We start from the raw sequence: 1083720 nt of genomic DNA, 5'->3' as shown, positions 1-1083720 counted from the left end.
GACTCACAGATCTGAGCACCAAGAATTCAGGTCGGTCCTCGGCACATGGGCGTCAGCATTGTCTACTAGCTAGTAGGATGGAGACCACACCCTTAAATTCCCAGAAGGAGCTAACAGCATATGTGGATGGAGAAGACTGTCAAGGAAACAGTGTTCTACAGAGGGGTGTCCCTGTCCCCGGGGATAAGGCGGAGTCCAGCCAAATCTCGAATGGGTACTCGGCAGTTCCAAGCCCCAGTGCAGGAGAAGACACTCAGCATTCCATCCCGGCTGCCACCACCACCCTAGTGGCTGAGGTTCATCCAGGGGAACGGGAGACCTGGGGCAAGAAGGTGGATTTCCTCCTCTCCGTCATTGGCTATGCTGTGGACCTGGGCAACGTCTGGCGCTTTCCCTACATCTGTTACCAGAATGGAGGGGGTCAGTATCATGGGCTGCAAGCAGAGGCTGTGACCCAGGGGTGGTCTGTAGATCCTCTTGGGAGGCCAGAGGATAAATCATGTCTTTTCTGTCTTGTTTAACTGATAACGCATCTGGGAACATGGTTGTTAGCCTTTCAAGCTAGTCTAAAAGACACATCTCCAGTAAGCCAAAACTTTAAGTCAGCATGTCTGTGGCTCTCTGGGTCATGAAGTTGAATGAAAGCCCTCCTGAACCTGACCTCACCAGATTTTCAGCATCATTAATGCTTCATCTGTGGAAGAGCCCCCTTCTCATCCCTGCATTATACAAGCCCTGCTCTCCTCCACGTGAGACATGGGGGAATGAGCATCAGCACTATGCTGAGTTCTTTCACTCCTGCTGGCTGGTTCTGCTCAGAAGAGTCCAGAGAGCTTAGATCTGTGAAAGGAAAAATTGGGAAGTGGCTCCATGTTCCCAGACCCTGCTGGACCTTTGGACCCGTGTGAGGGCAGAGAGGGTGTCAGCTCAAGTTCACAGTCTTAAGTTACAATCTGGGCGTGATCCGTAGCTGAACCCAGCCACGTTAATGCCAGCACCAAACCATATATGGATATGCCTTATAGCTCCTACAAGAGTGTTAGATTCTTGAGGCCAGAGACGATTTCTTGTTCCTCCTACTATTCCTAATGCCTACAGAGCAGTTTATTTGCAGATTATCAAAAATAGTAGCTGATTGTAGGCATAGATATGGGAGCCCCAGAGAGCAGAGCAGGTAGGTATGGGGCCTCTGTTTTGACAATGGACTTGCTATCAGAATAGGAAAAGGACCAGAAGTGGGAGTCAAATCTTTGTTTGTTTATTTATTTATTTATAAAATTTATTTGGGTGCGCCAGATCTTAGTTGCGGCACGTGGGCTCCTTAGTTGCAGCTCATGGGCTCCTCAGTTGCGGCTCGCGGGCTCCTTAGTTGCGGCATGCATGTGGGATCTAGTTCCCTGACCAGGGATCGAACCTACACCCCCTGCATTGGGAGCGTGGAGTCTTAACCACTGCGCCACCAGGGGAGTCCCAGTCATTTATTTTGACAGGAGCTCTGGCAACAGATTTAGGAGGGTAACTAAAATGAGGTTTGAGGGCTAATTCGTTTGTGTCGCCTTCATTTCCTCCATGACCTGACACAGAGTTGCCTGGATCTGCTGCCTCTTTTAAGGACCTGGGTCCATTCGGCAGCAAAGGCTATTCCGGGAGGGTGGGGGGTGGAGGGAGTGCCGGGAAGCCCAGCGTTCCTGGCCTGGGAGGGGCAGAAGTTGGAATCATCTTATCTCTAGTTTGGGAGGACCCGCCTGTAGCCTGAGCATTATATAAGGGGTTGGGTCACCGGTGATGTTTCCCCTACACTCATTCCCTACTGTGAAGCCAGTCAAGCAAACCCTTTGGACAAATGTCATCATGAGAATACAACATGGTTATTATTCTCAAGCCAGATTTACCCAGTGTGATTGTAAGTTAGATGAAACCTCTCTGAGTTGCACAGATTTCAGATTTCTAGGTTCAGAACACTTTATGGGAGGGAAAGTTATCAAGGAAATATCACAGCCGGCTCACCCTTTGGGCTGAAACTCAGGCTGCAGGTGAGCAATCCCCAGCATGGCGTACCCAAATTCTGCCTCAGCCACAAAAGCCAGGAGACACCAGCATCTCCAGTGATGCAGCAGTTCTGCACTTTCTCATTCTGTAGCAAACTACCTGCAAATTTCAGCCACACCTGCAAATCTGGCTCAGGAGGGAGCATTCTGGCTCCGTGGAGTTATGGAAGTATAACCAAACATCAGTAGTCAAGTGTCTGGAGCCAGGGATACAGATGAACAAAGATACCAATTCAGTGATGTGCAGTAGTCAACAGACTATTGCAGCTGTTGTACAGGTTGTCGCAGGAGATCTGTTTCAAGGGTCCCAAATGCTGGTCTATGTACTGGTTGCATCAGAATCACCTGGAGAACTTTAAAAAATCTTTGTTTTACTCATACCTGAAGCTTCTGCTTCAGGAGGTCAGGGTGGGTGGGTGTTTTTTTTTTTGGGTGTGTGTGTGTGTGTGTGTGTGTGTGTGTGTGTGTGTGTTTTTAAGCTTACCAGTGATTATGATGAGTGGCTGGGTTTGGGAACCTCAGTTCTCCTCAACCCTGTCAGTTTCTAGTGGAAGAAAAAGAAGCCCAGAGAGAAGGGTCCCCTAGGCAGTTAGAAGTGGAACTGGTCCTAGGGCCTCTTCTGTTGACTCCCAGACCCAGTTTCCTTCCCACGTACTCTTTGCCTCCTCCCAAACCTCACTTCACTGTGGAGCTCTGTCTATGACTACTTCTGGCAAAGGATTAAGACCAGGGGAGCACCGTGTGAGGTCACTCAGGACAGGCTGGCTTCATGACTCTGGAGCATCAGATGGCTCTGTGTGTCCAGATCACTTGGGCTGTCCTGAGTCAGATGTGGGCAGGGAGTGAAACTGTCTTTTATCTGCCTCAGGGGCATTCCTCCTCCCCTACACTATCATGGCCGTTTTCGGGGGGATCCCGCTCTTCTACATGGAGCTCGCGCTGGGCCAGTACCACCGAAATGGATGCATTTCGATATGGAGGAAAATCTGCCCGATTTTCAAAGGTAACGGAAAGGCTTGGGTGGGTGAGTGGGTCCTCCTGGGAAGTGATGATTTCTATCAATGGGTCGAGCTGGACACCTTCTTCTGGAATCAGTTAGGCCTTAGGTATCCCTGGGAGATAACTTGAGTAATTAAGGTTTTGACTGCTCAAGTAGTATGAGATTGTTAAAAGCAAAATAGAATAAATGGCAATTAAAAGTAAACGAAATAGAAAAAGCATTAATAGCACATGTACACATTTTCTAAAACATGTAACTCTGCAAATACAAATAAGGAATCTACCATATTGCCACTTTCCCACTGTCTCCTGGAGTCTTTGGAGGATGAAATGAATGGCAGCCCCACCTTTAGCCCTCACCCGGGCTGCAGTGCCCCTGATGCCCTGCCTAACTGCTGGGCTGCCCTTGAAACTTGGCCTCCCTCACCCTCTCTCTCCCAGGGATCGGTTACGCCATCTGCATCATTGCCTTTTACATCGCCTCCTACTACAACACCATCATGGCCTGGGCGCTCTACTACCTCATCTCCTCTTTTGCGGCCCAGCTGCCCTGGACCAGCTGTAAGAACTCCTGGAACACTGGCAACTGCACCAACTACTTCTCCGAGGACAACGTCACCTGGACACTCCACTCAACATCCCCTGCAGAAGAATTTTATACGTAAGTGCATGTAAGCGAGGGGGTGGCCTGTTAGGGGCAGGCCACACCCCTGGGCTTTGGCTTCTTAGGAGGGAGGGGGGAGCCAGGGGCTCTTCACCTCTTGGCTGATGGATTTCTGAGAGATGAAGCTATCGGGGAGGGGGAGTAAATGTGAGTGAGGGAGTTGGGAGACTACCTTGAGTGCTCCACAGTCTGGGTCTCTGCGCCATCCCCCTCTTTTCTGTTGTGCCCAGGCCAGTCCCTACCTTCACATTCCAAAATTATTCCCCTGCATCAAAACTGCCCTTCTTCCTGGGCCCTCCTTGCAGCCAGCTGTCATGGAAGCAAAGCCTCCCACTACTTCAATAGTTTGAAACTACACAAAGAGTTTCTGGTTTCATGTATTCACTTAATACGTGGGATCTACCCTTTGGAAGAAGATGCCTGGAGTAGGCAGTTTTCTTTAATGCTGGAATTTCAGGCAATAGCAGCCCAAAGGGAGCTGTTTTGGGGTGGGGAAGGGACCCACCGCCCACACATACAAATCCTCATGCACCCAGAAGCCAGTCATGTTAGTCATTCATTGGGTCCCAGCCTAGGAAGGAGACCTGGAAGTCTGCTTTTGGGTCGAGCGCTCTTCCCAGGCTTGGTTGGCTTGACTGCCCTGTTCTCTCCTTCAGGATGGGCAGAGCCCCTCCCAGCTCTTCCCGAGGCTTGCTGACCACTTGATCCTTGCAGTACTGTGTCCGTTTTTTCTCTTGGTGTCCTCCCAGAGGTATCACACGCAGTATGCTCAGGTAACTGTTCAGACCACGTCACTGGCCCTTCTTTCTCATTCACTCAGGCGCCACGTCCTGCAGATCCACCGGTCAAAGGGGCTCCAGGACCTGGGGGGCATCAGCTGGCAGCTTGCCCTCTGCATTATGCTGATCTTCACTGTTATCTACTTTAGCATCTGGAAAGGTGTCAAAACATCTGGCAAGGTGAGGAGGACTCTGGCTGCTGATCCAGGCCTACCAAGGGGCCCTGGAGGGTCTAACTCAGAATTCAGTGGCCTGGATAGCCAGAGACAGGGGGACATGTTTTCCTTTACACCAAACACATTCCATGATTTTCAGTGTCTCGTCACCAAATCGGTTAGAAAATTCTAGAAATGGGTCAATCCCAAGAACCATTATATGATTTTTTAAAAATTCCTTTAACACGCTGGTAGTGTCATAACTAATAATAGTGGCAATAATTTACTGAAAACCCATCATGGACCATGTACAGTGTTTTGTATACACTGGCTACTTTGTCTCCTGCTAGGTATTTTCCCCATCTTACAGATGGGGAGTGAGTTTAGAAGTAGTTAGTACCAGCAAGCAGGGAATCAGATCCCTGTATGATTTTAAAGGCTGTGATCTTTCTGCCACCTTGCCTCCTAAAATTACAGAAAAAAAAGAGGTAGATCTTCTTTCTTGGATGTTTTCAAGAATAAGACACCAGCATTCATGTGGTGATAACCTATGTTTCCTTCCTTACAGGTGGTTTGGGTAACAGCCACCTTCCCTTACATCATCCTTTCGATCCTGCTGGTGAGGGGGGCCACCCTCCCCGGAGCCTGGAGGGGAGTTCTCTTCTATTTGAAACCCAACTGGCAGAAACTCCTGGAGACAGGGGTAAGATAATGAGGAAAGCAGTGTGCACCTGTCTGTCTTTTTACTAACTGAAGCTAGTCCTCCGAATAGGACAGTAGGAACAACTGAAATTTGGGTTCAGCAGCAAGTCTGCAGTGATGCTTTAAACCAGAAATACAAGCATGAAAAGTACAGTTGAGGGGCTTCCCTGGTGGCGCAGTGGTTGAGAGTCCACCTGCCGATGTAGGGGACGCGGGTTCATGCCCCAGTCCGGGAAGATCCCACATGCCGCGGAGCGGCTGGGCCCGTGAGTCATGGCCGCTGAGCCTGCGCGTCCAGAGCCTGTGCTCCACAACGGGAGAGGCCACAACAGTGAGAGGCCCGCGTACCGCGAAAAAAAAAAAAAAGTACACTTGAGGCCACTGCGTTGGTTTATGGCTAAGTGATAGGAAGAGAACGCACATTTGTTTGCACTTGGTATGTGGGCAGCCCTGGAAGGAGCCCTGAGAAGCCTGTTTTTTGCCTCTGCATGTAGCCACATGGAGGCATGAGGGCGCTGGCCCCATTGGTGCTCAGCGATGGCCTGGGTCTCGGCCCTGGCCCTTACCTCGACTGTGTTGCAGGTGTGGGTGGATGCGGCCGCCCAGATCTTCTTCTCTCTCGGTCCTGGCTTTGGGGTCCTGCTGGCTTTTGCAAGCTACAACAAATTCAACAACAACTGTTACCAGTGAGTATCTGGGGCCCCCCAAACAAAGCTTGAAAGTGGAGTGGGTGTCAGTCAGCTGGTCTGGAGGAAAGCGATCAAACCGATGGCCTCAAACCTGGCCAGGCTTAGGCCACGTTGACACTCTGACCCTCAGGGGTGCCACAGGTGCCTGACCACTCACCCAGACCATAGCCTCACTCAGGGGTTGAGAGAGGCTCCAGGCCACTTCTGTTTTGTGAGATTCTCTATATGTCAGGAAAAATTAAGAAATTCCAAAGCAGGTTTACAGAAATCACAACATACATTCAATGTTTAGATTTGACCTGTTAATGTATTTAACAACAAAAATTGTGATAATTTATTTATATATATATATATATATACAAAAAGAATAATGATTGAACTATTTTGACCAACATAGAATGCCATAATTTTTATGTCAAAATCTCATTTCAGAAATGTGACAAAACAGGGAGCATGGCGCCAATTATGATTTAAATATCACTCATCTTTAGAGTTAACTTTGTCTTAATATTCTATCACAGATGGCAATGTCCAGCAGTCTGATTGTGCTATTCGTAAGATAATTATAGAATTAATTTTTTTTAAAAAAAGGAATTTACATGCACCCTAAGCAATGTGGCCTTGCATTGGGACACCAGCCTAAAGTTGTATGATGAAGTCCTCTTTTAAAAGTGTCAGGATATCTTTGTGGCACTCTTATAACCTCATTTACACATAATGTCAAAAGTCTAAATCTGAGGTCTTCACAAATGTAAGGCCAAGGCCTCCTCCTGGCCCCCGCTGCAACTCAGGCCCTGCTTCAGAACAAGCCTTGTTTGAAATCCAGAGGTCTGTGCTGTGCTGGTTTACAACAAAATCATCTCTTAAAACCATCCCTGACTGCTGTTCTCCCCATGCCATGCGTGGTGATAACAGCAGCTTGTGCTTCAAGGTAATGCAACCCGTCTGAGAGGCTGGGCCCTGGGAGGAGGGGAGGAGACACCCGGACAGGCTTGAAGTCCCTGTGAGCTCAGCCCACTCACCCTTGTCACAGCTGGAGACAGATGCTCCTTAGATTCCTGACTTGGAAATGTCTCAGGCCCCTTGGGTTTTCTGCTCCAGAGACGCCTTGGTGACCAGTGTGGTGAATTGCATGACGAGCTTCGTTTCAGGATTTGTCATCTTCACAGTGCTGGGGTATATGGCTGAGATGAGGAACGAAGATGTGTCTGAGGTGGCCAAAGATGCAGGTAGGACCTCGGGTTTTGTTTGGGTTCCTGGCTCCCACTGAATTGCTTTCCTGCTCTTTGGATCTTTACAAATATCTAACTTTTGCATTATTTCTAAATGTTCCTCTTAAAATTCTCAAAGGTTTTAGAGAAACTTACTGCCTTGGAAATTTCAACCCTTTCCATCGTGGTAATGGGGCAGCTCCCTCGGCACCCAGTACTGGGGCCTTGAATACATTGTGGGCTTGGAAATATGACTTGGATGATGGCTTTTAAAACTAGTGGGTTTGGGGGACTTCCCTGGTTGCCCAGTGGTTAAGACTCCGTGCTCCCAATGCAGGGGGCCCAGGTTCGATCCCTGGTCAGGGAACTAGATCCCGCATGCATGCTGCAACTAAAAGATCCCCCATGCTGCAACAAAGATCCCTCGTGCCGCAACTAAAACCCAGCGGCAGCCAAATAAAACAAACTAACTAAAAAACAGTGTGGGGCTTCCCTGGTGGCTCAGTGGTTAAGAATCCACCTGCCAACGCAGGGGACATGGGTTCGAGCCCTAGTCCAGGAGGATTCCACATGCCGCGGAGCAACTAAGCCTGTGTGCCACAGCTAATGAGCCTGTGCGCCACAGCTAATGAGCCTGTGCTCTAGAGCCTGCAAGCCGCAAGTACTGAAGCCCACTGGCCTAGAGCCTGTGCTCCGCAGCAAGAGAAGCCACCGCAATGAGAAGCCTGTGCACCGCAACGAAGAGTAGCCCCCGCTGGTCACAACTAGAGAAAGCCCTCGCGCAGCAATGAAGACCCAACACACAGCCTAAACAAATAAATAGACAGATAGCAATTCCTATTTAAAAACAACAAAACAGAACAAAAAAAGTGTGTTTGGGTCCTGTGATGGGTCCAAGTCTAGTAAGCAAATGATTACTAATCCTTTGCAGAAAAATTAAATGTAGATGATGTAGCACTCTACTGTACTGTAAGGTTTCATGGAAAAAGAGTGACAGACGTTGAAGAAGAGGTTATGGGATCTTGTGGATGGAGTCCCAGGGCTTTCTTGCAAACATACATCTGTCTTTAGCCCGACACGGTGCTCTGATGAACTCCATGCCCCAAACTAAGGGCGGCCTATCTAGTCCATGAGAGGTTGAAGACATGTCCCTCATACTATCAAAAAGGACTTCAAAATAGCTGGAGGTCTTTATTCCGAGGCCGCTAGATTCTTCTGAAATCAGTATAACATTTCCTACTGTTCTGGAGCTAAAGAGAGAGCTAAACGCTGTGAGACTTCAGAGATATATCAATCCTCATGTTGAAAAAAAAAAGCACTGAATTATTATATAGCAGACACTCCAATTCATGTGCTCAGCTTTGCTAGTCTTGAGGTCTCAGGTTTGCTTCGTTTCTCCATGTTGGTTGAGGGCGCATACTCTTCAAGGTGGATACTAGTCCCTTCCTGCCTCCCAGGATGTCCAGGTAGGATGGTGTGGGGTGTGAGGAAGCATTTGGTACGTGTCCAACCCTGATTCACATGTAAGGTTTTGTGACAGGAGTTGTAATTGTTGGTGTGGCCAAGTTTCTCCTGAGACATCTTTGTAGGGCAGGTCTCAGCGACCACCTCCTCCTCTTTCCCGCTCTGTCTCAGGCCCCAGCCTGCTCTTCATCACATATGCGGAAGCCATAGCCAACATGCCGGCATCCACGTTCTTTGCCATCATCTTCTTCCTGATGTTAATCACACTGGGCTTGGACAGCACAGTAAGTGAATGGGGAGGGAAATCCGGCTCTCGGGAGGAGGGAGAAGGGGGGGAGGAGGAGGGGAAGGAAGCTGTACCCATTCCTTCCCATCCTGGCCACCCCAGGCCATGTTGGCTGCTCCCTCTTGGTGCTCCCTCAGCCCCTGTTCACTTGGGTGCTTACTGCCCTCTAGTACATTAGAGGCATTAATGGGATATTGAGGGTAAAGTGCCAGGCACAGGCCAAGAGCTCAGCATATGTGAACTGTTGTGCACTGATTGTGCACCGTCCCTTGACCAGACTGGCAGCACCTGAAGGCCAGGGCAAGGTCACACTTGTGTCTCAGTGCCCTGCAGCCCAGCATTCATATCATTAGTGTGGAATGAGTCTCAGCTTTCAGTTGGCATTTCTGGTGCAACCAAGGTCTCCCCGAGACACCTCATGTAAAGAAGTCCTGTCCATGTGCTATACTTTCTTTCCTTGATGTCCTTAGGAATGGGTTCTAAATGACAGGGTAAAACAGAGATATGTTTCCAGTGAGGGCCGGCGAGTAGGGGGAACTGGTCACGATCAGCTTGACAGGTCACTTGGCAATTTAACCCCTCCCTTCTGTTCACTGTCCTAAAGGTAGCAGATTTGTCCCAAAGTCTACACAGTGACCATTTGTGTGCCCCTCTCAGTTTGCAGGCTTGGAGGGGGTGATCACAGCCGTGCTGGATGAGTTTCCACACATCTGGTCCAAGCGCCGGGAGTGGTTTGTGCTCAGCGTGGTCATTACCTGCTTCTTTGGATCCCTGATCACCCTGACTTTTGTGAGTACCAAAACCCTAAACTTAGAGTCAACCTCCCCTAGGGCAACAGAATGTTACAAGAAGCTGTTCCTTTCCATCCCACATGGTGCCCTGGCTTTGGGGCCAAAGGGAGAGAAGTTGTCACCGCTGTTAAAAAGTTAGTCATCAAGGAGAGGAAGAAAAGTTGTTTCTAGTGGCATCTGTCTGAAGAATCTGGGCGTGGTATCTGGAGGCTCAGCATTTTACAGCAAATCCAACTAGATTTAAGGCTTGACAGACTATCTGGAGGAAAACTAAGATGTGTCTTTTCAGTCTATTTCCAGTCCTTAGGGCTGCTTTCATAGGAATAGTGCCCTGACGTCCTGATATGCTGAACATCTGGAGGCTGGCATCTCATGTTTGTAATGTCACTTCATCTCCTCCAGAGAATTTGTAATGGTAGAGAAGTTAGACCTTCTCTAGTGATTTTTTTTTTTTGGGGGGTAGCTTAGGCACATACTGTCAAACTGTAAATCAGGCATCAGATAGTACCCATAGGCATTGTAGGCGTGTATCCTTCTGACTCAAGGCAGATTTTGTAGATAAACATCTTCAAGCCATGACCCCAATGGCTCTGGAGCTTCAGCAGGGTTGTGGGGCCCTGAGTAGGACCCAAGGGATATGTGAGTTAGGACAGAGGCAAAAACCATGACCACTGGGCCCGGTGTGTCTGGTATTGTAGATTTTCTGGGGTAGAATACACAGTAGGTATTCAGTAAATTGAAGAAAGTTGAAAACAGATCCAGAGGCGCCTTTGAGTTTGTCTTAAAGCTTAGTGGGGAGTGGAAACAAGACGAGTGACCTGTAGGGCGGGAAGAGGTGTGTCTGATGGGATGAAATCTTGCCCATCTGCCAAGGCCAGTCCAAGAAGTAGGCTCTGGGACACTTATGTTAGACCCAAGGAGAGAATTTTCCAGAATTATCCTAAGAAGTTCTTTTTGCTCCTGTTGTAAAGAGGAGGCAGTGCCTTAGAGGGCCTTTAACCGGGTTTGTGGTCTCATTTCCAGGGAGGGGCCTATGTGGTGAAGCTGCTGGAGGAGTTTGCCACGGGACCCGCAGTGCTCACTGTTGCCCTGATAGAAGCAATTGCTGTGTATTGGTTCTATGGTAAGATGCTCCCTTCCACTAGCTGTGATCCTTCCTACACCAGCCCATATAGCCACCAGAATACAGAAGGGCCGATGTCGTCAGGGAAAAGCAGGCCAGTGTACAAGACGTCACCTGCTGCATCCCTTCTTCAAAAACAGGTCATCACTTCCTCCACACTCTGTGCAACAGACTGCCTGCACTCCTGGGAGGATGATTTTTTCTTCTGAGTTTATATGCTTACCCAGTGGAGACAGGGCTGAAGTGGTTCCCTATAGCTCATCCACAGTGGTTGCTTAAGATCCTGACAGGCTCTAAGAATCGGACAGACAACAAAGAACTAGTGCACAGTGAATGCATTTGCAGAGTGTACAATATTCTGCTGTTACATAGAGTGGCCCCACTTTAAATTTCACAAACGAGCACTCCCTCCAGAGCCCTGAGACAGAGTTTAGGAGCTTATCTTCTAGGGAAGAGGCAAGAATGTTCTTGTTTGGATTATCTGTCTTGGCAAAGCCTCCAATTTACACAGCCCCCACCCCCGGCCCCCCAATCGTGGGATGGAATCTGATAAGGGTGAAACCACCAGGAGCGGAGAGAGAGCTGACACAGGTTCATGGGCAGGGATCCCAAGAGCCCCTGGGCAAGGATGAGGAGGGCACAGCACAGGCAATGGAAATGAAGAAAACCAAGTTCAGAGATGCCTTTCTTCATCTTTAAAATCAAGATGTGATGATTTCATTCTGAAAATATTTTCCTAGTTTCTATGATAGCAGAACAGCTTTAGCATGTGTGTCATTACACATAATATAAAGAAGGGGGGCCCACATTTTGAGTTGCATGTAAGCCCTTTTTTTTTTTTTTTTGAAAGAAGTCCTCCCCACCTCCTCAGCACTTCGGAGGACCAAGTGCAAGGTGTGTGATGTTACAGACCTGCTGGGCACTTTCAGGGAAGCAACTGCAGAGCACCCTTCCTTCCCCTTGTCGATTTCTCCCCCAGTCCTCACTTCCATGCCAGTTAAGAAGAACCTTGATCTTGATCTGACATATGAATGTGCAACAGTGTGGTTAAAATTTTCTCTTCAAAGTTTCCAGCATATGGTTAGAGTCAGTCTCTGTCAAGTGGTTTCACCATTTTTAGACAAAATTCCACTTCCTTTTCTACAGTAACGATAAAATCAGATATATGCTGAAATCCTAGAAAGGCAGTGTGGGCACCAAGAGGGGGCTTTAGGTCCCTCCCCAGATGTCCACCAATCCTCCCACTCTGTGTAGAAAGAGCTTTGCTTACTGTAACGTGCATTTTTGTGACAAGTCCCCCATCTCACTTTCAGACCAGACTGGTGGCCCCAAGCCCCTCCTTTGGAGAAACTCCAGAGCTGTTACTCTCTCTGAGAGTCAAGGGATAGGAGGACAGTCTAGATCCTCTCTCGGTCAGTCAATCTCGTTCTCTTTTGGATGATTTTAGGCATCAATCAGTTCTGCAGTGACGTGAAGGAAATGCTTGGCTTCAGCCCTGGATGGTTTTGGAGGATCTGCTGGGTAGCCGTCAGCCCTCTCTTTCTCCTGGTGAGTTGTCATTTCCCTTCTCCTTCTTGCCCTGGAGAAAGATTCACCCTCAAACACTCATAAAAAAATAAGTTTTATCGAAGTGTAACATATATATACAGAAAAGTGTGCAAATCACAAGTGTACATCTCAGTGAAATTCTATAAATTGAGCACCATTTTGTAGCTAAAACCATACCAAGAAACACATGACCAATACTTCACAAGCCCCTCTTGTGTCCCCTCCCAGTCACGTGCCCCCCATAGTTAACCACTCTTCCGGTTTCTGTCACATTATTTCATCCCTCCCCTGCTCTGTGATAATGACACATAACGTTCACTGAGCAGTGAGTGCCAGGCCAGACTTTACACTAAACTTAACACCCATTGCTGTTTCAACTCTCACAACAATTCTATGAAGTAGAGTTCTAGTTCCCCATTTCACAGTTTCAGAGAAATTGAGGTTTAGGGTCCAAGGTCACATGACAAGAACTGTTCAAGGCCGGGGAAGTATTTACTGTGCTGCTCATGAAGGACCTAACAAGGGTCCTAGTAATTCTGTATTCATTTTCTTAAAGACCACCCCCACCCCCCACCAGGTTTCTCAGGTGTAGATCTGAGTCAAAAGTAGAATCCATTCATTGTAGAATGAGAGAGCTCAGCTCCAAGGGTTGCCTGTTTGCCAGGACGTGTTCAGTGCTGACTCCAGCCTTGCTGCGTGTGCCCCCACGTCCCTCCTGGTACCCGTCTGAAGGAGATGTTTGCCCAAAGATGGATAAGCACCATGCTAACATCCCAAGTGCACTCTGAGGTAGCCTGGGGCAAAGTGACTCCGTGCACATCAGCAGGGATTACTCTCAGCTCTTTCATTTATCTGTAACTTGATTTGGGGTGGGGGGAGCTTTTTGGTCTTTTAGAGCCAGAGACTGTTCCTTCAGTCCAGCTCCTGCTTATTAGGATATCTGGACCATCCATTTCATCATAGGACATGTATGCATCTGTGCCTTCCCCTTCTTTCAAAACAACCCTTTTTGCATTCTATTTTGACTTTCTCGGGGTAGTTCTTTTTTTTTTTTTTTGCGGTACGCGGGCCTCTCACTGTTGTGGCCTCCCCCGTTGCGGACGGAGCACAGGCTCCAGACACGCAGGCTCAGCGGCCATGGCTCACGGGCCCAGCCGCTCCGTGGCATGTGGGATCTTCCCAGACCGGGGCACGAACCCGCGTCTCCTGCATCGGCAGGCGGACTCTCAACCACTGCGCCACCAGGGAAGCCCTCGGGGTGGTTCTTTATTTTTTGTGCTTTTCTGTACCTGCACATCTCAATGTTAACCTATAAGATGGACAGCATGCTCATTCTTGCCTCCATAATGCTGCACGTGTCTCTCTCTACCCCAGAATCCGTCCTTGACTTCCATTCCCCTGGACCCTGGAGGTTTCCAGAACCAAAGCCAACCTTTACCCCAAGCAGCAGATACTCTCAGGGCCTGGGGGCTCTGGTGTGTGCTGTGGGCTCGTGTTCCTCTAGATCTTGGCCTGGTAGTTCCTTATTACCTTGTCAGCTTGCTGTTGCTTTTTTGGTAAATTTAAAACAATGTATTTTTAAATCCAGAAATTTTAGTTGTTTTCAGTGGGAGGGTTGGTCTGGATCACTAATCTGCCATTAGTAGAAGCAGAAGTCCTGACATAAATGGGTTATTATATTGTTACCAGTGCTTCTTGATAATCTACTTAAATCTTTTCATTTGTTTTTCAAAGGAAGGAGAGATATTGGATTAGTTCCCTGAGGGAAGAAGCCATGTTTGTTTGTTTGTCTACTTTCATATTCTCCACACAGGGAGGGAATGATGTTCAGGGCTGAGACTCAGGAAAGGCAAGCAAGGCACTCATCCTGGATGTAAAATTTCCGGGGGTGTCAAAAAACTCAGTGGTCAAGATAAATACTACTTTTTTTTTTTTGGCTGCATCGCGCAGCTTGTGGGATCTTAGTTCCCCAACCAGGGATCGAACCCTTGCTCCCTGCAGTGGAAGCATGGAGTCTTAACCACTGGACTACCAGGGAAGTCCCGATAAATACTATTTTTATGCAGTAGTTTTTAAAAATCAAAATTAATGCAAAAAAAATCCCTGATGAACAAAATACCAACGTCTTAAATAAATACGGGATCCGACCATATACTTGCATGTCTCACTTCACTCACCTTGCCCTAATCTGGCCCTGTCAGAGCTTGTCTTTTTAAAGTATTGCACTAAAATATTATATTATTATTATTTCTTGATTACTGAAATTCTGACATCCTCTTAAATGTTGTGCCCAAGGTGAATATCTCATATGCCTTACCCTAGTCCTGGCCTCAGGCTTTTAGTATTTTCATTTCTGTGGTTGTCTGGCAAACTGGGTGAACTCCTGGTGTACAGCCAATGAGTTTCCGTGCCCAGCAAAACCCAGGTACAGATCTGGGTTCAGGGACATGACATAATTCCTGTGAAGTTCACTCTACTCACTTCCTCTAAAGGTAAGTGCTCCAGGGCCCAATTAAGAGGAGGCAAATCTGTCTTCACTTCTGGGTTTACTTAACAGATCCCCTGCTTTGGGCTTTTTAAAGCTGCTTTAGGTAAACAACAAGTAGCTTACTAAAAATATTCTTTTTCACTGAAGCCAAGTTATAAAAAAGAAAAATATCGTATGTGAGCAAGAGGAGGTGGGGATGTGTGAGGGGGTGTCTGGAGCAATACTTAGTGGCCACAGTGAGAGCTTGAGGCCTCCCTGAACTGCATTAGGTTTCACACACCTGACATCAAGATGAGACGAGTTACAGCAGGGATGGCTCCTAACCAGACCCCACCTTTCCCTGTTTCAAAATTACCTTTCTCAGTAGCCGGGTCTGGGGCTGAGGAGAGTCTGTCCAGAGAAAGGTTTGCGATTGGCTGGGCTCCTGTTTTGAAAGCTTCCTCCTGGACTTAGGATAACACTGTTCTGAAGATGAATGTGTGTTTAACAATTTCCCATTTTATTATGTGAAGAGAAAGAAAAAAAAGATATAAATAGATGTTTAAGCCCACAAATAATTTACATTACTGTCTTCTTTATGACTATGAAATAATAAGATAAAATTAAATCAAGAGCAATAACGATTTCAGCACAGCGGTTACTAGGCAAAAACTGGTATTTACGCTGTCTCTGGAAACCAAACTGAAATAAGAAAACTCATAAACCGAGTACTGGGAGCACACCATGGAATTTTTCTTGGTCGGAATCTTCACTGAATTTTCACATCAAAAGTGTATTGAGCTGCTTTTTCCTTCCATTATTCTTTTCATTACAAGGGCCTGTGGCAGGCAGTCATTTATTATCAAGATGCCTCACGGCAGAGCCATCCTTGTTGAAATCCCAGTTCTTAGCCTGGGGTTAATGCAAGGAAAGGGGGGAGAAGGAGAACTTACCTAGGAGCCTGAGTCTTCTCCAGGTCTTGAGAACCTTATTACGTCTCCTGGACCTAGGTACCTTCCATCTTACCAAAAACAATCACCGCAGAGAAACGCAGGAGGAAATGAAAACAAAGCAGAAAGAAATATGAAGCCCTAGGACTGGCAGGAGCTATGGAGAGGTCTCCCAGTTTATTCCTCCACTGTCTCACAAATCGGGGCCTGAACCACTCCTGACGGATGCGTCTCTTCTCCTTTGCCCTGAAAGGGGCGCTGTAACCCCCCTAAATAACCTTCTGAGGCCTTGGCATCCCCACTGTAGGGGCTGAGGTGGGGGTAGGGAGGAAAATCAAGATACGCCCCTAACCACTTCATTGTTGGCAGCTGAGGCACAGAAATTAGTGACTTCTTCGTGTCAGAGTTCAATCTAGGATATATCACACTTAGGCAATTTCCTGAAAGTGTCTTTAGTGTTCAGTGTTTGTGGTATATGGACTGTCTCTGTGTGGATAGCGTGAAAAATTTTTAATGTTCCTTGGAATTTCTGTTTTAGTTCATCATTTGCAGTTTTTTGATGAGCCCACCACAGCTACGACTTTTTCAGTATAATTATCCTCAGTGGAGCATCATCCTGGGTTACTGCATAGGAACCTCATCTTTCATCTGCATCCCGATGTATATAACTTATCGGCTGATCATCACTCCAGGGACACTTAAGGAGGTATGTGCTAGTGTGTGTGTGTTCAGATTGGTAACTGTTTGGGGAGAAAAGGGTTCTCTTCTTATGCTCTATTCAAAGGATGTTAAGTCCACCACAAGAATTCACCAGGAGGCTCTTAGTCTTATATAATTATATAACTATACCATCGTGTAGCCTCTAATAGCTGCCACTATCACCTTAAGGCATCTCCCATAAGCCACAAGTACAAAGGCGAAAGAGTGAGCTGGCCATGTGGATGCACCGTAGCACACAGCTTGGTGTAGAGCATTCTAAACATATCAGAAAACTGCTTTGCCTCCTGCATGGCATTGGGCATGCACATCAGATCAGTGGTGTCTGGAGCAATAACGCAAATTTGATTTAAGTGGATTTAAATTAAATCCACTTGGTTTAAGTGGAGATTATGATGGAAAATGCCTGTGGTCATTTTCTAACAGCAGTGTGACAAGGGCTTTTTTTAAAAAAAATTATTTATTTATTTGGCTGCGTTGGGTCTTGGTTGCTGCACGGGGGCTCTCTCTAGTTGCAGCGAGTGGGGGCTACTTACTCTTCGTTGTGGCGCGTGGGCCTCCCGCTGCGTTGGCTTCTCTTGTTGCGGAGCACAGGCTCTAGAGCACAGGCTTCAGTAGTTGTGGCTCACGGCCTCCAGAGCGCAGGCTCAGTAGTTGTGGCACACAGGCTTAGTTGCTCCACGGCATGTGGGATCTTCCTGGACCAGGGCTCGAACCCACGTCCCCTGCATTGGCAGGCGGATTCTTAACCACCGCGCCACCAGGGAAGCCCTACAAGGGCTGTTTTGAAAATCACTAAATAAGGGTGTTGCAACAATATCGTAGTTTTAGTTCAAGTCACTGGAATGAAAAAAAAAGTTGCCATTTTAGCAAGATTCATGTCAGTAAATGAATAATGTGCTGTAAAAATTTCAATAACAGAATCTTACAGTTTGTATAAGATTGTATGTATTTTAAAGCATCTTCATGTAGACTATTTTATTTTGTTATCAAAATACTTTGTGAGGTGGATGGGCAGGTATCATTAGCAGACAAAGATACTGAGTCTGGGAATAATGCTGCTCATAGTTTCCTTATTTCAGTGACTTGTCCAGGGATACACAGTACAGGGAGGCTCAGAATCCAAGTCTTCTGGTTTTTGGTCCAATGCTCTTTCATGTTTAGGTGCAGCTTCTCTTTTGTGTCCTCAGGGTACTAATAGTTTGCTAATGTAGAAATTGGCTCTAGAGGTTAGGGAGAGATGAGTTGCCACTTTTCATCCTGTACTGATAAGAGTTAGTGTTCAGGCTGCCAGGATTCCTAGCAATGTTACCAGAATCGAAAATGCTTGGGTCGTTACTTGTTTGGTTGTGTTTCTTGCCATAGTAAGGTTACTGTGGCAGCAGAGCCTGAAGGAGCGGCCACTTAGAAGTCTGTGGGTGGGTGCTTTTGTAGGAGACAAGCTCAAAGGTGAAGAGTGGTATTTGGGGGAGAGCTAGAGGGACCTGTGCTCTATAATGACCTGAGAGCATAGGTGGGCTAGTCTATGGACTCTTAGAAGCAAAACTTAAATATCAGATCATCATACTCATCTTCCTAAAACATTTCACAAGAAACACGAAGCAAGAGAACGTGAGGCCATTAAACATCATCTCTTTTCTAAGAACTGAGATTGCTTCTTTTTCCAAACAGAAAAACTGAATTCTAGGTGAACAGAATTAGTAACTCTGCCAGGAGTTACTAATTTCCTACACCCAAACAGTCCTATCACAACCTCATTCCTCCCAAAGGGGCTTGGACTCTGGTGTTGCCTGAAATACACGCTCAGACAAGAGTCACTGTACTTGCTCCTTCAGGTTGTCCTTTATGGCAGTCATGATGGTCCACTGGCCCAGCTGACTCAAACCCAGAGTCCAAGGTCAGGGGTGGGAACTCTAGTTAGGTTAATAAATTTCAGTATTCTTTGGTCACAGACTGTACCTCAAGTCTTGATCATCTTTCTTGCAAATTCCCCGTTAGCCACAAGGAAATGCCACCCAACGGTGTGTAATTAACAGAGCTCAGATCCATTAGTAGTAGAGGTAAGGCCGATTGCAGGGCCATGTTTGTCATAGGCCACCAGATGGGAAACAGTGGGTTACCAGGAAGCATCATGATATAGCTGGTCAAGGGGGACTAGGAGGGAAAAGACTATGGCAAGTCATTTACCTGCTCTGGGCCTTAGTTTCTTCATCTTTAAAATGTGCTCATTGAATTGGATTAACATTTCCAAAGTATGTTTTAAGGAGTAGTAGTAGTTCCACGGGATATCAATAAGTGTTACTGCTGGGGGAAAAGGTTACGTGGTCAAATAATTTTGGAGAATGCTGGATTAAGGCAAGGTAAATAGGTCTCTTTACTACAGGATTTCTCAAAAGCCTTAACATGCCTATGTGCATGCTTAATTTCTGATAAGAATAAAGCATGCCATGTTTTTGCCAAGCACCCCAAGGGACTAAAATTTTTTGTGAATACCAGACTTGATGGTCTTGAACATTCTATCTATGAGGGAGGGAGAACTCATATAAAATTTTGGTATGGTTAAAAAGAAAATAAGTAAATTTCTTAACTCTTCTGGGCCCTAGCCATAAACAAGGCTACAGTTTGTGGAGTGAGCCACCACTTACTCACCTGTAATTTGGAGGCTATCATGTGCATCTGCAACCTGGAAGTCTCAAGGTTGGAGTCATCAACTGGATTAGGTCACTGCCCCCAGAAGCCCCTAGTAACCTGCACAAAGACACTGGGAAGATGGTCCCTAATAAGTAAGCATTCATGAAGATGGCAACAGTGATCCATTGCTTAGATGATTGCCTTGCAGAAGGCCAGCGACTGGCAAATTTTGAGAGCGATAGTAACGTGGCAACTGGATTGCTGCTGAAATATGGAAGACGAAGGTAGACCTGGCATTTGGGGAGATCAGCAGCCAGAAGGGCAGGAGAATGGGCAGGTGGGGGCTAGGGCACAAAAGCCAAATGTTCTACTTTACAGTGTTGTTTATTGTGGGTCTTGCCTCTACCCTAGTTACAGTGATGTGTCCAGTTCCCAGTTAGCAAGGCCTAATTCTCCTTAATCAGTTATGGGTTACAGATTCATCTGTGGGAAAGGATGGTTTGTGAAATTTTGCTTTCTATGACTTGACATGTCCAGGTAGTTGATGAGCACTGCAGCAACTCGTTTTTAAATGGATTTCCAGTGTGAGATTTTAGTTCTTGAAATATTAAGGTCATTAGGAACACAACATGTACAATTTTGTGAACTTCATTACCTATGAGAATGGGAACTTTTAAAATTCCGTAGGCCCTGCTCCCTAAAGAAGAATCAACCCCCAGAACCAGGAAATAAAAACTGAAGGGGACTACATACTTCTTCAATCCAAAATAAAAAGGACAAGTAGCAGAGCTTCACCTAAAATCAATAAATCAGAATATGCTTTCAGATCCAATTTTGCCTTGCTCACCATATGTACAGACTTTTGGCATCAAAGAGTTTACTGAGCAACTTACTTAACAAAGATTTTCTTCTACGCTTCTGCAGTGCTCCCCACATCCCTGAGCTGCTTCGTGTCACTGATGCTAAGTTTTGCAAGGCAGGCTGTATATTTCATACCCAAGCCCAAGCATATTTCAGATCTGTCCCAAAGCTTCTGTGTACCTCAGCTGTTTCTAAAGTAAAAATTCTCAGCCTTTTCCCTGTGCTAAGTACTACATCAACATGAGATTGCTTTACGAATGATGATTTAAATGGGCACATCTTTTAAAATTTAATTATGTAATAGTTTGCACCCTTGTATGAACTAACCAGTGCTCCTTAACAGGTAAATTCATTAAATCAGTAACATCCTGGCTGTTACAGTGGCTGATGGCACTGTGCACTGTGCCTGTAGCATGTATGCAGGCACAAGGAGCATGGCTGAGGTGGGGGGAGCCAGAATCCAGAGCTCACTTTGCTTCCCAAGCCCTGTGGGCCACATGAAGCCTCCTCTGACAAGAGAAAAGGATGCCCTTTCTCAGGCCATCAAAGGCATGTTACAGGCCCGCAGAGGTTCTATTGAAGGTCCATCATTTCTCCCATTAGTGTTATGATGACTTTCTTAATTAGTTTACAGATGCTTATATAGTTCCTGAATATGCCATTTTTACCCATATTTGAGAACAAATAAATTGCAGATTCCTTTCTGCAAAAAGTCAGTAAGACTATTCCAATTTACTATTAAATGCCATTTAAATGCTACTTAACCTTTGTATTAATATTGAAAAAAATTTTAAACTGTTAAATTATAAGAATATTTATAACATCATGTTTTCTTCCTAACAGCGTCTTATTAAAGGTATCACTCCAGAAACACCGACAGAAATTCCCTGTGGGGATATCCACTTGAACGCTGTGTAAAAACAATGAAAGGAAAATGGCTTCCCAACAAGCTCTTCCTCCAGTTCTGACAAGTCACACCTCGCCTTCCCCCTCTAAGTCAATGAGCTGCCAGCTAAGCCTGCCGATGGAAGGGCCTTCTTCATAGAGACACAGTCCCAAAAGACTATGGTGCCCAGACTCTTATGGCCTCCAGCCACTTATTTCTGTGGAATCTCCCAGACATGTTATCATGTTAGACTCTGTGATGCAGCTGAAGTGGACTGCTTTGGATGTGGGAGGGTGTGTATGGAGGTGATGAAAACCACAATATCGTCAGTTAGGATTAGGTTTAGGATCAAGTCTGTGAAAGTCTCCTGTATCATTCCTTGTTACGATCATCAGTATTTAACATCGTTTGCTTCCAAAGGTTTCACTGTTCATGAATGCATAAACCATTTAGAAGAAAACAGGGATACTGTCTTGCTAGCCATATATTTCCTGAGTAGCACAGAATTCTACTATAGCTGGAATCTACTAGAACCCTGTAACCTGTGTACTGCTCTGGAGTCAGGAGAGGAAGATGTAAGAAGCTAAGCTGAAAAATAATGTGTACATGTGAGCATGTGTGTTTGTGTATACTGTTGTTCCAGTGTATCCCTTTCTCCATTCTAATACTTTGGGCCCATTACAAACTTTATGAATTTCCTCTAGTTTTTCTTACATTAACAAATTCCACCTACTGAAATTTGTATGTATATTATTATTTGAAGGGTATAATTACTACAACACACTCTGCCACCCGCTCCTTTTCCAATGAACTTTAGCCCATACATCTTCCTTTATGGGCCATGCTTTAGTATTTCTTGCACTTCACTGCCATCTTCTTGTCTCTCTCTGCTAAACATTCAGGATAATGTTCCACAGGCAAATCTGGCCTATTTCATTAGTCACTGTGGCTTGGCTATGAACTACTTTGAAGATGAATATTGATAAATGCATCTTCAGTGTTCAGTTGACTATCTGGTTTAAGCTCTACTGCAAATGACTCAGTTTAACCATTAAGGTTACTTGGCTTTGTGAAGAGTGGATAAATCAAATTTTCACAGAGAGTAGAGCTCTGGTACCCTGACCTAAACCAAGGTCATCCTCAACCCAAAAGTAATTGGAAAATCTGGGTTAGCCTTAAATGAACCTCCTCCCAACCCCTTGACCCTTCCTGGTTGGCTACCAGGATCCTGAGCCCTCCAGATAATTTTCAAGACTGAGTCTAAGTAAGCCTGATTGGAAAAGGGTCAGTTAAGTGAATAACCTTACACACCACATAAAACCCTTAATACAGATCAAGTATATTTGACCTTCAGTGGCTTGGGACTCTCAGATGCATAGGTAGAGAAGCAAATTTTACCTTGTAGTGTGAGATTTCCTTACCAAAATCTTAAAGGGAGTAAAGCCTAGTCAATGATAAAAGGACTCAATGATCTGGCCCCATATCACATCAGTCCTCTATATAAATCTAACTTAATCCTAACCTTATAGAAAGATCTATATAGCAGAAGCCTAGTTTAATCCAATTATAGAGCTTCCTCCCTTGGCTTCCTTTCCCCAACAATATTCCCTGGCCATCTTCCTGTATTCCCCCTACATTCTTCTATTGCTGATTCTTTGCTTTTCCTAGCAGAATATTTTCCTCATAGATGTTAGCTGCTGAGAAGTTTCCCAAAATATTAGAGGAAAAGAGAGGGGGATTTAAAAATGACTCTTAACTGACCTACCTTCATTATCTTCACTCTTTCATTCCGTCCTGCTACCTCATGTCTTCTCTTTGCTTTCTAGCATGCTGAAAGGAGAGAGGTTATATAAGTGGCAGCATATTCAGTAGTAAACAGCTTTGCAAATTTAAGAACTTGCTTTATAAATATATTCAGATATGTATTCTCCCCATGCCACACACACTTATGCATTTTCCAAATATATCATTTTTTAAAAAGCACTTTTTCAAACAAAGTTTTGTCAAGCCAGGTGTTATACAGGTGTTTTGAAAAGTTTTCAAATGTCACTAGACAGGAAAAAATCCAACATCTCTCCTCAGCATAGTTTGCATTTACTTGACCCCTATTTATCAATACTATACCATGGATGTTTTTTTTTAAGGAAAACTTGAGTTGGTAAATGGACTTTAAAATAATCTTTTAAAGACCTTTTACATCTAATGTAGCATTTACATAAAAGTAAAAACTAAAAATGGAATGAGTTGTAAAGTTATTTAAGTACTGAAGTTATTTTTTTTCTGTGATTTTATTAGTGAGAAATACCTGAGAAATAGGCAAGACACAAGCAAAGGCGTGGAGGCAGTTCAGTTGATTGAGGTTTTGCTCCTGTATGTTGACATGTAATGGAGTCCAAAGAATTCATCTTTATTCCAAAAAACTTGCAACCCATTTAAAACTTATTCCATTTGTTGTGTGGAATGCATATGACTTGTAACCTAAATTCATTGCCCTGGCTGCCCCATGTAGAGATGGATGCAAAGACCCCAACAAACCCAAAGTCAATGTATTAGCTCCAAAATCAAACAATGACAATCAAACCAAATAATGAATCTCAAATTAAGGCAAAAAGTTATTCTTGAGATGAGTCACTCTCTCATCGTCCCTGCTTTTTAGGAAACTTGTTAATTTGGTGCCACCAACCTCAATATTTAAGTGTAAGTATGAATTTCCATTTAATTCACCCACCCCACCCTGACCCCTTAAAAGGGAGATTATTCTCCTAGAATTAGAACCATATTCTTTTGATAATTAGGAAAGGCTGACCTGATACATTGTATCTGTTGTATAACTGATTTGGAGGTCACTATCAAGCAAAGCTTAAAACCATGGAATGCAGTGGCTTAACTGTGCTGTTCTTACACATTTTAGACAATGCTTAGCTACCCAGTGGTACAATCCACACCTGGTTCCTTTCATAGCATGTCTCTTTGCTCATATATCAACATCTGGTGCTTAAGATATCATTAAATAAGGCAGCATTCAGAAGGCATTTTCTACCCTCCCTTTTTTCTTTTATTGTCAGAGATGGATGGGGAAGTGAAACAGCAGATTCCTCAGAGAGACTATACTACAACCTGTCATCCCCATAAAGCAATAAAAGCAAAACAGTCCTATGCTAAGTGGAAGAAGTTGTATACTTTTTTTTTTTTTTTTTTTGCGGTACGTGGGCCTCTCACTGTTGTGGCCTCTCCCGTTGCGGAGCACAGGCTCCGGACGCACAGGCTCAGTGGCCATGGCTCACGGGCCCAGCCGCTCCGCGGCATGTGGGATCTTCCTGGACTGAAGCATGAACCCGTGTCCCCTGCATCGGCAGGCGGACTCTCAACCACTGCGCCACCAGGGAAGCCCAGAAGTTGTATACTTTAAAGTCATCATTATTTAAAAACGCAAGGAGAGTTACACAAAAGGCTCTAAATTAGGAAGGGGAACTTAGAAAATGCTTGCTTGAGAAGTATGTTAGAGACTGAAATTTATAAATCCAAATATGGAAAGAAACCCATTAAGACAGGGAATATTCTTACACTGTGGAAAGCTTTCCTGGTCCACTTGAAACATTCTGAATTCTTTTCTTCAATATCAGAGATAAGTCTGATATTTATTAAAATTTGTCACGTTCAGTTCCATGGAAGGACTATTTTAAAAGCTCTAAATCTTTTTTCTTACTTTTTATAGTATCACCTTTTCCCCTTACTGCTTAACTGTCTCTAAATTTCAATGATAGGACAATATTTTAAAGTTCAGATAACTACATTTAGAGGCAGAAACAAACCTAGCTAATTTCTCTACTTTTCTTGGGATCTGGAAGTTTCTAAAGGAAGGTGAGCTTAAGTTTTATTTCCTCTCCTAGAATGAAATAATGCCCCTCTCAATTGTTTAGTAGGCATTTACCGCAATGGAAAAGATGGAATCTTAAATATGTCTTTCTTTTTGTTACATACAGTTAGAATTCATTCAGTACTGTTTCTACATTAGGTGTTTCAAAACAAATCATCTTTTCAGGAGAAGTCTTTATTTTTTGGAAATAATTCACAGTATATTTCAATTGGAATTTCAGGTTGTATTTCTCTTACCAACACATCATAAAATTCACACCAAATTGCTCTGCCACCAATGCAAGTTTTCCCCTTAAGTTATCAAAAAGAGATTATTTCATTGGCCAAATCTAATTTGGAACCAGTGTGCATTGGTGGGGCATGTCATCAGAAGAAAGTTTTATGTCTGCTGAACTAAGAAGAACCTTATCATTTAGGAGAGAGAAACAATGATTTCAGTCCTTCAGTTCTACAACTGAAGACTACAATTATAGTAGATAATTTATTTCTAACAATTTGTAAACACTGACAGTCCAAACAACAAATATTTAGGAAGGAGCAAATAACCCATCTCTATGCTAAAATACCTAAATTTCCATAAATAAATAAGAACATCTGCTGTTTTTTTTTTAAAAAAACGATTTGATTCTTACTCAAACTCTAATATGGTAAGTGTACCTTATCTTAAAACTTGATACATGAAAAATGCAAAGTTTAAAGGATAAAATTAGGGACTTTACATAAGAATTTGCAGTTATTTCTCCAGTGGCATTTAAAATATGATTTGATTTACAAAAAACATTTTCAGGATACTTTGTGTGTTGAACATATCAATGAGGTGCTTCAAAGTGTGGATTATATACAGTTAGTTGAATTATATAAGTGGTATTTCTTTTTCCTCATCTTTCCTTTCTTCTTCCACATTATTTAGAGCTAAGAAAAATAAATTTCTTCCACTATTCACCTGTCAACAGTGATAATACGAAATTTTCCATGAAACATTATTTTTTACATGAAACGTGTTTATTTTTAAACTTCAGTGACAGAATTAAACCTGTTTTATTTATACAAAATAGGAGTCCCCTCTTTAAGATGCATGAAATGTCCATGTATACATTTATGCAGTTTAGTCATAAATGTTCCAAACTATATTTTAAGGTATCAGTAAATGCCTTTTGTTGTGAACTATTACTGTAATAACTCATAACATCATGATGAATAGATTCTGTCTCATTAAAAAACAAAACAGAACAAAACCAAAAAAACCTTTCCAAACTCTTAAGGTTAAAAGAAAAATCTTAACTGTATATTGTCAAAACATTTACACATCCCCCAAAACATCACTGCATGTGGGACTTCCCTGGTGGCACAGTGGTTAAGACTCCATGCTCCCAATGCAGAGGGCCCAGGTTCGATCCCTGGTCTGGGAACTAGATCCCACATGCATGCCACAACTAAGAGTTCGCATGTCACAACTAAGGCACCGGTGAGCCACAACTAAGGAGCCCGCCTGCCACAACAAAGGAGCCTGCCTGCCACAACTAAGACCAGACGGAACCAAATAAATAAATATAAAATCACTGGATGTGATTTGCAAATACTTAGCATCAAAAGTACCTAGAGTTAGAGATATTAAATTTCAGTAAAGCTAAATAAATTACTACAATTTTTGCAATTTGTGCAGAGCTTCAGTTTATAATGTGCTTTCACACAGATCATCTCATTTGATCATCAGAACTCTGGGTGACATGGGTGACAGTGTTACTTCCCCCATTCTGCAGATAAGGAACCTGAGGCTCAGAGAGGTCAGTTGATTTGCCCAGGTTCACACAGCTGGAAAGTTCTAGAACAGGCCTTATACCTAGGTTTTCTGATTGCAGGCCAAACATTACTTGCATGTCTTTCTTTAAAATCATCACCCATATAAAACTCTTAAAGAGAGCATAGGCAAAACATTCTATGACATAAATCATGCCAATGTTTTCTTAGGTCAGTCTCCCAAGGCAATAGAAATAAAAACAAAAATAAACAAATGGAACCTAATCAAACTTACAAGCTTTTGCACAGCAAAGGAAACCATAAACAAAACGGAAAGACAACCTACAGAATGGGAGAAAACATTTGCAAATGATGCAACGACAAGGGCTTAATCTCCAAAATATATAAACAGCTCATACAACTAAACAACAAAACAAACAACCCAATTGAAAAATCAGCAGAAGACCTAAACAGACATTTCTCCAAAGAAAACTTACAGATGGCCCTAGGCACATGAAAAGGTGCTCAACATCACTAATTATTAGAGAAATGCAAATCAAAACTACAATGAAGTACCACTTCACACTGGTCAGAATGGCCATCATTAAAAAGTCTACAAATAACAAATGCTGGAGTGGGTGTAGAGAAAAGGGAACCCTCCTACACTGTTGATGGGAATGTAAGTTGGTGCAGCCACTATGGAAAACAGTATGGAGGTTCCTCAGAAAACTAAAACTAGAACTACCATATGATCCAGCAATCCCACTCCATATGATCCAGCAATCCCACTCCTGGGAATATATATCTGGACAAAACTATAATTAGAAAAGATACATGCACCCCTATGTTCATAGCGGCACTATTTACAAATAGCCAAATGTCCATCGACAGATGAATAGATAAAGAAGTGTGGTACATATATACAATGGAATAGTACTAAGCCATAAAAAATAATGCCATTTGCAGCAACACAGATGCAGCCAGAGATCATCATACTAAGTGAAATAAGTCAGAAAGACAAATACCATATGATATCACTTACATGTGGAATCTAAAATATGGCACAAATGAACATATCTACAAAACAGAAACAGACTCACAGACACAGAGAACAGACTTGTGGTTGCCAAGGGGGAGGGGAGAGGGTGAAGGATGGAGTGGGAGTTTGGGGTTAGTAGATGCAAACTATTACATTTAGAATAGACAAACAGCAAGGTCCTACTGTATAGCACAGGGAACGATATCCAATCTCTTGGGATAAACCATAATGGAAAATATTAAAAAAATAATAATGTAGGGACTTCCCTGGTGGCGCAGTGGTTAAGAATCCGCCTGCCAATGCAGGGGGCACAGGTTCGAGCCCTGGTCTGGGAAGATCTCACATGCTGCAGAACAAATAAGCCCGTGAGCCACAACTACTGAAGCCCACAAGCCTAGAGCCCGTGCTCCGCAACAGAAGAAGCCACCACAATGAGAAGCCTGCGCACGGCAACGAAGAGTATCCCCCGCCCGCCGCAACTAGAGAAAGCCCGCATGCAGCAGTGAAGACCCAACACAGCCAAAAATAAATAATTTAAAAAAAAAGAATGTATATATAACTGAGTCACTTTGCTGTACAGCAGAAATCAACACAACATTGTAAATCGATTAAAAAAATGTCTTAACTAAAAAAAAACATCATCCATAGAAGCCAAAATACAGATGCTAAATTCAAAAAGGAAAATCATGAAGGATGTGTTTCCAACAAACAAGGACATCTCCTACATAACCACAATAGGACCATCAAAATCAGGAAAGTAACATTGATACATTACTGTCATCTAATCTCAGACACCATTCAATTACGTCCTTTTACCAAAAGGTTCCAGTCTAGAACCACACGTTCATGTCTCTTTTGTCTCCCTCAGTCTGCAACAGTTTTCCAGACTTTCCTTGTTTCATGAACTTGACACTTGAATATTACAAGCTAGTTACTCTGTAGAGTTTCTCTCAATTTGATTTGATACTTTACTCATGATTAGATTCAAGCTAATATACATTTTTGGCAGAAATATCACAGGAATGATGTTGTGTTCTCAGCACATTCTATCAGGTTGAGTATGATTCAATTTTTGTCCCCATACTAGTGATATTAACTTGAATCACTTCATTAAGGTGGTATCTGCCAGACTTTCCACCAAGTAAAATTCCTTTTGTTTTTGTAATTAATATTTTGTAGGGGGTTTACTCAGACTGTGCAAATACACTGTTGTTCCTCATCTAACTTTCATTTTTTACGGATTCTTATTTTATTCAATGGATTATAATCAATTATTATTCATTTTGATGCTCAAATGGTTTCATATTTAGCCAGTGAGAATCCTTTCTAGCTGGCTCCGGTATCCTTTGACATGTCCCCATCATTCCTGGAACACTCACTTCCTTACCTTCTGGAGTAAGATGTTACAGTATCATCTTGTACTTTCTCTGCTACAGCCATTTCTCCAAGAAGTCCTGGTTTCTTTTAGTGAAGAATATATTTAGAAACCGAGATCTAGATGCCAGGTATGCTCATTGGAGTGTCACTGATCCCGTCTTCTCACATGTGTGCACAAAAACACACATTTTCATCTATTATTATTTCTCAATCTTGAAAACTATATGAGTTTATACCAGTAACTCCAGTTCCAAACCAACACTACAACGTTCATTCTCATTTTCTCTCTTCATGTTTATAACTCCTTCTAGGGCAGTGAGAAACCTGGCTCCCAGTATAACAAATATATTTACTTTTGATCAATATCCCTGAATGTAAGCAATATTCCATTGCTGCTGTCACTGCCGTCTACACAGCACCCCCCCCTTTTTTTTTTTCGGTATGCGGGCCTCTCACTGTTGTGGCCTCTCCCGTTGCGGAGCACAGGCTCCGGACGCACAGGCTCAGGGGCCATGGCTCACGGGCCCAGCCGCTCCACGGCATATGGGATCCTCCCAGACCGGGGCACAAACCCGTGTTCCCTACATCGGCAGGCAGACTCTCAACCACTGCGCCACCAGGGAAGCCCTACATAGCCCTTTTTACCCCATTCAGGTTCTGACACCTTATGCTGGGACTGTCCCTGTACAAATGCCCTTCTCACCGTGCTCAAGCTGACATCCCTTGATGGGCAGTCACCATCACCATCCACTGCACAGATGCCTCCCCCTCCACCACTTGGGCTCAGATATCCTGAATGGACCTCCTTTCTGCATGGATTACCCCTCACATTCATTTGGGCTGCTCCTTCACGATGCTCTTCACTGTGTTTTAGTGACACCCAGCTCTGGGTCATGATAGCTTTACCTTGCTCAGCCCCACTTAATGGCTTTTGGATTGAATTGTTAGGGAAGGGATGGTGAAAAAGGAAGAGGACCGGTTTACATTCATTAATTGTTACAATTATAGCCTAAGAAACCCATAGTCTTTTCTTAAGGGGCAGAGAGAGGAATGGCATTAGCAGTATAGTGGGATGGGCAAAGCTTGGACAAAGCATCTCCCAAGACAGAAACTTCAGTATTAAAGTGTATCTCTAAACTCTTTTTCCAAAATCTTTCCTGCTTAGTATTCCTTTGATTCTTAAGGCTTTGTCTTCTTAACACAATTAAGAAGACTCTAGCACATCTGGTACATAGCCCCCAATTTGCTGAATACATGAAAATAATGCATACTTCATGTCATCTGTCTGGCCTAGTTTCCCTCCATAGTAAGTATGGCTCATGTCATACATTTTACCAAAAGCAAAAAAACTTTTCTGCACCTGTGTTAAGAGCAACTAGATAGAATTGAGAAGACAAGCTCAAGTCCTTTCTCATCCACTACCAAGCTAAGGAACCTTATTTAAGTCACTCAACTTTACTGGCCCCATCTCCTCATGGGTAATAATATACATATATACACACAATATATATACATATGATATATATACACACTAGTATTTACTGTGTGCTAACGTCAGGCACAGCATTACATACATTGTTTCAAGCAATCCTCACATCAGTCTTATGAAAGAGACCCTTTTATTATCCTCATATTACAAATAAGGAAAAAATAAAGTTCAGAGAACTTAATTTGTCCAAGATTATGCAGCAAGTGGTGGACCCAAGATTTCCAAATCTTAGCTATTAAACCTGATGTCATACCATCTTAAAAACATTTTAAATTCGAGGGGTCATAGATGATTTCTAAGTTCATCCTTGTTTTAAAATTCTAATTTTAAGAAATACTTAACAGATATTAAAGTAAATGAAGTTAAAACAATGAAGTAAAAACTTTTCTAAACGTTCACTCATGCCAGCTATTATAGTAGGTACTGGGCATACAAAGTTGAGACCAGATCTTTGCCTTCAAACAACTAACATACAATCATACCATAATGCTGTGATGGTATTACCCACAGAATTAAAAGGAAACAGAGGTGTGGCTGAAACAAAGAAAGGTATTATAAGAGGTTTTCTGGAGGCAATCACACTTCAGTTTTAAAAATAAGGAGTTAGGCAGAAACATGACTTTCCAGGCAAAGCGATTAGTATGTGAGAAGGCACGGTTACCTTGAAACAGCATTATGTAATTGGTATGATTGGAACAGGAGTAAACAAGGGGAGGGAGAAGGAAAATTAAAGACACTGAATCACAGGAACAGCTGTTTACCAATTCATGATAATTTCTTTTAAGTACAGTATTTTAGACCTCATATATTTAAAAGAACACGTATCTAGCAACAAATATAATGAACCCCTTGTTTATACTGGTCCAAATAATTCGTTATCAAAGAACTGCTGCCCTGTGCATAAGCCATTTGACTAATCAACATCTACATATTCTTCCTATAGAAATGACTAAGATTAACCAGCATGGCCAACATTCCTCCATTCATATATTAAAAATCTTAAATTACAAAAACGTTTACTGTGAGATATCTTATGCATACAGAATAATATATAAAACACATTTACAATTGATAGAGTGAACAGCCAAGTAACTACCACCCAGGTCAAAAAACTATTGCCAGGGGCTTCCCTGGTGGCGCAGTGGTTGGGAGTCCACCTGCCGATGCAGGGGACACGGGTTCGTGCCCGGGTCCGGGAAGATCCCACATGCCGCGGACCGGCTAAGCCTGTGAGCCATGGCTGCTGAGCCTGCGCGCCCGGAGCCTGTTGCTCCGCAACGGGAGAGGCCACAACAGTGAGAGGCCCGTGTACCGCAAAAAAAAAAAAAAAAAAAAATTAGGCAGGACTTCCCTGATGGCACAGTGGTTAAGAATCCACCTGCCAATGCAGGGGACACGGGTTCAAGCCCTGGTCCGGGAAGATCCCACAGGCCGCAGAGCAACTAAGTCCGTGCGCCACAACTACTGAAGCCCGCGCACAGAGCCCATGCTCTGCAACGAGAAGCCACTGCAATGAGAAGCCTGCGCACCACGACGAAGAGTAGCCCCCACTCGCCGCAGCTAGAGAAAGCCTACACGCAGCAACAAAGACCCAGCGCAGCCAAAAATAAATAAATAAAATTAAAAAACAATAGGCAAAAGAAACAGATACTTCAAAAATGATATCAAAATGCTAATAAATATGAAAGTCATCAGGGAACCCCAAAATAAAACCATGAGATACCATCACACCCACCAGTACAGCTCAAAGTAAAGGACAAAAAGACAAAGGTTAAACAATTACAAGTGTAAGCAAGAATGTGAAGCAACTGTAACTCTCATACATTGGAGTTTATTTTGGAAAACTGACATTACCTATTATTATGAACATATACTTACCCTATGGATCAGCAATTCCATTCCTAGAACCTACCCAATCAAAACATATATATGTACATACTAGAAGACAAATGTAAGAATGTTCCTGGAAACATTATTCATAATAACCCCCAAATGGAAATAACTCAATGGCCATCAACAGTAGATGGATAAATATTATACAATCAAGAAAACAAGCAAAATTAATCTATGGTGTTAAAGGCAGGGAGTACGCTGGGAAATGGTTTGAGGGAAGCTTCTGTGGGGCAGGTAATGGTCTCTTTTTGAACTGGGTATGTTCACTGTGTAAATCCATTAGATTATGTACTAATGATATATGGACTTTTCTTTATGTTTGTTATCCTACAATTTTTAAAAGCTTACTAAGAATATTCTGGTGATTTTTGGCACAGACTTATCAGAGGTGGAACCTTTTTGTGTCAAATAGGGCTTTTTTGGTAGAAATCCAAATCCAATCGGCCCAAGAGAAAAATACTGGTTTAAACATCGAAATATGATCTACTAGAGCCAAAGTTTCAAAAGCAATCATCAGATCTTTGTCCTTCTCACCTCTCATTTCTGCTTTCTTTTGTGTGGGCTTTATTCTGTCAGGCAGTCAGGCACTCATTTTCCCATGTAACTCTGGAATTACTTCATCTTCACAGTCCAGAATTCTACTGGAAAACATCACTTTAAGTTATGACAAGTCTCAGAATTGGCCTATCTTGAGTCACATACCTTCCTGGAGCTCTTACAGCCCCATTTGAAACACTGGACTAAGAGTGGTGAAGGGTACTTTCCCAAGTGAAAATCAAGGCACTATTCTCAGAAATGGGGGAGTGAATGCCAAAGAGGCAAAAACATCTGTACATCTGGGGAAGGAGAGAGAAGAAATCCTTAATTTGCAGTTTCTCCCTGAGTTATGTCAAACTTGGTTAATAAAAGTATTATGTAACAGAGCTATCACATGATCCAGCAATCCCACTCCTGGGTATATATCCAGAAAAAAACAAAAACTCTACTTGGAAAAGATACATGCACCCCAATGTTCATAACACTATTTACAATAGCCAAGACATGGAAACAACTCAAGTGCCCATCAACAGGCTGGCTTAAGAAGATGTGGTATATATACACAGTGGAATATTACTCAGCCATAAAAAAGAATAAAATATTGCCATTTGCAGCAACATGGGTGGACCAAGAGAAGAACATGCTTAGTGAAGTCAGAGAAAGACAAATACTGTATCACTTATATGTAGACTCTAAAAAATAATTCAAATTAATCTACATACAAAACAGAAAGACTCATAGACCTAGAAAACAAGCTTATGGCTTCCAAAGGGGAGAGGGAGGACAGGAGGGACAAATTAAGAGTATAGGATTAACAGATACAAACTACTGTACATAAAATAAATAAGCAATAAGGCTTTACTATATAGCACAGGGAATTACATTCAGTATCTTCTAATAACCTATAATAGAATCTAAAAAAAAAACTGCATCACTATGCTATATACCTGAAACACAATAATGTAAATCAATTACACTTAAATAATTTTGTTTTTTAAATATGTAACTTTTCCTATCTAAACCATCCATGCTGCTTTGAGTCTCTGAATTACTGGGAGAGGGAAATCAACAGTTTCTTATCAGATCTCTCCATCTCCAGTCTCTTTCTCCTAGGCTTTATCTTGCATACTATAGTCAAATGAAACCTTCCCAATATATGGCTTTAGTATGACAACCCTAACAAAGGAATCCAATTCTCCACCAAAGTTGAAGATTTTTAGCCTGTCACTCATGGTCTTCCATGATCTCACCCTAATTCTTTCACAGTTACATTATACTACACCCCTCTGTGTACACAAAGTCTGTGCTTTTGAAGTGTTTGTCACTGTCACTGATATATTTTAAGTTATTAGGGTGTAACTGATATTTAATATGTCAGTCAAGAGATACAGGCATTAGCTTTCTTGCTACTTTTCCTTTCTGGTTTAAAAAGTATAACAAAATGATTTATGAATGCTAAATTTGATCTTTTATATATATTTTCTTAAAGACAATATTCTTACTAAACTACGTTTATCCTTCTAAAATAAGACAATGTGGTAACTCTTCATGAAGTATGAGAGATAAAAATAGCACTTTCTTAATGGGAAGACTGTTAAGAGAACTGTTTTCTCCGTATGATTCATCCTTTTCACATGAATAAATTATTTACAGTTTATAACTTCAAATGGTTAAGTTTCAAAGACTTAGTATAGAAATTTTAGTTTTATTTTGATATATAAATAGAAACTCTAATAAGATGTACTATATTTTTTAGAGTATATTAAACAAGACATGTTCATAAACAGGCCACCTGGATCTTTAGGTAATTTCTTTAGGCTGGTATCTCCATCTTTTCACCCTCAGCTAAAACTGATTTATACACATAACCAATTTACTAACTTGCTAGGGTTTCAGAATTAAAGTGATTTTTAATTAAAAAAAGAGGAATTACAGCATGACAGGAATGACATTATTTTTAAAATAAAATATAAGCTTCAATTAAACATGCAACTATATCACTATTTTTATTTTCATTTAAGTGAGTATGTTGTGGGCTAAAAAACTTAGACAAGATGTGTGATCTGTATTTTACACTTTAATACAAATTTTAGAACATAAAGTAAAACAATATTCTCTGTTCAAATCCACATATTTTTATCTGAAACATGACATTTATAAAACAAACAGCTCCTGCAACAAATGCAACATAGAAGAGTTATTTAAATTATTTTTTAATGGTTGTAGTGGAGCCAATTTTCCTCATTAAGTACCTACGGGGATTCAGCACTCTCTTTAGGTTGTTTGAATATAACCAAGAATGTGGTATTGATAAGTAAATATTATATACTAATTTAGTTAAACATTCAAGATAAAAGGATTGACTTCTGACTTAAACCTAAACCAAAAATGAATTTTGAAAATATATTTTAAAATACCCTCCCAACCACTGTTAACACACATTTTCCAGGAATTATAATTTTCTGTGTTTCCATAGGTCTTCCTATTGGGGCAGTTATCAATCATCTTCTTTCTCAATATATGTCTTTGCATTAACCCGTGCCATTTGCCGGGCCAAGTATCTGTCTCTCGCTGACATTACAGTTTCTTCGTTGCTCCGCTTTGCAAACTTGTTCACTGTCTCGTGTGGCGTCTCTTGTTCTTTGCCAGTCCCTTGGCATTTCTCTGTGAATCTGTGTTTTGCTCCCAGTGATGTTTCAGAACTAGAGGGTTTCTCTGGGTTTCTTTCTTTGTCCTTTTCCATGTTTCTCATTTTATTGGCTCTTTCCTGGTTAAGAAACCTATCTTTTGCCCTAGAATTTGGGCTTTCCTTTCTTTCTTGATTTCTTTCTGAAGATTGAACACTTACTTCTCGGTTTTCTCTATCTCTGTATTTATCACTGTTTTCATATCTTTCTTTCCTTGCTTTCATATGCTCTTCCTTTTCTTTGCTTTTCTCTTCCTTCTCTCCTCCTTTCTCAATGTGTTGGTCATAATCATTTCGTTGTCTGTCTCTTTCTTGTTCTCTTGAGGGGTATTTCTCCCTGTCTTTCTCCCTTTTCCATTCCCTATCATTTCTTTCTCTCTGGTTTCTTCCCCTCAGTCTATCTTCTTGTTCATGCCTCTTCCAGTGTGAATCTCTGTAACTGGCCTCTCTGTGCCTATGGGAATCCTTCTTTTCTTTTTGGTAATCACGGTCAGTGTAATAGTTGTCCTCCCTGGATTGTCTCTCTTGGTGCTGATCTTCCCTTTTCTCATGTCCTCTTGACTTGGAACTTTTTGTGTGGTATTTGGTACCATGCTCTCTTTCTTCACTAGATGACCGTGAGCGGGGATGACTTCTGTGATGCCTGGAGTCATTTTTTAAGGTCTCTGTGCCCTTTTCCCTTCTGCAGTTCACTTTATTATCTTCTTCCATTTCATCATCCTCACTGCTCTTAGCATCAAAGTCACTGTCTGCATCTGGGTTTTCCTCTACTTTCACAACTGTTTGGCGAATGCAGTTCTCATGAGGTGTTGTTCTGTCTTCTGAACTTACTTCATCGGAATATCCCTTTGATTTCTCTTCTTTTATCCCAGACCTTAAGAAAAATAATGTAACAGAAAATGCTACATTATCAATTATAGTAAATAAATGAAGTGTTCATATAAAGTTCATCAGTACTTAAGTCAATACACCTACATTATATAAACCTGCTGATTATCCCAAATTCGAAAAGGTGCTGCTGTCTATTTACCTTGTAAACATCTGCAAACTAGTATTTTCTAACCATTCCGAATATTTTCAATATTGGTAGAAATGAAAAAGTAAAAATCAGCCCTTCTGTATGGACCACTAGAACCTTCAGGCAGGGGTGTGTGCAAGGTCTTCATTTTTGCCAAGCACAGACAAAGAATAATTGGGAAAAGATATATTCTGAAGATAAGTACTAGTTTACAACATGAGGTTCAAGTTGTGGCTTTATTGGATTTTTATTTTATTTTTAAAAAATATTTAAAAATAGTCCTGGAAGAAAAAGATAAATTTTTTCACAGCAAAATGGTGACAAAACCTAATTCTAAGTATCACTAAATAATCCCTCTCATGACTGAAAAGGCACCAGCATCCTGCTCTACCCCTTGGCATCTTTTACAACAAAATGGAAATATGAGAATCTATCCAGCTATTATGATCAGTTACATTAACACTGTTTACATCACCGACATTTTCCCAGCCAAGAAGCATGGTTAATTTATTTACATTACACATTTATTCTCACTAATCACTTACCAAACAAACAAAGCAACAACTATGGTTCTCTAGCAATTGCTGGCAAAAGTGTCTTGGCTAAAGGACTCACTAATAGTTAGGAATTCTATTATTAGACTCTGGGAATTGCAACTACTATATGACATTATGAAGTTTCACGGCTGGCCTCACAACAATTCCAGATGAAACTCTAATTTTTCATTCAAAAATTTCAGTCTTCAAATATGCTTTCTGAGACTCATAATTCTCATCAATTTTACAATCAAAACCTCGTAGTTGGGGTGTAATCCCTTCTCTTCATCCTTAATTCCATTCTCCTGCATCTCCTCTTTCCCTAGCAACAAAGACTCAGACCCTCTTATCTGAACGTTTCTATTCCAAAAAATGATTTCCTTAGACACAAGTTTAAGACGAATTTTACCTTCAGCTATAAACTTACACCATAATCATTTCACCATCCCCATAATATTTTATAATTTTATTCAAAAATCCTCCAATCCTTACTTTCTAGACCAGTATTAATAGAAATGTCTACAAAAATGGGAAATTCCCTGATGGTCCAGTGGTTAGGACTCAGCATTTTCACTGCCGGGGCCCAGGTTCAATCCCTGGTTCGGGAACTAAGATACCACAGGCTGTGCAGCAAGGCCAGAAAAAAAAAAATGTCTACATAGTAATGTCCATATATCTGTGCTGTCCAATATGGTAGCCACTAGCCAAATGTGGCAACGGAATACTTGAAATGTGACTGTTGTGACCAAAATTTTAGATTTAATATAATTTAAATTTAAACAGCTACATGTAACTAGTGGCTACATATTGGATAATGTATTTCTAAGCCCTTGATTATGTGAATCTTATGTTTTATGGAGGCTAGGTGCTATTTATGAAAAAAATATACTTCTCTTTTTGGGAGGAGATGTGGGGATATATGTATATGTATAGCTGATTCACTTTGTTATAAAGCAGAAACTAACACACCATTGTAAAGCAATTATACTCCAATAAAGATGTTAAAAAATATATATATACACTTCTCTTTTTATATACTATCTGAACATGCGTGTAGAATTACTGTAAAATAAAAATAAACTTGAACTAAAAGTTTTTTAATTAAAAAACTGTAAATCCCTAGTTATTCATTCAATTAGGTCAGGTTTGGCTAACAACACAATATGCAATACTGCAATCCTCTACTTCCAGAGAGTTAAAAGGATCCCACAATCAAAAATCATGAACAGTATCTTTCTTCTAAATATTCCATATGCCACATCTCACCTGACTTCACGAAAGCTGCATGTAGGTACTTCCTCTTCACCAACTGCTTGATTTAATAGGTGCCTATAAAATCCACTGAGATCGCTCTGCTTGGTTACATCCAAACGTGCTAAGAGAATGAAAGCAAAAGTGAGAATAATATATTCAAAAAGGCAAAATGCAGTTCAGTTTCACAGGCATAGAGTATGTAACACAGTGTATGAAGTGGTGCTCTAGATGAACACATAGTACATGCTTAGACCAAGTCATATACATTTGGTTTTCTTCCACTTAAAGTTGATAAGCACTTGCCAATTAAGCTATTTGTAAGTACACATTTTACTTAGACCTTGAGAAACGACCACGAGTAGGAAGCAATGAAGTAAAGCACTAAGGTATTCTTTGGCCTCTGCACATCTTTGTTCTTTCTTGAATTAATGTTATTCTTTTTGTAAATGCCCAGTTAATGCTCCTTGGGTGATGTTACTCTAGTTTTCTCATCCCAGGAAATATAACTAGGATTTAAATCTCAGTTTATACTGCTTTTGACAAATGTCATGCTTTCCATGCCTTGTAATCAATGTTTTTACATTTGAAATCATTTTCTAAGGCAATGACTTGTGATAATCATAGTTTTAAGCAGCAAAGTGAGATGTAATTGAAAAGTTCAGTAGAAGTAATAGTTACTAAGAGTGCAACTGTGTTTTTAGTTAAAATCTCCTGTTTTATAATATACATAACATCATATATCTTGTACCCTCCATTCATATACATAAATTATGACAACATTATAATCTAAAAGTTCAGTGATGAGCAAATGGTTAACCACAGGGCAGAACTCTCCTGTTTGTTTCCTGCTACTCCTCTCCCTCTTCCATTTCACCTTCAAGTGCAGCAGCCCTCCTTTCTCTTTCTTCCTCTTCAGCTCTCTCTTGCAGTTTTTTCTTATAAGCAGATGTTACAAATGCCTCTTTATCATCAAATTCTCCCTTTTCCATTTCTCGTTCTCTTTGTATTTTCTTTTCCATTCTTTTTTCCTGTTCCTTTTTTCTGATCTCAACTGCTTTTAGTAAGTTGTGAATGTACTTGGGCTAGGGGGAAAAAATAAGATTATTTAGGAAAGAGTCAAAGATAATTAACTGCTAATATTCGATTTTTATCATGAATTTATTACTATAGAAATGCAAATAAATAGGACTGTCAACTTCTCAAAATTCAATATAAATTTACTAGCAAGATAATAAAATTCTTCTCAATAGAAATTTAAGTATAAAAACAAAAAATTATTCAAAATGGCATTTAAAAATATCTCAAGCTAAATAGGTCATTTTCCCACTGTTTTTCTCTACCTTTTTACAAAACGGTATTGTCTTACTTCAACAGATACGTGAATAGGAAGGCTTCTGACTAATTTTTCACATTAGTTGAAATACAATCATTTAAAATAGCAGCTTTAATATCATTTTAGAGCACCACTTTATCTGTAGATACTGTAAGATGTAAAGATCCTTAAATACCAGTCTGTGCTTTGTGAAAGAATAAGAGTGATAGAAAATTTGAACTTATTTCATTCAATCTCCACACCCTAACTTGTTTTTTCAAACTGAAAATATGACCATGTTACACGCAGATGATTCAGTTACCAGCTAGGAAGCAATAAAAAGTTATAAGACACAAACATGAACAGGAGAAGCAGCAGTACAAAGACTTCCTTAGGAAAAACTTTCAAAAAATAATCTGTAAAAGTTTTAAAGCAAAAATCCAAAATTTATAAAATTGTTAGATAATTCTCTTGCTCCTCTTAGGATACTAAATATATAGTTTCCTAGGTTCTCAATCAAATCCATACTATCTGGAACTAGGGGCTCTTCACACTTCAAATATCTAAAAGCTTTTTCTCAGATCATTCTCATGTTGAAATAAGAGTAAGTTACAAAATGCAGGTCAAGGTCAAAGAAACTGTATTTTCAGCTACAAACCTTTCGGTCTTTTCCCAAAAGCAATTTTGGATTACTTTCTTCCTTTTTTTTCTTCATTTCATCATAAATACTGTCATATTCATATACAGTAGAATCTTCTGCAAGGGCCTTTTGGATTTCCAGTTTGGTCTTTAAAGAAAACATTGAACATGTTTCAAAAATATGAGCCAACTAATAGATACTACAAAAAGTCTAAGTAATCCTTTTGAGACAGGATCATAAATCAGAAATATATCATAAAAATTGTATCAATCACATTTTAAACTTAAAGCACTTAGAATAGAGGCTGACAGAGAGTTAAGTGTTCAGTAAACATTATTATCTATTCACTTGTCCATAAACAGAATTATCTACAAAAGGACCAGGGTATGACTTAGAAACACCTAACCTTAATTTTGAGATGCCTATATTACATATTAAACTTCCATATCATTTTTACTTGTGTTACCAAATAAAATGTTCAAGTTTCAAATGGTAGGAAATACTTTTTTTTTTTGGTAATTGAAAAATACTTTACTTTTAGAGATGTCACCTTCAGAATTTAAAATAAGCAGTATATTCACTACAGAAATACAAGTAGTTTAAAAAAAATTTTGTCTCTGATACGTTTTTCATAAAAATATGTTAATACGGACTTCTCTACTGGCACAGTGGTTAAGAATCCACCTGCCAATGCAGGGGACACAGGTTCAATCCCTGGTCCAGGAAAATCCCACATGCCACGGAGCAACTAAGCCCGTGAGCCACAACTACTGAGCCTGCGCTCTAGAGCTTGTGCACCACAACTACTGAAGTCTACACGCCCTAGAGCCCACGTGCCACAACTACTGAGCCCACGCGCCTCAACTACTGAAGCCCACACACTCTAGGGCTCACAGGCCACAACTACGGAGCCCGCGTGCTGCTACTATTGAAGCCCACACCTAGAGCCTGTGCTCCGCAACAAGAGAAGCCACCGCAGTGAGAAGCCTATGTATTGCAACGAAGAGCAGCCCCCACTTGCCACAACTAGAGAAAGCCCGTGCACAGCAACGAAGAAGACCCAACGTAGCCAAAAAAAAAATAATAATAATAATAATTATAAGGAAATACTTATTTATTTTCATCGAAGTATAACTTACATTATGATTTGACATTTGTATACATTGTGAAATGATCACCACAGTAAGTCTAGTTACCATCTGTCACCATATAGTCACCAAAAAAAAAATTTTTCCCCTCATGATAAAAACTTCTAAGATTTACTTCCCTAGCAATTTTCAAATTTGAATACAGTATTACTGACTACAGTCACCATGCTGTACATTACATCGCCATGACTTACTTTATAACTTGAATTTTGTATTTCTTTTTCTTTTTTTAAAAATAAATTTATTTTATTTATTTTTGGCCGCGTTGGGTCCTTGTTCCTGCGCGGGCTTTCTCTAGTTGCAGTGAGCAGGGGCCACTCTCCACTGCAGTACACAGGCTTCTCACTGCAGTGGCTTCTCCCGTTGTGGAGCACAGGCTCCAGGTGCGTGGGCCTCAGCAGTTGTGGCTCGCAGGCTCCAGAGCACAGGCCCAGTAGCTGTGGTGCATGGGCTTAGTTGCTCTACGGCATGTGGGATTTTCCTGGACCAGGGCTCGAACCCATGTCCTCTGCATTGGCAGGCAGACTCCCAACCACTGCGCCACCAGGGAAGCCCTGAATTTTGTATTTCTTGATCCCCTTCATTGATTTCACCAACCCCCCCATCCCCCTCCTCTCTGGCAACCATAAATCTTTTCTCTATGAGTTTTGTTTTGTTTGATCATTTTGTTTTTTAGATTCCACATATAAGTGAAATCATATGGTATTTGTCTTTCTCTGACTTATTTCACTTAGCACGATACCCTCAAGGTCCATCCATGTTGTTGCAAATGGCAAGATTTCTTTTTATTTTTTTTATGGCTGAGTAATATTCCATTTGTGTGGCATGGAATATTTTATCCATTCACCCGTCAATGGACCCTTAGGTTGTTACCATATCCTGGCCATTATAAATAATGCTGCAATGAACACACGGGTGCATGTATCTTTTTGAATTAATATTTTCATTTTCTTTGGATAAACACACAGAGGTGGAATTGCTAGATCATATGGTAGCTCTACCTTTAATTTCTGAGGAAGCTCGATACCATCTTCCATACTGGCTGTACCAATTTACATTCCCACCAACAGTATATGAGGGTTCCCTTTTCTCCACATCTTTGCCAACACTTGTTATATGCTGTCTTTTTCATAAGTCATTCTGACAGGTGTGATGTGATATCTCATTGTGGTTTTGATTATTAGTTCCCTGATGATTAGTGCTGTTGAACATCTTTTCAAGTGCTTGTTGGCCATCTGTATGTCTTCTCTGGAAAAATGTCTACTTAGATACTCTGCCCATTTTTTTTTCCTTTTTCTTAAATTAATTTTTATTGGAGTATAGTTGATTTACGTTGCGTTAGTTTCTGCTATACAGCAAAGTTTATCAGCTATACATGTATCTGCCCATTTTTAATTGGATTGTTTTTTGTTTTTGAGCTGTATGAGTTCTTTATGTATTTTGGATATCAACCCTTTATCAGATATATGACTAGCAAGCATCTTCTCATGTTCAGTAGCATGCCTTTTATTCTGTTGATGGTTTCCTTCGCTGTGTAGAGCTTTTTAGTTTGACGTAGTTTCATTTATTTTTGCTTTTGTGCTCATTGCCTTTGGAGTCAGATCAAAAAAATATCACCAAGAACAATATCAAGAAACTTACCACCTGTTTTCTTCTGCAAGTTTTATGGTTTCAGGTCTTACACTCAAGTCTTTAATCCATTTTGAGTTAATTCTTGTGCATGCTGTACACTAGTGGTCCAGTTTCATTCTGTCACATGTGGCTGTCCAGTGTTCCCAATACTATGTGTTGAAGAGACTGTCCTTTCCCCATTGTACATTCTTCCCTCCTTTATCATAAATTGATTGACTGTATATGCATGGGTTTATTTATGGGCTCTCTATTCTGTCCCATGACCTATGTGTCTGTTTTTATGCCAATACCATATTGTTTTGATTACTATAGCTTTGCAATATAGTTTGAAATCAGGGAGTGTGACACCTCTTGTTTTGTTGTTCTTTCTCCAGATTGTTTTGGCTAGTCGAAATCTTCATGGTTCCACACAAATTTTAGGATGGATTGTTCCATTTCTATCAAAAATGCCCTTAGAATTTTGAAAGGGAATGCACTAAATCTGTACACTGCTTTGGGTAATATGAACATTTAATCAAAATTAAGTCTTCCAATTCATGAGCATGGAATCTTTCCATTTATTTTTGTCTTCTTCAATTTCTTTCATCAATGTCTTATGGTTTGCCATGTACAGGTCTTTCACCTCTTTGGCTAAATTTATTCCTAGAATTTTATTCTCTTTGATGCAACTGTAAATGAGATTGTTTTCATAATTTTTATTTTTGATAGTTCATTGATAGTATATAAAAACAACAGATTTCTGTATATTCATTTTGTATCCTGCAACTTTACTGAACTCATTTATTAATTCTAACAGTTTTTTTTGGCAGAGTCTTTATAGTTTTCCATATATAAAATCATGTCATTTGCAAATATTAATAGTTTTACTTCTTCCTTTCCAATTTGGATGACTTTTATTTCTTTTTCTTGCCTAACTGCTAGGACTTCCAATACCATGGCTAGGTATTGGACTAGGACTAGCCATGTTTAGGACTTCCAATACCATGTTGAATAGAAGTGGCAAGAGTGTGCATCCTTGTCTTCTTCCTGATTTTAAGGGAAAAGGTTTCAGCTTTTCACCATTAAGTATGATGCTAGTGGTTGGCTTGTCATATATGAACTTTACTATGTTGAGGTATGCTCCATGCATATCCACTTTGTTGAGAGTTTTCATCAAAAATGTAATGCTGCATTTCAACAAATGCTTTTTCTGCATCTATTGAGATAATCATTGATTTCTGTCCTTCATTTTATTAATGTGGTATATTACATTGATTGATTTGTGGGTGTTAAAATATCCTGATATCCTTGGAATAAATCCCACTTGATTATGACATATGCTCCTTTTAATGTATTATTGAATTTGGTTTGCTAATATTTTGGTGAGGATTTTTGCATCTATGTTTATCAGGGATACTAGTCCATAATTTTCTTTTCTTGTGGGGTCCTTGACTGGTTTTGGTATCAGAATAATGCTGCTCACAAAAAATAAGTTTGGAAGAGTTCCCTCCTTCTTTTTTTAAAAATTTTATTATGCAGTCTCTGCAGAGACTGTCAAAAATTGCCAGTGCCGACTATATTTCAAGTCGTCATGGAAGGGTATGGGGAAAAGTTTTCAATTAGCAATATCACACCTCGGATAAACCTCATTGGCTATGATACTGCCACTGCACAAGTCCCCCCTCTTCTGTTTTCTAAAAGAGTTTGAGAAGGATTGGTATTAAATCTTCTTTAAATATTTGGTAGAATTCACCAGTGAAGCCTGGTCCTGGACTTTTGTTTGCTGGGAGTTGATTACTGATTGAACTCCTTACTAGTAATCAGTCTATTCAGATTTTCTATTTTCTCATGATTCAGTCTTGGAAGATTGTATGTTTCTAGGAATTTATCCAGTTCTTCTAGGTTGTCCAATTTGTTGGAATATAGTTTTTCATTTTCTTACACTCCTCTGTATTTCTTTGGTATCAGTTGTAATTTCTCCTCTTTCATTTCTGATTTTATTTATTTGAGCCCTCTCTTTTTCTTAGTGAGCCTAACTAAAGGTCTGTCAATTTTATCTCTTCAAAGAACCAGCTCTTCAGTTCACTGATCTTTTCTATTGTCTTTTTAGTGCCTACTTCTTTTTTTTAAATACATTTTTATTATTTATTTATTTTTGGCTGTGTTGGGTCTTCATTGCTGCACACGGGCTTTCTCTAGTTGTGGTGAGCAGGGGCTACTCTTCATTGTGCGTGGGCTTCTCATTGCAGTAGCTTCTCTTGTTGCAGAGCATGGGCTCTAGGCACGCGGGCTTCAGTAGCTGTGGCTCACGGGCTCTAGAGCACAGGGTCAGTAGTTGTGGTGCACAGGCTCAGTTGCTCTGTGGCATGTGGGATCTTCCCAGACCAGGGCTCAAACCCGTGTCCCCTACATCGGTAGGTGGATTCTTAACCACTGCACCACCAGGGAAGTCCCTTAGTGCCTATTTCTGCTCTAATTTTTACTATTGCCTTCCTTCCGCTTTGGGCTTCATTTGTTCTTTTCTAGTTCTTTTAGATTTCAGATTTTTGTTTCTTGAGGCAGGCCTGTATTGCTTTAAACACCCATCTTAGAACTGTTTTTGTTGTATTCCACAGATTTCGGTATGCTGTATTTCCACTGTCTTTTATCTCAAGGTATTTTTTATTTCTCCTTTGATATCTTCATTGCCCTATTGGTTGCTCAGTAGCATGTTGTTTAATCTCCACATATTTGTGATTTTTCCAGCTTTCTCCTTGTAATTTCTAATTTCATACCACTGTGGTTGGAATGATGCTTGATATGATTTCAATCTTTTTAAATTGATTAAGACTTGTGTTGTGGCCTAGCATATGTTCTATCCTAGAGAACGGTCCATGAGCACTTGGGAAGAATGTATTCTGTTGCTTTTGGATGGAATATTCTGTACCTATCTATTAAGTCCACCTGGTGTAATGTGTCATTTAAGGCCAATGTTTCCTTATTGATTTTCTGTCTGGATGATCTACCCATTGATATAAGTGGGGTATTAAAGTCCCCTGCTATTATTGTATTGCTGTCAATTTCTCCCTTTAGGTCTGTTAATATTTGCTTTATATATTTAGGTGCTCCTATGTTGGGTGCACAAAAATTTACAAGTGTTATATCTTTTGTTGGACTGATCCCTATATCATTATGTAATACCCATCTTTGTCTTTTATTAAAGTCTTTGTTTTAAAGTATATTTTGTCTGATATTGGTATCCCCACCTTTCTTTTAGTTTCCATTTGCATGAAATATCTTTTTCCATCCCTTCACTTTTAGTCTGTGTGTGTCCCTACATCTGAGGTAAGCCTCTTGTATACAGTACATAGATGAGTCTTGTTTTTTTACCCATGCAGCCATTCTATGTCTTTTGATTGGAGAATTTGGTCCATTTACCTTTAAAGTAATTACTGATATGTATGTACCTATTGCCAACTTGTTAATTGTTTTCTGGCTGTTTGTAGGTCCTCTCTGGGGAAATACTTTAATGTTCCTCCTCCTGCTTTCAGGCCATCAAAATCTTATCTAGAGTTTCAGGCCAGCTCACCCCCTACTTCTTAAACGAGACCATCTCTGAGGGCTTTTACCCCCAATTAGGTCTTTCTTTTGAAGTCTGATGGCACATTCTGTACTGCAATATACAGTTCCTAAGAATACTCCTGATGTTATTATTTTCTAATTATTTCACAAATCTTAGCCTCTTGTCCCAACTTGTAAGTTCCTGAGGTACAGAAAGTACACATTTTAACTTTTTCTTTAATTGGTACATTGCCTAATGCAATGTGGAACATAAAAGTGATTCTTTTAAGTGATAGGGTGGATAGTATAAATTATTCAAAGAACTGACCTGATATTCTCAGGTTTTTACGTGTCAACAATTAGACTGGAATGATGTACATGCCAAATTAAAAACTTTTTTTCTGGAATATTGCTTAAGATATTAAAAAATAATAATTTTTAAAAACATTTCAACATTTACTTTAACCTCAGAAAAACAATAATTCTCCTGCCTACATGGTGAATTAGCACTGCTGCTCCTTGCCCAAAACCAACCTGGAAAACTCAGAGGAGGAAAACATGGAATCCAAGAAATCATCACCATCACACCAACAAAAAGCAAGGGAAACAGGACACTAAATTGTTTTAAATTGATAACTTACTTTTTTATATACTGGGAGAGTGGCAAGAGGGCATGTGTGTAGATACAGGGTATTGTCAATTAACTTAAGTCCCAAAATATATAAAGTAAAAACTGAACAGAAATCTAAGGAAAAACAGACAAGTCCAAAACTATAATAGGGGATTTTAACATATGCCTCTCAGTAATTAAGAGACCAAAAAAATTAGTATGAATATATATGGATTCACACAACTGGCCAAAAAACACCATTTAGAATATTTTTTCAAGCATCAAAGGAATATTTATTAAAAACTACTGGACCACACAGTTAATCTCAACACATTTTTTAAAGACATGAAACAATACAATGCATCATCTTGTTAAATCATGTTAAAAATCAGTAACAAAAAGGAAACAAAAAACCCCTATATGTTTAAAAATTAAGTTCTAAATAACCCACAGATCAAAGAAGAAATCATAACAGAAATTATAAAATATTTTGAACTGAATAAAAAGTACTACTTACCAAAAACTTGTGAGATAAGCACAGCTATAGCAGTGCTTAGAGGAAAATGTATAGCTTTAAACACATTAGAAAAGAGAAAGGGCTTTTGAAAACAGCTATGCACTCATCTCAAAAAGTAAGAAAAATAACAAAATAAACCCAAAGAAAGCAGAATGAAGAAAACACTAATTTGTCAGGACAGAAAGTAATGAATGAGAAACAAACTTAACCCACTAAATCTTGGGACTGTCAGACTTTTATATTTTTTTCAATCTGGATAATTACAGTGAAAGAAAAGGAAAATCACAGGCCAATCTCACTGATGATAAAAAAAAGAAAAACTCCTTAACACTTAAAACAAAAATCCTTAATGAAATTTTAGTAAACCAAATGCAATGGAACATAAAAAGAAGAATACTCTATACCTATATTGTGTTTATATCATTTATGTGAAGTGATCATTACTGATTTTCTAAAGTTAAATTGATCTTTACTGGTATGAATATAGTTCATGCATGACTTTCAAAAAATAAAACACAACAACAAACAAAACCTCAAACCAAGACCAGAAAAGAACTTCCTTAGCTTGAAAACAGATATCTACCAAAAACCTACAGGAAATATTATTTTAATGATGACATATTAAAAGTTTTTCCAGTGAAATAGGGAATAAGATAATAATGTTGACAACATCAGTTCTGTGCACCTGATGGCCAGATAAAAAAACTGATGGGAGAGGAGAAGAGGGGAGAGAAGGGAAGGGGAGAAAAGAAAACAAAAGAAAAAAAGAAAAGAAAAGAAAAGAAAAGGACTTCCCTGGTGGCACAGTGGTTGGGAGTCCACCTGCTGATGCAGGGGACATGGGTTCGAGCCCTGGTCCAGGAGGATCCCACATGCTGTGGAGCAACTAAGCCCACGTGCCACAACTACTGAGCCTGTGCGCCACAACTGCTACTGAGGTGCGCCATGGCTACTGAGGCCTGCGCACCTGCAGCCTGTGCTCCGCGACGGGAGAGGCCACTGCAGAGAGAGGCCTGCGCATTGCAGTGGGGGGTGTCCCCGCTCGCCACAGCTGGAGAAAGCCTGTGCACAGCAGCGGAGACTCAACGCAGCCGAAAATAAATAAATAAAAAATAAATTAAAAATTTAAAAAAGGAAAGAAGAAAGGTCTAACAGATAAAGTACCCCATTTCTAAGAGTATTTTCTCTTACATTTAGTAAATACAATCAAGGTGGTATTCTTCATGATAAAAGTTAGTTTGAGATTAAAGCAGAAGAGTTGAATCATTCAAGTGGGGAAAATAAGGTGAAAGGTAGTATAGCAGCAGCAGGCAGGTGAGAGGCAGAAGAGCTGTAGCAGCATCCCCAATTTCCAGGCAAATTATGAAAAAGTCCCAATATCAAAAAAGTGGATTTGAACAAGCCAGAGTTAAGAATAAAGTCAGATTTGGGACTTATGCTTTAAGTGAATAAGAAAAGGAAACACAGGGACTTCCCTGTTGGCACCGTGGTTGGGACTCCACGCTCCCAGTTTGGGGGGTGGCCCTGGTTCGATCCCTGGTCAGGGAGCTAGATCCCACATGCATGTTGCAACTAAGGAGCCGGGTCTATCAAATTAATTAATTAATTTAAAAAAAAAAAAAGGCAGGGCTTCCCTGATGGCGCAGTGGTTGAGAGTCCGCCTGCCGATGCAGGGGACACGGGTTCATGCCTTGGTCTAGGAGGATCCCACATGCCGTGGAGCGGCTGGGCCCGTGAGCCATGGCTGCTGAGCCTGTGCTCCGCAACGGGAGAGGCCACAACAGTGAGAGGCCTGCATACCGTAAAAAAAAAAAAAAAAAAGGCAGCAAAAAATGTGAAAAGAACACTAGAAAACAAGATACCTACATGACTTGGTGAAGTCACCAGACTCTCTAGAACTAATTCTCTCATCCACATAGTGAAGAAACTGAACTTGATGGTCTTTCTAAAATTCTACTGAGCTCTAAAATTCTAATTCAAAGCACTCCAGCACTTAAGCTAAAGAATCAAAGTTTTTAATGTTATGTGTGTATTAAATCATTTTGAGGCTAAGTTACATGTTATATCTCATATGACACTAAGATATTATCTTAAAGTAACTAAATACATAATTCTGTGCCCATTCCCCAAGGAGGCAGTAAAACACAGAGGCTAAAAGCTTGGGCTCTGCAATTTCACTGCCTGGGTTTGAACACAACTTAACCATTTACTAACTTATGAGATCTCATGAAAGTCACATAAATATTTTTTGCCTTCATTTCCTCAACTACAAAATAGAGACTGTAAGAGCAATTATCCTAAAATAGGACTGCTGTAAGAATTAAAGGTAACTCTTAGAAAGGAGTTACCATAATGTCTGGCTCATAGAAAGTGCTTAACAAATTTATCCTTAAGCAGGATTCTAGATACACAAGGGAAAAACAGGTGCCCAAAATTAAAGAAAATGTGGAGGAAAAGGAATTAAAATTGAAAAGAAAGGTACTCTGCCACTGTTTAATTTCATTATTTTCTACTGCAGCTAAATCTAAAATACACTGGTACAGTAGTAGAAAAATTACTAAAACTCCAGGCCTAGTCCTGTAATGAGCTGTGTGATCATGAGGGGTAAACATCCTTTTGAAGTTTCAAACTTCTTTATCAGGACCATGGGCAGGTTTGTGAGAATTTTAAAAAGATAATGTATGTATAAAAGTACTTGGAAATACTATACAGTATACATAAATATAAGGTGCTGGCAAGTCTACCGAAAATCACCTGACATTCCCCTTCCTTGCTAGATGAGTTTGAAATAATTATAAAACTGCAAAATCATTTTGGTTGTATCCTTTGTTTTTTTTTTTAGCAAGTAAGCTCATTAGCAGAAATTATTAAACCATGTAATCCATCGTCAGACTAAGTCATATGAAAGCAGAAATGGGTTTAATCTACAACACAGCAATAAGGAGCTAATTCTTCACTGTGTTTTTCTCCTTTAAAATTTATACAAGAAACCTGAAATCTACGTAAATCAAGAAACATCTTACACATTTTCAGAAAACAAGTGTCAAGATAAAATTTTTCCTTATACACCCTTACTCTCTTTAGTCTCAGGTACCTAATACCAAAACTGATACTTTAAAATGTGAGCTGAACTACTTACTTCACCAGATGCATTTAATTCACCCTTCTACCTTACCTGTTTCATTGCTTGCTTCTTAGCAGCTTCTCTCTGAAGGCTTTCACTCACGGAGGTCTATAAAACAGGAAAATGCTGTCACTGTTTCAAGCAATTTAAAACTTCTTTTCCAGTATTCTGGTTGGCAACTAGTCCCTTACTTACGGTTAAAAACAGAAAGATATAAAAAAAAAAAAAAAAAACCAGAAAGACAATATTATGAATTAAATTAACATTTTCAAGGTCTTCACCCTAAACTTTAGGAAACGAATGAATCTTCATTATAAATCATCAGGGTGTAAGAGAAAATAAAATGGTACAGGACAAGATGAGGTAACATGGGTTTTCAGTCCCAGCTTCACCACTAAGTTGTTCAACTTCTATGGATTTCAATTTGCCTTGTGTACATATGTGAATGTGCGCGTGTTGAGTGGGGGAAAATTGGTCCCTTCCAATATTAAAATGGTATGATTCCCAGCAACAAAAAGCACATCATTTTAATATTCACCACTGAATATAGTATATCAAACTCTTAGTACATGCTGAAGGCTCAGCGACAGCCAGGGCTATCTGTCATTATTATCATTCAATAAATATGTACTGAAAAGCCTACCATAACAGGCATTGTTCTAGCTCCTGAAGACAGCAGAAAAACAAGAACAGTCTCTGTGCTTGAGAGATAAATGGTCTGAAAGGGAAGACAGATAACTAAAAGAGATAATCACAATATAAATGTGATAGGCAATATAACAAAGGGATTAAAAAAAGGGCTGCAGGAGAACAGAGCAGGAGACTAAATGTATAAGGAATCAAGAAAGCCTTCCCGGGGGCTTCCCTGGTGGCGCAGTGGTTGAGAGTCCGCCTGCCGATGCAGGGAACGCGGGTTCGTGCCCTGGTCCGGGCAGATCCCACATACTGCGGAGCGGCTGGGCCTGTGGGCCGTGGCCGCTGAGCCTGCGCGTCCGGAGCCTGTGCTCTGCGGCGGGAGAGGCCACAACGGTGAGGCGCCCGCGTACCGCAAAAAAAAAAAAAAAAAAAAAAAAGAAAGCCTTCCCGGGCTTCCCTGGTGGCGCAGTGGTTGAGAGTCCGCCTGCCAATGCAGGGGACACAGGTTCGTGCCCCGGTCCGGGAAGATCCCACATGCCGCGGAGCGACTGGGCCCGTGAGCCATGGCCGCTGAGCCTGCGCTCCGCAACGGCAGAGGCCACAACAGTGAGAGGCCCGCGTACTGAAAAAAAAAAAAAAAGAAAGCCTTCCCAAAAGAGATATGACATTAGACCTCAATCAAAAGGAATTTCAGAGAAGACAAGAAGAGTACAGAAAGTAGTAACCACATGGGCGAAAATAAAGACTTGCAGCTAAGAAAAGAAATATTATTAGAACACTTAGGAAAAACTGTTCCCTTAAAAGTATAAGGCCTTGTAAATATACTAACCAACAATGAAATGTACACACTAAAGGGGTGCATTTTATGGTGTGTAAATTATATCTTAAAACAAAGACTACTAATGAATTATAGTTCTCTAGCCTATTGACATTTGCTGTTTCCAGCTACGCAGTATCAACTGGTGCATCCTTTGTTTTCCATGGCAACAAACAGAACAAAATAAACCTATTTCTAGTTTTCTATGACCATGCAGATGAATAAAGTTAATACACAAAGGCCAGACAATAATAACATAACACTTACTTAATAAATTAAAAGAAGTGTACAGGCAGAGACTAAGTTTACTTTAGGTTATAGTAAATTGACTCCAACTGGAGGAAGAGATGTTGATAACAAGAATAATAATAGTAGCTAACATCTATAGAGCAGGTGCTATTATGCTAAGTTTATTACTTGTGTATTACATGTATTACTCATTTAATTCAAATGTCCCTGTTACGTAATATGACACATTTTTCATGCATTAGAATATAAATTTTAAACATGAAAATATTAAATATTCTAGTAAGTATATCTCATGAAATTCTAATGCATTTTGTTTGTTTGTTTTTTCACGGCTTGTGGGATTTTCGTTCCCCTAGCAGGGATCAAGCCCAGGCCCCAGCAGTGAAAGCACCAAGCTCTAACCACTGGACCACCAGTGAATTCCCTCCAATGCATTTTTATGTCTCAGTCTTTCTAATTAGTGTATACTAAATATATTTTTCTTGATCATTGAGTCAGTAATGTCCTCAGGATTAACTAAAAGAGTAAATCCCAAATGCTGAACTTTCACTTATTTTTATTACTTTTTCCCACCTCTCCTCCAGTCAGTCACAGTTCACAGGCTGTTACTTTCAAACTGGTTGCTTCAACCTGAACTACTGAACTTGAAAAAACAAAACACAAGCCTGTGACTTTTTAGACTTTTATATAATATAGAAAAGGCAGACTGGGAAGGGCCTTCCAATGTAAAGTGATATATACTTTGAAATATCTCAAGAGACTTTGTTTTCATGCTTATAGCTGTTTAGAAGGATGAAGTCTGGCCTTTGAGAAACATCAGTTGTTATTACTTACGGGGTTGATAACATATGGAGACAGTAATTTTACAGATCCTATCCACCAACTTATATCCCTGGAATTCCAAGAGCATCAGTGGATGAAGAGGTAACTCTGAACCTACGCTGAAAAACTCAGGGAGGACTGTCTCCTTCTGAAGTTCATGTCTCAGTTTTCTAGCTAAAGGAACTCTAACAATGATTATTAGTGGTGATAGCTAAAATGTCAACAACCTGTTTAAATACATATACACAAAAAACTAAAAATGAAAATAGTAGCAATAAAACTTTTGTTTCAGTAATAGTGATCCTATATAAAAATCAGTAAATGTATTAAATGACATTTTAATCCTTATCTTCTACATAACAAACATAAGAAACTGTAGTCTAGATTCATACTGGAGGCAAAATAACTGGTAAAATTAAACACAAGAGCAATAAGATTTTATATTTTAAAGGTCAAGTCTTTCTAAGTTTTAAGAGATATCCTTAAATTAAAATACCAATACAAATGTTAAGACAACTTTTAATTTAGTCTGGTTTCCATGAAAAAGGATATGCAAGAGAAGATAAAAATGAGAAAAGCAGGTTGTCCTGCATAAGTCAGGGAAGGTTTCACCTTATTGAACTCAGCAAGAGAAGAAACAGATTTCATACATGTGCCCTATGAATAAAACAAAACTAAAATATGTAATAACTGCCAACATGTCAGCCTCTAACTTTAGAGTTCCTGTACTGCATGGCATAAGGGGGAAGTACAGAATGACGGTCAAAAGTGTAGGCTCAGGAATCTGACTGACTTTCAAACTATTCCCTCTCTCTTACTAGCTGTATTATTTCAGATATGTTACTCATCTATATAATAGTACCTATCTCACAAGGTTGTTTTGAGGATTAAATGAGATAACATGTAAAAAGTACTTGGCAAGTATCTGGCTTATGCAAGTGCTCAGTAAAGGTTAGCTATCATTACTACCATTATTATTACTATGCTCATATTTAAGAACATTTGGGGCTGAAGAAATGTTTATATTTAAACAAATTAAAATTAAGTTATGTGAAAACAGTAGTTATAAGTTTTTTTCCCTTGGAGTATTACAGTTAAACCAAAGTGTTCACCAGAAAAGCATGTACACTATGTTCCACTTTATAGTATATTTATCAGTGTGTTTAATAAACATAAGATTGGCTTACTTGAAGATGGACAATATGATTCAATTTGCATCTACTGAAATAGAAGAGTCTATCCTGTTGAATATTTAAAAGGCTGTACATGTTTTCTTTTGTGTGTTAAGATTCCTTAACGTTTCATACTTAGTACACCAAAACACAGGAAAATAGAGGATGCAAACATTTGAATCCTTTACTAGCCATGGGAGCTATGGCAGAGCTAGAAATGGGTTTTCTAGAACTAAGAGTGGTTTTACAAGCAACTATAAATGAAAATACATTGCCCCAAAGCATGAGATTAGAAAGAACTCTTCTTTTTGAGAGAGTCCTCTGCTGTGCTGCTATAATAATCATTGGATGATGGGAGCTGATAGCAAGGAATGACCAAATGAATGGACATCCTCCTTTAATAACTGCCCTGTTTGGGGTGGGAGTTCTTGTTAAAGAAGTATATTTTTTTAAACTTTATTTTGAAATAATTATACACTCACTGGAAGTTGCAAAGAAATGTACAAGAAGGTCCTTCACCCAGCACACCCCCAATGTGAGCATCTTGCATAACTGGAGTAAAATACCAACACCAGGAAATAGACTTTGGTATAAACCACAAAGTTTATTCAGATTTCACCAGTTTTACATGCAAAATTTGTGTATGTGTATAGCTCTATGCTATTTTATGACATGTTTCGTGTAACTGTCACCACAATCAAGATACTTAACTGTAACATCACCACAATATTCCTTAGTGCTACCCTTTTATAGCCATACCCACCTCTCCTCCCCTCCCCGCTCCCAACCTTAATCACTGGCAACCACTAATCTGTTCTGTATCTCTATAATTATGTTACTTCAAGAACGTAACATGTTAAATAAATGGAATCATTTTGAGACTAGCTTTTTTTCACTCAGCATTATTTTAATGGAATGTATTTTGCTTAGTACACATATTACAAAACACTTCAGTTCTTGCCACAAAATATTCTAGCCTGCAAGTGACCTAAGGAAATATAGCTGTTAAAAACTGATGATGGGGGCTTCCCTCGTGGTGCAGCGGTTAAGAATCCACCTGCCAATGCAGGGGACACAGGTTTGATCCCTGCTCCGGGAAGACCCCACATGCTGCGGAGCAACTAAGCCTGTGCGCCACAACTACTGAGCCTGTGCTCTAGAGCCCGCGAGCCGCAGCTACTGAGCCCACGTGCCACAACTACTGAAGCCCGCACGCCTAGAGCCCATGCTCTGCAACGAGAAGCCACCGCAATGAAGAGTAGCCCCTGCCCGCCGCAAATGGAGAAAGCCTGCGCACAGTAATGAAGACTCAATGCAGCCAAAGATAAATAAATAAATATTTAAAAAATAAAACAAAAAAAACCTGATGATGGAGGTTGAATGTGACCAAACCACAACACTGTCATTAACTGATTAGTTTCCAAATTAGCAGGTAGGCAATTATCTTAATTCTATGTCTGAAGACCACTTCACAGAGCAATAAGAGTATTCATTAATGGTGCCTTCTAATAAAACCACAAATTATGATCAGTTTTAAATTTAGGAAGACAAAGGGGCTTTATCTTAAATTTTAAAAAAATTCAATTTATAAATTGGGTCAAATACAAACTTTTTTTGGCGGGGGGGGGGTGACACACAGCATGCGGGATCTTAGCTTGCGTCCCCTGCAGTGGAAGTATGGAGTCTTAACCACTGGACCACCAAAGAAGTCCTGAAGTGCAAACATTCTGACTGTCCTAAAAGCACAAAAACTACTGTATTACACTGGTGTTTCAAAATATTTAGGTTCTCTACCAAAAATCTCGGGGAAATATCCTTTAAAAAACCTGTAGTAGTTCCTTGAAAATGTTTGAACTTAATTGAACAAACATGTTCGGAGCACCCAGTATGTGTACAGCACTAAAAGTGGAGGAGGAGCCATATTTGGTCAACATCTTAATTTTTTATGTCTAATATAAGAGTTGGTACACTCACATTAGCTTTAATTCCAAATAAAAAATGAACATGAAGAAAAAGAATATAAAAACCTCATCCATTTTATATATACAACAATTCTCTTTCTCTCTCTCTGCACACACACACACACACACACACACACACACACAATTATAAAGGGTAAAGATGTGATCATCAAGTATAAGCACCATGATTGCAGAATTAAGGAGAACACTGCAACTGGATTTTCTTAGTCTTTATTACCTCCATTGTTCTTGTAGAGAATAAAAACTATTTACTAGTGTTTTGTTTCATTAGATTGCAGTCAGATACGACATGACTAAATGGGAGACTGTTTTAAAAACCTTTGCAGGGCTTCCCTGGTGGCGCAGTGGTTGGGAGTCTGCCTGCCGATGCAGGGGATACGGGTTCGTGCCCCGCTCCGGGAGGATCCCACATGCTGCGGAGCGGCTGGGCCCGTGAGCCATGGCTGCTGAGCCTGTGCGTCCGGAGCCTGTGCTCCGCAACGGGAGAGGCCACAACAGTGAGAGGCCCGCGTACTGGGAAAAAAAAAATAAAAAAACCTTTGCAGTTAGCTCAGATAAATGGAAGAGAAAGCACATGGTTGTGCAACACCTTTCTTCCATCACTACTGGGTTGCCTCCTGAGCTGTGGTAACAATCAGAAGAGAAATGGCTCTGTATGTGTATTACTGGAACTCCTTCATCAATACACAAAATATAGTTTAATGACACTGGGGAAAAATTACAGATACTGGACCATTATTTATATTATTAAATTATCTTTCTTCAGTCATAAACTTTTTTTAATTAAATGAAAATTCAGAAAAGGGTTTTTTTTTTTTACAGAAACTAATCTGTTATTCCATAACTAATAAACCACAAAGGGAAAAAAAAATTACCTATGGGCTTCTTTCTGAAAAAAGAGGTTTACCTATCCACTTATCCAAAACAGATCTCAGTTACAAGAAAAAACAATTCAAGAATCAATCCTTCCTTGGGCTTCCTTGGTGGCACAGTGGTTAAGAATCTGCCTGCCAATGCAAGGGACACAGGTTCGTGCCCTCTCCCAGGAAGATCCCACATGCCGCGGAGTAATTAAGCCCATACGCCACAACTACTGAGCCTGAGCTCTAGAGCCCGCAAGCCACAACTACTGAGCCCATGTGCCACAACTAGTGAAGCCTGCACACCTAGAGTCCATGATCCGCAACAAGAGAAGCCACGACAGAAGCCCGCGCACCACAACAAAGAGTAGCCCCCGCTGACCCAACTAGAGAAAGCCCACGCATAGCAACGAAGACCCAACACAGCCAAAAAGGATAAAAATAATTAATTTATATAAAAAAGAATCAATCCTTCCTTAAATGTCTTATGGCTACAATCTTCTGTTGTGCTCTTCGAACTTAGAAATGAAAAATTCCTGTTATTTTTTCTTTAAACCTAGCAACAGATCATTTATTAAAGGTCCTACAACACAGTCATCTGTACTATGGGCTTTATTTGTCCACATTCACATGACTCTTCTAAGTACAAAGTCTGTTTAAGAGTTGTGAAAAATACAGAAAATTTTTATTATATAAACTCAGACAGAAAAAGATGTGGCTCTGAACAGAAAATTTAGAAATGAGAAAATATAAATGACCATTAACTATATGAAAAAATGTTCAATCTTACCAATAACTAAAAAGATGAAAATGAAAATACTAACTTTTATCACCTATCAAATTGGTAAAGATTTTTTTAAATTATATCATCCAATACTGGCAAGGTAATGAACAAAGATATACTCCTACATTGTGAAAATGTGAAATAGTTTCAATTTAGCAAAATGTATCAAAAGAGCCTGAAAAATATCCATTTCTTTTGATCCAGTAATTCCACTTACAGTTTATTCTAAGGACATAAAAGAAGATGCACAAAAAGATTTAGGTACTATGATATTCACTGTGTTATATAATGGGATATTTAGTCACATTAGTGAAAAACTTTGAACAAAATAAGACTGGTTAAATAAGTGTATACTCTTCAACAGGAAGTTTTGTAGCCAACTGAAAATCTGTTTTCAACAACATTTAATGGTATGGGGAAACTTTAAGGCTACATGCCTACTAATCCTTGTTCACTACTCAAGAAGCGACCCAATAATCATTCCCTCTCATACTATGGCCACACTGCTTCTTGCGTATTTTACCTTGACTCAAACCTCCCCATATCCTCATCCTCTTTGATGACCTTCTCTTTCACTTCCTCGGCTAAAACCTGGCTTTTCCCTAAAGACATCTTTCATTTGAAGCTGCTCATGGCTCATATACCCCGTACTTCAGATTAGGAGGCTGTTTCTCCTGATTCTAGTCTCAAACACTGTAGGTAAAAATCCCTGTTCCTTTGAAGCTCATGCTATATGACTATGTTACCCTTACCCCTCTCTTCTCTCAATTCATGAACCCTTTATTACTTACTATCTCTGACATCTTGAGCTCAGTCTTCCTCTCTACTTTACATCGTGCCATCACCCTGGCATGCCATCATCATCCCAGATAATGCATAAACACTAACCTTGTTTTCCTCATCTCCACTTATGTTTTAATGGTTTTTAAGTCTCCCTTTTAGTCATATATTTGTCTGACTGCAGTTTAATGACTGTTTCCTCTCTACTTCAGCCACCCTCTCTCACGGTCACTCTTGTTACTATCTGCAACTGCCCCAGCTCTGAAACTATAAACTTGTGCAACCCACCTGATAACCACTACTACTCTTCTAACTATATTTCACTGAACATAAGATGTGCATTATTTCACATTTTAACATTGCTGAAATCTGAATACACCTTACAATCAGTGGCATCATCGAATTACTGTCAAACCAGAGGTATTCTTTTTTGTTGTTGTTTTGGGTTTTTTTTTGCGGTACGCGGGCCTCTCACTGTTGTGGCCTCTCCCGTTGTGGAGCACAGGCTCCTGACGCGCAGGCTCAGCGGCCATGGCTCATGGGCCTAGCCGCTCCGCGGCATGTGGGATCTTCCCAGACCGGGACACGAATCCGTGTCCCCTGCATCGGCAGGCAGACTCTCAACCACTGCGCCACCAGGGAAGCCCCAGAGGTATTCTTAATACTTTAGTTGATACTACTGCTTGCGTGTGTGAATATTAAAAAGTATCAGCATCAAAACTTGTAGAATGAGCATCACTGAGTGTTGATGTAGCATTTCTTAAAATTATGCAATTTTGTGGAGATAATTTACTTTTGACTCCCATTTGGGATTATTACTTAACAAGCCTACTTCACCACCTCCAAACACCCTCCTTATAAACGTCGTTTGATGTCAGAGAGAAATGATATAGCATGGAAAAACATTGTCTGAGTGAAAAAGTGAGTCCAAAAAATACTAGATATGAAAAAGTTTTAAGAATTCCTTAACCAATTAATTTTGCTTATATTTTGTTTTATGTACGTATAAGAGTAACCTAAATTTAAAAATCTGTATCTAATTTAGACTAAAAGAAGCCTTTCAATATTGTATCGTGTACTAAATATACAATTAAAATTCTAAGTGACAGGAAAGACTGTCATATTTAATTGACAGTGTTCTTTTTTTCTTAGTGGTACATAAAATAACTGCAACCTACAATGTTTTCAATTCAATGAAATACAGTAGCTCTCTTGATCATTTATTTCTACCGTATCCTTTCTTTGATCCTATGGATGCCCCTAATCCCTTGATTCTTCCATTTTCTATTAGAATCTTTACAGTAGTAAATCTTCAACTCTTGCCAATAATCTTAACTCCTTTGCTATGCTGCCTATCTTCTATTATTCATTTGACAAACCCAAGCCCTGAATCAATCCAACCATCTGCTATCTATATTAGGCCTGCCAAGCACTTCTGTAAAATGTAATTTCTTAGTTTCTAATTGTAACTGGGCCCTAATGCTACCTACCAATTCTTCTTTTTCATTAGTCAAGTCTATCTTCTTTCTCTACCAACTATATCCAGGCCTCCTCTCTTTTTAAACCTCCTAGTCTTTGTCAATTCCCTGTACAGACATTACCTAAGATTACTGCCACCTTTCAAAACTATTATGAAAAATTATTTTGCACAAAAAATAACACCTATGAACTTATTATCCAGCCTAACAAACAGAACATTATCAGTACACCTGAAGTCCCTATATATCCTTCCCTGATCTCATCTCCTACCCTTTCCACCCTGAATTTTGTTTACAGTCTCCTTGATTTTTTTTTATTTTTTTTGCGGTACGCGGGCCTCTCACTGTTGTGGCCTCTCCCATTGTGGAGCACAGGCTCCGGACGCGCAGGCTCAGCGGCCATGGCTCACGGGCCCAGCCGCTCCGCGGCATGTGGGACCTTCCCGGACCGGGGCACGAACCCATGTCCCCTGCATCGGCAGGCAGACTCTTAACCACTGCACCACCAGGGTAGCCCCCTCCTTGATTTTTTTGTTTGTTTTGTTTTTGTTTTTTGTTTTTGCGGTACGCGGGCCTCTCACTGCCGTGGCCTCTCCCGTCGCGGAGCACAGGCTCCGGACGCGCAGGTTCAGCGGCCATGGCCCACGGGCCCAGCCGCTCCGGATCCTCCCAGACCGGGGCACGAACCCGTGTCCCCTGCATCGGCAGGCGGACTCCCAACCACTGCGCCACCAGGGAAGCCCCCTCCTTGATTTTTTTAAAAATAGTTTTGCTACATAGATATTGAAGGGGCTCAGGACATGCTACCCCAAAAGATGCTGCTTTGGCATATTGATTAGTTTTGAGTTAAAGACACCTGAAAAACAGCAGATACAAGGACACTCTGACCTTCCTTTTTCTTCCTAAAAGCAGGAGATAAAATTCCCATGTGAAAGGTGCCTTCCCTGTACTAGGAGTTAGAAAAATTCTTATCACCAGAGATGGGGAGTCAAAGCCAGGAGAAATCTATAAACAGACATTGTTAGAATAACTCTTTCTTTAGTCTCTCCCAAATTTTACTTTTCCACAATTGCTACTTTTTGTTAACCTACTATATAAGCACTTAGGCCTACTCACTTCTTTGGGTTTTCATTTTTTCTTGTGAGGGCTCCCATATATGTATAAAAGAACTTCATATGCTTTTCTCCTGCTCATCTGTCTTTACGTCAGCCCCAGCTAGAGTCTCTAGTAGAATGAAGGAGTATCTTACCTCCTTCTACAGTATACCTCTCCAAATGATGTTTTACTTTACAGAAACTGAACTCGTATCCATGCCTCTGCTGATGAACATTTATTTGGGTTTCCTTTGTTTTTGCAAACAAAGAAGCTATGAACATTGTTATGCATGTGTCCTGATACACATGTGTAACCATTTAGGAGAACTGCTACACTGTAGGGAGATATATCTTCAACGTCACTAAATACTGACAAATTATTCTCCAAAGTAGTCTAACCAATTCACACTCCCACCTACCGTGTATAAATTCCCACTACTCTATCCTTGTGAACATTTTATATTGTGGAACATTTTATTCTTTAGGCAATTTTATGGGCATAAAATGATTTTGTTTTGCATTTCCCTTATTATTGAGGCTGAATTATATATTCATATAATTTATATATTTTTCATACATTTATTAGTCATATTCATGTCTTTTGTACATTTTTCTATTTGGGTTCTCTTGTTTTCTTAATGATTTGTTGGAGTTCTTGGTATACTCTGGACAATAATCTTTTCTTATTTTTATGGTTGCAAATATCTTTCCCCTATGGCTTGTGTTTTCCCTTTTAAAATGACACCTATGATATTGGCATCTTTTTTTTTTTTTTTTTTTTTTTGCGGTGTGTGGGCCTCTCACTGTTGTGGCCTCTCCCGTTGCAGAGCACAGGCTCCGGATGCGCAGGCTCAGCAACCTTGGCTCACGGGCCCAGCCGCTCCGCGGCATGTGGGATCTTCCCAGACCGGGGCACGAACCCGTGTCCCCTGCATCGGCAGGCAGACTCTCAACCACTGCACCACCAGGGAAGCCCTATGATATTGGCATCTTTGAAGAGAAACATCAAATAGGAACTCCTATAACTCCCTCTCACAAAACCTAAAAACCTGTGCGTCAGGACCCATGCTTAAATCTCTCCTACATGAAAACAAAGATTCCCTTCCCCCGACCCTACTGTCCCTATAGCCACCGTAAGAATCCTGGCATCCCATAAGAGCCAAAGTGGTCTACCCTTGTTGCCTCTATCCACAAACATTCCTCAACCCCAGCGCAACCTGGCCTCTGTCCCTACCACTCCATTGAAATCGTTCTAAAACCTTTGTTGTTAAACCTAATCCATAGTTTTGATATTTATCTTATTTGACTTCTCAGAAGTATCTGACCTAGTTGATCCTGGCCTTGCTTTAAACTCCCTCAAGCTCATTTCTTATCAGTTCCTCTCTTTTTATGCTCCATTCTTTTTTTTTTTAAATTGAGGTAACATTGGTTTATAACATTATACATGTATATGTAAATACAACATTCTATTTAGACTTCTGTATACACTACAGTGTTTATGATCCATTCTTAATTAGCTACTTTCATTCTCTTGAATACATCATGTCCTCTTTCCACTTCAGGACTTTGTGTATCTAACTGCCTCTGCTTGGATAAGTGACTTATCCTTCTAGTCTTGGCCTCCTTCAGGAAATCTTCCCTGACTCAAAGAATGTGTTAGATATTTGTACCCTCCTAGGTACATCTATATCTTCTCATTTTACTTATCATTCTATACTGAAGTTGTCATTTTACTTAGCTGTACCCTCTATTGACTAAAAGTTTCATAAGGACAGGGACATTGTCCATCTTATTTAAACACTTCTGTAACTTCACAAACTGGCAACATGACCGGCACATTAAGTATCTGTTAAATAAATAAGTTCAATTTATGGTTGTATTTTCCACTACTATCACATTTTCTATGTGTGATATTACAAGCTTTAAAAACGTGCTCAGCTTCTGATCCAGCAATTCCACTTCAAGAATTCATCCCTAGGAAATAATCTCAAATGTGTACAAGAATGCCTTGCGGGATAATGGAATTTGTAAAATCAAAAAGCTGGTAACCACTCTAAGATTCAACAGCAGAATGGTTAAATTATGGTTTATTCATATAATGGAATGTGATATGACCATCTAAAATGATACTGCACATCTTTTTTTTTTTTTTTTTTTTGTGGTACGCGGGGCTCTCACTGTTGTGGCCTCTCCCGTTGAGGAGCACAGGCTCCGGACGCGCAGGCTCAGCGGCCATGGCTCACGGGCCCAGCCGCTCCGCAGCATGTGGGATCTTCCCGGACTGGGGCACGAACCCATGTCCCCTGCATCGGCAGGCAGACTCTCAACCACTGCGCCACCAGGGAAGCCCTGCACATCTATTTAGTATTTAAAATATACATACATATTCTTCAACCAAGAAGCCTCATTATGGAAATATGTCATTGAAATAAAAGCACCAGAGTATTAAAAAAAAAATTGAAATGTCCAACAATAAGAAAACAGCTGAATAAATTATGGTCCAAATATACTATAAAATATTATGCAGCTGCTGCCCAAACGTGTACAGTGGTTACTTCTGAGTGATGGGATTAACAGTACTTTTAATTTTTCTTTCATACTTTTCTGTATTTTCTAACTGGTCTATAATGACTACGTATTTTTATATAACAAGAAGTTATTCTGATTTATTAAGTAAACAGAAGTTATTCTAATTTATTAATTAACAAAAGCATCTTTAAGACCCTACTCAGAACTGAAAGTTAATTATGCTTAGTATCTTGACCAATTTTGCAGAATAGGAAGTGCCACCTGCCTTTGTGTGGTCAAAATTTCTAATTCCACACCTTCAGCCAGTTAGTATTTAATGTTGGTTAGGTCACTCTATGCCAACACCAAGAAAGAGTTGAGAATATACTCTACTTTTTAAAGAATTTACCATTTAGTTAAGGAAACAATTAAACAACTAATACTTTTATACAACTAAAGAGCAATCAATACCAACATAATGGCATTTATTCATTCATTTAAATATTTATGGAGCATATGCCATGTTCAAGGCACTATTCAAGATGTTGGAGGAAAAATTATAAACAAAAACCCCTGCCCTCAATGAGCTTATAAGGGAACAGACAATAAACAGACAAAATTTATGTCAGATATGTTGTGTTCTATGCAGAAAAATAAATCAAAGAAGAGTAGAGGCAGGAGTGGATTGAATTTGAAATAGGATCTTCGAGGAAGGTCTCAATGAGAACATAAAATTTGAACCGAGACCAGTAGAAGATGAGAAAACAAGTCACAATGAGATCTGGAGAAGAGCTTTTCAGGCACAGACAATAGGCAAGAACATACCAGATACGTCCAAGGAGGAAGGCAAGGATGGAACAGTGAGTGAAGAAACAAACTGTAAGTATTAGAGTTCAGGGAAAGGAAAATCATGGTCTGAGAGAATCAAAGAATCATCTATGGAGGAAGAAGGATGAGGCCAAATTTAGAAAGATGGGTAACAGTGAAAAAAGATTGTGGGGACTTCCCTGGTGGTCCAGTGGTTGAGAATCCGCCTTCCAATGCAGGCGACGTGGGTTTGATCCCTGGTTGGGGAACTAAGATTCCACATGCCACAGGGCAAATAAGCCCATGTGCTCTAGAGCCTGTGCATCACAACTAGAGAGCCTGCGAACCACAATGAAAGATCCCGCATGCCACAACGAAGATTCTGCGTGCTGCAACTAAGATTCAATGCAGCCAAACAAACAAATAAATAAATAGATTGTATTATATAGAGGAAACCCCAATAGGAAATATGATGACATAAACATGGCAATAAAGAATGCAGAGATCAGGAATTCCCTGGCGGTCCAGTCGTTAGGACTCTGAGCTTCCACTGTCTGGGCCCAGGTTCAAACCCTGGTCAGGGAACTAAGAACCTGCAAGATGGGTGGCATGCCAAAAAACAAAACAAAATAAACAAAGGATGCAGGAATCAATATGATTATAGCAAATGACTTCTATTTGGGTGTTAAGAACTAAAGTTGGACTAAGACCATGTTATGAAAACAGCTGGAACTCTGAAAGTGATACAAAGATGAAAAAGAATTATTAGAGGTTTTTTTAAGCTAACGAAAAAGTAATTTAGAAAAATGATCTGGAATCAATGCAATACGGTTAATAAGGAGACTCAGGGCACAGGGTTTACAAGACTATGGTAGGTGGGAGTGGACAGAAAGGGTAAATCTAGGCAATATTCTAAAAGAAAAAGAACTTGGAAATAGAAGGAATGTAGAAAATAGAATCAAACATGGTATTAAAGTTTCTAAGCTAGGAGACTGCAGAAATAGTGATGAGAAGTGGAATGATATGTATGTTATAGGAAGCTCATTTCATCCAGAGCTGTTTTTAAAATGGTTTTAAATTAAACAAAAAAATTATACTCCCTATCCAAAAGATATGAATTGTATTTTTTGAAGTATTATTATAATAGTTCGCCCATTGACAACTCACATCTCACATAAAGGACGCGATCCTCATAATTTTACCTCCTTAAAAATACCTTATTGCATCATAAATGGAGAATTTTCTGGTTTGTTCTACATTTTTCTCTAATATCTAAACATATAGGTTCTGAATAGACAAAGAACCTAAAAGTGTATTCATTTGAAACAATTCCTTAGGAAAGCAAATTTCAAATCAGTGGGAAAATGACAGACTATTTAATAAATGGTGTGGAGACAACTATCCAGCCTTTTGAAAAAAACAAAACCGAAAAAAAACAATTAAAACTGATACCTTCCTCACACCTCATTCCTTATAACAAACATCAAAATACACGCCAGGTGTTATTAAACATTTAAATGCAAACAGAAGTTGCAAAACATTAAGAGAATAAAATTTTACTCAAAGGTAAAACAACAGTATGTCTGTACAAAGGAGGTAGAACAATTATAACTCTCATATACCAATAGTGGAAATGTAAAATGGTACAACTTTGGAAAAGAATTTAGCAGTTTCTTTGTTCTTTTTTTTTTGGCCATGCTGCGCAGCATGTGGGATCTTAGTTCCCCTACCAGGGATAGAACCCGTGCCCCCCCACAGTGGAAGCACAGCCTCTTAACCACTGGACCGCCAGGGAAGTCCCCAGAATTTAGCAGTTTCTTAAAAAGTTACATCTACCATGTGACCATTTCATGCCTAGGTTCTACCCAAGAGAAATTAAAGCATAACTCTATACAAAGACTTGTACACAAATGTTCATAGCCATTTTACCTGTAATAGCCAAAAACTGGAAACAATCCAAATGATCAACAGTGAATAAACAAACAAGTTGTAGTATATTCATACAAAGGAATACTACTCAGCAAGAAAAAAGGAACAGACTACTGAAACACAATGTGAGTTAATCTCAAAATAGTTATGCTGAAAGAAGCCAGACACCCCTCACCCCCATTCAAAGTACACAGTGCATGATTCCATTTATATAAATTTTACAAAATGAAAATTATAGTGATACAAACCAGATCAGTAGCTGCCTGGGGGTTGGTGTGTGTGCGAAGGGGCAGAAAGGAGAAATTACAAAGGGGCATGGGGAAACTTTTAGGTGTGATGGACGTTCATTGCCTTTGTTGCAGAGCAGTTTCAAGGTATAAACTTAGGTCAAAACTTAGCAAACTGTATACTTTAAATAAGTGCATGTATATGTCAATTATTCCTCAATAAAGGTATTTTTTTAAGTAAAATAATGTCAGGCCATATGCTGAAAACTGTGGACTATTTACCTCTGGCGGGTAATTTTAAATAGAAAAAATGATATAATAACAATAATTTTAAAATAAAATGAGCTGTGGTTATCATGACTCATATACTGGGGAGGAGGAAGAGATGATTTGAACCAGTGACAGGGTTGACAGGTGTTTTACAAAACCAGATGCAAAGAAGCCTCAATGAATTAACCTCAGGAGAAAGAGAAGTGAGGGCATATTTAGAAACCAAAGCCAAGAATCAAAATATGCCAAGCCAAGTACATATGAGGACAGGTGCAGAGCAAATTCAGAGGCAGGAACCTGGTAGCAAAGGCAAATTATGATGCGACAGATGAACAGACTGACAGAGACAAACTAAAGAGCACAGTCCACGTATATAAAGCAAATCATTCCTGGAACACATAAACAAACTATGGTTTAAGGCTGACTTTAAGAACAGAAAGCAGGCAGCAAAAACAGGTGAAACTAGAGAGCGGTTAGAGTCAAGTACACTGCCGAATAAACAAAAGAGGCAAAGCTATGCACAAGAATAGGAGCTCACACAAAATTCTTCTCAAAGTAAGGCTGGATGCTCCATTTGGCTTTTATTCCCGGTGGCTCAATAAGAAATGGCCCTAATTCTAACAAAACACCCTTAATAGTTTCTGAAATATTAACTGCTCCTAGAAGTGAAGATATTTTTGTTTTAACTTGAATCGTCTATAAATTCATGTTCATAATGTACAATAAAAAGCTCCTTTAGAGCAGAGATTGTCCTGTTCAGCCTTTTATTTACTAACAGGAGGTCAGTATTTTCTACACATCAGATGCTCAAATAATGATGGTTAAAAGTGTTGAACAAGAAAACCATTAAAATATATACATATTATTTTTATTGAAATCTCCATTATCTACTTTCTGAATTACCACTTAATAATATTCCTAGACCAGTCTCCTTCCATTGCACAGGCCCTCCCTATGTTCTTTACCACTGCCAACAGAATATGTGATCCCTAAATATAAAACTAATAAAAAATAAATAAATAAACACTCATGAAATCAAAAGCCACATATATAAAATTTTTAGAATTAGTCATACTCAGCTTCCAATTCTTGGTAAGAAATTAAGCCAGGCTCTCTTTCTCTGAAGATGTTCTACAGGTGAGAGAGGTTGGACACGAGAAACAAATATAAAAGCTGTGGGGAAAAAAATGCCTGGGGAAAAAAAGCTGACTAGTCTGGACAGAGGGAGGGCAGAGTAGCAAACCACAGTTAAAGAGGATAGGGCATACAACTTAGGGGTTGGATGATGGAAAGCTTTTCAGAAATGTTCTTTGTCTCCCCAGAGGCAAAAAAAGCAACTGTTCTGAGGTAATGTCAGAGCAGCACCCCAATCTTTAAACTTCTATGGGAGTCTGTTCTCAAATAAAGAGCAACTCTGATGTAGTTACTGGGAAGTGCCCTGAGGGATATGGTTACCTGGTGGATACAGCAAAGAGAAGCCTAGGATTAACATCATAGGCTCTCTGCCCTGAGGTTCTTCTTCCTTTCTCCGGACTTTACCATTCCTCCCAAACATATTACCATCAAAATTAATGTGGCTGATAATCCCAATGGAAAATATGTTCATGAAAGAAAAATAATAATCCAGCATTGGAGAAGTATAAGGATTATAAAAATCTTTCTAAAGATTAAAAAACGGACAAAAGAACTGAATAATGTACATTAAAAAGAACCAGATTAATGAACGAGACAGAATATAAATTTTAAATGACCATAATACATATCCTCAGAAATAAGAGAGAGGACACTGGCAACATGAAGCAGAATAACAGTTTTTGTTTGTTTGTTTGTTTTTGTTTGTTTTTTTGCGGTACGCGGGCCTCTCACTGCTGTGGCCTCTCCCGTCGCGGAGCACAGGCTCCGGACGCGCAGGCCCAGCGGCCATGGCCCACGGGCCCAGCCACTCCGCAGCATGTGGGATCCTCCCGGACTGGGGCACAAACCCACGTCCCCCGCATCGGTAGGCATACTCTCAACCACTGCGCCACCAGGGAAGCCCCAGAATAACAGTTTTTAAAAAGAAACAATTTGAAATAATATGTATAGAAAATACAGTTAAAATAAAAATATTAAGAGATGGGTGAATGGATTAAAAGATATGGCTCTAAAATGTTTTAGTGAGCTAGAATTATTAGGCTAAGAAATGCTCCTGGAACATATGAAGAAGGGATAAGGAGTTTTTTTTTAAAAGATACAGAGATATGAGAGATAGAAGTATCAACATTCATAAAAATTAAAGACAAAGAAGACATATAAACTAAACAGATTCAAAGAAACATCTGAATGACTGAGGCTTTTCAAGAATTAAAGAATAAAAAGTCAAACTGAACAGACTGTGAATGCCAAAGAGAACAGAAAATAAATAAAATACATACACAATACCTTGATACATTAGAATGAAATTTAAGAAAATCAAAGACAAAAGAAAATTCTAAAAGCTTCTAACAAGAAAGAATAGATCACCTATAAAGGAATAAGATCAGATTGACCTCAGACACCTCATCAGCCACACAAGATTTAAGAATAAGTAATTCTTAAAATTACTGGGTGGAGTAATTTTAAAGTGTTGATGGAAAAAACTTCAAACCAAAAAGTTTATATCCAGATAAACTAGCATCAAAAGTAAAGATATTTTAAGCACACAAAGTCTCAGAAGATTTGCCACATAAAGGCTCTCTCTGAAAATACGCATTAAGGGAACTATTCCCAATAAGAATATTGTGAGATTAAGTAAAACTTAATATTATTTTTAAAACTGAGCAAAAAGATAACCAAAATGATCCAGAACTAAAAACCTAGAGCAGCTCTATACAACAGAACTTTCTGAAATAATTCAAATGTTCTATACTTGTTGCCCAATATGGTAGCTACTACTCACATGTGGCTACTGTGCATGTGAAATGTAACTACAGTGACCGAATTTTAAACTTAAATTTTATTTAAGTTTAAAATTAAAAGTCTCTATGACTAGTGGCTACCATATTAGCACAGATCTAGAGTAGGATTCAGTAGGCCTTTCTCTTTAAGGCCCAGATGGTGAATATTTTAGACTTGTGGCAATGTGGCCTCTGTTGCAACTGTTTGCAACATGCAAACAGTTTTGTGTCACTGTTTCACAGAAGCAGTCACAGACAACGAAATAAGTAAATGGCAAGGCTGTGTTCCAATAAAACTTTACTCAGGAACAGTCAGAAGTATTTCATTTAAAATACAGACAAGAAAGAATGCCCACTGAGGTAGTCTAACATACTACTGGAAGACTTGGCTAATATAATAAAACAGAGGGAAAAAAAGCATAAGGATTAGAAGAGATAAAGCAGACGGTATAAACAAATTATTACACTAAATGAGTTTAGAAAGACTGCCAGATACAAAATCAATTTACAAAATCAACAGCATTGCTCTACACCGGAACAGTCAACTGGAAAATATACTTGAAAATAAGGTACCATTCACAATAGCTATAAAAACTATGAAGTATCTAGGAGTAAACCTGAAGATAAGGGATAGAACATTAATGAAATAAAGAATTACTTCATTAAAAAGCCTAAATGAATGGAGAACTATACCACATTTATCGGTAGTTCCTAAAGACTAAACTATAAATCCAAGGCAATTCCAATACAAATTGGAGTTTTAATTTTTAAGGAATTTTACAACTCTAAATTGTCTAAAAACAGTTTAATCAAGTTTGTAAGAGAGGTGTAAAATAAAGGACTCAGCTTACTAGATAGTAAGATTTACTACTAAACCATAATAATAAAAAAAACTGTAATAAAATGAGAGATTAGAACCAGATTCATGAATATATGGGAACTTGACATGATAAAGATGACCCACAAATCAAGAGGTAAGCACACACTGTCTATAGATGGTACTGGGAGAACTGGTCCATTTTAAGAAAAATAATGTTGGATCCCTACCTCACAACATATATAAAGAGTGAATTCAAGATGGATTAAAGACCTATACATAAAAAGTATTATATATCTAATAGAAGATAGGAGAATATCTTGGTAGCCTCAGGGTGATGAAGAGCTTCTTAAAGAAGACCTCTTAAGCACAAACCATATAGGAATAATTGATTTGACTATATTAAAGAGAGAGAATTTATGCTCTATAAAGGACACTATATTATAGTCAACTTTAAGTTACAATAACAAATTAGCTCTCAAATACTGCTAATTAAGTTTCTCTCTAGATTATTGTTCCACCAAGGGGACAGTTCAGTTTGGCAAGACAGCTCTCTGTTCCATATGGTCATTCAGAAACCCAAGCTCTTTCCAGCTATCACAAGGGTACAGAGAAAGTTGGGTCATGGCCTGAAATAATAAACCTATCCATATGCCAACTTACGACAAGGTAGAAAAGAAGTCCACATTGAGGTAAGAATGCACATAATACCTTGTCCATGTCTGATTGGCAAAATTAGTCATGTGGTCTCAATTAGCTAATGATAAAGCAGAAAACACAACCCCTAACTGAGCAGCTATGTGCCCAGCTTAAACTCTGTCATTGCATTAGGGAAGGATAGAATTATGTGTATAATTAGCAATCCTCACCATAGGGACCACAAAAGAAGTAACAGACTGAGCGATTTTCAATGTCTAAAACCAACAACGGATTACTATCCAAATTACATACCATAAAAAAAGACAGGAAATACAATAGAAAGGAGGGTAGTGGATATGAATGAGAAATTTACAGAAAAGAAAGAAGAAATGCCTAATAATTAACAATCAATGAAGTGCAAAGTAAAACAATGAAGAATTGGAAAAATTATTAAGTGTTAATAAGATGAAGAAATAGAGACCACCAATGGAATGCAAATTGGTACAGTCATTCCAGAACGCAATTTGCCAGTACTTAGTGAAATAATGTATCTATATACTCTCTGATCCAGAAATCCAAAGAAACCCTTTGGTTTCTATTTGGCTTCTACTGGGACATGTACAAGAATGTTTTTTATAGTGCTGTGATAGGGAACTGACAATAACTTAAATGTTTATCTCTGGGGGAATGGGATAAAATATGATGCATGTAATATGCTATAGTTAGAATCAACTAGGTATATACAATATAATGTAGTATTAATTGAAAAAAATGAAATCTACAATACAGTGAAGCTCATATATATATAAAATATACACACTCGGGAGCTCCCTGGTGGTCTAGTGGTTAGGATTCTGAGCTTTCACTGTCCTGGCTTGGGTTAAATCCCTGGTCAGGGAACTGAGGGCGTGGCCAAAAAAAAACACACACTCAAAACAACACAATACAAAAGCATACACACATATTCAAGCATATATATCAAACATAACACAGTATGTTTAAAAGGGAATGGGAGAGGGGATGAAGAGGAAAATTGATAAATAAAATAAGAGTCTTGTGCAGGCTGATAATGTGAGTGTGCCCTGAAATGAGAAGTATGACTAAGAATTCTCTGATTGTTTAAAAAAAAGCACATTACTACATGCTTAACAGTTCTTTCCTTGTCAGAGATGTCACAGTTCCAGAAAGACATACACACACGTGCACCAACAACACAAAGATGAAAATGTCATGAAGGATGCTGTTCTGAAATAACAATCTTATCTGTTTCATGTGACAATTTCTCTGTGATGACAAGACAGCAAAATGGGAGAAGCATAAAAGTTGTGTAAATAAGAGGGTAATTTTGGACCGCTCATAAGGAAAAGAACACAGTTCTTTAATATCCACATATAGTGACAGATAAGGATTAAAGGAAAAAAAAAACTCAGAACATGATTCTCGATATCTTATGTTGCACAGTCAAAAAGAGTGGTAGAAAAACATTTTATAAGATTTAGTAAAAACATTTATTATAATAACACCTCTTCCAATTATTGCTTAATTCACCAATAAAAGGAAAACTACATTTTATTCCACTTATTTCCCAAAGGAACATCATTAACCACGTTGGTAATAACCAGCACACTTATAATCAATAGTTGATGGTCTTGTAATCCTGCCCACACAGGCCAAATTTTAATGAAATATATTTGGTAATGTATTTTTTTCAAAAGACAAGCAACAGTTTGGCACCTAATATATAATCATAATGACCAAGTCAGGTGTGCAGTAAACCCCAGTACAGACTTTATTAGAGTTCAGTTATAAATACACAATCTCTTGACATTGAAGATGTAGTTCTTACAGATAAAGCCCAAAGGCAGGAAATGAATCTCCTCCCAAATGCTGCTTCTTATCTTTAAAGTAACCTCAAATTATTACTAAACTAATAAAGTAATTTTGTTTCAGAAAGTGATCTGATCTATTTTATTTTCAGCTTTTGATAAATCCAAGAATGAGATGGGGGATTATTGCTTTCTGTCTGACTGCACACACTGAAACACAACATGAAAATAAAGGAAAAACTTTTTTTTAATGTTTTTTATGGTGAAGCTAGAATAGGCAATATCAAAGCCTGTCAGTGTATGAGAAAGATGTGTATGGTTTTAGAAAACAGAAAACTAATTTTGTTATTTAACAGCAAATTTAGAAGTAAGGCTTTTACCATCATCTAATTAGAAATTGTCAGTTAAAAATGATGACTAAAAAAGGTGCAATGAGATTGTATAGAAACCAAATAAAACAATAATAATGCAAAAATATAATTATGGTTATTATTGCCTTCTTTATAGAAAATTTTTCTAATATAATGGTTCTTAGCTAATGGCCACAACCCAAAATGAAGATCAAGATTCTATTAAAAAGTCACAAAAAAGCCAGGCTACCAAATATGAGTCTAATACAAAGTGCATGGAGACAGCACAAGTAACTTTCAGACGACTAATGATTAATGATGACAGTTATTCTACACAAAGAAGATATCATTTTTATTGTAGCAATATAGCTACCATTTATTATACTTCTATTCTGTGCCAGGCACTGTACTAGGCACTTAAGGTGCCTCTAATACTTAAAATAAACGTTTAGATATTATAGAGATTTTCTTTAATGTGGAACTAAAACTAAAAAGATTAAACAATCTGCTCAAGATCTCAGAGCTAGGAAAGCAATGCAAAGTTTCTGGTTTAAGTCGGCAAATTAATACATGCTGCGCTCCAATAAAGATGTCAAAAAAAAAAAAAAAAAACATGCTGCAGCCTCCTCCTCTTCCAAACCCTTAGAATGACAGAAAAGAAATCCATAATTATGCTGGAAAACAAGAAAGGGTGCTTTCAATAGACTAGAAACTTGAGGAAGATAGAAGACTAGAAACCAAACTGCCCAGAGGCTGAATGCTAGAAAAGATGGGAATGGTTCCAAGGGCACTACATGTTCTGAGGTAAGGGATACAAAGAGCAGAAGACGATAAAGATAAATTAGCTGGGGTTTTTGCATTAGAAGCAGCAATGCAGGTGATCCTTACATGCTGCCTTTCTTGGAAAAGGTAAATAAAAAGATTCATTTCTGCCCTTAATTGAGAATAGTGAACATGGGAGCTTGAGTTAGCCTGGTGAAATTTTTATAATACCAAGGATAAAGAGAAAAATCCTAACACCTAAGAAGGAAGCTGGGAGTGAAAATTACTTACAAAGAATCAGATTGATATCAGATGCCTCCATTTGGAAATAGTGGATATAAAAGGAAAACAAAGTGTTATTTTAAAGTTCTGAAGGAAAGTAATTTTGAACTTGGAATTCTGTATGTAGCCAAACTATCTTTCAAGAGTGAAGGCAAAATAAAGACATCTGGAGATCTGCAAGGATTCAAAGATTATCACCCACAGATACTCTCTAAAAGAATTACTTGAGAAAATACTAATGGAAGTACAAAGAAGCAGGAAGCAGAAATCAACAATGCATGTACTGTTAAAAAAAAATACATGCAACTAAAATCTCAAATGTAATCAGCATAAGGTAACAGAGAAAGAGGAAAAAAGAGAAAAATGGAAGAAAGTAAAAAATTGCTGGGCTTCCCTGGTGGCACAGTGGTTAAGAATCTGTCTGCCAATGCAGGGGACACAGGTTCAAGCCCTGGTCTGGGAAGATCCCACATGCTGCGGACCAACTAAGCCCGTGCACCACAACTACTGAGCCTGTGCTCTAGAGCCTGCGTGCCACAACTACGGAGCCCGCATGCCACAACTACTGAAGCCTGCGTGCCTAGAGCCCATGCTCCACAACAAGAGAAGCCACCGCAATGAAAAGCCAGTGCACCACAACGAAGAGTAGCCCCCGCCTGGTCTTCCCCGGTGGCACAGTGGTTAAGAATCCGCCTGCCAATGCAGGGGACATGGATTCGATCCCTGTTCTGAGAGGATCCCACATGCCGTGGAGCACTAAGCCCATAGGCCACAACTACTGAGCGTGAGCTCTAGAGCCCAAGAGCCACAACTACTGAGCCCATGTGCCACAACTACTGAAGCCCATGTGCCTAGAGCCCATGTTCCCCAACAAGAGAAGCCATCGCAAGGAGGAGCCCGCGTACTGCAATGAAGAGTAGCCCCTGCTTGCCACAACTAGAGAAAGCCTGTGCACAGCAACGAAGACCCAATGCAGCCAAAAATAAAATAAATTAAAAACAAATTGCTAAGGTTCTTGACTTGTCCAAGAGAGGATGTGAATATTCTATTCTAAACACCATTAGAATAATTTAATTATTGTGTTGAAATTTTAAGGGTAAACATTAAAATAACAGAATGTAAAGCTCCCAAAGAGAAGGGTAAAATGGAACCACCACCATTGCCACATCAACAAAAACTTAATCCAACAAACAGAAGAAAAAACAAGAAATATATGATTAATAAGCATGGTAAACAAGAGATATAAAATGGCAGGAATAAGTACAAACATCATAATCACCTATTTAAAAGACAAGAACAAAACACAGCTATATCCAAGAGATACAAAAAAAGGTAACGAACGAATGGATGAATTCAATAAAGCTGAAAATAAAGAGATGAAGAGAGACACAGCACGAACACGCTAAAAAAAACCCAGCAAAATTAATTTAAAGAAATCTTAAGTCAAGGCAAAAACGGAACAACCCATGGAGATATTAATGAATCTTTACATAATTAACATAGTTCCAAACATATAAAAATAAAATTTATTTAAAAAGAGAAAGCAACAAACTGTAACCATAGTGGAAAACTACCATACCATACTCAAGAGAAAAATCAAATAGATATCAAGTGAGAAAGGGTATAGACTTGAACAATGCGGTTAAGTTTGGACAGAGAATATAAACTCATTGCCGGGCCAGGGAGATGCAGCCTATAGTAATCAACAGGGACTGGTAGAAACTATAGCTAACCAAAGAGTACAAGCCCCACCTAAAGGTAGTCACATTCAAAAAATTTTAAAGACTGTCATGACAGACAGTCAACTTGCTTGTGTCTATTAAATAAATGAATGCACAAATATACATACAAACATGAATATATATTCATATATATGTACATGAATGTTTGTTATAGTACAAGTATGTGTAGTACTTTAAAGAAAACAGAAGAAATTTTCATTTCAAATATACATGGATCAGTCACAAAATCTGCATTGAGCCATTAAGAAAATGTCAAGAAATTACAAAAAGCAGAAGTCACATGGACCATGTTCACAGGCAAAATGCACTAGGATTAATAATAGCAAGTGGGAAGGAAAAGACCAGATACCTGGAAATTAAAAACACAATTCTAAATGATTCCTTCATTAAAAAAAGAGAATCAAAACAAAAATTATGAACTATTTTTTAAAAAATATACAATGAGGTAGGCAAATAACAAAGCCTATGACATGCAAAGCAGGACTATGGAAAAATTTACAGCCATTAATAAATTTCTTAGGAAACAAAAAAGATGTTCAATTGAAGAATGTAAAAGAGAACAGACTAAGAACAAAGAAAGATTACATGGAAATAACAGAGAACAAAGTAATAAAATAGAAAACTAAAAGATAGCTGGATGACCAATAAAAAAAAGGTAATGCTTTGAAAAGGTAATATAATAGGTAAACTTTTGCCAGGTATGATCAAGAAAAAAGGAAAGAAATTGCAAATAAACAACATCAGGGAAAAAAAAGAGACATAATTACAAATGCAGAAGAGATTTTCTGAAAGCATTTTAACTATTATTTAAAATGCTCTACAAATATAATTTGAATCCCTAGAAAAATGAATGACTACTTAGGAAAATACAAAAAAACAAAATTAGCTGAAAATGTAGAAACTGGAACAGATTTAAAAAAGGAAGAAATTGAAATAGTCAAGGACCAAATGCAAAATATCACTGTGCATTTTAAAATATTTTAAAGGAACATATTTCCTCTATTAAATGTTCTAAAGCAGAGGCTCTAAGATGTTTTGGCCTCAGGAAACTTTTACACTCAAAATTATTTAGGACCCAAAGAGCTTTCGTTTATATGAGTTATACCTATCAATATTTATCACATTAGAAAGTAAAACAGAAAATTTTAAATACTTATTAATTCATTGAAAAACAGCAATAAACTCATTTCATACTAACCACAGTCTTATGAAAAAAACTGTACTTTAGCAAAAAAATTTACTAAGAAGAGTGGCGGTGTTTTATATTTTTGCAAGTCTATTTAGCAGAAGATTTTTGGGTTTTCTCATATTGCTCTGTGTTCAATTTGTTGCAATTCACATGTACTGCAGTATCTAGGAAACTCCACTGTACATTTGTGAGAAAATGAGAGTAAAAAAGGCAAACAACGTCTTAGTATTATGATGAAAATAGTTTTGACTTTGCAGACCTCATGAAAGGATCTTGAGGACATCTAGGGGCCTCCAAATTACAACTGGAGAGCCACTGCTCTAGAAAAGAAAAAAAAGATGGAAAGCTACACCAATACCAGGTAAAAACAGAACAAGAAAACTAGGTCAGTGTGACTTAAGAGCAAATACTTACCTTATAACATACACAAAAATTAACTAAAAATGTATCAAAGACCTGTACCTAAGAGTTGAGACTCTTGGAAGAAAACAGGGGAAAAGCTTCATGACACTGGATTTGGCAGTGATTTACTGGATATGACACCAAAAGCACAGACAACAAAAGAAAATGTGATAAACTGGGCTTCAACAAAATTTAAAATTTTTGTGTATCAAAGGACACTATCAACAGTGAGAAAGCAACCCATGGAATAGAAGAAAATATTCACAAGTCATATATCTGATAAGGGATTGATAACCAGAATAAACTCCTACAACTTAACAACAAAAAAAACCCTCAACTACCCAATTTAATAATGGGCAAAGGACTTGAACAGACATTTCTCTAAAATAGACCTACAAATGACCGATAAGCATATGAAAAGATGCTCAACAACATCCATTATCAGGGAAATGCAATCAAAATCACAATGAGATATTACTTCACTACCATGAGAATAGCTATTATTAAAAAAATAGTCAATAACTACTGAAAGGATTGGAAAGGATATGGAGAAACTGGAACCACTGTTCATTGCTGGCAGAAATGTAAAATGGTACAGCCACTGTGGAAAACAATATGGTGGTTCCTCAAAAACACAGAACTACCGTATGATCCAACAGTCCTACTTGGGTATATACTCAAAAGAAGTGAAAGCAGGGACTCAAAACATACTTGTACACAAATGTCATAGTGGCATTACTCACAATAGTCAAAAGCTGGAAAAAACCCAAGTGTCCATGACAGATGAATGGATAAGGAAAATGTGTTATATACATACAATGGAATGTTATGCAGCCTTAAAAAGGAAGGAAATTCTGACGTGCTACAGCATGGATGAACCTTGAGGACATTACGCTAAGTGAAATAAGCTGGTCACAAAAATACAAATACTGTATGATTCCACTTATATGTGGTAAGAAGAGTAGTCAAATTCACAAAAGTGGAATGGTGGTTTCCAGGAGCTAGGGGGAGGAGGAAATGCCTAATAAAAATTTCTGGCAATCCAGAGTTACTGACCAACTTTCACTAATTTATCCTGCATTAAGAAACACGAAAATCTCATGGCTTACGACACAAGGTTTATTTCTTGCTCATACTACCTATCTGCAACATGCTGTTCATATGGCAAAGGGAAAAAAAAGCAATGGCTAAATCAGGATATAGCTTATCACTTCCATTCACATTCCACACTTGCCAAAACAAGTCTCATGAATAAGCCTAGTATCAAGGGGCAGGAAGTATACTCTCTCAAAGGGAGAGGCATCTGATGGGAGGACTCCATAGAGATGGACCCAGTAGAGAGGGTTGCCCAATAAGACTTGGGGTGATAAATCTACAACAAAGGGGAACTCCCTTCATTTGAAAAAAGGTATTTACCATGAACCCAGAGCAAAAATAACTATTGTTATATATCAGCAATAAACACTTAGAAAATAGAATAAATGTAACAATAAATTTAAAAGATCCCAACCAAGCATATGAGCTATGAAGCCAATTAACTACGTCATCTTAGGCAAACTCTGCTTGTTTCTTCAACTGTGAAATGAAGATGACAACCTATTTCACTGATTCTAAAACAAATTTTTCACTTTAACCTCTCAGAAACTGATGACTTCTTGAAAGAACAGCTGTCACCCAGAAAGCAATAATAATCCATCAATAGTATATGAACACTTTCCAGTGTCACTTTCTGGTAACATCAAGAAAGCATCAATATCAAAGTATCTTACATTTGATAAAATACAGTAATATTTAATATTATTGTGATGATTACATGGGCTAATTCATATGAAACACTTAGAGCAGTACTTAACATATAGCAAGTTCTCAATAAATATTAGTTTTTTTATTCTTTGTCCCACTATATTTATCAAAACAGATTATGATGCTAGAGTAATTGAAATAAAATGGCACTGGAGCAGGATTAGAGAAAGAAATCAATGGAACAGAATAAACAGTCCAGAGAAAGAGACCTGCATATTTATGGGAATTTAATACATAATAAATGAATCATTTTATATCAGTGGGGAAGGTACATAATGGTAGTTCTCATCCTATCATACTCAATACCCCTCTTTTATGGGAAGACTTTGTAAATACTCCTTATCCATACTGAAAGAAAATGAAAAGATAATATAAACATCTACACACAATTCTTAAAAGTTATACATACACACACCCATTTCTTCTTTCTAACCCAGTTTTGGATACACACATACATCCTTACAGAACTAAAAAAATAAAGGGAAATTAATTTATAGGAGAATTATACTATATTTCAATATATAAATGCATAACCACATTAGAAGACAGTAAGTTGTCAAATGCTTCTAACAGGCAGAATCACTGTAATCACCATTAATGCTACAGATACAAACGCTGACTGTAGAACTGGTGACTCAAATACCACAAGTGACACTGGGGACGGTGACCTGGTTTTCTTAAATTGGTGAACTCTTGGTAAAGTTAAGAACAGAATAAGATACAATCTTCACTTAATCTATAAGACAGTCAAAAATAGGGGAAAATTTAGCCACATAAAAATAATACTTTTGCCACATAAAAATAATACTTTTGCCACATAAAAATAATACTTTTTAAAAGTATTTAAAGTTTTATTTTATTTTGGGGAATTTCCTGGCGGTCCAGTGGTTAGGACTCCGTGCTTCCACTGCAGGGAGCCCAGGTTCAATCCCTGATCAGGGAATTAGGATCCCAGAAGCCGTGTGGTGCAGCCAAAACAAAAAACAAAACAAAACTTTTATTTAATAAAAATAGAATGTGCAGGGACTTCCCTGGTGGTCCAGTGGCTAAGACTCTGTGCTTCCAATGCAGGGGGTGCAAGTTCAATCCCTGATTAGGGTACTATGATCCCACATACTGCGCAGTGAGGGCCAACCCCCACCCCCCAACCAAGAAAAAAAAAAGAATGTGCAAAACATATGTTGTGTTTACGTGTAAAAAGAACAGGTCCAAGGCTCATAAAATTATAGCTTTTCATCTCTACACATGTTCAGAGGGATTTCACCTATATGAATGGGGGTAAATGAGAGGAAGAATATTTACAATTCCTGGCCCACATCAAACTGTTGTCAATAAGTAAAAGCCACTCCATAAGTTTCTTAATGCCTCTCTTGAAGCGTCGAAAACCCCTGGAATAAGACTGTTCAAAAAAAAAACTGAACAACTAGCTATCCATTTTGTTGAAAATTAATAGACCCATCTCCTCAAAATATTCCTAAATCACTGGAAGGCAGAGTTGTGTAATTTCACATGATAAAAACTACATCTCAACATAAGCTTGTGTTCCTTTTCCAACTAGTAAACAAGTTGACTCTGAAGTCTCTAGCTCTGCCAATTCCTCAACTAACCCTTTTTCCATTGCTCTCTCAAACTTTAAAAACTCTATTACAAACAAACTGCCTCTCAGAGGCAATATATTATCATGTTTAAAAGCATGGACTTTGGTAACAGGCAGATCTTCTGGGATCAAAAACTAGCTCTATTACCTAAGTACTCTGTGTGTGATACAGGTTAATCAACTTCTTGACACCTCAGATTCCTTAGCATAAAAATCTCCCCTTTTCCTTCAGCTTCTTCCATTTTAAACATGTACAAAACACCTTCATCCTAAGAAAACAAAAACAAAAAGGAAATTTCCACCAACTCTACCATTATTCCTTCTATCAACTCCGTCTCCTCTCTTCCTGGTCAAACTCTTTCAAAATAAGACCATGAATTAAATCAAAGAAGTTAATGATCACATAACAGAACAATAAAAGGGATGGAAAGGGAGACTGAAGAACTGAGAAAATACACCAAGGACTAAAACAACACCACTAGAACCAACAAATAAATTAGAAACAGCAAAAAAACAGAAAAGATCTAACTGAAATATTAACAAAGGTTTAAGATGATATCTTTGATGCAGAGAAAAAGACAAAGATTGAGTAATTCCTCCAAATATCTGTTTAACTCTCTCATCTTACCCAACTCTACTTTTTCTTCGTCCTTGTCATCTTCTAAACTAACATGTAATTTACTAATCTGTTAGGTTAACTATTTAACACCTCTCCTCCTCCCACCAGAATGTAAGCTCCAGAAAGGCAGTGGCTTTGTTTTGTTTCACTGGCACAGAGGAGGGAATCACTAAATAGCTGAATGAACTAATGAATGCATGACGATATGGAAGACAAAGATGATCCTCCAAAAAGATAAAAGATAAAAAGCAAATGGATCAGAAAAAGTATTGACATGATGACGATAAATTTCTATGAAATGAAGGAATAGTTAAATATTTAGGTAAAAAACAACAATGTATTCCAGAAAAAGTAATTCAAAATGATTTGCACCAAAACACACTGAACTTAAAGGATATAAAGAAAATACTCACCAGCTGTCCAAGCCAATAAAAAAGTAAGTCATTGAAAGTGGGATAAAATAATGACAGTATTTTACTTCCTCATAAAAATACTCAGCGCCAGGGAAAATAACTACAGTCTACAAAGTTTTGAAATAAATTGTTATTCTAGAAATTCTACAACCATTCAGATAGATTATTTAGGTGACAAAAGCAACAGGAAATCAATCACTCCTTAACAATTAAGAATTTAGGGGGGCTTCCCTGGTGGTGCAGTGGTTGAGAGTCCAACTGCTAATGCAGGGGACACGGGTTCGTGCCCCAGTCCAGGAAGATCCCACATGCCGCGGAGAGGCTGGGCCCGTGAGCCATGGCCACTGAGCCTGCACGTTCGGAGCCTGTGCTCCGTGACGGGAGAGGCCACAACAGTGTGAGGCCCACGAACTGCAAAAAAAAAAAAAAAAGAATTTCGGAAATAATGCCCCTATAAGCACATGTCGAAAAACTATGGGACAATGAAATTAAGCTGAAGACCTCAGAAATGGAAAACACTAGTAAAAGGACTAGTAGAGTGCACTGAATTGAATTAAATAAAAAAACAAGGAATACAAAAATACAGGAATACAAAAATGATTTAACTTCAAAAAATTAATGTAGATGGGGACGCAGTCTGAGGAGCAGGGGCGGGAGTTTCGAGACTAGGGCAGCGCCAAAGGCCACAGACACCCCAAAACACACCACCAGACATGGACCTGCCCACCAGAAAGACAAGATCCAGCCTCATCCACCAGAACACAGGCACTAGTCCCCTCCACCAGGAAGCCTACACAACCCATGGAACCAACTTTATCCACTGGGGACAGACAACAAAAACAATGGGAACTACGAATCTGCAGCCTGCAAAAAGGAGACCCCAAACACAATAAGATAAGCAAAATGAGAAGACAGAAAAACACACAGCAGATGAAGGAGCAAGATAAAAACCCAAGAGACCTAACAAATGAAGAGGAAATAGGCAGTCTACCTGAAAAAGAATTCAGAATAATGATAGTAAAGATGATCCAAAATCTTGGAAATAGAATAAATGCAAGAAACATTTAACTAGGACCTAGAAGAACTAAAGAGGAAACAAGCAACGACGAGCAACACAATAAATGAAATTAAAAATTCTCTAGAAGGGATCAATAGCAGAATAACTGAGGCAGAAGAACGGATAAGTGACCTGGAAGATAAAATAGTGGAAATAACTACTGCAGAGAAGAATAAAGAAAAAAGAATGAAAAGAACTGAGGACAGTCTCAGAGACCTCTGGGACAACATTTAACGCACCAACATTCGAATTATAGGGGTTCCAGAAGAAGAAGAGAAAAAGAAAGGGACTGAGAAAATATTTGAAGAGATTATAGTTGAAAACTTCCCTAATATGGGAAAGGAAATAGTTAATCAAGTCCAGGAAGCACAGAGAGTCCCATACAGGATAAATCCAAGGAGAAACACGCTAAGACACATATTAATCAAACTGTCAAAATTAAATACAAAGAAAACATATTAAAAGCAGCTAGGGAAAAAAAAAACACACAAGGGAATCCCCATAAGGTTAACAGCTGATCTTTCAGCAGAAACTCTGCAAGCCAGGAGGCAGTGGCAGGACATATTTAAAGTGTTTTAATTTCTCCATCAAATCTCATTCAGATTTGATGGAGAAATTAAAAGCTTTACAGACGAGCAAAAGCTGAGGAGTTCAGCACCACCAAACCAGCTTTACAACAAATGCTAAAGGAACTTCTCTAGGCAAGAAACACAAGAGAAGGAAAAGACCTACAATAACAAACCCAAAGCAATTAAGAAAATGGTAACAGGCACATACATATCAATAATTACCTTAAATGTAAATGGATTAAATGCTCCCACCAAAAGACACAGACTGGCTGAATGGATACAAAAACAAGACCCATACATATGCTGTCTACAAGAGACCCACTTCAGACCTAGGGACACATACAGACTGAAAGTGAGGGGATGGAAAAAGATATTCCATGCAAATGGATATCAAAAGAAACCTGGAGTAGCAATTCTCGTATCAGACAAAATAGACTTTAAAATAAAGACTATTACAAGAGACAAAGAAGGACACTACATCATGATCAAGGGATCAATCCAAGAAGAAGATATAACAATTGTAAATATTTATGCACCCAACATAGGAGCACCTCAATACATAAGGCAAATACTAACAGCCATAAAAGGGGAAATCGACAGTAACACATTCATAGTAGGGGACTTTAACACCCCACTTTCACCAATGGACAGATCATCCAAAATGAAAATAAATAAGGAAACACAAGCTTTAAATGGTACATTAAACAAGATGGACTTAATTGATATTTATAGACTATTCCATCCAAAAACAACAGAATACACATTTTTCTCAAGTGCTCATGGAACATTCTCCAGGATAGATCATATCTTGGGTCACAAATCAAGCGTTGGTAAATTTAAGAAAATTGAAATCGTATCAAGTATCTTTTCCAACCACAACGCTATGAGACTAGATATCAATTACAGGAAAAAATCTGTAAAAAGTACAAACACATGGAGGCTAAACAATACACTACTTAATAACGAAGTGATCACTGGAGAAATCAAAGAGGAAATCAAAAAATACCTAGAAACAAATGACAATGAGACATGATGACCCAAAAGCTATGGGATGCAGCAAAAGCAGTTCTAAGAGGGAAGTTTATAGCAATACAATCCTACCTTAAGAAACAGGAAACATCTCAAATAAACAACCTAACCTTGCACCTAAAGCAATCAGAGAAAGAACAAAAAAACCCAAGTTAGCAGAAGGAAAGAAATCATAAAGATCAGATCAGAAATAAATGAAAAAGAAATGAAGGAAACGATAGCAAAGATCAATAAAACTAAAAGCTGGTTCTTTGAGAAGATAAACAAAATTGATAAACCATTAGCCAGACTCATCAAGAAAAACAGGGAGAAGACTCAAATCAATAGAATTAGAAATGAAAAAGGAGAAGTAACAACTGACACTGCAAAAATACAAAGGATCATGAGACATTACTACAAGCAACTCTATGCCAATAAAATGGACAAACTGGAAGAAATGGACAAATTCTTAGAAATGCACAACCTGTCAAGACTGAACCAGGAAGAAATAGAAAATATGAACAGACCAATCACAAGCACTGAAATTGAAACTGTGATTAAAAATCTTCCAACAAACAAAAGCCCAGGACCAGATGGCTTCACAGGCAAATTCTATCAAACATTTAGAGAAGAGCTAACACCTATCCGTCTCAAACTCTTCCAAAATATAGCAGAGGGAGGAACACTCCCAAACTCATTCTACAAGGCCACCATCACCCTGATACCAAAACCAGACAAAGATGTCACAAAGAAAGAAAACTGCAGGCCAGTAACACTGATGAACATAGATGCAAAAATCCTCAACAAAATACTACCAAACAGAATCCAACAGCACATTAAAAGGATCATACACCATGATCTAGTGGGGTTTATCCCAGGAATGCAAGGATTCTTCAATATATGCAAATCAATCAACATGAGACACCATATTAACAAATTGAAGGAGAAAAACAATATGATCATCTCAATAGATGCAGAGAAAGCTTTTGACAAAATTCAACACCCATTTATGATAAAAACCCTCCAGAAAGTAGGCAGAGAGGGAACTTTCCTCAACATAATAAAGGCCATATATGACAAACCCACAACCAACATCGTCCTCAATGGTGAAAAACTGAAAACATTTCCACTAAGATCAGGAACAAGACAAGGTTGCCCACTCTCACCACCCTTATTCAACATAGTTTTGGAAGTTATAGCCACAGCAATCAGAGAAGAAAAAGAAATAAAAGGAATCCAAATCGGAAAAGAAGAAGTAAAGCTGTCACTGTTTGCAGATGACATGATACTATACATAGAGAATCCCAAAGATGGTACCAGGAAACTACTAGAGCTAATCAATGAATTTGGTAAAGTAGCAGGATACAAAATTAATGCACAGAAATCTCTGGCATTCCTATACACTAATGATGAAAAATCTGAAAATGAAATTAAGAAAACACTCCCATTTACCATTGCAACAAAAAGAATAAAATAACTAGGAATAAACCTACCTAAGGAGACAAAAGACCTGTATGCAGAAAATTATAAGACACTGATGAAATAAATTAAAGATGATACAAATAGATGGAGAGATATACCATGTTCTTGGATTGGAAGAATCAACATTGTGAAAATGACTCTACTACCCAAAGCAGTCTACAGATTCAATGCAATCCCTATCAAACTACATTTTTCACAGAACTAGAACAAAAACTTTCACAGTTGGTATGCAAACACAAAAGACCCCAAAAAGCAAAAGCAATCTTGAGAACAAAATATGGAGCTGGAGGAATCAGGCTCCCAGACTTCAGACTATACTACAAGGCTACAGTAATCAAGACAGTATGGTACTGGCACAAAAACAGACATACAGATCAATGGAACAGGATAGAAAGCCCAGAGATAAACCCACGCACATATGGTCACCTTATCTTTGATAAAGGAGGCAAGAATATACAGTGGAGAAAAGACAGCCTCTTCAATAAGTGGTGCTGGGAAAACTGGACAGCTACATGTAAAAGTATGAGATTAGAACACTCCCTAACACGATACACAAAAATAAGCTCAAAATGGATTAAAGATCTAAATGTAAGGCCAGACACTATCAAACTCTTTGAGGAAAACATAGGCAGAACACTCTATGACATAAATCACAGCAAGATCCTTTTTGACCCACCTCCTAGAGAAATGGAAATAAAAACAAATGGGACCTAATGAAAGGTAAAAGCTTTTGCACAGCAAAGGAAACCATAAACAAGATGAAAAGACAACCCTCAGAATGGGAGAAAATATTTGCAAATGAAGCAACTAACAAAGGATTAATCTCCAAAATTTACAAGCTGTTCATGCAGCTCAGTAACAAAAAAACAAACAACCCAATCCAAAAATGGGCAGAAGACCTAAATAGACATTTCTCCAAAGAAGATATACAGATTGCCAACAAACACATGAAAGAATGCTCAACGTCATTAACCACTAGAGAAATGCAAATCAAAACTACAATGAGATATCATCTCACACCAGTCAGAATGGCCATCATCAAAAAACCTACAAACAATGAATGCTGGAGAGGGTGTGGAGAAAAGGGAACAGTCTTGCAAGAGAATTTCTCTGACTTCAAGTACTTCTAGTTGGAGACATCAGGATTAACCAGGATTATTAACCTCATGAAATACAATTCAAGCGACTGTACAAATATTGACTCTCCACTATGGAGAACAGTATGGAGGTTCCTTAAAAAACTACAAATAGGGGCTTCCCTGGTGGCGCAGTGGTTGAGAGTCCGCCTGCCGATGCAGGGGACAAGGGTTCGTGCCCCAGTTCGGGAAGATCCCACATGCCGCGGAGTGGCTGGGCCTGTGAGCCATGGCCGGAGCCTGTGCTCCGCAACAGGAGAGGCCGCAACACTGAGAGGCCCGCGTACCGCCAAAAAAAAAAAAAACAAAAACTAAAAATAGAACTACCATACAACCCAGCAATCCCACTACTGGGCATATACCCTGAGAAAACCATAATTCAAAAAGAGTCATGTACCAAAATGTTCATTGCAGCTCTATTTACAATAGCCAGGAGATGGAAGCAACCTAAGTGTCCATCAACAGATGAATGGATAAAGAAGATGTGGCAAATATATACAATGGAATATTACTCAACCATAAAAAGGAATGAAACTGAGTTATTTGTAGTGAGGTGGATGGACCTATGGACTGTCATACAGAGTGAAGTAAGTCAGAAAGAGAAAAACAAATACCGTATGCTAACACATATATATGGAATCTTAGGAAAAAAAAAAAAAGGTCATGAAGAACCTAGGGGTAAGACAGGAATAAAGACACAGACCTACTAGAGAATGGACTTGAGGATATGGGGAGGGGGAAGGATAAGCTGTGACAAAGTGAGAGAGTGGCATGGACATATATACACTACCAAACGTCAAATAGATAGCTAGTGGGAAGCAGCCGCCTAGCACAGGGAGATCAGCTAGGTGCTTTGTGACCACCTAGAGGGATAGAATAGGGAGGGTGGAAAGGAGCGAGACGCAAGAGATATGGGAACATGTGTGTATGTATAACTGATTCACTTTGTTATAAAGCAGAAACTAACACACCATTGTAAAGCAATTATACTCCAATAAAGATGTTAAAAAATTAATGTAAACTCACATTGATGCTAAAAAAATTAAAATTTAAAATCATTTATGATAAAAATTCGTAGTAAACTAGAACTAGTAGCTAAAATGTAAAGCGAACATCACATTTGAGAAATTTTATAAGCAATTTCCATTAGTCAGCAATGTAACAAAGTTTCTATCATTGCCTCTCTCTATATGTTGTAGTTTTCAGACAACGTAATAAGACACACTCATAATCACAACAAAAGATAAGAAATATGAGGTAAAAGAATTGAAAAGAGACAAAATTATCCTTATTTATAGACACTATGTCTACAAAGGAAATCCAAAAGAATCATTAGGTAAACTATTAGAACTATATAGGTACTAGAATTAAATCAACAATAACAAAAAAATCAGAAGCTTTTACACATACTAGTAATAATAAATTAGAAAAAATCCCCTTATACGATAACAAGGGCTACAAGGTACCTAGAAATAAATCCAACAAAAGGTGGGTGTGACCTTCATGGAAGAAACAATAAAACTGTACTAAAGGACATATAAAACACCTGAACAAATAAAAAAATATGCTATCTTTATATATGAAAAGAGTAAAATATTAAAATATCAATTCTCTTCTAATCTATAAATTCAATGCAATTCCAATCAAAATCCCTAGTTTTATTATGAAACTGAAGGTGACACTAAAATATTTAAATGACGTAAGGCAATTTTAAAGAATAAGATAAAGCACTACAGTAGAGAACAGGCTGAACAGAATAGCAAGACAATGAATGACTTTGCAGATCAAAAATGAAGATTTCGGTCTTTAAGAGCAATGGGAAGTCAACAGTGATTTTAAAACAAGTAAGACGACTTTGTCAAAAGTGTGCAAAAATGTACTGGAGAGGCTCAAAAGACAACCTGGGATGTCACTGAAAATGGTGGTATGGACCTAACAGAAATTCTCTTCTCCAAAACAGCAAGAAAATACTGGCAAAAAAGGTCAGAATCAGCTTTTTTAGAACTCTGGAAATTAACCAAAGGCTTACAGTAGTCCAGGGAGCATTTATTCAAGAACTGAATATTGGTAAGAACTCTGTGGTGTTTTAACTTGCCCTATTTCCATCATCCCCTCCCTAGTGCCATGGTAGCCTAAAAACAAGAGACCACAATCATAGTACAGTAGAAAAATCAGCAGTCTGGCAGCCACTGCAAAGGGCAGATGAAGTTCCTTGAAAACCTCATCCCAGAGAATTATTGGACCTGTCTGGTGGTTCCCTGGAAGACACCACTCACAAGGCTGTCTTTATCTGACTTTACAGAGTTGCTGATGTAAAACAGCCTTCTCCTTGGGAGTATCTGTCGAAAAACGATCAAAGACAACTGTTGAACCTCAGGGTGGCCTGAGGCAGTGGGTAACAGTTTTAACAGTTGGGGAAAACAACCGGTTAACCAAAAAGCTTAAAAGGAAGAAAAGCAGAGGAACAGAATGTCCATATGGGCTTGAAATCCCCCAAATATTCCTAGGGATCATGAAGATCACATGCATACACAGACCTTTGAGCATGATCAGGAAAGACTTAAGAAGGTCCTAAACTCTCAAGACAGATCTTGAGGACTGACATCAGGCTCTGCACAAGCAAGAACTGAAGGATAAGGCAAAGTTGTAAAATGCCTGGCTATGTGTTGAAGGCATACCCCAAGATGCACACAGAGTCTCTTGGCAGATTTGTGACTTATTAGCTACAGGTGTTTAAGAAAGTCTCTGTCAGCTCACTAGCTGACCACCAAGCTAACCAAGTGGACTTCAGTGGCCACACACAACTATGAATACAGACTTTAAGAATTAGTTCAGGGAATTCCCTGGCAGTCCAGTGGTTGAGCCTCGGCACTTGCACTGCCGTGGGCCCAGATTCAATTCCCAGTCCAGGAACTAAGATCCCACAAGCCACGTGGTGTGTCCAAAAAAACCAAAACACAAACAATTAGCTCAGAAAAGTCACTAAGCAAAAAACAACAGCCAATAAAACCCAGCAAAAACAACCAACCTTGGGAAGAGGGGAAGATCTGATTTCCACAGTTGCCATTTCTATTATTTTAAATGTTCAGTTTTCAACCCCAATTTATGAGACATACAAAGAAACAAGAAAGTACAGTCCACACACAGAATAAACACATTCAATGAACTGAAGGAAACTGTCTAAAAAACTAAAGAAAACTATGAGAATATCTCACCAAATTGAGAATACCAATAAAAAGAATTTACAAAAAAAAAACAAACCTCAGGAGTTGAAAATACAACAATGCATTATATCTCAGACAAAGGAGATGTAAAAAACATAATCCATCCGTGTGTCAACATAAGTAAATCTGGCTAAAGAGATTTAACCAGAGATTCACAAAGCAACTTTACGTTTATGAGGGCACATGATTAATACCACCATTTCTTTCCTAGAAAAGAACAAAAATTCCTACTTCATCTCATCTTCATAATCTGGATGATCTCAGCCACTTCGGTAATGCTCTTATCCTACTGGCATAAGAAGAACAGAATCCTCTTGCTGTCGCTCCCACTCCTCACAAAATTCTATCATTTAATGTTGTCCTTTGCTCTCTTCTTGCATTTTCTTACATATCCATTTCACTCATGGATAGCAGGTTAAGGGATGAATTTTTTTTTTTTTTTTTGCGGTACACGGGCCTCTCACTGCTGTGGTCTCTCCCATAGCGGAGCACAGGTTCTGGACGCGCAGGCTCAGCGGCCATGGCTCACGGGCCTAGCTGCTCCGCGGCATGTGGGATCTTCCTGGACCAGGGCACGAACCTGTGTCCCCTACATCGGCAGGCAGACTCTCAACCACTGCGCCACCAGGGAAGCCCAAGGGATGAATTTTTAGCAAAGCTACACAATTACTTAAAATCTCTCACTGCTTATACTGCTATTAGATATATTCAGTATCATGAATCTCTAGGAATTCAGTTTACTAGCATATGAGAAAAACGTAAAAAATTCTTAGCCATCATTAAAATAACCCAAATTTCCTGCCATTTTCACAAATAATATGCTTTGTCATGTCCATATAAAACTGTCATTTTATTCAAACTATACAAGACTATCTCCAGAGAAATAGGAAATTATGAGACTGATAACTGATGAAAAACTGAAACTGAAACACTTCCTTGATTCAGATGTACTATAATGTTCAGAGAGATTAAAATTTTAACTTTTTCTTACCATTAGCCAGCCAAACAGGCTTCCAACGAAAAAAAGATTCATTTTAGGAAAAACAGACTTATGAAGACTACTTTAGTTATTCAAGAAAGTGTTTTTATTTTTTTTTATCTGGGGGAACTATTTATTTATTTATTGGCCACGCAGCTTGTGGGATCTTAGTTCCCCGACCAGGGATCGAACGCGCACCCCTTGCATTGGGAGCACGGAGTCTTAACCACTGGACTACCAGGGAAGTCCCAAGAAAGTGTTTTTAAAAGACTGGAGTTGGGACTTCCCTGGTGGTGCAGTCATTAAGAATCCACCTGCCAATGCAGGGGACACAGGTTTGAGCCCTGGTCCAGAATATCCCACATGCTGAGGAGCAACTAAGCCCATAAGCCCATGAACCACAACTACTGAGTCTGCACTCTAGAGCCCGCGAGCCACAACTACTGAGCCCACACACCACAACTACTGAGCCCACGTGCCACAACTACTGAAGCCCATGCCTAGAGCCCATGCTCTGCCACAAGAGAAGCCACCACAATGAGAAGCCCACGCACCGCAATGAAGAGCAGCCCCTGCTTGCCGAAACTAGAGAAAGCCCACATGCAGCAACGAACACCCAACTCAGCCAAAAAATTAAAAAAAATTAAAGACCTAACTGCTTCTATAAAAAAAAAAAAAATAAAAGATAAAAGACTGGAGTTAAAGTGGTGAGAGATTAAGAAATAGGAATAACCTTCCCAGACTGCAAACAATACTACAAAGCTACAGTGATCAAAACAGTGTGTTATTGGCACAAACACAGACATATGGATCAACGGGACAGAATAGAGAGCTCAGAAATAAACCCACACACCTACAGTCAATTAATCTTCAACAAAGGAGGCAAGAATATAAAATGGGAAAAAGACAGTCTCTTCAGTAAACGGTGCTGGGAAAGTCGGACAGTGGCATGTAAATCAATAAAGTTAGAACACACCCTCACATCATGCACAAAAACAAACTCGAAATGGCTTAAAGACTTAAACACAAGATATGACACCATAAAGCTCCTAGAAGAAATCATAAGCAAAACATTCTCTGACATAAATCATACCAACGTTTTCTTAGGTCAGTGTCCCAAGGCAATAGAAATAAAAACAAAAATAAACAAATGGGACCTAATCAAATTTGCAAGCTTTTGCACAGCAAAGGAAACCATAAGCAAAACGAAAAGACAACCTACAGAATGGGAGAAAACATCTGCAAATGATGCAACCGACAAGGGCTTAATCTCCAAAATATATAAACAGCTCATACAACTCAACAACAACAGAACAACCCACCCAACTGAAAAATCAGCAGAAGACCTAAATAGACATTTCTCCAAAGAAGACTTACAGATGGCCCTAGGCACATGAAAAGGTGCTCAACATCACTAATTATTAGAGAAATTCAAATCAAAACTACAATGAGGTACCACTTCATATCAGTCAGAATGGCCATCATTAAAAAATCTACAAATAACAAGTGCTGGAGAGGCTATGGAGAAAAGGGGACCCTCCTACTCCGTTGGTGGGAATGTAAGTTGGTACAGCCACTATGGAAAACAGTATGGAAGTTCCTCAGAAAACTAAAAATAGAACTACCATATGATCCAGCAATCCCACTCCTGGGCATATATATCTGGACAAAACTATAATTAGAAAAGATACATGTACCCCTATGTTCATAGCAGCACTATTCACAAACAGCCAAATGTCCATCAACAGGTGAATGGATAAAGAAGATGTGGTACATATATAAAATGGAATATTACTCAGCCATAAAAAAGAATGGAATAGGGCTTCCCTGGTGGCGCAGTGGTTGGGAGTCCGCCTGCCGATGCAGGGGACGCGGGTTCGTGCCCCGGTCCGGGAGGATCCCACATGCCGCGGAGCGGCTGGGCTCGTGAGCCATGGCCGCTGAGCCTGCGCGTCCGGAGCCTCTGCTCCGCAACGGGAGAGGCCACAGCAGTGAGAGGCCCACGTACCACCAAAAAAAAAAAAAAAAAAAAAAAAAAAAGAATGGAATAATGCCATTTGCAGCAACACATATAGACCTAGAGATTATCATACTAAGCAAAGTAAGTCAGAAAGAGAAAGACAAATACCATATGATATCACTTATATGTGGAATCTAAAATACGATACAGATCAATGTATCTACAAAACAAAAACAGGGACTTCCCTGGTGGTCCACTGGTTAAGACTCCGCACTCCCAATGCAGGGGGCCCGGGTTCAATCCCTGGTCAGGGAACTAGATCTCTCATGCCGCAACTAAACATCCCGTATGCAGCAACGAAGATCCCACTTGCTGCAACTAAGACCTGGTGCAGCCAAATAATTAAATAAATAATAAATATTTTTAAAAAACCCAAAACATGGGCTTCCCTGATGGTGCAGTGGTTAAGAGTCTGCCTGCCGATGCAGGGGATACGGGTTCGTGCCCCGGTCCAGAAACATCCCACATGCCGAGGAGCGGCTGGGCCCGTGAGCCATGGCTGCTGAGCCTGCGTGTCCGGAGCCTGTGCTCAGCAATGGGAGAGGCCACAACAGTGAGAGGCCCGCGTACCGCAAAACAAAAACAGACTCACAGATATAGAGAACAGACTTGTGGTTGCTGCGGGGTGGGGGAGGCGGGAGGGAAGGAATGGGAGTTTGGGATAGCAGAGGAAAACTATTATATATAGGATGGATAAACAACAAGGTCCTTCTGTAGGGCACAGGAAACTATATTCAATCCTGTGACAAACCAATGGAAAAGAATATGAAAAAGAATATATATATGTGTGTAACTGAGTCACTTTGCTGTACAGAAGAAATTAACACAACACTGTAAATCAACTATACTTCAATAAAATTAAAAAAAAAGAAATAGTAAAAGCAATGAAAATATACCATGTAATCCGGTAATTTGCAAATGTTTCTAATTTGGGGGATATACAAATACAGTCATGTATTTTTTAAAGCACTGATTTCCTTCTGTTCTTCAAAAATTATAACAATGAAATGAATACAATTTTGAAAAAAAAGAAAAAAGCTCATACTGTCACCAAAAAAACCCAAACCAATTCTCTTTTATTTTCCACTTACATATCCATATAGTTCTGTACAACCATATATACATATTCAATTTTGTATTCTGCTTATTTCATCTTCTTTCATGCTTTTAAATGGTTCCAGTACTCTCTCTCATTATGACTTCTATCAGATTAAATGTGTTATTTCCTGTTATATTTTAATATGATTTGGAAGCTAAGTATCTTACAGGAAATTCTTAAAATTCACCATAAATTTTTCTTAAAAATTATTTTTCAATTATAAAAACTATTGTGGAAAATTTAGAAAATACAGAAAAGCATAAAAAACAAAATAACCACTCATAAGTCCACCAACGACAACTACCATTAATATTCTGAAATGCTCTCTTTACTCTTTTTTCCTTTCATTTTATTCCTAACAATTCTGTAATATACACTGCACCTCACTTTACTTAGCCATGCTTTCACTGTTGAAAGTTGGACTGGTTCTAAGATTTTACTATCATAAACAACCGTGAAATAGACTTCTGAATACCTATAAATCTTTAATGCAAACTTCTGGCAACTTCCTTAGGAGAGAATTTTAGAAGGGAAAATTCTGGCACAGCCTCTGTCTTCTGATTGATACAGTGGGTTAAATATACTTGATTCTTAAAGGATTGATACAAATTGCAAAACTGCCTTCCAAAAAGGGGCAATGATTTACAAGAACAAAATTTTGAATTTCAGAATTTCCCATTTCACCAAAACCTTGCCATTATCATTTTTTAAAGTATTTTCTAACATAGTAAAAAAAAAAAAAAGGCAGCTTACTGTTGCCCTAATTTACATTTCTTAGATATACTAAGATTAAATATTTTTAATGTTTATTAGATATTTCCATTTCTTCTACATTTCTCTATGTATTTTCCTTAGTTTTCTGCTGGAGTTTTAATGCTTTCCTTATAGTTTTTGTAACTGTTCTATAGTTTATGAAACTGAAAGCTTAACCTATAAAAGGACTATACCATGGCTTCTGAGTACTCAAAGTGCAATTATTATCATCTACCATTTATCTAACATATTTGATATATACACAAAAACTAAATTAATGAACTTAAGCTATCTATTTTAACTTAATATTCTCTTTTAAAGAGATCAATAAGTTTTGCATCTTTATCCAACAGCGACTATTCTCAGCTTGTATGGATCATACCTCTTCATGGCATATGAATTATATTACAAAACTGGATCTCACAAGGTTATTATTATCTAGAAATGAGCATTTCAATTGCCAAGACTAAAAGAAAAATTCATTATGTTCTGCAAAATGAGCAAGCATTTATCACGGAGAAATATCTAAAAGGAAGTTCCATGTTTGTCATGCAACATCTATTTTAGTCACTAGCCACTTCATAACACTTGTGAAATACTGGTTGTCACACATACTTTGGATAATTGTATACATCATGGGTCAGCAAGTTACAGCCAAATCTCAGCCATCCCCACTTTTGTAAATAAAGTTTTATTAGAACACATTTATTAGTCATGCTCATTCATTTACATATTATCTAATGGCTGCTTTCACACTAGGAGATCAAAGTTGACTACTTAGCTTGCAAAGCCTAAAACATCTACTCTCTGGCTCTTTACAATACAGACAGCTAAAACATCTGAGTAAATGATTTTACTCATTCTTAGAAGCCAGCACAAACATTCGGATCCTAACTCATGGAGCTCACACTCTAGTACAGTGAAAGACTTGTATGCAACTAACTTATAATACAAGATATAAAAAGCTAAGTGCTCTAAGAAAGGTAAAGAGTGTCAGAAAAAGAAAGAGTCTTTCTAGTGGGGAAAATCTTGAAGGAAGCAACTTTTGCACTGGGTTTTAAAGGATGGCTATAATTTGGACATACAGGATGGAGAGACTTCCAGTGTGAAGAAAAGTAGAGTTGTGAAAGAATACAAACATAACAGTGTACTTTGCATGGAGAAGCACAGTTAGGAGAAAATGCTAATAAGTCCTTTGAAGCCAAAGCATAGGGAAGGCTTTCAATGTCAGGATGAGCAGTTTAGATTTTAAATACAATTAGGTTCAAGAGTAAGGAAGTTAACAGTGATTAGAACTGTGCTTTCGGAAGATCAATCTATCAACAGTATTTGAAATGAATTTGAGGAGAGAGAGGTGATAAGGAAATTGTTACAAAGCTATAATAATCCATGACAGAAGTAATGAAGGTGGTGGCAATGGGACTGGAAAGAGAGGAGAGACTGGGAAAAAATGAAACAAACACACTATCTTAGCAAAACCACTCAAACACTTATTATCAGACAGCAGCATTTGGATATAATATAAACCTTACTCATATGGGGTAAAAACTCTTCATCTCCTCTACCTTTGAACAAAATGATAATTGTTTCTATTTAGTTCTGATAATTTCAAAAAGAGGGACTATTTAAATAATAATTTAAAGTGCTGGACTACCACTTTCTCCCATTTTTAAACTAACTCTGGATACAAACACACACTGAAACAGAATTCGCTTGCTAGGGCTCCCTCTGCTTGACCACTGGAATAAAAGTCTGATCTTAAATTTGGGCTCTTAGTTGCTTCTGCTGAATTCCTGAAAATAAGAATAGTTGGATTTGCTTCAGAAGCTCCTCGCCAGGTTTATCAAATGCCCTCCTCAGGAGGGGAAACATAAAATATCTTTCTCTGTATTTTCCAAAACACCAATAATTTTATTATTTCTTAACTGATTAATTTTTAAAGAAGAGAGTTTTAGATTCACTGACATAGAGAAGAGACTTGTGGTTATCAAGGGGGAGGTGGGTGGGAGAGGAATTGATTGGGAGTTTGGGATTAGCAGATGCAAACTATTATATATAGAATGGATAAACAACAAGGTCCTACTGTATAGCACAGGAAACTATATTCAATATCCTGTGATAAACCATAATGGAAAAGAATATGAAAAAGAATGTGTGTGTGTATGTGTATGTATGTGTGTGTGTGTGTGTGTGTGTATAAACTGAGTCACTTTGCTGTACAGCAGAAATTAACATAACATTGTAAATTAACTATATTTCAATAAAATAAATTTTTTAAAAAGAAGAGTTTTATATTCAAAGCTCACAAACATTTAAATAATATACAAATAATATAAGCTGGAATTCACCAGACTGATGTTTTATAGGTAAGGAAATTATTCTAAAGACCGGTTTTATATTCTCTGCTCATTAAGAACTAAACTGCATCTCCCTGTCAGTTGGCTTCTGGCTGGGTTCTACCAACAGAATACAAAAATTGGAGGGTAGGAGAAAGGGAGAAGACGAGGTATTTCTCCCTGCCTCTCTCTCTACCTAAGACTGAATCTCCCCGTGGCTTCAACTCCTTTTGGAAAAGTCCAGTTCCCGCCAAGTAACCCTAGCCTCTGGCCTCCAGGTCCAACTCCTACCTGTATCCCTCCATTTATCACTTCTTGCCTTTTACTACTGCTAATCTCTGGGTTGCTTCACCATCTCTTGTAGCTTCTCAAGTCTTCCATCACCCATGTAACCAATATCTGCATTAAAGTCTCTCTATGTAAAAGGAAGGAGGGTGGGAGGAAGGGAGGGAAGAGCAAAATGGCCCTAGGCCTTTCTTTTCTGACTCTAGTGTACCCACCGTCCAGCTTCCACTAGCCTCATTTCACAATGGAAAAGAAACAGCAATCACATCAGTAAACTTTCTAGAACACTTGTATAAACCCATCCTTCTCAAACTGGAGTATATGTTGCTTTGCATTACGTGGGTATGCCAGGATGATTTATGTGAAACTACAAGATAACCATGACGTATTTTTCTGTTGTGTCTACAGTGATTTTAAAAAATTATTTGTATATTAAAACAAACCACAAGGGTAGTGTCAATTCAATGGGGAAGAGCCTTCAACAAATGGTGTTGGGACAACTGGATATCCATCCACATGCAAAGAGTGAAACTGAACCCCCATCTCATAACCGTATAAAAATTAACTCAAAATGGATCATAGATGTAATTTTAGAACTAAAACTACAAAATTCTTAGAAGAAAGCATATGCGTAAATCTTTGTGACCCTGGATTAAGCAATGGTTTCTTAGGTATGACACCAAAGCAGTAGCAACCTAAGAAAAAAAATATATTGGACTTTCTCAAAATTGAACTTTTGTACTTCAAAGGACGTTATCAAGAAAGTGAAAAGACAATTCACAGAATGGGAAAAAATATTTACAAATTACATCTAATAAGAGACTTGTATCTAGAATGTATAAAGGAATCTTACAACTCATAACAAAATGACAACCCAATTAAAAACTAGGCAAATGATATGAACAGACATTTCTCTAAAGATGATACATAAATGGCCAATATCCTTGGTCGTAAGTAAAATGCAAATCAAAACCACAATGAGATAGTTGTCTGGGGCATAATGTGGGGAAGCAAACTAACTGCAAAGGGGCGTTAAAGAACTTTCAGGGAAGAGAGAAATATTCTACAATACATCTTGACTGGGGTGTATATATTTGTCAAAAGTCACCAACCTGTACACTTAAAATCCATAAGTTTATATGCAAATTATATGTAAATTATCAACTTTAAAAAATGTAAGCCATCTAGAGTCTATTTCTTCAACAGAAGAAAAGAAGCAAAGGATCAAATATGTTCAATTACCTAACTATGCTATTATATAATTAGTAAAAACAGAAAGAGAAGTGATTTTTTTCTGCCAGAGCAAAGGAAGTATGAAATTGATACAAAGTCTTTTAGAAATACAGAAAATAACTGAAGTATTAAATAAGCACACATTTGGGGGTTTTATAAACTGCTGTAAACTGGGGCTTCATAGGAAAACACTGTTTTGGCTGCTAAAACATAAAATGTTCATATTAGATGTCATTATCATCAATGCTAACTTTATACACTACCATATTACAACTGAATAACTACACTTAGCAGACACTGAGTAACCACAAAAGTAGTCTCATAAGAAACTACTTTGCTAATAAAAATTTCTAGGAAACTGGCAACATCTTAATAGCTTATTTCCAGGGATCTTTACAGCAACAATTTTGTTATATATCAGTATTATTGTCTGAAATTACTCTGTATAACTGCTTAAAAATAACTGAAGTTCATAGCCTTGGGGAAAAAAAAATCTCTTAGATTATCTGTGTATCACCTACAAAAAAAAAAAAGCAGACCTGTCTTCTTTATTCTTTTTGATAATTCTGTAAATTCTAATGCTACAGATATGCTGTATTAACAAATATCTAAAGCAAGCAAAGACATTAAATTCACAAGTTCAATTTAAAAAAAAAATTTCCAACAATGCAGTAGAAAAACAGTTTCCCTTACCTCATCATCATCATCAGAATCATTCCCAAACACTGAAGGTTTTTGCAAAACAGGGTGCAACTGCTGTGCTTTCTTTGGCAAAGTAAGCCCATACCTGCATTTTTTTTTTTGAAATAGAAATTACACCATTATATTTAAATGTTAAACAATAATACAGCCACTACCTTTTCCAGACGAAGCTACCAAGTCAAAACATGTCACATAACCTATGAACATATAACACTGGTTCTGATTTTCAACTATCTAAAAGTTCTAATATGCACTAAGATTTTATAATTATTATTTTAAGTGATTATTTGTGGGCCAAAATCAAAATACCATTTTAATCAAAGAAGGGAAGTGAATGAAGAGTTCAGAAATGTTTTAGATGGTGAAATGATAGCAAGGTTTTAAAAAGAACATGTTAGTGGAAAGCTCAGTTGATGTCCACTAAAAATAAAAATGCTCTAAATTATCCTTGTGATCTAACAAGAGTCAAGAAAATAGTTGTTTTTTTTTCCTATTGGGTACACAATTTTAAAGAAGTTATTGGATAAAGGTTAATGTCACCCACGAAAATTTTTTAAAAGATTACATTAACTGAGAAACCCAAGTAGCCACGGGGCAAATTGCCATTACACTTTATTAAGCACACTTGCTTTGTCTTGGAGCACCTGAAAGAACCATCCCATCAGATCCAACTCATTTAGTTTCTCACGTTTTGGCCTTTAAGACGCAGAAATCACAGAAGGCCGCATCACAAGCGAGGATTATACATCAAAGATAAAACTTCCAAGAACATATAACATTTGTCTCTTTTGTGGCAACGTATACCCCAATTCCCTATATGCCTACCCTTTTCTGTGGCTTCTCAGCACAACAGTCCTAAACCGAGAAGGGAGGGCGGTAATCAGAACTTGACCTGCCAAGTAGAACAAGGCCCTCTAAGAAAGCCAGGAATTGTCTCTCTTCTCATTGCCCCTGAAAGCATCCAACCGGGGAGAAACTCAAGCGCGGGGTAGGAAGCAAGACTGAGGGGCCTCAGACCGAGCTTTTGGAAAATAGAAAAGTCTCGCTCTCTGCCCCTCAGCCTAACTTCCTTTATTTCCTCACAAGTTTCTCCCTCAAACTTCGGGCTTCCATCCTGGAAAATGTGGGGGGGAGATGGGAATATATGTTCCTCAGGATTTCTCGCTTTCCCCCATCTCTATCCCTGACGACACAGCCCCTTCACTTCCAGCGCACTTCTACTGCTCGGCCAAAGACACAGTCGCCGTGGTGTCTCACTCCCCAGCCTAACCCTAACTCCCAGGTCACTCACTGCCTGCCCGGAATCGCCATCTTGCTCCCGTCTCCGCTGAACGTGGCCGACGCCGACGTGACGCTGACGCAGACGCCGACGTCGAACGTGAGCTCTCGCGCGGGTTTGGGCGGCCTAGAGCCCGCCTACCGGCTGGGTTCGCGTTTTGTGTTGCTTCCGCACTGCTGGGAATCTGATGCTTGGCTTTGGGCGTTGTTTTGAAAACCGACAGACTGCCTCGAAATCAGTGTGAAGAAAGGAATGGCAAAATTTTAGGCCAGAGGTTCGCAGAGAGTGGTCCTGGGACCAGCAGAATCGGCATCACCCGGGACTTTGTTAGAAATGCAAAATTTCCGGCTCTGTTCCACATCTACGGAATCAGAAACTCTGGGACGGGGCCCAGAAATCTGAATTTTAACAAGCCCTCCAGGTAATTCTGATACTCAAGTTTGAAAACCACTGCCCTAGGCTATCGATTTCCCCCCGCCCCCCGCCCCCGAGGTACTCAGCGTGAGTATACCTGGCTCAGGGTAATTTGGCAGAAGATGAAAATCTGTACGCTAAGTATCTCATTATAGGACAGAAATGATTAATAAAATACCGTGGTACCACTGGGTATAGGAAGTAAAATGATATATGATACTTTTTAAAAAATGCTAGTCACACTTCACCTGTGGACCCACTCATTCTCGGCCCTTTCCAAACTAGTAACAGCAAAGAGATCTTTTGAATTACCGACAGAAGAATGTTAAAATCTCCAGCTGTAATTGTGGATTTGTCTATTTCTCTTTTTACTCCTGTCATGTTTTGTTTCATGTATTTTGAAGTTTTGTTATTAGATATATAAACATGTAGGATTGTTGTGTCCTCTTACATTGACCCCCTATACCATTAAGAAATGATCCTCTTTATTTTTTTATTTATTTTTATCTACTTTATCTGATATTAATGTAACCAGCATTGTTAGCATAGTGTATCTTTTGCCGTCCTTTTTACTTTTAACCTATTTTAATTAGTTTGTGTCTATATATTTAAAGTGGTTCTCTTGTTGATAGCATATAGTTGGGTCTTGCTCTTTTATCCAGTCTGGCAATTTCTTCCTTTTAACGTGGGTATTTAGAACATTTTCATTAAAGCAATTATTAGTATAGTTGCAATTTGTTTTCTCTTTTTCCTATCTGTTTTTTGTGCTCCCCCCTCCATCTTCCCCCGCCCTTTTGAATTAATAAATTTTTATGACTCTGCTTAAGATTTTTATGCTTCAACTTCTTTGTTGGCTTATTGGCCATACTTTGCTTTTTTTTTTTTTTTTTTTTTTTAAGGTTTTGCTCTAGGGTTTCTGGTACACATCTTTAACTTATCACAGTCTACCTTCAAGTAAGAATGAAGCACTTTCTGTATAGTATAAAAACTTTATAAAAGTATAGTTCCATTTTCCCTGAGACTTTGTGCTGTATTTGTCACACATTTTACTTCTACCTATGTTATAAATACACAATAAATTATCATTTTTGCTTTAAACAGTCAATTATCTTTTAAAAATATTTTTAAATAAGAAAAATGTTATGTTTATCCACATATTTACCATTTCCCGTGGCTGCGTATCTTTGTGTAGATCCAGATTTCTTTTTCTTTTTAGCAGGAAAGGGTGGGGTAGTGGGAGGAGGAATTGGATGGTCAAAGGGCACAAACTTCCAGTTATAAGATAAAAAAGTATTAGGATGTAATGTACAACATGATTAATATAGTTGACATTGCTGTATGTTATATATGCAAGTAGTTAAGAGGGTAAATCCTAAGAGTTCTCATCACAAAGAAAAATATTTTTTCTTCTTTTATATCTATGTGAAATGATGTATGTTCACTAAATTTATTGTAATCATTTCATAATGTATGTAAGTCAAATTATTATGCTGTACACCGTAAACTTATACAGTGCTGTATGTTAATTATATCTTAATAAAACTGGAAGAAATAAAGTTGAAAGAAAATGCAAAAGAATCCACAGGCACACGTTCTATTAGCTGTCAGAACGATGACATCATCACACATCATGAAGCCTCTGCAAAGTTCAGTTGCACACTGGTGTGAGGATGAGTGAAAACGGCAAATTGTTAGAAATATAGTTTTGACCTGGAAAATTCCAAAAGTGTTTTAGGGACCTTTGGGAGTCCACAGACCACATTTTGATATCCACTCTTCTAAATGAATTAATGCTGAGATATATTATTAAAGGAATTATATAGCTTTGCATATAGGAATATGCTGAATGTCTTTTTTTCCCCAAAGTGATTAGGGTAAGGCTAGATAGAAACCAAATACGAAATCTGCTTGGGGCACAGTGAAATAAGAGGGAAAATATATATATACATATATAGACACATATATTGGTTTCTGTCCCAGATTCCCAGTACAGAGCTCCTAAAACCTTTGTGATTTCCTGAGTAATTAGAGCACTAAGAGCAACTGTTGTTTTGATACTTGGTCTTTGACCCTAGTTCCTGGTTCCCTGGGTGATAGGAGTTATTTTGTTCCAATGAGGTAACTCTTGGTGGGCTTCTGGATAGCATCAGCATGGGGGCTAGTCACCAGAGAGACCACACCATAGTTAGAAGCTTGAAACTTTCTACCCCACCTCCCATCCTCCGGGAAGAAGAGAGGGGTTTTAAACCAAATTAATGATTCATCATGCCTACATAATGAAGCCTCCATAAACAACCCAAAAGTATGGAATTCTAAGAGCTTCCAGGTTGGTGAACATATCCACCTGCCCAGAGGGTGGTACACCCCAACTTCATGAGGACAGAAGCACCCTTCCTGACCTCACCTATGTATCTCTATCTGGTTGTTTATATGTATACTTTATCATATCCCTTATATAATAAATAGGTCAATGTAAAAAGAAAAGAAAAATATTATGTTTATTCACATATTTACCATTTCCAGTGTCTCCATATCTTTGTGTAAAACCAGATTTCTGTTTAGTATAAACATCTTTTTTTTAAACAGCTTTATTGAGACATAATTCACATACTGTGCAATTCACCCATTTAAAGCATACAATTCAGGACTTCCCTGGCGGTCCAGTGGGTAAGACTCTGCACTTCCACTGCAGGGGCCATGGGTTCGATCCCTGGTACCGGAACTAAGATCCCGTTCGCCATGCCACGCAGCCAAAAAAAAACAAAACTGTACAATTCAATGGTTTTTAATATATTCAGAGAGTTGTGCTACCATCATCACAAGCAATTTTAGGATACTTTCAATACCCAGAAAAAAACCCATGTAACCATTAGTCACTCCCATTTACCTCCCCCCGCCCCCGCAACAGTAGGCAACCAGTAATCTACTTCTGTTCTCTATGGACCTGCAGTCCTATTAGTTTTTGCTCTGTGTATTTTGGAACTACGTTATTAGGTGTGTAACTATTTAAGATTTTTATGTCTTCTTAATTAACTGACCATTTTTTCATTATGGAATGACCTTTATCACAGTAATATTCTTTGCTCTGAAATCTACTTTGTCTGATATCTTTATAGTCACTCCAGCCACTCCAAAAGTTTTCTTTTGACACAAACGCCAGGGAAAGCAAAAAGATGTTCAGGAAAGGAAAATAATTGTAACTTAACTACATAGCTAAGCCCTAAATAGCATACATGATCATGATGATGCAAACACTGAATATCCAGCTATTCTGATCTAAGTTACTATGTAATTATATTGGGAAGAAGGAAGGAGTGGGAAATGAGTATGTGTGTGTGTGTGGATGCACACACTGGGGAAGGAGCTAAATCTTTGTATTGCATACTGGGAGGTTAATAAATATTGCCTAATTCAGGAAAAAAAAAAGCCACACAGCATGTTATTTTGCAATATGGAGGCACATGTCAAAACTACAGCCAGAATAGGGGTTGGCAAACTTTTTATGCAAAGGGTTAGATAGTAAATATTTAGGCTTTATGGGTCATAGGTCTCTGTGGCAGCTACTCAACTCTGCCCAGTGGTATGAAAGCAGTCATAGACAATATGGGCATGGCTTTTCCAATAAAACTTTATCATGACAGGCAACTAGCCAGATTTAGCTTGTGGGCTGTTTATTAACTCCTGAGATAAAAGAACTGAAAGTAGATGACTTAGAAGCAAGGAAAGTAGGGGTGAGGTTGAGCTGGGAAATGCTCTGGTCTTGATAGACCTTGTATGACAGAAGGACTTTTTAAACTATGAGCATGTGTTATTTTGCTTAAAATAAAAAGAATCGATAAAGGGTAAAAATAAAGCCTCCTGCCTGGGCTGTCTGCCTCTTACTTATGGAGACTGGATGGGGAATTAGTTACACAAAGTTATCCAGCTCGATATCCTATATAATGCAAGCTTCTGTATTCTCCCATTGCCTTTAAGCTCAGGCAGTAGGTTGAGGAGAGGTAAAATATGGTTAATGACTAGAAGATGGAACACCCACCAAGGGGAATTACAATGCCTACAGAGAAAGACATAGGCAATATTTAATGAATTGATCTTGCCTGCTGAGAAGTCTTTGTAATAAGGTCATGGAGGGGAGGGGAGGAACATAAAGTTGATGATGTAGGGTGGGGTTAGGTGGGAGTGGCATTGCATAAAACCTTACAGAAGAGGAATGAACATTCCCTAAATTACCTGCAAAGGGTCTTCTGAGTCCGTAGATTGGGGATGTCTGTGGAAGTTAAGGGCAGCTGGTTGCTTGATCACATTTAGATTATGAAGGAATGGGAAGTCAGTCACAAAAGACCACATAATGTATGATTCCTTTTATATAAAATATCCAGAACAGGCAAACCCATAGAGAAAGCAAGGTTAGTAGTTGCCTAGGGCTGGGGTGGGGAAAAATGGGGAGTGATTGCTAATAGGTATGGAGTTTTTATGGGGGTGATGAAAATGTTCTGAAATTGATAGTTGTAAATGGTTGCACAATTTTGTGAATATACTAAAAAGCATTTTCATTAAGTATGTGAATTGTATAATATATGTGTTATATTTCAATAAAGCTGTTAAAAGAGCCAATAGGAGCTTTTCTGGGATTCCAATATCATTGTCTTGAAACCTTATGTTGTTTCTGGACCATGGAAAGCTGTAATTATAAAGGAAAGTGGTCTGGATGGTCTACACCATGCAGTATCATTGTTACCTATAAAATATGGAGAAAGAGCTAATTTAAAAATCCAATTAATCAAGTCTAAGCTTCTGAAGTATATGTAAATACAAATAAATCAATAAATCTATTGAGTCAAATAAATAGTTTAAATATAAACCTACATCTAAATTTTTGTCAAGCATAAATAACATCCTCTTCACTAAAAGAGTAAACTCCTGGTGTTAAGGGATAGGATTTTACTTGAACGATAGTTAGATAAATTCAACCCTGTTGGTTGCTTAATTCTAAAGTAGTTTCCAAAAGACTAATAGCATAGTCTTTAGCCTAGTAAAGTCTGGAAAGTGTTGGTGAGATGTCTGGAATGCTGGCAAGAGCAATAAAACAGAAATTAGGACATGTGTGTGCCTCTAGTTGTGACCTAAATAACTCACTCTTTGAACCTATTTCCTTGGTTATAAGATGGGCATAGTATTGTAATATCGAGACTGCCACCTTACACGTTATGAGGAGGATCAAATGAGCTAGTATGTGAAAATGCTGATACTTCAAACAAGTTAAAATGCCATGCAAGTGTGTGATAATTTTATCATTAAGCTGGATGCCATTTAGTTAACTCCATGATAAAGGAAAGTGGTCTGGATGGTCTACACCATGCAGTATCATTGTTACCTATAAACTATGGAGAAAGAGCTAATAAAATAATAACCATGATAATGGTTAAACAGGTGGCAGTCTGCAAAAATTTCCCCTCCTTGCTGCCTAAAATGCCATTTGTATTCACAGTGGACTCTTTATAAGCTTGATCTGAAGCCATCATGATATGTGGCTATCAGTTTAATATCTTCAAGAACATTGTTCCTAGAAATGTTGCTGCAAATGCCCTGAAAAGACCACTTCCAAATATGAAACAGGCTTATAGGTTAAAACTGGGCATGCGATCATCCAAGAGATGAGGCCTGGTAATAACACTGCCATCTTATCAGAAAAGGTTAAAAAGGGACCTCCAATCTCAAAATATAAGATGTTTGGAACACATCACATTTTGTCAACCAAATAAAGAAAATGAAGTTTAATTTCCCAAAATTTTATTAAAAATGGACTCTGTCATCAGATATCTTATTGCAAAGATGAAATCTCACAACAGAGCAGTAAAGTTTGCTGTAGTAAGAAGCTTTAAATAAATATAAATTCTTTTTGCAGTTCTTGAACTTGAGAGGATTTTGTTATTTAAAAAAAGTGTCTTCTTTTTTCCGTGAGTCATGGACAAACATTTTCCCAGAATTTCTATTCATTGAAATAACTTTTAAGTTGTTAAGGTAAGTAGGGGTGGGGGGTGGAGATGGGGATGGGGAGGAAGTGGTGCTCATATAAGTCTTTGAAAAATTAGAAAAACAATTCCCAGTCCATTTCTTAAAATCTTTATTACTTGGTGCTCTTTTGATGTAAAAACTGCCATTTTTTCTAAATCCTCAGTCTTTCTTCGCTTGTACTTTAAAAAAATTAAAATAACTGCCCAACGAACCGTAATAGTCCCATGCCAGATACAATGCTAAAACTAAAAGGAAACTTTAAAATATATTCTATAACATACATTTCGTTATGGCTACCTTAACTGGATATTTTTTAGATCAAATTTCTCCTTAGGTAGCACTTTTGGTTTTATAAAGCACTGAGATAAATGTCTAGGAGAAGAATATGTTTATGTGGCACTCCTTTCCAAATGAAAATATTTTATTTTATAGTTAACAAACAAAACTGAACATGACAAAAATACTGTAAATACAGTAGCAGTTCCATTAGCATTTCCCTAGCAAGCTTCCCCCTGGCATTTTGCATACACATAGGAGTCAGTCTCGGATGGCAATGGGGGTGAAATGGCACTACTTATTTTTTTGTTCAGCTTCATAAGAGCTGAACAGATGTGTGCCCAGTGGTATAAGTATTCGATAGCAGTATTACCAAATGTCCATACTTCAATTCTAGAATGATCTGCACCAAGAAAAAAGAAAGTGTGAATAGTTTTGTACTTTTATTACTAAAATATATTTTAATACTAAAATATAAAATATAAATTATGACAGAAGTTCATTCGATATATTTTGAGTCAAAACCATAGCAGAATCCTGTTTAAATATGTAATTACAGGAAAATGGATAAATAAATTTCCTTATATTCATATAATGGAATACTACACAGCATTTAACAAAGAACTAGAGCTACATATATCATTGTGGATAAATCTCAAAAACATACTGTTGAGAACAGTAAGTTGTAGAATAGTATGTTCTTTTGGATATAGTTAAAAACAATTTTAAAACCTGAAAATACTATATTGTTTATGGATTCATAGGCATGTAGTAAAAGTAAGAAATCATGATGAAACTGATAAACACCAAATTCATAATAATATTAGCTCTAGGGAGGAAGAGAAGAGCATGGGATCAGGGAGGGGTATAGAAAGTCTCAACTGTTCCTATAATGTTTTCTTTCTTTAAGAAAGTCTGACTCAACCATGCATAATGTTAAGCTTGGATACAGAATATGGCTCCATAATGACTACACAGGTGTTAGTCTCTAACTTCTGTGTTTGAAATATTTCCTAATTAAAAATTATTTTTAAACATATAATCACTGTACACCAAAACATTTCATTTGTTAGACTGCTAACTATTAAGCTGCCATTCGTAAAAGTTACTTTTTCCCAGGAGTCAGTCAGTGACTAATATTCAGATAGAATGGTCCAATGGAAAGAGAATATACTTTAAAGTTGAAAGGATCTGAGTTCTAATCTTGGCCGTACCCCAACTAGTTTTGTGACCTTGAAAAAAGTCACTTAATTGCTCTGAGCCTGTTTTTTCTTCCAAAAAACAGAGATAACTCAGAATTGCTATGAGGATTAATGAGAAAAGATATGCAAAAATCTGTCACAGAGTAGTTGCTCAAAAAAATGTTAATTACCTTCCTTCTTTCAGGTGCCTTCTACCCTCAGGTCTATGTTTTGCTCATTTTTGTTACTTCTAGTGTCTAATACAGTTCCTAACCCAATAAATGTTTGCTGATTTGAGTTGAATCAAACTAATAAGTGATACTTATAATTGAATAAGAGGTTTTAAATGCTTTCTATACAGTAGCTCATTAACAACACTGACAATTATGTCACTTATGGATATCTATTAGGATGACAAAACAGAACATATATTATTTCCCTATCTTCTATCAACATGAAGGAACAAATTTCCCTGAATTAGGCTTAGACTTTCTATGGTTTTGAAGGCATCACTACCACAAAGGTACAATGTGGGACAGGAAAGGCACATAAAATATGGAAAACATACTCAAGTCTCATTTTTATTTGAAGCTCACTTTAAAACATGTGGGTACAATTTTCTAAAATTCTGTTTTAACACATGCACGCACACACACAGAGGTACTGTCTTCTCTCAGTTGTAGGTGTTTAATAAATGTTGATTGAAACAACATTAAATTGTGGAATAATTAAGTTAGGCTTTTCAAATACTGTCTTTTCAGTAACATTAGTGACAATTATGAATAAAAATTAAAACAGATGCTGGTCATGAGAGCACATTAAAAATACTTGATTCAGGGCTTCCCTCGTGGCGCAGTGGTTGAGAGTTCGCCAGCCGATGCAGGGGACACGGGTTCGTGCCCCGGTCTGGGAAGATCCCACATGCCGCGGAGCGGCTGGGCTCGTGAGCCATGGCCGCTGAGCCATGGTCGCAGAGCCTGCGTGTCCGGAGCCTGCGCTCCGCAACGGGAGAGGCCACAACAGTGAGAGGCCCACATACCACAAAAACAAAAAAACAAAAAAAAAACCCTGATTCATATGATATTATGGGTAATACTAGACCAATAACATACATACTTAAAATATTGAGATGCATTTGTTATAATTGATCGCTTTTTGTATTAATTAGCTTCCTGGAAGCTTTAAAAGTTAATGCTATAGGCTGCAAAGATTACTTTATCATAATATTCCAATGTTATGAATCTAAATTAAATAAAACTTCACTCTAGAACACTCCTAATACCAGTCCTAACTAATTTTCTGAGATATAACAGCTCTGCTTCTGCCCACAGCCTTTATTCTGCCTTTTCCAGATCCCCATTAAGAGCCCTGTTGCATTGACGCCTGCCAGTGTTCTTATCCGACATCCAAATGATCAGACCCCTATCTGCAGCCATTATTAAGCTAATAGCCATCTCCACGGTGATTCAAGGATTTGAGGACGGGGAGCGACGTCGCTCCCTTTCACAAGCCCCTGTTGCTTATTTCCTGTCTTACTGTTACCGAGGACAGAAGCTCCGAACCTGTCTGGTGGAGGTTCCTGTTTCCCTGCCCCGTTTCAATGAGAGATTGATGCCTTAACAACTGGCTCTAATGATTTCTCTAATGAAGCCTCCATCGGTCGGCTGGGTTCCCAGTAACAACGGTTGAGTGTTACTGCCCTCTTGTGGTGGATAGACGCCAGATCTCTGCAGTTCAGCAGAGCTCCAATGTGCATAGATTTAGTAATTCTTCCTTTGTAAAGGATAGAGTAAATTATTTGAATATATCTGAGTTTAAAGACTTGCTGGGTCAAACTTTGAACCTCTGTTTATGAACCTATTAATTCAGAAACACTTTATGGTATTTTTGTAGGGTCTAGCTTAATCAAACTTTTAATTACATAGGGAATTCATTCTGCTGAAAACATTGGGGTATTATAGGATATTTATAATTAAAATTCCATTTATGGATCTCTGCTTTAACACTGGATTAATCCTTTGGGAATTATAGACAATTAGAAAGATGTGCGAAGCAATAAAGAATGAAGTCCTTAAGCTTCAAGTCCAAAAGTTAAAGTGTAACTGCTCCTTTCAACTAAAATCTAACCCAAGATCAGCAAGCAGTGTATCTTTTTAAAAAAATTTTGGTTGCATTGGGTCTTTGTTGCTGCATGCGGGCTTTCCCTAGTTGCAGTGAGCGGGGGCTACTCTTCGTTGCGGTGCACGGGTTTCTCACTGCAGTGGCTTCTCTTGTTGCGGAGGACGGGCTCTAGGCGCACGGGCTTCAGTAGTTGTGGCACGTGGGCTCAGTAGTTGTGGCACGTGGGCTCAGTAGTTGTGGCTCGCGAGCTCCAGAGCACAGGCTCAGTCGTTGTGGCGCACGGGCTTAGTTGCTCTGCAGCATGTGGGATCTTCCTGGAGCAGGGCTCAAACCCGTGTCCCCTGAATTGGCAAGTAGATTCTTAACCACTGCGCCACCAGGGAAGTCCCTTTACTGTTTATTTAAATTAAATTATTTTAAAACACTTTTAAACAAAAAATAGAAACTCGCTATTGATGTGATAAAACCATTACAAATAAAAGTTGAATGATATTTTTTCTTGTATTCCAATGGCACAGGTATCAGTTGTTTGCTCCTTTTTGTTTGGAGCTTAGTGTGGGAAGCCTACAGGGGTCTTTGCATTCAGTAAACACACTAATACTCTCCCTGTTTTCACTCTGGTACTCTCCCTCTCAGTTGTGTCTGACGTCCCCCAGTCCAGAGAAATTCTAGGTTACCCTCTCTGAGGAATAAATTTCTAAGGTTGGGGAGGGAAGGTTGCCCAGTGGTGTGATGTAGAGAAGATGAGATACAGAGACCAAAACACTAAAACAGAAAGATGAGAAACAACAGGGAGAAGAAAACTTCAAAAAATACTTAACATTAATACTCTCAGTGAGACAAGACATTGCATTCATGAAATATGAACAACATGTTGTAGAAAGCAAATATTTAGAGAACAAGAGCAACAAAAGGCTCTCAAACATTAAAATGCACAGAAACAAAAATTCAACAGGATTAAAAGTTGAGAGAATGTCTCAGAAAGTGAAACAAAAAGACAAAAAGATGGAAAATAGGACAGAAAATACAGGGATTTTTGAGGCTGAATCTAGGAGATCCCATGTCTGAATAATAGGAGGAGTTCCAAAGAGGGAACACAGAAAAGGGAGGGTAGGGCCTCCACTAACCTCTAGGTCATTTTTGTGTAAATAAGAAAAAGACACCTACCATGGATGAATATACTCTATAAGCACACGGCTTGCTGAGGAGAAAAAGGTGTATGATCTACTGTATAGCACAGGGAACTCTGCTCAATGTTACGTGGCAGCCTGGATGGGGGAGAGTCTGGGGGAGAATGGATACATGTATGTGTATGGTTGAGTTGCCTTGCTGTGCACCTGAAACCATCACAACACTGTTAATCAGCTATACTCCAATATAAAATTAAAAGTTAAAAAAAAAAAAAAAAGAGGGCTTCCCTGGTGGCGCAGTTGTTGAGAGTCCGCCTGCCGACGCAGGGGACATGGGTTCGTGCTCCTGTCCGGGAAGATCCCACATGCCGCGGAGCGGCTGGGCCCGTGAGCCATGGCCGCTGAGCCTGCACGTCTGGAGCCTGTGCTCCGCAACGGGAGAGGCCCCAACAGTGAGAGGCCCACATACCGCAAAAAAAAAAAAAAAAAAAAGAAAGAAAGAAAAAGGTGTGAGGAAAGAGATACCCCTCCTCCAAGCAGATATAGCCTTAAGCTGAAGCACACAGTTTAGTGTATGGAATTCTGGTTAGATTTCAGCCCCCACCATCCTCAGCAGGGCACATCTGTGCAGTGCACAGACTGCACAGCTGTAAGTAGCAGCCTTGATGCCATGGAGGAAATCATCAGGGCTTAAGAACCTGTGTTTCACAACTGAAAAGGCCCAGTGAGTGCTCAGATCAATGGATGAAAACAGACCCACATCAAGATATATCATTATGAAATTTCACAGTCTTGGAGATAAAGGAGTAATTCTATAGCTTCTGGAGAGAAACAAAACAAAACATGCACAGAATCTGAAAGTTACATGCGCAGAATCAGAAAGGCTTCAGACTTCGTTTCAACAGCAAGCTTGGAAGTTTCCAAGTTTCTTCTAACAACGGAGCCATTTCCTCAAGAAGTTAACCATAGAGTTTCCATATGACCCAGCAATTCCACTCGGAGTTATGTGTCAAGAGAACTGAAAACATATACTCACAAAAAAACTTGTAAACAAATATTCATAGCAGTATTATTTATAATAGCCAAAAAGTAGAAACAACTCACATGTCCATCGACTGATAAATGGATAAATAAAATGTGGTATATCCTTATAATAGACTATTATTCAGCTATAAGAAAGTAATGAAGTAGTACTGGTACATGCTTGGACATAGATGAACCTTGAAACATTATGCTAAGTGAAAGAAGCCACATACAAAAGCCACCTATTGTATGATTCCATTTATATGAAATGTCCAGAATAGGCAAATATATAGATACTGTAAGTAGATCAGTGGTTGCCAAGGGCTGGGGTGGGGAGGGGCAAAGGAGAGTGACTGCTAATGGGTACCAGGTTTCTTTCTAAAGTGATGAAAATATTCTAAAATTAGATAGTGGTGATGATTGCACAACCTGGTGAACATACTAAAAACCACTAAATGGTATACTTTAAAAGAGTGAAATCTGTGGTATGTGAATTATATCTCAATTTCTAAAAGAAGACAATGGGGGACTTCTCTGGTGGCGCAGTGGTTAAGAATCCGCCGGCCAATGCAGGGGACATGGGTTCGAGCCCTTGTCCGGGAAGATGCCACATGCCTCGGAGCAACCAAACCTGTGCACCACAACTACTGAGCCCGCGTGCCACAACTACTCAAGCCGGCGTGCCTAGAGCCCATGCTCCACAACAAGAGAAGCCACCGCAGTGAGAAGCCCACGCACTGCAATGAAGAGTAGCCCCCGCTCACTGCAACTAGAGAAAGCCCGGGCGTAGCAACGAAGACCCAACGCAGCCAAAAAAAAAAAAAAAGACAATGGGGCAATGTCTTTAAAATTACACTTCCTAGCAAACTACAAATCAAATGTGACAGTTGAATAAAAACATCTTCAGACGTGAAAAGTCTCAAAAAATTTACCATTCATGCACTAGTGCTCAGGAAACTACTAGAGATATGCTACCTCAAAACATGGGAGTAGATCGAGGAAGAATGAACGAAGAGAATGGCAAAGTAAATGCCTCTGACGGCAGCAAAATAAATTTCAGGAAGGCAGCTAAGGAGCAGATCTGGGGTGGGGGAAGGCCCCAGATTCAAAGAAAATTAAGATCTCTAGAAAGGATGGCTTCAAGAAAAAAAGAAATTGAAACCAACAAAAATTACCTGGTAAAACTGACCTTTTGGGAAATTAAAAATACGGAGAGACAAATAGAAGGGGTGAGAATAATTATGAAGTACAAAGAAAACTAAGCAATTTAAAAAATAAAAGGCAATTATTTACTTCAGGAAAAACAAAAATGAAAAAGGAATGATCAAAATATGCTACAATGTTCAGCTGTGGATATCTGAATAGGCAAAATCATGTAAACATTGCATTTGGATTTAACTCCAAATAGTAATACAATTTCATTGGGAGGGCAAGGTAAGAAAATTGTGGTATAACAGAACTAAACTTTCATCTATAAGAAGAAAACCATTTGACAAGGCTTAAGTTAATGACTCAAAAGATAGCAATAGTGCATAATATTAGAAATATAGAAAATTTGAAAACAACAGAAGAAACAGTCAAAAGAGTCAAAAAGAATTGCATGGTGAGAGGAACTGGGGAAAAGAGAGGAAAGGGATGGGCTAGTGACTTCTTTGTTAGAAGGCTTTTAGTTCTATTTGACCTTTTAAAGTACTTTAATAAAAAGTATGATATAGGGCTTCCCTGGTGGCGCAGTGGTTGAGAGTCCGCCTGCCGATGCAGGGGACATGGGTTCGTGCCCTGGTCTGGGAGGATCCCACATGCCGCGGAATGGCTGGGCCCATGAACAATGGCCACTGAGCCTGCGCGTCCGGAGCCTGTGCTCTGCAATGGGAGGGGCCCCAACAGTGAGAGGCCCACGTACCGCAAAAAAAAAAAAAAAAAAAAAAAAGTATGATATAATTTTTATAATCCTTTTGGGATAAAAGATTGTTTTAACATCCACTGAAATGAAAAAAATGAGTGACAAAGGAACTTGGAAAATATGTTTGCCTTAAATAGAAAAATGTTCTCATTAAACTGATTTTCAACAGCCTTTATCAGATATCAAAGCAATGGGATGTTACCTTGACAAAACCATTTTTCTCATAATTCAATAACTACTATTGGAAAACTTCAAAATTTAAAATCAGAAGGAGTGATAAGGAATGAAAGAAAATAGCTAATTTAATTTTTCTCTTTTTTTTTCCCCCAGATGACTTGAAACTGGAAGGGAAATGCATGGGAAATGGGCAAGCATCTAGGCCCCAGGTCTTTACCAAATTCCAAAATAGTTCCTGAACAGTGTGTGAGTACTTGTCTCATATCTTAACTAAAAGGGCCCTTTAAGCGGTTCTTTTCAGGACAAGGGAATCTATTCTAGAACGGAATGGATGTTTCTACCTCTAGAGCCTGAAATTCGTGAGCAACTCATAAATATCACACTCTAGACTCTCTCTTAAACCCAGATCTAACTGTGATAGCAGCTCTTTTCCGACAAGTAGGAACAAGTCTTGGAAGAGGCCACTATCTAAGAATACTAGGTTTGAAAAGGTGGTAGGGAACTATAACCAAATCCAAGCCAAATAGGACAAAACAATTTTCTTGGTTTCTTGTCCATTTCATTCTGACTCATTTAAAAGAACCCGGCACATCCTCACAGTTGCAGATTCAGTTCAGTGCTGTATTCATATGTGCTATTTCTGGATGGTTGGTAGAATCCTGTCTGATCTTTAGCTGTGCAGTGGGAGGTGAAGGAGAGAGTCTTGCCCCACTTCTGGAGTGGAGAGGGATGGAGAACAGCACGCAGTAGAGCCACCACGGTGGTGGCAATAGCAATTAGGGAAAGATCTCCCGGGGTAAAGGTGAATCTTGAGGACAGAAGTTAATCAGGGCTGTGAGTCCAGCAGTCCTGCCCCCTGATGGTAGAGCATCTCCCTCCATTGTCATTCTTGGAGGATCATGGTGGTATTTTATGGAGGAAGCTGGTGAGTTTCTGTATAGATGGTGATAGCACTGAGGCTGTGGCCGCTTTGGAAGAGGAGCCCTGGGTCTCTCGCAGGAAAAGTGGAGGGCCTGGGGAACTCCTGCTGAGACCAGTGTCTGTGCACCTATAGACGCTTGGATTTAGGTGTGGGGAGGAAGTATGGCTACTTGCAGAAACACAGTTTCTAGATAGCAAAGTGATTGTGGTCACACTTGGAATGGGAGACAGCTCTTCTTACCTCTAGGTCTGAGAACATTTCCTGGTAGAAAACATCTGTCCAAACCCACTGGGAAGGGGACATGGGACAGAAAAACCAGGCGAGGCTGGCATCAGAGGTCCAAAATGGAGTGAGGAGAACAGATCCATTACAAGGTGGTCAGGTCACGGGTCTTCAGGTAAAGAAGGCTAACTACATGAGTACTTTAGGCAGAGTAACAGAGGGTAGCAGGCTTTTGATGCACTATGCACAGCTGTCCGGGAGTGGTCACTGGAGTCAGTGGGTCCCCCACAGGGAAGTATGTCAGCAACATTCACATGCAATGGCATAGTCTTGGGAAGCCAAGCCTGCTGAACAAAGCTGCCCAGTGCTCCTGCAAAGGTGACTGTCTCAATATAAAGGTGGGACACAGCTGCCTGGAATTCCACCAGAATATAAAATAACCCTTTCTAGAAATGTAAATCAAAACCACGATGAGATATCACAACACATCTGCTAGAAAGGCTATTACCAAAACAAAAACCAAACAAACAAAAAAACCCCAAGAAATAACAAATGCTGGCCAGGATGTGGAGAAAAGAGAACCCTTATGCACAGCTGGTAGGAATGTAAATTGGTGCAGTCACTATGGAAAACAATATGGAGTTTTCTCAAAACATTATATATAGAACTACCATATGATCCAGCAATTCCATTTTTGGGTATACATCTGAAGGAAATGAAATCACTATCTTGAAGAGATATCTGCACCCCTCATGTTCACTGCAGTGTTACTTACAATAACCAAGACATGGGAACAACCTAGGTGTTCACTGACAGATGAATGAATAATGAAAATGTGATATATACATATAGTGGAATATTGTTCAGTCATAAAAAATAAGGAAATCCTGCCATTTGCAACAACATGGATGAAACTTCAGGGCATTAGGTTAAGTGAAATGAGTCAGACAAAGACAAATACCGTATGATCTCGCTAGAGCTAGGATGAAGTGGAGTGAGAGTTGGAAGCAGAAGCCCTAAAAAAGTGTGGGCACATCACCAGCCCTGACTCTGTTTTCTTGGCAAAATCATCAGTTTGGAAGGTTTGGTGAGTTTGGAGCTATGCCAAAAGTCCCTCCCCATCCTGGGCAGAACCTATAGGTATTGGTGGCATTTCATGCCGGGTGGAGTCATTGAGTAGGGGCCTTACTTACTTCTAGAAGAAGGCTCAGATAAACTTGGGCAGCAGAGTGCCCTGCCAGAAGACTCCCCTTTTTCTGGCACAAGCAGAAGGGTGCCCCAGGAGTTCTCTTTCCTTTCCCCAAATGCGGAGCTTAGGATTTCCTGATACAATTGCATCTGAAGGAGAGAGGGTTGGTACCTGGGTGGTCTGAACTTTCTTGATTGATTCAGAGACTGTGGTAATGCTAAAGGTTTGGTGGCCGTGGTAGGGGAGCCTAGGGGATATTAGCTTCTGGCTGAATCCAGCTCTGTTAACTGCAGTTGGAATTCCTGGCACCTGAGGACACTGCTGGAAGAGAAAGTGGTGGGGAGCATTGGAGATCAAGGCTACTCAGGAATCAGCTAGCACAGTCCAAAGTGGGGGCAAGCAAAGGAAACAGAAATTTGCATGTTTTCCTGAAACAAAAGAGCTATATATGACAACAGGAGGTAGTTCTGATAGGCAAATCGGAGGTGAGCCTGAAGAAACTCCCTTGAAGCATTGGTACAATGCCATGGATGATGCCTTTATTAAGGGCTGAGAGCCAATTCCTGAACATGCCTTCAAGGTGGAGAGGGGAGGGGCCTGATCCTCATCCCTAGCTCCTATCTGACAGAGGGACTGGACTGGACACTGGGGGGTACCTGAGTCCTTGCCCAAGAAGGGGAACATCGGTTTGAAGGGACACAAGTGGCAGCAGGATCTGGTTCTAGGCCAAGGGGCTGGCAGGTTGGATGGGGACCAAAGTGGAGTAGGGACTCAGGGAGAATCTCAATTAGACAAACGGGTCACACATGGGGCAGTGCCAGGCCCAAGGCAGGGACTAAATCTACTCCAAAGGGAAGAGCAGCAACTAGGCACTGACATAGAAAATATTTCTGCTAGAGTTTTAAGTCCTCAGTGAACAGTGAACAAGTATAGACCAAGTACAGTGTATACAAATATATAGTGAACACGTATTCGTTTTTGTTGCTGCTGCCGTTACTGTTTTCCTTAAACAGCACCTTAGAAGTGATAACTGCAACACCTGTGAATGCAGAGGCTCTGTGAATCAGTCCATGGCCCTGAGGGCACGCAGAAGACCTTCCAAACAGGAATTCTAATCTTTACTCACACCACTCTCGGTCCACATGAATTCATGTGAACTATTTTTTTTTTTTTTTTTGGCGGTACGCAGGCCTCTCACTGTTGTGGCCTCTCCCATTGCGGAGCACAGGCTCCGGACGCGCAGGCTCAGTGGCCATGGCTCACGGGCCTAGCTGCTCCACGGCATGTGGGATCTTCCCGGACTGGGGCACAAACCTGTGTCCCCTGCATCGGCAGGCAGACTCTCAACCACTGCACCACCAGCGAAGCCCCATGTTAACTTTTATGTGAATCTCGTGTCTAGCACTCCCGAACTTCTGGGAGTATCTCTCCTTCCTAAGCCAGAAGATCTCTCTCTCTCTCATCCACCCGTCCTCGCTCACTGCTTTGTGCTTCCGCTGTGCTACGTGCTTCCACTGCCACAGACAGCCTGAAGAGTGTGGCTGTCTTCCCCCGAGTTGCCTTTTCCTTTCTCTTGTCCTAGGAGTCTGATTCTAAGCCGCTCTGCCTAATATAGGTGTCACAGAAGTCTAGAAACCCTTGTGACTTGGTCCAGAGTCTCCAAAGAGAGTGGGGGAGAGATGGATAGGCTTAGTGAAGAGATTTCTACAGAGCCATTTTTCCAATTAATGATTAGTTTTTTTAATGAGTTAAAAAAAAAAGAACCAAATTTTTAAGTTCGCTTTTTACTGTTCTATTCATATAAACAGCCTCAGGGGGATTCCCTGGCCATCCAGTGGTTAGGACTCTGTGCTTCCACTGCCGAGGGCCTAGGTTCGATCCCTGGTTGGGGAACTAAGATCCCACAAGCCGAGCAGCAAAAAACAAAAACAGAACAAAACAAAACTGGCCTTAGGTCTCTGGTGGGGTAATATACACACATAGAGAAATGTGTGCTTGTATATGCATATTTACCCTTATATGTTACCAGTTCTCTGTGGTCAAAGAGCTCATCACCTTTTCCAACCTGGGAGCCTCACTGCTTTGATTCCTGCTGATGCTCCTCCCAAAAAGTCTACATTACTAGTCTATAAAGACTCATAATCTATTATTTTCTTCGGTTCTTCATGGGAACTAAAGGTAATAGCTGCCTTTTTGCTTAACATACTTGTCTCCTAGTCTCACTGCAGCCCCTATTTGCTTTTATTTTTTAGCGAATTATGAACATGTAGTCAATAAGTGGGAGACAGAGGTGCTTCTGAATTCTCATACGTGTGGCACAGACAGTCACTTTGGGGATTGCAGTAGATTACAGACAATGCCCCTCCTTTTAGAAGACTATAATCAGAACTATTTTCCCCTAAAAATTGAATGTATGAGCCACTTGCTTTATTCTAATAAAAGTCTCTGGATTGCAACTGTGTTTTGTTGCTCTTGGTATAGATTTAGACCAAAATTAAGTGGAAATTTACCTCTGATATATTCATCAATGAGCTTTAAATTAACCTTCAGTTTCCTAGCAGTTGGATCAAAGTCACAAATATTCTCGACTAAGTATTGGTTAACGTACTGTGAACAAAGAACAAAAGTTATGGAATCATCAACAAGTGGAAGTAGAGTGCCCAATTCATCAGTTTACATAATTCCATTTATATACACTTCAAAACAGGCAAAACCAGTCTATGGTGTTAGAAGTCAGGATTCTGGTTACCCGAGGGTGAGTGTGCATGTGTGTGTGTGTGTGTGTGTGTGTGTGTGTGTGTGTGTGTGTGAGAAGCTGGTGATGGGAGAGGGTACGGTACAGAGGACAGCTTTGGGGATGCCACTAATGTTCTGTTTCTTGATCTAGGTGCCTGTTACAAATGTTCATTGTGTAAAAATTCTTGCCTTTCTATACTTAGGATTTGTGCAATTATGATTTGTATATCTAAACTTGTGTAGGATATTTTTCAATAAAGTGTACTTAAAAAAAAACTTACCAGTTTACACTGATCCCAATTTCCTAAGTCACTTGATAATTCCAATTCTGGATGAAAGAACAAGATAATCCCTTTTAGGATGTCTTGTACTAGTCTTATGTTGGCTTCCAACTCCTGGGACTGGCTGTCTGGTGATTTTGGCTCTGCCAGAAGATCATAATCATAGAGCAACAGTGACACAAAGTCCATGGAGGTAAGCAGCCGGAGGCACTGTTGTAGCTCTTTCAGCATGACTCGGAAGAAAAGAATGCCTGCCCGCTGGACTGCTCCCACATTTTCAATTTCTGGAATGATAGAATGACATCCCACATTGTTGTTTAGTACACACACTACTTTTTAATAGGATTCTGAACATAATATAGTAAAACTTTTTTTTTTCTTCAGGAAAAAGAAGACCATATCCTATGGTTTTAAACAATCAGTTTCTCTAGTCACGAAATCAAAAGGCAAAAATGGAATTACACCTGGTGAAGTTCACAGGAAGAGGCTTTGAGGAAACGTGGAAACTTTTTTGGAGTTAGATCTTGGTTTGAATACCTACTTTCCCCCTTATTGGTTCTGCGGTCTCTCTGAGCCTCCTTTTCATTTTCTGTGAGGATAGAGCTGATCCCTACTTCCCTGTTGAGCTGTGGGAATTACAGGAGATGGTATATGTAAAAGTGCTTAGCCCCAGGTCTTACACATAGTGGATGCTCAAAAGACATGAGTTTTCTTTTCTTTTTTCTTCTTCTCCCACACTGTGTAGTGGCTAGAAACCTTTCAGTTTTACCCCACCAGAGTGTTACTCTACTAATTCTGGTCATTCCATTCTAGGCAGCCAAAGGTTTCCATGCTTCCTTCTTCCCTCCCTTCTGCCCAAACTGATTTTGTGCTAAGGGTAGCCTAGTGGATGTGGAATCATAAGGACCGGGGGCCTGTACTTGGTCGTGCACTAGCTTGCTATTGGACTTTTGTTTTGACGAGCGTTAGCTTCTTTATCTGTAAAATGAGATGTTCCGAAGAGTTAGCACTGTGTAATGTACTGAAAAGAGCACCCAAACTGGGGTGCAAATCCAGCCTTCACCACTTGTAAACTATGTGATTTGGTGCAAGTTGTTTCTCTGAACTTTACTTTCCTCATCTGTAAAATGAAATAATCACCATTCACCTCATAGAGTTATGGTAAGGACCAATTGAAATAACATATTTAAAGTGTTTGACACATGATGTGACATTTTATATTGGGCTGGCCAGAAGGGTCATTCGGGTTTTTCCGTAAGATGTTACAGAAAAACCCAAATGACCTTTTTGGCCAACCCAATAAATGCTACTTGTATATTGCCTTTATGAGTCCTTCCAGTTCTAAAACCATGACTCTAGCCAAGAAAATGTGATTCCTTACCCTTCGCTAGAATTTATAGCCCATACTCATCAGCCCAAGACTGCAAGAAGGAAATCCTTCCATGTGGAAAGATCTATATATTGCAACAGTTCATTTTAGAAAATGCATCCTGCATTGCATTGTCTGTGATTTCCCCAAAACCTTTTAAATCCATGAATTCAGATGGTCGCCACATGCACAATACCTAAGATATAGTTTTTCTTTATTTCTCCAGATAATTCGCCCAGTATTTCATTGCAGGCAACTTGGATCACCTTCGTCATTTTCTGTAGATCTTTAAATTCTCGATACAACAACATCTTACTCCTGCCAATGTTAACATCGAGAGCTCCCAAAGCTTCTCCTGTTCTCTCACGAAGTGGAACTACTATGTGGTTTTCTCCACAGACAGAGGCCAAAACAACTTCTGAACTGTCTGTACACTTAAAGAGGAAATCTCTGAAACCAAAACCAAATAAGCATAAGGATATAAAACAACAGCCTGTTCATAACATTCCACCCAAACATACTGAATCACCTTCTCTTGTGCCTACTACACTCCAGCCGCACCAGCCCTTGTTGCTGTTTCGTCTGCCTGGACCACTCCACCCCTTGAGTTCACAGGGGTCTCTCCCTCAGCTCCTCATAGAGAAGCCCTCCCAGACCCCACAATCTAAAATAGCTGCACCTGAGTCTCGCTCCACCCTAATACCCTGCCTTATTGTTTTTACTATATACTTATCCTTATCTGAGGGTATTTGTTTTTTGTTTAAATATTGTCCAATACGTATTGGTTGAATGCCTGAAGGAACAATGAGCGTGTTAGGTCAGGTGCCCTAGAAGCAGAGCCTGAGAAAAGGGATGCTCTGTGCAAATGATTTATTGAGGGAGTGCTCTCAGGAGAAACCTGTAAGGGTCTGAGAAAAGCACGATAGGCAAGGGGGAGGAGCTAAGCAAGAATGTGATTTCAGGTGAACTCTAGCCTCAGTCTGATCCCAAGGGGAGCTCTGGAAGGCAAATTGTGCCCAGACTCTGCTCCACCTTGAGGCAGGGGAGAGGCCTTTTGTCAGTCATTAGAGCTCTAATCTGCTTGGGTTGTGTGTGGAGAGGGTGTTTACAGAACTCTTAGGCACCTCCTGGTGAGAGGCTCCCATTGCTCAAGGGTGCTCCTCCAGAGAAAGTTACAGTGTAAGTCATTAGCAGTAGGACCTGGTCCCTCGCAGAAGGTACATGGGGATCTGGGCAGGGCACCTGCTTCAGTGAGGGACCTGCGGTTTTCATAGAAATGTAGTGGCTCCTTTTTTCTCTAGTGAGGTATAGCTTTTTATCTCTTTCTCTCTTTCCCCATCTACATGATATTGAGTGTATCTTTTTTTTTTTTTTTGGCCGAACTTTGGCATGCGGAACTTCCTTAACCAGGGATCAAACCCCCGCCCCCTGCAGTGGAAGCCCAGAGTCTTAACCATTGGACCATCAGGGAAGTCCTTACATGATATTGAGATGTCATTCCTTTGAGGTATTTGTAAAAATGTTGGTGCTTTGCATAGCCTCAAAAGCACGTTTAGGGAATTCCCTCGTGATCCAGTGGTTAGGATTCCGTGCTTCCACTGCAGGGGACAGGGGTTCGATCCCTGGTCGGGGAACTAAGATTCCATATGCTGCAGGGCATGGTCAAAAAAAAGCACATTTAGTTCATAACATCAATCCTATGATGATAGGGAAGGTTATGTCCTTCTTTTGCTATTCCTACCCCTTGCTGCAGCTGAGCCATCACTTTGTGTCTTTATGATAACCATAGTAATGATACATCATGCTAAGCTTTCTTGGTCAACAGAGGTCCTCAAAAAGCACCTGCTCTGGGCTTCCCTGGTGGCGCAGTGGTTGAGAGTCCGCCTGCCGATGCAGGGGACACGGGTTCGTGCCCCAGTCCAGGAAGATCCCACATGCCGCGGAGCGGCTGGGCCCGTGAGCCATGGCCGCTGAGCCTGCGCGTCCGGAGCCTGTGCTCCGCAACGGGAGAGGCCACAACAGTGAGAGGCCCGCGTACCGCAAAAAAAAAAAAAAAAAAAAAAAAAAAAAAAAAAAAAAAGCACCTACTCTAAGTTACACACAGAAATCCGAGGTTATAAGTCTGGATGTTACAAGGACTCCTGTAGAACTCTTGACCAGCACAAGGAATAACTGTATGGAAAAGAGCTTAAAACTGAATGAACATTCTGGTATGAGGCCAAACTGAAACTGAATTAACATAGGTACTTAAATGTCAAATTAGCCTACTAGTCTGAGATAGGTTACCGCCTATTCAACTATGCTGACCCTCTAAGAAGCAGTGGTCCCTTTTTGCAAAAGATGTATTCTAGTTAAGATCTGTTTTGCATCTGTCCACAGTTTAATAGTCTTTGCATTCCACAGGTGAGAGGCATTCAAGGTTATCTAGAACTGGGGGTTTATTAAAGGCAACATTCTTTGCCTCCTCCCCATCTTTGCCCCAGACTGTCTTCTTTAAATAAAAAATACAAGTCCACAGGCTAGTTAACATTAAGAGGATGAGTTCTGATTAAGTGATGTGGGTGTATTTTTCATAACCATGGTGGGTTTTTGTTAATTCCATGTTTACAGGACAATTATAGAAAATAAAACACTAAATTGAAATCTGTTTTAAAAAGGACTTGAGGGGGAAAGGACCCAGGCAGACAAAGGTCTGCAGTAATTTTTCTTTAAAACCCAATCAGAATGAGAGCCAGTGTATATTAATAAGAGGCAGAAGCTGGCAGTCAAACAAAACAGACCATGAGGTATGTCTCATACCTGAAGATGCAAGTCTTCCTAAAGATGATAGGGGGATTCCTGTGGATTTCTGTTAGACCCAGGTGCCCTGTGACCATCATATTTCGTAAAACGTAGTCTGAATCCTTGAAAAGAGGCAGAGATATCATTAGAGAGAGGAGTACTTAGACTTCATACTCTCTCTCTTTTTAAAAAAATATTTATTTGTTTTTGGCTGCATCAGGGTCTTAGGTGTGGTGCATGGGCAGCGTGCGTGCTCTTCGTTGTGGCACGTCGGCTTCTCTCTAGTTGTGGTCTGTGGGGTCAGTAACTGCAGTGCACCAGCTTAGTTGCCCCGAGGCATGTGGGATCTTAGTTCCCCGACCAGGGATCAAACCCCTGTCCCCTGCATTGGAAGGCAGATTCTTAACCACTGGACCACCAGGAAGTCCCCCAGACTTCATACTCTCATTAAGACTTTTGGGGACAAATAAATAGAAAAAAATTAGAAAAGCTTAGGTAATATAAAATGTTTTTCAAATTATAGGTCAAGGTCAATATAATTTTGAGCCACAATGATGCCAAACACTTGGGCCTCAAGGTTTGGGTCTCAGAATTTTTTTTTTCCTATCCTCACTCATTCTATTGGTCATCCCATCCAGTCTCATGATTTTTGTTTTGTTTTGGTAAAATATACACAGCATAATATTATCATTTTAACCATTCATAAGTGTGCAATTCAGTGGGATTAAATACATTCACAATGTGTAACCACTCGAGTAGTTTTAAATATAATTTATTTACCAGTCTGGATTTCTCCCAAACACTAAGCTCATATATCCAACTGCCTATTCAATATCTCCACTTAGATGTCTAACAGACATTTCAAATTATATTTTAAAAAAATCTTTTTCAATTTATTAGGTAAGAAATTATCTTCTACTTAACTTTGTATTTATTTCATTATGAGAACAATTGAACATTTTTTCCCATGTTTATTGACCATTTGCATGAGGTTTTTTGTTTAAATAAAATTGTCCTTTGCTTATTTTTATTTTGGATTTTCAAAATCTCATTGACTTTTATATAACACTGTTAATCCTTTGTCAGATATGTGGCAATTAGTTGTGTTTATAACTTTGATGCAGGAAAGTTTTACATTTTTATGTCATCAATGTATCAACCTCGCTTTAATCATTTCAATCTTTGAAATAGAATCAGCCATCCTTCCTCAGACCATGGCTGTAAATTCCCTCCTATCCTTCATTTTCTTAGCTATTCTCATGCATTTATTCTTCTTCCAAATGAAGATTAAAATCATTTGGCCAATTTAAAAAATCATGCTGGAATTTACCTTGGAATTTTGTTAAATTTAAAAATAATTTTGGTAAGAAATTATATTTTTAAAAAGTGGTCTTCTTGTGAAAATAATCATGATATGACTTTTTAACTTTATGAAAAAAATTTATGTCCCTTGGTAAAGTTTGTAGTTTGCTTCAGGTAGGACCTAAGTGTGATGGAGTGAAGTGGGGGGAATGTTCTGGGCAGGGTAACAGCATTTTTGAAGTCCCTGAGGTTAAAAAAAAAAAAAGGTTTCATGACTTCCCTGGTGGTCCAGTGGTTAAGAATCTGCCTTCCAATGCTGGGGTTGGGGGTTTGATCCCTGGTCGGGGAACTAAGATCCCACATGTGGTGGGGGAACTAAACCTGCATGCCACAACTAGAGAGCCTGTGTGCTGCAACTAGAGAGAAGCCGGAAACAAAGAGCCTGCGCACCGCAACGAAGACCCAGCACAGCCAAAATAAAAGAAAAATTTTTAAAAAGGTTTCTATTATGTATGGTGGGATGTGAAACATTAATTGGGGTATTGTATACCACCCTCCTCCCCACTCAAGCAGAAAGTTTGTGCTGCCTAAGAAAAGAAATGTGGAGAGGTGGAAAGCAGAAATCACCTGCTAATCTCTGGCTTTTGTTTTTTCAAAAGCCTACTTGATATAACTTAAGATAGCAAACCAGGCACATGTTAGACCTCAGGAAAGTAAGAGACTGAGGTCTTGGTCTCCTTGCTGGCTGTCAGCTGGGGGCTGCCCTTAGCTCCTAGCGACCTTGGGTCTTTGTACAGCTTCAGAACCAGCAACAGAGTGTCAACTCTCTCACACTGCCATCGCTCTGACTCTTCTTCCATCCTTTCACCTTTCAGGGACCATAGCCAGAAAAGGTTATCTGCTTTTAAGGACACGTATAATCGATAGGGCCTACCTGGCTAATCCAGGACACTCTCCCTTTCTCAAGGTCCTTAATACTAATCATGTCTGCAAAATTCCTTTTGCCACTAAGGTAACATATTTACAGGTTCCAGGAATTAGGATATGGACGTCTTGGTGGGGGGAAACATTATTCAGCCTACCACAGTTAAATATTTAACAAATTCGGTGCTCCAAAGAAATAGTTAGACATAGGTGCTTTGGGGTGATAAACTAAATAAATAATAATAATAATGATATTTATTATTATTCACAATAAAAGAGATAGCCTGAGTTTCATATCTAAGAGAAATTGAAACTCCTATGTTCCCTCATTTATAGTTATTGTCAAAAGAGTGAGAACTCTTTTTCCTCCATGACTCTGTACCTTACAGAAACATGGGCATGAGGTGAGGTGGGATGTCTCAGAATCTACTTTATAATTTGTATCAGTCAGGATGTCAGGAGGAAGCAGATGACACACCAGTACTGGCTAATTTGAAGAGAGTTTAATAAAGGGACTATTTATGAAAGCATGGGCAGTACTTAGAATCCCAGGCCTAGTAACAATGGGGAGCTGCTACCGCTTTTAGCCTGAAGAGGCAAGGGATGGAAGCAATTACTGGAACTTGGAGAAGACAGGAGAGGGAGAGGGCCACTTGACTAAAGGTACAGTGGCCTTTAGTCGAAGAACACAGCTAACCCACAGCAACCTGGCAGAGGGGAGAGCCAAAAGCAGAAGGAGAGCCTCCCTCTCCTTCTACCCACCAATCTCCTACTGGTGCCTCTCATTGGACAATCCCAAGAAGAAGCTAAAGGCCAAGGAGTCCATTGATTCAGTCTACTTTCTGAGGTACAGAGCGAGCTGGAGAAGAGAGGAGAGTAGATCTGGGGGGGCTGCATAAAGTAAGGGAGAGGCTTATTAAGTTACCATAGTTGAATGCTTTAAAAAAAGGTATCCCTACAGCCATCCTCAGCCACTTTTAACATCAAAACCTCACCTAGTATCTCCCACCTAGGACAAACCCCTGACTACAGGCTTGGACAGGCTGTACTGGTCTCTACCTGGCCGTGACCCCACCCAGACCCTGGCTGCTGAGTGGTCCTCCTCTCCCCGTCGGGATATGGTCTCCACCTCCATAAGATGGCCTTGGGTCAGATGGATAGTGACCCTTGTGGTCTTGTCCAAGCATTACAATTCTGAAACTACACGCCCCTTCAGCTGCGCTTCTTGCTGACTGCTATAGGCGATGTTAACCTTCTTCATGGGCCCTAGGTGCTGTTTCTCTGAGGGCTCCAACAAAGTGCTTAGACGCTGGCCAAGTGGAATGCTCGCCAGACCACACACGCTATGGCCCCACTGTGTCTGTGGCCTATGGGACCTGGTGGTCTGCCCCCTATACTGAGAGGTTCTCACCGCCGCCCACCCAACACATACACACCAGGTGGTCAGCCCCAGTTCAGAAGGCACTTGAAGGCTCCCACCCCCACCCCACCCCAGGAGCAGCACCCACAACTAGGCATTCTCCACCTCCTTGGCCTGGTCACCCCATCAGAGACCTCTGTGATTCTGCCCTCTTTAGCCAAGGCCTCATCAGCTTGATCCAGCCACTGAAGGAGGGAAGCGGGGACCTGGAGGGAAGGAAGGAAAAGAAGCCAAAAAGGAAGGGGAGAGGCACCTGTGGGACGGCCAGGTAAAGGACTGAAAGACAATCAACGTGTTGCCACCACCTGATCAGGCACTGTGCAGAATAGTTTAGCCTTCTTGAAACGAAGACCCCTTTCCATCCATTCTTATCACATGAAAAATCCTAACATTAACATTAAGTGTAAAGAAGCAAAGCAAACATTCATCAAAAACTCATCACATTGTAGATAGGGAGCCTTTTTTTTTCTTTTTTTGATTGGCGTGATATAAGGTGTCCTTCCAAAACAGGGGTGCCTCATCCCTTCCCAGTTCACCCATATGATCCTGGTGGGGTCTGCCAGTTACTGTAAATTTCCCACCCTGGCCAGGAGGGACATATCTCAGGATAGATCAAAACGAGTTTTCTTTCCTTGGTTTTTCCAAATTTGAACAGGAAAGAAAAATTCTTCTTTAGTTACTAAGCATCAGGCTTGCCCTGTAGAAAAAAACCTGTCTTTAGCCAGAAGGGCAAAGCCAAAGTGCAGAGGGAAGCAAACGTGAGAACTGGGAAGAGAAATAACATGAGAGAGCCCAGATGGTCATCCCGGAAACCAGCCTGACTCCTGCCCTTTCTTCATTTGGTTACCTGAGTTAATCAATCTGCCCCCCTTTGCCTAAGGCAGTTTGATGGATTTCTGCCACTCACAACCAAGGATCTTGAGTTGGGGTCATAGCATAATAGCTAACTGAATATGCTTTAAAATACGAGCAAGACAATAGTATCTAGAAACTCTGTTAACCTGGGGTGGTCTAACACTGCCCAGCCTTGCCTACCTTCGCTGGGCTAGGCTCAGTGAAGTATGTAGTGATGGCAGTGATGCTGGATGTGATGTTGTAGAGCCAGCTGATGCCAGTGATCACAACATGCAGGATATGCTCTCGGCTGTGGACGTAGTGATAGGCAGTACTAAAAACATGGGCAACTCCCTGTAGAGACAGAAAATTTAAATTGCCTTTTCTATTTAAAACACCAAAATAATTAGTAATGCATCAATTGGATTATCTTTTTAATTGATAATCTACTTCCTACAAATTATTCATCAATTCTCAAAAGGCAGTGCTCCAGATTCTACTATGAAAAAAGGATCAATCACAGTGAAATCAAAAGTAAGGAGAGATCTACCATAAGATCAACCGAACTTACTGTGTTTCCTGACAATCATCCAGTGAAATCTGTGATATGTGCTATCAGAAAATAGTGTCAGAAGAACAAGATAAACTTTGAAATGAGAAAAAAAGGTTTAAAAGCCAAGAACTGATGCCAACCTTCGACAGATGGGTAAGAGCTGCCCTGATCTGATGCAATATTAATGTCTGCATCTTTACAAGGCTACTGTCATCAGATCAGCAAGCAGTACAGGTGTGCTGGGTTCCAAGGCCTGCAACACGCTAGAGTACACCATCGTCTTAGATACGTAAAGAGAGCCTGTTCTACAGAGAAGGGACAGGAAGTCCTTAGAACCCATCTGTGGTCTTCTTGTCAAGAAACTCTAGGAACCAAAAATTCTTCAAAAATATCTGCATTTTATATTAGGACCCAAGGCATCTAAGGGTAACCCAGGAGCCTTTACCTCCAAGGGCTAGAGAGTCAATTTGGAATTCACTTTGACATATTCTCTAATAAGACCATATATAGTTCACCTACTGATAGCTCCATACTCTTCCATTTTGCTTCTTAATATCTTCACATGATTCTTAGGTCTGATGAGAATGAAACTTATTATTAAAAAAGATGTCCAGGGAAAACGATTCTACCACTTTCCTCAGTTGTACATCCAGTAAATGAGAGGAGAAAAATTTAAATAATGGTAAATAAACATCAAGAGCATACAGGGGAACAAATGATAGCAACTTCCTGATTGCTGCTATGTCCCAGTCCATTGCCTCCATAAAGGTTTTCAATCTTCCTTCACTGAAATTTCTATTCATAAAATTAAATTTAAATGCTTGTAGAAATGGTCCAGTTATTTTATAGTCTTAAAAGTGCCTCTCCTTTTTGAGATCTAACATGAAAACACAAATACTCGAGAAACATTTAGGCTTTTCCTTCATTATTTATCCTCAAAAATTATAACACTGAAATAAGAACTATAGGAAGGCATATCATATTTAGAACCACTTGTGGAAACAGCAAAGGATTTCAAGGTACCACTATTAATAAAACATTAATATGTCCCTTCTAAAAGTTCATTCCTACTTTTTGGGTTTTAGTTAGTAGTCTAATAGTTGGATTTCAGTTCTATAGCAGAAAATGCTGTTCCTATGATTAATGCAATCAGACACATATTAACAATCTTCCCAGACAGGCTGAGACATAGATGGACAACTGAGGCTGAGTCCTTCCATGTGTAATGGGGAGCCTCTCCAAAGACTGATACAAGTATGATGACACTATCTGTATACATAGCTTCACTTTCATCTGGTTTCAGGTTTCGTTTTTTAAAAAGTATAGAAGGAAAGACTACCCTACCATAGACCTTGAAGAATTTTTCTGTGCCTTACCTGATAGAATTTGATCTCATGGGGTAGGAAGATGTTTATTTTCTGGGGATCTCTTAAGGTGTCGACAGCCAAGACCCCAAAGATCCTCATATATGCATCCTGAAGAGGCAGAGCCAGGAATGACCCATTTTGATCGTTCTTCTTGCGGGAATGGTTCCAGAAAAAGATGTTCCCATGGTTCTGAACTTGGGGGACGTGTATTGGCTTCCCTTCATCCACTACCGTAAAGCTGAGAAATAGGAATATGAGGATGGGAGAAAGGCAACAGGAGGGGGCTTTAGATTAAACCATGCAGGAAACTAGATCCAACCATTCAGAATCATTAGTATTATATGTCAGAGAAGTGGACTCAGATAAAATTACCAGTTAGGAGAGTCTGACTTGAGAGAAAGATTTAAAAAATAAGCTTAATGGTGTGTATATAGAAGAAGAAAGATGTTGCTCAGAAAAAAATGAGGATGGATGAGCCAGATACAGTCAGATTAGGGGGACACGATGGAAAGTGCAAGGAATTAATAGCGATTATATTGTTATAATGGTTGCAATATCCAGCTGCATTTGATGTGGGACTCTAAATGTTGTTGGGGAAAGACTGCTACAAAGGAAAATAATATCAATAAAAGTTGACATAGAGTAAAAACAAAAAGCTTAGATCATAACAGAGAAAACATATATAAAAAGGATGCAGGAGACATAACTTACAGAGTAGGCAGAAATAATTGAACTGAAACTGTGAAGCAGAGTCCCTACATGGAAAATTAATGCCTAAGAGTGAACTCTAGAAACAACCAGGTGAAACCATCCAAGACTGGAAACCCATCACCTCCTGCTCTAGAAAGTTTGGTGATCTGAGGCATTTCTCTCTTGGGCAGCTAACTAGGATTTCAACGCTAGTTTACTTCACAAAAGGAATTATTTTTTTTAGAAGGGTGAAACCAACCTCTTCAAGATATTCTTACCTGATCCCCTTCATGTCCCTGTAGAGCACTTTGTTCAGTACAAATGGAGCATCGTCTAAAGTACAAGCTATGTTCCTCAATAGAACATTCCCTCTATCAGGCAGTAGTAGGTTTTCTTCTAAGAGGGAAATGTGAGCACTGATCTTCTTATTTCCATGGGCTTCAGCATCCTATGGCAAAATGTTTCTGACCATTTATTTGCCAATAGCCAAAGAGCTATTCTCTTAATCATGTCTCCCTTCATTAGCCAGTTTGTGTATCTGAACCCGATAATTTAACTTTCCTGAATAAATGATGCAGATATTACCATTCATAGGCAGTGGGGGGAAAGCTGACACCACAGCTGTTCCTGAAACCTGAGATTTAGTGAGTGGAATAGATATACACTATGTCAATCAGACTAGTTTACTTAAAAAAAAAAAAAACCTGCCAGGTCTACTTAAATTTAGAGGTTTAAATCTTGGATCCCTTTGAACCATACTCATGTTGTATGGGCTTCAGTTAAAAGTACTTATTTTAGAGAGCTGGGGCAACAAGATGACTTCATTTCATTCATATTTCTTAACCATCTACTATGATGTGAATATGGGAAAAAATGCTCTCAAGAAATTCTTAACATTGTTTGGCTATGACATTTGATTTACATCATTTTAGGAAAGGATTACTTGTGGATACAGATTGCAGACTTTACTCAACTACTATTTCTAATTAAAATAACTGAGAATTCGCTGTACCTAAAATATTATAACAATATTATATGTTAACACATATATTAAATATGCCCATAAATTGGGGACATGAGAGACACTTTCTCTGATATTTGTCTCCTCTTTCTGTGTACTTGGGTTTGCTCTTTGTGCTTTTCTTTTCCCTTCTGCCTTGATTCCTCCTTTTCTACATAGAAGATCAATAGGCTAACTAACAAAGATGTATTAAGATGTATCTTAGGGTGGGCTTCCCTGGTGGCGCAGCGGTTAAGAATCTGCCTGTCAACGCAGGGGACACGGGTTCGAGCCCTGGTCTGGGAAGATCCCACATGCCGTGAAGCAACTAAGCCCGTGCGCCACAACTACTGAGCCTGCGCTCTAGAGCCTGTGAGCCACAACTACTGAGCCCGTGTGCCACAACTACTGAAGCCCACACGCCTACAGCCCATGCTCTGCAACAAGAGAAGCCACCGCAATGAGAAGCCCGCGCACTGCAACAGAGTAGCCCCCGTTCACCGCAACTAGAGAAAGCCCGCACACAGCAATGAGACCCAACACAGTCAAAAATAAATAGTTTTTTAAAAAAAGATGTATCTTAGGGTACTGCAGATCTCTGAAGCAAGTTGGAGCAATATCTTTTTTTCTTGATTGTCCTCCTGTTGCTGGTCACATCATTTCCAACTATATTGGAAAATTCAGCCATTCAGGAGATGATTCCCATAATCAAGTGCTGCTATTTAGCTGAGATGAACGACATAGTTTCCCTGGATCAATGGAAGCTGTGATATATGTAGAAGACAGCCATGCTATTTCTGCCTGGAAAGAGCAGCAAGCTGGGAGTGTCTGAGGTAGCAGTAGAGCTGTGGACAGTGGTCCATCCAGGTCATGTATTTTAAGTGACAGGATTCTGTGATAGTCTCAGATTGTTTCTAGGCAGTGCTATGAAATATAGTGTCATGTTGGATTCTACTTTATAATGACTTTATGATTTAAATAGTTCCTTTTAAAACTGACTCCCAAAACATCATGCAAGGGAAATGTAGCTTAAACTGCATGTACATCTCCTCATGGCTATTTTTTTTTTAACATCTTTCTTGGAGTGTAATTGCTTTACAATGCTGTGTTAGTTTCTGCTGTATAACAAAGTGAATCAGCTATATGTATACATATATCCCCATATCCCTTCCCTCTTGCGTCTCCCTCTTACCCTCCCTATCCCACCCCTCTAGGTGGTCACAAAGCATCGAGTTGATCTCCCTGTGCTATGCAGCTGCTTCCCACTTGCTAGCTATTTTACATTTGGTAGTGTATATATGTCCATGCTACTCTCTTACTTCGTTCCAGCTTACCCTTCCCCCTCCCCATGTCCTCAAGTCCATTCTCTACGTCTGCGTGTTTATTCCTGTCCTGCCCCTAGGTTCATCAGAACCTTTTTTTTTTTTTAGATTCTATATATATGTGTTAGCATACGGTATTTGTTTTTCTCTTTCCGACTTACTTCACTCTGTATGACAGACTCTAGGTCCATCCACCTCACTACAAATAACTCAATTTCGTTACTTTTTATGGCTGAGTAATATTCCATTGTATATATGTGCCACATCTTCTTTAACCATTCATCTGTCGATGGACACTTAGGTTGCTTCCATGTCCTGGCTATTGTAAATAGTGCTGCAATGAACATTCCTCACGGTTTTTGTTTTTTGGGGGGTTTTTTGGCGGTACGCGGGCCTCTCACTGTTGTGGCCTCTCCCGCTGCGGAGCACAGGCTCCGGATGCGCAGGCTCAGCGGCCATGGCTCACGGGCCCAGCCGCTCCGCGGCATGTGGGATCTTCCCGGACCGGGGCACAAACCCATGTCCCCTGCATCGGCAGGCAGACTCTCAACCACTGCGCCACCAGGGAAGCCCACGGTTGTTTTTTAATGTCAGTTTATTGTCTGTTCTAGGCTTATCTGACTTTTGGCACAAATGAAATTAGGAATCCCAAGACATAATTTTATTTCTTCTACCTTTCCTCTCTGCTTGCCAACTTGCAATCATTCCAGTTGCAACTTTACTAGGCTTTGGGTCATTGTAAAGTATCGGAGTGAATAAAACATCTATAGCAGCAATTTCTCAAGAGAATTTAGTGTGTTCCTCCTTTGTAACCATTGCACATCACCTATTGTAAGAAAATTTTTCTCTTATATATCATTTTAGAAAACACACCTGGGTGAGGGCCTTAAAGGTCTCTGCGTACACTGGCTCCAGGGATACCCCACTTGTCTCTGCAGCACGTTGGATTTGGTGCAGCCACTTTTGTCTGGCACAATTTCTCAGACTCTCAACATGGCTCCTTTCTAAAGTATTCATCAGAAACTCCACAATGCTTTCCAGAACTTGATCTTCATTGCCCCTGAGTTCAGATACAACCAATTCTATGTATTTCTGAAACTGTTTGGAAGACAACCTCACTTCGTGACCAGGGTGTGGCTTTGGAAATTGGATGTGTAGTTTAGCTAAAAGACATAAATACAAAACCAAGAACTAATCAAAAGTTCATTCATCTGTGGGGGAAATTTTCATTCTCCTCTCTTACAGCAAATTGAAGCCTCTGACAACTGCTTCCCATGGAAAACCAGGCATATCAAAGGCACCTCAAGTCCACTGGAACATCTTACAGTGAATTCCTATACTGAACTCAAGATGACTCTTATGTCATCTGTTATTGTTTCGTTTTAATTCTACCACTCAGCCAGGTGAAACCTTATAACATCATCCTTAGGTCCCTTAAATTCTAGAATCCATCGTGTCCAACTCCTTCATTTTACCCATGTGGACACCTGACTCTATAGAGGTTCAGTAACTTACCCATGGTCATGTGACCATTTAGTGAAAGATCCAGTATTGGAACCCAGCTCTCCTGACCATTGTGTAGTATCTTTTCCTCTGTGGAACATAGTTCTCTGTTATGAAGTTTTCCCATCTTGTAAGTGGAAACCACCTCATTATGCCTTTTGAAGCTTCATTAAGTAAATTGTCTTTGGAGGCAGTCTAAGACAAGTAGTGTAGTATAATGTACAGTTTGTAGAACGCATAGTTAATGAAGAACACATGACAGTTGATAAACTTAGGTACCTTTGAAGATCAACGTATTGGTTACGTTCATCTGATTGCTCTTTCCCTCATGTAGTACATACTTCAAGAATTTGAAATCTGTTATGCTAAAGTAATCAGATAAATCCTTAAACCCAGTGAAGAGCAAAATCATTTATACTGGGATCTAAGCAAATGAAGGAGAGAACTTATTACATTAGAATAAGATTTTTAGTAGCTTTTGATTGAGAAGAATCGATCAGAAGAGAAAAATATAATATAGGAGAAGAAAAGTCATTAAGGAGAATAAGAAGTTAAGTAACTTCAGGGGAAACTTGCAAGCCATTCAGACTTGAGAGGTGAATCAGACCTTGTAGAAGCGGAAAGATAAAACAAGAAGGGAAAATATGCAGAACTGTGGAGTGGTTTGGATTCTTTTAACCCCAAGAGCATGGGTAGCCAGGTACACAAAAGGAATCTAACTAAGTACAGTTAAGGTCTTGGACAACAATTCAACTCCTGATTGCTCTGACATTTTCTATATTCCCACCAGCAATGCACAAGGGTTCCAATTTCTCCATATCCTTGCAAACACTGTTATTTTCCATTTTAAAAATTATAGTCATACTACATGAGCAACAAAAGCAAAAATAAATTAGTGGGGCTACATCAAACTAAAAACCTTCTGCACAGCAAAAGTAGCAACAAAATGAACACCTACAGTATGGGAGAAAATATTTGCAAATCATATATCTGATAAGGGGTTAATATCCAGAGTACATAAGGAACTCATACAACTCAATAGAAACAAAAAATCTGGTGGAAAAATGGGCAGAGGAACTGAATAGATACTTTTCCAAAGAAGACATGCAAATTACCAAAGGTGCATGAAAAGATGCTCAAACATCATTAATCATCGGGGAAATGCAAATCAAAACCACAATGAGATATCACATCACACTTGTTAGAATGACTGTCATCAAAAAGACAAGAGATAACAAGTGTTGGTAAGGATGTGAAGAAAAGGGAACCCTTGTGGACTGTTGGTGGGAATGTAAATTGGTATAGTTACTGTGGAAAACAGTGTGGAGCTTCCTCAAAAAATTAAAAATAGAACTACCAAATGATCCAGGAATCCTACTTCTGGATATATATCTGAAGGAAATAAAATCACTATCTCGAAGGGATATCTGCATCTCATATTCATTGCAGAATTATTCACAATAGCCAAGATATGGAAACAACCTAAGTGTCTGTCAACGAATTAATGGATAAAGAATCATGGTGTGTGTGTGTGTGTGTGTGTGTGTGTGTGTGTGTGTGTGTGTATGACATATGAATTATATATATATGTATGTATATATGTGAATGACACATATACCATGGAATATTACTGAGCCATGGGAAAGAAGGAAATCCTGTCATTTGCAACAACATGGATGGACCTTGAGGGCATTATGCTAAGAGAAATAAGTCAGACAAACACAAATACTGTATGATCTCACTTATATGTGGAATCTAAAAAAGCCAAACTCACAGAAACAGAGTGTAGAATGGTAGTTGCCAGGGGCTGGGGGTGGGGGAAATGGGGAGATGTTGGTCAAAGTGTATAAGCTTTCATTATAAGAAAAGTTCTGGGATTCTAAATGTACAGCATGGTGATTATAGTTAATATTGCGTTGTATACTTGAAAGTTTCTAAGAGAGTAGATCCTAAATGTTCTCATCACAAAAAAAGAAATGGTATTGTGTGAGGTGATGGAAGTATTAACTAAGCTACTGTGGTAATCATTTCACAATATATGTGCATCAAATCAATACATCGTACATCTTAAACTTACACAATGTTACATGTCAATTATATCTCAATAAAGCTCAAAAAAAATTATAGCCACACTAGTAGGTGTGAAGTGGTATCTCATGGTTTTAGACCAACCAGTGTTTTAACTGTATATATGCCATAATACCGGGAAACTTGAAGCCAAGTTGTTACCACAACTTAAGAAAATTCTTACATTTTTACCTTTCTTCATAGATTCCTTTTCCATTCCCTCCTTGTATGTATACAAGAGTTCATCAACTTCATTCAGATCCAGGAAGCCTGAGCTATCACAGTCCCACTTCTGAAAGAGGGCATTTAGGAGAAGTCCCCGTCGGACTTGGGAAGCATTTTGTCTAGCCTAGGATACAAACAGGATAACAAAGCACAGAAGATACACCGTATTGTGCTAGCTGGCATCTTAGGCTTATTCCCCCCAAAGTGCAGCACTTTTTATAGAAACAGCTTTGCTTTGGGACTAAGCATAAATATGAATGGTAAAATGAAGCATTTAAGTTTTTATTATTTAAAAAAATTTTTAATTAAAAAATTTTTTTAAATGAAGCATTTAATTTTAGTTCTCTAAATATCACTTCTTTGTTTCACCTTAAGCCAAGAAGCAGGCATTCTCTGCATTGAGCTAAAACACATTAATTTAGGAAGTGGACTCACTCCTTGAGAATCTTTGATTCATTCCTTTCCACTCCCTTACTAGTTGTTCAAGAATGTGATAAAACATGGGGTGCTCTGCCTGGCTTCTTGATGGAATATGTTTTGTAGTAAAGGGGGTTGGATGGCAGTGTTCAAACAACAAAAAAATGACTGTGTTCAAAAATTCTTTTTTATATTTAACATTGACCTAACTTGATATTAATTTTATTTACTGTTTAGACTTTTTTACTAGATTATGTCAACTAGACAGTAATTTAATTTTGTTGCTAAAAGAAAGTGAACATATACCATTTGATTAAATGGGGGGAATAGCAGTTGAGGAGGCAAAAGGAATATCAACTCTAGATTAGGTTGAGAAGACTCATAAGACTGATAAGTTTACTGAATATGCCTGGTGAACCTGATTTATGTGTTTCGTATAAGAGTACATAAGTTGTTTATATCAGCTAATGTGTTTGCATTTATCACCTAAGTAAGTAGTAATTTCTTAAGAAATATGTACTACCTTGGTGCACATGAATAAAAATATATATTCAAGCCACAACTGTACCCCTACGTATGTGCATTTGCAAATGCACTCACACAGCAGACAGTGCACACACACACACACACACACACACACACACATACACAAACACACATCTTTGTATATACACATTTCTGTTCCTCGGAATCTGCTCTTCCAGCTTCAGAGGAGCAAAAACACAGCTGTAAAATAAACCATCACCTGCCATCAGAAATCATGTTCTTACTAGGAGAATGAGTTCTCTGGAGTGTGATCTTAGAATATTTGACATTCAAATGAAGTATTTAATGGCCATGCTGGTTGAACTAAAGGGATAGGTTTGGTTGTAAGTTATTTAAGAAGAGCTAGACTAGGAGCAACTGAGATTGATAGATTTATTTATAATAGTGACCTCACCTGTTTTACTGATAAATAATATTACTCACCTCTTCTAAGCCACTCCTTTTCTCTTCTTTTGTTTCAACAAAGCCCTTCTTAAAAAAGGAGGTGAGGGCTTCGCTGACACTCAAGGGGGCATCTTCACCAACAAATGTCTCCAGGAGTTGCACAAACTGGAGCAGATTGAAGGAAACTCCATTGAAGGCACTCCTACCTTTAATTTCCTTGTAAGACTGAATATTTCTGATCATCGAGTGTAGGTCTATCAAGGAAGAAACATACATCAAACAGTGAACAATTTTATCAAAGTTCTGGAAAATATACGAGTACTTATTGTAATGGACATCTGCTCCTTTTTTTCCTGTCAGGAATTCATGCTCCCTTCATGAGTTCAGCACCCTCCTTTTTTGATTTAGGAAAACATCTCTCCCCCATTGTCAGTTTAGATGTATCAGGTAGTTCTGAGCTTCCTCCATCCTTGCTTCAAGGATGGCCATGTGATATAGGTCCGGCCAATGATTCACATAGGACAGCAATGGAATCCACTATAGGCCAATGAGAATTAGCCCCAGAACTCTTGGGGCAACTACTGGGGGAGAATCACTCTTCTTATATTCTGATTCCTGAACTAGTAGGATGTAGGCTTAGAGATGCTCTCATGGACATCTTTGCCACAATACAGTGAAAACTAAAACTGAAAGTTACACAGAGAAGAACAGGGCTGAGAGGCAAAGAGACACTGTCCTGCTGCTATTATTGAGCTCTTGGATTCAGCTGTGCCTGAAGCCAGCTGCAGTCTGGACTCACTAGTTAAATAAGTCTGTAAATACCACCACTACCACCTCTCCCCCAAAGAGTCTTGACTAATATATTTATCTTGAAGCTCAATGTTATAATATGAAGCATATTTCATGAAAAAGCCCAGTGATTTATGTTTGATTTATTAACTAATTCAATCGTTCATGCCCTTATGCTTCCCATATGAGATTTGATGTGACTTAAAAAGGATCACCCATGCAACTGTTAAAATGGTAAAGCAAAACTGAGATAAAGAAGGAAGACCAGGGGAAGAGGAACATGAATTAGCAGGCAACAAGAGCTTTATCAATGCCATGTAATTCCATGAAATATTTGGAGGATAGAAATTTGTTATTTGATCCATGCTTAAATGAGAAAAAAATTACAGATAGGTGGAAAATATCTTGATCTTATAAGTTCTACTACTTGTTAATGAAAGGTAAAATGATAAAATAGTACTTGTTGGGATAATTGTTGTTAAAGACATGGTTTACTGAGAGCTAACATCTACTCTTTATTGTCTCTGTTGAGTAGATCTTCCTTTGTAGTCTTCAAAAACAAGATAGATCCTCACCTGCCTCGCATATTTGGATGTGGAACTACCAGGGAGAGGAATAGCTGGGATGATTTCTATTTTTCTACTATCTAACATCTGATTCCCTTTGTATACCTTGATGATAGCTTCAAAGTGGTTTCAGGGCCATTTAACAGTAAAAAGAAAAAAAAAATTGGATACGGCCCTCTGTAGCCGCAGGTTCTGCATCTGTGGATTCAACTGTGGATCAAAAATATTCAGAAAAAAAATTTCCAGAAAGTTCCAAAAAAGCAAAACTTGAATTTGCCACATACTGGCAACCATTTACATAGCATTCACATTGTATTTATAACTATTTACATAGTGTTTACATTGTATTAGGTATTAAACGTAATCTAGAGATGATTTAAAGTATATGGGAAGATGTGCACTGGTTATATGCAAATACTATTCCATTTTACATAAGGGACTTGAGCATCCCTGAATATTGGTATTCATGGGGGGAGCTCTGGGGGGTGGTTTCCATGGAAAAAACCCCTGCAGGTACTGAGGAACAACTGTATTAATGCATATGTGTTAAAGAGCATTCATCAATAGCACTGCATGTACACTACCACCCAAAACAGTCATCTTGAATATGTTTAGATCCATCAGCTCAGGGACACAATAATGCAAGTATCACTCTGCCATTGTGCCTTGGCTAAGTCCAGTCCTTATCATCGTGTACCACAGTAAATTAAGTTCATCAATTAGAGTGCCATCTATTCTTCCTGGTTTTGTTGTTAACATGTACCTGTGAACCTGGAGTTACCATAGATTAAGTTTGCCTGTTCCTCCTCTTCACATTTGGCATACATCGTGTTCCAGTTACAAGTCAAAAGTTCACCTATAAAATACACGTTCCATAATATAGCCAGCGTAACTTCACTTTCATAATGGTTTTGCTCTAGAGTATGAATGAAAGGAGGATTAAATGAGAAGTTACCTGACCATGATTTTCCTTCTATTTTTTGGGACTTGGGTTCACAGGATTTGTCTCTCTGAACTTCCTTTTTTTCAGTTTCTAAAAGGTACAAAATAAAATGCCTATGAGTTGGACATTATATATTCTATTATATATTCTAAAGTTAATAAATGAGAGAAATGCCTTGCATATAGAACACAAAAACTTTCTTTCAGGTCCTTTCCTATATATGCTGTATCATAATGGTATCACTTAATAACTTTAGTTGTTGGGAGCAGCTCTGTGACAAAGGCTATTTGTTGTACCCAAATTTGGCCATGCAAATTAAGGGCTATATTTCCTAGCCTCCCTGGCAGCTAGGTGTCACTATATGCCTAAATTCCGACCAATGAGTTGTGACGGGAAATGATGTAATACCTATCCTTTCTCCTCACCTGGTGGTCAGAATGTGGACATGGTGGTGAGCTATCTTGGACCATGTGGTTGGAGGAGACACAAGACAGAAAGAGCTTGAGCCTCTGCTGATTTCATGGGGCTGAGCTGTCATATAAATTTTGACTTTTACATGAGAAACAAAGAAACTCCTGTCTTGTTTAGACATTGTTATTTTGTTTTGCTTTTGTTTGTTTTTTTAGACACTGTTATTTTAGATCACTGTTACAGATAGTCAAAATTAAGTCCTCACTAATAATACATCTGACTGAATAGAAACTTCACTAACTTTTTAAGCTGTATCCCTACTATGCAGGGAGAGCCAGAAATTAGTAGTCTTATTTCATGGAGAAATAAATATAATGCTGAAAAAAATGAAAGATTTAAAATTAGTTAATGTTAGTGTAGAATCTAGAACATAGGTTACCCATCTCTTAGGAGTTTTAAATAATAATTTTCTTTGGGACTGTAGAACTTTAGAATTAAAAAATTATGCCTAACTGAGGTCTTAAGTGGCATTGAGATTGGTTCTCTAAAAGATTAGAATTCTTCAACAAAAAGGGCGTAAATTGGCATAGGCAATTCAGAGGAAAAGTCTTCTTCAGAATAAATATTTGAAATGTGGGGTGCTTTCAGTCTTAAATATGACCTCCAGAAACTCTTATATACAACTGAAAAAAGTGAGATACTTTTAAAATTTGAAATAAAAGAAATTTATTTCTTTTATTCTGATATCAGACACCACAGTTAAAATAAAAGGGCTTCTACTGCTTTTTCAGAGGTCCAATGAAAATTTCTACATGTAACATTACCAGATTTCTTCCTTACAAATGGGCTTCTAGTGTTAAAGCAATTCTAGGTAAATTGATAATAGAGACTTTCTGGTTTGCAGGTAATTGATTACTCAAGGTCTAGACTCATGTTGAGTAGCAAAATATATCTGAAGATTGCATGACCTTATATGTCAGGAAGAGATCCTAATTGAAATGAATATTTCCTGAAAGGACTTTAAAAACCACTCTACAAAGCAAGGAGCTGATGTAGAAGAACTATATTAATACCTGAAAGATGACCTTTTCTGCTTGATACTGAAATTTTCTCTTGCAGTTCAGGACTCATGAATAGTTGCTCTTCATAGATTTGCCCCTGAGTCCTTTCTTCCTGTGGAAGGATTTCAGTGTACTCAAAGGAAATAGCCTCCCTAGATTTTTCACTTTCTCTTAAGATACTACCTTTTCTTGATTGTGAAGTTGAGTCTATGTCCTCTTGTTTTTCTGGAATTGTCTCTATGGGTGGCTGTTGTTCTGCAGTTGACCCTCTGAGTGGTCCTTGTTCTACTACTGACTCTCTGTGTGCTCCTTGTTCTGCAACTGACCCTCTGTGTGGTCCCTGTTCTAATACTGACTCTCTATGTGGTCCCTGTTCCTCAGGTGACCCTCTGTGTGATCCTTGTCCTGTTGTTGACTCTTCATGCTGTCCTTGTGCTGTTACTGATTCTCTGTAAAGTCCTTGCTCTGCAGCTGGTTCAGTGTGGATTCCTGGTGGTTCTCCTTGTTCTGTTATTGACTCAATATGTGGTCTTTGTTCTATTATTAACTCTCTACTTGATCCTTGTTCTGGAGTTGACCCTGTGTAGGTTCCTCGTTTTGCTACTGATTCTTTGTTCAGTTCTTGCTCTCCAGTTGACTCTTTGTCTTGTTCTTTGGTTGAAATTCTGTTTGGTTCTTGGTTTGCAGTTGTCCCTCTCTGCTGTTCTGGTGGGCTTTGTGGTAGTGTTGATTTTCTATGTTTATCATGTTTATGTTGATCTTCTGGATTTGCTAATAATTTACTCTGGCTTTTGCTAGCATGTTTTGTATGTTTGCTAGCATGTAATGTATTCATCTCTAAGAGTACTTTGTCAAAGTCTTCATAAATGTGCTTCTGATTATCCATGTCTCCCCAGAACTCAGGCAAGTCTATCTCTCCAAATTCAACAAATGGCCCTAACACAGAAAACAAAACATTTACCTAAACAATTGATCTTATAGTGTAGAATCAGAGCTAGTAAATTAATGTAAAAAAGCAATGGGCTGTGATGACCTAGATGGGTGGGATGGGAGGGGTGTGAGGGAGGACCAATAGGGAGGGAATATATGTATACATATAGCTGATTCCCTTCATTACACAGCAGAAGCTAATACAACATTGTAAAGCAATTATACTCCAATTAAAAAAAAATCTATACGGGAAAAGAAACTGAAAAAGAATGGATTTATGTATATGTATAACTGAATCACTTTGCTGTATACCTGAAACTAACACAACATTGTAAATCAACTATACTCTATTATAAAATAAAAATTACAAAAAAGCAATCAGCACAGTGACTGTAATATAGACCTATTGCTTTAAATAAATATCAGTTACCTTTCCCAGCAACCCAATAAAAAACAAAAAGGTATCTAAAGGAACATAAAAGATGCTCACTACTGTAAATTAGAAATAATCCCTTCCTAAAAGGTATGGTTTTGGAAATGAACATGATTCTTCTTTTGCTACTAGGAGAGTTGCTTAGACTTCCAAGGCAAATAGAATTTATCCTCTACTCTTAGTCCTCCCACAGTAAGCATAGCATAGGGCTGAGGAAAGCGACAAATGTCTTTCACCTCATATACCTTTTCAGTATCTGCAGTACCAAAATAAGAGCAAAGTTCTATGATAATCTTTCACTGAGCTATATTTTTCCAATATTCATTTTCTCTCCCTTCCCTCTTCCCTCTCTTTCTTCTTCATTCCTCAATTCTTTTTCTCCACAACTTATGTAGACACCTGGTTCAGAATTCTAGGGAAAGATTGGATAGCACTCATGAGAATCCCACTGTTAAACAACAAAACATCCCTGATATCCAGGACTACAGAAAATGGGACTCATGCCACAAGATTGTACCCCTTCCTCCCAAAACAGTTAGTATTTAAGTTCTAAAACTGTGATTCCCACAATTTTCAGGATACTCTATGTACATTATCCATAGATTTTTAAGTATCCAAGTAATAAATTTTCACACAAGTAAAATATTCACTTTCTTTGGAAAACTCATCCATTCAAAGACCTTCTCTTTAAAAAATAAAAATATAAATCACAATCCTTTTGTTTTGGGAGTAATATAAAAAAGATATTTTACTGTATAAGTACAGTAGAGGTGTACAAGTAAAAGTGCTTGAGAGAGAGAGGTGTGGCCAAGAGGCCAGATTAGGAAGACCACGAGGTCACCTCCTTCCTTGGGCACACCAAAATTACAACTATTTACAGAGCGACTATCCAGGAAATCAGAAAAGATTTTCTGCAACTAAAGACATAAAGAAGGAACCACTATGAGACAGGCAGGAGGGGCAGAGATGTGGTATAATCAAGACCCACACCCTTGGGTAGGTGACCCACAAACAAGAGGATAATTACAATTGCAGAGGTTCTCTGCAAGGAGCAAGGGGTCTAACTCCCACGTCAGGATCCTAGACTGGAGGTCCTGCCCCAGAACATCTGGCTTTGAAGGGCAGCAGGGCCCTTAAAGACTGGTACCTGGAAACTATAAGACATTGATGAAAGAAATTGAAGATGACACAAATGGAAAGATACACTGTGCTTATGGACTGAAAGAATCAATATTGTTAAAATGACTATATTACCCAAGGCAATCTACAGATTCAGTGCAATCTCTATCAAAACAACAATGGCATTTTTCACAGAACTAGGACAAATAATTCTGAAATTTTTATAGAAACACAAAAGACCCTGAATAGCCAAAACAAACTTGAGAAAGAAGAATCTGGAGCTATCGCACACCCTGATTTCAAAATTACAGGGAATTCCCTGAGGTTTGGTGGTTAGAACGTTGCACTTTCACTGCCAAGGCCATGGGTTCAATCCCTGGGCAGGGAACTAAGATCCCACAAGTCGTGCAGTGTGGCCAAAAAAAACCCCCAAAACCCAAACAAACAAACAAACAAACAAAAGCTATGGTAATCAAAACAGTATGGTACTGGCACAAAACTGGCATGTAGATCAATGGAACAGAATAGAGAGACCAGAAATCAACCCACACTTATATCGTCAATTAATCTACAACAAAGAAGGCAAGAGTATACAATGGGGAAAGACAGTCTCTTCAATAAATGGTGTTGGGAAAACTAGACAGCTACATGCAGAAGAATCAAGCTGAATTACTTTCTCACACCATGTACAAAAATAAAATTAAAATGGATTAAAGACTTAAATTTAAGACCTGAATCCAATTAAACTCCTAGAAGAAAACATTGGCAGTAGGCTCTTTGACATCTGCCTTAGTGATGTATTTTTGGATATGTCTCTTTAGGCAAGGGAAACAAAAGCAAAAATAAACAAATGGAACAGCATCAAACTAAAAAGCTTTGGCACAGCAAAGGAAACTATCAACAAAACAAAAAGACAGCCTAATGAATGGGGAAAGATAGTTATAAATGATATATCTGCTAAATGGTTAATATCCAAAATGAAGAAGACATACAAACCAACATCAAAAAAACAACCTGATTAAAAAATGGACAGAGGACCTGAACAGACTTTTTTCCCGGAGAAGATGTACAGATGGCCTACAGATACATGAAAGATGCTCAACGTCACACTAATCATCAGGGAAATGCAAATCAAAACCACAATGAGGGCTTCCCTGGTGGCGCAGTGGTTGAGAGTCTGCCTGCCGATGCAGGGGACACGGGTTTGCGCCCTAGTCCGGGAAGATCCCACATGCCGCGGATCGGCTGGGCCCGTGAGCCATGGCTGCTGAGCCTGCGCGTCCGGAGCCTGTGCTCCGCAACGGGAGAGGCCACAACAGTGAGAGGCCCGCGTAAAAAAATAAAAATAAAAAAAATAAAAAAAAAAACCACAATGAGATATCACCTCATACCTGTCAGGATGGCTATCATCAAAAAGACAACAAATAATAAGTGCTGGCAAAGATATGGAGAAAAGGGAACCCTTGTGCACTGTTGGTGGTATTGTAAATTGATGCAGCCACTATGGAAAACAGTATGGATATTCCTCAAAAAATTAAAAGTAGAACTGCCATATGACCCAGAGAACAAATGGGTGGTTGCCAGAAGGGTTTGAGGTGTGGGTGAAACAGGTGAAGTGAATTAAAAGGCACAAACCTCCAGTTATATAATAAATAAGTCACAGGGATGTAATATGCAGCATAAAGAATATGGTCAATCATATTGTGATAAGTTTGTAGGGGGACAGATTGTTACTAGACTCATCACGGTGATTATTTCCTAATACATGAAAATGTCAAATCATTATGTAGTACATTTGAAACTAACATAATATTGTACATCAACTATATTTCAATTAAAAATGCTTGGGAGAAGGAAACATTTTTCTTAGAAACTTTAGAATTCTAAGTTGGACATTAAAACTGGAATTACTACTACCAACTTAATTTCCAAAACATTCAGATTGTCACTAAAGCACCCCTTCATTTGACTGAATTTAAAATTGAATTCTAGCTGAGCTCTGACTTAACAACTTTTAGTATTACACCATAGTGAAAAATACATCTAGTTGTGATGAAGACTGAATTTTGTGTGGAATGAACAACTAGATAGAGCTATCATGATCTAAGGGAGATGTTATATGAAGGGATTCCATGGGGATAGAATGACCTTGTATTATCATTTCAGTGTACTGCATCACTCCAGCTTGAGCATGCTCCCTCTGGGTGGCACTTACATTGTCTTGGGTTTCGGAGTAAACCTCTGAGCACTTTTGAACTTTGGTCATAGAATGTTTCCAGCAAAGCCAATGTCCTCTGCCGATCCAAAAACCCCACCTAAGCAGAAAGTTGGCAATTAGTTGTTACAGGAGATTTGAAATTTTTATGTAGATGGAATATTGAAGATTTTACCATTACCACCAGCACCGTAATCATGTAAGTAAAAGCTGCAGAGTCAAAATCAGGAAAGTTATATCTTGCCTTTAAGCTTATACTCTACTTCCCCTTTCTGTAACACTTAGTAGCTGCATAAATACTTGTTGTTACTTACTTAATTGCTAAAACCAATATATAATGTTCAGTTCTTATCTAATCTGACCTGAGTATGACATTCGGAACAATTAATTGCTTCTACTTGTTCTTTTTTTGCATTGTTTTTATTTCAAGAAAAATTTCAATTAGAGAAAAATATAGAAAATGATAAAACTAACACTTGTGTTCCCAACACCCAGAAATTATGTTTGTTAACATTTTATGTATGTACTTTAAATACTGATATAATACACGTTCCCTTGCTTTTATTTACTCAACACTGAGATATGATTCATGTATTTAAGGAAATATATTTTATTTCTTTAATTGATGCATGGTATTCTATAATATGACAACATCCTAATTTTTAAAAACACCCCTCTATGGATCAGCATTTAGATTATTTCCAGTATTTTGATACCAAAATAATGTTGCAGCGGATATCCTTATATACATCTCTTTGTATACATATGTAAACATTTCCTTAGGGTAAATAAACAAAAGTGTAATTAACGGATTGTGTATAATGTGCATTTTCAACTTTAGTAGTTATTGCCAAATAGCTCTACAAAACACCTATACCAATTTACATTCTCACCAGCACTGAATGAGGATATAATTTCTCCATATCCATGCCAATATTTGATATTGTTAGAGTTTATAATCTGATGGATAAAAAATGGTATCTAATTATTTTAATTTGCATTTCCCTGATTATTAGTGAGATTAAATATATTACATTTTCATGTTTATTATGTACTTGGGTTTCCTGATCAATGAATGGCTTTTTTTTTTAAGATTTTTTTGATGTGGACCATTTTTAAAGTCTTTATTGATTTTGTTACAATCTTGCTTCTGTTTTATGTTTTGTTTTTTTGGCCACGAGGCATGTGGGATCTTAGCTCCCTGACCAGTGATTGAACCCGTACCTCCTGCATTGGAAGGGGAAGTCTTAACCACTGGACGGCCAGGGAAGTCCCCCAGTGAATGGCTTTTTCTTGTCCTTTCCCATTTTTTCAGTTGGCATGAGTAGTCTGTTTCTTATTAACTTATAAGTTTTTGATAATGATCATTCTGTTATCTATATAGCAAATAGTCTTTCTCAGTTTATCTTTATCAGTGTCAGTTAATCTCTTATTTACTTAACTTTTGGTGAGTTTAGCCATATCAATGTTCTAAATTTTGAAGTAGTCAAATGCATCAATCACTTCCTCTATGGTTTGTGCTTACTTGCTGTATTCTTTAGGAAGTATTACCTATACTGAGGTCAAAAGGCATGCTCTATATCTGCTTCTAAAACTTTAAAAATTTTGTTTTCCACATCTAGGTCTCTGATCAGATGGAACTTATTTTTCCTCATTAAGGAGACTGAAATCTAATTTTATTTTTTTTCCAATATGGAAGCCAATCATCCCAATATCATTTATTGATTAGTCCCTTCCCACTAGTTTACATCCATGTTATACACTAAATTCCCACATTCTCATGGGTCTGATGCCAGGTTCAATATTCTGTTAATATAACTTTATTTTTATAAATCAGGAAAATTCTCCCCAACTTGTTCTTCTTTTTAGAATTGTTTTTGCTATATTTGGACCTTCATTTTTCCATACAAGTTTTAAAAACTAAAGTTTTGAAAAATAACATAAAGAAAAGTACACAAATAATAAGCGCATGGTTTTATGAATTATCACAGTATAAACATACACATGAGCTGTTTCTCAAAGGAGAATAGTTAACTTTAGTAGAAGGCATGGTTTTGCTCCAAAACTTGAGGGATCTACATTGTGATTCTACTATTGCAACTTGCGATAGCTTTCTAATTTGCTCTGTTCATTTCAAGTACTGTAGGGTCTTCTAGGTGATAAGGCACAAGATAAAGAAGAGGCTTTGTAATGCAGCCTAGAAAGCCTACAAGACCTTTTCTTGCTCTGGGACCCCCTTTGCCAGCTGATGGCTCAGTTAACACAAAAGAGTAGCACAAATTGATACAAATGTGGTAAAGGTTGTTCCTAAAATGTAAAAAGGTCCAATAAGCATTATGCTTCTTTCTTAGTGGTAGGTGGCACAGAATATGGCAATTTGCCCCGTATTTGAAACAGGTATCCTGTCATGCTTCCACCTACTGGAAGCTAAAAATTTCACCAACGTAGAAAACACTGAATTTTTATGGTTTTTATCTTCCACACTCTGACACACATGGAACTTACCAAGGCATCTAATGCTTCTTCCAGCTCATCCAATCCAGTCACCACAATGGAAACCATCAAGGTGGTGAACTGTATGATGTTCTATGATATGTCAACACAATCAATGTCTCTGCATACTAAATTATGATAGAAAGAAAAAGAGCTGCCTTAGCCCTATGCCAAGGCAGTGAAAGGATACTGCTGTTCCTAATAGGTGAAATCAAGCTTCTTTTGTTGGTCCTTGCAGACTGCTCTAGAGAAAATAGTAGTTGCCAGATCAGTTGTTGTGAATGATGGATCTGTGTCAATTTGGTCCAAAAAAGGTTCCACATCTTGAATAGCAGCTGCAAATGGTGTTAGTGTAATCTACAAATATTCTTCAAGATCTACCTACCTTCTGCATAGGCAAAACAGAAGAACTAGATAAGAATGCTATTTTCTGAATCCTTCATATCACTAATATATTTTCATATCTAATCTTTGTGGAATTGTTTTTTTTTATTTGTTTTTGTTATCCGTTTATTTTTTACCATTTTGGCAGGCAGAGAAAGTTCACCATGATAGCCTTCAGCCCCTAATTTGTGAGAACTCTGCTAGTTGCTATACATGTCTATTCCAGTTGTACATTCAAGAACCAGAAATAAATATAGCTAGGTCCCGCAGATTAACTGGGTCTATGATATAACCTTGGACCAAAACAGCATTTATCACCTGACATGCATAAGCCCTAACTTTAACCAATGGTCCACTGGGGCACTTTGGGATACCAGGGATTAGTGTTAACTTGGAGTCTGGTAATCTCTGAAAGTCTGGTGGGATATTTCCTTTTTTCCAATACATATTCACCCTAGTAAAGGGCTACATACCCTTTGAGGAAGGCTTGAAGTAAGATCTAGACTATATGCTCACAGCAGAATTCTTCCTCAAGAAGGCCAGCCTCCACTTCAACCAAAGCCTTCTGGGTGTATCAACTGCTTGTCTACGAACTGGATAAGAAGCCAAAACTCTCCATTGTGGTGTCTCATCTCATGTTTCTGGCCCCACAGTTAGAGCTTTTCGGTAAATAGTTCTAGTAATAATTTAGTAGATATCCTACCTATGTAATTCCTAAGAAAATCATGATCACTACAGAAAATCTATGAGTCAAAACATTCATATGGCCACTTTAATTTCTGCTGTTCATTGTGGTAATTCCAATCATACGTTCAGGAACTAGGTAAAAAACCACAGTATGAGTCATAGACAAATAAGGCCTATTATAATATGGCCTTTAACCTTGGGCATTAAGTCAAAATACCATTTATCTATGATATTAACTTTGACCAGTAGACTCTATCTCTGGTAGTTAAATGCCACTTGTCTTCTAGGAATCCCATCAGTTCATTGAAACCAGAAAGCCCACTTCAATGCCACTATCTCCTACCATCATTCCCAACCTACAGAGGACAGCTACCTCTGTAGGGATGTTAGTGCTCCCGTCATTAATGGATTTCTCAGGGATTGTCACCTGGGCACTCTTGGGGAATAGGATGAAGGTAAATATGGGTAGGCTACCTATTAGAAATCAACTTTGTCAATTTTACAAGCCTTTGGATTTATTCCTTTATAGCATGCCATGAAGGCTCTAGCATCTCAATCTCATTGAATGCAGGCTGTATTTGAGTCAAGGTTATAGTTAATCTACCAAGAAAACTGTTAAAACCATTTCCAAGATACTAAAAATATTACTGCTTAGCAAATCTTCTAAGTATAATGATATTGATAAATCTGGGCTAATCCAAAGTTATATCCATCCTCCTAAGTCTAAAAGGTTTATAATCAGGAATTCTCTGCCGGTCCAGTGGTTAGGACTTTACCTTCCACTGCAGGGGGCATGGGACCTTCCACTGCAGGGGGCATGGGTGTGATCCCTGGTTGGGAACTAAGATCCCACATGCCACGTGACGTGGCCAAAAAAAATTGTTATAATCAATTCCCACACATGTTCCCCAAGTTTCTGCTGCTATGAATTAGCAAAAACTTGCTATTCTCCTGGAATACTAACAATCACCTTTCTCTACAGATTTGACTAGTCCTCTTGGGGCATGCTGAGATCTGACTTTTGGGTCTAAAGGCAATGGATGATACACAGGTGGGCCTTAAGGAAAATAGCTAATTGCCCCAAGTGATGTTATAGGTTCTGTAAGGAAAGAAAAGCTTATATCCTCAAAAAAAGGAGAGAAGGGATTGCTTTTGCTGCCAAGGGAGTCTTTAGGGAGGTTTGTGGCACAAGTCTCAGCTTCCATCCAAATGTAACCATTCCAAGTCTCAGGATCTCTCTATTTTCCAAGCAATGTGCTGACTTTCACATGAGAGACTTATGAATTTGGCTATGTTTTCATTCTGTCCCATTAAACTTGAGGGCTGATTTTTTAAAATCTATATCTGCTCTGAAGCTACAAGAAATAGAGATTCCTTTAGAGTCATCATGGACATTTTCTGGTTTTGTGACTGCAACTTGAGCTGAGCATTTAAAGCCCTGAGCTTGTCTTTTACTTTCTATAATCTCTCCAATACAGTGAGATGAAGCTCAACCACCGACAGCCCTTGTAGTCAGCACTATTACAATTATGATAAAATGCAGCAGCCACTTGGTGTCTTAAAGCCCAAGGCACTTCATCCCAAGCAACCATAAGTGGTCATTTAAAATTTTTTTCATTGAGGAATAATAAATATGCAATAAAGGGTATACATCTTAAATGTTCAGCAGAATAACTGTTTACCTATCTATATACTGTGTAAACATTACTCAGATAAAGATATAGAACATTTTTATCATCACTAGAAGGCTCCTTCATGGTTTCTGTTAGTCAATAATTCTCCCAAAGGTAGTTATTATTCTGATATTTATCACTATAGATTAGTTTATCTGTTATTGAATTTCATATAATTGGAGTTATATATGACATTTTGTGTCTTTTTTTGTTCAACATTTTATCTGTGAATGTTATTCATGTTTCATTTGACTGTAATTCTTTTTTCATTGCTACACAATATTCTACTGTATGAATACATATATGAAATTTTATTTAATCATTTTATTGTTTATGTACATTTGTATTGTTTTTAGTTTTTGACTATTATGAACATTTTTTGGATTTTTTGGTCAATTTCAATGAAACATAATTTACATCCAGTAAAATGCATCAATTTAAAGTGTACAGGGCTTCCCTGGTGGTGCAGTGGTTGAGAGTCCGCCTGCCGATGCAGGGGACACGGGTTCATGCCCCAGTCTGGGGAGATCCCACATGCCGCGGAGTGGCTGGGCCCGTGAGCCATGGCTGCCGAGCCTGCGCGTCCAGAGCCTGTGCTCCGCAATGGGAGAGGCCACAACAGTGAGAGGCCCGTGTATCGCAAAAATAAAATAAAATAAAATAAAAATAAAGTATACAGTTCAGGGACTTCCCTGGCAGTCCAGTGGTTAAGACTTCGCCTTCCAATGCAGGGGATGCAGGTTGGATCCCTGGTCGGGGAGCAAGGTCCCACATGCCTTGAGGTCAAAAAACCAAAATATAGACCAGAAGCAATAATGTAACAAATTCAATAAAGACTTTTAAAACGGTCCACGTCAAAAAAAATCTTTAAAAACAGTGTACAGTTTAATGAGTTTTGATAGTGTATACACCCAAGTAACTACCACCACAATGAAGAGAAAGAACATTTTCATGAAACCAAAAGTTCTCTCGTGCCACTTTGCAATCAGTCCCCTCTACTTATGGCCCCAGAAAACTACCAATCTGCTTTCTACTGTTGTAGACTAGTTTTCTGTGTTTTAGATTTTCATATAATGAAATCATGTAGTGTGTTCTCTTCTGTGACTGCCTTCTTTCACTTAGCATAATTTTTTTTTTTTTTTTTTTTTGAGGTACGAGGGCCTCTCACTGTTGTGGCCCCTCCCGTTGCGGAGCACAGACTCCGGACGCGCAGGCTCAGCGACCATGGCTCACGGGCCCAGCCGCTCCGCGGCATGTGGGATCTTCCCGGATCGGGGCACGAACCCGCGTCCCCTGCATCGGCAGGCAGACTCTCAACCACTGCACCACCAAGGAAGCCCCATAATATTTTAAAAATTCCTCAATGTTATAATATATATCAGTAGTTATTCTCTTTCATTGATGAGTAGTAATTCCACTGTGTGGCTATACTACCGTGTGTTTATCCACAAGTTATGGACCTCTGGGTTGTTTCCAGTGTTGAGCTGTTACGAATGAGGCTGTTAAGAACATTAAATATGTCTTTGGGTATACATATGTTCAGGTTTCTCTCATTCCATTTTATTTCTCCTAGGTAAATATCTCGGAGTGGAATTGCTGGTTGATGGGTCATATGGTAAGTATATGTTTAACTTTTTAAGAAACCACCAAACTGGGAATTCCCTGGATGTCCAATGGTTAGGACTCCCAGTGCTTTCACTGCCCAGGGCACGGGTTCAATCCCTCGTCGGGGAACTAAAATCCTGCAAGCTGTGTGGTGTGGACAAAAAGAAAGAAAGAAAGAAAGAAACCACCAAACTGTTTTCCAAAGTGGTTGTTCCATTTCTTTCAGCAATGTATGAGAATGCTGGTTGCTCTACATCTTTACCAACACTTGGTATTGTCAGGCTTTTTAATTTTAGTTACTCTAGTGGGTGTAATTTTTATCTCATAGTGATTTTAATTTGCATTTCTCTATGACTATTGACACTGAACATATCTGCATGTGCTTACTGGACATACATATATCTTCTTTCCTGAAAGTTAAAAATAAAATCCATGGCATTTTGATTAGATTGTTTCATTAAGTTGTAGGAGTCCTCTATGCACTCTGGACACACAACTTTTGTCATTAAATCTATTGTAAATATTTTATCCCAGTCTATAGCTGTCTTTTCATTTCCTCAATAGTGTCTTTCAGAGAACAGAATTTTAAATTTGGTGAAGTCCATTTTATCAAATATTCCTTTAAGGTTCATGTTTTCTTCTGGAAGTTTGTGATTTTAAACATTTAGGTCTAAAGGCAATTTCAAGCTTATTTTTATGTTTGGTGTGAGGCAAAGCTTGGAGTACAACTTGCCCCCCCACCCCAAAGTCGGTAGCCAGTTTTTCCAGCACCATGTGTTGAAAAGATTATCCTAGGAACCTCTGTTGAAAATCAACTGACCACGTACATGTGGTTACATTTCTTGCTATTTGGTTCCACTGATCTATTTGTCTGTTCTCACGCCAATACCATGCTGTTTTGATTTCTGTAGATATATACTAAATCCTTAAATCAGCTAGTGTAAATTTTCCAACCTTGTTCTTTTTCAAAATTATTTTGGCTACTCTGCATCCTTTGAAATTCATGAACATTTTAAAATTAGCCTTGTCAATTTCTATAAATAAGCTTACTAGGATTTGGATTGGAATTGTGCTGAATTTATAGATCAATTTGGGAACTGACTAAACACAGTGAGTCTTTTGATTCATGAGTATGGTCTCTGAGAGAAATGAGGACTGGTCTCTTCAATGAATTAGGTTTTTTTATTTCTCTCAGTAATGTTCGGTAGTTTTCAGTCTATGGGTACTGCATATACTTTGTTCAATTTATCTGTATTTCATGTGTGTGATTTAGGCATTTAAAATTTTCATTTTCCAATTGCTCATTGCTAGTATATAGACATACAATTGATCTGTATGTATTGACCTTACGTCCTGAAGCCTTACTAAATTCATGTATATGTTCTAGTGAATTCAATTTTTATATCCCTTAGGATTTTCTACATAGAAGATCATGTAATCTTGAATTAAGAGGATTTCTTTTTCTTTTCATGCCTATTTCACTGGCTAGTACCTCCACTACAATGTTAAATAAAAGGGGTGAGGATGGACATCCTTGCCTTGTCCCTGATATAAGGAAGAAATCATTAATTTTTTCACCATTAAGTATAACTGTAGGCTTTCCATGGATGCTCCTTAACATTTTGAAAAAAATTCTATTTCTAGTTTGCTGAGAGGTTTTTAAAAAAAATCATGAATGTGTGTTGAATTTGGTCAGATGGCCATATAGTTTTTCTTTTTATAGTTTCTTAATATGGTTAATTGCCTTGATTGAATTTTGAATATTAAACCAATCTTACATCCCTGGATTACACTCCACTTGATCTTAATATATTACTTGTTTAATATATTGCTGAACTAATTTGCTAAAATTAACTTAAAGATTTTTGTATCTTGCTCATGGAAGATATTAGCCTACAGGTTTTTTTTTTTTTTCCTTGAGATAGTTTTGTCTGGCTTTTATATCAGAATAATCATGGTCACATAAAATGAGTTGGAAAATGTTCTCGCTTCTATTTTCTGGAAGACTTTGTGTGGGTCTGGAATTATTTCTTCCTTAAATGTTTGCTAGGACTCAGCAGTAAAGCCTCTTGGCCTGGAGTTTTGTTTGTGGAAAGGTTTTTAATGACATTAATTTCTTTATACATATGAGAGTATCTAGGTTTTCTATTTCTTTTCGAGATAGACTTGGTAATTTGTGTCTGTCAGAGAATTTGTCCACTCAATCTAAGTGGCAAATTTATTAGCATAAAGTTGTTCATAATGTTCCCTCATTGTCTTTTTATTTTATTAAAAAAATTTTTTTTTCTTTTAATATTTTTGGGCCATGCCACACGGCATGAGGGGTCTTAGTTCTCTGACCAGGGATTGAATCCATAACTCCTGCAGTGGAAGGGCGGAGTCTTCTTATTTATTTTCTTCCTTCCTTCCTTCCTTCCTTCCTCCCTCCCTCCCTCCCTTCCTTCCTTTTTTTGTTGGCTGCGTCTGGTCTTAGTTGAGGCACGCGGGATCTTTCTTTGCTGCATGCGGTCTTCTCTCTAGTTGTGGCGCAGGCTCTTCTAATTGTGGCGTGCAGGTTTTCTCTCCCTAGTTGTGGTGCATGGACTCCACAGCGCGTGGGATCTGTGGTTTGCAGCACGTGGGCTCTCTAGTTGAGGCACGCAGGCTCAGTAGTTGTGGCACAGGCTTAGTTGCCCCGTGGCATGTGGGATCCCAGTTCCCCGAATACCAGGGATTGAACCCGCATCCCCGGCATTGGAAGGCGGATTCTTTACCATTGGACCACCAGGGAAGTCCTGGAAGGGCAGTCTTAACCACTGGACTGCCAGGAAAGTCCCCCCCCGCGCCCCATTGTCTTTCCGTTGCGGAGCACAGGCTCCGGACGCGCAGGCTCAACAGCCATGGCTCACGGGCCCAGCCGCTCCGCGGCATGTGGGATTTTCCTGGACCGGGGCACGAACCCGTGTCCCCTGCATCGGCAGGCGGACTCTCAACCACTGCGCCACCAGGGAAGCCCCCGCCCACTTTTTGACTGGGTTGTTGTTTTTTTGATATTGAGCTGCATGAACTGTTTGGAGATTAATTCTTTGTCCGTTGCTTCGTTTGCAAATATTTTCCCACATTCTGAGGGTTATCTTTTTGTCTTGTTTATGGTTTCCTTTCTTGTGCAAAAGCTTTAAGTTTAATTAGGACCCATTTGTTTATTTTAGCCTGATCTTATTTTCTTATATAAGCACTCAAAGCTATAAATTTCTAAGCACTTCTTTAGTGGCATTTCTCTAATTTTATTACATTGTGTTTTACTTATCACTCAGTTTCAAATATTTCCTAACTTCTCCTGTGATTTTTTTTTTCCTCATGGGTTATTTAGAAGTGTTTCTAAATATTTGGGGATTTTCCAACTATCTTTCTCTTATTGATTTCTAACTTAATTCTGCTGTAGTCAAAGAGCGTACACAGTGGGATTTTTTTTTTTTTTTTTTTTTTTTTTGGCGGTACGAGGGCCTCTCACTGTTGTGGCCTCTCCCGTTGCGGAGCACAGGCTCCGGACGCGCAGGCTCAGCAGCCATGGCTCACGGGCCCAGCTGCTCCACGGCACGTGGGATCTTCCCGGACCGGGGCACGAACCGGCGTCCCCTGCATCGGCAGGCGGACTCCCAACCACTGCGCCACCAGGGAAGCCCTACAGTGTGATTTTAATTCTTTTAAATTTATCAAGATCTGTTTCATGGTATAGCATGTGATCATCTTTGTGAATGTTTCAAGTGCAACTGAAAAGTATGTTTTTCTGCAGTTGTTGAGTTGAATGATCTATAACACTCAAAGTCAAGTTGGTTGACAGCATTTTTGAAGTATTTTATACCCTCGCTGATTTTCTGTCTACTTGTTCTATCAACTGCTAAGAAAGTAGTGTTTAATTCTCCAATTGTAATTGCAGTTCTGTCATATTTTGCTTCATGTACTCTGAAACTCTATTAGGTATATAGACAATTAGAATTATTATGTCTTCTTATCAAATTGACCCCTTTATCATTATACTGTAGCCATCTTAATCCTTGGTAATACTCCTGTTCTGAAGGCTCCTTTGTCTTATACTAAAGTAGCCAAAAGATTTATCTTTTTCCATACCTTTACTTTTAAACTATTTGTATCTTTATATTGGTTTTATCCAGCCTCACAATCTCTGTCTTTAGACTGCAGTGTTTAGTCCATATTCATTTAAGTAATTATCACTATGGTTAGCTTTAAATAGACCATCTTGCTACTTGGGTTTTTTGTTTGTTTTTGTCCCATTTCTTCTTTCTTCTTTCTTCTTTCTTCTTCCTTCTTCTTCTTCTTCCTCTTCCCCTTCCCCTTCTCCTCCTTCTTTCTTCTTCTTTCTTCTTCTTCTACTTCTTCTTTCTTCTTCTTTTTCTTCTTTCTTCTTCTTCTTTCTTCTTCTTCTTCCTCTTCCTCTTCTTCTTCCTCTTCTTCTTTCTCCTTCTCCTTCTTCTCCTCCTTCTCCTTCTTCTTCTTCTCCTCCTTCTCCTTCTTCTTCTTCCTCTTTCTCTCCTTCTTTTTTTGCTTCCTTTCCTGCCTTTTTAAAAAATAAATTTATTTATTTATTTTTGGTTGTGTTGGGTCTTCGTTGCTGCGCATGGGCTTTCTCTAGTTGAGGAGAGCGGGGGCTACTCTTTGTTGCGGTGCGCGGGCTTCTTGTTGCAGTGGCAGTGCAGGGGCTCTAGGCTTGCAGGCTTTAGTAGTTGTGGCACACAGCCTCAGTAATTTTGGCTTTCAGGCTCAACAGTTGTGGCACATGGGCTTAGTTGCTCCATGGCATGTGGGATCTTCCCGGACCAGGGCTCGAACCCATGTCCCCTGCATTGGGAGGCAAATTCTTAACCACTGCACCACCAGGGAAGTCCCGTTCCTGCCTTCTTTTGATTATATTTTAATATTCCACGTTATTGCCACAATTGCTTTAATAGCTATACCTCTCTTTTTTCTAGTAATTGCTCTAAAATTTAACATTATGCATCTTTATCTTATCGCAGTCTACTTTCAAATAATATTATATACTTTATGCCTAATGTAAGAAACTTATTTCTATTTTCTCCCATCCATTATTTTTGCTATTGTTGTCATACATTTCACTTCTACATATATTGTAAACTTCACAATACATTATTAGTTTTGCTTCAAAGAGTAAATGATCATTTAAATAACATTTTAAATGAGGAGAAAAGTCTTTTATAACCACTCAGGAATTTTCTTTTTCTCTCTCGCTGCTTCAGTTTGGATAGTTTCTATTGCTATGCCCTTATGTTTACTAATATTTTCTTCTTCAGTGTCTAATTTCATGCTAATCTTATGTAGTAAAGTTTTAATTTCACATATATATATATATTTTATCTCTAGGGGTTTAATTTGGAACATGGCTGGTTGAAACAAGAAGCTAGTGGATGGCACTGTGGATTCAAGATCCTGGTTAACACTTAAAAGATCATTGCTCCTCACTCAACAAAGCATGGCGCTCTCTCTCTCTCTCTCTCTCTCTCTATATATATATATATATATATATTATATATATATATATAATATATATATGTATTTTTAAATTAATTAATTTATCTATTTTGGGCTGCATTGGGTCCTAATTGCTGCACGTGGGCTTCTCATTGTGGTGGCTTCTCTTGTTGCGGAGCACGGTCTCTAGTTGCGTGGACTTCAGTAGTTGTGGCTCACTGGTTTCAGTAGTTGTGGCTAACGGGCTCTGGAGCACAGGCTCAGTAGTTGTGGCACACGGGCTTAGTTGCTCTGCAGCATGTGGGATCTTCCCAGACCAGGGCTCAAACCCGTGTCCCCCTGCATTGGCAGGAGGATTCTTAACCACTGTGCTACCAGGGAAGCCCCAATATATATTTTTAATAGTATCCTCTGACTAAGAAGTAGTATTGCTTTTTTTTTTTTAATGCTGTACCTAATTCTGAAAACTTCAACTGAATAAATATCTCAGAGGAGAATTTCTGCCTTTAAGGACCACTCTGAATGGTGGATTCTGAGCCTCATTCCAGTTAACCACATGTCTTGTTATAAACATTTCTCTACGCTCATGTAGCTATAGATATACAAACATGTGTACCAATGTATATGTACATTTTTGTTTGCTTTACAAAAATGGGATTTTATTACATACATTTCTCCATCTTTTACTTTTTTTTACTCATTAATAATATATAAAAATCCTCCAACTCAGCTGGTGTAGATCTATTCAATTTGTATAAAGGCTGCATGATATTCCAAGATGTAGATGTACCCTCATTTAAAAAACATTTCCTGGGCTTCCCTGGTGGCGCAGTCGTTGAGACTCGCCTGCCGATGCAGGGGACACAGGTTCGTGCCCAGGTCCGAGAGGATCCCACATGCCGCGGAGCGGCTGGGCCCGTGAACCATGGCCGCTGAGCCTGCGCATCTGGAGCCTGTGCTCCGCGACGGGAGAGGCCACAGCAGTGAGAGGCCCGCGTACCGCAAAAAAAAAAACCATTTCCCTACAGATAAACATTCCCTTTATCTATCCCTCTCTCTCTCTTTTTCGTGTGTAAACAGTGCCATAGGAATCATCCTTGTACGTGTATTTTCTATCTACTGGTGCTTTTATTTCTTTGGGATAAAAATTTCAGGAATGGGATCACTTGGTTGAAGGATGTGTATAATTTTTAGTTAAATAGGTATATCCAGATTGCTTTACAAAGATACTATACTATCAAATTTTCACCAGGAATGTGTGAGAAAATGCCTTTCCTCTATCCCTACCAGCAATAGGTATTATCATTTTGTTTTATTTATTTATTTTTGGTATTGTAATTTTAAAATGTTTTTGCTCATCTGTTGAGTATGCAGTGATTCTACATATTCTATGTTCATATCCTTTGCCCATTTTTCTTTGGGGGCTTACACAGTGTCCTACCATCAAATAAAGGGGCAATTAGTTCAGTGCCAGTAGTACTTGTTGATTCTGACCATATGGAGTTCGTCCCACTGAATCATTTGGAAGTGGACCTTTTTTTTTTTTTTTTGGTGTTTTTTGTTAATGCCCATGGTTCTCCTTGTCCCAACTTCAAGTGTTGGACACTTCCTGGGGGTACTTCCAGAACTTTTACTGTCATCTCTGCACACCCACCCCCTTTACACACAGGTATTTAGGAACACTCATTATCTTTCCTCTAGCCACAGGAGTGGGACTACCCTCAGGATCATCCACCTAGACCCCTCCTTCTGCAGTGGCTAACCTTCCTCTTTAGTGCCATGTTGCATTCAGGACTTCTCAATGAAGCTTGCAGTCTCTGAGCTACACCCAGGAAATGATGCATAATGATCATTATGCATAATGATGCCCTGGTGTTCTTAAATTTCTCCTCAACCTACTTGGAATTTCTAAGTGTCTATAATGTTGCCTTCAACATACAACCCTGGTTGGGGTATAAGGGTGTAATATCAGATATTAACTCTGACTTAGGGATCCAGGCAACCCCTAAGCAGTAGTCACAACCCCTCCAACCTCCTTCTCCCATCAGCTGGTCACAACTTCCCACTGACAGAAAAAGTGCTTTGATGTCATATTTTGCATTCTTCTTCACCCTATGATTCTCCATTCTTTCTCAAGATCCCAGTATTTTCAACTGAAAGTAGAGGCTTTTGAACTCTTGTCTCAGCTCCTCATTGAAAATTTTCAGAAACTCAATTAACTTCTTTACTCTAGACTGTATCTACCTTCCTTCGAAGATCAGCACATAACTATTGTTTGAACGATGGGAAGAAAAGCAAAAAGCATAAGCAAACCTGAGTTATTCTTCTAAATATTATCCCACTGTGTGGGATATCCCACTATGTGAGGTAATGTTTTGTACTGCACATGAGTTGGTATTAAGTTGGCCAACAGAGAATAGTTGTTCTCCAGGCATTTGTCAGGGAGTAAAATCTTGACCCATGTTACCCAATATTTATTATTAGCTCTGTTAAAAGAAACAGTTTTCAAGGATTGCCTGAAAAACACACAGACATTTCAGATTTTATAAAATATATTCCTGACAAGCCAAATTAGTAGGTATCTGAGAACCTAGACTGTAATGCATTGGCTCCTTTAAGAACTGCTTTTTCTGAATTGCGGTCAGGTGTGGTATCATTTACCTACAGGTAAGGTGGTTTTAAGAAACTGTTCTGGGCTTCCCTGGTGGTGCAGTGGTTAAGAATCCACCTGCCAATGCAGGGCACACAGGTTCGAGCCCTGGTCCGCGAAGATACCACATGCCACAGAGCAACAAAGCCTGTGTGCACAACTACTGAGCCTGCGCTCTAGAGCCCGCAAGCCACAACTACTGAGCCCTCGTGCCACAACTACTGAAGCCCATGTGCCTAGAGCCCGTGCTCCACAACAAGCCACCGCAATGAGAAGCCTACGCACTGCAACGAAGAGTAGCCCCCACTCACTGTGACTAGAGAAAGTCCACGCACAGCAACGAAGACCCAACGCACCATAAATAAATAAATTAATTAATTAAAAAAAAAAAGGGCTTCCCTGGTGGCGCAGTGGTTGAGGGTCCGCCTGCCTTTGCAGTGGACACAGGTTCGTGCCCCGGTCTGGGAGGATCCCACATGCCGCGGAGCGGCTGGGCCCGTGAGCCATGGCCGCTGAGCCTGCGCATCCGGAGCCTGTGCTCCGCAACGGGAGAGGCCACAACAGTGAGAGGCCCGTGTACCGCAAGAAAAAAAAAAAAAAGGAAAGAAACTGTTCTAATAAAGTCATTTTTTCACTTATTGTACGTCCAGCATAAAGATGTTCACTTCATCACTTAGGGCCCCTTTAATGGGTACTTCCAGAAGAAACTCCTGACTATACTTTTTATCCCAAATTTTTGCACTTCTTCTTAGCTCCAGTTTATATTTATCTTAAAAGCATTGTCAGTAGTGTGTTTCGTCATGTTTCCCTTTCACATTCACTACTAGGAAGATTAGATTCAGACCTGTAGACAACCAGAGCAAATATTTAGGTCATTCTGGTATGCATTTTGGGCTTTGTTCCCAGCTTCACTTAGTATCCTGCCTCTTATTTTTTTCTTCTTTCACCCTACTTTTAATCTATGTTATTCTGTTGTATTTTATCTATTCTTATAAGCTTCCTTAAATCTTTTCAGTAACATGGGGATACAAACAAATAAATATAAGGTTCATAAACAAATATATTTCAGTAAAGTTTGTATCTATTTTTGCAAATCCATTTGGTATCCTGGCACACTAATGCCTTCCCAAATCCTATTTCTAGAAATACTTTATGATATAAATGTTTCTCGTTTTTAAGAAGCAGAATAAAATGTGGTAGGCTTTCTATTCCCAGCAGCTCTTTTCTATCGGAAGCCACCAGCAAAGAGAGTAAGCAAAAACAATTCTAAGCAACCTGTTCTTAAGAATGGGAAAGAAACTTAGGGACAAGTTATAAATCATGAAATACAGTGCCACTCGAGCGGTAATCTGTGATGAGAAAGGCAGAAATTGAGAATAACATCTAGAATGTTATAGCAACTTGAGAAAGTAAATGATAATAAATCAGATTTGAATCTGATAATAAAACGTGAATTGTATTTTGTATGTCCTTTTTCCCTCCTAGTAATCCATTTTCATCAGTCCACAACAGGTTGGATATTAAAAACATCACCACCACCACCAACAACCTAAAAACGGGTCCTTCATAACAAATAGTCTGAGAAGCACTGCTTTAAGGGTCTTACCTTACCTTCCCATGGTCACAATGTAAGAAGAGTTCAGCAAACATCTGTCTCCGCATGTCAGTTTTTATAACCTCCCTGAATTCATCTGCACAGTGGCAAAGGTGCTTAAGGAGCTCCTCAAACATTTCACTTTTAAAGCCTGCAATGTGAGAATAGATGAACTGTGGAGAAAAAGAGGATAAATGATTGATTTAAAACCGTGCTCTTTACTTGGATTTTTTCCAAGGATTCAGTTGATGTGCATGAAATTATTGACTGCAATTTTTTCCATATCATTTGCTTGTCACTTAGATAAAGTATTTTCCTGTTAGTGTTATTATACAAGGTTATGCTGCAGAGAGAGGTGATCAATACAGTCCCCAACACCATATACAAGCGGGACTAGATATTTTTGGAACAATTTCCCTCTAGATCACATCAGTTTTATATGGGAGCAGTTTTAACCTCACAGTATGAAATAGCAGCAGTCATAAAATGTGGCCTATAAATGAATAGCTCTAAAAATTGAATGTAGTTTTTCTTTTGATGTCGGGGATATAAGAGCATGTGTGCTCCAAGACTGGCTACATTTAATTATTGGCGTGAAGGGATGGGGAGAGTGGGTGGTTTTTTTATCTTCTGATTTTGCAATAAAGTATCCTTTGTCCATGATTTGTTTTTTCTTTTGAAAGTCTAGAATCTGAAAACACCTGTGCTCTTGGGCTATTCCTCTTGAGCCCTGTTGAATAGATTTCCAGAAGTGGGATTGCTTGCTTAGAAGGTAAACGCATCTGTACTTTTGGTAGGTTTTGACATCAGGCTTGTACCCTTTTGCACTCCCACCACTAATGAATGAGTGGCTGTTTCTCTTCAGCCTCATCATCAGTGTGTATTGCTTTCCACATTTCTGCTAATTTGATAGGTCAGGAACATTACAATCTTGATCTACATGTGACTGTAAGTATCTTGTGATAGAGAGCAGTGTATCAACCACTGGAAGAGTTTCTGAGTGAACTCCTCTTTAGGTGTAGCGTACCTCACAAGTCAATGATTTCTTCCTCTGCCCCAAGCACAGTGGCAGTCAAATTTGTACTGAATGACCCTGCTTCCATAGCTAGAAATGATTAGGCCATGGGAGGATACTTATCCTAAACAAACTCATTCAGATTCTCTATACTGCGAATTGAGAATTAGGACTGGGGAATGGCCAATTGATCTCTGAGAGGGGCTGGACCTGTGAATGTAAACTTAAGATTTGTTGGGAGGCCAGATTTCTCCACGTGAACTAAGGATGCAGAAGAAGTCTGTACACAGAGACAGATGAAACAAAAAGCAGAGAGAAGAGAGTCTTGATGTTCTCCAACTCCCTATTCCAGTCTCTTCCTGAATCCAGAACAAATTCCTGCCCTTGCTTTCTGCACATTGCATTTTCAGCTACGTTAGCTCAGGTTGGTTCCTGTTTCTTACAATTAAAGAATAACAACTAATACAGTTTGTTTGAAATGGAACATTTTGTTGGCATATTTCATTGACATAATCTTTGAAATGAAGATTATAGTCGATATTTCACTTCCTCATTAATATCATATAGGCAAATTTAGGATGTATTATGTAAGAGAAATATTAGACTTGAATCCATGCTAATGAATCATAAACCATCATTCAACTGGCTTAGAGATCAAAAGAGGAAAATTTAAACAGAGCAAAGGAGCTTTTCTAAATATTTCATTTCCTTAACTGCCTAAACAACCTAATTGTCATTATTCTTGATGGATTAGTGAGCATAATTAATTCTTTTCTGTTACTTGGGAAGCAGAATAGTATACCGGTTAAGACGTCACATTTTGTCTGGGGTCAAATCCCAGTTCCCATATTTACTGGTTGAGTAACCTGGGATGAGTCGCTGGACTTCCCAGTTCCTTAATTTGTTCCCTAATAGCTATCACAGTCGCTATCTCACTGGGTCATGGAGAGGACCCTGTATATGTACAGAGTATAGGTATTTCATGCAATAAGTTCTCTGCAGCCATCACTCTTGTCTCCTTTTGAGCTCGGTAAGAAATTGATCAAGAAGGTTTTCTTTATAAAATAAAAGTCCTCTCAGCTGACAAACGTATTTTAGAAGGAAAAACTCAATGAGATCAGTGGTTCTCAAAGTGTGGTCCCTTGAGAGCTTGTTAGAAATGCAAATTTGGGGACGCTACTCCAAACCTACTGAATCAGAAACTCTGGAGTGAGAACTAGAATCTGTTTTTAGAAGCCCTCTGGGTGATTCTTATGCTCAAACTCACTTAAGTTTGAATTAGATGGTCTAAGGCAACTGGTCCTAAGTATACCAGTATTCTAAGATCCTATTGTTCAATCCTTAATGACTTTTTGCTTGAATAGTAGGTACTTTTCTAAATTACTGATAAGGTAGAATTTCCAAATAATTGACATTTTCTGGCAATATTGTGGCTCAGTGCTCTAATGCTGAAATAAAAATTACTGATTCATGAAAAGATTCATCTTGTTTTGTATTAAGCTTTTGGGAATTGACCTCAAAGCCATATGAATTTTCTGGCTGTGGGAATGCTATTAAATCAAGAATTAGTTTAACTGTTTCTCCAAGAGACACTTTAACATTCTAGATTTATAGCCTATGGCTTTTCTGAGTGAGCATATTCCGTAAGCATGGGCTATATGACATGAAAGACAACCAGATGCCAACTGAACTACAAATCAAATTCCAAATAGAACAATTATAGCAGTTTGCCAGTATCTCCTGTAAAAACAGAAAAAATGAAAACATATGGTAGCTTTTGTGTTTTCACATCCTCCCAAGGAATGAGTCAATTAATATCCATAAGTCCTGAAATAATTGCTTAGATGAATTTAAGAATATGATTAACTACTAATATCCTTCAGTTTAATCACTTTGTGAGCTGTTAAACATTAAAACTGTACTTAATTAAGTTGTCTGTGTGTGCTGGATCCCAACATAATGAATTCTAAGATTTTCCTTTCTGACAGGAAAATCAAAATGTTGAGAATGCAGTAAATGTCACACTTAACAGGTTGGTAGCTACTGTTAGATTCTACAGCCTTGGGATTCACACTTATTTAATTATAGACATACTGGAAGATTGATGAAGTAGGTGATCTGAGAGCAGTAGGAAGAAAACTATGTTTGGAGACTATTTATGTTAGGTATTAACTTCCAAATTGTGTTTGGAAGCCTTGGTAGTAAATAACGTTTTCAGAAATGTCTGCAAGCAAGAACTATAGAATATTGAAATACACATAGTATATTTGCTATCTATCATTGAAGAAGTGATATGTTCATATAGCATTTGGGCAGAAAATTAGCTTTCCAGTCTCAGACAGGGAACTTTTAAAAACAATTAATGCTAATTATATATTCAACAAAGCAGAAAAATGTTCTGATCTTTAAAAATTTTGCTTAACAAATGAATTGAACAAAGGCCTCATTTAATATCCAATAATACTAAAAGTGACAGACTGAAACACACAGTCTAACCCATACTGGTGAAAGGTGGCTTAGGCAACGTTATGGGTTTAGTGGTGTGCCCCCAAAATTCATATGTTGAAGGCCTAACCCCCAGGACCTCAGAATGTGACTGTATGTTGAGATAGGATCTTTAAAGAGGTAATTAAATTAAAATGAGGTGACTAGGGTGGGCCCTCATCTGACTAGTACCCTTAAAAAAAGAGGAAATTTTGGGACTTCCCTGGCGGGGAGCCCACTGTTTAAGACTCCCCGCTTCCACTGCAGGGGGCACAGTTTCGATCCCTGGTCAGGGAACTAAGATCCTGCAAGCCGCATGGTGCAGCCAAAAAAAATTTTTTTTAAAAGAGGAAATTTGAACATGTACAGAGGGGAAGACCACGTGACGGTACAAGGAGAAGATGGCCATCTACGAGCCAAGGAGAGAGAGACTCTCAGAAGAAATCAACCCTGCCAATTTCTTGTCTTGGACTTCTAGCTTCCAGAACTGAGAAATTAAATTTCTGATGTTTAAGTCACCCAGTCTATGGTACTTTGTTATGGCAGCCCTAGCAAACTAATACAAACAATAAGGAATTGCTGATCAGACAGTTCCTTGAGTTGTGTGTTTCTTACAGTTGAAGACCACCTGGGAAGACACACACCAACTTGGAGGATAGTTTACCATAGGCTCTCCCATTTCCCTGGCTTAAAATTCCCTTGTTTCCTCCTAAGGTTTCCTCAGGTAGTTTCACAACATATTGCTGCCTCTACCTCTCCCAAAGTCATCATTCTTCCATCTTCTGTCCTTCTCTGCCATAGCTCAAAGCACATGGAAAACAAAATGAGCAAAACAAAACAAACAAAAATTACAAAATACAGTTGAACTAGAGAGAATAGAAAGCCACTCAGATGCATACCATCTCAAGGAAAATGCACAGCCTGGACTTAGTAGAATATGTTAAAGTACAATCTTTGGGTACAGCTGATGAAGCCTCTCTATTTAAAGTTTAAACTTTGAGCTGTGTCAGTTTGAAGGCTTCAGACTGTCTGATTGATATAAAACAACTGAGCATAAGGAAGTGACCATCTCAAAGCAGACCACTTTGGAGCAAGAACAAAGAATCCCATAAAAGAGAGTCTAGGCAGAGGCCTGGCCCTTATTTACACCTGGCCAAGGGATACACTGGTTCCTCAGTGTGGCAGGATCAAAACTTAACATCTGAATCCCACTGTATAGTAAATTGCAGTTTTGTATATAATTATTCTTAAGCCCATTTTATAATTCAGGTGTAGACCTCAAACTGCTTGAAGCCTATGTCTACTGAAGGATGCTGCTGGGAAACTGATCCTCAACCTTAGCCGGTTCCACAGTAAACAGGAAGGTGTTGGGTTGTTTTCACTTGTCCTTGGTGAGCAGGTAGATACGTGGAGATCATCCACGATGATCAGGTGGGAGATAAGGACAAAGAAAAGCAAAGTAAGCAAAGTAAGCTCCTCACTTAGGGTGACCAACTGACTCACTTTGCCTGGAACTTTCCTGGTTAAGCACTGAAAGTCCCATATACTGAGAAACCCCTCAGTCCCAGGCAAACCAGGATGGTTTGAAACCCTCTACTCTGATTCGTGCCAATAGTCTAATCCCTGTGGGGAACTCGAGGTATCCTCTGGAAGCATGCTGTGTTGTATCCTGCTTTATATAACAAACTTTCTCTGTAAGTATCTGTAAACGAAACTTTGCAGCCGTTGTGTCTGTGGCATCTTTTCATCTCCAATCCACTGGGACAAACATAAAGCAAACTATATAGAGAGTTATTATTCTGTGGTATGCATTCACCCATTCTTTATACTTCTGTTGTATTTAGATAATTACAAGATAAAGAACACCTAAACGTTTGTTACAAATAACTGGGAATGGTGAACACAAATGACAATCTGAGTCAAGATTCTGGTGCCTAGAGTGAGCAGAACTGATAAGTAGGCCACATACCCCTAGAGAATAGTTCTTTAAAAGGATTCACTCTTGTCTGAGAAATCTATACTTTGTATTACTTTGAGGCAACAGTTGCAGCAGTCCCCAACCTTTTTGGCACCAGAGACCGGTTTTGTGGAAGACAATTTTTCCATGGCGGGGGGTTGGAGGGAGGTTGGTTCAGGCAGTAATACAAGCGATGTGGAGTGGCAGATGAAGCTTCACTGGCTCTCTGGCCTCTCACCTCCTGCTGTGTGGCCTGGGGGTTGGGGACCCCTGGTTTAGGGGACTAACTGTGAAACTGCATCAGGGAAAGAACATCCATCAGTCAAGGGCCGATTGCTAGTATCAGTAGAAATAGAAGTGTGTCAATCTCTGGACCCCCCAGAGGTGGGAAAGGATGATCTGCATTGATAAGAGGACAGCCTCCTTCAGTTCCTCACTGTGGGGTCTTCGGAGGCTCTCTTCTACCTGAGGCCATCCTTACCCTTTACTCCATGAACCTTGTCATACTAAAGGTCTCGTATATAGTCATCACCAATGAATTAGAAATAAGGAAGTTCCTTTCCCTGGTAGTGCATGGTGATGCCCTCTGCTTCTTTTTTTTTTTTTTTTTTTTGCAGTACGCGGGCCTCTCACTGCTGTGGCCTCTCCCGTTGCGGAGCACAGGCTCCGGACGCGCAGGCTCAGTGGCCATGGCTCACGGGCCCAGCCGCTCCACGGCATATGGGATCTTCCCGGACCGGGGCACGAACCCATGTCCCCTGCATTGGCAGGCGGACTCTCAACCACTGTGCCACCAGGGAAGCCCTGCCCTCTTCTTCAGGTAGCACTTTCCCCCACAGAAATAGTTACTTAATGATTATTAAGAACTCCATTTCAGGATCTTTGAAAACAAGGACCCCGACCACTATATAAAATATTACTTCTATTTGGAAAATGGGTTTCAAGTTCCAAACAACCAATCAACCTACAGAAACTTTTTTTGGAGAGGGGCATACAGCCATTTGTGGGACTATTATCAAAAAAAATTATGGGCACTTTTTGACAACTCAAGGTAATCTCTGCCTTAAAATGTACCAAGAAAAATTTAGACATACTTATCTCTCAGACTTCTCTTGAAACAGATTATTAGGAAATTCTTTACCAAAACAAAGGGAATTCATGGAGTTCAAAAAGTCCAGGAAATTAGGGCTTCCCTGGTGGCACAGTGGTTGAGAGTCCGCCTGCCGATGCAGGGGACACGGGTTCGTGCCCTGGTCTGGGAAGATCCCACATGCCGCGGAGCAGCTGTGCCTGTGAGCTGTGGCCGCTGGGCCTGCGCATCCAGAGCCTGTGCTCTGCAGCAGGAAAGGCCACAGCAGTGAGAGGCCTGTGTACCACAAAAAAAAAAAAAAAGTTTTTGGAAGTTAGAAAACACATTAAAATTTTTTAAACAATTGGAAAAACTTGAAAAATACATGCAATTTACAGCATAAACGGTAATGTCTTTAGTACATAAAGAGCATTTACAATTCCATAAGAAAAAATAAACATCAATAGGTAAGATGGGCAAAGGATGTGAACAGATAATTCACAGAAGAAAAAAATTTTAATTGCACAGAAAAATATTTAACCTCATTAGTAATCAAAAAGATAAAAGTTAAAAAACAAAATGCCATTAAATTGCAGAGATTTCTTATATGCAATAATGCCCACTATTGGTGAGAATATGGTGCTTCGAAAGCTCTCACATATTGCTAATGGGAGAACAAATCAGTATAATCAAAAGCACAGTCTGACAATAGATACCCAGATCCTTCCAATGTTTATTCTTTGACCTAGTAATTCTTTCTGGGAACCTATTCTAAGGAAATTACTGTGTCTTAGCTCGGGCTGCCATGACAAAGTACCACAGACTGGGCGGCTTAAACAGCAGAAATGTATTTACTCACAGTTCTGCAGGCTGATAAGTCCAAAATCAAGGTGCCAACAGGGCTGGTGTCTGGTGAAGGCTCTCTTCTTGGGTTTCAAATGGCTGCCTTCTTGCTATGTCTTCACATGGCCTTTCCTTAGTGCATGCATGTAGAAAGAGAGAGAGGTCTCTCTCTTTCTCTTCTTATAAGGTAATCAATCCTATCGGATTCGAACTCCACCTTTATGACTTCATTTAACCTTAATTACCTCTGTTAGCCCTATCTCCTAAAAAAAAATCACATTGGGAAGGTTAGGAATTCAACATGTGAATTTGCAGGGGGCATAATTCAGTCCACATCAAGCTGTAAACAAAAGTTTATATGCAGATGTTAATCATCATATTTATAGTGAATAATGAGAAATGTCCAACAATAAATAAATGATTAAATAAATTATAATAATTATATTATAATGTTTCCATTAAAATGAATTATGGATTGAAAATTTTTTCTTCTTTATATTTTTAATTTTCTAAACTGAATATTACTTTCTTACTGAGATATAATTCACATACCATAAAATTCATATAGTATTACTTATATATTTTAAAAAATAAGAAAATTTTCTAAATTGCCCCATTTTAGGGAAACTAGTATAAGACAAAAAGGCAAGTAGCATCTAGAATCAGTGTCTTGCAAAGAAATTTAAGTTACATTTATTACTACATTAAAGTGATAAAGCCTTGACTTTTTCTAAACCATTTAAATACTATAGTTTATTCTTCTGCATATTTTTCTTTGAGTAACTTTTCTCATTTGCGCTCACAAGATTTTATTGGGTTGGCCAAAAAGTTCATTTGGGTTATGGAAAAACTCGAAAGAAGTTTTTGGCCAATCCAATAGTTTATGGAGATGGCTGAGTGTTGGCATGGGGAAGCTAATGTCACTGACAGAAGATTTTTTTTATTATTTACAGTTTCCAAGAGAAGGGAGCATGTCATGCCATGCAAAGCCACAGAGGGAGCACCAGGTTTGGGTCTGGAGGCAGAAGCAGGAGTAAGTGGAAAGCCTAGGCCAGAGCCGTTTTTGGGATTTCCTCAGGAAAGGCAAGGTAGGGCAGAGTAAACAGTTTAGGATTGGCTAGCTTGAAAAATCTCAGCAGGCCTTGGGGTACAGGGGCAGTCCCTAGTTATCTGGTATCTGGCCCTGGGTTGATTTAGTGCAGGGGAAATATTGGTTTGGTGAGTGAGATTTAAATAAGGAGGTGGTTTAGAGTATGTGCTCTGGATCACGGAAGACATATAAACAACTTTGGCCATTAGTTTGGCCCTTTGACTAATGGATGCCAAATAGACAAATACAGAATCTAAGAAAACAGAACATAATTGAGACAGGATTGACAAATACTTATCTGTATGATAATCATTTCAAGGATTCCAGAAATCCTTCATACAGAACCTTGAAATTGTATATAGTGCATAGTCATCACCTTCCATGGAGCCAGGGTATAAGACAGGAGGAGAAAGTTACCTTGACTCTGGGACTCAGAGAAAAACAAGGGGAATTAGAGGAGAGACATGAAAAAATATAAAAGCAGGCTATAGAAGACTTAGGACCCTGGTGCTATTAAATTGCTTCTTTTGCTTATTCCACTACAGTAGAATCATACTTTCTCAGGTGTAATTTTATGTAGACTTCTAAGCCAAAATGCCTGAATACAAATTTCCCTAGCTCCACTAATTTTGAGACCTTGTACAAGTTACTTACCTTTTCTGTACCTTAGTGTCTTCATCTATAAAAGTAGGAATAAGGATTGCTGAGATTACCTGAGTTAATATATGGATAGCTTTGGACAGCACCTGGCCCATAGGAAATGCTTTGTAAGTTTGAAACCTCATTATTATTTGTAGAACCAGATTTCACTGAATAGAACAAGCTGGTTTTTCTTGGCCCTACCCGAAGGTGTCAGTGGAAGTTTTTCACACACATCATGAGTACCACTGACTGAAAGAAGTTGCAACATGCCTTTGATTATAAGATGTAACCTAACTTCAGAGGGGTTAAAATATTTTAAAGTGTACATCTTAGAATCGATAAAATAAGTTTTTATGCTTTCATTTAAGTTAATGTATGTGTGACATCCACCAAAAGACAACTGAAACTGGCAAAATAATTTGATTCAAATAATGAATAATGTAACTTACTTCTATAAATTCCATTTTGTTCAGTCTTGGTTCCATTGAGTCAGCAATATCCAATTGTTGGCAGCATGCTTTTAATTATGGAACAAAGGTTATTTGATAGTTTGGTTGTGATACATTCATATTTTATATTCATATCATAGTACTCCAAAAGAACATAAAATTCTTAATGTCCATCAATATTTATAATAGAGTAAATGATATATAGTTGGGTAACATTCCAATTACTACAAAATTATTATTTTTCCTGACTTCTATTTAACTAAGCAACTCAAACACTAAAGAACATGCCTACATTTTTAATGACCATGTCAAGATAAAGCAGAAATAAATAGGCTCATCAATAGTATAAAAGACCGCAAAAATATCTGTGTTGGTTTATGCTAGCATTTATGCTAGAAGGTCCTAAAACACAACACTTCCACAAACTTTCCTTTTAAATACTTAATTTTGTCTTTAATATTTTAAAAATTAAATAAATATGAATATATTCTTTTGGTAAAAGATTCAAATAATACAAAAACATAAACAGCAAAACTTGAAATAAAGACTTTTTTAAACCTCTATTTGATATGACAATGACATGATCCTTATGGACCTTACTAGGACACATAAATTGTATGAAAGCTCATGATAAAAGAATTAATACACTGGTTTCCTCTCCTACTTCTAAGAATAACTCTTCCTGCCTATTATGGGTTGGTACATAAAAAGTTTTTTTTTTTTTTTTTTGTGGTACACGGGCCTCTCACTGTTGTGGCCTCTCCCGTTGCGGAGCATAGGCGCCAGATGCGCAAGCTCAGCAGCCATGGCTCACGGGCCCAGCCGCTCCGCAGCATGTGGTATCTTCCCGGACTGGGACATGAACCCGTGTCCCCTGCATCAGCAGGCAGACTCTCAACCACTGCGCCACCAGAGAAGCCCGAGGATTCTACATGTATATAAAAATCCATTCATTTTGCTCTTATTTCAAAATGCCAGATACAAAGAGTATGACTGATTGGACATAATTTTACTTTTCTTATGTCTAAACATTCATTATAAATAGGTACAAATGTCTGACTATTCCATATGTCTTTTAGCGAAGTTGTAACTAAGCATTTATATATTGAAATACAGCACAATTTAATTTTCTTATGTCTTTACTTGTATTTCTCCTTCATATCACAGTTATGACATTATATCTTTCTTTTAAAATTCTGTGTATGTAAGCAATATTTTCTAGGAATTTGATAGGATAATAAAGGGTTATTACAAAATAGTTGTAATAAAATGGGGCACTCGACTGAAAGAATTAAAAATCACTGATTGCATCTCTGCTTTTCTACATTCTCCAACTGAAAAGAGCAAAAGAGCTTGACTACATGACCCTTCATCTTTATTCAGCATCCCTCCACCCTCAAAAAAAAGGAGAGAGAAAAATATAAACACTGCAGTAACAGGCAGGCTTACCAAGCTGGAAATCTGGATTTTGAAAAAATTCATGAAGGACATTCTGAATCTGCAAATCAAAGAAAAGAGACCATATACTACTTTTCAATTAGCATATATTAAGTATTTTAGACTAAAAGCCATCTGTAGTCTTTTAATTTAAGTCCTAGGTAATTCTTCTAACCCAGGGACAGAAATAGTAATAATTAACATTTAGTTTATAGCAGATTTCAAAGTATATAAAATGCTTTTGCATCTATTTCCTCACTGATTTTCAACCTTTTTGTGTGAGAACTAGGATGCTGAGCAGATCCCATTTGCCCCCTCTAAGGAAATTTCTAACAACACTCAGACATTGGGCATGACGGAGCTAAGGCAAATTTGGCAACCAGTTTGGCAATCCAAAGAATCCTCTATAATTCTTCAGTCTTCAATGACTAAAAACAAAATTTCTGAGCTCTTCTTGGTCCATTTTTTATTTTTTTATTTTTATTTATTATTTTTATTTTTATAATTTATTTTTGGCTGCATTGGGTCTTCGTTGTGGCGCGCAGGCTTCTCATTGCGGTGGCTTCTCTTGTTGTGGAGCACGGGCTCTAGGTGCAAGAGCTTCAGTAGTTGTGGCACGTGGGCTCAGCAGTTGTGGCTCACAGGCTCTAGAGTGCAGGCTCAGTAGCTGTGGCGCACGGGCTTAGTTGCTCCACAGCATGTGGGATCTTCCTGAACCAGGGCTCAAACCCACGTCCCCTGCATTGGCAGGCGGATCCTTAACCACTGTGCCACCAGGGAAGTTCCTTGGTCCATTTTTTAAAAATAAGACTTTATTTTTCAGGGAAGTTTTAGGTTCACAGAAAAATTGACCAGAAAGTACAGAGAGTTTCCATAGACTCCCTGCCCCCGACCACCACATACATAGCTTTCCTCCACTACCAACATCCCCCATCACAATGGTATATTTGTTACCATCAATGAACCTACACTGGAAACTCATAACCCAAAGTCCATAGTTTACATTAGTGTTATACATTCTATGGGTTTTGAAAATTATATGATGACATGTATCCATTATTATGGTATTGTACAGAATTGCTTCACCACCCTAAAACTCCTCTGTGCTCTGCCTATTCATCCTTATTTCCCCTCCTCACTCCTGGAAACCAATGATCTTTTTACCGCCTCCATAATTTTACCTTTTCTGGAAAGTCATAGAGTTAGAATCATACAGTATATAGCCTTTTCAGATTGGCTTCTTTCACTTAGTAATATTCATTTAAGGTTCTTCCATGTCTTTTCATGGCTTGATAGCTCATTTCTTTTTAGCACAGAATAATATTTCACTATCTGGATGTACCACATTTATTTATTATTCACCCACTGAAGGACATCTTGGTTGCTTCCAAGTTTTGTCAATTATGCTGTAAACATCCATGTGTAGGCTTTTGTGTGGACATAAATTTTCAACTCCTTTGGGTAAATACAAAGGACCATCTACCATGGCTTGATTGTATGGTAAGAGTATGTTTAGCTTTATAAGAGACTGCCAAACTGTATTCCAAAGTGACCACACCTTTTTGTATTTTACCAACAATGAATGAGAGTTTCTGTTGGTGCACATCTTTGCTAGGATTTGGTGTTGTCAATGTTCTGGATTTTGGCCATTCTGATAGGTGTGTAGTGGTATCTCACTGCTGTTCTAATTTGCATTTCCCTGATGACATATGTGGAACACATTTTCATATGCTTATTTGTCACCTGTATATCTTTGGTGAAGTGTCTGTTCAGGTCTTTTGCCCATTCTAAAATCTGTTATTTGTTTTCCTATTGTTGATTTTAAGAGTTATTTGTATATTACTGTTCTTTATCAGGTATGTCTTTTGCAAATATTTTCTTCCAGTCTGTGGCTTGTCTTCCTTGGTCTATTTTTAGCAACTGGAAATATGCTTGGTATTGTATCTAACCAATAATTATTCTCACATCTATATACACCTAAGAGAACATGTATAACTCTTAGAGTACAGTTATTTTTCAGAGCTAAAGACATGGTCTTTTAGGGAATTCCTTGGCGGTCTGGTGGTTAGGACTCTGTGCTCTCACTGCCGAGGGCCTGGGTTTGATCCCTGGTCAGGGGACTAAAATCCCACAAGCCGTGTGGCATGGCCTCCCCCCCAAAAAAGGATATGGTCTTTTAGTCCACAGAAGTAATTAGTCACACACATACAAAAAACAAACGAAAGCTATGTCTGTCTGTAAGGAAGAGTTTGTGAAATTCAGCCAGAGTCAATATTTTGGAAATCTACCTAGAATTTTCTTTTTAATGTTCAAGAGAAAATTGAAGAAATTGACTTTCATGGGCTAGACTTACATCAGCAGGACCAAAAATTTAGAGGGAGGTTTCTAGCACTCTGCTCAGTATCTAGCAATCACCCTCTTATCACCCATTCCACCTACCCTTCACAGATACCCTCTTCCTTACCACTATCATAGGAATCATTCCTTTGGGGTCTAGAATCCACTCATTGAACTGTTCCTGCAGAGCCTGTTTCCATGTGTTGGCCACCTTGGCTTTGACTTTGTTCATGCATTCTCTTTGTTCTCGTTTCTGTTTAATATTCTCCTTCATCTTGGATACTCTGAAGGATGTAGAAACAGAAGAAATGTCAAGTTGAGACCACTGGATTTGACTCAGATTGTTCAAATGGCAGAATACAGGAGTTCAGAGCCTCATTTAAACTTTGGATCTGTCTTTTTCCATGAAATTTTCCTTCATTCAAGCCTGTAGGGATCCCTCCGTCCCCCAGCACATACTGAATTTGGCATTAATGATAAGCTGCCTTCTACTATTATTTGACTTTTTATAGAGGTAGGCCTTATTTTACTCAACTAAATACTGTACTTAAGAAGCACTAAGAATAGCTCTAGAACCTGCCACATATAAAAGCAAGGTTGAACGCACTAAAGCCTCAAGGTGGTGGGCCTCTTTTTTCCCTGGACACGTAAATCATCTTGGAAGGACTCTAATTCCAAGTCTAGGGTGGGAGCCTGGAAACTGCATTTATGAAAAGCATCTCAGGTAATTCTGATGCCTTGGACCAAACTTCTGATTTCTGTCTAGGAAAATTTATTGCCAATTTCTTTTATCCGGCTGGAGTCAAATACTTTTGACAGCCTCTGAGCATAATAGCTAACTTGTACTCAGACAGAGTTGCATCACCCAGGTTGAAAATGGGGGAAGAATGTGATTTTAGTCATTCCTATGTTTATCATCCCTACTAGGACTTCAAAACCCCAAAACTGGTTTTGATTGAAACACCAAAATGGTTCAGAATAATAAAAATAGCTGCTGGTTTCAAATACAATTTTCAAGTAATGTTTGAGTCAGGTCTTCATCTTTCAAAGAAGAGAGACTAGGGCAATCTGACAGATTTGGAAATGCAAAAGAATTCTCAGTAAGAACTGGTAAACTGGAGAACTCCAATAATCCAAAAGAAACAACTAAAATCTAAATCATTACTTTATGCCCATATATGGCCTTCAAAATTCTCTAAGAAAAGAAGCCTTCAAAAATAAACTTTGAAGTTTGAAAATAAAAATAGGCAAGTTGTTAAATAGTGCAGAAGGGCTTGTTTCTGAACTGCTGGAAGATTAATTAGCATTTTAAAGGATGTGCTAAGTTCCTCTAATGCGACTACTAACTAGCCAAACCGCCATCACTTATCTCAGAACCCCCAGTCTATTCTTGGCTGGCTCTTCTTCTGCTCTTCCCCTACTCTTTCTCCCCCTGCTGCTTTATCTTTCTCCCTCTCTCCCGCTCTCTCTATCCTCCTCTCCCCTTTCCCCTGTCTCTATACAGCACTCTCCTCAACTTCTGTCTTTTCTGCATGATTTTCTGTTCTGTGTCTGCGTCCTTCTTCTAGCTTTTTCTCATTATTCACTCATTCACACTCACTCACTAAGTCAGTTACTTATTTACTCATTACACAAACATTTATCAAGCACCTACTATAGATTCTGCCATTATAAAGCTTAGGGTCCACTGCAGAACAGATAAGTAAGTGATATTGTGTAATAAGTACTCGGTGTCTCCAGATTCTTATGTGTATTAATCAACGTAGATTAACAAAATTGAGTTTCTGTCCTATTTCCATCTGCCTGAAAAGCCTTCCTCCCTCTCTTTGTTTGACTCGATCCTCCACGTCCTTTAGGTCTCAGTTCAGACATCATTTCCTCCCTCTTATTAATGCCCACATTTAGAAACAAAACTTAGTTTTGTGCTTCAGGGCTACTGCACATGAGACTCCAAATATAATCCAGATGGATTTTTAATTTACTAGGTAACTCATTCAGGGACTGAATAAAATTTCTCTTTAGTGGTCTGCATTATCTCAAGACGATATCTAAATTAATCAACAGAATTCCATAGCATCCAAAACTCATAACTTTGGGTAGTGTAGGGTAGCCATAATCTGTAAGCAGATTCTAAGTATAAATCCACATTTAAGGAGACCTGAAAGAAAAAAACCTGCAGTGTGGTAAAATGCAAAAATTATCACAGATTCTTCCCATTCCTGTATGCATGTCTGTCTGTATGCAGTGTAACTTTGCAGCTTTTCCCATTATGAGCTGGAGTCTATTTCTGCATCTCTTGTGTCTGTCTGTGGCCATGTGACTTGCTTTAGCCGATGGGTCATTAGCAAACATGATGGAAGCAGAAAGTTGAAAAGTGCTATAAATTATATCACAATAAAACTGGAAGAAAAAGTGCTTAAACATTGGGGTTTGCTCTCTTGTATTGAACTTAAGAGCACTTCTACCACCACCTTGGAAATAAGCCTTGGCTAGCCTGCTGGATGATGATCCAGTTACCTCCATTGCTTTTACCAACAGTCAGCCAACTAATAGACAAATGACTAAGACTATCATTGCCATTTTACCGCAATGTATGAGTGAGTCCAACTGATACCATGTGGATCAGAGATGAGCCATGAGCCCAGTCCAAAATCATGAGCAAATAAATGATTGTTTATTTAAGCCACTGAGTTTTGAGGTATTTTGTTATGCAGCAAAAGCTAACTAACGAAACAGTTTTGCCATCTTAACAACTGTTTTGAGCTTTTTTAAAGAAAAGTACAGTATAAATCTAACTGATTAAAGAAATAAAAATGCTTCCTTACCCTAATTGTGACAATCCAAATCCTATCCATCCATTCAAGCTGTGTATGGAAAATCTTCCACTCAGAGTATTTGCCTAGATTATATCAAAACTGAATGTTGTATTTCATAAAAACTGGTTCTAACCAGCTTAAGTGCATAATTGATCATGAACTTTGAGTGACCCCAGTACACCAGACCATTACTAGACCTAAGGGAGGACTCTTTCTCAACTGCTAAACAATAGAACTTGTTTTAATCAATCATGTACAAACCTATGGACTCACTCTGTCCTATATACAGTGTGATCGTCTTCAGTTGTTATAACCACTATAAAGCTCCCTTCCTAACACTTAAAAACTCCAGAATTTTCCCCTTCAGCAAACTAGTCAGTGAATTCTTCACTGGTGTAGATTCCTTTGCCTGGCAAGTTAATAAACTCAGCTTTTATTTGTTTGTTTGTTTTTAAGCTCTGATGGTCTTAGTTTCACAGAGCTAAATTGGACTTCTTGCCATTCTTGGAGCATGTCCACATTATTCCTGTGATGAGTATTCCTATAAAAATACATATATGATATATGTCTACTTAGTTATTGTACTTAACCCATTTTCTTCTGTTTATTCAATATACAGCTTATTATGAAATGAAGTTCCTGACATAAGGTTCAATGACTTAAGAAAAATCTAAGTTACTGGTTAATCAATGATATTTGAACAGCTAAATAATTAGGCCTATTTGGAATTTTATAAAATGATGAAGAACATTTATTATAGCCTCCCACTTAAGTACAGATGATTAATCATAGAGATTTCAAAATTAAATACTCAATTACTCCAAATTAAGACATATCTCAAAATAATCTTATGTATCAAAAAAAAAACAAGAAAACTTTCATCATTCTAAGCCAGATTAGAATATGTCAGTTAATTCATTTAACAAATATTTATTGAGCATTACTTACACAACACAGTGTTAGATGCTGGGGATTCAATGGTGAATATGACAGATGTAGTTCCTGCTCACATTACAGCAGGAGAAACAACCATTACAATTTTGATAAGTGCGATGAAGAAGAAACACAGGATGCAATGAGAGAGCCTATAAGGGAAGACCCCAACCCAAATTCATGACGAAGTGGTATTTGAGCTGAACTCTGAAGGACTGGGAGGATAAGACAAAGAGGAAGGGAAAGAAGTAACAACATGTGAAAAGATCTTGAAGTGGAAAGAAGCACAGTATGTTTGAAGAACTGAAAGAAATCCTATATGCCTGGGGTATAGAGTGTGAGAATGAGAGAGGTGGGAGCCCGGGCTAGAAAGAAAGTCAGAGACCAGGTCATACAAGAAAGTTTGTATAGGCCTAGTTAAGGATTTTGGTTTTTATCCTAAGAATAAAGGGATACCATTGAAAGGTTTCACACTGGAGAAAAATATGAAAACGTTAAACTTTAAAAAAATCACTTCAGTTACAGGTAAACGATAGAGTGGAAGAGGGCAAAATGGATGTAAACATAACAATTAGGAGACTATTGCAATATTGCAGGTGACAGATGATGGTAGCTTAGACTAGGGTGACAGCAGTGGGGAGGGTCAGAAATGAATAGATTTGAAAGAAGGAGGTAAAATCAGCAGGACTTAATGATTGATTGGAAGTGATCAATGAGGAAGTAGAAAGTGTCAAGGTTGATCCCTCTGGTTTTGGCTTAAAAATCTGGATGGATGATCAATTAAGACAATGACTTGTTGAAACTGAGATGCTCGTGAAACATCCAAGTGCACATACTGAATAGATAGTTACATGTGTTGTAATGAGGGCACTCAGGGATGGATTATGGAGTGATAGGAGAACTATGCCTTAAGGAACCTTAATATTTGAAGATCAGGTAGCAAAGAATGAACCAGCAAAGGATACTGAGAAGGATTAAACAGAGGTAGAGGGAAAACTAGTAAAGAATGATATCATGGAAGGAAGGGAAACAGCATTTCAAGGAGGAAATGGCCAACACAATTGAACACTGCTAAGAGGTCAAGTAAGATGAGGACTGCAAACTTTCCACTGGGCCTAGAAGCAGAGAGAATGTTGTCATATTGGTAAGTGACATTTATTGAAGAGAGCCTGGAAAAAAGACCAGATGGAACAGGTTGATAAAAGTGTAGGAAGTAGGGAGAGTGCTGTGTGGACAACTATTTTGATAAATTTAGCTATGTTTTAGTCATATTTCCTCAACTAGAGTGTATAAGCTCCTCATGACAAGAACCAAATTTTGTATTTCTTTTTTGTATAAGGTATGGCTCAACATTAAGCACTGAATAATTATGCCATAAATACTGATTGACTGTGAAGACTCCTCAATAAATTTAAGTTATTAATTCATTCATCTAACAAATATTTATTGAGGCCCAACTCATGCCAAATACTTCGCTCATTGTTGGAAATATAGATATGATAGAAGATGGCATGCAATATAGTGTGCAATATGATAGAAAATAGTGTGCAATAGTGTACTTCTCTGCAACAGTGTAAAATTCTACCATTAATAATCTTTCTCTACACTTCCTTTTTAATGTTTAACTTTTAAAAAAATATATCATACAGTAAAATTAACCTTTTTTGGTGCATAGTTGTATAAATTTCAACACGTATAAATATGTGTAACCATCACCATAATCAAGCTATCAAAAGTTTGTAATTTTACTTTTTTTTTTTTTTCGGTATGCGGGCCTCTCACTGTTGCGACCTCTCCCGTTGCGGAGCACAGGCTCCGGACGCGTAGGCTCAGCAGCCATGGCTCACGGGCCCAGCCGCTCCGCGGCATGTGGGATCTTCCCGGACCAGGGCACGAACCCGTGTCCCCTGCATCGGCAGGTGGACTCTCAACCACTACGCCACCAGGGAAGCCCTGTAATCTTACTTTAAGTGCAAATATTTTTCATTATCAATTCACAATAAGGCAGTAGTGACATAGAATATGCATTCTCAAGAATTGGAGGGATCAAGAATCAGAGGGAAAAGATGCGAAAAGAAAATATGAAGAAAAACAAAATGACACAAACCTACCCTCCTTATCAGTTTTGCAAATTTACATGTAAGAATTATAGTCCACTTCAATTCTATACCTGTCTTTCAGGAACCCTGAGGGAAAGCAATGAAAGTATATTGCATATGTAAAATTACAAATAGCAGTGATATTTTATTTTTTAGATAAGTGGCTACCACTATATAAATTGTTCCAAATCAGTAAGAAGTGTCTTCTCTATCTATCGTACTTAGACACCAAACAAAGATGAATCCATTTTTGTCCAGGGAAGTAGGCAGATGAAAAATTTTCAGATCAGGTTGAGTCAAACAGACACTTTAACATTATCACCAGAAGATAAAGTCTTGACAAACCAAACAAAAATATTATGTGTCCTTTTCTTGAGCATAAGTTAAGGAAAACTCATTCCTAAAATGAACGGACTTCTCCAAAGCTCTCTAATGGATTGAGAACAACACAAACAGTGATACAGTTCAGAGAATTTAAAAGCAGGACTGTTTTTGCTAAGATTGCTGGGTATCCAAGCTTTAAGTCAATAGACATTGTGCTGCTGTAAAGCATCCCTAGGATTTCTGAATATTCTACAAATGCCTGAAACTGTCTTGTGTTGACATATGGATCTTGGATTTTTGCCAGAGGAAGATGAAACCCTAATTCTGATAATCTCAGCAAAGAAAGCATCTTTAAATACTTTAACTCTTTCATGATATTCCTAACAACTTTAAGACAACATTGACTGATACAGAATAAGATGAGCAAATGGAAAGACAAGCATTCTCATATAGAAACACTTGTCATTATTAAAGATGTTGATTTTCCCTAAGATAATGAATAAATTTAATCTTATTTCAATAAAAATTCCTATAACGTTTCTTTTGGTGTTCTCTCTCCCCCACTCTTCTTTTTCTCAGGTAGATGAACCAATCCTAAAGTTCATATTGAAAAGTAAACACACAAGAATAGACAGTAGTGATTAGAAAAGAACAAATATAGACTATTCAGTAACTGTTATTGGGCTCACTATGTAGCCATTTGGAAAAGAAAAAGTTGGATACATATTTTAAATCTTACACTAGGATAAATTCTAAATGGATCAATATTTTAAATTAAAATTAAAATAATTCCAGAAGAAAACATGGGACAATTCTTTTAACATCTTGAAATGAAATATAACAATGACTCAAAGCCCAGAAGCCATAAAATAAAAGTAAATAAATTTGACCACATAGAAATAAAAAATCCTATACATGACACAAGATAAATGACAGGTGAAAAACAGGAAAATATTTGTAACTCATTCACATGCTTTGGATAAAAGGAAGAAAATTAAGAATGTATATTTGCATTTGCTTATGTATGCACTAAGAAACTCTGGAAGGACCCATTGAAAACTAAGAACAGTAGCTATTTATAGCAGAGGTGGAGCACTGCGTGGATGGAGGAAAAGAATGGGAGAGAAAGTTTTTAACATATAACACTTTATACGTTTCAGCTTTTGAACCAGGCGAACATATTACCTATCTGAAAAGTTAAATTTTAAAAAGTCCTTCCTCTCATATAGCTTACTTTCCAATGCAAGAAGACAAATAATAAACAAATAAATATACACTTGGGATCCTAGTGAGATAACTAAATTCATCAGTACAAGGAACTTACTTAATATACCTCGTTAGTCTTCACAGTGCCTCATAAATAGTTAAGCACATAGTAGTAGCTCAATAAATACTTTTTGAAGAACTATAAAGTTACTTTAAGTCCTATTTGTATGATTATGTCATTGTTCTACTTGCTTTTCAACATAAGGAGCTAGATCATCAACTGAAAATACAACAAACTGTACCTGTTGTAAGTAGTGCTTGGAACGTTTATCTTCAGGTCTTCTGCAATATTTCTCATCACCCTCTGATAACCAGACATTCCTGAGTCTTTGATGTAATTAGGGTTGTTTCTCATTAAGTATTCCCCCAAATGGTTAATTGGATCAAACTTGGTTGGAATATCAACTTCTGCCAAAAGCTTTTTCTTTTCCACTTGCATTAACATTTTTTCCATTCCAGGAACTAAGGTGGGTAGAAGTTTGTCGAGTAAATACGCACGAGTGTTCAGTGTCATATTTTCAGTATTAAACCACTCTTTGGCCAAATTATCCGTGGGGAGTTTTTCTTCAGCCTTTTTTTCTAGTTCCTTCTTCAGATTTTCCTTACCTATGATTTTCTGCTGCATTGCCTGGGCTCTTGCCTGCACTCTTTCAAAAAGATTTTTCTTCCATGACTGTTCTAGCTTTGAATTTTGTGCAGTTTGATCTAAATTGAAAATCACTTTTGCAGGTTTTCTAAATACAGTATTCTTTGAGATTCTAGAGTCCTCTAGTGAACAAGTAGAGATTTTTAGCTGCTCCTCCAGGTTTAATTCTGAGGGGACAAAAATTGAAATGTAAGAAATATTAGAAGTAGATTTTAATCTATGTTACTTTAGAGTATTATTAGAAAATTATTTTACATCCATTTACATGGTATATTCGAACACAGCTAAAAGTAACAGAAAATCAGACAGCAGTGACTTTAACCATAAGGACATTTACTGTTTTCTTAATCAGAAGCCATTCAACAGCTCAGTGTTTTTATTATGTACCTACAATGTTTCTATTGTTCTTTATTCATTTTTTTGTGCTTGTATCTCAGGATCACAAGATAGCTATTGCAGCTCCAGGCATCACTTCTTTTTTTTTTTTTTTTTTTTGGTACTCGGGCCTCTCACTGTTGTGGCTACTCCCGTTGCAGAGCACAGGCTCCGGATGCGCAGGCTCAGCGGCCATGGCTCACGGGCCCAGCCGCTCTGCGGCATGTGGGATCTTCCCGGACCGGGGCACGCATCGGCAGGCGGACTCTCAACCACTGCACCACCAGGGAAGCCCAGGCATCACTTCTTTACAGGAGAAAAGGATTGAGAACGAAGGGGCTTTCTCCTCTTGAGGTTCTGTTATATTATTCAAGAAGAGAAGATCCCAGACTCCTCACTCTAAGACTTTCCTTTACATTTCATTGGCCCTAATTAGGTTACATGCCCACCCTAGGCCAATAGCTGGTAAAGGTAAAAGGGTTATTGAGAATAGTTTTGATCAATCATAATTTATTCCTTGGTCAGGGTTTAGACCAAATTTGGTCAGGGTTTAGACCAAATTCTCTGATATCAAGTGATTTCCATCTGCTACAAAACTGAAGTTCCATTGGCAGACAAAAGGTGGGAAGATGTCTGCTGAGTAGGCAGTGAAGAGAGACTACCAGACATGTACGTGTATTGGGTTGGCCAAAAAGTTTGTTCGGGGTTTTCCATAAGGTGTTACAGAAGAACCCAAATGAACCTTTTGGCCAACCCAATAAATATATTTCTTCCCACTCTCATATTTCCAACTTCTTTCATGTTGGAGATTTTAGACCAAGATAGTGGACTGAGGTCAGGACCTACATGCCCTCCCTACCAAAATCTCTAGAAATGATAGAAAAGGGTGTGTGTGTGTTTGTGTGTGTGTGTGTGTGTTTTAATATGAACATAAGAATGCTAACAACCAGTAGAAACTAACACAACATTGTAAGGCAACTATACTCCAGTAAAAATTAATTTTAAAAAAAGGACTTTTCTGGTGGGCAAAGACTCCAGTGGGTAAGACTCCACGCTCCCAATGCAAGGGGCCTGGGTTTGATTCCTGGTTGGGGAACTAGATCCCACATGCATGCCACAACTAAGAGTCCTCATGTCACAACGAAGATCCTTGCATGCCACAACTAAGGTGGCACAGCCAAAAAAAAAAAAAAAGAATGCTAACAATCAATTATGAAGAGGGCCTTCAGAAACTTTGAGGGTCTCTGAAAAATATAAGGTAGATGGGATTAGATTGATTAAAGAAACTATAAGACTAAAAAGATCCAGAAGATGACTGTGAAATTTGGGAGCAGCTCTGAGCCACCTTAAGTTTAAAGGGTGTAGATACGGATAGCAGGGGAATGACTGACCTTTTTGTCTATCTTCATCCCCATTTGAGCTAATCATCGGGCACCAGAGGCATTCACCCTTGAAATGGGACAAGGGGATTCAGGCAAGAGAGGCAGAATAATGCCTCCACACACAGAGAAAATGAATTGCTGACAGACTTCACTGTCTGCATATCTTACCCCTCCTCCACAATCTGCATATCTTACCCCTCCTCCACAATCACTGGCAGCAGGCTACAGAAAACAGAAACGTCATCCAGAGAAAAGCAAACAGGGATTCCCAAATGCAAATGTAAACACACACATAAGGATCACCAAATATTTAACGAAAACCAACTCCATGACTAAATAAATGCAATGATTAATACTATCCAAGGAAGCACCACTAATAGAACAAATATAAGGAGTTCTAAAAGAGCTGTAATAAATATCCTCAGAGCAATTAGAGGAAATTAAAAATATAGTTACATTATTTTTAAAAATTACGAGAGCTTGTAAACCTAGTGCTCAGTCAGACCTTGGCTTCTTTCTTTTTTTCTTTTTTTAATAGGATTGAAATTTAAAATTTATTTATTTATTTATTTTTGGCTGCATTGGGTCTTCGTTGCTGCGTGCAAGCTTTCCCTAGTTGCGGCGAGCAGGGGCTGCTCTTCGTTGCGGTGCGCAGGCTTCTCATTGCGATGGCTTCTCTTGTTGTGTAGCATGGGCTCTAAAGTGCAGGCTCAGTAGTTGTGGTGTGCGGGCTTAGCTGCTCCGCGGCATGTGGGATCTTCCCGGACCAGGGCTCGAGCCCGTGTCCCCTTCATTGGCAGGCAGATTCTTAACCACTGTGCCACCAGGGAAGTCCCCAGACCTTGGTTTCTAATATCATTCTCCAATTTAAAAAAATCAGGACTCATTGAAAAAATGGCTGATTCTAGGACTGGGGCAAGAAATATTCAAGATGAGCCTGGAGCAGAAATATACCCATAAATATATGACCAATTGACTTTTGCCAAGGGTGCCAAGATCATTCAATGGGGAAAAAATTATCTCTTCAACAAATGGTGCTGTAACAAATGGGTATCCATATGTAAAAAAATGAAGTTGGACCCATATTTCATGCCATAAACAAAAATTAACCAGCTCTAACAGATCTACACTGAGTATTCCACCCAACAACAGTAGAATACACATTCTGCTCAAGTGCACGTGGGACATCCTCCAGGAGAGACTATATGTTAGGCCACAAAACAAATCCTAATAGATTTAAAAATATAAATATCATACAAAGTGTCTTCTTTGAAGATATAGGAGAAATCTGTGGGATTAAAAAACACACCTTTAAACAACCAATAGGTTAAAGAAGAAATCACAAGGGAAATTAGAACATACTTAGAGATGAATGAAAATGAAAACACAATATACCAAAACTTATGGGATACAGTGAAAGCAATGCTCAGAGGGAAATTTATAGCTGTTAAGTGACTACATTAAAAGAGATGAAAAATCTCAAATCAGTAATCTAAGTTTACACCTCAAGGACTAGAAAAAGAAGACTAAAATAAACCTGAAACTAACAGAAGGAGGAAATAATAAAGATTAGAGTGGAGATAAACAAAATAGAGACTATAAGAACATCAGAGAAAATCAATGAAACCAAAAGTTGGTTATTTGAAAAGATCAACATAATTGACAAATTGCTAGACTGGCAAAGAGAAAAAGAGTGAAGATACAAAAAAACTAATATAAGAAATGAAAGTGGGAACATTACCACCAATCTCACAGAGATAAAAAGGATAACCTAGAATAAATGGACAAAAAATACACAAAAAGTATCTAAAGTGACTCAAAAAGAAATAGAAAATCTTAACAGACCCATAACAAGTAAAGAGATTAAATTAGTAATCAAAACCCTCACAACAAAGAAAAATCCTGGACCAGATGGCTTCACCAGTGAATTTAATCAAACATTTAAAGAATTAAAACCTATCCTTACAACACTCCTCCCCCCAAATTGAAGAGGACATAACAGTTTCTAACTCATTCTATGAGGCCAGCATAGATATGATACCAAAGCCAGATAAGGACACCACATGAAAAGAAAATTTCAGACTACTATTCCTTATGAATATAGATGTAAATCTTCAACAAAATATTAGCAAATCATGAGAATATTCTCCTGTCATCTTCTAAAATTACTTACTGTTTTATCACTCACATTTATTTCTACAATACATGTAGAATTTATTTGCACGTGTGGGGTGAGATAGGACTCAAAAATACATATTTTCCATTTTGGCATCATTATTGAAAACACCTCCTGTTTTCAATACAGGACTTTCAACTGGACTCTATTTCATTGGCTTATTTGTCTATCCTTATGTCAATGTCCTACTGTCCTAATTTCTGTAACCTAATTATAAATGTTGATATTTAGTAATATAAATCCCCCAGCTTTGCTGTTCTTCAAGATTTCCTTGGCTTTTCTAGGTCTTTTGCATTTCTACATAAATTTTAGAATCAAATTATTTTATATACACACAGACACATATACAGAACCCTGCACAAATTTTTGCTAGAATTACACTGAATCTAGAGGTCAATCGAGGGAGCACTACTTTCTTAACAATATTAAGTCTTCTAATTCATGAATAAGTTATACTTTTTCATTTATTTAGGTCTTCTTTAATTTCTTTTAACAATGTTTTATAGTTTCAGTGTACAGGTTTTGTTCATTTTTGGTTAGATTTATTTTGAGATATTTAGTGCTTTTTATGCCATTAAAATTGTATTTTAAAATTTTCATTTTCTAATTGTTTGTTGTTAATATATAATAGAAATATAATTAGGTTCCCAGGACCTAGCTAGTTCAGGCTCTGATCAATAAGCTATCAGATGTTTTTTTCTAGAGCCACGATTGCTGAGGTGATTGGAATGAAAAACTTAGTAAGAATCTTAAGGTTTTTTCTGATATGGCCATGGAGATGAAGTAGTTCCAGGTCTTTCAAATATTATCTACTAGTCAAGTTGCTTCTCTCCACCGAAAAAATATTAATGTCAAACTGAACCACAATAGGATTAGGGCCACACACTGTTAAAATTCTTTGCCTCTATTACTTCGTGGATTCAGGAGAAAAGAAGAAATAGATATGTAAATTATTTTGATACTCATTATTTTTTTAAAGATTTTTTTTTTTAATGTGGACCACTTTTAAAGTCTTTATTGAATTTGTTACAATACTGCTTCTGTTTTTCGTTTTGGTTTTTTGGCCACGAGGCATTTGGGATCTTAGTTCTGCATTGGAAGGCGAAGTCCTAACCACTGGGCGGCCAGGGAAGTCCCCATACTCACTGTTTTTAACATAACCAGAAAGTAGTTATTGAGCCATGCTTCAATCATTAATAACTCTCAATAAATAGTACTAGTGCAATAAAAGGGTAAGAGACCAGAACCTCCTCAACTTAGAGCAGTGTTTTTATAAATCTTATATATTATGAAATATTTGAGAACTGTAAATACAATGATGATATAAGTAGCCATATATCTACTCTTAGCTTAAGAAAAAAATTACCTGTATATTAAAACCTCTCAAATACCCCTACTTTGATAGAAACACTATTCTGATTTCATGTTTATCATTTTTCTGCATTTGTATATATTATATATAAGCAATATAATATTGTTCTTGTTTTTAATTTTTATAAAAATGATTTCATATCATGTGTATTCTGTGACCTTTTAAATACTTAATATTACGTTTATGAAATTCATCTATATTGATAACTGCAGCTCGTGTGTTCGTTTTTCACTGCTCCATAATATTTCATTATATGACTGCATTGCAATGTATTTATTCATTGTCATTTTGGGGGAGGCTATCCATAAATATTTTAAAATTCTTTTTATTTATTAAAATTTCTTTCTTAGCTTTATTGAGAGTACTCTGAAGAATACTTTTAAATTCTACCTACAGGTGGAACTTCAAGATGGCGGAAGAGTAAGACGCGGAGATCACCTTCCTCTCCACAAATACATCAGAAATACATCTACATGTGGAACAACTCCTACAGAACCCCTACTGAACGCTGGCAGAAGACCTCAGACCTCCCAAAAGGCAAGAAACTCCCCACGTACTTGTGTAGGGTAAAGGAAAAAAGAAAAAACAGAGACAAAGAATAGGGACGGGACCTGCACGAGTGGGAGGGAGCTGTGAAGGAGGAAAGGTTTCCACACACCAGGAAGCCCCTTCACAGGTGGAGACTTCTGGTGGCGGAGCGGGGGAGCTTCGGAGCCACAGAGGAGAGCGCAGCAACAGGGGTGTGGAGGGCAAAGCGGAGAGATTCCCGCACAGAGGATCGGTGCCGACCAGCACTCACCAGATCAGAGGCTTGTCTGCTTGCCTGCGGGGATGGGTGGGGGCTGGGAGCTGAGGCTCGGGCTTCGGAGCTTAGATCCCAGGGAGAGGACTGGGGTTGGCTGCGTGAACACAGCCTGAAGGGGGCTACTGCGCCACAGCTAGCCGGGAGGGAGTCCGGGAAAAAGTCTGGAGCTGCAGAAGAGACAAGAGACTTTTTATTGCCTCTTTGTTTCCTGGTGCACGAGGAGAGGGGATTAAGAGCGCCGCTTAAAAGAGATCCAGAGACGGGCGTGAGCCGCGGCTATTAGCGCGGACCCCAGAGACGGGCATGGGACGCTAAGGCTGCTACTGCAGACACCAAGAAGCCTGTGTGCAAGCACAGGTCACTATCCACACTGTCCCTCCTGGGAGCCTGTGCAGCCCGCCACTGCCAGGGTCCCGTGATCCAGGGACAACTTCCCCGGGAGAACGCAAGGTGCGCCTCAGGCTGGTGCAACGTCACGTCGGCCTCTGCCGCCATAGGCTGGCCCCGCATCTGCACCCCTCCCTCCCCCCAGCCTGAGTGAGCCAGAGTCCCCGAAGCAGCTGCTCCTTTAACCCCTTCCTGTCTGAGCGAGAACAGACGGTCTCAGGCGACCTACACACAGAGGTGGGTCCAAATCCAAAGCTGAACCCCGGGAGCTGTGCAAACAAAGAAGAGAAAGGGAAATCTCTCCCAACAGCCTCAGGAGCAGCAGATTAAATTTCCGCAATCAACCTGATGTACCCTGCATCTGTGGAGTACCTGAATAGACAAGGAATCATCCCAAATTGAGGAGGTGGACTTTGGGAGCAATGATATATATATATATATTTCCCCTTTTTCGCTTTTTGTGAGTGTGTATGAGTATGCTTCTGTGTGTGATTTTGTCTGTATAGCTTTGCTTTTACCATTTGTCCTAAGGTTCTGTCTGTCCGTTTTTTGTTTTTACTTAAAATTTTTTTTTCTTAATAATTATTTTTAAATTTTTATTTTAAAAACTTTATTTTATTTTATCTTCTTCTTTCTTTCTTTTTTTTCTCTCTTTTATTCTGAGCCGTGTGGAGGACAGGCTCTTGGTGCTCCAGCCAGGCATCAGGGCTGTGCCACTGAGGTGGGAGAGCCAAGTTCAGGACACTGGTCCACAAGAGACCTCCCAGCTCCACGTAATATAAAACGGTGAAAATCTCCCAGAGATCTCCATCTCAACGCCAAGACCCAGCTCCACTCAACGACCAGCAAGCTACAGTGCAGGACACCCTATGCCAAACAACTAGCAAGACAGGAACACAACCCCACCCATTAGCAGAAAGGCTGCCTAAAATCATAATAAGGCCACAGACACCCCAAAACACACCACCAGATGTGGACCTGCCCACCAGAAAGACAAGATCCAGCCTCATCCACCAGAACACAGGCACTAGTCCCCTCTACCAGGAAGCCTACACAACCCACTGAACCAACCTTAGCCACTGGGGACAGACACCAAAAACAATGGAAACTCCGAACCTGCAGCCTGCAAAAAGCAGACCCCAAACACAGTAAGTTAAGCAAAATGAGAAGACAGAGAAACACACAGCAGATGAAGGAGGAAAGCAAAAACCCACCAGACCTAACAAATGGAGAGGAAATAGGCAGTTTACCTGAAAAAGAATTCAGAATAATGATAGTAAAGATGATCCAAAATCTTGGAAATAGAATGGAGAAAATACAAGAAACGTTTAACAAAGACCTAGAAGAACTAAAGAGCAAACTGTAAACAGAGATGAACACCACAATAAATGAAATTAAAAATTCTCTAGAAGGGATCAATAGCAGAATAACTGAGGCAGAAGAACGGATAAGTGACCTGGAAGATAAAATAGTGGAAATAACTACTGCAGAGCAGAATAAAGGAGAAAGAATGAAAAGAACTGAGGACAGTCTCAGAGACCTCTGGGACAACATTAAATGCACCAACATTCGCATTATAGGGGTCCCAGAAGAATAAGGGAAAAAGAAAGGGACTGAGAAAATATTTGAAGAGATTATAGTTGAAAACCTCCCTAATATGGGAAAGGAAAGAGTTAAGTCCAGGAAGCACAGAGAGTCCCATACAGGATAAATCCAAGGAGAAACACGCCAAGACACATATTAATCAAACTATCAAAAATTAAATACAAAGAACAAATATTAAAAGCAGCAAGGGAAAAACAACAAGTAACACATAAGGGAATCCCCATGAGGTTAACAACTGATCTTTCAGCAGAAACTCTGCAAGCCAGAAGGGAGTGACAGGACATATTTAAAGCGATGAAAGAGAAAAACCTACAACCAAGATTACTCTACCCAGCAAGGATCTCATTCAGGTTTGATGGAGAAATTAAAAGCTTTTACAGACAAGCAAAAGCTAAGAGAATTCAGCACCACCAAACCAGCTTTACAACAAATGCTAAAGGAAGTTCTCTAGGCAGGAAACACAAGAGAAGGAAAAGACCTACAGTAATAATCCCAAAACAATTAAGAAAATGGTAATAGGAACATACATATCGATAATTACCTTAAATGTAAATGGATTAAATGCTCCCTCCAAAAGACACAGACTGGCTGAATGGATACAAAAACAAGACCCGTATATATGCTGTCTACAAGAGACCCACTTCAGACCTAGGGACACATACAGACTGAAAGTGAGGGGATGAAAAAAGATATTCCATGCAAATGGAAATCAAAAGAAAGCAGGCGTAGCAATTCTCATATCAGACAAAATAGACTTTAAAACAAAGACTATTACAAGAGACAAAGAAGGACACTACATCATGATCAAGGGATCAATCCAAGAAGAAGATACAACAATTGTAAATATTTATGCACCCAACATAGGAGCACCTCAATACATAAGGCAAATACTAACATCCATAAAAGGGGAAATCAACAGTAATACAATTATAGTAGGGGACTTTAACACCCCACTTTCACCAATGGACAGATCATCTGAAATGAAAGTAAATAAGGAAACACAAGCTTTAAATGATACATTAAACAAGATGGACTTAATTGATATTTATAAGATATTCCATCCAAAAACAGCAGAATACACATTCTTCTCAAGTGCTCATGGAACATTCTCCAGTATAGATCATATCTTGGGTCACAAAGCAAGCCTTGGTAAATTTAAGAAAATTGAAATCATATCAAGTATCTTTTCCAACCACAACTCTATGAGACTAGATATCAATTACAGGAAAAAATCTGTAAGAAATACAAACACATGGAGGCTAAACAACACACTACTTAATAACCAAGAGATCACTGAAGAAATCAAAGAGGAAATCAAAAAATACCTAAAAACAAATGACAATGAAAACACAATGACCCAAAACCTATGGGATGCAGCAAAAGCAGTTCTAAGAGGGAAGTTTTATACAAGCCTACCTTAAGAAACAAATAAGAAACTTAAGAAACATCTCAAATAAACAACCTAACCTCACACCTAAAGCAATTAGAGAAAGAAGAACAAAAAAAAAAAAACCCCAAAGTTAGCAGAAGGAAAGAAATCATAAAGATTAGATCAGAAATAAATGAAAAAGAAATGAAGGAAATGATAACAAAGATCAATAAAACTAAAAGCTGGTTCTTTGAGAAGATAAACAAAATTGATAAACCATTAGCCAGACTTATCAAGAAAAAAAGGGAGAAGACTCAAATCAGTAGAATTAGAAATAAAAAAGAAGTAACAACTGACACTGCAGAAATACAAAGGATCATGAGAGATTACTACAAGCAACTCTATGCCAATAAAATGGACAACCTGGAAGAAATAGACAAATTCTTAGAAATGCACAACCTTCCGAGACTGAACCAGGAAGAAATAGAAACTATGAACAGACCAATCACAAGTACTGAAATTGAAACTGTGATCAAAAATCTTCCAACAAACAAAAGCCCACGACCAGATGGCTTCACAGGCGAATTCTATCAAACATTTAGAGAAGAGTTAACACCCATCCTTCTCAAACTCTTCCAAAATATAGCAGAGGGAGGAACACTCCCAAACTCATTCTACAAGGCCACCATCACCCTGATACCAAAACCAGACAAAGATGTCACAAAGAAAGAAAACCACAGGCCAATATCACTGATGAACATAGATGCAAAAATCCTCAACAAAATACTACCAAACAGAATCCAACAGCACATTAAAAGGATCATACATTATGATCAAGTGGGGTTTATCCCAGGAATGCAAGGATTCTTCAATATACGCAAATCAATCAACATGATACACCATATTAACAGATTGAAGGAGAAAAACCATATGATCATCTCAATAGATGCAGAGAAAGCTTTCGACAAAATTCAACACCCATTTATGATAAAATCCCTCCAGAAAGTAGGCATAGACGGAACTTTCCTCAACATAATAAAGGCCATATAGGACAAACCCACAGCCAACATCGTCCTCAGTGGTGAAAAACTGAAACCATTTCCACTAAGATCAGAAACAAGACAAGGTTGCCCACTCTCACCACCCTTATTCAACATAGTTTTGGAAGTTTTAGCCACAGCAATCAGAGAAGAAAAAGAAATAAAAGGAATCCAAATCGGAAAAGAAGAAGTAAAGCTGTCACTGTTTGCACATGACATGATACTATACATAGAGAATCCTGAAGATGCTACCAGAAAACTACTAGAGCTAATCAATGAATTTGGTAAAGTAGCAGGATACAAAATTAATGCACAGAAATCTCTTGCATTCCTATTCACTAAAGATGAAAAGTCTGAAAGTGAAATTAAGAAAACACTCCCATTTACCACTGCAACAAAAAGAATAAAATATCTAGGAATAAACCTACCTAAGGAGACAAAAGACCTGTATGAAGAAAATTATAAGACACTGATGAAAGAAATTAAAGATGATACAAATAGATGGAGAGATATACCACGTTCTTGGATTGGAAGAATCAACATTGTGAAAATGACTCTACTACCCAAAGCAATCTACAGATTCAATGCAATCTCTATCAAACTACCACTGACATTTTTCACAGAACTAGAACAAAAAATTTCACAATTTGTATGGAAACACAAAAGACCCCGAATAGCCAAAGTAATCTTGAGAAAGAAAAACGGAGCTGGAGGAATCAGGCTCCCTGATTTCAGACTATACTACAAAGCTACAGTAATCAAGACAATATGGTACTGGCACAAAAACAGAAATATAGATCAATGGAACATGATAGAAAGCCCAGAGATAAACCCACGCACATATGGTCACCTTATCTTTGATAAAGGAGGCAAGAATATACAGTGGAGAAAAGACAGCCTCTTCAATAAGTGGTGCTGGGAAAACTGGACAGCTACATGTAAAAGAATGAAATTAGAACACTCCCTAACACCCTACACAAAAATAAACTCAAAATGGATTAAAGACCTCAATGTAAGGCCAGCCCACCATCAAACTCTTAGAGGAAAACATAGGCAGAACACTCTATGACATAAATAACAGCAAGATCCTTTTTGACCCACCTCCTAGAGAAATGGAAATAAAAACAAAAATAAACAAATGGGACCTAATGAAAGGTAAAAGCTTTTGCACAGCAAAGGAAACCATAAACAAGACGAAAAGACAACCCTCAGAATGGGAGGAAATATTTGCAAATGAAGCAACTGACAGAGGATTAATCTCCAAAACATACAAGTAACTCATGCAGCTCAATATCAAAAAAACAAACAACCCAATACAAAAATGGGCAGAAGACCTAAACAGACATTTCTCCAAAGAAGATATACAGATTGCCAACAAACACATGAAAGAACGTTCAACATCATTAATCATTAGAGAAATGCAAATCAAAACTACAATGAAATATCATCTCACACTGGTCTGTATGGCCATCATCAAAAAATCTACAAACAATAAATGCTGGAGAGGGTGTGGAGAAAAGGGAACACTCTTGCACTGTTGGTGGGAATGTAAATTGATACAGCCACTATGGAGAACAGTATGGAGGTTCCTTAACAAACTAAAAATAGAACTACCATATGATCCAGCACTCCCACTACTGGGCATATACCCTGAGGAAACCATAATTCAAAAAGAGTCATGTACCACAATGTTCATTGCAGCTCTATTTACAATAGCCAGGAGATGGAAGCAACCTAAGTGTCCATCAACAGATGAATGGATAAAGAAGATGTGGCACATATATACAGTGGAATATTACTCAGCCATAAAAAGGAACAAAACTGAGTTATTTGTAGTGAGGTGGATGGACCTAGAGACTGTCATACAGAGTGAAGTAAATCAGAAAGAGAAAAACAAATACCATATGCTAACACATATATATGGAATCTAAAAAAAAAAAAAGAAAGAAAATGGTCAGAAGAACCTAGGGGCAAGATGGGAATAAAGATGCAGACCTACTAGAGAATGGACTTGAGGAAACGGGGACAGGGAAGGGTAAGCTGGGACAAAGTGAGAGAGTGGTATGGACATATATACACTACCAAATGTAAAACAGATAGTTGGTGGGAAGTAGCCACATAGCACAGGGAGATCAGCTCCATGCTTTGTGACCACCTAGAGAGGTGGGATAGGGAGGGTGGGAGGGAGGGAGATGAAAGAGGGAAGAGATATGGGGACATATGTATAACTGATTCACTTTGTTATAAAGCAGAAACTGAGACACCATTGTAAAGCAATTATACTCTAATAAAGATATTAAAAAAAAATTCTACCTACATAGTATCCATCTTTCTAACCAGGAAAAAAATTAAGTGGTTTATTTTTAAAAACACTTGAAAAGCGAACATTTCATTTAAAGAATGTCTTAAGTCCAATAGTGGATAGTATTTATGAATATCTCTCCCAAGTTTTGATTTCCTCTTGGCTTATTCATATATGGGGGAAATGAGGAGGGTAGTATAATGCTCTTCGTTACCTCTCAGTTGGATTTGTAAACAAGTTAACCTCTTTTTTTGGGGGGTGGGCGGGTAGTGTTTCCATTCTGTTTTGTCACAGTGCTCATTAATATACAATACTTTTACTTCTATTTTAAATAAGTGTGATAGAGACCAATTTTTTTTTAAAGTCTGCAGGTTCTAATGTACTCTCTTTGCTTTTAACCTCTCTAGCATAACCCAAGGCAGATATTCCTCCTCCTGCTTTAAGGGGAGTGCTACAGATTTATAGCAACTTAATATCTAGCCATCTGCATGGCTCATTAGTAAACTCACACATGAACTGGGGCATTGTCTTATCTTTGCTGCAGCCTGCTAGTGCTCCTCTAGTGTGCTTGGCTATTATAGGTTGCTAAGCAATAATCCTCGTGCTTGCATTGTCCCCACCGATATGCAGAATGGAAGTAGATATGTGTTTGGTTACAGCTCTGGTCAAACACTTCTGTCTTAGAGCCATAAAATCAAGAAAAGAAAAGGAGGCACAGCAATAGCAGGGTCAGTAAATCAGAATTCTGAACAAGCCTATCTGTAGCTGTCTTTTGATTGGGTGATCTCTGAATTCATAAATTACAGCACTGCCCCAAGGGAAAATTAAGAGGTTTAATTGAATATAATTTCAAATAGGTACTGGGTTTTTTAGCAGGTCTATGCTTGGACATTCCTAAACCTTTTACAGATAGATAGATTCATTTACATATTCACTCAATAAATAATTATTGATGTCATAGTGGCAGGCACTATGCTAAGCACTGAAATTCTTTTTCAGGATTGTCTTCCTAAACTCTTGCGGAATTAAGAGCCTTTCACATTCTTTCCCAATATGCACACCTTCACCCCTGTATCAATCCACCTTCTAACATACAAAGTCCTTCAGGCAATATGGGCACAAATGCTTTCAACTAAATAAGTAGGAACACAAAAGAATTCCTTATTCATATTTTGAAAGGTCCAATCTTATAAGTGACTTTTATCATTTCCTGCACTTAGTGCATGGCTCACTGCTGGGCATGGCCTCAGTACAACCCTATTTAAGGACATAAATAGGAATGAATTATAACCCACATTATAATAAGCTTTAACAGACTATTTCTTCACAGAAGGCATATAACATTACAGGGACTGGCTGCTGATTAAACTGGTGAAAATTGACGCAGCAGGGCTACTTAACAGATGTGTGATGTTCCCTTTAAACACAGGTCCTGTTTGAAACTCAGCTGTCTTGGTCTTACCAGAATTTCTTACCATTTGTACATAATGTAGAATAACTACTACGAAAGGAGGAAGAAAAGAAGCACTATTAAACACTATTGTAATTAAAATTCAATAACTATAGGAAAAGGCATTTTCCTACAAAACCTTTTTAAACTTAGGGCTGTGTAATAAGAATAAAGCTAAGCAAATTAATAAAAAAGAAATAAGATTTCTCAAAACACAAGTTAAGCTCATAGCCTAAAAAATACAATGACCAGGGAAAGAAATAAGGAATTCCCATGGTACGTTTTTGTTTTGTTTTGTTTTGTTTTTTTGCGGTACGCGGACTTCTCACTGCTGTGGCCTCTCCCGTTGCAGAGCACAGGCTCCGGACGCGCAGGCTCAGCGGCCATGGCTCACGGACCCAGCCGCTCCATGGCATGTGGGATTTTCCCGGATCGGGGCACGAACCCGTGTCCCCTGCATCGGCAGGCGGACTCTCAACCACTGCGCCACCAGGGAAGCCCCACATGGTACGTTTAACCACAATATTTTCTATGCAAAGATATGTATTTGAGTGTATTCTGGGAGCTGCCTGGCAAGATAACATCCTTTTAATTTTGACAAGTATATAACAAGGATAAAGACACATCCTTTGACATGTTGAGACTAAAATAACAGTTCCTCTTCCCACTTCTTACACACACACACACACACACACACACACACACACACACACACACACACACGTATTTACAAAGGGAGATTTAGAAATGTTAGGATTAATAGTGACTGATCATTGAATAAATAAGTACATTGCATTGCATTTGATATCGCAACAAGCAACTGCAATGTTTTCAGTATATATCATAAACTGGGATGAACAGACTTAAACAAAACACATTTCTCTCTACCATACATTGAAAAGTGATAACAAATTGAAAGTATAAGAACAGAAAAGACCATAAACTCTTGATTGATATGTTTTCTAGAGAGGCAATAAATTACATGTTGGAATATATGTGTGAAGATTTGTAGGTGCAAATATGGCCATAAACTGATTAAAGTGAACACCTAATTAAATTTATAGCAAATTACCTAGATTGTGATTCTGTTTGGCATGTTTAAAACGCAAGAGTTCATTTATAAACCTGGTTCAAGTGAGTATGGTAAAGGCAAAGTGTATTTATGGGGTGATGGTGAAGGGTGGGAGTGAGGAGGAAGTAAAATCAAGAAACTGGTGGCACGTACAGTGGAATATTACTCAGCCATAAAAGGAAACGAAATTGAGCTATTTGTAGTGAGGTGGACGGACCTAGAGTCTGTCATACAGAGTGAAGTAAGTCAGAAAGAGAAAAACGAATACCATATGCTAACACATATATATAGACTCTAAAAAAAATGGTTCTGATGAACCTAGTGGCAGGACAGGAATAAACACGCAGACGTAGAGAATGGACTTGAGGACACGGGGCGGGGAGGGGAAGCTGGGACAAAGTGAGAGAGCAGCATTGACATATATACACTACCAAATGTAAAACAGACAGCTAGTGGGAAGCAGCTGCATAGGACAGGGAGATCAGCTCTGTGTTTTGTGACCACCTAGAGGGGTGGGATAGGGAGGGTGGGAGGGAGGCTCAAGAGGGAGGGGATATGGGGATATATGCATATGTATAGCTGATTCACTTTGTTATACAGCAGAAACTAACACAACATTGTAAAGCAATTATACTCCAAGAAAGATGTAAAAAAAAAAAAAATGTTGACAAATGCAAGAAAAAAAAAAAGAAAGAAACTGGTGGTAGGGGGCAGGTAGGGAGGGACTTGCCAAGAAACTTTTTAAAAGTTAGTGAAGCTGTGAAAACAGTACTAAGTTTATAATAAAGGCAAAATAAATGCTGAAAAGTTTGGTTCTTAATGTGTATGTATTATATATTTACTAATAAGAAGGAATAGTAAATAATACTTATAATTGGTTTAAAAGACAGAAAAACACTTTGGAGAAAAGTAAGCAACTACAAGTTATAACTACCATCTATATAGCAATTTATAGTTTAGAAAATGCTTTAAAAATTATTATTGGGACTTCCCTGGTGGCGCAGTGGCTAAGAATCCGCCTGCCAATGCAGGGGACATGGGTTTGAGCCCTGGTCCGGGAAGATCCCACATGCAGCGGAGCAACTAAGCCCGTGTGCCACAACTACTGAGCCTACGCTCTAGAGCCTGTGAGCCACAACTACTGAGCCCACGTGCCACAACTACTGAAGCCCGCGCGCCTAGAGCCCGTGCTCAGCAACAAGAGAAGCCACCGCAATGAAAAGCCCGCCTGCCGCAACGAAGAGTAACCCCCACTCACCGCAGCTAGAGAAAGCCCGCACGTAGCGATGAAGACCCAATGCAGCCAAAAATAAATAAATAAAATAAATAAATTTATTTTAAAAAATTATTATTATAGTTCAGCCTAGCACATACTAAACACTCAATAGTCGTAAACCAAATTGAAAAGAATTTCAATTAACTAAAATATAAGTTGAAATTGTTAAATTTTAAATATTGTGAAAATTTTCTGTCATACAGGATTTCACTAAGTATCTAAAATTAGAAGAACTGTAGTGAAAGGGATGAATGTCTTGCCCAGTTATTTGTTGCCTTTTGATCATATAAATTTTTAACCTGCATAATTATGTGGGATTTGGGTTAAGGATTGGGCTGGAAGTCAAATAGAATAAATGTGTTGTCAAGTACAGAGGTAAAAAGAAGAAATAGAAAAACAGCAGGCAGGTTGAATCACTAGGGTTCTTCATTTTATTTTTGTATTAATGGGTTGTCTGCTATGTGTCAGTCAGCTCTCTTAGCTAAATTTTCTCTTTAAGCACAAGATGAATGGTTATAAACTTGCCTCTAAGTATCAATAGAAGATGACGGGAATATATTTTAAACTATTTCCCAAACCGCATTTAAAATATCCCTGGGATTATATCTTTAAAAGGCAAAATCTTGAGGAACCCATCGTCAACTAAAATTTAGTAATAGTTTTGCATTCTGTTGTGTAGGAGAAAGTCTAGTTCTCTACCTTGGGATTTGACTTTATTTGCTGCTGTTCCTGCCACTTTGCTGCAGATGCCTAATGCCAAACTGTCTGGTATACTCCGTGAACTCTGAAAGGAGAAAAGAAACACCAGTTAAAAAGTGAAATGCTTTTCATCAAAGTTGCATCAACTCTCCCAATTAAAGAATGCACACAAATCCCTTGTAAAAATCACCAAACATTCCTCCCTAATTTCGGTAGGATTTAATGCTATATATTAGAAGCAAAGCAGTAATCACAGTCTATTTACTGCATTTACAAGATAAAGTTCATTGGCTCAGAATGTCATCACATCTTTCTATTGCTAACGTAGTAAATATGCTAAGAATATTATTTCAGATGTACATGAATCCTTGAATTATATAATACTTTCTAGAAACATAATTTGAGACCACAACACAGTGAAATAGGACATTTGAAATTGCTGCTGGTTTCTTTTACTATTAGAATCACCTTCCACGTTTGTGGTGGAAAGAAAAACGTTTTCACCTTAATTAAAGAAAGTAAAGGTTAGTTTTATGAATAAATGGTGACAAAATAGCTTTTTGTACTCATGCTGATGTACTTTTAAAAGGATGATAATAGAATACTTTAAGACTCACATTAGTCAACTTAATGGTGAATCATATAACTATTTTCACTTGCCTCCCCTTTTCTATAAAATATTTTTCCTCATTGAAGTCTTCTATTTATTTAAACACAAAGTTACTTAAACGATTAACATGGAGATTACATTTTCAGAATGATAGCGAAGTTCCCCTAAAAACTGGTGGTTACTGTACTCAGGGTAACAGTTCTGATTTTAGAAAGTAAACTTTACTTATAATTCATAATAGCTCTTCACAAATAATTTACCTGTCAATGGAAGTTTTCTGCAACTGACTCAAATGAGTCAGCTTAATGATCAACATGGGTTTGCTTTTTCCCATTTGCCATTTTATCTTTTTGAATACCCACATCTTTTCCTTTTTTTTCTTTGTGAGAAAATTAATTTCTCCAGTTTACTCTCAAGCATTAACATCTGATTACTCATGAAAACTCTACCTTCATAGGCTCTTTTACTTTGGTTGCTTCCTGGTTCCTTTCTTTGTCTTCTTTTCCATTTTCCTGAAGTGGAAATAGTGTTAGTAAATGGTATCCAACAGGAGCCGGAAATAAAACTAACATTTTATACTCTAGTGTAGCAAGCTTTTTATGTAAAATAATTCACATAATGAGTAAACATCACACCAAATAAAATCACATAAAGTAGTTGTATTAGCAAACTCAAACAGTATTAGACTTGTTAGGTATAAAGAATACAAAGCAACTGGAAGCAGGCCACTGTGACTCAACTATTAGCTGACCCCATTTTTGTCAAAACTTCATGCAGAAAAGTTCAACTAAAAAGAGAAATAATTCAATGACAGAATATGATATTGCATCTCCATTTTCCCAAAAATGTTGAATCTCAAATCCTCTCATGGCTAAATGGTTAGAAACCTATGTAGACCAGGTACCTGAGCAGGTTTGGGTTCCTCTTGAGATGTCAACTCACTCATCTGGACCACTAAAAGATATCACCAAATGGTAAGGAAAAGTATTACCAGACCACTATTTATAACAAAAAGAGAGAAAGAAAATATTAACAAACAGAAATACTCTGGAAGATCAAAATCTCCCCCCACCCAACCTCATCCCACCATTCTACTGAATGATAATAAGTTCTCAGCTGCTAAACTTCTGACTGTACTACTGTTATTACTGTGGTTACTGATCAAAGCTCGATTAGTGCTAGGCCAGGGTTCAGGGAGATAGGAAAAGTCACCACAGTAATCATCACCATTAGTGTTTAAAAAAACAGCAACAGCAATGCAACTGAATTTTTAAAACATTACCATCATCCTCATTAGTTTTTGAAATTACAAAGTGAGGTGAAATGAAACTTTGATTGCTATTTAATTCATGTGAGAAAGACAGACATTAGAATAATCACCTTGCTAAAAAGTATTTTTGGAGGGGGGAGTTCTGAGAGGAATGAGATTTATCTGGTTTATTTATTTATGCTAAGGAGTAAAAATGGATAATTACCACATCCCCTACTTCAATTGCAAATGACTATAGATTCAGTCACAGATGATCAAAATCACTGTTGTGTCAAAAATCATGTAAGACTTTGTGTATATTTAAGACTTTGTGTATATTTAAGCTAGGTTCTATGTAAAAAGTAATACATTTTATATACATGGCCTCTGCTGCTAGGGCAGTTACAATCTAGGGACTTCTTAATTTGAAATGGTATTATTTATAATGTGCTAGAGTATTCACTTTTCTTTTTATCAACATATGTTCTGCTTGAATGAACCAAAAGTATGGCCTTTGGAGACAACAGCTTCCAACACAAAAATGCCTGCCTCAAAGCCTTTTTGAAGCAATTCATAAATAATAAATAATACACAGTAGATTTCTTTGATAGGTCCCAATTGTACATTTTCACAGACTGCTGTTTTTGCTTCTGGTGTCCATCTCCTGAAATTGCTAAAAAGCTTCCTCACATTTCTTTTAAGATTTACTTATTTTTATTTATTTATTTAGGCTGTGCCGGGTCTTAGTTGCAGCACATGGGATCTTTGCTGCGGCACGTGGGATCTTCATTGCAGCCCGCAGACTCTTAGTTGCAGCAGGCATGCGGGATCTAGTTCCCCCACCAGGGATCGAACCCAGGCCCCCTGCACTGGGAGCGCAGAGTCTTACCCACTGGACCACCAGGGAAGTCCCCCCATTTCTTTTAAAATTTGTTTTGTTTGGATGCACCCAGATAAATTCAACTCAGTAAACCTTTACTGGGTGCCTTCTATATGCAGGCAGACTTTGGGGTTAAAAAGATGGATAGGATCTGCTTTTGTAGAGTTCCTAGTTTAGTGAGAGGAAAAAGGGATAAACAGATGCAATTCCATCTGTACGTGCAAAAGCAGAGGTACAGGGGCTTCCCTGGTGGCGCAGTGGTTGAGAGTCCGCCTGCCGATGCAGGGGACATGGGTTCGGGCCCTGGTCCGGGAGGATCCCACATGCCGCGGAGCGACTGGGCCCGTGCGCCACAACTACTGAGCCTGCGCTCTAGAGCCCGTGAGCCACAACTACTGAAGCCCGTGTGCCACAACTACTGAAGCCCGCGTGCCTAGAGCCTGTGCTCCGCAGCAAGAGAGGCCACCACAATGAGAAGCCTGTTCCCTGCAACGGGGAGTGGCCCTCGCTCGCTGCAACTGGGGAGAGCCCGCGTGCAGCAGCAAAGACCCAATGCAGCCAAAAATTAAATAAATGAATAAATTAAAGAAAAAAAAGCAGAGGTACATACAAAATATTAAGGAACACAGAGGAATGGCAATTAATTTTCTCAGGGAGGTCAGGGAAGATTTCACAGAAAAATAGATTTCCAAGCTAGATTTTAAGTGACTAATAAGACTTTGTGTGTGTGTAAAGGAGGGGGGAAAGAGTATTTGAGGCAGAAGGAACATTATACGCTGGAGTATAAAAGTTCAAAAAGTGTTTGAAGCATTCATAGCAGAGCATAGTTATATAATAGAAAGTGGCAGAAGATGAGGCTAAAAAGGTAACTTTTCACAATAAATCAAGGAGTTTGGATTTTATTTTGTGCTTTTTAAGCATAGGACAAGATGCGATGAAATCGGTGTTTTTAAAAAGTTGACTCTGCCGGCAAAGACTGGAAGTGTGAAAGAGGGGGGGAAGATAGAATGAAGGTAAATTTTGTACCTTAAATGTTGCACCTGAGATGAATGCCCCTGACTGTAGTCTACTTCCCTACTCCCTTACCATTGTTTCCACCCAAATAAACTTGCACTCAACTCCTTGGACCAGGGTCTGTTCTGAGGGAACCCAAACTATTTACAACAGATAGAATGATCAGGACTGGGGGCATAATTAGATCTAAGGAGTGAAAGAGGAGTAGTTAAGGCTCACTGAGCGTTTTTTAATATTTAGAAGGCTGAATGGATGATGATGCCATTAAGTGAAATAAGGAAAGGAGAGGAAAACAGGTTTGAGGAATGATATGAGTTTGAGTTTGAAGGTATTACATTTAAGACACCTGCTTGATAGCATTTTAAAAAATATTTATTTGGCTGCATTGGGTCTTAGTTGCGGCATGCAGGATCTTTAGTTGCGGCATTCGAACTCTTAGTTGTGGCATGAGAGATCTAGTTCCCTGACCAGGGATCGAACCCAGGCCCCCTGCATTGGGAGCATGGAGTCTTAGCCACTGGACCACCAGGGAAATGCCAATAGCATCTTCATTAGTAAGACTGTCAGTCACATGTGAAAGAGTAGCCAATTATCCTCGAGGAAGGAGTTTCTCAGTATGAGAGAAATCATACATCATTCTGATTTCTCAGACTCATAGAGGATAAGAAATGTCATTTACCTGGATTTCTTGTGAGTCTTGAACCCCTGGGTATTGATAGAAAGATACATTTGTAGGAGGATGCTAGTGGGGCTCACCCAATAACAGCTAAGAGAAGGAAAAAAAAAAGCTGAAAATAAACCCTTGTTGATGAACACTTAAAAGTAGGGCTAAGAAAGAAGAGCCAGTGAAAGATACTGATAACTGCTGAGAATGGCAGGAGACTACTGCAGCTGTGCACCTGCACACTGCTGGCCTGACTCCCACTACCAGCCGCTACAGCTGTGCACATGCCCACAGCAAGCCCCTATGGCCCCACAAGTGTACACCAACAGCCAAGGCCCCCATAGCTGCTGGAGGGCCTGGATTCAATGTGGACACCTGTCACTGGCTTGCATGGCTCTGCTTACCTGCAGTTAACCTTACAGTTGTGTACCTGCAAGACACCAGCCTCAACTCCCGTCACTGGCCACCACTGCCCAGCATGTGCCTTCAGCTAGCCCCATTGTCACTCAAGGACACACTGACAGCCAGGGCCACTGCAGCTGCTTGTGCACCCCCAGTTGGCCCCAGCCCCTGCCACTGTGCCTCTGCAGCCAGTCCCCACAACTAGCCCTGCAGCCAAGCCTGTGCATACCACTGGCTCTGGACACCACCACTGCCTGGCCTGATCCCTAGCCACTGGACTGGAGGTACTGTTAAAGACTCCAACAGTCCTTGAAGCCACTGTGGACTGCCTACAGCTCTCACCAAAGATTATGCGGTTGTTGACGTCATGAACCCCAGCTGCTGAGCCAACAAGACATCACGCCCCTCCCCATCATTCGGAGATGTTACATGCCCTCACACTTTGCACCCCGCACCACTAGACCCAGGGTCACAGCATGTTCCAGCATGTGCCTGCCCGCAGATGAAAGTCTTTCCATACCAAAGTCAGTCCATAAAGTCTGAAAGAGGTAACTGCTTCTTCAAATGCACAGACACCTACAAAAACTACAGGGATCACAAAACATCGGAGAAACATGACACTACCAAAGGAACACAGTAAACTTCCAGTAATGGGAAGTGGAGATTCACAAATTGCTTGATAAAGAATTCAAAATAATTGTTCTAAAGATGCTCAGAGAGCTACAAGAGAACACAGGTAAACAATTTAATGAAATAAGGGAAATGATACAAGAATGAAATGATAAGTTCCACAAAGAGAAAACAAAAAAAGAGAACCAAACAGAAATTTTGGAGCTGAAGAATACAATGACTGAAATGAATAATTCAGTAGACAAGACTAAACCAAGCAGAAGAAAGAATCGGTAACCTCAAACACAGATCATTTGAAAATATTCAGCTGGTGGAGAAAAAAAGAAAAAACTGAAGGGGAATGAAGAAAGCCTATGGGACTTATGGGACACCATTAAGAGAAACAATCTATACAATATGAGAGTCTAAGGAAGGGGAGAAAGGGGCAGAAAACTTTTTGAAAAATAATGTCTGACCTATACCACCAGCCTGCCATAAAAATACAGTGGTATAAGTTTGACCTCTCCAATTAACTGCTGTTGTCTCAACTTCTCCAAGTGATTAGAAAATCTCATACTTCCATCTTCAAGTCTCCTTCCTGGTCCATTAACTTTCTTCTTATTATATACTAAATGTTTGTATGTGCAACCTCCACCATGTCCCCACAAATTAATATGTAGAATCCTTAACAGCCCCCCCCCAAATAATGTCTGAGAACTTCACAAATCTGAAGAGAGATTTGGACATCCAAGTTCATGAAGCTCATAGGTCTGCAAACAAATTCAACTCAAAGAGATCTTCTCCAAGACACATTGTAATAAAACTGTCAAAATCAAAGACAAAGAGAAAATCTTGAAAGAAGCAATAGAAAAGAAGTTTGCCACTTACAAAGGAACCCCATAAGACTATCACAGGATTTCTCAGCAGAAACCTTACAGGCCAGGAGAGAGTAGGATGACATATTCAAAGTGCTGAAAGAAAAAAAAAAAACCCCAAAAACCTGTCAACCAAGAATATTCTATCTGGCAAAGTTATCCTCAGAAATGAAAGAGAGAGGGACTTCCCTGGTGGTCCAGTGGTTAGGACTTTGCCTTCCAATGCAGGGGGGTGCGGGTTCGATCTCTGGTCGGGGAGCTAAGATCCCACATGTCTCGTGGCCAAAAAACCAAAACATAAAACAGAAGGAATATTGTAACAAATTCAATAAAGACTTTAAAAAAAGTGGTCCACATCAAAAAAATCTTTTAAAAATTTAAATAAATAAATAAAAAGAAATGAAAGAGAGATAAAATCTTTCCCAGAAAAATAAAAGCTGAGGGGAGCTCACCCCCACCAGAACTGTCTTACAAGAAATGCTAAAAGGTGTTCTTCAAGCTGAAATGAAAGGACACTAATTAGTAACATGAAAACACACTGGTAAGTATAACTATACAGTCAGATTCGGAATATTCCAATACTGTAATATGGTGGTGTGTTCATCACTTAACTCTAGAATAAAGGTTAAAGGACACAAGTATTAAAAATAACTATAGCTTTGCAAACAATAATTTGCTATTGGATATCCAATATAAAAAGATGTAAACTGTGGCATCAAAAATATAAGATGGGGGGAGGATATAGAAAGGTAGAGTTTCTGTATGTGATCGAAATTAAGTTGTCATCAGTTTAAAATAAACCATTGTATCTATAAGGTGTTTTATGTAAGCCTCATGGTAACCACAAAGCAATAACCTATAGTAGATGCACAAAAGATAAAGAGAATGGAATCAAAGCATACCACTGCAGAAAATCATCAATTCACAAAGGAAGGCAGTAAGACAGGAAGAAAGAAACAAAAGAATTACAAAACAGCCAGAAAACAATAAGATGACATTTAATTAGATGTTGATTAATAAAAGTTCTCACCTATCAATAAAATGGATTAAATTCTCCATCTAAATGCATAGAGTGGCTGGATGGATAAAAAACCAAGACCCAACTATATGCTGCTTATAAGAGACTCACATCAGCTTTAAGGATACACATAGGCTCAAAGTGAAGGGATGGAAAAAGATATTCCAGGCAAGTGAAAACCGAAAGAGAGCAGAGATAGCTATACTTACATCAGACAAAATAGACTTTAAGCCAAAAACTATAATAAGAGACAAAGGAAGTCATCGTTTAATGATAAAAGAGTCAATTAATCAAGAATTATGGGTTGCAGAATTACAATATTAATTGAATTCAAATTCCAGCCAAGTTATTCATGTCAAAATTGAGGGATTGATTGGGAAGGAGTACCCTGAAATTTGGAATGGGGACATTTAGTTGGACTAGGAGACTGATAATCTCAAACTTCTGAGTCACTTTGAGCCTTTTTTGACAGTGAAAGCAGTTTGTCCTCTTGTATTTGTGAAGAATATCCTCTTAATTGAAAATTTTGTAATAGTATCATCTGGGGCAACTGCCTTGCAAGAGGATGCCCATTTTGCTCAAGACTCACCACAACCACCTCTTACTTATAGTAGATTCGTTAACTCAAATCAGGTCTTTTTATTTTCTCATTAAACTTTGTTTCAATGGGTTTCAAAATTCTGTGACAGATTTTTGGTCAAGTTGTTTCCATAAAAAAGTACTGATTTTAGGGCTTCCCTGGTGGCGCAGTGGTTGAGGGTCTGCCTGCCAATGCAGGGGACACGGGTTCATGCCCCGGTCCGGGAAGATCCCACATGCCGCGAAGCGGCTGGGCCCATGAGCCATGGCCGCTGAGCCTGCGCGTCCAGAGCCTGTGCTCCGAGACGGGAGAGGCCACAACAGTGAGAGGCCCGCGTACCGCAAAAAAAAAGTACTGATTTTAAAAGCTAACTTAAAACTGCCACACATACCACATACCCCAGCAATCCCACTCCTGGGCATATACCTGGAGGAAATAATAATTCAAAAAGATACATGCGCCCCAGTGTTTATTGCAGCACTATTTACGATAGCCAGGATGAGGAAGCAACTAAATGTCCATCAACAGAGGAATGGATAAAGAAGATGTGCTACATATATACAATGGAATATTACTCAGCTATAAAAAAGAACAAAGTAATGCCATTTGCAGCAACATGGATGGACCTAGAGATTGTCATACTGAGTGAAGTAAGTCAGACACAGAAAGACAAATATCATGTGATATCACTTATATGTGGAATCTAAAAAAAAGGGTACAAATGAACTTGTTTACAAAACAGAAGTAGAGTCACAGATGTAGAAAACAAACTTATGGTTACCAGGGAATGGGGATGGGGAGGGATAAATTGGGAGATTGGGATTGACATATACACACTACTATATATAAAACTGATAACTAATAAGAACCTGCTGTATAGCACAGAGAACTCTACTCAATATTCTGTAATGGCCTACATGGGAAAAGAATCTAAAAAAAAAGAGTGGATATAGGTATATGTATAACTGATTCACTGTGCTGTACACCTGAAACTAACACAACATTGTAAATGAACTATACTCCAATAAAAATTAAAAAATGAAAAATAAAATAAAATAAAGGAAAAACTGCCACACATAAAACAAATGGTTGACGAAATATTCTCCTTTCCTTCTGAAGGTTTTGTGATGCAGTCTTTTACTATTAAATGGCCAACTGAAGTGAACAGTCCTAAGACCGTTCTTCCACCACGGATTAAGACTGGGGTGGCAGGTATTGGAGATAACATTCATGTAGCCTTCTGAGCTTTCTGGGCAGACTTGATAACCTTGCCAGCTGCAGCTGCCTTCTTGCCCACTTTTTTTTTTTTTGTCCACTACTTTGATAACACCCACAGCAATCGTCTGTCTCATGTCGCGAATAGCAAAATGACCCAGAGGAGGATAGTCAGAGAGGCTCTCAACACACACGGGCTTGCCAGGAACTATATCAATGATGGCAGCATCACTGGATTTCAAGAATTTGGGCCCACCTTCCAGCTTTTTCCCGGAACGATGATCAATCTTCTTCAGCTCAGAAAACTTGCAAGCAATGTGAGCTGTGTGACAATCCAGCACAGGTGCATATTCAGCACTGAGTTGGCCTGGTTGGTTCAAGATAATCACCTGAGCTGTGAAGCCCACTGATTCCATCAGTGGGTCATTTTTGCTGTCATCAGCCACACTGCCGCGACAAACATCTTTGACAGACACGTTCTTGACACTGAAGCCCATACTGACCCCAGGAAGGGCTTCACTCAAAGCTTCATGGTGCATTTCAATAGATTTCACTTCAGTTTTAACGTTGACTGGAGCAAAGGTGACCACCATGCCCGGTTTGAGAACACCAGTCTCCACTCGACCCACAGGGACAATACCAATACCACCAATTTTGTAGACATACTGGAGGGGCTTGTCAGTTGGACATGCTGGTGGCAGGATGCAATCCAGAGCTTCAAGCAGCATGGTTCCACTGGCATTGTCATTTTTATGGGTGACTTTCTATCCCTTGAACCAAAGCAGGTTAGCACTTGGCTCCAGCATGGTGCCACCATTCCACCCAGAAATTGGCACCAATGCTACTGTGTTGGGGTGGTAGCCAATTTTCTGAATGTAGATGCTGACTTCCTTAACAATTTCCTCTCAGCTCTTCTGGCTATAGAGTGGCTTAGTGGAATCCATTTTGTTAATGCCAGCAATTAGTTCTTTCACACCCAGAGTATAAGCCAGAAGAGCATACTCACGGGTCTGCCCGTTCTTGGAGATACTGGCTTCAAATTCACCAGTGCCAGCAGCATCAATCAGAACAGCACAATCAGCCTGAGATGCACCTGTAATCGTGTCTTTAATAAAGTCTCTGTGTCCTGGGGCATCAATTATGGTCACATAGTACTTGCTGGTCTCGAATTTCCACAGGGAGATATCAATGGTGATAGCATACTCACATTGAGCTTTCAGTTTGTCCAAGATCCAGGCATACTTGAAGGAGCCCTTTCCCATCTCAGCAGCCTCCTTCCTGAACTTTTCGATGGTTCTTTTGTCGATCCCACCATATTTATAGATCAGATGGCCAGTAGTGGTAGACTTGCCCAGATCTACATGTCCACAGTGATGTTGATGTGAGGCTTCTCCTTTCCCATTGTGGCTTAAATTTAGCGGTGGTTTTCATGACACCTGTGTCCTGGTGGCAAACCCATTGCGAAAAAAGCTAAAATCAGATATTAAAATGCTCCAGCAGGGCAAATACAAAGTCTAACCAAGTGGAAATAGGTTTTATGGCAAAATATTTTCATTATTTTCTTGTTTAGTGGCAGAAGCCCAGGGAACATACATGAGTATATTATAAGGGAGTTAAAGGAAGGAGCACAAAATATAATACTGGGTTGGCTGGAATTTATTGATATGGGTACCTGCATCAGAAATTAAGGATTTAATGTATTAGCACCTACAGCTGGAAGTGACACTCACTATTTACTTGGTAAGTTCACTGAAACTTGGACTCCATAGTGGCCTATGTTTAATTAAGTGGAGATACTGGAACTTCCTTGGATAATGTAAGAGGAATCCAAAGTCTTAGGGGTATGGGAATGTTGGAGTAGATTTATCACATTTTGACTTGCATATCCACTCCCCACAAGTATATTCTCCAAGAGAACTTGGGGGGTGTCCCTTTACTAAAGCACTGAAAAATACATTAGTGAGTGGGAGTACTTATATCCTTGAAAAGCTCTATGTTGGCTTTCTTCTGTAGGCAAGGCATGATGGGATGACCCATTTCAGGCAGCAGAAGCCAGATGTCAGTGTTTATCCACCAAAGACAAGGCAGGCACATTTACCATAAAGAGAAGTAGAGATACAGTGGTAATCAGATTATTTTTTGACATTCAGCTAAATGATTATGGTGGTCCCAGGATTAAAATAGATGGGCAGCCTAACAAAGTATTGATCATCTACACATAATATTTAAAAATCTATACATGGTAGCCAAAAATATGACTTTAGTCACCATAGTGGAGAGTTCTGACTTCTCTCACCCAGTTTCCAGAGCTGAGCCTCTTAATTGAAAGGGCAGGCTGGATCCCCTTAAGGAAGGATTCTGCAGCACTACCATAGCATATACTGAAAATCTTCCTCCAAGTCTTCTCCACAAAGACCTTAGGCCATTTTCTAAAATGACTGTGTAATGAGGAAAAAGATTAATATTCAGGTATTTCAGGGACTTCTAAACATTGGCATTAATTGGTGTTAATTTCTGGGGACCCAAATGCATTCCACCAGTTTAAGTGGGGCCTGTATTGGACAGGTGAGAGATGGAGTCTTAACTGGTTTGTGTTTTGCTTTTTTAAATTTATTTATTTATTTTTGGCTGCGTTGGGTCTTCATTGCCGCGCATGGGTTTTCTCTAGTTGTGAGCCGGGGCTACTCTTCCTTGTGGTGCGCAGGCTTCTCGTTGCAGAGCATGGACTCCAGGTGTGCCGGCTTCAGTAGTTGTGGTGCACAGGCTTAGATGCTCCCCGGCATGTGGGATCTTCCTGGACCAGGGATCAAACCCATGTCCCCTGCATTGGCAGGCAGATTCTTAACCACTGCGCCACCAGGGAAGTCCCCTTAACTCAAGTTTGTATCACAGTGGGCAGAGTAGGCCCACAGAACCACTCTGCGGTGATTTCACCAGCTCCTGGATGTATAATTAGAATAGATACCTGGTAACTGGCAGAATTTCCATATTGGTTCTTTGATCCTGGAATAAGGACAATGAAGAGCCAAGTTGAAGCCCTTGGGAACCCCCTCCCACCTCCCCCATACACCAGAAGAGTAAACAAAAATTATTGCTTCCTTGGGATGGCAGAATGGGGGATTATAGAGATTAGTGACACCAATAAAGGTTAAAGGAAGCAGGAGTGATGAAATCTATCTCACGCCAATTTAATTTACCTGTTAGGCCTGTGAAGAAGGCAGATGGATCTTGGAGAATGAGTGTGGGTGATTATAAATTTAATCAGGTGATGCCTCTAATTGCAGCTGCTCTTCCATATGTAGTAACTTTACTGGAGCAAATCAACACAGCCAGTGCCACTTGGTATGCAGCTAGTGATCCAGCAAATGCTTATTTCTCCACACAAATTGGCAAGAAACACCAAAAGCAATTTGCTTTTACTTGGCAGGGCCAACAATATAACTTCACAGTCTTGCCCCATGGCTACATCAATTTTCCTGCTCTCTGCCATAATATAGTCCACAGAGATACTGAGCATCTTCACCTTCCAATCAGCATTAAGTTGGTCCAGTACATTGATGATATTATGCTGATTGGATCCAGGGAACAAAAGGAGCAAGGTCTTTAACTGTCTTCATGAAATATATGCAAAACCAACGGATGGAAGATAAATTCCACTTCTGGTATCAATTTCTACATCAGCCAAGTGCCAGTTATTAGATTATTTTCTCAGCTCCAAATTCACCCTTTTGTACTTTTCTTTCATGCTGGAGCTGGAGTATGAAAACCACATATCTTTGCCTTGCCAGCTGGCTCTGTTAAGCTCTGCTAATTGGGGGCATCAGATGGAGACCACAAGGCTGAGGAAGGACAAGAGACTTGTTCCTTCCTGTCTACCTCACGACTGCTTCCTGTGGTGTTTTGGTTCCAGTGTGCTTCACTCCAGCTATGCTTCTTTAACCTGGTAGCAGCAGCTGAATCCAGTTTGCAGTTTTTCTAAAGTTTTGTAGTTTTCATTGACATCAGCCAGCCAGTGTTCCTGCTGCAGAGGTCTGGGCCCCAGACTGCTGGGTCCCATGGAGCACCCCATCTAAGCTCAGAGATACCAACGGCAGCCAGGCAGTGTCTTCTTCTCAGAGACCTGAGTTTCAGCTCTGTGGGCTCACTCCTCCAAGTCTGTAATTTTTTCCCCTTTAATTCCTTTGTTTAGGTTGTTTTTCAGTCCTAAAGGTAATAACAGTTGCTACCTCTGTCACACCTTAGATTTCTCTTTTCAGTTTTTCAGTCACCTACTTAACTTCATACCTAGTTAACAATTCTTGTTAAATTATCTGTTCAAATAACTGGTGTGAATTTTATCTCCTATCTGGACACTGACTATCAATAAATTAGTATAAGATTATTAAAATTTAAGAAGAATTACAACCAGGTAGAGGCAATACATGACTCAATCATACTCCACTCACTCTTAGCTATTTTATATTCTATCTCTATATATTTCTACTTGTTTTATAATTTGTAACTAGTCATTTCAAATGTAAGGGGTTGGATTATAAAGAATGATTTCCCCCCCCCCCCACATTTTAACAAGCTTAGCTATACAGTCTTTTAAATGACATACTTCATTTGGCCTGTGATCAATCAGTTACAGACGTACTGCAAGATAGTTATCTATTCAGCCCTAGGAGTGGCCTGAAAGGAGTATGGTGGTTGGTGCCTCTACATAATTCACCCCTGGCCAGAAGCAGTTTGACTTAAGGATTCTCAAAGAGTAACCCAAAGAATCAGAGTCTGATGATCCGTCCTAGTGTGCCCCATGGTTCCACAGGAGGCAAACACAATGGAGGACTTGCTTTATTAAAGCAAGTATCCTCTAATAAAGAAGCAAAGCAAAGGAATGTTCTATCTCTAAGACATCACTTTCAGAGGCCAGTTGTGGTGTGTATTGCTGCTCATCATAAACACTGAACCTTGGAGCTGCTGGAGGAGTGCATGCTCCAGGCACTCAAGGAGCAGGACTCAGAGCCTAAGCTGTGGCCAGGAAAGGCAGGGAAGTCTGCCAGATACTCCTCATGGACTCAGCTCTTAATCTCTCTTCATATATATTGAATTCTTCCCTTTGTTTATGGCTGATGTGCCCTTTTAGTTACATCCAAGTTAGCTGCAGAATTATTGCTCTCGTAACACAGTCCTACCCCGCAAATGGGAGTTTTGTCATTATTTTGTAAAATATACTTAATATGAAAAAGTTTGAGTGGATTCTAAATCCAGTCATGCTATCATAAGATATTACCACATTACATTTTCTAGTGGGAAAAAAGTAAGAGCTACTGGAGTCACACATAATTTATACTTGCAAATTTTGAACAGTTGTGAAAATTATTTTAAATTTATCACCTACTTGTATGAACTAAATTCTCATCAATAATGACTACTAATTGATCACTGTTAAACTGTCTTGTTCAGAAATTACACGCAGTCATTTCGGTCATAAACCCCTACATAGAAAATGTCATGTTTATAGAGGCAATCTCGGGTTTTTCATTAAATTTTTGAGACTTTATTTGGAAGCTTATACAAATTCAATATTTAATATCACCCTTAAATACGTTTGTTATTTTTCTCATTATAATTATAAAAAGAAAATAACTTTTTTCACCAAGCCCCATATTGTTGCCTCCAAATCCCCTCTAATTTATCCCAGTGTGCTGAACAATATCATTTCTAAAGATGTCATGATATGAAAAAAGGTTGAGAAGCACTGCTTTAACCTTTAAACCAGGATTCTTAACCTGGGACCCCTTAATGGATTTCAGTGTGTGTGTGAAATATGTAAATGTATCTTTCTGGAGAGATGGCTAACAGTTTTCATCGGGTTCTCAAAGCTTAAGAACCAGCTGATCTCAGAAATTTCAAAAGCTCCCTTATAATTTCACCTTGAAGAAGTGATAATACAAGTTAAGGGTTAAATGAACTCCAATGGCACAAGGAGGCCTCCATTATCACAGGTGGGAAGAAGAAAGGTGCTCTAAATAGAGCTAGGAGAACTTTTCTCTTTGGCTCCCTCTTTTGGGAATCCTGCTCTTGGCCTCTCTCTTCTCGAATTCAGCTAGCATATTATGACACCTCTTCCCTCAGATCACCAGAAGACCAAGTAGGAAGCAGGGTGGAGCCCAGGAAAGAATGGGTATAAATGGTGCAGAGAGCATAGACTGCAAATGCTCACATGTGATCCAGATCAGTTCACGACGTGGCTATACTGGGATCTGTAGGCAAAGCCTGAAATCCAATATCATAAAGCATACGTTTATTTGCCCAGACCTTTTCTGTGTTTCTAAAGCACTTTGTACATATCTAGACTTCTCATATATATATGTGTGTGTGTATGTACTTCTGGGGCCTAGCAGAGGCAACTGAAGCAACAGTACCACTAAACCTTACTGTAATTATTTGATGAGCTTTTTCCTGCTAACAAGCTATGAGGGGTAGATAGACTTTTGTTTTTTAAACAGTGACTAGTGTATAATACACCCTTGGTATTTTCTCAATTAATGGTGAATAAATCAATGAACATGCTCCAACAATTTCCAAATCTTAGTTTCCTTAAAAGGCATATGCCAGGAAGAGATATTTCTCCTGTAAATAAATTAACTTTCTGTTACAAGCCTTATGTGAATTTGGGTACCTTACAATCCCAATTTTGACCAGGATTTTATCACCTCAGATGTGATGAATAATGATGTTCTATACCTACATACAAATGAGACATGTCTTGACCACTAATCTACTTCTCCTACTGTTAAGAAAAGGCATGGAATCATGTATTTTTCATTCTTTTTTTTATTACCTTTCTGCTTGATGCTATTTTCTACACATAGGGTACACTCAGCAAAAGCTCACTGAACTTGGAACAAACTTATGAGAATAATAAAGTTATCTTAATTACATATGGGGCTTTACAGTTGATATTGCACTTTACATTTTTTTTCTCATTTGATCACAGGAATCCTGTGAGTTAGAGCTCCGTTGCAGAAATGAAGAAACTAAAGCTCAAAAAGTTTAAGCCATTTGTTCAAGGTTTTACAGAGCTGGAACTAGAAGCCAGGTCTCTGATTCCTAGGGTAGTGCTCTTTCCCACTGTAGGATTATCTTACACTGTAAGATTATCATCTTCCGAAAGAATTTAAGATTATGTTGCTACATAAAAGTAGATAATCAGTGTTGCTGTCCCTGAGTCAGTAAGAAAATTAACATATAAGTACATTACTAAGACCTATTGATTTGAATAATACTTTTCTCTAGAATGATACTTTGGTTTATAAATCACGTTTCAATTATTTGCCTTCATTCAGCTTTCAGCTATGTATAATTCTTGCCTACGCATATAGCCTCCTGTTTGGTCTCCTAAGCTTTGGTTCAAAGTTCTTACTTCTGAACTTTGTCGTCTCTTTTCCTGTTTACTAAGTAGCTCTGGGAAAAACACAAGTCAGATTGTTTAATCTGTGAACCATACATCTTTGTTTAATTTTGTCTCGCAGGCACTCTTGACCACCACCAGGGGGCAAAAGCCTACCAGCTAGCTTCTCTGCAGTACATTCTACATAGGACTGTACAGTACAGGGACCCTCAGTGTCTGATTCTTGATGGAACCTCCCTGCTAATTATTTCAACCACAGGGCCCCAAGGAGACAACAAAGGCTCAGCACAGAGGGCTCTAGTGGCACTTAACCATAAAGCGGCCAGAAAGAGCTCACGACAGCTCTGTCAGTTTAAAAGAAGCAATAAGATCCAAGAGAGTCTGAGCGATAAGGCGGTGGGTTAATAACTGCAAACTCCTGAATGTGTGTGTTTTACAGCTTTGATATGTATGGTAGTATTTACCAGCACATCCACTCAAATTGAGAAACAGCTTTGTCAACTCTCTTGCCCTGTGTAATCAATCAATGGCATTTGCATAGTGCGATTCCCCCCCCCACCTTCAATCTTGATTTTTCATTACATTCTTGGCTTATGTTCAGCTGATTTATCTTTTAGAAAGCGATTTCTTTAAAATATTTAATCGGCATTCCGCATGTGTCTATGAAATAATGAAATCTAAAGACGAAGGAGAGGAAACCCCTAGGAGCAAATCCTGTTTAGTCAAGAGAACTTCTTGCCAGCAGGAAGCAAGTGGGAGGTAAATAGCAGGTTGGACCCTTCCAACTCCGTGAGCCCAGCTTTCTCGGCCTCCCAGGCTCGCTCGGCCTCTCTGCACCTCACGAATAATGAATGAGTCCTAAGACAGGGGCCAGGATAATAGAGGAAGCACGAGGGTACCATAAAGACTCCCGGGGTATAAAATTACAAATCTTTCTTACTTTCAAAAAGTCTCATCCTAAAACATCGAGTCGGAGACGGAAGGGTGGGAAAGCTCAGAAAAAGCCTCCCCGAGGGCCGGGTCAAAGGGAGGGTCTCTAGCCCAGTAAGCCCCACCCACGCTCAGAGAAAGCGTTTGAAACCCCGCGGCGCCCTTTCCCATCCGGAAACATGTTTGCCTCGGGATTTTTACCTCAGTTTCTTCTCACGAAGGTGGGTTAAGCTGTGCGCCCCACCTCAGAAAATGGTGGTCCCTCAGGAGTGGGGGCTCCAGCGACCCTCAGCTGCGAGACCCCGCCCCCCAACCCACTCCACAGCCCCCGGCGCAGCCAAACTGCGTGATTCCAGAGGCAAGGAGGAAACCCGGGAGGGGGCGGCGGCCCTTGGCGCACGCACCCGGCCGGCTTCCGGCAACTCAAGGGTTACGGCCAGGCGGCGGCGCGCGCCGAGGGGAGAGGCGGTTGCTGACAGGTGGCGCCTGCGCACTGGGAGCGCTCATTGTGCCCCGCAGCTGCCGAATCGCCCGCCCGCCCGCCCGCCAGCCGCCAGTTCAGCGCGTCAGTCTGCGAGAGTCCGGTGGTGGGTGCGGAGCCTGCTGCAGTTCGCGCGGTCTCCTCCTCCTCCTCCTCCTCCTCCCCGCCCCCCTCATCCCCACCCCACACCCCTTGCCTCATCCCGGCTCCGTCACCCTCCCGCCCCCCACACTCAGGACAAGAATGCCCTGCCCGGAACAGCCCAGCAGCGCCTAGATGGCTTTGGTCACAGTCCAGCGGTCGCCTACCCCCAGCACTACCTCCAGCCCCTGCGCCTCGGTGAGTCTTTCCCGGCAGCCGCTCTGCTCGCTTCTGTCACTGCGGCTCCGCTTTGCCTCAGCGGGTCCCGCCGAGCGCCACTGCGCACGCGCCGCGCCGCTTCCCAGGCCTGGGCACTCTGCTGCCGCGACCCCCCCCCACACCCCCATCTTAAAGACGAGCTGCAGGAACTACAGAACGTCGATTTGTGCCCCCATCACTCTGAGCACCTAGCGCCTCACAGTCCTCGCCCCGACCCCCCCTGTGGCATGCCTTCCTCTGGCTTGAGCACTTCCTTTCGGGAATGAGTCATTCTTGCTTTTCACCCTCCCCCTTCCTTTACCCTCTGTTGCTCCGCTGCGGGGAGAGGACCCTGGGACTCCTGCGTTGCCCCATACACACACCCACATCCCCTTACCCGCGCCCATTTCAGGGACCCGTTCCGTATTCGCACGCCCTTCGGGCTCTCCGGGTGTCTTTCTTCACCCTGGTCACTCGCTGTCTTTTTGTGCCCTGTCCGTTGGGCTTCATTGGACGGCTGAACGGTAGTTACTCCTTGGTCTCTCCCCTCCTCCCCTCCTCCAAAGGGTGGCCGTGGTCTCTGCTCTTTGGATCTCTTACCTCTGCGAGGTCCCGAAGCATCTGGCGCTGCTTGATGACCAGTGCCAATTCATTTACATCTCACAGACATTTATGCCTTACACTCATTGCTCATGATCGTTCTTGTTCTTGGGTCGTGTTTGTATGGCTCGTTACTTCAGATGCCTGTGCCAGTGAAGCGTGCTTCCAGAAGGAAAATGCCCAGTAACCAGCCTTTTCCTGCTGGGCCCTTCTTTACCTTCGCCCCACCCCCACTCCTTTACGCTCCATTCTTTTAGCCTTTTTTTTTTCTGAAAATATTTATTTTTTTAAATAAAATATTGTACCAGTGGGGGGAAATGGGATCTTAAAAAAAAAAAACTAGATGTTTTAGAGGGAATAAGTGGAATGAATATATGAGAAATTGGAAAAACCATTTTGAACTTCCTTCAGAACAGTAATTTAAAAAACTGTGTTGGTGGATGTAGTGGTTTCAACTTGCAAAAACGTATTCAGTAAACGCTGTACTACCTTCCACTGTAAAAATTCGGGTTACTCTTCATATGTATATGTTAACTGAGGTGTGTGTGAGTGTTGACGTCTTGAAAGTGTGCTGGTTTGTAATTTCAACGTAGTTTCCTGAATTTCAAAATTTTGTTGTGTAGAGTGGTGGTTTCTTTTTTCCTGAGCTAGCTTTTGCACTTTGTGTGACCAAATTGGCAGCTGTATCCTAATTCTAGAAGTGATTATACTTCAGAGGTTACCTTACTTCGTGTTGTTTCCAGAGAGCAGAACTAGCTAGGATCCTTGGATAGAAAGAAATTCAGGGAGGCAGATTTCCAATCATTCTAAGGAGGAATTTTGTAACAGTGGGGTGGACTGCCTTGCAAAATAGTGAGTGCCCATTGCTGAAAGGTTCAAGCAAAGGCTGGAGGGCCTTTTGCCTAGGAGGTGGTAAAAGGGCTCTTTCCAACTCTGAAGATTATGTGATTTGAGAATAACTGCACTTGAAAGCTAGTAAAATATTTAAGGGTCCTCTGAAGACAAGTATCACAGGAATGGAAATTTAATATACTTTATTCTCATATGTGGTATTTTATGCTAGTTTTTGGAAAGTCACTAACATACCATCAGACCATCTTAATTCACCCCACCAGTAAACCTTTGGAAGAAAGTGGTTACCACGCCAGATTTGGGCTGAGAAAGCAACTGAAGGTTAATTGAGTCATGTAGGCAAACCAGGAACCAGTATTATATTGACATGATTTTCCCTGGGCATTGTTGGAAGCAGTTTATGCTGTAATAATAATATATGTGTATCACGTTATCATACTAATTTTCTTGAGGTGAATGATTAGTAGTACCATATCTACTTGATGTAACTTAATTAGCCAACACTTGGTTATTTTAGAATCTGGAGGTATGTTAATAGGCACTTTTGACATAGGTAATTAAATTGATCATGTGGTAAGCTCAGTTGTTGAGCTAAGTGGCTGATATTTCTACATCTACTTGCTATAGTAACCTGGGTATTTCAGTTTATATGTGGCCCTGGGAGCAAAGGAATCCTGGGACGTGCGTGTGTGTGTGTGTATGTGTGTGTAACAGTCAGCATTGTTAGCATGACTATGACCCAGTTACCTTTCCCTTTAAATTGTTTTCCTATTCCACTTTATCCAGAGCTTTTTCAGTTGAGTTGTCTCATGGTCCTTGTGTTCCAGTATTTGACTGCTGTCGGACTTGAATATATTTGCTGTTGCATCTCTTGCTGCATGAATAAGTTGAGTTGTTTGTTTTAAAAGAGAACAGAAAGAATCTACAGAACCTCAAAAGGAGAGATTTAATTTTGTGAGGCTGGAAATTTAGGGTTTTTTAATTAATCATATTAAGCATTCTGTTACGCTTTTTCACTGTAGGAGGTAAGACATTTTAATACCGTCAGCTCTTCAGTGTTCTTTCATTAGAGATTAAACAAATCTATTGATCATCTACTGGGTGTGAATGACTATTATAGTATCAAGATGTATAAGATATTGACCCTATCTAAGATATTGACCCTATCTATCAGGGTCTATAATCTTGGGAGGGAGGGGGTGAGGGAAGGGACAGGGACTGGAGGAGGAACAAACGTGAGAGTAGAAAAGGAGAGTGAGGGGATGCTACTGTATGTACATGAACAGCCAGTTTGTAAATGGCCATAAGTATTGTCTGAATTCAAATTAAGATAAATTCACTAATGGCAATAGTAGTAATAATAATATGTAACATTTAAGTGCCTTACATGGATTAACTTATTTACTCCTCACAGTATGCCCAAGGGAAATTGCTATTATCCCCATCTTACTGATGAAACTGAGGCAAAGGGCTATTAAGGAATGTACCCAGTGACACTCACCTGTTGAAGATGTAATTGAAACACAGATGTGTCTAACTTTAGAATCTTCCATCTTTTTCCTTCCTGGTAATCAAAGAGAAGTATACATAGTTAGGTGGCTCTTGAACTAGGCCTTGAAGGATAGGTTGAATGTTTATAGGCCGAGATAGAAGCTGGGAAGTAGAGAGTATTCCAGGTGGAAAGAAGCTGTATAAACCAAGACTTAGAGACAGGAATGTACAACGCATATCTGAAGGACTTATTAAATAGACCAGTTTGAAGAAGGATTTGTTTCGAAGAGTAGTAATAGATAAAGGTGGGGAGGCAGCTAGGGCTGCAAAGGGACTGCTGAGCTTAGGAATTTGAACTTGATAGAGAAGGTAATGGAGAGTCCTCAGAGGTTTTTGAGCGGATATGATCACAGTGGTGTTTTAAGAAAACTGATCTAGCAGCTGTGGGCCAGAGGGAGTTGAGAGGTAGGGCATGAGTGGAGCAGGTTAGAGGCTGTTACAGTAGCCCAGGTGTGAGATAATAAAGGCATGAACTGGGAATGTGAAAGAAGAGAAGGAAAAGGACAGATGCAAGGGATTGTGGAGAAGACGCAAAGGACCTGGGATCGGATATAGGGGAGGAGGAATCAGAGATGCCAACTCTTGGAATATATTGTTCTAGATGTTTCTAACTAACTGGGGGCAATTTAAGAATTATCTCTTCTATCTGGTATGAATTTTCTGAATGGATACCTATATTGGTCCAGGGTTATATAAATACAGTGAAATACCATAAAAATCTTTTACTTTTGTAAAAGTGCTTTATGCTTTTCAGAGTGTCTTGTGTTCATGGTCTAATTTAATTCTAGAATAGCCTCATAAGTTACACAGGACAAATACCAAGGTTAAAAGGCTTGCTGAAGATTGCAAAACTGGTTGGTATAAGATCCTGCAGTAGAACTAAGTTCCTTGGCTCCTGGTCCACGGAGTGATAAGAGAGACAGCATATTAGTTTCTGATCCTGAGAACTTGACTGCCAATAGAGAAAAGGAATCAAGACTTGAGATGCAATCAAGAACTCACACTGTCTTTTGAGTTCATTTATATATTGTCTGTTTTGACTTTCTGTCTTGACTGTCTAGAACAGAATCATCCAAGTCTTGTACAAATCATTTTTTGGTGATACCCTTATTTGAAGCCTATTATCTCTTGGTTTACATAGAAATCTTATAAACTTGAATATTTAGTTTCCATGCTCATAGAAGATTACCAGCAGCAAAATAGGAATGGAAAGGGGCAGGTGCTGCTAAAGGCAGGCTCCTTAAAGTTCTGGGAAATAATAGTTGAAAGGTTTTACAGCAAGGGAGGAGGAAGAAAACCTATAAATAGCTGACCCAAGGAAAAAATTTAGCAGTTAGGGACTACTTAATGTCAGGACAAATACCCCTCTAAGACCCAGTACTCCTTCAGAGCAACTATTATATGGTTATAGTGATGACCCCAAATCATCGTAAGAAGGCTTAATCTTGTTTTGTCTTGGTTTAAGCAGTCGGGATTGAGTGAAGTGTATTTTCAGATAGAGATCCATCCAAGTTTCACCAAAGTCTTGATGTTGAGGATATGGGGAGAGGGAAGGGTAAGCTGTGACAAAGTGAGAGAGTGGCATGGACATATATACACTACCAAACGTAAAATAGATGGCTAATGGGAAGCAGCCACATAGCACAGGGAGATCAGCTCGGTGGTTTGTGACCACCTAGAGGGGTGGGATAGGGAGGGTAGGAGGGAGGGAGACGCAAGAAGGAAGAGATATGGGAACATATGTATATGTATAACTGATTCACTTTGTTATAAAGCAGAAACTAACACACCATTGTAAAGCAATTATACTCCAATAAAGATGTTAAAAAAAAGATGCACATTTTAATTAATTGGGCAATTCATATATATATATATATATATATATATATAAACAAATGGGGATGTGGGATTAATAGATATTATTAAATTATATATATTCAGATATGACCACACCTCTCTCCCTAGTCAGAGAAAATAAAGCCATAGCAAATATGAAATTGATTTATATAAAGTATATACTTAAAAGTGACGCTTTTTAATTTTTTTGAAGACAGCTTTAGAAACTTTCTTGAACTGTAGAAATAATACATGCCAGTTGTAAGAAATTTGGAAAATATGGAAAAGCACAGAAAAGAGAATAAAAGATACATGCCATACAGCTGAGCGTGTATTTTTACATAGCTGAAATGCTGCTGTATGTATAATTTTGTATGCTTTTTAAAAGTTTTATATATATCATAGATGTATTGCCAAATCACTTAAATGGCTGCGTTGAGTAGTTATAACTCATTCTAACCATTCCATTATTGGTGAATATCTCGGTTTTTTCCTAACTTTTTTTTCTATTATAAATTACATTGCAGTGACCATCATTGTGCAGTCAAATATTTGACTGCATTTTGGAACATTTATTAAGATTTTAAGAAATACAATTACTGGATCACAGAGTATATACAATTTTAAGATTCCTGTTACATAGTTATACTTCCTAGGACGGTTGTTCCCAGTTAACATTTATTCCAACCAACATAGTGTAAGAATGCTCATTTCTCTTAGCCTTATTAACACTTAGCCTTACTCTCATTTTATTGTTAATCATTGGTAATTTTTGAGGATAAACAGTAGTACCTAGTTGGCTTGATATGCATTTTATTATTAGACAAGTTGAATATTTTTTAGATGTTTATTAGGCATTTTTGTTAACTTTTTAAAAAGATAGTTTTATTGAAGTATAGACTATAGGCCCTAAAATAAACCTGTTTTAAAAAGTGTGCAATTCAGTGATTTTTTTTTTTTTTTTTTTTTTTTGCGGTACGCGGGCCTCTCACTGTTGGGGCCTCTTCCGTAGTGGATAGTGGAGTACAGACTCCGGACGCGCAGGCTCAGCGGCCATGGCTTACGGGCCCAGCCGCTCCGCGGCATGTGGGATCTTCCCGGACCGGGGCACGAACCCGTGTCCCCTGCCTCGGCAGGCGGGCTCTCAACCACTGCGCCACCAGGGAAGCCCCAATTCAGTGATTTTTTTTATAAACCTACAGAGTTGTTCCACCAGCACTATAATCCTGTATTTCTATTTTATGAGCTATGTATTCTTTTCAGTCTGTGTATTCTCTTGATACGTTATGAATATTACCTCTTTATTTATTAAAACTGTTTGCTTTTTAATTGTTTGTATTGCCCTTAGAATAAAGTCTACACTCCAGAGTTTTGCTAGCAAGACTTTTACTAAGGCTTTTACTTGCTTACCTCTTCAGCCTTGTCTCTTCCCAAGTCCCTGCCTTGCACACTGCTCAAGTCACGCTGACATGCCATGCTCCCTTTGATCTCTAGGCTTTTGCACATGCTGTTCCCTTTTCCTGGAAACCTTCCCTTCATCTCTTTACCTGACTAATTCCTGCTCATCCTTCAGGTCTCAGCTTAAATGTCACTTCTTCTGGGAAGCTTCCCTGACTCCACTCCCAGACTATGGTAGGTGCTCCTTCTGTGCGCAACATAGCACCCTATACTTACCCGTCGTGGCTCTTATCTCTTTATTGTACTTGACTGTTTGATTGCTTATCTCTCCAACTAACCTTTAAGCCAGGGACTGGGTCTACTTACATATTTTTGTATCACCAGGGTCAAAAATATTGGACTGTGGATCAATGGATGGATCGATGGATATAGTCATATTTAGCAATTTTTTCCATTTTGAGTTCTTCCATTGTTTTTAAGCACTGATTTGTTTCTAGAAGCCCAAAGAATACGACCACCCTTAAGACTTTTTTTTTAATTAATTAATTAATTTATTTATTGGCTGCATTGGGTCTTTGTGGCTGTGCGTGAGCTTTCTCTAGTTGGGGCGAGCGGGGGCCACTCTTTGTTGTGGGCTTCTCATTGCGGTGGTTTCTCTGTTGCGGAGCACGGGCCCTAGAGCGCCTGGGCTTCAGTAGTTGTGGCGCATGGGCTCAGTAGTTGCGGCTCGCAGGCTCTAGAGCACAGGCTCAGTAGTCGTGGCGCATGGGCTTAGTTGCTCCGCGGCATGTGGAATCTTCCCGGACCAGGGCTTGAACCCGTGTCCCTTGCATTGGCAGGCGGATTCTTAACCCCTGCTCCACCAGGGAAGTCCCTACCCTTAAGACTTTTGATAAATATTGCTAAATTGTCCTCCATAAAAGTTGAATCAAATTTTGTTGATGAGCTATGTATAAAAATGTCTGCTTCATTGTACCCTCATCAGCCCTGAATATCGTCATCATTTGTTTTCTTTATCATTTTAAGAGCTCTTGTTTACTGAACATTTACTGTGTGCCAAACACTGTGCTAAGTACCTTACGTTCATTATATTGTTTAATTTTTACATCACTCCTGTGGTTTAGGTATTATTGTCTCTAATTTACAAAGAAAATTGAGGCTCAAGGAAGTAAAATGAATTGCCCAAGATTATAGGTCTGGTGTCTGACCCCAGAACTCTCTTCAACACTAGTATTTTATTATTGTTTTGAGTTGCCTTTTTTTTTTAAGTCAGAGGTTAAACATTTTTCAAATACTTACCATTATTTATTTTATAGTCCCTGTCTTTTAAGTCATTCATGTGATTAGCCCAGCTTTCTTCGTGGAGTTATTTTTGCCATATTGATTTGTAAATATTCTTTGTATACTTATAATATTAACGTTTTTCTGTTATGTTACACATTTTGCCTTGGTTTTCCTTTGCCATTCTGTTCTATTTGTTTTTTATTCATTTTGATGTACAGACATTAAAAAATTTTAATGCTGTCATCTCAAAGTCTGTGTATGTGTGTTTCCATTGTTTTTCTACTTAGTTCAATTTTCCATCAATAGAGTAGAGAAATATTCACTGATATTTTCTTAAATTGTTTTATAGATTATTTTTATACTTAATTTTACTGCATGGTGTGAGATAAATATTAAATTAATTTTGTTCCAAATAGTTAACTTGTCCCAGTTCATTTTATGAAACAATCACTCCTTTTTTCTAATTCCACCTCTGGGAAGTACTACATTAGGGTATAAGCTAGAGTGTGTTCCAGTGAAGTTCCATTGCTCTTCCCACAGGATTTTAGTTAGGTTAGCACATATTATTTAGTATTCATTAAATTGTGTGGACAGGGACTTCCCCGGTGGTGCAGTGGTTAGGAGTATGCCTGCCAGCCCAGGGGACGCGGGTTCGATCCCTGGTCCGGGAAGATCCCACATGCTGTGAAGCAACTAAGCCCATGCGCCGTAACTACTGAGCCTGTGCTCTAGAGCCTGCGAGCCACAACTACTGAAGCCCGTGCACCTAGAGCCCATGCTCCGCAACGAGAGAAGCCACCGCAGTGCAAAGCCCGCATACCGCAATGAAGAGTAGGCCCCGCTCACTGCAACTAGAGAAAGCCTGTGCACAGCAACGAAGACCCAATGAAGCCAAAAATAAATAAGTCAATTTATAAAAAAAAAAAGTTGTGTGGACAGAAAATAAACTTAAACTAGCTTAGATTTTAAAATTTGACTGGTATCTGGAAAGTCCAGAGGAAGAGCAGTTCTTTGGTACTTAAAATGTGTCTTCAAGTCTCTTGTCCTTTCTATCTGGCTTTAGTGAGAGGGAGCAGATTCTAGATTATGCCCTGTCTGAAAAAGGCACCATGCAGAGCCCACACTACCTTTCTGTGTATCACCATTGCATATCGTTCCAGGTTCCAGCAGCTTAGAGCTTTGCAGTTTTTCCATTAAATGCCTGCTGTCATGTTGGCTACACAGTGCCTAGCCCATAGTAGGCATTCTCATGTCCATGTGTTTGATTTATTTGTTCATTCATTCAAGAAACCTAGCTGTAGTAGGGAAACTATTTTAAAAAAAAAACCAAGCAGTTTGATTATTGATACGACTCTACCCAATTTGAAATATGCCAGAGGTCAGGTGTACATGGGAGGTGAGACCTAAGGAATCTTGTTAATCAGCAAATAGGTACTGAGTACTGTTTTGTGCAGGTAATGCAATCCATTTTCTTACTCTGGTTCTCAGCACCGTGTCTTTTTCAGATACATTTACAAACTGCCCTGCATTTTCTTGTGCAGCTGAGCAGTATAGCTGCTATTCACAGTGCCCCTCATTTTCCTGTTTGTCAAGAGAAAGTCAGGTGAGGTGATCTTGGCTCTGAAATGTAATGAAAGTCCCATGGTTCCCTTGATTTTCTGAAAGTGAAATAATTTCACTTACTTGGTGGGAGAGGATATGCTTAGAAAGAAATGGGCAGAAGTAATGTACTGTGTTACAGCCTAGATTTTTTGGAGCTGTTTGATTCATTTTTTTTTAAAAGGTAATTTAGCACCTTTTTGTATCCTGTGCTATACTTGATTCTGAAGGTATCTATTTCTTTACTTATTCATGCCAGGATTGGGGATCCAGCAGCCAGTTAGTCCCTGGCCTCAGGAAGCTTAGAGTATAGTGGAAAGATTGGTATTAAATAAGTAATTATATTACAATGTAGTAATCACAATTGATGTATAAGCCTTGAGGAAGAGAGGGAAGGCCAGCAAGGACTACTGAGTTGAGCCTTAACGAGTGAGTGGAGTTGACCAGCAATTAGAGGGTGAGTAGCAGGAGGGACGCAGGCATTTCTAAGCATGAACTTAAGGCACAGGGCCAGAAATGGCACGTGTGTGCTGGAAGCCACAAGCAGTACAGTGTTGATGCTGTGTAAAGTGCAGAAAATGGGGCTGAAGAAGCAAAGATAACTTCTTTTGAACTGTAACACATGTGCCCTTACTTTGGCTTTCCTTTAAAGTGAATTTGTTAAAATTTGTGATATGAGCAAGAAACCTTAAAGTATAACTGCATAGCTACCATTTTTCAAGTGTTTGCTGTGCTGTAGACACTGGATTCAGCACTAACAAGCATCACAACAATGATTTGAAGAAGTACTATAATTGTTCCCATTTTACAGATGAAGAAACTGATTTTTCAGATAGGTGTCTAGACTCCCCCAGCTAGGAGTGGCAAAGCCGGGATTTAAACTTTGGTTGTCACACTCAGAGACCAACTACTAGGTGCTGTTTGATTTCTTCTTCTTCTTCTTCTTTTTTTTTTTTTTTGGACCATTTCGCTTCCTGTTTGTCCTCCTTTAGTTTAAGTCACTGCAATTTGAGTCATTTTGCTGCTTATGCCTTGGTACTTGATAAACTCAGTTCAGCAGAAGTTTGTTGAGAACCTTCTCAAGCACTATGGGATGATATAAGGCATTATCCTTGCCTTAGAATTTAAAAGTCTAGTAGGGGAAGGCAGCTATAAGCTAAGCATGAATTAAAACAAAACAAAACAAAGCAAACCCTAGTATGGTGAGGGCAATAGGAGAGGCACAAACCAAGTATGAACATGGGAAGAAGATACCGATTCTGTAGGGCATGCTGGACAGGGAATGTTTAACAGATCAATTGGAAAAGTTGGAGGAGCAAAAGATTTTTGCAGCTAAGAAAATGAAAGATACGTTTATTACTTCTAAATATTTATCTCTTTCAGTTCCATTTACAATTAGAAGCCAGTTTTCTCTACAGGGTGATTATTGTAAGATACTGTTCTCTAAGGCATGGTAACCAGATACTGAAGCTTCTATCTTTGCAAAATGTGTGTTTGTAGATATTACCTTGCCCCTTGCCTGTTCTTCCTCTCCCACCTCTATACCTTCCCCCACTTAAAGAAAAACAACAACCTCTTTTTTACTGCTTCATATAGGTGAATGTATGAAATTATATTTATTGAACTTTAAGGGAAGACATTTCTGTGCAAGTTAATTATTAGAGCAATGATTTTCCACTTGTTGCTTCAGACAGTTTTATAAAAAGAGCAACAATTTGGGAGAGCCCTTTTTTCATATTTACGATATTTAGCACATCTCAGGCAGGAATTAAAGTAAACCACAGGTTAGCAACTCATAACACATTATCTTAGTCTATTAGGGAAGCTCATTGATTCTTTGGAGTTTAAGAAAGTGATTGTGGTTTAGAATAAAAATAGTATTTGCCAATGATTCTAGTATAAATCACATGGGAGTGGGGAAATCCCTAAAAGTATTTTCATTTCTCTCTTCTTAGCCCTTCAGAAATGCCTGTAGCAACATGAAGCAGTCTAGCATAGTGGTAAAGAGTGTAAGGTCTGGAAACAGCCTGCCTGGATCTGAACCCTGCCTTTACAACTTACTAGACTTAGACAACTCACTTAACTGTTCTATGCTTCAATTTGCCCATCTGTAAAATAGGGGTAATAATAGTACTTCTTTCACAGAAATAAGCATTAAATGAGAGAATGCCTTAGCATCATGCCTGGTACCAAATAAGCATGCACTTATGAAGTATTAGTCATTTTTATAATGATGGTGATTTAGAGTTGCTGTTTGGTTATTAAGCAATTTTTCGTTATAACACAAATTTGGTGGGGAGGGTATTTGTTTTATGGCAGTATAATTCAAATGAATAGCCTATTTCAAGGGTTAGTTTCTCTTTACCTTTTTTCTTTCTTTTGTATTTTTTAACTCAATAATAGCTATATTTTAAAAATTGGGGAATCTCAGCTCTAGATGCCAATCTCCATGACAAAGTATGTTGTGTTTGATTTTGTAATGACCCTAGAGCACCATACAGGATAATAATGTAACTGTAATCTTTAAAAAATTTTTTCACTTGAGAGCTTATCAGTTTTCTAGGCCATGCTTAGCAGCATTTTTTTAAAAATTTATTTATTTTATTTTTGGCTGCACTGGGTCTACGTTGCTGCGCATGGGCTTTCTCTAGTAGCGGTGAGCAGGGCTACTCTTCGTTGTGGTGCACGGGCTTCTCACTGCGGTGGCTTCTTGTTGCAGAGCACGGGCTCTAGGCGTGCGGGCTTCAGTAGTTGTGGCACACGGGCTCAGTAGTTGTGGATCGCAGGCTCTAGAGCACAGGCTCAGTAGTTGTGGCGCACGGGCTTAGTTGCTCCGCGGCATGTGGGATCTTCCCAGACCAGGGCTCAAACCCGTGTCCCCTGCATTGGCAGGCGGATTCTTAACCACTGTGCCACCAGGCAAGTCCAGCAGCATATTCATCTGTTGAATGTTTGGCTATATGGTAGCCACTGTAAGTGGCCACCTTAGTTTGTATCATAGACTGAATATGTTGGTGTTTTTAATGATCGAGGTTATGAATCATGTAGCAAAATAAAACAGAAATTGACAGATTTTTTTAACATCTTTATTGGAGTATAATTGCTTTACAATGGTGTGTTAGTTTCTGCTGTATAACAAAGTGAATCAGTTATGCATATACATATATCCCCATATCTCCTCCCTCTTGCATCTCCCTCCCTCCCCCCCTCCCTATCCCACCCCTCTAGGTGGTCACAAAACACCAAGCTGATCTCCCTGTGCTATGTGGCTGCTTCCCACTAGCTATCTATTTTACATTTGGTAGTATATATATGTCCATGCCACTCTCACTTTGTCCCAGCTTACCCTTCCCCCTCCTCGTTTCCTCAAGTCCATTCTCTAGTAGGTCTGCATCTTTATTCCCGTCTTGTCCCTAGGTTCTTCATGACCATTTTTTGTTGTTGTTTTTAGATTCCAAATATATGTGTTAGCATACGGTATTTGTTTTTCTCTTTCTGACTTACTTCACCCTGTATGACAGACTCTAGGTCCGTCCACCTCACTACAAATAACTCAATTTCGTTTCTTTTTATGGCTAATATTCCATTGTATGTATGTGCCACATCTTCTTTATCCATTCATCTGTTGATGGACACTTAGGTTGCTTCCATGTCCTGGCTATTGTAAATAGATATTTTTAAAATATGGAGACTCTGAGGACACTGAATGTATTTATGGGTTTAAATATATCTTTGTATAAGGAAACAATAGGTGAGAAGAATGATCTGTCTAATCCAGCTATACCAAGCAGTTGGCAGTAGAAATTGAATGCAGCTTTTTGAAGATGCATTTCTAAAGCAAATGGATGAACTCATGTATGATATAACAAGAGAGCTTTGGTTCAGACTTTGGTCGCACTTTGATTACAGTTTTTATTATTGAACCTGTCAGAAAATAGAAACAACCTATTTCTTCTTAGAGAGAGTACTGAAAAAAATTGCATTAAGATTTCTATAAGCACAATATTTTGATTTGCCTTTCTGATCTGTCTATACGAGCTTCAACTTTCTCAACTCAGCATTTTTATGCTGATTCTGTGGTTTCCAATTAAACTTCAAAGGAAATTGTGCTGGCTGTAAAGGAAGTCTGGTTAGGCAAGGTGTGGCTGAAAAATCCAGGAACTCCTCCACTTGCCTACAAAACATTCTTGTGGGATATAGAACCTTGAAAATTAAATATAGGGCTCTTAGGAGAAAGAACATATGCTTAGGAGATTTCCATTTAAGCACCATTTTTTGTAGGATTTTAATCTTTAAGATTAAAACAAGAAAATTTTATTAAACAAAACCATGAGAAGTCTTCTTGTGTTCTTAAAATTGTCTTATAGAAGACTATAGTTGTGGTGCAAAGTGAAAAAGTTTAAAGGCCCAAGGATGATTTGAACCTCTCTGTTTCATGAGCTTGTTTAGAATGCCAGTACATGGAAAGTTAAAAAGAGAGGTATTACTCACCAAATTAGTCTTTGGTTTGTTTCCAGTTGTCTTTTCAGGTGATTCATGGCACTTAGAGGAAGATAGTGTTTTAACAGGTCCCAGGCTTATGTTTTTGTTTCGTTCTGTTTTTTCCATAGATTTTTTTTCACTTTACTGAATAGCATTCACTTGCAAACATTTATTAAGTTCCTACTGTGCATAAGACTTTATATCATTTAAGCTTCTAGTACAGTGTACTTTTTAAAACAAGTTGCCTTATCTTGAACGTGTGATGTAGAAAATTGGATGATTGAGGTTCTGTGTTTTATTCTTTATTCTTATATACTGAAATCTCCCATTTGATTTTGTACTTTAAAATTTTGTATTCTATTTTGTGGCTCACATTTCTGAAATAACTGTAATAGTGATTTTCTAATTAGAAATAACTTTTCTGCAATAGTTGTGTGGACTCCAAAGTGAAACCTTGTAGTGTAGAATGGGATTACATGTGGTCCTAATTCAAAGACAAGGAAAGAAATTATTGAAATGGACAGTTGCCTTTGGAAGATATTCAAATATACGAAAATGTTATTTGAAAATGTCAATAGTTGACAATAGTTGGGTCAATAGTTGAGAAAATACCTTATAAGATAATTATCTCTTGACGCCTCCCTAAAATTAGGAAGTTCTCTTTTCTCATTTTCCTTTTTGCCTACTTCACTTGATTTATTATGGACTTTCTGAAATACCATTCAGGAAATTGAAAGCAGAATTTCTTCAAGATCAGTAGCCAATGTGACAGTGATATTGAAATAATGAATTTTTTTTAATGCTGCTAAAACTTTCTTGATTATATTCCTCAGAAGAAAAGTATTCTGTACATTGGCCCTGAGTATACTTTTCTTCACTGCCAAATCCAGACCTCAAAGGACAGTTTCTCTCTCTGGCTAACTTAATAATGATTTTCTGTCTTAAATTCTTGTTCTTAAGGAAGTAGGCTGTATCGTAGCATAGTGGTTAAATTGACTTTAAGTTCTAGAGCCAGATTCTGGAGTTAAAATCCCAGCTCTCCCACTTACTAGGTGTAGACCTTGGGAAAATCACCTTTCTAAGCTTCAGTTTCCTTATATTACAGGATTTATGTTGGCTTTCATGAAATAACTAAATGAAAGCTTAGCACAATGTCTAGGACTATAGCATAGTGTTAGGTAGCGGCTAGTGATTACTAATGTTAAGTAGATTTAATTCTTTGCTTTTTGCACATTATTATATAATAGTATTTAATTTTTAAATTTAATATGATTATATGATTTGGAAGCTTGGCTTCCAAAGTGAACTTATTATAGGTGATATATTTGGGTCTTTACTGAATTGTGTCAAATATGTATTACTTTCACATGGGTCACTTTATGAGAAGTTGTACACCCTGGATTGAAATTAGCACAACCATCTCTGTAATGGTAATGAAGTGATATGTAATGAAGTGCACTTGAAGATAGTGAAAACTGTAGTTTGTGGTTATCTACGGCTACCCTTAAAGCTATTAAAATTCTTTTTAGATAAAGATGCAGTGACCTTTTGCACTAAGCATATGAGTCCAAAATTTAATGCTCAGTGACACACATGAGTGATATTTAAAATAACTGTAGTTTGTGGTTATCTACGGCTACCCTTAAAGCTATTAAAATTCTTTTTAGATAAAGATGCAGTGACCTTTTGCACTAAGCATATGAGTCCAAAATTTAATGCTCAGTGACACACATGAGTGATATTTAAAATAATTCAGCCATTCATTTATATTATTTGTCCAAAGAATTGACAAGGAATTTTCTTCTGAGAGTTGTGTGTCATTTTTTGAGACTGCTTCTAGTGAAAGTCTCCATTATTTAGCTCTCCTAAATGACAGCCTTTTTGAAATGTCCTCCAACATCATCTCTCACCTGTGACATTTGAGTTTTTGTAAAATTCTGGCTTAATAGTTTTGTACATCAGAACCCTAAACCTTTTACCAGTAATGTACCAGTGGTGGTGCAAGCTCACCTTATTGTTAAGATTACTGAATCACAACCCAGTCTCTTGTTTGAGGAATTTGGATGCAGTGATTTTTATATTTCCTTGCTACTTCTATGGAACAAATCCAGCAGGTTTCTTGGACCTTTGATGACTATTGAAATCTTGGGGTTTATTCATAAATATTGCTTCCTTGGGTTTCACAGAGTTCCAGAACTAGAAAATTGACTATTCTAACTCCTGTTAAATAGTTTCTAGTTTGGTTCTAGTGATAAAGTTCAGAATAACTCATCTTTTGGGCAGCTTCAGGAGAGTTTTTGCTATAGTAAAAGCTCTGTACTACATCTTTAGTAGGAATTGATTGGAGGTTTTCTGCAATGCTAGGCATTCAAGTAGGCACCTGGGTTCTAGGCTAGACCTACTGAGAGGTATAATACAGAAGGTCACACATTTAAATGTGGTGGTGGGATTATGCAGGTGACCAAAATTAATGAAATTAGCCAAATGAGGCTTCTGGCAAGTTGGAGACTTTAAGCTGTATTGTCAGGGGCTGCCAATTGTGACCAAGTGAGAGTGCAGACCCAGTGTTGTGGCAAAAGTCTTCTATTTCAAGAAACACTAGTAATGCAGACTGTTACGTGAAATCTCTTGATTTTTCAGTGTTGGCAACTGAATTGTCTGGGAATGATATTTTGGCTACAAGTAACAAAAGACCGTTTAAAACATAAGAATATTTTTGGCTTGTCTAGCAGGAAATCCAAAGATACATAGTTCAGGACTAACTCATTCAGCAGCTTAACAATACCATAAGGATCCAAGCTCTCTATGTCTTTAGGTTCAACCATTGATAGTATGTTGGATTCCCATTTTTATACTTGTCTCCACATAAAAGATGTCTGTTGTAGCTCCAGGCAGTACATCCATGTTTGATGCAAGAAGGGGTGAAAGATACAGTGCCAGCAGTTAGCTTTACTTTTAATTAGGAAAGCAAAAGTTTTCCTGGAAACCAACCCCATTCCTAGCCGACTTCTCTTTAAGCCTCTGGCCAGAACATAGGTCACATGGTTATCTCTAGCTGCAAGAGAGCCTGGGAAGTGCAGTTATATGACTTTCCATAATAATCATTGAGTGGCAGCAAGGGAGAAGGATGTTTGGAATGTCTGTTGTCAAACTTTATCTATCATAACAACTACTGAAATTTAAAGAAATGTATCTTGAGAGCTAAACAGAACACATCCATGGCACAGACTTATCTTGTGGGCCACTAGTTTGTGGACACATTATCACAGACCACCCCCCCCGCCCCGCCCTAGTTTAGTACTCTACTACTTGCTCTGGCTTCTATCAGTTAGTTATTTTATTAGGTTTCCAGGGTAGCCTAGTGGAAAAGAGATATCTTTTCATAATGCAGAAAGAGTGTTGAAATTAGAAAGCTTGCATTTGGGACTTCCCTGGTGGCGCAGTGGTTAAGAATCCGCCTGCCAATGCAGGGGACATGGGCTGGAGCCCTGGTCTGGGAAGATCCCACATGCCACAGAGCAGCTAAGCCCGAGTGCCACGACTACTGAGCCTGCACTCTAGAGGCCGAGAGCCACAACTATTGAGCCCATGTGCCACAACTACTGAAGCCCGCGTGCCTAGAGCCCATGCTGTGCAACAAGAGAATCCACTGCAATGAGAAGCCCACACACCACAACAAAGAGTAGCCCCCGCTTGCTGCAACTAGAGAAAGCCCACACGCAGCAACAAAGACCCAAAGCAGCCAAAAATAAATAAATAAATAAATAAATATTTTTTTTTAAAAAAGAAAGCTTGCATTTAAGTCCTGGTATGAAGACTTGTTAGCAGTATAATATTGGACAAGTTTGCTTAATCTTTCTGTGCCTCTCATTCTTCATCTGGAAAATGGGCATATAATATTGCGGTATAGCATAGTGGTTAAGTGCAGAGGCTGTGGAATCAGAAAGACCTAAGTTGGATCCTATCTCTGCCAAGCAAGTTGCACGATGTCTCTGCTTGTTAATTCTTCTGCAAAATGAGGTTAATATTTGTACTTATTTCACAGATTCTTTATGAAGACCAAATGAGATACAGTGAAGTCCCACCTTAGCAGGGTTTGAAAGTTAACATATAGGAAAAAATCAAATTATAGTCAAAATTACCCTTGAAAAACATCTCTTAAATCACCCATAAAGAACAGTATTCATGATTTGGGCATACAACTCTGTAACTGAGACTGTCTGAGGGGACACAGTTTCTCCCATCTCATGCTCATTTTGTTGCATGCATTTTTTTTAAATTAATTAATTAATTTATTTTTGGCTGTGTTGAGTCTTCGTTGCTGCACATGGGCTTTCTCTAGTTGCGGTGAGTGGGGTCTACTCTTCGTTGTGGTGCGCGGGCTTCTCATTGCAGTGGCTTCTCTTGTTGAGGTGCGCGTGCTCTAGGCACGTGAGCTTCAGTAGTTGTGACACGTGGGCTCAGTAATTGTGGCTCTCGGGCTCTAGAGTGCAGGCTTAGTAGTCGTGGCACTCGGGCTTAGTTGCTCCACGGCATGTGGGATCTTCCCGGACAAGGGATCTAACCCATGTCCCCTGCATTGGCAGGCAGATTCTCAACCACTGGGCCACCAGAGAAGCCCCTGCATGAACTTGTTGAATGTAATGGCATGTAAAGTCATGTGAGCTGTAACATAACTTATATTTTCATTCATATTTATTCTCTTATGAGCACATGTAATCAAATTAGCATAAATTAAATGCATATTTGATGCAACTCGAGAGTTATTTTTTGTGAGATGCTTAGCATGGAACCTGGCCCTTTTAAGCCTTCAATAAATGGTAGCTATTGCTGCTAGCATAGGTATAACATGTGCTGTTTTAGGATGAAGAAATTGAAGTTGTCCAGGGCTCAGCTTGACTCCTGATGTGCAACATGGCCAGTGATGATTCTTTTTTCCTGCCACACCAGCCAAAATTTATAACAGATGAGTGTAGCCAAGGGAATAATGTCACTATTTTAGGGGGTAGGATGAGGGTTATGAATTGTATTTCAAGGGAAAACTAACATTACTGCCTCCAAATTTATAAGCCCAAATTAACATGATTCCCCCAAATATGCTAATTTTTTCTTTTTTGTTGTTCAAGTTGGATGTATGTCATTTACACAGAAGAATATTTTGATTTTTTTAATGCAAAAAAATTTTTGCTTGCTTTTAAATTTATGATGTAAAGGTTTTTAAAAGACAAAGTGATATTAAGTGGAATGCAAGATGTCAGGAAGCCCTAATGATAAAATTCACCTGGGAAGTCAATCATCAAGGATGTTAATCGTATTCAAGTAAAGCTACACTGAACTGTAAATGATACAGGTGATCTGTATTACAGCATTGACACATATGTCTGACAAGATCTTATACCACTGACAAAAAGTACTTATTATGTATATAATGATATAATAATCTTTGTACGCTTACTCTCTGAATAACATGCAGTTGTTGCTTAAAATACTTTGGGACTTCAGTTGCTTGGGTCAGATTGTGGTGCTTCAAATATAATTAATCATATAAAGAGTAAGGCATAGCTTAAGAAATTGCCATGTAGGAAGACAAATAGACCCCCCTTTTCTCAGAGGAAGTACTTATTTTGCAGGTTACTATGGGCAAGGATGCAACCTCTGAATGTTTTTCTTGAGGATCCAGAATTTAAAAGTAAGAATAACCGTGATAGAAATTAAAACTCTAAGATCAGTAATATCCTTTTGTTCAAGTGCTGTCAGGTATATTCTACAGGAAGTAAAGTTGTCTAAATTTGTACCTTATCACTCATTGCTTGGTATAGAGTTGTCTTGTTTTTAAATGAGGGAGGAAAATCTTGTTTTAAAGTGACTCATGTAGTGATGTAGTATGTGAGTAATGGGGTGGGTGTTTCTTTGCTCAATATGAGAACTAGTAATAACAGATACTGACAATTTTCCCATAGAATTTAACTCACATTGGGAATTCTCAGGAATCTGTGTACAGGTAGGTACCTGGTTCCAGAAGGTTAATAGTAAGAATCGTTAAATATCACTGCTATATGACCATGGGAATTTGTGTGGCATTTACAATATATGAGTTATAATTAGCTTATACTTTTAAGACTTCAAATATATAACAGTCTCTCTTATCTGTGATTATTTTTCTCCTAATGTCCTTTGAGACCCATTCATTTTCGATTGGATGATTTATCCATTTAGAGTTAATTAAATTCAGCTACTGAGTCTTATTTTATGGTGTTTCTTTCTTTTTTTTTTTTTATCTTACTGTGGTTATGGAACTAGGTCTAATGGAGACTTGATTTTTGTATCTTTATAGCTGTACAGGTATTGCCATGATACCAGGAAATACTGTTTGCTAGTAAAAGGGGAAGAAGTATGGATAACTGGAAAGATACTTAGACATTTCTTTTCCTACTTACAGAGATTTGGAGATGTTTTGAATTTCCTATAAGAGAAGTTGTATTGAAATGTAAGTCGTTTTTACAATAAGGAAGAGTATAGTTTTTAATAATAAATCTTCTAAAGCTAAGAGAGGTTTGGAGAAACTCTTGATGAAAAACTTAGGGAAAGGATTAAACGTAATTAAGGTTTTGGCAGCGTTGATGCACTTTGACTCTGATTGCTAGTCTTATCTTGGAGAGAATTAGAGAGTTTTTAAAAGCAAGAAAACGTTTAAGGCAGATGTTGATGAAGAGTAGCCAATTTGGCTCTGGACTTTAAGTTTTTTCTTTATTTATCTGGAAGATTTCAGTTAAGGAGTTCCAGGATTTGAGTAATAAGATTAGCTTATACATTCAAAAGACTGTTGTCTAGTCCCCAAGGGAAGTGGACAATGTATTTGTGCAAATGTTGCAACTTTGCTTAGTATCTTTGGAGCTCCTTTTTTGGCATTGCCTTAAGTTCTTTTAAGTATCTCCAAAGGTAGCAAATCTCCTTTGAAGGTGAATTTGATTTTTGGAAATAGCCAAAAATAACTCATATCCATATCTGATGAATATTAATTAACCAATCTAAAACAGCTTAGTTGAGTGTCTTTCATATTTCAGGCCCTAAGGGTGTAAGAATGTTTAAAATAATCAGGCCCTGCCTTCAAAGTTGTGGGACAAGAGTTGGTACATAACCCTGGGGCAGATGGCACAAGGAGAGACTGTTTAAGGGATTTGGCAGGGAGATGCATAGCAGAGAAGTGGACTCTAAAGCCCTATTTACAAAATTAATAATTTTAGTAAAAGAAAGGAAATGAAGATAGGCCTGTCTATAAGTTAGTGAGATAAGTTTTTGTGAGTCATGAACTGGTTTAAACACAGTTTCCAAGCAGATATTCCAAAAATATTTCCAATAGTGGGATATCATAGAACCTCTTAAGATGACCATTTAAAAAGAACATTCATTGTGTTGGTTAAAAAATAAACTTTCAGGGCTTCCCTGGTGGCGCAGTGGTTGAGAGTCCGCCTGCCGATGCAGGGGGCACGGGTTCGTGCCCCGGTCCGGGAAGATCCCACATGCCGCGAAGCGGCTGGGCCCGTGAGCCATGGCCGCTGAGCCTGCGCGTCCGGAGCCTGTGCTCCGCAACGGGAGAGGCCACAACAGTGAGAGGCCCACGTACCGCAAAAAAAATAAATAAATAAAAAATAAAAATAAACTTTCATTAGTTTATTTTTTTGGAGGCTTAAATTGAATTCTCTATTTTTACCTTAAGAGATATTCTCAAAAAGTATTCAACATGTAAATTTAACATAGAGTTCCTCCATTGTGTCCTACCTCTCCTAGATGCCTCTCCCTACCTAAGGCTGAAGAAGATAGTTTCCTTTCACAACAAATGTGAGGGGGAGAGAGGGAGAAAGAGGTAGTAAAACTGAAGAATATTTTGAGCTGATCCATCTCAGAGACAGAGTAGTTAAAATTAGATACTTTTTTTCCCCCTCAAAATGTTAAAGATGTTAAATGATAGAAATAACTTCAGAGCAAAAAACCCAAATTATTGAGATTGGTTTTAGGGGAACAGGAAATGGATGATAAAGTGACCTTATAGTTTATTCCAAACCAGGTTGATAATGGGAATGAAAGGGGTGCTAGTGGTCATTTCACTGCGTGGCAGATGTTAAGTAGGAAGTGCGAACTGGGACATATGGCCACTCTATGATAGAACTGGAATTTATCTTGATATTTATTGGGTGAGTGTTTACTGAGAGGGAAAATATTTTATTTGGAATTTGTTCCCATTAATATTCTTTGAAACCACCTCACATAAGTTAGTCATTTCTTCCTTTGTTTTCTCATAGAAATTTTATACACCTACATATATTTATAGCATTATATTGGGGTTGTTTGTTTAAGGGTCAGCCTCTCTCATTAGACTGAGGTAAGGAAATTTTCTTGCTCCTTTTTGTAACCCTCTTAGTGTCGGAATGTAATAAATATGTAATAAATATATGTCAGTGAAGGAATGTTGATCTAATTTAATTATAGATTTCCTCATTACAAAAATAAGACAATTCTGGGGCTGATAATTTTACCTAAGCATATTGGATGGATTGCTTGTGTTTCATAGCATTAAATAGGTTGAGGATGGATATTTAAATTTATAGGCTGTGTTTTACATTTGTTACAGAGAAAATTTAAAGGATAAGAATGAGATAACAAATAAACTCATGAAAAAGACCATTTGGAATTAACCATCAATAAAGCAGGTAGGAGTAGGGTTGAATTGACTTTATGGACAAGATAGGATGTGCAAAGACATGACAGTATGATCATTTGTAGAAATACACATGATTGGATTTGTTTGGAGTGGGGAGTGTATGTCAGGATGGGGCATGGAGAGAGATGAAACTAAAGAGGACATATTATGAAGAGGCTTCTGTAATACATTAGCAGGTTGAATTTTATCCTGAAAACCATGAGGAAATATTGAAGAATTTTAAGAGGAGGAGTGGTGTGATCAGATTTCGTGCTTTTGAAAGTTAGCCATCAGAAAATGTATTGGAGGGAAGCCAAGTCTACTTAGTTACTAAATTGGTAGGCAGAGGGAAGGATGGTAATTGAAAAGGAAGAGTCTAGAGTATGGCTTCAGTGTTTCAGGTTTGGGCAGCTGGGTGGAGAGAATAGTGCTGTTCACCCAGCTAGGATGTGCAGGGGTCAGTTTAGATGGTAGGGTGGGAGGTGAGTATCCTGAGTTTAAGGTATATATGAAACAACTGAGGGAAAGTCCCGAGTTGGATAAATCCATCTGCTGCTCAGCAAGAAGATCTAGACTGGAGACAGAGAAAATGATTGTGACCATTTACTGAGCTTCTGCTTAAAGGTGTAAATGTGTGACTACACTGTGGTAAATACTTTATATACATCATGCATTTAGTCCTTATGAATTAGTTATCATTATTCCCATTTTATAGATTATGAAACCAAGATCCGTGGTTGCACAAGTTAGTAAGTGTCAGAGTCACTTGTGGACTTTAGAGTTGGGTTGAAACCATGAGGGTAAATGAGGTCACTTACGGTGAATGTATAAGGTGAGATAAGTGGAGGACTAAGGCATGAGATAAGTGAAGCACTAAATGTGAACTTTTGAGAAACTTAGACATTTGAGAGGCTAGTGGAGGAAGAAGATCCTGCAGATAAGACTGAAAAAGAACAAGAACAATGTTACCCAAAATATGTTCCTCCATTTGTCCTATGAGATAGTTCTTTAAAAGGGAGGGGGTTCTAGAATCAAGTAAGTTTGGGATGTAAGTTTGACTCTACAAATGCTGACCCCATCTTGTAGAGTCACAATGCGCATCAGTATTGATGTGAGAAATCCTGAGAAATATGAGAAATCCTGCAGTAGAGAAACGTGTTTAACTTAATACCATATTTCCTAAATCTATTTGATCATGAACCCTTCTCCCGCTTTTTTGCGTACATTCCATTGGCATCCCAGAACTGAAGAATCCAACTGAGTGTGGCATCACAGACTCTAAGCAAAGAGGGAGTTTCAGGAAGAAACTGGTCACTGTTGGATCTGATGTCTCAGACTGCTCAACGGAGCCAAGAGTAGAAAGTCAGTTGACTTCGGCAGTTAGCAGAGCACCAGTGACCTGTGTGAGAGCAGCAGGTACCGTGGAGTAAGAGGTCAGAAGACAATTGTGTTGCAGCCGGCTAGAAGATAAATGAGTGGTGAGGAAGGAGAGGTAGCAAGTAGAGGCTGTTCTTACCAAAACCTTGCCTCTGAAGGAAAGAAGAATGTTAACTAGAAGAGAGTGTGGGTGAAAGAAGGGCTCTTTTGTGTTATTTGGAAGAGACTTGAGAATATTTTTCTTATGAAGGGAAGGAGTCCTTAGGCAAGAAGAGGGCCAATATATGGAAGGAAGAGAGGATGATTCATGGAGCAAGATTCTGGAGGACATGGGAGAAGTTTCCAGAAGATGGAGAGATTAGCTTTGGAGGAATGGGAAGTTTTACTCTGAGCTCTAATACAGTAATGCCCTTAGCAGCTTCTTTTCCAAGTAAGGTTGTATTTCTATGTCTACTTTTTTTTTTTTTTGCGGTACGCGGGCCTCTCACTGCTGTGGCCTCTCCCGTTGCGGAGCACAGGCTCTGGACACGCAGGCTCAGCAGCCATGGCTCATGAGCCTAGCCGCTCCACGGCATGTGGGATCCTCCCGGACCGGGGCACGAACCCATGTCCTCTGCATCGGCAGGCAGACTCTCAACCACTGCGCCACCAGGGAAACCCTCTATGTCTACTTTTTATAGTCTTACTGAGTCTTCTTCCTTATTGTCACAGAGTTGGCTGTCGCTTTCTACTGTCATAGTGTCTTCTAGTAGTTCTTTACTTCTAATTTGCTGCTTCGTATCTGCTTCCAACTAGAAAACCAGGAAATAAGCTGTTCAGGTTTGAATAGGAAGCAAGAGTAAATAAACCGAAGGTCTAGAAAGCATGTTGCGCCCCACCCCCAAGGGATGGAGTTCATAAGCTTTGGGACGTGTCTCTTCTGTACTTAGAATCCCCCTTTTTTAAGGTGAGGTGGTGGAAGGGAGTTGCTTTGGAATTTCTACACTTTCCAGATGAAATACCAAGTAAGGAACTTCTAGAAGTTTTTTATTTATATATATTTTCTATTGAAAATGTCTACTAGTAGTTCATTTCTCTACTTTTTTAAATTCCAAAAGCCATTCCTTCATTTTAAAAAACTATATATTGTTCATACAAAATCTCTTCAGTTTAAAGATGGTTTTTAACTAGAGTCTAGTAAAGTAATGGGATGGCAGGATATAAGGTTCTAAATTATAAGCATTAAAATGTGCAAGAGTAAATATTCTCCAGTTAGTAGTACCAGGTATTTGTGGTGTGGTCTATACTGAGGCCTTTTGATTTAAGTGGGTCATTATATAAGGATGTAGTCCCGCTCTGTGCTTTTATGGCTATTTATGGTTCTTTCTCTAGAGCTAGCTAGCCCTTTTGTTCAAATGAGAAATCTGGAAATTATGCAGTTACCTCTGGACTACTTTTCAAAAGTTTGGAGGCTATTTTTTCCCCTTTTTCTGTTAACTAGGGTATATGTTCAGCATTTTGGAATTTATTTAGAAATGTAGAATAAATCTGATGGGTTTCATCCAGATAGCACAGTACAGGGAAGTGTTTGTATTAAATGTGTTTGCTATCCATCTACACTAGACACATGTGGGTATATAGCAAAGCAGATTCATGGGCTTCATCTCTGTCCTACCAAATCTCTCTTGATGGAGTTCAGGACTGTGTATTGTTAACAGGCTCTTGGGTGATTCTGATAGGCACTAAACATATGAAAACTACTGGTGCAGGGGATCCAGCCTGTAATTAAGTCTGACCTATCCTGGTTCTTCCACTGAGTGTTGGCAAAAGTATCCATGGTTAGAACCTAAATCAGATGAGTATGTGTCCAGGTGCTTTTCATGGGATGATATATATATATTTTTAAGGCATCCATTTTATTATTATTATTATACTTTATTTTATTGTTTTGGCCACACGGCTTGTGGGATCTTAGTTCCCCGACCAGGGATCAAACACAGGCCCTCGGCAGTGAAAGCGTGGAGTCCTAACCACTGGACCACCAGGGAATTCCCAGGATGATCTTTTAAAGTGTTTTTCAGACTTATTATTTTTTAACAACTTTATTGACATAGAATTCATACTATTCAGTTAACATATTTAAAGTATTCACTGGTTTTTGGTATAGTCACTGATTTGTGTACCTATCACCACAGTCAATTTTTTAAACTTTTTTTTTTTTTTGTGATACACGGGCCTCTCACCGTTGTGGCCTCTCCCGTCGCGGAGCACAGGCTCCGGACGCACAGGCCCAGTGGCCACGGCCCATGGGCCCAGCCACTCTGCGGCACGTGGGATCCTCCCAGACCGGGGCACGAACCCGTGTCCCCTGCATCGGCAGGCGGACTTTCAACCACTGCGCCACCAGGGAAGCCCTAATTTTTTAGACATTTTTATCACCTCAGAAAGAAACCTCTTACCCTTTGGTTATCACCATCCTATTTCCCCTGAACCCTAAGCAATCAGTAATCAACTTTCTGGCTATAGATTTCCCTATTCCGAACTTTCATATGTATGGAATCATACAATATGTTGTCTTTTGTGACTGGCTTCTTTCACTTACCATAATATTTTCAAGCTTCATCCATATTGTGGCCTGTATCAGTATTTCACTCTTTTTTATAGCAGGATAATATTCCACTATATTGGACTTCCCTGGTGGTGCAGTGGTTAAGAATCCACCTGCCAATGCAGGGGACACAGGTTCGAGCCCCTGCCTGGGAAAATCCCACATGCTGTGGAGCAACTAAGCCCGTGCACCACAACTACTGAACCTCTGCTCTAGAGCCCGTGAGTCACAACTACTGAGCCCGCGTGCCGCAACTACTGAAGCTTGCGCACCTAGAGCCGGTGCTCCACAACAAGAGAAGCCACCGCAATGAGAAGCCCGTGCACCGCAACAAAGAGTAGTCCCCACTCGCCGCAACTAGAGAAAGCCCACGCATAGCAACGAAGACCCAGTGCAGCCAAAAAATAAATTAATTAATTTTTAAAAAATTACAAAGCTGAAAATTCTTTCTTTCCTAAAATTAATATTTAGCAATAGCATCCCCTAACTTCCAGTGCAGAAGACCATTTAAAAATAGGTCTATTCCCTGTTCTGTGATGACCAGAAAGTTTCTTCTTTCCAAAGAGACAGAAATAAGAATAACCAACATTTCCTGAGCATTTACTCTCTGCCAGACACTGTTCTGAGCTCTTTGTAGGTATGATCTCAGCAACCTTCTGAGGATAGGTGCTCTTATCATCTCCATTTAACAGATGAGAAAATTGAGGAACAGATAAGGGGTAGAACAGGATTAGAATCCAGGTAGTCTGACTTCGATCCCACTGTCTTAACAGCTCCTGCTGAAGATTGGCCTGCTTTATTCTTCCTGTCTTAAACTCTAATCTTGAATTCCATGTGTCATTTTTGGTGGGTCTAGGAAAGAGGATCTAGGAAATACACCTGAAGTGCCCTGGGGTTTTGGGGGTTTTTTTTCCTTCTAAAACTCAATCTTATCCTCCATTAATCCTCATTAAACAGTTCCATAATGATAATATCCCAGATGTAAAAGATCCCCATATGTGCTCCAAGACTTTTTTTTATGGTATTAAATGTATTCTATGGTAACAGTTTGCTTTTATAACATTAATTAATTACTAATCCTGGGTATTGTTACCAAAATATCGTCCATAGGAATATTATCAAATAAAACAGGTGTCCCCAGGACTTCCCTGGTGGCACAGTGGTTAAGAATCTGCCTGCCAATGCAGGGGACAGGGGTTCGAGCCCTGGTCCGGGAAGATCCCACATGCCTCGGAGCAGCTAAGCCTGTCCACCACAACTACTGAGCCTGCGCTCTAAAGCCCACGAGCCACAACTACTGAAGACCATGCGCCTAGAGCTCTTGCTCTGCAACAAGAGAAGCCACTGCACCACAACGAAGAGTAGCCCCCGCTCACCACAACTAGAAAAAGCCTGCGTGCAGCAATGAAGACCCAACGCAGCCAAAAATAAATAAATAACTTTATTAAATAAATAAATAAATAAAACAGGTGGCCCCAAAGTAACACAAGCTGCATGACCTGGAAGAAGTAACATTGGCATGGTAGGAGAGCCATTCATCTGGCTTTGCTACCATTTAACTCTGTGACCCTAGCCAGTCTCTTCATCTGTCTGACCCTAGTTTTCTCATGTAAGAAATAAGAGTTGAAGTTCTAAGGTCCTTTTCAGTTTTAGCATTCAAAGATACTATGTACTCTTGGTAAAGTGTCTTTGGAACCATGAAATATAATTTGAACGAGTACTTTAATTGGGTTTTCTTCCTTGGGTTTTATGGTAATTATTGGCAGGCGTGCAGAACAGGCTGAGAGATAATTCTGTTAACTGACCTGTGGATCCTTGGAGTAGAAACCTCTGTTCCTGCACAGGAAATGTGATTTACATGCTATGTTTTGGATATGTATTTTTAGTTGGTCTTAGTGTTCTATTAAGGATCTGCCCAAAGACTGTTCAAGGCTTAAATATATTCTCTAATGAGTTAATATATTACTGACTAAAATTAGATTTTTAAAAACTTGTTTTTAAAATAATTCTTAAAACTGGACCTTTTGGTATGAATAGAGGTAAGAATAGGAAGCGAGATGGGGGTTGAAGGATAATTTAGGATCCAGATTTAGTTTTGTCCTGGGAAACTGACAGTGGTTTCTAGAATATGCTTCCTTGGTTATTTTTAGTATACTGTAACCAATAAACCCTTAGTAATAATAGTAGCTACCACTTATAGAGTGCCCACTGTGCATGGCAGCATTTTGACAAGAAATCTGTAAGACCTGTATGAACCCTATTGAAGGATATAAAAGAAAACCTGAGTAAGTAGAGATCTATGCATGTTCCTTGAAGAGAAGACTTAATATTGCAGAGATGCCATTTCTACCCCGATTAATTAACAGCTTCAGTGCAATCCCAGTCAGAATCCCAACAGGCTTTCTGTTAGAACTTGATTCTGAAAATCATGTGGAAGAGACATGCTCAAGAATAGCAAGATAATTTTGAATAAGAGAGTGAGAGATGTGCCCTAGCAGAGAGCAAAATATATTGTAAACCGTTACTAAAGCAGTATAAATTAATGGAACAGATACAGATCTATGTGTATATATAGGGATTTACAACATGATAGAAATAATGTTTCAAATCAGTGGTGATAGGAAGAATGACAACTGGAGTTGGTAATTAGCTTTCCAAATGGAATAAAGTAAAATTAGAGCTCCACATTAGATCAAACTCAAAAATAAATCCTAGATAGATCACAGGTCTAAACATTTTTAAATATATAAAGTTATTAGAGGAAAAATATAGGAAAGTATGTTTATGTTTCCTTGAGAAAGAAAAAAATCTTAAGTAGGTGACAAAACACAAAACCCTAAAAAAAAGATTAATAAATTTGACTATATCAAAATATAAATTTTAATAAAATAAGACACCATAATTACATTAGAAAACAAGCAATAATTGAGAAGTATTCATAATATACATAGCAAATGCTTTGTACTCCTGATACATAAAGAACTCCTAAAAATAATACAAAATATACCTAATAGTAAAAAACAAATTCATAGAAGAGGGAATAAAAATGACTCATAAGAAAATATGTTCATTAGTAATTAGAGAAATATGTTCATTAGTAATTAGAGAAATTTAAAAATAAGATAAAAATTTTCACCCATTGCGTTAGCAAAAATATTTAATGTGATAATATCTGGTATGATGAGGGGATAGAGAAAGAAGTATTGTCATAAACTGTTTGTGGACATATAATTTGGTACAGCCACTTTGGCGGGCAATTTGATGTAGTATCTGTTAAAACTTAAAATACCTGTACCTTATGACTCAGCAGTTCCCTTTCTTGTTATCTACCCTAGGAAAAACATTCTTACTTGTAATACAAGCATGAGCTGCAAGAACGACTGTTGTAGCATTATCTGTAATAGCAAAACAAGACAAAATAAAACCAAAAAACCTAAATATTCATTCATAGGGGAATGCTTAAACTCAGGAACACTAGATAGTGCTTAAGAAGAATGGGATAAATCTATGTGTACCAACACGGAAAGATCTTCCAAATAACACTGAATAAAGAAAGCAAATTACAGAACAGTAAATACAATATAATACTACTTATGTAAAATAAAACATTTCTGTTGTATAAACATACACACATACACATATCTAAAAATCTGGCTGGGGACTTCCCCCGTGGTCCAGTGGGTAAGACTCCATGATCCCAATGTAGGGGGCCTGGGTTCCATCCCTGGTCGCTGGGAAATAGATCCCTCATGCATGCCACAACTAAGAGCATGATGCAACTAAGAGTTTGTATGCCACAACAAAGATCCTGCATGCTGCAACTAAGACACAGGCAGCCTAAATAAATAAATAAATGTTTTAAAAATAATAAAAAAATTAAAATCTGGCTAATAGGTGCACTTACCTTGGGAGGAGACTGAGCCTGGGCTTTTTCTAAAGGGAAAGTTGGACTTTTTCTAAAGTGTAGTTGGAATTTTTTAAACAGTGTATTCTTGTCTCATTTGTTTAATTTAAAATAAACTTAATTTTAAAAATTATGGTGATAGGAAATTTTGATTTAAAAAAGTATATTTGAAAACACTTCTACAGTGTGGAATCATTTTTACTTAGTAAAACACTTTTTAAAAATTTATTTTTGGCTGCGTCGGGTCTTAGTTGTAGCATGGGAGATCTTTTCATTGTGGCATGCGGGCTCTTCGCTGTGGCGCCTGGGCTTCTCTCTACTTGTGGCGCATGGACTTCTCTCTAGTTAAGGCGCATTGCACTGGCTCAGTAGTTGCAGCGTGCGGACTTAGTTGCCTGGAGGCATGTGGGATCTTAGTTCCCTGACCAGCGATCAAACCCGCGTCCCCTGCACTGGAAGTCGGATTCTTAACCACTGGACCACCAGGGAAGCCCCCAATAAAATACTTTTATATGTGTGTAACTAGAAGGTAATACATAAAAACATTGAATCTCTCTGGATGGTAGAATCATGGGTAGTTTTTAATACTTGATGTGTTCTATATGCTTTTATATTTTTAATGTTTTTCTTTCACAGTGAACAACGCATTTTTATAACAGAAGCAGTTATCTAAAGAGAAAACAAAGAGGCCCTCTGATGAAGGTTGAAACCTCTTTTAAAAATTCACTTGAATCATGATATTTAAGTTTTTGTGAAAATTACTCTTAATCAAATCTAACATTTACTGATGTGAGTTTAAGTTTGGAGGGTGGTAGTAACCCATATATAAACATGGGCTTTCTTCTTCAGGAAGCTGTAGAATTAGACTTAATCCACTTCAGTACTTTGGAAGACATTGTTACATTTCCTCTTAATGAATTCCAGTTTCCTATCAGCAATTTTAGCAGGTCAAGTGGGGGTACTTCATGAATTGTTTTTGAAAATGTGGTCACTGGAAATTCCCGGAGAGTCTTCCTTCGTTGTTTATGGTTGTATTAGAGTGTGAGATGCCTTTTTTTTTTTTTGCAGTAGATTCTTAAAGATGGAGAATGATAATAATTTTACTTATTTTCTTAATCATAAGTTCCATCTCCTTCGGAGAATGCATATGCTTCTAAAGACAAGTGAGAATTGTTTTTCCTCCTGACTCTCTGATTCTCTGAGGACACTAGCTAGGTGTCAATTCAATTCTGACACTAACTGCCCAGAGTTAGCATCAGACTCCAGAAGTTTAAGGGCTTAGTCCCACAGGACTGTCCTTACTTCAGACACCAGTCTCAAGTATCAGGTCCCCAGATTATTCACACTTCTGTCCAACTTGGCTACAAAGTCAGGGATTCCCACAACCCTTCTCCTCAGGTTCAGTAATTTGCTAGAATGACTCATAGAACTCAGGAAAGCACCTTACTTGCTGTTACCGGTTTATTGTAAAGGATACAACTCAGAAATAGGCAAAAAGAAGAGATGCATAGGGCAAGCTGTGGGGGAAGGGGCATGGAGCGTCCATGACCTCTCCAGGTGTTTCACCCTCCCAGCACCTTGATGTGTTCACCAACCTGAAAGCTCTCTGAACCCTGTCGTTTAGGGGGTTTTTATGGAGATTTCAACACCTAAGCATGATTGATTAAATCATTGGCTATTGATGATTAACTCAGTCTCCATCCTCTCTCCTCTTCCTAGTATTTGCGGGGTAGGGCTGAAATTTCCAAGCTTCTAATTAAGGCTTGGTCTTTCTCGCCACTAGTTCCCATCCTGAAGCTATTTAGAGGCCCAGTAAGAGTCACCTCATTAGAACAAAAGATGCTCCCATCGCCCTTGCCACTCAGGAAATCACAAGGGTTTTAGGCTCTGTGCCTGGAGCCAGGGACAAAGACCAGATATCTTTCTGTGATACCATGACAGCCAAACTCAGTCTTTGGTTAATATGATTTGGGAGCTAAGTGTCAGCTTGGTAGAATAAAGGCAGTTTCGTGGTGGACCTTCTTTCATAATTCCATAAAGGTTGAGTAAGGCTTGATGAAGAAACGGGGAGAACAACAAAGGCATGGAAGCCAAAGACATGGAGATAAGTGCAGAAAATTTCAATATTCTAGATAATAAAGCACTTGATGGGAGAGAGAGGGAGATGCTAGCTTAGAGAGCTAAGTAGACAAGAGCCAAGTCCTGCAGGACCTTGTGTGCCTTGGTAAGAATTTTGGACTTAAACTTTAGCCTTTATTTCTCAAGCTTTAGATTGTATCACAGTCACTTGGGAAGCATGTAAAATTGCAGATTGGCCTAGGAATATGCATTTTTATAAGCATCCTTAGGTAACTCTGACACAGGAAACGCTGCTTTTGGCAATGAAGAACATAAAGGGCTTTATTCACAGAAGCAAAGTTAGAACTGCGACTTAGAGTAGATCGTTGCAGTAGCCAAGTCTTAGAACTAAACACAAAGGCCCAAACTAAGGCAGTTGTGGTTGGGATAGAAAGGATGAGACAGATGAGAGAAAAATATAAAAAGTAAGGCGGTGTAGGGGCTTGATGGTGGATTGTGAGAGGTGAGGCAGAAGAAGAAGTCTAAGTTGACTCTTGAAGATTTTTAGCTTGGTTGGGCTGAGTAGGTGACGGATTCCATTAACAAAGGTACAAGAAGTAAAACTTCTGTGGGAAGAAGATGAGTTCAGTTGTAGACATGTTGAGTGTGTAATCCTGTAGAACATCTAAGCAGATATGTTCCCATTAGGCAGTAGGGTATCCAAGAGGACTGGCAATGAAAATTTGCAAGTAATTAGTTTGTAGGCTTTTGTTGAAACTCAGAGAGATGAGATCACTGAAGGAATGCCCATGGAGATAGATACCAAGGGCAGAATCCCGAGGGCCCTCATGTTTAAGGGGTAAAAGTAGAAAATAAATATACGACAGAGACTGAGAAGGAACAACTGGAAAGCAGTTTGCAGAAGACCAGTAGAGAGTGGTTTCACAAATGCCAAAAGAGAGTTTTAGGAAGGAGTGAATGGTCCAATTCTGTCAAATGCAGCTGAGAAATCCAGTAAGACCAAGAAAAGTGCTCTGAATGGAGACTGCCAGTGACTTTGGCTAGAGTAGTTTCATTGGAGAGGTGGGACAGAGAAACCTGATTGTAGTAGGTAGAAGAGGAAATTGATCAAGTGGAAACAGTGAATATAAAATACTCCTTTCCAGAAGTGCTGCTGTGAATGCAAGGAGAAAAAGAATGGTAGGATCAGATGAAGATACGTCTTGTTTTTGTTTTTAAAGTATGAGATAGACTTGAAAATGTTTATATATTGAGGGAAATGAGCCAAAGTGTTGTGAGCAGGGGAAGATATAGAAGATAAAAGTGAGGAAGGGGATAATTGATGGGGTCCAAGTCTCAGGGGAAGTGGGGGGGGGGCGTCCAGAACCCTGAATAAGGAGTTAGTCTGAACCAGGAAAAGAGCTACCTCATCTTCTGTGATTTAAATATCTATTTCCTCTTATGGTTGAATCTTACTATATAGGATGACATTTCTCATTCTTTTACTCCCATTAGAACTTAAAATATATCCTATTTGTGGTTTTATCAATCTGTCTGTACATAGATAAAAATTCCTACGCATAACCAATATTTAGATAATATAGTATGTCATATATAATTAGGTTAATACTAATCTGTTGCCTTGACTTCTGTACAGATTAGCAAAAACCTTTCTGAAACGTGGTAGGAAAATGTGTATTCTCTTTCTTTTTATATTCTTCCTTTCTTTTTGCAGTCATTCAACACATACTGGACACCCCAAAAAATGGCACCTCATATAGGATTTGGAGAATGTTTGAATTACAGGCCTATAGCCTAAAATATAAAAGGTACTCATCATTCAGGGTTTACATTCCTTGAACTTACTAACTCTAAAAATTAGTACCAAACTGTTTTTAATAGGTGCCTTTTGTTATGCAAGAATTCAACTTGTCACTAGGCAAAAGAATTTAATTTGGCCATTAAGAAAAAAACTGTCATTAATGATAACTTGGTAGACTTCCAGCTTGAAGCATGTTTATTAAAAAGCAAGTATTGTAAAGTTCTATGTGAGAATAGGATGCTACAGTGAGTATATTATGAGGGGGAAAAAATCCTGGCTTGTTCAGTTATAAATCCTTGATGATTCAAATTTGTTGTATTCATTTGATGGTGATGATAGTAGGAGGGAAGAAAAATGGCATGGCAAGATAGATTTACTAGAAAAAAGGCAAATAACTTTTTAAAGAATTTTGGTGGGACTTCCCTGGTGGCGCAGTGGTTGAGAATCCACCTGCCAATGCAGGGAACACGGGTTCGCGCCCTGGTCCGGGAGTATCCCACATGCCGTGGAGCAGCTAGGCCCGTGCACCACAACTACTGTGCCTGCACTGTAGAGCTCGTGAGCCACAACTGCTGAGCCCGCATGCTGCAACTACTGGAGCCCGTGCTCCGCAACAAGAGAAGCCACTGCAATGAAAAGCCCACGCACTGCAACCAAGAGTAGACCCCGCTCGCTGCAACTAGAAAAAGCCCGCACACAGCAACAAAGACCCAACACAGCCAAAAATAAATAATAGATAAATTAATTTATTTAAAAAAAAAAGAATTTTGGTAAGTGTGCCACATTACTTTCCAGAAAAGTATATTAGTTTGCACTTCTACCAGTAACGACACTGAGTGTGCCCCAAACATCATTTTCCAAAACTTAAAAATTATATTCTCATTTTAGGAAAAGTTAAGAAACTTGTCATTGTATATCTATTCAGATGACAAAGTTGATAGCTGTGTACCAACCTATTGTATGTCCCAGAATCCTCTAGCCATTGAATTCGATAACCAAACTACTTCCTATACATCTTAAGAAGCCAGTTTTGCAGTCTGTTTCTCAATGGATATGTTTAATGTTTTTTTTCTCCTTGAAGCCTTTAAAAGTTTGAGTTCATTTTATAGTTTTTAGGGAATTTTCAAGTTCTAATTTCATCCCCCAGGTGTACTTTACATAATTATTTTGTTATTAACAAAAAATTGGGAAAGTGGCTGCTACAGATGGTTTACAATTCCCTAATTCCGTTTAATATAATGATTTAATTTCTGTTTTTCATTTAAAAACCATCCTATTTTTTGGTGGCCAGTTGACAATAAACTTATAGCTACTGTAGCTAAGGTTTGGGATATCTTCAGTACTTCACATATGTGTAGATGTTGGCAGTGTATTATTAAATTCTAGTTTCTAGTCTTTAGGGTTTTTTTGGTTTGTTTTTTTTAATCTTTAGCCATTTAACACTTTGTTCATCTTACATTCCATTTGTGATAATTGATTATATATTTGTATTTGAAGACATTAATTACAACCTGGAATATATAATGGGCACATAGATACTGCTCTCTATTTTTTAGACCCCGTATACCTAGTGTGAAATATACTCTTGAGTAAAATATGTTCACTTTTAGTTTGATATAAATATTTTTGAGAAAATAAGGAATTGAGCTATAGATGAATTATTGGGGGATATGCTGTTTGGTCCTGTGAGCTCAAGGCTTAATAAAAAGGCCCCTTCTGTGTTTCCATAAAAATTTTAGAATTATTTGTTCTAGTTCTGTGAAAAATGCCATTGGTACTTTGATAGGCATTGCGTTGAACCTGTACATTGCCCGGGGTAGTATGGCCATTTAAACAATATTAATTCTTCCAGTTCATGAACACAGTATGTCTTACTACCATACTACTCAAGGTAATCTACAGATTTAGTGCAATCCCTACCAAAATACAAGTGGGCATTTTTAACAGATCTAGAACAAATAATTATAAAATCTGTATGAAGACACAGACCAGGAATAACCAAAACAACCTTGAGAAAGAAGAACAAACCTGGAAGTATCATGCTCCCTGATTTAAAACTATACTATAAAGCTACAGTAATCAAAAACAGACACAGATCAATGGAACAGAATATCGAGCCCAGAAATGAACCCACACTTACATGGGCAATTAATCTACAACGAAGGAGGCAAGAATATACAATGGGGAAAAGACAGCCTTTTCAATAAATGGTGTTGGGAAAAAACAGCTACATGCAAAATAATCAAACTGGACTACTCATACCATGCACAAAAATAAATTCAAAATGGATTAAAGATTTAAATATAGGACCTGAAACCATAAAACTTCGAGAAGAAAACATAGACGTACTCTCTTTGACATTGGTCTTGGTAATATTTTTTTTGGATATGTCTCCTTGGGCAGGGGAAAACAAAGCAAAAATAAACAAATGGGACTGCATCAAACTAAAAAGCTTTTGCACAGTGAAGGAAGCTATCAACAAAATAAAAAGGCCACCTACTGAATGGGAGAAGATATTTGCAAATGATATATCTGATAAGGGGTTAATATCTAAAATATGCAAGAGCTCATAAAACTCAATGTCAAAAAACCCAAACAACTCGATTAGAAAAAAATGGACAGGGCTTCCCTGGTGGCGCAGTGGTTGAGAGTTCGCCTGCCGATGCAGGGGACACGGGTTCATGCCCCTGTCCGGGAAGATCCCACATGCCGCTGAGCGGCTGGGCCCGTGAGCCGTGGCCGCTGAGCCTGCGCGTCCGGGGCCTGTGCTCCGCAGCAGGAGGGCCCAGAACAGTGAGAGGCCCGCTCACCGCAAAAAAAATAAATAAATAAAAAATAAAAATTAAAAAAATGGACAGATCTGAATAGACATTTTTCCGAAGAAAACATACAGATGTCCAACAGGCACATGAAGAGATGTTCAACATCACTAATCATCAGGGAAATGCAAATCAAAATCACAATGAGATGTCACCTCACACCTGTCAGAATGGCTGTTAACAAAAAGACAACATTTAACAGGTGTTGGCAAGGCTGTGGAGAAAAGGGAACCCTTGTGCATTGTTGGTAGGAATGTAAATTGGTGCAGCCACTGTGGAAAACAGTATGAAGATTCCTCAGAAAATTAAAAATAGAACTACCATAGGATCCAGCAATTCCACTCCTGGGTATTTAGCCAAAGAAAACAAAAACACTAATTCAAAAAGATACATGCGCCCCTGTATTCATTGCAGCATTATTTACAGTAGCCAAGATACGGAAGCAGCCCATCAATAGATGAATGGATAAAGAAGATGTGGAATATATATACAATGGAATATTTCTCAGCCATGAAAAATAATGAAATCTTGCCATTTGCTACAACATGGGTGGACCTAGAGAGTATTATGCGAAGTGAAATAAGTCAGACAGAAAGACAAATACTGTATGGTTTCACTTACAGGTGGAATCTAAAAAACAAATGAACAAACATAACAAAACAGTTATAGATACAGAGAACAAAAAGGTGGTTACCAGAGGAGAGGGGGATGGGGGAAGAAAGAAATAGGTGAGGGATAGGTGAGGGAGATTAAGAGGTGCAAACTTCCAGTTGCAAAATAAATGAGTCACAGGTATGAAATGTACAGTGTGGGGAATATAGTCAATAACTAAGTAATATCTTTGTATGGTAACATAGCATAGACTCAACATTGGTGATCATTTTGAAATGTATAGAAAAACGTCACTATCTTGTATAACAGGAACTAACATAGTGTCGTAGATCAACTCTACTTCAAAAACATACAAACTCACAGGAAAAGAGATAAGATTTGTGGTTACCAGAGGCGGAGAGTGGGGAGAAGGGGAATTGGATGAAAGCAGTCAAAAGTACCCAAACTTCCAGTTATAAGTTAAATAAGTACTAGGGATGTAATGTACAACATGATAAATATAATTAACACTGCTGTATGTTACATATGAAAGTTGTTAAGAGAGTAAAGCCTAGGAGTTCTCATCACACAGAAATTTCTATTTCCTTAATTTTGTATCTATATGAGATGGTGGATGTTTACTGAACTTATTGGGAAACTGTTTCATGAGGTATGTAAGTCAAATCATCATGCTGTACACCTTAAACTTATACAGTGCTGTAAATATATGAGTAAAACTGGAAGGAAAAAAAAAAGACCTCTGAACTGAATCCTCGGGTCTAGCCCTAGCTCTGTCACTAGTTAGCTTTGTAACCTTGAACATATCACTTATCTCTGTGTTTTCATAAAATGTCCTACACAAAGAATATAATTTATATCAAAGTATTGTTCAAATATGAGGTAATACTACTAGGGAAAAGAAAAAAAACTTGGCATTTGAGATTTGGGATGGTAGGGAAATAACTTCCTTGATTAAATTCAGTGTGCACTGTTAAAGAAGGCAGCACGGAGAAAATTGGTCAGGATTCATTCTACCAGAGCCAGGCAGGTAGCATGAATATGTGAATTGGGACTATCTAAGACTTAGGGAATAGATGGAGTCTGTGACAAATCTCTGTGTCTCTTGTTTAAAAATTCAGGTTAATAAAAAAAATACCATGGGAGCTATACTGAACAATTCTGTAGGCAGGATTCTTCCTGCAAGTCCTGGTTTTCGACCTCTGGTTTAAAGGAAAGAATGCTGGACAAGAAATGGAAGTCCTAGGTCTGCCATTAACTAGCTGAACAATCTTGGGCAGGTCATTAGATCTCCCTCAGCTTTAGTTCCCTCATCTGTGTAAGTTGAACTAAATCCATCTGTAACAACCCTTCCAGTTTCTGAGAATTACTTTCTTTTATGTTAAGAAGCTTATATTCTGATGGCAGCAAACTAATTCACCTGAGTGTATTTTCTATCTCACTATTACCCCTCCTAGGCAGTTGCTCTGTCTTACTTCTGTTGTTAGCCTAATAAGGGTTAAGACACAGATCCAAGGAAGACAAAGAATTCTGTGATACTTTGAGGAATTATCGTAGGTTTATTTATTAGATTGGCTTGGCTAGAGAAACTAACTATGGCTGATGCAAAACTTATTAAGGAGAAACTAGGAAAGAAAATGTAATGTGTAAAATGATTTTCTGTCTTTTAAAATTCAGGAAAAGAAACTTCCTCTGAGAATAAATATTGCTCCTTTGTAAGTATTAATTACTCCTCACAAAATCCAAGGCAAGGAGGAGGATAGTATTAGCTCCATTTTATAGTTTAGAAGTAGGAAGTATCTTAATATTATGAGCTAAGTGGGCTGAGTTAACAGCAAAATCATGGACTCCAGGATGAAGCCTGCATTCCATCTAACCTCCTTACGTATTCAACCTGCTGCCTCCACCAGGTCAGAATACACAAGTACACTCTCCTCACGTTTCCATATGTCCACATCTTTTCTGTGTCAAGGTCCAGTTTAAACACCCCTCCTCCACAAAGCCCTCCCTAATCCTTAAGCAGAAAGTAAGCTTTCCTTTCTACCTTGTAATTATTTTTTCCTTCTAGTACTGAAGACTACTTAAGAGTGCAATCCACATTTGGTTCATCCTTATGTACCATTCAGCAGAGTGTCCCATGTAATAGGCACTCAATGATGTTTGATGGCCAGCTGGTGAGATAGATAATGGACTGATAGATGAATGAAGGAATGACTAGAAGACTTCTTTTAAAATTATATTTATTTAATTTATTTATTTTTGGCTGTGTTGGGTCTTCGTTGCTGGGTGTGGGCTTTCTGTAGTTGCAGCGAGCAGGGGCTACTCTTTGTTGCAGTGCGCAGGCCTCTCATTGCGGTGGCTTCTCCCGTTGTGGAGCACAGACTCTAGGCGCACGGGCTTCAGTAGTTGTGGCATGCGGGCTTTAGAGCGCAGGCTCAGTAGTTATGGCACACGGGCTTAGTTGCTCCGCGGCATGTAGGATCTTCCCGGACAGGGGATCGAACCCGTGTCCCCTGCTTGGCAGGCAGATTCTTAACCACTGTGCCACCAGGGAAGCCCTGGAAGTCTTTTTTTTCCTAGCAGCATGTGCATAACTATATTAAGTGTGGCCTTGTACTTGGTTTGCATTTTATTTTTTTATTTGATTCTTAACAAATTATTTTATAACATGAAGTTTTTAAAAACAGCCTTCATCTTTCTAACATTCTAATTCTCTTACATCTTTAGGTATCAAAATTTAGAATTCCAACATTATATTTATGGCATTGCTTTTACCAGCTTAATTTTCATGAGCCTTGGCTGGGACTTGGAAACAATGCATCTTGTTTTGATGACTTTCTGATGGGCCAGAGGCCTCAAATGGATGTCACATGCTGTTTGAGCAGATCTAACAAAGAAAAAGACAGACAGTTGATCCCTCTTTGTTTCAAGGAACCTCCCTCTCTCCCCCTCCCTTCTTCCCCTCCCCCCCCCCCCCCCCCCCCGTTAGGTTTATTTTGATTCTGGAAATATTCTCGCGCTTCAAGGACAAGTTATAGTTTCCTTTCTTATATCTACTTAATCACAGTAGCATCTAGTAGATTCTCAATTAATATTGGAGTAAATGAAAAAATGAACAGCAGAAAGCATTGTAGCAAAGTGGAAATAGCATGAGCCTCTGAGTAAGAAAAACCTAGTTTGAATACTGGTTCTATCTCTTATTTTCATCTTGGATAAATTACTTGACTGAGTCCCTGTGCTCTTATCTGTAATATGGAGATGATGATACTTAAGATTTTTGATACTCTTGTTTTAAAATATTTGTCAACATACATTCTGATTTTTTGTCTGGAAAATATGGTCATCATATTTTAGTTCTTAGACTTTTCACCATGGAATTTTAAAACGATATACTCCTGGACACATTTTTAAAAATGAAATGTACAGACATGAGATTTAGAGGAAATCAATGTAATTTAGTCACCAATTTGTATAATTATGAAATATAAGAACACCAAATGCTATGTTTTTAAAGATTTCCTATGATTCACATCAGAAAATCAACGAGTCTTGAACCAGACTTTTTCAGTTGTTCACTTGCTGCTTTGAGCTTATTTTTCTGCCTATTCATAATTTATGTAGCTTATGCCTATTCTTAATTATGTAGATAATTAATAATTTGAGATCATGAGTATCATATTGCACCATTAGAGTTTACTAGTTACAATCATAGTATAATGTATTTAGTAGGATATGGCTAGATTTTTATCTCATATTTTCCATATGCCTTCACTGATACTTATGACTAGTAATGCACTATTTAATATGGAATATCTACTATAGTAGAAATCTGGAAGAAATTTTAAATACTCCCATACTACCAAACAGGTAGTATGGTAGTATTTGCCTCCCAGTTTCTCTTGATCTTCTCATTGTTTTCATACATTTCTCCAATTGCTTTTAAAATATCTTCATTCATTGATTTATTAATTCTAAAAATATATATTGAACACTACTGTGTGTCACATACTGTGCTAGGCAATAAGCACATACTGTTCTAGGCAATTATGTATGCATTGATGAATAAAGCAGACAGTTCCTTCTCTCATGAAGCTTATTCTGTATAGTAGTGAAGATAGAATTAAGCATGTACGCAAATTTGTAATTACAAATTGTGATGGTTCTCTGACTGAAACAACAGGGAGCAGTGCTTAAATTGGAGATTAGGAAAGGCCTCCCTGAAGAAGTCATACTTAGTGAGGAGGGGCCCGCCATAAGAAAATAAGGAAAAGAGTAGTGTAAGCAAAGAGAATAGCGTGTTCAAAGGCCCTGAGTTGGAGAGAGTTTGGCATATTTGAGAATTTGAAGGAAGGCCAGTGTTTCTAGATCAACGTGCCGTGAGACAGAATTAAAAAAACTAGAGAAGTAGGCAGGGGCCCTCCTTCTGTGCTCCATATCACCATGTTAAGAGAGCACTATCTCTAGTTGTTCCTATACCCACCTAACCTTATGTAAATATTATTAAACTTTTTTGCTGGGGGAGGGAGCGTTGGCTTTTCTTTTTGTAGTGTAGGCTCTAGGCATAGGAATACACACTGATTTTTATTGTTGCTATTGTATTGTTTCTTGGATAGGAGCCAAGTCTTCATGCTAATGTTGTACTGTGCCGTTATGTCCAGTGGGTACTAATAGTCACCAATTCCTTTTGTGAGATGCTAAATCAAACGTAAATCTCTAAACTCTCAGTTTTCTAGAATCAGAGCTGGAATTAGTCTAAAACAAACATGTACATAATTCAAAAGAAATTGTTTTATCCTTCTATCACTTTGAAAACCAGAAAGCAAGCATGTCTAATGGACCACTGCTTTTCATCACTGTTTTGCTGTTTTTAAAAAATGAATCAGGGCTTCCCTGGTGGCGCAGTGGTTGAGAGTCCGCCTGCCGATGCAGGGGATACGGGTTCGTGCCCCGGTCCGGGAAGATCCCACATGCCGCGGAGCTGCTGGGCCCGTGAGCCATGGCCGCTGAGCCTGTGCGTCCGGAGCCTGTGCTCTGCAACGGGAGAGGCCACAACAGTGAGAGGCCCTCATACCGTCAAAAAAAAAAGAATCAGACTTATTAAAGGATTTGGCTGAAATAAGAGTCTCCCTATGTTTTACTAAGGTATTCATTTCAATGTGCTATAATTTAACTATTTACCTGTTGTTGGATATTTGAGTTGCAATGTGTACAATTCTATAGGGAATATTTTGGACATAAATCTTTTCAAAAAAATTTTTATTGGAGTATAGTTGATTTACAATGTTGTGTTACTTTCTGCTTTATAGTGAAGTGAACCAGTTATACATGTACGTATATCCACTCTTTTTTAGATTCTTTTCCCATATATGTCATTACAGAGTATTGAGTAGAGTTCCCTGTGCTATACAGTAGGTCCTTATTACTTATCTATTTTATATACAGTAGTGTGTATATGTCAATCCCAATCTCCCAATTTATCCCTCCCCCGCTTTCCCCCAGTAACCATAAGATTGTTTTCTACATCTGTGACTTTATTTCTGGTTTTTTAATTTTTAATTTTTTTTTTTTTACGTAAATCTTTATATACATCTCAGATTATTTCTTTAAAATAAATTCTGGAATTTCCTCAGTCGAAGATAATGAACATCTTCAAGATTTTTTTGATACAATATCAGATTACTTTTCAGAAAAATTTTACTATTTTATACTCACAGCCATTGGTATGTGAGAGTTCCTCTTTCCCTTTTCCTTAATAGCTTTGGAAACATTTATAGTCTCTTATCTTTGCCAGTCTGAAGGATGAAAATTGCATCTTGTTTTATTTTGCATTTTTGATTAATGAAGTAAGATATGTTTACGTTCTGATATTTTTTAAAAAATCAAATGCATCAGAAAGCACTAATGTAGATAGGATAATATACGTTTATTCCACATGGGTATAAAAAGGATTTGCTTACAAATGGCTGCAAGAGAGTATGTTTTCAAATCTTATTATCTTCAGAGACTAGATGTAAACTTTCAAGCTCTAGCCAGTGTTCAATAGGATATTAACATTGTGAATCCAGTGTCCCAGAACATAAATTTGACAGTTCTCTGAAAACACTGGAACACAGATGGAAAATTCAACAGCCCTTCTTCATTGACTTGCTTATGATCTACCAATGAGCAAAATGCAGCAAGACTGCCAGCTGCTCTGCATCTGCAAACATTTGTGCAGAACTAATTTTAATAGCAGATGATGGAAATTAAAAAAAAAATGCAGCCTCCCCTCTGAGAAAGTCAGACCTATCCCGTGACTTCTCAGATGCCCCATAACCCTGTTAGCCAGAGTTTCATTCCTAAAATTCCATATATTACTTCCCTTCCTTCTCATGTGAGAGGTTTTAGAAATGTTTAAGGGAATCTCACAACTTCAGAAAGTCTTGATACTCCTTTAGTTGCCACCCTAAGATGTTGTCATATTTAGAAGACTCTGTGTACAATTAGAGTTCACCCATGAAAGATTCTATTTTGACCTTTAAAGATACCCAGACTTCATTTGTCTTATATCCATCGTAAAAAAGCCTGCTTCTTCATATAGTTTTGAGGTAAAAATTACAGGTAATGAAAAGAAACTTTAAAACTATTTTTTTAATCAAATGGATGATGAAGGAGTGGTAATTCCAGTAGGAATTTGATGAATCAGTGTCTGAAGGATGCCACGTACAGGTTTTGGGTTTATTGTATCAGTATTTCAGGTCTCCAAAGGAACTCACACAGGCCCAGATGGGTGCCTCTCTGACACTTGTCAGTATCTTCATTCAAATGTCAGAGTTTAGTCAAATCTGTTCTTTTTTTCTTGGACTTGCTTACTGCTGAAAGACTAAATTCCTTCATTATTATTATTTGATTTTTAAGTTTATTTTTTAATTTTTTAAACTAGATAATGTATTCATAAGATTCAGAATTCAAGAAGTTATGAAAGGGTGTATAGTGAAGAGTCTTCCTACTTCTGTCCCCCAGCCATTCACTCCTCTTCTTCACATACAACTAATGTTATTAATTTTCTGTGTCTCTAAAAGTACTCTATGTATAGACAAGCAAGTGTGTGTGTGTGCGCGCGTGCCTTTCCCCTTTTTTATACTAATGGTACCATACCATCTACAATATTCTGTACCTTGCTTTTTTTCACTTAGTTTAGCTTAGAAATGCTCCATATTAGTACATAAAAAGCTCCCTTGTTTTTATTATTTCTAGATAGGATTCCATTGCATAGATGTACTTTAATTTCCAGTCTCCAGGCTTTCGTTTTTATAATAAATGCTGCAGTGAATAACATTAGGAAAATGTCATTTCACATAATTATAATAAATTTCTAGAAATAGAGCTGCTGGGCCAAAGGGAAGGTATAGTTTTATTTTCAATAGGTATAAAGCTAGAATGTGACCCAAGGGTTCAACCTTAAAAACCAAACCTGGAAAGAAACAGAGGTCCTAGTTAACTGACCAGAGATTCTGATCTGTATCACTAAATGAGATAGCTTTGAAATATTTTTCTTTATGTAAGTAAAAAAGGCAATGAAAATACTAAAGGATTACTTTCAGTAATGATTAATTTTCAGTGGTGACCAATAACTCTAATTCAGCACTTTAAATTACTTCCTTATTACCACAGATAGTTCAAGGCAATTACATAATTCTAAGAAAGTTCACTTATTCAACTTGCTACCATCCTAAATACTGCTTTGCAGTTTAAAAAAAATTAATGATCGACATTTTAAATGGCATCATGATTTTAAACTCATTCACAATATACTAGGTATAAACATTTATTTAGTTCCTAATCTTTGAAGACATTGTCCTTGCCCTCAATATAGTAATATAAACTATTAGTAGTTTATAATCTGGGCAAAAATTCAGAAAGGATTCTTTTCATTCTTTAGTGTTACGTATCATGATCTGTACTTTATCTATTTCTTTATTTTCCCATCAATAAATGGTACACTTGGCTAGCATATTTTCAGATGCTTATTTGCAGTCTGTATCTTTTCTTGGTGAAGGGTCTGTTCAAATATTTTGCCTATTTTTTATTAAGATATTTGTCTTTATATATTGTGTTGACAAGCACTTTGTCAGACATATTTTGCATATATTTCTCCCCAGTCTGTGGATTACTTTTTGTTTTCTTAAGTCTGTCTTTCAAAGAGCACAGTTTTTACAAACATTTTCTTTTACGGTTAGTGCTTTTTTGTGTCATTAAGAAATCTTTGCCTAAGCCAGTGCTGCAAAGATTTTCTCCTGTATGTTCTTGTAGAAGTTACACCTATATTTTGGTAACCATTTATAGTTGTCACAACTTGCTTTCCCAGTTGAGGAAATTAGGCTCAGAGAAGTTAAAACAATTTGCCCAAGGTCATTTAGTCGTTAGTTGTCATTATCTCTAACTAATTCTAAATTCTGTGCTTTTCTTGCTGTACAAGTTTGTGCATATTATGTCAGAATATGTACATAGGAAGATCATAAACCATGCTGGTCTGACATATCCTAAGGCTAATCATTTAGTTTGTCAGTTCCCAAGACCTTGCCTTCTCTCATTTCCTGCTGGGATCTACCATTTGTTTAGCCCATCAATCAGAGGGCAAGCAAGGGAGAAATTGTTAAATTTACTAAAATCAAATGTTATTTTCTTAGTGCCTCATAAAAGATATTGTCTAACTACTTAGATTCAGTCCAAATTTTGATTTATGGCCCACAGTATTAGTAATGTAAGAATGTATCTTGAATAGTCAGCCAACAAATATTTATTGAGTGCTTATTATAAATGCCAGGCATTATGTGTAGTTGCTGGGTATATAGAATGAATGAATTAGGTACACTTGATCTTTTTCCTCATGAAACTTATAGTCTAGAGCAGCAGTCCCCAATCTTTTTGGCACCAGGGGCGAGTTTTGTGGAAGACAGTTTTTCCACGGATGGGGTGTGGGGGGATGGTTCAGGTGGTAATGGGGAGCAGCAGATAAAGCTTTGCTTGCTTGCCCGCGGCTCACCTCCTGCTGTGCAGCAGGTTCCTCACAGGCTGAGGACGCTACCACAGCCTGGGGGTTGGGGACCCCTGGAAAGGAGTAGCTTTCAAATTCTTATGACTGAGATTCACAGTAATAAGTACATTTTACATTATGACCTGGTATGCTTGTGTAGGTGTTCTTGTATACATGTCTAAAACAAGTTTCATGAAACAGTTCTTCCTTTTCCTTCATGCAGTCAGTGTACTCTGATATTTTCTATTCTAGTTAGTTTAAAAAAACAAAAAAAGTATGTTGCTACAGACCTCTAAATTGATTTCACAAGCTGCTCATGGGTCTCTCAGCCTGCAGTTTGAAAAAAAATGAATAGAAGCTGGTTCATTACTGTGTTTTGGGAAGACTTACAGACTGTGGTTTGTTGCCAGGGGGCTTGCTGGGAGAACATGAATATAGTGTTTGCTTCTTGAGATTCCCAGCTGCCCTTTGGTCAAGTGGGACAGTAAGTATAACTATACTTTCCCCCTAAACACACCAAAACTTTCAAAATTTCAAAGGAAGCGCTTACTTACTTCCTTTGTAAGGTTCTGTAGTGCTGGAAATGACAATGCTTCTCTTCTTGTTCACAAAATTATGAGGCCTATTATAGATTTAGGAATAAGTGGGAAATAACTAGCTAAGGAAATTTGTCGCTCAAACTAATGCTAAAACATACACAGAAACCTGAAAAACTGTTTCAGTAAGAAAATTTAAAAGTTTCTTTCTTCATTGATTGTTTGGAATTGAGGAAACTGGGTATCCTGAGTGGTATTACTTGGCTGGATATAAATTATGAACAGTCCTCAGAGAAGGGAGTTTTATGAACCCTCACCACAAGTGACCTTTTTATCAAAATATAAAACTGCTTCTTACCTTTTAAGCAGACAATTCAGAACTTCAGAACATGAGAGGGGTCTATCCATTTATCTCAGTTTGCAGTTATTTGAGGATTAGAGAAGAAAGGATGTTGCTTCAGAAATTTGAAATTAGAGACTTTTAATCAGAGGAAGTTTTATTCTGTGACATTTTTTAGTCTGATTTCTACTCAGAATGGACCTAAAAGTCGAGTTTTTGGTAGTGAAGATTTTTGTTTTTTAACTCCCAATGGGAGTGTAACACTATAGCAGGGTGCTTTTTTACTTTGAATCGTTCTAACCACCTTCCTTTGACAAATCCACATAAGCTAATTAACATTGATTTGAGGAATTACAGAAAATATGGTCCAGATTTAAAGTTTCTGGAGGGTGTAAGTTTCCGTTGTATTTCCTGATGGCCTGGTCCCCTTTCTAATGGAATTATTTTATTGTGGCAAAGGGGTGATAGTAAATTATTGTATTTTAAACAATAATTTTCTAAGATGCACGTGGTTTAAATACCAACCAAGAATACCAGTGTTCTCATACAAATATTTGTTCTCCATCTAGACAGTGGGAATAGTGAGAATAACAAAACGGGCTTAGGACAGTTCCCAAGTCTAAGGCTTCTCAGGTTTTTGTTTTGTTTTGTTTCTCCAGTTAGAAGAAACTAGTGTATTTGGAAAGAAATTCCTTGGTTATGAGAAACAGAGACCATCATCTTTAGAGGATATGTTAACATGAGAACTAAGATCTTTCTCTACATGGAATGAACATTTTCCTTCAGAGAAGTTATCCTCCTGGGAGGGGATTTTCTGCTGGAATATCCCTATTTCTGACAATCCTGACCAGGCTCAGACAACTCTGGCTGTCAGAACTTGACTGATGTCTGTGAGACATGGCACTTTTCACTTTGCTTTGCTCAGGGTCCCTGCATGGGCCTGGAGTTCTTCCTTGTGCTGACTGATGTCCCATATAAGAAGTCCATGCATAAGCTCCAGTTTTTCTCTAGGATCAGGATAGTGGCTCTCATAAATTCCTGTGCTTTAGTATCTATCCCTGCTGCTCATGTAAAGAGCTCTGGTTTCAACTGGCCCTGGGCTCTGTGCAGAGATTGACATGGACTTTGATTTCTACAGGGGACCTTCCTGCACTTTGCCTCTGTTCTTGAGAAAAAGCCACTCTCAAAAGCAAGTCATCCTTTTCTGCAGGTTTCTTTTCAGAGGAACTTCCTTCTGTGGCAGCAATCAGCGGGCCTTGTTCACAAGGGTCTCTAATGTCCTGGCCTAGGCAGGGTAACTCTTCCCTTGTGAGTCCCCCAATCCTTCATCCGTCCTTGATATTCTCCTCCTTTGAGTCTCTAGTCTAGTATCCTTGCTTCTGTCAGTTGGTGCAAAATCCTTGTCCTGGCTCTTCCCTTTGGCCTGAAGCTTAGGGACCCAAGGTGTTTCCCTTTGGCCTCCATAAGGACACACAGCACCTGGAAAGCTGCCATGGCCCCATTGGAAGTACTCTGGAGATGGGACTCTGAGACCTTAGAAGCCAACCCAACTGAATTAAGGAGCACTGCAAGGGGACAGCCCAGTGACTGGTACTGGAGCCCTACCTCAAATTGGAGCTTTGACTCACCAGCAATCTCCTTTTTAAAGCATGGTTGGCTTGGATTTGGGGCAACCAGCATTCTTGGTTGTAGGAGACACTGCTTTGTTGCTGGAGCCCATAGACCACTTCAGCTTTTGGGAGTTTCTCACAATGGCTCTTATGATATCTTCCAATTGTGGTTTAGGAGATAAGACTCCCTTGGTATTGACCATCGCCCTGGAATCTCTGGCCCTTGAAGCAATTTCTGAATTGATCTCTAAAATCCTTTTCCTAAAGTAGAAACTAAACTTAGAGAAGTGCCCTCTTTTATGGGTTCTTCTCTCCAGGTTCTCTTGCTCCTCTCGCTCTGGGGCATTGCTGTTTTATGTCTGGAATCTCTTGAGACACTTCCACTCTCATCTCTTTGCTCGTTTCCTTACGTTGCTCAACTTGTAGTCAGCTCTGCACTATTAGCCCTTCACAAAGTCCAAAGTCCCACTTCTCCAGATTATTTTTTATGATGCAGGATGAGAGAGGCTGAAAAGTCCATCTTTTTTTCTCCTCACTGAGGGGAGTGGGGAGGATTTCACAGGCCCATGACCAGTATTTGATAGGGATCCTTCTCAGAATTCTCTGGTGGAAACTGAATTTTATGTGATCACTTTGTCTCTGACCTGCATGAGTTTTCCCCAAGGAGCTTGGCAATCTCACTATGGTGTCAGCTTCTGAAATATGGGTGACTAGGGAGAAAAAGACTAGGACAGATTTTGTAATTGGGCTTCTCTCACTTTTAAATAGCTTTAAGAATTCAAGGATCTTGAGGGGTAGGCCCTACCTCTGCCGTACCCAAAGCTGAATGTGATTTTTTTAGCGCATGTTGAAAGTTTGGATCAGGAAAGGAGAGCTCTGGAATGGTATTCAGGTGAGGTTCCCCTTGGATAGTTTGAACTGTTGGTGGTAACTATTTCTCCAGAGAGAATTTCTTTGAAAGATTAGAGGCTGAGGTTTACAACCTTTAAGCTCCTTCTGGGCAGCTTCTCTCATCATAGTCCAGTTTATCAATTAAAATGCAAAAATGACCTTTCTGCTGTGTGAAGAGATCTTGAGGTCAGAATTTGTATAGGAAATTAATTACAAATACAAAACCATCACTCACTTTACTCCCAGTTCAGCCTGTTAGTTCTTAATTTTAGGTATCTCTAGCCTTCCTTGCTGATCAACCTAGATTCCTCCTCCAGTACTAGAGCTAAATCTTTTAGTTCTCTTATTTATTGCAGAAGGAATCAAGCTCTTTACTTACTGGAAAATAGGCCTAATCCTCGGTTCTCAGTAAAAAACTGTTCTTTTCACAATCGTCTGAAACCTGACTTGGTAATGTCTCATGATTCTATCTCAGTAACAGCAATCTTTCTTTCCTGGCACACATCCCCAGACAATTGTCCAAGGGAGGCTTTTCTCTCCTTTCTTACTCAGTGTCTTCTTCAGATTCCTCTTGTTTCCTGAATTCTCCTACTTTCTCTAAAATAGCCTTCTCTTTGCTCTTCAAACCTGTGTTCCCCAAAGGAATAAAGAGCTTCACCTCTCTGCACACTCTACAGAAGCATGCAGTGGTCATATTACATGGCATACACATTAGCATCTCTAAAACCTAATTCACTTTCATAGCCCAGGTTCCAAATCAAGCTACACAAAAAAGTTTTAAAGGTGTTTGTGTGTGTGTATGTGTGTGTGTGTGAGAGGGGAGTTGGGGGTGATTAATGGTTGTGTTTAAACCACAGATAGCTCTCATACATTGGTCTGAGGCGGGAAATAAAGAATTATAATTCTAAGGTGTTAAAGGCCATAAGACAATATGTAGGATGATTTACAAATAAATGGGGTCAACAAGAATTGTATGCTTTCAGCAGATGTGGAGTTAAGCTTTCTGTACCTCCTTGTTTTGCTAGCTTGCTCTCAGCTCATGAAGTCGACAGAATTGTTTTTTTTTTTTTAACTCCTACACAGAACAGGAGGGAAGTTAGCAGCTAACTAGTTAATAGCAGAAGCCTAACCGAAAATGGAAAATAATAGAATATTGGTTTGCCTAAATTGAGACAAACTCATCTCTCTGTAGATTACATATCAATTTTGAGCCACTTAATTATCAACTAGAGACATAAATCCAGAAGTTTTCTTTTTCCTTTTGTATCTTGGGATTCCAGATCTTGAAGTTCTGAGTTGCAGCAGCTATTTTTTAAATTAATTAATTTATTTATTTATTTATTTTTGGCTGTGTTGGGTCTTTGTTGGTGCGCGCAGCCTTTCTCTAGTTGCGGTGAGCGGGGGCTGCTCTTCGTTGCAGTGCATAGGCTTCTGATTGCAGGGGCTTCTCTTGTTGTGGAGCATGGGCTCTAGGCGCGCGGACTTCAGTAGTTGTGGCACGTGGGCTCAGTAGTTGTGGCTCGCAGGCTCTCAAGCTCAGGCTCAGTAGTTGTGGCGCACGGGCTTAGTCGCTCTGGGGCATGTGCGATCTTCCTGGACCAGGGCTTGAACCCGTGTCCCCTGCATTGGAAGGCGGATTCCTAACCACTGCACCACCAGGGAAGTCCGTGCAGCAGCTGTTTTACTCTCATTCTTTTTGTGGGCTTTCAGCAAAGGTTGAGCATCTACCACCAGCTTCTTGGCTTTTCTCTGTGTTTATGGACTTATTACTCGTTTATTAATTTGTTCTTACTGCTGTGGATGATTACTTCTCAGAATCCATCATGGTACCTAGCTTAGTTACCTTATATACACATTCATTAAATACAGGTGGTGCCCCTTTATGTAAATTGAATAACCTGTGCATATGAATAACTGCTTTTATATCTCACTTGCCACTTTTCTTTACTCACTACTTTCCTTTTGTTGGTTTTGCTATCAGGAGTTAGTTTTGGAGTGATACGATTCCATCATTCCGGTTCTAAAGCAGTGATATATGTGCTATCTACAGATGCAAATACTTTAGTCCAGTGGCTCTCAAACTTTAACTTATAGTTAATATATTTAATGTACATCAGAATCAGTTGGAGGGCTTGTTAAAAACACATCTCTAGGCCCTAACCCCAGATTTCCTAATTTGATAGATCTAGAATGGAGCCTAAGAATTTGCATTTCTAACCAGTTCACAAGTGAGGCTGTGCCTGGTGGTCTGGGCAGCACACTTTGAGAATCACTGCTTCTTCCAAAATAGGAATTTTTCTCCTATTTCAGAAACATGCCCTTGTAGGACAGATGGTTATATCAGAAAAAGAGGAGAGAAAGGAAACCAAACCTCATGGAGATCATGGGATTTGGTGGGCTTTTTAAAAAATATTTTCAGATTATCTCTGTGTGAGAGTGTGAATTTGCTGATACAAGTAATGTGGCATTTGTATAGGATCTGAAATACTATCATAAGTGAATATTCAAAGAATTAAAAGCAAAATCTCTAAATCTACAAAATATCCATATGTCAAATCATTATGCTGTATACCTTAAACTAATACAATGTTATATTTCAGTTATATCTCCATAAAACCGCAGGGAGATAAAACTATGGTCTGTACAAAGATTAGAGACAGTTCTAGGCAGTAGTCTCATTAGCCTGAGTTAAATTGTATGCTCTAGGCCAGGGATTGACAAACTTTTTCTGTTAAAAGCCTGACAGTAAATATTTTAGGCTCTGCCAGCCTTAAATGGTCTGTGTTGCATATTCTTCTTTGCCTTTTCTTTAGAAAACAAAACAAAACAACCATTTAAAAATGTGAAAACCATTCTTAGCTTGCTGGCCATATGAAAGCAGGCTGTTGATGGCTAACCCCTGCCAAGGCCAGTGAGGCTGAAGTCATCATTTTGAAGCTTCCTGAAATTCTGGGATTTGAGAGGTTCTTTGAAGGATGGCTAAAATTTAGATTGAAAGATTATATTCCTTCTGAAAGGAGAAGTGAGTAGAGAAACAAGCCTGTGATGCTTACCATAAAAGAGCTGTGAATTACATACAGAGTGTAGAGAGCAGCAGTACCTTTGCAGATGAAATGGACTAACTGCAAGCCAGAGTCAGGGAGTCCTGTGGCATGAATACCTGGACAGTCTCAGCCACTGACAAGCCAAGCTGCTAAGTAGCTCTGAGAAATGAAGATGCTCTTTTGGCTTAAAGCCTCCACGTTGACTTGGAGCCCAGGGGAGGCAGTGTCTCATGTAACAATTGGCTCTTCAATAGGAGCTGTTGCTACTATGACTAATTAATGGACAAACATCATGTGTTTAGGGTAGTGAAGACTATTGGTCTCTTAACCAAAACTATACACAAAGATTATAACTCATCTTAATTTGTGTTATTGTTATTGGCAACAAGGAAGAATTGTAACAACTAATGCTGTCACTTAACTCATTCATTGAACATTTACTGAATGCTTACTCTGTGCCAGACTCTAGAGATACAGCTTGAGAAGCTCACTGTCTAGAGAGAGAAACAATATATATAGAAATAATCGCGGCAGTGTGAGGTAAGCGTTAGAAAATATATGTGCAGGGAACTATGGATGCTTAGAAGAAGGAATCACCAATTCGTTCTGATTTAATCTGTCAAGTTGACCCAGTCTAATTATTACTGGCCATAGATTATATCCTTAATACTAACCAATTATCTTGCAGATCTGTACCATTGATTATAAAGAGGCCTGTGTAAAATACTGTGGTTGGATCAAATCCAATTCATCATTTGGAAAAAGCTATTTCAAACATCCTGCTGTTGCTACTAAGTTTTTAGGATCCTCTTTAAGTGTAAAATATATAGCTCTAGCATTGCTTGGTCCCTTAATTTTGTGCTTCCCACTGTACTGGTGTGAATATTGGGCTCTAAAGCACAATTGTTTTCCCCAGTAAAACCTGCAGAAAAGAAGATTCTGTGGTAGGCAGAAGAATAATGGCTCCCCCAATAGAGTCCTCATCTGTGAACCTGTGAATATATTATGTTACATGGTAAAGGGGAGATTAAGGTTGGATGGAATTCAGGTTGTTAATCAGATGACTTTAAAATAGGCAGATTATCCTGGATTATCTGAGTAGGGGACAGTGTCATTATAAGGATCTTTAAAAGTCAAAGATGGAGACAGAGAAGAGGTCGGACTGATATGAGAACGACTCAACCCACTTTTGCTAACTTTAAAGATGAAGGAAGGGGGCCACAAGCCAAGAAATTCAGGTGGCCTCTAGATACTGGAAGAGGCAAAGAAATGGATTCTCTCTGTATTAGTTTGCTAGGGCTGCCATAACAAGTACTGTAGACTGGTGGCCTAAACAACAGAAATTTATTTTCTCACAGTTCTGGAGGCTACAAGTCAGAGATCAAGGTGTTGGCAGGGTTGATATTTTTCTGAGACCTCTCTCCTTAGCTTGTAGGTGTCTGTCTTCTCCCTGTGTCTTCACATGATCTTTCTTTTGTGTGTATCTGTGTCCTGATCTTCTCTTATAAGGATACCAGTCGTACTGGATGAAGTCCCACCCTAATAACCTCATTTTAATTTAATTACCTCATCTCCAGATGCAGTCACACTATGAGATACTAGGGATTAGGACTTAAACATATAAATTTGGGGTTGGGGGGGACCACAGTTCAGCCCGTAACACTCCACTAGAGCCTCCAGAAGGAACATGGGTCTGCCACCACTTTGATTTTAGTACTCCTGACCTCCAGAACTGTAAGATAATAAATTTATGTTGATTAAACCATCAAGTTTGTGATGATTCGATATAGCAAATGAGAAAACAAATACAAGTAACCTGAATCTACCAAGAGGAGACTGATGAACTGTATTGTGGAATATGTATACAATGGGATATCATGCAGTGATCAAAAATCATGAAGTGAATGTCCATTGATGGATGAGTGGATAAACAAAATGTGGTATATACATACAGTGGAATATTATTCAGTCTTAAAAGGGAAGGAAGGACTTCCCTGATGGCTCAGTGGTTAAGAATCCGCCTGCCAGTGCAGGGAACATGGGTTCGATCCCTGGCCCAGGAAGAGCCCATATGCCGTGGAGCGACTAAGCCCGTGTGCCACAACTACTGAGCCTACACTCTAAAGCCCACGAGCCACGACTGCTGAAGCCCGTGTGCCCTAGAGCCCACATGCCACAACTACTGAGCCCATGTGCCACAGCTACGGAAGCCCGTGCGCCTAGAGCCTGTGCTCTGCAACAAGAGAAGCCACCACAATGAGAAGTCTGTGCACTGCAACAAAGAGCAGCCCCCGCTTGCCGCAACTAGAGAAAGCCCACATGCAGCAAGAAAGACCCAACACAGCCAAAAATAAATAAATAAATAAATGGGAAGGGAATTCTGATACATGCTACAACGTGTATGACCACTGAGGACATTATGCTAAGTGAAATAAGCCAGTCACAAAAAGACAAATACTATATGATTCTGCTTATATGAGACATCTAGAGTTATCAAACTCATAGAAACAGGAAGTAGAATAATGGTTACCAGGGGCTAATAAGGGAGAAATGAAGAATTTTGTTGTTGTTAATTTTTTTTTAATTTAATTTTATTTATTTTTTAACTTAATTTTATTTTTTATACAGCAGGTTCTTATTAGTCATCCATTTTATACACATCAGTGTATACATGTCAGTCCCAGTCTCCCAACTCATCCCACCACCACCACCACCCCCGCCACTTTCCCCCTTGGTGTCCATACATTTGTTCTCTACATCTGTGTCTCAATCTCTGCCCTGCAAACCGGTTCGTCTGTATCATTTTTCTAGGTTCCACATATATGCGTTAATATTCAATATTTGTTTTTCTCTTTCTGACTTACTTCACTCTTTATGACAGTCTCTAGATTCATCCATGTCTCTACAAATGACCCAGTTTCGTTCCTTTTTATGGCTGAGTAATATTCCGTTGTATATATGTACCACATCTTCTTTATCCATTCGTCTGTCGATGGGCATTTAGGTTGCTTCCATGACGTGGCTGTTGTAAATAGTGCTGCAATGAACATTGGGGTGCACGGCTCTTTTTGAATTATGGCTTTCTCAGGGTATATGCCCAGTAGTGGGATTGCTGAGTCATATGGTAATTCTGTTTTTAGTTTTTTAAGGAACCTCCATACTGTTCTCCATAGTGGCTGTATCAATTTACATTCCCACCAACAGTGCAAGAGTGTTCCCTTTTCTCCACACCCTCTCCAGCATTTGTTGTTTGTAGATTTTCTGATGATGCCCATTCTAACTGGTGTGAGGTGATACCTCACTGTAGTTTTGATTTGCATTTCTCTAATAATTAGTGATGTTGAGCAGCTTTTCATGTGCTTCTCAGCCGTCTGTATGTCCTCTTTGGAGAAATGTCTATTTAGATCTTCAGCCCATTTTTTAATTGGGTTGTTTGTGTTTTTAATATTGAGCTGCATGAGCTGTTTATATATTTTGGAGCTTAATCCTTTGTCCGTTGATTCGTTTGCAAATATTTTTTCCCATTCTGAAGGTTGTCTTTTCATCTTGTTTGTAGTTTCCTTTGCTTTGCAAAAGTTATAAGTTTCATTAGGTCCCATTTGTTTATTTTCATTTCCATTACTCTAGGAGGTGCATCAAAAAAGATCTTGCTGTGATTTTTGTCAAAGAGTGTTCTTCCTATGTTTTCCTCTAAGAGTTTTATAGTGTCTGGTCTTACATTTAAGGTCTCTAATCCATTTTGAGTTTATTTTTGTGTATGGTGTTAGGGAGTGTTCTAATTTCATTCTTTTACATGTAGCTGTCCAGTTTTCCCAACACCACTTATTGAAGAGACTGTCTTTTCTCCATTGTATATCCTTGCCTCCTTTGTCATAGATTAGTTGACCATAGGTGTGTGGGTTTATCTCTGGGCTTTCTATCCTGTTCCATTGATCTATGTTTCTGTTTTTGTGACAGTGTCATATTGTCTTGATTACTGTAGCTTTGTAGTATAGTCCGAGGTCAGGGAGTCTGATTCCTCCAGCTCCGTTGTTTTCCCTCAAGACTGTTTTGGCTATTCGGGGTCTTTTGTGTCTCCATACAAATTTTAAGATTTTTTGTTCTAGTTCTGTAAAAAGTGCCATTGGTAATTTGATAGGGATTGCATTGAATCTGTAGATTGCTTTGAGTAGTATAGTCATTTTCACAATATTGATTCTTAAAATCCAAGAACATGGTATATCTCTCCATCTGTTGGTATCATCTTTAATTTCTTTCATCAGTGTCTTACAGTTTTCTGCATACAGGTCTTTTGTCTTCCTAGGTAGGTTTATTCCTAGATATTTTATTCTTTTTGTTGTAATGGTAAATGGGAGTGTTTCCTTAATTTCTCTTTCAGATTTTTCATCATTAGTGTATAGGAATGCAAGAGATTTCTGTGCATTAGTTTTGTATCCTGCAACTTTACCAAATTCCTTGATTAGCTCTAGTAGTTTTCTGGTGGCATCTTTAGGATTCTGTATGTGTACTATCATGTCATCTGCAAACAGTGACAGTTTTACTTCTAAGGAAATGAAGATTTTTTTTTTAATGGGTGTAGAGTTTTAGTTTTGCAAGATGAAAAAGTTCCAGCGGTTGGTTGAACAACAACGTGAACATGCTTAACACTAATGAACTCTACACTTGAAAATGTTTAAGATGGTAAATTTTATGTTATTTTACCACAATTTAAAAAATTTCAAACAAAGATTAGTTAAAAAGGCAGCGACAGAAAAATAGGTGCAGTGTGTTTCCATTGTATATTTTAGAGAAAGGATATATACACATGTAATGCTTGTATGTGTACACTGTATCTCTGAAAAGATATCCCAAGAAACTAGCATAGTGACTACTTCTGGGAATGGGGTTGTAGAGAACTAGGAGGTGTGGGGGACAATGATGGGAGGAAAATAAATACTCTCTGACACCTTCTGAATCTTGTTTACCACATACTTATTGAAATAATGTTTTTTGCTAAGTTCACAGATACAGACAACAGGTTGGTAGTTGCCAGAGGCAGGGAGTGGGCAGGATGGGTGAGGGAGTCAAAAGGTGCAAACTTCTAAAATAGATAAGTCATGGGAATGTAATTTTTTAAAAAGAAAGAAAAGAAAGAATGGTTTTAAATGTGTAACTTGGGCTTAGGGACTGCAGAGAGTTTTCTCAGCTGGGTCATCCTTAGGCTATGAAATTGCTTTGTTCAATCCAGTTACACATAAGTGTCAGGATAAATAAGATCTACTTCTCGTCTTGACCTTTAAAGGTTAAAAGCTTTTAATCGGAAAGTGGTCATCAGGCTTTAGGGTACACATGTATTTTATTGTTTGATGTCCAAAGTATATTTTCAAAGTCTCTAGTTCTTTAAGAACAACTGCAGGGACTTCCCTGGTGGCGCAGTGGTTAAGAATCCGCCTGCCAATGCAGGGGACATGGTTTGAGCCCTGGTCCGGGAAGATCCCACATGCTGCAGAGCAACTAAGCCGCGCCGCAACTACTGAGCCTGCACTCTAGAGCCCATGAGCCACAACTACTGAGCCCACGTGCTGCAGCTACTGAAACCTGTGTGCCTAGAGCCTGTGCTCCGCAACAAGAGAAGGCACCGCAATGAGAAGCCCGCACACCACAACGAAGAGTAGCCCCTGCTCTCCACAACTAGAGAAAGCCCGCACACAGCAACGAAGACCCAAGGCAGTCAAAAGAAAGAGAAAAGAAGGAACAACTGCGATTCTTCACTTAATTAGAACCCCTAAAAGAGTTGGGGGGAGAAAAGATGCAGGAAAAAAGGAAAGATAGAAATGTAATAATAGTTAATGTTTTCTACTTCTTAAAATCACATAAGCTGTAACAAAAATAGAATAAAAGAGACAACAGTAGGAATAGGTTTTGACTCTTTTGGGATTATTTTTTAAGACTTCTGCTTGCAAATTGTTAGGTAACTGCACAAGTTAGATTTTAACACTCTTCAAAACATCCTCCGTAGTACATGACGCTTTACGTCATAAGTTCCATATAAAGATTGCAACATTTTATTACAATAATTGTTGCTCAGAAGCTGTTCTGGATTGAAACTTCTTGTTATATACGGATGTGTTTTCCTAACCAATCTTAGCCCCTGTTTTTCTCCAAACGATACTTGACCAAAGGGGCATATTTCCACAGAGCCATATTAGATATCTATTAGATAATCATTTATTTTTTTTCTTAATTACATGCTAAATTATATTAATAGAGTTCCTAAGCATTCATTCTTAGAATAAACCCTTTATAATGTCAATGAAAATAATCAATAAACAGTCTATAATAGGAATAAAAAAGAGTTTTATTTGAACCAAACAGAGGACTATAGCCCAAGAGACAGCCTCCCAAATAACCCTGGGGAGATGCTCTGGAGGAGCATGGTTTTCAACACAGTTTTATATCTTGTCAGAACAAAGAACATCAGACAGGTCAGAGATATATTTCTTCAAGGTTTTAAAAAAAAAAAACCAGATCAGCATATACACAGCAAATCAATATGACCTTGGCACCTGGGAAGGAACTTTTATCATCGAAGGAGTACCAGCATTGGCGTCGCAGAAAGGGAGGCATTTAATCTTTATTATTTTTTTTTATTATTATTTTTTTTCTGTGCGCGGGCCTCTCACTGTTGTGGCCTCTCCTGTTGCGGAGCACAGGCTCCGGACGCGCAGGCTCAGCGGCTATGGCTCACGGGCCCAGCCGCTCCACGGCATGTGGGATCCTCCTGGACCGGGGCACGAACCCGTATCCACTGCATCGGCAGGCAGACTCTCAACCACTGCGCCACCAGGGAAGCCCTTAATCTTTATTTTTAACACGGACATTCCTTACTTCTGGTAAAAGCACCTTTTTTTTAAGTGATTAAAGCATATGTACAATGTATGTTTGATAGGCCACAAAAGGCTTATAAAATTAGCATAAAATTCAAGTTCAATCATGTACAAGCTAGAATGACTTCCCCATAACTCAATATGTGAAAGTTCCTTCTATGAATAGTCATAAGCAAGACAGTTCAATCTGCAGAACCCAGAAACAACTCAGGAATTGGAATTACCAAGTACCTCAGAAAGCAGAGGAAAGAAATCGAAATATTCTTTGTCTTCCTTTAGGATTCTTAGGATTTAATTTAGAATTAAATACGTTGGTTGCAAGTAAATACTTGTTCCAGGAACCAATTATTTTTAATGCTACCAGCACACTTAAATTGATACCTTGTATCTTAATGAATTGAATTTCAATTAATAAGTATGCAGTAGGGCTTCCCTGGTGGCACAGTGGTTGAGAGTCCGCCTGCTGATGCAGGGGACACGGGTTCGTGCCCCGGTTTGGGAAGATCCCACGTGCCGCGGAGTGGCTGGGCCCGTGAGCCATGGCCGCTGAGGCTGTGCCGCAACGGGAGAGGCCACAGCAGTGAGAGGCCCGCATACCGCAAAAAAAAAAAAAAAAAAGTATGCAGTAAAGTCTTAAAATAACTTTAGGAATGCAAGTGTCATTATAGGACCTCTTTTTTTAATTGAAATATAGTTGATACAATATTATATTAGCTTCAGATGTACAGCGTAGTGATTCAGTATTTTTATAGATTATACTCCCTTTAAAGTTATTACAAAATAATGGCTATAATTTCCCTATGTTGCACAGTATATCCTTGTTGCTTATCTACTTTATACATAGTAGTTTGTATCTCTTAATCCCATACCCCTATCTTGCTCCTCCTCCTTCCCTTCCTCCACTGGTATCTACTAGTTTGTTTTCTATATCTGTGAGTCTGTTTCTGTTTTGTTATATACATTTGTTTTATTTTTTAGACTCCACATATAAGTGATTACATACCATATTTGTCTTTCTCTGTCTGACTTGTTTTACTAAGCATAATACACTCCAGGTCTATCCATGTTGTTGCAAATGGCAGAATTTCATTCTTTTTTATGGCTGAGTAATATTCCATTTTATATAAAAGAACCTCTTTCTTTTTTTTTTTTTTTTTTTTTTGCGGTACGCGGGCCTCTCACTGTTGTGGCCCTTCCTGCTGCGGAGCACAGGCTCCGGACGCGCAGGCCCAGCGGCCATGGCTCACGGGCCCAGCTGCTCCGTGGCACGTGGGATCCTCCCGGACTGGGGCACGAACCCACATCCCCTGCATCAGCAGGCGGACTCTCAACCACTGCGCCACCAGGGAAGCCCGAACCTCTTTCTTGAAAGGTCATTTTGAAAGAGCTCATGTAAACATGCTGAAGTATATACAAGAATGAAAACTTAAAAATCTTAACTAGTATAATTTGGATTAATTAATGTGTATGATTTTCAGTTTGTGTACACCTTGACAGTGACAAGCCATTTTTGATATGCTTAATATTATCTATGTTATTTTGTTGTGATATGGGAATTTGGGAGAATTGAAAGCAGCTTTGATCTCTACCTTATTCCTTCAGGTATTTTGTTTGTTATTTATTAAGGCTTTAGCTTTTGTAATATTAGAAGTATTCACATATTTTGTAGACTGACTTTTTCTTTTTGAAAAGACAGAGTAAATATTCTTATTTTTTCCTCCTCCAAAATGCAAGGGAGTAAGGAATAAAGAGACTTTGCGTTTGCAGGACCTAAAAATGATTTTAAATATTTAGTTGTTTCTGTTTATTTTCTGAAAGAGGAAGAGGGAGGAGAAATGGAATATGAGACTGGGTTGTAAGGACAAAAACCAAAAGTAGGTAAAGGATCAGGGTAGGAAAAAAGTAAGAAGGAAATTAATCAGGAGAAGGCAGTTAGGAGAAGTAGGAACTCTGAACTTTACTTTGTTTATTTGCACTCTAAAACTCAGTCTCTGCAGGTATTCTGGGAGTTGAATGAAACACAGTCTCAGTTTTGAAAATACAAAATATGAGTCAACCATGAGAGCAATAAAGTAGTTGTATATGATTAAGTTTCAGCCACCGGTAGTGAGACATTTTTTGTTTAATAGCTTTATTGAGATGTAACTGATAAACAAAAAACTTGACGTAGTTAATGCATACAGTTTGATGAGTTTGGACAAATGCGTACACCCATGAAACCATCATTAAAATCAAGGTAATAAACATAATCTATTACCTCCAAAAGTTTCCTTGTGCCCCTTAGGGGTTTTGTTGGTTTTTTGTTTTGCGGTAAGAACATTTAACATGAGATCTACCCTCTTAACAAAGAATTTTAATGCACGGTATTGTTAACAGTAGGCCCCATGTTGTACAGCAGATCTCTAAAACGTAATCATTTGCATAACTGAAACTTTATACACTTTGAACAACTCCCCTTTTCCTCCTTCCCCTCAGACCCCTGGCAACCACCATTCTACTCTGTGCTACTGTGAGTTGGATTATTTTAGATACCTCAAATAAGTGGAATCATGCATATTTGTCCTTCTGTGACTGGCATATTTCGCTGATCATAATGCCCTCCAGGCTCATCCATGTTGTCACATATGGCAGGATTTCCTCCTTTTTTAAGGCTGAATAATATCCCATTGTAGGTATATACCACGTTTTCTTTACCCATCTGTTAATAGACATTTGGGTTGTTTCCATATCTTGGTTATTGTGAATAATGCTGCAGTGCACATGGGAGTGCAGATGTCTCTTCGAGATCCTGATTTCAATTCCTTTGGATTTATACCCAGAAGTGGATTTGGTGGATCATATGGTAGTGTGAAGTTTTGATGACATAAGTTTATATATCTCTATGTAGGAGTAACTCAGTTTCCAGCAGCTGTTACCCAAAACATTTGAAGGAACTTAATGGGTCAGAGTTGGAGCTTTTTCTCTTCTCTTTTTTGTGTTGCTGTTAGTCATAAGGGAAAAATACTCTTGTGTTACCAGCTCATTGTTTCACTCCTTTGTCTCATTTTTCTTATCTGTCTTCTAGACAGATTTTGAAAAAGAGATTGGAGAGTGGAAGAAATGTTTTAAATTGTTTTCTGGCATCTGTCAGTAGGACTTGGGTAGGGCATGTTTTTTGGCTCTTCTTATAAACACTTGTTAGCAGAGGGCTAACGAGGCCAGGCTAGTAGTTAGATCCCTTAATCATGTGCTATGTTACATTCTAAAGCCTGTCTCCAAACAGTCATCAAATATATACCTTTGAATATGAGGGTAAGTGAACACAAACCTACCCCATTCTGGAAAAAGTCCAGAGTACATACTCTGAAGGTTTAGTAGCACCATCTTTACAGAAAAAGGACATCCCATTGCCCAATTTGGAAACCACGGAAAATGCTTCTGCTACTCAAATATTCCTCAGTTTTCCTAACCAATCATCTTGTTGTTTATTCTCTTCAAAACAGCCATTACTAATCAGAATTGCACCTTCTCACCTATGGGCTAACACTGACACTGTGATTTCTGCTGGCCTTTTCCCTTATGCTTATGGCCCTGTTATCTGGATCTCTGAAATGATCTTGTTTGTATTACAGAGCTCTCATTTGGAAGACAGTGAATCCGCAGCATTACTTTGCTGTGAACGTGAAGAATCAGAAATCTTTAGTGATTCCAATGTACGTAGGTATTTGTCTTTATACAGCCTTTGGTGATTCAAGTGAGAGCTTTTTGAGTAAACTTGGCTCTTAAGTGCATCTGAGATAATGCCTACTATTTTATCTATTTGGCCTCACTCATCCAAATAGCCTGGGAAGGCAAATAAGTGACTTGGAATGAGTGTATGTATAAATATATGGTATATTTGTATGTGTAATAATCTCCATTCAAAGCATATCTCTCAAAGTAGATAAATGTTGCACCCAGAGACTTTTGAGTCTCCTTCACTAAGGAATATGATTGTTTTTGTGGGTTTTTCACATTTTTTTTTATGGTCTTTTCCCTGTGACAACTGCTTGGTATTGGTGCTGCCACTGGACCTTTATTCCCCACATACAAAGACCTAACATATCCTGGCTGTTGATAATGTTAAGCCAAAGAAATGTTACAAATCCTAGACTATAGAGTCATCCAGATCATCTCAAACGTAGAACTATCTCACTACATTTCATGAGGTGTTATAAATTGTATTGATCTCATCTGACCCCCGGCAGAGTTGCTTAATTATTGCAAATTACCCACAGAATCAGGCTGAAGTTAGAGAATGACTTAAATTAACTATGTATCGCTTCCAATAGGATAACTGCCTTTGCTAGCCATGGCTAAAACTAGGTTCTACAAACCTTGATGATAAAATCTGAGTTCTGTCTATTCCAGAAGGCTTATTGTGCATAGTAGGTATTCTATAAATATCGCTGAAGTTTCATCAATTTAAACTCTCTCTCGAATGAAGCTGTGCCTCTCAAGTATATCACCATAGTACTGCCTGCTTTTAAACTGTCTTTACTTCACCTTCATGGCGCAGTGAAGGTGATCACTATTTTAAGACCTCATTCAACTGTTATGTTGATTTATCTGGTTGCACTTCATTCAGCACTGACGAAGAGTCTGAAATGGCATGAAGTCAGTTATTGTGACTCACTAATAGCTGGAGTGGTGCTCACTTCCCTAGTACTTGAAAACATTAACTGACGAATTCATGTGAACACTCATTTATTATCAACATTTTGCAGATGACGCACTGAGGGTGGAAATGTTATATTCTTTGCCCAACCTTGTGTGATAATCAGAGGCAGCGCTGACATCAGGTCTCAGCTGACAGCCATCAGTGAGCTCATTATCAGCAGGCAGCATGACATCAGATCTCAGCTGACAGCCATCAGTGAGCTCATTATCAGCAGCCAGCATCTTCAGTGATGGAATGTGTACCAGTCTCCTTATATATAGTGCCTTACAAGATTTATCCTGTTCGGTCTGCAGTGGAGTCTTCTAGACTTGGACTGGCTTATTGTTTTGGCTGATTTTGTCTTACAGAGGTCAGTGCATGGCAGTCCACGTAAAGAATATTTTTATGAAGTTGGACACGTGGGGAAAAGACTCTAGTTTTAATAGTTTTCTCTCTTAGAAAAAATTAGATGGGTATATATATTTGCAGATTACTCAGGATTGCTTGATTTTATCACCAGAACTTTCATTCATTTAAGTCAGGTTTGTTGTCTTTTCTTCTTCAAGATGCAAAAGCGGTTACATGTACTTGGCTGGCTTTACCTGTAAAGGTACTGGATCTTCATCCTGTTTTGTGTGCTCAAGAAGTGTTTCCCATACTTTTTTTTTCTTTTCTCACCTTCCCATTCCCACCCCCACATCGAAGGAGATTGAAAAGCTCCTTCCCAATTTGAAGGCTTAAACTTGAAAACAAAAGTTTTTGCAGAGCAAACTGACTGAAATGCCACTTCAAATTTTTTTCAAAGGAAGTGGTATGGGATCTTGATAACTATTTGAAATAGAAGTTAACTGCTGTAATGAAGAGTAGAAGATAAAGAACTTTTTCAATAAACCTTGGAATAACAGAAATGTGAACTTTGGTTAGCTATATTCATTCCTTCCCTTATGCACGCACTCATTCATTCACCAAGCATTGATTGACTGTCATGTACAAATTACCAGGCCCAAGGCATTGGGGGTTAGGCCTAAAATATCAAATCTACCCTAAGAGCAAACATCCAGCTATAAGGTAAATAAGGTCTGAGGCTCTAATGTAAAACATGGTGACTGTAGTTAACATTGTATTTTATAATTGAAATTGCTAAAAGAGCAGAGCTTAAATGTTTTCACCAAAAAACAAAAGATAAATATATGAGGTGACTGACGTGTTAGTTAACCAGTTGGGGGAATCATTTCCCAATGTATTCATATATCAAATCGCCATGATGTACACTTTAAATATCTTACAATTTTACTTGTCAGTTTACCCCAATAAAGCTGAAATTAAAATTACTCTAGGAGAATGTATAATCTACTCTTCAACAGATTAGTTTTATGGATATTCACGGAAATGCAGTACATGGGGAGGAGAGAAGAAATCTGTGGGTGAGTGGAAAGAAATTTGGTTGGAGGCAAAGAAGGGATGGCTCTCTCTCGAAGAGGGCTGGCTGCCTTACATCTCCTGGGGCTTTCCCGGAAGAGAGGAGAGGAATGTAGAGAGACCTCTGCCCCTTCTCTAGTCCCACTCATCCTCTAGGGAACCAGATAAAGGGTAGAAGCAGAAGAAGCTGTTTGCTCCCTCTGCTAAGCACAGGGTTGTTGGAGGCCTCCATAATGAGAAGAGGGACTGCCTGCCCTAGAGCAGGGTGACCATGTGACTGGAAGAGGTCACAGAGGAAGAAAACACTGGCCCTAGCGCAGGAGTTTCACTTTGTCTCCAGATAAGAAAGAATGTGGGCAGTGACTAGAGCAGGTTCCGTTACTAGTGGCTGCAGCAGCTACTGAGACTCCTGAGGGTTCTCTTCAAATTTCCCATCCCCATACCTACTGCTATCCTGCCTTAAAGGAGAAAGAGCTCAGCCTGAGCTGGGATTCCCATTATGGTGATTGTGGGGTTCAGCTAGAAACAACTGGATTCATTACCATTGTAGGGTTATTTCTTCCCTAGCCTGTAGGTCAGGAAAATGCTTGTTGTGTTATTTTGTCTCCTAAGAATACAACTTAATTCTTTCTCTCCTTTCTTTGCTCTTCTGACCCCACCCCTACCCTACCAAGCAGGAAGAGGGATGGATATAGGTGGTCATACCATTTTTATGGTCTATTTCGCTCCTTTGCTTGGATATTATATCCTTGTAGGGAATGCATTTTCCCTCTGTGCAATCAAAACAGATTTTATGTTTGAATAGCCCAGTGAAAGGGAAAGGTATTGGCCTTCTGTTATTAAAAAAAGAAAAAAAGGGAAAGCTACCCTCTAGAATCGAATGTGAAGAGGGCAGATGAAAAGAAAGGAAAATCTAAAATGTAAAAACTATTTGGTTTAGAATACTTTACATTTTTAAACTTTAGGTTTGCGTTCTCTTCTAGGTCAGGACAGATGTCTCAGAATAGACGGCAACTTCAGCGGAGGTTTTCATGTGTAGTGGGGTAGGAGAATGGCTTTGGGAGAGAAAGAATATATGACGTGGCTAATACTAAGTTCAAGATGAAGGATTTAAGAATTTTTAAAAGTTATTAGCATTAAGATAAGCCCTGGTTCAAATGAGTAGCCAACCTATGGATTGAAGATAGAAGGAGCTTTAATCTTCAAGATTCTTTGGAGGCATCCTGTTTTTCTTGTGTGTTTTAAGTTTTAGAATATGGTGTATGGAATGATCAAAACAATTAATGATTTGTTTGCTTAGAAAGTAAAGCTACACTTAGAAGGGGAGAACCGCTATTGTCACGAAATCTACTTTTGTAAATCTCTAGAGATTGTAAGCACAAGCAAGATGCTTGTGGATGAACCTACAGATACAATGATAACCAACTGGTTGGATGGAAGGTAGTGATGGTATGTGGGCCAACGAGCATGTGCATCTGGTCATTTCTGTTGATTCGTATTTACCCTCTTCCTTTCAGCTCTCTCTCTCCCTTTCAGCTCTCTGTACTGTGTTTTTTATTTCTTTTTTCAGACTCACTTGCAGAGACACCATTTCACTAGCCAATGCACACAAATGTAAAAAGAATTTAAAAAGGAAAATTCGTTGCTAAGGAGATGTGTGTTTTATTACGAGTTTCAAATGGCCATTTAGCCAACAGCGAACAGCTGTCAGACCAGAGTTCAGGATGATTTGAATTGTTTCTGCCTCACCTCTGCTGCATAGTAAAGAGATTGCTGATTAGGGCACCTGGTCGGAAAAGAGGTTAAAAGTGTTGCTAGTGGCAGAAACATAGTTTTACCATGAACAGTATTCCTATTTTTTCCTTTGGAGGGAGTCTGATCCAAATGGTAACGCTGGTAGAAAGCCTCCTATGATGTTAAAATTATTTTTCTTTATTCCAGAATAAAGCATAGCTCGACTATTTTATCCTAGAATAACAAATGAGAAACAGTTTTCAACTTTTCTTTTTTTGAAGTCTTACCCTCTTAAGCGATTTATTTGAAGAGAAATGAGGTTTGTAGTAATCTTGGGTACAAAGTCTACTTTAAAAATTAGCTTTATAATTTAACTCAGTGGCTCTCATCATGGCTGCACGTTAGAATCACCTGGTGACTTTTTAAAATAATTTAATAACAGGGTCTCACCTCAGTCCAGTTAAACCAGGATCTCTGTGAGTGGGACCCAGGTATTAGTATTTTTAAATGCTCGCAGGATTATTCTAATGTGAATCAAGGGTTCAGAACCACTGTTTTATCTCTAGCTATGCTAATTTTTTTTGCCTCCAAATCAGAGCTCCAATCTGCAACATTTGTAACATCTGTTTACATGAAGAGAGAATAAAATATGAGATTGATTAGAATAATGAGTTGACTGTATGCATTTACTACCTCAGGTACAATGCAATTAACTTTTATTCAGTGAAATTCCTTGGCTAGGCTTCTGTTAAAAGAGGAGCAACATACTGAAATTAGGTAAGTCAAATCCTCAGTAAACCTGTGTCAATGAAGAGTAAAGTTTTCCATGAGGTTATTAAGACTTACACTTCCTGTGTCAACACTGCTAGGAGCTGGCATAGAAAAGAATCAAAGAGCACTTTTATACTTTGTGTATTATAACTTTATTAAAATAAAATATACACACAGAAAAGTGCACTTATTTTGTACTTTTATTTATATCGTAAATTTTCACAAACTGAAGTTTTCACAAACACACATCAAGAAACTGTGTAACCTGGACCTAGATCAAGAAATGGAATATTACTACTCCCCTCCACCAGTTCCCCCTTCCTCCAACACCCCCTCCTTGCTTCCTTCCAGTCACTACTCACCCTCTGGCTATCACCTCCCAGAGATAACTACTCTCCTGACTTCTTGACCATATGATTTTGATGTGGGCATGAGGCTATGCCCTTTAGATGACCTCTCTGACCTCCAGAATCAGGGGTCAGCATCATGTAATATTTAAAGAGCTCAGGTTCAAGGTTCCAACAGCCTGAGTCAAAGTCCCAGCTCATAGTAAGTCACACTGGCTGTGTGACTCCACTTCTCTAAGCCTTACTTGCCCCATCTGTAAAACAGGTGTAACAATAGGACCTGTCTCATAGAGTTGTTAAAATTAAATGAGATAATTTATGGGTCTGGCACATTACCTGTGCTGAGAGCAGAGGCAGATATAGTATTCCCTGATGTCATCATGTCTTCAGCAGAGTCAGGACAACGCCACTATGGTCCATGGGCACAATTTAGTTCATAGTCTAGCTCTGGAGGGAAGGAGGAGGAAAAAGTGGGCATCCTGACCGTCTTTCCTTTTCCTCACCATCCTTGATTTGGCCTGTGACATGACTAACTTGTGGCAACTTCTAAAATATGTTATTTAAATTCATAAAGTGATTACTGAAAGGCCAGAAACGTCTTCTTATGCATCTATATATTTGCCAGAGCACCTAGCACAATGATTTACAAGTTGCACGTCGTGTCGTGCCTTGGATAAAGGAATCTGAAAATGATGCTTCCTGCACATCTTGCTTTCCTGTGCTGGATTTGTATTGGTCTGATTTCTGTTCCTTTTGACCAGAGACATATTTTTGAGACATCTAGCACAAGAACATACAGAATGTAGCAGTTAAACAATTGCAGGCAGAAACCAAGAACTTGGCCTAATTTATAAAATCAACAAAATAAAAGCTCTAACTAGCTGAGTTATTCTGCTTCCATGATCTGAGGTCAGGCCTGCTCAGGTATATTTTCCCCTTATTTTGGTTTAGGAGAACAAGCAAAACAGGAGATGGCAGGACTTGTAGGCTTTTCATTAATAAAATTGTACAGACTTTTTTTAAAGATTATAGTTTGGAAACAATTTATCCTTTGGAAGGTTAGCAAGATAATTTATTGAGCACTTACTATTTGCCAGATGTGTTAAGTGATTTTCATACAATGTAGTCTTAAATCCAAGTCTTTGAGGTTAAGTACTTTTAGTATTTCCCATTTAAAGCTGAGGAAACAGAGACTTGCCTAACGTATGTGACAGTGCTGATATTGAGAGCCGAGTCTGCCTGACACTCCCTGCTTGAGCCCTTAACCTTATGCTGGATTGCCTTTACCCTTGAACAGAATATTGTTATTCTCATGCGAGGAGATCAGGAGCAAATGGAATAGTGGGTCTCAGCTCCGGCTTTGCAGCAGAATAATCTGTGGAGCTTTTCAAAAATATAGACACTCAAATGTCACTTTAGGAAGTTCCTAATTCAGTGGGTCTTGGATGAGCTCAACATTTTTATTCTTTACAAAGCTCCATAGGTGTTTCTTCGTGCAGCCAGAGTTAAGAATAGTGGTTCATAGAAGTTCCCTAGAGAGGAATTATAAGATTACAGATTTGGGGGCATTTGAAGACTGAATTTGGAATATTGTAGAGACACATCGTTGTTAGAAGTGTAGAGAAGGAGGAGGTAGCTTAATAACAATCAAGTTTCATGTTTCAGGAGGTAAGATAGTGTTTATCACTGGAAATTGGATATATCACTGGGGTATTTTATAGAAGGATTGATTCTCCATTCTTTCTATGCATTTCTAGAGTGCTGCCACTTTTGTGCTCAAGCAGTCTTTCTCAACCCTAGTTTGCTCTCCCAGGTAATCTGTTTTCTCAGTGCTGGGGGTGAAGTCCTGGTGAAGTCGCGATTTCAGAGCTGGTAGGCAAGAACTGCTAACCTTGGAGAGAGCAGTGGATGGCCCTGATTAAGACAGATGCCGTGGGAGAGTTGTAAACTTAACAAATTCTTAATCTCAATGGATCCTGTCTTCTGAGTTCCTCCTAATGCCTTTTGTTTATGTTTTTGTAATCTCAGTGTGCTTTGGCAGTAGGGAAGGGGTAGTAATTCTTCCTTTCACTTTACAATTAAGAAAATTGAGTTATAATTTCAAAGGCCATGACTTTCTGAGAACTATAAATGAAATAATGGCTAACATTTGTTGAGCACTAACCATGTGCCTGGCTCTATCCTAAACATTTTTACATTCATTATCTCATATTACATCTCTGATGTGAGTAGTGTTATTTATCCCTGTTTTAGAGATAAGAAAACTGAGCTCATTTATTCTACAATTCCTTGAGTCTACTCTCTGGCAGTCACCGTGCTGGGAAATGAGTATCCAGTGATGAACAAGTCAGACCCTATACTTATGGAACTTACAGTCCATTGGGGAAGACACATAACAAAAAACAAATAAGAATTCAGTTACAAAATGTGATAGTGCTATGAAAAATACAAATGGGGAATAATAATAAAGAAAACAAGGCAGAATTGCCATTTAGATAAAGGATAATCAAGAAGAGCCTCTCTAACGTGGTGATATTTTAGCTCAAGATAGTTAAGGAGTTTGCTTAGCATCACATCTAGTAAGTGGTGAAATTCAAGTCTGATTCCTAAAGCTCTACTCACCATGCATGCTGCCTGTTAGACATGTGCTTGGAATCCACCCCAGGTTTGTGACTCTCCTCTCTGGTCTGACCAGCATTCATACCATGACATTGTACCAGATTTCCAGAAGGGCATCATAAAGAAAGAAATTATAACAGTAAGATAATTTTTTAAAAAGAAACTTGCTTCCTAAAATGCTTCTTTAAAAAGAGCACTAGGAGGCAGCATAGAGAAGGGGGAGCAAACAGGGTGGCAAATAGTATATGAATTTCAGCAAATGATGGAGAGACACAAAGAAGCTGAAAATCTCTGCTGTAAATGCGCTAGGTACATTTGCATGAAGAAATGCCCTCTTCACATGTATGGGCTGGGGTGGATGTTCCACTTTGGATCAACATCCTATTTCCTGTCCTTACTTGAACTTAGTTTGAAGGCCCTGATTTAGGAACCAAGCAGAAGACTGCTCATGGAAGATGCTAAGAAGTGTTAGATGGTGCCTAGAACCTCAAGGTGCTTGGAAAGAATGTAGGAGGAAGGGGAACTGCTCTTGGGAAGGGAAAGGACAGAGAGGAACAGTGAAATACAGTCTTGAATTTAAATGCTGCAGTCTTCTTCTGACTCTATTGCAATGCTTGATGTGCCAAGTTACTGTCTTAGGGTTTTCCAACAGAGGCCTCTGCATTGCCCTTTGCTCCAGAAGAATTTGTTCACTTGCTCTTTTTCCTCCCAGGAAATGACAACAATTCTTTTTTTTTTTTAATTTTTTTTTTTAATAGGCAAAGGATCTGAATAGACATTTCTCCAAAGAAGACTTTTTTTTTTTTTTTTTTAATTTTTGGCTGCATTGGTCTTTGTTGCTGTGCGCGGGCTTTCTCTAGTTGCGGTGAGCGGGGGCCACTCTTCGTTGCGGTGCGCAGGCTTCTCGTTGCAATTGCTTCTCTCGTTGCAGAGCACAGGGTCTAGGCACACAGGCTTCAGTAGTTGCAGCGTGTGGGCTCAGTAGTTGTGGCACAAGGGCTTAGCTGCTCTGCGGCATGTGGGATCTTCCCGGACCAGGGCTCGAACCCGTGTCCCCTGCATTGGCAGGTGGATTCTTAACCACTGTGCCACCAGGGAAGTCCCAATAACAACAATTCTTAGGCTGGTCAGAGTCTGTAGAAGTGTGATGCAAGTTGTTAGATTCTGGATTATAAGCCTAACTGTTTAGATGTAAAGAGTGCCTAGTGTAAATTTCTGCTTGGAAAAGATTTGTGTGTGATATTCATATATACATCTTACTTGATGATTGTATTGGTGAAGATTATAAATTGACTCGATCCTTGCAATCTTGACAGTTTAGTCAAAAGTTATAATAGTGTTCAAAGTCTTTGACCCAGAAATCTAATTCTTGAAAATTTCCTCTGAGGAAATTTTTTAAAAGAAAAGTATATGTACTACCATATTAGTGAATATGTTTAATAATAGGAGAGAGGAGATGGTTAAGTAAACTATGGTAATATTAACTCAATGAAGCCATTAAAATGAAAAACATGAAAACTATTGATATATAGTTCTATGAGAAATTATATATGAAATGTTAAGTGAAAAAGTAAATAAATGGAAAAATTAAGTTGCATCTCTACCTAAGTCTTATGACAAAATAAATAACAGATAGATCAGAGAATTAAATTTTAAAAAATTGATATTACAAGTTAGAACATACAGGAGAAACTTTTTTTATAATCTTGGAGCAGGAAAGCCTTTTTAAAAATAATGACACAAAACTCAGAAATCATAAAAGAAAACATTGATGAATTCAAATAAAGTCAAAAATTCTACATTAAAAGATCCTGTAAACAAAGTCAAAGACAAACAACATGTTGGGAGAAAGATTTTCAACACATGACAAAAATCTAATTTCTAAAATACCTAATGTGTTCTATAATTTTTTTAAAGCTCAGAAACATAATAGACCAATGTGCAAAAGAAATTAACAGACTTTCACAGAAAAAGATATACAAATGGCTCTTCAACATATGAAAAGATATTTAATAGTTCTCATAACCAATACCATTTTTTACCTCTCAGACTGGCAAAGATCAAAAAAGTTTGATAATTGCATTGTGTTGGCAGGATCACAGGGGAAGCAGCTTTGCTATTTATTGTTGGTGGGGTGTATATTAGAATAACCACTACTGAGGATAATTTAGAAATATCTGTCAAAATTCTGAATGCCCATAATATTTGCTCCAGAAATTTCACTAGTAGAAACTTATCCACCAGAAATATTCCTATATGTGTAAAAATTCATATATTCAGAGATATTCATTGCAACATCATTTGTAATAGAAAAAAATTAGAAATATCCTAGATGTCCATCAAAGGGTTTCCGTATGAACCAATATGAAATTATCTCCTATTGTGAAAAGACAACACCAAGGGCTTCCCTGGTGGCGCAGTGGTTGAGAGTCCACCTGCCGATGCAGGGGACATGGGTTCGTGCCCCGGTCCGGGAGGATCCCACATGCCACGGGGCGGCTAGGCCCATGAGCCATGGCCGCTGAGCCTGCGCATCCGGAGCCTGTGCTCCGCAACGGGAGAGGCCACCACAGTGAGAGGCCCACGTACCACAAAAAAACAACAACAACAACAAAAAACACCAAGACAGCACCACCAAGATGCAAAACAGTGTGTGTATCATTTGTGTAAAACAAACAAAAAACCCAAAAACAAAATAGCAGATGGAAAAGAATATGTTTAGATCCTTAAAAACACTTAGACTGTATCTGGTAATATATATAAAAATTAAAAAGAGCAATTGCCTTTAAGGAGAAGAACTTGTTGGCTGGGAAGCAGATGTAAGGTAGAGACTGATTATTTAATATATATCATACTGTCCTTTTTTAAATTAAAAAAAATTTTTATTGCAGTATATTGACATAGAATATTAGTTTGAGGTATACAACATAGTGATTCAATATTTTTATACATTCTGCACTATACAAAGTTATACTGACTGTATTCCCTGTGCTGTACATTATATCCCCATGACTTATTTTATAACTGGCAGTTTGTACCTTTTAATCCTCTTCACCTATTCCACCCCTCTCCCAACTCTCCTACCCTCTGGCAACCACTAGTTTGTTCTCTGTATCTGTGAGTCTGTTTCTGTTTTGTTATATTTATTCATGTGCTTTGTTTTTCAGAGTCCATATATAAGTGAAATCACATGGTATTTGTCTTTCTCTGTCTGACTTATTTCACTTATTATTAGCACAATACCCTCTAGGTCCATCCACGTTTTCACAAATGGCAAACTTTCAGATGCAATGCAATCCCTATCCAAATACCATGGCATTTTTCACAGAACTGGAACAAATAATCCTAAAATTAGTATGGAACTACAAAAAAAACCCAAATAGCCAAGGCAATCTTAAGAAAGAAGAACAAAGCTGGAGGTATCATGCACCCTGACTTCAAACTACACTACAAAGCTGTAGTAATCAAAACAGTATGATACTGGCACACAAAACAAACAGACACATAGATCAAGGGAACAAAATAGAGAGCCCAGAAATAAACCGATGCACATATGGTCAATTAATCTATGACAAAGAAGGCAAGAATATACAATAGGGAAAAACAATGTCTTCAATAAGTGGTGTTGGGAGCACTACACAGCTACATGTAAAATGATGAAACTAGATCATTTTCTTACACTATATATAAAAATAAACTCAAAATAGATTAAAGACTTAAATATAAGACGTGAAACCATGAAACTCCTAGAAGAAAACATAGGCAATATGCTCTTTGAAATTGGTCTTAGCAATATATTTTTGGATCTGTCTGCTCAGGCCTGGGCAACAAAACCAAAAATAAACAAATGGGACCACATCAAACTAAAAAGCTTTTGCACAGTGAAGGAAATCATCAACAAAATGAAAAGGCCGCCTACTGAATGGGAGAAGATATTTGCAAATGATATGTCCAGTTAGGGGTTAATATCCAAAATACGTACCGAACTCAGGAACTGATTAGTGTATAGGTCATATGTGTAGAAGTGTTCAGTGATCTTTGAGGGGAGGGTGTGTGTGTAAACAAAAATTCTAAATTTTTTGTTACTTAACTGCTTTTTTCCTCCTCAAGGAGCTTCTGTAATATAGCAGACCCTCACTGGAGCCATTTTTAGATGCCTTAAAGGTGAGCTACAGAGCAGCCAGTATTGTATTAAGCAATTCTAGCCCTCAGAATTTATGGTCCTTCCTGTTATGAGCTACATATAACAAGTAAATACAAATTAAAATCCACTGGAATATTAATCAATGTGATGGTGCTATGTCCTAATAATTTAAATTCTACAATGCAAAGTTAGGCCCAGTTCTTGTGATCAGCTCCACCTCTCATTAAGTCATAAGCACTACTGCTTCATTTTCTTCCCCATTCTTCGTTTCCACTGATCTGGTACCATGCCTCCATTTTGAACTATTTTGCACTATCCTGAGCTATTTAAACCACCAAAAGCGCAGCAGAACTGACCTTGGTATTTCCTTCACTGGCTATCATGACACTTCCCTGCCTGGCCCCTATGCCTTAAGGGCATGACCTTAGTTTCCATGTTTTGTGTGTATGGTTACCTTTCACTTAGTTATTCTTTCAACAAATATGTACAGAGTACGTCTGATGTGCTAGACACTGTGCTGGTTGTTGGGGATATATAGTGGTACATATAGCAAACGTGGTTCCTCCCTTGGAAATTTACATTCTCATGGAGAAAGGTGGCATTAAACAGCTAATTTAGCTAGTGAATTTTAAAATTTTGATTGTGATAGATTCTGAAAAGAGGAAAGCACACCATACTGTGAGAATATGGCAGGCCAGGACCTGACCTGCTTAAGGTTAGTGGTCAAGGGAGGGCTTCCTTGGAGAACTGGTGTTTTGAGTGCTCTGAAAGAGGAGTCAGAGTCAACCAGAGAAAAGTTGGGTGGAGAGAATGGGGAAGAAAATACTTAGACGTCAGGAAACTTATTCAAGGAACCAAAAAAAGGTCAATGAGGTTGGAACATAAAAATAAGGGAGGAAATAACACAAGATGATGCTGGCGAGGTCAGGCTAGATGGTACTGAGTCTTGTAACTAAATTAAGAATCTTAGTCTTTATTCCTCAGACAAGAAAAAGCCATTGAAGAGTTTTCAGCTGGGGGTGTGAATTAGGGTACCGTTTAAAAAGATCTACCTGGCTTTACTATGAAGATTGGACTTCCAATTTATTTATGCATGCATGCATGCCATAGACAGTTGGGGCATTGTTTTTTTGTGATTTGATTTGGTTAACTCATTCGTCGGGCAATGGCGCTCTTAATAAGAGGGAAGTTGACAGAAAGGCAGTATGGTGGTGAAGAGTGTGTGACCCTGGATAAGTTACTTTACTTCTCTAAGTCTCAATGTCTACATCCAAAGAATGGAGATAATAAATAGTATATCTGCTTCATGGGGTAATTGTGAAGATTGAATGAAATAATATCTGCAAAACACTTAGATTAAGGCCTGGCACATTGTAAGCCTCTAATAAATGTTAGCCACTGTTACAGTCTAATAATCTCATGAAGGGTTTAGCTGCTGCTCTGAGAACCACCCATTCTTGGTGGTCCATGGAGTAGCTTTCCATCCGGAGGTCACATGTGGGCTTGTCTAGCCACCACCACTGGACTGTAGGAATCTAGCCTAGTCAGCTGGTAGAGAAACATCATGTATAAGGTTTAATTTCACAAATGTCACTTGGAGATGGAAATGAAAGCTGAGGAATGGTAGCTTGCTTTAACCCTAGCTATGGTTTTGCTTTGAAGCTGGCTTTTGAGAGGTTTCCAACACTTGCAGGAAATCAATAGAATGGAGTCGTTGCTTGGAAACGGCTGTATCTCTTTGTTTCCTGCAATACTAGGTAACTAATGTCTGTAATTATGCTGCTGAGCAAAGCCTCAGGTTGATCAAGGTTAATTGTTGACAGTATTTGAAATGTTAATAATGTCTACTCTAAAACTACTTTTCCAAAATAGATTGTTCCAGCTTCACAAAAGGTTTAAATGCCACTGATTTCTTCTTTCAGTGAGATGTAATTCTAGGCCTGGAAACTGGGATCTTCCAATTTAATGTTTTCTAAGAAATTAGTACGCAGAAAATGTGTTTTTTCTTCTGCTTTAAAGTTTGCCACATCACATGCTTATAGAAATTCTCACTGCCTGACTTTTGTTATTGTTAGCGCGTAGCCTGTCCTCTAAAATTATACATTTCTGCCTTTGATTTGTTTTGTGGAACTAGGGAGAGGGGCTAAAGCATGCCATTTTTATGTAAGAGTCCTGGGGAGTTTGGGTAGGTGGGAATCTATTCTAAAAGTTTGCAGTGGATTCAGACTGCCTGGAAAGTCTTTTGTGTTTAAATTTGTCTTCTGTCTTGAGAATATAAGAGGGCAGAATTTTAAAGGGAATTTTGCTACCAAGGGAAAAATTTAAAGTTTCTTATGTAGTCAATGAGAGTTCCCTGCAATCAAGTTTACTTACTGAATTTGTCAGAGATTTCCTGTGGTGAGATGGTTCACAGATGGTGGATAATTCCATTTTTAAAGTAAAAGTGAGCTTTGTGTTTTGTTCTTTCTCTTGTCTAACATGATGTCTCCACCTGCAGAGCTGCCTTTTCTGTCACTCAGTGCTCTAATGGAAGACCCAAAAGTATTAGCTAAATTGTTCTGGCAGCGGAGAGAGTGTTGGGTAAGGAAGGACTTGGCCAAAAATAGGGCTTTCCTTAGCTGTTGCAGGAAGATAAACAGAGGTTCTACCATATGTAACTACATTCTTTTAAATGATTAACTAATGTGTTATGTAGCATTACTAAAGTGGGCTTATGTTGATCTAAAAAAATGTTCACATATAGACACTATAGCTATGTTGGTTTTTTAATGTACTCATTCATTCTGCTTTTCTTTTTCTTTCATTGTTTTGTTTTTCCTGCCCAGCTTCAATAAGCTATATTGAGGAGTGTACCAAGTCACAGTGTGTGTCACCTGGAACTTCCTGGGAACTGAACATTTTATTCCTGTAGAAATTTGTTTACTGAAATTTTAGAAGACTGACAGTGTAGGAAAACCAAGTTTATTTTATGTGTTGACTATTATTTAAAATAGGAAAAGGAACTTTATCCTTGCTTCTCTTCATCAACCACTTAGCATGTAGTATACACTATGCTAGTTGCTTAAGGTACATCTGTGAACAAAACCAGAAAGCACTGCCCTGTAAAGCTTGTAGTTTGATGCCTGTTACCATTTCACCTTCTGCCTCCGCCAAGGGAAGTGCTAGGTTCAAATCTAGCATGACTACGTGTTGTCTCTGACCTTGGGAAGTCACTCTTTGACCCTCTTACTTGTAAGCCTAGTAATCGTGTTGTCATGTTGTCCTTCATTTGGGTTTCTCAATAGTCATCCCTTGCATTGGTTCTGTAAGATGAATTTCCTTGTTAATTGCTTGGGTTTGTACTCGGAGGAACTTTATGCAAAATAAAGGAATTTTGTCCCAGGATTTACCTATATATGTTCCCTAATGTGTTTTACAGCTGATCTGGCTTAACATCACCAACAATTTGTACAATGTGAGCCAAGACCACATGAGTTTATGTTTGTAGAATTTAATCTCACACATGTCATCAGAGTTGAGGGGAATGAGGTAGGAAATGAAATAACAGAGTTCTCTGGGTAGATAGCTGCTACATTTTTGGTATGGTCTGCTTTCATTTTGGGAGCTTATCTGCTCTATTCCACGTGATTCTGGTGGGGCTGACAATCACTTGGCCCTGCTTTTCTACCACTGGGATTGGTCATATGCCCATAGACCCATGTCAGGCTGGTCAAAGTATCCCTTTTCCTTGGATACCATGATTGATCCAGGGTAGCACATGACCCAGGCTGGACCAGTCAGGGTCATGTTGAGAGAGATATGGACGCTGGGAGTAAAAAGTTTAAGTTCTTTTTTCTGGACTGTCTGATTAAGAGGATGATATATGCTTGGTGTGGTTGGTGGTCATCTAACTACCACATTGAGATAGTCTGCCTAAGAATGGGAAGCAAGCAGAGTCCAAAGAGAGAGGAGAAAGTAGAGACCTAATAACATCATTGCATTTTTTTAATCCCTCTTGGATTTACCAGTTACATGAACCACTACCTTTTTTTTCTTAACTCACATTGCTTCTTGTATAATATGGTATCCTTATCTATTATTGTAGTAGTCATTTGTGTTTGCCAATATTTCTGGTCCTCCTTATTCCAGATAATGGTAGGATTATAATTCCTTGGGAGTGGGGCATGATCATGTGACTGCTTTGGCAAATGAAATATGTGACTTTTGTCTCTTCCAGATGGATGGATGCCTTTTAAGTCTGAAGGGCTGATGCATGACTCATTATATTTAGTTCTCCCTGCCATAGTGACTAGTCATGTTCCAGATGAGAGAGGGTAACATGGAGCAGAATCTCTAGCAACCTAAGACAGACATATAGCATAAATGAGAAACTTATTATTTTAAGCCACTAAGATTTTAATGCTGTAGGTTATTGTAGCCCATCTAAATGATACTTGTTTGGAATATATTTTTATATATTAAAGTTTTCTAAATCAAGTGAAAAAATCTTTTAATATGACATCTAGAAATACTAATATCTGCAGAATGAGATTATTAAAATATTTAGTATGCATAGTTACTGCAGTTAAGTATTAAGCTGCAAGGCTAGAAGCAAACAGCAGTGTTTCTTGGTTTACCATACAGGAACTAAATCTGCTTTTAGGGCTGTGACCTCTGACCAAATTATAGTTGCCTTGTTTCATATTATGTGGCAGGACAAAGTCTATAATGACGGGTGTTTAAAACTCAGACACTATGTAAACACTCTAGCCTTACCCATGAGAATTTCTCTTATGTGGCCAGGACAAGGATAGCATCTCCGTAACCAGGCCTTGCTATCTGAAAATAAAGAAACCAGACAGGTAGGAGTAAATGGTTTAAGGACAGATTGAACAAAAGCCTGATTTGCAGCTATGTAGTATCAGTATGGAAGTGTTGAAATTAACAGAGCCTTTGGCAGACAACCATAAGGAAGGTGCCTGCACTCTGCAAAGTGAGTGTGTGATACAGGCAGCAATGAGCTCTGTGGACCTGAACACCCTCTTTAACCGTGTCTCTTTGAGGTGATGGCATTTGTTCAAAACATCGTGTCTTCTCCTCCCTCCACTGTCCTGGACTTCAAAGGCAGATATATAAAATTTTTTTCACTGAAATTTTAGGGAGCATTTTGCTTTAAAAATATATTTGTGGGGCTTCCCTGGTGGCGCAGTGGTTGAGAGTCCGCCTGCCGATGCAGGGGACACGGATTCCGTGTCCGGGAAGATCCCACATGCCGCGGAGCAGCTGGGCCCGTGAGCCATGGCCGCTGAGCCTGCGCATCCGGAGCCTGTGCTCCGCAACGGGAGAGGCCACAACAGTGAGAGGCCTGCGTACTGCAAAAAAAAAAAAAAAAAAATATATATATATATATATATATATATATATATATATATATATATATAATTTGTGTGTGTAAATTATTGTATCTTCAATATCTGTGCTGGACTTTCCAGCTTACATGAGGGGCAACATATTCTCATGGGCAAAGCACAATAGTGATCTGTAATTTTAACCTGTCGGTGCTTTAATTTTTCTACCTGTAAGGTGGAAATAAAAAATTGGAAACAAATAAAATGGAAATAAAATTTTTTTCTTCTCTTACCTCTCCTTGGTGCACATGGGAAAATGTGGTTCATAATATATTTGTCAGGAATCTTGGTTGAGAGTAACAGAAACTGGCTTAAATAGAAAAATAAAGGTTATTTGTTGTTTCGTGTAACAGCCAATCAGAGGGTACCATCCCCCTGCTGGAGGTTGGCTTAAGAATGAGCATGTATCCAGTTCAGATGAGAGAAAATGTGGGAGGAGGTTGAGGAGGAAACTACTGGGACAGTTTTCCTTGTACTTAAGAGACACAGGGCAAGAGCTGTTTTCTTCAGCTGACTGATGTTGGGTATATATGTGATGGACCTTGAATGTGGCAGTAATCTTGGGACCATATTAGCCTAAGAGCGGTGCTGAAACAATCAGGATGGCAGAGCAGAAAGATAAGGAAAATTTCATTCTTGATAAAGTTCAACTACTGAATTAATCAAGATGATACTTTTCTGTATTGTTTAAGCCTTTTTTTTTTTTCTTTTTTTTGGCTGCGTTGGATCTTTGTTGCTGTGCGAGGGCTTTCTCTAGCTGCGGAGAGCGGGGGCTACTCTTCGTTGTGGTGCACGGGCTTCTCATTGCGGTGGCTTCTCTTGTTGCAGAGCACAGACTCTAGGTGTGCAGGCTTCAGTAGTTGTGGCACGCGAGCTCAGTAGTTGTGGCGCACGGGCTTTGTTGCTCCACGGCATGTGGGATCTTCCCGGACCAGAGCTCGAACCCATGTTCCCTCCATTGGCAGGAGGATTCTTAACCACTGTGCTACCAGGGAAGTCCCTTAAGCCACTTTTTGATGGATTTTTTTTTTTTTATTACTTGAGATTGGAAAACATCCTGAGTAATAAGTAGAGATATTGTGGGCTCCTCAGAGAGAAGAGAAGCTCTTGGAGGGCTACATAGTCCCACTGGACCTATTATAGTGCCTCGTACGTATATAGTTGAAGTTGAATAAATATGTGTTAGATAAATGTGGTTGTCTTTATTTGTATTTATAACCGAAGCACTGAAAGATAAAACACCCTTCTTCTTCTCTAACAATTCAATCCAAAAGCCATTAGATAGGACTAAGCATGGTAGGTATCTTCAGGTGGGCACTGAGGCCCAGCGTGGGTGGGATATTGGAGCCCAAGCGAGGTGAGGGGGCATCAACATGAGGGAGGTGCCCTGGAGCTGGTTGTTTGAGCCTGTGTGTATGGTAAGCAGGGAGTCACTGTGGGAAGCCAGAGGGGCGGCCCAGTATGGGAGTGGTAGAGCCTGAGGAATGTGAGGAAGACATATATAGTCATTGGCCCAATGCAAGGTGTCAGATTCTTAGTAGAGTGAGGAAAGTACCTGCTTAGACTGCTCTGGAAACTCTACTGTGATTTTGTAATCGTATGTGTTCAAAATGCATCTCTTTTCATTTTTTAATGAAAATGTCATGAAGTTAACATTCCTAATGCCCCTTTTTAAAATATGAAACTGTTGCTTATTTTAATATATCCCACGAAATGTCTTAAAGACCTGTATGTTTGATGAAAGCAACTTCACCTTCCCAACAAGTCAGCTTATTTTTTATAATGCATAAATTTTATTAATTATAATCTGCGTTTCATCTGTATAGAAAATATTTTTCATTTTAGTTTTCAGTGGAGTAGAACTAAAGTATTTAATTTTTTCACAATGATTCTATGGCACTTTTTAAAAGTTTCAGAGGAAGCCTGATAAAAATAGTCCTTTGAGAGAAAGAGATCAAGCTTACTCATGTCCCAAACTCTTGATTCTGTAAGCAGAAATTTCAGCTCACCATTAATACCAACATAACAGCACAATATGATTGCGATCACTCTGCAAATGTGATTAGCTATTCAAGATTAGCCCATTTTATTAGTGGTAAGTATGGCCAACCTAGATCCCACTGTGATCGTCAGGCAAAATTAGAGCCAGGTTGATTTTCGCAAAGCCAAGAGCTATGCATTGTACATTAAAATGTGCTTTTATGGGAATGAGGATTGGAAGAAACCAGGATCAGTAGAGAGGAAAGTAAGAGTACCTGGCTCATATGAAGTTTTTCTTCAATGATTATATGACATCATTTTAACAAAAGCTTTTCATATCTAGAAATATACACGACTTAAAATTTGCTGAATTTAATGAGATTGAGGAAGTGCAGCACTTTATGTTAACTAGTTGCCAGTCTCAGGTGACTGAGCTGGTAGGTCACATATCACTGGAGATGCTGAACGATTAGGCCAGTATACAGGGAGGTAGCAGCGTTTTTTAAGAGGGCCTCGGTGATTCTGGTTCTGTGATTATATTAAGTGTGGCCTTTGCCCTTAGCTACAAATTTGACCCAGGTTATTATTTAGCTCTTGTTTCCAGTCTCTTATGATCATGAATTCCAAGGCTTATTAGGTATAACACATTTAGATATCCTTTTGGTTATTATTGGCTTGGTTGACTGGTTAGTTTTTGTTTTTCCAATTCTTTTTTTCTATATAGTGGATCACAATTTTCCCCCTCCATGGTTTTTCATTATTTTGAAGTCCAGTTTACTCATTTTTCCTTTCCTTACCTAGAAACATTTTTTTTATAATTTATTTGTTCCAATGACTCACTCATCCAATAAATATTTATAGAGTATCTATTAGGTGCTTGCTTTACTCTTAATCAGGATAAGATGTGATTACATGTAATTATAATTCAAGGAAGAAGAGAAATACGAGAAGAAAGGACAGGACTTTTAGGAAAGGAGAGCTCATACCCAGTTGAGGAAGATCAGAGACTTTAGGATTTTTCATGATTTTTCCTCCTAAGAAGCAGGAACCAAGTCTTTGATGAAAGAGAGTCAAAGCGTAATATGTTTTTGACTGAGGCATTTCCGTGGGACATGGTGCTAAGAATAATTTGAAATGGTTTGGAATTCTGAATGGACTCTTTCAGATGCTTGTAGATGGTACAGAAGAAAAGCGAAAGTGCCAGAGTTCTCATGGTTGATGGTTCCCCTAAGTAACAAAGGCAAAAATTGCTGCACAATCCAAGGACCCTGGGAAGAGAGAGGTGGCAAGGGGCTGAGTTTAATCTAAACTGAATTTCATAAGAATTAAAACCTTTTTAAATTTTTATTTATTTATTTGTTTATTTACTAGTTTTCCAATAGGCTTCCTTATAATTTGAAATCTAAAGTCTACATTAATGGCCTCTGGTTGAGGTAGTCTCCAGGGCAGCCTTATATCAGACAATCAGTAGAAATGTTTTATTTAAATTTGTTTTATTCAGTAAACCAGTGATGAGGAACGAAAGGAAGCTTTGAGGAATAACTTCTAGAAGGGAGTTAGGATTTTTACTGCAGACAGCATAATTTCTGGGACCTGGGGCATGCTGTCAGTGTGTATGTGTGGTAAATACCGGTGGTACTATTTTATCTCCCAGCTATTGGTAGTTGCAGTTTTAGTTATGCTTATGTGATGGTTTGATTGCTTCCTTTATCGAAGTGAAAACATGACATGAAAGCATTTTGTTTGCCATCTCAATTCACTTTATTAGGTTGAGAGGTTTTTTTTTTTTAATCTACAGCACACTTTATAGCTACTATTTTATTCTGTAGTTTCAGCTGACTCTGTTCAAGTTATATGAAATAGCAGTGTGTAATGTTTCGTTTTACCAACACTTAGTAGCCTTGGTTATTCTTTTCATGGGGTGTTCAAGACATTGTTTATCAGGAAAGTTATGGTTCTAGGAAATTAGGCAAGTAATAAATATTTCCTGGTAGTTGCTCAGAGGTATTTACTGACCAGGATATTATCTGTGGAATGCCTTTTTATACTTAACCTTTGCTTACAGGAATTGCATTTTTATGCAATTATTGGTGCCTTTTATTGGTTCTTTGAATTTACACATTCAGCCAACTTCCTATCGGGTCTGTACTAGTTTCTCAAGAAGAAATATTTAACCAATGAAAATGAGGATAGATGCTTTCATAGTTAAGCTTATTTATGTTAGAATCTATAAATAGGGGAGAGGGCTTCCTGTCAGTTACTGTATACTCATCTTGCCTTTTATGTTTACCTTTTTTTCTCCCTTCCCTAGTTCTGTTCAGTTTTGGGGGGAAAATCTAGAGCAAAGAGTACATTACTAATAGATAACATAGGATAATTAGCAAAATAATCTGACTATATCATTATAGGCTTCCTGTAGTTACTTGTCAGATTCTAATGACCTTAAGCATCACTGGTGAGTTGTATTCTGATCTCCCTGAGGATGGCAGAAGAAAAGTATTGCATTGAAAAGTTGGTTATAACAGTTTCTTCTGTCTTAGACTGTTAATTGGTGAGAGGGTGGCAGGGGGAAATGCATCAGTATTTTCCCAAAGTTTAGAGCATAAATATTTTCTTAAGTTATCTCAAGATATAAAAGTAAAAAGAAGACCAACGAGAGAACTTGAGGTTTGTGCAAAATGGAAGGGAATAGTAGATAGGAAGGAGCCTTAGGGAAGTAAAAGTGAGGTTACAGGAGAAAACGAGACATGTGGACGTAGTTAAAGAAAAATAATACTTAAAAGAGGGAGTAACTGAGAAGCTTCTGAGGTGGGTTAGTCTATATATTGACAACACATGATGCTGATTTTCAACCATTGGAGGGAAATTCAGATGATTGCATGCTTCTCATAAGATTTTACCTTTCTCATGAAGGTATTCATGAAGTTTTAGTTAGACTAATATTAGTGGGGGAGGTGCTGTCTTGTTACATGTTAGTTGGTGTGTTGTCAAGGTTAATGGTGACTGTGAGTGTAATTAAAATCTTCCTGCATTAAGTTGCCAATTACTTTTTTCTCTGTCATTTATTTCCATTAATAAAGAAAAGCAAGGAGTGTTTTAACTGTGGAAGACCTAATAATTGGTTTCTTTATGATGTTCAGTGTGTTAGCAAGGATCACTAGCTAGGCCTAACCTATATTAGGAATTAGATCGTACTCTGATTTATAACTTCATATTTTTTCCTTCTTTTCAATACCTATGTTTCACTTCAAGTAAGTTTGGAGGCTTTGCGTTTGTTTGTTGGTTTGTTTAAGTGCTGAATCAGCTTTTTCTGAACTTCTGTTTTTTTGTCTTTTGTTTATGGAAGCCAGATAAAGTTAATGACATGCCTGTAGTCTTAGGGATTAGTCCAAGGAGTCATAAGCACCTGATCTTCTCTTCGTATTTATTAACTACCATACCCCCCCCTAAATTTAACTTCTATCTTAATTTTTCAATATTAGGCACAAGCTTAACTTCAGAGTTACATACAGCAGTCCTCTGCAGTGCTCCTCAAACCTTTCCACGAGAAATTGCTCTAACAGCAGAACAGTGTGGATGCGGAACCCCTGGCAGTGTGGATATATAAAGTTTAAAGGAGCTTATTACAAGGCTGAAATGTATTTGAGTTCTTATGATTTACTTTAAATTTCATGCACATTTTTATGTATCTGTACCTCTGTTGCTATAAAAATATTACTTCGCATCAAGTAAAATTGATACTCTCGGGGGCTTCCCTGGTGGCGCAGTGGTTGAGAGTCCGCCTGCTGATGCAGGGGACACGGGTTCGTGCCCTAGTCCAGGAAGATCACACATGCTGCGGAGCGGCTGGTCCCGTGAGCCAGCCTGGCTGGTCCCGTGAGCCAACATGGCTGCTGAGCCTGCGTGTCCGGAGCCTGTGCTCCGCAGCGGGAGAGACCACAACAGTGAGAGGCCCGCGTAACACACACACAAAAAATTGATACTCTCAAAATATGCCTCAGTGTAGAGGCATCAGGGAAAGCCTCTGGAGAAGGGGACACCTAAGCTACAATCTGAAGGATGAGAAGAAGTAGGCAAGCAAAGACGGGAATGAAGTGTACCAGGCAGAGAGAAGAATATGGCAAAGTCTAAGAGATAAGGTGGCCTAGCTTGTTGGAAATACTGTAAGAATTTTAGAATAGCAAAATTCACCTGCAGTTGAAGTACCTGATATCTGAAATTAAATGTTGTCATTTTCCAGGGGAAAAGAAAATTCTTGTGATATGAGCACTGGTCAGCATTGGTCAAAGCTACTTCCAGCTAATGGCAGAAAGTCAACCTACTAAATCGAAAATTGCCCTTGCACCTTTAATGAGAGACATTTTGTAAGAGAAAAAAACAGAAAAAGTGTTTATAGTACTTTGCAGATCTATTTTAGCATCTAAATGTGTGATGGAATTCTCAGTCCTTTTATTTAGATGTTAATATTGAGGCTGTGTCCCAGTTAGTGAGACCTGAGGGACTCCCGCCAACACCCCTATATGACAGCTCCTCAGCCTACTAAGACAAATGCACATAGAAGGACCTCTGTCTGGTGGCCTCACCTTACTCTGACTTTAAAGGGTTATGAGCCCTTAGGACCAAGCATCTCCCCAGTTGACCAAAAGGAGAACCCAGATTGAAATCATGGTCCAGGTGGTATACACATTGTTAGGCTGTGTCTTGAGTGGTGGTTAGGATGTGCCTGAGATGGGTGGGGAAGATTGAGGTAAATTAGCCAGTGATGAGTGCTACTGTTGGCATTCCAAGGTATGCTTGTCATGTATAAGCACATGTGTCTGTCAGCCAAGCCAGATTCCCAAAGTATCACTTTTCCACCAGTCCATTTTGCAATTAAGACACATTTTATACCACATAAAGCTAACCTGTGAAAGATTTATCTGCTAGCTAAAGGCTCTTTCCAGGGTTGAAGGCACTGAAAATGGTCTTTAAGCAACAATGTATGGTGTTTACTCTTAGTGTTAGTTTTCTGTGGACGCACTGTTTCTCCAGTTCCATCACAGTGTAACCTTTGAATTGTCTGCCCTCTAGTGGAGATATGTGGTTAAATTAACCAGTGTCTCCCGGCTTTAGGAAAAATACCTAAGTTTTCTCAATTGGCTTTCCAATTTTAGCCTCTGTTTCCTTAAAGAATTTTTTATTACCACAAAAGCAACATATTTATAATTTTATTCTACTTTCTAAGATGCTGATAAATCCCCTCCCTGGCTTCCCCCTAGGATCAGGTCTAGATCCCTGCCTTCTGCAACTTATCTTTGCAGCTTACCTCAAGGCAAGCCCTGGGTTTCAACTCAACTGGTCAGTTCACCACCACCCCAGTGTGTCAGACATATTCCCACTGTCCTTTCCTTTTTGTTCATGTCTCAAATGCTCTGTCAGCCTCTGTGCCTCTTCAGATCTTCCTCTTCCTTCAAGACTGGATTCAAAGCTCTCTTGTTCCTGTGAACACTGTACCCACAGTGTTCTCACTTCTGAACCCCTATGCAATATACTTCCTGTGCCATAAATTTACACTGTATTTGTTGGATCAACTTTTCAAATATAACAGCCGTATCTCTTCAGGCAGATAAGCTCCTTGAGCATAGTACTATCTTGTATTTCTTTTTGTCTCTGGTGGACTCTAGCAGCTCTAAATGAATATGTTGATTATTTATTTGCCATTCAAAGATATTGAGCATCCTGCCTCTATCTTTTCCCCTGTTTATGGCTGAAAAGCTAATTGTCTAGATTTAAATATAAATATTAACAAAAAAGCAATGAATTTCCCCCTAATCAAAACTGACAGCAGTACGTCTGTTTTAAATATTCTATTTTCTTTTTGGTCAGAACCAGTGACGGTATTTATCAACTCCTTAGTTTGAAAATGACTGGAAATTTGAAAATAATCATGCTGTTAGTTTAGTAATATTTGGTAAATAATCAGTGTTGCTTCATTACCCTTCTGCATGTGTTCTTTGACCTTATTTCTGAATAATGTTTCAACTTAAACTTTGGTTGACCATAGTCTAATTCTTTATATCCATAAACAATTCAAAGATTTAATATTAAAAGACTCTTCATACGTGGATTGTACTTAGCCTCCCCCAGGTGTTATCAATGCTTTTTATAGTTTAAATTCCTTGTGGAGGAATGCTAATCATGTATAGCAGAGGACCGGTAATAAAACCAGAAGCCGAGCTAAGCAAGTGGGGTGTAGCTAGCAGGACACACAAACAAGAGAACAGATTATAGAGGCACTATCTCCAAGGTGAAGCTAAGATCAGAGTCAAGAATTTTAAACCAAAGGTTAGAGAACAGTAAAGATGTTGCCATGGGTAGAGGTGATATTCAGAATATTTAACAATATGGCACAGCTATCAACCAATCAGAATAGGCAGGAGTAAGACCTGGAGGTCCTCTACTCTACCAGGCATTAACCTGATTGTTGCTGGATCGTGAAACATTCAGAGGGGCTCTAGGCAACCACTCTTTACCATTCGGTATTTCAGTGTGTAAACAATTAGTACAGTTGTACCACCATGTCCTGGCTGAACATAAGACCATATGTCCGTATTGAGGCCTCAGGCTACAATGAAGGAAATGGACCAAGTGTGAGGTCTTCAGAGAGTGGGATGTGGAATTTCACTTTAATAGAAGGAAACAGAATCTGGACAGGGAGATAAAGACAAGGTCTTAGGCCCCTATTGGTGTACCTGGAGTATTCCTTTAAGCAAGAGGAGGAGTTTGTTCCAGTAGAAGGTATATTTGCCCTTCCCAGACAGAATCCTGACTGCTCCTTACTCTTAGGTTACTTTGAGCAAATTATCTCACTTTCATGAGGCAGTTTCTTCAGCTGAAAAATAAGTATTAATCATACCTGTGCTGCATTTATCCTAGGTTGGCTCAAATGAGATAATAGTCATGAAAAGACTTTAAATTATGGAGTGGCACACAGGCAGAGTCTTATTATCTTATGACGGATGCTGCTTGCTCTCTACTCCATGTTTAAGCACTCATTTTGGATTGACAAACCAAGGATATGACCAATAATTGAATGGAGATGAGGCACATGATATACTGAGTTAACCTAAGGTGTATTCCCAATTTTGCCACTTACTGGTTACCATACCTTGGGCAATACTTATTAATTAATCTAATACCTATGGAGCATCTTCTGTATGACTGCCACTATGCAAACATAATCCTGCTCTTACAGAGCTTACTGTCTAGGAAGGGAGATGTAAGATCTTTCTGGAGAGCTGAGTTCCCATCGTCACTGATCTCCCTGGCACCTAGCACAGTTATCTGGAGGAGTAGTAGCTCTGTGTACTCTGAGCTTTTTGATGTTTTTCCAGACCTTAAAGACAAATGTTTTCAATCTTAACTGCTTGTCAGTTATCAGGAGCTTTTAAAATGTGCAGATCCTTGGGCCCCACACCTCATGGTGTGCTGGTAAATGTTCAAAAACCTGTTTTCTGGGTAAGGGCTGCTTTGTAGCATTTGCTGACTTCCCTGGTAAATACTCCTAGCATGGCTAATTTCAAGCTACCAATGTGAGTCTCATAAGATCCCTAAAAATCTAGCAATTGGCTCTAGCACACCACTGGCTTCACCTCAGAGCTAAAGAATAAAAGCCTGGAGGCATGAGGCCTGGAGATTTTTGTTATTAAAAAGGTTTTGAATGGAGCCAGAGTTAAGAACCAGTGACCTATGAAGTTTCCGTATTGCATGCTTGTCAGATGTGACAGATTCAGACTAGTTGCTTTTTAAAACCAAGTAGCCTCAAGGAGTTGGATCTCTGTGGTAGAAAAGACAGTCTAGCAACTCTCTAATTATGGCAAGTGGGTGGGTTAAGTCACATATCTTAAATAAAATGTTTAAGTGGAATAAGGATTGTAAACAAAAGGCATCCAATAACAGCTCTACACCCAGAGCTCGGGTTTTCTAGTGGGCAGTGACTGGACTGTGATACGTCTTAAACTAGCTGTTGACCAAAGACTTGGTGTTCTTCAGAAACAGAGTTATTGAAGTCACATTCTAATCAAGCTGTTTTTCTCATCACTGAGGAAGTACCTCATTAACCATTCCAACTGTGTTTCATACATATTTGTATTTGAAAGGAATTCAAAGGAAACACTTGAGCAATAGTAGGTGTCTCACAGAAGTTTTCTACTGCTTGAAATCATGGGCAAGAAAGTTTATTTAGGGCTTCTTAAACCCTGTCGTGAGAGCATGGTGTGGCTTTGATGTCGGTAATAAGTATTGCACTGTAATCTGGCTTCCATATTTTATTTAATGCATGTTACATCTCTCTAAAATATGACTAGATTGACTCTCTGTTTTGGTTCCTAATACCAGCAAGTACTATTCACCTCAATTTAAGCTAGACTTTAAAACAAAGTCAAATTATATTGGGACTGCTGATTTGATGGTGTCTGACCTTCTTACAGACCAACTTCTCAGATGTGAGTGCCCAGTTTATTCATTCTGGTCCTGGACAGTAGAGTGTGTGTGTGACCACACTTGCAGGTCCTTTCTGATCTTCAGCCTTCCAAATGGGAGGACACTTTGTTATAGACACCAGCCTATAAAAGTATCCCTGTGGCCTTCAGTGCATCTTGTACTGACATAAGAATCATCTTCTTTATTCTTTACTCTCCTGGATATCTCTATGGCCCTAGTCTTTAGAAGTTCTACTTCATTAACTCTCTTGCCTACATACTTACTAGCTGGTCACCAGAATTGGTAGAGTTGATTAAAGATGGCTGCAGATTCTTTGCCATTTCTCCCACTGAGAGATAGTGTCTAATTCCCTTCCCCTTGAACCTGGGCTAGACTTCTTTAATACACCAACAGAGCATGGCAGAAGTGACACTGTGCCAGCTCTGAGCCTAGCCTTTTGGAGTTCTAAGCCTCCATGCGAAAAGACCAACCCTGAGGCCACAATGGACTTTGAGAAGGCCCAATCCATAGATGTTCTAGTTGACTTTCCACTTGAGCCCCGCTTTCCAGTTTTCCAGGCTGAGATGTCAGACATATGAGTAAAGCTGCCTGGACCCTGACTACTGGCCCATCTTCTAGCTAAATACCACCTGAGTAGCACTGACTGACCTTTAGCAATGCCATGTGGAGCAGAAGAATTGCCTAGCTAAGTACTGCTTGAATTTCTGACCCATGAAATCATGAAATATAATAAATTAGTAATTTGTTATTAAGCAATGGATAACCCAAACTGCTGGTTCCATCCCCATCTTCTTTGTCTCTTGTTTCTAGGAGAGAATCTAAGCCTTCTCTTACCAGTAACCAAGTGGCAAAATGGTGCCTTTACTTCCTCCTCAAGGCTGTGTTCTTCACGTTTGCTTCTTCCAAAAGCCAGAAGCAGGACTTTTCTGATTTCGAAGCTCACGTCCATTCTTAGGAAGACTACCAGATTACTTTATCCTGTCTGACAGACACCTCCCAGTATTAATTTTCTCCCAGGGGCAGAAGTGACTGATGGATAATCTGAAGTCCAGTTAATGGATAATCCACAACCACTTTTTGTGATCATAGGACTGTTATCTTAATATTCCTACCTTTATGGACTCGTAACATCAATATTACTTGATAGCCTTAACCCCCAATACCCTTACCTTTGCTCCAGCAATTCATAGCTGCTCACCATTCCCTAAATGTCCAGACTCTTACTCCTCTTTCTGTTCCTTTTGCCAACGTTTCTGCTTGAAATACTCTTTCCTTCTATTTTCCATCCAACACAAACCCACTAATTCAAGCCCAGCCTGAAAATTAACTTCTATGAAGCATATCCAAGCCCCACAGTTAGTCATTTCCTCCTCTGTTGTTTCTATAGCATTTTGAATATCCGCTGCTGTAAGCCAAATGACATATCATTATAATTTTTTGGCTTATGGAACTGTCTCCCCTAATACAATGTGAACTATCCAAGGATAAGGGCAGTTTTGCTTAATTTTAATTCCTGGTGCCTAGTACCTAACACATAATAGGTAGTCAATTAGTGTTGAATGAGTGAATGAATACATAAATGAGAGCAAGTGAATGATTCTGTCTGTTTAACCAAAGGGAAAACCTAAGGTATTACTTCCAGATCTTCGTCACAGGCTAACTCCTGAGCAACAAAAACTATTCTTTTAACCGGCTAAGGAGAAAACATAACTGGCATAGTCCTCACTAGCTGAGAATGCACAGCCAATTAGCTCCAAGTGTTCACATGGTTTTAGTTCACCGCTCTAATCACGCATTCATTCAACTCTTTATCGAGTTCCATCTGCACCTAGGGCATTGTGCTAAATGCAGAGTGAGATGCAAAGGGAAAATAAGGCAGATTACAGTCTGATAATGGAACATAAAACAAGAACCCAGTGGTAACCCAGAAACAGATCTCGGTAGTGCCACAGGAAACATGCACAGTGACGGTCAGGTTTGGAGGGAGGCAGACAGCCTATCAGTAAAGTGATAGAAGAAATACCATGAACTACTGGCTTTTGAAACCAGCTTTGAATGCTAGGGAAGGATATAGGAGAGGGGAGAGGGGCCTTCCAGGATGATGAAACAGCACAGACAAAGGAAGTTAATAGTTGCTTTTGAAAACTGATGAATGAGTCCACTTGGATTGGAGTGTATGGAGAGTGTAAAGAATCTTGCAACAATAAAGCTTGGGAAATTATTGCTTAACACCTACCTAGCCTGGTGTTTTTCAAGGCTGGCAGCACTTCCAGCCTACTTCTCAGCAAATATGACTTGGGCGCTTACATTTTTTCCAAACATCTTTTACTTAGTTACCTACTTTTATGCTCAGGTATTAAGTAGATTAATAAGAATACATTAATTTTTCAATTCATACTTAATGGTTCCCGAGTACCCTAAAATTATGTATTTTATTTTTTAATTGAAGTATAGTTGATTTACAATATTATATTAGTTTCAGGTGTACCACATTAGTGATTCAATATTTTTATAGATTATACTTCACTTAAAGTTACTACAAAATAATGGCTATATTTCCCCGTGCTGTATAATATATCCTTTTTACTTATTATACATAGTAGTTTGTATCTCTCAATCCCATACACCTATCTTACCTACCCCCTTCCCCCACCTCCACTGGTAACCACCAGTTTGTTCTCTATGAGTGTGTTTCTGTTTTGTTACAAACATTTGTTTATTTTATTTTTTAGATTCCACATATAAGTGATAACATAGAATATTTGTCTTTCTCTAACTTATTTCACTGAGCATAATACCCTCTAGGTTCATCCATGTTGTTGCAAATGGCAGAATTTCATTCTTTTTTATGGCTGAGTAATATTCTATTATTTATATATATATATATATATATATATACACACATACATATATATACATGCCACATCTTCTTTATCCATTCATCTGTTGATGGACACTTAGGTTGCTTCCGTATCTTGGCTATTGTAAATAATGCTGCTATGAACATTGGGGTGCATGTGTCTTTTTGAGTCAGTGTTTACTGAATACCCTAAAATTAAATGCACATTCAGAATCTCACACCATATTGTTTATAGGTCAAATTTTTCTTAAGAACATCAAGAAGAAATTATAGTCTTTAAATAAAAACTACTTAACAATAGGACTCTGGAATATTAAAAAAAAGTCAATATTAAAAAAAAGTCAGCAAACATATATTTAATCATTTAATTAATTAGTTCTCCTTATACATCAGAAATTACTCTATTTACTAAGAAGAAACTAATGTTTATCTCTACACTTTTCTCCTTGTGATTTCTAATGTTCTGAGCATGTTGACTACTGGCATTTCTTTTTTCTTTTTTTTTTTTTAACTAACAATATGTGAAGTTACTTGACAAGGTAGGTGGTTATATATGGTCTGGTGTATGCACTTGTTACAATAGAATGGTAAGCATTCTCCCTTTACTACCATTTAAATGCCACTATTCAAGATAACTGTATTATCTGGTAATTAATCTTGCTGAATAAGCAATGTTGTATCTTTGCGTTTTTGGCAGTGAATTCCATTGAAATAAGCATAATCAACACTCTTCATTAAAAAAAAATCCACTTTACCTTAGGCCTATAATGCCTTGACATACTGAGTTGTTTTTGTTTTTGTTTTCTAAATCTCTTTTTCCAAGTAAGATGAAAGGGAAGCAAATCATTCATTGGCCTGACTATTGTAGTATTAATCTAAGAAAGAAAGAAAAAAAAGTCATTTGGGTATCTTGTGTTAGAAACACTTCTCTGACTTGCTTTTTTTGTGGGCCAAAGGAATTTCCACTCCTTTGGCACTATTTTAAAGTGTAGAAGTCATAGAAGAAAGGTGACAAAGGATATTACTTTATTATAAGCCATGAGAAAAGTTATGCTTTTTTCTGCAGTTCCCTTCCTAACCACTGTCCCAGAGTATAGGTACCAAATGCAGATTCTTAGTTAAGAAGCAGCTGGTTATAGCAGAAATGTAGACCTGAGTTCAAATCATGACTCCACGTGGCATTTATTGGCATTGTGACCTTTAGCAAGCTGCATAGGGTTGTGGTGCACATTAAATAAAATAACATATAAAGTACCTGGCCCATAATAGTGTAAAATAGATGTTAGTTTACCTCTATAGATGTAACTGGTTTTAGCTGTTTGTGGCCTCTAAGGAAACATCAAGGGTATTTTTGCTTTTTATTTCTCATCACAATTCTCATAGGTAGAAAAATCTACCAAAAAAGCTGAAAATAATTTGAATTATCTCTTTTTGGTCAGCTCATTTTATGTATGAGGGAAAGGATATTAAGTTAGTAATAGCCCATAAACATCTAAAAGGGTACTCAACCTTACTAGTAGTCAAGGCACAGCAAATTAAGACCATGGTGAGATACATATAACACTAGATTGGCAAAAAAGAAAAAGAAAACATCTGATGATTTTAAGTGTTGGCTAGGATTTAGCACAACTGAAACTCTCACTCCTTCCTGGTGAGAGTATAGATTGGCACAACTACTTTAGGAAATAATTTGTCACTACCTGGTAAACTTGTACCCTTAGTTATTCTGTGACTCTGCATTTCTACTCCTAGGTACCTTAGGTGTACCTATATCCCATTGACACCCTTGTGCATGTAGACCAAAAGACATTTCAAGGAAGTTGTAGCAGCATGGTTGATGTCACCAAAAACAGGAACAGTCCAATCTATCTGAGTCGAGTGGGTAAACTTTGATATATTCCTATAATGCAGTCTTTTACCCCAGCAAAAAAATGAATGAACTGTAGCTATAGGTAATAAGTGGATGAATCTTATTAGCATAATATTTAGTTTTTAAAAAACATATTGGTGTAAAAATAAAATACAGTGTGTATGTGTGACAAAAAATAAAAAAATAATAAACATATTGGGAAGACTGCATAAGTGTAATACAATTTTTAAAGCCCCCAAACAATCAAAACTAAATAATATATTGTTTAACAATATAGACATCATGTAATTTTTTTAATAGTGGAATAAAAAATAATGCAAAGAACCAATATGTAAATTAAAATGAAATTCTAAAAAATATTCAAATAATACAAAATAAGACAGAAAAAGGAGAAACAGAGGTATAAAGGTATAGGGGACAAACAGAAAATAAATGGATTTGGTTCTACCATGTTACTAACTATATCAGTAATTACATTAAATGTTAATGGACTAACCACTACAATTAAAAGGCAAAGATTGTCACAATGGGTAAAATAAAGCAAGATCCAACTACATTCTGTCTATAAAAGACATTCTTTAAGTTATAAAGAGATTGAAAAATATACCTTGCAATCAGTGAGCATAAGTCTGGAATAGCTATGTTAATATTAGATAAAGTAGATTTCAAGATAAAATGTCTTACTAGAAGATAAAGGTATCCTGAAAAATAAGAATCAAGTTAAAGGATTTATATTTCTTTCAAAACTTACTATGAGCTATAGTAATAAAGATATAGTACTGGCGTAAAGAATGACAAATAGATCAATGGAACAGAATAAAGAACCCAGAAGTAGACCTCACTTACACTGTCATTTGATTTTTTACATGGAGCCAAGTTATCAAATGGAGAAAGGAAAGTCTTTTCAATAAATGTGCTTGAAAACTTGAAATCGATATGGGGAAAAAAAAGAGCCTCCACCCCATCTCACACCACATACAAATATTTATTCAGGATAGATCATAGACCTTATACATAAAACCATAAAGGTTTTAATAAGAAAATATTATAGAGTATCTTTGTGACTAAAGGGTAGGCAAAGGTTTCTGAAGACATAGAAAACAGTAACTATAGGAGAAAAAAATTTCCAATTAGACTTCAGTTACAACTCTCACACATTGTTGATAAGCATGTAAAGTGGTATAAGCACTTTGGAAGCCCTGGTAATTTTCTCTAAAATTACACGTGCATGTGTTCCATGACCTACAAAAAACCAAAAGCACATGTCCACCAAAAAAACAGCAAAGAATGCTTATGTAAAAGTTTTATTCATAATAGGCAAAAACTCAAACATCCTGGGTATATATATCAATAGGAGATGAATAAACAAACTGTGGTATATTCATACAATGGAATCCTCAGGAATAAAAAGGAATGAACTCTTTTTACATACAACAGCATAGGTGAATCTCAAAAACATTATGCTGAGTGAAAGAAGCCACACACAAAAGAGTACATACTATATGATTCTATTTATGTGAACAGGGAAACCATTTAAATGGAGTCATATGCTATATACTAATTTTTGATGGAAAAAAATTGTGGTGGAAGAAAAGTAAGAACAGTGGCTGCCTCTAGGTTGTGCCAGGTATTAAATGAGAGAAATTTCTGAGCTGATAGAAATGTTGCATTTCTTGGTAAAAGTTTGAGTTACACAGATACATACATTTGTCAAAACTCATTGAATGGTGCACTTAAGATTTGTGCATTTATTTCATTGTATATACATTTTACCTTAAAAGAAAAGAAAGAACTGTAATACCGAATTCTAATTATGTACATTTAAGGGCAAGTACACTGTAAACTACTTTGAAATGCAACAGAAGAATAAGATGGATTGATCAGTGAGGCAGAAAGATGAATAGAGAAGTGATAACGCAAATACAAAAAATGTTACTGGTAGAATCCAGATGGTGGATACACATGTTCACTATAAGATGTTTCAGCTTTTCTGTATGTATGAAATTTTTTATAGTAGAATGAAAGCAAGAAAATTATAAACTTAAAATTCAAGATAGTGGGACTTCCCTGGTGGTCCAGTGGTTAAGACTCTGCGCTCCCAATGCAGGGGACCCGGGTTCAATCCCTGATCAGGGAACTAGATGCCACATGCCACAACTAAAGATCCTGCATGCCGCAACATAAGATCCCGCACAGGGCAACGAAGATCCCACGTCCTGCAACTAAGACCCGGGGCAGCCAAATAAATAAATAAATAAGGGCTTCCCTGGTGGCGCAGTGTTAGAGAGTCTGCCTGCCGATGCAGGGGACACGGGTTCGTGCCCCGGTCCGGGAAGATCCCACATGCCGCGGAGCGGCTGGGCCTGTGAGCCATGGCCGCTGAGCCTGCGCGTCTGGAGCCTGTGCTCCGCAACAGGAGAGGTCACAACAGTGAGAGGCCAGCGTACCACAAAATAAATAAATAAATAAATATTTTTTAAAAATTCAAGATAGTACTCACATCTTGGGCGAAGGATAAGAATGGGAGATAGGAAATAAGCACACAGGTAAATGCAAAGGTATTGGTACTATTCTAGCTTTTAAGTAGAATGTTGTTCACAGGTATTCATTTTATTATTGTGCCTTATAATTTACATATATTTTAAATATATCTATTGTCATATAATTTTTCATACAATTAAAAAATGAGAAGAATACATCAGAAGTAGAGATCTATTAACCACTGATAACAATAATGAAGAATAATTTGTTAAATGAGATTCCAGGAAATCATTTCTATTTATTACAGTTCCCTTGGGCTCCAAAATCTAACACTTATCTTTGCTTATGAGTCTTCTCATTTTCATTCTTGCAAACTTTCCAGGTTCTGACTCTTGACTGTAGAGACGATCGGTTCTTTTCATTTTAGCACCATTCTTTTCACTTCCTAAAGGGCATACTTCTGAACCTAAAACTTTCCCTGTAGGCAGAGTGTAATATACCATGACACCTCCCCTGTCCTACCTCCGAGGGTAGGATCTTTGCTGTCTTCTTCCCTTTGTGCAAGATAATGGGCATACCTGAAATCAATAATGAAAATGAAATGGGAATAAAAGTTATAGAGCTGGTTGTGGCTGCCCAGGAATGGAGGTAGAATGATGTAGAGGTGAATGGGGATGGTTCCATAAACTCGAAAATGTAGGTGACTTATCGGCAGACAGTACACGTATTGTTTGAGATTGTTTTGCTCCTCCTATTTTTGTGTTTGCCAAATAGGGCAAAAGTGACCAGAGTGCAAATATAAAATGTCAGAGAGCAAACTTAAAGCAAAAGTTCGCACCTCACTATCATTAATTATCTCATCTTTTCTCACTTTTCCTTCATGTTGCTATTCTTGTCTCCATGAAGATCTGTATAGTATCTTAACATATAATAATTCCTAACCTAGGTTAGGCAGGGGTGAATGATATGCTTTTTCAATGTGTGGGGAGGCAGTATTTTATCAGTTTTAATTCTAGCTTTACTACATGAGTTTCCTTGAGCAACTTCTTTCCTTTCTGTGAATTTCAGTTTCTGTAAAATATTCATATTTCATTGAGCTTAAATTGCCATAACACCCTCAGTTACTTTATGTGCCACTAAAAAAAATAAATATTGCAATTAAACTATGATTCAATGCTTTTTCGTCACATTGATTGTAAATTTATCCCAATTTATGTGTATGTGTTAGAATCAGTGTAACTAGGGTACCATCAACCTTCTGAGTTTATAAGGAATAAGTTGGACAATGTACTTAAAGTGTTGAGCAAGGCACCTGGCATGTTATAAATACTCAATAAGTAGTAGCCATTAAGGTAATGGTGACGTGATCATGAGCACTTTGCAAGATGGTGTTCATTGTTTAGGTGGTTCTTTGGGGATCAGAATCATTAATAGACCATCTTGATGAGATTTGTTGGTGAAAGTCAGAATACCCACTCATTTTAATTTTAAGTAACATAACAGTAACATAGCGTCTTCAGTTGGTTTTCAGAGGTAATTCTTTTAATTATGAGCACTTTGTTATTAAAAAAAATTTGTAGACTATTGTGAAAGTTTCCTCCAGGAATAAATTATGTTGATATATATCAACTCCCTGGATTGGTTGAAGTCACTTTTTATGGAGAGAATTTAGTTTAAGTACACGGCATCAATGAGATATTCCTACATGTAAAGCTTAGTAAAATTATATTGTTGGTATTATGATATGAGACCTCAGATTTTAAATTTTTTTCCCTCATTTTTCTGTCTATACAGGAGGCAGACAGTGGGGAGGAGGAATGCCGATCTCAGCCCAGGAGGTATGTTTGTTCATTACATCCTATAGTATTTCTGTAGTTAGTGTGTTTTCTCTAATTCTTTCTCAGTCTTGTCATATTAGTTGATCCTCGTTTTCCAAGATGCTTAGTTGGTTTCTCAAAATGGAATTACTTTAAGAATTCAGTTACTGGGACTTCCCTGGTGGCACAGTGGTTGAGAATCTGCCTGCCAATGCAGGGGACGTGGGTTTGAGCCCTGGTCCGGGAAGATCCCACATGCCGCGGAGCAACTAAGCCCATGCTCCACAACTACTGAGCCTGCGCTCTAGAGCCTGTGAGCCACAACTACTGAGCCCGTGTGCTGCAACTACTGAAACCCACGTGCCTAGAGCCGGTGCTCCGCAGCAAGAGAATGCACCACAATGAGAAGCCCTCGCACTGCAACGAGGAGTAGCCCCCGCTCACCACAACTAGAGAAAAGCCCATGCCCAGCAACCAAGACCCAATGCAGCCAAAAAAAAAAAAAAAAATTAAGAATCCAGTTACTGACTCAGAAAGATTTTAAATGGTAGACTGCATTATGTTGTGCACCTGAAACTGATATAATGTCGTACGTCAGTTATACCTCAGTAAATAAAGTAACTAATTAAGTGGTAGATTTCTCTTTTTTTAATGCAGAAAGGTCAGTATTGGCCCAGCTTTGACCCAAGTCTCTAAAACTGTCTTGGGTAATAAAAAAGCAAATTTTCCTTACCTTTTAGGAAAATGTCAACTAAGGAACATTTCAGCCTTTGGTTTTATACTTATTTTTGTCATTCATTTTGATAGGTTTTGGCAATTTTTACAGATTGGTTAATATTTCACTTCCTCAATACAAAGAATATACTAAGTAACTTACCCAATCTTTTAAAATACAATGAAATTTTTTTTCTCCCTCTCATGGAATAGTGGGCATGTTATAAGGATACCAATACCTGCTGCCATTAAAAGAAAAAAATTATGAGAGACATCTAGGACATATATAATAACATTTCTGTTATCTTCTTTAAAATTTTTATGGTAGTATTAAAGATTCAATAGTTCAGAATTCACTGAAATCCTTAGAACTTTGAAAGTCCGTAATAGCAATGTCAATGTTGTATGCAACAAACTATATTATATGATATTTTAATTTCTCAAGATTGCATGGAATTCAACTTTCCTGTTATAAACATTATTATACTGTGACACAGTAGGGTACATCTTTTGTAAGAAATAAGTGCCTTTTAAAAATATTTGTTTAAATGTCTGTGAAATAAAATGTTTTTTTTTTTTAATCAACTCCCTCCCACAAGAAATAGTCTTGGTAAGTTCTAGACAGTCATTTAAATGCTACCAAATTTGTGTCCTCTGAACTCAATCACTAGATGATACTGAGAACGGATACAATAAATGTGTTCATTGTGGAGAAGCTGGCTAAAGGGAATGCTTCCTTAATGATAAATTATCGTGTATTTGTTGATATATATATATACCTCGCTTGTGTAAACCACAACTTAGTATAAAAACAGTTTCTTTTCATCAGTAACTGAGGTTATTGGCAATATTTTTCCTGCCTTATTACAAAAATTTAGGCTTAAAGCTTAATTTCTCACTGTCTCTTAGGGAAGATCTGACAGTGAAGTGTCATTCTTTTGCATAGGACTACGAGACAGAAACCTAGAAGAAATTTTAGCTCATTGTTTACCAGAGACATCATAACCTTATTCCCATTAGAATGAAAAAGGATTCCAAAGGATTCTTAAATTTTCTGTTAGGCCAGATTTAAAGATCTCTGGGTTAATTTCTTTATGCATTTACTGGGGTAATTGTCCCCCAAAATTACATAATGATGAGGCAATGCAAGTCTATTTTCTTATTCATAGCACTGAATTGTCAAACCATTAAGAACCATAAAAACAGTATATCATTGAAACTAATACCAATTCCAGGTAATAAAAAAAGATGTTGCATTAATCTCTTATTTTAACCAAATATCATTTATTGGGAAAGTCATAAGTTAAAAGTAATCTTTTAGTATAATTAGCTCAAACTATGCTACCTTTAAAAACCAATGTTCACAGGCAAAAACAAACAAAAATAGATAAATTAGACTGCATCAAAATTTAAAACTTCTGTGCATCAAAGGACACAACAACAGAGTGAAAAGGCAACCCACAGAATGGGAGAAGATATTTGCAAATCATGTAGCTAATAAGGGATTAATATCCAGAATATAAAAAGAACTCTTTTACAACTCAGCAAGAAAAAAACAAACAACCTGTCTTAGTCAGCTTGGGCTCCTATAACAAAATACCATAGATTGAGTGGCTTAAATTTCAGACATTTGTTTCTCACGGTTCTGGAAGCTAGTAGTCCAAGATCAACGTGCTGGCAGATTTGCTTCCTGATGAGAACCCTCTTCCTGGCTTGTAGACAGCTGCTTTCTTGCTGAGTCCTCACATGGCTGTAAGAGAGAGGGTGCTCTGCTCTCTTCCTCTTCTTGAATGTACACTAATCCTATCATGTTGGCCACACCCTCATGACATCATCTAACCCTAATTTCCTCCCAAAGGTTCCCATCTCCAGATATCATCACATTGGAGGTTGACGTCAGCATACAGACTTGGGGGGCACATAAACATTTAGTCCATAACATTACACCCATGCCCCCCAAAATTCATCTCCTTCTCACATACAAAATATATTCATCACATCCCAACAGCCCCAAAGGTCTTAACTCATTCTAGCATCGACTCTAAAGTCCAAAGTCTTATCTAAATATCATCTAAATGGGCTTCCCTGGTGGCGCAGTGGTTGAGAGTCCGCCTGCCGATGCAGGGGACACAGGTTCGTGCCCCGGTCCAGGAAGATCCCACATGCCATGGAGTGGGTGGGCCCGTGAGCCATGGCCACTGAGCCTGTGCATCCGGAGCCTGTGCTCCGCAACGGGAGAGGCCACAACAGTGAGAGGCCCACGTACCACACACACACAAAAAAAATCCTTAAATATCATCTAAATAAGATATGGGTGAGACTTGCGGCAAAATTCCTCTCCAGCTATGAACCTGTGGAATCAGATTAATTATACACTTTAAAATACAATGGTAGGACAGGCATAGGCTGGACATTCCCATTCCAAAAGGGAGAAATAGAAAGGAAAGAAAAGATGACAGGGCCCAAGTAAGTCCAAAACTTACTGAGACAAATCCCATTAGATCTGAAGGCTCAAGAATAATCCTCTTTGGTTTGATATTGTGCCTGCTAAACCCAGTGGGGAAGTAGTCCTGCCTTCAGGACTCACTGGAGTGGTGGTGTCATCTCCAGGGATCACCTGAGCAGCCCTGCACTTCTGGCTCCCTTGGAGTACCACCCATGCAGTGTTCTGCAAGGGCCCACCTACCTGGCACCTTTGAAACTGACGTGGAGGCAGCCTTGCCTGCCAGCCCTCGCACTCTCTGCGTGTGGTGGGAGTAGCAACCTTGATGATCTCTGAATCTTTTGGGGGTACTCTTCCCTTTTCTTGGAGAATGTTCATGTTCACAACCTCCCTTCATTCTGTCTCATTTTCTGTTTCTGATCTTCAGTGAGATTCCATGGATGTTACAATGATGGAAGAATTGGCTGCTCTTCACACAAAAAAGAGTAATCTAGTAACAAGCACGCTAAAATTAAGAATTCAGAGGTAATGAATTGAGAGTGAATATTGCTAGAAACCAAAATTAGTAAGTTAGAAACTAAACTTCACAGAATTAAAAAGTGAAAATTAAAACACGTTTTAACCATTGTGTTAGCAAAGATTTAGATTATTAGTATCCAAAAAAATAGCATTTTCTGCCTTATAAATTGGTACAACCTTTTTAGAGTGTAAATTAGCAGTATCAATTAAAATTCAAAATATTCTGGATTTGGACCCAGAACTTCCACTTTTAGAAGTTAATCCAGAACAAAGAGATGGACCCAAGAGTATTTGTTGCAACATATTTTTTAAACTTGGAAACATCCCAAATGTTGATTAATAAAGAAATAACTAACCAATAATTCTATCGTGTATAGTACTCAAAACGTTTAATAAATGTTAATGTGTGGGAAAAAATTAGAAATTACCGTATGATCCAGCAATTCCCTTTCTGAGTATATACTCAAAATAACTAAAAGCAGGGTCTTGAGAAATTTGTGCACCCATGTTCATAGCAACGTTATTAGCCAAAGGGTAGAAGCAACCCAAGTATCCATAGACAGATAAATGGATAAACGAAATGTAACATATACATATAATGGAATATTATTCAGGCTTAAAAAAGTAGGAAATCCTGCAATTTATGATGAACCTTGAGGACATTATGCTAAGTGAAAAAAGGCAGTTCCGTAAGGATTACATATTGTATGATTCCACTTATATGAGGTACCTACTGTAGTCGAATTCTCAGAGATGGGAAGTAGAATGTTGGTTGCCAGGGGATAGGGGAGGATGGATAGGGAGTTATTTAATGGGTACAGAATTTCATTTTTAGAAGAGAAAAAAGTTCTAGAGATGGATGGTAGTGATAATTGAACAACGAACAACAGTGAATTACTTCATGCCTTGTACACTTAAAAATAGTTATTTAAGAGGGCAAATTTTATGTTATATATATTTTACTATAATTAAAAAACAAATGATCTACTCATGTCACACCAGCTCCTTTTTATGATATCTAATTCTGGCGCTGCTTTGTTGTTCCCAGGAGTTAAGCATTAAAAAAAATCATAATTGTTGGGCTTCCCTGGTGGCGCAGTGGTTGAGAGTCCGCCTGCCGATGCAGGGGTCACGGGTTCGTGCCCCAGTCCAGGAAGATCCCACATGACGCGGAGCGGCTGGGCCCGTGAGCCATGGCCGCTGAGCCTGCGCATCCAGAGCACAGGCTCCATAACGGGAGAGGCCACAACAGTGAGAGGCCCTCGTACCGAAAAACAAAAACAAAAACATAATTGTAGAACTAAAAATCAGGTTGTGTATTATTACCTTTTTGATAAAAATATAAATGGATGAAATTCAGTTCCAGCCTTTTCCTTTTTTTTCTTTATAAATTTATTTATTTTTGGCTGCGTTGGGTCTTAGTTGCTGCACACAGGCTTTCTCTAGTTGTAGCGAGCGGGGGCTGCTCTTTGTTGCAGTGTGCGGGCTTCTCATTGCAGTGGCTTCTCTTGTTGCAGAGTATGGGCTCTAGGCATGTGGGCTTCAGTAGTTGTGGCACGTGGGCTCAGTAGTTGTGGCTCGCGGGCTCTAGAGCACAGGCTCAGTAGTTGTGGCTGACGGGCTTAGTTGCTCCGTGGCATGTGGGATCTTCCTGGACCAGGGCTTGAACCCATGTCCCCTGCATTGGCAGGCAGATTCTTAACCACTGTGCCACCAGGGAAGTCCCTGCAGTCTTTTCTTTTGCATATTTATGAACTGATAGCTTTTCGTCTTCTTGTGTCATAACCCACTTTGCTGACTGGGGAACAGCCAGGAAGGTGACTATAAAACGAAACCATATAACACACCAATATTCAATCATGTTGATTTATAAATGGTTATCTCATATGAGTCAACCTAATAAAATTGCAAGATAATAAATAAAAGTGAGCAAAAGAAAGATGCCATTGAAATAAATCTTGAAATCCCAAGACATCTTTTTTAAGGTGACTAGTTGTGGAAGGAAACAAAGTACCTTAGATCTAAATTTAGAAAATATTTTAATTATAGTAGAATTCTCACATTTCTGTATATATCAACTCTAAGCTAAGAATTGTATAAAGTAAAGAGAAAGAATAACCTTTAGGAAATTGTCTTTTGGCTCAGCAATTTATAGTATTGTACAATAATATAGTTTCAAACATCTCAAAGAAATCCCACCCACCCCCCGTACTACTTTTCTTAGACAAATGAATGTTTAAGCCACTCAAAACAGTTTTTATGTTTTCTCCCTTCAACTCAAGCAACATGTATAATATTTGTTACTATTTTTAATTACTCTGAATGTGTAGTTATTTTTCATGTTTAGCCCTAAACCTCTCCTGTTTTAGAACGTAATTTCTTCCTCTTCAGTTTTTCATAGACATAAAGAATTACTTACCATCTACTGAAAAAGTTCTGCACCTTTGAAAACGTGTTATTTTCTCTTAAGTACTTCAAACCTAACAATGAAAGTTTTGTTGCAGGTGGGGAAGAGAGAGAGCAAGTAGTGTGGGCCAGAGGAGTATCAGAAAATATCCTGGGAAGAGTTGGGTCTTGAACGAATGGGATTAGATAGGAGAACAGAAGAAGAGCATTCCAAATATAGGAGGATGGGGAGAGTGGGAGGATATCCCCAGAAGTCTGGAAGTAGGTGCTAATGTGTTCCAGGGACAATAAGAAGACAATTGTCTATATCTTAAGAGCAGAGGAGTTTTGATTTGATAGCTCTTTGTCTAGAAGAATGGCATGAATGCCAGAAAAGAGTCTGGCAGTGTTATGCAGTATGAGAGGAGGCAGGAAAATGACTCAGGAAGCTGTTGCAGGCAAATGGCTAGAGGTGGGCAATCACCTCCAACTGACAGCAGCATGAGGACAGGGACTGTATCTTTTATCTCAGTATCCACAGCAATTAGCCTGTAGTTGCCACTCAGTAAGTGCTTGTTTATTGAATGAATGAATGAAAGAGAATAGAATATTGGTTGATATCTTTACTAGAAATGATATAGTTGAAAAAGAGAACTTCTGTGAACACATATGAAGAGTTCACCTTTGAACATGTGAAACAACAGGGCAGTAGTCAAGTGGAAACAGCTTGAAGACAGCTCAAAGAAAACATGGAATCAGGGCATGTCTTTGTGTAAGATATAATTTCACAATGGTACTGTGTTATTAATGCATTCATTTTGTGGCCAACTCTTTCTTCCAGATCTCTCTTTGGTACCTCGTCAGGTTCTCTTGAGATACGACTTCATTTAATTTCAGCCTATTTAGTGAAATAATTTTTGTATGGATTTAAATGTCATAATGACAGTAAATACTACATTGCCCATCTTTAGGCTGTGGAAGGAAAACAGATGTACTTCTACCTGAGTATATGTTCTAGTTAAAGAATTTGTTAACCTAGAGAATAAGAGTATTCTACTTAAAATTTTAAAAAAAAAGTGGTAAAGAGGAAAAGTCTGCTGTAAATATGAACTGATAATTTATCCTCATATGTATATTTTTTAATTTTGGAGCAATCTCATAGAAAAATTGCTGATACAGTACAAGGAACTTTTTTTTCAGAGCCATTTGATAGTAAGATGCCCCCCTCACCTCAGTTTTCTATTTTAAGAAACAGAATGATGATATTAATATTTCATGGAGAGGCCTTTTATTGAACTTATAGCAGAATATATGTGTGTATGTGATTGATTGATTTACAAAAGTAGAGCTTTCCGTGTATTTAAAAACCATCTCTAACTGATGATAGTGAAGCTCTTCATCTTTTGCTTTTGGCCCTCCTGAAGTCTGAATCTCCACCTCCCACCATATGGGTTACTATTCTGATCCAGAGAACTTACAGCTATTTATAAGTATTTTGATGTGGCCACCAGGGGATGTAGTGAGCTATCCTCTCATCCTCTTGAGTTCTGCCACTGCATGGAGTAGCCCGTTTAAATTGGTAAGTGCACACTTTGAAAGGTTCTTTTCCTAGCCACTCAACAAGAGTAAGAATTTTCACTTCCCTGAAGTACTCTGTTTCTGAAGAATGTATTCACAGATTCTATTTTATATTTATCTGACATGTTCTGCTTCTGGTAGCTACAACAGGCATTCCTCTTAAATCTGACTTGAAAAGCAAACTAATTATTGCAGACATAATGAAATTAGGTATATCTTTTAAAGCTAGGTAAATAATTTTACTTGGTTTTTTTCTTTTAATAATTTTACTTTTTCCCCCCAGATGTTATTCTTCAGGGTATTAAAAAAAAAACAACAGAAAGCAATTACCCCTCAATTCTTGACTTTGCCAAAGTAAGTTTTTGAAAAGTTGTTTTTTTATAGTATAAAACTCCAGAGACTAATAAAGTGTCAAATACCTATTACTGCTGGGAGAGGATTCTGGGAAGATAGTGGAGTAGGAAGCACCAGGAATCTGGCTCTCTATCTCCACAACAAATTGACTTGGCAGAATCTGTCTGACTTAACTATTTTCCAACTCTGGAGTCTGTTGAAGGCCTGCAACTACTAGAGGAAGAACTGGAGGGTAAATTGTGGTCAATTTCAGCTCTTAGCTCTTAGTAGCTATCCATCCCTCCCCCTCAGCCACATGGTAGGCAGCTGTGCACATGTTCCTGGTGTAGCTTGCACAGGGCTCATATAAGATGGGGTGGGCAAAAAAGACCCTGTCCTCCAGATATCAGGGATCTGTGATCTGATAGCCGAGTGCCACTTCTGATCATAGAGGTGCAGACAAAGGGGCAGGCAGCCAGTATTGCTGCATCTCTCCCCTTTGTTGCAAGCCCCTCTCCCTCATGCTGAAGTGACATCCAGGGATTTAAAGGGCTAGCACCCTTTTTTTCCTCCCCCTTCACTTTTTGCCTTTCCACCTTTTGGGAGTCAGACATTAAAGACAGGACTTCAAAAGCAGCTCATATAGGGGGAAAATTAGAATATGTCCACATATGCCTAGGGAAAGGCTCAGAAAAGACCTGAGAAGACCTTAAACTTATATCTCAGACTGATCCTTGGCACGGAGATGGCCTACAGCAATCAGAAAAACAAAAACAATAACAAAAAAATAGTAAACCCCATGGAAGGTGGAGAATCTGATTTCCAAAGTTAACCACATTATTAGATTCACACTAATACCACATTATTAGTGTTCAACAAAAAAATCACAAGGCATACAAAAAACAGTAAAGTATGACCCATTCAAAAGAAAAAAATAGCAGAAACCGTCCCTGAAAAAGATCTAATGGCAGATATACTATACAAAGACTTTAAAACAACCATCTTAAAGATGTTCAAAGAACTAAAGGAAACCGTGAAGGAAGTTGTGAAAATGATGTGTGAACAAAATGGAAATGTCAATAAGGAGATAGAAAATCTAAAAAGAAACCAAAAAAGAGCTTCTGGAGCTGAAAAGTACAGTAACTAAAATTAAAAATTCACTGGATAGATTCAGAGGCAGATTTGAGCAGGCAAGAGAAAAGATCATCAGACTTGAAGATAGGACAATGGAAATTATCAAGTCTGAGGAATAGAAAGAAAAAGGACTGAATAAAAGCAAGCAGAACTTAAGGGACTTATGGGACATCATCAAGAGGACCAACATATATATCATGGGAAACGCGGAAGGATGAGAGAGAGCCAGAGCAAATATTTAAAGAAATAATGGCTAAAAACTTCCCAAACTTGGGTGTTCCCTGGTGGCCTAGTGGTTAGGATTCCAGGCTCTCGCTGCAGTGGCCCAGGTTCAATCCCTGGTTCAGGAACTGAGATCCTGCAAGCCACGTGGCACAGCCAAAAATCAAGAACAACAACAACAAAAACCTTCCCAAATTTGTTGAAAGACACTATAAATATCAAAGAAGCTCAACAAACTCCAATTAAGATGAACTCAAAGAGACACACACTGAGACACATTATAATAAAACTTTCAGAAGACAAAGACAAAGAAAGACTCTTGAAAGCATCAAGAAAGAAGTGCATCATCACATACAAGGGATCCCCAAGAAGAATATCAGCAGATTTCTCATCAGAAATCTGGAGGCCAAAATTTTTCTTATCAGAAACTTCGGAGGCCAAAAGACAATGGGCCAATGTATTCAAAGTTCTAAAAGAAAAAAACAGTCAACCAAGAATCCTATATTTGGCAAAACTGCCCTTCAAAAGAGAAAGAGAAGTTAAGATATTCCAGATAAATAAAAGCGGAGGGAGTTTATGACCACTAGACCTGCCCTGCAGGAAACGCCCAAGGGCTTCCTGCAAGGTAAAATGAAAGGACATCAGATAGTAACTCAAAGCCATATGGAGATACAAAGATCTCAGTAAAGGTAAATACATGGGCAATTATAAAAGCTAGTATTATTGTAACCTTGGTTTGTAACTGCACTTTTTGTTTTCTGCGTGATTTAAGAGACTAATACATTTAAACTAAAAATCCCCCAATGATTAGTGTAAAAGCTAGTGTTACTGTAACTCTGGTTTATAACTCCAAATCTTGTTTTATACATAATTTAAGAGAGTAATGCATTTAAAAGAATTATTAGTTTATGTTTTGGGACACAATGAATAATGGTGTTGTGACATCAGAAACTGAAAGGAGTGGAGACAGCTGTAAAGGAACAGAGTTTTTGTATGTTATTGAAGCTAAGCTGGTATAAGTTGAATTCAGAGTGTTAAAACTTTAGGTTGTTAAGTGTAATTCCATGATAACCACAAAGAAATTAGCTATAGAACATACACAAAAGGAAATGAGAAAGGAATTTAAACATTTCACTACAAAAACTCAAGAAAACACAAAAGAAGAGAGTAATGCGGGAAATAAGGGACAAAAAAAGCTTTAAGGCATGTGTAAAATAAATAGCACAATGAGAGAAGCAAGTCCTTTCTTATCAGTAATTAAGTGTAAATGAGTCCATGAAAGTCTTCAAACAAAAGACAGAGATTGACATAAGGGATAAAAAATACATGACCCAACTACAAGAGACTTATTTGAGATCCAGAGACACAATCAGGTTGAAAGTAAAAGGATGGAAAAAGATATTCTATGCAAATAGTAACCAGAAGAGAGCAGGGGTGACTGTACTAATTATCAGATAAAGTAGACTTCAAATCAAAAAGGTTACAAGAGACAAAGAGGGATGTTCTGTATTAACAAAAGATTTGATGCAGCAAGAAAATATAACAGTTATAAACATTTATGCACTTAATGACAAACCATCAAAATGTATGAAGCAAAAACAGAATTGAAGGGAGAAATAGACAATTCTATAATAATAGTTGGAGACTTCATTACCACACTGAAAATAATGTATAGAACAATCAGACAAAAGATAAGTAAGGAAATAGAAGACTTAACACAATAAACCAACTAGATCTAACAGACATATACAGAACACTACCCAACAACAGTAGAATACACATTCTTCTCAAGTGCACATGGGACATTTTCCAAGATGGACCATATGTTAGGCCGCAGATTAAGTCTCAATAGATTTTAAAAGATAGATCTCATACAGAGTGTCTTCTAAGATCACAATGGAATGCAGTTAGAAATCAGTAACAAAAGGAAAACGGGAAAATTCACAAAATTATGGAAATTAAACAACACACTTTTAAACAACCAGTGCATCAAAGAAGAAATTACAAGGGAAATTAGAAAATACTTAGAGTCAAATGAAAACGACACAGCATACCAAGATTTACAGGACACACACAGCAAGAGCAGTGCTAAGGGGGAAATTTATAGCTAAAAATTCTTACATTGAAAAATAAGAAGGATCTCAAATCAACAAACCAACCTTACACCTGAAGGAACTAGAAAAAGTAGAACAAACCAAACCCAAAGCTAACACAACGAAGGAAATAATAAAGATTAGAGCAGAGATAAATGAAGTAGAGACTAGAAAATCAATAGAGATAATTGATGAAACAGAAAGTTCGTTCTTCAAAAGGATCAACAAAACTGACAAATTCTGGTGCTAGATGGACTAAGAAAAAATGAGAGAAGACTAAAATTACTAAAATCAGGACTTCCCTGGCAGTCCAGCGGTTAAGACTCCGCGCTTCCAATGCAGGGGACGCGGGTTCTATCCCTGGTCAGGCAACTATGATGCCACATGGTCAAAAAATAAAATTAAAAAAAAAATCACTTGGACTTCCCTGGTGGTGCAGTGGTTAAGAATCCACCTGCCAATTCAGGGGACATGGGTTCGAACCCTGGTCTGGGAAGATCCCACATGCCGCGGAGCAACTAAGCCCATGTGCCACAACTACTGAGCCTGCGCTCTAGAGCCTGCGAGCCACAACTGCTGAAGCCCATGCACCTAGAGTCCATGCTCTGCAACAAGAGAAGCCACCACAGTGAGAAGCCTGCTCACTGTAACAAAGAGTAGCCCCCGCTCACTGCAACTAGAGAAAGCCTGTGTGCAGCAACAAAGACCCAGCGCAGCCAAAAATAAATAAATAAATAAAATTAAATTATTTAAAAAATTTACTAAAATCAGCAATAAAAGTGGGGACATTACTACTGATTCTACAGAAATAAAAAGGATTATAGAAGTGTACTATGAACAATTGTACACCAACAAATTGGATAATCTAGATGAAATGGACAAATTCCTAGGTTGTCCTTAAAATTGATACTTTAAAAAAAAACTGTATCAAGGAATAATTGACAAATATACAGTAACATTTTATAGGTAAAGCTTGAGTCTTCAAACAGGAAGGTTAAAAATGTAAAATTATGCCTCTAGCAAAATAAAAAGTTCTCAGTAATTAACAATTATTTATGTATTAACTACTAAAACCAAGGAGACATCTCCCTATAAGAACTAGATAGTGCTGTAAGTTATAAGATCTGACAATTAAATAACTGATAATAGCAATGAATTTTTTATTTTAACCACAATCCAATATGTTTCTGTACCTTTTTGAGTTAAAAGAAAACGTCTACTTTCAGTAATCACAACGTGCTATGCAAATATTCTTTTTTAAGTTTAACCTTTTAAAAAGACATTGTCAATGAGCTGCAAGAGAGAGAGAAAGCCACAGGTACTACCATCATCTCCAGTGCTCTGTATGTGGGTACAGTACCTCCATGGCACCCACATGACAATCCAGATGTACTTTTTCAGCCGTGTGTGTTGCAACTTCTTGCATCAGTCTGTCCATCCCATCAAGGTCCAAAAAACCCAGGCCAAAGACCCCAACCCAGGCCTCAGAGATTTTGAAGCCAATGTCATAAGGCTGCTGGACAAAACAATTATTGGTTTTCCAATGGAAGTAAACCAAATTAGTGCACCCTTTTATTATCAACTAGGCCTTTCTATGGTGAGTTAATAGAACACAACTACAGTGCCCATCACAGTAGAGGCTGTTACCTCCAAAGCCTTCTTTGCTTGGCTCTTTATGACCACAGCCCTCTGTGGAAACAGTTTGAGATTGATGTGTGAAATCTTCGAACTAAAGACTATGCAATGGGGATGCCTCCTAGAGGTGGCGAAGTATTTTTCTCATGTCTTATAGGGAAGGTCTTGAGACCTATTCAGCTCACAGATCCTAGATAAATCAAAAGTATTAGAGGGCTACTCCATAGATGTATAACCTTTGATGACTAACTAAATTGTGGCACTTGAGGGAGCACCTTCAACATTTTCTTTCTTTATTTATGCAGACCATGTGAAAGGGGCCAACCCTGGGAAGGCTCTGGGCTTTGGGCTATCACTTTTTGCCAAGACCACCAAAAGAACCTTCCTGAGTGCTGAACTGGCCTTCAACCCTCAGGGCTGGGGGCAGCAGTGCTCCAGTGGATCTCGGCAGAAACTATGCCAACCAAGCTGCTGCTGGAAGGAGTCTAAACAGGCAGATGTGTAGATTCTACTAACTATAGCCTGATCCTAGAGGCTGCTCATGCTCCAAAGTCCTGCTAGCCCTGCTGTCTTCCCCTTACCATAGTTTTTGAGGCATTTGAAGAGCTTTTTCCAGATTATGTTTAAAATTTAAAAATAAAGCCATGTTGTGAAGAACTCAAGGGCAGAGATAACTTGTTTTGGCATTGGCTTTACTAATTCAGCAAGACCATCAAGTGATATAATCTCAGGATAAGGCCCTAGCTGCAGAAAAAACAATGCAGCCAAGGAAACCCAGGGAATGAGTTTGAATGCATACATCCAGGACAGGAGAGCTACTATATTAGGGATTTTCTTTTCTTTTCATCATCAACAACAACAAATCAGAACATACAAATAAAAGACAACTATATATCCAAAAAAAGAAAATAGTTTCACTCACTCATGAAAAAGTGTACTTGCTGTTAATCCTACTTTAAAACTGTGTTGAATTTTGCAAGTCTGTTGTATATTAATTTGGTGAATAAAATTAACATTGAAAAGTTCATAGTAATTTTCTCTAAGGAAGGACTTCATCATTTTTCACACTCTTGTTTGTCTCCCCTCATATGCCGTCGGCTCCCATGCATGCCTTGGTTTTACATTCCCAAGATCCAGGCCAAGCCCTGGCAACTAGTAGGCATGCATTACCTAATTGTTAAATTACTGAGCAAATGAATGATAAATATATGAGTTGAAGCTAGGGAAGCTTGATAAAAAAATCCATCTTGTGTCTTTAAAAGTAATTCATGGCTGGATGATTAACTTTCTGTAGTGCTGGTACCTTCTCCAAAAATGATTTTCCCAAATGAATAAAAGGTATAATTAATTTCATTTTTTAAAAAAGTAGCCTACAAAAAAGAATCAAAGATTTGCCCATCCTTTTCCCTACTTCTCTATACTCCCACTGCAGTTCCCAAAATTAGAATCTACCTTCCTAGAGAAAATTTTCAGGAAACTTTAAAAAAGTAATAAATTTAATATACTTCCTTTCTTGTTCACTACAAGTTATTTGTTTTGGATGAAAGGATAAAAGGCTATTAGGAAAGGTTTATTCTGAACACTTAATATCAGAACTGCTGAGTTCAGTATAAGGTCAAGTTTTTATTTTCTTCTCTCCTTCTGATATTCTTGTGCTTATGGGTTTAAACAGTATGAACTGTAGAAACTCCTGAGATTCATGATTTTTCTTACCCTGAAGTATATCTATATATACATACCTATGTGTATCTACACACACAGGGTATACACACACACAAGTACATATTTCAGAGTAAGAAAAATTATAGATATGTATTTATGTATCACCTGTATGCGTTAAACATATTTTATAGGAAATAAACACTACAGAAAGATTTCCTATTATAACTCAAATGAACTCTCAAATTGCCGCCATCATCAAATTCTATATCACTTCAACATTCATATTTAATTATCTCAGAAGATGAGTAAAGCGTTTATTAGAACTGATGTGTTGAATATTAGTATTATTTGTAGACTATTAGTCTTTAGAAAAGATAGTTCAAAATGCTTGCTATATTTTCATCAGGTGATTAGAGAACAAGATTTCTGAAAACCAAAAGATTTCCCAAGTAAAAGTGAAAACTTACCCTAGCACAGCATCTGTTTTTCAAACTGTAATTTAACAGGAAATATATATAAATGTATATAAATTATAAGCATCAAATATTTTTTATTTTACCTGTGTAATGGCAGAGAATTGGACTACATTATTTTTTCTATCTTCATTATAATAATATTTCTATGGATAAAAATTCACTTCTGCTTGAGCCTTCCTTTCTGTCTGTAAAATGAGGATAGCATCTGCCCATCTAGCCTATAGGATTGTTGAAAATGCAAATAAAATTGTTTATAGGAAAGCTTAAATGAATATCAAGCACCAAGTATTAAGGCAAGATATAAAGTGATGTACTTTCACTAGTAATTTCTGTTCCATTTTAATTTCACAAACTCACAGCCTAATTTCTCTAACTCTGTACTATGACTGACACCGTTTACATCATATAATATTAAGATCATTTACTGAGGAAAAACAAGAAGAAAAATTGTCACACTTCATATACCAATAAAGTTCTTATTTAGTACGAACCTAGTATTGAATTAGAAATGGGAGCTTCCCATCTCTGCGTCAGTAAGTCAAATCTGGATGTAAGTCAAATCATCCACCTGGATGATTACCTAAAGTCACAGCCATTGGATGCTATTTGTAAAACCCTGTTTAAAGGTACTGATCATCTTGCTTCATTCATCAATGAATATTTATTAAACACAGGCTCATCTGCTTGCTTCTCTGACTCACTGCTATTCCACCATCCTGAGGCAAAAAGATTGTATTAATAAACATAACTGGCAGACTATTCTGGTATTAATTATTCACTGAGAATTTCCCCAAGCCAAGGACCCATTTGGAGGAAGAAGAAAGGACCTGTTATGGATTACCTAAACCAACCCTAAAACAGCTGTTCTGCCGACACACCAAACAAAAGATCAGGAAATTTAGAAACTATTTAAAACACATAATTGGTTATGAGCCACCTTTGCTTATAATAATCCTTACTCTTCAGTGGAAAAATTCTCACCTCATGCTCTAACGGAACTCTCTGCTTCTCTTTCACAGCACTTCCAACACTGTTGTTACACATTACTTGTCTGTTCTTGCCACTTAAACTGAGTGAGAGCAAAGACAATATCTTGTTCATGATTGTATCCTTAAATTCTGGCACATAGATGGTACTCACTAGTTTTCTGTAGAACCATACTTTCCACCCATTTTCAGGCTTTAGGAAAAGATACTTAGCCTCTTTGAGCCCATTTCATCAACTCTGTAACAGAAACAAGGATTTGAGATATAAAGGTTAAGTGCCTATCACAATAATAGGCACTCAACAAGTGGTAACTATTATTATTATTATTACTAATATTCCTTTTTATTATTATAAAGTGAGCTCTTCTAAAAGTAGTATCATAATTTTATGTCCATAATAAACAAGTAAATCTTTACAGTATTTCAGAAACCTTCAGAATCACTATAGCCTAGTTCTTCATCCCCCCTAAAAAAAAAAAAAAAAAAAAAGGCAGTTGATACATTAAGGTTTTCAACTAAATTTAAATATAACTGGCAGGCCAGTGTTTTTTTGTTTGTTTGTTTTGCAAAACTATTCCTCTTAACAGCTGGAACGTGTAATCAATGAAATCATTTTTAGTATTCAACTGAGTTAAATGGTGATTGTCTTAGGTAGATTGGTATGTGAATTCTACAGAATACCAAATGACTTAATTTTAAGAAAACCAAACTCTAAGCTTTCTGTTAAAAGGATGATCTATAACATATATACGTTACATACACACTCTCTCTCTCACACACACATACGTTTCTGCTGTGTCTTTAGCCACATAAAATATTTATAATTGTTACTCTGGGACAGGAAAATACAGGCCACGTAGAATATAGGAAAGGCATATTTGGGAAGATTACAAATAATTAGATTAAAAATATGGTGCCAGTAAGAAGTTCATGTGTGTTACTATTTTTAAGTTGGAGATTTTACCTGTGATTGAAAAGAGGAAATGGTTCTTATTTTTAAAAAAATAACCTGCTGGCCAGAAGTTACATATGAAATTCCAAGTCCCTTAACTGTGCGATAAGGTAACTATGCAGGAGCTCAATTTTTAGAATACCAGATTCCACCACGTAAAGCTCATTAACTGAATTACCTCCTAATCTCTCCTCACTCTAGGCTTTTATTTTTTACATACTGTAATTTATTTGGGGGTATATTAAACTCTTAATGCCATGTAGCAGAAAATAAGCCTATGCAGATCTCTTCAGATGTCAAGCAGATGTCGAGAATGAGAAATTAAATTATCCTTCACACACACACACACACACACACACACACACACAATTACATTTCTCTGCCATTCTAGAAATTTCTGGAAAATGACTTCTGAGCCAACTTGATATGGATCTTTAAGGTTCAAGTATGTGAACACATTTGTGGAAGGTTTTTAATCTGCAAAGCATTCTAATGGTCTTATTGGCATCTATACCATTGGTAAAAATATTCCTGTTTCATGGAGTTTAGACTCTTTAAATACTGTATCCTTTATCAAGATTTATTGTGACTATTATTTAATGTTTTAATTTGTCATAGGGTTAAATACAATGTTTTCTCTCTCTCTATTGGCTTGTTTCCCTCATCTTATAAACACGGTCAGGTTTTTATCAGACTAAAAGAAATTAAAATATAATTTTAAAATACCATCCCATAACCTTGTTTTCACCTCAAACTGCAAGTTAATTTTGATTTTTTGAAAGGACAGTCTGTATTTACTGCCTCCTTTGTCAACTCACATTCACTGTTTAACCCATGAAATCTGACTTTTTTTTCCCTCCAACACTCAAACTGCTGTTCTTGTTAAGATTGCCAGTGAATAATTTTTGATCCCCATCTTAAATGACACTATTGACCATTCTTCTCTGCAGTTCTCACCTCCTTTGGCTTTCTTATCATCATTCTTTGCTGGTTCTCCTTATACCCTCTGCCCATAGTATGCCAGTTGGTTTCACCAGCAATTCTTACCCTGTTCATCTCTCTTCTTTTTCTTTTTTTAACATCTTTATTGGAGTATAATTGCTTTACAGTGGTGTGTTAGTATCTGCTGTATAACAAAGTGAATCAGCTATACATATACATATATCCCCATATCTCCTCCCTCTTGTGTCTCCCTCCCACCCTCCCTATCCCACCCCTCTAGGTGGTCACAAAGCATGAGCTGATCTCCCTGTGCTATGTGGCTGCTTCCCACTAGCTATCTATTTTACATTTGGTAATGTATATATGTCCATGCCACTCTCTCACTTCGTCCCAGCTTAACCTTCCCACTCCCCGTGTCCTCAAGTCCATTCTCTGCGTCTGCGTTTTTATTCCTGTCCTGACCCTAGGTTCTTCAGAACCATTTTTTTTTTTTTTAGATTCCATGTATATGTGTTAGCATACGGTATTTGTTTTTCTCTTTCTGACTTAACTTCACTCTGTATGACAGACTCTAGGTCCATCCGCCTCACTACAAATAACTCAATTTCATTTCTTTTTATGGCTGGGTAATATTCCATTGTATATATGTGCCACATCTTCTTTATCCATTCATCTGTCGATGGACACTTAGGTTGCTTTCATGTCCTGGCTATTGTAAATAGAGCTGCAATGAACATTGTGGTACATGACTCTTTTTGAATTATGGTTTTCTCAGGGTATATGCCAGTAGTGGGATTGCTGGGTGGTATTGTCTATTTTTAGTTTTTTAAGCAACCTCCATACTGTTCTCCATAGTGGCTGTATCAATTTACATTCCCACCAACAGTGCAAGAGGGTTCCCTTTTCTCCACACCCTCTCCAGCATTTATTGTTTGTAGATTTTTTTGATGATGGCCATTCTGACTGGTGTGAGGTGATACCTCATTGTAGTTTTGATTTGCATTTCTCTAATGATCAGTGATATTGAGCCTCCTTTCATGTGTTTGTTGGCAATCTGTGTATCTTCTTTGGAGAAATGTCTATTTAGGTCTTCTGCCCATTTTTGGATTGGGTTGGTTTTTTTTTGATATTGAGCTGCATGAGCTGCTTGTAAATTTTGGAGATTAATCCTTTGTCAATTGCTTCATCTGCAAATATTTTCTCCCATTCTGAGGGTTGTCTTCTCATCTTCTTGTTCATGGTTTCCTTTGCTGTGCAAAAGCTTTTAAGTTTCATTAGGTCCCATTTGTTTATTTTTGTTTTTCTTTCCATTTCTCTAGGAGGTGGGGCAGAAAGGATCTTGCTGTGATTTATGTCATAGAGTGTTCTGCCTATGTTTTCCTCTAAGAGTTTGATAGTGTCTGGCCTTACATTGAGGTCTTTAATCCATTTTGAGTTTATTTTTGTGTAGGGTGTTAGGGAGTGTTCTAATTTCATTCTTTTACACTAGCTGTACAGTTTTCCCAGCACCAATTATTGAAGAGGCTTCAACAGCAATTTTTTTTTTTTTCGGTACGCAGACCTCTCACTTTTGTGGCCTCTCCCGTTGCGGAGCGCAGGCTCCGGACGCGCAGGCTCAACGGCCATGGCTCACGGACCCAGCCACTCCGCGGCATGTGGGATCTTCCCAAACCAGGGCACGAACCCGTGTCCCCTGCATCGGCAGACAGACTCTCAACCACTGTGCCACCAGGGACACCCTTCAACAGCAATTTTTAAAGTAACTCTTCTCTTTTTAGGTTTTTCAAAAGCATCCGACTGTATTTTCATAGAAATAAGTTATTTCTGTATTCATACGTAATTGGTTTACATAATGTTTCATTAAATTATATAATTATGATTGCAATAGGAACCAACAGGTTTTTTTGGGGGGGGGGAAGGATTTGTTTCTGTCACTTTTTTTTTTAACATCTTTATTGGAGTATAATTGCTTTACAGTGGTGTGTTAGTTTCTGCTGTATAACAAAGTGAACAGCTATACATAAACATATATCCCCATATCTCCTCCCTGTTGCATCTCCCCCCCCCCACCCTCCGTATCCCACCCCTCTAGGTGGGCACAAAGACCCAAGCTGATCTCCCTGTGCTATGTGGCTTCTTCCCACTAGCTATCTGTTTTACATTTGGTAGTGTATATATGTCCATGCTACTCTCTCACTTCGTCCTAGCTTACCCTTCCCCCTTCCCGTGTCCTCAAGTCCATTCTCTACATCAGAACCAACAGTTCTTAAAACAAATACAAATATTCTTGATGAGCATCCAACTTGTAAAAGCAGAAGTGAATAGGCATACTAGAGAGGAGTAACCTGTTAGGCAGGAGCATCTCTGCTACTATGGTAGGATGCTTTACAGAGAGAATGGAGACTGTCAGTTACTCCAGGAAATTCCTTAAAAGTGAATGCTGGTTAGCAGTTCTCATAAAATTGCCATGATGATGAAATGAGATATCATTCATTTACATAGTTTGGCATGATGCTTAGCACACAGTAAATGCTCAATAAATTATTTACTATTACTAAGAACATTTATAACCCACTATAACCTTTACAGAAGGCATCTTGAATAAAAGCGTTAACCAGACAGCTTTGGGTAGTGATGAGAGGAGGGGAGGAATAGGTTTTTCACGTTAAGTGAACAACGTCTGCAAATGCAAACCTGTAAAAAGCATGTTTGGTGGACTGAGGGCCATTTTTTTTCACATATCTCATCTGTCTCCCCTGCTTTACAGGGAGCTGTTTAGTATATAATTATATATTCTCATACTTCTTTGAATATCTCCCACTAACATGGTACCTGGCAAAATTGGCATTCACTGTTTTGGTATGCCTCTGTTTACCCATCTGTAAAATATAATCAATAAGTATAGTATATGTCCAAACATAAATTAACATTTAGGACTGTAAAAGCCCTATTTTGAAGGTTCAGCATAAGAAATTTAATATTCTGCTTCCTAGGGTTCCTTTTTTTATTGTTACAGAATTTTCCCTAGATTCTTAGTACTTACCATTCCAGTACTTATTATGCCCATGTAAAAGAGTAAGCAGAAATTTTTTCGTAGTTAATGCTTCAGTTTGACTAACTAAAACTCTCTTTCCCTTGAGATTTTGTAAAAAACAGGGTTCTTAGGGGAAAACATGGCTACCCCTTAAGGGTTTTTTTTTTTTTTTTGATGCAGAGCAAAATTTGAACTCCCTTCAGAGATGTGAACTTAATGTTTGATGGAATACATCCATCATTCAAGCGGTATCACTCTATATAGTCCGATATCAGTATTGCTCTTTGGAGATGGGATGGCTGTGCAGAATTAAAATGCCTTTAAACAGGGATTGCATCTTTACAAAGAACACTTATAGCCCACAAAGACAGGTATTTGTGTGCTTTTTTTTTTTAAGTGACGAAATTTCTTCTTGAAAGAATTAACTTTTGGGCTTCCCTGGTGGCGCAGTGGTTGAGAGTCCGCCTGCCGATGCAGGGGACACAGGTTCATGCCCCGGTCCGGGAAGATCCCACATGCCGCGGAGCGGCTAGGCCCGTGAGCCATGGCCGCTGAGCCTGCGTGTCCGGAGCCTGTGCTCCGCAACCGGAGAGGCCACAACAGTGAGAGGCCTGCGTACCGCAAAAAAAAGAATTAACTTTTTTTTTATAAATTTATTTTATTTATTTATTTTTGGCTGTGTGTCTTCGTTGCTGCACGCAGGCTTTCTCTAGTTGCGGCTAGCGGGGACTAGTCTTTGTTGTGGTATGCGGACTTCTCATTGTAATGGCTTCTCTTGTTGCAGAGCATGGGCACTAGGCATGCGGGCTTCAGCAGTTGTGGCATGTGGGCTTCAGTAGTGTGGCTTGCGGGCTTCAGTAGTGTGGCTTGCAGGCTCTAGAGCGCAGGCTCAGTAGTTTTGGCACACGGGCTTAGTTGCTCCACAGCATGTGGATCTTCCTAGACCAGGGCTCGAACCCGTGTCCCCTGCACTGGCAGGCGGATTCTCAACCACTGTGCCGCCAGGTAAGCCCCTGAAAGAATTAACTTTTAAATGTGTATTTAGGTGCCACTTTGGATTACATTCAGCTGTAAGAGTTTCAGAATGGGGTGGGGAGGGGGCTATGTTTTTATTACCGTTTAATTAACTGTAACATCATATTTAATCATCCACTTCTGTTCCAGTAATATCTAGAATAAATTACACCTGGTAATATTATAAGAAGAAAATAACTCTTTAACTGTAATTCATTCACTGTTAGCTAAATCTCTCACTAGGCTCACACACAAAGCCCAAAATTTATTTTCTATGATTTAAAAAAGACTATAATTATAAGCAGTGTTCAGCAATCAGTAAATTTCACTGACTTTATTTTTGACAATTATTTATCATATCTTTTTATTTGCTCAGTTTTCAAAAGTCAGCTTGTACATATTTTAAATTTTAATTTAAAATGTTAATTAAATTTAATTTTAATAACTACACAATTTTTCTTAAAAATTTTTTGTTAAGAATTGTGTTGGTGCAACAATATCTCTCACTTCCCAAAATGGAATTGCTGTTTTTAAGCCAGCATAATCCTTTTCCTTGAAGGGCCTTCCTTTTGGAAGGCAGTATGCTATAATTAAAACAGTCTTCATGGGACTTCCCTGGTGGTCCAGTGGCTAAAACTCCATGCTCCCAATGCAGGGGGCCCGGGTTCAATCCCTGGTCAGGGAACTAGATCCCACATGCCACAACTAAAGATCCTGCAACTAAGACCCGGTGCAGCCAAATAAATAAATACTAAAAAAAAAAAAAAAAAAAAAGACTCAACAAAAACAAAAAAACAGTCTTCATTAAGCTTAGTTTTCTCTGAATATGTTACTTTACCTATAAAATTATGAAAATATCGACCCCAAAGAGTAATTACTATTAAATAAGGCCACTTAAGGTAAAGTACCTTACAAACAAATGATAAATAGTGTAATTTCTGGTAATGTAGTCATTTTTTAAATGCCACTAAAACAAAAAGATTTTTAGTTCATTGTTCTCAGTTACATGAAAAGAGCACTGGTATTGAAGTTAGGAGGCCTATGTTTGTATTGGTTGCATGACTTGACACAAGTAGATTCATTCTTTGAGACTCCGTTTCCTCTTCCTTAAAAAAAAAATTAGTGTGCTTATTGTCAGGCAAAAATAATATACAAATACGAAAATACCTCAAACAGTAGGCAAAGTACTATTGTGTAATATTATATCACAGTGGTATTTATTTTACCAGCAGTGAATGTCTTTTGTACTAGTTCTTCTCAAGATCAACTTGTAGCAAAGCATTTTCCTGAGATAATTTCATTTAGAAGGTTTGTGAGAGGGACTATAAAAATCTTTTAAAAATATTTAAAAGTATTGCTCTTCTAATTTTTTAATACACATTTTATTAGGTGTGCTTATCAACCATAAACAGTTTTCCATTTGGGGGCTTAAATCATGGTGAGAAAGGGATTACAAACAAATTGTTTTATGAACTCCAGAAAAGGATGGAAAGGTCAAAGCTGAAATTACTGCTTTATAAGATGTGGCTCTGTGAAGATGAATCTTAGAGGAACTGGTCTTTTCTCTTTTTATTTGTTACATACCATAAAGTAAGAGCTTGAACAGTAATTAGACTATCAAGCCTAATAATTGTTTTCTGTAAGTATACTAGATCCTTAAGCATCTGAAACCAGTTGATGTCCTTCCTCACTGAGATTTTTAGACAAAATATGAACTAGAGATTTTGGGGGTTTTTTTCCTAATATTTTATTATTATTATTATTTTTTTTTTTTGCGGTACACGGGCTTCTCACCATTGTGGCCTCTCCCGTTGCGGAGCACAGGCTCCGGACGCGCATGCTCAGTGGCCATGGCTCACGGGCCCAGTCGCTCTGCGGCATGTGGGATCTTCCCGGATCGGAGCACAAACCCGTGTCCCCTGCATCGGCAGGCAGACTCTCAACCACTGCGCCACCAGGGAAGCCCTAATATTTTATTATTAAAAAAAAAATGTAGGGCTTCCCTGGTGGCATGGTTAAGAATCCGCCTGCCAGTGCAGGAGACACAGGTTCGAGCCCTGGTCCAGGAAGATCCCACATGCCGCGGAGCAACTAAGCCTATGTGCCATAACTATTGAGCCTGCGCTCAAGAGCCCATGTGCCGCAACTACTGAAGCCCGCATGCCTAGAGCCCATGGTCCGCAACAAGAGAAGCCACAGCAATGAGAAGCCTGCACACGGCAACGAAGAGTAGCCACCACTCGCTACAACTAGAGAAAGCCCACACACAGCAATGAAGACCCAACACAGACAAAAATAAATAAATAAAGGAAAAAAATGTAAACATGCAAGCAAGTTGAAAGAAGTATACAGTAAACACTCAAATACACATCCCCCCTGGATTCACAACGTTTTGCTATATTGGCTTTATCATATATCTACTCATCTATCCATCCCTGGACTACAAGTTTTTTTTTTTTTTTGCGGTACGCGGGCCTCTCACTGTTGTGGTCTCTCCCGTTGAGGAGCACAGGCTCCGGACGCGCAGGCTCAGCGGCCATGGCTCACGGGCCCAGCCGCTCCGCGGCATGTGGGATCTTCCCAAACCGGCGCACGAACCTGTGTCCCCTGCATCGGCAGGCGGACTCTCAACCACTGCGCCACCAGGGAAGCCCATGGACTACAAGTTTTTAAGCAGGAAAACGTTTTTATTTACTCTCTTATGTGTATTTTATATAGCAACCTTAAGAAAAAAAATTTTTTAAGTTCAATGCTTATAAGCTGTAATTTTCTGAATGAGTTTTATATTAAAGAAAAATATTCCACATGCATAATATAAACACATGAATGGAAAGATGAACACCAAATTCAGGAGAGTAGTTACATGCCTAGAAGAAGGGAAAAGTGCTCATAGAGAAGTTCACAGGGGGCTTCGACTATAATGTTTTAAAATCTGAAGAGTAAAATGTTAGAACGTGATCCTGCTGTCTACTGAGTATCTGGCTGTGTGTTATCCTCTCTGTTCTTTGCTGTATGTTTGAAATATTTCACAATTAAACATTAAGAGAAAGAGTTGCTACCTAGTCTTCTTTTCCCCTGGCAAAGTATTTTTCATTTCACTTAAGATCCATTGTCCAGTTGGCCTCCAGCTGAGGTGGATTGAATAGAATCGAGCAATACCATATCTCTTCTCAGTTAGTTGATGTACTAGCTGAAGAATGATACAGAGTACCCCCTTTCTACTGAGAATTGAGGAGTATAACTTTTGCATCCTTCTTGATTTTTGCCTGAGGCAGGGAAAAGAAAAAAAAAACTTCCTGTATTGTATTTAAATTCCATGAAGATATTTGAAGGTTGTTGAAAAGTACAAAATTGTGTATAACTGTGTAATTTTGCGTGTTCACCTGATTTCAGAGAAGAAAGACATGGAAAGTGAAATATGGCCAGGGAAGCTGATACATGAAAGCTTGGAGAGATAATGATGCTGCTCAGCCAGGGCCTGGAAACTTGATCAGTCTAAACAAACTGCATAGTACTAAATTGCTTGTGAAAGGGCTGAATCAATCCTGCTGCGATTTGAACTTTTGGCTCCTGAAAGTCTAGAGCAGGCTTGAAAATAAAAATAAAACCCTTACATACTGGATTGTGTTCCAGGCCCTCTGCTGTATTCTCTGTATGAAGGAGGCATCTACCCAAAGAGCAAGAGGCAGCAGAAAGATGAGGCAATGAAAAGGAGTCCTAGGGATTTCTCCCCATATCAGGAGCTCCCAGGGAGACAGACCCTCTGTCATTAACATATTGATTCCTTCAGGGAATATTTATCTAGAGCCCTAAGCAGAATATAGTGGGGTGTGGGGTAAAGGATCAACCAACCAGAATATATATATATATATATATATATATATATATATATATATATATATGTATTTTTTTTTTTTTGTACGCGGGCCTCTCACTGTTGTGGCCTCTCCCATTGCAGAGCACAGGCTCCGGACGCGCAGGCTCAGCGGCCATGGCTCACGGGCCCAGCCACTCCACAGCATGTGGAATCCTCCCGGACCAGGGCACGAACCCACGTCCCCTGCATCGGCAGGCGTACTCTCAACCACTGTGCCACCAGGGAAGCCCAAACCAGAATATATTTAATGCTTATGACTTGCCCGGCACTGTACTAGGCTCTATGAAGTCCACAAAAGAGAGTTACTGTACGTGATTTGCTTCAGCAGAGAGATAAATTATGTGGCATACGTGACATAAAATAGAGAATAAGACCTTGAATAACAATACAGATTATAATGCTAAAGGAGGGACTTCCCTGGTGGCACAGTGGTTAAGAATCCGCCTGCCAATGCAGGGGGCACGGGTTCGAGCCCTGGTCCAGGAAGATCCCACATGCCGCGGATTAACTAAGCCCGTGCACCACAACTACTGAGCCTGCACTGTAGAGCCTGCGAGCCGCAACTACTGAAGCCCACGCACGTAGAGCCCGTGCTCCACAACAAGAGAAGCCACCGCAATGAGAAGCCCACGCACCCAACGAAGAATAGCCCCCAATCACCTCAACCAGAGAAAGCCTGCATGCAGCAACGAAGACCCAGCACAGCCAAAAATAAATAAATAAATATATTTTTTAAAAAATAAATAAATAAATTCTAAAGACGTTAGAAAAGAGTCATAGCATACTATAAACCACGAATTGATCATTGGACTTAATCAGAAGGCCTCAGTTCAAATCCTAACTCTGACACTTGCTGTGTAAACTTGGGCAGGTCCCTTAATTTTTGAGCCTCAATTTCCACACCGATAAAATGAAGCTGATAATCCCAGGTAGCTCTATTTACCTATACACAGGATTTCAGTAAGAATCAAGTGAGGATGTATGTGAAAACACTGTAGAGTTTTTAATTAATGAAAGAGCTGAGAATTGAACCAGACCTTGAAAATATTTTATACGTGGATAACCTGGATAAAAATGGTCTCAGAGAAGGAATAATTTGAACAGACAGGAGAGGGAGACTCAGATATAGGAGGACAGGATAGAAACCACCTAATTATGGCAAGGATTTGTTTTGGGAGAATGGGTAAAAAATATTTACACCGATTGTGTTGGAGAAGGGATGGAGTTGAGAATAATATGCCATAATGGCTGGATTACAGTAGGATTTAAATTATGGAGGATCTGGGACTTTCCCGGTGCTGCAGTGGTTAAGAATCCGCCTGCCAATGCAGGGGACGTGGGTTCAAGCCCTGGTCTGGGAAGATCCCACATGCCGCGGAGCAACTAAGCCCATGCGCCACAACTGCTGAGCCCACGTGCCACAACTACTGAAGCCAGTGCGCCTAGAGCCCATGCTCCGCAACAAGAGAAGCCACCACAATGAGAAGCCCGCGCACCGCAACGAAGAGTAGCCCCCACTCGCCACAGCTAGAGAAAGCCTGCACACAGCAACAAAGACCCAATGCAGACAAAAACAAATTTTAAAAAAAAAGGAAATAAATAAATAAACTATGGAGGATCTGAAGGCCAGAAGAAGAGCTTGGACTTGATCTGAAAGGGAATAAGGAACTATTTGGGGGTTTTAAGTAGGGGATTATTTTAAAAGGGTTTAACTCATTTTGATAATCAGTATCTAAAGTGCCTGGCCTTAAGGTGTTCAGGATTAGTCCAATTGTTTTAAGTTAATCTGTCAATAGTATGTTGACAGATTGAATTGGACACATCTCAGTTTAGATAAATGGATCTGAGACTGGATGAATTGGACACACCTTAGCCTAGAGTCTAGGCTTCTTGTCACCTAGACATTAGTGTGGTTTATCTTTTCCTTAACTGTAGCAAGGAATAATACCTGCCCAGCTAGTAGGTTTATTTAAAACATCAAATGAGATGATGATCCCATGATTATCCACAAATACATTAAATGCCTCCTTCATGTAAGATGGTCTGTTAAAAAAAACTAGGGAAACAAAAATATGTTTAGATATAAGTGCTTTGAAAAATGTCTTGGGATGAATAGGAGTTTGAAATACAGAGTTCTAAGGGATCTGGTAGCAAGAGGATGGTATACAACAGCCAGAAGATCATCTTACTGCTATATTTAGTACTGGGTTAGGTCCCTATTATTGTCAGGACCTGCTAGCTATAGCTAGGATCAAGTAGAGGAGAAAACACCAGGTGCAGGAAGGTAGGTATTTAAGGTCCGCAGGAGTTCTTCCTTTGGCAGTAGACCTTTTCAGACTTAACCTGTTCGGTAGTGAACCTACATAATCATGCAGACAATGTAGAAGACTGATTAACAAAACAGGTTCTGGAGCCAGAATAACTGGCTGAGTTTGAAATACTACTGTATTACCTTAGGCAAATCATTTAACCTCTCTGAGCCTCGTAAAGATAATAATAGAATCATAGGGCTGTTTGTGAGAATTGAGATACTGCATGTAAGCTCTTAATAGAGGATCTGGTACACAGTGAGCGTCAGCTCAATAAATATCAGTTATTGTTTTTACTTTCAAGACCTTCTCAGCTCCTCTAGATTCCATATTATGTTACTCCCAAATTTATTTCCCATTTTTCTATCTCTGTCTCACCCCATTTCAGGACATTGATAGTATTAGGCCACATTTGGCTTATTCACCTATAATGTCTTCTACATCATTAGTATCAAACAAGATCTTAAAACATCTTTTGAATTAAAAGTTATCTTCAAAATAGTTTATGTACTATATTTTTTACAGTCTAAGTAATTCTTTTAAATTAATTGTCTATAATATAGTTCTTCATATTTTTCTTTATAATTTAGTATATTTCTCTAGTTTCCTTAAGCATGTTTTACTTTTCTCATATTATACACATATACGTACGCATGTGTACGTATATATACATATGTTGATATATATATATATATATTTTTTTTTTTTTTTTTTTTTTTGCGGTTCGCGGGCCTCTCACTGTTGTGGCCTCTCCCGCTGCGGAGCACAGACTCCGGACGCGCAGGCTCAGCGGCCATGGCTCATGGGCCCCGCCGCTGTGCGGCATGTGGGATCTTCCCGGACCGGGGCACGAACCCGTGTCCCCTGCATCGGCAGGCGGACTCTCAACCACTGCGCCACCAGGGAAGCCCATATATATATATTTTTTAACGCAGTATGTAAAACGTGTAGAAGAGAATCTTGGGCCCTGAGTTAATTTAATAGATCACAGTGTGGGAGGAGACACAAAGATTCCAGTGGAAAACAAAAAACTAAACCCTTTAGGAAGGCAATTTGATAATGTCTGCCGATTCCTAAGATGTTTAAAATATTTTAACTAACTGCCAATTCCACCTCTAGGTATCCATCCAACAAATATATTCACATGAATGCCCAAAGATTGTGTGAAAGCATGTTCATAGTGATACTGTATATAATAGTAAAGACTGGACACAATTTAAATGTTCATCAGTAGAGGACTATTTAAATAAATTATATATAATTGTAAAATAGAATACTATGCACTCCTTTAAAAAAATGAGGTTCATCTTTATAAACATGGAAAAGTGTCCAAGATATAGTGATAAGTGTGTGGGAAGCACAAAGCAGAATAATATGCATAATATAATTATGGCTTGTGTGCATGTGTGTTTCTTAAAGAGCAGCTACAATATATTAATGTTTGCTTATGCAAGGAAAATTTCTGGACGTATTAACAGTCATCCCTGGGAGTAGGATGATGGGGATGAGAAGAGTGACTTTTAGTGACTTTTACTTTATCTTTCTGAATACTGAAAAAAAAATGTTTTTGAGCATGTGTTTAAAAAATTTTTTTTAATGTTTAAAGAGATGGTGAGGATTAAATGGTTAAATGTTTTGTAAGGTGTGTTGGATGTGAAAAGTGATCTATAAATGCCTATTATTTTTACTAAACAATAGAGTGTGAGGTTTTTGTAACCTGAAGAAAGCAGCATTTCAACATCTCTTCCTACTAGAGCATATGGTTAAGACTGTGAAGGATGAGTGCCTTAGATCTGCCTCTCATGGAGTTGATAGGTAGATCTTTTCGGTATTCCCCATTGCTCTTATGGTGGAAAGTTCCCTAGAAAGGATTGGAAGGGCTCAGTGACATTGTTTAATCCAGTGTTTAAAACTATTGTCAGATATTCTTTTAAATAAAACTATTAGCCTTGGGGTGATTGCAAAACTTGATCGCTTTTAAGAGCCTTTGTTTACAGAGTTTAGTGTATTGTATTGAATGAAGAGTGCCTTTGACTAAGTGTAGCAAGATACCTCTAGGTACTGTCTGGGCAACAAGTTTGAAAATTAGGGGTATTATCTTGAGAGTTGTATCCTAGCATTTTACAGATTAACAGGAGACAGACTGTTGTGCTACTCTAGGTAACAGGCTTTTTGTTTTGTAACTCTTTAAAGTGTTGGTTTTCTCCCTTTTGACCCTCAGGAGATTAATTTACTATTTATTTCCCTAGATCAAGCCCCTTAGAGAAAACATAAAAATACAAATAGGTCTTCTGATTGGTATGATCATTCTTTCTTATGACTAGGTATTTAAAAAATAAAGTTATATAAGTTAATACTATTATTTCAAAGCTTAAAAAAAAAAAAGCAAAATCCCAGTAAGCACTGCAGATCTCATGTTACTACGAGATGGCAATATATAATTAACTGCCTGGCAAACAATAATAGTAAAGACTTCCTGAATGAAATGGTGGTATATAGGGGAAGTTTATTTGTATTTTAATTTTCATTCATTCATCACCTTCTCATTCCAAATACAAACAAATACAGTGCTTTCTGTTATTGGAAGCTGACTGGCCAATTTATGGACGGTAAAAATACAAAAATTTAGTGCTGTCCTGTTTACAAAGCACTTGTGTCTGTGTATCTTAGTAAACCTGGGAGGTAAGCATTACCATCCCACTTTAAGATTAAAGGAATCAGGGCTGGAACAGAGTAAGTTTTGCCTGTGGACAAAGTAGCTAGAGTCTAGAACTTTCTGATATCAGATTCATTGCCATTTTAATGTTGCCCGCTTTAGCTGTTTTTCAGGTTGGTGGAAAAGAGCATAGAGGATTATCTCTAGTCCAACGTTTTCATTTTCTTAGTGAATAAACTAAAATGCACAGTGGACTTTACCTGAAGGTTGCCAGACTGACTTCAGAGTCCCCTTGCGCCCCCCTCCCACACGCACACACACGCTTTCTGAACAACCTAAAGAAAAGCACATAGGTCCTTTACCTTAGAGAAACACTGAAAGGGTAAGATACATGGAAGAGTTAGAAAAGTAGAAACATTTTAATAAAAATGTAAAAATTTATTATAGTCCTGCACTCTGATCTAAGATTCTTCATTGAACGTTCCAACTCTCTGATTTTATTCCTGAAGGGCAATCTCCTCAACCTTTCCCTTAGCTCTCTTAAGCTTACAGAGCCATTAAGGCCAAAAAGTAGATTTTTGTGCCAGACACTCTTTTCAGTGCTTTATATGTGTTAATTTAATTAATCCTCCCAATAACTTCATAAATTAGGTACTAATACTGAGCCCTAGATTAAGTAGCTATTTAAAGTTCATAGCTATTGGTGGCACTAGGATTCAAACTCAGCCGATTAATTCCAAGGCCAGAGTTTGTTGGGTTTTTTTAATAAACTTAAAAAAAATTATTTTTAAAGTTCTTTTTTTAATTAATTAATTAATTTATATTTATTTTTGGCTGCATTGGCTCTTGGTTGCTGCGTGTAGGCTTTCTCTAGCTGCAGTGAGCAGGGGCTACTCTTCTTTGAGGTGCGTGGGCTTCTCACTGTGGTGGCTTCTCTTGTTGCGGAGTATGGGCTCTATAGCCGCATGGGCTTCAGTAGTTGTGGCTCATGGGCTCTAGAGCCTGCGTAGGTTCAGTAGTTGTGGTGCATGGGCTTAGTTGCTCCACAACATGTGGGGTCTTGCCGGACCAGGGATCGAATCCGTGTCCCCTGCATTGGCAGGCGGATTCTTAACCACTGTGCCACCAGGGAAGTCCAGCCAGAGTTTTTAACTGTTGGGCTGTACTGCTTTGAACTAAATGACTGCATTAAGTGGATTAAATCCATTTTTCAGGATCTCCAGATTGGATGAAATTTCTTTCCTAAGGTTCCCGACTCTTCCCCAAAACAGATCTTGGGATATTTCCTTAGGGTTTTATTATCCCATTTTACAGATGAAGTTAAGTGACTTGGCCAAAATCTTAGATTATTAAATGACTGTGTTAGAACTAAATTTAGGTCCTCTGGTTTCTAGCCTGCAGTTTTTGGTACTATAACATTGTCACCTTTTCGCTCATTAGCTATTGTCAATTCAAGTGATCCACCCATGTTGAAATTTTGTTACAGCAACAAAAGCATGTTCACATCCTTCACATTTCACCTTTGGACCTGTCCTGGAGTACAGTTAGGTCAGTATGCAAGTCTCTGGTTTTATACAGTTTTACAGTGTTTATACCTTATGGAGGGACACATGGAAACATAGTAATGGAAGTATCTTATAGATACAAGAGACATCTATTACTTTAAATTTTTTCAATGCTTTTAATATATGAGTCTACAAAAAATTTAATTTGGTCATAGCTAATGCTGTCAAGAGCCAAATTAACATTTTAGAATATTCATATTTCTGACCCTTGAAATAGTCAGCAAATGACATGACAAAATTCATTTCAAGTCTACTAAATTCAAGCAACAGTATAAAGAAATGCAGTGATATTTCTTCAGGGCCTTTGCGTAGATTTTTTTTTTTAGAGAAAGCCCCTTCTGACTTCATGTGGAGTAGAAAACTAGCTTAGTTTATTTCATGCTGCTCAATTTAATTTGGAATCATTTTTGAATTCCCAGATGCTTGGGTACAGAGAACTTGCTCCCTAGAGCCTTGTTTCCTGACACTGGAGAGTAAAGGATTAAATTGAGCTGAAACTAAATTGATTGACATTTTGACACTCTGCAGATTGTGAAAAGAAACAGAATTTGTTCAACTTTTTGAAACAGTAGTAGAAAGAACTATTTCCTTAAAGGTACTTCAGTCTGCAGAGGTGATTTTTTTTTTTTTTCCTTAAAAACTAAGAAGCATGTTCTAGCACTTCACCAATTTTCTATATTACAGTTCAAAATGAGAATTTAACTTTGAAAAGCTTTTGAAAAGGCCTCGATGGGGGTGTTAAAATAGTCTCCTTTTGTTGGACGGGCACTGACAGAAGTCTTTTGAGGAGAAACAAAGGACTATGCACTTATGGGGTGTCACTATAGGAACCTATTTATAAAAGACAAGTATACATATTTATGAAATCTTTATCTCTAGCGTTTTTAAATGCCAGAGATATTAAGTGTTGCATTGAGTAAGATACATTTCCTGCTGAGTTCTTTTTCCGGCAGATACAAATGATTACCATGACATCATCTTTTCCTAAATGGCGTCATTTAAGTGTTGACTTCAATAAAATCCTATCACTGCTGTGTCATGAAAGGAACTGGACTCACCTTAACAGTGCTGTTCCAAACAGCCTGCTACGGTTTTTTTGTTTTTTTTTAAAATCACTGCAGGAGGCTGTAATAAATTACAGCCTGGAAGAAGTTTCAAACTGGCAAGTTTGCCAGATATTTAAAGCAATTTATTTTGGGGTGTATCAGCAGATTTTTTCTTACACTGCCATTTGGGTGCCTGCTGACATAGCCTGAATAAATCTTTCAAAATTTTTCCTTCCTAGAGATGGATGAAGATGATGATGCACTGGACTCCGAAGTCCAGACCTTTTATTCATTAACTCTTCACTTGCCAACTAGTTCCTTCTTAATTTAGATATCTATTTCTGGCATGAGTTTGCAATATTTCCAGTCCCTCAGTGCCTTGGCAACAACTTTGTTTTATGGAAGGATCAACTAACAAAAGAAGGATTCTGGTTGTAGACATAGAATTTATAGTTTAGATTATTTCATTACTAGTATTTTGAAAATTGCCAAACTTCCCAATAGGAAAAGAAGTCTGAAATTTTACATAAAACAAAGACTTATTTCTTCTTGATTCAGCATATGCTGAGTAGTAAAGTGAGTTCTTCCTAATTATAGTCTCTTTTATAGTTCTACTTTCTCTTATAATTTTTTCTCATGATCTCTTATGATAGTGAAGTCGGTTTTTTTTTAATTATTGATTTTTGGCTCTGGAATTCCTAAAGCAACTTATATCGATGTATATTTTAGTCAAGTATTCATAAAAGCTAAAAATACTGATGCCCAAAAATACTTGTTCTGATGAGACAGTGAGGACAAGAGATAAGGGAGCTAACTTTTTAAAAAATTAATTAATTTATTTATTTTTGGCTGCATTGGGTCTTCGTTGCTGCACATGGGTTTTCTCTCGTTGCAGCAAGCGGGGCCTGTTCTTCGTTGTGGTGCGCAGGCTTCTCATTACAGGGACTTCTTTTTTTTTTTTTTTTTTTTTTTTGCGGTACACGGGCCTCTCACTGTTGTCGCCTCTCCCGTTGCGGAGCACAGGCCCCGGATGCGCAGGCTCAGCGGCCATGGCTCACGGGCCTAGCCGCTCCGCGGCATGTGGGATCTTCCCGGACCGGGGCATGAACCCGTGTCCCCTGCATCGGCAGGCGGACTCTCAACCACTGTGCCACCAGGGAAGCCCTACAGGGACTTCTTTTGTGCAGCACAGGCTCTAGGCACATGGGCTTCAGTAGTTGTAGCACGTAGGCTCAGTAGTTGGGGCTCACGGGCTCTAGAGCGCAGGCTCAGTAGTTGGGGCACACGGACTTAGTTGCTCCGCAGCATGTGGGATCTTTTCCGGACCAGGGCTCGAACCCATGTCCCCTGCATTGGTAGGCAGATTCTTAACCACTGCACCACCAGGGAAGCCCAGAGAGCTAACTTTTACCGAGTGCCTGAAGGGGGCCAGTCCCTTTTGTAAACCACTACACATAGCAGAGTGTGTAGGTGAGAGAGAAAAGAGATTCTCTTTTTACAGAGCTGGTCCCTGTTCGGGTGAAAGGCACTGCTCAGCGAGTTGTTAAGGAAAATCATAAAGCATCAGAGAATAGGATTTGGTGGGGAGAGCCCTAGATCAGGAGTTATAAAACGGGAGTTCCTATCTAAGTTCCTATCTAAGTCAGCTACAAATAAGATCATCTGGCTAGACCCTCAGTGTTTCCACATCGGCACAGTAAGGATATAACCTCTAGCCCGGCTTCCTCTCTAGATCATTTGGCACAGTAGTTGTCAACCAGGCTGCGCAATGGGATTACCAGGGGAGCTTTGAAAAATACTAACTTCTAGATCCCAACTTTAAGAGATTCCGATTTGATTTGTCTAGAGTGCAACCGGGCATTGGGATTTTTTTTAAATCTCCACAGGTGGATTCATATGTGCAGTTAAGGCTGGGAATCCTTGGTTTGGAGGATGGTTAGTAAATTTATTTACAAGCATTAGCAGATGTTATCGACAGTGTAGATAGACTTTTTTCCCCATCATAGCTTCAACTGTTGAAAAAAAAAATCCAGTTTATCTCAGCATTTTCCTAGTCCGTAGCACATAGGAAGCCGTTGATAAACATTTATTGCATTTGCGAGTGTACAGCCTTTAAGTTTTAAGGTCATTTGAAAAATGGGGTTTGGTTGAGGTTCATGCATAAAGCAGATTATGAGGCAGGACCTTTCTGTTGAAACATTCCAATGAAATGCGAGCCTTTCTGGCTCATCCCCCGGCTCCCTTCACTCCTTCACCCAAGCCGAGGTGGCTTGGGGCCGACCCTGTTCCCCAGGCTCCGACGCCGGTAGCGGATCCGGCGGCTGCTAAGAGCTCCGGGGCGGGGCGCCCGCGGGGCCCGACCCTCTCGGGTCTCAGGACCCGCCCCGCCGGCGCGCTCAGCCCCGCCCCGCCCCGCCCCGGACGCGAGTTGGGGCGGGCTGCTGGAGGCGCCCGGACGCCGGGACTCCACAGCCGAGCCCCAGGGCTACGGCAGCTGCTTCCGCGCGACCCGGCGGGCCCTCTTCTGCCGCCGGGAGTCCGCGCTGCCCGCGCCTCAAGTCCGGCGGAGCCCAAAGCGAGCGCCTCGTGCCGGAGCCGGGCGGGGGCCGGGATGCGGAGCTGTGCGCCTTGAGCCGGCCCCATGACCCTGAGCACGTTGGCCCGCGAGAGGAAGGCGCCCCCCGCCTGCACCTGGAGCCTCAGTGGCCCCGACATGATCCCCTACTTCTCAGCCAACGCGGTCATCTCGCAGAACGCCATCAACCAGCTGTGAGTGCGCCGCGCGCCCTCCCACCCTCTGTGAACGCTCGGAAAGTTTGCTTTTCAGCAGCCGCTTTCCCCCGGCAATTGGGAGCAAGCAAGGGCGAAATCGCATCCTGCTTGCTTGCAGGTCTTGGGGCGTCTGGGGGCATAGTGAGGTGGAGAGGAAGGGTAATTCTTGGAGGGAGAAAGTGTCCTGGGGGTGGGGAGGCGGACAGAAAATCCTTTGGGAGAATTTCTGGTAAACTTTGAGGGAATCTGAAAGTGAGGTCGCCCCAGGGAAATTGTGATGACTGAGTGACAGCCGTATGGCATTCGGGAGACTTGGGCTGAAGGGCGGTCAGTAGCTCTGAACCGCCGGCCGGAAAAGCTAGCACTCCCTTGCGGGTCCTGCTGGTGCTCAAGCTCCCGTGTTTGTTGTTCTGTTTTCTTGTTTCAAATAAGTTTGCTTGTGACCATAGGTTTCTGTTACAAGCCGTGCACACAAAGAAAGGCAGTTCATTCTTAACACCCGCTGGTTGTAGTCTGAAATTATTTCATAAAACTGGATTTTAGTAGTTTGGCTCTTTTTCTTTTTGTCTCCGCCTGCTAACAACCCAAGCCTGTATGCACACCTTCAATCGCCAAAGTGCAAGATTCATTTGCAACTTTAAATCTTAACTGTTTTCAAAGTCTCTAGAGTTGTTTCTCCCTTCCATTGTGGTTTAGTTATTTCTGAGAACTGTGTGCTCAAGCTTGTGGTTAATCTCATCTCACAGTTAGGGCGAAGTAGAGGAACTCTCATCTCACAGTTAAAAAGGGCGAAGTAGAGGAACTCCCATCTATTCAAGTTGCATCCTTAAACTAGTTGAGTGATTTAGGGTTACTTTTAGATAGCAGCAGTTTGATCTTTGTAGTGTATTAGCACTCATTCGGAGCAGCTTCAAGGAGAGTCACCTACTGAGGTTTTCCCAGACTCCTGGCACTTGAGCAACTTCTCTTTCCCTCCCAGGTCAACCCTAAGGAACTTTTTAGTTTCATGTCCAACAATAGAAACTTTCCATTATCCCTTAGTAAAGGTCCCAAGAATAGCATGTAAAGTGATTTATAGATAATCTTAAAGCTAATTTATTATTTTAACTAACTGTTTTGCTCTCTTACCAAACCAAATTTGATTTCAACTTTTTTCCTTTGTGTTGATTCATGGTGGCGCACCGAAAAAACAATATCCCCCCGCAGTATCGTGGTTTTACTGTTTTGTATTATAAACTCTACAGAATTAAATCAACTGTTTACTTGTATTTTCCCTTTAAAAAAAAAAAAGACAATTGGAGTGAATAATCTGAAAGTGGATAACCAATCTCAAAATAAGTGCTCACAATACTTTTTAAAAGGTAGTGGAAGCAACCCACATGTCCATTAATGGATACATGGATAAACAGAATGAATATTATTCAGCCTTAAAAAGGAAGGAAATTCTGATATATGCTACAACATGGATGAACTTTGAAGACATCATACTAACTGGAATAAGCCAGTGACAAAGTACAAATACTGTATGATTCCACTTATGTGAGGGACCTTAGAGTAGTCTGGTTGCTAGGGGTTGGAGGAGGGGAATGAGATGTTTGTGTTTAATAGGTCAGAATTTCATTTGAGGAAGAAGAAAAAGTTATGGGGATGGATGGTGCTGATGGTAGCACAACAATGTGAATGAATTTATTGGCACTGAACTGTACACTTAAAAATGGTTAAAATGGCAAATTTTATATATATTTAACTACAGTTTAAAAAAAGGTTAAACAAAACTTAAAAGGCAGAGCTTCTAAGCTTTGTGGGGAAAAGGAGTTTTGAATCTTGCTTCCTAGTGTGGTCAAGCAAGTACAGATTTCTTTTCCTACTAATTAGTGACTTTGGGTAAGTCATTTGAGTTCAATTTCTTAAACTGTAAAATGAGGATACGGTGGTTCCTACCCCAGAGGATCGTAAAAGATTGTATGTGTGGTAACAATTTACAAACTATAAACCCCTGCCCAGGAAAATGTAATTGAAATTAAACAAAAACTATTAGCTGCCATTTATTGACGACTTGCCATTGTGCTAAGTTTAATGTGTATTATTATCTCATTTAATCATCACAGCCACCCTATGAACTAATTCTGTTTACAGATAATGTAGCTGAGGCTTAGAGAAGTTAAGTAATTACTCAAGACCATATAGCTCGTAAATGACAAAAATGTCCTTAGAATCCAGATGTTTCCTAGGCCAGTGCTCTTAACCACTAGAAAAATGATCTTCTGTCTTCGTAGTTGCAAGGCCACTTTTGAGACTTACGTCTTAGGAGTTATCTTTATGTGCTGACATCTTCAACTTAGTAGTGAAAACATTTGCTACACGAAGAGTTTTGCTGTTAAGGTAGACACTCTTTTAAAGAATTTGCAGAATATTTCTCTTTTCCTTTTTGTCTCTCTTTTACCACTTTTTTATTCTTAAGAGTTTTGCTAATATTCTCTTCTTCTAAAGTGTATTTATCAGTATTGCTTTAGCCATCATTTTTATTTTACATTTATAGTGTTGCCCAGTTCATCATCATTTAAAAATCCTTAGGGGCTTCCCTAGTGGCACAGTGGTTAAGAATCCTCCTGCCAATGCAGGGGACACGGGTTCAAGCCCTGGTCCGGGAAGGTCCCACATGCCGCGGAGCAACTAAGCCCGTGCACCACAACTACTGAGCCTGCACCCTAGAGCCCGCGAGTCACAACTACTGAAGCCCTTGCCCCTAGAGCCCGTGCTCCGCAACAAGAGAAGCCACCTCAGTGAGAAGCCTGCGCACCCCAGCGAAGAGTAGCCCCCGCTCGCCACAGCTAGAGAAAGCCCGCACACAGCAGCAAAGCCCGCGCACAGCAGTAACAATAGTTACTGTCATAAGTGTTAAATTTTGTTAACTTACACACATTTTTGGCACCTAATGCAGAAGTTCTTAATTTTGGGTCTATGGTTATTGAAGCCATGAATTGGCCTTAGAAGCTTAATGAACTCCTTGAGATCATATGAAAATGTTGGGTAAATATATTTTTAAAAATCATATTCTCAAAGTCAGGTGATATAAAAGGTTAAGAATCTCCTTCCTGGGACTTCACTGGTGGTCCAGTGGTTGAGACTCCACGTTCCCAATGGAGGGGGCCCGGGTTCCATCCCTGGTCAGAGAGCTAGATCCCGCATGCCCCAACTAAAAGATCCCGCATGCCGCAGCTAAGACCTGGCACAGCCAAATAAACAAACAAACAAATACATAGTTTTTAAAAATCTCCTTCCTAAAGGGAAGTATTGTTTCTAAGGCCTGATACAGTAAAAACTTAACTGGTGTGAGCATTTCCCTGTGGTGCCAGATATGTAAATAGCAGTGATGAATGGGAGCAACTAAAAGATTAAGATTTAAGGTCCTTAAGTGAAGACTGAATTTTAACTGTATGCTTGGGGCAAGGGGTACCATGACACCTGAGTACTCTTAGGCCAGTGGTTCTCTTGTCATTGCTGAGGATCCACTCATAAGAGCTTTTTTTCCTTTTCTTGTTTGCTGCCTCAGATTTGCTCTGGGTTTAGAAACCAAGTAAACCGTGTAACAAATCCCATGAGAACTGTGTCAGAGTAAAAAGACCACAGTGAGATCTTAGGGGCTTCCCTGTGGAGAAAGTTAATGACCTTTAGAGTAGGGCCTTTAGATACCTATTTTGGTGATTTCACAGGCTCTTTCGAATTTCTTGACTTTTAACTGTGTGTATATACATATAGGTGAAATTAGAGAATAGCTTGGGTATTACTGTATGTTACTGGGAATTATATCATCATTATTAGATTAAGGTCTCCCCTTACCATTGTGTAAAACTCACCAAATATAGTGTTATTTCTTATGTATTCAGAGAAGAACATTAAGAAGTGATTGAATTAACTCCAGAAACAAAGAATAGTTACTGTCATAAGTGTTAATCCTACTAGAAAAATATATGTGAGCAACCCTGAGCATCATGTGATCAAACTTCAAGAGTCTTGGATCAGACTGCTCAAATGATCATGAAAAGTTCCATACCCTTTAAGAATCTACATATGCTTTTAAATAAAACAAAAATCTGAAGTTCTGAAAAATATGGGAGCCTATGTTAGTTTTTTTAAACCTATGTTATTTTTTTTTAAACCTATGTTATTTTTAGAGAGCCAGCCTTCAATCTCTGAGAAGTGAAGTTGCTAAGCAAGGGGCCAAGGCTTTTCTAATGTTATTGTTATATGCCAAACAAATAGCTTATCGACAAATAGGTGACTATTTTTGTGTCCTGAAAAGTTCAGGGAAGGATCAAGAATTAGTAGATAAAATGCTGGCAAAGGCTATCATTAAAGCAGTGTTCCCATTATGAAAACCACTGATCAAAAGTCTTGGAACTTAAAAAAAAAAAAAGTCTTGGAAGCTTGAGACATTGCTTGATTTGTTAATGAGGTTACCTTGAGCTTTTTATCCTTGACCCAAAATACTTGTATTTATTTACTTGGTTATGTATATGAGTTTGACTTCCTAGCTTCACATCAGTGCTTTCTGAAGTCAAGCTCAGCAACAGAGGAGCATATTGAGATGATTATCCAAAATGTACCTTTTCATGAAATTGAAAGGTAGAAACAGCTTTATTTTTTTGTGTTTATTAGTGATAGTACGAATGCTCTTTTCAGTTCTGCTGTGTAGTTATGCAAGTGATTTCACATGTGCTCATCTCAGAAGTTAAGCTTGCATCAGGATCACCTAGATGGCTTATTGAAACACAGACTGCTGCCTACACCACCAGAGTTTCTGATTCTGTAGGTCTGGGGTGAGACTAGAGAATTTAAATTTCTAACAAGTTCCTAGAGGATGCTGATGATGCTGATCCAGGGACCACACTTTGGAAACCACTGCCTTAAAGTATTCCTGCGAGGCAGATTGGGCAAGTCATTATCCACATTTTGTAGAGTAAATAAACTAAAAAATCAAAATGGTGAAGTGATTGCCACAGGGATTACATGATTTGCTATTGGTAGAACTGAAACTAGAAGCAGCATTTCCTGTCTCCAAATCTAGAGCTCTTAACGATGCTGCGCTCAAAGTCCTGATGCTTTGTATATATGTGGGAACATTTCTTTAGATAAAATTCTAGCAGTGGAATTTCTGGGTCTGATGGTATGTACCTGTTAAAATTTCGATACATGCTGCCAAAATGCTTTGCAGTTTGCTTTGCCAATTTGCTCTTACAAGCTATAAGTAAGAGTATATCTTACTTATATACTTACATAGGTATCTTCACCAACCCTGGTAATATTAGTGATATTAGATAGCAGTTAATTTTTTACTGAGCTCTTACTGTGTGCCAGGCATTGTTTTGAGTACTATGCATATTACCTCATTCTCTGTTCTTGACAACTTTGACTTAGGTGTATCCTCAGTTACACACGAGAGGCACAGAGATTTTAAGTAATTTGTCTAAGGTAATACAGCCAGGATGCAAACACAGACAGTCTCACTCCAGGACCCCTGCTCTTAAACACTCCTCTGGTTGCACTTCCCTTACTATTGAAGAACTTTAGGGTCCTTTTGTATTTTTATTGGTCTTGCTCATTTTTCTTCTATAATTTACATGTTTGTACTTTAACCATTTTTCTATTGGTAGTTTTTTTCATGTAGTACTCTATATATTCTGAATATGTTTTAAAAATACTTTGCCCAGCCTATTGCTTGTCTTTTAATTTTGCATCTTGTATAAAGTTTTTAATTTTTTTTCTTTTTTTAATTTATTGGCTGCGTTGGATCTTTGTTGCTGCACACGGGCTTTCTCTAGTTGTGGTGAGCAGGGGCCTACTCTTCGTTGCGGTACACAGGCTTCCCATTGCAGTGGCTTCTCTTATTGTGGAGCACAGGCTCTAGGCATGAGGGCTTCAGTAGTTGTGGCTTGTGGGCTCTAGAGCGCAGGCTCAGTAGTTGTGGCACACGGGCTTAGTTGCTCCGTGACATGTGGGATCTTCCTGGACCAGGGTTTGAACCTGTGTCCCCTGCATTGGCAGGTGGATTCTTAACCACTGCACCACCAGGGAAGTCCCAAAAGTTTTTAATTTATGTAGTAAAATCTGTCAGTATTTTCTCTTATGATTTCAGTTTTGCATCTGGCTTTTACCCTTCCCACCCACTCCCAGGATTATAAATACTCTTTTGTATTTTTCTAGTATGCCTACACTTTAAAAATATTTCACTCTTTAAAACTGTAATTTATCTTCACAGGCATACCTTGGAGATAATGTGGGTTCAGTTCCAGACTACCACAATAAAGTGAATGTTACAATAAAATGAGTTACACGAATTTTTTGCTTTCCCCATGCATATAAAAGTTATGTTTACACTAGTCTGTAAAGTGTGCGGTAGCATTATGTCTAAAAAAAACAATCTACTTACCTTAATTTTAAAATGCTTTATTGCTAAATGCTAACCCTCATCTGAGCCTTCAGCAAGTCTTGATCTTTTTGGTGGTGGAGGGTTTGAAATATTGCGAGAAATACCAAAAGGTGACACAGAGACATGAAGTGAGCAAATGCTGTTGAAAAAATGGCACCAGTAGACTTGCTCTACTCAGGGTTGCCACAAACCTTAAATTTGTTTAAAAAAAAAAAATGCAGTATCTGCGAAGCGCAATAAAGAGAAGCACAACAAAATAAGGTATGCCTGAATTTATTGTGTGAGGTCGAGCTTTAACTTTACCTTTTTTCCAAATGGACAGTCATTTATTCCAATACCATTTATTTAGCTCATTCTCACTTCACTGATTTGAAATGCTATTCGTATTATATATTAAGTCCTATTGACATGTTTTCTTTCATACACCAATACCACATTTTTACTTAATGTAGATTTAGTGGACATTTTGATATCTTGTATCACAAGGCCTACCTCAGTGTATGTGTTTTTTTAATATCTGAGCTACTCTTGCTTATTTTCCAGGTAAGTCTCAGAAACAGATTGTCAATTTCTACTTTTAAAAATCCTATTGGGGGCTTCCCTGGTGGCGCAGTGGTTGGGAGTCCGCCTGCCGATGCAGGGGACACGGGTTCGTGCCCCGGTCCGGGAAGATCCCACATGCCGCGGAGCGGCTGGGCCCGTGAGCCATGGCCACTGAGCCTGCGCGTCCGGAGCCTGTGCTCCGCCACGGGAGAGGCCGCAACAGTGAGAGGCCCACGTACCACAAAAAAAAAAAAAAAAAAAAAAAAAAAAATCCTATTGGGATTTTGATTTAAATTGTACTGAACTAGGTTTAGGAAGAATTAACAGCTTTATAAAATGAGCCTTCCCGATGAGGAATGTGGTATGTGTGTCTGTTTATCCACTGTTTTTAAAATGTCCTTCATTTAAATTTTACACTTTTCCTCATACAGTAGTTACACATTTCTTATTAGGTATATTCATGGGTGTTTTATAAAGTTTTTGTTGCTCTTGTGAATGAGCTCTTCTTTCCCATGATGTTTTCTAATTAGTCCCTGTAGGTGTGTGGTAAAACTGGTTTTTATAGTATTTGCTTTTGTATCAGACCACCTTGCTAAACTCTTAGTCCTAATATCTAATAGATATTTTAGTTGATTTTCTTGACTTCTCTGGGTGGATGATTATATCATCTGTAAATGGGTTTTCTCTAAGTGTAACTCTTCATTGCTTTGCCTTAGGCTTTAGTGTAGTGTTGAAGAGGAGCCATGCTAGTGGTCTTATCTTGTTTTCCATTGTAAAAGGGGTGCTTTTTATGTTTTCTAAATAGATGTATTGTGTGCTGTAGGTTCCAGCATAGATCACTTTCCAAGTTAAGGATATTTCCTACTATTCCTAATTTCAATTTTTTTTTTTTCCCGGCATGCGGGCCTCTCACTGTTGTGGCCTTTCCCGCTGCGGAGTGCAGGCTCCGGACGCGCAGGCTCAGTGGCCATGGCTCACGGGCCTAGCCGCTCCGCGGCATGTGGGATCCTCCCAGACCGGGGCATGAACCCGTGTCCCCTGTATCGGCAGGCGGACTCTCAACCACTGCGCCACCAGGGAAGCCCTCAAGTATTTTTAAATTAGATATAGTTATTGAATTTTATTACGTGTTTTTTGGACATCTGTTGGAAGGATAATATTTCCCCCCCTTTCCTGGGAATGCAGTGACACGTTGAGTTGCAAAAGTTGAATTGTCCTTTCACGCTGTTTGCATTATTTGTTAACATATTGCTGGAATTGGTTTACTAATATTTTAAGATTTTTTCATTCAAATATTTGTTGAATCTTTGGTGCCCTCTTTGTCCAGCTTACGTATGATTTGTTGAATGATTTAGGTGTAGTCTTCCATCTTTTTCTAGCTCTAAAACAGTTCTTTAGCAGAAATTCTGTACTTTAAAAGCCTAGAACCAAGAAGTCCTACTCCAAATGTTATAATTTTGTGAAATTGTTTTGCCTTTCAAATTCTTAAATTTCCTTGTTGTATTGAATAAGTGTGTTTATCGTCCATGATACTTTTAAAATCTACATTTGTCCTCTGCAGAAATGGATAAACATAATTATAATAATTGATAATTCAGTGATTGAAGTCAGGCATTCATTTATGATTTAAGAGCTTTTTTTCCCCTCGTTCGTGGGTAAAGAGACTAATAATAATATTTTTAAAAGGCATGAGGGCTTCCCTGGTGGCGCAGTGGTTGAGAGTCTGCCTGCCGATGCAGGGGACACAGGTTCGTGCCTCGGTCTGGGAAGATCCCACATGCCGCGGAGCGGCTGGGCCCATGAGCCATGGCCACTGAGCCTGCGCGTCCGGAGCCTGTGCTCCGCAACAGGAGAGGCCACAACAGTGAGAGGCCCGCATACCGCAAAAAAAAAAAAAAAAAAAGGCATGAGATGTCTGTTTGATTTTAAATCAGTACTGTTTTTGTGCTTGTTTCTGATCCTTGAATAGGCAATATACCCTTAAAAGGTAGAATATTATTTAAAAGGTGCTCAAATAAGTTTACATCAAGTGAATTAATCTTCTAGGTGTTATGGCCTTCAAGTATGAAGGAGAAGTTAATTGTCAGAGTAAAAGGTGCATTTGTGTTTTCATTAGTGATAACTTTGTGTGGCTTTATCCGCACTTGTGCTGCTTTGAAGTCAGTAGAGCAGTAATTGGCTTGGAACAGAGAGGAAAAAAGCTCTCAAATTTGGCCTTACTGGAAACCAGTTAACTGAAGAGTAACTCTGCATAATGAAGATGAACAGGAATGGCGAGGTTGTGATGCACTCAAGGCAAGATTTCTTTGACAAATCTGAGTGAATTTTTTTTTCTAAATTACTGTTCTTCAGATTGTGTGCTCACCTGTAATCACTCCGAAATTGGGCAATTTCTTTAGACTTACACTGAGAAACCATTGCCCAAAGCCAAATAATTAAGGATGTTGTCATTCTCTGGCTCCAAGAGCTGTTGAACCTTGGAGTAATGGAGGGGCTAAACTACAGATCCTCTTGCTCCCTCTCTTCTTGGGTTTCTCCAGTAAATGCGAATCTTCTTAATTACCTTATGTAAAATTGCCTTGGGACTAAAGAACAGTGGTGTAGATGCTATCACATAATGTTTCTGAATTTCTAAGGTAAAAGCAAAAAAATAATAATCAGTATCTTAACTACTTTCAGATAGAGTTAGAGTTAGCTTTGCATTGTTAGAATTATACAGGATGTTGCTTCCACTAACATAATTAGATTTAACTTGAAGAAATGTGCTAAAAACATCAAGGCCTTTTTAGGTGTTCCTGTGATCTGGAAAGGATGTGGCAGATGATTTATAAATAGATTGTTAGTACTGCACACCAAAGGGCACATTTGGGCTCACTTCCTTTTTGCAGGTTGTGCAAATTGGGCAACTCTTGTGTTTTGCATTAATCTGTTTTTAGAGGGGTGTGATCCTTCTTTCAGTAACCTGAGGGATTTGGCATTAGTTATGTGTCTGTTAAAGCCACAGAATCCAGAGGCTTGTATTCCTCTCAAATAAAGAGAAACTTCAGTGTTAGCCTGTACTAGAGTGGGGTTTTTTTAAATTGTAAGTTCAGTTTTCCAGGTATAGAAGACATAGAATTATTTGATTTTTTTTTTTTTTTTTTTGATGATGAGCGAAATGGTTCAAATTGTTGCTTATGTTTTGGGGGGAATAATAGCTGCCTCATTTCAGGGGACTGTGGAGATGAAATGAGATAGTTAATAAGAAAGAACAATAAAATTTTCAGTTAACGATTACGTTACTTTTGTCATTTGTACTTAATGTTTATTGACAAAGATTCATGTGGATATTCATGATCCGTAGCAGGACATTTCAAGCCCTGAGAATTACAATTGTGGAGTTCATATCGCTTGTCTTCTGTGGTGTCTGTATTCTTAAAACTTCATGCCACAGATAGGCAGGCCTGTTTACAACCCAAGAAGCCTTCAGTACCTCCACAAAAGGCTGATCAGGTTTATGAGCTTAGCATCTTATCTGTGCATCTCATCTCTGTTGTTCTTTGAATTTTGTGTGAGAAAAGCCAGTTGATCTTCATAAGGAATAAACTGAATGAGAGTATTTATGATTTTTCTTCACTGATTTTAAATAAGTATCACTTATAACAGAGAGCTCTTAAGAGAGATGTCATTTCTTTGATACTCTCCTCTGTCCCAGGTACCTTTAAATTACTGTGTTTCTCCTAAAATATACCCAATTCTCATGAACACCAAAAAATTTTAACTTCCTATTATTTTATCATCTTTATTTTGGGGGGGAAATTTAGTTTGAGAACTTGGGACATCTATGGGAGAATGTGAATTCTCAGTGTAAATTTTTCTTCCTAGGAGGGGAATGAAATAGATTTAGACGATGTGTGAAGCTCAACTTTTTGGACGTCCCTTTGACCAGATTTGGTATAGATCATTCTATCAACCCCATACCTGTGATGCTTATTCCTCCCCAATAAAATCCCACATTCAATTCTTAAAGTATCCCATTCATTAAATACTCTATTTAGAGATTCTTAAAAGGTGTCTTGGGTCATGTATTCATTATCTTACTTGTCATTTGTTCTTGTGGCTGATAGTCTGGTGTTTGGAATGAAACAGACCTGAGTTCCAATCAGTTTCACCACCTGTAAGCTGTTTGACCTTCAGTATGTTCAACATATCATAAAACCACCATGAGCCTTGGTTTCTTTATCAATAAAATGGAACTTATAGTGTCTATTAATATTAATGTAGTTCATTTAAGTTAATTAAATGTAATATTTATAAAGTACTGCAAATAGTAAGCACTCAGTAAATGGTAGCTAATATTTTTGCCCTTTTGACATGAGCCAAAGTATAGGAGAAAGAGTTAGAGTGGTATGCCAGCCTGGTGGTAAAAATTCCATCATATGCATAATTGTCATGGGAGATACAAAGAAATATAAGACATGGTTCTTGCAGTCAGGATGCTCAGTCTGTTGAGAGATATAAGACAGATCAATAAAAGGATAAATAAGAACACAATTTAGCACATGCTAAGTGGCAGACGAATGGTGCAGTTGGTGCTTTAGGTATTCAGAGGACAAAAAGTTATTGTAAATGAGCCTTTATGGTAGGATTTGAGCTGGAATGCTGACTTTTTTTCTGGCCCTCTTAAATGTCTTGATCTGTGTAAGCAGAGGTAAAGGGTACTTGAGTGGTGAGAGAAAAGGAAGACTAATATGGCAGATGTCGGGCCATATTACAGATAGTTTTCAGTGAATGACTGCTATTAATCATTTGTGGTAAGAAGGAGAATCCAGAAATGCTTTTGTATAGACTGATAATGTTCTTTAGAAAATAGGTATGAGCATATTTGGGATATATCATGTGGGCAGAATTTTAATCACGTTTTTATCGAGTACCCACTGACTACACAGCACAGTAACCAGCATTTGCAGGCTTTACATAGCTTATTTAGGAAGGCTGCCAATTTTACAAGGCTGTTGTTGAATTAGTACCAGTGGTTGGTAGCGCAGTGTGAAATCCCCATAGGCAGCATAAGAACAGAAATCATTAAACTATCTGCTAGTGGCTTTATGGTTAAAAGAAAGAAAGGAAGGAGGGAGGAAAGAAAGAAACATTCAAGAATTCCAAAGCAAAACCTCATTCCCTGCTTTCTCCAGGTGCATAGCTCTAGATATTGTTACATCAGCACCATGTGGTAGGCAAGGTGGTTCCCATGGCACAGAGGGCTTGTAATATTTCCAGTGGAGTGAGCCTATAAGGGGAAGGGTGTGCTGATTTTGTTCTTAATGGCTTGGCTACCAGTTTAATTGCCTGGTTGTCAATTAATGGCTCATCTTATTTAGAATTGTATAAGCAATGTACAGCTCCTTAGTTTAAGTACACATGGAAACCATCCTAGTGGACAAGGGGATCTTTTACACGTAAGTAAGCCTATAATTACATATCAGTAAAGACCAAGGACTATATAAATGCCCAAATGATAGTTTAACAATATTGATTCAAAGAAGAGTTACTGCAGCTACTAAAAATTTAGCAGATTGTGTCTTATTATACTCTCCTGCACTGAGAGAATTGCCAAACTGAGACTGTATTTATTTCCATTTAGTGATTCTAACTAAATGAATTTAAACCCAGTGTAATTGTTTTTCAGAGTTAAAGAAAAACTGAAGATTGTAGACTGGCTAGTTATCATCTCTCTAACTTAAAGATTGAAAGCCATTGTTGTTTTAATCATACTTTATTACTTACCTCCTTGGAAATATACTTGAGTATATCCGTTGAGAACCTACCTTAGTCCTGGCTATTCATGAGTTGGGGCCTGTTCACTTTTGTGTCTCGCCTGTGGTCAGTCTCAGTTATCTTGGTAGTCCGCCGCTCTGCTCACACTGCTAGAATTCTTTCTTGCCATTTTACACACTTGGAGAAGTTCTCAGCAAGACCATATGCCCCGTTTGTCAGAAAATGATAGTGTCGTAAGAATGTTTATTATGCTTTTTAAAGAAATGATAACATCTAGTCTCTTCCTCAACTAAAATCAAAATCAACCAATAAATTTTGAATATCAGTGCTCCTCTTTATGGCAGTCTTACAAATCCATTTGAGGAAATTTTTCAAAGGGAGAATCTCTTTTGCTTTAAAAAGCCTGTCTACCTTATACACTGTAAAGTTGATAACATCTCATTCTTTACCACCCACTCAGCTTAAAAGTGAACGTGTCCTGGGTGAGTGATTTTTTTTTTTTTAATGGAACTGGTCTTACTGGTACTTAAAATCAACAAAGCAAAAATATTGGTTATTTTTTAATATTGCAGATAATGCATGTTTATTATAGAAAAAACAGAAAACACTGAGGCATTCCTCCTCTCCCCCAAAAGCATTATCCTTATTCTTATCTCCCAAATATGTTTACTGTTAATACCATCCAGGCATTTCTATGTATGTGTATACTTTTATTTATTTATTTATGTATATATTTTTTAAAATGGGATTGTCCTCTATCGTTTGCTTTGTACTCTGTTTTTCTTTTTTCACTTAGCATATTGGGAACATCCTGTCATTGTCCTCAAATGAGTTTCTTTCATATCCTTTTTGAGAGTTGTTTGTTTTCCATAGAACTGAATTCTGTCTGCCCTGTTGGTGCACATTTTGATTGTGTTCAGTTTTTTGCAGTTATAAACAAAGCCTCACTGAATGAATATCCTTGTGCCTGAATCTTTACACATGTCCCTGAAGGAAATACCCTAAAACTCATTTCTGGGATTGCTAGACCAAAGGGTATACATATTTCTAGAGTTTTTGATATAGATTGCCGGTTTGCTCACCAGAAATGTTGTACCAGTCTACACTCATTACTAAAATGAATTTTAGTAATTCATTTTCATAGTGCTGATAAAATAATAAAAAATAAAATCAAGGTAGATACAGTTTTATCCTTCAATTCATCTGAACCAGTTGGAGACCCAGAAAAGTTGATCCTTATTTGTCTTTCCTATCAGGAATTGCTTTCATACCCAAGCACTGATGGAAAATGTGTAAGCTATTTGAGTAGACCTTATGGAAAGATGAAATAATAGTGCATTGATAAGATGAAGAAACTAATTATCCCGAGATGGTGTTGAATATATCTGTAGTGTTTGTGAATTTAGGTTTGCTCCCCATGTTTTTATTTTATTCTAAAATCATCACCATTTTTTTTTTTTCACCATTTTTGACTTAGAGATTTCTGAGCCAAAAGATAACTGACACTTACCTAGGGTCCTGCAGCAAATTAACCTTGAACATTTCATTGTTTTCTGTTTAGGAAGCGTTAAGCATCATTGGGATTTCCCAAAGTTCTGTCTTATTAAGGATACTGAAATTTTAAACGATGACCATATACATTAGTTTGTTAATGCTTGTAACTATACTTACAAAGCTAGAATTTCCTCATCTTGTTTATAGGAAGCAGTGGGTATATTTCTCAAAGTTGAGGAAGTGAACTTTCTAGGGAACAAGCCATTTAAAATCTTGAAAAACAAGTTTTCATCTTTGAGGCTCTTTGAATATTGAATATAGGAAAAAGGAGAAGAGTGTATGTATTTCTCTTTTTTAAAATAAATTTATTTATTTATTTTATTTTTGGCTGCGTTGGGTCTTTGTTGCTGCACGCGGGCTTTCTCTAGCCGTGACGAGCAGGGGCTACTCTTGGTTGCCGTGCGCGGGCTTCTCATTGCGGTGGCTTGTCTTGTTGTGCAGCACAAGCTCTTGTTGTGTCGCACGGGCTTCAGCAGTTGTGGTGTGCAGGCTCAGTAGTTGTGGCTCACAGGCTTAGTTACTCCACGGCATGTGAGATCTTTCTAGACCAGGGCTCAAACCCATGTCCCCTGCATTGGCAGGCGGACTCTTAACCATTGCACCACCAGGGAAGCCCAAGAGTGTACGTATTTCTTAAAGCTCTTAAAGAGTCTTTGAATGTCCCTGCAGATCTAAATAGTACTCAGAGGGGCTTCTGGCAGACTTAAAGAAAAAAGATGGGAAGGAGAAAGGAATGTTAGAATGCAGGCCACGTTTGCATGCTGGATTCAGTAGTATTGGTTGCCTGCCTCTGTCTGAAACCGAGCTCCTTCCTTAATGAAGGTGTGTGTTTAAATCACAGGCGGGGAAAGTTTTGGGGTGAAGTTTCACTTTTTTGTAGTGGCAGCAGTCCTGGACATGCTGCTGGAACACAGAGGATGAGTTCAGCACCTTCTCTACAGATGGTATCTCTGCCCACAGCTCATCTCTTTTACATAGCAAGCCTTTGTTCTCTGGAGAGTGGACCTCTGTGGGTTGGCCAGTCCAACTCCTGTCGGAGACTGAAGGTGACTGATAAGGAGTCCAAAGGTCAAAATGGACCAATGTGGGGTGAGTCTGGCTTTAAGGGGGAAAAGTATCTTTTTGGCCTGCAGGCATCAAAAATTGAATTCACGGCATGGGAAATGTTCAGTTCATCAGCTTCAGCCTTTCAGCTTCAATCAAAGAAAAGCCACCAGCTGTCTCTCAGTCCACAGGAGCAGGAAAGAAACAAAACATTATTTAAAGGGTGTGCTTTAATTGAACTCAATTGTGTTAGGGCTTTCACTTCAGAGATGATTTCTGTGGCACTGTCACTCTGCGTACTGTAAGGTAGCAGATATTAAATCAAAAACTGAAGGTAATCCACAATCACTGGGGTCTTTTGTTGGGTTTCAATGAAACGTCAGTTAGGTTAGATACAGGTACTTCATTTGCTGATGTCACTGTTTGGCCTGTTATTAGGACGTGACGGACCACAAAAATGGGAAAGGCAAATAATATTTGCATTTCTGATTTGGTCTACTGCTTTTTAATTAAATTGGCTTTTACTAAGTATTTTGTTAACTTCAGAATTTAGGTACTACAAATACGTGATCACCAACCTGATTAAAAGTCTACTTGTTAGTGATTGTCCTTTAAGTTAGTAGTGGTCCTTGTATGCAGTCATTAAGATTGTAAGCTATTATCCTGTCCTCTAGTCTAGTGGAAAGATTGCGAGCAGGACTAGCTACATAATTTGCAGGGCCCAGTACGTAATGAAAATGTGGAGCCCCCTGTTTGAAAAGCATTAAGAATTTCAAGACAGCAACAGCAGAGCATTGAATCAAGTGCCATCCCCTTTCAAGCACCGACCTTGTGCAGCTGCACAGATCGCACGTCCATGAAGTGGGCCCTGACCTTGGGATATGAAATTAAATATAGACTCGAGACTTCCCTGGCGGTCCAGTGGCTAAGACTTCCCCTTCCAATCCAGGGAGTGCAGGTTCAATCCCTGGTCTGGGAGCTAAGATCCCACATGCCTCTTGGCCAAAAAAAACAGAACATAAAACAGAAGCAATATTGTAACATATTCAATAAAGACTTTAAAAATGGTCCACATCAAAAACTTAAAAAAAGAAAAAAAGAAATCAGATATACTCAGTGTTGATCAGAACTTTGCTACTTATTCTACTTGCTGCTTGTTCTTTCCATTTGGCTGGTGGAACAAACAAGGTTAGGATTTTCTTTAAGGAAAGGTAATTAATTGATTTAACTAAAAATACATATTCTGTGTCAAAGTTTAAAAAGTGCTTTCACAATTACGTATCGTTTAGTTCAAACAATTACACTTTTGAGGTAGCATTTCCCCCCACATTTTATACATAAGAAAAGTAAGCCTCAGAGAGGTTAAGAGATTTTCTCAAGGTCAGCCAGCTGGTAAGTGAGGTTCAAGTCCATCCCTTGTAATGCTGTGCTTTCTCACTACTTCATTCTGCCTCTACAGTTCTGCAAGACCAAAGATTAGGTGACAGAATAACTTGCTTTCTTAAGATTGATCTGTTTTACAGAATTTTCTGCCAATTTTCCAAGAATAACTGCTGGGATAGAATCATTAATATTTGCAACAAGTTTTTACTTCTGTTATTTCCTATAACCCTTGCAAATAACCCTTTGTAGTAATACTTTAGCATCATTTTAAAGGAAAGAGATTGACGTTCAAAGAGATTAAATGACTTATTCAGGTTATATAATTAATAAATGTAAGAGCGGTGACTAAAATCCAAATCCTCTTTATATCTCATGCTTTTTCACTATGCTATATTTGCCTCCAATTAATTTTGTATCTCCACTTAGTAAATAACTTGTTCATTCATGTATTGATCACCTACAATGTTCTAGGCAGTGGGAATGATCCAAAAAGACCAACTCTAAGCTCTTAGAACTTACATTCCAGAATGTAAATAAACTATTGTAAATAATCAGCTGATGATATGGCTATAAAGAAAAAATAAAGTAGGACAAAAAAGATGGAAAGTAACCTGGGAGAAGGAGTGCCATTTTAGAGAAAATGGTCAGGAAACTGATAAATTTTTTGAGCCACAAACTGAAGTATGGACATGTGGTATAAATGTATAAATCAATTTTTAGGTATGACAAATAATCTAAACAATATGAGGCCACTGCATTTACAGACATAATAGCAGTAGATAAGGATCGTTGGGGCTTCCCTGGTGGCGCAGTGGTTAAGAATCCGTCTGCTGATGCAGGGGGCACGGGTTTGAGCCCTGGTCGGGGAAGATCCCATGTGCCGCGGAGCAACTAAGCCCGTGCGCCACAAGTACTGAGCCTGCGCTCTAGAGCCCGCAAGCCACAACTACTGAATCCTACGAGCCTGGAGCCCGTGCTCCGCAAGAAGAGAAGCCACCGCAATGAGAAGCCCGCGCCCCGCAACGAAGAGTAGCCCCCGCTCAGCCCCCCGCACAGCAACAAAGACCCAATGCAGACAAAAATTAATTAATTTTTTTAAAAAATAGATAAGGATTGTTAACTTACATAAACCTTAGCCTACAGTAACACTTATACCTTGCATTTAAATCTCCTCTCCCATGTAGCATGGATTATAAAATCATAAGCTCAAAAAAGCTCTAAATCTAGTCATTTCCTTCATGCTAAATCACTACCACATAAAGCAGTGTTTAATGTATTGGTGATCTTGGATTTTTCGCACTGTTAGAATATAAGTACAGTAATGGCATGCTACATGAAATGGCATGCTCTGGGTAGCTATTAAAAAATTCTGGAGTATCCAGCAGGTTTAGGAAATGTAAAACCTCATTTGCTGGTCAGATTTGACTTTAATGAATTTCAAAATCTTGTCCAAAATCCTTTATTGTACTGAAATTCTGTTATATCTTGTACTACAGGGCTTCAGTAAGTGAACTTTCACCTAATGCTTGGGAATCTTTGTGATATAAGCAAGTTTATTGTAGAGGGATTTCCAGAAATGAGGAGAGGAGGCAGCGTTATGGGGCAGGTAAGAGGGCCTTTTCATAGGATTTGCCTTTTGCGTGCTTTAGAATGGCAAAAGTCCAGAGTATTAATAGAAGACCCTTAGAAAGCCCCAGGCCTTATCTGTTCCTCTGGTTTCAAAGTTAAATCCAAGCACCAATCATTCAGTGTTTGCCTCTTGTTAAAGCTGAGTTGTTGTCTGCTAAAAGATGAGGTGGGGGGGAGGGGGTCGGAGGACTGTTAATTCCCAGTTGCTCATAGTCTCCTGAGGGCAACTACAAGATTCCTTTAATCCAGAGTTTTAAACTAAGTTCATGAATACAATGAAATGATATGCAAAGGTGGGTGTATATATTATTAGTACATTTATTTTTCTGCAGGAAAAAGCCATAATTTTCATCAAATTCTCAAAGGAACGTAATGCCCATAATGCCCTTCCCCTCACCCCAAATTAAGAACCTGGAATAGACTATTTTAGGCATTTGACTTAGAAATTAAGTAAGGTGTTTTTAAGCTGTTTGGCCTTCCCAGTGAGATTCATTTATCCATTTTTAAACAATCACTCATGATTTCCCCACAATGAAAGATTTTGAACTACCATTTTCTCTCTATTGAGAAGGATTATGCAGCCTTTTGAGTTCTCTCTCTCTAATAATCTTGGAGTAGATATTCCAAGAATGGTATTTGCTTTGCTAAAGAAGATTTGGAATATTACTGTAAAGCCTGAATGTTCGTTGTTCCTCAGCAAATAGTCACAACCTGTGTGGTGAGTGAAAAGAGAAGCAGTATTGGGGTAAAGTATTTCTGGTGCTTTGAACTATATCCAGGAAGGCAGAAATAACTTAAAGTTGTTACTTTAAAGTAAAAGTCGTGAGAAGAATTAGGAGAATTTCTAAATGCATTTAAGCCAGATTCTTATTAAATTATAAAGAGCTTGTTGAGAAGTTTGGGGATGACTGCCCTGGGCTTAGATATTTAGTGGAATGAGTGTGCTATTTATTTGTTGTGCACTGAGAGTCAAAGTATTCTCCAACCCATTAAACCATTCTTTGCTATTTAAGACCAGTTTCTGCAGCCTACAGTGTATAGTTACAAATTTTTAGAAGTGTGAGCAATTAAGTTTTATGTGCCATTTTTGCTTTCTTGCCATCTCACGTAATTCATTTATTTAGGCCTAATCCAGTGCATATTTGGCAAAAAAAATCTGTGTTTTGCATAAAAAGCCGTGAGAAAACTCAGACCAGTTTATCTCTCTTAGAAATTAAACACCCTTTAAAAAAGCTTATTTATTTACATACTAGAATTTTGTCCTACAAGAGGATTCAGTCTTTCAGTGTCAATTGAGAATATTTAGATGTAGTTATTTTTCATTAAGTAGGATTTTAAATGCAGAGGAAACAGAATGGAGTTTTTTTCAGAATTTACACTATTTAAAATATTTTTCTATGTTGCTTAGTTTAGAAGTAAATATTGGAAAATGAATATACAAGTATACTGTATAAGCTGTATGTGTAGTTGTTTTCTCTTTGCTGACTGTTCGTTAAATATGTCACTGTAGAAATGTTAAAATATATAGGAAGAGAAAAAACAACATTCAAAATGTTGCCTTTTTAGCATTAACCATTAATCTGAAAAAACATGCCTCTTCAGTGACACTGAAAAAACTTTGGGAAAACATCCAACATCTGCTTATCTTTCCTGCAGTGGAAATGTTCATAATTGCAATGTGCAGTTTCCTTTGAATGAAGATAAACAGATTTCTATTTGTTATACTTATGTTTCAGAAGCATGTTTACTGAATTCTTTAAATGTATTTAATTTTTTTCACCTCACAGTTGAGGAGGTACCAGAAACATCTGATTGTTATTGGGGTTTTCTTAGCTTTCTCTTGAGGGCAGTTGTGTTTTTCTTTAAGATATTTTCCTCAGACTTTTTACTTTTTTTTTTTTTTTTGGCGGTACGCGGGCCTCTCACTGTTGTGGCCTCTTCTGTTGCAGAGCACAGGCTCCGGACGCGCAGGCTCAGCGGCCGTGGCTCACGGGCCCAGTCGCTCCGCGGCATGTGGGATCTTCCCAGACCGGGGCACGAACCCATGTCCCCTGCATTGGCAGGCGGACTCTCAACCACTGCGCCACCAGCGAAGCCCAGACTTTTTCTTTTGACCCCAGGTTTAGGGGCCCCTTACAGAATATATCCACCCAAGCAGATTCCTCCATTACCTGCATTACCATGTCCCTGACTCAGTTCAACACAGTCTCTATTATAAAATCCATGTTCCATAAGCTTTTTTAAAAAAATACGTAAGTCAGTTTTGTCCCCATTTGGTTCTTCCTTTGCCAGACGATGGATCCAAGAGGTAGTCAGCTGGACACTGCTAGAGGACTCTACCAGTCAGACCCTGGTGTTTTTGACATAGTGGGGATTCCCGAGTTGAAAACCTATTTGTTCCAGTTCCCAAGAGATCAAACGGCTGAATATTTTACCCTGTTGACCTAGACAGCTCTTTGGCTAAGGCATGGTGAGCAATCCTGGCGAGCGAGTTATCTAAATGATATTCACTGCTTTGCTTTAGTCATGACTGTGCTGGAGTTATGTATGGTAGAGATTGTTCTATGCATACTAGAGATTATACATCTGTTCACAGTGAGATAAAATTGAGCATTGGTTGTTCTATTGGTTGCCAAGGAATGCATCAATATAGGTTTTCTTTCTTAGTGTCTTTCCCCCTCAGCTGAGGTAATAACCCCACTGTTCTGACCCTAAACCTAGGACTGAGTCTCCTATCTTTAGTGGGGTATGCATACCTTGTCTAAATATAGCAAGGTGTGGACTTGGCTAATGTGGAAAAAGACAGTAGAATGACCTTAGCTGGTCTTCATTACTAGTGTTACAATTATATTTAAAGAAATAGGGACACTATTTTAGTTCTGCTTATATGTAGAGATGCTTTTTTCCAGCTGCTCCTTGGGTTAAAAGGTTTTATGCGCTAAACCAAAAAATTGTTTTAAAAGCTAAAGTAGGGCTTCCCTGGTGGCGCAGTGGTTGAGAGTCCGCCTGCCGATGCAGGGGACACGGGTTCGTGCCCCGGCCCGGGAAGATCCCACAAGCCGCGGAGCGGCTGGGCCCGTGAGCCATGGCCACTGAGCCTGCGCGTCCGGAGCCTGTGCTCCGCAACGGGAGAGGCCACAACGGTGAGAGGCCCGCGTACCGCCAAAAAAACAAAACAAAAAAAAAAGCTAAAGTAAATCACTTCAGAAAGAAGCCAGGAGTTCATTCCATGTGAAAACATGCCCATGGGACTTCTTGGTGGCACAGTGGTTAAGAATCCACCTGCCAATGCAGGGGACACGGGTTCGACCTGGTCCGGGAAGATCCCACATGCCGCGGAGCAACTAAGCCCGTGTGCCACAACTACCGAGCCTGCGCTCTAGAGCCCGCAAGCCACAACTACTGAGCCTGCGTGCTGCAACTGCTGAAGCCCAGGAGCCTAGAAACGGTGCTCCACAACAAGAGAAGCCACCGCAGTGAGAAGCCCACGCACCGCAACAAAGAGTAGCCCCCACTCGCCGCAACCAGAGCAAGCCCACACGCAGCAACGAAGACCCAATGCAGTCAAAAATAAAATAAATAAACAAACAAATAAATAAATTTATTTTTTTAAAAAAACATGCCTGGGGGTGGTTTCTTTTTCTTTCATTGACCAAAAGTTAACATTTATTCAGAATTTAAAAGGTAAAGCCTAAGCTTCATGTACTTTAGGATAATAACTTGTATTTATATAATTCTGGTACTTGATACTTTTTAGAAAGCTTGCACAAACTTTTGTCAACTAAGAAGAAAGGATATTTTATCCCTAAGCATGTGAGACAGGATAGATAGAACTAATCCTGTTTTACAGATGGAGAAACTCAGAGGTAGAATGGCTTTCTAGAGGGCCAAGTGAATCAGTAATATGGCCAATTCGGGTGACTCCGGTACACCACCTTTTAGCTCAGGCAGGCAACTTGTACCCTCTTTTATGAGTGTAAAACGACTCAAGCAGCCGTTTCATCCTTTTCTTTTTTAATTGATCAACACTGGAGTGGGGGAGGGATGGGATTCCATTTGCAGAAAAATTTTCCAGTGGAATCAGGAATCCAGTGGACAGATTAACCATTTGGTTACTGAGCAGAAACCTCTAGGATTTAACATCACATTTGCAGAGGCATCCAGCCCATTGTGACATAACCTTTTAGGGGCATTCTTTGAGAGTTACCTCTTCTGCTGTGAAAAACCTAGTTGGTATTTTTGACTGTTTAATACTATAGGAATATGGTGATCTCATCTTGAACTAATGGAATGATTTTAAGGTTCCTAGTGGTAATCTCCTAAAATCACAAACTTAAGAGTTTATAATGTTGAATGAGGAAATTGAGATCCGATTGTCTCATGTCATATTATACAATTCATTGGTGACAGAGCAAGAACTCTAGGTCACCTGACTCTCAGTTCCATGCTTTTTCCTCTCTACTTTTACATGTTTCCCTGCAGCAGGTGAGATACTAACCTTCTCTTTGTAAATAGAGAATCTGCCTAAAGTGCTAAAACTGACTCAAAGGCACCAAACCATATGTAAAGTGAGATTAGAAAACCCAGGTCAGCTGAGTCCTGGCCAGGTGTGCCCCTACTGTCTTCCCTGAGACAACGAAGAAAGGTTTGGTACAGCCACCTCATCACATTTTTAATCATCTTTCACTCTAACATCTTATTTAGTGTTGTGATCCCACTTAACAGAAGAGAAATAAGAAGCAAGGTTAGTTGGCTTTTATAACATGGCAACTTTACTGTGATTTAAGTATATTCCCCACATTTATTCCAGTCCTTTCCTCTGGATAGCCTGTGGTTAATGTTTAATATAAATTCTTTCTAAGTTCTCCAGAGCTACGTTTTACACAACTACAGATTTTAGAGGTGGGGAAATTAATTATCTATGAGAACTGTCTTCTCATAGATAGTCTTTAATAATGAGTAACTTAATTTAGCTGAGAGGCAAAGAGATTTAGCATTACCAGCTCAGCAGTTTTTCACTGATGTCCTATTCTAATGTAATACAGATGAATTTGTAAAATTCAGTTGCCTTCTTTTGGTTGAAGTTGGCTTCAGGTTTCTGATTCATTTTTTGCTTGTTATTATGTGCAGACAATTAACCTTGCTTTCTTTATGATTGGTTTAAGATGGTGGTTTCACAGCTTAGCTGTCCTATCTTCCATTTAAGTTGAGCCCTGACTGTATCATCTGTATACTGTCATATCCGTTGAGTAGGGGATTAGGAAGGAGGGAAGTCCTTTGTGTAAAAGTATTCTCTTCAGCTGTTCTTCCTTGATGCTGGTAGTTTGGTGCCTGGCAGGAAATGATTTAGACATGTGTGATAACAAAGTGACCTGAGGAAGAATTGCCTGTAAGTTTCCCTGGCTTTTGCAGGATGATTGGCTGTCAGCTGGCAGATAGGTTAAGGCAAATTTGACCTCCAAATCTGAGGATTAGTAAAGTAAAACTTAAGAGAAAGTTGAGGTAGTGAAAAAAATCTATTTTGAGAAAAGTTTGGACAGAAGCAGGTGGTATGAAAGTTAATGTCCATGTCAGTAAGACTTCTGTTTTGACCCTCTTGCGTGAGAGTCTGTAAAGCTTTGCGATTTGTTCAAAGGAAAAGATCTGTCCGAAGAGTCAGGAGGTGCAAAGAAAAAGACATTCTTTGATTGCAAGGAATTGACACATATCAAAGCTTTCTCTCTCAGATTTTTTCTTAGAATTTGAATTTCTTTACAGAGTAAATTTTCCATCGGTACCAGAAAGTAAACTAGACGAATATCCCCAAGATATCCATCTTCTCTTCATTCCCATTAGCTCAGATCAGACTACCCTTCTCTACTTCTTGCCTGAAACGCTAAAGTAACATCTGTCTCCCTATTTCTAAGTCTCAACCCCTTCCAATCCATTCTCCATACTGTAGTTAGAGGAATCTTTCTAGAAATGCAAACTATGGATCTCTGTTATCCTCAGGGTGAAGTCCAAATTCTTTGGCCAGTAATATAAGACCACTCAGATCTATGACCTACTTACCTCTCCCCTTGTTTACTTTGACCCTCCCTCTTAACTCTTTCACCAATAGTAAGATTATAGGGACTTCCCTGGTGGTCCAGTGAGTTAAGACTCCACACTCCCAAATGCAGGGGACCCAGGTTCCATCCCTGGTCGGGGAACTAGATCCTGCACGCATGCCGCAACTAAGAGTCCGCATGCCGCAACTAAGAGTCCGCATGCTGCAACTAAGAAGCCTACATGCTACAACTAAGACCCGGCACAGCCAAAATAAATATTTTTTTTAAAAGATTATATTAGCAGTTTTGGTAGCTTTATCCAAACAAATTTATATAAATACAGATTATCAGCTCCATTGTCATGTTAGCAGTAAGGGAAGCTCATATAGAACCTAGAAGAGGCTACTATGCTTGAACAAGAAGTTTCTAAAATCTTTTGTAGTAAACTCACTCAGAAGGCAGATGTAAGACAGTAACCCACACAGCACACCCAACTTCTCAGAAAAGGGAAGTTCAAGAAAGGATAACAGATAAAACTTTGTTAAGAACTTTGCAAGTAAGTTGAAAGTTCCTCTGTGAATAGAAGTTCCCCACTTGGCATCAGGCATGATTGAAGGCTGCAAAGAAGAACAAGTAAAGCAGGCTCTCCCTGTGATGTGTGTTGCAGACCTCAGGGCTCACACACCCTATGTACACACACCAGAGAAGAGGTTTTACAGTGAGTGACTTTCATACTTTATTATCCTTCGAAATGTGCTTGAGTCTTCAGCATTGTTTCTGTTGTCATTTTCAGATCACATTTATTAAATACTCCATACATGGTGTTAGAGCGGGCATTATATAAAACAGTGTCAACGGACTTTCCTTTCAGTGCCTCACACACAAAAAAACAAACAATACAGACCTAGGAATATTCATCTCATTAAACAGAAGTAAAGTTTAACGTACAGCAAAGCAAGGTGGCAGAACAAGTGTATTATCTTTGCTTTTACACGAATTTTTCTGTACATGATAAACATTTTTATTTGGAATTGAAGCAAGAAGGGAGGAGTAGGGAAGCTTGCTTCCCACTCAGATTTTTATACAGTAGGTTGTGCCCTATCTCTTCTACCACAGAGAGATAGCCTCTCTCTGCAAAGAGCTGAGTGGTGCTGCTGACAAAGAACCTCAGTCACTTGAGTGGAGACATATGGGCAGCTTGAGTCCTCCTTGTTTGAGTAGCAGACATTGCTGGTGGCAAAGCATTTTGGGCAGAGAGGTGGCTCATAAATGAGGAACTTAATCTAAGAAACTGTGGGTTTCTGAGCCCTAAGGGTACTAATTGTTGGTTTCTTCACAGCTCACTTTCTCTCAGGCCCCACCCATCACTTCAGAGAACTTGTTGACGACAGCTTTACTTTCTCAAGTCTTGTACAAAGGCAGATGTCTCTGAAAATGCAGCTTACGCAAAACATCTGTGTGCATGACTCTGTTCCCACGGTGTGTTTTCCTGTACTGCTCTCCCCCACCCCCGCCCCGCTTTTTTGGGTTCTTTTTTAAAATTGAAAACACAGTATAACCATCATTAAAAAGAAATTTGCAAAAAGAAAAAAATCACCCACAATGCCTCCATCCTTACTAATAGCCATCTCCACTCCTGCCATATTACCTTCCTATTCTTTACATGCATAGCGTTTTGCCTGGTTACGTCCTTTTTCTTAAGCCGAATTTCAGATACTTTGTCATTCAGCCACTTCCCTTTTTTTTTCCCCTGATCCTGGCATCATCTTTTGGTTTTTGGTCTTGAGTTACTGAAAGGGCTTTGCAGCTTATCAGCATTTTGTCAGTGAGTCCTCTTTCTCTTATTTTCCTTTCCTAGATCCAAGTATTCTAGTGTTTAGAGTATGGCTGAGATCCAACCTTTATTTTTAAAAGTAAGACACATATATGTGCAGGATTTTTAATTTTAACGTTTAAAAACTGGTGTTTTTAATTATATTGACTTTCAAGGCACATTGCTGTGCCTACCCCAGGGAAGCCTCATTTAGGAAGAAACATATCTACAAACTAGAAATATTGATTTGCTGCATTAAATATATTTATTAAAATGTTGATAAGCATGTAAAAATAGAAATATATATTCTTTACCCTGATAGATGAAAGGAAATATACAAGAAAAGTAAAAGCTAAGTAAATAGAAGAAACAGATTAGTCCATATATCAGTATTTATCATAAATAAACATTTCAATTCATACAGCCCTCCAATAAGAAAAAAAATATGCACTTTTAAGAATACCTTCAGCCACCTTCCTTTTAGACTTCATGTGGTCCCCTGTGCTTAGGTATTTAAAGGGTAGACCTCTGTGGTGTGTAGGGTCCCCTGATGACTAAGGAAGTCTGCAACACTTACATACACCCTTGCTATCTGTCTGTGGCCATGTGAGAAGGTTAAAAGATCCTCCTCAGGGTTGCAACTTTCCTTCCAATTATTGTGCAAAAAATCTGCCTTTGGCAGTTAAAAATAATTTCCTTTTGTTCCTTATGTTTTCCTTTGTCCTGAGTTGCCACTTGGAGTAGTTTTAGGACCTAGCTCAACCAGTACCTAAAAACATTTAGGTGATTGTTCCTACACTGGAGCAAATATGTGATGATTTACCATTTTTCCCTCCACCACATTTAAACACACAGGAAATTTTTAATTTACTCTTGAATCATTTTGATTTTAATATTTTCCTGTTTTTCCAAATCGTAACTAAAATGTTTGGAATTCTCATTGCTTCATATTGCACACTAGAGTATTGCAAAATACTACTGTGTGATCTCTTTGTCCCTAGCCCTCTGATTTCTTATGAATACTATCTGGAAAATAGGGAAGAAAGTGCTGTGGGTCATTGCTTCTGCATGAGTTTATCTAAAAATGTGCATTTAGTGAATTTGAAAAATTAACTATTAAACATTAAATCAGGCATCAGGAAAGCTCAATAAATTAAATTTGCAAGGAAAAGTGGAGTAACTTTTTCACCTGTATTGGTGGTACAATTCTGTGATGATTCTGTAAGACAGTAGGAAACAAGGAACATCAGGTCGATTAAAAAATGTGAGCTGATTAAGGCCAGAGACTGCCTGCCATTTGCTTCTCTCTTTTCCCTTTTCTCTGACAGCTCCTTAAATTGTCCTTTGAACTTTGCCTTTTGCTGTTTGTTTTTTTTTCTTCCTTCTCATCCTCTTCCTCCTCCTGCTCCTTAGTCATCATCATCATCATCACTAGTATTACTATTTTACAAAAGTTAACTGTTTTTTAAAGTGTCAGAACCTAAGCACTGGCAACAGTGTTCTTCCTAGATTTCACTGTGCATCAGTATGGGGCTGAAAGGATCTGTAATGTGCATTAAGACAGTTACAAATATAAGGATTTTGCCCAAGGACTTTTAAAAAGTCAGACAGTGCAGTGGATAGTAAAGAAAACCAGCGAGTAGATTTAAAAAAGAGTCAACATACTTTGCCATGCCTTTCTCTCTTCCCCTTGGTTTGATAGTTTGAGAATTAGTATCTTTGAGAGACTTTTAAGAGTGCCTGTTGGCAAATTATTTCATTTTCTTAGCCTAGTAAGGTAGAGAACAGCTATAGAAGAACTGGTTAGGCAAGGAAAAATGATAGACTGACGTTCTACAGACTGGGTTAAATTTTTGTGGCCAGTGAATTTTGAGAATTACTTGTAAGGCTGCGGTAAAGTAGTACTGAACTAACTCAATTTAAAACCAAAACCAAAACATAAAACCTTGGTTTTCTGATAATTTGAGAATTCTTTCTTAGAACCCTCTCGGTACCCTACTAGGTGGGCTACAGTGAGACTGCATTGTACAAAACAGGCAAAGAACTCAAGACTACTAAAGCCGTGGAGTGGAGTTTCAAAGTACAAAACAAAACAGCATAACTTGGAAATAGGCCAAAATTTGATCCCTGCTTTGTCATGCTGATTGTGTAATTGGTAAGCTTAGGGAAGTTACCCTCAAAACCTTTGTTTCTTCATCTGTGAAATGGGAAGAATAACTTCTGTTCATGGAGTTGTTGCGAGAGGGTGATTGTAAAGCACCAGGCACCGTGCCTGACACAGGGCGGGTACTCAGTAAATGATAGTTACAGCATCTTTAAGTTTACTTCATAGTGCTCAGAGCCAGCACCTAAACACTTCCACCACCGTCACACAACTCCCGGAGAGAACGTTTTGATGGACATGCCATTGTACCCAATTCCAGGTTCTCACAAAAAAAGTTTGTGAAGTTAATGGCAGAGTTGTTGCCATTATTATCAACAAACAATAGCTATTCAGTAGACAGCTTACTGTACAGGTCTGGGGCTTTGGTGATAAATCTGAGCTAGAGAACCAATTTGGGAGGCGAGACAGTCAGGCCTCAGTGATCGTTCGCAATGATTCTTGCCTCCCACTATTTACATCCCTGTGTAGTTCCCTCCTGCATTAAATAGAGCTGACCTATGTAACTAATAGGATATTGCAGAAATTATGGTGTGTCACTTCCAAGGTTAAGACTTGAAATACCGCACTTCTTCGTTGTTCCCCCTGGGATCACTTACTCAGGGGAAAGACAGCTGCCATGTCATAAGGTTAGTCAAGCAGACCATTGCATGGCAGAGAGCTGAGGCCTCCTATCAATAGCCATGTAAGGGAGCAATCTTGGAAGCGAAGCAGATCTTCCCAGCCCCGGTCTAGGCTTTAGATTACTTCATTCTCATAAGAGACCCTGAGCCAGAACCACCAGCTGGCCTGCTCCTGGACTCTTAACCCACAGAAACTGTGTGAGATAATACATGATTTTGTTGCTTTAGGCTTCCAAGTTTTAGGGTAATTTGTTATCTATCAGTAGCTAACTAGTCAGGAGTCGTCCCTTATCCTTTATAGGACAGGGTGGCCATGAAAGTGGATGAGGGCATCCAAAAGAGTATATATAGAGCAAGAAGAGGAATGACAAGGAAATGATAGAAGACAACATATTTAAGAGGTTGGCAAAAGAATAGGAGCCCACAAATGAAAATGTGAAGGAATAGAAGCGTAGGAGGAATACAAAGAAAGAATATTACAAGGTCATCAACGATATCAAATGGTCAAGAAAGATTAGGACTGAAAAATGCCCATTGGATTTGACTAACCAAAGGAAATCTCAACTACAGTGCCTTGGAAGCCAAATTACAAATGAAGTGGAGACACTGAGACCTGTGCCACTTGCCCTTCCCTATCTCTTTGATTTCATCTTCTACCACACGTCTTTGGCTCACTACACTTCAGTGCTGTTGACCTCCTTGCTATTTCCCAAACCAGCCAAGTACACTTCAGAGCCTTTGCATTTGCTGCTCCCTCTACTTTTAATGTTTCCCCAAACAGCCACACAGCCACCTCCCTTACTTCCTACACATCTCTGCTCAAACGTCATCAGAGAGACTTTCCCTGGGCATACCTTATAACACAAATACATACAGCAGCGCTCACTGTTACTCTGCTGCTTTTCTCTGTAGCACTTACCATCATGTGATATCTAAAGGGGCAGCCACTGTGCAGCTCTGGCCAGTTTTTGCTAGGCATGAATGTGGACATATGTGTTCAGATATTCTCATCTTTCAAGAGAAGCTGGAAATTCTGATTTTTAAGTACAATTAGTTGTAAATGAGTTTCAGAGCACTGTGAAGGTCAGACAATCTGTCTGGTATAAGAGCAGTGAGCAGGGTAGGGTAGGGTATCTGGCAGAGGATCTCGAGCTGGGATGCTTAGAGAAGTACCAAGTTGGTTCAGTGTCTTAGACACTAAGAGGAGAGAGTCTCAAAAAGGAGAAAGGGATTTGCTAGTGCCCATCAAGGCTCCAGGTGCTAAATGAAAAACAGAAATTGGTGTCAAGCTAAGACAAGGATCTTTGTCCTTCGGATCTATCACTTGGGAAATCACTGGCAGACTTAGGATGGGGAGGAGTTTCAGAGGTGGGACAGAAGCAAGATGGCAGCAGAAAAAAAACGACTGACAAGGGAATAAAATGGAGACAGCAAGTATAGACTTGCTGTAATAAAGAAGAGAACTTAGAAGGGGACACAAGATCAAGTCAGGGTTTTGTTTTAAGGATGTGAAAGAACAGAGTTGAGCATGTTTCTGGGCTGAGGAGAAGCGGTCACTAGAGAGAGGGGTGACTAATTGGTAAAACTAGGATACAAGGGAATGGGGTCAAGGACACAGGTGAGAGGGTTGACTTTTGACAGCTGGATGCATCATTCTCTCAGATTGGAGAAAGGCGGTAAGTCCACAGGTGAGGGAAAATATCAATAATTGGGAGAAATCACACCAGCTAGCCTCCATTTCTTGGCGGTGTAGAAGGTAAGGTTAAGTGGAGAGTTGAAGGAAACAGGAGTTGTGATGGGACTTGAGAGCGAGGAGGGTTTGGAGCAGGTAGGGATGGAAATGGCGGGGGGGCTGTGTCTGGAGGGATTAACTGCCCAGCTGAGTCAACTCAGCGTTGTTGCTGTCATCTCTGACATCTCTGTCACTGAGACCATGGATGTGCGCCGGCATCCAGAGGCATGGTTTCATAATCTCCTTAAACATTGGGCTGCCTTTCATTTATTCAATATATATTTATTGCACGTGCACTTAGTGTCAGGTACTATGCTAGACGTTAGAGAGAGAACATTAAACAAGGCAGTTGTTCCCGCTCAAGGAGCTTGCTGCTCATACAGAAAATTATAAATAAGTCATCAAAATATACTATAATTTTAAGCTGTAGTAAGTATTATGAAGGGAATTCAGAAACAAAGAGAACAGATTGCGGGGAAACCAGTTAGGAAATAGGACATGGGACTAGGTTGGTTAGGGAAGGAAGAAAATCCAAAAAGAGGTAGATGGCTTGGGAAAAAATTGAGAAATCAAGGGGCCGGAGTCTCAACCAGGTTGAAGAGTGAACACATGAAGGTCACAAGAGAGGGGGTTGTAGTCAGAAAGTGGGAGTTTGGCTTCTGAAATCAAGTCCATCAAACTCTGATGCCTTCGAAAGGGACTCGGAATTAGAAGTCTAAATGGAGTCCAGGTGAAGGTGTTTGAAGACCAAGGGGACAAGAAATTTGGGGACAAGCTGTTGGATGTTCATCTCTATGAACAATGGAATCTGTTAAGATTGTAGTAGGAATCAGGGTTAAAAGAGAGAAGATTGAGCAAAATAAGGAGTAAATTAAAGCTAGTGACAAGGATGTCAGAAGGTGACAGCAACAAAGACTAGAAGTTGCCCTGAGCCTCACAAGAGGCTTTGCGTAAAGGTGAAAGAGAAATGGTCTGAAAGCAGGGGTTGATGTTTTGGCCAAGTGCTTAAAAGCCCAACTTACATTCCTTCTGCAGGTGTGTTTAAAATACCTGGAAAGGCATTTGTTGAATCATGCAAATGAAATAACATTTCAAATGCTGAACAGTTTTTCTTAGTTAATCTCCTTTTGTTTTTTGTTTAATCCCACCAACTATTTAAAATTTGGTGCTAAGTAATGTTGGTCATGTCTCTTGGTGATCAGTACATCCAGCATTTTAAATACTGAGAAAGAACTGTTTAGGTCATTTAGTCTTTGGTTCAGACAGCTTTTAGGCTTTACCTTTTTGAAAGAAAAGTATTTAGGTCTAGAGTTTTGGGCCACAGGACTGAGAAGCTTTATTAATTCAGCCTGTAAAGGAAATGGGCTCCTTTGAGCTGAGGTGGTTTCTCCACTCCTTGGAGGAGGACCTTCTTGAAAACAAAACTCCCCAGCACTGTCAGTCATCAGGCAGACTAGGGTCCGTTGTGTTAGGAAGTGCCTGAAACCAACTCCTTTCATAGGCACCTGCGGTTTTCGTTTTTGTTTTTTTTTGGTGGTGGTGGGAGAGGGGGGAGTATTTGTTTTTACTTCTCTGAGGAGGGGTAGGTGGAATATTGGCAGATGGCTGTTGGAGATGAGGCTGAGACTTGGTAGAGTGGCTGCAAAGGGACAGAGATTAGAAGGTGGCAGTAGTGCCACGAGAAGTTCTGGTCTCTGAATCTTAGCTGAAACTCAGAAGTGTTTGGGGGCCAGACTTCTCAGTGTAATTCCAGGGGTGGTGGCCGCCTGGAGGAGCTGGAGAGAGTGGCTGCTCTTCTCACAGGTATTCAGAAATTAAAATGATTTTACATCTGTGCTGGTCTCACAAAATGTGCTGAATTAGGCCCGCCTATTACCAGTTGGAGCCATGGCCTAGACCCTCTCTGAGGGCCCTCCAGCTCTGACCTTTCATTATTTGGTAGTACTTCAAAACTCCAAACCAAAATCTAAACACTTTTAATCCCTGACAGGAGGTCGGGTGTGTATATGACCAGACAACATCTAGAAAGAAGCACCTTTGGTCTGAGAGAAGACTGCAGAGGAACCAAGGGCTGGTCAGGCATCCACTTCTTTTCCCATGTAGGCTTTCTTGCCCTCCTGCCTAGGCCTCATGGTCTTTCTTACTTCTTGTTTTTGGCATCTAGTTTTTGATATTTTTTTAAAGCAATGTTTAATATCCAACAAACATACTAAAGGAAAAAGAAAAAAGAAGCAACTTTAAGAAACAGCATGAAAGTATTTGCCTCATGGGAGTATGTCTAAATATTTCCCTATCCAGACCTGAACTTTGTTTTCAGGATACCATGAAAAGTAGAACAAATATCACACCAGGCTTTGCCATGAAATCCTGCCTTTGTTCTCTTTAGATGAACTGACCAGATGTGTTTTTAACTTCTGGTTGCTTCAGATTATTAAGTCAGCAAATATGTCCTGTTATGGTAACCGCTAACTTAAGATAAAGGGTTAAATAAGTGCCGCCCTGGGTTTCAGATGACATGGGCCTTAGTCTATGCTCCACTGCTATCTAGCTGTGTGACTTGGGGCAAGTCATTCACATCTCTGAACTTCAGTTGATGTACCAGATTCTTTGCTGCAAGCTCAGAAATGAATTTTAACTATCTTTTTTTTTTTTTTTTTTTTTTTTTTTTTTGCGGTACGCGGGCCTCTCACTGTTGTGGCCTCTCCCGTTGCGGAGCAACAGGCTCCGGACGCGCAGGCTCAGCGGCCATGGCTCACGGGCTCAGCCGCTCTGCGGCATGTGGGATCCTCCCAGACCAGGTCACAAACCCGTGTCCCCTGCATCGGCAGGCGGACTCTCAACCACTGCGCCACCAGGGAAGCCCTGAATTTTAACTATCTTAAGCAAAATATTTCTTAGAAGGATGTCAGAGCTTACCTAATGGATGGGAGACTAGAAGACCAAACTTAGAGAACAGGCAGGAGCAAAGGGCATTCAAGGAGAGCCCAGGAGCAGGAGTCGACTGTGCTGTACCTTGCTACTCTCCCCACTATGAATGTGACCATCCCCCATTCTCCCTACTCACTTGGGTCACTTGCCTGAGATTCAGGAGAGAGTTTCCAACTGGCCAAGCCTAAACCGCATGCCAGCTTCCTGCAAGGCCCCTTGCAGTTCCAGAGTTGGAGGGTCACCATGACCAGGCACATTCCCAAAAGGAGACTAGGGTGAAATTAGAAAGGAGAGCTCTATTGCTGGACAGCCAGAAACCACAAATGTCAACTCAGATGTGCCCCCATCTGTAGTAATTGGAAGGTTGAATTGTACGGCCAGTGATAAAATTATTGATCCTAGATTGTGTTTCTATCTGGACATTTCTAAGATGTACATGTTTGAGGCAAAAATGGGATAGTTACAAGATCTTATCAGTAAATGAACATTCAAAAGGAATATTCTGGGGTTTTTCCCCCTCCAATTTATCGTCTGTAGGGAAAGGACCGGGAAGATTAGTCCTGATGGAATTTGTCCCTCAGCCTTGAACAGACAGACCTTTTTTTTTTTTTCCTCTTAGATTGTAGAAAAGTAGGAAAGGGGGGAAAATAGCTGCATCTGAAGGTAGTTGTGCTGGGCATTGTGCAACAGAGTTTAAGAGGAAGGTTAGCTGGAACTAAAATGGTCTGGTGGTTGTAGTTAATGAATAAGAACTGCCTTAAGCTCTTATCCACTTTGCCAATAACCGGTTTACTAATGTACCCCAGCCTCTGCTTGTCTGCTGATAGAGAAGAAATCCCGCTGCCTGCATTCATAGGCATGTATCTGGGAGTTTATGTCCTGGGTGCAGAGAGGGTCCCAGGTATCCATTGCCATTCCAACACTGTCACTTGAACGTATGGCCTGTATGTTGGAGATGGGGTTGGGGATTGTTTAATTACAGAGAATAGTGCATACAGTATTTGGGTTTGGATTTTCTCCCGTTGTAATCTAAATTTCCTTAGGATTACAGAATCAAACTTTTCTCACTACCTGAAGTGTGCTTTTGACTTTTGTAGCCATGTTTCATCCATCAAGGCACAGTGATTTTGTCCTTCCTGTTTTTTGGATTTAGCCAGACTTTTTCAGTAGGCACTAGTATTGATAGCTCTGTAGTCCTTTGGCCTCTGGTCTGATATTTGAAACTTTTTATTATGAACTTACCTTTCTGTGGGATGTGGTCACACTGAGTGGGGACATGAATTCCTTTCCACCTAATGGGATTGACAGAGCTGCCCTAGTACCTTGAATCTGAAATTAAGCAACTAAATAAGCAGAGAAAGCTTATCAGGAAAGGGAGAGTGTTGTTAGGAGAGTGGAATGTATTTGCAAGTTTCCCATAAGTGAATATTCTTCAAGATAAAAATATAACAGTTCAGATTATGTGGATTCGAATTTTACATAAATGCTAACTAGCTTACCTTGTGCAATAACATTTTGTGCCATCAGTATTACACAATAATTTACCTATGAATTTTGGCTTCAGGCAGAAATGCCAAACAAACTCAAGAGTTTGGCATTAGAAACATTATAAACATGAAAATCTACTTTCTTCATTTTAATGTTAAAGTAAAAGCATTACACCCACTTTATGAAACTTGATTTCCCATAGTGAATGATTCATTTCATCTCGTGTGTTACATGTAAAACAGAAGACTGTCTGTCAAACTAACATGTAGCAGTTTGGCCAGGTGTGTCATTGCTTTGTTTTGCTTCCTTGGCCTTCCTGCTGGTCATGGATGACCACCCTGGCTACATTCCTCAAAGGTTATTCTAACCTGAGAACAGTTAAGTATTTTCTTCACTTAGTTGACCTTTTCCTCTACACTTTGCCTGAGAAGAAACTGCCAGTTAACGAGTTTCATGCTTTGCAAAGTGCTTTTGATTGGGAGGGATTGGCACAGAGTGCTTTCCCAAATTATTTAAAACAGAGTTCTCTTTCCTCTGTTTTTGAGACTAAAACGCTACTGTCATTCCCAGTTCTTTTCTCTGCTGTCCAGCCCATCTGGATTCATCTCTCAGCCAGATGTTCTTCATTCCCCTCAGTAAAGTCTTTCTGTTCATGGCCTTGATAGGGGGAACAAAAAAGGAATAAGAGTTGAGATCTGAATGGATTTCAGTCCTTTTCTTTCACTTCTGTCTCTACTTTTAAATTGTGCTGTTGAAAAGTTCTGTAGGGAAGGCATTGTGTTTCATCTTCCATAAACTATATCATAAAACTAGAACAGCATAATAGAGAGTGAGTGATTCAGAGCATGAGCTTTCAAGTCAGAACTTGGTTTGAATCTTTACTCAGAGGATTGCTAGCTAGCTGTATGATCTTGGGCAGATAATTTACCACCTCTGAGCCCCTCAGTCTCTTATGTGTAAACTGGGGGTAAAAAATAGTACCTACTTCATAGGATTGTTGTGAAGGTTAAATGAAATAATGTAAAGTGCTTAGCTCAGTGCCTGGCATACAGTTGGCATCTACTCAAGTTAGCTGTTATTAGCTCAGTTCATGTATCAAACTAGGGATGACTTTCCATTTGTTGAGCAAGTGATCTTATGGCAAGAGAAGGGTAGATGTTCTTCAGACGTATTCTGATAAAAACTGGAGACTGTCACTGTCACTGTGTTAGAAAGATGATCCTTGTCATTTTCTCATCAAGCAGCTAATGACTCTCCAACTTTAGATTTGGAGAATGTTCTTTATCTTGTGTTTTCCTTAATATGGGGGTTCTTAAGTCCTTTGAGGTTTGTGTTTAACTTGGACATCTGTAATCACATACAGATGGCTCCATAGAATTTACTGGAGCATTCCTCTTCCTGGGCCAGGCTCTAGATAACTGGTCAGTTCAGAAAACATGTAAAAGTTTTCACCTGCCTTTCTAGATTTTAAATTAGAGACCAACTCTGTGTTAATTGAATCTTTAGCCGGATGCTTCAGAAAGACAAATATTTACATAAATGCCTCTCACTATTCTAGCAAGATATACTAAGCCTTTACCTTACACTGAAGTACATGTGATTAAATATACATATTATTTTCTTCATATGCAAATAAAGCATTTAATTTTCAAGTTGAAATTGATCCTCCTAAACTCTGGTGATTTCGAATTTTATTTTTTCACTTCCATGCCACCATGTTGCCATCCCATCTTTGATAGCGTTTATAGAACTTTGACTTTTTTTCAGTGATGAAAAGGGTTTTTTGTAATTAGCTACACTTTCATTCCTGGTCCCCTTGTGATCAACAGTTTATGCCACTTTTGTGATAACTGGGGAGTCATAATCTGGGGCCACAGAATAAAGAGGATTGATCGTACCATCCAGAGTGTATCTGCCATGACTCTCTGGGGGCCTAGATCGCACCTACTAGGGCAGTCTCCTGGCCCAGATGGACCTGCTGTGCATTTTGTTGTATCAGAAAAGTTTATTGAGATTTGTATAAATGACTCAAATAGAACGGCATCTTTTCCCTTATACCAATTGTGACTTTGACTCCTGGTTTTTCTTTTATAATCAGAAATTTTCCAGGTAGCTTTGAGTTAACCAAGGGCCCTTGTCCTCCACCCCAATCCTCCCCTTGTGAAAGCACTACATACATTTTATTTTATTTTATTTTATTTATTTATTTATTTATTTTTTGCGGTACGTGGGCCTGTCACTGCTGTAGCCTCTCCCGTTGCGGAGCACAGGCTCCGGACGCGCAGGCCTAGCGGCCATGGCCCACGGGCCCAGCCGCTCTGCGGCATGTGGGATCCTCCCGGACCGGGACACGAACCCGCGTCCCCTATATCTGCAGGCGGACTCTCAACCACTGTGCCACCAGGGAAGCCCTACATACATTTTAAAGAAGACACTTAAGAAATATGCTTTAAAGCATAAGCCACAAATGTATCTAAGAACAATATTCCAGAACTCTAAAAACCAGGAAGTTGGTGTGTTTGTCAAAGAGAAACTACTTTTGTCTTACAAAAAGAATGACTGAAATAAGCTCTCAACAAATATACTTCTTTAGTAGATGTAGAGACCCCTTTGTGTACTGGAAACCAAAGTGCCCATAGCTCTAACTTGCCTGCTGATAGGTAGACTATTTAGCCTTTATTTTTAAAATATTTTCGTTTAGTAAAACAGACAGTTGCTGTGTTGGCAGCAGTGTGAATGTCATTTCCTGTCTGTGGTGTACCCCACTCATCCTGTCGCTCAGACATTTTGTTTTAGGTTGTTCCTGTAATGTGAGTGAAACAGAGTGACCCACAGCAGGGTGACATGTGCATACCACAAATGTAACAAGAGACAAGACTTGTGCAACAGACCACAAGAGTGCAGTGCTTTATTTAAAGATGAAAACAAAACAAAACAAAGGCAGCCAGCGCGCAGAATTGTAAAGTGGCCGCTGTGGAGTCTTGTGTTTGTTTTTAGAAGACATATTCCAGTCTATTTGGCAAGTTACCTTAAAGGTATATCAGCTTCATGCCACATGATTAAACGATAAAATTGAATCAAGGACTGACAACTGTTACAGAGATGATTTAATTTCATTTAATCGATTAATTTATCATCACACATTTGTATTTTACAGCCCAGTAATCTGCCACATATATTGAATTCTGTAATCATTACTTTTTACCTGTGAGATTACAGAATTTCTATTTTCTTGTCCTAAATTACAATTCCTGTTTCAGGGATGGGTCAGATAAAAGAGTATGGGGGGAAAGAACCCCTGGGATGAATTCATTTACCCATCAGATATCTGTCAAGCACTTAATATGTGCTTGGCACTATTTCCAGTGTTGAAGATACAACAGTGCTGAGCAAAATAAAGTCTTATTCTTCATGGAGCTTATATTCTATCATAGGGAGATGACCACAATCAAGTATACAAGTGAATAAATATAATTTTAGCTTATGATAAATATCCTGAAGGAAACAAAACAGGACAACAGGATAGGGTATGATTGGGATGGGGGGAGAGGTGATGATATTGGAGCTGTGACTTAAATAGTGACAGGCCAGGAGAAAAGTGTCCCAAGTAGAAAACAAAGAGCACAAAGGCCCTGAGAAGGGGCCTGAAATATAGAAGAAACAGAAAGAAGGCTAGTGCAACCAGGTCATAGTAAACAAAAGGGGAGATGGTATAAGACCAGAGAAATAACTTCTTATCAGCTGTTACAGGGCCCTGAGGTCCCAGCTAAGGACTTCAGGTTTAATTTATACATAAAAAGGGAAGCTGTTGGTGGGTTTTAAGCAGGAAAGTGACATTATATGATATTTATCTGTATATTTTAAAGCACTCTGGTTGCTGTTTGGTAAGTGGATAGTAGTGATACAGAAATAGTTGCAGACAGACCAGTTTAGAGGATTTTTGCTGATATAATGTCTGGGGTTAGTTTCACTTCAGGGATAGGGCGAAAGGGGTAAAGATATAGAAAAAGCAGAATTGCCCATGAATTGAAGCTGAAATGTATGAGAATGTGGGGGGCTCATGTATTATTACCTCTACTTTGTATATGTCTGAAATTTTCTGTAATAAAAGAAAACGTTTTAACGGTAGTCTAAGTGAAAAACAGTGGTACCCTGGACCATTGTCAGAGTAGTAGTGGAGCTACATGGGCAGATTCAAGATGTATTTGAAAGTAAATCTCATAGGTCTTGTTGATGGATTAGATATATATTGTTGGAAATAGAGAAACCAAGGACGACTGTTATATGTTTGTACCAAACAACTTGGGTGGATGAGGCTAGGGATCAGGTTTGCAGGGGACTCAAGAGAATAGTTTTGGCAATGTAAATTTGAAATGCCAATTAGTTCTCCAAGTGGAAATGTTGAGTAGGCAGCACAGTGTAATTTACAATACATTAGCTAACACTGAATGGTGTACTCGCAAGCAATCTTGGAATCCTTCATTATGTGTTTCTAAACTTTGCCATTAATGACTTAGAAGTTCTATCCTTTTCAGATTCTGTAGATAACATTGAAAGGCTTAGTCTGTCGATATGAAATAATTTAGATGCAATTTCTGTTTTCTGTGGATATCCACTAGTAATTGTATTTTGAATAGCCTCTCTGCTGAGCAGTAGTTCCCCACCTCTGTTGAGCTATCATTCACATAAAGGATGTTAACATGGAGGGCAAACTCCATGGGTTGACCAGACTTCCTGTGCACTACTCCTTTTCAATCATATGGAAATGCAAGTTTGTGAAAGTAAAATTTTGAGTAACACTTTAGTGTGATGTGTGTATATTTTAAATATAAGTCTTTTATGCAAACTTTGGATCTATTATTAGTAGCTAAGCATTGTATCATATTTCACGTCTGATTAGAATGCTGTTGAAACACCATTATTGACAACCATAGATCTATTAGTTATTGATAACCATAGATCTGTTAGCTCTGTTAGTTGTTAAAGTAATATTTATTAAGGGCACCACTCTAAGAAGCTTCTTATTCTTATTGATTCCTCACAACAACCTCAATTTATTTATTAATCCCTGTTTTATAGATAAAGAAACTTAGGCCCCCTAAAATTCACTCAAGTAGGAAGTAGTAGAGCTAGGATTCAAACCCAGGCAGTCTGGTTCCAGAGCCTTTACCCTATATTTCCAAAGCCTTCACTCTTAACTGCTACCGTGTAATGTATATAGAATATTGTAAGTTTTGTTTCAGAAAAATTATAGTAGACAAGACTGTGTGAGTAACCAGAGTCTCTCTTTTTTTTTTAATTGAAGTATAGTCGATTTACAATGTTGTGTTAGTTTCTGTTGTACAGGAAAGTGATTCAGTTATACGTGTGTGTGTGTGTGTGTGTATATACACACACACATACGTATTCATTTTCATATTATTTTCCATCATGGTTTATTACAGGATATTGAATATAGTTCCCTGTGCTGTACAGTAGGAAGGACCTTGTTGTTTATCAGAGGCTCTTTTGATTTTATTTTTACTTCATCCCATGGGGTTGGAACTTTAGAAAAGGGAAGAGAAAATAATCCCAAAGTCGGTCTTCATCTTACTCTTTGATTTTCTTCCTTAAATTACTTGTTTATTTATTTATTTTTACTTTTTCCTTATAGCATCAGCGAGAGCTTTCTAACGGTCAAAGGTGCTGCCCTTTTTCTGCCACGGGGAAATGGCTCATCTACACCAAGAATCAGCCACAGACGCAATAAGCATGCAGGTAAAGCTCCACATATGCCACTCCTTTTCTTAGTTTCTTTACCTTTTGTTCTAAAAGACTGAGTACCTCATCGCCATTTCTTCAACAGTTCTGTAATGGTGAAAGAAAGCATTGTACTATGCTGTAATCACTTTTCTTTCGCTCTCATGGACCATATTTCTGGCACTTAGCAGAATACCTTATACACAAAGTAGATGTTCAACAATAAATTTTTTTTTTAACATCTTTATTGGGGTATAATTGCTTTACAATGGTGTGTTAGTTTCTGCTTTATAACAAAGTGAATCAGTCATACATAAACATATGTTCCCATATGTCTTCCCTCTTGTGTCTCCCTCCCTCCCACCCAACAATAAATTTTTGTTGGAAAAATAATCAGGCACAAAAATACACTAATGAAGTCTTATGTGACATCTCGATTAAGGTTTTGGTAATCAGCTAAAAGATGTTCAGATGTTTCTTCAGACGCTATGCAAAATCGATTAACCAAAGATGACTTTTTTTTTCTGTCTGCTCTCTAGTGATGTTATGAGGAGACTAATATGGCATATTACTAATATAAATAAATTCAGTAGCATTATTGTGTTAACAAGAGTTACGATATCACATATTAAAATACCAGTTCTTAAATACCAGAGTCTACTTCTTGACTGTGTTCACGCTAAAAAGACTGGAAATTTAATTCAGAGGACTTTTATAGAAACAAGGAATCATCAAATAAATGTTCACTTAGGGATAAGTGTAATACTCTGATTTTGAAATAACCCACTAATATTCTGCACCCAGTACCAATATGAGGCTTGTTTCCCCACACATCCAAGCAATTCTCAGACACCAGCTGGGTGTCCTGCAATTCACCTCAATTCGGACACTGTCTACCTGGAGATAGTGTCAGATTCCACAGGTTAAGGGCTCAGTTGTATAAGGCTGCCCCCCTTACCCCCAACTTCAGGTGCCAGTCACAAGTCCGGGTTGTCTGTAGATTGGAAGTTCCAATGACCCCCTCCTTGGGTTTGTTTAATTTGCTAGAGCAGCTCACAGAACTCAAAGAAACATTTTACTTATTGGATTACTGGCTTATTATAAAAGGATATAACTCAGGATCAGCCAGATGGAAGAGATGCGTAGGGCAAGGTATGTGGGAAGGGGCACGGAGCTTCTGTGCCCTCTCTGAGTGTATGCCCTCCCCAAATCTCCATGTGTTCACCAATCTGGAAGCACTCTGAACCCTGCCCTTTTGGGTTTTTGTGGAGGGTTCATTACACTGGTATGATTAATTCAATTGTTGGCTATTGGTGATCCATTGAACTTCCAGCCCCTCTCCCCTTTCCAGATAAGGAAGTTCCAACCCTCTAATCACACGGTTGGTTCCCCTGGCAACCAGCCCCCATCCCTAGGTGCTTTCATAGAGTCAAGTCATTAATAGAACAAAAGACACCTTCTTTGCTCCACATCACTTAAGAAATTCCAATGACCACTGTAAAGCAATTATACTCCAATAAAGATGTTAAAAAAAAATGAAATTCCAATGATGTTAACAGCTCTGTGCCAGGAACTGGACAAAGACCAAATATATATCTATTTTATTATAAATCACTGTATCACACCCACTAACAGTAGTGTACGCATTTAATATTTCCATATGTTAGACTTCTCTAAAGTCAGGTGCATTGTGGTGATGAGGTTAAGAAAGAATTGAAGAAAGTTGGTCTAGAGAAAGAGGTCTCCAGGTATAGGATATCCACAGTTTAAGGGAAGATAATCAGCCTTATGCCTCTCTTCTAACAGCAAGCCTAACTTGTGTCATTTTGGGGGGAAAAAAAAAGTCAGTTGTCCTGAGGACACCAATTAGAGAAATCCCAATCAGTGCTATACAAAGAGTGTTTGCTTATTGTCCAAAATGTGCCATTTTGATGACGTGTGATGTCCAGGAGTGGAAGCAATTGGAATTACTAAGAAGAGAAGAAAGAAGACTGTAAACCTTGAGTGTGTAGGTCAGAGGTGAAAGCCAGAAGTACTGTGTCCCATGGAGCCAGTAGTGAGTTTAACTCCAGTGCAGGTAATCTTAGCTATTTTAGTGGCTGCCCTACTTCTTATTTGGACCTTCATCTAGTTCCAGATGTAGCAGCTCAGAATTATAATCCATCTCATTGGACAGTATTATCCTCCTACCAAAACTCTCCAGCCATGGAAAAATTTTAAAAGGGGCAGGTGAAAAAACTCTTTGGAAAATTAGCTTTGTACTACATTTTCTAAAAACCTTCCTCTTCAACGCCAACCACCAGAGTCAAGGGGGGAGCTCCTCCCCAATGCCACAAAAACTTGAATGCACAGAGGAAGTAGACCCAGCTGAGCTTTGGGTTTCTGTTTGGTGTGGATATTTATCACAGTAAAAAGAAGACAAAATATTGGTTTAAATCCAGTGTGTCTGACTAAGATGTTAGGCAAATTGCTCTGTGGCATGTAATAGTAAGTGGGGTCAGTGGCTTTTCAGCTGCCACCCAGGTTTCTACTTGACCTTGTTCACTTAGCTTTCTCCATACCAAAAAGAAAAGCAGATTTAACACAAGATGAATGGACTTTACTTGTGATCCAGACCAGAACAGATGAGGCAGTGTGAGTATAAATGCAGCTCACAGAGCCAGACCTTCACATAAGCTGGAGCTCCCTTGGCTGAGCCGGCAGTAACTGAAAGATGATGGCAGAATTGCAAGCAGATCAAGGGCTTACTCTGTCTAATTGTACTTTCTTATGCATATTTCTTGAACGAGTTAGAATTTTATCTGGGCTTCATTAAAAATATCCAAGTACTTTTTTGTAATCAAAAAATGATATTATAAGTGAATGTCTGCTAACATTTTAAAGAAAAACAACCAAAAGTCTTTAAAATCAAACGGAAGTCTAAAACTTGGCTACCCGCTGTGAAGTATATGAAAACAAAATGTAGGAAAAGGATCTTAATGGTACGGGTATATTGCCTCTATTAGTCTCTGTGAAGGACAGTTTCCCAAGAGGAAATACCTCATGGCAGTACTTTTCACCACTAGCGAACCTGAACTTCCACATACCCAGCTCGCGTAGGAAGCCCTACTGTAGGGGTAGGGCTCCCTGACTTTTGTCGGACCTTCTGAGAAGGTCCAGCTAGATATTTGGGCCACTAGTGCTTGGAGTGGAGTCTTAGGGCTGCTGTTTGCCCAGAAATGTTTCTCCTCTAGAAGTTCTCCATCCTGAAAATTCTTTCTTTAGGTTATTTGTCCTGAGAGAACAAAAGGAAACTTAATTTTTTAAAAGCCTGAGCTGCTTACCTCAATTGTAACTGTAGTCATTCTTCATTGTTTATACCTAACACTTTGTCTCCCCACGCTGATTCTTTTATTTTTAACAGAAAGGGGAGAATTCCCTGGTGGTCCAGCGGCTAGGACTCCGCACTTTCACTGCCAGGGGCCCTGGGTTCAGTCCCTGGTGGAAGAACTAAGATCCCACAAGCCACAAGGGACAAACATACTTGTTTGCCAACGTACTTTTTTTTTCTTCCTGTCTCTCTCTACTTCTTGCACATATCAGCATTTCATCTCATCATTAACAGCTGTGAAGTTACGTGGATGAAAATTATGTATGTAGATTCCAAGACCAATGTGAGAACAGGTTACGGTGGCATCCATGATTATGCAGCCACATTAGTCACTTTAGACTCTTGAAAAAGGGTTGGTCAGGAATGAAGTTATTTTGTTCTCTGATTGTTATCGTTTATGATAGCACATTATCTAATTATCTCCTACTAGCCAAAGCTTCCGATTTTCTAGTACAGAACAGGGAAATTGAGGAAATCTATAATAGTTTAATACAAAGTAATTTCAACTTAGTTTTATAGGATGTATAAAAGCAAGTGAGGATTGAAATAATGATTGGCTATTATTTATTTATTTTAGTTTTGGCTGCGTTGGGTCCTTGTTGCTGCGCATGGGCTTTCTCTAGTTGGCAGCGAGCAGGTGCTACTCTTCGTTGCAGTTCAAGGGCTTCTCATTGCAGTGGCTTCTCTTGTTGCGGAGCACGGGCTCTATGTGTGCAGGCTTCAGTAGTTGTGGCACATGGGCTTAGTTGCTCTGTGGCATGTGGGATCTTCCCAGACCAGGGCTCGACCCTGTGTCCCCTGCATTGGCAGGCAGATTCTTTTTTTTTTTAATTTTTGGCTGTGTTGGGTCTTCATTTCTGTGCGAGGGCTTTCTCTAGTTGTGGCAAGCGGGGGCCACTCTTCATCGCGGTGCGCGGGCCTCTCACTATCGGGGCCTCTCTTGTTGCAGAGCGAAGGCTCCAGACGCGCAGGCTCAGTAGTTGTTGCTCACGGGCCCAGTTGCTCCACGGCATGTGGGATCTTCCCAGACCAGGGCTCGAACCCGTGTCCCCTGCATTAGCAGGCAGATTCTCAACCACTGCGCCACCAGGGAAGCCCGGCAGGCAGATTATTAACCACTGCGCCACCAGGGAAGTCCCTGATTGGCCATTTTAAAGCACCTAATAATATGTTCACTAGAATATATATCCCTTGAGATCTGCTGGATTTAATATCTTTTTAATATCAGCTACTGATGTGGAAATCATTTTTAACTGTTGACATTATTCTAGGGGGGAATCTAAAATTCTTCTTAGATTAAGTGCAACTGAATATCACAATTACAGAGATAGGAATGGCAAAATGGTTAGCTTTTTAAAAGTTAGAGATAATTCTAACACTGTATACCATACATCCCAATTTCAAGATTCCCTTGATTCCACCTTCAGTGGGCCTGAAAGCACAGCCAGTGCTTTCTCTGCCCAACACATTTCACCATCGCTGTCATCAACATCAATCATGGTACAAAACTGACTGGTTTCAAGTGCAGCTTCCATAGGACAAACACGAAGCAAATTTTAATGTAGTGTAGACTTAAAAGTGAACGTATAGAGATCCAGTCTACCATTCTTATGAGGACACTCACTCAATTTCTGTGTCTAATTAGAGTCCCTCAGTGAACCAGAACTTTCTTTTACACAAGTTATTAGGGTAGAAGGAATCCTGTCTGTTAACATTACAATGGAGAATAATTATCCTTTGTTTTGTAAATTTCACCAGGTGACCTCCAACAGCATCTCCAAGCAATGTTCATATTACTCCGCCCAGAAGACAACATCAGGCTGGTAAGTTAGAGGTATTATTATAACTTTCTTCCTCAAAAGACTGTCTAAGATAGCAAACATTAAACAGTCATTTTTATGTCCCAGCATAAAAACTGTGTGGAATAGAAAAGAAGAATGACATGTCCCCATCATCAAAGAGCTTAGAATGTAACTGGGGATATGAGTTAATCTGAAATGATGTGAAATAATTTGGTTCAAGACTTGATGAGCGCCAGTTTGTAAGTTATTGACCATAACACCAATTAAAATTCAGAAAAAAGAAACTGGGCCACTTAACCTAGTTGAGGAAGGTTTTATATAGACAGTAGAGCTTAAGCTGGGTCTTGAAAGATGATGAGATTGGCAGAAGGAAAGAAGACAGTCATTCTAGATGAGGGCATGAGTGAAGCAAAAGCACACATAAGAGGGACAGGGAGAGAGTTAAGTGGCCAAAGGTTTATGCTGGTCTCAGAGTCAGGAGACCTGGGCTTAGTGACAACCATATGATATTGGACAAATCACTTGGTCTGTCTGTGCCTGCTTCCTTATCTCTTTTCTACCTCTCACAGTTGAGAGAATCAAACGGACACTAAAGCATATCAGAGTATAAAATGCTGCCTACGTATGGGGACTGTTGTTAATACAGGGAAGTTAAAATACCAAAAGACAAGGCAGGCAAATAGGGACTTAATGCTCCAAACTAGAGGTCTCAATCTGGCAGTCCACAGGCCAGAGATATGTTTTGTTTGGACCACACAGTGGTTTTTGTTGCTGTTGTTGTCGTTGTTTTAAATCTGAGCCAGAATTTTAAAGCTGGATGATTTCACATAGAAATCCAGACTTGGGGCTTTTCTTGAAAAATCAAGAATTCTGACAACACCGGGACCTTATTCTTACATGGCAAAACTTGGCTAGACTTGGTAGGGGGAGGGCATCAGTATGGCCTGGGTTGTTAATTTACTGTAATTTGTACATATTCTGTTGTCTCCTGCACACTAAAGTCAAGTGTCACCATTTGTCATCGTTCCTTCACTGTTGCCTTGTAGTAAAACATCTAATAAAAGTAGGAAAGTAAAAATGGGATGAGTATGATCCTTTGTGGAAAGTGAAAAGTATTTCTACCCATTTAATCTTCACGTGGACTACTCCACTCATTTACATTCCCTATCTGACCCCCTAATATTTAATACCTTTAGTACCTCTACCTTTTCAGTAATCTGTAGTGAAGCATTACAGGTTTTTGAGCCAAGAAGTTACATGGGACAGCTACAGTATTTTTTTTTTAAACATCTGTATTGGAGTATAATTGCTTTACAATGGTGTGTTAGTTTCTGCTGTGTAATGAAGTGAATCAGCTATATATATATACATATATCCCCATATCTCCTCCCTCTTGTGTCTCCCTCCCACTCTCCCTATCCCACCCCTCTAGGTGGTCACAAAGCCCCGAGCTGATCTCTCTGTGCTATGTTGCCGCTTTCCACTAGCTATCTGTTTTACATTTGGTAGTGTATATATGTCCATTGCCACTCTCTCACTTCGTCCCAGCTTACCCTTCCCCCTCCCCGTGTCCTCAAGTCCATTCTCTACGTCTGCGTCTTTATTCCTGTCCTGCCCCTAGGTTCTTCAGAACCTTTTTTTTTTTTTTTTTAGAGTCCATATATATGTGTTAGCATATGGTATTCGTTTTTCTCTTTCTGACTTACTTCACTCTGTATGACAGACTCTAGGTCCATCCACCTCACTACAAATAACTCAGTTTCATTTCTTTTTATGGCTCATATTCCATTGTACATATGTGCCACATTTTCTTTAGCCATTCATCTGTCAGTGGACACTTAGGTTGCTTTCATGTCCTGGCTATTGTAAATAGAGCTGCAATGAACATTGTGGTACATGACTCTCTTTGAATTATGATTTTCTCAGGGTATTTGCCCAGTAGTGGGATTGCTGGGTCATATGGTAGTTCTGTTTTTAGTTTTTTAAGGAACCTCCATACAGTTCTCCATAGTGGCTGTATCAGTTTACATTCCCACCAACAGTGCCAGAGGGTTCCCTTTTCTCCACACCCTCTCTAGCATTTATTGTTTGTAGATTTTTTTGATGATGGCCATTCTGACTGGTGTGAGGTGGTACCTCATTGTAGTTTTGATTTGCATTTCTCTAATGATCAGTGATGTTGAGCATCCTTTCATGTGTTTGTTGGCAATCTGTATATGTTCTTTGGAGAAATGTCTATTTAGGTCTTCTGCCCACTTTTGGATTGGGTTGTTTGTTTTTTTGATATTGAGCTACGTGAGCTGCTTATATATTTTGGATTAATCCTTTGTCAGTTGCTTCGTTTGCAAATACTTTCTCCCATTCTGAGGGTTGTCTTTTCGTCTTGTTGATGGTTTCCTTTGCTGTGCAAAAGCTTTTAAGTTTCATTAGGTCCCATTTGTTTAATTTTGTTTTTCTTTCCATTTCTCTAGGAGGCAGGTCAAAAAGGATCTTGCTATGATTTATGTCACAGCGTGTTCTGCCTGTGTTTTCCTCTAAGAGCTTTATAGTGTCTGGCCTTACGTTTAGGTCTCTAATCCATTTTGAGTTTATTTTTGTGTACAGTGTTAGGGAGTGTTCTAATTTCATTCTTTTACATGCAGCTGTCCAGTTTTCCCAGCACCACTTATGGAAGAGGCTGTCTTTTCTCCATTGTATACTCTTGCCTCCTTTATCAAAGATAAGGTAACCATATGTGCATGGGTTATCTCTGGGCTTTCTACCCTGTTCCACTGATCTATATTTCTGTGTTTGTGCCAGTACCGTACTGTCATGATTACTGTAGCTTTGTAGTATAATCTGAAGTCAGGGAGCCTGATTCCTCCAGCTCCATTTTTCTTTCTCAAGATTGCTTTGGCTATTCAGGGTCTTTTGTGTTTCCATACAAATTGTAAAATTTTTTGTTCTAGTTCTGTGAAAAATGCCAGTGGTAGTTTGATAGGGATTTCATTGAATCTGTAGATTGCTTTGGGTAGTGTAGTCATTTTCACAATATTGATTCTTCCAATCCAAAAACATGGTATATCTCTCCATCTGTTAGTATCATCTTTGATTTCTTTCATCAGTGTCTTATAGTTTTCTGCATACAGTTCTTTTGTCTCTTTAGGTAGGTTTATTCCTAGGTATTTTATTCTTTTTGTTGCAGTGGTAAATGGGAGTGTTTCCTTAATTTCTCTTTCAGATTTTTTATCTTTAGTGAATAGGAATGCCAGAGATTTCTGTGCATTAATTTTGTATCCTGCTACTTTACCAAATTCACTGATTAGCTCTAGTAGTTTTCTGGTAGCATCTTTAGGATTCTGTATGTGTACTATCATGTCATCTGCAAACAGTGACAGTTTTACTTCTTCTTTTCCAGTTTGGATTCCTTTTATGTCTTTTTCTTCTCTGATTGCTGTGGCTAAAAATTCCAAAACTATGTTGCATAATAGTGGTGCGAGTGGGCAACCTTGTCTTGTTCCTGATCTTAGTGGAAATGGTTTCAGTTTTTCACCACTGAGAACAATGTTGGCTGTGGGTTTGTCATATGTAGCCTTTATTATGTTGAGGTAAGCTCCCTCTATGCCTACTTTCTGGAGAGTTTTTATCATAAATGGGTGTTGAATTTTGTCAAAAGCTTTTTCTGCATCTATTGAGATGATCATATGGTTTTTCTCCTTCAGTTTGTTAATGTGGTGTATCACATGGATCGATTTGCCTACATTGAATAATCCTTGCATTCCTGGGATAAACCCCACTTGATCATGGTGTATGATCCTTTTAATATGCAGTTGGGTTCTGTTTGCTAGTATTTTGTTGAGGATTTTTGCGTCTATGTTCATCAGTGATGTTGGCTTGTAGTTTTCTTTTTTTGTGACATCTTTGTCTGGTTTTGGTATCAGGGTGATGGTTGCCTTGTAGAATGAGTTTAGGAGTGTTCCTCCCTCTGCTATATTTTGGAAGAGTTTGAGAAGGATAGGTGTTAACGCTTCTCTAAATGTTTGGTAGAATTCGCCTGTGAAACCATCTGGTCCTGGGCTTTTGTTTGTTAGAAGATTTTTATCACAGTCTCAAGTTCAGTGCTTATGGTTGGTTTGTTTATATTTTCTGTTTCTTCCTGGTTCAGTCTCGGAAGGTTGTGCTTTTCTAAGAATTTGTCCATTTCTTCCAGGTTGTCCATTTTATTGGCATATAGTTGCTTGTAGTAATCTCTCATGATCCTTTGTATTTCTGCAGTGTCATTTGTTACTTCTCCTTTTTCATTTCTAATTCTATTGATTTGAGTCTTCTCCCTTTTTTTCTTGATGAATCTGGCTAATGTTTTATCCATTTTGTTTATCTTCTCAAAGAACCAGGTTTTAATTTTATTGATCTTGGCTATCGTTTCCTTCATTTCCTTTTCATTTATTTCTGATCTGATCTTTATGATTTCTTTCCTTCTGCTAACTTTGGGGGTTTTTTGTTCTTCTATCTCTAATTGCTTTAGGCGTAAGGTTAGGTTGTTTATTTGAGATGTTTCATGTTTCTTGAGGTAGGATTGTATTGCTATAAACTTCCCTCTTAGAACTGCTTTTGCTGCATCCCATAGGTTTTGGGTCGTTGTGTTTTCATTGTCATTTGTTTCTAGGTATTTTTTGATTTCCTCTTTTATTTCTTCAGTGATCTCTTGGTTACTTAGTAGTGTATTGTTTAGCCTCCATGTGTTCGTATTTTTTACAGATTTTTTCCTGTAATTGATATCTAGTCTCATAGTGTTGTGGTTGGAAAAGATACTTGATACGATTTCAATTTTCTTAAATTTACCAGGGCTTGATTTTTACTCAAGATATGATCTATCCTGGAGAATGTTCCATGAGCACTTGACAGCTACAGTATTTAAGAAATATTCCTCAAAAGCTAATACAGAGTAGAGGGGAGGAGGCAGCCAACTTAAATCAGGAAGCCTGCTGGGTAGTTATTGCAATAATCCAGGTGCATGGTGACGAGCCCTTCTGGGCTAAGGTGATAACTTGGAAATTAAACTTAATGTATCTGTGGAAATCCAAATAGCTGATCTCTGCTTTGTGTCTGGGAAGAGAGATAATGAGTAGAATACATGAATGATTGGAAAGTTGATGATCAGCCCTCTGAACTCTATGGTAATTACACTGATCATTCTGTGTTTAGATTCTGTCATTTTTTCTCCTGAATGCTGCCTCTATAGCCTTGACATGGCCACTAATTTTTGTTGAGAAACTCACTTTGAAATTTAAAGGAATTGAAATAAGAAATCCCTCCAAAATTATTTTATATCCTAATCCTAATGTAGCATTATACTTACATAAATCTTGTCTATATTTCTTGATATACTTCTATCTTAAACACTTCTTTTTAAGTGAAAAAAGTGGGGTCCAATTCTTCCAGCATTAGTATTTTAAAGCAGTGATGCTCAGACTTTAGAGTACATCAGAATCACCTCCAGAGCTTTGTTAAACTGACATTTGCTGGACTCCACCTGAAGAGTTTGATTTGGGGAGCGGGAGGCAATGATAATTTACATTTTTAACAAGTTTTCAAGTCATGCTGATGGCGCTGGTCCAGGAGTCACACTTTGAGAACATCCCCTCTAAAACCCATAATAATGGTCACTTGCATATATTAGAAATAGAGATAGAAATTTGTGGCTAGAGCTAAAGCTGAGGTCTATTACTCACTTTATCTCTTTCTCATTAATAAAATTCCAGAATTTGGGTTGCACCTCTGAATGTTAAAATAATTTCAACCACAAGAGACTTGGGAAAGCATAAGGGAGCAGTTACTAAGGCAGAATTGGCAATTAAATTTTTTCCTTCCTGCTGAAGTATGCAGCTTCAGCTGCTTTACATTTATAAAATATAAATTCAAAAAATGTAACTGACGCCTTTAAATTAATTCAGAGCTCAAGTGACAAGCCATTTTACAGCAGTTGTTTTGAATTGTTACAAACACATAGTCATTATGTTTCAGATTATTGAGTGAGTCATCTTCAAGAAAATGAGTGAATACATTGTGTGACTTTGGACAAATTAGCACTTTTCTAACTGAAAGGAGCATTTGTAGACTCAAAGCAAAGCCTTTTGTTTTGAGTTAAATTTGAAATGCTGAAACTCTCATTCTGGGGATTGTGCATAAGGTTAAAAGTTTGATAGTTAACTGAAATTCCTGCTTTTATTTTTTTTAATAACCCAACAACAAATAAAGGCACTAAATCCCACATTTTGCTTTAGCATTGAAAATAGGACTAAACTAATTTTTCCTCCAGGGAAGCTCTGCATTGTAAATACAATCTTAAACGTTAGCTTTAGTACTTGGGAAGACCATAGCTGATAATATGAAGGCAGTGGTTTTACAGTGCTCTTGCACATTATCGAAGACCCATTTAATTAAAAATAAAAATAGACTGGGAAATTAAGAGCTTTGCTAACATGTAAAGTAACTTAAGCTAGTGTTTTTAACTAGCAGTGAGGTGCTGACAAGGTACTAGGAGTTGTTTTTGAGTAATTTGCAGGAGAATTTAAGAAAATGAGTTTTTTGGTTTTGTTTTGTTTTTTTCCAAAAAGAAAAAGGGGTTAATTTTTTTATTTTTAATCAGACAGTACAGAGAGGCATAAAGGCAAAGTAAAAATCACTTTGTATCCTATACTCCAAGAAAACCGTTCTTACTGTTTGGATGAGTATCCTTCTAGTCTTAAGTGTACGTGTAAGAGTATGTGTCTGATTCTCTGCGATCTGCTCTTACTGAAGTGGGTCAGTGATGAAAATAGCCAAATCTGAGCATCAGAAAACCTTGCAGTCTACCTAATGCATGATCTCTGTAGTACTGAGAAGCAAAAGTATAAAGTAATTTAAAACATAAGTAAGGGCTTATGTACTTATAAGGTGACAGTGGATCACTGAAGACTTGTCAGTGGTTGAATGAAGTTGGGGGCAGGGGCAGTGTGTGTATGCAAGGCTAATCAGTTCTGAGCCATGATGAAAAGATTTTACTACTGACCTTTATAACTATTAAGGTTTCTGAACTTGATCTGAGCTCAGAAATGAAAGAAGAAAAAAAGTATGTGTCATGTCAGAGAGTGCCTTTTTTATCTTTTTTTTTTTTTTAAACAAACAGGTGAAAATCTAAATGTTGTTTTATAACCTGCTTTTGTCAGACTTTCCTGTGGGTATCTTTCCATGTCAGTAAATAAATCTGTTTTTAATGCCTGCACAGATATAAGTCATTGGGTTTGCAGGGGTTTTTTGTTTTTTTGTTTTTGGCTGCACCCCGCGGCATGAGGGATCTTAGTTCTCCGACCTGCACCCTCTGCATTGGAAGGGCAGAGTCTTAACCACTGGACCTCCAGGGAAGTCCTCCCATAGGGTCTTTTTTAAAAGAATTTCATAGAGATTTTTTAAAATAATAAAATCCAGAGACTCCCTCAAGCTCTTGTTTCTTTTGAAGACAGTGTTCTTTAGTTCATTAGTGTCACATCTGAAGTCTATTTTAATTTTAGGTATTAACTTTGTTCTTTTGGCTAGAATTTAATATTTGCATACTTTTGAAACCTTTCTTTCTTGATGGATTGCGTCAGCTGCCTTCTGACGTTGGGACTTTATAATGTGGCTTCCCTCAGGATAAACATTGCATGTAGGGGCATGATGTAAGATTCTTGTTGGAAATAGATTAAAGACAAAGGTGCAATGTAAACTTAAGGAGTATTTCCTGATGCTGGATGATGCTGAGCAGAGAAGTTGTTGTATCGGTTTGTGAACTGCTTATAATCAGATTAAGCATTTAAACAAGGGAAGTTTTTAACATTCTTTGATAAGATGAGCTTTGAAAATGAGATGACTTCTCAGACCTAGGATTGCTGGATCCAGTTCTCCTGAAACTTGTACTATTCCAAATTTAGCAATAAATGGATTTCTTGGAATAATTTTCTCAGTTGCTATTGCTGCCACGTTTTAAAATCCAAAACGTTGGGACTTCCCTGGTGGCGCAGTGGTTAAGAATCTACCTGACAATTCAGGCAACACGGGTTTGAGCCCTGGTCTGGGAAGATCCCACATGCCGTGGAGCAGCTAAGCCCGTGTGCCACAACTACTGAGCCTGCACTCTAGAGCCCAAGAGCCACAACTACTGAGCCCGTTCTCCACAACAAGAGAAGCCACCACAATGAGGAGCCCGTGCACCACAACGAAGAGTAGCCCCCACCCTCCACAACTAGGGAAAGCAAGGAAGACCCAACCATAGATAGATAGATAGATAGATAGATAGATAGATAGATAGATAGATAGATAGATAGATAGATATAGATTGATAGGTAAGAAAAATATCTTTTTAAGTCCAAAATGTTGAGGAGATATGGAGATATATGTTTATGTATAGCTGATTCACTTTGTTATAAAGCAGAAACTAACACACCATTGTAAAGCAATTATACTCCAATAAAGACGTTAAAAAAAACAAAATGTTATTTTATTTGGGCGATTAGAGTAAACTTCAGTAGTATCCTTTTCAATGAGAACTTTAATCAGATGCATCTGAATTGTTGCCTTATTTGTCATCTATTCCATGTGAGTTCTGGAAACTGAGGAAACATTGGAATTCCTGCCAATTCTAATATTAGGGTATGTGCAAACTGCCATTTTAAATTATATTTCTCTGATTGACTTAATGAATCAAATTAGATTATTAGATTTTGTTAATTTCCCCAACACAGGAGTGAAATAGACCTCAAACCAGGGTGGGTATTAGTATTTTCTCTATGCTGTGGCTCTTAAATTTTTATTTATTTCCTTAATCTAGAATCTTGAAGCTTAAAGGGAATTTCGAAGCCTCAGGTCTGTCCCCTGGCATTGCAAAAAAAAAATTTTTATAAAAAAATTTGATTTTGGGCTTCCCTGGTGGCACAGTGATTAATAATCCTCCTCCCGATGCAGGGGACACAGGTTCGAGTCCTGGTCTGGGAAGATCCCACATGCTGTGGAGCAACTAAGCCCATGCGCCACAACTACTGAGCCTGCGCTCTAGAGCCTGTGAGGCACAACTACTGAGCCCACATGCCACAACTACTGAAGCCCGCGTGCCTAGAGTCCATGCTCCACAATAAGTCCATGCTCCACTGCAATAAGAAGCCCATGCACAGCAACAAAGAGTAGCCCCCGCTCACTGCAACTAGAGAAAGCCCGTACGCAGCAACGAAGACCCAACGCAGCCAAAAATAAATTAATTAATGAAAAAAAAATTTTTGATCTTGCCCTTCTCATTAGGATGTAGGTGTTAAGTTAATGTCATGGCTTCTCACCCACTGATTAAAGCTCCACTTCCATTTAGTAAAGGTTTAGTAATAACTGTAGGTGCTATCTAGAGGTCCATGATCAAATCCCAAGACCTCTAAGTGCTATTCTTCCATCTAAGAAGCTTAAAATGGAATGAATCCGTGATGTGCCAGTTTCTCAAGCCTAAATCAGTGTGAGATGACTGGGGCCTTTCCCATTAGGTTTAGGATCTTCTGTTCTGATTAGATTAAGCAAGGGAGGGCCAAACATTTGAAATGCTCTTTATATTTTAAATAGATACATAGATAAACAGATACACACCTCACTTTTAAAAGAGAAACAACTAATGTTTTATTTGAATATCACAAAGAAACTTGCTACCCACCTGCTAACTTGGCCTGATAACTTGCATAATAGGTAATATTTATGGAGGTCTTTTGTTTGTTTTTGTTTTTACCTTTATCAGCTTCAACTTAGCCAATCAGTCCCCACTAGTTGGTGTAGAAGTTATAGATAAATGATCAGAAGCATAGTTTAGTTGTTTTCATGTCATTTGCATGTGAGCCTTTCCAGAAATTCTCAGAGCTTTGACAGGATAAAAGACCTGTAACATACATATTCAGGAAACTGAACAGTTAGATCAGAGCTTGCCAAAGCAAGCCCAGGTTTAGATATGTAATAATATCTGAGATCTTATTTATAAGAAATTCTAGTTTACCTGCACCAGGTTTTTGGTTAGTTTAATATTTTGTGGAATGTTTCTAGAATCATAGAGTCTGTGCTGCCTGTCAGTCCTCCTCATGTGCATTTACTGCTACTCATAGCTCTATGTGTATAATGCTCACTTGGTCCCAGCCAAATAGGGCTAGACCTTCGTCAGTTTAACTAGTAGTTCCTCTTAGCTTCTCACAAGTGAATTTGGTTTGAAATGTTCTATTATTTCATGGAACATAAAAGTCAGCAGTACAGCTCTCTACCTGATACATGGAGTTAGTATGGTGGGAATTACATTCTTGGTGTATCAGCTCTTTATTAGAGACAAGCTTAATGTAGTTACTTTAGGTGATTGTGCTTACAAGTAGCTTTTCCTAGGAGTATCAGAATAGAGGTGAAAAGATAGCCAGGAGAGACTGACTCACCTCTGCCTTTTTAAGTGGGTCATGTGATGTCTCTTTTTTTTCTTTGCCTGGCCACTTTTGGAATAGTGACAGGATGAAGGAGGAGACTCCAAGAAGAGTAGCGCTGAAAGAATTCCAGATAGAAATTTCTAACAAATTTGTGACAGATTTCTTGAGCCAGGTGATAGGATTGAAACCGTTTCTCTTCTGAGATAAGGAGTGGGGGTGGGAGAGTATGTTATACAGAGGATATTGCCTCCAGTGCACATCTTCCTGGCTTTTTATTAACAGATAAAAAGAAGAGTAGTCTAGACTGTACAGTCTGTGAGGGCAGGAACCATATCTCTCTCTTCCACCATTGAATCCTCATGGCTGCCCTGATGATATACACTGTAGATACAGAGTAAATAATTGAATGAATGTTGACTAGTAGCCATTTTACTTTATTTTTAAGGTTTATGAAGTATCTTTTTGAGCCTTCTTATTAAGAAAATTCCCAAACATATAAAGTAGAAAATATGTCTGCATGAACCTGTTACCCAACTTTAATAACCATCAACATTTTGCCAGATTTCTTTCATTTATCTCCCCCTTTTATTCTTTCTTTGCTGGAACTTTTTAAAAACCACTTTATTTTGAGGTACGATTGACATACAAAAAGTACATATTTATATATACAACTTGATGAGTTTGGGGATAAGTATGTACCTGTGAAACCATTACCACAGTCTATATCATAGACATATTCATCACCTCAGAATTTCCCTCCAGCCCTGCCTCCCTCCTCTTCCTCCTCCTTAGGATGATGACGATGGTGGTGAACTTAATAGAAGATCTACCCTCTTAGCAAATTTTTTTAATAGACTGCATTTTTTAGAACAGTTTTATGTTCACAGTAAAATTGAGCAGAAGGTACAGAGACTTGCCACGTACCCTCTATTCCCACTCAAGCATAGCCTCCCCCATTATCACGATCTCCCACAAGAGCTGAACATTTGTCACAACTGATGGACCTACGTTGACAAATCATTATTACTCAAAGTCCATAGTTACATTAGGGTTCGCTCTTGGGTGCTATACATTTTATGGGTTTTGACAAATGTGTAATGACACGTATCTACCACTTGAGTATCATACAGAGTAATTTCACTGCCCTAAAAATCCTTGGTGCTCCCCTTACCCCTGGCAACTACTGATCTTTTGACTGACTCTATAGTTTTGCCTTTTCCAGAATGTCATAGAGTTGGAATCATACTATCTATCTAGCCTCTTCACATTGGCTTCTTTCACTTAGTAATATGCCTGTAAGATTCCTCCATGTCTTTGCATGGCTTGATAGCTCATTTCTTTTTAGTCCGTTATCTGGATGTACCACAGTTTATCCATTCACCTACTGAAGAATATCTTGTTGCTTCCCATTGTTGGAAGATTTTAAAGTAAAACTTGGGCCTCAGGTCATCTCACTCCAGATATTTAAGAAAAAGGCATAACCACAATGCCATTATCACACTAACAGTAAATCCTTAATATCATCTGAGACCATGTGCATATTTGAATTTTCTGAAGGACCTTTTAAAATACCATAATTTTGATAAAAATAATATAAACTTCTGATATTTGAAACTAAAGAAAATCTTGTAGTGTATAATCTGTAAGAATGCAATAGAGTATATTCCTCTTAGATATTAAACCTTGCTTCCTATTATAATTGTTTGCGGGACATGGATCTGTGAGTCAGGTGCTCACATTCATATACCTCACATTCCACTCTTAGATCATTAGAACATGCCCTGGTAATCGTTACTGTTATAAATTATCCTAATAGCAAATATTTATTGAGCATTTAGTATATGCCAAGCACTGTACTTTACATGCATTATTTCATATGATTCTTACAACCCAATGGAATAGGTATTATTATATTTCCCTCCAATTAACTTACTGAAGTTTTCATAGTTAATCCATGAACTGGGATTTGAATTTAGGTCTCCTAATTACTGGCTCTGCTATCTCCTTGAGTATGCTTTAAAATGGTGATGTAAAAAGGGTTGAATGATCTAAAATTGATCTTCTAAATTTCTTAATTTCTTTATTGTCTATTAACCTCCAGGCTGTAAGACTAGAAAGTACTTACCAGAATCGAACACGCTATATGGTAGTGGTTTCAACTAACGGTAGACAAGACACTGAAGAAAGCATCGTCCTAGGAATGGATTTCTCCTCTAATGACAGGTATGGTACCACAGAGGGGAGAATGAGAAAACCTCTTTTTAAACAACCCACTCCAGTTACCTTTTGAGTTATCACAAAAACACCTTATGCAGTTCTACTCTAAAAGTTCAGTGCGTAAAGCTAGAGAACATCAAAAGTATCTTAGTCACACAATCTTGAAAGACAAAAATGTTTAGTGAATGTCTTTGGTTGTGTGTTCCTAATTTACCACTATTCCTTACCTTCTTCCTCTCATCTTTAGATGGTAATGATATAAAGCAAATGATTTAAATTTCTATCTCCAAGGGGGGGAAAAACTGGCTTTTCTTTGCAGTCCTCTTTATTTTAAGCAGTAACGATTCATTTGGTGGTTCTGGGGCACACACCCTTTGTGATAGTGTACCAGTGGGTTCTGGGTTCAAAGAGAGCCCACTTTAATTCCAGTCTCTTATATCCATGGCCTTGCACCTTGCTTTTGTCAAATGTTACACTTCCTTTTTTCTTCTTCTGAGTTAAAGAAAGGCAGGGGGGATGATTGTTTAAACTCAAAACAGAACCTTTTATAATCATTTACCTTTGGCTTTAGCAGCACTATACATCCTAAGATGATACCTAAGGTGATACCATGTATCACCTGGCTTTTTTGTGCCTCTAAGGTTTGTTGCTTTCCATTTTATTTTCCCATTTTTTTTGGAGAAACCTTGGGAAGACTGTGGAATGTGGCTGCTAAGCAGATCTTTGCACTGTAGATAATAAGCCTCAGGAAATCCTGCCAGATATCTCAAAGCATTGACTTCCTGGTTCAGGACTAGAATGCGATTGTGGAGTAGCTAGGGGTGTGACCCAGGCCTGGGAGAATTTAGTGGCAAAGAGAAGAGGAGACTAAGAGTGATTCTCATTGTCCTGATGTTGGAAGGAAAAAAAAAAATCACATTGTCACCAGAAAGATTCCCAAACTAGTGTTTACCTGAGCTTGTACATAGCAGTCAACCTGAAAATGATATGTGGGTTCACCAGGATCACAAGGCCAGAGTTGTTACCTTGTATACCACTTACAGCCTTTAATTGTACGCTCTGAAATTACACAGGCTTGTAAACCACATTTAGGAAGCTTTTTCTCCTGCATGGTTTTAACCTCTGGTGTTACCTAAGCAACACAGATCTTTCAATAAGCATTTATCCTGTAAGAATACCTACCTTGCCTACATTCATTAGTACTTTAAGACCTCTGATTTGGGTTTTTATGTCTCTAGATCTGTACTGTCCAGTACAATAGCCACTAATCACATTGTAACTATTTAAATAAATTAAAATTAAATAAAATTAAAATTTCAGTTCCTCAGCCACAGCTAGCCACATTTCAAGTACTCTAGCTACATGTGGCTTGTGGCTTCCCTGTCGGACAGTACACTTATAGAACATTTCCATCATTGCAGAAAGATCAGGTGGACAGGGCTGCTCTCCATCTCATTTCCTTTGTTTGGTTCTCCCTGACTCCTCCTTTGGAAATCCCATAAAACAGGAACTGGAGCTGCATGGAAATGTCATTTGAGTCTTGCCCTAGAGAGAGAAGGCGACAACTTCAGATTCTCCTGACCCAGAGTCTGGGAAATCAGATGTCTAATCTTATCTCTCTTTCACTTTGTCCTAAACGTTCCCAGAAATCATAAAGAATGCTTATTAATGTGGGTGCCCAGTAATTTATCCCCGGTAAACTGCATCTGTCTTTGGTAATAGTCCTGCCTGAATCGTATCTGACTAACAAAAGACAATTTTCGTTTATGGAAGACAAAATGTGATAAGAAAAGCTATAGAAACTAGTTTTCATTCTATTTGGTAAATTTGGTATTTTGAATTCCCCTACATCCTCTGTTTGAATGAGCTTGGACAGTCAGAAAATTGCTGCCCACTTCAGAATACTGTTGCTCAAGTAATCGAGTATCATTTCTATCTCAGTTGCTGTTTGAAGGAATCTGTATCATTTTGTATCTGAGAATATAAAAAGTTAATGTTTCAAAACAGTATTAAACCAAAGTGGAACCCAGATTGTTTATGACATGCTCATCCCAAGTAATTCTCAAGATATATGACAGCCAATTTATTTAGCCTATTTATAAGTTCTTTGAGTATTGTGTTATATTTTAAGTAATAAATTTTTAAATAAAAAGTATAACCTTGGTTTCCAAATTGCATTTGGTATATATTTCAAGTTATAAAGTAATAAAGTTTTATGGTATTATTTTATAATTTTTCTTCATACCCCCAACACCTTGAAATGTCTGGTACATAGCGGCACTCAATAAATAATTTTTTAATGGGATGAGTATCTATTAAAATAAGTAACTATACTTTAATGGAGAAACTTTCATGAGACTCAAGATAAACTAGATAAAAATACTAGGTGTGCCTAATTCAGGCCTCTCTTTCCTGTCATGTTGAAAAAGCTACTTCTTAATGTAAAAAAGCATTCTGACCTGAATACAAGCAGAAAATGTGATGTTTGGTTCCTGCATATCATTGTCACTTGTCTAAAGTTTAACTGGTGTCTGGTCACAAGCTCATAGATCACACTCTTTTGGACCTTTGGTATCTTCTGTAGTTACTTAATTTCTAGATTTGTCACTAAGCTATAAATCCTTCATGTTTATACCCAAATTATACTTGCTGCTAGGACCTAGCTAAGCATTCACTTAAAGAAAAAAAAAAAACTACTCTAAAAATAACTCGCTCAACCTTGGGAAGCCATTTTCAAAACAGGTTTTCCTTGTACTCACCTCATCTAGTCAACAGAAGCAGTGGTGGAGCAGTCTTCCTCCCTCCAGGGCCTGGCTTGATAGCTGTTCAGGAGTCCAGGCCCAAGGTTACAATGTGCCTAAGCTGTTGCAATCTTGATTTGAATCTCCTGAACCCTGGAATCACTAGTGAAGTTGTGAGTAACACAGGGCAGCAAGTGCAGTGCAGAGCCTTAGATACAGCCCAACTAGGGAGTGGCCTTTGTTAGCCCTGCAGTGACTCCAGCAGCAGTGGGAGTTCAGTATTCCCCATGTTGTTTTTATTTTTTTATTTTTTATTTTTTTTTTTGCGATACGCGGGCCTCTCACTGTTGTGGCCTCTCCCGTTGCGGAGCACAGGCTCCGGACGCGCAGGCTCAGCGGCCATGGCTCACGGGCCCAGCCGCTCCGCGGCATGTGGGATCTTCCCGGACCGGGGCACGAACCCGTGTCCCCTGCATCGGCAGGCAGACTCCCAACCACTGCGCCACCAGGGAAGCTCCCCCATGTTTTGTTTTGTTTTGTTTTGTTTTTTATGCGGTACGGGGTTCCTCTCACTGTTGTGGCCTCTCCCGTTGCGGAGCACAGGCTCAGTGGCCATGGCTCACGGGCACAGCCGCTCCGCGGCATGTGGGATCTTCCCAGACTGGGGCACGAACCCGTGTCCCCTGCATCGGCAGGCAGACTCCCAACCACTGCGCCACCAGGGAAGCTCCCCCATGTTTTGTTTTGTTTTGTTTTGTTTTGTTTTGTTTTTTATGCGGTACGGGGTTCCTCTCACTGTTGTGGCCTCTCCCGTTGCGGAGTACAGGCTCAGTGGCCATGGCTCACGGGCACAGCCGCTCCGCGGCATGTGGGATCTTCCCAGACTGGGGCACGAACCCGTGTCCCCTGCATCGGCAGGCAGACTCCCAACCACTGCGCCACCAGGGAAGCTCCCCCATGTTGTTTTTAATGCACTTTTCATAATGTCCCCCACCCTGCCCTGCCAAAATCACTTCCCATTGTGTTAGAGCACCCACCACAGATTCATTTTCAGCATTTGTTTTACATGACAATACATTCATATGTATTGTTTCACTTTAAATATTTTAAATTTTTATGATAATCCTGTGAGGCTTAGGTTTTAATACCTATATTTTAAGATGAAGAAATTAAGGCTGTGAGAGGTTAAATAACTTGTCAAAAGGAATTGAAATACTGAAGGAGATCGAATCCAGATCTTTTGATATAGTATAACTGCTCAATACGTGGTAGTTGTTATTGTGTTGTTATTGTGTTGTACACATTTGTTTTTGGTGTGTTACCTAATTTAACCTTCAAAACAGCCCAATAAAGGAGGTGGTTTTATCCCAGTTTTACAGATGAGGAAACTGGAGCACAACGCAATTAAATAATTTGCCTAAAATTATATAGTTAATGCCAGAATCCAGATTCCAAAGCCCCTCTGACTCCAGAGCCTGTGCTCTTAACCATACTTCACTGTTCCACCTCCTACATCTGGTGTTCTTTCTACCATACCATGCTGCTTTTCTAAGATATATTGGAAGGGAGAGGGTGTAGGAGCCTTTGGGAGACTGGATGGAGGGGAAAATGGTGTATGGCAGCCTTAAGGAGAGAAAGTGGCAGATTTCTAGGGTAGATTATAGTTGTCCAGAGAAGTGGTGTGATAGAGACACAATTGGGAGTCCATGGCTTCCCATCCTAACCTGTTCCATTAACTTAAAGCTAGTTTCCTCCATGGGATAGGGTGTGATTTAAATAATATTTTAACATACCATACTAGAGCTACTCTTTTTTTGGTGGTTGACATTCCGCTTCACTCTACATTTCAGCAATGCTGTTTCAGTGCACAGCCACCAAGCACTGTTTTATTTTTTTAAGTTGTAATGTGCCTGTTTTGTCTCTCTAACTTGATTACAAGCCATTAACAATTACTTTTCCCTTTTAGACTACTGAGTATGTTCTGGTATTTAATAAATCTATGTAAACCTCAGGATTAGAATTGAGCAAATCGCATATTCAGAGGTCTTCAGTAACTAGCAATAGTTCTTGGCATTGGAAATAATTCTGAGTTGAATTGGGTGCTGTGAACTTGGGCTGAGACCTGCCAGTTGCAAGTCAGCGATCACCTGGAATTTTTAGACAGTGGCCATTTGCAAGACAGCAGTAAAGGAAGCTCAGTCAATAAGTTCTCTATGTTTAATACCTAGAGACCTAACTAACACCTGTTTAAAAACAGCTTCTGGACACATATGTTGGGTTACTGGTAATATGATAGAAATTTCTGCACTAATGTCAGAATTTAGAGCTTAGGGACTTAACCTTTGTAGTGAAAGAGTTAATAAACAGCTGCTTCCTAGAGTAACAGGAAGTAATTTATGGACTATTTCTTGTCTTGCAGTAGCACTTGTACCATGGGTTTAGTCCTGCCTCTCTGGAGTGACACCCTAATTCATTTGGATGGTGATGGGTAAGAGCTTTCCCTTTTTATTCTCCTACAGAAAGCCAAGGGGTGGGGTTCCATCTTAGTGCCCATTCATTCAGCTGAATGGGAGGCCCATTATGCCCAGCTGAACTGTCATGTCAGCAGCTCAGTGAGTCCTTTTAAATTCCTGTTTTGTAAAGTAGAGTAAAAATACAGCTTGCCAGAGCCTCTCGCTTCTACTCCTCTAGACCGACTGTGGTAAGAATCCACACAAAGAAGAGCTAGTTTGTTGGCTCGCTCTTTAGTCTGAGCACGTGGGACTGTTGCAGTGCTCTCCCAGAGGATGATACGTTCTGTTTCACATAATCTCTTGCTGCCTCTGCCAGCTGTCAGCCTACAGTATAACCCATTCCTGTGCCAGTTCTTTCCAGTGACCCCCCACCCCCACCTACTGGTGTTTTTAGAATGTGTCCCCAAGAGACCAAGATGTTTGCTCCAGTTTATAAAACCAGGGTCAGGTTTGCTAAGAACCCACAAGACTTCCAAATAGAAACATACAGCAGAACAGTTTGTCCATAGCTACAGCTGGGAAACAGTATGCAATTCCCTGACTCCAATGTGGGAGTCCATTCATTTTGCTTGGTAGATAAAATCAGACAATTCGTTGAAGCTTTTCAGTCAAGTCCCATACTCCAGTTAACTTGTACACAAAGTGCCTGATGATACCTTCTACTGCGCCAGCAATTGCTAGCCTGGGAAACAGCCTTGAAAACTCACAACTGAAATAACCTACTCTCATTTATGGATTTTTGTCTCATTCTGTTTTCCTTAGTGGGTTCAGCGTATCAACAGATAACAGAGTTCACATATTCAAACCTGTGTCTGTGCAGGCAATGTGGTAAGAGGACTTTTAATATCTCTATGAAAGTTTTTTTAATGTTATTAGAACAATATTTTGTGAGAAGTAGTATTTGAAATGGCACAGTTCTTTATGAAAATGCTGTATGATCTGTTTGTGTGTATAGGATTTTGTGTGATCTGTCTGTGTGGCCATCATAGTTAAAGATGACCTAGAAGTTCAGTTTTCAGATTATCACAATGGAAGGCCTTCAGCGTTGGTGAACAAGTGAAACTCAGAGGTGCTCTTAGACTCTGGAAGACAATGGATCAGATAGCCAGTTGGAACTGAGTTTTATAGGGACACATTGACTAAGTTAGTAGCAGTCTAGAGCCGAGTCTAGAACATTCACAACTATGCATTAACTTCCCCTTTCTTCAGGTAATCAGGGATAGCATTGATGGAGTTATATTATACATCGATAAGTTTCCATTTAATTGCTGGCAACTGTTTGTGAGACTATTTACATAATGCAAATAAAGCCTAGAAAAAACATTGTAGTTGTTAATAACCATCAGCTGGTGTACTGACACTTTGGGTTACTTACTATATATGTCAGGCATTGAGCCTAGTGCTTTACATGGAATACATCTAATCATCACACCAACTCCCCAAAATAGTATTATTAGCTCCTTATTATGGGTGAGAAAACCAGAGTTTGAAGAGGTTATATAACTGGCCTAAGAGTATCTCTTACGTTTAGACAGAATAGATTCTTATTCTCTTGTTCTAGATTATCTAGAAAAATGATCCAGTATAAACAGGGAATGATGTGACTCTAAGATTCAGAGTCATCCCCCAGTCAGCGATTTGAATTTCAGTTCCTCATTCAGTTGCCTGTTTTATAGTGGAAGTCCCCATGAGGAGTAGAATGGGCAGAATGCAAGCCAAACAAGAAATAAAGGAGCCTGAAAAAGACTCCAGGGAGATAACTTACCCCTGAATAACAGGATTGATAGGCTTGAAGTGGGTGCGGTCCTAAAAGAGAGTCAGCTGAACAATTAAATCTTATTTCATGCAGTAATTGAGGTAGGACAGAGTTTCAGGTTATGTGTTTAGACCAATTTTTAGATTTAGGGCATATTTCACAGATAAATTTCTCATAGAAAACTTACGACCTCTTTTGACTAAGGGTCCATTAAAAGCAACTGACCTATACCAGGTAAAACCCGTAAGTCCTAAGTCCCATAAATGCAGTGTTTTCAGTTATATTTTGGGGAGGAGTACAAAGCAGTCTTAATTCTTAAGGATTCAAGTAATTCAAGCTTTGATGTTCTAAAGTAGACTGACTAGTCCTAGGTCTGTTGGCTTATTGCAGAATAAACTTTTTTTGGTGTGCCACATGAGGAGTAGTGAACTGAAAGTCACAAAAGAAAAAAAAAAGAAAAGAAAAAGATGATGTATGGATCAAAGCAGCATTTAGACCAGGTGTTTCCTTCACAGGAAAGTAGTTACTGCAGCCTCTGCAGCTGAAGTATGAGCTGGTTATGCCTTGAGTGTGTTTAGGACATTTGCACCAGACACTTGTGGCATATGCTTTTGAAGCATGTGTTTCCTGGATGAAGAAAACATGCATTGAATATCCTGTACATTGCACTAAGCTGGCTTTTACCTTTGAATCTGTGTAAGAAACTGAAATTTGCTGAGAATTCTGAGAATTTGGCTTACGTTAAGTAAAAGGAGGCATTTTAAAAGATTCTGCAACTTTGTTCTTACGGGAAAATCTGTTTCCCTACTAAAAATAGACTGGCATGTTTTTCTCATGAAGTTGGTCATGATTTTATTTTTTAATTTACATTTTATGGGGTTGACAAGGACTTAAGGAACAGCATTGTCATAGACTTACTTGTGGGAAAATAAACTGGAACAACCTTTCTGGAGAATGATTTGCCAGCTTGCTGTATCATTTTGTATGCCCTTTGACATAGTAATTGTGCTTCTAAGAATTTATCCTAAGGTAATAAGGGTGTGTGCAAATTTTTAACTATAAGAATGTTTGTCAGTGTTCTAATAGTAGCAAAAAATGGAAAGCAATTTAGGGGCTTCCCTGGTGGCGCAGTGGTTGAGAGTCCGTCTGCCGATGCAGGGGACACGGGTTTGTGCCCCGGTCCGGGAAGATCCCGCATGCCGCGGAGCAGCTGGGCCCGTGAGCCATGGCCACTGAGCCTGCGCGTCCGGAGCCTGTGCTCCGCAACGGGAGAGGCCACAACAGTGAGAGGCCCACATACCGCAAAAAAAAAAATAAAAAGGAAAGCAATTTAAATGGCTAAAATAATAGGAATCAGTTAAATTATGGTACATCCATGTTTCTAAATATTATGCAACCATTAAAAATTATCTAGTTGAAGAATATTTATTGACCTGGAAAGATGTTGACGACAAGGTGTATAGTAAAAGAACAAGTTAAATGGTGTGCAGAATATGATCATCTTTATTTTAGATCTCTGCAGAGACCAACAGTGGTTATTTCTGAGCAGTCAGATTAAGGATATTTCTGCCGTTTACCTGAGGTCCCTAAATTTTCTAAAATGAGCATGATCACATTTGTTATGAAAGAAAAAAAACAACAAAAAGGCATTTTTAAGAAAAAGATGGGTATAGATTGGCCACAGAGTACTCGCATACTATCCTTTTCCCTTAGGAGAGAGACATTAGTTTATAGCTAATAAGACATTTCATTCAACAAACTTTAACTGTGCTCCAACTTTGAACTAGAAGGCATTCTTTTTTTTTTTTTTTAAAAGAAGGCATTCTTTTAGGCACTTGAGACAAATCAGTAAACAAAAACATAGAAAGATGCCTGCTTTTGTATAACTCTTCCTAGCATTTCTGGCTTTAGTTTTCCCAAGTATATAACCAAAAAGGTACTTTTCAGTTTTGTTTACCCTTCTTGAGTTCCTGAGTTCAGCGTCAGAGATTTAATTAGTCTCAGTAAAACCAGAGCTGTTCTTAGAAAGTAGCTCAAGTGTATGAATAAATGGTTTAAAAAGACTAGGAGACTAAGGTAGCAAGAATGACAGATGTCATTAGATCAGTACCTCCTGGGCATTAAAGGACTTGTCCTCAAGGCTTAGGAACATCTGTCTATGCGATCTTCGTGGAACCTCTAAGAGTCATAGGGAATACGTGTTCTAACGTGACTCTGTGCCAAGAGAAACAAATGTTTGTGTAGTAACTGAAGTAGATCTTTACTTCTCTAGTGGCAGTAGCCACAGCGTGGTTCCAGCTACAGGATTGTAAGCTCCATAGGTACTCAGACCTATTTTTCACTGGTAGCTTGTCAGTTCTCCTGCTCCCCTCTACCCCCTGCCTTAATAATGCATCATATCTTTCAGCAAGAAATGTCTAGTTGATTGCTATGAAGAGATAATGTAGTATGATCAGAATCAGAGATTCTTGAATTCCAAGGGATAGATTCTCCAGAGGCCCAACTCTATAGGATTTAAAAATTGGAAGAGTTTGGGGAGCACATGGATTATTGGCCTTTTGGTATCCCCACAGTTCTCCAGTGCTCATTTCCCAGCATATCTTTCAGGTCTGCATTACAGAGTCTACACAAGGCTTGTGAAGTCGCCAGAATGCATAACTACTACCCTGGCAGCCTGTTTCTCACCTGGGTGAGTTATTATGAGAGCCATATCAACTCAGATCAATCCTCAGTCAATGAATGGAATGCTATGCAGGATGTGCAGTCCCACCGGCCTGACTCTCCAGCTCTTTTCACAGACATGTAAGTCATCTTACTGAGGATCACGGAAGTCCTCTCTGTTGCGTTCTCGGGGGTCAGAACCAGCATGTTCCTCCCTAATCTCTCCTCTTAGGGAATTAACCTTACCAGTGATATTAGTCATTGTCTGCACTACACGTCTGCCTCGCAAAGAAACCTGTCCTTTCTGTTGTGTGCAAAGGCCTGAAGAGTTTCACTCCTGGGCACAGTGGAGTCTCCATAGTTAAGATCTGCAATACCATAAAATCCCATTAATTCAGATTCCACTAATTTGAAATTTGAGTTTAAAGGAGTTAGGCTGAAGTCTGACCTTCCATTATCTTAAAAGAAGCATTTCCTAAGCAAATTAATGACATAGAGAAGCTTTTAGAGGGATGTTGCTAATACTTAAGAAAACAAGATGTTTCCAGTCCATTTAGAATACCTACGTTGTTATGCTAATTTTTAACTGATTTCTGTTCAAATTTTCAAAAATATATATTGTAATTTCTGTCTTACTCAGCCCCACATTTGCCTTGTTAGGTCTGTAACATTTTTATTAAATCTCCCTGCTGTACTGCAAATTGGATAGCCTAAGGTGGAGCTGATGTTTATTTCCTTTTTAGGTCTATGTGTTGAAACTTATGTGACTATTTTGGAAATTTTTTCACACTTAGTTCCTGCTTTGGAAATCAATCAGGATGTTTATTTTGCTCTGAATTGATCTTTCTGCACTTCCAAGGTGTTCTACATCTGGGAAAGAAGAGTAGCTACTTGCTAAATGGTCTTACAAACCTTTACCTTCAGATTCCTAAAGTGATACCAAAACAATTCGTGATTCTTTTTTTAAAGGCTTAATTTAAATAATTACTAAGGAAAGGTGAATTTTTTTTTTTTTTTACTAGGAAAGGTGAAATTTCCAAGAATTGTGTGAATGGAACAGTCAAAAAAAACAGTGAAGGCTTTTTTGTGTGGGGTATTATTGGTACGAGAACCAGTTAGTACTAGTAGCTCTAGTCCTTTCAAGATTGCACAGTAACTGGGGCTTCCCTGGTGGCACAGCAGTTCAGAATATGCCTGCCAGTGCAGGGGACACGGGTTCAAGCCCTGGTCCGGGAAGATCCCACGTGCCATGGAGCAGCTAGGCCCATTCGCCACAACTACTGAGCCTGTGCTCTAGAGCTTGTGAGCCACAACTACTGAAGCCCGTGCGCCTAGAGCCCGTGAAAAGCCACTGCAATGAGAAGCCCGCGCACCACAACGAAGAGTAGCCCCCAATCACCGCAACTAGAGAAGGCCCGCAACGAAGACCCAGCACAGCCATAAATAAATAAATAAACAAATAAATAAATAAGATTCCACAGTAACTAAAAAGATAAGGATAGTATGTATGGCTTTCAGAATCGTGGGCAGTGTTATTGATTTCATGCTTTATGACTGGTTGATGGGTATTGGAGAAATGGATGTCTCATCTTGTTCATAAATGGACATTTTAAATCAGACTTTTCATTTTTCCTGATTTTATTAGAGAAGATTTGGAAATTACAACACAAAAAGGAAAGAAAATAAAATTGCCCATAATCTCTATCCCTGAGCAAAAAAAATAATAATAGTATTGTAAAATGTAGTCCCTGGCACATGGTAAAGGCTCATTAAATGTTAATTCTTACTAGGTACAATATAACCAAAATTTAAGATATATTTAATAAACAAATGTCTGTCTGTAGAAAAAGACAGAGAGCTGTAGGTGAGAGTATTAATAATGACAGGGGGATTTTCAATGATTTTTATTTTCTTTGTGTATATATGTATTTTCCAGATTTTTCTCTCGTGAAATCAAGGGAGAAAGTATGTTTGTGTTGTAATGCTTTTTCCATTCCCTCTTCTTCCCTAAGTTGACTAGAAAAGCCTAAAAAATAATGCTGAGGTTACAGAGGAGAATGTATGCCAAAATGGACTTAAGTGCTCTACTGTGAATAAAGTTTATATTTTGAAATCCAAGGAAGGTAGAGCAGGGATCATAGGTGTATGGTGCCTGCAGTGTACGTCAGATGTTATGCCAGGCACTTCATACATGGTATCTCATTTAAATCTCATAAAAACCTCGTGAGGCAAATAGTATTACTGTTCACATTTTATAGAAAAGGAAACAGAGGTTCAGCAAAGGGAAGGTATTTGTTCAAGTTCGTACCACTAGTAAGTAGCAGGGCTGGGATTAAAACCCAGGTATGTCTGCTCCCAAACCACTCTGGCCCAACAAGTGTGAAGGATTGGGAGAAAGTCTGCTAAACTAGGGAATCGAACCGATGCACACAGGTGCTAAAATTTGTTTTTTACCAATATTTATTTTTAGTAGAAGACTGAAATGTATAACTTTCTACCATTAGCTATGTCTAGGAAAAATGGTGGGGAGCATGGTTAAGAATGTTAATCCTAGTCAAGACAGGGATGCTTTGGCCGATTGACAGGGAAATGGCAGAGGCGTTAGCTATACTCTGCAGGGTTCGTGAGAAACTAAGAGTACAAGTGGTGGGGAGCCCCAAGGTTGTGGGGTCAGAGCATCCATCTTTGGAGATTATACTGAAGCTATTTTTGCAGCCAGTGATAAGGCCGTAGGCAGCAAGGGCAGGCAGGATGCCTGAAGGCTTAGTCCATTTCCATCTCCAAATAAGGAAGTACAGGGCAGATACCTTTCTCAAGTTGGTAGGAGGGAAAGATGAGACAGAAAGTACTCTCTGTTAGCCTCACTCAAATTCTGCATAATATGAAATAATGCTTTTAGAGAGAAGCATCTAGTTATGTTGAACCAGTATCTTTCCAGTAATTGGAGAATCAGCTTCCTAGTTTGATTTCATAGTAAGGTTCCAAGGGAAATTTTTGTTTTTAAGAGAGTCAGAAGACTAAGGGAAGCAGCATAATCTTGCAGGTAGAGTGTTAGGCTGGACGGAGAGTTCTGGGTCTCCTGCCAGTGAAAGTGACGGTTGGCATGTCATTTAACCTTTTAGCTGTTTATTTCCTTTATCTGTAAAATGGGGATAATAATTTCATGGAGATATTGGTGAGAGCTTTTGTGAAAAAGAAAACATTTTGGATGGAGTACTCCAGGTAGCTAATCCTTAAAATCCATTTTGGAAGAGAATTTGCTTCATTGAAGAAGGCAGAAATCACTCTTCTCTCTTTCGCATTTTTCTAGAACCGTAGCAACAGATGGTCAGCATTGGGTGGCATTTGTAAGCTACAGAAGACCCAGTTCCATAGTAGGTCGCACCACTGGTCTTCCCAGCTTGGTATTCTAGCTCAGCAAGTGGTACTCAGGGGTACTTGATGGGAAATGGTCCTCCATTAAAGTATTACACTCAGTATAGCCTATTTGTCTTTTACTCCTTCTTGGATCTGTATACGTGAATATATTTATGGGCTTTTAGACATGTACAATCTCTTCAAGTAATAATCTCTACATGTTTATATTCTATACATTCTGAAAAGAAACTTTTTAAAGTATAAGTTTCTTTTTCCCGTGCCTCCAGAATATAAATTTAAGGGTAACAAAGGGAAGGCCTGCCAGTTTGGAAGCATGATCAGATGGCACATTCATTAACTTGGTCAAATTCCTGCCTAAGAAAAATCACCATTTCTCTCTTCTCAGACCAACTGAACGTGAGCGAACAGAAAGGCTAATTAAAACCAAATTAAGGGAGATTATGATGCAGAAGGATTTGGAGAATATCACATCCAAAGAGGTAAGAGACCTTGAGTCCCCATTGTTCCAAGGCTAGAGGTAGAAAGATAATAGGAGCGGGGCTAGAAATGGTGAGTGATTGAAAGTCCAGAGGGACTTTTCAGAGATTAGTACAAAATGTCATCTCTGTTTCAGATACGAACTGAATTGGAAATGCAAATGGTGTGCAACTTGCGAGAATTCAAGGAATTTATAGATAATGAAATGATAGTGATCCTTGGTCAGATGGATAGCCCTACACAGATATTTGAGCACGTGTTCTTGGTAAGTCCTAGGGCCACTTTAAAGGGGTGTGCTGGGGCTAGTCCATACCAACTCATGGAGGCGGGGGTAATTATCAAATTTTATTATATTTAGATAAAATGTAACTTACATTAAAAACAAAGGTCATAAATACTCAAACCTCATCACTTCCTGTATTTTACTACATTTTACAATTATCTGTGCTCTTAAGGTTATTTACATCTATTGTATGGTGGAAATGTTATATAATGGTGTGCTTCTGCTCATCTCTTCCCAATTCCTCAGTGACATCAATTGACTATGGTGGGAAAATTTACACCGAGGAAATTGGCAAATGCTACAGATCAGGCCTTTCTTGCCCATGGGTTGTTAAAGATCTCATCTGTCCTACATAATAGAGCCACAAAGCAGACCAGTCCACAGTAGTTTTATACAGTGTATCCCCAAAAAAGAATGATCCTTTTTGAGGTCACTCTTTTAAATCTGCCAAATGGGTCTAAGATCTGATATATCTGAAGAGAGCAGAAAACTACTTTCTATTTTTTTTTTTTTTACTAAATGTATTTATTTACTTGTTTTTATTTTTGGCTGTGTTAGGTCTTTGTTCTGTGCGCAGGCTTTCTCTAGTTGCAGCGAGTGGTGCGCGGGCTCCTCATTGTCGTGGCTTCTCTTGTTGCAGAGCACGGGCTCTAGAGCACAGGATCAGTATTTGTGGCACATGGGCTTAGTTGCTCCGCGGCATGTGGGAATCTTCCCGGGCCAGGGATCGAACCCGTGTCCCCTGCATTTGCAGGCAGATTCCCACCCACTGCGCCACCAGGGAAGCCCCCCAGAAAACTACTTATAACAAAGACTATTGGACTTTTTAAACATTTGGAACCTTGTAGCTACATTTTTAGTCCCTCAATTACTTTTTTTTTTTTTTTTTTTTGCGGTACACGGGCCTCTCACTGTTGTGGCCTCTCCCGTTGCGGAGCACAGTCTCCGGACGTGCAGGCTCAGCGGCCATGGCTCACAGGCCCAGCCACTCCACGGCATGTGGGATCTTCCCAGACCAGGGCACGAACCCGTGTCCCCTGCATCGGCAGGCGGACTCTCAACCACTGCGCCACCAGGGAAGCCCCCTCAGTTACTTTTTGATTACCAAATCTTCAGTGATTTAAAATTGTTCTTCATGGTACCTGAACATTCAGTGGCTTCTAATTAGCCCAAGAAGATCTCTCTGACAGATGGATTAGGAAAGCTTCTAAAATCCTAAGACCTATTTATCTCCCAAATGTTAAAGAGTTCTAGTTTTCATCTGTACATGGTAGTGGGAACAAGGATAATTGAAGTCAGTGGGGAACACCAAAACCTCACTGTTATTTCCAATTCCCACATACTTTGACTAAAAATTCTAACAAGGAACTAAATCGATTGGTTTTAATTTCACTTCGTTTCTCTGGTAAGGACATTTGTGAAGTGATTAGAAGGTGGGAAACAGGAGAGAAGAGGAATAAATATGCACAGGAACTGACTAAACTGTATCATCTCACCCTGAATATAAGAGTTTATTTCACCAAGCAGTCAGACTTCATGCCATTGAAGACTTGTGCCCTGAATTAACTTGTTGACACTTTGGAGTACGTATGCTTGTCAAGTGATTCATGGTGGTGTTTAGCTATGAAATTACCCATGAAAAGCTGTGAGCTGGGAAGGGAGCTTCTTTTCTTTACTTTAACTTGACCAATGTGTGTTGCCATTTCTCAATGTAGATCATTCGGCAGAACTGTCATGGACCTTTCCGTTTGTGTAGCACCTGGCTTTGTTGTCTTTTGTGTGTAATTCCATGAGGGTTCATGTATTCCCTGCTCTTGTATCCTTGGAAATAATTTTTGTGTTGTGCATAGAAAACTTATGAGTCACTCATTCAAATGGACCCTGCCCCCAACTGTCTCCATGTAACATGACTAATTTTTATGAAGGGCAAGTGCCTGTAGCCAAAAATAACTCGTTTGAAAGTGACCAAAGCTATAAACTTGGAAGTTGCTTTCCCATTGAGCTTAGATCTTAATACCTAAAAGGAGGTAGACATGATGAATATCAAATTCAGTCACTAACTTGTTTAATTTCAGACATGCTTCCCTGTGTCTCTGATGCCACCCCCTCAAGAACTACCTTCTCCTTACCCCTTCCTCAAATGGTACTATTTTAGGACATATAAATAAATTTTAATAGTACTCTAAGCAGAAAAAACAATCCAGTTCTCCCCAGATTAGTTGCTAATCAACTAGAAATGCATTTGAGTATTTGTATCACTAAATTCATCCTATTATTTCATGATTATTGGTGTAGTCTTCTGTCTTGGGTTTTTCTCTTATTACAAAAATAATTCATGTTCGTTATAGAAAATTTAGGCAACTTCAGAAGACAATAAATGACATTTAATCAACACCAAGAGAGATAAGCACTATTATCTTTCATTATATAATATTGCTTTCTAGTTCTTTTTTACTTTTTTAATATGTATCTATGTACATATTTTTGAAAAAAGGAAAATGTATTCAGCTTCAGATATAATTCTGTTTTCTCAAAAATGGACATGTTCTTTGCATTGTGAATATTTTTCTTATTTGGGAAAAAAACTTTCAAACTGGAGAATCCTGGAATTTAACTCTTATCCAACAAAATAAGTGCATGAACAGGTTGTCTAAACATCTTATTGTATTTCCCTTTGTTTGTACCACCATATCCTGTGTCCAAACCCCTGTCTCTTCTCCAGTGAGTCTGTGCTCTGCTGGCTTTCCCAGCAGTTGACACAGAAAAAGAGGTTTTATCCAAACTGTAAGTGGTGTTGTTAATTTTCTGCAAAGTCATTTCATCTTGTGCGTAGCTGCCATGCCTGGAGCGCAAGCAGATTGTGTGAACGGATGCAGCAGGATTTCTCCCCTCCCTTTGGAAGAATGCTCGGCTTAGTAGTGCACTGCACAGAGATGTTTATTTGGAAAGGTGTCCAGCTGATATGCAGAAGAAAAGTATAGAGCGTAGTTTAAAGAAAATCTGCAGCGAGAAACCAGGATTGATTGGTTGGAAGCCAGGGTATTTCCAGAAAAAGCAGTTCTTCCACACCCTTAAGAGTGTACTACTTCTCTGAGCTGGAAGCCTTTGCCAACCAAATCTCGTATCAACAGCTCTCCTGGAGGCTGTCCGATTTGGCTGAGAAAATGCTAGATGTGAACAGAGAGCCTTTGCAGAAAGGCAGGCAGCATTCTTAGTTAAATTAGGGAAACACAGTAATATTGGACAGGCAACCGGTAATGTTGTTTGTGAATGAGAAAGAAGTCCGAATTTTACTGCTGATTGTATCTTTTTCAAGATTTGACGTTACAAATCCTTTTAAAGTAGAGTTTTGGTTTCAAAGAAAAATTGTCTCATATTCATGATTTTTGCCCCTCAACTGGAAATGTGTAGCATTAACTTTTTAGAAGAAAAAGTTATTGATCCTGTGCCTGGCTGCCACAGTAAAGTGACTCACAGCATTGAGGCTGTAGGTATGGTATCATAAAGATTTGGACAGGGATACCAATCCTTGAAGATTATCTCGAGTTGTATGATCTTCGCAGAACCCCCAGTACAGTCGTCCTTCTTTGCCATAGATGTGCTCTCCTCTTTTTGCTTGGAACTTTTGGACCCCAACAAGGTTATTTCCTAAGGATAACTTTTTTTTTTTTTTTTTTTTACTTCAGGCAATTTTAGTTTTCATCCCAATTTGGAACTTACAGAATTCTTCCCCTTTTTTTGGGAGGTGGGGGTAGAGTATAGCCGATTAACAATGTTGTGATAGTTTCAGGTGCACAGCAAAGCAACTCAGCCATACATATACATGTATCCATTCTCCCCCAGACTCCTACATAACTTTGAGCAGAGTTAGGCCCCTGTGCTATACAGTAGGTCCTTGTTGGGTATCCGTCTTAAATATAGCAGTGCGTACATATTGATCCCAAACTCCCTAACTATCCTTTCCCCCCACCCTTCCCCCCTGGTAACCATAAGTTCGTTCTCTATGAGTCTGTTTCTGTTTTGTAAATGAGTTCATTTGTATCATTTCTTTTTAGATTCCACTTATAAGGGATATCATATATTTCTCTTTCTCTTTCTGACTTACTTCACTCAGTATGACAATCTCTAGGTCCATCCATGTTGCTGCAAATGGCATTATTTCATCCTTTTAATGGCTGAATAATCTTCCATTGTATATATGCCACATCTTCCTTATCCACTCCTCCGTTGATGTACATTTAGGTTGCTTCCATGTCTTGGCTATTGTAAACAGTGCTGCAGTGAACACTGGGGTGCATGTACTAAGGATAACATTTTAAAAGAAATCAGTCACTTCAGTCTTTGGGCCAGAGTACAGTGTAGGTGAACCAGAGTGAAAGGTGGAAGTGAACTTATTTAAAAACTGTAGGAGCGGGGTGGTTAGGAATCTGCCTGCCAATGCAGGGGACATGGGTTCGATCCCTGGTCTGGGAAGATCCCACATGCCGCAGAGCAACTAAGCCCATGCACCACAACTACTGAAGCCGAGAGCCCGTGCTCCACAACAAGAGAAGCCACTGCAATGAGAAGCCCGCATACTGCAACGCAGAGTAGCCCCCACTTGCCACAACTAGAGGAAGCCCACGCATAGCAACAAAGACCCAACGCAGCCAAAAATAAATAAATTTATTTTTTTAAAATGTATTACAGTATAGTTTCAAGATTTCATTTTACACTTCCATACAATTAAAATATGCTCTGCATAATTACATAGAACTTATCGAAAACCCCCATGGAATTATGTCACTGCCTGAGAAGCATGGAGGAAAAAAAAAAGAGATTGAGTCTGTTGAGGACCCAAGGGGGCTAATATGCATGGCATTTGTATTGAGGACAGAAAAGTAATTGCACCATGTTGATTCCAGTTCTTTCAGGTTGAACCTGAAACAGCCCTAAGCAGAGCCCAAGTCACTTTACATGGGCTTCACTGAGTCAGTAGCTGATGAGTTTAATTTATTTTGTTTCTGGATATGTGTCATTTCAGATTGTCAGTTTGAAGTTTCTCTGGACAGGTAGATGAAAACCATGGACTTTTACCATCACATCAGGGTTATTTCCATCTAGCTGTACAGAATTCCGCAGAGGATTTAGATTTCTAAATTAAGTTGTGAGGTGGTCACATTTCCCTGGCTCCAATTTAGCCACTCAACCCTTATTGCTTGGCTTCTGTCTCCTTGAAAGTCCTTTTTTTAAAAAAATAATTCTTGCCTCTTTCTTTGGTATGGGAGCCAGTTTTCTAAGTTTGAGCACAGAGTCTTTAGAACCTCTTATATATTTTTTAAAGCAAGTCAGGTGAGCCTTGGTCTGTAGAAAAGATCAGTTATCCATCACTTACTGACAGTTTTCCTAAATGTACTTCAACATAGCATCCTTGAGATCTCCAAGTTCGATGGCCAAATTACAGATCACTTGTAATACGAAGATAGTGCTTACATAACACTTGACAATTTTCAGAGTGCTTCATTTACTTATCTCATTTGATGATTTATTCAACAAGCATTTGTTGATCCTCTTTGTTGTGCCAGGCATGAGGCTAGATATTTGTGCAGTCTGATCTAATTCCATAAGGAGGGAGTGATGACCATATCAAGATAGATACTCATAGAAGGCCAGTGGAATAAGGTTACAAAAGTAACCTCTGGATTAGACAATTAGAAGAGGTCATTAGCAAGAGTGATGAGGGCAGAAGCCACAGTGCTGTGGGTTGAGATACATGGGAAATGAGGAATTTTAGAAAGTATTAGATGAGGAATTTTAGAAAGTGAGTATTAGATTTCTTTTCAGGAAAAGGAAAAGGACAGTGTCCAGAGGAGGATTTAGGATGGAGAGAGGGTTTTCCATTTTAATATGAAAGAAACGTGAGGGAAGGGCGGGAGGTGTTGGCTTATAAACAATAGAAACTTATTACAGTTCTGGAGAGGCTGGAAGTCTTGAGACCAGTGTGCCTGCATGGTCGGGTGAGGGCCCTCTTCCAGGTCACAGACTTCTCTTTGTATTCTTACATGGCAAAAGGAATGGGGAGAAACTTTATATTTGTAGTTTGAGGGGAAGCTATCCATTAGATTCCTAGGACTAGGGTGGGAGGAGTGTTTCATTTTACAGATAAGGAAAGTGAAAACAGAGAGGTTAAGCAGTTTGCCCAAGGTCCCCCAGTCAGAGGGGGAGTTGGGACTTGAACCTGAGTCTTATAAAGCTAAATTCCACTTAATGCATTATTCTGAAATAGATAAATTCTTATTTTTAAATGTTTGCCTTTTCAAAAGACATGAACATATAGCTCAAAGATAGAAAATAGACCTGAAACATTGAAGAGTTGCTCACTTTTACGCTAAACAGAAATGCAAATTAAAATTACACCGAGATAACATTTCACGCCTATCAGTTTGGAAAAGATTCAAAAGCTTAACCACACATTTTGTTGGCAAGGCTATGGGGAAAGTGGCACTGTGATGTGGAGTGGGTCTGAGGAGATATTGCAAAGTGAAGAAAGCAAAGAACAATAAAAGCATGTGTAGTAAAGTACTTTTGTGTAATTCAGAAGTGGTAAGTATATATTTGCTTATATTTTTTTCAAAATACAACATAGGTAGAATAAGCCACAAACTAATAAAAACGATTACCCATGGGGATTGAGGAGATGGGGGTGGGAGTGAGACTTCAAGTTTACTTTTTAATAAACTTTTGACTTTCAATATTATAAAAGTCTTGTATAGGGCTTCCCTGGTGGCGCAGTGGTTGAGAGTCTGCCTGCCGATGCAGGGGACACGGGCTCGTGCCCCGGTCCGGGAAGATCCCACATGCCGCGGAGCGGCTGGGCCCGTGAGCCATGGTCGCTGAGCCTGCGCATCCGGAGCCTGTGTTCCGCAACGGGAGAGGCCACAACAGTGAGAGGCCCGTGTAACCGCCCCCCCCCAAAAAAAAGTCTTGTATATTCAGAAAAATGGAAAACATGGAAGAAAAAACACACCCTAAAATTGAATATAAACAGGAGCAAATGAACCCAAATATGTGTCAAATTGATAACCTCACAGAAAGAAATTAATTCAAATAACTTAAGCATAATACTCTAATTGTACCCCTTAGTGGGATATAATAAGGAAAAAAAAGAAATGCAAAGAAAATTTGAACTTAATATTTTTGTTATTGGTTTTTGTATTGGTGTAATAATGTTAAAACTATTTTGTAAGTAGAGTAAATGAGTTGTTGGGAACCAAAGTTCTCACCGTGGAGTAAGGAGATATATAAACAGTGTGGGAGAGGCAAGAAAGAACCTTGTGGTGTTGAATTAATTTCAGTTGAAGGTAAAAATATAAACTCAGTATTTTTTTAGAAATATTTCCTAGATCTGACCACTGAAAAGTTTTAGAAACAGTGACACCCAGTAGTTAGGAGCATACCTAATTAATGCCCAGATCTTGGTTACAAAATATCATTCTTCACTAAAAGAAACCAGGGCTTCTTGGGGAACTGGCTGATTCTACTCACAAAGTGAATCCGGAACAACTTTTTGTACCACAAAGCATGGATGCGCTCAAAGACTAATGGAATCATATCAAAAGGAACCTGTTTGAAGAGATTCCCACTGGCCAAATTCCGGACAATCTGCATGTCCCAAAAAAAAGATGGTAATGGATTATAACTTTCTAAATACAAAAAGAATTCAAGAGTCCATAGTGACACTTCAGTAAAGGGTGTGATGATTGATTAGGTGAGACTCTTTTACAGAAGAATGTCAGCTAACTTGCAGAAGAAATGATGGAATTAGAAAATTACCATTTTGTAACCTCCAGTAGAATAATTCATTTGGGCAAGATCGGCAATTGATGCTGAAATCATAGGGCAAAAAGATTACTTTGCCTTTCACACGGCTTCAAAGATTACTATAGACAACTAATTAATTTCAAAGGAACCTTTACAATAGAGGGATGTGGCAGACACAAAGGTATCTACCAAGAATTCAAACTCAGCCTGACAAATAATGGGGCAAACTGACATTATGTCCCTCATGATTTGATGCAGTACGAAGTATACAATATCTCCCTTGTAATATTCTTTTTTTATATAATCATTTATTTTATTTATTTTTGGCTGTGTTGGGTCTTCGTTGCTGTGCGCAGGCTTTTTCTAGTTGCAGTGAGCGGGGGCTACTCTTCGTTGTGGTGCGCGGGCTTCTCATTGCAGTGGCTTCTCTTGTTACGGAGCATGGGCTCTAGGGCACATGGGCTTCAGCAGTCGTGGCACACAGGCTCTAGAGCGCAGGCTCAGTAGTTGTGGCACGCGGGCTTGGTTGCTCCGCGGCATGTGGGATCTTCCCAGACCAGGGCTTGAACCCGTGTCCCCTGGCAGGAGGACTCTTAACCACTGCGCCGCCAGGGAAGCCCTCCCTTGTCATATTCTTGCCAGGAATGTTTGACCTGAATCTAGTCATCAGGAAACAATCAGATAAATCCAGGTTGTGGGGAGCTCTCCAGTATTACAGACCTGTAGTCTACAAAAATGTCAGTATCATGAAAGACAAAATAACTAAAGGCACAGGGGTGGACTGTTCTAGATTAAAGACATGGCAACTAAATGCACAGTATGATTCTTGATTGAATGAATATAAAGGACATTTTGAGGGCAATTTTTAAAATTCAAATATAGATGATATGTTAGATTATTATTGTATTCATGTTATCTTTCTTGGTTGCAAAAATGGAATTATATAGGAGAATATTCTTGTTCTTAAATGATACATGATCAGGTATTGAAGTGTCATGATGCTCAAGTTACTTAAATGGTTCGGGTAAAAAAAAGTATGATGTATATTGAAAGAAAGGGAAGGACAGCAAGAAAGCAAATATGGCAGAATATTAACAATTGATGTATCTTGCAGATAATCGATAGAGACATTTTCCTTTAAATTTTGCACATCATGTTTCTCTCATTTGTTTGACTATTTCACTCTCTCCCCCACAGACATACACACACACCGTACCATCCCAATTTCTTAGATGCAACATAATGCACTAGAAAAAGTGGGGGTTTTAAAATGAAATCCAGTTTTAATTCATAATAATGCCACTTTGTTCATTTAAGAATACCTGCGAGGTGCCAGGCACTGTGCAGGAGTTTCCTTAGAGAACAAGAGACCTGGTTGCTGCCCTCAAGAAGCTTGTATTATAGTGGAGGAGAAAGGTAGTAAATAAGCACGTAAATAAATATACAAGTAAAAATAGTGATGCATGCTATTGCTAAAATAGACTACTATAAACAAGAGTGACAGACTACATTTAACTTAGATTGGAGAATGGTCAAAGAAACCTTTCCAGCAATGTGATCTTGAGCAGATATTATCTGAATTCTATAAGGGTTGGTTTTCATATCTCTAATAAATGAAGGTAACTTTCTTACTCTATCATTTGTGGAAACTGAATATGATAGCATATAAAGTACCTGGCACTGAGAGAGGAAACTTGGTAGATGTTATTGGCCTTCTTTTTAGAAACTGTTTCTTCCCTCACAGGACTCCTTTTCAAGTATTGTATTCGGTTCATTGGCTAATACTCTCTAACCTTGTCTTTTTGGTTCCACAGGGCTCGGAATGGAATGCCTCTAACTTAGAGGATTTACAGAACCGAGGGTAAGCACACAGAGCAATTGCTGACACCCCCATGTCGCAGAAATCACTGTTTTATCTTTACATTTTCCCGTCAGAGAGGTGTCAGTGAGTAACTTTAAGCTTAAGAGTTGCTTCCAGTTGATTCTTACTGGGTATAATTTAATAAAAATTAAAATGGCTATTCTCCCACTGTTTCATCCCCCCACCTCCGAAGAAAGATCAACTGTTTCAGTGGAAAGGCTTTCAAAAACAAATGTGCAAGCCTTCCATGCTGTTTAAAACCAAATCTAGTTATTGACTCCCTTTTTTTTTTTTTTTTAAGAGCAGTTTAAGGTTCACAGCAAAATTGAGGGGAGGGTACAGAGTTCCCATATACTCCCTGCCCCACACATGCATAGTCTCCCCCGTTCTCAACATCCCCACCAGAGAGGTACATTTTTTACAACTGATGAACCTACATTGACACCTGGTAATCATCTGAAGACCATAGTTCACATTACAGTTCACTCTTAGTGCTGTACGTTCTATGGCTTTGGACAAATGTATAATGACCATGTGTCCATCACGATGGCATCATACAGAGTATTTTCGGTGCCCTAAAAATCCTCTGTGCTCTGTCCATTTATTCCCCACCCCCACCCCCTGGCAACCACTGATCTTTTTACTGTCTCTCTAGACTTTGGTTCCTATTTTTATGTAAGAGTACACAGAACTGCATATGCTGGGTTCACAGGTCTGTATTAAACATTTACTGAGCAACTTCTGTAGGCCAAGCACAGTGCTAGATGCTAGGGATCCAAAGAAAAATAAGACTCAGTTCCTATCCTTTTATAGTAAGGTGCATGAAGACTAAGTAGGTTATAAATATAAAAGAGACAGTGTAAAATTGAACAAGAAGACTGACCTTGTAGTAGGAAATGTGTTCCTAAGCGGCATGGTTATGAGTTTGATTGAAGCAACTGAGACCACAGTGAACATTCAGCAAGCAAAAAGCTGCCATTCTTCCCTTTTCACTTCTTAGCTAATGCCTAAATCTTTCATTGAACTCAGCCTTAGGAGGTCAGATCATTCCAATAAGAGAAGAGAAAATCATGTCTGGAAATTGGCCATTCTAACTCTTCATTTTGTACAGAGATAAGACCTACTGAGACTCAAGAGACAGTGATGACTCCCTGACTGGTTGCTGGCTGCCTGTTTCCTCAGCTACAAGTCAGCCTTCTGGTTGTCTTTAACGTGATTAGATGCATACTTCCTACTTTTCCCTCAGAAGAAAGGAAGCCAAGTGATTATACAAAGAGTTCTTAGGGCGGGGGGGATGGAAATCTGGTTACTTAATATTAAGGTATGAAATTAAATAGAACTTGGAAAATTTAAGTTGATAAGGATTGAATCAGAAGTTCTTGAAAGCAGAAACCATATCTTAGTTTTGTGTGAAACATACCTAGCTCAGAGCCTTATATCAAAAGGGTGCCCGGTAAATGTGAAGGAATGGTAGAAAAATTGACAGAATGTGACCTGCAGGAAACTAGCACCTGATACAGTGTTTAATATGAAATCTGAGATTTGATAGAGCACTGCCTGCCAAATGCATTAGAATCGCTTCATGCATATATTCACTTTGACTTTTGACTTATATCCCCAGCTGGAGATGAGACCTATTTATCTCATTTACTACTTAAAATGCTAAATTATAGAACACAGAAAAAAGACAAGTATGGTTAGATGCTCAGACATCTACTTAGATCTTGTTTCTTAAATTCACTGGTGCTTAAACTTTAACAGATGAAGAAGGATTTCCCAGGTGGCACAGTGGTTAAGAATCCACCTGCCAATGCAGGGGACATGGGTTTGAGCCCTGGTCCGGGAAGGTCCCACCTGCCGTGGAGCAACTAAACTAAGCCCGTGCACCACAACTACTGAGCCTGCGCTCTAGAGCCCACAAGCCACAACTGCTGAACCTGCATGCCACAACTACTGAAACCCGTGCGCCTAGAGCCCATGCTCCGCAACGAGAAGCCACTGCAATGAGAAGCCCTTGCACCGCAATGAAGAGTATCCCCCGCTCACCGCAACTAGAGAAAGCCCGTGCGCAGCAACGAAGACCCAATACAGCCAAAAAAAAATAAATAAAAATTAAATAAATTTATTTTTAAAAAAAAACTTCAATGGATCAAGAATTATAGTTCAGGGATCTGTACACAAAACGTGTATATTGCCCCCTGTGGATGATATAAGGGATTTTTCAAGTGTAATTTTGACAATAAGGCCATTTTCTCCCAATCCACTTACTTTAGAACTCCAAGTAAAATGCTATTCCTTACAAAGCATTGTAAGGAATAGCTTACAATGAAGTGTAAGAATGACAAAGAAGTTTCGAGGAGTGCCATTTCCAATTGGTAGTGGCTGACTAGACTTCTGTAATGAAAAAGATTGGGAAACCCTGTCCTGCTATAACCCATTACTGAAGTATGGGATTGGGGATGGGAAGGCTGTTCATTTTTATTTTAAATGAGATAAGAGGAAGTGTGCTTGCCTTTTTTTCCTGACAGTTTTGAGATATAATTCACATATATCGTTCACCCTTTTAAAATGTGTACTTCAGTGGTTTTTAGTATATTCACAGAGCTGTGCAACAATCAATTCAGAACATTTTTTTCCAACCCAAAAGGAAAGCCTGTACCCTTTAGCAGTCACCCTCATTTCCCTTCCTCCCTTCAGCTCCTAGAAACTACTAGCCTACTTTCTGTCTCTATAGATTTGCCTATTCTGGACATCTCATTTATATAAAATTATACAATATGTAGTCTTTTAAGCATGGTTTATTTCACTTAACATTGTATTTTCAAGGTTTATCAATGTTGTACCACGTATTAGTACTTCATTCCTTTTTTATTGCCAAATAGTATTCCATTATATGGAGATATATATACTCACCACATTTTATTTGCCCATTCATCATTTGATGGGCCTTTGGGTTGTTTCCACTTTTTGGCTATTATGAATACTCTTACGACCATTCATGTATGAATCTTTGGGTAGACATATGTTGTCATTTCTCTTCAGTTTATGCCTAGGAGAGGACTTACGGGGTCATATGGTGGTAACCTTTTGGGGAACTGCGGGAGTGTTTTCTACAGGTGCATGTTGCTTGCTTTTTCTTAATTTTTTTTTTTTTTTTTTTTTTTGGCCGCACCACACGGCACATGGGATCCTAGTTCCCTGACCAGGGAATCGAACCCTCACCCCCTGCAGTGGAAGCGCCGCGTCTTAACCACTGGACCGACAGGGAAGCCCAGCTTGCTTTTTAAATTAAAAAGAAAAAATCCTTTCTAGTAATGAACTTTGATGCTAAGTTAAAACAGATTCAAACCATGTCCCAGAAAAATTTTGGTTGCTTGACCTTAACCACAGAATTGGTTAGCTTGGCTCTCCCTTTTTGTAGTCATTTCTCTGACTTCAGTGATTGGGTTTGTAGAACCCCACGTGTGGTTCTAAGAAGGAAGCAGCTTCTCTTTTCTTTTTTCGGCACGCGGGCCTTCCACTGCTGTGGCCTCTCCCGTCGCGGAGCACAGGCTCCGGACGTGCAGGCCCAGCGGCCACAGCCCACGGGCCCAGCCGCTCCGCGGCATGCGGGATCCTCCCGGACCGGGGCACGAACCCGCGTCCCCTGCATCGGCAGGCAGACCCTCAACCACTGCGCCACCAGGGAAGCCAGGAAGCAGCTTCTGCAGAGGGAAATGAGTGAGTCTGTGCTGTGCTGTTGGAGTTGACAACAGTGGTGTCTAAGTCCATACAGCACTGAGAAAAGGTAATCCTTTGGCAGATTAAACCGAAGCATTTATTGAGATTGCACAGTAAGAGAGATAGCAAAAGAAATTTTTGATACAGAAACCACTTTCTGCAAGCCTGGGAGAACTCTCAGACACATCTGCTGCCATAGCAGCCAGGAATGCAGCCTAGAGAGTTAAGAGAGCTTTAAGTCCAACTTTCCTCTGACCCTACCAGCCTGGCCTCACTTGCCTTCATGTAGTTTAAGGAGAGTAATAGAGCAAAGACTGACAACCTGGCATTTAGAAAGATAGGAGGGAATGTTTCCTTCTATTTTTTTTTCTTAAGGTACATATTAATAATCTGATTTAATACAGATGACTTCCAAAAAATTTTGTTGCTGGTGATTTTAGTGACTGCAGAGAAATTGTCAGATCATGGGCCTCAAGTTGATTCTTTGGAGTAAAATGCAAGGCATATTTTCAAAAGACTGAAAGATGAGATTGTATAACAAAACACAAACTGAAAATGGAATATAGATGTTGAACTTGGTAGACAGCTTTTCTCTCAGTAACTCCCTGATACCCAGGTATGTGCAGGACCCTGTTATAGAATTTCTGTATTAAATAAGGATAGCCTCTTAGGGTTTTTTTTTTTTTTTAGCTTTCTTCAATATTTTAGTATTTAATTTCAGCCTCAGGAATAAACAAGTTTGTTTTTTATTTATTTATTTTTATTTTTGGCTGCATTGGGTCTTCGTTGCTGTGCATGGGCTTTCTCTAGTTGTGGTGAGCAGGGGCTACCCTTAGTTGTGGTGCGTGGGCTACTGATTGCGGTGGCTTCTCTTGTTGTGGAGCACGGGCTCTAGGCACGTGGGCTTCAGTAGTTGCAGCACTCGGGCTCAGTAGTTGTGGCTTGTGGGCTCTAGAGCGCAGGCTCAGTAGTTGTGGCGCATGGGCTTAGTTGCTCCGCAGCATGCGGGCTCAGACCAGGGCTCAAACCCGTGTCCCCTGCATTGGCAGGCAGGTTCTTAACCACTGCACCACCAGGGAAGCCCAGGAGTAAGCAAGTTTTAAATAAGAAAAATTCCAGTGCTGGGAATTGGATTTCGCCTGAGTAGTAGGGCTCATGATCTCCCTTGGTTTCCTCACAGGGTACGATATATCTTGAATGTCACTCGAGAGATAGATAACTTCTTCCCAGGAGTCTTTGAGTATCACAACATTCGGGTATATGATGAAGAGGCAACGGATCTCCTGGCTTACTGGAATGACACTTACAAATTCATCTCTAAAGCAAAGTGAGTAATGGTCCCACACACACGTTCTGACCCCTCTTCCTTGTGCACCACACATGGTTGGGGTCTGAAAGCTGTAGATAACTTACTGATGATACTCAGAGGAAAGGAAGTAGAGAAAAAAGGAGACTGAGATCTCTTAATACTAGGAAAAAGATGACTAGTGACTTAGTACTTTTGCTTTAAGTCGATGAAGCCCCTGGAAGATGATCTCATGTTGGCTATTTCCGTTGAGCACAAAATTAGAGAAAATAAACTCAAGCTGCAGTGAAAGAAATAGAAACGAGAGAAGGAAGAAATTCTGAAATAGAGAAATTCTGAATGAGAGAAGGAAGAATTTTAAGTTACCAATAGGGACACTTGAAAGTTATAGAATAGAAATTATTCCAGACAGGTGGAACACTTGATCCTGCTCTCTGAAGACAAGGAGAGAAACAGTACACTTTGGAAAATTTTTCCCATTCTTTTACTTTACTTTTATGCTACTCTAAATAGTGAAATTTTTCCTCTGGCCCTTCTGTTGTTATCTTCCTTAAATTAATTGGTCCTTTTAGTGAAACAATTCCATAGTATTAATTTAGTGTTTAGTATTAGTATTAATATATCAACACTGATTTTTTAAGTCCCTGGGGATTTTTGTGCCAGTCCTATTTATCCCTTCAGTAGAAAAAACCATCAGTAAGCATGTTGGCCACATTCCCTCTGCAGGTGGGGTGACACTCAGAAGACCCAGGCCCTCAGCAGTGAAAGCGTGGAGTCCTAACCACTGGACCGCCAGGGAATTCCCACTTCTGTTTTTAAAGTCCTCCTTCAAGAATGATACCACATCTCACTTAAGGACCTACATGGTCAGGAAATGCTTCCTCTTAGTTGTCCTGAATCCCCATACTCCAGCTCTGAGCCCATTTTCTCAGTCTCTAACCAGTACCTGAGAGACTGTTTTATACTGTTGAAGTTTCTGCCACTCATGGCATGCTTCCTATGTGCCATGTACTTTACACATATTCTCTCCTGTACGTTCCAAAACCCAGAGAGGCATATGCTGTCTTCCTTCTGTACAGAAGAGGACAGACTGCAGAGATGAGTTTCAGAGATATTAACTAGTGGTTGAGACAGGACTTGAACCTAAGATCATGTCTCATTTCATTCCATCAAGTATATGGGAATAGTCTAGTTCCTTAAGGAAAGGGGACTGGAAAAGACTAGGCAAGTTGTCAGGGTTACAGCCAAAGAGGCTAGAGATCAAGGCAAGGCCCCAGTCCTAGTGAAGAGAAAGACTTGATTTCAGCAGGGCTGGGGTTAGAGGGAGATAACGTGAGGCGCCCACATTACATTTACTGAGAGGCATGCACTCTCCATGTCCTGCAAGTATAGGTCAGCGTCTCAGAGTGAGTGCCTCCCCTTAAGTGGCACCCTGGGCACCTCATGTGTTTCACCCTAATCAGGGCCCTGGCGGTCCAGTGGTTAGGACTCCACACTTTCAGGGCCACTCTAGTTTAGCATTCCTAATGTGATGCTGGGCTTAATTTGGACAATCTAGCACTTGAAGTGAGGGGGTGGGGTGGGCAATGAACCTGAAAGGTGAAATTGGGCTAGGTGAGAACTAACTGCAGATCCTTCATTACCTGAGTTAGAAGCCATCCACTGAAAAAGCCCAGTTCAAAATGAAGAAATGTTTTCATAGGAGTCGATTTCATAATTGTATTTTTCTTAAGATTGTCCAAGTTTGAGCACCTTCTGTGCCTGCAGGCATAGACCTGAAATTCGATGTACTAAAGTTGTCAGAGCTTGATGGGAAAATATAGAGCACATGTCTGAACTTCCATCTGCGTCACTGTGACTTGGCTTCCCAGCTGGAGTCTAAGTGAAAACTCTGTGGTGCCATAAGCAAAACAAACATGTCCTAGTCGTTTGGAATCACCTAAGCTTACAGAGACGCATATGCGCACCAACCATAGGACACTAAGATTGTACCTTTCCTTTGAGACTGTTTCACTTATTCCAGACCTTTCTCTCCATTCCCATAGCTTATCTGGCTGGCCCTCTCATTTTGACACTTAACCTTATGCCTCGTTGCATTGGTGCTTAACTCATTCATGTGTGTCTGTCTCCAGCAGAAGGATTATAAGCTTCTGGAAGGAAGCTTGTCTCCTGTAATAGAGTGAGTGAGTGGATGAATAGATTTCCCCTGTTAGGCTGACGTGTGCATTTTTTAATTTATTGGAATAACCACTTGGGAAGGATTCCAGCCCACGTACACTAGTGATAAGAGTAAATGTTCTTTTTTCCAGATTTTAAAATGTTGTTCCTACTTACAACTGACAGATGTAATCAGGAGATCCATAAGTTTGTTCATACATTTAGCAAATATTTGAAGGCTTACTCTGGGCCAGACACTGTGTTATTAGCAGAATTAGCATAGCTGAGTAATGCTCAGATCCAAGGTAATGAGCTCTGGCATAAGACTGCGGAGTTTTGTTTGTTAGTGTCACTTTATGGTGACTTTGTTTTCTCTTTCTTCCACCCCATAAAACAAACACAAAAACAGCTAATTATTCATTCCACCCTCCTTGCTGAGAAAGCCATGTGGTACATCACATGGTCCCATCCAGCTCCACGGGTTATATAGCCAGTCCCTAGACAGAACAAGGGTTGTGAAAAGTGTTGTGAAAAGTAATATCCAGGGCTACATCTGAGTAGAGAGGAGAGTTAGTTTCATTTGGTTTGTACTTTCCTCCCGGGACAGAACTCTTACTGGAACTGGAACTGGAAGCAACTCACAACATTTGGGTAAATTAGATGAATCACTGCCACACCTGTAATTCAATAGCATGCCAGCCGTCAACGTGCCCCTGGGGCTGAGAGGACTGGCTTCCAGCCACACACAAAATGGGCTCCAGTCTCTAAATAGAAAATTTTCCTTCTGTGCTCTGTGACCAACTGTCATTGCAATTACCTTTTTGAATTTTAATTGTCTACTTCTCCCAATGAGTCCTACCCTTTAGGGAAAAACTGTTACTTATTTTTGCATCCCAGACCTTGCACATTGTCTTAAACATGGTAAATGCCTGATAAATGTTTGCTGAATGAACTAGAGAAGCTTAATATTAACACTGAATATCGTTTGAGTGCACCAGAATTGCCCCACACATTTGATTAGAGGTGCACACAAGTGCACTAAGGTGGGGTGAATTACAAAGCAAGAAAATGGACAGGCCAGACAGGAGACGTGGACACATTTAGAACCTAGCTCTCAAAGTGTACTCACTATTGTGTTTTCCTCCTTACCTCAATCCCCCAAACTAGGAAACACGGATCTAAATGCCTTGTGCACTGCAAAATGGGGGTGAGTCGCTCAGCCTCCACTGTGATTGCCTATGCGATGAAGGAGTATGGCTGGAATCTGGACCGAGCCTATGACTACGTGAAGGAAAGACGAACAGTGACCAAGCCCAACCCCAGCTTCATGAGACAGCTGGAAGAGTACCAGGGGATCTTGCTGGCAAGGTGAGTCCTTAATTGACTTTCTCAGATTTTCCCTCCTTTATGCTCCCCAGGGCACAGTGAAATGTCCTCTGCAGCTAGTTCACACCTAATTTAAGTGTGTGATAGGATTTGAAAATTGAAACCTCTATCCATCTAGTTTTTAAAAATTAAGTACCAGTATTTAAGATCAGCATGGAAGATTAGGCATTTAATCTAAACTAAAGACATTAAACTAAAGGGTGGAAATACTGTTCCCTTATTTCAGATCTCAATTAGGTGCAGGTTTTTTTTCTTTTTTTGCGGTACGCGGGCCTCTCACTGTTGTGGCCTCTCCCGTCGCAGAGCACAGGCTCCGGACGCGCAGGCTCAGCGGCCATGGCTCACGGGCCCAGCCGCTCCGCAGCATGTGGGATCTTCCCGGACTGGGGCACGAACCCGTGTCCCCTGCATCGGCAGGCGGACTCTCAAACACTGCGCCACCAGGGAAGCCCTAGGTGCAGATTTTAATAAATACTTCTCAACAGCTTCTAAGGCCAGATGCAGCTGCCTTATCAAAATGGATACTGATTGCTTCCAGGGTAGTGCTAGCTGAAATTCTTAGAAAATTTTTGGCCCTTTTTTTGGGGGGGGTGCCGCGTGGCATGTGGGATCTTAGTTCCCCAACCAGGGATCAAACCCGCACCCCCTGCAGTGGAGGTGCAGAGTCTTAACCACTGGACTGCCAGGGAAGTCCCTGGCCCATTCTCTTAAAACAAGTACCTGCTGCTGCTTTGGGCATTTTTTTTTTTTTTTCTTTTCAGTGCTTGGTTTCACTGAACCTTCAACAGTAATTCTGGTCATGTGACAAATCTGTAGAATTGGGATATATATAACCCATTTGAGGTATGAAGGGGCTTCCCAGAAATAGCTCACTTGTTTTCTTTTTTAAGATCTTTTAATCTGATTTTATATATATATGTTTTGCAGAAATGCAGAAAATTACAAAGGGAGAAATCATTTAGAAACTCAATAACCACAGACAGCAGTTGACATTATCTTACCTCTTATCACATATATTGATGGATTTTTTTTTTTTTCCACAAAACCTGTTCTTCAGCCTTACTTCTTCACCCAGTATTAGGTCTTTTTTTTTTTTTTTTAAACTGTGGCAGCATTTATTGAGCACTTACACTGCACTTAACTGCCACTGTTCCTTTTTTCCCCCTAGGTTTATTGAGATACAGTTGATGTACAACATTGCATAAGTTTAAGGTGTCCAGTGTATTGATTTCATACATTTACATATTGCAAACTGATTAACACTGTAGCATTAGCTAACACCTCCAACCCCTGACATAACTGCCGTTTCTTTTTTGTGGTAAGACTATCTAAGATCTCTCTTAGCAACATTCAAGTATATGATTCAGTATTATTAGCTATAATTGCCATGCTGTACATTAAATCCCCAGAACTTTATAATCTCATAACTGGAAATTTGTACCCTTTGACCAACATCTCCCCATTTCCCTCAACAACCCCACCCATGCCCTGGTAACCACCACTCTACTCTGTTTCTCCGAGTTTGGCATTTTTAGATTCCATGTATAAGAGATACCACCATAGAGTATTTGTCTTTCTCTGTCTACCCAGTACTAGGTCTTGAACATCTTCCTGTATCAATAAGAACTGGGTGTTTCAACAGTAATTTGGTAATTGGTTATAAAATGAGTAATTTCACTACATTATTTTTATTACCCTTTGGTGGTGAAAGCCACCTTCAGCTGATCTCAGGAAAAAGATTCAGTTTACTCTCTTAGTAAACTGAATTCAAGGATCAACTTCCTGAGATGCCACATGCTGTAGTTCCGTGGAGTACCATATTTTGCTTTGTTTTTCCATGTAGGCACATTCTAGGTGGTTTTGTTAGGGTGAAGGCACTGCTGCCTAGAAGCAGTCGGGGCTGATGCCAGAGTTTGACTCCAGTGAGTCTCATGACTTGGTCTCGACTCTTGAATCTGGGCTGTGTTTCCCCTGAACAAAATGGTAAATAGCCTTCCAGCCTAACCAGGCAGAGTGACCACCCTCCCACCGCCGAAGTATTGTGAAAATGTGGCCACAGCATAGCATTACGGTTTCCACTAAAAAACCCCTCCCATTTACTCAGTACTTGGCATGATTTCATCTGAGCCATTCTCTTAGGAGGCTGGGAGGATACTGAAGTCTCCTCCACTTAAAAAGAATTTGTAGGTCTTTGGGGCCAGATTTTGATGACATTTTTAGATTACATCAGAAGGTAGGACAGAGAAGTTCTTTTTGGCACAAGAAAGAGGCATCTGAGGGTTGGATGAGACACAAATATTGTATATTCCCAGACGCACACATGACGGATATTAGGCAGTGTCCTCACGTGACCCGTTGAGAGGAAGGATACTGTGTGTCCTGCCAATTTCAGTATTTTTTCTGGAATCCCAGGCAAGCTGTTGGGTTGGGGTGGTGTTTTTTTTGTTTTTTTTTTTAGCGTATGTAGTTTTTCTTAGATGTTAAAGGTATTTCAGAAAAATCTTAGATGAGGATAAGAAGGGCAACATAAACCCACAAGTCACCCTGCCTCTTCCCTTTCCCTTTTGGTTCCATCCTGCCTTCCTGGTCTTGATTCACGGAGGGAGGGGCAAGCCCTGGGGAGTGAGAAAACCACAGAATCTGAGTCAGTAGATGTGGTTTCCGTTCCTGGTTCACCCCCTTGCTGCAACTTTGAGAAGTTTGCACAGTTCTGATCCTCACCTGACCCCATCTATAAAATGAAAATCAAGAGACCTAGCTCACAGGGTTATTGTAAATAAAAGTGTATATAATGTATATTATGCACCCTTAAGGGTTATTCAGATGTGGTTCTCATGAAGCCCCTCCTGCAAGGCTACCCAGAGAACACACACGCATGTGCCATTCAGTTCCTCTAGCCACTGCCTTCTGCCACCAACAGACACACTAACTGTGTTAGAAACTGGAATGGAAGTGTCCTGGAATTTTCTGTATTGTGATGTTTCCTGAATTTTAAAAACTAAAATCTAGTGCTGGGGGTGTCACTTAGGCTGCTTTCAGCTGCAAGTAATAGAATATCTTCATCAACTGGGATTTCAGCAAGAAGCAGCACACTCAGATTTTATGGGGAAGACTTTATAAAGGGACTGTTTACAAAGGTGTAGGACTGTAGTGGAATCAAGGAACTTATATCAGCAGGGCTGTTTGGTAATAGCTCCTGGGCCCAGAGAGGGATGGCGCAGTTACTAGAACCTGGACGGAGACTCCTGGAGAAAAGGCACCTTCAGAGAGGAGCAGTAGCCTTCAGTCAGGGGACCCAGCCAGCCAGAGTGGCCCTGCGGGGAAGGAGCTACAGGACTAGAGGCCTGCCTTCACTCTCCTCCCTCCAGTCTCCTGCTGGGGCTCCCCATTAGCCAAACCCTGTGGAAGTCCGAAGACAAGGGGACCAGTGGAGGTGGTTCATACGTCAGCCTCCAGGGCAGAGAGCAGGGTAGAAAGGCTGAAGAGTGCATCGGCAGGAACCAGCACCCAGCTGTAGGTAGTTAAAAAGTTGGACCAGGGCTTCCCTGGTGGCGCAGTGGTTGAGAGTCCGCCTGCCGATGCAGGGGACACGGGTTCGTGCCCCGGTCTGGGAAGATCCCACATGCCGCGGAGCGGCTGGGCCCGTGAGCCATGGCCGCTGAGCCTGCGCGTCCGGAGCCTGTGCTCCGCAGCGGAAGAGGCCACAACAGTGAGAGGCCCGCGTACCGCAAAAAGGAAAAAAAAAAAAAAAAGTTGGACCATTTACCTTCTTTTGTAGCAAGAAGCACCGAAGTAGACTGTAATGGGCTCGGGGATGTAATCAGGGACTTTGGTGCTCTCATCTTCCTGCTCTACTTTGTGTTCTCCCTTGCTTAGTTAATAGCTTGGTCCTTGAATTTGCCTCATGATTGCCAGATATCTGCCACATGTCTAGGCATCTACATGTAAATTCCACCGCGTCTGGCTGAAAGAATGGGCATCTCAATTAGAGGAGAAGACTTTTCCCAGAAGCTCCCCACTAGACTGCCACCCACCCACCCCACCCCCACAGAACCACTGACCAGGACTGGGTCATATTCTTAAAACCAAGCACTGGGTAGGCAAATAGAATTTCCTGGACTGGTTAAAACAAATTCACATTCACTCTCTGGTGCTAAGGAAGTGCCACATTCCCTGAAACTGTGGGGCAGTGAACAGTCAAACCAAATCAGGCCTCTGCCAGTAAGGAAAGAGAGTAGGAATGCCTCTTGGGTATATAGCTGTTAGGGTCTGCAATCTATGATGTGTTGTCAAGAAACAGCACTTGTAGGCTACCTACCAGGCTGACTGCCGAGTAGATTGGGCCTCTCAGACTCTTGCCCAGCCCTAGAGTACTGCTCCAGGGTCTGTCTGCTTAGAAGAGCAAAGAAGGAGAAGCCCCAGATTCCTGTGACGGTCTGAAGCTCTGTCAAGCCTTGCAGCTTAGGTCACCAAGAGAGGAAAGGCCTTGGGAAAATCCCACTCATTGTATTTGCAAAGAAATTCCATTTCCTCTCCAGGTGCTTAGATATCTTGTATTTCATATCTTCTCCCAGAAGGCACATGGTGGTTTTCCCAAAGAGATAGAGCTCTGATCCTAGCATTGTCAAGCACCATTGGTTGTCCAGAGTGGCACTGGGTGCTTAACGTGAGGTGGCAGCCCTCTGTTTGAGGGTATTAGCTTGGTACTTTGACCTCTTGGTGGAAGAGAAGTTTAACAAAGTGACTCTAGGCCCCTGTAGTGATTTATGAATTGGTTACAGTCTCTTAATCAGAATGTGAGAGGGTGGACCAAACAGTGACAGTCCCTCTGAAATACAAGAGACTTTTTGCATCTTTTAGTATGTCTTTAAGCCTCAGGGAGACTAATATTTAATAGTCTCCTTTAGACCTAAAAGTGAGGGTATCATAAAGGCACTGATACTGTTCATATCTAATTTTATTTTTTCTGTTTTTATAGCCGGGGGATGGGAGTGAGGGCAGGAGGAGGGGTGTGTGTGTGTGTGTGCATGTGTGTGTGTTGAAACCCTCCATTAAACTACCAGCAACCCTGTTTGTTATTCTGGAGTTGGATCGTTTAGATATCTGGCAGATTTATGTTCTATTAGACAAGTTCAGATTTCATGCATCTGCGAGCTGGACCATGTGTCTGAGGTATTAGGTTCCAGTGTATAAGGAGCAAGGAAGAAAAACTGGGTGGTGGCCAGGGAGAGTTCGTGATACATGTCCTCATAGATGTTAGTTTTGATTGTTTGAATGTCCCTGTCACCAGGGCCAGAGGAGACAGAGCTGTCTTTCACCCTGGCTTTGCTGGTGAAGACATTGAAGTCTAGTTAGCTGGTACATAATGGTCAGCCAGCAGGAGGGAACCCGAGAATGAGAGGACATGGATTCCTGGTCAGGTGACAGCCAATCACAAGTAAGGTTTAAAGGATTTTCTTAACAGCTTTTCAGTGAAATAATCTTCAAGTATTTAGGACCATGCACAGTGCATGAAAATGCTCAATTGTTGATGCTTCTTCTCTTCCTTCTCCTCTTCTCTACAGGCTGCCTAATGCCCTAAGAAGTAACCATAAATAGTCTGATTTTACTGCAACTGATACTCCATTTTTAGCAGTATTTTCCTCTATGTAATTTTCTCAGAGCTGGTACTTTACCAAACATCTAACAATAAGAAAGAAAGTGGAGGCAAGAGAATGGGACATCATGTGCATCCTGTCATTTAGCTTTCCTTCTTGCTCATTTACTAAGTAAAAGGGCAAATTCTTACCCAGAATGGCCCAGTCATCTCACGTGTGTCAGTGTGTTTACGTGAATCCAAATTCAGGTCAGAGGCCACTCAAGGAGGACAAGAACCTGAGACTTGTTTGCATCATCCAGGCCACAAACCAGCTCTGAAGTTCTTTCTGGCACTTGCTGCCTACCTGGAATAGGTCGCGGGAGTCAGCTGAATATAAACATTAACAGTTTAAAATAACAGATATGATCTAATGTCTTATACCTATTCCTACCAGTGACGGAGCATTAGAATAAACTGGCTTGAGAAAGGGCTTCATTGGGAGACAGTTTGGTGACACCAAGTAAAACTCATGATGCACATACGCCTTGTGACCCACCTTTTTTCCCCTCCTATATTTAACACCTTTGTGAAACCAAAGTGTGCACCAGGCACAAGAATGTCCATGGCAGTGTTGTTCGTAATAGCTAAAACTGCTTATCAACAGGGTGGATGAATAATAAATTGTGGCATATTCACTACACTCTATGAAATTACAGCTACACACATCGATGAGTCTTAAAACATGTTAGGCATAAAAAGTTGTAGAAGAATACATACAGTATGATTTCATTTATGTAAAATTCAAAACATACAAACTAAGCTATATATTGTTAGAACAAAACATGCGATGACACAATAAGGAAAAGGGAGGGAATGATAAGCACAAAGTTCAGGTGATTGGTTACTAACCCCTGCACTGGGAGGAGAAGGGGGAATCAGGAAGGGCCACACGGAATAGCAGTGCTTCACAGGCTGTGGTAATGAGTATCATGACTATGTCAGAGAGCCGCCTGCCACTCTCCCTGCAGGTTTTACTGCAAAAATGAAAAAGGCAGCAGAATCAGACTTATTTTTGGATTGGGATTTTTCTTTCTCCTTTACAAGAGGTGTCAGTTTAATTCCAGAGCCCTGACCCAATACTTTCTGATGAATATCTTCCCCAAGAAGAGAAGGAAATCCCTGCTGGGTAAAGCAGCTATGACGTCAGCTACTTTCTCTGAGACTTGCACTGTTGGTGCCTATTAGCATAACATCAGTCTCTCGTTCCCTCTCAATTTATTAGTGATTTACAGGCAGTTTTTTTTAAAACATACTTTGGAGGGTTCTCGGGATCATGAAAATTTCCCGTTTGCCTATTGTCTGATGAGATAAGCTGTTCTTTACTATTAGGGTGAGAACAGCTACTCCCTGAGATATCTTCCCAGTGATTTGCATCACAGGACTTGTCCTGCCTTGGTGGGTGGCTGAGAGGACTTGGTGCAGGTTTGAACATCCTCATGATAGGTGAGGGATGGAAACTGGAGAACACAGTCCTATTTAGGTCAGGGAACAGGGAGGGTGTCAGATGAAAAAGAAGAAGCTTTAAGGGGAGCACATTGGCACCCGCGGGTCACAAAGTACAGTTCGGGCCCACCTATCCAACCAGTCAGCTTGCCCCTCCCCACAGCCACTCACTCGTTTGGGGTGTGTGATACGTTGTCTCCTCCTAGGGGTGGCTGGAGTTCGTGCAGCTTGGAAAGGGGGAAAACCCCACCTTACACCCAGCTACTTGATTATAGCTTGTCTTCATAAACAAATTGACCTGCGCCCTACCCAGAAAAGCACCCTTCTGCTGGGCAGGCCTGAGTCAGAGAGAGCCCCACCCAAGCAGCAGGCAGGCAGGGGGGAGCTGAGAGCAGGTGCAGAGTTGAGCACAAACAGGGGTTCACATTAGTGCAGGCGTGTGACTCGGCAGAGATTCACAGGCAGCCAAGGCAGGTATGGCCCTGAGCCCAGGGTTAGTTGTTCTGGGCTGTTTCCATTCCACCCTGCGGCGAGGTAGCTCTTCATCAGCTTGTAAGTCATGGAAACCATACCCCCAGATGCCACATTTAGCGACCTGTTCCCTGCCCAGCCACAGGGCCACCTTTCTCTTTTTCATTGGAGCTTTGAGAACTGTGCTTCCTTGTTAGAGTGTGGTTTGAAATGAGATCTCATCAGACCTTCTCTCCATAAACTCAACCAAAGGATGGATGTGTGCATATAGTCTTTTTGGCCCACCTCCTTTTCCAGGGGTCACTTTAGCTTGATGGTTTTTATCCACAGATCCTCATGAAAGGTCCTGTACTTTACGCTTATCCTCTTCCGTTCTGTTACCAACCTTTTTCTCCAGATTTACTAGCCTCATCTTTGCTTTGTCTTTTTTTTTGGCTGCGCCGCATGTCTTGCAGGATCTTAGTTCCCAAGCCAGGGATTGAACCCGGGGCCATGGTGGTGAAAGCACTAAGCCCTAACCACTGGAACGCCAGGGAACTCCCTATTCTTTGCTTTCTAATTCAAGAAGGATTACCACCCTCCTCACACTTCCACATCAGTGATTAATCCTATATCAGCTCTTTATCCCAATTATGAGAACTTATAATGGGCTCCAATTGATTATTTCTCTTTGTATTACTTGGATAATGTTTTGTGTTTTTTTCCCCCCAGTTATTAATATTAATCAGGCTCATTTTTTTAATTCAAAAGTTGTAGACATACTACAGAGTGTAGAACTGTAAAGCCCTCCCCAAAAGTAAAAGCCCTGCCTTCCTTGAAAAAAACACTGTTACCAGTTTGGTGATGTTCTGTAGATATTTCACTATACTTATTCTAATATGGGAACTGACTATTCCAAGCATGTGTTCAACATGCTTTTCACTTAATAGTGTACCTTGAACATCATTCCACTAAAATATTTGGCTGTTTTGTTTTTTTTTTTAACTTTAAAAAATATATTTATTTATTTATTTTGTCTGCACTGGGTCTTAGTTGTGGCACATGGGATCTTTTAGTTGCGGCATGAGGACACTCTTAGTTGCGGCATGTGGGATCTAATTCCCTGACCAGGGATCAAACCCGGGCCGCCTGCATTGGGAGAGCGGAGTCTTACCCGCTGGATCACCAGGGAAGTCCCCTTGACTGTTTTTAATAGCCTCATATAAGTGTATGGACTATAAATAAATTTTTTTTGGTGTTGCAGTATTACAGTAAACATCCTTATATGTATAGCCTTGTGCCACTTACATAGTAGTATTTCTCCAAGTAAAAATTTTAAAGGGAGAGTTGCTGTTTAAAGGGTTAGATTTTGAGAGCTATTGCCAGATTTCATTCTTTAAAATTCTACAGTTCACACTCCTATCAACTGTGTATTATGAGAGGGCTAGTTTGACCAAACCATCATCAACACTGGCTGTTAATGGCCAGTGGCTAACTGGCTATCTTAGCTCTTATAAGTCTGATAGTAAAAAATCAGATCTCATATTCATTTGTTTTTGTTGTTTGCTGTTAGTGCAATTGAGCCTCTTTTCAGCTGTTGATTACCTACTTCCATTGGGCATTAACAAAGCATCTTGCAGGTTAAGTTTATCTGGGAGCAGTTTCCTGGGAGGGTATTGATTGTTTTCACAAACCAGAGTAAGGCGTTTCCTATGTATGTCCTCCACAGCAAACAGCGGCATAACAAGCTCTGGCGATCTCATTCAGATAGTGACCTCTCGGACCACCACGAACCCATCTGCAAAGCAGGACTAGAACTCAACAAGAAGGAGATCACCACCTCAGCAGACCAGATTGCCGAGGTCAAGACCATGGAGAGTCACCCACCCATACCTCCCGTCTTCGTGGAACATGTCGTCCCACAGGATGAAAATCAGAAAGGCCTGTGTACCAAAGAAAGAATGATCTGCTTGGAGTTTACTTCTAGGGAATTTCATGCCGGACAGATTGAAGATGAATTAAACCTAAATGACATCAATGGATGCTCATCAGGGTGTTGTCTCAATGAATCAAAATTCCCTCTTGACAACTGCCATGCATCCAAAGCCTTAATCCAACCTGGACAGGACCCAGAAATGGCCAACAAGTTCCCAGACTTAACAGTGGAAGATTTGGAGACAGATGCACTGAAAGCAGACATGAACGTCCACTTACTGCCCATGGAAGAATTGACATCCCGCCTGAAAGATCTCCCCATGTCCCCTGATCCTGACTCACCGAGCCCCCAACCCAGTTGCCAGGCTGAAGTCTCAGATTTCAGTACAGATCGCATTGACTTTTTTAGCGCGCTAGAGAAGTTTGTAGAGCTTTCCCAAGAAACCCGGGCCCGATCTTTTTCTCACTCAAGGATGGAGGAACTGGGTGGAGGAAGGAGCGAGAGCTGTCGACTGTCAGTGGTCGAAGTAGCCCCTTCCGAAGTGACCGCTGATGACCAGAGAAGCAGCTCTCTGAGTAATACTCCCCACGCATCTGAAGAATCTTCAATAGATGAGGAACAGTCAAAGGTAAAAACTGTCTTTATAGTTCTATGCCTAATGAAGTTCTCTTTAATGACAAAATATTTGGGACTCCGCTATGTTCACTGTATTTTTGATGTTGCTAAAGATTTAGGAAGGCGATGTGAGAGAGACAGTCTGGCGTGAAAATTTAGGGTTTAAATATTTTTCTAAATCAGTTGCCTTTCAAGGAATTTATCTTTCCAGGCTTTTGGTGTCATTGGAAGCACTTCTGAGAGGGGATGAGGGAAGAAGGGATTAGCCAAAACAAATGTCCTGCCTGACCAAGGAGAAGGTCCCCTGTGGACCTCCGCAGTTCAGATCAAATCTCACCAACAGTGAGGTGCCAGGGACTGATCTGTTGCCTGAGTGAGACGTGTGTCTCTCTGAGAGGATGGATTTGTTTGGGAAATTCTTTCTGCCTCAGAAAATTCAAAGACTAGACGTGTGTTAATAGTTGTTGGAGTAGCAACTGATTCCCATGCTGAGTTCTTGCTATTAATAACATCTCTGAATTGTTCCTCATTGCAGACGCTGTGGTATTCAAGAATTGAGGGATGGTTTGGGGAAATGATTTGGGAGCAGACAGAATCCCAAGATTCGTCTCAGTGGCATGAGTTCTTATGAGCCGTCTCAGACCAGGGAAAGAATTACTATATATCATCAACTCTAAGACTCACACTTATTCTCATTTTGACTTTTGAAATTGGGTTGCATCTTAAAAAACAATGGCATCTTATGTCAGTATAATACAGTAATTGGGAAGCAAGTGGGGACAGATTTACTCTAACATAAATGAAGTCATTTCACGATTTCAGTGGAGCTGACTAGATTCTTGACATCTCCTGATTGCTGTCTACTTACATTTACCACCTCGTTCACTCCTCATCTGTCCTCTCTCTTCTTAACTACCCCAGGGCAGTTGTTGCCTCTGCTTCTGTCTTCTCCTCTCCCCAAAAGCTATGCCTCTATTTCGTTTCTACCGGGAAAATCAGAATGCCTGAGCTCTCCTTTGGACTAATGGATGTAGTGGCTCTGACAGAAATAGCTTTTCTGCAAAGTTCTGGTCATATGAGCACTCTCTCCGCAGCCCATGCACACACTGGGCCCGCTGTGGCTTCTCTCCCAGCCTTGGCAAGTTTGCCTCTGCCTGATGTCCCAGCAGATTTCTCCCAAAGGCATAACTGATCTTGTTAGTTTGTACTAGCTCTGACTCTTTTCGAAGGAGAAAGACAAGAACAATTCCTAGGGAAATACTGTACCTTGAAGGTTTATAAAAATGTTAACAAAGTAGATTGATGGTCATAATGATGTTGCTTTAAGAGATGTCCAAGGGCCATTTCTAAATTTTGAAATTCTTATTTTTTTACAGTAGGACTTGATTTTGCATTGGCCAGTTTTCTTTGGCCTTGTTCTAAACCCATCTGGGAATATGTAACTGGTGGAACACTAAAATGTCAGATTCGCAGTTTCTAAGTTTGCTCGGGCACGTGGCTGCATAAGCCAAGGAAGAAGCCATGTGAAACCTAGGAACTGTGCAGTCAGATATAGAGTGCCCCCATGTGCTGGGATGCGGCTGCTGGGAGAAGCAGTGGGAGGATGTGGACGAAAGCTGGCAAGACAAAGGACAGAAGAGAGCAGTGAGTCTCCAAATCAGACATCCAGCTTCCTCTAACACTGGGCATATTTAAGGTGGCCACTGAGCCCTTCAGTGGAACTCTTCCCCTTGAACCAAGTTAGGATCAAAGTGGAAGGGGATAGGCTAGAGAGGAAAGGTTTCATTTACCCCAGTATGGCCTAAATCCTGAAGGCTCATGGTCTTAGGAAAATAAGGATTATAGGAGCCTCCAAGGCTACTTGCTGTTTACTTTTGGAGCAAGATACTGGATTAGAATCCTATTTGAGTCAACAGAACACAAGTTTACTAGACAGTGACACAACCTATGACTAATTTTTTATCTCTGCCTTTGATGAATCCGGTTTTTTCTTGTACGACAGAACAGAATACAACCCCAGGCAGAGGACAGTCCCAGGCACTCCATGATTTGTGTCCTCAGAGAGCCAGAAGGTTCTCCTGGATCAGAGGATTAGTAAGCAAAAAATCTGGCATTTTCAATTAGATTACAGTTTGCCATAACCATCTCACTGTTTTCTCTTCTTAGGCAATCTCAGAACTGGTCAGTCCAGACATCTTCATGCAGTCTCACTCAGAAAATGCAATTTCAGTCAAAGAAATCGTCACTGAGATTGAATCCATCAGTCAAGGAGTTGGACAGATTCAAGTGAAAGGCGACATCCTAGCCATTCCATGCCATACACCAAAGAAGCACATCGTCCATGAGCTGCCCCTTGAGAGGGCCCAAGCCGCAGAGAACAAACCTGGAAATCTGGAGCAGAGTGGAGGTTCCTGCACAGCCCAGCCTGAACTAGCCAAAGACTCAGGGAAGTGGGAGCCAGAAGGGTGCCCAGTGGCACACTCATCCACCACAGAGTTGGAGGAAGAGGAACCAGCTGAGGGGGAGCCAGAGCTCTGGGGCCCAGGGATGCCCCCGGGTGCCAAGTGGTGCCCCGGGTCCGTGAGGCGAGCCACCTTGGAGTTTGAGGAGCGCTTGCGGCAGGAGCAGGAGCAGTACGGTGCTGCCCCTGCTTGTGCCTCGTTGTCCACTCGTAAGAATTCCAAGAATGATTCTTCTTCTGTGGCAGATGTGGCATCAAAAGGGAGGAGTGATGAAGCCACCCTAGAACATGCATTTGTCCCCAGGGAACCAGAGACGAGCAAGGGCAAAGGGAAATGCAGTGGGTCTGAGGCTGGCTCCCTACCCCATTCTGAGCAGCATGCCATCGTTCCAGCACCCGAGCTGCCGGAGTCTCACCCGTTGCCAGCTCCTCAGAAGTGCCCAGGGTCAGGTCCCAGAACACAGCGGGAAGGAGTCCTGAAGGAGCAGAGGACTTCGGTCTCATGCCAGGGACCTGAGACACCAGCAGTCCCTCTGCCTCTTCCCAAGAAGATAGAAATCATTGAATACACCCACACAGTCACGACACCTGATCACGGGCCAGAGGGGGAAACAGCCACCAGCGAAAAGAGTGGGGAGCAGGGACTGAGGAAAGTGAAAGTGGAGGAGTCCGTTACTGTCCTCTGTGCACTGGATGAAAATCTGAACCGGACACTGAGCCCCGACCAGGCTTCTCTGCACCCCAGAGCGCTACCTCTGCCTCACTCTTCCTCTCCCGAGCCTGAGCACGGCAGGCCCGCCCACCCAGCCCCCACCCTGAGCAGCCCTGGAGACGGGGGCAACAGCCCAGCAGCTGCCCTGGAGACGGCAGCGCCTTCTGTCAGTCACTCAGCCCACGTACTTGGTGCCAGCTTGGCTTACCTGCATCCCCAGATGGTGGTTCACCTGGAAGGCTTCACAGAGCAAAGCAGCACCACAGACAATGAGCCCTCTGCGGAGAAGGGCAGCTGGGAGGAAAGTCAGGAGGGCCCCCTCTCCAGGGGCAGTGGAGTGCCATATCAGGGCTCCCAGGTAAGTAGCGAAGACCTGTGTTTAATTAGCAGACTCGGTGACAGTGTTGGGGAGCAGCAAGAAAAACTGGACCCATCACCTGTAGCCTGTCAGCTCCCACACAGCCCTAGTAGTGACGGTATAAAGGGTCTCAGTCACAGCCCCAGTGGGGTGAAGGAACGCGCTAAAGAAATCGAGCCCCGAGAGATTTCCCAGGTAGGGCTCCCCAAACCATCGCAAATGAGGCGTTCAGCTTCCCTCGCCAAGTTAGGTTACCTGGACCTCTGTAAAGACTGTTTACCGGAGAGGGGGCCTATCTGCTCTGAGTCCCCTCATCTCAAACTGCTTCAGCCCTTCCTCAGAATGGGCTCGGGAATGGAGGCCCAGGAGCCCCCAGAAAACCCAGATGCTCCCCAGAACCTAGAGCCCACCAAGTGGTTCATAGAGCAACTCAAAACAACAGAGTGTATCGCACAGAGCAAGCCGGTGGAGAGGCCCCTTGTACAGTATGCCAAAGAATTTGGTTCCAGTCAGCAGTGTTTGCTCCCCAGGGCAGGACCTGAATTGACTAGTTCTGAAGGAGGCCTTCCTTTGGTACAGACCCAGGGACTGCAGGGTGCAGGCCCAGCTCCAGGGCTGGCTGTAGTGCCCCGTCAGCAGCACGGCAGAACTCACCCCCTAAGGAGACTGAAAAAAGCAAATGATAAAAAACGGACAACCAACCCCTTCTATAATACCATGTGATTCTGAGCCTCTACATGTGACTTTCTGAAAGAAATGTTTGTAAAAGGGGCAGGTGTAATATGTAAGGAACATGCACTTTATTGGTTAATTTTATAATACTTTGGTCATTTTACTGTTCCTGGCGCATGCAGGGTTTGGTTTTTTTCCTCTGTGTGTGTGTGAGAGAGAGAGAGAGTTTGATTTGGACGGCAAGACCATCTTATCATTTTTTATTTTTGGAAAATGCAAACCTCAAAGAATACTCATTTTCAAAGAACACCTTTATCAAAGGCAAATTGCTGTTTTTCAGTCTACTGCCACCTGCTCCTCATTTTGCCCCCTGAGGGAAGGCATGCTTGCTTGATTGAGGAAGGAAGCAGATGGGGAAGGTGGGGTTGAAGCTGGGAATTGGAAATGCTGCCCCAGGCCTGTGTGATGATGGTTAGGTCTCCAGACCTGATGCATTGGATTCACTGAAGGGGGCAGCCCAACGTCAGCATGCTCTCAGACTTGGGCCCCAGCCCCAGCCCCAGCCCCAGCCCCAGCCCCTTGGAGTTGCCGAAATGGGCAGGTTCTGCTTTGCTCTCAAAGAGGGTCTTCCAGAATTCATTTCTCCTGGTCTCCAGAGTGTATCATTACAAAAAGGCATGATAATTGGCTGGCTTTGTAAACTTATCAAGCAAATACTTTTTTACCCCAAGCAAAGAATTTTATTAAATTTAAAATGAACTCCAAAGGATTTCTGAGAGGTCCTCTCTAGAGGAAAGCAGAAGAAGAGAAGGAGGTGAAATTGGGGGTGGAGAGACCACCACTGCCCAGTATCTTCCAGGTGGACGGGCTCCACACAGGTGGTCATCCTACCCCACCCCACCCCCCATCCCCTGGAAATGTGCCCTGCAGCATTCTCCCAACTAAAACACAATAGGGACAAGTTTGAAAAACAGCAATTAAAAGTCAGTGTGTTCTTGTAAAATGAATACATATGTAGGGTTTTAACCCTTTCGTTACTTGAATAATTCTGTGGGCCTTCTAAGTTTAATGGCCATATTTTTTCCAATTTATTTTCCTCCCTCATGCTGTTTCTCCCAGTGCTGCCTGTTTTTTTTAATTTTGTAGGTATTTGAATTGTTACATTACATATGTATAACCTCCATTGAATGCAAAGTTTTCTTTTTAATATTATCACTGTTAACACTTGACATAAGATTTTTTTCCTTTTCCTGGAAGATTTGTCATTTCTCTAGTTTATACACAGTACTTATGTACATAATGTTGTCACTTTCGTACATTGTTTTGTTGTTAATGTTGTATGTTGTAGGGTCTTTTTGACTTATCCATTTTAAGAAATAGTAAAGCTGCAACTGGAAAACATACGGACACCACAGAAATAAGACTGATGGGTGTTGGTAGGAATCTGCAGAGTATATATTGATGGTTTTTTTTTTTTAAAATGGAGACTTCTAATCACCAGCTCCTGCCAAATTATGCGTTAGTAACTTCCTCCTCAGAGAAACCCCTAAAGGCTCCCATTAGATCACAGTTTGACTGAAGGCTGATTTCTCTTTGAGACTGAAATCCCAGAAGGTTGTTCACCACTAGCTGAACCAGAGCCAGGGAGTATATGTGAGTGTTACCGCTGCCCAGGGTGGAAGCTCCTAATGGATTAGGCTGAAGGGCTGCAGGGAGGCCTCGGCCAAGGGCAGGCACCCTTAAATGACCGCGTTTAGGATGCTGTTGCTTTGCTGCTATTGTGGAGGTCATTAACACAGGAGCACCTGCCGTAAACAAGCCTATTTCAGCTTCTTACAGAAAACATATTTAGCTTGGAATGGAACACCACTGCAGCTCATCAAAACTGAAGAGGTTTGCAAATTTGCTTCCTGTTTGCTTTGGTGGTTGTCCCCATTGCTGAGAGGTTGACCGAGCACAGACCTAAGATTTAGGTTTGGGGTTCATCACAGCACTTAGAGGAAAAAGATGCACAGACTGTCAAAGTGATGTCAGAGGCCAGAGTTCGATGAGGACAGGTGGTATGGTGACCCAAAGGAGAGAGAAAAGGTGGACTGAGGCCACTCGTCCACCTGTGGACGAGCTGTGAATCCGGTTGCCGGGTGGAGGCCGTAGTTGGGTCTGACATCACTGCCAGGAGGCAGATTGGACAGAAACCTCCTGCTCTTAAGTGTTTTTATGGTGTAGTAATGATATGTACCTGTGCTGTCCCTAAATAGTTTCCTTAAATGTTCAAATGTGTCATCCACACAGCTTTGTGGCTCTGGGATATTTAATGTGTTGTAAAATGTTTTACTAGGTGGCATGTTCCAGTGTGGGGAGGCTTGCAGGACGGGGTTACGAATTTCCAGGCCTCATCCATCTAAACTGCCCTTTCTTGTTGAGGCAGTTCCATCACCGATATGTTGGCGAAAGGAGAGGAAACTGTGGCAGGGGTGGGAAGAGGAGGCTTTGCATGGAGGTTAAGAGAGTAGCGTCCACTCAGTTAATCCCTTGAGATGGTGGCATCCCTCACATTAAGAAGTACACACAGGGGACAGTGTTGCGCTGTTCTCTCTTCTTTTCCCGGCCACCGTGTTTAATGCTCACTCTCACTGCATTAAAGAACAACAAAGATTGGGAGTGGGGGAACCTCAAACGCTGTGAAGAAAAACAAAACCTTTTTTTTTTTTTTTTTTTAAAGAGTAGAGGAGGTCTTGCTCTGCCTTTTTTCCTTAAATAATTATACTTTTTATCATTTACTTTACCTGCCTAAATAAACATTCTCTACACAAGGTCTGTAATTCAGCCATGCCATAGGGTTTTGCCAGCCCTCAGACTCCCAAAACTGAGTGTTCTTGTGCTATTTATGTAGCTGAGCACTGTCCAGGGGAAGTACATGACGGCCTATCAAGAACTTTCTAAACTTTATTCTCTTCAAACGGATAATCTCAGGTGGCCTGTTTCCCTTTTCTGTTCATGGAAAAGCCAGACCCGAAACAGCAGGTCTGGTAGATTGACAGAGGTGAGTAGGAAAAGTTTGGACCTCTCGCTCAGTGCCTCTCTTTATTTTGAAAACCATCATAGTCTGACTCAGAATTATTCTGGAGGGTGTGTGTGTGTGTGTGTGTGTGTGTGTGTGTGTAAAAAGTAACACTGTGGTGCATGGGATAAAAGCCCCAGGAGCACACAGATTTTGAGCTGTAATCTGGATGGTTACCTGGTCAGTAGGAAGGAGAGAAACCCCTTTTTTGATTTTAGAAACACTTAGGAGTAGTTTGTACTATAGCAGATACACAGTACAGTAGTGTAGTAATACTCATCTCTCCTCATTTTGGTTGCCTTTCAGATTCCGAATGTTTAGGATCATTCCTAACATTTCAGGCTCTTTATCTAGCATTTTCCTGGTTCTGTACCTTTATCCCAACTGGTATTTCCTCTTCCTCATTTTGAGAACTACCAAGAGCCCCAAGGACAGCCTGAGGATGACAGCCCAGGCTCTGAGGTCCCCTCCTGCTAAAGGGCCCCAGACAGATGGCTCTTGGATAGACCTGAAGCTTCTGAGACATAGCAGCTCACAGAAATCTTCATTTGTTCCATCTGAGGATTTCAGTTCTGAAGTGATCTAGCCATGTTTGGTAAAGATGTTTTTGTGGGAACTGTTTCTCTCTCTCTCTATTTTTTTTTAAGAAAGCATTATGCAAAAAGGGTCTCTTTCAAGGGCATTTTAAATTTTTTAAATAAAGCCATTCTTTGGCTTTTTTGAACTGTTTGTGGATATTTTGTTTACATTGTGAATATTAAAACGTGCATCATCTTGATGGCCGCTCAGATTCCTCCTCCAGGCACCCAGCCCTGGCCATCCTGAGTCCTCACACTGAGCAAGGTCAGCCTTATGGGTAAGTGGGGAAAACCTGGAGCTGACTTCCGTCCGTGTCTTGCACTCCCATCCAACACTCTGTATGGAAATATTCATCATTTCCTCAGTGATGGTGTGTCTTATAGTGATGGTTGTAATGGTGAATGGCTAGTGTTGTTTTTGTCTAATTTTGTTTTGCTTTTTGATGGTAGATGAGATGAAATTTTAGCTATTTCAGCACCAATCCAACTTAAAAACATCTTGGATTTGTTTTCCCTTCCAAACTAAAAGATTAAGGCATGTATTAGGCATAAGTGTATTTGCTGCCGTGACTCATCCGACGGCTATATCAGGAAAAAGCCTCCTGCTACCAAAGCAGGAAGCTGCACACTCCTAACCCTTCTCCAGGGCTTGGGGTCCCTTGATGCCATGGAGAGCTATTGCAAGGTGCTTCTGTACTTTTCTGGCCTGGAAGTGGAGGGTGCCTGCGCCTGGCTCCTGCTATGAAAAGAGAACCAGCCTCACTTTCTCAGTGCCCCAGAGATCTGGGACAGGATTTCTAAACTGGAATCATCCCTCATCAGCTTGAAGATGTCCCAAGGGGTATATGACTAGTGCTGCCATCTGTGTCCTCACAGCAACACTGGTGGCAGCATCCTGTGCACACATGGAGAGCTAATACCCAGGGCTTACTTAACTCAAGCTGATGACCCAGTCTGGAAGCTGGGTAACTGGCCCTGAAATGTTTCCCAATCAGTAAATCCACAGGGAACTGTTTGGTTTTTATGTTTTATTGGAATTTGGTTTGCTTGGCATAGCTTAAGGTGCCTTTTCTTTCTTTCTACTTTAATTTTGTAGGACTTGTTCTAAATGTAGAAAACAAGTCCAAAAGACTCTCCCACTGACTGTTACCTTTGCCCCAGGCCACCCCAAACTTTTATGCTCACATTTTATTAAATAAAGCAGGTGCTCCCTGGAATCTCTGGGACCTTTTTGAGGCGTTTGAAGCAGAATATAAAGAGTGGTCTCATCTCCTTCCTTAATCTTCCTGGTGGTTGGGATGTTCCACTTGTATCATAGGTTTTTTTTATTACTGATGTGCTCCGCTGTTTTTAAATGTGAACTTGTGCGCAAATGTGCAGATTCAATGTTCTTGTTACAGATTGAATAAATTTTTATTTTGAAGATGAAACGTGTACTTGATCAAGTGCAACAAAAGAGGGGGTTGCTTAAAGGTGGAGGGATTGGAAGAGAACACTGATGGTAAACATGATGCAATTCCCATTGATTGATCTCCCTCCCTTAGGAGAGAGCTGAGCTCTGGGAAAAAATATAACTTTCTACCTCTCACAAAATGAAGACTGAATGGGAAATGGGATCACTAAAGATTATTTCAGACAGTGTGGCTCCAATCAAGTGACCACGCTGGGAACTTGCCTGGTCAAAGAGGCTCTTGCCAAAGTCACCACCTGAACGTTAGGAGAATGAATAAGCAAAGGGACCAAAATTCCGCCACCATCTGTGGTACAAAGTGTTCTGGGACAGCTGCCGTGACGCGCCCCAGCAGAGACTGGATTTCTTGGGTAGGTGAATTCTCTGGACATTAACAAGATAGAGTTCATGAGCTTTCGGCACAAGGCACCTCAGTTCACTGAAAGGTTTCTAGAAACAGGGCGTGACTTTCCAAAGAAGTAAAAGCTTAACCCTCTCCCGTCATTAGAAGAGAAGAGAAGCACTTGATGTCAGTAGTAGAGGAAGAGAGATGGGGCCAAAGAGCAGTTCCCTAAAACGGGCGCGGGGTGGGGGGCAGTGCGGATTCCCTGGTGGTCCAGTGGTTAGGACTCCGTGCGTTCACTGCCGAGGGCGCGGGTTCAATCCCTGGTCAGGGAACTAAGATCCCGCAAGCCCTGCGGCATGGCCAAAAACAAAAACAAACAAACAAAAACAGGCTGGGGGGAGGGGTCTCCACTTCTCCCACCCCTCCACAGACCCATCATGAGATATTTAGTGGTGCCACTCATCACATATAAAGCAGCCCTACTATCTAGGGAAAGCTCAGTTTCCAGAGAAAACACTGCCTTGAACTAAAATTACGTCAGCCTGCTTCAGTCTGGATCGTCCATATCAAATGAGATGGGCACACCACTGGTCTCTGGCTGGAGTGCCAGAGTGCATGATGGTGAAGGCAAGGTCATCTCACAAAATATTCTAGGGGTGCCTGGAGTCCCTGACCCTGATCGGTCATGGCTTTCTAGCCAAAGCAAATGGACCAAATCATGTCCAAGTTGCCAGGCCACCTCTTCCAGAAAATGGCTTTATGAAAGATGAAGTCTGTGCCTATCTTTTATGGATTGCTATTCAGATGGGTAACAGTTCAAATGGATAACAGCAAGGAAAAGCACCAAGTCCAAGTAGCTTCTTCCACTGATTGGCTCTTTGTGCCTTGGCTCCACCTACCCCCAGCTCTGCCAGGCCTTGGCAGCCAGAAGAAGGCTAGAGGGCAGGGCTGAGCCATGCCAGCTCTAAACAACACCTGTAAGTTCCTGCTCTTGTACCTGGAGAGCAACCACCCCCCCCCCACCCACGTCATGGAACTGAAGGCAGAATGGATTGAAGGATTCCTGCTTCTGGGCTTCCCTGGTGGCGCAGTGGTTAAGAATCCGCCTGCCAATGCAGGGGACACGGGTTCGAGCCCTGGTCCGGGAAGATCCCACATACCGTGGAGCAACAAAGCCCATGCGCCACAACTACTGAGCCTGCGCTCTAGAGCCTGCGAGCCACAACTACTGAGCCCGTGTGTCACGACTATTGAAGCCCGCATGCCTAGAGCCCGTGCTCTACAACAAGAGAAGCCACCACAATGAGAAGCTCACGCACCACACGCGTGCAGCAACTAAGACACAACGCAGCCAAACATGGACGGGAGGGAGGGAGGGAGGGAGGGAAAGAAAGGATTCCTGCTTCCTAGTCCCAGACCCTTACCTCTAGAATGGAGTACCTGGCTCTCTTTAAAGAGGAGAAAAGGAGATGGGAGAAGAAAAACTGCCGTTTCAGGGTAGGAGACAGCATGTCAAATCCCTTCTCTGCCAACAAGTGGTGCAGACTTGAAAAGCACCTGACCCAGCCCTTTTCGCTTTACAGCCCAGAAGAGCTGAAAAAATAGGGTGACTGAGCAACGGCTGAAACTCCAGCTTTGTAATCAGTATAGGCATCCTTTCCTCTGTGCCACAAGCGTATCTCTCAATATCAGCACTTGTGAGATAAGGTGGCCTTCAGGGAGAGACAAAAATGCATGGTGCTGGAAAGCTGGACACAGACACCAGACCTCTTGGGTAAGAATCTCAGCTGTACTACCTACCAGTTGAGTGATGCAAAAGCTATTTAACCTCTTTGTGCCTCAGCTTCCTCACCTGTAAAATAGGGGTAATAATGGTACCCATCTCAGAAGACTAGTATCAGAATGGAATTAATATGTGTAAAGCCCTTAGTACAGTGTCTAGCTATTGTTATTAAGGAGCTACTGAGTCACTCAGGTCTTTTCCTCCTAATCATGTGCCTGGAATCTTCAGGTAAAAGGGAGATTCCTCATCTACACTCATGCCCCCTCCCCACCAATGCCATAATTATTTCTGGGGCACCTGTAACAGTTTCTGGTTCTGATCCCCACAAGCCACTGAATACTTGGACTCTTCCTGAGAAACAAGCCTTGTGAGGGCCTTTGAGGTTCCCACCACCTTCCCTCCCTTTACCCCCAGTGCTAATCTCTACCCTCTGGAAGGCTGTGTTCCATTGATTTCCAGGTGTGTCCTGGAGAGTGAGAAGTAATAACCGGTCCCCTGCTGCTCTCCAGGGCCTTATGATCCAAAGGAAGAAATCCAGGCAGTGGGTGAGCACTGGAAAGACAGCAGCTACAGGGACTAGTTCTTCACTGGCTGCATTCTGATCAGGTTTCTTTTTGTCTCCTCCTTAACCCTGGTCAATACTCAGATCCGCGGGTCTGGAAGGGAGTGGGAGGGGGCAGGGGCTTCCCTGGAACACAGTCGGGCACCAATTCAAACAAGGCCCTCAAGACTTTAGGAGTCAGGCTGAGTGTCTAAAAGACCCGTGCCAGGGCTCCCCTGGTGGTGCAGTGGTTGAGAACCCACCTGCCAATGCAGGGTACATGCGTTTGAGCCCTGGTCCGGGAAGATCCCACATGCCTCGTGTCCACTAGAGAAAGCCCACCCAACGAAGACTCAACGCAGCCAAAAATAATAAATAAATAAAATAAATAATAAATTTATTAAAAAATAAATAAAAGACCCGTGCCAGCCGCTTTCCCTTGAACCTGGTGTTCACTTTTTTTTCTCCTACACCCCTATCACCGGTTTTTAGGCTGCTTTGTGCCCTGTTCCGTGGAATCCTCTCTAACGGGGTGAAGTGCCTAGTACAGTGACAGTGGTCGCTATTGCTATTAATAACAGTCACATTCACAGGCCCCTGTCGGGTACCCTCACAGCTGCCCTGGGCCAGCCTAGGCCCTCATCCAATGGCCCCCAGAGCATCTTCCGGGACCTCTCCTCAGGGGTGTCTGGACGTGCAGTCCCACAGCCCCGGACCGCCGGTATGGTCTAAATTGGGAGTGTGATTGCAGCAGGAATGCAGCGTGAAGGCATCTGATCTTGCTCGGCCGCGGGCTCTGAGGGGAGCGCGCCCCCTCGTAGGCTCCCTCTCTCAGCGCCCAGCTCTGGGTCTGGGAACCTGGGCCTCCTCAGCCCACCCGCTAGGCGCGGAGCGCGGAGGAGCGCGCACAGCCGGCGCACACACGCAGAATTACTTTTGACGCTTCTCGAAGGCCCGCGGACTGGCCGCGCAGAGGCTGCAGCACTCGACTTTCCCGCCGCTGGAGGGGGCGGGGCCTATGTGACCCCGCCCCTGCCCTAGGTCCGCCTCCGCAGGTTGATGGCAGCGGCAGCTGGGACTGCAGCGACGCCCGGCCCCGAGAGTCGCAGGCAGTGGCCGGAGCGCGCAGCCGAACGCCCGGGCCCCAGACGCCGCGGACACCACGAGAGGCAGTTCCGGTGCCCTGACGCCTCCCTTGGTCCCCAGCGCAGCCCCAACCCCCTCCGCAGAGAAGTCGCAGCGTGAGCGCCCCTCGGCCGGCTCAGGACCAGGTACCCACCCCCCCACCGCCGCCACCGCAGCCAGTGAAGCGGGCGGGGTGTCTGGAGGGGACAGAGGTCTGCGCCCCCTCCCCCCCACCCGCCGCCAAATTCGGTCCCGGGCTGGGCGGACTTGGTGTCTATATTTGGCCGAACAGCGGCCCGCGCGCCCGCAGGGCGCAGACACCTCGTCTCGCAAGAACGCAGTGCCAGGGCAGGAGGCCGGAGAAGGGTGCGGGGAGGCCGGGCCTCAGGCCGGGAGCCGCAGAAGCGTCTTGAAGGGCACAAGGATGCCCCTGGGGAGGGGCTGGAGTCAGTCGCTGGGGCTTTGGAAGAGCTCGGTGTGTCTCCTGGGGAAGAGCTTAGCTCAAGCCCCAAGCGGGAGAAAAGGCACCTCGCCCTCCCCACTCCACGCCTGAAAATCTGGCTCTAAGCCGGGGGCAGGGGGGTCGAGGACCCCACCCCCAAGAGAATTTAGTAGGAGAGAGGACCCAGAGGAGAAGTGGGGCTGAAATATGGCCGGCAAAAGCCAGAACACAGTGGTGAGGGCCTCTTAGAGAAGCCAGTGCAGAGAGAAGTGGGAGGAGGAGAGATCCACCTTACACTGTGTCCCCCCCACCAACAGCATGGGAGGAAACTGATGAAAACAGTAGCAGGAAGAACTCAGGTGAGCTAACAGGAGGAACTTCTCCTTGGCAAATGTTTAGAAAAAGGCAAAACCCCATCCCCCTAAACTATGCCACAGATGCTGAGTTTAGGATCTTGAGTGGCTGCAGTCCTAGCCCCACAAATGGCCTTAAGCCAAAGCCTCTGATTCTGGACGAGATGCCTCTGGGAGATAAACCACTTCCGTGAAGGGATGCTCATCCAAGCCTGGCAGCGGGAGGGCAGCCTGGCATTGAGGCTCCTCCCCAAACCACTTCAACTTCCAGGAAGCTTTCAGGCCCAGTCAGGCTCCACTGTCCCCCCAGCCTGGCTCTCTAAGGAGAAGTCAGGCCCCAAATCCTAGCCCCTCGAACTAAGCAAAGCACTTTCCCATACATCACCTTGAAGAAAACTCCCTGCTTCTAGGACCAGACTCTATATTAATTTATAGCTGACTCTTGGTCAGATAACCCTTCTCACTTGCCACTCCCCCAACTCTTCCTCCCTCCCTCCCACAGCTACGGGACTAAGGACCAAAATTTGGGCACCGAGATCCTCCATCTCTGCCCCCAGCTATGAGCCGGCGCGTGGTTCGGCAGAGCAAGTTCCGCCATGTGTTTGGACAGGCGGCAAAGGCTGACCAGGCCTACGAGGACATCCGTGTGTCCAAGGTCACATGGGACAGCTCCTTCTGTGCCGTCAACCCCAAATTCCTGGCCATTATTGTGGAGGCTGGAGGTGGAGGTGCCTTCATCGTCCTGCCTCTGGCCAAGGTGAGAGATGAGGGGAAGGAAGCAGGTGGAGGACACTGGCTGTGACTCCTGGGGACTCCTGATAGCCGCCTGTGTTCTCACCTAGTTCCATTCCTCAGTCAGGAGGGCAGTCTATGTGGACTGACTGCTCCCTGTTCCCCAATCACTCAGGGACCAATTGGGAGGCTCTGTCACCCCTCCTAGAACAGCAGCATCACATCGGCCCCCACCTACTCACAGCCCATCCCTTCTCCATGCAGCACCCTGTTCCCAGCAGGGACCAGGAGCAGGTGATGGATAGTTGGGAAGCAGTGGAGACAGAAGCTGGCCAGATTCTGTTCCTATCTCTCCTGATGCCACACCCCTTATGTTTTTGGTGTCAGGATTTTTGTACGCAGCCCAGGGTGAGCATTGGACACACCCCGGAGCCGCACACTGAGGACAGGGTCAGGCTCTGTCTAAGGAGTTCTTGGCCATCTCCCCCATTCTGGTTCTTGCAGTGAGGTAGAATGAGAGCAAAGGGCCAGGGGACATGACATATAAGGCCAGAGGCCCCTCTACTCCAGGGATGGGGGCCAGGCAATGACCAGCACCTTTACTGAGTAGCCTCAAGCCCCTCAGCCATCTCTACCCACAGGATGGCCACTCCAAGGCATGACCTTGACCTGGATTCCGACTCCTACACCTTGTTAGGGGAGGCCCCACAGGTGGCAAGGTCAGGATGAGGCCTGGCAATAGCCAGTGACTCACTCCAGGACAATGCAGACACCATCCAAGGACATCATCCCCTGGGCTCAAATTTCAGCCGGAGCCACCTCCTCCCCCAGTACAAGTGCCATTCCAATGCCACACGGCCACCCCTCTCCCCTACCGCCTGGTCTGGGTTGATGCCAGCCCCTGCAAAGGCCTCAGAGCCCCCACAAACATACCATAAAGATTAAAAATAGATGGGCCCCAGCTCAGGTTGGGAGACGGCAGGCACAAGGAATGCCTGCTGCTTGTGGTTCCAAGGTAAAGCCATTGACAAGGGGGAGATCTGCCAACTGTGGCTAGGAAAGGACTGTCAAGCACTGCATTGCATCTTACCTTGACCTATTCCACCAGGGGCTTCCCATGGACATTTCAGTTGGGGGAACAGGCCCAAGAACAGTCTCCTCCAAGTAGATGTTTTTAGAAGAGCACTGGACTAAGAAGTCAAGTCTTGGCTCTACCAGTATCTTGCTGTGTGTCCTTGGTTAAGTTATCTTACCTCTCTGTGTCTGATTACTTGATGTGAAATGACTTCAACTCTGTCTTCCGTGAAGTAGAGGAAGTAGGCCGGATGGGGTTGGAAGAGCAGAAAGGGGGTGGGTTCTGCAAAGAGAAAACAGAAAATAGAGAATTGAGATGTAAACAGATCCACTCCCCACCCCCTGAAAACACACAGGACAGTGGCCCCACATCTCCCTCTCTGACCCCTGCAGACAGGGCGAGTGGATAAGAACTACCCACTGGTCACTGGGCACACTGCCCCTGTGCTGGACATCGACTGGTGCCCACACAATGACAACGTCATCGCCAGTGCCTCAGATGACACCACCATCATGGTAGGAGCCAGGTGGATGCTGCTGGGCTGTTGGGCAGGGGAAGCAGGGAGGGCTGCCTCACTTGTGCTGCAGAAGGTGGTGAGGGAGGTGCTGAGTTCCAGGGCCCTGCCCTGTCCAGCTCCCAGGCTATTTTTAGCTACATGTCCGCCCCCTCCCAGGATGAACTGCTTAGGACTAATTTTAGCCATGGCTACCTTGGGGCCTGAAGAGCAGGGGGGCAGTGCTTTGAAGTCTCCCTGCTCGTGTGAGTAGGCAGGTCTCTGGAAAGCTGACAGTGCCACCTCCTGGCTCCCAGCTGCTTCTGCCTTATGTGGGCAGCATCACATCTTGTCCTGCACTTGACCCTGGGGAAGGGGGGTGGGGGAAGTAAGGGAAGAGCAGAGTGACAAAGTGGGCTCCTCATCCCACCTACCGTATGCCTTTTCCTTCTATCTAGGTGTGGCAGATTCCAGACTACACCCCTATGCGCAACATTACAGAACCCATCCTCACACTCGAGGGCCACTCCAAACGTGTGGGCATCCTCTCCTGGCACCCCACTGCCCGGAATGTCCTGCTCAGTGCAGGTCTGGGGGCCTAGGGAGGGGTCCCTACCATAGATTGGGGGGGTGTGGGGAGTGGCAAAGGCAGGGCCAGGTGACGGTGCCTGGCCATTCTGGGCAGGTGGTGACAATGTGATCATCATCTGGAACGTGGGCACTGGGGAGGTGCTTCTGAGTCTAGACGACATACACCCGGACGTCATCCACAGCGTGTGCTGGAACAGCAACGGGAGGCTGCTAGCCACCACCTGCAAGGACAAGACCCTGCGCATCATCGACCCCCGCAAGGGCCAGGTGGTGGCGGTGAGTGTCTAGCCTGGCTACGTCCCGACCCCTGCCCCAGGAAGCAGCTGTCAGGCCTCTGTACCCACAACCCCCTGAGCCCCTCGTCCCAGCTCTCACCTCCTCCACCTCAACCCCAGACACGAGCCCTGCCCCGCCGTGTCTGCAGCCACAGCCCCTGCCCTAAGTAAGCCCCCAGCCCGCAATTCTCAGCCCCGCTCCTGTTCCCTCCCCTCCCCTGCATCTCAGAAGCTCAGAGGAGGGCTGCTCGATTTGTGACTGAGGAGGGGAGAAGCTGCAAACTCTACCCTCCCACCAGACCTGCATGAACCGAACCTGCGCCCCCGGACCCCTCTCCTCCCAGCCGGCACCCAGCGCCATCTTCCGGCGCCTGAGCCTGACACTGGCTCGCGGGCAGGCCCCTTTCCAACCTAGCTGACCCGCTGCGCGGGAGATTGGAGGCAACCCTCGCGCGTTGTTTGCCCCAGCTGGGTGCCCAGGGAGGGCGGCGGCACCTGCCTCACCAGCCTCAACCTAAGGCGGGGCGCTGGATGCGCGGGGCACGTGCACGTCTGCGCGGAGTGCGCGCGGCGGGCGCGGCGGGAGCGGAGCGGGGCGGGGCGGGGCGGCGCGGCGGGCACTCTAACCCACTAACCCCGCGAGCAGGAGCGAGCCCGGCCTCACGAGGGCGCCCGCCCGCTGCGGGCCGTCTTCACCGCAGACGGGAAGCTACTCAGCACCGGCTTCAGCAGGATGAGTGAGCGGCAACTCGCGCTCTGGGACCCGGTAGGCCAGGCCGCGCCGGGCGCACGCGCTCGCTCCTTCGCTGGGTCAGCCGGGAGCGCTCTCTCAGACCGTGGCCCGCGCCCAAGACAGCTGAAGCGGAGCGGGGAGCTCCCGTCTGGGAAGCGCCTCTCTGCTCCCCTGGGAAGCCCGCAGGCATCCCCTGCTCTGAGGGCGCTTAAGGGCTCAGAATCTGCAGAGAGAGGCCCGCGGTCTCCAGGCCTGGGGCCAGCCAGGAGACGCCAGGAAACTGAATATTTAAGACCCCTTTTGTCTCCGCCCCCACACCCAAGTCAGAGAGTTGGTTGCCCGGCCCTCCAGGCTCCCCAGGGCAGGCAGCTGGGTGACGCCTCTCCCTGTCTCCCCCTCCCCCCAGGAGAGGTTTGCGGCCCACGAGGGAATGAGGCCCATGAGGGCCGTCTTCACGCGCCAGGGTCATATCTTCACCACGGGCTTCACCCGCATGAGCCAGCGAGAGCTGGGCCTGTGGGACCCGGTAACGCAGCTGGACGCTTGGGGTGTGTGCCCCGGGGACTGGCATCACGGGAGAGGGGCCAGGCGCCCCCCACCCGCAGGGCATGCCCACCTGGACAGGGCTGGAGGCTGCTGCCCTCTTTGCAGCGCCTGCCATCCTCACACCCACCCCTCTGCCCAGTTTTGCTGCGTCGCCTGAAGGAGCCCACGCTGGCGCCCCCGCCTGGTGATGCCGAGTCCCTGGGGGTGGTTTGCGGTGACTGCATGCGGCGGTGCAGGGGATATAGGTGCGGGGGACCGAGAGTGGTGTACAGGTGTGGGGTCTGCAGCTTTTTTCACCAGAGTTGCCTTGGGAATGCGTGGGTTTTGGGGAGGGCACGAAAGCGTAAAGGAGCTTCAGGGGATCCAGAGCGGCACGGCGAGCGGGACAGGGCTGGTCACGCCTCCTGTGCTCGGGCAGAACAACTTCGAGGAGCCAGTGGCACTGCAGGAGATGGACACAAGCAACGGGGTCCTACTGCCCTTCTACGATCCCGACTCCAGCATCGTCTACCTGTGTGGCAAGGTGCTCGCAGCCGGGAGGGGAGAAGAGGGGGCTGGACCGAGATATCGGGGGCCCGCCCAGCATCTCCGAACCGACTGGTTTTGCAGGGCGACAGCAGCATTCGGTACTTTGAGATTACCGAGGAACCACCTTTCGTGCATTACCTGAACACGTTCAGCAGCAAGGAGCCGCAGAGGGGCATGGGCTTCATGCCCAAGCGGGGACTGGATGTCAGCAAGTGCGAGATTGCACGGTCAGCAGCCTTGCCCTTCCCGCTCACCTGCTTCTGTTCCCAGGTCCCATCCGGGAAGACTCGGGGGCTTCCCCAATAGTGTAGTCTCTGGAAAATAGTGGGTTTTCGGGGGTGGGGGGTGTCATACGGGCTTGTTTCCAGTGCCAGCCCCAATGCTACAGGCTTGACATTCTCTGAACTTCAGTTTCTTCATCTCTTAATGATGATAAACACCCCATCAGGGTGTTTAAAGTGCAATGCATGGTAGGCGCTCAGCAAGTGTTGGCCTCTAACCCCTTGGTCCAGGGCAAACGTTAAGGGAGTCGGAGCCTGAGCGTGTGCCGATCCCCGCTCCCTTATAGGTTCTACAAGTTGCACGAAAGAAAGTGTGAACCCATCATCATGACTGTGCCCCGCAAGGTGAGTGGCTGGGAGAGGGGTTGGGCAGGGCTCCGAGGCGGAAAGGAGCGGAGCAGGCCTGGCACCCTGCTCGTTCTCGTGTTCCCCTACACCTGCAGTCAGACCTGTTCCAAGACGACCTTTACCCAGATACGCCGGGCCCCGAACCGGCCCTAGAAGCGGATGAATGGCTATCCGGCCAGGACGCCGAACCCGTGCTCATCTCGTTGAGGGACGGTTACATGCCCCCCAAGCACCGCGAGCTGCGGGTCACCAAGCGCAACATCCTGGACGTGCGCCCGCCACCCGGCCCCCGCCGCAGCCAGTCAGCCAGCGACGCCCCCTTGTCGGTAAGGCCCCGCCCTGCTCCACCCAGGCCCAATCTTCACATCCCCCAGCCGCACCCCGCCCAACGCCGCCTCTTCCGTCCTCTGCGTCCAACAGCAGCACACCCTGGAGACGCTGCTGGAGGAGATCAAGGCCCTGCGCGAGCAGGTGCAGGCCCAGGAGCAGCGCATTACGTCTTTGGAGAACATGCTGTGCGAGCTGGTGGACGGCACGGACTAGCGCATCGCGCCGGGGAAGCTCCAAGCCGGGAGGGCAAAGTGGGGCGGAGCGCAAGCACTCCCGCGCCGCCCCGGCTTTGGGTCCTCTGGACCCCGCCTCTCTGGGCCTGGGCCGGGACTAGGGAGGGAACTCCGCCCCTCGCGGGAGTCCTGGACAAATGAAGCGTTGCGGACACTCGCGTCCGTCTGGCGCCTACCGGGCTGTGTGCCTCGTACAGGACTCAGCAGGAGCTGGCCTTGGAAGGCCCAGGGTGACGGGGGTCTCAACAATGGTGCTGCACGGCAGGCAGTGTCCCCTTTGTTTCCCTTCCCGCCCAGGGCAGGGAAAGTGCTTAGTATTAGCGCAATGCTTGGGGATGTTGGGGAGCTTGGGCTTGACCTCAAAGGGGTAGCGATTTGACGGGTCTCCCCAGACTGGCTGGGGAAAATTACAACGCTTCTCCCTGTAATCAGCTCACTTGACTCCACCACCCTGAGTGGTAAACTCAACGGGCGTCACCCGAGTTCTACGGACATACACAAACGTTGGCTGTACAGCCGGACCCACAGGCTACACCCAGCAGTCTACGGCAGAGGGCTCTCTTCCTTCTCTCCATCTGCAGGGGAGAGGACGGCTTCCTCGCGGCACTCCCGCAGGAGAACCACCCAGAGAACTGGCATGAGGAAGCAGGTTCACACCTCCCCCCTCCCAGACACACACACACACACACACACACACACACCTCCCCCCTCCCAGACACACACACACACACACACACACACACACCTCCCCCCTCCCAGACACACACACACACACACACACCCCAGCCCTCTGTTGCGGCCTTGACTCTAGGAGGAAAACAAGACGTACTGAATGAAACATTTTACCAAGTGCTCAGTCTGTGCCTCCTGCATGGGTGGGGATGCTAGACCCCCAGCCTCTGTAAATGCCACCACCAGACTCCTGGGGGCCCTGACAAATGCAACACTCGGCTCAGGACCCACCAGACATCCTCTTACTTCAGAGCCCTCCCCACACTGAGGTTCAGAAGGAACCCTCAACCCGCAGATGGGCGTTCTTCCCCAGTAAAGGCAGGTAGGAAAAGCCTCGGGTTTGAAGCCTCTTTTATTTGTGCCTCAGAATCAGTCTGGTGCCCCTGGCATCAGGGAAGAGGGTGAGAGGAACAGCTTCCCTTTGTTGTTTTCTTCCATCGCTTTCGTGTCCCTTCCAAGCCTCACTGGCTGAGCCAGGAAGGCCAGTCCGAGAGAACCCAGACAAGGGTGTGCAGTGGGCCCCTGCCCCTGGCGGGGTCTGTGCTTCTCTGGGTGGTGGGGTGGGGCAGGGGAGAGCCGGGGGTTAGCACCATTGGATGAAGGGTTTCGGAGTCAGCCCCTGGGTGGAGGGAAAGTAGGATGCACAACCACAGAGGGCTAGCAGCAGCTGGTGGGAAGGGGTGGATGGTGGTGCCAGGGCCCTGGGCGACCCCTGTGTCCAGTCTGGTGTTTGCCCCACGCCCACTATGCCTCCCCATTCGCCAAGACACCACGAGGGAGCCAGGCCTTGCCCAGACTTGGGGCCACCTTGGGCACCCTCCCTGATCACAAAAACGTGCCTTGGGGATGGGGACTCCAACCTCTGGTCACCCAAAGAGAAGCTGGGACCACCCTGAGACCCGGGAGGGGTGTGGGGGCTGGGGGAGCCGGGCACCCCGCTAAGTGCACTTGACGCTGAAATGCCGGGGTGGGGGAGGAGCTGGGCCCTTGACGTGCTGGTTTGTGTCTAGGACGAAGCAGCCACACAGCACGTGGGGAGCTCAGCTGCCCCCCAGGGGTGAAGAGCGGAGATGCAAAGGCTTCACGGGCAGTGTCCTGGAGTGGGGTCAGTGAGCAGAAAGGAGGACCGGCCAGAAGGAACAAGGGATGGAGACAGTGCTCCTCTAAGGACCGTCTCCCCCTCAAACGGCCTGGCTCCGCCCTTGGACCGGTCCGAGCCCAGGGGAGTGGGGTGGGGTCAGGATACAGCAAAGCAGGGGAGCCGTGCCAGCTGCCTCCAGGAAGGTACCCCACGGCCGGGCCGAACCCCTCCCCATCTGGTGCCGGGTGCGCCGCTACGCCCCCGAGGCGGCGGTTCGGGTCTCCGGACTCAGCTCGGCGAGCGCGCAGGAGGGGCGACTCTCGCTCCGGGGCCGGTCCCGCGGGGCGTGGCCAAGGGGCCCGGCAGTGGGCGCTACTGCTCAGTCAAAGAGAGCCGCAGGATGCGCTCCAGCTCCTCCTCCTCCTGGCGCGCGCGCCGCCGCCGCTCCTCCTGCTCCTGCGCAGACAGCTCCATGGCCAGCCGCAGCTGCTCATCGTAGCTCCGGAACACGTGGCCGCCTTGGCCTGGGCGCGGGCTCGGCCGAGGGCTGGGGACCGACGCCAGGCCCGCGGGGGTTGTGGACTGGCGCTGCGGCGTGGGCGGAGCGCTCCTGGAGGCAGGTAAGATACGTCGAGGGCTCCGGGCGCCCGTATGCGGGGCGGGAGACGGTGTGGAGGCACAGCGCAGGCCTCAACACTCTCCAGTGGAAGCGATGAGTCCCGCGTCACCTCCCTGGCTCCCTCCCACCCGGTAGGAGCTGACGCCAGCTCCTACAAAGCCCATCCTCCCAGTCTTCTGGAACCCCAGCCCCGACATTCTGTCTGGCGAGGGTCTGTGAAGGCTCTAAGGCCGCGTTTGGAGTACTGCTCACCCACCCCTGAGTCAGGAACGGGTGGTGGTGGTAGACGCCATCTTGAAACCAGTAGGGTCCCTGATGGTGGTACCACGGTTCCTCTGGGCCAAGAGGGGTGCTCATGCGGCAGTGTCCATACGCACCGTGACAGGGCCCTGGTGTTCTCTGTGCATGTGTATGGGAGGTGGGGGAATAGGCGTCTCCAAACCCTCTCCGGACGGGCGGGCACTGACCTGTCCTGTCGGCGACCCTCGTAGGACATGGGGTGAGTGCCCGGTTTGCTGTTGGTTAGCGCCTCCCAGATGGTGACCTGGGTGGAGGCGGGGGTAAGCCAGTTAGCTGTGGCGGCACCGCAGTCCGGTGGCCCCATGCGGCCGCGGGGACGCACCTGGTCATACTCACTGCCCGCCTCAAGCAGGCTCTGCTGGATGGCGAACTGCAGCAGGTCGTCATCGTCGTCGCGGGTGGCGGCCTCTCGCTGGCCGCCCAGCACACTGTAGCCGCGTGGGGCCTCGAACAACGCAGGGGAGATCTCGCAGCCGCGGCACGAGGCTGGGGGCGCCGGGCTGTGGGTCAGAGTGGACCAGACCTCCCCTCCCGGCCACTCCCGGGGAAGTGCTCGGTGGGGAGGGGAAGTGAGGGCGGGCTCAGGGCGGGACAGGGTCTCACTCGTGGAACTGGAGCTGCTGACACTGGAGGAGTCACTGCCTGGGGAAGGGGTCTCGCTGCTGGGGCTGCCTCGCACCAACGGCACCGGCTCATCGCAGCCATTGAGGTTCCCGAAGGTGATACGGGCGTTGAGGATGTGGAAAATCGGGATTTCTGAGGATGCAGAAACCATCAGGCACCACCACCCACTCCCTCACACCTTAGGTACCCACTCTTTACCTCCTCTAAGCCCCATCCTCCCAATAGCTGCTCAAGGGAAATGGGGGTGGAGCCTCACCAATCTTGACAGGGAATCCTGGAGGCAGGCGCAGGGTAATGAAATCCCGGAGCTTGGCAAAAAGTGCATTGCTGACGGCCATGAGGTCAATGATGGGGGCCACCTGCTCACACAGGGACAGGGGATGCTCCTCACACAGCCACAGCTTGGCCTTGAACCTGCACCCCAGATCCCAAGGGGTGAGGGACATTGTAGAAGCCATGGCCTCCCAGCCCTGCCCACCCTTCCCCAGCACCACCATGGGGCCTCACTTCTGTGTCTTGGTGGTCAGTTCCATGGGTCGGCCCATGTCACGGTTGCCGAGCTCAAAGTTGGGATTGAAGTACTCTTCTGCGGTGATGGCAGTGGGGTTGGCTTGGCTCAGAGTCTGAGTGATCAGGGTCTGTACCACACAGGGAGGGGCTTATGAGCCCTTCTCAGTCCCCGAGGCCAGGCCAGCCACTTGGTATTACAAGCCCCGGATCTGTCCCCCCGCCACTGTGGAGCTGACAGGGCCTTGGGCATTGTGGAAAGAAAGGAAGTCCCCACAGGGTGCCTCCCAGACTTCCTCCTGATCCCCACCCACACCCTTCCACAGAGGGGTACCCCTCGAACACACTCACCCCATTTTGGGGGCCCCCATGCTGCTCAGCAATTCCCAGGAAGGACTGCAGAGGTGTCTTACAGCCTGCAAGAAATATGGCATTTCAGAGGACACTGCAGTCCTCAGAAGTGACAGCACCCAAGACCCAGGGAGGAGGCTGGTCCCTGGGGGGAGGGAGGATTGCTCGCCCACACCACACACCCAGGCACCTTCACCTGAAGGTGATTGAGGACTCCAAGGGGCAGGGGCAGGGGCAGGACCACCATAAGCACAGCTGGAATAAAAGCAGGCCTGGGGCTCAGGAGAAGCTTCCAAAAGTATTTTGGGGTGTGCATGTGTATGTGTTTTCCTTCAGGTGCATCCACGTTAACTTCGTTTCGTTCCTTGTGAGGTGGGAATTATGTCTGTCCACTTTAGACAGACTAACTGGTGCCCAGAGAGTCAGTTGTAGTATCAGTGGGCACAGGGAATCAGTGGCAGGGCCCCTGTCCTTCTGCCTAAGGTATGTCCCACTAGACCAGAATGGCCAACAAACAGTGTACATGACATTCGCCCCTGCCCCAAATCCAATGCAGATATTAGTAATCGATTGTAGCATTCCTTCCCGTTGAGCCCAAGTGTTGCCTTAGAATCTTAACAGCACTCTAGGCAACCACTACCAATCACTAGGATTTGGCACTTGAATTGAAACCTATTTGCCTGAACAAGCTATCCTGGCTCTTGCTAGGATGTCAGAGGAAATACCGATGGAGGTGCTTGAGTGGGGCTGGTTCCTCCCCCCCACTCCCCCATCCACCTCTGCCTCATTACCTTTGACCTTGCCCTTGTGCTGTTCTGAAAGATGCTCTGTCCGTGTCCGGGTGATGAGCTCCACATTGGATGCCCCATATACCTGGGGACAGATGAGGAAAGGACTCACAGACAGCTTTGGTACCCCTACCCTGCCCCTAAGGGCGTCATGAACACTTCCTACAAAGAACGGTCAGGGGAGGGGGGTGCTGTCAGTTCCAATCTCCAGGCCTTTGGGCAAGTAATTATATGAAGTTATTCATTCAGTTCTCTTATTCATTCAACAAACATTTTGTGAGGAGCCTTTATAAGCCAGGCACTGAGGCAGCCGTCAGGGATACAGTGGTGAACAAGCATGGCCAGACATGATCCTTGCCCTCTTGAGGCTCACAATCGAGAATGGACAGTAATAACACAGTGTGACACATGCTCTAATGGGGAGAGCACAGGACTGTGGGACCAAAACCAGAGGCCACAGCCCAGCCTGTGAACCAGGGAAGGCTTCCAGGAGGAGACGACAATGACACAGAAACTTGCATTGGTTAGACCCTTCACCACACGGCCCCACATGGGTGATATGGGGGTCCCAGAGTGACTGCTGGGCGTCCCCCACAACAGTCTTCTTAGGGGTAAAGGCCTGGCTTTGGAGTCAGCCAGCTGGGTCTGAAGTTTAGCTCTGGGCAACCTTGTACTGGCCACTTAGTCACTCCAAGCCCCTTCTTCATCATAAAATGGGCCAGTACCCTACTTCATAGAGTTGTGAAGATTAAATGGGAAATGGTGGAAAGGGCTCAATAAACCTCTATAAAATGGGAATAATAATAGCATCTACCCGAAAGGGTTGTCGTGAGGATTAAATGAGTGTGTGTGTGTGTGTGTGTGTGTGAGACATACACACATATATACATAGACATGTGTGCATGTGTACATAGACACACATACATACATACAAGCACATACATTTAAAATGTCAGAACAGAGCCTTGAGCATGAACATAATATTTGGTGCTCAATAAATGCCAGCCATTCTCATCAGTTGCCTCTTAGTCTCATGACCTTGCCTCCACGCTGCATTGCCTCTGCACCTCCAAGGCCGAGAAAGCATGGTCAGGAAACCCCTGCCCTGCTCGCTATAGGCAAGAGTGTGGTGGGGCTGGCACCCGGGAGCTATGACCTCACCTTGGCTTCATACCCATTCACCATCTCGGTCTTCTCGCTGCGCCAGCCCAGGATGCCGGTCTTGTTCCTAGGGAAGCAGCGTGGTCTCGGTGAGGGGGCATCCACCGGGCTGGCTCCAGGCTTCCGAGGCCATGCCCACTCACCTCTCAAAGGAGATGTTCTTGGTGTCGAGCTGCGTGGTGACGACGGGTGCGGTGAGCCGGCTCAGCACCTGCTCCTCGGTGGGCTGGGCAGCAGCCAGCAGTAGCTCACGGTCCTGCCCAGCCAGAGCCAGGGTCTCTGTGTACACCACCCGGCGGTCGTGGTCAATCTCCATGACCACGGCGCTCGTGTCTGCCAGCCGCAGAATAGCACAGGGGGTCAGGGGTCTCAGGGGGCTGTCCCCAGCCTCCCCACCCTGCCCCATTTCCCGCCTGCCTGACCTTGGCCCCTGAAGACAAAGCTGCGGTTCCCTCGCTGCCACGTCATGTGGTCAAAGCCCAGAAGTGTGGTATCTACCCGAAGGTTCTGCCCACTCTTCCACACTTTGTAGGTGTCACTGGGGCAGATCTTGGACACCAGGGGCACTAGGTTGAAGAGAAGGTCAGAGGTGGCTTCAGTTTGTCTGGCCCACCACCCTCGGCCACCTCAGAGCATGGGGGTCAGGGTCAGGAGTGTGGCTGGAAAAGGGTAAGGGAACCGGTGGGAAAGCAGCCCCTGCCCCAGTTCCCCCCTACAAATGTAGACCACAGTCACTCGAAATGAACCACCTGAGGCTGGGGACAGGCATGACTCAGCCACCACCAAGTCCCTAGTATCCACCATGTAATTCACTCACTCAACCTTTCATCTAGTCTTCCAACAAATATTTATTAAACACCTGCTATGTGCCAGGCACTGGGGATACAACATTGAACAAGACAGGACCCCTGCCCTCTTGGAGCTCACCTTCTAGTAAGGGGTGACAGGTAACAAACAAATGAGCCAGTCATTACAAAGTGAAGGAAATAATGGAATCAATAGAGGCATTGTGGAAAGGCCTCAGGAAGAGGTAGCAATGAGCTGAGAGCTAAGAGGTGAGAAGGAGCCATGGGAGAGCGATGGGAAGAGTGCTCTAGACAGGGAAGCAGCAAGTGCAGAAGCCCTGAGGTGGGAGAGGCCCCCGTCAGCCCCTCTTACCCCAGCTAGTGAACTCCCATTTCATCTCCACGTAGAAGTCCTGGGCCTGGAGGATAAAGAGGAGAGTGGCTAAGCCTGCGGTAGAGATAGTGTTCAAAGACCGTGGTGGGGAGGCTGAGAAGCTGGACCTCACCTTGCGCAGCTTCTCCAGGAGCACAGGGATGCCTGCCAGCCGCTTCACCACCCGCTGGTAGTCCCGGTACCGCAGCACCAGCTGCACCAGCTCCAGGTCCCGGGTACTCACAGCTTCCTGAAGCACTGGGGGCGGGGTGTGGGCAAGAGGCAATGTCACAGGGCAGGACCCTGCCTTGGGCTCCCTTCAGCCAGTCAGAGGTGAGGATATGATGCCGGGAGACCCAGGCTGTGGGGTAGGGGTGAGTAGGGGTGCCCACCTGTCCAGCCGCTGCGATTCTCCCTGCCCACATCTGCGCCGTGTGCCAGGAGCACGCGGGCACACTCGAGGTGCCCCAGGGTGGTGGCCAAGTGCAGGGGAGTCCGCCCACGGGGATCCAGCTGCTCGATGTCCACCTGGAAGAGGTGAAGAGGTTGCCCTGGTCACTTCTGAGGTAGCCCATCTAAGCCTAACAGCCGCTAGGCAGGCAGCAACCACCTAGCTGTCCTGTCTTGCCCATCTCAGAAGGCAATGGAAAAAACAGACACAATGAGCTGGGGTCAGGTGAGGGGAAAGGGGCTTGCAGGAGAGGGCAGGAAGTAACTCTGAGAAAGGGAAGGACTTCCTTTCCTGTCCACCTAGGTGCCCTGACTGGGTTCACTCTTCCAAGGCCCAGCGGGCTGCCTGTGAAGAGTAAGCCTGGGGCCAAAGTGTGGTCTAGAAAGACCCTTGGCCAGGGAGGGCACCTGAGACAGGACCTATCCTAGGGGTCCAAGACCACACCTTCAGGAAGGGCCACCAATTTAGATCATTGACATTATCCCTGAGAGGTTTAGCAAACAGTTGCAGTAATACATTGATAAGAATGAAAGAATATGTTCATGGTACAACTTCAAACCCATGTCCTATGCCTATGGGACACTATGTATTAACATTTTTTATAAATACTATTATTGTTTTGTGAATAACACGATTATATTACATGAGATTTTTGTTGCATGATAAAAGCATATGTTTGTTAAATATTTAGATATATTTCAGGAAACTAGGACTTCTGCTTAAATACGTGAACTGACTACATGTATGTAACTCCTTTTCTCCTCCCCAAAACTTGATTAAAATGCCAGGAAAAGGCTTCTACTCCAATATGGTGAGATAACTGAAATTACCCTCCCACCAAACAGAGAAAACTATTGCTTCAAAATATATGAAATAATTGTTTTCAGACATTAGGCAACAATTAGTCCAGGACTGTAATCCCTGAAGTAAGAGAAGCAAACAAGGTGGGCTCTATAATTGCCTAAGTTTCTACTTGGAGGAATATTCCAGACAGCAGTTCAGGTAGGGGAATCCCCAGCAGAGCATGGTAGTCTTGCTGAGGAGTTAAGGAGAGAGAGAGGAGTTCAGGGAGGCTGAGGTAGCTAGAAGTTGCAGGGCAGAGTTCCAGGAAGAAGTGAGCTATGTAAAAAAAAAAAAAAAAAAAAAAAAGCTCCAGAAATCTGCATATGGTCCCTTTGAGTCTTTGCTGAATACTAAACTTCACATATGTCGAGTGAAACTCAACAAAACCAGGCAGAAAAGGAACAACAGGCTGATAAATTCTCAGAGCTCACCCATGGTAGGGAGACATTCAAGCTCCAACCTGCTAGAGTAGAGAGTCCTTGTTGATTACCCAGGGTATTCAAGAGACCCAAGAAGGGTTATACCTTAGGAGCAGGAATCCTATCCCAAGAGAAAAGGCTCACCCAGACCTAATCTAGTAAAGATTAAAAATAAGCTCCAAAGGATCAAACTGATTTGAAAGTAAGTTAGGCTGCCAGAACAAAGTCTAACACACTCTAAAGGAAGACAACAGTATCCCGATGCTTAACATCACAGCATTTACAATGTCCAACATCCAGTTAAAAATGACTAGACAAGCATAGAAGTAGGAAAATATAAAACCCATAATCAGGAGAAAAATCATTTAATAGAAACAAAGATGAATGGCTCAATATGCTCAAAAGTTTAAAGAAAAACACAACATTCACAGGGAAAGAAATGGGAGATAAAAAGTACAATATCTGAAATGAAATTTTCACTGGATAGAATTAACAGTAGACTAGACACTACAGAATAAAAAGAAAATCAGTGAATTTAAAGATACAGCAACAGAACTGTACAAACTGAAGAACAGAGGAGAAACAAAGTATCGAAAAACATTCAAACAGCCTCAGCAATCTGTGAGACACTATAAGGCATTCTAACATATGTATAATTGGAGTCCACAGGATAGGATAAGGAAGTGGAGGAATAAGACAAATTTAAAGAAATAGCCAAAAAATTTCCAAATTTGATTTTAAAAAAACTACTGTAGTAAGTTGAATGGTGGTGCTCCCACAAAATATATGTCTGCATCCTAACTGCTAGAACCTGTGAATGTGGCCTTAATTGGAAAAAGGGTCTTTGCAGATATAATTAAGTTAAGGATCTTAAAATGAGATCAGCCTGAATTATCCCGGTAGGCCCTAAATCCAGTTTATAAAACACACACACACAGAAGTTCCATGTGAAGATGCAGGCAGAGACTGAAGTTACGCAACCACAAGCCAAGGAATGCTTGGAGCCGCCAGAAGCTTGAAGAGACAAGGAAGGATTCTCCCCTAGAGACTTTGGAAGGAGTGGAGCTGATACCTTGAACCTGGGCTTCTAAAATGATGAGAGAATACATTTTTGTTGTTTTAACCCACCCAGTCTGTGGTAATTTGTTGCGGAAACTAATACAATGATAAATCCACAGAACCAAGGAACTCGAATCCCAAGGAAGAAAAACACCAAAAAACCTACGCCAAGGCCCATCATAATCAAATGCTGAAAACTAATGATAAAAAGAAAATCTTAAAAGTATTTAAAAATTTTTTTTATTGGAGTATAGTTGATTTACAATGTTGTGGAAAGCATTTTGAGAATTGAGACACGCTATGTATATAAGGACAAATATAGGAAATACTACATACTTTTCACCAGTAACCATGCAAGCTAGAAGACAACAGAATGAAATCTTTGAAGTGCTGGGGAAAAAATTGTCAACCTAGAATTCTATATCCTGTGAAAAATATACTTCAAAAATGAAATGGGGGAATAAAGACTTTTATGGACAAACAAGAGCTAAGAGAATTTATCACCAGAAGACATGAAAGAAATGTTAAATGAAGTTATTCAAGTGGAAGGAAAATGATACCAGATGGAAACTTAGATCTATACAAAGTAATGAAGATTGCCTCAAAAGGTAAATGTGTGATGGACTTCCCTCGTGGTGCAGTGGTTAAGACTCTGCACTCCCAATGCGGGGGGCCCAGCTTCGATCCCTGGTCAGGGAGCTAGATCCCACATGCATGCTGCAACTAAGAGTTCGTATGCTGCAACTAAGGAGCCTGCCTGCTGCAACTAAGACCCGGCACAACCACATTAAAAAAATAAAAGTAAATGTGTGAGTAAGTATAAGAATGCCAATAAAATATTTAAAACCCACAAGAAAGTGGCTGGGGCATCACAGTTGACTTAAGGGAACAGAAGGTACTAGAACCCAAGCATTCACAGAGGGAAACCCCAGTGATTAGCAAGCTAGATTCCCCCCTTACCACCCTTGACAGGTGCAGAACATGCAGGCAGTGGGAACAGCAGGGGTAGGAGAAAGGCTCAGGACTGAATACAGGGGGGTCTGGTTAAAATTCAGAACCCCCTCCCCAATCTTGTAAAGCTGGGAGATGTCCCCCCTTCCTCTCCACAGGATGCCAGGGGTGTATTCTTTATAGAAATTGAGCTTCAGATGTACTGAACTCGGACATTGGTCTGAGGATGAGGTCACAGGACTGAAAACCGGTGAACAGTGAAAGCCCAGTCCCTTCCCTGCCTCAAGTCCTGAACCACGGGCAGCCAGACTGCACATAACACTGCCCCTATCCTACCCCTAGCAGGAGACTGGAGAATTCTTTCTTGCAGGAACCAGAGGCACCACAGACCTCTGGGTACAGAAATTTGGGGATCCTAACAATAAGCAGGCCAGTCATCTTAGAGCAGCACCCATCCGTTAATAAGCTCCACACCCCCCATCCTTAAATATGCCCCAAGAGCCGAGGGTGACTGGACACTTGAGGAAAGCTGCCAACCTGAAAGATACCAAAACATGCAAATAGATGCTAAAAACGCAGAGGAAACAACTGTCAATGCAGGAAACAGAAGAAAAAAAAATGGGGGGGGACAGTAAGTTACACCCTGAGAAAAATATGGAAAGGAAATTGAATTCATGAAACAAAATGGGACGTTCTGACCTGTGACTTCTTTCCCTTACTTTTTTCTTTTAAATTAAGGGTACTTGAATTTATTTATTTATTTTTGGCTGTGTTGGGTCTTCGTTTCTGTGCGAGGGCTTTCTCTAGTTGTGGCAAATGGGGGCCACTCTTCATCGCGGTGCGCGGGCCTCTCACTGTCGCGGCCTCTCTTGTTGCGGAGCACAGGCTCCAGACGCGCAGGCTCAGTAGTTGTGGCTCACGGACCCAGCCGCTCCGCGGCATGTGGGATCTTCCCATACCAGGGCTCGAACCCGTGTCCCCTGAATTAGCAGGCAGATTCTCAACCACTGCGCCACCAGGGAAGCCCTCCCTTGCTTTCTTTATGCTAGCCATACCTGGACAGCTTTACCTGCCCCAGTTCTCCCATCACAGTAAACGGCACCTCAGTTCACTCCCTTTCCAGGTAAGAAACATTAGGACTGTTTTTATCTCTTCTTTTTCTCTCACCTTCTATATCTAACCCATCAGTAAAATTTGACCTTACAGGCTCTACCTTCAAAATAGATCCAAAGTCATCTTAGTTTTCACCACCTTCAGGCTACCCTCCTGGTCGTGGCCACCCCATCTGTCACCTCATTCCGCCCACTCTTCTCTTGGTTCCTGAGGTCTGTTCTTCACAGGGCCCATCATAGGTGCTGTCATTCTGTGAAATATTCCTCAGGTCCTGACGCCCCTTAGCTCAAAATCTCTCCACGGCTTCCCATCCAGTTGAGAAAAGAATCCTGGACATCTCTTTGAAGTCACATGCTCTCCCATCTCTCCAAGCTCCACTCCTGCATATCAGCCTTCTCCGGAACCATCTTCTCCTGGGTACTAGCAGCCACAAAGCTGCTTCTCTCACTTCCTTCAGGCCACCGCTCACATGTCACCTCCTTAGAAAGGCTGGTCCTGACAACCCATCTCAAATATCAGTTGCTATCTATCTATCTATTGTCCCTTATCCTGCTCTGCTTCTCTCCCAACATTGAAGTGCTTATTTATTTTTTCATTGTCTCCCTCTCCTAGACTGTGAGCCCCACAGAGGGACGGTCTGTCTTGTTCAGGGCTACATCCCCAGTCTCTGGACAGCATCTGGCACATAACCGGTGCTTAATAAATGCTTATTAAACAAATGCATAGATGACTTTTTAAGTGACATGGGGAAGGAAGGCAAGGCAGTAAAGTGTAAAATTGATTCACCGGTAAATACTTGTAGAGGTATATTGCTTATAATTATGGAGGCAAATACCAGAACAGCCTAGAGAGTTCAAAGTGGTTGCCTCTGGGAGGAGTGGGAAAGTAGTGAGGACTGCTACCTTCTAGCAACAGTTACATATTTTAAACATGAGTGGGAACTCCTTCGTCAAAAATAAAACATTTAAAATAATTCAGGTTTATATAATTTTTATAACCCTGTGTTGGCATTTCTTCATTTCTAAATATACTGGGAGCCTCAAAAAAACCCCAAAACTGTGCGTGGCCCCTGTGAGCGGCCCCCCTGCTGCTGCTCTACATGAGCTCCCCAGAGGGGAGGAGAGCCTCTTACTGGTTGAGCTGGGCCCCTCAGGGTCCGACCTGGGTGGGGTCCTGAGTCCTGGGGTGGGAGTCATGCAGGATCCATAGACCCTGAGCTGGCTGGGTCATGGGGGGTGTCAGGAAGAGGCCTTCCCATGGGGCCGCAGCCCAGCCACCCATGCCTCCCACCGGCCCCGCCCCAGATGCTGCTGCCGCTAACAAGGCCCCAGGGAGCCAGCAGGGCCCAGTCCCAGGGCTCCAGATGCCGCCTGCCTCCTTCCCCCTCAGGTGCCCCAGCTCCAGGCTCCACAGAGAGGCTGGCACTGCCTGCCAGGCAGGGGTGCCCTCCCTACCCCCACTCCACAGGAGCTCTCCCGACTCCCCAGGGTCCCCAAGACACCGCTGTCTTCCAGGGCCAACATCAGCCCTGCGTACTGTCAGCCGAGCCCCAGAGGAGTTCCCCCTCCCGTCCAAAGCCAGGCCTGCAGTGGCAGAAGCACCTTGCTGGGGGCCCAGGCGGGAGAATTCATTAACTTCCTCGGCAGAGGCCTGCTATTTAATTGCTGGAATGAAAAGGTTTCCCAGGAAACCCAATAGCCAGCCCTCCCCACCAAGAGAGCGGAAACTCTGCACCCCAGCTGGCCTCAGCTGGAGCCCAAAGCAGGGGTCTTTCGAGCTTAGGAGCTCGGGCTCCCTGAGCAGAGTCTCCCTGCTTCCACTCAGGCACCTGCCTGCACACACACACGCACACTCGTACAGGTACCATAAGGACACACACTCTTACTCCTGCCTCCACACTCACTGTACATGTGCACCCCTAAGTGTACAAGCATGTGTGTGCCCAGCTGGCCTCTACTCATGTAACACACGTATTTGCCAGCACATTTGCACATGCACACTCCTTGAACCCACATGGGCTAGCAGGGTATTTTTCAAAGTTGTTTAGCATTAGCAGAGTCCTTTTGGTAGGTGAAATCTTATAAGAACATTCCAAATGTACAGACTAAACACAGGTGGTGGAGAAGTAAGGTGAGGGGCCCAGAGCCTGGGGCCCCTTGCCTGCTCAGCCTGCATCTCCCTTCCTTGCCCCGCTCCATCCCCCAGCCCCAGGGAAGACAGCCAGAGTCTGGTATGGCCAGTGCTCCTCTGCTCTCCCACCAGGCAGGCCTGAGCTCACTCAACGGGGGTAGGGAGGCAAGATGCTTCCCCAAGTAGAGTCGGGCCAGTGGGGGTGGCACCTGCTGACTCCCCCTCCGCCCATGCCCTCCACCCGCCCCTCCGCCCTGCCCCCTCCACCCACCCCTCTGCTCACCCCCTCCACCTGCCCCTCCGCCCACGCCCTCCATCCTGCCCCACACAGCCCCTCCCCCTCATCCCAGACACATTGATATTTGGTTTCTAGGGTTTGTGGCTCCCTCTCCTGAGCTTCCCAACTCATCAGCTGTGGTGACAGCCCATACCCAGGACTGCCTACTTTGCGAGGAGAAGGGATCACAGGCGCTCCTGGCACAACAGGTACTTAGGGTGAGGCAGCCTCTGTCTGAGTATCCGGGGGCCCCACGATCCCATCTCACCTGCCTCTAGGTCAGAAGGATGAACCAGGGAAAGCAGGAAGGAGGACCATGGTGGAGGCAGCCGCCAGAAGAAAGAAAATGTTTCTCTAGGACCACAGTCCAGCCCCCTCCAGAGTGCCTGTTGCCCGGGAAGAATCCTGCTCTCCTTGGCCCTCCCACAGGGAGCTATTCAGTCTAACCTCCACCTCCCACCCCCAGGGAACACCAGGGACGCGTGACTCCAAAACCAAGGCCATGCCCAGCTGTCTGGACCTCAGGCCTCGTGCCAGCCAAGGGGGAACTGGCACATCCACTACCCTACAACCCCCTGCCCCCTCCCAACCTGGCAGAGCAGGTGTGTGGCAGGAAGCAGGGCACCCAGCAACCATTGTATTGCTGGGCATTGGCTAGGGGTGATCATGGACTCTTCCCTTCACCAAAAAACACCCGCTGAGCACCTCCCATCTCCCCGCCACTCCCTGCTTCCAGGCCCCATGAACCTGCTCAGAAGCCTGCTGTGCCATCCCCCTCCTCCTTGGCCAGCATTGCCAAGCCTGCCCACGGGAGGGCTTCTGCAGGGCTTTCTTGGAGTGAAGAAGAGGCAGCTATGACAAGTGAAGACCAGGGAAACCCAGCTGCTGTGTGTTTGAGGAAAACCCAGCTGTTTTCTGTGACAGTGGGTGCCAGAAGGACCAGAGATCAGGGACCCCCAGATGAGATGCCTGGGGTCTACCGGGTTTCATTATGATGTTAAGTGGCTGCCCCCAGACCCATCACTGCAGGAAATGGCTGGGGTGGGCATCCTCAGTTCTCCCTGGGAGTCTGAGGCCCTGGGGACTGAGCAGTGCACATCTGGATGCAAGCATCACTCTGGGTCAGTCCTGGAGTCGAAATACAGCCAGGGGGCTCTCCCACCCAGACTGACTGGCATTCCCCTTCTTGGCACCCCTGACTCCTTTATGGTTGAAGAAGGGTTTAATCTCAACCAATGCCCTATATTCCCCCTGGCCTGGATCAGGGCAGGCAGTATCCATTTCAGGAAGACAAAAACTCACCAGGGTGAGGGGATGAGTGGGTGGGGATGGGGTGAACCTGGTCCCTGGTTTCTGTGGCAGCCTGAGGGGAGCAAAGAGGAACACACTCAGTGGTCCAGACCACCCCTACCTGCAGCGGGTTCCAGTGCTCCCCATGCAGCCTCACCCCAGGAAGATGACTGCTGACCTGAGGACTGTCAATCAGAGAGGCCTGGGTGAAAAAGCCTTTTCTTCTAAGGCATTCTGCCTCTCTCCAATCTCTGCAAAAAAAGGACCACCCACCCCTTGGGCAAGGGAGTGTGACTGAGGTGATCCGGACATTCAGCCACTAGCCTTCTTCCTAACAATTCTTCGACCAACCATCAACCATCCCATTGGGAAGTTCCTCTCAGATCATACTTAAATCCCTCCAGCTGTAACCTCTATCAGAGGCTTGTCTTCTCTTGCCCTCAAGGGGAGGAAAGCAGAGAATGAGCCAGAAGAGGCTGGACTGTTTTAGCACCCTGCACATCACACTGTACTTCCCTGTTCACACTTGCTTCACCAGAACGGGGTTTCCTGGAGGGCATGGGCTGTGCCTGGTTTGTTCATCTCTGTCCCGCAGGATCCACCACTCTGACCTCGCTTCCGTTACCAGTGGCTGCAAACCACTTCCTTTATGATGGATAAACAGAGATGTGGTCTGAGGAGCAACCTGGAGCATCCTTGTGAAAGCAGAGGTAGAATGGAAGTGGACACCCCGACCAGAGATGGAGGCTCAGGTCACCCCAACACTTCCTGGGACTGCTCTGCAGAGCTGGGTGCTGCACTAGTCTGAGGGCTCAGTGGTGGAATTCAGAGACACACTCTGACCCTCACTTTGCTCACCATCCGGGGATGTCCTGCTCTCCACCTCACTCTTCCCTTGGGAAGCAGACAGCTCCTCAAACTGAACTTCCTGTGACTCAGGAAGTGGCCCTCAAAAGGCATATTCCCAAAGGGACAACGCCTTAGCAAACCACTCCCAGCCCAGGGCCCCAGGATCTCAGATCTAGGCCAAGTCTGCAGGCCTCAACTGGAGACAAACCAGGGCAGGCTGGGCCCAGCTCTCGCTCCTGCCTCCCCACCCTGGAGGGTTAGTCGTCCATGCCACGAGTGCCTACCTGTGCCTGAAGGCCAACGGCGGAGTTGGGAACTACTTGTGACCTGTGCCTGCCTGCCTGCCTGCCCTGGTCCTAAAGAACGGCCAGGAGACCCCATCCCTTACCTTATCTTCTTGGAGGCCACCGCCCAGCCAAAGCTGGCTGACCCACCCATTCTCACTGACTAGAGGAACCTGGCAGCCTGCTCTGTGTGCAAACCCTCGAATCCTGCCAGAGTCCAAAGGGCCCCTCGCTTCCTCAGCGCCTAGAAGCCAGGCCCCAGCACCAGAGGGCAGGAGAGCGCCTTTCAGCACCTGGACAAGGCCCTACAGGGCTAAAGCCAAGAGGGTCTCTCTCTTTACTCCCCATTCCTGAGCCGGGTCTGAGGGATCCAGGGGCTCTGCCCAGTCTGAGCAAACAGATAAGCGCTCATCGTGAGGGTAGAGGGCACTGGGTGGGGCTGGAATGTCTGGGAGTGTCACAGCCTCTTTGATCCTTGACCCGTGACCCCCTCCCTACGCAGGCCTTGCCCACCTCCGCACACTCACGCGGGAGGTGTTGCTGCCGAGCTGAGTGGGGCGGACTCTCCTACCGCGTGGAACACAGATGGAGCCGACAGCCCCTCCCCGCAGCCCTCACTGCCCCCGCGGAGGAGGGGCACGGCGTCCCCTACCCCAATCTGGGAGGGTCCGGAGCACGTGTGGGCCGCCAGTCCGGGCCGGAGGGAAGCGGGCGGGGGCCGCTCCCATCACCCTCTCCGGGTCAACAGCACAAAAGCGGCGGCTGCGAACAAAGAAGCGCTGCAAACTCGCCAGGGGGGCGGGACAGCCCGCGCCGCGCCCCCTCCCCAAGCCGGGCGGGCGTGCCCGGCCATGGGGTCCTCGCGGCGCCCCGACGGCGCTCTTACCTGGCCGGCGCGGACCTCTTTCTCCAGCTCGCGGTGGCGGTTGTGCCACACGAGGTAGTGCAGCGGGTACTTGCCCTCGGGCCCCTTCCTGGCGGAGGCGTTGGCGGGGATCATCGCCCGCTCCTCATGCCGGGGCCGCGGCGCCCGGCCCGGGAGGAGGGACCGCGCCAGAGCCAGGGCCCGGAGCCGCGGGGCGGGGGGCCAGCGCTGCTTGCTCGCAGGGCTGCGGCTCGGGCATGTGCTAGCGGCGCCGGCGGGCGGGGGTGGCGCGCCCGGAACGGTGCGGGCGGCGCGGGCCGCGGGCGTCCTCGCGAGGCGGCGGGCTGCGCGGAGAGGCCCCCACCCGCCCGGAGAGGGCGCGGGCACTCGGCGGCGCGGCGCGGACTCGCGCCTCGCCTCCCACACCCCCGCGTACAAAGACGCTGCTCGGCCGAGGGAGCAGGCGCCCGCAGCGGGCGCGGGGGCGCACGGGGCGAGGGCCCCAGGGACGCCGCCACCGCCGCCGCAGGGACGCGCGCCCGCAGCTGCATAGCCCGGCCCTCAGCCCGAGCGGTCGGCTAGGGATGCGGGGATGCGGGGGAGAGAGGAGGGGGACGTGGGTGCCCTGGGCAGTGCTTGTTATAACTCGGCCCCGCGGCATCATGGGGCTTGTAGTCCGCCTCGTGGAAGTGGGGGTGGCGAGTGACCGGAGAAGGTCCCGCAGTGGCCCCCTGATTCACTGAGAGAGTGGGGAGGGAGTCAGGCCTGGCCGGAACGGAGGCAGCGTCCTGACGCCAGTTGGACTGGGGCGCACCGCCACCCGCTGGCATCTTGCCTTTTGCTGGGGAAGGAGGGGGTTACAAGGCCTTGCTCAAGCCTTAGGGGTCGCGGGAAGGTGTGGCCTTCAGGATTGAGTTTGGGTCCTAGTGGAACGTGAGCAGGATCCAGATTCCAAGAAAAGAGTGACTGATGGAAGGAATCCTGAGAAAGGTGCGGGGCGTTAGTAAGGGTCACTGGAGCAACCAGGAATCTGGCACCTGAAATATTGCGTAGGAGTCTTCCCTGCCTTCTTTCAAAATTCAACTCCATCTTCCACATTTGACGTTAGAAAGAGAATGTCTATTAAGGCTGGGAGAACAGACCCCTCCCCCCATACTCTGTCCTCTGCAAGGACCAGAGTGGGGCTGGGCAGAGACAGCAGCAGGTGGCAGCTCCCCACCTCCACCCCATGTGGTCCCCTCTGGAGAGGAAGTGACTGATTCCAGAGACTAACTCCTTCCTGAATAACCCCAGGGCAGAGAAGTCTTTCCAGAAGGGTGCCTGCAGATGCCGTGATAAAAATGGAATTGCCCTCTGGGACAGCCTATTGCAAGGGCTGGTAGGACCTGGAGTGGATAGGGATTGGGGTGTCTGAGAGAACCTGAGTTTGAATTCCTCCTTACTATCTGCCTGACCTTAAGCAGATTGCTTAAATTTCCTGGTTTCTCGGACCACTCACCTCTAAAATGTGACACTAAATACTACCTCCTCGGGTGAGCTAAGGATAGTGACTGCCCTGGAAATGGCGCATCCCTCCCCCAACCAGGCGGACTGGGACAGGTGGCGGGACCAGGCACAGAGCCTTCTTGAGCCCACCTTATAACAAGACAGGAATAAGGGATTCCATACCAGCCCTACTTAGAACAATCCAGGAAGCATTTTTGTGAGAGGTGCTAGCAAAAGTTTGCAAACTCTCCGAGCCTCTCTCAGGTTTCTTTGTGTGGTCTTCGGTCCTTCTTCCTCCACACCCTGCAGTGCCAGGCCCCGGCGGGAAAGGATGAGGGAGGAGTGGACAGCCTCGCCCCTTTCTCCAGGCTGGGAGGAGCCAGCTGGCGTCTCCCGCAGCCGGAGACCGCTGCCCACCTCCACCACGAGGGGTCAGCAGAGTGTCGTGGCTGCTGCCAGAGTTGGGGAGGAGGCTGGAGCGGAGAAGGGACGGCTAGGAGTGGCCGGGAGAATGCCTGTACATTTCCTCATTAAATTGTTTTTAGAGTCTTTTTGTGATCTCTCTTTAACTGTCCTGCTTCCTGAGGTGGCAAAGTCTCCAAAGGGAAATTCTGAAACCCTTTTATCCCTAGCCCCAGACCCAGAAGCTCGTCTGTGGCGGGGCTGGGGGCTTCGGGAACAAAGTTTGGAGAGTGGAGCCCTGCTTCGGCCACTCCCAGGTAGTCCCAGGGCCAACCAGGAGATGGGGCTAGCGGGGTGGGGGGAACGGGGTGACTTATCCTTCCTCCCCTGAAAAGGCTTGGGGCTTAAGGAGGCGGGGAGCTCAGCCTGGATTGGGCAGGCGCGGGGGGTGGGGGTGCTATCCTCTGGGCAGCCGGAGTTTCTCTTTTTGCCAAGCGGCCCTGGACTCTAAACTCAGGTCGCTTTTCCTCCGGCCTGCGCGCTCCAGCTGCCACGTGCTCGAGACGCGCCCACACAGCAGAGAAACAAAGACAGCCAAGCAATGGGGTTGCCAGCAGCCGCCTCGACTTCTAATAAATGAAATTCCATAGCTGGGGGTCGATCGGGGGTGAACGGGCGGCCACAGCTCGTGGGCTGTGCGCCCAGGAAGAGCGGACAGGCCGCTCCTCCCATCGCCACGGATGGGGCCACCAAGCCCATGGACAGACTCCTCGGTGGAGTGCAGCACAGGGCGGCAGGTGGTGTTCTCCCTCCCCCGCCCCCCCCCCCCCCCCGCGAGGTATCTTAGCTCGCAGAAACCCTGCCAGAGGAGCTGCTGGCTATGGGGGGAGGGGGTGCCTGCAAGAAGATTTTTTTCTAAGGTGCGATTATAAATATACCTCGTGGATCGCAATCTCAAACAAACTTGTCAATCTGGGCTGCAGCGAAAGGCGATGGAGGCAGCTTTGCATATATTTCGGGTGGTGTGACTCATGAACATTACTTGTCTCCCCCAGGGAAGCAGCCTGCCACCCACAAGTCACTGCTGCTCTGGCACCGCTGGGATAAAATCAACCAACTCCTGCACCCCTGCCCAAGGACTCCCCTCCTGCTCCCTTGTTACACAGCAGGACTACATGCCGATGGGGAGCCCTCCCCTAATCTGGGGAACCGTCCCTTAATCGTGTCACCACTGACCTGGCCCTTGGGCCTGGGCCTGGGCACCCCTGCCCTCTCCTCACAGAGCTCTGGCCTTTTGCTGCTGCAGGGATGGGGGTTGGGTGCACGTGGGGCACACGTGTATGGGGGAGCATGCTCAGTCCAGGGGTGCACCCACGTGCGGCCTGCGCCTTCTCTCCCTGTCCACTCCCGCCCACCTCCAATGAGTCTCAGTGTGAAGTCCAGGAAGAAAGGCCACCACAAAAAAGGTCCCTGTATGTTATATGCACACGCCCTGGACACACACACCCCTGGTGGCTCAGAAACACCGTTGATATATACAAGACCGATGCGAAGTGGATATTACAGCACACAGGCACAGTGGTCACTCCTCAGGAGGTCTTCAAAAAAAATTGCCCAGATTCTTTCCTCTCTGGATGAAAGCATGGAGGAGGGATAAATGTCTTTCTAGCCTGGTGGCAGGGGATACACTGCATGACCTCTGGCACCTGGGCGTCCATATTGCTGGCGGTGTGCGTAGTCAGCAAGAGTGTGACCACACATACACCTGGACACACAGGCGGACTCATGGGGGACCAGGATGCACAACTCACCCCAAACAGAGACAGGTACCCTGAACCACAGCGGGTACCCTGAACCACAGCCCCTTGATGAGGAAGGGGAGCCCGGGCCTCCAGCTCCTTACTCTCTTCTCTGATCCCCAGGGGTCACTGTCCCCGGAAATGAAGGGATGGGGCTGTGAGGCAAACTCACACCGTCTGGGGACAGGGGTGCGCCGGAGCCGAGGCCTGGGCCGTAGGAGGCACTGCCGGCTCTGGCCTTGCGGCGGCCGTGGCCCCTTTAAGCGCCCCCGCCCCCTCCCGCCCGCGCTCTCGGCTTCCTTTCTCCTGGAGGCGCGGCAGGCAGGGCCTGGCGGCGGGGCGGGTGTGCAGTCTGCCCCTCCCCCGGTGGGACGGGCCTGCGCCGCTTCCTGCAGGAGCGGCCGGGAGCCGCGCAGGGGGCGGAGAGAGAGAGCGGCGAGCGGCGGAGGGGCTGCGCGGGGCGGCGCGGGGCGGTGCGGGGCGGAGGGCGCCCGAGGGCGAGCGGGCGGGCGGGCACGGCGGGTTCCGGGCCAGCCTCGGGGGCGGACGGTTGGCCGGGCTCGCGGAGCCTAGCCGAGGCCTTGCCGGAGCTGGGCCGGGCTGCAGGGGCCGTCTCCGCCCGGGCCCGCCGCCCGCGCCCCCCACGCTGGCCCAGAGGGCTGCGGCCGCGTCGCCGCTGAGGATGTCCCGGAAGGGGCCGCGAGCGGAGGTGTGTGCGGACTGCAGCGCCCCGGGTAAGCGGGGCCGGGCCGGGGGCGGGACCGCTCACCGAGGCACCGCCGGGCGGGCGCCGGGGCCTGGCGGGAGCGCTTTGCGGGGCCGGAGGGCGGGGCGGGGCCGGGCCGGGGGCTGCGGCCTCCGGCCTCCGGTCTCGGCCCCCGCCCGGGCCACTGCGGAGCCGCGTCCTTGGCGGGAGGGAGGCCTGGGGGGCCGCTGTTTCCTCGCGTCCGTGGACCGGCGAGGAAGGACATTACCGGCGCCGCCTCCCACCCCTCAGTATGAGGGAGGAGGGCAGCTGGCTGCCCCCCCTTCCATCTCAGTATCCAAACGGAAGCGCCAGCCTGGGGTGGCAGGAGGGCTGTGGCAGAGGCCGGCCGGGTTTAGGAGGTGGGGGCGAGTGTGGTTTTGTGTCATCTCGGTGCCACCCCCGCGTCTTGCACCTGCTGCTCGCATGGTCTGCGCGCCCGCTGGGGTGGCGGAGGGCAAGGGGCAGAGAGCTGGGCAGATGGGCCAGGGGGGCCTGGGTACTGTTTCCTCGGGAGCAGATGACGGGGTGGCTACTCCTAGGACTCCCTGCCCCGGGTTCCCAAGGCTCCTCGCAGGGCCTGGTGTTAAGGGCCAGCACGAGCCTGGGCATCTTCCCCCGAGGCGTCCCCAGGCCTGGTGACTGGGAGCAACGAGACAGCTTTTACTGGGTTCCAGTAAGGCCTACTTGGAAGGTGGGCTTGGCGTTACCCCAGTCTGGGCACAGACCCCTCCCCATCCCTTAGCCCAGTCTGGCCAGAAATGGGTAGGGAGCAGTGCCGAGGGGTGCCTAGATTCCTGGGATCCACCTGGCTTCCTGGCCTGCCTCTTGGCTATATTTACCGTGGTGTTTCCCTTCTCCTTCCCAGCAGAGTCAGGTCTAGGCTGATGTAACCCCCACCCCCACCCCCGACCTACTGAGGAAGTGAGGATCAGTGACCCAGAGAGGCTGCTCCATTCTGATGTGGGAGGACACTGCCAGTGATGGGGCTCAGCAGCTGGCCTGGGGAAAGGAAAGACCTGGCCCTTGACCGGCTTCTTTTTAGAAAAGGCGCCATCTCCCTGGGAGACCTCTGGGCAGGCTCGGGGGAGGGTGGGGTTGTCTGTGAACCTCTGGGCACAAAATAAGTGTGAGAGTGTGGGGTGCTGTTTTGTGGGCCCGTAACTTGCAGCCACCCTTTGGACAGGACCAGGACCCCAACAGGGAACTGTGGGTGCCTGGCAGAGGCACGGTGATCTGGGTGGTTTTGACCCTGAGGCCTCCTCTCAGGGCATGTCATGGTCTAGAGGGCCTTGAAGAAACTATCTGAGGAGGGGAGGCGAGGGGAGGAGAGAAGGGGTGTCCCTACCCCTGATTAGTTAGAAACTCTCTCCTTACCCCAGCTGCAGGCAGGTCTGGGGATGGAAGGGCTGGGAGGAGAGCTTGCCTTCTGTCTGTCTGTCCGAGGCTGTTCTGCACCTCTGCTGGGCAGACGTAGCAGTGGGGGAGGGCAGGTAGGACTGGGAGGGGGTTGCTTAGTAAACACTTTATCAGGGAAGCCTGGATTTTGGTGTTGTCTTTGTTTCCAGCTTACTCTGTGACTCATGGCAAGACTTTCCTCACTCTGGGTCTCAGTTTCCTCAACTCTGAGGCAAAGAAGTTGGAGTAGAAATGGTTTTTGAGGACTGTTCCACCTCCAAGTCTGTGGTCCTGATTCTGGGCCAGGGGGACACTGGGCAGCATTAGCAAGGCAGTTGTCCTTTCTCTGCTGCATTTGACTGTTTGGCTGGAAGCCTCTGGATGTCCAGTGGGCATGGGCAGGAGTGGTGTGTATCTGTTGTGTTGGGGTGCCCAGCTCCCACCCCCAGTCCTCATCCCACAGAGCCATTTGTGCCCCCCTGGAGTCTGCTTTTCCCCTGATCCAGAATACAGATCAGGAAGAGGCAGGTGGTGAGGTCAGGATGGTGGGGCGTGCAGGGTGCTGATGAAGTCTTGCTCATCCCCCCACCCCAGCACCTAGCATGGTGTCTGGCACATCGCAGGCATTCTTCAAGTGTCTGGATGCTTCTCAGGACCCCAGCTGACTCTTTGGGGCTACCCCACACCCCGACCCTATGATGCATGGCGTGGCATTTTCAGTTTGGGACCTGTAGCAGCCCAGGTAAGAGGCTTGAGGGAAACCAGCAGTTTGGAGCCCAGGTCCAGAGCCACCTCCTTGGTGTATGCTTCCTACCCAAAGTCGTAGGCTTCTCATTGTGATAGGAGCCCTGCAGTCCCAGCCCTAGGAATGGGGTCGTGGCCTTTGTGTGGTTGGTTGATTTGCAGGGTCATGGAGGTGAAAGGTAAGATGCAGCCTGACCCAAAAGGGCCCTGTCCTCCCTCTGCTCACAGACCTGGGCACACGGGACAAGTGTGAGTATGCTGTGAGACGGCTGGGCATAGCATGGCTGCTCTGGCGGCTGGTGCCACCTCGTTAGGCACCGTCTGTGTCCCTGCCTGCCTTGGGAATCCAGGAGAGGGCCAGGGGTCGGGGAACCCTGGAGAATGTTTCCTGCCCCTCCACTCACCCTGCCGCACAGTCCTGGCTTCTCTGTCACGGGCCTGTGCCTCACACCACAGGCCTTCAGGCAGCCTTCCCACTTTGGCAGCCCCAGGCACAGGCGTGAAGACCTCAAGATGCCCATCCTGCAGGCACCTTGAGTGAGCAAGGCTGGCCACCAGCTAGGGACATTTGGGAACCTGCAGGCTCATTTGTCTTCATAATGTAGATTATGGGGTGGGGTGAGTGATGGGCTTCCTCTTTTACTGAGGTATAACTTATGTACAGCAAAGTGCCTTTATCTTACTGTTTAGCCTGATAAGTTTTTACCTGTGTATATACTTGTGTAACCACAACTCCGATCAAGAGGTAGAGCATTCCTATCACCTTATAGGGCTTTCTTGTGTCAACGCCCCCCAGAGGCAACCGCCATTCTGACCTCTATCCCCCTGGATTACTCTTGCCAGCTTTCAAGATGGTGGGCTTCTCCCTCTTGTCTAGTGAGGATCTGGTCCCTAGATAAGAAGAGGCTGGCTCCGGGCCCTGGAGGTCACCAGTGGCTTTGGGTGGTGACATGTATTCACCTTAATAGAGGCCTCCATGGGGTTGGTGCTGGTGAACATTATCCCAGGACCCCTCCTGCCACTTGCTCACATGTACCAGACGCCGCCCCACCCCACGACTGAGGCAGAAGCCCAGGGGGAAGGTTGGCAGGGTACAGAGGAGGAGACCACATCCCCTAACCCTTCTGCCCCCTACCCTTCTGCCCTGAGTTTGGTCCTGGAAGCCTATCTGGGGGCAAGGGTCCCTTAACCTTAAATTACAATAGCCATTTGACTCTCAGAAACCCTTCCTGGCCCTTTGGCTTAGGAACTGGCCTAGGTGGGCCTTGGGGGCTCCTGCTTGGGTAGGCCCAGGCCCCTTGGACATCGGGAGTAGGTAGTAAGGTGACCCATCTGTGTCATCAGAGCTGAGCTGGCACCAGTGTGCCCCAGACCAGGACAGTGTCCCCTGCCCACCCTTCCTATTTCAGGTCACCGTGGAAGAGAGGGAGAACCCCTCCCCCAGGCTGGGGGAGTGCCGAGCAGAGCCTTGGACCCCTTTCCCCAGATCCTGGTCACTGCCTCATTCAGGGGCTCACCATGTCTGGTCTGGCCCTGGATATCTGGCCAGCCTTCCCAGGTCTGGCTTCTCCGGTAGGGCCACGGGCTTGGGGTGGAGCCCTTAGAGCTGCCCATTTATGATCCTGGCCTGGGCGGCTCCCTCCTGACAGGAAACCCCACCATTTCAACAAGAGGAATTCAGGCTGCGTCATTTCCAGCTTCCTGCCTGGGCTGGCGGAGGGGGCTGGCAGGCAGACCCCTGACCCAGTGGTGTTTGGGGGTGGAGGGGAAGGGAGCTTTACATGCCTGGGGGCCCTCACCGTTTGGGTTAAGCCAACACTAAAGTTTGCTCTAGGGCTCCCCCTCTTGGCACAGATGGCGGGTCCTTTCCTCGTGGGCCCCTCAGCCTCCGAGGAAGGTGTATGGCCGGTACCTCCTGCATCCCTCTGCCCTGTTTTGGGGGGATCCCTAAAGAAGTCCAGACCCAAAGAACTGAGCCCTCCTCTTTTCACGTCCTGTTTCCATGCCATGGAGGGGACACTCACCACGGCAGAGCTCAGGCTGTATCCTGACTCAGTTTCCTCACAGTTCTCTGGCGAACACTGGTAGAAGTCCTTGCAGGGAAGGGTATGAGAATTGCCTTCTGGTTGGAGAGGCTCTCATTACCCCAAGCCTGTCCCCTCCCCTGGTGGGGGCCGCTCTGGACAACATGAGCACTAGGGGCGAGGCAGAGAGCCAGTCCCCACCCCCTCACCCCCCGCCAGGACGGGGCTTCGTGAGACAGGCCGGGGGCCCGGGCAGAGCACAGTGTCCTGCGAGAGAGGCTCCCTGCCCCCACTCTCCAGTGGCACACAATGGCTGCTTTCTCCCCCGTGACCTTTCTGCAGCCTGAGCTGTATGCAGCTGTCTCCTCCCCCTCTCCCAAGGGGCCTGGGATGGGTGGCATCTCCCCTGCCCTGGAGAAGGACCCCAGGAGTTCCCATCCTGCTCTGGTCCCCCTTCTTGCTTCTAAAGTTCACTTTTCCCCAAGGAGTGGAGAGTGGCTCCCATGGCCCTCGCCCACTTGGGGCTGCAGCAGCAGCTGGTGTGGACATGGCATGGTCTCCAGCGTCTAAATGCCTGGGTTCACATCCCAGCAATCCCACTCATTAGCTGTGTGGCTTTGAATAAGCACCCTAACCTCTCTGAGACACTGCTTCCTCATTGGTAAAGCAGGGGTAGCATTTCCCACCTTGCCTGACAGTCATTAGAGGTACCGTACTTACGGCACCCAACTGGTACACAGTGGGTACTCAGTCAGTGTTAGTTCCTTTGCTCTCTCCATCCCCCTTAAGAGGGGCTCCAGCTCACCCCATCACTGGTGGTGTCAGGAGACTCGGTCATGAAAGGGGCTCTTACCTGCCAGGATGAGGACAGAGGCGGGAGCCCTCAGAGGGGTGTGATGGGTCAGGCAGGTGAGCTAGTGGTTCTAAAAGAAGCCTGAGTGTAGGAGAAATGTGGCACTGATCCGGACACAGGAGTGCCTAGAGATGTGTGGCGTGCAGTCCTTGGGGACTTCTGCCTCCCTGGGGCAGGGCTAGGGTGGCAGCCTTGTTCCCTGGGGAAAGGCTGTGGAACTGGTCGCAGTGGCTGCAGGACAGGAAGCTTTGCCCGCTGAGTAGGCCCTGGGGACCACACCTCCCCAGAGGGGCAAAGACCTGTAGGAAAGGGCTTGGCTCTGATGGGAGTCCCTCCCACCTCCAGAGCTCAGCGTCCTCATCGCTGGTCCAGCTCCCAGAGCCGTGGGGGACTGAGTGAGCAAATGTGCGTGGAGTTCTAAGCGTAGTGCGGGCCCAGGGCGGTGTTCAGGAGGCCTCGCCCGTGTCTGGCTGTGGCTGACCCTTCCCCCCACCCCGGCAGACCCCGGCTGGGCCTCCATCAGCAGGGGTGTGCTGGTGTGTGACGAGTGCTGCAGTGTGCACCGGAGCCTGGGACGCCACATCTCCATCGTCAAGCACCTTCGCCACAGCGCCTGGCCCCCCACTCTGCTGCAGGTACGGGCTGTGCTGGGTCGTGCTTCCTTCCCCGTAGCGTGTGCTGAGCGCTGGCACGTTTCCCCCCCGCACCCACATACACAGCTGTCTGGATCCCGCAGCTTCCGGGGGCAGCACCCACCCAGGGCAGAACCCAATCCTGACCCTCTCCACCCGGGCACCGGCCCACGCGGAGAGGAGGCTTCCAGGACCGGAGTCACACAGACCTGGGCTCTCACCCCAGCTCTGCCACCTAGTAGCTCGGCCATGTGGTGTTGAGTTTAACGTCTCAGAGCCTTGGTGTGCCCACCATGTCACCCGAAGTGCTAAGCAGGACCCGCATCCTTGGCTGGGATGGCCTGACTGGGTAGGGGTGCAGCGGTGCCAGGCACACAGTAGGCCTTTTAGTACTGTGTCCAGCCTGGTGCTCGGAGGTGTTCCCCAGCGCGCAGTGGGCATTCTCACTCTGGCACCTCTTCCCTGCAGATGGTGCACACACTCGCCAGCAACGGGGCCAACTCCATCTGGGAGCATTCCCTGCTGGACCCCGCGCAGGTGCAGAGCGGCCGGCGCAAAGCCAACCCCCAAGACAAAGTCCAGTGAGTCGGGCTCGAGGGGTGGTGGCTGAGGTTGTGCGCTCAGGGGCAGGAGCCTGGGAGGTCGCTGGGCAACTGGCCTCTCCCGCTCTGCTCCCCATTTCCTCCTGCGTGCTCCATGCAGCCCCATCAAGTCAGAGTTCATCAGAGCCAAGTACCAGATGCTGGCTTTTGTGCACAAGCTGCCCTGCCGGGACGACGACGGAGTCACCGCCAAGGACCTCAGCAAGGTTTGCGGGGCCCCACAGCGGAGGGCTGGGCCTCTCCTCTCCTCACCCACAGTGCCATCACCACTGAGCCCTAGGCCCCCAAGGCAGCCAGGTCAGGCAAGCATGGTGGGCACGGTGGAGGGACGAGATTGCGTGGTCAGGCCGCGTGTGAATAAGGCCCCTCCGCTCCCAAGTGGACACACGAGGCTAAAATTCTTCAGCTGCCGCCCGAAAGGCAGAAAACTCTGGGCAGTTTCTGAGCCTCCCAGAGCCTCGGTTTCCTTATCTGTAAAATGGGAAAGAAATAGCATCTACCACAGAGTTAACAGCTGTGGTAGGTGGTGACTGACTGCAGCTGTGATTAATTGGCATGAACTCCTAGTGGGAAGCCCTCTGTTTCCTCGACAACCTAACTTCAGCTGGGCCCCTTGGAGCTGGTAGGAGTCCCAGGCGGGCCTGGACCAGGGGCCGCTGGAGGTGGGAGGGGCCCCCCCACACCCGTTTGTGGCACACTCTGCTCCTCACAGCAACTCCACTCGAGCGTGCGGACGGGAAACCTGGAGACGTGTCTGCGCCTGCTGTCCCTGGGTGCCCAGGCCAACTTCTTCCACCCAGAGAAGGGCACCACACCGCTGCATGTGGCTGCCAAGGCAGGGCAGACGCTGCAGGCCGAGCTTCTCGTAGTGTACGGGGCTGACCCTGGCTCCCCTGATGTTAACGGCCGCACACCCATTGACTATGCCAGGTGAGGGTCCGCTGAAGGGTGAGGCTCAGGTGGGTGTGGGGAGTGGGCTGCGGCTGTAGGGCTGAGCCATGCCCCCTCCCCACAGGCAGGCGGGGCACCATGAGCTGGCGGAAAGGCTAGTCGAGTGCCAGTATGAGCTCACTGACCGGTTGGCCTTCTACCTCTGTGGACGCAAGCCGGGTGAGCAGTGTGTGGGGCAGGCTTGGCTGGGCCAGGCAGGTGGGACCCAGACACACCCCAGCAGCAGGTGCCATGGTGACAAAGCCGGCTGGGGAACAACGTTGCTAGGCAACTGGCTCCTGTGAAATTGCTGCAGGCTCTGGGCTGCAGCGTGTTGGGGTAGGGAGTGGGGGTGGGCATAACTTCCAGCCAGTTCCCAGGGCTCTTGGGGGTGGCCTGCCCTCCTCCCTTCCCCTGTCACTTCTGGGTGCCAAGCCCTGCTCGTGGCAGTGAGGTGGGCTCCCAGCTGCTAAGGCCACCCAGCACCAGTGACTTGGCATTTTTATTTTTATTCAGATCACAGGAATGGGCATTACATCATCCCACAGATGGCAGACAGGTGAGTGCCCACCTGACACCCCTTCCCAGAGGCGGCTGGATGCCCTGTGGGTGCCAGACCCCCAGAGCCGCCCCCACCCCCCAACTCTTCAGCTTTAGGGGCCTGGGACCCCCACCCCCATTCCCCTTCGGGGCTGGAGGCACAAGCATATCGCAGTCCAGTCCTCACTCCCTAATGCTGGGCCCCAAGGCAGGTAAGAGATGTTGACTCAGCACACGGCCAGCACAGCCTAACCCCCATGGCTGTCAAGCACATGGGGTTTGAGTACCAGAAACAGCCCCCCAGGAGCAGCGGATCACTGAGTTCTGTTCCCAGTGGCACTGACCCCAACTGTAAAATCTTTAGACAAATTTTTGCTCTTCAGTGAAAAGGTGGTGGGCCCCGGGAGTTTGACTAACTTTGGGATTCTGCCAGGCCAAAACTGGGCAGGGGCTGCGGGCCCAAGGCCAGTAGAGGTGTTTCTGCCTCTTATCCAAGAGGCCCCAGGAGCTCAGGCTCGGGGTGGGGGTGGGGGGTGGGGCGGGGGGGATGCTCACCCAGCTCACAAGATGGATGCTAGCGCCACCTGGTGGCTACCCGCGATGGCCAAGCTGTGCCTGCTGGCCTGGATCTGGAGAGGAGGCTCCCTCCCTCTCCAGAAGCCAGTGTGGCCGGATGGGGATGGTCAGACCTGGGCACCTCGGATCCCTGAACGCCCAGATCTTCTCTCTGCTGAGACCCCAAGACACCCCGCTACTTTTCTGGTCTGATTTTGCCTGATGTGTCTGCCTGCTTGCGTGTGTGTTGTAAACGTGTTCTCAATGAAATGTTAACCGACCACCTTCCCAGTGCCAGCTGTTCTTGCCGCTGGACCCAGAGGTAACTCAGGCGTGATCCCTACCCTTAAGGAAATCACAGCCAAGAGGAGAGGCTCCCTAGTCAGTTGTAGTCCATTGTGGGGAGTGCAGCAAAAGAGGCAAAGGCATAGACGTCAGAAATGCTGTGCCAGGAACTACAGGCAGACTGTGTAGCTGAAGCATGTGAGAGGCAGGGAATCCCAGGAGCAAGACTGGAAGAGAGACGGGGCAAGAGAGTGGCCGGTCCTGAGCCCCGACAAGAGCTGAGACCACCCCAAGAGCAGAGAGGTTCCAACACGGTCGTGTGGAGTCTGCTCTGCCGCTTACTGGCTGTGTGGCTTCAGGCAGGCTCCTTAATCTCTCCGAGCCTTAGTTACTGCTCCTGGAATAAGCGTGACTGTACCTATCTTTCTGGGCTTCTGAGAGGGTTAAATAAGATAGTGCCTGCAAAGCATTTAGCGTTTTTATTTCGTTTATTTTTTTGGCCGCACCGCGTGGCTTGCGGGATCTTAGTTCCCCAACCTGGGCCCCCGGCAGTGAAAGCACCGAGTCCTAACCACTGGACCGCCAGGGAATTCCCTAGCATATTTTTAAGTGAGCTTTTTGTTGAAGTGTGCCATACATAACCTGTTACTATTGAAAAGTTCTTAAGGCGAGGGGTAGCGCAGCCAGATGTGTCAAAAATACCTTGGCTTCTGGGTGAATAAAGGGGTGCAGGGGCAAGACTGGAAGCGGGAAGATGGGTGAAGAAATGTTGCAAAAGACCAGGCAGGAGGATGGAATGGCAGAACCTGGGGAAAGCCTGGCTAGGGCTTGAGGCTGAGGGAGGTTGCAGGTGACCCCCAGGAGCTGCCGCTGGTGCGGTGGGTCACTGAGAGGAAGAGCGAGCCGGCCGAGGAGGGGCTGGGGGGAAGGCGAGTTGGGCTTGGTACACTCTGGGTCTGGTGTGTGCACGGCGACGGGTCTGAGCTTGACGTGGGAAGGCGTTTGCTGCCCTGCTCCTGGGTAATTGCTGCCTCTGTCCTGTTCTTCCCTCTGCTGCCTTCCTCTGGACTTAGATCTCGGCAAAAGTGCATGTCTCAGAGGTATATGGTGCCTGCTCGGGGACAGGCTCTGGAGGTTTGGTGGGGCAGGGAGGCGTTTGGTGTGCAGTACCTGGGGTGTCGTCTCCCTGGGATCCCTGCATGTTTGGGAGGTCACTGGCAGGGGCCTGGCCACCGCTCACATCTGGCCCCTCCCCTCTTCCCCATCCCGTCTCCCTCCTTCGTCCACAGCCTAGACCTGTCCGAGTTGGCCAAAGCTGCCAAGAAGAAGCTGCAGGCGGTGAGTCTCCTCGGGCCCCTAAGGCTTGGAGCTGCCCTCCATCTCTGACCCGCCCCCGTCCCTGCGACGGCTGTCCCTGCGACGGCTCCCCCTTTCTCTGACCTGGTGCCCTCTTCCAAGTCTTGGACCTGCCCCTCACTCTAGTCTCCTCAGTCGCCTGTCCTCCACCTCCGCACCCCTCGCCTTTGACCCTGGCTCTGCCCTCCCAAGGCTCCCAGGGCACGAGGCGCATCTCTAGCTACCTGGGCACTCACCAGTCTGCTTTGGTCTCCCTCTGCCTCTCCCACCTCGGAGCTTGGCAGGCAGACCCCTACCCCAGTTGCCAGTTCTGAGACTGGGGGGAGGGCTGGGCGGCACAAGGGACACACAAATCGTTTTCGACATCTTCTAAGATCCTGGTGAGCTGGCTTGCTTGGCACTGGGGGGCCAGTTGATCTGACAAAGCCTGGGTCCCCATCTCCGCCTCCAGCTCAGCAACCGGCTTTTTGAGGAACTTGCCATGGACGTGTATGACGAGGTGGATCGAAGAGAAAATGACGCTGGTGAGCCGGGAGGGGATCGAAGTCTTGGGCAGAGGGGACAGCGCGCCTGCCTGCTGGGGAGGGGCTGGGACCTGGTGTGGCTCTGGGGTCCTTTTACTGGGACTAGGAAGAGGTACGGGGGGCTGGTCTGCCCGGCAGGCCTGCACGTAAGCCCCGGCCAGCTGTGAGCCCAGCCCAGCAGGCAGAGCATGCTGAGCTGGACGCGGCCAGCCTGCTCCTCCCCCTAGCACCCTGGACTGGGGCTCCTCTGCTCTGGCTGCCTCCCACTTTGGCTCTCTCCCCAGTCCCACTCCGCCCCCTACATCCCTTCTTCCTGGCCACAGCCAGATTCCAGCCCAAACTCCCGGTTGGCAGGGGCTGGCGGGAGGGAGTCGCCTTGTTCTGTTTGTCAGTCCCCAACCGGCCTCTCCCTGACCCAGCCTTACTTCCCCTGTCCGGAGACCACCCCTTTCTTGAACACCAACACTCGGTGGGCATGGGGAGGAGCTTGGAAGGCTGTGCTCCTCGCTTTCCCACCTCCACCCCGTGGGCCTGGCCACCACGGACCATCCGCTCCCTGCCCCTCCCCCCCAGTGTGGCTGGCAACCCAAAACCACAGCACCCTGGTGACAGAGCGCAGTGCCGTACCCTTCCTGCCCGTTAACCCTGAATACTCAGCCACGCGGAATCAGGTGAGTGGGCTGGACCGGGGGCGGGGGGGGGTGGGGGCTGGGGCGATGATCTCCCCTCCTGGGGTCACCAGCTCTATGGGTCCTGCCCTTCCTGGCAGGCTGCTGTCTGGGCCGAGTCTTCCTCACTCCTGGCTGCGGCCTCTCCCTGGCCCCGCTGGCTCTGGGATTTGGGGATGGGGAGGAGGCTGTTCTTTGGAGCATTTGGTGAGCAGCCCCCTGGGGAGGTGTTCCAGCCTCTTCCTGAGAGCTCCCCTAGGCACCCCGAATCTGTGTCATTCCCCACCCCCTGCCCTGGCCCGGCGAGCTGGTCTGGCACGTTTTAACTGTGGTTAAGTCAACTGTCGGACGGCCTGGCTGCTTTGTCCCCATCTCTGTGTGTCAGCCCTAAGGGCTTTCTCACACCGGCCTGGCCCTTTCTGCCTCTCAGGGGCGACAGAAGTTGGCCCGCTTTAATGCCCGAGAGTTTGCCACCTTGATCATCGACATTCTCAGTGAGGCCAAGCGGAGACAGCAGGGCAAGAGCCTGAGCAGCCCCACAGGTGGGAAGGGCGTGGATGGGGGCGCGGTGGTGGGCACTGTTCCAGGATATTCTCTCTCATGGCTCCCTTCTGGGGGTGGCATGGTAGATGGGCCGTGTGAGCCCTGAGTGACAGGCCTGTGCCCTCAGACAACCTCGAGCTGTCTGTGCGGAGCCAGAGTGACCTGGACGACCAGCACGACTACGACAGCGTGGCCTCGGATGAGGACACAGACCAGGAGCCCCTGCGCAGCGCCGGTGCCACTCGGAACAACCGTGCTCGGGTCTGAGCGCTGCCCCTCCCCACGCCTCCACCAAGGCCCTGCTCCATCCTCTCGTAGCTCGGGCCTCGGGGACAAGGGGACTGACGGCTCACATCTCCTTCTGCAGAGCATGGACTCCTCAGACCTGTCGGACGGGGCCGTGACGCTGCAGGAGTACCTGGAGCTCAAGAAGGCCCTGGCTGCCTCCGAGGCAAAGGTGCAGCAGCTCATGAAAGTCAACAGCAGCTTGAGTGATGAGCTCCGGAGGCTGCAGCGGGAGGTGAGGATGGGGGCCTCCCAGGGCCCCAGTGCGGGGAGGAGTTACCCCCTCCTGGAGGTGGTGGAGCTGCCTGGACCATCCGGAGTGTCTTGACACCACTCTCACTCTCAGATCCACAAGCTGCAGGCCGAGAACTTGCAGATCCGGCAGCCGCCAGGGCCAGTGCCCACAGCCCCACTCCCCAGCGAACGAGCGGAGCACGCGCCCATGGGGCCTGGCGGGAGCACCCACCGCAGAGACCGCCAGGCCTTCTCCATGTATGAACCGGGCTCTGCCCTGAAGCCCTTTGGAGGCCCGCCTGGGGATGAACTCACCACCCGGCTCCAGCCTTTCCACAGCACCGTGAGCTGCCTACGGGCCTCGGGGTGGGGGGTGGAGACGGGGCTGGGACCACTGCAGGGCCCTCCATGACGCCCACTGTGCCACCCCCAGGAGCTGGAGGATGACGCCATCTATTCAGTGCACGTCCCTGCTGGCCTTTACCGGGTAAGCAGGGCCTGAGGGAGGTGGGTCCGTTCCCATAAATAGGTTGTGAGCCCCAGCAGGTGCCAGGCTCTATGCTGGACGCTGGGCACAGGGATGACTAGACACACATGGTCCCAGCCTCACTGCAGGGAAGCCGCAAGGTGGGTGGGGGGGAGGAGGAGACTGACTCCAGCCCTGCCTGGGTTTCAGGTCCGGAAGGGGGTGTCGGCCTCAGCTGTGCCCTTCACTCCCTCCTCCCCACTGCTGTCGTGCTCCCAGGAAGGAAGCCGCCACTCGGTAATGTGCATCCCCAGGGCCAGAGGGATGGGCTGAGTGAGATGTGTGCTTGGGAGGTGATGGGCGGGGGGTCTGTGAACGTGCACCTTACCTGCCACCCCTTCCCTGTACCCCTCCAGAGCAAGCTTTCCCGCCATGGTAGCGGAGCGGACAGTGACTATGAGAACACGCAAAGTGGGGACCCGCTGCTGGGGTGAGGCACCCGGGGGAAGGGGGGGTGAGTGGCCCCTGAGCGTCTGTGAGGGTGTAGGCAAGCGGCCTCACGGCTGGAATGCCTCCCTCTCTCCTCTCTAACCCCAGCCTGGAAGGGAAGAGGTTTCTAGAGCTGGGCAAGGAAGAGGACTTCCACCCGGAGTTGGAAAGCCTGGATGGAGACCTCGACCCTGGGCTTCCCAGCACAGAGGATGTCATCCTGAAGACGGAGCAGGTCACCAAGAACATTCAGGAATTACTGCGGGCTGCCCAGGAATTCAAGCATGACAGGTATGGAGGTGGGCGGAGGCGCGTATGGACTTCTGGGGTGTTGCAGAGGGTAAGAGAGGGACCAGTGTTCCACTGTCCCTGGGAACCTTCCCTGAGAGCCCTCCTAATTTACCCTCCCCTCCCCCCATAGCTTTGTGCCGTGCTCAGAAAAGATCCACTTGGCTGTGACTGAGATGGCCTCTCTCTTCCCAAAGGTACAGGGGCCAGAGAGGGGAGCAGGACTGGGCGGCACCTCAGGTGGGGCAGGGCCTCAGGGCGGGGCAGGTGTAGAGGATCTGACAACTACCTGAGTGGAGCCATGGACACACTGGGCCATATCATGGCTCGTGGTTTGAAATCCAAGGCCCGACTCCCTCTGCCCTCCCTCCAGAGGCCAGCCCTGGAGCCAGTGCGCAGCTCCCTGCGGCTGCTCAACGCCAGCGCCTACCGGCTGCAGAGCGAGTGCCGGAAGACGGTGCCCCCGGAGCCCGGCGCCCCTGTGGACTTCCAGCTGCTGACTCAGCAGGTGATCCAGTGCGCCTACGACATCGCCAAGGCTGCCAAGCAGCTGGTCACCATCACCACCCGAGAGAAGAAGCAGTGACCACTCTCCCTGCACCCTCACCCGCACCCTGGGACCTCACTGGCCATGGGAGGTGGGCCACTCCAGACACTAATCCCCACCCCAACAGAGCCGCTGGCACAAGTGCCCTTAGTGCTGCCACTCTCACCTGGCAGCCAGGTGCCCTGGTGCCCGTCCCCCTCAAGCCCCCAAGGATGGGGAGGTGAGGTGGCAGGAGCTTCTGTCCCCTACATTCCATGCACCTCTCCCTGTACATAGCATCCCCTCCCCCTCTAGTGTGCCGGGGCCTACAAGGCGTCACTCCCAGCCCCTTGCCCTCTAGGGCACCCTCAGCAAAGGGTCGGGTGGGGACACTCCAAATGGGGTGGTTCCCTTACATGCACCCCACCCCCATGAGCCAGTCCAGCCCTATTGGGGGCTGAGCGGGGGCATCCCCCCTTGTACATAATACCTGTGGATGTCCCCACCCTGTAGCCACCAGCCCCCTGCTGCTCTCCTTCAATGCCAAACGGCCCCAGCCTAGGGCACAGGCCCCAACCTGTGCTCCTGGGGTCCCCAGCAGCAAACAAACACTGGAAAAGTCTTTTTTCTCTCTCTCCTCTCTCCCACCCCTTAATTTTAACGTTGTGGTAACTGAGTGTCCCTGCGTGCCTGCGTGTGAGTGTGCGGGGCGGCAGTGCCGTTCCGGAGGCCTGGCCCGACTGGAGTTTTGTGAGGGGGTGAGGGGACCAGAGCAGCGGGACCCGTGTTGGGCGTTGGCCCCTCCCCCCCATCCTGGGGCCAGGGACTGCCGGGTAACCAGCTGGGGTTCTGCCCTCTGCCTCCCCTCATTGTTCCCCCCACTCATACCCTTTCACTATGAACGTAAAAGGAAAACCACTTGGCTCCATCTCTCTTCCCCTCCCTTGTGGAGGGGGACTGTGCTGGTTGGGGCAGAGAACTGAGCACCTGAGCCTGGGGCTGGCTCCCCGGGGTCCCTGACTCAGCTGAGAGCCCCCTCCCTGTAACCTCTGAGAGGCCAGTGCCTGCAGTATCTGGGTCCCTGGAGCCTGGGCTGCAGCCTGGGAAGGCTGAGAGGCAGATGGCAGCGCCCACCAGCTCCTCTCCCCGTCCCGCCTCTGTCCCCGGGGGCCAGGCTCTACCTGTGTGGTGGTGGTGGTGGGCTGAGTGTCAAGATGTGTGTCATGTACATTTGTATCAAAAATAAATAAGTGACCATGTGCCCTTTCTGATGCTTAGGGAACTGTGGGAGGGATTGGGGAGGTGGCAGACGTGAAACGGAGAAAGACCAACCTGGCAAAAGTATGAAGCAAGTGAAGACCACGACTCTTCCAGCCCCTGTACTTGAGGGAAGGGAAGCCCCTGTCATCTCTTAGAGGAGTCCTGGAAATAACAATGTTTCAGTAAATACCACCACCATCCCCAGCACCTGCTCACCCCTGGTGGTGGGAGGGGTCTATCACGCTACTAAACCCCAGTGTCTGAGGCCAGGCTGGCAAGACGAGACAGGCCAGTGAGCGCCCAACTTGATACTAGAAACCCCCTACCTCAAACACGACCCAAATGGCCTAGGACAGTGCCCTGGGTGGGAGGGAGTCTGTGTGGCAGATGCACAAGCTCAACTCCAGGCTCTACTAAAATAATTTAATAAGAAAAACGGAGTTTTTGCAACGGAGGCTGAGACAGCTCCTTTTTCTCTCCTCCCTTTCCCCTTCTCCATCCCTCCCAGCAAACCACACACTAAGGACCAGCCCTTTTACAACGCTTGGGCAGGACTGCGCCATCTGGCCACCAGGGGGCGGCCCTGCGCGCGGTCCACGTGGCGCAGCCTCCCGGCGGGAGGAGGAGCCGGACCTGCCACAGTGGCAGGGCTGGGGCAGGTCACTCGGAGCTGTCCCCATCCGGGCCGCTGTCCGGCGTGGGCGGGAGGAGGGGTCTCCGGCGGGAGCGCTTGACCCGGCGAGGGGGCATCTGCAGCCTCCGCTTCAGCACCGCTATGGGCAGGGTGGGGAGCTGTCAAGGGCAGGGAAGCCATCGGGAGCGGGGGCGGGGCGGGGCAGGTGAGGAGGGGAGCTTCTCACCAGCCACTGTGTCCTGGCTGTCCACTGTGGGCTCCCAGTAGATGCTCTCCCCACGCCTGAAGTTTCGGTGCAGCCGCGTGCAGAGCGTGGCCAGGGTGAGCAGCACCAACAGGAAGGTCAGGGCCATGGCAGCCCAGGCGGCCTCCTCCGTGCGCGGGGTGGGGCCCCGGGCTGCCCGCGGAGGCGCTGCTGCCCGAGCGGCCGGGGAAGCCTGACTTGGACAGGCACAGGCCCCTGGGCTGCTTTGCCCTTTGGGCACCTGAGCCTCTAGCCTGGAGCTGACACTGCTTCCAGGCCCCCCAGGCAGCAGTGGGCCAGTGGGCACAGATGGGGCATTATCCCTTGCACCCTGGGGTCCCAACACAGGCTGCTTGGCCTCCATGCTCCGTGGGGAAACAGAGCGGAACCTCAGGGCTGAGGGGGTGGGCTGGAGACCAAGGGCAGCCCGCAGCCCACGCCTCTTGGCACCACTAGGGAAGAGCTGCCTAGGCCTTCTAGATGCCACCTCTACGCCTGGGGGCCTCCAGCTCCGCAGAGTAAAGGCCAAAGCCGTGGCCTAGGAGAAGAAGAGACAGCAGTCACCCTTTCCCTGCCCAGATTACCCAATGACACCACCACCCTGGGCCACCAACCCAATGACCATCAAGCCTGGCCAGCACCCCTCACCTGCACACACCCTCTCCGGCACAGCCTCCCTCTGCCCGGTGTTGGCACCAAGGGATAGGGCCCAGAAAAACTGTCAGAGCGAAACCATGCTTTCTCCTTCTTTTGCTTCCGCCGCCTCCTCCTCTTCAGCCAGTGGGCAGCCCAGGCTGGCTCTACCCATGCCATCTCCAGTGCCACCCCCCATGCTGCCAGTACCAGGGGCTATGAAAGGAGGTAACTGTTAGAGCTAAGACAAAGATGGGGAGCAAGCAAGAGGAGGCCCTGAATTCCCCTTGCCCTGCACGTGGGGCTGCAGCCCCTGCCAGTGCCAGACAACCACCTTTCAGCAACCACTCACCCGATCCTGGGTGAGGCTGGAGTCAGGGGCCAGTAAGGGCTGGGCCATGCAAATGTGGGCCAGGAAGGCAAGCTGGAGCTTCAGCCAGGGGTGGGCACAGGGATGGTAGAGGAAGCTGACATCCTCAGCCTGGAGGAAAGGCATGGAGACATCAAGCCAGGTCCCTCCCTAAGAATCCCAAGTTCTCCCATCCTGGGGAGCCAACTTAAAGGGACTCCCAGGATGGCCAGATGACCCTTCCACCTTCAGGGCTCAGGAAAGGACAAAGGGCCCTGGATACTGGCGTGCACCCCCTCTTGCCTCTGAGCATTCCTTTCATCCCTCCTCTCCATGCACTGCCACCCCTCAAAGCTCACAACTTCTGTGACAGCATGGTTAACCCTGCCAGACTCAGACCACACTCTTTAGCTGTATTTCTCTGGACCTGCCACGGTGGCTCTACAGGTTCCCAGTCTAGACTGTAAGCACCCCACAAATAGAGACCAGCTCTTCTATGTATTGCCCCATCTATATATTCAATCTCATCTCCCCAACGCATCCAAATACAGGGCACAAAGGCAGCAGGTGCACAATCTCAGGATGGAAACACTTCATCAATTATGAATTATTCTTTGATTGAGCTGACCTAACGCTCAGCACTTGTGCCAGATGCTGTAGGAGATGCCAAAAGAGAACTCCTGGACTCCGCCTGCAGGGAATGCAAAGGAAACTCAGGGGAACAGAACTAATGCAAATGAAAGCACAAACTAATAAAACTCAAAGTGATTAGTTGTTAAATTACAAGAGATAGGTTATAAGCATTACACAAATTTGGAGAAGGTGATGAATAAATAAGGGCTAATATGATCAGGCAAGGTCTCAAGAGAGAGCTGACTCCTATGCTGGGTTTTGAAGATGGATGGGGATGGATGGCAGGAGGGCAGGGAGCTGCCCCCTTCAAGTCAGGATACGCCAGGCGTTGAGGGGAATAAGCAGGTGCAAAAGTACAGGGGTGGGAATAAGCCTCGAACTCATACATGTGGTGAGCAGACCAACAAAATGAGAGGAACCAAAGATGTGGGGAGGTTGGATGAGGTTTACTTAACGAGGTAGAGCCTGAAAAACAAGACAGGGGAGTATGGCCATGATAAGGCGAGAAATAAGGAGCCACTGGTTTCTGAACAGTGGAATGAAAGGGCTGTTTGGAAAAAGGAATCAGGTGGGTGGCATGAGCTCTTTTGGCCTGGAGCTATTACAAGGATCAAAAAAATAGATATTTCAGAAGGAAAACCAAAGGGACAGAGAAGCTATCCAACCACTGGCAATGAAAATAGGCAGCCACACAAGGTGAACCCACAGTTTGGTTGGTAACCTGGGGTACACACACTCCTTACAGCTTCCTATTTTCCAAAGTGCTGTCCCACACTATTTGTTAACTCCTCATGGGGAGGGACGTTACTAATAACCTCTCTTACAGAAAAATGAGGCCCAGAGAAGTCAGGAGACTTCCAAAGTCACACAGCAGAGCTGGAGCACAGGTTGTTTTTTCCTACTACCCTCAGAGTTTCCCTTGCAGCCTCCTGCCCACACAGCCAGCTACTCAACAGGATGCCTGACAAGCACTGCAGAGGACCAAGGCCTGTGGCTCACTGTCCTGGGACTAAGAACATTGCCTCTTACTGGGGGGAGTGGTAAAGAATGGAGCTGGTGAGCAGAAAAGGTGGAGAAAGCCTGCGAGGAGCTCGCTGTTTCCAGTGCAGACACTGAGGATGCCTCCTGCTTGTACTTACCTGCCGTGGACTCACCCGTGTGTAGGTCACTCTTGGCGACACCTATACAGGGGGAGAGAAGGGAGCTTAGAGCCCATGGGGGACTCTGGGGGGGTGGGGTGGGGAGAAAACAGCAGGCCCGTGCCGTCACGTTGGAATGGAGACGTTGGTGGCTTGAGGGCCGGAGGAACCGGCAGAGGTGCTCAGAGGGCGGCTGTGGAAGGTGCCGCGAGGCCAGGGCGGGACTGGGCTGCCCCTTCACACTCCTCTCTCCCACTCTCCCACCGCCCTCCAGGCACCCACCTGTGGGGGCAGAGGCCACAGGCCCTCGGGACAACGGGCTCCCGCCTCCTCCGCCGGCTCAGCCACCACCTGTGGGTTCAAGGCGCAGAAGAGCTGGGGCGTTTGGCCTCGGCGCGGGCTCTGCCCTCTCCCTCCCAGGCCCAGCCCTCCAAGGGGAGAACTCCTAGTCCCCTCTCCGCGCGCCACTCCTTCCAGCACGAACTTTTGGCAAAGCGCTTTGAGATCCCGGGCCGAAGCCTTCTCGGGAGCGGGTCGCCTTACCTCACTGGGACCCAGGAGCCCCGCCAGGGCCGCCAGGAGCAGCAGTTGGGGCGGAGGCGGAGGAGGCGCCATCCCGGCCCGCCCCAGCACTGCCCGCAGCCCAGCAAGCCAGGGAGCGCGCGCCGCCTGGCCCTGCCCCCGCGCACCCACGCCGCCCGCGTGCCCACGTAGACCCCGGGCTCGCGCGCGCCGTCCCGCCCCGACCCCAGACCGCGCGCCGCGACTCTCCAGGCTCGCGCGCCCCCCCCCCCGCCTCGCCTCGCCCCGCCCCAGTGCCCGCCCACAGCCCGGGACAGTGCGCGCAAGCGTCCTCAACCCCAAGCCGGAAAAATTGCTCGGAAGCCGGTCTTCTGCGCGCAGCGCTGCGAGGCAGGCGGGACCACCTCCTTCGCCCGGGCACTCGTCTCAGCGGGTCTCCGCGGCCTGCAGGGAGCAGCTGCAGCTCCTGGGTGGATCTTGGAGCGGGGAGGAGGGCGGGAATTGGGATTCCACTGTGAACTGGGTGGCCCAGGAGGGGAGACGGGTCCGCTCCTTCGGCAAACCCGCTTCAGACTTATCAATGTGACCTGCATCTAGAAGAGGGACCGAAGCCTGAAGTCCGAGCTGCAGAAGGAAGAGGGTCCCCACTCTAGAGCTACACCTTCATCCCATCCCACTCTTGCCCTCGCAAATAGCGCCCGAACACGGAGGAGTCTCCAAGGGTCTCAGGCCTCCACGCTCCCCAGACCCAGAAGTCCCAGGAAGCTGGAGCCGGGCTGGGGGCTGCTTTCTTGCCCACGTCCGCCTCCGCTTTCGTAATTAGCCCAGCGGGGACAAGCAGATGCCCAAGGAGACTTTGGTCACCGTGAGGTGGAGTCACAGGCCTCGCCCCCAGCAGGGAGCGCTGGCCAGACGTCACCTGCAGCGGGTGCCCGCTCTGCCGCCCTCTCCCCGGTGCCCTTCTCCTCGGCCTGGCTCAGGATTTTGAGGAAAGATGGGAAAGTGGGTGGAGGATGAGAGTTGAAATGCCCAGCCCAAAACTTTGAAATAGAGCAAGACCGTCTCCCACATAGCTGTGACTTGCAAGGGGTATTTCTTACCCTTCCCCCATTCCCCGGTAATTGCCAGTTATTGAGCTGATGAAGGGACTGCCATCTATCCCCTGCCACGGCCGGGTCGCGGGGTGATAGGCATCCCCCTCCAAGGGCACCTGAGTGCGTCTTTTCCTCCAGCCTATTCTCGGAGGTTTGGGGCTGTTTCTTTTGGGGAAGTCCTTCCTGGGGAGCGGTGGTGAGGATTTCCTCTACCTGAAGCCAGGTTCCAGGGGAGCCCCACGCTCCCGGGGTATCGGCACAGCGCACTAATGCAGGCAAGGGAACGAGCATTCCCCGGCACTCCAGCCTCCTGCTGCTAACCCGCGGTCGGGGCACGACGCCGGCCCTGGCCCTCGCTGGCCCTGAGCCGGACCCCCGCCCGGCCGGGTTATTGCGCAGTTGCGGGTGCCCGCGGGGCCGAGACAAACACCGAGGTCAGAGAGCACAGCCGAGCCTGGCGACGGAGGTGCGGGTGGTGGCTCCGGCTGCACTGCAGCCGCCCCGCGGGAGCCCGGGAGCCCGCGCCGGGAGCTGCGGTTTATTCACTTCTCCCTTTTGCTACTTCTCAACAGCGGCCCCTGAGGGCGCAGCGACGCAGGTCTCCCCGGTAGCTGCACACCCTACACACCACGGGGATTCTGAGACTCATCCCCGTCCCCCAAGCCTCGGTCTCCAAGTCTCCCCACTTTTCTGCCCCCCACACCCCACTCCTCGGCTTGCTGCCCTCCCCACTCCCTTCCGTCTCGCCGGCGCGTCCTCGCTCCCTCCCCGTGGCCTCCGCTCCTTTCACCTCTTGCTCCTGCTTGTCGCAATCACTGTACAAAGGGCCGTGGGCGGGAGTGGGGGGCGGGTGAGGGGAGCCGGGACCGAACTGGCTGTCTCTGCGGGGCCGCGGCCAATCCGGAGTGCACCCCCTCCCTCCCCGCGGGAGGGCCCTGGGCAGCCGCCGCGGCCCGGCGGAGCCGCGGCCAGAGCGTGGAGCTCGCCAAGGGGACCTCCCCGCCGCTGCCGCCCGCCGGGGGCTCTCCGGCCTCGCCATGCCGCCGTGGGGCGCCGCCCTCGCCCTGCTCCTGGCCGCGCTCGCCCTGCTTGGCCTGCTCGCCGCGCTGCTGCGGCGCCCCGGGAGGCGCGCCGTCGGAGCGAGGACCCTGCCGGGGGCGCAGGGCCAAGACCACGAGGAGGAGGTGGACGGCGCAGGCCCCGCGGACCAGTTCAGCGACGGGCGTGAGCCTCTGCCCGGCGGGTGCAGGCTCATCTGTAAGCCGTCGGCGCTGGCCCAGTGCCTGCTGCGCGCCTTGCGACGCTCGACAGCGCTGGAGCCGGGCCCGCGCTCCTGGCTCTCCGGGCCCCACCTGCAGACGCTCTGCCATTTCGTGCTGCCGGTGGGGCCGGGGTCCGATCTGGCCCGGGAGTACCTGCAGTTGGCGGACGACGGGCTGGTGGCCCTGGACTGGGTCGTGGGACCTTCTGCCCGGGGCCGCCGGGTCACCAATGCCGGGGGCCTCCCGGCGGTGCTGCTGGTGATTCCCAATGCCTGGGGACGCCTCACCCGCAACGTGCTCGGCCTCTGCCTGCTGGCCCTGGAGCGCGGCTACTACCCGGTCATCTTCCACCGTCGCGGCCACCACGGCTGCCCACTGGTCAGCCCCCGGCTGCAGCCTTTCGGGGACCCGTCTGATCTCAAAGAGGCCATCACTTACATCCGCTTCCGACACCCCGCAGCCCTGCTGTTCGCGGTGAGCGAGGGCTCAGGCTCGGCGCTGCTGCTGTCCTACCTGGGCGAGTGTGGCTCCTCCAGCTACATGACCGGTGCAGCCTGCATCTCGCCGGTGCTATGCTGCCGCGAGTGGTTTGAGGCCGGCCTGCCCTGGCTCTACGAGCGGGGCTTTCTGCTCCACCAGAAGATCGCCCTCAGCAGGTGGGTAACGGCGGCTGCAGACGAGCAATGGGGGAATAGAGGTTTGGGGCTGAGAAACGGCTCTGCCTGGTTTTGAATCAAACAGGTTTAGAGCAATTTGGACAAAGTTTTCCTCACACACTTCCTGAAGCGTCCAAACCCTCTAGTCTGGACAGAATCAGGGAAGCAGGTTTAAAAGCCACAGACGGACTCAGCATCATTAGCTAGAGCAGGGACTCCTGACCTGGGGCCCCCTGGCCTCACTCACCTCAGCCCCACCGTGTCCTAGCAACCTGAGCACCTGCCCCACCCGCCACAAGAGGCAGCACCTGACACGGACATCGCTTAGTCCATAGCTTGTCAAATCAGCAAAGAGGGCTCTGGAAGCAATTGTGACTGGTTATCTGTCCAGAATGCTTCCTCTGAGCCTGGAGGTGACAGGAATCAGAAATTTGGTGGTATTTGATTGATTAGAATTCTTTAGACCTGATAGATGTTTTGCATATTCCCAGGTATATACTCAATATTTAATGCAAAAATTTTAAGAGTATTTAAACATTTTTTTTAATCTCCAAAAAGAAAAGAATCTACCACCAGGGTGACAGGGGAGAATTTTCCACTGAGAAGGCCTGAGTGACATTCCCACAGCAAATAACCAGGCCTCTGCTTACACCGTTGTTTTTCTAGGAGATGGAAGAACGAGGTCAAAGACATGATGGCAGCAGTGTGGTGTGGCAGAAAGACCTAGGATGTGGGGTCAGACCCACTTGGGTTCAAATCCTGAATTTCCAGCAAGTTAGCTAACCCCTTTGCGCCTCACTTCCCTCTTCAGTTAAATGAGGTTTATAATAACCACTTCCCAAGGTGGTTATAAGCATGAAATAAGATAATGAAAGTAAGGGGCCTGGCACCAATACATGGTGACAATTGTGATTTCTCTTTCTTTCCTTGCCCTATTTTGCCTCCTGTTCTAAGAAGGTCAACCCTGAGCTCAGCAACAGCCCATGTGCTACCATGGCAACCCAGAGCCACTGGAACAGTCCAGGGGCAAGGTACTCTCACGTGGCTTAACTGCCAGTTTCCATCCCCAAATGACCACCCTCAGTACTGACCCTGGGCTCCAGCTGGAGGATAAGGTAAGGGAAGTGGAGAGGAAACCTGGGCCTTTAGGAACTGCCCTGCCCATGGAATTTTGGGATTGCCAACTTGGGGCAAGCCTCTTTGAATGTTTGCAGGAAACACCTATCCAAATTCAGCTGGCTAAGGCTGAATTAATCCAAATAAAGGACTGAGCTGCACATCCTGGCCTCCTGGTCAGGGTGCCAGGCCCTCTCCAGGGAGGTGGAAACAGTAAAGATGTCCCTCTTTCCCAGAGCAGTTGCTCTCAGGCTCCCATTTGGGGCCTCACCCAATTAATTACACTCCCAGTCACTTCCTCCGCCACTCAGTCCTCTCTAGGAATACCTGCCCCACTGATCAAGGACACACTCATTTGTCATCAGCTGGATAGCATATTATCTTTTTAAAAAGCAAACAAACTAATACAACTTAAAGTAAGATGTTAATGTTGGGGGATGTCACTTGCTGGTTTGGATAGTCTGAGCCACTGAGTTCTTCCAAGAGAGGTTCAGGAGGTGACATTTCATAGCAGGTTCCCTACAGAGGGTCTGAAGATGAGGTCTGGAGGAGAGCTGTTGCAATAACTCAGCGGCTGTAAAGTCAAATGCTGCCCCAGGGCTGGGGAGGTAATGCCATGAATGACTGTCCTGGTAGAAACTGTAACACAGGAAGGAGGGAGGAAATACCCTGATTGTTGCCATGCCAGCCCATGTCGCCAGATCTCCCTAATCCCCTCGAGAAGCCAGATAGATGCATTTTACGTGAAATCTCCTGATTTTAAATGATGGCAATGACATGGAAGTTTTTTAATACATTATATGGCCAAAGAAAGCCTCAGTGGTCAGAATCTGGCCTGTGGGCTGCCACTCTGTAACTTCTGCTGTCAATTTATTTTCCAGTTCTTTCCTCTCTTTCCTTCCTTCCCCATTCAACTTCTTTCTGCCAGGTACGCCACAGCCCTGGAGGACACAGTGGACACTGGAAAACTGTTCAGGAGCCGCTCCCTGCGAGAGTTTGAAGAGACCCTCTTCTGCCACACCAAGAGCTTCCCCATCAGCTGGGACACCTACTGGGACCACAACGACCCCCTCCGGGATGTGGACGAGGCAGCCGTACCTGTGCTATGCATCTGCAGCGCCGATGATCCTGTGTGTGGGCCCCCAAACCACTTTCTGCCAACTGAACTCTTTCACAGCAACCCCTACTTCTTCCTCCTGCTCAGCCACCATGGAGGCCACTGTGGCTTCCTGCGCCAGGAGCCCTTGCCAGCCTGGAGCCACGAGGTCATCTTGGAGTACTTCCGGGCCTTGACTGAGTTCTTCCGAACGGAGGAGAGGATGAAAGGGCTGAGCAGGCGCCGAGTTTCGTTCCTAGGGGGCCGGCGTCGCTGGGGAACCCTGCCAAAGCGGGAGGTCTCTCCCTCTTCCAACCTGGAAGAGATCTTTAGCTGGAAGAGATCGTATACAAGGTGAGACCTGACCCAAGAACCCGCCAGCCCTGCGAGGAAGAAGAGCTGGGCACGGCTGTGTCCTGAAAAGGCACTGAGGACTGAATGGGGCAGGCAGCTTCAGCTCTTTGCCCCTGATTCAGCCCCTTCTCTCTTAAACTGGTCTGTGGAAAGAGATGGAACTTCAGCAAGCTAGCGTTCATTTGCCCCTGAGCAGAACTCCTGCCCAGGCCCTGCTCTACACATGCCAACTCATCCTGGTTCAGCAGCTGGGCATTCCCTGTCACTGTCCCCTGTCACCGACTTCATAAGCCAAAGAATATTTCCATGTACGTCCCTGGACTCAAGAGAAAATGCTCGCTCACAGCAAAGATACAAAGGAGATGAGTTTTGTGAGCCATTGGGCAGGTCTGTGCCACATAAGTAATCAGCTCTGTGACGCTGGTTCTCAAGCTGGAGCCACTTGATGTAGTGAGGACAGGATGTTTGTGTCTCGATGCTACTTCCCTTGTTTTTTTCTGCGGCTGTGGCGCTCTGCTGACTTCATGTGGTGGCAGACGTGGAAGTGGCTCACAGAGCTAACGCGTCTTGCGTTGACTGTGAGATAGGCCCAGAGGCAGTAAGTGCTGTGCTGAGACTGGGTTGGGGAGGGCAACCAGCTAGACAGCGTGAACGCCTGCGTCTGGAATACCAAGGGCCAGTCTTTCGGTTGAGTTCTGCAGGTCCTGACTGGGAGTGGGGCTGATCTGGGGCTTCAGCCTAGGACCTCAAGACTCACTAGAGAGATCCCAAGGATGATTTTAGGAAGAGGAAATCCTCGCAGGGTCTGCTTGACCATGGCTCAAGGAGCCAGGCTCTCAGACATTCTAGCTGCTCCCTCCAGTACCATTTCGGGGGATTAACTCCAGAGAGTTCTAGCGAGAGGTGTTTTTCTCCTGAGATGTGGGCTTTCTCTAAGTGGTAAAAGTATAAACCTCATATCTTAGGTGTTTTTTTGGTTAGTTGCCCTCTTTTCTGACACTACTACTAGCCTGTCCCTCTCCAGACCGTGGAGAGACATCTGGGACCAGAGAAAGCAAACAAAATTTCCAAGAGATTGGCTAGAACTGACTCAGTGATTTATGAATATTTCACATTACCATGCTTTTTCTGCTCAGTTATTCAAAAGGCCATCCATGTAGATGCAGGAAAAGCTTCCTCCTGGATCTGACCACTCAGTGACTGATAGGCTCTTTGGTTTTATGAGGACTAATGCTTAAGATCAGAGTAAAATAAGGCATTGTACAGATTGACCCACACCTTGGTTTGGATTAGGCCATTAAGCAATACAATAGGACATCCAGTTCCTCCCAGAAAATCTTTGCCCTGAAATTTTAATTGGTCATCCAGAAAGAAGGCACCTGTTTTGACAGGAAGCTCCATACTGGCCTCACAAATAGCAAAGCAGTTTGAAGAAGGAGAGATGTTTACCAAAAGCCATATCCTAAGGCTTGGTATGAGGAACTTCTGGGGCCATGATTTTAGGTTTGGATAATTTTAGCCTATCCTTGTTCCTCTGGATCAAATAAAAAGAAACTCTGAACTATCCAAGAATCTACACTGAAATGCAGACAACACTCAATTGTCTAAGGCACACTATCCTGTCATGAAAAAATTCCCTCCCTCCTTTCCCCACTTCTTGTTCCTCCTCCTCTATGTTCCTCATCTAACATTCTCTCACCATTTCTGAGCAGGAGAGATAATAAGGAAATGAACCCTAAAGAAGCTGTTCTACTTCTGGTTAACGCCTGGGTATAAGGCTTGGCAAAGAAGAATTACTGACATCTGGCCAGCCCCCTCCCCCAGCATCTGGTACAGTGGGGATTTCAGCTTATTAGGTTTTGCAGTCCCATATGCAGGACCCTATAATCATTCAGAACTCACTGCAAAATGGGGAGCAGTCCAGTGGTTTTTAACCACCCCCACCCTCACCACCCAGGATTAAAGGGTCCCTAAGGGCTAAAATCCAGATTGTTTCTCTAGGCCAGATACCACGGGACTCTGGTTAAGATAATAGCTTTGGGAGAAATCATGGTTCCTTTTTTACAGGAAAGCCAGCTTGTGGGGTGGGGTGGGGGAGGAGATATATATATATATAGATAGATAGATAGATAGATAGATATATAAAATTTTTTTTCCAGTTATAGTCTTAAAGCTCTGTGAACAGCAGAACAGCCCTTGTCCCTTGGATCCCCTCGGATCCACAGCCCTAATGACCTAAACCCTAAAGTATTTCTCCTCCATGCCCCTGTGCCAGAGGTACTCATAGCCATTCTCAGGAAGCTACCTCTCTCTCATCTTCTCATCACCATTTGGTGACATCGCTGCTTTTCAAGCCATTTTTGCCAAGAAAGCGTAGTTCCTGTTCAAGCAGGTTTGGGTGACCCTGTCCTTCAGTCTAACAATGAAGGAATCACCCAAATTGGCTCTGCTTTGGTTAATAGCTAATTATATGAAACCAGATGGAGGAACCCCAGGCACACATTCTGAGAGAAGGCATGGCCCTAAAAACGAAGTGACAAATTATGAGTTTGGGGAAGCAAGAAACAAACAACAAAACAAACAAAACCCAAGGAAGTACCACTGAGTTGGGAGTTTTCCAGGTAGCAAGTCTTTAGCAATCCTCTCAGGTCTCAATCACTTGCTTGCCTCCCTTTTGGTCTCTTCATTATTTATAAACACCTTCAAATGGTAAAGGGGGAAAAGAAAACACAATCCAATTACAATAAAGGAGGCATAATCTCAGACCTGAGTTATCTGTCTCCACCCACTGGATCAGAATGCAGGAAGCAGACAACTGCTTCTCAAGGTTTTCTTGAGTCCTACTAAGTTCTGACCTCTGATACCAAAGACTGTGCTAAGCTGTAACTTAATTCTCTTAAAGATTTAGTATTTTATGTATTTATGCATAGGTTTCCAAGGTGGCTTGGCCAGAGAAGACAATAATAAAAAAACACAGCACCAAATCCTCATTTTGAGATGTCATCTCTGTTTTGAGTGAAGATATCCTTGCTAAGACTTGAGTACTGTTAGAAAAGAGGTCTTGACACAGGAAGTGTCATCTTAGCTTTATATATAACCTCAAAACCACCCCAGAGTCAGAAGTTGCTCTGTACTCATCTTCCACCCAGACTGCAGGATCCTTTGTCAGTCAGTCACCCTCAGTAATGCCATGGTTTCTTCCTTTAGAAATGAACTTTAGTATAAAGTTCCCACCCTGCTTAAACAGGCAGAGACTTGGCCACTTTGGCAGAACTTGCCAATGATACCAATGATACCAATGATCCTACAGCCAAGCCACAAAAGATGGCATCAGAAACTGTTTTCACTAGTTATGACAGTTTGTAGAGTTAAGATTAAGAAGTTATACCTAGGGAGTGTCCAAGTGCCCAGGGATGGAACGAATGCCTTAGGAAGCAGAAGGTCCCACATCATTGGTGGTATACACAAGCTAGACTGCTCCTAGGCACATATCATGGAGGGGACATGTGCTGAGAAATAAGGGTGGCCTACATTAGATATAAGGTCTCTTCTCATCTGAGAGTCGGTGACTGGAAATAATGCTAACGAGCTCAGTGGGTTGTAAAGACTTCTGGTTGGTTTATGGGCTTGAGGATCAGATCATAGACCTGATCCAAATTCTGGGAGTTGGGAGATGACATAAAGATTTTAATGAAAATAACCCTACCAAAGTGACCAGAGGATGTTTTAAGACATCTAATAATTATGCTTTGAAGTATCCAGGAAGAGCTAAAAGTTTAGAGGAAAAGTAGAATTTCATTAAAACAAAAAATAAAAGATATTAACACTTAAAAAACAAATGTCTCTGGCTCCTCCAGCCTTCCTGTGTAATAAGGTATCTTGCTCTAGTGTCTATCACTAGTGAGACTGAAGAAAAAATTCTCTCAGCTTGTTTGCCTCTGAATAATAAATTGCAGTCTCCCTGCAACAATGGAATGTCATTCTTTTTTAAATCTCCACAAACAAATGTGCTGTTTGTCTTCTTCTTAAGTCCTCTATGTACTGAGCTGTGCTTACCTACCTGTGGAGTTAACGGAGCCTCACTGCACATTCTCTATTTGCTGGTTGTTGCTTCACTTCTACAGATCTAGGCTTGTGTCCCCTAACACTAACCAGCGGAACCTCTGTTTAATCAACAACCAGGCCTCCTGCTCTGGGCTAATAATTTCCCAGCAGGCTTAAAATTCCCTGATCATCAGTGGTACCTACACAGAGATATCTTCCAGTGGGCAATTAGTAATTTGTGTGTTGGATAGAGCACTGAAATAGTTTGGAGATGTGGGTTCTAGTTTCTACTTCATTTGTGACTCATGAGTTTGGGCAAGTTATGAGTTATTCCATATGCAAAGACTGAGACTGTGAATAGGCCTTAATTAAGGTCTGTTAGGCTATAATGAAATAGTAAAAGCAGATGGATCCCATTCTTCAAGCCCATTTAATTCCTCAACCAGAGCTCAAAGACCTCTATAATGAGGTGGCATCTGCTTTCAGATCAGAGTCTATATTCTGATTCTTGTAAGGCCAAGGATTTCCAGTTATTAATTCCACTGCAAAGTTGGGAAGGGCCTGGAAGAGCAGCACCTTTGAGGCTTACAAACTGGGTGCTGGGTTGCCCAATTGAGGACAAACTCTCCCCACCCCCTTCCCAAACACACGCACACACACACACATGCTCTCTCTCTCTGATAACCATGTTATGGCTAATAGGTTATACATTGGTTCATTTGTTCCAGCCAAAAACTATCTGCTTTCCTATTTCTTGTAAATGATGGTCAGAAAGAATGTGACTTTTAAGATCTCAGTTAGTAGTGATGGGGCTAAAGACCAGAACCCTAAACCACTGCTCTTTATGCCATACTTTGCCTTTTCCTAGTCAATCACTGGCTAAGATGACAGTAAATAATGCTCATTTTAAACTCCATAATGTAAAGGGTGTTAACAAAAGGAGAAAGAATTTGTCTTCAGAGCTGCTGCACAACTCTTGTGGCGGAGCCAACATGAATCTATAAATGGCACCCCTAAAGTTATTACACAGCCTGCAATAAACAACACCCTCAGCAGCCTTGTCTCCCTCTTATCCATAAGAACAAGTATCTGAAAGTATAATTAAAGTCACTAATTGCCTAGGACATATATAGGAAAACCCTGGTTTGGCAGCTGGCATCACTGAGATGTAGATGATAGCACTAACTTATAACCCTGGGGCTGTGAAGCTAGCCAACCACTGTGGTGATTTTTTAATTTATGTCAAAATTTCTTTTATAAAAAAAAATTTCTTTTATAGTCAGGTAGGATGGGCTTTAAACCCTAAGCATAACTCAGAGCATCTCTGATGTGTTTAGTCAATGACAGCATTTGTTTTGGGTTGCTGACATGGTAGAAGCACCTAACTCTCCATCCACTGTAGTTTGAACCGCTCAATTGTGGGGATAAAGCAGAAAGAACTCTTGTTTTTTAAACCCCCTTTTAACTCAACCAAATTCAAGGTGGGATGTTGGGAAATGCTGGAGATAGAACACCTGGAATCAAATCTTGGCTCTGCCACGTAGTTGTTTGACCCAGGCAAATTAAACACTACATAAATGCTAATTAATCTCAAAATAGCTCAGCATCAACATTCTAGGAGTTTAGAAGCTATGTTAAAAAGTTAAAAGTGCCATTTTTCTGATAGTCTTCTATTCAATAAAGTAGGTAATCTCAACTATACTTTTTAAAATGACAACACTTAAAACTATTTTCTAATAGAAAAAAACATATAAACCCCAGCCCAAGAAACTCCTTCCCTCCAAATTAAGCCTTCTGACAAAGTCATTTTAACAGGACTGGATTAGATACTCTACCCCATTCAGGGCTGAAATGTGATGATTTTCAAATCTGGGAAAACGAACCCAGGTGAAACCACCTTGTGAAGCTTTGTACAAGGTCCAAGAACTGCATACATCTATGTGTCCATGTGTCTGGGAGGAACTGTAGTTACACAGACCACAACATATGTCTATATAAAACTTAAGAACCTGCAACAAGCCATTAGAAGCTAAAGTAGAATCATCTCACATCCACAGCACAGTAGGCTGCTTCACTGTCTGGGCACACAGAATTCAAGGCAATTAGTCTAGAGGGTTTTAGTCTACACTAGGGAGCTCATTCTTACCCATATCTTACTCATTTTTGTAACCCCCCAATGTACAGCATTGAGATTCAGTAATTACCTGAGATTCAGTAATTACCTAGTAAACAGTCACTGAACTGAAATATACTTTATCTTTATGGGAATACAATTACTTAAAAAAACTGAGCAGACACTCTGTGTACTAAAATTACTTTATTACAGTTGATTTTTTTTAAACATTTCCTTTGCTATGATACAAAGGATACTTACAAACAAAATATTACATATGACCTTGTTTTCGCTCTTATGTTCTGACAACTTGGTAACAGCTTTAAATGCACAATCTATACAATTAATACAGGTTATATATGAACTATAAGGTATGTTGAACCAGAAGAATACTGACAATATACTGTACAATAAGCCTTACCAATTAGTGCTGCGGACCATTTCTACCAAAAGGAAAATGCACATCTGTACAGTCACCTTTACCAGCTGGTGCTGACAGTGAGGGAGAGGCTTCTTCCCCATTGCAACCCTTGATAAGCCTCCCCTGTGGGTGTCTGTTTGGTCCGAAAATTAAGAGGACTGTGTATATTTAAAATTAGTCTCCGGTAAAGTGGCAGAACATCACTTTCAACATGATAATCTCTTGCCAAAAAAATCAGTCCTAGTTTTAAAAGACCACAGGTCCTTTGTCCACCATGAAAACCCTACAGGCTCAAGGGCTTTAGGAGATGAGAAGATGAAGGCTGCCAAAAAAGGAGGCAAGAAACCAAGCCAAAATCTAGGTCTTGCAAAATCATCATTTTTCTTCCCTTCACCAAAGGGAACTAGAAATGTACAAATTCATTGATGAACCTCAATGATAACATATCAGTTAGCTGATAACCCTCATTTTATCTGGACCCCTGACTTGTGGGAATAACTGAAAGGGATTGTGAATAATATATACCACTTTTAGAAAAGAACCTCTTGCTTAGTTAAAATATTCCCTTTAGCCACCAAAGCTGGTCCTGGGCTATTACAGGTGTGCATTCATCTCTCAATGGTCTACTCAGAAATGATAAGGTTACAGCTTTTTTTCTTTTCTTTTTTCTTTTTTTAAATAAAAAAGCAATTGACTGAAGCATTTTTCTTTTTTTAGGTAAATAGCAAAAATAAAAATAAAAACCAACCCTGGCATTTGCACAAATAATGCAAATGGAGCGATATGGCCTTTAAGGTAATGGGTTAGTAGAAAGGAAGAGAAGTGAAGAAAATCCAGAGAAAATGATGTACTGATTTTTCTTTTTAAAAATTTCTACAATACATGTGCAAAAAAATCATGCTGGTTGAGGAAAACAAAAGTAAATGAGTATATAAAACTAAAATCATAAATAATATGTTTGGATGACTGGTAAAAGCAGAAACCAACCTGGGTTACAAAAAGGATTATACATTCAAGATGCTCTTAAACCCAGTGGGATAACTTATGTTAAAACTGTGTTAATAGTTACGTTAAAAATCTCAAGTTTGTTTTTAAATCTTCACAATACAAGCAAAGCTGTTTTAAAATATACACTATACATATTTCTCATAGTCTCTCCAACCTCATTAATGCGCATTAGCCTATCTTTTTCATGTACTAAAACAAGGGGGTTTTGAAAGCTAAATTGCTCAGAGTAACTCATCCATTATTTAAATGTTTAAGTTTTAAATGGGTTAAAATTTTTAGCAGACTTACATAAATAGGATTTAGCAACACAAGTGTTAATGAAAAAAACTCTAAAGCACTTACAAATTATCAGGTTGAAATAGTCTCGGGAACTTATGTGCACTATACTTCAAAATGTTATTTACATCAGACCATCACTTTTGTAAAAATTTCCCTAAAAAATAAAAAACAAAATAAATTTGGAGAATTAACCCACTCTAACCTAGCAGAGAAGGATCATAAAAGGAGAGGTAAAACAATAACAAAATTATCTCTTAATAGAAATCCCACATATCCCTCTCTACTTGGATTTTGCCCTATGAAACCACCTGCAATTCCTAATAGGCTCATTTATCAAGTGGCAAGATAACGTGGTAAAATACCTTGTCAGATAGATTACTGGCCTCGAGTGGACTTCCTAAAAAAAATTTTCCTACCTGTGTCTCCTGCTTGGATTATTTTAGGACACGTGTATGTAATTAATTGGAGGGGCACTCTAAGTAGGCACAACTCCCATTTAATGTGGAATAAAAGGTCTGACATAAAATGCTGCTGGGAAGAAGGGGTGGTGGTTTCTTTGATATTATGAAATGCAAGAAAGCACATTTGGAATAGGCACCAAAAAAGAGCTTTCTGGCAACATACCAGGGGCAGCCAACATCTTAATAAACTAAATATACTTGTCTATGACCAAAAAAGGGTTAGAAGGGTTCCAATATTTCCCCCCAGGTTTGTTTGATATGTGCCCAATAGTCACATGGCCAGCTGGAATCTGCAAACATTAAGCAGTTCCATCCTTTCAAATCACATAATTCATTCCATGACCATGTGTAATTTATAGAAACAATAATGTTCATGCTGAGGCAATGTATTTGAGGGCTCAGAAAAAGCAAACTGTGCCACTGAGAGAAACCTGTTCCCATACAACTGGTCTTCATGCTTTCAAGTGGCCCAAATATACCCTTGATGCTAAGCCAAGCCATGCAAAAGCGAAGAGTACACACTTTTCATTAACACTGGTATCTCATTTCTAAACTTCACTGACCTCAGAGTTGCCAAAGAAACATGAGTAATGAAGGCACACAAATGAAGGTTCATGGATTTAAAAAAATGCAATTCCCTCATCTATGTTTACCAGCTTTAATGACAAAGAAATTGTCAAAGGATTGACAAAGGAATACATGTAATTCTGGAAATAGGAAAATGCTCCAGAAATGGGATCAATGTGCCAGTAATAAGCATAGTTCATTTCATTTGAAAATTCAGCGAGAGCCCAATAAACAATTCCAAGCCATAATGTTATCACCTGCATAATTTACATAAACATTAAAACCCTTGCACTTTATAGACAAAACACACTTCTGTAAACATGGCCACTGGGGGAGGGAGGTTCCCTACCTCATTCTTGATTGAGGACATGTAATCATTGTATTAAATAAAATGACTCTGCTTCAAAAGATTTTAAACCTGACCAATGGTTGAGCTTAATTTCTCCCTGTTTAACAACACTGAAGCATTAATTCTAAAAATGTTACCTAGGATGGTTTCAGGGTTAGATGCTAGGACCACAACTGGCAATGACAGCAACTCCTCTCTAGCTGGCACAGACTTATAAACTTTAGTACAAAAACAAAAAAATACAGAAACTAGGTCAATTTGTTAGCTAAATATTTACAGATAATTACATGATTTCTTCACTCACAATTGCTAAAAACTATGAGTGAAAAGGAAACTGTGCAGGTTGAATTACCCGTAATTTAGGGGGAATTCTGGGGTATCAAGATACCCTTTTCATTCATTCACAAGTCTCATCTTCTCTCTACTTTTTCATGGTAAACTACCTACAGATGTCCAGATTAGTATATCCAATGGGCATCCTGTTTCAGAGAGGATTAACCTTTTTCTCTATTTAAAGAAGACTCTCTTGTACATTTAAAAACAAAACAAACCCAACACAATCAAACATAAACACACACACACAGACACATACACACACACAAGCTCTGAAACTTCAAAAAGTTCTGATTGCTGGGTAACAGTTAACAGTGATGGTGACATAGTAAATGGCTCCCCAGTTTTAATTCTCTGCCTTTATTTTCTTTAAAGGATATCTATTTTGGGGTGCGTGAGAGGGAAGTGCAAGTTTAAGAAACCCACAACAGGCAGATAAGGTGCATGCTAATTTACATATTTCTTATGATCTGAAGACTATCATTAGGCCAAATAGATTCTCTTCCCTTGCATGAGTGAAATTTTGGAAATCTGAATATAAACAAGGGAAGAATTAGTTAATGTGACTTTAAAGGGGGCTACCAGAATTCAGTAGAAAATATAAATGCACAATAAAGGAAGAGTTCTCAGCTTCACTTTCTTTTTCTAGACAGTGTTTAATAAAACTTCTTTACAAATTAAGTCACTTCCAATGTAGACTTACTGTAGTGATTTAATAAAAGTGCAGACAACATAACCAGACACACAGCAAAATAGACTTCAATCAGTAGTCCTTGCATATAAGAGGCAAGTCTGCTAAGTGTACAGCACACTCTTCATCCTTTAAGGAATCTGAGGATGGAAAATTTCCAGTTCTTAACAACTAAGAGTAAGTGAGTGCCTTTTAATAGGTAATGCTACAACCTGGTTGGGGGGCACTATCATGATAGATGAGGGAAAACAGAGAATTTGTTTCTCTTTAATAAGGATCTGTATTTTGGTAAGCAGCTCCAAGATGACAGCCCAAGTTTTAGATTTGTTCCTTAGAGAAAGCAGTTTTCTAAGAAATAAGAGCCTCCTCTTCCATCATTATAGGAGATTCACACTTATACACCTTAAATATATTATTTTCTGACTGGAACATACACTAGACACTTCACATTGTGAGCATGGAACAAAATGCAGGGCCATATAAACTACTTAGGAAAGGGTTGCAGTGTTGGGCCAAATCTGTGCTTGAAAAGTAGTGCCTCCGAAGGGGTGGAAGGTGCATGAAGAACTTACTATTAGCAAGCAAGAAGAGGCAGCTAAAAGGAGAAAGCCCCTTGCCAATACCAAATCCTTCTCTCCCAGTGGCCATTTCCTGTTGATTTTATAGTTTAGGAGAACCTTAGATGCTTTAGCAGTAATTCCTTTCTTGGATGTTTTGGTCCTTAGCAAAATTTATAATATTATCAATGGAGTAAAAAGGGTAAGAGGATCAATGGCACCACTACTAAGAAATATGCATGGAGTGCACATGAAGATTATGTGACTTATTGGTTCTTTTTATCTTTGCAGAGGAATCACCACCAGTGTTTTTAGTTTCCATGGTTCATTTCTCTCTGCATCACCTATCTTTCATTGCATCATGACACAAACTCACAGAAACACTAACTGGCTCCTTCCCCAGCACTATTTTACTGCATTGCAACTTATGGTTCCACATTTTACTTAACTTTCTTTCCACCCACTCAAGTGCTAAGAGGGGATTAAAATAGAAAAGATTGCATCTAATGACCACCTTCTCATAAATATCAACCCAGAGTACTCATTGTTAAGAAACACATGCATTCTTGCCTTAACTGAGGACTAAAATAATGAAACAAAATAACAGAACCTTAAGTGCCCTGATGGAAATGTACAGTATGAATTATATTCATCAATCTATACACACATATAGACACTCATATGTATATACAATATATACATACAAATGATAATAACTATACCAAAAATGTGCATATTTAACACAGTTTTTAAAAGCCAGTAGATTATGGTATAATACAATTTATTTCCACTAGTGAATGGCACAAATGGAGAAATGCAAAGGAGGTGTTTCAAGTACAATAAAGTCATTTTTCACAGGTGAAAATAAACAGTATTATTCCAGTGTCCAACACAATGTATTCTATAAAAGTTTAAAATGCCATTTAGTTAAAGAAGTAGAAAGCTACTAAAGTCTGCCTTATGGTCTGAAAAAGACACTCATAGCGTTTTCAATTTTTGAAAAGGGGGTGAGGAAAAATAGGTCGGAGTGGGAGAGAGTCAAGGACAGTTTCTTTAGTGTACTGAATGATGTTTACCTAATGTCTAGGCAGCTGAAAATCATAATGACTATGCTAAAAAGTTCAACTTACCAATAAATCCTTGGCCTAGAGTACCAAGCATATCATATCTGTGGGTGTGGCTTCAAATGCAGGACTACTCATCTCTAGGCACAGAAATGACTAAAAAGAATGGCAGCTCTGAATAAAACTAATAAAAACATATTTTCCAACTAACTTTATCTATATAATGAAAATACTTTGATACTTTAATTTGGGGTTAGAGCTGACTTTAATAAGGGGAAAAATATGTGCAAAAGGAAGGGAACCCCATTAGGAACAATATATTTCAAGGTATGAGGTTTTGCATTTTTCTAATGCTAACTTAAAAAAGGGAGAGACAGTGAACACAAGAAACTTTTACTGCCAAGCTCTGGATACCAGACATAGCATTTACGACTTTCTGATATGCTGGACAAATATCCCATACTTTTTATTTTCTTAAACACATATATATCAAGTGAACACCAACAATGGGAAAGAGGTAGTAGTAATTTGATCAAATGTTGACGTCTGTACACTGATTCAGAAAGTGCCTGCTTCTTTCTTCAGAATCTCTCAAAACCTTTCAAATTTTCCTGCTACAAGCTTTACTCTTTGATAATTCCTACCATGTATGATATTCCTCAGAAGTTAGATCTTGCAAACACACACAAATCAATTAAGCTGAACCATTTTTGCAAACTATATATATTTTAATTAAAATGAACTTAATGGAATAATCCAGGTATAGTCATGGCCTACATGTAAAACTGGTTGCCACACAATTAAATCAGATACAAAGACCTACTGGATAGACATTTGGAGTCAGTATTCAATCACAATTTTACAAGTACATATGATCTGCATGAACTCAATAACTCAATTTGACTAATTTAAGTCCACAAGTGGACTTTAACATGTATTATTGGTAGTATTTTTTATTTTAAAGAGTTTTGTATGTAAAACTGAGCTGCACTCCTATTCCATGCCTCCAGTAGTATAGAGGGGCCAGACCTAATAAGAATTTTTTTAAAGGTATCAAATTCATATTTTTGGACATTAAAGCTCTCTCCTATCATTTTCCTCCAAATAGGTACATATCTCAATTTGTTTGAAATACTGTATAATAGGTGAATGCAAAATGATAGAAAATTAAAAGCTCCTTTCATTAGATAGACAAGAAGTACATGTCACGTTCACCTAAAAACTGGTGATCTCAAGCATGGCCAAGAGGACAATGTACTGGAGTGCTACCTGAAACACTGCCTAAAACTGTGTGAATTCTACTGTGATCTTGGTTTTTAAAAGATTTACATTAAAATATTAATTTTTCTTCTAGTTACCTTTAAATGAATGCCAGAAACTCCTAAAGGGGAGGATTCATGGAGATTAGACTGACATACCTGGGGAAGACTTAAATTTTGTTGAGAAAGCCAATATTTCAACAATTATAGATTACTGTTTGGTCATTAGCCTGGTCTAGGTAAAGAGTATCATTGAGAGGGACTCAGAAAATTCTACCTTGGAGTTCTCTGACTATTACAAAAAGCAGGATCCAGAGTCAGCAGCAAGGGTTCTTCAAGACAAGGGAGGGGTCAAGACAACTTGTAAGAAACTCTGATTTATCACTGAAAAGAAAGTTTTTTTCCTTCAAGTCATACTCACAGCTTCCTACCCACCTTCAACTCAATTTCCACACTAGCAGTGGAATACCAAGTAACATCTAACTTTCAGCATTGGGTTGATCCTTCATTGCAAAACAAAACAGAACAAAACAAAACAAAACACGCCCCTCTGTGGGAAAAAAAAAAGTTAGCGTTTGTCAAGAGATTCCCTGACCACTATAACTTACTTTACTTTTTTTAAAAAATTTGCCAAACTTGCTAGTTCCTTTTCAGTAGTACTTTAGCACTGAGGCTAGAGACTTCTGGAAGTGGTGTTTCCTGTTGTGTGATGTTAACATGATGCCAAATGGTCACTAAGTCTCAAGGAACTAGAAGTTTGTAAAGTATTGCAGCAACAAAAACAGCAATTAAAAAAAAAAAGAAAAACAAAAAGAGGACCTGCACATGCAGCAAAATCTACAGTGGTGATGAGGATTAGTCAGCAGCTGGTAAAGTCATTGGCTCAGTGACTCCTGGTTCACTATGGCAACTAAGCATTTAAATAATTGGCTATTCTACTTGTAAACAGGAAATCCCATAAGCCAAAAGGGGTAATCAAATTATGTCTATGTAGTGTGGTGAGAATTCCAATAGATGGCAGTTTGCAAATATGGCATCATTCAAAACTCTCTGGCATTTGATTTGTATTGGCTATATGTTCTTTGTTTCTGTACAAAGTAAAAGTACTGTTTGGGGTCTTGGGAGTTATAGAGCTTAGCTAGGATAAGATATCACAGTATAAGCAACAAAATGTCAGGATATAGAGGCTTCATCTCCTCACTATGCTGCTGAACATACCCACCATATGAACTTTCAGGGGTCTCTCTCACCCTTCTGGTCTTCCCCTTTAAAGGCTCACAGGTTCGTTGATGCAATTCCCACACAACTTGTCATCTCCTTACACCTCCCATCTCACCATGCCACAAAAAAGGCACAATTGAATGGACAAAAAAAAAAAAAAAAAAAAAAAATCACTGACAAATCTATGCAGCATTCAGAAAAAGAACTAAATTGTTTTCTACTCTCTGAAAAAGTCAATGGAACCCTTTAGTGTTCATGGATTTCCACATTCTTTTTCACTCCAAATGAGGCTGAGAAGTCAGACCAATTTAATAAAGAAAATACATTGGTGAGGGGACACAGATGTGTTTCCATAATAACTTGTTTCAGCATATGCTGCCTGCTGTGAGTAGCTTATAAGAATTTGGGGTATGGAGAAAGGCTTTAGATTTTTTCACGACCTTCTTAGGATATAATTGCCCCAAAGTGATGACTCAAGACACATTCCTGCATTCTATTTTTGCAGTGTTCAGAAAATACCCCCTAACTAGCCAATTTCTTGTAACCACATGCTTGAGATATGTGTGTGTGTGTGTGTGTGTGTGTGTGTGTGTGTGTGTGTGTGTGTATGTATATGTATACACACATACATATCTATTCCCCTTTTCAAAATTTCTCCGAAAGTTAAAAAACAAAAACAAAAAAACAAAACCCGGCAGCCAAATACTATGACATCTCAATTAGTAAACACAAAACAGAACGCTTTACAAAAATGAATAAAATATACCATATGCACTCAGCTTCCACACTGTAGTACCCAAGTGAGGAGGCTGCTGTGACGATGTCTGTAGGCAGTTTCTTTTGGCAGACAGCTCCAGCGGAATTGCCACTCTCAATTATTAAGTTATGTATAAGACATGTGTGACCCATTGGATATTTGTGAAGTGACACTCGTGCTTCTGCTCATGCCCTGCTCCGTCCGTCCCCCAGAAGCTGTCCGCCTTAGAGCCTGAGGGCTATTGCGGACTCCCATACTGCTACCTCGAGGTACCCCTTGCATTGGCCCTGAGGGGTGACCCCACGGCTGGGGTCCACCTTGCATTGGATGGCCCCAAGCCTGTGGTGGGCCACCCATGGGATGACCCCAGTGAGGTCCTGGACCCCCAGTAGGATTGTGAGACCAACCAGAAGCTCCTGGGTAGCTGTGGCTGAATGCCTCAGGGGAGAGATTAGAAAGGACCATGTTACTAAAACCTAGTCTCATGCTTTCAGAGTCAAAGGCTTCAATTTCTCTGGCTTGACGTTCCAGCAGGCTTCGTATTCGTTCTGTGCGTTCATTCTGCAAAGCCAACATTTCTTCTTCAATCTGATGGGGGTTAGGAGGAGAGAAGCAAAAAGAAAGCTGATTTATTTTTTAAAATCTACAAACTAAGGAAGTGATAATTACTCAGCTTTGAAGTGAATCATAAAAAAGTTCCCTCTGGCTATTTTATGGCTGTACATTCAAAAATCAAAGAGATGTACTATAGAAATAATCCATAATTTATATTTCTAAAATGTGTAAAATCAAGTTCTTAAAAGCAAAGGCAATAACCTCTACTGAAATAATAAATCAAGGCAATTATCATCAATGGCTACTAAATCATTAGGTAAAACACTGAATAAAAAAAAAGTGGGTGAAGGGAAACTAGCTTCATCAGACACAGCAAAATCTCACTCTAATAAAATAAATGTGGGGGACTTTCCTGGTGGTGCAGTGGTTAAGAATCCGCCTGCCAATGCGGGGGACATGGGTTCGATCCTTGGTCCGGGAAGATCCCACATGCCACGGAGCAACTAAGCCCGTGCACAACAGCTGAGCCTGCACTCTAGAGTCCCAAAGCCACAACTACTGAGCCCACATGCCACAACTACTGAAGCCCGCGTGCCTAGAGCCCGTCTTCCGAAACAAGAGAAGCCACCGTAATGAGAAGCCCACACACCAGAACAAAGAGTAGCCCCCGCTCGCAGCAACTAGAGAAAGCCTGCGCACAGCAATAAAGACCCAACACAGCCAAAACTAAATAAATAATTAAATAAATAAGATTAAAAAATAAAATAAATGTGGTATTGGTGTAGGGACAGACTATTAGTGAAACAGAAATAAAGATCTCAATTTGTAGGTTTTTAAAGCAGGACAAAAGCATTAATTAATTAATTAATTCAATGGGGGAAAAGATGGATTCTTAAACAAATGACACAGGCACAATTGGCCAACCATCTGGAAGGAAATAAAAATGGCACCCCATCTTATACCACATTCCAGATAGACCAAAGCCTTAAGTGAAAAGCAAACAAACAAAAACTAAAATTTTCATTAAAAAGTTAGTTTCTAGGGCTTCCCTGGTGGCACAGTGGTTGAGAGTCCACCTGCCAATGCAGGGGACACGGGTTCGTGCCCTGGTCCGGGAAGATCCCACATGCTGCGGAGCGGCTGGGCCCGTGAGCCATGGCCGCTGAGCCTGCGTGGTCGGAGCCTGTGCTCTGCAAGGGGAGAGGCCACAACAGTGAGAGGCCCGCGTACCGTGCAAAAAAAAAAAAAAAAAAAAAAAAAAAGTTAGTTTCTATATACCTAGAAATTAGTGGTTGGGTAGCCATCATCATCAGTTCTGAAAAACTGAAAGGTATTACAAATAAATGTAGTTGACTATACATATATTTTTTAAAATGTAAAATAATTCATAATAAAGTCAAGAGAATGAAAAAAAAGTTGATGGAGAACTTTTTTATGACTGATCAAATTGATAATTGCCTAAATCCACTGATCAATGTTAATGTCACTTAAAAGGGGGACAGCTAGACATTATGTATCTTTTGATGTGATGCAAAAGGAAGTACACAGTAACCCTCATAAAAATTCCTTGAAAAAATTAAAAACTGAATCTAAATATAATCATGCCTCTGGATCTCATTACCAGTTTATATAGGAAATATGAAGTAAAAATGAGAATACATTAAACGACACCATGAGGACGCAATCAGCCAAATCCAGATTTTGAGAATTCCTACAGAACAAATGATCCAATCCAAATGGGGGGGGAAAAAAAGTGTAGGGGAGAGGGCCCTATTATAGACTAATTAACTTAAAAGACAATTAACCAAAGCAATGTCCGGACCTTGTTTGGGCCCCAATCCAAATAAGCCAACTTAAAGAAGACATTTCTGAGATAACAGGAGAAATTTAGGCATGGACTGAGTATGAGGTAATATTTAAATTTTATTATCAATTTTGTTAAATATTATGATGGACTTATGATTATATTAAAGTAAAAAAGTCCTTATCTATATTTAGGAGTGAAATGATGCTATGCTAGAATTTGCTTTAAAATATCCCAGACAGAAGGCAGAGGCAAGGCACTGAAGGAAAGATGGAAGACTACCAGGCTACCAAGGAGACTGCTTTTGTTGTTGATGAAGTGAGCAACATTGTAAAAGAGGCCATAGAAAGAGCCATTGGTGGCAATGCCTATCAGCACAGCAAAGTGAATCAGTGGACCACAAACATAGTGGAGCAAACCCTAAGCCAACTCACCAAGCTGGGGAAACCATTTAAATACATTGTGACCCGTGTAATCATGCAGAAGAACAGAGCGGGATTACACATGGCAAGTTCCTGCTTCTGGGACAGCTCTACTGATGGGAGCTGCACTGTGCGATGGGAGAACAAGACCATGTACTACACAGTCAGCGTCTTCGGGCTGTCCTTTTTTTTTTTTTTTTTTTTTTTTTTTGCGGTACGTGGGCCTCTCACTGTTGTGGCCTCTCCCGTTGCAGAGCACAGGCTCCGGACGCGCAGGCTCAGAGGCCATGGCTCACGGACCCAGCCACTCCGTGGCATGTGGGATCTTCCCGGACCGGGGCACGAACCCGTGTCCCCTGCAACGGCAGGCGGACTCTCAACCACTGCGCCACCAGGGAAGCCCCAGGCTGTCCATTTGACCACCTCGTCCAGCCTGTGATTTTCTCCTTTTGTCCCAACGTTTCTCTACCATCTTCTAACCACCAGCCTTCTAGTCAGTGATCACCTGTCTCACTCTCTTTAAGTGTGTTTTTGTGGCACTCTCAAAATGCAGAGAAAAAAACCAAATAACCACACTGTTCTGTGACCTGCACATCCTAAGTCAGAGGAATCATCACTGAAGGTAGTCAGGAGCCTGTCCTGACACTTGTCTTAACTTTGAATGTTTCTTTTCAAAGGTGCTAAAAGCCTAAATCTGCTAAGTGTGAAACTTTCTCTAATCTGAAATGATTCAAACACACTAATTTTCCATACTTTGTACTTTTGTTAGAATAATACATTATTCCAATTAAAAAATATATATATATCCCAGACATTCTTTCCCCCAAGAGTGTGTGTGTGTATGTGTGTGTGTATGTAGTGGGGGGAATAGATAAGAAAATATTAGCAAAATACTGATAAATGTTGAAGCTGGGTGATGAGTACTTGGAATTTCATTGTACTAAGTCTCCCGACTTTTGTATATGTTTGAAATTTTCCATGAAAAAAAGTTTTTAAAAGATAGGAAAAAAGAGAATTTGTAAAGGAGCATTAAATAATCATGTTTCAAGATATTTGAGAACTTAAGCCAATAGTCATATTGCTATCTGTAGAAATCTAGCTCAATAAATGTTTACTTTCTATGTGTCATTTTTAAGTGCCCTTAAAAAAAACACAGTTTAGCATGGGAAACACATGCAAATAAAAATTACAATAGAGTATGGTAAGATGTAATAATAGATTTATAAAGTATAGCAGAAATACTAAGGGACGGAGTGATTCACTCTACAGGAGAAGGAGAGTAGGGCAAAGAAGTCTTCTTAGAGGAGGTGGTAGAGACTGGATTCTGAAGGAAGAATACAAGTTTACCAGGAAGACAAGCAGAGGGGAAAATATTTTCAGCAGAGAGAACATGTGGAAAAACATGGACAAATGGTAAAAATAAGAAGTGTTTGGAGAATTACAGATCGGCCAGATGGACTCCAGTAAGAAGAGTTTGAAAATTATTGAAAGTTCTAAATACTAGTGTTACAAAGATTTAGAGAGGGCCATTCATTTGAAGATTGAAGGAGAACTTAGATTAAACATGAATGCTTCCTGTGAGGTAAAGACATCAAATTGTTAACTGTGGTGATTTCTGAGTGGAAGGATTAAGGACATTTCTGTTTCTCTATATTTGCCAGGTTTTAAAAAATGACGGTGTATTTATAAAATAATTTCCCCACTCTTTTCATATCTATAGATAAAATACCCAATTCTTTGGAATTAAACTTATTTATCTCTAAGGATTCAGAGAACTTCAAATTTTTAAAGTATGTTATATGTAAAAAATTTAAAATCCATTTACTTAAAAGCACTTATTTTAATTTGAAGGATCTAATAAATGATGGGAAAGCACTCAGCATGTAACTGATCTGAATTCCTTGCATATAATCTGAAGGAAACTCATGATAAAAATATTAAACACATTAATGCTTATGAACCTTTTATCCAGTAAGTATTGCTTCAATTTCGTTTGCTGATTAGTTTTGCCATTCAAGAAACTCAGAACATTTTTCAATTAAAGAAAAATAAAACCTAAGATTTGTGATAGGTTACATTAATCCCCATTTCTTTTAAAACATGTTATTTATTACTGCAAATTAGAAAGGTGGTTTCACTGGGTAGATAAAAGTTACCATACTTAAGACTTGAGAGGCTCTCTCGACCTATCTTCTTTGAAATCAAATGTGATATTTTTGTGTGAATATTTTCAGTTCCACAAAGAAAGATCCTGTAAGATGTTCCAGTCGTCAATTCTCACTTAAAAACTACCAACCATGTTTGTTGATACTTAAGTGAAATACTGAAAGAAAATTAATTGAAATGATAAAACTAAAAAATGAAAACATTTATATTTTGGAAATACTGCCACTTTTCATGCACATATAAAATTCACAGGGAATCAACTAGGTGCCAATTAAAAATAAATTTTTTTTAAATTCATAGGGAATTTAACATTTATAGTTATGTTGTCATTTTGCTGAAAATTTTAATGTAAATGAAATATGAGAAAAGTCATAAAAGGACCTTATGTGAGTCAAGTGAGGCTTGCTTTTACTTTGTTGGTGCCTCAACCTACAGGAACAACTCTTGGTTCATTTCGAGATTAAAGCAAACTTCAAAGAGAACTATTCATCATGAAACAAGTAATATTCACTCTGGTTCCACCTCTATTTATTTTCAGATTACTGTTTCTCATCTGTACAACGAGTAAGTGCCAAGTGCAGAAAATACAGCAGTTAAGATTTTTCAAAGTTTCTGTAGAGAGGATACCTGGGTTTGGTAGCTGCCAACTGACCCCAAACTGCTTTACATGCATGTCACTTGAAATGTAAATATTAGCCGTAGTAGCAACTCAAAGCACTATAGATTCATCACCCTACTCTTCCTTTATTATTTGTCATACTAAATAATCTTATGTATTTTCCCTTAACAAAGTAATATAAACCACATTAAAAAACTAAAATATAGGGAATTCCCTGGTAGTCCACTGGTTAGGACTCTGTGCTTCCACTGCAGGGGGCACGGGTTCATCCCTGGTCAGGGAACTAAGATCCTGCATGCCGCGTGGTATAGTCCCCACCAAAAAAGTAAAACAGAAAAACAAACCATTCTATCATGTTAATATAGCCACTACTAGCATTACTTCAATTCACTTTAAGTGTGATTGGTCTTTTTTATTTTATTCAACACATCATAAGCATTTTTCTATATTAATACTGTCTTTGTAGCCATCATTTAAATGGCTGAATAAGATTTTATTAAGTGGCTTGGCCATAATTACTTAATTATATCTCTATCTTAGATGGTTATGTATTTTAAACCATTATAAACTATGCTATAATTACCATATTTAGCATCTTGCTTTTCCTATATTTGGATTTCCTTAGAATAAATTCTCAAACACTTAACATTTCCAAAGTACAATATATACTTCCAAAGGGAAGAGATATGGGGACATATGTATATGTATAACTGATTCACTTTGTTAAAAAGCAGAAAGTAACATACCACTGTAAAGCAATTATACTCCAATAAAGATGTTTTATATACACACACACACACACACACACACACACACACACACACACTTCCAAATTGCTTTGCAAAATGCATTAACAATATATGAGAATGCCACTGCACCTTCACCAATGTGTATCAGTTTTATGCCCATATTTTACTAGGCTCTGTAGAACATACAGGCTTGGTTCATATAGTGAAATAAGATTGTACCTAAGACACTAATCAGCCCTAACTCTGAACCACTAGGTGGAGCTAAAAATACAAATACACAGTCCTACCCCAGTATCCTTGGGGGAAGGGTTCCAGGACCATTCCTCAGATACCACAATTTGAGGATGCTCAAGTCCCTTATCTAAAATAGTGTAGTGTTTGCATATAAGCCACACAGATACTCTCATACTTTAAATCACCTCTAGATTACTTACAATACTCTATACCATGTAAATGCTCTGTAACTAGTTGCTGGGGGCATGCAGCAGATGGCAGTTTTACTTTTTGGAACTTTCTGGAATTTTCTTTCCCCTAATACTTTCAATCAGAGGTTAGCTGAATCCATGGATGCAGAACCCACAGGTATGAGAGGGCTGACTGTAAATAGTACTAATATTTCTCTCACAACACTATAGGGAGTTTTCATTTTAGTGATAATTTTTTGAAGCATAAGAGACAGAACTTTAGGTTGAATTTTAATAAGCAAGTTGGAATCAGACAGATTTATGAAATCTGTACATGGGACAAACTAGATTTTTCTCAAAATTTATATGTGTTTATATCTTTCCCATCTTGAATGAGAAACATAAGTGAGACAATTTTTAGAGGCAAGAACCTCTTGAAGAAGCCAGTAATGAGAGCTATGCCAGAAGAAGAGTAACATCTTATTTAGGTGGGTTTTTTTAAGAATGTATTTTTTAATTTAATAAGGAATTCTATTTTTATCACAAGAACTGCAGGAAACAGAGGAAAATCTATGCAGCAATGGTCTAGAAACCATGACAACTTTTATTAAGTTAGCCAAGTACTAACATACAAAAGGATCAATGAAGCTAAGACTATCACCTGTTGGGAACTTATGGCTCAGGAATTCTGGAACATAGCTCTGAATCCTAGATACAATTATATTCTACTACTTCTCATGGCAAAACTTTCCTCTTTATCTTTCAAAATCTAAAAATCTTCTGTCCATCAGTCTTTCCCCAAAATACACACACACGCACACACACACGCACACATGCACAGCTATAATACCTTAAAGGATGGAAAGGAAGTGAATCTGGGGATTTTAGTTCTATTCTCTAATATATCTGGCAAAGAATAAGTGAAAAAAGAGAGAAAGAAAGAAAAAAAGATACATCTAGAAGTAACATTTTCAGCTTGTGTAGAACTGGCTTTACCTTCTGTCCCCTAGTACTCTTCCACCAATCTGTATAGTTCCAGGCCCAGGATAGAAGAGTAAAGTATATATTCCAGATCCTTTGCCCCTGCCTCTCTCAGGCAATTACTAAAGTTCTTTTTCTTCACTATCCAAGTTTTTCTCCAATCTCTTTAGGTAGAGCTAGGTACACAAAAAAAGTGAGGAACATGGAGCCAGAGCTACTCTCTCACAATTCAACTGTCTTCACATAACACCACATCCTTCCTCTAGCAATTACTACTTAACTACATTCCTCTGATGTTTACAATTCATTAATTATAATAAGGTTTATTACTGAAACAATAATTTTAAAGAAAAACACTACCAAAACCAGAATTAAGGAAATATGGTATGGTGAAAACAATCTAACGCCACCTCTGTTAATATGAAAATGTATTTATAAAATGTTTCTGATGAAGGCAAATACTAGCACAATTAACTTCCTTCTATTATCTATACCTTTTGTTCTAAGAGTGCCCTGCGGAGGGAGACCCTCTGTTCAAGTTCCCGAAGCTCTCGATCATGTTGTGCCTCAGCTTGCATCTTGATTTTGCTCTGATATGCATTTAACAGCTCCAGTTCCTGCTGCAGCTGCATCTTTAAAACCTGGCACTCTGCTTCCTGTGCTTCATCCAAACGCAGCTGAAAGAGAGGAAAAAACCCAGATATATCCTACTGTGAGCTATTTACCCATGACCTATGGAAAGGAGGTGTGAGAAAAGACAGACAACTCTTTTGTAGGATACACAATTGTTCTCTCTTGTATCTTGGAGTAAACATCTCTGAAAAAGGAAGGCACAGTAACCAGTGATGGTAATATGAAGATAAAAGCTATTATAATCTATTAGGAGGATGCCTGAATAATTATATTTTTCTTAAGAAAAATCTAGAATCTGATTAGCTGATGTAAGACTCTCAATCTCTTCTCTGCAATGGAAATAACTACAGAACAGGGACCAGCAAACTATAGCCTCCAGACCAAATGTGGACAGCTGCCTGTTTTAATTAATTAATTTGATAGTCCACTAGTTAAGAATGGCTTTTACATTTTAAATGGCTATATAAGTACCCACATAATTATCCTCAATTTTGTATCACGGACTACAAAACCTAAAATATTTACTATCTGGCCCTTTAAGAAAAAGTTTGCAAAACTCATATAGAAAATATTTTGTATTTGCCTTCACTAAAATGTGACCATTTGGATCCCCAATACAGTACTACTTTTTGTTCACTGCTTAACAAAGCTGCTGCTCTAATCTTCCTATACCGTTGGGATATGTGCTGAACACCTGAGGCAGTGGCAGGGAGCCTATTTAGAACCTCATGACTAAATGTATCAATGAGAATTCTATATAAATCATGCCTACCTCCAAGCAATGCAGAGAACAGGAAAAATATAGATAACCACCACTATTTCTCAAGCTGTAGGAGAGCTATCACTTCCAACCAGTATTTTAATTGCTGGGATTTCATTCAGGTGGTGGGATGAAAGGGGCACTGAATTTGTTTTGCTTAAATAAAATGAACTCACAGCTTGGGTGGACAGCATTTCATTAATGCTGTGGTCATACTGTTCAGCCAAGATGGCTAACTTCCGGGTCTGCTCCTCCTTGAGACGTTTCAGAACAGCTTTGTGCTCACTCTTTGGTGTAGTCTCCAGTAGGTGATTTCTTAATGCTTTGTACTGTCTGGTTTGGATTTTGCAGGTGTCCTGAAACTGCTTTTTTATTTGGAGTTCTTTAGACTGGGAAGGAAAAAAAAGATGTATATAATTTTTAACATATGGCATTTGTTATACCTTATGCTTATATGAAAATAAAGGCTACTAGGAGACGAGGAGATGAAAAACAAAAAGGTCAGACCGTAAGGTTGCAGGTACAGTACTTTTCCACTTGGTTATTAGGTCAAACCATTGCATTCTATGTATTTTTGTAACAAAATCTCTAATTTAAAACATTAGAATATCAAGAACCTTACTTTTTTCATAGGACTTCAGGTCATACTCATTATTTTACTAGTACATTTAGTTACAAGTAAATTTTTTTTATAGATTTTTTTGATGTGGACCTTTTTTTTTTTTTTTTGAATTACGCGGACCTCTCACTGTTGTGGCCTCTCCCGTTGCGGAGCACAGGCTCCGGACGCGCAGGCTCAGCGGCCATGGCTCACGGGCCCAGCCACTCCGCGGCACGTGGGATCTTCCCGGACCGGGGCACAAACCCGTGTCCCCTGCATCAGCAGGCGGATTCTCAACCACTGCTCCACCAGGGAAGCCCGATGTGGACCATTTTTAAAGTCTTTATTGAATTTGTTACAATATTGCTTCCGTTTTATGTTTTGGTATTTTGGCCATGAGGCATGTGGGATCTTAGCTCCCGACCAGGGTCTGAACCTGCACCCCCTGCATTGGAAGGTGAAGTCTTAACCACTGGACCGCCACGAAAGTCCCAGTGGCACCACTCTTAAATACTGTCCTTGGTTAACAAAATTCTTCCAAGTTAGCCAGGAATGGGACAATGACATTTAGACATTCTCTTCTACCTCTGTATAACAGCCTCTATTCTTTTAAAAGTTTTTATTTTTAAAGCATTGTGCCAAGAAAACTAATTATTCCACATCACTAGCCTAATGAGGGAAAAAGAAAAGCTCCTTGAGAAATGTTTTTTCTATAAGAAGAGTAATACTTGTACCAAGAATAAACTATATCCCTCAATGTTTGACTCAAGTGAAAGCAAGATGAATGTAAGTTACAGTTGTTTCTACTCATTTAACACTGACAAAACATCATCTGGATGCCAGATGAAGAAACAACAGAGCAGGCGTATATCCAACCCATTCCATAGACATAGTACCCCAAACCCCCCACCCCAAATCCTAGTCAAATTACATAAGTGCTAAAACTGAAGTCCCCCTACCTCCCTTTAAAGTCCTGGAAAAAGTTGGAAGAGGCAACCATTACTTAGGTAAATAAAAATGGATAACTTGGCATTAAAATCAAGTCAGTTTTGTTCAAATTGAGTAAGCAGATAGAAATATATAACTAAGAGGAACATGATGGTTTTCTTCCCTAGTAAAGTAACAGAACAATCTCCTTTATGGAAAATCTTGAGCTCATCTGTCATCAGAAGGAGACATTCTATTCTAAATCTGACTACAATTGTGAAACATTATTTTTTGCCTCACTTTTTGTATAGTATCTGTGAAGATTACACTAGTATTTACAAGCTTTCAAACTGAAAAGGCAAAAACAAAAAACAGGAATGGTTAAACATCAAACAACTCTATGCCAAGCCCTACAGAAATGCAGTCATATTAACTTTATGGTATGATGATAGAAAACTAACAAGTTTTCAGTCTGGTTTATTTCTGGGTGCTGCTGACTTTAAAACAGTCATTAATTTCACAGACATGTTATTTAACTAATCTTTTGGTGGGAAATTGTCTATTCTACAGCCAAAAGAGTATATACCTCTCCACTACAAAGACAAAATAAATTTGAAAAATCATTATGAATTCCAATTTTCTAAGCAATGACTAATGAAGATTATGTGAGTAGTCAACATAAGCTACTCTGTAAATGATGTTAATTAGCTGTTTGGAAAACAAAGTGAAATTTTACTCAGGTTCACAAGGAAAGGGTAAAAACATCTTAACTTTGCTTCTATACTTTTGTTCAAGACAGCTTGTTTGAATGGAGTTGAGTGGGAATCAATAGGTACCATTCGGTGCGGTGTAGCTTCTAGATTTTGACACAGATTACCCCTGTGAATGAATTTCACTTCACTCCAGGACAGTTATTCAGATAAGGGGGTAGGGTTTTAAAAGAAAATACTGTGTTGGGCTTCCCTGGTGGTGCAGTGGTTGAGAGTCCGCCTGCTGATGCAGGGGACATGGGTTCATGCCCCGGTCCAGGAGGATCCCACATGCCGCGGAGCGGCTGGGTGCGTGAGCCATGGCCAATGAGCCTGCGCGTCCGGAGCCCGTGCTCCGCGACATGAGAGGCCACAGCAGTGAGAGGCCCACGTACCACAAAAAACAAAAGAACAACAAAAAAACAAAACATACCCCAACTACCACGCCATGGTCTCACCTACACTTCCAAATACATAAAGAAAATAAGCAGAATGGGAGTAACACTGTGGTGATTCCACTATTCCTCTTAAGATAAGCACACACAATGAAGGGAGAGGGGGTAAAAAGGCATTTTTTTCCATTCACTGGCTTCTGTACTGACTAGGAATTTACTGTCTTTTTTGGATACAAATCACACTAGGAGCAAATAAGATTCCAAAACTGTATTACTTGGAACAATAAAGAGAAGCCAACAGGTTAGTTAGCATGTTGACGTGTAGACTGTAATGTCAGTATTGGACATTTGGGTACATTAAAATAAGAACTTTGATTCTTATTTATGGCATTTGCTACAGTTAAATTCTTTTCGGTACTCTACTGAGAAATACACGAGCAAAAGTCTGTAGCTACAGACACTCCATGTCAAAACTAATTAAACATGCTTAAAATGAAAAGAAAAAGTTTATTCAATTTCTTTACGACAGATTTCTGTCTTAGACTTTTACTGCTTATATGGATGCCTTTTATCCCTATTCCCCTTTGTCAAGAAGCTTAGGCTAAAGGTACCTTCAGACTCTTAGGCTGTTGTCGAACCTCCATGACATGCTTTCGCCTTAGTTCTCGTTCTCTTCGCTTATTATATTCCAGCTGGTTAGTGAGCTCAGTTTGATGCTGCAGTCTGATCAACTCACAGCGCATCTTCTGAATTGTGTTGAGGTGGCGGAACTCCAGTTCTTGCATGGACTCATGCTGTCGCAGCAGCATGGCGTGCTCTAAGTCCTTTTGAGTCTGTCTTTTATTTAACTCCTAATCCATAACACAAAAGACAAAGGTATAATTTACAATGCTAGGGAAAAAACTCCTAAGAAATAGATTAATCAGGAAGTAGATGTAATCCTCAGATTCAATAATGACTGCATAGTAAATATTAGATTTTATGACCTTTACAGCAGTAAATGGGCAATTAGTAGCACCAATTTCCTTATTCTATTCATTTACTATTCATTAATACTATTTTATGCAATAAGCTTAAGACATAGCAAATCTATCTCAGTAGGCTGAATGTCCTTCCTTCTTTCTTTTCTTTCTTTATTGTTTCCCAATTTTATATCTGAAGAGAACTCCTAAGCCATTCTTTGAATTTCTTCAGAGTATCCTATTCAATTCTATTACAGGCAGTATACCCAGCACAGTATAGTGAATAAGAACATGGATCTGGCTCTGCTACCTATGAGCAGTCCTTGGGTTAATTGTTTAAACTCTCTGTGCTTCAGTTTCATCACTTTTCAAATGAAGATAATAATATTGCTATTTCACAGATTTAATGTGAGGATGAAGTGAGTTCACAAATGGAAAGTTCTCAGAACAATACCTCACACATGCTGCTCAACAAATGTTCTAATTCTTTTTTTTTTTTTCAGATTAAAAAGAACAAGCATAAAACACACACACACACACACAGAAGTCAAACCTACCCCCTTTGCCCCTGCAAACCCCTTCTCCAGAGGCCAACAGTTTGGTGCAAATGCTTCCCAACCTTCCCCATGCTTATCGTGAAACATCTATTACACAAAAACATACAGTTTTAAAAACTGAATAACATACATTATAGGCATATAATGTGCTTTCTTCACCTAACAATATAATGGATATACATCCAGATCAGATCAGTATATACAGATCTTTTTTTTTTTAAGTTTCATAGTAAGCTTCTGCTTTGCAATACCATAATTTTCCATTTTTTGCTTGATAAAGAAATTTTCATTAAATGTTTATTCATGATGCATCATATAATCATGTTATTATTTCTTTAGGATAGAGTTCTAGGAGTGGATTTGATAGATAAAAGCATATCTATCAATATATCAGTATCAATTTATATTCTTAGCAACACTGCACATTTCCCAATGCCACTACTAGGATTCAATGTTGCTAGTCTTTATATTATTTAATTGATGCAACTGTTTTAATTTGAATTTATTTAATTATTAGTGAATTTGAACAATTATGCTATACTTGAAGTTTATTTTAAGCCACTCTTGTAAATAAATTAATCTGTGCTCACAGGTATCCCTGATAGTGAGAATATGTTTTCACTGGCATAAGAGTTTCTACATTTGCTCAATTAATAATTACATGATTATAAAAAATGTGTTAAATGGTAACACATACTTAATGGCACCCATTTCAGTTCAAAAGGTATAAAGTATCCAATAATTTTATGGTATTTAAAAATGAACACCCCTCTCATTCACAGATTTAATATGTATTTAATAAATATTTATTGAATACCTACTATGGGCCAGATACTAGGGGGATATAAAGACCAGAACAAAACCAGTGACTTTAGAAAATTTCCATTCTAGGCAGGACGAGAAACTTACCCCCAAAAAGTGTGTATGTGTAAGAGAGAGAAGTGCAGAGAAGAACATTTAGAGAAGAAGGATTTGGACATTAGGGAAGGCACTTCTGAGGAGGTGGTATCTGAGGAGAGACATGAAGGGAGGAAGCAAGCCATGTAGATAATCTAGGGAAGAAGAATTCAGGCTGAGGGAGGTACAAGTGCAAAGACCCTGAGTCTGGGAAATGACAAACATACTTTCAGGAAATATTCTCGTTTCAAACATACCTCCCTGACAAGGTCCTGTTCCAAGTTATGGCGCCCAAGTAACATTCTTCTCTTGAAGCGACGGCATTCCAGCTCTAGGTATTGTCTCTGACGCCGTAGAAGATTAGCCTCTTCTTCTGCTTGGAAATGCTGTATATTCTCCTTCTGCTTTGAAAGCCACTCCTGTTTTTCTTTTTTTGGGGTGCTCTGATTTTCATTCAGCTCCTGGCAACATAAAAAACAACTCAGTTCGGGCTTCCCTGGTGGCGCAGTGGTTGAGAGTCCGCCTGCCGATGCAGGGGACACGGGTTCATGCCCTGGTCCGGGAAGATCCCAGATGCCACGCAGCGGCTAGGCCTGTAAGCCATGGCCGCTCAGCCTGCACGTCCGGACCCTGTGCTCTGCAACGGGAGAGGCCACAACAGTGAGAGGCCCGCGTACCGCAAAAAAAAAAAAACAAAAAAAACCAAAACTCAGTTCAAAATACATAAAAATTAATTGCATGAATATATCATCTGGTATTTGGTGCATTTAAATAAAAGTACTTAATCTGTGTCCTTTCTAATGCTCAAGGCAGGGCAATGACCTTAAGGAGGTAGGTAATATTTTCCTTTTCTTGAGTTAACCGGTGAAGTAGGACAGGAAAGAGAAATGTATGCTAGAAAACATGCATACCTTTTAGCTTTACACAGCTACATTTATGATGGTTACTAGCTTTAAAAGAATACAATATTGGTAAATGAAGTAAAACACATCATTCTTTAAATGCTTCCCAAGAAGGGACATAAGGCAGTGCTTTCAGGTAAAAATTATTTATATGAATTAATATTAGGGCAAATATACATCTAATGTGTCACTTCTTGGTTTCTGACATTCTAAATATTAAGTTTTTGGCAAAATTATGGATAGACTCAGTATAAAAGACTTAGAAATTAAATGGAAAATCAACAAAACCATGGGAGAATAGAAACCCTTTTTATGAATCATATTTAACTAAACAAATCAAAACCAGTGCTTTTCTATAGCATTTAAAATATCACCTTCCACGGTCCTGTGGACACAAGGGGGGGGAAGGGGAGGGTAGGAAGAATTCGGAGATTAGGATTAACATATATACACTATCATGTGTAAAATAGAGAGCTTGTGGGGAACATGCTATAAAGCACAGGAAACTCAGCTCGGTGCTCTGTGAAAACCTAGATGGGGGAGATGTGGGGGGCGGAGGTGGGAGGGAGGTCCAAGAGGGAGGGGATGTAGGTATACATATAACTGATTCATTTCATTGTACAGCAGAAACTAACACAACATTGTAAAGCAATTATACTCCAATAAAAAAATAATAAAAGTGAAAGTATTACCTTACATGTGGTACATATATACAATGGAATACTACTCAGCCATAAAAAAGAATGAAATAATGCCTTCTGCAGCAACATGGATGGACTCAGAGATTATCATACTAAGCAAAGTAAGTCAAAAAGAGAAAAACAAATACTATATGATATCACTTATATATGGAATCTAAAATATGACACAAATGAACATTATCTACAAACAGAAACAGACTCACAGGTATAGAGAACAGACTTGCTGGTGGTGGTGGGGAGGGAAGGACTGGGAGTTTGGGGTTAGTAGATACAAACTATTACATATAGGATGGACAAACAACAAGGTCCTACTGCATAGCACAGTGAACCATATTCAATATCCTATGATAAACCATAATGGAAAAGAATATGAAAAAGAATATACATATGTAGAACTGAGTCACTCTGCTGTACAGCAGAAATTAACACAACATTGTAAATCAACTATACTTCAAAAATATATATATATTATCTTACAAACTATCTAAATGAAAATGCATTTATATTGGGCCAGATGAGAACACTGACAATGCGCTCAATGAGGCAAACTCTAGGATGATAATTAATACTAATATATCTTCAACCTAAAAAGCAACAATGTTGCACAGTATATAAATAAGCCATCTTTCCTAGGTATAAGATAATTTTTCAAAGACTACTAACCTTATGGTCCTTCCCCTGGTTTTCAAGAAAGAGATCAGTTCTTTATAACTTTAGTTCATAAGATATACAAACACATAAAAAAAATTTTAGTAGTTCTAAACTTAAGGGTATATGTGTACACACACTATGGGAAGAGAAAGGGCACATAAATAATCACCTGGGTATATTTTTCAAAATCTTTTGCCAGGGAACTTCTCCACTAAGATTCTAGTATATCCCTTCCTCTATGCTAAAAATGATTGTTTTAAATGAACTCACACACATAAATACACACTAATTTGGCTTCTAAAAGAAAACGAATTTATTAGCTGGACTACCTGTTATATGCTTAAAGGATTACCTAAAGCAATGCACCCATAAAACTAAAATCTCATTTCACTGGGAAACGGATCTGTAAAACTGCATTTTGTTGGATATTTATTTACAGTTGGGGACCTATTTACAGTCTTTTCAAACCCAATGTGCCAATATAGAGTTTGGCTTTTGTATTACAGTCACAGGAATATATTACAGGTTATAACCTTTAGAGTTAGAAAAATCTTTTCAATGAAGCTCAGTTGGCAGCGTATATAGAGCAAGCTTTTGTGCCAACAATATGTCAATAATAACATTTAAATAAGTGACTATAAATTCCTACACAAACAAAAGCATTACTAGCAAAGAGATTACTATTATTTTATCAAGACCAATTAATTTATCAGTGCCCTAATAATTAATTACATGGACTAAAAATTTCAGTCAATCAGTCTGTAAAAGGGGGTCTAAATTGAGACATATCATTTCTCTCTCCTGACTACTATCCTGAATAGTTACCCCCTTTCAGAAACTGCCTTGGAACAATCAAGGTGTTCTTCAAAGTCAGACTACATCTGCTTTTAAAAGAAGTTCAAAAATGCAGCACATGGAGAGCAAATAAATATGAAATCGTGGAATCGTAAATAAATAATCAGCATGTTTTGCTATTAAAGAAAATGTGATGAGCAAATATGCCTCTTATCCTTACTCTATGAACAAATTATTGTAATCTGAGCCAAAAGTAAGAAGGAATGGTCTAAGTTTTTCTTTTTTTTTTAATATATTTATTTTTGGCTGCGATGGGTCTTCGTTGTTGCACGCAGGCTTTCTCTAGTTGAGGCAAGCAGGGGCTACTCTTCGTTGCGGTACACGGGCTTCTCATTGCGGTGGCTTCTCCTTGCAGAGCATGGGCTCTAGGCGCGTGGGCTTCAGTAGTTGCAGCACACAGGCTCAGTAGTTGTGGCTCGCAGGCTCTAGAGCGCAGGCTCAGTAGTTGTGGCACACGGGCTTAGCTGCTCCACGGCATGTGGGATCTTCCCGAAGCAAGGCTCGAACCTGTGTCCCCTGCACTAGCAGGCGTATTCTTAACCATGAGCCACCAGGGAAGCCTGGTATGGTCTACTTTTAGAAAAAGAAATGTGTGGCTTCCTTTCACAGCTCAAGTATATTTTTGGGGGGACTCCCTTCCTCCCCAAAGTAGCGGGGGCTGGGGCAGGAAAGGGATGCTGCAGGTGACAATGAGGGCCTGGCCTCACCCTCCCTCTCTCAGCTGCCCCTGCCCTGCCAGTGCCCCACCTCGGCATTGTGGCTCCCCTGTAACCTTTAATCTCATCTGTCTCGAGGGGAGCTCTGTCTGTCCGCATTATTTATTGCTACCCCTGCCTGGTCTCTTGCCCCCACACCTGGCCCCAGGGCCTGTACGGAGGGACATGAAATAAATGTCCTGAAGCCCAATACCCGTCTAGATCCTGATGATTTCAGACCCGTCCTTGGGGAGCCTGCCACCCGCCTCCTTGCCCTTTCCTGGGTCCTCAGGGATTCTAGCCCTGAGCCCAGGCCAGCCGCCCTTAAGTTGCTTCCACATCGATCACAGCTCAAGTATTTTATTTCTCGTGAGTCAGTTATTTAGTAAGTGCATACGAAAACTATTATAAATAAAATAATTTATATTTTTAGGAGATGATTCTTTTTAGATCCTACTCAATTGAAGATATCTGTTGAAGAGTAACTGTTGAAGAATAACTGATTAAAGTTTGCCTTCATTCAAACTGGTAAACATTTAGTGGCCACAAACAACAGAAGAAGAATTTATCCTAATGGTTCTATGAGTCAATCAACATCAATAGATAAAATCAATAAGTAGACAACTGGCGTGAAAATTTTTATAAAATAGATACCTCCTTAAGCTGTTCTTTTCGAAGTTTATATTCTCTTTTCTGGGACTCCAAAAAGCTGTTTAGTTCTTTCTTCTGTTGGGCCTGAATATGTTGCTGAAACTTTTTCTCTTCATTGGCCATCACTTTAGCCTATGGGAAATTTAAAAAATGGATCAAATTAGTTAAGTAGATTCAAAGCAACAGTTTAATATATACCACTAAGGATATTTTTACCCTTAAGAACATAAAATCAGTATAAGCATTACCAATACCAATTACTCAGCATCTTATTATTTGAATTTCAGAGAACCAGTAAAATGGAACTCATCTTAAATATGTTGATCTTTTACAAAATCAAAATGTTTTCACCTTTTTAAAAATTTTACATGTCCTCCCCCAAGAAAATAAAACAGATATATATCTATCCACAAATATAATTAAGTAATGACCTTTTATCTAGATTGATTTGTATATTAAATAATGTAATATACTCGCTCTTCAAATTAAACCCTGACCTTTTTTTTTTTTTTTTTTTTTGCGGTACGCGGGCCTCTCACTGCTGTGGCCTCTCCCGTTGCGGAGCACAGGCTCTGGACGCTCAGGCTCAGCGGCCATGGCTCACGGGCCCAGCCGCTCCATGGCATATGGGATCTTCCTGGACCGTGGCACGAACCCGTGTCCCCTGCATCGGCAGGTGGACTCTCAACCACTGCGCCACCAGGGAAGCCCCAAAACCCTGACCTTTAACTTATATATTAAGTAATATGAAAATGTTAAATATTAGATACATATCATACTGTTTTATTTTTGATTATATAGGCAATGCATATTCATTGTAGATCATTTAGGAAATACAGGAAAACACAAAAAAATCTTGTATGATTTTACCACCCGGAGATAACGAATATAAACATTTTGGTGCACACCCTTCCTATTTACTTCTATGCATACATACATTTTAAATAAATCTGTAATCATATTGCACATCCTGTTTCATGATTTGCTTTTCTAAATATGTATCTACCTCTTCCCGAGTTATTAAAAATACTACCCAATTTCCAACAGGATTCTAAATATCTATACATTCTTTCATCAAATTACTTCAAAAGCAAATAATTATTTACTCTGTAAATTATTTTGCCAAATTCTCTATTATGAGAGAGTAGTTCTTCTATTTTAGGGGGAAAGGCTGAACAGGGTAACTATAATAAATAATGCCTCAATGTGGACAAGCCAGACACATTTCTAGATATTGTGTGAATTTACAGAGAAGCTTACATTTTACCTGACAAGTGTGACTATCAAAATAAAATTTAACTGATGGGACATCAAAAACATTAAAAGAAAAGGTCTCACGTAACAAGAATCCTAAAAAAAATACTTAAATCATATAGTAAAATGACACTTATTTGTAAAAAAACAAATGGGCTGGGACTTCCCTGGTTGTCCAGTGGTTAAGAATCGGCCTTCCAATGCAGGGGACGCAGGTTCAATCCCTGGTTGGGGAACTAAGATCCCACATGCTGCAAGGCAACTAAGTCCACGTGCCTCCACTAGAGAGCCCGCGTATGGCAAACTACAGAGTCCACGGGCTCTGGAGCCCACGTGCCACAACTACAGAGCCCACGCACTCTCGAGCCCATGCGCCACAACCAGACAGAAGCCTGTGAACCGCAACGAAGACCCCGGGCGCCACAACGAAAGATCCCACGTGCAGCAACCAAGACCCAACACAGCCATAAATGAAAAAAAACCACCAAAAAACAAATGGGCTGGGACTTCCCTAGTGGTGCAGTGGTTAAGAATCCGCCTGCCAATGCAGGGGACACGGTTTCGAGCCCTGGTCTGGGAAGATCCCACATGCCACAGAGCAACGAAGCCTGTGTGCCACAACCACTGAGCCTGAGCTCTAGAGCCTGTGAACCACAACTACTGAGCCTGTGTGCCACAACTACTGAAACCCGCACGCCTAGAGCCCGTGCTCTGCAACAAGAGAAGCCCTGAACTGCAACAAAGAGTAGCCCCCGCTTGCTGCAATTAGAGAAAGCCTGCGTTCAGCAATGAAGACCCAATGCAGCCATAAATAAATAAATATTTTTTTAAAAACCCACAAATGGGCTAAATCTTAATCTGAACCTCTTTTATTATCTCTAACATTCTCTATAATCTTCAATTATTCTGATATTAAAATGCTGCTATAAATTTAAGATAGGTCTCCAAAAATCACAGAGAAGAGAATCATGAATGATTTTTCGAGACCTAAATCACCTATTGATAGGTGATTAACAAACTCCTCAGATAATCAGGGTACCTAGGGCCTAGAATGGTTGCATGATTTACCCACTGTGATACTATAAAACTATCAGTGTCAGGAAATAATCCCACATCTGTTGCTTCCCAGACTCAGTACTTAATATTACACAATTTATATAAGTGTTTCTTCTTTTCCCCAACTGATTTGCTTGGTTCTGGGGAAGATATATCCTAACATCACAATGCCATCTTGGTTAATTCTGAGATGGTTACAATCTAGAGTAAATAAAATAGTAATACTGAATTGGCCACCTCTTTTTCCATAGCAGCCTGATGTTTCTTGATAAGTTTCTCCATTTCTGCAGCAAAATTGTTACGTTGTGTTTCAAGATCTTTGTCTAATCTGAGGCGATGTTCATCCATCTCAGCCTTTAACTTATTTTCCAGAGTCATCAGCTGCTTTTGATGTTGCCGCCTCATTCTCTTATAGCCAGACATTTGTTCTCTAAGCTCAGAGTCCTGCTCATGTTCTTGCATTTGCCTTGTAACCTAGACACACAAACAATGGAGAGAAAAGAATAAAATTAAGGAAAACATTTTTATTTCAGAAGCATTTTAGAGCACTCTACTATTTAGCCAAGTAGACAATCACTGTAAGAGATTCCAGTGAGCAGTTTCCAATTAAATTTCCAGGCGGTCTCCTAAAGAAATAGACACGCTGGTTCTAAAATTTATATTGGAATGTTAAGGACCTACAATAGCCAAAACAATCTTGAGGGAAAAAAAGTTGGAAGACACACATTTCAGTAATCCAAACAATGTGGAATTGGTGGAAGAATAGGCTGAACAGATCAAAGGAACAGAATAAAATCTAGAAATAGACCCAAATATATTTAGTCAATTGATTTTCCACCAAAAAGTCAATTCAAAGAGGAAAAAATGTGTTATCATCAAATTCTGTGGACGCAACTGGTTCTCTGTATATAAAAGCAAAAACAAAAATCTTGACTTCTGTATCACTCTATATACAAAAATTGAGAATGATTTGACATAAACACAAAATCCAGAATCATAAAGTAGAAAAAAAAACCAAAATATCTTCATGACCATAGCGCAGGCAAATATTTCTTGGGCAGGACACAAAAAGCACTGACTATAAAGACAAAAATGTATAAACTGATTTTTTTAATTAAGGTGAAATTCACATAATATAAAATTAATCATTTTAAAGTGAACAACCCAGCAGCATTTAGTATATTCACGATGTTAGGCAACCACCACCTCTATATACTTAAAAGACAGCTGTTATGCAGCTGCTCCCCATTCTCCCCTTTTGGTAACCACCAACCTGTTTTCTGTCTCTATGGATTTATCTACTCTGGATATTTCATATAAATAGCATCATATAATATGTGACCTTTTGTGTCTGGCTTCTTTAATTTAGCATGTTTTCAAGGTTCATCCATGTTGTATATAGCATGTAACAGTATTTCATTCCTTTTTATAGCTAAATAATATTCCATTATTTGCATATACCATAATTTGTTTATCCACTCATCCACTGGTGAATATTAATATCTGTGTTGTTTCCACTTTTTGGGTATTGTGAATAGTGCTGCTGTGAACATGTGTGTAGTGTACTTGTTTGAGTAACTGTTTTCAATTCTTTTGGGTATATACCTAGTAGTAGAACAGCTGGGTCATGTGGTAAATCTATGTTTAACTTTTTGAGGCATCATCAACTGTTTTCCACAGCAGATGAACCATTTTACATTCCTACCAGCAATATACAGGAGTTCCAATTTCTCTGCACTCTCTCCAACACTTGTTATTTTGGTTTTTTTCCTTTTCTTTTCCTTTTTAAATTCATTTTTATTTATTTTTAAAATTTTTTTTTTTTGTGGTACACAGGGCCCCTCACCGTTGTGGCCTCTCCCGTTGCAGAGCACAGGCTCCAGATGCGCAGGCTCAGCGGCCATGGCTCACGGGCCCAGCCGCTCTGCAGCATGTGGGATCCTCCCAGACCAGGGTATGAACCCACGTCCCCTGCATCGGCAGGCGGACTCTCAACCACTGCGCCACCAGGGAAGCCCTTTCCTTTTTTTTTTTTTTTTTGCGGTACGCGGGCCTCTCACTGCTGTGGCCTCTCCCGTTGTGGAGCACAGGCTCCGGATGCGCAGGCTCAGCAGCCATGGCTCACGGGCCCAGCCGCTCCGTGGCACGTGGGATCCTCCCGGACCTGGGCACGAACCCGTGTCCCCTGCATCGGCAGGTGGACTCTCAACCACTGCGCCACCAGGGAAGCCCTCCTTTTTTTAAAAGATATTTGTACCTTCCTGTTCACTGCAGCATTATTATTATTTTTTAAAATTTATTTATTTATTTATTTTGGGCTGCATTGGGTCTTCATTCCTGCACGCAAGCTTTCTCTAGTTGCAGCAAGTGGGGGCTACTCTTTCTTGTGGTGCACAGGCTTCTCACTGCAATGGCTTCTCTTGCTGCGGAGCATGGGCTCTAGGCGTGCGGGCTTAAATAGTTGCAGCATGCAGGCTCAGTAGTTATGTCTCATGGGCTCTAGAGCACAGGCTCAGTAGTTGTAGCACACGGGCTTAGTTGCTCTGCAGCATGTGGGATCTCCCCGCACCAGGGCTCAAACCCATGTCCCCTACATTTGCAGGCGGATTCTTAACCACTGTGCAACCAGGGAAGGCCCTCTTTTTTTAAAAAAATAGCCATCCTAGTGGATGTGAGGTGGTACCTCTTTGTGGTTTTGATTTGCATTTCCCAAATGACATTGAGCACTTCTCATGTGCTTGTTAGCGACTTGTATTACATTCTTTGCAGAAATGTTTATTCAAGTCCTTTACCTATGTTTTAATTTGGTTGTTTAAATTGGAATTTAAAACTAAATAATTTTAACCTCTCATCAAGACAACAGTAAGAAAAAGACTAGGTAAACCACAGATGAAGAGAAAACATTTGCAAGATATATATGAAATATAATACTTGTATCCAGACTATACAAAGAACTCGTACAAATCAATATTATAATGTGAACATCTGAGTAAGAAACCAGGCAAAAGAGTTGAAGAGACACTTCACTAAAGAAGATATATGAACAGACAATAAGCACATGAAAAGGTGCTTATTATGGTGACATCTTTAGTCACAGGGAAATGCAAAAAACAAAAAAAATAATCCACTATGAGATTCCATTTCACACCCACTACAATGGCTAAAAAAAGTGACACCACCAAATGCTGGAGTGGATATAGATCAACTGGAACTCTTACACATTGCTGATAGGCACGTGAAATGGTACAACCATTTTGGAAAACATTTTTTTTTTTTTTTTTTTGCGGTACGCGGGCCCCTCACTGTTGTGGCCTCTCCCGCCGTGGAGCACAGGCTCTGGACACGCAGGCTCAGCGGCCATGGCTCACGGGCCCAGCCGCTCCGCGGCATGTGGGATCCTCGGACCGGGGCATGAACCCGTGTCCCCTGCATCGGCAGGCAGACTCTCAACCACTGCGCCACCAGGGAAGCCCTGGAAAACTTTTTGACAGAGGAAGTTAAACATATATATACCCCATGACTCAGCAATTCTACTCTTAGGTATTTACCAAAAAGAAATTAAAACATAATGTTCACATAAAGGCTTGTATAAGAATGTTTATAACAATCTTATGGGTAATAGCCCCAAACAGGAATCAAACCAAGTGTTCCTCAATAGAAGAATGGATTAAAAAATTGTGGTATATTCACACAATGGAAATATATTTACAGTAATAAAAAAGAATGAACTTTGATGAACACAATATAGATGAATCTCAGAAACATTAAGCTGAGCAAAATAAGCCAGACACAAAAGAGTACATTCTGTGTGATTCCACCTATATAAAATCCAAAAACAGTTAGAACTAACAATAGTGAAGAAACAGAAAGTGGTGGTCATGAGAGTGGAGACTTGACTAAAGAGGGGTATGAGGGAACTTTGTGGGATGACAATAAATTTTAATTTTTTTTTTTTTAGTCGATGGTTAACATAATGTGTACCACTAAAAATACTTCAAATTGAATACCTAAGATCTACGCATTTTATTGTATGAAAAAAATCCAAGGCATAAGTCAGCCTGAGTTATGGTACGTGGTAATCATATTGAATAATATAGTTACTCATATCTTTGTACACAAATATACCTACTCTCTGAATGTTTTACTTGAAATAAATGGACTTACTAGGTTTAAGGATATGGATCTTAAGTTTTCTAAAACTTTTTTTTTTTTTAATTTATTTATTTTTGGCTGTGTTGGGTCTTTGTTGCTGCGCACAGGCTTTCTCTACTTGTGGTGAGCGGGGCTACTCTTTGTTGTGGTATGAGGGCTTCTCATTGCAGTGGCTTCTCTTGTTGCAGAGCACGGGCTCTAGGCACGCAGGCTTCAATAGTTGCAGCACACAGGCTCAGGAGTTGTGGCTCACGGGCTCTAGAGCACAGGCTCAGTAATTGTGGCGCAGGGGCTTAGTTGCTCCACGGCATGTGGGATCTTCCCGGATCAGGGCTCGAACCCGTGTCCCCTGCATTGGCAGGCGGATTCTCAACCACTGCGCCACCAGGGAAGCCCTAAAGCCATAAGTTTTTAAGACTGTCCTTACGGAACTCCCTGGCGGTCCAGTGGTTAGGACTCCTGGTTGGAGAATTAACATCCGCAAGTCATGCAGCGCAGCACAACTAACTAACTAACTAACTAATTAACTGACTAAATAAATAAATAGTGTCCTTAATTAATTTGAGGGAGCCAAAATTTGAGACAGAAGGCTTGCTTGGGAAACACTTAATATGTGCCCAGTCACAAAGATGTTTTCCCACAAGCTGGCCCCTGTCCAGGTATTTATTAAAATAGTCATGAAAAAATTAAGCAATCATGGTTTGCTACTTGCTCTCTTCAAAGAATTATTTACATGTTGTAGAATAGTAGGAATGACTTGACTTATGGTAGGGGATGGTGTTCTTGACCTTAGACATCATTCAGATTCATGGGCCACAGCATGGGATTTATAAGATCTGCTATGTAGTTGATAATTCAGATAACTCCCATATAATTTTTTCTTTCTGTCATATTTTCTGATAACCTATTTTCCCTTTGATATCTTAACGTATTTTCTTTCTATCCCTAGTAAGTATCCTTTATCATGTTTTGGACTTACATATCTGACTGATTAGGGTTATGAGTACCCCAGTATAACAACATCCTTGTAATGAACAAATAATCCATTTTTATTATTTGGGAAATCAGAAGAACTACATTTTGAGTACATCAAATTGGATTACTTGCTATTTCCCAAACATCCCCTCCCTCATTTTGGTCAATTCTTAGGTGGAAATTACATTTTTCCTCTCCCCTGTGCCTAAAACCAACTAATTATTAAAGGCTCAGATGATTTATTTTATAAATACTCCCTTTATGCCCCGATTCAAAGGTAATCTGAATTCCTATTTAGTACCTTTTAGCCCTCTCAAGCTAATTCAATATATTCAAATATATTTCTTATTTGTGTACACATCTCTCAGAGTGCTTTGTATAATATCTTTCTCATAAGAGGTAATTAAATGTTAAATAAATGTTTTGCAAAATAAACCCAGAATAAAAAAAAAAAAGAGATAATTATACTTGAGTATAGGTGCCAAGGTCCAACATGAAAAATATATTTCTAATTTGCAGTAGTACATACCAGTGATGCCGTCCGTATAGTAGCAAAGTGTTCTCGATTACGGTAGTGTGATTTATGACGAGATACTTGGGGTGGAGATTGTGGATCTGATGCCCTTGTTCTAGGATCTCCCTCTTCTCTGTAATTTTCTTCCTCCTAGGCAAAGAAACAGACATTACTACCTAAGGCCAACACAGTTCACGTGAACTTTCAAGAAAGTTAAAGTTTAAACACAACTTGATCAATAAATCTCAAAGACATAATCTTAAAAAGCAAAAACAAAAAATGGGAATGCTGACATTTTATTTTCAACACAATTTGAATCAGGAGACATTATTTCCTCAGTGTATGAAATAGCACACAGATTCATGATAAGGAAATGTATATGGCTAGAGTTATTAACAGTCATTAAATGCAAAATTAAAAAGTTTTAACATAACTTAAAAACGAAGATAATAAAGCATGCAGCCAGTATTTTAAACAGCAGTAATAAAATTAATTACTCTAAGGCTCTTGGGCTTTAAAAGTAATAATATAGTTTAAAAAGATCTTTATAATACTTCCGCCATTTGTCCAAGTAAACAAAAAATAGTTATACAAATTTTGAGAACTTATGTCTTTCTTGACATATACCTTAGTTCATTAACTGAAGAGGAAGTCAACTAGCAACCAACTAATTGTGGGAATAATCTTTTTACAGTTAATCCTCTTACCTAAGAATATAAAAATTAAACATGGTTTTTCCCTAAATAACACTACTTAACTAAATCATTCTTGAAAACTGTGTGTTAAAACATTTGTAATATAAATTTTTCCATTTTAACCATTTTTACGTATACAATTCAGGGGCGCTGATTACATTTTCAATGCTGTGCCACCATCCCCACTATTTCCCAAACTTTTCCATCACCCCGAATGGAAATTCTGTATCCATTAGCAAAAATTCTCCATTTCATCCTTCAGTCAGCCCCAGGTAACCTCTAATCCACTTTCTGTCTCTATGAATTTGCCTATTCTAGATAGTTCATATAAGTGGAATTATACATTATTTGTCCTTTTACATCTGATGTATATCACTTAGCATAATGTTTTCAAGGTTCACTAATGTTGTAGCATATATCAGAATTTCATTCCTTTTTACAGCTGAAAAATATTCATCGTATGTATATACCATGGTTTTGTTTATCCATTGATCTGTTGAGGAACACCTGGATTGGTTCCACCTTTTAGCTATTGTTCCTAATAACTTTCTAGGTAACACTAAGCTGTGAAGTTTAAAAGGAAGCATTCCTATTAACTGCTAAAAGGAGTTATCTGATCTTCAAATATTTTCAAGAAAATTCAAAATGTTGCATTTGAAAGTATGAAGACTAATGTACTAAACACCAGTATTTCCTAAACCCAGAATTTATACTTTTCCTTAATTACACTAAATCTTAAAGATGTAAACATTATGGATAACGCAAAAGTCACTTTTGGTCACCACCCATCCTAACCCATTCTCCCACTCTTCAAAGGCAACTGTTATATTATAATGAATTTCATTAGTAAACCTACTAGTTTTTTTTAATCTACTGTTTTTAAATACTTTATTTTCCATCTGAGTAACTTCAAATAATACATTATATATAGTATTTCTGTATTTTTTCTTCTAAGATTTTTAAAAATATTCTTTTTGTATTCTCAAAACATTAGTTTCCCAAATGCAGACATTACATTGGGAATTAACAAGCCTACTGCCATTCTAAAATAAGTTACCTAAAATTGTTCAAAACTTCTGAAACAGCAAAGAAAAAAAAAGAAAAATCTCGAAGGGGATTAGGAACCAAGATGGCGAAGTAGAAGGATGCGCTCTCACTCCCTCTTGCGAGAACACCAGAATCACAACTAGCTGCTGGACAATCATCGACAGGAAGACACAGGAACCCACCAAAAAAGACACCCCACATCCAAAGAAGAAGCCACAATGAGACGGTAGGAGGGGCACAATCACAGTAAAATCAAATGTCATAACTGCTGGGTGGGTGACTCACAGACTGGAGAACACTTTTACCACAGAAGTCCACCCACTCGAGGGAAGGTTCTGAGCCCCATGTCAGGTTCCCAACTTGGGGGTCTGGCAACGGAAGGAGGAATTCCTAGAGAATCAGACTTTGAAGCCTAGTGGGATTTGACTGCAGGACTTCGACAGGACTGGGGGAAACAGAGACTCCACTCTTGCTGGAGGAATCAGACTTCCTGACTTCAGACTATACTACAAAGCTACAGTAATCAAGACAATATGGTCCTGGCACAAAAACAGAAACATAGATCAATGGAACAAGATAGAAAGCCCAGAGATAAACCCATGCACTTACGGTCAACTAATCTATGACAAAGGAGGCAAGGATATACAATGGAGAAAAGACAGTCTCTTCAATAAGTGGTGCTGGGAAAACTGGACAGCTACATGTAAAAGAATGAAATTAGAACACTACCTAACACCATACACAAAAATAAACTCAAAATGGATTAGTGACCTAAATGTAAGACCGGACACTATAAAACTCTTAGAGGAAAACATAGAAAGAACACTCTTTTACATAAATCACAGCAAGATCTTTTTTGATCCACCTCCTAGAGTAATGGAAATAAAAACAAAAATAAACAAATGGGACCTAATGAAACTTAAAAGCTTTTGCACAGCAAAGGAAACTATAAACAAGACAAAGACAACCCTCAGAATGGGAGAAAATATTTGCAAACAAATCAATGGACAAAGGATTAATTTCCAAAATATATAAACAGCTCATGCAGCTGAATATTAAAGAAACAAACAATCCAATCCAAAAATGGGCAGAAGACCTAAACAGACATTTCTCCAAAGAAGACATACAGATGGTGAAGAAGCACATGAAAAGCTGCTCAACATCACTAATTATTAGAGAAATGCAAATCAAAACTACAATGAGGTATCACCTCACACCAGTTAGAATGGGCATCATCAGAAAATCTACAAACAACAAATGCTGGAGAGGGTGTGGAGAAAAGGGAACACTCTTGCACCGTTGGTGGTAATGTAAATTGATACAGGCACCATGGAGAACAGTATGCAGGGTCCTTAAAAAAACTAAAAATATATTACCATATGATCCAGCAATCCCACTACTGGGCATATACCCAGAGAAAACCATAATTCAAAAAGACACATGCACCCCAACGTTCATTGCAGCACTATTTACAATAGCCAGGTCATGGAAGCAACCTAAATGCACAGCGACAGACAAATGGATAAAGAAGATGTGGTACATATATACAATGGAATATTACTCAGCCATAACAAGGAACGATATTCGGTCATTTGTTGAGACGAGGATGGATCTAGAGACTGTCATACAGAGTGAAGTAAGTCAGAAAGAGAAAAACAAATATCGTATATTAACACATGTATGTGGAACCTAGAAAAATGGTACAGATGAATCGGTTTGCAGGGCAGAAGTTGAGACACAGATGTAGAGAACAAGCGTATGGACACCAAGGAGGGAAAGCCGCGGGGGGGGGGGTGGGGATGGTGGTGTGCTGAACTGGGCGATTGGAATTGACATGTATACACTGATGTGTATAAAACTGATGACTAATAAGAACCTGCTGTATAAAAAAATAAATAAAATAAAATACAAAAATCCAGAAAAAAAAAAAAACTCCTCTTAAACTAATCAGATGAAGAAAATTATTTACCAAAGTTGAAATTTTTTTTCACTGAAATCCAAATACTCACAGGTTTTAAATGGATGACAGAACTATTAGACATCACTGTGTGGTCTCCCTCCATCATGTCTAGCTCACTCTTATCATCCGAGGCATCTGGAAGACTGTTAACACTACTGCTTTGGCTACTGGCACTGATGGACATACTGGGAATAGACTGATTACTTCCAACACTATTCACTGTTCCTGTCCGTCCAACACCATGATCTTGTTCCTAAGGAAAAAGAGCATTAGGTTCAAATATCTGTATCTCTTCCAATTTCTTGAACATAAGCACCAAGCACACTGCTTGGCACACAGTCTTTAGAAAGTCAGAGGTGTATCATGAGACATTCCCTTTATTTGGTGAGACCAGGAAGTTAACCAACTGCTAACAGAAAAATAAACAAATAAAAATGACCAACAGGTAAATAACAAAAACCAAACCAACTGTGTGAAAAAGGCAGTTTATCAGTTTTGGGTTATTTCCAAAGTACAGCATTTTCTCTAAATTGTTTGACACTTTTTGAAATCCATTTTTACCACACATCTCATGGGTTATATGGAGAGATTCTGCTCATTTCTCAATGATTCCCATCGTTAAAAGAAGCTTTACTATGTATGCCAATGTGCACTATGAAGGGACTGGATTTAAAGAACACAAAACCCTTTTTTCCCACCTGGGATCTTACACAGGAATTCCGTGTCGGTCCAGTGGTTAGGATTCTGCGCTTCCAAGAAACAAAAGACAAGCCCCAACCTTTAAAAAAAAAAAATCCTAGAAACAACTCCTTTTAGTTGTTATTTTTTTGTTGAAGCCTTTTGAAGTGTATTTTTCTTTCTTATTTAAAATATAGTCTCTAGCCTATCCTTCTACCACCAAATAATTTAATTCCTATTTTTCTGTAAATTAAAAATTATGTATTACATATATATTTAATCACAATCACAAGAATGTTTTTGTGAAGTAACCAGGCAAGCCATGGTATCTGGGTACCAACATTACAATAGTCTTACCATACCAAAATTCTATAAGATATGCAGAATTTAATAAATATGGACACATGGTATATATAGAGGAACTTTTCTTATGTCTCTAGCCTAACAGAGATGCTGTTATAGATTAAACTACATGAGAATCTTATTAATTTCACTTTACTTTACCACAACTTTGTTTCATATATCTAGAATAACCCAAAACAATTTTCAAAAGACTATCAAAAGAACTAAAAAATAAAACAAAAATACCCAAAACTGTAGGTTAATAAAATCTTGCATTTTATAGTTCATTAATTACGTAGCACTATTAAAAATAAAAGTAATTAACTGCTGCTCCTAGTTTCAGAATGCAAAGTGATCTCTCTCACTGGAAAACAGAAAAAACAAATCAAAGCTCTGGAATTCTGACAGAAGCAAAGAAGAAAACTGAAAATATTTACAGTAAAAAAGATAGCTTTATATGTATATTTCCATGTGAGAAAGTTCTGTAACATATCCATTGCAAATTTATATTTCCATTCTCCCTAAAAGGCAACAGGGAAAGAACTTGACCTTAAGAGTGACAGCTATTTGAATTTGAACCCATATGGCTCTACCTACAGTGAGTTAACCACTGACCCTTGCTTTTACTCATTTGTAAAATGAGTATTTTAGAACTGCGTAGATGGAATCAAAGTATGCAGAACTGAAAAGAAGTGTCCCTGGAAGAATGCTTGGTAACTTTCTAATGACTTGTGAGTGAGTACTGTCAACTTCCAGAGTCTATAGTTTCAAATACTTTCAAAAGCATGTCCCACACAACTGGACAAGCAGGCAAAAAAAAGGGTTCAGTGTCCAAGATATTTGAGAGGGACCAGATTAAACAAAGTTGAACCAGTTTCTTTAATACAAGACTTCTCAGAGCTTTACTATGTATGCCAATGTGCACTATGAAGGGACTGGATTTAAAGAACACAAAACCCTTTTTTCCCACCTGGGATCTTACAGGACCAGTGTTAAGAAAACAGAACCTGAGAACCACTGATGTAAGAGATTTGTGATGTAAAAGACAAGTTGCATAAGTAAAGAAGCCAAGGAAGAGAGCTCAATATTTGCATCATTTCTAAATTATTACCTCTTCTTCTTCCTGTGCTTCTACTGCTGGTCCATTATGTGCCTCCTGGAAAAGGAGTTTCTTCATCTTTCGATACTGCAGATTGTCCAGCTCCCTTACTGCATCCTTTGTCCTCTGAATAAGATCTATTAACACCGTTTCAGGGCGCTCCCGAAGAACAAACATGTGCTGGATAAGAGAATGTAAAAGTCAAGTTGAAATCTATATATTTTTCAGTTAGTACAAATGTACCCCTTCTTAGACCCTAGAGATACTATCCTGAATAATCATGATAGATAACGCATATAATCTATAGCTATTTAATTCTATTACATTTCTGACATCTTATATTTATGAAATTGTCATTTACATATATTCACTCTCTGCCTACGTAACTACCCCCGTACATTTTATAAAAACTTTGCACATCATGCTTTTGTTGGTCAACTGAAAATGCAGAGTTGAAATGATAAAAGGGTTTAATTAAACACTAAGAGGTAAGTCCAGTTAGAGCCCTAAACAAAGGCTAAATAAAGGTTTACATATTCTTATAACTGTTGATTTCACAGAAAAGGCACGTCAGTTCTGAGTTTTATTAGGTTTCAACAGAAATGCATTTACTGATGGTGAATTATGTAATATAAACCTGGATATTATGGTTTTCTTTATATGTTGCATAAACAATACTCTTCATAAAACACTAGCAGTTGATTAAAAGCCATTATATTATTAGTGATTTTTACCACTAACATTTAATAAAGCTTAACGTTATCAAATAAAGAAAAGTAGAAAGAACAATTCCAACTTTAGAATATCACTGCTACATTTTGATACCTTTCTTTTCAGAAATTTTCTTTGTATAGACTTTTGTTTTGTAGATACAGTTAGTATATAGATTGCAGAAAGATACCTTCTGTCCTTGAGTTCATGAGATACCCTTGAATTTTTGTAACACTTTTACGTTCTTTGTTAGCCAAATTTATTTCTTCTCTATGCAGAGTCCTAACTATATCATATTTGATTCTACTTTCACTATCATAAGTATTGTTATTTCAAACTCATAAACATGATGCCTACAGAATATTTCATCAAATCTTTATGCCAAAATTATTTAACCATTACCCTAATTCTGGACAGTTTATTTCCAACTTTTAATTCTGAGATAAATAGCTTCATATGTAAAAAACACCTTTTTTCTATTAATTTTTTTCTTTATGATGGATTGTGAAAGAAATGTCATTAGGCCAAAGGGAAAGAAGCACTTGATAGCTACTTCCTATCGTTTCCAATAAGGCTGTGCCAATACACACTATGGACCAGGTAAATGAATACTATATACAGACTTGGGACCTAATCACCAAATACCAAATACCTAGGCCTGGTGGGTTGGGTTATACCCAAAGAGCTTCTTTCACCTATATTAGACAAGTGTAAGAAGCAAATCACATTCTTCCTTTTTCCTAAGCCTTAGCTTGGTATGTACCACTATTTACAATATTCAGTCTTCTTACCCAAAAATAATATATTTAGAAATATTTCTAAGTTTGACAGTTTTCTACATATAGATCTTGCTTATTTTTCACTAATATAATTCCTAGCTTTACTAAATCTTTTGTTGCTATTGTGAGTACCAATTTATTCAAGCTTTCATTTCTGACGGTATGAGTGCGCTTACTGCCTAAAATTCCCCAAGCATTACTGAAACTTTATACTGCTCTTCTACATGCTAAAGTTGCAAATAATACTATTGAATATATATAAGATCCTTTCAATTTCTTTGTATCTTTAATTGATGTACGTTGGTGAAAATAAACTGAATCCCTCTGAAATTCTAAAACATTCATATAAAAATAGGCTACTTAAATTTTAGAGTGAAAAATCAACAAGATTTCTTAGGGTCACAAAGAGAATCAAATCTACTTACTATTGCTTTATGTAGATGTTTTAAGAACTATATTAAGTTCAACAATACTACTACTGCTATTAATAAGACAGTCAACTGCCAAATGAAATAAAATTTTTGAGAACAGGAAGCATATACCAATCATTTATTTAAATTAGGCAATGAAAGTTAGTGAAAACTGAATAGAATTTACATGATTTAAAAAATATTTTCATTGCTAAGTTAGAAAAATGTATTTCCAAAAAGGATAAATGATATCCATTTTAACAGTTTCTTTTAAAATCTCTTTCCTCCCACAATATTTTTGTAAATATATTACATGTCATTTCTTTCATATTATTTTAATACAGGACAGAAAAATACATAAAGTATGGTAGATACAAAAATTAGATCCAAAGTTAAACTATGCTTTACCAACTTTGAAATATGATATTGTTCCACATTAATTAAAATTTGTAATTATAACTCATGAATATATTATTGCACATATAAAAATTTAGCCATTTGGTACTATTTTGGATATTTAACTATATCCAAAATAACTATCCAGACACAGTAAAAACAATCAATTTTCAAAAAATAAATGAAAAAATTTAGCATCTAAGAAGAGTCTCGAGAGAACAGTATACAAAATTAGCATTTTAATTAAAAACTAGTAGAGAATACTTAATACTGATGCAGAATCAAAGAAAAATAAAACACATTCTTAAATAATTTCTTAGGGGTAGAAAACAGAGTATAATTGAACTGACCTTTAAAAGTTCCTCTGATGTAGGGCGATCTTGAGGGATTTTCTGGAGGCAAGAATCTACAAAGTTGCGAAAATAATCAGACCTATTGTAAAGGAAAGTATCAAGTGAACATATTGCTATTTCCTTTAAAAACATCCACAAAACAAGGCATGTGCCTACTGGTGGGAGGGGGGATGGAAAAGAAATGATAAAAAAAGAAGATACTATATACATTTCATATATATCTATGAAAAGTTATCTAAAGCAACCAATGAATCTTCACCATTTTCCGAAGATAAATTTGCACAGATTATTTTAAAATTCTGCTCCCACATTTAAAATATCATAACTCATTCTATATTGAGGGAAAATTAGAAAAGCCAATATTTTCCTTTTAGCATTCAAATCTAAGATAACTTTATTTTTTTGCCTTTCTATAAGCCACCTTTCTTTCTTCTTTGCCCCCTGGATCATCTTCTGTATAGAGTGATTCAGAATATCACTCCATTTGCTTTGAAGGGAGCATTTTGTATACCTAAGTATTTAATGTCCTAGAGCAAATGGATAAAACTTCCATTAAATCCAGAAAACCAATTGAGATATTTTTTTAAAACATCAGAAGTCTTAACACATTATTATTATATAGTGTTACTGATGAGAGTTCAATGAGTAAGCCAGTAATAATTTCTCCATCGATGTTTGTAATATTCAAAGAAGACCTTAAGTTCTTTACAAGCAAAAAAGGAACTCTTTTTTGAATCCCCAACGTATCAATTGAACACAGTGTGAAGACAGTCTGTGTTCAATATACTTATTACTTATATGTACCATAATACTAAAGTCTGAGCCAAAAGATTCCTTCTATGTATATCTACAAAAGTACTAAGAACTATGAATGTGTGTTAATTAATCCTTAAAAAATAAAGTATTGCTAACTTATGCATCTACCTTTTTAAAAATATTTATTAAATATGCTACATATACCCCTGGAATTTTTCAAATGCTAGATACACCTGAGGAATTAATTTCCCAGTAAAATTTTCTGATAAAAATCCTCATTTTCTAAAACTGTCAATCAGTTCTCCATAAACTTTTTTACATGAATGAATGTAATTTTATCACATCAAGGAAGCACTAGAAGAAAAAAAACATTAAGCAGTCTGAATAACAAATGTCATAATAACAATTAGAATGATTCCAAAGTTATGAATTATCTGGTAATTCTGATAAATCAAACCATTTTACCTATGTCTTATACTATATAAATTATAAACCATTCTCCAACTGAACTTCACTACAGGTTGTGGCAATCTATATTTTAGTTATAAAATATTATGTTTAAATCATGCTATTTATTATATAATCAGGGTTATGTATGTTCCTAAAGTTCAAAAAACTAAATATAATTTTTTTGTGAAAAGCAAATACTTTTTGCTTCCATGTGGCATCATCTATCCTTTGTTTCTGAACTAAGTTATATATATGCTAAGAAAGCAGACATAATAAAGGATAAACATGATATAACCTATTTTAATATCTTTTCAGGTAATACATTTTACCTAACTGAAATGAAATCACTTCGATAACATTATGAAAAACCAGTTAATTTATACAATGTCGAGTAATATATCTCTTAGCAATACTCACCATTCATTAGACTGTAGTGTAGGGGATTCATTTTGGGCTATGTGATATAAGGCACTCATTGCATTCATATTAAATAAAGGAGGCTTCCTTTCCGCTGTAAAAGAAAGAAAACTTTCCTGTTAAAATATGTGCCTGTTATACAGGGACATACAAGTATTGTTAAAGTTTTTTTGTTTTTGTTTTTTTTTGAAATAATTTTAAACTTAGCAAAAAAAATTTCAAGTAGAGTTCAAAGAACTTTTTCAAGTGAGTCAATGTACAGTAAATTGCTGGCATGATGCCCCACCCTTCCTAAATACTTTAGTGTATATTTCCTAAACATATTCTCATACTAAAAAAACATAACACAGCCATTAAACCGACCAGTAATACTGATACATGACTATCATCTAAATCCTCAAACCCCATTCAAGTTTCAATCGAGTATCCCAATAATGTCCTCTGTAGCAAAAGTGTCCTTTGGTCATTTGCATCCTTCAAGGAAATTATCTATTTTATCTAATTTGTTAAATTTATTAACAAAGTTGTTCATAGTATTTCCTTATAATTCCTTCCTTCCTCCTTCCCTCCCTCCCTTCCTCCCTCCCTCCTTTCTTTTCTTTATTTTTTGGCTGCGTTAGGTCTTAGTTGCGTCACAGGGCCGGGGGGGGGGGGGGGGGGGGGGGTCTTCGTTAAAGCGTGAGGGATCTTTCATTGCCGCATGGGCTCTTCGTTGTGGTGTGCAGGCTTCTCTCTAGTTGTGGCATTTGTGCTTTCTCTCTCTAGTTGTGGTGTGCAGGGGCTCTGTAGTTTGTGGCACGCGGGCTCTCTCGTTGAGGTGTGCGAGCTCAGTAGTTGTCACGCATGGGTTTTAGTTGCCCCCACGGCATGTGGGATCATCGAACCTGCGTCCCCTGCACTGGAAGGTGGATTCTTTACCACTGGACCACCAGGGAAGTCCCTATAATTCTTTTAATACCTGTAAAATCTGTAGTGATGTCACCTCTTATTCCTGATATTGTGTCTTCTCTCTTCTTTTCCTGATCAATCTGGCTAGTGGTTTACCAATTTTATTAATTTTCTCAAACAACTAGCTTTTGGTTTCACTGATTTCTCTATTGCTTCTCTGCTTTCTATTTAACTGATTTCTGCTTTGATATTTTATTCTCTTTCTTCTGCTTATTTTGGGTTGAATTTCCTCTTCTTTTTCCAGTCTCTTAAGGTGAGCTGAAGTCATGACCTTGACAATTTTGAAGTATAAAAGACTCTTGAATATCCCTCAATTTGGGTTGGTCCTAATAATTAAATTTGGGCTATACAACTTTGGCAGGAATATCACAGAAGTAAATGTTATATTTTTCTAATTTATTCTATAAGATGATGTATGATTTCAAATGGTTTCATTATTGATGGTGTTCACTTTGATCACTTACGGTGGTGTCTACCAGGCTTCTTCACAGTAGTTTCTCTTTTTGTCTTTGTAATTAATAAGTATTTTGTGAGAAGGTACTTATATAAATATCCTGTTTTTCATAAAACTTTCATTTTATTCTTTATTATATGGACTTGTAGACTTCTATTTATTTAATAAGTTATAACCTGCTATTATCATTTATTTTGATGTTCAAACTGCCTCACATTTGAGCATTAAGAACCTTTTTATGATGGCTTCTATTTTTTTCACGTGGCCCCATCACTCCTTGATCCTTCCTTGCTTTCTGGCACACTAAGATGTTCCAGGAGCATCTTGTACTTTCCCCACTCCAAGAAACTATGGCAACGCATGTACTCACTGCTACTGAGGTGTCACTGTTCTTAGATCCTCTCAGTGGATAGAGTTAGGGCATACATGCACATTAAATATCTATATTTGTTTATTGAAAACAATTGAGTTCACCATAATATCACAAATCCAACCCAATACCATAGTATTTATTCCAGCTTATCCTCTTCCCATGATTTGTAATACCCCTCTCTGACAATGAAAAACCTCACTCTCATTATCTTTAATATATTTTATTTGATAAATTTCCCCTGTATGTAACCAGCTGATTTTTGTGTATGATATAAGATAGTGGTCCATTTTCTTTTCTTTTCGTTTTTTGGCCATGTCATGTGGCTTGCAGGATCTTATTTCCCCAACCAGGAAATTGAACCCGTGCCATGGCAGTGAAAGTGCAGAGTCCTAACCCCTGGACCACCAGGGAATTCCTGATACTGGTCCATTTTCACTCTTTGCATGTGGTTTTCCAGTTTTCCCAATACCATTTACTGAAGAGACTGTCCTTTCCCCATAGTCTATACTTGACCTGTTGCTGTAAATTAATTAACCATATAGGCATGGGTTTATTTCTGGGCTCTCTATCCTGTTCCATTGATCTATGTGTTTGTCTTATGCCAATATCATACTGTTTTGATTACTAAAGTTTTCTAATACAGTTCAAAACAGAAGTATGATGCCTCCAGCTTTCTTCTTCTTTATCAAGATTGCTTTTGCTATTCAGCGTCTTCTGTGGTTCCATACAAAGTTTAGGATTGTTAGTTTTATTTCTGTGAAAAATGCCATTGGAATTTTGATGGAGATGGCACTGAATCTGTAGACTGCTTTGGATAATATGGACATTTTAATAATATTTATTCTTCCAATCCATGAGCACAAAATATCTTCCCATTTATTTGTGTTCTTTTCAATTTCTCTCATAAAAGTCTTATAGTTTTCAGTTTACAGGTCTTTAACCTTCTCAGTTAAATTTATTCCTAGGTATTTTATTCTTTTTGATATGATTGTAAATGGGGTTGTTCTCTTAATTTCTCTTTCTTATAGTTTGTTATTAGTGTACAGAAATACAACTGATTTTTGTATACTGATTTTGTACCCTGCAACTTGACTGAACTTGTTTATTAGTTCTAACAGTTTGCTGGTGGAATCTTCAGGGTTTTCTGTATATAATACCATGTCATCTTCAAATAGCGACAGTTTTACTTCTTCCTTTCTGATCTGGATGTCTTTTATTTCTTCTTCTTGCCTATCTGGACTTCCAATACTATGTTGAATAAAAGTGGCAAGAGTGGGCATCCTTTTCTTGTTCCCGATCTCAGAGGAAAATATCTTAGCTTTTCACTGTTGAGTATGATGTTAGCTTTGAGCTTGTCATATATGGTCTTTATTATGTTGAGGTATGTTTCCTCTATACCCACTTTGTTGTGAATTTTTATCATAAATGGATGCTGAATTCCGTCAAAAGCTTTTTCTGCATCTACTGAGATGATCATATGATTTTTATCCTTCATTTTGTTAAAGTGATGTACCACACTGATTGATTTGTGCATTTTGAACCATCCTTACATGCTTGGAATAAATACCACTTTATCATGGGGTATGATCCTTTTACTGTATTGTTGAATACTGTTTGCTACTACTTTGTTGAGGATTTTTGCATCTATGTTCATCAGGGATATTGGCGTGTAATTTTCTTTTCTTATAGTGTCCTTGTCTGGTTTTGGTATCAGAGTAATGCTGATCTTGTAAAATAAGTTTGGTAGTGTTTCCTCCTCTTCTGTTTTTTGGAAGAATTTGAGAATGACTGGTATTAATTCTTCTTTAAATGTTTGGTAAAATTCACCAGTGAAGCCATTGGGTCCTGGACTTCTGTTTGTTGGGAGGTTTTTGGTTACTGATTCAATCTCCTTACTAATAATCAGTCTGTTTAGATTTTCTGTTTCTTCATGATTCAGTATTGGTACATTGAATATTTCCAGGAATTTGTCCATTTCTGTTAGGTTGCTCAATTTGTTGATGTATAACTGTTCATAGTAGTTTCTTGTGATTCTTTAGTATTTCTGTGTTATCAGATATAATGTCTCCTTCATCTCTTTTTTTATTTGAGTTCTCTTTCTTTTATGGAAAGTCTATCTAAAGATTTGTCTATTTTGTTTATCTTTTTAAAAAAAAACCCAGCTCTTAAGTTTCACTGTTCTTTTCTATTGTCTTTTTAGTCTCTATTTCACTTATTTCTGCTCTAATCTTTATTTCCTTCCTTCCTTCTACTAACTTAGGACTTAGCTTATTCTTTTTTTACTAATTCCTTGAGGTGGAAAGTTAGGTTGTTTATTTGAGATTGTTCTTATTTATTAAAGTAGGCATTTATCACTATGAGCTTCCCTGTTAGAACTGCCTTTTTTAATCATTTAAAAAAATTTTATTGGAGAATAGTTAATTTACAATGTTGTGTTAGTTTGAAGTGTAGAGCAAAGTGAATTTGTTATACATATATGTATATCCACTCCCTCTCTCTCTCGTTTTTTTTTTTTTAGATTCTTTTCCCATATAGGCCATTGCAAAGTATTGAGTAGAGTTCCTTATGCTATACAGCAGGTTCTCATTAGTTATCTAGAACTGCTTTTGCTGCATCCCATGTTTCGTTGTTTTTTTTTTTGAAATCCCATTTATTACTTTGATTTTCCATTGTCCCTTAGTGTTTTTTTGGGGGGGCTGCATCGGGTCTTAGTTACAGCATGTGGGATCTTCGTTGCAGCGCACGGGCTTCTCTCTAGTTGCAGTGGCGTGCGGGTTTCTCTCTAGTTGTGGTGTGCGAGTTTTCTCTCTCTAGTTGTGGTGCGTGGGCTCCAGAGTGTGTGGGCTCTGTAGATTGCAGCACATGGGCTCTTTCGTTGAGGCACATGAGCTCAGTAGTTGTGGTGTGCGGGCTTAGTTGCCCCGAGGCATGTGGGACCTCAGTTCCCTGACCAGGGATCAAACCGGCGTCCCCTGCAACTGGAAGGAGGGTTCTTCACCACTGGACCACGAAGGAAGTCCCTGCTTAATCCCATATGTTTTAGTATGTTGTACTTCTATTTTCATTTATCTTGAGATATTTTTTGATTCCTTCTTTGACCCACTGAGTGCTCAGTATCATCTTGTTTACTCTCCATATATCTGTGAATATTCCAGTTTTCTCCTTATAATTGATTTCAAGTTTCGTACGACTGTGGTTGGAAAGGAATTTTGATGCGATGTTAATAATTAAAAAAAAAACTTAAAAAAATAAATTTTTTGGCTGCGTTGGGTCTTCATTGCTGCGTGTGGGCTTTTCTCTCTAGTTGCGGTGAGCGGGGGCTACTCTTCATTGTGGTGTGCGGGCTTCTCACTGCGGTGGCTTCTCTTGTTGCAGAGCACAGGCTCTAGGTGTGCGGGCTTTAGCAGTTGTGGCACATGGGCTCAGTAGTTGTGGCTCACGGGCTCTAGAGCACAGGCTCAGTAGCTGCGGCGCATGGGCTTAGTTGCTCCGCAGCATGTGGGATCTTCCTGCCCAGGGATCTTACCCACGTCCCCTGCATTGGAAAGTGGATTCTTTACCACTGGACCATCAGAGAAGTCCCAGGTATTTTCATTTGTCTTGAGATATTTTTCGATTTCTTCTTTGACCCATTGAGTGTTCAGTACTGTTTTGTTTAATCTCCATATATCTGTGAATGTTCCAGTTTTCTTCTTATAACTGATTTCAAGTTTCATACGATTGTGGTTGGGAAAGAAGTTTGATGTGATTTTAATCTTCTTAAATTTATTAAGACTTGTTTTGTGGCCTAACATAAGATCTATCCTGGAGAACATTCCGTATGCGCTTAAGAAATACGTGTATTCTGTTGCTTTGAGATGAAATGTTCTGTGTGTGTCTGTTAAGTCCATTTGGTCTAATGTGTCATTTAAGGTCAATGTTGCATATTGACTTTTTCTCTGTGATCTAGTCACTGATGAACACGGGGTATTAAAGTCCCCTACTATTATTGTATTGCTGTCGATTTCTCCCTTTAGGTCTGTTTATGTTGTTTTATATATTTAGGTGATCTTATGTTGGGTGCATAAATATTTACAAAAGGTATATTCTCTTGCTGAACTGACTTCTTTAATCATTATGTAATGCCTTTCTTTGTCTTTTATTACAGTCTTTTTTTTAAGTCTATTTTGTCTGACAAAACTATAGCTACCCTAGCTTTCTTTTGGTTTCCATTTATATGGAATATCTTTTTCCATTCCTCACTTTCAGTCTCTATGTGTCCTTATATCTGAAGTAACTCTCTTGTAGGCAACATACAGATGGGTTTTGTTTTTTTATCCATTTAGTCATTCCATTTCTTTTGATTGGAGAATTTAGTTCACTTACAATTAAAGTAATTATTGATAAATATATGTACTCATTGCCATTTTGTTAATCGGTTTCTGGCTGTTTCGTAATTCCTTTGTTCCTTTCTTCTCCTCTCACTCTCTTCCTTTGTGAATTGATGACTATCTTTAGTGTTAAGTTTGGATTCCTTTCTCTATATCTTTTGTGTATCTACTAGAGGTTTTGCTTTGTGATTGATATGAAGCTTACAAAATATATAAAACAACATATTTATAATAGTCTATTTTAAGTTGATAACAACTTAAGTTTAAAAAAAGCTCTACACAGGGCTTCCCTGGTGGCGCAGTGGTTGAGAGTCCGCCTGCCGATGCAGGGGACGTGGATTCGTGCCCCACTCCGGGAAGATCCCACATGCTGTGGAGTGGCTGGGCCCATGAGCCATGGCTGCTGAGCCTGCGAGTCCGGAGCCTGTGCTCCGCGACGGGAGAGGCCACAACAGTGAGAGGCCCACGTACCGCAAAAAAAAAAAAAAAAAAAAAAGTTCTACAGTTTTACTCCCCACCACCATGTTTTATCTTTTGTTTGTTGGTTTTGATTTATGTACTTTTTTGTAGAAATTAGAACTTTATTATATTATAAACATTTCCAGAATATAAACTGATTTTGTATCAAGACTTTTTGAAACGTTTAAAACTGTATGTAACTTAAGCTTATTATATAATGTATGTCATTTTCCACTTTCCAATCTAGAAAACAGACTGCAAGTTAGATCTAATGAAGAAAAAAAAATATCAATGTAAGCTGCTTCACAGAGAAAACTAATGAATATAAAAACACCCACCCCAAACTAACACCCAATCAAGAAATAGATTCTATAAAGCCTATTAATCCTCCAATTTAAAATAAATGACCTCCCAAGGGAAAAATACTTCCACCATCATAGCAATTTGATGAATAAAAGCAGAGCCACTCTCATTAAGGGAAATTACATTATGTATAAGAAAAATGTAGTAATGATTTTAGGAGCAGAAAAGTAATTTCCATTTTGGAGAGCAAGCACACTAAATGTTTTCTGTTCACTTAGCCTTTGTACCTGTTCACATGAAAAGAGCGATATGAACATAAACATCATAAAACCAAGCTCCTTAACTATTTCTTCAGTTTAACCTCAGGAGAACCAATGCAAGAGCTTCAAAATCCAAGGGCAGACTGGTCCCAAAGCATCTCCTCTTCTGTCCTTTCTTTCCCTTGTTCCTTTTTCTCTTTTCTACGCTTATGTTCCTCTTTCTTAGAGGCTACACCTCAGCTTTTTTTCTCCTTTCGGTTCTTAAGCTTTTCTGTACTGACTCTGACTGTTTCCACCTGTTTCTTTGGATGCTCTTGTGTTTGTCTAAATCTATTTCCTCATAAGCTTTCTTCCTCTTATGCTTGGGCCACTCCTCCTCTGGTTTTTCCTGGCCTTCCTCTGGGTATCTTTCTCTCTTCTGATGTATCTGTTTATAACTAGCTTGATGGGCACTGGCACTGTTTTCTGAGGAGAGGTGCCTGTAAACTCCAGATCATACACTGTATGAGCCACAGTTTTACTCTTGTTGACTAAAGTTCAGGGATACTGGTTTTCCTGAGAAACAGTCCCTGGTGAATTGACAGTAGTTCAGGGAGTCCAGTCTCAGCCTGCTGTCATGAGCTGGTAGTCACTGAGGTAACCGCTTCTCCACTGCTTGTGAAATATTGCACGGTCTTCGGTAGGTCTGGACGGGTTCATAAGGGAGTCTTTGATCAAATATTCTACACCTGGGTCTAGAATTAACCTCTTATTTGTATCCACAGGTTTCCAAATAATCCTCTCTCACCTTCCTGAAACAAGTCTTTGGCTCTAAGCCTCTGGCTTTCTGCACTTTGATATAATCTTCAAGTTCATCTTGAAAAGAGTCAGATGTCTTCCTTGAATACTTCATTAGGTTGACAAAGGATTCTGCTTATCAGGTTGAGAACTTGGTGGAGAAATTTGATCATACTCACCCATTAATTGCTTCAGTTTTTTAGCACGAACTTTCCCCAAATAGCGAGACTGTGCAACAACTGAGGAGCTAAAAACCATGATGTAGAGATTAAAAAATCTATTTTTGTCCAATACTTCACTCCCATTCACCTCATAATGTGAAATTCATTGTGATTCAAATTATGGCACTATTCCTTATAAGCCTTTTATAAAAGGTATCTGTAAAAAGTTCATTCTTTGCTCATTCAATGTGGTATCTTCTCTGAGGCAGGGGTGGCCATCTACAACTACCATCTCCCTCTCCGCCAATGCCAGCTGGTGGATAGGCCAAGGTGGAGGAGGCGGAGAGGCAGGGACAACCGCTGCCTCTGCCGCCACCGAGCAAGCGTGGTGGGAGCAGGAGGTGGAGACCGCACTTCCTGAGAGGAAGTCACCACCACCACCAGTGGCTGAATGGACAGCACCACCACAAGGCCGCCATAGCGGCAAGGTGCACCACTGATTTATGTTTTTGATGTCACAGTTTACATCTTTCTATCCTGTGTACACATTAACAAATTACTGTAGTTATATTTATTTTGATTTATTTTCCTTTTACTCCTTTTAAAGTTCTGAAATTTTACATCCTCAATATATACTTTTATAATCAGAAAAAAGTGGTAAATTTATTTTTATAAACACGATTGTACAATCATTCCTGAAAACAACAAACCAGGGATCTTTTCCATCACATTAACTGTAATCAAACATACAAACTCACCTATGAAAAATCCTGCACTTTAAGATTTCTTGGTCATAGGACATAACCAAGCTATGAGAAAACAGTTTGCTTTAATTCACTATCTTTAACTATTTTAAAGTAAAAGCATGTAACAGATTTAGTTCCCAAGACTACAAATCTAATTTGCATGCCTATAGACCTGTACTGTCTAACAGGGTACCCCCTAGCCACATGTGACTATTTATATGTAAACTTATTGAAATGAAATACAATTTTAAGGGACTTCCCTGGTGGTCCAGTGGTTAAGACTCGGAGCTCCCAATGCAGGGGGCCCGGGTTTGATCCCTGGTCAGGGAACTAGTTCCTGCATGCCAGAACTAAAAGATCCTGCATGCCACAACTAAAGATACCGCATGCCACAACTAAAGATTCCGCATGCCGCAACGAAGATCCCACACGTGGAAACAAGGAGCCTGCATGCCACAACTAAGACCCAGCACAACCAACTAAATAAATAAATATTTAAAAAAAAAAGAAAAATACAATTTTAAGTTCAGTTCCTCAGTTACATTAGCCACATTTCAAGTGCTCAAAGGCATGGAGACACAGAACATTTCTACCAATGCAGAGTTTTATTTGCTTGTGCTCCTCTAGACCTTTCCCTTGGAACCCAAAGCAGGCTTAAAATATAGTTCCTGAACTTAGAACAACTTCATAATTCAAAACATTTGTAAGTAAAATTTTTTAAAGTGATTATGAAAGACTATTTATAAAAGTTGAAGATGCCAAATGTATGCCTAAAACTCTAAGAATTTCTTTAAGACATCTCACTCATTTGAAATTATCCAAAGGCAGTCACATCTTCTGAAGTTGCTTTATTATATAAGCATAAAAACTCTCACTGTGAAGTAATTCTATCTTGTGAACCACAATAAAAAGAAGCTAGAAAAGTCTGGAAAAAAGAAACCATTTCACAGAAACTGCAGAGTTTAGAGAGGTTTCTTTCCAAGCAGTACAATTAGCCAATGAATACTTTCTAATCAGATAAATACTAAAATATATCAATGATATCTAACAGGACCATTAATGCAATTTCGCTATCACCAAGGGGCACATATATGCATCAGCCAGCATAAGAGTGTAAAAATAACCCATGGGCAGAATATATTAACCAGCTTTTTTACATTTATACCCAGGTTTCTTAAGAAAGTAATTAGGATCTACCAGTAGGAAGAAGAATCAAGAGAAAAAGAATTTAAGACACTTAAGGATACTTTCAAATGGAAGAAACATTTTGCAAACCTCAAACTGAGATGAAGAGATCAGAGGAGAATGGCATTATGGTAATCGCCAAATCTCTATTTACTGCTGTTATCAAACTTTAAAATAAATATGATTTGTCAAAATTACACATGGATTTTTTTTTTTTTTTTTGCAGTACACAGGCCTCTCACTGTTCTGGCCTCTCCCGTTGCGGAGCACAGGCTCCAGAGGCGCAGGCTCAGCAGCCATGGCTCACGGGCCCAGCCGCTCCGCGGCATGTGGGATCTTCCCAGACCGGGGCACAAACCTGTGTCCCCTGCATCGGCAGGCGGACTCTCAACTACTGCGCCACCAGGGAAGCCCTACACATGGATTTTTTTTTTTTTTTTTTTTTTTTTTTTCTGTACGTGGGCCTCTCACTGTTGTGGCCTCTCCCGTTGTGGAGCACAGGCTCCGGACGCGCAGGCTCAGTGGCCATGGCTCACGGGCCCAGCCGCTTCGCGGCATGTGGTATCCTCCCAGACCGGGGCACGAACCCGTGTCCCCTGCATCGGCAGGCGGACTCTCAACCACTGCGCCACCAGGGAAGCCCGGATTTTTACTTTAATGTGTTGTTTTCAATTCTTGGTCACTCCTAGAATGGTTCAATTAAATATTCTTGTTTTTAAATAAAGTTTAATGGAATGCTCTTATAAGAAGGAAAAAAGAAAAGGATATTGGGCTTGTGGGGGGAAGCCTGTGGAATCAAGAGCAAGAAGATGGCCATCATCTTCAGTTACAGTGACAGTTCAATTACCCACCTGGCTCACTTACATTGGGAATGTTAGTGAAGTTATGGTGGTCCGCTGCTTTAAGCATAGTTCAATTTATGGGCAACAGAATGTGTGCATAAAATTAAACTACTACAATATGTATGCAGCCTGACAGCTAATTCTTAAATCTAACTCAAAGTAGTAAGTATCCTAGGTAAAGGTAAGTAACTCATAAATGCTTCAGAGACCACCTATAGATGGTAAATCTAGTAATCACATATATATTCCAAGTGTTTAACAAATACTCATTAATAATAAGACATAGATACCTCAAATTTAATTAATACTATAGTGGAAATTATTTTAGACCTAATTTAACAGAGCAAATACAATATACCTAAGCTAATATATATAAAAATTACCAGATAAACAAAATGAAAACTATGTAATAAACATATTGCTCCCCTTAGCAACCAACATAAAAAACAAAAAGCTGTAATTTGGTATAGAAATTGAGGTAAAACTTTGATCAAAATTTACTACATAGTAATAAAGAACATGCTTACCTAGTTCAATACACGTTATACCAAGAGACCATACATCTACTTTTCCATCATACTGTCCTTCATCCATGGCTAAAATTACTTCTGGGGCCATCCTAAAAAATAAAATGTCATTTAAATTAAAGTTAAAAAAATGTATACTATTCTTTTAAAATGTAATGACTATCTACATGGAGAACACCTGGTGTGAATTCCAGGCAATATATCTGGACATTAAGAATTTTTATAATATGAAATAAATGTATTACAGGTTGTGAGGTAAATATTTACCTTTGCATATACAGTGTGAGACTCATTCTCACCATGTGTCATGATCATATAACAGCATCCTAAAGGAAGGATGCCCTAGAGGAGGGCTGTATTCTGCATCCGTTCAAGTCTGCAAATTCTAATACTGTATAGCCTTTAGGCCAGTGATTCTCAAACATTTTGGTCTCAGGATTCCATCTAATTTTTGCTTGAAAGATGGAATTTTACCATTGGCATTGAATACCATCAGTTGTTTCCTTTGAAATGACAAACTCACTCCATTTATTTCAGGAAGTACCTATCACAATATCCAACGCTGAATAAGCATAGCTTGTCAGCCTTTCTTTCAAATTAGAATAGTATCCCATGATAAAAGTGGCTAGGGCAGCTCACAACTAAAACAATCACAAAATTATCAACTTTATAACCAACCAACGATGGTGTCTTGGTGATAAAATGAAACACAGAACTTCCCTGGCAGTCCAGTGGTTAAGACTCCACGCTTCCATTCATTGCAGCGGGGGTGGCAGGTTCGATCCCTGGTCGGGGAGATCCCACATGCCACTCGGCGCAGCCAAAAAAACACAAAAACCAAAACAAAAAACCCCCCAAAAAGCCTACAAAAAACGAAACACTAATTCACGTCTTCAACTAGAGTCTGTGGTTCTTGATGATACTTTACCTTATACTTCATATGTATTTGGTATTAAGCACAGATAGGTACTTATAACAGTTGCTGACGGCTTCAATAAGATTATTACCAGGTATCCCTGTGTGTGTGTTTGTGTGTGCGTGCACATGTGCATTTGTGTAAAGACATATAAATATGAACCTAGTTCCTGTGTTCCAAGTACACTATATACAAATTAACCAATATGTTTACTTTATTGTAAACTTTCAATTGTCAATGTGTTCTTTAAGATGCTGAAGGAAGTTTGAGAAATTATCAAGAAAAGTTAAACAAGTAATTTGTTTTTTTATTGCAGAACTTTTGAGGGCCTTTTTAATATCTAATATTCATCATTAATATCTAAAGAGGGGAAGCACTGAGAAATATTATACACTCACAGAACCCTTTTTTATGGGGGGGACTCTATCTAAACTAGGGTTTTACATAGAAATTTTTGGTCATCTAGAGCAGTGGTCTTCAAATTTTTAATTCATTTATTTACCTTCAATGAATTTATAAAAATTGTGTATCCCTTGCACACTTTTGAGATGATATGTAAATTTTATAAATTTAATAGCTGCAAAGGATATAATGCACAGTGTATGTATGTATATTGTGTACATGCTTTAAAGATATTAAAAACTTGGAGCTGCAGAATTAGTTCAATTTATTAAAAACACTGCCCTAAAAAAAAAAAAAAAAAAAACTGCCCTATAATCTAGTTAGCAAAATCAGTCTTCATGGTCATATCAATCAGTCAAATCAGAATCACCTTCTGCCAGAAAAAAGTGTGAATTCAATGCAAATAACATGTTTGTGTGTCCCCACGACAACCATGTCAGTTATGAATTCTGCACTAGAAAAAAAGGAGAGAAGGAAGATAATTGGGGAGAAAGAAAAAGCAAAGGGTAAAAGGAATGGAAGGCAGATGACTGGAAAGGTACAAGGACCTGCCAAGACTTTTGTCCTGACTCTTCAATATATCTGACAGATGCTACATCTTCTCAAATTGTTCCTCTGGTGTTACTTTGAGGCTTTTACACCACAGAGCAATGCATCACTGTAATATTCAGGGTGGGTTAGAAGCCTTTCTTTTATGAGGCAGGAGAAGGGAGATTTGAAAGGCAGGTGAGAAAGATGACGTAGTGGGCCTAAGACACAGCTCTCAGCATACATAGAAAAAGAGGATACATTTGAAAGTTGAAGATCTGGAAAATTATTCCCTTCAAACTTGCTGACATTAATAATGAATTATTCATGGATAAAATTAGATGATGTCTAGAATGTTTCAAAATAACTGAGGGGAGAGGAACAAAGGGAGAGGTGAGTGCATAGGGCAGGACTAGCCATGGGGATAAAGTTGCTGGGCTGAATGAATGATACGTAGGGTTCATTATACTTTTGTCTAGTGTTATATTTGAAATTCTCCATAATAAAAAATAAAAACAAAAAACCCCAGAGAACTCCAAGTCCACTACCAGTCTTTAGGTACTCCTAGTCTGAAGATCAATGATATATAGTAAATATAAATCTAAAGAAAACACACACATTTCCACTTAGCATTTCTATCTTTCCCCCACTTGAATTTTTATTGAATGTTTTCACTCCCACACCCAATATATGATGCAGATAATCATAGGAAGGAAACTGTAGGGGGGACAAATTTTAAAAATGGGGGATTTAAGGGGAGCACTCCGAATCTATATTTGAAACTAACTGTAATGCTTAAAGTTAAAATGTCCAAAATAACATAATATTTTCAGGAGAAAGACATCTTAAAGACGCACAACCACACACAATATCAATTATGAAGATCAAATCCAGATAAGATTATTCTTACCAATATGGCGTTCCCACAAAAGAATTGGCAGGAGATGCCATGGAAGCGGATCCAAAGTCAGCAAGTTTCACCTGGCCTGGCTCTGTCAGAAGGATATTTCCTGCTTTGATATCTCTGGGTTTAAGGAACACAGAAAATTATTTCTCTTTCCTTCACTGGGTTGTGTAAAAAAATGATAAAAATCAAATAAAAATTTGTAAAACAGAGAAGGAGAAATCAAAATAATTAAGTCCTAGGATAATCTCTCAATTGGGATGAGAATTAAGATCCAAATTAGCATACAAAAAATACAGAATTCATATATAGTAACAATTTTGTAAAAGAGAAGGCAAAATAGCAGTAAAAACAAGACAGAAAATCAGGTAATTAAAGTGTATAGTCTTCATTTGAGGTCCTGTTTATTGGTACAAATAATGGTTTTAAAAATTAAATTTAAATAGCAGACCACTCCTTCATAATTTTAAGATTTCTGAGTAACCTACTTAATGTAAAAAAAAAAAAAAAAAAAAAAAGAATTTCATGCCCCCAATTTTTAAAAAAGGATTATTCATATCATTTCCACCCTCAGGATATGAAATGAAAACAAACATATGGATAATGTAATATCCATGATCCCAGAAAATTATGGATATTTATAAAATGGGACTGTATGTCCAACGGGCACCATAACATACACTTAACCTTTCAAAAACAGAAAAACTAAGCTTCCGAGCACTTGTCAATTCTTACTATTGTAACGGACATAATACTAAATTAATCTATTTTCCTTCCATTTGTTTTTTAAAAATGAAGAGATATTTTAGGGAATTCCCTGGCAGCGCTTTTACTGCCTTGGGCCTGGGTTCAATCCTTGGTAAGGAAACTAAGATCCCACAAGCTGTGCGGTGCGAAGACCTTAGGTTATAATTCTAAATCTTCTATTCACTTACTTACTAGTATGTAAATTTCTCTTGGACCTTACAATCCTAATCTTAAAAAAAAAAAAAATCACATTAACTCACAATTGACTCTACTATATAGTTTAACATGTATTGCTTGATTCACATATATAATCAAAAAATGTTAATTTCCTTCTAAAACAGGTAAAACCAATACCAATGCTAAAAATGCATTATGGAATGGCTTAATTTTACTATTCATTATCAAGGATCATCAAGGATCAATACTCAAAGCATAAAAAGTATTAAGTATCGTTTATTTATCCCTATCATGGAATAAATCTGGCATTATCAGTTACCAGGAAGACAAGATCTAGGTTTAGTTCTAGTCTAAATCCACCTGGCTTTGTAAACTTTGGGAAATTAGTCACAAATTGGGGCATCAGTTTCTTCACTGGTAAAATGAAAAAAGTAAGACTATATAATCCCTAATGTCTTTTCCATTCCCCAAATTAAATGATTCTACAATTAATTTCAATTAAATGTGCACAAATCTATAAAGTGCACATACAGGCATACCTAAGAGATACTACAGGTTTGATTCCAGACTACCCTAACAAACAGAATACACAATAAAGCAAGTCATATGAATCTGTTGGTTTCTCAGTGCATATAAAAGTTATGTTTACACTGTAGGCTACTAAGTGTGCAGTAGCATTATCTCTAAAAAAACATTGTATATACCTTAATTTTAAAATATTTTACTGCTAATAAATGGCAAAACAATCATAATGGTAACATCAAAGATCAATGATCACAGATCACCATAACAAATAAAATGATGAAAAAGTTTGAAATACTGTGAGAATTACCAAAATGTGACAGAAACACAAAGTGAGCAAATGCTGTTGGAAAAATGGCACCTAGAGTCCTGCTTGACACAGGGTTGCCACAAACCTTAAATTTGTAAAAAAACGAGGTATCTGTGAAGTGCATTAAAGCAAAGCATAACAAAATGAGGTATGCCTGAACTTCGGAAAATCCAGCAACATGTGTAGACAAAGATAAAAATTATCCTAAACAAAGAGATCAAGTGTACTAGTATGTACTTTTAAACATGGACAATCTAAAAAACCTCAGTTTATAAGAAATGGTTTTATTTGGCTATAACCAACAAAACTTTCAGGGTTAATAAGTGAATAATGTAACAAGCCATTTGCTTGTTAATATATAATAATTTTCAAAGTGCTTACCTATGGATCATGGTATGAGAATGTAAGTAGGCTAATCCCTGGAGAGCACCATGTGTAATTGCTGCTATTTCCACTTCTTGTAATGGCTTTTTGTGAACTTAAAATAAGAAAGTTATTTGAAAATATTTTTATAAAGAACATTTTTGTTTAAAAATACATACCTAATATATAGGGCAATTTTTAAAAACTAACATTTAGCAAGACGGGATTTCCTTCCAAAGATAATAAAATAATGCTATTGAACTTTTCAACTAGTATACAGTTGTGCCTAGCTGTTAAAGTATATAGTCCACAGCCAATTTTCCTCTAAGCTAACAACATTAAGCAATTATTTGGTGATTACAAAAACAAAAGTAATAAAAGTTCTCCCTTTATTCTAATATCTTCATTCTGAACAGAAGGAACAGATGGAGCTGAATGACAAAGATTCCAAAAAAACTTGAGTCAAAATGAGAGAAAAATCCCTTTTTTTTTAATCTCTTTTTTTATGCTATTACATTACATTTAATGAGGATAGTGCATACTATGCAGAGAATATAGAAAGGTTAAGATTTTTATTCTTTCTGGAAAATTTGTACATTACTTAAGAAACCTCTTATTGAATTCTCATTTTATTTTGCTAATACTATTTTTTCTTAATGATTAAAGGGAACCTACCTTCTAGTAAATCTGAAGCAGATCCTAAACAATATTCCATTACAAGCTACATGGGAAGAAAAATTATATAAGTATTAAAATATATTATTAAAAAGATTCTACTTGAGATAAAATAAATTCACCAAGGAGATCAAGAAGACAGTTTGAAGTAAAACAAACCCTAGTCACCATTTACCTTAAAAAATGAGTATTTATGTATCTAGTAATATATTAAGTGCACATGTAAAGTTAAGCTAATGATACATTAATCTTTTACAATACCAACATATAATCATTTGTATAAGATGTGTATTTCATATATAACTACTACTAAAATTATAAAGGAATATACACATTCTGTTACTAATCTATAGTACTAAAGCAATACTTTAGTAATCGCTAGGAAGCAAAAAACTGTCTTTTGGAACTATATATACAAAGCTTAGGTTATAGTTAAAGCAAACACAGAGCACCTTCTATTTGCCAGACATTTTATATATATTAAAGCTAACTAAGGGACTTCCCTGGTGGCACAGTGGTTGGGACTCCACGCTCCCAATGCAGGGGGCCCGGGTTCGATCTCTGGTCAGGGAACTAGATCCCACATGCATGCAGCAGCTAAGAGTTCGCATGCCACAACTAAGGAGCCTGCCAGCCACAACTGAGGAGCCAGTGAGCCACAACTAAGGAGCCCACCTGCCGAAACTAAGACCCAGTGCAACCAAATAAATATTAAAAAAAAAACGAATTAAATCCTCACAACCACCTTATGAGGTAGGCCCTATTACTATCCTTATTTTACAAATGGAGAAACATGAGAGACAGAGAGGTAATCTCCCCAATGTCACTGCTTTTTCTTTAACCACAGCTTTGTATTTAGGAGTACTGCCATCACCACCAAAATTAAACTGGATAAAAATGCACCAAACATTACAAATCTAGGTTCAGGATACTAAAATGATAATTAGCTGTGACTTATTAATTATTCAAAATAAGGGATCATTCCCATTTAAAGATAATTTAGCCTCTCTCTTAAAAGATACAGTTATGCCCACAATGCTACAGTATTACTACCGTGTCACCTCAGCAGTAACAATGGGGCAATATTAATCACCACTTCTTGTAACAAAGTGTCTCAATTCTCTAGCATTAGTATTATTCAGCCAAGGAATCATAATCAGTTCAAATTTCACCAGGACTCAGCAGGACTTCACCAAGATCTTTGTGGTTAAATAGATTACAATATGTTTATGTCAAAGATAGGCTACATTTCATCCTCAAGTAACAGGATTGCTTTCACAATGTTTGATAAACCATTTGAAGAATGATACTACTAAAAAATGTCAGAGAACATTTTACCATGTACCATGTAATATATTATTAAAAAGATTCTAGTCACCATTTACCTTAAAAAATGAGTACAAGAAATGTACATAAAGGTCAGCTAAATCTCTGCAGTAAACTCACAAAACATACATTCCCTCTCCTGCCTAGGAGCTCTAGGAAAAGCTGCTCTCCCTCTCAGAATGAACTAACATTTTAAGGTGTTTCTGCATGGCCTTACACAACCATTTTGAGACATTCTTGAAATAATTAACTCTAAACAGAAACCAACTAAAATTACAGCAAGGAGGAAGCATATACCTACCCATGCTGTGTGCTCACGTAAATAGCAGCCTTTGTATTCTATACTGTTGGGATGTTTTATTCTTTGTAGAAACTTGACTTCCTTAATAATATCCTGCCATTTCTATGGGGAGGAAAAAAATGAATAAAGAAAAAATTATGAACAGCTGCTTTTCCTGAGAAAGTTATATAAGAAAAAAGTTATCAGATTAAGAAGGGTTATTGAGAACATTAAATTTCATTTGTAATACGTAAATATATAAATAATAAATTAAAAAGTTATGTTCATATAGTTTATAACTCAATTACATAATTTATAAAATTATTTCATTCAAGGTAGGACAAATTTTAGTTTGGTAAAACTTATCATCAGTGAGTCTTATTAAAATTTTATAACAACACACCAAACATGCTGATGAAAACTATACACCATATTTAGTGATTTTTCTTCAAAAGTTCATCTTCCCTTCTTATTTGCAGCTTTTTCATGTATAATTTACATACCATAAAGTTCATCTATTGTGTTTTTGGGTTATGTGTTCTACCAAACGTTAAGGTTTTGTTTGCTTTTTAAATTCAAACGAAGATTTAAACCCGTAAGTGCACACTTCCTAAAATAAAATGCTAGAGAACAATTAGTTATTATATGGGAAAGTTCATAGAAAAAAAAAAAACAGTATGAAAACATTTCCCTACATATTTTACTAAGAGCATTCCTCAATGACACCTACCAGGAAATACAGATAAACCTTCAGCCATAAGCTACTCCATGACAACCTTAGACACTTAGGCCATGTCCTAAACATAGTTACTTTTAAGAAGCAACCAGAGAACTCTAAAAATACTGTTTACTGGGTCTACACCCAGAGACTCTAGAGGCTTAGCAGCTGTGGGGTGAGAATGAGGAATCTATTTTTTGTTCTTGTTTTCGTTTTTTCAACCTTTACCACTGACTTGGGCCAGATTTCTAAAAGCAGGGAAACTGGCATAATAGGAAACTTTAAAAAACGTTTTGTACTAGAATGTAAGATCATACATCGCCGATGTTATTTCACAAGCCCTCAACAAAATACAGCAAAATATGTTCACAGTGTTTTATATAAAATGTGTAAGATATAAGATGCTAAACTGAGAAAATGTTTCATGGCCTTTAAATTTCAAGTCTGAATGATATTTGAAACTTTCAAAACAAAACAAAACCCTGCAATTTTCAATTGAAAAAAATTTCATGAAAGACGTTAATATTAGATGTGAAAAGATGATGCCCTAAATGAAACTTTTTGTTCTAGGTGTGACTAATCAAACAGACTCCAACACAGTACAAGTTTGCCTATGAAAGCTTAGTTCAGAAGTTGTGCTACAGAATAGAATATAAATGAGAGTAATCCTGTAAGAAACTGAGTTTTTTAGGTATCAAAATGATGGAACAGTGATACAATCATAATAGTGTTATCATATTCATAGTATGATCATTACAAAAACAAGATTTATCATAAAATAAAGAGATTCCAAAAAAGCAGAAAACCAAACTCTTTAAAAACTAAAGACTGATCCAGCAATTCCAACTCTGGGCATATACCTAAAGTACTGAGACAAAGGACTCAAAAAAATATTTGTGTAACCCATATTTACAGTAGCATTATTCACAATAACCAAGAGGCAGTAGAAACCTAAGCATCCATTGACAGATGAATGGATGGATAAATAAAATGTAGTGTTTTACACACACACACACACACACACACACACACACTAGCTTTAAAAAGGATAGAAATTTTGACACATACCACAACATGGATGAACTCTGAGGACATTATGTAAAGTGAAATAATCCAGTCACAAAAGGATAAATACTGCATGATTTCACTTACATCAGATACTTGAAGTAGTCAACTTCATAGAGACAGAAAATAGAAGAGTGATATCCAGGGGGTGAGGGGAGGAGGGAGTGGGGAGTTATTGTTTAATGGGTAAAGAACTGCAGTGTTTCAAGATGAAAAGAGTTCTGGAGATGAATGGTGGTGATGGATGCAAAACAATGTGAATGTCCTTAAAGCCACTGAAGTACATACTAGAAAATGGTTATGATGGTAAATTTGTTATGTGTATTTTACCACAATTAAAAATAATTACATTGAAAAATTAAAGACTGACAGATCTTAGTTTTTAAAAGTAGACTATATTTCATAAAATAAATTTATGCAATTAAACAAAATAAATATACTAAAAAGCACTACTCACAATATTAGTGAACTAAAGTATACTCAGTGTAGTATCAATAATTGTATTTTTTTTATTTTTCAGACTAGATATATATTGTCTGCTGATTAAAGTTTGCTTAAATCAGCCCTTAAAGTCTGAATCATTAAAAAAATTACATCCAATATAATTTACTGTTAAATGCATCTTATTCTAGTTTACTCTTTTAGAAACTGATAAGCCTTCTATGATAAAGATAAAGTAATATATTATACCACAGTTAAAAAATTAAAAGCGGGGGACAGTTAGTCTTTTGGAATGCTAGTAATATGCTGGTTATGGCTCTAGGTACAAGTTAAAAAGGTACACTCAGTTTGTGAAAGAAAATACACTGAGATATATTCTTAATATTCATATACTTTTAGGTATGCTACACTTTTTTGAAAAAATTCCCAGCTACCCTCAATTAAAAACAGTATGTCGGGATTCCCTGGTGGCGCAGTGGTTGGGAGTCCGCCTGCCGGTGCAGGGGACATGGGTTTGTGCCCCAGTCCAGGAGGATCCCACATGCCGCGGAGCGGCTGGGCTTGTGGGCCATGGACACTGGGCCTGCGCGTCTGGAGCCTGTGCTCCGCAGCGGGAGAGGCCGCAGCAGTAAGAGGCCCGCGTACCGCAAAAAAACAAAACAAAACAAAAAAAAACAAAACAGTATGTCTTTTTCTAACATGCCAAGAAGAATATAAATATTTCACCTACCTCAGTGGACTGCTTTCCACTATAAGACATTTTCTTGATAGCCACCACTTCATTGGTGCGCACATCTCGTGCCTAAAAAAACAAAGAAAGAACTATTGTAAAAATTAACAGATTAAATCTGGGCAATAATTTCTTTGAGAATAAAAGCATTTATGAGCTACCATGTCAAAAGGAACATCGAAACTGCCTTTAAAGAACATTAAAAACAAAAGAACCCGATAACCATATAGTGAAACTTATCAAATCATCCAGGAACTGGTACTTTGGAAAGAAATATAAAGCAGGGTTTATCTTTGAGAGATCTAGTTAAGAGGAAAAAACAGAAATTTGAATAGTACTATAACAGAGAGACAAAACAAGACTAGTATATGTACAAGCCTACGCTAATCAATTTTGAAATCTCAATGAAACGGACAATTTTCTGGAAGGAATAAATTACTAAAACTGATCTAAAGAAGAAAATGTAAGAAAAACAAACAATGGTGGCAGACTGAAAAGAACACCAATGAATTGTCTTTAAAATACTCTTGAGTGGGGATTTCCCTGGCAGTCCAGTGGTCAGGACCCCGGCTTTCACTGCCGAGGGCACGGGTTCGATCCCTGGTCAGGGAACTAAGATTCCGCAAGCAGCCAAAAAGCAAAACAAAACATAGGGACTTCCCCAGTGGTCCAGTGGCTCCGAGCTCCCAGTGCAGGGGGCCTGGGTTCGATCCTTGGTCAGGGAACTAGATCCCATGTGCTGCAACTAAGAGTTCGCATGCCGCAACTAAAGATTTTGCATGCCACAACTAAAGATCCCACATGCTGCAATGACGATCCCACACACAGCAACAAAGATCTCACTTGCCACACGAAGACCCAACTCAAACCAATAAACAAATATTAAACAAACAAACAAACAAATATAAACTACTCTTCAGTGGTGGGCTTCCCTGGTGGTGCAGTGGTTGAGAGTCCGCCTGCCGATGCAGGGGACACAGGTTCGTGCCCCGGTCCGGAAAGATCCCACATGCCGCGAGGCGGCTAGGCCCATGAGCCATGGCCGCTGAGCCTGCGCGTCCAGAGCCTGTGCTCCGCAATGGGAGAGGCCACAACTGTGAGAGGCCCGCGTACCAAAACAACAAAACAAAACAACAACAAAAAAACTACTCTTCAGTGGAAAATAGTTTTACCAGGTGAACTTTTCAGGATGTAAGGGGGGAAAAAAAGGAAAGCTAGCCCATTAATTTTAAGAAGGCAGTATAACCCAATAACTAAAACCTCACAAACAGCACAAAATAGAAAGTTAGGTATCAATTTCACTTGTAAATATAGACAAGAAAACTCTAAATAAAATTTTTAAAATATTATAGAGCATTAAAATAATTTTTCATTTGGATAAAATACACAAATATATACAGTTTTTCATTTGGATAAACTTACAGAAATGCAAAAGATTCTAATACTAGAAAAAAACATTTCATAATTTACCACAATTTGTAAAAGTTAAAGGGGGAACAAACAAACAAATAATACACACACACACACACACACATATTTATAAATGCTCAATAAATCCTGAAAATGCAAAAGTGCCCAACTCTAAATGTATTCAATTGCAAAGAAGGCCAAACTCTTAGGAAACAAATTAGAAAGGTAATTCTTTAACATGATAAATCACCTCTATTGTAAACTACTGCTAATCAGGCTTAAGAATGCTAAAATGCTATCACAATTATTACTTAACATTGTTGAGGTAATTCTGAAAAAAGGTAATAAAAATGTAACAGAAACACGACAGTTAACTAGAAAAGCTAAACTTCCATGTGTTAAAAAAATGATTATATATTAAGAAGGCACATGAGACTAGCTGCAAAATATTTTAAATGGGTTCACTAAAAGTATCAGAACCATCTCAAATCATCTGTTGGAAAAACTCATCTTCAATTCAGATTTTTAATGAGTTCCCAAAGATAAAATGTTCTAAATTAGATTATGGTGATGGCTGCAAAACTCATATTTACTGACAATCGTTGAAATGTAGGCATTAAATTGGTGAACTTATGGTATGTAATTTATACTTTAAAACTTGTTAAAAAAAAGACAGCACATATGTGAATTTTATCTCAACAGAGTGGTTTGGGGGAAAAAAAAAAAAGGCATTCAGTTAAGTGGGCCCTGGGAAACTTAATCACATTCCAATTTCAATTACCGGTGTACTGGTTAGGAAACTGGCACCACTTATTGTAATGGGTGAAGCGGATCTATCCACAGACATCCTGCTTGAATATAAATTTATTTTTCCAAAATGTTCTCTGCTTATCTGTCTACGAACTTCTTTATTTTAATCATGTCTAAACAGCTATACTGCGCTCTTTTATAAGAGCTGAGATATAATTTACATGCCATACAATAAACCCATTTTAATGTGTACAATTCAGTGGCATTTAGAACATTCACAGATATATGCAACCATCATTACAATTTTACAACTTTCATCACCTCAAAAAGAAACTCCAAATTGTTCATTTAGAAATGGTCAAACGGTAAATTTTATGTGTATTTTATAATAAAATTATTTTCTTCATTAAAAAAAAAAAAACCCATTCGGCCCTAAGCAACAACTAATCTACTTTTCCATGTCTCTAGAGATATGACCATTCTGGACATTTCATATAAATGGAACTATGTAATATGTGGTCTTTTGTGACTGGCTTTTTTCAAGATTCATGACTAATGATATTATCTTTTCATGTGCTCCTTAGCCATTTGTACATCTTTCTTTGAGAGATGTCAATTCAGATGCTTTTCCCATTTTTAAATTGGGTTGTCTTTTGATTGAGTTATAAGAGTTCTTTACATATTCTAGGCACAAGTCCCTTATTAGATATATGATTTACAAAATTTTTTCTCCTATTCTGTAGGTTGTCTTTTCACTACTGTGAAGCACAGAAATTTTTATTTTTGATTAAGGTCAATTTATTTTTTTCTTTTATTGCTCATGCTTTTGGTGTCACATCTGAGAATGCTCTGCCAAAACTAAAGACATGCAGATTTACCCCTATGTTTTCTTCTAAGAGTTTTATAGTTTTAACTGTGACATTGAGGTTTTGATCCATTTTGAGTTAATTTTTCTATAGTTTCTATAGTATGAGGTAAGGACCTAATTCCACTGTTTTGCATTAAACAGCTACACTTTTAATTAGCCTAAGACAAAGCTTAATTTAAAAGCGGGTATACTAAATGCAATGAAGTATACTGGGTTAGATTCTAGAACAGAGAAGAGACAGCAGAAAAACTGGTAAAATTTAGTACACAGACTATAGTACATAGTTTAGTTACTAGTATCCTATCAATGTTGATTTCTTAGTTTTGATAAATGTACCATGATTACGTAACATATTAACATTAGGGGAACTAGATGAAGATTATAGGGGAAAACACTGTACTAACTGTGAAATCTGCAAATCTAATATTATTTTAAAATACTAAATTAAACTAAAATTTGACTATTAAAATCCAAATGTACTAGTAATGATGATTAAAATTAAATGACCAAGTTAAAAGGAGATATGACTTTTGCTTATTCATGTTTTTAAAAAGCAAAAAGTAAAAATACTTAATGTTCACAAACATGTTTTTCCCTCCCTTCAGGATCACATATTGTGCTTACTTAGTCTTCTCTAATCTAGAACAATTCCATAACCCCTCTTTATCTTTCATGATACTGACAGTTTTGAAGAATACACAGTGGTATTTTAGAGAATGTAACTAAATTTGTACTTGTCTGACATTTCTTCAAGATTAGATTCTGATTATACACCTCTGGCAAGAATACTATAAGAGTGATATTGTGTACTTCCCAGGGTATCATATCTGGAGGTATACAATGTGTCCACTCCTCATTGGTGTTACCAATTTTCATCACCCACTAAAGGTGCTGTCTGTGTTTTTCCAATGTGTATAGTTAAAGTTACTGTTTCCTACCTTGTATCTAACAATCTGTGGAGAGATACTTTAAAACCATGTAAACATCCTGCTCATCAAAATTTTCCCTTAGATTTAGCAAACATTAAAGATAATAGCCCAAAACAATCTTCACTATGACGATTACAAAATGCTCATTTCCTCCCCCCACCTCTACCATTCCCTTCACATTTATCAGTCAGGCATTCTATTATAAGGAAAACACCCCCCTTTTCATCCATCCATCCATCATCTATCATGGAAATTATGAAGTCCTATTTTATTAAATGGGTTATAATCCATTACTATCTTTATACTGATGTTCAAATTGTTCCAGATTTGGCCAGTGGGAGCCCCTCTAGGCTGGCTCCAATGTCTTTTTGACAGGCCCCATTTGTTTTTTCTTTCTTTAAAGCACTTTTTAACTTTCTGGCACAAGGTCTTCTAAGGCTTATCATTTATGTTCCCTGCCCACTGCAACAAAATGAGACATTCCTCCAATAAGTTCTTGTTCCTTTTAGTTAGGAATTAAATTCGAGATGTGAGTGCTAAGTGTGCTCATTACTACTGGGTGTCATTACAAATAGAATCTTGCAGCAGACAGAGCTAGGAGATGCACACACACATATATGAGATATAATTATTTCATATTAACACTGTTAATTCCTATCCAATCAAACCCACAGGGTTCTTCCTTACCTTCCCCACTTCCATATTTCTTTCCATATTTTCACAGTTAGGATCCTGACCCCAAACAACATCAACATTATTCATTACTCAATCCTCCTTCTTTTTTTTTTTTTTTTGGTCACACCACGTGGCTTGCAGGACCTTAGTTCCCCGACCAGGGATTGAGCCCCGGCCACTGCAGTGAAAACGCCCAGTCCTAACCGCTGGACCACCAAGGAATTCCTACTTAATCCTTTAACGTATAGTTTCAGATCCGTCACACCCATACAAATATGAAACAAGTCTATTAAGAAGGGTTCAAGATTTGCCTACAGTTTCCCTCTCCCAACCAGACTGAGAGTATACAGTTAAAATACTACGTACAAAAGTTACTCCTATTAGTTCTATTTTTCCCTTCAATGTGGTTATGTCTGAAATACAGTTGGGTTCATTGTTCCTGTTTGCCTTTGATGTCAGTGACAACCTTCCCCCCATACATATTAATTTTAATTTTTAAGTATATAAAGTATTTATTATCCAAAGAGGTATATTCAAACAAGAATCATTCCATCCTCTATCTCTTTATATCCATTCCTACAACTATCACCATTTTATATGTTGAACTTGGTTGTATAATTTCATCAAACTATATATTTAATATCTGTATATTTATTATATATGAATTAAATTAAATAAAATCAATTTTAAAAATTCCTACCAGCATATTGAATGGCTATTTTTCAGGGATTTTCTCAGTGGGGTTCTTTTATTGGGCCCATTTCTAAGATTCTATGTATATTTTTCCTTTTCTCTATATTTCTCTATATTAGTGTATTTGGAGAGGAAAGGTATAAGCATAAATTCAGACAAAACTGTAATACAGAAAAAGGGTTGTTTCTAAAATATCAATATCCTAGGTCCCTCTTCTCTATTTTGTGTCCAATCCAGAAATTAAACAAACGTGAGCAACATCAAACACACACATACACATGTGTACACAAAATTCTACAACTTATATACCTAAATGTTAATAGTAGCTGTCCGTGGGTAGTGAAATTATAGATGGAGTTTTTATTATTTTTGTCTCCAATTTATAATTGGGGTATAAACCAAAACCTCAAATTGTTAAGAATTTGAACCATATATTCTCAAGGGAAATAACATTTTATTATTAATAAATTACTAAATTTATTAATTAATAAATTGTAGTTTCATTCCTAAGGTGCCCATAAAAAAAGACTAAACCCATAATACTGCCAAAATATTAAACATCTGTACAATACTTACTGTTTGAGGGGGAAAAAACAATTTTTATACAAAGAAGAAATCAATGAGTGGAGTTTTCCACTATAGATTAAGAAAGGAATACTTAGAGATGTTTTATGACTTTAGAATAGTATATCGCTGGCTCAGTCTTAAAGTTACAGTCTTTAAAATAATAAAATATATTCCTTTAACTACCAATTTTATTTCCTAGAAATTTTAATTTCTGAAGTGTATATTATCTTTCTGAAGTAAAAAAAAAAAAAAAAAGAGTCAACTTACATCCTCCCCACTTTTTGGGAAAAAGTCCCTTTCTGGTTACTAGTGAGTTAAAAAAACTTTTTATCTTTGAAATTATTTTAGACTTAGGGAAACGCTGCAAATATAGTACAGAGAGTTACCATATACCTTTCACACAGCTTTTGCCTAATGTTAATATCTTGCATAATAAAATTATCAAAACTAAGAAATTAACACTGGTAAAATTATTAACTACTAACCCCAACCACTATGCCACCAGGGAAGCCCGATTTTTCCATTTTAATTAATAAATATCTTTGGGGCTATACTTGAGATTATGCATATATCCTGTTTCATCTCAAACTTTAACCTACTAATTTTAGCATCTACTAGTGGATCTTGGCTGCAACAATTATTTCCCTTAGTTCTTCTACATTTAATAAAAGGAATTTTTATTCTTTATAAATATGTGTATATCTGTGTGTGTGTGTGTGTGCATGAGAGAGAGAGAGAGAGAGAGAGGGAGAGAGAGAGAGAGGAGTTCCTACTGATACCTCCAATTCCAATCCAACATACAACAGGGTTGTTTCTAGCCTTCCTCATTTCCTTACTCCTAACTTCTTTCTTGGACATTAAGAAAACCGCTTCTCGAGATAAAGATGGCAGAAGAGAAGGACGTGGAGCACACCTCCTCCCACAAATACATCAAAAATACATCTATAGGGCTTCCCTGGTGGCTCAGGGGTTGGGGGTCCGCCTGCCGATGCGGGGGGCACGGCTTCGTGCCCCGGTCCGGGAGGATCCTGCGTGCCGCACAGTGGCTGGGCCCGTGAGCCATGGCCGCTGGGCCTGCGCGTCCGGAGCCTGTGCTCCGCAGCAGGAGGGACCGCAGCGGTGAGAGGCCCGCATACCGCCAAAAAAACCCAAAAAACAAAAAAACATCTTCATGTGGAAGAATTCTCACAGAATACCTACTGAACGCTGGCAGAATATCTAATACAACTAAAACTGCAAGAAAGAGCACCACGTAACAGAGTCGAATGAAGAAAAAAAAAAAAAAAAAGGAATCAGGATGGGACCTGTGCCCCTGGGAGGGAGCTATGAAAGAGGAAGGTTCCCTCAGTCTGGGAACCCCTTTCACTGGTTGGGAGATCAGCTGGGACAGATACGGAGCTTCACAGGCTCAGAGGAGAGTGCAGCAACCAGACTATGGGAGGCAGAACAGAGAGAAACCAGCACAGATGGTCCTGGACACCTCGCTGCACTTCCCAGCCCGAGATGCACATCTGCTGGTGCGTGCAGGGGCTGAGTGCTGCAACTTGGGCTTCAGTGGACAGACCTGGGGAAAGGGCTGGGGATGGCTGTGTGGAGACAGACGGAAGGAGCTGGAGGGTGCTCTGGGCTGCAACTGGGGGTGTGCGCAGGATAGAGCCTGGGGCCACAATAGAAGCCACATAGTTAAACACACATGTAAAGGGAGGGACGGGGCCCCACCATAGCAGCCTCATTCTCCACGAGCTCACCTGAGCTCACAGTCAATGTGGCTCCACCTCTACCACCTCTGTGCTGGTGGGTTGTCCCCATGCAGAAGTGGGGCTGAAATCTGAGCCTACCCTCAGGGGCTGTGAGACTGGTGGATTTACATGGCTACTGGCAGCTTTGTAAGCTCTGTGCCTGCCGGACATCCCAGTGGATTACTGTTGCTTCCAAGGCTGGGGTGGTCCTGTGTTAGTAGCTACAGGCTTTGCGGACACAGGCATGCAGAGGCAGGGCCAGGACCTGGGCTGATTCTGTAGCCCCCATGGAACGTCCAGGTGCCTGACTTCAGTAGATCTGCCCTACTGGCTTTGTGAGCACAGAGCCTGAGGGATATCCAGGCTGACTGCCTGCATTCCCTTGACTGAGGCAAGGCTGAAGGTAGTGCCAACAACAGTGTACTTTGTGAGTGCACATAACGTGGCAGGCAACACCACAGAGTGCAGTTCCTGCTGGACAGCTCCTGTAGAGGAATACTCAGTGGCTCCTCTCCCAGCGGAGGTGCTCCAGTACCACCTACCTCACATCACAGCTCAGAAACCGATCTAGGGGCTTCTATTACAACAACTGAGGAGCAGACCTTACCCCCGAAAGGGCTGTGACAATTACAGAGCAAATAGGAGGCCCCACTCAACATCCAGTGCAGGCTATCTGCTCACTACACCACCAATCACACCTCCTATCAAGAGGATAAAAGCCACTACACACTGAAGAAAGACATGGCAGGAACCCATATTAAAAACAGTCCTCGCACCAAAAATATCAGACTCACACAGGCTACACAAGGATGCTCCCACATAAAAACAGCCCTTCAAGACCACAGTAGATAAGGGTTTCTCTTAAATGCACAGAGTCAGAGAAACATAAGTAAAATAAAGAAGCAGAGGAACCACTCCCAATTAAAAGAACAAGAAAAATCTCCTGAAAGAACAAGCAATGAAACAGACCTCTCGAGACTTCCCTGATGGCACAATGGTTAAGAATCTGCCTGTCAATGCAGGGGACATGGGTTCGAGCCCTGGTCCAGGAAGACCCCACACGACGCGGAGCAACTAAGCCCGTGCACCACAACTACTGAGCCTGCGCTCTAGAGCCCACAAGCCACAACTACTGAGCCTGCGTGCCACAACTACTGAAGCCCGCGCGTCTAGAGTCTATGCTCCGCAACGAGAAGCCACCACAATGAGAAGCCCGCGCACCACAATGAAGAGTAGCCCCCGCTCGCCACAACTAGAAAAAGCCCACGCACAGCAAAGAAGACCCAACGCAGCCAAATAAGTAAATAAATTAATTAATTTAATTAAATTAATAAAAAAAGAAACAGACCTCTCCAGTCTATGAGATCCCGAGTTCAAAAAGTAATAAAAATACTGAAGGAATTAAGAAAGCTATTGATAAAAATGCCACCCACTGTAACAAGGAATTAGAAACTATAAAGAGGAGCCAATTAAAATTAGAAAACTCATTTGCTGAGATGAAAGCTGAGCTAAAGGCAAAGAATAGCAATCAGGGGCTTCCCTGGTGGTGCAGTGGTTGGGAGTCTGCCTGCCGATGCAGGGGACACGGGTTCTTGCCCTGGCCTGGGAAGATCCCACATGCTGCAGAGCAGCTAGGCCCATGAGCCATGGCCGCTGAGCCTGTGAGTCCGGAGCCTGTGCTCCGCAACGGGAGAGGCCACAACAGTGAGAGGCCCGCGTACCACAAAAAAAAAAAAAAAAAAAGAGGATTGAGTAACGAATACTCAATACTGCAACTACTGAAGCCTGCGCACCTAGAGCCTGTGCTCTGCAACAAGAGAAGCCACCACAATGAGAAGCCCACCCGCCACAATGAAGAGTAGCCCCCGCTCACTGAAACTAGAGAGAAAGCCCGCATGCAGCAATGAAGACGCAACGCAGCCAAAAAATAATAATAATAAATAATAAAATAAAAATTCATATATAAATATTATAATATTATTATCAAGCATCTTTCCCAACCACAACAGTATGAGACTAGAAATCAATTACAGGAAAAAAACTGCAAAAACACAAACACATGGAAGCTAAACTATATAATATTAAACACTAAGTAATCAGTGGGTCACTGAAAAAATAAAAAAATACCTGGAGACGAATGAAAATGGAAATACAATGAACCAAAAGCTATGGGACATAACAAAAGCAGTTCTAAGAGGGAAGTTTATAGCAATACAAGCCCACGTCGAGAAACAGGAAAAATCTCAAATAAACAACCTATCCTTAAATGTAAAGAAACTAGAAAAAGAAGAACAAACAAAATCCAAAGTTAGTAGAATGAAAAAAATTATAAGATCAGAGCAGAAATAAAGGCTAAAAATACAATATAAAAGATCAATGAAAATAAGAGGTGGTTCTTCAAAAAGATAAACAAAATTGATAAACTTTTAGCCAGATCCGTTAAGAAAAAAAGAGAGGGCCCAAATAAATAAAATCAGAAATGAAAAAGAAGTTACAACTGACATCACAGACTACAAATGTATTACAAATGAGATTACTAGGAACAATTATAATAAATAATATTATAATGGACAATATAAATGTCCAATGTCCAATAAAATGGACAACCTAGAAGAAATAAATAAATTCCTAGAAACATACAATCTCCCAAGACTGAATCAGGAAGAAATAAAAAATAGGAAGAGACCGATTACCAGTAATGAATTGTATCAGTAATCAAAAAATTCCCAAGAAACAAAAGTCTAGGACCAGATGGCTTCACAGGTGAATTCAACCAAACATTTAAAGAGTTAACACCTATCCTTCTCAAACTATTCCAAAAAGCTGAAGAGGAAGAAATGCTTCTGAACTTATTCTACAAGGCCAGCAAGATTTGACAAAAATCAACATCCATTTACGATAAAAACTCTCAACAAAGTGGGTATAGAGGGAATATACCTTAACATATTAAAGGGCATATATATGACAAACCTGAAGACAACATTATACACAATGGTGAAAAGCTGAAAGCCTTTCTTTTAAGATTAGGAACAAGGATGACTACTCTCGTAACTTTTATTCAACATAGTACTGAAAGTCCTAGCTAGTGCAATTAGGAAGGAAAAGGAAATAAAAGACATCTAAATTGGAAAGGAGGAAGCAAAATTATCACTTTTTGCAGATGGCCTGATACTATATATTAAAAAATCCTAAGGATGCCACCAAAAAGCTATTAGAACTCAACAGTGAATTCGGTAAAGTTGCAGGATACAAAATTAATGTACAGAAGTTTCTTGAGTTTCTATACAAATAACAACTATCAAAAAAAGAAAGCAATTAAGAAAACAATCCCATTTATGTAAAATTACGTCAAAAAAAAAATTACCTAGGAATAATTCCTCCAAGGAGGTAAAAGACTTTTCTCTGAAAACTGTAAGACATTGATAAAAGAAACTGAAGATTACACAAATGGAAAGATGTATTTACTCATGGATTGGAGAAATTCATATTGTTAAAATGCCCATACTACTCAGGGCAACCTACAGATTCAATGCAATCCCTATCAAAATACCAATGGCATTTTTCACAGAACTAGGACAAATTATTCTAAAATTTGTACGGAAACATAAAACCCCAAATAGCTAAAACAATACTAAGAAAGAACAAAGCTGATGGTATCATGCTCCCTGATTTCAAACTGTACCACAATGCTACAGTTACCAAAACACTATGATACTGGCACAGGACAGACACACAGATCAATAAGAGAGAAAAGAGAGCCCAGAAATAACCCACATTTATATGGTTAATTAATCCATGACAAAGGAAGCAAGAACATACAATGGGGAAAAGACAGCCTCTTCAATAAACGGTGTTGGGAAAACTAGAAAGCTACATGCAGAAGAATCAAATTGGACTACTCTCTCACACCATATACAAAAATAAACTCAAAATGGATTAAAACTCCTAGAAGAAAACATAGGCAGTACACTCTTTGAAATCAGTCTTAGGAATATTTTTTCAGATATGTCTTCTCAGGCAAGGGAAACAAAACAAAAAATAAACAAATGGGACTACATGAAACTAAAAAGCTTTGCACAGGGAAGGAAACTGTCAACAAAGTGCAAAGGCAGCCTACTGAATGGGAGAAGATATTTGCAAATGATATATGTGATAAGGGGTTAATATTCAAATTATACAAAGAAATCATACAGCTCAACATCAAAACAAACAACCCAATTAAAAAAATGGGTAGAGGGCCTGAATAGAAATTTTCCCAAAGAAGTCATAAAGATGGCCAACAGATACATCAGGGAAATGCAAATCAAAAGCACAGTAAGATATCATCTCACACCTGTCAGAATGGCTATTAAACAGACAACAAATAACAAGTGTTGATGAGGATATAGAGAAAAGGGAACCGTCGTGCACTATTGCTGGGGATGCACACTGGTGCAGTCAATATGGAAAACAGTATGGAGCTTCCTCAAAAATTAAAAATAGAACTGCTAGACAATACAGCAATTCCACTTCTGTGTATTTTTTCACAGAAAACAAAAACACTAATTTGAAAATATTACACGCACCCCCATGTTCACTGCAGCTTTATTCACAATAGCCAAGATATGGAAGCAACCTAAGTGTCCAATGGATAAAGAAGACATGCTGCATATATACATACACACATATATATAATGGTGCGTGTCTGTGTGTGTGTGTGTGTGTGTGTGTGTGTGTGTGTAATGGAGTATTACTAAGCCATTAAAAAGGAGTGAAATCTTGCCATTTGTGAAACCATGGATGGACCTAGGGGATATTATGCTAAGTAAAATAATTATGCTAATTAAAATAATTATATGCTAAGTAAAATAAGTCAGACAGAGAAAGACAAATATATGATTTCATTTAACATGTGGAATCTAAAAAACAAAACAAACAAAATGGAAACAGACTCATAGATACAGGGAAGGTACAGGTGGTTTGCCAGAGGAGATGGGGGTGAGGGGATGAGTGAAACAGGTGAGGGAGATTAAAAGGTGCAAACTTCCAGTTAGAAACTAAGTGAGTCATAGGGATGAAATGTACAGCATGGGGAATACAGGCAATGATACTGTAATAACTTTGTATGGTGACAGATGGTAACTAGATTTATCATGGTAACCATTTTGTAACATATAGAAATATCAAATCACTATGTTGTGCACTTGGAACTAACATAGTATTGTAGGTCCATTATAATTCAAAAAATAAAAAAATTAAAATACTATTTAGAACAGAATTAAATGAGCTATGAGTAATTAAATAAGAGCACAATACTACATGTTATCTCTTCTCACCATCTGAAAGTAAACGAGTAAAGGCAAAATTGGCTACAGGCCTAAGGACAAACTTCATGCTGTAAAGAGCAAAAAAAGACAATATATACAACCAATCATTTTGTTACAAACCAGGAAACTGTGACTATCCATTTGGGAGCTATTTTAATGAATTAAAAAGAATGATCTGAAATCACCATATCAATTAATTATATGTAAATTGTCTTTCTATAATTCTTTCTCTTAAATAAATTTATTTATTTTTGGCTGCATTGGGTCTTCGTTGCTGCACACGGGCTTTTCTCTAGTTGTGGCAAGCAGGGGTTACTCTTCGTTGTGGTGCACAGGCTTATTGCTGTGGCTTCCCTTGTTGTGGAGCACGGGCTCTAGGCGCATGGGCTTCAGTAGTTGTGGCTCACGGGTTCTAGAGCACAGGCTCAGTAGTTGGAGCACACGGGCTTAGTTGCTCCACGGCATGTGGGATCGTCCCAGACCAGGTCTCGAACCCCTGTCTCCTGCATTGGCAGGCGGATTCTTAACCACTGCGCCACCAAGGAAGCCCTTCTTTTTTATATTTATATCTTTTTTCTTAAAACATTAAACAATTTGCTGTACCAGTGAAAATATAAAACTTGCCAAGCCCCTAAAAGAATACAGATTAATAAAATCTTACACTAGGAAATAAGAGGTAAATATTACATCTGTTTTTAAAATAAAGAAAAAAACTTTTACAAAGTAAATAAATGACTTCACTGGGATCATACATGGTCTGCCACATTTGTTAGGAAGCTTGGTTCCAAAGCCAGTGTTCTATGGCCCATCTACAGACATCATGTTGGTTCTATGTAAGGTACTGGAAACTAAAAGAGAACGTTTATCTTCCTGGCAATCTAGAGATAGTGGTCCTTTTGGATATCTGACTCTTTGGTTTGGTTTCAAACACTTTATTATGATGCCAGTCCTTGATTAGCTTGTCTGAAGACAGCCAGAATACCTGGCTCAATTGAAGTATTTTTAAATTTAAGGTGACCCCTACTGTCAATTAATGAAAATTCAGACCTATATTTTAAGAACTATTTTTAGTCACCTAAAAAAATTTGATGAGAAGGTCCTTCCTGTATATACTCTATAGAAAGACACTGCACATTTAGCCCTGTCATGAGGCTGGGGTGAGAGAGCACATAAAATCAGAAGCACACTTTTAGGTGTGCACACTCACATATGCAACACACACATACACACACTGCCACATGGGTTTAGCTGATACTACAAAATATGAATGTTAGTGACCTAGAAATAGAATGACAGCAAAGTTAGTCAGTTGTGAGCTACAGTTAAACTTTGCTCATCTATATGGTACATGTTTCCCAGACATCAAAACAATTAACAGAAAACACCTGCTCTGAGCAGTTGTCCCTGACCCCTCTAAGCTTCCATGCAATGGTTCCTCAGGCGGCCCTAACCAGAACCTAGGTTTCTTTTCTTTATATACATACATATATATATATATATATATATACATTTTTTGGGGGGTGCTGCGCCATGTCTTAGTTGCAGCGTGTGGGATCTTTTAGTTGTGGCAGGCACACTTCTTAGCTGCAGCACGCATGTGGGATCTAGTTCCCCGACCAGGAATCAAACCCGGGCCCCCTGCGTTGGGAGGGTGGAGCACAAGATATTAAACATTTTAGGCCTTGTGGGCCAAATACATTTCTTCTTTTTCTGTTGCATACTCTTCCTTTTGTTTTTCCAAATGTAAAAATCATTCTTAGTTTGAAAGCTAAATGAAAATAGTTCACAGGCTGGACCATGAGCTATACTATAGATATAGACCATGGCACCTACTATAGATAAATCCTTGGTTAACATTTTGCCACATTTGCTTTGAAACTCTTTATCTAAAAATATATACTGTTATCATTACATTATCATTCTTTTATTATTGAATAGGACTTGAGATAAATTCCTACTCTTGGTTCCAAAGAACTTCATATATTTCCTGAGAACAAGAACATTCTCTTGAAAAACAAAAGATCAAATTTAGGAAATTTAGCATTGATGTAATACTATTATACAGTGCATATATAGTCCACATTCAAATTTCACCAACTATCTCAATGTACTTTACAGGAATTTTTTCCCAATCCAGGATCACCCATTGTGTTTAACCACCAGGTCTCTCCTAAGCCAGCTCCTGATATCTAGCTTAGACCAATTAGCTTTTGTTGCCCCTGCTATACTTAACTCTGGGACTATGAGACTTTCTCTCCCAACCACAGCTCTCTAAAATAATCCAGCCTGGGTAGGACAAACCCAGAAATACTGCACAAGGAGGTCCAAGCACTAGAGAATCTCTCCCTGCCCACCACTCCCCCATCCTCAGTAAATAATTCTCTTCCGTGAGTGAGGCACCACAGTGTCCACCCTCTTATCTTGTCAGAAAACAAGTTCTTTTGATTCTATCAATTTAAGCTTTAAATTCACTGCCACTATCTAGTTTGAGCTCTCAGCATTTCTTTCCAATTATAAAATCTTCATAATCAGCCTCCCTTCTTTTATCTTTGACACTTGCCAATCTCTCTTCTACACTGCTACAAAAATAAACTTTCTATGTCACAAATGGAAATATAATATTTCTGTTGCACTTCAGTGTTCCCTCAAGACTTCAGATTAAAGCCTACATTTTTTAGTATTTAGTGGAGGAGGTTCCCTTCAGGAGCCTTGCTTGTCTTTCCTTTTTACCTTTCTCTAATCCCATCCTTAGTTCTCATTACAACCTTAATTCAAAACACACCCACTTCAGTTCTGGATTTTGGATAATGCAATTTTATAGTTTTATTTAAAATTTTAAAATCATTGATAATTTGCTAATACGTGATTTAATTCAGTCCCTTTAACGAAAGGAAAAGGACAATAACTTTCCTCACTGGATAGATCATATGGGCAGGTCTGAAGAAGACAGAAAACCTACTGAAATTCTCTACTTTTCAATATCAACAATGAAAGACCAATTGCTCCAAAAACACATATCTTGGGCTTCCCTGGTGGCACAGTGGTTAAGAATCCTCCTGCCAATGCAGGGGACACGGGTTTGAGCCCTGGTCTGGGAAGATCCCACATGCTGTGGAGCAACTAAGCCCATGCACCACAACTACTGAGCCTGCACTCTAGAGACCACAAGCCACAACTACTGAGCCTGCACGCCACAACTACTGAAGCCCGCGTACCTAGAGCCTGTGCTCCGCAACAAGAGAAGCCACTACAATGAGAAGCCCATGCATCGCAACGAAGAGTAGCCCCCACTCACCACAACTAGAGAAAGCCCATGCACAGCAACGAAGACCCAATGCAGCCATAAATAAATAAATAAAAATAAAAAAACAAAACCACATATCTTTAGAGTAGGATATATGAAAAGTCTACGCAAGTACAAATAATATCAAACATAAATCAAGGGAAACTTCACCACTAATTTTTGCCATGTTTCTGTTAGACTGTCCCAAAAGCCCAAACAAGAATCAAAGCAGTCAATGTATGTAAAACAATTGTATGAAACTACTGGAGAGCAACAAATGTAGGCAAAGCTTTAGAGACCAGAAGCCTTGAGAGAAGAACAGTATCCAATGTGAGCAATAAATTTACTCCAGCTTCATCCTTGAACTTGTGGTATTACAGGAAAACAAGAGTCCAAGGAGGAAGCTAGGCTGAGGAGAGAGGCCAGAGACAGGAGCTTCTAAAGCATCTGGAACTTAAAAAGCACAATCATGGTTTAAGAAGATGTGGTATATATATGATGGAATATTACTCAGCCATAAAAAAGAGTGAAATATTGCCATTTGCAGCAACATGAATGATGCAGAAAATACCATACAAAGTGAAGTCAGACAGAAAAAGATAAATATTATATGATATCACTTATATGTGGAATCTAAAAAATAATACAAATAAATTTACATACAAAACAGAAACAAACTCACAGACATAGAAAACAAACTTCTGGTTACCAAAAGGGAAAGGGAGGGAGGAAGGGATAAATTAGGAGTGTGGGATTAATACATACAACTACTATACATAAAATAGATAAGCAACAAGGATTTACTGTATAGCACAGGGAACTATATTCAATATCTTACAATAACTTGTAATGAAAAATAATCTGAAATATATATAACTGAATCACTCTGCTATACACCTGAAACTAACATAATATTGTAAATCAACAATATTTCAATTTTTTGTAAAGGTTAATATATTGGAAAAAAAGGCATAATCACAGAAGAGGGAGCTGAAAAGAAGCAGCTCAAAAATCTGCGAATTCTCCTCAAGTGAACAGTCAACTCCTAAGTATGTACTGCCTAAAACGCCCAGAAACCCAAAAGAAAACAGCAGTTGGAAGACTAAAAAGATAAGCAGAGCTTTCAGAAGACAAAAAGTGCTGGAGAGGAGGTTGGAATTCAAACCCCACCAAACTGCTTGAGCTTTTTTTTTTTTGGTAATAAATAAATAAATTTATTTATTTATTTTATTTTGGCTGTGTTGGGTCTTCGTTGCTGTGCACAGGCTTTCTCTAGTTGCAGCGAGTGGGGGCTACTCTTCGTTGCAGTGTGCAGGCTTCTCACTGCAGTGGCTTCTCTTGTGGAGCACGGGCTCCAGGCGCGTGGGCTTCAGTAATTGTGGGTCTCGGGCTCTAGAGCACAGGCTCAGTAGTTGTGGTGTACCGGCTTAGTTGCTCCGCGGCATGTGGGATCTTCCCGGCCCAGGGCTCGAACCCATATCCCCTGCATTGGCAGGTGGATTCTTAACCACTGCACCATCAGGGAAGCCCTGCTTGAGCTTTGATAAACACCCTAGACAGTCAGTTGGGATTCTAGAAGAGCCATGGTTTAAGAGTAAGGGCAAAGGCCTAGTAATAAGGGCAAAACTGACATCAACTAGCCCTAATAAAGCCTAAAACCAAGCCTCAAGGTGATTCAACACTATACTATCAGCTTACCAAAAGAAACCACAACTGTCTTTGAAGAAAAATAGAACCATCCAAAACATCTACAAATTCTCCTCTAAAAAGAAGAGTAACCAATCACAAATTGTAAGGCATGCTAAAAAGTGGACCAAATACTGAAAAGGAAAAAACTGGAAATATAAATAGGCCCAATGGAGACTCAAATACTGGAGTTACTGACAGAGTCTTAAAAAAAAAGCGGGGGGTGGGGGGGTACTTCCCTGTTGGTCCAGTGGCTAAGACTCCAAGCTCCCAATGCAGGGGGCCTAGGTTTGATCCCTGGTCAGGGAACTAGATCCCACAGGCTGCAACTAAGAATTTGCATGCCACAACTAAAGATCCTGCATCCTGCAACTAAAGATTCTGCATGCCCAACTAAAAGATCCTGCACGCCACAACTAAAAGATCTCGCATGCTGCAACTAAAAAAAAAAAAAAAAGATCCCTCATGCCTCAATGAAGATCCCACACACTGCAACTAAGACCCAGAGCAGCCAAATAAATAAATAAAATATTTTTTTTTAAAAAAAGGGAATCAAATGGACATTTTAGAAGTAAAATGTATGAGAAAAACTGCACAAAAAACAGGAGAAAGTTGAAATACTGTACAGGTTTTACATTGTTTGAGAAGTGGTAAAAGTGCTCATTTAAGTTAACTATAATAAGTCACGAATATACAGTACAATCTCTAGGGTAACAATTAAAATAATAATAAAGGACTGTATAACCAAAAGGTTAATTGTGAGAAAAAAATATATTAATCATATCTTCTAAATTGCTGTAATCTGACGCTTTGACAGCTAGGGCCTTGCTAACAGGAAGAGACTATACTCCCAGAGCTAGCTAATTCCTAGAGAGAAAAAACAAGCACTTCTTTCATACACAAACCACAAATCCAGAGCCTGTATCTCCAATGCCTTCACACTATGAGCCCCTACACCATATTCTAATCACCACAGGGCCGAGAGCCAGACAACCAGGGACAGCCCCTCTACCCACGGCCTGCTGAAATCAAAGTAGTTAATCCCAAACTTGCTTACCCTGCTTCACTTGTTTATTCCCACAGAAACCACAAGGCTCTTGCCCATGCTTTTTCCCTTGCTTTCTCACTTATACCAGTGCTTCCCCACGTGGCCCTCTCTGGCATGGCATGCCCTCTTCCCTTGGAATCTATGAGTATAATAAACTATCTTTTCTTTTTTTTTTTAAAGACTTATTATTTATTTTTGGCTACATCGGGTCTTAGTTGTGCAGCACTCAGGCTTCCCTCTAGTTGTGGTGTACAGGCATAGTTGCCCCACGGCATGTGGGATCTTAGTTCCCTGACTAGGGATCGAACCCGTGTCCCCTGCATTGAAAGGGGGATTCTTTACCACTGGACGATCAGGGAAATCCCTAAACTGTCTTTTCAATGGCAGTTGTTACCTGGTCTTTGGTCTTTCCATACCTGAATTAAAACCTATAGTTTAAAACAAAAAAACAATAAACACTTGATTAATTCAAAAGATGGCAAGAATGAGGAATAAAGAAAGAACAGATAGGACAAACAAAAATCAAATAGGAAAACAGACTTATGCCCAACTATGTTAGTAACAGCATCAAATATAGATGGGCAAAACACTCCAGTTAAAACAGAGATAGAGAAAAAGCTCCTTGACATTGGTCTTGGCAGCAATTTTCTGGATATGACACCCAAAGCACAAACAACAAAAGCAAAATTAAATAAGTGGGACTGCATCAAATTAAAAAGTTTCTGCACAGCGAAAGAAACAATCAACAAAATGGAAACGTAATCTATGGAATGGGAGAAAATATCTGCAAATCATGTATCTGATAAGGGGTTAACATCCAAAATATATACAGAACTCATAAAACTCAATAGCAAAAAACAAACAAACAAAAACAAAAAACCAACCTAATTAAAATATAGGTAGAGGACCTGAATAGACATTTTTTCAAAGACGACATATGTCAACAGGTACAGGAAAATATCACTCATCATTAGGGAAATGCAAATCAAAACCACAATGATATGTCACCTTACGCCTGTCAGAATGGCTATTATGAAAAAGACAAGTGATAACAAGTGTTGGCAAGAGTGTGCAGTGGTCATAAACTGGTATGGCCACTATGGAAAACAGTATGGAGGCTCCTCAAAAAATTAAAAATAGAACTACCATATGATCCAGCAATTCTACTTCTGGATATATATCCAAATGAATTGGAACTGCGATTTGAAGAGATATCTGCACCTCCATGTTCATTACAGCATTATTCACAATAATCAAGACATGGAAACAACCATATCTTGAAGTGTCCATCAAAGGATAAATGGATTAAGAAGATGTAGTGTGTGTCCATACAAACAACAGAATATTATTCAGCCATGAAAAAGAAGAAAATTCTGCTGTTATGCAACAACCTGGATGAAACGTGAGGGCATCATGCTATGTGAAATAAGTAAGACAGAGAAAGACAAATACTGTTTATTATCACTTATATGTGGAATCTAAAAAAGCTGAACTCAGAGAAACAGAGAATAGAGTGATGGTTACCAGGGGTTGGGGGTAGGGAAGATAATGGCCAAAGGGTACAAGTTATAAGATTAACAAATTCTGGGAATCTAATGTACAACATGGGGATTACAACTAATAATACTTTATTATATACATGAAAGCTGCTAAAAGAGTAGATCATAAATGTTCTCACTACAAAAAGGAAATGGTAATTATGTGGTGGGATGGAGGTGTTAGCTAATGATATAGTAGTAATCATTTTGCAATATATAAATGTATCAAATTAACACACTGTACACCTTAAACTTACACAATGTTATATGTCAATTATATCACAATAAAGGTGGAAAAAAATTCGTGGGGGAAAAAACAACAAAGATGAGAAATACTTTAGAATAAAGTTCCAGAAATAATAAATGAAAAGGAAGAAGAAATACACTACATAAGCATTAACCAAAGAAAGCTATCATTAATATCAAAGTAGATTTTAGGGCTTCCCTGGTGGAGCAGTGGTTGAGAGTCCGCCTGCCAATGCAGGGGACGCGGGTTCGTGCCCCAGTCCAGGAAGATCCCACATGCCGCAGAGCGGCTGGGCCCGTGAGCCATGGCCGCTGAGCCTGCGTGTCCGGAGCCTGTGCTCCGCAACGGGAGAGGCCACAACAGTGAGAGGCCCGCGTACCACACACACACACACACACACACACACACACACACACACAAAAGTGGATTTTAAAGCAAGAAATACTAAGAAAGGTAAAGAGTGGAATTTTAATGATAGTGGGACAATTCAACAAGATACAATAATCCTAAATTTGTACATTCCCAGTAACATAGATCAGAAATGTATAAAGTAAAACAAGATGCAGCTAAAAAGCAAATTAGATAAATCCACTATCAGTGGAGATTTTTAAATACCTTTCAGTTACTGATAGAACACACAGACCAAAAACAAACTAGTAAAATCAGAAAGGACCCAAAAGATGTGAAGAATATAACCAACAAATGTTACCTACTTGACATACATAGATAATCACGCCCAATAAACTGCAGAATATATATAATTTTCCAGTGCACATACTAGAAGAAAATATTCACAAAACATATATTGATTGACCAAGTATCCTGGAAATTCTACAAACTCAATTTAAAAAGAAAGCCTGATTTTCAAAAAATGGACAAAATATTTGAACAGATACTTCCAAAGATATGTGAATGATCATTAAGTCTATGAAAAAGAGCTCAACAACATCAATCAGCAGGGAAGTGTACATTAAAACCTAACTGAAATACAATTACACACCCATCAGAATAACTCAAATTAAAATGACTGTCAACATCTAATGCTGGCAAGGATATGAAGCAAAAAGAATTCTCATACACTGTAGATGGGAATGTAAACTTTCTACTTAGTGAAAAAGTCTGGCAATTGGCATAGAACTAAACATACACCTGCCCTATGATCCAACAACTCCAACAAATCTTAGGTATTTACTTAAAAGAAATGAAAAATTGGGTCCACAAAAAGACTTGTAAATCAAGACTTTAAATCAAAAAAGGTTATAAAAAACAAAGAAGGACATTATTTATTAATAAAGGTTCAATACAGCAAGAAAATATAACAATTATAAACATTTACACACCTATGGACAGATCAGTAAGTATATACAGTTCTACAATAATAGTTGGAGACTTCAATAACCCACTCATAATAAAGCAGAGGACAACCAGACAGAAGATAAGCAGGGAAATAGAGGACTTAACACAATAAACCAACTAGATCTAACAGAATACGCATTCTATACACAACAATAGAATACACATTCTTCTCAAGTGCACATGGGACATTTTTCAGGACAGACCATATGTTATGCCAAAAATCAAGTCTCAGTAGATTTTAAAAGATAGATATCATACAAAGTATCTTCTCTGACCTCAATGGGATAAAGTCAGAAATCAATAACGAAAATGGAAAAATGGAAAATTCACAAAATTGTAAAAATTAAACAGCACACTTTTAAACAACCAATGTATCAAAGAAGAAGTCACAAGGCATATTAGAAATACTGAGAGCTGAATTAATACAAAAATACAACATATCAAAACTTATGGAACCAAGTGAAAGAAGTGCTCAGGAGGAAATTTATAGCTATAAACACATTAAAAAACAAGAAAGATCTCAAATTAACCTAACTTTACAACTTAAAAGCCAGAAAAAGAAAAACTAAATGCAAAGCTAGCAGAAGGAAGGAAATAATAAAGATTAAAGCAGAGATAAGTGAAAGAATCAAAATATAGACAAAATAATTGAAACCAAAAGTTGGTTCTTCAAAAAGATCAACAAAATTGATAAACCTTTACCTACACACACTAAGAAAAAAGAGAAGACCCAAATTACTAAAATTAGAAATGGATGTGGGAACATTACTACTGATTCTACAGAAATAAAAAGCATTATAAGAGAGTACTATGCCAACAAATTAGACAAAATGGGCAAATTCCTAAAAACAAAACCTCCCAAGACTAAAGGATGAAAAAATAGAAAACCTGAATAATATTACTTATTATTATTACTTACTGTAACTAGTAAAGAGATTGAATAAGTCATCAAAAATTTCCCAAAGGGCTTCCCTGGTGGCGCAGTGGTTGAGAATCTGCCTGCCAATGCAGGGGATGTGGGTTCATGCCCCAGTCTGGGAAGATCCCACATGCCGCGGAGCGGCTGGGCCCGTGAGCCACGGCCACCGAGCCTGCGCGTCTGGAGCCTGTGCTCCGCAATGGGAGAGGCCACAACAGTGAGAGGCCCACGAACCCAAAAAAAAAAACCCAAAATTTCCCAATAAAGAAAAGCCCTGGACCCACTGGGCGCTTAAATGAGAAAACAACCTGATTAAAAAAATGAGCCAAAGACCTTAACAGAGGTCTATATACCAGGTATATATCTGTATATATCAAAGAATATATACAGGTGGCAAATAAGCATTTGTAAAGATAGTCCACATCATATATTATCAGGGAAATGGAAATAACAATGCGATAACACTACATACTAATTAGAACGGCCAAAATCTGGAACACTGATAGCACCAAAGGTTGGTTAGGATTCAGAACAACATGAACTCTCATTCACTGCTGGTAGGAATGCAAAATGGTACAGCCACTTCAGAACATAGTTTGGCAGTTTCTTACAAAATTAAACACACTCTTACTTATCCAGCAATAGCACTTGGTATTTGCTTAAAGGAATTGCAAACTTACGTCTACACAAAAACCTGCACACAGAGCTTTTTTCAGGGCAGTGAAAATACACTATATGATACTATAATGATACTTGTCATTATACATTTGTCCAAACCCAAAGAATGTACAACACTAAGAATGAACCCTGATATAAACTATGGTGAGTATGCTACGTCAATGTAGGTTCATCAGAACATAGTTCATTGAACAGTACAAAACATTGCTAAACGAAATTAAATAAGACCTAAATAAATGTTTAGAAAGACATGCTGTGTTCATGGATTGTAAGACTTAATATTGTTAACATGCCAATACTACCAAACATGATCTACAGATTTAAACAATCCCTATCAAAATTCCAACAGGCTTTTTCACAGAAATGGAAAAGCTACTCTTTAAATTCATACAGAATTGAGAGGGGTCCCAAATAGCCAAAACTGTCCTTAAAGAGAATAATAAAGTTATTCCTGATCTCAAACTCACTACAAAGCTACAGTAATCAAAACATGCTAGTATGCTAGTGTGGTACTAGCATAAAGACAAATGGAATAGAACAGAGAGTTCAGATATAAATGTATACAATATGGCCAAGTGATTTGACAAGGATGTCAAGACAATTCAGTGGGGAACACAGTCTCTTCAACAGATAGTACTGGGACAAATGGATTTCCATATGCAAAGAATGAAGTTGGACCTCCACCTCACAACATATACAAAAATTAACTCAAAATGGATCAATTACCTAAATAGAAGAGTTAAGACCATAAAACTCTTAGAAGAAAACACAGGGGTAAATCTTTATGACCTTGGATTTGGCTATGAATTCTTAGACATGATAGCAAAAGCATGAGCAACGAAAGAAAAAATAGATAAACTGCACTTCATTCAAAGTTTAAACTTTTGTATATCAAACGACATTATCAAGAAAGAGAAAAGATAAACTACAGATGCAAGAAAATATTTTCAAATCATGTATCCAATAATTTAATATTCAAAATACATAAAGAACCCTTACAACTCAACAACAAAGAGACAAAAAACCCAACTTTTAAAACAGGCAAAAGACTTGAACAGACATTTCTCCAAAGAAGATACACAAATGGCCAATAAGCACATGAAAAAATGCTCGACATATGTCATTAGGGAAATGCAAATCAAAACTACAAGATAGGGCTTCCCTGATGGCGCAGTGGTTGAGAGTCCGCCTGCCGATGCAGGGGACACGGGTTCGTGCCCCAGTCCGGGAGGATCCCACGTGCCGCGGAGCGGCTGGGCCCGTGGGCCATGGCCGCTGAGCCTGCGCGTCTGGAGCCTGTGCTCCGCAATGGGAGGGGCCACAGCAGTGAGAGGCCCGCGTACCGCAAGGAAAAAAAAAAAAAAAACTACAAGATACTACTGCAGGCCTAGTAGGATGGCTAAAATCAAAATAACAGACAATAATAGGCATTTGCAAGGACATGGAGTAATTGGAACACTGGTACATTGTTGATGGGAATGGAAATGAAGCAGCCACTCTGGTGCAGTTTGGCAGTTCCTCAAAAAGCTAAACATAGAATTACTATGTAATTCAGTATTTTCACTTCTAGGTACATACCAAAATTTGAAAACAGGGACTCAAATAGATACTTGTACACCAATGTTCATTGTAGCATTTATTCACAATAGGCAAAAGGTAGACATAATCTAGTGCCCATCAACAGATGAATGGTTAAACAAACCATGGCATATACAAACAATGGAATATTATTTAGCTATAAAAAGGAATGAAGTACTGATACATGCTACAACATCAAAGACCCACCAAGTGATTATGCTACACATTATGCTAAGTGAAATTAGCTATACATGCAAGTACAAATATTGTATGATTCCACTATATGAAATATCTAGACTAGGCAAATTCATAGAGACAAAAAGTAGATTAGAGGTTACCACCAGCTGGGTAGAGGGGGAAATGAGGAGTTATTGCTAATAGATACAGAGCTTCTGTTTGGGGTGATGAAAAAGTTTTGAAAATAGATAGTGGTAATGGTTGTAAACATTGTAAGTATGATTAATGCCACAAATTGTACAGTTAAAATGGTTAAAATGGCAAATCTGCTGTTTTTTGGGGTTTTTTAAGTACAAAATACACACATACGCACACAAGAAAAAAAACTTTGGTACATATCCTTCTGCCAAATAATAATCCTAGATTTCCACAAAACTAAAACTGACTCTGTATGGAACTTTACAGAAGTCAGTGTTCTGCAATATTTAATTCTATAGCAATGCAAGTCATATGACTCCTAAAAACAGTGTGCTAAAAATTCTAAACACTAAGTCAAAGTAAAATAATATTCGTTTCCATTTTTTCAATAATCCAAGAAACTCAATAAATAAAGCTATTTTCATATTATACACACACACACCTATGCATGTAACTATATAATGGACTATGGCCTCTGTCTGTCTCTTTATATTATTGTTTTTCATTTTGCCAGGACTGGATTTTAAGTAAATCCTGGTCACTGACATTAAGCCTTTAACACTTACAAAATACACTGCTCCAAAGCTTCCATGGCCAATTTCTCTGAGATCTGTGAAGAGCTTCTCTGGATCTTCTTTGAAGAAGAGCTCTGCAATTTCAGGGTCCTTCAGGCTGCCCGCACGGTTAGTTGATGGCATCCTGCTGGGCAATCAGCTGTCTGATTCTAATTTTATATTGCTATCCCAATCCTTGGTTCATCTGTATGAATGAAGCCACGCTGGCATAAACTATTGTAGAGAAATAAGAAAAGAAAAAAGTCAGGAAAACCAAAAGCTGCTAAGAATAATTAGTATAAGATCATTTTCTGATAGTATATATAAAATTATCTCAGGCCTAGAATTTCACTGAGAAGGAAGTGTGATCTACTAGTGCAGTAGTTCCTAAATCTGGTTCATCATCACGATCACCTGTGGTGCTTAAAAAAATGAGTCCTACTATACATAGGGTATTACTGTACATATACTTTTAAAAATTAAATAAATCTTTGTATCTTGGAAGGCTTATCTAATCCTTATCTAATTCTGAGGTAGTGAGCCCATTGGCAGAAGAGATAATAGAACACACAGACCATTAAAAAAACATGCATGACAACTTAAGATGTACCAGTAATAGGTTTCTAACAACAGGATGATTTTCAAATATAAGAAAATACACAAAGGATTTAACTCAGTTAGCTGTCTTTCTTTTCCTTTCAGATACCATATGCCAGTGTTCAATCAACTCTAACACAAACATTCCAAAGAAAAATGCAGTAGGAGAAAGTAATGAATTTAATGCAGACAACTGCTTCCCCTGTAAACCTGATTCACATTAAAATATGGCCTTTATCAAATCTGCTGCATTAGATAAGTAGACATTACAGATAACCAATAAATTCCCTGGTGGTTCTGCTATCAGTTCCTCTATATCAGATACCCAATTTAAAAAATGGCTGTCATTACTGAGAAACTTCAGAACCTAGGTTCTGGAATGTTACTACCTGGATATGAATCCTAGCAACACTATTTATAAACTGCGAACTTGAGTAGCCTTATTTTCCTAATCTGTAAAGTGAAAATAATATCCTACCTAATACAGTGGTTGTAAAGGTTAAATCAGTTAATAAATACAAGCATAGACTAGTACTCAGGCATAGTAAGCACTACATTAAATGTCAGCTATTTTAACCTAAATAAATTCACCAATCAAAAAAAAAAAAAGAAAACCCTCCAAAATGTATTTCATTTGCCTCCTAATTGATTTCATTAGACTCTAGTCAATTCTCCCCCACTTCACACAACTTTTAAGCAGGTAACTACTGGTCTCATTTTTAGTGAAGTCAACTGAACCAATTTTAATTTTTGGTAGAAAACTTCCTTGTAACTACATAAAACATATTTACATGTCTTTTGTACCTCCTTAAATTAACACTCCACTGCAATAAAAACATTTAAATTATTAATTTGTATTTCATTTCTAACACACTTTCTAGGCTGCTCCATATACATTTACCAATTTTCCTGCTCTGCAAGTTCCCTGCAAAGTGTTTCAATTATAGTTCTAAGAATATGTGATCACAGAAGATTGAAGTAAATTCCATACAAAGTATTATTATTCAATTAATCCACCTATTTTTTAAAAACCTGCAGTGTTACTTAAGACTTATTTAAGAACTCTGAATGATCAAGTTATAGTACCTTTATTACCAGAATTATTTTACATTAAAATTCTCTAACCAGTTCCATGATTTGCATATTCCTATCTGCCTAACAAATTCCCACTCAAAATCTTTCAAGATTTAGATTAAATGTAATGTGCAAAATTTTAACTAGACAGGTAGGCACAATGTGTCTCATTCATCTTTATATTACCTGTCTACATCCTACACCATACCTCCAACAGTTAATATTACATAAATATTTGTTGAACTAAAAGAACACACTTAATTCTTCTCTAACACCCCTTAAAATGATTTCGTTTCCACAAATATTTACCAAATAGTATACATGAGAATATGATATGCGAAATATTTAAGTTAATAGTAGAGAAACAGAGTAAATTCATAAGGACAGCACCCTCCAGAAAATCAGAGAAAAAAGAAATGAAGGAACTGGAAAATCTGCTGTACCACGTACCGAAAGATAATACAAATCTATTGCTATCAGTAGAATGTTAAAATAAGACAAGTAAACCATTAATCTAAAAGAGTCCAGAAACAAACCCATGTATGTGTATCTCGGAATTCAGCATACAATTAAAGGAGAAGAAATAAATTTTGTTAAGAAAACTAAGAACCCATTCGGAAAAAATTATAAGAATTATATAATGATATCCCTATCACATACCTTACATAACCATTACTGCTAAATGGCTTAAACAAACCTCTCAAATCAATGAAGAAAAAAAAGTATTTGATAAAATAAGTGTTGCCGGGAGACCCCAATAGCTATTTGGAAAAATATAAAATAACACCTGTTCCTCAAACTGTAATATCAGAATTACATATGGATCAGAAATGCAAAAATTAGAAAAATGAAACTATGTAAGTACTAGTAGGAAATGTAAGTTCCTCTGTAATCAGGGAATGTAGAAACTTTCCTAACTATGATCCAAATCCAAAACAATAAGGAAAAAGACAGATATATTTAACAGGTTAAAAAAAAAAAACTTGGGAGAAGGGGCCATGGAAAAAGACACTCCAGACAAAAAGGACAAACGATAAACTTGGAAAAAAATGTCTGAAACTTACGTTTACAAAGGGTTAGCATTCCTAATATGTAAAGAATTTCAAAAAAACAAGCAAAAAAAGACAATAACCTAACATTCTTACATTCTTAATTGGTAGTTTCTAAAAACAGCACCCCTCCCCCAAGAAAACACCACCACCAACAACAACAACCCTGAGGAGATATGGGAGGAAGGAAGGAAGGAAGGGAGGGAGGGAGGAAGGGAGGGAGGAAGGAAGGAAGGAAGGAAGGAAGGAAGGAAGGATGGAAGGAAGGAAGGAAGGAAGGAAGAAAAGAAACAACCATGAAATCTATGAAAATACATTCAACATCACTCAAAGTATAAGAAATACAAATTAAAACTATCCTAAGATTTCATTTTGTACCTATCAGAATGGCAAAAATTCACCACACACTGATGGTGGGATGGAAGAGAAATCTGCACTCTCATATAGTAGCAGTGGTAATGCAAAAACAGTACAAAACCTGTGGAGAAAAATCTAGCAAAATCAAATATGCACTTACCATTTCACACAAAATTCCCACTTAGAGAATCCATATCAAAAATACTTATACAAAATATAAGAAATGATAAATGTACAAAGTGAGGAACTAGGGGAATCCCCTGGCAGTCCAGTGCTTAGGACTCCTCACTTCCAACTGCAGGGGGCCCAGGTTTAATCCCTGGTCAGGGAACTAAGATCCCATAAGCCATACAGATGTCCAAAAAAATAAAAAGATCAAAAAAAACCAAAGTGAAGAACTGGAACTCATTACCTTGTTGATGGGAATTTGAAATGATACAACTGTTCTGGAAAACTGTTTAACAGATTCTTATCAAGTTAAATAAACATTTATTATGAGATGGAACAGTTCCTTAACTAGTTATCACTTACTCAAAAGTAATGAAAACAAAGGCACACAAAAGGACTTGTACACAGCAGCTTTATTCATAATAGCCCCAAACTGCATAAATACAAACGTCTATCAACAAATATATGTATAATAAAATTGTGATACATTCACACAATGAAATTCTTTTCACAGCAATAAAAAGGAATAAAACTACTGATCCATGCAGCAACCTAGATGAATTTCAAAAGCATTATGCTCCAGCAAAAAAACCAGAAACCAAACAGTAAAAACTGTATGATTCCCCTGAAAAATTCTCAAATAGGCAAAACTAGTATTGTGACAGAGTCACTGTTGTTTGGGGTCAGTTGGGGGAAGAAAAGGGGAACTGACCATGAAAGGGCTCACAAGGACTTTCTGGGGTAATAGAATCTTCTATTACCTTGACTGCAGCAGTGAATTACTCTTGTCAAAACTCCAACTATATTAAAATAGATGCCTTTATGTATATTATACCTCAATTAAAGTAATAACTTTAAAAAAATTAAATAAATGTCTTAAAATCTAAGATAAATATATGTAGGGATTTCGCTGGTGGTCCAGTGGTTAACACTCCATGCTCGCAATGCCGGGGGCCCGGGTTCGATCCTTGGTCAGGAACTTGAAATCCCACATACCACAAGTAGAGGAGCCCACGTGCCGCAACGAAGACACAGCACAGCCAAATATTAAAAATTAATTTTAAATATATATATATGTGTGTATATATAAGTATATAAATATATGTGTATATATACATATTTATATATAAGATATATATATAGCAAATTTATAAACAAGGTATGGAAAGATATGTATTAAAATGTTATTATTTTCTCTGATAAAGTAGGGCTGTGAAGAACATTACTTGTTAACCTAGACATCTATATTACCTGAATTTTTATAGCAACCACTTTCAACATTTTAAAAAAATTTTAAATTTGAGAAAAATAAAATAGAATACTTTTTAAACTAGAAGAATACATACTCCAAATATAGAGAACATCCAAAAGGCTATTAGTACTTTAACTTACAAAAGACTAATGCATTAAAAAAATCTGTATATCAAAAAATTGAGTTGAACGCAAAAACTGAAACATCCAGAGCACCCAAAATTAAGCGTTATTATTATTCCTTAAAGATAGAGTATCATCCAAATCACTAATCAAATACCTAATCCACCAAAATATAAATGGCCAAAGGATATATATATCAACATGCCATAAACAGGCAATACAAATGACTGGGGAGAGAAGTCAAAACTTGAAGAATAATGGGTATGGCCACGAGTTTTCTGATTCCATTTTCCTCCTTTATCTCCCGTCTCTGACAGAAGAGTGTGGCCTCAGTTACAAAACTATGTTCAGGGTGCTGACAAGAAAACACTTAAAGAAATTCTCCCCCTGTCCAAAGGAGCAGGAAAAGGGAACCCTGTGATGTGGAGATTGTGGGGGGAAATGCCTTCTTTTGGTCTTTTCTTTTCTCTCCTCAGCCACAGAATTGCACTGCCCCAGCAACAGAAAAACCCAATGAGAAAACCAATCTCTCTGGCCAGAAAAACTGGGAAAACAGACTCTCTGTCATCCAAAAAGTATTAGGGGAATTCCCATTATTTTTTTTCCTCCTCTCTCTTCTTTCCCCACTTCACTTAAGGGCAGCCCCAGTTATGGCGAACTGTACAATGCAGAGGTGTAAAAGCTCTGAGAGAAACCTGTCTTTCTGGAACTGGGAAAAAGGCCACTGGAAACTGAAGAGTATGGGGGAAATCATGGAGAGGAGAGAGCTGGAAAAGAGATCCCCTAATTCTGTGTACAAACCAATACAAATAATGATTTACGTTTGTGTAAAACAGTCTCAAAGAGGTGCAGCAGAGGCTACGCTAAAGAGAACTAATCTATGATATAAACCACTGCCCAAGTCCCAGACTATCACTGAGAGGCACAATGCAGGGCAAATCCAAAGAGCACAACAAAGCTTTGTAAACAGAACTGATATTAGAGCCACCACCCACAGAAAGTGAGACAACTTGCCATCTAAACTGGTAGGTGTCTGCTAAAACAAACAAACAAATCAACACTCTCCAGAGGACAGTAACAGGATCAGAAATGACAATACTCAAAATGTCCAAGATAAAATCCGAAATTACTCTACATGCAAAAACAAATAAACACACAAAACAGACACACACACACAATTGGAAAATGTGACAAATTATCAAGGGAAAAGAGGACCAACAGATGCTTATTTTGAGATGATGCATGTTGGAATTATCACATAAAGACTTTTTTTTCTTTTTGGCTGCACTGGGTCTTCGTTGCTGTGCTCGGGCTTTCTCTAGTTGCAGCGAGTGGGGGTTACTATTTGTTGCGGTGCACGGGCTTCTCGTTGTGGTGGCTTCTCTTGTTGTGGAGCCCAGGCTATGGGTACATGGGCTTCAGTAGTTGTAGCACGTGGGCTCAGTAGTTGTGGTGCATGGCCTTTAGGGCACGCGGGCTTCAGTAGTTGTGGTGTGTGGGCTCAGTAGTTGTGGCTCGTGTGCTCTAGAGCGCAGGCTCAGTAGTTGTGGCACATTGGCTTAATTGCTCTGCAGCATGTGGGATCTTCCCGGACACAGGCTCAAACCCATATCCCCTGCATTGGCAGGCGGATTCTTAACCACTGCACCACCAGGGAAATCCCCACATAAAGACGTTAAAGTGGCTATTATAATCATAATAAATGAGATGATGGTTAACACCCTTGAAACAACTGAAAAGACAAATTCTCAGCAGAGAATGAGAAACTATAAAAAAAGAACCTCATGGGAAATTCAGAACTGAAAAATACAGTATCAGAAATTTAAAAAAAAAATCATTGCATGGGGTCAACCACAGAACATAGATGATAGAGGAAAGAGTCAGTAAACTTGGAGAGAGAGCAAATGAAATTATCTAAATTGAGGAAAAGAAAAAATGATTGAATGAAATGAATGGAGCCTTAGTAACTCATAGGACTATATCAAATTGTCTAAGTTTCACATTACTGGCATTCATATAAGGAGAGGAAAAATAAATTGGTAGAGAAAAAAAACTTTCTTGGTAATGGCAGAAAACTTCCCAGATTTGACAAAAGATATAAATTTAGAGATTCAAGAAGCTCAGTAAACCCCAAACAGGAAAAATTCAAAGAAAATCAGGCCTAGACACATCATAATCAAAATGCTAAAAAACAAAAATAAACAAAAATTTGAATGACCACAGATTTTCATAAAAAACAATGAAGTCCACAGAAAGTAGAATAATAGCTTTTAAAGGTGATAAAAGGAAAGAACTGCCAACCCAGAACAGAATCCTTTATCTATCTTCTTTACGAATGAAAGCCAAAAAAGAGAAAGAGAGAGATTCTTACCTAAGGGAAAACAAAGAGAATCCGTTCCCAGCAGATCTGCTCTAAAAGAAATGCAAAATATTAAACAAAAGAAATCTAGAGTGGCTACATTAATATCAGACAAAACAGACTTGAGAACTAGGAAAATCACAAGGGATAAGGAGGGACATTATATAATGAGAGGATTCCACTATCAAATCCTAAATTTGTATTCACCTGACTGACAAAAGAGCTTCAAATAAAATGAAGCAAAATTGATACAAATGAAAAGAGAAACAAGACAAGTCTATAATTATACTGGGAGACACCAACACTCCTCTCAGAAATTTAAAGAAAAAGCAGTCTGAAAACACACAGAACAACACTGTAGAACACCACTATCAATCAACCTGACCTAATGACATTTCCAGAATACTACACCTGACAGAATATACATTCTTTTCAAGTGCATATATGATAGTCCCACAGAGAGATCATATTCTGAGCCATAAAACATATCTTAAGCGTGAAAATTTTCAATTCATATAAAATAAGTAATCTGACCATAGTGTAATTAAGCTTAAAATCAGTAACAGAAAGATAACTTAAAAAAAAATTTATTTTGAAATGACTCATGTTGGAATTATCACATAAAGACTTGGTTTTTCCCCAAGTAACCCATGGTTCAATAAAGAAGTTTCAAGGAAAATTAGAAAAGAATGAGTTGAGTGAAAATAAAAATACAACATAAAACTTGTAGGATACAGCTAATGCAGTGTTTACATAGAAACACTGATTCTGTATTGGAAAAACAAGACAGATCTCAAACCAATAATCTAAGCCTCCACCTTAAGGATCTAGAAAGAGAAAAGCAAATAAAACCAAAAATAAATGTAAGGAAGTAAACACTAAAGAAGAGAGTAGAAATCAATGAAATTAGAAAACAAAAAGCCAATAGAGAAAAATCAATAAAACCAAAAGCTGTTTTTTGGTGTGTGGGTCGGGGGGACAGGACAGCGGGATCAATAACACTGAAACCTCTGCCCAACTAACCAACGAAAACAAGAACAGAATCAAATTACCAAAAACAGAAATCAAAGGGGGGAATATTCCCATACACCTTATGACATTAAAAGGGATAAGGAAGTACAATGAACAGCTCTAAGCTGATAAATTTGATAATATAGATGAAGTAAAGTACTTGACAGATATAAACTACCAAAACTCAATCAAGAAGAAATAATCAATAATAGGTAAGAATAGACATATGTATATAAAGAAATTAAATTCAAATATTTTCACATAGAAAACTCCAGTCCATTGAAACTGGACAGTTTCATTGTCAAATTCTATCAAACATTAAAAGAATAATACCAATTCTACATAACCTCTTCAAATTATGAGAGAACATTCCCAATTAATCTTATGAGGCCACAACTACCCTATCAAAACCAGACAAGAACATTAGAAAAAAAAGGGAAAATTTCTGACTAATATCCTTAACGAAGATAATAGCTAAAATCCTCAACAAAATATTAGCAAATCACAGCAACATGGATGCAACTCGAGATTATCATACTAAGCAAAGTAAGTCAGAAAGAGAAAGACAAATACCATATGGTATCATTTATATGTGGAATCTAAAAGATGACACAGGGACTTCCCTGGTGGTCCAGTGGTTAAGACTCTGCCCTCCCAATACAGGGGGTTCGGGTTTGATCCCTGGTCAGGGAAACAGACCCTGGATGCCGCAACAAAGATTCTGCGTGCAGCCAAATAAATAAATTAAAAAAATAATAATAACTAAAAAATAAAAGATGACACGAACCTATGAAAAAGAAACAGAATCAGGGACATAAAGAATAGACTGGTGGTTGTCAAAGGGGAGGGGGATGGGAGAGGGTTGCATTGGGAGTTTGGGATTAGCATATGCAAACTGATACATATAGAATGGATAAACAACAAGGTCCTACTGTATAGCACAGGGAACTATATTCAATATCCTGTGATAAACCATAATGGAAAAGTATATGAAAAAGAATGTATATATATGTATAACTGAGTCACTTTGCTGTACAGCAGTAATTAACACAACATTGTAATTCAACTATACTTCAATAAAAAATGTTTTTAAATTAGCAAATCAAATCCAGAAATATATAAAAATGATACTACATCACAACTAAGTAGCATTTATCCCAGAAATGCAAGGCTGATTCAGCAGTCAAAAATTAACATAATTCTCCCATTCTAAGCAGACTAAAGAAGAAAAAACACAGGATCATATCAACAGAGGCAGAAAAAGGATTTCACAAATTCAACATCCATTCATGGTAAATACTCTCAAAAAACTAGGAATAGAAGGGAACGGCATTAACCTGGTTAATGCTATCTACAAAAAACTACAACTAACACAATACTTAATGATTCAAGACGGAAAGCTTTCCCCTAAAGATATAGGGAAAGCAAGGTAAGAATCTCCACTATAATCACTCCTATCCAACATCACACTAGAAGTTTTATAAGTAAAGAAAAAGAAAGAAAAGGAATAAATAACAGAAAGGAAGAAAAAAAACACCTCTAGTTGCAGACATTACTGTGTACACAAAAAACCCCCAAGGAACATATAAAACAGCAAGGGAAGAAAATGGAATATTCAGATATAAGTCTAAAATATTTGAGTAGGGGCTTCCCTGGTGGCGCAGTGGTGGAGAGTCCGCCTGCCGATGCAGGGGACATGGGTTCGTGCACTGGTCCGGGAGGATCCCACATGCCGCGCGGCTGGGCCCATGAGCCATGGCCACTGAGCCTGCGCATCCGGAGCCTGTGCTCTGTAACGGGAGAGGCCACAGCAGCGAGAGGCCCAAGTACCACACACAAAAAATAAATAATAAAAAAAATAAAATATTTGAGTAGAATTTATATAGTAAGAACGATAAAACCCTGATGAAATAAATCAAAGTTGACTAAACAGATGTACCATGTTCATGAACTGAATGATTCAATATTGTTATAAGGTCAATCCTTCCCAACTGATTTAAAAATTTGACAATTCATAGATTCAAAGCAATCTCAATCAAAATCCAACAGAATGTTTTTGTACATATCAAAAAAAACTGATTGTAAAATGTTCATAAAAAGGCAAAGAATCCAAATTAGTCAAGACAATTTTTTTTTAATGTATTTATTTATTTATTTTTGGCTGGGTTGGGTCTTCGTTGCTGCATGTGGGCTTCTCTCTAGTTGTGGCGAGTGGGGGCTACTCTTCATTGCGGTGCACAGGCTTCTCGTTGTGGTGGCTTCTCTTGTTGCCGAGCATTGCTCTAGGTGTGCAGACTTCAGTAGTTGCGGCGTGTGGGCTCAGTAGTTATGGCTCTCGGGCTCTAGCACGCAGGCTCAATAGTTGTGGTGCACGGGCTTAGTTGCTCCGTGGCATGTGGGATCTTCCCAGACCAGGGATCAAACCCGCGTCCCCTGCACTGGCAGGCAGATGCTTAACCACTGCGCCACCAGGAAAGTCCCTGGTCAATTGATTTTTGACAAAGGTACAACACAGAAAAAAGATAATCTTTTTTGAAAAATGGTGTCATAGCAACTGGACATCCATATGTATAAAAATGAACTCTGACTCATACCTCATACCTTACAGAAAAATTAAGTCCAAACATGGTTCATTTATCTCAGTGTTAAAAAGTTAATGCTACAAAACGTTGAGAAGAAATCACAGGAGAAAATCTTTGTAACCTTAGGTTAGTTAAAGAGTTCTTAGATTTGACACCAAAAGTATAATCCATAAAAGTCAAAACTGATCATTTGGACTTCATCAAAATCAAAAACTTTTACTCTTGCAAAGGACACTTTTAAAAGAAAAGAATGAAGTCAAGCCAAAGACTGGGAAACATTATTTCAAGTCACATATCTCAAAATAGATAAAATATATAAATATATAAAGAACTCTCAAAACTCAATAATGGAGTACAGAGATGCATACTTGAATGATAAAACTATAAAGAAACGCCCAGATGTTATCACTATAAAAGTCATGATAGGGCTTCCCTGGTGGCGCAGTGGTTGAGAGTCCGCCTGCCGATGCAGGGGACACGGGTTCGTGCCCCGGTCCGGGAAAATCCCACATGCATTAGAGTGGCTAGGCCCGTGAGCCAGGGCCGCTGAGCCTGCGTGTCCGGAGCCTGTGCTCCGCAACGGGAGAGGCCACAACAGTGAGAGGCCCGCGTACAGAAAAAAAAAAAAAAAAAAAAGGTCATGATAGGACTTCCCTGGTGGCGCAGTGGTTGAGAATCCGCCTGCCGATGCAGGGGACACGGGTTCGTGCCCCGGTCCAGGAAGATCCCACATGCCACGGAGCGGCTAGGCCCGTGAGCCATGCGTGTCCGCTGAGCCTGCACGTCCGGAGCATGTGCTCCGCAATGGGAGAGGCCACAACAGTGAGAGGCCCGCGTACCGCAAAAAAAAAAAAAAAGTCATGATAGTGGTTACTTTAGGGGAAAGGGGGAGTTGTGATTGGGAAGAGACACATGGAGGAAATTCTGGACTGGCTGGCAAAGTTCTATTTCTTGCCTTAGATACGGGATTTCATTTACAATAGTTTATTAAACAAATTCATTTATTTTGTGAATTTTCTATATCTATGTTTGATTTTACTTCCCCAAAACTTAGCTACTGATAGCCTACTGTTGAACAGAAGCCTTACTGATAACATAAAGTCAATTAACACACACTTTGTATGTTATATACATTACACACTATATTCTTACAATGAAGTAAGCTAGAGAAAAGGAAATGTTATTAAGAAAATCATGAGGAAGAGAAAATACATTGACAGTACATACATGTATTTACTGAAAAATATCTGCGTAGAAGTGGACCCGTGCAGTTCAAGTCCACGTTGTTTGAGACTCAACTGTAGTTTTTGCAAAGAGGGCAATACAACAAAATCATATGGATTATTTTTAGTTAATTATGGCTGGTATTTTGAAAAACATTCACAAGTCTATAGCTTTCTTACATTCCAAATTTTCAACAATAATCATATGTTTGATTTCTACAACCAGGAAAAAAGATTTAAAAAAATCCAACAACATTTGTGCATATTCTTTGGATTGTTAGAAGACAGAAGAGATGAAATAGAAAGAGATAAAGAAAGAGATAAAGAAAAGAAAGAGATAAAAAGTGAGAACGCCAATAAAGTTAGAAATCCCTGAAATATATCATTACACTGTTAAGCTAGAGTTAATAGTATCCACTGCATAACTGCTTCTTTTCTATACATCCTCAAATTTCCAAAAGTAAAGTACTTTATTATAAAAATCAGCACCATACTGGTTGCCCTGTACCCATGCAGAACATTGCTACAATAGAGTCATCAATGTAAAACTGACAAAGGTACTTGATTTGAATCTTGTCCATTTTTATAAGCTGTCATGAAAAACTAAGAAAAGAAAACAGCACAGAGGAACTTTCACAGCAACCCTAATCATAAACTCCATAATTTCTGCTGAAAATGAATATTAGGTACATGAATACCCTAAGTACAGGACTAATATAGCCTGATAAACTACAGATCAGGCTTAAAAGATATAAATATTTGTAAAAAGTTCTTAAAGGTACTATGAGACTGCATATACAATCTTCTTCAAAAAAAAAAAACAAAAAATAGGCTATTAGGTTACATTTTAAAGATACCTAATCTGTCCTTCGGGGAAAATATCATTATTGTAACTCACCATATCCTTCCTACTAAAAGAGAAGATTAAAAGACATTAACAATCCTATGAACAGCAAATGAGATCTAATTTGTTTTTGGTTCCACAAAAACAGATCAGAGAAGCATATCATTTATTAAGCTACTGAGGGCTGAATGTAAAAGATACATAATTTTTGTAGGTGATACCATTTTATTCAATCCTAAAACATAGATCGCTAAGAAAGCTGATGAAACTAGAATAAAAACCCAATATACTTTAAAATCTCAGACCCAAAAGGGTTTTCAGAATTAAGTAACTGCTCCACATTTGCAAACCACAGTCAAATAATTGACAATAACATCAGTCAAGCCACAGAAAGAAGATGGGGGAAGGGTGCTGATAATCACAGCATATTCAGTATTACTTGAGGAATGCTCCTTGGAGGAACGGTGATGATGTCATAGTATTCCATCTTTTAAGAACCTTCAGATTTTCACAAAAAGGACATTGTTGGTCTTAAGCAACTGCTTCAATACCATAACGCCCTTTTCCCTACATGTTACTCAGAGGGTTCAGGCTTAGAAACCAGCCAACTTAGTCAAATGTTCAATTACTTTAGAGAAAGAAAAATTGTCTCTTTACACAGAATTGGCAGAGACAGATTACACTGTCTACTATGTCTTCCCTCAAAAGAAACACACATATACACAAATCACTTTACCAATAACTGAGAAATGTCATCAGTAAGATAAATTTGACATTGCAGGAATTCACATCAACCTTCATTGACAGAGAACTGATTTGATGCCTGGTGCTTCAACCTACTTGTAAATATTATACATTATAATTTAAAAAGTTTAAGGTTGGAAGAAATTAAGAGAGTATTTGGTTTCAAAAGGTCACATGCCTTTTCTCAAAATCACAGGGCAAATTAGTGGTGGGAAATACAGAAACAATTACCTGAACCACTGTTTACTACTTCAAACTGAAATGAAGAGAAAGGTGAAAAGCAAAAATAATATTATTAAAGAAGTCACTGGGTTGTTGGGTAGGAGAGAATGCATAGGGCAGTATTATGAATATTGTTTAATTTTGAGCATTGATAAAGATATGAAGATTCAATTTTTTTTATAAAACAAGATATAGGTGTATAAGTAATATGTAACCATTTATATAAAAATAAAAAATATATCTGTATACACACAGGTAATCTATGGAGGGATTCATCAGAAATAGGGGTGTTTAGGAGACTTTTTTTTTCCTATGAATCCTTTCTACCTTTCAAGTTTTTATTCCCCAAATGCATGTATTATTCTTCTTTTAATTTTAAAGAAAGATACAGGTAATACTCTTTTCAAGAAAGGCCTTACAGGGACTTCCCTGGTGATCCAGTGGTAAAGAATCCACCTTGCAATGCAGGGGACGCAGGTTCGATCCCTGGTCAAGGAACTAAGATTTCACATGCCACGGGGCAACTAAGCCTGAGCGCCACAGCTACTGAGCTTGCGCACCTCAACCAGAGCCTGCATGCCGCAAACTACAGAGCCCACGTGCTCTGGAGCCCACACGCCACAACTACAGAGCCCACACGCCCTGGAGCCTGCGACAGAGAAGAGAAGAGAAAAAACAACTAGAGAAGAGGAAAAAACCCGCATGCCACAACTAGAGAGGAGCCGGCGCACCACAATGAAATAGCCCAAGTGCCTCAAAAAAACAAACAAACAAACAAACAAAAAAAACCCCCACGTGCAGCAACTAAGACTCGATGCAGCCAAAAATAAATAAAACAAATTTTTTAAATGTATTAAAAAAAAGGTCCTTACTTACACAACCTTATTAGTTACTCCAATTAGACTAACCAAGTGAAACTTTTGCACACCTTTCACATCTTAGATGTAACAAGCACTTAAAATCTTTATAATTAAGATTAGGGAGGGACTTCCCTGGTGGTCCAGTAGCTAAGACTCTGTGCTCCCAATGCAGGGGGCCCAGGTTTGATCCCTGATCAGGGAACTAGATCCCACATGCCTCAACTAAAGATTCCACATGTTGCAACTAAAGATCCCACTCACAACTAAGACCTGGCAGAGCCAAATATATAAATATTTTTTTTTAAATCACAATAAAAGAAAATTACACACCAATATCCCTTATAAGTACAGATACAAAAATTTTCAACAAGATATACCATGAGCAAATGAGATTTATTCTAGGAATGTCAGGGTAGTATATGAAAATAAATCAGTGTACCATACCATATTAATAAGATGAAAGAAAAAACAATCATCTCAACAGAAACAGAAAAAGCATTTGACAAAATCCAATACCCTTTCATGATAAAAACACTCAACAAACTAGGAAAAGAATGGAATTTCCTCAACCCACAGGTATCGTGATAGTTAATGGTGAAAGACTGAAAACTTGCCCCCTAAAATCAGGAACAAGACAAGGATGTGGCTCTCAATACTTCTATTCAACATTGTACAGGAAGTTCAAGTCAGGGCTTGACAAGAAAAAGAAATAAATGGCATCTAGACTGGAAAAGAAGTAAAATTATCTCTTTTCACAAATGACATAATCTTATACATAGAAAAACCTAAAGAATCCACAAAAAACTATTAGAACAAATGAGTTCAGCAAAGTTTCAGGATATATCAATACACAAATATCAGTTGTACTTCTATATACTAGCAATGAATATTCCGAAAATGATATTAACAATTCCATTTACAATGTCACTAAAATAAAACAAATATTAATAATAATATATTTTAAAAGTACTTAGGAATAAATTTAACCAAAGTGCAAGACTTAGAAAATGACAAAACATTGTTGAAAGAAATTAAAGACCTAAATAAATGGAACAACATCATGTGTTCATGGATTGGAACACATAAAATGGTAATACCACCTAAACTAATTCAAAGTAATCCCTAACAGTTTCCAAGCTGTCATTTTGCAGAAATGAACAAGTTCTTTCTAATATTCATGTGTAACTGCAAGTGACACAGAATAGCCAAAACAATCTTTAAGGATTTAGAACAAAATTGGAAGACTCACCCTGCCCAATTTCAAAGCATACTACAAAGCTACAGTAATCAAGACAGTGTGGAACTGGCATAAGGATAGGCATATATACCAACAGAAAAGAACTGAGAGTCCATATTTACAGTCAAATGTATGGGACAATAAACCCATACATATATGGTCAAATGATTTTCAGCAAAGGTGTCAAGACCATTCAGTGGGAAAAGAAGTCTTTTCAACAAAAGTTGGTGAGATAACTGGATATCCACATGCAAAAAAGAATGAATTTGGACCTCCTCTTCACACCATATATAAAATTTAAATCCAAATGGACCAAAAATGCAAAAGCTAAAACGATATAACCCTTAGAAGGAAACATGGGTGACAACCTGCAAGACCCTGGATTAGGCAACAGTTTTTCAGATATGATTCCAAATGCACACGCAAAGAAAAAATAGATAAAATGGACTTCATCAAAATTTAAAAACTTTTGTGCATCAATGGACACCAATCAAGAAGGTAAGAAGACAACCCACCGAAGGGGGGAAAATATTTGCAAGCAATATATTTGATAAGGGTCTAGTATCCAGAACATATAAAGAACTCTTGGGACTTCGCTGGTGGCGCAGTGGTTAAGATTCCACACTCCCAATGCAGGGGGCGCAGGTTCAATCCCTGGTTAGGGAACTAGATCCCACACGCATTCCGCACCTAAGAGTTTGCATGCCACAACTAAAGAGGCTGTGTGTCTCAACTAAGGAACCCACATGCCACAACCAAGACCTGGTGCAACCAAATAAATAAATATTTTTAAAAAGAACTGTTAACTGGGTTAATCCAATTAAATAACTCAATTAAAAATGGGCAAAGGATTTGAACAGACATTTCTCCAAAGAAGATACACAAATGGTCAATAAGCACATGAAAAAATTCTCAACATCATTATTAATTACAAATCAAAACTACAATGAAATACCATACCATACCCACTAGAATGGCTATAATCAAAGAGGCAGAAAATAACAGGTGTTGTGGAGGATGTTAAGAAATTGGAACCTTCACACATTGCTGGTAGGAATGCTAAATGGTACAGCCACTGTGGAAAAGTTTGGCAGTTCAAAAAGCCAAACACAGAATTACCACATGACCCCACAATTCCACTCAGCAAATCCATCTTGCATTTCCCACCCAGGATAATGGCATGGCTATTCCTTGTGTCTCCGAGGTCAGAAAACTAGATGTGACCTAAAAAGAAACGAAATTCAGTTGTTTGTAGTGAGGTGGATGGACCTAGACTCTGTCATACGGAGTGAAGTGGGTCAGAGGGAGAAGGACAGATACCGTATGCTGACATATATATGAAATCTAAAAAAAAAAAAAAAAAAAAAAAAAAATGGTTATGAAGAACCTAGGGGCAGGACAGGAATAGAGGCGCAGATGTGGAGAGTGGACTTGAGGACACAGGGAGGGGGAGGGGTGGGCTAGGACAAAGTGAGGGAGTGGCATGGACTTGTGTATACTGCCAGATGTAGAATGGATGGCTGCTGGGAGGCAGCCGCATGGCACAGGGAGATCGGCTTGGTGCTTTGTGACCACCTAGAGGGGTGGGATGGGGAGGGTGGGAGGGAGACGCAGGAAGGAGGAGATATGGGGATGTGTGTATGTGTACAGCTGATTCACTTTGTTGTAAGGCAGAAACTGGCGCACCATTGTAAAGCAATTACACTCCAATAAAGATGTTTAAAAAAAAAACCCAAAAAACTAGATGTGACCTTTTAATTTTTTTCCCTTCCTCTTTTTCTCCTCTAACATCAAGCTAATACATTGGTAAACCCAACAGACTTGCATCTCCTCTATTCACTGTGGGTAGCCTAGTTCAGGCCTTAATCATATCTCACCTAGACTAATGCAGTACCTCCTATCTGGACTGTTTGTAGTTTCATTCTCTCCAATTCATCTTTCTTACTGTTTCTCTAATTTTTTCATTAATATATATAAGTACAAACTAAGGCAGGAAATTCTTTTTTTTGGCCATGCTGGGCGGCATGTGAGATCTTAGCTGCTTGACCAGGGATTAAACCCATGTCCCCTTGCAGTGGAAGTGCAGATTCCTAACCACTGGACCACCAGGGTATTCCCAGGAAATTCTTAAGAAAAGTCACAAAATTACTGCTCACCTTTTTATTAAATTCAAATAATACCATAACACTTAAAGAATAAAGTTCAAACGGTATATAAGGCATTCAAGAACTCCACAATCTGGCCAAATCCTTCCTTTCCAGTCTTTTCTCTTAGTGTATCTATCCCTTAATCATAGCAATGTCCAGCAAAAGCCTCCATGACACCTGAAATACTGTCTACATTCTTAACCAACCTATCCTACTATTTCCAATACAGCTTCAGAACTTCAATTTGAAATTAGTGATTCCTTTCTCTTTACTATATAAATTTTCATTTTGTATCTCTATTTTAATACATATTTTTAATCTCTTTTTTTTTTAACATCTTTATTGAGGTATAATTGCTTTACAATGGTGTGTTCATTTCTGCTTTATAACAAAGTGAACCAGTCATACATAAACATATGTTCCCATATGTCTCCCCTCTTGCATCTCCCTCCCTCCCACCCTCCCTATCCCACCCCTCCAGGCTGTCACAAAGCACCGAGCCAATATCCCTGTGCCATGCGGCTGCTTCCCACTAGCTATCTACCTTACTACGTTTGTTAGTGTGTATATGTCCATGACTCTCTCTCGCCCTGTCACAGCTCACCCTTCCCCCTCCCCATAACCTCAAGTCCGTTCTCTAGGAGGTCTGCGTCTTTATTCCTGCTTTACCCCTAGGTTCTTCATGACATTTTTTTTCTTAAATTCTATATATATGTGTTAGCATACGGTATTTGTCTTTGTCTTTCTGACTTACTTCTCTCTGTATGACAGACTCTAGGTCTATCCACCTCATTACAAATAGCTCATAATCTCGTTGTTTACATGCCTTATATTCCCAGGCGGTATCATAAGGTTCTAGAGCTCCTGCATACATAGAGCCTAACAGTTTTACACAGCCAATCAAAAAAAGAACAGTTTGTTGAATGACTATTTAAATACCCTATCATTTCATTTATTTCTAAGACTCTATGCAAGTTTAGGTACGGGTAGATATTTTTAAACTAATTCCAATTATAAAAGCAGATAATTCATTTTTTAAAAAATAAAAATAATTTTATTAAGCATATAACAGTTATTTCCATGTAGATTTCAAAATAACTTCAAATCTATCTGCTTCCTACATATTACCCATCTTGCTTCTGGTGTCTGCCCCCTACTGGGTGAGGCTGGTCTAGAGGCTTGTGCAGACTTCTTGGTGGGAGGGGCCAGTGTCTGCCTATTGGTGGATGGAGCTGGGTCTAGGCCCTCTGGTGGGCAGGGCCATGTCAAGGCCTGTGTCTAGAGGTGGCTGGGGGCTCAGGAAGTCTTCAGGCAGCCTGTGTGCTAAAGGGTGGGGTTGTGTTCCCACCATGTTGGTTGTTTGGCCTGAGGCATCCCAGCACTGGACCCTACAAGCTGCTGGGTGGGGCCAGGTCTTGCTGCTAATGACCCAAGCAAGATGTCTGCCTCAAGCAAGAGTTCACAGAAGAACATTACCCGATACCTCTGCCACCAGCGTCCATGCCCCAGGGTGAGCCTCAGCCACCCGCTACCTCCCCAGAAGACCCTCCAAGACCAGCTGGTAGGTCTGGCTCCTAGGAAATCACTACTTTTGCCCTGGGTCCTGGTGTGCACGAGACCTTGTGTGCACCCTCCAAGAGTGGAGTCTGTTTCCTCCAGTCCTATTGAGCTCCTGTAATCAAGCCCTAATGGCCTTCAAAGCCAATGCTCTGGGGGCTCCTCCTCCCGATGCCGGACGCCTAGGCTTGGGAGCCTGACGTGAGGCTTAGAGCTCTCGCTCCTATGGGAGAACTTCTGAAATACAATTATTCTCCAGTTTGTGGGTCGCCCAATCAGGTGGTATGGGATTTGATTATATCACAAGTGCACCCCTCCTACCAGCTGTCTCATTGTGGTTTCTTCTTAATGTCTTTGGATATAGAATACCTTTTTGGTAGGTTCCGGTCTTTTTTATTGATGGTTTGTTCAGCAGTTAGTTGTGATTTTGGTGTGCTCGGGAGAGGAGGTGAGCTCAAGGTCCTTCTACTCCACCATCTTGTCTCTCACCCCCACATATTACCCAGCTTAATTGCTTGAATTACACTGAGCACGTACTTTAAGACAAAATTTTTCTCTAAGTTAAAATTTAAATTTAAATCTGTGATTACTTTCCCAAGATCAAATCTACCATTAAATTGTTTTGCTTACAAATACAGTCATGTCCCAAGGAATTACACTAATGTAAAATCTATATAATAGAATTTGCATGATTAATTTTGCAAAGGAGGGAATGGTGACTCAAATACTGTATCCTACTTTGTACAGTCAGTTCTGCTATAACATTTATTTTTAAAACAATTGTAGTACAATGTGAATTATTCATTTACTTATGTGCAATTTCATCCCTGAGAAACACTAGATGAGTGCAGCAAACTGCACCCAGCTGAACCAAGTCTATTAATTGTGTTTTCTTATTTTCTGTATTTTCAATGTTCTGGTCCTCTCAGGGCCAGTCAATTCTTAGAGACAGCAAACAACTAACCTGAGATCATATCTTTCATATGTAAACCAATCAATCCAAAATCCATATTTCCAACTACCTCTTTTACCTAGCTCTTACACTCCAGGCCAGTATTCCCCTGCCCTAATCACTCCAGGGCCAGGTACCAGACCCTTCCTTAGGACAGCCCCTATAGCTCAGAGACCACTGAATTATTAAAAGTAGCCAATCCTAAAACTGCTTAACCTGCCTCGCCCAGTTCCTCCCACAGAAACCACAATAAAGGCTCTTGCCATATTTTCCTCCTGCTCCCTCTGCCTCCTGACCAACCTGGTGCTTCCCTGTGTGGCCTTAGATGGCTTGGTGTCCCACCTCCTCTTGGGAACTGAAACAAACTATCTTTTCCATGACAGTCATCTTCTGAACTGTTGGTCTCATCATACCTGAAAAATAGTAAAACCTACATTTTAAAACACCAAGCCATATAAGAATAAACAAAACACACACACACACCTTAAACATATATTAGCTACCTTAGTTCACCGCATGTGTTATATACATGCCCAACCACATCTGGTGTTAAAGTTTTCTATCTGATTTTAGATAACCTGTCTTTTGTCACTTCACAATAACTCCCACTAAATCAACTTCCACAACAAACCTAAGGTCTCTTTCAGTAAGTTCTGTATTTATTGTAATATTTATATATTTATTAATCATTTAACATGTGTAAAACTATGCTGTTTTTATTAGGTTCCTATCTTTTTTTATGTGACACTAAAGTTTTTGAGTGTTGGGCTCCTAACCCCATTTTTCCCATAAGCCCTGTAGTTTTCACTACATAATTTAGCATAACATGGTGATTTTTTTAGGAACACACATGTTGTGTTATAGCTGAACTGACCATACTTGTATCTGAGGTTCAGTATTATTTTCTAAGAGATATAACGACTCTGTAAACTGTATTTTTTTCTAATAATATTGCAAATTCCTTAATCGTAAGATACCAATTATATAGTTCTCTGGTATATATCAATAAATATTAATTTGCTACTGAACCCAAATAACTGTTCTAAATACCTTCTAATAGGGTTCACTGAGGTATAATTTACATTCAGTAAGATCCACCCATTTTAAAGGTACAGTTCTGATATATGTATATACGGTCTTGATATCACCACCACAATCAAGAATACTTCCATCACCCCCAAAAAGTTCCCAATACCCTTGGTCCAATTTTTGTCACTATAGTTTTGTCTTTTCTAGAACTTCTAATAAATGGAATCATACGGCCTTTGGTGGCTGGCTTTTTTCATTGAGTATAATGCCTTTCAGATTCATCGACGTTATTGCTGAGTAGCATTCAAGTGTATGGATATAATACAATTTCTTTATCCATTCTTCAGTTGATGTTCACTTGAGTTTTTCCATTTTCTGGCTAATATGAATAAAGCTGTTATGAACATTATTTGTATGTGTCATTGTTAGCACATGTGTTTGCATTTATCTTAGGTAAATTCCTAGGATAGGGATTGCTGGTAAACATACATTTAACTTTCTAAGTACGAACTGGCCACAACATTTTGCTTTCCCACCAGCAATATACGTTGTTAACATCCTCACAAACACTTGGAGTTTGTTGGTCAGTCTCTTTTCATTTTAATATGAACTAAATAAACATTCTTTACTTTTCCATATAATTAATCTGATAAACCACTGAAATTAATTAGATGTCAAAGACTGCTAAAATGGCATCAAAGATACAAAAAGTAATCAACCTACAATAATTTAAAACTTAACCCTACTCCAGGGTTACAGAAATAGAATTTGGAACTGCAAGAAACCATGGAAGTAAAGCCTATACTTTTAGCTGAGGAAACAAAGACAAGAAGTAAAATTACTCAGACAATAATAATAATAGGGACTTCCCTGGTGCTCCAGTGGTTAAGACTCTGCGCTCCCGATGCAGGGGGCCCAGGTTTGATCCCTTGTCAGAGAACCAGATCCCGCATGCCACAACTAAAGAGCCTGCATGCTGCAATGAAGATCCCGCGTGCCGCAACTAAGACCCGGCACAGCCAAATAAATAAATAAATATTTTAAAAAAGAATGTATGAGAAATAAGAATGTATACTGATTCACATTTCTGGAAAGCAATGCAGGACAAGGTATCAAGAACCTGCAACGAAGACCCAACATAGCACACACACACAAAAAAAGAACCTTAAAAATATTCCTGCCCTTTGACTCAATTCTACCTCTGGGAATTAAAGAAATAATCATAACAAATATGTTCATAACACCATTTAATGATCTTTATCACTAGAGAGGTGACTAAATGAATCCATTTGATGAACTTCTTTAAAGCCATTTAAAAATTTTCATTTTCCAAGAATATTAATGGCATGGGGATGTTGCCACAATAAAAGCTTTAATAACAGGTTGACTATATTGTATAAATCCAATTTTGAAAAAGAATAAGTAATGTGCCTTAAGCACATTATTGTGCCTTAAGCACTATACTAAGTATATTGCATCCATTATTTAATTTATCCTCTTAAAGGCACTAAGTAGCTCCTAAGTAGAGATGTTATGAAAATTAAGATTTTACATATAATATACTTAGCAAAGTACCTGGCACAAAGCAAACAATAATGTTTACTTTTACTATCCCCACATTAAAGATGTGAAACTCAAGATTCAGAGAAATTAAGTGATTTGCTAAAATCACACTGCTAATAAGTGGTAGAACAGAAATCTGAACTCAGGAGGTTTAATTCTAGAATCCCCATTCTTAACTACTACCCCATATACTGCCTACATATTAAAGATACAGAGAAGCAATAGTAAAGGAAAAATACACAAACAGTGATATTTCTAGGTGGTAAAAAATCAGGTTTTTATCTTCCAAATGGTCTACATCTATACACGAATTACTTTTTAAAAAAATAAATTTATTTATTTATTTTTGGCTGTGTTGGGTCTTTGTTACTGTGCACAGGCTTTCTCTAGTTGTGGCGAGCGGGGGCTACTCTTCATTGCGATGTGCCGGCTTCTCATTGCAGTGGCTTCTCTTGTTGAGGAGCACAGGCTCTAGGCGCGCGGGCTTCAGTAGTTGTGGCTCGCGGGCTTAGTTGCTCCACGGCATGTGGGATCTTCCCAGACCAGGGCTCAAACCCGTGTCCCCTGCATTGGCAGGCGGATTCTTAACCACTGCGCCACCAGGGAAGTCCCTATACATGAATTACTTTTAAAACTACTTTTTTTCCAGAGAACTTTAAAATATCAGTAACACAAATGCCAATATTACAATACCTAGAAGTTTAAAAATCTGCAACAAAAGCTTAGTCTTGTTAGTTCAGTATCACAGTACTTTCAAGAGCGGCAATATATTTTCTGGTAAAGAGGAACCACTGATCTAAGCTCAACAATAAAAATCTAACAACTTGAGAATAGTTTTTAACTTATTTAAGAACTATTCATCAGACCTCTTTTGTTTTCCAAGAAAATTTTAAAATAATTAAAATACCCAATATGCCCAAATATATAAAGCAAAACTGTGGTGATTTATCAGCTCATCATCAAATGTGATGGAGAAATAAAGAAAAAACACTTCCCTTCCGGTATAGCTATTCCCATTGCAGATCTACAGTAATTTGGGTAACTGTAGTTTAGATAAGCCAGGAATAGTTCCTTTGTTACCAAAAGGAAGGAAATATTTAACTTCAATATTGAAAAGAGATTACTTTTAAATTGTTATTTTAGACTTAGATTAGCACTTTGTGCCTTCTTTTCACTAGTCTTTCTCCAGGATCTATTCTTGGTTCTGTCATTCTCCAAAGGAGAACTGTCCTAATATACTTGCCTTGTGGCTTTCTAGACTGCAGAATCTTTCCACATTCTTTTATTAGCTCTAATGATTAAGAGTCAAACTCTATTTACTTTCTTTTTTATTACCAGTAACTCAAGAGACTACAACTGTGATGAAGCCCTGAAAAAGTTATGTTATTAGGAACAAAAGAATGAGCAAGCTTATTTATTCACTACATAGAAAGTTCAAAGGTACTATTAACACCATGTGTTTGACATCTCCACTTGAATAACTCAAAGACACTTCTAACTCAACATAATCTAACCTCTTAGATTAGATAACATAATCAATCAACAACATAATCAATCTTCTTTCTGTGCGTCAAATATAAAATAAAATGAACCAATCTAATGTATCCAACTGGACAATTCAGAAACCTAAGAGTTATTTTTTGACACTTCCCTTTCCTTCACTCATAACCCAATCCATCATCATGTCTTGTAGTTTGGTCCTTTTATATCTTTCTTAAATCGGTCCACTTTCCTCCATCTCCACAATCACCTACTTATTCTATCCAGGCTATTACTTTACCTTACCCGGGCTACTTATTATAACAAACTCCTAAAGGGTGCCACTGCATCCACTCTCGGTCCCCCTCCAATTCATTTCATCTACTACAACCAGAATGACCTTTCAAAACGCAAATCTGATGATGTCATTCCCTCTCTTTAAGTGCTCGATGCTTTTACACTTTACTTTGGTTGAAACAAAAATCCTTACCATGACATTCAAGAAACTGAATGGTCTGACACTACCTACCTCTTTAGCCTCATCTTCCAACCTCCAGTGCTCTGACGACATGAGCCTCTCAGTTTATCACTATGCTCCTCTTTCTACAGAGCTCTGAACACACAGTGACTAAAAACACAGGTTCTGAAATCATATTATTTAAGTCCCCAAACTGGATCTGCCAACATACTAGCTGTCGGCAGTTAACTTCTTGGGCAAGTAACTTAATCTCTCTGACCTCAGCTTTCCCATCTCTAAAGTAGGGGAAATGATAATACCTATGTCATGGGGATTTTGTGAGGTCTGAATGAATTATGTGCAGAAAACACAGTGCTCAAAATTATTAAGTACACTTCATGCCAAACTCCTCTCCATTTCAATTTCTGGTTGTCATCTCCACTGGGAAACTTTTCCCAACCCAGTTCTTCTTCCAGGCAAAATTAATTGGTTTTCTCTGTGAGTGATACCTCCATTAAATTTGCTTATACTCAATTAGCACTTACATCATCTCACTGTACTGAATTATTTGTTTACATATCTATCTCACCTAACCACTAGGTGAGTTCCTTAAAGGAAGAAGCTACCTTATTTATCTTTGAATCTTACATACCTAAAAATGTCTCTCATAGGGCTTCCCTGGTTGTGCAGTGGTTAAGAATCCACCTGCCAAGGCAGGGGACACAGGTTCGAGCCCTGGTCTGGGAAGACCCCACATGCCGCAAAGCAACTAAGCCCATGCGCCACAACTACCGGGCCTGAGCTCTAGAGCCCGCGTGCCACAACTACTGAAGCCTGTGTGCCTAGAGCCTGTGCACCTAGAGCCCATGCTCCGCAACAAGAGAAGTTACAACAATGAGAAGCCCGTACACCGCAACAAAGAGGAGCCCCCTCTCGCTGCAAATAGAGAAAGCCTGCGCACAGCAACAAAGCCCACATACAGCCAAAAATAAATAAATAGATTTATTTTTTTTAAAAAAGACATACCATGCAAACACTGTTAAGGGTACCAGGGTAGCCTTAGGTATACACCCAAAAGAATTGAAAGCAGGGGCTCAAAGATACATATACCAATGCTGGAAACAGCATTATTCACAATAGCCAAAAGGTGGAAACAACCCAAATGTCTATCAACAGATGAACGGATAAACATGTGATATATACATACAATGAAATATAATTCAGGCTTTTAAAAAGGAATGAAATTCTGAGACATACAACAACATGAATCAGCCATGAAAACATTATGCTAAGTGAAATAAGCCAAACACAAAAGGACAAATACTGTATGATTCAATTTATATGAGGTACCTAGAATATGCAAATTCAGAGACAAAAAGTAGAATAGAGATTACCAGAAGCTGGGGGAGGGGGAATGGGAGTTATTTTTTAATGGATACATAGCTTCTGTTTGGGATGATAAAGTTCTGGATACGAATAGTGGCTCTGGTTGCACAACATTGTGAGTGTACTTAATGCTACTGAATTGTACACTTAAAAATGGTTAAAATGGTACATTCTGTGTTATGCATATGTTAACACAATCTTCAAAAATGTTTAAAGATTGCTGGAGTAGCCATATTACCAAAGGACCTTCCAGAGAAGGAAAATTACCAAAGAAAAAAAGGGGTATTTCACAATGAGAAAAGGACAATTCATCAAGAATATACAACAATCCTAAATGGGTATGCACCTAATAACAAAGGTTCAAAATACATGAAGCAAAACTGAAAAGAAAAATAGAGAAATGAATAATTATAGTTGACATTTCAACATTCCTCTCTATAACTGAGAGAGCAAGTACAGAAAAGCAACAGGTGTACAGAAACTTAACACTCAAAATAATTTGACCTAATTCACATTTAAAAAGCACACCATCAATAAATGCAGAATACATATTCTTCTTAAGCTTTATGGACCATTAACCAATCTAGACTATACACTGGGCCATAAAACAAGTTTCAGTAAATATAAAAGAATTAAATTCACACAAAGTGTGTTCTCTGACCACACAGAATTAAATTAAAAATTAAATTAGGAACATTGCTGCATATCTGTATATTAAACAACATATTTCTAAATGACATGATTAATCAAAGAGCAGGACACAAAGGAAATTAGAAAATATTCTGAACTGAATAAAAGTGAAAACATGATATACCAAACTCTGGTTCACAGCTAAAGAAGTACTTAAAGGGAAATTTCATAACATTAAATCCTTATATTAGAAAACAAGAGGGTACCTTCCCTGGCAGCCCAGTGGTTAAGACCCCTCACTGCCAATGCAGAGGACGTGGGTTCGATCCCTGGTCAGGGAACTAAGATCCCACGTGCTGTGCAGTGCAGCCAAAATATAAAAGAAAAAAAAAAGGAAAAAAGATTTGAAATCAGTAACGCAAGCTTCCAACTTAAACAAACAAGAAAAGAGCAAATTAAACACAAACATAAAGAAGGTAATAACAGGGATTTCCCTGGTGGCGCAGTGGTTAAGAATCCACCTGCCAATGCAGGAGATACGGGTTCAAGCCCTGGTCTGGGAAGATCCCACATGCCGCGGAGCAACTAAGCCCGTGCACCACAACTACTGAAGCCCACGCGCCTAAAGCCCGCGCTCAAGAAGAGAACAAAGAAGCCACCTCAATGAGAAGCCCGCGCATCACAACGAAGAGAAGAGTAGCCCCTACTCTCTGCAACTAGAGAAAGCCCGTGAGCAGCAACAAAGACCCAACTCAGCAAAAAATAAATAAATAAAATACATTAAAAAAATTTTGTGACCTTAGTTTATAGAAAAATTTCTTAGATATAAAACCAAAAGCACAACCCATAAAAGAAACTGATAAAGTAGACTTCATCAAAATTGAAAACTTCTGCTCTTTAAAAGATACTGTTAAGAAAAAACCAAGCCACAGACTGAGAGATAATACTGGCAAAACATGTATCTACCTAATAAAAGGCTTATATACAAATAAATAATTCATGACTAAATAATAACAAACAATCATAACTAAATAATAACAAACAGCTCAATTTTAAAATGGAGATGGGCAAATAATTTGAACAGACACTTAGCTCAAGAAAAGTATAGATGGCAAGTAAGCACATGAAGAGACATCAAGGAAATACAAACCAAAATCACATGAATCTCCTCCCCATTTAAGGGATGGGCTAGACTTAGTGACTCACTTCCCAAGAACAGAGTAGGGAAAGGGAATATTAGTAACTTTACAGTGGTGAAACCTGGCAAACACTACATTAACCAAGCAAGGAAGGCTAACATCATCAGTGTTGTCATGTGGCTATCTTGTACCTCCAGATATGACGTGATAAGAAAGGCACTAAGGGACTTCCCTGGCGGTCTACTGGTTAAGACTCCGTGCTTCCACTACACGGGGTGCAGTTCGATAAGATCCCACATGCCGCGCAGCAAGGCCAAAAAAAAAATAAAAGCACTACACCTCTACAGTATTCTTCCCCAAAACCCATCATTTCAGGCTAATCATGAGAAAAACACCAGACAAACCTAGACTGGCGGACATTCTTCCAAACAAGAAGGACATACAGGACTGAGAAACTATCATATTCCAGAGGAGACTGTGACAGAAAGAGAACATTAATGGAAAAACTGGTGAAATCCAAATAAAGTCTGTGAGTTAATAAGTAATATGCTCATGTCAGTTTCCTTCTTTCTTTTTTTAAATTGAGGTATAGTTGATTTACAATGTTGTGTTACTTCACGGTGTACACCAAAGTGATTCAGTTATACATATATATACATATTCTTTCCCATTATGGTTTATTACAGGATATTGAATATAGTTCCCTGTGCTATACAGTAAGACCTTGTTGTTTCATGTCAGTTTTCTTAGTTTTGACAAAACTACTATTAAACACACAGTCTCAGGATATTTATTAATTATAAAGGGGAAAATCACAGTAGAGAAATCCAACAGATACCACCTTAAGCAAAAAAACCACGTTAACATCAACAGTAAAACATACCAACATCATGTATCATATCCCTGATATGATGCACTGAGAAGGCCACAATACACTCTGCAATATTCTTAGCAAAAACATATCCTCAGTCTAATCATGAGAAAACACCAAAGAAGTCCCAAATTTTTGTTAGTGTTGTAACGTATTTTATTTTATTTTATTTATTTATTTATTTATTTTGCGGTACACGGGCCTCTCATCGCTGTGGCCTCTCCCGCTGCGGAGCACAGGCTCCAGACGCGCAGGCTCAGTGGCCACGGCTCACGAGTCCAGCTGCTCCGCAGCATGTGGGATCCTCCCGGACCGGGGCACGAACCCGTGTCCCCTGCATCGGCAGGAGGACTCCCAACCGCTGCGCCACCAGGGAAGCCCCAGTTGTAACGTACCTTAATTAAATGTGTGTATTTTAATTTTTTGGCCATGCCACGCAGCATGTGGGATCTCAGTTCCCTGACCAGGGATTAAACCCGTGCCCCCTGCAATGGAAGCACAGAGTCGTAACCACTGGACCACCAGAGAAGTCCCCAAAGAAGCCCAAATTGAGAGGCATTTTAAAAGTAACTGACCAGTACTCATTAAACATGGCAAGGTTAAAAAAAAAAATCAAGGTCATGAATGACAAGGAAAGACTGAGGTTCCACCAACAGACTGGAGGAGAACAAGGTCTTACAACAAACTGCAGAGTGCAGTCCTGGAACAGAAAAGGGTTATTAGTGAAAAAATGTAAAATTCAAAGGAGGGCTGAGGTTAAGATCACAGGATTATAACAATGTTGATTTCTTTGTCTTGGTAATTATTTTATAGTTACGAAAGATTAGGGAAAGCTACATGAAGGGCATACCTGAACACTCTACTTTGTAACTTTTCTGTAAGACAAAAATTATTACAAAAATTTAAAAAATACATTACATGTCAATTATATCTCAATAAAACTGAGAAAAAAATTACAAAAAATTCCTGGCCATCATCAAAACATCTACAAACAATAAATGCTAGAGAGGGCGTGGAGAAAAGGGAACACTCCTACACCGTTGGTGGGAATGTAAATTGGTACAACCATTAGGGAGAATGGTATGGAGGTTCCTTAAAATACTAAATACAAAACTACCATATGATCCAGTAATCCCACTCTTGGACATATATCCAGAGAAAACCATAATTCGAAAAGATACATGCACTCCAATGTTCACTGCAGCACTATTTACAATAGCCAAAACGTGGAAGCAACCTAAATGTCCATCGACAGAGGAGTGGATAAAGATGTGGTACATATATACAATAGAATATTACTCAGCCATAACAAAGAACAAAATAATGCCATTTGCAGCAACATGGGTGGACTCAGAGATTGTCACACTGAGTGAAGTATAAGTCAGATAGAGAAAGACAAATATATGATACTGCTTATATGTGGAATCTAAAAATGGTACAAATGAACTTATTTACAAAACAGAAACAGAGTCACAGATGTAGAAAACAAACTTATGGTTACCAGGGGGGAAGGGGGGGATAAATTGGGAGGTTAGGATTGACATATACACACTACTACATATAAAATAGATAACTAATAAGGACCTATTGCATAGCAAAGGGAACTCTACTCAATACTCTGTAATGCCCTAAATGGGAAAAGAATCTAAAGAAGAGTGGATATATGTATATGTATAACTGATTCACTCCTCTGTACACCTGAAACTAACACAACATTGTAAATCAACTATACTCCAATAAAAATTTAAAAAAAAAGAATTCCTGACTCTCTAGTAAAATCACCAAACTTATAAGCCCTTACCCAATAGCTATGTATTAAAATGATATTCCAGCATTTACTTTGATTTTTATAAATAATCCTATGGAAGAAATATTAAATTTTCACAATACCTATTCCTTTGTAGTTAATGAATTTTTATGGTATGCCAGAATATTAGCAAACTGAGAGATGCATTTTATTCTAAGCAATTATTGTAATACTTCTTTAAGTAAAAGGACGATTACCAAAAAAGAGGGGCAAAATATCCTTTAAAATGTGTAAAACTTTAGGGGGAGATATGTCAGTTTTGACCATACATTAAAAGATATAATTATCTTAGCAAATCATTAACAATAAGGTATAATAATGCTCCAAGTGCCAATATCAAATATATATAATAACTCATGTGGGAAGAGGAACTTCATGTAGATAAAGCATTCTTATTTGTCAAGCTTGAACCAACTTGCTTTCATGTGACACAACTAGACAACATGAAAACCAACCAAAAGGGCTTCCCTTGTGGTGCAGTGCTTAAGAATCCTCCTGCCAATGCAGGGGACACAGGTTCGAGCCCTGGTCCGGGAAGATTCCACATGCCACAGAGCAACTAAGCCCGTGTGCCACAACTACTGAGCCCGCAAGCCACAACTACTGAAGCCTGAGCTCTAGAGCCCACAAGCCACAACTACTGAGCCTGCAAGCCACAACTACTGAAGCCCGCACACCTAGAGCCCATGCTCCACAAAAAGAGAAGCCACCACAATGAGAAGCCCGTACACCCCAACGAAGAGTAGCCCCCACTCGCTGCAACTAGAGAAAGCCCACGCACAGCAACAAAGAGCCAACACAGTCAAAAATAAATAAATAAATAACTTAATTAAAAAAAAAAAAACCAACCAGTAAACCAAATTCATTCAATATTTACTAGGCCGCTACCAAGTCCCAGGCCCTTTCCTAGATGTGGGAATTCAGAAATGATTAAGTGGGAAGGCAAATATACGAACAACTGAAATTTCACTTAACAAATACTTATTAAATAATAGAAGACAAGTAAAAGATCACCCTACTTTGAAGAAGCATACCCCTTTTAGAAAATCAATGAGTTCAAATCTGCCTCTCTAAAGTACCAAACAAGGTACTGAATTTAATTCCAAAGAGAGAAACTAAAATCTTGAATCATTTTTTAAAATTTTACTCAACATAGTTGTTTTTTTTTTTTTTTTTTTTCGGTACGCGGGCCTCTCACTGTTGTAGCCTCTCCCATTGCGGAGCACAGGCTCCGGACGTGCAGGCTCAGCGGCCATGGCTCACGGGCCCAGCCACTTCACGGCATGTGGGATCTTCCCGGACCGGGGCACAAACCCATGTCCCCTGCATCGGCAGGCGGACTCTCAACCACTGCGCCACCAGGGAAACCTTCAGCTTTTTTTTAAAACTGAAGTTTAGTTGACTAAACAAACAAATAACACGACAAAAGAACATAAGGAAATTTTTGGAGGTGATGGATACTCTGGTTGTGGTGATGGTATCACAGGTGTATGCTTATGTCCAAATTCATCAAAATGTATACACTAAATATGTGAAATTATTTATATATCAATTACCGCTCAATAAAGCTAAAAAAAAGTGAACATCATGGATACTTTCAGTGTATTTTACTACAGCACTTATCTTAGTATCCTACCTTTATTTTCATCTGCTTATTTTTATTGTCTATTTAATGTATTATATGTTTTTATGTTAGTCACCTGAAATCAAGTAATTTGATATGCATAACTTCAAATGTGCTTTTTTTCATGCACAAAATCAAACGAACATCTTTCAATGCCAAGTCAGGGGACAATATTCAAATATTTGAAGTGAGAAAAGCCCCCAAATTACTTTATCTGCATTAAAATTTATAATTGTACACAATATTAGAAGGGGTTTTAAACTCAAAGTTTAAACTAGTCTCACCACATCTCCTTTTTTTTTTTGCGGTACGCGGGCCTCTCACTGTTGTGGCCCCTCCCGTCGCGGAGCACAGGCTCCGGACGCACAGGCTCAGCGGCCATGGCTCACGGGCCCAGCCGCTCCGCGGCATGTGGGATCTTCCCGGACCGGGGCATGAACCCGCGTCCCCTGCATCGGCAGGCGGATTCTCAACCACTGCACCACCAGGGAAGCCCCACATCTTTTAATTACGCATAGTATGTTGTATTTGTACCAGTTTGGCACTTAATTATACAGTAACACCAAATATTTTACATCTTCAAAGATTTTTCTTGGTAACTAAAATATTCTTCTTTGAGAATCAAAAGTTTATATTTGTCCAAAGAAGATATGCAAAAGGCCAATAAGCAAATGAAAAGATGTTCAACATCATTAGCCACTAAGGAAATGGAAATCAAAAGCAAAAGAGGTAGCATTTCATACCCATGAGGATGGCTTATCATTAAAAAAAAAGTTAATGAAAAATAACAACTATTGGAATGGATGTGGAGAAAGTGGAACCCCTGTGCATTCAGCCACTGTGGAAAACAGTTTGCAGTTCCTCAAAGTTAAACAGAGAATTACTGTATGACCCAGCAATTTCACTCCTAGGTATAAACCCATGAGAACTGAGAACAGGTACTTAAAGAAGTACACGTATACACATGTTCACAGCAGCACTAGCACAACAGCCAAAAGGTAAAAACAGCCCAAATGTCCATTAACAGATGAACGGATAAATTGTGTATACAATTCTGTATACAACAGAATATTACTCACCCATAAAAAGGAATGAAGTACTAAATGTGGATGCACCTCCAAAACATTATGTTAGTGAAAGAAGTTAGATACATACGTTCTATGATTCAATTTATATGAAATACTGAGAATAGGTAAATCTACAGAGACAGAACACAGACTGGTGGTTATCAGGAGCAGGAAAAGGGGAAAACAGGGAGCAACTACTTAATGTGTAAATGGTTTGCTTCTGGGGTAAGTAAAATACTCTGGAACTTAGAAAGAGGTGGTAGTTGCACAATACTTTGAGTGTACTAAACGCCACTTAATTGCTCGCTTTAAAATTATTAATTTAATGTTATGTGAATTTCATCTCAATTTTTTAAAAGTTTGTTTTAACCATCTGGGACAGAAACATTTCCTAACTGTATTAGAATCTTCCATACAGTTTTGTTTCTCTTTTTTTAAAGAAAAGCACACCGAACATAATATTTTCCTGTTGACTCAGGATCATCACTGTGAATAACAATGACTATATGAGTAAGCGTCTTATGTCTTAATTATCTCTGAGCCTCAGTTGTCTCATCTGTGAAATGTCATATTTTGGCTAGATCACAGGATATTTAACAGTTCTAGAGCCACAGATACCTGTGAAAATCCAATTAAGCTACAGATTATCACCATAGAAAAATGCACGTGTGCACATATATACATGGCAAATTACATACAATCTCAGGAAGTTCAGACCTACTGAACTCACAAAGGCAATTCCCATGGGTTCAGCATTAAGGAGGGGGTAAGAATAACCTAATTAGATTATCTCTGTGATCCTTTCAGTTCTAAATTTCACATTCTACTGCAGTCTAATACACTGGAATAGCCTCAAGATCTACATAGGTTCATGAAGATGTGCTTTTTACTTTGTGTAGTTTTTTTTTTTTGAAGATGTTGGGGGTAGGAGTTTATTAATTAATGTATTTATTTTTGCTGTGTTGCATCTTTGTTTCTGTGCGAGGGCTTTCTCTAGTTGTGGCAAGTGGAGGCCACTCTTCATCGCGGTGTGCGGGCCTCTCACTATCGCAGCCTCTCTTGTTGCAGAGCACAGGCTCCAGACGCGCAGGCTCAGTAGTTGTGGCTCACGGGCCTAGTTGCTCCGCTGCATGTGGGATCCTCCCAGACCAGAGCTCGAACCCGTGTCCCCTGCATTAGCAGGCAGATTCTCAACCACTGCGCCACCAGGGAAGCCCTACTTTGTGTAGTTTTATAAATAGTTGTCCTAGTTCACTGTCAAGCTGTCTACTACGACTGCTAGTTGCTATCCAACACTTAGGAGAATTTAAACTTTAAAAATTCAATTAGATTCTCATCAACAATTAGTCCTATGTATACTATGTTAGGCATCATACGGGAGAAATAGAAAATAACCACTGTCCCACTAAAGTTAAGACAATTACGTAATTACAAAAAAGGAGAATATCTCATTAAGTACTAAACTGGGATACTGATAATGAGCCAAAAAGTACTTAGATAAGAACAAGGACAGGGAAAATTCCCTGGCAGTCCAGTGGTTAGGACTCTGTGCTTCCACCGCAGGGGGCACAGGTTCAATCCCTGGCCCAGGAACTAAGATCCCACATGCTGTGTGGTGGGGACAAAAAAAAAAAAAAAAGAACAAGGACAATATAAGCTGGAACAGTTGGGGACAATTTCATGGAAGAACACTTGAATGGACAGGGAGAAAAGGGCAGATGAGATCAGAAGGGCATCCAAGGGACATCATGAACACAGGCAGAGCAGATGCAATAAAATCTGTGTGCTGAGCAGTAATGGGAAATAAGACTGCACAGATATGGAGGGGCCAATCACAGATAAGCTTAAAATTAAACAAATAATTATTTGCACCAACAAGAAAATAAAGACAACCTACAGAACAGGAAAAAAATATTTGCAGGCTTCCCTGGTGGCGCAGTGGTTAAGAATCCGCCTGCCAGTGCAGGGGACACAGGTTCGAGCCCTGGTCCGGGAGGATCCCACATGCCGCAGGGCAACTGGGCCTGTGCACCACAACTACTGAGCCTGTGCCCTAGAGCCTGCAAGCCACAACTACTGAGCCCGTGAGCCTGGAGCCCATGCTCCACAACAAGAGAAGCCACCGCAATGAGAAGCCCACGTACCGCAACGAAGAGCAGCCCCTGCTCGCCGCAACTAGAGAAAGCCGCGTACAACAACAAAGAACCAAAGTAGCCAAAAATAAATAAATAAATAAATTTATTAAAACAAAATATTTGCAAATCATATATCTGATAAGGGGTTAATATCCTAAATATATTTTTAAAAACTCGTACAACTCAAGAGCAAAAAAACATACAATCCAATTTAAACATGGGCAGAGGATATGAACAGACATTTTTCCAAAGAAGACATACAGATGGCCAACAGGTTAATTGCTCAATTAACCTGTTGCAGCAGCTTTTAACCTGTTGGTTAATTGCTTTAACCAACAGGTTAAAAGCTGCTCAACATCACTAATCATCAGGGAAATGGAAATCAAAACCACAATGAAATATCACCTCACATCTGTTAAGATGGCTATTACCCAAATGAAAAGAAATGTGCTGGCAAGGATGTGGAGAAAAAGGAACCCTTGCACACTGTTAGTAGGAATGTAAATTGAGGCAGCCTATGGAAAACTGTACAGAGGTTCTAAAAAATTAAAAAGAGAACTACCATACGATCCAGCAATTCCACTTCTGGGTATTTATCTGAAGAAAATGAAAATACTACAAGATATATGCATCTCCACGTTCACTGCAACATTTACAACAGCCAAGATAACGGAAACAACCTAAGTGTCCATCAATTAATGAATGGATAAAGAAAATGTGCGATACATACATACACACATATATAAAATGGAGTATTATTCAGCCATAAAAAGACAAGAAAATCCTGCCATTTGCAACAACAGGGATGGACCCTAAGTGAAATAAGTCAGACAGAGAAAGACAAATACCATGTGATCTCACTTATATGTGGAATTGGGGTGTGGGGCGGAGCTCTAGATACACATAATAGATTGGCAGGTGCGAGAGGCAGGGGCTGCGGGTGGATAAAATGGGTGAAGTGGGTCAAAAGGTACAAACTTCCAGTTATAAAACAAATGTCATAGGGATGTAATGTACAGCAGAGTGACTAGTTAATAATATTGTATTGCATACTTGAAAGTTGCTAAGAGAGTAGATGTTAAAAGTTTTCATTACAAGAAAAACGATCTGTAACTATGTATGGTGACAACTGTTAACTAGAATTACTGCAGTGATGATTTCACAATACATACAGCTATCAAATCATGTTGTACACCTGATACTAGTATGTCAATTACACCTCAATTTAAAAAAGGACAGAGACTTCCCTGGTAGTCCAGTGGTTAAGAATCCGCCTTCCAATGCAGGGGATGCAAGTTCGATCCTTGCTCAGGGAACTAAGATCCCACATGCCACGGGGCAACTAAGCCCATGTACCACAACTACTGAGTCCACACGCCACAACTAGAGAGCCTGCTCACCATGACAAAAGATCCCGCCTGCCACAACTAAGACCCGACGCAGCCAAATAAATAAATATTTTTAAAAATAAATGAAAAATTAAAAAGGACATATTTGCAAAAATAATCTATGGTAAAGAAGTCAAAACAGATGTGGGAGGAGTGGTTACTGAAGGGAAAGAGACAAGAGGGAAGCTTCTGTAATGTTAGAAACTTTTATAGCTTAGTCTGAGTGGTAGATACATTTGTAAAATTTAATTTGTACACTTTACTGTTTGTATATTTTACCACAATTGAAAAAAAGGACACACAAATAGTTGCCAAATAATACAGCAGCTTTATAGCTTTGAACAGGTAGCCAAAGAGTGGTGTGTTAGGAGATAAATCTTACATTAATATGTAAGAGGAACTGAAATGGGAGAGAAAAAGACAGCCTTTTAAGTAACTTAGAATTAAGGTAATCATACTAGCTAACACTGATAGAACACAACATGCCAGGTACTGTTCTAAGAGCTTTACATATAATAATGCACCTGATCTTCTTAACAACGCTATGTGACAGGTATTAATTATTATCCCCATTTTACCGATGATGAAGCCAAGGCCCGGGTTAAGTAGTCACATAATGAGAATATCCGTGAAAAAAACCTTTCTTTTTCACCACTCACACTACATATATACCCATGAATATACAACAAAACAAAAATCAAAACAAGCTAAAAAATGGCAATCTCAACCTACCAACAAAAACAGGGACTAAAACAGTGCTTTACCAGGGATAGAGAGCATTCACAGCAACATTCCTTTTCCCCATCCTTCAATGTCAGTACCATCTTCTCACCAATTTCAGTCAGCATTTCCACCTGACTATAAACCTCACTCAGCAAGGACTCCATTTGCATAATCACCCTTCTATCCCTTACTCCTAAAATAAGGCTTCAGGAAAAAAAAAAAAAGCTTCTCACAACACTGTTAAAGATCCCTGGAAAAAGGCTTCCCTGGTGGCGCAGTGGTTGAGGGTCCGCCTGCCAATGCAGGGGACGCGGGTTCGTGCCCCGGTCCGGGAAGATCCCGCATGCCGTGGAGCGGCTGGGCCCGTGAGCCATGGTCACTGAGCCTGCGCGTCCGGAGCCTGTGCTCCGCAGCGGAAGAGGCCACAACAGTGAGAGGCCCGCGTACCGCAAAAAAAAAAAAAAGATCCCTGGAAAAGAGAACAAAGGGTTAAACATATTTCAAAGGAAGAAACCCCATGACTTCACAATCTGTTGGATGAATATAGGTGAGGAAAGAGATTAAAAGAATCAAAACAGGGCTTCCCTGGTGGCGCAGTGGTTGAGAGTCCGCCTGCCGATGCAAGGGACGTGGGTTCGTGCCCCGGTCCAGAAAGATCCTACATGCCGCGGAGCGGCTGGGCCCGTGAGCCATGGCCGCTGAGCCTGTGCGTCCGGAGCCTGTGCTCCGCAACGGGAGAGGCCACAACAGTGAGAGGCCCACTTACCGCAAAAAAAAAAAAAAAAAAAAAAAGTCAAAAACTGGAAAAGATTCAAATATCAATCAAGTGAATTAATATATTATGGTATATCCAAACTCAGGAATATTACTAAGGAACAGAAGAAATGAACTGCTGATACACGCAACAAAATGGCTAAGTATCACAGACATTATGCCAAGAGAAAGAAGCCAAGCACAAAACCACATATTGTGTGATTCCATTTCTACGAAACTCTAGGAAAGACAAATCTAATTCATAGTAACAGAAATCACATCACTGGCTGCCTAAGAATAAGAGTGGAATGAGACTGATTGCTAGGGAATTTTCAGATGAAATAGAACTGTTCTACATCTTCACTAGGTTGATGGTTACAGCCATTGATCTCTACGCTAAAAATGTGTGAATTTTACTGCAAGTAAATTATACCTTGGTAAAGTAAGCTGACTTTAAAAAAAAGTGTTATTAGCATTGAAGCAGGTGGGTAAATAAGGGGAACCTTTTGCGAAAGAGGATGAAAAAGATGAGTTCATTTTAGATGTGTTGAACCTGATGTGCCTATAGATATCCAAGAAGTACAAGACATCTCAGACAGGCAGTTGGGCATATAGGATGGGGATGGGAGAGGCACTGGAAAGAGGAGAGAGAGAAAGAGGAGCAGAGAGAGAAAGAAAAGTATCAACTGCTGAGACATCTACAGTTAGGGGCAGTCAGAAAGAAGAATCAGTAAAATAAAATTTTTAAGAAGGAAGGAGATGGTAAATAGTGTTAAGTATTACAAAGAAACAGAGGGCATAAAGGACCACACATGAATTTATTTTTGTGAATTCTAAACCTGTCTTTTATGAACATTTTTTTTTCTAACACTGAACACAGTGTTTTGCAAACAGAGAGAGAGTCTCCCTCTCTGAGAGTCAAAGTCCTGCTCCCTGAAAATCTACCTAATAAACAAATTGATGTTTTAGGCACTTGAGATATAAAAAAGAAAACAGGGTCAGGAGGACTGACGTCACAAGTAGATTTATGCTCTTAGAAACTTTTTTTCATATGTTTATGGACACACTAAATGACTAAGAGAATACTAATAACATTTATATATCCAATATTAGCTATGCACACCATACAGTTAATTTGCTAACTATGTATTTTTCTTTTTTCTCTCTTTTTTTTTTTGGCCGCGCCTCGTGGTACGTGGGATCTTAGTTCCCCGAGCAGGGATGGAACCCACACCCCCTGCAGTGGAACCTCAGAGTCTTAACCACTGGACGGCGAGGAAAGTCCCATCTTTTTGTACCTTCTCAATTTTATATCATGTATTGTTACAACTTATTCTAAACAATTTAACTTTTTTCCATTATTTGAGGACTTTAAAATTTTTAAGGCAAAAGTTGATTTTCCAAAGGCCAACCATGGTCCAAGGATGCAAGGACAGCTTGGATGATGGAAATGCTTTGACTAACTTATTTTTCACAGACCTTGCCCACTACAGAGAGCTTTAGCTCTGCCCATTAACTTCAAGTTGAAGTACTGTCAGCTTCTCAAAAATAAGCCCTTTCCTTCCAATGGAGGTAAGAAGACAGTTTTACAGATCAGATTTACTTGTTTCCTTTAATCTTTCCTAAGGTTTTCTTACAAAAATCCCTACTCCTGACTCAGCCTTCTACTTGAATTTTCTATTCCCAACAGCCAGACTCCCTCTTATTCTAATTACCAACATCCCCATGACTAGCAATTCACATACCTGAAAGGAAATTCTCACTAAGGGTAGTAATAGAGAGATAAATCACATACACTAGAATTTCACACACAAAGAACTGACGAAAGATTCTCACAATCAAAAAATTAGACAAGGGCTTCCCTGGTGGCGCAGTGATTAAAAATCTGCCTGCCAATGCAGGAAACACGGGTTCGAGCCGTGGTCTGGGAAGATGCCACGTGCCACGGAGAAACTAACCCCGTGCACCACAACTACTGAGCCTGCGGTCTAGAGCCTTCGAGCCACAGCTACTGAAGCCCACGAGCCTAGAGCCCATGCTCCGCAACAAGAGAAGCCACCGCAATAAGAGAAGCCACTGCAATAAGAGAAGTCACTGCAATGAGAAGCCCATGCACTGCAACAAACAGTAGCCCCCGATTGCCGCAACAAGAGGAAGTCCGCGCACAGCAACGAAGACCCAACGCAGCCAAAAATAAATAAATAAATTTATTTTAAAAAAAATTAGAGAACAGGTTAAGTAGAGCAATATACGCAGGAATCAGACAGAAGGCGGTAAAAAACAGAATAAATGAATAACAAACAGCAGCTTCTAATCTGTGAATCTTTAAAATGCAATTAAATAGTCTACACTTGTGAAATTTCAGAAAAATCTTGGAGGACAAAATGTTATTTACAAGAACAATACCACTGTTAAGTCATTTAAGCCTAATTAACAACAAGTCGAATTAACAATATTTGATTGATTATTCAATCAAAGAGGTTTTGGGTTTTTTTCCCTCCTTCTACCCTACTGCCAAGAAGGTTCTACTCAACCAAATAGAGTACAACTAGCTCAGGCTTTACATATACTCCTGGCTATGTGATCTTAAGTTATTTAACCTCATGAGCATCAGTTTCCCCTCTATAAAATGCAACTGCCATCTACCTTCCAGGGATGTTGTAAAAAACTGAAATGAAAAATATATCTTAAAATACATAAATAGTACCTGGCACACAGTAAATGCTCAATAAATGGTGGCTCTTGTTACTACTAAAATTCTTACCATAAATTTCAATATTATTCACTTTTTAACTGACTAAATAAGCTGTAAATCAAAACGACATATATTTACCATAGCTGAAATATTTCAGTTCTCCCCTTCAGGACATACTGCACTTTCTTACCCTCTCTGTGAAATCTCTTAAGACCATATGACTTGCTTTGGCCAATGAACAATAAGCCAAAACGACATGACCCTCTTCTAGGTAGACACTTTAAGAGCCAATAAGTTATTAGCAACAGTCTCCTTCCCATTGCCACGGAGATCATGGAACCATGTGATGGAGCCTCCATCAGTCTGAGACCCTACGTAGTGAGATCAAACAGAATCCCCCACAAACCCACACTACACATACATCATGTCAAGCAAAAAATGTTTGTCCTGTTAAAAGTCACTGAAATCTTTGAACTGCTTGTTACCAAGAGTCATTCTCAACATATGCTGTCCCTTACCTCTAGTAAACCCTTGATTCCATCAATATTTCCACCTTAGTCTCTCTAAAATCCATCATGTCAGCTCTACTCCTTATTTAGACTTCTCTAATAACCTTATAACCAAACCCCCTATATGTAATTTTTGCCCATCTATTCTCCACAACTCCAGAGTAATCTTTTTAAAACACAAATCTGATGATACCACACCCCTGCTTTTATATGATTTTCACATCAAATAGGAGCACAGCAACGGCCCTTCAAGAAACGTAAGAGATGCTAGAAATGTTCCATATGTTGTTGTGCACGGTGGCTACATGAGAATATACATCTGCAAAAATTCAACAAGCTTACACTTAATATTTATACACTTTGCTGCATTAATTATGCCTCAATTAAACAGTTAAAAAGATATGGCCCCCAGAGGGCAGACAGCAGAAGCAAGAAGAATTACAATCCTGCAGCCTGTGGAACAAAAACCACATTCACAGAAAGATAGACAAGATGAAAAGGCAGAGGGCTATGTACCAGATGAAGGAACAAGATAAAACCCCAGAAAAACAACTAAATGAAGTGGAGATAGGCAACCTTCCAGAAAAAAAATTCAGAATGATAGTGAAGATGATCCAGGACCTCGGGAAAAGAATGGAGGCAAAGATCGAGAAGATGCAAGAAATGTTTAACAAAGACCTAGAAGAATTAAAGAACAAACAGAGATGAACAATACAATAACTGAAATGAAATCTACATTTCATTTAGAAGGAATCAATAGCAGAATAACTGAGACAGAAGAACGGATAAGTGACCTGGAAGACAGAATGGTGGAATTCACTGCCACGGAACAGAATAAAGAAAAAAGAATGAAAAGAAATGAAGACAGCCTAAGAGACCTCTGGGACAACATTAAACGCAACAACATTCACATTATAGGGGTCCCAGAAGAAGAAGAGAGAGAGAAAGGACCCGAGAAAATATTTGAAGAGATTATAATCAAAAACTTCCCTAACATGGGAAAGGAAATAGCCACCCAAGTCCAGGAAGCGCAGAGAGTCCCATACAGGATAAACCCAAGGAGAAACACGCCAAGCCACATAGTAATCAAACTGGCAAAAATTAAAGACAAAGAAAAATTATTGAAAGCAGCAAGGGAAAAATGACAAATAACATACAAGGGAACTCCAATAAGGTTAACAGCTGATTTCTCAGCAGAAACTCTACAAGCCAGAAGGGAGTGGCATGATATACTTAAAGTGATGAAAGGGAAGAACCTACAACCAAGATTATTCTACCCGGCAAGGATCTCATTCAGATTCGATGGAGAAATCAAAAGCTTTACAGACAAGCAAAAGCTAAGAGAATTCAGCACCGCCAAACCAGCTCTACAACAAATGCTAAAGGAACTTCTCTAAGTGGGAAACAGAAGAGAAGAAAAAGGACCTACAAAACAAACCCAAAACAATTAAGAAAATGGTCATAGGAACATATATTGATAATTACCTTAAATGTGAATGGATTAAATGCTCCAACCAAAAGACACAGGCTTGCTGAATGGATACAAAAACAAGATCCATCTATATGCTGTCTACAAGAGACCCACTTCAGACCTAAGGACACATACAGACTGAAAGTGTGGGGATGGAAAAAGATATTCCATGCAAATGGAAATCAAAAGAAAGCTGGACTAGCAATACTCATATCAGATAAAATGGACTTTAAAGAATGTTACAAGAGACAAGGAAGGACACTACATAATGATCAAGGGATCAATCCAAGAAGAAGATATAACAATTATAAATATATATGCACACAACACAGGAGCACCTCAACACATAAGGCAACTGCTAACAGCTATAAAAGAGAAAATCGATGGTAACACAATAATAGTGGGGGACTTTAACACCTCATTTACACCAATGGACAGATCATCCAAAATGAAAATAAATAAGGAAACAGAAGCTTTAAATGACACAATAGACCAGACAGATTTAACTGATGTTCATAGGACATTCCATCCAGAAACAGCAGATTACACTTTCTTCTCAAGTGCGCACGGAACATTCTCCAGGATAGATCACATCTTGGGTCACCAATCAAGCCACAATAAATTTAAGAAAATTGAAATCATATCAAGCATCTTTTCTGACCACAACGCTATCAGATTAGAAATGAATTACAGGGAAAAAAACGTAAAAAACACAAAAACATGGAGGCTAAACAATACGTTACTAAATAACCAAGAGATCACTGAAGAAATCAAAGAGGAAATAAAAAATACCTAGAGACAAATGACAATGAAAATACGATGATCCAAAACCTATGGGATGCAGCAAAAGCAGTTCTAAGAGAGAAATTTATAGCTATAGAAACCTACCTCAAGAAACAAGAAAAATCTCAAATAAACAATCTAACCTTACACCTAAAGGAACTAGATAAAGAAGAACAAACAAAACCCAAACTTAGCAGAAGGAAAGAAATCATGAAGATCAGAGCAGAAATAAATGAAACAGAAACAAAGAAAACAATAGCAAGGATCAATAAAACTAAAAGCTGGTTCTTTGAGAAGATAAACAAAATTGATAAACCATTAGCCAGACTCATCAAGAAAAAGAGGGAGAGGACTCAAATCAATAAAATTGGAAATGAAAAAGGAGAATTTACAACAGACACTGCAGAAATACAAAGCATCCTAAGAGACTACTACAAGCAACTCTATGCCAATAAAATGGACAACCTGGAAGAAATGGACAAATTCTTAGAAAGGTATAACCTTCCAAGACGGAACCAGGAAGAAATGGAAAATATGAACAGACCAATCACAAGTCATGAAATTGAAACTGTGATTAAAAATCTTCCAACAAACAAAAGTCCAGGACCAGATGGCTTCACAAGTGAATTTTATCAAACATTTAGAGAAGAGCTAAGACTCATCCTTCTCAAACTCTTCCAAAAAACTGCGGAGGAAGGAACACTCCCAAACTCATTCTATGAGGCCACCATCACCCTGATACCAAAACCAGACAAAGACACTACAAAAAAAGAAAATTACAGACCAATATCACTGATGAGTATAGATGCAAAAATCCTCAACAAAATACTAGCAAACAGAATCTAACAACACATTAAAAGGATCATATACCATGATCAAGTGAGATTTATCCCAGGGATGCAAGGATTCTTCAATATAAGCAAATCAATCAATGTGATACACCATTTTAACAAACTGAAGAAGAAAAACCATATGATCATCTCAATAGTTGCAGAAAAAGCTTTTGACAAAATTCAACACCCATTTATGATAAAAACTCTCCAGAAAGTGGGCATAGAGGGAACCTACCTCAACGTAATAAAGGTCATATACAACAAACGCACAGCAAACATCATTCTCAATGGTGAAAAACTGAAAGCATTTCCTCTAAGATCAGGAACAAGACAAGGATGTCCACTCTCACCACTATTATTCAACATAGTTTTGGAAGTCCTAGCCATGGCAATCAGAGAAGAAAAAGAAATAAAAGGAATACAAATTGGAAAAGAAGAAGTAAAACTGCCATTGTTTGCAGATGACATGATACTATACATAGAGAATCCTAAAGATGCCACCAGAAAACTACTAGAGCTAATCAATGAATTTGGTAAAGTTGCAGGATACAAAATTAATGTACAGAAATCTCTTGCATTCCTATACGCTAATGATGAAAAATCTGAAAGAGAAATTAAGGAAACACTCCCATTTACCACTGCAACAAAAAGAATAAAATACCTAGGAAGAAACCTACCTAGTGAGACAAAAGACCAGAAAACTATAAGACACTGATGAAAGAAATTAAAGATGATACCAACAGATGGAGAGATATACCATGTTCTTGGATTGGAAGAATCAATATTGTGAACATGACTATACTACCCAAAGCAATCTACAGATTCAATGCAATCCCTATCAAATTACCAATGGCATTTTTAATGGAACTAGAACCAAAAATCTTAAAATCTGTATGGAGACACAAAAGACCCCGAATAGCCAAAGCAGTCTTGAGGGAAAAAAATGGAGCTGGAGGAATCAGACTCCCTGACTTCAGACTATACTACAAAGCTACAGTAATCAAGACAATATGGTACTGGCACAAAAACAGAAACATAGATCAATGGAACAAGACAGAAAGCCCAGAGATAAACCCACGCACCTATGGTCAACTAATCTATGACAAAAGAGCCAAGGACATACAATGGAGAAAAGACATTCTCTTCAATAAGTGGTGCTGGGAAAACTGGACAGGTACATGTAAAAGAATGAAATTAGAACACTCCCTAACACCATACACAAAAATAAACTCAAAATGGATTAGAGACCTAAATGTAAGACCAGACTCTATAAAACTCTTAGAGGAAAACATAGGAAGAACACTCTTTGATATAGATCACAGCAAGATCTTTTTTGATCCACCTCCTAGAGTAATGGAAATAAAAACAAAAGTAAACAAATGGGACCTAATAAAACTTAACAGCTTTTGCACAGCAAAGGAAACCATAAACAAGACGAAAAGACAACCCTCAATATGGGAGAAAATATTTGCAAACGAAATCAACAGACAAAGGATTAATCTCCAAAATATATAAACAGCTCATGCAGCTCAATATTAAAGAGACAAACAACCCAATCCAAAAATGGGCAGAAGACCTAAATAGACATTTCCCCAAAGAAGATATACAGATGGCCAAGAAGCACATGAAAAGCTGCTCAACATCACTAATTATTAGAGAAATGCAAATCAAAACTACGAGGTATCACCTCACACCAGTTGGAATGGGCATCATCAGAAAATCCACACACAACAAATCCTGGAGAGGGTGTGGAGAAAAGGGAACGCACTTGCACTGTTGGTGGGAATGTAAATTGATACAGCCACTATGGAGAACAGTATGGAGGTTCCTTAAAAAACTGAAAGTTGAATTACCATATGATCCAGCAATCCCACTCCTGGGCATATAGCCAGAGAAAACCATAATTCAAAAAGACACATGCACCCCAATGTTCACTGCAGCACTATTTACAATAGCCAGGTCATGGAAGCAACCTAAATGCCCATCAACAGATGAATGGATAAAGAAGATGTGGTACATATATACAATGGAATATTACTCAGCCATAAAAAAGAACAAAATTGGGTCATCTATAGAGACGTGGATGGATCTGGAGACTGTCATACAGAGTGAAGTCAGAAAGAGAAAAACAAATATCGTATATTAACGCATATATGTGGAACCTAGAAAAATGGTACAGATGAACCGGTTTGCAGGGCAGAAATTGAGACACAGATGTAGAGAACTAACAAGGGGGGAAAGAGGTGGGGGTGTGGGGGTGGGGGGGTGATGAATTGGGCGATTGGGATTGACATGTACACACTGATGTGTATAAAACTGATGAGGACCTGCTGTATAAAAAAATAAATAAAATCAAATTAAAATAAAAAAAACTTTTGGCCCCAAAGTAGTTTTTCAGCTTCATTATACTGAATTTCCATCCCAAACCACATAAATAGCCTATAGCCACAAACTATTACTAATTACATTCATAGACATTGATCTTTCATGCTCTCAGGTATATAATTCCCTTTCCACTCCTACTTTTCTTCAAGACCCATATAAAACTGCACTCCCTTAGGGGTCATTCCACCTAAACATCCCTTCACTTTATTTCACTTGTCTGATGACAGTTCTTTGTACCTTAGTATTCACTACACCAGTGAGTCTCAATAACAGGTGATTTTACTCCCCAGGGGACTTTTGCCAATATCTGGAGACATTTTTAATTGTCACAACTGGGGAGAGGGAGTGCTTCTGGCATCTAATGGGTAAAGGCCAGGGATGCTTCAAAATATCTAATAATACACAGCACAAATCCACACAATAAATTATCCTACCTAAAATGTCAACACTGTCATGTTTTCGAAACTTTGCATTGCATTATTGTATGATATATTTATTTGCAAGTCCGTATCCCTGTTGAACTGAAAAAACAGGAGAGATTAAATTGTACTCATTTCTGTATCCCAACACAGTATCTAGCAAATAGCAGTCAAAAATGTATAATAAATAGATGTGTCATCACTGAACCTATTTTGATAAGTACAGTGCCTAGAATGCAGCACTCAAAAGATACATGATAAGTACATGTGTTATGACAATCTTATTTTGATACTAAAGCTATGTAGATAATGGTTATACTGGTAGTCTTTAAATTCAAATTCCATCAATCACTATTTTGATTTGGTGTTTTCATAGTACATACCGACAGATCATAAATTATAACCTATGTATCTCAAAGTGTTAAACTGAAATTGATTTCTATATTAAGCTTAAACCAAATATGAGTAAACCAAAGAGCTTAATGACTATGCTTCAAAAGAATTTAACAAAGAACACTTTTTCAAAAGAAAAATGTTATAATCTCATATCACAATGCCACTTGAATGAGATAAAGTAGAATAATAGATACTAAAATTTGGGATACCATTTCACCTAATATTAATCCAATATAATTCATGTTAAAAAAAACAGAATGGTGGTGTACCTTAATATATTAATTGTCAAAAACAATTAGACAGTTTTTGTATTATTTAATAAACATGTCGTACGTCAAAAGCAGAACCATTATATTGTTAATGACTGGATTTACCACCTCAAAGATAATCATAAAACGCATTTTCGATGTTTGCTTACTGTATCTATTTCACCATTCCTCCCCTAATATATTCCATGCCATCTCCAGGAAGGTTGAAAGAAAATGTGTATTTACAAGGCTCTTAAATTAACCAGATGTCTTGTTAAATTTAGTTCTTTAGAGTAGACAGACTGTAAAATGTTAGGAGACTAAGTCTCCAACTTAAATTTTTGAGAGAATGATACATTATTAATACATCTACATTTCAAATCTGATAAATAAAAATGAAAGTTCTTTATTTGATTCCTATTTAAAGTTCTCAAAACATTTAACTTCCAACATAGGTTCATTCTTGTTGACTGAAAAAAACAATTGCAAAAAAATCACATTTGGTCTTCCTTAAAGACACAAAATCTAATTCACTTCTGATACTGAAACTACTAAATGCAGAAAGAAAACAAAAAACAAATTTTAAAAAGCCCACCACCCTTATCATTTATTTGATTATCAAATAATAAACAACACGTATTTCACATGTATTCAACCAGAGAAAGAAAAAAATTCATTTGGTAACAATGCATTATTTAGGATTTTGGTATAACATCATTTACTACGGTAATAAACTCTCTTGTGAAACTTATTCTTCTAATTTATCAAATTATCTAATACATATTACAAAATCAAAATTCGTGGATCAATATTTTTGTTTTCCCCTAAAACCATGCTATTCTTGAAGGCAGTGGACCTCTCCAACCAGTTTACCATACATTTGTATGCATATGCATAATCAGTTCAATCAAAATGCCACATAAACAAAGAAATATCCAAATTCTATACTTTCTATTGCTAGCATTCAAGTTTCTCTACTACAGAACATTTCTTTCCTAAATAGAAAATTTTCCCATCTTTTCCTTAAAATCTTTTTACTCTTGATTTAAGTTTTATGGCATTATTTCATAGAACTGAACTTTCACACATAATACACAAAAATATTTTGTCAGTATCTAAACTAAAGATAAAAGGATCTTTTCATTACGGTATTTTCAAATTACTTGTGCTTTTCTGGGTAATGGAAAAATTATCATCAGTAACAAGCACATATGTCAAAGTAAAGAATCTGAGAGTGAGCACATTATACTGCGCCCCCAGGACTCAAAACCCTTGAATTGTAAGAAACAAAACCAACTGAAATACCGTACTCCAATAATGTGATGTTCCCTATAAAAAACATCACAATCATCATCTACCATTTACACAGCATGAGCTTCCTTAACCGCAGTATATTAAATACTGTAACACATACTATACAGAGTGCAACAGTGAAGAGTAAAGTTTCCTTATCAAGTACCATTATAGGTTAATAAGTAATTTTAGTCTTTACAATCAAAAATATGGATGCTTTTGGCAAAGAGACAAGTTTTCCAATTTTGAGTGACACTAAATTCCCAAGTGTAAAAAAGGAAAAACCTTGACCTTGTTTAGTAATGCTGTTCATCAACTTTTTCTAAAACCTTTCTCTGCTTCAGTGGAAACAAACTGGAAAAAATCAGTCCAAAATACAAACTAGAGACTCGTAACTACCACCATAAGTGAACTAAAAACATCAACCAAAATATAAGGATATCATTAGATGTAATGCACTGAAGCACACTGAAATTTTTTAAAAATACTTAATAGGGCGGCGCAGTGGTTGAGAGTCCGCCTGCCGATGCAGGAGACACGGGTTCATGTCCCGGTCTGGGAAGATCCCACATGCCGCGGAGCGGCTGGACCCGTGAGCCGTGGCCGCTGAGCCTGCGCGTCCGGAGCCTGTGCTCCGCAACAGGAGAGGCCACAACAGTGAGAGGCCCGCGTACCGCAAAAAAACAAACAAACAAATAAACAAACATATATATAGTGCAATTAATAGTTTAAAATTAAATCTATATATGACTCAAATAAAAATAAAAGATATTTTCTTATTATGCTCCAAATAAAGTTTTCTTTTTTTAAAATAAATCCTGCAATTCATGAGAAATTGCCCTCACATACATAAGACGTGACATTAGAGCATGTGATAACATGCTCCCCAATATAAAAACCTCAGAAGTTATCATCATACCCAAAACTGCTGGTATCCTGCCCAGGACCTATCAGTACCCCAACAAGCTTTGAGACCTAGAAACGGTAAATATGTGCAACATAACTAACAAATAGACTAGAGACTAGAATCAGGAGAGATTGAAAGGAGAATTGTTGAAAGAAAAAGAAAAAACAAGCATATTCATACTTCAGAAATATGCAGTTAGAAGTAAAAAGCATGAGTTCAAAAAGAAACTTCAAAAAAATTTATCTGTGTACCCAGAACACATAAAAATAAAGCCAAAAAAAGTTTCCCATTACAATGCTCACCCTTACTTACACAACACACTCTGGTATTTCCCATTATTTTTTATTTAAAAAAATTGGTGTTGTGACCCAGTAAATTGAACTGACAAGTCACTAATGGGTCACAACCTGAAGTTTGAAAAGCACTGGCTTAGAGGAACTGACAACCACAGGAAGATCCTTGCTTTCCTCTGAATATCTGGTTTGAGAAAACTATTTAGGAAGTGGAAAAAGTGAGAAGACAGAATTCCTCCAGGGCAGGGACCAAACCTTATTGGCATGTAATCATCACTTAACATTTGCTGAATTAATATATTGTGGAATATAAAGCACTTTCAAGATGAGACATACCTACAAAACATACCTAAAAAAAACCGCTTAGGAGAACATGAGTACTTTGGATTCCCTCAAAGCCAGGGATGGTGAAAAGAGTTCCAGGAAGTAGAAGTATGATAGCAAAACACTTAAATAAACAAATGAAGTACCAAAGAGGAAGGAAATTTTGTTCTTTAGGACAGGTTTTACATCCAGCAAAGGAAAAAGAAAATCTCTTATAGAACTACATAGTAGTCCATTTCAGGTACAAAAAAGTTTGTAAGCTATTCTTGGTTAGAAATTCGAACCATTTCTTTAAAAAATATACGTTGAGCTCCAAATGTATAAATCCAACTTCAAATCAAAATTATGGAATGTAATTCATTCTTAAATATTAGACTCACTATTTTCATTTGTAAACATTTATTAAGTGGCTAATATGTGACAGCCAACAACTTACTGGGTGCTTACTATGTATCAAACAATACATTAGGTACTTAACAAGGGTTATCCCATTTAAACCTAGCAACCTTATAAAGTAGGCATTATTTTCATTTTATAGACAGGGAAAGTGAGGCTTAAAAATGTTATATAAAGAAGTTACACAGCTAATAAATGGTAAAATTAAGATATATTAAGTGACAGTTGTATTATTGGTGGCTGCAGACCCGAATATTTTGTTCCATTCCAGTATCTGTTGATGTTTTTCTCAGAAACTAAACTTTGCATGTCTTTCTAAATGAAGTAATTCATCTACTTCTGAATCTGCACAACATAATCATATTGAATAATTTTATCAAAAAGAAAATTCAGCCCCTTCTCAGCTTTAAAGATAAGTTAGAGGCCAATTAAATGTAGTTATGCTTTTATAACAATGTCACTGCTACTGGCATTTTTAACAGGCTATATATTAATTATGCAAAGTACCTAGTAACCTGTACTTTTATTAACTTTATTTACATGCCACATAAATTTTTTATATTGTGAAAAACCTTTCCACCTTTTATGGGCCGCTTAATTTTGTCACTAGTTAAGAAAATGCAGCCTTAAACTGTATTTCAGAACAAAAAGTCTGCTTCTAGCACAAACAGAAGAGACTGATACAGAAATAATTGTTACCAAATGTTAAAAGAACATCCCAATTGAAAGTAACTGTTTCTAGCCCCTCCACACAACATTTAAATTCATGTGGATTTTTTAAAAAGGTATGAAACACTTTAATGATATTAAATATCAATTTTTATCATTAAAATTAAAATATTTTAATCCAATATAATGGAATGAATAGAGGGTTGTATCTTTTACACTTACATTTTTAGAATTTGAAATCTTGAAGAATATAAAAAAATAATCCAGCCATGAACAAGTACAGAAACCTAAAGGCAGACGAACATACGCTGGCACTCTGCTTAATGGAACAATCTCAATTTTATGCAAGACTTAACTACAGAATTGACACTTTTTAGAAGAGATGCATTCATATATGATCCTGAACTGAATAGCAGTCCTTACCTTATACATAGAAAAAAGCTCCTAATTTCTAAAAGGTTAAATCAGTATGAGCACAATTATTACAACAGACTACTGATAACCAAAAAGATATACAGAGGAGAAATAAAATGATTTTACTATACAGAGCAGTCAAATGAAAAACAAAGAATTTATTAATTTGAATAACAGATTAATCTCAAATCTAATTTCAATGCCAACAGTTGGCCCCCTAGATAACTTCTGGATTTACTAAGTATTCATATCTACTAAGTACCAGCAAATTCTTAAAATAAATTACACTTTTTATGGTTAGTTAAGAGTATTCAGTCCTAGTATTCTGTAAGTAATCAGTTTCTTTCTTACTACTGGGATGGCATCACAGCATGGGACCAAATATCATGTATATACCTTGATGTAAAGAAAACTTGTTTTATATTAACATGGTCAGTTAACTGCCACATCTACAGTTCTCCCAAAATATATATTACAGAAAATACAATAATTATTTTCTATTCAATTCACTCATACTTTTGGTCCTGTATATTGCTGTATTTCTTTAAAACCTCTCAGTTTAAATCTGTTTGAGAAACTATCCTTTAATTTGGAAGGAAATTTAGTTACTGTCAAGATAATCCTAGACTATACAAAGCCTTTAAACCCAATTGATTCTTAGAAATTCTTCCATCTATAAAACATGAGAATTATAACCAAATTAACAAATCAGGTATCAGAATGCCAAAAATTAAGTCACTAAGAGGGAATTCAGAGAATCAGTTGTGAAAGAACAGGAAATGATGTACACTGCCATTTTGTAGATAACTAGAAACCCAAGAGGTACCATATAATCTGGAATCAATTAACTCAGACTAACAGCTCTTAGTTTCTCTTTCTGACAGGGGCATCAGAACTCACCTGCAATAACCCGCAGACAGTTTTTCCTTAATAATGAATTTATCTAATTGGTCATGAACATAGTTTTACCACCTTTAACCGAATTCCTACCAACTACTGAAAAGGGTTTCTTCATAGTTGTTCTAAAGAGTACCTCTTAGTTCTAGTATGCTGATATATAGCAAGTAGTTTACCTATATCCAGTGTACATCCTTAAGTTTTGTAGCCCTTATTGATAAATCCCCTCTGCCTTCACCTTTCGAAGACAAAAACAGTCACTTTTTACTGAGCAGTATGCTTGGGTTTATACATACTAGTATCTATGAATTAATTACCAACAAGCCATAACACAGGAATTAGACTTTACCTCACAATTTGCCAAAGAGGGGAAAACTACACACCACAACATGCAGCTTTGTGCCATGAAATAAAGATTCAAATGAGAAGTGCTGTTTAAGTTAAAATGAGTTCAGATAAAAATCAAAAGAGAATAAAGTAAGGAGAATTCCATTTGCTGAGGAAAAACAATAAAAACTGATTTAACATACCATTAATGTGTCTCCCTATATTAAAATCATGAAATAAGATGACAGAAACTAAATTAATGCTTAACACCACTACTACTAACATCTTTAAATACCTGTCTTAAAACAGGTTTCAAAATACAACAAACACCAAAAAAGCTCTGATGGACAATGTAATATGCAGATGGCATTTGGAAGTATTTAAAAACAAGTCACCCACTAAGTAAAGCTTAAACACCAAATACAACTTGCTAGTAAAACGTCAAGACAAGATCTCTGTAGTTAGTTTAGTCACCTTCATCACTTTGTATAAAAGTTATTTAATTATATGAATATTCATGTACGGAACATTTTGAAATCACTTCATCAGTAACTCTAAATACTTAAAGAAAAAAGTATCAACTGTAGATTTCAAGACTACTCTTTGGTCACAAGAACTTGGCAACACACTTCCAGAATGTTAATTTTTTTTTAATTTATTTCTACTCTACTAAACAAAACCAACAAGTACTACTGTAAACCAGATAAGATGATTTGTTTTAAACAAATATGACATGAAGCAAAAGAAGTGGAAAAACGACTTACTGACTACAGAATACAGATCCTATCACAATATCATTAGGCAAATTAATCTTTATTAATTTTTATTACATTAAGAAACAAGGCATTTTCAACAGAAAGGTTTGTAACCTAATCATTTTCGGAAAATTCCGATTTCAATGTATACAAAATAGTATTAACCCTAAAAATTCACAGCTCAGGGAGAAGGAATGTCCATCAGACAGCCTGTCTGTATACAATAATCTTTAATAATTCTTCAAGAACTACAAAAGTCATAGGAAAAAAAAAAAGAGGGAAATGAGGGAGTACAAAATTATTTTATTTTAATCCTAACGAAAACCCAATATGCTCACACACAAAAAAAGTCAACCCAGTGTTTTGAAAAGAGAGAGACATCAAAACTGTTCTAACATGGCAGGGTCTCTCTTGAGAGGCCGTAGCCCCCCAACAGTAACAGACATACTTCCCAGGGACAGATCTCAGGGGAAGAGTATTAAACCAGTACCGTTATCGATTTAAAACCAAAGGAAAAGGGGTAACCTTTCTAAGGGAAGCGCCATTACTTCCCTCTCTTGCTCCCCCTCCCTTCAGTGTATACACGGGCCTGTGTATGAAGAAACTGCCTTGGACTTCTGCAGCACTGCAGTAGACTAAAGAATGGGGAAGGGTTGAGGGAAAGAAACGCTTCCATCACCCCTAGAGAAGAGGGATACAGATTTCCCGAGCAAGGAGGGAGGGTGGGAATCCACCCAGTAGACTACCCAGAGCGGTCTCCCTTCCCAAGAATTCACAGACACTACAAAGGAGGAGAGGGAGGAGCAGAGGAATCAGAAGGGAAAGGGACCTCGCGCCTTTAAATCGGGGTGCACATCAACCCAGTCTCCCTAGGAGGGCCACACCTTCCTCGAGACATCCTCTTCTACCACCCCTTCCGGTAACCCTCAGGAAAGAGGAATGTAATTGCTCTTGCCCCTCAAAACGGGAGGGCGCCCAGCTCACCAGCTTCTTCACCCCACCCACAGAATCACAGACCCTCCTTGTCTCCCTCCCCCACCCCACCCCCACATCCCTTCTTCCGCGCAGCGGCCAAAGTGGGCCGAATTTCCCCGCCCCCTCCATGTCTCCCTTTCCCAAGGCAGAGGTGCCCTTACCCTTTCGCCGACAGGTCTGGGGCGGAGTAGGCAGCCACAGCCCCCTGCAGCGCTTGGGTAGCCGCTACGCTGGAGGGCGAGGAGTGAGGAGGAGGAGGGGGCCAGGCGACAGACCGCCGCCCCCCCCCCCGGAGCCCCAGCAAGCCGCCCAGCCCAAGCTCTGCGACAAGGGGCGGGGGGGGGGGGCGAAGGGACTACCGGGGTCGAGGAGGCGCCCTCAGCTCTTGGACTCAGCTAAGATGGCGCGGGGAAGTGCCGGGAGCCGCCGCCGCCGCCTCGGGGGAACCGGCCCGGGCCTCGGCCGCCTCCCGTCCTCACACAGCCGAGGCCCTCTCGGTCCCCCGCCGCGGCCCCTCGGCGGGCGGGCCCACGCACAGACCTCAGCCACCACCACCCCTGGGAAGGGGGCGCTCACAAAGGGAAGAGAGGCCCCGGGCCGGCCGGCCGGCGGGGCGGGGTCCCCAGGGGCTGGAGGCCTCAGAGGTTCGCGGGTGCCTCGCGCTCTCGGCCCGCGAAGGGCGCAGGCAAGCAGGACCCCTCCTCTCTCCTTAGGCAGGCGGCGGCACCGACTCACTCTCTTTGCCACCCTCCCTCTCTCTCTCTCCGAGCCCTGAAGCCACAGAGCCCGGCCGCTGCCCAGATTCCCCCCCCTTCCCAGACACCACTCCCCTCCTCCCGACAGTCATCCCAGTCTCCAATCTCGCGAGATTTCCCGCCTGACAGGCTCGACCCTGCGCGATGCAAGACTGCGTACGCGTGCACGCCCTCACGGGAGCGCGCGAGTGCTTACACTGGGCGGAGTCTCCTGAATGGCCCAGAGTCCCGTCCTGTCTCCAGTCCGGCCTCGCTCACCTGGCGGAGCCGTTCTGCCACGTGGGCGTCAGGTACATTCATTTCACCCTGAAATCTAAGAAAGAAGCGTCAGGTGCATTCATTTCACCCTGAAATCTAAGAAAGAAGAGCTTATCTGCTCTTCTCCTTTGCTTTTCCCACTCCCTAAATATCCGTCCCCCCCAGAAAACCCTGCGAATGAGAAGCTTGCCCTGACATGTTGAATAGCCCCCTTCTTACACACCTTATTTCAATCCCTCCGTGGAATTCAGAGGTAAGCTGGTCAGCGTAATCAGTATGTAACTGAGTTTTTCAGATTCTAAACGTTTATAATAATTTTTGGAACTGTAACTGTATTTGGAAATACAGAGCTAAACCATCCTATAGTTAGCGATGGTAGGAAAGGGACAAATTCTTGAAAAGTTTTTGTGGATTGAGTAGGTTGAGTAACAAGTGCAGTAAACAAACTAAAGAGTTCTAAGGGAAGAGGTAGTGCTTCTCATTTTTTTAAATTAAAAACATTTTTTTAGGGGAAAACCCCTCCAGTGGGCCACAAAGAGAAATTTTATTCAAGAACCAAAAGGTATGCCTAAGGTGCAGTCATAAAAAATCTTGGTTCTTCAATCAGTAAAACAACTGAGATGAATAGATCTGTTGTGTGAGATTTGTGAGTGAAAATGTACACCAGAACAGTTGTTGGAAGTTACAATAAACTAGGAAAGTACATTGGCTGTGATCAGAAAAAACAAGCTCTCTGCTTCAGCCGGATGTACATGTAATTTGTTCTAAATGTTCCCTCTCCTAGTAAGGGTCCTTGCTTTGCAAGTCAGTCAGTCATTACTCTTTTCACCTATATCGTCAACCATTCTCAAATGGCAACTTCCCCTCAGCATTAAAAACAAAACAAATAAAAAAAAATAAAATAAAAAAAAAACAAGCCCAAGTTTCTCCTTCTCTGAGGGGAAAAGAAAGATTATGATCTTCACCTCTCCTGTCCTTCACAGACAGTCTTGGAAAATTTGTCTATCATCCCACCTCCGCAGAAAATTAAGAATTTGATCTCGCCAAGGTCAAGAGTGTCCTCCTAGTTATGTCTAGTGGAGTATTCATTTTAATCCCTTCCTTCTTGACATCTGCAATACTTGACACAGTTGATACTCCTTCCATCTTGAAACTTGTGTTCCTCTTTGGCTTTTCAGCACCACTCAAAACCAGTTTTTCTTGTACCTTCCTGTCCCTGAAGCCCCTCATCCTCCACCCACTCCTTAAATGATGCCCCTCCAGTCCTGATCCCATCTTCTGAAAGTGTTACAGCAAGAATGTTCTAGTTACTTCATACATTTGGGAATGGTAAGAGATTCATGCTTTCCCATAGTATTTGTTCTTAATCTTTTTATAGAAAATTTCACACATACAAAAAAAGGAGTCAGATAGAACAGTAAACCATGTGTCTATCACCCAGCTTCAGCTGTTATCACACTTTATCAATCTTGTTTCACCTATTCTCCCACAACCTTTCCCCTCACCCCATGTACTTTTAAGTAAATCTCTAATAAACCATCATAACATTTCACCTGTAAGTACGCACTTTAATACGTATCTCTAACAAATACTTTTGTTGTAACATAACCTTGATTTCATTATCACACCTTTACAATACTTCCTTAATATTATTTAATACCCAATCCATGTTCAGTTTTTCCCAATAGTTTCCAAAATATCTTTTCATAGCACATTTATCTGAATCGGTCTGAACAAATTTTCCACTTTGCATTTGATCGATAAATATGTCTCTTAAGTCTCTTTTCATGTTCCCCTTCCTTTTTTCTTCCTTCCTTCCATTTTTCTTTCTTTTTCGTATGTAGTTTATTTGTTGAAGAAATCAGATTATATATCCTAAGAATTTTCCACATTCTGGACTTGGCCAGTTGCCTCCTCATGATGTCATTTCATATTTGCTTCAATGATTATATTTCTTATAAACTGGTAGTTAAATCTAAAGATTTGATGTTTTATGTGTGGTGTTTTTATAGTATTTTGTATCTGCCACTACCTCGTTCTCACACTTACCTCCACCTCTACCACAAATTGTAGTTCCCCCCGCCCCATTTCCTCAGCACATGGGGCATCTTAAGAGATTCTGGCTGTCTCATTATTATTATTACTCCAGATCTGTGCCTATGATCTGGTGCAAATAGGCCTCCCTCCTCAAATTCTTCAAATTTCACACACACACACCTACACATGGGCTTATCCCAATGTCAAATTTGTTCAACAGGAAAGTACTGTTAGTAGATACTGCAAAACATATCAGTTATTTAATTTTTAGAATTTATCAAAAAAAAGAAAATTATACTCATCGATGGTAGGAAAATAAGTCAATGCTTAGAATGGTTGCAGATATTGCACTTTCTGTGGATTTAACTCCTGAACACTTCTTGGATTGGTCTCGTTCTTCATCCCCATTGCTTCTGCTGTGGTGGTTCATACCTCAGTTTCTCACCTGAGGTACTGTAATTGCCTTCCAACTACTCTCCTTGCTACCCCTCAGGATGCCCCATTCTCTGTCCTGAGCTAAATGGTTTTATTCTTCCTAAAATGCAATTTCTAAAAGCTGAATGTTTAATTTCTCTGCTTAAAACTCTTGCATGACTCCCCAAAGCCTTCCAAATTAAATCCAAACAAAACCCCTGCATACCTCTCTAACCTTAGGATATTCCTACCATCCTGATATTATTCACTCTTCTGCTAACGGCTAATATGCTTCAAGTGTCACCTCCCTGAGAGGCCATCTCATATCTCAACTAGGTACTCTTTTGAGCCTATAAATTGGGGTCAGAAAGCTGTGGGAGATGAATGGGTACCAACCATGATTTGACCTTGACAGAAAAGTTACCCAAGCAGTGGCAAAACCAAGAATAAGTTCTTTCCAAACATTGTCTCATTTAATCCTCACAACAAACTTGTGATGTACTATTATTATTACCTCTGTTTTATAGGTAAGGAAACCAGGGTTCAGAGAGTTTATGTCACTTCCCCAAAATCAAAAAACTAATAAGTAAGTGGTGAGCTAGAATTTGAAGCCAGTTGTGAATGAATCCAAAGCATGCTCTCTTTCTACCATATTATACTCCTGGTACCACCAACCGAGGATAGCTTGATGCCATGTACACATTTCGAGTGTTTAAGAGATGCCTGACCATGTAATGTCAGTGTATTTGTTGTTGCACATATATCTGTGTGCAAAAAGATAGCTTGTCAGTGTGTGGGTGGGTACACTGACTGATATGATATCTAGCTAATGAAACTATCTGTTCAGTATTGTCACTCATTAAAAGACCAAGTCATGTTCAACTCAGTTTAACAAATACTTGTTAAATTTGTTGACAGCTTGAAGTCTGGTGGTCATACCTCATTCAGATGTGTCTACAAAAGGCTGCCTGATAGAAGCATGGTTTCACAGACTGCAAAGTAAACACTCATCATATACAGAGTTGGTTCTTGAGTTCTGCATCCCCGTATTAATCGGGTTCATTTTGTGAACCTTTTACAAATGCCACATTTGAAAATGCCCTGCATGTGGAGGCAGCAGATTATTCTATTTTAACCCACAGAAATAGACAAATGCTGGGCCAAGGTCCCCTAAGGATGGTAGAATACAATTCAGTTCAAGAAAGTCCTGTCCTAGAAACCTTTCAGTCTCATGTATCTATCAGATAAGCATCTGCAGCAAGCCATGAATAAATTAAAGCAGCCGCACCGGAGTCTAAAAGAAAGCCAGCCCTGAAGATATCAGGCAGTGGATGTGAAGGTAGTACAGCCGTAGTTAAAAACATTGACTGTGGAGTCCCACCTCCATCTCTTACTCCTGTCAGTGAGTATGTTACTTTGTGCCAGTTTCATAACCAGGCTGGGTGTTGCTTTCCTTATCTGTAAAATGGGGTTAACGTTACCTTCCTTACAGGGTTGTGTGAGGATTTAAATAAGATACCATGTAAAGTGCCTAACCCATGGGAAATGTTTTAAAGTGTTAGCTGTTATTGTGTATGTGTCAGGAGGTAAATATCCATTGCACTGCTCTGACACTACCCTCTGGCAGGCACCCATGATCAGTGCATCACGACTGTCTGGGACATCTGTGAATGTGGCAAGGGTTGGGCAGCATGTCTGTGGACTGAGAGGTTTTTGGAATGTATCTTCTGGACCAATTGGTGATTTTGTCATGCCCGTGTCTTTGGCTGACATCTGCCACAATTGAAAACACAAATTCCTACCAGAGTTCTGATATGTAGGATATGAAACAAACAGCTGGCAATCAAAACTTAAAGTAAGTTGTTATTTCATTGGCCTAGGATTGTCTTTGGGCCTCCTCTTTAGCCTTCTCTTTGCTAGGCAGTAATATGATACTGGTAAGAAGTCTTTGGTTGAAAGTGACAATTGAAATCACCTTACAGGGGAAAAAAAAAAGGAAGTTTATTAAACCCTGTAACTGAAAAGTCCAGTGCTTTAGGAATTAAAAGAATTTTGTCAGGTGTTTGCCTCTTTTTGTTTCCCGTTTTCAGTCTCTCCACGCACCATACCCAGCTCCCAATTGCTTGGCTATTTTTCTCCATAGATTGGATTTTGTTATAAGGTTGTCTGTGTTTGTATTGGAGTGGGGAATGCAACTGAGGATCCGGGTGCTTCCCACTGCTGTCATCTAGTTTAATATACCCCAACACTGAATGCTGCCATTAATACTGTCTATACACAGGAAACGAATCAAGGGCATTTCTAATATTGGTTTTAACCAGATGCTTCCTTTGCTGATATGACACTGTATTATGATCACTAGTGACAGGAGCCCCGTCCCAAAATTTAGGTTTATACAACCACTTAATCTCTCCTGCTATGTGGCCTTTCCTGCATAACCTGCTCTCTCTCACCTGTTGCCCAAAACCCCCGAGCAGGGGACAGAGGTCTAGTCTAGTGATCAAATGGTACCATATAAATGGTTATCATGAAACTCATCCTTTATTTCTCCTCTTCACAAATGTTCTCAACACAAAAATGTAACAATATTGTAAATGTAGAAATTGAAGTCATTTGGTACTTTGTGAGGACGAGCAGATCAGAATTTGGGTCTTATGGACCAGAGACAGTGTTTCCATGAGAGGTGCAAACAGGCTTCACATAGATCATATTAGATGAACTTCCATCTTAGTAGTTTATTCAGGTAGCAGAGGCATGGATGCTGGACTGAGGCAGGGGGCAGAGTGGAATGGGAGGAATGGCCACAGAAGTCCAGATTTACAGTTCATCCCAGTTTAGTGACCCTAAAGGCAAAGGAAAGCTTCTCACTCTCACCTAACAGTATATAATATCCAAAGGAACATCTTTGAGTGGCCCAAATTGGACCCTGTGTTATATGCCCTTCTCTGGGCTAGTCATTTCACCAAGGGGTGAGACATTTTGATTGCCCTAGCTAGGATTGTGTGTCCACTCTGTGGCAAGAGGCTCAGAGTAACAGTTCCACAAAACTACACAGAATGATGGAGAGGAAATTCCTTAAAGGAATGTAGGGTACTTTCTGCCAGAAGATGAGGGAGAAATTCTGGACAGACAAAAACAACAGATGTTCACTACAAGAAGAATAGAACTGCTGGCAAGGCCAAATGATATGGTGTTGTGGGGATGCTAGCTAGAGTACAATATATTGGCACTTGCTGTGGCCAGGTAAAAGAAAGCAACTATCACCTGGACACAACAGAACTTTCATATCTATGACCTCTTTTGATCTTCACCATAACTCTGAGAAATGGTCAGGGCATACTTATTTTACAGAATGCACTTCTGAGAGTCAAGCAACAGAGAGAAGCACAGTGGAAAACACATGGTTCACACGACAAGACCAGGTACCTGGTATTTATGTATCTGGTATGTACGTCAGTTTGGGAGGCAGGTGCCTTCCCAGACATTCTTAGAACATTAGACAATTCTGAAAGTATCTGGCATGTGCAGGAACCCAGAAAATGCCCAGCATCCAGGTACATAGTGCCAAGGTGACTGCAACTTCCTGGGAACTCTAGCACACATATGCATCTCTTCCTAGATTTCTCTATCACATTAACATTTATAGTTGCTATTCTTCCACATACTCCAGGATAACAGCCTTCATTCACTCACTTTACTTCCATCTCCCACATCTAACCCAATTTCTGACACACAGACAACCCACAATAAGTGTTTATGGAATAATGAATTGAAAGATAGCAAGCATTATTGAATGTCAGTTATGTGCATTATGCTAGGCTCTATGGATATAGAGATGAATAAGATACAATTCCTATTCTTGAGATCACAGCCTGATGGAAAAGGCCAACGAATAAACAGTCCTAAGTCATTTAGGACTCTTTGGCTGTAAGTGACATAGACCCAAAGTAGTTTAAGAAAAAAATGGGAATATTTTGGCTCACACAAGCTAAAAAGTTCACAGTTCGGGCCGGCTTCAGGCAGAGTTAGTTTAGGGCTTAAATGCTCTGGTTTCACCTCTAGGACTTCCACCACGTTAACTTTGGTCTGGAGGCGTCACAGCAAGAAGCATCAGCAATTCCAGTCCTTACATCCTTTCAAGGCAACAGGCTGTAGTGGTTCAGAGTGAGAGCTGGTTTGACGCCTGGCCTCACCACATACCGGCTATGAGAACTTCAACAAGTTAATCAAAACACTTTGTGCCTCAGTGTCACCATTTGTAAAAGTGGAATAATAACTGTACTTACCCTGTATAGTTATTGTGAGGGCTAAAGAAAATAAATTGTGTTCAGAACTCTCCCTGGCATGGCATAAGCACTTAATAAGTGTTAACTATTTCATTATTTTTGTTATCATTATTGTCATCAAATTTCAGGAAAAAAATAAGAGAATTTTTTTCCCCAAAATGCCAGAGAAAGTTTTATTGCCTCTCATTGGCTCTATCTGGATCATGTGCCCATCCCTGAGCCAGACACCGGGGAATGTCATACACTGCACACACTGGGGGCTTAGGCCTGATAAACGTGCTCCATCTCTGGAATGCAATGTCACAAGAACCACATAGACTATGAATAGAGGACAGGCTTGTTCCCAGAAATGGAGGTGGATGCTAGGCAGCAAAAACAAGACATGAGCAGCAAAATAGGCTTGATGGTACAGTCTGGCCAGTGCTGCGATCATGGTAAGTATGCGAGCCCATCTGAGGAGCTTCTGGGAAGAACTGATTTCTTTTAATTGACTACCTAGGTCCCCTAATCCAAAAGGGACTGTGGTAAAACATACATAACAAAATTTACCACTTTAACCATTTGAAAATATACAGTTCAGTGGCACTAAGTACATTCACATTGTTGTACAACCATCGCCACTATGCACCTCCAGAATTTTTTTCGTATTCCAAAACTGAAACTCTGATAGGCTATACTCCAATATAAAATAAAGAGTGAAAAAAAATTTTTAAGAAACTGAAATTCTGTACTCTATACCTATTAAACAACAACCTCCACCGTCCTGCCCACCCCCCGCCCCCGGTAATCTCTAGTCTACTTTCTATCGCTATGAATCTGATGACCCCAGGTACCTCGTATAAGTGGAATCACATAGTGTTTGTCTTTTTGTGACTGTCTTATTTTACTTAGCATAATGTCTTCAAGTTTGATTCATGTTGTAGCATGTGTCAGAATTTCATTCCTTTTTAAGGCTGAATAATATTCCATGTACGTATGTATCACATTTTGTTTAGGCATTCATCTGTCAATGGACATTTGGGTTGTTTCCACCTTTTGGCTATTGGGAATAATGCTGCTATGAACATGGTGTACAAATATCTGAGTCCCTGCTTTCAATTGTTTGGGTGTACAGGGGTTGAGCTTTTTAAGAGCAAAAGAAAAAGCAACTTTATTAGCTAATTTTTTTCCTCTCTTTTTGATTATGTCAAATTCCCAAACTCCCATGCCGCCTCTGACTTGGACCACTTCCACTCTATTGCCCAATTATATGCCCTTACTGCTGAGGATATACATGAATACAGAGGTTTCCCCCATCACCACCACGGGACCCAAGAGTCTGCTTTGGAATTGGATGATGCACTGAGAGAGCTATCCTTCCACTCACATCAGACTCTTTGAATGATAGGAGGAGCTTAGGATTTGAGAAACTTTGCTTTCCAGGGAGGGAACATGCCAGCTGTGAAAAGCCCACAGGTGTAAACTGTCAGATGGTGACTGCCTGTGAAAACTGTCAAGATTCCTGACAGCTCAGCTGAGAACCTAATTACCAGTTACAAAGAAAGAGAGGAAAAGCGTGTTGTCAGAGAGCACCTGGTCAGAGAGAATGAGGTACGGTGTCCTGGCCTCGTCATCAGCCTCCTTGTTTCAAATAGAGCAAAGCACATTAGTATAATTGACATTACACATGTTTATTATCGGGAACAAAGGGACCATGTCAAACCACAGCCCTGTATCAGCTGCGTCTTTGGTAATCACATAAATTGAACAGTGGCATTTGACCTGATTGTACAAACACTTCTGGTATTCTCAGTGCCAAGGATAATACCAAACCATACTTAACTTTTCTCCTGGAATTTACACAAACTTCAACCAATCCTCCTCCTTTCCTGAACTGAAGAGGAGCAGTGATCCTTTGTTCTGGTGAAGCTTAGAGAGGGATAAAAACTTAACTAATCAGCAACCCAGCATCTTATCTTCCAAGGAAAATAAATTAATATCAACCACACTGCAGCAGCAACATGAGGAAACCAGCAATCTTTACCAAGAATCTTTAAATTGGGGGAAATCAACATTAGCGTATTCACATGCTAGTTATTACAAAGTCTTGGTCCTCTAGTCTTGCAAAAACACTCACACACACCTCCCACTCGCCTTTCTTTCTTCAATTGCAGCACCTGAGCATGGATGCTGACTTTCTCAATGGGAAAAATTTTCTTCAGATTCTTGAAAATCAGGGACCTCGTATTTATTGCAACAGGAGACTGGAGGAAAGAGTTAACATTTACTGGGCACATCTATTATGTCCCAGATACTATGTTTTACCTCTGTCTAATTTAATCTATAAATCAACTGGAAAAGTAGATACTATTATACACATCTTCAGATGCCATATCTGCAGCTCAGAGAGGTTAGGTAAATTGCCCAAGATGACGCAGCTAGTAAATGACAGAGCAGATTTTTTTAATGTATTTATTTATTTCCTAGGACAGAGCCTAGAACCCACTTTCTGGCTCCAAAGCCTGTTCTCTTTGTAATTCATTATGCTGCCTCAGTAGAAGAAACTAAAGGGATTCCCAAGAGATAAAACTGATAAATGCATTTCTAGTGCATTTGATTTTCCTATACATGTATGGATTACAATTGCCTGATTAAATAGAAGACATTCAACAAAATACTCCATCAGATTCAAAGATGCTACAGAGAATAGAGAACTGGGAGGGAAAAGAAGTGGATGTGAAGAAAGAAGGACCAGAAAGAAGGACCAGGAAAATGCTTGGGAAATGTAATGGGTAGCAGGAGGTTAAGGTTGTTCTCAGATCCAAGATCCTAAGACCCAAGGAACCAAGCAAAAGCTGATACTCCTTTTTTGCTTCATTCACCATTTATTTCCTCTTCTCCTATAAAAGGATTAGCAGGATGGGCTCAGTGGGAAAGGAGGCCCCTGTGGGATCCTGTTACCAGCCATCTGTGTTCTGTTCTTTACTTTTGAACAAGACAGCTCCAAAACTCTGAACTGGAGAGGGAGTTGGAGCTGCATACAGATCAGCAGAGCTGTTGCTAACAGCTCTGACGCCTGCAGAATGACTCAACCCTCTGTGCCTGGCAGAGTCAGCTGTGGTCCCCTGGAGCCTCCTACTCGGGAGAAAATCAGAGATGTGGGAAAGTGGCTTGGGGAAAAGATCCAGATCCTGCATCTTGAGTAGGAATTCAGGCTGAAAGGATAGGTAGGGGCATCTTCATTTAAGAGTACCTGCTGGGGACTTCCCTGGTGGCACAGTGGTTAAGAATCCGCCTGTCAATGCAGGGGACACAGGTTCGATCCCTGGTCTCAGAAGATCCCACATGCCATGGAGCAACTAAGCCTGCACACCACAACTGCTGAGCCTGCGCTCTAGAGCCCACGAGCCACAACTACTGAGCCCGAATGCCACAACTACTGAAGCCCGCGCGCCTAGAGCCCATGCTCCGCAACAAGAGATGCCACCACAATGAGAAGCCTGCACACCACAATGAAGAGTAGCCCCCACTGGCCACAACTGGAGAGAGCCTGCACGCAGCAATGAAGACCCAACACAGCCATAAATAAATAAATAAATAAAAGAGTACCTGCTGATGATGGGGGAGGGAGTAAAGGTAACGGTGAGGGAAGCACAGTTCTCTATACATTTTAGCTGCTCTGCAAAAGGAATATACTGTCTGGAGGATGGCAGTCAGCAAAAGCCATATGGCTGTGTCACCAGGAATTCAGCCCGAACACAAATCGCACTCACTTCCTGGGGAAATTTTACTCAGGTATAGGCATCTCCTGCCGTTCCCTCACTTTCTGGGGAACCTAAAGACTCTTCCTGTTCTTACACAGCACCATTACTATTTAAGAACATTCTCATGCTGAACAGTTGCTACTGTCAGACCTCTCCCCTGGTAACTCAGATCTCTGAGATATAGGCAATTAGGAGGAAGTTACTTGTGTATCTCGCCAGGAGGCATCTGGATTTACCCTATACCAATACATACACACCCTGCTCCACTACCACCCCAAACAACACCAGGCCTCCTCAAAGAGTTTTCCTTTCAATTGGCTCCTTGCCACTCGTCAATATATAGCCCCCGAAGTTCGGCTTCCTGTTGTCATGGTAACTCAGAAGAAATGGTTGCAGCTGCCAATATAGGCATCTGCAAGAGTCCCTAAACTCAGACTCCTTTAAAAACAATAGCATAATGTGGAATCACCACTCTATCCACCCTCCTCACAACACCAAATACACACTCTCAATTGTAGGTTTTTTGTTTTTTTGTTTTTTTTGCGGTACGCGGGCCTCTCACTGTTGTGGTCTCTCCCGTTGCGGAGCACAGGCTCCGGACGCGCAGGCTCAGCGGCCATGGCGCACGGGCCCAGCCGCTCCGCAGCATGTGGGATCTTCGGACAGGGGCACGAACCCGTGTCCCCTGCATCGGCAGGCGGACTCTCAACCACTGCGCCACCAGGGAAGCCCTCAATTGTACGTTTTATAGACAGACTCAGTTCTTGGAATAGCTGAGAAAATGGCTGTTTTGCCCCAAATGAAAGGTTTCCATATTCTGATACAATTCTTTCTTTGGACACTAGCCTAGAAACCTGACCAACCTACCAAGAGTATTAACATCTCTAAAGGTCCATGGAGTTTACAAAATACATCCATATGTGCCCTTTACTTATACTTCATTTTTTCCTGTGCCTGTAGGGAGAATCTGGGCATTTAGTTATTTCAAGGCTAGGACTGCTGGCTAGTTTCCCACAAAGGGTGAGGGGACTTCTGATGTCCTCATATAATACATGTGGAAGTTCTTTGTACCCTGTAGAAGAGTGTTCAAATATTCATTTTTAACTGCTCTTCCATGCCCACATTCCCCTTTAGTTCAAAGCTATATTGCATAGGACTCTGGTGCCAAACTTCCTAGTATGAATTCCTTCTCTACCGTTTACTTTGCACTTTTGGCAAGGCTTTCTCTGTGCTTCACTTTCCCCATCTGTGAAATGGGGAAGATAATAGTACCCTGTTCAATATACACACTACTATATATAAAATAGATAACGATAAGGACCTACTGTATAGCACGGGGAACTCTACTCAATACTCTGTAATGGCCTATATGGGAAAAGAATCTAAAAAAGAGTGGATATATGCATATGTATAACTGATTCACTTTGCTGTACACCTGAAACTAACACAACATTGTAAATCAACTATACTCCAATAAAAATTTTTTTAAAAAAGAACTTCTATCAAATGACAGTCAGAAAAAGTAGGAGAAACTAAAATTACCAATATATGCTAAAAGTTCTGGCTACAGTTTGCTAAAGCAAAGCATTGAGAGTGTGGTTTTAAAAATTAAATCCTTGGGAAAAAAAAAAAAATTAAATCCTTGGGAATTCCCTGGTGGTCCGGTTGTTAGAACTCCACGCTTCCACTGCAGGGGGCACGGGTTTAATCCCTGGTCAGGAGCTAATAGCCATAAATAAACAAATAAATCCTCAATATTATCTATAGAAAAAATAGTACCCTGTTCAGAGGGCTTCCATGAGGATTAAATAAATTAAAATATGTAAAGTACTTTGATCAGTACCTGGTTTTATATATCAAGTATGCCTCTGGACAGAGTATGCTGCTGAGAAACACAGACAAATTACCTGACCTCAAAGAGTTCAAAGGCTGATATCCATATGACACAGATAGAAAAACCAATAATTACAGGTAATGTGACAAGTACTTCTCTGAATGGAGAGACAGAAGAGACAAGAGGGCCAGAAATTCAACCTTGAAGGATGTCTGGGTTTTCCTAAAACAAATGGCTTATTAGTTAGGCACTTTGGGTTGCAAAGGATGACTCACCCCATTTAGCTCAACAATTTTGTTTTAAAGATATATGTCACAAGAAACCCAGGAAAACTAACAGCCCAGAAGAGCAAGAGACAGCATCTTAGGAATTTTCATCCTGATGCTTAGGATGCCAGTGACTATTAGCACGACTTAGCTATCCTCCAGGCAGGACCTCTTTTCCAACTGGTTCCTTATTCTTCGCTTTGTATTTATGTTCTCTAATTTATAGTTTCTATATCCTCACAGCTCTAGCTTGCCTTGACCCCTCATGACTCTGAGTTTATCACATGACTTCTTTTTTTTATACAAATTTTTAAAAAATTTTATTATTATTTATTTTATTTATTTTTGGCTGTGTTGGGTATTTGTTGCTGTGTGCACGCTTTCTCTAGTTGCAGTGAGCGGGGACTACTGTTTGTTGTGGTGCGTGGGCTTCTCATTGCCGTGGCTTCTCTTGTTGCAGAGCACGGGCTCTAGGCGTCGGGCTTCAGGAGTTGTGGCTCGCGGGCTCTGGAGCGCAGGCTCAGTTGTTGCGGCGCACGGGCTTAGTGGCTCCGTGGCATGTGGGGTCCTCCCGGACCAAGGCTCGAACCCACGTCCACTGTGTTGGCAGGCAGATTCTTAACCACTGCACCACCAGGGAAGCCCTCATGACTTTTCTTTACATGTCATTTTAGCTCTTGTTCCTGTCATTAATAGCCACATTCTTGGGCTTCCCTGGTGCCACAGTGGTTAAGAATCTGCCTGCCAACGCAGGGGACGTGGGTTCAAGCCCTGGTCCGGGAGGTTCCCACATGCCGCGGAGCAACTAAGCCCGTGCGCCGCAACTACAGAGCCTGCACTCCAGGGCCCGCGAGCCACAACTCCTGAAGCCCGAGTGCTACAACTCCTGAAGCCCGTGTGCCACAACTACTGAAGCCCACGTGCCTAGAGCCCGTGCTCCTCAACAAGAGAAGCCACCGTAATGAGAAGCCCGCACACTGAAACAAAGAGTAGCCCCTGCTCACTGCAGCTAGAGAAAGCCCGTACACAGCCAAAAATAAATAAATAAATTTATTTAAAAAAATAACCACATTCTCTCCTTTCTCTAACTCATGTTTAGAGAGTAAGAGAGAATCTGATTGACCTAGTCCTTTTTTGGTGCCAGGTATGTTGTAAGTTGCTGGCCAGGTTCTGGATTGTCCACCATTGCATCAGATGCCAATTCTGGTCTAGTCAGCTAAGGCAAAAGTACCTCCATGAACTGTACATGAACTATGGCTACCTAGGGCTGCCTCTTCAACAGTGGCTGTAGGTGGGGAATTTTCCCTTGGAAAGGAAATATGGATGTAGCGGTCATGAAGTTCTGTTTAGAACAGAAAGAAGAAATAACATAACAAAGAGCATGGGAAAGAGAAGTGCAGTGGGTGTAGAATTGGTTCAAGACATTTATTTACTGAGGCGTTGCTAAATGTCAGTCACTGTGCCAGGAGCGGATAACAAATGCCGTGATAAATGGTATATAGGGCGCTATGGGAACCCATTGCAGGGTCACCTGAAGCAGACAGGGAGCATCAAGAAAGCCTTCTTAGAGGAAGTAAACTCTACACTGGGACCCGAAAGAGGAATAGGGGCACTTCCCTGGTGGTCCAGGGGTTAAGACTCTGAGCTCCCAATGCAGGGGGCCCAGGTTTGATCCCTGGTCGGGGAACTAGATCCCACATGCACGCGGCAACTAAGACCCAGCGCAGCCAAAATAAATAAATAATTTAAAAATAAAAAAGAAGTAAGAGGAATAGGAATAAAAAGGAGCATAGCACATTCCAGGATCTGAAAGTAGCTTAATGAAGCTGCCAGAAATGAGAGGGAATAATAAGAGACAGGCAGGAACTACACCATTCAGGACCTAATAATTGTAATTACCATTTATTGAACACAGAACTGAACACTATGCTAAGCATTTTATATATATGAATTGGCTTATTTAATCCTCCCAATAACCCTATGAGGTAAGAATAATTATTGTTCACATTTTTTAGATGAGGAAACCAGGATTCAGTGAGATTTAATAATTTTCTTATGATCACTTAACTAGCAAGTGTCCAAACTGCTAAACTATACTTAGTGTATGGGCCATATTAAGGGTTATTGTCTTTATTTTAAGACCAGTGGGGAAGCCATGGAGGGATTTTAAGTGAATTTGCATTTCAGAAAGATTGCTCTGGTTGCAGAGTATAAAACGGGTTACAGGGAATAAAGCGGGGACACAGGGAGACCCTTTGAGTTCTTATTGCAGACCGGGTAAGAGATAGTAGTAAGTTGGACAGGACGGTAACAGTGACATGGATGTATTCATTCATTTATTACTCTGATCAATACATATTTAATAAGCTCCTACTATGAGTGCTAGGCACCAAGGATATAAAGATGAACAAGGCAGATGGGGTCCTGCCTCACAGAGTTTATCTGTGATGGAATAGACAGGAATTAGTGGAGTTGGATGTGAGAGTGATGGAAAAGAGAGGGTCTGGGATGATTTACTGGCTTGTGATTGGCTCCAGCACCCTCACCCTTTCCACCTCACTACTCCCTCTAAGGTTGTGTATGTTCAGGTGGGGAACAGGGAGTTAACCAATAAAGTTAGGAAGGAAGACCAAGGATAATTAGGAAAGAGTTTTGTATGCCATTCTCATCAGCTCAGACTTTACTCTGGAGACTTTAGGGAGCCATTGAAAACGTGTCATCAGGGAAATGGTTTGACCAGATATACATGTTAGCAAGACAAAGATTTATCCTTTCTGAAACTTAGAATTCCTCCAGGGCTGTATAGCCAGTTTGAAAGGGTGATGAAGCTCAAATCTTCTTTTCATATTCTGTCCTCTAGTGGCAAGAGGAAAATTAGCAAGTTCTAGCTCCACAGGTTTATAAGGAGCAGCCAGCTTTGATTTGCCCTGAATGTCACAGCTCTTGTATCTCCGAGCAAGTTCTGTTGCTCCGTCTTCAGCAAAGATCATCCATTTATTCCAGGATTCCCCCAGTTCCATGGACACAGCTCTGTCTCCCATTTTAGAAAGCCCTCTTCTGAGAACTCTTACCAGCCTTGTTCCCAACCTCCCATCCCCACCTCCACACTCTTCCTCTCTTCAGTGCCCTTGAAATGCAGATCTGGCAGTGGGCAGCCCTAAAGAGGCTGCAAAAGCTAGCACTGCTGCCCTCAAGTGGAGACCTAGGGAAGTGTGCATTGCATTTTTCCCGGAACCACTCCCTCTCAGAAAGTCAATTCTTTAAACTTGGTATCTTATGGAGCCCCCGTTTCATTTGCATCCGAGTTATAAAAAGACAGTGCCCCCTTCTACTCTAGGACTCAAACTTAAGGAAGCAATGTGGAGGAGGAAAAAGCAGGAGCTCCTCCCTTCCATGAATTCAGCATCGTCATCATCACCATCACCAGTAACAGACTTGGAAAACAACTTATCAAAGGCTTTAAAACAGAGTAGGGCAGATATAGGGTAGCCTCGTCAAAGACAGCTCCTGCTTTCCTTGAAAAGAGTTGTTGTCTTTCTCTCAAACCTTAATTCTTGTCCTTTTGTCCCAGAGTCCCCACGCTTCTAAAATGGAGTTCTGATAATGCCCATCATAATGAAAGAGTCACATCCAAGTGTATGGATCTTGGAAATAAATACTGGAATCGCTTCTCAAAAACCCGGATTGATTTAAATGCCCTCTGGCAACGTTCCTTTGGCATCCTCACCAACGCTAATGAACTTGGGCCACAGTCTCCTCCACTCATTGACTCAGCACTTAGTGGCAAAGTGACCCTTTAAGTCTCGTCTCAGCTAAGACAGCTCCTCTACCTGCTAAAAGGATGATTTTGTGAATTAAAAACTGATGCTGTTTTTCTGATTTAGCACATATACACCACCCACAGGCAATTTATTCCAGAATTTCTTTTAAAGCCAGAGGCTTTAAGATTTCTGACCAACAGATCCCTCCCCCATTCAGGCCCTCTATTCACCCAGGAATTTGAGATGGAAATAGTACTGCTGGCTAGAGTAGAGCCGCATACCAGTGCTGCTGAGAGCTGAGTGGCCGTTGCCATGGGGGCGAGAGTGTTTGTATAGAACTGCCTATACAAGGTGGTAGGCTTGAGGGCTGCTTAGCTTCGGAGGATTCTAGAACTGAGCCAGCTCCCTCATTTTACAGATGAGGAAATTGAGGCCCATAGCATCAATTCAATGACTTATTTAGGGTCCTAAGGCAAGTTAGAGACAGTTGTGCTCTTTGCGGTATTACATCACCTTTTTCCTGAAAACACTCATGCTGGTTGAGTAGGTGCTCCTCCACTCATTTCCACTAATGCCACTGTGCTATTCCAGCACCACCAGTTTCAGACAGAAGTGCCAGGAAATGTGGGACTGGCAACAATGAGCGTGTAAATATCCTTGCATATGTTTGCATTAAATTACATGTGCACACCTGTGGGTGACTGAGCTAACTAGGTATCCGTATAGCTCTCTGATTCCTGGAATTCCTAAAACCTCAGTTTCTTCATGAGTGAAATTCAGGTAAGAAATAGTACCTATCTCAAAGGATTAAATGAGATAAGGTATTTAAAGTACCTAAGCACAGTAGCTGGCATATATTAAGTGTTGGATATTATATTGTTTCTATTATGTTTTTCTGTAATGGAACGTGTCAGGGATTGCCTTTAAGGCACTGGGTTAAACGCTTTAATTTTTTCATTTAATTTTCACAATAACCCTTTGAAGTAGGTTCTTTCATTTTCTATATAGCACTGATGAGAAAACTAGGCCTAGAGAGGTTGAGTAACTTGCATAAAGTCACAGGGCTAGGAAGTGGCCGAGTAAGAATCAAAACCAGGTCTGTCTAACGTTAATGCCCTCAATCTTAATAATTAGGTTATAGTAACTCTCCTATAGAAAAGTAGAAAATCAACTGGTCTATTCTAGTGTCTTTGAGTTTGTTTCCTAGAACTCTAAATCCAGATACTTTAGATACATATTACATGTGTAATGGGCTGGCTCATCCATATATATATATATATATACTTTTTTTTTTTTTTTTTTTTTCCAGTACGCGGGCCTCTCACTGTTGCGGCCTCTCCCGCTGCGGAGCACAGGCTCTGGACGCGCAGGCTCAGCGGCCATGGCTCACGGGCCCAGCCGCTCCACGGCATGTGGGATCTTCCCGGACCGGGGCACGAACCCGTGTCCCCTGCATCGGCAGGCGGACCCTCAACCACTGCGCCACCAGGGAAGCCCCACATAAATATATTTTAATTAAACCCACTGAAACTGTAAGCAAAGAATTTGTTTTCACTCCCCTTTAATTACAGTTCTTTATAGAGACCCTACTTAGCCATTTTGTACAAGAGACAATGACTGAATGCCATTTTATTCAATATTCTATTGTTTTAAAAACACCTAGTTGGTCCTGGCAAGACCTATGTAAAAAACACCAATCTAATTGAAATCGTGTCCCCAAAGGCTTGAGATCCTGCTTATCTAGTAGGCTGTCTATTCTTAAAAATCTCTTTGGGCGTAAGAGATAGAAAATTAAACATGTTTCTTTAACAGATATTCTCCCATTCTTACTAAAAATATCAACTTTAAGATCTTCCAGAGTCTAACTCAAATTTCTCTTGTGGTCACACCATTCAGTTTATGTCAGATCAATTCCAATCAGAACTTAATTGTTCTTGGCTGTTCCCTTTTCCTTCTCTCTCTTTTCTCCCTCAGTGGTTTCATCCACTCCTATACCTTCAACTACCCTTGCTAGATAGAGAATTACCACATCAATCCTATTCATTCAATAAATTTAATTAACTACTTGCTATTGTTGGCGTCAGTTTGTGAGCCTGACACACAGTGAGGCCAAACAAACTGAAATGTCGGAATTTGAAGCAGAGAAAGGTTTATTGCAGGGCTATGCAAGGAGATGGGTGGCTCACGCCCTAAAAAGCCCTAAGCTCCCAGAAGGGTTTCGGCAAAGCATTTTTTAAAAATATATTAATTTATTTATTTAGCAGTGCCATGTCTTCATTGCAGCGTGGGGGGCTTTAAGCTGCAGCATGTGGGATCTAGTTCCCTGACCAGGGATTAGAACCCAGGTCCCCTGCACTGGGAGTGTGGAGTCCCAGCCACTGGACCACCAAGCAAGTCCCTCAGCAAAGCAATTTTAAAAAACAGGTGAAGGAGGGAGGTCACAGGGTATGTGATCAGCTCACGCACCATTCTCTGATTGGCTGATGGTGAAGTAACAGGGCGGTGGCACAGGTGTTAATATTATCAGTCCTTAGGCTCCAGGAGACCTGGGCCTATGTGCTCATGGTCATCAGATAGTTAACATCTTCCATTTGGTGGGGGTTTTTCACACCTGTAAAACAACTCAGGAAATGTACCTCAGATACTATTATCTAGGTACTTCAGAGAGGAGCTAAAGCAGAGGATATGGGGGAGAGGCCTGTCCCGGGAAGGCCCCGTAGGGTCCTTCTCGGTTACATGATGTGCTACAACCTGGATCTTACTGGTCTAGTCCAGTTTGTGGAACATCTTCAACAGGATAATGTGAGGTATTTGACAGCCCTGTAAAAGTAGCTCTGGGCAAAAAAATACCTTGGCTTCTCTGTACTCAAGTCAAGGCATTACCTCTCTGACCCTTCTTATCCTTACATTAGCTGTCCACAGTCTGTGCAGTTCTCTATACTGACTCTACAAATCTCCTTATCTCAGTTCCACTTGGAGCTATGCTAGAAATAACTAATATATATCGCCCCAAAGTCAACAAAACCTAAACCTACATCATCAACTCCTTCACCAAACCACTCTGTGCTCTTAATTTCCTTCAGGATTTCATTTGACAGAAGCATTAGTCCTCCAAAAATTTCTCGAGGCCTCCTGATTGCTCTGACACAATCCACTCCACTTTCAGTAACTAATGTTGAAACACAAATCCAGTCATGTTATTCCCCTGCTTAAAACTAGTCTACAAATTCCTATTGCTCTAAGAATATAATTCAAATTCCCTACCAGGGCCTAGAAGAAACCCTGAATGATTTGGCCTCTACCCAGCTATCTATTCTAACTTCATGCCACTCTCTTCTGCTGTGCTCCAGCCACACTGGCCTTCTTTCAATTCCTAGAACAGGCAAAACTCTCTCTTGACACAAGCTTTGGCAAAAGCTCTCTTCCCTCTGCTCTTGTCATGTTCTATCCCTTATCCTTTGAGTCTTGGTCCGAGGCTATTCCCCTTCTCCAACCTGGCCTTCATCCCTAACCATTCCTTTACATGATACCATTTGTTTCTTCATATGTTTATCTCAACAATAATGTTATATATTTTTAGAATACACCTATTGGTTCTCTGCCTCCCTTCCTAGATTGGAGGCTCCATGAGGGCAGGGACCATGTCCACCTAGTTCATCAATGCATATCCTGCATTTAGCACATTGCCTGGCACATAGTAAGTGCTCAGAAATGGTAACTGCTACCTTCATGCCTAGTGAACTCCCTTTCTCATTCTGTAAAACGGCTGTTTCAAAGCTTTACTACTCTCTTTAAACTACATCTTCTAATCTCTATCTCCTCTAAAATCTAACCAGAAATTACCATCCTATTCTCATTTTCTACAATTTCCTTAAATGCCCTACATTTGAGTGACACTGGACAACTCAACATTCCATCACATTTCAGCCCATTGTTCACATTATTTATCTGCCAGAAATACCCTCTCTACCCACTCCCGTCCCTTGTTATCATTTGTCCTTAAAGCCCAGTGCTAATGGCATACTCCCTCTCCAGTTTTCCCTAATAGCCTATAATTAACTGCTCCCTTATGAGCATTCTCAAACCTTTCACAATATTTTTACATAAAAGTTTCCACTTTTTATCTGTGTTATTTGTGTGGGTCTCTTACCCTGGAGGGTGAATTCTTTAGGAACAAAGTATTTGTTTTCTTCTTTAAATCCCCACCACCCAGCACAGCTCTGGATATACAGTCAATATATCGTAATCAAATTAATAAATCCAGGGACTTCCCTGGCTGTCCAGTGGTTAAGATTCCCTGCTTCCACTGCAGGGGGTGTGGGTTTGATCTCTGGTCGGGGAACTAAGCCTGCATGCCGCACAGTAAATCAATCAATCAATCTGGAACAGAACATCTCTACAAGAAATTCAAAGCTTGCCCCAGAAACTAGTAATAAGAGACCTTATAGGACTCTGAGAAAAAGTAAGCGCTGTGTTAACCATGCTTCAGATACATGTTTTCTTCAGAAGTCACAGAAATAATTAAAGAAGTATCTCTTTAGATTTTCTTCCTATATGGGAAAACAAAGAAATCCAGGAATGAAGTGAAAATTGGGTGAATCAGGGCTCCTTGGGCTTTATGAATTTGGGTACTCATTACTTAGGAAAAATGTGAATGCTACCTCTTTCTAACTCTCCTTTATTCTATAATGAAGAACTGGGCCTACCTCCAGATATTCTGACTTAATTGGTCTAGCATATAGACAATGATATTTTTTAAAAGCTCCCTAGATGATTAATGTGCAGTCAAGATGGAGAACCAATTCCTAGAATGAGGTTATGGACTGAATGTTTGTATCCCCCTCAAAATTCATATGTTGAAGCCCTAACTTCCAATGTGATGATATTTGGAAGTGGGACCTTCAGGAGGTAATTAGGTTTAGATAAAGTCAAGAGGGTGGGGCCCCCATGGTGGGATTAATGTCTTTATAAGAAGAAGAAGAGACCAGACTTTTTCCCCTTAACCTCCATGTGAGAATACAGTAAGAAGGTGGTAATCTGCAAGCCAGGAAGAGAGTCCTCACTGCAAATGTGACCACGCCGACAGCCTGATCTTGGACTTCCCAGCCTCCAGAACTATGAGAAATCCACGTCTGTTGTTTAAGCCACCCAGTATACATACTTTGTTATAACAGTCCAAGCTGGCTAAGAAAATTGATAATCCATTGGTCTTTCATATAGATGTACTGCTGAGCAGTGATTCAACAAATAATCACAGGACTTCCCTGGTGGTGCAGTGGTTAAGAATCCTCCTGCCAATGCAGGGGACACGGGTTAGATCCCTGGTCTGGGAAGACCCCACATGCCGTGGAGCAACTAAGCCCTTGTGCCACATCTACTGAGCCTACGCACAGCAACTACTGAGGCCATGCGCCTCAACTACTGAAGCTGGCACACTCTAGGGCCCACGTGCCACAACTACTGAAGCCTGGGCACCTAGAGCTCATGCTCTGCAACAAGAGAAGCCACCACAATGAGAAACCCATGCACCACAACAAAGAATAGCCCCCGCTCGCTGCAACTAGAGAAAGCCCGCATGCAGCAACCAACACCCAACACAGCCAAAAATAAATAAATTTTTTAAAAAAAAATCACAATCTTTATCATAAAAAGCACTTTGGAACACTGCCTGGCACATAGAAAATGCTCAATAAATGTTTGCTATTAGTATTAGCATCATCATCACCATCATCAAGCAGATAACCAGGGGTTGTTACATACTTTACTTCCTTTAACTTTCAATAAAGAATGAAAGGCAGATTATTTTTCTGATAAAGAGATTAAGATTTAGGAGATTTAAGTGGTTTGACCAGGGTTTCAGAGTCAGGACTGAAATTACGTCTTTACACCAGGTTAATGGCTGGAGAAACAGATTCCTGTTTAGAGTTACTCAGAATAACAATTCCCAAGACGAATATTACTATTCAATATTTATGCTTACTTTGTTTCCTTGGCCATCATCCACTTTAAAAAAATAAATTTATTATTAATTTTTGGCTGTATTGGGTCTTCATTGCGCGCGGGCTTTCACTAGTTGCGGAGAGCAGGGGCTACTCTTCATTGCAGTGCGCGGGCTTCTCATAACACTGGTTTCTCTTGTTGTGGAGCACAGGCTAGGCATGCGGGCTTCAGTGGTTGTGGCTCGCAGGCTCTAGAGTGCAGGCTTAATAGTTGTGGCACATGGGCTTAGTTGCTCCGCGGCATGTGGGATCTTCCCAGACCAGCGCTAGAAGCCGCGTCCCCTGCATTGGCAGGCAGATTCTTAACCACTGCGCCACCAGGGAAGTCCCATCATCCACTTCTGTTTTCCAGATTAAGTCCTCCAAGAAAGGCTTAAATAGCAGTCAGTATGGGCTAAAACCAAACACAAGTGGGCAGAATTTTTGGACCTAAAAACCTAATGGTTTCACTTTGGAACAATTTACTTTATTTACAATTCAGAGCCTCCAGCTCTTAGGCTATCCTCCGGGACTGAAGAGATCAGATTGCTAAAGATGGCCTTTTTCTAGAGGTTCATTTGTTATCTAGTATTCATGCCCTTGTGCTCTTGTTAATTTCTACGACTGTTCATTTCCTAAAAACTCAGAGGATAATGCCCGGAAATGAGTCCAGAGAGGGAAAAGGTGAAGAGAAGTGCTGTTGTTAACATTATTCCAACATCCCTAGGAACTCAGGTCAATCCAGGACAACTTTGTGCCCTGATTATTTAACTGAGTCCAAAATTGGATATGGTTTTTTGACAGTCTGACTTCCTTGAGGTGAGAGAAAAACCCAGAGATGGGCCAGATCCCTACCAGGAAGCCCAACATTTCACTTGGCTAATATTCTTTCTTAAAGAACCAAATCAAAGTCATCTCTTTTGTGACAGCATGATCGCATTTTCCTCAGTGGTCCCACGTTGGAACTACCTTTATTACAACACTTAACATTGTATTAGAATTATTTGATTACCTATCACTTCCCTTCCTCTTGCTATGAACAAATAGAAGGATCTTATTTACCTGTAGTATCTAAGAATAGCAATTACACAGTTGCTGATACATTGGATGTGCTCAATAAATGATAGTTAAACAAACCGATGCATAAATAGATAGTAGGCTTTTGGGTGTCATTTAAGCCTGAAGTGATGACACAACTGCAGAAGATGTACTTTTGCATTATTTGAGCCTGTATCTGTGCCTTGTACCAGATGATTAAATAGATGATGAACTTTATTTTGCTCTATTCGACTTGGTATCTTCCGTATCAGTTTTCAAGAAATATATGTTGAGGATCTGTTCTGCTCAGAAATTGAGTAGAATTCACATGTTTTAACTGGGGCAAAGTCCATGCATAAACTTAATAAACATTTTTTGGATTTTTGCTGTATGCAAAATATAATGGGAGGGACTTCCCTGGTGGTCCAGTGGGTAAGACTCCACGGTCCCAAAGCAGGGAGCCTGGGTTTGATCCCCGGTCAGGGAACTAGATCCCGCATACATGCCACAACTGAGTTCTCCTGCCGCAACTAAGAGTTCACATGCTGCAGCTAAAGATCTCGCATGCTGCAATGAAGATCCTGAGTGCTGCAACTAAGACCCAGCACAGCCTAAATTAAAAAAAAAAAAAGAAAAAAGGATGGAAGATAGGATGTATAAAATGTTGGGCCAGGATTAGTCCTATAGGGGATGCAAATCTAGAAATAGATTTTTAAAAATTGTAAATTTGGGATCATAAAATAACAGGGCATTTTAGGTTATAGGAAGACTATCAAAAGCAGAAAGGCAAGAATGAGTATGGCATATTTGGGAGGCATTAACTTTGTAGTCATGGGTTCTCACCAAAGAAGATATATGAATGGCTAACAAGTGCAGGAAAAGATACTCAACATTATTAGTCATTAAGGAAATGCCGATTAAAACCACAATGAGATGCCACTTCGCATCCACTAGGATGGTTATAATCCAAAAGACTGACAATGCCAAGTGTTGATGAGGATATGGAGAAATTGGAACCTTCATACATCATTGGTGGGAATATAAAATGACACAGCCACTTTGGAAGATAGTTTGAGAGTTTCTTAAAATGTTCAACATAAACTTACTGTGAGTCAGAAATTTCACTCTGAAGAACTACTCAAAAGAAATGACCATATACGTGTCCACTCAGAAATTTGTACGTAAATGTCATAACGGCATTATTCATAATAGTCCCAAGGTGGAAATCACCTAAATGTACGTCAGCTGGTGATGGTTTATGATAACCATCATAAACCACCCATCCAATAGATATTGTTCAGCAATAAGAAGGAATGAACTACTGACATACTATGCAACATGGATGAACTTCAAAAACATCATGCTGAGTGAAAAAAGCCAGACACAAAAAGTTCCACTTAAATGCAATGTAGGATTCCATTTACATGTGTTCCACAAAGGGCAACTCTATAGAGACAGCTGATGAGTAGCTGTCTGGAGCTAGGGGTAGGAGCAGGAATTGACTGCAAATGACCGCAAGGGAGCTTTTTGGGCTTAGGGAGATATTTCAAAACCAGATTGTGGCAATGGTCGTACAACTCTATAAATTTACTAAAAATCATAGAATTGTATATTTACAATAGGTGAATTTTATGATATGTAAATTATACCTCAGTAGACCTGTGGGGTGGTGGTGGAAGGTTTAAATCAAATCCTGGCTCTATTACTATCTAGCTATGAGACTTGGACAAGTTATGTTAGCTCCGTAAACTTCTATTATTTTCATCTGTAAAATAGGGATGATAAAAATAGTACTGTAGCTACCCAATGAAGACTAAATAAGGTCATTCAGTAAAGCACATAGCACATAGTAATTACCCAGTGAATGTTAGTTCTTATTATTAGTGTTATCAGAAGGTGGTGAGATCTGCCTGATAGGATGAGCACATGGCCCATTTAGGGAGCAGGGGCACTGGGGTGCAGTAAGCCAGGTGGGACTAGATGATGGAGACTGAGTTATTCGTATTTATTTTCAAAAGGTGCATGGAGATTTAGAGGGAAGAGATCTCAAGTCCCACGAAGGAAAAGAATTAACTCTGGGGCTTTTCAGGAGATAAAACAAAGAAGCAGATGGTAATAAAAACACAGATGAGGGCTTCCCTGATGGCACAGTGGTTGAGAATCTGCATGCCAATGCAGGGGATACGGGTTCGAGCCCTGGTCTGGGAAGATCCCACATGCCGCGAAGCAACTGGGCCCGTGAGCCACAACTACTGAGCCTGCGCGTCTGGAGCCCGTGCTCCGCAACAGGAGAGGCCGCGACAGTGAGAGGCCCGCGCGTCGCGATGAAGCGTGGCCCTGCCTTGCCACAACAAGAGAAAGCCCTCGCACAGAAACGAAGACCCAACACAGCCAAAAATAAATAAATAAATAAATTTATTACAAAAAAAAACAAAAAACACAGATGAAAACTGAAGATAGGCAAATAAAGAGGGAAAAAAAGATAAGAAGTGATCACTAATTGGATGAGTAGAGCGTTACTGAGAACCCTTTACTATAAAAAATTAGACTATGTACAGGTAAAAAAATTAAGTTTATTTACTCATGTAGTCACTCATTCATTCACTCAACAAAATGTACAAATCAGACATAATAAGAGTACTTACCAGGCTTCCGTGGTGGCGCAGTGGTTAAGAATCCACCTGCCAATGCAGGGGACACGGGTTCAATTCCTGGTCCGGGAAGATTCCACATGCCGCAGAGCAACTAAGCCCATACGCCACAACTACTGAGCCTGTGCTCTAGAGCCCGTGAGGCACAACTACTGAAGCCAGGGAGTCACAATTACTGAAGCCTGCATCCCTAGAGCCCATGCTCTGCAACAAGAGAAGCCACCACAATGAGAAATCCGCACCCAGCAATGAAGACCCAATGCAGCCAGAAATAAATAAATAAATTTATTGGAAAAAAAGAAGAGTACCTACCAGGGTTGTCATGAATTAAATTGGTTAATTCTTGTAAAGCATAGTTCATAAAGATTTTTGTATATCATATTAGGAAATGGAATTGGATTTGAGCTTCAAGAGTTGCTTTCAAACTGTTAATATTAAGACTGTAGATAACTGGCAGCTCAGAACTGTTGTACTCCAATTTCTTATCAGAAATATATCCTAGAACACACTGCCATTCCATACTTTTCAATAGCTTAGCTGAGGGACTTCCCTGGTGGTGCGGTGGTTAAGAATTCACCTGCCAATGCAGGAGACACAGGTTCAAGCCCTGGTCCGGGAAGATCCCACATGTCTCAGAGCAACTAAGCCAGTGCGCCACAACTACTGAGCCTGTGTGCCACAACTACTGAAGACTGCGTGCCTAGAGCCTGTGCTCCGGGACAAGAGAAGCCACTGCAACAAAGAGTAGCCCCCACTCACTGCAACTAGAGAAAGCCCGTGAGCAGCAATGAAGATCCAATGCAACCAAAAATAAATATAAAATAATAAATAAATTTATTAAAAAAATCTTAACTGAGACAAATAAGCTTTGTGGAGAATATGCAATCAGTTCATCCATTCCTTTCTAAAAGTCTGAAGTTCTTAACCATTTTGAGGTCTTGGACCTCTTTGTAGTTTAATGAAAGTTCTAGAGCAGCAGTTCTCAGACCAAAAAGTCTTAAAATTTAATGAGCTTTTGTTTATGTTGGTTATATCTATCAGTAATTACTGTATTAGAAATTAAAGAAATAATGATTTCATTTTAAAATAGATGTAAGCTTGTTAGTACATGTTAACATAAATAATATATTTTTATGGCAAGTAGCTATATTTTCCAAAAACTGTAATAAGAAGACTGTCAATGTTTCACATTTTTACAAATTTCATTAATGTCTTCTCTAGCTAGATTCCCATATATATATATGCACATTGTCTGTTACAATATATTGTTTTAGGTGAAGTATATGAAGAATATTGGACCTCACACAGATATGTAGCTGGAAAAAGGAGACATACTTTAATAGCCTTTTCAGATAATTGTGGTTATTTTTTGATATTATATGGAAATTCAACAAGTAGTCATTTCTTAAAGGTTACTTGCAGTGTAGAAGCTGAAACCATATCAATGAACTTTTTGTTCTCTGTTTCATTAAAATCCATTGGTCTCTCTTGCTCATTGAATGGATCTTTTAACCATGCATGATTTAATATGCACTGGTCATTTGAAAATATTGGTTCACTGAGCTATGCAGATCTTCCAACTGTTGACACATTTTATTGTACAATATTTTAAAAAACACATTTATCATCATCAGAAAAGTCTTTAAAGTATTGGGAAGCTGTTGAGCTCATGGTGGTAAAAACAAGTTTCCCAAAATCCTAATTTTTGTTTGAAAACTCAAATTTTATCAATGGCAAGGAAGCCCATCAGTTATTTTCCTTGACACGCAGGCTCACTTTGTTCATTTTTCAGAAAATTTCAGCCAAATTCACAAGTCTGAATAGCCAGAGTTTGTCTGCTAGTCATTCTTCCAAGTAAAACTGATAGTCAATGAGAAAAGCAGCCAGCTCAGATCACAACTCAATGAATCACATAAATGTTTTTCCTCAAGACAGCCATCGATCCTCCTTACACATGCAGCACAAAAGTGCCTCATGCACACTTCCCATTTTGTCATACAAAATAAAGACACATGTACCGAGGGGTCAAGATTTAATAAAATTCATAATTTTTACTGCATCGTCATTTATTCTTAAGTAAAACTGCACTTTTTAAAAAAATTGCAAGCAGATGGCAGTAAAGAATACAATGAGTACGAATACGGTTGGTGCTACCCACCTCGATTTGTGCTAAGGCACCAGCAGCTTTACCCACCACTGTTTTGGCACCGTTAGTGCAAATGCCAACGTAGTGAGAAAGGCAAATAATATCTTGGTTTTGTTATGCAAATAAGCCATTCCCTCCACCTTAAGCATCCCCAGATCACACTTTGAATATTACTGCTCTAGAGCCTTACTACCGAAAGTATGTTCTGAAGATCAGCAGCAGTAGAAGCTTTTTAGAAATGCAGAATCATTGTAAATCAACTATACTTCAATAAAATGAGTTAAAAAAAAAAAGAAATGCAGAATTTCAGACCTAATCTCAGATATACTGAATCAGTATCTGCATTTTCACAAAATCTTTAGGTGTTTTGCATTCACAGCAACCTTGCACATTAGAATCACCTGGTGAGCTTTTAAAACATAGCCATGTGCAGGCTCCTCAAGATCAAATCAGGATACCCAAAGTTCCCACCATTATAGTTTTAAAGCTCCCTAGGTGGCTCTAATGTGCAGTTAAGCTAAGAACTACTGCTCTAAACTTTTTCCTAGGAAAATGTATTTACTCCTGGACATAATTTTTTTTCTTAAGACTTTACCTTTTTTTTTTTTTTTTTTGCGGTACGCGGGCCTCTCACTGTTGTGGCCTCTCCCGTTGCGGAGCACAGGCTCCGGACGCGCAGGCTCAGCAGCCATGGCTCACGGGCCCAGCCGTTCCGCGGCATAGCGGGATCTTCCCAGACCGGGACACAAACCCGTGTCTCCTGCATCGGCAGGCGGACTCTCAACCACTGCGCCACCAGGGAAGCCCAAGACTTTATCTCTTAAGAGCAGTTTTAGGTTCACAGTAAAATTGAGACTAAGATACAGAGATTTCCCATATACTCCCTGCCCCACACATGCATAGCCTCCCCCATTGTCAACATTCCCCATCATAGCGGTACATTTATTGCAACTGCCGAATCTACCTTGACATGTCATAATCCCTCAAAGTGACACAATATTTTTGTATACAACTTCAGAGAATTTAAATACTCTAAATGTTGTCCATGAACCTTAGATTAAGAACTTTCACAAGAGATCCCTTAAATAAAAGAAGCATAGATTGAATAAAACCAGGAGAGTTGCTTATCTTCTGGGCATCATCATGATCATGATCATCATCCTTTGCCTTTACTGAACTATACATGGCTGTCATGTTCTCAGCCTTTATTATAGGCACTATAAGAAACAGCCCTTCAAAATGTATCTCCATGCTTACTATAAGGAGGATGCTGTTGGAGGTGACATTGTTCACAAGATTTGCAGTCAGAGAAAGCACAGCAGAAATTTATGTCAAGTTTTGGTTTTTTTTTTTTAATTTTTTAATTTTATTTTTTTTTTATACAGCAGGTTCTTATTAGTCATCAATTTTATACACATCAGTGTATACATGTCAATCCCAATCACCCAATTCATCACACCACCATCCCCACTCACATGTGGCTTTCCCCCCTTGGTGTCCATATGTTTGTTCTCTACATCTGTGTCTCAACTTCTGCCCTGCAAACCAGTTCATCTGTAGCATTTTTCTAGGTTCCACATACATGCACTAATATACGATATTTTTTTTCTCTTTCTGACTTACTTCACTCTGTATGAAAGTCTCTAGATCCATCCACGTCTCAACAAATGACCCAATTTCATTCCTTTCTATGGCTGAGTAATATTCCACTGTATATATGTACCACAACTTCTTTATCCATTCGTCTGTTGATGGGCTATGTCAAGTTTTATCTCTAGGAAAGGTGGTGATTTCCTTAAGTAACCAGACTGTTTTTGCCTATGAACACTGCAAATATTGTTGCAGCTGATCACATTCTCATCTTTTTTTCAGGTTGCCAGGGAGCTTAAAAATCAAAATTGTTTTTTGTCCTTATTAGCAAGTGTATATAAAACTTCATGGTATGCACTTTTTGAGATTTCCTCACTCTTGGCTCCATTTTCCTACCCTTATAGTCCCTTTGCTTTACGTTTCTTATATGGAATATATTTTCTCTTGCTATTTGTTTTTGCAACTTACTAAGCCACCTTAAGGTTTTTGTTGTTGTTGTTGTTTGCCGTATTGTGCAACTTGCGGGATCTTAGTTCCCCGACCAGGGATTGAACCCAGGGTCATGGCAGTGAAAGTACCGAGTGCTAACCACTGGACCACTAGGGAAGTCCAAGGTCTTGTTTGCGAGAAGACAAACTATAGATGAATGAATGAATGAATTAATGAGTTCAATTAAAATCAGGCAATTCCTTGAAGCCTCATCCTTGAATCTTCATTAAAGACAGACCTAGTCATTTTTCTTTCTTTCTTTTTTTAAAAAATATTTATTTATTTGTTTGGCTGTGTTGGGTCTTATTTGGGGCATGCGGGATCTTTAGTTGCAGCTTGTGGGATCTAGTTCCTTGATCAGGGATCGACCCCGGGCCCCCTGCATTGGGAGTGCAGAGTCTTAGCCACTGGACCATCAGGGAAGTCCCTACTCATTTTTCTTAGATGGGCTTTTAGATAAGATACTCTAAATATATTTGGTACTCATAAAGTAAATATTTATTAAGGATCTACTGTCTGTCAGGCTCTGGGTTGGGCAGGTCATCAGGAAGGGAAGGAGCCCACTTTTCTTTTTTAATAGAAAAGTTGACTATGAAGAAAGAGAGCAAACAAGTCCTCCAAGTGAGCCTAGAAAAAAGTTATTGATGGCTTTAAAAGTTTTATATTCTTTGACCCAGTAATTCCACTTCAGAAAATTATCCTAAGAAAATAATTTAACAGAAGAATAAAAAAATATATGTGTGAACATGCATTATCTTGATAATAGTAAAAGTAAGTTTTTAAGCAAATGTGTTAGGTGAGCAATAGTAACAGCTACTCCTTAGAGAGGTGTGATGATTAAATGAGATAATGCATGAAAATTACTTAGTGTAGTGCAAGGTACAAAGTAAATGCTTAATAAAAGGTGGCTGTCATGTACAGTCAACTAATATTTGACAAGGATCCAAAAACACTCAATGAGGAAAGGATAGTCACTTCAGTAAACAGTGTTGAGAAAACTGGATATTCACATGCAAAAGAATGAATTTGGACTCCTATCTCACACCAGTCACAAAAATTAACTCAACATGGAATAAAGACTAAAATGTAAGACCTGAAACCTTAAAACTCCTAGAAGAAAACATAGGGAAAAATCTCCTTGACGGTGGTCTTGGCAATAATGTTTTGGATATGACATCAAAAGCACAAGCAACAAAAGCAAAAATAAACAAATGACACTATATTTGTAGAGGGACTACATCAAACAAAAAGCTTCTGCACAGCAAAAGAAACAATCAACAAAATGAAGAGGCAACTTACAGAACGGGAGAAAATATTTGCAAACCACACATTAAATAAGGGGTTAATACTGAATACTTAAAATACATAAGGAACATGTAAAACTCAGTAGCAAAGACCTAAAAGGTCCAATTTAAAAATGGGCAGAGAACATGAATAGATATTTTACCAAAGAAGACATACCAATGGCTAACAAATACAGGAAAAAATGCTCACCATCACTAATATCAGAAAAATGCAAATCAAAACCACAATGAGATGTCACCTCACACCTCTTACACACCTCTTCAAAAAGAAAAGAAATAACAAGTATTGGCAAAGATATGGTGAAAGGGAACCCAAGTGCAGTATTGGTGGAAATGTAAATTGGTACAGCCACTATAGAAAATGGTATGGAGGTTCTTCAAAAAATTAAAAATAGAACTACATATGATCCAGCAATCCCACTTCTGGGTATTCATCCAAAGGAAATGAAATCACTATCTTGTATCTGTACTTGCATGTTCATTGCAGCATTATTCACAACAGCCAAGACATGGAAACAACCTAAATATCCACTGATGGAAGAATGGATAAAGAAAATGTGATATTATATATATATATATATATATATATATTATATTTATATACACACACAAAATGGAATATTATTCAGCTATAGAAAGAGAAGAAAATGCTGCAATTTGCAACAACATAGATGGACCTTGAGGGCATTATGCTAAGTGAAAAGTTCAGACAGAGAGACAAATACTGTATGATCTCACTTACATGTGAAATCTAAAAAAGCTGAGCTCATAGAAATAGAGAGTAGATTGGTGGCTGCCAGGGGCTGGGTGGCAGAGGAAATGAGTGAAGGTGGTCAAAGGGTACAAACTTCCAGTTATAAGAGGAATAATTTCTGGGGATCTAATGTATAGCATGTACTGTCTAACAGTACTGTATTGTATACTTGAATGTGGCTGAGAGAGTAAATCTTACATGTTCTCACTTTAACAACAACAACAAAATGATAATTATATGAAGTGAAGGATGTGTTAACTAACCCTATTGTGGTAAGCATCTTGCAATACATATGTGTATCAAATCATCAAAATGTATCAACTTACACAATGTTATATGTCAGGTACATCTCAATAAACCTGGAAAAAAGGGGTGGCTGCTATGAATGCTAGGAAGCAATCTCACCAACCCTCCGTACTTAACACTTGACAGAGACCTGTACACTTGAAAAGCTGCCTTAAGAAGGCAGGAGAACCATACCAAACCTCTGCTTCCCCATCTCTCCAGTGGGTCCCTACCACCTCAATTCCCCAACTTTCATATATTCATTACCTTAGAAGTAGAACCAACAATACCTGCAGATAGATTTCTTGGGATATACAAAGTCAGAGAAAGAAAAGAATCAAGAATGACTCAGGGGACTTCCCTGGTGGTGCAGTGGTAAACAATCTGCCTTCCAATGCAGGGGACGTGGGTTCGAGCCCTGGTCAGGGAACTAAGATCCCACATGCAGTGGGGTAACTAAGCCCGCGTGCCCCACCTACTGGGCTTGAACGCCCTGGAGCCTGCGTGCCACAACTAGAGAGAGAAAACCCGCACGCTACAACCAGAGAGAAGCCCGTGCGCCACAACGAAGACCCCGAGTGCTGCAACTAAGACCCGACACAGCCAAAACATAATAATAGTAATAAAGAAAACAAAAAGAATGACTCAGGCTTTTCGTAACTGAGTGAATGGTAGCGTCACTTACGAAGAAAGGGAAAGCTAAGGGAAGATGGGTTTTGTAAGAAAATCAAGACTGATAGAGAGGAAAAGAGGATTCAGGATCAAATCTCAAGAAGTAACAGTGGGCTTCCGTGGTGGTGCAGTGGTTAAGAATCTGCCTGCCAATGCAGGGGACATGGGTTCGATCCCTGGCCCAGGAAGATCCCACATGCAGCGGAGCAACTAAGCCTGTGCGCCACAACTACTGAGCCTGCGCTCTAGAGCCCGTGAGCCACAAGTACTGAAGCCCACGCACCACAGCTACTGAATTCCGCGTGCCTAGAGCCTGTGCTCTGCAACAAGAGAAGCCAGGACGATGAGAAACCCGCGCACCATAAGGAAGAGTAGCCGCAACTAGAGAAAGCCCTCTCAAAGCAACGAAGACCCAATACAGCCAAAAATAAATAAATAAATCTATTTTTTAAAAAAGAAGAAGTAACAGTGTGCCAGGTATTTGTTGTGGTTTTAAAATATATCCACAAAATCTTTGACACTCCTCTCTTCAAGAGATTGAGCTTAATCCCATTCTCCTTGAGTGTGGACTGGACTTAGTGACTCGCTTCTAATGAATGGACTACAACAGAAGTGATGGTGTTTGACTTTGGAGATAGGTCCTAAAAGGCATCACAGCTTTCTCTGACCAGTCACTCTGGAGAAGCAGCTGCCACATTGTGAAGTGGCACACACAACAGCCCCGTGGAGAAGTTCACGTGTAAGGGAACTGAGGCCCTCTGCTATCAGCCATACGAATAAGCTCTCTTGGAAGCAGATCCTACAGCCTTCAGAGGACCACAGCCCTCACTGACATCATGATCTCAACTTCATAAGAGACCCTGAGCCAGCTAAGCAACTCACTTCCATATTTCTGACCCCTAGAAACTGTGAAATAATAAATTACTATTGTTTTCAACAGTTAAATTTTGGGATAATTTGTTGTACAACAAAAATAATTAATAAAATACTTTTCCTACATTTTTTCTCTATTTTTACAGCACTCTAGGTAAATGGTATTATTTACACCCATTTTACTAAAGAGAGAATTGAGGTTCAAAAACATTAAGTGATTTGTCCAGAAGACTCTTAGCTAGTAATTTTTGGAACAGATAGTAATTTATGGAACTAGAATATGAACTCAATCTAGCAACAAACCCTCATGTTTTCTGTGTGTTGTGTTTGTGTGTGTGTGTGTGTTCTCAGTTCCTTTTCCTTCACCCTCTCTTCTTTCCCTCTACCCTCTCTTCTTTGTGTAATTTCAACTCTCCCTCTGTGAATGACCCCAAACCTTCATATTTCATTTCTCTCCTGAATTCTAGTCTTACGTCTTAACCTGTTCCAGACTAGAAACACTGGCTCCTCATTCAGCACCCCCAAGTCTGTCCCAAGAAAAAGTTCATCCTTCTGAGTTCCCTTTTTCTGTTCAATGACAACATTCTAGTACCCTTACTCAAAACTCCAATATCATTGCTTTTTCTCTAACTTTTTAAAAACTGTATTAATGGTACCTGCCTATTCCTGAAAATGTGGAAAGCAATAAATTTTTAAAATTCAAAATTATCTATAAACAATAGTATGATAACAATAAATAACAAACTTCTGAAATAAGTCATGAAATTATTACATCCATACAGTGGAATATCATGCAACAGTTTAAAATTTTTTTAAGAGGAGCAAAATTAAAATTTTATGTTACAGATAAAAGTCAGTTTTTTAAACTATCTGTAATACTTGCAGGGAAATCCTCTTTTCCAGAGATGCAGGCAGAAAAATAAAATAAATGGGTATTAAAAAAAAAAGAAATGGGTGTATTCTCTTCATGCTCACAGACTTGCTTCTCTTACATTCTTTAGCTTGGAGAATGGCAGCACCATCCACCCAGTTGCCGAAGCCAGAAACTTGAAAGTTATCTTCAAGTACTCCCCCTCTTTCACTGCTGCAGTCGATAGGCAACTTCTTTCATAGCTCTTTGTTTTCTTCCATACCTCAACAGATTCTTTGTGCCTCTTGTCTAGGCAACCACAATATCATTGCAGATCTCCAGGATTTAAGAATCTCCCTCTTCCAAACTATCTTCCACGTTACCATCACAGGTATCAACCATGGACCCGAATAATAAAAGGTAATTTTCTGCTGTTTGCTTCTAAGACCTACAGGAGAAAGTTTAACTAGATAACAGATTCTGAAAATGCCATGTCTTTACTTATGCATGGTATAACTGTTTTTTTTCTTCTTTGCCGGGAAAATTCCATTTCATCTTTTAACACAGCTCAAATGTCACTTCCTCTCTGGCTCTGCCAGCATTACTCTATCCTCTGTGCTTCCAAAAGCACTTTGCATATGCCCTTTTTTTTTTTAAGATTTTTTTTTTTTTTTGGTGTGGACCATTTTTAAAGTCTTTATTGAATTTGTTACAATATTGTTTCTGTTTTATGTTTTGGCTTTTTGGTCACAAGGCATGTGGGATCTTAGCTCCCTGACCAGGGGTCAAACCTGCACCCACTGCATTGGAAGGCAAAGTCTTAACCACCGGGGAAGTCCCTGCATAAGTCTCTTTAATGACATTATGACATTATGTTGTGAACGCTGCTTATTTAAGACTTATCTGTATCTCACTTCTATTTTACTCATTTATACTTTTAAAAATATTTATTTATTTTGGGTTGTTGCATTGGTGATCTGATAGACTGAGTTGACTCCTGGAATTTGCAGTGGTCTGAAGTGCTGAATGATGGTGAGAATTAAAAATGGTGTAGCCACTGTGGAAAACAGTTTGGCAGTTCCTCAAAAAGTTCAGGTTAATTATCATATGATCCAGCAAAAAGAAAAAAGTTCCTTTTTTAGGTGTATACCCAAAAGTATTGAAAGCAAAGACTCTAACAGATATGTGTACACCCATGTTCATAGCAGCATTATTCACAATAGCCAAAAAGTGGAAACAACACAAATTTCCATTAACAGATGAATGGATAAACAAAATGTGGTATATACATACTGTGGAATATTATTCAGCCTTAAAAAAGGATGAAATTCTGATACATGCTGCAACATAGATGAACTTGAAGACGTTATGCTACATAAAATAAGCCAGTCACAAAAGGACAAATCTGTATGATTCCACTTACATGAGGTGACGAAGGTGGGCAAATTCACAGAGACAGAAAGTATAACAGAGGTTCCTAGATGCTAGGGGGAGCAGAGAAAGGAGTTATTGTTTAAGGTGTACAGAGTTTCAGTTTGGGATGATGAAAAAGTTCTGGAAATGGATATTGGTGATGGTTCTACAACATTGTGAGTGTGCTTAATTCCACTGAATTCTGTACATAAAACGCTTAAAATGGCAGATTTTGTGTTGTGTATATTTTACCTGCACACACACAAATTTTTTTTTTTTTTCGGTACGCGGGCCTCTCACTGCTGTGGCCTCTCCCGTTGCAAAGCACAGGCTCCGGACGCGCAGGCTCAGCAGTCATGGCTCAAGGGCCCAGCCGCTCTGCGGCATGTGGGATCTTCCCGGACCGGGGCATGAACCCATGTCCCCTGCATCGGCAGGCGGACTCTCAACCACTGCACCACCAGGGAAGCCCCACACAAAAGTTTTTCAAATTAGCACAGAGTTAAAAAAAAACAAAAAAACCTGCCATCTTCAGTAGATGTGCCAATCATTGTCTCCTCACTTGAATCCCATCTTTAGTGAATTTGTTCTTCCCATATTCCCTAGAAGAGAGGGTAACCTGAAGCAAACTAGACCAATCAGATTCCCTCTCTCAGGAATATGGAACTGAGAAGCTGAGAGACCAAGGCAATTAGCAGGTGGCGCGTGCTTGAATGAAAAGGTACTATAGAGGCTAGGCCACAGTAGATCAAAACCATGTGAGGGCTGAAGTTTGGTGGATGCACAGAAACTCATCTGCAGAGCAAATGGAGACAATAGACCAACCATTATATGAGAGGTGGAGCAAGGAGCCCAGATTACCACTCCATAGGCTGTCTTGTTCTAGCTGGTAGTATTTAATTTTAAGTGATAGCATTTGTCTTATACTTCTTTGATATCATAAATCTGTTCAAGTATCTTCATTACCGTTGTTATTACCCCAGACTAAAGCCTCATCATCTTTCACCTGGATTGTTCCAATAGTCTGCCCATTAGTCTCCTTGCTTCAACTCTTGCCCAATCCATTTGCCACCTTACAGCAAGCTTTAGAAACAAATTAGATCATGCTACATCTCAGCTTAAAATCCTTAATGGCCTCTATTGCTTTAAAATGAAAACTGAGCTTCCTTATATGACTTCAAGCAACTATATGATTGGGCCCTTGCCTCCCTCTCCAATCACATCATATATCACTCCCCTCCACATGAATAATCTTCATATCTATAGTCTATTTGTGTGTGTGTGTGTTCTGTAATCTACTTTCTTACCTGGAATACACTTCACTAGTTCTGAAGGTTTATTTATGTCTTGTCTTCCGGTTTCAGCTCATGTCACAAGTTCAAAGAGGTAGTACTTTAACACAGTGGTTGTCAACTGGGGGTGATTTTGACCCCCAGAGATTTGGCAACGTTTAGAGCCATTTTTGATTAACACAACTGGAGGGGTTTATTCCTGGCATCTAGTGGATAGAGGCCAGAAATGCTACTAAACAACCTAGTATACACAGGACAGCCCCCTGCAAGAAAGAATTATCCATTCCAAAATGACAATAGTGCAGAGGTTGAGAAACCCTACAAACAACACTTTAAAACACCCTATTTAAAGTGACTCTATTTCATTGCCCTGTTTATTTCCTTCACAGCACTTATCACAGTCTGAATTTACCTTTTTTTGGCTGTGCCATGCGGCATGCAGGATCTTAGTTCCTCAACCAGGGATCGAACCCGTGCCCCCTGAAGTGGAAGTGCAGAGTCTAACCACTGGACCGCCAGGGAAGTCCCTGAATTTATCTTTTTGTTTGCTTGTGTGTTAATTCTCTGCATGCCCCATTAAAACATAAGCTTCATTAAGTCAAGATCCTCATTTGCCTTGTTCACTGCTGATTGAATGAATGAATGAATTTCATGCACATGTACCTACTCAATATACTTTCCCCACTATTTAACGTTTTATTTTACAAATTAATCTAATTCATTTCCAAAAGCATCTACCTTTATTCATTACTTCAACCATTATTTTTTTGAGCACCAGCTATGTGCCAAACAATGAGCTAGGTACTGGGTAAGTAATAGGGAACGAGACACGGCCCTTGGTCTTAAAAAGCTTATAAGTCAAGGGTTGGGGAGGGATACATGTAAGTAAAAAGGCCATTTATAGTTTGGGATGCTATAGGGAATCAAGGAGAATATATGTTCTCTGCTCTCAAGGGGCTTAATCTCTTCTGGGGGGAAGGTGAAGTGGATGAAAGATGTACACAAACAACTACAAATACCAGAGACGAACACAAATAAGAAAAGCAAGAAATGTACTAGCTATGGAAATCAGAGAAGGCTTTGTGGAAGAGGTGTTATTTGATTTGAGACAAATAGGAAGACAGACGTGAGTTTGATAAAATAGAAGGAGGAAATCGAGAGAAGGGGAAAGGGCATTCCAGGCAGAGAGATGGGAAGAGCCAAGGCACAGAAGAAGTGTGTGTGCCAGGAACACGTAGACGTGTTTGGCTAAAGCACCGGAGATCAGTGACAGCTTAAGCTGTAAAGGGAGACTGGGTCCAAACTGGGTCAGTTGAATACGAATACAAATGACCCAAATCTTGCCCACATTTCCTAAAATTTGGGGCGGCATTTACCCCATGCACACTGGGAAAGGGAAGCTTAGAGAAATCTGGTGACTCACAAGTCATTAGTAGACCTTCATTGTTTCGACTGTCAGGATTTGGGGGAAGTTTCTGGCTTACCATACCTCCATGATGACACTCATGGAGGGACAGAGTTTCTGTATAATATGGACACTTCCCATCTCAGTGTATGAACAAACAAGGTGTTACCAGATTTTATTTGGTGGGGGGGAGTAAAAAGTCTCAAAAAGGAATACTTATCCTTTTCTTTCCAAGGTATGATAGGAATGAGTGTACACTAATGAAGGGAGAATAAGGAAACAGAAGGGGAACCAAATAACGGAAAGAATAGGTCAGTTTGTTTGAGAAACAAGCTATGCTGAAGTATTTATTTGCAAAATTCCAGTTGCCATAGCAATTGGATGCTGCTCTTTCCTCTGTTCCTCCTTTTATCCTTTGCATGGCCTTTAAAAAAGTCATTTCCTAGGCAGATGTAGTCCTTGCCGTTTAGCTTAAAGAAGATTTTGGAACATTTCTTTCCACCTGCTTTTCCTTTTCCTTTTCTTTTTTTTTTTTTTTTTTTTTTTTGCAGTCAAAATCCAGCCACTCACCTGGGAAGAACCGGGTGGTGCTGGCCATTTCAGGAGCAGGATCTTAGGATCAGAGGAGCATAATCAAGCCAGATCCAAGTGGAAATGCCCAGCTGTTTCTTTCTGTAGCATTTCAGCATATACATAAGTGATAAGTATAGGGATTAAGTAAAATGTAGAATGGCTTAAAAAAAAAACCAACCCTAAAACAGCTTGCAGGTTACAGACAACATAGTCAAAATTCTCTAAAATTCAAAGTCAGAATTACTCCCTATTGGAAGGGAACAATAATGATTATGAGTATCACACTATCTTATCCCACTGGATCCTCACAGCAACACTATGAGCCAATCATAGCTAATATTTACTGAGTGCTTACTTTGTACCACAGACTCTTCACATCTAAGCTCTCACTACAACCTTTGTTGCAGATAATTATCCTTATTTCAAAATTGAGAAAAGAACATAGATTTAACAATTACTGACCATACAGTGGACCCTTGAACAACACATGTTTGAGCTGTGTAGGTCCATATATACATGGATTTTTTTCAATAGTAGATAATACTGTACTACACGATATGATCTGCAGTTGACTGAATCCCCGGATGCAGAACTGTGGATAGGGAGCACCAGCTGTAGATTATACATGGATTTTCCACTACATGAAGGGTCAGTCTCCTTAATCCCCACGTTGTTCAATGGTCATCTTACTATGTGTCAAGGCACTGTGCTAAGCCCTTGAAATGCATTTTCCCAGGACAAACCTCTGAGGTGGGTCTCTATTTTACTGAGGATAAAGAAGGTTAAATACCTTGCCTAAGTCTAAAGATCAAAGAAGAGAAAGAAGCAAGATTCAAAGCTTGGTTTTCTTATTCCAAAGCTCATGAGTTTGAGCACTCCAAAAATAGAAATAAAAGTTCAGAGAGTTTAAGAGACTTGCTCAATGTTACACAGCCAGCAAATCACAGACTGATATCTGAATCCAGGTTTGCCTGATTCCAGAATTAAAATGTTGACATTTTGCAGTAAGAAAAATAATTTAGTTCTCTGATCTGAAGCTAGTTCTGAAAGCAGAGCAATCTAACTGGGTTTTATTTCATTGCACTCTTTGAATATATTTCCCTTAGAAGTTAGTTTGTAAATCGATAGCCAGACTTTTCGTTATTTGACTAAACTGTAGACTTATAGGGCAAATGTTTTCTATTCTAAAGGTGTTTACACCCTATTTAAGGGAACTAGACATTTAAAAAGAAGAGAAGGAAGGGAGAAGAGGAGGGAGGCAGACAGGCATATAGAAAGGGAAGAAGGAAGTGAGGGAATAAAAATAATAAATAATAGCATGTGAGGTGAGATAGATGAAGTATTTACTTTTATCTTTAACTTCTGGAGTTAGTGAAGAAGGATTTTTACTACTTACATTTTGTAGGTGAGACCAGGATGGATTTTGCCAACAAATGGTGAATGTTCAAACTCGGTGCTTTTTAAACTTTAGCGAACAGATGAATCACCTGTGGGAACTTGTTAAATGCAGATTCTGATTCAGAACATCTAGGGTGGGGACTGAGATTCTGTATTTCTGACAGGATCCCAGAAGATGCTGATGCAGCTGGTTGTGGATCATACTTTGAGTATCAAGGCTCTAACTTAAGAGATGTGATTTATTTTAACTTAAAAGTTATGAACATAAATATTTAGAAGGAAAAATCCTAATTCACATTAACCTCTAAGTATTGATATTTACCCTATTATTTAAAGATCGTAGTGAAGGTCTGCTTCCTCCAAAATATAATCTCCACTGGTCTGACCCAACGTCCAACATTTCTCACTCTTATAGTTCTCCTTTGGGTTAGAGTACTGTCTCTTAAAAGGTAAATATATGGCTTGCCTGCTTTCCCAACTGCCTTCTTGCCTGCCTTCCTGCCCTTCTGACTTCCTCTCCTTCTGAATATTCAATCCAAAAGCCATTATGGGGGGTGCAAGCAAGATAGGTGTCCACAAGGAAGGGGGATGAAGAGCAGTGGCAACTGGGTGCAGGTTGTTGATGTATGAGTGGGAAGAAGAGAATGTTTGCCTGAGGAGGGAGCATCATGAATTTGGGCAATTAGTCACTTTGGAGAATATGGGGGGAATTGACTCAGTGAGTAAATATTGAGGATATTTTACTATGGGAATTACAAATATGGAAGGGGGGAAAACTAGAAAGGCCTTCTAATGTTATATTAGAATTGAACTTATCGGTGTGAACTCATGATTTAAAATACAGAGAGAGACATAAAAACAAATATAGATATAAACGTACACATGCAGGGCTTCCCTGGTGGCGCAGTGGTTGAGAATCTGCCTGCTAATGCAGGGGACACGGGTTCGAGCCCTGGTATGGGAAGATCCCACATGCCGCGGAGCGGCTGGGTCCGTGAGCCACAACTACTGAGCCTGCGCGTCTGGAGCCTGTGCTCCGCAACAAGAGAGGCCGCGATAGTGAGAGGCCCGTGCACCGTGATGAAGAGTGGCCCCCGCTTGCCACAACTAGAGAAAGCCCTCGCACAGAAACAAAGACCCAACACAGCCAAAAATAAATAAATAAATGTACACATGCATATACATATAATACATATATAGGTACACAATATTATACATTGTATACGACATATATGTGTACATAATTTATATTTACATATAGATATAGATATCCATTAGCTTAGAGGGCCTTAGAGCAGCAACAATCCAATAGCAATGAGTACACAAGTGCCATATCTTGGTTGCTAAATAGTACTCTCTGTTAAACGATATCAGGGATGCTGGGAGGAATAGCTTATTCCAAACTATTTGGAATATGGAAAGCACAAGATAAGCTTGGAACATCTTTTTGTACACAAAAAATAAGGTCGTATTCAAAGAATGATGAGGGTACATCAAAAGGATACAGAAGCCACCTCAAGGGGGCTAAATCTGGGACAATTTGGGTATCAAAATACATGAGGATAGTAATGGATTATATAAACAGCAATGCATAAGTCTACACTGATATAAATAAATACATGAAAACCAATGGGAAGACTAGAAAGATTTTCTTTACACTCGAACACTAATACATGTAGAAAGAATACTGGAATTAGAAAATCACCATTTGGCAACCTGTAGTAATAGTTAATTAAACCAAGAAACATTGTGGATACTAAAGTTACTGGGTGAAAATTTGATGAGGAACAGGATATTTACATAGTCTCAAAATACCTCCTTACAAAATACTTAGTTACACAGTGAAAAAGAGTAACTTTGGAATGGAGAAACCTGGCAAATATCACATTAACCAAGTGATCAAAGTTATCATCAGCAGCGATGGGACAAACTGAAATTGTGTACCACCTGATAGGATGCAATGAGAAAAACACAGTATCACTTTTGTGATAATTCTGCCAAAAATGCATTACCTGAATCTAATCATTAGGAAACATGAGAGTAACCCAAATTGAGGGATATTCTACAAAATAATTGGTCTGTAGTCTTCAGAAGTGTAAGGTATTGAAAGTCAAGGAAGATTGAGGAACTACTATTCCAGATTGAAGGTCACAACTACACAACATAAGATCTTGGATTGAATTGTATACCTACAAAGGACATTATTGGAACAATGGCTGAAAATGGAATAGATTCTGAGTATTAGGTGGCGGTCACATATCAGTTTTGATGGTTGTATTGGGGTCACATAGGAAAATATCCATGTTTGTAGGAACTACACTCTGAAGTATTTCTGGATAATGGCTCATCATGTTGGCAATTTTTACCCAACTGGATTGGGGGTGGGGAGGAGTTATTTGTATTATTCTTGCCGCCCCCACCCCCACAAAGTAAACTTATAATGTTGAAGAAGTGACTCATTACAGAGCTCCATTATCAATGACATCTATCATGGGTATAGGATATTAGTATTAGCCAATGGGTATGGTAACATCAAATAATAGCTATTTAGCAGTGTGGTAGACCCTGTTCGTTGCCTACCCAACTGTTGTCCCTTTTCCCATTCTTGTTTTCTAACAGAACCCCAGTTTTATTAAGATATGGATATCTGGGTCCTTCCTGTCTGCAGGATGTGAATTTTTATTGATCTAAGCCAATTATGGCTTAGGCATGAGCATGTAATGTAATTCTAATTAATGATATATGAAAGAGGTCTTCTGGGTGAGGGGGGAATATTTGGAGGAATATTTTTCACGTATCTTATTATTAAAAAGAAAAACCATTAAATTTCTAGAAACATCATGTTAAGCTTCATGTGTGAGCTAAATAAGTGATCAGTTCACTATCTTCTTCCATGAGCTCAAATTCCATCCAAATTTGTGGAAATAGGGTACATGTGAGTTTGTCTAGGCAGAGGGCAATTTCTCTTAGGAGAACTATATCTGTCTTTGAAAATCAGTGAGCTAAAAAGTTCTCTTGGCAGACTTTCTCAATTAGGCTGCTTTTGATTACAGGTAACAGAAAACTCCAGCTCAAATTATTTAAATAAGCAAAATGTATTATCTCACCTAATAGGAAAGAGATAGAATAGTTACTAGGATGGTTAATTTAGCAGCAAATAACGTTATCAAGGATGTAGGGTTTTGGGTTTTTTTCCCTAACTTTCTGCTCTTCAGTGTGTTGGCTTTTGTCCTTGGGCTTATCTCCTCATGGCTGCAGGATGGCTGCCGCAGTCCCAGGGGACCACATGTAGACATAACCATATAAAGTGATCTATTTAATGCCACGTTTTTTGCATTTTTGCACTTTCTGTTGGTGATTTTACTACTTAATATGGCCCCCAAGCTTATTGCTAAAGTGTTGTCTATTGTTCCTAGGTGCAAGAAGGCTGCCATGAAGAAGAGAAGGAGAAAATAAACATTAGATAAGCTTCATTCGGGCATGAGTTATAAGGCTGTTGGCCATGAGTTCAACGTTAAGGAATCGACAATATATAATAAATATGGTGTCTTTAAACAGAAACACACATAAAGCAAGGTTATATATTGATCAGTTGATAAAAATATTATAACCAGAGGTTTGTAGGAACTTAACCTTGTGTTAGGAGCAATGGTTTGATAGTCATTAATTCAGTGCTTGTGGCCACTTTATAGAATATAACTACCAAAAATAATGAGAATTGACTGTGTCTCACAGGGTTGTTATAGCAGGGCTTAACTAAAAACTATTGCATGCAAGAGTTCAGCATTGTGCTCAGCAAGGGACTTAGGACCAGTGCAGGGTTGGGGTGGGGGTGAGACTCTGGATATATTATTGTCAGTTTGACTCTGACACTTATCTAAGTACCACATGGTTCCAAGCAGGAGTATATTTGAGTGAAACACATGTTGATTTAGAGACTTCACAATGAAGCTCTGAGGCTAAGTCACTGGATTCCCCTTGAGAAAGCTTCAAATAGACCATCTTCTTGCAAATAACAGTTTACTTTCACAAAAATAGATGACCTAGCTCATGATCATAATTAGCCTTCTGGAATTAAATGACAATTGCAAATGAGTGAATATAGTTCTCTCTTTTCACTTTCCTAAACCGGCGGGTAGCTCCTACTCTTTTTCCTCAGAATGTGCATTTTAATAGTAAAAGTGCCACATTTTGTCAATTATTACATTACACATATGATTATGTAACATCATAAAAAGGGCAAGTATTTTACAGATGAAATAAATGAAATTTCACAAGAGGTTCAAGAAGGAACTCCGTAATTCTCATTTCAAAGATGCTGAAAAAAGGCCCAGACATCAGGTTAAACAGCTAAGTGACAGATGTGATTAAGACCTGTGCTGCTGCCACCTGTGCATTGTCTCATTGCATTGTGCTCTGTTCTCACTGGGATGAGGAAAAGTGGAGCCTAGACATGCTTTTCCATAGGAGACTGCAGTGGTCTTGCAATTACTCCTAAGGCTTCAAGCTTTTTTCTGCCTCATGATATTTGCATATGCCACTTTTCCTTCCTAGAATACTCTTCACCATTCTTCCCCTAACTCTTACTCATCTTTTGACTGAAATGTCACTTACTTAGAGAGGTCATGTCTGACCACTCCCTTCTCCTACTCTAAAATATCCTTTCCCCCAATTCTCTTTCAAAACATTCTGAACTTTCCTCCATAGCACTCATCACAATTTGCAACTGCATGTCTATTAGTGTATGTATTTGTCTATCTTCTCCACTAGGCTCTCAGCCCTATGCAAGCAGAAACCTCACCTGTTTTGTTCTCCACTGTAAACCCAGTGCCTAGCACAGTGCTGCATGCATAATAGGCTCCTAAATAAATATTAACTGAAAGAATAAATGAATGAATGAAGTGTTGTTTATCGCATACTACTCTGGTAAAAGATAGCTGAGGTGGAAATGGATATTACTAACAATATTTAAAAGATTGGTGTTTGGTTTCATCATCCTGTACTCCCCACAACCTCTACCCTCAGCATCAAGGAACGTTTGTCTAAAACATCCAATCTCCTAGTGCCAGACCTAGACTCTCTAAATTTGGAGACTGGTTTCTGGAACAGATACATGTACTAGGACTGATTCAATTTGTAGGATTTTAGGCTTAAAAGTTATTACTGAAATAAGGTTTGATTTCATATTATTTTGGAGTAACTCCAGGCATTCACCATTCAATGTGAATAATTCAATATTATTCTGGAGTAACTCCAAGGCATTCACCATTCAGAGGAAAAGACATTTGTTTTGTTTTGCTAAAACTGAACCCAAGCTATATGAAAGACACTGCTGTATTTATAGATAATTTTGTGCCTTTTAGGTATCTAAGAATGGATATTGCTTTTGGACTGTTATAATATATTTTTCTATCTGTATTGCTATCCTACAAAATTTTACTATGTATTTTAATTTTAATTAATCTTTTTAATAATTGTAAAAGCAAGCATATTCTTTGCAGAAATTTTGGAAAATGCAGAAAAACATGAGGGAGAAACAAAAAGTATAAAGAAACAAACAAAAAAGATCACTCAAAATTCCACCACCTAGAGATAACCATAGTTGTTTTTTTTTTAATTAATTAATTAATTTATTTATTTATTTTTGGCTGCATTGGGTCTTCATTGCTGCGCGCGGGCTTTCTCTACTTGTGGCGAGTGAGGGCTACTCTTCGTTGCGGTGTGCGGGCTTCTCTTTGCGGTGGCTTCTCTTGTTGCAGGGCACCGGCTCTAGGCGCGCGGACTTCAGTAGTTGTGGCACGTGTGCTCAGTAGTTGCGGCTCGCGTGCTCCAGAGCGCAGGTTCAGTAGTTGTGGCACACGGGCTTAGTTGCTCCGCGGCATGTGGGATCTTCCCAGACCAGAGCTCGAACCCGTGTCCCCTGCATTGGCAATTCTTAACCACTGTGCCACCGGGGAAGTCCCACCATAGTTGTTTTCAATTGAAGTATAGTTGATTTACAAAGTTGTGTTAGTTTTAGAGATAACCGTTGTTAAAACTTCTGTATAGGGGCTTCCCGGGGCTTCCCTGGTGGTGCAGTGGTTGAGAGTCCGCCTGCCGATGCAGGTGACACGGGTTCGTGCCCCAGTCCGGGAAGATCCCACATGCCGCGGAGCGGCTAGGCCCGTGAGCCATGGCCGCTGAGCCTGCGCGTCCGGAGCCTGTGCTCTGCAACGCGAGAGGTCACAACAGTAAGAGGCTTGCGTACCGCAAAAAGACAAAAAACAAAAAAACCTTCTGTATAGTTTTTCTTGGCTCTATTTCTATGTGTATGTGTGCATAGGCACACATCTATATTGTATATATTATACACAATACATATATACACATGTCACACATGTATATTTGCGTATATAATATGTATATGTAATACGTATGTATAATATATATTCTATGTGTATATATACATATATAATATATAAATAATATACACACATATATAAGTTATCATTTACTGTGTATGCCAGATATCTTGATTTCCTTTTTATACAGTTTTTCTCTTATAATCCTTTCAATAGTTCTATGAGAAGATACTATCATTCTTACTTTACAGATGAGCAAATTGAGGCTGAGAGTATTCATTTGTTTGCCTGAGGTCATTAGTTAGTAAATGGTAGATTTGAGATACAAATCTATATCCAATTCTAAAGTCTATCATCTCAACCATTATGACTGCCGGTACATTTCCATGTCTTAAATCAAATTGGAATTACTATAGAAATAATTTTGATTCTGCTTTTTGACTTTTTATTATATTTTCTATATAATATTTCACTATCCTCTACTAACCTAATTTTAATGGCTTTATGATATTCCATAAAATTATTGAAATAATCGATGAATGAATGAAATATTGTTTCTCACACACTGCTTTGGTAAAGAATGGATTGCTTAGATGCTCTGATGTTTCAGACTCTTTCTGTCATCTTATTTTCTTAATTCTTTTCATATTCTGAAACGATTTTCTCTTTTTCTTGTCTCTTACTATATGAACTATGTATTCTTTGCTTTTCAAATCCTGTGTCATGCTTTGGAAGGTATACATCCTGTTTTTATTCTAAAAATGCTCACCTTTGGATTAAAGAAAAACACCTTATTTTCAATATCACAATGAAATAATATCTCTTCATTTCTCTTGTGCAAGATGGTGTGTTTAGCACACTATTTCTTTCTTTTTTAATTGGGGTATAGTTGTTTTACAATGTTGTGTTAGTTTCTACTGTACAGCGAAGTGCAGTTCCCTGTGCTACACAGCAGGTTCTCATTAGTTATCTACTTTATACATATTATGTCAGTCCCAATCTCCCAATTCACCCCACCTCCCCTTCCCCCCTTGGTATCCATTTGTTTGTTCTCTACATCTGTGTCTCTGTTTCTGCCTTGCAAACCGGTTCATCTGTACCATTTTTCTAGATTCCACATATATGTGTTAATATACGACATTTGTTTTTCTCTTTCTGGCTTACTTCATTCTGTATGACAGTCTCTAGGTCCATCCATTCATCCATGGATGAATATGGTCCATCCATATTCCATTGCATATATGTACCACATCTTCTTTATCCATTCATCTGTCGATGGGCATTTAGGTTGCTCCCATGACCTGGCTATTGTAAATAGTGCTGCAATGAATATTGGGGTGCATGTGTCTTTTTGAATTATGGTTTTCTCTGGGCATATGCCCAGTAGTGGGATTGCTGGGTCATATGGTAATTCTATTTTTAGTTTTTTAAGGAACCTCCATACTGTTCTCCATAGTGGCTGTATCAATTTACATTCCCACCAACAGTGCAAGAGGGTTCCCTTTTCTCCACACCCTCTCCAGCATTTATTGTTTGTAGATTTTTTGATGATGCCCATTCTAACTGGTGTGAGGTGATACCTCACTGTAGTTTTGATTTGCATTTCTCTAATAATTGTGATGTTGAGCATCTTTTCATGTGCCTCTTGGCCATCTGTATGTCTTATTTGGAGAAATGTCTATTTAGGTCTTCCGCCCATTTTTTGATTGGGTTGTTTGTTTTTTTGACGTTGAGCTGCATGAGCTGTTTGTATATTTTGGAGATTAATCCTTCGTTCATTGATTCATTTACAAATATTTTGTCCCATTTTGAGGGTTGTCTTTGTCTTGTTTATGGTTTCCTTTGCTGTAGCACACTATTTCTCCTCATTCTTTACCTCCCACTCCCCACATCCTCTCAGCTTGGTTTTTGTTCATGCAATTTGGCCTTTTCTACCTTGATTATCCCTCTTGGAAAGAAAAATTTCTTTTTCTACATTATGTATTTTCTCTTATGAGAATTATTTTAGACAATTAAATAAAGTTCTTTTATGCATAAATTTTTTGTGGTCTGACTTTCTTCTTCCTCACTCTTTTTTTTGGCTGCGCCACACAGCGTATAAGATCCTAGTTCCCCGACCAGGGAATCGAACCCTCTCCCCCTCCAATGGAAGCATGGAGTCTCAGCCACTGGACCGCCAGGGAAGTCCCTTCTTCCCTATTCTTGACTTCTCATTCAGCAGTACATGTTTGAGAAGTTTTTTCTTTCAGGGCAGATAACCTGTGTAGTGTCACTTTTGAGCCCTTTGTATCTCAGTACTTATTTATGAGGCCTTCACAACTTCATGACAACTTTGCTGAGTGTAGAATTCTTAAATTATAAATATTTACTCTCAGAATTCTGCAGGATATACTTTATTGACTTGTGTCTTAGAGTGCTGAATTCTGAGGCCAGTTTGAGTTTAGTTCCTTTGGAGATAATCTGTTCCCTCCCACTCCCCTGCCTGGATTCTCGAAGGCTTTTTGCTTTATCCAAGAAATATTAAAAAATGTCACCTGGCTAGTCTAGGTGTTGATTTCTTTTCATTCATTTTGCCAGCAGGCTTAAGTATTAGGAAAATTATTTAATTATTGCTTCTATTCCTATTCTGTTTCCGCCTTCTGAGATTCCTAATGTGCTCAGTCAATTTATTCAACAACTATTCTATGCCAGGCACTAATTTACGTACTGGGGATACATCATTAGGGAACATAAATGCTTACATTTTTGTTGATTGGATCTTCTGACTCTGCTGTCTATATCACCCACCTTTGTTCCGATTTTTCAAGGAAACCTCATCCTTTGAGCCTCAGCATATTTTCATAGTCCTATGGGTTTTTTCCGTTTGCTCATCTTAACATAGAGAGGTCTGTATGTGTCCAGCTTTGGTTAATATTTAAGTAGGGATGGCAGAGGGTTCTGTCAGAGATTGAAGTGGGTCTGAGTGTGTGCCCTGACTAGCTCCCCGTCTGCCTTCATCTAGCCTTCGACCTTGAGTAAGGGGATGCTCATGGAATTCTACTGGGGTGATAATATATTTTACAAAAGTGGAATATTGAACTGACCCTTCCTCCTAATTGAGCCCTTTTACATTTTAACTAGAAGACATCCCTCCAAGTTTCTGGCATATGGAAGGTTTTTCCTCTATTTTTATGCCTTTGGTCTTTTCTATGTGAATTTAGAATGAGGAAATTTAGAAGCCTGTCCTCACAAAGCCATTTTTATTTAAAAATGGCAAAGTAATATTTTTTTCTCTATGTTAAGAAGGTTAGAAAAAATGCTCAAGACTCATAATTATATGTAGTTTTGAAATTTTTCATAAAGGGTCTCAAACCCCTTGGGAAACTACATGGTCTAGAGAGAGCTGGGAGAATGGAGTCTGACTGTGATATGTAATTTCATTGTGGCTTTGAACAAACTATTTGAACTTCAGGTTCTCTAATCTCAGATCTTCTTACGTCATACCATGACAGGGAAAGAACCAGAAAAAAATAAATGTGGAAGTTCTTTGAACTGTTCAAAGATAGAAACTAAGGCAATCTGAGGACTTTTTGTTGTTGTTTGAATGCTATTATAGCTTTGAGTACTTTCAAGCTAGCCTAAAGACTGTCTGCTTGAGGCGTAACAAATGATGTCTGGTTGTTGGGAAGCCCAGGTATGCAAAGCAGTTCTGAAGTGTAGCCAAGAAGCGACACTGCTTTGGACACTGTCGTGTGGTATAAGATGCAAGAGAGTGTTAACTGTGGACCCATTTTCCTGTTAGGTCAAATTACTATGCCCGGCTTATCTGAAATTAGTTTGCTTCTCCTCTTCATGGAAATGAAGGCCTCTGGGTGGGTGAATCATGCCTTAATAAACAACTTTTGTACTTCTGGCCAGCATAGGCAGCCGATGTTGTCTATCTTTGTGAGATGACTTGGAAGTATGCAAAAAAGAAACATCTGTATTGTTATTTCAGAGCTTAAAGAAAATATTTTACTGCCTCAGGGACAAATTTTCCAGGTTCTATCCCTTCCTACCGTTAATCTTTCCTGTATTTTATGATTCAATTTCTTTTTGAAATTCCTATAAGATTCAATATTAAATTTCCCTAATCGTGGGAAAAAATATTGTCTATATTAAGATCCATGACACTGCAGCTGTTTCAGCACTGTGGAGATAAATAGCTCTCTATATCACTGGTCTCAGACAAGTGACTTTTTTTTCAGTAATGGACATGAAATGGAGGAATAAGAATTTTTCCCTTTTGAGCAAAATATTAGCAAACCGCCAAGGTAGAGGGGGTTTTGGGGAGGGATGGACTGGAAGTTAGGAGTTAGTAAATGCAAACTATTACATATAGAATGGAAAAACAACAAGGTCCTACTGTATAGCACAGGAAACTATATTTAATATCCTGGGATAAATCACAATGGAAAAGAATATAAAAAAGAACGTATATATGTGTATAACTGAGTCACTTTGCTGTACAGCAGAAATTAACATAACGTAAATCAACTATACTTCAATAAAAAATAAGTTTAAAAAATATTAGCAAACCGAATCCAACAACACATAAAAATGATCATACACCACGATCAAGTTGGATCCATCCCAGGATCACAAGGATGGTTCAACATATGCAAATCAATCAATGTGATACACCACATCAACAAAAGAAAAGACAAAAACCACATGATCATCTCAACAGATGCAGAAAAAGCATTTGATAAAATTCAACATCCATTCATGATAAAAACTCTTACCAAAGTGGGTATAGAGGGTACATATCTCAACATAATAAAAGCTATGTTGTGACAAACCTGCAGCCAACATAATACTCAACAGCAGAAAGGTGGAAGCTTTCCCACTAACATCTGGAACAGGGATGCCCATTCTCATCTTTTCTACTCAACATAGTATTAGAAGTCCTAGCCACAGCAATCAGACAAGAAAAAGAAATAAAAGGTATCCAAATTGAAAGAGAAGAGGTAAAATTGTCATTATATGCAGATGACATGATACTACATATAGAAAACCCTGAAGACTCCACACAAAAACTACTAGAACCGATAAGCAAATACATCAAGGTAGGAGGATACAAGATTAACATACACAAATTGGCTGCATTTCTTTATACTAAGAAGGAAATATCAGAAAAAAAATCTCTTTTAAAATCGCATTTAAAAAAACACACACACAAAAACCTTAGGAATAAACCTGACCAAAGAGGTGAAAGACTTATATGCTGAGAATTATAAAACGTTGATAAAGAAGATTGAAGATGATTCAAAGAAATGGAAAGACATTTTATGCTCTTGGATTGGAAGAATTAATATGTTAAAATGGCCATACTACCCAAAGCAATCTATAGATTTAATGCATCCCTATCAAACTACCCATGACATTTTTCACAGAACTAGAATAAATAATCCTAAAATTTACATGGAACCATAAAAGGCCCACAATTGCCAAAGCAATCCTGAGGAAAAAGAACAAAGCTGGAGGCATAACCCTCCCAGACTTCAGACAATACTACAAAGCTACAGTAATCAAACAGTGTGGTATTGGCACAAAAACAAACATATGGATCAATGGAACAGAATAGAGAGCCCAGAAATAAACCCACACACCTACAGTCAATTAATCTTCGACAAAGGAGACAAGAATATACAATGGAGAAAAGACAGTCTCTTCAGCAAGTGGTGTTGGGAAAACTGGACAGCTGCATGTAAAACAATGAAATTAGAACACAGACTCACACCACACACAGAGATAAATTCAAAATGGCTTAAAGACTTACATATAAGACAGGATACCATAAAACTCCTAGAAGAGGGCTTCCCTGGTGGCGCAGTGGTTAAGAATCTGCCTGCCAGTGCAGGCGACACGGGTTCGAGCCCTGGTCTGGGAAGATCCCACATGTCTCAGAGCAACTAAGCCCGTGTGCCACGACTACTGAGCCTGCACTCCAGAGCCCACGAGCCACAACTACCGAGTCCACGTGCTGCACTACTGAAGCCTGCGTGCCTAGAGCCTGAGCTCCGCAACGAGAAGCCACCACAATGAGAACCCCGCACACCCCAACGAAGAGTAGCCCCCGCTTGCTGCAACTAGAGAAAGCCTGAGCGCAGCAATGAAGACCCAATGCAGCCAAAAATAAATAAATTTATTCAAAAAAACACAAACAAAAAACTCCTAGAAGAGAACATAGACAAACCATTCTCTGACATTAACTGTACCAATGTTTTCTTAGGCCAGTCTCCCAAGGCAATAGAAATAAAAGTTAAAATAAACAAATGGGACCTAATCAAACTTATAAGCTTTTGCAGAGCAAAGGAAACCATAAACAAAATGAAAAGACAACCTATGGACTGGAAGAAAATATTGGCAAATGATGTGACCGACAAGGGCTTAACTTCCAAAATATATAAACAGCTCATGTGACTCAATAAAAAAACAAAAACAAACAACCCAATCAACAAATGGGCAGAAGACTTAAATAGACATTTCTCCAAAGAAGACATACAGATGGCCAATAGTCACATGGAAAGATGCTCAACATCACTAATTATTAGAGAAATGCAAATCAAACCTACAATGAGGTAACACTTCACACCAGTTATAATGGCCATCATTAAGAAGTCTACAAATAAATGCTGGGGAGGGTGTGGAGAAAAGGGAACCCTCCTACACTGCTAAATGGAATGTAAATTGGTGCAGCCACTTTGGAAAACAGTATGGAGTTTCCTTAAAAAACTAAAAATAGAGTTGCCATATGATGCTGCAATCCTACTCCTGGGCATATATCTGGAGAAAACTCTAATTCAACAAGATACACGCACCCCAGTGTTCATAGCAGCACTATTTACAATAGCCAAGACACAGAAGCAACCTAAATGTCCATCGACAGATGAATGGATAAAGAAGATGTAGCATATATATACAATGGAATATTAGTCATAAAAAAGAAGGAAATAATGCCATTTGCAGCAACATGGATGGACCTAGAGATTATCATACTAAGTGAAGTGAGTCAGACAGAGAAAGACAAATATCCTATGACATCACTTATATGTGGAATCTAAAATGTGACACAAATGAACTTATTTACAAAACAGAAACAGACTCAGAGACTTAGAAAACAAACTTATGGTTACCAAAGAGGGAAGGGGGGGAAGGGATAAATTAGGACTTCAGGATTAGCAGATACAAATTACTGTATATAAAATAAACAAGGCCCTATTGTACAGCACAGGGAACTATATTCAATATCTTGTAATAAACCATAATGAAAAAGAATATGAAAAAGAATCACTTTTTCTGTACACCAGAAACTAACACAACATTGTAAATTAACTATACTTCGATCTTTAAAAAAAAGAGTAGAAGTGGAGAGATCTACTTACTACATAGGGCAGGGAGGAGAAGAGTCTTTGAAGTGACACTTACATTAAGTTTTAAAATGAGAAGCAACATGCTTTGGAAAGAGCCGGGGAGAAGCATTACAGCAGAAGAAACAGAATGTGCTAAGGCTTGACTTGTACAGAGAACTGAAAGATACAGTGAATGGTTGTAACACAATGGTTGAGGAGAGGGTGACATGAAATGAGTTTGGCGAGGAATGCCATGAAAGTAGAGACCAATAGCTTAGACTAGGAGGTAGTGGAGATGTAAAGAAGTCATCACAATTTGCATATATTTGTGGGTATAGCTGATAGGACTTGTGAATGAAATAATTGTGGGGGATGAGAGAAAGAGGGGAGTCCAAGAAGACTCCCAGGTTTCTGGATTAAGCCACTGGTGAATAGTAGTGTCATTGCAGACTGAGAAGATCAGACAGAAAGAGGTTAGAAGAAAAACCAGTTTTGCTTCTGGGTATGATAAATCTGAAATGCCTGCGATGTATCTAAGATAGAACAAGTAGGCAATTGAGAGTCTGGAGCTCAGAGGAGAGGACTGAGGACATATATTAGAAATAACACTGTAGGGATGATATTTTATTTATTTATTTATTTATTATTTTATAAATTTATTTATTTACTAATTATTTATTTTTGGCTGTGTTGGGTCTTTGTTGCTGTGTGCCGGCCTTCTCCAGCTGCAGTGAGCTGGGGCCTCTCCCGTTGCGGAGCATGGGCTCTAGGCGTGCAGGCTCAGCAGCTGTGGCACATGGGCTTAGTTGCTCTGCGGCATGTGGGATCCCCCCGGACCAGGGATTGAACTCATATCCCCTGCATTGGCAGGTGGATTCTCAACCACTGCGCCACCAGGGAAGTCCTGGGATAATATTTTAGACTTGGAGATGGGTGAGATCTCCTAGGAAGACAGAGTAAAGGGAGAAGAAAGGAGAGCTGAAGACTGAGCATGGAGAACTAGCCAGGTGAATAGTTGTGCCACTAAAAGAAATGCTGAAGGAAATTAAGAGGAGCATATGGTTAGGAGAGGAAATTGATGATTTATCTTTGGAACTTGCTAAGTTTAAGGTACAGACTAGACTCGTGTCATTTCTAGTGTGATGCCTGGCAAAATGTATAGGTCCCCCTTCACAATGTTAATGCCATACTTATATTTTATTTTGTGAAGAGGCCTTACAATATCTCTGTGAATTTTCAGGATAAAACATTCATGGTCATGTCCGAGTTGGAGTTTGGATCAGGAGAAACAATTCTACCAAGATCCATGAAATTGAAGGTGTTTCTGAATTATGGAGATAAATGGTTCTCTATGTCACCAGTCCTAAACAACAAGTGGCTATTTCTTTTTGGGTGATGGACATGAGATGAAGAAAGACAAGTTTGTTCAATGTTGAGCCAATGTGCTTTACTGGTAGCACACAAGCTCAGAATGCAATGAAAATACACGTGTTTTGAACATCTACCATGTGCCAGGCCCTGTGCTAGGTTCTGGGGATAACTCAGAGAACAAGATACACAAGACTTGCACCTTACAAACAAGCAAAGGAGATGGGTAAAAATTAACCTACAAATAAAATAACTGCAAAGTGTGGCAAGTGCTATGAAAGAAACAAACAGATCCAGGAAATAAGTGGGAGGGGTGGTATGGCACTTTGGGTTTAGAAAGGGTCTTTAGGGAAATTTTCCTTGGGTAAGTGACATTTACTTGATTCCTGAAGGATGAGGGGTCAGTCATACCAAGATTAGGGGATGTGCCTGGCTATCGATGAAACACCAAATTGTTTTTTGCAGAATCTGACTGTGAAAAGTTAAGCCAGGCTGAATAGCTCATATTGGAATATTCAGTATGGGCACACTGAGAGCGGGGGAAGGTGTTGGAAGTGGTCTGCCCCCATGGGGAGTATTTTATCATTGACTCTGTTTAAAATTGCCTGCATAGGGTGATAATAAAAAGTGAACTGACATTTAGCCAATTTTACTATTATTTAAAAATTCTTTGCAGACAACGGCCCTGTCGTGGGCTGAATGATGGCCCTCAAAAAGATACATCCATATCCCAAACACTGGAACCTGTGACTATTACCTTATACAGTAAAAGAGTAAATATTAACTTACGTGAAAAGATGTAACTAAGGATTTTGAGAGTGTGTATCAGATTATCTTTCTGTAAGCTGAAAGTAGATATTAGACTGAGATATTAAGTTACCCAGTTCTTGAGGTAAATAGGTGTATGTTTTAATAGAGCTGTCACTGTAGAATTTGATGCTGTGTTAGGAGAAGTGTTTCTTACATCCAAGTTTGCTTACAGCCAAGTAACTTAACCCAAGTTAAGTTAACCTGACTAGCCATGTAGGTGTTTTATATTGCCATTCCTATTGCATAAGGAGGCCTTGTGGTAGTTCAGGTGGGCCCTCTCAAGGCAAGACTACAATCCTGGGCCTGGTCACAAGTTTAGGTTCATATACTTATCAGCGTTAGGAAGACTGAATCACACTAGCCACACTCACAAGGCTGGCAAGTGACAAAATTCAAGTGTTTAAAAATATTTATTAATTTAATAAATGATGATGAACTTATGTGTGTTGATTAGTGTACTCTCCTTATAAACAAGTCATATATAATATGGGATTATATTCAGAATGTAGCTAGGTGATGACATATGAGCAAGCAGAAGTTTAATAAATGGTTTTATACCTGCAGTAGGCAGGCTCTGAGATAACCTTCAATGATCCCTCTAATGAAAGTATAGTATTCATACCCTCCTGTGATTCCCCTCCCCTTGTGTGTAGGTGTGTATTCACTTTTAACGAATAGAATGTAGCAGAAATGATGGGATTTCACTTCTGAGATTAGGTTACAAAAGACTGTGGCTTCATCTTGAGAGCTCCCTCTTATTCTATTGCTCACTCTGAGGAAAGACAATTGCCATGTTGTGGGCCGCCCTATAGACAGGTCTCTGGCTAATGACCAGTGAGGACCTGAGGTCTTCACTCCAACATCTCACCAGGAACTGAGTCCCACCATCAACCACATGAGTGAGCTTGGAAGCAGATGCTCGCCAGAGGCACCCAGGTATGCAGCACCTGGATTCCTAACCCTCAGAGGCTGTGAGATAGTAAACGTTTGTTGTTTTAAGCAGTAAGGTTTGGGGTAAATTGTTACACAGCAATAATAACTAACACAACAGCAATCATATAACTTTTGAAATACTAATTTAAAAACACTAAAAGACAATAAGGAGGGAAATAAAATTGAATAAAAACTATAACAGTAGTTTCCATGGTTACACTATTTATTTTAATAGCTTCTGAGGCATTCTAATCACACTGACTAGATTCCCTAGTAGTGGTTAATTTCATCCAGTTTATGTTGAGTCTTACTAGTTTTATTCCCAGGGAGTGACATTTTATCTAACTTCTAGATGCATCTAACTATGGACTCCAACAAACTGAGTATTATACACACTGACAACTAAATATTTATTGATTCATTCATACATAAATTCATTTTGTCTACTGAAGACTCAGAAAGGAATCCAAAATGGCATACTGATTCTGTTGGTCTTTTTTTTTTTTTGGATTAATGTTCACAGGAGAGTTAGATGTTAAATTCATTCATTTTTTTAAAATACTTTTTTTAAACAAAAAGTATAAATGTTAAATGTACAATGAAAAAATAGAGAAGCAAAAAAGAAGAAAGTGAAAGTCAACTTTGAACCTGCTACTCAGAGAGGACTGCTACTGAATGCACTATTGATTTTAGTTGACAGCAGTTGCCTATTCTATTTTTTTTAAACATCACAAATAAGACTTTTTATTGTCACCATTAAATATCTGAATTATAAACAGATTCTTGGATTGGTGGCTCATATCCATAAGCTCATTCAACTCTAGCATTCAACTCATCCCCAGCAGCTTTTCCAAAACTACTACCTTCACCATGAAACTCCATTAGTTTACCCAATTCAAATTTTTGCTTCTTAGGATTTTTACTTGTCTAACAAAGACATCAGAGAGAGGATAAAAAGACTGGCAAAGCCTTTTCTATGTCTTTCCCAGTGCTGTCTGGAATCAATTTATTGACCACTTTTTTTAAGTTATTTGTCTGCACCTCTCGGGTCATGATTCCCAACATCTTCTGGATTTCTGACTATTGTGTTTTTTAGTAAAATCAACACAGAATTAGATGAAGCAAATAACCATTGGTAGTCTTGACATCAGCATGAGATTCGATCATGGCCTGCCATTTTTTGACCATTCTGGAGCACAGTTTATCACAGGTACAATCCATGCCATGGGAGTTGGTCAGGCAGTTTTTGCCCTGAACATCCTCAGTAATTAGCTTGGATTTTCTAAATGCACCTTCATTATTCTGCAGATGAGCAAGGCTCATTTTAAAAACATGACCCTTGAGGCCATAAGATGCAATTTTGATTCCTTGAGTTTTCCTGACTAGTGTTTTTCCAATGTTTCATATACTGAACATAGCTGGTACTTTCACATCATACCAATCTTTCATAGAGAATGGATTAACCACTTTCTTCTTGGCAAACTTTTTGCCACTTTTCATAAGCACTTGTTCTTGCCCACTGCCATGGTGCTGCTCAGAGGGCCAAAAGGGCTATTTGTTTTTTTTTTTTTTTTTTAAACATCTTTATTGGGGTATAATTGCTTTACAATAGTGTGTTAGTTTCTGCTTTATAACAAAGTGAATCAGTCATACATAAACATATTATTTGCTTATTTTTTTAAAAATTGGGAAAATATTCTATTCTTGGTTAACTTGCTAATTGATTTTTCTGAAACTCAGTTTCCTTAATGAAATATTATATCTGAAATTTTATGTATTAATATTTAATAATTTAGTATCACTAATATTTAATACCTAGTACCACTTACTAATGTTATAAACAATATACCCAACAACTTTATTTACATTATCTAATTTGACTTTCACTATACCTTGTGAGTTAGGCACTAATATTACTTCTATTTTTCAGATAAGTAAACTAAGGCTTAGAGAGGTTAAATAATTTGCTCACACAGGGTCACAAAGCTAAGCAGTTTCAGAATAGAGATTCCATCCCAGTTCTGTCTGACTACAAAATTTATACTCATACCACTCTGCTATAGTTTCTCCCTCAAACTTGTTCCCATAATGCTTTTCATAAAGGAAAAATGTCATTTAAAAAACTTTCATATTTAGAAAAGACATCATATTTGTTATTAAAAGACTAACCTAATTTACCCATACCTCCATTCAATTCCTTTGAAAGTTTTTTGAAGATAGTGTCTCAAGACAAAAATATTAAGATCTAAAGGAAATATACATGAATAAGATTCTTTCCCTGCCAAAATAAAACTGTGGATGTTACCAATGATTTGCCTCGTTTGAAACTGGAACTATCATCAGGGAGCCAATTTCCATTTATATAAAACTACATAATTCTGTTTCTGATTATAATTTCTAAAGTTATAGTCAACTGTTACAGTTGAAAAGCTAGATTTTTATCAGTTACACTTCGGCTGCTGTAGAGTCTATTATAATGAAATAAAGGAGTAATATGGAAAGAAAGAGCAGTGATAGTGATTAAGGAATGTTAGAATAGAAAGAAATTTGGAGGCTACTTTGCCCATTCTCCATATTTTAGAGAGGAGAAAACTGAGGTCCAGAGAATTAACTATCTCTGTATCTCTTAAGCTGTCAAAGTAGACAAAGTGTAAGAGTACAGGTGTGTGAAAAGTGACTTTCATCTGATAATTAAGACAGTGTTGCAAATGTATTCACCCAAGTTCTAAAACTCTATCAATAAGAGAAAGAGATTTTTTAAAAATCCCAAATAACAAAAAGCATAAGATCTGGTACATAAAAAGTACCTAATAAATATTTGCGAATGAACAAATGAATAAAAAGATTTTATTGCTTTCATTTTCAAGTTCCCTCACAATCCTTTAATTCATATTTTATATGCAATCATAATGTATACATATAGTTTATTTTGCTCTTTGCTCTTGAGTTATAGCATAACATTTTTCTGTGTTATAAAATGACCAGAACCTTTTAAAGGACCTATTGAAGTTACAACACTTCTGAGTCAGATTCCCAAATGACTGTTAAAAATGACTATTAACAGGGGTGAATCCAGGTTTTGCAGGGAGGCCCCCATTAAGGAAAAATTACAAAAATATGTTACTTAAAAAAATTTTTTACAAAACAGTGAAAAAATATCTATCTCTTTCAAGAGACCATTTCTAGGGCCCCTCTAGGGCTTGGAGGGGCCTGTGCATTGAATGGCCCTGAACCTTCATTAGCTGCATAGTACTTATGCCTCTGTTGGTAACCAGATACCACCTTCATGGTGGTTAGGATACAGCTTGAATGTTTTTTAGAGGTTTACTAAAATTTTAGAAATGTACATCACACTTTGACAGTGTTAGAAATTCTTTCTATCCAGCTGACCTGGAATCTACTTCAGGCCCCACCATAAACTTGGTGGCTTTTAAATTATAAGCAAGTCTCTTAACTTCTTCAGGTCTCAAATTCCTCATCTGTAGAATGGGCTTAATATCTATCTCAAAGAATTCAAATGAAACAAAGATAAACTAGTTGGTACAGTTCCTGACACATCATAAATGCTCCATAAAGATTAGGTATTATGATTACAGTGATAGTTAAAACATTAGCCTACCTTATATGGGAACCTCCTGTCTCTCCATTACAACTTTGTACATTGACTGTAGGTAAAATATGGTGTAAAATGAGTTTTAAGGATTGTGCAGATTCAATTTTTTATTATTTTAATTTTAAAAAATAATGTTATTATGGGGCTTCCCTGGTGGTGCAGTGGTTGAGAGTCCGCCTGCCAATGCAGGGGACACGGGTTGGTGCCCTGGTCGGGGAAGAACCCACATGCCGCGAAGCGGCTGGGCCCGTGAGCCATGGCCGCTGAGCCTGCGCGTCCGGAGCCTGTGCTCCGCAACGGGAGAGTCTACAACAGTGAGAGGCCCGCGTACCGCAAAAAATAAAAAAATAAATAATGTTATTATGAAAAATAGTAACTACATAACAGAACATTTGGAGAATAGAGAAAAGAAAAAAAATAGCACCCATAATTTCTCCAGACTTATGCTATATTTTCTTGTTGTGTTTTTTTCCTTAATGCAGGCTTCATTTAAAATATAAAAATGCTTGAAATAAGTAGACCCAATTATCCTCTTTTTTTTTAATTTAATTATTTATTTGGCTGCGCTGGGTCTTAGTTGCAGCACGTGGGATCTTTAGTTGCGGCATGCAAACTCTTAGTTGTAGCATGTGGAATCTAGTTCCCTGACCAGGGATCGACCCCAGAGCCCCTGCATTGAGAGCACAGCCTTAGCCACTGGACCACCAGGGAAGTCCCCCAATTATTCTCTTTTCAAGGGGGGTTGGTATTATGGCATTATTATTTTCAAATACATGGCAAATCTCAAAATATGTTTTACATAAAACTATTTGAGAAAAATCAGGAGGAAGAAAAGATACACATTCTACTGTTATCGTTCCATAGTTATTCCCACAAGCCGCGCGGCGCGGCCAAAATAAATAAGTAAATAAAGATTCATGTTTTTATAAGATTATGATCTTACTGTACATATAATTTGATAGTCTGCATTTTTTTCCTACATTATATCACAAGTCTTTCTCCATACTACTACATACTACTACAGCGACATTCATAGTAACTAGAGCATCTGAGAGCAAGGCTGTTTCCTAAACTTCATATGACTGTGTGTGAAGAAACTAAGGCAGGCCAAGGTTTGAAAAGTCAGAAACTCGGAGTGAGTGCTTTTGGTTTGCCTGCAACTATAATGTGGAAAATGTAGAAAGAGAAGTTATGACTCAGGGATTCTTGATTTTCAACCAAACGTCCCAAGTCAGCAAAAGAATATAAAGCCCTATCAATATAATCCTAAATTCCATAAACACTTTTATTTCTTTAATAGATGGGAAAGTGGTGCAATACTATTCAACAGCAAGGACTTATCTGTCACAACGTGTTATTATTAGGGTTTTAGCTCTCAAAATGGGGTAAATTTACTCCCCCACCACCCAAAGGGGTCTTTCTTTAAAATTCCACAAGGCAACGCAAATCCTCACTATAAAGAACAAGTCGAGTCTGGACATGGTTGTCTGAATTCAGTGACATTTGCTCTTGGAAAAAGACTTTTACCTTTTAATTATGCTTTTGTGCTGATATTCATTGATTTCAAAGCACAAACTTTTTCTTTTAAGCTTCTTGTTCCTTTAACATTGTCCTGCTGTAGGAATTCAAGCCACTTTTAAAAATTGTAAAATATACACTGAGGAAGCAATCCACATGTCCATTGCTGAATGAATGGAAAAACAAAATGTGGCATATGCATACAATGGAATATTATTCAGCCTTAAAAAGGAAGGAAATTCTGATATTGATACATACCACAGCATGGATGAACCTTGAAGACATTACGCTAAGTGAAATAAGCCAGACACAAAAGGACAAATATTGTATGATTCCACTTATATGAGGTATCATAGAGATAGAAAATAAAATAACGGTTACCAGGGCATGGGGGGGAGGAAGGAACAGGGAGTTATTGTTTAATGGGTACAGAGTTTCATTTTCTGATGATGAAAAGTTCTGGAGATGGACAGTGGTGATGGTTGCGTAACAGTGTGAGTGTGCTTACTGACACCGGACTGCATACTTAAAAAGGAGTAAAATAGTAAATCTTATATATTTTATGGTAAATTTAAAAAAATCCAGTGTATAACATACATTGAGAAAAATGTATTATACATACATACATATTCAGTTTAAGAAATAATTATACAGCAAATATATGTGTAATCACCAACTAGGTCAAGAAATAAAATATTATCAGAGTGCACCCCTGTGCCCCCATCACAACCGTTTTCTTCCTTCCTGAGTAACCACTGACCTGACTAAACATTTAAAAATCAGGCTGTGATGTGATAATGCAGGACAAGTTAAATCAATATTAGAAAATGCAACCGAGTATTTCTTTAAATTCCAATATTTTCCATATATGCAAAAAAATTTTTTTAACTTAACTTTTAAAGTGCTCTTTCACCCTCTTTCTCTCTTGAAACGCTTCACATTCTAAAACCCTTCTTAGTTCCACAGTTGACCTCACCTGCAGCGTTAAAACAAAACAAAACAAAACAAAAAAACCTACTTCAGTGTAGATTTTAAATTTTCATTCCTCCCACTCTCCCTTGCCTCCAACTACAAAGAAACAATGATTTAAACCCTTTGTGCTCTTTTAGAAAATTACACAGATACCCCATTGTGGAATCCTATAATCCCTTCGTGGAAAGGAAGAGATTAGCATATGAATACAAAGCAAAATGAATCCAGAATACAAAATGATCTACTGGATTGCGAAGCTCTTGTATTTTTAAAAATGTATTTATTTCCTCTTTTTGTATTGCCCCTTTAGTGGTCTCAGGGTTAAGGGAATTGAGCTTCCCCTCTGGTTACCCGGAAAAGGATTTAGAAAGAAAAAAAAAAAAGCCAATAGATTCTAGGAGATGCAAAACCAACAGATGGCTCCCAGAGCCACTGGAATCGCCAGTGGAATCTGCTGCCCTCAACATGAGCTAGCTTGCGGGCGAGAAGTGTAGAAAGTGCTGTTCGCAGACTGCGCAGTGAAGGAGAGAAAGCGACAGAAGAGAGAGCCATAGTGCTGACGTTGAAGGCCCGGCCCTGTAAGGTTGCATAGGGTAAGTGGCGTTGGCCAGCAGGCAGTGGCTAAGGGGAAGGAAAGAGGATTTGGGCTAGGGGCGGGGCCAGAGGCACAGCGTGGCTCCTGATTGCTGGGGTGCGGCTGCCAATCTCGCAGAATCGCTCGGTTAACCAGTGCGCTTGCGAGACGCGCTCAGATATACTGAGTGAGCCCTGAGAAGCAGTCTCAGATCCTGACGGTGCAGCAGCCCGCAGCCTCAGCTAGAGAGTCCCAGCCGCTTTCAATGGAGGAGAAGCCCAGCCAGCCACAGCCTCAGCACCATCACAGCCACCACCATCCGCACCATCACCCCCAGCAGCAACAGCAGCAGCAGTCGCACCACCACCACCATTATTATTTCTACAACCACAGCCACAACCACCATCACCACCACCATCACCAGCAGCCTCACCAATACCTGCAGCATGGAGCCGAGGGCAGCCCCAAGGCCCAGCCAAAGCCGCTGAAACATGAGCAGAAACACGCCCTCCAGCAGCACCAGGAAACGCCGAAGAAGAAAACAGGTCCGGGAGGGAGGACGAATGGGGGAAGGGGGATGGAGGTGGGGGGTAGGGGAGATGGGGGTGGGGCTGGATCGGGGAAACGCGGACGGGGTCAGGGTGTGGGTGCGTGTGTGTCCGTGTCCTGCGGGTCTGGGGAAGCCCCCTTTCATTCTCCGAAAGCTCGGGCTGGGCCCCGGGGTTTGCAGCGCCCTCTTCTCCTCAGCATGGGAGAGGCCCAACCAGGCCAGTGTGACCTTCCCGGCCCGGACTGGAGGGAGACCCGGAGGGTCGGCCTTGGAAGTCTAGGCTTATATTCCTTTCTCGTTTACTTTCTTGCGGCCCCGGAGGGACCCTAATTTGGGGGCCCTGAGTTGGGGGTGAACCTCGCCCCCCCAGGAAAGTCCTTCGGGTGTAACTCAGGAAGGCCTAGCGAATTCCGACTCGGGTGGCGTCGCGAGACCCTTTTGCGTACGGCGATGAGAGGGTAGGGGGGCAGAGTTGAGGAAGTGTCCTCCCTCACCCGCCACCCCAAGCCCACCTGTGGCCTTGGGGTTCCCCGTCTGGGGGGGGCGGTTGGGACCCCTCGACTCTCGGGTCATTTCCACCCCTAGACGCCCCTTTCGGGCACCGCGCCTCGCAGTCTATCCCCGCGGCTCCCCCCGAGGCCGGCGCCCCGGGCCCGCTCCCCCCAAAGCCGGCGCGGCTGGAATGTTCTCTCCTCCTCGCGGGGCCGCTTCCTGTCCGCCATGTTGGAAGCCGATTCCTGTCACCGACTCCGGCCCACTGAAGAGCGGAGGGGGAAGAGTGTCGAGGGGCGCACGGCGCGGCCGAGCCGGGTGGCTGGGGATCCCCCTCGGCGTCACCTCGCTTCCCGCCCTGCGGGGGCGCCGCCGCCCCCGGCCCGCGGCCGCCCCTCCCCCCGTCGCCGGCCGGGTTGTGTAACCCGGTGGCGGCCGCGCGGCCCCGGGCGGGTCCCTGGGGTGAGGGGCGGGGGCGGTTGGGGTGGGGGAGGGAAGCGGCCACGAGGGGAGCGGCCTGCGCCGGGCCCCGCGTGCTGGCGGCCGCATTTCCCGCTCCCGGGTGCGGCGGGAGGCGCGGGCGGTCGGGGCGGGGAGCCGGCCTCGAAGCGGGGCTGAGGGAGAAGGAGGCCGCGGGCGGCGGCCGCGAGCGCTCCTGGGGCAGGAGGGCTTGGGCGGGGGGGCGGGAGGGATACATTTTGGGTAGAGGCGGTGCCTGAAGACCGGGTGGGGTACCCAGCGGGAACCAGGCTCCCCGGTCACGAGTTTCTCTGCCACAGGAACCTCGTCTCCTGCCAGGTTCGCTCACGACTCCGCCTCTGAGGCTTTCACTTGGGCCCTTTCCTTCTAGCAGCTCATTTTTACAAAAAAAAGCTTGTTCTATCTCTCTCCAACCACCCCAACATTTATTTTCCGGGCTTGGGCAGAGGTTTTGAGGAGAGAGATTAGAAAAATGTTTGATTGAATGGTAGAGAGGGCGACGTTTTTTTGACCCCTTTTTCTTGCCCTTAAGGGTGAACCGAGGTGGCTCATCCATGAGGTTGGTGCACTACCATCTTGCCTGGGAGGAGACTTTTTTTCCATGTTAGAAAGGAAAGGTGTTTTCCGATTTTAAAACCGATATGGATCCCCAAACTCTTCTTTTTAACAAATGTTAAATTGAGGGCAAAAGTCATTTTAGAAAACATTTGAAAAGAAATGAACTTAAAAGTTTATAACCACGCAGATTAAAAAAAATAATGGTTCTTTATAAGTTGAAACGGTAGGAGAATGAATGTTAAATCCTGCGTGTCAAATTTGATATAAGCAGTTACTGAGAGCTGGAGAAAAACTGCTTTTCTATTGCAGATTTAATAGTACTTGGAGAGTGAAATTGGAATGTCAGCTTTTCCATTTTGGGGGGTGGTAGGGACTGATGGTGTGCAGTAGAAATGAACATTAAATTTGTTGAGTATTTAATCCTAAGGATTTGGAACAGTTTAAAAACTGTTAGAAACTATATAATACTAGATCTTTTTAACGTTAGGTTTTTTCCAACTTCGGGTGAAAAAAATCTTACTATGGTTACTTGGACTATAAGGCAGTATTACAGTTCAGATTGGAAAATTCAGTTTTGTCTGTCAGGTATTAATATACTCCTGCAGGACTCCTCTCTACTTATGGGGGCAGCCCCTGAACCATTCAAGGTGGCATCCTTCAAATTATAATAGTTTGTCTTATCCTGAAAGGGAATAAATAGGGGAAACTGGGTTTAGCAGTTCTGAGAGAATGTAAACAATTGGGGTGAGCAGCTTTTCTTGTGTGGCCTGGTCACACCACTGTTGCTTCAGCATGCATAGTGCTAATTTATTAAGAAAACTTGTGAGGATTTTTGAAATGTGTCTGTAACGTGTCGAGGTGGGCTTTTATGACCCATTACCCATAAACCTGTAAAGAGTAACAATTTTTCTTTATCCAGAAGAGGGAGCAAGAGAGGGACAAATGCAAATTCATTCGGTAATTTCAGATACTAATCCAAAAGCTAGATTTATCAGAACTCCAGTTCTGCTGAGTCCTTTTGAAGTAGGGTTAGGTGCTTTAGCATGGCAACCCTAAATAATAAAAGCACTTGGAGACTTTTGATTTCTCTCAGTAATTCTATAGTGTTTACATTTTCTTTCAATATCTAAATTTTTAAAAGAAAATGTCTCTTCGGCAGACTTTTTGCAACCAACAAAGTTGCCATGGGAAAATTTTTATATGGTTAAATGAGAAATATTTTTTGTTGTTAAAACTTGGGGGGCGGAAGTATAGTGGCTTCTGGGTGGTTTTTAAGTTGGTGATTTCTGATATCAGAGCCATTAAATAGGAAAAATTTTATTTTAAAGTCTTGGCTTTGGTCCAACTAGTTTGGACTGTTTATTTATTTTTGTGTTTAAGACTGCTTATGTTTGAGATCTGAAAAGTTATGACTAATTGGCCCAAGGGTACAAGCCTTTGTTTTAGCCTGTTAGTATGTTAAATGGTATATACAGTTCTCATTGGTCTAGAGTTGTGCACTGGTAAACTTGTATCTGTTAAAAAACGTTGAGAGTCTCTGTCGAAATTTCTGCTTTTCTGGAGAAAAATAAGAACCTTTTAGAAAACATCCTAAGCAGTGATCTCTGCTGTTTCATAGAATTTTTCCACCAAAAGTTTGATTTGATTGGCTATCACAGCTTTTTTAGCCAGCCAAAAAATAAAATGTACCTTTACAGAAGTTAAGAACTTCTACAAAATATATTCTCTCATGAAACAAGTTCTGTGCCACTATATCTCAAGAATGATTATGCCTTAAGTATGTTTTCTTAAATTATTTCCTGAAAGTTTATATAATATAATTTGCTCATTTCTCTGATGTGGAGTGACTTAAAATTATAGTAAACAGTGTTGTGAATCTTCTCAGTTTGTTCTGTTTCACATCAAGTTCTTTTAAAATAATGGTTCTCAGGCCTTAGAAAAAATCTTAGTGTCCCTTATACTCTTAAAGTATACAAAGAGCTTTTGGTGTGGATTATGTCTATTGATATTTACCATATTGGAAATTAAAACAAATCTCAAAACAAGAAAATACAAGCTCATGTGCCTTTTAGCCTTGACAGGCTAAAGGCCCAAGAGAATGAATGAGAGTGACAAATTATTTATTCCTTTTGGAATACTAAATACTAGGAATACTAAATACTATTGGATTTCCCCCCCCACCCCCTGAAAAGCTGCCTTAAATGAGTGTGAGTGTGTGTCTGTATCCATCTTTCTCTTGGGTCATGTATCTGTTTCTAATGACTTGACTTCAAGATGCTTTAGGGAACATTTCACAGTAAGGTAGATAAGTTGTAATGCTATTTTACTAGTAAGGAAGTGAGAAAAGTTGTTGACCCGGCTGAATCACCTATAGTAATAAGCTGATTCTGGTGACTGAAGTTCTTAAATTAAACTTGAATACCATAACACTTTTTCAAATTAGATACCTTTCATTGTAGTTTTGTTAGTATCTTACTGAATCATTTGGTTAGGCAGTATGACATAGTGATGGGAAACCATGTTCCAGACAGACTGGAGTTCAGCTTTCCAGTTCTTCCACTTTGTGACTTGGGCAAGTCCCTTAATTTCTCTGAGAGTCTGTTTACCCAAATATAAAATGAAGAAAATGTATCTATAAGAGTTAGTACATAGGTGCTTGGGTTTCATACAGTAGTAGTATGATTTAATGTCTGGGAAGTGTCAATGAATTTAAGACCACTTTTTTTTTTTTTCTTTTAATGCGGTACATGGGCCTCTCACTGTTGTGGCCTCTCCCGTTGTGGAGCACAGGCTCCGGGTGCGCAGGCTCAGCGGCCATGGCTCACGGGCCTAGCAGCTCCGTGGCATGTGGGATCTTGCCGGACCGGGGCACGAACCCGTGTCCCCTGCATCGGCGGGTGGACTCTTAACCACTGCGCCACCAGGGAAGCCCAAGACCACTTTTGAAAAAGTTCACAAGTGTTAGATTTTTGTTTCACAGAATGCAATAGGAACTGCTTATGGTGACCACCAGCCATGTATGGTTTCATAGAAGTGGAATCTTTAATTTTGTTGTAATACTTAGATTTACTGTATCAGTATAACTTGATTTTTCCCAGAAGGTAGCTCTGTTCTTAATTGTAAAAAAATTTTACTTATTTGTTTATATTTAAATTGTTTATTTATTTGTTTAGGCTGCACTGGGTCTTCGTTGCAGCGCGCAGTGTTTAGTTATGGTATTTGGGATCTTAGTTCCCCCACCAGGGATTGAACCTGGGCCCCTTGCATTGGGAGCATGGAGTCTTAACCCCTGGACCACCAGGGAAGTCCCTATAAAGGAAATTTTATAACAGCCTTGTGAGAATGATGGGAAGGTTGATCCTGTTAGGTGAGAGATATTATGCTTAAGATGTCATCTTCTTTCTGACCTTAGACTCTGGTTTGATACCAGGTCAGTTCTGTCTCTTGCTTAGTAAACTTCCTAATCTGTGAAATGGGACTGACACGTGTTTTCTCATAGAGTTATGAAATAATAACATAAAGCTGAAGTCATAGTGTCTAGTACGTTGTAAATGAATAGTTGTTAAGTGTTATGTACATATTGTAATTTTTTTAACCTTTTTTTCCCTAGGCTATGGTGAACTAAATGGTAATGCTGGAGAAAGAGAAATATCTTTAAAGAACCTGGGTTCTGATGAAGCCACCAACCCTATTTCCAGGGTCCTCAATGGCAACCAACAAGTTGTAGACACTAATCTGAAGCAGACTGTAAAGTCCAGCACCTTTGGGAAAGCAGGAATTAAAACCAGGAATTTCATTCAGAAAAACAGTATGGACAAAAAGAATGGGAAGTCTTATGAAAATAAATCCGGAGAGAACCAATCTGTAGACAAGACTGATACTGTAGCAATTCCAAATGGTGTTGTAACAAATAATTCTGGCTATATTGCTAATGGTTATATGGGCAAAGGAGCAGATAATGATGGTAGTGGATCTGAGAGCGGATATACCACTCCTAAAAAAAGGAAAGCTAGGCGCAATAGTGCCAAGGGTTGTGAAAACCTTAATTTAGTGCAGGACAAAATAATGCAACAAGAGACCAATGTCCCAACCTTAAAACAGGGACTTGAAACTTTCAAGCCTGACTACAGTGAACAAAAGGGAAATCGAGTAGATGGTTCAAAGCCCATTTGGAAGTATGAAACTGGGCCTGGAGGACCAAGTCGAGGAAAACCTGCTGTGGGTGATATGCTGAGGAAAAGCTCTGATATTAAGCCTGGTGTGAGCAGCAAAAAGTTTGATGATCGGCCCAAAGGAAAGCATACTTCTGCTGTTGCCTCCAAAGAGGACTCGTGGACCCTATTTAAACCACCCCCAGTTTTTCCAGTGGACAATAGCAGTGCTAAAATAGTTCCTAAAATAAGTTATGCAAGCAAAGTTAAGGAAAACCTCAACAAAACTGTACAGAACTCTTCCGTGTCGCCATCTTCATCTTCATCCTCTTCGTCATCTACTGGGGAAACTCAGACCCAATCTTCAAGTCGATTATCCCAGGTCCCTATGTCAGCGCTGAAATCTGTTACTTCGGCCAGCTTCTCTAATGGGCCAGTTTTAGCAGGGACTGATGCAAGTGTGTATTCTCCTGGGGGTCAGCCACTGCTAACTACTGCTGCTAATACTCTAACACCCATCTCTTCTGGGACTGATTCAGTTCTCCAAGACATGAGTCTGACTTCAGCAGCTGTTGAACAAATTAAGTCCAGCCTTTTTATCTACCCTTCAAATATGCAAACTGTGCTGTTGAGCACAGCACAAGTGGATCTGCCCTCTCAGACAGATCAGCAAAACCTGGGGGATATCTTCCAGAATCAGTGGGGTTTATCATTTATCAATGAGCCCAGTGCTGGCCCTGAGACTGTTATTGGGAAATCATCAGATCATAAAGTGATGGAGGTGACATTTCAAGGGGAATATCCTGCCACTTTGGTTTCACAGGGTGCTGAAATAATCCCCTCAGGAACTGAGCATCCTGTGTTTCCCAAGGCTTATGAGCTGGAAAAACGGACTAGTCCTCAAGTTCTGGGTAGCATTCTAAAATCTGGGACTACTAGTGAGAGTGGAGCCTTATCCTTGGAACCCAGTCATATAGGTGACCTGCAAAAAGCAGACACCAGTAGTCAAGGTGCTTTAGTGTTTCTCTCAAAGGACTATGAGATAGAAAATCAAAATCCTCTGGCGTCTCCTACGAACACTTTGTTAGGCTCCGCCAAAGAACAGAGATACCAGAGAGGCCTAGAAAGGAATGATAGCTGGGGTTCTTTTGACCTGAGGGCTGCTATTGTATATCACACTAAAGGTAACTTATTTGTTTCCTATATGGAGGTTCTTACTGGTCATTTTAATGTACATTTATTGCCTGTTGTATTAAGAGTGAAATTTGGAAGCTACTATGAGATTCTTTAAGAATTCCAGAGCTTAGTTGAGAATAACAATGTTGATAAGCAGCTGATATCAGACTCTAATTCAGGGTCTTTGAAAACAGTATGGTTAAGGTTTAGAAGGAATGTTCACTTTTCCAACTTAAAAGTGTTTCTTTTTATATAGACAAGGATAATTGACCTCCTGCCTTTTGTTCAAGGAATATTAAATTTTTTCTTTGAACAGGTGTTGCCTCTCCTTTGCTTTTTATATCATATGCTGCTTTATTAGTGAGCTCACTTGTTTGTTCTAATTTGCTTAAAATGAGTAGGAGCAGTGTTTTGGAGGAGTCCAAAAAGGTGGAGTGTCAACTAATTTTTTCTCTTATAAGAAGGAATAACGGGTGCTAAAAGGTAGCTAGAAAATAATTAAACTACAATGGCAGGTACAATCATCATTGTATGGACCAGGCTCTTGGGAGTCTGCACCTGTCACAGCCCCAAAGCCCATGTTAAAAAAGAACCAGATATCTTTCAAGCTTCATGTTAATAACCTTCTTAGGATAAGGCTTATTTGTGTCTTAAGGAAAAATTTGCTATTTGGCATAACTAATTTAAATCCTTAAAATAATGTTTTTTTGGTTTGTTTGTTTTTGCAGTATTTTTGTAGCCGTTTTTTAAAATTTGTTTTTTATTGAAGTATAGTTGAATTACAGTGTTGTGTTAATTACTGCTGTACAGCAAAGTGACTCAGTTATACATATATACATTGTTTTTCATATTCTTTTCCATTGTGGCTTATCACAGGATATTGAGTATATAGTTCCCTGTGCTATACAGTAGGACCTTGTTGTTTATCCATTCTATATATACCAATTTGCATATGCTAATCCCAAACTCCCACTTAAAACAATGTTTTTTGTTTCATGAATGATGTTTACAAATGATGTTACAAGTACCTCTGTGCTTTGGAGAACAGTGGTTTTCAGTTTTCCTTCTCTACCTCCCCCACCTCCCCTAACAGAAATCTATACCCCATGTGTGCATGCACACGCCTAATATATACTGCACAGTCCCATTTTTAACAGTAGCTCATTTAGGCAATGATTTGCAACTGCAGCGAAGAGATAGCATATCAGATAATAGGGGTAAGGTAATTACCATATTCTCCCTGGAAGAATCACTGCCTCATAGATGGATAACATCTATTTATGTGACTTCTAAGCAAATTACCTAGTCTCCATACTTTAGCTGCAGATTGTAAGACATTTAGTAAAATAAGCAGATATCCTTTTAAATTTTTCTTCCTTTAAAAAATAGGAGTAAATAGTAGAATTGCCTTCTGGGAGTATAGGAGTAGAAATCCTGGCAGATAAAATTACCTGTTTTCACTTTTCTCCAGCACTGCTCTTCGGAAGTAAATACGCGTTAATCAAGAGCTGGGTGTTTTTAGGAAAGTTAGGGTAAAAAAGAAATACTTAGTTTCTTAAGACGTTGATTAATTATATGTTAAATTCTGCCAGGGGAGTTGGGTGTTTTTGATATTTTCTGTGCCATCTGCCCTCCAGAGACCGCTGTACTTGGAAAATCTTTACTTTATACTGGTGGTGGTTGTGTGAGCCTGAGAAGATATCTGGTTGTGTTATGTTCTCCCACAACCTGGAAAAATTCTGGGACAGGTTGTTCCATTGGGAGCTTGGTTGTTGGTATTATGTATGATGTTTATTATGGAGAAATGCAGGCCTTTTTAAATGGCAGTATTAACTCCTGTTTATTCTTAGGTATTCTGTGTATGCACTTGTCCTATAGATGGGCTAACTAACTGTGAAATCCATGGTATTTAGATAAGCTAAATACCCCTACATGGATGCAGTTGTACTTAACTTTTGCTGATGTAACTGAAAGATTTGCTTTAGTAAAGTGCATCAGTTTGAGTTTTGTAATTGGACGTTATTGAGATGAAATTGGTATTGATTTTTTTATTTTCCTCCCTAGAACAAACAGGTAATATTCAGTTCAATTAGGTCCCAAAGTGGCAGGTTCTTTGAATTCCTACCAAATCCATTAGGTCACTAATTTTTCTTTTATTTGAATTTGTTTTGGTCACAACCTTTTGAAGACACGAAGATCTTTTTCTTAAAGGAAGGCTTGCCCTTTTTTCAAGTGTTCTAAAATTCTAAAAGAGGCAATAATCAGTGGGGCTTATTGGACTATCCTTTAAAAGAGCACTTGTATTATTTTCTTGATCCTTTAGTATGATCTTTAAATGTTCAAAAGTAAACTAGTACTGAGTAAGTTGAATGAAGTTAGACTTAGAATTGGAAGTTCTGTGCATACTTCCTAACTTCAAAAATAAGCCCTTCAGCAACTTTATTTGGAAATAGTGGGTAGGAGGGTGCATTATGTCAGTTCGACAGGAATGGCACATTTTTTAGATTAAATATTAATTACCTGTGGTCTTAAACATTAGTTACTGCAGATTTTAAAAATCTGAATGTTTAGTTGAGGGATGTGAAATGAAGATACAGTGAGGCATAAAAAAGGAATTGATGGGAATTCTTGTTCTTGGGATTTTTCTTATAGCTTTTGATACAAATATGCTACTAACTTTTCTTAAGAAGTAAGACTGTTAATCTTTGTGGTTTTGGGGGGAATATTGTACCATGACATAAAAGTACCAGTATTTAAGTTAAGAGGTAGGTCTTCTTCTCCTATTTATCTCAAGTGACACTTGAATTAAAACTTTAAAGTGATCATTTTTTAATTGATTATGAAAAACTTAAGTATATATAAGTATATAAATATATTTATGTATATTTAAAAATGGAGCCAAATAGTACAGTGAACCCCAATGTGCCCATCATCCAGCTTGAACATTTAGAAAACATTGTCATTCTTATTTCATCTACCCACCTCCACACTCTTAGGAGTTTTTAAAAGCAAATTCCAGGTATCAGCATTTTACTCATTGATACTTTGAGTATGTAGGGTGATGGCTTTTAATGCACATACCCAAGACGTATAACCATTGCCACCTTCAAAGTAATTACTCAGAATGCTTAGTTAGTAGAACTCTTTGATTTGTTGTCAAAGGCTTAGAATACTAGATCCTAACTTTCTGAGGTGATATCTTTAGTTTTGAAATGGTCTAAAGTCATTTGAAGCCAAGAAGTAACATTGATTGGTGTGAGTTGTGTGGTTAATGTGTTAATTTAAACCAGTTAATTTATCTTGCCTGGCTAATACTGCACTAAAGGATATTAAGCATTCAAAATGCTGACATTTTGGAGTATTCATTAAATAATTTGATTTGATAAAATTTACCCAGCACATAGAGACGCAGGGGAGATAAATAGTGTAAGATTTAATTTTTGATGGTTGGGGTGAGTCAAAATGAAAGCTGTCTAGTATAAAATATTCCTAAGGCAGCTCTAGGCTATTGCATGAAATTTTTAAAAATTGTTTATGTATTACCTCCACAGGTGGCAGGTTATTGGCATAAGTGGTTTGATCCACTCGAGTTGGGTCCTGGATTGAAAAAAATTTTTAACTCACTGGGTGGTTCTAATTGCCGACTAGGATTGGGACTCTAGGTCTATAGAGAACTTTCCTCAGCTTAATTCTTTTTTTTTTTCTTTTCTGTCACAGTTTTCTGTACTTCTAAGGAGTTGTGCAATAATTTGTTTTCCTCTTAATGTTGTACCTACCATAGGCCTAGTTGTGGAAGACTTGCTTTCACAGGATGAGTCTTTTCCTTTAAAGAACTTCAGTAGAGGAGAAAACAATAAACAAGTTTTAAGGCAAGGATTTTAAATGTCATAAGAAGGATAAAAATAAGAGATTTTAGTTGGGGGAGAGAGAGTTTCTTACTGGAGTAAAGGTAGGAAGAGTAAATGCAGGGTATGTTTTCCTGGAGGCAGTGTCATTTAAACTGGATTTTGATGGATGGGGGTAAGATTTTTGACTTAATGGAAATACAGAGAACAGAAAGATAAAGAACAGAAAAGTTGGAAAACAAGTAAGGTAGGAAGATATCCATTTTGGATGTGGTGAGGGGATATAAAAGAGAAGGAAGGTAAATTGCCAGATCATGGAGGTTTTTAATTTCCATCTGGAGGCAGGGGGAGCCACTGAATATAAGTATATCAGCCTTTGTTTTGTGTTACCAGATTGTACTCAACTGCTGTAAAAACTGGGTTGGTATTAAACAATTGACTTGTAGATCTCTGTTCGGGTAGATTAATGTGGCACCAATTTGTAGAGTAGATTAGAAGCCATTTTTCTGGTGACTAGAAGTAAAAGATTAGTCAGACTTTTGGAATAGTCCCGGCAGAGAAGTAACAAAGATTTCCCCTTTGTATTTGCAGTCATGTGAATGTATTATTTATCCAAAAATGAACAAACATTTATTTTTTTAAAGTTTTTAGATTGGGTAAGGGCAAGAGGGAACTGATAAATATTTCTACATCTGCAGGATAATGGGAAACAGGATTTTAAAAAATTTTTTATGTATTTTTTGATACAGCAGGTTCTTATTATTTTATACATATTAGTGTATATATGTCAATCCCAATCTCCCAAGGGAAACAGGATATTGAGGAGGCAAGTTATGGTTAATTAAATTGATCCATAAAACTGATGGGAACTATACATACAGTTTATATATTTGTTCACAAAAAGATCTGAATATTAAATTTTCTCCCGTTAACACAGTGCTTAATAAGCCTTTTCACTGTATTGCATTTGCTCCATAATTGTGCCATCAAAGCTATCTTTCTAATAATCTTATTAATAGGTACCTGCAGATTTGAGTTTGGTTTCAGTCCTAGCTGAATATCCTATATTTGGGAAGAGTCCTTTTTTCCCCTTTCTGTAATATGGAACATATAGGAACGTATGTGACAAGTAATTCTTAATAATTGTGTGAGATCCTTTTTTCCCAGTGACTTTCCATTTTAACATCCATACTGGGTACTTGATTTCTCATTAATTCTGCTTTATGAGTACAGTAATTTGCTACTAATCTGGCAGGTAACTTGTAAGGAATTTAATAGAAGCTAAAATTTAACCCCTAGATTTCATTAGCTGAAGTCCTGAGGGAAGTAATCACCCATGCTATAAAAACAGAAATTGTCTATTACTTTCATAGTAGTGGCAGTTTCATTGTAAGCAACTTGAATTTGATATTTAACCTTTAAAAGTAATCTGGAATAGAATAAGTGCTCCAGGTTTCGATTGTGTGTATTTAGAGGTTGTCCAGACAATTCTGTTGTCTGTTGGTGTTGCTCCAAATTGGGAATGTAGGATTGAGATTGATACACTGAAGAGTTCATTAAGCATCTACTGAAAAGGTGGTGACTTAACAACTACCTTAATCAACTTTACTTGAAAATGTACAGTATTTCTTTATGGGTATAGTCAAAATGAAAAGAAAAAGAAAAGGGTGGGGAGAAATTTCTGACAAGCAAAAGAATAGGTAGGTAGGTACAGTGACTGGTTGAGAAGGAGGAAGTCAGGATAGCAAAACACAGTGTTGGGATAGCCAGAAATCATCAAAAGACAGGTAAATGTAAACTAGAGAAAAAGCAGAATTTAAATTTATGCCACCACCCTTGCAGAATTTTACAGAAATTGATCTAAAATGTCTTAATAAGGGGTTGGAAGGCATGATTACTGATAAATTGATCTGGGGGTTCTCATTTGTGGGAATCAGCTTGTTTTGCCTTATATATGATTTCTTTTTGTGGGGAGCCATTACGTGCTTCTTAAAATGTTTATAAATGATTTTTTTAAATGTTCTATTAAACTGGGACAGTAGTATCTTTCAGTTTTAAAGGCAAACAGTTAAGCTTTTAGTTAGCTTTAACCCTCTTCAGTCTTTTTCTTTGAAGAATTTTAGAATTAGAAGATTAATCTATTTGGTTGAACCATATGATATTGCTGTTTTTGTAGGTCAAAACAGGTTGAATAATAGCAGATTCAAATGGGTCTACCTAAAACTACTTCTCTATATTATTACTTCCTTGACTGATTTATGAGTAGTATTCCGTTCAAATCAATATTTATTTACTATGTCAAGCACTGTGTGTGGTGATAAGCAGATGAAAAGAGAGGGTTCATGTTATTAAGGAACTCAGTCTGATGGGGAAACATATGGAAAGAAATTTATTACTAGTGTCATTCCTCTATAGAAAAATGCATTTAGAATATAGAGAAACTGCTAAGGTGAATGGGTGGGGTCAGGGGGATGAGGGTAGTCAGGATTCAAAAAAGAAGTGAACGTTGGCTTATTTATTTGTAGAAGGAGAGTCAGAATATTTTAGGTGGAAGTGAAATAGTGTTTGAAGATTGCCAGTTATTCAGTTTGTTTCAAGGAAGGTGAATGGTGCAAGTTAAATCTTTAACTTAGTCATTGAATTTATTAATGTATCAGCCACTGTGTCAAATGCTAGAAATTTATTTTTTATTTCATTTCTTATTTTTGGCTGCTTTGGGTCTTTGTTGCTGCGTGCGGGCTTTCTCTAGTTGCAGAGAGCAGGGGCTTCTCTTTGTCGCGGTGCGCGGGCTTCTCATTACAGTGGCTTCTCTTATTGCAGAGCACCAGCTCTAGGTGCAGGCTTCAGTAGTTGTGGCTCGCGGGCTCTATAGCGCGGGGTCAGTAGTTGTGGCACATGGGCTTAGTTGCTCCGTGGCATGTGGGATCTTCCCGGACCAGGGCTTGAACCTGCGTCCCCTGCATTGGCAGGCAGAGTCTTAACCACTGCGTCACCAAGGACGCCCTAAAAATAAATTTTATATGAGACATACACAGAACCAGTCTCCATGTAGGCAAGTGGGAATCCATTGAAATGTTTTGAGCAGTGTGGTCACTTTCAGATTTATACTTTTAAAGGAAGAGAATTATAACCATGGTGTAGAAAATAGAAAGTGAGGCTCAGTTAACTGCATAAGAGAGCAGTTAAAAGACAACTTCAGAAATGTGCATAGGATACCACTGCTTGAACCAGGGCAGTGGCACTGGGCTAGAGAAAAGGGGATAGGTAACTAGAAAGTTACAAATGTCTTAACCTTGGGTAAGAGTTGCAGTAGTTGAACACTCCCTCCCTGAATTCTCTAGTTTCCATTTCCTTAACTCTACCCACTCTTCCTACTTCCTGTATGTTTGATATAACCTTCCTGGTATCATTCTCTTTTTCTCAAATGTTAGTGCTCCTTCAGTCCCCTTTTCATGCTTTTGAACTCCTGGGTAATCTCATTTAATTCTGTTGCTGTGAATTAAGCTTAAGACTTCTTCAGCTGCTTTTATGCTGAGTTCAGACCACGTATATTCAATTCAACATCACACCAATTCTGTGTTTGTAAAACTGAATTCATTTTTTTCCCAAAACCTGCTCTTTCTTTCTTGCCTTCCCTCTCAGTGAATTAACATACAATACAAATACAACCCTTATCGTTAGGTTTATATGGATCCTCTCTAACATCTCCATTCTTTTCTATCTCTAATACAACTGTCCTAAATTCTTTACTTCTGCAGTAACATTTACTGGGCTCTTTTTCTGTATTGTCATTTCATCCATTCTCTTCAGCTGCCTTGAGGAATCATTCCTAATATTTAGTTAATAACCTCATATTTCTTCAGTAGGTTCCCTTCACCGATGTAATTAAATAACAAACTTTTCTTTATGAATGCTTTGTGCTCTTTCCCCAAAATAGCAAAAAGGCATTTTTCTTTGTCTAAATCTTTCCTTCTTGATGACTTTCAGCTTTGTTCCCTGAATAGTGTTGTTCTTTGTCTAAATCTTTTCCTCTTAGTGACTTAGTAAATTACCTGTGACTGCTAAAGCCTGGGTCAGGAAACTTGTTTTATAAACGACCAGATAGTAAATATTTTAGGCTTTGTGAGCCAGTCTCTGTTGTTATTGGTTCAGCCTTGTACACAAAAGTGGTGGGCGTGGCTCTGTTCCAGTAAAACTTTATTTGCAAAAACAAGTGGTATGTAGAACCCAGTTGGCTGACTGCTTTAAATTAGCACACCTTGTTTAAAATACCATCAAGCTTTGTTTGTGCTGATGTTTCTTCTACCTAGAAAAGCTACCTACCTACTCTACTAAGCTCACAGAGGCAGAGCATTTCTTTCTGTTTTTGCATCTATATCCCTATCCCCTAAGTAGTGCTTTTTAATCCACTTGGCATTAAGAACTTGTAGGTAATTGGACATTTACTACAGGAAGCCTTGAGATAGGGAACTACATAGAAGGTAGTCTGCTTTAGAAAATTGAATGTTACATTTTATTCATTTGAGTGGCATTACTAAATATTTGAATTTTTTAAATTTTGATACAGTAAAATTTCAAATTTGGGTGGTGGTAGTTTAAATGATAGAATCATGACAAAATTGCCTACCAAGTTTGGCCCTGTGGCTGTTTCTCAATAACTGTTTACATAATTGGATGATGTGATTCCTGTTGTAAAAGAACTGGGAAGTTAGACGTGTGTGTGTGTGTGTGAGTGCATGTGTGTAGAAGAGGGCAGTGTTAAAAGTAAAAAGATTAATGTTATGCTATGTTATGATTCTGTATAGTTGAAGGTGCCTTCTGTAGGCTTCTTTATACTTGTTCAGCTTCTCTTGTTATAAAGTTAAACAGAAACTCATTTCATATTTAATGTCTGAATCCAAACTTTTGTAACCTAAAAGAGGGCAAAATGTCATTCAGTTCTTTCCCATGTATTCTCTGTCACTAGCTTCTTGTTAGTCTTTTTAGAGTGGTTGAAGCATGGCATATAATCCTGCAAACAATATTTGATTTATTTCCCATTCTTTTTCATCTTAACTTGGAGTTTCATGGAAACATTAAATTCTAGTCAAGGAGATCAAGTTGCTACTAGTTATAGAAGTAATTGATATTAAATAGCAGGAAGGGGAATTGCATTCATTTCTCAGTACAACACTGCAGATAATGCTGATTTCCTGGCTGGAAGCTAGGCTGGCCCATGACTAATTTTTTAGCTAAGTCAGCATCCCTTTTCCCTCCTCAGGAGTCATAGTCAAATTCACTACTCCAGAGCCCATATTTGAGGGTAATAAAATTTTCTTGCCAGAAATAATTTAAAATTATTAGAGTAAAATGTAAAACTGAATGTCCTAGTTGAAGCTAAGGAAATGTCTTCAATCCACTAAAGAAATGGGATGTTTGCAAATAGTTATTTTTGTCTTTATTCTAAATGTGTATGTTTACTCAGCTTTAGAAGTACAATAGTATGCTGCTACTGTGACTCTTGAAAGTAGTGCCCTTCTCCCGCCGCCGCCCCCCCCCCCCCCCCCCCCCCCGCCCCACCAAAAACAGGGTGGGGCAGCGGCAGGTTGAGGTTTTCGGCTGGGAAGAGAAAGGAAAATGTTATAGCATAGGCGGGCTATAACAATGAAAAGCTCTATTGTTCTTTTCTTTTCTCAACATACAACTAAACATAGACGTATCTTTGCATTAAGCAGACTTTAAATAATGAGCATCAAGTAATCTGTGTACACACAACTCAGGAATTTATCTGTTGCAAAATGGGAGATTTCTGTACTTTAAAAGGGGGAAAGGTGGTTGGATTAATTTTTTCTGTAGTGAGGTCAACCAAAGGAAGGCTTATCTTTGGACTTCTTAAAGTAAGCCATTCTGAGATCCAGAAGTTTGTAGATAACAGCTCTAATGACTATTGCAGCTACTCGTAATTGCCTGAAACTAGTGGGATTAGAAATTATATTGAAGTGATAGATACATGAGTGCCATGACTAGAATTCCTTTCCTGATATATCTTCTTTTTTTCCCCAGATTAGACTGGTTGCAATTCTCTCTCCTTAGACCTCCTAGGAGATGGGAATTTTCCTGCCAATCTTTAGATGGGCATCTGCTCAGCAATTTAAAGGCCATAGCATCCATCTAAGCTCTTGGACCAAGTGGCAACCAGTGCATTATTCCCAGTCTTTGTTTAATCAGGGAATTGCTGTGATACCTTGAATGGGATTTTATCTGGGTAATTCTTTGATCATTTTGAATAATTAACCCATTACTCCAAACATCCAATTTTGACAAATTTTCAAAAAATCTTAGCAGGTTTTTTAGAAGTGAGTTTGATGGGGTGGGGGCAGGGAGAATGTGATTCTACCATTCCCTGACCCCATCCATTCACATAAAACAAAAAGTAATAATTTTAGATCTAGACGACACTTACTTCCTTTTAGCCCTGGGGAGCTATTATATTGTACCTTAACTATAACCCATGTTTAGATGTATCTGATCTTAATGAGCTCCAGTTTTATTTTTCCTTAACTATAATTGGTTGCTGATAAATTATAGAATACAATTACAGACAGTCCAGTTATACAGAATAAAAATCACCTTTTTGTCTTTTCAAAATGGTAGTTATAGGGCCGTGGAAGAGCACTTATTCTCAGTATTAGTTATAGGTCATTCCCATTACTAAGAAGTTTTTGTTTACATTAATCTCCTTTCAAGGAACAGTTCTTAGGTTCTTGTGGTGTAATAGTCGTCTACTGTCTTATTCTCAAGGCTTCAAATATCCCTTCTGTGAAGCTTTTTCTTATGCTTCCAGGTAGAGTTTTTCTTGCCCTCTCTCTGTATGTCACTACAGTTTGGTCATGTACCTACTTCCCTTATTCTAAGATACTAAAATAGGCACATGGTAAATGATCACATTTGAATGGAATTGGAACAGATAAGGGTTGTGTGTTATTAATAAATAGGTATGGATTGACATTTTGACCTTATGGGTTAAGAAGAGTAGGTTGGGTTTGTAGGAGAGAACTACTTACCTATAACACAGAGTTAAGTAAAATTTTAATAAGGCATTTTAAGTGTCAAGCTTAATTAAATTTGATGAATGCTTCATTCAAAAGACGTCGGCCCCTTGTTGAAGGATGATGGGTTGACAAAAAATACTTGGTGTTTTTTAATAACAATGAGCTATTACAAAAAAATCATTTTATCTGTAGCATGCATGTGCATATCTTTACTGTTTGTGCAGACAGATTGTTCTCTTGGCAATTTGATTGCAGGTAATAATTGATTTTCTGTAATCAACATTTAAGGCCATCTCAATGACACGCTCAAGAATTAAAGGAAAATATGAATATTTTGTCTGGGTTTCATAGAACCCAGCCCTACCTCCAGCCCAGCAATAATCCGTCTAGGTTTTTTAGGTTTAAAGTGAAAAACATAGCTTTAAACTTTGCTCTACAAAACTTGGTGTATAAAAGTAATCCTTTTTTTCCTTCTTTGCAGAAATGGAATCTGTTTGGAATTTGCAGAAGCAAGGTAAGAATGGTTAGGTTACCTAAAATGTCCTTATGGCCAGTCTTTATCTGTATTTGTGTGATAGACAAAGGGTAGCCTAAGAACTGAAATTCATAGTTCATAAAAATATTAGCTGTTTTAAAAACCTTATTTGGGCTGTATATTCTCTGCAAAGAAGGTTAGAAATCTACAGAATAGCAGATTAGCTTCCTTCACTCCCGTAAACAAGATGTGAGTAGCAGGAGGGCAGAGGGACTGGATAATCCACATCTGGATAATTTGGAATTTTCAAAAAACTGAAAATTGCTTATCTTAATTATTGAGTGCTTTATTTCCAAATACAATAAAATATGTTAGTTGTGGGATACCTGAAATAAAGTGAGTATTGGTTTGGAGAGTCAGTCACTAATAATAGATTTTGGTTTTCAGAGCCCTGTAAGCCCACTTACAGGGCTGGATCCCACTTGCCATGCACCTTGCTAGTTAAAATAAGTGAATTTCAGATGAATGTGAAAGTCCTAGAATTTCAGAACTTGAAGGCATTAGAAATTCTGTTTTCTTACTACAAATTAGGAAACTGAGGCACAGAGGGGTTACTATATAAACTAGAAAGTGTCCGGACTAGAAAGTAAGATTCCCCGATTTTCCAGCATTGCTTCTTCTTCCATCCTCTCTCTTATTCTTAGGCCAGGTCTTTTTTGTCTAACACAGCCATGACCTGAAAATAACTAGCAAGCTCTTAAATTATTTTGAATTGCTTTCTGTGTACCTCCTTATTCAAACACACATTTAAAACATAGACTAGAAAATATACCCTGCAGAAGTAGACCTACCTGTTTTTTACTCTAAAATGGTTATTAACTATTAAGAATTGAGCGTTGCCTTCCTGGCAAGCTGCTAATGGATGTCCCTTGGAGTTCTAGAAAGGATATTGTTTCTGGACTAAGTTAGATTGATTCTTAGCCTCAAGTGAGCTTGAATTCTTCGATACTATTTTCAGGCCTTTATACTTTTCTATTAGGTTGACAAGTTTTATTTTCATTAAAGCATGTGTACTTCAAAAAGTTCTTAGGGTAGATAGACATAGTATGTAATAAAAACATTGCTCTCCAGAAGAGGGGGGCATACAGATAAATAATGGGAATTTAAAATAACACTGGAGTCTTTGCCCAGACACATTCTGACTGTTTTATACGTCAGCCTAGGATATCCACAGGTTTTTGCTGTTGCTGAGAATAAAGTCTGGTGGTGCTATGGGAAATTAGAGGGAAGAAATAAGTAATAATTAGGACGGAACATTTCTTAAATAAATTTTGACTTCATTTTGCTGAGAAGAACAAAAGAAAATAAATCTAAGTGTTTACTTTAGTATTGGATTATTGATGACTTAACCTTTGTCTGCTTTTTTCAAATGTGCTACTTTTATAATCAGGAGAAGCACATTGTCCTGGTTAATTGAACTCAACCCTCTTAACCTGTAGGCGTTGAGGCCCCTCACTGGCTCGAGGACCTTTATGCTGGGAATCCATTGAGGTGGATTTATTTGAGAAAAAATGAATCACACATGTGTTGATACAAAGAGGAAATGGCCTTTAAATTGTGTTTTCATAAAAGGAGTTTACATGATGATGGTTATTTGGGATTTGTTTTTTGAACATGGGCATTTGGGGATTTCAGACTTCGTTTTTATTTATGTGTTTATTTTTTAAACTTCCCTCCAGATCCCAAAAGGATAATCACTTACAATGAAGCCATGGATAGTCCAGATCAATGAAGGACCAGACTGCCTATTTGTAACCTTTCTGCAGCATTAGAGCCACCGTTCATGGGGGACACAAGGCTTTTATGCTCCTAGATCTTCAACGCAGCAGAGGAACCATAAGTAGAATCACAGGATAATATATACAAATATATATATATATACATATATATATATAGTTATTTAAAAAAAAGGCACCTGAAAGTAATTAGACTTCTTAAGGAATCAAATTTATTTCAAGAGACTACACATGGTTATTTAATCTCTGGTACTGAATAGTTTTTTTTCTTTTTTCTTTTGTTAGTTTTCGTTTTTAAGTGTGAATGCAAGTGATTAATGAATATGGACTTATTAACAAGCGTGGTTCTAAAGTTCCTGCTGTCATCAACTTGGGCAACAAATGACCCACTGGAAAGGCAAATCCACTTAAAAGATCTCTGTATCTTGTTCTGTGACTAAAGTGATACACTAATCACGGGGAACCCAGAATGATTCAACATTTTTCCCCACTCCTCCCTTGATCTTTTGGTTATACTATGAGCCCTGCGAGAATGCTGGATAAAATGCCTTGAAGTTTGCAGGGGTGTATTTTTTTAGAGAATATGATTTGCATGTCTTGCCAGGAGTTAAGCAGCCTCTGTGGGGTGTTGGGGAAATATTTTCTTTCTTTCCTTTTATTTTTTTGTGGGGTGGGGATAGGGGAGGGCATTGAAGTTCTACAGTTCTGGAATAGTTGGTGGTACATAGTTCACTTGGCTTTGGTTACATATTGGACTTTAATAAGTAAAGAATCCATGAGTGTCATTTAAAGAAAAGTTACAGAACAAACAATTGGCTTTAGATATTTAATACGGAAAAATACTCCTGTGCCCATATTTTAATGTAATTGTGTAAGTGGGAGCAAAAATATATTCTGCTTTTCAACTGTAGGTGCTCCGGACTTGCTCTCTGTCACTAACACTAAATGTGCTGTTTTTCTTGTTTTTCATCAAACATCTGAAGAGAAGCTTCTGTACCTTTCTGTAAATTCTCTTTTAATTTCTCAGAAATAATCTAAAGGGGGAAGAAAAAAGTCCATGAAAACTATGAAACTTCATGTTTTTAGACAGTGAGGAGGTAATAAACCCTGCCTATAGACGGTGTGTTTCCATTCAGACTATACTTCTGAGCTTATTAGCTTCTGATTATATCTTAATAAATATATTTTAATACTAGAGCAAATGGGTTTTTTAAAGAAAATAATGTGAAATTCTGGAAATTTTCTTTTGGGCAGAGAAGAGCATTAGCCCTGTCTTATCATCACATTACCATCCTGTTGCACTGCAGCTTGTATATAGCATGCTAAAATAAATTTTTTTGTGTGTGCAGAAACTAAGGGTCCAATTTAAGATTGGGTGGTGTTAGTGGCGTAAAAACAAGTTCTCTGGCCTGACATAGCATTGCGTCACACACACATAGAAATTAGTATATCCATGTATGTCAAATACAGGTTAAAATAGCAGGGCATTTATATAGAGAGATGTAGTCTTCTAATAAAAGTAGACTGGATCCCCAGGGGTATTTGGGGAGAAGGTAACTACTTTTGCTCAACCCTTTTGCTTAAGAAATGTCCAGTTTTGAGCGACTGTAGTATGGATGAGTTTTCTTGTTTTGTTGATTATTTGAGGCTTTTAACAAGTAGTTTGTGAAAGAAGCTGTTGGACTCAGCATAGAGTAGAGAAAATATCTTTATAGTCTGGATTTCTGCCCTGCTTAGATTTTAAAAGTATAAGCATGGATTGCCAATTCCACTTGATGTAAACAAAACTTTTATACATAATATATATATATAATAACTTATTGTATCAGTCCAGGTTCAGAAACTTGTGGTAGGCCAGTTCCAGATAGTTTCATTTCCCCTGTAAACTGTATCACTTTTACAGATATTGTAATTTTCAAATGTATAATATGTTTACAGATGTGCCCTGCATTTAGTCTGCCTTGTTCTATTTTGATTTTTGTTGAGTCTCCTGCCTGCTTGCCAAAAGCTAGGATGCTTCAGGCCCATGTACAATTGAAAGCAGAGGCATCCTTGAGCTTTAAAGCATTGAACAAACTGGAAAATGCATCATACCACATACTGAAGTGAAAGAAGTCTGTGTTTTTGTGTTTTTTTTTAAATAAAAATTTTCAAAAGGTTAAAAAAAAAAGATACAAGGTTGATTAAAGGAAAAAAAAAAGGCTCCAGTTTGTTTTACAGGTTTTAAAGTTCTGCTGTGTGTTCAATTGCCTTGTGTAACCACTTGTCGCCTTAGGGCCAGATTCTCTCCCTCTCCCCTTGTCACCCTCCTTTTTTTAAACATCCATTTTGCTTACCTGGAATTTGAAAGCTCTTCTGTGTCACAACTCACAAGAAACTTCTGGGTTTGTGATATACAGAGGTTGAATGAATATATATTTTAAAAGGAAAAAAAAAAAAAAAACAGCCCGCATCTGAATTTTTAATTTAGAAGCAACACTTACTTGAAAATACCTTTTGAAAGTTGTCATTGCTTTCCTACTTCCCTTCCACATCCCTCAGGCCTCCATGTTTAGAGAAGCCAAAAAGAGAATGTACCCCATCTCTGTGTCTGTCCAAAGGTTTTTGAGTCTCACTTCTAAATGAAACAATGCAACATTTCACTTTGATTTCCCCACTGAAATTTCCTTGATTATATGGTTAGAGGTATAGAGTTAGGGATGTCTCTTAACCTTCTGGAACCCTAGTGCCCCATAATTAACTTTCAGTATTTTGGGGGCATTGGGTTAATGGACTTACTTGCCTAGGTACAAGCAGGACTTTTGAGACATGTCTCCTTTGTGCTGTTTGGTAACACTTAACTCTACTTGTCGCAATCTTTCTTAGGTCCTCACACAATTCCTTACAGAGCACTTATTAAAAAAAGAAAAATCTTAAGAGTTGATGTTTTCTGATTATTTTGTGTAAGCTTCAGCTGTGATTAATTTAGCACATTTAAATAACATTGATGTGTTATTGTTCGGTATAAAGAATTTTTCTTCAACTCAGAGTATTAGTACTGTAGCATAAACCAAATACAGTCTAGAGGGGATTTTTAACATCCCTCCATTATAAAGACTGAAAAGGTGTGTGTCTGTGTGTGTGTTTGTTGAGTGCTTGTGTGTGTGAGAGAGAGGGAGATATTAAAAATTAGTAAATGAATGTGTGTAAGACATTATATTAGTATTCAGAGAATGAACTTGTATTTATTTTGTGCCATTTGTTTTCATTACACAGAATAAAGTCAGGTGGTTTTAATCCTTAAAAGGGTAGTATTTGAAAAATGGCACTAAGAATGAAATCATGACCTATTTTTTTAATAGCTATGAAGATACTAATTAAGGGTGAAGATTTCTTTTTAAATCTGTCTTGATTGTAGGTGTCTGTGTCACATACCACTCTCTTGTAGATGTCTTGAATAATTCCCCTTCCCCACAAAAGACAGGGTGTATTTATCTTTCTCTTCATTCACCCCACTTTGCTGAACTGAAGTTAATTCCATAGCCTTTCCTCTGACTTCAGTAATAATGAGCTTTCACATACAATGTATTTACAGCATCTGTAGTCAGCCCTTCCTCCTCCTCTACTTTCTAGGAGTGGATAGACAATAACTAGGAATTTGTTAATGGCAGTTTGTTTTTCCTTAAATAGCTGGAGAGGTTTAGAATTTTGCTGTTTTCCTTAATCATCTGCTTACCCTAATCATCACAGAATCTGCAAAAACTTTATAAAGGAAAAAAAGTGCTGCATTGTTTTTTCAAATAACCGTTTCTAGGGAAAATATGACAAACCTCAATGAGTGTTGTCCACAGTACAAAATGTGTTTCTTTCACAAAACATTACATAGCAGTGGTAGTTCCGTACTTGGTTGTTAGGCTTGTTGCTAACCCAGTTGGAGGCATCTAATGGTTTATTTTTTGCTGTAAACTTTTTTAGTGAAATTGTATGTCATGTACCAAATGGCCACAGTCAAGGAAATTTAGAAGAGGACTTTGAATAAGGAGGAAGTCATTCTTTTCAAGGCTTTCTTCCTCAAGTTCTAGAAATAGATTAAAAGTCTACACTTTCCAAGGATTATGAGAATAGTTATGCCACTGAGCCATATCCTCAAATAGCACATGATCCCTCTTGTATACCTGTGCTAACTGTGTAAAACAGACACTATAGTGGGACAAATACATATTATGATCAGGTCTGTTAATGCTGTACCAGTTGTAGATTCTGATCAGGCAGTGTCTTTTAATAGTCCTACCCATAATTTTACTGTTGAATTTTTAAAAGAAAGGGTAGAATTTGCTCAGCTTTTTTCCCCCCAAAATGTTGATATTTGTTTAAAGGGGAGGGGCAGAGGATAAGACTAAAAGAATAATAACTGCTTTATGTTTGCAGAGATGCATTAGGTTATCATTAGTTCTTAATATTGATGTTATTTTCATTAATGTAATTAATTGACAGAGCACCAGGATTCTTTTATTTTGAGAAAGATGGGCTTCTGCTTTAAGTATCTTAAAATGTTTCTATTTAAATATACATCAATCTGTTCAGATGTGTGAGAACCAGGACCACCCTGGGTTGGTTTAAAGAATGATGAATCATTGGCTTCACTGAAAAGCAAAATTTCACTTCACTCAAAATTTACCGAGTTTTAAACTAAATTTCACACCATTTTGCTACTCAAGAAGGGTCTTACGAATAAATAGAGTTTTAAGTTGTCTACACGATAAAAACACTCAGTGAAGCATGAATGGTATATTGCTTTTGCATTACTGGGAGTGTCAAATAGCAGTTATGTGCTAGAAACCTATGGAACAGCCATCCTCACAAGTGGGTTTGCTGATTCAGACTTCCCTATTTATCCGTAAGATTTTGTTTATGTCCAGAGTTCTAAAGCCATTTTATAGTACTGCAGTATCCCTTTTCTGCAGCCGTATTAAAATAGCTACAGACATTTTCCAATTCAGTTTCAGTTTGATTGCATATCAAAATTTTACTCTGTAGACCAACAAAACCAACTTGAGGTAAATTGCAGAGCTTTCCATAAATCCTTTTCTCCTCAGGTGCTAAACAAAGGCTCCAAAAATGGATACTGCTTTAGTAATGTCTGCTTTATTCTTAAATATTTCTTTTGCTAGGTGTAAAGATTTGGTGTTAACAAAAGTGGTTTAATATGTAAATATGAATGAATGCCTTTAGTTTACCCCTGTTTGTTTCCTTTATCCTCCATGGAGGAGGATCCTTTCATGATACTGAATACATTTCATTAGGTATTGTTGCATTTTTAGGATGAGAATACAACTATTTTCTGTCTTGGATTAATCCTGCTGCTGCTATGAGAACCTGAAAAATCAAGAATGTGATGCACTTTTTACATTACTATATACCATACCTTTATAGGTTGCTTTGATACCTTTCCTGTAGCACAGCCACTAACAAAAGTGAATGAATTTAAAAATTCTCTTTGGGAGGGAATCAGTACAAATTATTTATGGTGTTGGCCTATGAAGGACATTAACTTAGGAAAATACAAATTCTGTTAGTATTACACGTTTTGGCCTTAAAATGTCTTCGACTACTGAAAATCTTAAATCTTAATTTTGCTTCTGTTATTCCCTCTGCCTCAAAAAGAGGAGTTGGGAAGAATGGCTTAAAGGAAGTATCATTGGTTTGTTGCTGATCTTTTAGAAAGAAAACAATTGTCTACTATATATACTGGGAGCTTATTTTTGTTTGTATACAGAGGAGAAATAATGTTGCCCCAAGCCAATCCGATTTAGTTTAATCAAATCAATCAAAACCAGCTATTCTTCTCTAGTGTACTTTTACTTAGGAAAGATAAACTTATGCTACTTTACAAGAGGAAAAGTCATTTCTCAAGCACATACTCAAACTTGAAGGAGATTGAACCCAATATGATGGAGGAAAAACACCAAATGGGGTGGAAGAATATGAGAGAGAGATGTGGTCCAAAGCTATCTGATTATATTTTGATGTTGCCAATATTGCAAAGCCAAAATTTTAATTTGCTTATTTAATATATTTGTTGGCCAGAGATCTATTTTTATATCAATGTGCCTTGCATGTATATTAAAAAAAAAATTGGAAAGGTCATGTTACAATGCCTGAGATAGTTGATGGTTCTTACCACCTCATTAATTTTTATGCAGTATGAAATGCTCATTCTATCACCCAACTGGTGCTCTCTGTTTAAAGTTACAGATCTCGTCACAAACTGGAACTATTTTATAAACTGGGAAGTGATTTGATTTACTTTTTTGGTTGTATCTTTTCCTTTTTTTTTTTTTTTTTTTTCAGTTCTTAGTCTGTTAGTGGCTGTTCTGTAGTGGGAAATAGTAAAAGGATTCTTCACTTTCTTTCCCTCCCCGCTCAGCACCTTCTTCAAGTAATGTGATGACACCATTTCTTGTGTGCTTTGAAAGAAGTTTCAGCTTGCTGTTTCCTTTAGTGTTATAAAAAGCATTGTTTGCAAAATCTAGGGAGATAATGGAGTCCACTTTCATTTGGAATTCTATGTGAGCTATGATCCAAGTTATTGGCTCTTTCCAACTTTAAAATTTTTTATTGTTAAAGCACCTTGCTTAGAAAATTTTAAATATTTATGTCTGCAACAATTGTCTCAAAATAATGAACTGTGCAATTCTGTCATTAAAAAAAAGAAAAAAAAGATCTGAACTCTCCCTACTGTGACTTGTTAGTTTCTCTGTATTTCCTGCCAGTGTAAATGTGAAAAGCTTTGCTTGCATTACGTTTTAGAAATGCATTTTGCACACTCGAATTTTGCCGAAGCTCCATGAAAAGGTTAGATCTAAGTAGATGAATAAAGCTATGCACATGTCTTGAAAGTTTAATTTGTGTGTCATTACCAAAAGTGACCTATCCTTATTACTTTGCTGCTCTTAGCTTTACCATGTTTAGAAACATGGCTCAAAGTTAGAGTTCTGGGCTAGCTCATCAGTGGAACTAGAAGAGAGGAAAATTGGCACCTATTTTAATAACATAGGTTTAAAATGAGAGCTTGACTCATGTCTACTAAAGGGCTTTTTTTTGAAACAGGGCAGTTTTATCAGCTTTCCAAACTGTTGGATACTCTTCAATGAAATTTTCGTTGATTTGATCAAATAGAAATGGGAAGTAATTGAAACTGAAGTGAAGGAAGGACCTTTGCCACATGGAGTTCTGTGACAATTCTATATTAAACCTCTAAACCTGGTTTAAAGGTAGGATAGCCTTTTTACCTTTGCTTTAGCATAAATTTGGTTTACTGAATGAATGACTGACTTGAGATAAGAATCATTCAATTCTTTAAAGATCAAAGCACAGGTTAAAGATGATGTGTATCTTTTTAAAACTGCCCAAGCTGATTAGAACAGGTTAGAAACTGAGCTGATTTGGTTTAATTGCTGCAGTCTGCATGTACTAAATAGCTTTACTTCACATGTATGTGTACTTAAAGGTTGTGTAGATGTACTGGCCAGGTTTTGTCAAATCATCTTCTAAAAGATTGTTTTATATTCTCTTCCGGACCTTTGTAGAAGAGGCTAATATGTTTAAGTAGAGATAATACTAATGGTATTTTCCCCTTGCTCCTAGATATAAAAGAAATATTTCTGTTTTATAGCTTTTTCCTATGTATAGAAGAATATTACTTCTCTATCATCAAGTGTGCTCTTAATGTATGTTGTTGTCTTTGAAAACACAGCAAAACCCTTCTATACCTTCACTGAAAGTGACAGTTAAAATCTAAGTCTACTAATCAAGATGTGAAAGGTGGCCCATAATGCATGGCCTTAAAAGGCATGAATGCAGGAGTATAGCATCATCTTTGATGGCTATGACTACTCCTCAGCATCTGTCAGTGGTTCACATGTTCAGTCTTAGAACATTATTGGAGGAGCAAAGTAATTTCTGTGTCTTGTGTGCATCAGCACTTAGGAGCTGAGTTACCTCTTAATCTGGGGGAAAGGACAATTAATGGGCTACAATTATGTTAGAGGATTTTTTTCCTTCCATCTCCCAATTTAAAAAATGTTTTTTCAGTGTTTGTTTTGACCAGTCCAGAATGATAGGCCTTTTCTAGATACAAGAACAGTGGCCAGAAATTTACCCTTTTGCTAAATGCTTAGGTATTTGCCATAGCTGTTTCTGATGTCATGGATTCTGAGGAAGTGTCAGTTACATGATGATCTTCCTTTATTGGTGTCTTACTTCATGTTCAGTGTTTTAAAAATACAAATTACAAACACTCTACATCCATACCCAGATTTACTTATTTTATCAGGAAAAAAAACTTGAGAAATTTGTAGATCAAATTAAGAGACAATAAGTGTACATTGTTGAATAAAAAATTTTAAAGTTTCTGAGGTGTTTGTGTTATCATCTTTTGTGTGCTTTAATTCAAAAAAACTACTGAAAACTAAGTTAAGATCATGACATTGATAATACTTTTTTCAAAGTGTCAAATGTACAAATAATTTAAGTCTTAAATATTAGCATGGTCATAGGTCATGGTTTTTTTTCTAATCATACAGGTTATTAAGGTACTTAAGAATTGCCATATGTATGGAAAAATCGGTTGTGAGAGCAGCTATCCTGCCTTTTGTCATGACATTGAGCCTTATGTTCTTCCAGTTGAAATAAGAAACTGAAATTGAGCTAAGCAGTTAAGCAATATGGCAGTGCATATTTGAGAAACTTCCTAAGTTTGTTTAGCATTGATTTGTCACAAGTGAAAAAAAACAGTGCTAACATCAACATTAGAGTGGGGGTTAGAAAAGATGAAAAAACATTTACCAAAAGTGTGTGTCACTATATAGACTGATGCATTTGGGTTATATGCTTTCATGTTCTTTGAAATAGGGAATCATTGTCCTTGGCCAGGTAAGTGACTTGCAAGGACACAAAAGGGAACTTGGGGTTTTACTGAAGCTTGTCTTTTAAGATTCTCAGACATGTAAATGTGATTTCTATAAAGCATGGTAGTTAATTCAGTCTACAAAGTTGTTGGGTTTTTTTTAATGACATTTATTGTGGATTTCAGCAGCTAACATTTGGAAGCAGTATCTGAGCAGAACATAAAATTCATTCTAGATTGCTTAGCAAGGACTCGTGCTTGGGGAATTGTTACTTGGAGCTTCTAATCCACTACTGTTGGATACGGCGAATTGATTGAATCTGGGAAGTCTGGGCATGAGAACCCCACTCTCTCCAGTGTTTATAGTCTCCTCCATGATGGTCACATTCCAAGATATACTGATAGCCACGGTATCCAGGATACTGGTAGCAAACCCAGCTAGGAAAGCCAAAGCAGATTGGATTATTAAAACTAGTTAGGAACCTGGTCAAGACCCCCAAACCTGAGCCTCTTTCCTCGACACAATGATATGGAAGGCTTTTAGGCTTAGAAAACAAGAGCCATCCTAAATATGCCAGGCACCATTTGTGAGCAGATACCTACAACCAGCTGAAAATTAACCTTGATTATGAAAAAAGGTATGAGAGTAGTCAACATAAATCCTTCCATACAGGAATGTCTGGGGGAGGAAAAACTGAGATGCACTTACGCTCCACATTGTATCTTCATGGAACCAACTTCGTTGTTGAACCAACCCATGGCTTGCAAGGAGGGGTAGTCATCACAGATTTCCCATTGTCGTCCAATAAAGTTTTCTTTCTCAAAGATGGTAATCTTAGACTCCTTATGATTCTATAATGCAGAAATTTTTTTTTTTAAGTTTAGTACCGGTGTTAAGGCTGTCATTGTAATTCTTTACCAAATTTATCAAACTCAAAACTCTCCTGGTTTACAGGAGGAAGTACATGATCATTAATTGTAAAAATATTTCAGGCAATACAGAGATTTTAAAAATTGGGTAATCCTGGGCTTCCCTGGTGGCGCAGTGGTTGAGCGTCCGCCTGCCGATGCAGGGGACACAGGTTCGTGCCCCGGTCCAGGAAGATCCTACATGCCGCGGAGTGGCTGGGCCTCTGAGCCATGGCCGCTGAGCCTGCGCGTCCGGAGCCTGTGCTCCGCAACGGCAGAGGCCACAACCGTGAGAGGCCCGCGTACCGCAAAAAAAAATTTAAAAAATTGGGTTATCCTGTTTAATCCAGTTTAATACCATAACATTTAAGATTTATTTTTTTAAGATCTTTATTTTTGGCTGCGTTGTGTCTTCGTTGCTGTGCGCGGGCTTTCTCTAGTTGCGGCGAGTGGGGGCTAACCGTTGCGGTGCGCGGGCTTCTCATTGCGGTGGCTTCTCTTGTTGTGGAGCACAGGCTCTAGGCACACAGGTTTTAGTAGTGTGGCACGTGGGCTCAGTAGTTGTGGCTTGCGGGCTCTGGAGCGCAGGCTCATTAGTTGTGGCGCATGGGCTTAGTTGCTCCACGGCATGTGGCATCTTCCTGGACCAGGGCTCGAACCCATGTCCCCTGTATTGGCAGGCGGATTCTTAACCACTGCGCCACCAGGGAAGTCCCAATACCATAACATTTAAGATGTACGAATAACTGATATACTTTGGAACAACGAAAGACCAATGAAGGAAAATTATGACAGCAGGAAAAATATTTGAAACACATAGCCAACCAAAGGATTAATTGTAATGTGGAAAAGATCCCACAAATTGATAGGAAAAGTAAGTCCATGTGTGCCTAAGTGTTTGTGTGTGTGCATGGCATTGGAAACAATGTAAATGTCCAGTAGGGGATATGAAGACTACACAGGCATTAAGAAGGCAGAGACTAACCTTTATGAAGTTCAAAAGCAGGCAAAACTAGCCTTAGTGATAGCAAGTGGAAAGGAGCAATTGATTGGAAAGGGACACCAGGTAATTTTATGGGGCAATGGAATTGTTCTCTATCTGGTTAGGGTGTTGGTTATGTGGGTATACATGTTTTTCAAAACTCATAAGTATATACACTTAGGATTTGTGCATTTCACTATGTGTAAATTATATCAATACATTAGAGGAAAAAAATCGGAGTTAAAGTGAGATGAAAACACATCCAGATAGGGAAATACTAAATACCTTTTAGTTCTAGAACAGTTTAGTTTACCATTTCCACTACTTGAATTTTGGTAGGACTTTAAGATGAGATAATTAACAGCTAAAATCATGAGAAAATCACATGATATAGATGAACATTTGAAAAGGTTTTAGCCTAGCCTTACTCCCAATGTAGGGATCATTTTTCAACACACCCCTCAAGGTCATCCTGCTTCTGCTTGAATTCTCCAAAAGACTAAAAGCATCCCATTCTGATGCATAATTGAATATTGCTTAGTGTTAGAAACAAAGTTAGGAATCAAAGATAAGAGGTGCTGGAGCTCTTGCCTACTTCTTCAGTCTGTACTAAAGGGTTACTTCAGCATTACCCTGTTTCTAGGTAAAATGATACACAGATTGAAATTTAACTGGCCCAGGATTTACTTTTATTACATGGTAAGTGCTCTCACTAATTATCCTATTGCACTTCTGAAGATCTGGGCTCCTGAGTATCCGCTTCCTGACACCTATAAGAAGCCCTTACTTTTAGCTTAATAAAAATACCATCTAAAAAAAAAAAATACCATCTAGGAGAGAAAAAAATCAAATGGTAAACTTAGAAACTAAGGGAGCAGTGTTTTTCTTTTTATACTTTTTTCCTTCCTGCCACATTTCAGCATAACTGATGGGAAATAACATAAGTGTCAGTCCATATGCACCCTCTCTTATCCATCCCCCACATGCACAGAAATGAAAATTTCAGGGACTCACAGCTGAACAGATGGGGCGGAAGGACATGAGGCGCTCAATGTGGTAGGCATTACTCCCGCTCCAGGCATCCCAGCGAGGGTACTCTCCTCTCTCCAGGACAAACTGTTGCCCGCAGAAGCTGGTATGCTCATAACCAATCCAGCTGCCAAAGACAAGTAATGGTGTTTGTTCATGGTGTTCAGAGCTTGCATGGCCTCATGGAGAAGGCATCTTTTGTTTTAGATGTTAACAGTGGGGTAAAATATCCAATTAAAGCCATGCAAAGTAATACTTTTATCATGAGAGGTGGAGAATGGCAGCTGCACTATGTGGGTTTGTAAATATATTTGTTTGGGGTTATCCACTGAAGAGGTGTACTTCACTGGCCTGAGTAATGAGTATTGACAAAGTCAGTCTAAAATTACATTTCCTTTCCAAGTTACCTTATTCTCTACTTGGAGCTCCAGGTTCAGGATCTAGTGACTGACTATTGCTTTGGCTCCAGCCAAACCTATTGACTTCTTTCTAAGGAAGCAAAGGGATGAACAGGCAGCTGATGAATGACTAGTCTCTTGTTTCCTTGTCACTTTGTGGGTTCTTCTGCATGCCTATATATACCTATACCTTATTTATTAAAACACCTCAGATTGATTTTTCACAACCAGGTCTCAGTTACTGATGACACCTTAAAGAATTTTACTTTAAGGGTTGAAGAGCTCAATTTTGGGGGTGAGCAACTTGTGGAAACCTATCTACATGCACGGCCAGTTCTGCCTAGGCCAAAGTAGAGTCCTTGCCTTTGTGTTTTCAGGCTGATGATCAAGGCCTCAACTAACTTGCCAAGAGTAAGAAGACAAGAGAGGGTCTTCCTTGCCGAGGAGATTAACCACCACCAAGAAACTCCTGAAAGACTAGCTAGGAACTACAATTACTCTCTGGAGTTGAGTTCCTTTTTACAAAGAGAAATTAGCTAAGAGTGTCTGCTCTGGGAAATGGAGGGGAGTTAGCTGTGAAGCTGTAGCTTGATAGTTTCCTCTCTCTTTTCTGTAGGAAAGAAAAACTCAAGGGGCTTGTGGCTATTCTGAGGGAATCCCAGGCAGAAGCCTCTGGACTCCAGAAGCACAGAACTGATTACCATCACTGCCCCATTTCTTTAATCCCCCCCAAATCTAATACCAAGCCACTAAGAACCTCATGTTCCTTCCAGCTTTGAGTTAATAAATTACGTATGTAGTGACTTTCGGGGTTTTTTTGAGATTACTTAAGTATGGAGGCTGCTCTCCCAGAAATGATTAGAGTTTGGGGGAACATCTTTCTTCCCTGATCTCCACCTTTATGGCCACATGTCTGAAGGGACCAGAAATAAGGGGCCTGATGTTCTGCTGAGGTCTATACTCACGCGCCACATTCCACCTTGAGAGACCGGACATTGTCAAAACTGCGCTCAGAGACATTTGGGCAGGAGCTGGTGAACTCCATTCTCTTGCCCTGGAAGTTCTCCTGGTCATAGATGGTTATCTGAAATGGGATTAAAATGGGAAAACAGAGCAAGAAAGTGGTACATCAGGAAGAACAGAGGCTCAGGCCAACATCTTAACCTGTGTCTGAACCTATGTTTTCCATCACTAGCTGCAGCCCAGGAGGCCTGATGAGGTCTCTTCTAGTGTAGACTGGGTTAAGAAGGGGTTTGAACTAATAGCACTGGTTGGCGGTGTTCACATGCCCAGCCGGGATGAGGCGTGGGGATTGGTTTCTGACAGGAATTGTCCTCCAGGGGTGATAGCCAACCTAGTGGGCGTACCAATGATTTGTGGACTCTTACTCCACCATGCTTCCTGCATAAGTGTGGCCAGAAGCCATGAATCTGGGAGACCCAGGGCCTCCCTGTGAATTATTTCTTAGCTTCTCCAGCCACACCTGCTATAGAAACCTAAAGAGTAAAGGGAGAGTTGTGATAAATCCCTTTCATACCTTGAACTAGAACTTGGCTTTTGAACCTGGCTAGAGGACAACTCCCAAAGCTGTGAACAGGACTCAAGAGTTGACCCAGTGAGGAAGGTAAGGGTGTTGAGGGAAACAGTGGCTGAGGACCAGCCACTTCAGGCAGTGGTTACAACCAACCTCACGTTGGGAGTCAGGAGACCATAGTCCAACCATTTGTTTGGGATCTGGTGGCAAATCTGTCCTCATTTCTGGGCCCTCAGTTTTTCCATGTCACAATTCACTTGGGCTGCTCTATTTTAAGATGATTTTAGCAGTGTGGAGGAAAATTGACCTAGAAAACTAGGTATCATTTCCCACCCATCATGGGCTTCCGGGGTCATCCTTCTTCTGTCCGAATGGGGCACCCTGAGAAGAACCTTCCTGAGACAGCATCTGGATTTTGGGTGAACCCTTCCCCTACAAGCTGGTGTTTTATTGGTCGGTCACTGTCCCATGGAAAAGCACAGCTCTGAGGCCTGCTCTGAGGTGGTATTATACCCCCTGCCCTGATGGAGTCCTCAATTTTCCCTGTGATAGCGATGGGCTTACCTTCCATGGCCCCACAGACCCCGGCATGGGGTTAGTTTGAGCCATCTTGGTGGTTGGAAGGGATTCTGGAAGACAGAACACACACCAATGACATGGTCTCTGGGGTGAGGGAAGAGGAGCACAGGCGGAAGGAAGTAAAGGAGGCTTGAAGTCCAGTAAACGGACTTTGGTTGGGACGCTGGCTCTGCCTCTCACTAGCCGAGCCTCAGTTGTTTTCCATCGGTAAAACTTCTATGCGCAGAGTTATTGTAAGGATTAGAAGCAATAACGCAGGTAGGGCACTGAACAGATGCCATGACCACTTGATAAACGTGGCTCTCATCCTCTTGCCTGCCTCCAGGCACCCGCTGCTGGTGGCAGCATCGCCTCAGTCTTACATACCCCAGTGTAAACCCCTTGGCAGCCATCCAGTCCAGACGCTTCATATTACCACTGTCACCTGGCTTCTCACAGCCCTCACACGGACCAGCTGTGCACAGCCATGCACCATGCCCTCCCTACTTCTCTGCCTTCTAGACCTACCCAGCCTTGGTCTTGCCTCCGGAGACTTTGCTGCTTTCCCCAGCCTATGGTGACTTGCTTTCTTTCCTCATTTCCAGCGCTCATCACAGTACTGATCTGTCTTCCTATTGAATATGTCCTGGGTGAACATCTCCACGGCAGGGCCTGGGTCTCCAGAGTGACTGGTGTAGCATCATGCTGAGCCCATGTTGGGGTGGTGCGTGTTTAAGGAGGGGGACGGGCGGCATTGAAAGACTTACCGAAGGAAAGTGAGGAAGAAAAGAGGATGATCATAATAGCTAACACTGAACAGTGGCCCACCCTATGCCAGGCCCTGTCCTACATGCTTTACATGCATTAATACATTTAATCTTCACAATGAGCCTATGAGGGAAGCACTATCATTGTCCCCATTTTACAGGTGAGGAGGCTCACAGAGGTGAGGTAGATAGAAAAAGATGGTAGGAAGAGTAAAGGAGGGAAGGACAGGGGGCAGAGGTCAAGGAGGGAGGGAAGAAAGAAGACAGGCAGGTGGACGTCAATTTTCTTAACTCAGAACAGCCATTCATAGCTTTTCCCTCTGGCTGGTATTGGCCCAGGGACTGATGCATATAAACTCTGTGACGTAACTCTCCGTTCTGAACCTCTGAACAAGCACTTCCTAGCTCTTGCCCCCCTACCTTCTCCCTATGCCCCAGGAGCCCGTCATTTCTTGGGGCCCCATGCCCCCTCCCAGCCGTGGTTGCTAGGGCAGTGGTTATTGTCATATAAGTGACTCCTCTTGGGGTGGCAAGAGGAGACTACCTCCCCCAGAGTACCCCAGTCTTCTCCAGCCATCTTCAGAGGCTCTGACCACAAGGCAGGAAGACGGGGTCCCTCTTCTGGGCATGTTTCTGCAGGGGAAGGAAAGGAAGGACCAGAGCACCCCTCAAGGCCTTACTCACCCAGCTCCTGCTGCACAGTCTGGGTCTCCATCTGGTGCCACTTCCTCTATGGCCCTGCTCTTTATAGCCCTGCGGCTGATGCCCTCCGGCCCTGTCAGCACTCTGCTTTCCCTCTGCTTTTGTTCCCCCTGATCCCAGAGCTTTGGTGGCTCAGCCTGCTGGGCGGGCATCCCTCAGGGCTTTGTTTAAACCTGGGATACAGAAATCCAGAGAGGCCCTGCTGCTGTGGGCAAGGCTGGCTGTGCAGGCCTTGGCTGCTGTGGACTTGCTCTCAGAGCAGCTGGGAGGTGAGGACAGGCCTCTGCGTGCATCTTGTCCCCTACTCTTCTCCAGATTCTCTTCCTCTCGCCACCCCAGGACCTTCTAAGACCCCATGTCGTAACAAACACATCAAAACGCACCTCCCTTCTCATACAGGATATACGTTTTCGTTGTTTTTGTTTAAAAATGCAAAGGATTATTACAATTCTGAACTCTATTTTTTTTAAAAATGGTTCAGTGTGTGCTTGGAAATCTTCATTATACCATATTTATATGTATAACTATGCAAGAGTCGAATTCAGTTATGGTCAGCTAGTAGACAGGACTCTCTCTGTAGCTATATTATTAAATATTCATTTTAATTTCGCAGCTTTCTTTTTCAAATTTGGAGCCAATAAATCTTTTGAGGTTTTCAAAAAATATATTGCTTTAGGCCCTTAGCAGTCTCACAGGCCCAAGGTACCCTAACAGGTAAAATGATTTCTCCCTGGAATTTCAGGGCTCTTGGTGAGAAGAGTGTGTGGTGATTGGGGGCCTCCCCAGGAGCCCTGAAGGGGAGGATGTGTTGTTCAAGAATCATAGCTACTGTGAGGAGGAGGAGGGTGCATGGGTGGAGGTTGCCATGGGCGAGCCTGGCGGATGTGAGTTCAGATCCCAACTCCCCCTGGGTGGGTGACTGGGCAAGTTATTCAGCTTCTCTCAGCCCCCAAAAAGGAGATACTATCTGCCTGACACATCGTAGGTTTATTATTACATATTATCCTACTCTCCTTCTGTTGACAGATCCTGTAGAAAATCTCATAGCAGCTTGGAGAGAGGAAGAAACTTTTCCTAGTAAAGTTTTCCCAACCCCTCTGCCAATCTCTCTGGCCTGGAACTCAGGTTTGTCTGAGCCCCCTTTTCTCAGAACCAAAAATCCAGGGGCCAGTTCTGGTATACACACAAGTATTTGCAGGTCAGGCAGAACATTCCAAATCCACTGGTCTGATGATACGCGTGATGTGCCACCCTAGGATGTTTCTGCCGCTTGATTAATTGATGGCATCTGGATCGATGGCTGGCGAGAACAGAGTCGCCTTGGGGATCGTGGCCGGCTGGTGGCTGTGCAAGGGCTTAAGGCACCAGCTGTCCATGCCGGTGATTCTTCCTCGACTTTCCTTTTCTTTCTCCTCAGAACTGGGGTCTTGGGAAAACACTTATTTGTTCATTTGTTCATTCATTCATTCCTTAACTCCTGGACTGGCTTAGGTACCCCCACCAAGGGCTCTCATGACACCCTGCACTTACCGATGATGGCATGGATCACACTTAGAAATTGTTTTAGAAACTAGAAATATTGGTCTCCGAGGAGGGAAACCGGGCACTTGGGGTTCGAGTATAGGACAAAACTTTTCATAGTATAATTTTCTGTACTTTTTGAGTTTTGAACAATGTGGACGTATTTCTATCAAAACAAAGTTATTTTTGAAGATAAAGAAACTGTTTGCTTAATTATCTGCTGCTTCTGCTAGACGCCATCCTCTATGGTGGCCGGGGCTCAGTTTTGTTCATTGTTATATCTTTGGCTCTGGGCAAAACTCTTAGCTCAGTAAATATGTTTTTGTTTTGTTTTGTTTTGTTTTTTTAAAGATGTTGGGGGTAGGAGTTTATTAATTAATTAATTTATTTTTGCTGTGTTGCGTCTTCGTTTCTGTGCGAGGGCTTTCTCTAGTTGTGGCAAGCGGGGGCCACTCTTCATCACGTTGCGGGGGCCTCTCACTGTCGCGGCCTCTCTTGTTGCGGAGCACAGGCTCCAGATGCGCAGGCTCAGTAGTTGTGACTCACAGGCGTAGTTGCTCCACGGCATGTGGGATCCTCCCAGACCAGGGCTCGAACCCGTGTCCCCTGCATTAGCAGGCAGATTCTCAACCACTGCGCCACCAGGGAAGCCCAGTAAATATGTTTTGAATGAATGAACGACATCCAATTATGGAGTTTTGTGACTCTGGGGGCAGAGGTGAAAGTGACATAGTCCTCACCACCCTAGCCACAGCCGACCTGCTTGTGTTGTGTTTGTGCTTCTTACATGCTCAGCATCTCAATTTGGGAGCTTTACATACTACTGAAGTGTTAGAGCCATGCAGGCTGATTGAGCCAATTTTTAATTTTTGCAGAAAAATGGGGCTTTCACGTTTGATTGAAAAGCCCAAACCCATGAACAAAACCACTGTAAAGGGGAAGATCAAGGTTACTGTGCAAACAATTTACAAATATCCATCCAATTTTCCTGCGGTCATGAGAATCCCTAGCCTGTCCTCTGTCCTCTTTCCTCAATTACCTTAAGTCCAAGGAAGCTGGAGAAGGAGTACCAAATCTCCAGCGCAACCATCATGCTTTCCAAATAGCACCTCAATGTTTTTTTAAAAATATTTATTTGGCTGCGCTGGGTCTTAGTTGCGGCACATGGGATCGTTGCCGCGTGTGGGCTCCTTTAGTTGCAGCACGCGGGATCTTTTTTTTTAAATAAATTTATTTATTTTTATTTATTTATTTTTGGCTGCATTGGGTCTGCGTTGCTGCACGTGGGCTTTCTCTAGTTGTGGCGAGCGCGGGCTACTCTTCGTTATGGTGCTCGGGCTTCTCCTTGCAGTGGCTTCTCTGTTGTGGAGCACAGGCTCTAGGCGCCTGGGCTTCAGTCGTTGTGGCACATGGGCTCAGTAGTTGTGGCTTGGGAGCTCTAGAGCGCAGGCTCAGTAGTAGTGGTGCACGGGCTTAGTTGCTCCGTGGCATGTGGGATCTTCCCGGACCAGGGCTCCAACCCGCGTCCCCTGCATTGGCAGGCGGATTCTTAACCACTGCGCCACCAGGGAAGCCCTGGGATCATCTTAGTTGCGATATGCATGTGGGATCTAGTTCCCCAACCAGGGATTGAACCCGGGCCCCTTGCATTGGGAGCGTGGCGTCTTAGCCACTGGACCACCAGGGAAGTCCCCTCAATATGATTTTTAACCAAGTTCTACAGGATTCCCCCCCCGACATTGTTTGGAACTACTGCTTCACCTGCCCCATGATGGTTATGGCCTCAGAGCTCCAACTCCCTCCGCTGTCTCTTTCCAGGAAAGTTAGGGCACAGCCACTCCAGGAGTGGGAACCAAGAGAGCAACCAGCTTGTATTCCCTTCTCCCAAGCTGGGTTTGGGTCTCTCCTCTTCATCCTTAATAACAATAACTACAGTGTACAGAGCATTTACTGTGAACCAGACACTACCTTCTTTATTCTCAAAACAACCCCATGAAGTAGATCATTATGATACCCATTTTACCAGTGACTTAACTGAAGATCTGAGGGGCCAAGTTCTGGGCCAGGGAACCCAACAGGGACTTGAATGCACGTCTCTCTGATTCGAAAGCACAGAGTTTTTCCTACTGGCAACCCTGCCTCTCTGGCGTAAAGTCGGATGATAATACCTACCTGACCCACAGCTGTCAGATGAAGGGAAATGAAGGTGTTTAGGGTAGCCTTTGGGACCCAGTACCATCAATAAATGGTAACTATATTATAGCTTGTTCCAAGTCAGATACTATCTTGTGCCAGATTCTCATAGAGATGAGTGGGAACAAGCAACAAAGTTTTAGAAACATTTATCAGATAAAAAATATTGTCTTTGAATTTCAAAAAGACCACATTCATTCCGTTTTCTTTTTTTTTCTTCCAATAGTTTTCTCTATTCCATTTTAACAGCGCATTCTGTCAGTCTAATCTTCTGCAGGGCATTGATCTACGGGGGACAGGGATTGTGAAGTCTGTTCTCAGTCCACACACTCATCACATGAACAGGTGGGGCAACTGTCTACCCAGTGGGAGGGGCTTTTAGATGTGGAGGTGATGACAGGCGTTGAGGAGAATGAGACAGTCCCCAAATGTAATGTGGTCGATTTGAACCCTGGGTTCCCCGGCACTAAGGCTACGTGACAATCGTGGTAGATGCTCAGAAGAATTTTATGGATGGCTTGGACACCCTGACCTTGTCTCTGAGCCCAGGGAGCCTCACAGGATGAGGCCCAGGGTGAGAGGGGTGAGGTCATGGGGCCAGGGCAGCCCCTGGACTCAGCACTTTTTGGCAAGAGCATAATGGGGCTGACCAGGCGGCTGAGCAGCACTTCTGTTGTTTGGGAATAAGCAGGATGAGTACAAAGCAAAGGGCCCAGTCAGCGTTCAGCCAGCACCTACCTCCCCCATGAGGGGCTGCTTCGGGGGGACCTTTATTGCCCTAGTCCTTGCTACACCTTTAAACAAGTAGGAGAGCCAGGGCCTGGCTGGGCCTGAGAAGCCGCAAGCGCTAGGAGAGAACTTGGGAGCATCTCAAGTCTCTGGTTCTTTCTGAGCTCTTTCTGTGTTCATCTATCCCTTTGCCTCCAGGCATAAACGGATGCCCGCTTGCCTGCTAGGGAGTGCTGTGGTCCTAAGGGCCCAGCCTCTTAACCTGCTTCTTCTGTGTGTAACTAGCTGGAGGGCATCTCAATTCCATTCGGTCTTACTGAATTTCTCAGTACTGCAGCTTGTCATTTCCTCTCAACTGGAACCCCATGAAACTATTAGAAAAATAGGAACAAAGATGGGACTTATCCTATTGGGTGGCACTCAGCCCATTCTCTCAACTACAGCCAAGTAGTTCAACTCTGTGTCTCATTTAGGGCGGCCAGATTTAGCAGATAAAAATATAGGACACCCAGGTTAATTCGAATTCCAGATAAGCAATTAATATTTTGAAGTATAAATAGGTCCTAAACATTTTTTATCCTAAAAAATTATTTGCTGTTTACCTGAAATTCAAATGGAACGGGGTGTCCTGCTTTTGATCTGCCGACACCGGTCTCCTTCCACCTTTGTCTGGATCCAGAGGTGATACCCCTCTGCCAATCTGCTTCTCTGTTGTCCTTTGGAGAAGACAGTGTAAAAAAGTCACCATCCCGGGCTTCCCTGGTGGCACAGTGGTTGAGAGTCCGCCTGCCGATGCAGGGGACACGGGCTCGTGCCGCGGTCCGGGAGGATCCCACATGCCGCGGAGCGGCTGGGCCCGTGAGCCATGGCCGCTGAGCCTGCGCGTCCGGAGCCTGTGCTCCGCAACGGGAGAGGCCACAACAGTGAGAGGCCCGCGTACCGCAAAAAAAAAAAGGAAGTCACCATCCTCATGATCACTTCCCTGGCATACCCCGTCCCACCAGCCACCCTACAACATCCTTTGATAGAGTGGAGAACGGGAGAGAATCTATATGTTTTTAAGTGTTTTCCCAAATGTTATCTAATCCTCCCAAGTATCGCTGAAAGATATGCTTGGTTAACCCCATTTTACAGTAGAAGAATCAGACTCAGAGAGCTTATGTTACTTGCCCAAGGTCACAATGCTGGGAAGTGGCAGCATCAGGTTTCAAACTTGATTCTCTTTGGTTCCAAAATCTATATTCTTTACCGTATTGTTTATAGGAATCCCTCACCCTTCATTTGTTTGAACAGCATGACTCAGAGAGAGTAGCCATAAAAGCACATTTATTTTCATCTCCTCTGCCTCATTATGTTTTTCCACTGGGGCTAATTTCTTTCCCTTGCCCTGGATGTAAACTTGGGCAGTCCCAAGACCTTTTGTGGCCATTTTTAGGTAATAAAAAGTTGGATGTACTTTAAATCATAAAAGACAGTCTCCAGTTTAAGTGAGAATGTTCAATCCACTATAGTAACCAAAACGTCAATCTCCATTCAAAGGTGTCTTCTCCTTGCTACCCCAGATAGGACCTGCGTTAGGCAGAAAGCCTGAGCCCAGGTTAAGGGCACTCTTTTTTCTTTCTCCTGCTTACTCACTGGTTTCTGATCCTTCTAGGATTGGAGGGAATGGGAGAAGGAGAGCAGAACATTCCTTACCTGATGGTCCTGTGATAAGATGGCTTCACATTCTGTGCCCAGCAAATCTTCAAAACTGCCCGTCTTGTGGGCACTTACTGGTTCTTGGGAGACGCCGACCTCCCCGCCGCCGCCACCCCCTGCAGTAACCTTGACCCAGGTCTGTGCATCTCCACTCTGGCTATTGTTCCTTCTACAGCCCCTAGGGCCCTGGTGGTCTATGTCTAGCTTTACTCTGCTGAGGACCCATCAATCCTCCAAGAGTTCTGCTGGACTGAATCTGCTCCAGCTCCATCCCAGTTCCTTCTGAGGCATGACCCACGCCATGCCTCAGGAAACACTACATGTACTTTACCACAGCAAATTCTAGAATGTAGGCTGATTCTTACTTAGCCTCCTCTGCTTTGCCTCATCCCTCAGCAACTGCCCAGCTCAGCTTCTGACCTTTAGATTTCTAACTGCAGGGACACATAACAGGCTTTCTAAGTGGAGACCCTGGAGCCTTCACGTAAGGTGAAGCTCTTTCACTCCTTCCCTGAAGGATGATGGGGTTCACAGCACAGCTTCTCAAAAAACTCTCTCCATGGTCTGTCTCTCATCTCTCCAACTGTACAGCCTCGGTGTCGGAAGGAAGTGTTAAGAGCCGTCAAATCAGTTCTCAAACACCTCCTTTGCAATTTCTGCATAGTGTTCTGTCACACAACTCACTTTGGTTTCTTTTTTTTTTTTTTAATATATATTTTTTTAACATGGACCATTTTTAAAGTCTTTATTGAATTTTGTTACAATATTGCTTCGGTTTTATGTTTTGGTTTTTTGGCTGTGGGGCATATGGGATCTTATCTCCCCCCAACCAGGGATCGAGCCAGCACCCCCTGCATTGGAAGGTGAAGTCCTAACCACTAGACTGCCAGAGAAGTCCCCTCACTTTGGTTTCTAACATCTAATGTCTCAGCCAAAACGTCCATGTTCACATCCTGTAACATGGGTGTGTTACTTCGCTGCTCTCTTCATGCTGCTCACCCACCTGTGCTCCCTTTACCTCCAGCAGGACAACTTACATCCTATTTCATCAGGCATGGATTTCCCCAACTTCCTGACCCTGGACCCTACAGTACCTGCAGCACTATCTACTTCCACACCAACCCTCACCTCTTCACCTCCAGTCCCAGATGTTCACCACTTCCTGTCCTGGATAACATACCATTCTGTCTTCTTAGGAATTTTATTTAATCGATTATCCCTCTCTTTTCTAGTATTTTAAAAAATAATGTCTATATTTTACTACAAAAGTCTATGTAACTGAAGGAGTCATATATTAACTGTACAATAAATATTTTTTACAAACCCAGGAACCCTGCTTTTCAAAGGTTACCATTTTCAACTCTTTTAGCTTTTCCTTTGGTATTCATTGATTTTTAGACATTATATACTGATTTCTTATCTTGGCAGACAGGATTTTAGCTCTCTTCCCCTCCCCACTGTCCTATAGATCCATTACAAATTTTGCTTGAATCCATATTCAGTGAATTAGTTTCTATGACTTTGTAAATATTATTTACTACTGGACCAAGTAATGCATGATAACGTTTCCTTTCTTGAACAGTGTTTTGTTTTCCCTGGAGTTAAACATTCCCTAGTTTTGTCATAGCTTCAGTTTTCTTGCATCTTCATGAAATACCTCTTAATACAATGTCCTACATGCTCAACCTGTCAGAACCTCCTATTGGCTGCATCTTTTCCCCTTGGAGACTTCCATCTAGAAGCCTCTGTTCTCCTGCTCCAGACTGAAGAAGTTTCTGTCTATGCTACTGCATAGGTATTGCCCAGAGACCTCTCTTGGCTGACATCCTGGGAACTCCCTTGTCAGTGCTCCAGGGTTGAATCTGTGTCCTCTTTCATAGTTTACCCTCTTGTGTTAGGAAAACACATTCTCTAACAGTGTCCTGAGAAATGGCACATGAACATAAATTTTTTAAGGTCAAAATATCTAAAAATGTATTTTTGTATGGTCACATTTGATTGAAGGTTTGGCTGCGTATAGAGTGCTAGTACCCTACAGATCGGGAAGGCGGTTCCCCTTTGTCTTCTATGTGCAATGTTGCTATTGAGACGTATAATGCCATTTTGATTCCTTATCCTGTATGAGACGTTTTTTCATTCTTTCTAGAAGTGTTTTGTTTTTTTTTAATTCCCAGTGATCTGAGTTTCCTGAGGCTGTGCCTTGGTAAAATCTTTTTTTCCCTTTATTTCTGTAGTCATTTAGTAGACTCTTTCAACTTTCAGAAAAAACAGGTCCTTCAATTCTCTGAAATGTTCCTGTATTACTTCTTTGATCATTTTCTCACCTCTGTTTAATGTATTTCTTTTTCTGCAGCTATTATTCGTTGGACATTGGACCTCCCGAACTGATACTCTAGTTTTTTTTATATTCCTATTCTATTTTTATGTCTCTTTGTCTTTTTGTTCTGACATCTAAGAGGTTTCCTTGATCTTAGCTTTTAATTCTATATTAGTGTCCTACTGCTGCTATAGCAAATTACTAGCCCAAACATAGTGATTTAAAAAACACAAATGTATGATCCTACAGTTCTGGAGGCAGAACTGCACTCCTTCTGGAGGCTCTCAGGGAGAATCTCTTTCTTTGCCTTTTCCAGCTTCTAGAGGCTGGTTGCCTGCATTTCTTGGCTGATGGCCCCTTCCTTCAAGCCAACAGCATGGCATCTTCGAATCTCTCTCTGTGTGACGCTGGTCTTCCTGCCTGCCTCCCTCAAAAGGACCCTTGTGATTATATACCCAGATAATCCAGCATAATGTCCCCCATCTCAAGTTCCTTAATCATATCTGCAAAGTCCCTTTGCCATGTAAGATCATTTTCACAAGCTGTGGAGATTAGAATGTGGACGTATCTTTGCAGGGCCACTATTCTGTCTACCACAAACTTTTTACCAAATTTGTTATTTTAACTATCACATTGTTAATGTCCAAGAGTCCAGTTTTGTTTTCTGATTGTTTCATTTTTAAAGCATCCCGTTCTTGTTTCATAGATGCAATATTTTCTTTTATCTCCCTGTGCGTATTTTTGCTTCTTTGAAGTTTCTTCATCTCCCTACAATATCTCTATTCTCTTCAGGTTCCTTTACTTCTGTTTGTTTATTATTACTATTATTTTATGTTGGAGACTTTTCCTACATGTGTCATGATCTGTGGATGTCCTTTTTTATTGAAGAAAAAGTGCACTGGGAAAAACTGATTGGAAAGTCTGGATGGCTGGGTGAACACTGTCAACTGTAGATTTCATTATATGACAAAAGGTGGTCAGCCAGCTTTTTTGGTTGGGAATTATTAAAAATCAGTAACTGTAGGTGTTTTGCTTGGGTTGGTTCAATTTCCCCTCCTGGAAGTCATACTGCACTCTTTGTGTCATTGTGCACAGCCCAAACACAGGGACTGGTGAGTTATACTGCACCTCCTTAAAGGCTCCGGTTCACTTTTTGTTTCAAAGATCTGATTGGAAGTTACATATGTCTGCTGGTTGCATCAGTGATGGAGTTTGTTTCTGGTTTTTGGTCTCCATGTCATGTTAATTTTTAACCTCTCTCCTACTGACTCTTTTTCCTCAGCCTATAAACATGCTTAAGGCTCCTCATCTGAAAACAAAACCCCAACCTACCCCCTCCAACACTCTGCTTCCCCTTCTGGATGTCACCTACTCTCTCTCTGCCTTCATAACCACAGGTCTTAAAAAAAAGTAACTGTTTCAACTTCCTCACCTCCCTCTCTGTCTTCAAAAACAGCAATCTTATTTCTGTCCTTGCCTTTCTTCCAAAACTGCTTTGGCAAGGGAGACCAGTGATTTCCATATTGCCACATCCGACGGACCTTTTTTTTCTCTCTCTACAATATTTGACTCATTGAACGTGTCCTTCTTTAGAAACTCTCCCTTGACCTCCGTCTGAGTGACCGCTCTCTGCTGCTTCTCAATCTTCTCAGTCTCTTCCCTTTCCCCTTCCTGCTCCTTCTAGGTCAGTCTTCCTGACTCTGTTCTTGGCCTCCTTTTCTTCTCATTCTAGACTCTCCTTAGCTAATCTCATCTACTCCCAAGACTTCAACAACCACTTTATTCTGATAACCCTCAGAGCTATATTTCAAATTCAGACATCTCTCTGTGTATTCGTTTCCTACGGCTACTGTACAAATAACCACAAACTTGGCTTACAACAACAGAAATTTATTCTCTCAGAGTTCCAGAGGCCAGAAGTTTTTTTTTTTGTTTTGCAGTACGCGGGCCTCTCACTGTTGTGACCTCTCCTGTTACGGAGCACAGGCTCCGGACGCGCAGGCTCAGTGGCCATGGCTCACGGGCCCAGCCGCTCTGCGGCATGTGGAATCTTCCCGGACCGGGGCACGAACCCATGTCCCCTACATTGGCAGGCGGACTCTCAACCACTGCGCCACCAGGGAAGCCCCAGAGACCAGAAGTTTTAATCATGGTGTCAGCAGAGTTGGTTCCTTCTGGAGGCTGTGCGGTGGAAACTGTCCCATGCCTCTCTCGTAACTTCCAGTAGTTGCCAGCAATTCTCAGCCTTCCATGGCTTGTAGATGCATCACTCCAGTCTCTGCCTTCATTCATCTTCACATGCTGTTCTCCCCATGTGTCTCTCTGTCTTCACATGGATTTCTGATGACACCAATCATTGGATTTGGGGTCCACTCTAATCCAGTATGACCACATCTAAGTTCACCTAATTTCATCTGCAATGACTGTATTCCCAAATAAGGTCACATTCCGAGGTTCTAGGTGGACATGAATTTTGGGGAGACACTGCTCACTATTCAACTCCAGTGTTGAGTATTCAGCTTCCTCCTGGACATCTGCAGTCAGATGGCTTTCAACAGACTCCTCAAACCCAACAGAGCCAAGCGGTTCAGATGATCTCCACTGTCACTCCTACCCCTCAACCTGATCTTCCTCTGGTTTTCACTGTCTCAGAGATGGTGTCACCATCCACCTAGTTATCCAAGCCAGAACCTGGGATCAATCTTGACTCCTCTCCCTTTCTCACCATCATATCCAACCTTTGGCTGACTCTTGCTAATTCTACCTCTTTAATAGTTCTATATGTCCCCACTTCTGCAATCCCATTTATCAGTTATTATAAGTTTGGCTGCAAGTAACAGAGAACCTAATGCAAACTGGCTTAGCCACTAAGAAAATTATTTAGTTCATTTAACAGACAATAATGCAGTAAGGGGACTTCCCTGGTGGCTCAGTGGTTAAAAATCCACCTGCCAGTGCAGGGGACATGGGTTCGAGCCCTGGTCTGGGAAGATCCCACATGCCGCGGAGCAACTAAGCTCATGCGCCACAACTACTGAAGCCTGTACTCCTCGACAAGAGAAGCCACCACAATGAGAAGCCCACACACCTCAACGAAGAGTAGCCCCAGCTCACTGCAACTAGAGAAAGCCCGCTCACAGCAGCAAAGACCCAACACAGCCAAAAATAAAGATATATATAAATAAATAAAATAATAATAATAATAATAATGCAGTAAGGTAAGCTTCAGGCTTGGTTGATCCAGTGATGTTTCAATGACCTGGGTTTTTTTGGGGTTTTTTTAATTATTTATTTTTGGCTGCATTGGGTCTTTGTTGCTGTGTGCAGGCTTTCTCTAGTTGTGGCGAGCGGGGGCTACTCTTTGTTACGGTGCTTGGGCTTTTCATTGAGGTGGCTTCTCTTGTTACGGAGCACGGGCTCTAGGCACACGGGCTTCAGTAGCTGTGGCATGCAGGCACAGTAATTGTGGCTCACAGGCTCTAGAGCACAGGCTCAGTAGTTGTGGTGCCTGGGCTTAGTTGCTCTGTGGCACATGGGATCTTCCCGGACCAGGGCCCAAACCCATGTCCCCTGCATTGGCAGGTGGATTCTTAACCAGTGCACCACCAGGGAAGCCCATGACCTGGGTTTTTTTTCCATCTTTATTCTACTGGCTTCATCGTAAGCCTGGTTGCTTTCATGATTATTGGATGTTTTCCAGTAGCAATTGGGGCCATGTGTTTCATTTTTCCCATCCATCAGGAGAGAGAGAGTGGCTTCCTGTGACGTCCTAAAGAGTAAGGAAGAACTTTCCCAGTAGACTTCAATATCCAAAACTTGTGCCTTACTGGCTAGAATTAACAGGAGTGAACATTTTGCCATATTTACTTCAGGTCTTTTTAAAAAAATAAACGTTACAGATAAAATTGAAGATTCCTTTGTACTTCCCTCAGTCTTATTCTCCTCAATCCCACCTCAGAAGCAACCACTATTCTGAACTTATGGATGTTTCCCATCTATGTTTGTATATTTCTTTTACATGCTTATAAAAAGTACATAATGTACATATAAAATGTATACACATAAATGTACATAACACATATAAATTCTGCAAATCCCTTTCTTCCTTCAACATTATGTTTTTGAAATCTGTCCATATTGATACATGTAGATCATGTTCACTCATTTTATGGACTATATAATATTCCATACTATGAATATACTGCAATTTACTATCTTACTTTGTGTCTTTTTTTTATCATGATTTATGTTCATTTCCCCCTTCACTCCTGCCTTCTGACTGAGTTTTTAAATTATCTATTTTTCCTCCACTGGTTTGAAAAGTGTACGTTCTGTTTCTTTTATTTTAATAATTACACAATCTTTTTTTTTTTTTTTGCGGTACGCGGGCCTCTCACTGTTGTGGCCTCTCCTGTTGCGGAGCACAGGCTCCGGACGCGGCTCAGAGGCCATGGCTCACGGGGCCCAGCCGCTCCGCGGCATGTGGGATCTTTCCAGACCGGGGCATGGTATTCTGTTCTATGAAAATACCAGTTTTTAAATCCTTTGTACTATTGTATTATTGATAGAGACTTGGGTAGTTCCCACTTTGGGACTATTATAAATAGTATTATAATATAGTATAAATAGTATTGCTGTGAACATACTTATATATGTTTTTGGTTAAGATCTAGAAGCATTGCTTTTGGGAAGATACCTAGGGGTGGAATTGCTGGGTCACACATACGCTCTGTCTTAGCAGACATCGTCAAACAATTTTCCAACGTTGTTGTACTAATTTACACTCCCACAAACAGTGTGGAGCAGTTTTCACATCTGTGGGCACATATTAGAGGATTCGGCACTAGAGTAGGTCTTTTCCCTCAATTACACGGGATTGAGAATTACTACTGCTCCTTTTCAAGGAGAATAAATCAAGATTGATATCAGAAGCCCTGGTTTATCTCTTTTATACTTCATGAGATATAACTACAAAGTATATCAAAAACACTACATTTTGTCAAGCTTCTACCGTGTGCCAGACACTGTTCCAGGAAGCCGTTTCCTCCTTGTCACGACCCTATGAGGTAGGCATTATTATTGCTTCATGTTTCAGGTGAGGCAGCTGCAACTCAGGAAGATGAAAGAACTGTCCCAGGACCCCAGAGCCTGAAGCAGCAGAGCTGTAGCAGCCTAACTCCGAAGCCTGGCCTCTTCACTCTGAACGGCGAATACGCTCCTGCATCCTCCTGCCAGAGTGTGGGCTCAGCTTTTTTCAAAAACCTCTTCTGCACCTCCCTAAAGACCTAAAATACAGAGCCATGTACTGTCAGATATGACTACCTGGAGCAGATGAAATGTGCCCAACTGCAGCCAGAAATCCATGCCTTTGTATCGGCGGGTAAAAACAAGTGAGTGGTCACCGTGAAGAATTCTGCTCCCAGAAATCTTGCTTCTGTCGCGTGTACCATGAGTTACACTGGCTCAGTGCTGGCACATAGTGGCACCTCAGGAACATTGGCTGAACAGAACTGTAGAAAAATCCACATTTGTGATGTTGACCCGGGGCCCTCTTGGCTGCAGCTCCTGGCCTCTAATCTTTGACCACCAGGGGGCACACTTCTGTCCCTAGAACACCCTCATCCTCCCAAAGCCAGTTCCCTGGGGAAGAGAGGGGTCTGTCAGAAAACTCTGAATTTAGAAAAAAGATACAAGAGAATCGGGTTTTTCCGGGTGTGGTCCAAGGACCACCAAATCATAATCACCTAGAGTGCATGGCTAAAATGCAGGCCCCAGCTTATTCACCCTAGACCCATAGAATTAGACTTTCCACGGGTAGAACTTAGGAATTGTACCTTAAGCAAGGTCACCAGGTGATTTTTTTTTCATGCACATAGCTCTGTGTTCAGACTACCCATGTTCAAATATTGACTTTTTCACATATTAACTGGGTGACTTTGAGCAAGTCAATTAACCTGAGACTCAATATTATCATAAAAGGGGATCATAAAACCAGACTTAACTCTTAGAGTTGCTGTGAGTAATAAATGAGACAATTCATGTAGAGAGCTTAGCATGGTGCTGGATAGTGTCTTAGCACTTATAAAGCTTAAATTATCATTACTGGGGCTTCCCTGGTGGCTCAGTAGTTAAGAATCTGCCTGCCAATGCAGGGGACACGGGTTCGAGCCCTGGTCTGGGAAGATCCCACATGCCACGGAGCAACTAAGCCCATGCACCACAACGACTGAACCTGCGCTCTAGAGCCCAAATGCCACAACTACTGAGCCCATGTGCCACAACTGCTGAAGCCCGTGCGCCAGAGCCCGTGCTCCGCAACAAGAGAAGTCACCGCAATGAGAAGCCCGCGCACCACAACGAAGAGTAGCCCGCGCTTGCCACAGCTGAAGAAAGTCCGCGTGCAGCAACAAAGACCCAACACAGCCAAAAATTAATTAATTAAATAATTAAAAATATATCATTATTATTGAATGATCTTAGGAGGGAGTGCGGTGAGGGGGAAAGAGCACAGTGGATGAGACCTGGAAGAAGTCTGGGATATATGCTCCCAGTGTAGGCTTTGCTGCTCTCACCAGCTGTGTGTCCTTGGGCAAGTCACTTAACTTACCTGGGCCTCAGTTTCTGCACAAATAAAATGAGAAAGTGGGACTAAGTGGTCTGTGAGATCCCTTCCAGTGCTGATGTTCTGTGAAAATTTCACGGGGTTTGAGGATCCTTGTAAACACACACACACACACACACACACACACAAACACACACACACACACACCACCTATGCCGCCCCTGTGTGGTTCCTGCAAGCCCCTGTGTGATTGTATCACACCAGATTACATTGCTAATTCTCTTCCCTGCCTTTTGTGAGGAAGGCAGAGCCCATGTCTTCTTCATCCTGGAGCCTCAGAGCCTGGCACGTTGCCTACCACATAGCTCCTGTGCAATAAATATCATTTATACTGAGAAAGTAGAGATATAAAGTGTGACACAAATGTGAGGAATTAGGATAATTTTTAATCCTAGTTGGTCTTTAAGAAAACAGCTGTTGGGGTAGGATTAGGCCAAGAATGGCTGGAGGAGCCTGGAGGCCAAGGTGGGATTCAGGTGTGAGTACTGAGTGGCCAGAGAACTGGGTGCAGGGATACAATGCAATTCACCTGGCACCCTCCTCCTGAAGGTGAGCTTCTTTTCGTTGCTGCTGTCGATTTGTTTTTTGTGTGTGTGAGAAGCAGGACTGGGGTCAGTGTCTAGCACGATAGCCTGCAAGTCGTAGACCTTCAAATATTTCACTAAGAATCATGGCCCAGGAGAGCTAGAAGGAAAGAGAAGTCAGAAACAATCCTCCCATTTTTACAACACAGCAGAAAACTATGAGCCAGGAAGGCAGAGCCCCTTCCCAAGATGACACATCAGGTTGTGGTGGAGACGGGCGTGGGCCAGGGCCTTGTTCCGGACCCATGCCAGGGCCTTGCTCCGGACCCTGCTTCCTCCAGCACTTTTAAACGAACGATGAACGCACACAAGTGGAAATGTTTCTGAATGTGTGCTCATGTCTTTACCGGTCTTTGGGTTTGTCCAGCTCTGTGTGTCCAGCTGCCTCCTGCATGACTCTGCCTGGACGGCCCCCAGGCATTTGAAATGCAGATAGCCCAAACTGAGTTCATGACATTCCCTGAGTCTTCTACCTCCCTTTCCTGTTTTTCTCTTTCAGCAAACAATGCCACTGTTTATTATTCTTTTACTCAGATTAGAAACCTGGGTGCCACTCTTTTTTTTTTTTTTTTTGGCTGCACCCCACAGCTTACAGGATCTCATTCCCCTACCAGGGATTGAACCCCGGGCCCTCAGCAGTGAAAGCCTGGAATTCTAACCACCAGGCCACCAGGGAACTCCTGTGGGTGCCACTCTTGACTCCTGCTTCTCCCTCACCCGTCATCACCAAGGCCTTGCAGTCCCACCTCCTGCTCTCTCTTCATTTCATCCCCCTGAAGCTGCTGACGCTTCAGTCCGGGAACTCATCATTTCCAGGCATCATGCAGACTCCTAACCAGTGTCACTTCTCTCCACTTGATCTCCAGACCCCAGCAGTCTGAAGCATCACCCGCTGTCTGTTTGTAAAATATGAACCTGTGAAAATATTTACTGAGGTTCTGTGCTTGGTGATAAGTGAATGATGATGAACAAGACAGAGATGGTCCAAGAGATGAGCAGAGCAAGGATGATATGGACAAATAAATGGGTAATTGCAATAGGTTATGGAAAGTGTTATGACGGGGGAAGTATGGAGTGAGATAAGAGCTTTGGGGGAAGACAGCTACTGAGCTTGGTTTGTTTAATGACTAAATGTGAGTAAATGAATACTCCTAATCCTGTGAGATTTCAGTATCTGCCCACACCCCCACCCTCCGTGTCTTGTGCATATTGTGAATATGTCTGTGTATATATGCGTGTCTGTTGGGGTTGGATTCAGCTGTGCATGAGAGAGAGTCAAAATAACAGTGGTTTAAATGAGATAGAAGTTTCTTTTTTCTCTGATTTCAAGTCCAGACCTAGTGGTCCAGGGCTGGTGGTGTGTTTTTAAAACAAAGTTGCAAATTCTTTGACTCTCCTCCCATTGAGCAGTGCAGGTCTATGACCCAGCTCCTCAACTCTGGGTGGGCTTGTGACTTCTTTGACCAATAGCATAGGCAGAGGTGATGTCAAGTGACTTCCAAGGCTTGGTTGTGAAAGGCCACGGAGTGTCTGTCTTGATCATTGGAACGCTTGCTCGTGGAGCCCTGGGCTGCCACATAAGAAGTCCAACTCTCGCGAGGCCATCGTGCTCGAGAGACCACACGTGGGTGCTCCAGTTGACTGTCCCAGCTGAGCCTTTCACCAAAAGCTGCCCCTGCCAATGCCAAGATGCTAGACATGTGAGTGAAGCTGACTTGGACATTCCAAGCCAACCCACGCACCGGCTGAATACCACCGGGTGACCTCAGTCAGTGGCACAAGGGGCAAGAAAATCACCCAGGTGAGCCCTGCCTGGAAGTTACACTTACACTTCCATGTACATCCATTGACCAGAAAATAGTCATATGACCACCCTTCCCGAAAAGAAGGCTGGGAAATGAGGTCTTTATTCTGGGTAGATACTGCCTAGCTATTAATAAAAAGTTCTATCACTATAGAAGAAAAGGAATCTCATATTAGGGGAAGATTACAGTCTGTCACTCTCTGTGTGTGTGTGTGTGTGTGTGTGTGTGCACACGTGTGTGTATCCAGGGAGCAGCTGGACCTGGAACATGCAGCTCTGGTCCCAGGCTGACCCCTCACCTCCTGGGGCCAGACTGCTGGTACCTGCTTCATCTGACACCACTTCCGGTACCCACATTCTGGGTGGATGAGGGGAGCCTGGATTAGGGCAGTGATTTCTCAGCATCCTCTAGACAAGAGGGAAGACAGGCTGGAGGTGGGTCCAGCCTGGAACCCCAGGCAATGCTTCTGAGTCTGGCCTGGGGAGCCCATTGCCAGGTGGGCCAAGGACTTGCAGTCTGGTCTTCTGGTCCTTGGGAGTAACCTCCTTCCCAGCCAACTTCCTGCTTCTGCAGGTGAAACCCATTCACACCAAAGTTCCATTACATCCTCACCTGAGGAGGTGCCTGACTTGCTTGTATACAATATTTCTCGATGCTGGTGAGTGGGCAGTCGGAGTGATACCGGTCAGCCAACTACAGTGTGGTCCAGTGGTTGCTGCACAGTCTCTGGAGTCGGAAAACTGGGTGAGAACTGGGCTCCACACGTACAGGTTGTAAGAACTTGGGGCAGAGCTCTCAGAGGGTCAGTTTCCTCATGTGTAAAATGGGGATAATAAGAACTGCCTCACAGAATTTTTATGAGAATTAAATGGAGTAATATAGATGTAGCAGTTATCATAGTGCCTGGCCCATAAAAAAGCCTCAACATATATTAGCTATTATTATTATTATTACTGCTACTACTAGTATTAAGCCCTGAAACGCTATATCTCTGCCCCCAAAGAAACGGGAATTGGGAGAAAGAATAGTAAGTTTGTACAAGATTATTGATGTAAAATTTTTTGAGATCTTACCCATTTTTTTCTCCTTCCTGTTGGTATTTTTAACACCTCATCCCCACCACTTCCTGCTTTTCAAGGAGCTGGGTTGTCCTGTCCTGTGCTCATTGCCTCAGAGGATGACACCTCAGTAATAAAGTTGCTTTCTGGCCTCCCTCTCCAGAAATCTAGTCTTCAGGGGAATAGAGGGACCTCTGACTAGAGACTGAATATTTGAGGAAAATATCATACGTGAAAGCCGGATGGGGTGTTTGAGAGGAGAGGGGCTCCTTTCAGAAACTGGAGAAGCTTCCTCCAGGCTAAGGAGGAGAAGAGACAGAAGGGAAAGGATGACTCTGTAGGTGGCCATGAGTCTTAGCCAGAGGGATCCTGTGGTGTACTAGGGCTGGAGCCTGGGGCAGCAAAAAGGAAATGGTGGTCTAGGGAGGTGGGGCAGATGGGAACTTGGCTGCCAAGAACCCTGGACCCTCAAGCCTGGCATGGACATAACAGAGAAAGCCAAGAAATAAAGGACATCTCAGCAGTAACCCAGTGTGGGACAACCAATGGCCCGGTTCTACCAATCAGTTGATATAGAGGCAGATGACATAGAGGGCTGAGAGCTTGCACACTTGCCTTGGGACACCTTGACAAAATCCTGGTGCAGGGCTTCCCTGGTGGCGCAGTGGTTGAGAGTCCGCCTGCCAATGCAGGGGACATGGGTTCGTGCCCCAGTCCGGGAAGATCCCACATGCCGCGGAGCGGCTGGGCCCGTAGGCCATGGCCGCTGAGCCTGTGCATCCGGAGCCTGTGCTCCGCAACGGGAGAGGCCACAACAGTGAGAGGCCTGTGTGCAGAGGGAAGGGGAACCTAAAATGGCCTGGGATTAAACTAAACTCTATGGTTCAATACAGATATAAAGTTCACATCTATTTCTTATACCCTGCAGTAGAGAACAGAGTCATTCCTGCTGTTCTGTGTCAAGTACTTTATAGTTTATGACAGGAATCTGTGGAGCTGGAGTCACCTAGACCTGGGTTTGAATTCTAGCTGAGTGATCCCAGCTAAATTATCTAACGTCTCTGGTCTTCTGTTTCCTCTGCTACAACGTAGGGATCCTAATCTTAACCTCACAGGGTCGGAGAGAAGATATGAATGAGGTAAGGAATGTGATGTTCCTGAGTCTGGCCCTGGCCATCCAATATTTGTTGGTTCTGTTACACAAATGAGGACCAGAGAGGTGGAGTGAGTTGCCCCAAGTCACACAAGAAGTGATAGAGCCTGGGGCCCCTGATTTCAGACTCAGATGCCGAGAGACATCAGGAAGGCCAGACAAACTGGGAAGTCTTTCTGGGGAACAGGGCTTTCTCCTGGGGAGGCACTCCTAAACGTCATTCCCAAGCTTCCCCGGGGCCCCTCCACCAAACTGGGAGAAAAGAGCTTCACTGGTAGGAACTTCCGCCTTGGGAACGGAACAGCCCTAGCTCCTGATCCGTTCCTGTCAGTGCCAGCCAAGCACTCCTGGGAGCCAGGTGGTTTCCAAGCCGGGCCTCACCTGCACCTCTGCAAGGGTGACTACGTCAGGGCGTCCATACCTGAGGAGGGAATTTCCTGAACCCGGCAGGCCATGGCCACAGCTTGGTCCTGAACACTGGAGGGTAGGGGGATACTCGTGGCTTCAGTTGTGCCGAGGGTGTAGGATTCTGAACACAAAGAACACACACTGTGGGTCTTAGCTTTGGTGGCATCCTTTTCTGAGTTTACCTCCTGCAAGTCCCCCCCAGCTTGGGGACAAAAGCCCATGTTCTGCGTGTTTCCTGGTCTGCAGCACCCCGGAGCAGGCAGCAGATTTCTTTCAGCCTCCACCTCTCAGCAACAACTATTCCCTTCCAGGTAAGAGAGTTGTGGGCCTGGCTCTAGGGGTCTCCAGAATCCAGAGCCATAATAAGGATTTAGAATTGACTGAAGGAATGTCTTGCTGACAGAAGGAGGAGAAGGCTCCAGGGCAGCCCTTGTCTATGGCACAGGTGCAATGGCATTGTTTTTAATCTGGGATCAGAGAGATACATAGGTATTTCTCCTGTGCCCTGCTTGCTCTAAATCATGTTTCTCTCTCCTTTGGGAGGCTGCATGGTACAAAGAGCACAGGCTTTGGAGGCAGCAGACCTAGAGTGAAATCCTGGCTCTGCCATTCAGTTTTCTCGTCTGTGAAATGGGGATAATCACGTCCATCTCAATTAGCTGTTGGAGGACTTTGATACGAGCACATGTGAGAAGGCTGGCATGAAGCAGGTGGTTGCTGGAAGGAAGGTGGATTCTGAGAGATTTTCTGTTGGGGGACTCCTGGGTGCCCACCCTGGGACCATGTGGCACAAAGAATTGGGGAGAAACAGAAGAGAAAGTAACTGCCTTCTTAGCCCAGAAACTTTACAGTAAGAGTGGCAAACAGATGCCAACAGGGGTGTGCTGGTAAACGTTTAAAAACTGGCTCCCTGGAAAGATGTGTGCAAACACATAAGGTTATTAAAATGTTTTATTTGTATAAAGAATGTGTAGCACACAATTTAGAAATAATAACAAAATATACAATACTCTTTATGGTCAATTCCATTTAGCCAATTCATTCCCACAAAATGCCTTCATTGATTTTTAAGGGCCGCTTGTATCAGTAATCAGCCTTAGGTTACAACTGATAAACAGGTGTACTTTTGACGTGAATGTTGGTTGATATTTTTGTTGAAGTTAAGGCATAAGATGAAAGTGAAACAATAAAGATTTTTTCTTTTGTCTGAACTTCACTTGTTAGTCAATGACTGAGCAACTTCCTTGCTGAATTGCATGGTAGTTTTCAAATACTGAAAGACTAGTTCCTCAAATTTTTGTGCTAATCATAATGTAACAGCTACAGATGCGACACACTAAGTTTATTGATGTTATTAATATTTTCTCCATCAATACCTTAAGTCTAGGGAATTTCCTGGCGTTCCAGTGGTTAGGACTCGGAGCTTTCACTGCCGGGGGCCTGGGTTCAATCCCTGGTCAGGGAACTAAGATCCCACAATACCTTGCAGCATGGCCAAAAAATAAACCAAAAAACTTAAGTCTAGACAATCATCAACACAATGAATCAAGTCCCGTTTTATGGTGTTTGCCGATTTCCATGGTGTAAATACTCCTATTGTGGCCAGTTTCATGCTTCCAATGTGACAAAACTGAACACAGTGTTGGGAAGAGATGCAGTAACACACCACTATATAATATTTCCACCATATAGGCACAACAGATGTAAATAACCTCAAGAGCATAGATAATAGTAAAATGTATTAGTAAAATAGTAAACATAATAGTAAAAATAGTCATTAGGAAGTTGAGTTTTGTTTTCAATTTAATGTACTTAATTGTAAGTTTATATAATTTAATTTTTTTATAATGGCTCAACAACTGACTCTAGAAATTTGACAATCAACTCTTGTGAATGGGTACCAGCCAGCTCCAGCATACCACTGCACAGGAGATCAGATGGGTCTTGTAAGTAGGAGAAGCGCGTGAGTGTGGCTGAGGGAAATTGGACAGCACCCCCTATCCTAAATAGAAAACCACTAAGCAGGTCCCGCCAGCTATTGACCATGGTATGTAGTATTGCTAGATCACCCAAGGTTTCAAAAGAAATGTGGATTTTTATGTGAATCTCTTGACTTAAAAAAAAATTGGCTACAAATCAAGACATTTTTGAAAACACAGTGCTAGCCAATCAAAACACATTTATGTGCAGAATTCAGCCTGTGGGCTTCCATTTGTGACCTCTGCCTTCACATGTGCCTCATGGGCTGTCCTGCTGGGGACCCAGTGAGCAGGGCTGGGGTGAGAATGAGGTGAGGGAGGCAGTAGCCTCAGGCACAAAATTTAAGGAATGCTAAAAACCTCACTAATCAAGATAAAGAATATTTTACTGGAATATTTTCAAAAATTTAAACTGATGCAAAAAAAAAAAATCCATGTTGAACAAAATAATGTTTTCGATACAGAAAAGATCAGTAACGGTATTGTGCCAGGCCACGTCGGGGGCTGAGGCAAAAGGGAGAATCTGTACTACTGATTTGGAACTAGAGGAGCTTAAGAACCCTGCCAGCAGTGCCCCTCTCTGGCCCTGTGTTCTGGGGCTTTGGGGCGGGCAGAGATACTCTAAGATATGGACCTGGAAACCCTTCCAGGCCTTGGTTCTTCTTGCAGGCCTCTATGATCTGTGTGGTTCCAAGGAACACCCAGAGAAGTCTACCCAGCAGTCTCCCCCAACCCCCGAAGATCTGAGTTCAGAGGAGGAGCTGGACACACTGGAGGTGGAACTGATTTGCGTGATAAGGCCTGGAGCTGCTGAAAACCTGGGGATTCACTACTCTTGACTCTGCAGGGTCCTTGTTACATGACCTCGGCTGGCTGGCTGGGGCATCACAATTTCCTATGATACGGGGTCTTTGCTCTACTCCCTGACTTCTAGCCTGTCACAGCATCTTGTTTACCCCTCTTGGAGTTTTTCCTTTTGGATCTTAGAATCTAGAGGTCAACTTTTTCATCCCCTGCCTCCAAGCAGGAAAACACTTTGCTTAGCCTAGACCAGGTTCTCAAGTTTGTTCCCCATGGGCCATTGGCAATGGAGACATTTTTGATTGTCATGACTCGGGGTGGAAGGGGGGTTGCTACTGGCATCTAGTGAATAGAGGCCAGAGATGCTGCTAAACTTCCCTCAATGCACACGACAGTCCTCTATAACGGAGAATTATCAGGTCCAAAATGTCAGTGTGCTGAGGTTGAAGCTGAGGTTGAGAAACCTGGGCCTGCACAGATAGATCTCTGCCCTATTTTCAAAGTTCTCCTGAGAGACTGTGCTCTCATCCATTGTATTAAAGCCCTGACAACCAGAAACTTCAACCCTCATTCACTCACGTGGACAGCTTGTCTTTTTGAAAGTTAAGGGGAATGGAGGGAGGTTCCAGGGGCAGCTCCAGGATTCTGTTTAGGAGGGGACTAGGGAAGACGATCAAGTCAGCTGTGAAGGCTGGGGTCCTGTCTTGCCCCTGAGTTTGCACAGTAAGCATGCTGCTGCTCTATTTAGATTGTACTCGCATTTGGGAGGCTGAAAGAGGGGGCTGATGGTGATGAGGGGTGTCAATACCCCCCTCTAAACTATGCCTTGGCAAGCTTTTCAGTAATTCCTAGGATTAGAAGTTACAGACATGTAAAGTTAGATAAGATTTTTGCAATGGGAGGCAAGAATGGGGGCTGTGAGACTTGCCTCTTCCACATCCTGGCATGGTGACAAAAAGTTATATGTGACCCCGGAACCTGGAGGAGAAGCAATCTAAGTTATGAATAGTCTGCTGTGGCATGTTGAGAAAAACATGCCTGGTGCCTTGTAAGTCTGAAAAAAAAAAAAAAATGCCCAGGACGGTTGGAAGGTTCCAAAGCCCATTAGTCAGGAACATTTCTGCGGAAGCCTAATTGCAGTGTAAGTGTTCAGACTGTCTTGGTTAATTTGGGGTTGTGCTGGGGAGAAACTTGGAGAGTTGCTGCTTCCATCCTTTCTTCCTCAATGTCCTTTTCTCTGCCAGTTTGTTCTCCTTGTCCTTGTCAGGCAGCAAGTGGCATGCCTGGGTATCAGGCACAGATGGAACTGGAGTTCTTGCTGTGGGCCAGAAATAGTTATGCAAATATCTGGCTGCTGGGGCTGTATATTTATCCCCCGCCCCCCACCCGCCGCCTTCCCTCCCTATTCCTTCCCTCACCTCAATTCCTCCCTTAAACCTTGTGATTTCTGTGTCCACAGGTACCCAGACTGGGGTTCCTGGGGTCTTCTCACTTCCTAGAGGGACAGCTCCTGGCAGGAGAGAGCATTCTCCTCAAATGCCTTGAGGCTGCAGCCCAGGACCTCAGCCTGAGGTCACACAGAGTCTTGGCCATCAACCTTGCCCACGTGGCACTGCAGGCCTTTACGGGGTTGGCCTTCCTGCTGCGGCAATACTCCCTGTTTGGATTTGATGTTCCATGCTTGTTTCATTACCACTCCTATCCCTGTCCCCCTAGTACTGACTCCTTTGTGTCCAGGGCCGCAGAGAAGGTGATGTTTCTGAATTTCATATTTGGGGTGGGAGTGGGATTCTTTCTCCCGAACCTGGTGAAGCTGTAGTACTGGGGCTGGGTCTTCCCCTGCGAGCCCCTCTCTGTGGCCTGTGCCAGCTGCTGCCACTTATGGGGTGGCCTGCCCATGCTCCCCTGCTCCATTCTGATGAGACAGCCCTGGGCTCCAGGTGCCCTTCTGCCTGGACGTGTAGGCCGGGTCAGTTCAGGCCCCAGCGCAGCACGCCTCAGGCTCCCTGCCTGATGGTGACAGGCAACCGGCTCAAGGTAGCAGCAGAGACCTCAGGTCTGACTGGGCAATGCCACCCGGCAAAAAACCCTGCCATCGCCATCACTCTCCTGCTTTATCCTTGAGGTTGGGGAATCCTGCTTCCTCTTGAAAGCATTACCTCAACAGATGTAGGATAGCAAAGTGATTAAGAGCAAGGTTTCTGGGACCAGACTATCTGGGTTCAAATCCCAGCTCTGGACTTCCCTGGTGGTTCAGCGGGTAAGACTCTGCACTCCCAAAGCAGGGGGCCCGGGTTTGATCCCTGGTCGGGGAACCGGATCCCACATGCCGCAACTAAGACCTGGCGCAGCTTAAATAAATAAATATTAAAAAAAAAAAAACCAAAAACAACAAAAAACAAATCCCAGTTCTGCCATTTACCAGCTGCATAGCCTTGCCCAAGTTGCTTAACCTCTCTGTGCCTCAGTTCCTTTACCTGAAAAAAATGGGAATAATAAACCCTACCTCCTAAGAGTGTTGTGAGGATAAGATGAGTTTATATATGTAAAGTGCTCACCAATAGTAGCTGGTCACAATAAACATAAGCCATTGTATTTGTGTGTGTGTGTGTATTTCTTTTTCTTGTTTTCTTTTTTTAACATCTTTATTGGAGTATAATTGCTTTACAATGGTGTGTTAGTTTCTGCTTTATAACAAAGTGAATCAGCTATACGTACACATATATCCCCATATCCCCTCCCTCTTGCGTCTCCCTCCCACCCTCCCTATCCCATAGCCATTGTATTACCTTTAGCTATCTGGAGGGTTGCTTTTGCCTTGCTGCCTGGCCCATGGAGAGCTGTGGGATCAATTGCCAACTCCTCCCTCACTTGCTCCTATGGCTGTTGGTAGCAGAGTCCCCACACAAATCCTTCTTCCTAGTCTCTCCTACCCAGTCCCCACATCACCTCCCTGCCTCAGACTTGCCTGCACTGCTACTGCTGAACCTGCCAGCACCTTCCTGCCTGCACTGTCCCCTCCCTCCCTGCTAACCTGCACTTGCCTCCCGCTCAGCTCTCCACTTGAATTAACCCCTTGAAGCTCCTCAGCCTGGCATCCAGCAGCTTCCACGAGCCAGTCCAGACCTCGCTATCCACTCTTTCCCATTCCAGCCACAGTAGGAGCTATGCCCGGACCTTCACCCGCTTCTTCCCACCCTTTGCTACAGTCCCTCCTGGGGAGCTCTGCCCTGGTTGGCTTCAGGGCCAAACTAACTGGGTTCAAATCCTGTTCTGCCACTCACTGGCTGTGTGACCTTGGCCAAGCTGCTTGGGGTTTTGAGGCTCAGTTTCCTTCTGTATAAAAAGAGACTAATAATACCCACTTCACAGGGGTATAAAGCACCAGGTGCACAATGTTCCTCAGCGGTGCTGTGACCGTCGAAATTCTACTATTATAGGCTCAAATCCTAGCCTCTTTCTGTGAAACCTTCCTTGACCCCTCCTCTGATCTGTTCCTCCTCTGAACCTCCAGGACGATTCCACTCGATAATTAGTCATGCATGTTGTGACTCCCCTTGACTGTGACCTTCAGCAGTTATTTACATCCATCTTGCTGCGTAACTTTGCACGTGTCTCTGACTGGTCTTTGCACCTCCGTTGCAGGCAGGGCAGAGATGCTGAGCTTTGCAGGAAGAGGACACACAGTCCTGCTCTTAACTTAGTGCTTTGCATGGAATAGTGGCTCGACTCATCTATGCTGATTTAATTTAAGGTTGATATCTTCAGACCAGAATTAGGAATGGCCAGAAAGGGCTTTGCCTGAGGCATGTCAGCAAACCAGAGGAGATGGACATTCCCCTGTCTCCTACAACTTGGGGCAATTTTAACAGCTAAGAAAGTTCTTTCCAAGTCTAATTGGAGTCCTGCTTGCTGCAGTGGAAGCTGTTCTCCTTGGGCCTCAGGCTATTGGTGTCTTGGTCCTGAGTAGCGGGGGGGGGGGGGACCAATTGCCTTTGGGTTATGCTAATAAGCTTGGATTCTAGTCCTTAGGCCAGGGTTCAGCAAACTGTAGTCCTTGGGCCAAATCTGGCCCACCATATATTTGTTTGTTTTTTAAAATACATTTATTTATTTTATTTATTTATTTTTGGCTGTGTTGGGTCTTTGTTGCTGCTCGCTGGGCTTTCTCTAGTTGCAGCGAGTGGGGGCTACTCTTCGTTGCGGTGCGCGGGCTTCTCATTGTGTTGGCTTCTCTTGTTGCAGAGCACGAGCTCTAGGTGCATGGGCTTCAGTAGTTGCGGTGCACGGGCTCAGTAGTTGTGGCTCACGGGCTCTAGAGCGCAGGCTCAGTAGTTGTAGCGCATGGGCTTAGTTGTTCCAAGGCATGTGGGATCTTCCCAGACCAGGGCTCGAACCCGTGTCTCCTGCATTGTCAGGTGGATTCTTAACCACTGCACCACCAGGGAAGCCCCCACCATCTGTTTTTAAAAATAATTTTTATTGGAACACAGCCATGCTCCTTCGTTTGTGCATTGTCTATGGTTGCTTTTGTGCTACAGTCATAGAAATGAGTAGTTGAGACACGTGCAAAGCCTAAAATATTTACTATCAGATGCTTTACAAGATCTCCCAAGGAGGGGGTGTAGGATCCTAAGAGCAGAAGGTGGAGGAAGAAATCCTAGGAAGCACCAACACTGAAGGGGTAGGAAGTAGGTCCAGCAAAGAGATTTAGAAGAAGAGGTTCCAGGGGCCAAGCTGAGAAGAAAAGGCAGGTCAAATAGGCAGTAGTCAGCAAGCCTGAGAGGCGGTCCCTAGCATTAGCAATTGGTAGGTCATGGCTTGGGTGACCAATTTGTCCTATTTTGCTTGGAACTTTCTGTTTTAGCACTGAAAATCCCACATCCTGGGAATGCCCTCAGTGTTGGCACTGACAGCTGGTGACTCTACTGCTGTCCTCACCAAGAATGACGTCAAGAAAAGTTTAGCTTGCAAAGTAACTAACTTCCGGAGACATTATTTTCCCAATGAGCTGATAAACCTATGTCCTAGCTGGATCCTCTTTGAATCACTCCAAGCATAATAAAAACATGAAGCCCTCTCTTTGTACAGCCCTTGACCATTATGCAACCTCATTGCATCCTTACACAACCCTGTGAGGTAGGAGTTCATAGCCCTAATTTTATAAGAATGGAAACTGAGAGGTTAAGTGATTTGACTAAGCTCTCATGACAAGTAAGTAGCAAAGAGAGGCTCAACTTCAAGCCTTATATCTCCAGAAGCACATGCTCCAGCTGCCTCCACAGCTCTGCTTGCGTATGTCTATAGTCTAGGATGCTGGGCTCGAGGCTGGTGGGATTGTGGCTCATTGTGGAGTCAGGCGGAGCCCGTGAGATTCTTGGGAGCATGGAAGGAGTCCCACAACTATGTGCAGATCAATACAGAAGGAGTAAGGCTGCAGGTTCAGACAAAGGCCGACATATAAACTGAAGAGGGGCCATATTCTGTGCAATACCTGGGCTCTTTTTATTTTTTGGCTGCACTGTGTGACTTGCAGGATCTTAGTTTCCTGACCAGGGATTGAACCTGGGTCCCAGTAGTGAAAGCACCAAGTCCTAACCACTGGACTGCCAGGGAATTTCCAATAGCTGGGCTCTTAAAGATATTTTTTTATTGTGGTAAAATATGCATAACATAACATTTACCATTTTAACCATTTTAACCATTAAGTGTACAATTCAGTGGCATTAAGTACATTCACAATGTTTTACAACCATCACTGCCATCCATTTCCATTACTTTTTCATCATCCCCAACAGAAACTCTGTACCCATTAAACAATAACTCTCCATTTCCTCCTCCCCCTAGATGCTGGTAATCTCTATTCTACTTTCTGCCTCTATGAGTTTTCATATTCTAGGTACCTCATGTAACTGGAATCATACAGCATTTGTCCTTCTGTAACCGGCTTCCTTCACTTAGCGTAATGTCCTCAAGGTTCAATCACATTGTAACATGTGTCAGAGTTTCCTTCCTTTTTATGGCTGAATAATATTCCATTGTATAAATGCTACATTTTGTTTTCTCATTCATCTGTTGCTGTATGGGCTCTTTTCATATTCTTACACTTCTAATAAAGATAATCATATATTTCTGATGTTTTTAAGTATCATTTTAGAGACAACAAGATACTATATGCCTCCTGAAGAAAGAAGACCATGCCACCTATGAAGTATCCTTCCCCCCAAAATAAAACTCAAATTTGCTCAAGCCTCTAGATCTATTTACCAATTTATAGGAAATACAGAGTCCAGAGTATCATATTAAACTACCCCATGGGGATGCAATCAACAAAGTCCAGATTGTGGAAAATCTGTAGGATAAATGACCTAGTTTCTCCCACAAATGAGTTGTGAGGGAAAAAAGGAAGAGATAGAAGAGAAACCTGTAGGTTAAAAGATACTTAAAAGTCACATCCTGCAAATATTCTTGCTATTCTGATTTTATAATAATCAGAGCAGGCTAAGAATTTGCTACACTAAGACCATGCATGTATCCCCAGACCTAGTTCTTTCCCTAGGTCTGGTTTTATAAATGCTGGTGATAAATCAAGCCTGATTTATATAATGCATCTTATGTGGGAAATGTCTGTGACTCTAGGTATCTGATCAACCTCGAGAAATTACAGCACAACTAGTGTAATAACTTTTGAAGATAACTACTGCTAATTTGATGATTACCAGTTGCCATTAAATTAATTGTAAAAAAAAAAAAGTTGACTAACTGCAACATGTGAATCTTGATTCAAACAAACAAGCAATTAAAAAAAAACTTTATGAAGATAATTGGAAATTTGAACTTTGATGATATGAGGGAATTATTATTTAAAATCTTTACGTGTGACAATGGTATGTGGTGTTGTTTAAAAAATAATCCTTATCTTTTAGACATACACACCAAAATGTTTTCAGATGAAGTGATATGAGATCTGGGATTTGTTTTAAAGTTACAGTTATAGGGGGGAGTATAGTTGAAACAAGATTTCCAGGAGTTGATTGAAGCTGTATGATGGGTACTCAAGGGTTTGTTATATTGTTTCTTTTATTTTGTCTGTGTTTGAACTTTCCCAAGTTAAACTTTTTTATGTCATTTCAGAGACATGCTCCTTTTTTTGGGTTGGTATTCGGCAGGTACTCTCTTCTAAGAATTTAGCTTCAAGTCTCCTAGAGAGGGTTCTGCACCCACACTGCCAGTGTCTATGCAAAGGAATAAAGGATCTTCGGCTAATGCATTTTGAGGAACAATATTCAACATGTGCTCTTGTCACCTGAACATCACTTGCTATCACACAGATATGCAATTCCGTGAGCTTTAAAAAAAAAACTGGCTTGCTTATTTGCAATCCTTTCTGGAGTGTCATATCGTGGTAGCTTACTGTGTGACGAGTATCATCATGCTTTACCTGTGCCATTTCCTCTAAGCCTCACAATAACTCTATGACTTACACATTATTACCAGCCTCCATTTTACAGATGAGGAGAGTCAGAGAGATTAATAAGGGCTAACATTTATTAACCACTTACTACCTGTCAAGTACTAGGCTAATTGCTTTAAATGAATTTGCTTGTTTTATCCTCACACTCTTATGAGGTAGGCACTATTATTATGCCCATTTTATAGATGAGGCAATTGAGGCTTAGAGAGGCCAAGGAACTTGCCAGCAGCTGCTAGGCCACGTGTCCTCTCAAGCCGCGTGGCCCCAAAGTCCATGCTCTTTTCACTCTGCCCAGGACACAGCCCAGCAGAGTGACTCAGAGCAAGGGTTCCGGGCTCTGCTATTTATTAGTTGTGTGGCCTTGGGCAAATTATTTCATCTTCCTCAGCCTGGTTTCTAATCTGCAAAATGGGGATAAGAACATCACCTCCCTAATAGGGTGAGGATGAGGACTAAATGGGACAATGCCAGCCAAGGGGTTAGCTTAATGCTGACCCATAGTGAAGGCTCAGTTGCTGTAAGGGATATTTATTATTACCAGCCTTCTCCCTTAGGGGCTTCTCGACTTGAGTCAGATTGCTTTAGGAGCTTATGAATTTTCTGGAAAAAACTGGCCTTTCCGTGGTCATCTGGGCTATTTTATGTGGACACTGCTGTGACGTTTTTCTTTGAAGGGTGGATGGGGCTTTACTTTTACTTTTACTTAGAGCCAGGGCAGGGATTATTCTGACCTTTGAGAAGTAAAAGATTAATAAACAAGTGACCATGAGCCAGAGTCACTGTGGGCGTTGCTCTGGTGTTTCATTCTTGCCGGGTTTCTGAAATTGGTTCCTGGTTCAGGCTAGAGGAGCTCTTAGGAACACCATGTGCTACCCCCGAGTGCCCTGATGTGGACGCACATAAATAACACAGATGTTAATATGTCTATTCATTCATTGCCGTGGTACAGGGGAAAGAACATGGGCTTTGAGTCCTGGGGACCTCAGTTTGAATCCTCACTCTGCCACTTGCAGGCTGTGTTTCCATAGCTGTGAGTTGGGAAAGTTATGAAAACAAAGCTAACAGTTATAGAATGCTTACTGTATGCTGGGAACTGTTCCTTTTACATATTAACTCATTGAATTGTTAAAAAGTTAATAAACTTTATTTTTTAAAGCAATATTAGGTTCATAGCAAAATTGAGCTAAAAGTACAGAGTTTCCACATACCTCCTTCACCCTCCCCACCACCAGCCTTCCCCACTATGAACATCCCACACCACAGTGGTGTATTTGTTACACCTGATGAACCTACACTGACAGATCATCATCACCCAAAGTCTGCAGTTTACATTAGGGTTCACTCTTGGTGTTGTACGTTCTGTGGGTTTGGATAAATGTATAACGACATGCATCCATCATTGCAGTATCATATAGAGTAGTTTCACTGCCCTAAAAATCCTCTGTGCGCTGCCTATTCATCCCTCCCTTATCCCAATCCTAACAACAGCTGATCTTTTTATGGTCTCCTTAGTTTTACCTTTTCCGGGATGTCACAGAGTTGGAATCATATAGCCTTGTCAGATTGATTTCTTTCACTTAGTAATAAGCATTTGTTTCCTCCATGTCTTTTCATGGCTTGATAGCTGGTTTCTGAATAATAATCCATTGTCTGGATGTACCACAGTTTAACCATGCAGCTACTGAAGGACATCTTGGTTGCTTATAAGTTTTAGCAATTATAAATAAAGCTGTTATATCCGTGTGCAGGTTTTTGTGTGGATATAAATATTCAACTCCATTGGGTAAAGAACAAGGAGGACAATTGTTGGGTCACATGGGAAGAGTGTGTTTAGTTGTATAAGAAATTGCAAACTGCATTATCAGAAAATCCACAAACAACAAATGCTGGAGAGGGTGTGGAGAAAAGGGAACCCTTCTTGCACTGTTGGTGGGAATGTAAATTGATACAACCACTATGGAGAACAGTATGGAGGTTCCTTAAAAAACTAAAAATAGAACTACCCTATGACCCAGCAATCCCACCACTCAGCATATGCCCAGAGAAAACCATAATTCAAAAAGACACATGCACCCCGATGTTCATTGCAGCACTATTTACAATAGCCAGGACACGGAAGCAACCTAAATGCCCATCGACAGATGAATGGATAAAGAAGATGTGGTACATATATACAATGGAATATTACTCAGCCTGAAAAAGGAACGAAATTGGGTCATTTGTAGAGACGTGGATAGACCTAGAGACTGTCATACAGAGTGAAGTAAGTCAGAAAGAGAAAAACAAGTATCGCATATTAACGTATATATGTGGAACCTAGAAAAATGATACAGATGAACCAGTTTGCAGGGCAGAAAGTGAGACACAGATGTAGGGAACAAACGTATGGACACCAAGAGGGGAAAGCGGGGCAGGGGGTGGGGGTGGTGGGATGAATTGGGAGATTGGGATTGACATGTACACACTAATATGTATAACACAGATAACTAATAAGAACCTGCTGTATAAAAAATTAATTAATTAAATTAAAAGAAAAACCCAAAACTGCCAAACTGTCTTCCACAGTGGCTGTGCCATTGTGCGTTCCCACCAGCAACGGATGAGCGTTCCTGTTGCCCCACACTCCCACCAGCATTTGGTGTTGTCAGTGTTCTGGAGTTTGGCCTTTCTATTAGGTGTGTAATAGTACCTTGTTGTTTTAATTTGCAATTCTCTATGACACGCGATGTAGAGTCTTTTTTCAAATGCTTATTTGCCATCTGTATATCTTCTTTGGTGAAGTGACTGTTCAGGTCTTTGGCCCATTTTTAAATCAGATTGTTTGTTTTCTTATTGATGTGTTTTAAGAGTCCTTTGTTTATTTTGGATAACATTTCTTTATTAGACGTGTCTTTTGCAAATATTTTCTCCCAGTCTGTGGCCTGTCGTCTCGTTCTCTTGACATTGTCTTTTACGGAGCAGAAGTTTTTAATTTTAATGAGGTCCAGCTTACCAGTTCTTTCTTTCATAAATGTCCTTGGTGTTGTATGCAAAAAATCATTGCCGTAGCCAAGGTCATCTAGGTTTCCTCCTATGGTATCGTCTAGCAGTTTTGTGTTATTTGTCTTTTACATTTAGGTCTATGAGTCATTTTAATTTTTGTGAAGGGTGTAAGGTCTGTGTTTAGACTCTCTCTTTTTGCCTGTGGATGTCCAGCTGTTCCAGCAACATTTGTTGAAAACACTAAACTCATTTGATTTTCAAAATAGACTTTGAGGCAGGCATTATTAGCACACTTTTTCAGATAAAGAAACTGAGGCACAGAGAGGTTTTGTAAGTCACCCAGAGTAACACAGCTAGCCTTGACTGAGCTGGAATTTGAACCCAGGCAACCTGGCTCCCGAGTCCATGCACTCAATCCCTATCTATAAAAATAATGTCTCCCTCAGGGACTTCACTGGGGGTCCAATGGTTAAGACTTCGCCTTCCAATGCAGGGGTGCAGGTTTGATCCATGGTCGGGGAGCTAAGATCCCACATGCCTCGTGGCCAAAAAACCAAAAAGTATAAAACAGAAGCAATATTGTAACAAATTCAATAAAGGCTTTAAAAATGGTCAACATCAGGGCTTCCCTGGTGGCGCAGTGGTTGAGAGTCCGCCTGCCGATGCACGGGTCGCGGGTTCATGCCCAGGTCTGGGAAGATCCCACATGCCACGGGGCGGCTGGGTCCATGAGCCATGGCCGCTGAGCCTGCGCGTCCAGAGCCTGTGTTCCGCAATGCGAAAGGCCACAACAGTGAGAGGCCCACGTACCGCACAAAAAAAAAAAAAAAAAAATCGTTGACATCAAAAAGATCTTTTAAAAAAATTTCTCCCTCATACGTTTGTTGTGAGGAATAGAGATAGTGTCTAGCACATAGTAGCTGCTCAGAAAGCAATAGTGATAATCATTGTCCTACTTAGCTTCCAAGGTTCCGCTCAAATGGCATGTCCTCAGAGCAGCTTTCTTTCATTCCTCCAGCCAAATAAGCCATCCATTATAGCGTCATCTCATCATCCAAGGGATGACAGCGTGGTGAATCCCCCTGCAGTCAAAGTTCACTACCAGCCCCCGCCCTCACCATGTGAGTTCCCTGGAGAGACGCTCCAGGTCTGATAGCTCTATGTCCCTCAGAGTGTGCTGCACTTGGCACTTAGCAGGATCTCAGTAAAAGTGTGCTGCATTGAGTTTGGGTTACATGCTATTCCTTTATCCAACATGCACGTTCTGGGTTTGGTCTATTCCTCAGGATCTCTCAGTTCTCACTCAGCTCTTAGCTCCTGAGCCCCCTTGCTTGAATCCTCCCTGGTCTGTCAGGTTGGGCCACGCCTGCCAGAAGTTCCTGGTTGGGCTGTTTACGGAGGCAGCTGCCCTTGTCTGCGACACCCTTTTACCTGCACCACCCCACTCAGTTTCTTCCACGTTCTGGGGTACCTCCCTTCAGTATGGACACTGCCCGTAGAAATGCCCACCTCTCTCTCTCAGCTCAAGGCATAGCACCTATCTTGGAGGTCTGGTCTCTAAATGTCTCTGGCCTCTTCCAGAAAGTCTAAAATTCCTTCTCAATGGGTAGAGCAGCTCACCCGATATTGATAGGACATGAGGACCCAGGGGCAGACCTCATTCCAAAGAGCTTCTGAAAGCTGTTAATCTTGGCATTGCTGGACTCCTTTGGGGAGTGAGTGCCATTCATGGCTATGACTCCTGGGCCTTGGCTCATCCTTTAGGCAGCTCCACCTGAGACAGGGCTCTCTCAGGCCAAGCCACCAGGAGGCTGTGTCCACCTTGGGGAGTACATTCTTCCAGTGCCACCTTGGGCATGGCTGGCAGTGACTGCTTTGGACTAGGCCATCTGGCATCCTCCAGCAGCACCCTATGTCTGTCTCTGCAGAGCCACCCTGGGAAGATGTGGCCCGCGAGGCCCAGTTGTTCTCTCTGGACAGCACTGTCCTGGGCAGCACCCTCTTGGACACAGCCAGCAGAGTCCACCAGTGCCTGCCGCGGGCAGAGCCTGTTCCATACATTCAGCATGACCCCGGGGCCTGCCCTGGGCACGCTCAGCAGCCCCCAGTGCCCAGTGCAGACAGGATCTCCAGGCAGGGCCTCTCGGACCCGGACCGAGGCCTCCAGGGCAGCTCCCGGTGCCCGCCTGGCCCGCTCTGGAGGCGCGCCCAGGCGCTGCCAGGAAGGCCGGCCGTTTATCCCCGGAGCCGCCAGCAGGGAGCTCCCTTTCGGCTCGGCTCGTGCGGCCGCGGGGGGCGGCGCTGCGCTGCGCCGTGCTGCGCTCCTGCCCGGACCGGGCCGGGGCCGCTGGATGCCGCGTCTCCGCTCCTGCTGCCTGCCGGGCGGGCTCCGGCGGCCGGTGAGTGCGGGGCGGCGGGGGTGGCCGCTCGGTAGCGGGCCGGGCCAGGGGTGGGGGTGGGGGGGCGGCGGGGCGGGCTCGGGCCGGGAAGGCGGGCGGGCGGCGGGGCCCGCCGGCTCCTCCTCCCCTGTCCCCTGGAAGCGGCGGCCCGGACTCCCGGCTCCGGTCCCTGGCCGTGCCGCGCAGCTCGGCGCCGGGACGCGGGGCCGACCGGGAGTGGGGCGGGAGGGCGAGCTCCGGCCCCTTTTGCCACCTCGAGGGGCGGGGGGAGGCCGGACAGGGTGGCCTTCAGTTTCGGGGGGGCGTTCGGGGCTCGGGGGAGCCCAGGTGGCCCCGAGCTGCGGGGTGGAGGCTGCAGCCCGGGGGGTAGGGGGCTTCTCGAGGCCAGGCCCAGGCCCCCCAGACAGACTGACGGACCGAGGCTCTGAGGAAGGCAGCGGGGAAGGCGAGCACCTCCACCGAGTCCTTTATCCCTCCCAGCGGCCTTCACCCTTTCATTGCCAGGCCGACACCGGACTCCTCTCAAAGGAGCAGCTGCCAGACAGCTGGCAAAACAATGGAGACCCTGCTTCCCTGGGCCCCGTCCCCTTGGGGCAGAAGACGGGGGGCGGGTGGGTGAACGGTAGGCTTTGGGGATTAGGGCGTGCCAGCTGTCCCCTGCGAATGGCTGCTCACCTCACCTCTCCCTGCCAAGGGGTGGGGTGCGTGTGGGAAGGTTGGACTATCTGCCCCAGGCCTCTGGGAGAGACTGCCCTGATGCCCCGCCCTGCGAACCTGTCATGCCAGTTGCTTCGCCAATGGGAAGGGGAGATGGTAAGGTTCGCTGCCCCCCACCCCCTTGTTGGGGGTGCCGCTGGTACCAAGCCTGGTGAGGAGTGGGTCCTGTTCCTGGCTGAGATAAGGCCTGCAGGGACACACCGCACATTGGAGCTTTGTTTGGGGGTAGGGGTGCAGTGGGGGATGGCGGTGTCACCCTGTTGCAAGGCATGTGTGTCCTGCTGATTAGTTGGAAAGGCTGCCGGCCAGAATGAGCTGGCGGGGAGGGTGAGGATGGGGGAGGCTGCCAGTTCATTTTTTAAGCAGTACTCCTTTTGCCTGGTCCCTTGGCCAATGGGGCATGTGTTTGGCAGTGTCCTCATGGTTTGTGTTTGTGTAGGGAGGCCTGGGATGGTGCTTCCTGGGAAGAGCTTTCCTGCCTAGGGCCTTCCTGCCCTCAGATGGTCCCCCCAAATTATGGAATTGGATTCCCTCCCCTCTTCACCTTGCCAATGATTTATGTAGGTTCGTTTTGTCTTTTGGAGTACCTAGCACGTCTGTGGCTGAGGAGGCCTAGTAAATCCCCCTATGAAGAGCGAATGGTGCCGAGTGTGTCTGTACTGCGGCCATGCTGGAAGGGATGGAAGGTTGTCCAGGTGATTAAGAGCGAGAACACCTTAGCAAGACATTGAACCTAGAGGTTCAAGCTGCCTTTCCATGTGCTTACCAGGTCTGGAGCCCTTTTCTTGGGCAGGTTGGTATCCTGTTGTCATGGCAATGGAGTTGGCCTTGCCTCATGTTCCCCACCCTATTAGCTCAGGGGCTACTTTCTAGTTGGAGATATTGAAAATTGCTCTCTTGAGGTCTCTGGTTTCCGGACAGACCTCACTGGCTCTTTGTCAGTGGCCTGCCCTCTGTCCTTTTGTGATGAGGACTTTCCAGGAAGCATCCTCCTGGTTGCTGGACATGACTGGTTATATATAGCTTTGGGTGGAGGTGTGCTTGTACATTTGGGGTTAGGAGCATTGGAGTTGGGGCCTCAATTCCAGGAAGATGATGGGGGAAGCTGTTGTGTTGGGGGGTTAGGGGAATGAGAAGCATCACAGGTGGGAGTGGAGGGTGGGTGAGGAAGGGGTAGAATGCTGATGGTCACTTCCTGTGGGAGCTTTGAGCTTTGAACAGTTGATGACTTGGCACCTGGCAGCTCTGAATATCTAGTTTGTTTACTCCTGTCTCCTGGCCTGACTCAGGTGCCAGGGTGTGTGTCCCAGGGCTTCCTCTCACGATCCAGGCTCTCCTCAGAAATCTTCAGGTGGATTGTGCCCTTCCTGACTCCTGCCTGGTCCCTCAACCTCACTGCCTGGCAGTCTGGGCAGCCAGCCTGTTGGCTGGAGACCGCTTCACTGGCCTAGCTTGAGGCTGTTCATTGAGGGGTGCATGTGTCTTCAGAAGCTGGGCCTGAAAACTCCAGGGTCCCCCAGTGGCAGGTACCTGAAGGTTGACTGGGAGGGGCAGAAGTGGGGCTTGTGTGAAAGGAAGAATCCACCCTCTTAGGTGGAGCAGGGAGTTGTTGGAACTCAGGAAGGCTTGATTCAGACTTGCTGTGTCACAGATCTCCAGGGCAGCAGGGCTGTTCTTACTCCTTCTCAACCAGAGGTCTGTCCCCAGCCAGACCTCCTTCACCTGGAGTGGATACCACAGACTGGAGCCAGAACATCCACGTGAGCAGGGTCCTGTTGGTGGCCCTGAGCCCCAGGCCTTGTCCTGGGCCTCTCCTGGGTGTGGTGGGTAGAGCTGAGGGGCTCTGGCCTGATATAGTTTAAAGGTTTGAGGGGTTGGGAGGGCCCAGCCCACCCTGTGCTATGATGAACAGGTTTCCCCAGGACTTGGGTTGGGGGCTTGATGGAGCTTTTAAGTTCTGCTTTGGGTCAGGCCCCAGGGTTCTTTAAGATCTGCTCACTGCACCTCACCCCCCATCACCATTTTCTGAGGCAGCCTGAATTAGAGGGTCAGGTGGTGCAGTAGTGGGAACTGGATTGGGAAGGGTGGGGAGCAGACTTGGAAACCCCCTCACCCTCCGCCCCTTACTTTCCTGCCCTTTCTCTTGAGGTAGGAATTGTGTGGCTTGTAAATTATCCACATTCCCTTGACATTTCAAATAGTTTACAGTCAGGCAGCAGTTTAAATTGTGGACTGATGATTTTACAGGGCCCAGGGCCCTTTCTCGCAGCCAGGTACTTTATAGTCACTTACAAGGAATTATTTTTGTTATTCTCTAGTATTCAGAGATGTTGGATGATGGGCTGTAGGTCACACAGCAAATCAGAGGGAGAGCGGGATTAGAACCTCAAGTTTGTGGTTGAGCTGAATACCTCTTCAGCGAAGCCCAAGTCTGAAGTCTCAGGCCCATGGAGATTTTAGAGTTGAAAAAGCTGAGGTCTAGAGAGGGAACGGGACTTGCTCAAGGTCACACAGGAGGTGGGGTGTTGGGGTGTTAGCTGAGCTTAGCGCCCAGCGGGCTGCGGCAGGCCCCGCGGGGGGCCAAGGAGGTGCATCTGGAAGAGCCGCCGGGGACCTGGCCGGGCTTCTGGCACGTCTCCCGCTCTCGTTTCTCCCGGGGCCTGCGGGATTGCTGCGTTCCAGGGGAGACGGTATCGCAGCGGAGGCGCCGCGGGGCTGCGTCTGCGCCGGCCCGGCTGCCTGGAGGTGCCGAGGACCGAGGGTTCCCGGCGCTGCGGCGGGCAGGGCAGGGAGCCGGCTGCCGGGCGGCCGGGCCGGCTGATGTCATGTGAGAAGCGTGCAGACGGAGTGAGTGAGCACACCTGGAGCCAGAGAAGCTCCATGTGACCTGGCAGTGAGTCATGGGCCGCGGCGGGGCTCAGCAGGACCGCCGGCAAGAAGCTCCACGGCGGCGGCGACAGGCGTCACCCTGCGCTGCCCGGGCCGGGCGAGCCCCCCTGGGCCACGCGTGCAATTCCTCGGTCCGGGCTGGCGGGCGGGCGAGCGCCCCATCAAGGCCTCGGGGCGGTAGGAAACGGCCGCTCAGGGAGGTCAGAGGCCAAGGGAGAGAGGCCGGCTCTCTTGGGAAAGTATTTCCTTTGTATTTATTTATGAGTGTGGTCGAGGGTGGGAGGACTGGCCGTTTTAAGTATACACCCACAGCAGCCAAGTCTGGGCGCCCTTTTCTTGGGATTCTAATGTTATAGTTTCCATTTCCTGGGGTTTCTACTTTGCCAGCTGCAGGGTGACCCATTTAAATCTGTCCCCACTTAAAGCCACAAGACACTAGTGAGATCTATTTTAACCAAGTCCCCCAAGTCACTGAAACATTTTCAAAGCATGAGATGGCCAGCTTTGAACTTGTCCTTGCAAACCGGTTTACAGCTTTAATGCCAAATGCATTGCTTATTACTTTGTCACACCTTCCTTTTTTCTTCTTTGATCTTTAAAATCACAAAAGTAACATGCTAATAAAAGGTTTTTTCTGTAGCAAGTCTATGAGGTAGAAAGCTGAAGTGTTACCCCTCTTTGCCATTATTCCACAGAGAAAAATCACTGATATATTTGTGTAACAGATCTTTCCAGACTATTTTTTAAAAGCTTGTTATGAATATTTTATATATTGTGTATTTATAGTTTAAAACTTATATGTTATATAAATAGATTTTTTTGTGTGTGTGTGTGGTACACGGGCCTCTCACTGCTGTGGCCTCTCCCGTTACGGAGCACAGGCTCCGACGCGCAGTCTCAGCGGCCATGGCTCATGGGCCCAGCCGCTCCGCGGCATGTGGGATCTTCCTGGACCGGGGCACGAACCCGTGTCCCCTGCATCGGCAGGCGGACTCTCAACCACTGTACCACCAGGGAAGCCCCTACCTCATTCTTTTAAATAACTGCTAAGTTCTATAATTTAGCCACTCCCCTAGTGATGGGCATTTATAGAGACAGAATTTTGCTATTATGAAATAGCAAAGATTAGCCATGTTTATTGTGCTGCAAAGATTAGCTGTGTTTATTGTGTGAATATATCTATAGATGTCCTATAAATGGAATGGCCCTGTCAAAGAATATGTACCTTTAAATATTTTCGTAGATACCACACACTTGCCCTCCTTTTATCAACTTATATTCCCAGCAACACATTTGGGACACCCTGCTTCTCATCCTCTAATTGATTGATGTTAGCTTGGTAGTTTTTACTAAACTGCTAAGTGAACGCAGTATACCTGTTTTATTTCGCACAGCTGTGACTCTTATTCAGGCTGAATACCTGTTCATGTTTGTTGGCCATTTGTATTTCCGCATCTATGAATTGCCTGTCCTTATCTTGGCAGTAGTTATATGGGGCCTCTGGACTCAAGCCAGTGTGATCCAGCTTGGCCGTGTGCTAACTGGATTGCCTTCACTTCTTTGGGCTTTACTTTCCATATACAAAGGTTCTGTAGAGCATTAAGATTGTATGTCTAGACTTATTTTAGTCATATGTGTGCTGATAGTCATTTGTGTACTTTATTATCCTCTCTACCATCCCATTAAATGGCATGAATGTGCCTTGCTACCACTGGGTACCATTCTTGAGGACTTAGTTTGGTCTAGGCATTATATGAAGGGCATATATACATATTTCATTTAATTCCCATGCCTTATGTGGTAGGTACTATTATTTCCATTAAACAAAATGGGAAAATAGAGGCACAGAGGTGACTTGCCCAAGGTTGCATCGCTGTTAACCCGAATTTGTTTTCAGCTTTGTTTCCTGACATCTGAAGCCTAAACTCTTGCATGGGTTTATTTTCATGGGTTATTTATCTTTATATCCCCTACATTTAGTAGGTGCTTGATAAATACATACTTTTCCCAACATTTTATCACAAGGATCTGCAAACATTTAGAAAAGTTAGAGTTTTACAGTGGACACCCCATCTCCTAGACTCTACAGTGAACGCTTTACTATCCTTGTTTATCACATCTTTATCCCTTGATCCAACCCTCAAGGCATCTTATATTTTTGATGCCTCTCAGAGTAAATTGCAGACACCAATATACGTTACCCCCAATACATTAGCATACATGTCATTAACTAGAGTTTGATATTTGTTTACTGTTCTTTTCTTCTTTTGAGTGAATATTTCATACAATGAAATGCACTAATCTTATGTGCACTATTTGATGACAATTGACAAAATGTATACATCTGTCAACCCAAACCCTTATCAAGATATGTAACACGAACATTACCCCGGAAAGTTCCCTCATGCCCTTTCTCAGGTAATCCCCACTCCCACTCCACCCCCACTTCCCAGAGGTAACCACTGTTCTGATTTTTTTTCACCATGGGTTACTTTTGCCTATACAAAAATTCATATAAAAAGTACCATACCAGTATGTCGAAATCTTCTTTTACCGTCACTTAACAGATGTTTTTGAGATTCATCCCTATTGTGTGTATCAGTAGTAGTTTCCTTTTTATTGCTGAGTAGTATTCCATGATATGAATATGTAAATTGTTTCTCCTGTTGATGAATTGATAGGGGCATACTTGAATTGAAAGGTCCTTGCCCTCAAAATGCTTTCTGTCTTAAAGTAATAAAGCAGCTGAGTTGACTGATTCAGTGGTACTTTGCTTTGATTTGGGGCATAGTAGGGTCAAGATGATTTAGGTACGTACCCTAATTTACACACAGACCTTCCCTCCACTTAAAATTAGGAAAGGCCTCCTGGAGTAGGGTGAGGGGTGAAAGGCAGAGAAGGAGGTCAGAAAAACTGTAAGGTTACCTTCGGTGGGGGGGTTAGGAGACGAAGGGGAGGCAGGTAGAAACTGCAGCTTGGAATGGGAGTGGGGAGGTAGCGATTGCTGCTGGAGACTTTGGACCTAAGGACAGGAGATGCGGGAAAGTCCAAGGTCCACAGGAAGTTGACAGAGCCCAGGTCTCTGGTGAGTTGGGCTCTGAGATGCATAGGAGCAGCTGCAGCTATACTGCAGGTCTGACCCTGGAGGGGGAGGTTGCAGGTAGCTCTAGACATGTGGCACAGGAGAGAACCCAGGCCACAGCCAGGCCTGGCAATTGTAGGGACAACAGTGGGGAAGGGGTACCTTGTGAGCTGTGTAGATAACAGTGGCAGGACAGGGCTGATGAGGGAAGGGCTGAAATGGACCTAGTCTCCAAAGGCCCCAGGGTTGGGATGAGAGGGGTGACTTTGGCAGAAAGTTAATAAATAACTTATGTCCACAAGAGACTTAAATATTTGGAATTTTATAGCTAGAAGAGACCTAGATCATCTAGTCCAACCTTGAGCAAAGTGACAGGCTCAAGGTCCCCTAGCGATTTGTTGGCAGATCCAGGCCTAGATACCAGATCTTCTAACATTTCCTGCCAGCACTATCCCCCTGTGCTGCTGCTGTGACTGTCTGTTGTTTCTGCCTGATGCAATGCTAGTGAGGGACAAGCTTTTGCCGAGACAGCCCAAAGATTCTAGAATTCTGGGGGCTGTGTACCCAGATTGATACTGCTCAGATATCTAGTCCCCAGCAAAGAGCCGGCACTGGGTAAGGATTGCAGAGTGAGAATTGGAGACCATAAAAGGTGTCTTGGTGGGATAGCATTGTAGGCGGTTTGGTTCTTTGTGGTTGGGCTGAGGCTGAGATATCCAAGTCCCCAAGGTGGGTTTCTTTCTTCATTTCCCCCACATGTCCCCCTGGAGCCATCTTCTAACCTAGCCTTTTAAGAGAGTGCAGGTAGTGACGGGTGAGAGGTAAGGTGAGCAATGACCAACCAAAGATCCTGCATCCTAGCATATGGTAGGTCTGTCCATACCCCCATCGGCGTTCAGGAGGAGAGGGAGAGACCCCCTATATTACAGTAGAGCCCTGAAGAGAGGATGCCTGTTGCCGGGCTCCCCTTCACCCTGAATCAGTCCAGGCTCAGCTAGCCGAGGCTGTCCCTGGCTTTGCACTTCTTGGGCCCTAGATTTTCTGTCTTCCCACTCCCAGGTACTGTGCTTGGAACATTAAGAACTAAAAAGTTCAGAGGGAACTTTGTTTTACCAGGTAGGCACGGAGGTCAGAGGGGGAGAGGGGTGCCTGCTAGGTCCACAGGGAACCAATGACTGGGCCAGATCTCCCACCTCTTTGGATATGCTCTATAACTCAAGAGTTCTCTAGAACTGCACTGCCCAAGCACAGGGCTGTTGAAAATATTTTTTACATAGGTTACATGTTGAGATGACAATATTTTGGATATCTACATTAATAAAGTATATTGTTAAAGTTAATTTTAACCATTTCTTTTTACCTTTTTTAATATGGCTGCTAGAAAATTTACAATTCCATATATGACTTGAATTATATTTCTTGTGGACAGCGCTGCTCTAGAAAGGATACTCTGATCTCTCAGGGGCCACATGGGTCAGGGTGATGGGCAGGGGGAAAGCAGTTAGCCAGTACCCCGGAGCCCTTGGGCACTTCTGGCCTTGATGCCTTCCTAGGCATTGTACCTGGGTTGGGGGTCCTTCTCAGTAGAATTGGGGGGCCTGGAATGCCCTGCTTGGTTGTGGCAGTGGGGTACACAGAGAGGAAAGGCCTCTCCAGGGCTTGGCAAGAGCTCGCTGCTGCAAGGGGTAAGCTTGTAGGTCTTGTGTCTAGAACTCAGAGCGGGAGGCCTTCATGGAGAAAGAAAAAAGTACATTTAATTTCTAATTAGGTGGTACAGCCTCCTTCTTGTTCCCTGCTGGTTAGAACAAGGAAGGCTCTCTCAACTCCACCCCACCAGGTTTTTCTCCATCCTGTCCCCAGATGGGTGTGCCTAGGGGTGGGAGTAGGTTGGCGCCCTAGGCGCATAAGCCCTGGAGCTGGGGTTTTCTCTCAGGCTGCCACGACTTTCTTCCTGAGGCTATATTTAGGTGTTGGTCTGGGGAAAAGGATGTGAGCTTTTCAGGATCCTGTTTATCCAGCAGACCCCACGCCCACCCCCACCTTGCAGCTGTCTGTCCTCTATTCAGTCTGGAACTTCCCCTTACCTCCCTCCCTGCTTCACTTTGGGCGCCCAGGCCCTAGAAAGAAAACAACATTTGCCATTGAATCCTGCGGTCACCGCCTACTAGCTGTGTGACAACTAACATATACTTAATTTTCTGAGCCCTGTTTTCTCATTTGTAAAGTAGAGATAATGATACCTACCTTGCAGGGATGCTGTGAGGTTCAAATGAGATAGTGTGTGTAAAGTGCCTGGCATTATGCCTGGTGAGTGGCAGTCATTAAATAAGTGTTGGTTCTTTGAGATCTTCTGTCAGGCAGTGGCTAAGGCTGCTGCTCTAGGGATAGCAGGTTTAGGAAAGAGTCCAGTAGCATGTGATGCCTATTGCCTTAATGGACATTGGTTATGGGGAGGTGATGGTGCACAGAGTCCATTTCCTTTTTCCTTTGTGTTTGAATCTTTTTTTTTAATATTTATTTATCTATTTATTTTATTTTTGGCTGTGTTGGATCTTAGTGTGGCACGCAGGCTTCACTCTAGTTGTGTCGTGTGGGCTCAGTAGTTGCAGCGCACGGGCTTAGTTGCCCTGCAGCACACGTGATCTTAGTTCACCGACCGAACCCGCGTCCCCTGCATTGGAAGGTGGATTCTTTTTTTTTAATTAAAAAAAAATTATTTATTTTATTTATTTAATTTTAGCTGCGTTGGGTCTTCGTTGCTGTGCGCGGGCTTTTCTTCTCTAGTTGCAGGGAGCGGGGGCTACTCTTCGTTGTGGTGTGTGGGCTTCTCATTGTGGTGGCTTTTCTTTTTTTTCTTAAATATTTTTATTTACTTATTTGGTTGCATCTGGTCTTAGTTGTGGCAGGCAGGCTCCTTTGTTGCGGCTCGCGTGGTGGCTTCTCTTGTGGAGCACGGGCTCTAGGCAAATGGGCTCTAGAGCACAGGCTCAGTCATTGTGGCGCACGGGCTTAGTTGCATGTGGGATCTTCCCAGACCAGGGCTCAAACCCGTGTCCTCTGCGTTGGCAGGTGGATTCTTAACCACTGCACCACCAGCGAAGTCCCTTGCATTTGAATCTTAAGTCAGATCCCAAGTCGGCTTGATGACATCCTCTAACCAGGAGGTTAGATCTCCCAGATGCCACCACCATGCACAGCTAAGCCTGGGTCTTTCAGGGATTACAGGAAATGACAGACTTTGGAGTCTGGGCTTTTATAAACTGATCTAAACCTCGTTTCCGTATTTGTAAAATGGGGGTAATGACAGGGCTACCCGTAGCAGTGTTGTGAAGATTACCTTAATTGAGACAGTACCGTGTAAAACAGAGCACCTGGCACATAACTGGCACTCAGTGAGGGAAAGCTGTGCTCATTAGTTGGCCGTGTCTGGATTGGAGACACAGAAAGAGGCTCTGCTCGAATAACCTTTCTCCCTGTTTCTGTTTGCAGCGGCAAGGTGGGGCACGAAGGCCCTGTGCTGAGCACCCGTAGTCCTCTGGGGTGCCACCCCTAAAAATAGCACCCCACCATGTTTAACCTAATGAAGAAAGACAAGGACAAGGATGGCACGCGGAAGGAGAAGAAGGAGAAAAAGGAGAAGAAGGAGCGGATGTCAGCGGCGGAGCTGCGGAGCCTGGAAGAGATGAGCCTGAGGCGTGGCTTCTTCAACCTGAGCCGCTCCTCCAAGCGTGACTCGAAGACACGCTTGGAAATCTCCAACCCCATCCCCATCAAGGTGGCCAGCAGCTCCGACCTGCACCTGACTGACATCGACTCCGACAGCAACAGGGGCAGTGTCATCCTGGACTCGGGCCACCTGAGCACAGCCAGCTCCAGCGATGACCTCAAGGGTGAGGAAGGCAGCTTACGGGGCTCGGTGCTGCAGCGGGCAGCCAAGTTCGGCTCCCTGGCCAAGCAGAACTCACAGATGATTGTCAAGCGCTTCTCCTTCTCCCAGCGCAGCCGGGATGAGAGCGCCTCAGAAACCTCCACCCCCTCAGAGCACTCTGCCGCCCCGTCTCCACAGGTAGAGGTGAGGACCCTAGAGGGACAGCTGATGCAGCATCCCGGCCCAGGCATCCCTCGACCAGGACCTCGGTCCCGAGCCCCTGAGCTGGTGACTAAAAGGTTCCCGGCTGACCTGCGCTTGCCCCCCGTGGTGCCCCCGCTGCCCCCTGCCCTCCGGGAACTGGAACTGCAGCGACGGCCCACGGGGGACTTTGGCTTCTCCCTGCGACGCACAACCATGCTGGATCGGGGCCCCGAGGGCCAGGTCTATCGGAAGGTGGTTCACTTTGCTGAGCCCGGCGCGGGCACCAAGGACCTGGCCCTGGGGCTGGTGCCGGGTGATCGTCTGGTGGAGATTAATGGGCACAATGTGGAGAGCAAGTCCAGGGATGAGATTGTGGAGATGATCCGGCAGTCTGGGGACAGCGTGCAGCTCAAGGTGCAGCCCATCCCGGAGCTCAGCGAGCTGAGTCGGAGCTGGCTGCGGAGCGGCGAGGGACCCCGCAGGGAGCCAGCCCATGTGAGTGTTGGCCTGGGCAGCCGGGGGCAAGCAGGGATTGGGGATGTTGGCATCTCCTGCGACTGTACCTGGGTGGATGATTGGGATACCCAGGAGCTACCGTCAGAGCCTAGCGAGTGTGTGACCAGTGAAGCCGTGCCACTCCTTGGGCTCCGGGACGACTTACCTGGCCTGTGGTGTGATACACAGCGATACAAGCTTTATTATACCCTGGTGGGCTAATATGTCCTGAGCCCTAAATTGGGGCATGGGAGCTAACATGTGCCACTTCCAGATGTGAGAGCCACTCTGGGCTACTACTGGTCCAGACTGGTATCTGGACTAAAATATAGGATTTCCATTATTTAGATATTGGAGGTGAAAAAAAGATAAATTATTTGAAATCAGGACTCACATTGGTAGCTCCTGGGGAGATGACCTCAGGCCTCCTTTTACCCCTGAGTGACTGAGGAGCTGAATACCAGGTAAGGTTGCAGAGATAATCAGTGGCCAGATCATCGAAGACCTTGTAAATAATGGTAGGAGTTCAGATTTTATCCCAGTGAAACGGGACCATTGTAGAGTGTTCAGCAGGGGAGTGACTGGATCTGATTTATAAAGAACACTCCGCCTCCAAGAGTCTTTATTATCTCTTGGAAGAAGAAAAAGCACGGCCCTGGAAAGGCAAAAGGGATCAGGCCTACAGAGATAGTATGACCTGCCTATCCCTGAGATCCCAACTCTTATCCTGCCCACACAAAACAGCAGTGGAAGGGGGTGACATAGGAGCAGAAGAGCCTGAGATTAGATGTATGAGCAGGTCTCTAAGGGGATGGAGATCTCTAACCCCAGGGGACTTTTGGTAGGGTGGCTGCATATCAGTTTGGAGTGTTCTGCCTAGAGACAGTCTAGGAGGGACAGGTTGGCCTCCAGCCATCCCTTTGTCCTGGCTGTGGGTTTTAGGATCGTTCCGATCTGGTCCCTGCAGCCTGACCACTGCATAGCCCGGCCAGGACCTTTCAGCACTAAGTGACCAGCCAGATGTGTCAAAGTCAGAAGCGGGAGGAAATGCTAAGGAAGCAAGCAGAGTCCTGGTCCTGGCTTTCTCCTGGGGAGGGGAAGTGGGAGCTCAGATGGCTGTTCAGCCTGGCAGCGTCTCGGGCCAGGGGGGCCTGGGAGCGGCAGGGTTAGGCTCTGGCGGGAAGCACTGGAGCTGGGTTCCCGGCCTTCCTTTACCCGGGGGCTGGTGGGGTCAGGCAGCTTCGCTAGTCAGGAAAGGGTAGTGAGTGGAAGGGAGCCTGTTGTGGAATCCAGGGGAAGACCTGGACTCGTTTATTCCGGAAACACACATCAGGCACCTACTGTGTGGTAGCCATCAGGCTAGACTGAACTCAGGGAAGTGCAACCTAGAGGGAGTAGTCCTTATTTCAGAACCAAAAATCATACCGTGTTGCCATGTCTGTCTGCTTTCTACCAGGCTAACATTGCTTTTAACAGATGGAACTCTCTTCTTCTTAAAGAATGAATCTCCCCTGGGGGATTGTTGCCAGCTCCCTGTTGAACCACAGCACAGGCCTCTGTGGGGCCCTGGGCCTGGCATCTCGGATGCTGTTTAGTTTTGTCTTTATAGCACAGGGATCATCCTGGTATCTCATATTTCCCAGCCACTCTCCCTTCCCAGCTAGCTGCTGCTACCTCATCCCTGGGGAAGTGGATGGCTTAGCTTTGGAGGCCCTGGTGGATTCCACATTACAGCAGGTATCCCTGAAATGCTGGCTTGTTCTCGTCCCTGTGGGGCAGACCCAGCTGGTGGCCAGAGGACCCAGCTGGTGGCCAGAGGACGTCTTTGTCGACCTGAGGGATCGGGCAGGGGGCGTAGTTGAAAGCCCCACCCTCATGAGTCTCCTAGAGCCCTCTGACAGGTTAAGAGAAGCCCTGTATCTTTTCCTACCTGGGTAGGTGGTGGGGACTCAGGCCACAGCAGAGGGGAGTGGAGTGAGCCCAGCATTCCAGCTTCCTGGGACAGACCCCGGAGCGGGTGTGGGAGTGCTGCAGCCTCTTCTGCGGCTCTCATCCTCTATCTCCTCCTCTTCCTCCTGCTCCTTTTCTTGGCAGCAGTTCTAATCCCAGTTCCATGCCAAGAAAAGAGTCTTCCCGCCTCCTCCAGGCTGCTGGGTGGGGTACCCTGACAACTCCAGCCCCACGGGTACAGCTCCTGGCGGCCACCCTGCCCATCAGGCCATCCATCAACTGTGTCCACACGTTGCCTGTCCCCAGGGAGCTCTGAGGGAGCTGGTTAGCCATCTGTTCTCTTTCGGCACACAGATGGGGGCCAGGCCCCATGGCTTTTTCCGTGGCCTCTTCAGAAGGCCCCAGGGAGAGACAGCCCCTTGGGTTTCCTTCTCACATGGTGTGTGTCCAGAATGCTTGGCTCACACCTTCTTCGTGTATCCCTGTGGCTGCTAGACAGGGTTCCACTGGGAGCAGGGGTGAGCTACGGTAGTAAGATAGACTTGGGGCCTGATAGGAGCCACTCAGCTGGCCTGAGAGAAGCAACTCTTCTGCGTCTTTTCTTCCACTCACCTATCTATCAAACAAACATTTGTTGAGCACTTTCTGTGTGCTAGGTCCCGGGGTCCAGCAGTGAGCAGCACATACCCCCAGCCCCAAGGAACTCATAGTGTGGTGGGAGGGATGGTCGAGTGGCAGACAAGGGCAATGCCATTTGAGAAGCTCAGTGACAGGGGCCAGGACACGGCCCTAGGGAGCACAGAAGAGGGACTTCTAGGACAGCCTTGGGAATGAGTCAGGGAGGACTGACATCTGGGTGGGAGATGAGTGTCAGGGAGGCGAGAGGAGGAAGAGGAAGGCTGTAAGACACATGTCAAGGTCTAGAGGTTGGAGAGAATGACACATCTGGGGAATAAGACTGGGGGACAGTGTGGGGACATTATTGAGAGAAGCAGCAGGAGAAGCAAGCAGGGGCAGGTCACGAAGGCCCTTGTGAGTCACACTAGGGAATGTGAACTTTAACCCAAGGGCAATGAAGCAATTTAATTAGGGAGTGATGGGAACAGGTTTTTGAAAAATCTCTCTGCGTATGGAGAATGCTTTCAGGTGTAGCAAGGATAGCTGTGGGGAGAATAGTGAGGGAGCTGTTGTAATCTCAGTAGGATGGATGGAGGCGTGAACTTGGGTAGAAGCAGTGGAGATGGAGAGATGTATCAGATGGGAGCAACTGAGGTAGGCTCTGTTGTCTTTTTTATTTTATTTCAGCTTTTTTTAAATTAAAATATAGTTGATTTACAATGTTGTGTTACTTTCTGGTGTACAGCAAAGTGATTCAGTTTTATATATGTATATAAAATATATATTTTTTCAGATTCTTTTCCATTATAGTTCATTACAAGATATTGAATATAGTTCCTTGTGCTATATAGTAGGACCTTGTTGTTTATCTATTTTATATATAGTAGTTTGTATCTGCTAATCCCAAACTCCTAATTTATCCTTCTCCCTCCATTTCTCCTTTGGTAACCATAAGTTTGTTTTCTATGTCTGTGAGTCTATTTCTGTTCTTTTTTTAAAATTAATTAATTAATTAATTAATTATTATTTGGCTGTGTCGGGTCTTCATTGCTGCACACGGGCTTTCTCTAGTTGTGGCGAGCGGGGGCTACTCTTCGTTGCGGTGCGCCGGCTTCTCATTGAGGTGGCTTCTCTTGTGGAGCACGGGCTCTAGGTGCACGGGGCTTCAGTAGTTGTGTCACATGAGCTCTGTAGTTGTGGCTCACGGGCTCTACAGCGCAGGCTCAGTAGTTGTGGTGCACGGCTTAGTTGCTCCGCGGCATGTGGGATCTTCCCGGACCAGAGCTCGAACCCGTGTCCCCTGCATTGGCAGGCAGATTCTTAACCACTGTGCCACCAGGGAAGTCCCAGCTTCTGTTCTGTAAATAAGTTCATTTGTATCATTTTTTTATATTCCACATATAAGTGATAGCATAGGATATTTGTCTTTCTCTGACTTACTTCACTTAGTGTGATAATCTCTGGGTCCATCCATGTTGCTGCAAATGGCATTATTTCATTATTTTTTATGGCTGAGTACTATTCCACTGTGTATATATACCACATCTTCTTTATCCATTCATCTGTCCAGGTCTTGGCTATTGCAAATAGTACTGCTATGAACACTGGGGTGCATTGTAGTCTTGTTGATTGGTTGGTGTGGGAGAAGGAAGAGAAGAGGGGTCAAGCGTGACTGCCAGGTTTAGGAGAAGATGCTACGTTCTTTCCTTGGCTCCTCAGGGAAAATGTTCTAGGGACATCTGTTTTGGGATCAATTACCCTTAAGTTTTCTAAAGGCAAAGAGTTCCTTGAGTTGGCGAGATTGAGGGAGGTGTTGGTAATGATGAGGGTCTTAAAACCCCAGTTGGTTCAGAATTCCTTCCTCCAGGTCCATGAGTCTGAGTGGAAAAGTCAATAACCATTAAGAAGGGGTAGAAGCCTGGCCGGGACTAGGACCTGGGAGAGGGGAGAGCGGTCCCTTCTGTTTGTATCCTCAGTGGGCCCTTCACGGGGGACAAATGTGTTGTTTGGGAATGTAAGATGTTTCTGCTGAGCTCAGAAAAGCCCAGCTGGCTAAACCCTGGCCGATGTGGTTGTCCCCCTGCCACCAAGAGCTAGAGAAGCTGGCCTGCATGGGAGCCGTACCTAGAAAGCACTGCTCCCCTGAGCTTCTGAGGATATGGTGGGAGGGGAGAGATGGGGGTTTAAAGGAAGGCCTACCACTCCCTCCCAGTCAAGGCTAGTTTCCTGATCTGTCAGGCATTTGCCCGAGATCCGTGGTACAGTTTCTTCTGTTGGACCTTGGGGTTTGTACTCAAAGGCTATAGGGGGCTTCCCTGGTGGCGCAGTGGTTAAGAATCCACCTGCCAACGCAGGGGACATAGTTTTGAGCCCTGGTCCGGGAAGATCCCACATGCCGCGGAGCGACTAAGCCCGTGCACCACAACTACTGAACCTGCGCTCTAGAGCCCGCGAGCCACAACTACTGAAGCCCACACACCTAGAGCCCGTGCTCCACAGCAAGAGAAGCCCTCACTCGACGCAACTAGAGAAAGGCTGCGCCTAGCAACAAAGACCCAACTCAGCCATAAATAAATAAATAGATAAACAAACAAACAAACAAAGGCTATAGGGCTGTCAGGTTCCTTAAGAGGTCATCGTGTCCATCTAAACCACATCCACACTCCAGAATCGGGAAGAGAGCATGTTATAGTGTAAAGAGCGTAGACTTTGGAGTCAGAAAGACCTGTGTTTGAGTTTTACTAAAGTTACCAAACTTTGTGAGCCTCAGTTTACCGACTCCCTTAAACATTGAATGAAGTGTGCTTAAGAACCGGCACTGTACCAGGCACAGGGGGATTAAATAAATAAAATATAATCTTTCCTTGAGGGAGCATAAACCTAAGTGAAGAAATGCAACCAAGCACCATAACTGCTATCCCGGAGGTCTGCACAGCTATGCGATGGGGTGAGAAGGAGGACGTGGCCAGTTGTGCTAGGGAGAAGGAGAACGTGGCCATTAGGAGAGGACTCCGAGGCAAAGTGACCCACGACCTCTATAAACCGGCTCTATTCTATCCTCCCAGAATTTGAGAGGACTAAATCAGAGGAGGATGCACACCCAACCAACTACAGTTTTCTCTGAGAAAGAGAATAAGATTGGAGCTAAAGGGAGACTTGTTTTTTATTCTGTATACCATGCTTTGGGGCCTTTATTTAAGATAAACATGTTTGTGTATTAGATGACGTCACTTATATAGACTTCAGCCGGTAGTAAATGCTTAGGAAGGTTAGTACCCTTCCCTCTGCCCAGTCTCTAATGCCATCCAGGAAAGATAATTTTGCAGCCCCTTTAATTAATCCGTCCTAGTGCTCTCCCATTCTTGCCCCTGGTGAGGTTTTCTTTCCAACGGGACGCCTAACGCTTTTGTCCAAACTTTCTCTGTAGCTCTGTTAAAAACAGCCAGCTGGCGGGAAAGATGGGGCGCTGGATGCTCTCTTTCTTTTTCCAGCTTTTTAGAGTCTGGCTTCTCAGGGCTGCAGGCATGGTCATCAGTGGCCTTGCAGGGGACTGGCTGGTCAGGGTTGCCTGCATCTGGGAGAAGGCAGGGGCCCCCTTGCTGTAGTGGAAGGCCCTAGTCCCCTGGGCGGAAACGGTATGAGCCTCACCAACCTTGTCCCCAGGGTCCCTGGGTGCTGTCAGGAGTGGGGCCTGCAAGATTCCAAGGGGAGACTTGAAATTGTGCTGCTTCCAGGCCTTGCCAGGCCAGCCAGCTTCTGGGCAGTGGCCTTCCCAGGGGCTTCTGGTGGTGGAGAAGTTGGGTACTGCCTGAGTTCAGGGTTCTAAAATGCTCTGTTCCCAATGTTACTCCAGGAATTTTTGTGTGTGTGTGTGGTACGCGGGCCTCTCACTGTTGCGACCTCTCCCGTTACGGAGCGCAGGCTCCGGACGCGCAGGCTCAGCGGCCATGGCTCACGGCCCCAGCCGCTCCGCGGCATGTGGGATCTTCCCGGACCGGGGCACGAACCCGCGTCCCCTGCATCGGCAGGCGGACTCTCAACCGCTGCGCCACCAGGGAAGCCCACTCCAGGAATTTTTTACTTCATTTTGCGCCAAAGCTTCTGGCACCTCTGGCGTCAGAGTCTCACCATGTGAGAGCCCTGGTTTGGGGGCTAAGGGTGGAACCCAAACTATGTCCTTTTGGTAATGAGAGGCGGGTGGGTAGGTGTCAAGGGTGTGAGAACTGGTGGGTGAAATGTCTTTGGGAGCATTTTGGGGGGTTGTCTGTCCTGGATTAGTGGGGTACATGGGACCAGCATGTAGACTAGGTCACTTCTATTCTGCTAGGTCTCCCTTTTGTCTTCAGAGGACCATTCTGCTTTTTTCCCAGTGAGATGCTAGATGAACTACAGTCCCAGAGTGCCCTGGCCACCCAGCCCGTGGGTGGTGGGCACAGTGCCCAGGCCACACTGGACTGGGTGTGGGGACATGTCATGGTCATCGGTTGTTTTTGCAGGCACAGCCTGGAGTCCTGGTGCAGGGCAGAGCCTTGACTGAGGTAGCCTGCTCCGGCCCCTTCCAGCCCTGGCCAGAACTCCTCTGGCCCATCCTGATACCCCTGGCCACCTTGTCCTCCTCTCCCTTCTAATCTCTCTTATTTACATTGAAGTGGTTCTGGAAAATACCAGATATGCAAACACCCAGACTGGGGGTGGGTGAGGAGTGGGGTGAAGGGGGGCGTGTGTGGCGGGTGGGAACACAAGTATTTTAAAAATGCTGCAAATCTCTACAGCATTTCCCAGAAACCACAAGCACGCGTTCCGCCTGCCAGCAAGGCTCCCGCCACCCCGCTACACTAAGCTGCTGGATTCTCCTCACTGGAACCTGGGGTGGAGAGCAGCATCGTGGGGTGGGGACCGGTGACCAGTTGGGGTGAGGGCTCCCCTGCTGCCTGGGCAGGCTGCCTGGCGCCTCCTTTGTCCGTCCGGGCAGCGGGTACGGATGTGCCCCAGGCATCTGCAGCACTGTGGGCGCGCACTGTGCCAGACAGGCACTGCCAAGGAATGGAGTCTTCATGGCCCCCCACCTCTTGCTGTGCAGTTTGTGGGGGGCGCCCAGCCGACCCTAGAGTCCTGCGTGGTGCTTGGCAGCAGCTCCCGTCCTGTGAAATACAGGGGACAGTGTCAGCAAAGCTTATTTTTTCAGTTGTTGGCTCTAGTTTGGTTGGGAAACTATTTCCTTAGGCCTGGGTCACCGCTCTGGCTCCCTTAATCTCCCGCCATATGTTCCTCAGAATCAGGGCATGGCTGAGCCAGGCCGCTTTGCACAAACTCTGCAGCAGGGAAGGACGTGGGGTGTTTGCCCAGTGTTCTGTACGGCACCCAGTACAGTGCGTAGCATGTACATGCTCCCCAAGTGGTATTTAATTGATCTGGTAAAGATTCAGCCGAACAGAAATGCGTTGAGGGAAGGGCATGAAAAGTGGAAGCAAGAACAAAGATCCTGGCTGGCGTTCACTCTGCTTTCATTAGACACTCTTCTAGATGTTTCACACATATTAACTCATTAAATTTTCCCAGCAACCCTTTGAAGTAGGTATTATAATCATCTCTGTTTTGCAGATGAGGAAACTGGTTTGCAGAGAGGTTAAGGTTAAGTTACCTACGGTTTCACGGTTATTAAGTGACTGGTCAGGATTTGAACTCAAGGTATCAGCTTCCTGCCCTTCACTATGCATAGGAGAGATGGATATCTATATATCCATATAGATAGCTATATAGGGCAGGGGAAGGCAGTCTCTGGATATCCTTAAACATCCACTGCCCAGCCCGGGCCTGGGCCTTCTGGTTCCCACTGCCCTGTCACTAGAAGCCTCTTCTCCAGAAGGAAAGGGGAAGCAGCCAGGAGTGACTGACCGCTCATGCTCTGTGGATGGCGTGCTGCAGAAGGGTGTGACTGTTGCTCTCAGTCTCTGTAGAGGATTAGCCAGAGGAAGTGAGCCCAAGTGGCAGCAGGTGGGATGTAACCTTGTGGGAGCTGGGAGAGGTACTGGAAAGGTGGCTGAGGGAAGCCGCAGGAAGACAAGTGGCATCTGTCTTGTCAGCCTTCGGGTGTGGTCCCCCGGGGTGGGGGAGGGTTGTGCTTTGGCCCCTCATACGTCTCCCCTTCTAGATCCTGGAGGCCAGGCACGTTGCCCCCTCACCTTTTTGGCCCTTACTGACATGCTGGTACTGACCTCTGCAGCATTTGGGGTAGCAAGATCCCCGGAATGTCACCTCTGACCAACAACATGCCCTCTTCTATATGGCGCAGGGGTGAATGTGTTCTCTCCTAGTGTGCACTGTGGGACAGAGGTGAGGAGCACGGCCTGGCAGAGCGCCTGGCACGTGGTGGGTATGTAATGCAGAGTTCTCACTGGCTTCTACCATCGAGTCTCTGCTGTTCCTTTTGTCTACCATGCTTTTCCCTGCCCATCCTCATGTACTCATACATCCCGGCCCTGGTTTGAAGATCGTTTCCTGAGGGAAGCCTTCCCTGGCCCTCTCAGACCATGTCAGGTCTGCACGTCCTCTTTCTCCTTTATAACTTTCATCAAGACTGTAATTAATTCGTTATCTTCTTATTTCTGCCATGCTGGAGCACTTGAGAGCAGTGGATATTTGTGGAAGGAAAGAAGATGGTTCTCTAGTCAGGAACTGGTTTCCCATTCTCTCTTGTCTGGGTTCCCTTGTTTAGCTCAGTTTGGGTTCCTAGAACCCTCCCCACTGACTGTGCTTGGTGACTTGTCTGCAGTGTGTTAGGACTTTGTTTCTCGTGTGCCTGGACCCTCGGCATCCCTCACACGAGTGGAGGGGAGATGGGCTCTAGACAGCCAGGAGCAGGGGCCTGGGGAGGGGGCTCTGGGAGGAGGGTCCCTGGGACAGCCTGCCAAGGAAGGCACCAGGCATGGGTGAGAAGCAGATTCAGGGTCACATGAGGTCACACAGTGTCCGGCCCAGGGGACCTTGGAGGAATGTGCCTGTCTTACTGGCTGCAGGTCTCTGAGGGGGTGGAATGTGGCCTGACAGGGCTCAGGGCGCCTTCTTTCCTTCTGCTTTCCCTGGGCTGCCTGTGTGCTGGAATGTCGGCAGGCTGGGAATTTTCACAGCAAGGATTTTTCCCAGTCAGAGCGACAGATTACAGCTGGAGCCTGGGGACAGCTCCCGAAGGGGCAGGGGCTGCCGGAGAGGGCGGGGGCAGATGCGGGGCAGCCCCAGCTGCTCTGCTCTTGGGGCCTGGACTCAGTTCCCATCCTCTCTGGGAAATGCAAACATCTGTCTCCCCATTGGGCCAGGCCAGGGGGAGCCTGGGCTTCTGGAGCTGCGGGGCTCAGGAGAGGCAGCGGGAGGCCTTGGGGACCAGAGACTCAACCTCAGTGAGGCGAGAACGTGGCTGGCTGTATCCCACAGGGCCTCACTTCCTCCAGACGGTAAGTGCGTCGTCAGGAAGGGGTACTGCCTCGATTCCATCCTCAGGTGGGGCTGTGCCTGCCAGACCCAGGTTCTCCGACCTGTAGGGACCACCCAGCCTCGGCAGGAGGTAGCATCGCTGAGTTTGTCACCTGTATCCGTCCTCCACTCTGTGGACCACACAGCACCTCCAGGGCCTGGTTCCCTCTCTTAGTGACCTTTCCAGCCCCTGTGCCCTCTGCCCTCTGAGCTCCATTCTGCTGGCTCCTCCCTCCAGTTCCCATTTCTGCAAGGAGCTGACTCACTTCCTCCCTCCCTGCCCAGCTTCTCTCACTGCCGGGTCCTAGGGCAAGCGGGTACCCACAGGGAGGGAGGTTTCTCACAGGGCACTTCCTGGGCTCCCTTCTCTGGCAGCAGGACTGTGAGGCTGCCCCGGCTGTGGGCAGAAGAGGGCTGCAGGTGGGGTAGGCTGGGGAGGGGCCTGGCTCTGGGCTGCAGGGACCAGGTGCCAGTGTCCCCCAAGCCTTGGCACACTCGAGGCAGGAGGTCAGGAGACCTTGAGAGCACCTGCTTCCTGTCACCCTGTGGGCTTGGTTCTGTGGAGGAGAAAGGCTGAAGATGTCATCACTGTGATCTGGGAGCCTGTGCTTTCTCTAGAACAGAAGACATCTGCGAAAAGATAGATCTCAGCCCGGAGTGGCATGGGCTGGAGGCCAAGCAGTGACAGCACTGTCAGGCAGCATGAGACGGTCATGACTCTCTGTGACACCCAGTTTCATGCCCAGCCCCATCCCATCAGGGGGAAAGTGTCTGGAGACTCCGGTGGAGCCTTCCGGGGACAAGGCGAGGGGAGGGGTCTGATACAATGTCCTTGTTCCCGCTGGCGGCCTGCATCCTGTCCCTGCCCACCCCCAGGTCCCTCATCCGTGGACTGGTTTGGTTGTGGAGCCGCCTGCAGGAGCACTGGCTTCAGAGCAGTGAAAGGTTTCCTCCCTGGGTGGGCAGGTATCTTCTATCTCACCTGGAGCGGTCCAGGCTGTGAGAGCCTGTGTGCCTGGCACTTCAGGCACAGGGCACCCAGCCTGTGCTGGGCCTGGCACAGCCTTGCATCCTCCTCTGCAGGCGGCCTAGGTTACCTAAAGGACACAGGCACAGGGTAAGGCTGAGGCCCCACTCACTTGGCCATGCATCAAGGTCAATAGAGGCGAGAGGGAAACTGGGCGCACCGCCTGAGAAACCTGGGGTACGGCTGTGGGCTGTCTTCCTGGAATCAAGTGGCCAGCAAAATCCTTATTCCCCGTAGCACTTGGCTTTGCCTGGAGGAGCCCTCATTTCTCTGGCAGACTGCAGTGATCCTGATTCTGGCTTCAGGATTTCCGGACAATGACAGGAGTTTTTTGTTTAGATGAGGTTGGGGGCAGCAGGTGGGAATGAGGCCTAGGGTTGGAGAAGGTGAGGGGTACCAGCCTGAACACCTCTGCTTGGTAAAAGGCCCTCACCGTCCGTCGTGGGAGGTGAGCCACCCTGCCTAGCCACACAGATGCCTGTCTGCATTCCTCTCCCAGGGCTTCTTTATTGTTTCCTGCCCCCACCCATTATTTCTTGGCCCTGACCTGGGGAGAAGAACCAGGCTCTGTGACGGGACACCCAGCTTGGAAATGGCTTGGCGCACGTACACACACACATACACACACACACACTCAGCAGAATTTGGTCTGGGTTGTCCTTTTCACCCAGACCCTTCCAAAGCATTTCTGCCATCAACTTCCAGCCCTTCTAACCAGCCCTCACCTTCTCTGTGCAGAGGAAGGCTGGCCACAAACCAGAGGACTTGGTTTCTGGGGCAGAAGAAGGCACGGCTTTCCTGTTTTTCATCAGGGCCCTGGGTTCCCCACCCAGCCCCTGTGTCTTCCTTAGATCACTGTTTTCTTTGTGGGTGTTTTGGGGGGGCCACGCCATGCAGCATGTGGAACTTCCCCGACCAGGGATCAAATCCGTGCCCCCTGCATTGGAAGCGCGGAGCCTTGACCCCTGGACCACCAGGGAAGTCCAGACCACTGGTTCTGAGGTCTCTCTCTGTGCCTCCAAAAGAGGAGCCCCTGCTATAAAGGGTCTCCCGTCTTCCCTCCCCACCCATTCCCTTCAAAATCCCCAAACTGCAGCTCTTATTGTTGCTGTAGAACCAGATGCTTGGCAAATACGAAGTTGGATGGGAAGGCTGGTTTTGGCTGTACGAAATACTTTCAGCTCATTTGGGGGAGGAGAAGGAAGAGGAAGCCAGCATAGGCAGAAGGGCCCGCAAATCGGGAGTTGTGTATGATTGTGTATGTGTTGTTGATCCATTGGTATGTACTGGGCACGGCACAGACTCTGGAGCGGACTGCCTGGGTTTGAATCCTGGCTCTGCTGCTGACCAGCTGGGTGACCGTGGGCAAGTTGATTTCTCTGTGCCTCATTTTCCTCATGTGTAAAATAAGAATACTAGTACTTTCCTTGCGAGGCTGTTTTGAGGATTAATGAATCAGCACGTGTAAATCACTTAGAATAGTGTTATTATCATCATCACTGATGTGTCTCTGAGGGCTGAGAAGCACTGGGTGCCTGGGAGCCTGATGGGTCATCTGCCCACAGGAATGCCACAGCCTGTTAGCGACTCAGCTCAGCTCATGGAGGGTGGGGTGGGCTTTACTCTTCTCCTTAGGATGATGCTTTTGCCCAAAGCGCCTTCCAGGTGGAGATAGGGAAATAAGGCCCAGACTGGTCCCCAAGCTTACTCAGGGCCGCATGGTAGCCTCAGAGTGGGATTGCTTTGCCCTGGACATCCAGTCGAATCTGTTTGATGCCAGTTTTCAAAACTGTGCTACTTTGCCTGTGATTTCCTTCTGTCAAATTCTTGGCTGATAAAATACCTTTCGACGACCAGACTTCTTTCCTATTTGTTTTCCAGTTGAACAAACAAACTCTGCTTTCATGTGGTCTCTTTACAGCTTACTGTGTTTCCTCGCACCTGTGTTGCCTCTGACAGCCCACGTGGATTAGGGCTAAGCAGGAATTGAGGCACAGAACAGAGAGGCAGCCCTGGCCTGCCAGTTCCCGGGTCTGTTCTCTGCTCCCTCCCTCACACTTATGAGCTTCTCCAGACGCTCCCACCTTGGATTTTCTAGCTACTGTTGTATCAAAACCTTTCAAATTAAGTGCCGGTGGTAGAATGTGATAGCAGTCGGATCCGTGCCCTGGTCCCTCCTTCCTCCCTGGGGAGCTTGACTGAGCCTCTCTAGCAAGGTGAGCATGCCCCGGAGGCCTTTCTCCACCACGTCCTCCTCCCCCTCTTCCTTATTTGCTTTATCCATCTGGCACCACAGGCAGGTGTCCGGTTATGGTCCCCACTACCCTGTGGGAGAACTCCTAACATTCTGTTCACTACCAGGCTTCATTGCCTTATTTGCTCGTCAAAGTTCAGGGTTCTGCTGGCACTTCTTTTTCTGGGAGCACTAACATCAGATGAGTCCAGCAGCGGGTGATGTGGGGAAGCCCTCAGGCCACTACATTCCAGATGTCTTACCCATGCATGGCCCAGAGACTCTGCAGAAACAAGGAGTGATTGTGTGCACTGAGGGGCTTTCTCCCAGGCCTGGGATGCCTTGGGGTGGGGGCTGGCTTGCATTCAGCCTTGCCTTTTCAGCCCTTCTGCATCTGGCTTCTGCTCCCAGGCTGGGGGTTACAGTGTGGCTACCGTCCCCTCCCCCACTTCTTTCTGAGGCCTGGGGGTCAAGGCATGGCACATGGGGATAGGAGTCTAAGCAGACTCTGGGGCAGGGGTGGGAGAGAACAGCAGGTGGTCAGGGACAACACCTGAAGGAGTATTCGGCAAGGATGACAAGGACAAGCTGAAAGGGGGATCCTCTGGACCAGACCTGTCCAGTAGAAAGTTCTGCAAAGTGATAAATGTTCGAGAGTCTGTGCTTTCCAACTTGGTAGCCATTAGCCACACGTGGCTATTAAGTACTTGAAATGTGGCCAGTGTGACTGAGGAACTGAATTTTAAATTTTATTTCATTTTTAATTTAATCAGAAGCATTCCCTTGTTTCAATTTAAATAGCCACACTTAGCTAGTGGCTACTGTATTGAACAGTGCAGCTCTAGACAGCTCATTCAGAAAGAAGTGGTGGGGTGCTCTTGAACCTCATCTCGTCTTGCCGTCCCCCTGGTGAGGCTGGGAGGGTGGTGTTTTCTCTTCCTCTCAGGAAGGAAGGCTTGTTCTCTCGGGCAATTTCTACACTTCACCAACTCAGGAATCCTGATGCCCCAGGGCCAACGGGTCCCTGGCCATGTGCCACCACAACTGGGGCAGTGCTTCCCCAGCTCGCCAAGCATGTTTTCTGCCCAGCCTGGTAATGCACAGGTGCTCGCATGCCCCAGTGGATTTGGCCAGGGTTGTCAATGCAGGGGTGGGGGGCTAGTAGGAAAAGTAGAAGCTTTTGCTTCTTCCTTCCTGCTTCTATGGAGATTGGGTCTGTGCTTTATTTTGACTTCAAAGAGTGCTAGAAACAAGCCCAACAGGGGCCTCCAGAGGTGAACACACAGATCCTCAAACATTTATTGAATATCCAGTGTTTGGAGGACACTGAGGCTTGTCTAAAGGAGTGTCTCTGAGAATAAATAGCACAGGCCTCTAACTCACACTCCGGGAGGCCGTACTGATATCTTAAATTGGTGTGGCTGACCCTTAAACTGGGTTTCCTTTTTTCTATCCTCTGGAAATAGAGAAGAGTTGTCGTTTATGTGAAAAAGAGAAGAACGATTCCTCATTATGCTTATTCTCTCCTGTCTGCCAGAGGGGGTGGGGATGGGAATATCACGCGTGATGCATTTAGTAGACTCAGAAGTGCCCCAAGTCTTGGTGGGATTTGGGGCAGGAGGGTGGAGGATGTTGGAAAACCAGCCTCAAGGTTGGCCCTTGGCTTTGGGCCTTGTGGGAGCTTGGCAAGCAGAGGCAGTTTGGAAGTCCCCAGGGGCCATGAGGAAATCCCCAGCAGCTGAGAGTCCTCAGGGAGCAGCAGGCCTACTGGAGCCACCAGTCAGGTGGTCCGTCCCCGCAGGCAGCCGGGACCTGACTTCGAGGGGATGGTCTCCTGGTCTTCTCGGAGAGGACAAGTCCAGACTTCCCTGCTTGGGCTCTGTGCCCACGAGATGGTGTGGTGTCAACAGGCTCTGAGCAAACCTTTGGGTGTGCCAAGGCAGGGGCTGGGGGAGCGCAAAGCCTCAGTGACCACCTCTGGGGCAGTGATGTGGGGCTGGCCACTCCGAGCCCACTGACCCTCCTGGATTGCTTGTCCCAGACCTCTCCCCACGACACAGGCTCAAGGCATCCCTGGACTCTTCTGTTTATTCATGAAGTCATCCATTCATCCATTTTAGTCCATCAATAAGCATTTACTGAGTGCCTGCTATACATAGGGACTGTTTTGGGCTGTGGGGATGGAGCAGTGATGAAAGCAAAGTCTGCGCCGAGCTCATCTTTGCCTCTTCTGGACGTATCCCTCCAGGGTAAAGGGAGAGGCCATCTTGCCGCTTCTGCCCCCCTCAGCCTCCAGCTCCCAGGGGGCGCCTCTTGGGGGCGGGGCCGGCAGGGCGACCCCAAGGAGGTGCTATCCCGCGGCCTGGGCGCCGGCTGGCCCTTGAGAAGGGGGCGGCCACCCTCTGCCGGGCTCCAGCGGCACTACAGGGCGGGTGCACACAGGGCTTCCAGGCGGATGTGCCGGCCGGGCCCCGCCCCCGACTCCGCCCCTGCGCTGGCGGCGGGGCCCGCTGGGGCCAGGAAGCGTAGGCCTCAGGGGTTGGAGGCGGGGCCGGGGGCTGACTTGGCCGCAACCCAGCGAGGCAACTCCTGGGCAGGGTTGTCTGGGCCCATCCCTGCGCCTGCACCTTTGGTCTCGGCGGGTTTCTCCTCAGACCTCCTCCCCCTCCCTGCGGCCATCCCTAGGCTTCAAGAGGGTCTGTTCCCTTCCTTTGGGATCCACTGGTTATTGATGCCCAGTAAAATTTCAGAAAAAACCTTGGTATCTCAAAGAGTACCAGTCACTGTCTACTGACACACTTACACTGTTACTTTATAGGAGAGAAGACATTTCTTACACACCAAAAAAAAAAAAAAAGGTAATAAAGGCTAATCCTTGCCAACAGAGGGAAGGCACAGGTGCTGAGAAACCTTTGAACTGATCATCATGAAGAATGCATCTGTCTGGTGGTGGGGAGTCTCCAGGAAGCATAAATAAATGCTCCAGGCCCTCCCCAGCCCTGAGAGCATAGCGCTGGAAACAAGACTCCCCCCAACTTCCTTAAATAAAGAGTTCTATTAGTGACACTTTATACATTGCAAATTAGTCATAACACAAGCACTACATAATTAGTATCCATTTATGGAGACAGTGTTTATACCCCCCCCCCCTTTTCTTTTAAGAGTTTTGATTTAAAGGGGAACTAGAAAGACAAATTGGGTCAGAGGAGTATTCTTTCATTAAAATGCTAATTAGAACCTCAGTCTCAATGTTTTACAAACTACCTCCCTCTAAACCAGCCTCAAGAAGTTCACAGTCTAGTGGTAAGGGGATGAAGCAAACAAAAAACAAAAAACCCCAAAACAGGCATTGTGCTTCCCCACAGTGTTCACCGTGAGGTATTACACATCATCATTAGTTGCAAGAGTAAACGACTTACTCCTCAGAGCCTCCTGTCTAGCCTGCTCCCAGCTCTGCTTAACCACTTTGCCTAACCCAGTGCCGGAAACAGAGCCAAGGCCCTTTCACTCACCCAACACTACCAATGTGGGAGAGCAGAGTAGTTGAAGTTGTTACTCAATCTGGATAGTCCTTTGTTCCCCATTCTTTTCTGCGTGGCTAACTACACATGTACCTTTCAGATCAGTTAGTTAAATCCAATGGATATTTATTGAACACCTACTATGTGCCTGGTTCTGGGGAGTAGGATGGTATCTAAAGGAAGTAGGAAATCGTCCCTGTTCTCCAGGGGGAGAAGGCTTAAACACATGACACAAATAGATTACCATCAAAACATCAGTTTAGTCATGGCATATACTCATTAAACTTCAATAAATTCAATTACAGTTCCCCCCCGCAATCCGAAAGTACAGCGTTCCTATGAAACCTTTTGGAAGCTGAAATGGTGCAAAGTAAAGAAACAATGACCTTAAGGCACATTTTGCTAATGGATGCATTTTTAAAAATCGAGATAAAGCACACATACAGATTCATTCAAAGCTATGACAGTCTTGTTTGTTTGTTTGTTTTTTGTGGTACGCAGGCCTCTCACTGTTGTGGCCTCTCCCGTTGCGGAGCACAGGCTCTGGACGCGCAGGCTCAGCGGCCATGGCTCACGGGCCTAGCCGCTCCGCGGCAAGTGGGGGTACGAACCCGTATCCCCTGCATCGGCAGGCGGACTCTCAACCACTACGCCACCAGGGGAGCCCAAAGCTATGACAGTTTGATGCTGAGTGTAGTTCCTGGGGAAGGAGCTTGGCAGTGCTGCCTGGCGTGTGTCCTGCCGCTCTAACGCTTGCTGCAAAACAAACACTGGACACTATTTTTGTTCTTAGGATTTTTTTGTAAAAGCGAAAATCCTCTTCAGATTTCTTTTGCTTATCGGAAACAGGTACTAATGTATGCCTTTCGTAAAAGCCAAGTGGCATAAAACAAACCTTCAAAAAATGGAGGATACCTGTATGTGGTTGTGTAGGAAACTATATATTACTGTAGTCTGAAATTATAACCATTGTATTTTGTATACTTTTATTCAATGCTGTACATGACTGTATACATTATGCTTTCAGATATATAGAATGGTATATACAAACCCATGTGTACTATACTTTGTGAGCAAGTTTAGGGATTTTTAAGAGTAATTTTGACTATATTCTATTTTTGCCTTACATGCTGACTTTAGAATCTAATTCCACATGGTATGTGACTCCCCTGTATGTAATAGAGCACCGTGTCGAGTATACTCAAGAACCACCATGCATATGTGCTGATGTATAGGTATAGACAGTGAACACTGTGGGTTTTGTGGGTTTTTTTCTTTTCACTACACCTTGGTTTTTAATAATAATTGAATCACTACCGACAATTTGCCAGGCCTAATGCTAGGTGCTTTCCATGTACTTCTTTTTTTTTTTTTAATAAATTTATTTATTTTTTAATTTATTTTTGGTTGTGTTGGGTCTTCGTTGCTGCACTTGGGCTTTCTCTAGTTGCCATGAGTGGAGGCTACTGTTCGTTGCGGTGCGCGGGCTTCTCATTGCAGTGTCTTCTCTTGCCGTCAAGCACAGGCTCTAGGCGCCCGGGCTCAGTAGTTGTGGCTCGCAGGCTCTAGAGTGCAGGCTCAGTAGTTGTGGCGCACGGGCTTAGTTGCTCCGCGGCATGTGGGATCTTCCTGGACCAGGGCTCGAACCCATGTCCCCTGCATTGACAGGTGGATTCTTAACCACTGTGCCACCAGGGAAGTCCCACTATTTTTTTTTTTTTAATTCTCACGACAACCCCATAAGGTAAGTGTACTATTATAAGGCAAAAAGTGGAAAATTTAAGAAATCGAGTAACTTTCCCTTAGGTCAGACTGCAAGAAAGAGGCCGAGCTGGGATTTAGACTTTGCACTCTGTTACCACGCAGGTCTTGGGTTTTGGGAAAGGCTTCATGAAGGAGGTGGAACTCACGATGGACTTTGAGAAATGGGGAAGGTGGAGGGGCTGGTGGAGAAACTTCCATAAGTAAAGGCTCTGTGGGAGATGAGGGCAGGGAGCCGTGGGAAGATCTTCCTGAGAGAGTGAGAGCCTGGAGTGCTGGGGAGAGGGCGAGGGTGACAGGAAGGTGAGGGTGAAGCGCTGAGGAGGACCCAGATTGTGGCTGTCCTTAGAGGGAGGCTGAGGTGCCTGGAGGTGGTCTGGCTGGCTGTGGGAGTGACCGCGTGGCCCCCAGAGCCATAGGACAGGCTTAAGGACCAGGTCCTGAGACAGCACTGAGCTTTGAGCAGCAGAGGGACTAATGGTGATTATGTGTGAAGCTGAGTGGGTTGCCAGGGTCCCAGTTTCCCCCTCTGAATGAAGAGGTTTCCCTTTTCACTAAGGGAAGTGAAACTTCCCTGAGATGGTCTCCGTCAGTAACACCAAGCATCCCAGAGACAGAATGGACAGGATCTAGTCATCTGAGTAGAAACTCGGAACGGATGGGCCCACGGTTACTACTAGTAAGTCAGACGAGACTGTGCAGATGAAGTGACACTCGGTCACCCAGAAGTCATCTTCCAGGGCACTGCCGAATGGCAGGTGAGCCTCGAAGGCCCTCAAGCAGCCAGCGTAGAGAACACTGAGTCTGCGTGTGAAAACCCAGGCCTTTCACTCACAGGAGAGGCTGTGTGTTCGCTGACATCCCACGTGTTCTGCTCTGGACTCTTCTGTCAAGCTTGGTTATTTGGCTTTACGGCCTTTGGCAGAAACAGCGTATTAGAAGGAGGTGAGACTGCGCAAGACAGGCGTGCTGACAGGCAGAGTGACAGCCGATGGTCTGGCAGGGGTAGGGGACAAAAGAACTAAACAGCAGATACACAGACACAGGGGCGTCTGGCCTTCCTAACATGGGGGTAGCCCGAGGCTTCAGGGTGACTGCGGTGCCGAGCCGGGGCTGGTGCCCTTGGAGAGTGGTTTGGGGTGTTGGTGGGGCAGAAGCCAGGCTGTCAGTCAGGAGGTCAGAGTTTAAGATGTTAGAGATGAGTTCAGAGTATTTTACCAAAGAAAGAGAGTCTATAAAATGTTTGTTATTTTTATGATTGGAAATAGTAACAGAATTTAGAAAACTACTTAAAATAGAAAGTATTTTGTCCCTTAAAGAGCGTAGGCTTCAGTTACCTGAAAATTTTGCTTGTGATGCCTCTCCCCCACCCCAATGATCACAGATAGATAATAACTGTTAAAACTTACCGAAAACATAGGGGCTGGACCCTGTTCTTAGGGCTTTGCAAGTACTAATTCATTTAATCCCTACAATAACCCTATGTAGTAGGCACTATTATTTCCCCCATTTAATAGGTGAAGAAACGGAAGCACAGAGTGAAGTCGTGTAGTTTACTGCATGGAAGAGCTAAGATTGAACCCGGCAGTCTGGCTCTGAAGGCCTCACTAACTTAACTGCAGTACAGTGTGAATAATTCCTTTAAAGCAGTGGTTCTCAGAATCACCTAGAGAGGGCTGGTAAGAACTCAGCATAAAAACATGCTGAGTTTCTGATTCAGTAGGTCTGGGGTGGGGCCCTAGAGTTTATATTTCTGACAGGTTCCTAGGTGATGCTGATCCTGTCGGTCTGGAGACCACATTTTGAAAACCAAAGCCCTTTCCCTGACTGAGACCTCACCAATTTCATGCTGAGAGAGTCAGTGCGGCATAATCCTCATTTTGCGGATGAGGGAAGTCTAAGTCTCCTGCCCGTGGTCACACAGCTAAGTCATTCATTCCTTCATTCACTGACTCTCTCATTGATATAACAAATGGGCACCTCTGCACTAGGCCTCACGTTGACCTGGCAGTCAAGCAGCTCTCAGCTGTGGCGGTATGTAACAATCACCGGGGGAGCTTTTAAAAATCCCAGTGCCCGGCCGCCCTCCCAGACCAATTAACTCAGAAACTAGGCGGAAGAGGTGGGATCGAGGCATCGGTATTTTTAAAGTCCCACTGGGGATTTCAGTGTGCCGCTGAGGCAAGTGGCACCACTGTGTCCAGAAAGCACTGGAGGTACGAAGACCTGTGACATGGCACGTGCCCCCGAAGGGCCAGACCATCTCCCTGGGAAGACACACCACTCCCTAGAAAGCAGACTCACGGGGAGCTGGGCTTCGGTCCTCCTGGGCAGTGCTTAGCAACCTCTTCACAGAGAAAGTAATACTGTTTACAGGACCTGCTGGGCTCACAGGACCGGCCAGGGTGACTGGCCTGGGGTCTCCAGACACCCTGTTGGGCATTGGTTAGGAGACAGCTCTGCTCTGGCTTCTCAGCAACCCCCCCTCCCCTCCCCCTTCCCCTCCCCCTTCCCCTCCCCTCCCCCTTCCCCTCCCCTCCCCTTCCCCTCCCCTCCCCTTCCCCTCCCCTCCCCCTCCCCTCCCCTCCCCCCTCCCCTCCCCCACCCCTCCTCCTCCCCCACCCTCCCCCTCCCCCCTCCCCCCCACCCCTTTTCTTCCTGGAGAGGAAGAGGGAGGCAACCACTGTTTCCTTTTTTGCTGCAGAGCTGACAGCTTCTGAGACAGCTTCAAAAGACCTGTCTTTTGGCTCCTTCCCACCTGCGCCCATCTCCCATTTCAGCCTCACCGGTGTCCCCAGCCCTGGTCTGGGCACCCTGTGGTGCTAACTGAAGAGCCAGGCCAGGTTTCTCTTCACGAGGAACGCTGGCCTCTCACTGGCAGCCCTCGCTCATCCGCCAGACACCCAAGATTTCCTCTGTCTGCAGGGCCAAGGCCCACCCACCACACCCCACCTACCCCACCTACCCCACCCTCCTCTGTGCCTGTGTGGTCACTGGCTGTGTGGGAGGGATGTCTACGCAGAGCGAGCGATTGATCCTATGCACGTCCCCGGTGTATTTGTTACACGGGAGCGGCCACAGTGGGCCTCAGACTGATGGTGCGGGTCTCTGCTCCTGCAGGACTTTATAGGATGGCTGTGTTTGCGCACAGTGGGCAGTGGGCCCTGTGTGTTGTATTGAATGTGACGTTAGTGGTTGTCTTGGCCTCTGCCGCAGTAATTAGATGGCTGGGGTGAGCCTATGATTTGTGTGTTCTCAGGAGCGCTGTGCTGTGATCGAGTGTTCATGCATGCTGGGGTGTGTGTGTGTGTGTGTGTGTGTGTGTGTGTGTGTGTATGCACGTGAACGCGCATGTGCATGTCTTGACTCTGGCCTGTGGGGCTGGGGGGCTGCAGGTCTCAAATTCCTCTGCTATTTTTAGGGGCCATATCAGCTCAGCTGTCGGGAGCCTGGGTGTGTGTCAGTCGGAAAGTCTCACCCTCCGCGTCCCTTGCCCCTAACCCTCCAACGCTGCCTGCCCCCCACCCCACGTCCTCACTCCAAGAGCCTCCTCCGTCTTTTCCACGCGTGCCGTATCACCCTCTCCTCCCGGCATACCTGGTACCCGCAGTCCTCCAGGCCACTCACTCTCTCCCTCTCTCCCACTGGCTCTGGCCTGGGTTGGGCAGCTCTGGGCGGGAGGGGCCTGGAGAGAGGGAGGGGAACAGGGGCGGGGCTGCTGCCAGTGCTATTTTGAGCTGCTAACGGAGCAGCATCGGAGAGGAGACTCCTTGCTCTGGCCTGCTCCAGGCCAGGCTATGCGGGTGAGTGTCCCTCTGACCCCCCACCCCGGAAATGTCCCAGGCTCCTCATGCTGTTTCCTCATTTAGGAAAGGAGGGGACTTTTTGTTATTTCCTTCGAGGTGGCTGAGGTAGGTGGGGAGGGAGGCGTGAGGCTGCCTTGGTGGGGAGAGAATCCTCCATCCCCGCAGCCTCTACCTCTCAGAGGCGAGGGGCAGGGCTTCCTGGGCCTGACTCATGACTTGGGAGGTCTTGTCCCTGCTTTGCGTTGCCAGCATGGCCCTCCACCCCCGCTTCCCCCTGGTGGACGAGAGAGGGGCTTGAGAGGGGTGGCTTTTGGAGATGTCAGGGATCCCCCTTTCATTGTCCCCGAGAGTGGACTCAGCATGGGCTCCTCCATTTCTGTGGATCGGACACTCGGAAGGGCCACAGATGGCATCTTGGGGAGTAAGTTCCTTAAAAAAGCAAGTGAGGAGAGACACAGCGGCCTCCCAGCCCGTTCCGCTCCCCCACGCCGCCCCTCCCGGCCACCAAGGGTAAGGTTTTCAGTTGTGTCAGCAGCTGGCAGAGAGTACGGGCTGGCCTGGTGCGGAGGTGTATCGGGAGCCTGAGATGTGCCTCGGAGCATTTGTATCTCCCTGTGCCCAAGGACTGCCCCGCTCCAGCCACAAAACTGGCGCCAGCGCCAACGTGTGTGGGCGGGCTGGGGGTGGGGCCCCAGAGGCTTCTCACCCTGAGAGTGGGTGCTTCCTGGTAGAGCTTATAACCCACCCCACCTTGGGCCTCCAGGTCCCGGCACCAGGTCGCAGACTTGGGGCCATGCACGCCGGTGGCCAGGCAGTTGGCAAAGTGCCCTGCAGAGGGGCAGTGAGTATCCCCAGAGAAGGGGGGGCCTCCAGCAGGTCTGGCCGTTGGAGGAGGAAGCCCGGGCCTTCTGCAACTGCAGTGGCAGCAGGAAGCCATCCCAGCGCACCTGCTTCCTCTAGGCTGGCCTGGCCGACAGTGGCCGCGCGCTTGGCTACTTTCTGTTCCGCCCTGGGCAGGGGGGAGGGCTCTCGCTGGAGGCTGGACCAAAGGGGCCAGGGTGTCCCTGCCCAGCTCTTCTCCCCTTTCTTCTCTGACAGCATGGCCTTTAGGCCACTCCCTGCAGAACCCTCCCAAGCGGCTCTGTATAAAGCTTATTCCAGTCATGGGTGGCTGGAGGGGTAGAGGCCATCTCTGGAAACCCCAGCTTTCTACCCAAACTCTTGCTCTGGCGGGTGATGTCATGGAAGGACAATGGCACAGGTGAACCAAGGGAGGTGGGGGCAGGGCTTCCTTCCATCCCCTAACATGAGCCTCTGAGGTTCTTGCTGGAGGACAGACCTGGGCGTAAGTCCCAATCAGCCACTCGCTGCTGTGAGACCTTGGGCAGGTCATTTCTGAGCCTCCTTTTGCTCATTTGTAAAGTAGGAATCATCCTAGTATCTACTGCAGAGGGATGTTGTGAGGATTAAATGAGATAATGCGTGTAAAGCGTTCAGCACAGTACCTGGCACTCAGTAACGCTCAAGAAAGACTAACTGTTCTTACTGTTATTTCTTCCCTGCACCTTCATCCTCCTCCACATCCTTAGATTAGTCGGTGCTAGGCTAGGACTGGCAGGGATAGGGTCAAGTGGGAGCTCCCTTCTGTGTTCGAATGGGAAAGGAGAGAGAGGAGGATGCCATGAGAAGCCCAGAGCGTGTGTGTGCGAGTTGGTAGAGGGAAGAGCTGCCACGTTCCCTTGGCCACAGGCAGCAGGATCTTCTCTTCCTCTAGGCAGTCTTTCTCAGGGTGTCCACTGCCCTTGGGGGCTTGCAGTGGGTGGACATCTGGCATGGATGTCCGTGATACATTTGTCCAGGCTGAGCACTCCATGCCTGAGGGGTGCCTGCTGGGTGGAACGATCCCCCTGGGGGCATTTGTGCACCTGTACCCTCCTGTGCGGGGCACAGAGGATGATAAGTGAAGGGTGGATGGTCCTTGCTCATGATGTAGAGGGTAAAACCCAGCCTGACCCAGACCCCTGAGCCTTGGAAGCCTTCGGGGCTGAGGGTAGATGGGTCCCTAGCACATTTCTTGGATTTCTCCTCTTTGAGAACAAATGCTTTTAGCTATTATCTCCTCTGCTTTTTCTTTTTTATTGACTGTTTAGCCATCTTTATAAGAGAAATAAATAGTAAGTAACAAATACATAACAAAATAAATACCAAATGTCTCTATTATGTCTAATTTGCACAATTTACAAGGTTGTTAGGATCACTGTTTGCTTTCTATTTAGGTGCTAGGTTTTTTTTGAATCACTGTTCTTTTAGGAGGAGTTTTCCATATGGTTACATTGTCCACATATTTGTTCGTTTAAATGGCAACACAACAGTGTATTGTACTGAAGTAACATAGTTTACCTAACCCCTCCCTAACTCTAGGGAGTTAATTATCTCCAATTTAGGGCTATTATAGACAGTGCATTTTTGTATTGGCCTGTGGAGGTTTTCTTTCTCTTCCTTTCTTTAAGTCAGCTCGTCGCTTATACGTTCCTGAAGGTGGGACAGCCAGGCCAGAGGCTGATGCATCTCATGGCTATTATTGGCTCCAGGAAGAGCTACTAAGCAATTTCAGAGTGTCCTGCCCTCCCTTCATCCCCATGGCAATCGGGTTTACTATCTACTTATTGTTGCTACATTTAGAGATTATACCTCCCTTGTTTTCCCCACCTCCCTGGGAATCAGGATCGACAAGTCTTATTCTCCGTAGTTTACAGCTGACAGAAGAGACCAGATGGGAATAAGAAGTTTGTACAGAGAACCCCCACTGCAGGACCGTCAGGCAGCAAACATTTATTTAGTGCCCACAGTATGATGAGTAAAACAGAGTCCTGCCTGTGAGGAAATCACAGTCCGGGGAGTGTTATAGACACACAAACAGCCCCCCAAGATCCATCCTGGGTGTGAATCCCAGTGCTGCCACTTACCAGCTGGGGGGCCCTCAGCAAGGTACTCGCCTTCTCGGTTTTCTTACCTAGAAAGTGGGTTTTTGTGAGGATTGGAGGAGGAGACAGCGTAAAGCGCCTACCACTGTGCCAGATACCACAGTGAGTGTTTGGTGAGCATTGGTTTCTCTTCCCTTCCCCGAAGAGAAGAGGCCAGAAGTGCCAGAGAGGGAGGAGGTGGTCAGAGCCTCAGAGGATGGCAGGGTCGTGGTCGCTTTGCAAGTCCAGAAACTCAGTTTGGGCACGTTGAATGCTAGTAAGCTCCACATTATCGATCCATGCTGTGGCTGGACCCAGACCCCCTGAACCTCAACGCTGATGCAGATCTTAACCAGAGTTGGCTACTAAGGATGACTCAGCCCCTCTGACCCCGCCTAACATAGCAGAAAAGGGGGGCCTCCAAGGGAGCAGCACAGGCTTGCAGTCAGAGCCACCTGGGTTCAAATCCCAGCTCCATCACTTACCAGCTTTGTGACTTAATCTCTTTCTGAGTCTTTCTCCTCATCAGTAAAGTGGGAATAATAATAATTCCCACGTCATGAGGCTGTCATAAGATTTACATACGAAAATATACTTTAAATATTTTTACGGGGCCCATCTCATTGTAGATGTTCCATACTCAGTAATTAATGTTGCTGGAAATGTCTGAACTCTCCAGAGATGGAACAGGTCAGGGAAGAGAGGCTCTGGCTCCCAGGCACCCTTGCTGAGAACCGTAAGTTCTCAGCTCTGGAGGTGACTGTGCCAGAGATATGGCCACCATCTTTGGGACTGTGTTGCTTACCTGTTCTGTATTGGATAAAGATAGGTTATTCTTTTTTTGCGGTACGCGGGCCTCTCACTGCTGTGGCCTCTCCCGTTGCGGAGCACAGGCTCCGGACGCGCAGGCTCAGCGGCCATGGCTCACGGGCCCAGCCGCTCGGCGGAATGTGGGATCTTCCCGGACCGGGGCACGAACCCGTGTCCCCTGCATCAGCAGGCGGACTCTCAACCACTGCGCCACCGGGGAAGCCCAAAGATAGGTTATTCTTGATCCTAAGCAAATCTTAGTTAAAATCTAGTGATAAGGAAGAGAGGAGAAAGATCCAGGTAATTTTGCACAGAAGCCACAGAGAGAATTTCCTCCAGGGAAAAAAAAACCTATGTTTGCGTTCAGTGATGCTCATGAGGAACAGGCCCAGGTGTGAACGGCCTGGTGTCCTTATAGCCGGAGGCTGATGGGCTCCTCTCTGGACATACAGGAGAACTGGAGCAGGACATCAAAAAACGAATGAGTTAATTAAACAAACAAACAGACAAACTTGGGGCTTCCCTGGTGGCACAGTGGTTGAGAATCTATCTGCCTGCTAATGCAGGGGACACGGGTTCGAGCCCTGGTCTGGGAGGATCCCACATGCTGCGGAGCAACTAGGCCCGTGAGCCACAACTGCTGAGCCTGTGCGTCCGGAGCCTGTGCTCTGCAACAAGAGAGGCCGTGATAGTGAGAGGCCCGCGCACCGCGATGAAGAGTGGCCCCCCGCTTGCCGCAACTAGAGAAAGCCCTCGCACAGAAACGAAGACACAACACAACAAAGATAAATTAATTAATTAATAAACTCCTACCCCCAACATCTTCTTAAAAAAAAAAACACAAAACAGACAAAGCCTAGCATATGAACTGGATAATAGGATAGAAACATCAACAGAGCAAATTTAAAGTAATTCACTGAAAACAAAACATTCTCTGTTTTTTCGCTATTCATTCAGGATAAGTAAGAATAAGAATGAACCAGTTTTTTAACTCCACTGACTTGAACGGATTCTTGAGATGAAGCCTCTCCCTGGGCTGAGGCCAGTTCTGCCTGTTGAATTTCAAGAGGACCCGCTCTAGTTTCTAACCCCCAGACGGGGCAGCTGTGCAGTGCTCCAGGCCTCTTGCCCCTGGCAGGTGCTGGTGAGTTGCAGGTAAAAGGCAAAGCCACAGGAGTCCTAGAGCAGCTTCCTTAATCCCCTCCTGGCTCCCAGGCCCGCAGCTTTGGTTCACTGAATTAAGGGCTTGCGTGCCTCTCACCACCCACCCAGCCTCCTAGGCTGCCAGACCTGGAAAGGACTTTAACCATCACCTGGACTAGTCCATCCCCTAATTCCACAGAGAGGTCCAGAGAGGTGAAGTGGCTTATTCAAGGGCGCACAGCTTCCAAGGGCTGTGTCGATGTTCTGTACCTTACCTTGCCTTCTCTTTTCTCTAATATTTTATCCCTTACTCCTTCTCTGACCTTTTGAGCTTTGTAATCCTTGCCCCTCCACTGCATCCCTCCTTTCCCCTGTTGCCCACAATCTTTGTCCCGGCAGGTCCTGGCCTTTAGGAAGACTCCAAGTCCCTGAGAGACCCTGCCCCCCATTTCTTCTCTGGCCCAGAGTGCGGGCTACTTTCGGCACCATGGCCTTTTCATCAAGGTTCGCCTTCTGGGAGCAAAAGGAAAGTTGTATTTCAAAACTCTTTATGCTTTTCTTATGTGCTTGGCATGGTGTGTGCAGGCAGGAGACTGGCTTGTGGGAGTGGGAGCTTTGGAAGCTAGAGACGGGTTGGGGCATGTGTGTGTATTTGGGGGCCGAGGAGAATGACCAGGGGGTCCAGGAACTCACTCTTCTGTCTGGATGGGCTCCTGCGCTGAGTCATGCTCCTCCCCTGAGGTCCACCTCTGGTGAGCTGAGCTGCCTTTTGTCCCACTGGTGCCCCTCCAAGTTAACCCCTCACACCCTTCCCACTGCCGCTGCTCTGACTCACCCCTGGGAATGTGAGCTGCTATGAAGGGGCCGCTGGGAATGGCTTTGGCTCTGAGGCCTCAGAGCTGGGTCTCCCCGAGTCTGGGGGCTGTGATGGATAGGGGGAGAGGACCCAAGAGAGGGGAACCAGGCCAGTGGGCCACCTGGGGCCAGAGGGTGATTCAGGCTGCAGACCTGGGCGTGCCTTTGTGCTGTGCGCAGTCCCCAGCTGGGCAATGACCTACAACAGACAGAACCCTTCGGGTGGGGGTGGGGCAGTGAGTCAGCCTCCGGCTAAATCCAGAGCTGAGCTCAGAGCTAGGTCTAGTGTCCCACACATTTCAGGGGGCAGCCGCTGTTTCCCTCAATGCCTCGCCCAAGCTTGAGGTCCCAAGCTTGAGCCAGTGGAAGGAGGACATATTTGGAGCTGCTGAAGGACACGGAGTGGATTTGGAATCTGGGCCATCCCTGAGCCCGAGCTAACAGCACTGCGTGCAGTAATGAGTGTGTCTGGGTGTGAACACTTGCTGTCCCTCTAACCTGTGTGTCTGGGAGCTCGTGCACGGTGTGATGGTGCGGGGGGGTGGGGTGGGCAGTGATGGGCATTTGTAGGGGCAGCAGGTGCAGACCTAGACTCTCCCACTTCTCTTCCTTTCCTCTCCATCCTTTTCTCCGCTCCAATCCTAATTTCTAAAGTCGTGGAGTCCACTCTGATGAGTAATCGCCGTTTTCCCTCTGGCCGTGGCACTGTGTACTAACGCTGAAGCTTGAGCCCATTGTAAAAATCTCTGTGGGCTCTTAGCTTCAGAACTGCAGCCGCCGTCATGCTGGTCAGTGCCCCAGGCACCGCTAATCAGAGCTCAAAATTAGCCATGGACCCTGGTTGCAAATGGAGAGTCCCCCCAGGTGGATGATTAAAATGATTTTGGATGAGTTTCAAAGGATCTTTTCCATTAGGAATCAAGGACACCTTCCCATGCTCCTGCCCCCTGTGCTGGGGAAGAGTCATGCTGAGGATGGGGTAGGGCTGGTGGCAGACCGGTCTTTTTCCTACAGTCCTAAGTGACTGGGGAAAGAAGAGAAATGAAATCCACGAGGACTGCCTGAGCTTTTGGAGGAAGAGATGCTGGTGAGGGGGAGGGGAGGAGCCTCTCCCAGAATTGAGGCCTGGTCCTCTGGGTCTGTTCTGAGCCAGGCTCTGAGCTGAAAGAACCATCAGAGTGGCCATATTGTCTGTCCTTTTTCCGGATATATTATGGTCTCTGCCCTTTGGCCCTGACTCTACTCCTCCCCTCTGACTTGGGCCAACCAGCTCCCGGGCTGGGCACAAACCCCAGAGCCCAGGCATCTTTCCTTCCTCCACGCCCCACCCCGAACCTTGGGGTTGCCTCCCTCAGCTGCATGGTTGGCAGAGTTTTGTGGGTCTGAGGTTGGGAAGTTATCTGGCCTCCTGAATCCCCGCCTCTGCCCGACTTCCTGCCTCCAGCCAGAGCTCAGCGCTCTGGTTGGGAAGGCATGCAGGCTCTGTGCTGGGGGAAATCATACGGACCTAGAAGCAAGCCTGAGCCAGCCTGATAGGGACCACCTATTACCCCACACTGAGCTCTGCTGGCCCAGCCGGCCCCCCACGCTGGGGTCATTCCCTCCTCCTCAGTCCCTAGGTCAGGGAGGCTCTTGTTCAGACCACTTCCTGTCTGAGCTGGGAATGGCCCTTGTAGTTTAGCCCGAGTTGAATTAGCTGGACCTTTCTCTCCACCCTGTAACCAAAGCCATGATGTCGCTCTCATGGGTGGACCTCTTGAGGCAGCCTAGGTGGGTCACGTGGCTGGTCACTGAGGGCAAAGGGTACTTGTCTTTAACCACCCCCAGAGACTTCATTCCTGAAGTTTGTCACTGGACAGTTTTGACCCCAGGGTAGGCTATCTGGTGCTCAAGTCCATAGGCCCAGGACTCCCAAGCAGTCAGGAGCTCTTGCCTCTCAGAGAGAGCGACTGCTTGGATGTTTTCCTTCTGTGCTTTTAGTGCTGGGTCTCCCCACCCTGACCTCTGACCTGCAAAGTGACTTCTTTGTCTGCTCCCTCAGGTTAAAGAGGAGGACAAAACTCTGCCGAAGCCTGGTCCTCCTGCCAAGGAGGAAGGGGCTGTAAGTGCTTCTCCTAGACCCGTGTGTGTGTGTGTGCGCGCGCGCGTGTGTATGAGAGAGAGAGAGAGAGAGTTGTATGTCCAGGTGGGTTGTGTCCACAAGCCCAGGCCTAGTCTGGGAGGCAGTTCCACGGAGCAGGCAGGCACGGCAGGGTGCCCCTTCCCGTGTGGGGTGGCTAGAGGGAATTGCAGTAAAGGGACAGAAAGTGCAGCATGTGTGATGCCAACCTGGTGTGTGTGAAGGAGATGGCAATGCCAAGGCATGGGGGCCTCTCCCTAAGCCCCCTCTTTAGTTCCTACCTATAGTTCTGGTTTCCTGAACTCTTTGGGGCTGGAGAGGCCTAGGCAGACAAATGAGAGCTCAGCTGTTGGGACTGTCCGTCCTGCTCTGGGTGGCACAAGCCAAGGGCAGGGAGGGGTTTCACTGCAGCTGCTGCTGTCTCTTCCCAAGACCCTGTCAGCTGCTCAGCGCGGGTGACCTAGAGGCAGGCTCCAGCCGTGCAGTGCCACTACCCCCCCCCCCCACCAAGTCATTCTGCCTTGGGACAGAGACCCTGAATAAAGTTGGACACTTTTAAGGCAAGAGAGGGGACACGGTTCTAGAATAGCCAGGTCCAGAGATGTGTAGTCAGGCGAGGGCTGCTGTTGATCTAGCGGGCAGGGGTGCCCAGGGCTCGGGAACAGAGCTGGATCACAAAACAGATCTGTCCTTCGTTACCCCACGTGGTGCCTGGCCCCGCCCCCCCCACACACCCCTTCCTTGAGTGGAGATTTGATTAGCCAGGTGTTATGGCTTCCACCTCATCTGTAAGCAGTGCTGCAAGGTCAGGGTGATTTCAAGGGGATATGTTTGAGATTGGTGAGGGAGGGGCCTTGGAGAATGCCAGATTTGGGGGGGAAATTATGTGTAAAGTGCTTAGAAGACTGCCTGGCACATAATAAGCTCCGTTTAAGCGTTAGCAGTTACTATCATCATCATCATTGTCATTGTCAACATGAGCTTCAGTTAGAAGGCATGGGAGGAAAGCCAGAAGTGGGGGGCAGGGAGTGAGGCCCAGCAGCTGGGGCCACGGCAGCTCTGCAGGGCCCTGACATGCCACTGAACACTCTTGGCCCAAGAGGTTGAGGAAGAGGCCCCTTCAAGGCCTCCCTTTCCCACCCCTGCAGCAGGGCCACCCTGTACCTGAGGCCTGGGCTGAGGTCGTTTGGCTCAGCTCTGCTCAGGACGTGGGTCTCTGTCCACACGGCAGCCAGAGGTCTGTCCACTCTGTGAGCGCCCTCCTGCATTTCAACAGAGGTGGCCGCCAGGTACACCCTAGAACCAAGGTCACTGTTTGGGGAACGAGGACTCAAGCACAGCTCATTAGTGGCAGGGTACTGCCTGACCAGCAAGGAGCCCCTAGGTTGACCTGGCTCTCCCAGGCCATGTGGCTTGGCTTTGCAGGAAACTGCCCTGCCATTAGCCAGCCGGGCCTGCCTAGTGGCGGTCCCTCGAGACCGCAGACGGTCCCCACCAGGCAGAGTGTGCCAGCATCTCCAGTGGACTCCTGGGTGCCCAGAGGCTGGCTGAGCCTAGACAGGGTGGAGCTGTGGTCGCTTGAGTGCTGCAGCTGCCACCTCTTCCTCCACGTGCGCTCTGGGAGCTAGGAGGCCTCCAGCCCTTGAGAGGTTTGCACAAGGAAAACTGCAGGGAGCCTGGCAGAAAGCAGGCTGAGGTGGAAGCTTCCTGGGCCAGCACTGGGTTTCTGCAGCTCTGGAGGGTGTGGGTGAGGGGTAGACAGTGGCCTCAACCCAGAGGAGTGGGGAGGGAGGAGGCTTGGCATGTCTGCGGGCCAAGAATTACTTCCTAACTACGGTTTTCAGTGGGATGGGCAGGCTCTGGGTCTGACTACAGAGGAAGTTGGGTGATAGAAGGACCAGGGACCACCAAGGCAGGAAGCCCCAGAGTGAGGCCCAGGATCGATGGTAGGAATGGGTGTTTGACCTCACCATGCTCCGTCTCTGCTATGTTTGGGCTTCCTGGGATCCGGGCTTAGTTGCTGTCCTGACATAAGCCAGTAACTCTGGGGTACCTCATGGGCCTCTGGGCACCCTGTGCTGGCCTCTCACCGCTCCTTGCTAAGCCTGGAGATGGACAGCAGGTGACCTGCTGCGCTTTATGGGAGAGAGAAGCCAAACTCTTCGATGCAGTTGTTCTATCTGGAAGATGGAAAGAGGGCTTCCTGGGGCGGCCTCTTGGAGCTTGTGTTGTTTGTTGGATGAATGGAAGGTCTGTTCCACGACTAGATGTGAGGTCACACCTCTTACTTCCTCTGTGTGGGGCGGGCAGGGACACGGGCTGATGCTAATGTCTCCCTGTATTTGTGTGACTGTAGCTAGAGGGCAGCTCAAAGGGCAGCAGTGGCCCATCTAAGAGTCCTCAGCCTTCCACCAGCCCTGTACCCTCAGAGGCTCCCCAGAGAGCCAAGAGCCCTGCACCCACACTCGCCATGAACGGCCCGAGGACTGCCTCAGCGGAAGGCCCCAGCGAGGAGGCCCAGGGCCTGTCCCGGAAGAGGGTGGCGAATGCAGTGAGGAAGGTGGTGAGCAAGGTGCTGCCTGGTGAGGAGCCTGGGAGCGCCAAGGAACCTGCGGGCAGAGGGGTCAGATCTCCTGAGCACCCAGCTCGAGGCAGGAAGGGAGAAAAGACAGCCACTCCCACTCCCCCTGCTCGGCCGAAGTCCGAAGCAGAGAAGGAGGCCACCAAGGATGAGCTCTCCGCGGGCCTGCGGAGCCTGATGTCTCGGGGCAGGGGCAAGGACCACAGGCCACGTAGCAGGCAGTCTCCCGGGAAGGGGGAGAAGCCCTCCAGCCAGGAGCCAGGCTCCTCGGGGAAACCAGTCTCCCCAGAGACAGTGGACGCCTCAGAGAAGCTAGGCTCCCCAGCCCCGTCGGAAGAGCTGGCGGCCCCAGGCTCCGCCGACCCGAACCTCAAGTCGAACCTCACTGGATTGCAACAGAACAAGTCACCAGCCCCTGACGTGCAGCAGGAGGTACCTGAGTGTGTCACTAACCTCTGACCCTCCCTTACCACCCTCACCTGAGGACTGGCAGCCAGCTTTCCCAAGGCTCTTCCACAGGCCCCACATGACGGCGAAGCTGGGCCCGGGCCACGTGCCGATGGCAGGGCTGCATGGCTTTCCTTCACCGAATGCCAGAACCCAGGGGACCCGTTAACTGCATGCTGCTGCTCTTCCACACTTGCCGGGGAGTTGGGGCCTGGCCCCCAGCTACGTGGCATCAGCTTGAGGCCCCAGATCCCAAGTCGAGGATCAGAGTCTTAGCAGATCAGTGAGAGGGTAGAAAGACAGAATCTCTGGGGTCAGGTGGCCTGTGCTCACATCCCATCCCCAGCCACTCACTCCTGTGGGACCTCAGCGTCTCTGAGCCTTCATGTGTCGAGTGGGGATCACATAGGTCTACCATCCCTCCTCTGAAGCCCCTGGGCCAGAAGTATTTTGGAAATTAGCGATTTTTTATATTTGAGACTGTCATGCAATGTACATAATGAGCAGCAACTCGTGACCAAACACATTAATATTCCCACAGGAAAATTATGAATGTTCATGCTGCAGGCGGGGGGGCGGGGATTAAACAGTCAGGTTTTGCCACCAAAACCGTTAGGAAAAGTCTTTTGTTTTGGAGGGCTTTTTGGATTTTAGAATTGCAAATAAGGGATAATACCTACTTTGAAGGGTTGCTGTGAACATTAGAAAGGATACAGGGAATGAATGCTCTGAGCCTAATCCCTGGTGTGGTGGGTGCTCCGTGAATGGTAGCATCCGTAGTGATGCTGGTAACAGTGCTTATTGGTACCATCATCGCCATCACTACTTCTTCAGGCCTGGCCAGCTGTCCCTCTGGCAGCAGGACTCTTGAGGAGCTCTGGGCCTGGGTGGCGGAGGAGCACAGTGGGTCCCCTTTGTATCGGCCGTCCTGTCTGTCCACAAAGTGCCCTCTGGGTGGGACAGGAGGCTGAGAGGCACAGGGGAGGGCCAAGGACGATCTGTCCAGCCCTTTCCCTTGGAAGGCATGCCTGTTTGGCTGGTCCTTGGGTTGGGGGGCATTTCTCTTCAAGCTTTCCCATTTTGTGGACCCTTCTGGGGCCTCAGGAGTTGGGTGGGTGGGTGGGTGGAGTGACGCGTCAAGTCTCACTACTGCTTCTCTGTGCTCCTGCGTGCTCCTTCTGGCTGAAAGGGTACAGTCGGGGGAAGTGGGGCAGGGGACCACCTAAAGACCTGTCCTGTCTCCCAGGCCCTAGAGGCCCTCCTCTCTGCCTGCTGCCTGCTAGGATTCCTAAGGTCTCAGACTCGCCCTGCTCCCCATTCCATTCTTCCCGGGCTTTGCAGAACTTAGAAGAGAGCAGGCGGCAGCTTCCCTCACCCCTCCTGGCCCACTCTGCATCAGGGAAGTGACCTCCTGGCACACAGGAGTTAGCAGGGGCGTCTTGGTGTGAGGCGAACCACTAGCCCCTAAGAAGAAACTCCAAGGAGCCAGAGAGCGTCACGCGCCCGTTCCTGGGCCGGCTGCCTTCCCTCTGGCTCCCTGTCCCTCCGCCTCTCACTCTGGTGGAGTTGGGGCTGAGATGGGCCCCAGCCTGGAGTTCAGCCACCTGTCGCTTGGGCCCAGGGCAGGGGCCAGAGGAAGCGTGTGAGAACAGGCCGTCCTGGTGCTGGAATGGTTAAAGTGGTGGGAAGAATTAACCCTAGAACTCCCAGGCACCTGTTTTTATTCTCATCTGAGAGCTTAAAAACTCAAATTGGTGCCCGGCTTGCCTCCCTGACCCTACTCCACTAACCCACGGGGGTCCCAGTGGCTTCCTGAGCTAGAAGCTTGGTGTGCTGTGCCCCCAGTTCCCCAGGCCGGGACTAATAGTGGTTTGACCTTTAGGCAGGAGCTGCCCCCGACGTCCAGCTGACCCCCGCAGAGGAGGCCCACCAGCGGCTTGAGAGGATCTTCGCAGCTCCTGTAATGCCGCCTCTCACGTGTGGTTGCCAGTCCCTGGTCTCCTCTTTGCTGGGGCTGCTGGCCAGACTGTGTGTGTCTGTGTGTGTAGGCCCACCTGACAGTGGAAGTGTGGCTCCCTGGAGGCCTGGGGGCCCTCACATGGGCTTCCCATTTGGAGAAATGAGAGAAGGGCACTGTGGAGGGTCTGCGCACAGTGAGGCCTGTTCCTCCAGGGAACCTGTGGGAGGGACCCCTCTGGCTAGAGATCCACCCCTTCTCTGGCCCCAGTCTCTTGCCCCGGAGGGCGTATCTTGGTGTCAGGGCCTGGTGGGTGCGAGGCAGGGAGAAGACACTCCCCTTTCTTGATGCCCTGGCTCTCCAGTCCCAGGTGGGGCCTGTTAACTCCTTGCCCATTTCTAACAGGCAAGGTCCAAGGCCTGGCTGACTCCTCTTCCTCTCCAGAAAGGCCTTTAAGTAACCAGACAAAGATGGGGAGGTCGAGGCTGGCCACCGGGTCTGTCCACAGTCCCCTGGTTCTTGGGCAGTTGGCAGGTGGACCTGGATGGGTGGTGCTACCTCTGCTTGCCATGGGGTGGGAGTGGTGCAGGGGTGCAGTGGGAGTCTGAGGAAGGGGTCCTAGACTTGGGGCTGCTGGTGGTCCTGTTTGATGAGCTAGGCAGGGGTGACAGCTCTGAAGGGCCGCCCTTGGCCTGGGGAGTGGCACCCTTGGGTGTGTGTCTGGAGGCCAGGGGCAGCCTGTACTGGGGTCTGGTGGCTACAGGGGAGCTGGGCTGGGAAATGCCCTGGAGATAAGGCCAGAGGCTCCCAGGGGTCCCAGGCCCTGGGTGTAGTGAGGTGGTCTGGTCTGGCAACACAGAAGAGGAGGGTAATTCAGAATGGACTGGATGGCCAGCCCAGGAGGGACTGTAGCCTGAGGCAGAGCGGCTCGCTCCTGCCGCAGGGAATGACTTATCAGAGCATCTCCTCTGAGGAGTCTGACGGTACCAAGTGTTTCTTCACTAAGCAGGGCCTCTCCTTCCCGGCCTGGCCTCTCTTTGACTAGGTACAATACACCTGCCGGGCCAGCCCTCCTACCGTCCACCTCCTGGTGCTACGCCCCTCTCCCCTCCACTTGGCCCCGGGTGCTTGCTGAAGGGGACATGCCAACGGCCTGCTTGTCTTCACCCCTCTTCTTCTCTCTCTCTTCTTTGCTTGCTGCTCGTAGCTGGACCCTGAGGCCGCCTCTCCTGCCCACAGCCAGGTAGGGTGCTCCTGCCCCCCTCAGGAGCCCTCCGCTTCCTCTGGTGACCACCTGCCACCCCCGGCCGGTACCTGGGCTGGCGTCTGTGCCCGGGCCTTGTGCTGGAGTGTAAGGCCTCTTTCCCCTTCTGGCTCCCACCTCACGTGGTATCTGGGGGGACCCCTGGGGGAGGCAGTGCCGGGAGCTGGACATGGGGCAGCTCTGTGTCAGGCCCTGGAGGAGTGTCTAGACTGAGGGTCGCCACTCAGTTTGGCCTCTGTGGCGCATGGTTCTTAGCCACAGAAGCCCAAGGGCCTGGCCAGAGCTTTGGTTTCTAGGTGTTTCAGTTCTGCTCCCTCTGGGTAGAGAAAGCTGGAAAGGCTGAACCCCTACCACCCCCACCCCCACCCGCTCCCCACTCTGAAGCCTGAAGCTGCGCATCCTCTGTCTCCCCCTGCTGGCCAATATAGGAACCTGTCTTCAGATTAGCTCTAAAGGAACTAGCTGGAGGCCATGGTCCTTTGATGTCACCTTATTCATCAGTCTCCAAACCCTGGACCCATACAACATGCCCATTCAAGACAAAGGCTTCCCCTGTCTCATGATTTGAAAAAAGGAAGGAATTTTGTTTTATAAAGTTAATTTTTTCAAATATAAAGAACTAGCCTTTTTTGGATGTCTTCACTGAAAACGTTGACAGCTCCATAGTGATCCTCCTGTTTGAGGGGTAATTTCACTGGCCCATGATATGCAAAGTCTGGAGCCTGCTGTGTAAGTCAGCCTTCTGACTCTATAGCCCAGAAGGGCTGTCAGCGAGGGAGAGGGAGTTATCTGAAGCCAGAATCCAACCTGGGAGTAGAACCCAGATCTTTTTTCTTTCAGCTCCAAGAAATGTAACAAATAACGTATTTGTTATTATTGTTTCTTGTCCTTTCCAATCCCTCACCCAGGGGGTCAGTATCACAGAGCAGTGTCTACGCCTTGGCCCCAGGTTGGTTTCATGAGGGTGGGGCACCCTAGGAGACTAACTGTACCTCACAGCTGGGGATCCCCAGAGAGTTGGGGGATAGGGCTAGCTTGGGGGCTGCTCGTGTGGGGGGTGACCATGCACCCACCAAAGGACACTGGATGACCCTGCTGCCCCGTTGCCCACATGACAAAAGGAGCCTGATGGGCCATGGGGGCCAGGCCCCGCTCCTGTTTGCCCAACTCCCCCAGGCACCATTGCCGACCAGCTCAGGTCTCTTAGGGGTGCCAGGTTTGGCAACCCTACACCCTGACATTGCCCGTGAATGCTTCTTCCTGATCGGTGACCACCTGGGCTTCCGGGGGCTCCCAGCACCTTTATACCCATTCCCATGCCCATCCATGTGGCATGCAAGTCTCTTCCTGTATTTGACAGAGCACTGCTGCCCCTGCCCCTGCCTCATGTCCCTGGCCATGCTGCTTCATGCCCCTGTATGGCCTTAGCACGTCCCCATGGGTCTGTGCTCCTTCTGAGGAGGCACGGAGGGGGAGCAGGGAGGCTAGCATGTGCATCTGGGCACTGCCCCTGCCCAGGAGAGCCTCCTCTGGAGGGAAGACCAGTGTCAAGGTTAGGACTCACCCATCACGTTGTACTGAAGCCCTTGGAAGACATTCTCAGATCTTGAGGAAACGCCCTTTCCCAGCTTGGTGAAGGAGGGCCTATTAGGTGGATGAATGGAGAAGCCAGGCCTGTAAGGTCACAGCAGCTGTGGCCCAGGGTGAGGGCTGGAGGCTCGGGATATGATCATACAGTCTTTGCAGGGAGGGAGCAAGAGGGTGGCTGCTGATTTGCTCTCCTGGGATCTGCTCTCTCCTAGGCACATACTCCATGTGTCCCTGTCTTTCCAGACCCTCAGGGCTGTCAGGGTCCCCAGCTCTGTGTCCTTGTCCTCAGGGCTCCTCAGGACCACCCGCCACCAGCTCCTGGCTTCCCCACCTTCTTCCTTTGATATCTCTGATGTCTCCCGTTCTGTGTCTGCCACCCACCTGTCCCCCTTGCCCAGTGGCTCATCCGGAAGCCCTTCCCCTCACATGTCTCCTCTCTCCTGCTGTCCTTGTCTGCTTTCCAGAACAGGGTCTGACTCTTTATTCTTCCCCTCCCTCTGATAGGTGAAGACAGAAGAGCAGATCGCAGCTGAGGAGGCCTGGTATGAGACAGAGAAGGTGTGGCTGGTCCATAAGGATGGCTTCTCACTGGGTGAGTCTGGGGAGACCCAGGGCCTGGGCCTCTCTGGTTTCAGGGCTGGGTGGTGGGTGGGCCTCTGGGTCTGGAGAGGCCTGAGTGGTGAGCAAGGAGAGGCTGGTGATACAGTGGGGAGAAGGCAGGACCATGAAGGGCCCAAAGAAGGCTGCCACGGCTTCCCGGGCCCATGTCTGTCTGTCTGTCTGTCCCTGCTCTGCAGCCACTCAGCTCAAATCCGAGGAGCTCAGCTTGCCCGAGGGGAAGGTGCGCGTGAAGCTAGACCATGATGGAGCCATCCTGGATGTGGACGAGGATGACGTGGAGAAGGTTTGCAGGAGGCTGGTGGAGGGCACAGGAGGGGGGCCGGGCTGGGCAGGCTGTCCGCTGGCAGAGCAGACTGGATCTGTTCCTCAGTGCCCGCCCGCCCGTCCTGTCACACAGGCTAATGCTCCCTCCTGCGACCGTCTGGAGGACCTGGCCTCGCTGGTGTACCTCAATGAGTCCAGCGTCCTGCACACGCTGCGCCAGCGCTATGGCGCCAGCCTGCTGCACACGTACGCCGGCCCCAGCCTGCTGGTCCTCAGCCCCCGGGGGGCCCCCGCTGTGTACTCGGAGAAGGTGCAGCCCCCCTCAGCTACCACGTGGCCCCGCAGACCGCCCCCTCTATCCCCTCCCCCCGCCCACTTTCCCCGACTCCACCCCTTCCCCTTGGCATCCCACGGGGCTCCTGTCCACTCTCACAGTGGCCTTGGGAAGAGGAGTCATTTCAAGGGGTGGAGACAGAAGGCCCTCCCCCGACCTCTCACAGAGGCCAGGACTGGGCTGGTATCTGCATTTCCATGCGTGACCTTAGCCTCAGAACCTTCTGGCTCCCCTGGAGTGAAAAGCCCAGAAAGATGTGGGCCTTGGGGGTGAGGGCCATCCGTGTGGAGCCAGCTAAGAGCGCCTATCCCTTCCTTCCGTCCCTCTCGCGCCCAAGGTGATGCACATGTTCAAGGGGTGTCGGCGGGAGGACATGGCCCCCCACATCTATGCCGTGGCTCAGACCGCATACAGGGCGATGCTGATGAGCCGTCAGGACCAGTCCATCATCCTCCTGGGCAGTAGTGGCAGTGGCAAGACCACCAGCTGCCAGCATCTGGTGCAATATTTGGCCACCATCGCAGGCACCAGCGGGAATAAGGTGTTTTCTGGTGAGGCAGGGGCAGCTGGGGAAACAGAATGGGCTGGAGAGGGGTGTGGGGATGGAGGCCCCGCCGAGGTGCCAGCTCTTCTCCCTGGCCTCTCCGTGTCCACAAAGCCCCTCGATCCTCAGCAGTCTCGTCTAAGTAACTGGGCCTTCGGGTGCTGGAGGAGCAGCCATGGGATAGGCCTCCCGTTCTCCCTGGGCCTCTGGAGCCTGTGGCTGGGGGCAAGCTGCCCGTGGCTTTCCTGATGGGCCCTGGGCCTGTCTTCTGCAGTGGACAAGTGGCAGGCTCTGTACACCCTCCTGGAAGCCTTTGGGAACAGCCCCACCATCATGAACGGCAACGCCACCCGCTTCTCCCAGATCCTCTCCCTGGACTTTGACCAAGCCGGCCAGGTGGCCTCAGCCTCCATTCAGGTGAGGGGACACTCAGGGTAGTAAGAGATTGGCTGCCTGATTTCACGCCCTAGAAATCAGACTCTCCCCTGCACCTCATTTTCCTGGGATTCTTCCCTAACGAAATGGACCCTGGGCCCGGCGGGGCTGGCCTACTTTGCCCTGAGCCTCCAAATTCTGCCCCCTGTGCCTCCTGCCCTGGATGGGGCACGGCTCAGCTTCCTGCCCGTCCTGGGGTTGCCCACACCCTAGTTGGGGCCCTGGCCCCTGCTCAGGGGTTTCTCTCAGGCTGATTCACCCAGGCAGGACTGGCCTGTCAGTAAAGTAAGGCCCAGCTGAGGCTGATTCCCTTCCATGCTAATGAAGTCTCTCACCACAAAGTGTCCAGCTCCCCAGGAAGACTGTGCCTGGAGGCTGGGCGTGGTGGCAGGGCCTGTGTTCTTCCCTGGCTCTGGTGTCTGCCCCAGGTTTGACCATGAGGTGATCTGGTTCTTTCTGGTGTGGGTGGGAGAAGCTTGACCTGGCACTGCCTCCTTGCCTACATACCCTCTATGCTGTGCCACAGACGATGCTTCTGGAGAAGCTGCGTGTGGCACGACGCCCAGCCGGTGAGGCCACGTTCAATATCTTCTACTACCTGCTGGCCTGCGGGGATGGTACCCTCAGGTGAGATGAGACGGAGGGAACAAGGAGGGTGCTCTGGGCTCCCACCACTGACAGCTCCTGGGCTTTGCCAGTTGATTGCACCCCGTGCCGGTGGTTTATTTCATGCCTGCCACGTGTTAGGCTCTGAGCTAGGCCCTGGGGATGGCGAGATGAATGAGCCATAGGCCCTGCCCGGCGGGAGCTCCCTGGCCCCGGGGGACCTGGCTATATGTGAGGGGCACCATTGACCCTTCAGCGTTCCCAGGGCCTAGCTAGGATCTGTGCTCCTGGGAAGCCAGATCTGGAGAGGAAAGCACACCGAGATGCAGGTGGTCAGAGGCTTGCCCGCAGCTAGTATGGGGCTGAGCAGGTGTTTGAGTCCACAGAGGGGCCAAAAGCCCAAGCCTTTTCCAGTGCCCTCTGTGCTGGCCTCCCTGCATCCACGTTGGCTCCTCCGCCAGGCTCTTCCCTTAGACCTTCGGGCTTGCTGTCTGTGTCTACTGAGAAGAGGATAAATGATAAGGCTGAGCAAGCAGCCCAGGGCACTGTTGTCTTGAGCTCTCCTTGTCACTGAGGGCACGGTCTCAGTCCTGGCTGGACTCACCCTTCAGGCAGGTTCCCTGCTCCCTTCCAGGGGTCTGTCTGGACACTCTCACCAGGGCCTGTCTGTGACCTGTCCTCGGGAGGCCGGTGCTCTGGCCTGGTGTCCAGGCCAATTAGGAAAGGCCGTAGCAGCTGGCCTGACAGGAGGGCATGATGGGCAGACAGAACTGAGTGTGGAAGCGGAGTCTCTGTCTGCAGCCTGGCAGGGAGATGGACTTGGCGTGGGGACCAAGCGCTGTGCTGATGCCTCGTTTGTACCCCTAGGACAGAGCTCCACTTGAACCACTTGGCAGAGAACAATGTGTTTGGGATTGTACCACTGGCCAAGGTGAGGGGCCTCTGGGGACGGGTGGGCAGCCCTGGGCCTTGGGGTCGGAGAAGCTTGGAATGTCCTGGACTGCCTCATGGGAGTAGCAGGAGCCCAGCCCAGGCCGGGCGGCTCTCCTCTAGCTTGGCCGCCCTGATGCTCCAGCAGCATGGGAGATACCAGAGGGACAGCCCCTCTGAGATCTGCTGCCAGTGTGCCCATCTGTCGCTGCAGCCTGAGGAGAAGCAGAAGGCGGCTCAGCAGTTCAGCAAGCTCCAGGCGGCCATGAAGGTGCTGGGCATCTCCCCCGACGAGCAGAAAGCCTGCTGGCTCATCCTGGCTGCCATCTACCACCTGGGGGCTGCAGGCGCCACCAAAGGTAACGGGCCTAGCGGATCACCTGGGAGAGCTGGTGGGGGCCCAGTCCACTCCCAGTTTGTCCTGGCCCAGCGCAGACTCACCTGTCATCAGACACCCCTCTTTGGCTTGCGCCTCTTCCCCGTCCCCTTCATCAGAGCAGAAGTGTCCAAACCCCCGGAGAAGCATCTCTGCTAAGGATGGTCGGAGGCCTGGACTGAGGTGGCAGTGACCGGGCGCGCTGTGAAGAGCAGGGGGCTTGGGGGTTTGGAGGCTGAGGGGAAAGAGAAGGGCACGAATTCAGAGCAGTCCCCCTGGAATAACTCTCCTTCTTGTTCCCTTTCTGACAGAGGCCCCCGAGGAGCAAGCGGGTAACTGACCTTGACCCCGTCCTGGGGTGTAGGGGCCACCTTGCCCCCTCTTAGTGCTTGCCCTGGGCTCTCTCTGGGGGCTGGGCTTGTTCTATCATAGCAGAGGACACTGGCCTGGGAGAAGCCCCAGGGTTGAGGGTGGAGAGGGTGCTTACTGGCAGTGGGGCTTCTCAGAGTCCCAGGAATAGCTGCTTCTACCTGTTTTGCATTCAGATCCTGGAATCTCTCAGGATGCCCTCCATGGGGCTTATGTGGGGAAGGGTGTGTTGCTTCCTGGGGCTTCCCAAGGCCAGTTTTCCCTCAATCTTCCTTTCTCTCCACTGGTTTGGTAGTAGGTGCCTCTTCCTCTTGCATGTCAGGGTAGAGGCCACTAGGGGGCAGCAGGCACCGTGGTATTGAATGGGCTGCAGCTTCAGCATCAGTGCTTGGGGTCTTGTGAAGGGCTGGAGCTTGGTCTGGCTTGGAAGAGCTCCTTTGCCTTCCTCTGAGATTCCATTGACGGTCAGGTGCTCTGAGCTCTTCACCCCTTTCTCCTCCGGTTTAGGGAAAGGGATGCTGCTTCTGAACAGCACCTTGGGCATTGGCTTCATCTTCCTCTGGGATGTGAAGGGCCCCAGGCTGTCAGCAGGAGTGAGGAAGCGCTGGTGGGTGGGAGGGTGGGCGGGTGCATGGAGGAACATGCGTCTGGGTGTTAGGTTCCTTATGATCCCAGCAGGTTACATCCCTGCCAAAGAGGAAGCAGACTCTGAGTTAAAGAAGTTGTCTCCACACTTGTAGGTGGGCAGGTGGGTGGCTGTGTGGCTGTGTCTTGAGGAAGTTCTTTCACTCCAAGGAGGTAACAGTGCAGGTTTCCTGTAACCCTACTCAGCGCTGACTGCAGGTGGAGAGCTCTGGGTGGGTCAGTACGTGGACCTTGTTGAGCAGTGTCTGTTACCTCCTCAGAGCTTCCAGTATTTTCGGGGGGGGAGGGGTGCACATGTGTGTGTGATAGAAGGTCTTTGCAGGTCTCTTCCCTTGTGTGTCAGTGTGATCACATCCATAAACATACTCCTTTGAGGCTGTGAGTGTGTGTGCGCGCGCGCGTGTGTTTTTGTGTTTCTGAGTCTGAATGGGGTTGTGTTTTCTCTCCTGCTCATCTTCCCAAAGCCCCACCCCCACGGGCCCTTCCACTGGGCCTGGCAGGCTCAGCTGATGACTGTTTGCTAACATGCTGTTTTTCTTTGCATGCTGCATGCTGGTCCTTTGCCTTACAGAAGCTGCCGAAGGTAAAACCTTGTTTCTTGTTCGCTTTCCCTAATTGCCGCGATTAGACACGTGTCGGCTGAGGCGCGTCTGCCCACGTGGGCTGTTCCCTCTCTCCCGCAGTTTTTTCTCGCCTCTCCACTGTTGGGCCACCGTGGATGTTTGCGGTCTCGCCTGGCGGACGCATTCGGGAGGGTCCTAATGCGTTCAAGGAAGGGGGAGACACCAGTGCTCTCCTGATACTCCCCCACCAGGCACAGGCAGTTCTGTGTTCATCCTAGGTGGGCTGGCTCATGCTCTGTCCTTCCCCACGTTGGCGCCTGGAGCCAAGCCCTCTAAAGGGGTTTTTGCAGCTGATTGGGAGCCCTCTGGTGGCCGCAGTGCGGAGTTACCTCCTCTTTTAGGACCTGCTCGTTCTCTCCAACCCCAAGGGACACAGGAAGCACTGGCAGCTGCTGGCTCTCCCTGTTTTGCCTGAAGCCCTGCTGGTGTCATCAGGGCTCGTTTTTTTCCCTCTGGAAGATGCCTGCTCCCTAGTGCTATGGGCGCAAGGGAGCTGAAGGGCACAGTGGTCAGCAAACAGTCTAAGGAGGAAGACCCACGACGTCAGGTCCTTTTTTCTACCCCATAGCTGGGCGCAGGCAGTTTGCCCGCCACGAGTGGGCCCAGAAGGCCGCGTACCTGCTGGGCTGCAGCCTGGAAGAGCTCTCCTCGGCCATCTTCAAGCACCAGCACCAGGGCGGCACCCTGCAGCGCTCCACCTCCTTCCGCCAGGGCCCCGAGGAGAGCAGCCTGGGGGACGGCACAGGTACCCGAGCCCCTTGGCTGCTGGATGTGATTGGAGGCCTCTTCCTGGGCTCGTTGCCATCTCTGGGGTGGGCAAACTCCTGGGGTGAATAGATGCTCCCATTAGAGGGAGAGGCCCAGCCCCAGGGCCCCATGCTGCCTTGGCCTGGGTGGGTAGGGAGCACACCCAGGTGGGGAGTCCCAGGGACCTGGAGATAGAACTGGCCCTCCTGCCCACAGGCCCCAAACTGAGTGCACTGGAGTGCTTGGAGGGCATGGCGTCCGGCCTCTACAGCGAGCTCTTCACGCTTCTCATCTCCCTGGTGAACAGGTGAGTGCCAGGCAGGGCCTAGGAGCTCTCACCTTGCTGCCTTGACAAAGGTGGGGTTGATGCATTTGGGCTGGTGTGATTGCCGAGGCAGAGCCATCCTCCACCAGCAGAGGGCTCACTGTCCCTGCAGGCAGGAGAGGCACGTCCTCCCCACGGGTCCTGGGCACCTGGGCGGGGATGGGGATGGGGGCGGAGTGAGCTACCTGGGCACCGGGGGCACTGCCCTGGGCAGCTCTGACCCAGGCTCTCCCTGTGAAGGGCTCTCAAGTCCAGCCAGCACTCACTCTGCTCTATGATGATTGTGGACACTCCCGGCTTCCAGAACCCTGAGCAGGGTGGGTCGGCCCGCGGGGCCTCCTTTGAGGAGCTGTGCCACAACTACACCCAGGACCGGCTGCAGAGGCTCTTCCACGAGCGCACCTTTGTGCAGGAGTTGGAAAGATACAAGGAGGTAGCACTTGACCTTGCCCCTGCCGCCTAACACCCCCAGGCTCACCTTCTGGCCTTGGCACCCTCAGTGCGGGGGCGAGGCATCTGTGGATGCAGCAAGGTACCCCCTTCCCTTCTGGCTGCTCCCTTCCCAGCTCTTTACTCTCTGACATTTATGTCCCCCTGTGGTCTCTGGAGCAGGACGCTTTTCCTGCCCAGGCTATGTTCTTTCTTTATGGAGAGTTTGCTCCCCAAGAAACCCAAGATGCATTCAGGGTCCCTGGGAGCCCCTCTCTGCCCACCTTCAAGGCACCTGCCTAGGCCCTGTGAGCTGCCACCGTGCAGTTCCTGCCTCCACGTGTGTCGGGCCTGGCCTTCCCTGTCTCCTGAGCTGTTGGTATGGTGACTGATTACTTAGCCCCCCTGCCCCCATAAAAGGGTGTCCCGGATGGATCTGGAAATCCTACCTCAAGTGGAGGTGAGCTGAACGAGCTGGGGAGAATATTTATCTTGGGTGAGAGAAGATTCAGGAGGAAAATGACAGTTGTCTTCAAGTATTTCAAGGATGAGTGTGTGAAATCGAGAGTGGGCTAACTCCACGCAGCCTGATCAGCAGGTGGGAGTAACAGGAGTGTGTACGTGACTTTAGCTCGCTGTAAAAGGAGGTTAGGAGAAGGTTAGCTGTCTGAAGACACAATGCGGTGCCTTGAGAGGTGGTGAGCATCTGTCAGTCGGGCTGTTGGAGGGGAGCTCCTGCTCGGATGGGACATTGGACTTGCTGACCCCAGCGTCCCCACCTGGCCTGCTCCTAGGGCTGCACCCCACACACGGCCCTGTGCTCACTACCTCCCCACCTTCCTTCCTAGGAGAACATCGAGCTGGCGTTTGACGACTTGGAGCCAGCCACAGGTGACTCTGTGGCCGCCGTGGACCAGGCTTCCCATCAGTCCCTGGTAGGAATTCCAGGGAGGGCCTGGGCTGGCCTTTTCTTGCCCTTCCCGTTCCTCTCCCTTGGTAGAGCCCTCCCCATATGAGCTGCTGCTGCGTGGGGACACCAGGGGCTGGGGGGCCCAGCAGTCAGGCCCAGACACCAAGCGCTTCTGAGCTGTGCACCCTTTCGCTCAGCTGCCAGCCAGTCTGGCCGGGAAGGTGGTACTTCCTTCTGCCCTGGTGCAGTGGGGAGCACCACCACGGGTGTCTGAGCTCAGGCCCTCTTCCAGCCGTGCCTCCAGTGTGTCTGCCAGGAGCCCTGTTACCACCTCCTCAGTGGCGAGGGCCTGGCTGGACCCAGAGGACACAGTCATCCCCTCCCATCGTCCCCAAGCGGAGGACCGGTGCAGCCTAGCAGAGCAGGGCGAGGAGGTGGCGTTCACCCAAACACAGAAACAGTACCCAGATATAAAATGCCCACTGAGGGGCTGTGTGGGTGTGAGTCCTCGCCGCTCAGTCTGGGGACGGGCCTTGTCACCCTTTAGGCAAGCGTCTTGGGCACCTTGCTGCCTGGGGGACTGGCTGCCTGGCGAGCGCCTGGCATTTGGCCATTGTCTTCAATTAGGGAAGCTGCATGAGGCGCTTTATTGGAGAATTGGCATTTTTGCCAGGCTGCTGATCTCCCTCCTCTGCTTTGAGTCCCCCCTCTCTCTCCCGCCTCCCTGCGGGAAGGCCCTGGCCCAGGGGGTGGGGCCCCGGGAGAGCGAGCGTCCCCCTGGGACAAGGGCTTAAAGTGCCCAAGTCCCGCATCTCCCCAGGGAAGCTGGCTTTTCTTCCTGACACCTAGGCCCCGGCCAAGGCCTCCCCCGAGAGCCTCTGCCATTCCCAGGAGGTGTGGGCAAGCTGACCCGGCTGGCTTAGCAGCAGCGGTGGGTCAGAGAGTGTGTTTGAATGGGGCTTGGCCATCCCTCCCCTCCTTTGCTCTCCCCTTTCTGATGGGCCTTGGCATCGGGCAGCTCCACCTCTGGGCACGGGGGCCCCTCAGTGCCCAGCCTGCCACTCACCATCCAGTGGCTTCTTGCTTGTTCCTGCCGTACAGCTCCAGCTGCTCGGGGCCTTAGTTGCCCATCGGTCCTCGGCCACCTTCTGTGTCCTCCTGGTCAGCACACAGATTCCCTTGGGCAGCTTGGGTCTCTTACTTCTCTTGTCCCCAGTCCCTAGAGGCCAGGCCAGAGTCCTCCTTGCCCAAGGAAGACCTGGGAATTCCGTAAAAAAGGCACCTTCACCCTTGGTTGTTTGGCTTGCATGGGGAATTAGAAATCAGAATTCAGTATTTCCACCTTCTCTTGAAAAGCTGGAGGGTTTGCCAACACTAGGCCACCGTTCTTCCAGGACAGCAGTTGGCTGCTCCTGAGTGGTGGCTGTTCCCTTTAGATGGGGACACCTGCTCTCCAGGCGCCCCAGCTCTGCCCATGTTGGCTGCCACAGCCATTAAGTCAGCTGTCTTAGGCTTTTGGCACTTGAGTTTAGGACCCTGTAGTGACCCCACCTGCAGTGCTCCGAGCCCTCTCTGGGTTCTCCCCTCTCGGGCGGGGAACCAGGCTTAATCACCACTGTCTCTTGTTGACAGCTTCCTTTGGGCCATGCCCTGTGCTCAGGGCCTTAAAGACCTCATCTCCTTTCATCTGCATGGGAGGTGATGCCCAGAGAGTGAGGGCAACGCGGGGCTCACCCAAGCCCCCCTGATCTCCAAGGGGTTGAGGATGGAGGAGAGGCTCTGGGCGTCAATAAGAAGCCTTCAGTCTTTGGGGACTTAGGACACAGGTCCTAGGAATCATATTGTGCTGTGGGCTTCTCTCTCTGATCTCTTTCTGGCCCCTCTTTCTCCTTGCTGGCCACCTGCTCCACAGAATGTCAGCCATGAGTGGCAGGAGCTGTAGCGTGTGTATCTGTGTGGCAATGTTTATGGTGTGCGGTCGGGACCACAGGTCCTAGCCCCCTTCACACTGCTCCATGTGACACTGCGGGATTTCTTTCCTTCTGCATAGGTTCGCTCGCTGGCCCACACGGATGAGGCGAAGGGCCTGCTATGGTTGTTGGAAGAGGAGGTGCTGGTGCCAGGGGCCACTGAGGACGACCTCCTGGAGCGCCTTTTCTCCTACTATGGCCCCCAGGAAGGTGACCGAAAAGGTAGGTGGTACCCCTGGAGGGCAGCTCCTCTGCTTCCTCTCCTGAGAACCCATTTATGTATATATGAGTCCAGTTGGCACTGCCTGGGGGGCTCACTGAGTCCATGGGCTTTTGGGGGACCTGTGCCCTGATGACCTGAACCTTGCTTGCCCCGCCCTCAGGCCAAAGCCCCCTCCTGCGCAGCAGCAAAGCGCACCATTTTCTCCTGGGCCACAGCCGTTGCACCAACTGGGTGGAGTACAACACGGCCGGCTGGCTGAGCTACACCAAGCAGAACCCGGCCACCCAGAACGCCCCCCGGCTCCTGCAGGACTCCCAGAAGTAAGAACACCACTCCGTCCACCCACCCCGGTTTTCTCTTCCTGCTGTTTGAGGGTTTCTCTGTAGTGTCTCTGTCGGGTGTGAGACGTGCAGCCCCAGCCCAGATAGCCCAGGCCCCCGGCCATGGTGACCTAGGAGCTGGGAAGAGGAACGGCCTCTACTGCTGCCTGAATATGACTTCTTTCCCTCCTTTTCCTCCTCTGGCAGAAAAATCATCAGCAACCTGTTTCTGGGCCGGGCGGGCAGCGCCACGGTGCTCTCAGGCTCCATTGCGGGCCTGGAGGGCGGCTCGCAGTTGGCGCTGCGCCGGGCCACCAGCATGCGGAAGACCTTCACCACAGGGATGGCGGCCGTCAAGAAGAAGTCCCTGTGCATCCAGATTAGGCTGCAGGTGGTGAGTGTGCCAGTGCAGGCCCTGGGGCGCTTCCCGACCGCTGGCAGGGGGCCGGGGACTTCTGGGCACGCTCCGGTCACCAGTGCCCACTCGGCAGCCCACTCATCTTGATTGCTGCTGGTGGGGTCCTCTTGCAGTGCTACCCGCTGTGCGTGGCCCCCCGGGCCTAGTACGGGCGGGGTTGTCCAGGCTTAGCACGTCCTGCCCAGCCAGGGGTGGGACACCTGCCATCCTGCACAGAGTGGAGACGCTGGCGCCAGTCCCTGGTCTCTTGGCTCGGGCTGTCAGAGCCCACTGAAGGCTGTCCCTTCCCCTTTGGCAGGACGCCCTCATTGACACCATCAAGAAGTCAAAGCTGCATTTCGTGCATTGCTTCCTGCCTGTGGCAGAGGGCTGGGCGGGGGAGCCCCGTTCTGCCCACTCCCGCAGAGTCAGCTGCAGCAGTGAGCTGGACCTGCCCCCGGGAGACCACTGTGAGGCCGGGCTCCTGCAGCTGGACGTGCCCCTGCTCCGTGCCCAGCTTCGAGGCTCCCGCCTGCTTGATGCCGTGCGCATGTACCGCCAAGGTGGGGCCCCTTCCCTCTCAACTCCTACCTCTCCCTCCTAGAGCTGCCCCTGCCCCTCCCCACCTCCCTAACAGGGCCTGTGGGGCTGGAGGGGTGCTGCTCCCCCCCATCTCCGACTGGCCCTAGATCCCCCTCATCTCTGCTGCTGCCTCCTCTGGGGGTCTCTCCTTGCATCTCTCCAGCCCAGTCTGTTCCTTTCTCTTTTTCTTGCCAGCCTGCTGACCATCCTCTCCCTTCCACATTCCAGCCCTCCTCATCCCCTCCCCTGCCCAGCCCACATGCCCTGTTCCCACAGCTCCCTCCTTCCGCCTTCCCTGGTTTGGACAGGTCAGCTCTGCCCACAGCAGTAGACTCAGTGTCCTTGTGGAGCAACTGCCTCTAAGAGTGGGCCAGCCCTGCAATGAGAAATGAAGCGTTAAATCTTTCTGAAGAACTTAGAATTCCCAAGAAAGGTCAGACAGACCCTTTTTACGGACCCATCGGGACGAGGGGCCAGACAGGACGATAACAATAGTAGTTAACATCCTTAGAGCATTTACGGTATACCAGACACTATTCTAAACTCGTCCCACACAGTAACTCATTTAATCCTCCCAACAACTTCATGAGATGTAGGTACTAGTATCATCCCCAGATGAGGTGACTGAGGCTCAGAGAGGTTAAGTAGTTTGCCCAAGGTCACACAGCGCGTGAGTGGCAGAGCAGGATTTGACCGAAACAGACCAGTTTCTGAGTAGGGTTTCGTTTGCCTGAAAAGTTATGAATCGCCAGGTTTCCGCCCTTTTCTCCCTTAGCTAGAAGAGCATGCAGGCTCCCACCGACCCACAGCCAGGTCCCCTTGAGGCATTCCACAGGGGCACCGTCACTTCCTTAGCAGCCAAAGCTAGGAAACGGGCTCCCAGCCCTGCTCTAAATAAATCATCGATCTGTCCCCACGTCTTGGTAAGGAGTTGCTGTTTATTATTTCAAAACCAGATTGTTACCGCTCTGAACCAAAATCAATGTGCTTTACTCAGACAAGCAGATCGATGAGGCCAGCCGCAGCAGACCCCCTCTCCTCCCCCAGCCCCCAGCCACCATCGATGGCGCTGATGATTAATTAAGATGCCAGGCGTCCGGACCTGCTATCCCGGCCCATCAATTTAATTGCAATTCAGATACGATCAATAGCTCACTTTGTCTTGGCCCCTCAGTGGCCCCCGCCTCCTGTTTCAATCATCAGGCACATGCGTCAGCCCCATCTCGCAGTTGGAGGGCTTCCCAGAGCCAGCTAGGCCGCTGAGGTGGAGCAAGGCCCCGACGGGCTGTCAGGAGCCTGGGTTTGGAGTCCAGCTCTGCCTCCAGCCGCAGGCTTTGTGACCCTGAGCAAGCCAGTCACTCCCCCTCTCAGGCCTCAGTTTCCACGTCTGGAGGCTGAGTTATATCCGGTGTAAGACCTCTTTTTGGCTTGAAATTCTGTGATTCCATAGGAGTGGGTCTCTTGGTCCACTGCCGTGGGCTCTGGTGTCCTCGGGGTGCCTCAGGGTAACCTCTCGCTAGCCACAATCCTGACCTTGCCCCAGCCTCAAACCCAGACAGTAGGGAATCTCTGTTAGAGGTAACACTCTTTAGGGAAAGGGAATCTGCAAGCCTTTTTGGTCACCTTGGGCCTAGGGCCCAAGGTCAGGAAGGTGGCAGGAAGGGAGCCCTTTCTGAACACCCACCAAGTGAGCCAACCTGTGCTTTCTACACATTTTCCCATTTAAGCACCATGACTACCATGTGGGGTAAGCGGTAGGGCCCCCCTTTACAGACGAGGAAACCGAGACTCAGAGAGGTTGAGTGACTGGTCCAAGGTCACATGATAGCAAGAACCAGGGCAGGATTCCAACCCTAAGCCCTTGCACTTCTCCTCTCTGCTATTCTCCGATGCCCTATTTTCTTTTTTTTTTTTTTTCTTATTAAGTCCTCAAGACATCCGTCTCTGGGTTATCACGGAGTCATAGACCTGGAGGCTAGAAAGCATCTTAGGGGTCATCCAGGCTCTTACCTCCATAGCATTCCTTCCAGGTGGTCAGCCGTCCCCCGTTTGCATCCTCACCGACAAGGAAGTTGCTTCCTTCTAAAAGAACCTGTTCCCTGTTTAATCCCCGCAGTCCCAGCGTGGGGCAGCCTGGTTGTCCTCCCGCCTCCTGTCCGTCGCCCCTGCCTCCTTCCTCTCCGCTCTCCTTTCCCGGGGCGACCTCGACCGCGGGCTCTCCTCCCCCCGCAGTCTCTTCGCTTTCAGGTGACTCTGCCTGGGCACCAGTGGTTGTCGGGGGCTCTGGGAGCAGGCGAGGCTGACGGGCCTGGCTCCGGGCCGCTCTCTCCCTAGGTTACCCTGACCACATGGTGTTTTCTGAGTTCCGCCGCCGCTTCGACGTCCTGGCCCCGCACCTGACCAAGAAACACGGGCGCAACTACATTGTGGTGGATGAAAAACGGGTAAGGTCTGGGTCCCCACGGCCCCGCCAGACCCTCCTCCCTCTGCTCAGACCCCTCCAGGCAGCTGCCCTTCCTCCCCTAGAGAGAGCCAGGCTGGCCCTGGGTCAGGTGCCTGGTTTTGCCCAACCAGGGCCAGGCCAGGGACACATGGCAGCCAGGCTATGGCGGTGCGGGGAAGGCAGCCCGGGGCACGGACGGACTGTAGGAATCACAGAAGAGCCACCCGCTTTAAAGGCCCGAGCTGAGGGTGTCTGCTCTCCGGTGAGCCAGACAGTCACCCAAGAGCCTCCCAGGTGGCAGATTAGAACTAGTGTTTTGGGTGCCCCACTGGTAGCACCCGGGCCCCTCGGCCTTGACCTCCACACCAGGGCCTAGTTCCTTCAGCAGGAAGCTGTCCAGGGGAGGGGCAGGCATCCCTCCTTGGAGGAAGATTGATGTGGCAGCACCTTCCTGGTGCCAGGGTGAGCCTAAGGCTCCCAGGGCAGGCCCCTTGTCAGCCGGGTTGGTGAGTTCCTGGCTGTGTGAAGGGATGTCTCCCTGCCATTCTCGGCTGTCACCTTGACCCCCAGAGGCAACTCCTCAGAGAGCCAAAGGGCTCCTTGAGCCGAGGAACCCTCCTGCACTGTGCTCTGGCCTCAGGCACTCAGCCTGACTTGGAAGGCATCTCAGGCCTTAGGACGGCTCTCCTCAAAGAGAGAATGCTGTGCAGGACGGGGCAGGAAGCCCCCTGCCTCCTGCTGCCCCCCGAGTCACAGACCCACACTGATGGAGGCCTCAAAGACCTTCTCCCTACCCTCTCCATCCGGGACCTGCCAGTGTGCAGGGTGACCTTGGTGTGGCTATAGATGACCCACCCACACCCCCTTCTCTCTCACCCTTGACCTCCATTCCCACCTCCCCCTCATGGCTACACCCAGCGCCTCATCATCCCTGGAAATTCTCCGCTCCTGAAATCTCTCACCACAGCCTCCTACCTGTGCATCTGACCCCTTCCTCAGGACACCGGCTCTATGACTCCATCATCACCGCTCATTTCTGGACCCCACTCCATTTTCTCTGCTCTGTCCATTCCCTTCTGACTTCACTTCCTTTTCCTCTCAGTCTCGACGCCGTGGTCCTGCCCTCCGGTCACTCGGCCTTCCTCACCCTCAGCTCTCCTGAGCCTCCCATAGCACCTTCCCTGCTCAATTCCAGCCTGAAGGGCCGCCTTTGGACGTCTGCTCTCCTTGGCTTGGGGCTCCCAAAGGGCTGTGGGAGAAATTTATACAACTGCAGGGACTTGAATTCCTATAGGTCCATGGTCTCCAGGCTCACTGGACCCTTGGGCCCCATTTTCCACATGCTCCATCCTTACCTGGCCCCTGTTCCGAGCTCCTTCTCTGCTATTCCATTCTCCGTCTTTCTCCTCAAATCCTCCCCCACTGCACCTTCCCAGCAGTCGACCTTGCCTCCAAACGCTGATAAAATCGAGGCTCCAACTTCCTCCTGCCTTTGTACACTCCTCTCCAGGTGCCTCCTTCTTCCCCAGCCCTCCTATCTGGGTGGGAGATGTATCCTCCCTCTCCTTGTCCAATCCCTTCTTCCCGTGCTTTGGAACCAATTCCCTTTGGCCTCTCTGGAGACCTGCTCCATCAGCGGTACATCTTCTCTCTCTCCTGTTCCTCCGGCCTCTCCTCTGCCGGCTCTTCTCTCAGTGGAGAAACGTTCCACAGACGTTACGTTCAGAAAGGAGCCTTCCATCAGCCCTCCCTCGTGCCCTGCACCATCGACACTTAGTCTCCTCTTGCTGCCCTTGCTCCACTGCCATTCATTCCTCCACCGGTAGCTGCCTGGTTGCCACCCCTGACACCTGGGACCGGTCTTGTCCTCCCAAGCCCTCCATGTTACCAGAGCTAATGGGCACTTTTCTGTGCTTCTTGCCAACATGTGACTGTTGACAGCTCTGTTCTTTTTGAAACATTCTCTGCTCAGCTTCTTTGATGCCACTCCTGGTTTTCCCCTTGTCTCTCTGTTCTTTCTTTCTCGGTCCCTCTAAGCTTCCCGTCTTTCACACCCCCCTGAAGTAAAGGTCTCTCTCTTCTCTAAGACTCCCTCCTTGGCCGTTATCTGTTTTCTATTCTACACCCTCTTCCTGGGCGACCTCATTCATGCCCATCACTTCAATTACCGCATATATATTGATGACTCCCAGATCAATGCCTCTAGCCCAGGCCTCCCTCCCACACCAGACGTGCATTTCTATCTAGCTGCTTTCTGGGCTGCTCTACCTGTACGCCCTTATAGTACCTCAAACTCTGCACGCTCACACCAAACTGATTATATCTCCTCCCAAACCTACTCTTTCTCTTGTATTGCCTACCTTGGAGAATGGCACCAGTAACTAATTACTACACAAGTCAGAAACCTCCATGTGTCCCTAGCTTCCTCCCTCTCGTCTAACCACCCCCCCACATCGGGCAAGGCTTCATCTCCTTAAGGTCTCTCGCATTTCCCTCTCCTCTCCTCCCTTTGGGTCAGGCTCTAGCCTTCTCTCCTATGGATTCCTGCCTAAGGGGTCCTTGCATCCTCCACTCATGTGCCGGTGGGATTTCTATCAAGAGCAAATCTGACCGTGCCCCTCCCCGAGAGAACCCTCCAGGGGCTCTCGGAGCACACAGGCTCACGTCCTTTGGCCCCTGCCCGCCCCACCCTCCAGTTATGCTGAACTACTTGGAGTTTCCTCGGCGCTCCCTGCTGCCTTATGCTTTCAGGCCTTTGCGCATGCTAGTACCTCTGCCTGAAATGCCCTCACCCCTACTTTGGCTAATTCTTACTTGTATCTAAAGACGGCACAAGCAACACCTCCTCCGAGTGCCTTCCACAGCTCCCTTGTCTGGCTTAGATGCCTCCTCCTCTGTGTACTTCACCAATTTTCTTGTCTCGCTCCCCAACAAGATAGCGTGTTCCTCTCGCAGTCATCTTTATATCCCCGGAATCCAGCAAGGGGCCTGACGCTGCAGAAGCCACCGAACGTGCTCGCTGAATAAAGAGCGGACTGAACGGAGGACGGGAAGGGCTGAGGGACTGGGAGAAGCCCTGCGTGGAGGTGGGGAGTCCCCGGGTGGGCTCCCTGACAGAGGCATCTCTCTGTAGGCGGTGGAGGAGCTGCTGGAGTCCTTGGACCTGGAGCAGAGCAGCTGCTGCATGGGCCTGAGCCGGGTGAGTTGTCCCTACAGGAAGGCAGTCGCTCTCACTCTCTGGTCACACTTGTCCACGTGGCTGCCCCTCCCCTCCTGCTCTCCCTGCTCAGTGCAACTTCAGGAGTCTCCTGGGGCCCCTGCTGGGTCTTGCCCCCGCCAGCCCCCTTCCCCCCCAGCCACTCTGGGGCTGCCCTTCCTCTCAAGCTGCCCCCTTCAGGGCTGGGGGCCAGGAAGTAGAATACTCCAGCTGCAGCAAACTTGACTCTCCCTCCCTCTGAATAACTGTCTTGTTCAGTGCGCGGAACACCTCTGTGATGTCAGGAGGGAGTGGGTCAGAAGGTGGCCCAGAATTGGCCTGAGTCCTGGTGTGGGGAATGGGGAAGACGGAAGGGAGAGCTGGGAGAGGCGGGAAGGCAGAGCCTCCTTGGGTGAGTCGTCTGGGGCTGCCAGGGTCCCAGAGAGCAAGCAGGGCTTGGTGAGGCTGTGCCGCCACCACCCGTCCAACAGGCCGAATTCCTCACCTGAATGGAACGTCGTGCATAAAAGGCAGGCACACCCCAGGTGCCAGTCTGCCGCGTCGCTCCATACCAGAGGGCCAGCCGAGCGTCCCTCCCGCGGGGCAGGGAGCCTGGACACCCCTCTCTCCCGAGACTGGGAGGCTTGACAGGTGGCATCCACGTTTGTGCTTTAAGGGCCAAGGTGGGACGGAGAGCAGTTGGGAGCCACCGGGAGGGTTCTGGACTGTCTATCTGTCAGCAGAGAGGGAAGGAACGCGTGGGAGTATGAGGTGGAAGTGGGTGCTCGCAAAAAAGCCTTGCGTACTGCTTGTCAGCTCTGTTCTCCCTGCTTTGCCTTCTGAGTCATAGTTTTGGTTCCTCTGCCCCCTCGCTCACTGGGGATCCGTTTCCTGTCCCCTGCCCCTGTCTTCGTCTGTGCTGTCCCTGGTGTATGCTTTTCCTTTGGGCCGTGGCTGTCCCTGCTGGTCTCTATTCCTGCCCCTGTCTTCGTCTGTGCTGTCCCTGGTGTATGCTTTTCCTTTGGGCCGTGGCTGTCCCTGCTGGTCTCTGTTCCGTGGTTTCAGATCTGTTATTTTCTGCTTCTTTCCTTGTCCTCTGTGCCTTCTGTGGTCCCAGCCTCTTTCCGTGTCATCTTTCTGGTTTTGGTCTCTGCCGTTGTCTGGCTCACCTTCTTGCTCGCCTCCTCCCCACCTGTCTCTAAGCTCAGGAGCGGCCAGCTGAGCTTCCTCCCTGGGAGGCCTGCAGTCAGATTTTTCACTGCAGCCTCTTGCTCTCTCCCTGGGTGGGCTCCTGTCAACTCTGGCAGGCTGAGCCGCTGCTGGCTGGCCCTGGGGCTGGCACCTCCTCCAAGGTATGTCTTGGGTAGAAGAAGGCCTGCACAGACCGGTCCTCTTCCCAGCTGCCCTCTCCGACTCTCTGCATCATCCCAGGTGCCTGGCTGAAACAGGAGAACCCCAGGGCCCACTCACGCTCAGAGCAGAATTAGGGGCAAAGTCAGATGTTTGCTGACATCTGGTTTGGGAGAGAAGTTTCAGGACTTCTGGGCTGTGGTTAGTACTGGCTGGTGAGTGAGGATTCCCTGTGTGTGTGTCCCGTTGCTTCAGAGGAAAGGGGGTCTCAACCTGAGCCCACAGGACCCTGAGGGTTCAGGCAGGGAAGCTTGGGTGTCTGAGAGCTTCCTGATGTTTGTAAAACGTGCATGGATAGGTGTGTTTCGCGGGGAGAGACGGCCCTGAGAGGTCACCTGATACTCAAAAAGACTCAACCCCACAAATGTACAGAGGTTAAGATAGGTTTGAGGCTCACTGCTCTAGACTCCAGACCATCCTTTCGCTTCTCAGTGTATTTCTGGGCCTTTCTCCATCCCCCTCCCTGACACCTCACGTCTGCCTAGTCGGACTGACCACTAGCATGTTGGCCCACCCTCTCGGGGGACTTGGGTCTCTCACACCCCCTGTGGAATCTCAGGCTCACGCATCGTGGGAAACGGAGGCTCAGGTAGGGCTCGAGACCCACGGGAGATCCCAGGCGCTCAGCCCCGCGTGTTGCAGAGGCCTGAGCTGGCTTTCTCCCAGGCCAGCCTCGGGGGACTAGGTTCCTGCCAGAGGCGGAGCTTTCTCAGCAGAAAGTGCGGGCTCTCTCCCCACTTCTTCCCCGGAGGGAGGCCTGGGGACACCGTGCCTATTGGTTCTGAATGTTTCCTATGGAGTTCACATCTTATCTTTGCCCCACAAAAGGGAATTTTCTGTCTTCTGGGCAAGGTGGAGGTGGTGTATACCTAGATGGCCTTTGCCCTCTGCAAGGATACTAGTCTTTTTTTCACCTGACGATTCCCCCTCTTCTTTTTCTCTTAGCACAGAACATTTTACCCAGTCCCAGCTCAGGTCACCAAAGAGTGAGAGGAAAGGCTGGGTGTGGGGACATCCAGCTGGTTCCTCTCACGCCTGCCCTCCAGCCCCCAAACCCGTGTGACAGGTCCCTCGCCTGGGCCAACCCTCACCCACCCCACTGGCTCTTTCACGAGATGAAACCTGGGTGTGGGGGCAGGGTGTTGGCACATGAAAGAGGAGACAGTCCGACATGAAACGGAGCTGGGAGGATGCAGAGGAGGGGCCCCCTCCCCGGCCTCCCCCTTCTCTGCACACTGCATCCTGGGCCTTTTCCTTCTTAAACACATACACCACCATCCACCTGATCGCAGGCAGCTGGAGGCCAGAGGCGGCTGGAGCCCGTGGCGGGCCTGCAGTGGCCGTGGGTACAGGGGCGTGGGCAGTGCTGCTGGCAGCCCTGGGGAAAGAAGCCACCATAGGTGTTGCTGAGGGGCGTCTCCCCGTATGACCGGCCGCCGCTTCACGTCCTTCTTGTCCCAGATACCTTCCCTCCGGCCTCCCTCTCCTTTCATCTCTTTCCCACCTTGCTCCTCCCCTTCCAAAGCCTCCCCAGCCCCCAGCCTGGCCCTCCTCCCTCAGCCTCTTTCTTCCTCCCTCCTCGTAGACCCCGGGGTTTTCAGGCTCTTCCCAGGCCAAGGGCCACGTTCTGGGCCTGCTGGCTTTCTGTGCCCGCTGCTCGTTCCTCCACCGGGTTGCCCCCAGCCCAGGCTCCCACCTTCACCTGGCCCGCGTCTCCACAGGTGTTCTTCCGGGCAGGCACACTGGCACGGCTGGAGGAACAGCGGGATGAACAGACCAGCAGGAACCTGACCCTGTTCCAGGCAGCCTGCAGGGGCTACCTGGCCCGTCAGCACTTCAAGAAGAAAAAGGTGCTGCTGCAGGGCCATCCCCGTCCCACTCCTCAGCCTAGATGGGCAGAGCTGAGCTCCTGGAGGTGGGGGAGGGACACTCGAGGGAACGTGCGGGCAGGAGGCTGGTCGTGGGGCTGTGAGTTATCGCTATCTGGGGGAGAAGAGGCTGGACGTCCCGGGGCAGCGTGCCCTGGGCCAGGGCAGGGGATGGGCAGCTCCCTGGTGCCAGCGACAGTGCTCGTGTACCCAGCGATGGGGCTGTGTGGCCTGGTCCGAGGGCTAGGGTGGTGGGGAGCAGGGCCCGGGCAAAGGTGGGCTCCGGATCGTAGGCTGCTCCGTGAGGGTTAAGGAGCTGCGTCAGCGTCTCCTTTTCTTATTAGCAGGTCCATAAAACAGCCAGTACCTCCGACTCTTGTGTTTCAGCAAGATTAGGTTTTAGAGCACATCTTGGTCAGGGTGCTGGAAATAATCAGGCAGCAAATAAAGCAGACGAAGTTATTCCTAATGAGGGCGGAGCGGTTAGCGCCCAGTGCGGTGCTCCCAGGGCCGGGCTGTCTGCCTCCCACTCTCTAAGGAACGGAGGGAGGCTGGGGGCAAGGGGTGGCTTAGGGAGTGTTTGACTCGGGGTCAGTTGGCCAGAGGAGCAGCCCAACAGCTGAGCTGGTGGTGGGGAGGGTCCTGGTGGGCTCAGGACTGAGAGCCTGCTGTGTGCCACGCCCCACCCCAACTTAGATCCAAGACCTGGCCATTCGCTGTGTGCAGAAGAACATCAAGAAGAACAAAGGGGTGAAGGACTGGCCCTGGTGGAAGCTCTTCACCACGGTGCGACCCCTCATTGAGGTGCAGCTGTCGGAGGAGCAGATCCGGAACAAAGACGTACGTAACAGCCTGGGAAGGCCACGCTGCTGGGAGGGAAGGGCTGTAGTTGATCCACGTGGGCAAGAGTTTTGCCAGCTTGTCTTGGGCTCCCAAGTGCTCTTTTGTTTAGTCCAGAGAGCTGGTATCCTTGAACTATGCCCAGCAAACAGAAGGCGTCCCTCTGGGGTGCTGGCTGAGCCCCTAGGTATCCTCTTAGGATAAGACCTCAAGCATCCTCAGCATACGGGGAAGGGTCTAGGGATGGAGCCCCAGGGAGGCAGTGGCTTCCAGTGCCCTCGTGTCCCGGCCCAAGCTTCACCAGCTTCATTCACCCCAAGGGTGCAGCTCCTGGGCCCCAACCTCTCCCAGGGCCTCTGGCTCACTTTGCCCGCCTTACTGCACCCTAGGAAGAGATCCAGCAGCTGAGGAGCAAGCTTGAGAAGGTGGAGAAGGAGCGGAACGAGCTGCGTCTCAGCAGTGACCGGCTGGAGACCCGGGTGAGTGCCTCCCAGCACCAGACTGACCGGCCCACCTCCGCAGGGCGCCCAGCCCAGGAGGCCCCCCACTGCTGTTCCAGCTGAGTGAGGCAGGCAGTTCAACTGGTGGCGACTCCCTCCCCCAACCACAGATCTCAGAGCTGACATCGGAGCTGACGGATGAACGTAACACGGGAGAGTCCGCCTCCCAGCTGCTGGACGCGGAGACCGCTGAGAGGCTCCGGGCTGAGAAGGAGATGAAGGAGCTGCAGGTGAGGGCAGGACCGTGCTAGCGGCTGCCGCACTCTAGTGCCCACTGCTCCCCCAATGATAGGTGGCACCTCTGCCACCAGCCCAGCACCCCTGTCTGCCCCGGGTAAGCTTAGGACTGTGGTCTCGGTGGTTCAGGGGCGCGGGTGGTACTGCGCGAGGGGGGGATCGGCATACCTCATAGCCTCCTCTTCTGCAGACCCAGTATGATGCACTGAAGAAGAAAATGGAGGTGATGGAAATGGAAGTGATGGAGGCCCGTCTCATCCGGGCAGCTGAGATCAACGGGGAAGTGGATGATGATGACACAGGTGGGTCGGAGGCTGGAGGACTTGGAAGTGGCCTGAGTGGCAAGCTCCGATGCCCACCCCTAGGAAACCACACCCCTTGTCTCCTGTCTGTAGGGCTGTTTTAAGGCTACGTGAAATAAACTGATGAGAAAGTAGAGGTGCCAGTAAGTGCAGGCGATTATCGTGGAGGGCGGTAACAGCCATGATAATGATGATGTCTGAGGACCACGGTCTGCCGGTCCCTGGGGAGAAGACAGCACACGTGGCCACATCACCCTCTCTAGGCTTCTCCCAGCTAGTGGCTCCTTCTGCCTTGGGAGGAAGCCACCATTCCAGGGACCTTTCTGAGTCCCTCCAGCTGACTCCATCCTTCCTGCCCCATCCTTCGTCCCCTCGGCCCCTTCTCAGGGACTCTCAGCAGCTCGGTCCTCCCTTGTCTGCCCCCACCCCACAGGTGGCGAGTGGCGCCTGAAGTATGAGCGAGCGGTGCGGGAGGTGGACTTCACCAAGAAGCGGCTCGAGCAGGAGTTTGAGGACAAGCTGGAGGTGGAGCAGCAGAGCAAAAGGCAGCTGGAGAGGCGGGTGAGTCTGGCGGAAGAAGCGGAGGTCTGTGCCTAGGAGGAGCTGGGAGAAGCTGGGAGGGGCTTGGCGCCACGTGTTGGCCCAGGGAGTGGCCGGAGCCAGGCAGGCCCTGGGAGCAACGGGGAAGGGTTGGTTGACATGTTCGCCTCTCGGTTCGGGGGACAACCAAAGGCAAGCTGTTGTTAAGAGTGTCTTAGGTTCCCTGGACGACCCTGACTTCCTCCCCCATCCCCACGTCTCCCCCTCATTCACCCACTCCCTTCTCCTCACCTCTTTGACCAGTACTTCTGGGCCTCTCAATGGCTGCTGAGCCTGCACCCCATCTTGCCCCCTAGCTTGGAGACCTGCAGGCAGATAGTGATGAGAGCCAGCGGGCCCTGCAGCAGCTCAAGAAGAAGTGCCAGCGGCTGGCGGCCGAGCTGCAGGACACCAAGCTGCACCTGGAGGGCCAGCAGGTCCGCAGCCACGAGCTGGAGAAGAAGCAGAGGAGGTGGGTGGGCCCCCTGCCCTGGACGCAGAGGACTTCCTAGAGCAGCCCAAGACAGGGCTCCCTGCCTCCCTCCGGGGAGGAGAGAAGAGGGAGCCTGAATTTGGCCAGAGGCTTTGCCTGCATGGTCACTCATCCCGGAATGTGAGTCAGAGTCTCACTCCTAAGGAGCACGCAGACCACAGCCCCACCGACGGCCTGCTCAGGGCTTCGCTCTCGGACATGCTCCCCTCAGTATGTGCTGTCACCCTGCCTGGGGCCAGGAAGGATGGGTGTCAGCCAGAGCCCGTGCAGGAACCTCTCCACGGCGGCCCTGCCTCTTGCCCTCGCCCGGCTCCCCATCTCTCCCTTGCCTTAGCTACACAAACACGCTCTCCTGACTAATGTCGTTAAACTATCGTGCCACTTCCATCTCATTATGGTAAATGTAATGACACAAAGGGGGGCAGGTGTAGCCCTCACAGGAGAAAATCCAATCTAAATTAATTTCCCTGGCTGGGGATGGGAATGGGATGCCTCTATTAGTAACAGGGAGGAACCCTCACACCCTGGGAACAGCAGGGTGCCCCAGGGGGTGGGAACCCCACCCGGTTCCCCGCTGCAGGGGTCGGGTTCTCAGCAGAGGCACCAGTTGCCTTTGTGAAGGGGCAGCCCTACACCCACGCCCCTGGGGGTGAGGACGGCAGGGCTGAGTCCTTTCAGTGACCCAGGGTTACCCTTGGCCTCCTGGGCTCACTCGGGCCTGCCAGGCTGCTGCTTTGCAGAGAGTGGGGGGAGGTAGGAAGGCCTTATATTTCTCCCTCCCAGCTCTGTGACTCTCTGCTTCCCTAGTTCTCATCTTTACCCCCACCTTCCCTTTTACTTAGTGGCAGGCACCCTTAGCGGGACACCCCGCCCCCGCTCAAAGCACCCCCCTGACAGTGCCAGCTCGGCCTAGTTACCGTCTCACTGCACTCCCCGCTGGGCACCTTATTAGGTTTCAGCTGCCCGGAGTTTTCTTTCTTTTTTTTTTGATGTGGAGTTGGGATGGGGATGAGCTGTTCAGTTTTTGACCTGAAGCCGATTAGCTCTGCAGTGAAGGTGGTAAGAGGAATTTCAGCAATTTGCTCCTTCTGTAGCGTCACTGGGCAGGAAATGGAAGGCTGGGAAGTGGAGAAGTGAAGAAAGAGGCCCCCGACCGTGGACCGTGCGCCCGTTGAAGCACGCTGCCAGCCGGGCACAGTGGGACTGGGGCCTCCAGCCTGGTGTGGGGTGTCCTGGGGGTGACAGGGGTGCTGCTGGGGCAGGTGGGCCTGGCCAGGGCCTAGTGCTCAGAGGTAGGGGAGCAGCCAGCTGCTCCATGTAAAGTTGCCAGACTGAACTGTAGAAAGTGAGTTAGACACGGCAGGACATCCATTTCTACCCATTCTGATGCCCGCTCTGCCCTCACCCTGGTCCCTCTTCCCATTCTTTGATCTGTTGAAAGGGAAAAGGTCGAGACTTAATGCCAGAGGAGAGTCTGTCCACCTCTTCCCTGGAAGCAGTCTGTGGTTCCCTCTGAGCCCCATCTGGTGAAAAGGCTCCTTGGACCTGTGTGATGAAATCCCTACCCACCCCATCCCAGACCAGGTTGCTCAGCAGGGCCTAGGTGGCCTGACCTGTAACCCCTGAATGTCACCTGACCACTGGCCCCAAGTTCAGGCTGCATGATTCCCCCTGACTTGGGTCCTGTCCACATCTGTGGTACCGCTTCCTGGCGGCCTCTGGGTGCTGGAGACCTGGACTCTTCCCTTATCTGACGGAGCCGCCATGGCCACGCTCCCTCGCAGGTTTGACAGTGAGCTCTCGCAGGCGCATGAGGAGGCCCAGCGGGAGAAGCTGCAGCGGGAGAAGCTGCAGCGGGAGAAGGACATGCTCCTCGCCGAGGCTTTCAGCTTGAAGCAGCAGATGGAGGTGCGTGGGGCTTCCCATCGTCCATACCCCAACCCCGTCACAGGCTCGGGCCAGCCCAGGGCCAGCCTCATCTTCTCTTTTGCTCCAGGAGAAAGACATGGACATTGCGGGATTCACCCAGAAGGTTGTGTCATTGGAGGCTGAGCTCCAGGACATTTCTTCCCAAGAGTCCAAGGATGAGGCCTCTTTGGCCAAGGTCAAGAAACAGCTCCGAGACCTGGAGGCCAAGGTCAAGGATCAGGAGGAGGAGCTGGATGAGCAGGCGGGGACCATCCAGATGCTGGAGCAGGTGCTGAGGGCTTGGCTGCCGTCCCCACAGCTACCCCGGGGTGTGGGCCAGAGGAGGACAAGATCCCAAATTCAGTCGATCATTCCTTCTCTTATTCACAAAGTATTGAGGGAGCACCTGATCCGTGCCAACCACAGTGTGAAGATAATTAAGCTTTCATGGTACTTTCCACAAGAACAGATCTTAATTGACCTCCACTGGTGAGGGGCTCAGAGTGCATGGCAGCAGGAAGGCCATGAGCCCATCCAGCCTGCCACTGAGCTACCGTGTCAGTTCAGGGAGCTAGAGCCTGGAGGCCAAGTGGAAAAGCTGCAGGACTGCCCCCACCCCCAGCAGCCTTCTCTGGGCCTGTGCCAGACATCTAGGAAAGGAGTTCAGCTTCTCTGGAGAAGCCACTTGCCATAGAAACAAGGTGGGAGCAAAGGGAGACCTTCCCTGCTCCCAAGCCTGGGGAGAGCGGCCCATGAGGGTGCAGTGGGGAGGGGTCAGGGTGCTACTGGGAAAGAAACCCAGTCCCTACTCCCACCCACCTCCAGGCCAAGCTGCGGCTCGAGATGGAGATGGAGCGGATGAGGCAGACCCATTCCAAGGAGATGGAGAGTCGGGATGAGGAGGTGGAGGAGGCCCGGCAGTCGTGTCAGAAAAAGGTAAAGCAATGGGCGCTTACCTGTCTAATATAAATGCCGGTTCCCCCATCACTGCTTTGAAGTAAGGGCTTTTCTGTTTCTTTACCTTAGCCACACCATTTTCCATTGCTATTCAGGACCAGGAATCTCTGCTCGGGATCCTGGCATTGGCTGGGATGTGTGTTCTCAGGGTCTGTAGAGAAGCTCAGGCCCTTGAGGAGTTAATGCCCCCTGCTTTCTGTGCCAAGAAGCAGGCACAAGGGCTCTGGAGCAAGGGCTCCCACACAGGCCTGGGCCCCTGTGCATGGCCTGCCGTCCCTCCTCTCCCTCCCAGGCCGCTTTGAAACCCTAGGAACTTTGAATTCAGGGTCTGCCCCTCTGGGGTCATCCATGCTCAGCGCCGCCCCACTCTTTTCGTGGGGTGGGAGGATCCAGCAGGGAAGGGGCTGGCTGGCACCAGACACTGAAGGGACGAACGGGCCCCTGTTCCCAGTTAAAGCAAATGGAAGTACAGCTCGAGGAGGAGTATGAGGACAAGCAGAAGGTGCTGCGGGAAAAGCGGGAGCTGGAGAACAAGGTGGCCACGCTCAGTGACCAGGTGAGTGGAGACTGCTGGCTGCCGCAGGGAGAGCTGGGAACAGGAGGGGTGCTGGTTCCGTAGGGCCCGCTGTCATCACCTGTGGGATGGGTGATCACATCCACTGCACACTGGGGTTTCTCACCAGCTGGCATAATCCTGGCACTTCCTCTGTCATTGCTCATTAGGCATCTCTGAGAGTGAGGGTAGGGTGAGGAGTGGGCTTGGGGAAGACAGGAGGAGGCCCCGGGGCAGAGCCCAGAGCCCCAGCTTCTGGTGTCCACCCAGGTGAACCAGCGAGACTTTGAGTCAGAGAAGCGGCTCCGGAAGGACCTGAAGCGCACCAAGGCCCTGCTGGCAGATGCTCAGATCATGCTGGACCACCTGAAGAACAACGCACCCAGCAAGAGGGAGATCGCCCAGCTGAAGAACCAGGTACCTGCAGACAGGAAGTCGTCAGCTTTCTCTCTCTCCCTCCTGCCCCTGTCAGTGGTTCTTGAGTCCTCGGGAAGGGAGGTGACAGGGAAGTGGGGAGAAGCCAGACTCCCCAGGGTCTGCGCATGCTATATGCATGACTGTCAAGCCCCGGATGGTGTGGACAGGCTCAGCATCCACCACCCCTGTCACGGGAGGAGATGCCGGTACACACACAACACATCCCAGCCCTGGGGTCTGAAGTAAACAGGGGAGAAAGAGAGCTCCGGGGTTCTCTCTCCCCTGCGAGCCTCCTGCTCAGCCCTCCTGCCCCCAGGGAATGGCTGACGTCTCTCCCTGGGGCGGGGGTGGCTCTCTGTCCAGCTGGAGGAGTCAGAGTTCACCTGTGCAGCAGCCGTGAAAGCGCGCAAAGCAATGGAGGTGGAGATCGAAGACCTGCACCTGCAGATTGACGACATCGCCAAAGCCAAGACGGCGGTGAGGATGCGGGGTGTGCCGGGCCAGATTCGGGGGGCTGAGGGAGAATGGAGCTGTGACAGTGGCTGCTTTTACCCCAGACAGGACTCATTCCCCAGCCCGGTCCCTTCACGCCAGGGCTTTCTGCGGCGAGAGCGGGCCTCCCCTCCTCTGCCTCTCCCCACTCAGAGCAGAGGCCTGGGAGGGGGTGAGGTGGAGGAGGGAGCCAGCCAGGGCCCATCTCCCTGTTTAACCACCTGTCTGTGGGCGCTTGGCCACAGGCCCCGACACCATAAATAAGGGCAGCAAATGTGGCTGAGGGATGTAAACAGGTACCTAGAGATTAGCAGAAGCACCGATAAGAAGATGGGATGGCTCCGTTTCCCTCCCCTGCCCCTGGCCAGCCCACTGACAAGCCCAAGCGGCAGCTAATTAGAGCGCTTATTTAATGCCTCGCTTTTAATTCCCCACCTCTCCCGCGGCCCATCCATCGGCCGAAAGCTCATTGCTGGGCTACGGCCATCGGTACCTCCTCAGGCAGGGAACGGGGCAGGGGAGGAGGCTGGGCTTGGCTCTGGGCTCCCTGGCCCCCCAGCCAGCCACCTGACTGCTGAGAGATGCCAATCTCCTGGGCTTGATTTATCCCCGTGACATTTATGCTCCTCAGCAGTTTTCAGGTGAGTAATTCAGATTCCTTAATTGTGTTAAAAAGGGCTGTTATAAAATTACCATTTTATTTAAATCCGAGTTAATAAATTTCTTGGCGGAGTCTTCCGCAGCTCCCCACGTCCCGGTAACAAGATGGATGGGGCAGAGAAGGAGCCAGCGCAGTCATTTTGGTTTGGAATTACAGGCTAATAGATTCATTCATTTCCTGAAGCTGCTGTTGGCTGTCTCTTCTCCTCCCCCCGCCAGGAGTGGACTTGGCTGTGGGCGCTGGATGGCAAGGGAGCAGGCAGTCCCAGGAGAAACATGCCAGGAGAGTTTCACAGATTTGAGGGGTCCTTCCTTGGGGCCTGAAGGGGGCAGAGTGCGCACAGGCTAGGGCCTGAACGCTAGTGCTAGGATGATGGGTCGTTGGTTCTGGACAGACCTTTTCTGCCTTCTCATTAGCCTCCAAAGAGCTGTCAGAAAGCAGCTGTCATTTAGCTCAGGGTCTGCCTGAGCTGCAGAGACAGCCCTTTTCCCTCAGCTCCCTGGCCCACAGCAGGACAGGCAGCTCCCTGAGCATCATTGGTCCTGGAACCTCCTCCAGCGGGTGGACCTGGCCCTATCATCACCCCATCCCATTGGAAGCGGCCTAGGGAGGTTCAGTCTTTCCACCAAGGGCCATCAGGCAGGCCAGGCCTGATGCTCTCTGATCTGTCTTCGCCTCTGTCCAGCTGGAGGAGCAGCTGAGCCGCCTTCAGCGTGAGAAGAATGAGATGCAGAGCCGGCTGGAGGAGGATCAGGAGGACATGAATGAGCTGATGAAGAAGCACAAGGCAGCTGTGGCTCAGGTACCCTGCCCAGGAGTGCCCCACCGCACCCTGCAGAAGCGCCGTCCCCTGGTCCTCCTCTAGGTCCCTGGCACAGCCTCTTCTTCGGGGGGGTCATGGTGCCTGTGTGCCCTGGCCTCAGTGAGGGGTGGGGTGGGATGGATTTGGTGCTCACGGGGGATCCTGCTTCAGCACCCTCTCCTTTCCCAGGCCTCCCGGGATCTGGCTCAGATGAACGATCTCCAAGCTCAGCTAGAAGAAGCCAACAAAGAGAAGCAAGAGCTACAGGAGAAGGTGGGGACCAGGGTCTCCCTTGGTAGAGAGAGGGTACCAGGGTCACTGTGTGTGGGGACCAACTCCCAAGCTCACAGGCAAGCACGTGCTTCTCTCTGCCATCAGTCAGCGTCAGCAAGCGGAGAGGCCTAGGCCTGGAGCCGTGTTGCCATAGCAGACATTTCGGCTTCAGCTGCCTCATTTCACATTTCTATGCCCTCTCTGGTCCTTAGCTTTCTCTTTTCTCTCCAAAGGGCAAAATCTGTGCCCGCGCAGGGCCGGGTGGGGAATGCCCCTGGCTCGGGGCCCCATCCTTCCACCTCCCTGTGCATCCCTCCCTCCCTCAGCCTTCTAGTCACCATGGTGATCTTGCTGGGGTGTAGGGAGAGAGAGAACCTGCCCCTTCCCTCTCCAGGCTCAGTTCTTTCTTCCCTTCCTGCCCCACCCCCTGCAACCCCGCAGCTACAAGCCCTCCAGAGCCAAGTGGAGTTCCTGGAGCAGTCCATGGTGGACAGGTCCCTGGTGAGCAGGCAGGAAGCTAAGATCCGGGAGCTGGAGACACGCCTGGAGTTCGAAAGGACCCAAGTGAAGCGGCTGGAGGTGGGTGCACACTTCCCCATCCAGTCCTCAGCAGGCAGGGCTGAGCGGCCCCAGCGGCTGGAGCCACGCATGCTCAGCAGGGCCCGGCAGGCCCGCAGCCACTCTGCTCCACGGAGGCCTCTGCCAAGCTGCCGGGCCAGCTGACGGGGGCGGGTGCCTTCTCCCCCGCTCGCCAGGCCTGCTCTCTTGGGCACCGCGGAGCCGGCCCGCTTTACATTCTGACCCTGTGCTTGCCTTCTGCCAAGGGACCAGAACAGCTTAGCTTTTCGTCTTCATGTTTTCCTCCACCGTGCACTCCCCCCCCGCCCCCCCCGCCCCCCCCCCCCCCGCCCCCGCCGGTCCCCTCCCTCGCTCTCGGGCAGGGTCGTAAATATGCAGCGGGTGGCGCCACTTCTGCAAGGGCTGGAGTCTGTCCTCTCGCCTCTCCGCTCGCTCGCTCTTTCTCTCCCTCCCGTTTTTTATTCCCTTTTTTCCTCAGTTCTTCCCATGCTTGCATTCTCTGCCTTTTCTCCTTCCCTCTTCATTTTCCTCCATTTTGGCCCCATTTTTTCTTCTCCCTCTGTTTATTTTCTCCCCAATCTCATTCCCTTTCTTACCCTGACCTATTTCTTCCTTTCTCCCCATCCCATTTGTCCTCTCCCTCTACTCTTCACCCTCTTCCCTTCGACCCTTCTCCTTTTTCTGTTCACCTCCATCTTCCCTTTCTACCCCTCCTTCCTCCCAACTGTAATCTCCAACCTCCACATTTAATCCTTTCGGTTCCACTCCCCTGAAGCCAGCGTGCTCCGGCCCCTCCCTCTCCAGCAGAGCAGGTAGGAAGAAAGAGGCCAGCAGAATGACCTCTCCGGGTTTACACCCCTCTCATCCTATTTTAAGTTCTCCTCCTCCATCCCAAGCATGTAGACATCTGTCTGAGCACTGACAGGCCTTCATGAGAAGTATGTTCTGGGTGGGTGCTGAGGGACATCCCTGCCACCTCCCCGTTAACCCCTGAGTCGGTGGAGCAGGAGAGAGGGTGGGGATGGAAATAGGTGACTGTGGAGCTGGCAGTGGGCCTCGGAGGGCATTAGTACCCTTGACCTTCGAAGAAAATATGGCTGGACCTCCCAGGACAGGGTCACAGTCCTCCGGCGAGCTAGAGAGAGTGAAGGAGACTTAGTAATAGTCCACGTTCTGCCTTGGTAATATTTTGATCCACGTTTTACACACAGGAAGGGTTAAGTAGGTTGCCTAAGGCCCCGAAGCTATCAAGGGGCAGAGGAGGCCACTGGTCTGGTGGATGTAAAATAGGACAGACCTGCTGCACTTGCCTCCTTTTCTCGTGGGCCCCAGTCCCTTTCCTCAACTCTCTCATTTTCCCTTCTGCTCAGAAAGGCAGTACCGTGGTTTAGATGCACAGAATGTTAAACACATACAGCCCTTAGAGATGCGGCCTTATTTTAGAGACATAGAGGCTAGGGGCTGAGAGTGGCAACCCCACGGCCAGTCAGTGGTAGAACCAAGGACTAGGACCAGAAGCAGCGTTCTTCCCTCACGCTCTGCCCCAATCTCCAGGGCTTTTTTTGCTCAGCGTCCTATGGCGCAGAAGGGAAAAATGTGTTCACGTTTCGGGGGAAAGAGAGATTCATCAGGCTTAGAGGAATGGCTTTGCGTTTGGCATGTGACGACTGTTGAGTCTCCTCCTCATCCAGAATTCTCAGTAAAGCCATTTACTTCTGAGCACAGGCCCTAGCTTTTGGAGCTTCTGGGTTTAGGGTCTCTTAGGGAAACCCTGCTGCCCGTGGAGGCCCCACACACGGCATCAGTGTGGACAGGCCCAGACTCTAGCCAGAGCTCTCCTCCGACCTAGGTGGTGATAATGATGATAATAGCACTTTTCATCTTCCAGAGCCCCTTCACATGCATTACTTTATGCGGGCCTTAAAAGACCCCTGGGGAATAGGTGTTATTCTCCCTTTTTCACAGAAGGACAAAGGAAGTCGCCTCCGAGGGCTTTCGTGGCTTGCCCACCTAGCCAGCGAGCGGGGCAGCCGGAGCTGGACCCGGGCCTCCTGACTCTGGAGCTCTGCCACACCCCGCTCTCTGCCTGGCTGATGGGTCCCTCTTCCCACCTCCCTGTCCAGAACCTGGCCGGCCGGCTCAAGGAGAACATGGAGAAGCTGACTGAGGAACGGGATCAGCGCACGGCGGCCGAGAACCGGGAGAAGGAGCAGAACAAGCGGCTACAGCGGCAGCTCCGGGACACCAAGGAGGAGATGGGCGAGCTTGCCAGAAAGGAGGCCGAGGCGAGCCGCAAGAAGCATGAACTGGTAATGCCCCCTACCCACGAGGCCTGAGGCTGGCGGCCCTCTGAGAAGCTGCTAAGCACACACCTCACCCGTGGGCTTGTGGAGGTGGGCTGCAAAGAAAGCATGGTTTAATTCTAAACCAGAATTAGAGGGAAGAGAACATGTCAGGAACACAGCCCACAAAGCCTCAGGGCAGGCCAGGGGCCAAGGGTGGTACCGGAGTCTCCGTCAGGCAAGGCCAGGCCTCAACAGCCCAGCAACAGCAGAGCAGACAAAGCTCTGCAGGTTCTCAGCGGCATCCACGTCGCTGCTGCCTGGCCCAGGGAGACTGGAAGCCGGCCTTTTCTGGGGCAGCTGGGCGAGGGACTAGCCCTCCTGTGGACTGGACTGCCCCCTCTCCCTCCTAGGAGATGGATCTGGAGAGTCTGGAAGCTGCTAACCAGAGCCTGCAGGCTGATCTGAAACTGGCGTTCAAGCGCATCGGGGACCTGCAGGCCGCCATTGAGGACGAGATGGAGAGTGATGAGAACGAGGACCTCATCAACAGGTGAGGGGCCTCTATGGCAACCGTGGCCGGCTCGGAGGCCCTCTTGACTGCCTCCAGACCAGGTAGAACAGCTGCAGTCTGGGTCTCCCCACCACTGAGCCTCCAGCCCACCCTCCCCTCATTGCCAGACCCCAGCATGGACCCTGTCCTGCAGCAGCTGAGGGCTGGACAGCTGCTGCCCGGGTGAGACCCACCCCCTCCCGCCACTTCCTCCCTGTCCTTCTCCCCAGGCCTCCCAGGGACCTGGCTCTCCAGCTCTGCCCGTTGAAGATGAGTTATTCCCCCGTTTAGCTGCATTTCTGATGGCACCTGCCCCACTCTGGGGAGAGCAGAGATTTAAGGGCCCTGGTGTCTTGTTACCGTGCCAGAGCTTTCCTCACATAAGACCCACCCAGGGAATGGTTTAGCAGAGAGATTTGTAGTCTTAGGCCGAGGAGGAAGTCTCGAGGCAGGCAGACTGGCAGTGGGGGTGGGGTCAGACCCTGGAGAAGCTCCCAAGGCTGCCCTGAGCAGACCCCCCAAGACTTGCCCCCATCCCACCTGAAGGCCGAGGCCCCATCCTGCTCCTGGGAGGCCCGGGGAGCCTGCTCCTTTAGGGCAGGGGAGTGGAGCCCCAGGCGGCCTGGACCTCCCTCTGAGGACAGCACTGTCCCACCTCCTGGTCTCAGCCAGCCAGAGCCTTGTCTTGCTGAGGAAGGAGGGGTCCTCGGCTGAGGGGTCCACCTTGGTTGACTTTTCTGTGTTCTTCCGGCCCCCTTGCCCACCATTTTCTTTCTGTTTCCAGTTTGCAGGACATGGTGACAAAGTATCAGAAAAGAAAGAATAAACCGTGAGGACTGGAGCGCACGCGCTCTCTGCCTCTCCTCGCGTGGTGTCTAACCTCCCCCTAACCCTGGGCTCCCGCCCTGCTGCATGTCGCATGTGGACACACAGCCTCGTCTCCTCCTCTGAGCTAGTCCCTCATGCTAACACGGCTCACTCTGTCCCAAGGGAGGCAAGGGGGCAGGCCGCGCCCTGTAGAGCGCAGGCAACAAGGGTGCACTCCACCTGGAAGGCTCACTGGCCCCCACATCCTTGGTCGGCAGGTTGGGGGCTCTGTCAGAAAGGAGAGCTCACGCGCTTCCCTGGTGGCGCAGTGGTTGGGAGTCTGCCTGCCGATGCAGGGGACACGGGTTCGTGCCCCGGTCCGGGAAGATCCCACATGCTGTGGAGCGGCTGGGCCCGTGAGCCATGGCCTCTGAGCCTGCGCGTCCGGAGCCTGTGCTCCGCAGTGGGAGAGGCCACAACAGTGAGAGTCCCGCGTACAGCAAAAAAAAAAAAAGAAAAAGAAAGGAGAGCTCAGCCTCATTGGGTGGTACCCACAGCCTGCCTTCGTGAGCCTCCGCCTCTGCCCCATCAGAAACCAAGTGTAGCCGCTTCCCGGCCTCTTTCTCTGGGGAAAAGTCTGTTTGGGCTGGATTTCTCCCCTTCCTTGGGCTCCTTTGGAGCCTGAGCTGCCTGAAAGAAGTGGGTATGTTTCATTTTGAAAGGTCCGCCACCTTCTTTTGGCAGACAAGGGTAGAAGGTGAGGGGCGTCTAACAGTTACTTGTTGGGAGAAAGCATCCAGGCAGGGGAAGGGAACACAGCCAGATGTGTTTACTTTACTCTCCGCAGGCACCTTGGGCAGAAGGAGGCCCCAGGCATTTGTGCTGCTGTCAGTCAGGTGGCGGGAAGCCCAGTAAATCCACCCCCTGTCCGTTTCCTTCTTTCTGGGTGGGAGCTGGGCAGCTGGGGCAGATGTGCGGGCCCTCAGGCAGATCGGGGTGGTCCTCCTTCAGGTCCGACAGGGCTGGTCTTTGGAGGTGGTTGTTCTAGCGCCGCTTTGGGTTTCCTCCCCGACTCTCTCTTGCCTGGCAGGCCTCCTCCCCTGGCCAGGATGGGCTGGCGGCAGCGCAAAGGACTCCGTGAGAGCTAATGATAAATGTAATAGTGTGTAACAGTGACAGAGGGCCGCTGGAGCCCGGTTGTCACACGCAGTTAATATCCCCTGCCGTTCTGTCTCCGTTTGTTTGTTCCCCCGGGATTCAGCTCCCAGTTAACTAATAGCACATGAGCCTGGACACAAATTGTATTTGACGCGAGGTTTAATTCCGACCATTTAAAATTTCAACTGCCCCCCGAGCCTGCCTGCCCCTGGAGTTTGTTTACGGGCCTGATTATTTAAGGAAAAGAATCCAAACATCCTCTATAGGATTGAAACTAAAGGAAAGGCAAGGGCGGGCAGGCCAGCTTCTCAACCCATTCGCTGCTCTGAATGTCAGGAGGCAAATTCGTATTCTGGGCCCATGACTGTCTGTCCCCTGTGTGTTCCAGCCCTGCCATCCTTGGGCTGGAGGAGCTTCGAGGACTGACAAAATGCGCATTTCAGATCATATTCTAAACCACTGCACACGCGCACACACACACCAGCGTGCACTCATGCAGGCACACAGGGCCTGCAGTCCTAGCCGGGTTCCTGCTGACGGCAGAGGGGGTCTTTTCCTCAGCAGCTCTGGGCCCCTGCTCCAAGTTATTGAGCGAGTGTGCTAAGGCAGCCAGAAAAATAATGTTTCGATTTACTTAGAGATACGGTTGTTGTTGCCATAACCCTAATGAAAGCAGTAAACAGCACAGTATTAAGGGAGATTTATACAGAAACACTTTTAACATGTAGACATAGATTTTGCAATGCATACAGCACCTCCTTTCTAATGACAATCAGTATGGTTATGAACGGCGGTGATAAATTACAGGCTTTGAAGCTAGAGAAGGAGGTTTTTTGCACGGGTGTATAAGTCAGGTGGTATTGGCGTTCCACAGGGCCTGTGCACCATAGTAAATCTGCCAGGCTCGAACAGGCACAGGGCTTGCATTAGCCGTTTCGGGGCTGTCTGCTAAACTCCTGTTTAACCGGGGCATCAGCCAGCCTGGTCTTTGTTATAATTCTGTATTTGACGGAAGCCCATAAAATATGCTTCTTTATTCCCCTCCCCACGAGTCATGCTGTCTCATCCCCAGAACAGAGTCTGGTGGCTTCTTCCGTGTGTGTATGTGTGTGTGTGTGTGTGTGTGTGTGTGTGTGTGTGTGTGTGTGTGTGTGTGCATACACACCCGCACGCACGTGCGCGCACGTGTGCACACCTGTGTGGCTATTTATTCAAGAACATAAATCAGGAATGGGGCTGCTCCTGTTGACACAGATGAAAGGAAATTTATATCAAGGAGCAATCCTAGCATATCCATAGCAGGGAACGTGGTGAGCAGACATCTTGCAGAATTCTAGAAGCAGTCTCACTCAGAAGCTATATCTCCAAGCCCCTGCTGCTGTGTGAGGAGGTCACCGCGATTCCAGCATCAGAATTTGACTCCTTTGGGCTTTCTTGCAAGTCGAGAGGGCTCAGGCCAGCTTGGCCAGAAAAAAGCCCTGGGGGAGCAAGAGCTGGAGGCTTCCTGAGGGTGGAAGAGGAGACTGGGAGAGACAGAGCCCTTGTCTGGGATTTCTGGGCCCCACTGGATCTCCAGGTGCAGCTTGAATCTCTTACGAACCCCTCGGGAAATGCTGCGGTCCCTGCCTTGTCCTTTCTGTTTCTTAAGGGCCAAGGGGAGTCGCGGGATGGGTCTGCGATATGGCCTGTAGTGCCCAAGTTGGCACTGCATCAGCTCAGGAGACTCCGGATTCAAGCTCACTTGAAGTCATAACGAAGCCCTTCTATTCTCTGTTCCATCACCAGCAGCCCAGCTCTTGCAGCAAAGGCATGGAAAGTGGCAGCAGCTGTAGCCACGTTTTTGGGAACAGGCAGACAAGAACAGCAGAATAGGCCCCAGGGAGGAGCTGAAGGGCCCAGGACTCCTCTTTTTAACCAAAAGCCATTTAGCTGTAATTGATGAAGGGACGGTCTCCCTGTCGTCGTTCTCACTGGATTGGTTGGCTGCACAGCAGCCTGTCACAGAAAGTGGGGTGGAGGTGCCTCCGTGCTCCTCAGGGTCTCCTCAGTGGCTGTCACACAATGTGGCCTGCTGAGCGGGGCAGGGCCCTTGTGGATGGTGCGCTCCTCCGCCTAACTTCTCTTGTTCTCTCTGACTCACTGATGCGCATGCCGCCCTGCATCCCACCCCCACCCGAGACAAACTTGCTTTGCCACTTTGGTGCTGCCTCCTGGGCCACCAGGTGATCACCTCTTCCCAGCCTTGCCTACCTTTCTGCTCCTCATCCCACAGCGAGGGGGACTCAGATGTGGACTCAGAGCTGGAGGACCGGGTCGACGGGGTCAAGTCATGGTTGTCCAAAAACAAGGGGCCTTCCAAGGCGGCTTCCGATGATGGCAGCTTGAAGAGTTCTAGGTGAGCGTGTGGCCTTAGGTGGGAGGAAAGGCCACCTCGTGCCCCAGGGATGGATGAGCAGCGCCTTGATCCCAAAGAGGGTGGGCCTCACGCCACCTGCGTCTCTCTCTTGCCTGGTATGTGCGTGAGGGGCCCAGGCCTGCCCCTGGCACATGGGATGAGCACAGGAGGCCTGGTTTCTTCTTAGTCAGGGTCTGCGGCACCCTTAATTTTCCGAGGTAATGTTTTCCTACCGGGCTTCAGGGCTTTGGTTTGGCGTAGGTTTAACTTCATCCCCACTTACTCATTCAACAGATGTTGAACGAACTACCTGATGGTTTGGGCCCTTGGAATCAAGACTGAAATGGGGTGCAGGGGGACTCTGGATCCCACACCCTGGACAAGGCCAGTCCGGGCTGGCTGTGGACCTCTGAGGTCTTAGTAGGAATAGCAGCAGAAAAGGCCCCAATTCCCCTGACTTCCCTGTCACAGCGACAGACACATTTCTGTCTTTCTCTGCCCATTCTCTTCTTCTTCTGGTCTCTTCACTCGCCCTCCACCATGCTTTCTGCCAACACCCATCCACTGGGGGAACTTGCTCCCCTATTTTCCAGCCCAGTCACAGTCTTCTGATCACACAGGCAGCTAGCTACCCCTGAAATCCAGGTCTCCAATTCCCATCCCTCACCTACGGGCCAGCCAGGGTCCTCTGCTCCCACCCCTCCCGTGGCCACTTCCCTGCTGACTCCGCCCTCCCAACTCAGAGCCATCCTGATCCCCCAGGGCTCGCTTTTCCACCTCCTCCCAGAGAGCACTGGGTGAGCTGGGTAGAAAAAGTAATCCCTCTCCTTCTCCAGCTCCCCTGAGGCTCCTTCCCAAGTCCAGCCCCTCACCGCAAGCACCCAGCGGCCCCCTCTAATTGGTTTAATTTACTCGGCCAAACAACATTTTGTTATCGCAGATAATGCCACCTCCCCCGCCCACCGCCGTTCACCAGGGCCCGGCACCAGGCTCCAGGTAGTTGACAATGAAATAAATTGAACTAAACGTTCGCGAGGGGAAAAAGTGATGAAACAGAACAATAGTCTAATTTACATGACATTCTCCATGAAGCTATTTTCACTGACGCAAATTATTTTGCTTCATTTCCTCCGACGCTCTCACGGCCACTTTGCCAGGGCTGCTGCCAAGTTCTCCTCCCTTCTCCCTCCCCCGGTGTCTTTATTCTCTATGTTTAATGCTTGTTTCTCTCTCTCATTCTCTCTCTGCTGCTGCTAATCCACTCCCGGTTCTCTCCTCCCTGGCCTCACCCCCGCACAGCAGAGCAGCCCTCAACACCCTGGGGAAGGAGGGCAAGGGGGTGGAGGAGAGGCCGGCCTCCGTGCTGAGCTCCCTGAGCTATCGGAAGCGGCTCACCCTGAAGGACTCCATCGGGGGCACTGGGGATGAGGATTCGCTCTTCACCACCCTGAGCGAGCGGCCCGCCTCCCCCGAGAGGCCCCCCCGGAAGGCCCGCGGGGGCCCCAGGGAGGAGCCGGGCCTGGGCAGGAAGTCCGAGGAGCCTGAGGAATGTGGCTCCGTCTTCTCCGGGGTCAGGGGCTGCTCTAGCCGGGGGCTGGAGAAGCCGTGGGGCTCAGACTTTGACCGGGCCTCGGCCATCTCTGCGGCCGTCAGCCGGGCCTCCTCGGCCACACAGCGTGGCTCCGGCGAGGATGGGGCCTGCTCCTCCATGAGCTTCTCGCTGTCGGGCTCCCCCGGTTCCCGCCGCAGCACCTCGAGGCTCGACAGCCTGTCAAGGACCCTCAGCCCTTCCTTGGGCCGGGCCTCAGCCCTCAGCCGGGAGAGCCCCGATTCCCACCTGTCCCTGGGCCGGAGCTGCCTGGACGATTGGGACGATGGAGCCAGTGTGGCCTTGAGTGAGGCCCGCTCACAGTATAGCTACCCATCCCTGGCCCGCAGTCTGTCGGTGCCACCCCAGCCCCGCATCTCCGCCTCCGCCACGGATGAGTCTCTCGACTCCAGTGTCCGCCCCATCAGCCGTCACTCCTACCTAGACCCAGACCTGGAGGCTGCCATCCATGAGGTCTTGAGCTACAAGCCCGTCCCGTTCCACCGGAGCAGCCTGGAGCCTGACTCTGAGGAGGATGACCGGAAGAGCATCCAAAGTACCCGGAGCGCCCAACTGGACCCCCCGGCACGAGCCACCAGCATCCGCCGCTCAGCCTCTGCTGCGGACGTCTCTCGGTCCCGCAGCAGCCGGAAGAGCCGGAGCAAGAGAACGAGCAGCTCCAGCTCCAGCTCCGAAGATTCCTCGGAGCACAGGCGGCGGAAGAAGGGGAGCTCTCGAAAAAGCAAGAAAAAGTCCAAATCGAGAAGGAAGAGAACAGAGACGGAGTCTGAGTCCTCCTCCTCGACATCCAGTGGCTCCACTGTCTCAGGCCACAGCCGCTCGAGCGTGAAGAAGGGCCCGGCTGCGGAGGACAAGGAGGCTGGGCAGGCGCGCCGACAGTCTCGGAAGGAGGAGAAGAAGCGCAAGAAAGAGGTGGACAGCCTGATGATGCGGTACCTGTACCGCCCCGAGAGCGACTAGTGCAGTAGGTGGCACCTGGCGTGGAGTGCAGAGCATGGTGTGTGCCGCTTGGTGTGAACTAACGTCCCACCCGCCACCACCCAGGCCCCTTCCTGCATTCCTCGCGGGCAGGCCTGGCCTCGGAGAGCCTCCTGGCTACCTCAGAGAGCGGGGGCCAGCTGAGCTGATTAGTCATTCTGAGCCCTGAGCCCAACCAGCTGAACTCGCTGGTGATGTCCATCACAGCTCCCACTTATCAAGTCCTAACCCTGGGCCAGGGACCACCCCCCACCCCACCCCCCCGCCAGATACGTGCCATATTTTATTCACTTAATCCTCACACTAACCCCACAACAAATGTCTGATTAGCCCCATTTTATAGAACAAGAAGCTGAGGTTCAGGGAGGTTAAGTTATTTGCCAAGGTTACATAGCTGGTAAGTGATGTTGCCACGATCTGAATGGAGTCTATTCAGCTTGCCCTCAACTACTCCATACGACCCAAGGCAGAGCGCATGGGCGAAATGTTTCCTCTGTGTGTCTGGCAGCACCCGTATGGAACTTCCGTCCATGACCCTGACACGCTGGGCCCAGGAAAGGGCTCTAGCTGACCCCCGGGCGTGGGTTGGTACATCACTGGCCATCAGCTGTTAAGGGGCCTTTTGCTCAGCTCTCCCCCGCCTGCAGGGTCACCCTCCTCTCTGGCATGCGTCTCAAGCCTAAGAGTGCAAGGCTTACAGGGCTGCAGCGCCCACATCACCGCACCCTGCAGCAGACCTGGAGATGCCTGACTCTCTCCCCACCCCTCCTACCCGAAGCCCACACATGAGCGTCACCTCATCTTAGCTCATCTTGTAAAGTTTTAATGAATAGAAATTAGCAGCTGCTGAGTGACAGCCCCCTCCTGGCTCTCCTGCCTCCCCCAGCCTTCTCCCTGTGGGAGGGAGATCTAGCTGTTAGGCCCTTTATGCCCACACCCCCACTTGGAAGAAAGGCGAAGACTGACTCACAGGAATACTATTGTTGCCAGTTTCCCTGGTGGGCGGTGACATTTGGATCACCCTGGTTATGTGAAGTTGTTTTTGGCATGGTACCCTCCCAGGGCAAGCTTGCTTGCTGCTTCCCAGGAGGTATGACCCCAGAGCGCAGGCCCCTGGGGCACGGGCAATGTTTCCTAGATGCATGAACTAACGCACACACCTGTCGCGTGCTAGTGGGCCTCTTGTGCAGTGGAGCAGCTGCCCAAGCACACTGTCAGCTTGGGCGGGGTTCTACCGAAAGGGACCAGTTTTGTTTTAAGGAATGGAGCCCATGGAAGTGAATGTTACCTGCAGCTATTTGGAGATGGTGATGGGATGGGATTGGGGGGATGGTATGGGGGAGGTGGAACTTGAACCCAGACCAGGCTCACGGCCAACTCAGATTCTGTGGGCCCTGAGCTGCTCAGAAACCAAGCCCTTGGGCTTACCCCTGCTCTGTCACTCCCCCCACGTGGTAGATGGTTGCAGGATGCTCTGGGAAGAGTAGGAAGAATCTCAATTGCACTAGGGAGCTGTTGTCAGTACACAGTGAGAAAAGGCAGGGGTCATAATATTGTGTCTACCATCTCAGCCCTTCCTTCCGCAGCCCTGCTGAGTGCCCTGCTCCCCTAGCACGGGAAGTCAGCTGATGGGCCACGGGAGGAGGTTTGGAAAGCAGAGAGGGCCAGGCCCTTCTGAGCACGGTACCAGTACCTGAAGAGGGAGATGTGGGCCTAGGCAGGCCATCCCACACCGACCAGCAACGGGTGGATTTCAGACCCCAGTGACTCAGCCCGTCATCACCCTTGACCCAGCAAGAACAAGAACACAGAAAGCCTGTTTCTTCCCTCAGCCACCAGCACAGTTCTTGTCCACCAGGAAAACAGAAGTAGTCCTGAAACCCTACACACTGCCACCTCCAGCAAGGATTGGATTCACTGCGGCCAGAGTGGGCACCAAGCCAGAAGCTAGCCACCCAGTACAGAGCTGGCAGAGAAGGTCCGGGGAGGGAGGACCTAGTTGGACTCCGCGTGAACTGGCTTTGGGTGAATAAACTGCCGAGAGTGGGGGCAGTTTAACTCCCCACCCGGCGATGGGGCTCTGCAAGCATGCAGAACACTGAAAGCATCCGTAGCAAAGGCAAGGGGAGGGGGCTGCTCGCCCAGTGGGAATTAGCTTATGCACCAAATCGTTTGTGACCGTGTTGAGCAGGAGACACTGGCTTGTGAGGAGGAAAGCTTTTGAAACCATGTGGTTAAAATGTTCACATTGCAGCCCTGACCCTTGCCCCAGGGAAGGGGGCCAGCTGCCTGCTGTTGACTCTCTGACAGCTGTGCCTGTAGAAGCCGCAAAGGAAGCTGGCTAAAGAGCACCCAGGGCGGGAGCAGGGGTGTCTCGTGGCTGCACAGAGCAGGGGAGAAAGGCCAGGCATTTAGCGCTCCCGGCTGCCTCTGCCACTGCACCCAGCATCTGGACGGAACAGTGTTGAAACCCAGCTGTCGTTCATCCGGGTGTCTGCCTGGCCGGCACAGGAATATGGAAGTGGGGTCTGCAGCTCCGCTCTGAGGAGAGGTGTGAGGATGGAAAGGAGCACCCCATTTGCATCTGGGTCCCAGCCCTGGCACCTCCCTCACCCCCCCTCTCCCCACAAAATAACCCCACTGTCTTTCCACAGAGCCATTCCTTCCTTTGCCCAACAGCAGACCTTAGCATTGGGTGCCCAGAAGTTCTGTCTAAAAAAATGAAAATAAAACCAGGCTCCCGCTAATTCACAATTCAAACAATCCAAAAGCTAAAATAACCCCAGTTTTTTCTATGTTGCACAGTCATCATTGAGCTTTATAATTCTGTCCCTGAGACGTCCCAGAGTCCTTAAGTGCCTTTGGCCCATCAAAGTAAAACTCATTTATGTTCAGACTAGTTTATATTAAATGTGTTCTGTGCTATTCTGATTCCTTTAAAAATGGTAATTCGTTCATGAGAAATACGATAACTATTAACCACACTGCCCCATTCCTAAACCGTTTTGCATAATTGAACAAGCTCTTCTATCAGACTGTTCCATCTCCCCAGGGAGAGAGAAAGAGAGACCTGTCTTTACACACCCCCTGGGCTCTTGCCCAGGCCAGTGGGGAGAATGCAGGTTTCATCTGGTTTTCTCCTCAGGTCAGCGGTCTGGCAGCAAGGTGGAGTCATCAAAAGGCTTTGAGGTCTAAGGTCCCAGGTTCAGATTTACACACTGGCTGTGTGACCTTGGGCAAGGTGCTTCGTCTCTTTGAACCAGCTTCCTCATGCCATTTCATGTGGTGAAGAATAAGATAGCACATCCAGAGTGCCTAAGACAGTGTCTCACATTACAGGAAATACTCAGTGATGAAATCCTTTCTTCAACACAGTTGGAAAAGCTGAGCATGTGGTTCTTTCTTGCAGAACGCTGTGTCCTCCTCTTTCGGTTTGGAGATAGAAGAACTTTGAAAGCGCTAGTAAACAAGGGCCTTCCTCAGATTCTTAAATCAGAATTGTAGACAGTGGGATCACAGGATTCCTGTTTATCCTAGCAGAAGCTCTCGAGGATCTGGAAGCAGGGCTGTGTTCCTGAGATCACTGGGCAGGGAGGGGCCCATTGAGTGCAGGGCACTGGTAGGGGTGGAGCCACCCCGGGCTGCATTTTCTCCAACATTGCTGAAATTACAGTGCACTTGGACTGGCAGAGGCAGTGGAGGTGGGAGGGGCAGGGGAAGGCTGCTCTAAGACTTTGGAAAAGAAAGAAAAGAGAAGGTGACTAGAGGTGGAAATGAGATCCCATCCATGCTCAACGCCATGAGTCTGCTCCATCCAGGGAGTAATACTTCTTCATATCTTGGTCAGGGGAGAGCGAGAGGCTCCCACTGGCCTGATGACAGCCTTGGGGTTGGATTGTGGTACCAAGAAAGGGATGACTGTGCCACCCTGAAACAGAGGTCTTAACCAGCTCCTACATCCTGAGTCTCTATTCCTTGTGAGTAGATGATATCATGGTCAAGGGCAGAAACTCTCACTGGCCTTAGGAAAATCTGATCAGGAAGAAGGGTTATGATCTGGGAGTATTCAATGGGGAAAGCCCGTCCTTCTTAGAAGGAATCTTTTTGGGAGGAACTTTACTAAGACAGGTTGTAGTCGTGTAATCACCAGACCTGCAGTCTCCGAGTCAATGCAGTCCATGGACTGCCTGTATCAGAATCTTCTGGGGAGGGAGTTGAAAATGCAGAATTCCTGGGTTCCACCCAAGAGCTAGCAAATCAAAACTTCTCAGGGGAAGAACCCGGGGATCTTGCAGCCAATTCTTATGCACATTCAAGTTCGAGACCCACTGCTCTTCAGCATTGCTTTCCTCCGAGTTGCAAAAGGTTTCAGAGTCAAAACAATGTGCTCCTTTCTCTTACTACTCTGAGTATCTTCTGGGGAAGCTAGGGAAGTCTTCTACTTCTCAATTTGTGACAGGGTTTGGGGGGCCTCCCCAGGACCAAAGGCTTTGGTGCGGAAGGTAAAGAGCATCCTTCCTCTGTGACCTCATTCCTCTCTCCCTGCAGCCCCACCAGCTACTGGAAGTCCCTTGCCCCTGACCGGTCAGATGATGAGCACGACCCTCTCGACAGCACCTCCAGGCCCCGATACTCCCACAACTACCTGAGTGACAGCGACACAGAGGCCAAGCAGACAGAGACCAACGCATAGCCCAGGGGAGTGGTGTGCGCCCCTCCCACCCACGGGCTACTGCTGCCACGGCACCTCTCTCGGGAAATGGCGGGGCACGGGTCTCCCCCACCTGACTGCTGATCTGCATGGGAAACACCCGACCCTCTTCGGTCAGGGGGCTTCCCAGGCTGTGGGTATCTGACGTTTCCACGTGGAAGAGGTGGAGGGAAGAGCAGTTCTGAAAAGAGAACTTTCTGCTCCTGCCTTGGGCCACCGTGGATGGCAAGTGGCTTGGCACTGCATAGAGCCGGCAAGTTGACCTGCATCTCAGCCCCCTCCCCCCGCTCAGGGACGGTGGACAGATTGCCTACTGGGACATTCTCGGGTTGCTGGGTCCATGGGGAGGAGTTTGGGGTGGGAACAGCAATTCCTTCCCCATGACTTGGGGGAGGGCTTTCTCTTCTCAGTGCCTGCTGTCTTACTACTTTTTAATTTAAATACCCAACCTCTCCATCACAGCTGCATCCCTGAGAGGGGGAGGGGGCTGTGATGGCAGCTGGCCCGCCTCCCCGCACCGCACCGGGAATGACTAGGGGAACCTCAGCTTCATCTTTACTCTTAAGAGAGCAGTCCTTTCTCTGTGCAGCTGGAGAGACCCGTGAGCAGAGCTGGGCCCAGGTTCTTAAGAGTCCGTGTGGGGAGGGGCTCTCAGGTGCTTCTGGGTTCGAGCTGAGCAGGCCTACACAGACGGGGGTGCATCTGTACCAGCCAGAACTTCTAGCCCCTACCCTTCTTTGTCTCATCAGTGTGTTAAGTGCAATGACCCATTGAAGAGTAAACCCATTCCACCAAATGCCAATTCAGGGCTTATCCAAGCGCTGCCTCCCTCCCCCTCTGTCCAAGTTGCCTGGATCACAAGCTCAGCTTGAGAGGGAAGGCCTTGGGTTGAGGGCTTGTGGTCAGAAAAACTGAAGATGGAAGCTTTGGTCGGTACTGGTGTGTATTAGATGCGAGTCCTCACCCTGTGTCCTAAGCCTGAGTCATTTTTCTTCTTCCAGTCGCCCTGCCCACACACACTTATCCCAGACATGACAACATGCAGACTGACAGTCCCAGCTCCCACCCTAAAGATCATCCCACCAACACCACCAGACGGGGGCCCAAGGGCAGTGCCTGGTGCCGCTCCCATCTGCTGTCTCCCCTTCTCTCCTGCAATTGGTTTGTACTCATTGGGCTGTGCTCTCTTCCCCTGCTTACCTGATGTATGGAAATAAATGTCCTCCTTCTCCTGGCTCTGCCAATTTTCCTGCCTGTTCCTTCAGGCTCAGGTAAAGTCCAGGGGTGGTCACAGGGGAGCAGAGTGAGGACCCTGGTGGGGACCTGGGGGAATCGCCCTCATCCCTGACCTGCTCCCACATCAGACCAATGCTGCTCAGAGAGCTTGGCAGGTCCTCTGGAGCAGGCGGAGGCAGTGGATGAGAGGGCTGGTCAAGGAAGACACAAACCCCACCTTTTATTTTAAGAGCCCGTGGATTGTAATTCAGGTTGGCAGAGCCATCCAGGCCTTGGCCTACCCTGGCCTCCACTTGGGAATGTTGAGGTCCCTCTGATTGTTAAATCTTGCCAATTACAGAGATCCTATCTTCTCTCTCTCTCTCTCTCTCTTTTTTTAAGTTTAGTCATCCCAAAGATGACTTTCTGATCAACACTTGGCAGAACTCTCTCTGTCCTCCAACCCCATTGGCCACGGGGCAACTTGAATAGGCTGGGCGTGCCGGCTTCTCCACGCTGCTCAGTCTCCGCCTTCATGCCCCAGTCCACACGTGGTTCCCTCACTGACAGCTGAGAGGCAGTGGGCAAGAAACAAATGACTCCCTCCTCCTCCTCCTCTACCTTCTGTAATGTGACCAGTTATAATCCTTGCGTGCATGAAGTATTTACAGCTGGCCCATCAGGCTCCTCTGGTTTGGACAGGTAGGCAAGAAAGGGGATCAGACAGGCCTGATGCTGACACTCTGGTGATGTCACCCACCCAGAAAGGGGCAAGAAAGGGAAAGAGGGGGAAATGTCATCCCCAAAATGAATGGGAGAGAAGTGTGAAGTGGCTGCACCTTGAACAAAAGAAGCTGCCCCCAAGGTGGAATAGAGAAGGCAGTCAAAGTGAAGTCACTTTTTTTCTAAACTGCTGGCTCATGTTCAGTTCTGTCACTCACATCTTTCACTCCTGCTTTCAGATAGCTCGGTGCACTTTTTTCCTCCCAGGAACTAGTGTGACAAAAGTCCCTGCTACCTACAGACAAGATCCCAACTCTGCTCACCCACACTGACTCAGGCCTTTGGTTAATTATTGATAGAAAGTCCCCGCATCAACCTCTAATAGCCTTCCCTGGGGCGGAGGGCTTTGTTCAAGTCGGAAAATATGTGTTACTCATCTGCTCATTCACTCAACACTCAAATATTTCATAACTGCCGCTATGGTCTAGGCACTGTTCTAAGTGCTGGGGATGGGTGAGGTCCCTTCTTTCAAGAAGCGGATATTCTAGTGGAGGAGTTAAACACAAAAAATATGTGTGTCTGACCTCCTAATATGTGCAAGCTTTGGGTGAGTAGAAAGGAGTACATCATAGTGTTTGTCCTCCAGGGGCTCATGTGTTAGGGTTAGGGCAGATCCCTTTGGAAATAATTACATGAGACATAAAAGGACAAAGAAGTTGCTTTGGGCAAGTTATGAGGGGAGACACTCTCACTGAGAGAGGGTGGGGAGGGACTGGGAAGGCTTCTAAAAGGGGCTGGTATTTTGAGCTGGGGCTTGAAGAAAGGATAGCACTTCCACAGGTAGATATTGCTGGGATAGGTGTGCTGGGAAGAAAGGAGAACTTGAGCAAAGGCCCTGAGGCTGGGAAATAGAGGTGGTGGCAGGGAACTCCACAGGCTGTCTGGGGAAGCTGGACATCACCTCACATGACCAACACTTCTCCAAGCTTCAGCAAAAGGCCTTCGGCCAGCATTCTGGGCTCCAGGCTGGGAGGAAGGCAATTCCCTCTGCACAGACTCCTCAGGGAAGTCCAGGGACCTGCAAGGCCATCAGAGCCCATCTTCGTTTGGGGTATGCCTTCAGAGCTCTATAAGCTCCTGCCCTCACCTGTGCACTCATGGTCGCTCTGGTCCCTAAAATGTAAGTGATTCCCACAAAACAGGCAGCAAATCTGTCCCTGTGCCAGGCTCAAAGCCGCCTCGCTAGATTTTCCTCTCTCATCTCAGACCCTCAGGATTGCTCTGAATCCTGGATAAGAGGCATTGGGAGGGGGGGACCCTGTGAGGCTCCGCATGGTGCCCAGTCTGTGCCCAGAGACGACAGCAGCACATGGTGACTCCCGAACTACCTCCTTTTGTCCTGTGTCCTCTTGGCAGATGATCCCAGTTGCCCTTCCCCCACGCCCCACCCCCATGCCTGGTGGCACAGACACTTAGCAATTTGCTCCTTAATTGTCCCCCAGCTAGGCTGCGCAGATGCTGCTCTTTAATCTCTCCTGATAAATGAATCGCGCCTCTCCTTTAATCATATGTTCATATCCAAGCCAATTTGAATCCATTTGGCAGGGAGTGTGTTGCAAGAGATGCCATGACTGCTGCTTCTCCCCACCCAGGGCCCTGGAGCCAGTACGTCTGCTGTCCTCAACCTCAGCAAAGAGCCCAGGAGGCCCATCCAGGCGAAGGATCTCCTACCTGAGTGATGGGGACTTTTCAAAGTCAATCATTCACTCCTGTCCTCCAAGCAGGCCCGTGTGGGACTGGAGGGAGATGGATTCCCAAAGGCCTCAGAAGTGGGAGGGACAGGGTGAGTCCACAGCCTTCCTTGGTCATTGAAGAAAGGGCCCCATTATCACCCCTGGGAGAAAGTGCTGCCTTAAATCTAACCCTAATGCTTTCTGTTCCCCTTTCATTTCCTCTGAGCTGGTTCTCAGGGAAGCTGCGACACTTTTTACATAGCAACGTATTCCAGACCAGTCTATGATCATTTGTACTTGCCTGCTACTGCTACTGGCTGCCACCTCCAACGCCTTTCATCTTTCCCCAGGAAGTCTTCTTTTCTAAATCCTCCAGCCTGGTGGGCAGTCCAGGACATGCTTGGTAATGTACCAAGTTCTGCCACGTTTGGGGCTGCTGCTTCTTTCACCTACCGAGTGGTGTCCCCCGACCCTAGTGGAAGCAAAACAAAACCAGACGAATAAAACCTGCTAAACTGAGCGCTTCTGCCGCTAGCACTGAGACCTTGGAGAAGAGCCTTGACCGCTTGGGCCTCAGTTTCCCCATCTGTAAAACAAGGTGGAATTGCTGGCAAGAATCTTTTGGATCCTAGGTTCGGACAGAGCCCCTCAATGCTGCCAACAGAACCTCTCACCCCCACCTTTTTATCACCCTTGGTGAGGAGCCGGAGGGGACCGATGGGTGGCGCAAGTGGGGCCGGGAGAAGACAGACGTCTTCTCCCAGCGCGAGGGCTGTCTGGGCTTGGTTCCGTCCCGCAGCCCCATGCGCCTCCGCGTCCTCTTCATTTCCTTTCCTTTTTCCAGGCTGGTTCTGCCTGGCCAGGCAAGCGCCCTCCGGTTCACTGGGAACCCGGGCGTATTAGCATATTCATATCTCATTTGCATGACCTCGGCCTCCGGAGCACGGAACCTCTGGCTCCGCCTCCGTCTGGAGGTTCCCCGCCCCGTCCACCACCCGCCCCCGCGCTCTTCCCGGAAGCCATGCCCCTTAAAAGGTCCTTGAGCCTGTGACAGGACCGAGCCCGTCGGCGTTGCCCTTGAAGGGTTCCAGAAGCATAAGGACAGGTCTCCTCGCGCAGCAACCCGACGATACCGTTCCCCGCCCTTTTAAGGGCTACTGGAAGTCCTCAGCAGGAGCTGAAGCCGTGTAGCAACTGGGTCTGAGGGGCCTGCCCGGCCTGTCAGTAGTGACCCAGAGGATGAGGAGGACAAAATCAATATGACCATGGTGAGCACCTACTTATGTCCCCAGTGCTTATACACTTTGCCTACATCTCATTTAACCTTTATCACAACTCAGTGAAGTATCATTGTCCCCGTGAGGAAACAGGCCCAGAGAGGTGACATCCGGCCTAGCAGGGTCCTCAGCTTGGTTCCAGCAACTGGCCAGGCGTCTTTGAGCTACTCTGGCCTTGTCAGAGGGTGAAGGGGGAGGCGAGAAGGCCAAGAATTGCTGTCATGATCCTCATCTCAAATCACTGTGTGCCTGGTATTCACCAAGGCCTGCCCTTAGGAAGGAAGCACTTCTTGACAATTTGGGGGGGGGGGGGAAATGTCAACCTCGCGTTTGTGTTGCTCCTTAACAATTCTCAGAGCATCCCCCATACATGATCACATTTGTGTTTCAACAACGGTGCCAACAATATGAATAACACTTCCACATGGCCTGGAATGCGTATTTTAGGCTCTATTCACCTCAATCTAATTTCATTACAGTACAATGGAACAATCCAGACCATTCTCTGGGATTTGATCTGGGAGGAGTGATTTCCAGAGCAGTAGCCATTTTGAAGTTAACAAGGATGCTAGATTTATTTAGAAGGAATTTTACAGAGAACTTGAATCTTCTGTCGTGTCAGCCCCAGTGATGGGTCATGTACATGAGGGAGATTCCGAAAAGGATGTGTGCTTTGCAATTGAAGTCAGTGACATAAATCTCCCAGCGGAATACTTAAATGCGTGGATAGAATTTGCTTTAGATATCAAAACTCAGCTATGACAGTATGGAAAAAAAAAAAAACAACCTCAAAAAGGATATTAAGTTTTGACACCATCCAGGCAAATTATATTTGAGGTGGTTTAAGAGTCAAAGAGTTTCCACATTTTAATAAATTTTTATATGTTTTGTGCCACATCTACGATCTGACTAGATTAGAAAAAGAAGCAAAAGGATTTGCGGAAGAAAGGACACTAGGGAATTTGAAAGTGGAGAATTAAAAAAAAAAAAAAATCCTGGTACGGGAATACAGCCAATAGCTTCAGAAATTTTACCTCTTTGAAAGACAGGTCAACAACTGATGACGAGGCAAATATGAAACTGTACATGATGAAATAGGCCTCGTGGCTTATATTTAATCCTGGGGACTGGCGTCAGTTACAGGTTGGCACCCTTGCTTAAGGGCTGCTTCTGGCCCCCACAGGAATAGTGTCCTCTGGAGAGCCAGGGAGATTGACCCTAGTGAGTGGCACTGCCCTGGAAGGTTCTGCACTAGAAGCACAGGTCCATGGCCTGCTTTTGAGGGTCCAGGAGCTCATCTGTGGGGGCTTGTCTTTCCAGTGAACCACATACTGAGCCACTGGACAGGATTTAAGAAGAGAAAAGGAGCTTCCGCTCCCAGGCACTGGAAAAATAAGCCTAGAGAACCAACTCGAAAGTGAGGCAGTCTTAAGCTCTTTGAATGGGTTCTTAAGGGAACATGTACACATGACAAAAGTACATGTGAAAACAGATAAATAGATAAACGTTAGATGAGACTGCTGAAAAATAGAAATAGCTTTGTTTGGGGGTGTGGGATTCTAGATGAAGTATCTGTGCTTGTAATAAAGTTTTCATACAATTTTTCTTTTAAGTCAGTACAGATGTGTATCTGTGTCAAACACCAAAGAAGGCCCCAAATTGTCATATTAGTGTGACTGTAAGAGTAGTGTCTTTCCCGGCATTGCATATATAGAAATAGTAGCCCTGGGCCGGGAGGGGTAAACCATGTGGCAAAGCTGCTTAGAAACTGCTTAGATCCCTTGCTCAGGGAAAGCCATTCTTAAAGCAGCAGGCATCTCTTGGCATGGCTGAGAATGGAAGCTGGAAGAGGAACAGATTGGAGGGTGGAACTTGAACAGGGTATTTAGGGGAGAGGAGCAGTGGGGGAGGGGGAGATAAGAGCATCCAGACATGGCCTCCCATGCAGCCTGGAGCCCTGCAGGTGACAGGTTTAGGCAAGGAGACTCGTGTTGATGAAGGGACCGGTGGTGGAGTGGGGTGAGGAGAAGCCGAGAGTCAAGAAGGTCATTTAGGATATTTGTGTTATGGTTATATACTTTTTTTTTTTAAAGATCTGTAAGGGTGGACATGACTCAACGGCCAGACTGTGCCTAGCTAATGGATTCCTGCTTCTCATACCTGACTCCGTCTAAGAAGGTTTAGCCCCTTAAGGAAAAAGTATTTTCGCTGTTTCAGAGAGTCAACTGACCGGTGAGTTCTCTGAGAAAATGAGAAGGTATTGATTTTAGAAGGGGAGGACTAGGGGTTCAGACCTTGCATAAGGTCTGGGAGGAGTAAGTCTCCTGGGGCCTGGAGGTGATCTTCATCTCCCTCCCCGCCCCCACTCCTTGCTCCCCAGTAGAAATCAGCTACAAATCTCAGCTTGTTGGGAACAGATGGCCTTGGCTGACGAATAAGCCACCACAGGCTGCTCCACCTGTTCTCGGGTTGGAATAATCAGCTCGAGACAAACATCGGCGCTGAAATAACTCATGGCAGCGGGTGATACGCAGGCACAGATTCCAAAAATCTCTTCAATAGACCCCCTCCAACTCTCTCCCCTACCCAGCCCCTAGAGGCCATCAGGGGAAGGTAATGGAGCGGAGAAGAGAGAGAGAGCCCCAAGCTGAGCGCGATGGTGGAGCTGGTGGTTGCTCCGGTGGAGGTGGGGTGGGGGCGGGGCTGAGTTATGGGGGCGGGGCTGAGTTCGGAGGGGAGGGGCGGGGCGGGGTGGGGGAGGGAATACCTTGCACCTCGGCAGGGCGGGAAGTTATTTCTCAAGAGCATGTGGAGAACGTGGGAATGGTTGATCCGTGTCAGGGACAAGTGTGAGGAGATCCAATCTGTCGGTGAGAGTAGAAAACTGAGAATTTGGGATTCTTGTGAATGTGTTCGTTAAAGAAGTGATATGCAAATGAGATCAAGCTACCCGCGAATCTCTCAGCAGCTCAGACAGCTCTGCCGGCAGCCGCCGGGGGTGGCTGCCTGGGTGCCCGTACTTCTGTGGACTGGTGTTCAGCCTCCCCTCACGTCCTTGATGAAGTCTGCTGGGCTAATGTTCCCTGACAGAGGCAGATGAGCCCGTCGGGAGGGTGACAGCGCTGGGAAGCAGTGGTGACGGCTTGCGGGGGGGAGGGGGTGTTGCCGGCTGAGATGGGGGCCTGGCTCCTGTGGAGTCAATCGAGAGAGGGCAGGGATTGAGAGAGAAGAGACAGGCTGATTGCTTGCTCTGGGTGCCGCAGGCAGGCGGCTCCCCTTGGTCCAGCCTCCTGGCCTGGTGCATAGAGCCTGAGTCCCCAGAGGCTGTGCTGGGGTGGGGGAGGAAGCCTGAAGGGCTCTTTGGACACCCCCAGTGCATCTCTGACTGCCAGCTCTGGTTCCTCACAAGTGGTCCCTGTGACTCTGCCTGAAGCCTAGGGCGTTGGAGGACAGGGCTCTCACCTATCGTTTAGGGTCCCACAAACCTGGTCTCCTTAAAGTCGGTTGTGCCCACAGAGGTGCCATGGTGGCCCATTTCCAGCTGAATGCCTGGCTCTGGGGTTCTCACCTTGCTGTATATTAGAAACACTCAAGGAACTGTTTTTGTTTTGTATACAAAGGGTAAAAAACATAGTATAATGAACCTTATCCACCAAACAGCTTCAACAATTTTCAACACAGTGAATCTTGCTTCATTTGAACCTGGCCCACTTCCCCATTCCCTTGGATTATTTTGAAGGAGACCCCAGATATGATATCACTTTGTTACAATGAAGATATTTGTTTAGTATCTACCACTCAAAGAAAAGAAAATGACTCCTTACAATGTAATCACAATACTCTTATCACACCTAAAAAAAATTATCAGTAACTCCTTAGTACCAAATATTCAGTGTTTAAATTTTCCTGATATTAAATATTAATAATGTAATAAATTTTACATATATATATATATTTTTTTAAGTTAGTTTGTTCAAATCAGCATCCAAACAACATTGAGGAGGTTTGTTTTTTTTTTTTTTTTTTACGGTGTGCGGGCCTCCCACTGTTGTGGCCTCTCCCGTTGCGGAGCACAGGCTCCAGATGCGCAGGCTCAGCGTCCATGGCTCATGGGCCAAGCCGCTCCGCGGCATGTGGGATCTTCCCGGACCGGGGCACGAACCCATGTCCCCTGCATCGGCAGGCGGACTCTCAACCACTGCGCCACCAGGGAAGCCCTGAGGAGGTTTTTTTTTTTGGCCACTCAGCACGGCATGTGGGACCTTAGTTCCCCAACCAGGGATCAAACCCATGTCCCCTGCTGTAGAAGGACTGGACTGCCAAGGAAGTCCTATCATTGAGAAGCTTTTTAAGAAATACTACTGTGCCCAAGGCCTTCTCCCTCGGGGATTCTGATTTAATTGGCCTTGGGTGGGGCCCAAGCATCATATTTTTTAAAGCTCTCTTGATGGTTTTAATGTGCAGCCAGGGTTGAGAAGTGCTCTACCTTTCCCCCTACCAGTTTCCTGCCAACTCCTCGTCCAGGCTCTTAAATACTTCTTCTGCCTCCTGCCAGTAGACCAGAGCAGTTGGCCCTAATATGCCTACCTGGAGGAGTCGAGGGCTGCCCATCTTTTCCAGGCTTTTCTTTCCAGATGGGCTGAAACTCTCTGTGGACACAAGCATTCCCTTCTCTACAAATTCACATACCACGTAGGCCTGTTCCTATCACTTTCTCCCCTAATATATGCCTGGTGCCTGTTCTGGCCTTGCAAAGCATAGTAGATTTTTTTTTTTTTTTTTTCATGAAAATAGCAAAATTCCTGCCTCAGGAAAAAGTGAGAACTTCCCTGGGGGCAGTTTTCATCTGGCTGCTCAAGTGGCTCAGCACTGCACTGGAGCTGAGAGAGAAGCCTGCTGGGGGCTTGGCAACAGATGTAAGGGAGACAGGGGATTGAGTGGGACTTGAACCCAGCACATTTTGGGGAATCTAAGAAACCTTCCTCTCCTGAAGATGCTGGCCTCAGGAGCATTTCAGAGAATTATGCCCACGTTCCTAGCTCGCAGCCGTCTGCCTGCCTTCCTGTGGCTGCTGCTTCTGTTCGTTCCCCTACCCCTCCGCTCCACCTGCCTTTTGGATTTATTCCTCCCTCCTGTGTCCCCCACTCCATGCCTCACTGAATGTTGGTGAAACAAATCTAGTCTAAAATAATGAGCAATCAACTACCCGATGCTTGGGGCAGGCTGGGCAGGGGCTGGGGGGAAAGGGTAGGGAGCTGAATCACTTATAAAGCCTGATAAAGATGCAGATGAGCATGTTGACTAGGAGCCCCAGAGCTGGGCTTATTCATTATTCAAAGTTATGTAAATGCCACTGGGTCCTGCTTGTTAGACTCCTGCCCCTTGTCCCTGCTGCTTCTTCCTGCCTGACAGATCCAGCCTGCCTTATGCCTCACCTATCCTCCAGGGTGCTTACATTCATTCTCCCTGCCCAGAATCTCTTCTCAGACCCTACCTCCTCTCTAGCCAGAAGTCTTCCAGAGATTTGTTGGGAGGTCCTGGCCTTCAGGCAAGACTATACAGACCCAAATAGGTGGGCTTCTCGGTTTTAAAGATTTCCAAGGAAAGAATACCCTAAGCAGTGCTATATACATGTTTTAATAGCTCACAAATCTACTTAGTGGGATGGATTCCCCGAGTTCTAACCTAAATCCCTCTTGCTGCATGGGAAGCCCACGACTGAAATAGAATATCCAATAACCAAATTCTCTTTAATCACTCTTTTGAGAAGTTAAATGCAAGCATCAAGTCACTCCAGCCTAGTACCCCCAGATTAACTCGTCCTTGTTGCTGCCACTTACCTTGCTAGACAGGTGAACCTCATTCCAAGTTACAGTCACACTCCTTAAGCTCTTAAACCTGTCCTGGGATACCAAACTCTGGTTAGTGTTTAACTCGTACTGACTACACCATATACCTCCTCTTTTTCACATTGGGATTACTGATTTGTACCCCACAATTGCCTAGGCCTTAGGACTCAAATTACTTTCCCCTGACTCTCCTCAGTCTTTCCCTTTTTCCCCATCACCCCCTAATTTTTCAGATGATGAGGCTGAGAAATGAAGAATTGGGTCAGAGTCGCAATGGCATCGATTGCCTCTGCTTTCCCTTCTTTTCTGGGCTGCCTCTCCTCCCTCCCCCAACCCCAATCTATTTTGAGCCTGCCTCTGTTTTCCTTAGTCCGGTTGGCAACCGTGCCCGCCTCTTTCTCTTCGCTCCCCTTATCTCTCCCCTGCAGCCTGTGAGGACCCCAGTTGCCCTTCCAGAGGTCTCTTATTGCCTGCCCGATTTATTTTGATTTTCTTCCATCTTGAAGATAGGTAGGGTCGGCCTGAAAGTGGATGCCTGGCCACACTCAAGCAGAAGGTAGGCAGGGAGATAACGCTGGTGGGTCTGCCTGGCAAATCCTTCAATGTTACCAAAACCCTCAGGTTGTCCTCCGAGCCCATCTACAATGTCTAGTCCTCTTCTCCATATCCACAGACTCTATTTCCTACATCCCTTCTTCCCCTCTATGACCCCATCCCACGCTCAGTAAGAAATGCTCAGTTCCTCCCACTGGGGTTGTGTGCAGCACCCCTGCAGGTCCTCACCTGCCTTCTTGGCCTGCACATTGCCGGTCTCTTCTTATCCAATTCCTGTTTCTCTCCACTCCTCCCTGACCTCATCCCTCCCACACACACCCGTCCCACCCCACACGCCCCTGCCCCTGCCCTTGCTTGCACTCTGTTTCTAGGACACACTGGCTCATTTCTAAAGAGACTTTGCCAGCCCAGGCAGGGCTTGTCAGCATCCCCCACTTGTCCTTTCTCAGCCTCCTCTAGACACTTGTCCCCTCCTTTAGCTGTCACCGGCAAGCTGAATAAGACTGGATATTTTGGAAGGGGAGCTGCAGCTGGCTGGGGGAGGAGGGTGGCACTGAGAGAAGCAGGAGCAGAGGGAGCTGCGGGCAGCCATGGAATGAGAGGGAGAGAGAGGTTCCCAACATCCTTCCTCCCCAACTTTGCCAGCTTGGGAGCTGGCAGGATCTTACACTGATCCCTCTCTGTACCACATTTTTCTCTCTCTCAGTAATAACACAATACCTTGCTTTACAATTTACCACATTCTCTTACAGACCTCCAGGTATCTGCATGGTGCACTCCCTCTCCTCCAAGTCTGCTCAAATGCCTCCTCCTCAATGAGTCCTACCCTGACCACCATTGAAAAGGGCAGCCTCTCTCCCAGCATTCTCTACCTTCCCCATTCTGCTCTGTTTTATCCCCAATGCACTTGTCACCCTCTAATGTACAATACAATTTATTTATACGTATTATTAACATGTCCTCTCCTCACTGAACTGTAAACACCACAAGAGTAGAGATTTCTGTTTTGTTCACAGATACATCCACCATGCCTAGCACAGTGCCTGGCACACAGCAGAACTCAACAAATATTTGTGTGTTGAATGAATGAATGATCTTATTGGATCCTCACACACTCCTGTAGAGTTGGTCAGTATTATTATTCCCTTTTTATTTACTACGGTAAAATATACATAACTTACAATGTACCATCTTAACCATTTTAGGTGTACAGTTGAGTGGCATTTAAGTACATTCACAGTGTTGTGCAGCCATCACCACCATCCACCTCCAGAACTTTTTTATCTTCCCAAACTGCAACTCTGTGCCCATTAAACAATAACTCCTTATTCCCCCCTCCCTCCAGCCCCTGGCAACCACCATTCTACTTTCTGTCTCTATGAATTTGACTACTCTAGGTAGCTCACACAAGTGGAATCATACAATACCTGTCCTTTTATGTCTGGATTATTTTATTTAGCATTATGTCTTCAAGGTTGATCCATGGAATGTATCAATAGTATTATTCCCGTTTTACAGATAGGATTATTCCCACTTTACAGAGGCTGTGGTTCGGGGAACTAAGTGAGAGCACCCAAGAAGCAGACTTGGCGTGGAGTTGACAGGATTGGCTGGCTTTTATAATTCCCAGGAGAAATCAGTACTAATCCATGTGCCTAGGCCTATAAGGCAATTGAAGAGTAATTTCCTCTGTGTTGTTATTTCCTTTGGGAATATTTTTACTCTTATTTCCATTTCCCACTCTTCCCCTCTCAGCGATTCCTTCGAACATTTCCACCCCACCCAGTCTCAGTTTTTTTCTCCCCAGAGCACTTTAACTCCTGTTCTTTTGGGTCAAACTGGCCCTGTCTAGAAATGCTCCTGCTTGGGTTTCATCTGAGTGCACTCAGCCTTGCTTGAGTCTCTATTTACACCTCTCACCCCTCCACCCACCCTGGGGCAGTTATGAGCCTGTTTCCTTCCAAAGCAATTAGTGCAAGGAGGCCAGCCGACTGGGTGTTAATGCTGTTTCATTAAGTGGGAGCAATCCTAATGATAATAAAATGGCACATTTAACATTCAAACATTGAACAGGGTTTCTAAGCGAGTGTGTCTCTCTCTTCCTTTCTGGTAGAACAGCTCCATCTTCATAAAGACCTGACAATACACCTTAATGAGAGACTGGGGAGCTGAGCATCTTTATAGAACCAGAGAGAGGATGAGAACCAAACAAAGAATCCAGAGAAAGAGGGTGTGGTTCACTGAGGGGATAAAGACCCCAAGGAGTCCTGGGGTAATGGATTCTGTGGTGCTAATTTAGACAGTTAAAGTCTGTAAGAAATAACGTCACATGGAAAATAAAGCCCACCACAGGCTTTCATGCAATGCAGTCATTTACTTATCTGTTTGTTCAACACATTTTTTGCAACAAACATTTACTGTGCACCCAAGATGAGCCAAATTTTACAGGAGTTTGTAATAGAGGGTGGCTCTAGTTTTATGAACAGGAATGCCAAGGGCCTTAGTGGTCTACAGATCATCTTATTTACTCTCCCCCAGGCAGCCTTAGTCAAATCTATCCCAAATTCATCAAATGCCCCCGTGAAGAGAATTTTAACAACTGCTTTGGTCTCCTGAGCCAGTCCTTATGCCCCCTCCTTATTGAGACATCCAGCTTCAAGGTCCTTGCTACTCTGTGATCATAGAATATCTGATTTAACTTCTGAAGCAAAAAAAGTGTGTGATTGGGGAGCTGGCTAGGGAAAGAAGGTAAATTCAATCAGCTGGTGTTTATGGGGAACTGAAGAGGGGCAAGAAAAAAGGATAACATCTCACAGACACTTCCTTCCTCTGAGAAGTCTTTCCCAGAAGAGGGTTTTGTTCCGAGCTCCTGTGCACAGAAGGGAAGCAGCTGGCCAGTCAAATGTGGGCTTTGCCCAGGCAGGGGAAGCGGCTGATTCGAAAAGGTGTCAAGTCATAGGATGGCATTAATTTCATGCTTAATTCATACAGGATCTTCCCCACAACAGGGGACAGCTTAAACCCATGCCCTAGGGAAAGGAGAACAGGTGGTCAGGCATCCTCAGAGACAGCTACTGGACTCCCTGGACGTCCCCTACACAGTCCACAGATAGAGCTAACCTCCCCATTGGTCGCATCCCGAAGCTGGAAGTTGCCTCCCACCATGAGAACCCTTTCTTCTCTGATAGCCCCTCTTAACCCCCTTATACACTCAAGGTCTATGCTTTGGCCCCTCTCTGTCCAACTAAAAGCATGAAAAACACCATTTTGCCTGGCACTGAGGTGGGTCATCTTTAAGGCACCCCGTCTTCCCTTGCTCAGGCTCACCAGAGAATCCAGCACCAATGACAATGTTGTCGTACTTTGGGTGTCGATCAAGAATGAAGTGCTCATCAGGGGTGTTCTAGAAAGAAACAATCACACCTGTGTCCTTTGAGGATAGAGGGAGGAAGAAGAATTGCAGGCTCAGAAGGGAGGAGACTCAGCTGGATTTCTTTCCAGAAAGAATAGGAATGGGGCACAGGAATGCTTTGTGCATGCCAGTGCCCTAGGGTACGCCAGTCTTTCTCATTTGTCCATCTGTCTCTTCTCATGTAGAGCTATGAACACAGTAGGTGCTCAGTTAACGCGTGTAAAGTAACTTTAGCAAAGACGCCTCAGGCCCTGGTGACATCTGTCTCTTCTCTTTGTCCCTAAGGCCTGCTCAACTAGAACATCTTGCCAAAAACTCTTTTAGAGCTCTTCTGGGAAACATAGTGAAGGACTGCCAGACGTATGCCTAGTTTCCTAATGAAAAAGAATGCGAGTCACCTCTAGTGGGCCCTCTCTGGTGGAGGCGAACTGACCCGCAGGAATGAGCCCATTTGTTTCAAGTCACATACTGTGTCAGGGGCCAGGTAGAGTCCAGCCTGAGCGGCACAAGGCCAGGCTGTCTCATTCCCCTGTTCTCCAGGGCTGCAAGAGAGCCTGGACCAGTTGCCCAGACCCTTACCGTGTACATGCAGTGCTCCATGACAGCAGGCTCAGGCTCTAAGTTAGGTAAGTGATCTCTGACAAAGCAGCTCAGGATGTGGACGTCTTGGATGTCTGAGAAAGCTGCAGGGCAGTCCCGCTCCTCAGGATCTGCATTGTCGCCGTGGTGATAGCAGACCTGGCTCCCAATCAGAGCAGTGTGAGCTGGGATGGCTGGCCTCCTGCACACCACCCCCAACCCAGGGGGCAGGTTGTACACAGAATGCACCCCATTCATCATCCCAGCCTTCCCCAGTCCTGACAGATGCTGTTTGTTGCCACATGAGTTTGCCTAGCTGTCCATTCCCCCGCCAACCCTATGATTGCAAAGAAAGGGCTCCAGGACAGCCAGGGGTCTTGTGTTGCGCATAGTGAATAGTGAAGTCCGTTCCTGCTCCTGCCCACTGGGATCTGAGGGAGTCTGGTGAGAGGAAAGTTAGAATAGCTGCCCCAGATCTGCCTGGGCCCCTATTAGCCTTCTCTTGGCCTCTCCGCTCACCTTCATCAGCCCTGGGTACTCTCCGGAGGGCAATCCATAGATGTGGTAAGGAGCCAGGCCGAAGCCCAGGAAGCATGGAAAGGCCTGGGACACACCATAGCTTCCGGGAACCTTCTCTCGCCAGTAACACACATTGATCCGCAGGGTCTTGGAGCAGGACGAAGAAGTGGGAAATGAAGGGAGAAAGCATTTCTGGGGTCCCATAGCCCTTTAATATAAGCCCAGATGCCCTGATTAACTCACCCATCTTTGTTTCACTCAATTCTTATGTCATTTACATGTTACATTATGTTATGATGCATAAAAATTGCTGAATCTGTCTCTTCCCCTATTCTTAATCTTCTCCCCAAACTGCATCCAGCCTACTTCTCTCTCTCTCCAGGAGTTAATAATACCTCATGTTTATTGAGTGCTTACTATAGGCCAGGCCATCTCCTTAGGTTTTATATATATATATATATATAATTTAATTTAATTCTCCAACAGCCCTAGTCCCCACTTTACAGGTTATAAAATTGAGGCTAAGTGAGGTGAAGATGAATGAAATTTGCCCAAAGTCATCCACTAGCAAGTGGCAGATGGAAGACTCAAGTCCATCTGGGTCCAAGGCTTCTTTTCTTAAGCACCACCTCTCAGGCTTTCAGCTCCCCTTACCTGGAGAGGCAGCTCAATGCCCAGGGGATGGAGGAGCCGGTTGGTCCAAGGACCTGCTGTGATGATCAAACTCTTGGCTTGGTAGCTCCTGGAGGTGGTTTTCACCACGACCAGTAGCCCTGGTTTTATCTCCATCACCTTCTCTCCATCATGCACTATGCCTCCTAGCTGTCGAATTGCATCCTGAAAGGGCAGGAGCAGGAAAGGGCAAATCAGTTATGTATGTGGTTCACCCTGGACAAAGAATCCTTCATCGAGTGCAGAAAAGAGAGGGCAGAATCTAGACCTCCTCTCCCATATTGTCGAGGCCTAGCAGGGTATATAAAACTGCCCAGTCCAAAAAGTCAAGACTAAAGCTGGCAGGGCAAAGGCTGTCATCCAACTGGGGGTCAGGGGATGGCTGATGGGGACCCAGGATGCCCAGAGCAGGAGCTGCAGTGCCCCTAATGCTGCACGGTATCACCTGAAGGGCTCTGAGCGCCTTGTCAGCATAGAGAACTCCTCCAGACTTTTCCAAGAGCCCCACTTCTCCCCTGGCCAACCGAATATTGGGGAAACGTTGCTTCAGTTCCTCAGATGGAAGACACTGGTGTTCCACTCCCTGCCTAGACAGAGTAGCCTGGATTATCTTTAATTCTGCATTCTCCTTCATTCCCAGCAGCAGTAGTCCAGTCTGCCTATAAAAAAAAAAGACACCTGAGTGAGAGTCTGCGTCCGGGCCCTGGGCCTTCTCTGTCATTTTTCAGCAAGGGGCCCAGACCAGGCATCAAGGGGAGTCCTGGCCTCACATTCAAAAAACAGGCAAAGACATCTACATTCTGTCGTAACAGTCCAGTATTGTTGTGCTGGTTTCCAGCCCATCCCCAAGTCTGCCCTTGGCTCTCACTATTGGTTTGCTTATCCCTCCATCTTCCCTCATCAGGATCCATCCTGCCCTTGAGGTCAGAGATCCTAAGTCCTCTTTTATCTCCACACCTAGAAGGTGGTAAATGTTCAATGAACTTGATAAGATTTCCCTTTCCTCCAGTCCCCTGACCCCACTCACTGTTTTGATCTCAACTCTTTATCCCTTTTCCCCTCCCCAACTCCCTGCTGTTTCTTTTCCCTGTTCCTTTTTCTTGTCATATAATGTTTTGTCTCTTCTTGTGATCTATCTCTCAGTTCCTTCTCAGAGGCTGCCTGTTTTGTGGAAAGGGTCCTAAGTTGGGAGCTCTGGCCCTGGGTTCAGTCCCAGCATCCCCTCTGTGACCTTGGTCTGATTGCTCGCTGATCCCAGATTCCTCCTCTGTAACACATGACTGTTGGACTGTTGGTGGTTCCACACCAGGGGAGTTGTGGAAATGGCATGGATCATTTTTTTGCTTGTCACAATGCCTGGGGGTTGCCACTCACATTTGCTGGGCAGGGGCCAGGGATGCTAAACCTGCAATGCTCAGGAAGATCCCACCCAAATGCCAATAGTGCCCTCATGCAGAAACCCCAGTAGGTGAGATGGCCTCTTAGGACTCCAGCAATTAATTCAGCGATTCAATGTTTTTGTTTCTCCCTATACATCCCTCTGTGTTTCTTCCACCATAAGAGAATGAGAGCTGTTTCTCTTTAACGCTTTCCATCTCTATGTCACAAGAGATCAGAGCTCCCTTTTGGGGGTAACTGATCAAAACAATAGAAGGGTCACTTTGGCCCTTGGGACCGTTCCTGTAGTCCCTCTCGGTTTCAGCAGCCACGGTGACAAGCATCAGCCCGACACGTCCCCCAGGTACTGTATATAAAGCTCGTAATAGCCTATAATGGAGTCTCATGGATATTACATGCTTCCAAATCCCACATTATCTGGTTGGGGGGATTAAAGAGAAGATTGGGAGGGGGTAGGGACACAGCGGGCCCTGGGGCCAGTGTCAGTACACAGAGCCACGCAGCATGCCCAATCCATTTGCCATGGCCCCCGCCTCCCCAGCATTCACCATTGGTGAGAAAGCAGTGAACGCCTCTGCCTCTTCAAAGCTCAACAGAGGAAAGATGCTGTAGAAATCCCCACTAGCCAGCAGACTGTCTTTTTCCTGTGGCCCCAAAAGAACTTCAGATTGGTTCTCAGTTAATGAAAATTTGCCTAGTAAACTCCTTGGTCAACAGGATAATTAAGGCACCCAAGCCTTAATTTGAGCCCTTTGTACCTGATGAGGTTGTAGCTGTGTAGAATTCTGGGAAAGACCTCACCTTAGCAGTCACAATGTCAGATCCCTGGCCCGGAAATTCCAGAGCAGCATATTCTAACCTCTGCCTGCAATATACTAGCCTTCGTCTCTCACATACTCTGAGATTCAGTTACTTTCTCTTCCTTCCCTTCCTTTCTCCCTTCTTCCCGTCCTTCCTTCCTTCTTTCCTTGAAATAAGAACTCCTCTTTCAGGAATGTACTATATGGAGGAAATGAACTCACGCCAAAGCAACGGGCAAATCTGTTGAATTATGAAATGCTGAGTGATGTTCTAATTCCCAAGCCGTCCTGCGGTGGATGAAGCGGGAGCTCCCTATCCCTAGGAGTAATCAGCAAGTTGATTCTGCTGGTGAATGTAATTGTGCCAATTGTAATCATTTTGCTCCAGCTCTCTGCCCCTGTGGCATTTATTTCTCAGCCCAGATATTGATCTAACAGTGGGAAATTTTCCATCTGAATTTGTGATGCTGGACCCTCCCCTAGTCCGGAGGTGCGTTTGGGAAATTCTCATTTTCCGTGGATCACAGCTGAACCATTTGGCCTGAGGGAAACCATGCACTGCCAGAGAAATGCCTTGGATCGGAGAGAGATTTTTGACCATTATGAGCAAATCGGAAATAAATGTAAAACACTGCCTGGAAATGCAAAGGCCTGTCATTATGGGAAATAGGTGAGAGGCTCCTGTGGGAGATGCTTAGAGAACTGGAAAGCAGTCAATCAAAACCGGGATCAGAGAACGGGCCTTTTTCCCCCAGTATGAAGATAGATGACTTCCATGCGCAGATTGAAAATCATTTAAGTACTTATTTTCTTAATGGCTTTTCCTAGATCCCAATAAACAGTCTGCTCATTCTGCATCAATTTCTCACCCCTATGCTCTGGGCCTCCCTTTCCTCTTTTTCTGCTCAGATCCAGTCTACGAAGTTTGGGGAGGAGGAGGGTGAGAAGGGACAAGGGCATTGCAGGAAAAAAAAAAAAAAAAAAGACCAGGAAATGAGCGGTCAGGGCTGGTCTAGAAAGACGGCACCTTGTAGTGAGGCCGGGGTGCTGGGGATCCCTGGAAAGAGTGCAGCTCCCAAGTTCCAGAACACCTTCAGAGCATTTGGTACTAACTGTGCCTTCCTCCCAACCCTAGCTGGATCCGGCCCTAGGAAGAGATAATCGAAGATTCCTCCCAAGGGCCTTGTTGACTTCTCTATGGCCCAACTAAAGCCTCAGACATGATGTAGGGAGTTGGTGATGAGGGATTTCCACCAGTTACTATAGCAGGACAGGAGGCAGGATGGAGTGGGGAGGATTTGGGAGGGGCAGACAGCTCTCCCTGCATCTGCCATCTCCCATCCCAAGCTCCAGCTTTCCCCGCTCTGGGTTAAAAGTGCCAGGAAAGCCAGCTCTCAGAGTCACCTTGGGGAAGAGACTCCAACAGGGACTTGGTAATGGCTGCTGTCTTTGTTGGTTTGGGAGGAGCTCTTGGCGTTTCATCTTCTGCTCAGTGGGCCGAGGTGGAATTGGTTAACAAAGACTGCTCCAGGGAGGGGATGTGGCTGACAAGCCAGACACTTCGCAGACACAGGAAGCAGCAGCTGCGCAGGGGGCCACCAGGTTCTGGCAGCAGCTGTACTGCCTACGGCTGTGATCTTGTCTGATATTGTCAGCTAAGCAGGGGCAGCCCGGGTCAGGAGCTAGATAGTAGGACTCAAAGGGAGAAGGTGGGGCAGGAAAGAGATGGGCCACAGAGCTGGGATTTGCTCTTGGTATCAGCATCCTGGCTGTACACATCACAAAAGATTCAGACCTTGTGATCTGACACATGTGTCATCGTCTGTTCCCAGAATATATGCAAATATCCTGAGCCACCCATATTTAGTATGCCTCTGTCACAGGAAGCAGCAGAACAGAATGAAGAGAATTGGACAACCACCTTATCAACTCCTGAAGGTTTTTTTTTTTTAAATCATCATCAAATATCATTAAGTTAATATGTTCATATCTATCAGTTCAATTATGATATTGTGCTGGTTCTTCCAGAAGAACCTAGGAGAATAAGAATCACACAGCTAATGAATCATTTAGAAAATCAGAATTAGGAACAAAAGCTAAAGGAATTGGAATAGGAAGTATCTGTTCTGTGTCTCTACTAAGTAAAAGAACCAAATAAATTAGTGTGCCTGAGTAAATTAGTTTGGCCATAAGAAAGGACTTGCTAATAATAACAACAACAACAACAATAATAATGCCTAGCACTGTATAGAACTTCAAAGATTTTTCAAAGAACATTCACTTTACTCTTCATTTTCCATAATTGGGGCTGTAAAGCATAGGGATAGTCTTTTAAGAGGAACTATGATATGTCCCAGTCTTTAAATGTATGTTAGCAGCCTTCTGACCTGGGATGATTGAGGCATGAACTTGTTTGGAAACAGGGGATGGACAAGGTAACCAGTTTGTGGTATTTCCTAAATCAGGAGGCAGCAAGCGATGACCCAGGGGCCAAATCACCTGATTTTGTCTGTCCCACAAGCCAAGATGGTTTTTACAATTTTAAATGGTTGATAAAAAGCAAAAGAAGAATACTTCTTTTTTTTTAATATTTATTTGTTTGTTTATTTTTGGCTGCATCAGGTCTTAGTTGCGGCACGTGGGATCTTTCATTGAAGGCACACGGGCTTCTCTCTAGTTGTAGCATGCAGGCTCCAGAGCATGTGGGCTCTGTAGTTGCGGCAAACGGGCTCTCTAGTTGTGGCACGCGGGCTTAGTTGTCCTGCAGCATGTGGGATCTTAGTTCCCTGACCAGGGATCGAACCCACGTCCCCTGCATTGGAAGGCGGATTCTTAACCACTGGACCACCAGGGAAGTCCCAAAGAATACTTCATGACATGAAAATTATCTGAAATTTGTGTCCATAAATAAAGTTTTATTGGAACCCAGCCATGCCCATTTGTTTACATATTATCTGTGGCTGCTTTCACAATGGCACAGTTGAGTTGCTGGCAGAGTTGAATTGTTGCAATAGAGACCATATGGCCTGCAAAGCCTGTAAAACTATGTGGCCATTCACAGAAAAAGTTTGACAAACCCTGTTCTAGACTGAAAGTTGAGTAATTCTGTGACTTGCACTACGGGTTAAGACCCTGACTACTCAGTAGCAACCCTCTCATGAGTTTGTGGGGAGAATTAAATGAGTTAACATGGATCAAGTACTTTTAGAACAGCCTTAGTTTCTCATTCTAAGCACTAAAACACGCAGTGATAATGATAATGATGATGATGATTTGTCAGGCACTATTGCAAGCCCTTTACAAACTTTATCCTCACAACAGACACAGGAAATAGATATTATTACCCCTACTTTACAGATGAGAAAACTGAGTCTCACAGAGGTTAGACAGCTTGCTCCAAACCACACAGCTAAATATGTCAGAGCAAGATGATATCTAGAGCCAGCGCTGCCTGGTTCCAAAGCCCTTCCAAATTCCTGTCCTCCTGCCAAAGAGAGGGATTGTGAGATTATGAGATTCTCCTATCCAAGGGTCCCTTTCCCTCTCTCCAGCAGCCCTTCCCCTCGATGTCCATGGTTGCTGCATCCCATCTGTCTCCTTCTGCCTTTCTTCCCCCCTTGCTCAATGGAGATAGGATACAGCTGACCCAGAATAAGTGGCAGGAACTGCCATTTATTCAAAAGTGCTAGGCATAGTGCCAAGAGTCTCCTTTAATCCTCACAAAGCCCTGTGAGAAAAATGAGGCGCAGAGAGGTACAGAAACTTTTCCAAGGTCACACAGCTGGTAAGAGGTAGAGCACAAAGTCAAATTCAAGCCTGTCTGACTCCAGAATTGTCTCCCCTCTGAAAGATTCCAGACACTTTCCAAACATCTTCTAGTTGCCTCCTTATCTGCTGGGATGAAGTGTGCCCTCTAAGGCCTCAGCAGTTCTTTTAACACAAGATACTCAGCAGTATTCACAGATGGCTGACAGAGAGAGGTTCCTTTGCCAGGCCACGCCTCAGCAAGACATGCTCCTTTATTTGGGTGCTGGGTGTATTAGCTGCGTCTGGAATAAATCTGTAATTAGCTGCCCTAGCTGTATTTGCATAATGGATTTCACTTTGTTCTTAAGTTAATGGTGTTTTTGCAACAGAACAGTAACCTCTTGGTTCCTGGCCATTAAAATAACTGCCACCCTGTAGGGTAGAGCAGTGGTTTTGTAGGAAGTTCAGTTAAGAGCCACAGAGAAGGCGGGAGGGATGGTAGCATGGTTGGTAAAAGTTCTCTTTGCCTCCTGGGTTGTCTGCCTTCTTCCCCATGAATATTTGAAATGTCAGTGAGGGGGGGTCTTAAGGGTCAGAGAAGGCCATGCAGGCAACAGAGAAATAGCTGCAGGCTCACTCCCTGGTCAGCAATGCAGCCTGAGGAGCATCCCCATTTGCTCCTATGGGAGGAGGTATTCAGAGAATCAAATGGATTTATAAGGGTTGTTCTGGGGGAGAGGACCCAGCATTAAAGTTTGTGATACTAGTAGGAATATAAAGAATCAGGCAGAGGCCTTCTCCTCTATTTCAATCCCTGCCCTGAGAGGTTCTCTGACGGTTCCACGGAGATGTAGATACAAACTCCAGCTCTGAGCATCTGCCCAGTGTCTTTCCAGCAGTTTTCCCCAAACAACCTCTGCAAGCCTTGGACACATGGTCTAACCCCAGCCCTGGAAGTCAGAGACTGTCAAGAGCCAGCTGGACCTGTCGGGTGACCATGAGGACAGCAAGCAGAATGCTTCCACGTGTCTGGCACTTCCGGAGGCCCCGTGTCCCTCCGTTGCATGTCAAGTATTCCTGGCACCGCCCTCTTGCATAGTAAAAGCACCCCCAGGTGCTGAGCCCCACGATCCAAGGGATTCTCCCCCACCAACCCAACCTGTATAATTGGGTTCCCGCCTCACGCTCCAGCTGGGCCCATATCTGGTAGCACTCAGCCATCATCTGGGTGTAGAAGTCTTCAGGGTACGCCCTTCGGATTATCCGGCTTTGCCCATGGGAACTTCCTCGGGAGTGCGGGAGGAAGAACTGGAGAAGGAGGACAAGAGACAACTGCAGCTGTCACCCCTCCCCTTTCGGAGCCCACTCATCATGTGCTGTCAACAAGGAACACTTATTCTTCAAATATTTCCATACAGTCTCCCTTTGTGGCCAAGTTACTGACTTGGCTTCAGGATAGAATTTCTTCAGTAGCTCTAACTCAGGCATCCTTTTTGCTAACATCATTCACTTCCCGAAGTCCCTCTGTGAGTTAGTCTTCAGTCATCCTGCTGCAACCTTGCCCCACTTAGACTCATGGAGAAGCAGAAAGAACCTTTGAGATCATTCTAGTCTAGGCTCCTCATTTTTATGCACAAGAAAACTGATGCTGACTCTTTCTCTGTAGTTTCAGATTGCTCAGGACAAGAGAACCATGTTGAGATTTAGCAAAAGATGGAGTGTTTCCTGAAAGGTTGGACCAGGAATCCCTCAGGCTTTGAGAAAACTGATAGAGAAATGAAAAAGGTTTCTAACCAATCCAGCTCATTACCAAGAAGAATAAACCAAAACCAGCCTGGATAGATTTAGGCAGAATGGGAGGGTAGAAACCTTTGGAAGGTGGGCTGGGTGCACCTGCCTCGGGAAGGCTGAGGATATACAGGGCCCAGGCATGTGTACAGTGGCCAGTAGACTGCACTTCATGGGGTCACTTTTCTATAAGGAAAAAAAATACCTAAGTCTTATTTCCTGTGTATCAAACAAGGAGGCTGCTATTATCCAGAGGTGGCAGAAAAAACAGAAGCCTCTGCTGGGTTCCAGGGTGAGAGGCCAGAAATATGCAGGGAAGAATCCTACCTCCTAGACTGACAAATCAGCCTTTCCCTCTAGGCAAATTATCTCTATTTAAGGTTACCCAAAGCGGAACTGATTACTTTTCTGGGCCAGGGCAACCATTTTGGCACAGAAGAGACTGGGTGGGAAGAAAGAAGAGAATGGGGTCTGGGGTGCTTCTTGGTCAAGAGCAGGACCTGGGAGGCAGCAAAAGGAGGAAATGTGCCTAGAAACCCAAACTGGGTCTTAGGGAGGGTGGAACTTTCTTTGCATTGTCATGAAACACACCAGGCAGCTAAGCTACAAATTGCATAGAATTTGTGAAGATCAGGCCCTTTGGCCTTCACCCCACAGAAAACCCTCTTGGGGGAGGAGAAAGGGACAGTCCCTGAGGTCAGGAGTGCAGAGGGGACACGGTACCTGCTCCAGCAGGAGGACCCTCTTCCTGTGTTTGGCCAGGTGGTACGCAGTGAAGCAGCCCTGGATGCCTGCCCCGATCACAATGGCGTCATAGAGATCTTTCTGAGCAGCCATCCTGCCCACTGAGTTAGCCCTACAGCCTCAGAGACCACATACAAAGGAGAAGGCAAGCGGAGGCGGGCTCCAGCCTGAAGGAGGAGGAGTAAAGCAAAGTCCAACCTGGCCAGCATTCCCACAATTCCCTGGGCCCTGTCCTTCTCCCCACTCCTCCCAACCCCCAAAACCTGGCACAGGGCTGAGCCCCCGCCTCCCCTGCAGAGCAGAGCTGGGTAGTATGATTTGTGAGGTTTAGCCCAGCTCAGCTGCCAGCCTCACCCTTGCATCCCTCTAGCTTTCTATTCTTGGCTCAATTATTGTCATGCAAATGGATCCTTCCTATGCCACCTTCCTGTCTCATTATGATCTTTGTCTCAGGCCTTCGGCCCTGGAATTTCAATGCCTCCTAGACCAAGCTGGGCACCCGGAATGCTGCCTCCCCCTGCTGGCCTCCCTCTCTCCAGCCTGATTTCCTTTGGAGATTCTAGAGGGTACAGACCAGGCATCTGCCTAGGGTGTGAGGGCCCCTGGAGTGAGGGCTCCCTCTGTGCAGGGCAGTGTGCTAAATGAGTACTCTTGCATGCATGTGGGACAGAGCTGGGATTTGTAAGGCCTAATTCTTTTTTTTTTTAATTTATTTATTTTTGGCTGCGTCGGGTCTTTGTTGCTGTGCACAGGCTTTCTCTAGTTGCGGCAAGCAGGGGCTACTCTTCGTTGCGGTGCACTGGCTTCTCATTGCCGTGGCTTCTCTTGTTGCAGAGCATGGGCTCTAGGTGTGCGGGCTTCAGTAGTTGTGGCATACGGGCTCAGTAGGTGTGGCTCGCGGGCTCTAGAGCGCAGGCTCAGTAGTTGTGGTGCAGGCGCTTAGTTGCTCCGCGGCATGTGGGATCTTCCTGGAGCAGGGCTCAAACCCGTGTCTCCTGCATTGGCAGGCGGATTCTTAACCTCTGTGCCACCAGGGAAGCTCAGGCCTAATTCCCATACAATTTGTGGGGGGGCCTCTGTAAGGAAAGGAAAAGAGGGACTTCCCCGGTGGTGCAGTGGATAAGACTTCATGCTCCCAATGCAGGGGGCCCAGGTTCGGTCCCCGGTCAGGGAACTAGATCTCACAAGCTGCAACTAAGGAGTCCATGTGTCGCAACTAAGGAGCTGGTGAACTGCAACTAAAGAGCCCTGGAGCTGCAAGTGACGAGCCTCCGGCCACAGCTAAGACCTGGTGGAAAGAAAGAAAGAAAAGAAGGGAGGGAGGGAGGAAGGAAGGAAGGAAGGAGAAAGAAAGAAAGAAACAAAAAAGAAAAGGAAAAGAAAAATTGTGAATACAAAATTAAGTGCTAGGATTTGGAAGAGATTGTGCAATTAAGGAGCCCTGTGGTTGAAGTTTCATTAGCTTCACGATAAATCAAACTCTTCATGCATTATTTACTTTAATCCTCACAGTCCTAGGTGTAAATATTTTTATCCCTACTTTTGTCACATTAAAGATAGCTCCCAATTCTTGGTCACTGTTCCCATCACAGGCTCTGTGACTGCTTGACCTATAGAATATGGTGGAAGTGACACTGGGACACTTTCTGGCCCAAGCCTTAAAAGTAGCTTCCTCTTCTTGTCTTAGAACACCCACTCTTGGACCCCTGAGCCTCCATGTTAGTCCAACCACCTGTTGGAGAGACCACATGGGGAGGCCCTGAGACTACATGGAGAGCCAGAGTGAAGCAATCTTGGACCCTCCAGCCCAGTCCAACCACCTGTTGGAGAGACCACATGGGGAGGCCCTGAGACTACATGGAGAGCCAGAGTGAAGCAATCTTGGACCCTCCAGCCCAGCCCAGCCACCAGCTAAATACCACTGAGTGACCCAATTAATGCCACGTGGAGCAGAAGACTCATCCAGCCAAGACCCATCTGAACTCCTGACCTACAAAATCATGAGATAGAATAAAACAGTCGGTGTTTTTAGCCGCTAAGATTTGAAGTAGTTTTTTATGCAGCCATAACTGAAACACCACTTCACAGCCAAAGACATGAAGGCTTACGGAGGTTATAACTTGCCCAAAGCCACGCACCTGGTAAACATAGGCACTGAGGTGTGAACCTCGGTTTGCCTGTTCCAAAACCTGTTCCCTTAACCACCGTGCTATACCAAGGAGTAGTCAGACTTGTAATGATGATTCTGATTTGAATATTTTGCTGTTTCTCTCATGGCCATACTGTGAGTGGGAGAAAATAATAGATCAGGACATCCATGTGACCCTAGGAAGAATGCTTAGCCCCAGCAAAGAATCCTCCAGAGTGGCCTTGGCAACTAGCTGTTCTTTCAGCCCAGGCTTCCTTTCCTAGGAAGATAGGGGCCCAGGGAGGGGGTACCATATGACTGGCATTTCTTTTTCTTCTGAAAAAAGTTTCTCTAGGATCCAGAAGTCACCTCAACTCTCCCCAATCCCTGACCCACATGGGACAAGATAGCATCCACCTCCCGATGGGACAGCTTCCTTACGGTAAAAAGTGGCAGACATAACTGAGAAAAGTGGACTATTTAAGTATGTAAAGGCTTGATATAAATATATAAGGTCAGCCTTCGGATTTCTCTTGATAAGATGTCAGAGGGGATGAACAGTTTACACAAAGGAGAAGCAGACAATAAATCCTCACGTGGAAATGCACCCAGTCTCACTAGCAACGAAAGAAATAGGGATTAAATAACTTCAAGGTACAATTACGTGCCTATGAAATGAGCAAAAGTAAATAAAAATGATAAAATCTGTCAGTACAGTGGGGACGGAGAGAGAGGAGGGTGGCAACTCAGATTGTCTGGGCTTTCTGGAGAGCTCCGGGATGGTAAAATGGTTCAAACCTTCTGACCTAGAAATTCGACTTGGGGAACTGTACCCCAAGGAAATATCCAAGGGAAGAAAAAGACATTTGTATGAAGACATTCCTAGTTGCACTTTTATAATATAAAAAAAAGGGAAACAACCCAGCCACAGGGGACAGCTGAACATACTCTGGCCCGTCGACACGATGGAATACTAGGTAGGATTCAAAATGACAAGTGTGAGGACAGAGGGCTCCGCAGACCTGTGTGTATGAAATCATACTGAGGAAGAGAAGCAGAACACAAATAGACACACACAGATCACAACCATGAGTTACGTGTGTGTGTATCAAAGATCTAAAGAGAATTTGGCAAGGTGATTGAGCTTAATACTCATTAATTCCCGTATTCTATAAAAATTGCACTTCCATTCATCATTTGTAAAAGGATAAGGAGAAATCCCCTGAGGAAGCAGATGCTTCGTATCTTCCCGGTCACCGGTTCTGGGGCCTGGGGAAGTTCTTTTTTTGTTCTAATCTCAGTTTTCCCCAGCTGCCCCCCCACACCCCATCCCCCGACATTTCTTATTGTTTGTCCTCCAGGGAAGCTACAAAGCAGCTCTGTATCCCACATCTTCTTTGTTTAATATAATATAACTTCAGAAATAACAATTCCATTTCCCCATCCCTACTTCACAAGCCTGCCCTCGATTCCTGGACTCAAGCATTCTGCTTCTTGTTAAGAATTTCAAACGACTCCTCTGAAAGCAGACACTGGCCATGGTCCAACCTTCAAATGAAAAGCAAACCGGCTTCTGAAGGCTGCCCCTCTCTCTCAGGGCTGCCCATCCTTGTGGCCATCCTGATAGGGGCAGGTAGAGAGAAACGATCCCCTCAAATTCCCCATTAACACCCATTCTGGGTCGGAAGACCACTAAAGGGAGAGCCAGCAGCCCTACACCGCTGCCATGTGTCAGCAATTGGCGCTGTGTCCTGGGGCAGAGCCGTGGAGGATGTAAGGCTGAACTGCTCATCTGATGGTTTGATTGACACTTTGCAGACACGGGTGGGAGAGCCGAGCCAGGGAAGCAGCAAGCTGTACAGCTCAGAAATAATGAGAGCACCCGAATCGTGAGAGAGAGAGAGAGCACAGAATAAATAAGAGAGACCTACCTGGGAGTTGAATGACTAGGGAGAGGCTTCTGTTCTCTTTCCTCTGCACCTCTTTGCCAAGGAGCTGGAGCCCGGGGCAAGGAGACAGGCAGGCCGACCAGGAAGTGGCCCCTGCAGACCCATCCTGCCGGGTGCTGAGGGTGTTTGGGGAAGAATGTGCAGAGGATGCCAGCATGAGAAAACCAAGAGCAGGAAAGCTGGATCTGTACGTGGTCTCCATACGCATTTCGGACCTATTGCACGTCTCAGCTTTCATCCCTCTCCTCCATCCCCACTCCCTTTGCCCCAGGTCGTCCACCTGCCTTCCTTCACCTAGATTCTTGCACTAACCTCATAAGCAGTCTCTCCACCCCATCCTTGCCCCTCTTAATCTATCCTTCCGTGTTCCTGCCAGAATCCTCTCTCTAAACAGCAAATCTGAACATGTCACTCCCCTGCTGAACATTCTTTAATAGTTGCCTATTTCCCATTAGGATAAAATCGCAACTTCTTAGCTTGGCACACAAGGCAGTAGGCGTTGTGGCCTCTGTCTGCTCCTGCAGTTCTACTGCGGGTCCCTTCTCACTGTGCACTTTAGGCCCTGGCAAGGCTGAGCTGAGAGAGGTTCCAGCGTTCCCTATGATGATCCCAAATCCCTCACACACCCGCAGGCTGACTTGGATGACTTCTCTCCTATAGTCCCTTCCTACCCTGTCTTCATCTCCATGATAACAACGAGCAGAGAATACTGTATTGATAAGTGTCTGCATGTCTGCCTTCACCCTAAGCTCCTTAAGGAGAAGGGTCTTCTTTTGATTGTCATTTTTTTAGGTAATACAGACATAAGGAACAGCAATGAAAAGGTTCAAAAGAAAACACTACAAAAAGGAATTCTCCTTCCCACCCTGTCCTCAGCCATTTCCTGCTCCTCACCACGTGCAATACTGTCACTATTTTCTTTTGTATGCTTCCAGAGATGTTCTATGGGTGTACAAACATATGGTATATTCCTTTTTTTTTTAATCTCAGAAGTAACGTACTATACAGCACCTTGCTATTTCCATTTCCTATATCTTGGCTTCCACCTGAGTCATCCGGGGCTGGCACATTCTTCCTGATGGCTGCATAGTATTCCCTGGTGTGCAGGAGGCATATGGGACAGAAAATCACCCACACGTGTTTGCTGAATAGACAGTGGGTTTCTCTGGCTGTCACAGACACCTTAGACATGTGACTCTCTAGCCTGCTGGTATTAGGTGTTCAGGGAGGTGAGAGGTCTGTTCTGGACTCGCCCAGCAAGTTTATCAAAGGCTGACAGTGTCTTCTGTGAGTTGCTGAGGACAGTACCCTCCTTCAAGCCAGGAGGTAGGGGGTGGAATCCCCAGAGACCCTGACTTCTGCTTCCTGCCGTGCCTTTGTTTTGGGTTTGTTAAATGGCAAATATTAGGGTCAACTCTGCTCCCTCAAGACAAGAGTTTGACTACTAAGCAGTCTCCAGGGGAGGGAGGAAATAAGGAAAGTCCTGGAAATTGGGCTGAAACCTCTGAGAAAATATTAAATCATCATTTAGCCTGAGCACTGGGGATCTGCCTATGAAAGGATGCTCTCAGACCTCCCTGGGATGAGAGGAAATTCAATAAAAATGAGGGAGAAGAGGTTTTCATTGTCTTAAGGGAAAACATCCCTGAAGAGGAACAATGGAATCTTCTTAATCTTGTCTTGAGGGCTTCCTACCCCAGCTCTATACAAATATGTGTGCATATTTGCACACTCATCTGACTGTGGTGCTCTAAGATATACCCAAGTGTTCATTAAGTAGCTGTATTTACATGTATGTGTATCTGAGTGGGTATATTCCCACCACTAGGCCTTTTGTTTGTTTTTTATAAAATATTTATTTATTTGGCTGCATCAGGTCTTTGTTGCGCCATGCAGGACCTAGTTTCCTGACCAGGGATCAAACCCGGGCCCCCTGCATTGGGATCATGGAGTCTTAGCCACTGAACCACCAGGGAAGTCCCCTCCACAACTAGGCTTTTGGAGAAGGTCCCATTAAAGCTCAGCAGGCATTGAGGGAAATGGCAAATCAAAGAGTGTTGAGAATTTTGGTGCCCCAGTTCTGCTCCTAGGAGGTGAGGGTGTGTCTGGAATGGAGACTGCATATGAATCCTCTGTCAGGAATCTCCCCTTCCTCTCTCTTCCACATCTTTCTTATGCTTCATAGCCTGGATATCAGGAAACTCTGGGCTGGGGAGTTGCAGGGAGGAGTGAGAATTGGGGGCAGGAAAAGAAAAGTAGCTTTTGCATGAATTGGGCTGGCTTGACAGGTGACAAATAACAACTAAAATTCGGTAGTGTGCAGAAAGATTAACTCCAGGGGTTCAACTCTCTGGTATTGTCCAGTTTTCAAGGAGATATTGTCTTCCCCTCTCCCACCTCTGCAGATGTTGCTGTTTGTTAGGGAAGGCAGATGGGTATGGGAGTTCGGGTCCTCCCCACAATATACTGGCAGACGCAGGGTCATAGCGGCAGAGAATCAGAGGGAAGCCTGAGGGAAAGGAGGGAAGGGAAGAGAAGCGGAATTCTAGACAGCAACTTCTAAGTCATCTTCAATTCCCATTTTCTGCTTGTGACCTCCAGGCTGCCCCCCAAACCAGTCTAGCCCATCTCCTGAGCATTAATGCCTACAACATTCATCTCATACTCTGCTTTCTCACTGGTTCTTTTTCTTCTGTTCTTTTTTGTTTCTGCCTTGGGCCCCCTTTCTTCCCTTGAGATCAAGAGAGAAGGAGAGGTTTGAGGGAAGCCCTTTGTGGATGGATGGTATGATACCAGGGCCTGGTTGGAGGAGAGGCCTCAAGGCAGTGGAAGAGGGAGAAAGGCCAAAAGGAGCCAGGGAATCTTAGGTACCAAAGCCACAGGGCTCTGCTTCTTGGTGGGAGGCTTTATGGAGGTTTAGCCTGCTGGGGCTGGGAAGGAAACTCAGCTGTACCACTCCCTCCTTTCTCATCTGGCTGCTGATTGAAACAGGACTTTCATGCTTGGGATTTACTGGCCTCTTAAATCTGTGGACTAGTGTCTTTTATCAGTTCTGGAAACTGCTCAGCCATTATCTCTTTTCAAATATTTGCCTCTGCCCTATTTGTTCTTTCCTCTTTTTCTGGGATGTTAATTAAACACGAATCAGGCCTCTATCCATTGTGTCTCTTATCTTCCCTATACCCTCCTCCCTTTTTTTCTCTCTGTGCTGCATTCTGGGCAATTTCTCACTATTACCTTTTACTTTGCTAATTCTCTGTTCCACTGCATTTAAGATGCTTTTAAATTAATGAGTTGTGGGACTTCCCTGGTGATCCAGTTGTTAAGACTCCACACTCCCAATGCAGGGGGCCCAGGTTCTATCCCTGGCCAGCAAACTTGGTCCCACTTGCTGCAACTAAGAGTTCACATGCTGCAACTAAATATCCCGCAGCTAAGACCCAGAACAGCCAAATAAATAAATAAATATTTTCTTTTAAAAAGTAAAAAATAAATTAATGGGTTTCGTTTCAATTGCAGTTCCTATGGGTTTTTTCTTTTTTAGAATTTCTATTTTTTTAAAATTCGTTTTGTCACCTTACACAATTTCTTATTCCCTGTAAATATTTTCAGGCTTGTCTTTTATTTCTTTGGCCACAGGAAGCATTATTTATAGTCTACATTTGTTGTTGTTGTTGTTGTTTTTCGGCCATGCTGCGTGTCTTGCAGGATCTTAGTTCCCTGACCAGGGACCGAACCCAGTCCCCCCGCAGTGAAACCTCGGCTCCTAACCACTAGACTGCCAGGGAATTCGCTATAGTCTACATCTGATCATTCTAATTGTGAAGTCTCTGCTGTTCTTTGGGTTTCCTTAAACATTTATTTATTTGACTCCACTGGGTCTTAGTTGTGGCATGTGGGATCTTCATTGTGGCATGCAAACTCTTAGTTGCAGCATGTGGGATCCAGTTCCCTGACCAGGGATGGAACCTGGGCCCCCTGCAGAGCCTTAGCCACTGGACCACCAGGGAAGTCCCCCTCAGCTGTTTCTCATTTGTCTCTTGTTTCTATGATTCTCACTCATGGAGCCTGATTTTCTTGTAGGCTCCACTCTCTTCAACCAAGTTCTGGTGACTGCACTTGAACAAATTATTATTTATTATATATTGTTCCAAATAAATAGGAATAATTTGAGTATGAAGGAGCCTTTCTCTAGAGAAGAGTGTGCTTACTTCTGCCAGGCATCAGGGGCACCACCAGTCCTGAGCTATCTAAACAAGTTCTGGATCTTAGGTTCCCTGGATCACCTAGGCAATGTGAACCTGGGCTGGAGTACTTCAGTCCACCCTTACCCTGATAATGTAGCCATTTGGGGTCTCAGTGTATTGAAAAAAGGATCTTCTATTAGACTGTCCACCATGTGAAGGCACTGAGCTTGGAATTCTAACCCCCTCCCTCTTACAGGTGATTAAAATGAATGTTCAGATTTGCTAGGACAGCTGGGCTCTTTCAGAGAAAAGTGGTTTCTATGCTCTGGTTTTCTCTTCCATGTTGGCCCATTAATTCCTTACTATTTTATCAACTCTTTGGGGCTTTTAAGGTGTTGTTGATATTTTATCTAGTACTTCTAGTTGCCTTTACTGGTATAGTTGGTCCAAATAACTCAGCCTGCCATAACCAGGCTTCCAACCTCAGCTGCAGTCAGATTACTAGTACCCAAAATACATCACCCCTTCAGTATGTCCTCCATTTACACTCTCCTGTCCCCTTCCTCATCAGATAACAAGTGAAAAAAAAAGGCAATTGTCAACAAAAATGACCACCTTCCTCAGAGGACAACAAGAGTGGGAATCTCATAATAGCTACCATGAGAGTCAGATTTAGGGGTGGACCAGCCAGCCTTGGCTGAAGGGCCAGTATACATGGGACACTAAAGCATCATCATGACTGGAATAAGAAGGGAATTTTGCTGACCAGATGCCTTTTAGAGAATCACTCTATTTGTATAAAAGGAAAACTATTTTGATAAGATGGAAGTGTAGACCCCACCCCATCACCCAGGTTAACTGCCTTCACCTGAGAGTGGGTCCTACTTACTTCACAGTTTTTGTTTTAAATAATGGGGCATGCAACTGCCCACCAGAGCTGAATTGCTCAGAACAATGAAGAAACATGGTCCTCTGTTCAACCTTCCTCTTTGCAGCGCCTAATCCCTTTACATAAAGTGTTGAACAAATATTTAAAGAAAATCAGTTTTCTTTCTATAAGGATAACAAGAAACCTGCAACACTAGTTGCCTCTGGGGAAGGAAGCTGAGTGGAATCTTGTTATATAGGAAAAGGCTTAGAAGCAAACACTGTACAGATAATTGCTGTCCTGAGGGGGCTCAGGGACAGACTCTGGACATAGCATCCTGCCTGCACCTAAGTTCCCAGCCACAGGCAGCGTTTGGCCTTGGTAGGATCAAAATCCACAGAAGGGCCAGAAAGCAGGTGAAAGATGGTGTGCAACACCTGGAAATGTAGGGAATATAAAGGGAGTGGGATTTCGGGACCCACTCTGGGTCTCACTGAGCAGGGTCTCGTACAGAACCTTGAAATGATCCATGATGAGTTCCCAGTGACATGGAGAGTGTTAGGCAACTGCTCCTGCTTCCTGCCTTCCTGCCTCATCCTTGGAACCCTCGTTCTCTCAGTCTCTCTCTCTCTCTCTCTCTCTCTCTCTGTCTCCCTCCCTCCACCTATCATATTTTTCCACCTTTACTTTCTTGATATTTGGAGGGGCAGAAGAAGGAAAGGCTTAGAAAATACATTGGGAATAGTCCAGCTGTGTTTGGAACAGACTATCAGTGCTCCTTGCCCAGAATTCTTAAAGGAAAAGAGAAAGCCGAGGTTCATGGAATAGGCTGAGAGAGGTCTGCCTGGAAACCATCCAGAAAGCTCTCTGGACACCCTGAGGGGTCTGGACAACCCTGGTTCTTATCATTGCTCCTGAATAACCTTTCGCTACATTGCATAAGGGCCCTCACTTTATAGACATCTCACTGAATCTTCACAACAGCCCTGGGAGGTGGGCAAGGCAGGCATTTTTACCCCTATTTTGCAGATGAGGAAACTGATAGCTGGTAAGTGACAGAGCCAACATTCCAACCCCCAGCCAGGATTTCAAGCCCCAAGCCTTTCTCTACATCCAGAGTCAGGCCCAATGGTCTTGCTCCAGAGCATCCTAGGTGCTGGGCTCAGCGCCTACATGGAGAATGGGCAAGAATGTGGTTCATTCCATGTTGCAAACCATAGCATTCCCCACCCCATCCTCTGCAAAGAAAGAGAAGGAGCATGACCCCAATGGGAAGAAATTCTAAAGCAGCCCCCTGGGGACCTTTGGAGAAGCTGTTTGATTTATTCTAGTCCCTACTGGTTTTCTGTGCCACATTTATAAACGTCAACACTGGAAATGAAGTTCCCACTGCCTCGGGAGCTGCTGGTTGTTGCTGTTGCTCACCAAGGGTTCAGATGAAGTGCTTCCCCCTCCTCTTGATTGATAGAGAGCTGAGAATAAAAAAAATAAAAGCCCCCTGGAGCACTGAAGGGAGGAGGCAGCTTCTCAGAAAGAGAAAGAGTGGTCTCAAAAAGGCTGATACTGGTGGAGCAGAGAGGGTGTGTGTGTGTGTCTGTGTGTGTGTGTGTGTAAGGAGAAGACCCAGTGTTTAAGACCACGTGGAAAACAAATACGTTCTATTTACGTAGAGCGAAAGAAAATAGCGGTTCATTTCAGGAGCTCTGACACAAGATGAGGGAAGGGAAAGATATCCGTGAGGCTGTCTTTGTAACCTCTGGGCTTCTACTCTCCCTAAGCAGAATCTGCTATCTTCTGGGGTCGGGAAAGGGACAGAGAGGCTAGCAGAGACTTAGAGCAAGGGGGTCCTGGAGGAAAGTGGAAAGAAATGAAAGGTAAAGTTTCCCAAAGGACCACACAGATACAAGGCATTGACATTATTAACACAACCAGTGGCTGAGACTGGAGACGCCCTGCTGGAACTGACATGGACACTATACAATAATACCTTCCCTTGCTGGTCTCCTAAATCTGTGATGCCCTCTGGTCTTTGAGATATGCTGGTTGGGACCAACGCCAACAGCCCTGACCAAGTGCCTGAGAAATGAAGCCGTTAACCAGGGATGGCCTCAGTGGCTCCCAAATCAACAAGCCATTTCAAAGTTGCTTTTAATTTGATTTTTTTGTACATGTATTTTTTAAAGTACTAAACCAAATATTTCCAAATGACCATTGTTCTCTTCAAAGTCTCCCCCTTGAGAGCTTGCGTTGTTAATCCAGTGGCACTCTGTGTGCGGCCCAAATCATCTTAGAGGGCGATGTGTGAAATACTTTCAGGGCCAGTTTATAACCTGGGGCAATAAAATGTCATGTTACTTTATAGGGGGTTCCTTCTTTTCCCTTAACTTGATTTATCAGACCTGTTTCCTGGTAACTTTTGCCCCTTTCCAAGTACCAAATCCTCTGCCAAGCTGCTGTCTCAGAGTGGTCTGGAATGGTCCTTGGAGGACAAGATTGTTCAGTTATTAGCAAAAGAGCGAAACACACAAAAGGAAGAAGAATTGTTATGTTAATGCGATGGGACCCTGGGTGGGTTTTCACTTTCCTCGTGTGGATAGAAATGTTTGTTTGTTTGTTTTTAGCGTGGAATAAACAAAATGTGGTCTATTCATACAATGGAATATTATTCAGCCTTAAAAAGGAATGAAATTCTAACACATGCTGCAATATGGATGAACCTTAAAGACATTAAGCTAAGGGAAATAAGCCAGTCACAAAAGGACAAATACTGTATGATACCACTTATATGAGGTACCCAGAGCACTCAAGTTCATAGACAGAAAGTAGAATGGTGGGTGCCAGCAGTCGAGGGAGGAGGGAATGGGAACTACTGTTTAATGTGTACAGAGTTCCCCTTGGGATTATGAAAATGTTCTGGACGGTGGTGATGGTTGCACAACTATGTAAATGTACTTAATGCCACTGAACTGTATACTTGAAATGGTTAAAATGGTAAATTTAACAATAAAAATAGGGGGCTTCCCTGGTGGCGCAGTGGTTGAGAGTCCGTCTGCAAATGCAGGGGACACGGGTTCGTGGCCCGGTACGGGAAGATCCCACATGCCACAGAGTGGCTGGTCCCGTGAGCCACGGCCGCTGAGCCTGCGCATCCGGAGCCTGTGCTCCGCAACGGGAGAGGCCACAACAGTGAGAGGCCCGCGTACCGCAAAAAAAAAAAAGAGAGAGAAAAATAAAAATAGGGAACTCCCTGGCGGTCCAGTGGTTAGGACTTGGCGCTTTCACTGCCATAGGCCCAGGTTTGATCCCTGGTCCGGGAACTAAGATCCCACAAGCTGCGTGACGTGGCCAAAAAATAAAATAAATAAAATGGTAAATTTTATGTTATGTGAATTTTACCACACAAAAAAGTGTGGATAACAAAATCAAATCTACTCTCAAAAGATGAAGACTTGACGTCACTAATATTCAAAAGAATTTGCTACAGGGTGAGCCAAGGTCCAAAGAGAAAGGCCCCAAATATTCTTTGCTCTGGAGCAAAACTGGAGCGCTGGGGTCAGGCTGGTGCTGGGCTCAGGCTTCTGCTCTGGGACAGCTCCGGGAGGGGGCCACCTCCTCCAGGTGTTCTCTCATGTCCCATAACATCGTCCACCTGCCACGGCTGCTACAACACCTCTCCCAGTCCTGGAACATTCCACAGCCTGGGCCTCCCTGACCTGGCCCGCTGGGGTTGGTCCGCTCCCCTGGCAGTGCGAACACGGCTACAGCAAGTCCTGGCTCTGCTCGCCAGGAGGCTGCTGAGGTGGCTTTTTAATCCTCCAGCCGTGCCATCCTCGTGGTTGCTTTTATTAGGAAATGTAATGAAAAAGGCTGTGTGAAGGCCCTGCCAGAGGGGAAAAAAAAAGCTGGTAAGATTCTGCGCCAAGTGTGGCGAGAAAAGAAAAGGGGGCAAAAGCACATTAGGAGTCAGATAATGAGATAAATGAAAGACCGCAGGGAAGACCATTTCTGCAGACTTGCAGGATGGTTGTAAAATTTTTAATTTGCTGAATTCTCCTTTTCCGTTGTCTCTGACTCTCCCCGTCTCTGCCTTTCACTCTTTCTAAGCTCTGAATCTTGTCTCTTTCTCTCTTTGCCTCTCCCTTTCTCTCTTGCTCTTGCTTTTCAGGTGTGTGTGTGTGTGTGTGTGTGTGTGTGTGTGTGTGTGTGTGTGTGTGTGTGTGTGCGCGGGTATGTGTGTGTGTCCTTTCACTGTGGCCAAACCCTGCCTCTCAGAACTTGGGTCGGAGGATGGTACCTTGGGCAGCGAGGCCCCGCCCAGTCAGAAGTAGCAAGAGGACAAAAAATCCCCCCCCAACCCTGCTCCCCACCACACACACCTGCCTTCCAGGGAGCTGCTGTGATCCTGCTGAAGGGAAAGAAAGAGGGAGGCATCAAGGGAAGAAGGAGGGAGGAAATGGGACTGTGAGGAAGGACAGGAGATCAAAGACCAGGGAAGTAGGGAGGAAGAAAAAGCCCCCGCTGCTCCCGCAAATCAATTCTCAGCAATGCCCGCCCTTCCGTCTGTGCTCTGAGCTGCTGAGCAGAATGCCGCCTCCATGGGATGCCAGGCCTGAACAGAAGGGTTCTGGGACACTGGCACACAGGCCAGGCTGCTAGGGACCACTGGGCCTGCGTGGCCCTGATGGGAGAGGTTCCACTTCACCAGAATCACCCTCTCACCACCTATAAGGCTGTAAGTTTGTCCTCTCCAAAATCTAGTTTCGGTAGGTACTTGCTTTGGCGGACTTCCTCCTCCTGTTCCACACTTCTACAATGGGAGGGATTGAGGGTGGACGCAATGAATAGCTTCCCCACAGGGAGCGGGGTGCCTGTGAAAGTACAGGAATGAATGGTTCAGAATGGAAGACACATTGTTAGTTATTAGGAAAATCCCTCTCCATCCTCCATCCCTTGTTCCTTCCCCGGTAGAGACTACCTGCTCTGCTTCCCTCCCAGGGAAGCCATCTCTCTCTGTGCTCCACCTCCTGTCAAAGTGTGCTGCTGGTTACCTAGGGAATGGGCATTTCCCGTACCAGCTACAGCAGAAGGTGAAAGAGCCATGAACATCAGCAAGGTTCATGGGTATGAGAGGACCTGTTAGAAATCTGGCAAAAGACCTGCTGAAATCTAATTCGTGTCTACAGAACTCTGGAGTCACAGGGAGCCCTCCAAGAACCTGGGGAGTGTGACAGTGGGGCCCCAAGCCAGGCTGGGCACAGGAAGGGGGCTGGGAAATAAAGTAAATGGGGACAGAGACAGGCAGTCCCAAGAGGGAAGATGGAATAAGTTCAAGATTAGTTGGGAGAGTTGCAATTTGACTGTGGAGTAAAATAAGCTGGGAATAAGGGCAAATACACCTAGTCAGTGCTTCCTACACTCCAGGCTCTGAGAACCTGAGAATATTTACTTCTTTAATCCTCACCACAATCCTATGAGGGTGGTACTGTTGTTAACATCTCCATTTTACACATGAAGAAACTGAGGCACAGTGATTTACACATGAAGAAACTGAGGCACAGTGAGAGGTGAAGAGGAGGAAAAAGGATTCCAATCTCCAGAGTCTGTGCTCTTTCTTTTTTCTTTTTTTTTTCAGAGTCTGTGCTTTTAACCACTTCTCTCTGCTCCTCCAGAACAGTAGACAGGTTTGGCAAAGTATCAGAGACTAGTTGAGAGGGAGAATAGCACTGTGGTAATGAACGTGAACTTCTGGGCCAGATAGCCTGACACTGACTAGCAGTATGACCTTGGATAAAATCCTTAGAGTTTAAGGTCACCCCTCAGAGTGAACTGAGAAGTGCCTGAAGGCTTATAGGTTTAAACACTGGCACAGCACCTGGCCCCGGAGCTCAGTCAGTGGCAGTTTTTAACATCGTTACTCTGCTCCTCCCATGAGAGGAAGAGAGCATCTTCCGTGCTTGGCAGCTGGCAAGCCTCAACTTCTCACCTCTGGGAAACATTTCCAGAAATGAGAACGGGCCCTTCCAAGGATCAACTTCATAGGGGCACACAGTGCTGCAAACAGGCCCAACACCCAGAGCACAGCCCTGTCCTCAGACGCCCCCTGCCCCTGCTCTGACCAAGTGACCCCAGCAGTTCCCAGGCCACGGGAGCACCCCCCAGTCTTGTGGCTCATTGAATTGTTTCAGGGAGTGGCTGTCACCGCCACCGCCACCATCCTCTTTCCCCGTCTCCTTCCCTCCCCCAGCCCCTGCTTTTCGCTTGATGGGGAAAGCACAAATTAGGCAGAAAGGAAAATGTTGACAGTTCCCAGCCCTCCCTTGCTGGGGATAAAGAGAAATACGTTAACGGTTGAAGCTTTAGGCGGATCAAACACAGTTTGTGAGATGCTTCACATGTATTATTCATCTCACCAATGAGATGCAATCTTGGGCTTTCTCTTTTCCCCCCATCAAGAGGAAACCTCGGCTACCGTGGAGAAACTGGGCTCCAGAGAGGAGGGGCGCTTTCAGAATGCCATCTTTTCAATATTAATTCAACAAGTCCATCTCGTGTCCCTCTTGTTCTTCCCAAAGACTTCCAAATGGGATGGGTCAACTTGCCAGAGAATCTAAGGGAACAAAGGCTATAGGTGAGACCGACAAGAATTGGGCAGCAACAGGCACCTAGAATCAAAGAGAAGACTGACTGTGACATTTAGAGGAGGTAGGAGTTGGAAGGTCCTCCACATGCCGCATAAACTTGAGGGTTGTAACTCCCAAGGGCTCAAGAGCTCTAAGAGGAGTCATCTCAGCTGTGCCTTTAGCTCTGAGACCCTCCCAGATAGTGGGGCTACACTCAGCCTATGGTTGGACGCCTGGAGGAAGGATCTGGATCCAGGCTCAGGTGCTTGATGCACACCCCTTAGGCCTCGTGATTAGGACTAGCTGAGGCCCCTGCCCTCCTGGCCTGAGGGTTTGGCACTCATTCCTTGCTCCTTCCTCTTTTCACTTTGGCCACTGAGGTCCCTTCGGGGCTCCTGCCAGCATCCCATGGGTCTGAGGCACCCGCGCAGGCTTCTCAAACCACACACTGCCCCCTTCTTGAACGTCACCCAGAGAAGAACCTGTGCCTGCCTCCCCTGGCCTTGCCCCACTATCTCACAAACCTTACACTTGTGCTGTGCTGAACAAATCGGAAGTGTGGGTGGGGAGTGGGCACTGCTGATGGAATGGGAGATTGAAACAGCCTGTAAGGAAATTTGACATGATGGATCAAAAAGCCCTTAAAGTGTACATTCCCTTTAGCAATTCCATTTCTAAGAAACTGCCCCAAGGAAACATTGGATGAGTGTGCAAAGATGTACAAAATGTCCACCCCAGCTTTGTTGATAATGGCAAAAACAGCAAACATCTTCAAACCACAATAAGAAAGGATTGGTTATGGGACTTCCCTGGTGGTGCAGTGGTTAGGAATCCGCCTGCCAATGCAGGGGACACGGGTTTGATCCCTGGTCTGGGAGGATCCCACATGCCGCGGAGCAACTAGGCCTGTGTGCCATGGCTACTGAGCCTGCGCTCTGGAGCCTGCGAGCCACAACTACTGAGCCCGTGTGCCACAACTACTGAAGCTCACGAGCCTAGAGCCCATGCTCCACAACAAGAGAAGCCCATGCGCTGCAACAAAGGGTAGCCCCCGCTTGCTGCAACTAGAGAAAGCCCATGTGCAGCAACAAAGACCCAACACAGCCAAAAATAAATAAATAAACAAACAAAAAAAAAGAATGAAAGGATTGGTTGAATAGTTGCCTTCGGATGCAGTCATTTAAAATCAGATTCTGGAATATTGGGGGGAAGTAATGTACAAATATATTTGCATTCTAAATTTCATATAATAAATACAAAGCAAAGTTCCCCCTTACCCTAACCCAGTCCAGTTCCTCTCCTCAAGATACCAATTATCAATTTAGCACATACCCTCTCAGACCTTTATTTCTGAAGAATCAATATTTAATGTAAACAAGTAATAAACTCAGGTTATGCAAGCTTGTAACTAGAGATGTGTGTCAGTGCAAAGAGAAAAAGACTCACTGATTATACACCAAAACGTTAACAGTATTCAGCTCTGAATAGTGGGATTGCATATGATTTTTATTTCCTTCTACAGGAATAATTGTATTTTCTACATGAACAGAAAAGGGAAACAATGGCATTTTTAAATATAGTAAAACACAAAGAATGGATAACATTGGCTGCCTCTGAGGAATGAGAGAGACAGTTCACCATATACCGTTTTATGCCTTTTGAATTTTGCACCTTGGGCACGAATTACCTATTTGAAAAATGAATAAAATTTTTAAAAATTTAATATGGCGATAAAATAAAATGAGGGGCAGGTGGAGAAGACCTCTGAAGGATGGCAAGCCCTGGTATTCTGGGAATCTGCAAAATTCCTCAAGCTGTAGTTATACAATAGTTTCTCCAGTAGTGCTCGACTCTTTCTGTCTCACCAGGCAAGGAATTAGGGCCTATAACCTAAGAAATGAGGTAGGGTCTAAAATAAACCAGGCTGCCAGCCAGAAATAACTCTGCAATAATTTACAGCACAGCAACAATAACGGCTTCCTTGAGCCCGTTTTCATACTTTTTCAAAGTACTTTTCATCTCCCTTTGGTTCTCCAAATTTTCCTTGAGGGGACTTACTGCTGGCAGGTTCCTGGGCAGGAAAGGGGGGAGCTGAAGGCCTTGTCTAAAGGGCCATTGTTTGCAGTCTGCCCCAAAGATCCACATTTCCCAGGACTGGGTGTTGGCTCTCAGACAACAGTGCTCTCTCCTTTCCAGATCATCTCATTCATCAGCACCCAGCCTGTCACCTGTATATGAGCCTCAGGTTCCTAACTTGTAATATGAGCGTAATCAGCCTCGCCCCTTAGACTGAGCTGTGGGTGATGGTTGATAGACTGTAGGGCAGAGTGCTGCCCAGTCAGAACAGAGGGTTCCCAAAGCTGAAGCGGCTTCCAGGAAGCGCCGTGGGTGGGGGGCAGGGAGGATCTAGACAGCCCCTCACGTCCTGCCCCTCAACGTGCCCGCCCTGCCCAGAGACCTAGGCCCAAGGGTGAACCCCCCACCTTCACGCTGCTCAGCACAGGGGTGCCCACCGGTGATCCTGTCTCACCTAATAAATTCCTGTCAGAAAAGTAGTCAGGGCCTGGGAAATAAATAATTATATTTAACATTTTGTAATAACAACAATTAACCAGTAAATAATGTCCTTTAAACTGCAAACGCTGGAGTAAATTAATTCTTCTAATGAGCTGTCAGGCACGGAAGAAAAAAAGTCCCCGTTTCCTTTGGTGCCACGAGGCTGCCGTGTGAGCAGCTAGGGAAGCTCACCTCGGGCCCCGGGAGCTCATTACCGGCGCGGATTTCCCGGGGAATCAGCCGGCCTCGCCTGCTCCCAAGTGGGCGCTCCGCACCCCCTCCCCGCCCCTTGCGCACCCAGCGCACCAGGCGGGCCGCATCCGCACCGCGCACCGCCAGGTGCCGGCTGCAAAGGAGCAGAGCGGAGAGCATTTCAATTAAAGACGCCCCCCTCCCTCTCTTTCCCCTGTCTGGGCAGCCTCAGCCTCGAGGTGGCCCGGGCCAGGAGCCGAGGACTGAGCTGGGGAGAGAAATCAGGGCGCATCCTTAGTCCTTGCTGCGTGACCTTGGACAGCTTTCCTGCCCTCTCTGGGCGGGGAAGTCATAAATGGAAATGTGAAGCTAATCAAACCAAATGTGATTACTTCTGAGCTCCCGAGAAGCCTGTGCCCATAAAAAGACACCTAAGAGTAAGGCAGCTCTTTATGTACTGAATCAGAGTAATCTCCAAGATATATTGTCAGGTGACAAAAGCAAGGCACAGAACAGTGTGTGGGGCTATGCTACATCTTGTGTATTAAAAATGGGACTAAAGAAAGAGAATATGTGTCCCTATTTGCTTGTATATGTGTGGATAGGAAATGCAGAACACTGCCTGCCCCTGGGAAGGGGAACAGGGAGATTGGGGTGGGACGGAGGATTTTCAATGAACCAGCTTATTTTTTGTACCTTTATTTTTTGAACCATGTGCAAGTATTGCCTGTTCAAAATATAGAGTCACACACATCAGAGGTCACCTTGTCTCTCAGTAGCTTTCAGGAGGTGGGAGCCACAGGGGGCAGCTGAATTGAGACCCCAGCTGAAACCCCTCCAGAGACAGTGCTGCGTCTCTGATAACCTCTCCTGGAGACAAGCTCATGAGTCCGGAAGTGCTTCCGGGATCTGTTCCCATTCCCTCCTGCTTTCTTTGGAGTTTCTCTCTTCATGCGCTGTATTTGGTGGGTGAAAGGGCTGATAGATGCAAAATGGGGACGGGGGGTGAGGGCGGGTGAGGAGCAGCCACAGTACAGAGCAGAGGGAGTGCAGGCAAGCCCAGCCCTCTGGAGCATATAGGCCTGGGTTTGAATCCGCATCTGTCACTCCCTAGCTGTGTCGTATTGTATGTCACTCTCCATTGCTAGGCTTCAGAGTCCAGACATCCCTGCCTCCCTCGGGGAAGACTAAGATGCTGGGCCTGATGAACAGGCGTCCATCCCCACAAGATTCAGCTCATACCCTTTGCTCCCCAGGACAGACAGAAGACCCCCTTCACAATCCAGGGCCATCTGGCCCCCAGACCCAAGCCTCCCCAGCTGCAATGCCCAGTCCCAACCCCCAAAGGAGGTAGATATATGGCCTCCCTATGGCTGGTGTAGCTTTGCCCACTTAGTACCTAAATTGTTCTAAATCCAAACAGGCTCAGGGTAGCTGGTGGCTGAGAGATTGTGTTGGAGGCAGAAAATCAGCCAGGCTCAGGGCTCAGTCACAGCCCCTGGGGGGCTACTATGGGGCTGGGGGTGAGGGAAGGGGTGGAGCAGCAGTGCTCCCAGCCCCCATCGCTATCTGACCAACTCCCTTTTCATCTGTTTGTATCCTTACCTTCCTCATTACCTGTCTCCTGATTTTATTTTATTTTTAAATTTAGTTATTTTTTATTTTATTTATCTTTGGCTGCATTGGGTCTTTGTTACTGTGCACGGGGTTTTTTCTCTAGTTGCGGAGAGCAGGGGCTACTCTTCGTTGCGGTGCGCAGGCATTGTGGTGGCTTCTCTTGTTGCGGAGCACGGGCTCTAGGCGTTCAGGCTTCAGTAGTCGTGGCTCGCAGGCTCTAGAACACAGGCTCAGTAGTTGTGGCGCACGGGATTAGTTGCTCTGCAGCATGTGGGATCTTCCCGGAGCAGGGCTTGAACCAGTGTCCCCTGCATTGGCAGGCTGATTCTTAACCACTGTGCCACCAGGGAAGTCCCTATCTCCTGATTTTAAAGAGTTTCTTAGCTAAAATATATTTTAAAAGCCCTGACCTTGGCCGTTCAGAACTGGGCACCCAAGGCATGGGGTTCCAGAAAGAGGAGGCACAAGAGAAGGGGAAAGGGACCCAATACACATTGAGCACCTGCTGCATGCCGGGCACTCCTAGGTATTCCACCTGCAGTGTTTCATGTTAATCCTCACAACCTGTGACTTGGGTAATAGTATCTCCACTGTAGAGACTGGATAAGAGAAGTTCCAAGAGGTTAAGAGACTTGCCCAGGGTATTGGACTATAGTGATTGGGCTAGAATTTGAACCCAGACCAGCTGACTCCAAAGTCACATCTCCCAACACCCTGCTGCCTGTCCCAGGCCCCATGCCTCACCACCTAGATAGACTAACACGGTTGGGGAGAGGAGGGGAGTAAAAGCTGAGGTGCAGGAAGCTGGCCAGCTGGCCTCCTGACTCATCACCTCAATACCCTCAGCTCAGTACCTGCAGCATCAGGTGAAAGTTCAGGGAATAATTGCTGATCGTGAGAATTCTGGGGAGGCTCCCTTCCCTGGCAGGCTGGGGGAAGAGGAATGGCTTCATATAACCAGACAGGATTCAGGCAGGGGGAGAATGAGGGGATCTCTGATGGTATGTTTAGGACAGAGTGCTGGCTAAGGCTTAGGGAAGGGAGTCTAATAGACCTGGGTTCAAATCCAGGCTCCATGGCTTACAAGCTGTCTGACCCAGAACAAGTTACTTAACCTCTTTGAGTTTTGGTTTTTTCTTCTACAAAATGTGGAAATTGTTTCCTCTCTTTGGGCTGTTGTGCGGGTTAAGAAGATGAGGGGTGTAAAGTTCTAAGCTTACTCCCTGGGCATAAAGTAAGCACCCAATAAATGGCTGTGTCTGTACGGGTGAGCTTTTTTGCTGCCCTGCTAGACAAACTCCATCTCCAAGACCAAGAAGGGCAGTTATCCTAGTGCCTGAAATAGGCAGACTACCTCTGTGATTCCCAATTTGGGAGGCAGCCCAGAAAGGCCTCCAGGCTTGGTTTTTGCAAGGGGCAGCGGAAAATCGGAGCTGAAGCCAGCAAAACGAGGTTCCCTGCCGCAGGTCTGAGTCAGCTCCTCCTGGGTCTCGGGGTTCAAGAACCTTCCACAAGGTCACACAGCCTCCCAGTCACCCTGTCCTCCATACGACTGTCCCCTTGGCCTGAGCTCTCCAAAGACCCTGGACACCTGTGTGCATGAAACACCAGCTGGGAAAGAGAAGTGCTTCGGTGAGCAGAGGAAGCTGGTCTCGGCCACGGGGAAATTAAAACCGGTTTGCCCAGCGCTAAGTTACCATGTCGCCTGAAATCAGATCGATTTCTTGGGCTTGTTGTGACGACAGTGTTGCAATTGATTCGTCTAGATGGCAAGGAGTTTATCTATTTGGAGCTGTCTGTTATTGATCTGAATAAGCTTCTAAAATAGCCCAAATACCTGGTGAGGGCGAGGTCGCCACCAACTCTGGTTCGATATTAATTATAATAATGAACAGGCATGAGGAGGGTTGGTTCGTTGCTTGCCCTGCAGGGCTGGCCTCTGTGAAGTTTGGTGTTTAATATTCATTGTGGGTCAACCTGTACAAAGAGCTGGTGGACACTCCTAAACTGATGGAAGTTTGCATGGGTGGTGATGCTGTTCTGAGCTTCCATGGGACAGAGAAGGCACTGGTGCTGCTGAAACAGGCAAGATTTAGGTTAGACCTCAAGAAGGACTTACTAATGACTGAAAGTGGATGGATAGAGCATTTCATTCACTTATTAGCCTGGACAAGTTATTTCTGAGTCTCTTTCCTCCTCTGTAAATTGGAGATTATAATACTTAACTTCTCAGAGCTGCTGCTACTGCTATTCTTGGCCAAAAAAATAAGACAGAACAAAACTCAAGGCCTCTTCTGGGCTGTCTGCTGGTTCAGGGAGAAGCAAACGGTCCTACTTTGGGTAACAAAGCACCTGCCCTTCTCAGCCTTGACAGAGTGAGCATTTGGTCAGTAGAGTTATTATTATAATAATTATTAATTCTATGATATTTACTGAGCACCTGCTACACGCCTGGCCCTGAGGAAGAACTAGGAAAGAAGCCATGATTGCTTTGAGGAGACCTGGGTTACTATGGGAAGCAGGACATCCCACTTGCTGGAGGCTCTCAGGGGTTAGGGAGAGCCCGCTCTCTGGGAGACAGCTTGAAAGCAGGCAGATGGACATAAGGACCTCATGGAGTGGGCGCAGGTCCCAGGCAGGGTTACCCAGCAGAAGACAGCTCTGCTAAAAATCAGTCCACAAGAGCCCCTCCAGAATAGCATTCTTCCAGGAAGAAGAGGATCCTGCCCTCAAAGGATCTAGCAGAAATGTGATTAGACTTCGTGGTTCTGGTCTGCAAGAAGCAAAGAATAACCAGCTGACTCCCACTGCCCCTGAAGACACCAGCTGAAACTGCAGCAAGAAACATGGAGGTCAAATCAACATAAGTACTTCCTGGCTGAGGTTTGGAAAGCGGTGAAGGAGACCCTGGATGGAGAGACTCCCGTGTCTGTCTGGGAGCCTGGCCTACTGCCTTCCTTGTGACATTCCTGCCTCTGTTCCTACAAAGCTCTCCTCTTTCCTCCAGCTCGGTAGCTGGTGGATACCCCCATGGCCAGCCTTAAGAGAAACATCAGAAGAAAGTTAATAGCGAAACGCTCTGGCGGATCTAATTGATTTTTTTCCTATTGGTTCCCTAATATAGGTAACACCGTTCCTGCCGCTTTTTTGGGCTGGAGATTATGTCATAAATAAAGAGATTTGCTCCCTGTATCCATGTGCTTATCTTTAATAAGTTAAGAACTCGACATGCTTTAGGAGGACTTGAAATAAGCAACGGATCTGGTGGTGAAGGCTTCAGCTGTGGCAGTGGCAGCCGCAGCTTTATTTCAGCAGAGGGGGAGGGAGATGGCTGAGGCGGGTGGTGGGAGAATTTGCATTATTCGGGCTGCACTGGGCCCAGGCTCAGCCGGAAGAAGAGAGGGATGGGAGGGAGAGCTGGGGGGGAAAATTCGTGGTGGCAGATATGGCAAAATGGCTAGACAGGGCCCATGAGGCTGGGGGTAACATGGGAGTTACGAGTTCAGGTTCTAGAGCCGGGTAGCCTGGGTTTAAATCCCAACCCCATCGTTGCTTACTAGCTGTGTGACCTTGAGCAGTTTACTTAGCCTTTCTGCTTCCTCATTTTACAAATGGTTAATAGCATCTACCTTAAAAGTTGCTGTGAGGATCAATGACATGCAGAATGTTTAGAACAGAGCCTGGCAAGGGGTATGCGCAGACTATGTTAGCCGGAACATGAGAGACATCATCTAACTCAGTTCACCTGAACTGCCACTGAGCCTCTGCCATGCGCCAGGCCTTGGTGTGGGCTTCACAGATGAGTGAGACACAGCCCAGCCCTCATTTCATGGAGCCCAGCTGGGGACCCAGCCCCTGTGACTGGCATGAACTGGGCAGCAGTCCTGAGTGTCCACACCAAGGGAATCCAAACAGGAAGTGGTGACCCCTTCCTGGGGAGGCTGCCATCCTATGTCCCTGTCTTGAGGCTCACTCACTCTCTAGTTCCACACATCCCACAGATTTACTAGCATTCCCTTCAAGCTGACAGTGAACAGAAACTGTGCAGCATGTTCAGAAACAGCTCTACTCAAGACTGAGCACAATCACCACCAGCCACTGTGCACTTGAGTGCCAGGCTTTCTCTCTCCTTGTCTCATTTAGTCCTAAGCACCCCTATGAGGACAATACTATCACTAGTTCCCATTTTATACTTAAGGAAACTGAGGCACAAAAAGGTAAGGTGATTTGCTTGAAAGCGTACAGCTGGTAAGGACCGGAATTTGAACCCAGATCCACTGACTTCCCTTGCTCTAAACACTGCCCTCTATTTCTCACACGGCACTTATAATCACAAGCATTAATGAAGCACATATAATATGCAAAACCCTAGGCTAAGGGCTGAGGGAATAGAAAAATATGAGCATTTATTGAGCACCTACTATGTGCCAAGCACTCCTACAGGTTATCTCACTGAATATTTCTCTGAAAGGCAAGTAGCATCATCCTTCATTTTTTAAAAAAAGATTTATTTATTTGGCTGTGCTGGGTCTTAGTTGCGGCATGCGGGATCTTCATTGCAGCACGTGGGATCTTTAGTTGCGGCATGCGGGGTCTTCAGTTGCAGCATGTGAACTCTTAGTTGCAGCATGTGGGATCTAGTTCCCTGACCAGGGATCAAACCCGGGCTCCCTGCATTGGGAGCATGGAGTCTAAGCCACTGGACCACCAGGGAAGTCCCTTATCTTCCTTATGTAAAGAAGTAGAAGCCCAGAGAGGCTCAGAGACTTGCCCAAGGCAAGCAAAAGGCTGGGATGATTTGAACCCAGACCTGACTTTGAAGCCCGGGCACTGTTCAGGATGTCCCCCCCCCAAGCCTCTTGATGAGCAGTCTTCCTTTCCAGAAGGCCTTGTTCTTGCAAACCACTAACATGATCTCGGAGCAGCCAGCAGGCCTGCCCAGCCCTACCCAAGAAGTACCAGCAACTTCCTTTCCCCCACTCACTCAGAAGATGGAGGGCAGGCCGAACAGCGTTAAGCGAATCAGTTGCTTATCCTATAAGTGAGGAAACAGAGCTCCTTAGCACCTTTACATCCTCACTCCTTCCCTGATAAGGAAATCAAGGCTCCAACATGGGCCAGGTCTTGGCCAGCCCCTCTGGGCCAGTGGGGCTGAGACCAGAATCACGCCTACCTCCACTTCCCAGTGGTACATGGGGCCACCTCAGTGATCCCAGGATGCTGCTCACCGTGTCCCATCGATTTCTACAGCTCATCTGAGTAGGATTAGATGAAGTTCTCCCTTCACAGGCAATTTCAGAGGGGCTGATTGTCAGTGTAGAAGTTTTCAGTGAGGGGCAAAGTCAAGAAGCTGTTTTTACCCCCCTACAGATGTGCTAGAAGTGGAATCCTCCTCCCTCCCATAGGTCTCAGGTGGCCTTGTGCTTTCCCAGTGGGAGCTGGTTTCCCTCTCAAGCCTGCATTTTGCCCTCTCCCTCTCTCTTCCAGGCCATTGTCTGGCCCTGCAGATTCTGTTGCTTTAAAGATTGGTGACCTCACAATTGGTTGCCATAGAGACCATTGTGATGTCACAAGCAGAGGACAAGTAGTTCAAGGAGGAGTGAAGGGTTGGAGTGCATGGCTAGAATTAAGGGACATTTGGGATTTCTGTCCTATTTTCATGCCCAGAAAAGGTAGTGTCTGGAACTGCATTCTGATATATGAGGGAGACCTGACCAATTTTCCCTGTGTTCTCCTGGGACTGAGATGCCTAAGAACCCAAAAGAAGGGCCAATGAAAAGGGACATCAGAAACACTCCCCACCTTGGGCTCTGAAAGGAATGAGATAGATGCCAGGAGGAACTGTGTGACTGGAAGATCTCCCTGGAGTGGATGATGTTGCTTTGCCTTAGGAAGCTTGAACCATGGGAGACACTTAGCCTCTAGGGCTTTCATTGCCCTGTTGAAGCACCTTGTACAAATGGACATGCTGTGTTTCAGTGTATTGAGACTCTATCTCCCCTCCCTGGACTGGGAGCTCTGCCTTTCCAACAGGCCACTAAGGTTCTGCCACAATAGACGTTCCCTCATTCAGTAAACAAACGAGTGAGAGGGTGATGAATGAACTGGGTAGGAGGTTGGAGGAAGGTAGAATGAATGCATGGACAGATGAATGCCTGGACAGATGGGCAGATGGGGAGCCTAGAGGTCATGTGCAGCCCCCTGAGCTTTGGAGCTCTACACCTGCCTGCTTCTCTAGCTGCATCCCACCCCACACTTCTTTTTCTCTATGATCCAGCCACACTAACCATCTCTTAGTCCTGCCTACCACAGGACTTTGCACATGCTGTTCCCTCTGCATGGAACATACTTCCCATGCCTATTCAATCGAATAACTCATACTTGTCCTTTAAATTTGTATTCAATCACTGCCTCCTCATGGAAGCCTCCCCTGACTAGATCAGGTCCCCAGCGTGGGCCTCCACAGCCTGTGAACCTCTCCTGAGCATCTGCTACATTGTAGCTTTGCATTTAATCAGGTGGTTCTGTGCAAGGTATCCCGTTCTAGACAGTGAGCTCTGAGCAGGCTGGGGCAGTGTCTGTTTTCACTCACCTTTTTATCCCCATCACTTAGCACAGTGGATACTTAATATTTGTCTAAAGAATAAGTTGATAAGTAACCAGCCCTGCCCTGCCTGTTCCAAGTGGCCCACCATCCACGGACTGCACCAGAGGAGAACATCTGTGCATAGACCTCCTGGAGGTGAGACCAGGGCAGCGGTTAGAGGTCCAGTGAACCTGAGATCCCTCCCACACCTGCTCCTGCAAAGGCCCACTGGCATCTATAGCTTTCTGCTCTGCCTTGGTATTCTGTATATCTTGGTTGGACCTACTAACTAGCTACAAATCACTTAGCCTCCCAGAGCCTCAGTTTCCTCATCTGTACAGTGGGGACAATAACAATACCTACTTCATAGGGTTGCTGTGAGGATATAAATTCCCCAGCTCAATGCCCAGTAATAGTAAATAATAAATGATGCTGTTATTCTTATTTTTAGAGGTGAAGTACAGCCCACTGGATTCAGGGCTAACTTCTAAAAAAATGGGAAATATACCAAATTTTCATAAATCTGCTTTAAGTGCATGTGGCAATCTTTTTGAAGAGGAAATACTTAAAGCCCTTCTGTAAAATATGAACCAGCTATGAGCCCATCCTTTATGTAATTCTAAAGCTTCATGCCTGGGTTTGCTTAAAGGGGAAAACTCAATTATCCTCTCACATTATTCAAAGCAACCCCCTAATCTTACCTCAGGCATTAAAAAAAAAGGGTGGGAGGCATTCTTCTACCCCCAGCCATGGCATGACCCAGGGTAAGTACTGTCAGGGGCAAGGGCATGAGGTCCAGAAAGTGGTTCATGCCTCCCCCATCCTGTCCGAGTCCCCGGAGGTAGGTGGAGCTGGCCTTGGGATTCTGTTGGGTAGAAGGGCTCTCCCTGACAAAAGGAGACCAGCTTTTGGTCAGTTGGTACCTCCTCCTTGCTTGTCCTATGCATAAATACTCTCTGTCTACTACTGACCGGGATTCCAGGTCAGGCCAACCCAGGTAAGAAGCAGGTGGGGCACTCTAGCTGGCTCCACATAGGAAAGAACTAAGATGCCTTTGAGGGGCATCCCAGGCAGCCTGGAAAGTTTGTTCCTTCCTCCCCCACCCCCAGCTCACAGTAGCCCCCTGAGGCCCACCGGACAGGAGCAGCCCACACAATGCATCTGGGGCCTCCTCCCCCTTTCTCAGGAGCTCACTGCCCCCCCACCCGTGACCCACACCCTCATCACATGGTCATCATCCTGGTACCAGGTCTCCAGCCTGAGCCACACCACTGTAAACCCAATGCCTCTGGACAGATGTATTTAATGTAAGTTCAAGCACTAGAAATATGGAGTTCAGAGCATTTTATTTCTAGAGCCCTCTATATTTCTCTGGGATTATCACCTGTCTTTGTTCCCTCCCTTTCTGGGTTATTATCTTTGGACCCTTTCCAAGCCAAGCCGCCTTGATTGCTTGGGGAGAAGAAGGCTGGCAGCATACTCCCAAGGTTTCTCTGGGTCTGGTGAGGGCAACCTTGGGGGACCCTTTCTTCTTCCTTCTGCATAACTCTGCAGGTGGCCGCACTGCCCAGGCAGCCTTGGCTTTTAGGAGTTGGCTTCACCAAGAGACTCTCCAAGTGCCAGGGAACATTGAGGGGTGGTGGAAGTAGAGGCCTCATCCCCCAAGTTAGGGAGGGCTCTGCTCAGGGTGAGCCTCAGGGTACAGAGGGGAGGGAGAAAGCCAGCTGTTCTCTTTTCTACACGGTGCCAACCTAGCCTGACACCAAATTAATAGCATTCAAATGAGATGCAAAGCATTATGCAAATCTAGAAGAGAAGGCCGCTGTCACCGAGGGCCTTTCAGCTGTTGGAAGACCAGCACCTTGAGCCCTTTCCTAGAGGACCCCACAGGCTCCCTTCAATTTCAACCCTCAACACTTCAGCACCAGCTGGTGTGAAGAATCCGACGAGACTAGAGTGACCATGTCAAGGTCCTCTGATGCAAGGGCCAACTCTGGTCTCACCTCCCAGGCACTCGGGTCCTCTTCCATTCTGAAATGATGCAGAGGCAGCCACAGAAGGTGATATAACCTCCCTCTGGATGCCAGAATTCCAGTTCCCCACTCATTAACAGTGTATGCAAAGTAGATAGGGGGAGGGTTTGCATCTATTTAACTGTCCATTAAAATGGCCTCACACCCATCACCTCTGCACAGGCCCAGGCTTCCGCATTGTCAACCCCTGCTGCCTGCAAGCACCATGTGGTCCCTGTGCCTGGTAATTGCTGTGGTGTTTGTTGAGCTGTATTTGCATTTGATTGTCATTTAACTGTCCATCTTTCTCCTTCAATCAAACCGGGGATTGGGCTTCTGCAATTGATTATTCATTTTATTTTCAACCCCTTGGTGGGTTTTTAAGAGTTTCCTTTATTAGTGCCACAAACTTGAATCCTGGGACTTCAATCATATGGAGGAGGAAGGCCTCCTCCCACCATCCCAGGGCTCCTATGTGAAAATAATGTAGCCAACATCATGGATCTTAAGTCCTTTCCCCAGTCTCTCTGTTTCAGCACCTGCCTCATTTCTGCCCAGCCAGTGGCATTAAACATTTATGGAGCTGTGGAGGATCAAAGGCTTTGGCTGGGGGTGGTGGGCCGGCTGGAGGCCTCGATCTGGAGAGGGAAAGCAGCTCACATCAAACCCCCTTCTGCTGCTGTCTCTACCCATCCTGGGCTCTTGCAGAAGCTGATCTGGCCCTGGTCCTGCAGTGGGAGCAAATACTCAGGAGTTAGGACTCCCATTTATGAGAGCAGAGCCCTCCTTCTGCCCTTAAATTCAAAAGGTTGACTTTGGGTACTCCAGGAAGCCTGGCTGGAGCTGTGGCATCCCAGACTGCTCCAGATGCTGCAGGGTCTCGGAGCCCCCTCTGAGGAGTGGTTTGAGGTGAACAGGCAGCAGTGTGCCCCTGGGAATCTCTGGAGTTAGGTGGTAGCCCCTGCTCCTGCTTCCCTGAAACCCCCAAAACCCCTTGGCTCCATGGAAGATGTAGCTCTGGTTTGAAAGCTGTGTTAGAGGAGACTAATTTTCTTCTCCTTTCACTCAGAAAGCAAATGTCATCCAGGCAGAGACTTCAAAATAAGTCACCAATGTGCCTGTGATCCCGCAAATTGATGGGCTGTTTGGAAGTGGGGACGTGAGGCTGGCTTCTCCAAGGGTGTGGGCTGGATGTCTGGCACTCTCTGGGCAGAAGCTATGAGGGTCCCTGAGGTTGGAAAGCCCCTTCCTCCCTCTCTCTGGCTCTCAGTCCTAATGCAGCCATTGTAACTCAGATCCCTTCCTGTACCTTCTGAGTCAGTAGTGAACCCCTCAGTTCCTATCACTAGCCATGGTGCTTGAAAACCAACCTTAATAAGTCCGGACTCCCTTGTTTGGGTGCAAATATCTTTGTGATGGGGTAACCCCTTCCATGTAGTCACTAAGGATGTCCTATGGCTCAGACGAACACAAAGCCTGGCCCCAGCCTGCTCCAACGCTTCCTCCTACATCCCTGCAGAGACTCCCTTCTCCACCAGAACCAGTCTTCTCCCTGACCCCATACCATCTTGCAATTTCCACCACTTTGCATTTGCACAAGTCCCTCCCTCCACTTTGGATGCCCTCCTTCTTCCTCTCCCCTGACTGAAACCTAAAGCATAATTAAGACTGATTTCAGGGAATTCCCTGGTTGTCCAGTGGTTAGGACTTAGCACTTCCACTGCAGGAGGCACGGTTTCAATCCCTGGTCGGGGGAACTAAGATCCCACAAGCTGCATGGTGTGGCCAAAAACAAACCAAAAAAGACTGATTTCAGTCAACCCATCTGCTGTGTGAAACTTTCAATGACCTCCCCTCCTCCTCAAAAGCAATTGTCCCCTCTCCATTATCTTACAGCACTAATTTGGCACCAGTGACCTGCCTTGGGCATGCCATTATTTATTCACAAATATTTATTAAGCATCTACTATGTGTAGGGCACTGGGCTAGGTTGAGATTTGAAGAGACAGACATGTTCTGAACCTTCACAGAGTTGACAGCTAGTAGAGAAGACAAGCAAGCAATTACATAGACAAGGAAGCCCAAGATCCTCTGGGGGTAAAGAGCCAGGTGGAGGACACAGAATGAAGAGGAGAAATGAGACCAGTAAAGGGAGCCTTGCAAGTCTCCCCAGGCTGCCATTTTCAAATGTGTATATGACTTGAGTGCACTATAAACCTGTAGCATAGAGCTGAATGTTCCCTAAGGCATCTTATTGTCCTTAATTTGTGGGTGATGCTGAGATCTTGGGAGAACGGGCCCCTTGAAGGGCGTGAGACAAGGTGTTGGCAGAAACTCTACTACTTCCCAATTTGGTCCAGGCTCTGCCTCAACCTAACTGGGAACCCATAGCACAGACGCCACGTTGACTGTCTTCAGGAGGGAGGGACAGCCCAGGTACATATTCTTCCCATGATGCAGTACAAACCCATCCTCTGAGCTCAGGGCAGAGTGATGCATTCTGGGGTTTGTAGTCTTTATTGGACCCCCTCCTGAATGCCTAGGTTACTTCAGGCGGTAGAAACCATGACGTGACATGTTCCTGAGCTTCTCCTTCTTGTGAGTAGTGCCCACCTCATCAAGAAGCCCAGCTGCCACCAGCCTCCAAATCCCCATGAATCATCCTGGCACACAAGGTTCATCCCTGGGTCATGATTCACCCTCCTCTGCCCAAGCTGCTTAGTTCAGAGGAGCCCAGGAATCAAGGAGGAGCTCAGGAATACCTTCAAGGAGGAAAGGAAGAATCTCATGCCATTTGCCAGTATTTCCTCAAACTCCCCTCATCCACAAAACCTTCTACCTCCCTCCTCTGTTGGCAACCCTCTCCCTCCGTCCCTTCTGCATCTTCTTTCCTGGCTTCCTCTCCCTACCTCTGATTCTTTTGTCAAGTCCCTTCCCTTCTGCCATCCTTCTGCTACTGCCATATTTTTTCTCAGCTTCTTGAAACAACGGTCCAGAAATCCTCTCCCAGTGACTCCCTCAGGTAATTCTACATGCCACCTGCCTGCTGCCTGGGATTCTTTACAGGGATCAAGGTAGCTCCCCAGGGCCCACAGTAAGAGGATCTAGAGAGAATCTGATAAGCAGAGCTGGAAGATTGTGGAGGTGGTAAGGACAAAAAGACTGAGGAATGAGCAGAAGTCTTGCCACTTGCTTCTAGAATGAGATCAGGAAGAGCATTGGACAATGACTGGAGTCTGGAAGCTTTGGAGAGGAGCCAAGTTCATGTGAAAAGAACTAAACAGAAAGCTATCCTTCTCCCCGGGGGCCACAGGAAGTTCAGCCCTCCTCTTCCTCTACAGGGAGTAATAACATCAGTCACAGGGTCATGTCCCATTTGTCCATTGAGGCTCTTCAAGTGAGCTCATCCTTGGAGCCAGAAAAACCTCTGGATCTAAACATCTGCCTCAGGGATGTGACTGCCCTCTTTGCTGCCCCATGACTCACTGGGGCTGCTCAGCCCAAGCAGAGTCCTAGAAGCTTGTTCTTCTATGCCCTTGAATGGTACAGCCTCCCTGGCTACTCCCCTGGGCCTCCTTCAAGTCTCTAGCTAAAATAGCCCTAGGGAAATGCCATCTCACACACACCCCATGCCTCTCCCATTTTCTCCGCCAGTTCCAGGAACCTGCGCAGAGATAGGTGTGAAGGGTCTGCTCTCACTGGCTAGCGTTGTGGCTTCTCTGGTCCTGTAGGGGGGCCAAGGCAGGGTACTGGAGATCCAGGGCTGCAATGGGGACCCAGGATATTACCTTCAGCTTCCCACAGTTTGACCAGGTTGGCTCCTGCCAAGTGTAGAATGTCTTCCCAGGACACGAGTACCACTGGCTTTTAACTATAATATCAGAATAATTAAGCTTTTCTGTGAGCACAGTTTGCTGCTGCTGCAGCTGCCTGGAGCCCTGGCATTTATTGAACACAAAGTAATAAATTATTGTCCTTTGTACGCTCAAAAGCCATCTTCATTATAGGCCCAGGACGAAGCTGCCCCAAGGGCACGCGGACCTCGCCAGCTGCCTCACTCGCGGACTTCTTCCCAGGTCACCCTTGGCGCCTTCAGGTACCAGGATGGGGTGGGGAGAGATGGTGAGAGGGTGGCTCTCTCACGGAGAATCGGGTTAGAACCCCACCTCCTCAGCAGGCTGCTAATGGGGGAGAGGGCAGCAGGCTTGGCTGGGCGTGGGCAGCGCGGAAGGGCGGGGGCCGTGTGCCCACATTAGCAGGGAAGTCCTTCCCTTGAGCTGGCGGCGGCGCGGGAGCCTGTGCTCCCGCCGCCGCGTCTTCTGCGCCTTTGCTTGAGACTTTACGGTAAGCCGCTCCTCCCGCGCCCCCGCCCCCAGCCGGCGCGGCGATCCCCGGCGCCGACGCCAGGCGCTGGCCGTGGTGCTGATTCTGTCAGGCGCCGGCGGCGGCTGTGGCCACGCTCCCTCTCCCCGGCAGGACCCGCACCCAAGCCCCGCCGAGCTCCCAGCCCTCCCATCGCGGCCCCGACCTGGGGCGCGGCCGCTACCGGCACTATGCGCCCGGCAGACCTGCTGCTCCTGCCCTCGCTGCTGGCGCTCCTGGCTCACGGTAAGGGACCCCGGCGTCCGGCGGCAGGACTGGGCAGGAGCAGGGTCCCGGGGGTGGGAAGAGAGGACCATCCCCGCGCTAAGCTCCGCGCATCTGGCTACCCAGCCCAGGCACCGCGCTCCGCCGGCTGCGCTGCCCCCCGCGCCGGCCGAGCCGGGCGGGGCACGGGCTCCGCGGGCGGGAAGCTGCCGCTGCTCCCGCCATTCGCACCCGGCCGAGACCTCGCCTTTAATCATCTCTCCAGATCTAATGGGATTTTTCAGCGGCAATTCATCACGCCACCCACTTCCCACATACACTCACGCGTTCACCCGCTCGCTACCTCTCCACACTCCAGGCGTCTGGGAGCGCTGGGGCGCGTGCCGGGGGGCAGAGCACAGGGCGGTGAGTCGGGACGGTCCCGTTGGCGGCCCAGGGTCCCGCCTCCGTTGTCGCCCGCCAAACTTCGTTCGACTTTGCCACCCGTTCCGGGGCCTCTCACTGCGGAGGGACGGGGCCGGATGGCGGCCGGACCCGGATTTGGGACTTCGCTCACCTCTCTCCGCCTTGGCGCTGCCACGCGGGAGTCGGGATTTAGAGTACAATTCCAGGGAGAAACTCGGGGGGTCCGGGGACCCCTATCAGGCTCCTCACTCTGCCCTGGGCTGCAACAGCTGAGGTCCTGAGATAGAGACTCTGTCCTCCCCGGAGTCCTTTCCTTGCACCCTCCATTCTTGCACACGCCCGGAGCTCTTCCTACCTCCCTGCCTGCCGTCCTGCTCGGCCCCTCCCCACCCCATGGCCGCAGACTCTTCGCAGGAGGACTGGTACCTCACCCTGCGGTCCTCGGTTCCCCGCTTGCGGTCAGATTTCCAACTTCATCGGTCCCGGGTCGAGAGAAGCTTGGCCATGGAGTGTGCAGCGAAGGAATGTTAGGGAGAGGATGGGGGTTCTGTGCCTCGAGGAAGGAAGGTTTCCAACTCTCGGCGGGACCTGCCCTGGCTCAAACAAACGCTCTCAAAACTACGGACACCCACGTCTTTCTTCCACTGCAGCCAGTGACTGGTGTGATTGCCGAAACCTTGCTTGGCGTTGGGACCCGCCATCCCTAGGAGTATGGTTCGTAGGGCATGATGTGGAGGGGGGAGAAGGTGGGAGTTTCTAACCTCTTCGCTCCATCTTTCCAGGCCTCGTTGGAGCTCAGGGCGGTGGGGCCAGGGCCAGGTTGGGCCCCTGGGCCACGGTTTTCTTAGCTCTGCGTCCCCAGAGACGTGGAAGCCCCTCTCTGAGCCTCTGGCTCCAGTCACACGCAGCCAGGTGTGCTCACTCTGCTCCCTGGCTGCCCAGACCGGGTTCTTTTGTGGCTCCAGGAACTCAGTGCCATGTGTTCCCGCTGGGGAAGAAGGAAAGAGTCCTGAACGCCCTACAGGGCCAGGGCAGGGAGAGGGGGAGGAGAAGCTCGCATCCTGGCCCAGCTGTCCGAAAATGTCCCTGGGAGCCCGGGGCATTTCTTGTGATTGGGCCATGTCCTTGTGCTGGACAGCTCCCTTGGGGTGCAGGGCCTGTGTGTGCCTCCTGGCCTGTGGTCCGAAATCTCCTGGGTGGGTGTGTGGGTCTGTGTGTGAACGTAATCAGGGCCCAGAGTGTCCGGAGTAGTGGGTCCGAGTGTGTCTGGGCTTCAGAAGGTCTGGATGTTGCATGAGGGCTCAACAGTGAGTGGTGTGAGGAGTGTGTAAGGCCACCAGTGTGCAGTGCAGCCTCTGCCAGAAAGCTCCCTGCAGGGCTGGAGTGAGACTGCGGGTCTCCAGGAGGATGGCTGGTGTGGCCGGGAGTCTGGGGAGCCTCGCTAGGCTTGTGGGTGTGAGCGCTGAGAAGAATCTGTTCACTCTGTGGCAGAGAGTCTGTGTGTGTCCAGCCAGTGTCCCTCCCTGACCATCCGGACCTCCCCAATGCCCACGAGACCTCTCCCCCAAGGGGTGTGTGGGATAGGGGTCTGCCTGCTTGGAAAGATCTTTATTTTCACTCCCCAAGGGAGAAGAGGAAGGAGCCTGGCAATGCCAGGCCTGAGGGGAGAAGGCCTGGACCTGGGCCAGCCCTGGCACACCCCTTCCTCCCAGCGGGGCTGCAAGGTCCCAGTCGTTTGGGTACTGAGTGGTCTCACTGGCAGGCAATGCATTTGGCCATCTCAGGGCTCCTGGGGGCTTCAGCAATGAGAAGGCGGGCCCGGAGCAGTAAAGACCTCGGCCTGTGAGCCTTTGTGGCTGGGTGGTGCATCCCTCTGCCTCGTGGCCTCGAGAGGGGAGCCTCAGCTTTCCTCACATTTTGGCAGAGAGACACAGGCTTGGATGCAGCCGGAAGCAGCCCAGAAGTGGCAGGAGGCGGCATAGGTGGAGACCTCAGGGGCAGGGCGAGATCGTGCTGGGCCAGGCTCAACCCCATGGGTTCAGTCCCCTATTCCCTCTGCAGCTGCGGGGGCACGATCGGCCTGAGGCTTGAGGGGCGCCATGAGCCACCGGTGGTCCTCTCAACCCACAGTTGGTACCCAGCGATCCTGCCACAAGGGGAGAGGAAAGCGGTTTGGGAGGGGCGGCGTGTGCTTGAGCCTGCTGTGTCAGTTTAATGATTTTTAATGAGCAATTACCTTTAGTCATTCTCCTAATTTCTGAATATCAATAAAGTTAATTAAACTCTGCATGTGTGAATGTGGCCTGGGGAGATTGTGAAGGTGGAAGCAGCAGAAACTGGGGTGGGGTTTGGGTCTCCAGAGGTAGAGGCTGCCTCCACTGGCTGTGTGACCTTGGACCTGATGCTCCCCCTCTCTGAACTCTGATGGAGTATGTGGTGGGAAGAGTGAGGGAGGGGACAGCAAGTAGGGGTTGCTCTCTGTGCCAAGAACTGGGGGACGGTGTCTGGGAGGCAAGAAGAGGAGGAAGTCTTGGCCTCCAGGAGCCCTAGTGCTGAAAGAGTTAACAAACCAGGGCTGCCTTAACATAAAATGGTAATTGCCGTTTCCTGCAGACTCTGTGGTAGGTGCTGGAGTCTGATCGAATATTCCTGAGTCTGGGGGCTACAGCCAAAACTAGCACCAAGCCCTTCTCCCTGTTGCCCAACCTGGCACTTTGGGGTAAGGAAGGGAGTGCTGGGCACAAGCCTCAGTGGGAGACAGTCTAGATTGCACTCAGAGCCCCAGAGGTTGACATGGCGGGCAGGAGGCTCCCCTGGCTTTCTGAGGAGACTGGAGGACCCAGAAACTGCCACGGACTGGAGGGGAAGTCTGGGTTGGCTTTTTGCCCCTCACGGGCCTAAGCTCATCAGGCTAGGCAGGCCCTGGCAGCGGTCCCAGCCTCCTCAGCAGGGTGGCAGCTTAAAATGCCTTGGAGACACCATGGGGCGCTAATGGGGATTGAGGAGACACAGGGGCTGGGTTTAATTAGAAACTGGGCTTAATTAGAGCTTCTGTGCCCCTCCCACCATGGCTGCCTGAATGGTGGGGGGCATGTCAACAAACCTCCTTCCTTAGCCCCTCCCTCCACCCAGCCCTAGGTGCCCAAGCGTGCCAGCCTCCTCCACCCTCTTTGTCCCCAACTCTCCAAGCCTTTTCAGGCCCCGTTTGCCAGGCTGGGCTCAGTTCAGGGATGCTGCGCCCCAACCTTGGCAGAGCTGTCAGAGCTGGGTACCCCAACCCCCAAATAAGAAAGAGGCTGTGGAAAAGGACGTATAGGTAAGGATTACTTTAGTGAAGCAACCTCTCACTTCGGATGGTTAAGAGCCTCAGGCTACCTGTCTGTCCTCAGGCATGTCTCTGTCCTCTGTGGGTCTCCACCTCCACCTTAAAGTGCACCAAACTGGTGGTTGCCAAGCCTGGAAGCACATTAGGGCCTCCAAAGGCTGTCAAGTCATGCACATTTCTGGGTCCCCAGCTTACTGGCCTCCTCTCAGGGAGGAAGTGCCAGGCTGTGTATGTTAGAGGCTTGGGGGCGGGGGGTTGGTGTTGAGGAGACAATGCTACCAGCCCTAGTTAGCAGCTGGGAGGTGGGGAGCAGGTACTAGGAGGTCTCCAAGGCCCCTTTCACAGTAATTCCGGCAGGAAGCCAATTTGCCCAGCCAGGCCAATCAGTTCCCCAAACTATCCATGTTTTCAACAGCTTCTGGTCTCTTGCTGTTCCTCCTGCCTGAAATTCTTTTCCCCTCCTGGGCCAACCTGGCTCACTCCATCTCATGCTTCAGGTCCCAGCTTAGTTGGCCCTTCATGCAATTCTTCTGCACATATTTATAGGACATCTACTATATGGTTTCTCAGGGGAAGCCTCACCTGACCTCCAGCCTGGGTCAGGGGATTCTTCCGTGCTCCCACCATGCCCTGGCTTTCCCCCATCAGGTTACGCATCTTGTTGGAACGCGAGTACCTGATTGCCTGATGCTCCTTTCCAAGAGCAAGACGGAACTCAAAAACAAGGGTACCAAATCTGTTTTGCTCCGCCCCTTCATTTCAGGGCCGTTCTAGAATTCCTCTCTGGAAGAAGTTTAGGGTCAGCTGCCTGTTTAGAAAGGAGAGCTGGGTGCATGGCAGCTGGGACTGTGTCTTGAAGCTGAGTTTGCGTAGCAAGCACACTATTTTTACATAGATTGTATGTTAGGATTTTTTCCCTCTCCTAACGGTTGGCCAATTATCCCAACTGTAAATTATAGCCTTTACTTAGTTTTTCCCTTCCACAAATTAAGCTGTCACGCTGTCAGCCTGAGGTGGCTTGGGGGTGGGGTGCTGATGGCCATTCTGAGAGGGCTAAAGCCTCTCTCCTGCTGCCCTAGTGCCACCACTGCTTGGGTCCCCAGTGGCACAGAGCCTAGCACGTGGCATGCATTAAATACACGTTGAATAAATTCATGAGCTGTGCAGGTAGGCAGCGGCAGAGTTAAGCCCAGAGCCTAGGCTTCTTGACTCACTCCCACAGCATGTACCCACCACTTCTGCTGGCTGGGAGGGGGTGCCCTGCATGAACTTAAGGACAGAGACAAGGGAGGGGTAGCCCCATGTCTTCTGTCTTTATCACCTCCTCATCCATCTCAGCTTCAGACACCCTCACAGAGCTTGGAAGGACCAATATGAAACCTTGGGAGCAGCTCTGAGCCTGTCATGCCCTTGAATGAGAAGGTGGGGGTAGAGGAGTCATCCAGGACCACCACAGTTCATGTCCAGGAACCTTCCACAGCTCCGAAAAAGTGGCCCCTGCGGTGTATCCATCCCCTGGGGTACATTCATTCATCATTTCACAAACATGTTATTGAGGTATGAGGTCTGGCTCTGAACCCTCAGGGGCCAAGTCTTTCATTTTTAAGCCTTTTCTATTTTAATACAAGAGACTAGTTATCCCCACTTTACAGATAGGAAAACTGAGCTTCCGAGAGATTAAGTCACTTACCCTGGGCTTAAAGCCAATAAGTAATAAGACTACTCCAAAGTGCCTGCCCATTTTGCAAAACCTGGCTGCAGCCAGCACTGTGTCTACTCCCCCACCCTAAGGCAGAGCTTCAGTACAAGCAGATGGGAACCCAGAAGAGTATCAATATCCTTATAATAATAATAATAGCAGCAACAATAATAGCAAACATTTATCAGATACCAGCTGTGTGCCAGGCACTGTACTGCTTTATATACATTTAGTCCTCATATCATCTCTATGAGATAGAAGCTATTATCTGCATTTTATAGAATGCCAAGTTCAAGCCCATGTTGTCAGACAGACCCAAGACATAATGGCTCCTAACTTTCTTCTAGCATGTTTCTAATGATGACAGTGGTTTATCTTCCTGATGTCTACCCTCAGTCCTTACTGATGTAGATTAGGGACATTTTATCTTGCTCAGTCCTTAGAGGCAGAGGAAAAAAACATCTTTTCTGACACTTGGAGGCCAGTATAGAGCACGGGACTGGGAGTCAAATGAACCCTGAAGTGTTGGCCCAGAGGCCAGTGACCTTGGGTAAGTCTTATTCTCCCATCTTTTAGGAGCCTTGGTGAATGAGAATACGAGTCACTCCTCTCCTGCATCTGGGCTGCCCCACCTACCCCCACCCCTACCCCCACCCCCGCTGAGGCCCAGCCCCCAGGGGGGAAGGCCCAAGCTTGCCTGAAGCTCAGATCTTGGACAGGACTGGGAACCAAGCCTACCACAGCTTCCCTCCACCTGCCTACCTGCCACGCGGCTGCCTGCCCTGGGAGGGGAGGATCGATGCCGCAGCACCGGCAGTGCTGTTGGCCATTGATTGTTGAGATTTCTCAGGCGGGCTCTGGAGTAAACAAACCTGCTGCTTCTCCAACAACAATCCGGGGTCTCAGGCTGCAGAGTGCAGCCTTGCCGGCAGACAGGCTGGTGGAAAGGGGCGGGGGTGAGGGGTGCTGGCTGGGCTCAGCAGGGACAAGGGGCTCTGCCAGGAGATGAGAAGGAGCTGAGTGTGTGGGAAGGTGGGCAACGGAGAGACTGGGTGAGGGTGCTAGGGTGAACCCTAGACCCTGTGCATGCCTTGTTCAGTCCAACCTCTACATTTTTGCTCAGCCATTTTTCCATACCTGGAATGCTATCCCTGGGTCCTTCTGTTTATTTCAGTTCAACTACCCCCTCTTTTCCTGATCATCCAGCCCAGAGGGCTCTCTCTCTTCTCTCAACACTACCACCCATCAGAAACTTAGCCACCCATCCATCCTTCATCCACCCATCCCTTTTCCATTCAACAACCCTCTATTGAGCACCTATCAGGTGCTTTAATAGGCAGAAATGCAACATAATCCCTGCCCTTAAGGAACTCATTTTGGAGGGGAGCTGCCTTCTTAATAAACTCAGCTGTGACTGCCTCCCCAGCTAGACTACAGACCCTCTGATTTTAATTAAATGCGATACGAACAAGATGCTCAACAGCATCCAACCACTCACCTTCAAAAGGACAAGAGATTCCTGGCCAGGGACTGCTCTGAGCCTCAGTTTCTCTTCTGTAGCAAGAGAGTTCATCTTTGGGGTCTTTGAGGGCCCAGTGAGCCTCTGGGATCCCTAGGCCAGGCCTTGCTTGGTGCCCCCCATCACAACTCCTTCCATCTTTGCTGGGTCTGAGTGTCTCTCTAACCTCCCAAGAAGGCAGAGCAGGTGCAGGGCCCCTCCTGCCACCAAACCACATGTGCTGGAGAATCCAAGCTGTGGGTGCAGTCCCCAGGGGCCCAGCCGGAATCCTGCACCCATTAACCTCAGCATCTCCCTCAGTCCCCCACTCCTCCCCTCCCCATGGGCTCCTCTCTCTACCCTCAGGACTCTCCTTCCAGCTGGTCATGTGCTGCAAGGGCAGAACTGCAGGGCCCCTGTGAAAAGTGCCTGAACCACAGAGCAACCCCCAACAGATGCTCATTTGCATGCTGTTTTACCCCCTTTGCATTCTCGCTCCTTATAAAAGGCACAGAAGCAGACCCTGCCCCTCCCACTCTCAGCCCCGATCCCTCCCCCATTCCCACCCCCATAGCTTCTCCCTCTCTCCCTCCCAGCCCAGCAGCTGAGCACCAGCTCCTTTGTGCCCCAGGCAGCCACCTGCTGAGTGTCTGGCCTGGGTCCCACCAGCCAGCAGGTGCCTAGGGAGCCCCAAAGCCTGTGAGGGGGGGATATCATGCAGTCTGGAGAGCCAAGTTGTGCCTCCGGGAGGAGGGGGCAGCCCCAAAGGAAGAACATGATTAGAAGAATGCTGGTCAGGGCACCAGGACTCCCAGAGTTTAAACCTGATACTGGCTCTTACTGGCTGGGTGACCTTGGGCAAATCATGTCACCTTCCTGTGCCTCAGTTTCCTTGGGAATTCATGGCATCTGTCCCACCTCTTTCAAAAAACAGCATCCAAAATCAAAGAAAATCAGAAGGGGTGGTGACAGGGAAGAAACTGGAAGCCCCACTTAAGAGGAGGGTCCTCGTGTAGCCAGAGCTGTCCAGCACCAGGAGGGGCTGGTTTTCAGGTCGTCACTGAAGGGGCTGGGTCAGAAGCCGGAGGAGCCCAGGGCTGGACTCCCAAGGCAGGGGCGGGCAGTGAGTGCCAGCTGGCCCAGGTCTGACTAGGAAGCTGAGACTAGCAGTGCAGAGGGATGAAGGTTGGGGTTAGAGTGCTTCTAAGGGCTTTCACCCTGGCTCGCTGCTCTGATGGACATTCTTAGATATCATTTATATCCAGCAAGGGGATGTGCTAGTGATTGGAAACATCTGGTCTGGCAGCTGGCAGCCTCCCTCTTGTTGTGAGGTCCTATTTTCTGGCTGGTTAGAGGAAATGGGGGAGAGGGAGTCACCTTCTTTTGAGGACGGAAGAGCCCCTGGCGTCTCCAGGCAAAGGTGTAAAGGTGGGACCAAACAAGGCGTGCCTGAGAGAGGTCATTGGTGCATTTGCTTATCCAGCCTCCCCTGGTCCAACTTCCTTCACCGCCCACTCCATTCTTTCCACCTCCTGACAGAGCCTAGCCTTGCTCTTCTGGGTCCAGCCGTCTCCCTCTCATCCCCCCACCCTGCCCGCCAGCCCAGGCTAGGAAGAAGCCTGCCGCTCAGGCTGGGGTGGTGCCCTCAGCCTAGTCTCTGTTGCACCTGTATCCCTGATGCTACCTCTGGCGCTCCCTGGTCCTTCCCTGCCCTGGGCCTCGAGCAGAGGAGACTGACAGGGACACAGAGGGAGGACTTAGCCTTTTCTACTCAAGGTGTACACACACCCCATCTGGCAGGGTCCTTGGAAGTCAGAGCAAGGTTGAGTCAAGAGAGAAGACTGAGGGATTGGGGTCTGCACAGCTGGGTCCATCTGGTGTTCCCAGGGGGTCTGGGGGAGAAGAAGCCCCAGATATGCAGGTAGCCATGTCTGTATATATCTCTGCCTGGCTTGTCCCTCTACCCCTGGGTGTCTGTGTCCATATGTCCCTGCATATCTGTACCCTTCTGTCCCTATGCCCTGGGACTGTGGCCCTGGGTGTAGGCACAGCAGGTCCCAGTTCAGTCTGGTCTCTCCCCTCCCCAGAGCCTGTTCCACTCTCTTCCTCCCCAATCTTGGGCTCCACTGACCCCTCAAGGAGACTTGAGCTGCTGCTGCTATTTTTAGCTGCTCTGCACCCCTCCCCTCCCCCACTCAGGCTTGCTGGGGAAGTGGGGAGGACAGGAAGCCTCACAGGCTGGGGTGCTGGGCTGGTAAGGCCCCTTCCCCTCAGTCCCACAGGCCATAGAAACAAGGGGAGTCTGGGATTGTCCACAGGTGCAGGGCCCATGCCCTGGGGCAGCTTAGGCCCCATGCCACCTGCCTGGGGCTAGGAGAAGGTCCCAGGCTACCCTCCCCCACCCCCTCCAAACCTCTAAAGGCAGATCCCAGGCCTCCAGTGATTCTTCCGCAGGCCATTTGGAAGTAAGGCAGGACCTCCTGCATCTCCCCCATAGAAGCTGGAGAGACAGAATGGAGTTCAAAGTGTGAGGGAGACGGGAGGGAGTATACCTGGATGAGGCTACCCACACACACACAGGGACTTCAGGTACTGGAGATGAGGTGTATGGGGTCCAGTGACGTTCAGAAGGAAAGTGGCAAGTCAACAGAGCACAGTCCCCTGCCCTGCCAGGCCCCCTCCACTTGTACCACTGCCCACTGTGAGGCTCCACCAACCCCTGCAGTTGGGCACTGATAGTAGAGGGGCTGTGACTCTCCACCCCACCCACCCAAAGAATCTAAAAAGCCAGGAACCAAGTACTATATGAAAAGCCAGACAGGCCCAGAGAGGGCAAGAGAAGCCCAAGGTCACACAGCCTGTCCATGGCAAAGCTACCTCCATGCTGGAGACAGGGCTCTGACAAGGCCTCACCAGTCTTCTCAGCTTTCACAGCTAAGGACAGACACTCTAGTGACCCCCAGGGGAGAGAGAGCCGACCTCAGCATTAAGGATCAGGGCAACTGGGGGTCTAGGTGCAGCCAAATCCCTCAATCCATCTCTTCCCAGATGTAGCTGACAAAAGTAGCCACAGGGCAAAGGTCACAAGGTCACTTTGGCCCTGGTACGTAGAGTGAGACTCTTCCTCTGACCAAAGGCCACAGAATCTTGGGGCTACCGGGCCGGCCATTCAGCTCAGAGGTGAACACAGGCACTGGGAGTAACCTCAGTAATGCCAGCTTTTGAACTGCAGGGGGGATTGGTGGGGGGAGGGAGAAACAGCCCAAAGATGCTGGTACCTTGGTACCCTGGTACCTTGCTGGGCTCAGTGGCTAGGAGGGACTCTCCTCCACAGGTACCGGGAATTGGGCAGGGGGCAGAGGATGGAGGGGATGGCCATTCCTCCTCCTCCGTAGACCACCCCCTGTCCCCCAGCTTCACCACTGGGCTGGGCTGAGCCAGCCCTGGTACTAGCTCCAGGGAGAAGGCCTTCACAGCCTTCCTCAGCCCAGCTGACATTTCCAAGGTTTTCCATTCGGAGAAATATGATCCCTGCTGCTGCTGAGGTGGCTGCGCTGGGGGAGGGCTGACCTGAGCACCCAGCCCAGGGCCACATCCCTCCTCTGCCCTGGCCACACTCCTGCCAGCTGGCATTATCACGAGGAGTTAGCAGAATGGTTAGGTACCAGCTGGTGAGGGAGGTAAGGCCAAAGAGGGTCCAGGTTGTTCCTCTCCTTCCAGCCTGCCCCAGGGGTGGGCGTCAGTCCTGCTGCCCCCACGTCCAAGGCCAGCCCCTTTCTCTCTCCCAACGCCCCACTCCAGGCCCCCAGCTCCTGTGCCACCTGTCCAGCACCAGGAACTGCTGGCAGGCAGGGCTAGGGGTCCCAGGGCCAGCAGGCAGGCAGGAGCGGGGAACTCAGGGCCGCAGGGGAAGGTGTAGAGCACAGCAGGCGACGCTGTAGCAGAGGCCTCATTAATCACCTCTCCAGCCCCCAGCTCTGCAGTGGCGAGACCATATTAGATTTTAAATTGGAAAGCGGAGAACATGGCAGTTAGCACTCCCTCTACCCTGGGCCCCTGGCCACAGCCTCACAGGAGAGAAGGGGCAGTGGGGAGGAGAGGGCAGCAGCCCAGAGCCCTGTCCCCTCTCTCCCCACACACCCAGAGCCTAAGGGACTGTCCAGGCCACATGACCCTGGGAAGGGTCAAGTCAGGGTCCAAGAAGGGCGCAGGGTGAAAAGGAGGCAGCACAGCAACCGCCTTGGGGAGAAGTGCATCCCTTCTGGGAGGTTGGACCTTTCCAGGCTTGAGGACCCTGAATCCAGGTTCCAGGGTGTGGCGTCCATGGTCGAGAACAAAGGGTAATGACTTTTGGTCCTTGTGTGTTTGGGACTACACACACACACACACACACACACACACACACACACAACACACATGCAGACACATGCACACGCTCACGTATACACACGGACCCACATATTCACAGGCCCACACATGCTCACATGAAGCAGTAACTCTGCAGTAGAAACTTGAGCCCAGGCTGTGGAACAGGCAAACCCAGTTCAGACCCCTTATCTGCCACTTTCCTCCTGTATGAACTAGGATGATTCACTTTGCCTCTCAGCCTCAGTTCCTTCACACACAAAGTGTAAAATATTGATTCCAGCCATAAAAGGCGCTGCTCTGGGTGGAAGACAGCCCCCTAGGAAGTCCTGCCTGACCCATGGAGGGTGCTCAGTAAATGTGATGCCCTCCCCTGGTCCCAAGACCAGGCAGCTACTCTGGGGCTGCCCAGGAGCCCTGGGGTGCTGGCCAGGCCAGGCTCCCTGCCCCTGTGTGCCTGACTGGGCAGGGAGGTAGCGGCAGGTGAGCCGAGCACAGCAGGCATTGTCATGGAGCGTTCACACACCCTGGCTCCGTCCTGGGCCAAATCGCCAGAGGCCAGGGATTCCTGGCTGCCCTCCATCCATAACGTCCTCCTATACCGGCTCTGCCTGAGGTCCCCAAATTGCCCATTGAACACCCCACCCCTCCGAACATCAGTGCTCAGCCCAGGTTGGGAAGAAAACATTGTGGGTGGGTGGCACCAGTCCTCCCTGAGGAGTGAGTGGCTGACAGGCTCAGCTCTCCTGAGGCCTTTATGAAAAACCTAAAGAACTCCCAGGGCTCCTTGTCACCTCTCCCTGCCCAACCCCAGGCCCCAGTTTTCCCAGGCCCAAAGGAAGGGAGTAGACACCGTCAGCCCATCTTTTTTTTTTTTAATAAATTTATTTACTTATTTATTTACTTATTTTTGGCTGTGTTGGGTCTTCGCTGCTGCACTCAGGCTTTCTCTAGTTGTGGCGAGCAGGAGCTATGCTTTGTTGCAGTGCGCAGGCTTCTCATTGCAGTGGTTTTTCTTTGCTGTGGAGCACAGGCCCTAGAGCACACAGGCTTCAGTAGTTGTGGCACATGGGCTCAGTAGTTGTGGCTCGCGGGCTCTAGAGCAGAGGCTCAGTAGTTGTGGCACATGGGCTTAGTTGTTCCGCGGCATGTGGGATTTTCCCGGACCAGGTCTCGAACCCGCGTCCCCTGCATTGGCAGGCGGAGTCTTAACCACTGCGCCACCAGGGAAGTACCCTGTCAGCCCATCTTAATCTTCTCCAGGACCCCCTCCCACTCTAGGCTCTTCCCTTCTGAGCGGTGAATACTTCTGGGTCTAGAGGTCGGGTTTTGGAGCTGCGCTTTCCATCATGGTAGCCACCAACTACATGTGGCGATTTAAATATAAATTCATGAACATGAAATCAAATTTAAAATTCGGTGTCTTGGTCCCACCAGCCACATTTCAAGGGCTTACTAGCCATGTATGGCTACTGACTACCATGACAGACGTGCAGACATAAAACATTTCCATCATCATGAAACGTTCTATGAGACAGCACTGCACTAGGGCTGCATGGCCTCTGCGTTTGAATCTGACACATCCAAACTGGTAACTTGGGAACTGCCCTTCCCTGGGTCCCAGTTTCTTCACCTATAAAAGTTCATATCTCAGAGTTATTGTGGGGGGATAAATGAGTTAATTCTGGTAAAGCACCTTAGAATGGTGCTAGGTGTATGGTAAATTCTCAGTAAACAGTGGCGTTCAGTATTTTTTTCACAGAGCCCTTTGTGGCTCACCAGATCCTGGAATGTGATACTTTTTTTCCATTTTACTGGTGGGGAAATGAAGGTTCGGGATGGGGAAGTGATTTGTGCAGGGGGACCAATTAGCCTGTTAGGGGCGGGACCAGAACAGGTGGGCTGACTCCTGGGTGTTGCCTGCTCTACCCCCATTACTCCCTCCATCGGCAAGAAGACCCCAACGCTGGAGATGCCGAAGCCCAGGGTTACCCGCCCACCCCCAACCTAGTACAATGGGGGAGGTAGCTGTTCCTGGCAGCTCAGGAAGCAGCATGCTCTCTGTCGCTGGAGGCATGCCCACAGATGGCAGACAGCCCCAAAAGTATTGGAGGGTTCACTCTTCAGAACAGTTGGGCCAGATGCTCTTTGAGCCCCAAAATCTTGAGTTCTAGCCCTGCCCCAAGTTTACTGTGTGACCTGGGAAACCTCTCTGGATTCTGTTTCTTCCTGTGTAAATGAGGGAGGGATGAGATGCACACAGAGGCTACAAGGGCTCAGATTCTGGGGAGCAGCCGCTTCCTTGCCTAGGTCCCAGCCAGGAGGAGATGCCCCCATTCGCATTTGTACTCCAGATTTAACCGAACTGCCAGGAGTTGGCCAAGAGAGGGAAGTAAGAGGGTGAGATGGGGGATGGTCAGTGGCAGGGGAAGAGAGGGCAGTCTGGGGTTGCAGGGCCCACCAGCTTGTGCCGATAGACACTCTTCATCAGTTGCCAGTTGGGGCTGTGCTGGGGCACTGCCAAGGGTTGGCTGCCCATCTTCTCCCTGCAGGACACACTTCTGCCCACCCCTGCCCTCCCCTGCCCACTCCTCCTGGCCAAGGGCCAAGCACTTTGGGGAGCAGGGTGCCTTCCAAGTGTGCAGACAGGCAGAATCCTGGCTTGGAGAGTGTGTCCCCTGAGCCCACCTTCAATGTACCTGGCACCAGGGGTCAGCATTTGTGGGCAGAGATGCGGGAAGAGAGATGCCTTGGGCTAGATCCTTGGCCATGGACAAAGCTGTACGTGTGCTGAGGGCCTACCGAGAAGTGCTCCCAGGAGATCAGAGGAGAGAGCTGTTGTCACCCACTGGGCCAGGCAGGGATGGCTCCCTCAGTCCCAAGTGGGGATTGGAGCTGGATCTGGTAGGGTGGGGAAAGTTTAAAGAGACAAAGTAGTGAGCAACAGGGAAGAAGGGGGAAGGCACCTGTTCTGGCAGAGAAGTTCCCTTTGAGTGTATCTGCCGCACTCAAACCACTGCCCACCCTAACCGCTGGCCCTCCAAGACACCACCAGGACTCCTTCCCCATCACCCCAAGCTGCAGTGCTCCCAGCAAGAGTGCCCTAGGATAGTGACGGCCAGGCTGGTGGGGAGATAGTCAAGAGGTACAGCTGAGGGTCAGTGGGAGCAGTAGACTGAGCTGAGCTATGGAGCGGCTGAGCTCTGGGTTCTAGCCCCAGGCTTGCCACGCATGGGCTGTGCAACCTCGCACAACTTACTTAACCATTCTGGGCCTCAGTGTCTCTGTCTCTTGGGAGGATAACTGATTACATGTGAAACTGCTGAGTGCATGCTTAGCACGTGAGCACTGAGTAATGGTAGCTGCCTGGCTGCAAACCACAGGAGGCAGAACGTGTCCATTCTCCTCTGCCATACCTTTTGGGTGATCCTGAAGAAGCCACACGCCCACTCTAGGCTTCAGTTTCCCCATCTGTTGTATAGGGCTTCTATTGCCTTTTCTGTTAATACAAGTAGTCGACAGCAGCAAACCTACCTCAGACACAGGGATACTGTGGGGTAATTATTTCAGTAGTAGAACATGGAATCAGGCCTCAGGGGCCCTATGTGGCCCTGCCAGCCTCCAGCTGGGGACCCTCAATTCAGGAGGTAGGCCTGGGCCCAGTGGAACCGTCGCTGTGGAGACCAGGCTCTGGCTCTGGGGGGCCCAGGTGCTCTTACTCCAGGAGCCTCTCTTCCCTCCCTCGGGCTCTGGGATAAAGGGGGTCCACGGGGGCCAGGCCCTCACTAATTCCCTATTAAAACTTGAAAGGGGCCAGAGAACCTCCAGAATAAACTCATTAGCTTTTATGGGATAATAAATGGATCCCATTAAATACTCATTCTCCCTATGCTGGGCCAGCCTAACCTCCAGAATCCTGAGGGGTAGCTCCCTGCCCACTGTATCCCCCAGGTTCCCCCTGTGCCCACCTGCAGCCATGGTGCTGCCACAAGTTGGGGATCAAGCCTGACCTTTCTGAGAACTGTGGGGTCCCCTTCCTGTGCCAGCCGCTAAGGCCAGCAGGTCCCCCCGCCCTTGCAGAGGACGGGGTGGGACTGGCCGTTGGGAGGATGGGCCTGTCTCTAGATGGCCCTCACCAAACCCAGGAGGTCCCCACTCCACACCTGGAGAAGCAAAGGCTCGAGTGGGCAGCCCCCTGCCCAGTCACACCGCTAGTGAGACATAGATTGGGGATTGGAACCTGAGGTTTTTCTTTCTGTCTGGAGCAGAAAGATCTGCAGACACAACAGCACTAAGCAGACAGCCCGCCTGGGCCTGAGGTGGCATCGGGAGTGTGTTGCCTGGTGCAGCATTTGCCCCAGGCAGGGACCACCACCCTCCGCCATTGTCTCCACACAGACCAATTCCAACTCCTCAGCCCGCAGGGGCAGTGACCCTTGGCAACGTCCTGGGCCTCACTGAGCCTCAGTTTCCCCAACTCTCAGACAGGGACAGAACACCTACCCAGCTGGATGCTATGAAGAAGAGTCCCCAGTCGTTGTGGCTTTCCCTAAACAGAAGCTAGCACCGCGCCCCATCTAGATCCCAGTCTGTGCAGGTGGAGCACGCGGCCCCCTGTCTCCACCCTCACCCAGCTGGGCCCAGGGGAGGAGCGGGCAGGGCAGGCGGCTTTCCCTGGGAGGCCCCGGCGGGGGCTAAGAGGAGGGGGCTTCCAATCCCAAGAGGGGCCACAGGGGGGCGGCGCGGGCCGGGAAGCGGAGCGGGAGAGAATCCACTGGGGAGGCATCCTGAATGGCTCATTAGTGCCGATGAAAGCCTTTTTTCATTTCGTCTAAATACTTTAAACAGGGCTCCCTCCGATGTCTATTTGCATAGCTTGAGAGCTAATGCGGGGGGAGGGCCCAGGAGGCAGCGGCGGGGCCCACCAGGGCTGGGGGCTGCCGGGAAGCTCCGCGGCAGGAACGGCGACAGGGTGGTGTGGGAGCCGAGGGGTGTTTCCCAGTCCCAGCCCACCTGGAGGACGCAGCCCCCGGCCCCCGCGGGAGCAGCAGCCCAGGGTGTGCATTCCTGCGTTTCGGCACCGGCACCGCGCAGGTGGGGATCATGGGGGGCTGTTTTGCTGTGGGCCACTGTCCCCCACATACATGCCAGCCGCGGAGGCGGCTGCCCTTTGCGCAGCGCGATGCAGTATTATCCTCCTTGTACAGCTGAGGACGCTGACATGCTCGAGGTCACACACACTGCCACACAACAGGGGACATGGTCGCCCAGAAAGGAGAGGCCTCACCCGGGCCAGCTTCTCCCAACCCTAAAGGCCTGCTCAGTGCTGCCCTGGCAGGGGGCTGCCCCCCTCGGAGTGTGGCCTCTCCCTCTGTAGTCCCCGCCACCAAAAAAAAAAAAAAAAAAAACAACAAACAAACAAAAAAACCCTGCTATTTAGAACAAAAAGATCCTCACAGAACCTCTCCAAACTGCCCGTTTTACAGCTGAGGACACAGAGGTGACTTGCCCAGGCTCACTTGACTTTTAAGTGGCAGAGCTGACATTTACACCCCAGTGTATGTGTGACTTGGCATGCCCGCCCTGCAGAGCAGTGTCCTCGGCTGCTGGTTTGAGTCCCAGACTCAGGTGTGCTTTGGACACAGAACGGGGGCTCCCTGGGTCCCAGCCAGAAGGCTTCCTGAGGGCCCAGCTCAGCTCAGCCTCAGCTCAGGTCCCAGATGCCAGAAACTCTGGCCTCAGCTCCACTTCTAACCTGCATAAGACCGTGGACAAGTCCATTCCTCTCTCTGGGCCTTAGTTTCCTCAACTGGCTAAAGGACTTTCTTGCCTCCTCCTGTGAGGCAAGCTAGTGTCCTGGAAAGACTAGGGCTTTGTGAACCAGATCAACATAGGTTCAAATCCCAGCTCCACCTTTGTGTGACTGGACAAGTCCTCACCTTACCTTTCTAAGCTTCAGGTTCTTTTTCTGTAATGTGGGAATAAGAGTCCCACCTCACAGACTCGTAGTGTCAATTAAATAATCCAAGATACGGGAACGGCCCAACTCAGTGTCTGGCACACATTAAGGTGCCTGATGAGACTGGGCATTTGGGTCTCTGACACCTCCTGCTGCTTCCCCTGCATCACACTCCCCGTTTGTCAGTCTCTACACCTTTGGACTCAGTCAGCCCAGGCAGAGAGAACCCCAGGAACCTGGGGAGGGGGCTCACAGGGCCTCAGGATTCCATCAGAATCATCCAGGGTGTCTGGAGATGCCCTTTCCCTGGAAATGGCTTGTCTCCCGGAGATTATCTTACCCTCTCTGATAGTGGGTAGCGCCCTCCAGGCCCACGTGGCAGCTGATGGTAGAATCAATTTGCTCGTTTGATATGCTATCTCGATCCCACTTAACCAAGTGCTCAGTCCCCCCAGATAACACAATCAGTGCAATCGACAGTGACGGGAGGTGCCCATTAACTCTGCTCCATTGCCCAGCACCCACCTGGCAGCCAGCCGGAGGAGCTGTGCCCGCTACGGTCCCTTCCTGAGACAGAGGCACTCCCTCTCCGAGTGAAGACTTCCGCAGGTGCCTACCCTGGGAGCCTCTGCTACACCTCTTCTTGGGCAACCCTGGAAGGGGACACTGGAACCCTCAGGCTCCAGTCTATGTGATGAGAAAGGCTCTTCTTCCTTGTCATATGCTATGATCACTCTCAGGTAACCTGGCAAAGACCGTGTGACATCTGGGGGCTGGGCAAAGAGAACAGCCCCGTGCTGGCATGTCAGAGGCACTCCCTGGACCCTCCACCACTGACTCAGATGAAACACACGGGACACTGCCAGACCGTCTGCTCCAGGGGATATGGGTCTGGCTGGGCATCTAGTCTGGACACTGTGTTGTCAGTGTCTGGTACAGAATGCCAAGGCACAGATGGACTCCTTTAGTGAGCATCTCAGGAGATAGGGGTTGGGCCTCGTTCCTCAGGGCTTTGGGGCCCCAAGGCCCCTCTGACCCAGAGCAGTGGAGAGCCCTCTGACCTGCACCCCCCTCCCTCACACCAATTTCCTCCCTCCTCCCAACTGTCTGACACATCAGAGCTACCATGGTCTCCTGGACAGAAGGTAGGCCATCTGCCGCTTCCTCACGCCTGCCAATCCATGGGGTGGGTGTGAGCCTGTGGAATGACAGCCCCACCATCGGATGTGCAGAGGAACCAACCTTCTCCTTGCAAACTCTGTTATCTCACCCTGGCTGTGTTTCCCTTCAAATCTTCATGCAGCCATTTTGAGAGCTGTTAAAATCAGAATATCTTCCCAGCCTTCTCCAAACTGGCAAAATTCTATGTGAAGTGAATCTGGAGCCAGCATCCATTGACCTTTTTCTGGCAGTCAAGTATCTGGGGAGCCTAGTGGGCCACAGGCAGAATATGCATCATCTCTTCAGCTATGTGTTTAAATAAGTCAATACAATCAACAGCATAGCAACCTCAGACCAGTATCAGCAAATAAGTTTCTTCTTCCATAGCCTATCTAATCAATTGGTAGTGGCTGCCTGGATAACTGTGTTAAGAAGGATTCTGAAGCCCCATGTGGCCTCAGCAAGAAATAACCAAAATTGGTTAATAATGTCTACCATGGATTTGGGGGGGAGGGGCTTGTAGCATGCAGATGACCCTACTTTAGATCCTGCCCTAGATGGCCCCTGGCTTGTGTCAAAAGAAAGATAAAGAGAATTCAGAGAGGCACAGCAAATGGGAAAGGGAAGTAATATTATCTCAGTTAATCCTATAAAAGAAACCCCATTTTACAGATGAGAAAAATAAGGTTCGGGGAGTTTATTATTTGCCCAAGGTCACACAGTCCCATGGTGATGGATTTGAAGCTACATCTGCCTTACTCCAGAGTTTACATCTGCCTTACTCCAGAGTTTAGCTTTTGTAGAAGGACAAAAAAGAGAGAGAGAGACAAAAGAAATTATTTTCTGAAAAGTGAGAGAAATAGGGCATAATGGGACCCCAACAAAAATGTCGTCATGTGTCCGTGAAGGAATCCAAATATATGAAGCATTTCCTGAGACTAATGACCAGGTTCATTGAGAACAGAAAGTGAACTTGAATGCAATGCCCTGTAATCTCAGGCAGAAAAGTCACACTGGTGGGGGATGGCACTCTTGCTAAGGGTGTCATCTCCCGTCTTCAATTACCTGGTCGTTGACTTTGAGCAAGTCATTTCCTTTCTTTGACCTTGTTTCGTCATTGGTAAAATAAGGCCTTTGAGCTACGTTAGGGATGAGAAATATTTGTTCGTCATGTTGGTCTGAGGTATCAGGCATGGCTGCCTAGAGTGCTGTGTTGAGAAGGATTCTGAGGCCGGATCTGAGAACAGCCAGGAAATAGTGCAATGATAGATTAGTAATGTCCACCTCTGGTGTTGGAGGAGAAGGGATATCTCATGTGCCATCCTTAAAGTATGTGATATCATCTCACTAAGAGCTCTAAAATTCTATAGCTCCATGATTTTCAACCATGAGGACACTCCCCAAGGCTCTATGTCAAAAGAGAGGTGGGGGCTTCCCTGGTGGCGCAGTGGTTGAGAGTCCGCCTGCCGATGCAGGGGACGCGGATTCGTGCCCCGGTCCGGGAGGATCCCACATGCCGCGGAGCGGCTGGACCCGTGAGCCATGGCCGCTGAGCCTGCGCGTCCGGAGCCCGTGCTCCGCAACGGGAGAGGCCACAACAGTGAGAGGCCTGCGTACCACAAAAAAAAAAAAAAAAAAAGAGAGAGAGGTGGGCCTCCTACTGCCTGGACTAGGTGTGATGCTGCTCACTGTGGGGCAGGAGGAGAACCTCTGATCATCTGTTACTATTTCAGGACTTTCCTCGGAGGCCCCTACAGTGGGGGAAGAGCAGGCCCCAGGCATGGAGGAGACGGATGGGGAGCTGACAGTGAACCCCACACCTGAGCAGCCAGAACGAGGCATCCACTTCGTCACAACGGCCCCTACCCTGAAGCTGCTTAACCACCACCCCCTGCTCGAGGAATTCCTACAAGAGGGGTTGGAGGAGGAGGAGGCAGAGCTGAGGCCAGCACAGCCCTTCCGGCCTGACCCACCTACACCATGCACCCCGAGTCCCCTTCCCCTTCTGGCCAAGCAGGACAGCCGCCCCGTCTTCACCAGCCCCACTCCAGCCATCGTGGCAGCACCTACTCAGCCCCAGTCCAGGGAAGGACCCTGGAGCCTGGAGTCAGAGCCCTCTGCACTTCATATCACAGCTCCCCTACCTCCAGGGCCCAGTATGGCAATGCCCACCCCAGGCCCAGCAGAGAGGCCCAATACTACACCCCCTAGCAGGTCGTGGACTCCGACCCGAGAAGGTCCTGGAGACGTAGGCAGGCCCTGGGCTCCAGAGGTCATGTCGCAGACCACAGGGCTTGGGATTGAGGGGACCGTCACCACCTCTACGGCTTCAGGAGATGATGAGGAGACCACCACCACCAGCACCATCATCACCACCACCATCACCACAGTCCAGCCACCAGGTCAGCTACTTGAGGGCTTGCAGATCTAGAGATGGGAATGGGGGAGCTGAGGGGCCCCTGAATTCCTCCCTCTCTGTCACTGTGCTGGCCTGCCTTGCCCTTGGGAACCAGACAGACCCAGGTTCAAATCCTGATTGGAAGCAACTACAGCAGACCTTAGAAATTTTATCTCACCTCCCTGAGCCTCATCTGTAAAATGGCAATAAGACCTACCTCATTGAGCTATTGCCAAGAACTGAGACAAGATTGCACACAGTAGGTGCTCAAGAGAAAGCGGTCCCCTGCTTTTAACAGGGTAGTAGACCTCCCAAGGGGTGAGCTTCACCACACACACACGCGCACACACACGCACACACATAAACACACACAGGTCAGCCATAGTTGGATCCGCTTCGCCAGAGCTGGGTTTAGCCTTATGTCTCCTCCTGCCTCCCAGGCCCTTGTAGCTGGAATTTCTCAGGCCCAGAGGGCTCTCTGGACTCCCCCACAGCCCCCAGCTCACCCCTTGATGTTGGCCTGGACTGTTTCTACTACATCTCCGTCTATCCTGGCTACGGTGTGGAAATCAAGGTGAGTGACCTGGATTCGGCAGGGGCAGAACTGGGGCTAGTGTGTTATCTTTCCGGAAAGGTGCTGGCCATGGGGGCGGGGGGTTGGGTTGAGATGTGCAGGGTCAGCAGTTGGACAGGGACCTAGGGCCAGGACTGGGCAGTGGGCCTAAAACATGGTTGGATTCTGCCCTGCGCCTCAGGGAGTGAAGAGGGTCCTGCTCCCGCGCAGCGATGCCTAGGCTGAGAGGGGCTGCTGGAGAAGCACGTGTGCCTATCCTCTTCCCCCAAGGGTTTAACCAGGAGCTCAGGAGAGCCTGAGGAGGGGCTCTAGCCTCGATGGGCACGGGATTGGGTGAGCATCTGAATCCATGCGTCTGAGTTGAAAGAACCCAGGGCGGCCTTGTTGGACCTGTGAGAGCCGTGGAGCCTCACTCACTCACATATTCACTCGCTCCTGTATTCACTTACTCTTTCCCTTCAGCAAATACTCCCTGAGTAGCTCCTCTGGGCCAGGCCCTGTGCTGGCTCCTGGGATGCAGAGGTGGGAAGAAAGACATGGCCACAGCATCAAAGGTGACCAGCTGCTGGGAGAGCCAGACCTAGTGCCCAGCCCCCTGCCCCCTACCTTCCTGGGCCATCTCATCCCTCCCTTGGCATAAGGCTCCCTCTTAATCCCCAAACCTGAGCCTGCAGGTCCTCATGGCTGTTCCACAGGCTCCACCACCTCCACAGGCCCCAAACCCAACTCTTCCTTTTTGTTCCCCCAAACATGCTTGCCACCCTACTCCTGTCCTCAGAGACTGACCCCAACCAGTCAGAAACCTAGAGCAGAGCCACCACAGTGCATTGTAGATGGCATCCCTGGAGCTGTGTGACCAGAGGCACCTTGGCCCTTCCCTCTCCCTGTTCCACCAGCTCCCTGATGCCCAAGTTCTATCACCATGACACTCCCCCAGACTCAGGTCTACCTGCTGCTCCCCCTCTATCCCAACCGCCACATGGTCCAGCCTCTGTCACCCGTCCCCTGATGCTGTAGTGGATGCCTCACTGGTCACTCCACTCACGCTTGCCCCCATTACCATCCTCCACCCACACTGCAGTCATTTTTCTCAAATGAAATTGATCCTACCTCCCACGTCTCCCCCAAGGGCCTCTAAATCAAGGCCAGTGCCTCTGGGCCCATCTCTAGCCACTTCTTCCCTTGTTCTCTACTCCTGCTTTGCACTAAACGTCTTGCAGCTAAGGGAATGGGTCAAGCGCACTTTCCCCACAAGCCCCAGTTTCACCTACTGGTCCCTTTGCATGGAAGAGTCATCCTCCTATCTCCTCCCCTAGGACTCAACCCTGGCATCACTTTTTCTGGGAATTCTCTCCTGATCCCCAAAGCCTGGGGCATCCCCCATCCTCGCTCATCACGCTGTCTCCTACGGGTCTGTTTATAGCTGTCATCTCCCCAGTTAGACTGTAAGCTCCTTGAGGGGTGCCTTGGTGTACACGGCCCAGACTGGGTTCTCCATGGGCTGACTGAATGAGTGGACAAATGAATGGAGGTGGGGAGGAATGAGGTGACATTTGATGTGACTCTGGAGACTTAATGGAGGTGGAGAGGAGAGGCATTCAGCCCAGTTGAGGGAATCAGGGCAGTGACTGAGGAGCACAGGGAAGGGGCAGAGGAGGAGTCCAGGGAAGAGGACAGCTCTGCCTATCCGCCGTTCCCGGCCTGCTCCCCACGCATCCCAAAGCCCCTGGATCTGGGCCTAAAGCTAGCTCAGCTGTCCCGGGGCAGCACCCTCAGCCCTGCCCTCTGGGGATGTCAGGTCCAGGTCTCTGAGCCAGGCCCTGCGGAGGGGGACATTCTCCCAGCACTGGTGGGCCCCTCCCCTTCTTTCTCTAACTATTTGCTCCTGTTCTGTCAAGCCCTGTGCCCCTCGCTCTGGTCTGACTGGGAGGGTAATTAGGAACAGCCACCTCACCTCAAGCCATTAGCACTCAGTGCTGCTTAATTAAGGTAATTAATGTAAAATCATCACCTAATGAGCGGTGGCACTGGCTGTGGCTCACCAGGTGGAAGGCACCAGCTGCAGGTGTGGGGAAGGGGGTGGGAGGGGGCAGATGCCAGGCTGGCTGCCCCTCTGCAGGCCTGGGCTGGTTCTACCCCCAAGCCTACCATCCCCACAGACGCCCACTAGGCCAGGCCGGGCCCAGTCCCGAAGAATGGGCCGGGCCCATTCTCTCCACAATGAGGCAAGATGCTGCCTCTGCCTGCCCTGGCCCTGGCCCAGGCACAAGCCCCACCCTGGATACCCACCCTCTCATGGAAGCCCCCGGAAGCCCCGGAAGCCCCGTGTCTGTTGTCTGGTTCTGCCACATTTTTTTTATCAAATGTAAAAGCCGTTACCAGGCAACCTTGAGAGGAAGACCTGCCACAGCCCTGGATTGCTGTCAGGAAACATAGCAGGCAGATGAGGGCCCCGCCCTCTACCGTACCACCACTGGGCAGAGTCCTTGGGGACCCTGTCGGCCCTGATGGCCGGAGAGCACCTGAGGCCATGGCAGGGAGGGCTGGGTGGGGAGGGACAGAATCATCAGGGCTGAAGCAGGGTTTAAGGTTCTTCCATGGCCAGTTCCAGCAACCTCTGCTCCTATCTAAGCCTCCTGGCCACACCACACAGGCCACTTGGGGACCTAAAGAATTAATGACACTGCAGACCAATACCCAATGGGTAGTTGAAAAACTGAGGCCATGAAGGAAAGGGAATTGCCCAAGGTCACTCCGTTCATCATTAACTAATGTTTCGTTTTTTTAATTAATTAATTAATTTATTTATGTTTGGCTGCATTGGGTCTTCGTAGCTGCGCGCGGGCTTTCTCTAGTTGCGGCGAGCGGGGACTACTCTTTGTTGCAGTGCACGGGCTTCTCATTGTGGTGGCTTCTCTTATTGTGAAGCATAGGCTCTAGGTGCGCAGGCTTCAGTAATTGTGGCTCACGGGCTCCAGAGCGCAGGCTCAGTAGTTGTGGCGCACGGGCTTAGTTGCTCCGCGGCATGTGGGATCCTCCCAGACCAGGGCTCAAACCTGTGTCCCCTGCATTGGCAGGCGGATTCTTAACCACTGTGCCACCAAGGAAGCCCTAACTAATGTTTTTTGATGAGTGAATTTGTTCCACAAGTACAGATTGAGCAATTACTATGTGCCAGGCTCTGTACTGGGCACTGGAGACACGGATCTTCACAGTTAGTGAGGGAGACAGAAATCATAAATGATGACCCCCCAAAAAAAAAAATGATGACCACAGAATGCACAGTGCTGTTGGAGATAGGAGTGGGAAGCACAGAGGACGATAGGAATTCCAGGATAGGGCACACTCCACCATGGGGGGGCCAGGGGGGGTCAGAGAAGGCTCCCCAGAGGTGATGATACCTGCTCTGAAGCCTGAAGGATGAGAGGCCAGCAGCCAAGCCTCAGCTGGAAAGCAGCAGGTAAGGCAGACTGGCCCTTGAAGCCTGCCCAGGCAGTTTTGAACGGGTGACCTTATTGCCTAGGAGCAGGAGGTGGGCTTAATGGCTTCTGGATTGCACTCCTGCCAGAGGCTAGGCCTGAGTGCAGTGCCCTCCTGCCCAGGGCTGGCAGTTGGGCCAGGCCACGCTGTGCACTGGGGGCAAGACAGATGAGACAGCTGGAATGCCCAGGAGGCTGCCCACTGCTCCTTCAGGCTTGGGGAGGGCTTGTGGCTTCTTCCCATCATGGGTAAGCCCCTGCCTGCCCTTCCGTGAATTCACAGGGATGGCTCAGGGTAGGTGGAAGGGATGGAATCCAGGCAAGGGGGACTGGAGGAACCATGGGAGGAGAGGAACTTTTTTTGTTTTTCGTTTTGGCCATACCACGCGGCATGTGGGATCCTAGTTCCCCAACCAGGGATCGAACCTGAGTCCCCTGCATTGGAAGTGCGGAGTCTTAACCAGTGGACCACCTGAGAAGTCCGGAACATCTTAAAGACCCAAAAATCACACTCCTGTGCAGGTCAGCCTGACACCATGCTGAACCCCTGCCATGTGGCCACAGCTCTGGCTAAAGGCTGGGCCCCTGGGCAAGACCCTCTCAATCCCTTCCTTGTGAGGAACAGCCTCAGGGGTTCCAGAATCCCTAACAGCCCATCTCTCCATGGCTTAGAGCACAGCCCCTCATAACCTGCTTCATCCCTGGCCCCCACCTCCCCTCAGGATGCTGCAGCTATCTGTGCCTTCTGAGGCCGAGGGTCTGGGCTGCCCGTAGAAAGAAGGCCAGGGCCAGCCCTCTGTGATGGGAAGAGGCTTGCCTATTTCAGCTGGGGATTGGGCACTGGGCTAGGCTCTTTTTAGAGAGATCCAGAGAAGACCCTTCAGGGTGGGTGGGCATGAGCCCCATGGCCCATGAGGGTCCCATTTCCTCTCCAGGCAGCCAGCTCCCCTGAGAGCTCCAGGCCTTTCTGGGCCTGGCTCATGTCTCTCACTGTGCTTGGCATTCCAAGAACCTTCCCGCTGCCAGCCCATCTTGGCTTGGGTGCTCTCTGTACCATCTGGAGCCTGGACACAGCTGCCCACAGTCCCTGCCCTAGTGCCCTAGATGGCCCCATTGGAACACTGCTCTCCCATGCCAGGCCAGCTGCCAGTTTGATAACCAGAACACCCTACCCTTCTAGGCCAGGTCAGGGCCAGGCCTGATATGGATGCAGGAGTAGGGTGGTGGGTCAGGGGGGTGAGATTTCTCAGCAAGCTCCTCTTCCTTGGCTCCTAGAAGGCTTATCTGAGGGGGGGGGGGTCAAAAGGGGGCAAACAGGTCTAGCCCCAAGGATTTAGGCCCCTCTTCCCCTCCCTAAAGCAGACCCTACCCCATAAGTGTTTGTAGACAAGCATCAGTTAGGACAAGAGCATAGAAGCTGTCACATAGAGCACAGAAACTGAAAGTGGGGTTCCAGTCCTGGTTCTGCAGCCCATCTCTCAGTCACTGGGCTAAGCCCTGGCCTTCTCTGGGCCTGTTTCCCTTTCTGTTAAAGGAGGTTGAACCAGATGATGCAAAAGGCTCCTCCCAGCCAGTCCCTCTGAGTGTGGCTCCTTTTCTGGGTGGGAAGCTCCCTCATAGCTCAGAATGGCAGTGGTATCTCAGGCCCTTGACCCTGTTTCCTGCTTCCTAGCAGCTCAGAATCTGCGCTAGGGAGAGGGTGGCTCCCAGGTACAGTGCCTCCCAGGCAGAGCCCTGGCAGACCTGAGGTGAGGTGGGTCCACAGCCTGGGTGGGGCCCAGGTCTCTCCAAAAACGGGAAAGAGGACTGCTCATGCTGCGCCCACTCTGTGCTGAGCCCCATACAGGCGGGATCTAACTTAACCCTTATAACCCCATGAGGTGGGTGTGATTATCCCATTTCACAGATGAAACTGGGGTTCAGAGATGTCATGCGACTTGCCCAAGGACCTATCAACTAGTCGATGATGGAGCTGGGAGTTGATCCAGGACTCAAGAGTCCCTATTCTTCCCCTGGCCCAGAAGATTGTCCTGTTGCAGAAAGAGAGTTCAGTTGGGAACAGTTGGAGAACTCCATCCCCAACCCCTTTTCTCAGCCCAGCCCTGCCTGCTCCTCTAGGAACCCCATCTGGAATTCTCCCAGTTTCAGGGGAGAGGCCTGGGATGCTTGCATGAAGACAAAGCACTGGACCAGGAATCAGGGGTCCTGGCCTGGAGTCCTGGCTTTGCCTTGGATTTACAGTGTGACCCAAAGAGGAGCTCTCAACTTCTCTGATTACGAGGTTCCCTTCTCTATAGGCTGGAGGTAAACACAGCCTGCCCTACCTCCCTTATTGAGGTTTTGTGAGATCTGTGAGGATAATGGGTGTGAAAGAGCTTTGAACACTATAAAGGATCTCATGGGAAGAATTGTGATTCTACTGCTGTTGGAGTGAGGGAGCACATGTATGTGTGGGCATATGTGCCAGGTCATGTGTTTGAGGGAGTTGTGTGCATGCGGTGGGTTTATGTCAGAGTACACACACAGGTGTCGGTGATCAGGAGAGTGCAGTGGAACAGGGGCCGTGGTCAGCTTCTGGGAGTGGGACTCAGGTACTGGGGGAGGGGCTTACACACAAGTCATCCCTGAGCTCATGGCCTGTGCAGGGTTGTACTAAGATGATTGTGTGCAAGGACTTGTGGCACCATCCTGTCTATGAGTCGCACCATTAGAGCATGTCCTAGAGACCGACTGGCAGCTTCCATGGGGACAGACAGGCCAGTCAAGGCTGATGGTCTGGGGTTGGCAGAGGGCAACCTGAATCCTCCCCACCTCCCATCCAGGAAGGAGTCAGCCCCCTCAAAGCAGCCATATTTCCTTCCTTGAACTGACCCCTGGTCTGCTGGAAGCTGGGCAGTGTTAGACAGCCCAGAGTCCTGTGGGAATTGTACTCAGCTCCCTCTGCTTCTGTCTTCCCCAGCCTGATCCCCAGCTCCCCTCTTGTCACTGGCTAGGGGTGTGGGAAGACAGCCGTCGTGAGCAGAGCTGACATTTCAATCTGTCTCCTGAGCCCTTCAGATGCCTGCAAATTACATCAAGACTTCATCACCCCCCTTGTCTAACACCAAGCCCTGTCTGGCCCCTGTCAGGCCTGGCCCTCAAACAAGTGACAAATTACATCTGGCCACTGTGGCAGGCCTGCAAGCGGGTGCTTGAAACCCAAGGGACCAGCGCTGCATAGACAGCCATTGTGAGAATAGAGCACCTTCTGGATAAGAGCCCCAAGTAATCAGGCCCACTCCATTCCATGCTCTCATGGCAACCCCTGCCACCAGGCCAGCTTTGAGGGCCCCATGCCTTCCCCAGATTGGAGGGGGACAGAGGTCTCAGCTCCCAGTTTTCTCAGCTTTACAGGCTTCTGGGGGGAAAGATGGCTCAACATCTTGAAAAAAGCCCAGTATAGCCAAAAACCACCTCCCTGCTAAACCTGGCGGACCTGGGACCCAGGAATAAAGATGTCTAGAAATCTGTCTGCAGGTGACACCCCCTTGAGGTTAGGAGGAAGGGAGCTGCCTTTGCCTCCAGCAAGGCCAGGCTCTACTACTTAACACCTGTGTGACCTTAGCCTCTCCCAGCCTCTGTTTACTTAAGGGAATTTTACCGCCCACCTTACAGAATTCTGGTGAGGATGAAATATCTGTAAATAGTACAAGGCTTGACACATTGTAGGCGCTCCGTGAATGGTAATTGTTGTTATTGCTGTTGCCACTGTTGCTGGCTAAAAAGCAGGGTCAGGAGCTGGAAGATGGGGTCAAAAGGGTGTTTGTGGGAACTAGGAAAAATGCTAACTTCACGTCTACTTCTCTGCCTTCACTTCATTAGTAATTCCCCTGCGGTGATGTCCTCCCTTTCTCCTCCTCCCAGGCCGGCCCTGCCCCCGTAAGGCGCTCTCAGCCCCACCTGCTCCACGTGCTCTCCCTGAGCCTGCAACCCCTCCACTCCCCCCTAGAGGATTCCTGCTGCATGCATTCAGTCCCACTTAAGGCAGAATTATATGCTGCCTGGCATCTCTCGATAATTACAGATTCCACGTGTGTGTGTCTTGTTTGCCCAACTCTAGAATCACAGAATCTCCAAGTTTGAGGGGACCTCATCCAGCCTCCGCCTGCTGCAGGAATTCCCTGAGGAATGTCCCTGGCAGATGGTCCAGCAGCCTCCACCCAAATGTGCCCTGGAGGGGAGCTCCTCATGGAGAGGCTGCACATCTGCCCCAGCACCCTGCCTTGCGTTTTCTCTTCAGCCCCAAAGATCCCCTAGGCCTTTTCTCCCAGGCAGGGGAGTCTGCAGGGCACGTATGCTCTCACCACCCACAGTCTGAGGGGCCCAGAGCCTAGCGCAGCTGTGTCCTTGGACCTGGCTGGGCTCAGCATGCTCTGTGCTTCTCAGTTTACAGAAATCTGCAAGGAATGTACCTCTAGCGACCCACACATTCACCCTTTCCACACATCTTTATTGCAACTGGCCAGCGAAGAGGGCATTGTGACCCAAAATGCTACCTTTAGGCTTTATAAGAGAGACAGACGGTAGAGAGGCCTGAAGTAAAGGAACTGACTGGCCTGGCTTGGGAGGCAGAGGATGGTGGCCCTGAGACCTGAAAGAATGAGCAGCTTCAGCAGGAGAGGAAAAAATGGAAGGCATTCCCTGGGCTGGATCCTGCATATGCAAATGCCCAGAGGAGGGGAGTGAGGCATGGCCTGTGGCTGCAGTGAAGATAAGACGCTGGCAGAGCTGCTGAGGCCAACTGTGAGCTGGGAAGTTTGGACCTCTTCCTGTGGACAATCTGAAGTCACCAACAGGGTTTGGGTAGGAGAGAGACATGGTCCAATCTTGAGACAGCCGGGGCCAGGGAGATGAGTTGGGGATGGGAGGAGTGAAGGCCAGGTGAGGAACAATGGGTGGGGGGGAGGGTGGTAAGTAATTAGAGCCAAGATAGAGACAAAGGGATGGAGAGGAGGAATCAACTGAAATATTTGGGAGATAAGATTAGGAAGGATTTGGTGACTCACTGGACGCCACTTAACTAGCCCAGGAGGATAATCTGTGAAGGTCCTACCTCAGAGCAACATAGTAAGGACCTTGGAAACCATGTAGATCAATGCTTCGGAATCACCTTGTTAAAATGCAAAGGATGAGGACTTCCCTGGTGGCACAGTGGTTTAGAACCTGCCTGCCAATGCAGGGGACACGGGTTCGAGTCCTGGCCGGGAAGATCCCACATGCCTTGAAGCAACTAAGCCCGTGTGCCACAGCTACTGAGCCTGCACTCTAGAGCCCGTGTGTCACAACTACTGAAGCCCGCACGCCTAGAGCCCGTGCTTCGCAACAAGAGAAGCCCCCGCTCGCCGCAACTAGAGAAAGCCCGCGAGCAGCACCGAAGACCCAACACGGCCAACAATTAATTAATTAATTAATTTTAAAAAGAGAGAAAGAAAGAAAATGAGAGATATAAAAAAAAAATGCAAAGGATGATTTAGTAGATCTTAGGTGGGGTCTGAGCTTCTGCATTTCTAACAAGCTCCCCGGTGGTGCTGATGCTGCTGGCCCAGGGACCACATTCTGAGTAGCAAAGATTCACACTAGGCATTTTATATGACGGAGAAAATGAAGCTCCAATAGTCGGCATACTTGTCCAAGATCACATGGTTAGGACTAGGTCCCAGACCTCTGGGCTCCCAATCCAGTGCTCCTCTACCAGGCCACACTAACACTTCCCCTCTGGGCAGAGTCTGTTGCTGTCCAATCCTTGTTGAATGAAGGCATGGAGCCCAGAGGATGCTCCAGGGATTGAAGGTCTAAGGGTGTTGGGGTGGTGGCAGAGGGGCCTGTGACAGCCAGAGGAAAGGACTGGAAAAAGAGGCCCGGAGAAGAGAGAACAGAAGGGTGGCTGGCACGTGGAGGGGCGTGGCATAAGGCTAGGCTGAGCAGTCAGCAGAGGCCAAGTTGGGCAGGGCCTCGAGGGCCACAGCAAGGAGTCTGGACTAGATACTGTGGTCTTTGTGGGCTCACTGGAGAGCCATGGGTGATTTAAATAGGGAAGCACCACGAGCAGCAACATATCAGGGCTATTCACTGGCTGCAGTTCAGAGAATATGAGGTGGAGGGAGAAGTGGGTTAAGCCCTGCAGGCAGGGAGGCTGGCAGGAGGCTGCTGCGAGGGTCTAGGTGAGCGATAACAGCGAGGACGGGGGAGGCAGCAGCGGGGATGAAGGGCCGTGAACAGAGTTGGGGGCCAGTTGACAGGAAGGAATGACGGATTTGATGTGGGGTATAAGGGAGGAGGAGAGATGCCAGTTTCTAACTTGGGCCTGCAGATGGATGGTAAGGTCATTCCCTGAGCTGGGGAGCCAGGGGAGCTGCCAGCTGGGGGAAGCGGGTGCTCAGTTTGAGGCAGGCTGGGTGTGAGAGGACAACAGAGGATGTTCAGGGGAAGCTGATGTTTAAGAGCCCACCTTGCTGGCCAGGCCCTCTGCGGACACCATCTAGTTCAACACACCAACTGCATCCCCACCTTACCAATGAGAAGACTGAGCCTAGAGCTATGAAGGGACAGGAAGCATTTGGTGTAGCTGAAAAGCTTTGGAAACAGACGTGTTTACAAATCCCACTTGTGCTACTCTCTACGTGACCTTGGATAATTCACTTGATATCTGAACTTCAGGTCCCATTTCACAGGGTTACTGGGAAGGTAAAATGAGCTCTTCCTGCACTGAAGTGCCTAGCTGGGGGGTGGGGTGGGGCTCCAACGCCCAAGGGGCACTGAGGATTGGCCATGTCCCGGGCCTGCAGGAGCCTGAGGGCAGCAGGGCTCAATCAGCAAAAAGAAGCCTGACTCTTCTGCTTTGCTCTGTTTATTCTACGGACAGGTCCAGAACATCAGCCTCCGAGAAGGGGAGACAATAACTGTGGAGGGCCTCGGGGGGCCTGACCCCTTGCCCCTGGCAAACCAGTCTTTCCTGCTGAGGGGCCACGTCATCCGCAGCCCCACCCACCAAGCGGCCCTGAGGTTCCAGAGCCTCCCACCACCCACTGGGCCTGGCACCTTCCATTTCTACTACCAAGGTAGGCCTGGGTAGCTGAGGAAAATACCAGCCCAGACTGGCTGCCCTCCTGGGGATCTCTGGTGCTGTTACAGCCTGGGGGAAACATGGAGAGACTAGTAACACACAACTCAGTTGCCCAGGGAAGCTCTGTACAACTGCAGGTGAGTATTGCCCATCTGATACCTCCAGGACCTTCCCTGCTCCACCTACCACCCTGCAGAGAACTGGTCTCAAAGGGGGACTGACACAGAATCAGGCAGCCCCAGGTGTGTCCCTTGCCACTCATTCATTCAGTCAGTCAGTAAACTTTTCCTAGGCATCTGCTCCTTGCGAGGCCTGTGCTAGAGACTGGCAGTATCAAGATCCAGCCAAGTCCTTGCCCTCAAGGAGTTCAGAATCTCCTCAGGAGGCAGACACCTAACAGGCAGTAACAATAGAAGGCCTCTCCCCAAATGCAAGGGGGTCGAGGTCAAAGGGGCTTGATAGTGACCATCTAAAGGTCCTTAGCTACCAACCTGGCCTTCCTGAACTGCCTCACCTGGCCATGTCCCAGTCAGCTCAGAACACCGCTGGAAATAGGAGAGTAACATGATGTAATAGGAAAATCACAGACTCAGGATATGGGCACATCTGTGTCTGAATCTCCTTCCCACTGGCTGTTGACCTTGGACAAGTCATTTGACCTCTCTAACCCTCCTTTTCCTCTGTTGTAAAATGAGTCCAAAACACCTACTCCACAAAGTCATGGTAGGGATGAAACAAAATGGTGCATGTCAAGGGCTTAGCACACATCCAGAAAGAAACCGGAACTATGTTAAGGAGCTAGTAGGATGGGAAAGGGAGGCAAAGGGGTTTGGGACTCTATCCCTCTCCCATCAGTATCCCTGTTGGCCCCTTCTTCCCCAAAGTCTTCTTGATCCCTTGCACTGCTGTGACAAGGTAACCAGTTCAGACTGGGGAGTGCTAATGGGGAAATGATTGACATGAACAATTGGCTTGCATTGTCAGGGACCACTTCCGCGGCCCTGCCAGGAGCCACAATCACTCCTCTGGAGATGGGGATGCTTGGACCCCTCCCCTAAGGAGTACTCACCCCTTCCTGGCCTCTCCACCTAAACTGGGGGAGCAATCTGGTGTGGCAACAGGGAGCCTGGTGGCCATCAGGGGCTTGTCAGAGGCAAGGGGCCAGCTGAGGCAAGGGTGAGCGTCTAGGCAGCCTGACCAGCCTCCCTAACGGCTCATCAGTCCTCCCTAGCAGTGGGCATAATCATACCACGGTAACCTTCTCTCTTGCTGCAAATTCCTTTGCACAAACCCCCAGACCTTCTCTCTGTTGGGCCAGACAAAGGTGGCTGAAAGGCAGCGAGTTGGAGGCCTGGCGAGGGGTGCAGACCCCAAGGAGGGGCTGGGAAAGCTGGCCCAGTCCTAACTCTTTCTCAGTTCCCAGAAGCCCTCCCTCCTCGCCCAGTTTTTGTCAATGATCAGCTCTTTCCTTAATGAGTGTAATTCCCCTAATTATAGGCTGTAATTAGCCCTGATCCCAGAGATGGGAACAGGAGCGTGTGCTCATACGCGCATCTCCCTGGGCTGGAGAAAGAGGGTGCCAGAAGAGGGGGTGAGGGGCCCTGTACCCACACCCCTGTCAGAGCTATCCAAGATAATGTTGGAGATCATAAGGTTGGACCCTCATCTGCAGAACCAAATTCCAACTCCCCTCCCACAACCTCAGGCAGGGTGAGGAAGTAGAAGGTCCTGCCAGGCATCCCCCTCCTCCCTCCTGAATATTCCTGGCACTGGACTTGGCCCCAGAAACAGATGCCAGGGAGAAAATAGCTCAACAGATTTCAGTGATGCAGGCTCCCCGGGAACAGTCGTCATGGCAACAGGAGGAAGCTCGTCTTGGGAAGTGGCACTTTACCCACCATGGAGTCTGGGGGCTTCATTGTCCGCCCCCAGTCTCCTGCTCTCACCTCATCCCAGCCCAATTTCCTAATCTGTGAAATGGGGGACCTCCCTTCCCAGAACTGTGATAAGAACTCATGGGGAAGATGGAAGTACAAGTGCTGAGCACGACCTCTGGCTCATGACCTAGACTGCCCTCAGTGTCACTCCCCCCTCCATTCTGGGTAGAGTGTCCCATCCCATCCCAGCCTGGGGTTTCTCCCCAGATCATTGTGAGTGGCCGCCCTGAACAACCACCCAAGACAGCCTTCATTATTACTCTCAGGTTTCTCTGACTCCTGAGCCCAGGTTTCTACTTCATGTGGGAAAGCAGGTGGGAAAGAGGAGATATAAAGCAGTGGGCTCTAGGGCCAGGAGTTTCAAGCACCCACTCTACCACTTACTGACTATGTGGTCAGGGCAAGTCCCTTAGTCTCTCTGAACCTTGGTTTTCCTCACCTGAAGGTGAGTTAATAACCCCTAACTTCCTCCTAAGCATGTTGTAGACATCAAGTAAGAAGAGTGTGAAGGCATTTTAGAGGATGGAAGGTGCATGCAGTTGAGTGGTGCTTTTATTAATCAAACTTACAAACAATAACAGCGAGCTGGTGTGTGCAGTATTTGTTCTGGGCCAGACACCGCACATATATCCTCTCACTTAACCTCTCACGTAACAACATTGGATGCAAACTCCAAATGGGTGGGTAAACAAGGAAACTGAGGCACAGAGAAGTTATGTAACTTGCCCAAAGTGGCACAGCAAGTAGGGGAGCCTGTATTCAAACCCAGGCAGTCTGACATCAGAGCCCACCTCCTAAGCACTGCCCCATACTGACTACCAATCACAAGCAATCACTCATTGGCCATTCTTTTAAGAACTCTGTGAGAGACGGATGAGTAGGAATCATCTCCCCCTTTCACAGACCTAGTAACTAAGACCAGGACAGGTGAAAATCACAAAACTTGTGTCTGGACCCGCGTCTGCCCAGAGGCAGCCTTTTCTTATATTCATACAAAGGCACACAGAGGCTTGTAGAGTCCCTGCCTGGACCCTTCTTCCTATCCACCTAGTACCATCAGTAAGGGTGGGCCTCCTCCACCCCGAGACCCACGAGTGGTTCCTCAGTCTAGACGGTCCTCATCTCTCCCACCACCTCCGAGCGTTTGCAGACTATAGCTCAGACTCTTCACTCAGCCCCTCTCCTTGACCACCTCTCAGACCCAAGCCCTGACCCCTATTTTTAGCTAAGGCCCCAGTTTGGCACTGGATTGGGATTGGCCAGGGTTTTTTTTATAGGATTTGCTGCCACCATTCGGTCATACTTGGTATGACAGTTCTAAAAGTTACCAAGTTTCCCAGGGCAACTTGTCCCTCCCACAACTTCCTTGAAGGCGTGTCCTGCCTTGCCACCCTCGACCCATCCTGTTTTTTAAAAGTCCACAGCCCTTGCCATCAAGCTATTTAGCATTTCTCAGTGAATACTGGGAAAGCTTTTACTGTCTCTGACTTAAGTGTTTCCTGCTGTAATTCATATTTGTCCCCTATAGGAAACATAATAGCAGTACTTTACATCAGTATAGGCTTTTCTCTATTTAAAGTTCTTTCACATCTACAAGTCATTCAATAAACATTTCTTGGTTCCAGGGATACCAAGCTGAATAAAATACTATCTCATTTATTCTCACAATATCCCTGTAAGTGGGCTGGCATTTTGAACCTCATTTAACAAATGAGGAAACTAGGACACAGAAAGGCGAAGTAACTTGCCTAAAGTGTCAGAAAGCTTGGACCAGAACCCAAGGCTCCAACTTCCACCTCTGTACTTGCTCCAGTAACCAGCCCAGGCTGCCGGAAATATCACTGGCACCTTCTGGGGAGGGGATCAGAGTCTCTTCTGGAATTCCTGATGCTTCCTCTGACACCTCAAGGCAGGCTGGGGCAGGCCCCTTTTGCCCTGGCTATGACTCAGCCCACTCAACACACACACACACACACACACACACACACACACACACACACACACACACACACACATACACACATCACCCATTCTCTCTCTGCAGCCTATCTCCTGAGCTGCCGCTTTCCCCGACGTCCAGCTTATGGAGCCGTGACTGTCACCAGCCTCCACCCAGGAGGTAGTGCCCGCTTCCACTGTGCCACTGGCTACCAGCTGAAGGGTGCCAGGCTCCTTACCTGTCTCAATGCCACCCAGCCCTTATGGGATTCTCAGGAGCCTGTCTGCATTGGTGAGTAGCCCCAGGGGACTCAGAGCTGAACAGGGGAGTGAGGTGGGGGGCTCATTCCTGCTCTCTGTTGCTGTCTGGCGCCTTCATTTGCTCTCCATAAGGAAGCCAGAAAATGGCCACACACATCAGCGGCGTTCACCCAACCTGCACTTATTGAGCACTTACTGTATGCAGGCACCACAGGTATACAGAGCAGAATTAAACAGGGACTGTGCCTTCAGGGAGCGCACAGTTCCAGGAAATGGGAATGAAAGAAAGTACATGGGTCACCAGCTTCCAGAGCAGGGAGTTAAAAGTACCAATGAAGAGGGAATTCCCTGGCAGTCCAGTGGTTAGGACTCAGTGCTTTCACTGCTGTGGGCCCACGTTCGACCCCTGGTCGGGGAACTAAGATCCAGCAAGCTGCACAGTCAAAAAACAAAACACAAAAGTACCAGTGAAGAGACAGAGTGACCTGGGGTAGGGGGAAGCAAGCATCCTTAGCTGGGTACTTAGGAGGCTTCCTAGGGGAAGTAAGCATTGAAGGTTTGACATTTTTTTTTTTTTAATGAGTGTTGAGTTGTATTAACTATTCATACAGCTGTTATTTAGATGATCATATGATTTTTCCTTTGATCTGTTGATGTGGTAAATTATAGTAACTGATTTTTCAAATTTATTTATTTTTTATTTTTGGCTGTGTTGGGTCTTCGTGGATGCACGTGGGCTTTCTCTAGTTGCGGCGAGCAGGGGCTACTCTTTGTTGTGGTGCGCGGGCTTCTCATCGCTGTGGCTTCTTGTTGCAGAGCACGGGCTATAGGCGTGCAGGCTTCAGTAGTTGTGGCACGTGGGCTCCATAGTTGTGGCACACGGGCTTAGTTGCTCCGTGGCATGTGGGATCTTCCCAGACCAGGGCTCGAACCCTTGACTCCTGCATTGGCAGGCGGATTCTTAACCACTGCGCCACCAGGGAAGTCCCTGGACATTTCAGTGGAGGGAACAATGTGGGCAGTGACACAGAGGTGAGAAGGTGAGGGAGCATTTAGGGACACAGAAAACAGCCAGGTTTGGCTGAGGCCTGAGACATGTGGAGGGGACAGTGGGAGGGCCTTGAATGTCAGGCCAAGACACTGGGTGGGGAGCTGTTGAAATTTTGTGAGATGGGGAGGGAGGGGCTCAGAACTATTCCTCAGGAGAGACAGCCGGGTGGTGTCTGGAGGCTAGGCAGCCAGCCAGGCAAGACGGTTTGAACTTAGACAATGACTTCGGGAATGAAGAGGAGGGAAGTGTTTCCAGAGTCACTGATGAGGGAATGGGGGGAAGGAGGAGACTCCCAGGTTCTGGCCCTGGGTGATCAGGGAGTCTGAGATTGCTGCCAGTGGAGTGGGGCTTGTTGGCAGAAGGGAGATGGAATGTTTAGTTTGCAGCGTGAAAGGCAGCTTGGGTTTTTGATACTTATTTCATTCTATAAACTCTTTCTAGGTGCCAGGTATAAGCAGAGGTGAATAAGCCAGACATCGGCTCTGCCCTCAAGGAGCTCTCTGTCTGGTGGGAAGACTGGAAAGCAGCTCAGGAAGTTCAGTGCAGATGGAGCTGTGATGGGGGGAACTCAGGGCACAGTGGGGATCCAAGGGAGGGAGAGCGTCTCCAAAATGAGGAAGGAGACAAGGAAAGCTTCCCAAGGAGAAGGCAGGGAAGGATGACAGGCATGTTAGGGCTCAGGGAAGTGGAGTGGATTCCTGGAACAGCACCTGCAAAGATGCGGAGGCGTGAAGCAGCACACTGTCGTGAGGACATGGTGAGGTGCACCTGAAGAAGAGGGTGTACGGGGAAGGGCTGACGCTGAGTCAAGAGAGAGTGGTTTATAAAGGGCTTGAACATCCTCTTGAGCCTGGCCTTTATCCTGAGGGTAATAGGGAGCCACTGAGGAATTTAAGTGGAGGATGGGGCATGCTCAGATTTGAAGGGCAGTTCCATTCTGAGACCAAGCAGAAAGGTGAGTCTGCCCCCTCTGCAAAGAAGCAGAGAAGAAGCTCACCACAACTCCTTCCCCGGAAGCTTTATTAGGTTAAAATATTCTGCAGTCTTGAACACTTGGAGACAAAGGCACCGGATCTTGGCCATGGCAGCCTGGTCTCTGAGAGCTGGTCCAGAGCTGCGTGTCCAGGAGAGGAAAGCACTGCCCGAAACCAGCCACACTCCTGTTGCCTGAGACCCCTTCTCTGGCCCCATCTAACTGCCAGGAGCCCGTGGCCAAGTAACTCAGCAGCCCTCAATGATGGGGATGGGAGAGCTGCTAAGCCTCTGCTTAGGAAGAGAGGACGGTCCCAGGCCAGAGGGACCAGTGCTGGAAAGGCCCTAATGGGTCAGCCCAGAAATGACAGTGGTAGTGATGCTGTTTCAGACAGCATTCAAGACCATCGCCTGGCTAGCAATACCTGCTAAGGGCACAAGATTTGGAGGTGGATGGCATGCATACCAGGTGTTTGTCATCCCTGATCTAGTCCCACTCTCTTTTTTAATATCCATTCACTCATTTTATTCAACAAACATTGAATACCAACTCTGTGCCTGGCCTGAAAAGACTTGGTCCCTGCCCAAGGGGGCCTAGGTAAGGGACATATCCAATAATAACTGGTTTAAGAAAGTGACATGAGGTAGAGACAGCAGATATACCCAAGAAGGTTGGATATACCCTGCAGCAGATATACCCTGGTAAGGGGTATTAATAAAGTTCACCTGGGCAGGGGAAATCAGGGATGGCCTCCCAGAGGAGTCAGCAGAGAGGGTAAGTGACTTACCCAGGGCCACACGGCTAGGCAATGGAAGATCTACCTTAGTCAAGGGAGTTGCACATGAAGAATAACAGAGGTGTGAAAGGTTAGGAGGTCGGCTGCCTGGAGCAGGGTCACAGGGGCAAAGGATTGACCTTCAGGGCCATGAAAGCAAGCTCCCTGCTGGCCCGTGCAGAAGGTACAGAGCTGGGATGGGCAGAGAGGCTTGTTAGGCTGTCTAGGATCCCACTGGCCAGCCCAGCCCACCGTCCCACCCCTGTCTCACAGCTTCCTGCGGTGGAGTGATCCGCAATGCCACTACGGGCCGTATCGTCTCTCCTGGCTTCCCGGGCAACTACAGCATCAACCTCACCTGCCACTGGCTGCTTGAGGCTCCCGAGGGCCAGCGGCTGCACCTGCACTTTGAGAAGGTTTCCCTGGCAGAGGATGACGACAGGTGAGGGGGGATCCTGGTGGGATAGCAGTGCCTGGCCTGGTAATACCCTGCTGGAGGGATGGTACCCAAGCCTGGGGCCTCACCCCACTGGACTCAGCGACCAGCCACGCAGCTGCCGCTCTCCTGGCCCAGGCTCATCATCCGCAATGGGGACAATGTGGAGGCCCCACCGGTGTATGATTCCTACGAGGTGGAGTACCTGCCCATCGAGGGCCTGCTCAGCTCCGGCCGACACTTCTTTGTGGAGCTCAGTACTGACAGCAGTGGTGCGGCTGCAGGCATGGCCCTGCGCTATGAGGGTGAGTCTGCTGGGACCTCACTGGGGGTGGGGGTCTTGAGCCTGGGGTCTCTTCTCACACCCTCCCCCTCTGCCTCCATTCCATTATCACGCCTTCCAACTCAGCCCTTGCACACCTGCCACCCAGGTCCCCTCTCCCTACCCCTCTCCTGAAGTCCAGGATTCTACTCCATCTTTTCAGGAGACCCCTGCCTGGACCCAGGACCTCTGGCCCAAGAGAATGAATTCTCTAGAGTTTGAAGAACAAAAATGGCCCCAACCCTTAGGGAAGGAGAATTGCTACAAGAGACATCCTAGCACCACTCATGCATGCATGTGTTCATTATTCAAAAAACATTTATTGAGCACCCTCTGTGTACTAAGCACAAACTAGGCACTGGGAACACAATGGAAATCAAGATGACCTCCTGAGCACAATCGGGATGGATGCTCTGGGCTGTCCCTGCCCTCTGCTCCAAACCTCAGACATACATCTGCAGTCAGGAAGAGAAAGGCCTTGGGGAGGGAAGTAGGCGGACAACTGCCCCCTGTGTTTGCTCCAGTCAAGGCTGAGCTGGGCTGGGCCCTGTGGTTTGCAGCCTTCCAGCAAGGCCATTGCTATGAGCCCTTTGTCAAGTACGGCAACTTCAGCAGCAGCGCACCCTCCTACCCCGTGGGTACCACCGTGGAGTTCAGCTGCGACCCTGGCTACACCCTGGAGCAGGGCTCCATCATCATTGAGTGCGTTGACCCTCATGACCCCCAATGGAATGAGACAGAGCCTGCTTGCCGAGGTCAGTAGACACCAGTAGATGGGCCTGCCAGGGCAGGGAGCAGGGTGGGCACCAGGGAGCCAGCCACAGGGCCTGGGACCACAGGGGCCCTCTGACATGTGTGATTCAAGCTTCCCCCTGAGGAGGAGGTGGGGGCCTCCAAGCAGTGGGTAGGCACTCCTGTGGGCCGGTGGCAGCTCCAGGACATGGCACTGGGGGGAACGCGGAGGGGATGCGCCTCCTCTGCCTTCCAGCTGTGTGCAGTGGGGAGATCACAGACTCGGCCGGCGTGGTGCTCTCCCCCAACTGGCCAGAGCCCTACGGCCGTGGGCAGGACTGCATCTGGGGCGTGCATGTGGAGGAAGACAAGCGCATCATGCTGGACGTCCGAGTGTGAGTGCCCACTGGGCTCGGCCAAGCTACCTCCTGAGCTCTGGGGACACCTCTCACCCAGCCCGTCCTGGGGTCCCCAGGCCCACCCTTCCTGACAGTCCTCCTCCACAGGCTGCGCATAGGCCCTGGTGACGTGCTTACCTTCTACGATGGGGATGACCTGACAGCCCGGGTGCTGGGCCAGTACTCTGGGCTCCGTGGCCACTTTAAGCTCTTTACCTCCATGGCTGACGTCACCATACAGTTCCAGTCAGACCCCGGGGCCTCAGTGCTGGGCTACCAGCAGGGCTTTGTCATCCACTTCTTTGGTGAGCTTGCCCCTGCCCCACCCTGCTGCCTGGGGGAAAAGGGATGCCAGGATGCAGACCCCGAACCATGGCAAGTCAGAGAGTCCAGGGCAGTGAGGAGCCTGAGCGCTCTTATCTGATGAGGGAAAGCTGGGAAACTCCAGGTATCACCTTTGGGAAGCTAGTCTTGTTCTCCATCTTCCCTGAGGGCCCAGTGAGAGGAAGCAAGGCTCCGCTGCAGCAGGAGGGATTTGGGTAGACAGCAGGAGGAACCTCATAACAGAAATAGGGAACTGAGGAGAGGTGTTCGTTTCTACCTTTCTAACAATCTTTGACAGAAATGACAATTTTCCCCACCCTACCCAATCCCTGAGGAATTGGCCAACGTGCTTCTGGAAGTAAGGCCAAAGCTTAGGTGACAACCCTGGAATCTAGGAGACACAATGATGCCAGGGACAGGCAAGGAGGGGCCCTTGAGCAGGAAGGCATGAATCGCTGAGCCTGCCTAGGCCAGGCTAGGCCCAGGACAAACTGGCAGGAGCCGGAGTGCCCTCAGGGTCAGGGAGGCTAGCACAGTCCCTTTGGTGCTGCTGACGGCCTGCCTCTTGCTGCCCCCAGAGGTGCCCCGTAATGACACGTGTCCGGAGCTGCCTGAGATCCCCAATGGCTGGAAGAGCCCGTCGCAGCCTGAGCTGGTACATGGCACTGTCGTCACTTACCAGTGCTATCCTGGCTACCAGGTGGTTGGATCCAGTGTCCTCATGTGCCAGTGGGACCTAACCTGGAGTGAGGACCTGCCCTCCTGCCAGAGGGGTGAGTGTACCTGTTCCCCATATTCTCCCCAGCGCAACCTACAAGCCTCTCTCCTGGATTCTGACCCAGATTCCAGCCATTATTAACTGGTATTCATAGCCTCAATTTCCTCATCTGTGAAATGGGATAATACTTTCTCATAGGGTCATCCGCCAAGTACTCCGAGTATTTCGTTCCTGGTATATGGCCAATCAGTATTTGTTGACTCTGATGGATGGGAAGGGGCGAATGAGGAGATACACCAGCAAAAGGGTAGGGGCAAATAAATAGGGGTGGAGCCGTATGCCGTGAAGATGTTGGCTGACTTGGAACAAAGCCAGCGTGGACTGGCTTTTGCTGAGTTCTACTTGGGCTACTTCCCCCCATCGCCCCCCACCCATAGTGACTTCCTGCCATGACCCTGGGGATGTGGAGCACAGCCGACGCCTCATATCTAGCCCCAAGTTTCCCGTGGGGGCCACCGTGCAGTACATCTGTGACCAGGGGTTTGTGCTGACGGGGAGTGCCATCCTCACCTGCCATGACCGCCAAGCCAGCAGCCCCAAGTGGAGCGACCGGCCCCCCAAATGTCTCCGTAAGTCTCAAATGAGGAGGAGGGGAAGATGCTGCCTCTGGAGGCTAGGGGCCTGGCACCCTCACTGGGCTCTGCCTGCTTTGCAGTGGAACATCTCAAGCCGTGCCATGGCCTCAGCGCCCCCGAGAATGGTGCCCGCAGTCCTGAGAAGCAGCTGCACCCAGCGGGGGCTACTATCCACTTCTCATGTGCCCCTGGCTACGTGCTGAAGGGCCAGGCCAGCATTAAGTGTGTGCCCGGACACCCCTCACATTGGAGTGACCCCCCACCCATCTGTAGGGCTGGTGAGTGCCCTGCCACCCCCGGAACCTCTGCCTGGCCCATAGGGCTGCTCTGGCAAAGATGTCAAGTGCTGAGAACCAGAACCCCCTGCCCATGCCCCCTTCCTGTTATTCTTGGTCTCCCCAGTCTCTGCCAGATCCTTCTGACCTGGTGACACCAAGACAGATTCTGGGATGGGCTCTCCTTGGACAAATCCTTCCCATGATCAGCCCACTCCCTACCTTAGTGGTTTGGTTCTTTGGGCTCATCCACTGCCCTTGGCCCTCCCCTCTTGTTCCAGCCTCTCTGGATGGCTTCTACAGCGGCCGCAGCCTGGATGGTGAGCCCCCAACCTTGAGGGCCAGGGAAATAATCTCCCTGCCCCTAGTTCTCACAGCTCCCAGGCCATGGGTTGTCTGAGGAGGGAGGGCAGAGAAAGAGAGAGGTCTGGGACTAGCAGGGCAAAAAGCTCCTTCCCTGCCCCCAGCCAGCTAGAGGGAGCTGGTGGCTGGATGCCCCTGGGCAGAGGTGAGGGGATGTGGGACCCAGGCCTCTGCCCCAATCCCATCCTCTGTGCTTTCAGTTGCCAAGGCGCCTGCTGCCTCCAGCACCCTGGATGCTGCTCACATCGCAGCTGCCATCTTCTTGCCGCTGGTGGCAATGGCGCTCTTGGTGGGAGGTGTGTACCTCTACTTCTCCAGGTGAGTCTGGCTTCCCTTCCTGCCCTGCACCCCTGACTCACTCCTGCCCAGCACTCCTGACTCACAGGCTTCTCTGCCACACAGGCTCCAGGGGAAAAGCCCCCTGCAGCTGCCCCGAACACGACCCCGCCCTTATGACCGCATCACCGTGGAGTCAGCATTTGACAATCCGACTTACGAGACTGGAGTAAGTACCCATACCAGGCTTGACACCCTAATCAGGACCCAATCCTATGCTCCCTTGGGCAGGTACCCCTAAGGGTCCTGCCAAGCCCTCTCTCTCTTTCCCTTTCCCTTTCCCTTTCCCTTGGGAAGGTGGATTATGGACTGACGAACCTTTTACAAGTTTCCAACTCCCAGCAGTCTCTTTCCTTTGCAGGAGACGAGAGAATATGAAGTCTCCATCTAGGTGGGGCAGCCTGGGGAAGCCGGCTCAGCCCTGCCTCACAGCCCAGCAGCAGAGCTCCCAGCTTCCTGCTGTCCCTCCACCTCCTGTACATACCACCTGGGAAGAGATGCCACCAATCCCTCAAAAAGTTGTGCTCTTCCTGCCTGCAGTGCCCGCCAGGGCCTATTTTCTTGGTACCACTGCCCACTTAGGGTCCTTCCTTGGGTCCAAGTCAGGGGCATCTGCCTCTAGGCAGAACACAGCTGGGGCACAGGCATCAAGAACCAGCATTCTCCTGACTCTCTTTTGTGCCCTGGACCTCCAGCCTGGAATTCACAGGCAGAGCGGGAGCGCCTCTCTCCACGTGACCGCCATCCAGCCCTGGCATGTAGCGCCCTGCAGCAGGGTTAACTTGACGGTGGCGGAAACTGTGCCAGGGTGCTCCTCACAGGGCCATCACCAGTGGCCAAAACTGCTCTCAACAGTGACCTCTGGGTAGTCCTGACATGCTGACATCAGCCCCCTCGTGGGGGGGGTCTCTAAGTCTTTCTCTAAGGCCCTGGGAATGGTCAGTTCTGCCTTCTATCCCTTTCTGGGGGAGGCAATAATTCTAAGGGATCCTAAAGGGTTTAGGGACTCTACCCCAAGCTCAGGTTGGGCTTCCCTAGGCCACACCACTCATGCTCCACACCAAAGCAGGACACCCCACTGCTCCCCTGGCAGCCCTGCACCCTGAAGAGAGGGAGACCTTCCCCTGATGTCAGTCTGGCTGTTAAAAACATCCTCTTTCCCACTAGCCCCTCCCCCAACCCCAGCCCCCTGTCAGGCTTCCCTCCTGGCCACTGCGTTTTGGGATAAGGGGAGTGGGCAGGCATATTCTGGAGAGGAGCAGAGGTCAAAGGGTCCAGGAATTTGGCATGGAACAGGGGGTCAGAGCGTCCCAGGGAGAGGCCCAGAAGCTGGCTGCAGGCCACTTTGTACATGTAATGTATTATACGGCGTCTGGGCTCCAGCCAGAGAACAATCTTCTATTTCTGTTGTTTCCTTATTAAAATGGTGTTTTTGAAAAAAAAAAAACAAGCAATGGCCTGGTGGATGGTATTTTCTTGGAGGGAAGGAAGGTGGGAGATAAATGGGATGTGGACTTTAGGACCAGAAGGCATGCTGGACCTACCAACTGATCATCTCCAGATTTTATCAAAAACCAGTCATGGGAATTCCCTGGTGGTCCAGCGGTTGGGACACAGCACTTTCAATGTGGTGGCCTGGGTTCAATCCCTGGTCAGGGAACTAAGATCCCGCAAGCTGTGCGGCGCAGCCAAAAAATATACAACAAGAACAACAGAAAAAACACAGTCACGTGCCAGTGCTTCAGGGACTACTGTCCCAACAAGGTCAGTGTAACAGATGGCATGTGAAATGAGAGGTCCCAATTGCTGGTGCCACAGGGGTATGGGAGCCCAGGAACTCAAATGCTTATCAATCCCAATGCTTCATTTCCTCCTCTTTGCTAGGTCCAGAACTGCAGGCTGGCACATTCCCAAGCCTCTCCTTTGAGCCACTGTATTGCTGAAAAAGCCCAGGAAGCCTGATGCCTCTCTTCTTTCGCTTCCTTCCAGCTAGCAAGGCTTAGGAAATTGGAATAGGAATCAGAGACTGAACCCCTGAACATGAGGCTCTAGTCTGTTTTGTCCTCAGAGAACATCCAGACTGTCAGGCGCAGAGGCAATGCAGCGTAGGGGCCTGGCTCCTATTTTAACAAAAGCTGTATCCATGGACTCCAGAAAGAGATGACTGAAGCGGATGTGCTTAGGTTTGCCATGTTTGGTCCCTCCCAGCCTCTATGCCCCTTCCCTATGGCCCCCAGAACCTCCTGAGATGTGTTTAGCCAGCCTTGGTCCCCATCATACATCCATGCTTAGAGGTATGCTCTGCATGGCTGCTCTCCAGAGTAAGAGCAAGAGGGAGGCAACAGGGAGTTAAGGGCACTCAGAAGCCAGATGACACAAAATCTCTGACGGAAATAGTAGCAGTAACCAGAAATTCTACAGTCATCCAGCGGGGAGGTCTTGACCACTCATGGCTGCCCACCTCCTGGTTCTACCACAAGCCACCTTGAAGGATGGAGAGGCTCCAGTCTATGCAGGATGCAGTGCCTACATTAGCCACAAGAGGTCACTTCCGAAGGCATCTGTAACCCACCTGCTCTCTCTCCTCAATCCCCCTGGAACAGCCAGGGCTGGAGCTCTCCAAGGTGGCACCAACTACTGGCCCCACTGGGCTGACCTCATCCTCCAAGTTCTGAGGGGAAGGTTTGTGGAGTGATTAGTTCCCCTGGCACTTGTCAACAGAGCCAAGTATTATTTCCCTCTTTAGCCTATTAATGCCTATGTCTGTTCTCAACAGCAATGATGGTGTTGATCAAAGCAAAACCTGGCTCTTTGGACATGTGCCAATGGCTTACTTTTCTGCCCCATAATACCTTCAGGCTGACACATCAACACAGCTGGGCCCTGAGCAGTGGGAAGGACGCCAGTGGGAGAGGGCACATGATGTATCCACTTCTGAGGGTCTGTGGCATGAAATACAGCCTAAGAAGAGATGAGGTCCGCCCACTTCCATACTTCTAGCTCAGCCCTCCTCTCTCTGAGGGCCACATCTCTGGCCCATAGCCACTAAGATTTCTTGTTTGCTGAGGCTGGTAGAGGGCAGAGAGGCCCGATCTACATGATATACTCCCCTGCTTGATCAATAAGGCCCAGGACTTTATCGTTCTTCCCAGGCAACAACAGGATCATTAGGAAAGTCAGAAAAACGGAAACCTAAGTCCACACACCGACATCCCCACCCTATCCAATCATCCTCCTTACTCTCCCCCAAAAAGCAGCAACTCCTCGCAGGCAGTTAGACAGTATCCTAGCCTGGGAATCAAGAAAGCTGTTTCATTCCTAATTCTGCCATAAATTCACTATGTGAACGAGGCAAATCACTGCTCTTCTTTGTGCATCTGGAAGTGAGGAGATTAAGAGATGGTTTTTAAGCCCTTTCCAGTTTTAGGCTTCTGAGAATGCTAAGTACACCTTAACATCAAAAGTGAGCCAGGACACAGCTACCTGGTAACAACGCCAACTAAACGCCTAGTGTCAGGCACAATGATGCCACTCCCTTCTCCACCGCTTCATCTACAGTCAGGCAGAGATAACTGGCAGTCTCTGAAGATGGTACCAAGGGCAGGGGCGGGCGCCGTGGAGAGCGTGAAGCCCCGCCCAGAATTCGAGGTGAGGCCTTTCAGACTACAAATCCCAGCATGCAGCACGGCAGCTCTGAAAAGTATCTCTTTCCGGCAGGCAAATCACTCTTCCCCGAGTCTATGTTACCGTCCACTGCATCGCATGCACACGGAACTACGGCCCCCATAACCCACCAGCGCCATCGCGATTCTTGCTCCCAGGATGCAATGCGCTCTCGTTCGCCCTTTGGACCCTTTGCGCATTGCAAACTGGGAGTTGAAGTCCACTGTAGGCAGGTAGCTGGGCGTTGTCAGCATTACAAACTCTTCGCTTTGGGCTTCCTCTTGGAAAGCAATTCTCAGGGACAGTGATCAAGAGAGGGTAGTAACGGGCAGGTTGACCTCTCCTTTCATCACCATGAAAGGCAGGAATGCTCAGGCTAAAATTTACTGCTGGGAGCGGGAGGGAAGAGGGAACAGTAGCCATCCAACCCGACACCAAAAGCATCGTTTTCCGTCGCGATGGCTTTTCTTTTCTCTTTACCAATATGGCGCCTGGTCCAGCCACACCTGACGCTGGAACCAGAGTCCAGTACAACATCCCTAGGAGTACTTGCTGTCACCGACAGCCTACCAGCTCTAGCCAACACCACACTTTGCTCCTTTCTGTTCATGCCTGAGGGCACCAAGGACACGGTGGTTTATATCCCACTACCAAAATGGCGAAAGGAGAAGCATTCTTGTTAGGGCCTGCAGGTGACAATACGCCTGCGCGGAGCCGGCTGTGTTGCTGTGGGGCGGGAGGGGAGCATCCTCAACACGCCTGCGCGGGAACAGAGTAGTCTTGGTCTATACTCAAACACCAATGGATGAAGAATCCCCATGTTCCTGCGGCTGCGCGGTGACCCTTAGGCGCTCTCCCAGGCGCCTGCGCGAGACCTCAAGTCCCGCCCTTTTCTCTCAGTACGCTGGCGCAGGGCAGAAAGGCGGGGCTTCGGCTCTCCAGACGAATGCCAGCGCGGCTGCGCGCTGGGGGGTACCCCCTCACTGCGGCTGCGCGGGAGCCCGGCCGCCGGCTGTCACTGCGGTTGCGCGCGGCGAGCGGCGATCCCGGGGCGCCTGCGCGGGTGGCTTTGCGGGCGCTCGCGGTAAGTTTGCGCCAAGTGCGCGGCAGCCGGGACGCAGACGGCGGCGGCGGCGAGAGGCGGAGCCCGGGGACCACCCCCCATCACCCTCCCCGCAGTCACCTCACGTACCACAACCTCACCTAACCTCTCACCCCCACTGCGATCCCCCCAACCCCGGGATGGCAGCGCCCGCCAGCTTTCCCGGCCGGACCAGCGGTCGCCAGCACCGGCTTTAGCCTGTGGGACTAGGCCCCGCCGAGGCCTGACTCCCGGAGCCGGGACCCACCGTGCAGCCAGACGCCGGGCCGGGGCTGAGGGGCCGCTCCCCCCTCACGGCCCGTGGGGAGGACGCTGCCGTCCCGGGGACTGGGGGCCGGGGGGTGGGGGGGGTGCCAGGGCGAGGAAGTCGGGACCCGTGTTTGGAAAAAAGAAGGGGGGCCGGGGTCAGGAGCACCCCCTCCCCCCGTTTCCCCCCTCCCCCCGGGGTTGGGGGGGCCGGAGCAGAGAGCGCCCAGCCCGGGAGGTGGATGAATGTGGGAGAAAATGGAGACCAAGACGATCGTGTACGACTTGGACACGTCGGGGGGGCTGATGGAGGTAAGAGTGGCCCTCCTCATCCCCTTCCCCCAGCGTCGGGAGGGAACCTCCGCCCTCCGCCCCACAAAGCCGGCCCTGAGCTCGCAGCGCAAGAGGGCCGGGGGACGGGGGGGCTCTTCCTCACCCAGACTCTCCCTCCCATCTTTGCAACTCGGGGGGTTACGCTCAGCCGCCGAGGACGTTTGCAGCAGTTTCACCTACCCGCCGCCCTCGATTCGCTCTCCCGAGGCGCCAACCCACTCCATCTCGTTGCACCGGCGGGCCTCCCCACCCCCTTCTTGTCGGCCCCTTTGTGCTTCCCCCAGCACGTCCGGGTACTGGGCTTCAGGCCTCTCCCGAGCCTGGCTTTGGAGTCCCCCACTGTCCATACAAGGAAGTGGCGAGAAGGGAACCGCGCACCCTCTCCCCATCCCCCTACTCTGATCCTCCCCATTTGGAAGAAGCCGTTCTCGTTGTTGTGCTGCAGGAACGCGGTTAGGTTGGGCTCCCCCTGGTTCCGGGGGCTGAGAGGTTCTGGGAGCAGGCTGGATGGGAGGAAGAAGGACAAAAGGGGGGAGAGGGGTGGGTGACGGAGAAGCCGCGCCGGGGGGGCGACGGACCGCCCGGGACCTCCGGGTGTGCACACACGCCATTTGTATGTGTGTGCAGCAAATCCAAGCTCTGCTGGCTCCCCCCAAGACGGACGAGGCAGAAAAGCGGAGTCGGAAGCCTGAGAAGGAGCCCCGGCGAAGCGGCAGGGCCACCAACCACGACAGCTGCGATAGCTGCAAAGAAGGTGGGGATCTCCTGTGCTGTGACCACTGCCCGGCCGCCTTCCATCTCCAGTGCTGGTAAGGTCTGGGGACCCCTCCGGAGCCCCTTGGCGGACCCTTCTCGGAACATTCCTTCACCCGGCCTACCCCTGGCTGCCGAAATAACGGGCGCTTGCAGCCGCTAGCTTTCTGCAGCCGCTGGGGCCAGCGCCTCCCCGCCCCCAGGTGCTGCCCGGATCCGGCCGTTTGGGGGGGGAGGAGCAGCTGTGGGTCCGGACCCCGAGGTGGGGGTTGGGAGGGGTGAGGAGAGCCCCATCTGGGATTGGAAGTCGCTGAGGAGCCGGGACGGAGCCGGTGGGGCACGGCCGACGGTGGCGGGGAGGAAGGGGAGGAGCTCCGGGCCCTGCGCCGCTCGCCTCCCCGCGCGCCTGCCGCCCTCGGGCTCCTGCCTGGCTGGGCTGTCCTCGCGGTGGGTGCGCGGAGCCCTCGGCGGCCGGAGCTGCCTGGTCCAGACCCGCGGGACCCGGTGCCCGGGCGCTCCCGGCTGTGGAGAAATCATGGAGGGTGTCTCTCGAGTCCGCCTCTTCTCTCTGCCTCTCTGTTTACAATATGGCGACCTGCCTTTAAATTATATTTTTATTCTCAGCGCCATTTTGGCTGCATATATGATTTGCAAACGTCTCCCGGGGAACGGTGGGGGTTGCCTCGGGGTCCTTTCTGCGGAAGCTCCTCGGGGGCCGGGGCTGGGATCTTGCCGCTTTAGTCCCCTTTCTCTGCCGCCGTTTGCCCCCTGTTGCCTGTCGGAGCTGCCTCCCTCTTCCCTCCCCGCCCCGCGCTGCCGCCTCTTGGGAAATCGGGCCGGGTTAGACAATTAAAATTGCCATTGGGCGCCGATTTCACTTCTCCGCTCGGGATCGGCGAACCCTTCGCTGCAGAATTCTTTGCTGCCGGGGTTAGGATTGTGTGTGGTGGCCCGCGAGGGCATTTTTAAGGAGCGGAGCAAAAAAGCTGTGCGCTTTCCCCCCACCCCCGCACCCCCGCGACGCTTACTGAACGCGAGGGGAGGGGAGAGACCGAAGAGGGAGGGAGGGACCAGGGTTGGTCGCCCGCTGCTTGATCCTCCTCTGCAGCTCAGCCCAGAACAATCCGGCCAAGAAGAGTTTAAACTCCAGGTTCTGCCTGGAGAAATCACCTCTGCCCTCCACAAAAATCCCACATCTGCGCCGGGACCCCGATTGCATCTTGTTCTGATGGGTCTTGTTCTGTTCAGCAACAGTTGACTGAAGCAGGCGTTTATGAGAGGAGATGGCTGGAGAGAGCGGGAAGGAGAGGGGCTGTTCTGTTTGTTCCCACCCGTTTTTGATGCTGCCTTTTTTAGCCCTCTGTTTAAAAAAAAAAAAAAAAAAGTGAGGTTTTCCTTAAGCTCTCTACACAGTTCCATTCACATTCTGTTTCTCGGTTGGTGGAATAGTGCCCACTGTATATTTGTACTAATTGCAGGTTTTGGAACACTTATTAGACAGATGACTGATACTGGGCAAATTAAGTCTGTAGTCAGAAGTTTTGTAGGAAGCTCCCATTACCATTCCCAAGATTCCTTTGCCCAGGAGAGCACCCTATCTTGGCTTGTAATGTTGCAGGGACAAAAATGATTATCCTGGAGGAAGCTTTGCCAATGGCTTTAAAATTTTTATTGTGAAGTGACTAATACCAGCAGTAAGTTTCTGTGGTTTTTAACCTTTGCTTCCTGTTGGTATAAGGTGTAATCCACCTGGGGAAAAAAATCTCCTGTCAAGTTTCCTGTGCTGTTCTTGAGCACAGAAGAGATTTATACCTGGATGTGTTGTGTTGCTCTGGTTGAGAATTAAACTTGAGCTGATTTTTTTTTATTGTGCTTGTTTGATACATACTAAGACTGAATTGTAGACGTCTTGATTTAAAATGTGGGTTAATGTTTTACCTGTAGAATGAAGTTACCGTTAACCAAGAATGGTGATTCCCATACTGAGTGAGAATTTTGTAAGCTCTTTATTATTGTTTGTTTAATAAAGCTGAAATTGTTTATTAGAAACTTCAGGCATAGAAAAAGTGTGCTGTTTTGCCTGAGATTGGGCTTTCGAACTATAAAACCTAACCCCTGAATCTTTGAATTTGATGAGTTCAAGTCTTGTCAAATTGTAACAATTAACAGTTCTACTTTAGCTGGTAGGAGAGAGGGAGGGGTTTCTAGCTGTTAGTGAGATTCAGACTGTGCATTTCATTGACTACTTTTTTTTTAAGACCATGAATGGGAACTGGTAATCAGAGCTTTGCGAATCCTAGTAAATGAGGCAGAGCTTGTTTCACATCTCCAGTTCCCTCTTTGAAGATGCCAGGACTGAATGTACCATTGACTTATCTGAGTAGTTATATAAATCACAAAACGTTGCAGATATTGGTACAAAGGCAGGAAACCTTCTTTCAAGTGAGGCTTACCCCACTTTCCTGCCTCCTACCCCACACTCTTCTAGCCCAAGTGAAGTATTTCATTAACCATCTCAACCCAAGTAGTTAGGTCAAGCACTTAATGGTGTCAGAAAATTTTGATTCCTGGGTGTGCTCATGGTAATTTGTCCCGTTATTGTTTATTTGTGTCATGTGGGAGTGAGGTTAGGAGGTGTGACTATATTTTCTCTTGCTTCCCTTTTTAACTAAGACTGGATTATTTAGGTAAGCATAGTAATGATAATTTTCCTTATGTACAGAATGTTCAAAAGTGAAGGTGGCGTTTTACAAACCCTGTAGGTCATAATTGCAGTGCTGCTGTGGGTCTCCATTCAAAATTCTGTGAGACAAGTCCTCTTTCAGTCTCTGGTGGCCTTGCCAGCTTGCCTCCCAGTGAACAGCATCTAGTAAAATGCTCCCGAAGTGATTCTAGGCAAGCTTTACCTCCTGGGCTTAGTGACATGGCCATAACCACAGGGGATTTTTCCTAAGATAATCTACTGGAGGAAATGACTGGTCACATAAGCTGTATTAATTGTCTTGTCTTATCTCAGGGGTCAGGGCTCTGTATGAGGAACAGTCCTTTCTTCCCAGTTAGACTGGGAGCCCTATTTCTGGGTTTTCTCTGATGATCTGGGTGAGGGAATGAATTGTCCTGTGCTCAGTACCATGAACTCATTGAAGAATTAAACTTGAGGAGCTGATGTCTTCATATTTGTTTAAGTGATAGTATAATCATTTTATCCAAGTTTAACTGGTTTATCAATTATTCAGAGTGGGGTTAGGGGTTACTAAACCTGCTCCTAGAGAATTAGGAAGAGATGTTTTTAAGTGTTCCCTGGGGAACCTTACCTTTATCATAATTGTCGTGCAATAAGTTGAGCTTTCCGAAAATACTGATCTCCATGGACTGGTCTCTAAAAATTGGCCTTTAAAAAAAAAAAATTAGACTAACTGGTGGAGCTCTGGTTGCCGCCGACCCATCTTTCTGTTTGAGATGGATAGGATTGTTCTCACTGAGAAAGTGAATACCATAGGCATCGGTAATGGGGCTGACTGGAACCTGGATGGTTTCCTCTGATTGCATTTTGCTCCAAACAGTCTGAGGGACCAGAACGGTCTGGTTGAGAAGTGCATCTACCTCAGCAGACCTCAGCATGGTCGCTTCCCGTCAGACAGATTTCTGTAGCATTTGCCTCCGCATGTTATATTTGGAATTGTTGGCCGGCTTTCCTCTCTCTGGTGTTGGCAGCATGATCCAAAATGAGGTTTTCGAAGAATGAGAGTAAAAAGGTCTCTGTGCACAGGCAAAACTAAGCTCAGCTTGGAGTTTTGCATATTTAATTTTCAGTGAGTCATAACAAGAAAGGTTTCACACACACAGTAGAAAACTGCCTTGCAGAAAATCTATACTGTTTGAACTTTTAAGGAGGTGATTTTTCTGATTTTGTTGTGTTTATTAGCTCGTCATTAGAATAGTATCAGGCAAGTGGTGAATTAAAATACATTTGTTTTAACATTATCTTATACATCTTTTGTTTCTGACATTCCAAGTGCTTGGAAGCCTGGCACTGAAGAACTGGAGGTGACAGCATCTGGACTCCCTCCCTTCACTCTGCCCCCTCGATAGTAAAATAACTCAACAATAAACAAACCTAATTTGGTTTTGTGTGTATTTTATTTATTTTTGCATTTGCTGTGTTGTGTTGGAATCTGGGTGTGTAGTATTGTTTTTAAATGGTCCACTCAAACAGGAGGGGTCTAGTAACATTTAACTTTAACTCAATTTCACATGCATGCTTCGTCAAATTAATGTGGGGCTCCGGGGCCAATTTTTATGAAATGAGTACTTTAGTTCAAAGATAAGGGATAATCGCTGTTTAAAAATATAAGACTAATACTTGGTATGAGTTGTTTACTCAAAAAATGTTTGTGACCCAGATGGCTTTGGTTGAGAAAGGAAGCGTCAGAAATATTAAAACCAGAAAGAGAGGTAATACTTCTCAGAGGTTAACAGTTTTTGTGTAATTTAAGGCAAGTATTTAGTGGTACTGTTGTAGGAAATTTTTCATTTCGGGCTTGTCCCAAAATTAATTACCATACTCAGGGAAAGGTAGAATGCAGTTATAATCTCATCCATCTCCTGCTGTTCCTTAAGGCTCTCAAAGTACTTTACAGATGGGCTCCACTAGTACATTAGTGCTGTTTGGGGCCTTTGTAAATGAGTTGTGTGGTTTTTTACATGTTTAAATGTGCAAAAGCCATATTTAGGTACAGCCTTCATTTTAATCTGGAGATGAGATTCATGTTGGTCTTTTTAAAATTCTTAATCAAGTATGTTTCCAAGAAATTTTTTTTTTTTTCCCCCTCCCCCGGTACGCGGGCCTCTCACTGTTGTGGCCTCTCCGGTTGCGGAGCACAGGCTCCGGACGCGCAGGCTCAGTGGCCATGGTTCACGGGCCCAGCCCCTCCGGGGCACGTGGGATCTTCCCAGACCGGGGCACTAACTCGTGTCCCCTGCATTGGCAGGCGGACTCTCAACCACTGCGCCACCAGGGAAGCCCCAAGAGAATTTTTTTAAAGCCAAATCATAAAGACAAATAAATTACCTGATTTGAACTGAAAAGGAATTCAAATTGTCACTACTGTGTGTTGAATGAAACATTGTTTTTTATTAAGCTCTGAGTGAAAGTACAAGTGTTACTCAAAAGGGCTCAGTGAGTTTTCCAGTTTCATCCTTCTAGCATTTGTTGGTGCTTCATTCCTTTTTATGGCTGAATGCTATTCTGTGTGTGGCTATACCATATTTTTGTAGTCCATTCCTCAGTCGATGGATATTTGGGTTGTTTCTTCTTTTTGCTATTGTGAATAATCATGCTGTGAATACTTGTGTGCAAGTTTTTTTGTGGATATCTGTTTTCATTTCTCTTAGGTATATACCCAGGAGTGAAATCACTGGGTCATATGGTAACTCTTACATTTAACCGATGAAGAACTGCCAGACTATTTTCCAAAGTGGCTGCATCATTTTACATTCCCACCAGCAGTGTATGAGCATTCCAATTTCTCCACATCCTTTCCAGTACTTGCTATTACCTGTCTTCTTGATTAAAGCCATCCTATGGCTATGAAGTGCTATCTCATTGTGGTTTTGATTTGCATTTGCCTGGTGGCTAACGATACTGAACATCTTTTCATGTGCTTCTTGGCCATTTGTATATTTTCTTGGAGAAATGTCTATTCAGATCTTTGTCCAATTTTTATCAGCTTATTTGGTTTTTTATTATTGAGTTGTAAAAGTTCTCTATATATTCTAGATACAAGTCCCTTGTCAGATATATGATTTGCAAGTCTTTTCTCCCATTCTGTGGGTTGTCTTTTCGCTTCCCCTATCTTTTTATTTTTAAATTTTTAGTCTTACCTAGAAAAAGATGGTTGATTTAAGCACACTTAAATGTCTATGCCTATATTGTCTATGTAATGACAGTAAGTAAAGGATTTCTTCTGTGAACTCAGTCAAGATGATGTGTCTCAGTGGAGGGAACCTTATGATGATTTGGTATGTTGCTATTTCAGCTTTTCTGGGTGACCCCTCTTAGCAAAGAAGTCTAAGGCTGGAAGTTACCCTAGAGGAAGTATAAAAAATCCACCACCTGCCCTAAGGCAGGATGCCCACCTGGCTCCCACCAGCCACAATAGAAAATTTCTGTGTATAGGCACTTCTCATACTTGGAGGCCCCTGGTTCCTGGTTTAAGGAGGAAGATTTTAATCACCTCAGTTTGATTGGTAACTGCTTGGGGTGGAAATAACTACAGATCAGTTAATGAGCTTTTGATCTCGGTGAACAAGAACAAAAAGTTGTTCGAACAGTGCAGTGAACTCACCTATTTATACGTGTCTTTATGTAAGCCCAGATAACAGTAAATAGGGAGGCGGCATGCAGAGAATATTTGCTTGAAGGTTTTATATAGCTTATAAAAAGAAACCGTCTGCTTTGATGCTCCCTAGAAATGCAGGTGTCCTGCTTCTTAACAGAAATGGGTATATTTTTTCTTCTACAAGTGATATGGCGATAGAAAATAGATGAAGCTGAATGTTGTTTGCTTTGAGTTATGAGTAGAATACTGAAATCCATCTCTGAACTTTCTTGTCCCACCCCCAGCGCATACACAACAGTTCCTTGGGTGTGTAGTTAAGCAGACCAATCTGGTGGAAAATTCTGGTTGAGGTTATGTTGGCATTTACTATGATAATGCAGCACAGGCACCTGGAAATGCATTCTTGTTTTCTGGGGTTTTTTTGTTTGTTTTTGTTTTTTATCTTTGGCTGTACTGGGTGTTCATTGCAACACGCAGGCTCTTCGTTGTGGGCTCAGTAGTTGCAGCCTGAGGGCTTAGTTGCCACGTGGCATTTGGGATCCCAGTTCCCCGACCAGGGATTGAACCCATGTCCCCTGCATTGGAAGACGGATTCTTAACCACTGGACCACCAAGGAAGTCCCTGCATTTTTGTTTTAAGGTGCCAGAGTTTTAAGTCACCAGAACAGGAAAAAAAAAAAGTTTGTTTTCCCACCTCCACTGTGCTCTTCCTTTGACTTAAAGTCCCCAGGGAGTACAACATGGCCAGCTGCATTGCCATTCAATGAGTGACACTTATAAGAGCACCTCTGCATAATGCTAGCCTCCCAAGAGACAGGACAGGAGTACAGCTGTCCCCCTGCCAGTTTCCTGAAAGAGGAGGACATTGTATTCAGTGCAAGTCCTAGACCAAATTTCAGAAAGGCACTTTGGTGTTGCAGATTTGTCACCATGCCCAGGACGCATGCACAGGTCGCTCGCTGACTGCTTTTCCCATGACTCAACAACAGTTAAGAATAAGAAGGTGACTCTTTTTTCTGCCTGCCACTTACAGATATCAAAATCCTCATCCTTTAAGCCTTTAATTATTTCTAAATCTAGTCTCAGCAAATAAGAATAAAGACGAAGTTTTGTGTGAGAGGCAAAAGACACAGAGGGGTATAATGGGCACTGACAAAAGGAGAAACTATTGATTGGACCCATCAGTAAAAAGGAACTTGGCTGTTACATACAGCTGTTGCTGAATTCACAATAAGCAAATTCCAAGTACACCTTGCAGATTGATGAAATTTTCTAAATAAAGAAAAACTTGACTCACTCATTCAAAGAACTACTCCTTTCCCTTTTGCAATCCTGTACTAAATGTTCATTAAACTACTTGAAAGCCAGAGACTGACCCATTTCCTCTGCTCATTGCTGCGTAATACTTAGTGGTATTACAAATGAGAGACGTGCAAAGATAAACACTGGTTGGGGAACAGAAATGATGTCTGGGTTCTTCGAAGTGGATGGTACCTTTGTTAACACAAACACATGGTGACTATTCCTTTCTCCCTAATTACGTTTGCTTTTCTGTATGTTAGTAGCTTTGGTGTTTAATCTTTGCCCTTCCCCTGTTTTCTGACAAATTGTACAGGGTATCTCCCAGGAAATGTTTCCCGGTCTTGAAAGGACAAAAGACTTAGTAACAGCAGGGTGGGGGAGGCAGGTGGCGGGGACTCAGTGCCTGAACCTAGCGTTAGTCTTTCCCACTGATTTGGGCTCTGCGTGAGGCTCTTTTTGAAATAAGCTCAAGTGAGCAGGAGAGGACTCTCTGTGGGGTTTGAGCTTAACTGTAGCCCAAAGACATCACTTTACCTCCAGGCCAGGCAGGGGTGGGGGTACCTCTCAGAATTACTAGCAACGTTGAATTCTAGGGTGGAAACCTGTTTGTAGCAGCACGAGCACATTTACAGTCTTTTATCCAGCTGTGATCCTCAGAGGGTTGTTGGATATTTTTTCTTCCTGTCTGCATTTGTACAAAGAACAGAGCAGAGAACCTAATGAAGTGCACGGAACTTTGAGTGAGTTTAGAAAAGTCTCTGCATTACAAAACTGGGCAATGTGGAGCTACTCCTGTTCTTTCCACCAGCCATGGGCTCCTGTGATGAGCTGTGAGCTTTTTAATTCCCATGTTCACTGAACCCTCGGGTAGAGTTCTACTGATTTTTTTTTTTTTTTTTTTTTTTTGGCTGCGTTGCATCTTCCTTGCTGTGCACGGGCTTTCTCTAGTTGCGGCAAGCAGGGGCTACTCTTCGTTGTGGTGCGCAGGCTTCTCATTGCGGTGGCTTCTCTTGCTGCAGAGCACGGGATCTAGGTGCACGGGCTTCAGTAGTTGCAACACGTGGGCTCAGTAGTTGTGGCTCATGGGCACACGGGCTTAGTTGCTCTGCGGCATGTGGGATCTTCCTGGACCAGGGCTCGAACCCGTGTCCCCTGCATTGGCAGGCGGATTCTTAACCACTCTGCCACCAGAGAAGCCCCTCTACTGCTTCTTGGTTTTAACAAAGCTCTGGAAACATTAGAGGGAAACTCTATGGTGAACTTTTTCCATTAACAATCATCAATTATTGGTCAAAATACATTGTGAAAATTATACTACATAAATCTCATTAAATGTGTCTAAACCTGTAACTTTTCATAGTTCTATACATGGGTTGGCTATATTTAACTTTCCTTGATCTTGCCATTTTTTTGAAAGAGCGTCTTAAATGTAGGGAGAACTATGTCACTAATTTTGACCTTTATTGAGAAACATTGTTTTGCTTTATTATCTTTGTTTTGCTTTATCCCTCCTTGGTAGTCCTCTTGGTTTTGCCTGGCGTAGATGACACTTAGCCATTCTAACTCAAAGCAATTCTGACGCCTGATTCCATGATATCAGACATCTTTGACTTCAGGCTGCAGTTTGTGGTGTTGTAGGAAGCTGTATAGTAAGAAAAGTGCCTGCAGGTTATTTAAGTTACAGGAAAGAGCTCATGTGCAAGGCTTGTATGCTTGCTGTATACAAGCTTTCCACAAATCTTACCATTTGTGTGCACACATTCAGGCCCTTAGGGTGATTGTTCTTTGGTTAGGGACCATCTGAGAGAAAAGTGGGCCGAAGGGAAAAATCATGGCACTCTGTCTCTGACAAGTATGTTCAACTCCTAAATAGGTCACCAGGGGTATAACTGGAAGGCTTCAGAAGCCCAAGTCCGCACTTAGCTGTGGCATCAAACCACGACAGCACAGTTTGACAGCGTGCCCGGGAGATTACTTCAGTCATGCAGGGTGGGGAGCTTTGAGGTTTCTGAGTAAAATTGGGGGAGGGGCAAGGGTAAGGGTAAAAGAAGAGGGGAATAAGCCCTGTGCTGTTTTGGCCCCAATAGTAGCATTATTCTTTAATTTTTTTTTTTTTTATTCTTTAATTTTTTTAAATTTTTGTTTGCATTGGGTCTTCATTGCTGCACGTAGGCTTTCTCTAGTTGCAGCGAGCGGGGGCTGCTCTTACTTGCGATGTGCGGGCTTCTCATTGCGGTGGCTTCTCTTGTTGTGGAGCACGGGCTCTAGGCACGCGGGCTTCAGTAGTTGTGGCACACGGGCTTAGTTGTTCCGCGGCATGTGGGATCTTCCTGGGCCAGGGCTCAAACCCGTGTCCCTTGCACTGGCAGGCGGATTCTTATTTTTTTTTCTTCTTTTTTAAAAATTTTATTTTTTTATTTTTGGCTGCATTGGGTCTTCGTTGCTGTGCACAGGCTTTCTCTAGTTGCAGCGAGGGGGGCTACTCTTGGTTGCAGTGCACGGGCTTCTCATTGCGGTGGCTTCTCTTGTTGCGGAGCATGGGCGTGCAGGCTTCAGTAGTTGTGGCACGCGGGCTCAGTAGTTGTGGCTCGCGGGCTCCAGAGCGCAGGCTCAGTAGCTGTGGCGCCCGGGCTTAGTTGCTCCGCGACATGTAGGATCCTCCCGGACCAGGGCTCGAACCCGTGTCCCCTGCATTGGCAGGCAGATTCTCAACCACTGCGTGGCAGGAGGATTCTTAACCACTCCTCCACCAGGGAAGTCCCAGTAACATTATTCGTCCTCCTTCATTTTTTTTTTTAGAAGACCCTGTCAGAGGAGAGTAAATGAAGCAGAAATCCTCCTTAGGGAAAAGCAGCTGAGCCTTGGGTAGAAACCCGCTCTACATTTAGTTGGATTTCAAATATTCTCCCTAAGATGTTATTATTTTTAGTTTTCCCAGCCTTTATAGAATTTTAAGTTCAATATCTGTAAGGTGTGAACTGGTCCAGATTCCCTGAGCTGTGTCTACAAGAAGAGTGTAGCCTCTTTCCTTATTCTTGATAGTCCCACTAAAATTTGACCACGGAACAGTACCCAGTTTTCCATACCTTTGAGACTCTTATGGAATACACAATTAAAATTGTTGGTTCTTTCCAATGGAATATTAGAAAGTGGAGTATTAGAAAGTGACTGTTGGGGATGTATGTATACGTATAGCTGATTCACTTTGTTATACAGCAGAAACTAGCACAACATTGTAGAGCAATTATACTCCAATAAAGATGATAAAAAAATTTTTAAATAAATAAATAAAATCCTTTGTTGCCAAAAAAAAAAAAAAAGTGACTGTTGAAGCCAGAATATTGACTCTTTTCTAAAATAGGTGGTCTCCAGCATCCATCATAAGGTGAATGAATGAAGCCCATTTTTCAACTGTTTGCAGCCAGCTCATTTTCCATTGTAGAGAAGCCAGGATTGCAAGAATAGGCAAACCAGTGGTATATCAGGTCCTGTGGCACCGGGCTTGGCTTGTAGAGAAGTTAGCAGAGGCAAACACCTGTTATAACTGTTGGTTCTACCCTCCCTCCTTCTTTCCCTGCACTTCTTATAACCCTCTTCTCCAGGTGTCCTTCACTGGGAGGATGCCCCAAGCCAGCTCTACATAGAAGGCAATAAAATTTGGGGGCACAGTCAGCTAGTTTGAAAGGATTATATGCCTGTGGAAGTGACGCAACTAGCTAAGTTTCTCAATAGGGCATTTGTAATGGCCTGGCACTTCATTGGCCTCCTTGTTAACACAGCTACTAAGGCTCTGCATGAAAGAACCAGCAGCCCTTGTACTTTTTATGTACTTTGTGGCATTAGCTGTATTTGAGTCAGTAGCTGGGGTAAAGGAGAGTAAGAAATTAAGGTTCAGGGACCCCCATGAACTTTCTCTCTGCTTTCATCTCTCCAGTATCCTTCGATATGACCCTCTTCTCTGCCTTTGAAAGGTAGGCCATCCATGAAGGGAAAAGCTGATGCCCACACAAGTGTCCAGAGAAAGCTTACTATTTCTGCTGACATTTAAATTTCATTAAATTTTGTTCCCTCAAAACACAGACCATTAAATTTGGGAATTATTAATATAGCTTTTAATTTAAGTTTTAAAAGATATTGTTAAATTAAACTTTACCCATCACCTCTTAGCTTTTCCAGGACAGAAGCTGATTTCAATTTATAAAAGGCTTGTTTTCTGTACTGATAGGTGCCTTTATAGATCAAGATGGCTGCTAGGAGGCTGGGACATGGTTGTGGTCCTGTCAGCGATCACCCTCACTCCCCTTTTGACTGGTACCGACACGTTTCCTGAGCGGACGGAGAGCAGCAGGGCCAGTCTGAGAGAGAGGAGGCCTGTTCTGCGCATGTATTGTCTTCTGCAGTTGGTCTTACACGATGCTGTGAAATATAGATGCAGGATTTTTATCTGGTAGTGGACCTCACATGGATGGATGAGACCCATGAACTGTGAAATTAAAAATCAAAACTGCTCAGTGCCGTTGTTTGCTTGCTGAATACCCCACCACCACCAAAAGGGGGGGGAGGGACATACAGATGATGCGGGGCGGCGGGCAGTGGAATCTTTCTTAGTCTGATATTTTATTTCAACTGAAATGACTGTTTATGTAGCTAGAGAGCTTCTGATTCTTGGAGAATGGTGGGTTCTGACAGGAGGGACCCTAACCAGGGTCATTTGACTGACCTCTTTTAGAAGAGAACCTGAGTGGAAGGCTGTTGTTGGTATATTGTGTGCAGACATGCTGTTTGCACAGTGTTCCTGTTAAGTGTTTGTGTTAAATAGAATATTTTTGTCAGTCCAGGAAGAGAAAATGGAGTGTGTTCTTTCTTAAGTATTTTTCATCCACTTGCTCCCTCTTGTCCTAAGACGTACACCAAAGCTTATGATTTGGTTAAGTGATATATTCATGTCTCTCTGGCTGCCTTTGGCTCAAGTTTTTTTTTTTTTTTTTTTGGCTCAAGTTTTAAAATGTCAGTGTTGCTTGGCTGGATGGACAGTTGCAAGCCATACATCAGTAACAACATATTAAAAAAAAAAAGTCCAGAGCCCAACACCATTTTTATCTGCATGTTATAATGTAAAAAATAGGTTTCTGAAATAAAAGGCAGTCTTTTCTGCTTCTCTGTCTCCCTTCACCTCTCCCCTCCTCCCTTTGTTCTCTTGTTCCCCTCCCCCTTCTCTCTTCCAGTTCCATATTGAAAAACTGCTTGTGCTGGGTGGATAATTAACGCAGAGCTATGGAGCAACAGGTCCCACTGGTGGCGACTAAATCTGAAGTAAATGTTAATGTCGTGCAGGTTCACATATATTAATAGGCGAGGGAGATGAGTGAGGTTAGACTCCGATCAACCACACTGGTATATGACTTGAAATAGATCCTCTTAATTAGAGAGCCAAGAACCATGACAACTACCAATATCTTCCACCTGCAGTGGTGAGCTGCCGCCTCATTAGTGAATGAAAGAGGCATTCTAAATTAAAACTGGGCTCTGTCCTTGGGCTGTAAGTTGGGATCATCTGGCTCTGGGCTTTGAATCTTTGACACGGAGAGGTCTGTCAGTGCAGGCATTACAGTTAGCTGAGGGGTGTATGTTTGTGGTTTTCTTTTCGATGACTCCAGAAATAGACCAATCTAGACACCCTGTTCAGCAACAGAGATGCATCATTTGCATTTGTTTATGGAAGTTCAGATGCTAGAGTCCCACTGCAGAGGTTGGCTTTAGGAGTTTTAGTTTGAAAAAATTAATGTTTGTCCAGCTTTTTAGTTGGTTTGTGTGCAGATGTTACTGTTAACAGTTTATAGGCCCTCTCAGGCCTCACAGAGAGCCACACCAAACTCTGAGACGCATACTCTTCAGTTGTACAATCTCTGAAGATTTAGAGCTCTATTGTTATGAATTATTTTATAGCTAACAGTGTCTTCAAGATCAGGTAGTGGTTAAAATAAATAACAAGTTGGAGAGCAGTGAACAGTCACTTTCTGGCCAGGAATTGCAGGCCAGGGCTTTTTAACAAATGATCTGGAAGGAAACATCCATAGCCATGAGGATGGGAAGATATTCTGCAAGAGCGCCATGCTCACAGGGCACTCTCTTCTCTGCCATGGAGAAGAGTGCCTGTCTCGCAGCACCGCAGGCCATATTCTTTTGAAGTCAGAAAGTAAAATAAAGGCCCTTGGCCTGTTGGCTAAAGAGCTACCAGTTTTCCAAGACAAGCCAGCTCACATACAGAAAATGACTCTTCCAGGGCTCACCTTCCTTCCCAGGACGTAGACAGTTCTCAGAAGGAATCTAAAGTTTCAAATAATATTGTGTGCTAGGTGGACTTTAGTCTCTGTTCCCAGGGAAATGTCTCCACTCCCAGAACCTTCCTTTCATCAGGTAGGTTTTCAAAATACAGAAATATACATTCTTCTAAAACTATAGTCTCCTCGTGAACACCTCAAGATCCTTAACTTCACCATCTTTAAAGGATCACTGGCTTAATTACCATTTGCTGAATAGCAGTTGTTGAGATGTGGAAAGAGTAGGGGAAAGGCCACCATCACCTTCAGGTACCAAAAGACCAAAGTTCTGAGGCTCTGTGTTGAGTCTGGCATCCATGAACTGCTGAGTTTTATATAGGTCTGTATGGCAAGAATCAGAATCAGTTTGTAGTTGATTATATGTGGTCTCATTACCAACTGTCCTTTTCACATCGTGATCCCTGAGAGCAAGGACCATTTTTGAAATCTCACCACTTAGCACATTGTCTAGCATAACATAGTGTCCAGTAAATGCTTGAGTGATGAATGACTCTGGTCCTCTCTCCCTAAAGGCTGTGTTTCTTGATGGGTTAGATCATAACTTGTTTGCTTTGTGTCCTTCCTCTAGCATGGTACCTCCAGTGTGGCATTGGTTAGTAAGCAGTGGGAACTCAATAAATATTGACTAAAGGAGAGGGGAATGCTCAACCCTGTGGTTGAGGAAGATACTGTGACGGATATTCCACTGTGTTCCCTAGAAATAGGAGAACTACCTAGAAATTACACTGGGCTCAAGATTTGGAAGAACCAGGAAGCTGATTTTGGTTCTAATTCTGCTTTCTGACTCCATGGCTTTAGATAAGTCCGTTTAGAGATACCTGTATGATGGGAGTAAGAATTAATTTTCACTGTATGATGGTGAAGATCAAGTAAGAGCATCTGTGAAAACACTTTGTGAACTGTAATAGACTAGATGTAAAATGAGATTATCACTCTGCTATTTCTAAGCTTTAGCGATTAGGAAGCATATTGATGTCTTTACAAGCAGCACTGGCTCATTACAGTGTTTTCATGGTTTTTACTGCTGAGCAGCAGAAACTGATAATTTCAGCACTACCTGACTTTTAACTTTTAATGATTTCCTTTTGTAGAGGATGGCTCTCAGTACCCTGTCTTCATTGATATATGGGGATGAGAGGGAGCTGGAACAGAGCCATGTTTTTCTTGACAGGCATATCATGATTTAAAGATTCTGGCATGCATATAATTGTTTTGAAGTTCATACTTAACTTATGAGAACATGGGGGGCAAGGAGCTTTAAGATGGGTGGGTGAGGTGGGGAAGTCCTCAGGATGTGTATGTGAGTACCCCGAGACTGCAGAATCTCCTTTCTCCCTGGAATCCTTTGTCTGTTGACAGTATTTCTCATATGGAACAAAATTAGTCTGTTTGCAGAACAACATCTTCCAGAACTAGTTCCTGAGCTTATTACCCCAATGGCAGCCTGTCTTTCCTTGAGTCATTTCATGAATCCTTTTCCTCTAGATGTTTGAGTTGAAAAACTGCCTTCTAATTTTTGGCTGTGCTGGGCCTTCGTTGCTGTGTGGGTTTTCTCTAGTTGTGGCAGGAGGGGGGCTACTCTTCCTTGCGGTGCGCAGGCTTCTCATTGCGGGCTTCTTGTTGCAGAGCATGGGCTCTAGGTGCGTGGGCTTCAGTAGTTGTGGCATGCGGGCTCAGTAGTTGTGGCGCACGGGCTTAGTTGCTCCGTGGCCTGTGGGATCTTCCCAGACCAGGGCTCGAACCCACGTCCCCGACATTGGCAGGCGGATTCTTAGCCACTGCGCCACCAGGGAAGTCCCACCATATTTTCAGATTTATTTCAAGATGCATGTTCTGTCTCTAAGAAAGCAGCAAAATCCCAACAAGGCCTCACTCTTTTAAATGTTCTATGTTCATCCTGGAGACAACACTCTGACTTTCCTGCATGGCTCCCTAAACTCCCAGCCTGAACTTTAGGGCAGACAAGAGGAGCCTGTGGCCATAATCTACAATTCTGAGAAATGTTTGTTCTTCAGCATGGTATCTCTGAAAGTGATCCTTTAGAAACTAACCAGGAGCTACTTTTGAGAGCCTCTTAATACAGATTTTGAGCATTTTACCCCTGTGTTAAGAAAGAGAAATGGGGCTTCCCTGGTGGCGCAGTGGTCGAGAGTCCGCCTGCCGATGCAGGGGACATGGGTTCGTGCCCCGGTCCGGGAAGATCCCACATGCCGCGGAGCGGCTGGGCCTGTGAGCCATGGCCACTGAGCCTGCGCGTCCGGAGCCTGTGCTCTGCAACGGGAGAGGCCACAACAGTGAGAGGCCCGCGTACCAAAAAAAAAAAAAAAAAAAAAGAAAAGAAAGAGAAATGATGAGGACACAGGGAGGGGGAAGGGTAAGCTGGGGCAAAGTGACAGAATGGCATGTAGATATATACACTACCAAATGTAAAATAGATAGCTAGTGGGAAGCAGCCTCATAGCACAGGGAGATCAGCTCGGTGCTTTGTGACCACCTAGAGGGGTGGGATAGAGAGGGTGGGAGGGAGGGAGATGCAAGAGGGAAGAGATATGGGGATATATGTATATGTATAGCTGATTCATTTTGTTACAAAGCAGAAACTAACACACCATTGTAAAGCAATTATACTCCAATAAAGATGTTTAAAAAAAATGAAAGAGAAATGAGAAATCAAATTGTTTAAAGAGGGTTTAAGTAGGTTACGGTATGAAGTTCAAGCTTGCAAATACGGACTTTGATGTCTTCTTATTGAAAACATAAGTAATTTCATGTGTGATTTAACCACCAGAACAAGTGTCTGCACATCCACATTGCCTTGCCTCATGACTTGGGTGGAGGGGGTTACATTCACTTCTTAGAAGCCCATTATTTTAGTGTTCCCCAGTTCTTTAAAGCTTTATTGATTACCTACTGTGTGCCAGGCATAATGCAGAGTGTAGAGATACAAAGGTAAATGAGGCAGAGAAGGAGATTCAGGTACATAATATTTCACTATAGTATGGCACAGAAGTGCTGTAGGGAATCAGGGGCTGTCAGAGGAGTCTTCCTGGAGATAGTGCCTGACTTGAGCTCCAGAAGATAAGGCGTTCACCAGGTGAAGGAGTGGGGGGAGGCTCAGCTTTTGTGGTTGTGGGTAGCAGAGAATGAGAATGATCAGAGAAAGGGTTGAGAAACAGTGTGGACTGTGTAGGGAGCCACCAGACTGATGGAGCTGGGGAAGGGACAGGGTTCTGGCTTGCAGTACTGAGGAGCTTGAACTTTATCCTGATGGGGTAACGGCAATATTGAAGGGCTTTTTAATAAGGAGAATGATATGATCAGAATTGTGGCAGAATTATTCTGCCAGCAGGGTTGGAAATAGATTGAGGAAGGCAGGAAGGGTGGCCAGGGGGCCATTCACATCTTGGTAAAAGATCTAAGCCACTGCCGCCTTGCCTCACCCTTCTGTGCTTTACATGTTTGCTGTAGGGTATCTTGGTACAAAACACAAAGTCAGTAGGCAGATGAAAAGAAATGATGAAAAACAATGAGAAATGGCAGCCTTTTCAGGATTAGTTTTAATATGACAGCTGCTGAAGCACAGCAGAGTCTGTAGGCCTTTGCACATTACATGCATGCATTTCATTAGTTTGGACATGGCCTATGCAGAAATACATTGGAGAGAACTGGGGAAGACTTTACAGGCGACATTCACTTGTGGCCCTCCAGGGCTTGAAGACCTGTCCCAGTAGGCCAGTGTGCCTCCAGTTTTACGCTTCCTGGTAAGGATCCTCCTGAGATTCCACCAAGGAAACAGAGGATAGGAAGCAATGAGCTGTGAGGGCTTGGTGGACATCCTGACATGTATGCTCAGGGCTCCAGGGACGCATTGGCAAAGTGGGAGCTAGGAAAATTTGTCAAGCCAAGTGCTGTTTTAGGTAGAAACGGTAAAGCAGCCTAGCATTAAGGCCTGGGACTTAAGGGAGAGTCCTTATATATTCATAGTATATATATATATATATATATATATATATATATATATATATATATTTAGCATTTCTCATGTATTTTGAAAAAAAGATTTCCTTCATACCATTCCAAGTAGGTGACTCCCAGGAACCAAATGTAGGCATTGCTTAAGAGTAAACGTAGCCTTATTCTGTATAGCAGTGGTTTTCAAACTTTGGTATTGAGCAGAATCACCAGGAGAACTTGTTAAACATGAATTGCTGAGCCCCACTCCCAGAATTTCTAATTCAGTAGGCCTGGAGTGAGGTCTCAGAATTTGCATTTCTTCTTTTTTTTTTTTTTAATTGAAATATAGTTAATTTACAATGTGTTAGTTTCAAGTGTACAGCAAAGTGATTCAGTTATTCATGTGGACACACACACACACACACACACACTTACATTCTTTTTCAGATTCTTTTCCATTATAGGTTATTACAAGATGTTGAGTATAGTTCCCTGGGCTATACAGTAGGTCCTTGTTGTTTACCTGTTTTATATATAGTACTGTGTGTATATTTTAATCCCAGACTCCTAATTTATCTTCCCCCTACCCCTCATCCCCCTATGCTATGCCCTTTAGTAACCATAAATTGGTTTTCTGTGTCTGTAAGTCTTTTTCTGTTTTCTAAGTGAGTTCATTTGTATCATTTTTTTTAGATTCCACATGTAAATGATAAAGAATATTTGTCTTTCTCTGTCTGACTTACTTCACTTAGCTGCAAATGGCATTATTTCATTCTTTTTTATGGCTGAGTAATATTCCATTGTATATGTGTATCACATTTTCTTTATCCATTCACCTGTCGATGAACATTTAGGTTGCTTCCATGTCTTGGCTGTTGTAGATAGTGCTGCTGTGAACATTGGGGAGCATGTATCTTATCGAACAGAATTTGCATTTCTAATAAGTTCTCAGATGATGCTGATGCCACACTTTGAGAACTACTGCTGTATAGACATTATAAATGTGACCCTCCTAAGAATTTAATAAAATTTCATACGGTTCTTGGTGTAACCTTAATGGAAATCAATAATCTGGAGGAGCAGTAAGGCCGGCCCTACACAGCTGTAATTTTGACTCAGTATTGAATTACTGAGTGACTACTGTGTGTACAACCTCTATATCATAAAGATACAAAGAGGGAAGAGATCCAGTCCTTGTCTTGGTTCCTCTAATAAAAGAAGTAAGAGAATTGTCACACAAGGGAAAGCTGAAGAAGGATGTCTGAGTAATCTGGGAAGAGCGCATGGAGGAGCTGTGTGCTGTTATCTGTCGCTGAATAACAAACTACCCCAAAACTCAGTGGCTTAAAATAGACACTATTTATTTATTTTTGACACTAGTTATTATCTCTCACAAATCTGCATGTTGACTAGGCTCAGCTGGGTGGTTTTTCTGTACACATTGTTATCTGGACTGCAGTTATTTGGAGGCTCAACTGAGCCGGCATGATCCAAGATGACTCAGTCACATAGCAGTAGTTTGTGCTAGCTGTTGGCTTGGAGTTAACTGGAGTGCCTTAAGTCTCCTCCATGTGACCTCTCAGCATGAGAGCAGGGCTCTGAGATGGAACACTGCAAGCATTTAAAAATGGAATCTGCAGGTCTCTTCAGACCCAGCCATGGAAGTTACAGCATTGTCACCTCTGCTGCATTCTGTTGGTCAAAACAACTTACAAGAGGGAATTACCTGGCAGTCAAGTGGATAGGACTCCACAGTTTCACTGCTGAGGGTGCAGGTTCAATCCCTGGTCAGGGAACTAGGATCCCATTGGCCACTAGCTGTGGCCAAAAAAAAAAAGTCACAAGACAAACTCAATTCAAGAGGAAGGAAATGGACTACTTCTGGGCGGAAGGAGTAGCGAAAAATTTGTAGGCATCTTTAATCTACCATAGGCTGATTGAAGCAGACCTTACAGGATGAATAGGGTTTTGGTAGGCATAGCTTTCAAGGGGAAGAGTTCTAGTGGAAGAAATAGCAAGTCTTCAGTTTAACTAGGAGAAAAAGAACACGAACGGGGCCTGGGAAGATGGAAGGAGACCATTTTACAGAGCGCTTTGAACAGCAGATGGAAGTCCTTTGGCAGGCTTTAAAAAGATGGTGGAGGACCTCTCTCTCAGTGATTTTATTAGCATGGTGCAGAGTTTGGGAATGACTCTTCAAGGCTCCAAACTAGTTCATTATATCTTTCTTTCCCTGTAAGCCCAGTGTTAACAGCTTTGGATTTGGCTTCTCTTTCTAAGATATGGGAAGGGATGCTTACTCCTTAGGTTATTGTAAATGATGCCAAGTAAGCATTTTGAAGGATAAGAGAACCCAAGCAGTGCTGCAGGACTGGCCAGAATACGAGTTGAGGGGCATGCAGCTTTGTGTCAGACCTAGTTAGGCTTTTCCCTGCTGCATCAAAGGGTTAGTTACTTAGTCTTGCCCTTGTCTTTTCCCCACAGTAACCCTCCACTGAGTGAAGAGATGTTGCCTCCTGGGGAGTGGATGTGTCACCGGTGCACTGTTCGCCGAAAGGTAATAATGCTGCTTTCTGAAGGCTTTGCTCAGGATGCCAGATCTAGAGCACTGATATTCTAGAGCTAAGACGGCTTGGCCCTGAAGGCATTTTTGTCCCTTCTTCTTGTCTCTTCCAGCCCTGGAATCACCCTCACACTCCCCATGGTGACTGTTTAGAATCCAGTAGGGCCTAAAATCCAAACATGGGCTGCTGAAATGGGCAGAAAAGGTGTGTTAATTTACTGAGCCATGTTAATTCACTAGTGACAGGAGTAGTCTGATCTCCTTGTAGACCTCCTGATAAGTGGCCTGAATGTGGCAGCCATATCCAGTGGCTGAAAGAGGCTGAAGAGGAAGGCGCTCCTCCAGCTTGATACAAAAAGGATTCCCTTCACCCCAAGGCAAATAAGTTGCTGGTATCCAGAAGCTTGGCCAGGTGTGTGGGGTGGAGAGGACTTGGACCCACTTGGACCCCAGGTTGCCTAACCTTTCTTTAGCTCCCCTTCCCTCAGCTTTGATAATTCAGTACTGGCTTTGAGAACATAATTTTCTACTTTGAGAACTTCTGTGGGGTATAAAAGCTAAATGCTCCCTTATCAAAAAAGGAAGTAGGTGTGCTTCCACCCAGATTATGAGAGACCCAATCCTCAAATTATAGGCTGTGGATTCGGATTTGTCTGTGAATTGTAAACCACTCCCTACCCTCCACCCCACACTAATTATACACCAAGCAACTTTCCCTTGTTGTGACGTCAACCTCTTCCTGGCCCCTCAACATGATGTCACAATGAATGATTACTTCCTTGGTTGCAGAAACAGGATGAGATGATTCAGAGATTGTGGTTTATGTGTGTAACAGTTTTCAGCCTTTAAGAAGAAGGTAAACAATTAGGCAGACCTTTATTCTTCAGTGTGTGCATAGGGTTCTTATTAAAGCAAGCCAAGGCCAAGTCAGCCATCTAACCACAGCTGTAGTTTAATATCTCTTGAAGTCCACAAACCAGGGTGTCCTCCAGCTTGTCCTCCTCCCAAGATCTCTACCTGTGTGTCCCCAGCTAGATTAGAGTGGGGCCAGTTAGTCACCTGCCAGCCAGGAGGCCTTTCAGAAACTTGCCACTCAAAGAAGCTGGACTTGAAAGGGTTGGGAACAGCTGTGGCGGAAGAGATGAAGCCAGGAAGAGAGGGTGAAGAAGAAGAACTAACATTGTTTTAGTGCTCATCATAGCTGGGTTTTTACATGTGTTACCTCATTTAGCCCATACAGCCAACTATGGGTACTGGTGGTATATTCTCCTTTTTTTTTTTTTTTTCTCTCTCCCTTTTTAAAAGGAAGAAACTGAGGTTCACAATTGTAGAACTTACCCAAGTACTCAAAGGAATGGACACAGCCAAGATTTGAACCAAATTCTGTTTCGTTCCAAAGCCCTATTACTTCTTCATCAATTTTCTGGAAACAGAGCTACTTTCTGGGGATTATATTATAGTATGCCTTTTTCAACAGAGTGTGCTTTTCCTGAAATGCCACTCTGACCTGCTCTCAGATGGACCTCTATGCCTACCAGTGCCAAATCTGCCCTTTGCACCATCACCTCTACAGCCCTCTGGCCTCCTGCAGTTACAGTGAAGTGGATTGAAATGATACATCCTGTGGGCCTCATCAACCTCTGATGTTCGGGTTTTATTCCTAGTGGAGGCTAGATCTTCCCCCAACTCAGAGCCATCCCTTTCATATATGTGATGCTCTTTATCTCTACCGTATCCTTGAGAGGAGGAGAAGAAAGGTCTTACTAGTCTCACTTTACGCATAGAGAAATTCCTGCCCTCCGGCCTGAGTCACCTAAGGTCATAGGGAATCAGAGGCAGAACTGGGACAAGATCCCAGGTCTCCTGACTGGAGACCAGTGCTAAACCTTCATTTGACCACTCTATTTGGAGCCCTGGAGGAAAATGTATTATCAGTCATTCAGTCCTACTCTGTACACTTAATCTTTTTCCATGTCCCCACCTTTCCATTCAAAAAGTGTCACTGTCAGAGTTCTAGTTAAACTTGAGACATTGAAAGCCGCCGTTCTTGGACGCCATGATTGCTGGATCACTGCCCTCCACACACCACCCTTCCACCTTGTGGTGTGGCTGCCTTGCAAGTCAGCACCCAGCCTCCCTGGACAGGGAGCTCTGCTTGCCTGTTTTACTTTTTACCTTTGCTTCTGCAGGTTTTTCTGTATTTTGAGCAAAGTTCTTAAAACCATTCAGGGCACTCCGAGGCAAACAACAGTGCTCTCTTTGATTCTCTACGTTATTCTCACTGTCCTCACTTAGTCTAAGTTTATTTTCACTGAATTAACGTTTTATCCCTTTACCACCCCCCCACCTCGTGTACAGACACTGTGTATCATATGATGTGTGGTTTGTAAAATTGTTTCTAACTTTTGTACTTTTTGATGATTCCCCGCTGCAGTGGTTTTGCCAGCTTTAGTTTAGTTCAGCTACAGTTTTGTCAACTTTAACAGACCATTGTTCCAAGTCCCCACCCAGGTGGATGAGTCTCTGATATTAGAGACTTCCGTAATTTTGGTTAGTGGTCTAGCAGGACTTTGTAGCATCCATCTCTATTTTGTGTCACTTTGTGTGATGGGCCCACCTGTTTATTTGCACAGAAACGAGAGCAGAAAAAGGAGCTGGGCCACGTCAATGGACTGGTGGACAAATCTGGCAAACGGACTACATCCCCCAGCAGCGATACTGACTTGTTGGACAGATCAGCTAGCAAAACTGAACTCAAGGCCATTGCCCATGCCCGGATCCTGGAAAGGAGAGCCAGCCGTCCTGGCACGCCCACATCCAATGCCAGCACAGAGACCCCCACCTCTGAGCAGAATGATGTCGACGAGGACATCATCGACGTGGACGAGGAGCCAGTGGCAGCAGAGCCGGACTACGTGCAGCCCCAGCTAAGGCGCCCCTTTGAGCTGCTGATTGCTGCCGCCATGGAGCGGAACCCCACCCAATTTCAGTTGCCCAATGAACTGACTTGTACCACTGCACTACCAGGTTAGCCAGACTGTCATATCCTCTCCCCTACCCTGGCTTCCCCAAAGGACTCTTGTCCAACCAAAGGGCTGTGCAGCCTGTGAGGTGTAGCCTCACAGGTGTAGTTGGTGTCCGTGTAGCCACTGTCTCAGGTTCCTGTTCTTCGTTCGAGATCTTTGCAGGTTTACAATGCTTGCTCAGTTTTCTATTTTCCACCCTGCCCAGTATCACTTTAAAAAACAAAAAAGGTAATACACACACATAGTTCAAAAATCAAAAAATATAAAAAGGGTTACAATTAAAAATTTCATACCCATCCCTGTCTGCCATTTGCCTAGTTTCTACATTCCTACCCCTCACAGATAACCACTGTTTGGTTCTTATGTATCTCCTAGAATTTCTTTATATAGATGTACCATAATTTATTTAACCAATTTCCTATTAATGGAAATTCTGGTTGTGCTTAATCTTGTGTTACCACAGATACTGTTTCAACAAATAATTTTGTAATTACATCATTGTATACATGTAAATGTATCGGTAGGATAAGTAGGATAAATTACTAATACTAGAATTGCTGGGTCAAAACTATGCATTTATATTGTTTTTAAACTATGCACTTGTAGTTTTGATGGATATTATAAATTGCCCTCCATTCCCTTTTTTTTTTTTTTTTAATCAACTCATGGCTTCTACTTGATACCACAAAGCATCTAGATCTTATTTTCTTCCCAGAGAAAGTGAAATTGGCAGGCTTAAGAAACCTGCTGGTCAGTAGGATGCATACAGACTCAAAGCTTTTCTGCTTTCTATAAAAATGCAGTAAAATTATATTTTTTTCCTCAGCCACCTTCACAGAATAGTCTTTATTGACCATTAGACCTGGGTATTTCTATTTCTTAAGTCACCAGTATCTAACCTAGGTTTCTGACCGTTTCATGTCTGCAAAACATTTAGATGTGTTTCTGCCATAGAGCAAGTGACTCGTAATCTTAGTTCTGACTTATATCTCCCTTTCCTCCTTTCTCATTCTTTTTCTCCCTTCAAACCAGCCCAGGGGGCCTCAGAAAGAGATGCATGTCCAGGCCATGACACATGCTTTTACTAAGACCTGTTCCTCGGACTTACTGTTGTTTCCATATCCCGAACTAGGAACTCTCCATCCAGGAGAAATTCAACACCACCAATTTCTCTTCTAGGTTCTAGCAAGAGGAGAAGAAAGGAGGAAACCACAGGGAAAAACGTTAAGAAGACACAGCATGAGTTAGATCACAATGGTCTTGTTCCCTTACCAGTCAAAGTCTGTTTCACGTGTAACAGGTATTTTTCTTCCATAGCAAGAGGCTCTTCCTCATATCTAGCAAATGTTTTTTTCTCTTTTCTATTGTCTTTTCCAAACCATGTGTGTTAAATATAGATAACCCATATTCTGATGGTATGAGTACAAAGAGACTGAGTGACTAATTGACCAGAGCCTTGAATGTTGTAACAAAAAATTCTTGAAGAATCACGGTGCAGAAGTACTGTAAACCGTGTTTATAGAGGCTAGAACGAGAGGAGTTGGACTTAAAATGAAGCATGAGATATTTAGACTGGCTAGCAGGAAGAACTGTGGCCAGCAGAGACACACATCCCTGGAAAAAGGCAAATGATTTTTAAAGCACTAAAGATGAATTTTAAAGTAGTACAAATATCCATACTAGCTGGTTTGCATCAGACTGGATGACTTCCAAAAGCCTCTAGGCTGCCCCAGTTGTAGCTTCCCTGGGACGCTGGTTCCCTTCAAATAGGATCTCCTCAGTGATAGGAACCAGCTGCTTCAGTTACCGAAGCTGGACTTGTTGGCTTGGATGTGTTAGAAGGGCAGGATAGCAGGAGAAAATAGCTATCAAAAAGAAATGTTCCACAGCAAAAGCTATAGGGAACCAGATAGTAGAGCAGCAGAACTCTGAGCCACGCCCAAACTGTGTCTCCAGAATAGCTTAAGGACTCACTGAGAATCGTAGTTACAAATCATGATTGGCATTAGCTTACATGCCCTCCCTTGACCTATGCTTACACGAATACATTACAAAATCATTTTTCCAGCACAACTCTCTGGTTGTCAGTTTTGCTGAGTGCTTCATATGGAAGAGAAGTCTTTTCCTTTTGTAGTATAAGACTCTGGAAAGGTTGCTAGTGGTTTTTTTTTTTTTTTTTTTTTTAAACTGAGGTAGTTGCTTTCTTTTAAGGAGTAGAAAGATCAGAGCAGGGTTGGCTGTCTTCCCCCAGTGGGTATCAAGCATTGATCATTCCTGCTGTGACAACCACTTTAGCTCTACTCCAAAAAAATTCACTTCTCTACATTCCTCTTAGGAGAGAGAATAATGAGGAGCCTGGTGGTAGCCCCCAACTTCATCCATCTTCCTAATGGTGAATGTAACGGGATTATTGGGGAGGAGGGTGTGGGAGAACATTGTTAGGATTAAGGAAGGGAAGCTGTTCCACAGTGCAGAGTTTGTTTGAATTCTCCCACCTTGCCATAGAAATGGCCTATATCTCTTTTTTGCAGGAGTTGTCGCGTGGCCCCTCTTATCCAGTGTGACTATTGCCCCCTCCTGTTCCACATGGACTGCCTCGAGCCACCGCTCACTGCCATGCCCCTGGGCAGATGGATGTGTCCGAATCACATCGAACATGTGGTGGTAAGCACAGCAGTGTCCTTCAGTCCTCTGTGGGCACAGCTGGGGCATGGACTGATTCAGTGGAAAGCATAGTATAGTCAGCTTTGTACCAGAGTTCACTTTAATCTCTCAGACACTGGTTTCTGCAAACCATCCTACTCAGTTCTGATTACTTTGACATGCCTCAGCTGTGCATCTAGCCTTTTCCCGCAGTGCCTTGTTTCAGTCGCACCGACAGACTTAACCCACTAGCGCTTGGTTGTTCGTGAATAATTTCCTCTGTAATGAATTAAGCAGTTGGTTTTACAGCCCTAAAAGGGGGAGTGCATTAGACCCAACCTTATGCAGATAAATGCTCTTCCAAATCTTCTTGCTTCTTGTTCTTAGAGGGAACAAACTAGGAAAATTTTAAAATATTTATTCTCGTAACACTGGCAGTTAACTGCCCAGTAACTTTGGAGAACTGAGGAATTGGCACAGATAACGGTATTCCAGACAGTCAGCCACTTATTGAACACCTTATGTGTCCTACGCACCACATGAGGCTCTTGCCCTTCTCTTCCTTCTTTACAAAGACCTTGTCAGGACACATAATAGGTGTTCAGTAAGTAAGTTGTTGAATGAATGAATGAATGGTATGAGGGTGCTATTATCTTATCTCCCAGGAGGTTTGGTTACATTTTCCAGACTGCTTCCCGGGGCTAGAATAGAACTGTAATTTGCTATCTCCAAAAGAGGTTTAGGACATTTCCTAATAGGCACAGTCACTCAGAAGGTTGAATGGGAGAGGGCCTCAGGCGGAGCAGCTCCCTTATAAGAGCAGCCTTTCCAAATTAAAAGGGTAATTGCTTAAGACATTGTCCATCAGATGATGATAACCATGGAATGACTGCTTGCCTTCAGCATGACAGTGTGCTGTCCGCTTTGCACCAAGAGGAACTTCAGTTATAGACTTGCACATAGGGAGAAAAGGTTTGTTTGGCCCTCTTCATTTGACTAATGCCACTCAGAAAAGTTTACATAGGAGGAAGCCTCTCTGCGAGGCTCAGTGGTCTTGTTTTGCCTCTTGCTGAACCAGAAAAACCCAACCATGAGCAGTCAACCCAAATATGAATCTGTAAGAGCAGCTTTCCAGCAGATGAGAAATTATTAATTGGGTGACTTTTTATCAGCCACTTAGGTGTTTTTCCTAATGTACTAGGTAGGAAGCTGCCACATAGATCTTTTTTTTTTTTTTTTTTTAACATTTATTTATTTGGCTGCATCGGGTCTTAGCTGTGGCAGGCTGGCTCTAGAGCGCACAGGCTTAGTTGCCCCGCGGCATGTGGGATCTTAGTTCCCCCACCAGGGATGGAACCCGCGTCCCCTACATTGGAAGGCGGTTCTTAACCACTGGACCACCAAGGAAGTCCCCTTTTCTTTTAATTAATGTGTAGGGGGCCAGATGTAGAAGAGGAAGAGAGGCATCGTTTCTTTATGCCTTCTCTATGCAGCTGCACAAACTTTTCTTCCCTCCTTATGGCCTCTGAGAGCAGTCCAAGGTTTTCTGCCTGCTGTAGAGCAAGGCTCTGGTATCCAGATGGGTTCACTAATGTTCCCTAGTACCGTGGTGGAGGAATAGGGCAGGAGACACAGTATTTTGGTGCTGATCTCACCTGTCAGCCAAGCTCCCATACAGGAAACAGTCTTGCTTCTGGTGGGAGAAAATCCCTTGCTAGGAAGGGAGTCTGGAGCGCTCTAGGGCCAAGGCCTGCATCTCCTCTGAACCCTGTACGCTGGATAGTCGACTGTCAGAGGCTGAATTTGGAAGGGCACTTCTTGGCTAATTCCCTATTCTTGTACCCCTCAAGCCTCCCCAGGGAGTAGGAACTAGGCTGGACTGGGCAGGGTTAAGGGAGAATGTCTCATCCTTATTCCCTGGCCCTCTGAGGGAGTGTTGACATACCAGCACCTGACAGAAGGAGCCCATTTGGCCCAGGGCTTCCTCTTTTTTAAAAGTAGAGCATAGAGTTAATTGGGAGGGGGATGCGTTCTGAACTTCACTGCAGGAGTGTGTCTGCTCTGTCCCTAGCTGAACCAGAAGAACATGACGCTGAGCAATCGGTGCCAGGTGTTTGACCGTTTCCAGGACACCATTTCGCAGCACGTTGTCAAAGTGGACTTCCTGAACCGAATCCACAAGAAGCACCCTCCTAACCGCCGCGTGCTCCAGTCGGTCAAAAGAAGAAGCTTGAAGGTGAGTCACAACCTGGTACAGGCAGGATGTGGTCTCCGATTGCCTTCCTGGGGTAGACAGAGGATCATGGTCCCAGTTTTACAGATGGGGAGACTGAAGCCCCTGAGGTCTGTCTGTGGTGTCTTAGCAAGTAATGAATGTGACCATCATTTTAATACTTGGGGTTGGTGGTCAGGAAACCCGCAAGTGGGCCTTCAGACTCGGCCAGGTTTCTAGGTCTCCTAAGGATAAGTGCCCTTTTAGCCCCTCCCACCAAACTTAGGTGTGCTCTGCTTTTACTGCCCCTTGCCTGGCACTCATTACATCTGTTTCTGTTAGATGGCCCCTTTCCCACAGCTGTCGGGTGAGGGGAACGTGGGGGTGATTAAGCAGAAGGCCTTATGGAAGGTGAGGAACTATCCATTTTTCTGGGCTGCTGTTAATATATCAACCAATACTCAAAAAATTGTGACACTGGTACAACTTGACATTTGTATGCATTTGACAGCTGCTAAAGTGTCCACAGAGATGGACGGGAGTATTTCCTTCATTGAAAAGCGTTTGGTAGTATTGAGGCTCTCATAAACCGTTCGGTCTCCTTCATTTAACCTAGAGAGCGCAACACTATATACCTGAAAGTAAACTTGATTTTTCTCTTTTGAAATAATCCTGCAGACAGTCCCATGCACCAATGGAAAACAGCAATTCTCAAATATGGCCACTTGGTGGCAGCCACACTTTAAAATCACTCATCACACTTCCATTGAGTGTCAGCGCTAGCAAGATGTTAACTGTTGAAAATTGTATAACAGACTCTTAACTGTGTAAATATTTATGCGTCAGTAGAAACACCAGTTTTCCAAAGTTAAATTAAGGTGTTTGCAGTTGAGGGTAGGGTATATTGGAGGTGACGTGCCTCATACCTTAGTTAAACATCTAGAGCTAAGAGTAATCTCAGCTGTGTGATTCACCATGTGCATTCGGAAGAAAGCCTGGCTGCTAAAGTGAACAGGCCAGGAAGCCCTGATAAAATCCTGTTGTTTTATGATGCCCCCTCCCCCCTTTTAAATGTTTCCTTATTCTCGAGGAAAATCCAAGGGTATGAGTTACCTGAAAAGCATTTTGTTCTTAGACAGTTTGAGAGTGAAATGAGGACTGTAGTACCAGAAGACAGTGGCAGGGAACTGCTCCAGCTCTGTTCTGGAACATTGGCCTTCATCCTTGATGTATAGCAGTGCAGGCAAAATCAACTGAGACCTTCATATCTTATCTTTGTTATGGGTTCCTCTTCCCCCTACCCCTTCACTCTTCCCGAGGGCCAACCTTAGGCTAGCCTACTGCCCCATTCCTCCACTTCTGATTCCTGGATGACCTCAGACAAGCCCACAGCACCAGCCACCACTGTTAGTGGGGATGACTCTCAATTTCATGTTCCTTGCCTTTCTCATCATATCTAGATTCATATCTGCCTGCCCATCCCACAGACACCTCAGTCTCAGCCTGCCCAAGACCAAAAGTCTTCTGCCTCCAAATCTGCTCTTCCTCTTGTATCTCCTGTTTCAGTCAATGACAGTGATCTCTACACAGTCCCTCAAACCAAAGTTCAGCTCTTCTTCCCTTATCCTCTGTAAGGACTTGGTCACCAAATCTGTTGGTTCTCACATGTTTTCCAAGTCCACCTCCCCTACTTTTAGTTCCCCTTTGTCTGCCTGGAAGTTTGTCCTCAACTTCCAAGTCTCAGCTCAAATACTGCCTTCCTATGAAATCTTCCCTAATCCCAAGCTCCTGCCCCCCCAGACAGAAATAAGCACTCTCTGTGTTTTTTATAGCTCCTTAGACATGCCTGTCTTCTAGGACCCATTTACATTGTATTGTAATGTTTCTGTGCTTATCTCCCCACTAGACTGTGAGCTCCTTGGGGGCAAGGCTTAAGTTTTGTTCATCTCTGGATCTCTAGGACTTGGCATAGTGCCCAGACTCAGGAGGCACTCAATAAATGTTGATTGAATGTATGAATGACTCTTTGCTTGTATGGCTCTTTCATTCATACGTGGTGTGTTTCAGAGTGTGTCTTCTGTCTTTCTGCAACAAATAGGTCTTCAATTGTTTTGTGAGTCATGAATGAATGGATGAAGAAAACTGACATTGATTGAATGCTTATCACGAGATAGGCCTCACGCTGAGCATTTCCGCTGTGAAAGTGACCTTATTTAACTTTTTATCTCTCAGATACTGCTCACTCATCTCTCAAATTTGATACTGATCAATAAGAGCCTAGAGTACCAATTTGAAGTCCTGTCCAGTGGCCATCCTATACTTTTTAGGCCAAAGCAGAAGGCAGCATGCCAGAAGGCCTAGTTTCTGCAGCCCTTGGACCTTGGTGAAGAAAAGTGGGAGACATGGCTGCTTTTTCCAGTTCTGTGCCTTCTCAGGCTAGTGTGTGTGTATGTGTGTCTGTGTGTGTGTGTGTCAGAGTCAAAGAGATGGAGGTATAGAACAGTAGCAGCCCACTGGGCCTCCTTGTCCTTGGTGGACACCCTAGTGGATGATTTCCCCTTGGGCATCGGCACCACAAACAGAAGAGCACGGCCAGGGCAGAATCCACTGGGCCTGTTGGCACTATCACCCTCTCCTTCCTCCTTCTATCTATCTATCCTGAACAGGTTCCCGATGCTATCAAATCTCAGTACCAGTTTCCACCCCCTCTCATTGCACCCGCGGCCATTCGGGATGGGGAGCTGATCTGCAATGGGATCCCTGAGGAATCACAGACGCACCTTTTGAACTCTGAGCACTTAGCCACCCAGGCAGAGCAGCAAGAGGTGAGTGAAGGCAGGGCCGGGATTCCAAGTCCAATCTTCCTTCCACCTCGCCGCAGCCGTTAATTAGAAGTCATTCTCATCCCCATCTTCTGCAGCCCCACCCTCCCCCTCCCTGAGCCCCCCCCCACCACCCCGCCCCCTGAGTTGAATGTTCCAGAGAGAACCTCTGGCTCACATCCTGAGGCAAGTAAGAGAACTACACAGTCACTGGTCTGCTTCTCTCCGTCAGTCCCCCGGTGTGCCGTGAGACGGGCAAATCTGTCTTGTAGAAACAGATCGGTAGACCTGTAGAGAAGTTAGGTGGCAGTGCTGGGCACACAGCAGGTGCTTGGGTGCTTGCTCAATATTGGTGACAAGGTGAGCCTCAGGGGCAGAGTCAGAACGGGAATCCCAAGCTCTGCTGACCAGGGTGTTGCCTGCCGAGTATACCAGCAAGCCGTGCTTGGGAATGGAAATGGAACCCTCTCAGGAGCCAAGCACACCCTCTCTGGGCATTCGCGATGGGACCTCGGAAACAGTGCTTGTCAGCTCTGCTGTAGCCCTGGCCGCTGTGGCAGGAAGGACCAGCGCCTCCCAGGCCTCTCACCCTCCTCTCCTCTCCTCTCCTTCCGTTGCAGTGGCTCTGTAGTGTTGTTGCGCTCCAGTGCAGCATATTGAAACATTTATCTGCTAAGCAGATGCCTTCGCATTGGGACTCTGAGCAGACAGAGAAGGCTGATATTAAGCCTGTTATTGTGACTGACAGCTCAATCACCAACTCCCTGCAAACAGCTGACAAGGCACCTACACCTTCCCACTACCCCTTGTCCTGCCCCTCAGGGCTTAGCACCCAGAATTCCCTGAGCTGCTCTCCACCCCACCAGCCCCCAACCCTAGAGGACATCAGCTGCAGTTCTTGTGCGGAAAAATCCAAGAAAGCCCCCTGTGGGACTGCCAACGGGCCAGTGAACACAGAGGTGAAAGCCAATGGCCCACACCTCTACAGCAGCCCCACTGATTCCACGGACCCCCGGCGACTTCCAGGCGCCAACACCCCCCTACCAGGCCTCTCACACCGGCAAGGCTGGCCTCGGCCCCTCACGCCACCAGCGGCTGGGGGGCTTCAGAACCACACCGTCGGCATCATTGTGAAGACAGAGAATGCCACTGGCCCCAGCTCTTGCCCCCAGAGGAGTTTGGTTCCTGTCCCAAGCCTACCCCCTTCCGTTCCCAGCTCTTGTGCCAGCATCGAGAACACCAGCACTTTGCAAAGAAAGACTGTCCAATCACAGATAGGACCTCCGCTGGCAGAGTCAAGGCCCCTGGGCTCAGCCCCAAGTGCCACCCGGGTGCTCACTCCCCCCCAAGCAGCAGGAGATGGTATCTTGGCCGCAGGAGCCAACCAACGATTCTGCTCACCAGCGCCATCGTCAGGTGAGTGCTCCTCAGCCTTTCATGCTCTTCCTGGCAAATAAGACTTAAGATTCAAAAAACACGTGTATCCCTGTAAATATGTCAGAGGACTTCGATGTCCGTATTATTTGTCCTCCCCTGTTTCTATGATAGAAGAGAAAGTACATGTTAACTTGTCCCTATTTTGTAGGCGGGACTGCTTAGGCTCTGAAAGTGATTTCCTTAAGGTAACCTACCAAGTCAGTGCAGGATTCAAACTGTGGCCTGGGTCTTCTCACTCCACCTTCCCGCACCTTCCAGGCTTAGTCTTCTTCCTGTTTTGTTCCTTCACCTTAGAGGAAAGCAGCATGCTCTCTGGAGCCACTGTGGTCAGCCTGAGGTTCTGGGTGATGGCTTCAGTGTTTCACGATCCACACCAGAAACTAGATCCACACCTGATCCAGATTCTCAGAGAGAGCTCATTTGAAGGAATTTCCATGTCAGGGAGTGCAGATGCCCGCAGAGGTTGGTCTGGCCCAAAAGCTTGCCCTCGGGCCACATTCCAAAAGGCAGTCCCTTAATCCATACTTGGCCTGGTGTAGACCTGCTCTTTCAGCTGTCCCCAGTCAGCATTCAGGACCTCAAGGTTGCTGACCCCAGCATCTGAACCAGGTTTCAGATGCTGCTGGAACCCCCTGTGGTCTCTCCCGTCTGAACTGAAGCTGGCCTCCTAGTCAGCTGGGAGTCTCGGTAACCAGGTGACTGTGACTTCTCTGCATGGGGGCCCCTGGTCCCAGGATGGCCCCTACTCTCAGGCTCTTTTCCTGTTCTGCTTATCTCTTAATACCAACCTGGGTAGATTTTGCACCCTGTGAGTCCAACTTGAGTGCGCAGGGATTGCAGAGGCAGACACCACTTACTTGAATGAGCAGAGGCAGCAGGGAGGTAGTCGCGGCCCAGCGAATGAAGCTGTCCCACCACGTTCCCCAGAGCAGTAGATTTCACTTGTTCTCGGTGCTCTGGAGACTCCTGCGTGCCCGGGTGCATTGTCGTTCCATCTGCCCTTCCTCACCACACGTTTTTAGCTCTAGGAGTTCCAGAGCCTATGGGGTGAGAATCAAGAAGGGAACATCACCTTGGGTCCGAAATCCAGACCTGTCTCAGCAGTGGGGGATTGGACCGGTGGGTTTCCCTCAGGCGACGTAAGTAACAGTCTTCCTGCTCCGTCCCCAGATGGCAAGGTCAGCCCCGGCACGTTATCCATAGGAAGCGCTTTAACCGTACCCTCTTTCCCAGCCAACTCTACTGCCATGGTGGACCTCACCAACTCACTTCGAGCATTTATGGATGTCAATGGAGGTGAGTGAGTGAACTGCTCTGCCACCAGCGACTGTGGTGAAGGTGCTGCCCCTGTGCAGCATTCAGCTCATTGAAAACGGGACAGAAGGGATGCCTGATCTCAGAGGGCTGGGAGGTGGGTCGGGGAGTGGGGTAGGAAAGAAAGCCCCTTCTCCTGTTTCGAAGGGAGAGCAAAGCCAAGCTGAACCAGTGAGAAGAGAAGAAAATCACTTTAGGCAGATCATCTGGACTTGAAGAATAAAACCAGGAGGAGCCTTGCTCCCAAAGGAGGGATCTCATCTGTGAAAAATCCCCAGAGTCAGGGAGAACTGGGGCAGGTCTTGATCTCTGTGAACAGGGTGGGTGGAAAATCCAAGCCTCAGTGTCAGACATCTGGGCCCTCGCCCACAGGCAGGCAAGTGGTTTGTCTCGCTCCACTTTCTAGGACAGCTGTACCTAACATTAAGCTACCCCACTGCAGGAGGCATCTGCACAGGCTGCGTTGGCGTCTGTCTCTCGCTGCAAATGGCTAGTGAGGTGCTCAGCTCCAGATCCTTGTACCACTTTGTACTCTGTGTTGTTTTAAGAAAATCACTTGGCTGGATTTTAGGAATGCTGAAATAGTTGCTCTGTGATGCTCACCTACTTCCGCATTCCATTTCCTCCTCAGCAGCTTTTTAATCTTTCTCTTTAATAGAAATCGAGATAAATATGCTGGACGAGAAGCTGGTCAAGTTTCTGGCCTTGCAGAGAATACATCAGCTTTTCCCCTCCCGGGTCCAAGCTTCACCGGGCAGTGTCGGGGCACATCCGCTGGCTTCTGGAGGGCACCACACAGAAGGTGCGCATGCCCATATCTGCCACCACACCACACCGTTAGATCTACCCTCTGTGTGTGTGAACAGCCGTCTCCTCTCCATGGAGAACCTCAGCTTTCAGTATCTCAGTCCTCCATGTATGCCTTTACTGGGCTTAATAAAACACCGTGGTTTCTTTTCTCAGAAAGCAGAAACAAGATGGCAACCACAGCTTTCAGAACAGACTCGGGAAAGTCTGCTGTAACTCTTTCATACGCGTCCTCTTTGAGGCACAGAAAGCAGCTATGAGCGCCTTTGGGTATTTGTGGTGTGCTTTCTGCTCAATCGCTCTCAAATATTTGAGTTAGAAGAGTTTCCCAGAAGGTTAACTCTGCTTAGGATAGCCCTTTGAGCATTAGCCATTAAAAGCCATGCTGCTTAGAAGGTGGTCCCCAAACCAGTAGCATCAGCATCACCTGAGAGCTTGTTAGAAATGCAGAGCTCAGGCCCCACCTCAGACCTATGGAATCAGAATCTGCATTTTAACAAGAACCCTAGGTGATTCATATTCAAAATTAGAGAAGCATTGGTCTCTGCCTTCTGGGTTTTTTTGCACAGCCTCCCTATAGTATCGGTTGGTATATCCCTGATAAACCAACAAGCAGCCCAGGTGCTTCAAGTACTATCATCCTTGAGTTATATGGTCATCTTCAAAGATGGTCCTTCTTATTACCCATGTGGGAAATGCTGTAAGTGGGGAGAGGAAGCCTCACCCTGAAGCAGCCTAGTGTCAGATGTGAGTTTGGAAAGATGACTCATCCAGTGGGATTATTTTCTTCAGGCCATCACCAAAGGTCCAGGTTCTGTTGATTTATGTTTGGGCCCCAGGTTCTGTTTCTGAATGGTCACGTCCCTGTGTTTGCCTTGTAGTGCCGAGAAGGGAAGTACAGGCCCGAGCTGTGTTCTACCCTCTCTTAGGGTTGGGAGGAGCTGTGAACATGTGCTATCGAACCCTCTACATCGGGACAGGTAAGCCAGCTGGGAGAGGTGCTGAATCTGTTCGGCCCTAAAGATTGATACTCTTACCCACAGAGGCTAGAAAGGGAGGGAAGCCCTCTCCAGGGCTGACGGGTTTAACCCAGCAGACGTCTGGACAAGAGGGACTAAGAAAGGAGACCATCAACTGCTTGTCTTCCCTGCTAAAGGCCCTTTTGCCTTGTGCCCAGTGTGGCATCAGGAGGGCTGAACGTCAGCTCTGACTGCCACCCAGTGAGGCATTTTAAACACTGCAGGAAATACCTGAGGAGAGGGCAGATGCTTTGTCCCTGGAGATCTTTGAAAAAGTGATGGGGCTCACACGTATCTAACACTTACTTAGTTAGCCCTACATCTTGTGCAGAGGGACAGATGAGCCCTTAGCCTAGAACCTTCCCTTTCAGATGATACGGTTTATGGGCCCTGCACCCCATCTTCTGCTCTCCTAGAAATACCCCATCCTCTTCAGTAGCTCACTGCTCTCCTCTGGGCAACAGCACATGTTCTAAAGCAGATGAGCTGGTGGGGACAGCTGTTCTTTAACAGGGGATTAGAAAAGACATCAGTTTTTGTTCAAAAATACAAGGAGAGGGCCCTGAGCTACCTACCCCTTGAGCTCCCGCCCGGAAGTTCCCTGGCCCCTCACCTCCCCCACACATACCCCTGACAGTCTGTTCTCTGCCTGCCTTTTCCTCGCGTCCTGCCACCTCACAGGAGCTGACATGGACGTGTGCCTTACAAACTATGGTCACTGTAACTACGTGTCTGGGAAACACGCCTGCATCTTCTACGATGAGGTGAGGGTGGGGACGCGGTGGGAGAGAGGTCTTCCAACCTGAGCCCTGTCCCAGGCGCTGGGGTTTGTTCAGTGCCCTGGGGTGAGGGGAAGGGGATTGGGGGTCCTCTCCTTTTCTTCCCTCCCCGTCATCCCTGGAGAAGAGTCTTGGTGTGAAGGGGCATCCTACCCGGCTACCCGCTCCCCAGGAGCAGGGCTCCCATTTCTCCTGAGGTTGGTCAACAGGCCCAGCGTGGGGCGGAGCACCCTAAAGCAGGGGAGGGGGCCATCATAGGAGGAACCAAGCCCTCTGGGTGTGTCCCTGTGAGTTTCATCTTCATCATCACGTGCCGGTGAATATCATTTCACCAGGAGCCCGTGCTAAGGAGGCAGACTATTGCGCGGGCGGGGGGCGGGTTAGGAAGGAAACTTCCTTGAAGAGGTGAGTCTTGCGCCCCATTCGAAAGGGACAGGGAAGGGGGGCATGATTGGGGAAGAAAGAGGGAGCTCCCCAGGTAGAGCAGCACAGCCTTCTCCATGTGTATTCTCTCCCCTTAGCCCCAGGCCCCACGCAGCAGACCACACATCTTATCTTCCCCCCTCCTCCTCAGAATACCAAACATTATGAGCTGTTAAACTACAGTGAGCACGGGACGACGGTGGACAACGTGCTGTATTCATGTGACTTCTCTGAGAAGACCCCGCCAACCCCCCCAAGCAGTATTGTTGCCAAAGTGCAGAGTGTCATCAGTAAGTTGGAGCAGAGGCCTGTGGCCACAGAACCTGCCATGTTTGGACACATTCTCTAATGCCTCAGTCAGGGTGGCTCTGGCTTGCTGCCATGACCTGCTGTCTCTTGCCTTCCTGGTCCCGTTGGCCAGGTTCTCCGTGCTCGTGGGCCCAGGAAAGGCCACAGAGAAGCATGTGCTGTGCAGCCCCATGTGTGTACACACCTACCTGGGGACTTCAGACTCCACCAGTCCTTTCTGAGTGCCCCTCACCCCGAGTCACGCAGCATTTAGAGGGGGGAGGTACAGGGGCCCAACCCTGGCAGACAGCCCCGGTGGGTTGGCTGCTCACTGTTCCTCTCCTGTGACCTTCCCCCTTCTTCCCAGGGCGCCGCCGGCACCAGAAACAGGATGAAGAGCCAAGTGAGGAGGCAGCCATGATGAGCTCCCAGGCCCAGGGGCCGCAGCGGAGACCCTGCAACTGCAAAGCCAGCAGCTCGAGCTTGATTGGGGGCAGTGGGGCCGGCTGGGAGGGCACGGCCTTACTGCACCACGGCAGCTACATCAAGCTGGGGTGCCTGCAGTTTGTCTTCAGCATCACTGAGTTTGCGACCAAACAGCCCAAAGGCGATGCCGGCCTGCTACAGGATGGGGTCTTGTCCGAGAAGCTCTCTCTCAAGCCCCACCAGGGCCCTGTGCTGCGCTCCAACTCCGTTCCCTAGGACTGGCGGCCACCCGTCACCCGCCCTTCCACCCAACCCAAGACTCCTGCAATGCAAAAATGTACACAAACCAAGCCCGGGGTTTTTTCTATACTCCACCAGAAACCCTTCAACTACAATCTTTGCATGAAATGAAGAAAACCTTTTGACTTTTTTAAAAATCCTTTTTCTTTTCTCAAGTTCTAGGGGGCATTTGCACATATATTTGTACTCAACATTTCATGGGAAAGCGGCAGACCGAGCTGAGGAACAGCGTGGGCAGGGAGGGGAAGGCCAGTGGTCTGGACACCTCCTCCGACACAAAACCGTTCCCCACCCACCTCCTGCTCCCTCCCCCTCGCCCGCCGTTGTAAAATAATCAGAAACTTGTTCTATTTTGTGGCAGTGACAATAGTTTTATATTAAAAGAAAAAAATACAGTTTTCATACAGCAAAATCTATACAATATCATTGTTTTATTTAATATAAAGATCGCTACCCACCCTCCTTCCATGGTTCCCACCCTCCAGGTTATTTTCCCTTTCTGCAGCGGTTGCACTACAGGTAGCTACTGTGTATTATGGACAAATGAGAAATGAATTCTTTTTCTGGCTGTCCATCTATTTTATTTCAAATAAGGAAAAGTGTATTTGGATTTTGTGTAAATACATCTAGTGATGACATTTTTTCAATGTTTTTTAAAACTGTACAGTACTACATGTGGTAGAGCGTTTTCTTCAAATTGTCTATTGTAGCAAAAGCGTTTTTGTCGTAAACCTGTTCTGTCTCCTTTTTTTGTTCTCCTGCCACTTCTCTCCTCTTCCTTCCACCCCGACAACTAGTACCGATGTACATAGTAATTGTAATGTTTTAGACTTTACAGAAACTTTCCTGTATTCTGTATATAAAAAAACAAAAATACTTCAAATTATGTTTTCTGCCTGTCTGTCCTACCTGTCATCACCCTTAGAGGGGACCCTCCCTGAGGCCCTGGTCCCACAGCCTCATTGAACAAGCCTCACTCCCAGATGCTTAGTCCCCAAGGAAAGTCAGGAGAGGGGAGGCGCTGGAGAAAAGTGCACCTAAGGTGGGAGGGGGAAATGGGAGGGGATGGGTGCAGCTGTAAAGGGGGGCTGTTCTGTGGCTTTGTGGGTGACTTGAGGGAGTTCAGAGGGCTTGATCATTTGACACGATCAGATTCTGCAAGAATCCAAGAGTGCAGATCGCTGCTCCTCCTGGCTCCAAAAGCAAGACATTAAAATAGAAGATGGCATGAGACCTCTGCATTCTGGTCTAGAAGCTTTAACCCAACGAGTTGGGGCTGCCTTTGGTTCCAGTTGTTTGCTATCATATTTTATCCACCTATTCTGGGGGAAGTCATAACACCTGGTTTTGTTTTTTTCCGCCTGGAGCCCTTAGCTGGGCATGGAGGCATTCATTAATATATTCAAGTATCACTCGAGTTCCTCCAGTTCCGCCCTTTGCCAGGCCTTGGTCTTGGTCTAGGTCACTTGCCGTGAGCAATCACCAGGGCCGATGTGGCCCCTGCCTCTTGGAGCTTAGAATCTAGTGCGGAATTTTGATTCGAATGTCTGGAGAACATGAAAAAGGAGAAATCCAATCTCTAGACTCAGCCGTGCCACAAGTAACGTGACTTGCGATCACAACTTTACAACTGTAGTTCCTCATCAGAAGATGATTCTACCCATTACCTTAATTCTAAGGCCCCCAAGCACCCTCTTTTTAAACCAAACTATTTCTTCCTCCTCGTACACTTACCTAAGAAACTTTATCTGAGAAGTTTTTCCTGAAGACCCTCTCCTACTCCTTAAAGAACACATCTGTGTGTATGCCAGCACTGTTAGAGTGGGTGGTACCTGTTCGCATATCAGGATTTTGCCTTGGCGGGGGTGGAGAGTGCATCCATTAATTTCATTAATATTCCATCCCTAGCCTCATCCCACAGTGTCAACACTTGAACACTGAATCCACAGTGCAGCTAAATAGGAAACTTCCCCATGGAATGTGAGGTCTGGCCCTGGCTTCCGCCTACTTGTCTAGCTGTGTCTCCGCCACTCTCCTACCCCTACCCTAATGGGCCTCTTGAACTCCTTAAGGACAAAAACATTATTCTGCTCGGTATTTCCAAGGCTAACTGCACTGCCGGGCATGCCATAAGTGCCAAACAATGGGTGCTAAATTGTACTAGAGTTTTTTCTCCTTTCTCCTGGCAAGTCACCTGGCCAGGAATACCCTTACCCATGCCTCCCTAGCTGTCCCCACCCACTTTGCCATCATAATCACTTCCATTCAGTGATGGTGCTTCTTTACCTATTTCTACCACCTGTGAGAATTTCAGAGACAAATTGCCTCCTGAAGGTCAGATAACAGATTTTACACTCTCTTCCTGCTTCCCTTCAGAAATGGAGGGGTGGGGGAGGCAGGGAGATAGACAGCTAATGAATGAGTGACTCCTGACAGCCCTTAACTGATGGTGCCACCCTGAACACACTGTGCCACCTCTGGCCTCTTTGGGAAGAATCCCAGAAGCTGAGGGCTGAATATGAGGATTAGGAATTGACGGGCTTGTGTCTACTGAGAGCAGAGCATCCAGGACTGGACCCACTCTCAGACACAGCAGCATTCATGTACCCACTCCTCTCCAGATGGGAAGGATTGCTATTTACTGACACCCAGAGGGCTCTCACATCTGCTTAGCCCCTGCTGCTCCAGAGCCCGGAACAAAGTACAGGTACATACGAAGACGGTCACTCAAGCACCCACTGACAGACTACAGATGCATGCACACACCTGGAGGGTCTCGAGGCCCACAGATACACACACCTACAAGGTGCTCACATGGGCACACACACACAGGATCCAGAGGCACGCACACAACCTAAAGGGCGATCCCAGGATCCATGGGCACATTACACACCAAAAAGTCATTCACGCCCTCCCTAGGGATTCATGTACATACGTAGAAGGCGCTCCCAGGGCCCAAGCGCACACATGCACCTAGGTTTTCGCACCAGCACACACCCAGAGGACGCAGACGCACGCCTAGGGGGCGCTCCCAGGGCCCACGCGCACACGCACGCACACACACCCCCTGCCCTGCCTCCCGCCCCCGTCCACCTCAGCCTCCGCCTCCGCCTTCGCCTTCGCGAGGCCGAAGAGCGCCTGTCGCCCTTCCAGGCCCGTGCGGGGCGATCCCGCAGCCTCCAGGCGGCGATCCAGGGCGGCTGGAAGCCTGAGCGGGAGCCCGGAGGCGCGGCCGGCATGGAGGCGCTGCTGCTGAGCGTGGGGTTGCTGCTGGGCGCCTACGTGCTAGTCTATTACAACCTGGTGAAGGCGCCGCCGTGCCGCGGCATCGCCAGCCTGCGGGGCCGCACGGCCGTGGTCACGGGTGAGTGCCGGCTGGCGGGCAGGGGGCGGGGAGGCCGGGACGGAGGGGGCGGTGGCCCGCGGGCTCAGTTCGGTTCCCGCCCGCCCTCCGCAGGCGCCAACAGCGGCATCGGGAAGATGACGGCGCTGGAGCTGGCGCGCCGGGGAGCGCGCGTGGTTCTAGCCTGCCGGAGCCGGGAGCGCGGGGAGGCGGCCGCCTTCGACCTCCGCCAGGTGAGGGCGGGCGGGGCCCGGCGGGACCGTGAACAGAGGACAGTCACACCTGGGACACAGGGGTGAGCAGAGCAGCTCGGGGCGGGTTTGGAGGAAACGCAGCCCCTGAAAGGAGAGTGCGGCTCGGTTCGCCAAGTGCAGAAGAGGGGGTGCACAGGTCTTCTGGTCACACAGCAAAAGGGCACCAGAAAAAAAAAAAAAAAAGGGCACCAGACCTGAAGGAATTAATTGCTATTCTAAGACATTTAAGGACCGGTAGAAGTTACATTAATGAAAGAGTCGGAAAGGGAAAAGCAGAGGGAACAGCATACGCAAAGGCCCTGAGGCAAATTAATTGGTCTGATTTAAGAAACCGATTAAAAGGTTTAATGAGGCTGGAACACAGAGTATGAGGAAAAGAGGCAAAATGAAGGGGCTGAACACTCTGAGCCAGGGCCAGGTTCCGAGGGCCCTTACAGACCCTACTAAGATCAGATTTTATAGAATGGGCAGTGGAGATGCAGTGAAAGGTCTTCCACAGGGTCTGGACTGTCAGAATAGCCTTTTGGAATGAACCCCTTGGTGGCCGTGTGGCGTCTGGTTTGGAGGGGGTAAGAGTGGGTTGGAGGACACCAGTGAGAAGTCTGTTGTAGCGTTTAGGGTAAACAATAATGGGCAGAGGGTATGATAATATTAATAATAATAACTTGCACGAGTGCGTGCCAGGCTCTGTTCTAAAGATTTTACATAGATTAACTCATTTAATCCTCACAATAGCTCTGAGACAGGTACTATTATTATTATTCCCACTTTACAGAGAACTAAGGCTCAGAAAGATTAAGCATCTTGCCCAAGGTCTCACTCTGGTAATAGGCAAAGTCAAGATTTGCATCCAGTGTTCACACACTTATCCACTATATTCTAACGCCTAGGGGCGGATCTTAGTAGTAGTAGGAGTTGAACTCTCAGAATTTGGTGCCTGGGGAGGGGGAAGAAGAGAAGGGTGCATATGACAGCCCAGCCCTTGCCACTCCACAGGAGAGTGGGAACAATGAGGTCATCTTCATGGCCTTGGACTTGGCCAGTCTGGCCTCCGTGAGGGCCTTTGCCACTGCCTTCCTGAGCTCTGAGCCACGGCTGGACATCCTCATCCACAATGCCGGTGAGGGGCAGCAGGCCCTGCAGGGGGGCGGCGGGTGGCCAGGGGGCAGCCGACCCCTCCAGCCAGGCTTTGCCAGGGGACGTGTGGGAAGGATGCCCCCTACCACCATCTCACGTGGGGGACACCGAGGCCTCCAGGAATCCCTCTGGAGCAGTTGCTCACACCTAGCCCCTGCCCCAGGGATCAGTTCCTGTGGCCGAACCCGGGAGTCCTTTAACCTGCTGTTGCGAGTGAACCACATCGGCCCCTTCCTGCTGACACACCTGCTGCTGCCCCGGCTGAAGACATGCGCCCCCAGCCGCGTGGTGGTGGTATCCTCAGCCGCCCACCGTCGAGGCCGCCTCGACTTCACACGCCTGGACTGCCCAGTGGTGGGCTGGCGGCAGGAGCTGCGGGCATATGCCGACAGCAAGCTGGCCAATGTATTGTTTGCCAGGGAGCTCGCCACTCAGCTTGAGGGCACTGGCATCACCTGCTATGCAGCCCACCCAGGTGAGACTTGGCTCTCTGGCTGCTCTGCTTTGTTTTGATTCCCCCTCTCCCATCCTCGCCCCCATCCCATGCTCCCCCAACCTCTCACTGAGCCACAGAATCTCAGGGTAGGAAGGAAGTCTGGTCCAAGGAGAGAACTGTTCCTTGCTGATCTTGAAGCTAGGCTCTCCTTGTCTGGGTTTTTCCTCTCACACCACAAACTTGGACGCTGACTGCTAGGTAGGGTATGGCAATGAATAAGGCCTAGGTTCTCACCCCAAGGAGCCATCCACATGACTGAACTGACTGTAACATGATGATAATGATGATGTTAGCTAATAATTATTCATTCCGGGAGCATTTACTGAGTACCTACTATGTTCCAGGCATTAATCTCAATGCAGGGGATGTAGCAGTGAACAAAACAAAGACCTTATCCTTGTAGAGTTTACATTCTACTTTAGAGAAGGGGGAGACAGCTAATAAATAAATATATATGGTGACAGGTGGTGATAAAGTGCTACGGGGCAAGATAAAACAGGGTAAGGGGACTAAGAAATGACAGGGTTGGCACAAGAAAAAGAAATGTCAGGGAGTGCTTTTTTTTTTTTTTTTTTGCGATACGTGGGCCTTTCACTGTTGTGGCCTCTCCCGTTGCGGAGCACAGGCTCCGGACGCGCAGGCTCATTGGCCATGGCTCACGGGCCCAGCCGCTCCGCGGCATGTGGGATCTTCCCCGACCGGGGCACGAACCCGTGTCCCCTGCATCGGCAGGCGGACTCTCAACCACTGCGCCACCAGGGGAGCCCAGGGAGTGCTATTTTTATCTATGGCAGTCAAGGAAGATGTATCTGAAAAGGTAACATTTGAGTAGAGGCCTGAAGGAGATGAGAGAATGAGGCATGAGGTTTTCTGAGGAGAAGAGTTAAAGAACAGAGTAAATAGCGAGTGCAAGGGCCCTGAGGCAGAAGTGCCTGGTGTGCTTGAGAAAGAACAGGGAGCCTGGTATGGTTGGAACAGAGTGAGAGCGGAGAGAGTGGCAAGAGATGAGGAATAGAGATGGGCTGGGTCATCCGGGGTCTGCGGGTCCACTGGAAGCATTTTGTCTTACAGTCTGAGTGATTTTACTGATGACTAAGACCCATCCCTGCCTTTAGGGAACAGTTTCCAGGATAACAAGATTTGCCCCACCCGTATTACCATACTGCATATTAGATAATCATTGCCTAAGGCTCATTAGTAACTATAATGTGACAATAATAATTATAGATAACCATTATTACACTCCATGCCTCTAACATCCGAAACAGTGTCTGGTCTACTACAGGTGTTAATAAATGTTTGCTGATTAAACAAAGGAATAGGAAAAAAGATGAGCTAGTAGAAAAGGTGGAGAGAGACAGAATTGTTCCAGGATGGGGACACAGCCTGAGCAAAATCTGGAAGATGAGGATATATAAGGAGTTTGGATGGAGAAGAGGAGCTTGCTGTTAGAAACGAGTGAGGTCACCTTGTCGGGGCCCTAAATACTACCGGGTAAATACTACCTTGGTTTCCCTGGAACTGGACTCTGTTCCCCACTCCCTTGTAGCCCTATTCTTGCTGCTTTTACCCTGGGCCCTCACCCACCGTCCTCCCTGCTCCTTCCTTCCTTTCTTCCTGTCCACAGGGCCAGTGAACTCGGAGCTGTTCCTGCGCCACGTTCCTGGATGGCTCCGCCCACTTTTGCGCCCAGTGGCTTGGCTGGTGCTGCGGGCACCACGAGGGGGTGCCCAGACCCCCCTGTACTGCGCTCTGCAGGAGGGCATTGAGCCCCTCAGTGGGAGATACTTTGCCAACTGCCATGTGGAGGAGGTTCCCCCAGCTGCAAGAGACGACCGGGCAGCTCGCCGGCTATGGGAGGCCAGCAAAAGGCTAGCCGGGCTTGGGCCTGGCGAGGGTGCCGAATCTGATGAAGATCCCCAGCCTGAAGACCCATATTCTCCGAGCAGCCCCCACCCTGAGGAGCCCACGGCTTCTGAACTCTACCCCAGCCCTCAGAGTTCACCAGACTTGTCTAAGGTCATGCGCCGAATTCTGGTTAAAGCTGAACCTGAGCTCCAAACCTCCTAACCCCCAGGCCGGGAAGCTTTCCAGGGCACTTGGTGGGCCTTGAAAACCTTAGCTGTGTGCCAGGCCACGCACTGGGCATTGAGAGGGTTGCAATTTTTACCTCCATGGTTACCTTCTGGGGCTTCAAGCTACATCCTGGACAGCTCGTTTCCTGATGGAAGGAAATAAAGGGTGATGATTTCTTCCTGAGAGTGACCGTAGCCCCAGATTGAGAGGTGGGGCGTAGTGTGCCAGATGCGGCTTCTCAGGAATTTGAATTTCGTATTTTCCAGGCCCTGCCCTCAGGAATGCTGATCAGCCCTGGATGAGGGCCTGGGAATTTGTGATCTGATGCACTGCCAACACTGAGAATTACTCAGCCGGGCCCTTTTCGACCGTGTAGCTAGGTAGTTGCATTATCCCCTTTTTCCAGAGGCGGGATTAGGCAGCCAGGTAAGGGACTCGCCCAAGGTCTCCCAGCTAGTAAGAGCAGGGGCTGAAATTGGAACCCCGGCGGGCTGACTCCAGGGCCGGCCGCTGTAAGGTGGGTGCTGGGAGGTGAGAAAGGGCAGGGCGGTTGTTATCGAGGCGCCCGGCGGGAGTGGAGGGACGCCTTTGAGGGCTGGGCCCCGCTATGGCGACCCCGTGCCATAAAGCGTGTTGACCGCCGCGGCTTGAGCTCTGGCAGCTTCCCTCGACACGCCGGCCCCGCCTTCCGCCGCCACACTTCCGGTGGGGCCGCGGCCGCGGAGGGGCGCGGGCGGGCGGCCGCTGGGGGTGGCGGGATAGGCTGGGCGCGGCCGGCGGTGCGGGCGGGCGCGGGTTGCGGGCCGGCTGCTGTTGTCCAGGTCTCTGCGCCCCCCGAGGGCCCTCCGTCCCGCCGGCGCCATGGGCAATTGCCACACGGTGGGGCCCAACGAGGCGCTGGTGGTTTCAGGTGAGCGGGCAGCGAGCGAGGGAGGTGGGTCTGGGACACCCAGGGCCTGGAGGGTGTTTGGGGCGGGGGCTGTGCCTGGGAGGGCGGGGGCCGGGCTGGGGAGCGAGCGGGGAGGGGCCAGGCCGGGGAAGGGCTCCGGGGGTGGGGCCTGAGCCTACGGCGTTCCGGGCCGCACCTGAGACCCCTTCCAGGAGGAACCCTCCCCCCAGTACTCCCATTTGCCGTGCTCTGCGCCCTAGGGCACGGGCCAGGGTCTCCCCCGCCCTGAATGTTTAACCGTGTTTATTCCCTCCTTTCTCTGCTTCCTCCCCTGACAGGGTCTCCCCTGTGGCCTAGGGGATCCCGAACTGAAGCCTTGGGGTTCCGGGAACAGTCTGGCCGGATGTCAGCGCCTGGGACGGGGGTTGGGTCGCAGGTGCACGTCTGGGGAGGGACCCTGGGCATGAATCCTTGGGCTCTGGGCACAGACCCGTTAATTCCCAGCAGGCTGGGTTTGCTGGGGTTAACTGGCACTGCCCGCCCCAGGGACGCGGGTGCGGCCTCTACAGAAACCTGGCTCTGTGTTGCTCTGGTTGCAAAATGCTGCAGGCTCCAGAATTTCTGTGAGCTTAGGTGGGGCTGGGGGACTGCAGTATTGGGGAGGGGAGAGATATCTTGCCTTAAGGCTGCTATTTAAATTGTATGTTTGGGTATCTTGGGAAGTGGCAGAAGCCTTTCAAGCCACCAATTCGTGCAGCCCCTGGCACGGGTGCTGGGGAGAGGCTGTGTTTCCTGACAGCTTGGAGGCCTGTAGCTGCAGGAATCCCTCATATCTTCCCACTGTCAGTGTGGCTTCTCCGCCTGTGCAGAGTTGTTAGGGCCGGCTGCAGAATGAACAGGAGAGGGTGGGCTGGGCCGGGGCTTGTAGCTGCCCACCTTTGAGAGGCGTGATGAATCCATTGGGCACTTTCACCCCAGAACATGGCCTCTGGCTCAGTTTGGATCTCAAAATCCATCTCTCCCCTGGGATGGGAAATCCCCAGTCTCCCTAACTAGCACCTTACTCCAGTGGGAGAATTAAGATCCTTCACTTCCCTAGGAATTCCCTGGTGGTCCAGTGGTTATGGCTCCATCCTTCCACTGCAGGGGGCCCGAGTTCGATCCCTGGTTGGGGAACTAAGATCCTTCACTTCCCTGAAAACCAGAAAAGATAGCCTTGGGGTCACCAGGGAGACCCCCAGAGAGCACTGAGGCCAAACCTGCTCCTCTGTAAAAACTGGGCCAGTCTCCCAGCCACCACTCCTAAAGAAGGTTTTTAGAAACCCAAATCTGCATTGCACTTGGTTTTTCTTGTGGGATTTCTCTCTAGAATCCTAGTGGCGCGGGGCAGGATGGGGGTGGGGGAGCCACTCTTCCGGTTTCACTGGATCTCCTAATCCTGAGGAGACAAAAGGTCCAGTCCTGTCTTTGTGGAGATCCTTGAGACTGAGGGGCAAGAGGAACCCCTGAGATGGGCTGCTCTGTGCCTTCCAGTTGCCAGGAACCCGGTCCTCTGGCCAGAGGCCAAGGCAGTGCTAGCTTCGAAGCTGTTTTAGGGGTGCGGAGAGGAGGCCATGCTGAGAATTAAGAGGACTGGAGTCAAGGGAGGGTGGAAGAGGAGAGAGAGAGAGAGAGAGAGAGAGAGAGAGAATGCCTGGCATAATATTACCTTCAGATTTGAGATGATCCAGCTGAGCTGTGGCTCTCTCTAGCACGTGGACTCCCAGCCCGGCGCCCCCCCCCCCGCCCCATTACTTGGGCCTGCATCTAAGTCCAGGGGCATCTCACACAGCCTACTTTCAGAAGGAGGATGTTGATAGATTTCATGGTCATCTTTTCCACTTGAAAAGTCTGGAGGTTCTTCTTCTTGTGTAACCCCCCTCCTTCATTCTGTAATGTAAAATTTTTTCCTCTGTTTCCGCTTTTGGGAGTTTAAAAGGGGAATCCAAATTCCATACACCTTCTCTCTTCTCTACAGTAGGTCAGAAGTTCTTAGCCTGGAGTTTGTGGATAGAATGTAGAGGTCTTCGTATTTGGATGAGGGGAGAATAGTACATTTTTATTCACACTAACCTAAACTGATATTTAGCGTTTCTTACGATTATTAACGTCCGCAACAATCCATGATAGTATTAGCAGGTATTTTCCTACCATTCTGCCTTTGTTGCAGGTACCGTAAGAACCGTTTACGCTCATCACTACTTTGAAATTAAGCCAGTTGTTAAAATATCTACCACGAGATCTTATTATTTAATGTATTACACAGAGCACATATTACTATATCACACATTTGGTGGTTTTAACATTTTGATAACTTTAATTTGTTTCTTCTGTATCTTATTTTATGCATTTATGAACATTTGGCCATTACCAGACTACTAAGGGGGATTTCGACTGAAGAAATCCCCCTTGTATGGGAGGTCCCTGGTGGTCTACTGGTTAGGATTCGGCGCTTTCACTGCTATGGCCTGGGTTCAATCCCTGGTCAGGGAACTGAAATCCCACAAGTCACGCAGCACCACCAAAAAAAGAAAAATCCCGCTTGTAGAGTTGTAGATGGTCTTCTTGACTAGTAGGAAGAAAAGGGTGGAAGAGGGGCAGGAAGGGAAAGGAGTGTTCCTGAGAGGGTGGACTGGCGCCTGTGTTTGGGGAGGGCTAAGAGTAGGACGGAGGTCATCATGGGATATTGTTTGATTTTTCAGCTTGGTTGAGGACAGAGCAAAGGAAAGCAGGTTGAGTTAGAAAAAGTGAGCTAACATTAGGAGAAACTTCCGGGTCTGGAGACAGTGAGAACTGGGGAGGTCAAGGAGGGGCCACCTAAGCGTCCTCTTTTGGGAGTGGTGCTCAATGTGACCAGGAAGCTGGGGGGAGGAAGATGCCTTCCAGGGGAGGAGGCTGCTGGGGGCGGGACAGCCTGGCAGTCCCAGCTTCCTGTTGTCGCTACCCCTGGGAACCTGGCCATGTTGCCCTTGGCTGAGGCCCAGCTTGGGCCGAGACAGCCTGCTCCCAAGGTCAGAGAATGAATTAAAGGTAAAGGGTGGACAGCCACCCTGGGCTCCCCCACCCCCATCCCGCCCCGCGCCACTACCACCACCCCTCCCACAGCACACTGAGAAGTCCCCGGGGTGGGGGGTGGGGGCGGTGAGGAATGAGGAAGTGATGGCTACTCTAGAAGTTATCTCCGGACATGAACCCCTAGGTCTGGCCTGGGTCACTGCAGGAGGCTACCACAGCAAGGAAGCTGTGCCCCAGCCCCGACCAGGCCAGAAGAAGTGGAACAAGCTGTGGTTTTGGACCCTCTTCCGGTTTCACTGGATCCCGAGATGGTTTGGGTTTCAAGTTGACTGCTTGTCCTTAGCGGCTTCCCTTACCCTGTCCCCAGGGCAGAGAAGGCTGCAGCGCCTTACCTTGAGCAGCGGCCCCGAGAACCCGTATCTCCAGGACCTAAGACCCCTTCCTGCCCCTGTGCACGCTGCGGGGCTGCTCCTGGCCCCTGGGCCTCGGGCTCGGCTGCTCACACCCTGTGCATAGAGCAGACCAGGACACAGGGCTGGCCGCCCAGTGGGCAGTGCCAGACACCGGCCCTCTGACTCGGCAGGCCCGACGCTCCTGCGGGGTCCTTGTTCCTTTGCCTCCGCCTGTTTAAAACTTGTCTCTGGTTCGTGGTTCTCTCTATTGTCTCTGCTCGGTTGTCGGCCTGACCACCCACCCAAACCCAGGCTCTAAACCTGCAGTGTCCGATATGGTAGCCACAAGCCACAGGTGGCCACTTAAATTTAAGTGAATTAAATTAAAATGCAGTTCCTTCGTTACACCCGCCACATTTCAAGTGCTCAGTAACAAGTGTCCCTAGTAGGTGCTTTGTTGCACAGCACAGCTGGGGAGCATTTCTGCTCTCGAAGGAAGTTCTCCTGGACAAGACTACTCTAGAAGTCATCCCCCCACGTGAACCCCTAGGTCTGGCCTGGGTCACTGCAAGAGGCTGCTTCTACCCAGCCTCCCTGACCCAGGTATCTTCCTCCCACTGCAAAGTGGTGTTTCTAAAATGCAAATGTAACTGTTGCTCCTTAGCTTAAATGACTCCCCCATCACTCAGACACACACACACACACACACACACACACACACACACACACACACACACACACACACACACACACACACAGAGCCTGATACCTAAGACACTCCATGATTTGCCCTCTGCCCCTCCACCCTGCCTTGTCCCCTCCCAAGGGGCCTGAGAGACACTGGCCCTGACCTTTGACCATGGGAGGCAAACACCCTAAGGCTTTCCTGAAAACCCGTTTGTGAACGAGGAAATGATGACACCCACTGGCATTTTCCCCATTACGTTTCCTTTGAATCGTCTGTTTCTGAACATGTCTGCACTGCAAGTGAACAGCCCCTCTTGCTTTTACTGAGTTTTCTTGAACTTGTTGAGTAATTTTGGCATCAGCAGAAGGGTTTGTGACAAGAATTTCAAGAAATGATTTTTCTCGTTTCTGTATAGAGAGCTGCCGTACGTGTCCACGGCATGAATCAGGTCGTGGCCAGGTTCAACATGCTATTTAGTTGATACACAGTTTTTCCAGGAATCACTTCCTTTTTAGGCCTTTTCCCTTTCTCTTTTCCAGTTGGTACCATGAGTTGGGCTCTGTTATGAGGCCTTGCCTTCCCCATCCACTCCCACAAGAAGAACGAATTCACTCTGAACCCCTGGGAGTAGAGAACCAGCCTCACTGTTGGACACGAGCAAGGCCCCAACCTTGGCTCAGAGTCTGTCTTCCGTTAGCCTCCCACCTGCATTCCCTCTGTGACTGCACTCACTCTGATAACAGGCGAATCGCATAGTATGACCATCATCCCAGGAAAAGGTCCCTCCTCCTAGTCTCACCTCTTTTAAGATAGGAATTTTATCTTCATCTCTGTTTCCCTAGCATGAAAAAATATTTGTTTGCTGAATGGATGGTTGAATCAAAGATGGAAGCTTTTCCATTCACTCCTGCCCACTGACCTCTCATCTGTTCTCTGAAAGCACTTACATTCTGAACTACTCATTGGCTACCCTCCTTTCTATGCAAATTGCCTGTCTACCAAACTAGATCCCAAGGCCCTTCAGGGCATACCTTCCATTTATTTGTAACCTCAGCACCTGGCACCCAGCAGTGGGAGTTGTCAAGTGTCAGAGCAGGCGAAGGCCCAGAGCTGCTGTTGGCGGCATGGAGGGTAGACAGACCCAAGAACTGACTGACCAGCAGTGGTTTGCTTTGCTCTCCAGGGGGCTGTTGCGGTTCTGACTATAAACAGTATGTGTTTGGCGGCTGGGCCTGGGCCTGGTGGTGTATCTCCGACACTCAGAGGTAAGGGCCTGGGGGCCAGCAAACCGGGCATCCTGGTGGGCAAGGGAGAAAAGGGTTTCCATCCTTACCCCCTTCACCCCACAGGTCAGCTAGAGCGTCTACCACTTGCTGCCTTCCACTCTGGGGGGCGGGACCTCCTAAGAAGCAGATGAAATGGGTTACACAGGGATGCAGGAGGTCTGTCTGTGGGCACCTCCTCCTTGGTGGGTGTGCTTTTTTCCATTGAGGGCATCACTTCTGTCCCAGAGAATTCAAGCAGAATGCTAATGCCCTGATTCTAGCTCAGAGTTATTCGCGAAGCCTTAATTACACACCTGTTTGGAGTGGGTCTAAGAAGGGAAGAAGGGCTGAAGGGACCCCTTACACAAACCCTCACCTGTGCAGGCCCTGGGACAATGCAGGCAGGGCCTAAATGGCAGAGAATGGATATATAGTCTGAAGGGGCTCTGACAGCAGCGTGTTAAAGACAAGGGGTAGGGATCTAAGGAATTGGCTCTGGGGCCGGGCAAGACGGCTCTGGACCTCCTAAATCAGTCTGGAGAGACTTACTCGGGGAAGGGAGGTTTCAGCTCCCCAGAGGGCCCACCGTCAGGCTCTACCTGCTGGCTTTCCCAGAGCCTGCCGCAGGGGTGGACTTGGCCTGGGCCTCTCCTGCCCCCTCACTGCCCACCCAGGAGGAGATAAGGCCCGGCCACCTCTCCACCAGCACCCCTTCCTGACTATGGGAGATCAGGCGAGGGGCCCAGATTCTTCCAGGCCAGGACCCAGGCAACACAGGCAGAAGAGCTGCGAAAGTGCGGGCATGTTGGCGGCGGTGGGGGTCATCTGAAGGGGAAGCAGCAGAGATTCCAGTGAAATCCCCTTCCTGGACCCCAGCCCCACCAGTCAGCAGAGAGATGCCCCATGGCCACACTGAGCTGCTAGTGCTTGGGGCTTCAGGGAGTCCGAGGGTGTTGGCTAGTGTCAGGGGCATGGGAAGCATGTCACCGCTTTTAAACTTCACTGATTTCTCACTAACCCCCTCCACTGTTCCATCTCTCCCCGCACCTGGCCCTGCCTGAGTTGAGGGATCCCGGGGGACTTTTCTGGCCCAAGGCCAAAAGTGTCAGAGAGTAATCAGTACTGGTCACAGCGTCCTCTCAGGCGGATCCTAAGCACTCCTGAGGGGGCCAGTTGGCCTGTCAGAAGCCCTGAGGTGCCCTCCGCAGGGACACTGTCACCCCACCCCACCCGCCATGGGGCGACAGAGTATCTTGTCAAGACACCTCGACATACAGCCATGCCGAGAGAGTTTGCCATTTGCCCAGAGACCTGTCCTGCCCGGGCATCCACTGCTGGGGCAACACCCAGCAGCCCTTTCTCCACATCCATGGTCCCCGCTCTGTCTTCTTGCTCCAGGGAGCAGAGCCCCAAGACAGGAGGGCCAAGCTCCTCTGACAGCAGGCTTGGAAGTGAGGGGTGGGGGCCCTTGTCCTCATCCTAGGAAACTGATCTCCCACATCCAGGCTCAGCATCCTCCCTCTGGTCCCACTTGCTGGGTAGTCTGAGCCTGCAGCCGCTCCCGTTCCTGGGCCCTGTTTGGGGCAGCCCCTTACCCAGCCCCTAGCCTGCTTGGGGGATATCTCCACAAGTTGGGGCCTTTATTTCCCTAGGCTGGCAGGAGCCTCTCAGGTCAGAGTAGAGGTTTCTAGCCCAGCCTCCCTTTTGAGATACTTTCCACAGCCATCCTACATGTCACCCCCCTTGGTGTCAGCCATTCTTCTCCAGAATCAGGGAAGTTCCTCCTGCTGCACTTTGCTGCCACATCCTGTCCTATCCTGAGGCCCTGATGTGGGCAGCTCTCTCTCCCTTGCCCGAGTGATTCCTCCACCTCTGGCATCTGAGCTGCAGCCTCCCTCCTTCGCTCCCTTACTCCCTCCCTCCTCCCTCTTTCCTGTCTCCCTCTCTCCTCCTTCCCCAAAAGAGAGCTTGGTGGATTCCTGTCTGAGCTGGGTCTAGAGTCCTCGCAGACCCAAGGGTGCTATTTTTAGGGGCTCAAGTGAAGGCAACCTTTGCACATCTGCATGGCTGGAGTCCCCAGGGCTGGCACTGCGAGAGTAGAGTTGGGGGATCCACATTGCCTACTGCTTCCCGTCCCCCCAGTCCACCTGCTTCTGCTCCGTCACCTCAGCCTCCCTCCTCCCTTCCTCTGGTGTAAGGAACCTTCCATGCTGTCCACAGCCTGGCCTCCGCCTGGCCCAGCACCCTGCACACACTCTCACACACGCTGCCCTAGGAAGGCCCAGCTGGGGGGGCCAGGTAGCTTTGAAGCACTTGGTTTCCTTTGCCGTGACTCTGTGCTGTGCCCCACTCTAGAAATTCCAAAGTGAACGACTCCGTTGTCTCCCAGTTGTTGTTCCTGTGAATATCCTGGCAGGGGCGCACTTTCTGCCCCAGCCTTCCTTGACACACCCTTCCCCCTGATCAGAAAATCCGAAAATCGAGGGAGGGGGCTTTTCTGGCCCTAAATTGCCTTCTTAGTGATATGAAGCACAGGCCTTGAGGGTTTGTGCCCCCAGCAGGATTCAGTATTTTCTGTGGCTCATTAATCCCCAGAGTGGCCTCCCCCGCCAATTCTGGAAACACAGGTTAGCCTGTGTCCGGAGGGTGGAGCTGAGGCTGTCTCGCAGATTGTGCCGGGAATCTCCTGGGAAAGTGAGGTGGTGGGTAACCCAGGTGCCCTATGCACAGGCCTCCCAACCTCAGGTCACAGGCCCAGGGCATTGGCCGACTTTTCCTCCAGCCCAGTAGCTCCTCACTGGAAGGGTATGGGGGCTAGAGAAGAGACCCAGAGGCCTCAGGCCAGCAAGGGGGTGTCTCTGTCCCCCTACGGCCCTAGGCTGAGCTGGCAGCGGGGGGAGCTGAAGTGCTAAGAGCAGCCCCGCCCCACCCCCCAGGCGTCAGGCTTTGGGTGCTTGTCTGGTAACCACTGTGTGTGTTTGCTGTGTCCCCTCCTACCCCTTCCTGTCCCTACCTCTCCCCACCCCCTGGCTGCTCCTCAGACTGTCTCTGGAGGTTATGACCATCCTGTGTCGCTGTGAGAATATTGAGACGTCGGAGGGGGTCCCGCTATTCGTAACAGGGGTTGCACAGGTAATAACCCACCTGCTTCCCTCCTCTGTGTCTAACCTTCTCTCTTCCTGCCCTGCGGGGCCTGGCAGGCAGGCGCCGGATGGACTCCACTTCTGAGAGTGTGCCTCTCTCCCCTCTGCTCCCACCTCTGCTGCTCTGGGTGGCAGGATGGATCCCTACAGATCCCCAACTCCCTTGCCCTCGCTCACTGGGGCTGCTAGCGGGGAAAGGGCGAGGGCTTCTGGAAGCTCTGCCCAAGTCTGCCAGTGGGGGTCCTTGGATGACAAGCCTAAATTGGGAGTAAGTTGAGGCAGGAGACACAGGCCCTTTAGTGACAGAGCTGGGCTGTCTGGGCAGAGGGTTCCGGCCTAACGACTCCTACAGAAGTCCTAGCCCTCCAGGCACCACGGAGCCCCTTGCCAGCCCCTGCTCCAGGCTGACACCTCAGTGTCAAGCCCTAGTCCTCCCTGCAGGGCCAGGAGATGCGTCCCAGGGGGAGTTCTGTTCACCCCGCCGCTTGACGCCCCCCAATTTCCTGCCCCTAATTTGTGTTGAGGGACCTTTGAGCAGATCTCTTGTCACCAGACTTCAGCTTCCGCATCCGTGAAATGGGGAGAATTACGCCCTCCCTGTGCCTTGTAGGAATATTGGAAAGGCGAGTAGAACAATATGAGGGCGCTTTGGGATTTTCAGGGAAGAAGTGCTAGAGGAACCCCATCTGTACCATGAACACGATCTCATGATCTCACTTGGAAAAGCAAGTGACCTGCTGTCTCACTCCTCACTGCCACGCAGCCGTAGCTATGAAACCCTTTCTTGAGCAAGGGCGTTGAGCAGCTCCAAGTGCTTTCTTCATGACATGCAAGTTCCCATCTTCATTGCTTCATTCACCAGCTCCCTGTTGAGCACCTTGTCAGCTCCAGGCACTGAGGAGGCAGCGATGAACATCAGAAAACCCCTGGCTTCTCAGAGCCTGCATGCTGGCAGGTCCCCAGGCTGGAAGAGACCTACATGTCACCTTGCCCATCCCCTTCCCTCTCATGAAATTGTCTTCCAGCTTCTCAGGCAAAACCCCTGCACCACCACACCCTTCCTCACCCATCGTGTTATCCCTAATGGGAAGGGGACTGTCCCCATCGCACCCACCCCTTGTAGCCACAGGAGGGAAGGCTTCAGGGCAGAGGCCTGAGAAGAAGCTCAGAGCGCCTTGTGTGGAATGAGTAGGGTCCAGGCCTCTCTCGACCCGCTTCCAGAGCAGCCTCATCTCCCTCCAAACCCACGTTCTGCTTGAAACGGCTGCAAATGCCCAGGTCCCTTTTCAGCTGGGTGCTGTGGACCCTCGAGGACTCAGGTTGTCTGGGCAGAACAGCTCTTCGTAGGATTAGTGCTCCTTGGCCAGGAAGCTCTAGTGTGACCCCAGCCCTTTCCCCCACTGGCCCACCTGGCCCCAACCCCAGCGGGTGGGCTTCAAGTCCTAGCCTGTTGCCAGGTAGAGGGACCAGGCCGGGATTCCCTCGCGGGGGCAGACTCCCAGCGTGCCAGGCTACAAGGCAGAGCTTTCTCAGCAGCCTCCTGGGGCATCCCAGGGTGTGAGCAGACCCAGGGAACAGGTGATGGCATCCCTGGACGGCCCGCACAGCACGGCCTAGAGGACCAGCATTGACGTGCTGTCCCAGGACACACACACAACTACATCTGTAGACTCTGCCCACCCCCGATCCTCCAGCCCAGACCACCCACTCCTCTGCTTCCCTTTCCCACTCCTCCAGCCAGGCTGACCTGAGCAGAGGACACGTGTGCACGTGGGTAGCACACTCCACTCCTTCCTGTGAGCCCTCTGCACCCCACCCCCCGCCTGCTTTCCCACCCATCTCCTCCTCACATGCTCTCAGCTCTGACCCCTTAGAGGGTCCTCCCCCGCAGCAGGACCCCTGGCCTATCCCAGCCGGAGCAGTGAGGTGTCGCACTCTTTCCCCGCACCCCAGGCCCTGGGCCCCCAGACCCATGTCCCTGTTTTGCGTTTCTTGGCAGGATTTCCCTAGAGATTATGACGTTGCAGCCCCGCTGCGAGGACGTAGAGACGGCCGAGGGGGTAGCTTTAACTGTGACGGGTGTCGCCCAGGTATAGTAACTCAGCAGCCCCGCGCATGTCCGTTGAGCTGCCTCGTCCCCATGCTGGGGTTTGGGGGGGAGGAGGAGAGGACGGCAGCCAGGGGCAGTCTCCCTCCAGCGCCCCTGCCCCCGCCCCCCCTGCCAAGAGTGTCATCGCCACTGGAACGCACTCGGCCTCTTGGCCGCCCAGCAGGACTAACAGACACCCCTTCTCTCCCCAGCGGGCCCACGGAGGACAGAACCAGTGCTGAGAACTCCTGTCTCACTAACCCCACCCCGTTCTTTGCAGGTGTCAGAAATGCCAAGCCCCAGAATCCAAGCCTTCCCTGTTCCCTGGGTAGGGGGCTGCAGGTGGGGACCAGAGGGCGAGGCCACGTGAGGCAGGGGAGCTCTGGAGTCGGAGGCCGCGTTATCTTCCCAGCTCAGTGCCTGGCCAAGGGGCTTCCTGCTCTCCAGAAGTCCACACAGGGCAGGTTCAGCCATGTTCTAGGCCTCTGGTGAGGGGGTTGTCGGCTTAGTGTCTTGGGAGAGAAAGGCAGGAGGATGCCCACCCTCAGTGGCGAACCCCGGACCTGTCTCCTGCCCTGTCCCGGCTCTCTTTCCTAGTCTGTCTGTCTGTCTGTGCCCCTATTGCTCATTCTCCTTTTTGCAGAGACCTGCAGGCTGAGGGGCAGAGAGTGGACTGGAGGGGTAGTGGGGAGCCCCAAATGCCCAGGAGAGAGGCCATGGCAGGGCCTGGGGCTGCCAGTGAAGATGAAGCTTCTCAGTATGAGTTCCTCCTGTCTTCTCCACACTGGAGGCCTCAGACAGACTCCACCCCCTCCCAGCCCCTAGGCCTCCAGGTCCTGAAAAGGAGGGGAGGGGTACCATCACCATCCTCCTGGGTCTGGGGCCTCCGTCTGCCTCCCTCCAGCCTGGCTCAGGCGCCTCTGTGACTACCGGCAGGTGAAGATCATGACCGAGAAGGAGCTCCTGGCCGTGGCCTGCGAGCAGTTCCTGGGCAAGAGTGTGCAGGACATCAAGAATGTCGTCCTGCAGACCCTGGAGGGGCACCTGCGCTCCATCCTCGGTGAGGCCCTGCCCAGCCCAGGGACCCCTCTGCTGCCTTCAAGGAGCCTCACAGTGTCCCCAGGCCATGGCCAGGGAGGGGACAGGGCGAGCAGGGGGTTCTGTCTGTCAGTCCCACTGAGATGCTTCTAGCTGAAAAGCTGATACCTTTTCCGTCAAGTATTTCCTTTCAAAACATGAGGTGACTTGAGTGAAGAGGAGGGCATTGAAGTAGGGGGGGAGCGGTTGTCAGTCTGGTCAGGCACCTGGTGCTGCTTGGGACACTTTTCCTCATCCTGCCTGGACCCTGCAGGAGGAGGCTCAGTGTTAGACACTGTTAAGAAGAAACCAAGGAAGACCCAGCTCTGATGGCGTGACCCCTGCTACACTCAGACCTCCACCTGCATGCCTCCTCCCTTTCCCAGCTGGTTGGGCCCCTGGGGAGCCAGCCCACGATGCTTCTGCCCTCAGGGACCCTGACAGTGGAGCAGATCTATCAGGATCGGGACCAGTTTGCCAAGCTGGTGCGGGAGGTGGCAGCCCCCGACGTCGGCCGCATGGGCATCGAGATCCTCAGCTTCACCATCAAGGTGCAGTGTGATGGGAAGCCTGTGGCCTCTGCGTCCATCCGGGAGTGGGGAGCTTGGCCAGAGGAGAACCTTTATGCCTCTGACTGTTCCCAGGGATGACTCCCCCTTCCCTCCCCAGGACGTGTATGACAAAGTGGACTATCTGAGCTCCCTGGGCAAGACGCAGACCGCTGTGGTACAGAGAGATGCCGACATCGGAGTGGCCGAGGCTGAGAGGGATGCAGGCATCCGGGTATGTGGGCTTTCCTTCCCAGCCCCAGGGACAGGGAGCTCTGGGATGGTGGGACCACGGTTGCTCAGGGGACCCTGAGCACCTGCCCCTCCTGCTCCCAGGAAGCCGAGTGCAAGAAGGAGATGCTGGACGTGAAGTTCATGGCAGACACCAAGATCGCCGACTCCAAGCGAGCCTTCGAGCTGCAAAAGTCAGCCTTCAGCGAGGAGGTCAACATCAAGGTGAGAAGCCGTAGGGCATCCCGAGTTGGGGCTCAGGGCCCAGGACTTGGCAGCCAGCCTCTGACACGCTGACCACACTCCCGCCCCAGACGGCTGAGGCCCAGCTAGCTTACGAGCTACAAGGGGCCCGTGAGCAGCAGAAGATCCGGCAGGAAGAGATTGAGATTGAGGTCGTGCAGCGCAAGAAGCAGATTGCAGTGGAGGCGCAGGAGATCCTGCGCACAGACAAGGAGCTCATAGCCACAGTGCGCTGCCCCGCCGAGGCCGAGGCCCACCGCATACAGCAGATCGCCGAGGGCGAGAAGTAGGTGCCACTGGGGCCCGGGCTGGGGGATTAGTCCAGCTCCTCTGCCACCCATGCACTCCCTCCACTCCTGACCGAGCTTGGGGGCCCCTTCTCCCCCACTGTGAAGTAGGAGTGACCCGCCTCCCCCACGGGATTGTTGTTAGGAAGACTGAATTAGATGTAGGAGGTTTAAGGGCCTGGTATGGTGCCTGGCACAGAGGGCACCTCTGCTTGGTCCCCTCTCTCATTTGCATCTGGGAGCCAGTGCCCTCTCCTTGGCCAGATCCAGAAGGCCAGGGCACGCCCCTCTCGTGGGTCCCCCACCCCTGACACCTGCCAAAGCAGAGGCTCGGGGTTTGTTGGCCCCCAGGCAAGGCTGGAGGGGCCCCCGGCACTTCCCACTGATCCTGCCCACCCGGGCTCCCCCAGGGTGAAGCAGGTCCTCTTGGCACAGGCAGAGGCTGAGAAGATCCGCAGAATCGGGGAGGCGGAGGCAGCAGTCATCGAGGCGATGGGCAAGGCAGAGGCTGAGCGGATGAAACTCAAGGCTGAGGCCTACCAGAAATACGGGGACGCAGCCAAGATGGCCTTGGTGCTGGAGGCCCTGCCCCGGGTGAGGCTCCCACCCCAGCCTGGGACTGGCTGGGCAAGCGCTGGACTTCTCTGGACTTTGTCCGTAACACAGCGACAGGCTGGCTGGGAGGGTTAAATTGGGGAGTACTCAGCAGTGGGGAGAGAACCCCACAACAGGCATAGGCTCATCCCTAACCCACTGGGCCATCTGACCATGAATTGCAAATGAAGGCCACCCAGGCTACACTGGGATTGGGTGAGGTAGAGACGGGAGGGAGAGATGCTGGACAGGGCAGGTGGATGGAGTCTGAGTACCAACCAGCTCCCCCCCCGCCCCCCCCCCCCCGCCTCCTAGATTGCTGCCAAAATCTCCGCCCCCCTGACCAAAGTCGATGAGATTGTGGTCCTCAGTGGGGACAACAGCAAGGTGACCTCAGAGGTGAACCGACTGCTGGCCGAGCTGCCTGCCTCTGTGCACGCCCTCACGGGCGTGGACCTGTCTAAGGTGGGTGTCTAGCCATCTGCGGTCGGTTGCTGGGCAGCCCAGTGGACTGGCCCAGGCGGAGCGGTCGGTTGGGGGCCCCGGAACCAAGGCCTCATGGCATCTCCCATCCTTGCAGATACCGCTGATCAAGAAGGCCACCGGTGCACAGGTGTGAGGTCCCGAAGGCTCACACCGTTCAGCAGCCACCGCCCCCTCTTCAGCACCCGTTTTAGTACCACAGGGACAACGGGAACGTTACTGACTCTGGTGCCTTATTTTGTAGGGACCAGGAGTGCTGCGTGTTCAGGCCTCTGGCTGTCTTCCCTTCTCCCCTGTCTCTGTCTGTCTCCGTCCTCTTCTCCTCTACCCCACACCCTCATTTTCACTGCCACATTTGTCTGGTTTGTCTCTTCCTCCCTTATCTTCCTGTACGTTTCTTCCTTTGTCTGTTTGTCTTTTTCTCTCCCCTCTCCTCCCATCCTCTACACACGTCATGTAGTTTAGGCTGAAGATGTTGAGTATAATCATTGTCTGTCTGTTGGGGGGTGGCCCTGCTGCTCCTCAGAATCCTGGTGCCTTGAAGTTTTCTGTGCATCTGTCCATCCCCCCTGTGGCCCCAGCCAGAGCTTCAGCATGGGTGCAGGGATTCTGGGTAGGACGGCCACCCTGCCCTCTCCTGGCCTGGTCCCTGCCCCCAGGAAGCCCCCAGCCTCGCACACTCTGGCCCTTCTCGGCCCAGGTTATCTGTGGCTGCAGGCCCAGGGCCAGCACCATTCACTAACCCCGTGCCCAGCCCCAGGTCTGCTCTCATACCTTACCTCTTTCTCCCCCGCCCAGGGGCACGGAGGGAAGGCCTCCTGTGTAGAGCAGCTCCCTCAGTTTACTACTGCCTTAGGAGGCCCCTGCTTGTGCTCAGGGAAGTCCCCTTCATGGACATGTCCCTACTAGGTGGAGTGGGGCTTGGTCCCAACTCTGCTAAGCCCTTCTGGGATCAGGATCTAGCCCTTCTGGAGACTAGAAAGTGTAGAGACCCTCTTCCTACCAGGGCTGTACTGTCCTGGGTGTCGGGCTGGGCCCTTCCAGTGGGCAAAGCTCTGGTACCCTATACAGAATCCAGTGCTGTAGACTGGCCAGACTCCACACCCCTTGTGCCAGCTTCCTTCCTGGCCAGAGTGACTAGGTTCCAGCCATGGGGAAGCAGCCCAGTCCTCTGTGTCCTTGCTCCAGTGGAGGCAGAAGAGCCCAGGACCCAAGCATCCTGTGGTCCCAGTCCCCCACCCCTTGCCCTGCCCCAGCCTGTGTAGCCGTTCCTGCATGTGGATGCTGCATGTGTGGTCTGGGGCTTGGACGCTGCACTGCCCCGCTGCCCGTCCCTTCTGGTAAATAAAGATCTGGTTATGCCCACACCCTGTATTGTGTCTTTTGCGAGGGGAGAGACTGGGAAGCAAGAACCAGCCAGGTCCCCCACCCCCTACACCCCTTCAGCCTGAAAGCTGCACTTTGCCTGTTCTTCCCCACCCTAGCCACTGGGGGGCACCAGCACCCAGGCCATGCCCCCTTAGCATTCTAGAGCAGGGCCGCCATCGCCCAGGTGCTGAAGCCAGACCTGAGGCCAGGGAGACCTGGCTCCACTGCAGACAGAAGACGGAAGGGGCTGCCAGGTTCACTGCACCCCTGCCCATCCTGAGCCCTACTGCGTAATGGAGACTGTTTCTCAAGAGCGTGAGCCCTGGAGTCGGACTGCTTGGGTTTAAATTTTAGTTCTGTTGGTCATCACCTGTGTAATCTTGGGCAGGTAGCTTCATCTTTCTGGGCTTCAGTATTTGTATTCATTTTACAAATTTAATGCTTCCTATGTGCCAGGAATTGTCCTAGATGCAGGGGAGACTGCGGTGAATAAAACCAATCCCTAGCTTTTAGAGCTTACATTCAGGTGGGGGGAACAAAATAAGAAAAACTGGATACACACTATGTTAGATAATGGTATGTGCTAAGGAGGAAAATAAACAGGGAAAGGAATAGGAAGTTCGGGAGGGTGTTGAAACTTTAGTGTGAGGAAGGCCTCATTGAGAAGGTAGCACTGAGGAAAGCAAAGGAATGAGTCATGCAGATATCAGAGAAGGGCTTTCTGTCCAGAGCCTCTGACACGGAAGTGTGTCTGG

General features: G+C 43.6%; 18 protein-coding genes and 4 pseudogenes across 41 annotated transcripts; 12 read left to right on the top strand and 10 right to left on the bottom strand.

Annotated features, from left to right (window-relative positions):
• Window positions 1-77: 77 nt before the first annotated feature.
• SLC6A4 (solute carrier family 6 member 4) lies at window positions 78-21255 on the top strand (the record flags this gene model as incomplete). Its single annotated transcript, XM_082860127.1, has 13 exons — window positions 78-420; window positions 2917-3051; window positions 3489-3708; window positions 4532-4670; window positions 5214-5348; window positions 5930-6033; window positions 7138-7265; window positions 8883-8995; window positions 9655-9786; window positions 10812-10911; window positions 12359-12459; window positions 16415-16582; window positions 20929-21255. The coding sequence occupies 13 exons, from the start codon at window positions 78-80 to the stop codon at window positions 21001-21003; spliced, it is 1893 nt and encodes a 630-aa protein (XP_082716253.1). The 3' UTR covers window positions 21004-21255.
• A 13604-nt stretch (window positions 21256-34859) lies between these two features.
• NSRP1 (nuclear speckle splicing regulatory protein 1) lies at window positions 34860-101903 on the bottom strand. Its single transcript, XM_082861213.1, has 7 exons — window positions 101861-101903; window positions 100561-100654; window positions 50967-51023; window positions 40384-40512; window positions 39288-39495; window positions 38426-38534; window positions 34860-36479 (listed from the first exon to the last, which is right to left on the bottom strand). Exons 1-7 carry the CDS (start codon window positions 101878-101880, stop codon window positions 35417-35419), a joined length of 1680 nt encoding a protein of 559 aa, XP_082717339.1. The 5' UTR covers window positions 101881-101903; the 3' UTR covers window positions 34860-35416.
• Window positions 101904-108774: 6871 nt separating this feature from the next.
• Window positions 108775-222322, bottom strand: EFCAB5 (EF-hand calcium binding domain 5; the record flags this gene model as incomplete). Its single annotated transcript, XM_082861027.1, is given in 25 exon segments — window positions 108775-108956; window positions 120932-121028; window positions 121439-121722; window positions 123004-123257; window positions 125607-125710; window positions 130270-130422; window positions 131998-132226; window positions 132957-133126; window positions 135874-136163; window positions 138763-138919; window positions 140182-140396; window positions 142261-142353; window positions 142453-142530; window positions 143925-144848; window positions 148610-148709; window positions 165197-165352; window positions 174729-174796; window positions 176178-176226; window positions 178630-178786; window positions 186183-186753; window positions 203897-203981; window positions 204956-205018; window positions 205411-205463; window positions 205466-205493; window positions 222128-222322. Coding segments are annotated over 25 exon segments (4740 nt in total). The 5' UTR covers window positions 222308-222322.
• LOC309975653 (elongation factor 1-alpha 1-like) lies at window positions 212591-214414 on the bottom strand (annotated as a pseudogene). Its single transcript has one exon. The product of its transcript is annotated as an elongation factor 1-alpha 1-like (transcript).
• On the top strand, window positions 222016-464830 carry SSH2 (slingshot protein phosphatase 2). Of its 4 annotated transcripts, none has more exons than XM_082861024.1 (16): window positions 222016-222158; window positions 285549-285629; window positions 322503-322546; window positions 399640-399743; window positions 404854-404918; window positions 417423-417544; window positions 422702-422767; window positions 423555-423620; window positions 427156-427350; window positions 430973-431066; window positions 431201-431329; window positions 440962-441008; window positions 445909-446055; window positions 449359-449559; window positions 458838-459672; window positions 461826-464830. In XM_082861024.1, the coding sequence occupies exons 1-16, from the start codon at window positions 222096-222098 to the stop codon at window positions 463911-463913; spliced, it is 4347 nt and encodes a 1448-aa protein (XP_082717150.1). In that variant the 5' UTR covers window positions 222016-222095; the 3' UTR covers window positions 463914-464830. The 4 variants fall into 4 exon arrangements, with proteins under 4 accessions (XP_082717150.1, XP_082717149.1, XP_082717152.1 ...); XM_082861023.1 differs by having other exon boundaries at window positions 422699-422767; XM_082861026.1 differs by lacking the exons at window positions 222016-222158; window positions 285549-285629; window positions 322503-322546 and adding an exon at window positions 358679-358869.
• A 7894-nt stretch (window positions 464831-472724) lies between these two features.
• On the top strand, window positions 472725-480188 carry CORO6 (coronin 6). The gene is made up of 12 exons (XM_082861266.1): window positions 472725-472892; window positions 474044-474298; window positions 475741-475863; window positions 476300-476429; window positions 476527-476708; window positions 477354-477444; window positions 478126-478226; window positions 478405-478509; window positions 478596-478741; window positions 479083-479140; window positions 479239-479469; window positions 479564-480188. The coding sequence occupies exons 2-12, from the start codon at window positions 474101-474103 to the stop codon at window positions 479684-479686; spliced, it is 1488 nt and encodes a 495-aa protein (XP_082717392.1). The 5' UTR covers window positions 472725-472892; window positions 474044-474100; the 3' UTR covers window positions 479687-480188.
• Window positions 480189-481891: 1703 nt separating this feature from the next.
• On the bottom strand, window positions 481892-497693 carry ANKRD13B (ankyrin repeat domain 13B; the record flags this gene model as incomplete). 5 transcript variants are annotated; one of them, XM_082860839.1, is made up of 15 exons in its annotated part: window positions 481892-482164; window positions 482602-482682; window positions 482761-482924; window positions 483042-483194; window positions 483319-483476; window positions 483570-483700; window positions 483921-483985; window positions 484712-484793; window positions 485870-485936; window positions 486013-486202; window positions 486292-486435; window positions 487028-487073; window positions 487161-487285; window positions 487420-487555; window positions 497580-497693. In XM_082860839.1, 15 exons carry the CDS (start codon window positions 497691-497693, stop codon window positions 481892-481894), a joined length of 1929 nt encoding a protein of 642 aa, XP_082716965.1. The 5 variants fall into 5 exon arrangements, with proteins under 5 accessions (XP_082716965.1, XP_082716967.1, XP_082716964.1 ...); XM_082860841.1 differs by having other exon boundaries at window positions 481892-482107; XM_082860838.1 differs by having other exon boundaries at window positions 481892-482168; window positions 482606-482682.
• Window positions 497694-501926: 4233 nt separating this feature from the next.
• Window positions 501927-516260, top strand: GIT1 (GIT ArfGAP 1; the record flags this gene model as incomplete). The annotated part of the gene is made up of 20 exons (XM_082860365.1): window positions 501927-501978; window positions 507510-507643; window positions 508109-508221; window positions 508343-508448; window positions 508955-509172; window positions 509258-509352; window positions 509689-509731; window positions 511842-511890; window positions 512360-512432; window positions 513006-513103; window positions 513531-513642; window positions 513771-513904; window positions 514011-514163; window positions 514275-514505; window positions 514596-514649; window positions 514839-514925; window positions 515045-515118; window positions 515226-515408; window positions 515539-515602; window positions 515779-516260. The coding sequence occupies 20 exons, from the start codon at window positions 501927-501929 to the stop codon at window positions 515989-515991; spliced, it is 2286 nt and encodes a 761-aa protein (XP_082716491.1). The 3' UTR covers window positions 515992-516260.
• A 1388-nt stretch (window positions 516261-517648) lies between these two features.
• Window positions 517649-521466, bottom strand: TP53I13 (tumor protein p53 inducible protein 13). Of its 2 annotated transcripts, XM_082860241.1 has the most exons (7): window positions 521367-521466; window positions 521106-521174; window positions 520824-520865; window positions 519055-519183; window positions 518718-518918; window positions 518052-518607; window positions 517649-517964 (listed from the first exon to the last, which is right to left on the bottom strand). In XM_082860241.1, exons 1-7 carry the CDS (start codon window positions 521436-521438, stop codon window positions 517852-517854), a joined length of 1182 nt encoding a protein of 393 aa, XP_082716367.1. In that variant the 5' UTR covers window positions 521439-521466; the 3' UTR covers window positions 517649-517851. The 2 variants fall into 2 exon arrangements, with proteins under 2 accessions (XP_082716367.1, XP_082716366.1); XM_082860240.1 differs by having other exon boundaries at window positions 521106-521459.
• Window positions 521467-523353: 1887 nt separating this feature from the next.
• Window positions 523354-528867, top strand: ABHD15 (abhydrolase domain containing 15). Its single transcript, XM_082860886.1, has 2 exons — window positions 523354-524357; window positions 526402-528867. Exons 1-2 carry the CDS (start codon window positions 523477-523479, stop codon window positions 526925-526927), a joined length of 1407 nt encoding a protein of 468 aa, XP_082717012.1. The 5' UTR covers window positions 523354-523476; the 3' UTR covers window positions 526928-528867.
• Window positions 528868-528886: 19 nt separating this feature from the next.
• Window positions 528887-682634, bottom strand: TAOK1 (TAO kinase 1). Its single transcript, XM_082860880.1, has 20 exons — window positions 681994-682634; window positions 626448-626669; window positions 600237-600308; window positions 597304-597405; window positions 595677-595722; window positions 595020-595116; window positions 592889-593002; window positions 590133-590224; window positions 578728-578821; window positions 577102-577183; window positions 574468-574635; window positions 572386-572589; window positions 568650-568784; window positions 563231-563467; window positions 560687-560815; window positions 556486-556689; window positions 554424-554663; window positions 551317-551529; window positions 550242-550424; window positions 528887-542635 (listed from the first exon to the last, which is right to left on the bottom strand). Exons 2-20 carry the CDS (start codon window positions 626577-626579, stop codon window positions 542174-542176), a joined length of 3006 nt encoding a protein of 1001 aa, XP_082717006.1. The 5' UTR covers window positions 626580-626669; window positions 681994-682634; the 3' UTR covers window positions 528887-542173.
• Window positions 544560-545062, top strand: LOC309975712 (dynein light chain Tctex-type 1-like; annotated as a pseudogene). The gene has a single exon. The product of its transcript is annotated as a dynein light chain Tctex-type 1-like (transcript).
• On the bottom strand, window positions 585420-586786 carry LOC309975682 (lysine-rich coiled-coil protein 1-like; annotated as a pseudogene). Its single transcript has one exon. The product of its transcript is annotated as a lysine-rich coiled-coil protein 1-like (transcript).
• Window positions 682635-741532: 58898 nt separating the features above from the next.
• LOC309976140 (small ribosomal subunit protein eS1-like) lies at window positions 741533-742248 on the bottom strand (annotated as a pseudogene). Its single transcript has one exon. The product of its transcript is annotated as a small ribosomal subunit protein eS1-like (transcript).
• Window positions 742249-747616: 5368 nt separating this feature from the next.
• NUFIP2 (nuclear FMR1 interacting protein 2) lies at window positions 747617-769322 on the top strand. The gene is made up of 4 exons (XM_082861787.1): window positions 747617-747944; window positions 753090-754814; window positions 766164-766196; window positions 767897-769322. Exons 1-4 carry the CDS (start codon window positions 747665-747667, stop codon window positions 767947-767949), a joined length of 2091 nt encoding a protein of 696 aa, XP_082717913.1. The 5' UTR covers window positions 747617-747664; the 3' UTR covers window positions 767950-769322.
• Window positions 769323-777130: 7808 nt separating this feature from the next.
• CRYBA1 (crystallin beta A1) lies at window positions 777131-783732 on the bottom strand (the record flags this gene model as incomplete). 2 transcript variants are annotated; one of them, XM_082860303.1, is made up of 6 exons in its annotated part: window positions 777131-777278; window positions 777550-777692; window positions 779746-779887; window positions 781124-781242; window positions 782257-782321; window positions 783702-783732. In XM_082860303.1, 6 exons carry the CDS (start codon window positions 783730-783732, stop codon window positions 777131-777133), a joined length of 648 nt encoding a protein of 215 aa, XP_082716429.1. The 2 variants fall into 2 exon arrangements, with proteins under 2 accessions (XP_082716429.1, XP_082716430.1); XM_082860304.1 differs by lacking the exons at window positions 777131-777278; window positions 779746-779887 and having other exon boundaries at window positions 777566-777692.
• Window positions 783733-819354: 35622 nt separating this feature from the next.
• Window positions 819355-914688, top strand: MYO18A (myosin XVIIIA). Of its 4 annotated transcripts, none has more exons than XM_082860875.1 (41): window positions 819355-819442; window positions 829620-830697; window positions 869314-869401; window positions 869607-869713; window positions 869828-870004; window positions 870366-870579; window positions 870847-870989; window positions 871534-871634; window positions 872481-872544; window positions 872758-872902; window positions 875104-875301; window positions 875520-875610; window positions 875869-876061; window positions 876906-876992; window positions 879018-879159; window positions 879321-879480; window positions 879688-879874; window positions 880197-880440; window positions 882794-882903; window positions 886036-886101; window positions 889230-889358; window positions 890073-890216; window positions 890606-890695; window positions 890827-890946; window positions 891144-891255; window positions 891689-891816; window positions 892152-892306; window positions 894112-894235; window positions 894324-894524; window positions 895061-895171; window positions 895644-895748; window positions 896016-896162; window positions 896526-896639; window positions 898001-898117; window positions 898307-898390; window positions 898832-898969; window positions 901093-901278; window positions 901665-901804; window positions 902589-902633; window positions 906042-906164; window positions 913300-914688. In XM_082860875.1, the coding sequence occupies exons 2-41, from the start codon at window positions 829699-829701 to the stop codon at window positions 913442-913444; spliced, it is 6174 nt and encodes a 2057-aa protein (XP_082717001.1). In that variant the 5' UTR covers window positions 819355-819442; window positions 829620-829698; the 3' UTR covers window positions 913445-914688. The 4 variants fall into 4 exon arrangements, with proteins under 4 accessions (XP_082717001.1, XP_082717003.1, XP_082717004.1 ...); XM_082860876.1 differs by lacking the exon at window positions 819355-819442 and adding an exon at window positions 820150-820255; XM_082860877.1 differs by lacking the exon at window positions 902589-902633.
• An 11571-nt stretch (window positions 914689-926259) lies between these two features.
• On the bottom strand, window positions 926260-938663 carry PIPOX (pipecolic acid and sarcosine oxidase). Of its 2 annotated transcripts, XM_082861550.1 has the most exons (8): window positions 938453-938663; window positions 937101-937249; window positions 930442-930655; window positions 929979-930161; window positions 929325-929471; window positions 928806-928964; window positions 928142-928217; window positions 926260-927843 (listed from the first exon to the last, which is right to left on the bottom strand). In XM_082861550.1, exons 1-8 carry the CDS (start codon window positions 938564-938566, stop codon window positions 927713-927715), a joined length of 1173 nt encoding a protein of 390 aa, XP_082717676.1. In that variant the 5' UTR covers window positions 938567-938663; the 3' UTR covers window positions 926260-927712. The 2 variants fall into 2 exon arrangements, with proteins under 2 accessions (XP_082717676.1, XP_082717677.1); XM_082861551.1 differs by lacking the exon at window positions 937101-937249 and having other exon boundaries at window positions 930442-930651.
• A 33078-nt stretch (window positions 938664-971741) lies between these two features.
• Window positions 971742-1015605, top strand: SEZ6 (seizure related 6 homolog; the record flags this gene model as incomplete). 4 transcript variants are annotated; one of them, XM_082860580.1, is made up of 17 exons in its annotated part: window positions 971742-971796; window positions 991921-992589; window positions 993026-993159; window positions 1003540-1003735; window positions 1007722-1007907; window positions 1010949-1011117; window positions 1011250-1011416; window positions 1011994-1012188; window positions 1012422-1012560; window positions 1012672-1012868; window positions 1013466-1013660; window positions 1014043-1014234; window positions 1014321-1014518; window positions 1014797-1014835; window positions 1015079-1015196; window positions 1015281-1015383; window positions 1015576-1015605. In XM_082860580.1, 17 exons carry the CDS (start codon window positions 971742-971744, stop codon window positions 1015603-1015605), a joined length of 2982 nt encoding a protein of 993 aa, XP_082716706.1. The 4 variants fall into 4 exon arrangements, with proteins under 4 accessions (XP_082716706.1, XP_082716705.1, XP_082716704.1 ...); XM_082860579.1 differs by having other exon boundaries at window positions 1015560-1015592; XM_082860578.1 differs by having other exon boundaries at window positions 1015512-1015592.
• Window positions 1015606-1019943: 4338 nt separating this feature from the next.
• On the top strand, window positions 1019944-1059763 carry PHF12 (PHD finger protein 12; the record flags this gene model as incomplete). Of its 2 annotated transcripts, XM_082860874.1 has the most annotated exons (15): window positions 1019944-1020537; window positions 1021186-1021367; window positions 1041734-1041806; window positions 1044446-1044839; window positions 1046018-1046138; window positions 1047370-1047502; window positions 1049553-1049717; window positions 1052360-1052518; window positions 1053136-1053931; window positions 1055123-1055248; window positions 1055925-1056068; window positions 1056955-1057053; window positions 1057774-1057856; window positions 1058446-1058584; window positions 1058950-1059763. In XM_082860874.1, the coding sequence occupies 15 exons, from the start codon at window positions 1020472-1020474 to the stop codon at window positions 1059282-1059284; spliced, it is 3015 nt and encodes a 1004-aa protein (XP_082717000.1). In that variant the 3' UTR covers window positions 1059285-1059763. The 2 variants fall into 2 exon arrangements, with proteins under 2 accessions (XP_082717000.1, XP_082716999.1); XM_082860873.1 differs by lacking the exon at window positions 1019944-1020537 and having other exon boundaries at window positions 1021066-1021367.
• A 2769-nt stretch (window positions 1059764-1062532) lies between these two features.
• Window positions 1062533-1066741, top strand: DHRS13 (dehydrogenase/reductase 13). The gene is made up of 5 exons (XM_082860837.1): window positions 1062533-1062672; window positions 1062766-1062884; window positions 1063902-1064025; window positions 1064206-1064517; window positions 1066166-1066741. Exons 1-5 carry the CDS (start codon window positions 1062546-1062548, stop codon window positions 1066606-1066608), a joined length of 1125 nt encoding a protein of 374 aa, XP_082716963.1. The 5' UTR covers window positions 1062533-1062545; the 3' UTR covers window positions 1066609-1066741.
• A 597-nt stretch (window positions 1066742-1067338) lies between these two features.
• FLOT2 (flotillin 2) lies at window positions 1067339-1082929 on the top strand. 3 transcript variants are annotated; one of them, XM_082860626.1, is made up of 11 exons: window positions 1067339-1067524; window positions 1072821-1072902; window positions 1078045-1078135; window positions 1079071-1079194; window positions 1079644-1079762; window positions 1079881-1079994; window positions 1080096-1080215; window positions 1080305-1080519; window positions 1080931-1081114; window positions 1081430-1081579; window positions 1081695-1082929. In XM_082860626.1, exons 1-11 carry the CDS (start codon window positions 1067476-1067478, stop codon window positions 1081731-1081733), a joined length of 1287 nt encoding a protein of 428 aa, XP_082716752.1. In that variant the 5' UTR covers window positions 1067339-1067475; the 3' UTR covers window positions 1081734-1082929. The 3 variants fall into 3 exon arrangements, with proteins under 3 accessions (XP_082716752.1, XP_082716753.1, XP_082716754.1); XM_082860627.1 differs by lacking the exon at window positions 1078045-1078135 and adding an exon at window positions 1075944-1076034; XM_082860628.1 differs by lacking the exons at window positions 1067339-1067524; window positions 1078045-1078135.
• Window positions 1082930-1083720: the final 791 nt, after the last annotated feature.

Source organism: Leucopleurus acutus (genome assembly GCF_964270905.1).
Source record: "Leucopleurus acutus genome assembly, chromosome: 19".
NCBI classification, from domain to species: Eukaryota; Metazoa; Chordata; class Mammalia; order Artiodactyla; family Delphinidae; genus Leucopleurus; species Leucopleurus acutus.
This window is presented reverse-complemented; position numbering and strand designations above follow the sequence as displayed.

Excerpts from the sequence above, each read along its gene's own strand:
- NSRP1 (XM_082861213.1), bottom strand. The coding sequence starts at position 101,880 with ATGGCGATTCCGGGCAGGCA. Across the intron at positions 100,655-101,860 it reads ATGGCGATTCCGGGCAGGCA|GTATGGGCTTACTTTGCCAA; the intron begins GTGAGTGACCTG and ends AAAAAAATGCAG. Across the intron at positions 36,480-38,425 it reads TGCAGCTTTCGTGAAGTCAG|GTCTGGGATAAAAGAAGAGA; the intron begins GTGAGATGTGGC and ends ATTTTTCTTAAG.
- SSH2 (XM_082861023.1), top strand. The coding sequence starts at position 222,096 with ATGGCTTTGGTCACAGTCCAGCGGTCGCCTACCCCCAGCACTACCTCC. Across the intron at positions 446,056-449,358 it reads AAATTCATCTCTAAAGCAAA|GAAACACGGATCTAAATGCC; the intron begins GTGAGTAATGGT and ends CCCCCAAACTAG. Across the intron at positions 449,560-458,837 it reads CAGGGGATCTTGCTGGCAAG|CAAACAGCGGCATAACAAGC; the intron begins GTGAGTCCTTAA and ends TGTCCTCCACAG.
- CORO6 (XM_082861266.1), top strand. The coding sequence starts at position 474,101 with ATGAGCCGGCGCGTGGTTCGGCAGAGCAAGTTCCGCCATGTGTTTGGA. Across the intron at positions 478,742-479,082 it reads AGCAAGTGCGAGATTGCACG|GTTCTACAAGTTGCACGAAA; the intron begins GTCAGCAGCCTT and ends GCTCCCTTATAG. Across the intron at positions 479,141-479,238 it reads TCATGACTGTGCCCCGCAAG|TCAGACCTGTTCCAAGACGA; the intron begins GTGAGTGGCTGG and ends CTACACCTGCAG.
- TP53I13 (XM_082860240.1), bottom strand. The coding sequence starts at position 521,438 with ATGGCGCCTCCTCCGCCTCCGCCCCAACTGCTGCTCCTGGCGGCCCTG. Across the intron at positions 520,866-521,105 it reads TGTGGCCTCTGCCCCCACAG|GTGTCGCCAAGAGTGACCTA; the intron begins GTGGGTGCCTGG and ends CCCCCTGTATAG. Across the intron at positions 517,965-518,051 it reads CAGCCAGGACACAGTGGCTG|CGGTGCTGAAGCGGAGGCTG; the intron begins GTGAGAAGCTCC and ends CCCTGCCCATAG.
- ABHD15 (XM_082860886.1), top strand. The coding sequence starts at position 523,477 with ATGCCGCCGTGGGGCGCCGCCCTCGCCCTGCTCCTGGCCGCGCTCGCC. Across the intron at positions 524,358-526,401 it reads CAGAAGATCGCCCTCAGCAG|GTACGCCACAGCCCTGGAGG; the intron begins GTGGGTAACGGC and ends TCTTTCTGCCAG.
- TAOK1 (XM_082860880.1), bottom strand. The coding sequence starts at position 626,579 with ATGCCATCAACTAACCGTGCGGGCAGCCTGAAGGACCCTGAAATTGCA. Across the intron at positions 560,816-563,230 it reads AGGCTGCTATGGAAAAAGAG|GCTAAAGTGATGGCCAATGA; the intron begins GTGGCCAATTCA and ends AATTTCCCATAG. Across the intron at positions 551,530-554,423 it reads AACAGCCTAAGAGTCTGAAG|TCTAAAGAACTCCAAATAAA; the intron begins GTACCTTTAGCC and ends TTTCCTTCCCAG.
- NUFIP2 (XM_082861787.1), top strand. The coding sequence starts at position 747,665 with ATGGAGGAGAAGCCCAGCCAGCCACAGCCTCAGCACCATCACAGCCAC. Across the intron at positions 754,815-766,163 it reads TATTGTATATCACACTAAAG|AAATGGAATCTGTTTGGAAT; the intron begins GTAACTTATTTG and ends CCTTCTTTGCAG. Across the intron at positions 766,197-767,896 it reads TTGGAATTTGCAGAAGCAAG|ATCCCAAAAGGATAATCACT; the intron begins GTAAGAATGGTT and ends ACTTCCCTCCAG.
- MYO18A (XM_082860875.1), top strand. The coding sequence starts at position 829,699 with ATGTTTAACCTAATGAAGAAAGACAAGGACAAGGATGGCACGCGGAAG. Across the intron at positions 870,990-871,533 it reads TGGCCTCAGCCTCCATTCAG|ACGATGCTTCTGGAGAAGCT; the intron begins GTGAGGGGACAC and ends GCTGTGCCACAG. Across the intron at positions 901,805-902,588 it reads AACGAGGACCTCATCAACAG|TTTGCAGGACATGGTGACAA; the intron begins GTGAGGGGCCTC and ends TTCTGTTTCCAG.
- PIPOX (XM_082861550.1), bottom strand. The coding sequence starts at position 938,566 with ATGGCTGCTCAGAAAGATCTCTATGACGCCATTGTGATCGGGGCAGGC. Across the intron at positions 930,162-930,441 it reads AGGCGCTCAGAGCCCTTCAG|GATGCAATTCGACAGCTAGG; the intron begins GTGATACCGTGC and ends CTGCCCTTTCAG. Across the intron at positions 928,965-929,324 it reads AGTACCCAGGGCTGATGAAG|GTCTGCTATCACCACGGCGA; the intron begins GTGAGCGGAGAG and ends ATTGGGAGCCAG.
- DHRS13 (XM_082860837.1), top strand. The coding sequence starts at position 1,062,546 with ATGGAGGCGCTGCTGCTGAGCGTGGGGTTGCTGCTGGGCGCCTACGTG. Across the intron at positions 1,064,026-1,064,205 it reads CATCCTCATCCACAATGCCG|GGATCAGTTCCTGTGGCCGA; the intron begins GTGAGGGGCAGC and ends CCCCTGCCCCAG. Across the intron at positions 1,064,518-1,066,165 it reads CTGCTATGCAGCCCACCCAG|GGCCAGTGAACTCGGAGCTG; the intron begins GTGAGACTTGGC and ends TCCTGTCCACAG.
- FLOT2 (XM_082860626.1), top strand. The coding sequence starts at position 1,067,476 with ATGGGCAATTGCCACACGGTGGGGCCCAACGAGGCGCTGGTGGTTTCA. Across the intron at positions 1,080,216-1,080,304 it reads GCGAGGAGGTCAACATCAAG|ACGGCTGAGGCCCAGCTAGC; the intron begins GTGAGAAGCCGT and ends CTCCCGCCCCAG. Across the intron at positions 1,081,580-1,081,694 it reads CGGGCGTGGACCTGTCTAAG|ATACCGCTGATCAAGAAGGC; the intron begins GTGGGTGTCTAG and ends CCATCCTTGCAG.